Source organism: Eubalaena glacialis, chromosome 2 (assembly GCF_028564815.1).
Source record: "Eubalaena glacialis isolate mEubGla1 chromosome 2, mEubGla1.1.hap2.+ XY, whole genome shotgun sequence".
NCBI classification, from domain to species: domain Eukaryota; kingdom Metazoa; phylum Chordata; class Mammalia; order Artiodactyla; family Balaenidae; genus Eubalaena; species Eubalaena glacialis.
The window spans coordinates 52,730,967-53,884,399 of record NC_083717.1 but is presented as its reverse complement, the minus strand read 5'-3'; the positions used below and the strand labels follow the sequence as shown (position 1 = coordinate 53,884,399).

Genomic DNA, 1,153,433 nt, shown 5'->3' with positions numbered 1-1,153,433 from the left:
CTCTTTACAAAGAGATGTTAAAGAGCTTGGTGTTTTTTGTACTTTTCCAATCTGTCAGAGTCCCTAGAGAAGACTGGAAAAGAAGCATACTCACTGAGGGAATGGAGAGCTGGTGGGGTCTTGCCTGTGCAGAGGACACTAGAGTGCCAGCAGAAGGTGGTCCCTGAGGAGACATGGGCAGTGGTGCAGGGGTGTCTGTCCTCAAAGGCCAACAGAAGTGCACACACAGAGCTTCCCAAGGGGGCAACCTTTTCACTGGCAGGGTTGGGGAGGCCGCAAGAGGCACCATGGATCTAAATGTGTCTGCATAAAATAACCCAGCTGTCATTTGGGTTTTGTAAGCTTAGGAGGCTCCAATAGTCTTTTAGGAATGTCGAATGGCCTGTAAAATCTTCTGTGCAAGTGTGGGGTTTGGACTAGCTATCCAAGGTCCCTGCCAACTCTAATTTTTTTTCATTTTTAGTCAAATGTACAATATCCACTCTCCTGGACTGCCCACCCCATAGTCTTGGTATTTCCCTCTCCAGAAGTGAGGGGGCTGCCTTGGCACCAGGTTGCAAAGCTCTGTGCAAGGGTAGGGGGCTGGCGTGTAGCAGGGCAACATCACAGGGCCAAGCAGCAGAGCCCTTACCACCACCCACACTACAGTCAGGGACAGCCACATCATTTCTCCAGTAAGTTACCCTGTTCAGTGCTGAGGAGAGTGCTTCCACTCTCTGATCCTTTTGGTGACTAGAATGGGAGCTCATGATTCTGTTTTGTACACTGCTTATCCCCAGTGCCCCAAGCCTAGAGCTGGGAGGTGCCCAGCAATGTTTGTGGAAGGAATGAATCAGTGAATGCATGAGTGAATGGGTAACAAGAGTGGAGTCAGAGGTTCCCATGGATGCTGGCACAGAAGGCAGTTTCCTCTGGCTGCCTCTTCCCATGGTTATTCTAACAAAGAAAGTAGACCATCCTCATTTCCTTCCTTGTGTATAATACATTCTTTGGTTCATTTCCTTAGCAAAGCGAGAAAGTGATTCTTTCCAATGCTTTGGCCAATGACTAAAGCAAATAAATGAAATCCTGAAGAGTGCTCGCAGAAGACTACATGCATTTTTCCTACTGTCTGTAACACTAATTTCCTTGTTTGACCATGTCAACATCTTTCTTTCTAGGACTGGATTATACTCCATTGAGTGCTTTAGAAAACCCTTGCTGATAGTGTCCTAAGTGGAAGTTGTTCATTCTGAGAATGTCAGCATTTTTTTTTTTTATAAATTTATTTATTTATTTATTTTTGGCTGTGTTGGGTCTTCGCTTCTGTGCGATGGCTTTTTCTAGGACTGGCAAGCGGGGGCCACTCTTCATCACGGTGCGCGGGCCTCTCACTATCGTGGCCTCTCTTGTTGCGGAACACAGGCTCCAGACGCGCAGGCTCAGTAGTTGTGGCTCACGGGCCTAGTTGCTCCGCGGCATGTGGGATCTTCCCAGAACAGGGCTCAAACCCATGTCCCCTGCATTAGCAGGCAGATTCTCAACCACTGTGCCACCAGGGAAGCCCCCTCAGCATTTTTTAAAAGCTGTTGTCTTCTACAATGATAGCATCTGTCAGCCTGTGGCATCATCTTCATAACAATATATACAGCACACCCCCATGTGTGACAAAAAGTTTCCATAAATGAAACACTATAAAAGTTTATCACTGATCAGCCCCATTACCAAAATAGAGGTATGATATTAGGAAATGTCTTGTTCCCATAGCATCTGACAAAAAAAAAAATTCTATTAACTTAACTATAAAACATGGACCATAATTTATATCTCATATAGTGAAAAAATTTTGCTTTTGCCAAGAACTTTGAAATGATTACTTTCTTTAACAACTCACAAGAGAATTTAAGTTTCTCTTCTTTTTGAAGAGCTATGGCTTTCATTAAACCAAGCTGAAAGAACTAATAACTGTGCTGGTGTAACAGTGATTCACCTAAATATGACAAAATGATTGAAACTTTCTGTTGAAAAAGTGTCATGGCTACAACTAATGTTTTAAAGTCATATTAATTAGCATTAAAGGGTAAGGATAAGAGGTTCTAAATTAATGTGTTATTTAAAATTCTATAGTTATACTTTCTTTTCTCATGCATACAACAGCAAAGGCTGAGCCAATGAAGTCTTGTTGGTAGAGACGTTGTCTAATGGAGAGGCAAACATTTATTTTTAATACCTTTATTGAGGCAAACATAATATATTAAAATATGAAAACTGCACATATTTAATGTGTGCATCTTGATGAGTTTGGACATATACACATACCTGTCAAACCATCACCATAGTCACAGTAATAAACACTTCCATCAGCTCCCAGAGTTTCTTCATGTTTTTAGCCAAAAATATTTTTAATTAGCTCATAGATTGCCTGTAAACAAAAAAGGGAAGAAAATATTTTGGTTACTTTTTTTTTAGTGACTCTGCTGGGACATTTTGGATACTTTTAAAAAAATTAGAATCATATCATGGAGATAACCTTAGATATCACCTTGTCTTCCTATCTTGTGTATGAATGAAAAGAGGCCCATTGGGGTCTAACTGGCTTATTCGGACCCACAGGAAGAGGAACCCAGCTGTTCCAAATTGCAGCCCAGCACTCTCCTCACACAGCATGTTTCTCCTACAGGTCATCTCCTACCTGGTCTGGCCTTAACACAATTCTTCTTTGTCCATTTTATTTCATTTCTTATTTCTTTTTACCGTTTTCTTTAAAACAGATACCACTTACTGAGCAGTAAGTAGGAGTGCGACGGCAGAACAGGGTCAGGAGCAGAGTTTTCCGCACCAGCTCCCTGCCCTCTGATGAGGATATTTACTCCCTTGCTCTTTCAAAACCGATTTGGAACCATGTGCAAAGACAACTCCAGAAGATGCCCTGCACAGCCTTCCAACTAGGCCATCAGTGGCTGCTACTCAGGATGTGCCAGGGTTTAAATACACTACATCTCTTTACTCTTAGAATAACTCTATAATTCTTTTTTCTTATTAAATTATTTATTTATTTATTTATTTATTTATGGCTGTGTTGGGTCTTCGTTTCTGTGCGAGGGCTTTCTCTAGTTGCAGCAAGTGGGGGTCACTCCTCATCGCGGTGTGCGGGCCTCTCACTATCGTGGCCTCTCTTGTTGCGGAGCACAGGCTCCAGACGCGCAGGCTCAGTAATTGTGGCTCACGGGCTTAGTTGCTCCGCGGCATGTGGGATCTTCCCAGACCAGGGCTCGAACCTGTGTCCCCTGCATTGGCAGGCAGATTCTCAAACACTGCGCCACCAGGGAAGCCCAGCCCTATAATTCTTTATCTCCATTCTACAGACGGGGACACAGAGGTCTACAGAGATTCACAGCCCAAAGCAGGAGAATGGGCCTCTGATCCCAGGGCCCTCCTTAGCCACTGTATGGTGATTTCACAGAGTCTGAATTAGCAAGCATTCACTGCTATACATAACCATGTGGCATTATATGAGGTTGGGAGAGAATGCTTTTAGGGCATCCCAACAATTCTCTCAGGTCCCAGAGACAGGGCTCTGAACGCGAATCAGTTGTAAGTGTGAAATTCTTGCTTCTCTCAACATGTCGTCTCCAAACCAAGCACAGACACATTTTCAAACTGTAAAATATTTCTGCTGAAGAAATTCATTGGCACCTTATTCATGTTCACACAGAAAATGTCTTTCAGTAATTAGGGACACCAGAAGGGTGTGTAGAGTTTCAGGGACATACGTTTCTTGCCCTGGCAGGCCATGGCCACGGCAACAAGAAGCTCCACTTCCCTTGATGAGCACTGGAAACCTCACTCCACCATGTGGTAGATTCTTAAGGTTTTTGTGCAGAAAGATGGTCCCAGAGTGGCACTTCCATGAAGCTGAATAGTAGTTGGTGCAGTAAATAAACACACTTTCGATCAAAAACATAGTCCTGAATATGTGGAGAACAAATTTCTAATCACATGAATGCATAATAATCCTGATTTTTAGACAGATAAGTAGCATCGTGATGCCATGCGTAGGAGGTGGGGTAATACAGGAGAAGGAGGTTCATAGTGATGATTGCGTTGTTTTCTATTATGGTTTTTGTCCCTAGTGTTTTATACTCAAGTGAAGGTTTCTCTTAACCAGTGGTTCTCAAACTTGACTGTGCATCAACATCCCCTGGAGGGTTTGTTGAAACAACTTACCGGGCTCCACCCTCAGAGGAATATCTGGGGTTTGAATGGCACCAGGAACTTGCAACTTTACTGAGTGCACAAGTGACAGCCTTGCTGTTTGCCCAGGGACCCACTTTGAGAACCACTCTTCTAACCAGCATGATTTGGTTTACAAAAATTTCCACAATTAGAGCAGAATCATGATTTCCAATCCATTAGTATTTTTTAGTTGGGGGAGGATGATTTATGGCTAAGTTGAAGTCCAGGAATTGAGGAAGTTAAGTTGGTCTCCAAAGTGATAGCTGCAGTTATACAGTATGGAGTGGGGTGAGGTTAAGAGGTCACTCCGTGGTGCAACATCTTTGGTGACCTGCTGAAAAAAATTCTCTCCAGGAGGGCCAGAGGACTAGATCTGGAGCTATTTGGCCAGGACTATGTCCCAAACCATGTGACACAGCCGGGCCAGTGAGGATACAACCCACCTGGCCATGCAGTGACCACTGTGCTGCCTGTAGCCAGTTGGCCTGGGCACTGGATGTGGACAGCAGCATTGTTGCCCAGTGTTATGGACTGAATTGTGTCCTCCCCAAATTCATATGTTGAAGCCCTAACCCCTAATGTGATTATGTTTGGAGATGGGCCTTTAAGGAGGTAATTAAGTTTAAATGAGGTCATAGGGTATGGCTCTGATCCACAAAAATTGTGGCCTTATAGGAAGAAGGAGAGACACCAGAGAAGTGTGTGCACAGAGAAAGACCAGCTGAGAGAAAGCAGCTGTCTGCAAGCCAGGGAGAGGCCTCAGGAGGGACCTCGACCTTGACTCCCCTGTCCCCCAGAAATGAGTATCTGATATTTAAGCCACCACCAGGCTGTGGTATTTTGTTATGGCAGCCCAAAGAGATTAATACTCCCAGAAACTTGATCTCTCTGCATCTTTTGCCAGACACCAATGTTGCTGCTGGCCCTGCTTCCCTGCTTCACTGTTTCTAATTCAGAGTCTGGGTGTCTGAGATGGCCAAAGCCTGCATCTTGCTGCAAAGAATGCCGAAACAGACCGCCAGGTATAACCAGCTTCTGCAGAATAGATGTGGGAGTAGGTTCTGCCTCCCACCAAAGTGCGTAAGATGGGGATTCACCTGCATAGGGAGGATGTGCAGGTGCTAGGCAACCAGTTTGAACTGACTGGTTCCAGAAAGGAAATTTGGTAATAGGACATTGGGAGAGGGGGTGGATAAAAGCAAAAGAAATCAGAGGGGTGAGGAATGTGCAGAGGGAAGGGATTTTAGAAAAAAACAACACAAAACACCAGAAAACATCCTGTGTGAAGGGTTAGCCAGTTGTTTGCTGAACTTTGTCTAATCTGGCCACATGGGGGTTCCTGTGCAGGTGCCAGGTACTGTGCTCCTTGTTTGCAGGCTGAGAGCAAGTTAGAATAAAAGTATTTCGATATATGGGTCCCATTTTCTCAAGTCCTAACATTCCCTCTAGAGCAAGGGAAGCCATGACTCTAAGGAAAGAAGTCCATGCAATGTGGGGTTAATAGGTAGACAGATACACACAGGGTCACAGGTCACAAACGATGGTATCTTTCCCAAAATGAAATGAAGTTCTGGGGAAACATTTAGTTCTAAATCTGGAGGAACTCTAACCTCTGAGGTAGGCATTTCAGAAAGGACTCTGTTATACTTTGTCACTAAAGCCACAGATCCAGCTCCTCTGCTGGAACCGAGGGTCCCCATCAAACAGGCTCGTATTTTTTTCTGTGCGCTTGTTGGCTGCCTGGGCAATATTCTGGATTCTTTGGAAGAACAGAGATCAAACAATTTTCTAGTTATAAGTCAACTGGACAGAAATTTCAAGGATCCTACTTAAGTATGCTCTTTGGAAAATAATTCTCTTAGTATTTGTTTCTCTTTTGAAAACAGCATCATTCATCTTAAGAATTGAAAGGCAGTAGCTTATTAGTCAAAGATGTTGAAATGTCATTTTCATTACTCACCCATCATCTCTGTTTTTAGGTAACTCATGTCATAGAACTAACCTTTCTTATATCACCCATCAATTAAAATATGCCATATGAAAGAAAATATCTAGTTATAAGAAATGCATTGATATGAGAAAACAATTTAATGTCAAATATTAATCCAAAAACTGAGTTTAAATGTATATATTTTAAAAAAACATTGCCTTTCAGTTATTTTAGATATTTGGCAGCATTGCTATTGTCTTTGTTTATTAGCAAATGTGAAGTTACTTCTTAGTCCATTAGTCTTTGAGCCTTTACAGCAGCAATTAAACCCCAGGTAGTCCTTTTTGTCTATAATCTAGCTTCATAGATTATAATAAAGTGGGATGGGTCCTGGCCCATCCTGGGGACTCATCAGTGAGGCACTGTGGGCAACAGTTTGAATTTTGGCAGGATCCTGGCAAAGATCCCAGCTCTGCACCTCCCTGACCTCAGGGCAGTGCTAGGTCAAGGTGTCCCAGGACTGCCATTTGGCTTTGTTGTTATTGCTGTTCTTTGACTAACTCTCTGCCCATCCTGAGTTGTGTGGTTGGCTGTGAGAACCTCACACTTGTCATTTCTTTCTGCTGCTGCTTTTTCATTCCTCAAGCAGAAGAAAAATAGGTAGAAGATGCCATGGACTAGTTTGCACTCCACCTGACTTCTATTTGCAGAAGTTGGACATTTTAAAACTCTGTTTCCTAGAATCCCTTGCAGCTAGGATTCAGAGTGTTAATTAGTCTCAGCCAGTGAGATGAACTTGAGCTAAGATTTGAAAGACACACTGCAGCAGAGGCCTACCCCTGTCTGGTTGATGAGCAAGGTCCCGAGGTGAGGGGGAGGGACTTCTTCAGGAGCTGGTTTCCAGTGCACTTCCTTTGACTCCAGAGTGAAGGAAGCGGCAGCAGCTCTGATGTAGCTTTGTGATACTCAGTCTGCAATTGTAGGGGCGACACAGAGGCAGCTTTAGTGGCCTCAGAGGAAGTAACTTCCTTGTGAGTGAGATCTGTAATGTTCAGGGAGTATTTCATGGAGGCCTAGCTTGTACCCCATTCCTTCCATCTAAAGTGTAAGTATCTACTCTGTGTGTTAAGCCATTTCCTGAGTAAAATCTCTGGAGTGACTTCTGTTTTCTTCAGTGAAACCTGATTCTTACAAATGGGCCAAAATGGACCTGGATTCTGCTCATTTTCACTGCCCCAGGCCCGGTGTTGGGAGACATCAGGGGGGATGTTTTTCTCATATGTGGGACAGAGAAGACTCAAAGTGTTACAGGTACATTGTAACACAAGCTGGTAAATATCTCCCTTGTGAAAAGACATGGTCAGAAGTGATTTACCTAAGTTTCTTGTCACATGTCTTAGGGCCTAATTTAGCTTTTTTGTATACAGAAATCTCTTAGATAGCCTTAGAATTTTGAGAATTTCCTTAGGCCTTGTTGGAGTTTTATGGAAGAGAGGACTAAGTCATTCAAAATCTGGTTTTTGTTGGCTAACCTGAGTACTGGCCTGGAGATGTTTAGAAAAAAGTAGAAACAAACTGAAGGCCAAGGGGAACTGCAGGGTGCCCAAGACCCCAGGGACACCCATGGGCCAGTCAGATGGTCAAGAAAGGTCAGGCTGCAGGAGAGAACTTTTCTTCATCCCCATGGTTTACACCTGCCAGTATTTCTAGACTGGTCATCCCCCCTCAAAGATGATTCACATCAAGGTAACTTTTTCTAGAAATTCTTTTCATGTTATGGCATATTTTTCTCTTCCTGCCCAGATAGAACATCTTCTAACCTGTAAACTGGAAATCCAGTTTGTATAAGAAAGTTTGAAAAATAGCATAATATATTCTACCTAGAAAGTTAAGATCCCATTGGACTCGTATCTTAGTCTGTTTGGGCTTAAACAACAACTTACTTCTCACAGTTCTGGAGACTGGGGTCAGGATGGTTGGGTTCTGGTGAGGTCTCTCATCAGGGTTGCAGATGGTTGAACTCTCATTACATCCTTACCTGGTGGAAGGGGTCTATCTCTCCTACAAGGGCACTAATCCCATTCGCGAGGGCTCCACCCTTGTGACCTAATCACCTCCAAAGACCCCACCTCCTAACACTATCACATTGGGGATTAGATTTCAACATATGAATTCTAGGGGGACACAGGCAGGTCCATTTTGGTAGATAATGCTATGAAATGCCTCTCCTTTCTTCGTATCCAAGTAGTGTAAGCCCTGACAGTTGGTTTTTCTTTTTTTTTTTCTTTTTTCTTTTTTTTTCATAATGCCTGACTTAAGCATCCACTTCAAAGATGGCTATCTAAATAAATACATTGCCAGCCATGGGACTAGATAAAGAGCCAGGCCTCCCCCTCCACCTCACCTCCCCACCAGGTCCCTTTGTTTAGAGAACTTTGTTTGATTTAGATAACTGATCTTTTGGCCACTTTTTTCTTTTCTTTTCTTCCCTGCACTTTAATTCCCATGCTTATGTTTTAAATTCACCAATGAAGGGTGAGCCCTGAAACCCTAGGCCCTGACCCTAGACCCCAATAAGACAGAAACTTATACCAGCATGGTCTCTCTACCGAAGACCTCCCTATGTGGCCCCAGGCATGTACCCTCCAGGACATGTAAGTAATAAACCATGTTTCGTTCAAAGTTTCCTGATAGTTGTTGCTGAGGATGTCTTGCAATCATAAGAACCACAAAAACCAGCCCAGACACAGCACTGGTCCTGAAAGGAACCACAGCCTAGGTGAGTGTCCCCAGGCATTTCTGGCCAGTAACATCATTATCAGTAGGCTGAGACTGGCACAGGACCACCCAGCTCCTGTAAATATCTATCTTGTTCTCTTCCCTTTTGCACCGGCAAGAAGGAAGCATTCATGTGCAAAGAGCCTGTGCTGCCCAGAGTGTACGAGGGTGGCCAGGCTTACCTCACTGCAGGCTGCTCACCACCCCTCCCCCCTCCTCCTGCACACCTTCTGCCTTTCCTTTTCCATAGAAGCAGCTGTGAGATTACCCTCATCTGCTGGGCAGTGCTAAAAGAATCCTCCCTAAATATGTTCTGAAATGGGCTTCAATATTTGGAGATTTTTCTGGACCTGGGCTCTTACATCTTATTTAAGGACAGGATGCAATTTTCAGTAAATTTTCTTGTGAGACTAATGTGAGGTAACTCTTTAGGCTTCTGAGTTCCATTTCCTGACACTAACAAGGCCAAAATTCCTTCAGTGTAGCTCTTTTTTGAGGCAGAAAGGGTAATACAAACACCAAGGCCTGCCAAACTACAAGCCCTCTTAAGTTCAAGGAAGAGAGATTTACTAGGTGCTATTTTTATTATGTGAACAAGAGAAGCCAGATTTGCACCAAAGTTTAACCCCGTTCACTGCTTATGTTTTTATCTCACTCCAATTAGTTATGTTACCTAACCTCTTGTTCTTATGTGAAAATAGACAGTGAATTAGAGACACCTCTTAGAATTGGTGTTAACCAGACTTGACCAGAACGAGGAACCAGCTGCTCAGCCCAAGTGAAATATAGAACCAGCTCCTGCTGCTGATCTCATTTGATCTAATTTGTGCATGTGTCTTTATTCATGATCTTATGGAAAAAGATGTTGATAACAGCATTTTAGATAGGTGTTTAGAAAAATCCCTAAATCTGTGGAAGTTTTGTTTTTTTTATGCTTCTATTTTTAAAATTTTATTGACGTATAGTTGATTTACAATGTTGTATTAATTTTTGCTTTACAGCAAAGTGACTCAGTTACACATATATATATACACATTCTTTTTCATATTCTTTTCCATTAAGGTTTATCACAGGATTTTGAATATAGTTCCCTGTGCTATACAGTAGGACCTTGTTGTTTACCCATCCTATATATAATAGTTTGCATCTGCTAATCCAAAACTCCCAATCCATCCCTCCCCCTTGGCAACCACAAGTCTGTAGTGGAAGCTTCTCTTGATCTGCAGTGTTTGTATTGGGAAGCACCACACCCCAGTGCCACCCCCACCCTAACCACACTTTGTGGAGTTAGAAGCTATTTGACTTTTTAGTCAAAGGGGAAGTTTTAGGGGAAGTTTTTGCCTGCCTACAATTGAGAGTTCTCAAGACTTTTCACTCACTGGTCTGCTATCCTGCCTTGAGGGCACATGCCTGATTTCTCAGCTCTTCAGAGAATTACAAAGACATCTTCCTTTGTTCTCCTAGCTCAAGACTTCTATACTTCTCACAAGAGGATGAGTTTATCATCCATGAAGAAGCAGTGAGAAATCAGTTCATAAAGAGAAACAGAGTAAAAATGAATGAGGTACTGATAACAGGGAGGTCCTGCTGGAAAACAGGTCGGGCAAATTAGAGAAATGCTGGGGAAGAAGACAGAAAGTGCATTTTGTAAACTCCTCCTGTCCCTGTGCCGAGTGACCTTCCTGGCTGACAAGTGTTACCGCTGCCATATTCAGCATAGACCTAACCACTCAACCAGCTGCCTGGCTTTAACTGTTTTCATCTATTTGCAATGACTAATTTTTCTTTGATTTTCATAAATGTTGGAACTCTCCAAAGTAGAAAAAGTGACCCTGAATTAATCATAAATCATAAATATAGCCATGTTAAAATAATTTTGACATAATATGCAATTTGCATTTTTCAAATCTGTCTGAAAATTTTCCAGTTATTGATTTCTCAAATCTGCACTTAGATTTCTGAAAACCAAGGCAACCCATGGCATAGAAGTTTGCGTGTCTTGGTATGTTTGGTTTGTAGTTTCATCTAAGATTGACTAAACCAATAGGAGAAACATGTTTTAGGATGAAAACAACAGGAGAATCACTTTATTAGCACAAATCCTGATTTGTGCCATCAGGAATCTTGCAGAAATTCAGGAATGGAAGAGGCTGGAATGTACAGTGTTTATAGGGGAGGTTTGACTGAAGCAATAAAACAGGAACATGTGGTCCTACAAAGGCATGTAGGTCCTAGAAAAAAGGATGGAAATCAAGATAGAGAAGTTGCCTGAGCCCTATATTGGGGCTTTAGCACATGAGGGTTTCACTCCACATAGTAGGTTCCCAAGACAATGGATGGACCATTTTGACTCAGATTATAACTTCAGAAAAGACTAAATGGTCTTTCTTTTTTTCTTTTTCTGGTATTAAATTTTTAAAATATCTTTATTGGAGTATAACTGCTTTACAATGTTGTGTTAGTTTCTGCTCTACAACAAAGTGAATCAGCTATATGCATACATATATCCCCATATACCCTCCATCTTGAACCTCCCTCCCACCCTCCCTATCCTTCCCCTCTAGATCATCATAAAGCACTGAGCTGATTTCCCTGTGCTATGCAGCAGCTTCCCACTAGCCATCCATTTTACATTTGGTAGTGTATACATGTCAATGCTACACTCTCACTTCTTCCAACCTTCCCCTTCCCCCCCATGTCCTCAAGTCTGTTCTCTACCTCTGTGTCCTTACTCCTGCCCTGTCACTAGGTTCATCAGAACCATTTTTTTAGATTCCATATATGTGCATTAGCATACAGTATTTGTTTTTCTCTTTCTGACTTACTTGAACTCTGTATGACAGACTCTAGGTCCATCCACCTCATTACAAATAACTCAGTTTCATTCCTTTTTATGGCTGAGTAATATTCCATTGTATATATGTGCCACATCTTCTTTATCCATTCAACTGTCAATGGACATTTAGGTTCCTTCCATGTCCTGGTTATTGTAAACAGTGCTGCTATGAGCATTGAGGTACATGTATCTTTTTGAATTATGGTTTTCTCAGGGTATATGCCCAGTAGTGGGATTGTTGGGTCATATGGTAGTTCTATTTTTAGTTTTTTAAGGAACCTCCATATTGTTCTCCATAGTGGCTCTATCAATTTTCATCCCCACCAACAGTGCAGGGCAGTTCCCTTTCCTCCACACCTTCTCCAGCATTTATTGTTTCCAGATTTTTTGATGACAGCCATTCTGACTGGTGTGAGGTGATACCTCATTGTAGTTTTGATTTGCATTTCTCTAATGATTAGTGACATTGAATATCTTTTCATGTGTTTGTTGTCAATCTGTATGTCTTCTTTGGAAAAATGCCTATTTAAGTCTTCTGTCCATTTGCTGATTGGGTTGTTTGTTTTTTTGATATTGAGCTGCATGAGCTGCTTGTATATTTTGGAGATTAATCCTCTGTCAGTTGTTTTTTTTGCAAATATTTTCTCCCATTCTGATGGTTGTCTTTTCATCTTGTTTATGGTTTCCTTTGCTGTGCAAAAGTTTTTAAGTTTCATTAGGTCCCATTTATTTTTTTTTGTTTTGTTTTTATTTCCATTTCTCTAGGAGGTGGGTCAAAAGGGATCTTGCTGTGAATTCTGTCATAGAGTGTTCTGCCTATGTTTTCCTCTAAGAGTTCTATAGTGTGTGGCCCCACATTTAGGTCTTTAATCCATTTTGAGTTTACTTTTGTGTATGCTGCTAGAAACTGTTCTAATTTCATTCTTTTATATGTAGCTGTCCAGTTTCCAGTACCACTTACTGAAGAGGTTGTCTTTTCTTCATTGTATATTCTTGCCTCCTTTGTCAAAGATAAGGTGACCATGTATGCATGGGTTTATCTCTGGGCTTTCTATCCTGTTCCATTGATCTATATTTCTGTTTTTGTGCCAGTACCATACTGTCTGGATTACTGTAGCTTTGTAGTATAGTCTGATGTCAAGGAGCCTGAGTCCTCCAGCTCTGTTTTTCTCTCTCAAGATTGTTTTGGCAACTCGGGGTCTTTTGTGTTTCCACACAAATGGTAAAATTTTTTGTCCTAATTCTGTGGAGAATGCCATTGGTAGTTTGATAGGGATTTCACTGAATCTGTAGATTGCTTTGGGTAGTATAGTCAATTTCACACTGTTGATTCTTCCAATCCAAGAACATGGTATATCTCTACATCTGTTTGTATCATCTTTGATTTTTCTCATCAGTGTCTTATAGTTTTCTGCATACAGATCTTTTGCCTCCTTAGGTAGGTTTATTCCTAGGTATTTTAGTCTTTATATTGCAATGGTAAATGGGATTGTTTCCTTAATTTCTCTTTCTTATTTTTCATTGTTAGTGTATAGGATTGAAACAGATTTCTGTGCATTAATTTTGCATCCTGCTACTTTACCAAATCCATTGATTAGCTCTGGTAGTTTTCTGGTAGCATCTTTAGGATTCTCTATGTATAGTATCATGGCATCTGCAAACAGTGACAGTTTTACTTCTTCTTTTCCAATTTGGATTCCTTTTATTTCTTCTTCTCTGAGTGCCAAGGATAAAACTTCCAAAACTATTTTGAATAATAGTGATGAGAGTGGGCACCCATGTCTTGTTCCTGATCTTAGAGGAAATGCTTTCAGTTTTTCACCTTTGAGAATGATGTTGGCTGTGTGTTTGTCACATATGGCATTCATTATGTTGAGGTAGTTTCCCTTTCTGCCCAGTTTCTGGAGAGTTTTTATCATAAATGAGTGTTGAATTTTGTCAAACACATTTTCTGCATCTATTGAGTTTTTAATATGGTTTTTATCCTTCAGCTTGTTAATATGATGTATCACATTGATTGATTTGCATATGTTGAAGAATCCTTGCATTCCTGGAATAAACCCCACTTGATCATGGTGTATGATCCTTTTAATGTGCTGTTGGATTCTGTTTGCTAGTATTTTGTTGAGGATTTTTACATCTATGTTCATCAGAGATATTGCCCTGTAATTTTCTTCTTTTGTGACATCTTTGTCTGGTTTTGGTATCAGGGTAATTGTGGCCTTGTAGAATGAGTTTGGGAGGATTCCTCTCTCTGCAATATTTTGGAAGAGTTTGAGAAGGATAGGTGTTAGCTCTTCTCTAAATGTTTGATAGAATTCACCTGTGAAGCCATCTGGCCCTGGGCTTTTGTGTGTTGGAAGATTTTTAATCACAGTTTCAATTTCAGTGCTTGTGATTGGTCTGTTCATATTTTCTATTTCTTCCTGGTTCAGTCTCAGAACGTTGTGCTTTTCTTAGAATTTGTCCATTTCTTCCAGCTTGTCCATTTTATTGGCATATAGTGGCTTGTAGTAGTCTCTCACTATCCTTTGTATTTCTGCAGTGTCAGTTGTTACTTCTCCTTTTTCATTTCTAATTCTGTTGATTTGCATCTTCTCCCTTTTCTTCCTAATGAGTCTAGCTAATGCTTTATCAATTTTATTGATCTTCTCAAAGAACAAGCTTTTGGTTTTATTGATTTTTGCTATTGTTTCCTTCATCTCTTTTTCATTTATTTCTGATGTGATCTTTATGATTTCTTCCCTTCTGCTAACTTTGGTTTTTGTTGTTGTTGTTCTTCTTCTTCTTCTTCTTTCTCTAATTGCTTTAGGTTAAGGTTAGGTTGTTTATTTGAGATTTTTCTCTTTTCTTGAGGTAGGATTGTATTGCTATAAACTTCCTTTTTAGAACTGCTTTTCCTGCATCCCATAACTTTTGGGTTGTCATGTTTTCATTGTCATTTGTTTCTAGGTATTTTTTTATTTCCTCTTTGATTTCTTCAGTGATCTCTTGGTTGTTTAGTAGTGTTTTGTTTGGCCTCCATATGTTTGTATTTTTTACAGTTTTTATCCTGTAATTGATGCCTAGTCTCATAGGGTTGTGGTCAGAAAAGGTGCTTGATATGATTTCAGTTTTCTTAAATTTACAGAGGCTTGATCTGTGACCCAAGATGTGATCTATCCTGGAGAATGTTCTGTGTGCACTTGAGAAGAAAGTGTATTCTGTTGTTTTGGGATGGAATGTCCTATAAATATCAGTTAGGTCTATCTTGTTTAATGTGTCATTTAAAGCTTGTGTTTCCTTTTTTATTTTCTGTTTGGATGATCTGTCCTTTGGTGTAAGTGGGGTGTTGAAGTCGCCTACTATTATTGTGTTACTGTTGATTTCTCCTTTTATGGCTGCTAGCATTTGCCTTATGTATTGAGGTGCTCTTATGTTGGGTGCATAAATATTTACAATTGTTATATCTTCTTCTTGGATTTATCCCTTGATCATTATGTAGTGTCCTTCCTTATCTCTTGTAATAGTCTTTATTTTAAAGTCTATTTTGTCTGATATGAGTATTGCTACTCTAGCTTTCTTTGATTTTCATTTGCATGGAATATCTTTTTCCATCCACTCACTTTCAGTATGCATGTGTCCCTAGGTCTGAAGTGGGTCTCTTTTAGACAGCATATATACAGATCTTGTTTTGTATCCATTCAGCCAGGCTGTGTCTTTTGGTTGGGGCATTTAATCCATTTACATTCAAGGTTATTATCGATATGTATGTTCCTATTACCATTTTCTTAATTATCTTGGGTTTGTTTTTGTAAGTCTTTTCCTTCTGTTATGTTTCCTGCCTAGAGAAGTTCCTTTAGCATTTGTTGTAAAGCTGTTTTGGTGGTGCTAAAGTCTCTTAACTTTTGCTTGTCTGTAAAGCTTTTGATTTGTCCACTGAATCTGAATGAGATCCTTGCTGGGTAGAGTAATCTTGGTTGTAGATTTTCCCCTTTCATCACTTTAAATATAGCTTGCCCTCCCTTCTGGCCTGTTCAGTTTCTGCTGAAAGATCAGCCATTAACCTTAGGGGATTCCCTTGTATATTATTTGTGGCTTTTCTGTTTATGCTTTTAATATTTTTCTTTGTGTTTAATTTTTGTTAGTTTGATTAATATGTGTCTTGCATGTTTCTCCTAGGGTTTATCCTGTATGGGATTCTCTGAGCTTCCCAGACTAGATTGACTATTTCCTTTCCCATGTTGCGGAAATTTTCTACTATAATCTCTTCAAATATTTTCTCAGACCCTTTCTTTTTTTCTTCTTCTTCTGGGATGCCTATAATTTGAATGTTAATGCAGTAAATGTTGTCCCAGAGGTCTCTGAGACTGTTCTCAGTTCTTTTCATTCTTTTTTTGTTTAGTCTGCTCTGCGGCAGTTATTTTCACCATTCTATCTTCCAGCTCACTTATCCGTTCTTCTGCCTCATTTATTCTGCTATTGATTCCTTCTAGAGTATTTTTAATTTCAGTTATTGTGTTTTTCATTACTGTTTGTTTGCTCTTTAGTTCTTCTAGGTCTTGTTAAACGTTTCTTGTATTTTCTATTGTATTTCCGAGATTTTGCATCATTTTTACTATCATTACTCTGAATTCTTTTTCAGGTAGTTTGCCTACTTCCTCTTCATTTATTTGTTCTTGTGGGTTTTTATCTTGCTCCTTTGCCTGCAAGATATTTTTCTGTCTTCTCACTTTGTCTAATTTATATTTGATATCTCCTTTTCCCAGGCTCTAGGGTAGTAGTTCCTTTTGCTTCTGTTCTCTGCCCCTGGTGGTGAGGTTGGTCTAGTGGCTTGTGTAAGGCTTCTTGATGGGAGGGACTGGTGCCTGTGTTCTGGTGGGTGGAGCTAAGTCTTCTCCCTCTGATGAGTGGGGCTGTGTCAGGTGGTGAGTTTTGTGGTGTCTGTGAGCTTAGTATGACTTTAGGTAGTCTGTGTGCTGATGGATGAGTTTGTGTTCCTGTCTCATTTGTTGTTTGGTGTGAGGGGTCCAGTTCTGGGAGTTGCTGTCTGTTGGGTGGAGCAGGGTCTTAGATTCAAATAGAGTATTCCATGAGAGCTCTTGGCAATTAATCTTCCCTGGGGCTGGGAATTGTCTATTGGTCCAGCATCCTGGACTTGGTGCTCCCACCCCAGAGCCTCAGGCCCGACTTCTGGTTGAGGAACCTAGACCCCACAAGTTGTTCATCCCAGCAATAAAGGGGATTAAAAAAAAAAAAAAGACTAACAAAACCCCAGACAAATGGTAAAAAGTAAAATCAAACAAACAAAAACAGAAACAAAGAAACACACACACACACACAAAAGAAACAAAAACAGAACCAAATAAATGAAAAGGCAAGAGAACAACCAGACAAATAAAAGAACCCAAGAATGAATTCAAACAATTAAAAAGAAAACTGACAAGAACCCAAAACAAAACCAAAGCAGAGTGCCAACTGGAGAATGAAGCAAAGAAACAAAGCAAACCAACAACAATGATAAACAAAGAAAAAAGAAAAGAAAGAGAGTAGGGGAAAGAAGACAGAACAGCAGAAAAGCAAAGTAGAAATAGAAATATAAAAAAATAAAATAGAAAATATATTAAAGAAAAAAAAAGACAAACAAAACCCCAGAAAAATTGTAAAACTAAAATGAAACAAACAAAAACAGAAACAAGGAAACGCACACACATAAAAGAAACAAAAACAGAACCAAATAAAACAGAAAACAAGAGAACAACCAGACAAATAGAAGAACTCAAAAAATTAGGGTTAAAACTAACAAAAACACATAACCTAAAAACAAAACCAAAGCAGTGTGCCAACTGAAGAATAAACAAGGAAACAGAACAAACCAATAAAAATGATTGAAGAAAAATAATAAAATAAATTAAAAATGGAAAAAACACAGGATAATGAAAAAGCAAAGTAGAAATGGAAATATTTTTTAAAATGTATTAACGAAAAAGAAGAAGAAAAAAATAAGGGGAAAAAACACAGAACAACAGAAAAGCAAAATAAAAATAGAAATATATATAAAAAATAAAAATAAAAAATATGTTAAAAATCACAAAGATCCCAAAAGACTAAATAAATTAAAAAAAACTAAAACAACAAACAAATAAAAAAAGAAAGAAAAAGCAAACAAACAAAAAGCCAGAACCAACACCAGAATGAATCAAAACATAATAAAATCAATAGTAATTATTATATTTCCCTGGGGTCTCTGCTGTAAGTGTCCTTGCACACGCTGTGAGCCACAGCCCACCTCTGCCTCCCCAAGAGGCTCTCCTCTGCCTCTGGGCTGGTCTCTGGATGTGCTGAGGGCCCTGTGGGAGCCACTCAGACTCTGATCTTGCCCAATTCTTGTGTGTGCTGTTCCCAAAGTCCACAGCTGCCAGAACTAGACTGTTTTCATTTGTGGGAACACTCATTGTCTACTTAGATATTCTACAGATGCAGGGTCTACCTAGCTGATTGTAGGCATTTAATCTGCAGCTTGTACAGCTGATGGAAAGATTTTCAGTCTTCTTCCTTAGACACCCCATCCCTGGGGTTCAGTTTGGTTTTATCCCCACCTCTGCATGTGGTCCACCCACAGGAGTCTGGTCCTGTAGCTGCCTTGGAGCTCTTGGTTCTGCCCCAGTTAGGACAGGCTGCAGATGCGGTATGACTGCTTGGATCTCAGGAGCCCCTGCAGCACCAAATTCACAGGGAAGCCGGCAGCCATGGGTGCAAGAGATATGGCCCTAGTGATGGTCTTTTCTGGTGCCCAGCATAAGGCAGGTGAGGGCCAGCTCTGAGGGGGCTTTTTAAATTACTCGGCAGCCAGTCCTGGTGTGTGGGGAGAGAGAGGTTACAATAGTGGCTCCTTCCCCTGCATGACTCAGCAATAGCACCCTGCTTCCACGGCAGTCCAGTCTTCCTCGTAGGCATTCCCTGCTGTGGATTTCCTCCTTCAGTCCATCTCCCCACAGCCAACAGCAATTCTTGCTCCAGGCCTGTTTTCCAATCCCCACGTTCCACCTCCCAGCCCCCTTGCACACCTGTGAAGCATGTCCCAGTCTGGGGCACTTTGGGCCACAGTACGAACTGTCTGTGTATTTGTCACTCTGTCCAGTCTGTCACAGATCAGCCGCTTCACCCACTTCCAACAGTCTCAAATGCTTCCCTTCTGTCCCAATCGATTTCCCCATTGGAGACGGGGTTTCCCCAAATTCGGGGATCTCTCCTCTGCTTCAGCTCCCCCATCCCGGGGTGCAGGTCCCATCCTGCTTCCTCTCCTCCTTTTTCTCCCTTCTTTTTTTCCATCCTACCCAGTTATGCAGGGATCTTTATAGTCCTTTCTCGTGTCCAAGTTCTTCTGCTAGTTTTCAGCCAGTGTTCTGTGAGAATTGTTGCATCTATAGATGTATTCCTGATGCATCCATGGAGAGAGATGAACTCCACGTCCTCCTACTCCTCTGCCATCTTGAATTTAAATGGTCTTTCTTAATTCAGGTTTATACAATTTCTAGGAAGTAGAACTTGTAAGTGTGGTGGAGGGTGGGGTGTGGTTTAAAGCATTTGCTTGCCTTCCCTAGGAATTACCATGGACAAGCCATGGTGGGAAGCTGAACATCCTAGAATACACTTTAAGCCAATCCTTATCCAACCTTTGCTTTAAATTAGCAAACAACCCCATGAAAGACCAACAATATAGGTTTATTGTAATGTCTTTAATGTGAATCTGTGGACTAAAGTATGGAGACTTTTCAGTGAGGCTAACTTGAAACATATTAGCCTGGCATTTTCTACTCACCCCCCAGAACACCTTTGCCCCAACTTTCCCCAAAGCTCATTGTTGGCATCTACTCAAGGCTTGTCATACAACAATATTTATTCCAGTGGTTCTGATGGGAAAAACCTTCAACCATGCATAACTTTGCACAGTAATTTACTGGCATTAGTAGAGTGAATATTACTGGTTTAGGTCACATTTAAGCACCAACTGCAATGGGCTGTTATAACTACCTCAAAAGATCTTTATAAGCATGGAGTGAAGAAAAGCAAACATGTTTACAGCAGTTTGCCTTACAGGTGTGGGGGCCCATAGATGACCCTCACTGCATGGTTGGAATGTTTCTCAAATGTGGACACTCTGGAAAGGTCCCATGCAGATGTGCCTAGAGTGGGTACTTTGCTTTATTCTACAAGTTCAAGGAGAATCTATTGACATCCAGGTTCCAGCAAGATAAAAAAAAAATTCAAATACACATTCTCTTCTGTAGATTGTTGTGATTATTGGGATGCAATTTTGGTGAATACCACTTTTGTATTAAGCTAACATCCAAATTAACCAACATTTTTTGGTTATTTCCTATGTGTTTACTCTGTGCTAGATGCCTTTATACAAAACTGGAAATATTATTCCCATTTTATAATAGAAGCAGCTCAGGACTGAAGTATTCTCAGAACTACCCAACTAGCAAATAGCTTTGAAAGTAGCTTTGCAAATGAAAGCAGATAATAAAAATAATTAGTAAAAACCCTGTTTAAGAAACTGTTATTTGCCAGCTATCCCTTCTCCCCCTGTAAACACACACACACATACATATACACACCCCACACAACCAGATGAGCCCAGCAGAAGCCCACCAGCTTATCTTCTCAGGAGAAGAACATTGGGTGTCACTTGACTAAGAGCTCCTGGAACAGTTGAGCAGGGGGAACAGAGCATACTTCTAAAAACAGGGACATTAAGTGAATATTTATATACTGAATGTTGAGTTCTCCAGCCTCTTCTCTACTTGATACCCAGAAATATGTAAGATAGGTTAATAATTCCAGGCAGGAGATAGAAAGACTTCTGCAGGGATTCTGAAAAGCTACAAACAAAGAGATTTGGGGCTCCCCAGTGAAGTTTTCCATCCCATTTGCACTTTGTATAGCCCACCATCCATGCACAGATATACCAACCATTATCTTGGTGGCCCATCCTTAAACATGAGCAGACAGCAAGAGTGAGTAAATACCTGACTACTTATATGTGTAGATATCTGACCTCTTATATCAAAGATATAAATGAAAACCTATCAATCAATAGGGAAAACCCTACTTAAAGAAAAGAGAAACCACACAGGGAAATAAAACCTCAATAATAATAAAACCACTATTATAGAATACTTGTACTATACTACTATAGTATCCCTAGAGAGAAAAGGGAAGGTGTTTTATCCATGAAATAAGAACACGATGTTGATTAAAAATATACTATTTTTTAAAAGGTAAGAATTCTTGTAATTCTTGTAAATTAAAATTAAATATTTAGAAAACACAATGTGTTAGAAAATAAGATGAGGAAATTTCCCTGAATGTAGAACAAAAAGTCAAATGTATGGATAATAGGAGAGAAAAGATAAAAAAAAATTAGAGGATCAATTTGGGAGGACCAACATTCAAATAAAAGGAGTTTTGGAAAGCAAGAAGAATTAAGAGAGTAGAAGATGATTTTTCAAATCTGCAAAGAAATTTCCCAAAATTAAAGGTCATGAATTTCAAACTGTAAAGGCTGATAAAGAACCCCACACAACTGATTTTTAAAAATTAAGCCTAACCTTGTAAAATATCACAATTCTGGGAAGTATCCTACGTTTTTAAGAGAAAGAAAAAATATGTCAGATACAAAGGATTAAGAATGAAAATGGCTTTGTACTTCTCACTAGCAAAAATGAAAGTTGAAAACAACACAACAAAACTTTTGAAATTCTGAAGGAAAATAACTTCCAAACTTAAACCCAGAAAAACTGTCTATTAAACATGAGAGTTGAATAAAGGTACCTCCCTTTTCTCAGGAAGCAACTCGAAAAGGAGCTGTACCAAAACAAGAGAGTGATTCAGTAATGATGCCCAGGCCTCCAGTACATAGGGAAGTCACGTGAGTACAGGGCCCAGGGCATCCTCAGGACACTGAGGGGGAAGGGCAGGTGCAGCTGGGATGCCCCCAGGACACTGGAGTGGGCCTGAAATCTCCTGGAGAGCTTCCTTTAGGATCATGGAATTGATGTATTTTAACAAAATTTAGACATTTGGGGAGGGTTGGGGTTGGAATAAGTGATAAATTCATAAGAAACCAAGCAACTGAAAACAAGACAATTAACTTTGGGGACAACAATTAATGCTAAAAAGGAAAAGTAACTGTACTATGCCAGTTGGCTCATCTATGAATAACATTTACATAATAGTAATGAGGTAAATAATAAATACTGGTTTAAACTAAAATATGTTAAAATTATATGAAGAGCATTGGAGTTGAGGAAATGGTGTGTGTGTGTGTTTGCGTGTGTGTGTGTGTGTGTGTGTGTTGGTGGCAGCAGGAGTGAGTTAAAACTTTATCTTCTCAAAGATAATATCAAAAACTAAAAAATCAAGAAGTGGTAGTATAAACATGTTATACAGAGTTATAAAAATAAAAACCAAAAGAAACATTTAAAAATGTAAGGGCTCTGTGGAATAGGATATTAAGGGTATATTAGACTATTTTTTCAATAATAAGCCTTGTAAAAATGGTTCTTTTAAACTATATGGATGCATATATTGATGAAAGAAAAGCTAAAACAGAAAGATTTCTAATGTCTTGTAACAGTTCTTAGATAATGCTCCTATTTAAGTTCACCTCACTCTGGAATTGCACAGTTGTCCAACGTAAAGATGAAGTTGCTTTCCCCAGAAGCAGTTCACCTGGAGTTCAGATAAGAGCTTTGAGGGCTTTCCTCCTGCATTTCACAATATCCCATATCCTAACTCCTGGATGGATACCCCTTGCATGGCTAATGAATTGATAATTGTCACAAGCAAATTTTTTACCATCCTTATCCCCTAAAAAATTTGTGGTCTTGATTACCATTTCTCCCAAGTTTTGCCTTCTTCATATACACCATCTTATCTATTTTCATCATAATTTATTGAGGAGTATTTTAGACTGCATAATAATATATCATGGCATCATCAAAGGCGTTCTAAGCTGGACATCAGGAAACCACCTTATACGATGGCTTACTATGTTTGTTAGTCAGGATGGGTTAAGCTCACACTGCTTTAACACTATCTCACAATCTCAGTAGCTTTAATACATAAACATCAATTTTCCTATCAAAGTATACTCTAAGGAAAAAGAGAAACTGGTGAGTCATGGAAGAGTTTTTCACTAATTCAGTTCAAACTTTTCTCTTTTGCAAAATTAAGGGGTTAAACCAGTTACTTGTTTCTGAAAACACCCAGCCCTTTCCACCTATCTCTCTTCTCCTACCATAGACCCTGGGACATCTCAATGGTGATGACATTGATGTCACCAATGATGATAAACATATCACCAATGAATAGGAAAACAATTCTAACATCTATTTAGCTCTCACTATATGCCAGACGCCATGCTCTGCACCTTGGCAACATTTTATCATTTGATCATGAGAACAACATTGTGAGAAGGACACTTTTAAGAAGTAAGAAAATGGAGGTTCTGATCCTTCACCCAAACCTGCTCTCCATAAAGTCTTCCTCATTTCAGTTGATGAGAAGTCCATCTTTCTAGCTGCTCAAACAAAAATCTCAACTCTCTTTTTCTTACATCTCACACCTAACCCAACAGGAAACTCTGTTGACTCTACATCAAAACATGTAAAATATCCAGTTATTTCTGATAACCTCCTTTGCCACCACCTTGACCTGAGCTGCCCTCATCTTTCACCTGGGTTCCTGCAATCCCCTGGTCAACCTACCCTCGCCCTCACCACTTCACTGATCATTCTAGATCTGACCACTCCTATGCTCAAAATTTCCAGGGTTACAGTGACCTCAAGGTCTCCAGGTCATTTGGCTCTACCTGATCCTTTATTTTACCTGTTGGGCCTCTTCTCCTGCTCTTTTCCCTCCTGTCACATTGGCGTTCCTGGTGTTCTTAAACCACAGAGTGCTTCTCATGCTTAATCGCTTTCCACTGACCTTCTCTTCCTTGAATGCACTTTTCCCAGATATTTGGCAGTCAATTTATGTTATGGACTGAATGTTTGTGTCCTCCCAAAATTCATATATTGAAGCCCTAACTCCTAATGTGATAGTATTTGGAGGTGGGGGCTCTGGGATGTAATTAGTTTTAGATAGGTCATGAGGGTGGGGCCTTCAGGATGGTATCAGTGGCCTTTTAAGAAAACAGGGATCTCCCTCCAATTGTATGCATTGAGGAAAGGCCGTGTGAGCAAACAATGAGACAGTGGCTGTCTGCAAGCCAGGAAGAGGGCCCTCACCAAGAACTGAATCTGCCTGCACTGTGATCTTGGACTTTCCAGCCTCCAGAATTGTCAGCAATAAGTGTCTGTTTTTTAATCCATCCAGTCTGTGATATTTTGTTATAGCAGCCCAAGCTGACCAAGATAACTTCCTTACCTCCTCAAGTCTTTGCTCAAATGCCACCTTTTCAATAAGGCACAATCTAATCTCTCTTCTTAATGTTGCATTCTGATCTCCATCAATATCCCCTCTGTCTCCAGCACATTTGTTTCCTTTCTTCCTGCTGAGTTTTACCCTTAGCATTTAGCACCTTTTTTCAGAAGATGACCCTTTACACTCCACACCAGAAGCAAGCTCCAGATGGACAGGGGTTTTGATCTGTTTGTTCATTATAATTCATCAAGTTTCTAGCACTTAATGGATGATAATTCTAGCACCTATATCTTGGTTTCTAATACTGTTTTCTAGTAGAAGGAACCAGAATTCCTTAGAGAAGTGATTGATTCCAGGGCTGGGACAGCAAAAATACAAGATGAACCTTGTGGTGTCAGAAAATAAGGAAGAGCTTAAAAAGTAATGGTGGCATGTTGAAAGGAGATAAGAGCCAACTTGAAGGAATGCCCAGTAGCCAAAACTGAGACAATTTGATTAAGAAACTGAATAGTAATAGTAAGTCATAAGATAACATAAATATGCTTGTGTTAATACAGATATATATAATTTATTAAATAAAAAGATTCATTACAGAAAAATTTCAGTTAATGAAAATAGAAGGATTGAGAGAAATACAAAATTACCATGAAGCAAACACGAAAGTAAAATCACTGTAGGCAAGATCCACTAATAGATGCTGAAATCAGTGAGAAAAGGAGAAACTAGCTATTTGCATAATCACAAAGTATCTCTCTCAGGATATTTATTAATTCCAAAGGGAAAATTAATAACTTTATAGTGAAGAAACCCAGAAGACACCATCATAACCAAGTGATCAAAATGTAATAAGACATTGTGTATTACCTGATATGATGCACTGAACAAAAAGGGTAACCTCAATCAAACCATGAGAAAACATCAGATAAACCCAAATTGTGACTGCTACTCTTTAAAACTGCTGAGGTCATGAGAGACAAGGAAAGAGTGAGGAACTGTCCCAGACCAAGGAAGACTCTTAACGAGACATGACAACTAAATGCCAGGTTGGATGTGAGGCCCTGGATTGGACCCTGGAACAGAAAAAGGACAGTGCAAAGACTGGTAATATGTGAATAAAGTATGAGTTTAGTAAGTTTGTGATATACAATCTTACTTTTGATAAATTTATCATGCTCATAGAAGATAACATTTAGGGAAGCTCTGTGAAGGGCATACAGGAACCCACAGTACTATCTTTGCAATTTTCTGTAAGTCCAAAATTATTTCAAAATAGCAAGTTTTAAAAATAGATGCATAGTAAGTATTTGTTAAATAAATAAGTTTTCTTATCTATAAAATTAAGACAGTAAATGCATTTTCAAATCTCTGTCAAACTTTAATATATCCATTAAAATGTCGAAAAATTATGATATACTATTTTATCAAAACAATTAGGAGAACTAACCTGGAGCAAATCTGTTAGCACTGTCAGTCTAAAATAGAGTCAGTAACTGACAGATTATTAAAATAATTTTATATAGTAGACAGCATTTCTGGTTGATTAGACTGAGAAGAACAGAAACTTTGGTACCAAATGGATGAATAAATGGAATAAATCAGCAGCTAACCAAAGGATTAACTAGATAAATCCTTGGCTAAAATGAATATAAGGACCTTCTGAAATTAATATTATCATATTGAGCTAGAAACTTTGTATAATTTGATGGCTCTGGAAATATTTAATTGCTTAACAAAGTTTCCTACAAAAACCACACAGAGTTTCCACTTTGTGAAGCTCAAAGTTGGCCCAGAGATGATTAGAAAGAGTAGAGAAGGGATATATTCCTCTTCTACAAGTGACAATGCTTTGACTTGAGTCATGACGTGAAATGAGGAGTGAGTTCCTTCTACGTTTTACACGCAGAGCATAGCCAGCCTGGGAAGAAGGCATGATCCACGATCATTTGGTTCTGACAAATTTCAAGTGTTTTGAATACACCAGATGGCCAGCAACACGTCTGCTAAATCTTCCCTTCTTTTCTGGTGTGGTGTTCAACATCTCGTTAAGTCAAAAATGTTTCCCTTTTAACATTAAAATATTAAAATATTTGAAATTTCCATTTCGATTTGACTATTTCCCAGAATGATCGATAATTTGAATTTCCACAAAACTCTAGCACACTCATCATTGTAAGTAAGACTTGCTATTTGTACAACACTTTACACTTGTTAGAATTCATAACTCAGGAGACAATTATGTAACTTATGGGGAAATCTTTTATGAGAAGCTGAGTGATAACTTGAAGACACCTCAGGAAAAGTCCTCAACAGCTGCACACTGCACATCTGAACCCTCAAATTCTTCACTATTCTCTACCCACATTGTTTAATTTAAGATGACCTTCCTCATTCAAGGTATTAAAGTTAGTAAAGAGGAATAATTATTTTGAAAATTTACCTCTCATGCCATACAATGTTGAAACAGGTAATCTTGACAAACACAGCACAATATTTCACAGTATAAAACTAAATATAGCCCATTTTTAAAAAATTGTACAAATACTCACTGACTTTGGGGTTTCACTATTAACTCACATGTCCACACAATATTAATAATTCTGAGATAGATTAATTAATTAATTAACTCTGCGAATGAAGCTAGGTCTTCTACATGCACCATTCTTTTTAATCTTCACAGTATCGTTCAGATAAAGAAACTGAAGTTAGAAGGTTTAGTTTCCTGCCCAAGGAGGCACAGTTCCTATGTGGCAAACTCTATTCAAGCTGAGGTAAACTAATTCTAAGGCCAGGGTGATAAATTATTTAACATCATTGCCACAAATATCATACAAATATAGGTTAAAAACATAAAGAAGAAAAAACACAATGTGATAATATATGTATTTCCTTTAAAAATACATACAAATATATATATATACATATATGTGTGTGTATGTGTGTATATATATATACACATATATATAAAGAGAGAGAGACAAAGGGAGATTATGAAGAAATGGCTCATGCAATCTGCCATCTGCAAGCTGGGGACCAGGGGAGCCAGTGGCACAGTTCAGTGTGAGTCAGAAGGTCTAAGAACACAGGGAGCTGATGGTGTAAGTCTGTCTGAAGGCAGAAGGTGAGGTGAGCTGTCCCAGCTCAACAGTGAGGCAGGAAAAAGAGCAAATTCCTCCTTCCTCCACCTGTTGTTCTGTTCAGGCCCTCAGTGGATTAGATGATGCCCACCTATGTGGTGGAGAGCATCTGCTTTACCAAGTCCACTGATGCAAATGCTCATCTCATCCGGAGATTCCTCATCAGGAAACACCCGGCAGGCACACCCAGAAATAATGATTAGCAAAATATCTGGTCACCCATGATCCAGTCAAGTTGACACATAAAATAAACCATCAAAATATATTTCTGGGAGGGAGGGGCAAGATGGCGGAAGAGTAAGACGCGGAGATCACCTTCCTCCCCACAGATACATGAGAAATACATCTACACGTGGAACTGCTCCTACAGAACACCCACTGAACGCTGGCAGAAGACGTCAGACCTCCCAAAAGGCAAGAAAATCCCCACGTACTTGGGTAGGGCAAAAGAAAAAAGAAATAACAGAGACAAAAGAATAGGGACGGGACCTGCACCAGTGGGAGGGAGCTGTGAAGGAGGAAAGGTTTCCACACACTAGGAAGCCCCTTCGTGGGCAGAGACTGCGGGTAGCAGAGGGGGGAAGCTTCGGAGCCACGGAGGAGAGCGCACCCACATTGGTGCGGAGGGCAAAGCGGAGATTCCCGCACAGAGGAGCGGTGCCGACCAGCACTCACCAGCCCGAGAGGCTTGTCTGCTCAGCCGCCGGGGCGGGCGGGGCCTGGGAGCTGGGGCTCGGGCTTCGGTGCTAGCCGGGAGGGAGTCCGGGAAAAAGACTGCAGCTGCCAAAGAGGCAAGAGAATTTTTCTTGCCTCTTTGTTTTGCGGCGCGCAAGGAGAGGGGATTCAGAGCGCCGCCTAAACGAGCTCCAGAGACGGGCGCGAGCCGCGGCTATCAGCGCGGATCCCACAGCAACAGGGACGCAGAGGGAAAAACGGAGAGATTCCCGCACAGAGGCTCGGCGCCGAGCAGCACTCACCAGCCCGAGAGGCTTGTCTGCTCACCCGCCGGGGCAGGCGGGGGCTGGGAGCTGAGGCGCGGGCTTCGGTCGGATCCCAGGGAGAGGACTGGGGTTGGCTGCGTGAACACAGCCTGAAGGGTCTAGCGCACCACAACTAGCCGGGAGGGTGCACGAGAAAAAGTCTGCAGCTGCCGAAGAGGCAGGAGACTTTTTCTTGCCTCTTTGTTTCGCGGCGTGCAAGGAGAGGGGATTCAGAGCGCCACTTAAACGAGCTCCAGAGACGGGCGCGGGCCGCGGCTGTCGGCGCGGACCCCAGAGACGGGCGTGGGACGCTAGGGCTGCTGCTGCCGCCACCAAACAGCCTGTGGGTGAGCGCGGGTCATTCTCCGCGCCGCCCCTCCCGGGAGCCTGTGCAGCCCGCCACGGCCAGGCTCCCGTAATCCGGGGACAACTTCCCCGGGAGAGCGCACGGCACGCCTCAGGCTGCTGCAACGTCACGCCGGCTTCTGCCGCCGCAGGCTCGCCCCGCCTCCTCCGTACCGCTCCCTCCCCCCGGCCTGACTGAGCCAGAGCCCCCGAATCAGCTGCTCCTTTAACCCCGTTCTGTCTGGGCGGGGAACAGACGCCCTCAGGGGACCTACATGCAGAGGCGGGTCCAAATCCAAAGCTGAACCCCGGGAGCTGTGCGAACAAAGAAGAGAAAGGGAAATCTCTCCCAGCAGCCTCAGAAGCAGCGGATTAAAGCTCCACAAACAACTTGATGTGCCTGCATCTGTTGAATACCTGAATAGACAACGAATCATCCCAAATTTAGGAGATGGACTTTGGGAGCAGGATATATTAACTTTTCCCCTTTTCCTTTTTTTTGTGAGTGTAGATGTGTATGCTTCTGGGTGAGATTTTGTCTGTATAGCTTTGCTCTCACCGTTAGTCCTAGGGTTAGGTCCGTCCTTTTTTTTTTTTTTTTTTTTGGCTTAAAAAAATTTTTTTTTTCCCTAATAAATGTTTTCTTAATAATTTTTTCCTTATTTTCTATTTTAAAAAAAATTTTTAATAAGTTTTTTCATATTTTTTATTTTAAAAAATTAAAAGATTTTTTTCTTAATAAATTTTTTCTAAATAATTTTTTTTCTTATTTTTAGTATAAAAAATTAATAAATCTATTTTTAAAAATTAAAAAAAAATTTTTTCTTAATAAATTTACTCTTAATAATTTTTTTTCTTTTTTTCTTATTTTTTATTATAATTGCTTTATTTTATTTTATTTTATCCTCTTTTTTTCTTTCTTTCCATTTTTTCTCCCTTTTATTCTGAGCCGTGTGGATGAAAGGCTCTTGGTGCTCCAGCCAGGCATCAGGGCTGTGCCTCTGAGGTGGGAGAGCCAACTTCAGGACACTGGTCCACAAGAGACCTCCCAGCTCCACGTAATACCAAACGGCGAAAATCTCTCACAGATCTCCATCTCAACATCAAGACCCAGCTTCACTCAACGACCAGCAAGCTACAGTGCTGGACACCCTATGCCAAACAACTAGCAAGAGAGGAACACAGCCCCATCCATTAACAGAGAGGCTGCCTAAAATCATAATAAGGCCACAGACACCCCAAAACACACCACCAGACGTGGACGAACCCACCAGAAAGACAACATCCAGCCTCATCCACCAGAACACAGGCACTAGTTCCCTCCACCAGGAAACCTACACAACCCACTGAACCAACCTTAGCCACTGGAGACAGATACCAAAAACAACGGGAACTACGAACCTGCAGCCTGTGAAAAGGAGACCCCAAACATAGTAAGATAAGCAAAATGAGAAGACAGAAAAACACACAGCAGATGAAGGAGCAGGGTCAAAACACACCAGACCTAACAAATGAAGAGGAAATAGGTAGTCTACCTGAAAAAGAATTCAGAATAATGATAGTAAGGATGATCCAAAGTCTTGGAAATAGAATAGACAAAATGCAAGAAACATTTAACAAGGACGTAGAAGAACTAAAGAGGAATCAAGAAACGATGACAAGCACAATAAATGAAATTAAAAATACTCTAGATGGGATCAATAGCAGAATAACTGAGGCAGAAGAACGGATAAGTGACCTGGAAGATAAAATGGTGGAAATAACTACTGCAGACCAGAATAAAGAAAAAAGAATGAAAAGAACTGAGGACAGTCTCAGAGACCTCTGGGACAACATTAAACGCACCAACATTCGAATTATAGGGGTCCCAGAAGAAGAAGAGAAAAAGAAAGGGACTGAGAAAATATTTGAAGAGATTATAGTTGAAAACTTCCCTAATATGGGAAAGGAAATAGTTAATCAAGTCCTGGAAGCACAGAGAGTCCCATACAGGATAAATCCAAGGAGAAACACACCAAGACACATATTAATCAAACTATCAAAAATTAAATATAAAGAAAACATATTAAAAGCAGCAAGGGAAAAACAACAGATAACACACAAGGGCATCCCCATAAGGTTAACAGCTGATCTTTCAGCAGAAACGCTGCAAGCCAGAAGGGAGTGGCAGGATATACTTAAAGTGATGAAGGAGAAAAACCTACAACCAAGATTACTCTACCCAGCAAGGATCTCATTCAGATTTGATGGAGAAATTAAAACCTTTACAGACAAGCAAAAGCTGAGAGAGTTCAGCACCACAAAACCAGCTTTACAACAAATGCTAAAGGAACTTCTCTAGGCAAGAAACACAAGAGAAGGAAAACACCTACAATAACAAACCCAAAACATTTAAGAAAATGGGAATAGGAACATACATATCGATAATTACCTTAAATGTAAATGGATTAAATGCTCCCACCAAAAGACACAGACTGGCTGAATGGATACAAAAACAAGACCCATATATATGCTGTCTACAAGAGACCCACTTCAGACCTAGAGACACATACAGACTGAAAGTGAGGGGATGGAAAAAGATATTCCATGCAAATGGAAATCAAAAGAAAGCTGGAGTAGCAATTCTCATATCAGACAAAATAGACTTTAAAATAAAGACAATTACAAGAGACAAAGACGGACACTATATAATGATCAAGGGATCGATCCAAGAGGAAGGTATAACAATTGTAAATATTTATGCACCCAACATAGGAGCACCTCAATACATAAGGCAAATACTAACAGCCATAAAAGGGGAAATCGACAGTAACACAATCATAGTAGGGGACTTTAACACCCCACTTTCACCAATGGACAGATCATCCAAAATGAAAATAAATAAGGAAACACAAGCTTTAAATGATACATTAAACAAGATGGACTTAATTGATATTTATAGGACATTCCATCCAAAAACAACAGAATACACATTTTTCTCAAGTGCTCATGGAACATTCTCCAGGATAGATCATATCTTGGGTCACAAATCAAGCCTTGGTAAATTTTAAAAAATTGAAATCGTATCAAGTATCTTTTCCGACCACAACGCTATGAGACTAGATATCAATTACAGGAAAAGATCTGTAAAAAATACAAACACATGGAGGCTACACAATACACTACTTAATAACGAAGTGATCACTGAAGAAATCAAAGGGGAAATCAAAAAATACCTAGAAACAAATGACAATGGAGACACGACGATCCAAAACCTATGGGATGCAGCAAAAGCAGTTCTAAGAGGGAAGTTTATAGCAATACAAGCCTACATCAAGAAACAGGAAACATCTCGAATAAACAACCTAACCTTGCACCTAGAGCAATTAGAGAAAGAAGAACAAAAAAACCCCAAAGCTAGCAGAAGGAAAGAAATCATAAAGATCAGATCAGAAATAAATGAAAAAGAAATGAAGGAAACAATAGCAAAAATCAATGAAACTAAAAGCTGGTTCTTTGAGAAGATAAACAAAATTGATAAACCATTAGCCAGACTCATCAAGAGAAAAAAGGAGAAGACTCAAATTAATAGAATTAGAAATGAAAAAGGAGAAGTAACCACTGACACTGCAGAAATACAAACGATCATAAGAGATTACTACAAGCAACTCTATGCTAATAAAATGGACAACCTGGAAGAAATGGACAGATTCTTAGAAATGCACAACCTGCCGAGACTGAACCAGGAAGAAATAGAAAATATGAACAGACCAATCACAAGCACTGAAATTGAAACTGTGATTAAAAATCTTCCAACACACAAAAGCCCAGGACCAGATGGCTTCACAGGCGAATTCTATCAAACATTTAGAGAAGAGCTAACACCTATCCTTCTCAAACTCTTCCAAAATATTGCAGAGGGAGGAACACTCCCCAACTCATTCTACGAGGCCACCATCACCCTGATACCAAAACCAGGCAAAGATGTCACAAAGAAAGAAAACTACAGGCCAATATCACTGATGAACATAGATGCAAAAATCCTCAGCAAAATACTAGCAAACAGAATCCAACAGCACATTAAAAGGATCATACACCATGATCAAGTGGGGTTTATTCCAGGAATGCAAGGATTCTTCAATATACGCAAATCAATCAACGTGATACATCATATTAACAAATTGAAGGAGAAAAACCATACGATCATCTCAATAGATGCAGAGAAAGCTTTCGACAAAATTCAACACCCATTTATGATAAAAGTCCTGCAGAAAGTAGGCATAGAGGGAACTTTCCTCAACATAATAAAGGCCGTATATGACAAACCCACAGCCAACATTGTCCTCAATGGTGAAAAACTGAAACCATTTCCACTAAGATCAGGAACAAGACAAGGTTGCCCACTCTCACCACTATTATTCAACATAGTTTTGGAAGTGCTAGCCACAGCAATCAGAGACGAAAAAGAAATAAAAGGAATCCAAATCGGAAAAGAAGAAGTAAAGCTGTCACTGTTTGCAGATGACATGATACTATACATAGAGAATCCAAAAGATGCTACCAGAAAACTACTAGAGCTAATCAATGAATTTGGTAAAGTAGCAGGATACAAAATTAATGCACAGAAATCTCTTGCATTCCTGTATACTAATGATGAAAAATCTGAAAGTGAAATTAAGAAAACACTCCCGTTTACCATTGCAACAAAAAGAATAAAATATCTAGGAATAAACCTACCTAAGGAGACAAAAGACCTGTATGCAGAAAATTATAGGACACTGATGAAAGAAATTAAAGATGATACAAACAGATGGAGAGATATACCATGTTCTTGGATTGGAAGAATCAACATTGTGAAAATGACTCTGCTACCCAAAGCAATCTACAGATTCAATGCAATCCCTATCAAACTACCACTGGTATTTTTCACAGAACTAGAACAAAAAATTTCACAATTTGTATGGAAACACAAAAGACCCCGAATAGCCAAAGCAATCTTGAGAACGAAAAATGGAGCTGGAGGAATCAGGCTCCCTGACTTCAGACTATATTACAAAGCTACAGTAATCAAGACAGTTTGGTACTGGCACAAAAACAGAAATATAGATCAATGGAACAGGATAGAAAGCCCAGAGATAAGCCCACGCACATATGGTCACCTTATCTTTGATAAAGGAGGCAAGCATATACAGTGGAGAAAAGACAGCCTCTTCAATAAGTGGTGCTGGGAAAATTGGACAGGTACATGTAAAAGTATGAAATTAGAACACTCCCTAACACCATACACAAAAATAAACTCAAAATGGATTAAAGACCTAAGTGTAAGGCCAGACACTATCAAACTCTTAGAGGAAAACATAGGCAGAACACTGTATGACATAAGTCACAGCAAGATCCTTTTTGACCCAGGTCCTAGAGAAATGGAAATAAAAACACAAATAAACAAATGGGACCTAATGAAACTTAAAAGCTTTTGCACAGCAAAGGAAACCATAAACAAGACCAAAAGACAACCCTCAGAATGGGAGAAAATATTTGCAAATGAAGCAACGGACAAAGGATTAATCTCCAAGATTTACAAGCAGCTCATGCAGCTCAATAACAAAAAAACAAACAACCCAATCCAAAAATGGGCAGAAGACCTAAATAGACATTTCTCCAAAGAAGAGATACAGATTGCCAACAGACACATGAAAGAATGCTCAACATCATTAATCATTAGAGAAATGCAAATCAAAACTACAATGAGGTATCATCTCACACCGGTCAGAATGGCCATCATCAAAAAATCTAGAAACAATAAATGCTGGAGAGGGTGTGGAGAAAAGGGAACACTCTTGCACTGTTGGTGGGAATGTAAATTGATACAGCCACTATGGAGAACAGTATGGAGGTTCCTTAAAAAACTAAAAATAGAACTACCATATGACCCAGCAATCCCACTACTGGGCATATACCCTGAGAAAACCATAATTCAGAAAGAGTCATGTACCAAAATATTCATTGCAGCTCTATTTACAATAGCCAGGACATGGAAGCAACCTAGGTGTCCATCATCGGATGAATGGATAAAGAAGATGTGGCACATATATACAATGGAATATTACTCAGCCATAAAAAGAAATGAAATGGAGGTGTTTGTAATGAGGTGGATGGAGTTAGAGTCTGTCATACAGAGTGAAGTAAGTCAGAAAGAGAAAAACAAATACAGTATGCTAACACATATATATGGAATCTAAGGAAAAAAAAAAAAAAAAAAAAGAGGTCATGAAGAACCTAGTGGCAAGATGGGAATAAAGACACAGACCTACTAGAGAATGGACTTGAGGATATGGGGAGGGGGAGGGGTGAGATGTGACAGGGTGAGAGAGTGTCATGGACATATATACACTACCAAATTTAAAATAGATAACTAGTGGGAAGCAGCCGCATAGCACAGGGAGATCAGCTCGGTGCTTTGTGACCACCTAGAGGGGTGGGATAGGGAGGGTGGGAGGGAGGGAGATGCAAGAGGGAAGAGATATGGCAACATATGTATATGTGTAACTGATTCACTTTGTTGTAAAGCAGAAGCTAGCACACCATTGTAAAGCAATTATACTTCAATAAAGATGTTTAAAATATATATATATATATATATATTTCTGGTGTTTTTCTTATTTATTTTTACCTATTGACAGGAGATCAGGAACTATGAGCTCAAATTGTTAACTAGAAAAATAATCCCAACCTATATATTTATATCAGAAATTCTGACTTGGTGACATAATTCTGTCCTATCAAGGTAATGTAGAGCAGTCCTGGGGATTCTGCGTGTAGAGCACTTGCATTTGACTGATTTTATGTGCCAAGATATCTGACAAGTAGAGAAAGTGAGAAAGTAAAGTGAGTTCATATTCACATTGTTGCAGTGGGCAGGAACCTTGGAAATCCCATGAAGAAAAAAAAAGGAAGAACCCATATATCTAAGAATGAGAAGAAAGAGTGGGGACATCACGTCTCTGTGACTTCTTACTATTTAATAACTCTATTCCACATTACAAAGCATGTGTAGCCCCATCATTTTATTAGTACCTATAACAACTTTCTGAAATATGCATGGCTTTAGTGATTAATAAGACTATATAGCTATTAAGCAGTGAAATTTACTAGGAGCTCATTTTCTAATTTTATGGGTACTTTTCATAATTCCAGGCAGCCTCACTGACAGCATTCATGACCCAATCTCAATGAAAAAGCAAACAAATCAAAGTGTATATGTGTGGTGGCAGGGCGAGGAGACTCCTAAGGGGCATTAAAAAGACATAAAAAGAAATTCCAAAGTGAGAGGATTAGAAAGACTCTTAATAGATTATAACATTGGTTTTCCACTTTTCAGTTGTATTCTTAAAGATATCGAAGCAAAAGAAAACCTATTATCTCGCTTGGTAGTCCCTTTCAGTACTTAACAAGTTTCAGTGAATTTTCTTATAATGGACCTAAACTCAAACTGTTAAATCTAAGAATTTTCTTTTTGTTCTATCCATCTACACAGATGCCCACATTGAACAACTGTTTGGATTTTAACCTTTGGAAAACCATTAAGTTCCATTTGACCTACTTTTAATTTTTGAGTTTCTTTTTAAGCAGTTCAAATTATCTATAAGGATTTACATTTTACAACACTTTCATCCTTTCTTAGAAGCCATCCAAAAAAAAAGCAGTTTTACTAATTTTTAATAAAATAAACTGTATTTGTAGTATAAGCCTGACAGTTGATTTTTTGTTGTTGTTGTTTTTTGTTTGTTTGTTTCCATATGCAAGTGCTTGACTTAGACTTTGATTGCTGAGGCCTCCACCTCAAAGAAGCTGTCTCAAATAAACACACTGCCAGCCACAGGACTGGATAAAGAGCCAGGCCACCCCCTTGAAGCTCCTTTGTTCAGAGATCTTCAGTTGATTCAGTAACTGACTGTTTGACCACGTGTTGTTGTTTACTTTTCGTTTTCGTCCAGCTCTTAGGTTTTAAACTCACCAATAAAGAGTGAGCCCGAGAAGCCCTAGGCTCCCACCCTGGACCCCATGATCTCACTGTGTGGCCCCAGACGTGCTTTGTACTCTCCATTCAGTTGAGTAATAAAACTTGTTATTTTTTTCAAAGTCTCCTGATGGTTATTGCTGAGGGTGTCTTGCAATCATAATAAGAAACTCAAGGGCCCCTCCAGCCACAATGTTGGCTACTAAAAGGCTAAGACTGGCACAGAACAGTATTTTATTTTATAATTAACATATGGGTCCATTGGATCCTTTAATAAATCTAAGATACAGTATGGGATATTAGTGATTTAATTTTTCCTGTATCTTAAAACATTTATATTTTAAGTACCCTAGGAATTGTTTCATCCTTGCCCATTAATTACATCCATCTATGCTTAAAAAATTATAGGATATTAAGAAAGTAGAAGAAAGACAGTGTGTCAGGCAGAATGGGTCCCCCAAGCTATCCACACCCTAAACACTGGATCTTGTGAATGTGTTATATTATGTGAAAAAAGCGGCCAGGAACCTTAAGATATGGAGATAATCCTGGATTATCTAAGTGGGTCTGTATAATCACATGAGCCCTGAAAAGCAGAGCACTTTCTTTGGCTAGAGTCAGAGAGATATGGTGATGGAAAAGCTGGAAGATTTGTAGTGTGAGAGAGATTCAACTCAACACTGCTGGAGGGAGCCACATAGAAAGCATGAGAAGGGATTCAGCAGCCTCTAGGCACAAGACCAGCCCTTGGCCGACAGCCCACAAGGAAACAGCAACCTCAATCCTACAACCACAAGGAATTAAAGTGGGCCAACAACTTGAATAAGCTTGGAAGCCTCCAGAAAGGAACGTAGTCCTGCCAACACCTTGATTTCAGTCTCATGAGACTCTAGGCAGAGGACCCGAGATGAGCCCCACTGTACCTAGACTCCTGACCTACAGAATTGTGAGATAGTAAATGAGTTATTTCTTTATTTTTCAATATTCTTATTTCCTTTTTTTTAATTGAAGTATAGTTGAGTTACAATGTTGTGCCTATCTCTGCTATACAGCAAAGTGACTCAGTTATACACGTATATAAACTCTTTTTTATATTCTTTTCATTTATGGTTTATCACAGGATATTGTAGAGTTCCCTGTGCTATACATTAGGACCTTGTTGTTTATCCATTCTGATTGTAATAGTTTGCATCTACCAACCCCAAACTTCCAGTCCATCCCTCTCCCTCCCCCGTCACCCTTGGCAACCACAAGTCTGTTCTCTATTTCTATGAGTCTGTTTCTCTTTTGTAGATAGATTCATTTGTGCCATATTTTAGATTCCACATATAAATGATATCATATGGTATTTGTCTTTCTCTTTCTGACTTACTTCACTTAGTATGATAATCTCTAGTTTCATCCATGTTGCTGCAAATGGCATTATTATGTTCTTTTTTATGGCCGAGTAGTATTCCATTATATATATTACCACACCTTTTTTATCCATTCATCTGTTGATGGACATTTAGGTTGTTTCCATGTTTTGGCTACTATGAACAATGCTGCTATGAACATAGGTGTGCATGTATCTTTTTGAATTATAGTTTTGTCTGGGTATATTCCCAGGATTGAGATTGCTGGATCATATGGCAACTCTATTTTTAGTTTTCGGAGGAACCTCCATACTGTTTTCCATAGTGGCTGTACCAACTTACATTCCCACCAACATTGTAGAAGGGTTCCCTGTTCTCCACAGCCTCTCCAGAATTTGTTATTTGTAGACTTTTTAATGATCGCCATTCTGACTGGTGTGAGGTGTTACCTCATTTTAGTTTTGATTTGCATTTCTCTAATGATTAGTGATGTTGAGCAGCTTTTTATATGCCTACTGGCCATCCATATGTCTTCTTTGGAGAAATGTCTATTAAGGCCTTCTGTCCATTTTTTGATTGGGTTGTTTGGGTTTTTGTTGTTGAGTTGTATGAGCTGTTTGTATATTTTGGAGATTAATCCTTTGTCCATTGCTTCATTTGCAAATATTTTTTCCCATTCTGAGGGTTGTCTTTTCGTCTTGTTTATAGTTTTCTTTGCTGTACAAAAGCATTTAAGTTTAATTAGGTCCCATTTGTTTATTTTTGTTTTAATTTTCATTACTTCAGGAGGTGGGCCAAAAAAGATCTTGCTGTGGTGTATGTCAAAGACTGTTTTTCCTGTTTTCCTTTAAGAGTTTTAAAGTGTTGGGTCTTTAATCCATTTTGAGTTTATTTTTGTGTATGGTGTTAGGAAGCATTCTAATTTCATTCTTTTATATATAGCTGTCCAGTTTTCCCAGCACCACTTATTGAAGAGGCTGTCTGTTCTCCACTATATGTTCTTGCCTCCTTTGTCATAAATTAGGTGACCATATGTTTGTGGTTTTATTTCAGGGCTTTCTATCCTGTACCATTGATCTATGTTTCTGTTTTTGTGCCATTGCCATACTGTCTTGATTACTGTAGCTTTGTAGTACAGTTTGAAGTCAGGGAGCCTGATCCCTCCAGCTGTTTTTCTTTCTCAAAATTGCTTTGGCTATGCAGGGTCTTTTGTGTTTCCATACTAATTGTAAAATTTTTTGTTCTAATTTTGTGAAGAATGCCATTGGTAGTTTGATAAGGATTGCACTGAACCTGTAGATTGCTTTGGGTAGTATAGTCATTTTCACAATATTGATTCTTCCAATCCAAGAATATGATATTTCTCTCCATCTGTTTGTGTGATCTTTGATTTCTTTCATCAGTGTTTTATAGTTTTCTGCATACAGGTCTCTTGCCTCCTTAGGTAGGTTTATTCCTAGGTATTTTATTCTTTTGGTTGCATTGGTAAATGGGAGTGTTTCCTTAATTTCTCTTTCTGACTTTTCATCATTAGTGTATAGGAATGCAAGAGATTTCTGTGCATTAATTTTGCACCCATCAGCCTTAACAAATTCATTAATTTGTTCTAGTAGGTTTCTAGTGGCATCTATAGGATTTTCTATGTATAGTATCATGTCATCTGCAAACAGTGACAGCTTTACTTCTTCTTTTCCAACTTGGATTTCTTTTATTTCCTTTTCTTCTCTGATTGCCATGGCTAGGACTTCCAAAACTATGTTGAATAAGAGTGGTGAGAGTGGACATCCTTGTCTTGTTCCTGATCTTAGTGGAAATGCTTTCAGTTTTTCACCATTTAGAATGATGTTGGCTGTGGGTTTGTCATATATGGCTTTTATTATGTTGAGGTAGGTTCCTTTATGCCCACTTTCTGGAGACTTTTTACCCTAAATGGGTGGTGAATTTTGTCAAAACCTTTTTCTGCACCTGTTGAGATGATCATATGGTTTTATTGTTAAATTTGTTAATATGGTATCACATTGATTGATTTACATATATTGAAGAATCCTTGCATTCCTGGGATAAATCCCACTTGGTCATTGTGCATGATCAATGTGTTGTTGGATTCTGTTTGCTAGTATTTTGTTGAGGATTTTTTGCATCTATGTTCCTCAGTGATATTGATCTGTAATTTTCTTTTTTTGTGTGATATCTTTGTCTGGTTTTTGTATCAGGGTGATGGTGGCCTCATAGAACAAGTTTGGGAGTGTTCCTCCTTCTGAAATTTTTTGGAAGAGTTTGAGAAGGAGAGGTATTAGCTCTTCTCTAAATGTTTGAGAGAATTTGCCTGTGAAGCCATCTGGTCCTGGACTTTTGTTTGTTGGAAGATTTTTAATTACAGTTTCAATTCCATTACTTGTGATAGGTCTGTTTATATTTTCTAATTCTTCCTGGTTCAGTTTTGGAAAATTGTACCTTTCCAAGAATTTTCCATTTCTTCGTGGTTGTCCATTTTATTGGCATATAGTAATTTGTAGTAGTCTCTTATAATCCTTTGTATTTCTGCAGTGTCAGTTGTGATTTCCCTTGTTTCATTTCTAAATTTATTGATTTGCATCCTCTCTCTCTTTTTCTTGATGAGTCTGGCTAAAGGTTTATCAATTTTGTTTATCTTCACAAAGAACCAACTTTTAGTTTTATTGATCTTTGTTATTGTTTTCTTTGTTTCTATTTCATTTATTTCTGCTCTGTTCTTAATGATTTCTTTCCTTCTACTGACTTTGGGTTTTCTTTGTTCTTCTTTCTCTAGTCGCTTGAGGTGTAAGGTTAGATTATTATTTGAGATTTTTCTTGTTTCTTGATGTGAGATTTAATTGCTATAAACTTCCCTCTTCGAACTGCTTTTGCTGAGCCCCATAGATTTTGGGTGGTCGTGTTTTCATTGTCATTTGTCTCTATGTATTTCTTAATTTCTTCTTTGATTTCTTCAGTGATCTCTTGATTATTTAGTCGTGCACTGTTTAGCTTCCATGTATTTGTGTTTTTTACAATTTTTTTCCCCTCGAATTGATTTCTAATCTCACAGTGTTGTGTCAGAAAAGATGCTTGATATGATTTCAATTTTCTTAAATTTACCAAGGCTTGATTTGTGACCCAAGATGTGATCTATCCTGGAGAATATTCCATGAGCACTTGATAAGAAAGTGTATTCTGCAACTGTCAGGTGGAATGTCTTATAAATATCAATTTAATCTATCTTGTCTATTGTGTCTTTTAAAGCTTGTGTTTCCTTATTAATTTTCTGTTTGGATGATCTGTCCATTGATGTAAGTGAGGTGTTAAAATCCCTACTATTATTGTGTTACTGTTGATTTCCCCTTTTATGGTTGTTAGCATTTGCCTTATGTATTGAGGTGCTCTTATGTTGGGTGCATAAATATTTACAATTGTTATATCTTCTTTTTGGTTTGATCCCTTGGTCATTATGTAGTGTCTTTCCTTCTCTCTCGTAAGAGTCTTTATTTCAAAGTGTATTTTATCTGATACAAGTATTGCTACTCCAGCTTTCTTTTGATTTCCATTTGCATGGAATATCTTTTTCCCCTCACTTTCAGTCTGTATGTGTCCCTAGGTCTGAAGTGGGTCTCTTGTTGACAGCATACATATTGCGTTTGCATCCATTCAGCCAGTTTGTGTCTTTTGGTTGGAGCATGTAATCCATTTATATTCAAGGTTATTATCGATATATATGTTCCTATTACCATTTTCTTAAATGTTTTGGGTTTGTTTTTGTGAGTCTTTTTCTCCTCTTGTGTTTCCCACCTAGAGAAGTTCCTATAGCATTTGTCGTAAAGCTGGTTTGGTGGTACTGAATTCTCTTAGCTTTTGCATGTCTGTAAAGCTTTTGATTTCTCTGTCGAATCTCAATGAGGTCCTTGCTGCGTAATCTTGGTTGTACATTTTTCTCTTTCATCACTTTAAGTATATCCTGCCACTCCCTTCTGGCCTGCAGAGTTTCTGCTGAAAAATCAACTTATAACTTTATCAGGATTTCTTTGTATGTTATTTTTTGCTTTTCCCTTGCTGCTTCTCATATTTTTTCTTTTAATTTAATTATTGTAAGGTTGATTAATATGTATTTTGTTGTGTTTCTCCTAGGGTTTATCCTGTATGGGACTCTCTGTGCTTCCTGGACTTGGGTGACTATATTCTTTCACGTGTTAGGGAAGTTTTCGACTATAATCTCTTCAAATATTTTCTCAGACCATTTCTTTTTCTCTTCGTCTACTGGGACCCCTATAATTAGAATGTTCATGCATTTAGTGTTGTCCCAGAAGTCTCTGAGATTGTCTTCAATCTTTTCATTTTTTTATTCTTTATTTTGCTCCTCAGCGGTTGTTTCCACCGTTCTGTCTTTCAGCTCACTTATTCGTTCTTCTTCCTCAGTTATTCTGTTTTTGATTCTTTCTAGTATATTTTTCATTTCAGTTATTGTGTTGTTCAACTCTGTTTGTTTGTTCTTTAGTTCTTCTAGATCTTTGTTAAACACTTGTAATTTCTCAGTCTGTGCCTTTATTCTGTTTCTGAGATTCTGGATCATCTTTACTATCTTTACTCTGAATTCTTTTTCAGGTAGGTTGCCTATTTCCTCTTCATTTATTTGGTCTTGTAAGTTTTTACCTTGCTCCTTCATCTGTGACATAATTTTTTGTCATCTCATTTTTTTTTTGACGGGTGGGATTGTGTTCCTGTCTTACTGGTTGTTTGGCCTGAGGCCTCTAGCACTGGAGTTTGTAGGCTGTTGGGTCGAGCTGGGTCTTGGTGCCAAGATGAAGACGTCTGGGAGAGCTCACTCTGATGAATATTCCCTGGGTTCTGAGGTTCTCTGTTAGTCCAGTGGTTCAAAATCGGAGCTCCCACCACAGGAGCTCAGGCCCGACCCCCAGCTTGTGAACCAAGATCCCACAAGCTGCACGGATTGGCAAAAGAAAAAAAGGAGCAGAACAATAACAAAGAGTAAAAAAGAAAATAAGATTAGAAAACTAACAGATATGTTAGAAAAAATTAAAAAATAAAAATATAGATGAAACAAAAACTGGAAGGTAAAACAGAACCACAGAAGCAAAAAAGAGGAGGGAAAAAAAAGCCAGAAAAAGCCTTGGCTTTGTGGGGCAGGGCTTAGGTAGGGGCGGGGCCTATGCTTATGACCCACAGGTCCAGAAAAGGCCCTGGGGGGTGGGGGATGGGGCTTAGGGTCAATGTGGCAGGAGGGGCCCAGGAGTGCCTCTGGCCTTGGAGGGCAGAGGACCAGGTCCGGGACACCAGCAGGCTCCCTGGGCCCAAGTTGGTGGGGGAAATGCTAAGTGCATTCCCCCTGATCCTCTGATCCTGTAGGGTCTCTCCCTGTTGGCCTCTCTTCTTCCCCCCTCCCTCCCTCCTATGCCCCTAGGACCCATGCAGCCAGAAGGACCCCCAGAAAGCAGGGAACCAGACCTGGAAGCCCAACAGGCTTCCAGGGCCGAGTGGATGGGGGAAATGCCCTCCATGCCTCCACTGAACATCCAATCCTGAAGAGTCCTTCCCCATCCTCCTCTCCTTTTCTTCCCCCCCATACCCAGGCCCAACGGAGCTGGAGGGGCCCCCAGAAGGCATAGGACCTGGTCCAGGACCCCAGCAGTCTTCCCAGGGCCCGAATGGGCAGGGAAAACACCCACTGTACCTCACCTGATTCTCCAAGCCTCCGAGGGTCCCTCCAGGCATGGGAACACCTTCCCTCTCCCAGCCACACTTCAGAGTGTCTGGCCTCCACTTCTCCTCCCCCCCAATCCCCCCCCATATCCTACCCAGTCACTTGGGGGTTTCTCCTGTCTCCTTGGGCATCGAGGTCCCCCATCAGAATCTGGCAGGTGCCCTAGCTGTAGAGAAACAGGAGCTCTGCATCCTCCCATGCCTCCATCTTGATTCCACCTCCGTAAATGTATTTTTGATGTATCTGTAAGGAGAAGGTGAGCTCCACGTCCTACTCCTCCGCCATCTTGATACAATCTCCCTTGAGTATTTCTTTAAAATGCTAAATCTATAGAAAACTAATACCAATGGCATTGCCTACAAGAATGATGCAATGGGGAGATTATCTATTACACCATCTTTTAATTTTCTTGTTATGCTTCTCCAAATGCCACATCATTTTTAAAGAAAGTATAAAACAACTCTGGAAACTTTATCATTGTAATCACTTTTTAGAAAGAGCTTTATTGAAATTAGTTGGGGAAAACATTTAACATTTATTGGATGGATTAGTAGATGACTTCAAAGATACATATAGCAACACTCTGTTCCAATAATGATGAAATTGATCATATTAACAAACTCTTAAACCATATGTCTTTAGATGACAGTATCCTAGATGAATTTTCTCAAATAGATTAACAATACATTTATAAGGACAAAAAGAAAATACAGCATTTTCATCCAGCTAGTCTTTGTAAGAATTTCACAGTATTTTTTGACAAAAATCTGTACCATCCTATTTTGCCAAAGAATGTATGACAGTATTCTTTCATCTTTTATGATGTTTATGTACTCTTATTTATTTGATACAATTCTTAAGTGCAGAAATTCTGAAGGCAGGTATATATGTAAAGGTGACTGGAATGAAGTAAATAATGTCGAAATGAAGAGTTTTTGTACTGATTGTTGAAGTTGGTATTGTTAATCTAAAAGTGAAAATATTTGCAACCATGGTGTAAAGAAGGTGATTATTCTTTCTGAAATTATGAATCAAAGTTTCAAAAGTATTTCATTTTGATGATACAAACACAAGAAAAACAGAAGTAATGATAACCTAGAACCTATTAGAGATGTATTTAAAATCTGTAATCAGTATTTACAGGTTTATGCATGACAGATGATAAGGAGTTGGTTGCATTAAAAAAAAATTGTACATTTGGTGTATATATAATTTCCAAAACCGGGAAAAATAAAATTAAAATTTCATTTTGCAATATAAAAAATTCTATTAAAAGTTTGAACAAAGTTTTTTTTACTATCACTTTATCTTTGTGTAACTAATTCATATAATAACTTAAAACTTTCATTGAAATGAAAAGTAAAAAGGTTCCATTGGACCCAGATGGTAAATTCTAATGACTCTTTTTCCTGGTACAGTAAGGATTAATCAAGTTAAAAACATTTGTCAGTAACAGATATGATAATTATTCTACAGCAATACTTTACATAACAGGCCCCAAACTGAATATCTGATAAAATATTTTTGGCTCCCTTAACTTACTAATCTTGTTGAATTTTTGTATTCTATCTTTGGTTAACATAAGTCATCCTTCTGGACGTGATGTTAAAACACTTCTACACACCTTGTGAAACAATTGAATAATTTAATGCTCTGTATGTATCTATCTAAGTTATTTTATGGTTAGAAGAAACAAAGACATAAAATCTATTGAATACATAGACACTGACATACAGTGATGCACTTATTCTTTACAAACTATGATGTAATAGTAAATTGTTAACATATGTATTGAGCTCTTTTGTTGCTTTAAGCACTGCACGTGTCACAAGACATGCATTATGTCACTTAGAGCTATTCAAGGGAGGTAGTGTTAGCAAGCTTATTTTATAGATGAAGAGTCTGAGATTCGGTGAGGTGAGGTAACTTGGACAAAGCCATGATCCTAAGTGTGCCTGACACTTTCGTCTCTACCCGGAAGAGTAGGATGTCAAGGGAGGGGGAGCAGTGTTCCCTTAGTCATCATGTATCTGCCTTTTTTATAAGTAACATGCAACTTCTACCTAAGCTTCTCCCTTAATTGGAAATTAGCAGAGGAAACAACCCTAGCCCTTCTTTCTACCCTTTATAGAACATTGCACATGGAAGAGTTAGTTTGCTTGGTTAGAACCTGACAGTGACTGGGCCATGCATCATGCATCATGTGTCATGGTGGGTCACACAATCACGTGTTACACTTGTGGATGTACCCTGGGTAGGCCATTCCTCAAATTGCAGTGGTTAGGGTCCTATATGACACATGCTTAGTGGTATGGCCCAAAATGGTCAGAGAAGAAGAAAGCATGAGAACACATGGGGGCCTCCTAAAAAGACCATGAACATCAAAAGCAAAACTTTGACATTTTGAAAGAAAACAAAGGAAAAATTTTTCTGATCTTGGATCAGGAAGAACTCCTAAAATGCAAATAGAAAAAGTCTTTATAAGATGGACACATTTGACTATTTTGATATGAAGAATTTTTGTTTATAAAAAGATGCTTTGAAGAAAGTGAAAAGCCACAAATTGTGAGAACATGTTTTCAACATATAACTAATGGTAGGTTGTTAATAAGACTATATATGAGATTTAGAAATCAGTAAGTAAAAGCAACAATTCCAAGGAAAAATGAGTAAAACACATGAAAAGGCATTTCATAGAAAAGAGAAAACCTGTTTGGTGCCAAATCATAAAAGACTCAAACCTCATCAGAGATCATGGAAACGCAAAACAGACAACAAAGAGATGACATTCTATTCACAAAATAACAAATCTGACAATACTAAATGTTGGAGAAAATGGGGAACAAGCAATTCTTTATTCATTGCTGATGGGAAAGTAAATTTGTACAACCATCTTTGAAAACAGTTCGGCAGTGCCTTATAAGCTGACCATCATATTCCCTACCACCTAGCAACTCTTTTTCTAAGCATATCCAAGATGAACTTTTATACATGTGCACGTGGAGAGCTGCACAAGCATGTCTAAGCAAATGTGGTTTTTTTGATAGCAAAAATTGCCCATGATCAAGAAATAGGTAAATAAATTATAATATAGCCAGGAAATGGAAAGATAAATTACGATTATATGAGTGAAGTTATATGAATTAATTTTAGCAATGCAAGTTTCAGTGAAAAAAAGACATCTTGGATGATTTCAACCATAATAATACCCACTTTATAAAGTTTAAAATAAACCCAGAATAAACAAACAAATAAACAAAACACCATGAACACAAATTCAGCTCTTAACAGAGAAATTCAAATTAGAACACCAGGCACTTTTCTCAGTTTTTAATAAAATTAATCCCTGATTCCCATCTAGCCTTTCATCCTTTTTACATAAATTACCTCAGCAAAGAAGCCAGTGGGAGGAAAGGTGAATTGTACCTTAACAAATTTCTATCTTTTAAGCTCTACCATCTCCCACCACAGAATTTTCATTGTACAAATGACATACCTTGCTTCATGGACACATTTTTAAATTTTCTCAAAATGAAATTAAAGGCAAATACAAAGAAACCCAGGCCAGAAGAACCTTCTCTCATTAGAACTTCCAATAGTTTTTTCATCTTCTTTACCTTCACAGATTTATACTCTTCCATGTGACCATCTTTCCTACACTAGTGTTTCCAACTTTTTGCCACCTAAAATGAATGTTAGTAAGTGTCATTCATGTGAAAAGAATGTTAACTGTCAAATAAGCTTAGGTTTGAGAAATAGAACAGACAGATATGCCAATTATCTCCTCCATACTCAAAAGCTTCACCTTTGAAAACTGACTCTGCACATAACCCGTAAACGTCCTATGTGTCACTGACCTTTCATTCAACAATTGGTGGGCCAGGAGTGGACCTTTGACCCATGCTGGGTCAGTACTCTCTCTGGAGACTTCTTTGAGACTGAGACAGTGAGAGTCTGTGCTACTTAAGCTATGAAGGAAGTTAGAACTAAAAGATGACATATATCCTGAGATGGAGTCACCCCTTTCCCAAACAAAATCGTATGTACAGTAGGGATGATTAGAATTACAGAAAAAGTCTTTCTGCACAGAGAAACAGGAGAACACAACAGAGATACAAGGAGGAGCAGACAGCTCCACGGAAGATGGCAGAAACAGCCTCAGATTTTATTTTCCAGTTGTAGTTTTATGCAGCAAATTTGGTTCCCTATGATATTTCCTTTAACATCTTCTCAGTCCCTTTTTATTTGGGCCAACTTAGGTGACAAGCAAAGTGCAGTGCCAAAGACAGGGAATTCAAGAAGTCTACTGGCTACAGGGTTTCTCAGAATCTTACGAATGATGATGAGCTTTGTTTATCTCTAATGATTGGGGCACAGCATCACAGAATTATGTGACCTTTCTTTTTAGGCCAGATATAGAATTCACTATGAAAACCACTGATCTAATTAATTTACCCTCAGTCCAGGCTTATACATTATCCTTAATGCCAAAGTGCATGCACTGGGGTTCTGACATGGAATGCCACAAGGCTAAGAATTCCCAACCACAACCTCTTCTAACTTATCACTAACTGTGAATATCCAGAAAAATATGTAAACTTACAACAATATTGAACAATAGGATTGACAGTATTCTGCCAGAATCTCCAAGAAATTTACACTCAAACTATAGTGAAGGGGGCAGTGCAAACATGTAAAAGTGACCATTTTTGTTAAGATGCTGTCTGCAAGCCCAACTGAAAGTATTTAGAAAATATCGTCTTGGGTGTACTACCAGAAACCCAACTCAAATGTCTAAGAAATATATGTTAGTAAGAAAAATATCTGGCAATCCATCTAATCATAAAAGCTCTTTTGGGGGGATAGCCAGAGAGTTGGGGGTAAGTGAGGGTGCGTTATTGCCTAGAAAATATACCGGCAGACCTCGTTTTATTGCACTTCACAGATAGTGAGTTTTTTACAAATTGAAAGTTTGAGGCAACCCTGCATCAAGCAAGTCTATCGGCACCATTTTTCAAACAGCATTTGTTCACTTCATGTCTGTGTCACATTTTGGTAATTCTCTAAATTTTTCATTGTTATTACATATATTAATAGTGATCTATGATCAGTGATCTTTGATGTTACTATTGTAATCGTTTTGTAACTGCACCCATATAAGACAGTGAACTTAATAAATGTGTATGTTCTGACTGCTCCACCAACTGGCTGTTTCCCCATCTCCCTCTCTCTCCTTAGACCTTCCTTTTCCCTAAAAAACAGCAATATTGAAATTAGGCCAATTAATAACCCTACAATGGTCTCTAAGTGCTCAAGTGAAAGGAAGAGTTGCACACATCTCTCGCTTTAAATCAAAAGCTAGGAATGATTAAGCTTAATGAGGAAAGAATGTGAAAAACCAAGATAGGTTGAAAGCTAGGCCTCTTGCACCAAACAGCCAAGTCGTGAACGCAAAGGAAAAGTTCTTGAAGGAAACTGAAAGTACTACTCCAGTGAACACACAAATGATAAGAGAGAAAAGCAGGTTTATTGCTGATATGGAGAAAGTTTTAATGGTCTAGATAGAAGATCAAACCAGCCACAACATTCCCTTCAGCCAAAGCCTAATTCAAAGCAAGGCCCTAACTCTCTTCAATTCTATGAAGGCTGAGAGAGGTGAGGAATCTGCAAAAGAAAAGTTTGAAGCTAGCAGAGATTAGTCCATGAGATTTAAGGAAAGAAGCTGTCTCCATAACAGAAGAGTACAAGGTGAAGCAGCAAGTGCCAATACAGAAGCTGCAACAAGTCATTCAGAAGATTTAGCTAAAATAATGAAGGTGGCTACCCTAAACAACAGATTTTCAATGTCATCTAGGACTTTCATAGCTAGAGAAGAGAAGTCAATGCCTGGCTTCCAAGCATTAAAGGACAGGCTGATTCTCTAGTTAGACACTAATATAGCTGGTTAATTTAGGTTGAAGTCAATGCTTATTTACCATTCAAAATATCTTAGAGCCCTTAACAATTATGCTACTCTGCCTGTGCTCTCTAAATGGATAAAAAGCCTGGATGACAGCACATCTGCGTACAACATGGTTTACTGAGTATTTTAAACCCACTGTTGAGAACTACTGCTCAGGAAAAAAAGAAACTTTTCAAAATATTACTGCTCATTGACAATGTACCTGTCATCCAAGAGCTCTGGTGGAGATAGACAGTGAGTTGAATGTTGTTTTCATGTCTGCTAACACAACATCAACAAGAGTTTGGAATAAGTTGATTCCAAACCTCATGGATGATTTTGAGGGGTTCAGGACTTCAGTGGAGGGAGTCACTGCAGATGTGGTGGAAATAGCAAGAGAACTAGAAGTGGAGCCTGAAGATGTGACTGAATTGCTGGAATATCATGATGAAACTTTAATTGATGAGGAGTTGCTTCTAATGGATGAGCAAAGAAATTTGATTCTTGAGATTGAATCTACTCCTGGTGAAGATACTGAAAAGATTGTAGAAGTGACAATAGAGGATTTAGAATATTACATAAACTTAGTTGATAAAGCAGTGGTAGGGTTGTAGAGGATCACCTCTGATTTGGAAAGAAGTTGTACTGTGGGTAAAATGCTATCAAACAGCATTGTACACTACAGAGAAATTGCTCATGAAAGGAAGAGTCAATTGACGTGGCAAACTTCAGTGCTGTCTTATTTTAAGAAATGGCCACAGCCACCCCAGCCTTCAGCACCACCGCCCTGATCAGTCAGCAGCCATCAACATCAAGGCAAGACTCTTCACCAGCAAAAAGATTATGACTCTCTGGAGGCTCAGATGATGGTTAGCATTTTTTTAGCACTATGTATTTTTTAATTAAGGTATGTAAATTGTTATTTAAGACATAATTTTATTGCACACTTAGTAGACTATAGAATAATGTAAACATAACTTTTATATGCAGTGGGAAACCAAAAAATTCATGTGACTTGCTTTATTGTGATATTGACTTTATTGTAGTAGTGTGGAACCAAACCCTTGATGGCTCCAAGGTATACCTTTAATCTTCACAAATATGATTGGTATAAGTGGAGTGAAGGTGAGAAGAATGCCAGAAGCAATGTATTGTGTATCCTTCTATTCAGAATATCTAAGGACCATATAATGTAGCCCAGAATAACTAGCAAAAGAAAGCTTGCTAAACATTGGTAATTATGTTAGATGTTCTCTAGTTTATTTTCTCTTCTGGTAAATCTGAAGTGGATTTGATCAGTACAAAACTGGGCAAAGAAGACCACTTTAAGGAAATCCAAAAATCCCTATTGGAAAAACATTGAATTTGAGGTTAACAGAAGGAATCAAGGAAAGAGATAGCCAAGAAAAGCCTTCCTGGGATCACCCTCATGAGGGACCATAAGAATGTGCACATGCCCTGGGCTGTACCAACTCAGGAAAATCAAAGCACACTGTGATGCAGACTTCAAAAAATTCTTCAAGCCACCTGTACATCCATCAGTAAAAGTCCTTGACTCTTAAAGGCCCCAGGGGGTTAAAACAACCTGTGATCAAACACCAGTGTAAAAATAACTGCTTGGACCTGGAGCAGCTCATGGGAATCCAGGCTTAGAAATATGACTCCATTCATCCCTAGTGATCAGAAGACTGCATATGCCCAAGGCTGCACTCTCTCAGGAGCAACTGGGGATATAACTTCAGAACTACTAGTCTCTGAAGGGATGTGAGAGGAGGGGAGGACACGAGACAGTAAGTTCCTCAAATAGTAAAAGGTAAAAACGTACCTGGTTAAGAGGGCTTAAGCACAACTTTGACTAAAAAGTAGTAAAAGCACACTCAGGATGTGACCTCTAGAAAGCCAGGCTAAAAGATAAAAATAAGAGGGAAATCCTGAGGAAAGACATCAGAGACTGCATACTGTGGGCAAAACAGACTTCACAGAATTCATCCCCAAAAAATCATTAAACAAAATGACCAAACAAACTACAAAATGACCCCAAACTACAAACCTCAGAAAGGGTAGGGTATGTATCATTATCCAGAGTTGCTACAATATATTATATACAATTTCCAGTTTTCAACAAAAAATTATGATGAGACATGCAAAGAGATAGGAAAGTGTGGGCTATACACAAGAAATAAAACAGGCCCTATAAACTGCCTTTGAGGGGGCCAGGATGTTGGACTTAACAGATGAAGACTTAAAAACAGCTCTTATAAAATGCTCATGGAACTAAAGAAAACTATGTTTACAGAATTACATAAAGGTATGAAAACAATAATTGAATAATAAAGAATGCCAATAAGTTGAAAAGTATGATAGAAATTTAAAATTTGCTAGAGGGGCTCAATAGTAGGTTTGAGTTGACAGAAGACATCACTACTGACCTTACAGAAATATAAAGAATTATAAGGGAGTACTATGAACAGCTGTATGCTGACACATCAGATAACAGAGATAAATGGAAAAAAGTTGCCACTCAGTTCCTGCCTATGCCAATGCAAGATTCTGGGCAAATAACATCAAGTACTTCGCTTTGGCAGAGCTCAGCCTGTGAGGTAGGAACTCTAAGACAGATGGGTATGACTGTGCTTATTAATCAACACATACAAAATTACACTTTAAAAATGTGGGTGATTATTTGTATTACAGAAGACTATAATGTTGATTAAATGATTAAAATCAAGTTTCTTTTCAATTGAGGGTGTTCTTATATTGTGTTAAGGAGATAAGATCCAATCAGAGAAACTTAACATTTTACTTGCTAATTCAAGACTACTACTGAAGCACTGCAAGCTATAGGCATGAAGAAGAAAAGGTTACAAGATGACCAAACCCTTGGGATTCGAAGAGATGAAACATTCCATAATTAACAATACAACCAGTTTCACTTTACAGAAGACAAGTGGGAATTGTTCTAGTATGAACTTAAGTTGAATCTCAATTTTCACATTAATTTCCCCATTAGCTTTTATTTTTTCTAGCATGATAGAGCAAGACTGAGGAAATGTTTAGTGAACCCAGCTTGGGTATAGCTCAGACTGTATTTGCCCAAGAATAAGTACCCATCTTAATTTAATTCCATTGCCAAACTTCTTGAATGGAAGTACAGGGAGTGTCAATGACATTTTAATTTTAAGTTGGATTGTGGAAAGTTCACCTAACTGGACATCGTGCTCTAACCTCCTTAGAATGATAGTTTTGTTAAAATTGCTTTCTAAATGAAACTCTGTTTAAACTTGTCTTCTTAATAATTTGCATCAAGTGAAGAACTCTTCCTTATATAGATATGTTACAATTTTTTTATACACTGAGCTTTTATTATAGATGTTTGATACTAGGAAAGGAAAAGGAATGAAAGCAGATATGGGGAGGACTTGCATAATCTTATTTTTTTCTTCCTTTTATGAGATTAGAATTTCCATAATTATTCTAAAGAATACAATTTTTAAAAGGTAGGGTGGAGAGCTAAATAAAATCACCTTCTAAAGCAACTAAATAAAATCACTTCTAATTCAATAAAATTAGAATACTGAAAGATGAAAACTGAAGATTTGTTCTATGCGACCTTTCATGATATTTAGGCATCTGGCTTTTTAGATCAAGCAATCAACATGCTAATTAAAACTACATTTTTGTGAAAGTCAAAACTGTCATCTGCATTTTCAATGTTATAATTGTGTGAAATTAAAAGAAAAGGAGAGATTGTACATCAATGAGATCACTGTAATAAAATTATCTTGAGGACTACGTAGTTAAGAAAACGCTTTGCAATCCAGGGTATGTGGGTCAGCTGGAGGATACCTCCCATCAGCAGATACACGCGTCCCTCAGCATCTGTGGAAGACTGGTCCCAGAACAGCCTCCCCACGCCCATCCCTGTGGATACCCAAGGCCGCAGGTACTCGAGTTCCTTATGTAAATGGCGTGGTGCAGTCTGACCTGCATACCCACGAATTTGACCAACAGCCCGCGGATGTGCAGGGTGCGCTGTACATGAGCACCTCCTGGGCCTGGAAGCACTCTGCCGCCTACACAGCAGCACGTAAAGTAATCAGAAACAAGGGGGCGCTGAGGTAGAGTCCAACTTCTCAAAGAATCACCTGCTGGCCTGTTAAACCTTCCCCAGAGACTCCTATGCGGAGGAGGCTGGAGGGGCGGGCCCTGGAGTTCGCAGGTCTAACAGGGCCCAGATGATGCCTGGTGGAGGCCGGTTGCCATGGGGTTTTTACGGGTCTGGTGGCAGCCTTGGAAGGCAGAGGGCATGTTCACCTCCTGGCTGGGGTAATAAGATGAAGTAGGTTTCCTTGGGCCTCTTATAAGAGGGAGGTTTCTTAAGCTCGAGGTTGCTTGGCTGTGACACAGATGCACAGCAGGTGCAGTGAGTTCCTGGGCAGGCGGGAGTCACTCTTCCAGACTTACTGTGAGTATAGATATCTTTATATATACTTACATATATTTTCCCTAAAATCCTTGCTGCCTCGAGGTAAGACTACTTTACTCCTTTAGCCATAAGGCAGGGGTACCGGTTCAGACATTCCACATCGGGTAACAGAATCTTCCCTAATGGTCTTAGCGATACTACAAGAGTTACAAACAAGGGCGTCTTCCTTTCCCCTTTAGACTGGCCTAGGTTCCCCTCTTCTCTGCTTTCTAACTACCTATGAACAAATAAGTTCATTAGTAAATTAATCACCTTTAACCCACAAGCACCATTTAATTCAATTTAGACTAGCTTTCTCTCAGCCCTTCAGCTTGGGTCACTTTGGTGACACGGCCATTGGATTTTCACTCGTCAGTGGAGCTAATAATGCTGCTGTCCTATAACTCTTTTAAGGATGTGAGAAAACAATAAACATGCCTATGAAAGTGCCAGGCACAGCATCCAGCTTAGAAAAGGCTATCCAGTGATGATTTTTTAATTGCTTTTGGACTTCTTTGCAACTGAATGGGGCATTGCATCGGAGGCCCAGAATGCTCCTCTGCTGTATTGGAACATGAGACTAAAGCAGCAGCCCCAGGAAGCTGCTCCTCAAATCTCGCTCCGGATCACTGGTGGCTTGTAAAGCAGTGGGAGGCAGAAGGTGGAGGGAAAGCTCCTGGAGAGGCAGCATCCGACAGCATTTGCTTTTTGGCTCTTCCCGCACTGAGGGTGTTACCAGGAAAGGAGAGAGACTGCCCAGGTTAGCACCGACACAAGTCCCTTTGTTGCCCCCACACTTGCAGACCTTGGGCTGTTGGACAGCAGGCCTCTGCTTCCTCCCCACTCGGATGGTTACAGCTTTATTTAGGGTGTCACAGCACAGGGGGTGGGAGACCTCTTCTCAGCAAATGAGGAAGTTTTCTGTGACCTGGGAACCCAGAGAGTCCCCTTGTTGTTGTTATTGATGAACAATTCTCCTTTTTGGGGTCATTCTCCTTTTACTCAGCAGTGTTAATTTATTCTCACCTGTGCGTTACCAAAATCTGGAAGGCTTGACGTCTCTGTGGGAAAGTTCTGGCACTGTGCGTGGTTTACCTGCCAAACGGCACCCCTTTAGGGAGAGCTTCTACAGGAAAACCAAGCCAGGGAGGTCTCTGCTTCCCAAGATGTCAATAGCGCAATTTAGAGAGGCCATAGGGCCACCTGGAGGTCAGCTCTGGGAGGGCATCTAACACAGCTCCACAAGGATCCACTTGCCCCCTCCAGGTGGCTGCCTGAGCCATTGCTGGCATGTTTGGACAGCAGGGGCCACTGCCGCTCACAGTCAGCTATTCTCTGGGGAACCGCCCTCTTCCAAAGAGGAGGCATGTCCCCCCAGACCTGGGCCATTGACTGACAGGCGGGCAAAGACACCGCTAGGATGGGACAGAAACCAGTCTATGCTGGGATTTCCCTTCACCTGAGAACATCCCCAATAAATCAGCTAAACCTGAATGCCTGTCTCTGGCTCTGCTTGGAGGGACAACGAGCCCTAGACAAGATCAAGAAAATCTTTAAAGGAATATAATCCCAATCTGTTACTCATAGAGATTTTAGTTCTATTTTGTTTTGTGGTCCTTCTTTTATTTATTTATTAATTTTTAAAAATTGAAGTATAGTTGATGTACAATATTATGTAAGTTACAGGTGTACAATATAGCGATTCACAACTTTTAAAGGTTATACTCCATTTATACTCCATTATAAAATATTGGCTACATTCCCCATGTTATACAATATATCCTTGTAGCTTATTTTATACATAATAGTTTATACCTCTTAATCCCCTACCCCTATATTGCCCCTCCCCCTTCCTTCTCCCCACTGGTAACCACTAGTTTGTTCTCTATATCTGTGAGTCTGCTTCTTTTTTGTTATATTCACTATTTTGTTGTATTTTTTAGATTTCACACATAAGTGATATCATGATATCATAACCACTAGTTTGTTCTCTTCTTTCTGACTTATTTCACTTAGCATGATACCCTCCAAGTCCACCCATGTTGTTGCAAATGGCAAAATTTCATTCTTTTTATGGCTTGTGTATATGTACAACAGCTTCTTTATCCATCCTTCTGTTGACAGACTTAAGTTGCTTCCATATGTTGGCTATTGTAAATAGTGCTGTTATGAACATTGGGGGTGCATGTATCTTTTCGAGTTAGTGTTTTTGTTTTTCTTGAATATTTACCCAGGAGTGGGATTGCTGGGTCATATGGTAGCTCTATTTCTAGTTTTTTGAAATATCTCCTTACTGTTGTCCACAGTGGCTGCACCAATTTACATTCCCACCAGCAGCATACATTGTGGCCCTTCTTTCAATTCATGTCAACTAATTCTGAAATTCAGGCAACTGGAAAATAAAGTTGGTGATTTTCAACAGAGCTACACCATTGTTTCAAAAATTGTATTCCTAATCCTTAATATTCACTGAACAGAAGCTAATATACTTTCCTGTTAAAGCAGAGCTGATAAAATGAATTTCTGCTTAAGAAAAGCATCCATGCTAGATAGTTATGCACAAGATAAAATAGAATTTAGTTATCACATTATAATTACAAAACAATAACATTTAAAAAATTTAAATCCAGGGGAAAATTCTGCCTTAAACTATTCATTGTTAGCAAAATCCGAGAATATTCTTTTTATCTTTGTTTTCTGGTTTAAAAGTTTTCATTTTTGCCACTGAAAATGCAATGTTAATATTTATCTTGAGGAAGAATGTTAAGTAATTTACATATTCTCCAGTCGCAAACAGCAGTAAGACGAGTCTGACATCGATCAGTCAGAAGACCATGAGGATGCAGAACCGTTTATATATCCAGGCCATGTTGGTGTGTGCAATTGTCCCCTTCCCACTCACATGGCCAGGCTTGGAGAAGTGATTGGGAGGGGAACAGAACAAGTCAAGGGAAAACATCCACGTGTCACTAAGGGTGTCATCCAATTCACAGACTCTATACGGCACGTCCACCTTGCCATCTCTTCCACTCCCAGGGAGGTGATTTTTTCTTCTACCCTTTTGTTCAAATCAGCTTTAAAAAAGGTGATTTGCCCTGGGTAGGTATGGGGAAAATGACCTTTAAATTCTATTACCACTTGACTCCCAGGATTGTATCGAAAAAATGTCTCTATGCATCTGAACTGGTTTATTCTTTATATACATTGATTCTTCAATCATTTTAATAAAAACATCTTTTAAATAAAAATTTTATTCATTAATCATTGAAAACATGAAACACGTAAGGTACATAGTATGATGAATGCTAAGGAAACTATTTTTATTAATGATATATTTATAGATCATACAAAACCTAAATAAAATTATTGGTTCAATTCAAAGGAAATCTTTTTTCAAAAAACTAAAGTTCACATAAAGAAAAACAGCAAATTAAAAAAAAATTTATGAAGTATAGTTGATTTACAATGTTGTGTTAATTTCTACTGTATAGCAAACTGGTTCAGTTATACATATATATATTCTATTTCATATTCCTTTCCATTATGGTTTATCACAGGATATTAAATATAGTTCCCTGTGCTATACAGTTGGACCTTGTTGTTTAACTATCCTACATATAATAGTTTGGATCTGCTAATCCCAAACTCCCAATTCTTCCCTCCCCCACCTCCCCTTCCCCTTGGCAACCACAAGTCTATTCTCTATGTCTGTGAGTCTGTTTCTGGAAAAACAGCTAAATTTTTAATATTTTTCTTTTGCTGACAAAGGGACTTACAGAGATTTTAAAATGGCCATAACTAAAATTAATCATTAGTGTATATTATTTAATGAGATAATGTATGTAAAAATTTAATACATGGAGCCCCTTATTATCGTTGCTCAGATGACAACCAAAGTAGCAATGTATATGCTTTACTACTGAAATAAGAATTGCACAGCATAACAATTCAAATGGAGGCCAATGACATACAACAGTGAATGCAGACAACCTGTCATTAACATCTTGAAATACTTGAAATAATAAATATACAAATAATTAAATTATTTTGATTTATTTAAAATCAAAGTATGAAAGCGGGAGCCTCTGACATTCTGAAGATTCACGTGTTACATTAAAGAGTGAAACCACCACAGACAGAGGGTTTCTCTGTAGGAAAAGGATTACTTCACTACTCAGAAAGCTTACATTAGAAACAAAGGACTGATCTTTCCTCTGTCACACTGCAGTGCCATGACAGAAGGCATTCTCCCAGTTTTGCAGCCACACAAACCTTGCCTCAAGGCTCAGCTCATGCACCATCTCCTCTGTCCCACCTTTGATTCTATGAGGCTGATTTAGATGTTCCTCCTGTTCTCCACTGTGCCTTCCGTAAGATACTTTTCTTTGTATATTACCGTTTGCATGTCTGTCTCCTCAAGGTCAGCAAATGTATTTTTTCACGTGCCCAGAATCCAGGAGCACACGCTACTCAATGACAGCTGGGTGAATGAGGAACCCATCTGAAGCACAACAAAGACTTCTTGGCGAAGTTCTTCTCGACATCTTCTACAGAGCAGAAATGGTGTTATTTTGACTCTTCACGCTTCTGCTGGACTAGAGTAAACAAAGATCTTGTTCATTCCTATAAAGTAATTAAGAAGAGTTGTTGAAATGTCAATAAATATTCTGAAGGGAGGTTTTCTTGGAGATAATTTGAAGGTCAAATGATCTGGTTGTGATAAATGAGAGCTGATGGTAGAGAAATTATTAGTCGTTCATCTGGATGTGCTTATTAGTCGCTTAGCCGTCGTTAGTGCCACGTAGAGAAAAGAAAGGCTGGTGAGGCCCTGGAGAAACTCAGCCAGCCAGTGGGCAGGAGAGGAAGGGAACCTGGCTCCTCTCCTCTAGCCAATTTGCTCAGCTCCCAGGCTTCCTGGAGTCAATTAGGAGGCATAGATGCGCCCATGCCTGGGACACAAAGCTGTGCGATAAAAATGTCCTGTGTTGTGTGGGGCTGACTACAGAACCAACGCCAGACCAAAGCCCCCTTCAGTCAGGGCTTCTTCTATCAACTGTTGTCCTCAACCAAATTGTAGAACAAATACCAATTTGGGGACCAATTAGGGGAAAAATAAATGTCTGTGGCCTACACGATTGGATTTCGTGCCTTATATTCTACTGTGATCTTGATACATTTCCACAAAGGAGCAAAGAGGGAGAGTGGGGTAGGGAAAGTTAGTACCTATTAGATTGCAAGCACTTTAATGTAATCTCTCATTAGGAGATGAGGATTATTATCATTCTGTACCACACACAACTAAAGCTCAGGAAGGCTAATTAACTTCTCCAAGGTAACATAGCTAGAAAGTATTTTGTGTCCAGGTTTTTTAGGTTCATCAAAGGTTCTTACATATAATTCTAGTAACATTTTTCTAGAGCAAGAGAAAAGTTAGAGAAATTTGGTTATTTCCTTTTATATCCATGCATTATTTATCTTCTTTTCCCAGACACTTTCAAATAAGGTCTACAAATGAGTTCCTTCTATTTCCAAGAATTTTATTATTGTAAGCCATCATTTACAATGTTTATGATTATTTTCATTATGATAGTTATTTTTACATTTCTAAGTGTGAGGATACAAATCTACTGTTTTACTTAGTTTAGTTTGCAACTAAAAATGATACACATTAAATACCTACACCTCTTCTGGTTATTAACTGATTACTTGTGTGTTATTTACTGATACATCAGTTGACAGAAGTGACACCAGTATCAATCCCGCAATGTGAACTATGAATTCAAGGTAAAGAAAACATATCTGACTATTAAATTTCCCCCTCACACCATCGATAGTGTCAGTATTTGAAATCAGGCAAAAATAAGGATTGTGAATCCAATTACTTTCCTAACTACACCAACACTTGCTTTGTTCTGATTCTCAAGATCTTGTAATAAAATAAAAAAATTTTATTTCCAAATGTCATCACTTATGAAAAGCTTTTCCTAGTATACATTTCTATTTCATGATAGCAGAGACAGGATATAAAAAGGAATATATGCTTCCTGAACTTTTAATTGATCTGAATGAGCTTTCTTTTACTTGATTTTTTTGAGTCTATATTGCTTCCTTTTTTGTGGAGAGACCAAACGTCATCTATCTTCCTATTACTTCAGAGCTGCCTGATATCAGCTGCTTTCTTGAATCTTGAGCTTGGTTCTTTGTAGCTTATAAAACCTTTATTTTTGATAACTGATTGTATTGACTAAATGTCACTCAGAATCTCTGATATAGATCTTTGTTATTTTTATATTTTTAATTAAATATTCTCACCCTACCCACCTCATACCTCAGTAACAAAGTCATTTCAGATTTTAGTAGAGTATTACATTTTATGTGGCCACCCTGAGTCAAAGATTTACTACATTAACATGACAGAGATTGCCAATGTTCCCTTACAACTGTTCTTCTTCCCCATCCTCACCTTCATAGAGGTACGGCCATGTAACTGGACTGCAGCCAATTGTGGTACGTACAATTCTGAGATGTGTCATTAAAAGGGGAGGGGCCTGACCTTCCCCCACACCTTTCCTCCTTCCTGTTTTTTAAACCTCAGATAGTAGAGCTGGCATCTAGCCGCCAGTTGAGGATGAGACATTGGAAGGACCCTGGGTCCTTGAAAATTTGGACTGTGATATTTGGGTTACTTCCAAATCTTTTGAATGTGATAAAAATTAAACATATCTTACTCAAACCACTGTTATTTTATTAATTTTTTTTTTGCTACCAACCAAACTCAATTTTTAGTAGCTTTATTGAAATATAATTAACATACCATATAATTCTCCCATTTAAAGTGTATAATTCAATGGTATTTACAGATGTGTGCAACCATCACTATGGTTAAACTTCAAAAAGATATTCTGTACCCTTTAGCTATTTTTCTGCTATGTACCCACCCCACCCCACACCAGTCCTGAGGAACCAATAATCTACTTTCCTAGACTCTCATATGAATGGAATCATATAATATGTTTTCTTTTGTGACTGGCTTCTTTGACTTACCATACTGTTTTCAAGGTTCATCCACGTTGTAGCATGCACTTCATTCCTTTTTATGGGCAAATATTCCATTGTATGGATATACTACATTTTGTTTATTCATTCATCCATTGTTGGATGTTTGAGTTATTTCCACCTTTTGGCTATTAAGAATAATGTTACTATAAGTAATCATGTACACGCTTTTGTGTAAACATATGTTTTCATTTCTCTTGAGCATATACCTATGAGTTGAATTGCTGTATCAAATTGTAACTCTATGTTTAATCACCTGAGGAACTGCCAGACTGTTTTCCAAAGTGGATGCACCATTTTACATTCTCACCTGTATGAGTGTATGAGGGTTCCAAATTCTCCACATCCTTGCCAACACTTGTTGTTATCTGACTTTTTAATTCTATTCATCCCAGTGGGTATGAAGTGGTGATTTGGGTTTGCATTTTCCTGATGACTAATGTTTATTGGCCACTTGTATTTCTTCCTAGGAGCGATTTCTTTTCAGATCCTTTGTCTATTTTTCAATTGAGTTTTTTGTCTTTTTATTATTGAGTTGTAAGAGTCCTTTATATATTTTAGATACAGATTCTTTTAGATGTATGATTTGCAAATATTTTCTTGTATTCTATGGATTGTCTATTCACTTTCTTGATTGTATTCTCTGAGGCACAAAATTTTAAAATTTTGATAAAGTCCAATTTGTTTATTTTTTTCTTTTTTCATTTGTGCTTTGATGACAAGTCCAAGAATCCTTCGCCAAATCCAGGGTCATGAAGATTTACCCATATATTTTCTTCTAAGAGTTTTGAAGTTTTAGCTTTTACATGTAGCTCCTTGATCCACTTTGAACTAATTTCAGTATATGGTGTGAGGTAAGGGTCCAAATTCATTCTTTTGTATGTAACTATTCAAATGTCCCAGCACCATTTGTTAAAAAGACTGCTCTTTCCCCATTGAATGCTCTTGGAACCCTTGTCAAAATCAGTTGACTATTGATGTGTGGATTTATTTCTAGACTCTCAGTTCCATTCTATTCATCTATATATCTATTCTTGTACCAATGTTATACTGTCTTAACTGTCATTGTTTTGTAGTAAATTTTGAAATTAAGTGTGAATCCTCATACTTTGCTCTTCTTTTTCAGGATTATTTAGCTATTCTGGGTCCCTTGCAATCCCATATGAGTTTTAGAATCATCTTGTGAATGTATATGGTCATCAGAGATTCTGATAAATATTGTGTTGAATCTATAGATCAATTAGGGAGATTTGCCATCTTAATGAGGTTAAGTCTTCTGATCTGTGAACATGGGATGTTCTCCTACTTATTTAGAACTTCCTTAATTTCTTTCAACAATATTTTATATAGGGGGGAAGGTACAGGGAGGGAGAAATGGATAAAGTTAGTCAAAATTTACAAGCTTGCAGTTATAAGATAAATAAGTACCAGGGACATAATGTACAACATGATAGATATAATTAACACAGTTGTATGTTATATATGAAAGTTGTTAAGAGAGTGGATCTTGGGAGTTCTCATCACAAGGAAAATTTTTTTTCTTTTTCTTTTATTTTGTATCCATATGAGATAATGGATGGTCACTAAACTTATTGTGGTAATCATTTCATGATGTATGTAAGTCAAATCATTATGTTGTACATGTTAAACTTAGTGCTGTATGTCAATTAAATCTCAATAAAACTCCAAGGAAAAAACAAGCAAAAAACACAATGCTTTATAGTTTTCAGAGTATAATTTTTCACTTTGTTAAATTCAACCTTAAATATTTTATTCTTCTTGATGTGATTGTGAATGGAATTGCCTTCTTAATTTCATTTTTGGATTGTTCATTACATGTATAGAAATGCAGCTGATTCTGTGTTTTGATCTTGTATACTGCAACCTTGTTCAACTCATTTATAAAACCTAAGGTTTTTAGTACATTCCTTAGGCTTCTCTATATGATCATGTCATCTACAAATGGAGTTAGTTTTACATCTTCCTTTCCAATCTGGATGCCCTTTATTTCTTTCTCTTGTTTAATTGTCCAGGCTAAAATCTCCATCACAATGTTGACTAGAAGTGTCAAGAGAAGACATCTAGTTTTGTTTCTGATCTTAGGGTGAAAAATATCTGCTTTTGCACCATTCAGTATGATGTTAGCTGTTGGGTTTTGGTAGATGTCCTTTATCAGGTTGAGGCAGACCCTTCTGTTTCCAGTTTGGTGAATATTTTTTAAATCATGAATGGGTTTTAAATTTTGTCAAATGTCTTTTCTGCATCTATTGAGATGATTGTGTGATTTTTATTTTTTATTCTATTGATATGATATATTGCATTAATTTATTAAAACCAACCTTGGATTTCTGGGATAAGCTCCATTTTCTCATAGTATAGAATTCTTTTAATACATTGCTGGGTTTAGTCTACTAGGATTTTTATATTCATATTCATAAGAGATATTGATCTTTAAATTTATTTTCTTGTGATACCTTTGCCTAGTTTTGGTATAAGGGTAATACTGAAATCATAAACTGATTTGGAAAGTGTTCTCTTCTACATTTTGGAAGAGTTTGTGAAGATTTGCTATTATTTCTTCAAATGTTTGGTAGAACTCAACAGTGAAGTCATCTGCATCTGGGATTTTCTTTGTGGGTAATTTAAAAAATTACTTGTTCAACTTCTTCATTTATTACAGGTCTATTTAGAAGGTCTATCTCATCTTGAGTCTGTTTTAGCAGTTTATGTCTTTCTAAGAATTTGTCAATTTCACCTAAGTTATCTAATTTTTTGGTGTACAGTTGTTCATGGTTTTCCTTTATTATCTTTTTTATTTGTGTAAGGTTGGTAGTAATGTCTTCTATTTAATTTCTAATTCTAATAATTTAACTAGTTTCTCTTATTTTCTTGGTAAACTTGTCTGGAGTTTTTTCAATTTTGTTACTCTTTTGAAGAAGCTTTTGTTCTCATTGATTTTTCTGTATTAAAACTCAATTCTTCTTATTAGAGACAGTCAGCTTTATTTAAATTATTTGTAAACCCCAGAGACATACTCAGAGTAAAAGTTATGCCTTGCAATAAATCTCCACAAATAATGATTTTTGTCCTAAATAGATAGGGCATGGAAAGAGAACATCATCAATCAAAGATTCAAGGCTCTGAAATTTATTTTTTCCCTTTAGCTCACATTTCTTTACTATTGGAGAAATAATACTATTTTTCTATGAAGATACTGTATATAAATCTTGTAAATAACCCAACATAATAGATTCTACAGAAGTACTTTTTTTCTCCTTCTATTAAGAGACTTATTCTTTTGAGAATGAAGAATAATCATTCTGGTGAGTCCAGCAATTTTTTATGTTCATTTTGGTCAGTAAGATCATTTCATTTCTGAAACAGTAATGCTAAATAATTTTTAGTTGGTTTATTTAAAACTATGAATTTTTTTATTCTAAGTTTTACTATTAGACTTGTCTTCTGAAGGAAACTTTCCTCATTCAGAAAATGAGCAAAGGATCCATAAATGAAGTAATTGGCTAAAGTTATGACCAGATATAGGTTTGATGGGAAAAGAAATCCATTACTAACTCAAGGTAGTGTACTGGAAAATTTTATTGTGTTCAGTCCGTATAATAAAGATAAGAATAATTATTTGAGGAGAAAAGCCTTTTTGGGACCAAAGACTAGAATTTGATTGTATCTAAAAAGCTGGGTTCCAAACCATTTGCTTCTGGTTCATCTAAAGCATCAAAGCAGGGGTCTGCATTTTTTTTTCCTGTAAAGGCCAGAAAGTAAATAGTTTGGATTTTATAGGCCCATACAGTGGATATAAAGGATGTTAGTGGAATGAGAAAGAGGTGTCCAAAAAGCTGAGGGGTTACTGGAAATCTCTATTTGGAACAATCAGTCCCAGTGGGTCTCCACACTAACCACCACTCCATCCCCTTCCCTCCAACCCATGCAATGTGTATTTTATCACCAGGATAAAACAAGCAAATAAGCAACAACAAATAAGCACAGACATCTTTAATAAGTACACTGAAAAACAATTACCTATGAAGAGCTAGACTCCTAGAGAGGGCATAAGTAGCCCAGAAAAGAAAAGCCCTTTTTATTTTGGTACTGGGGTGCCCAGCATTTAGGTCACCTCTCTGTTTGCTCACTCTAAAATAAAACATTCCTGCTGAAGCCCCAGAAACATACTCAGACCTCTCATTTAGTCTTAATAGTTAAAGGAAAAAGCTGGTTGTAAAAGAGAACCACACAAGATATATGATACAAAGAAAACCAGATAAAGCTAACTCACAAAACATGTCACAAAACGCCACCAGTTTTAGAAAGAAAACTACTGGCATAAAAAAATACTACAATAAACAAAACAGAAAAATTAGTGTTAAAAATTAATACTTTGGGGATCCAAGAAAACCTTTGCTATTCTCAGTGAGATTTAAGAAAATAGAGCAGCCTGTACTAAGACAAAGATCAATATACAAAAATCAATTGCATATCCACTTACTAGCAACAAACAATGAGAAATTGAAATTTTTAAAAAAACTACATCATCCAAGAATTATTAAATAATAAGGATAAACCCAAAAAAAGATGTGCAAGTCTCTACATTTAAAACCAAAAATTACTGCTAAGAGAAATTTTAAAAGATCCAAAGCAGTGGTTCTCAGCCAACTGTCCATCCCTGGGGACATCTGGCAATATATAAAGATATGTTCAGTTGTTACAACTGAGGAGGCAGATTTTGACACTGGAATCCAGTGAGTAGAAGCCTCAGGGATGTGGGTAAACATCCTACAGTGCACAGAACAGTTCTCCATGACAAAGAAGTATGTAGTCCAAAGTATCAATGTGCCAAGGTCAAGAAACCCACACTGTTAGGATGGCAGTTCTCCACAAATTGGTGCATAAATTCATTGTAGCCCTAATCAAATTATAAGAATGAATTTACATATTCATATATATATGAATATAGAGAGAGAATGAACATATATATATAGAGAGAGAGAGAAAGAGAGAAACAAACTGATTCTAAAATTTATATGGAAATGTCAAAACAAAGCCAAAATAACTTTGAAAAAGAATGACACATTTGATTTTGATGAACTAATAATATTTGCTTTTGAGCTTCACTATAAAGCTATAGTGGTCAAGACAGTGTAGTATTGACCTCAACATAGCCAAATAGATCAATGGAACAGAATGGAAAGTCCAGACATGGACCCACATATATATGATAAATTGATTTCAACAAGGATGCCAAGGCAGTTTAGTGGGGAAAAATAAAGTCTTTTTAACAAATGGTGCTAGAACAATTGGAAATATGCATATGGAGAGATGAACTTTATATTTCATGACATATGCAAAATTAAATCAAAATGTATTATAAGTCTAAATTTAATACCTAAATCTATAAAACTTCTAGAAGAAAACATTTGGAAAAATCTTTGTGACCTATAATTAGGCAAAGATTTTTTAGAAACAATACCATATATATGACCCATAAAAGAAAAAAATAGAAAAAATAAATTATCAAAATTTAAAACATATGCTTTCTGAAAAGCTGTTAAGAGACTGAAAAGACAAGCCATAGACAGGGAGAAAAAAGTTAGAAAACATATGTTTGATAAAGGATTTTTATCTAAAATATATAAAGAGCTCTCAAAACACAATAAGAAAACCAATAAAAAATGAACAGAGATTTAAACAAACCTTTTATTAGTGAAGACAAAGAGATGGCATATAACACATGGAAAGATGCTCAACATCATTAGTCAATAAGGAAATGCAAGTTAAAATCAAAAGGAGATACCACCATGTAACTATTGAATGGATAAAATTAGAAATGCTGACCATACTAAGTGCTGGAGAAGATGTGGAGAAACTGGAACCCTCAAACACAGCTGGTGAAATGTAAAATTGTAAAACCACTTTGGAAAACAGTTTGACAGTTTTATAAAAAGTTAAACCTACACCATCATAAAATCCAGCTATTTCAGTCTTAGATATTTACCCAAGGAAAATGAAAGCATATGTCTATGCAAAAGTTGTATATGGATGTTCCAAAAGTGGAAACAGTCCAAATGTCTGTCATCAAGTGAATGGATAAACAAACTGTGGGTATCTGTACAGTGGAATACTACTCAGCAATAAAAAGTACAACAACATGCATGAATCCCAAAATAATTATAGTGAGTGAAAGAAGTTAGAGAAAAAAGAGTGTACTCTGATTTCATTTATATAAAATTTTAGAAAAAGAAACTAATCTTTAGTATGTCATTTGTTGAGAGCACACTAGTTGTTGCTTGGGGATAGGAACGGGTGTCTTAGAGTAGGGTGGAGATTTACAAAGTGGTTCAAGTAAACTTTGGGAGGAATGATTATGTTCAATATTTTGAGTGTGATGATGGTTTCACATATGTCAAAATTTATCAAATTACACATTTTCAACATGTATAGTTTTTATATGTCATTTATACTTCTAAAAATACATTTAGAAAATGAAATAGAATTGTTAAAAGATAAAGTCAATCACCCCAAACACATAGCTAACAGATGAAATACTAGAACAGGAAAGAAAGATTATATACCAAGAAGTGAACCATTAAGTACAAAATCTGAGTAGTAGGAGCATACGAAAAAAGACAGAGAAGATTTTCTAAAAAATAATATAAGAAAAGTGTCCAGAGCTCAGAGATATAGATCTTTAGATTTAGAGTTTCACCCAGGATCCAACACAATATACAAAAAAGACTCACACTAAATAAACCTTTATGAAATACTAGAAAGATATCCTAAAAGCAGTTGAGTAGGGGCATGAGGAGTCAGGGGTTAGTCCATTTAAGTACAGTAGAATCAGCTGGTATCAAAGTTATAAGCATCACTGGATGATAAAATACAATGGTACAGTGATTTCAAAGTTCTAGGGAAATTACTTTCAATCCATGTCAATACCTAGCTAACTACCAATTAAATATGGAGGACCAGGGAATAAATTCAGGTAATCAAAGCCTCAGAAACCTTCTGTCTCATACCTACTCCTCAGACATTAACTGAGGATGAACTTCGGCAAAAAAGAAGAATAAAACCAGGAAAGAGGAAGCCATAGGCTATTTAAAAATATTGGAACTAATCCAGAAATCATAGGATGAGAGTTTTGCAGCAGGTCCAAAAAGCAAGCAGTTCTCATTTGTATGGGAAGTCAGTCAATGCCAAGAAGAATATTTTCATTAAGAAAAACAATAACAAACAATAAACTTAATGACTAAGGTGGTAGATAATGTTATATACATGGTCAAGAAAGCATACCATTCTTTCTTAAGAAAAAATAATGCAAATTAGAAACCTCAGAATGGGTGTTTATAGGTGATCGGGAGGGATTAAATCTAGGAAAGTCCTAATGCAAACACGCATGTGATAAGGTTTGGATCAACTAGTGTAGGAAAAAGTAATTCATTTAGTCTGGACCTTAGGAATATTCTCCTTCAAATAGTCCTAGGAAGTCACTGGAATTCTAAATTGGTCTGAGCAGACTGCTTAGCTCTGCTTTGAATGATACTTACATACTTGATAACATCAAAGTTTTTCACTGTTTTTCAACTTTTAGAATAATTTATAAGTAAAATACTGAAGGCTGAAGTACAGTCACAGTACTGAATGTAAAAGTTCTCAACCTCCATGAAGCAGTAAGAGATGACATCTCTCTTCTCACACATCCTCAACTGATCACACTTTCCAGGCAGAAAAACTCTTAACTATAGGAGTTCTGTTTTTTCCTTCTTCTAATATGTATCTTAATACATTCAACTGAAATACTAAACCTTGAACTGCACTTACTCAATGATGTGGGATGTTCATTACTTTTCAACTTATAGAGTTCATTACTTATAGAGTTTAGAATCACTCTATAAACATAATATTAAACAGTAAAATCTTATGATTGTAGGCAGAATGTAAATGTTTTTGACCTTGATAATGTAAAAATATAGTTACAATTAACAGAAGATGGGAGATAAACATGGCCTGTAATACAGCATTTCAAGCCCCCTTGACAAGGTGAATGATTGTGCACAGCTAATGCTTCAACATGCAAGAGGAACAGTTGATTCTTCTATTTCAGGAAAGGAACTGGAAGTGCTAACATCAAGGTCTCAACTGCTCTGAAAGCAACAGGTAATCAAAATCACTTTTTAATTTTCAAAGGAGAAATACCCAAAAAACCCAAACAAACAAACAAAAAAAGAAGATAGGGCATGAGAAAAGGGAAAGGGAAACGCGTGGAAGGATGGGGTGTGAGCACCTTTACCTCAAGAATGGGAAGTCAAGCTGGACCCTAGGGAAATCAGAAATGCATTGCAAGATATTTTCTTGCAATCAATGGCTACCAGGGCCACTAACTAGTTTCCTATTTGGTTTCAAGATGCACACACATACACCAACACCCACACCCGCAGCAGACGTGCTTTAAAGTCAGCCATTTTTGTGGACTGCATTTGTCTTACAGGTTCCCTTTACATTGTTTGCCTATGGATTCTAAGTGGAACCTATTTATATAAAAGGCAAGGGCCATGGAGTGTGAGTCCCTTTAATGCCAGGAGTGCCTCAATCGATAACCATTGCTGCTTTAGTCCTATAAGGGGCTAAATGTCACAGGTTCCAAAGAGTTAAATCTTCCCTGAAGAATAGTTTTCCCATTCAAAGGAGAGTTGACAATCCCTCTCCTTTAGAAGCTAGTAAGAGGAGGTAGGAAAGAATTGTGAAATGGTGCCAAATGTGTACATGGCCCGTGGCAGCCAGGTGGACCAGGAGCAAGTGGATTCTGGGTGGACCTTGCGTTCAGTGAGGCTTTCTTTGTCAACCAAAAGTGGGATGCTTTTAAAAGAAACTTTAAGAAATTTGATCAAAATTCAAAAATCCTTTTTTCTGCAGTTATTGGTAATTTAAACTTGGCATCTGAATGAATAGTGTTGTAGCCTAATGAAGTGAGAAAGGTCCTTACAGTGAAGTTCCAGTCCTAGACAGAGAATTAGGTGAAATATGTCCATGTCAGGGTCCCAAAGTAGATGAGGGAGGTAAAAAACTTGTCCATAGGTTAAACAATGAAAACATGGCATGTAAAGAATTACCAAAGACTTTGTATTATTTTGTTTAGAGTAGGCACATTGGAAGCTAAGCCTCCATTAAACCCTAGCTGGCTGTGGGGCACTTTCCTTTTATTGTGTGATCTTTTATATATAGCATATACACGTGAGCCAGCAGCATTTCAGGGGCCTAGAAATGTGTTTGCCAATAAAAGTTCTGTCTGGTTTGAGGTGTCTGAGGATCTTCATTCATTCATTCATTCATTCATTCACTCACTCACTCAGAGACATTGCTTGTTACTTTCCCACTGGAGAGGAAACAAGGGAAATTGCCTTTTAGTCCTGAAAAACTAAAGAGTAGGGACCAACACCACCTGTGCCAGAGCTTATTGGTAGGTTAGTTTCCTGGCCTTTAATATAAAAATAATTCTCTCTGAAAACACTTTTTTGAAGAGAGGAGCAAGGTGGATCTGTGTGTCTAGTTGTCCTTTGATGTTCAGAATAAATCACGATTTAAAAAAATGTCATGGTTCAAATTGGTCTCATACACAGTCAGTTTTGAGCTTATTCCTTTTTACTTTCAGCATAATTGAAATGGGAATGTATGACTAAAAATACCTAGAATTAACCACACTAGTTTGACGATAGACAAGGGAAAAAAAATCAGCTTTCACATTGAAGTCAGTTAGTCCTTTTTTAATAAATTTGAAGTCATTCATCAACAAGTTTCATATTGTATCTATCACTCAGTTTTGCTGTTTTTTTCATGTCAGATAATACCAAAAAAATTACATCAATGTGCTTAAGCAAAATTGGGTTTTAATTGATCTTTACAATGAAATGAAATCAATGCGGGAATTGATCATGACAGCAATCGCCTATTCCTATTAGAATAATCCTGTACTTACCTTGAACACACTCACTAACTCATGAAGTAGAAATATGAGACAAGAATGACAAAATTGTTTCTGGGGCTTGCCCTAGGGAGAGGCGTGGTACATGAGTCATTCTCTGGGAGGTTGCTATTTACCCAGGTGTTGGGAATTTCAGGAAAACATGGCACCTTTCAATGCAGTAAAAGAGGTAATAATCCAAGGCACACTAGTTGTGTCCTGGGAAAATTTAATCCACCTGGGCAGCTCTTTGCTCCACGATTCAATGTCGCCCTGACCAATAGCTCATGTAAGGTGAGAGCTGGACTCTATTCCACGAGTAACAAAATATTTCACTGATTGTTCAGTTTTGGTTACATTAAAATGGCCCTAAATATGAACTGGTTTTCAGGTGGAGAGCTAAATTAAGAATTATGGGATGGTTTATCATTTTAAGCCAGGAGATTCAAAGTTGGACACATCCTCTTTTTTAGAAGACACTATTGTGGGACAAACACCAATGGGATTATCTATGAGATGCTGAAAATGAACACCTACAGCTGCAGTATGGCTGTCCCCTTAAAACCAGTCCCCACGTGCTTGGCATCACCTCTGAGAGGATGATCTCCTTGGTGAAAATGTTAATCCCATAGCTGGACAGTGAGAAGTGTCTTGATGTCAATGACTGAACGTGTCCAAAGTTCTGGGTGCTGGCATTAGAAACACATGGTACTACACATATACATGGGACAGGAACATTATCATGATATACACTGAGGTCACTTAGATCAGAGGAAAACGAGTGGGTCATGGTATAGACAGTGAAACCCCCTACAGTCCTGGGGCTGGTGAACAAGAACAATACTTGTTTTAAAGATTACTCCGTGTGATCCATCTTTCTCTGTCGGGATTTTATGTAGTAGGGCTCTGGAATTGTCTTGAATATACTTATATTTGAATCTGGGTAATAACAAACTCATAACAAGATTCTTCTGTATACTTTGAGCCCCTGTGAAGCATTTTGGAAAGACAGGGCTATGTAGAAAATCAACTTTTTATTACGTTCAGTTGTTGAGAAAGAGATAAGATTAGATTCCAATTTCAACTTTTCTCTCCTTACTCAAGAGGTCTGGACGAGGGTAACAACCACCTCACATTATGCCAGGGGTCCGCGTTCAGATTCATCAATACACCACACTCACTGGCTCCAGGAACTACTGTGCAGTAATGAAAGGGCATCGTAATAGAACAGAGAGCCAACCTCGACTCTCTTCTGGCAGCACAGAGTTCTGCTTCTCAAGATTTCTCACAGCTTTTAAAAATGGAGAAGCTATAAAATAATTTTATTAGAAGAAGAGTAATTTTCTTCTAAAATGGAGTAAAGCAAACACATACCCAAGGATCTCAAAAAGTTTTTTTTTTTTTTACAGAATATATGTATGTAATTGTGTGTGTGTGCGCGTGTGTGTGTGTAGTTACAAACACTATTTATAGTATAGCTATTATGTTTAACGTCATTGCAGTGTCTACAAAGTTGTGGATCCCAGTCTCGGTGCCAAATGCATATAAAAAGCTCAAAAGCTATTATGACTATACCATGCAAATTTATATCCAGAAAATCTTGGGACGTAGACTGCGGTTCTTCTGAGCCCCACGGGGTCTCTGCTTTTGACAGTTGGGTACCTCAACTATGCATCAAAAACATTTTGAATCACTTTTCTCCCAGAAAGAATTAATGTCACAGTTCTGAATATATAAATTGTACATTTAAATCAACCGTTGACAATTTTGTCCATGTTCATTTGCATTTTGGGGTCCCTCTTCTGCATGTGGAGCTCACTCCTTGAATCACTGATACAGAAGAAGATACCTGAAGTATTGAAAGGGATAAGGTCTTCACAATGTCTTTTTTTTTTCTTTAACATGTTAACAATGATAAGGCCACTTACAAGGTTTTTCCCAATCTGTTTAACTTTTAGGATTCCCCCATTGTTACCCTTGAAAAAAAATTGTCAGAAAAAAGCCAAGGAACAAGAAGTCACTGGCTAGTCTCCAGATAAAAGTAAAACCAGAGAGCAGCGTTTGGGAGAAGATGCTGAAGAAAGATAAGAATGAAAGAGGGGAAAGGGTATAAAAATTGGTCACTGCTTCTAGCATGAGACTTTGTGGTCTGTGTACTACCTGATGGTGGGTTTGACCTGTTACAACCTTTACAAATTAAAGGTTGTCATCAGCCACCAAGGTAAATCAAGTAGTAGTCAGCTCCTGGGGATAGCCCACAGCACATACACCCGCAAGGAGGGTGGTGCCCCTACCAGTGGGGAAAACTGGGGTCAGCTCTGAGAATACTGGGCGAGACTCTGGTCATTGGTTTTGGATAGAACAGAGAGGGTGAGGCATATGTGGCATTTTGGGATAAAGTATTAATTTAGCAGTTCTTTCCTGAATATTTTGCTTTTTTGTTTCTCCAAATGCTTAACTTCACTGTGACATCTGTTTGCACAACTGTAGTCATTTCAGTTTATGGATGCCTGTGATAGAAATATTGTTTACAAAAAATATATCATCTCTTTTTTTTTCTTTAGAAAGATCTCATCTAAATAGTAAGTTAAGGTTGCATCTATGAAACCGGTGCACCTTGTCTTGTTTCTACGAGCTTTAAAAAGTCCAAATACTGATGAGGCTGTGGATCGGAAGGAACCAAAAGTGACTGTGTTTGTTGTCAGGTTGCTCTCCTTTGCCTCAAGAGAACGGTCATGGGTCCCTGGGTGATGCATGGTGTGGACTGGTCGTGTTTCTGCAGCATCCTAGTTAAACTAGGAGTAGTTGGATGTGCTTGTGAAATATGTCAGATATAGAAATAAAGGCATGAGGATGTTTCTTGGTTTCTGAAATTGAACAGAAATGTTTTTCGTTTCGATCTGAATTCTAGAGAACAGAAAGTAGTTACATCACAGAAAGAAAATATGACATCTCATGCTGCCATGATAGCAAGCGTAAGAAAGAAAATCTTGGTAAATATACATATATATGCATATTATGCAAATATATTTGATATTAACATACAATGTTATGAGTGATTGATAACTTAAAGACAAGGGGGAAAATCATCCTAGATGGTTTTACCTTAGAGTAACAAATAACCTGAGACGTCTAAGCTTTCTGTTAGATACCAGGCCTAGAAATCCATAAGAGATGTAGAGCACGTGTTCACTGATTGAAATGTCAACTCAACTTTGCCAAAATGTGCTGCCGTGTCCCACATGATGCGGAAGCTGGATCCACTCCAAGTGAGCAGAGAAATACACTGTACAGCAGAGTACTTACAATGAGATGTCATCCATCCCCGATGGGCTTTCAAAAGATGGACGTGCAGACATCAATGTGGGCGCTACCTATGTTTAAGAAACAGGTGAGCACATACCAGAGGCTCACCCCACCCATGGAACCAGTACAGAAAAAGTCTGCCCCACGAAAACAAATCCCATTGCCAAGAAAGCCGAAAAGCCTTCACTTAATAAACTGAAAGAGAGGGTATGAAGTGTGACTGGTTTTAAATTAGCAATACCACTGTATGAGTTTTCAAAGAATAACTAAGTTTCTTTCTGATTTTTAAACTAAAACATCTAACTAATGATAGTAAAAGACACATTTTGGGATGATATTGTGTTTCGCGCCCTCATTCTCAAGGCATAATATTTAGACGATGCTTGTCCCTTTCAATTAAAAAAGAAAAAACTATGACTTTCTTTAATATGCATCCTGTGTTAAATTGTCCATAGCTGCAAAATGTATATATGTATGTGTATTTGTTTGACATACACATGGGTACTTACACCTGTGTGTATAAACATATACACATACATCCTCATATACACGTGTATTTTATATATATGCTGAGAAAGTTCACATATATATACAATTGCGTATGTATATATGTGTGTGTCTGTGTGTGTGTGTGTGTCTGTGTGTGTACAGGTATAAAAACTTGACAGGCAGAGTAATATTTCACTCAGTGTTAAATGAAGTCTTTGAAAAATCAAGTACAGTCACTCAGTTAACATAGTACAGCCAGTAAACTAAGTTGAAAAGAGAAAAAGTGAATGGAAACACGATCCGGGACCATCTGTCTATGGCATTCACATCGGTTAGATCAGGGATTTTAATTTTGAGCTGTGAAGACCTCCTCCGTAGATGGGTCTTCTTGTGCGGGATGCTTCTGTCCCCCATGTGTCGCCCATGCCCTTCCCGAGGCATGCTCTGTTTCCTGTACTGGATTCCTGAGTTGTCAAAGGATATTGCTGAATTCCTGGTATCACCAATGCCACCTGTGACCTCATTCATTTCATTGTGAACCTCTAGCGATGTTAACAGAATATTTCCATGAGCATCCACCTAATTGGAAGAAAACACACATTGTTAGACAGCTAGCATAGCATGCCAATAAACCTAATTTCTACATACAAACCCAGGACAGACTTATGTCATGCAGTCATGTCACATATATTATGAGAAATTGCACATCTGTCAAAGCCAGCACTCTATTTTAGTGGAAAGTGTCATTTTGTGGGCTTAACTGCAGGTTAGAGTTTTGATTTCCTTGATTTAAAAATTAGATAAAATAAGGGGGCCCTTTTCAAATTGAAATTTCACATTATGGGTACAAGTCCTTATTGAAGACAAGATTAAAGTACAAATGTCTTTCAAGATGTTAACAGGCATTATAACCATTTTTCACAACTATACACTGGATAGAAACTATACTCTCCCATTCTTCTTTGGAAGTCGATTTGTCCCCTTTTCTGATGGTACAAAAATATCCAAATTACCATGAAGAAACAAGTGAGTACTATGATGAATGGACACACCTAATGACCTTGGTGGATTAAAGACCCCCACCCAAATATGATCTCCTCACTCAATCCTGCTCCTGGCAGGAGACCTCCTTTTTAAGAGCTATATTTAAGATAGGCTAAAGTCCCTTCTAACATTGGAGCCAAACTTTAAAATAACATTTTATTCTGTGCTAAATACAGCTTCAGACCTTTCATGATGACGCCAATGGTCCATTTTACTTATTGGTCTGCCACTAAACTTTCATGGAGCATGCCTGAGGCTAGGCCTTAAGGTAGATGTACAGGAGGTGAGGTTGGGAGAGAAGACTCCCAACACGAAGAGTAGGGGCCCATGCAGATCTCTGAGTGGTGCTAGGACTGCAGGTAGGATGGCCCCAGACACCAAGGTTGTCCAGACACAGGAAGGGCTGCCAACATCCTGGGGCCACTCAGGCTCTGGCACAAAGGCAACCAAAAAAGACTCAGAGGTGCCCCCCGCCGTGGTTTGAGAATACCATTCAATTACGCTTGGAGAAGGAAAGGTGTGGTCATCAGGATGTCACCCCTTTCTCCCCAGACCTTTGAGTATGTTATGCAAAAGGGACTTTGCAAACATAATTAAGGTCATGGACCTTAAAATAGTGAGAGTAGCCTAGATTATCCAAGTGGGCCCAATCTAATCACATGAGACCTTGAAAGCAGAGAATTTTCTCCAGCTCGAAGCAGAAGAGAACGTCAGAAAGATGTGGCAGAAATTGAAAGCCAGAGGAATTTGAAGCGTGAGGACTGGATTCACCCTTGATTGAGAGAACTTCAGGAAAGGCCTGAGAAGAAAGGGGCAGCCTCTAGGAGAAAAGACGGGCCCTGGCCAACAGCCAGCAAGGCAATGGGGACCTCAGTCCTACAACCACAAGGAACCATGGTACCCACTGAGCTGGCCCCACTATACCCAGACTTCTGACTGACCCAACTGTGGGATAACATTTGGGTGTTGTTTTAAGTGTTAAGTTTGTATGGCTGTAATCAAAACTCCTACAGGACAGAAAAGAGAAGATTTCAGAGGGGTGATGAATTTGAACTGGGCCTCAAGAATGAGTAGAAATTTCTCAGGCAAAAAGCCAGAAAAACATCACAGACAAAGCCTTGAAGAGTGGCTGAAGTGTTTTGAGAAGGGCAAACTAGTTGAGTGGGACTCAAGTCCTGGAGGGAATGGATGCACATGCTCAACTCCTGGCCCATGCTCAGCTGGAGATAGAGGAGGTTACTGTCATTCTCATCCCTGTCATCATCTACCTATCACCTTATCATTACAGGAAAGAAAACCTGGTGGTGAATGGGAAGCAGATGAGAGTCAAGCCATTAAAGGAATTTCACCTTTACCCTTTAGGTAATGAGAAATAAAAGTGATTTCTAAGTGAAATAGTGCCACATTTCTGAAACCCAACTTAAGTGGCAGAATAAAGAATAAAAGATGGATTTGAAGGGAGAAAGTGAAGAGACAGACCCTAGTTGGTGTGCACTGCACTGGTCTCTGTTCCTTGAGAGAAGTCTGGGAGCGAAATGCCAGGAGGCGGTGAGTAACTGCTCCCCGCCAGCCACTGCAACCTATCCCAGCATTTCCTCTAGGCCATGCAGGACACTCAGCGATGCTTCACCACCACCTGGTCATTTCTGCATCTCTGCAGTTAAGAAGGTGGAAAAGGAGTGGAGAGACAGTTACTCATCACCCTGCTCCCTCCTGGCCCTTCCTGAGCTCCCTGAAGAAATACTCACAATGTGGACTCAGGGTGCAGCAGCTGGCCCACGTTAGCCTGGGTTGGGCTCAGTGTTCCTGCGTGATGAGTGAGAAGGGCCAAGGTGGGATGGACTGTGGTCTACGGTCTCCTGAGAATGGAAGACAGCCCACCTGGGGGTGCCGGGAGACAGGAATAGACCAAGATAATACCATACGTACTAGGGAGAAGGCTTTTCATGGAGACCCATTCTTGGGAAAGGAGCAGAGCACCGCCAGAAGAAAATTAAAGTTTTATTATTTTTTTATTCTAAAATGGAGGTAAAAATTCTAATGGGGCTTGTATCTCGAAAGTACCAGGGATAGTAGACCTTTGTAAGGACTTGTGTTCTATATCTGTTCTTTTCATTATCTCTCCCTGGAATGATTGGCAGTAAAATCCTTACAACAAAAAAGTCTATTTTCCTGTTTGGGGGATCAATGAGGCATCCATCCGGTGGTTTGGAGCTGAGTCATGTGGGAGGAGCAGCCCAACAGGTAAATGAAGGTGTGGCTGAAACAGGAGGAGACAGCAAAGGAAAGGCCAGCAAGGGACTGGGCAGTAGCATGTCCTCCATAGAAACCACCTAGGAGCTGGGGGTGTGCTGGGGCCACCGAAAGTCATCACCCTCCCTAAGAAGGGGGTGATCTGGACCTGCTTTGGAAGTTGTGGGCAGTTGGCCCTAAGGCAACAAGGAGGTGAGGGTGATGGGTCAGATTAGCTGGCCTTTACTGAAATGCACGGAGGAGTAAGAGAAAGTCCTTGCCCTCAAGGGGTAGAGCAGGTGAGAGCTTCAAATAATCAGCAAATGCATTTTAGAAGGTACTGCCTATTGCCCTTAAAGTACATTTTAAAATACATGCCAACAATTCCATCTCTTTTCTAGTTATCAAAAATGCCATATGCAAATCTTCTTTTATCAAAATCTAGGGGATTATGATGAATGACTTTGTAGAACAAAATACCAATAAAGGAATGTCTATTCTTAAAGAAGGAAAGGAGTATTTTGTGATACATTTATTAGGTAGAACTTTGATGATTCTAATGATGCAGAATTTCACCTGGCTTTAAAGGCATGTTTATGTATTTTATACATAGTAGCATGAAGTAATAACCTATAAGGGAAAAGAATCTGGAAAAGATTCTTATGTACGTATACATTCATATATGTATGTATAACTGAATCACTGTACAGCATACCTGAAACTTACACGATATTGTAAATCAACTATACTTCAATAAAATTTTTTTAAAAAAAGATGTAGTTCTAATTAGAAAAAATAAGGTACATTTATGAACCATCCCCCCCTTCCCACTAGAAGAGTGAGAAAACACGTGGCTTCAGTGGAATCAAACAGATGACAAACACTACTCATTCATGGACACACATTCCCTGAGCACTTACCACATCCAGCCCCAGTGTGCACCTTTTGGTAGATGCAAAGAATGGGATGCTGTCTAGGACAGAAGGCACAGTGGCCACATGAAATGTGACCTGCTATCTCCGAAGCACAGCGCATGTGCCCTGGAGATTAGAAGAACAGGGACAAGGCCACCTGCTTGGAGTGGGGATTGTCAGAGGCAGGATGGGAACAAGTGGTAGACAAAATCAGGAAAACAGCATAGAGAGGAGCATCTGGGTTAGGTCTTGAAGGAGGGGAAGATGTGGACAAAAAAGAGAGGGATTCTGGGAAGAGGGAATCAAAGGCAAAGAGATAATAAGGTGTATGGTGATTTCAGGAAGCCCACAGGGAGAGTGAAAAAAACATAAGAAGTAAGGTCAACTGGATGTTGAGTTGATTTTTCAAGATTTAATGACAAATCTGTACGAATCAGTATCCTGTCTTCCCTTATCCCTTGTGGCCAGTTTTGTGCATTTGGAAAAGAACTTCGGAGGGTGGGTCTAAGTCTGCACTCTTGGATTCCAGTGAAGGAAACCCACCCTGAGGGAAACCGAACCCGATGTTGTCAATGTTTACAAAGTTGGGGTGCCCGGGTCCTCTGACACCTGTGGCTGCCTCAAAGCTGTTTGAGAACCAATATGGTTGCATCGCTCCATTTCAGAGTAGGGTGAACAGCTACAATGGAACAATCATGTCAAAAGGAACTTGAACATATACATGGAATTAATAAGAGCTTAGCGTAAATTAGTTTGGCTGCTTTTGACATAGTTTTACATTTGCATAGTTTTCATTTAAACATGAACCAGTGTGTAGAAAATTTACACTGAAACTACTAGAAGGTATTTTTTTTCTGCAAGAATTAAAGGGTTACTAAAATCTATTAAATCTTAGAAACCAAACATTTGAAACAAATATTTCCAGAAGAGATGTTAATCTTTTCTTATCATCTAGAATTTAAATCTTAAAACAGATGGGATTGTAAAAATGTCCTGTATAGAATGACAGTGATGACTTGTAATTTCTGAAGCATTTCATGAATACTACTTATTTTGAGGAGTTTGTCTCATATCTACTATAATTAGATTCATTGATTTCAATGTAGTTTTTCTTCCCGCTCCATAACCTGGACAGGCAGAAACATTCAGAGACGAAAAACATCTCATGTGGAATGTATCCTAGAGGGATTTTCGTTTTTTCCAAGAATCTGTCACCAGATTGGCACACTGCTGACATCTCATTCTCTACTTACCTTCAATCGTCAAAATAAATAAAATACTCTAGTTTCAGGAAAATAAGGAACTATTTATCATGTGAGAAATGAAATCTTGCTCTTTAGTACGAGCAATGATGTCAAGCCTGCAGCTCTGATTCCTTGGCAAGACTTTCTGCCACTTCATGAAATTCAAATACCATTTGGTCAACTTGCAAAATATCACAAGGTTTGTAACCATAATATATGCATTACAAACAAAGACTAACTCTTGGGTATAGAAACAACTCAGGAACAAATAGAGGTTAAGCACAAATAAATTAAGGTCAGGATTTTCATTGCACCACTGGTCTGAGGAGAAACTAAGTGACTATGTGAACACTGTCACTAAGTTAAAATAGAGTTCAATCACTAAATTTAAGGAAAATTTACTCATGGTCTGACATTAGGTTCAACAGCGTCATGGTCACGTTGGTGGCCTGCAGAGCCCCTGAGGACACCACCCTGAGATCTCTTACAGGACACAAGCAAAGACAATGACAGTACAAGTCCTTGCTGTCACCCAGTGTCCATCAGTCCAAGGAAAGCTTCAGCCCCCGAGCCTCTTGGCTCCCAACTATGACAGAGGGGCTCCTTGAGGCCATTGCTGGCCACACTGATAAACAATCCCAAGAGAGATCACTGAAAATGAATGAGTGAATAATTATAATTACAAAGGACTCTTGAAAATGTTGGCCTGTGAATAGTGCCATTTCTGTTTTGCATTAAATTTTTTATTCTTTACTTTCTTTTAATTCATTCAGATCATGTGATATGAACTTTTGGGAGGTGCATTTCTACTTTAAAATTATCACTAAATTCTTAGGTGTGGTCAGCAACAATTTTTTTAAATTGAAGTATAGTTGATTTACAATGTTTCAGTTATATAGCAAAGTGATTCAGTTTTATATATATATACACATATATATGTATATACATACACTCTTTTCCATTATATGTTATTACAAGTTATTGAATATAGTTCCCTGTGCTATACAGGGTCCTGGTGGTTTATTTATTTTACATATATTAGTGTGTATCTGTTAATCCCAAATTCCCTATTTATCCCTCCCCCCACTTTCCCCTTTGGTATCCATAAGTTTCTTTTCTATGTTTGTGAGTCTATTTCTGTTTTGGAAATAAGATCATTTTATCATCTTTTTTTTTTAGATTCCACATATAAATGATATGATATTTGTCTTTCTCTGTTTGATTTACTTCACTTAGTATGATACTCTCGGGTCCATCCATGTTGCTGCAAATGGCATTATTTCATTCTGTTTTATGGCGGAGTAATATTGCATTGTATATATGTACCACATCTTTATCCATTCATCTGTCGACAGGCACTTGGGTTGTTTCCATGCTTTGGCCATTGTGAATATAGCTGCTATGAACACTTGGGTGCATGTATCTTTTCGAATTAGAGTTTTCATCTTTTCCAAATATATGCCCAGGAGTGGGATGGTAGAATCATATGGTAACTCTATTTTTGGTTTCTTAAGGAACCTCCATACTGTTCATCATAGTGGCTGTACCAATTTACATTCCCACTAACAGTGTAGGAGGGTCCCCTTTTCTCCACACCCTCTCCAGCATTTGTTGTTTGTAGATTTTTTGATGATGGCCATTATGACCAGTATGAGGCGATAACTCGTAGCTTTGATTTGTGTTTCTCTAATAATTAGTGATGCTGAGCATCTTTTCATGTGCCTGTTTGCCATCTAGTCAGCAACAGTTTTTAATGTTTACCTTTAAGAGCATCAAATATGCATTTAAAACTAGGATACATGCATTTGTATGTATGAGCTGATGTCTACAATTACAGATTTTTAAAAATATGAACATGTAAAGGCTTTAAGAAAACTGCTGGGAAAACAGAAACAAATTTTCAGAAAAGCAAACAGTAAAAATGGACTCATGAATTTTCCTCTGCATCTGATTTATAATATATTATTTCTACATTCTGCTTAATTTCATCTGTGGATTTAGAGATTTGGGGGATTTTGTTTCTTTTTGTTTTAAATTTTAAGCTTCACACTCAAAAAGATATTTCTGTAGCACAACAATTTAACCTTTCTAAAGAGCATCATTTAGAAGAAATGAAATAAAATTTAAATCTGTTTAAATTATGAGGGAATTTGGAAAAACAGCATTGTATGTGTCTGCTTGTCTGTGTAATGGAAAAAATAATGATGTGATGAATTCTAGTTTTCTTGGAAACAGTATTACCAAAGTATACTGTGTATGCATAATAGGATGTGGACTAATTTAGAAACACACCAGTATGGTGCTAAGTATACTTTCCAGTAAGAAATTCAGGGTCATGTTGCCTGTGGAAGCCTGATTTTATTCACAGATCCTAGTTTCTCTGACCAAGTCTATTTATGTGTTGCTGAAAGGATAGGAGCCATTTACAGCCATTTACCTTCACTCATTCATGAACATCTGGGGACCTATTCTGGGCCACTCGTGGGCCACGGGCACAGCACTCCTCCAGGGAGCTTCTGCACCCCTGCGAGAGGCTTGGGCCGGCAATGTACCAAGAGCACCAGAAAGAACAAGGAAACCTCACGAGCTTGAGAAATAAGTATGTTTAGTAAGAAGAATTTAAAAGTAAAGAAATATAGGAACAAGCCCAGTATGTAAATGGGTGGAGGTATATTTTTGAGGACTTGAAGGGATGCAAGAGGTAAAAGGATAAAGATAAAAATTTTATAGAAACGACAATGTGCTTTCACTAAAATAGTATTTATAATTGCAATAACATATTGCTTTTATTAAAAAAATAAACTGAAATGACATCTAACTGCAAAGTTTGTAATTGGAAGGATGTAAGCGTGAGATGAGGAGGGCTGGAGAGGGACCTGATTGGTGCCCTCTCTCTGGGTTCAGAGCCCACGGGTCCTACAGCAGCTCCCTGATTGGCCGCTGCTGTCCTGGGCTGCTTGCCTGGCATTTTGCAGAACACAGCCAGCAGGGCTGGGCCAGGGCAGATGCATGAGAGCCCTGGGACAGCACACTGCTCCTGCCCTGCACTAGGGACCCTGAACCAGGGCGGATGAGAGAGGGGGCTGTCCATGCCATGCAAAGAACAGCAGCATGCTGGCTATCACATTTGTAATTTGACCACTGAAGGAAAACTGCAACATTGTTGAAAATGCTTTTGTCTGTCAAGTTTGGGCCCCACACCCCAGAGATCCATTCATTCCGATATCTTTCCTTTTCTTTTCACAGGAAACTGGGAAGCTTTTGGCTTCTCCAACTTCTGCACCAATTTTGTTTTTCTATAAAACTCAGTGACTTGCAGACGCCACCTTTCAGGCTACGATCAACAAGCCCGCATCACTCCTACTCAAAGGCCGTGATGCCGTGGGGTCTGCGGGTCTGGGAAAGGCAGAGTTGGGGGCGGCCGAGGCCGAGAGGCCTACCCGGTTGCTGTCACCCTTTGAACGGTCATTCTTTGCCTTGGCGGTCTTTTCCGCAAGCTTCTTCTGCCTTTGAGGGCCTCTTCCAAAGAAAATGTAGTTGACAAAGGCATACTCCAGAAGGGCCAGAAACACAAAGACAAAGCAGCCCATGAGGTACATGTCAATGGCTTTGACATAGGGGATTTTGGGCAACGTCTCCCGAAGATGTGTGTTGATGGTCGTCATGGTCAGCACGGTGGTGATCCCTGTAAAAGAAACGGGAGCGTGACAGGCTGCAGGTACACCGCCCAGTTCCTCACTTTTCACTTTCCTGCTTTATTTTCTCAAACACTGTGAAGTAGTTGAAAATCACGGTTGAATATATTGTTGGGTGATCGAAACACAACAGAATATAGAACACACAGTTTGGGCGGCAGGTCACACCTCAGGCTGGGGAGTTAACATCTCTTCCCTCCCCACCCTACCTGGGAGGCGCCTCGCACTGCACCTGGCCCGTGGATGGAAGTGGATGGAGAGGGGTCGGGGACAAGGCAGAGGCTGCCCTGCATGAAAGCTGGAAGAAATGAAAATAAACCCGGAATTTATCATAAAACACTAAGTGTCTGGGTGAGAAGCTTCTGGGAAGAAGAATGAATCTGGGGAATCTAGGAAGGCCATCTGTGGCTGCTAGTGAAGAAAATCATTCTTACCACAAGGCCTTAAAGCAAGGGGAATGAGGCAATGACTTAAAGCTGCTAAGGATGGGAACCAGTCCTGAGCTCAAAGAGAGGGAATGTTCGAGTGTAGCTCCAGAGAACAGATTACCTCGCAGAGCAACTTCCCGCCCCAGCTAAGAAAGAGGCTAATAAGCTGTGCGGCACATGTTGGCTGTGGTGGGCAAGGGCTAATGATTTTATCCAAGGTATAGGATCTTACCATGTTCTGGGGTAAGTGACCAGATCTCTGTTGGTGTTTTTTTGTTAAATGTCATTATTTTGAATTCTTTAGATACTATCAGGCGAATAATACCATTTTTCCCTAAGGGAGCTAAGTTTAGTCTCTAAAAACATGTAAGGACCATATTTTGTAATTCTCCCATAGCAGTGGGCATGTCCTTGGTATACAAAGATTCCATATGGGATGATCTGAAGCCACAGAGAGCAGGGGACCCATTGGCTCGTGACATGACCAGAGCTGCTGAGCTGAATGAAGCTACATGTGTGGGAATGAACTGCATCACTCACTTCTCAGTGGCACGGGCATTACTGCAGCTGACTTGCTCTCTTTGAGACAGTACTTTTGAAATATTAAGGAGTCTCAAAAAAGTAAGGCAGCTCCAAAGAGCCAACTCTTTTCTACCCATGTGACTGGTACCATGGAATGGGATTACTCATGTGTCTTCCAGGACCCAAAGGAGAGGGTCATTGCCACATGAGAACTTCTCTCAAGGAGACTTGCAAGGTGAGAGCCTCAGCCATGGTCCTTCAGCTGCAGTAACCCAGAAAACCAATGATGTCCCCTAGACCAGCAGGCGGTGCAAGCCCGAGAGGCTGACCACCCAGACACATAGTCCCACCAGACCACTTCTCTGACCCCACTGGACCCCCACTCAACTCTCCGGGGAAGGGGCTGGGTTTGTTAAGCGTCTTAGTCTGATGCCCTCTGGACTCCCATCCCATCCTTGGATAAGTGCCAGAGTGTAGGGCTCCCCTCACTAGAGACCACCTGGAGAAGACGGAAGAGAGTCCAGGCTTCCATCCCACACATGCTGAGCTGCTGTTAGCAGGAGACGAGGGAACCGAGGAGCAGAGAACCTATTTTCATGTCTGACTGCAAACCAGAGCTGATGATGAATATATGGAAGTCAAAGATGTCAGGATATTTTAAGACTCCCCTTTAACATAAAATTCAGGTGTACCTGGGGACTTTTAAAATTTGAAAATGGCAATGGGATAATTATAGTTTACAAAGAAGTGCAAAAACACCATGCAGATGCTACAAAATTAGGTGTTCTCACTATTATTCAAAAATTTTGTAATGTTGTTGCCACAACTTATGTTTTTCTTTCCAAATGGACTTTGGAAAGTGCTCTGCTTTAGTCGTTGCTTTGGCTCTCCAGTTGACTATTCTTAGTGGATGTGTATAACACAGGCCTCAGTAGATGTCCCCAGAAAATGGGCTAAAGTAACACAAAACAGGGATGGCCAGCACATGTCAACGAGCACTCAGCCTGGCAAAGGTGAGGAAAATGGGCAAGGATGCTGGCTTCAGGCCCATCAGGGCCAGCTCAAGGAGTCCCTTAAGAGTAAGGTTTTGTGGTGAGTGTTCCTTGGCTTTCCAGCTTGGGATCACATGACCTCTTAGCTTGAAAGACCATGCATTCTCTAATTCTTTGTATCGTTTTCCTTCCTATCAAGATAACCATGGAGAGTGGTGGATGCAGTGGTTCATGGCCCGGATAGTAGAACCACATGGCCCAGGCCAAAAGCCCCGCTCCACCACGTCCAGCAGCAGGACCTGAATGAGCTTGATAGGTCCACAATTGTTGTCTAAAGGTGTTGTGAAGTCTAAACACCACGGTGATGGGCTAACGGTAACTGGCATTGTTAACACTCGCGACAACAGATGTTATCATTATCAGCATCACAGAAAAATACATTTTCTGGTAGCCTCCAGTTTCTTGGCAGGAGACCCAGATCCGGCAGCCTCGCTTTGAACTTCTGATCTCTAAAGGGGACCTCATCCAATGGCAGAATGGGAGACTGAGTGGTGTCTTCTGTGTTCTTCATACATTTACCAAGCTGTTAAGTCTTGCTAACTATTAGCCTCAAATTATTTCTCATTTATATTAAGGAAATATTATGCTTGAAAAACTGCATTTATAAAAATGGTTGTGAAATAAAAATATAATTTATATCATTTAATCAAAAGATATTTAATTTTTCTTCTTTGTGACCCAAATAATATGGCTTAAATTATTTTAGTGTAAATTTTCACTTTCAGAAGGACCAATACTATTATTCACTGATAAGTGGACTTTGGGATTTTTGAGGAAGACCATGTAATTACAACTCCCAACTTTGTAGTCTAGCGGCTTCTAACACTAACAGTTCAACGGATGTGGGGGTCAGACCCTGGGCAGCAGAAGCATAAGACCCTGAAGCACACAGAGCATCTGTGCAGCACAGCTGGGTGAAGAACCAGCATTTCCCTTCTCAGTAGAGACAACCCCTGACAATTCCAGGTCCAGCAGTGCCCTGAGCCGCAGGGACATGCCAAGGAGGTCTTCACTGAGCACCTTCTGTGTAGACCCGCACCTCTCAGACCTCATTTAGAAGTGGGGAGAACTCACCACTGTGCAACCATTCAGGATGAAGGCAAACAGCACTCTAAGCATTTCAAAGGGTGTAGTTCATGACAAGACACATGAAGTGAGCTGGGGGAGGGGGAGTTCTCCAATCAAAGCCCCCCAAACCATGGCCATATCCTCTCCAAGAGGCACTGAGCACATTAGCATCTTAAAGGTTCTGAGAGATTCCTTAATAAGAATGGTTAATAATAATTCTTGCTGAGCTTTTAAAAATATCCATCATTTTTACAATGTAATAGACCAAAGAACCCTTCTGTGTGTTGTCTATTGACACTGTAGAAATCACCTGTAGTGGTTAAGGGCCCCGGAGTCAGACAAACTGGATTAAAATCTTTCTTCTGACACTTAATATTATATGACTTTGCACGAGTTAGGTAGCTTCCCTGCACCTCACTCCCTCCTCTGTAAAATGGGAACGATAACACTGCCTATCGTGCTATGGATCTTCTGCACCATGGATCAGGTAACCACTTTCCAATGACCTTGCACAGAACTTAGAACCTGAGAATTTGGTAAGTTTCAGCTTTAATGATTGTTGTTGTTGCTGTTATTTAGGGTTCATGACCCGATGATACACTTTTCCTTAACCAGTTGGAGTTGCCGTGCTGTCACTTCCCAAGTCCTGCAGACCCAGGCTCAGAGACCATGTCTTATGCAGAAGCTGGGAGAGAAGGAGTGAGAGGACTGGGGTCCCACGCTGAGAGCGGGACCTGCTGGATGTCTATCTGGCCAGACACTGCAGCCTGGAGATCCCAGCTGCCTTCTCGACCTCCAGGCCTCAGGTCCACCCCAACACTGGCAAATGCCTTCAATTCTGCCTCCCAGACTTCTGATATCCATCAGAACCTGCACACCTCCAGTGGTAATGCCTTAGCCAGTCTGGAGAGACCACTCCTCTGTCCCAGCAAAACCACAGAAGCATGATTGAGGTTTATAGTAATAATACTGGGTTGACAAGAAAAAGTGGAATCTACTTTCATACGCTGTAATGAGGCTATGTTGACTCTAATCCACTCCAGATAGATTATCTATTTAATATTGTGGAAGACGATGTTTACAATTTAGGAGCTATAGAATTTGGATCATCCAGAAAATTGAGAAATTCACATTTTCAGTACACCTCACTTCTGATGATGCCAGATAATTCTGGTTCTTTGGTACTCATATTTCTCTAATTACCTCAAAAATAACAGATTCTCTGAGGCAGATTCCCTGGAAGCTCAGGAAGCTTCAGCCTCTGATCTTCTCTAATACAGGCCTCTTACAGGCTTGGGGTGGGGGTGGGGGTTCTGGAAATTCTGTATTTATGTATTTTATATTCTTTTTCTTAAAGAGAGCTCCTGAAGTTGTATAAGCCAGCAGCTCCACGAAATTTGGATCTGCCCTAGCAAATTCATTTTAGCTGTGAATTTTCCAGGGGAGAAGAGAAAATAGTTTAACAAAGAGCAATCTAGTAACATAACAAAAAAGGGCAAAACCTACAGAAAGGACTGATGTTACAGGGTAACCTCTGCAGGTGGTAAAAAATCCTGAAGGTTTTTTCGAGAGATTTTTCCTTTACCAAGCCCATTAGAAATAGATTAACAGCACTTTTGATTTTTTGATACCTTATTCTGCTCAAAGTGTTTTTACATTCACCTAACACTTTAGAAATAACTACCTAAGTTTCTTAAGTCACTGTTAAATGTTATGTCATTAGAAAAAAATAAGTCACTGTTAAATGTTATTTCATGAGAAAAGAAATCTAATCTTGAATCAGTGCGAGTCACCTGTCTTTGCGTCTAAACCAGACGTCCACTTACGCACATGTACACACATTCTCCTGGAAGCATGATGCTAAGCAACTTATATTCCTGGGAAGAGATGGTAAATAGAAAAAGTAAGAAAGAGGGACAACCAGATCCCTGAATTCTTATGCTTCTCTGCAGGCTTACCAGCAGATGTGTTGTAATTCTTTCCCATCAATTTTGAAAGGTATTACTGATGACTTCACTCCCAGGAATTAAATTCAACCCTACCCAAAGAAGGGATAAACTGGACAATTGCTCTTCAGCTCTAAAAGCTCAGTACTTACCTAAAATGTATTTAAATAATTATTTTGTCCATGCAGTTTCATAATAATTAGTTCAGTAGAAAATAATGTTTCTGAAAATATAAGCCTTCCCTTAATAATCAAAAAATATTAGAAATCATACTGGAACGTATAATGTATATTGTACATCAGCTAATAATCCAGTTGTCAAGTGACCAATGGCCAGAAGAGATCACTAGAGTTTTTGGGAACCACTCAGAATTTAATATCACATTTTAATGCTCATTAATTTGTGTAATTCCAATTATATAGTATAACATTTGACTATTTTTCTGACTTAAAAAAGAATGCACAATTAATCAAGTCTTCTTTCTGGGCCATAGAATAATTTTGAACAGGAGATGTTAATCCTTGCTTTAAAATTAGTGTCAAAAATAGTTTTATTATGCAAATATTCGGCAAGCATATTTTCCCTTTCATGGACATGAAAATTCTCATTTGAGCCTTATAATTAAATTAACACATCAAGAGAATCATGCATGAAATTAGTGTTGCAAGATAAAAAGTGACTATATGGGCAAGACTGGTGTCATGATGTCAAAAAATTGTAGTTGAACTATCGTCTTTGAACTCCCTTAATATTGTAATGATATGGTGACTTTACATTTTAGGTATCATTTAAAAATAGCACATACCAAGGGCAACTCTAGCCGCAGATGCATCATAATTGATCCAGAAGGATACCCATGAGAGAATTGTAATTAGGATAGAGGGCATGTAGGTCTGGAGAATGAAGTATCCGATGTTTCTCTTCAACCGAAAGCTCAGTGAGAGCCGAGGGTAGGCACCTATGGTAAATAGACAGGAGTTACACTGGAGATCAGACACAGCAGACAAAGAGTTTGCTTCGACTTCCAGGGATCAACAGCATGCATTTAAAAAGTCCAGAACGGAGGGGTGGTCCACAACCATGCAATCTGCTTCCGCACGCCTAATGGTACCCATCGAGAACTTGGGAGAGGAATGATTTTCAGTCTATGTATGAGGTCATGATGAGGATACTCTTCTAAGGTTAAATACTCAGCTGAGAAATGTCCCTGAGAAAAACTTTGGGGGAAGCCTTTAGCTTAGAACACAGAATAGTGCCAAATATCTCATTTAGTTTTCAACTAATGGTCCCCTTCTCCATTGTAGATAGGGGAGATTTGGCTCAAGGCTTTACTGAGCAATATGGTTTTTATCAGTCATCCCCTGTCAGCCCATCTAGAGCAACAGTGCACAGATGTTTGAGGCACTGACCCTGGACCACCTGGGATAGCTCAGGGACCCCCATCCGAGAGCTGGAGAGGCACAGAGGGCAGGAGTGTACTCTGAGATGCTCTGTTCCAACCACAGGAAAGGCATCAAGGAGAGCTGAGGAGAAGCACCCAGGCTGCTTTCCTGTATTTGAATCCCAGTGCTAACCTCCTGATGTGCATATCCCACTTAGACAGCCTTGAACCCCACCACCACTGCCAGTGCAGAGTGAGAAAAAAGCTCACTGCTTATGCCACCTATAGCTATATATTTGCCTTTTCTGTTTGATTTTGTTTTTCTTGGAGCAAGGCAAGTGTGGCTTCCATTTCCTCCTGTCCATTTCAACAGTCCACTTTATCAGTTTCAAACTTCTCAGCTCTTAATTTTCTGGACTCAACTGAGGTTGCTGGAAGGTCAACCTTCTCTAATCATCAACTTCCTTGCCTCCTCCCCTCCTGCCTTCACTGATGGGTGGTGCTCTGTTCCTGAGATTCTTCCACCCAAAGCTTCAGGAGGCCTCACTTTTCTTGTCTTCCTCCTACTCCAAGCCTGACAGGCTCCTGTTCTCCTCCTGCCTCAAAGTATATGCATTTTCCTGACTTTACTCCACATCCCTTTCTGGTTTTGTCCCTGTATTCTATCCCTTTTCCAAGTATATGCATTTTTCTGACTTTACTCCACATCCCTTTCTGGTTTTGTCCCTATATTCTATCCCTTTTCCAGTCTGATTCATTCGTATGACTGTTTCTTCTACGTAGTAGATGAAAGACTTTAACCTCTAGGCTCCTACGTTAGCATCAACCACATTTTCAGCCAAATTATATAAGGAGAAAAGAAATCACCTAATGGACCCAGCATTTAAAAGCTGACAATCTGGAAATTTCCTCCAATCTTTTATGTGCCTGTGTGTATAGTTTCTTTTATATAACTCTGATCAAATGCATATATCGTATTGTCACCATAGCATAAACATTTTCATCCTTATTACAAATTACTTATAAATACAATTTTAAATTTTTCCTAATTTTCCATCAAATACATACACATGTATTCTATAGTTTATAAATACATTTTCCTGAATGCGATAAATTTAGGGTATTTCCATTTTTACAAAACTTTAAGTAATATTCTTAGGGATACCTTTGAGTAGAGCCCTTTCGTTATGTTTAAACTTATTGCCTTAGGATGAATGTGCCAAAAGAGGAATTGCTAAGCCAATGTTGAAGGCTTTTGATATATATTCCCAAATTACTTTGCAAAAGAACCACACAAGCATACATGCCACTATGAGTACTTTATAGAAGTGCCTATCTCATTTTGTAAACATAACAATATTACATAATATTTCTTAAAAATAACTTTTGTTAATTTCCTTGGGAAAATTTGTCCTTTCAATCACTTTCTTTAATTGATCGCTTCCTAAATGTTTGTTTTTCCCGATTTTAACTTTATAAATAATCTAATTATACTATTCATTCATCTTTCTCATTTTTTGTTCCTCTTACTGCTTTTACCTATTCATTTAAGTTCTTTTGATACTAATCCTTGCTTGTATCCTCCGCAAGCATCTTCCCGGTTATTTGTTTAAAAACTTGAATAGGGTAAAGTGGGGGACATATAAAAACAAGTTTTTGTATGTAGTTGAGTCTATCCATTTTATTTTTTTCCCTGTGATTTTTAAAACCTGTTTTTAGGTTTAGATAAGTTACAATAGAGAGCTAACCACAAACCTATTTTGAGGGTTGGCAATTTGATATGAAGTGAACATGCATGTTGGTTTTTGTTCCACAAACAACTAACCAAGTTTTCCAACACATCTATGAAATAAAGCTTCTGCTGACATAGATTTGATACACTCTGTTGTTTTATAGTACATTCCATGTCTATGGACATGGACATGGACATGTCCATAGACATGATGTGCCCATGAGCCAAGTGAGAGCCCTGCCTGGGCTTTGACACCTCTGGGTCCCCAGCCCCATATGTTTCAAAAGCACGGTCATCCCGTGTTCAACAACTTTTAAGGCTTCGCATAAAGGTCAAAATAGTCATCCGGGAATTTTAGTTTCTCCAAAATGTTTTCCCAATTTAATGTTAGTTTTATTTTCCACCATGTCTCTGCATTAAGCATAACATTTTCTAGCCAAGAAGTATCCTCATTGCCTCAAAATAATTGTCCATATTTCTTGCCTCTGCTGATTCACACCCACTGTTCTCCCCTTAAGAAATGTCTTCCTTTAACCATACTTCAAGGCCTTGGTCAAATGCCACATCTTCCATAAATCCTTTCTTTTTCTTCCCTCCAAGTGTAAGTAAGTACCTTCTTATTTTCTTTCCTCTTTAAAGTTATAATTATTAATATCTACCAAGGGAAGATCTTCCTTAGTAAGCTGTACATACCCCTAGGCAGAGTTTGTGAGGTACTGTATTTTTCATATACTGTCATGCCTAGTTAAATGTCTAAACCATCTCTGGCTATTAATAAATGCATCTGTGTACTGAGAGAATGAAAACAGGCATATTTGGTTTACTTATGCGACTCTTTAGCAAGTTTAATACTCAAAACAGTCAGTACCTCTATTAAATATTAGTTTGAAATCCCATAGCAACTTCAATATTTTTTTTTAATAAATTTATTTTATTTATTTATCTATTTATTTTGGCTGCGTTGGGTCTTTGTTGCTGCGCGCGGGCTTTCTCTAGTTGCGGTGCACGGGCTTCTCATTGCGGTGGCTTCTCTTGTTGCGGAGCATGGGCTCTAGGCACACGGGCTTCAGTAGCTGTGGCACGCGGGCTCAGTAGTTGTGGCACACGGGCCCTAGAGCACAGGCTCAGTAGTTGTGGTGCATGGGCTTAGTTGCTCCGCGGCATGTGGGATCTTCCCAGACCAGGGTTTGAACCCGTGTCCCCTGCATTGGCAGGCAGATTCTTAACCACTGCACCACCAGGGAAGCCCACAACTTGAACATTTTTACTGAAGTAACTTCAAAATCAGATCTTAGTTTGCAGTTTCATGGCAATCTCATGCCTTTACTTGTCATTTGCTATTCTATGCTCCAGACATTTGTCACTATATCCACTCTACTTGGAATGTTGTTTTATTCCATCAGGATAGACTGGCTCATGTTGTAGTAGCAAAAGACCCCTCAAATCTCAGTAGCTTTACAACAAAGATTTTTTTTTTTCTTTCTTGTGCTCCATAGCCACTTAGCTTCCTCTATCTGGAAGACAGCTGGACACTGTGGAAGAAGTGCCACACATACGTCCCATCACATTTCATTGTCCAGAGCAAGTCTCACTGTCAATCTTTATGTCCCTGGAGTAGGACAGTTCAGTCCTCTCCTAGGGAAGTGCAACAAATATTTTTTGAATGATAATGCAATCTACCATATTCCCTAACTTTCCATTTTCTGAGTCAACTTTCTTAACTTTTTCCAAAGTACATCTTCTTTAGGAGAACTCTTCCCTACAAGGCAAATATTGATACTTATGCAATGAAGTACAACTGATACTCTTTTGAGAATACTTGCCCCAGTCAACATGGGGACCAATGATATAATTGCATAGTCAAACACTTGGAAGGTCATTAGTGACCCTGAGAAAGGGAATATTACTCAGATTTCAAAACTATGTATTCACCAAGGTACTCATTAACACAGAACATAGAATTAAGAAAATATACTATTTTCTTATGTATTTGTTTAGTAAATACATTCTATTTCTTAAATGTGAAATATACCTTCAAATCAACAAAATTTTTAGGCATTCACCATGTGCCGCCCCCCCAATCCCAATCTCTTAATCCCACAGGTGGGAATGTTAGTGGAGAAAACAACAAAGATGAATAAGAGGATAGTCTATGCTCTCAACTAGCTCCTAATCTGTCAGAGAGACTCATACAAAACTGGCCTCGGTGAACCAGAGGTAAGGGCTACACTGGATATTCTAGGGGACAAGATTTAGGAAAGGTTTCACGGTATCTGAACTGAGATACTACTGGTTGAATAAGAGTCTTTACAGGCAGAGAAGCAGAATAGCCTTCAAGGTAAAAGATCCACCGGGGCCAAATGAAGAAAAGCCTTTCAAGATACCATGAGACAGAGACCTCAGAATGTTAATAAACACAAGAATCTTCAGAGGTGTCAAGACCCATTCTTCTAGGCAAAGACTTTTGCCATTTGGTGTGCACCTTCAAGAACACATAGAGTCTTTGTGTAGCTCTGTTAGATAAAGTCCTGACACTGGTACAGCAGATGTCCTGATGTATCCTGTATCTATGGAGAAACTCCTCAAATGATCATAATGAGTGGCTGATAATTTAAAGTTGAGAAGTAGTGAGTCAGCTGCACCAAGACATAACCTTCAAAAGAGCAATAGAAGCTTACAAATTACAACAGAAAGGCACAGAAGCCCTAAAGTCTGTGTGCCAATGCAGATGTGGTCAGGTCCACAAGTAGTTGCTGAGTAAAAAGACAAAGGTACAGTCCCTAAATACAAGTGCATTGTTCTGGTTCAGGTCTTCCTTGGCAAAACTATCTATCAAAGATGCTGATCTCAACCCTTTCTCCCCAGATGCACTAAAAGTTGTGGCCAGAAACAAGGCTCTGGATCTCTCATCCAGCCTCAATTAATAGCACTTTCTAAGGCATTAATATTGTTGAAGAACTCATAAAAATGTGGATGCAGAGTATCATGTCACCTTTGCGTGAGACAATCAAATGTATCTATAAAGTAACAAGCTGATATTTTAGCAACTGCAGCAGAGCTGGACTATGTACATATACCTGTCCCCCTCCAAGGCGGCCACCGTGGGGGCTCTCCCACAATTGCCTAGGAAGCTTTGTGAGCTCGGTGCTGCTCTTGGGGTCTTTATGATGCTGTCTCATTCAATATCTACCTTGTTTACTTTACAATACAACCTAAAGTTCAAAATGGTGTTCCTAATTTTCTCACCTGCATTGTTAGTCACCTTAATTAATATATGTTCAAAAATTCCACAAAGGAAAGGAGATATATGAAATAGGAAAGAGAGAAAGAGGTAAAACAAAACTTTTTCAAAGAAGACTGTCTCAACCAGGCAATGATTCTCTTTCTGATCCTCCATAGTAAAGCCAGAATGATCTATCCTATGACTCTGAAGCAAAGAGCAGAGGCATCTGAGTGATCCAGGTTCAGGCTCAGGGTTTATTTGGGATATTCCTTTAGGAAGCTGGCTATCCTCTCAGACCCTTAGTTTCCTTGTGTGTAAAATTAGGGCAAGAACATCACAAGTGAAAAAAGAAAAAATATAAATTATACTACATTGATTATAAACTATTATTCTGCAAAGGAAACCATCAAGAAAATGAAAATACAGTCCACAGAAAGGGAGAAAATATTTGCAAATCATATATCTGATGAAGAACTTGTATCTAGAATATATAAAGAAGGTTTACAAAAAATACAAACAGCCCAATTTAAAAATGGGCAAAGGACTTGAATAGATATTTCTCCAAAGAAGATAAGACCAGTGTCTAGTAAGTATATAAAAGATGCTCAACATCTTACTCATTAAGGGAATGTAAGTCAAAACCACAATGAGATGCCATTTCATACTATTAGCATGACTACAATAAAAAAGAGAGACAATAACACATGTTGATAAGGATGTGGATAAATTAGAACCCTCATGATTGCTTATAGAACTTAAACGGTACAGCCACTTTAAAAAACAGTTTGGCAGTTCCTCAAAAGGTTAAACATAGTTATCGTATGACCCAGCAATTGCAATCCTAAGTACATATGTAATGCAAATGACAACTTATGTCCACAGAAAAACGTGTGCATGAATGTTCATAGCAGCTTTACTCCTGATGACCTAAAGGTGGAAACAGCCCAACATTCATCAACTTTATGTATGGTTAAACAAAACATGATATAGTCATACAATGGAATATTATTCAGCAATAAAAAGGAATGAAGTATTGATAAATGCCACAACAAGGATGAACCTTGAAAACATCATGCTGAGTGAAAGAAGCCAGACATATAGGACCATATAGTGTATGATTCCATTCACATGAAATGTACAGAATAGGCAAATCCATAGAAACAGAAATTAGATTAGTGGTTACCCAGGGTTAGGGTTGGCAGATTGGGGGAAATGGGGAGTGACTGCTAATGAGTACAGGGTTTCTGGGGTGATGAAAATATTTGGAAATTGATTGTGGTCATGATTACAAAACTCTGTAAATACACTAAAAACAATTGAATTATATACTTTAAATGCTTAAACTTTATGGTATGTAAATTACATTTTAACAACTCTGTCATAAGAAAAAGAATACCTACTATGTGTACTTTACTGGAAATTAAATGGCTTAATTCATTCATATCAAGTACCAAACATACTATCTGGCCGCAGATTTTTATTGAGTGTGTACTCAATAAAAGCAAGTTCCTTCTTCCTTTCCTTTCTCTCCTCTATGGTGACTTCTGTGCTCAAGATTCTGTAATCTAAGCATTTTTACCACTGAGCATATTTTAAAAATTGTGTGGAAGTCTTAAAAGCAATTCCAAAAGATGAAGGTAGAAGAGAGTTAGTTTTGCAAAGGAGGTGTGGGACAATGACTTTCTGAGGAAATCTGGCTTCTGTAGTGAGACATATTTCATAGGTCAGGAGCCCTTAAAGGAAAATGATTTCATAGCAATAAGATGAGATAGTTAAGCTCTCCTTTGGCACTGAGAGTAAGTTTGCTCTAGTTCCGCCATTTTGCACAGAGATTAGTAGTATTTGGCTAGTAAGCACAGGTGACTTGTCTCTAAGGATCCTTCTAAAAACAGTCGATGGGGAAAAAAGAATGGGAATTTGTCTCTGGAATTTAAAAGACAATGAGATATAGATGATAATTCCTTCTTCTAACCTTTCATATAATATTGGCTCTAGACCTATAGTAGATGTTATTTAGAGGCCCAATGAGTAATAATTTGATCACAGGGCTTTACTTTACGAAAAAACTTAAGCACAGAGTTCACGAATGGACTCTAGAGAAAATTAAGTGCCTGTATTAAGGGTGTGACATGCAGACTTTTAAAAATTTTGTAATTTGTTTCATAATCATAATTGAAAAGCAAAATAGTATTTTGAAAGTTGATTTTTGAAGAATAGAAAATTCAGGTATCTTAACAGAAATGTATCATCATCATTTATTTTTAGATCCTTTTCTTATTCTTTCTTCTAATCTTGGCAGAAGTATTTTGAAATGAAGTCAGAATGTATCAGTCCAAATGTACCCCGGAAAAAAAGGAGAGAAATAAAAACATCACATAATTAAAGAGGCATATTAAGTAACTCGTTCTCCATGAATTTATCAAAAATCTCAGTCTTTTGGCTCAAAGAAAATGAAAAAGTTAGGAGTAAATTTCAGATTTGGCAAAAACCTTATATACCAAATTTTGTGGGTCAGCAGAAGTACATTCAAGACCAGTACAAAAGCTGAAGTCCCAATGAAGTGATCCTGTGTCCAGAGTGATATTTAAAGGGCTCTTTGATTGTTAGCTGGATATGCTTGTTGAAATAAATTTAACACAGTATTTCTTTTAACCTAATCCTCTTACTATCTGCCATTGAAGTGCTTTGCTCACATTTTCACAGCTTCGTATTGTTGCAGCCAAGGACTCAGATCTCCTGACTTTGAGCTTTACAGCACTTTCCTCAATAGTACACTATTATGGATAAGTGTTTCCTCTCTATAATGTTATCAGAAACATACAGAATTAAATGATTTATATTTACTGAACTGTGATTACAAAAAATGTATCACAAATTTTCTTCTTTTTTACTCTCATGTAATTAATAGTCTAAGCTAAATAAGAATTAAATATTTAAACAACTGTAAATTTTTCTGAAAAAATAAAGAGGAGTGAAAAATAAGCTATGGTGTTTGAGTATTGTGGAATAGGTAACCCTTCCATTGGAAACAACTGGGAAAAATGGACAAAACTTAAATACATCTCCTTAGAGGCACTGGAGGGATAACAAGCCAGTAAGAATCTGGGCCAAGGTTTGGGAGAAAAAGTAAACTGGGAGAGGTGAGCTCCATGTTTCAGATAGCTGTAGTTTCTATAACAGAAAGATGAGAAGCTAAGTAGAACATCTGACAGACTCATGGAACAAAGGGAGCAAAAACTGGAGATAGACACCATCAAATAGGGATTCCAAAGAGCTCTGTCCAAGATGTAAAGATAAATCAGAAGGATTCAAGCATGCACAAGGAATGAATCTGAACTCAGCATTACCCAAATCCCAGAAAGTAAATGAAGCTTGTTCTGGATTGCTAATGCCTCTAGATGCCTGACAGAGGCAAGCATAAATTCTCTCGGAAGAAAGAAAACATCATCATAGATTTTGAATTATATCTATAATTTTCCCATGTACAATAGTAGCAGATTAGACACAGATGAAGAAAGAATTGTTGAACTGAAAGATAAACCAGAAGAAAATTTCCAGAGTGAAGCATGAAGAGAAAATAAAAAATTCAGAAAGCAAGGTGAGATATATAGAAGATATAGTGACAAGATCCAATGTTGGAATTGTCAGAATTGGAATTGGAACCCTAGAAGGAGAAAAGCAGAGAGAAAATGGAGGAAAAGCAATGGTGGCTGACAGAGCTCTAAAACTGCTGAAAGACCTCAAGCCAAAGATTCAAGAAGATCTACAAACTCCAAGAAGAATAATTAGAGAGAAAATTATATCTTGGTACATTATAAATGCCAGTGAAATCAAAACAAAGAGAAAAATTATAAAAGGATCTGGAGGGGGAGGAAAAACAGATTAATTTGAAAGTAGCACCAATTAGACCAACAACTGTCTTCTCAATAGAAACAATGGACACCAGGGAAAATGAAGTCATATCTTCAAATGGAAAAAGAAAAAATGCCAACCTATCTTTCTGTAACCAGGAAATTTATCCTATAAGAATAAATATGATATAAAGTCATACACAGGTTGTTTTTTTTAAAAAAAAAAAACCCTAGAAGAAATTTGACCAGGAGACTCACACTAAAGAAAATATTTTAAAAATATTCTTCTTTAGGCAGAAGGAAACATTCACAGATAGACTTGGTGGTAAAGGAAAGAATGAATAACAAAGAAAAGAGGATTATTTATAATTAAATCTAAGTGAAAATTTCCTGCATCTAATAACAATAATAATATGGTAAAGGGTTTAAAATATATATAAAATTATAATACATAATGACAATAGCATATATAAGTCAGAATGAGGAAATATGGAATCCAAATGTACAAAGGCCCCTCCAATGCTCGGGAATAGGTAAAAATACCATCTCAGATAAATTAACAGAAGTAATAAATACTTTAGCAAGGTTGTTCAATACAAAATCATTGTGTTCTTATATACCAGCAATAAATAAGAAATTATGTTAAGAAAATTTTACCATCTATAATAACATCAGAAAATATCACACATATAGAAAAGTTTAACAAAGATGTACAAGTTTTCTACACAGAAAACTCTAAATGTTATTGAGACAAATTAAAGAAGACCAAAATGAGAGATAAAATATATACAGATTGAAAGAATTATAACAAGGTCACTTTTCACTAAATTAACTAATACATTCCCAATAAAAAGCCAAACCATTTTTTAAATGAAAATTAATGATTTGATTATAAAAGTTTTATGGAAATGTAAAGGGCCCAAAATAATCATCAATAGTAAATAAAAAGAAAGGGAAGGAAGGATCTGTTCTACTTAAAAGCTACAGTAATCCACACAGTGAGGGAAGTGTACAAAGATGGATAAATAAACCCATGGCACAGAATACAAAGTCCAAAAACAGATCCATGCACATACAAACAATTTATGACAAAGGTGTTGCTGCAAGAGCAATCATGCTGTGTAAAATAATAAAACTTTCACACCTTTCACCAAAAAATGAATTCCAGGTGGACTGTAGGTCTCAATGTAAAAAGTACATTTTTGTAACACATTATAACCTGTATAAATTTGCATCCAGAATTTATAAATAACTTCAATAAATTATTGACAGGAAATTCACAAAAAAAGACTTGCATAGGTAATTCACAAAAGAGGATCTCCAAAGAGCCATTAGGGAAAGGTGCTCAGTCCCACTAGCATTCAGAGAAATGGAAGTTAAAACCACAAGACATCACCCAACACCCGACAGGTGACTTCCATGTGAAATATTAGCAAGGTCGTTTTGGGGCGAAAGGAACACTCAGGCATTACTGCTATGAATGTAAGTTAGTAAAACCACTTTGGAAAACAGGTTGGCATAATCATTAAGCTTGAACATTCACAATTACACTTTTAAGCATATTCTCAACATTTATGTGAGCATTCATTCACAAAAAAACAAGTACAAGAATGTTCACAGAGGCATTACTCATAATCTCCACCTGCAGTAGACTGGAAAAATAAATTGTGGTGTATTTACACAGTAGTATAGCAAGGAAAATAAATGAACCATAGCAATACTGATGGATTTCACAAACATAATGTTCAGTTAAAGAAGGTAGTCACAAAATAATTTAAACTCTACTATCCCATTCAATAAAGTTCAAAAACACAAAATTAACTATACTGTAACAAGATAGTGGTTTCCGTTGAGAAGGAGGAATGTAAAGAAATTAGGAGGGGTCATAGTGTGGATCTTGGGAGTGCCCACAGCATTCTACTTTTTGACCTGATGGCAGTTACACGATTTTCACTTTCTGATAATTCACTTAGTACTATATTTATAATTTAAATATTTTTCTGTATGTACATATACAGAAAAGTTATAAAAATTATCCTTAAAGTCATAAAAATCTATAAGTCTTTGTATTAAAAATAAAGCATGAGAAAAATTCTAAATCTTCCTAGGAGTGTCTGCTTTAATTAATTACATTCTATTAGAAGGTTCACCAAATGATGTTTGACAATTTACGTAAAATTTTCACATATTTCTTAAAGAATTGAGATCTGTTTGCTTTAAGGTCATTCAGCTTGATATTTCTGGCACATCCCAAATACTTCAGCAACACATGTATATTTATTATGTTTAACTAAGTAGAAATTAGATAAAAGAATTAGAAATTAGATAAAAGAATATTTCCTTTATTGAGATTCTGCTTGAGTCACTGGCTTAATTTCAGTAAGCAGAAAATAATGATATAATATTTGCTTTGCTAAGTTTTTTTGAAAGACGTTTTCAAACCCCAACATTTAAATAATTATGGCTTGCCTATCTAGAACAGGTTTAAAAGCTAAGTTCAGTAAAAATTTCTTACACGATTCCCAAACCTTGTATGGAAGGACAATATCTTTTCAGGTTTCAATCAAAAGAATTTCAAAGACTAATCTCAACTTGCACTTATTTTTAAAAATACATTTTCAGTATTTCCTGAAATTCAACCATAAACCACTAATGAGTCATAGAAAACTAGATCACACTTTAAAGTAGAAATCTGTGAACTGCAGTAAAAACATACTTTATTTGTAGGGTTAAAGCAGAAATGAAACATCAGGTAATCTCACATCTAGGTGACAGCAAGCTGCTCCCTTCTTTCATTGTTCCTCTTTAATCTGGTCTCCCTTTTCCTTCTTGGAAAGACTTCCCCACACATGTTTTCAGGTTTGGCTTAATTCTGTAGACTGTAGGTGCTAAAGAATGATCTGAGTATTCACTTTATAAACTCTTTCCTTAAAAAATATAGCTCTGAATCAAGAAGGAATATTGGTAATAGATTCAGGACTTTCCAAGAAATCCAGTGGATTTAAATAGTGAATGATATACCACGGATCTAATGAAAGCTTTCTTTTTTCTCTCCTCTGTTTGACTTTCAAGCAGAATTTGTAATTGAGGTTTCAGTATTTTGTGGGAATCCTGAACATATGGTTATGAACAAATGAATTAATTCAGAAGATTTTAAATGAATGTCAGATATATAAGAGAGTGAGAGTAATAACATGACAATTGATAGAGGAATGATACAGTCAGACTGTGACTCGAAGCTTTTCAAAGGAAAAGGATAATTGGCAGAGATGCTCAAGGAAGGCCAATCAGAGGTGTTGGTGTTTCAACTGTCCATTGATGAATGTACTGGATATGAATAGAAAAAAGAGGAAGAGAATACATCAAATGTGGGCTGTAATAGGAGCAAAAGTCTTTAGGCAGCATGCAGGAGTGAGTGGAGAAGAGAAGAGCTGAATGCAGCAACTAAAACAAAGCTTTGTGTTGGGGATGTTTGTGAGCTAAACTGAAGAAGAGAGGTTAGAGCTAGACTTGGATCCATGGTGAAGGAGACTGGATTCCTTGCTGCTGCAGGCAAAGGCAAGTCATCACAGGTTCTGGAGCTGAAAAGTTGCTTCATGAAAACAGTGTTGCATGACCACTATTTACAATAGCCAAGGCATGGAAGCAACCTAAATGTCCATCTGTCCACAGATGAATGGATAAAGAAGACATGGTTATCTATCTATCTATCTATCTATCTATCTATCTATCTATCTATCTATCTATCTATCTATATCTATCTATCTATAGATATCTATATATCTACACACACACACACACACACACACACACACAATGGAATATTACTCAGCCATAAAGAAGAATGAAATAATGCCATTTGCAGCAACATAGATGGACCTAGAGATTATCATACTAAATGAAGTCAGACAGAGAAAGACAAACACCATATGATATCACTTACATGTGGAATCTACAATATGATACAAGTGAACTTATTTACAAAACAGAAATAGACTTACAGACATAGAAAACACACTTATGGTTACTAAAGTGGAAAGGGGGTAAGGGAGGGACTAATTAGGAGTCTGGGATTAACAGATACACACTACTACATACAGTCCTACTGTATAGCACAGGGAACTATATTCAATATCCTGTAATGAACCATAATGGAAAAAATATGAAAAAGTATAATTATATAACTGAATCACTTTGCTGTACACCAGAAACTAACACAACATAGTAAATCAACTATACGTCAATAAAAAATAAAAAAACCAAACAGTGTTGCATGGCTACTAATTTGCCAGCAAAATGCAGGATGGACTGGAAGGCAGAGGCACATTTCTTGCCATTAAGGATTTCTAGACATTGGATGAATCAATTCTAGGTCCCTGGATTAAGAATTTGGCGGCCTCCAATCCCGACATCCGTTTTTAGAAACTTGCATAAAAACACTGCTCATCAAGAATGTACAGCCCATAGGGACTTCCCTGGTGGCACAGTGGTTAAGAATCCACCTGCCAATGCAGGGGACACGGGTCTGAGTCCTGCTCCGGGAAGATCCCACATGCAGTGGCGCAACTAAGCCCATGCACCACAACTACTGAGCCTGTGCTCTAGAGCCCACGAGCCACAAACTGCTGAGCCTGCATGCCTAGAGCCTGTGCTCTGCAACAAGAGAAGCCACTGCAACGAGAAGCCCACGCACTGCAAGGAAGAGTAGCCCCCCACTGGCCGCAACTAGAGAAAGACTGTGTGTAGCAACGAAGACCCAACGCAACCAAAAATAAATAAATAAATAAATAAATAAATTAATTAAATTAAAAAAAAAAGAATGTACAGCCCATTAATACCGGGAGGTAAGGGAAGGAATGACGCAGATGCCGTGGACAGGCACAGTAGACATTGTTTGTCATCCCAACAGCTACACGCTGTGTAACAACCCTTATAACATTAATATATAAAAGTATGGAAAATAATCATTTAAATAAAGCTTAAAAATATTAGTTTTTAAAATCTTTGTCAAAAAATGTATCAGGGTTTCCTATTTGTCAGGAACCTTGTGGATTAATTTCTGTCTTTTCTAGCTTTACTGTGTAAATTTGGTCAAATCATTTTCATTCTTGAACATCAGTTTTCCTATACTTTAACTTGGGCTAATTTATTTGTCAAGTACCAGTCTCCCAGGGACATTAGTGAAAAATCTCGAACACAAGGTGCTATGAATTATAATGTAGCACACCACTGTTATGTTTAGAAATCACAGTGAGTAATAAAGTTTTACTTCATTTTCTTTTGAGTTGTAAGGGGATCAAAATATTTTTTCTAAAGCCTATTTGCTGAGTCATGGCAGAAATGGAATAATTATTTGTTGAGGTGAACTAACTCAGTTATTTCTTTAAAATGCACTCATGAAACAAAGCTCCCTCCTTCTGGGCAAAGGCATACTTAATTTCCTCCCCAGGTACAAAGATGTTTTATGTGGATTTTTCTTTTAAAACATCATATTTTAGTACATTAAATATTTGAACATATAATGTTATTAATTTATATAGTATCTCTTTTGCAGAAATGATTCATTTGATTAGGGTTGAATACATACTTAATAATGACAGTCAAACTTCCTCTTGTAATTCAATAACCATGCAGTTTTCAAACTATTGAGTGGGCTAGATGCTGGGATATGTATTAGGGATACAAATATGAACCCCAAACAAGCCCTATTCTTAGGAAATCCTCAGATAAGCAATTAGTAGTCAATTACATCATGCTCAATAATCCAGGAGAATAATGTCATACATTTTCTAATATTTAAAGCTCTGGGCAGCCACTGGAGTGTCTATTCTCAGACTCCTCAAAATATGCCTCATTCCTGGACCCACGCAATTTAATTAATGAAAGCTAATCAGTGCTCACCCTATTCTAGGCTCTTTATTTATACTAACTCATGTAATCCTCTACAATCTTACCAAATAGATATTATCAATGTCTTTTTTTTTTCAGAGAGATCACCACGGGTCACCCTGCTAGAAGGTTCCAGAGTCTGGACTTAAGCTCCGGCAGTTCTGGCTCCAGGGCCTGAGTCTTTAAACCTCGTACATACTGTCTCTTGAACTCGAGCTCTCTTACTGTGGCTCAATTCCCGCTAAACACCCCACTAGGTAAGAGGCTACCTGATGTCATCCGGGGCACACTGCTGAATGCTTGCAGGCTGTGAGCAGTCCCACTGGACCAGACACTCCCTGTTCCCTCTCTGACCCAGGGTTCAGCCCCATGCCTAGTTCATGCCAGCCATTGAGTGAATATTCATGACTCCTTTTGTATGTATTCCCTGCCCTGCAGCCTGCAACCTCATGTTACCCAGGAGATGGATTAGGACTCTACCTCTTGGGAAACCACAGCAAGAAGCCATTCACAAGGTCCTCAAAGAGGCAGGACAAGGGAGAGGTGGGCCAGCCACAGAATTACACTTGCATGACCCTGAGAAGGAGCATCTCCAGAAACCTCCAGAGTGTTGTGTTTTTCCTAATCCCTTTTCTGAGAATTCTCTTTCAGGTTAGAGAATCCTTCAGTCCAGTTTACTGACTGAAATCTCATTAATTCAGAACACTTGTGTAAAGGAAAATAAATTAGTATAATATTTAATTTTGAAATAGTTTTGTAACAATGTGGCTTATGACGTTTCTACATAAGTAAGCAAATTAGAATAATTTTAAAGTGCAGGGTCTTTGAAGGATGGGAGGTTTATAACTGACTGATACGGAGCTCCTGGTGACACCCTGCGAATGCAGAAACTTGGTGAGCACAGAAAAGAGGACTCAACACTGCATTCTGAGGGCATGATCACTCTCAGCAGAGTTTAAGTATTTGCCCCCATTTCTGCAGTGTGTATCTTCTCCAGATGTGTTTAGGATATGTTCTGCCATATACATAGTTAAAAGAAAGACAGAGACTGCACCTAGAAAAAAGTGGCTCCAGTGCTTTTGAGCAAGAGGATTCAGGAAGGCCATTCTATGTGGTTGCAGTTTCCCATGGAAGCACCACACCCTCCACAGACGCCTCATCAGGCTTTCAAGGAGGTTGCATGAAAATGCAATAAAAGGGCCTCCTGGCAGTGCCCTAACAACCCTATCTGCAATCTTCTAGACAAAGGCAAGCATGGGCAGGACTCTTACACCAAGACAAGACTATCCCTGTGTTCTGAGCAGACCTCTGCTCACATCACTTGGAGCATGTAACAGTTTGAAACCCAGTTTTAAAAGCAATAAATCATTTTCTGCAACACATCACAGGGCAATTTTCATGGTTGTGGAAACTATTCCTTAATGATAAGCCCATGTGCCTTTTGGCCTCACCGCCCACCCGAGGTGAGCACCTCCGTGCGTACTCTACAGAGACTGCAAGCACATTTGCAGGACGTCTTGCAACACAGGAGAAGGTGGCACCGCATGAAGATGGACCTTAAACATTCAGGCTTCTGTCTCTACTTGCACGTCCCTTCGTTCTTGAGGCTGAGGTAGAGAGGAGAGAAACTGGCCCAGTGAGGACTGGCTGCATGTCCGCAGCATGGCAGGTATCCCACGAGGAGGGGACAGGGAGTGGGGTCAGCCGTGCCCAGGACAGGCCTCTCCTATGGGAGGGGTCGCCTTGAAGTCACAGGCACTGGTGGTCAATGCAGCACTGAAGGAATGCAGAGCTGTCACCTAAGCCATCCTGGGGAGGCAGTGTGTGGGCAGAGCAGGGGCCAAACCTTCACAGAGGAAGAGCATTTCGATTAAGCTGAAGAATCAGTAGAAGGTGGCCAGGTGAAGGGATTCAAGGTGGCCATGGGTCACAGGCATTCAAGCTAGAGGCTACAGGCAGAGAGTGCAGGCCACGGGCGTCATGAATGCTGGCACAGGACCAGGGCTAACCACCACCCACTTGGTGTGGTTTAAGCTACATTGTCAGGAGAAAGCCAAGATGGGAGATCCCAGCTCTGCCTTCTTGAGAATTCTCCACCCAGAGTTTGTGGTCTTTAGAATACCCTACAGTTTACGGAGTGCTTTTGTTTATTCTCTCATCTACAACACAGCATTCAGTAAGAACACCGAGGAAGCACTACCCATTGTGAGAGACATGGTTGGAACTTAATAAAACCTCAGCAAGTATAGACAGGAGAGTAGAAGATAACTACTCTGTCTTTGGACAGTTGAAACAAAGATGACAATGAAACCCAGGCCAGGGCAGCCTCCCAGATGATATTAGGAGCAGATGTCTGAAGAGGCATCACTAACTGCAGGTGCCCAGGTTCCTGGACCAGGGCTGACTGTCAGCCCAGAAGTGGGGAGAAGGTCTCTTACTTTTGACAGCACAGCACTTGCCTCCTCAGGTCTTCCTCCCTCTCCTTCCTTCCTGCCTCCAAGGCCATCAGTGGCCTCTTGTCTGCCCAGAATGAAAGCTGTTTATGTTATCAAACAAGGGTTGGTTAAATTCACCCTCAGTCTTTTAACTCTTCAATAACCAGTACAGAGAGCATCTCCTGGTCAGGTGCTCCTTCCTACCCATCAAAGCTTATCCATTCCCTCTAGATACAGAGAAAACGGTACAGAAAATGATGAAATATTGATGATAGTCCTTTTTTGGATGACCAAGCACTGTCAATCAGCAGCAGGGTATTTCACAATGATAGCATCATGGCCAGGCAGCCAGTATCCCTCCAGGGAGTATGAGGGGATGCAGGACTCACCTGTGGCAAAGACAACATTCCTGGAGACCAGACGATGCTCCACGATGGAGAACTGTGGGAGCTCAATTCTCTCCACTCCAGTAACAGCCTTATCACCACCGCGCCAGTAAAATTCAATGTCATCCGTGGTGTAGCCATCTGCCAGGAGAGAGAAGCAAGGACATGGCAGAAATGAAGCATTATTTTGTCTAAAGAAACTGTCACTAATAAAATGGAAGTAATAGCTTGCCCATGTTTGAAGTAAATTTGTTTGATGTGCTTGTCTATGAAAAGAAGCATCATCAAAGAACTAACTTTCGAATATTCTCATGTTACCTCTGCTGTCTGATTTGAACCAGGCTGAGAAACTGTGGAGGCAGAGTGCTCTGACCAAAGTTCTGTCTGCAAAGCCTAATGGTCGGGCTGGCCTCGACTTTGCACAGAAATGAATTAAAAACATATTCAAAGCACTGAATAAGATAGTTGGAAGAAAAAGTAAGAACTTGAGTATGAAGAATTCTGGAAAGGCAGCTCTCTCAAAAACTATTAAAAAGTTAAAACACTGAGGGTGAATTTGACCAATCAATGTTTGATAAAGTCAGGCATTTTTGGATGGTGTCATGAGGTGTTCCTGGCCATGAGCTTGGCCATCCTTAGAAATGCCTTTTGTAGGGACCCTCTTGGCCCTTAGAGATTTGAGCAGTGGTCTCAGCAGAAAGAGGAGTGGTCATTTGCCAGATTATAGCTCCAAAGCCACCTCTTGGCATGGTCTCATGCTCGCTCGGTAATTAATCAATGCTTCTTGAGAATGACTAAATAGGACAATAGTGTCTGATGTTATTTGCAGCACCCAGGAGTCTTCTAAAGAATTAGGTCAACTTTAGCGGTAAGGAAAATTAAAACTCACACCTGTAGAAAAATAGCCTATGAATATAAAAGACTTTTTTATTTGAACATATAACACAACAAGAGGCAGATACTAAATATCTGACATTAGACAAATAGACCAAAGCTGTGGGGATGACTGCCCCCCACAGCCCCTGCTGGCTCCCTGGTCCCGTCTGCTGTCCTCCCTCCAGGATCACGGTGGGCACACCTTTTGTCTCCGCCCTTCCCTCCAACTGCCTTACACTCCATTCTCACCTGGCGGCCACAGCGATCGCTAATAAAACACACATCTTACCAAGTCACTCTTCTGCTTAAAGCCCTCAAATGTTTCCCAATGCAATTAGCAAAACAAGTCCAAAGTCCTTAATAGGACCCCAAGAACCCACAGGACTGGTCCCTGTGTGCGCTGTAAGTACATCCACACCCACTCCCTCGCCCACACAGTCCAGCCCCTCTGGCCTTCTGGCTGCAGCTCAGATCAGCACGTTGTGCCCAGGGCTTACATGCCCCCCAACGGGACATCCAGATCTTCAAGTGGCTAACTCTTCCATACATTTGCATCTTGACTTTAATAAAAACATTTGCGCACGTGGGTAGTCAGGTCACCAGAAAACTGGGAGAATCCCTCTTCTGTTCAACTGCTTTAATCATGAATTCTCCGAGGGCGAGGGACCTCACACACTGAGGAAATCTCTTTGACAACAGACCTTCCTCCCCATCCTCCACCTTGGTTAAACATCAAGGAAACAGAATCTACAATCTCCAACGCCACTCAATAGGGCTCACAGTTGGAATAGGAGCTGCTTCCTCACTTAGATCCCAAATTTGCCTTTCTGAAACTCTCATCAACTCATTGGAGTTGTGTCCTCTGGCCACACAGAATCTACTTAACTTCCTAAAGTAGCCCTTCAACTATTGGGAAACCATCATCTTTCCCCTGAGCCTTCATACTAAATATCCTATGCATCATGCCACATGATCTCACGTCCCTCACCTTCTGAAAGCACAGCTCTCAGAAAGCAGGGCCGTGATGCCGTGTGAAAGTGAGGGCCACAGTGAGGGGTCTAAACACTGGCCTGCCACCAGTGCAGCTTCCCAGTGTGTTCATTCACCAAGGCGTTCACTTCTCACCATACATGCATCAAATGCGCTGCAAAGTCAGTCATTTGCCATCCCCCCAAAATTCAATACAAATACCGACAACCCGAAATCCAACTGAGGCTAATGATAAACCAGTCTACGGTGGGTCAGGAGAACACACACGGCAGCAGCCACATCAGGATATGCCAGGGTTGCAGGTCAGGGAGCAGGACATTTGCTTCTTAGACTATGTGGCTGCAGCTCTCGTCCCTCGCAGAGAAGTATCACTCAACACTGAATTATCAATAAGGCATCTGAATACTCTTCAAATTGAAGAAAATTGCCAAGATGTAGAAATAGTTGGCTTGTAAAGCTGAGCTCCTAATGGGAAATGAGGTTTACTCCAACTGCAGAGGGTCCCAGGAGTACAGCCACTTGTGCCTGATGAAGCACATCTTGAGGGACCGCCTCTCGGCGTCTGCTCTCTTCTCACTGAAGGGGTCGAGATGGAAAGCATTTGTCTTCTTTTATTTCAGCATAGCAAACAGACTCTCTTAGTCAGATCAGAGTGGAGGACTCTTTTATACTGAGCCCCTGTCTCTGTCTCTGTCTGTCTCTCTCTTTCTCTTGCCCTCTCTCTGTCATGAAAGTGATATTTGCAAAGTGGAGGATTAAACCTCTAATCTTTAGGATAATTAAAAACTATGTCAAGAAAATTATATATGCCATGCCAAATAATGATAAGAAGGCCTAAAACACAAAGTGGATGAAAAAGAAATACAGATACACACAGCTTTCAATCTCCAGAGTGCAGTTCTGCTCATCCAAAGGGTATCTTCTCAGGTCCATCATGCATGCTGCGGTTGTGGTGATTCTGAAACACACAGAGTGAGGGCAGATATTAAAGATGGAATGAGAAATACAGCAGAAAAACTGCTTCTAGATAAACACTGAGTAACCCTCAGGTAGGACCCCTTCCCCAAAGCACACCTGATTAAACATATTTCATGATATATACTAAATGGACAAGTTTTCATTATACTGTAGGCCAGCTTTATCCAAAAAAGCAATACATATATAATTATAAAATTATTGGGCTTCCCTGGTGGCGCAGTGGTTGAGAATCTGCCTGCCAATGCAGGGGACACGGGTTCGAGCCCTGGTCTGGGAAGATCCCACATGCCGCGGAGCAACTGGGCCCGTGAGCCACAACTACTGAGCCTGCGCGTCTGGAGCCTGTGCTCCGCAACGAGAGGCCGCGATAGTGAGAGGCCCGCGCACCGTGATGAAGAGTGGCCCCTGCTTGCCGCAACTAGAGAAAGCCCTCGCACAGAAACGAAGACCCAACACAGCCAAAAAAATAAATAAATTAATTAATTAATTAAAAAAAAATTATTCATGCAAACTTGCTGACTTTGGATAATCAAGGGCAGAGAAAGGGGTTTCTTAGGGAGCTCTTGTCTTCAATTTTTATTCTGCCTCCTTGTCTAGTGACGCTCTAACTTTTGTAGCACAGAGAAAACTTACCTATGGTAACAACGTTGATTAGATTACAATTGAATTCTTTGACTTTCAGTGTAAAGTGTTCAAGTAGCTCCTGATCCACAGGCTGCACTCTGGAAATGTGAGCCAAGCTTCTACTTGATTCTATTTTATTATAGTTGCCTCTTGGGCTAATGCTCTAGGGCTTTTCAACACAAGATCACCTACCTTTTCAAAGAGAATATTTGGCTTCTATGTTATTGATTATGAATCAAAACTGATTGGGTTAGCTTCCCTTGAGGTCAGCTGCAGCCATGGAAATAATTTATATCATGGCCTAAGGACAGTTAAGCCTCTGCCGTGCAATGGTTAAACCCATCGTACATGGAGATAAAACACTTCCAGAAACGTCAAGTTCATTTCCTACTCTGCCGAAAGCCTCATTTTAGGGAAACCAACCTACCCAAATCCTCTGTTGAAAATGCAACGATTAGGCTACCATGTTTTATTCTCTTTCTCGAAATCCCACCCCTTCTGCACCACAGTCCCAGCTAACCAGACTGGGCTGGGTCCCTGAATCAAGCACAGCCAACCATTAGTTGATCAAGCATATAGGATGTGGCCTGAGTTAAAAGGCAGAATGGAGCTAAAGGGATTCTCTTCCATGGGAATGAATTAAAGATGAGAATGGAGCTAAACTTGCAAGTTCATTAATTAGAGGTTTGTGATGCCATTTTCAAACTGGAGAGTCAGGAATGAGAAAGCATAACAGAGGTGAAGACAATGCAGAGAGTTGATGGTTTAGGAGACAGCAGAGCTAAGGCTGGGCCACAGCGCACAGCCTTGCAGGACATGTACGACACATCTCAGGGAGCAGCATCTCAGAGCTGATGTGGAAGATGTGTAAATGGCGGCCCGGGCCGTGCTCATTAAATGGTGAATCTTAAGAAGGAAGAGGTGAGAATATCTTCTCCTGAGATCCCTAGATTTACCTTGAAATCCCAGCCACATTCTAGACTCCACCCTTCTCGAAGCCCAGTATTGAGCTTTCTATAGACAGCCTTCCATGTGAACATTCACAACAAACCTTCTACCACTCAGGCAACATAAGCAAGTTCGGCTCCAAAACACCCATCAGACACCAGTCATGTGCTAATTATGTTGGGCTTGTCTCACTGAACCTAAGTGCCGGTGTTAAAGGAATAGGAGTAAAGCATGTCCTTCTATTAGCATTGGGTTAAGCAGCAGGTTGAGGAAAGTTCTACTTTTCAATGACTGAGAACAGTGAGGGAAAATGTCGGCCTATTTGCCAATCATGGGTCAACGCTAATTTTTTCTCTGCAAATAGCACGCAAGTGCCGTGCAGACATATGCTATAAGATCCACACCAATGATGAAACTGTGTCCTTTCCAAATGTCATAACACTTCCAATTATCATTCCAAAGAGGGGATTACATTCTATCCAAAGTCAACACATAGCTCTTTGGTATATTTTTCTACATCATCTGACTTCCTAGCCAACTGAAGTACCAGCCTCACACTTTGAAATTCTGGCATGTTTTATGGCAGGTTGTCAACCCAACATCCATACAAGATGCGTATAAGGCAAAATTAGAAGAAAGTTCTGCTAAAATTACAAATTTTTGTAAGTAAGAGAAAAAGATCTCTACTGGAAATGTTCAAATTTTTAAATTTTCCTACATGTTTTAGTACCTATTCACTTGAAGACTCAGTAACTGAGATTACCAGTTTTTGTTTGTTTTTCCTTATTTATTCCCAATTATCATCATTAAAATACATGCACACAAGTGCACACACACACATCCAAATTGTTTGGAGACTCACATGTATTGTGATATTATGTAGAGTGTTTCATAGGAATCATTGGAAGCGAGAAGCATGAAGCTAGTAGAATTGGTGAGTATCTTTAGTACAGCTGTTGTCCTGTCTTCTCGTTCTGGTATCATACTGGCTATCATATGGAGCCCTATTCCTATTGACTTGAGGAATAAGGTATAGACATCTATGCACTACTCTTCTTCCTATGGAAGAAATACACAGAAAACCCTCTTATGGTGGAAAGTAAGTCATGAGAGCCTACTCATGACACAGTGGAAGAAGGAAAGAGGTCTTTTTGCCACTGGGACAGGAAGGCAAGAAAAAAAGAAAGGGGGGAATAAAGAGATCAGGAAGGGCACAGCAGGCCAGAACCCCTCCCCGAGCCACAAGGCCATCATCCACGTTGGCTAAACTCATGACAGGTTTGGGGACTGGACCTTCTGAGTGAAATGACCAAATTTTGCACCCCTGGGACTTTGTAGAAACCATAGGAGGGTATTTCATAGTCTGCAGAATGAGAACTCAAGCCTAGTTAATGAAGATGGACCAAGGGCAGGGAAGCCCCAGTGACATTCGAGCTCTAGTTGCATAATCCCCAACACACATGCACACACACACACACACTCACACACACACCTTTTGTATTTTTTTCTAATCAATTTTATTTGTCCTGAGAAAAGACTTTAACCAACTTCTAGCTCCACTTCCATCTGAAAGCTGAGAATTCCACTCCTATTTCTAAGAAATAGTGGTGAAGTCAATAAGAAATATTGGGTGAGGAATTCTCTCCAGTAGATCCATTGTTTTTAGTCGTAGCATGCAGTCACATTTGAACTTTATGTAAGGCTGGTTGCGAGTTTGCTTTGGGCCCAGCTCCGTGCTCAGCGCTTGAATACTCATGCATTTAATCTCACAACAACCACATTGTAGAGATATTGTTATTCTTCCCATTTTGCAGATGAGCAAACCAAGGATCAGAAGGAGTAAGGAGGTCGGCAACATTTACAATGCTACTGGAAGGCACATGTGGCATTCAGATCCAGGCAGCCTGAATCCTGCACTCACTCATCTACCTCCTTGACACCTCTTCTGCCTTAAACTACAAAATATATTCAACTTTTAAAAGCCTACTCAGGGAATGAGGTTCTTGTTTTCAAAGAAGAGCGAATTCAGTAGAGAAACATGTTTTATATATATATATGATATATATGATCACACATATATACACACACAGAGATCATATACATGTATATGTCTCATATGTATGACAAATTGGAAATATACTACGTAAGGGGAGAAAATAAATATTTTAAGGCTACACTTGCTGCAACAGTAGTGACATTTTGCCCATTGTGGAATAGGGTGGAGTTTAATAGGTAGTCTTGCTATTATAAGTGATATATCCCTAAAGATATGTTTAAGAGTCAAAAGTATGAAAATTCGAGGAATAAATGTGAAGTTTATAAGGGCAGCATCATCCCAACAAGTTTAAAATCCTATTATGAGACACCTGCCATCTTTGGACACCATCTAGAAACTACTCCTGGGAAGAACAGCTTTTAGAAGGTCAAAGGGTTCTAACTTTGTCTCAATTATATCAAGCTTATGAGATGTACTTTGGTATGAGCACTTCCATTTAAAAATTTTCACCAATTAAAAAGAATATTAAGGGCAGACGCAAACCCTTTGTGTCATCCCACAAACACAGATTTCTCCACAGACCGCCTGGAGAGGCTGTGGTGGAAATATCACTTTTGGCTGCTCCGGAACACAGCTACTAGGTGGTGGTAGTATGCCTGCTTGTCAGCCGAAGTACGACAGTGCTCTCTGTCCTTGCTGGGAAAGGGGGACTCTGGGCAGAGCCTGGGACCCACGCTTACAGTGAATCACAAGGCAGTGCACACACTCTCTTCCCCACTTATACGAATATTTTAGATTCATAGTAAATACCAGAGAGAACAGAGGTTAAAATGTCCTTGACTAGCTTTCTCAGAGGCCTTGTAGAACTAAAGTATCTCAGCCCTGCTATCTCTCCTTTCATCACCCATTTTAGTATTGTCATTATACGTAGGATCATCTACCCTTGGAATGTCCTTCCATTTGTTGACTTGCAGGCCCCTTGCTTGTCCTCTGGGGAGCCTGGAGCAGGGCTTGGTCCCCTGCAGTCATAAGTGCCTAGAACCGCAGCCACGTGCACATGGCAGGTGTCCTGAACTAACAGACAGAGTGGAACTCAAGCAAAATGTGGAAAGGAAAAGAGGTGGCTTGGCCCTTCTTGGTTTCAATCCCCCAAATCTAAGAGCCAGAGGGGATACCCACCCTCCTGCAAGCACTCCCAGCAGGAGATCTGACTTTGAATGTTTACTCTGAGAGCCTCCCTGGGCTCATTGGTCAAGATGCTTTGATGACACTCTATGTGCTGATAGCCTGGTGGTCTCTAAATCCTTCGGCTGCAGAATGAGTCCTTAGCAGGCTGATGTTGATGCCCATAAGCTTTACAGTTTCCATGGCTGTGAGGACTGCAGCAAAATGCAGCCATAGGCGGAGTTCTGGCCCTTTGATCACAATCTTGTCAAACTAGCAGGACCGGGAGCAAGTTAGCAGCACCTCCTGTGTGACTTCTGGCTTGTACTGAGGATGTCCAAATGTCCGAGAACCCTGGGCAATGGTTGTTACCCATGGCCCCAGGACAGCAGCACACCCGGGGTATTGCCTTACAGGTAATCACTTAGCCCTCTGCAACTGCTCCCAGGTAACTTACACTCATCTCCATTCCTGGCTTCACCCCAGGTGCACCAGGCAGTGGAGGTATCTATCATTTTTCCAAGAATAGAAATTCAGATGTTAGGATTAAGGACCTAATCAAATAATTCAGACTGACCAAGCATCCTTCTAAAGCAAGTGCTTATTATTCAATGTGGAGAGGGCACAGGACATAAGCCAATATTGAAGTTGCCCCAATTTTTGTTTTATTTTACAATAAATATAAGAAGATACACGCACAGAAATGTCCAAAGGCCTCTGCTATGCAGATTCATTGAGGATGTTGCTGGGAAAATTGCTGTAGAAAGTTGATTGTGTTGGCAGCCCCATTCCTTCATCTTCCCCAGTATCCACTCTCTTTGCCATGTCATTTGCAGCTCTTCTCGCTAAAGAGGAGCTGTCTGCCCCCTTCTGAACATGGGCCAACTTTGTGCCTTGCTTTGTCCGATAGAATGTGTGTACTAACAGTCCCAAGCTTAGCCCCCAAAGAGACATTCTGTGTTTCTGGTCCCCTTGTACTTCTGCCTTTGCTGTGAGAAAACCACGCTCATATAAGTCTGCTGGTTCTAGGAGGAGTACGGACATAAGGGGCAGAGACCACCCATCCCTGGGGCTGTGGGTGAACCAGCCAGAATCTGCAGAGGTGCTGATTAATCACCCAGATTCACAAGCAATGAGCACTTATTATCATTTGACATTGAGGCTTTCCAGCTGTTTTGTTATGCAGCAATGTTGTGGCCATAGATAACAGATAAAACAATCAACACAAGTAACTACACACATAGAAAAGCATATATTATCTTATAAATAAATGGACATCACAACCTGATACTTCTCAGGGGTGCCATAAGATAGCAAAGCCCTTAGTAGATAGTGTTTTCCTACAACAGGAGCATTTACTTCTGGATTTCAGCATAAATCCACTAACATTGTAGGAACATAAATCTTGGTGAAATGAGTAGTCACATTAGGCAAATGAGACGGGCCACCTCCTGATTTTCAAACAATATGGTGATAAAGCAATTCAAAGGCCAAAACCAGCAATAATGCTAAAAACCAAAACCAAAAGAAAAGCATGTGCCAGATCCTCAAGCACCTGACAGGAACAGAAATGTCAGGGTGGATGACTGAGGGAGTCTCAAGGAAAATACTTAGGTTCAACTCTCTAAGAGGAAGGAAGGAAATATTTTGAAAGAATCAAAAAAGTACTTTGAGACTTTGAGTCTCCCCAATCATCTGGATCTAATGATGGTACTTGGGAGGTGTGTGTGGGGTTTATATCTAGAAAGGTAGCCACTAGCCACATGTGCCTATTTATAATTACATTTTAAATTAATTAAAATTAAATAAAATTAAAAATGTAGTTCCTCTAAGGCACTAGCCAAATTCCAAGTGCTCAGTAGTCACCTATGGCTAGTGGCTATTGCACTGGATGGTGCAGATTTTAGAACATCTTCATCACCATGGTAAGTTCCATCAGAAAGGGTGAGAAACAGCGTGAGCCAGACAGGGTGACAGACCTGGCCCTGCCTGCTAATGCAGCCTGCCAGCTCCTCTCCCTCCCTAACTCTCTCTCTCCTCTCCTTTCTCTCCCCTCCCCTTCCCTCTCTCCCAGCCTCCTTCTCCCTCCAGCCCCGTTACCACCATAGTTTTAGAGGACACACTCCCTAGTTGAAAGTGGTTGGGCAACACAGTCAAATGCACACAACCCATCTCCTAGAGAAATAGAAATAAAAACAAAAATAAATGGGACCTAATGAAACTTAAAAGCTTTTGCACAGCAAAGGAAACCATAAACAAGACCAAAAGACAACCCTCAGAATGGGAGAAAATATTTGCAAATGAAGCAACTGACAAAGGATTAATCTCCAAAATTTACAAGCAGCTCATGCAGGTCAATAACAAAAAAACAAACAACCCAATCCAAAAATGGGCAGAAGACCTAAATAGGCATTTCTCCAAAGAAGATATACAGATTGCCAACAAACACATGAAAGAATACTCAACATCATTAATCATTAGAGAAATGCAAATCAAAACTACAATGAGATATCATCTCACACTTGTCAGAATGGCCATCATCAAAAAATCTAGAAATAATAAATGCTGGAGAGGGTGTGGAGAAAAGGGAACCCTCTTGCACTGTTGGTGGGAATGTAAATTGATACAGCCACTATGGAGAACAGTATGGAGGTTCCTTAAAAAACTAAAAATAGAACTACCATACAACCCAGCAATCCCACTACTGGGCATATACCCTGAGAAAACCATAATTCAAAAAGAGTCATGTACCAAAATGTTCATTGCCGCTCTATTTACAATAGCCAGGACATGGAAGCAACCTAGGTGTCCATCATCAGATGAATGGATAAAGAAGATGTGGCACATATATACAATGGAATATTACTCAGCCATAAAAAGAAACGAAATGGAGTTATTTGTAGTGAGGTGGATGGAGTTAGAGTCTGTCATACAGAGTGAAGTAAGTCAGAAAGAGAAAAACAAATACAGTATGCTAACACATATATATGGAATCTAAGGGGAAAAAAAAAAGGTCATGAAGAACCTAGTGGCAAGATGGGAATAAAGACACAGACCTACTAGAGAATGGACTTGAGGATATGGGGAGGGGGAAGGGTAAGATGTGTCAAAGTGAGAGAGTGGCATGGACATATATACACTACCAAACGTAAAATAGATAGCTAGTGGGAAGCAACCACATAGCACAGGGAGATCAGCTCGGTGCTTTGTGACCACCTAGAGGGGTGGGATAGGGAGGGTGGGAGGGAGATGCAAGAGGGAAGGGATATGGGGATATATGTGTACATATAGCTGATTCACTTTGTTATACAGCAGAAACTAAGACAACATTGTAAAGCAATTCTACTCCAATAAAGATGTTAAAAAAAAAAAATGCACACAACCCATCACCTCAAAGAAAAGCCACTGCAGCTAGAGGCAGATATCCACAGGGCATGGAAACAAGCAGGCCAGAGTAGAAGGTGTCATTCAAGACTATTCAAAGTATCATACATCTGACTTCATGGCTCAGTGGGTTAACCAGCAGTCTGAGAGGAGGACCTACCCTAAAAGAATGGCGATTAGGCATAACAAAGGGAATGCATTAACCCAATCTTCAGATTTATATCTTAGGGACTAAGGCTTCCAATGTGAGCGTGAGACAGAAGGGGGCCAAGGTCGCCATATCCAAAGTCTCATTAGAATATCACTTTGTCTCCATGGATCTGCCCATCTAAGGATAAACATTATGAATAAAACAAAGAGATGTTCTATGAAAAGTATGCAAGCGTGCAAAATGAAAGTTGAAAACTTGGAAAGATGTTGGTCTGGTTGTCAAAAGGCATGAATTCTCTTTAAAACAAGGACAGGAAGACATAAGGAAAGAAAAGCCTGAGATGAAGGCATAGACAGATGATGTAAAACTGAGCAAAGAATGCAAGGAATCCGAGCGTAAGTGCTGAACTGAAATCTGTACTGAACACAGAGACAGCAGAATTACACAGCTGAAAGTCATTTAATGATGTGAATGACTTTGTAAACTCTGAGGGGACACAAGTCACTGAGGGATATTGTTAAAATGCAGATTCTGAGCAGGACATCTGGGGTAGGTCTGTAGTTCTGAATTTCCCAGATGATGTTGCTGCTGCTGGTCTGGGGACCACAGTCAGTGGGAAGGAGAGGGCCAACTTGTAAAACCTTACTAAGGGCAGAGGAAGAAGACAAAGCTTTGAAAACACAGAGAAGATGATAGGTACAGGACAGAAAATTGGTATGAAACTGAGCTCTATTAAATGGAGCAAAAACAAACAGCATCCAAGTTAACAAAATAGAATTAAATATGAAACAAAGAATTTTTTTAGTTAAAGTAAGATATGCATAACACGAAATTTACCTTTTTTCACTATTTATAAGTGTACAGGTCAGTGGTATTAACTACATTCACAACCATCACCACTATCCATATTCAGAACTTTTTCATCATCTAAAAAAAAGCCCACTATACCCATTAAACAATAACTCCCCATTCTCCCCTCCCCCCAGGACTTGGTAACTTGGCAACTTCTATTCTTACTGATACTAGGTATTTCATATGAGTGCAATCACACAACATTTGTTCTTTTGTGTCTGGTTTAGTTCACCTACCATAATGTTTTCATGGTGTAGCATGTACCAGATTTCCAAACCTCTTTTTAAGGTTGAATAATATTCCATTGTATGTATATACCTCATTCATGTTTTAATGGACTTTTGGGTTGTCCATTTGAGTTTTATACTTTTAGCTCTTACGTACTACATCTTTGATCAATTGCAAGTTCATTTTTGTATATGGTATAAGGTAGGCATCCAATTTTACTCTTTTACAGAAGGATACCCAGTTTTTCCAGCATTATCTGTTGAAAACACACTCCTTTATGCATTGAATAGTCTTGCACCCCTGATGCAAATCATCTGATCATATACTCAAGAGTTTATTTCTAGGCTCTCTACTTTATTCCATTGGGCTATGTGTCTGTTCTTATGCAAATATAACATTATTTTGATTACCATGGCTTTATAGTAAGTTTTGAAATAAGGAAATGTGAAACCTCCAACTTTGTTCTTCTTTTTCAAGATTGCTTTGAATATTTGGGGTCCCGTATGATTACATATGAATTTTAGAATGGAGTTTTCCATTTGAAAAAAATGTGATTGGGATTTTTAAAGGGAATGCATAGCAACTGTAAATCACTTTGGGTAGTATTGTCATCTTAAAAAAATATTAATTCTTCCAATCAATGAACATAAGATGTCTTTCCATTTGCTTATGTATTCTTTAAATTCTTTCAGCATGTAGCCTCTATCCTCAAGGTCATCTCTTGATTCAAAGTGGCTGCTGCAGCTCCAGCCATTATATCTACCTTCTACACAAGCAGCCAGAAGAAAGTGAGGAGCCAAAGCCCGCTTACCCCCTCCATTTTACTGAGATATCCTAGCAAGAACCCTGCCAAAGTTCCTTTTATAGCTCTTGGGCCAAATCATAGTCACATGGTCATATAGTTTTATAGTTTTACTCTTTCTTTTATACTTTTAGTACATAAGTCTTTTGCCTCTATCATTAAATTTCTTCCTCAGTATTTCATTCTTCTAGATGTTACTGTGAAAGAAATTGCTCAGTTTCCTCTTTGGATTGTTAATTGGTAGTACATAGAAACGCATCTGATTTTTTTTTAAAATAAAGGTTGCCTATTATCACTTTTTTCTCCATATCTCTAAGGATGATATTTTTCCATTTTATTTTTTTAACTGAAGTATGTTTGATGTATAATATTATATTAGTTTCAGGAGTAAAGCATATTGATTCAGTATTTTTACAGATTATACTCCATTAAAAGTTATTACAAGAAAATGGCTATAATTCCCTGTGCTATACAATATATCCTCATTGCTTATCTATACATAGTAGCCTGTATCTCTTAATCCCATACTCCTAACCTACTCCACCCCCTTCCTTCTCACCACTGGTAAGCAGTGGTTTGTTCTCTGTATCTGTGAGTCTATTTCTGTTTTGCTATATATACATCATGGTGTATGTTTTTTTTTTTTTTTTACTTTTTCTTTCTGATAGTTTATTAATAGTGTATAGAAAAGCAGCAGATTTATCTGGCAACCTTGCTGAATTCATTTATTAGTTCTAATACTTTTTTCAGTGGAAACTTTAGGGTTTTCTATGTAAAGTATCATGTCATATGCAAATAGTGACAGTTTTACTTCTTCTCTTCCAATTTGGATGCCTTTTATTTATGTGTCTTGTCTGATTCCTGTGGCTAGGACTTTCAATGCTATGTTAAATAGAATGGGCATCCTTGTCTTATTCCTGAATTTAGAGAAAAGACTTTCAGATTTTCACTGTTCAGTATGATGTTAGCTGTGGAGTTTTCATAGATGGCATTTTTTATGTTGATACATTTTTTATGTTGATACATGTGGAGATACATTCCATCCATACCCACTTCGATGAGAGTTTTTATTATGAACAGATGCTGAATTTTGTCAAATGCCTTTTCTGTGTCTCCTGAGATGATCTTGTGATTTTTATCCTTCCTTTTGTTAATGTGGTGTATCACATTGATTGATTTGTTAATGTTGAACCATCCTTGTTGCACTGGAATAAATACAACTTTATCATGGTGTATGATACTTTTTATATATTGTTGGATTTGGTTTGCTAATATTTTGTTGAGGATTTTTGCATATATTTTGCATATATATTCATCAAAGATTTTGGCCTGAAATTTTATTTTTTGTAGTGTCTTTGTCTGGTTTTGGTATCAGGGTAATTGTGACTTCATAGAATGAAGCTGGGAATGTTCTTTCCTCTTTAATCTTTTGGTATAGTTTGAGAAGGATAGGTATTAATTCTTTATATGTTTGGTAGAATTCCCCTATAAAGCTGTCCAGTTCTGGACTTTTGTTTGCTGGGAGTTTTTTTCTTTTTTTTAATTACAATTCAATTTCACTTCCAATGCTTGGTTTCACTGATCTTTTCTATTGTTTTTTAATCTCTACTTTATTTATTTTCTCTCTGATCTTTATTATTTCCTTCCTTCTGCTCACTTTGAGCTTTGTTTGATCTTCTTTTACTAATTACTATAGGTGGTAGGGTAGGTTGTTCATTTGAAATTTTTCTTGTATTGCTATAAACTTCCCTGTTAGAACTGCTTTTGCTGCACCCATAGATTTTGGAATGTTGTGTTTCCATTTTCATTAGTCTTGAGGTATTTTCTGACTTCCTCTTTGATTTCTTCACTGATCCATTGGCTTTGTAGTAGCATGTTGTTTTGTCTCCACGTTTGTTATTTTCCCATTTTTCTTTCTAAAATTGATTTCTAGTTTCATAATGTTGTGGTTGGAAAAAATGCTTGATATAATTTCTACCCTCTTAAATTTGTTGAAAGTTGTTTTGAGGCCTAGTATGTGACTTATCTTGGAGAAAGTTTCATGTGCACTTGAAAAGAGTATATATTCTGCTCTTTGGGATGTAATGTCCTATAGGTATCATTAAGTTCAACTGGTCTATTGTGTCATTTAAGACTGCTTTTGCCTTACTGATTTTCTCTCTGGATGATCTGTCCATTGACATCAGTGGGGTGTTCAAGTCCCCTACTATTATTGCATTTTGTCAGTTTCTCCCTTCATGTCTGTTACTATTTGCTTTATATACTTAGGTGTTCCTGAATTGTGTGCATAAATGTTAACAATTGTAACATCCCCTTCTTTTATGATCCCATTATCATTATATATTTATATCTTTGTCTTTCTTTGACTTTGTTTTAAAGTCTATCTTGTCTGATATGAGTATTGCTACCCCCACTTTCTTGCCCTTTGCATTTGCATGAAATATCTTCTTCCATCCCTTCACTTTCAGTCTGTGTGTGCCTTTAGCTCTGAAGTGAGTCTCATGAAGGCAGCATATGGAAGGGACTTTTTTTTTTTAATCCAATCACCCATGCTGTATCTTTTGATTGGAGCATTTAGTCCATTGACATTTAAAATAGTTACTAATAGGAATGTACTTACTGCCATTTTATTGCTTGTTTTCTGGTTGTCTTTATAGTTATTCTCTATTCATTTCTTCTTTTTGTTTCTTCCCTTGTGGTTTAATGATTTTTTTTTTTTTAGTAGTACGCTTGGGTTCCTTTCTTTTTAGTTTTTTTTGTATCTACTATAGGTTTTTGATTTGAGATTGCCATGGGGTTCATATATGTGGACATAAAACTGTACCTACTTGTTTTAAACAGGTAGCCATTTAAGTTCAGGCACATTCTGAAAGATTTATGTTTTAACTGCTCTCCCTGAAATTTTGTGTTTTTGATGTCATATTTTACATGGTCATGTTTATCCCTTAACTGTTTATTGTACTTATAGTTGTTTTTACAATTTTTCATTTTTTAATCTTTTTAGGTTATTTAAGTGGTGGATCCTCAGTTCTTACTATACAATTGCCTTTCTTAGTGGGATTTTCCCTTTCCTATAGATTCTAACTTCTTTTCCACTTAGGGAAGACCCTTCACATTTCTTTTAGTGTAGGTTTAGTGTTGATAAACTCTTTTAGTTTTTGCCTGTCTGTCTGAGAAGTTCTCTCTCCTTCTGTTCTAAATGATAATCTTGCTGGCTAGAGTATCCCAGGTTGCAGGTTTTCCCTTTCAGCATGAATATATCATGCCACTCCCTTCTGGCCTGTGAAGTTTCTGCAAAGAAATCAGCTGGTAGCTTGATGGGGATTCCCTTGTATGTGACTTTTTCTCTTGCTGCATTTAGGATTCTCTCTTTAACTTTTGTGAATTGAAGTATGATATGTCTTGGTGTGGCTCTGTTTGGCTTCATCTAGTTTGAGACCCTCTGTGCTTCCTGTACCTGGATATCAATTTACTTCTTCATGTTTGATAATTTTTAGCCATCATTTCTTCAAATACATTTTCAGTCCCCTTCTCTCTCTCTTTTCTTTCTGGGATCCCCATAATGCAAATGTTGGTATACTTAATATTACCTCAGAAAGCTTTTAAATGCTTTCAATATTTAATTTGTGTTACTTTTTGCTGTTCCAATTGGGTGACTTCTATTATTCTATATTCCAGATCACTTATGCCTTCTTCTGTATCACTTAGTCTGCTATTCATTCCTTCTAGTGTGTTTTTTATTTCAGCTATTGAACTCTTCATTTCTAATTGGGTCTAATTTTCACTGTGTTCATCTCTTCTTTTCCCTAGTTTAGTTAGCCAACTTATTATCAATGCTTTGAATTTTTATATGGTAAATTGTTCATTTCTCTTTCATTTTTATTTTTTCAGTGGTTTTCTCTTGCTCTTTCAATGGAGAGTAAGTAGTTCCTCTGACTTTTCATTTTGCTTAACTTTCTCTGCCTTTATGAATTTAGCTGAAACAGTTACCTATTGCAGTCTTAAACAGGTGTTCTTATGTGAAAGCATCCCTATAAAGACTGTGTACAATGCCTTTGATGGGAGAGCTGGATTTGAGCTGGGTGCAAGGCACGTCTTTCCTCAGGGTGTGCTGGCAGCTATCACTTAGGTAGGTGGTGGGGTCAGAGATGGAGGGACTAGAGCTGGCACTGGGTGTGTGGTAGAACTTCCCCTCTGCTCAGCAGTCATCACCACCCTATTAGGGGCTAGCTCAGACCCCAAGTTACTGGAGTGGAAGCCCCAAGGGTCGTACCTGAACTAGCTCTGTTTCATTTATGTGTGTGATTTTACCTTTTCTTGCACCAGGACCTTTGTTCCAGAGGCGGGTAGTGCTGAAGCAAGTAGGGCAGGTGCACAGAGGTTCAATATGCTGCCTGTGCTCTGCTCAGATGCAGCCTTGTGTGCAAGTTCCCTTTGTCCCTCACTGCCAATCACTGTCCCTAGCCTCTGCCACCTCCACCCTCTTGTGGAACAGCTCCGCAGGACTCGTAAGGCCCATGTGGACTCTCAGGTGTATGGAGAGGTGAGCTGTGGTAGAGGGGCCACCATCAGAGATCTGGGCTGCTTCTGATGCTCTGCTTGAGTAAGTGCTAACAATGGCTGCTGCTGCCCCACCCAGGCTCTGCCCTGGGACAGGGTTACCTCTGCATCCCACGGTTGAGTCTTTTCCTGGTCATGGCTGCCCCAGATCCAGTGCCATGTTGCAATCTGGAGAAAGTGGAGCCAGAGTGTTCACTCGACTAGGAGCATGTGGCTTGGCAATTGCAGGAAACAGCAACCACTAGAGCAGACCTCTCTCTGCCCTGCCTTGAGAGCAGGCCAGCATGTGAGCTCCTCACGAATAGAATCCAGGTTTCCCACCACTTTCTTGTTAGTCCCAACAGTCCTCCAACCAGCCAAGAGGGCTTGTCTCCCTAGCATAGGGCCCCAGGACTGGGACACTCAATCTGTGGCTTGAGCTGCTCACTCCTCAAGGTGGGTGTCTGACCATGTAATGTCTTTTTTCCTCTAAGTCCCCTCTCAGGGGCACAGATCCTGACCCAATTGCTTTTCTTTCCTTCCTACCTGATTACGTGTGTATCTTTCTTAGTCTTGGTTGTACAAGAGTCCTTCTGCCAGTCTCTAGTTAGTTTTGCGTGAGAATTTTCCACATATAGATGTATTTTTGATGTGTTCCTGGCGGGAGGTGAGCTCCACGTCCTCTTACTCTGACATCTAGATCCTTCCCCAACCTCCATACTCTGCAACTGATTTTTCACATGTTGATTTTGAAATCTGCAATTTTATTGAATTTGTTTTTTAGATGTAACAGTTCTGGGGTGGGGGGGTTGTATGGAATCTTTAGGTTTTCTACATAAGATCATATTATTTGCACACAGACAATTTTACTTTTTACTTTCCAGTTAGAAAAAATATGGCATAAGCAGCAATCCTTGACTTGTTACTGATCTTAGGGGAAACCATTTTACATATTCACAAATGAATATGATTTTAATTGTGAGTTTTTCATATATAGCCTTTATCTTATGAGGAAGTTTCCTTCTATTTCTAGTTCTTTGTGCATTTTTATAATAAAAGGGTGATGAATTTTGTCAAATGCTTTTTCTGCTTCAATTGAGATGATCATGTGTTTCCCCCCCCTTCATTTTGTTAATGTCCTTTTCCCATATTGAACCATCCTTGCATCCCAGGGTTAAATCCCACTTGGTCATGGTGTGTGGGGCTGATTTCATTTTCCTAGTGTTTTGTTGAGGATTTCTAAATTAGTATCTGTAAGAGATATTGGTCTGTGGTTTTCTTTTCTTGTAATATCTTTGGTTTTGGTATCAGGGTAATGTCAGCCTCATAGAATGTGTAAGGAATAATTCTTTCTTCTTGTTTTTGTGGAAGAGTTCAAGTTTGCATTAACTGGGGTTAATTATTCTTTACATGTTTGGTTGAATTCACCAGTGAAGCCATTTGGTCCAGGGCTTGTTAGGAGGTTTAATTACTGACTCAACACACTAGTTATAGGTCTGTTCAGATGTTCTACTTCATCATGATTTAGTTTTGGTAGGTTGTATAATTTCTAGGAAGTTGTCCATTTCATCTAGGTTATCCACTTTTCCAGCATATAATTTTTCATAGTATCCTCTTATCAAGTTTTTTATTTCTATAAAATTGGTAGAAATGTTCCACTTTTCATTTCTGCTTTTAGTTATTTGCATCTTCTCTCTTTTTTCTTAGTCCATCTAACTAAAGGTTTGTCTATTTAGTTGATCTTTTCAATGGGCCAAATTTTGGTTTCATTGATCTTTCTACATAGTTCTATTACTTTATTTTATTTATCTCTATTCTACTCTTTATTATTTTATTCTTCCTGCTAGCTTTAGGTTTAATTTAGTCTTTTTTTTTTTCAGTTCCTTAAGGTGTAAAGTTGAATTCTTGTTTTTAATGGGTGTGTAGAGAGGTATAAATTTCCCTCTTCGCACTGTTTCCCAGCATCTCGTAAGTTTTGGTATTATTGTAGAACTGTCCATTTCTCCTTTCAATTCTGCAATGTTTGCTTCATATATTTTGGAGTTCTGACATTTGGTGCATATATGTTTATAACTGTTTTATCTTCTTGGGGAATTGACTCATCAATATATGATGTTCTTCTTTGTCTCTTATTAGTCTTTGACTTAAAGGATATTTCTTCCATATTAGTATAGCCACTGCAGCTCTCTTCTGATTACTATTTGTATGGAGTGCATTTTTCCACCCTCTCACTTTAAATTTATTTGATCTTTAGATTTTTAGATCTAAAGTGAGTCTCTTATAGATAGCAGAGAGATAGATCCTGTTTTAATTTTTATCCATTATGCCAATCTCTAGCTCTTCTATGAGTTTAATTCATTTACATTTAATTACTGAAAAGCAAAGACTTACTTCTGCCATTTTGCTATTTGTTTTCTGTATGTCCTAGAGCCTTTTGTTCCTCCATCTTTGTTTTCTTTTCTGTTTAGTTGATTTTTTTTTGTTTTGATTCCCTTTTTATTTCCTTTGTGTATATTCTATAGATATTTTCTTTATGGTTGCCATGGGGATTATATATAATGCCCTAAATTTATAACAATCTAATTTGAATTGATACCAGCTTTACTTTAACCACATATACTCAATTTGCTTTGCACCTTCCATGTTATTAACATTACAAATTGCATCTTTATACATTATGCATCTAATAACATAGATTTAAAATTATTTTTATGCACTTGTCTTTGAAATAATGTAGAAAATAAAGAGTGAAGTTACAAACAAAAATTAAAATAATACCAGTCTATTCACCTTTACTGGAGATCTTTATACCTTGATACAACTTCAAGTTACTGTCTAGCATCCTTTCATTTCAACCTGAAAGACTCCCTTCAGCCTTTCTTGTGGGCCATGTCTAGTGGTAATAAAGTCCCTCAGCTTTTGTGTTTGTTTTTAATTCCTTGCTTGGCCCTTCCTTTTTTTTTTTCTTTTTTATTGAAGTATAGTTGATTTACAATGTTGCGAGAGTTTCAGGTGCACCCTTAGGTTTTATCTGAGAATTTATGAATTCCTTTGATTTTTTATATTGAAGTATAGTTGCTGTACAAGTTACAGGGGTACAATATAGTAATTCACAATTTTTAAAGGTTATACTCAATTTATAGCTATTATAAAATATTGGCTATATTTCCCATGTTGTACAATATAGCCTTGTACCTTATTTTATACCTAAGAGATTGTACCTCTTACTCCCGTACCCTATATTGCCCCTCCCCCACTTCCCTCTCCTCACAGGTAACCACTAGTTTGTTCTCTATATCTGCTCCTCACTTTTGAAGGACAGTTTTGCCAGATACAGAATTCTCTTTTGACAGGTTTGGTCTTTCAACAGTTATTAAATATTTAATCATACCACTGCCTTCTGGCCTCCAAGGTTTCATATGAAAATTGGCTGATAATATTTTGTGAGGCTCCCTTACATGGGACAAGCTTTTTCACTCTTGATGGTTAATATTCTCTCTGTGTCTGTGGCTTTTCACAGTTTGATTTTATGTGTCTTAGTGTGGGCCTCTGGTTTCATCTCACTTGGATTTCACTGAGCTTCTTGGATTTGTAGATTCATGTTTTTCATCAACTTTGGGAAGTTTTTGGCCAATATTTCTTCAAATAATCTCTCTGCCTCTTTCTCACTCTCATCTCTTGGGACTCTCATAATACATATTTTGGTGCCCTTGATGGTTTCTCACAAGTCCCTCAGGCTCTATACACTCTTCTTAAATCTTTTTTTTTCCCCTCAGACTCAATAATTTTAATTGTCCTATCTTCAAATTTGCTGACTCTTTCTTCTGCCTGTTCATATCTGCTCATAAACCCTTCTAGTGAATTCTTCACTTCAATTATTGTATTTTTCAGTTTCAGAATTTTTGTTCCCTTTTGTAATTTCTAACTCTTTTTTTTATTTTGTTCATTTTATTCACATATCATTATTCTAATTTCCTTTAGTTCTTTGTCTATGTTTTCCCTTAGCTCCTTTAGTATAATAAAGATAGACAATTTAAAGTCTTCACCTAGTAAGTCCAATGTCTGGGCTTACTCAAGAATACTTTCTGTGAACTTATTTTGTTCCTTTGAATGGGTCTTGTTGTCCTATCTCTTTGTATATCTTGTGATTTTTTTTCTTGAAAATTGGGCATTTTATTATTATAATGTTTAAATCTGCAAAATCAAATTTGCTCCTTTCCCCAGGGTTTGCTGTCTTCTTTGAAGGCTTTAGTAGTCCATTTGTCTTGAGATACATCTAAACTTTTTTAAAAAAGACTATTTCTTGTCAAGTGTAATCAGCAAAGTCTCTGTTCCATTAGTTCATGTTCAGCTAATGCTTTAACAGAGATTTCTTTGAATTTCAGGAGCTAAAACAAAACAAGCTCCCGTCTCCCCCACAACACACACACAAAAAAAAAGAAACAGAAAAGAGAGAACAGCTACCTCTACCAGTCTTCCAGTGGCACATTCCTTCACCACTCAGATAGGATAGCTCTCAGCCTAGCGATCAGCCAAGGCAAAAACGTAAGGTCTACTCAGGACTTTTCTGAGCATCTGCCTTGCCTTGCCATATGCATGGCTTTCTAAATTCTTCTGTATCCATGGTTGCTTTTTAAAAAATTTTTATTGGAATATAGTTGATTTACAAAGTTGTGTTAGTTTAAGGTGTACAAGAAAGTGAATCATTTACACACATATATATATCCGCATTTTTTTTAGATTCTTTTCCAGTATAGGCCATTACAGAGTATTGAGTAGAGTTGCCTGTGTTACACAGCAGATTCTTATTAGTTACCTATTTTATATATAGTAGTGTGTATATGTTAGTCCCAATCTCCTAATTTATCCTTCTCCACCCCTTATCCCCTGGTAACTATAAGTTTGTTTTCTGCATATATGACTCTACTTCTGTTTTGTAAATAAGTTCATTTGTATGCATTTTTTTAGATTCCACATATAAGCGATATCATATGATATTTGTCTTTCTGTGTCTGACTTACTTTACTCCATTTGACAATCTCTAGGTCTATCCATGTTGCTGCAAATGGCATTATTTTGTTTTTTCTTCTTTAAGGCTGAGTAATATTTCATTGTATATACGTATCACATCTTCTTTATCCATTCGTCTGTTGATGGGCATTTAGGTTGCTTCCATGTCCAGGCTATTGTAAATAGTGCTGCAATGAACATTGGGGTGCATTTATCTTTTTGAATTATGGTTTTCTCCAGATATATGCCCAGGAGTGGGATTTCTGGATCATATTGTAGTTCAATTTTTAGTTTTTTAAGGAACCTCCATACTTTTCTCCATAGTGGCCGTACGAATTTACATTCCCACCAACAGTGTAGGAGGTTTCCCTATTCTCCACACCCTCTCCAGCATTTATTGTTCATAGATTTTTTTGATGATGGCCATTCTGACTGGTGTGAGGTGATACCTCATTGTAGTTTTGATTTGCATTTCTCTAATAATTAGTGATATTGAGCACTTTTCATGTGCCTCTTGGTCATCTGCATGTCTTCTTTGGAGAAATGTCTATTTATATCTTCCACCCATTTATTGATTGGGTTATTTGTTTTTTGGATTTTGAGGTGAATAAGCTGTATATTTTGGAGATTAATCCCTTGTCAGTTGCTTTGTTTGCAAATATTTTCTCCTATTCTGAGGGTTGTCTTTTTCTTCTGTTTATGGTTTCCTTTTCTGGGCAAAGGCTTTTAAGTTTAATTACATCCCATTTGTTTATTTTTGTCTTTATTTTCATTACCCTAGGAGATGAATCAAAAAAGATCTTGCTGCGATTTATGTCAAAGAACGTTCTACTTATGTTTTCCTCTAAGAGTTTTATAGTATCCGGCCTTACATTTAGGTCTTTAATCAATTTTGAGTTTATTTTTGTGTACGGTGTTAGGGAGTGTTCTAATTTCATTCTTTTACATGTATCTGTCCAGTTTTCCCAGCACCATTTATTGAAAAGACTGTCTTTTCTCCACTGTATAGTCTTGCCTCCTTTGTCATAGATTAGGTAACCATAGGTGCGTGGGTTTACCTCTGGGCTTTCTATCCTGTTCCATTGATTTATATTTTTGTTTTTGTGCCAGTACCATACTGTTTTAATGATTGTAGGTTTGTAGTACAGTCTAAAGTCAGGAAGCCTGATTCCTCCAGCTCTGTTTTTCTTTCTCAAGATTGCTATGGCTATTCGGGGTCTTTTGTGTTTCCATGCAAATAGTAAAATTTTTTGTTAGAATTCTGTGAAAATGCCATTGGTAATTTGATAGGAATTGCACTGAATCTGTAGATTTCTTTGGGTAGTATAATCATTTTCACAATATTGATTCTTCCAATCCACAAACATGGTATATCTCTCCATCTGTTTGTATCATCTTTGATTTCTTTCATCAGTGTCTTATAGTTTCCTGTACACAGGTCTTTTGCCTCCTTAGGTATTTTATTCTTTTTGTTGCAATGGTAAGTGGGATTGTTTCCTTGATTTCTCTTTCTGAGTTTTCATTGTTAGTGTATGGAAATGCAAAAGATTTCTGTGTATTAATTTTGTATCCTGAAACTTTACCAAATTCACTGATGAGCTCTAGTCATTTTCTGGTGGCATCTTTAGGATTTTCTATGTAGAGTATCATGTCGGCTGCAAATAGTGACAGTTTTACTTCTCCTTTTCCAATTTGGATTCATTTCTTTTTCTTCTCTGATTGCTGTGGCTAGGACTTCCAAGCCTATGTTGAGTAACAGTGGTAAGAGTGGACACCCTTGTCTTGTTCCTGGTCTTAGAGGACATGCTTTCAGTTTTTCACCATTGAGAATGATGTTTGCTGTGGGTTTGTCATATATGGCCTTTATTATGTTGAGTTAGGTTCCCTCTATGCCCACTTTTTGGAGTTTTTATCATAAATGGGTGTTGAATTTTGTCAAAAGCTTTTTCTACATCTATTGAGATGATCATATGATTTTTATTCTTCAATTTGTTAATATGGTGTATCACATTGGTTGATTTGTATATATTGAAGAATCTTTGCATCCCTGGGAGAAATCTCACTTAATCATGGTGTATGATCCTTTTAATGTGTTTGCTAGTATTCTGTTGAGGATTTTTGGGTCTATGTTCATCAGTGATATTGGCCTGTAATTTTCTTTTTTTGTATTATCTTTGTCTGGTTTTGGTATCAGGGTGATGGTGGCCTTGTAGAATGAGCTTGGGAGTCTTACTTCCTCTGCAATTTTTTGGAAGAGTTTGAGGAGGATAGGCGTTAGCTCTTCTCTAAATGTTTGATAGAATTCACCTGTGAAGCCCTCTGGTCCTGTACTTTTGTTTGTTGGAAGAGTTTTATTCACAGTTTCAATTTTATTACTTGTGATTGGTCTGTTCATATTTTCTATTTCTTCCTGGATCAGTCTTTGAAGGTTGTACCTTTCTAAGAACTTGTCAATTTCTTCCAGGTTGTCCATTTTATTGGCATATAGTTGCTTGTAGTAGTCTCTCATGATCCTTTGTGTTTCTGCAGTGTCAGTTGTAACTTCTCCTTTTTCATTTCTAGTTTTATTAACTTGAGTCTTCTCCCTTTTTTTCTTGATGAGTCTGGCTAAAAGTTTATCTATTTTGTTTATCTTCTGTAAGAACCAGCTTTCAGTTTCACTGATATTTGTTATTGCTTTCTTCATCTCTATTTCATTTATTTCTGCTTTGATCGTTATGATTTGTTTCCTTCTACTAAATTTGGGTTTTGTTTGTTCTTCTTTCTTTAGCTGCTTTAGGTGTAAGGTTAGGTTGTTTATTTGAGATTTTTCTTGTTTCTTGAGGTAAGACTATATTGCTATAAACTTCCCTCTTAGAACTGCTTTTGCTTCATCCCATAGATTTTGGGTTGTCCTGTTTTAGTTGTCATTTGTTTCTAGGTATTTTTTAATTTCCTCTTTGATTTCTCCAGTGATCTCTTGATTATTTAGTAGCGTATTGTTTAGCCTCCATGTGTTTCTGTTTTTTACATTTTTTTCCTGTATTTGATTTCTAATTTCATAGCGTTGTGGTCTGAAAAGATGCTTGATGTGATTTCAGTTTTCTTAAATTTACTGAGGCTTAATTTGTGACCTAAGATTTGATCTATCCTGGAGAATGTTCCATGTGCACTTGAAAGTGTATTCTGCTGCTTTCAGATGGAATGTCCTATAAATATCAATTAAGTCTATGTGGTTTAATGTTTTATTTAAGGTTTGTGTTTCCTTATTAATTTTCTTTTTTTAAAAAATTTAATTTTATTTATTTTTTTATGCAGCAGGTTCTTATTAGTTATCCATTTTATACATATTAGTGTATATATGTCAATCCCAATCTCCCAATTCATCACACCACCGCCCCCCCTCCTTATTAATTTTCTGTTCATTGGTGTAAGTGGGGTGTTAAAGTCCCCTACTATTATTGTGTTACTGTCGATTTCTGCTTTTATGGCTGTTCGCATTTGCCTTATATATTGAGGTGCACCTATGTTGGGTGCATATATATTTACAATTGTTACGTCTTCATCTGGGATGGATCCCTTGATCATTATGTAGTGTCCTTCTTTGTCTCTTGTAACAGTCTTTATTTTAAAGTCTATTTTGTCTGATATGAGTATTGCTACTCCAGCTTTCTTTTGATTTCCATTTGCATGGAATATCTTTATCCATCCCCTCACTTTCAGTCTTTATGTAGCCATAGGTCTAAAGTCGGTCTCTTGTAGACAGCATATATACAGGTCTTGTATTTGTATCCATTCAGCCAGTCTACGTCTTTTGGTTGTAGCATTTAATCCATTTACATTTAAGGTAATTATTAATATGTATGTTCCTACTGCCATTTTCTTAATTGTTTTGGGTTTGTTTTTGTAGGTCTTTTTTCTTCCCTTCCTCTTTTGTTCTCTTCACTTGTGTTTCTTGCCTAGAAAATTTCCTTTAGTATTTGTCATAAAGCTGGTTTGGTGGTGCTGAATTCTCTTAGCCTTTGCTTGTCTGTAAAGCTTTTGATTTCTCCGTTGAATCTGAATGAGAGCCTTGCTGGGTAGCGTATAGGTTTTTCCCTTTCATCACTTTAAATATGTCCTGCCACTCCCTTCTGGTCTGCAGAGTTTCTGCTGAAAAATCAGCTGATAACCTTATGGGGATTCCCTTGTATGTTATTTGTTGCTTTTCCCTTCTTGCTTTTAATACTTTTTCTTTGTATTTAATTTTTGTTAGTTTGATTAATATGTGTCTTGGTGTGTTCCTCCTTGGGTTTATCCTGTATGGGATTGTCTACGCTTCCTGGACTTGCTTGACTATTTCCTTTCCCATGTTAGGGAAGTTTTCAACTATAATATCTTCAAATATTTTCTCAGGCCATTTCTCTTTCTCTTCTTCTTTTGGGACCCCTATAATTTGAATGTTGTTGTGCCAGAGGTTGTCCCAGAGGTCTCTGAGACTATCCTCATTTCTTTTCATTTTTTTTCTTTATTCTGTTCCATGGCAGAGATTTCCACCATTCTGTCCTCCAGGTCACTTATCTGTTCTCCTGCCTCCGTTATTCTGCTATTGATTCCTTCCAGTGTATTTTTCATTTCAGTTATTGTCTTGTTCATCTCTGTTTTTTTTGTTCTTTAGTTCTTCTAGGTCTTTGTTAAACTTTTCTTGTATATTCTCAATCTGTTCCTCCATTCTTTTTCCGAGTTCTTGGATTATCTTTATTATAATTACTCTGAATTCTTTTTCAGATAGATTGCTTATCTCCTCTTAATTTAGTTGGTGTTCTAGGTTTTTATCTTGCTTCTTCATCTGTGACATATTTCTTTGTCATCTCATTTTGTTACAAATGTGTTGTGATCTCTTCTCTGCAGGCTGCAGGATTGTAGCTCCTCTTGCTTCTGGTGTCTTCCCCCTGGTGGATGAGGTTGGTCCAGAGGCTTGTGCTGTTATCTCCTTGATAGGGGGTTTGATTTGTGTTGTGATCACAGCCTGCCCTGGATATTGAGCGGGGCTTCCCCTTTTCCTTGTGGTTGTCACTGCCCTCTCAGGGGCAGAGTCTGCTCCCTAGCTGTTGGGGTAGATGCCCCCAGATCTGTTTCTTAGCTTTGATTCTGATCTGCAGTGTGAGGCAGGCAGGATTGAAGCATTCCCACTGGGAGAGAATCTACTGTGTATTCCTCCTCTGGAGCTGTTCACCTGTGAATGTGCTCTGTTGTGTCCCCTTTTGCTCGTTGTGTGGGCTAACAAAGTATATTGTTGCTGGCACTGCTCTTGGTCCCACCTTAACTGTGGGTATGCCAGCAATTGGCCCTGGTGACTCTCAGGAATTGTTTTCACCTGGCCACCAGCACAGGTCCACTGAGGTCAGGTCCCAGGACTGCAGTAATCATGCACCTGGACCCTCTGTGGGAACAATGGAGGCAGCTCAGACTCTGCTCTGGCCCAACTGCCATGTGTATGTGCCCACAGAGCCCACAGCTGCTAAATCAGGACCCGTCCCAGCAGTAAGAGCATTTGTTGTCCTTTGGATATTTTGCAGGCACTGAATTTAGGAAGATGTCAGTGGAAGTGTACCTCCACAGTTCACACAGCCGAGAGGAGAGATTTCAGCTCTTCTTCATTAGTTACACAGCCCCTGGGGCTCAGCTGTGGTTTCTGTCCCTCTTCTGGGCGGATTTACTAGTGGGGAGAGCTATCTGCACCCTCCCAGGACAGCGGGGTGGGTGCCTGCAACCACTGGCAGATTTCCTAGTAGTGAGAGGTTTCTGCACACTCCCAGCACAACAGGGCAGGTCTTGGCACCCACTGATGGATTTCCTAGTTGCGGAAGCTATTCATGCCCTCCCAGGACAGGGTGGGCAGGTCCTGGGGCTTGCTGGCAGAATTCCTAGTGGCTAGACCTGTCTGCGCCCTTCCGGGTTAGCAGGGGCAGGTCCTAAGAGTCACTGGCAGTATTCCTTAGTGGGAGAAGCTGTCTGTGCACATCCAGGTTAGCAGGGGTGGGTCCTGTGACCCGCTGGCGGAATTCCTAGTGTCAGGAGCTGTCGGTGCCCTTCCAGGTCAGCAGGGGCAAGGCCTGGCATCTGCCTGTTGGTCTGGAAGAGTCAGCCAGTGCCCGCCTCTGTAGCCCAAGATGGCGGCAGCGACTTGTGCCTGCCTCCGGAGCTCCTGTAGGCGGTTTCCTGTTGCCTGGGAGTGCTCATAGGGAAAGAAGTTCTTATGGTGGCCCTTCCCTTCTCCTCGTGTGCCTCCCAATAATGGTTCCTTGCCTCTCTGGCAGCCCTAGGCTTCTTTCTAGTACACCCTCAGTTGCCGCGGCCCGACCTCTTCAGGCTGTTTCTGCACCTAACTCTGGTCCTCTCTCTGGGACTGAGCTTAGGAGTCTGAGCTTCAACACCCAATGCCCAACCTCACTGACAGAGGAGTATCTCAGGTTGGAGAGTGCAGGGTGGCAGTGCCGACCCTCTGTGCAGTTTACTCTCTATTTTGCCTTTCACAAACCAGTTGCTGCTCTCCCCCTCTTAGGCTCTGAAACTCTCCCTTTCCAGTCAGATTTCTCCACTGGTGAGGAGCCTTCCCAAGGTGCAGCAACCTTTCCTCCTTCACAGCTCCCTCCCCAGGGTGCAGGCCCCATCCTGATTCCTTCTTTTTCTTTTTCCTTTTGTCTTACCCAGTTACATGGAGGTTTTTGTGTCATTTTGGATGTCTGAGGTCTTCTGTTGGCCCTCAGTAGCTGTTCTGTGTGAATCGTTCCACTTGTAGATGTATTTGCAATGTTTCTGTGGAGGGAGGTGAATTCTGCTTCCTACTCCTTGGCCATTTTGATCCTGACTCTGCATGGCTGCTTTTTGAATGACCTAATTTTCCAGAGTCTCATCCTGGCTTCTGCTTTGGGCCTCAGATGGTCTATTGCATATTTCCACTCAGAATATCTTGCCTTAGATATCTGTGGGTCTGTAGACATGTTGAAGTCTTTATGAGTAGTACCTGCCTCTTTTCCTGTCTGCTTTCTGAGTTATGCAAAATAGAGATGAGCATCTTGCTTCAGTCCTTCAGGTATTCTCCAGACAGTTTAGAACAAATGTATATAATGCTTCCTAAATAAGGTCTGTTCTGCTTCCTCCAGTGCCAGAGAACTGGTAACTGAGCTGTCACTTGCTCAAGATCAAAACTGCCCCTGTACCAGGGAGGGGATGGGGAAATGGCAGGGGAAAATGCCACAAAACTTTCCTACTGTTTCGAATATAGCTTTTTCTTTATTTGGCATTTGGTTGGTTGCTATAAGCCTTGGAATATTTTCTAGAGCTCCTACAAAGTTGGTTCAGACAGCTTCTGCTTGTTTTTTGATGTTTCTGTGGAGAAATAAGAGCTTGGAGCTTCTTAGTCTGCCATTTTGCTGACATCACTCCCCAATAGAGAGCTTTAAAAGCAAGAGGAGGATGTTTATAAAGATAAGGCAGAAATTAATGAACAGAATTATGATATAAAATTAAAGGCTACCTCTTTAAAATATATATATAAAATAGATAAGTATTTCTTGATGCTACTGAACAGAATTATAAATGAAGAAGGGAATGTAACAATGTATTCTAGAAGGCAATGCATACATACATGCTAATGAATTAGAATGTCTAGATAAAAAAGGATGTTTTCCTGAAAAACTTGAATTTTCAAGATTGATATAAGAAGAAAATCTAGAGAGACCTGTAAGTATAGCAGAAATTAAAGCCATGTGTGCCAGAGTGGAAAATGTCATTCAAGAGCCTATTCAAAGTCCCATGCATCTACAAAAAACATTTTATGTATATTACAGTTGACCGTTGAACAAAATAGGTGTAAAACATACAGGTCCACTTACACGTGGATTTTTTTCAATAAATACATACTATAGTACTGCACGATCCACAGCTGGTTAAATTCACAGATGCTGAACAAAGGATATGGAGGGACGACTGTAAAGTTTTATGTGGATTTTTGACTTGTGGAAGGTCAGTGCCCCTAACCCCCCACATTGTTCAAGGGTCAACTGTATATGTCTATAGGTAAATTTTTAAAATACTTACAGGAATATCAACTCATTCTAGGAACAGATATTTACCATAAGATATAATCTATTACAGAATATACAAAAACACAGAAAAAAGATCAAGAGAAATCTTCTTGATTCATATTATGTCAAAACACAAAGAGATTTAAAGATAGATATAATCTATTAATATATTTAATAGAATCTATAGGATATATACCACAATTGTGTAAAAGGGCCCTACATTACCACCTCACCATTGGATAATTTACTAGTGAATTTCATTGAATTGGTTCATGGTTCTTGGAATCTTCAGCCAAGTTATGAATGTTAATTCAAGTCAGAGTAATGAGAGAGAGGGAACTAACTTCAGGATAGATTTCTTAGTAGAGTTTCTAGCCATCATTAAGGGAGATTAACATCTTTCAGCTGGGTCTCTAGGAAGAATGGTGATGCTTCACACCTGGTGTGCAGGTGGCGGCAGAGTGGAGACTGAATAGGACTTGGATGTTAGACTAGGAATGCAGGCAGATTTCCTGTGGATCACACATGGGCTCCATGGGAAAACGGAGGACCTGCAGATTTCTTGGATCCTCTATACTAGGGCTGCATGGATGGGTGGAGAAATGGAATGTGTCCGTGAAGGATGGAGTCCTAGAGCTAAGGAAATTGTTCCAAGGGACTCCATGGAGAAACATATCCTACTCTCCCACTCTTCACCCACTCAGCACTTCTCCCACTCTTCCCACTCAGCACCCCCAGTGCTGGTCAAGGGGCCACCTGGAGAGAGCTGCCTGATGGTGGAAGCTCTGAGAAGAGTCAATTCTGGATGTCTTTGAGGTCCAGAGAGCATGAAGCCACCAGGAAATGATACAGTTCAAGTAACACTTTTCTTACTTATTTTCCCTCCATCCCCCAAAATAAACATTCAAAACCAGAGGAGGTCATATGTAGGCCATCAAGATGGATTGGGAGGGGATAGAGGAGAAGCAGAAGCACAGAAGTGGAGAAGTCAACTACACTTCCTTTGCCATGATGAGCTTCCAGCCTAAAATAGGGTTGGCCTGTGGAAGAGAAAATATTAATTCTGTATCTGCATTTAATATTAGACATTGAACTGAGAATTCCTGTGTAACATAAAAATGGAAAAAGACTACTATTAAAACACTGGCAGAAAACCATGCAATCTGCCCAAATTTTTACCCAAGGCAAAGAAATTTCATACTTCACTTAATAGTGTTTACGGGGATAGTGGGGGACAAATAAGATTGCATTGATTATTGTGACCACCTAGAGGGGTGGGATAGGGAGGGTGGGAGGGAGGGAGATGCAAGAGGGAAGAGATATGGGAACATATGTATATGTATAACTGATTCACTTTGTTATAAAGCAGAAACTAACACACCATTGTAAAGCAACTATACTTCAATAAAGATGTTAAAAAAAAAAAAGATTGCATTGACTAGATCACAAGGTATGTTGATTACCAATAAACTGGTTGTCGACAAATTTTTAAAAGAACAATTATAAATTAACCATGAGCAAAGCAAACTTAATAATTTCTTAAGAGTATTGCCCACCATGATAAAATAGGATTTATCTCAGGAATTCAAGGACAGATTACAGTAGGAAATTAATACATCATAGTTACAGGTTAAAAAAGGAAAATGAACGTATAAAGAGAGGTTGAATCAACAAAATCTATTTCTATTTCCGATATGTAAAAAAGCTGTCTAGGGTCAGTCATCTGATTTATAATTAGTTCCTGAATATAAACTCCATAAATTGGTGATATCTGTTATTCAACTCATGACACAGTTCCCAGAAAATGAGAGTATGTATGTATGTATGTATTTAAAGGAAGTAAAAGAATGAGTCACAACTACATTAAACTGAGAGTGCAAATCATCCTTCATGGTGGGGCACAAGAAGCACTCTTACTATAATGAAGAACTAGGGGATGCTGTACACTGTTATCCCTACTGTCTTTCATTTCCTGTAAGTTGAAACCATTGCAATAAAACAGAAAAAAGAAATATGAATAAAACAAATAAAAATGAAGATTAAAAGATCATCATTATAAGCAATATGATTATAAGACTAAAATCCTCAAGAGTATTAACTAAATTATTAGACATAGTAAGAGAATAGCCTGGCTGGATATGATAGTGGACAAATGCATAAACAAAGATAGCCATAAACAAATAGATCAATAGCTTCCCCACGTATCAATGAGAGCTAGAAATATAATGTAAAAATATCCCATTCTTAATGGTACCACACTTATAAAAGACAAGAATAACCTTATCAAGAAATGAGCGGTTGTCTATGAAGAAAATGACAAAACTTTACTAAAAGCCATGACTGAAGGCATGCATGAATGCAGATGTGTCACGGTTATGTAGGAAAGACTGAATATCATATAGCATTTGTTCTTCTCTTAAGTCATATTTTTCAGCAAAACTCCAACCAACATCTTACATTATATTTTTAGGAATTTGATAAAACAAATGTTTCTAAAGCTCATATGGAAGAATAAACTTATGTATTGGAATAAACAGCTAACCATCTGACAAGAAAAACACTGGACAGCTACCTTACATTGTACACCAAGATAAGTTCTGATGGATTAAGAATCTAAATAGAAAATATGAAAATAAAGCACTATAGAAATAAGAATTGGAATTTAAACTTAATCCTGATACAATACTTTTTCCTTGTTTTCTACCCAGCACTACTCTAGGTTTGGGGGAGGTAATAATAGACAAGAAACAGGTTCTTTTCTCAGAGAATTTATATACTGATGGTGGCCTCCCCACCATCATGGATGGGAACAGAGTCAATAAATTAAGAAATGCAATAAAATGACAAGATCATGTCAGATCTGGATAAGTGCTATGACAAAAATAAAACAAGAAGGTGTAATAAAAAGGGAATAGGTGATCAGAGCAGGACCAGGTGAACTGTCTTCAATTATATAATTACACTGTGATGCTAAAAACATGAATATCCAGAAACAAAGTATTGCATCCAGCAAAGAGCATGTGCAAAGGCTCTAAAACAGAGACATCCTTGACTATTTCTTAAGAGCAGAAGGAAGGTATGCATACCAGAAGCATGGTGAGAGAGGAGAACAGTGGTAAACAGAGAGGGGTTAGAATTTCAGGAGCCAAATCCTCAAGTTGAGAGAGGATACCAAGGGGAAGCTGACTCTTGAAATGCTCAGGGACCCACTTTCCACTTTGAGAGAAAAGGCAAAGTATGAGTAGCAGGTATGTGGAATAGTCTCTTTGTAAATAGCAAAATGAAGAAGTTACTGTGTTTTCAATTGAAGTATAAGGTAATATCATCAAATGAGAGTGAAGAGAGATGCCTGAAGTGAAGGTGTGAAAGAGCTCTTAAAAGTATGGGAAGAATGAACGTGACTGGGGAGAATAGAGGATTTTGTGAGCCTGAATTTAAAGTGAGACAGGTGATTTTCTCCAGCCTCAAGGGATGAAGTAAATAGGTTATTTACAGTAGCCTAAAAAATGATGAAGCCCAAAGCAGGTGTCACAACCCTGAAGCTAATATGTAATATATTGCTGTGGGAGTAAAAATTGGCATAATCCTTTTGGAAAGCAATTTATCAATATGTTTTTTACTTACGTAAAAGTAATTGGGAGGCAGTGACAAAACAAGAGTTTGGGAGTTAAACACACCTGCACTCAAATCATGTGGGCCTTATTAATTCTGTGAGCTTACATCTTTTCTGGGGGGAAAAGGTGTTTGGCCAGAACCAACTTAAAAATACAGTTTTGGAAAAAAGATGGCAGTCAAACCAATTAGATGACTTAATTTGAATCTTCTGAATGAAGTTCTAGGTTCATTTTAATATTGCGTCAACCGTTTAAGTATGGGAATGGCAACTTTAACAATTTCAAGCCATTTTTGACAGCAAGTGGGAATTTTACAAGATATTTTCCAACAAAGTTTGCAGTAACCTTCTCAGGCACGTTGTTTTGATGAAGATGACTCAACCTCAGACTTCCAAGTTCCTTTCGGAGCAAATCAAATACTATTTTGTGAACCCATTACCAATTCCTAGCATCAGAAAAAAGGTCCGAAGACACAAAATTCATGGCCTGAAGATCACATTACAAAGTATCCTTAGTGGTGCAGGTAAGATATTCAATGATATCAGGTGATTGGCTGACTTGAAAAAGAAAGATGGGAAGACAGGATAGGGATAGACAGCAGAAAATTTCAGCCTGGCACCAAAGGAAACAGAAAAGCTGTCATGGGAACAGCACCAAGACTTGTGAGCCTCTTAGGCAGCCAAGATCTCCCTAGTTCCTGAAAAGATTTGGCTGCCCAAAGGAAATTTTCAAAGAGCCCAAGTTTTATTTCAAGATGGTGTATATGCCATCAAGAGCATTTTCTTACACCACACGGTGATTTGGACCTGTACAAGAAGCTTGGTTCATTGTCTCATTCAGCCGAACCCAAACAGGTAACATCAAGCTAGTGTTAATCCAAGTTTCATACTCAGGGGCTGTAAGAATCATTGAAAAAAGAGTTCATGATTTAAACAACCTTTTATCACTACGTGAACATGATCCCTCTCCAGCATCTTTGTGAGCAGCCATCAACCACTTCTGCAGAGTCATCAGAGTAATGGATTAATGATTTCCCAGAATAAGTCTGAGATGATGTACAAACCTACATCATGGAGAGCTCATCCCCAGCCAGAGATCCTCATCTACTCTTGATAAAGCAAAAGCCACCATTGATCCTATACTGAGATGGCTGGACATGCCTGGGAAAAGGAGCCCAGAAGAGCTAAATGGTGACTGACCTACCAGTGTGGGAGACTGCAGGATACTTGGGGTGAAGGCCAATCTTAGTCTCCAGTGGTGAGAAGAATTTGACCATAAGGTCCCAAGGACACAGCCAGGTCAACTAGCATCTTAAGGATACAGCCAGTAGGAAAGTAATCTCTGTTGGGTTTAGCCATCATGAGCAATACCTTACAAGCAGGAGACTGACAACGACCCCAGTGCTCCATGAACCTCCTTGGGGAGTTTAACACACTCAAGCTCTCAGCTACACCAGACCACCTCCAGGCCCAAGCCCTGGCCCTGGTACCTATTTACCAAAAGGATACAATGTATCACTGAGGTTACTAACACTGTCCATCCTTGTCTTGCCCTGTCACCAACATGATCTAGCAAGTACAACAGTAAAACAAGAGCAGAGGGAAGGTAGGGTTTGGGGCCAAGGGGAGGGTGGAGGGTGGCACTCAAACTTTGTTATCAAAAAACACAATACATACAGTGTGCGTGTGTGTATCTTGTGGAATATATATAAATGGTACTTCAGTTCACACAGAATGACATAGAATATGTATTTATATGAATTTAATAAAATTACCAGTATTTTGAAGCACTAATGTGCTTTTTGTCCAAAAATTCAAATTACTTCAAATTCAAATTAATCTCTATAGCTATGTGTGTTTTTTTTTAATCTGAAGGCAGAAATATCTAGAATAGCCAATTTCAAAAGGAATTCAGATGGCACAGTGTAGCTGATAAGCACATGTGGAATATGGTCTGTTATTTAGATTTCCTTTCTGACAGCTTGTCCAGGTCCAGATGGAAGAATTGTTTAAAAAATATGAGGTTCTTGGGACTTCCCTGGTGGTCCAGTGGTAAAGAATCTGCCTTCCAATGCAGGGAACGTGGGTACGATCCCTGGTCAGGGAACTAAGATCCCACACACCGTGGGGCAATTAAGCCCGCATACCACAACTACTGAACCTGAGTGCCTCAACTCAAGAACCCACATGTCACAAACTACAGAGCCCACGTGCTCTGGAGGCTGCACACCACAACTACAGAGCCCACATGCCCTGGAGCCCTTACACCACAACTAGAGAGTGAAAACCCGCATGCCACAACGAGACAGAAGCCCGTGCTGTGATGAAAGATCCTGCATGCCACAACTAAGACCCCATGCAGCCAAAAAAAAAAAAAAGAATAAAAAATGAGGTTCTAAATAAAGATCTAAGCGGTACATTGAGACTACATTTGAATAAAAACAGCTACTGATTTAGAAATTCATTTACTGATTTAAGAGGCTGAGATGTATAATGAATGTAAATTTCATTAGAGAGATTCTTTTTTAGATTATTGTACAAAGTTTATTATTAGAAGTATCCCATAGCTTATTATTACATTATTATTTAACTTTTATATTAAAATTTACAGAGTGTTAGCTAAGTTATAAAGATACAGTTTTAATCTCTTGGTTTCTCTTATTCTTGCCTGTTTTATGGTGTGAAATCCAACACTTTCAAGTGGAGTTTGGAAATTTATTTCAGTTCTTTCATTCATATTGTATCATTTTGTCTGCTATGGTCCAAATGTTTAAGTCCCTCCCCAAATTCATATTTGAATATTTGAACCCAAATGTGGTGGTATTGGGAGATGAGGGCTTAGCTCATGAGGGTGGAACCCCATGAATGGGATTAATAGTGTTCTAGTAAAAGAGACCCCACAGAGCTTCCACCATGTGAAGACAAAGTGAGAAGGCACCTGCCATGAATGAGGGCGTAGACCCTCTATGGACAGTAAGTCTGCCGGCACCTTGATCTTGGACTCCCAGCCTCCAGAGTGTGAGAAATAAGTGTCTGCTGTGGGTTTTTGCTACAGTGGCCCAAGCGGACTCAGATGCTATCCTAACAGAATGAAAGTTCTTTGTTGTAGATAAACTAACATACTCTAACTCTGGTGAGAAAATAAAGAATGCAAAGATAAAAAGGGAAAGAACCCAAATAGCAAGTTTTGTTTAAAAAGCCAAGAAGGCCTAGCCTAGTTTTTATTGCTATTTGCTTCCTTTTGCTTCGCCCCCACTATGCACATGCACATACACACACAAACATACACACATTTCTATTCACTTTTTTGGAGTGGGTAGGTAAATGAAGGACATGACTCCTCATTTTATGCTCACGTGGTCTCTGGATAATCTTTTGAACAACCGATTTTTGTACTTCTCAGAACTCCAGAACTTTTCAACCACATCTCTCTCTTCCAGGCAAAAATACAAAATGCTGAAAACATCCCAAGGAAGCATCATCTAGACTTTTTTTAGAGTAACACCATGGCTTAGTTGACACGTGCCACTTTTTTTCTCTTACAGTTAAAAAAGTCTGATTTTTGCTAAAATTCCAACTCTCATTCTATATGCTGCTGTTTTGAGGAAGTCACTTAACATTTTCCACTTAAGGCAATGTTAAATAATTCCCTTTACTCTCCCTGAAGCACTAAAAGTCACAGTGGTGTGTATTTAAGCTTACATTGTTATGATTACTCTTTAGAACCGTTGGAGTCTCAGTTAAAGATTCACAGCATTTTGAGATAAACCTTTTCTCCAAGATATCCACCTGTGCCCCACTCCAGACTGTGAGCCCCTCCTGGAAGGCCTCTGGGAACTTTCAGGCCAGGAGATCAAGAAAGACCCAGACATACTTACTCTAAAACAAAACAAAACAAAACAAAAACCAGTGCTAAATCAACACAAGAGACAAAGATTGCTAAGGCTGCCATTCAGTGAAAGTCAAAATCACAAACCACCAGCAGTGGTGGAGCATCACGGGAAGGCCTAGTGGTTTCCAGTGTAACCAGGGAAGCCCAGGGCCTCCTTAGGGTTCCAAACAGCAGTCTGGTTTCCCAATTCATGTGCCTTCATTATGAGACCTGGTGAGAGATGATTCTCACCAGGAAGCCTCACATTTACTCATTCCCATAAATATTGGTGGCACCACCTCATAAAGCTCCATGGAGACTATACTGTATGTCGGCATAATTAGACATTTTTTTCAACTCTGCAAATGGCTTTGGGAAACTTCACTGAAAGCCTCTGAAGTACCAGGGTGATGATATTAATTACAGGCCTTTGTGGCTATGATATGGGAAATCCACACCAAGAGAATATGTGTTCTTAGATACGGCAGCCCAATTATATCAACTCAATCCGAGGAGGCTGTTTTTCACTTGTTTGATGTCTATTTATAGTAACAGTAATGCCCCAAATCTTAGATTTATAAGATTTTTTTTCTGCAGAGCTCCAAGTGTTTCATGGGTGTCTCTTAACTTAATCTGAGGACATGGCCTCACTTACTGTAATCACCTCCAGTGAAAACTCAAGGCCAATGCACCATGCAACCATGAGCCCAGCCCACAGGGCAGACAGACCTGAGCCCGTAGAGCACCGTCCCATCGGGGTGGAGGCGGATCATGCGGTTCTTCACTGTCACTCCATGCACAAATGACTTTTTGTCATTTAAGAAATATGTGTCAGGCACCCAGAGCTGGTCAGCCACTCGATTGTCCAACGTGAGGTTGAGAGGGATCCCAGAATAGGCGAGCCTTTTATCTCTCCAGTATTGTTGAAAATACATGGTCAAGGTGTAATCCTGGGGAAAAAAAAAGAAAAGAAAAAAATGAGTTTGTGCTCAGCCGCAGGCCTGTTTCCTCCACAACTGGCCCAATTCAGGTTGGAATCCAGGAGAAATGGATGTTATTTTCAGATAGAGTTAGGAAGCAGTGGTTGCTTTCTTGTAAACACAAATACTAGTTTTAATAGGTGTACATCATGTCTATAAGTTCTCTGTTTTATTTAGGTACGAAGCAGACTATACAAATTGGCGTTTAAGAGATAACTTAGAAATAAAGGCCCCCAAAAAAGTCATCATAAAATCAGGGTGCTGGCAGAGAACCCGTGTGCTGGCCTAGGTCCTCCTCCTCCCACCAGGCAAACCTAGGCCTGAGCCGCCCACGACAGGCCAGGCCTGGTTACAAATTCTCTGCAGTTAGATTCCTCCTCTCCTTCTGCCCTCCACACAGCTGTAAATAGAAAACCTCTGGAATAGAAACACCAGTTGGAGACACCATGACCTGTGGGGGGTCTCTACACCTCATGCATCACATTTTCCTTTCCTTCTAGGTTGCCATTCTACACTACACAGCCATTTCTACACTAACTGGGACATGTCATCACCTCTAGAGGATGACATCTAGAGAAAATGGGACTAAAACCGGATGTGGGAAGAGGGAGCCAGGGGCAATGCAGCCCCACAGGCTTGCCAACAAAATAAGAAGCAAAATAGGCAGATGACCCCATGTTTTTGTTTTGCAGAGAAGTTAGTGCAGTAAGAAAGTGGGAAAAAAGACAAATCAGAGGCTGAGCATGGAAATTCTATTTTAAAATTTCTGTTCTTTTTGGCAATCACTGTTCAAGTCTAGAACGATCAGGTCTAAACATCTGGTCATAGTCACTAGACATCCTAAACCCAGTCGTGAAAGGATGCAAGCTGAAAATCCAAAGGTGAGGCGGTAAACTCTTCAACCAGGGAAGGAGAAATCACTGTTGTTACAGGCAGGAGCGCCTGGGCTCACGCACCGGCAGAGCATGTCTGCAACACCCTTGCTTTGCAGGCAGTGAGAGGCGGGATGACAAATCAGCTAAAGAATCCATCCCAGACAGGCAGACTCTTCTTGCTGCCTCACAGGGCGGTTCTCAGAGCTTGCTAACCCAAAAACACCCATCTGTTACTGATTGCAAGAGTGCTGGGCACAGGAGCCTCCAAAATGACAAAGTACACTTGTGCTCCTCTCCAGGTGATGTCACAGACAAGGAAGTGACAAAACCAATACGTACTAAACAACTACAAACAAAAGAAGTTTTAAGCTATAGGGCCCATAAAAAATCAGAGAAAGAGGGAAGCAAAATATGCAAATAGCCTGGGGAGTCTATTGACATTTTATCTGCAACTTGAAGGAGAGGCAGCATTTGAGTGGATGAGAAGAAACGGGAATTTTTTCCTAGTCACCTACACGGCAGAGGTCTGTGCCTGGTATTAACTGTGTGAAACCCTCTACACACAAAAAAACCCCACCACCAATTAAAGATTCTCACAAAGCAGGTAGTATTGAAGATAGGCCTTGGTCAGCTAGACACGAGGTAGGGGCGTGAAAAGTCATACAAAGACCGTTGTTTTTACTGAATTGATGAGAAACCCCAAGGAGTGCAGTTTTGCTGGAACTTGGTGTGCAAGAGGAGGAAAGTAAAGAGTTGTGGGCAAGGCAGGACCCTGTGGCAGTGACCATAAAGTGGAAACACTCAAACACCAGCTCCAAAGCCAATGAACACTGAAGGTTTCCAAGTAGCAAGTGACATAACCGTGTGTATTGAACATGTCATTTATTTTCTGATTTCTCATGCTTTAATCTCTGGACCCTGGAGGGACTGCCTTCCCTCCCTCTAGCTCCTAGAGAGAGCAAACAACTCTGCCAAGCGTTGGATTGTACTTTTCATATGCAAACCAACCACCCCAGAGCTCATACCCCGAACTGCCTTCTTTATTAGGTTCTCACACTCCAGGCCAGTGCCTCATTCCACGTTCAGGTACCAGGCAACTAAGGATAGACTAGGTCCCAGGGCCTACTTTAATTATTCAAACTAGCCAATCCTAAGCCTGCTTACCCAGCCTGGCCATGCCCATTCTTTCCATGGAAGCTACAATAAAGGCTCACTCTCTGTGACCTGCCCTGGTGCTTCCCCAGGCATCCCCTCCACCATGGCATGGCATGCCCCCTTCTCCTGGGGTCTGTGGGTGACAAACTCTCTTTTCAATGACAGCTGTCTCCTGATCTGTTGGCCTTGCCATACCTAAATAGTAATAAGACTATGTTTTAAACTCAAAGCTGTAGGTGAGGAAGATCAATTTTGCAATGGTGAGTTCAATGGGTAAGACGGATGATGAGCAAAGGCCTCAATGAGTGGGAGAGCTTGTTGATAGGTGATGAGGGAGGACAGAGAAAAGGGGTGCTGGTTAGGAAGTCACAGATAGTAGGCTTGATGTAGACCCTTGGGATGCAAACGGCCTGTAAAGTTCGCAATCATGCCCCCCACATTACCATTAACTTAAGTTAATGTAGGTGATGCATTTTAACTGAAACATGCAAAGTTTTGGTGGCATAACAAGACAGAGATAAATTAGCAGGAGCAGCTAAAGGATTTTCAATTTAAATATAACCCTCCAAATTGCATTCTTATTGAAATAGAAGAGTTTCATCTTTCTCTCCTGGTTTCTAAGCTCTCATCCTACGCCTGAGTTGTGAAGTCTAGCACTGCTCTCCCATCTCCCTTCCAGCTGGCATTCACATGGGCTGCCATGAGGGTGGAGGCACTGCCATGTGTCAGTTGGCCCTGGGAACCCAGTTGTCATTCACAGTCTGCAAGTTCAGGATCAGGTTCTAATTTTGGATTCTGCTGCTCTCCACAGCATCAGCAGCACCTCTCAGTTTTGGTCTTGGGTGTTCGCTGAGTGACTTGAGTGGACTGCGGTAGGGGAGAGCTTAGGTAACAGAGGGAGAAAAAGTAGTAGTACTTAAACCCAAATCTGCTGTATGGGCTGTGCCTCGGAAAGCAAGGGCATCATGAAATCAGTGGGACACTAGTCAGTATCCCACTTCGTTCTCCTGCAGAGAAAGAAGAGGCAGATGAAGGAAAGGTGACTCTACAGGAACAAGCCCCCTCTGCTCTCTTGTGCAGTTGGGGGGCAGCTAATGGGAGACTGTGCCACTGGGGGGCCACGGCGCTGACTCCTGGGAGGGGTAGTGAGGAGCATCACACACACTACCAGCAGCAGCTAACGTGGGCTGGCAGCAAGTGCCAGGCCTCATGCTATATCATCTTATTTAAATACAAGGCAGAGATTACTGCTGTTCTCATTACCATCCCAATCAATGAAGAAAGAAAAATTTAGAGAGCTCAAACAATTTGCCTCCCCACCCCTCATCCCATTAAACACAAGTAACTGGGGGATGTGGGGTCTGAAGTTGAGGCCGCCTCCCTCCGGGAGCAGTTCTCAGCCTCACAGCTCTAGGGCGAGGTTCTATGCAGCCAAATAAACCAGCCTGGTGGGCGAGGTCTGCAAAGATGCCCCTGAGAGTGGAGGATGCAGCCACGTACAGTAACATATTTCTGAAGGGGAGTAATAAGAAATATGGCACCACCAAAGCCCCTCATCCTTGCAGACATTGAGCACAGCTACTCTGTAGACAGATGCCTTGTGGAGGTCTGTTTCCTCCAAGGCGTCCCAGACAAATTGCTGGTTTCCAGGTTTGGAGTGATGTGGCGGGGACCAAGGAACACAGCCATGAAGAGATGCAATCTGTATGGATTGGACAGTCTGCCAGGGTTGGATTTGAGTCAGTCCTCAGAAAAAGAAGAGACCTTGAGACTGTAAAAGTTCCAGGAATCCACAGAGATCCAGATGGCAGTGGACTAGGGGTAGAAAGCAGGAATCCTGGACTCCTTAGGGAACATAAGGTAGAAGTGGGGAAGTAAGCTTTTGGTCTTTGACCTTAGCACTGGAGGTGGACTCAGGTGCCGTCTGCTTGGAAACTTGCTGGTATGAAAAGCAGCAGAGAGATGAGACAGGGCTGCGAGGGGTGGAGTCTCTAAAGTAACAGCCAGGCAGAGGCCCTGTGCTGCTGGAGCTCGTGCTGGGGCACTAGACACCAAGATGAGACAGACGGGGTGCTGCTCACAGAATCAGCCACCACACCACCCAGTGCTGGTGAGCCCCAGGATAGCACAAAGGGAAGAAGAGGCAAAGAAGGGCGTGGCCCCATAGGGCCATCTTGAGCCTTCCTTGCCGTCTTCCTTGGGCGTCATCCCCAAACATGATGCAGCTGAGGGAGACTCGAGAGGGAAAGAAAGGGGACACGGCAGAGACCCTGAAGTGGCATTTCTCAAAGAAAGGGCTTTCGGGGGCTCCAAGGGTCATGGGGATTAGAACCAGGCAGCACTGGTTTGATGGCGATGGTGAGCATCTCCATTCCTGGGCCTTTGTTGAGCTTACTGTGTCCCTTTCATCTTTTCTGCTCTGTGGCGTGATCCACCTGGGTACAGGGAGGAGTCTGCAGGTCCACGGCACGGTGAAAGGGACACCAGGTTGAGAGGAACTCGTGCTTATCCCCTCCTTCCCCACCTCCACCCTTTGCAGGGAGACTGCAGCTCCAGGAGAGACAGTGGGGAGGAGCAGGGAGTATGGAGGAGAGGCATGGGGGAAGTGGGAGTCTGGGAGGAATGGGCAGGATGGGGTAGTGGGCATTGGGAGCAGTGGGTGCTGGGGACCAGCAGGCCCCTCTCTGGTGCCAGGGGCTTACTTAGATTCGCACACACAAAGAAGACACAGTGGTCTCCATGCACTGATTCTTGGCTGTGGCACACCCAGCCATATCAGTACGTCTAGACAGAGCATGTTGGCAGAAGAAAGAGCAGGTACCGGCCAAGAGATCAGTGTTTACAGAAACAGCAGCTGCCAGTAGGGCTGCAGTAACAGGGCCCTATGTCCCAGAGAAGCAGAATCTCCTCTTTTGCAGGTGGGACCCCCATAACCTCCACTCTGCACACCACCCCCACATTCTTCAGACCTGCTGCAGAATCTAGCTCACAAAGCTCCTTTGGTTATAATCTGATATCATTTGATTTTAGAAGACCATGCTTTGGGTGAGGGTTGAGATTTGTAGTACTTCAAGCATTTATAAAATTCTCTCCTATAAATTAATTAATTGACATACTGGTTGTATGTGCATGAATACTGACTCACACCCACTGTGTTAGCAGATGCGTCAACAGCCCTGGGCACCCTGAGAACACCCGGCTTCCGGTTTAGGTGCAGATCCAACCATGGAATGGGGCTGGCACCAGGTACTTGGGAGGCCTTGAGTAAAAGTGTTGATTTCCTAGGAGATGGGATTCACTGGAGAGCTGTCAGGCAGTGAGAGGGAAAATGCAAGCGTATCCTCATCCAGAATTCTCCAGGCCACTGAGAACTGGGACTTTCTGGTGTATAATGCATAAACATGAGTTATTCAGTTAGAATTGGTTTGAACTAAGATAGTTCATCAAAATCATTAGGTAAGATAAAATGCCTGGAACACCTCTCTCTCTCTCTCTCTTTCTCTCTCTCTGTATTATAAAAAGCTTATGATGAACTTGGAATCAGCATGAAGAAATATTCAGGAATTGTATTCAAAACAAAGAATCTTTCTTGAAAAGAATCTCACAAACAAAAGTATTCAATTAAAGGGCCATTTATTCCTGGGGCTTCTCTTAGGGATGGTAAAGCTCTTTGATCAGGGCCCTCTCCACTCTCTCTCTCTCTGTTTACGTGTGTGTATCAAATCAAACAGCATGAAACCCTGAAGTCCAGCTAGGCCTGTCCCTGAAGGCTTTACACTGCCTTCACAAAGGGAGAGCAAATACTAGTAGGTGGGGTTCCATAAGTTTGAAAATCATTTGTTTAGAATTTGTGTCATATTTTCTCATTGAAAAAACATGACACAAGGGTTGCTAGGTTTTACGCCAGGTTACAAAATTCCATTTCATGCAAAAGTCAGACGCCACAGTTTCTGGGTAAGACACAGCCCAGCTCAGGTCCCGTGGTTGGGAGCCAGTGGGCTGAGGTAGCAGAGGATGGGGCAGGGAGAGGCGAGGGGCAGGCAGGAAGTCTGAGGGGGCTGGGAACAGGCATTCAGGGGCCAAGCATTTATGCATAGGTGACTGTCCTTTTAAAATATCCTGAGAATATACGAACAGCAGTGGTAACAACAAATAACAACAAAATAAAACCTTTAGGTGTATAACTCAAGCAGCTCAAATAAATTTCAATAAGAGATAAACAATAACATTTCTTCTTGCTTGTGGAAATTTGTTGGTATTTATCGCATTATAATGACAAGAATACATATTTGAAAGTGGAAACACTGCTCATTATTCTGCAATTAGGTAATTGACTAGATTTCCTCAGCACAGGAAATGAAAAAATTTACTAACCCTGAGAAAGAAATGCAATCTCCAAGCCAAATTTAAATATTTAACTGCAGCTGTGAAAGCCACAGGACACCTGCATTTGCTTCTGGTTCAGCAAGTTTATGAGACAAAAACTCACAGGTAAGTTGTTCTCAGGTCAGGGAGGACAGAAAATTATTTTGAGAAGCTTATATAAGCCCTGGATGGCGGAGGCTTCCTTTGCAGGCATTTCTGCAACTAAAATTAGGCTGAGGGAATCTTGGCACTTCTGTTAACAAGATTTATTTAGAAAATCCTAATCCATTCCTTTTAATGGCCTAAAAATGAGTATCCAACACTGCATCCATCTCCCCTCCCACAACAGACTTCGCTGGTACCTAGGTTTCCATTTGTTGAATCCATGTGGTTGGAACCCAGCAGAACCCTGCAGGCCACCCCCCTCCCGCACCAAGAACAAAGGCCCCTCCATGTCCCCTGCCTTTTGTTTGTAGAAAAACGTACATCTCCCAGGCCTCCCTGAGTCACAAAAGAGCAGGCTCAAGCAGTTAATGATCAGGACAATAGAGTCACAGAATCCTTCAGTTTCTGATGCACATTCCTGAGTCATTGTACAGATACTATAACTGCCACCAGAGGGAACAAGCTAACTGCGTGATGACCAGACTGTAGCTATGACATAAGCTGCTCCATCTTGAGCAGTACTAAATCTATGGCTAGCACAATTCCAAGAACTGGCCTTAAGAGAATGGGATTAACATTATTGCTCATAATAATCTATATCTTTGTGGGCATCAAAATATTATAGCTTGTTCTGCCCATATATGTAAGCAGGCAACTAAAATTGTCAGTAAAGAGATTGTACAGACCCGTGTCTCGACATCCTCCACTCTAAGAATACAGCACCCTATGTCAGCATGAAGAAGTTACAGAAGGCAGACCTTCATCCCTAATCCCATAGAAATGGAATGATGTCTGACAAGTGTAAGCAGCTCTTTTGCTCCTTTCCTGTTTGCCCATTTCTGTTTCCCTCAGGCCTTAATTATAAAAATGAGATCACTAGGTAACATTTAACCTAACTCCTGATTTTGCTCTATTGAAGGTACACAATGCCTTGCCTAATCTGTTGATTACTTTCCTGGATTAAATGAAGTAAGAATGAAGAACTAAGTAGTTAAAGAATGACTGACTCTTTACGCCCAGCTTCCCCCTTAGCAAATTTGCAGGTGGACCACGTGGGCAAGACAGCTTCCACAGGAAAATCAGAGGTCAGCAGCTCTGCACACAGTGGAAAAATGATGAAGAATCTGACCTCCTAATTTAATGATTAACTGTGATTGTTTCCCCTTTTTACCTTTAAAAATTGTCATGACTGAGCAGAATGTTTGGAGTTGGTCTCAGAACATGAGTCCACCTTCTCCCCAGATTGCTGGCTTTTCTGATTAAAGCAACTTTCTTTTCTACCAACACTTGCCTCTCAATTATTGGCTTTTGAGTGGCGACCATCCGAACCTGAGTTTGGTAACATGGTGATCTATGAGAATAAAGCAGGACCACCTCCTTCTGATCCCCTCTCCTCCTCCCTCCCTCTGCCTCAAGCCTTCACTGAGTATCTACTACAGGCCAAGAACCTTGCTGGGTGCTATGGACCCAGAGATGAGGAGGATATCATTTGTACCTTTAAGTAGCTCACATTCTGGTGGGGTATTCATCAAATCAAATCAAGTAGAACTAAAGTGATTAAGAGAAGGTGCTTTGCACTCAAACATGCCCAAATCTCAAGTCTACCTCCTGTTGGCTGGGCAAAGGTGGGTGAGCCTTTTCACTATAAGCCCATTTACCCATCTGGGAAGTCTGCCTGTCACACACTCTGAAGTGATTAGCATCACAGAGGGCACACATGAGGAGCCAACAAATGTACAACAATGCAAAAGAAGTGTATATTTAAGGAATATCTACTAAGTCTGTAGCTGGCAGGGGAGGAAGCTGGTGTGCAAATGCAGAGGAAGATTGCTGAGGCTTTCTGGTCTTCATATAGCTATTATACCTGCCGAAAGGCTCATAGTCTGTAATTTTTATTCATCCACTTAAATGCTAAATATATTTAGAATATGAACTAGTTACCTCTGTATGAAATCTGGATGGGCTGCTGAAAATAGTTACAAGTTCCCCAGTCCTCTATAGCCATCTGAAAAACTGGCATAGGACATAAATTATTTTGAAAATTTGCCTGTCTTTTCATGTATGAAAAGATACCATAGCTATTTTTCTGGAGTCCAGTAAGTTTGAAATGCAAAATGATTATACTGACCTACATTCAAAGGACAAAAAACTATGTAGTATCAGAAAAAATCGAGAATTCAACCTAAACCAATGAGAACCAGGAAAATTTAAGAGAGATGTCCTTGGCTAAATAAACCTCCAGCAGGGGCTAGTTTGCAGGAGGTGGTGCAGCAGGACACTTTAGACCACCGGGTCAGCTTCTTGCCCTGTGCCTTACCTGGAAAAGTTACCTAATCGCTCTGAGCCTCAGCAACCTCATGTGGAAAAATGAAACTAAAAATGCTCATTTTACAAAGTGCTCTAACAATTAATTGAGCTAACAAAGCTTAACACAGTGCTTGACTCATAATAGGCATTTGGAAAATTATACATTCTCTTCCCTCATCCTAGAGCAGCACCAGTCATCCTCCCAAAAGTCCCCCAGCACCTGATGAAAAAGGATCCTCTTTATCAGGTGGGCCCCCAGCCCAATGCTCCATGCCAAGTACACGCCAAACTCTAAAAAAAAAAAAAAAAAGAAACCTACTGTTCTCTATTATCCCAAGATGCCAGAAAGAAAGACTCAGCCTAATACTTTGGTGTAGAATTCTCAGCACCACCTGAAGCAGTCCTCACTCTTTGCTTCTAAAATCCCAAGTTCCATCTTCTACTCAGTATCCAAATGCAAAAGATGCAAGATTGTTTCCTGAAATGTATCAGGTTACTAGATTTTCCATAAAACATTTTTTCTGCTGTGAAATATGTTGAAATTACAAATTTAAATTAAACACAAATTTGTAAAACAGCTACAGCACTAATAAAAATACCAAACCAGTCACCCTGCCAGGCCTGATCTGCTGTGGCTAATCTGACCTTCAGGTGCTCCAGGGCTTACCTCCCACCTACCCCTCCCCATTTTATAATCAATTGACCCCTCTGTATACAAAGAGCATTTCACTAAGTGCCCCTGCACAGCCCCCTTTAACTGTAAAATTGATTCTCCCAAACTGAGCATCAAGGAACCAGGAGCAAGAAGCATCTCCTGTTCTTAACTCCTGCCTCCAGGTTTTTGTTCCTCCATCAGTGTCTCTGGCCTATTTCACTTTCCTGAGATGTCCATGTATGAATCCAGCGCCTTCTGAATCTTTCCATCCAGATGCCCCACATGTAAACCAAGTTCAATGTGTCTAAAATTAACTCATTATCTTTCTACCCCAAATCTGTTCCCCATTCTCTGCTAGCATCTACCCACTTTCTGAACCAAACCAAAAACAGGCTATACACCAACCTCTTCTTTCTTTCACATCTGAAATCCAGCATTCATTCAGTCACTGGGTTCTGTTGACCCTATTTCCTAAATACCTTCCACATCTAGAACTGGATCATGAGTCAGCAGCAGCAGTAGGAGGGTGGGCAGTGTTTCCACTAGTGTCCCCATGACAATGGATTAGAGATGAGCTCCTGGACTCCCAAACTGCACCTCAGAAGAATGCTTACCTATGGTGTCTGGAGTAGGTTGAGCCCAACACCAGACCTCAGATATATTATGGGTTAAACAGAAGAATATACAAGATGACCAAATGTCTCACACTCCATATGGGAACAGATGTTCTAACTCAGCACAAACATTGTCTGAATGAGCTTTTGGAATGTATTATAAACTGGGGAGGAGTCATTTCATATTCTGCTTTATTTTAAATGAGTATTTATCTGAATAACATTCATTAAAGACACCAAACTGTTCAGGAAATTTTATATATATATATATATACACACATATATTTACACATATATATATATAGTCTGCAACGTGTGTGTGTGTGCATAATCAGATACATAGTTTTATTTTCCAGCAACTATCTTTGATTAATAGGTTTCCAAGGAGGATGCAATGACTCAAATATGTCATTTATGCAAAGGTGCTCCAAGAACTGGCTGTGAGAAACAGCCATATTGCTTGTGCAAGCTGCCTTCAATACCTTTATATCTGAAAGATACTCAAACTGGGAGAATATTACACATGGAGATGTGAGTGATTTGTCCACGTTCTGGTTGTGTAGCATTTCTCAAGCCTCTGTGCTCTTCCCTTGCTTGAGTACAGTGCCTACAGATGACCATGAGGTTAAGAATTCTACATTCTAAAATAGTCATGGTCATCTCTTGGGTTACATGGCTTATAGAGTTCTCATTATTAGACTTGCTGAACTGAATGTCACTCTGAATCCCTTCAAGAGAGCAATAAGGCAAAAAAAAAAAAATGTTTCAACAGAAAGAAGGGTATCTATTTATCATAAAATAGAGGATGAATATTTTCATTCTAAACCAAGAACCCCTCCTATAAACTTAAACTGAGGGTATTCAAATGCACTTTGATTTTATACATGTACCTCTATATCAAGATTTAACACTGGATTTCCCCTCCTCAAAGACAAGTCATGTGGACTAGTGATGCCACACATTTTAAAGTACTTTCAGCTTCTAAGAAGATATGCTATTTTTAGATAGCAAGTCCATTCATTTCTGAGATCATGTGTATTTCTGGTTTCTACCCAGAACTTGTTAGGTTATTGCTATTAGACAAATCACAATATTAACATCATATTTCATAAAACTGAAAAATATTGGCTTGATAGTTTTTTTAAATTATTATTAATTTCAACAGAAATATTTGGAAGGGCATCTCTGCAAGGAATTACATGAAGCAATCCTATCCTCTGGGATATTATAATCATAGCCTGGGTAGCCGGAAAGAAACCATAATGCAGGGTTTCATACAATTAATCAAGTATAGTGCTCAAGGAGGGAGAAACCAAGTGCTACCCTTTAGATAGGAGACGAATGACACTTTGTTCCTGCTTTTTTTAAACTTTTTTTTAATTGAAGTATAGTTGATTTATAATATTATATGTTTCAAATGTACAACATAGTGATTCACAATTTTTAAAGGTTATATTCCATTTGTAGTTATTATAAAATATTGCCTATATTCCCTGTGTTGTACAATATATTCTTGTTGCTTATTTTATACATAATAGTGTGTACCTCTTACTCCCCTACCCTTATCTTGCCCCTTCCCACTTCCCTCTCCCAACGGGTAAACACTAGTTTATTCTCTATATCTGTGAGTCTGCTGCTTTTTTATATATTGACTAATTTGTTGTATTTTTTAGATTTCACATGTAAGTGATATCATACAGTATTTGCTTTTCTCTATCTGATTTATTTCACTAAGCATAATACCTTCCAAGTCCATCCATGTCACTACAAATGGCAAAATTTCATTCTTGTTTATGGCTGAGTAGTATTCCATTGTGTGTGTGGGTGTGTGTGTGTGTGTGTGTGTGTGCGTGCGTGCACCACATATCCTTTATGCATTTGTGTTCCTGCTTTTTGCACTGGGCCCCACAAATCATGTAGCTGGCCCTAGTTGTGAGCAGTCAACTGTCCTTTGTCTTTGGCTCATGAGATTTGTGTCTTCTTCCATCATCCATGAAAACTGTGGGCAAAATCCCAGACCCATCACTGCTCTTGACACACACTCTCCTGCTTTTCTTCCTGTCCAACTGGCCTATCTTCTTTGCTACTCCTTCTAATTCTTCCTTTTCTTCCTAATGCTAGAGAGCCCAGGACTGCTCTCCCTGTGCCACCATCTACACACTCACTTGACCACACCCTGGTCCCTTCTCTCTGCACTCACTTCCTTAGTGATCTCTTCTAGCTGCATGGATTTACATCCTACCTATGTGCTTAGAATTCCCAAATTTATTCTCCAACCCAATTTTTAAATCAAACTCTAGAATCAAGTCAACACATCCAGCTTTAACTGCTAATGTTACCCTCAAAACGGATCCACTTATAATCTTTCCCATTCACTTGGTGCTATTCTGTCCTTACAGTTACTTGAGTCAAAATCTCCAGTCATTTTCCCTCATCTATTCTCTCACATTCTATATCAGTCCGTATGAAATTCTGTTGACTCCACATGAAAAGCAGACTGTGGTCCAGCTACTCCTCATCACTGCTGTGGCTGCCCCCCTGGTTATACACCCTTCCCTGGTAGCCTACAGACCAGTTCCCTGCACCTGTGCTCTCCAATGCTCCAATTCTCAACAGGTGACTTTTTAACAATTTAAGTCAGATCATTTGCTCCTGTGTTCAAAACCATACAATGGCTCCTTATTTTATGGAAGTAAAGCCCATGTAGTTGTGCTCTGGCCCACTTACCACCTCTCTGACCTCATCTCCTTTGCTAACTTCACCTCAGCAACAATACCCTCTTGGCTGTTCCTCAAACAACCCAGGCGCTATCCCGCCATAGGCCCTTTCATTAGCTGTTCCTTCCGCCTGGGACTCTCTCTCCCCAGATAACCTTCTGGCTGACTTTCTCACCTTAGTCAAGTCTTTACTCAAATTCACATTTTTAATGAGGCTTCTCTGACAATGGCAACCTTCATCCCTTGCACCCTCCCTTCCTGTCAACCTTGATTATATTCTATTTGATATATTTATTTATTATGCTTACTTCCTTTCTCCCATGCTAGAATGTAGGCTGCATGAGAACAGGAACGTTTGTCTGTTTTGTTCACCGATCTATTCCCAGCGCAGTGCTAGGACAGTGCCCAGCACATAAGAGAAATTTCATAAACATTTGCTGAATAATAAGCAGAAGTTCTCTGTAAACTGGGTTGCCAGTGTGTCCCTTTATAAAAGATCTGCATGTGCTTTCATCCAATGTTCCAGATTGGTTGATAACTTTGGATCACTTTCAGTGAAAATTTCTCCGCAGTTTTAAGTCAAATCCCAAATCGAGATTAGTACAGGTATACGATACAAATTCTCAGGGCAGATGTTTTCCATGCTACCTAAGGCCCAGGTGAGACAGACATTTTTTTATCACCCTTTGATGGTTGGGGAATTTTTTTCTAGACCACCCTTCCAATGGGTGTGTAGCCCCTGAGTGTGCTGCTCTATAAAGACAATTTTAACTCTCTGCTTTGTGGAATTCTTTAGTATCTCTGTTTCTGCCTGACCACTAACCTCAAGCCACTTGGTTATATAGGGCAAATGACCCCAGGTCTTCAAGTTCAGCTTACAACATTTTCATCCTCAGCTTTCTCTCCAAATAGAATCTCTGTCCTTTTTTGTGGCTCCTGGGGCTTTCTCTTATTTTTCTGTGAATTAAGTGACACATTTAAATGATGTTTGTTATGATTTGTTCACCCTTTCTAATGGTTTTATACTGAGAGTTCTTTAGAATTTATCCCTTCATCATTCACCTGGGACTTGCTTCCATCTCCAACCCAGTCCCAGCAAGGTTGCCTAATGACCTCCAGAGGGCACCCTTTTGCCCTCATCTGACTATCTAAGCAGCTTGCAGCAGGGCTGAAGCCTATTCTCGGGACACTGCTCGGCCTCTGAGACACTTTCCTGGCCTTTCTACTGCACTGGCTGTGGGCTCAGGGCTCCGGTGCCAGCCCCCCTCATCCAGGTCTCAAGGCTCGCCTGCCTAGGCTCATCCCTGCCCTGCCCCCTTCCTCCTCTCTTCCAGGGTGAGCTCATTCATTCCTAAGATGTTTAACTCTTCATTTTTACCTGCAGGCCGGGTATCCCTCTGAGCACTGACTTTCTCCTCAGCCACCTGAGCTCGTGACTGCTCCATCTGGTTGTACCTTGTCATCTTTATTCTTTCTCTTTCCTTATGCCCCATGCAATTCCAGGGCCCACCTCAGCTACACTGAATCAGAATTGCAGGAGGTAAGACCCAGTGCTGGTAATTTTAAAAAGCTCCTTGTGCAATTCTTATTTTTGCATGTTCATATTCTGATCATTATTTTGACTTAAAATTATACTGAACCTTTTAATTTCATTAAAATCAGGAAACTCTCCTTCTATATTTAGAAAGCAGACACATGTGTACCGAAAGGCAGCATGTGGACAGCTTTAGCCGTGCACTGCCGTAGAGAGCAGAGTCTGCGCTGGGCCAACTGCAAGAACACAACCTTCCCACGTGCTTTCAGATTCAGGTGGATGCTAGGACAGTCTCACTGCAAACCACTTCAAGAAGCTCTGAACAAAACCCAGCAGCTCCATGGCAACAGCTGACATGACAACGGGGAGACGTGGGTCAGGGCCCTAGAACCACAGGTCTCTGACGGGGCTGCAGCGTGGGTGTCTGAGGGCTGCCTCAGAGCATGGATGTTCTGCCTTGTTCCAGGCCCTGATGCCATAAATAACTACAGTCATCAACCCAACATGTGCCATTACCTTCAAACACCACACTGGCGGGCTGTTCAGTAAATTAATAATAGAAATGAATATTCCCGAATATTTATTTAGTACACGTTAAATTTGCTTGCTATTTATATCATTTAATGAAAGATCTTTTTATGTCATATAGTGTATTCACACAGTGATGCATTCATATAGTGTATTTATATAGAAATTTATATAGCACTCTCATGGTATTCAGACATTCTCGTATATTGAGTTTTTTAAGCTGTTGTGTGATGATTATGCTTATTTTAATTCTTTTAATATCTGCTACTGGTAAATGTAAACAGATGTTTCTAATTATTCCCTTTCACTGCTCGTGCACACAACCCAGGCATGCACGTGGAAGATTCAGAATTAATGAAGAGAAGGTGAAGTGTCTATGGCGCCAACAGGAATTGTGAAAGGGTGGTTTTGACTGTTAAAATGCCCATGTTTTGCTTTGGAAGTTGGTAAATAAATAGTAAATAAATAAGAACTCTTAAAGTATTCCTAAGGAAGAACATTGTTTGAAAAAAGCAAGTGCTCTCCCTCCACTGGCAGTGTGATCTTGTTAAACATAATATCTGACACTATTCATATTCAAATGAGTCCAAAGGAGTCATGACACAGAGCTGTGGACCAGCCAACCTGACTCTAGCCATTGAAAGCAAATTTTTTTGTAGCAGCTAGATGTAGATTTAAAGTAGCAAAAGGTCTCTGTTCACCAAGGTGCTGGTTAGAACATCAACTGTCAAGTTAATTGTACATTTTCCTGATTTTGTGAGTAATGTTGGATATTAAAATACAGGTTTTCCATATGTGACTTGCTCATGTTGGATAGCAGCTAGACTATTTTTAGTGCGAGACAATAATTCTAAGTGTCCTTTATGTTTCTCGTTCCTCTGCAGGCTTTCTCAGAAATCCCACAACTAGGGTTCAGCCACTATGTTACACAGCTTGTAAAGACATTTTTCCTTCCGAGGAGTTTGGAATTGTGCGTGCCCAATTCAGTTATAACGTAACCAAAGATGTCGATCAATTAGTTGCTGTGTTAATCAGAATTCGAGTTTATAATTTATAACTGGCAATATAATTAACAGCTAGTAATTTAATCAGTTGTGATCCACTTGCTTTACATTCACCTTTAAAGCTGTGAAATTGTTGTCACTTAAAATGTACAGGGTGTGATTTCACAAAAGCTACTCTCCATTTGGTTTTCTCCTGCTATGTTCTAACTCAAAATTCAACCCCACAACCCAAAGAGGCCATCTGCACCAAGTTAACCAGAACAGTACTGTGACCTAAAAGATCCTTAGACTTACTTCTCAGCCCATTATCAAATTTACCTTTACGAATGACTACTGTGATGATGTGAGTGCCTTCCAGTGAGGACAGGAGCCAGAGAACTAACGTCTGAACTTGGTCTCTGCACAGGATGACTTCCCAGAACTGCAGCGGGTGTCAGGAGGTTCTGTGGAGCATCTTGACAGAGCCATCCAGCGACCTCACTTTTCAGGGGTTCCTCCCCTCTGGGTCTGGCCAGATGAGGGTAAAGAAGGAGGAAAGGAAATTGGCATAGCTGAGGTTCAAAGATTACGCCAAAGGACAAGGGCACTGGGGTACAGGGCCAGAATGTCCTGTGGAATACAAACTGGTGGTCGGAATTGACGTTTCCAGAGTTATATTTTTGCCCCTCAACTGCCCATGACCAAAGCCACTGGATCTGTGAGGGAGCTCACCTCCCCTTCTGGTCAGTTTCATCAGCACAGGCTGGGAGCCACACCTGAAGAGCCCAAGGGTGGGTGACGATTTCTTCATCCTACTTGTCCACCAGTTCATGGCAGGGCCGGTGCCAGGTGAACTTAGCCTCCCTGGCTGACAGAGGACAGCTGAGAGCAAGACGCACATACAAAAGGAATGAGAAACATAAAGGACACTTTGGATCACTATCTCACACTAAAAATAGCCTAGTTGTTATTCTATGTCTATTTACATATATTTGGATATGTCCCCCAAAGCAGTAATAGATAGCCATACCAATATGTAATTTTTAAATATTGTGGGTTATTTGCAAGAAAGATTATCAGTTAGTCAGTGGACAGGCATTTATTAAATCAATTCATTTATTCATGGAATTATTCAGTCACTGTATTCATTCATTCATCATTTTATATTCATTTATTTATTACATTTGCCTCACCAAGCTTATAAAAATAAATAGTTGTTATGGATTCAGTTCACAAGACATGCGACATTTTTATTTAGAGTCTCTGTTCAAGCCCCATCTTTTCTCTCATCGAAATCTTTCAAAGGTCTGTCTTTCCTTTTCTATCCTTTAATAAGAGATGGCCAGCCCATTGTGAGCACATCCACCAAGCAACCCTAAATCCTTAAGCACAGAATCACTCATTAGAGCAAACTCCGAAAACAGCAGCTTTAGGACTCAGCCGAAGTGTAGTCTTCAGCTGTGGGCAGGAGTAATTTTCTTCCTATGGTGTCTTCTAACTCCCTCGCAGTACACCGAGGTCAGTGCTGTTGCCATTGCACTCCTGCTGAGCATGGGGACATGCTGGAACCAACATGGGACCCAACACACATCCTCTGGGTCTAATGATGACAAGCAAGTGTGCTGCAGAGGTTCACCCTGCAGGGATGAACAGCCTGGGACGTGAACAGGCTGTGGGCTGGGAGCAGCCTGTGGGTACCTCGGTCTGGACTCCAAGGTACAACTTTCTCACTCCTTTGTTACTTTTTCATGTATTTATCCAACAAACATTCCTGTATGACATTGCCCATACACAGGAGAGGGAATTCAAAAGGATAATAAGACACTGTCAGTGTCTAATATAACTGGTGCCCTTATAAAAAGGGGAAACTTGGACACAGACACTACACAGGGAGAACAGCTGTGACCATGAAGGTAGAGACTGGGGATTCTTCTACAAGCCAGGGAACACCAAAGATTGCCAGTAAACCATAAGGAGCTAGGAGAAGGGCATGGAACAGATTCTCCCCAACAGCCCTCAGAAGGAACCAATCCTGCTGACACCTTAATCTTGGACTTCCAGCCTCCAGAACTGTGAGACAATACATTTCTGTTGTTTAAGCCACCTGGTCTGTGGTGCTTTGTAATGGCAGCCCAAGCCATTACAAGCAGACAAACATACTGCCACAGTCCATGAAGGGTGGTGATGGCAAGAGAAAATTGTGAATGCCATTAGAATACCTATTATTGAAAAAAATGAGATAACAAATGTTAGCAAGGATGTGGAGAAAAGAGAACCCTGGTGCACTGTTTGTGGGAATGTAAACTGGTACAGTCACTATTGAGAATAGTATAAAGGTTCCTCAAAAAATTAAAAGTGGAACTACCATATGATCAAGCAATCTCACTTCTGGGTATATACCTGAAGAAGATGAAATCACTATCTCAAAGAGGTATCTGCACGCCCATGTTCACTGAAGCATTATTTATAACAGCCAAGATATGGAAACAACTTAAGACTGAAAGATGAATGGATAAAGAAAATGCGGTGCACACACACAGGGTAGAATATTATTCAGCCATAAAAAGGAGGAAATCCTGCCATTTGCGACAACATCATGGACCTTGAGAGCATTACGCTAAGTGAAATAATTCAAGACAGAGAAAGACAAATACTATATGGCCTCACTTATACGTGGAATCTAAAAACTTTGAACTCATAGAAACAGAGAGAGCAGACTGATGGTTGCCAGGGGCTGAGGGATGGAGCAAATGGGGAGATGTTGGTCCAAGGGTACAAACTTCCTGTTATAAGATGAATAAGTTCCAGGGATCTAATGCACAGCACGGTGATTTTAATGAATAATAGTTAATAACACTGTACTGTGTACTTGAAAATTGCTATGAGAGTAGAGTTTTAATAGTCTCACCACCACAACAAGAGAATGGTAACTATGTGAGGTGAAGGATGTATTAACTAACCTTATTGTGGTAAACATTTCCCAATATATATGCGTATCAAATCATCACATTGTACACCTTCAACTTACATGATGCTATACGGGGAGGAAAAATTAAATATTCCCCGGCCATTTTAAATACACTTTTAAATAAACAAAATGCCTCCTCCCGCAAAAAAAAAAAAAAAGAAAGAAACAAGTGAATGTGTTTGGGAGAAATTTAGGCAATAAAACAACAGCATCTTCCTGATGGTTTGTACGGGGCGGGGGTGGGGTGGTGAAGGAAGCATTAAGTAGAAGGCAGGCCAACAATGAGAGGCAATTCTATCTAATCAGCTTGTGATGGCATTTGCAAGACAATTTTAATCTATAGTAAATCTATAGATTAAACTATAAATCTATAGTTCTCTAGTAAAACTAGAAAATGAGCTAAAAACAAAAAATTTAAAACACCTCTAATATCTCCAATCAAATGCCACCCTTGGTCACAACATTTTCATCAAACAAGGAATACATAACTTTCCTTTATGTGTGTTTCTATTTTCTTTTAATTTCTATTTTATATTGAGGTATAGTTGATTAACAATGTGGTGTTAGTTTCAGGTGTACAGCAAAGTGTTGTGACCAGAGGCTTGCAGGTACCTAACCTCTATTTCCTTTAGGATCAGTGGCTCAATATTCACTAATTCAGTGTTTGTGGCAGCTTTATAGAAGAAAACTACTGTGAATAATGAGAATTGATTGCATTTTCTTTTTCTACTTCTTTATTTCTCCAACTAAACATAAACTTATGAGGACAAGAAAAAAGGTCACCCTTGTTTCTCTTCTGAAGCACAGACTCTCTGTCGTTCTTCTGCTCTGGAGTGTGTGTGTGTGTGTGTGTGTGTGTGTGCGCGTGCGCGCGTGCACGCACGCACATGCGAGGATGTGTGTACCCAAAGATAATTACTTGTTAACAGAAACTAAACCACATTTACACGCCTGATATTTTCATTAAGAATTTATTTAAAGTTTATTTCCACATTTCAATATTACCCTACCAAATAATGAGATCTACTTTAATAGCTTTAAGTGAGATATAATTTACATACCAAAAAATGCACTTGTTTTGGGGTACAATTAAATATTTTTAAGTAAATTCACAAAGTGCACCACAGTCTAATTCTAGAACAGGTCTGTCATTCCCAAAATAAACCATGTGCCCATGTATAGTGGCTCTCTGTTCACAGTCTGTTACCCTAAGCAGGCAATAATCTACCATCTCTATAGATGTGCCTGTTCTGGACATTTCATACAAATGGAGCCACGCAATGTGTAGTATTTTTGCCAGGCTTCTTTCACTTTTCATGGTGTTTTTGAGGAGCATCTATGTGTAGCATGTATCAGTGCTTCATTTCTTCTTAGTGCAAATATTTATTATAAGTATGGATAAGCCAGTTTGTTCATACATTTATCAGTGAATGTTTGGGTTATTTCCACTTTTGGTGTATTATGACTAGTGCTGCTATGAACATTCATGTACAAACATCTGTGGACAAATATTTCCATTTCTCTTGGGTATATATCTTGCAGTGGAACTGTTGCATCATATGGTAACTGACATGGGAAACTGCCCAACTGTTTTTCCAAAGTAGCCACATTGGTTTACAGTCACCCCAGCAATGCAGGAGGGTACCAATTTCTCCACATCCTTGCAAACATCTGCTATTTTCTTTTTTTAAATTATTGCCATCCTAGTAGGTACAGAACAGCATGTCATTGTGATTTTAATTTGCATACCCCTAAAGATTAATGATGCTGACTGTCTCTTCTTTGGCTTATTGGCCATTCACTAACTTCTTTGAGAGAGGTCTGTTCAGAATCTTTGCCAATTTTTTAAAATTTGTTTTTCTTCTTCTCATTAAGATATAAAAATTCTTTATGTAGTCTAGATATAAGTTCTATGTCACTTATATGCTTTGCAAATACCTTTTCCCTGGCTGTGGACTGTCTTTCATTCTTGTTGTAGTATTTCAAAGAGTGGAAGTTTTAAATTTTGACAAAGTACAAATTATTAGTGTTTTATCACTTGGATTTTTTATGTCACATCCAAGAAATCTTTACTGAACCCAAGATCAGGATGATATAGTCCTATGGGTTTTTTTTTTTTTTTCCTCTAAATGTTTTATAGTTTTAGCTCCTACATTTAGGTCTAGAATCCACTTGAGCCCATTTTGTATGCAAATCATATTTGTATAAATTTACTTATCAAAGAAAGGAGAAAGGGCACTCATTCCTGGTAAAGAGAAGTGCAGGTGCAAAGGCTAGGCATTCTACAGAAGTAGTATAATTTGAATTTGGGGGATGCAATGTATAGGGCAGAGATGAAACTGAGACCCAGGCAGGAGCAACAAGTCTGTAAGGAAAGGCAGGACACACTGTGCTGGCTGGGCCAGCAGTGGAGTCACGTGAAGGAACCTAGGAGCTCAGCTGCCTCCACTGTGCTAGCTGGGGAGACTGGGCAGCTGCTTACTCAACATGGAGACCAAAGGAGGCTTCACCACTCAGGAAGTGGGTAAATCAGAAGAAGAAGATCCCACAGAGAGTCCAGGTGCACGAGAACTGCAGTCTTGTGACCTGACCTCAGTGGACCTCCGCGAGTGGCTGGGTGAAAACAATGTCTGAGAGTCACCAGGGCCAATTACTGGCATACCCATAGTTAAGGCAGGACTGAGAGCAGTGTCAACAACAGTGTACTTTGTGAGCCCACACAACGCATGAAAGGGGACACAACTGAGCACATTCACAGGTCAACAGCTCCAGAGGAGGAACACTCAGTAGATTCTCTCCTAGTGGGAGTGCTCCAATACTGCCTAACTCACAACACAGATCAGAATCACAGCTAAGAAACAGATCTGGGGGCCTCTACTCCAACAACTAGGGAGCAGACGCCACCTCTGACACGGCAGTGACAACCACAGGAAAAAGGGGAAGCCCTGCTCAATATCCAGGGCAGGCTCTGATCACCACAATGCCAATCAACCTCCCTATCAAGGGGATAATGGCATAAGCCTCTGGACCAACCTCACCCACCATGGGGCAGACACCAGAAGCAAGAGGAACTACGATCCTACAGCCTGTGGAAAGAAGACCACAAACACAGTAAATATGACAAAATGAGACAACAAAGAAATATGCTGCAGATGAAGAAGCAAGATAAAAATCTAGAAGAACAGCTAAATTAAGAGGAGATAAGCAATGTATCTGAAAAAGAATTAAGAGTGGTGATAGTAAAGATGATCCAAGATCTCAAAGAATGAAGGCACAGATCTAGAAGATACAAGAAAAGTTTAACAAAGACCCAGAAGAACTAAAGAACAAACAAACAGAAATGAACAAGACAATAACTGAAATGAAAAATACACTGGAAGGAATCAATAGCAGAATAACGGAGGCAGAGAACAGATAAGTGACCTGGAAGACAGGATGGTGGAAATCTCTGCCATGGAACAGAATAAAGAAAAAAGAATGAAAAGAAATGAGGACAGTCTCTCAGAGATTTCTGGGACAACATTAAACATACAAACATTCAAATTATAGGGGTCCCAGAAGAAGAAGAAAAAAAGAAAGGGCCTGAGAAAATATTTGAAGAGATAATAGCTGGAAACTTCCCTAACATGGGAAAGGAAATAGTCAAGCAAGTCCAGGAAGTGCAGGCAATCCCATACAGGTGTGTACCCAAGGAGGAACACACCAAGACACATATTAATCAAACTAACAAAAATTAAATACAAAGAAAAAATATTAAAAGCAAGAAGGGAAAAGCAACAAATAACATACAAGGGAATCCCCATAAGGTTATCAGCTGATTTTTCAGCAGAAACTCTGCAGGCCAGAAGAGAGTGGCAGGATATATTTAAAGTGATGAAAGGAAAAAACCTACAACCAAGAATACTCTAGCCAGCAAGACTCTCATTCAGATTCGACAGAGAAGTCAAAAGCTTTACAGACAAGCAAAAGCTAAGAGAATTCAAAACCACCAAACCAGCTTTACAACAAATGCTAAAGGAACTTCTCTAGGCAAGAAACACAAGTGAAGAGAACAAAAGAGAAAGAGAAGTAAAAAGACCTACAAAAACAAACCCAAAACAATTAAGAAGATGGCAGTAGGAACATACATATTGATAATTACCTTAAATGTAAATGGATTAAATGCTACAACCAAAAGACATAGACTGGCTGAATGGATACAAAAACAAGACCCATATATATGTTGTCTACAAGAGACCCACTTCAGACCTAGGGACACATTACAGACTGAAAGTGAGGGGATGGAAAAAGATATTCCATGCAAATGGAAATCAAAAGAAAGTTGGAGTAGCAATACTCACATCAGACAAAATAGACTTTAAAATAAAGACTGTTACAAGAGACAAGGAAGGACACTACATAATGACCAAGGGATCCATCCCAGAAGAAGATGTAACAATTATAAATATATATGCACCCAACATAGGTGCACCTCAATATATAAGGCAAATGCGAAGAGCCATAAAAGGGGAAATTGACGATAACAGAATAACAGTAGGGGACTTTAACACCTCACTTACACCAGTGAACAGAAAATTAATAAGGAAACACAAACCTTAAATGACACATTAGACCAGATAGACTTAATTGATATTTGTAGGACATTCTATCCGAAAGCAGCAGAATATACTTTTTTCTCAAGTGCACATGGAACATTCTCCAGGATAGATCACAATTTGGGTTACAAATCAAGTAAATCTAAGAAAATTGAAACCATATCAAGCATCCTTTCCGACCACAACGCTTGAGATTAGAAATCAAGTACAGGAAAAAAACTGTAAAAAAAAACAGAAGAGGAGGAAAAGATGTGCTGGGTTGTTTTTTTAAATCATGGTATAATAAACTTAACATAAAATTTACCAGCTTAATTTCACAATATATACATGTATCAAATCATCACAATGTATATCTTAAACTGACACAATGTTATGTGTCAATTATATCTCAATAAAGTTGGAAAAAATTTTACCAGCTGACCCATTTTTAAGTTCAGTAGCATTAAGTATATTCACACTCTTGTGAAACCATCACCACCCCCCATCTCCAGAACTCTTTTCATCTTGCAAAATACATTAAACACTAACTCCCCATTCCCCCCTCCCCCTAGCCTCTGCAAATACCATTCTGCTTTCTGTCTCTATGAATCTGACTCCTTGGGACCTCCTATAAGTGGATGCATGCAGTATGTGTCCTTTTGTGACTGGTTTATTTCACTCAGCATAATGTCCTCCAGGCTCATCCATGTTATAGCACATGTCAGAATTTTCTTCCTTTTTTAAGGCAGAATAATACTCCATTGTAAGGACATTCTGTTTTGCTCATAGAAATCTGGAAGTGCTAGTGGGGCAAGGTGGTGAGGAGCAGTTAATATGTCATGGAAGAAAGTGTCTAAAGCTTAAACATTAAAGCAGGTGGAGATTTTGAAGTAGATGAAATAACTAAAGAGAGGGTGTGAAGTGAGAGCTTTCTGATCCCTAAGAAAGGGGCAGAGGATAATCAATCAATTAGAAAGTATGAAAAAGACGCTCTAAGAAAGCAGCAGGAAAGCCAGGAGGTGAAACTTGCAGGTAGTCAGGAGTTTATATAGCGGCAGAGAATGTGAGGCAAGGTGGTCCGGAAAGAGGCCATGGGTGTGGGGACCCCAGAGAACATGGGCCACCACAATGATAACAGCTTCTGCAGAACTGTTAGGCAGAAGTCCAAAGGTGCCCTGGCTGGTTGAAGATGGAACAAGACCATGGTTCCTCTCTGGGCAGGAAGGGAAGGACAGTGGCTGGTGGGTGGAAAGAAGGGGGGAGCCTTCAAAATGAAGGCAATTGATGGGAGGTATCAGAGAAAGACAGGAGCTGTGTCCTGGAGAAAGTAAGAATGGAAACAGAGCAGAGCAAAAGAGCTAAGAGGCAGGAGAAGATACAGGAGTCTAGATGGCAGGGAGGTGGCAGAACTGTCAACTTCTCTCTCTGTATCTTCTCAGGGGCCTTTTGATAAGATGAGAAGCATGAAAGGAGGTGGCTTAAAGAGTGAGGTTCCCCAACGGCCACTATAGCAAAAGGTGATGAGGAGAAAGGGAAATTTGCTGAGTCCACAGAAGGAAGAAAGATAAAAGGCTGTATGTATGAAAAATACAGCTAGATGCATACATATAGACATAGATATAGATACATACATACATACAGAGACAGAGAGAGATACATACACATATAGATATATATAGATACATACATATAGAGATATAGAGATAGATCAATCAATAGATATAGATAGATATGAGAATAGAGACATACATACATGTATACATATATACATATAGAGATAGATAGATAGAGATAGCTAATACACTAAAAATATACTAAAATGCAGAAATATCAGAGTATAGCTATCTCGGGGGGGTGGGATCACAGGTTTTTAATAATGTTTTATAATTTCTAATTTTTCTATAAGGGGTTACTTTATTAGCAAGATAAAACAGTCCAATTCTATGTTTAGAGATAACTGGGCACAAAACCAAAACAAAATGCTGAGCAGTTTGGAGGATCCAACAGAGACTAAAACTATACATTTGTCGTAGAGCCAGTCAGCAGGTTTCTATGGCTTTTTTCAGCTACCCTCAGCAGTCCAACAGTGATGAACTTGGAATAATAACTCCACCATGACTGCATATTTCTGAGACACTCATCATTTCAGTTACTTTCCAAGGCTCACACTGTTGTCATGCCAACTCTCAAAGAAAACTGAGGCCTGGGTTAATGAAACTGCTTATCCTAAGTAATTAAAAGGCAGAGCCAAGTAGGTCCAACCCCAACGCCATGCCCTTAAACCCTACCAGACAGACAGGGAAGGAGAGGATGGAGGGAGTGAGGTCAAGGGAGAGACTGAACCTGGGAGGAGGGAGAGGTCAGGCCTGAAGATACAGCGGGATTGAGGGAGAGATAAAGGTGGAAGAGAATGGAGAACACAGAGATGTTGGAATTCCTGATTCAAGACTACAGAGCAGCGTCCTGTGTTTCTGGGTTATCTGATTGTTCTCATGGTTCAAAATGAAGTATATAAAGCCTTTACCTGTATTTCAAGCCTAATTAATATATCTGTGTTGTATTCATGCTTATAGTCGTGCTTAGTTTTCTTAAAATACTATCATTATTACAGGACTTCCTAAAGTCACCCCTACTGTTTATCAAGTCCAAATCAGTACAGTATATACTAACACAATATTGTAAAGCAACTATACTCCAATAAAAAAAAATAGAGCTTAAAAAAAATCATTTATTTAAGATACACTCAGGTTTAAGTCGAGTCTTCAGTTCTTCATTTACTTCTATACAAGCCTTTTCTCCCTCGGGACTCACACTGGATAGAGGTTCTCCATGGTGGGGAGAGACTAATGCTAGGCAATCACCATGGGAACTGGGGTAACTCATCGGTTGATTAGAGCAGAATAAATGGGGGCGCTCTGGGCATGGCTCCTTGCCCTCTCTCCTTTGAAGCCAGTTTCTGAAGCCTGCAGTTTCCCAGTGCTGCTGTGGCTGGGAGAAGCATGAGGAAACCATGAAACATGCCTGCAAGTCAAAGACATATTCTCGATGCCAGGTCTCACCAGTAATAAACCTGATATTTTTATTTCTACCCCATTGACTTTATCTCTTTCTCAATTGGTTTCAAGAGGGGAAAGGGGGATGTTTTATTGACCTCTTAATCCCTTGGTAATATCTGAACCACCAATTTAGCATGGCTCATACATTTCCTTACATCATTACTCAGTGTGTGTGTGTGTGGGGGGGGTGTATTTCTTTTATCCTATTACTTTCTCTTCTCTGTTTCCTCTCTTCCTTAAAATATGCCTTTTTCCATATTGCTCAAAGTGATATTTAAGAAGTCAACTTGGGGAGAAAATCTTTGCAAATGCAAATGGACTCAATATACAATCCTAAAGAACTCTTGGCCACTGTCCTAGAAATGATAATCCTGTATTTACTCAACATCGCTTCAAGAGCCCGGGCTCTGGGGTTAGATCACATGTCATGATTTCATCACCTATAAGTTAGGAAACTTGAAACATCTACCTCTATTTGGATGCCTCCAACTGCAAGCCATGTTAAAACCTATCTCCACTGGCTTGTTACATAATCAGGAAAATGACATCCTTTGGTAGACTGTGCTGTTGCTCCCAATTTTTCACCCCTCAGTGCATCCATATCCTTCGTCATATGACTCCACAGAGACTTTCACCAGGCTTCACCTGCCAATGGATGGTGGGCTTGACCATGGCTTGTTTTGCCCAGTGTGACACTAGGGACTTGGCATAAGCAAAGACGTGAAATGTGTTTGCATGGCTGGGCTTGCTCCCATGCACTTCTGTCCTCACGTGCCCCAGCAAGTACACTTGCCCAGAGGATGAAAGATACATGGTGTAAATCTGGACCAAATTTGCTGCTTGAAGCCAAACCCACCTAAGCACAGTCTAGATCAGTCAATACCCAGAGAACCTGTAGACATGTGAAGTTGAAAAAATGATTGTGGTTTTGAGCCACTGCACTTCAGCATTTTAAAAAATGAAATATAGTTAATTTACAATGTTGTGTTAGTTTGTATAGCAAAGTGATTCAGTTATAAATATATATATATTCTTTTTCAGATTATTTTCCATTTTAGGTTATTGTAAGACACTGAGTATAGTTCCCTGTGTTATACAGTAGGTCCTTGTTGATTATCTATTTTATATGTAGTAGTGTGTATATGTTAATCCCAAATTCCTAGTTTATCCTTCACCCCCACCGTTCCCCTTTGGTAACCATAAATTTGTTTTCTATGTCTGTGAGTCTACTTCTGTTTTGTAAATAAGTTCATTAGTATCATTTTTTAGATTCCACATATAAGTGACACCGTATGATATTTGTCTTTCTCTGACTTAGTTCATTTAGTGCGAGTTCATTTAATGCGATAATCTCTAGGTCCATCCATGTTGCTGCAAATGGCATTATTTCATTCTTTTTCATAGAGCCGCCACTGCATTTTAGGCAGATTGTTATGCAGCATAATAGTGGCAAAAGCTAAGTGATACATCTCCAAAAGAAGCCTTGAAGTAGGACTGCTTCAAAATTTTTTCATTTAGTGGCTCAGTGATATCATGAAAAGACCTGAGATCATTTTTTCCCATAAGTTGCCTCAGGCTAGCATCCCTTGGTTGCAATATGGCCATGGAGAGCCAGACATCACACCACATGTGACACACAACAGCTTCCTGTACAGTATGGTATCTTCTTCGCGACTCATGTTAAAAAGACAGACAAATTTCCAAGGCCGCCCATCAGACTGCTCACCTCTCTGGTCAAAACTGGATTATGTGGTCACTATCTAACCAATCACCAGCAAGGGGAATGGGGTGCCATTACTTCAGAATTTATACTTGAGGTGAAGACAGAGTTTCTTCATCCAAATGGATGAAAGGAACAAAACTGGGATTCTATGAACAAATTAGAAGGGGAGGGAGATGCTGCTGGGTAGGAGCCAACATTGACACCTTCACATAGATATTGTGAGAATAATACATGCTGAGTGCTTAGAAAAGTAGCTTGCACAGAGTAAGCGCATACTACAAGCCAGTTTTAGTCCTTTCGTTAATTCTAATAATGAAATATGAGATAGAGAGGGCAAGTAAAGACTAGACATATAGTAAAGGGAGCTATAATGGGCAAGAGAGCTTGTGTAATCCTTGAGTTGCACTGACTGCCTTGACAACCAGCTGCCTTACAGTCCTACATTTTGTGCTGTACAATTTGATATACAGCCACAAGACACCAGGGGATATATGCATCAAAAAGCATGTTACTTTTGATACATATATCTGTGTGTGTGTGTGTGTGTGTGTGTGTGTGTGTGTGTGTGCAGATAGGTACACACATATGGAATACATATTTATATATAATATTATATATTTTATATATAAATATTAAGTACCTTCCAAAGAAACCTGTAACATGCTTTTGTCACTTAATGTACACAAAGCATATATTATATGTATACATAAATATATATAAATTAATATATGATATTATATAATAAAATATACAAGTATATATGCTTATAAAAATTAGTATATATAATTATATATAACAATATACTACTGTATATAAATTAATATATATTATAATATACAGTAAAATAATAAAGTATATATACTTATATAAAGTAGCATATAATATTATAATACATAATATAATATTGTATATAAATTAATATAATATAATAATATAATATACAAGTATATATGCTTATATAAAATTTTAATGTACAATATAGATTATCATATTTTATATACTATATACTTTATGTTTATAATATGTATAATATTTTATATGTATTTACATACATATTCATTTATATCTAAATATGTTGTATATTATATATTATAAATATGTATTTATACATATAAATACATACATATATACATGTAAATATATAAATATAGATTTATGCATATATCAGTTTTTTTAAAGCTACTTACAGGTTGCTTTGGAAGGTTTTCTTAATTTCACAGTGGAAGTAATCACAGATGTGAATTGATGCTTAATTCTGCTCTTTATTGATAGTTCTCAAAATCCAAACATGAAGTTAATACATGAAATTAATATCATCAGCGGCTAGTTTAGTTGTCATACTGGTGAAGAAGTAAGGCCCTGGGAGTAAAAAAGACTCTTTTCTGAGCTGCTGTTCTCATAACCATATTAATTCAGCAACTGTGCAGGTATCTTCTCCTAGTTCACCACGACCCCTGTCTGCAGGGAAGACAAATCCCATCACGCCCGGGAGCACCTGTGCGGACAAACTACAGAGCACAGAGACAATCCACGTGCAAGATGTCCGGGGCCCAACTCCTGAATCAAAGCAACCCTGGTCTCCTTGCGTTCAGGACATCTCCTGGCTGATTCTGAGCTCCTAGGGGAGACCCCACGCAGCCCTCCACAAAGCAAGCTTGGTGCTTGGAGGAGGCTGGCCAGGACCAAGCCACGTGCACAGAGGAAACTGGGGCTGGGGTTGGAAAGGAGCCCAGAGTGAAACCAAGAGGAAAGAGAGCCACTCTGGGTGGAGAGAACTCTGACCACAAAGTCATCAGGGAGAATGCTGGGCTGTGAACAGGCACAGGGGCAAGGCCGCCACGGGCACCACTGTCCCAGCAAGTAGCTTCGGGTGGCCAGGTGGAAATCAACCAAGCCAGGTGAACCGCACCTGAGGCTGTGAGACATCGGCCAGCCGGAGCCGCACCGGAGAATGAAAATCAGGCGCAAAGGGGTAGTGGCCCCAGCGGTGACCAAGAACAGGCCATGTCCAGCCTTATCCTCAGAGATGTATCCCGCTGTGGCCTTGCCATTTGGCTGGTGTTCTGCTTCTAAAGGCAGGAGAGAAAGGCAGCAAAGGACTGATTCAATGCTGGAGGTAAAGGCCTGTGCTTCTCAATCTAGGGTGCCAGCCAAGTCGCCCCTGCACCTTCCTCACTCACTTCTCACACCTGCACAGCTTGAGTCCGGCCTCCTATGCGCTCCTCCACAGAGATCATGAACTTCACAGCCCCAAGTCCACAGGGTGAGTTTCTGTTGTTCCCTCACTGGTCTTCTCGGATGCATTTTACTGCTGCCCACACTCTCCGTAGTATCAGGTCTCCATCAGGCTCTGCGACCTCTCTCCACCGCCTCTTCTCAGAGACCTCATCTCTCTAAGTGCCCTTAAAGATGGACGTTGCCCAAATACATTGCATTCCCGATGCTGTGCTTGGATCACCAGTTCAGGACCCCACACTACCCCGTATTAACAGACACTTATAAGTCGTCCACGCTGACCTCTTCCGAGAGCTGGGCTTCCCATCCCCAATAGACACGAAGATACATATTTGGATGAGCTAGATACACTTAAAACACAACCTCACCAAAAATGAAGCCACTGCTTGCCCTGCTGAGTTAACTATTTTCATTAGTTAACTATTTTCGTTAGTGGGATACCACTTGCTTCAACCACAATTTCAAACAACTAATTCCCATGAGTTTTCCCCTTTTCATTTAATCCAATCAAGTCCTTCCCTTCCGTACTTCCTCTGCGCAGGCCCCTGCCGTTTTCACCTGGACCACTCCCAGAGCATTCCAATTCACTGCCTGAAACAACATCCACCCTCCACACCATGTCACCATGAGCTTTCTCAAACAAAAGTTGAACCGGTTTTCCTACTTAGAACCCTTTCACAGTTCCTTATTGACCAAGCTCTACATCTGTACCTGCTGCAAGTTTCTGAAAACCCACCTTCTTTTCCAACTCAAAACCTTCACTTGTACTCTGCCTTCGGCAGGAATGGCTCCTGGCTTAACTCTGCATAGCTAACTCCTGTATCTCCTGTGTGCCCCAGCACCTCTTCAAGATCATTCCTAAATCTCCAGTTCAGTTAGGACCCTGTTGTTACCTTTGGCAGCCCATGAGTTTTGGACCCCTTTCCCAGCTGGTGATTATACAGGGCACTTAGAATGATGCAGGTACCTCAGCTCCCACTGTCCACGCTGCTGGACACCCAGTCTGTTCCTTGGCTTGGTTACATCCCAATCGTCCTGAAGCAGCCCAGCATCTTCACCCCCAGGACTGTTTTCCCAAAATCCCAGGTTGGACTCAAGGGCCTCTTTCCTTACTCCCTTTTCTAGAAACTAGGAAACACCCTATGCGTATCTTGATTATTGCATTTGGCACATCCTTTGAACTCATGTTTGAGGAGTCCCTGAACTGTGAATTCCTCCAGGAAGTAACTGTGTATTCATCCTTTTAGGAAGCTAGACCTAGCACAGTGGTCAAGAAATGTGTGTTGGACTCAAATGATACTCATGGGAGCACAGTCCTCAGTTTCATGTCATATTTTGGTGGTGGCCCAGGCATGTCAATGGTTACAAGATGAACCTGGAAGAATCCCACATTCTCAGATGCCCGCAGAAAAGCTCCAGGTTAGACCTTCAAGTCACAAATGTCATCTTGGTGTCTGGCACACAATTTGTCTGACACACAATTTTCACCTCTGCTAAAATAACTCATTCTGCCCAACAAAGAGGACAGGGCAGCAGGCACATCATACTCTCCAGGATGAAAGCCCTTCAGGAGGGGTCACATCAGATAAGGGTCAGGTGGGGGTACACACCCGAGGTGTGAAGGTTAGGAAAGGATTGCTTCATCAAGTCAGCATTCACAGAGATTGATAAATCTGAATTAATGTTGAGTAGGTGGTGCTTGCAGCTCCAAGGATGGGGGGTGGGAGGTGGTTAGAGGTGTCATAGAAAGTATATGCAGGTAGAAGAAGAGAGCTGAAATGGAAATGGTATAGATTCCTTTTTTCATTAAAGCTCCCCTTTCCCACTGTTTCCAGAATGTAGCCACAGTATTAATAGCAATCTCATTTATTGGTTATGAGCCATTTACATATATTATCTTTAATTTTTATAACACTCTGCAAGGCGAGCCTTATTATTATCCTCATTTGCAGAAGAGAAAACCAACTATGACGTTCACATAACTTGCTCAGGGTGGCCCAGTCAGTCACCGCCAGAGCCAGAATTGAACCCCACTCTTCAAACCTCCTGTTCTTTCTGTTGCAAGATGTTCCCCATTCACAAAGTCTGAATGGCTACAGCATCCATGTGCAGAGCGGAAGGGACTGTGGCCATAATTTTTTCTCAAAGCAAAGGAGGGACATGGTTTCAGTGTATTTCAAAGTTAAGTGTGAAGATGTGGCTAGGAATCTACCCTAATCATATTCAGACAAGCAGCACAATAGGCCACAGTAACTAAAAACAAACACAGATACAGAAAACAACTCAAATGCCATCCCACACTGCTCACAAGGCAAGAAAGACTTTGGGATAGGAAAACAAATATAAATATTCAAGTTTAATGAATATTCCTGTGATGAAAAGAGAGCACTTTCAGCAAGTAAAAGTGACCTCTACTGGGCCAAGGGCACATATAGGAATGATGCTGAAACACGGCAAAACCAAGAAAGAGGCAACCAACAAGTTCACTGCCAAATTCCTGCAAAGCCTCAATCAGCCCAAATAAGTAGTGGCCATAATATAAACTTTTATCTTTTATGTCAACAAACTGCCTTTAATAACTACAAATGTCTCATGACTTGCCTCCTTCTAATCTTTCTTGAGACTTGGAGTATGTAATGAGGTCTATGACATTAGGACTCTTTAAAGTGTTTTATTGAAGTATAACAGACATAACAATAAAAATGCACAGTTTGATGAGTTTTGGCATATATATATATGGTATATATATATATATATATGATATATATTGGCCATAAAATTATCACTACAGTCAAGATAATGACCTTATCTAAAATCTCCAAGTGCTTCCTCATCCCCCTTTGTAACCCGGCTCCCACCCTGTATCCAGTTTCCCATGATGGTTACATTTGGCAAAACTATAATTTCACAACCTGGATATTGACACTTATACAGTCAAGATAATTTAGCATCTTTACTTTATATTACTCCCAGTATACATCCAGTCTACCTTACTTTCATCACACAAGGATGTCTCACTTCAAGCCCTTTGATAGCTTTCCACGCCTCAATCCCCCCACCCCCCTGTCATTCAGTAATCTGTTCTCCAAATCTATAATTTTGTCCTATAGAGAATATTATATAAACAGACTCATGCAATATATAATCTTTTGAGATAAACGTTTTTCACTCAGACTGATTCCCATGAGATCCATCCAAGATATGCATATGTCAGTTGCTTCCTCCTTTTTATTGCTAAGTAGCATTCCAAAGTATGGTTATATCAGAATTTATTTAACCATACACTCACTGAAGTACATTTAGGTTGTTTCTACTTTTTTTTTTTTTTTTTGGTTGTTTCTACTTTTTAAAACTATGATGAATAAAGCTGCTATGAACTGGTTTCTTTGTGAACATAATTTTTAATTCCTCTGAAATAAATGCCCCAAAATGCAATTGCTGGGTCATATGGTAAGTGCATGTTTAGTTTTTATTATAAGAAACTTCAAAATTATTTTACAGAGTGGCTATATCATTTTACATTCCCACCGGCAATGTATGCGTGATCCAGTTTCTCCATATCCTTGCTAGCATTTACAGTTATCATTATTTTTCATTTTAGCCACTCTTATAGGTGTGTAGTGGTATCTCATTTTGGTTTTAATTTACCTTTTCCTAATGGCTAACATTGCTGAACATATTTTCATGGGCTTACTTGCAACCTATATATCCTCTTCAGTGAAATGTCTGTACATGTCTTTTGCCCATTCTGTAATGAGATTTTTTATTATACACACACACACACACACACACACACACACCCCTTTTGCTAGATATTTGAATAGCAATGTTTTTCTCTTGGTCTATAGTTTATAATTTCATCCTCTTCACAAAGTCTTTCATATAGCAAAATTTTGAATTTTGATGAGGTCCAATTTATCATTTTTTTTCCTTTTATGGATTGCACTTTGGTTTCAAATATAAGAACTTTTCATCTAGCTCTGTCTCTGAAGACTTTCCCCTTTGCTTTTTTTCTAAAGTTTTACAGTTTCACATTTAAGTCTGTGAATGTGAAATGTGAGATACTGTTTGTAGAAGGCATGATATTTAAGCAGATTTTAAGTTATGGATATTCAATTGCTCCAGCACCATTTGTTGAAAAAAGCTATCAATCTTCCATTGAATGATTTTTGTACCTTTGTGAAGAAAGTCGGGCACATTTGTGTGGGTCTGTTTCTGGGTTCTCTACTCTGTCAAAGATCTGTGTGTTAATTCCTCTGCCAATACCACACAATCATGATTACTGTAGTGTGTGGTAGGCCTTAATATTGGGTGAAGTAATTCTACCACATTATTTTCTTTTTAAAGAAAGGCCTGTGCACTTCCATATAAATTTTATTATAAGTTTATCTATGTCCACAAAATACCTTGCTGATAGGAATTGTTTTAAACCTATAGAATAATTTGAATGGAGTTTACGTAGTCACTGTGTTATCTAATTCATGAAGACAGTATGTCTTTCCATTTATTTGGATCATCTTTGGTTTCTTTCATCAGCATTTTGGAACTTTCAGCTACAGATCCTGTATGTGTTTTGTTAAGCTATACATATTCTGCTTTTTTTTGAGTAATGAAATCCAAATGATATTCTGATTTTATTTTCAGTTTCCATATGTTAGTTAATATACAGAAATGAGATTGATTTTGGATGTTGTACCCTGTGACTTGCCAAACTCACTTATTGTTGTAACAGAATTTTTATAGAGTCCTTGGGATCTTCTACATAAACAATCATGTCATTTTCAAATGGGGACAGTTTTATTTTGTCCTTTCCAACCTGTATGACTTTTCTTTCCTTTTGTTATTTTATTGCAGTGGCTAGAACTTTCAATAGTATGTTATAAAAGAGTAGTAGGACTAGATATCTTTGACTTGTTCCCAATCTTAATAGGAAATCATTCAGTCTTTTACCTTTAAATATGATGTAACCTGTAGGTATTTTGTAGATGCTCTTTATCAAGTTAAGAAGTTTCCCCTTGATTCCTAGTTGGCTGAAAGATTTTATCATGAATGAGTGTAGAATTTTGTCAAATGATTTTTTTACATCATATTATATGATGTTATGACTTTTCTTCTATACCCTGTTGATATGGCAGATTACATTGATTTATTTTTGAATATTAAACCAGCCTTGCATAGTAGGAATAAACCCTACTTCATCATGGTGTCTAATCGTTTTTATATATTGCTGGATTAAATTGGCTAATATTTTCTGAGAATTTTACATGAGAGTTCATGAGAGATATTGGTGTCTAATTTTCCATTTCTCTCTCTCTCTCTCTATCTCACACACACACAAACACACACACACACACACACACTTTTTCTGGTTTGGGTATCAAGTCAATACTACTCTCATAAAATGAGTTGGGAATGAATTAGATATGTTCCCTCCTCTTCTATTTTCTGGAAGAGATTGTATAGAAGTGATGTTAAATTTTCTTTAAAGTTTGGTAGAATCCTCTGACGAAAGCATCTGGACCTGACAATTGGGGGGTGTACTCTTTACTACATATTAAGTTTCGTTAGTAGTTATAGGAGTATTGGGTTGTATATTTCACTTCAGCTGAGTTTTGGTAGTTTCTGGTTTTCAAGGAAAGTAAAGTTGCTTGTATTATTCCTTTATCATCCTTTTAATAGTAGCAGGATCTATAGTGATATTTCCTTTTCATTTATGATATTGATGGTGTGTGCCTTCTCCTTTGTATGTTGGTCAGTCTTGTTTATCAATTTAATTGATTTTTTCAAAGAAATACCTTTCTATTTCATTGATTTTTCTCTATTTCTTGTTCTCTATTTCATTGGTTTTTGCTTTTACCTTTATTATTCCTTTCCTTCTGCTTGTTTTGGGTTTATTTTTACTCTTTTTTTTTTTTTTAGTTTCCTGAGGTAGGAACTTACATGCTTTTGTGATGTAAGCATTTAGTGCTATAAATTTCAATCTTAACATTGCTTTAGTTGTGTCCTACATATGTCAATATATTGTTTCATTTTTATTCAGTTCTATGCTTTATATTTCTTTTGAGACTTCCTTTTTGACCCATGGATTATTTAGAAGTATGCTGATAAATTTACAATTTGAAGATTTCCCCATTATCATTCTGTTATTGGTTTCTAGTTTGTGGTCAGAGAACATACTCTGTATGATTTCAATTCTTTTAACTTTGCTGAGGTTTGTTTTATGACCAAGAATATGGTCTATCTTGTTGAATGTTCTGTAGGCACTAGAAAAGAGTGAGCATTCTACTTTTTCTGGGTGGAATGTTGTATATATGTCAACAATGATGATCATGTTGTTCCGTTTTTCTGTATCCTTGCCAATTCTCTGTCTAGTAGTTCTACCAACTATTGAGAGTGAGGTGTTGAAGTCCCCAACAATAATTGTGGATTTGTCTATTTCTCCTTTTTGTTCTGTCAGTTTCTGCTTCTTATATTTGAGGCACACACATTTAAGAGTGTTGCATCTTTCTGGAGGATTGATTTTGTAATAGCCTTCTTTGTCTCAGATAGTTTCTTTCCTCTAAAGTATACTTTTTATTATATTAGTATAGCAAATCCTGTTTTCTTTCTTTATTAATGTCTGTATCATATATTTTTTCCATCCTTTTACTTTCAACCTAGCAATGTAACTGTATATAGGAAACTGTGAGTTTCCTGTATAGAGCATATTATTGAACCATATATTTTTAAAATCCATCCTGTCAATTTGTCTTTTAATTGGTTTATTCAATTTACATTTAAAGTAATTATTGATATGTTAGAGCTTAAGTCTGCCATTTTATTATTTGTTTTCTCTGTTTCCTGTTTCTCATTTTTTATTCTCCTTTGAGTTATTTGAATTTTTCTAGGATTCTATATTGATTTATTTATAACATTCTTGAGAATATCACTTTGTATTATTTTGCTAGTAGTCATTCTAGATATTAATACGTAAATGTAACTCATCACAGCCTACTGGTGTCAACGTTTTACCACCTCAGGCTGAGTGTAGAAACTTCAGTTTCATTTAGGTGCCATTATTCTCCCAATTTTAAAATATAATTTTCTTCAGTATTTCCTCTATATACATTGAGCATCATATCAAATGATTTACAATTTTTTGCTTCAGCTATCTAATATGATTTAAGGTAGTAATGACAGATGGGATAGTCTATGTTCTCTTCCTTCTGAATTTCCATGACTTCTGTTGTCATTTCCTTTTTATTTCAAGAATTTCCTTTAATCATTCTCAAAGGCTAGGTTTGCTAGCAACATATTCTCTGTTTTACTTGGTCTGAGAATGTATTTATTTCTCCTTCACTACTAAAGGATATTTTCACTGGGTATAAAATTCACAGTTGACAGTTTTTCTTTCAGTACCTAAAAACTATTGTACCACTTCCTACTGGCCTACAGGGTTTCATATAAGAAATTTACTGTCATTCAAATTGGTGTTCCCCTATAAGTAATATGACATTTCTCTCCAGCTGCTTCAAGATTTATTTATTATCTCTAGTTTTCAGAAGTTTAATTATGATGTGTTTTAGCATGGATTTCTTTGGGATTATTCTATTTGGAGTTGGCTTCGCTTCTTGAATATATACATTTATACCTTTTGCCAAATTTGGGAAGTTACAGCCATTATGTCATCAAATACGTTTCACTTTCTCTCTTCTCCTCTTCTGCAATTCCAATGATATGAATGTCAGTTCCTTTGTCATTGTCTCACAGGTCCCTGAGATGCTGCTCAATCTTTTTTCTAGTATAGTTTCTCTTTGTTGCTAAAGCTAGGTAAATTCTGTTGAATTATCCTTGGGTTCACTGATTCTATCTTTGTCATTCCCACTCTACTACTGAGCCATCTAGCAAGTCTTTACATTTCAGTTATTATATTTGTCATTTCTGTAATTTCTACACTTTAATCATGTGTTTCTTTGGTTAGCCTGTCTATTTTCTCATTTGTTTTAGAGTGTCTGTCATTGCTCCCTGAAGTACTCTTATGATAGTTGCTCTAAAATCCTTTTTGGCTCATCTCACTATTTTATCTGTCTCAGTATTGGCAACTGTTGATTGTCTTTTCTCATTTAAGTTGTGATTGTCCTGGTTCTCAGAATGATATGTGATTTTCCCATTATATCCTGGATATTTAGTGCATTATGTGGGGAGACTCTGGATCCCATCTAATCTTTTTTAGCAGGTAGTCCCCATGTACACATATAGCTTGAAGCCCAGATGGGTGTGAATGTTCAAGTTCCCACTGGCCCCACCTACAGCATCCCAACAAAGGTACTGAGTCACACTGCCTCATCAAGGGTGGATCATGGTAGAGGTTCAGCTCCCTCCTTGGTCCCACTAAAACCTTCCTGGGGGAAGGGGGGAATGGAGTCACACCACCTCATCACTTCTGAGTTGGGGTGTAAAATCAGAGTCATGCTAGGACCCAATGACACTAGCTAGAGGGAAAGCAGAGGGCTCCTCAGTCTGTTTTATTGCTATAGGGTGGACATGGAAGCTCAGCTCTCTAAGCTGAGAGCTTAGGGGCCCCACTGGCACAGTGTGGGGAAGAACAAGCAGCAGAGTGGCCACTAGCCTTTACTCCCATGATCTTGTTCTGTCTCATTGATGGTCTCTAGCAGCCCAGTCTCTTCCTTCTACCTTTCAGAGCCTTCCTAGGTGTCTTACAACCAGAGACTTTTAGTTGTGATGGGGAGAACCTGAGAGGAATGGGGCTGCTCCATCTTGGTCAGAACCAGAAGACCTATAATAACTGTTTTAATGTACTTGTTTGCTGATTCTAACATCTGTCTCAGTTTTGATGGATCAGTTTCTCTCCTTATTACGGCTCTTATTATCTGGCTTTTGTCTATTAAACTGATTGGATTGCAGACATTACAAATTTTACCTTGCTGGGTGCTGGGCATTTTTGCTTTCCTATAAATATTCTTGAGCTTTGTTTTGGAATTCTGTTTAGTTATTTGGAAAAAGTTTGAGGCTTCTGGATCTTGCTTTTATTATTTACTAGATGAGACCAGAGTTGGGTTCATTCTGTGGCTAACCCAGTCAACATTGTTGAAAGTGAAACCCTCATCGACCTGATGGTACTGTTCCTGACACCCCATAAGTCATGAGATTTCCAGTCTGGCTGTACGAACAGGCAGCTCCCAGACCTAAGTGAGTTGGGAGGCTCTTTTAGGCTATTCCTCCTCCAGCCTCAGGTAGTTTCCTCACATGCATGCACTATTCTGAACACTCTGTTGAATGTTTGAGGGGGACCTTCTGTAGATTTCTGGGCTTCTCTCTGTGCAGCTCTCTCTTCACTGGTACCGTGTCTTGCGAACTCTAGTCACCTTGGTCTCCTGCCCATTCTGCCTCCAGGCTCTACCTGGGCTCCCATCCCTGCGTCACCTCCTGCAGGCTCCCAAGACAGCAAGCTGGGGCAACTACAGGGCTCCCTCCTTTGCTTCTCATCTCTTGGGATCACAGTCTTCTATTGTTTGACATCCAGTGTCTTGACTTCACAATATTGTCTTACGTATTTTATTTTTTGGTTTTTGTGGTAATGAAAGACACAAAAATATTTGTTTGTTTCAGATGGAATGGTAAATCTTATCCTTGTTACCCCATCTTGTCTATAACCAGAATCATTATAATTTAATTATGTTCTTCCTATTTTTAGCAGATTCTGCATTTTCTCCAAACAGTTCTCTATTTTCCATCTGATCTGATTCCCATTATCACCTGTGAGGCTGGTTAAGCAAGTGTTTCACAAATGGACCATGCCATGTCTTGCCCCCCATTTCACAGTCCTAAGGGGGCAGCCTTCACTTTCCTGCCCAGAACACAGTCATCATCAATGCTGTCTCTGTACTGTTTGATCACTGTGTATAAAATGTAAGTAACTGTTTTATACTTTTTATACTTTTCCTCAACCTTCTGACTGGATCTTAGTATTTCCAAGTTTTTCACCAAGTGACTTACTCATTAATTTATCCTGCTAGGCACATATGAGCACTCACTACACTCATTTTGTCTTTCAAGTGTATATTATAGACGAACAACAAAAGGCACTCTCTACAGTAAAGTCCTATATTTCTAGGTATGGAAGTTACCCTGTTTAGAGGAAACTAAGCATCTCTAAGAGAGAAGAGTGGGGAGAGGGCTGCCTGGTCTACCCCATTCCCTCACACGCTCCACATAAATGGACAAGCTGATAATCACATTTCCATAATCATCTATTTACTTCAGTCAAACACACTATTTAACGTTCTGTTTAGTATTAATGATCTGAAATCACCTGGCTTACTTATTCAAGTCATTCATTACTGGCCAATTTATATTAGGCCAAATATGTACACTATCCCTTGAATTTGGAATTGTATGATTATCTTTGAAAATCACTACTCAACTTATTTGGATGCTGAGTAAACACAACCATTCTCAGCTTGCTTTTTCTTTTTGAAATAATTGCTTTCAATCTTTACATATTCTTTTTTTTTTTAACATCTTTATTGGAGTATAATTGTTTTACAATGGTGTGTTAGTTTCTGCTTTATAACAGAGTGAATCAGCTATACATATACATATATCCCCATATCTCTTCCCTCTTGCGTCTCCCTCCCTCCCACCCTCCTTTTCCCACCCCTCTAGGTGGTCACAAAGCACCGAGCTGATCTCCCTTTCCTAAGCAGCTGCTTCTCACTGGCTATCTATTTTACATTTGGTAGGGTATATATGTCCATGCCACTCTCTCACTTTGTCCCAGCTTACCCTTCCCCCTCCCCGTGTCCTCAAGTCCATTCTCTAGTAGCTCTGTGTCTTTATTCCCATCCTGCCCCTAGGTTCTTCATGACCTTTTTTTTTTTTTTTTTTAGATTCCATATATATGTGTTATCATACTGTATTTGTTTTTCTCTTTCTGACTTACTTCACTCTGTATGACAGACTCTAGGTCCATCCACCTCACTACAAATAACTCAATTTTGTTTCTTTTTATGGCTGAGTAATATTCCATTGTATATATGTGCCATATATTCTTTATCCATTCATCTGTCGATGGACACTTAGGTTGCTTCCATGTCCTGGCTATTGTAAATAGTGCTCCAATGAACATTGTGGCACATGACACTTTTGAACTATGGTTTTCTCAGGGTAAATGCCCAGTAGTGGGATTGCTGGCTCATATGGTAGTTCTACTTTTAGTTTTTTAAGGAACCTCCATACTGTTCTCCATAGTGGCTGTATCAATTTACATTCCCACCAACAGTGCAAGAGGGTTCCCTTTTCTCCACACCCTCTCCAGCATTTATTGTTTGTAGATTTTTTGATGATGGCCATTCTGACTGGTGTGAGGTGATACCTCATTGTAGTTTTGATTTGCATTTCTCTAATGATTAATGATGTTGAGCATTCTTTCATCTGTTTGTTGGCAATCTGTATATCTTCTTTGGAGAAATGTCTATTTGGGTCTTCTGCCCATTTTTGGATTGGGTTGTTTGTTTGTTTGATATTGAGCAGCATGAGCTGTTTGTATATTTTGGAGATTAATCCTTTGTCAGTTGCTTTGTTTGCAAATATTTTCTCCCATCCTGAGAGTTGTCTTTTCGTCTTGTTTATGGTTTCCTTTGCTGTGCAAAAGCTTTTAAGTTTCATTAGGTCCCATTTGTTTATTTTTGTTTTTATTTCCATTTCTCTAGGAGGTGGGTCAAAAAGGATCTTGCTGTGATTTATGTCATAGTGTGTTCTGCCTATGTTTTCCTCTAAGAGTTTTACAGTGTCTGGCCTTACATTTAGGTCTTTAATCCATTTTGAGTTTATTTTTGTGTATGGTGTTAGGGAGTGTTCTAATTTCATTCTTTTACATGTAGCTGTCCAGTTTTCCCAGCACCACTTATTGAAGAGGCTGTCTTTTCTCCATTGTATATTCTTGCCTCCTTTATCAAAGATAAGGTGACCATATGTGCGTGGGTTTATCTCTGGGCTTTCTATCCTGTTCCATTGATCTATATTTCTGTTTTTGTGCCAGTACCATACTGTCTTGATTACTGTACCTTTGTAGTATAGTCTGAAGTCAGGGAGCCTGATTCCTCCAGCTCCGTTTTTCTTTCTCAAGATTGCTTTGGCTATTCGGGGTCTTTTGTGTTTCCATACAAATTGTGAAATTTTTTGTTCTAGTTCTGTGAAAAATGCCAGTGGTAGTTTGATAGGGATTGCATTGAATCTGTAGATTGCTTTGGGTAGTATTCAAAATTGGGAAAACTGGAAGCAGATGAGCCTCAATTCCTTGGGACGGGAGACCTCTAACTAAGAATTCCTTCTTAAGTTGGTATAGGAAAGTTAAAGAACTAAAAAGATGTTCCTTAATTCCTGTTTGTTGAGAGTGATTGCAAATATATACAGGTTTATGGATCATTTTTATTCACTTCTTTAGGAAGATTATGTAAGAAAGAGAATTGCAATGTGAATATTTTTGCATTATTAATTATTTTTCACATCAGAATATGTAAAGATTCTTAATTTCAAATTGCCAGCATACAACTGGGCAATTTTTTCCCCTCACTGCATTGGAGAGAGGGATGTGGCGGAATGCAGAGCCCTGGAGCCATCAGATGTTACATCTAAATTTCTATAACACACCTCATAGGCATGATTTTTTAAATTTAATATTCAAAATAAACTTTTTTTTCCAAAAAAAAAGGAGGAGAGCACATCAGTTGAGACGCATCCCTCCTGGTCTCGTTATGTGGAGCTTCAACCAGGAGCACATATCTGATCCATTCTGGAATCTCATTATCAATGTTCCTACAATTGACACAATTTGTGTCACACAATCAAACGCTGTAAACCAGAGAGAGGCTCGAGCTTGTCGTGGAAGGACTCGTGCTCAGCCTCTCCACTGACCCAGCTAGAAATTCAACCTGAAAAGCACCCGTACCAAGTCATCGTTTTCCTTGTGAATCAGTAGGCGTGTGTATCTGGAGTTGGCAAGTAGGGGTCTGAAACCTACACAGGCACCTGGCCTCACTCCTCTGGGTCCCAGTGGCTCAGGCTCCCCAGGGCCCCTTGGGAGCCTCACGGGCGTAGGTCATTCCGTGCCGAGCTGACCTTCTCCTGCTGCTGGGTCCCTGTCCTGCATGGCGACTGATGTCACCTGGGAGCAGAGCGACCCTGGCTCAGGTCATCACCTTCCAGATGCTTCCAGACCTTCCCTGAGCACCTTGCCCCCTGGAGCCTCCTGCCCCCACTCTGCACCCCCCAGTTGGCATCCCACCCAGAGGTGCACACCTTGGGCACTCAGTTCCCCTCCAGGGCCCACACATGACAGCACACACCTTCCTCTGTTTTGGTTGTGGAATGCCACACAACTGCCGTGGATGGAATTAGCAGGGAGTTTTTATGAAAAATGATTTTAAGAGTTAGACACAGTCTCCTTCACAAGGATGGTAAACCTGGGCAGATGCTGACCAGGGCGGGGGTAAGCAGGCCTGCGAGATCTGCATGAGGCACCTGCCGAGTGAGGGGCTCCCTGTGCTGATGTGTCTCTCCTGCTTCCATCATGAAGGCACCAAAGCTCCTTGCATGGGAATCCCTTCCATGGTCTTTGCCAAGTGTAAAACTGTTCATTTGTGTAACTGGAGCAATGTCTTTTCACTGTAACCTTCGGCCTCACTCCACTGAGCTTGTAGCTGTCAGATCCCCATGCCAAGCTTTCTGGGACACAGGCAGCCATAGCATCGCCTCAGTCAGGACCCCAAATATCTTATATGCCACACAAAACCCCAGAGGTGAAATGTTTTGGGAGGAAAAGAGAATGAATGAAATAATAAATACATTTTTTCTGATTCTATACAAATGAAAGCAGATCATTTCATTTTTTTTAAATACAAAAAATAGGTTCCCCTCCTTCTATATGCAAAGAAAACCCAGCTGAGTCACAATGCACATAATATTTTAAGAGACTTTCATATACTATTGCTCATCTATTCATCATAAACTAAAATATTTCTGTGGATATTTAAAAATCTTCCATGAGGCAATGTTTCAGAAGACTCAAGATCATTGCTTTCAGTCTAAAACAGATATTCAGATGTTACAAAGAGGGAACTCAGAGGAGATTAAAGCGTCTGCTAATGTATAAAAATAATGAATTTAAAGTCAAGTGTTCTGTCACTTAAAACACAGGACTGAATGAACAACACAAACATCTACAACATATATACAACTTATCTAAACACTTCAAAATAGAATCAGGAAAAAGGGTCATATTTCTTTCATCAAGTCATGGTTATTCCAAAGCATGTTCTCAAACAGAATCCTTATTGCTCTGTTCAAACCACCACACGATACTCAGGAGCTCTACGGAATCCCTCAGCCCGTGTAAATTGCAGAGGATGGCTCTGTCTGTTTCCTTAGCTTCCTTCCAAAATCTCACAGCTACTTATTCGAGCAGAACCATATAGACCTTTACTTCCTTAAATATGTGTCCCTGCATCCCTTAAGTACCAAAGAACCACTTCATATAAAATCACTTTACATACCATTTCCTTTTTCAACAAAACTATCACTAGTAATACACATACACACAGACACAGACTGTAACATTTCCTAGGTGTCTACCATAGTCGATTACATTTTAACCATCTAATCTGGCTTTATAGTGGATTCTTGAAAGGATATTTAGGAACTAAAATAGCTGTTTCTGGAGGCTGCTTACTATCCTTTCTGGAACAATTAGACATACACCCATGAATAAAATAATCCCAGAAGACAGTCTTTGATAAGCATGTACTGAGGGCTGCCATTTACTGACCATCTATCCTGAGCTCACAAGTTCGTGGGGTGACAGTCTTAAATATCTGAAATATTTAAGACAGACTAGGAGCAGTGCTGAAGGGAGGAGCAATTCATGATTTTTTTAATGAGTTTTGAAAGGTCAGGAAAAGACAAAAACAGTGTGGGGATGGGTAGTTCAGAATGCTCCAGAGAAGAGAAATCAAGCGCAACCAGCTTGGTGTTTATTCGAAGAAAATGAAAATACTAACTGGAAAAGAATCTGTACCCCCATGTGTACTGTAGCATTATTTACAATAGCCAAGACATGGAAACAATCTAAGTGTCCATTGATGTATGAATATATAAAGAAGTTGTGGTATACACACACACACACACAATGGAATCTTTTCAGCCATAAAAAGAATGAAACCTTGCCATTTGTGACAACATGGATGAATCTTGAAAGCGTTATACTAAGTGAAATGAGTCAGACACAGAAAGACAAATACTGTATGATCTCACTTATATGTGGAATCTAAAACAAAACAAAAAAGCTCACAGATGCAGAGAGCAGACTGGTGATTGCCAAAGTGGGAGGATGAAATAGGTGAAGAGGGTCAAAATGTGAAAACTTCCAGTTATAATAAATAAGTCCTAAAGATGAAAAAAAAACATTTTAATGAGTTTTGAAAGGTCAGCAAAAGAGAAAAACAGTGTGGGCATGGGTAGTTCTGAATGCTCCAGAGAGGAGGCAGAAATCAAGCTGGATTTTGAAGTAAACGAGTTAGTGGCTCCATCATCAAGGCGCCCTTGTGCAGAGGACACACATAATTATAAGACAAGCCAGGAAGGGAAAAGTGCTCTGAGTGAGGGTGACCTGGGCTAGAGGAGGTGGGGGCCGAGAAGGGCATGCATCTGGGGAGAGCAGTTGGGAGCCTTCTGAAGTGGGTTAGGCTGAGCCTGAAGGACAGCTGACTGTTTTGACAGAGCAGATGAGGACTGAAGGAGAAGACCAGGCAAAGCATGGGGACTGAACAAACAGAGAACATCTATTTGTCATCCACAAGCTGTCTACCTCCACATCAAGCATGAAAGTGGGGCACAAGGCAGGGGCAGGCACTACTAAGGAAGACCTGGAGACAGGAAGACCATGCCCTCTTCTCCTGACACCTCCTCTGGTAGCTTCCTTGCCTCCCCTCTACTGACTTCTTCCCTCTACCTGCAAACACCCTCAGATCCCTCCATCCAAAGATGAAGTCAGCGCTCTCCCCTGGTGAGGCATCATGGTGCCTCTCAGCATTTTCAGGCACACTGAGAAACTCCTGAGGAACGGAGGGAATTGGGCAACTAGGGATTGGGCCTGCGTCAGTAGAGGAATCAGAAAAAGGTGCCCTGGAACTTGGCAGTAGCAGAAACAAAGATGGGAAGATGGTCCAACTGGACAGTGTAAACTATAAAACAACAGAGGACCCTGAACCCATGCATGTCTGCAAGCCACTTGGTCAGCCTCCTGTGGAGCCTGAGTGTCAGGGAAAAGGCAACAAAATGGCAAAAAGTGGTTACTTACATCCAGGAGAGCCAGGCAGAAATGAGTTAAGAAGAAGGTACAAATGCAATTTTTAAAGAAAATTGATGACACATAATGTAGAGAAGACATTATAATTCATTTAGCTACTAGCTTATGGAGACTTCCTCTTGACCATCTACTGCTGTAAGAGCGGTACAAACAGAGCACAATGAAGACCCTCGTCGGGGGCACACAGACAATTAGAAACAAATGAAGAACTGCAAGACATGCCAGGTGCTTCAAAGAAAAATCAAGTGGATTGAAGGAATAGAGAGTAATGGTGCAGAAGAATGCTATTTTTGATGGAATGGAGAGAAAAACTCTCTGAAAAGGAGACAATGAAGGACAGACCAGAGTGATGTGATGACGGGCTCTCAGGTGGTGCTAGAGGGGAATGTCCCAGGCAGGGAGATGAGGACAAGTCAGGGGCCCAGGTAGGCACAGAGTTAGATGCACCAGACCAATTAAGAAGACAAGAGTCAGTGAGCCTGGAGAGAGGGCAGGAGGGTGGCAGATGCAATAGGTTAGGCCAATTGTGTGAGCTTGGGAAGCCGACATGGGCGTTTACTCTGAGATGGCCATCCCCAAGGAACAGAGTAAAGGTCTGGTAGGTTGCTGGAGGGCAGGGAGGACTAAGAGGAGAGGCTCATGGATCTGGATTTGAAGGTGAGGGTGAGGGTGAGAGGTAGAATTTCTACACGAGGAAGGAAAGCAGATTAGAAGAAACTGAAGAAAAAGCAAATGTAAGGGGAATTCCCAGAGACGTAAAATTCAGTGAAAGCTGTGCCCTTAGTGCCCTTAGTGCTGCCAAGAGCTGTCAGCATCTTGGAGCTTGTACATTTTTGTCCACAGATTTTCTCCCACAACTGTGGAAGTGGGGATGGCATGCTCCCTCGTGGGCTGTCCTAGTATTTAGGAGCTATCTCCTTCCTGGAGGAAACCAAGGCAGTAAGGGGGACAAAGCCTGAGCTCAAAACTCCAGTCTTCTTCCCAGGACACATCCACCTGAGCCTGTGTCCCCTGGCCTGCTCTCGCAGCGCTTCCTGGATCTGGGGGAAGTCCTGCCCCTATAATGACCCACACTCAGCCAGAGTAGGGGTTCAGAGCAAGCCACTCCAAAATGTGTCCCTCTGTACCAGGGTTGTTTTGAGCTGAACGCAACTAAGAAAGAGCAGACACAGGAAGAGCTCTCTTCCCTTCCTCTACTCACCCGAAACAGAACACACAGTCCCCTTTTGAAGGTGTCCGCCTCCCCCCACGTTCAGAACCAGAAAGAGAATCAAGCTTATTGTGGGAGATGAGATGGCACCAAGAAAGTGTCTATACAAACAACCTAGCTAGCCCTTATCTACCATTAGTTTCCCGCATATTTGCCCACAACTTGCCATTCCTAGAAACCCTTTCCCTTATCTTACCCTATAGACCTAATGGCATGTGTATGCTTATTAGTATTATTAGCATTATAGTCAATGCTTAGTATTGACTATATTCAACAGCACAGCCTGACTTTTGCAGATGAAGGTGAAATTCCTTGATTAACATTTTTTTAAAACTCCTTGATTATGTAAGCTGTTAGACAAACTGGAATGAATGCTGCCTTTCTGAAAATAAAATCTAATTAAATGCAAAAAAAATTTCTCTACAAATTTATTGTTCTTTTGTTAAGATGCTATATAAGCCCAAATTCCAACCACCTTTTTGACTTACTCATCACTGAGATTCGAAGCATGCATTAATACACCTCTGCTTGTTTTTCTGTTGCTAATCTGTCTTTTGCCAGGCTAATTTGCAGATCCCTAGACACTGACTCTAAGGTGGTTAGAGGAAAAAGGAAAAATAATTGTTTCTCCCCTACACTAGGTACTGCAATCTCACTCCAGCAACCCCCAGTTCTCAAACACTTAAGATTCCTACTCAAGCATTATTTGGTCATATAATTTTCCTTTCCAGAGCCTGAGATATTGTGGAAAAGTCCATGCTGAGGAAAATTCACCTACCAAGAAAATACGGCAATGTTGTCATAAAAACAATATTTTATAATGTGTTCTTGTAACAAAGGAATTATTCTATCCCTTTATTTATTATCCCCAAAGAATAATTTGATTAACTTCAAAAATAGGAGGCAATACTACAACATCTCAAAGTTTTATTCAACAGAACAACTGTTTAATAGTGAAGCATTTTATATTTATCAAAGATGAAGACCTTCAGAACAAAAAGATCCTTTGCTTCAGCAATTTAAAAGAAAATTACCGAGTCATTCAAAATCCTTTGAGAATCAGAGTTCTCAAAGAGGAACCATATTCAGTATGCCCAATTAGAACATGTAGGTTAAAAGCAAATAATGATCATTCCACTTAAAAACTAACATCCTCCAGGCAAGTATAACTTAGCAAAATTGCTCTAAATCATGCTGACTGGTACTTCACCAGTACCGGCTCCTACTACATCAAAATCCTAAAAGGACTTTGCAGGGCTAAAAGGAAAAAAACAAAAAGAGTAGGAGAACCATTTTCCTTTGTTCTGCATAGTGAACACTGGTATTTTCCAAACAACTCTTCATGCAACAAAAATCAGAATATTTGAAATGATTCAACTATTTCTCCGTAACAGCATGAGAAGTATAATTAGTCTTAGTCTCTTGCTCAATGCACTCATTTTGCAGGCTGGGGAAACTGAGGCCTCAGCAACACCTTCTGGGTAGACCCCTGTTCCGCCTCTAGCCCTGGATCCTTCCACGCTGCCATCAGAGAGGGCTGGCACTCCAGAGGAAGCCTGTCTCAGGCGATCAAAGTGAGCATGCAGGATCTGTCAGCAAAGCCTGGCAAATCTGCTTACAACTTGATATCCTGCGAAGGAGCTTGCAAATCCCAGTGGAGAGCCAGAGGGCTTGAGACAAGCCAAATATATATCTGATAAATCAGATCCACGTGTGAAAACTGTCACCTGTTCCTTATACGTGGTTTTCTCTAGAGCCATTTTTATTTTCTTGTTCATCGCCTCACCATTTCATCCTAGAGGTATCTGTTCCCTTGCTTTATTTCAGTCAGGTGCTCCCTAGGTGCCCTTCCCCCAATGCTGCTAATGGGGGTTTGGTCTTGAGCAAGCCTACCTGCAGGGTGAGGGCCTCAGCCTGTCTCCCCTTCCCCAGCCTGCTGCAGTCACCCCCAGGCAACACAGGTCACAGGTGGACCGTCCCCCCCACCCGCAGGAGGCTCAGTTCCTGAGGGACTGACTATCTCTTTTCTTGGCCTTAGTAGTTTTCCCCTCCCAACTACCAGCCCTAGAGAATCTTCCCAAATCTACCTGGACCCTTGGAAGTACATTTTTCTATTACCCAGCTATGATAATCTGCTTTTAAATGACTGCAGCACATCTCATCTCAATGAATTTCAAAGGAGGGTAAGGTCACAAAATTAATTTGCAGAAGGAAAGGATCTAGTAGTTTTCTTAGCACCACAGCCCTCAACTCTATCTACACATAAATCAGTTCCGTGAGGAGGCGCTGTCAATTTTTAGGACATTTGATGAGGAAGCTGCAGCCACAAAAAAATAATAAATAAAGATATGGATTCCAACTTGAAAAGCAGAAGCTGTGCTATGGGTAACTGCTTCCCAACCCATGGGAGTTATATTGTTACCTAATTAAGTCCTATGGACCCTGCTAGGTCCCCAGCCCAGCCAAGGCTCTCGGCCTCGGCAGGGGAGGATTCTTTTTCCATTGGGGTTTGAGCAGCCAAATAACGAAACTGAAGCTGAGATGGATACAACACAAGCTTTATGCAGTGGCCAAAGAATGGAGAAGGGGAACTAAGTTCACAGATCAGGATTTAATTTTAAAAAGTAAAGACAAAGGCAGGAGGAGTGAGGCTAATGATGCGGAAGCATATTCATTAGTCTACCAGGGAAGGGACAGGGCTTTTTTGAGGAAATTGGGGGCCACTCCCTTTTTATCCTTTTTTTGGTCCTATTGCCTTGGCCTTGGCCACCAGTAGGTGTGTCATTTAATATGCTAATGGAGTAAGATCAGTATATAATGAGACCCAGGGTCTGTTGGAGGTCAGATTCCTGGCCATCTTGGTCCCAGCTGGTTCCATTGGTTTTGGGGGTTTTTTTTGGTTTTTTTCTTTTTTCGGTTTGTAGCCTCCCTTCTTATTTCTGGACCCTTTAACTTAAAGATTTATGTTAACTCTTGCTAAAGGTGGGGGTTGGCGGGTTTTGAGCAAAGACCTGAGCAGCTCCTGCAACAATGTGAACATACTTTTCTATAATCAGTGCATTTAATTAAAAACCTATCAGCAAATAGGGGTTTGCACTTCACCTAATTTTACTACCATCTGTATACTGCTTTTGTATGATGATGTAAGGGAAGAAGTGAACTGTAAGAGGATTCCTCTGTCTTCAGAAATAAATTAAAATAGTTCCTTTAAGAGCAGGATGAGTATTAGCCCTCTGTATTCAGCTATCGTTGATAAAAATCAGAGGGTGTATTGACTTGTGAAAACATTTAAATATATTCAGAACTATGCAAAAATCTTATTTAAAAATCCCCTTTATTTGTGGTTTCCAACTGAAGAAATGTTGGCAATTAGAGCCCATTCATAACTGCTGAGGGAGATAATGGCAAGTAATCATAAATGGAAATAATTCTTACACATGGTGTTACTGCTCCCAAGGCTGGTACCTTCCCAGAGACAAAGAAAATGACCCATACAAAAAAAAAAGAAAGTCACCAGAATTTTCACTGGGTGATACCATAGAAATAGATGTCCCCATAATCCCATAAAAATATAAATTTATATCTAATGTAAACATATTAAAATATAAGTGTATTAATGAAAATATAGATAGAAGCCATAAGACTTTTTTGGCAACAGGCAACAGAAAGGTGAACATTAGCCTAGATGAAAGTTCTTAATCATCTCCAATCGATGGGTGGAAAACCCAAGGCACGCAGCTTCACAATTTCCTAGGCCGTTGAGTCGGACCCGAAATGAAGGGCAAATCTAATCATTTTACAGTGACAATTGAAATATTTTCTTACACTTATTTATTCTAGGTCCAGGATACAGAAACTTGGAAATGAATGGCATGAAGCATGAAAGGGAGGGAGAGCCAGCCCAAAGAATAAACTTCTTGTGGCTGCTTTCCTCAACTTTAAAATAGGATCACATGAGAACTAAATAAAACCATGTATGTAAACGCTGAATAAGTGTTAGTCATCAGTCTTTTTTTTTTTTTTATAAGAAATATGTAGAAGTTGAGAAGGAATAAACTGTGGTATCTGAATATTTAGGTAGGTTCCTTTTTTCAAGAATTATGGAAAATTTGGGAAGAAGCTGGGAAAAGTACTCAATCAGATCATGACTATAATATTTATTAGAACTAATAAACTGCTTGAATGTTCAAACAGTAGACCCCAGATGCAGAGAACACCTTGTTATTATACCATTATGAGGTATGAGAGAGCCATTTCATGTGATCTGCAGAAGATGCACTATGAACATATGGGGTTTGAAAACGCCAACATTTTTAAATTTATGGCTAATCAAAACACTCTTAAAATGGGTTTAATTTTAATTTAACTTTGTAAATTATTTTTAAATAAGTTTATTCCTCTTTCTGGTTTTAAAAATAATCCCTATTGTAGAACATTTGAAAAAAATAAAGAAGACAAAACCCCTTCTATCTTGAGATAACCACTGTTAACATTTGGGTGAACTGTCTTATATTTCTATGGTGTACATGTGGATTAATTTAATATAATCAGGATCATGCTTATATTGAATTTTGTGTTATGTGTTTCATTTCACGTAAAACTGCATTTTGAACATCTTTCTGTAACCAAGCAGGACTCTATGGGGCTTTTCTGGGACAGACCCCTCCCCCATTTCCTCTGCTGTAGCTCCTCTCTGAAGTACCCAGATAATAGTATCTGATGTATACTTCCTTAGTTGTTTTACAGATGCTAAAACCACCACCAAATGGAAGAAATTAACTACTTGATGATCATGAGCCCACAGACCTTCTGGTGCCTAAGGATTCATAATGTTAACCCCTGTGACCTCAAAATCTATCAGTCAGAGAATTGTGCAGGAGCTGATCACGTACCCTGGGATGGCCCTCCTTCACTTTGCTTTTAAAAACACTTTGCTGAAATCCTTCAGGGAGTTCAGGGTATTCTGAGCACAAGCCACCCATCTCCTTGCTTGGCCCTGCAATAAACCTTTCTCTGATCCAAACTCCAACGTTTCAGTTTGTTCAGTAAAATTTCTACATTCAAAATTCTTTGAAGATCACTTTATTACATTCATAGACTATTATTTGGAAGTATCATAATTTATTTAACCTGCCCTCCTTGTTAAGTGTTATAAATAATATGGTGATGAATACCTTCATAGACACAGAGATAAGTTTCCACTCTGTTGACTGTTTTGTAAGATACACAACAGTCTGAGGTGAATGTACGTTTTCCAGTTACACTCATGTGGATAAACCCACCAAGCGTGGGTGCCTGTGTACCTGTTGGGCCCCTGCTGTGAAGCCTGGCCTCACTACTCAGGCACCTGCATTTTTAGTTGGTTTATTAGACAGACCCAAATAAAGCTCAATATTGTTTTCATTTGCAATTTTTGGATTATCAATTATATGTAAGTTGCATCACCAGTATTTCTTCTTCTGCAAGTAGACAAAATGTGCCCTTTGCCAAGATTTCTTTTCAGATTTGGGGTTATTCTTATCATGGCACTCTTTGTCTATTACAGTTATTCAACCTCTGACTGACATATCCTGGCAAGTCAGTTTTCTATTTGTGGTGTCTTCCTTTCATCTTTTTGACATGCATGTTTCAGCAGACATCAAATACAGCAGCATGTTGAGGCAGCATGGCATAGGGGACAGCCCGAGCTAAGCGTCTACTCTGCCATCACTAAGTGACTCACCCACTTGAGTTGCAGCTTCCTCATCTGTAAAATGAGGGAGCTAGCTGTCCACCTCTCTTATCACTTCCAGCTCCAAAAGTATAAATTGTGTCATGGCTTTAGTACAAGAAGCAAGACTCAGTTCATTCTTCCTAAAAAACAAATATTGTCTATAAGAATTAAATGACTAATAAAAGCCGATCCTTCAGAAAACCTCAGAGCCATGATTATGTCTGCTTCAAACTTAAGATTTTTCTTTAAGTACCTTAAGCATGGTTAACATTTGTTAATTTTACTCTGAATAACCTAGAGCACAGGATTTTCAGAAAGAATCATCTGGGCTTTGAGATCCTTGTGATCTGGGTCCCAGCACCAGATGTGCTATGACAAACACTGATAATGATGCTGTTACCCAGGAGCACTGGTCTCAAAGCAGGAAGCAACACCCTCCCTTTTGTATTTAGATAGAAGGGAAATACAACCCACTATTTGGGGGACTTATAGCCTTTGGTGTATTCTTAAGCTTTTTCACTGTGGTCTTTGGGAAGCAATTATTTCTCTCTTCATCTGAACTCACATCAGAAGTGCTGAGTTTGCTGTGGGCAAGAGCAGCCCTATGACCAGCTGAACTTCATTTGTGGTCGACCTTCTGTCCTCTGTGGATAGGCATATCTTCCTCCCCTTTGTAGTGTTAGTATCCAATGGTGAGTGGCCTCTCTTTCCTCACTACTTTTCAGACGATTTCAGAGAAAACTGGTAGTCATTGGTTTGTAATTCTCCAACTTGAATCCCAATTGTGGAATGGAATCCAAAGTGATTTTGACAATGAAATGTAGCCTTTTAATAACTTGCCCTAGTTTAGTAATTGAGACCTGTCTGGGAAAAACTGGGGATGGATGTTAGGTAACAAGCTAGCCACCCATAGATCCAACTGTGAGTAAAATCCCAGATGAAGACAGTGAGCTATCGGCCAGAAAAGGGAATATTAATGACAACATGATATGTCCCAGACACCGTTAGTTACTTATATAGGTGATCTCATTAAATTTTCACAGCAAAGGTATGAAGAACAGAGGGTATCATCTCTAGTTCATAGATATTTGAGTTTCAAGGAGCTTTTTAACTTACTTACAATACAGCAATAATAAATGCTCAAACCACTGTGTGTCTGTCTCATTCCAAAGCCCATATTCTTTACCTTTCATGTTGTTGCCTCTGTAGGTACGCACACATCTATGAACTAATGCTAAGACTTCCTTCCTCTCCCAGTATTGATTGGCATCTGAGTGGAAATTGGCTGTTTTGCTCTCAAACGTCCCCAGGAGTGCTATGTTGCCAACTGAAATGGAACACTCAAAACTAGAATTCAACAACACAGAAAGTCATAGGATACCCATTTGGACAACAGGTCATCAGTGAGAATAACTACACTAAAATAAACTGATCAAACTGTTCCTACAAGCAATTCCATTTCTGCCCCGAAATACATTTTTACTTTCCTATTTAGCCAAATTAACATCCGCTGTACTTTGCTCATAAGACTTGGGGGGTGGGGACTTCCCTGGTGGCACAGTGGTTAAGAATCTGCCTGCCAACGCAGGGGATTTAATCCCTGGTTTGGGAAGATCCCACATGCCGTGCAGCAACTAAGCCTGTGTGCCACAACTACTGATACTGTGTGCCACAACTACTGAAGCCCACACACCTAGAGCCCATGCTCCGCAACAAGAGAAGCCACCGCAATGAGAAGTCTGCGCACCACAACGAAGAGTAGCTAACGCTTGCTGCAATTAGAGAAAGCCCGCGCACAGCAACAACAAAGACTCAGCGCAGCCAAAAATAAATAAAAATTAAAAAAAAAAGACTTTGGGGGTGGGATTTATCATACTTTAAAAAGCCTGAGATTCGGGGAAAGGTGAGTCTGGGAGGACCACTGCTAGATGGAGTGATCCGAGGGGTCCACTGTTACATGTTTCAAACGATACACTATTCTTTAGTTTGTTGAAGGCATTGCTATATTTAAAATAGATAACCAACAAGGACCTACTGTATAGCACAGGGAACTCTGCTCAATACTCTGTGATAACCTAAATGGGAAAAGAATTTGAAAAAGAATAGATACATGTGTATGTGTAACTGAATCACTTTGCTGTGCATCTGAAACTAACACAACATTGTTAATCAATTATGCTCCAATATAAAATAAAAATTAAAGAAAAAGAAAATTTAACAACCAAAAATAAATAAATAAAATAAAAACAATTTCAGTATCATGATGATGGTGAAATGAAAAGCTGATCATCTTCAAACTTAATTGTTAACAAAGCTGATTCAAGTGTCACATCTTCCATCGTGGTCACCTGGTAGTTTGACTAGAGAAAGAGTGGAAGGAGGAAGCTGGAAATGAGGGAGGAATAAATTCCCTTTGTCAAGAGAATGGTTCATCAGCAAAGGCACCATGGGCTTCTACATATAACCCAGGTACTCCCTGAAGGAAAGTGCCACAGCCATGGGCATCAGCCTGCATTCAGGAGACCGACAGGGATGGCAGAAAGTGTCTTTTGCAAGCCCTGTGGGGAAAGATGAGGGAATCCCTTTAAAATGCACACTTCAGGGAGCAGCAACTGACAGGAAACTTGACGCTCAGGAGGGAAAATGTACATGTGAATAGGTGAGTGGAGCTAGGACCCTCCCAACATCTAGCTGATTACAAGACATGTGATTATGTCCATAGCAACTGAAAATTTGTAATAAACAGTTTTGTTATATTGTAGTGAAAGCCACCTGATCTCAGATGGTGAGGGAGTTCTGAAATCCCTAGTCAATTTCCTCATCTCTCTCTTCTGAACTATAAAGAGTATAAATATATCAGAGTTAATAGTTGCCAAATTTAGAATGGAAATCAACTGGCAACTGCCCAAAATGCTTTGACAGTGAAACCTATTCTCAACATCTGGCAAAATTCCAAGCAGCAGTCAAATTCTGTGGAATATTTGGAAGAAAGCATCCAGTACTGAGACCACCTGAGTTCTAGGTCTAGTTCTGCCTTTTCTAGCCATAAAAGTCACCACTCTTGTGAGCATCAGTTTCCTAACTTGCAAAGTGAAACAAAGCCTGTGACACCCACCACGCACATCTGTTCTGATGTCAAGATGAAATGCCGGCACGACCACACTACATGAATGGTAAGGAACTCTAAAAGCATTTAGAGGAATATTACCACACTGACAATTAGTGCAGGTAAAAAACAGGTAGACTGAGTAGTCTAAGATTATCACAATTAAGGAAACTTGTGTTTCCTGATTATCAGCTGAATCCTCAAGCAGTGAGATGCTCAGAAGAAAACTATCATACACGCACACACACACATGCATGCATGTGCACACGCAAACACATAACTGTTTGCATCATCCTGATACATTTTAAGTAAGACACAGGGTAAAATGATACCTAAGATCCAAACCAAATTAAGGTTTCTTTTTCATCCTGAGCACCTGTATGCAAGAGCCCTCTAGACATCCACACAGGGCATCCTACTCACAGTCAGTCAGCGTTGTTTATTGAGCACTCATTCTGGGCCAGGCACACTGCAAGGCACTTGGGCAATGCAAAAGGAAACAGCACACATGTGCTCACACAGCAGTCATGGCAATAAAGAGAAAAGGTTCACACGCCCAAGGTGTGGCAAGGGAAATGCACACAGGATGAAGAGAAGATGAGGGTGGGGATGGAAGAGGGCCACTCCATGAAGACAGAACAAATACCAAAGGAAAAGGTGCTGTTCATCCGTCAGACAGGAGAGGATCACAGAGGGGTGAGCCTGGACCTGCACAGAGCAGCCTGAAATGTACCCCCCAGATTCTCCTGCCAAAGTATTGGCTGGGAAAGTATTTAGCTATTTACTTTGGTGCTAAGCTCTTAATATAGTTGTCACACCTAACATGTAATCACTGACTGCCACAAGCTACATGAAAAACATTTTATCATATAATAGATGTTGAGTTTTCAAGTAAATTCAGACAAGTTAGTCAAACTGATTAATATATACCCCCAAATTATGTCTCCTTTATAACAACATTGATGTTTTAAAGCAATAACCTATGTAGTCATTCATCTCCATTGTTTCTTAACTTTAATCAGAAGTCATCTTTACTATTTATCAAAACATAACCTGGGCTTCCCTGGTGGCGCAGTGGTTGAGAATCTGCCTGCCAATGCAGGGGACACGGGTTCGAGCCCTGGTCTGGGAAGATCCCACATGCCACAGAGCAACCTAAGCCCGTGAGCCACAACTACTGAGCCTGCGCGTCTGGAGCCTGTGCTCCGCAACAAGAGAGGCCGCGATAGTGAGAGGCCCGCGCACAGCGATGAAGAATGGCCCCCGCTCGCTGCAACTAGAGAAAGCCCTCGCACAGAAACGAAGACCCAACACAGCCAAAAATAAATATAAATAAATTAAAAAAAAAAAAAACATAACCCATGTTTATGAGCAGAGGTTTCAGAACTTGTAAAGTACATAAAAGGATGTGTATTCATTAGAAATATATCTCCCAGGTGATTTACTTATGCCTTTTAATCTTTATCCACATTTCACAACAAAAATACACATTTCTATTACCATAGAAAAGTATTAATAATATAATTTTTAAAGATCATCAGCTTTCACAGATAGCTCTGAAAAAGAGCTAATCATATATAAATGGTTAACTTTCTGTTTGGTTGGACATATAAGAATTTTTTATCCAAGTGGGGATGTTTGGCCACAGTCACATCCATCAGTAGATGTGTCCAACCAGAGGGTCTTCCTCACCAGGCTTGGCTCCTCTTTCACAGCCAGAGCATTTCCCCAGTTGTTACACCTGCATCAGGAAATAAATGGCCCTATTTTTAACTTCTGATGCTTGGAGTAAACCTGACAACAATTAGGCTTAATTACTATGTGCAGCACCGTTGCCATGGTGTCTCTCTCCAGATGGGCTGGGAGGGCCCCGGCCTCAGGTCCCAGGCGCCCCATGGCCTGGTCCCCACACGTGCAGCATTGCCTCTGCAATCACAAAAGAAGGGCATCTACTTTCAATTCACAACACAGATGAACATATTTCAGGGGCAGAGTCATTACAAACCCAATCCAAATCAGGTCAAGAAACAGGAATATATTTGATGACAGCAAAAGGATGAACGCAAGTACAGACGCAACTCCAACAAACCCACGGGCATACACTGGTGTTACCATTCTTCTTCATTTATTTGTTCTAAAGTTATTTTGAAATAATTTTAGAGTCACAGGAAGTTGGAAAAAAATATAGGGAAGTTCCACATGCACTACACCCAGTTCTGCCAAATGCTACCATCTTGCATAATTCAAGTACAATATCAACAGCAGGAAATTGACCCTGGTAAAATACACAGAGTTTAATCAGATTTCACCACTTTTACATGCAAGCATTTGTGTGTGTGGAGTTCCAAGCAATCTTACCACACATGTAGATTTGTGTAACAACCACCACAATCCAGATACAGAACTCCCTCAAGAACTCTTTATAGCTACACCAACCTCACCCCGCTCCATTCATAACCCTGGCAACCACTAATGTTTTCTCCAATTTTGTAATCTTGTTTAGGAATATTACATGATTTTCTGCCTAGTTGTTCTACAAGTTGCTGAGAGTGGGGTGCTAAGGTTCCCAATGATGACTGTAGATTTGTCGATTTCTCCTTCCAGCTCTATTAGTTTGGATTCATGTGCTCCATGTTTTTAGTGCATGCACATTTGGGATTGCTTTATCTTCTTGGTAGACTGCACTTTTAATTGTTATGTAATATCCCAATTTTCTTTGTTCTTTCATCTACTTTATCTGATTAAATATAGTCGTCTGCTTTTTTATAATTATTGCTTGCATAGGGGAGTGGCCTAGATGAAGGAGAAGGAAGACCCTGAGCTCACCTCTTCCCATGGGCAAAACAAAATTACAATTATTTACAGAGTAACTACCAATGAGAATAACCTAAAGACTAGAAGAAAAGATTTTCCACAACTAAAGATATAACGAAGGAACCACAACAAGACAGCCAGGAGGGACAGAGACATGGTATAGTCAAGATCCACACCCCTCAGAAGGCAACCCACAACCAGGAGGATAATCACAACAGCAGAGGTTCTCCCCAATGAGCAAGGGGTCTGAGTCCCACATTGGGCTCTCCAGCTCAGGGGTCCTGCACCAGGAAGACAAGCCCTCAGAACAGCTGGTTTGAAGGTCAGTGGTGCTTGCATACGGGAGAGTCAGAGGGCTCCAGGAAATAGAGACTCCACTCTTAAAAGGGCACACACAAAATCTCACACACTCCGATACATAGCACAGAGGGAGTAACTTGAAAGGAGCCTGGGTCAAACCCACTTGCTGATCTTCGCCTCCCAGAGAGGCAGGAGGTAGCTGGGACTACCCCTGGGGACACAGACACTGCAACAAGAGCTTGTTCTACCACGAGGACACTGGTGCTGGCAACTGGCATTTTGGAGTCCTCCCTCTAGACTACTACAACCAGGACCAACCCAACCCACCAGATGGTTGGTCCAAGTCCTAGGAACCCCATCCCCCAGGCCAAGCAGCCAGTTTCATGGGAACCCAGCTTCACCCACCAGTGGGCTGACACCAGGTCCAGCCTACCCCAGGCCTCCACAGCAAAGCAGCCCTGGGACCCAGCACCACCCAACAGCAGCCAGTAGCCTCTGCACAAGGCAGGGCCTGGCAGTCAACATACCTGGGGACCAGCCCTGCCTACCAGCACTCCCACAGTAGTCAGCCCACCACAACAGCAGGGGCCACAGAGCCCACATAAGGACATGCCTAGATCATACAGGTCTGGTGAAGTCCTAGCCACATCAATCAGACAAGAAAAAGAAATAAAAGGAGTCCAAACTGGAAAGGAAGAAGTAAAACTACCACTGTTTTCAGATGACATGATACTACATTATAAAATCCTAAAAACATCACCAAAAAAACTATTTTAACTAATAAATGAGTTCACTAAAGTTGCAGGACACAAAATTGATAATACAGAAATCAGTTTTGTTTCTATACAATAATAATGAACTATCAGAAAAAAATATTAAGAAAAAAATCCTATTTACAATTGCATCAGAAAGAATAAAATACCTAGAAATAAATCTAACTAAGGAGGCAAAAGACCTGTTCTCGGAAAACTGTAAGACACTGATGAAAAAAACTGAAAACAACACAAGCAAATGGAAAGATATATCATGTTCACAGATTAGAAAAATTAACATTGTTAAAATGACCATATTCCCCAAGGCAACTTACAGATTCAATGCAATCCCTACCAAAATACAAATGACATTTTTCAGAGAAACAGAACAAAAAATTCTAAAATTTGTATGGAAACACAAACACCCAAATAGCCTTTTTTCTCTTACTGAGAAAGCAGAACAAAGTTGGAGGTATCATGCTCCCTGACCTCAGACTATACTACAAAGCTACAGTCAGCAAAACAGTATGGTACTGCCACAAAAAAGACACATAGATCGATGGAACAGAATAGACAGCCCAGAAATGAACTAACACTTATATGGGCAATTAATCTACAATAAAGGAGGCAAGAATATACAATGGGCAAAAGATAGTCTCTTCAACAAATGGTGCTGGGAAAACTGAACAGTTACACATAAAAGAATGAAATTAGAACATTTTCTCACACCGTACAAAAATAAACTCAAAATAGATTACAGAACTAAATGTAACACCTGAAACCATAAAACTCCTAGGAGAAAATATAGACAGTACGCTCTTTGACATCAGTCTTAATAATATTTTTTTGGTTATATCTCCTCAGGCAAAGGAAACAGAATCAAAAAAAGGGGGGAACTACATCAAACTAAAAAGTTTTCAGACAGCAAAGGGAACTATCAACAAAACAGAAAGGGAGGCTACTGAATGGGATAAGATATTTGCAAATGATATATCTGATAAGGGGTTAATATCCAAAATACACAAAGAACCCATACAACTCAATATCAAAAAAACAAACAACCCAATTAAAAAATGGACAGAGGACCTGAATAGACATTTTTTTCGAAGAGGACATACAGATGGCCAACAGACACATGAAAAGATGTTCAACATCACTAATCATTAGGGAAATGGAAATCAAAACCACATCACACATGTCAGAATGGCTATTATCAAAAGACTACAAATAATAATTGTTGGAGAGGATGTGAAGAAAGGGGAACACTTGTACACTGCTGGAGAGAATATAAATTGGTGCAGCCACTATGGAAAACAGTATGGAGGTTCCTCAAAAATTTAAAAACAGAACTACCATACAATCCAGCAATTCTACTCCTGGGTATTTTTCCAAAGAAAACAAAAGACCTAATTCCAAAAGATATATACACCCTTATGTTCATTGTACAATATTTCACAATATCCAAGACATGGAAGTAACCTACATGAGTGCCCATAGATATATGAATGGATATATATATATATACACACACACACACACACACACACACACAATGTAATAATACTTAGCCATAAAAAAAGAATGAAATCTTGCCATTTGCAACAACATGGATGGACCTAAGTGTATTATGCTAAGTGAAATAAGTCAGGCAGAGAAAAACAAATGTCTTATGACTTCACTTACATTTGGAATCTAGAAAACAAAACAAATGAACAAACGTAACAAAACAGAAACAGTGTCATAGACACAGAGAACAAACAAGTGGTTGCCAGAAGGGAGAGGGGTAGGGGGATGAGTGAAACAGACAAGTGAAAGTAAGAGATACAAACTCCAGTTCCAAAATAAATGAGTAATGGGGAATACAGTCAATAACATAATATTTTTTATGGTGACAGATGGTAACTAGACTTATCCTGGAGATCATTTTGTAATATAAAGAAATACTGAATCGCTATGTTGTGCACCAAGAAGTTCATAGTGTTGTAGGTTATACTACATAAAACTTATAGAAAAAGCGATCAGATTTGTGGTTACCAGAGGTGGGGTGAGGGGAGTGGGGGAGTGGTCAAAAGGTACAAACTTCCAGTTATAAGATAGATAAATACTATAGATGTAATGTACAACATGATAAGTATAATTAACACTGCTGTATATTATAATCAGTCAATATTTTTTATTGAAGTATAGTTGATTTACATTATGTTAATTTCTGCTGTATAGCAAAGTGATTCAGTTATACATATATATATATATATACACATTCTTTTTTTATATTCTTTTCCATTATGGTTTATCATAAGATATTGAATATAGTTCCCTGTGCTATACAGTAGGACCCTGTTGTTTATCCATTCTATATATAAAAGCTTACATCTGCTAACCCCAACCTGCCCCCGAACCCCTCCCTCTTGGCAACCACCAGTCTGTTCTCTATGTCTGTCATTCTGTTCCTGTTTCACAGATAGGTTCATTTGTGTCATATTTTAGATTCCACATATAAGTGATATCATTTGGTATTTGTCTTTCTCTTTTTGACTTATTTCACTTAATATGATAATCTCTAGTTGCATCCATGTTGCTGCAAATGGCATTATTTTGTTCTTTTTTTTGGCTAAGCAGTATTCCATTATATATATATGTGTATATCTATATATCTATCTATATATATATATCTATATCTATATATCTATATCTATATATATATATATATATATATACCACATCTTCTTCATCCATTCATCTGTCAATGGACATTTAGGTTGTTTCCATGTCTTGGTTATTGTGAACAGTGCTGCTATGAACTATTCACAATAGGAGTGCATGTATCTTTCTGAATTATAGTTTTATCTGGATACATGCCCAGGAGTGGGATTGATGGATCATATGGTAATTCTATTTTTAGTTTTCTGGGGAAACGCCATACTGTTTTCCACAGTGGCTGCACCAACTTACATTTCTACCGACAGTGTAGGAGGTTTTCCTTTTCTCCACACCCTCTCAAGCATTTTTTATTTGTAGACTTTTTAATGGTGGCCATTCTGACAGGTGAGGTGGTACCTCATTGTAGTTTTGATTTGCATTTCTCTAATAATTAGCAATGTTGAGCATCTTTTCATGCTCATGCTTTTCATACAGATGCCTACTGGCCATCTGTATTTCTTCCTTGGGGAAATGTTTATTTAGGTCTTCTGCCCATTTTTCGATTGGGTTGTTTGCTTTTTTGTTGTTGAGTTGTATGAGCTGTTTGTATATTTTGGAAATTAAGCCTTGTCAGTCACATCATTTGCAAATATTTTCTCCCATTCCATAGGTTGTCTTTTCATTTTCTTTATGGTTTCTTTTGCTGTGCAAAAGCTTGTAAGTTTGATTAGGTCCCATTTGTTTGCTATATGTTATATATGGAAGTTGTTAAGAGAGGTAAATCTGAAGAGCTCTCACCAGAAGGAAAATAATATTTTTTTCTTTTTCTTTTCTTTTGTATCTATATGAGATGATGGATATTCAATAAACTTACTGTGGTAATCATTTCATGATGTATGTAAATCAAATCATTATGCTATACACCTTAAACTATACAGTGCCGTATGTCAAATATATCTCAATAAAACTGGAAGAAAAATAGACTTTAGAATAAGTAAATGGTAAACATATGCCTATAAAAATAAATGTGTACCATAAAAATAAATAAAACTAATGCTTGCATGATATGTATATTTTTTACGGTTTTGTGATTTTTTAAGAATTTTTATTAGAGTACAGTTGATTTATAATATTGTGTTAGTTTCTGCTATACAGCAAAGTGTATCAGTTATACATATACATATATACTCTTTTTTAGATTCTTTTCCCATATAGGTCATTACAGAGTATTGAGAAGAGTTCCCTGTGCTATACAGTATGTTCTTATTAGGGTACGTTCTTATTAGTTATCTATTTTATGTATAGTAATGTGTATTTGTCAATCCCAGTCTCCCAATTTATCCCCCCCACAAAGCATGATATATTTTTTTCTGTCATTTTACTTTCAACCTACCTATGTTGCTATGTTTGAAGTGAACTTCTTGTAGAAAGCATATACCATATTTGGATAATTTTTTTCATCCACTTTGACAATACTTGTCTTTTGATTTGTATGTTTAGACCTTTCATATTTCAGATAAATATTGATAGGTTAGGGCTAAAGTCTGCCAATTTATTTCTTGTTTTCTATTTGTTCTGTTTTTTATTCCTGTCTCCCTTTTCTTGCCCTCTTATGTCTTATGTTTTAGAAGTCTACTTTGATTTATCTATCATGCTTTTGATTATTTTTCTCAGTATAGTAATTTAGTGTTTACTTTAGGGTTTTTTCATATATGTAAGTAACATATCAGAGTCTACTGGCATCAGTATTTTACCACTTTTGAGCAAAGTATAAACATCTTACATCTTTTTGGGTCCTTTCACTCTTCTACCTTTTTTTTAGAAATATCTTAAGAATTTTCTCTCCATTCATTGAGCACCACATCAGATGACCTTATAGTTTTTGCTTCAATCTTCAAACACAGTTTTAAAACCTCATGAAGAGAAGAACAGCCTGTTATATTTACCACTAATTTACTCCATCCATTACTCTACCTTCCTGATGTATCAGGCTCCTTCTGTTTCCATTTCTTCATTGTTTAGAGAATTTCTTTTAGGTATTCTTTGTGGGTAGGTCTTCTGAGGACAGATTCTCTTATATTTCTTTGCTTTAGAACAGCGGTCCCCAACCTTTATGGCACCGGGGACAGGTTTCATGGAAGACAATTTTTCCACGGACTGGGGGCAGGGAGGAAGGTTTCAGGATGATTCAAGCACATTACATTTATTGTGCACTTTATTTCTATTATTATTACATTGTAAACATATAATGAAATAATCATACGACTCACCACAATGCTGACAGGAGGCAGAGCTCAGGCAGTAACGAGAGTGATGGGAAGTGGCTGTAAATACAGAAGAAGCTTCCCTTGCTTGCCTGCCACTCACCTCCTGCTATGCGGTCTGGTTCCTAACAGGCCATGGACTGGTACTGGTCCATGGCCTGGGGTTTGGGGACCCCTGCTTTAGAATATCTTCATTTCCTCTTCATTAAGGATATTTTTGCTGGATATAGAATTTACAGTTGACATTTCCTTCAGCACTTGAAAAATGTTGTGACATGTCCTTATGTCTTCCGTGGTTTCAAATGAGAAATTCATTGTCATTCATTGTCAAAATGCTGTTTTCCTCTAGGTAAAGTTTCATTTCTCTCTGGCTGCTTTCAAGACTTATTTTTTCCTTTGGAAGTTTGATTATGACATTTTTTGGCATGGATTTCTTTGGGTTTATCCTGTCATGATTCACGAAGTTTCATGAATCAAATCTGTAGGTGTATGCCTTTTGCCAAATTTGGGAAAATGTCCAGCTATTATATTTTTGAATTTTTCAGCCCCACACTCTTTCTCATTTCCTCTGGGACTCTGGTGATGCACATATTAGATTTTTTGTGATTACCACACATGGTTCTGGGTTTTTTTAGTCTATTTTTTCTCTATTATCAGATTGGGTAATATCTATTGATTTGTCTTTCAGTTCATTGATATTGCTCTCTGTCATCTCCAATCTCCCATCTAGTGAGATATTTTTTATTTCGCTTATTATACTATTGTACTTTTCAGTTCTACAATTTTCCTTTGAGTATTTTTGTATCTTCTATTTAATTGCTGAGATTTTCTATTTTTCATTTGTTTCAAGACTGATTATAAGTGCGAAGAATTTTTTTTTATGACTGATGATTTAAAATCATTATCAGAAAATCACAACATCTGATTCGTCTTAGCATCGGCATCTGCTGTCTCTTTCCATTCGAGTTGTGATTTTCCTGGTGCCTTTCAATTGTATGCTGTGCATTTTGGACATTATATTGTGAAACTCTGGGCTCCACTCTATTTTAGTTTTTAGCAAGCAGTCACCCTGTTTAGGTGTGGCATGCCAAGTGGAATGAATGCTCAACTCCTCAGGGAGCCCCACGACCCTACCCAACAAAGTTTCCACTTGGCCGGATTATCTGACTCACGACACCTCACTGCAGATGCGGGGTGTAAATTCAGCTTCCTCCTAGATCTGCCAACATATTCCCAGTAAAAGCAGTGCACCCACTCCTTGCTGGGCACACTGACTCCAGAGAGAGAGGGAAACAGAGGGCTGGCTAAGTCACTTCACTGCTGGAAGGTAGGGGTGAAAACTCATTTCCTGGTAAGCCCCACTGACCCTGGGGGTCAGGGGCAGAAAGACTAGCCCCACGTTGTACCATGTTCCACGTTGCCAGTGCAGGGATGGGTGGAGGCTCAGCTCTCTGCAGGCCCCTTCAAAACCCAGGGTGGCATGGGGCAAGTGAAATGCTGAGTAGTCTTGCCTCACTCAATCTGTTGTTGAGTGGAGTTGAAGACCCAGCTAATGTCTGGGCGTGGGAAGCAGAGTGCCGGTCAATCCCAACTTACAGCTCCTGTTCAGTCCCGTCGCTACTCAGTGCTCAGGTCCCACTGAGGCCAGCTGCCCCTGGAAGCAGCAGCGTGCAGATCAGCCCCCTCACCCTGGTTGCTCCTGGGTCAGGGTGCAGGTTTAGCTCCCTGTTTGAGTTTGCTGTCACTGCCCCACTGGGGGAATCTGGGATTGAACTCTGCTGAGCCCATCCACAGCATCCTGGCAAGGAGCACTCAGTTTGCTCTACAGGCGAGGGATGGTGGGCCAGCTTGCTCATCAGCATCTGGGAGGAATCGGAGTTGTGCTTCTGCTGCCCTAGCCCCTGTGTAACCGTGAGTGAGAGAGGCAGTTTTCCCACTGGTGTTTGGCTGGATGAGGGCAAATGCTGTCAAAAAAGTTTTCTGTTCTGTTAGGCCACCCTTTTTCTGGTCCTCTGCCTGGGGAACAGACTTGGGTTGTATTTCTCTGTCTGTTGGTACTTCTGGGTTGCAGCCTTCTCCAGCACTGTTTCCGGGACATAGAGGAAACAGAATAACCCAGGGAACTCACCACTGTGTCGTTAGCCAGTCCTGAGGTCAAAGGCCATCTGCCTTCTTTCTCTGCCTTTCAAGTCTTTCCATGCTTTGTTGTGTTATGTTTGGTGTTTTCGTTGTAAGCGACAGGAGTTGGAGGAATGGGGCTGCTCCATCTTGGCCGAACTTGGTTTTCATTTATATAATTGTTCAATCTGGGTAGTGTACCACTCAGTGTGGGAAGAAATCTTACAGATCATGGAATTAAGTCCTCTAATTTTATAAACAGAAAACAGAAACATAACAGAAAATTGTAAAGGTAGTATAGGTTAGTCAAACTGCTACTGAGAGGCAGGATGTACATATAAAATTAGAGAACTAGGATCAGAGGACTGAAAGCATCTTTTAAGTAGCAGTACTTGTAGTAGTAAAGTGAATGTTTTCATTTTGATAGTTAACGCTATATTCCACCTAAAGTGACCTTCCATTTCCCACACATAGCAAAAGGAAGAATAGGAAATAAGGTGTTGAAGGGGAAGGTGTCAGATCAAAGAGGACCCTTAACACTCATGGAAATACCCACCTGAAGGGGCTGGGGACTTCTGACAAGTCCTTTAGTCTTTCTGGGCCATAGTTTCCTAATCTTCAAAACCTTCTCTGACTGCTGCACAAGGTTTTTTTCTTTTTGAAAGTGCCGGTAAGCTACTTTATGTGAACAGCATTAGGATAAATTGCAAAGTTGTATACACTAAAAAACATAAAACATATTTTCAATGGATGAGAATAATAACAGGTATGTGTGGGTGTTCAAATGTTATAGCATCACAGGTACAGTAAACCCTGTGACAAGCAGGTTTACGAATACAAAACCTTTCCCTATTTCAGTTAATTCAAAGTTGAAACTCTCTGACCTTAAGACTGTTATTTTATCAAGTGCATGAGTGCCCACACGCACACACACACACACACATTCACACAGTGTTGCTTTTCAGACTGAAGCCACTGTCTAACAGAAAGCATGCATACGTAAGGACACAGTACTGAAAAATGGCCTCTGTGAAACTCCTCAATCATCTATCCAAGTGTGATGCTATTTTTAGGCTTCAGGGGAAAATGAATTGTTCAGAGAAAAGCATGACTCCTCAACTCCACCCAAGTACCATATTACTTATGGTCAAACCATTTTTAAGGCACCAACTGAGTAGTTTATTTCTATTACTTGGCCAATGGGAAGGAAGAACTGAATATTTTTATTGGGACTCTTTTTGAAAAGTAAAGTGTTAGAGGTGATGTGTTCTCCACCCGCCAGCAGCACACTGGGCTTCTCATGTGTGCAGGGCTGAAGGCACTCAGGCTTGCAGAGGAGGGGGAGGCTAAGGGATGCACTAATCCTTACAGTTTGTCATGGGTCACTTGCTGAACTACAGGAGGCAGTTCAGAAGCAACAGGCAAATGTGCAAGGATGTGAAATGGTCTGTGAGCCTCAGAGAGCCTGAAAGTTATTTACACATGTCAAAGATGGTACCAGGAGGCAGAAACTAGGGAAGCAACCCAGTGTCTTCTTGGGGATTCCTTAGACCACCCACAAGACTTGAAGTATCTGTGGGACTGCACACCTATGGGGTTGAGACACCTACGTGACCCTAAGCCAAGGGTGCCCCACTCCCCTGAAGGAGAAAGGGTTTTGGCAGAGACAGCATTCCATGGTCCTAGAAAAGATTTAGATGCCAGCCTGCCCTCAAAGGAAAGACATGTCAGGAAGAAGAAATGCAGGGCTGGTCACTTCATCACCCAGAAAGCAGAAGGCAAGAGGACCAGGGCTCACCATTTCCAGTACAGTCGCCGCCAGTTCAGAACACGCATCTCTGCCCTCTTCCCGGGAGGCCAAAGATAGTCCACTTCCTTTGAAAATGACCTTAGCAGGATAAGGATGCATGCTTTTATCCCCTCCCCAGCACAGTTTGTGGATTTTAGATGCTTTCAGTGTGAAAATAATGGGATAATTTTTACTGAAGGCACACTGCTCTGTTTCATGAACATTCCCTTACATCACCCTCCTAAAACATCATGTATTACTATTTCCATTTTATAATGGAAGAAAATGGAGTGTCAGAGTTGCAGGTTTCACACTAGGTCAGAACAGAGGCAGGGTTTGAGCCAAAGCCTCCAATGCTAGAGCCAGAGGAGTGAACCACTAAGCAGAACCAGCTCCCAGGATTTTAGGAGACCAGGGGTGTTTGAAGCAGGGTCCTCACATCTCTAGGAGGCTCTGGGGTATGTCACACTCCAGGCCTTTCACCTGTCTCCTTGTGTCATAACTGCTCTGACTAATGCGGTGGCTGGACAGAGCCCAGAGTCCCCATGAGGGACCTGCTCAGGATGGTAAATTCCTGACACACATCACAGACACCGCTGGAATGTGTGGATCCCCATGACAGGGCGTCAGCACTGGCTGTTTTAAACTGCATTATTCCTCTAAAAAAGGTATGATTTCATCAGGTTTATTTCAAATTCTTAAATCCACAATATATTCTCTTTAGTATTAAAAATGTGACCTCCACTAACCATTTAGTTAAACAGTCTTTTTTTAATTCTTTGTGCTATGGTCTAAGACAGTGACTCTCAACATGGATTCAAATCCTGGCTGTACATTCCCTAGGTAGGTGACATCCCCAAACTTAAATTTCCTCATTTGTTTATTGGGGATCATAACTGTATCTTCCTCGTTGATTTACTGTGAGCGTTAAATTACATAACGCACCCAAAACACCTCCCTCGCTGTCTGCCATGGGGCAAGTGTTCAATAAAAGTTGACTATTATCACGTGACTTCCTTAATTATTGAGGAACCACAACCTGTCTTTCCCTGGAGAAGGCAGTGGTCATGGCCTCTTTCCAAGACTTTCTGCAGAGTACTCTCTTTCTGTTTATTTCAGACTTGTATTCCCTCCATATTCCTATTCAGACATGAAAATTTCCCTCACTTTGACATTTTCTTATCTTCTTAAATCTTGGCCCAACACTTTTCTGTTTTCACACCATATCTGCCATCTTTCCTACAACCATGCATCACTGGGTCCCTGTAAGAGTTCTGACTTGTCCTGAGACTCTCCGTCCCTCATCCTGACCCCCTCTCTCCCCCAGGTCAAGAACCTTTCCTGTGACTCCCCTCCTCAGGTCGGCTGCCATTCTCCCCAGAGTGTCCTGGTGCCACATGAGGCACCATTGTCATGAATGTCCAAACCCAATGCAGTGCTTCCCGAGAGGGCTGCTCAGCCTCTGCTGCATCTCCTCACCCTGTGCAAGAGGAACCAGGGCCCAGAGCGGGGACAGATGCCGGGGCCACACAGCTACACCTAACCAGGGTCCAGAAAGAATACATGAGGGACTGAAGCAAGTTTATGTTCAATATTAAATCAATGTATTATTGGAGTTTTATGTTACATTTGGAAGCAGGGTAACGTTTAGACTCTCCTGCAGCCCAACTCTCCCCTCATTAGAGAGTTCCTAGGTGAAATGGGCATTTGGAAATACTTCAAAATGCCATCTAAATTGAATTTAAGTAGACTTCTGCAAGCTTATCATAAAACACGATTTTAAAACTTCCAACCTAATGTAACCTCACTCTTAAATGCCTAATCTTTTTTTAAAGGATTTTATGTGGGGAAGAAAGATTAAGTTTGCGTTGATTTTCCACACACAATTTTGTGATAACCTACCTAAATTTCTAGGTTGACTGGGCAAACTTATTACAAAGCATAGAAAAAGCAAAGTAAGTTATTATACAAACAGAAGCAAATGATAATCCAACAATTGTCATTTGCCAACATTGAACCCCTGAACAGAGGTGGATTGGAGTCTTTACTGATGATAATAGATACAAGGAAACCTCAAGTAAAACTTTCCTATACGTTTTGGTGCCAACTGAGGATGGTCTGGCTGATTCCAAGCACCCTGAGGAGAGAATTGATTTTCTCTCTCTTCAGCCTCATTAGATATCATGCAGCCAGTGTTCAGAAAATACAGGCAACTCTCTCACGAAGAAATATTTGAAAAAATCTCAGTCAAGAATGACCATCTTTTCTTTAATTTTTATTTTAATAACTAAAAGACTAACTTCAGTCATTCTTTCCGCTGGAAAGCAGAGTAGGGAGAGGCCAGCAGGAAGAAGACAGGCAGAGGTGCCCTGGAGGCGAATCTCTAGCAGGAAGAGGAGGTGGGCGGGGAGGGAGCCCTGCGATGGAGCCCACAGCAGAGGGAGCAGCGAGGCTAAGGGGATGGACCCCGTCTGGGGCACTTGCCAGTCCCTACAGGAGGCTCCGGCAAAGCAGGTTTGGAGGATGTCACCAGAAAACAGAGAAGGGCAGAGGGCTGGAGAGAAGCCCTGTCATGCAGTGGCGCCTTGGGGCCCAAGTAATTACACCAGTGCCCCAAACTGTGTGGCAGTAGTAAGGACTGATTCTGTGGCTGTTTTTTCTACACCCCCACCTCCAGCTTTGCCAATAAATATGGACATAAAAAAGTAAAATTCTGAGATTTAAAAGGATAATAATACTGATACTGAGAAAATTATGAAGAGTGACTATTTTGAGAAATTTGATGAAATCAGTACGTGTATAATCAAGACACAGCATAACTTTTAAAACTTGTGTGGATTCCCAGAGACTGTGGGTGTTTGCATCAGGTTCTCCTGTCTCCATGTGGCCTTCCCTTTTTACTTTCAAGCCTTGCTTTTTCCTCTGAAGACCATTCACTACTAAGATCCCTCTCCAGCAGTTACTCTGTGAGATATCTGACTGCTGAGGGATGAGGCCAAGGCCACATAATGAAGGAAGAAATGGAGCAATGCATAAAGAAAAGACAACAAAAATTTTCCCAAATCATGCTCATCAAGAAAAATAAGGGCCTTTATTTTCAAAAATGTCCCCAGAACAAGATGCAAATAACCAATCATTTTCCTTTCAGGTTCTCGATATCTCAAAATTTTTCCATAATAAAATAAATTACACAACACAGAAACAGACTCACAGACATAGAGAACAGACTTGTGGTTGCCAAGGGGGAGGGGAGTGTGGGAGGGATGGATTGGGAGTTTGGGGTGAGCAGACGCGAACTATTACATATAGAATGGATAAACAACAAGGTCCTACTATAGAGCACAACAAACTATATTCAAAATCCTATGATAAAGTATAATGCAAAAAAATATAAAAAAGAATGTATGGCTGGGTCACTTTGCTGGGCAGCATAAATTGACACAACATTGTAAATCAACTATACTTCAATAAAAAAATAAAATAGATTAGAAAAAATTCCATCACTAAGTGGTTTGAAATAAACAGAATTCATTATGCTACACAAAGCATCTCACAAATTCACAGTAAAATCCAGATTCATTTTCCAAATACATCTAAGGAAAAATGCTATATCAAGAGGCTTCAGAGGTCGTCTCTGTGTTGTATCTGGGAGACAGAGAGGCGTCGAATTAACGTTGAATCAGGGACACATTCCTCTGAGTTCAGAGACTGAACCAATACTGCTGAAAAGACTCTCTCAATGAGGGCTGCACCTTTTCTTTGTTGTTTTTAGGGTACTTTAAACATTCATCAAGAGATCAGCAGATTTTGTAACAGAGATGTGTGCTTTACAAATGTTGGGGCTGCTTTATGGATGAGTCATATAAAAGAATTATACATTTCTTATTTGATTAATTTGGGTTGGTTTTATGGCTAGAATCTCAGAATAGCTTTATTGTGTCTCATCAATTTTATGGTTGACATGTTTTTGATTTACTTTTTACTATTAAAAAACTGAAATGAGTTTTTGAAAGGAGATGCTCAGTTCTCCACCCCCCACCCCCCCGCCCAGTGCCACTGGGACAGGTGGGGAACGTTCTGAGCAGATCCTGTGCCAGGAGCTTTGTTTGTTTTCACAGTGACTTTCTAGAAGAGTTTGATTTTATCTCATCTAAGGGAAAATGTTAGTTTTCATTTTCACATGTACACATTTCTTAATTCACTTTGATACATATCAACCAATGTTTCCACTGTGGGAAGTATGGATAATACCAAGAAAATTTTGGAATAATTACCCTGTATCCCACTTGTTACTAAACTTTTTTCTCCTTTTCTGTAGTTTTCTTTTCCCTTCCTCCTTTTCTTTGGATGCTTTATATATAGGCTGTCCAATACCACTTAATTTTTTTTTTTGGCATAACTCTCCATCTTACACAGGTGAAGTTTTCACAGTGAGAAGAATCCTTGGCCCTACAGCATGATCAGGGATGTTTATGAAGACAGATGAAAAATATGTGATTGGAGGAGGAAAGATAAAATGGGCTTAAAGAAGAAAGAAAAACACTCAAGGAAAAAGAGGGAGAAAGAAAAAGGCGGTTCTCTTAGAATTCAACAAAATTATTTCATGGTGTCTTAAACTCTATTTCACACACAAAAAAATTATAAGTGATTGTCATATTTACATCTCTAAAAATACGCAAAATGATAGAATTTGCATTTTAAGCAAAAATCAGAGTATGTCATAATTGAGCTGAAAATTGACTTCCTATGGTGTTTTCCTGGGGCAGCTCTCCCTGAGATTAATTTCTCAAACTCAACATCCACAATATTGCCAGAAAAAAGTTCAAATTGTAACTGTGTCTTTTCTTTTTCATTGGGTGGGTGCAGGAAAATTGGTGACAAGGTTCTTTTAAACCATTAGAAGAGTGAGTAGCAGATTTCAGGCTTCAATTGTGAAGACCGAACTCTTCACATTGTCTCTTAGGGAAGTGAGTTCTTGTAGCTACCTCATTTATCTCAGTTACTTACAGCCTTACCTGTTCCCTAAAATGCTGCTTCGTCTCCTAAGGCACTTGGAGTATTAAGATGATATGAGCTGAATGATGCCCAGGGCCACCATCAGCCTCATACACCACTGGAGGAGAGAATTACTCTTCGACTCTTAGGAAAAGCAGCAGCAAAGACCCTACTCAGGATGTGCATATAAGCAGAGACTATGAAGGTCACAGGAAACATCCTCATTCAGAGCAAATCAGACAGGTTTGTGCACCACACCAAGACCACGGGTCCCAGGCAGGAGGGGGCAGTCTGCCCCACATACTCTTTTTAGCTGACACCCAGCACATAGGAATCAATCTAGAAATGCACCAAAGTATTATACACTCTGTCCAAAGCTTTACTTCTCAGGATAGAAGACAGAATGTGACAAGTTAATTAATGACCCATTACGGCGAAAACTCCAATTAAAGCATATTTTTCTGTTTTTATCTTTTGCCTTCACAATAGTTTTCTGTAAGTCCTCTCTCAAAGACACATATTCATAACACCATTAATATATATACCTGGCAGCAAAAGCCAAATCAGGTTTCAGGAGTGGATATATTAATATATTAATTCCCTCAATCATTCATTCAGTTTAGCATTTTTGTTTGACAGTATTTCCTGAGACACTGTTTTAGATCCTGTGAGCATGGCAGAAAGGAATATCTTTCAGCTCTTCTGGGACTGAAATTCCGAAAAACTAAAAATCCATACACCTACAATGCAGTGATGGAGACTTGGTAAGTGTTGTGAAGAAAACCAGAGCCCTGGGAAGGGACACTGATGTGGCAAGGCCTCTCTGGGGAGATGACTTTGAGTAGAGAAATGACAAAATGTACTCAAGTGAGGACCTAAAATAGTGAAATTAGAACCAGGGTGTAGCTGCAAAATTATGGGCAGGGATTTCACTGGAAGATTACCAGCTTCAAGAAGGGCGAGGCTTACAGGACCAATACTACTCTCCTGCACAGCAGAAGAAGTGGCTGGCTTTTAGACCATGCACTGTTTCTCCTAGAGGTCAAGGGTATAACATATTAAATGGAACCAAGTTGCCTCAAAGAGTTAACTGCATGCAGTCCACATCTCTGCCTTCCTTCTCACTGGGATAGGCAGGAACCAACTTACCAAGCCTTCTTGTGAAATAATTACTTGTAGTTTCAGAAATCTCAGGAGTCCCTGGGTCTCTTAATGAGGCACTGAATATTAAATTACAATGGAGAGCCCTGGGTCCAGTTGCGATGAAGGACTTGATTTCTCATGGCACCACAATTTCTTTTTCCCAATTTTCTGAACAACAACAAAAAAAAATGTTACAGATCCTTTGCAGCTTATAAAACCAAAGCTTTGGTTTGATTCAGTGCCTTGCCCTATTCAAGAGCAGAAGGTTGGTACCAAAGAAGCTGCACCCGGATCGCTTCACTTCACCACCACTCTGGGCCTCCAGGAAGATGCTGTTCATCAGGAAGCAGCTCTGAACCCTTTCACCTCCTCCTGTGCCTGCCTGTGTGCCTCTGTGTGTTGGGGGTGTGGTGTGTGTTTTACGGGAGGTCAGCATAAGCAGAAATAGTATGGAAAGCATCTTTGAGAAAAAAAAATCAAGACAATTAACTACACCATTTACGGAGTCACTGTGAGACATAAACATGGAGCCCACCTCTCAAAGCTGCCAGGTTGGTAAGTCATGAATCCTTTAGCACCTGCTCCCACCCATTCTGTTTCAACAGACCTTTAGTTCTCTTTGTGACTGGTACTTAAGTTACACGAAATCCAATTTCTAAAGATCCTCCCAGGTTTCACTGCTCTCCTCTTATTTCTGAGTCTGTTCCTGGCTTGCCTGTGATGGTGGAAGCCTGACTCACAGCCACTGGCTGTCCATCTGATGAGACCAGAGTGGACGGGCTCCCCCAGGGCCACCTGCCTAGAACTAGCAGAGACAACCCTGCAACCACGCAGAACCTGGGGGAACCAAAACTACTGGACAGACCAGAGAGACTCAAGGCACTGTGTCTGAGTGTGCGCACACACACACACACACACACCTGCCATTCCCTTATAAGTGTGAAATTCATTACCAGAAATGGGTCTTAAGCTCAATCTATTAAAATAAAAATAAAGCAAACTTATTCTTGGTGAGCTATGCAATCTTGGCATATTTAGTTTCAATTTCTTAGGCATACCCTCCCAAATTCTCCATGGTTGAATATCTCTAACAAACTAAAATAAATAAAACTTGTTAATATCATCATTTACCTTTCATGTTCATGCTTTACTAATAAATGTAGGCACAACTTGCATTAATCAAATAATAATAATTAAAAGATGAAATAAATGTTTAAGATTTCCACATTATACCACTCTATATTTAAATATTTTTCTTCTAATAGATGGGTTATTTTTCTCTCAGAAATATCTTTTACATTTATATAGTGACTTTGGTTAAAGATACATTTTAGTACCTAAATAACATTAACTAGATAATTGGCTCACACTCATTACAGTTAGGCTTGCCTCCTTGAGCACACATGGTGGTACAGGTCCAGCCCTGCTCTGGGAAGGACTCTGCCCTAACTGGGCCAGCAATGCAGGGAATAATAGTCATTCATTTTAGCCCAGTTGGCTCTTTGGCCTCTAGATTACTTTTTCTTCAGCCTCATCTAAAACATCTAAAAGTGAAGACATTTCCTTCAAAGGGCTTGGTAGGAAATAGCCGTGATTTCAGGGATAGAAAGGCCATCCTGCCCTCCAAATATCCCCACTATCCCCACTACCTAGCTGGAAGATGCTCCAATTCCCCAGTTAGAGTCCCATTCCTTTAGCTGATTTCAAACATGGACTATTTAAATGCAAGTATCCATAGAAGGGATAATACAAACACTGCTCATTTATTTAGAATTGATAACTTTTTACTTCTTCTTATTCACTGACATGTTAGTGACAGTGCATTTATCAGAGCCTTTCCTAAAAGTGTGTTTTCTGGGATAAAGGAAAATACCCCAAAACATGAAGCCACATGCTCCGGCCTCCTAACCATTCCTCAGCCCAGGGAAAGGGGCTTTCTCCCCAAAACTTCAGAGATACCATTTACACACTTACTTGAATTCCAAGGTTCAAACTGTAAGTTAAAACACCCACCCAATCTCTTGGGATCCAGAAGAAGGAAAGAAAGGTAGAACAGTTTTCTTTCTTTATTCCAAGGAAGGAAAAAGACAATTTATAGTAAAGTGAACCAAAATGGAAATGGTACATTAATATGGAGTATCATGTTTTTCTGAGCTGTTTCTTTGCTCTTTGCTTATTTACTTTGAAGTTGACTCATGAAACTACTTTAATAATTAATAGTTTGTGTTCTTTTTTTGTTAGCATTTGAGGGCTATAATGAGGTTCTCAGAAGCATTTGAAACAGGGAAATAATGTCCTCCAACTTTCACCCAGATATCAGCACATAGGAGGGCGACTAGGGCATCAGGAAAAGTATCTATCAGCCTAAACCACCATCAGTACATGGGTAGGTCAAGAATTTATTTTCCAGTTAAGCACTAGGGTTTGCTCTCACTGAGCATCCCAGCAATTTGATCAGCTGGTGCTATTAACATATCTAAAGAAAAAAACAAAAGAGGTCTCGAACCAAGGAAAGGGCAGTCCAAAACAAAAGTGAGAGCAGAGTTATGCAGGGGTTGGCAAAGCCACCCCTGGAACGGACAGTCCCCACAAACTCTGACTCTCGTAAAACTTTTTCACGAGATGCACTCAATTCCTTTGGTTGCTTCACCCAACAAAGCAATGGTCTCATCATGATCCAGCTTCTTGGAACATTGATCACAGGGAGAGAACCAGCTGGCCATGTGGACTTCTAGGTTTAGTCTACTGACAACTTCTTATTTTAAATTAACTGGCTCACAGTGCGGTACCCCATTCAGGCTCCAGGGAATGTTATTGTATCCAGCGTTAAGATCTCAGCGTGTTGACAGTGAACTGACTGCAGAGTGGAGAGATCTCGGCAACATCCTGCCCAGGCTTCTCCAGACCCTCATTTTATTTGAGAAGGAGAGGACAAGAGAGACAGAGAGAGCTGGGGGAGGGGAGAGGGAGAGGGAAACATCGAGGAACTACATTCCCCCACACAGTGGGTCCTGCAGCAGCGCCAGGGTGTGCACTCTGGGGAAATGGCTTTTCAGGAGCCCTGGTTCCTGGAAGCAAAGGGCCAGTTCCAGGGCACTTGGGCACTCGTGCTGCTCTCTATCCCAAATGGAACTGCGCCTTGCTGAGGCCAAGATCAAGAACCGGAGGAGCCCAGGGTTTATAGAAATTCCCTAAGTGGAAACCAACATGAAATGCTGGTGTGACAGGAATAGTGGCACGAGTGTTGGCTTGGAAGCAGAGGAGGGCAGCTCCTCTGAGACTGTTTTATCCGCTGCAGCAGGATCCCACACAGAGGACCCACACAGAGGCCAGCATCCACCCTTGCCGGGCCAGCACCTCTGCATCCTTAGTAATGCAGCCAACTCCACTGCACAGGACATGGGGTGTGATTACTGATCTCATTACATGGTCTAAACAACAGAAATGAACACATAAACTCTTTCACCTGGGAAAGTTCCCTGCCTTCTGGTAACTGCTTCTAAGCCCTTTATTAACTGATCACTGTGGCTACAGTGTCCACTGCAATCTCATTTTCTGACCTCATTAGGATAAGTACTGGCTGATATCACATTTCTAAAATAACCTCTCTGAACTTTCAGAAGAAAACAGTGAGAATCACACTCCCTGGCTCTTGAGAATTCACACATACACATCAGAATCTCACTCTGATCTGGTTAAGCATACTGCCATACGATGTAGCCTCTATTGTACATTCACCCTGTTTGCCCCCAACTAACCTCGCCTAGCCATTTTCAAATCCAGGTTTGACCTATTTATCGTCTTTGCATTTTCGGTACACTGACTCAAGTTTGTTTTGGAAAGACATCATTGAATTTTTGATGATCACAAAATCTCAAGCAAAATATTTTCAAACAGTAGGACTGGATCCAGGACCATCCAGAGCCACAAACAGTTCCCTCCACAAAAGCCCAGAGCCAATCTCACTGTTTCCAGAAAGCTTCCCAAGCTGAGGACAACACCCTGTCCAGGGCACAGGGCAGTGAGCCCTCTCTGACCTCAGACCAACATCTGCCCCTGTGGTCGGCAGCCGTCATGCCTGGTTCTTTACTCCAGAGCCCCACAGCACAAACAGAGCTCCCCGTCTCTTAAGATGCACATCAAACGTGTGGAGGAAACAGGCCCTGCCCCAGCGGCCAGCCCATCTCATTCTACAGGGTAACCTTCTTAGCCTCCTCCCTCCATTCCTTTGATAACATGGTGTGATGACTGATTCTGTGTCAACCTGGCTAAGCTGCCCAGATTTGTGGTCAAACACCAGTCTTGATGTTGCAATGAAGGTATTTTTCAGATGAGATTAACATTTCAATTAGTAGACCTTGAGTAAAGCAGATGACCCCCCATAACGTGGGTGGGCCTTGTGAAATTAGTTGAAGACCTTAAGACAAAAGACAGAGGTCTCCTGAAGAGGAAGGAATTCTGCCTCCAGAAGGCCTTGGGACTCGAGCTGCAGCTGGCAGAGAGGACGTTTCCTTTCCAGACTGAAACGCCCTGCATTTGTTCTTTTCCTCATTTACAGCATGGTGGTTAAAAGCAAGGCCTTAGTGGTCAGGCTGAGTGGAGAACAAACCATGTACTAGCAGCTGACACTTTTTAGCAACTGACTCAAACCTTCCCTACAATTGGACATGGGGAATGTTCAAGAAGCCGTCATTATGATCATCACCATCAACGTCGTGAGGACAGGATTTCCTGCTTCGGAAGCCGTGGCAGTGAGGTGTGCAGGCGCGGCAGGCTGGCCTCTTTAAGGGGTCCCACAGAGGGCTTCCTCAGGCCTCCAAGAAACCACACTCTTATGGAGTAGCTGGCCTGTCTTCTCTGTGCTGCTCGTTAAAAAGAACACAGCCGAATGCCTGTCCTTCCTCCTATACCTGTGGCAGCATGAACACATGTGGGTTTACAATCAGCCTCCCCCTTGGCTTCATATCACTCTTCCTACCCTTGCTTTCCTTTACAACCAAATTTTTGTAAGCTGCCTTAAATCTTTTGGAGGCAATCAAAATCAACCAACAGCCAACCATCAGCATTTCTAATATTAGCCTTACTTGAATCCAATCATCCTGATTCATTCAACACTTGGTCCAGAAATTAGACTTTTAAGATGCATGCACCCTAAGTGAATTAAGGTGATAGGAGGATATTTTGCCTTCCATTTCATCTTCACGGAGAAAATCAATATAAGTTTCTAAATGCCCATTTCTCCTCAAAATCAGATTCTTAAAAACATAAATAATATCCCAAGTGATATTCTGACTCCCTATATGGGAAATGTGAGCATATTATCAGGTCCAAGTTGTTACATCTGACCAGCAATGTGATTCCACTTATTTTGTGTCCACACTGAGCATATGTGAAGTCAGAACATCTAAGACAGTCCTTTTGTCTCAACTATCCCAGAGCACAGATTACCATCCATGTTTGTGTTTTCAAGGGTCAGGATACAGGTAATGTTCTACATTACAAAACAGAAACCATAAGTTTATGTTGGTTCTAATTATTGTCAGACACTCCCAGGCCTTGCAAATTGGGAAACATATTTCTAGTAAAGTAAAAGTTTTAAAATCATCAAAGCATCTGGAGAAATATCTACCATCAAAATTACTCGCTACCTCACTTTGGTTTTTCCTGAACACTTTCTGAGTCCTTGTGCTTTTCTTGAGAAGGTGTACTAAATCATTGGCTCAAATATTTTACCCTTAGGTTTGTCTGTATAATGTATGATGCTAATGTCTAATCTCTGGTTTCTTACATTCCTCTCCTATTGCTCAGGCGGTAGTGACTCATCTGTAGTATATGAAAGCCTGTCACCACTGCCATTATACTGACAATGTTCTCAGGAAGGTTTGTATTAAATCTTGGAATGAATGTTTCCATACCCTCCTCCCACTTCCCACTCCCAGGAAAACTGACCATTTTCCCTGTTATTTTGGAGAAAATGCCTAGGTGGGTTTCCATAAGCTTCCCCATTATTTGCTGGCAGGAAGCAGATAAAGTCTTTTTTAACATCTTTATTGGAGTATAATTGCTTTACAATGGTGTGTTAGTTTCTGCTGTATAACAAAGTGAATCAGCTATACATATACATATATCCCCATATCTCCTCTCTCTTGCGTCTCCCTCCCACCCTCCCTTTCCCACCCCTCTACGTGGTCACAAAGCACCGAGCTGATCTCCCTGTGCTATGCAGCTGCTTCACACTAGCTATCTATTTTACATTTGGTAGTGTATATATGCCCATGCCACTCTCTCACTTCGTCCCAGCTTACCCTTCTCCCTCCCTTTGTCTTCAAGTCCATTCTCTACATCTGTGTCTTTATTCCTATCCTGCCCCTAGGTTCATCAGAACCTTTTTTTTTTTTTTAGATTCCATATATATGTCTTAGCATACTGTATTTGGTTTTCTCTTTCTGACTTACTTCACTCTGTATGACAGACTCTAGGTCCATCCACCTCACTACAAATAACTCAATTTCGTTCCTTTTTATGGCAGAGTAATATTCCATTGTATGTATGTGCCACATCTTCTTTATCCATTCATCTGTCGATGGACACTTAGGTTGCTTCCATGTCCTGGCTATTGTAAATAGAGCTGCAATGAACACTGTGGTACATGACTTTCTGTGAATTATGGTTTTCTCAGGGTATATGCCCAGTAGTGGGATTGCTGAGTAGTATAGTAGTTCTATTTTTAGTTTTTTAAGGAACCTCCATACTGTTCTTCAGAGTGGCTATATCAATTTACATTCCCACCAACAGTGCAAGAGGGTTCCCTTTTCTCCACACCCTCTCCAGCATTTACTGTTTCTAGATTTTTTGATGATGGCCATTCTGACTGGTGTGAGATGATACCTCATTATAGTTTTGATTTGCATTTCTCTAATGATTCGTGACATTGAGCATCCTTTCATGTGTTTGCTGGCAATCTGTCTATCTTCTTTGGAGAAATGCCTTTTTGGGTCTTCTGCCCATTTTTGGATTGGGTTGTTTGTTTTTTTGATATTGAGCTGCATGAGCTTCTTGTATATTTTGGAGATTAATCCTTTGTCAGTTGCTTTGTTTGCAAATATTTTCTCCCATTCTGAGGGTTGTCTTTTTGTCTTGTTTATGGTTTCCTTTGCTGTGCAAAAGCTTTTAAGTTTCATTAGGTCCCATTTGTTTATTTTTGTTTTTATTTCCATTTCTCTAGGAGGTGGGTCAAAAAGGATCTTGCTATGATTTATGTCATAGAGTGTTCTGCCTACGTTTTCCTCTAAGAGTTTTATAGTGTCTGGCCTTACATTTAGGTCTTTAATCCATTTTGAGTTTATTTTTGTGTATGGTGTTGGGAGTGTTCTAATTTCATTCTTTCATAATTCATCGCCTCTGCTTTGACAACAATTCATCCTTTGTGCCAGCCCCTAAACTGACCGTTCTTAAAGATAACTGGTGCTCATTTTCATCATTATTCACCTTAAAGTGATAATCTTTGTCGGCCTTTAGTTCACAACAGAAAAGATAGTTCTGGGGCCTCAGGGCACTCATGTCTATGTCCATCGAATCTTCCATGGGTTGGTGGCACGCACTTAGGTGGGAGAGAAGGTGGACGGAGATAAAAGACTACTGTTCCAGAGAACAGTTGCGCAGGACGGAATCACAACAGGGCTGATAAAGTCTTATAATGGAGCAAGATGAAATATGGGCAGGGGCTGGGACAAAAGCAGGATGAACTTGACCTACGACGTGACCTCCTGATGCTGACTGCCTCACAGGAGACTCCCAGCTCCCACCTAAATGAAGGAGCATAAACTCCATATTCTAGAAACTGCCCACAGGAGCACGAAGCTGCAGGGGACTGTGAGGTCTGGGTCCCAGTTTCACCCCTAACTAGCAGGGAAACCTGGGGCGGGTCCCATCCTGTACCTTAGTGTATGTGATTCAAATGTTAATCTCAACTACAAACACCCTCACAGACACACCCAAAATAATGTCTGACCAAGTATCTGGGCACCTTGTGACCCAGTTATGTTGACACATAAAGTTAACCATCGCAGCAGGGTTTATAAAAGACCTTTAATAATCTGTCCCAAACTTAACACTCTTCTGCAGAACCGGCAACACAACTCACAGGGCTTAGTGAAAATTGAAATACAGTTCAAAAATTATGAAGAATTTCAGGATGGTGAGAGCAGAACAATAAAACTAAGTGAGGAGCCCTTCTGAGCACAGGGCTCGGGTGACGTCACAGGTGGCACGCCCTTGAGGCTGGCCCTTTTCTTCAGCTTTCTAAATTCATGGCTCAATGATAAAAGCCGTTTTCCCCACACTTCCACATTTGTTCTGCAGTCCTCTCAGCCCAGTGTGCCCTTCCACAGCCTGGCCAGGCTCAGTGGTCTGCCTTCCCAGGGAAGTCTTGAACCCAGGTCTATTTGAGGCCCTCAGTCCTCACTCAGACAGAATGCTCGTCCCCTTCCTGCTGGTGTCCTGGCACTCCCCACTCTGCTCTCTTCACATGCCTGTCTCCCCACTATATTGTAGGTTCAGTGAGACCTTGGAGCCAGCCTCTGGGGTTATCCTAAGATGGAATGGAGTGTCAGCCTACAGTTGGCATTCAGTAAACTTGTACTGCTCTTAGAAATAGCTATCATACAACTTCATAGTAAATCATCAGAATCGCTAGCAGATACCAAGTGCTTTACCATGTGCCAGGCCCTATTGACTCAAAGTATTTCCCACACGATGATGCTTTTATTCCTTACGACAACCTTACTGTAGACAACTGTCAGTGCCTCACTGTATACTGTGCATCTCCCATTTCTCTTGGGTGAGGTAATGCTGAAGTGTGTGTTTCATGTCTTTTCCCACCATTTACCATGGAATTTAGCTTCAGCCACTCTCAGTAGTTAGTGGATTAATAACAAAGCTTATGGGCTGCCTTCCCCACCCTAAATCACTGCCCCACTCCTCTGCCAGCTTTCAAGGCCCTTCCCACATAAAAGCACTTTCTCTTGGATTCAGGGTCTGCTCCTAGGGAAGCCAAAGTAAGACAGTTAATATTATGGAAACTTGAGACCCAGAAGTTAACTGATCCTCTGATGGGATAATGGTAGTAATGAAGGAACGGACACATGAATGATTTTTGAATAGAATGGTGGAAGACAGGAAGTTATGATCCACGTCCATAAGAGCACAATTTGCAAGGGAAACATGAATTTGGGTTTGTTTTCTACATTCTGAAAATAACTGACTATGTGTTACCCCTGAGTATGAGTTTACAAGATATAATCTAGGGAAAATGATAAGCAGTATTAGGTAATGAGCAGGTGAAGTTATCTCAAGAGGTAATTCAGAATGAAATAAGAAATTAGGTTCAAGAATAGTTAAAATAAGTTTCTGAAATAATTTATCCAAAGTAAATTATTAAAGGAAGCTCAAGATAACAGGAATAGACTTCTTACTTGTCAAGGTCATTGCTATGAAAGACTCACAAATGTTGGCTGTTGGCTAGGATATTGGGCTGGACCCACCATTTCTCAGTAAGTATAGTGGTTCTCATGTTCCTAAAATATGGGTGAATGCCACAAAAAAGAACGATTATCAGCTATTTTGAAAAAGGACAGGATGTAAAAACAGCAGATTTTCAACAACAAGCAAGGATAGGTGCCACTGGAGTCTTCAGGCCATTCTCACCTTCACACTGTTGTTAAGAATATTCCAGTCCCCTCAGCAAGAGTGTTTATATTGATAAATAACAAAGTAGGATGTCTATTACTATACCTAAAGCTCTAAAAAACATACAACTTTGATTAGAAGTCAAGAACAGATGTTGACAGCTCCAAAACATTTGGATGGTCACACTTTGGCTTTAACATTTAATTTGAAAATAGCTGAATAGCTCATGGAAATATCCAGAGATCAAAGGATTTTCATAAAGTTAAGATAAAATGTCAGCAGTGCCTTGTCAATACCCCAGGAAAAGTGCTGAAACAGCACGAGCTCCCGTGTCATTAGGGCACTAACACGGTTACGCTCCTGGACTCAGGTTGCTTTGCCTGCGTACCACCGAGGAGTTACTGTCCATCAGAACTCGCATGAAGCCTACTTTGGAAGTTTAATAAAGCTCTGCCTAGAGTGTTATACTTCACCAAGTGGAAGTTCTTTTCTCCACAGTAGTGCATCTGGGAAAGTGCTGAGGTGGAACTGACAACCTCAGCAAAAGAGGCGTAAACTTGATGACCAGGCAGCTCTCCCACACCTGCGGCACTGCACAGCTCTACCCCACAGGGCACAGCAGGACCACGTGGCTGGGCCTGTGGGCAGTTGCCCTGCGGGGCTGAGTGCGTGAAGGTAAAGGCTCCTGGGTATGTGGCTGTCCCAGCCATGTCATGGCACTCACCTTCCCCCTTCATCTTAACTTTCATCATTTACTCTGAAGATATTTCACGAGAAATGTATCGATGCCACCTTTTGAAAGAACAAGATTTTATATGTGTATGTGGGATTTAGAATTCAGGGAGGATTTTCAAATTTCAAAGGGCTTTGTTAAATGAATTCGTTCATACAAACGGCTAACTGCTAACAGAAGCAACTCCCTATTTACAAGAGGAAAAAAAATAAATAAAGGGTGCTGCCATAAAAAGAAAAAAGTTCAAATACCATGTCCCAAGTGGGAGTGACCTGGAGCACCGTGGCATCATTTCTCCTTTAATCTTTGCATTTTCTTTCCTTCCATCCTCCCCCTTCCATCCCTCTTTTCTTCCTTCCCAATTTTTTTACCAGAATGATGGAAAATTATATGACATAAAACATTTACAACCATCATATCCTTTTTTTTTGTTTTTCATTTAACCGATAGTCTGACAGACAAGAGCAAAATATGGCATGTATTACATTTTCCATACAGATTTGTCTCTGCTGCCCTGTAGGATGTCTCATCCTGTCTAATTGCACCTGCTGACTGTGAATTTAAATAACTATTTCCACGATGAATGTTCTTTTCACATCATTAGAGAATGTATATTTAAAAAGAAGCCCTGCTTCAAACCAAATAATTACCTAGAATAAACACATATTATTTTAATATTTATTAGGTTACAAGTTGCTGAATCTTTTTTTTATTGGAGTACAGTTACTTTACAATAATGTGTTAGTTTACACTGTACAGCAAAGTGAATCAGCTATACATATACATATATCCCCTCTTTTTTGGATTTCCTTCTCATTTAGGTCACCATAGAGCACTGAGAAAAGTTCCCTGTGCTTACAGTAGATTCTCATTAGTTATCTGTTTTATACATAGCATCAATAGTGTATATATGTAAATCCCAATCTCCCAATTCATCCCACCACCACCCCCTTTCCCCCTTGGTATGTGGTATATATATATATATATATATATATACATACACACAATGGAATATTACTCAGCCATAAAAAGGAATGAAATTGGGTCATTTGTAGAGACATGGATGGACCTAGAGACTGTCATATAGAGTGAAGTAAGTCAGAAAAAGAAAAACAAATATTGTATATTAATACATATATGTGGAATCTGAAAAAATTGGTATAGATGATCTTATTTACAAAGCAGAAATAGAGACATAGACGTAGAGAACAAGTTGCTGAATCTTAAAATCACTTTCATCTTTACAGAACGTTCTTTTTGTGTCCAATGGGCAACCCACTACTGAGGAGAACATGAGGACTTTATGACATGTCAACTTTAGACAAAAAGTAAAAGAAACTGAAATTGGTAATGAAATTTTCTCTAATTACATAATGACCACAAGACTTTTCATTTGAGTTAAAAACTCAAAATCAGCAATTAATTCTCATAAACTAAAACAGACACAGGGCATAGTTTAAAGACAAAGATAAATGCACCCAATACCTATTTTCCCCTGCAAATCTTGGTTGTCAAACAAACTATAGTGCTGGGCACAGGGCAAATATCAGCCACATGTCAAGTAGCCGGGCATGATGAACGCCTGCCTGCCACGTGCACTAAGTTGCCAGAAATGCAGCCATGCCCCCAAGCCTCGGCTCCCCCTGCAAACCTCAGTGGGCGTGCTTATCTGAAGTGAAGTGCTATACTAGCTGCTGTCTCACATATCCCTTTGTGGATTAAGCTTCCAAGGCTCCATGCCAATGCTAGTTTTTGTTGTTGCTGTTTGTTTTCATTTTACGTTTCTTTGGAGAATGGGCATGAGACAATCAGAGAAGTGGAAGATGCTTCTAATGGCATTAACTGACTATGTGTGCCAGAGGTGTGCCACTGATGTCAGTTATGGAGTTTCTGTGACTGAGCTTCCAAGTTACTGCGTATTTCAGTCCAGATTTTAGTCATAACAGTTAAAATCTGTAGTGAGCCATGTTCACTGTATGTGTTCAACAGGTCGGGAATTACACCAGTCCCTTTCAAGGAGCTGAAAAATTCTGATGATATGTAAAAGTAACCACTGGTGGTTGGCCACTGATGCTGAACATTTTAATACTCAAAGAATCCTAAAAAGGTTTACAAAGACAATTTAAACTGTCTACGTATCATGAACAAAGTCCCATTACCTTAGGAGCTAGCTAAGCTGCTGATAAGACTTTCAAGCACAAGCATGTAATAAAACTTTAGCTGCTTCTTTATTTTCAGGTTTATTTAAGCCTCATTTTCTTAGCACATCCTAAAGTAGGAATCACACTCCTAGAATTTTCTTTCTTTAAAAAAGTTCACAGAGATTTCAACTCCTATTTGTTCTCACAATGTTCCTGTAGAAAGTGAGACCATCAACTGAAATTCTTGTACAAAAGCAGCTACAAAGACCTGGAGACAATCAGTTGCAAGAAAAGCTAATCATTTTCATTCTAGGCAAGTAAGAAAAAAAATGGTTTCTTGAGGAATAATAAGGTTACGACTTGAGCCAAGTACAAATCATCCTTTGAGCCTGGCATTGGTCTGCTGGTGTCAGCACAAACCCTGGGACACAATGCTGACCAAACTTTCCCTGGAGACGAGCAAAGGGGATGAGCATTTTGACCTCTGGTATGAGGCATCACACAAAACCTCTCATTGTCACACACAGGATCACATCAGAAATAACACCAGAGTTCTGACCAATTGTGTTTGTTCTGAAGACCCTCTCAAACTCCAGCATCATCTAGCCCCCTCCTCCACTCTTCATCTGCCTTTTCTCTGAGTGTCTTTATTTCCCCCTTCCACTCTTTACCCCTCCTCCCTCCCTTCCTTCTTTCTCCAGAAATGTTTTAGCACTGGTTAGATAACAAGCGCCTTTTCAGCAGATACTGAGACCCTGAGATTCTGGCCTTACTCTTTCGATTTGTCCTTCTTTTCTATTTCCTCACACAAGCTTTGTGTTCCTCTGTCATTGGTTTATTTTTCCTTCTTTTCTCCTTTGTCTTACGTATGAGTTTTATGACAACAAAGGGCAAGGGGTGATTTAGTTACACGTGTCCCTAATAGGGAAGGAAAGAGTACATGAAAAAGGCAAAGAGGGGGAACGGAGGACAGAGGCCAGAACTACAGAAACCGAAAGGGACAAGCAGAATCCACATGGACGAATCCCCAAAATGTGGCCCAGGGCGCCTGTGGCCCCATCAGGAGTCACTCTGCATATAGGCAGCTATCTCAGCAGGGAGGGAGCCTCCCAGAATGAAGAGAACCTCAGAAGTAAATGACCCTTGGTGTTTCAGGGGAGAGGATGAAGAATGAAGCTAAGCACAGATTGTTTAATGACCTAAACTCTAGGAGAAAGAAATTACAAGGAATAAGGTTACTTATCTGCCTAAGGTTATGTGTCAGTCCAAATGGCTACAATTAGAACTTACTGATTCTTCCCAGCAGTTTGTTGTAAATGAGTCCAGAGTAAATTGAGCTAAAGAAAATGTAATTATAAAAATGAGAGTTGGAAATAACTCAGGAGATCACTCTGTTCCAACCTCTGCTTGAACACCTTCCTCACTGAGCAGCTCCAGATGACTGGACTGAAGTCCCAAGTAGCTCCCTTGCCTTCCTCTCAGAGAGAATCCCTTTCTGGTTTATCACAGTGCAGGTGAGAGAATATCCAACCGAAATACATTTTAACACTAACGAGAAATAAGAGGTCAAGTGGATGGAGAGCAGGAGGAAGGTTATAATGGGGAATTAAACACCTTTTCTCGTTGGCTAGTGTGACAATTGATTTCTATTCTCAGTGGCCATGAAGACCTAAGGAGTCCCTGTTCCTATCAGAAGTTTACCACAAGGAAATGAAATGAGCACATTAGTATCTGAGCAAGCATTTTTTTTCATGAAAAAATAACAAACATGTCATAAAATGGAGCATATCTTATTAAGTATATACTGCCTGGTTTACATACATTTTTTAATAACTTACGACAAAACACTGCCATTTGCTCAACAAGGGTGTGATGGAAGGATGCTGCACTGGGCCCTCAGTGGCCCTCACTGGTACCCAGACCATTGGGCTATTCACTGTGCCCCACAGAAGCTCACGGCCTCGTCTAAAAGAGTGGCAACTGCGTGCAATCCACAGATCAAGGCAATGGGCTACAGCAAAGGATCAAGTGATAGTGAGAAAAGCAAAAATCTTTTCAGATATAATAGTTCCCATGCCTAAATATCACCAAGCTCTCTTCTACATTTCTTTGAAATATTTAGGGAAAAGTATTTGGTGAAACAACAAATCTTTATAATCCAAACATTGTTTTCTATCCCTCCAAGACTATAGTCAACTCAGAAGAGTGTTTGACTCTAGCTCAGAGCAGGATGGTATTAATTTATGATTATTAATTCCCTACTTTTGCACTTGAAGCAGTTGAAGACTTATGCTCTGCATCGTACAAGGAGGATGGTTATGTAGGGTCATAGCTAAGGATACATGCATACTTACTTTAGTCACCAGGTTTACATGTAATAATGGCAACAGCTTTTTCAATGAAGGCATAGAAAAAAACCTTGAAGATCTTTTCCAGATCGTCTACACTGTTTTGATAGTGGTAAAGTATAAATGTACATACACTAAGGTGCTTTGTGAATCACAGTTATACATGATCAAAGTAAGAAATCTCATGTTATTTAACCCATTTCTAATATTTCCAATTTTGAGTAATGTCCATTTCTTTTTCTTTTTTTCTTTTTTTCTTTTTTTGGTTAAAATTTTCCCTATGGAGCAAAGAATTTAGACTGAAACTTTAAGAAGAACTATTAGGTCACAGGAGAAAACGTAATACAAAGGGAGACTAAGAAGACCAGGGCTGCACAGGGAAGTCTGCTTGTCCCCAAATGCACATACATTTCAAATGCTTAGGAGCTAATGCCATGATAGTTCCAGCTGCCAAAATAAATCAGCACAGAAAATTCCACAGCCTAAGATTTCCCATTTTAAAAAGCATCAGTACACTGGGTTTTTTTTCCTTTTTTTGATCCTCACAACAATCAGGAGAACACATGTATCGGTAACTGTTTCCACAGGTGAGGAAACCAAAAGCACAGATTGATTACCAAGTTGCCTCAATTCACTCAACCAATTAGTGGCAGAGATAGGCCTAGAACCCCAAGCTGACCTGGCATTCCAAACGTTCTCAAGAAAACTGAAATAGGAACAGAAAACACACAAAAGGAAATAGAAGTTCATTTCTCCTATTTGGATCATGCTAAATACACAGGCTTTTCTGGTGTCCTTGTACATGTGGGAAGGGGAGGTCCACTGGAGTCACATGACTACAACAGAAGGCTGTGCTTTGCATCCCTGGAGGAGGAGACTCTAGAACCTACAGGGAGCTTTTGGTTTCCACTCCAATATTAAAGAGCTTAGAAGTTGTCCCTCCTGTTCTCACAATGAAAAAAAAGCTGACCACACTGAAATTCAACAACTCTTCCATCTGAGAGTTGAGGTCACAGGGCAAGCTACTGCTTGAAAACTGGAGAGACAGAAAGTTAGATACACAGAATCACAGCTCATTGGAGTAGAAGCTACTGTTGTAGCCAGCGATGAGGTAATGGACTAATTGCTAGAGGTTGGGCATAGACTACCTTGAGCATGAAAAATTCTTGGGGATCCACTCTTAGCAGTGCTCCCACACTTTTGTGAGTTTTTACCATCAGAAGCTCCAATCAGGCTCTCAGTGTGAAGACTATAGAAAAATTCCCTTGTGCTTTTAGTAAGGGGAGGAGAATAGAAACCATTTTGAAATACGCAGAGTGCCCCTTTCCCCTTAACAAAGGCCTGTCCTCAAGGAAAACTCTTTTATCAGAGCCTAGCCAATGTGAGGGAGGGGTAAAATACCCAACTCCAGCCCCTTCAGCCTTCCTGTCTTACTTAAGGTGGAGAAAAAGGCTAAGAAGCACTTAAGAAGGTCACAGCCCAGGGGCACAGGCCACTAAAAGACTGAGACTTAATCACAGGACTATGGAATGCTTCTTTTTCCCCATGCCTCACCACCACATGAGCAGGACTCATATATTAATGAGAGACTACAACTCAAAGAACTGAAAGGCTGAGACTCAGTCTAAGAAGGAGTCCCTAGAGAAACCCAGACAGTGGACAAAAACAAGGACACTACATGAAATTTTAGCCTCAGAAAGCTACAGCAAAGAGTAAACCCAGCTTAACTCCTAACCAGATAAACATAAAACCTCACACTACAGGCCAGTTTACTTTAGTTCCCTTTACCAGCACATCATGTTTAGCTTACAACAAGAAATTACAAGACATGTTAAAGGCCAAAAACACAGTGTGACGAGATAAAGCAAGCATTAGAATCAAACTCAGAGATTTTGGGATTATCAGACAGGAAATTTAAAATAGCTATGACTAATATGCTAAGGGTTCTAAAGGAAAAGTGGACAATATGCAAGAAAATATGGGTAACATAAGCAGAGAGATGGAAACTAAGTAAGAATCAAAAGAAAAATGCTAGAAACTAAAAACATAACAACAGAAAGAAAGAATGCTTTTGATGGGTCCATTCGTAGACTAGACAGAGTTGAGGAAAGAATCACTGAGCTTAAAGAAATGTCAGTAGAGACATCTCGAACTGAAAAGCCAAGAAGAAAAGAGTGAAAGAAACAGAACAGACTATCCAAGGACTGTGAGATAATTACAAAGTGTATATAATACCTGAAGTGGGAAAGAAATATAATATTAAATAATGGCTGAGAATTTTCCAAAGTTAGTAACAGACACCAAACCACAGATATAAGAAGCTCAGAGAACGCAAAGCAGAAAAAATAGGAAAAAAAATATATATGTATATATATTTACACTTAGGCATGCCTTATTAAAACTGCAGAAAACCAAAGACAAAGGGAAGATGCAGAAAGAAGCCAGAGGAAAAGACACCTTACCTATAGAAGAACAAGGATAAGAATTACATCAGACTTTGTTTCAGAGACCACAAAAGCAAGACTAGAATGGAGTGAAATATTTAAATTGTTGAAAGAAAAAAAACACTAACTTAGAATTCTCTATCTAGTGAAAATTATCCTTCAAAAGTGAAGGAGAAACAGACTTTCTCAGACAAATGTAAATGCAGGGAATTTGTTGACAATAGACCTGATTTGCAAAAAGTATTAATATTTCAGAGAAGAAAATTTATATAGATCAGAAACTCAGATCTACACAAAGAAAGGAAGAAAGAATAAGAGAATAAAATCTTTTATTTTTCTTATTCTTAATTGATCTAACAGATAACTTTTTGTTCAAAATAATAGCAGCAATAGAATTGGGGATTACAGCTTATAGATAAGGGAAATAGATAAAACATCCTGTGTCCTAGACCCATACAGCAGAGTTTGATTCTGAGACAGCAAATGCAAGGAACCCATCTCCAGGCACTGAAAGGCAATTTTTCTTTTCGTGGTACTTATTAAAACTTTCGATAGTCTTTGCTTTCATGGTAGTTTAAGTAAGAAAGTAAGAAGTAAATTCTACATCAGGAACCACAAAACAAAACAAAAACAAAAACAAAAATGAAATGCAATGGTGTTCAAGCTTATATTGTTTCTCCCTGAAGTGGAAATTTTATACTATTTGAGGTTTCTTCCCACAGCAAATTTTCAGGAGTCTAAGTTATTGACATCCCTCCTCTCCTCAATCCCCAAACTCCTTTCCACAGGCTAATACATTCTGATAAAGTAAATGGTGCATTCTTTGGCACTCTGTTATGGGTTCATCATGTCTGTCACGCGTGGGGCAACCACATGTACTGAGTCAGAATGGACTCTCACCTCGGCCCTGGATCAGCCATTACCTGAATCTACCTGGGGACCTGTCTTTGCAAGGCTCTAGACAATCTGACTCTCACCTCCCCAGAAACCTGCAGACCCACGCTGCTCTGTGACAAGTCAACCCATTCGTCACACTCAGTGTGAACCTTACAGAGGGTCCCGCCAGAGTTCCTGACCACCACTGATGGTGGGAGCCTTAGATACCAAAACACTCTCAAAAAAGCCTGCACATGGAGTATCTGACTATGGAGATCTCTGCTGAAGTTCTATTGGACTAACTCTGACAATGCAATATTGCACCCCAGAAACTGGCCGAGTAATGAATTTGAGGGAATGTTGACATAAGTAATAAAACCAAATTTGGGGGATTGGAAAAGAGATGACACAACAAAACATGCTTAAAACACATTCCTATCCAAACCCACATACATTTTTAACATTCCTTGTAACATACAAGGCTCTTCTGGAAGCAGATGGCCTTACAGTTTTCAGATCCCCATAGATTCTTCAGAGTGCTAACTGCATGGGAAGTATAATTCTATTGATAAAAATTCAATTACTTGTAAGCACAAGGTTGGGAAAAATACTTCCGAAGAACTATGTTATCCTACTTAAATATGATAAATAATGGTCTATTCTAAACGTGTGAGCATTTATTATTATTAAAATAATGTGATTCTCCTTTGAATTCCTTGGAAATAAACATTACTTACATATGCTTCTTTTAAAAAAATCACACTATTGGACTTCTGCTTGAGAATGAAAATCTTGGGAAAGATGCAAAGTCTATACAGCATGATCCGCTCAGTAACCAACTAAGTTTTCAATGCCTGAGCCTAAAAAGTGGCCTGTCTCCCTCTGTAATTTCCACTCGGACCTGGCTGTCTAGCACACTTTCCCATGCACTTCTCAAATCCTACAGGGAAGCAGGAACTCAGACAAAACAGGAAACTGGGAGCAAACATGTCAGCTTTAACTTTCATTCAGGGACTCTCCACTCCCCCAACCCAGAGTTTCAGAGAGGGCATACAGAAAGTTCCGTCAATTCCCTTGGGTTGCAAACAGAGACTGAACTATCTCACTCCACTTCCATGACAAGCACTTTTCAAGCGACTGACTTAGTAAATCACACAAACACTAGCTAAAGAAAACTGGCCCTAAATATAAGCTCCTTGAAGACCGAGTAACAATGCTCTCCTCACATTTTATCTCCACACCCACCATTACTCCTGTCAGGTTCAGGGCCTTGATCAAGGTAGGAGCCATCAAATGCTTTTATTTTTCTTTGAATGACAGATCTAGGAAAGGACTTGGAAATCATCTGCCATTTCATTCACCCCACCTCCCTCATCACCTTAGTGCTGATCAAGAGTCCCAGCTCATCAGCTAAGCAAGCCTCTATGCATCACACCTAGCAGGGGATGAAACAGCCCCACGCAATCTGCACAAAGGACAGATGCAAAACAGGCTGCCAGGTTAGCCTCTCTGACTGCCAAAGAAATGTCAACTGATTATATCCCAATAGGAAAAGGGGACAGATGGATTGACGTGACTAATGTCATTAGGTTATTTGCCTCTGGGAATTAGAAACAGGGAGAAAATACAAGAGTATGTACCCATATGCTTCACAAAGGTAAGGACTGGGAATATTTCAGCTTGTTTCTTGGTTAAAAGAAGTATTTATTCTCTATTACATATTCTTCCATTTCTCTCACAACCTGGCTATGAATGTCAGAGTGAAATCTATTAGAATTCAATTGATCACCATATGACCACACTCAGGGAATCACAATTATAACACATTTATGGGGGACTGTTCTCTGAATATAAAAGCATAGTGAGAAGCAACCCACAATAAGAAAAAGGCTTAAGAGAGTCTTGTCCAAAAGGATAAAAATGGAATACAGAAAACTTTTTTAACTGATGAAAAATATACATATTCAAGAGAGAAGAGGTAAATAGAAGGAGAATGAAAGGGAAGGGAAGAGAAAGGTGAAGAGAGGGCCTAATGGGAAGAGAAAAAATATATTTATGGGGCTAATTCTCCCTCTTTCAAGCTCATTATTGCCTTTCCTCTCTATCTCCCCCCAAACTCCCACTTCAAGTCTGTTCAACAGATGCATGTTTATCCTCCCAACACTCAGCTGTCAGAAATTTCATCTGTTAAAACATTAGCTTTGAGGACTGTGAAAAAGACAGCTGATATAGTAAATCTGATTCAACAACCACCACCACCATAACAAAAAAAATAACATTTAGGGGCACCCCTGGTGGCGCAGTGGTTGAGAATCTGCCTGCTAATGCAGGGGACACGGGTTCGCGCCCTGGTCTGGGAGGATCCCACATGCCGCGGAGCAGCTGGGCCCGTGAGCCACAACTGCTGAGCCTGCGCGTCTGGAGCCTGTGCTCCGTAACAAGAGAGGCCACGATAGTGAGAGGCCCACGCACCACGATTAAGAGTGGCCCCTGATTGCTGCAACTAGAGAAAGCCCTAGCACAGAAACGAAGACCCAACATAGCAATCAATCAATCAATCAATCAATAAATCTTTAAAAAAATAATAATAATAACATTTATCTTTGAGTAAGGTGTATTGAACCTCTACAATAGAACATAATTGCCAAATTTAGATTAAATAAACAAAATTTTAATAAAGCAACAGAAAAAAGGAATGTCATTCTTTATACAGTATGATGAGTTTGAGTTTACATTAAACTAATATATCAAAATAGTAAAAAAAGTAAAAACAGATTCAAAAGCCAATTGAGAAGCAGGAATACAAATATTCAGATGAACATTTGTCAGGTTTAAAAAGAAACTAGGAATGAGTTTCTTTTTAAATTCCAGGGCTAGGAATGAACAGTGCCTACTCCACCAGAACAAGATTCCACAGGGCATGAGGTGATGCACTCACAAGGCCTTGCCTCCGTAATGGGGAATAACTAAACTTAGACTGAACTGTGCTCCAATCTTGCTTAATCAATAGTAAAAGCAAGACTCTGAAGGATAAAGCTGTTTTCAAAGAACTTAACTGTGTCCCAGAACAAAGCCCAAGAATATTTATAGAAAGACAAAAATATCAAGCACTCAGCAAGTTAAAATTCATAATGTCCTGAATCCAGTGATTACTGGGCATGTAAAAAAAGTATGAAAATACAACCCATAATGAGGAAATATCAATGAATCAAAAGGAGATAGACCCAGAACTTACAAAAATGCTAGGATTAACAGAAAAGGATGTTTAAAAAGTTATTATAACACTATTGTATATGCTCAAAAAGTTAGAGATATGAAGGATATAAAAAGGACTGAACTTTCTGAAATGAAAACTACAATATCTGGGATTAAATATATATAGATGGGAATAACAACAGCCTACACACTGCAGGAGAAAAGATTAGTGAGTTTGAGGACATAGCAATAGAAACTACAGAGCGAAAAGTTAGAGAAAAAATAAAAAGTATAATAAAGCTTTTTGAACTGAATGAAAATGAAAACGTAACATATTAGAATTCTGGGTGCTACTAAAGAAGTACTTAAAAAAATTATAACACTGAAGGTCTATTTTTAGAAAATAAGTTTTCAAATCAATGACCTTTGCTTCTACCATAAAACTGGGAAAAAGAAAGATTAACTGAGATCCAAAGTAAGTAGAAGAAAGAGAATAATAAAGATTAGACTAGAAATCAGTGAAATAGAAAACAAAAACAAAATAGAAAAATCAATGAAACCAAAAGCTGGTTCTTTAAGAAGTTCAGTAAGTCTTTACCAGACTAATAAGGAAAAACTAACAAACAAACAGAGAAAGCAATGATTATCAATATTAGGAATGAGAGAAGTGACATCATTTCAGGGTCTACACATGTTGAGAAAAAATAAGGGAATGTTATGAACAAATTCATGCTGATACATTCTACAACTCAGATGAAATGGTCAAATTGTTCAAAGACACAAACTATCAAAGCTCACTCAAGAAACAATAGATAACATGAAAAACCCTACACCTATTAAGGAAATTAAATTTTAGTTAAAACTTTCCCACAAAGATTGTGGTTTCAATTGTGAACTCTACCAAACATAAAAGGAAGGAGTAATATGAATACTATGCAAACTCTTCCAGAAAACTGACAAGTAGGGAATGCTTCCCAGCTTATTTTCTGAGGTCAAAATTACACTGATACCCAAATCTGACAGAGAAATCACAAGAAAAGAAAACTACAGATCAATATCCATGTTGAAACTTCATGTGACATGTTCAACCAAATTTTTAGCAAATCAAATCCAACTACATATGAAAAGGGTAATACACCTTGACCAAGTTGAGCTTATCTCAGCAATCCAAGGTAAGTTTAATATTTTTAAAATTAATCAATGTAATTCAACATATTAACAAAAGATAAATCATATTATCATCCCAATAGATACAGCGGAAAAAATTTTAACAAATTTCAACATCCATGTTTCATTGAAAAAACTCAGCAAACTAAGAATAGAGGAGAACTTCTTCAACCTAATAAACAGTATCTATGAATGCTTACTATAAACATCATAATTAATTGTAAAAAGACCAACTGCTTTCCTTCTAAAGTCAGGAACAAGATAAGGATAGTATTGTTACCACTTACCAACACTTAACAAGAGATTCTAACCAGTGTAATAAGGCAAGAAAAAGAAATAAAATGCATCCAGATTGTAAAGGATAAGGTAACACTGTTTTTATCTGCAGATAACATGATTGTCTCTGTAGAAAATCCAATAGGATCTACAAAAAAGCTATTAGAACTAACAAATGAGTTTAACAAGACTGCAGGATACAAGATCAATACACAGAAACCAGTTTTATTTCTACATAATAGCAACAATCAACTGGAAATTGCAGTTTAAAAAAACCTCCATTAATGACAGCATCCAAAAATAAGAAACAGAGATGAATATGACAAAAGATGTGAAAGCTCTGAACAATGGAAACTACCAAACATTGCTAAAAGAAACTTTTTAAAACCTAAATATATGGATAGATATACAACATTCATGGGTTGGAAAACTTAACATGGCTAATATATCCATTCTCCCAAGTGGGATCTGCATATTCAAAGCAATTCCAGTCAAAATCTCAGCATTTTTGTAGAAACTGACAAATATATTATAAAATTCATATAGAAATACAAAAGACCTAGCAAAGCCAAAACAACTTTTAAAAAAGGACAAAGTCATAGGACTATCACTACCTTATTTCAAAAATTATTATAAAACTACAGTAATTGTGATAGTGTGGTATTGTCATAAAGATATACAAAAGAGCAGTGAAACAGAATAGAGTATCCAGAAGTAGAACCAAACACAACTGATTTTGACAAAGGTACAAAGGTAATTCAGTAGAGAAGAAACTTCTCAACAAATGGTGCTATAACAATTGGACATCCAGAGACAAAAAATCCATTTGCAAAAAAAGAACTTGAATCCCTATCTTGTACTATATACAAAAATTAAGTGAAAATAGATCATAGACCTAGATGTAAACCTAAAACTCTAAATTCCCAAAAGTAAACATAGGAGAAAACTTTGTGCCCTGAGGTTAGGCAAAGATTTCTTAAATTCAACACCAAAAAGCACAATCCAAAAAAGAAAAAACTGACAAATAGGACTTGACCGGAGTGAAAAACTTTGTGAAAATTTTTTGAAAGATAGTTACGCTGATAAGAGGATGAAAAAAACAGACTGGGAGAAAAGCTACAGATCGGGAGAAAACATTTGAAAGCATATATGTGACAAAGAACTTAAAACCAAATTATATAGGGAACTCTCAAAACTCAGCAATAAGAAAATAAACAACTCAATAAGATAATAGGCAAATATCTGAACAGATGTTTCACCAAAGATGATATCCATCTAGAAAATAATCACATAAACACATGCTCACCATTATTTGCCATTAGAGACATGCAAACTAAAAAGCACTGCACATCTAGTAGAATGGCTAACATTAAAATGACTGACCATACACATATAGAGTGTTGCCAGAGATAAGAGGAACTGAAACATTCACGTTGCTGATGGGAATATAAAACAGCACTACCGATGTGGGAAATATTCCGGTTATTTCAGAAGAAGTTAAATGTACACCTACCATAAGTTCCAGCCAATACGCTCCCAGGTATTTACCCACAAGAAGTGAAAGCTTATGTACATACAAAGACTTGTGAGTGAATGTTCATATCAGCCTTTTTTATTAATAATCAAACCTGGAAAGAACCAAAATAGCCATCAACAAGTGAATGGATAAAAACACTCTGGTATATCCATACAATACTATTCACCAATAAAACAGAAGAAACTATTTTTTTTTTTTAAGTGTAGCTCTTTTTTTTTTTTTAATTTATTTATTTATTTATTTATTTATTTATTTTTATTTTTGGCTGTGTTGGGTCTTCATTTCTGTGCGAGGGCTTTGTCTAGTTGCGGCGAGCGGGGGCCACTCTTCATCACAGTGCGCGGGCCTCTTCACTATCGCGGCCTCTCTTATTGCGGAGCACAGGCTCCAGACGTGCAGGCTCAGTAGTTGTGGCTCACGGGCCCAGTCGCTCCGCGGCATGTGGGATCTTCCCAGACCAGGGCTCGAACCCGTGTCCCCTGCATTGGCAGGCGGATTCTTAACAACTGCGCCACCAGGGAAGCCTCAGAAGAAACTATTGATACACACTTTACTATGGATAAATCTCAAAAAACTATACTGAGTAGTAAAATTCAGATAAATAAGAATACACATTATATGATTTATGTATATAACATTCTAGAAAATGCCCATCAGTGCAGACAGGAAATGCGGGTGCAAGCGTGGGAGGAGGGTATTACCAAGGAGCCCAAAGGAACTTTTGGGGGTGATGGACATGTTCATTTCCTTAACTGTGGTGATGGTTCCACAAGTGTGTGCAAGTCAGAATTCATCACGTGGTATAATTTAAATATGTGCCATTATATAGGTCAATTCTATTCTCAGTGGAGTTATTAAAAGCACATCAAAAAAGGAAGAGAAAGTAAGAGATAAAGTACTTGGTTTCCCCACAACAAAAAAGATGTTAAAAAAAAAACAAACCAAAACAAAACAAAAATACCCTACTACACTCAATATTAGTGTATTTCGATCAAAAAAATGTTTCAGATGTCACTCAGGCTTTTCTAACCACCTTCACACTTCATGGGGTCTCAGCTCAAAAAGTGAGCCAGGCACCGCCGCTAAAGAAACATCCACTGTGTGGGAAGAAGCCACTCAAACCTCACAGATCTACTTATTCATTAGATCTCCCCACCAGAGTTCTTCACAGGGAAGTGTTACAAAAGTCTAGAAAACTTTCCTTGGAAATTCATACTTAGCTGTTATTTTTCAAGAAGCCAGATAATATTCATTTATGGCTTTGTTTCTTGTTCCTTTTTATTTTAAGGCACAGTATCATTTGTTAACATGTTCACCCCTTCACCAAGCATTCATTTAGCATCTACTGTGCCCAAAGAAATGTACTAACTGCAGTTAGGAAGAAAAAAGTTTAGCTCCCTTTCTGGTGACATCTGTGTTCATTTTTTTTTAAACAACCCAAATTAAAACAAGTAGAAAATAAGAACAAAGGCATGAGGAGAGGAAACATAAATATCAAGCACAAAGAGACCTGAAAGTACGAGCAATGAGTGAGGTGGAGTCATCAGCAACGGTTTTCTGGGAAGAAGAGAGTGCCGGGTTCACTCATTCATTCATCAAGATTCTTGAAGCCAGATCTCTGCATGAAACTAAAAGGGATTCTCAGCCTCCCACCCACCCTCCTTTACCTTCAGTGAGTCTGTGAGGAGGGGATGTGGGGGTGCAAGTTCAGAGGGGAAAGAGAATTCACATTTGAGAATCAGTGCTTAGGCTACGGCTCTGCCCTGGGTGATGTGCCACATGTTACAAGTGCCTAGAAAGATGGGAATGTGGTTTCCATCCAAGAGGCGTTAATAATTTCAAGGAGAAACGAGCACAGAAATGCATGAGTGCACACATATGATAAATATTTTAACAAAAATGTAGCAGATGCTATGAGACCATGGAAGAAAGTATCTGTGGAAGCCAGAGGGGCTTCTTGGAGAAAATATTTGCACTGAATATTGTGGATGAGGCTCTTATTAGAGAAGCAGGACAGGCATACTTCTAGCAAATATTTTGTAAGGAAGTTATAAGATTTATATTAAAGGAATATCATATTGTCAGCATAGAGGATCGATGGTAAGATCAGATGCAAGGAAACCAGTTAGGAAATGACTACAAAGATCCAAGTAAGAAATGGCAAGATGTTGAATTAAAATAGTGGCAGGATGAAAAAGAGTATGGAGACTTAAGTATCAAGGATACTGAGTCCATCAGAGTGAATGACTAATTAGAGGTGCAGGTTGAGGGGGAGCTGGAGTCAAGGATGAACCTGAGCCTGTCCTGGATGATGGAAATGGCAGGGGTATTGTTTCCCTCATGATTTCATTCATTTCGGAGATGCATTCATTATTGAGAATGGTGAATTTGAGATGTTTCAGACGCAGCCACATGGAGAAAGACACATTTCTCCACTGCAGATGGAATCGGGGTTCAGTGCCACAGACTGAGGTGTCAAATGAGTATTGAGAAGGCACTTGCCCAGTGCAGATGGGGGAGGGGGAGTGAGAAGACAAGTGCAAGGCCTGAGGGAGACAGAGCAGAATGCATGGGTGGAACATCAGAATGGCCAGGAGATCAGAGTCCTGGGCCTGAGGAGAAGGTGGGCAGTAGGACAGGACAGGAAGCGGGACAGAGAGCAGAGCCAGGAAGACATAAAGGATCAGAGGATTTAAAGTAGGGAACATAATGCTTGATTGCCAATAGTCACTCTGGCTACCGTGTGAGGAGAAGGAACAAGAGGGGAGGCAAAGAGGTCAAGTCCAGATGGAGATGATGAAGTTGTTGGGGAGGATGGATTGGCAGAAGGCCTAATCTGTACAGATGTGGCAGCGGCACTCTGAGGATTCTCTGTTGAGCAAGGAACAGAGTATGTGGAAGCCAGGAGCCAATGACTCAAGAGCTCTGCTCCAGACATTTCATACTTGCAAAGCTCAACCCCCAGTAGTTGTTGAGAATGGGGATCTGGCCCTTGGGAGAAGGGTGTGCTTGCACTATACATTAGTGGTGTTATCAGAGTGCCTATGACATTGGAAAGCCTGGGAGGGAAGCAGAGGGCAGGCACCAACCTTAGAAAGGTTAGGGGGAGGCTCCTTGCATGCACAGAGGTGTAGGAGGTGGGCAGGGGGGTGGTGGAGTTCAGGCTTCAGAGGAAGCCAGGCCCTGCAGGCTATACTCCAGGGGCTGGCTGGGACACACAAAGGAAGTCACACCAGGGCCACAGACACAGCAGGAGACCACAGAGAGCTACGTGGGATAGGCATGGGGTAGGGATAGAGAAAGGGCTCTGCTGGTAGAGGTGAACTGGCCTTGAGGGCGTGAGTGGGGAAAGGTCCAGAAGGACTCTGGTGGGAGACGGTGGTGCTCAGTCCCGAGAGCAGCTGAGGGAGGGATGCAGCAGTGAGACGGGGAGCAGCGCTGGGGTGAAGGCATGTTTGTGGAGGACATGATGCTGTGAGGACAGCCAAGCGGATTCCCTCTTGAAACCCTTTTTATTATTTGTCCAGATGTGAGACAAGAGGCCATCTATTGAGGCCACGGCCAGAAAGGAGGTTCTGAGCACAGAGGTGGAGGGTGGGAAAGCGAGTGGGTGGCTGTGGATTGGAGATGAGACAATGCCAGGTCCATGGCACTGGCAGCCGGATCACCGTGGACAGCTCCTCGTCTCCCGTGGCCCTGAAATGTGGTGCTATGGTTCCCAAGTGTGGAAGGGGGAGGCCACGGGCAGGCTCTGGCCAGGGGTCTGTAAGGTGCGTGGGGGTGGATAGCAGAGGGGCAAATCAAAAAGTTTCTCCAAGAGAGGGATCCGCGTGATGGCCACTTCAGGAAAGAACTAGCCCTGGAGGCAGGGGTGCAGAAGCTCCGGGAAAAGCCACGCAATCTGCCCTTTCCATCAGTGGTGGGGGGGTGGGGCTGAGAATACTCCCTCTTTGACAGAACCCTGGTGACAGGAGCTTCTGTGTATGTGACCATTTGTCAAGCTGCACACTTGATGTGTGCACCTCACCCTCTTTACTGCAGGTATGCTATACCTTAAAAAAATCAGGTGAATTTGCCAAAAAGGGAGAGAAGCACAGCAGAAAAGTACGAGTGTCTGTTGATGACAAGGTCTGAAGTGCCCTCCCAGGCTGGCTTGCTGTGGTGGGGCCAGTGGGGGGGGGGGGCGGGGGTCATCTGTTGACAGGCCCGCTGGCCCAGAAGGAAACTCTGACACAGGTCAGCAAGGCGACTGCGCCAGGGAGCATGTGCTTGCCTTCCATGCAACACATGAGAACTCCGTCAAGGGAGACGCATGACCTTGGGCAGCTTATGTAACTCCTTCAAGCCTCAGCTCCTTCACATGTAGAACAGGCTTCAGAACAGTCCTGCCCACAGTCCTAACACCTCTCATTATGACAATTAAATGAGACGATACATGCAAACTGCTGTTTGCAGTGTATTGTGTTTCCAGTGTTGGACACACAATAATCCCCCAGTAGCTCTCTACTCTTATTCTTGTTGTTGTTGTTAGTCATGATGACACCTGTGTTTGAAATCACTTGAGACTGTCGCTGGTTCACAGGAGAAGTTCGACACACACTTGTCAAAGACAAATCTGAACCCATGTAGAACAGGAAGATCTTACAGGACACACCAAGAACAGAGAAAGGGAACCATCACCTGCCTCAAGGGGAGATAAAACACATCCCAAAAAAGCAGCATGCAAAAAAGTACAAAGCCACACAGTCAGGTATAAAAACAGAGTCCTGGTTAAATGTAGATGAGCTAAAGGTGTGCAGACAAGAGAGCAGACAGTGGGTGGAGGAGACCAAGTGTGAGTGACCTGAAGGATAAGGCGCATGTGGCCTGGGGAGAGGCTATTGCTCTCCAGGACCAGCCACTGATCGACACAGGCAGGACAGAATGCGGGGGACTTGGGCCAATTAATAAAGAGACAGGAGGTCAGCAAGGTAAGAGGAAGGGCAGAAAAAACAATTGTTTGAAGCCACCACTTCTGAGCTGCTGAGGGGATTCAGAAAAATAAACACCAGAATATGCCACTTTGGTCTGTGGATTATTTTGAGCTGAAGACAGTCAAGACCCAGAAGACTCAGGAAAAGCTTTTTACCTACCCTTTAACCACCTAAAAGAAATTAGAAGGGGGCCTGCACCAGGAAGAGAGCTATTGCCAGAGATCACTCTCCTGAGAGACTTATCTGCATGGCAGGGCAACTCTACTTACCAAACATTTGTTCTTCTCACCTCCCAATGAAGGCCCTCCTTCCCTTTGAAGCCCCAGAGCCCTATCCCTTTCCTTAGCTCAGATGGCACATAAGCCTCAATCATCTGGCTGCTTTTGAGTCTCATTTCTTTGTAGGAATTCTGTACATATGAAATTAAATTTGTTTTTCTCCCGTTAATCTATCTATGTCAATTTAATTATTAGACCAGCCACAGAACTTAGAAGAAGGGAAATTTTTTCATGCCCTACACTGCAAAGTCAACTTTGAGTGTGGAAGGTCCTCAGAAGCTTCTCTAAGAAACAAGCAGAGAACAGGGCAACAGATATGATGGTCAGAGAGGATTTTCCTGCAGCCGTGTGTGGGATGTGCTACATCCCCAAAGACAGAGGCAAGAAAACCCACACGACATAATAAGATGCTCACAAAGATGCCACATGATGGTAGTAAGCCAAGTCAGGAACTAGGAGGATATGACTTACCATTGGTAGTTATGTTGACCAAATGGTGAAACAATTACTATTATAAGCTCAATTCTCTTACCCATCTTGAGCATACACAATATGTTCTTGATAGTGAAATGTTGGAAAATGTTGTTAAAGTGCATGAGTTGGTGCACTGGTCCTGTGATAATATGAAATATACTAACAGGAGGTAGATTACTCTGTCTTCATTGCCTGAATCTCATCTGCTGCCTTGTGTGCAAAATGGGTCCTTTGACAGTGAACTATTAAAAAGGTCCATGGCCTGGCATACAGGCTTGCTTTATTGCCAATCACTTATAACCTATAGAACGTGACCTTGACGTTCCAGAGATTGCTTTTTACAAATGTCCAGAGTTGCTGCCTCTTCCAGACACTAAAAGCAAAACACCCAGGGAGCAAGCCATGGTAAGAACACAAACTAAACCACTGTGAAAACAGAGGCTGGTTTTCAAATAGAATGGGAAACAGTCTTGCGGGAATTCCCCACACCTCCTAATGGAAGTCCACCCAACTCATGCTACATGAGTAGCTACTCAATACCCTTACTCTCAGAAGGAAACAGAAGTCTCATCTTCAAAACATAAGATTGTGATTGATTTTTCTCCCAGGGTCCCAGAGGATACAAACTGCAGAGTAGCTTTCAGCAACTGAATGCCCCAGGCTGACCCTCTTCCCCAGAATGTGCAGGGGTGTGAGGGAGTGCATGTTGGAGTGGAGGTGGAAACCGCCCCAGGAATTAAAAACAGGTAAGATGATGATCATGATGCGGCAGCAACGGTGCGATGCTATTTATAGAGCCAGAGGCACCTAGAACCCAATGTCTGCACCATCACACACCCAGGCCCCCCCTCCTTCCATCTCCTGGGGACCCACCTCCCAGGTGTGGCACTTGGTCCTTTCTGCATCCTCTCTGCATGTACCACACTGGCTCTGGGCAGCACAAACTTTGCTCTGGATTGTAGTTATTCTTGCTGCCTGCACAACAGCCCATGGTCTTTGCTCTGGGTACATGGAGGCAGCACAGAGCTGGGCGCAGAGCAGGCTGGACCACAGAGGGAGCCGAGGAACAACCCACTCAGTGTGGACTATTCTAGGACAACCACACCCACATGGACAAGTACGGGGACCTTTCTAGGAACTCAGGTTGCCACCCCCCACACAGTGAATGTGCTTTCTTCCAATTTCACACTTCTAATCAGGCATGAAACCATTCTATGAAAATCCATGGCATGGGGATTCAAGCAATTGTCGATAATTATTAAAATTGCTCATATAAAATTTTATTCATACTTTAATATGCTCCATTTTGCAACATTGCTAGTAAAAGCTAAATTTAAAATATTCCAACCTTGAATTGACTGACAACATTAGATAACGTATATTTACTATCTTTCAAACACTATGTTTTAAATTGCCTGAAAGTGTGAACATACGATTCCTATATTGCATCTTATTACCCCAAACTGACAGCTGTTTATGTCATGAAATACGTCAGGTTATCAGTCTGGACACAGCTATTCTCAGGAAGGCGAGTCCTGATTACTAACTTCACAAACTAGTTCAGGAAATGAGGATGGTCAGAATGAGAAGGGAAAGGGTTAAAAGCAAAATCTAACCTAATAGTTAATATCATAACCCAAATCGGCAATCCCCAAACCCGGTAGATCATCAGACTCTGCATTATCTGTACCCCATACCAGCTGCCATCAGTCATTACTGATCTCCTAGCTATCAGATCACCTTCACTCACATGGATGGTAGAATCTGGGGTCTTAAATAACCATGTGATGAGACACAGGGCACTGTGACTCAGAGCCCAGACGGCAAGCAGGCATTTAGTTCAGAGTACTGAGGGACCAACAGAGAAATATTTATAAAAACTAGCAACTGTTCAATCTCCTTTTCCCTCCCCCCTCAAAAGGTATCAGGTTTCCCTTAAACCACAAATATTTTTTCTTAAGAATGAGAGTTCTCCAATTCATGAATTTTTTACATTATTTCTTTCCAAACCATTTTACACACATACAGATAGCTAACTATACAGTCCCAGAGATTTTTCTAGTTATTTCAAAAGGAAGAAAAATTCCTCAAATTGGTAACTGAAATAGAAGCTGGGGAATGGAGATAAAGCCTAAGACTAAAACATGAAACCTATAAATCCAGGGAGTCAAGCCCTGCTGATATTTCAAAGATTCTATTTGCTTTCTTTTATCATAAAGAGTTCACAGAATTTCAATTTCATCACTGAGTCAAATAAAGCACTCAAAAGTGGGCTTCAAACTGGATCCACCAGGAAAAATTTAAAAAACATGCCAACATTTGAAATGTCGAGAGAGGAGCAAACATGTCATTTTGCAAGGGCTTCATCCTCCTTCCATCCACCAGAAAGTCTCCACCAGCTTTCCCGAAGCCATGTGTCCACGTGGCCTTCCAGCAGCCAGATGCCTGGAAAGCTGCTGGATTCAGCAGGTAGGGCCAGAAAAATCTAACCCTCCTGAAAGATGCTCGAGGGCCCACACCCCAAATGCCCACAGAGACCCTGCTCCTCAGTCTGATTACTCAAGGCTCCTTGGTGAGTCCGCTGAGATGCCAAGAAAGAGCCAAACTGGCAGATTTCGGCTGCACCCTCCATGTCCTGAAGGATTTTGCAGGAATATCTCAGAATGCTGCAGAAGACTGGTGCCCACAGTAGTGGTTCAATTAGTGCTTCCTGCATAACCACAGGTGATCTCTCCAACAACAACTCCACTCCAAGCTCTGGCTACTCAATCTTACTCGGAAAAGAAGTTTGCATTCTTTAAATTAGAATGCAGTATTTTTTAATGAGCCCCCCCAGTGTATGCAGGCCCTAGGGAATACTTCCATACTCACCCCATTGAACTTCATTTTCCCTTGGCTCAATTTGCTCCATCTAGGAAAGAAGTCCTCAACAGGAGTAGCAGGCCAGCTTTTAACCAGGCCAAGGTCCCACCTCAGACTTTACTCAGTTGGGTTGGGAGAAGGGATAAATGGGGCTGCTGGGATTAGTTCTAAGACAGTTTGGGGAGCTGCAGAACTAGCCCACAAAACAGAGACTTAAGAGCCACTTTATGAAATCTCTGGGTGACTATTTGGATTACTCGCTTATAAGAGACAGAATTTGAGAACACGGTGTTGCAGAAAAAAATGGGGTGCAACAGTGGTTAAGAATCCGCCTGCCAATGCTGGGGACACGGGTTCGAGCCCTGGTCCAGGAAGATCCCACATGCCGTGGAGCAACTAAGCCCGTGCACCACAACTACTGAGCCTGCACTCTAGAGCCCGTGAGCCACAACTACTGAGCCCGTGTGCCATAATTACTGAAGCCCGCGTGCCTAGAGCCTGTGCTCTGCAACAAGAGAAGCCACCGCAATGAGAAGCCCGTGCACCACAATGAAGAACAGCCCCCGCTCGCCGCAACTAGAGAAAGCCCACGTGCAGCAACAAAGACTGGACACAGCCAAAAATTAATTAATTAATTTTAAAAAAAGATGGAATAGTTTCTGGTTCAAAAGATAAAATGCATATTCAAAGCTTTAAAAAAAAAAATGCGGCACAAGAGGATGGTCATGTCCCAGGTCTCATGGAGTCCCTGGGACAGGATGCCAAATGAGGGTCCTTGGCTTCGAGCAGGAAGGAATTCAAGAGCTAGCCAGAATAAAGTGAAAGCAGGTTTATTTAGAGAGATACACATTTCCATAGACAGAATTCAGTCCGTCTCAGAAAGTGAGAGCAGCCCTGGGAGAAACACAGTCCACAGACAGAGTGTGGGCCATCTCAGAAGGTGAGAGTCCTGGAAATATGGGGTGGTTAGTTCTTATGGGCTAGGTAATTTCATAGGCTAATGAGTGAGAGGATTATTCCAACTATTTTGTGGAAGGGGCAGGGATTTCCAGGAATTGGACCACCACCCACTTTTTGACCTTTTTTTGGTCAGCCTCAGAACCATCATGGCGCCTGTGGGTGTGTCATTTAGCTGATGTATTACAATGAGCGTATAATGAGGCTCAAGGTCTAGTGGAAGTTGACTTATCTGCCATCTTGGACCTAGTTGGTTCTAACCAGTTTATCTCGTGTCCTCAACAGCTATGTCATTCTTTTAAAGGTTGTGCCCTGCCCACTTCCTGTCTCAAAGGGACTCAAAGATTTCAGGGACTCTGAGGTCTTCTGGTTGGTTATCTTTCTGGGTCACTTAGGGTCTTGGTGAAAAAGGCTCTCAGGTAGAAATAAACCACAGGATGAGCCGTGAAAATTTAAACTGGTTTCTCACCTTCACTTACATGTGATTTGGGTTGAAGAGGAAAATTCTAAGGCAATTTATTCCTTGAACTTTAACATTCAGCCCTCATATCTGACAGAATTTCAACGCTGGCAGCATCTTTACACATCATCTTGGCAACCGTTTTGATTTTTTAGATGAGGAAACTGAAGCCCAAGGCAGAGTTATTCATTCAGAAATACTGGGTTGGCACAAAAGTTCATTCAGAAAAAACCCAAACGAACTTTTGGGCCAACCCAATCCAATGGCTAACTAGAGAAAAAGTCACAGAACTCACGACTTCTGCCTCCATTCAAATGCAGTCCGTGGATCCAAAAGGCCTGCCTTTGATACTCTGCCTGTGTGTGTCAGAACTGGCCTGGCCCCATGGGGCTCCCCGCTCAGAGGTAATCTTACTGCCTTTCTCTGCCCACTGCTTTGCCTCAGGGACCTATATCAGCTTCATACTATTTTAGATTTTAGCATTCATCTCCCAGGGAAATTACTTCATTTTAATAATAATATAAAAGCTCTCAATGCTGAGACTTACAGAGTAGGTTCCAAAATGTCACTCAAAAGGGCCTTAGTACTTCCATCAAGAACATTTCAAGTTCTGCCCAGGAAAGCACATTAATAACGGGAGGAAGGGATCTTGAAGTGACACAAATCAGGGAAAACTCATAAGAAAACCCTACTCAATTTGCAGAAGAAATCTGTCACACTAATATTATCATTAGCGTCTTTACAAGGTCACAATATAAAACAATGTGTGCTTTGAACAGGCTTATACACATAATTTACCTTTTCCTATGATAAAATAATTTGAGTCTTTGGAATGTTGTATCCTGCTTTGCTGTAGACATTTTTTATAATTCTATATCCTGATAAGTATAGACTATCTTAGAATATAATCCCCGCCTAGGGTAGCTGTTCTCACACTAAGAAATCCCACGTTTTGGCATTCATCAGCTATAATTTTGCAAAGAACGAGCTTCTCAGGTTTAATTTAAGCAAGTAATTATCTCTACACACATGGAGACAGTGCCTGTGAGTGCAGACACAGAGCTGAACACTCACGGGGCATGGAAGCGGCCAATGTGGACACACACCTGGCCTCCAGCCATGGTCCCTGTCCCCGTGACTTTGGGGACTGAGGTTATCACTGCCTCCCTCTCTTTCTTCCTGCCCATTAGGCAAACCAGCACCCATAACCCCTAAAGCTCCACTGGTTATTCGCAAAAAGAAAAGAAATTGATCTCAAACACTGTACCAGTGTTCCCCCCTGCATTTCTTTTCAATAAGAAAGAATGTCAGAAACAGACTCATTAGCCACAAGGAAGGAGCAGATTCCTTAGCGGCACATCTTGCAATCTGGAAACACCCTTTCTGTGTTTTTGTTTTATTCACATTGTCCTCTGCTGCCACGCCCACATGTTCGTCACTCAGTTCTCCTGGCTATTCTCCAATAAGCCAAGCTTTCGTATTTGTTTATCTTTACTCATGCAGAGCTCTTTTATTTATTTATTTATTTTGGCTGCGTTTGGTCTTCACTGCTGCGCGCAGGCTTTCTCTAGTTGCAGCGAGCGGGGGCTACTCTTCGTTGCAGTGTGCGGGCTTCTCATTGTGGTGGCTTCTCTTCTTGCGGAGCACGGGCTCTAGGCGCGCAGGCTTCAGTAGTTGTGGCACGTGGGCTCAGCAGTTGTGGCTCATGGGCTTAGTTGCTCTGTGGCATGTGGGATCTTCCCGAACCAGGGATTGAACCTGGGTCCCCTGCATTGGCAGGTGGATTCTTAACCACTTACTTTATGCGGAGCTGTTGACTGAGAACACTCTTCTCCCAGGGAACATTCTGCCCATCTTCCTGAAATGTCACTTGTTCTGCAATCCTTTCTCTTCTGCTTGCAAAACGAATCTGGTAACATCAGTGGCTCCCCCCACTCCCTTCAGGGCTATCCCAGCACAGGTAGCACACAACACACTGCGTTGAGGTTGGCCGTGACCTGCCAAATGCAACTGGGAACAGGTAATCTCCTTGGACAGATGCCATTCCTTATTCATCCCTGTCCGTTACAGAGCTGTGCCTGGTACAAACATTCAACAGATATCTGTAGAATGAATTCGTTCTTAGGAAGAGGCACCTGGAGCACACACAAGAATAAGTCTGGATTCTTGTAGGCTTGTGAAGCATTTCAATGGGTCGTATATTTTCCTGGGAAGGTTTAAATGGATATAACTTCAGCTGTCTTCCCAGGTACCATGCAAGACGTTCAGATAAGTTCATGCCTCCAAAGTGAAAAAGAGCCTTTACCTCATAGCAAGCAATGGGTAATGATGCTTACATGTGAATTGTTTCTAATTTCTTTATGTTTTGAATTCTTTATTTGAAGTAGTTTCAGACTTACAACATTGCAAAACTAGTACAAAATACTTCCCATATAACATTTGTCCAGCTTCCTCTGTTAACATCATACAAAAGCAGAGTAAAATGATCAAAATCATGAAGTCAACAATGGTATTCTCACTTACAGACCTTATTCATGTTTCATCTACAGATCCTCTAATATCCCTTTCTGGGCCAGGATCCAAACCAGGATCACATGTTGCATTTTGTTGTCTTGGCCCCTTAGTCTTGGAATCTTGAACACTTCATTGATCTTTCTTTGCCTTTCAGATCTTGATATTTTGAGGAGTACTAGCAAGGTATCTTGTAGACTATCTGCAGTTTGGGTTTGTCTGAAGTTTCCTCGTGATTCAGTTCAGGCTCTGTGTCTGGGGCAAGAACATCACAGAAGCAGAACGGTGCCCTTCTCAGTGCATCATATCAGGAGATGTAGGATGTCTATCTGTGCCAAGGCTAGAAAGGTAACTTTCATCACTTGGTTAACCTGGTGTCTGCAGAGTTTCTACACTGTAAACTCACTATTACTTCCTTTTATAATTAATACGTATCTTGTAGGGAGACACTTTGAAACTATGCAAATACTGTTTCCCATCAAAATTTTGCCCACTAATTTTAGCATGCACAGGTCACTCTTGCCTGAACCAGTTGTCGCTATGATGCCTACCAAATGGTGATTCTCTAAATCCATCATCATACAGTGTTGGAGGGTTGTCCTTTCTTATTTACTTACTTATTTACATTTTTATTTACTAAATTATTTATTTGTACCTGTGTGAACTCATGGATACCTTATTCTGTGGGTTACTTTTATTCTCTAGGTTATATCCATTACTGTCCTTCTTTCTTGCTCAAATTGTCCCAGACTTGGCCACTTCAACTTGGTTCCTATGTTTTTTCAATAGGTTCCTATCACTTTTCAGCACTTTCTTACTCTCCAATACAGAAAGATATTCTAGGTTGATCTTGTTCTTTTCCTGCCCCAGCCCTGCAATCAGTCCAAGGAACACTGGTTTTTATTGGAGAATATTTAGAAACCAAGATCTGGAAGCTGGGTGTGCTCATTGCTACTGAGGTGTCACTGTCTCCTGGGCTCTCAGTGGACAGGCCTGGGACATCCAAGTGTATGCACATACAACAGCATCTCGCTCATCTGCATCCATTCCTGTATCTCTCTCTGTGTCTGTATATTAAAAACCCAAGTGCTCACAGATCACAGGGTTCATTCTAGTCTTTGTCATCCTCATTTGTCATTCCTTTCTCTGACAACAAGAAATTTGGCCTTCATTACCCACAATATATTTACCTATTTGTTCAAAATTATAATATGCATAGTGTCAGAAATTCTAACCTATACATGTGTGAGAAACTAAAGTACAATATTTGTACTAACTAAAATACCATCTTTGAGTAGAATCGTTAAGTCTATGGTCAAAACACAAAGTTACCCAGATTGATCCTTACCCCCCTCAACCACATACCTAAAGGTAAGATTTAAATAGAAAAGAGAGACATTCTTATGAGGGAGAAGCTGAGGGGTGCTCTGTCAAATGGTTTATCATACCTTGCTTATATTAGGTTAGGCTAATTAGTTAGGTTAGCTGTATTAATGAGACCCCAAACCCTAACACCATCAAAGCTTAATTCTTCCTATGTGACTGCACTAGGCAAGTGGTCCCCTCCACTCATTTGGGTCCCCAAGTATATGGAGACTCTGTCACCTTCAACACACAGCTTCCAAGGTTAGCCTGGGCACTGTCTCCATACAGCATGTACACAGGGTGTACATATATAGGCCACAGCTAGAAGGGGCTCACTTCTAAGGGACTCAAGCACAAGGTCACACCTGACTCCATGAGAGGCTGGGGAATGTAGTCTACTGCAGGTCCAGGAGAGAAGAGACGGTGGATTTTATGAGCAGGTAACCACCTTGGCCACACTGCACATACTGGCAATGCAAGATATTCATAAGGGAAAGATTAGTTCATACTACCAAAAATTTCCAAAAAGGCTCTGATATAGTAATCTAGAAGAGTCATCATTAATTTATTTCAGATCTCATCACACAGGTGCTTTAGGACTGTTCCCAATCTTTCAAATTCAAAGAACTCTCATGTTTCCATTTGTGTGCCATTTTTCAGAATATCTCAGACCTTCCTAGATATATTAGCCCATATCACACCAGCAGGTGACTTTTATTTTAGCTCTTTATATAGGCCAGGTTTTGTGCTAAGCAATTTAAATACATCTGGTTATATAAATTTGCTCACATGACACTGAAATATGCAGTGAAAATGTAGCTTCCTGTGTGATTATCCTTAAGAAGGTTCACACTTCAGGTATCACTAATACTGAGTATGCATGAGTAAAAGAAATCTGATTCAATAATTTACCTACAAGATACATACTTATAGTCTTTTCTAAAAAAATCTAGTCTTTTAGATCTCACCTGCCTTTCCAAGTCCTCTCCAAGATGACATCTGTTGGCTTAGCAGTAGAGGGGAGGCAGTGATGGGACAGCACGGAGCCCCTGCCTTCTCAGTGGGTGGGGGGCAGTGATGGGACAGCACGGGGCCCCTGCTTTCTCAGTGGGTGGGGGGCAGTGATGGGACAGCACGGGGCCCCTGCCTTCTCAGTGGGTGGGGCGCAGTGATGGGACAGCACGGGGCCCCTGCCTTATCAGTGGGTGGGGGCAGTGATGGGACAGTACGGGGCCCCTGCCTTCTCAGTGGTCCCAGCTGCACAGTGTTCAGACTGCTCTACTCCCCATCCTGGAGACTGCAGAGTGTAACTCCCTACAACTGGCCTTCAGAAGTGATGTGTAGGCAACAACCCTGGAGCCCCCAGTCTCACAGTCCTGCCCACCACCCCAGTCCAGAGGCCCCCTCCTCCGTACTCCCCTCCTTGGGATATACAGACCTGGGGAGGCCAGGGAGCAGGACAGTGCACCATCGACGGCCACCTGGCCCCATCTTTCCAATGCCCCATTAGACAAAAGCACAGAGCTAATGGCCGGGGTTCCCGGAGTCCTGCAGCCTTTGTGCATGGCTCCAGTGGAAGAACCATCAAGGTAACTGGGGGTTTCTAAAGCCTCCAGGGACAAGGCCCCAAAGTGCCCTGTGCATGAGTGGGGTACTTTCCACTTTCTCAGCATCTCACTTCTCCCCACAAACCCTTGGGCCAAAAATGGATCTGATGGTTTCTGCTTTCTTTCCTCAAGCAAAATTTTATACTCTCTGTCCCCTCTACCCAAAGTGTCCTTCCTCCAGGCATAACTGCTCCCTCACGTCCTCCAGGTGCACACCCAAATTCCGGCCTCGAAGCGGGGCCTCCCTGACTGCTGCCCCCAGGCCCTTACTCCTGCTCTGCTCAGCTTCTCCAAGCTCCAGAGCAGGAGTTCCCATAGGACACACAGGGCTGTACTCACATGCTTGCTTATTGTCTGTCTCTCCACAGGCTGTCAGCTCCAGCACAGCAGGGACTTGACTCTCTTCCCTGATATAACCCTAGTTGTAAACCTAGAATGAGGCCTGTAGCATAAAGGCATTCACTAAATGTTATAAAACGGATGTGTAAACTGAACACATAAATGGCCTAGCCATGTAAAGCAAAAGGAGTATTTTCTCTGTCGTTATGGAAGGAATACCAAGATACCCAAAAGGAAATTAGAAAAACCTGGCTTTCAAATCCACTGAATTCTTGAAAAGCCTAGTAAATATCTGCTTTGACAGTCCAAACTGAGATAATGTATTTTTCTTCTGTTGGTGATGTCCCATTTCCTGAAACCCTAATACCCACTGACTCGGTGATGAGGAACACGTGGAAAAATAAGATTTACAGAATGAAAGCTACAGTTTCCTAGTGTACACACACACACACACACACACACACACAGCATCCCACTGTACAGAGAAGGACACTAAGCTGAAGGGCTAGAGAGCCTGGTCTGAGGCCATGGGGGGCAGGGAGGGGGTGCAAATGGCAGGGGTGGGGCTGAGCCCACCTTCATCTCACTCACAGTCAAGGACACTCATGGACATTGCTCTTCCCTTACATTTTAAGGCCATTTTATTTTTTTGCGATTTTTGCCTGGGTTTTACACACATATTAATGACTGACTTAATGAGAAGTATGATCCAGAAGGTAAGAAGAAAAATTCAGAGCTCAGAATTTCTGAACTCAAATCCTCATTTACTTTTTGCTGGCTGTATGACATGGCAAAAATTACTCAACCCAATTGCACCTCTTTCTCCTCATCCATAAAAAAGGGTTAATACAAAAAAACAAACAACCGAAGCAAAAAATGGGCAGAAGACCTAAATAGACATTTCTCCAAAGAAGACAGATGGCCAACAGGCACATGAAAAGATGCTCAACATCCCTAATTATTTGAGAAATGCAAATCAAAACTACAATGAGGTACCACCACACACTGGTCAGAACGGCCATCACTAAAAAGTCTACAAATAACAAATTCTGGAGAGGATGTGGAGAAAAGGGAACCCTCCTACACAGTTGGTGGGAATGTAAGTTGGTGCAGCCACTACAGAAAACAGTACGGAGGTTCCTCAAAAAACTAAAAATAGAACTACCATGTGATCCAGCAATCCCACTCCTGGGCATATATCCAAACAAAGTCTATTCAAAAAGATACGTTCACCCCTATGTTCATAGTAGCACTATTCACAATAGCCAAGACACGGCAACAACCTAAATGTCCATGGACAGATAAAGAAGATGTGGTATACATGTATAATGGAATACTACTCAGCCATTAAAAAGAATGAAATAATGCCATTTGCAGCAACATGGATTGACCTACAGATTATCATACTAAGTGAAGTCAGACAAAGAAAGACAAATACCATATGATATCACTTATATGTGGAATCTAAAATATGACACAAATGAACTTATCTACCAAACAGACTCACGGACATAGAGAACAGACCTGTGGTTGCCAAGGGGAAAGGGTAGGGGAGGGAAGGATTGGGAGTGTGGGGTTAGCAGACGCAAACTATTATATAGAGAATGGATAAAAAACAAGGCCCTACTGTATAGCACAGGGAACTATATTCAATATACTGTGATAAACCATAATGGAGAAGAATATGAAAAGAATGTATATATATGTATAACTGAATCACTTTGCTATACAGCAGAAATTAATACAACACTGTAAATCAACTATCCTTGAATAAAATAAAAAATTTTTAAGGGTTAATAATAATATACTTTCCTCATAGGACCTTTGTAAGCAGTAAATGAATTCACACATGCACCGCACTTACAAAAGAAACTGGTAAATAACTCTTGTCAAGCAATCATGAATAAAATTTGGGTACAACATTTAGCCTTATTGACATCATTCTTTTAGTCTCAGCAACACTAATATGAATGATGCAATCTCTCTTTTTTAAACTTTTTAACAAATCAATAATACTATTTTCATCCAAAAGTTATGTTTGTGATCGACACTGATTTTGCAATTCTACTTGTTTTAAAAATGTAATTATTTGCAGGAAATATGTGACCTATTAAATAAAAAATAACAGAAATCACCAAACAACAATAATAAATCAAAAATATAGCATAAAAAAACAAACCAGTAGACACATACAAATAAGCACCGCTTACTACAGCAAGCCTTTCATTTCAACTCAAGTTTTCAAAAGACTTCTTCCCACCAGGGAGAGAATGATTTTTCACTGTACACAACTCTCACCAGAATAATATCCTTGTTGAATTCTCAAGTTGAATAAAACTTTGAGCTTTGCTGGCTCCCTGGACTTCACTCTGGAGTTTAGACAGGGGCTTATTTTAATTTCACAGTTAAATAAGTTCTTTCTGGGGACACACATGGGAAGCAGGATAGACACAAGCCCACACTTGCATTCAAAGACATGCAGACCAGGCCAGCAGGAGGACTATTTCTGCACCTGCCTGTGAAATAGCTCATAACATTACAACCTTTTTCTCCCCATATTGATATCTTGACACTCTGTATTTCAATTTCTGCATGAAATGTTACACACAATAATACTAACTGCAAACAGTTAATGTGAAAATTCAGTAAATAAGCAGAAGACACAAATGGGAGGGCTGTGAACAGGGGAAGGACAGTCAGCACACCACTTAGGACTGTTCTTACAGAGATGCACAAAGTGGCTAAAATGGATAGTTAATGATATTTGTGTGTTGGGAACGAGGTCAACACTGAATTTTAGTTGGTTATAAGGAAAAATCAACTTCTGATAGATTGATCAATAGATAGATAAATAGATCTAATTATTCATTAACACAAAGACTTCCATCATGTTTGAAGGCCCTTCAAAAAAATAGAAGCTACTGGGCTTCCCTGGTGGTGCAGTTGTTAAGAATCCGCCTGCCAATGCAGGCGACACAGTTTCGAGCCCTGGTCCGGGAAGATCCCACATGCCCAGGAGCAACTAACCCCATGCACCACAACTACTGAGCCTGCACTATAGAGCCCGTGAGTCACAACTACTGAGCCCGCGTGTTACAACTGCTGAAGTCTGCGCGCCTAGAGCCTGTGCTCCGCAACAAAGAAGCCACCACAATGAGAAGCCCACGCACAACAAAAAAGAGTAGCCCCCGCTCACCACAACTAGAGAAAGCCCACGCAGCAATGAAGACCAAAATGCAGCCAAAAAAAATAATAAATTTTAAAAAAAATTGAAAAAAAAAAAGAAGCTACTTACATAAGCCTTGGTGGAATTACAGAAAATTATTTCTTCATTAGTATAAAGCAGGAGAGAAATATACTATCCAGCCACATGATAAAATTACAAGGCAACTCTTATACTTTGTTTTTAAGTGAGGTATAATGGAATTTCCTTTACCAACAGTTTATCAGGAAGGAAATAATAAAACATGATGGGAACTGCTGTCTTGAGGATTACTCCCTCTGAAATTGTTAGTTACATGTTTCTACCAGACATCTTCCACCCAGAGTGAGATGAAAACACCATGCCACCTTCATTATGCCTGGGAAAGCCCCAGGCCTCCGGGAGGAAGGTCGATTCCTCCAGGGAAAGGCCAACAGCTAAGGGCTGTGGGTCAGGAGCACAGGGTAGCTTTGGGACCTAGAGCAAAGTAATTAACTAGTTAGCATGTTTTTCCATTTGGACATCACACGGTTCCTGTGAGGACTGGCAGGTAGCAGGTGCTCAGTGAATACTGACTGAAGGACCGGATAACAAGATAACAACAGGCCTCGATCTGGAGGGAGGACAGGCCTGAAGACGCTGGGTGCCTGAGACACCCCCAGACACACAGACGCGGTCGCCAGTGTTCGCCAGATTAGGTCTGAAGCGAGTGCATTTTCCAGGAAGGACAACAACTGGCAAAGCACCCTCTTTTGCCTTTGGGTTTGATCTTCTTGATTTCCTCAGTTAGCCTCCTGTGTCACCACCAGGCCTCCAGGGGCCATCACTGCCCTCTGACATTCTGAGTCATCTCAATGTGCTCACTTCAGGAGGAGCAAAGAAACGCTGGATATTTATTCCCATTAACACAGCTGAGGCAATGGGCGCTTCCTTGTGGAATGTTTGACTATAAAAATAATCCGTGTCTGTGTGGTTTCTGCTGTCTGCTTCAAAAGGCTGGGACCTCCAATGCAGTGATGACGTGACAGCCCAGGGGAAGAAGAACGCACTATGCAAAACAGGACTGGATATGGAAAATAAGAGTATAGCAAGATCAATCATTTAAATGTTCTGAAATAGAGATAAATTTTATTTCTTTGGCTAGGTCAATGTAAATGTTTTCATCAAGATAGAAACTGAAAGCATAGATGAATTTTGCAAGCCAACGGGAAGAGATTCTTCTGGTCAGTTCTCATGTACCTGCTAACATAAATATTTTGATTTACTGCAGAATAAAGATAGATAGATAGAGAGAGAGATAGAGAGAGAGAGAGAGAGAGAGAGAGAGAGAGAGAATCTCCTAAAATTGGGATCAGTTAGCACAAGGAAGAGTTAACTTTTAAAAAAATCAAAATAGCTTTATCCTTATTGACAGAAATTCCTTGTTTACAGTATTTGGTTGTTCCAACATTTTTCTGGGAAATCAGAAATCTATTATGGGGTCAGCAGGTGTTCAATCAATATTTGTTGAGTAAATTAATGCATTAGTTCATTCACTTTCTATACCAACCAGACAGGCAGGATGTAGGGGAGGTGTGAGCACCAGGAGGGATGGACCTTCCTTTTCTCACTGATCAGGTACTTCTCAATAATAAATACTTGGTGTGTGTAGACCGTAAGTTGGGAAAAGTAGTATATGGGGATTTATTTGGAAAAGATTAAGAGAAATTTATAAAATAGAAAGGGGGAAATTGATGTTAAAATAAGATCTATTCTTTATCTTCAGAAAATAGAAGGGGATGTACACAAGAGCAGTCATCCAGTGGTTCATCTGAATACAGACAGACCCTGCTGCCAACTGCTTCCACACCTGCACAGGAGGCTCACCTGTCTCTGTCCCCAGCACTCTCCTGTTTTAAATCACCTCACCAACAAAATAAGCTTCCTACAGGTCAGTATTGGTATCTTCACCTCCTCACTCAAACAGCATTTGGTAGCTTCCTGGGACTGACCAAATGACTCGTGTCCCTCTGCACTCACCACCCGCAGGTGTGCCAGGTTCTGGGCTCGAGCTGCCATCTGGGGACACTATGCCAAGGTCTCTGCAGAAGGCACACTGGTCTTACAAGGACCAAAAGATCTCCAAGCAGATAACGGGGAGGTGCAGTGGGGACCTGAGGATAGGGCCACGGTCCTGCCAGGAGAAACAGCATAAGGAAAGGTCAAAGGTGCCACCTGTGTCTAATGTCCCCTCACGAGGTCCATCTCCCACCTCTCATCTGCAGCACCCAGGCTGCCCCTCCTGCTCTGTGTGACCTCTGCCAGGACAACCTCGCTGCTACCTCAGGGCATTCCACAAAGCCCCTCCTTTTCCTAGGCTCTGCTCTCCCTCTTCGGAACCCTTCTGAGGAGGGCACTTTCTGACCTGGGCTATGAGACACACCTCATTTGATGACAGTGATCAGCAGTCCCACTTTTCCCAGGGCAGCCTTGGCTCACTCTTGCTTGTCCCATAATGGTTACTAACAATGCCCTCTCCCCCTTTCAAAACCTCCCAGTTGGATGATAAGCTATAAGGAATCTTCCCAGTTCCTGAACATGCACACGTGCATTCCCGGAGGTACTTGGAGGGTAGAGGTAGTGGGAGAAGCAAACAGCCAAAGTAAGGAGTACAGACTCCCAGTCGAATCCCAGCTGGCTATGGGTCTGCAGCAATAAAAATCTCATGGATGCCTCAGTTTCTTCACCTGTGAAATGGCATGATGACAACAGTACTTACTTCATAGGGCTGAGGGCAGGGTGAGTGTGTGGACTCCAGTACGTTATACGAGTACCAGGCACATAGCAAGCACTACATATATGGTCTTAATTTCTTGCTACTTTTTTATCTTTTATTCTTTGCATTTCCAAGCTTAGGGTCAGAACGAAAAATACATAAGGCTTGGGTGAACTGACCTGAATTCCCTGTAACACAATGAATACTTGCTTTCAGTGATTTCCATGTATTCTTATCAGAGAAAGAAGGAGAATAAATATTGCAGATGTTCCACTGGGCACAAGTGCTGTTACCAAATACTGAGACATAAGACCCACCAGTCTGCTGTCCAGTACTTCTAATCTCCACTTAGAAAACATGTCATTCAGCCATAAAACTAAAAAAAAAAAAATTATAAATGAAATTATCCTATTATCCCATCTCCCTGACATTCTCCAAAAATGTTAAATAAAACACAGTATAATTGATGAATATCCTTCCTGACCATGTCCAATGTATATACATATCTCTTCCAAATTTATGTTCATACTATGCACACTGTTTCACAAGTAATTGTGGACCACATCATGTGGATGCACCTCATTCTTTGAGGAGTCTTACAGTATTCAACTGTCTGAAAGTACCCACCCTTATTTAACAACCTCCCCCACTGGGGCATTTAGTTACTTACCAGTTTCTCACTGTTGTAAAGAATGGTACAACTATCATTGTAACAATTATACAAATGCTTCCAGAGGAAAACTCTCATGATCCAATTTCTCAGTTAAAAGTATGCAAGTTTTAAAATACACTATTTCATGTCAAACTGGCCATTATCTAACGTACCCTCATGTACTCCTACAAGTGCTCAGAAGTGCTCTTCCCTACAGCCTTAGTAATGTTGGATTAATAATGATCTGTCCCTCCTGCTTCCCTGTGTTTCCCTAAGCATTTTACCCATATTGCCTGCCTCTCCACTACACTATTGACACCCATGTTTCTTCTATAGCTTGTCTGTTGGGTCATTTACCAAAATCAGCTCTCTGATGTCTTCTAAGTCTAGGAGTCCTTTTACTACAATGGATATTTACTGTTTGCCATGGGTATTGTACATACTTTACCCAATTTTTAGTTTCAACTCTTTCCTCTTTATAGTGTGGGGTCTTGATGTATTGCTTAAAAAAAAAAAAAAAAAAAACTTTTCTACCCTAGGATTATAACTTAAATTCACAAATGCAGTCCATATATACTATTATGTTTTTCCCAAGTTTTTAAACATGTGCAAGATTTTATAAGGAAGATATTTTATAAATGGCATGAGGTAGAAAATCGAGTACAGTTTTTACAGCAAACCTTTTGCCTCTGGTTTGAAACATCATCTTCCATATATGAACGTGTCCCCTACTGGACTTTCTCTTCTCTTCCATGATTTACTACATCATCCTTGCTGCAATTTACCTTTTAGATACCTGGTAAGGAAAGTTCCCATAATTAATCTTTTTCTCCCAATCTGTTATTGTTATTCTCACCCATTTATTCTGCTACATAAACTTTATCAATTTATCATGTTCTTACCCAAAATTCAGATCATAATTGAGATTTAATTTCAATTACATATTAATTTGAGAATAACTAACATCTATAAAATATTAAGCTTTTCCATCACCATTACATTGTCATTGGACTTTATTTTCCTCAAAAACAGATGGTACACATGGAATGGATATCCTTTCCTCTTTCCTCCCATCTCCACTCCTCCCAAAATCCTTAACCCAAGCCTCTGTACCCAAAAGGCATTCAATTCCATAGTAGAAAGATTTCAGGTTGGGGTTGAATCTTGGCTCCATGCAAGCTATGTGGGCTGGAGAAATTAAACTCTCAGTTTCCTTCTATGTCAGATGGCTATTAAAGTTTATCTGTACAATCTTTTATCTATTGGAATTGCAGGTGCTAGATTATTGGTATTATTATAAATGTTTTCTGATTCAGAAAGATGCCAGTATATAATTTGGCATTCCTATAAGATTTCATTAGCTCCATGAATATTCCATGCTAGAACAAAAAAGTTCAAAATTGTGGGGAAAGTGAACACCATTTTAGTTTTTCTGTCTGTTTCATTACTAAGCAAAATGCAACATGACAACCTTAACAGGAAATGGCCATTTTCTGGCATGACAATGATTCTCTGCCAATTCACTCCTCCCTATGAACATCTACGTTGTACCGTCTTAACAAGCGACTGGATTATCACCAGAGATGAATGACAAAGCACACTCACATCAACAGGAATGTGGACACACTGAGCACTCATCTCTAGTACATTTCAGGTGTTTTTGAAAGAAAGTCCTTTCTCAGCTCTTCCCGCTAAGTAGGAAGGAGGTTATATTTACAAATTAGGAAGCTGAGGGGAAAGAAGAGTGCTAGTCACCAAAAGTAAAGTCCTGTGTACTTAATTCCCCTTCTCGTGTGCCTGAGATCGTCTCCCACTTAAAAAACCAGCAAAGCTCAGCACAACCTGAAGAGACAGGTTTCTACGCAGGTGAGGTTTTCTGAATGAGGCATATAAAAATAGCACAGTCTGCGTGCTCTTCTCCACTCAACTTACTACGGCTCAGGGCCTCGCCATTTAGTAACCGCATTTGATACTAAGATTAAGCATGAAAATTCTCAGATATTTCACTTAGAAAATTAGATAAGCTGTATGGACAGATGACGACTTTTGTTATTCCCATTTCTTTTCACTTTTTTTAAAATTTAAACTATGCTTCCTTACTGAGATACAGTTATCAGCTACAGTGGAAATTATTTTCAACATAACAATAACAGAAACTTTGATTAAAACTTGAATAACCAGTATCAAGCTCACAACTTTGAAACTCATATTTTCAATTCTCAAGTTATAGTCTCAAGAAACATTTCACTTAATAAATAAATAAAAGAAACGTTTCACTTATTTATATTTACATATGTATATTTATATGTGTACATATATACACATAGTCGTCAGAATTTTTAAAATTTTTATTTTGAGATAATTATAGATTTATAGGAAATTGAAAAAAATGTACAGGGAGGTTCCATGTACCCTTCACCTAAGAAAGAAGGCCATCTTTCCTCCACTAAATTGCTTTTGAATCTTGTTAAAAATCATTTGGGCATATGTGTGTGGGTCTAGTTCCAGATTCACTATTCTATTCCACTGATCTATATGTCTATCCTTCCACCAAAACTCACTGACTTGTGGTTACATAGTAATCACAAATATTGTAGAGAGTGTTCCCTCCCACTATTTTCTTCTTTTTTGAAGATAATTTTATTTAGCTCTCCTTGCCCCTGTGCCTTTCCATATGTGGTTTAGAATAAATTTATCTATGTCATCAAAAATCTTTCTGGGATTTTGATAGGAATTGCATAAAACCTATACATCAATTTGAATCAATGTCTTACTATGGTGAATCTTCCAATTTATCAAACAGTAGTTTTCCCCATTCATTTAGGTCTTTTATTTCTTTCATCAGTATTTTATAATTTTCAGCATACAGGTTCTGTGCCTGTTTTATTAAGTTTATACCTAAGTATTTAACTTTCTTGGAGTGAGTTTGAATGTCTTTATTTTAATCTCAGTTTCCATATGTTTGCTGTTACTATATAGATATGTGACTGATTTTTGTGCTGACCTCATATCCTAAGACCTAGAACTAATAAGTTCTAGGACTTTCTATGTAGATTCCTTGGGATTTTCTACATAGACAATGGTGTCATCTAGTAATAGGGACACTTTCATTTCTTCCTTTTCAATCTGTATGCCCTTTCCTTCTCTTTCTTGCTTTACTGAAGTAGCTAGAATAAGAAAGGTGAGAGTGGACATCCTTGCCTCATTCCCGATTTCAGGGGGGAAGCAGTCAGTCCTTCACCATTAAGCATGATGACAGCTGTAGGTTTTTTGTAGATTCTCTTTACAGGTTAAGGAAATTTTCTATTCTTAGTTTGCTGAAAATTTTTATCATGAATGAGTGTTGTATTTTTCAAATGCCTCTTCTGTCTCTATTGATATAACATGTGATTTTTTTTTTCTTATTTAGCCAACTGACAAGGTAGTTACTAATTGATTTGTGATTACTGAACCAGTCTTACATACCTAGAATAAATGACACCAGGTCATGGCGTAGAATTCCTTTTATACATTGCTGGATTTGATGTGCAAATATTTTGTTCAGGATTTTTGTGCCAATGTTCTTGAGAGATTTTGTTCTTTAGTTTCTCCTTGTGTGCTGTCTTTCTCTGGGTTGGTATCAGGGCAATACGGGCTTTATAAAATGAGTCAGGACCTGTTCCCTCCTTTTCTGCTTTCTAGAGAAGATTGTGTATTACCAATATTTAATTCTTCTTTAAATGTACTCTAGAATTCTCCAGTGAAATTATTTGGGCCCAGAGATTTCTTGTTCAGGAACCTCTAATTATAAATTCAATTTCTTTAGTCACTAATGGAATATTCAGATCTCGTTCATTTGGGGTATGTCTTAGTAATTTATGATTTTTAAGAAATTGGTCTTTTTTTTGCTAGGTTGTTGAACTTATATGTGTAAAGCTGTTCGTTCATACTAGTCCCTTATTTTCCTTTAAATGAGTGCAGGACATGGAATGATAATTCCCATTTCATTCCTGACATTGGTGATTTGTGTTTTCTTGTTATTCCTGTCCAAGATTTAGCAATTTAATTGATTTTTTTGAAAATCCAACTTTATATTTGATCAATTTTTCTCTCCTGTTTTCTTGTTTTCAATTTCATTTATTTCTGCTCTTATCTTTACAATGTCCTCATATCTGCTTGGTTTGGGTTTATTTTGATCTGCCTTTTCTTGTTTTTAAGGACTTAGATTTGAGAGCTCTCCTTTCTTTAATGTAAGCATTTAGTGCTATAACTTTCCATCTTAGCACTGTTTTAACTGTGTCCCACAAATTTTGATATGCTGCATTTTTGTTTTCATTCAGCATTATGTATCTTTTTATTTCCTTTGAGACATCCTCTTGGACTCGCAGATTGTTTAAAAGTTTATTGTTTAATTTCCAAGTATTTGGAGATTTTCCTGTTGATTTTCTGTATTGAGTTCTAGTCTGATTCCATTATGGTTAGAAAACATAAACTGTATGATATGAATTCTTTGCCTTATGACACAGAACATGATTTATACTGGGGAAAGCGCTGTGGGCACTTGAATGTGTATTCTGCTGTTGCTGGGTGAAGTGTTCCTTAAATGTCAATCAGATCCTGTTGACTGAGGTGATGTTCAGTTCTTCTTTATCCTGTTTTACTGGGTAGCGGGTAGATGATTAGCTCCCTGTTTGACCCTGCTGAAATCATGGGGAGGGAGGTATGTCCTTTTTTGATTGGTGTTTGGCTGAAATAGGATAGGTATTATCAAAAAGTTTCTGTTTCTGTTAGGCCATCCTTCTCCTGATCATTTGGCTAAGAAGCTTTTTTGGAGTTTTTTTTCTCTGTTGTTGGCAGTTCTAGGCAGTAGGCTTTCCAGTATACTCTCTGGAACCCATGAAAGGCAAAAAGAAGACCTAGGGAACTCAATACCAAGTCACTGCCCATGTCCTGAGGTCCACAGGCAATCAACCTTCTTCTTTCAACCTTCAGAATCTTCCTGTTTTTGGATTATGATCCGGGTTTTTCAGTTGTAAGAGGGAAGACTAGGAGGAATGAGGCTACGCCATCTTGGCTGGAATTGGAAATCTGTTTAGAGGTTTTTAAAAAACAGTTTCATTTAATTCTTCCCTTCTGTCTTCATGCCTTTTAGTTGCATTCTTGCTTATTAGCACCCCTACCAGAAAGAAGGCAAGGAAATAGAAGGAGCTAGAATTCAAAATCAGTCCATTTGCTACTCATTAGCAACTCTGGAAGAGGTCCAGTGAAAGAACTTGAAACTACTTACTAACATGAGGTTTTCAATAATCTATGGATGGGGCTCCCCTGGTGGCACAGTGGTTAAGAATCCACCTGCCAATGTAGGGGACACAGGTTCAAGCCCTGGTCCAGGAAGATCCCACATGCCACAGAGCAACTAAGCTCATGCACCACAACTACTGAGCCTGCGCTCTAGAGCCCGCGTGCTACAACTACTGAGCCTGCATGCCATAACTACTGAAGCCTGCACACCTAGAGCCCGTGCTCTGCAACAAGAGAAGCCACTGCATTGAGAAACCCGTGCACCACAATGAAGAGTAGCCCCCACTCACCACAACTACAGAAAGCCCATGCACAGCAACAAAGACCCAACGCAGCCAAAAATAAAGAAATAAAATAAATAAATTTATTAAAAAAATAATAATCTATGGATATAAATTATTCATTCAACCCAAGCCCTTAGTTAGCAGTAGTAGAACATTAAGGCTTAGACCCCATTCACTGCCTAGATACTGCCCTTCAAATTCTTTCTAAATGAAACTGCTCAGAGAACAATAAGGTACTGCCAACACAGACTGGGAAACTACATGACAAAATGAGAATGTGAATTTATTTTCTTATGAAAAATATAAACTATGCCTTTAATAATTGCTTTGTTTTCTACCAAGTGAAGGAACCAGCTGGCATGGTACCTATCTTTGCAGCATCCCAGTTAAATAATAAGAGGCAGGCTGAACACACAGAGACAAGTGAATTCAAGATTAACTAAAATATGGAATTTACATTAGATTTAAGTAAGCTATTGTTGATTATGAAGAGAAAAGTTAACATAAGGAGCTGTTTTAGAGTAAAATGACTATTAAGTTGAAGAAAGAGAATTTCATGAAATGCTTACCTCATGAATGGGAGAAAACTGCCAGAGATGTGACAACCTATATTTTTGCTAAGAATATACTGAAGCTCAGAAATATTATGAATTATAAATGTTTTCCAAAGCTTGTTTATTTTCAGATTTCATTATGATAAATCAACTTTTTTCTTAAGTTCTACTCATAACAATGAAGCATTTTGCTCTTTTTTTCTGCAAAAATTATGTTTTATAAAATGTAATTAGCATCTGGGAATAGTGAAATCTCTAGTTTTTCAAAATCTTTCTAGATTACGGAAAATTCATGAACTACTAATGTTGAAAGTTATACAATGCTTTTTGTAAGAGTTCTCCAAAATCTGAGCATTTGTATTCATTCTAGCAAATTCAAAAAAAAAGTGTTTGATGATAAAGTTATCCAGAATTCATGGGATTCCTTCCTTTCTTTCCTTAACAAACCATAGTTTACAATTCATGTTAATCAAATATTTAAAATATCATAATAACCTTTTAAATATCAACTGACAACACTGGCAACAATGTAGAAATTCAAACTAGAAATGCATTGGAATGTGTTCAGAACAACTGCAGATGGAAAGGTGCATTGTTCCAAAGTCTATGGTTTCCAACTCCTGGAACAAGGCCCAACAGTAATAATAGAGCAGTGATCAGATTCCCTTCAGTGTAAGAGAGCTCTCTAGACATAGAAGGTCATGAGATAAAGGATCTTAAACTAACCACCTCTCCACCTCCTCCTCCTAATTTGGAATTTGATGTTTGGCTCCTAATTTTCATCATATCCCAATATTATCCAAGTTCCCTGAAAAAATAATCACTGATATATCGAACTCATTACTTCTTGAGGGTCTGTTCTGCTGTTGATTCAGCATCTCAGTAAATGAAATTTGGCTAGAGCACTAATCTCACCACCACTTCTCTAGATTTTAAACTGTCAAATTTGTTCTTTTTCTAGCTAATTTCAGCTTTTTACTTTTTTAGAAATAAAAACTATGTTTTTACACCACACTCAGAAAGCCTTATCTCCATCCTTAATTGACTGATAGGCTATGTAACCTGATTTCTAATTGGTACTTGGCAAGAAGAGAGAGTACACATTAAATGTAGACTTTTAGCCGAGACAGCACCCTTGCTCCTCCTAAGAAATACAATTTTCTGTATAAAAAAGCATGCTTTGAAATATTTTTTTAAATTCAACAACACAGTGTTACTTAACTAGCAGACCAAGAACCTCTTTCTAACACCCACTCTTTCTTTCCATCTCTTATTTCTGAGATTCTCCTTTTTAACCGTGTAGTTACCCAGGGTAAAAGTGATGATTTAAGGGGGAGAAGAGTCCATGGACTGTGTCCTGCTGACTCTCACGATTTCACAATTACTCCCTCCCACTCATTGTGTGCTCTCTGTAATGAGTGTTTTTAATGGTTCCATGTTTGCCCCACAGCATTCTTTATGGTGTTGGTATCCTTGGAGAGAATAGGTCCTTGTCTGCCTCTGGCCATCTCCACAATCAGAACAGAATCACTATCAATACTCACTTTTTTTTTTAATAGCTCTTTATTGGAGTATAAAAAAACTCAGTTTTAAAACATCTATTTATGGCTGATAGTATGGAATATATGGAAGTAAAGGGATACATAACATGGCAAAGGGAGGAAATCTACAAGTGAAACAGTTTGAGACCAATACGTTAACCCTGTGCTAAGGATTAGAATAAACTGAAGTTGGGTAAACATAGGGCTAATTGGGCTTATCAAGGTAAGAGCTTTGCTCTTCAACTCTGCGAGGCCCCAGTGTCAAGTCCATACTCAACACAGTCATCCAGGGCCATCACTTCTTTTGTTCTTGCACTTTCTCAGGAAGAACCCTAAATCCTGCCCCTTGTACTAACCAAATGGCAAAGGCTCTGATATGTACTGAGAACCTCAAAACAGCTCCAATCTCTTCCCTTGAGGCTGAGAAGATGTCCATTGACACAGCCCACAGGAACTTCCCCCCAGATCCTGGAGCTGTTTCTTAATCTTGGCATCCCAGCCACGGTGGACATTAACTCTAGTCACCCCATTCTACCACACCCAGCAGGCACTCTGGAGCCATTAGGGGTTCCCATCCTGGAAAGGACAGGAAGAATGGAGTGGTCATACTGCACAAGTGGAACCAGAACAGAGGATAATAACAGACTTAAGACAGATCATAGATCCCTGCATTTGAGGGCTCCAAACTAGGGTCATGGAAAAAAAGGAGTCTTCAATACATTATCAAAATTACTGTGCAAGACTTGATGAATAATTAGATACTAGAGAAAGAGGAAAGAGATGAAAATTATCTTCAGGATCAATGACAAGGTGGAAAATCACAATTCACGAGGCCTAGCTGACCAAGATTTGATATGCAGGAGAGTAATCCCTGATCACCACATTTACACACACAGCCCCCAGCACCCACCAGCGAGGATACAGGCAAGGGCTACAGGTTGATACTCATCCCAGAAACAGTGTCCAGAAACATATGGTTGAGGAAAATGGCTGTAAAAGAGAATTCAATAGTTAGGGGCAGCACAGTCAAGGGAAGGGCTTGGAGTGTCTCTTTTATATACAGATACTTTCTTTTTCCTATAGGAAGACTACAGGAAAGAGCCTAACGAAGAGGGAGATATGTTGCAAAGGAGACAGCAAATGTGGGCACAGGAAAAGCCAAAATGCAGAGCACAGAGAGCAAGAATAATTTCTGATGGGAGGAGAAACATCTTCCTCTGAGAAAGACACGGGGGAAGGGCCCCTGCATCCTGCAAGCCCACATTGTAATCTTCTGAGGGAAACAAAATTTGAGTTCAACTGCAAGGAAAGATGGGAAGTGAGAATGGAGGCCTTAAGGGGAGAGAACGCTCTGCATAGGGAAGACAATGAACATTAAATAATAAAATTACTGGGAGACTTCTTGTGGTCAGAGACATTTCTGCTAGTGGATAGGCTTGTGACACTTTGACCAACATCGTTTTGAAGGCTGGGCAAAAGCTAAACACAATCATGATGTTAAAGGGCTAGAGAAACTTGAAATAGATTTCTTTGGTGTCTAGGATGAGAGGTAGAACCAGTGCTTAAGGATGAATAAAACTAAAATTGCTGACAGGGCAGAAGAATGGGAAAGAAAGACAAGTGGACAGTGAAAAGAGTCTTCTCAAAAGCAGATGGCTCCTTTGGTCAAATCTGTGACCTTCATGTAGAAAGAAGATTTAAAAAAAATAAAGCTCAGGGGTAGGTGAAACTTTTTATAAATTTTTATAAATATGGGGCTGTTCCTGAATGACTTTCACTGAGATGCTATTTCTGGGCATGATGGCAGGATTCAAATCAGGGCAGGGAGGAAAAATGGTTACCCATTCATCTCATAATCGACGTGGAAAAATCCAAATATAATTTGGATTTAAATTCTCTTCCGATTAAATGTTAATGATCACTTAATTTTTTTTCTCTGCATCAGTAGAGCAAACTTTGGATTAGATTAAATTTTATCTGATTTTTTCCTCATTAACTATGGAAAATAGTCCCCTAAAAATGTTACCCATGTAGGTAAAGTTAATACTTCATTGAACAAAACCTCAGATTAATCAGATGCGCCCTTCGTATCAGCCTCACTGCGCTCTACACACACGAGGCCACGCCCATGCCACGCCAGCCCCGCCCACACCAGGCCCCTCAACTTCCCCACACTTGCCAGGGGCCCCACATACTTTAACACCCAAAGGATCAAGGCTCTGCCCGGTTATTGAGATTAAATATGGGGCTACGTTGAATTTTAAGTGTCTTGATGAAATCTGATAATGTGGGCTTCCAGGTAAAAATGGTCAACTGTGACCTCAAAACCCCTAACAATAATTTTTTTTTCCACTTTCTGAGGCATGATTTCTGAGAAAATTCTAGTATTCAAATGTAAAAGTTATTTGGGGAATTAGAATTTATTCTATTTCATTCAAAACAGTGACCTGAACGTGTGCTGTTCCTTACATATATATCAGAATACCAAGTATAAAATTAAGATAAAGTCAATTTTAATATAAAGCCAAATTATTTGTATATTTTTCTTGTTAGATGACGTTGTGTTGGAGTCATGGTAAAGTTAAGAATAGTTTTGGGGTTTAACTCAATTTTGTGAGCTATTATTCTCTTTCCATTTACCAAAAGATACACTTATTCTAGAATATTAGCTATAAAACATTTTTTAGGCAAATCAGTGGGACCCCAAACCAGCAGATCCTTACTTGAAAGCTACTCAGTTATGTGTCTCAAACACCTTAAAAATATTCATACTATTTGACTTAGTAATCCTACTTAATGTAATGTTTCTCAAGGAAAATATGCATAATAATTCACGCCCAAGGATATTCATCAAAATACTATTTAGTCTAGCAAGTAGCCTAAATATTCAATAGGAAAATATTAACAATATTATTCATCCATGCAAGGAAATACCATACAGTTTTTAAAATATCAGTAAAATATGTTCAGTGGCATGGAAGTGTCTATAACATAAAGTTACATGGAAAAGCATGATAATAACTTATGCATACAGTGTGTAAAAAATAGTACATACATATCATATGTGCATGAAAAAAACCAAAAGAAATACATCCAAATGTATTTTTCTATCTGTTCTAAATTTTCTTAGTGGGCAACTAATTTTTTTTTTTAATTTTGGAAAACAGTGGACACTATTTTGTGAAAGCAGTAAAGGTGCAGTGAGTACCTAAGTTCTCAACAGGCAGTCATACTGACATCTCCAGCCACGTGGGCCTTCTTTTCACAATATAAAGTCAGAGAACACTCCTGCACCTGACCCAATGTTAAAGAACATGGAATGCAAACACAAAGTCACCTGTGTTATGTATAAAAATCCATGGGTGTTCTGATCATTTACAGCTGGATAAGGGAGAATTTCTGCCTTCCTTCTCATTTAAAGATTCTCCTTCCTGCTTGCCTCCCTCCCATCACACCTGAAAAGAACATGCATCAAAGTATCCGGTAAGGCCTGCAGCTCTGAAAACACCTGGGGTTTCAGCACAGGTTCTGAGCAGATTGTAAACCCTCTTAGTGACTCTGTACCTTGGGCAGCTGCCCCCCAGGAGGATGATGGGCTCCAATTCAGGGACTCAGACACCCCCAGTAGTTCCAATTTTTCAAAGGAAAATGTAAGAAGAGCAGAAGTAAACAATTTAATTCTTCTTTTGCACAGTACAAACTGGCATATATCTATTTTTTAATTAAACATGACCAAATGTCCCAGTATCTCAAGTATTTAAAGAATCAAAAATCCAGTTTTTTGTAACACTTTTATCATGTTTTGCTATTTCAATCCCACCCATAGCTCCCTTATGTCTTTTCCATGCCATCTAGTCCTATTCACTTTCCTCCAAACTGCTTTTCAGAACACTCTCAGCGTCTCCTCTTTCCTCATCCCCACCTTCACTGTCACTGTCCTCCCACGTCTGCACAGGTTGACGATTATTGAGTGACTCACTCCTGAGCTCCAGGCAAGCACCCTCTCCTCCTGAGTTTCTGCACAACTTCATGTGGCGCTGAGTGCCTGCCAGAGTTTCAAGTCTGAAGTGCCAGAGGCAACATGTGAAAAGATGTGCTAAACTGGAGACACGTGGAAAAGCCCAAACTATTATCATTTGGATCTATGATGCTGAGTGTTTCTTTGACGTATGAGAGCAGTTATACACTAGTTAAGTCACCTCTTAAATCTGAAGCATTTAGAGTGAAGGAGACAGCACAAGAATATGCTCATCAGCACAGAACAGGTGAACCAAAAAGCCATGAAAGACAACACAAGAGGAATTATTAAGTGATATTAGTTATTTTGAGAATTAAAAAGGGAAAAATTCATTGCATTGCCTCTCCCCGACTAGTTCCAGAGTTGACTTACAAATGCAAGGTGCTTTGATAAGCCTGGAACTTTAAAAATCTATACATACAGCTTATTTTGGACTAACCTATTAGAATAAGTGTAAATTAGATATAGCACTTCACTCTGAAGCAAAGAAAGTAGTGTTCCACCATAAATATTCACAAAATCGGCCCCTTACACTCCCCTTTTCTACCATCGCAACAGGCTCTACTGTCAGTGCGACAGAATTCTATGATGTTTTCTATTTCAGGGTTTTGTCATGATTATTGGTCTCACCATTTCTATTACAATGTAGATAGTCACACAAAAAAATCTCTACAGAAGTATGATCTAGAAACACTCACACTTACCTGACAGAAAATATTGGGCTGGCCAAAAAGTTCTTTTGGGTTTTTCCATAACATCTTATAATATAAGATGTTATGGAAAAACCCGAACGAACTTTTTGGCCAACCCAATAGTTCAGTAATATGTGAAACTGATGTGTGAGTCCTTCCCCTGGGTAACTGACAGTTTCTATTAATACTATAGCATGAGTAAATTCCGATATTCTGTTTGCACATTATTGCATAATCAAGTACAGTCTTGGGCAAAGGTTGGCATATCAGGAAATTGGATGTCAATTAATATATGCTTGCTTTCCTGTCAGCCTTTGTTTAACAAATTTCATTCCGTTTTCCTCTGAAGTATGTTGGGGGAAAAAAAGAGGCTTTTCCTTAATAGTTTTAGAAACTGAAAGATATGATAAAAGGAGAGAAATTACTGAGCCAATTTGATGCTTGTGGTATCAAAATTTTTCATTCAAAATCCCAGAAAGATAAATGGAGAGAAAAACTGGCAGGTAAGACCCCCATTTCTTATCTCATCAGGGGAGATGTCATTCAGATAGGTAGCCGAGAGACTAGGAAGGACATCTACCTCCCTTATTTGACCTTTTCACCTTAATCTTAGTAAACCAGCTAATGCCCAGGACCTGTACCCCCACTGGTCCTCAGAGTTGGTGTTACCCAAGGTGCACTAATTCAATTACACTTGGAACAAAGTGTCTCCCCTTTTAATGTCTGAAATTTGCTAGTCCAGACTAGCTGCCATACCCCTCTTGCTCTGGGAGAGAAAGAAAGGAAAAAAAAAAAACTTTGAGGAACATCTATGCATGGGGCTACCACTGTAGATAAATTATTTCAAAGTGCTAAGTTAGGAAATCAGTTATTTACCGTCTTTATTGTGCTACAATTTCTCCTAACCAGATACTGCAATCCATTATTAGCAGGATTTCACCTACAGTAAATAAATATGAAGTAAACACTTTGAAAATTATTAACATTTTTTTGGTCATTGATTACATCCAAGTTTGAGTCACACTATACATTTTGATCTATATAATTTTAAATAGGTAATTTCCTAGTTATATAATAATTTGCACATCCACATTTTTCCTCTTTCAGAATAAAATTAAACAATTTTACATATCTCATTTTGCAATCTCTAGTTCAGGCAAGCCCAAGTCTTTATCCCTATATCTACACAGGTTTTCTTGCTTGGATTTTATGTATAATAATTTTGCCTTAAATGAGGCAAGGAATCAAGAAAGAGGTAGAACACGGTAAAAACTTTATTTTTTGTAGAGAGGCCACAATATGCAACTACCTTTGAGGTCTAAGCTTACAGTTATCTTCACGAAATGCTGGCTAATCATCCCAAACTGATTGAGGGCAGTACAGGTAACTCTGACTCAGCCCACACCCTCTTCCTTTCTGACTGGACTATGAACTCAAGCAATATTAAAATTATGTCACAGAAATACCACAGAAGACTCAAAACTGTTGCATGAATTACATTCATGTAGGATTTTTGAAAAATCTGAATATGGACAATTTGGTACCCTATTGGGCATTAACTGACATTTCCAAATTGAGTTATTTTTCTTAGATGATAATGGAAAGGTCATGGTTTGGATAAAACAGAAGCATTTTAACAGCCCGCTAGTTTTCACTCATAAATTAGTGACTCTGAATTCAAACCAAAAACTAAACAACACCATGTTTGAAACACAAAAATTAATGAGCATGGGTACAGACTGTAAATCCCACTGTTTATGTACGACATGTCCCAGGCTTGCAGCACACAGCACAGATAACTTGGGGAAAATGGGCCATGCTTTGACTATAAGGCTGCAAGCTGCCAGATGACCACCACTAGGATACCCAATTAAACTACACACAGTATCAAATGATAAGAAGCAGCGGTCTGTGTAATGCAAACAGAAGGTCCCTTATGTTTTTAACTGCTCACAGACTCTAAGAAACCACAGAAATCAGAGCTAGAAGGCAACTTAAAGAATCAATTTTAATATACTTGTTAAAAAAAAAAAGATCAGATTGAAGACCATTGAGTCTGAATACTTGCCAAAGTTAACACAAACCCTTTGTAATCTGAGAGTTCTGACAACCAACTCTTTTCCACTGCCAAGGGCAATCTTGACAGTTAGACCCCCTGTGGTCTCTAAAGGTAAAATAGCCTGGAGTACTAAGGAAATTACCTAGATAATTAAAATTCTAAAGAGTTTGCTCAAGCTTTGAGACTAGCTTTTCAATCATAAACAAAAGCTTTGGGACAATAGAGTGTAATGATAAATAAAGCATGACTTCGGGGGGAAAAAATCTATAGATATATAATATTTCCAAAACAAGAGCCCTCCTTTTTTAAACCAGCTGCCTATGCTTCTAAATGCCAGAAAAAAACAAACAAACAAACAAAACCTATTATCCTTATAATCAATTAACACTTTTGCATCTCTTTACATTTCTGGATCTACTTTGGTTTCCTCACCCATTATTACCAGTCAAGCCCAGATCCCCAGTGGGGCCTCCCCAGTGCTGCCTGAGCAATACTGCCCTGTTATAATATTCCTGTGGTTCTGGAACAGTCCAGAAGATGCATCTGCCCTCTGGGCTGTCGTCACTGACTATTCATGAACATGTATAGACTCTTCATAGAACTATAGAGAATTAGTCATACAGGGAATTTTAGAGATGTCTTACTCCAGGGGATGTTAAAATGTTTATCACCAGAACCTTTCAACCAAAGAGAATCTTATTTTTAAAGAGAATCTTATTTTACATATAAATATGAATAACAAATTATATAATATACAGTATACTATATAATTTCATTATATATAATATGTATTGTAGATTATAATAAATATCTGTTTATGCAATGTAATATATTCAAAGATACATGTCAACCCTCCCTAGTGGAATGCAGAATCACAGCACTGCCTGTTCTTCCTGCCCCAAGAAGGAATCTCCAGCCTTCCAAGAAAGCACTGGTCAAGCCCAACAGCCTCAAAGAGACATATTTTGTTCTCAAAATTAACCTACTATTGTTGTCCCAAGAGCCTTTTTTGCATCCTCTCTTGCTCAACACAACTCTCTCTGCTTCTGTATCATTTACTCTTGTAATATTTACAAGAAAACAAGAAGGCTTGAAACACAGATCTTCCTTCATTGTGACAGAGAGTATTGTTATAGAAGAAAATCTTTGTGTTTTTTATCAATCTAATTATGAAATGCTTAATCTTCATTTCCAGAAAATATTACCCGTTCCCATATGCACTGATACATTTTTTGTCAAAATTGTATCTTCTGTGCTGTTTGGACATGGTCACCAGAATAGGCTTTGTTAATGCAGTAATTTTCTCAGTTATCATTCCTGAGGACTGGCCATATTAAAGCTCATTCTAATTCAATGGGTTAGACCCACATTTCCTAAACTGTGTTCTACAGAAAACTTCATGAATAAGTGTTAATAAGGTCCACCATCCCCTCAAAAAGAAAAAAATCCCCAAACATATATTTTAAATATTGAATTCTTCACCCCTCTTATTGAAGATTTACAAAAATCATTAGCATATTAAAGGGCTTGACAGTTCCTACAGTAAAGAAACCTATTTTACATCTGTAACATAATTTCCAATATTATTTGAGCAGAAACACTGATTATGGGGCATACATGTACACTCTATATAACAGCGTTCTCTTAAGCAACCATTATTTTAGCCCATACCACAAGAAATTACATTCTCACAGGGAATTTTGGTGCCCAGGGCCAAAGGAAAAATTCAGAAATGAAAACTCATTCAATGGCACAATCAAATATAGCCTCACACCAATGAATTATCCACAGAATGTTTAACAGCATAAAAAGGAATACAGCACAATCAATCCTGCTCCTCATACACTCAGTTATTCCCAGCCTCTTTCTAGTATGTACACTGCTTTTGAAAGGCAAAGCACAGACTACACCAATGATGAGAAATTTTGCTTGGAGGGCACTTATCTGTGTCAACCCCTGCAATCAATCCAACACCACAGAAGGCTTCTTGGTCTATACCTTTCGAACCACTAGTCTAGACCATAGGAATGGCACTGTTTTCCATAATTCAGATGTCTTTTCTGTGACAAGTTCACAGGAATCCTCATGTGTAAAGCTACAGTTAATTTTATGTGCTTGACAAACATACAAATAAGGGAATCTCTCCGATAAAACAAACAGAACGTACAGCTTTACCACAAGGGTCATGTGCTACACAAATGCATTTAACAAGTATTTACTAAGCATATTCTACATGACAGGCACTGCGCTTGGTGACCAGTTTAGTCTTTCAACCTGATATATGGATGTATCTCTCAGATGGATTTTTAGAGTCATCAGGATTGGAAAAAAATCAATGATATTACAATGAATTACTCAAATTGTTGTTTCTTTTAAAATAATTTTTGGTTTGCATGGATTCATAGATTCACACACACAAACAACTTGTAATGATGGGTGACCCAGAAAAGTTGTTCCCTCTACTCATTAAAGTTATCAATTGTAAAGTCTAATTCAAAAAATTAAATTTTAAAAGAAGAGTGATGTGATGTTGAATTAAGTAACAAACATTTTATACATATGTATCAAACAGAGTTATATAGCTTTAAACCAGTAAATTCTGTTATCCTTTTAAGTCAATTCAAAATAAAACAAATGTATTTCATGTCATGAATTAGGATTTAGCAAATATTTTACATAAAAGGAATTCTTTCATTGTAGAACTGAGGTAAAATATGATGATGTTGTAATCATTAGAATCCATATCCTCTCTCAGATTGAATGGACAAGCACAAATTAGAGTTTTTAAAGAACTATGACATTCTCATATCCTAATCTTATTCCTATTCATCTGAAACGTTAGTTCCATGCATGCTAAGGTTTTTGTTAATTATATTAACGCTTCTGTGTGATACTTAAGTTCAATGGAAGAATGTAAAAAGGGATACATGCATTAATGTTTACAAATGGCTTCTATTTCTTAATGCAGTCTCTGGGTAACCAAGGGAATAAGAGAATTCTATCAATACATCCCCCACCACAGAGATCGGAGGCTAGCTCTCCGTCTTGAATTGACAGGACTGAGCAAAGTGCCAAGAGATGAAACCTATTTTAGTCCTAGTCTTCCCAATTTTGCAGCTAGAGACTCTTCTTAATGGCTGGCATAAATGGCCCAGAAGTAAACTGTGCTGGAAAGATAGCGAACGAATGAAAACCAATGCAGCTCCACTGCACTGCTGAGCAGCCATCAGAAAGGGAATGCAGAGCCCAATAAATCCCAATATAAGAAGAACCACCAAAACTTCCCTATCATATAGAAAAGCTCGAACCACATATACTTCCAATTAGACACAAAACTTTGAGTGTACAAAGGCACTAGTGACTGGGGTTTGAAATATACACACTAACCCTTACACAGGCTGTACATCACAGAACCACTGCAATACTTCCCTCTTTTCTGCTTTGAAATCGGGGTAAAAGCTCTCCAGTGAAGGGGTTAACCGCTATAGAACACTTGACAGCTTGACAAGCTGTCACTTGACAACACTTGACACTTGACAGTATTATACTGTGTACAATTATACAAATTCTGATCAAATTAAGTCCCCTAAAGTAAAAACTATATACATCACATTTAGCCTATAAAAGGTTCTTCTTGGTCATGAGCCCAAATTCTGGGTTATAAAAATATTTCATTGGAAAGCTATCTGCCTATTTATTCATGCACTTACATATTTATTCATTCATTCATTCTTCATTCATATATTTTCTTTCAACCAAAATCTAATAGATGCTATATATATATAGACACTAGTGTATATTAGATATTGGTTGAAAGAAAATATATGAATGAAGAATGATACCTATCATGTGTCAAGCACTATGCAAGGGCTGTTCTTAGACACAGATCTGCCTGATGGAGCTTACAGTCTTAAGGGGGAGAAAAATGGAGAAGAAAGCCTCTAAGCAAACAAGCACACCAGAATCATATTTAACACTTTGATAGTGTTATAAGGAAAGACTAAGAGTTCATGGAAAAGTAAATTGGAAGATCCACTTTAGATGGCAATGAAGGTCATGGAAAAAGGTAAAATCTCATGAGGGCCTAACAGAGCACTTTTTTATTGCTCTGTAGCATAATGAGGTAGAAAGAACAAAGAAATAGGACCAAGTCCCAGCTTTGCCTTTGTAGTAAGTCAGTGCTATTCCTGAGGCTATTTTCTCACCTGAACAATGGAGGTGAGATTAACACCTACCTATAAGATATACTTCACTAAGCTGATCATGTTTGATGATCAAATATGATAAAATACCTGAAGTATGACATAAATGACATAAAACTGTTGTTAGCTGTCATCTCCCTAAGTTACACCTCAACATGTATTATAAGAAAATTTTAAAGATTCCAAATGGTCAATAGGCTTCATTTATTTAAAACAAACGTTCAGTAGGCTTCAAAGCACAATGACAGTATATACGATATGATACAGAACCCATAGGAGAAAGAAGGGTTCTGCTACCAATGGAAGAAAAGGAGAGCTATTACAGATATCAGATTGTACAAAATCAAATGTTGAATTCATACTGCTTTACTGGTAAGAATCATAAAGTTTTTAGTATGTAAATAAGCAGATTTACGCCATTAATTCAAACGAAATATTTACTTCTATGTGCAGTACAACATAGGATCCCTCAGCCTGGCACAGGCTCTAGGAAGAGGTTGCTCACAACAAGGAAATGTGTGTAAGATCCATCTTTTAAGAGATGCAGCAATGTAAGCTTTACAACCTCCCTGAGGGGAAAGACAAAAAGCATTCTCTTTGCTCCCCATACCATTCCTTCTAATATTAAACAAACAAAAACCTCCCTTCATAAAGAACGTATTATGTAAGGGTTATTCTCATCCACCTCTGAAGTTCATTATATGCTTTCTTATCAGTGCCCCAGCATTGATGTTTGATCATAACTTAGGCACGAAACACACTGCCAGGGAAAAGTAATGTCCTCAATAAACAATCTTACCTCCTAAATGCAGCAACCTGGAACCAAATGCCAACATGCTCATTGTACATTACCCATGGAGTGCCTTCCACGTAAGCAGTTTTCCAAACCCAACTGGGTCAGAGAAACACTTTTTCCTTTCTGCTGAGTCATCCCCCAGCTTCCTTGGTAATAAGAGCATTAGCACATTTCCAACCTTTAAAATGCTAGTAACAATTCATATGCAAACTCTGAAAGCAGCCAGAGCCTCTCTAGAGAAATCAGTAAAGGACAGTTCTCTAACGTGTTTGTTTGGCTGTGATCCTGTGGATGTCTTTACCTCAATTTTCTGTGTAGAGCTAAGCCCTTTGTGCTATTACTTTGGCAATTTTGTGGGGATACCATGGGCATCTGGGAAGCCTGAGACTGAATTACTGAGTGTTAAATGACTTGCCTAAGGCTAGATGTTCCCATAAACCTGGAAACAGGACCCAAAACTCCCAATCCCATTAGGCTCTTTTCAGCACACAGCTGGACTCCTGGGACTCAGCTCCTCTGCCTGAGGACCTGGCCAGGTACTGGGCACTGGGTGCCCCTTCAGCATTCACTATGGGCAGAGCAACCCTAGATTCTGCAGCACGAAGAGGGGAGTTGATTAACATAAGTTTGATCGAATATGCCTAAAGCTGAATTCTCCAGGTGATCCCAGCTCACTCTATACAGGGAAACCCTCTCCTCTTTCCCACTCTTCTGAAAAGGGGAAAGACAAAATGAGTGCAAATGTTTTCGTTCGTGAGTAAGACTGCACCCATTTTACAGTGATGCAGTGCCAAAGCTGCTCGCTGAGATGTGGTAAAACCATGTTCTTATGTACCATACTTAATTTTACACTGAGACATTAGAAAACAAGTGGATTTTATAAGAGGAAAATACAATAAATGACAAAGGAATACAATACAACAAGCATAAGGGACAAATCTACTTCTCATAATAACTAAAGACACATTATATGTCACCTAAAAGGAGCTCACAACTAAAAAAAAAAAAAAAAGACAATAATTTATGATTTATATGCATTAAGTCAGAAAAAATAAACCCTGTAGTTACATTTTCGTTGGGATGAGCTTTTTTTTTTTTTTTTTTTGGCTGCATTGGGTCTTCGTTGCTGCACGTGGGCTTTTCTCTAGTTGCGGCGAGTGGGGCTACTCTTCGTTGCAGTGCACAGGCTTCTCATTGCAGTGACTTCTCTTGTTGCAGGCCACGGGCTCTAGGCACATGGGCTTCAGTAGTTGTGGCACACGGGCTCAATAGTTGTGGCTCGCGGGCTCTAGAGTGCAGGCTCAGTAGTTGTGGTGCACGGGCTTAGTTGCTCCACAGCATGTGGGATCTTCCCGGACAAGGGCTCAAACCCATGTCCCCTGCATTGGCAGGCAGATTCTTAACCACTGCACCACCAGGGAAGTCCCAGGATGAGCTAATTTTAATAGACGAATTAAGTACAGAATAATAGCAAAATACAAGTTAAATCATAGAAAATTAGTATTTATATTACTAGAGTTTGAGTCTAGCTTTATATTCTCAGTACTTTATAGTTAATTAAGTAGAAATCAAGTACGTGTAGTTTCTTTCTGAATTAACAAATCAAACAATGGCTCCTTCTAATCATTCAAATTAAAAAAGAACTCATATGACTACTTTAAAATACTGTTTTTATTTTTTAACTAATTGATTTTTTAAAGAGTTTTAAAGCTTCACTCTCTCAGTAAAAAGTACTATTTTTAAATTAAAATTTCCTAGTTGTTTTATATTTTTAGTATTTCCTTATATTTCCTATATTTTCAATAATTTTTGTCCACTTATTCATCCCTTCATCTATCTATTCAACACACACTTGGACCAGTGCTAAGCATCAGAATTATAACACATGCATATAAAAGTTTTCAGTAGACAGTGTTCTTCCATAAGTACAATCTCATTTAATCCGCCTGCCAGTGCAGGGGACACGGGTTTGAGTCTCCTCCAGGAGGATCCCATATGCCGCTGAGCAACTCAACCCGTGTGGCACAACTACTGAGCCTGCGCTCTAGAGCCCACGAGCCACAACTACTGAGCCCGTGCACCACAACTACTGAAGCCCACATGCCTAGAGCCCGTGCTCCGCAACAAGAGAAGCCACTGCAGTGAGAAGCCTACGCACCGCAACAAAGAGTAGCTCCCACTCGCCACAACTAGAGAAAGCCTGCACACAGCAACGAAAACCCAAAAATAAATAAATAAAAAATAAATAAACTTAAAAAAAAGAAAGTAATATGTAAACTAAATCTCAATAATTACTTAACCATGCATAGTTTTAAAAGATTGTCTGAAATTTTAAAACAAGAGCTAGAGAACAAGGGAAGTTATGTAAAAGAAAATGGTTTTTTGTTTGACTTCTGTCAAGTCAGCTAATTAAAAAGTAAGAAGTGGCAAATTAGGAGTTTGGGATTATCATATACACATTACTATATATAAAATAGGTAAACAACAAGGACCTACCATATAGCACAAGGAACTATACCCAATATCTTGTAATAACCTATAATGGAAAAGAATCTGAAAAAGAATATATATATATGTATGTATGTATATACATGTATACATATATGTATAACTGAGTCACTTTGCTGTACACTAGAAACTAACACAACATTGTAAATTAACTATATCAATTTTAAAAAGTGCATGAAAAGAAAAATTAGAAGATTAGGAAAAATGGAAATGTAGACTATCTCCATTATCAGTGAAACATGTTATGGCAAAATAACGTTAAGTATTAAAATACTAAAATCCATTTTTAGATTGTTAACACAAAACACTAAAATGCACGATGACATATACACGTATATGCATAATGTATCTATTTATTTAATTCTTTGAGGTCAGAGGCATTATTTGGAGGCATTATCTATATGCACCATCAATAGATAAACACTGTGCTTTATACAAGTTTAAAGAGAAAAGTAACAATATTCTTTACATTCACCCCCAAAATGCTCACTGACAAGCACATATCTGTCCCATCTTGAGATATACATGTTTTGCATACCTTTATTTCAGATATTAATGAATCTTTATTTCACTAAATATATGTTTTCAAAAGCATATCTATGAAATTTTGAGAAGAAAATTTCAAAGAACAACTTCCCATGATCATTTACCCTGAATTTTCTAGTGAACTTTGCTCTTCTAACTCATCATTCTGACTCCTCTATCTAAATTAACATTTTGGCCAAAATATTCATCCTAAACCACATCTTAAATCATGTCAATCACCTGCTTAAAAACATTTACAGGCTCCTTAATTTTTGAAAATTAACATCTGAAACCCTTGGCAAGGCAGAGAAGGGCCTAGGTGAACAGGGGTTTGTCCTACTTTTCCAATTTCATCTTTTGAGTCTCTCCTTCACAATCTCCTGTCCTGCAGATCTATCCATCAGTAGTTTTGCCAATTTCTTCCCTAACCCAGAACATCCTCCTCTATCTATGCCAGTCACAATTCTATTCCCCACTATTCACCCACCCAATTTAGATATCATTTCTTAAGTTCTTTCATGAGGCTTTCCATGTCAGAAGTAATCTCAATATATCTCTCTCTCCCCCTCCCTCTTTCTGCCTCCTTCCCTCCCTCCTTCCTTCCCTCTCTCTCTTAGGCCATACCTCTTTCTTTTGTTCCTCTAAATGGGACTCACCTACTTTTGTTACAACTATTTGACATATCTCCTCTACTAGCTGTAGCATCCTTAAAGCAAGACCATTTCTTATTTAGTTCCATAAGCTAACAACACTTAGTTTTGTGTAACTAGTAAGGTGATTAAGGAAGCTCATAAATATAATTCATTGTTTTTAAGCAACATGATTGAGTGATGGGTTTAATCTTATGCTCACATACTCTCTGTTCTTTCCCTATAAAATGTTACCTCCAAAATGATACTTAATCATTGCTGTATTTGAAGTTCCTTCAATTAAAAAAAATCAAATATCATAGCTATGATCATGAGCTATGATCCTGATCATGAGTTAAGGGAAATCAGATTTTTCTAGCGAATGGTTTTACCAATCCACTTGTGGAAGATATTTCAGATGCCAGTCAGTACATCTGTCCAATGGCCTTCAATCTCCCATCCCATCAATCCCCAGTTTTTCTTTATAATAAACTTAGTGTAGAGAACCACAAAAATTTCCATCATGAGAATGCAAAAAAAAAGCATACAAGTATACTCTGGCTACATTATGCATAATTACTGGCTTTGGGATATGCACTTAAAGATTATCCAGTATAATGGCTTGTATCCTCGATTCGTCTTTCTATTATTGGGTCCAGAGAAAATTGGGACACCTCAATTCATAGTGCATGAATTAGGCAATTACTTATGAAGTTTTTAAGGTACTAAGTATCAGCATGATGTCTAAACAAGTGGATAACTAAGTTTAAATATTAATTCAAAGAAAATGTGCAATGATCTGCAACAAGACATTCTCTCCATTCCCCTGAATGTTTTAGTACTATACAGAGTTCTTAAAGCGCCACATCAGTATATTCTCTCCATAATTTGACATCCAATATAATCATTTTTGACATAAAAATCCACTAAGTAAGTCGATTAACTTCTGTACAAAACTGTCTTCTCTATAGAATGTGCAGTTGCCAATAGAGGAAATCACAGACTACAGAGTAAATCTTGAATATATTAACTTGTTTCCTTAAGGCCATAAAATAAAACATATTTTTGACAGAATTATTTTTACAAAATTACAAAAAGTAAAATATACATGATGTTTTTAGTGTAATGTATGTAAAGTCTGTTTCTTGCTAACGCTTTTATTAACACTTTATTTATTTATTTATTTATTTATTATTAACACTTGTATATAAATGTCCTTAGTGATATACATTGAAAGACAGGTACTTTTTTTTTAAATCACACATTATAATTTTAAAATATTTAGGTTAAGAGTGAAAATTGATAAAAAATATAGTTTCATGTAGTCAGATTTTTTTCTACAAAATCCATACTAGTATATACTTTTAAATATATCTTGTTAAACAGTCTATTTAAAAATCATGGTTTTAGTTTATTTGTAAACAACATTTCTATGTTATTGCAATGTTCCTCAAAATATTGTTCACAAAACACCTGCTTAAAAAAAATCTGGAGCACTAGTTTGAAATGCAGAGACCCCAAGATTCCACTCCACACCACTGGATCAGAATCAGATCCCGGGAGTATGCATTTAAAACAAGTTTGCCCATGTGGCTCTGATGTCCAACAGACTTGAGAAATCTATCGAGTCTATCTCATGCCTCATTATATTCTCGGTGTTATATTTTAGAAAGAAAAGTTGCCAAACGATTTCTTCCAAAAATATATTTTTTCCAAATTCTCATTCTTATAATTTCTAAAGTGTCACTCAACAGAAACTTAAACCCGTTTCCAAATCCCCTGGTATTTCAGCTCAATTAACAAATGAAAGGGGTCATTTTTCTCCTTATTGCCTGTTGTCTTAAAGGATCCTGAGCAAAAGCCCGTGACACCCACTTCGCACCTCGGGACACGGGCCTCCACTTTCCACAGGTCGGAATACTGAATCCCGTCACCGTTAACATAGCCCTAAGGGACACTTGGTTCCCTCGCCTTCGACTCTCCGGGCAGAGAAAGCCCGTAGGCTGCCCAGGCCCTCCAGTTCTCAGAGCCGCCCGGGCCGTCAGCACCTCCGACAGAGCCTGGTGGATGGGGTCCGGGTTTCACTGTCACGAGCCTGCCCTCGGAAAAGCCACTGACACCAAGGAAACTGACCCGAGACAGCCAGGAATACACAGACCCACCGCCCACCGCGCTTTTCGGCGGCCAGCACCTCTTTCCAAAAGACAACAAAGGAACCCTTAAGCAGCTCTTACCTAGAATACGAGCCACCCCCACAACTCTCCTCTCCTCCCCCGCTCCCCGGCGCCTGTTGCTAAGGAGGCGAGAAGACACTGGGGCAGCCTCAGGACCAGGGGACCGACGGCTGGAGGAGCTGGCAGCACCAGGGCGGCGGTGAAAGCCCAGCCTCGGGTGAGCCCAGGACCCCTTCCTACGGCGGGAAGGGTGCGCGCTCCGAGCGTCTCTGACGCCAACGACTACCCCCGCGCACTCAGGCGGGCGGAGGGAGCCTCACGAACAGGAGACCTGCGCCCGGGAGCGCCGCTCCCTCTGCGGGCCCGGGAAGCTCAGCCCGGCGGAGGAGGCCTCTGGCCCGGTACTGTGGACGCCTGTGGGCCCAGACAGCGGGGCAGGGGCTCGGGGACAGCCCTGGGGAGGGCAGGCACTCACCATGTTGACTTCGGAAACCATGTCTATGCTGGCGATGTCGATGTTCATCCCCACGCAGACCGGGGGACCTGCGGGAAGCGCACGACACGGTGATCAGCCTGGCTCAGGCACCGGCTGCAGCGGCTCTGAGGATGGGGGGCTATCCGAGGAGGGGGCGCAGGCGAAGTGCCCTCCTCCCCACCCCGCCGCAGCTCGGCGGAAGCGGCCCCCGCCTCCCTCCTCCACCCAGGCCGCCAGCGCGGTGGGTCGCGCTGCCCGCAGCGGCCGCGCATACCCTACTTACCCCCGAAGTCGGGTCTTAGGCGAATGTCGTAGCCTTTCAACAGCTTGTCCACCGTCTCCTTCACAAAGGACATGTTCCCAGGATCGTTCACGCTGCGGGAGGGAAGGGGGCCAGAGAGAGCGGGGTCAGGCGGCGGCTCGCCCGCCAGCGCCCAGCGCGCACACCCGCGCGCCCTGCCCGGCGCCCGGCCCGCTTCCCGTCAATCCACCCGCGACCCTACCTCTGGGCGCAGCACACCACCGCCACCAGCACTGGGGCCGAGAAGATGCCGAAAAGCCTTCCTCCCGCAAAGCCCCACATCCCTCCGCCGCGCCCCGGCACGGGGGAGGGGGCGCCCCGCCGCCGTCGCGACCCGCAGCCGGGGCTGCTCCTGCTGCTGCCGCCGCCGCCGCGCTGGCCCGGAGCGGAGGAGGGCGCAGGGGGAGGGGGAGGGGAGGAGGAGGAGGAGCGGGCGCGGGGAGAGGAGGAGCAGCGGGCGCGGGAGCTAGGGGAGGGGGGAGGAGAGAGAGGGCGAGCCGGAGGCCGAGCCGGCGGAGCCGGCCGCTCAGCGCCGCGCACCCGGCCCTCCCCCGCGCTCGCCGCGGCTGGTGGGCCCGGACCCTTAGCGCTGCCTCCTGCCTCGGCGGCTGCGGAGCGAGACCCGAAGCCTGGCCGGGGACAGCAAGCCGGAGCCGCGGCTGCGCGGCGCGGGGCAGGGCTGGCGCTGCCAGCTCCTCTGGGCTCCTTGCGACCCAGGAAGGAGGGGATCATCGGCGACGGCGACGTGGGCAGAGACCGCGAAGGAAACGCTCTCCGCTTCCCCCCGCCCCCTCCCCGGCCCGACCCCTTCGTTACGACCCCCGCCCAGCTGCGGCTCAGGCCGAGCCCATGAGTGCAGCGGAGCGCCTCTGCCCGCGGGACTGCGAGCTACGGAGCAGAGAGGGAGGCTGCGTGGCCCGGGGGAAGCCCCTACCTCACCTGCGGGGCTCTGAGCCTCGCGTCCCCAGGGTCCAGGAGAGCCAGATGGGCAGCAGGAGAGCCGGGATCCCGGAGCACATGGCGCTGCTCCTCTGACCTAACCTGGGTGGGATCCGCTCTCCCCCACAGTCACCGAGCATTCTAACAGCGATGCGGGGATCCCCGCCCCTGCCCCCACCCCCAGGCTTTCCTGCCTGACCCGCCATCCAGCCCCTTGCATGGCGGCCTGATTAATTATTTATGCAATATAAGACCATTTTTTAAATTGGTTCTTTAAACTATTTCCCTCACTCTCACCCCCTGAACATTTCATGTGAGCACTGGGCCCTCCCTACTTACATAAATACATTTATAAGGAGTGTTAAAGAGAGGCCTGGATATGCACTCTTGCTTTATTATCGGGAAGCCGGAGTCCGAATCAGACGTGGAGACCCTGGACTATCATCCCAGGAACGGGAAAATAATGTGCCTTTTCTGGTGCAGCCTGGAGCTGTCCGTGGTTCTTAATATAAGGCAAGGAACCTCGTTTTCCCTATGACTGGCCCCCATCCTTTGGTTCTCATTTTAGAAGAGAACCTCCTGCACCTTGGCCAAGAAACAGACCGATGTGCACCACGGGCCACCCTGCCCTGTATGTCACCACTGTGTACCTGAGGAATGTCTGCTCACCCAGAGTCATAGGTCGTATATTTTTCTTTACTGAATGGTCCTCTGTGCTTCAGACTTCTAATACTGATGAAGATGATTACACATTCCTACTTGTGGTCAACCAACAACACTTACAAATCAAGTCCATTTTCTGCTTGATAGACTACCTTGGGCCATTCCAGGACCTAATGAATGGTTAATTATAGGTAACTGCTTCTCTGTATTAATTATTTTTTCTACAAAGCTTAAGGTTTTCTTTTCTATTGTCAAGACTTTATATGGGTAAATATCTAAATCTAGGCCCTGGTTCTCAAGTTGGCATGTTTCTGACATTAATTTTAAATATCATTGCCTTTTTAAAAAAAATCAACAATTTTATTTTTGGAACATATAATGTGACCACAGAAGCTGAATGGTTGGTATTAAGATAAGGTTAAGAGATAAATTTAGCTCCCTAATTATTTTCTGGAAAAGTCTATTTACAACTACTTGTATTCTGTGTCCTGTTAATGTGCAATGGAATTATCAGGAAAATTAGATTTGCATTATCATACCTTCCCCTCCACATTCATGTTTCAGTCTATTTCTCCTGTTTGCATGTACCTCTTTTAGAGAAATGCCCTGCTGGGGATCATGGCTATAGAAAACAAACAGTGAGAATAAGGTGCTTGAGAAAAACCAACAACATAGCAAGAATGATCCCCCTTTCTACTATTTTATATGTTCTAAAACTTGAAAACAATATTACAAATGTTATTGTCATCCAACCGTGTAACACCTCAGATCTTGGCTTCAACACGTCTCTGAGTATCTTGGCCTTATTTTTCATTCCAGTTGCTGCTTCACCATGCAGTTCTGCAAGAGCTCTGATCAGCTTTACATGGGAACAAATCCATACCCCTCACCACCTGTCCACATTGATTGTCTCTCACCTTCCATCTTCAGGCTTCTCAGTTAGCAATGAGGTCCAAATGCAACAGGACCTACTCAGTACTCACAAATGTGCAATCTGAAATTACTGTAGTGTTTGCCATCCATGGGATGGACCTTAGATGAACAGAAGATGGGAGCCAGGGGATAAATGATTCTCCCTCTATTTCTCCCTATGAAATGTCCTGAGATGCCATAGTAACTCCTTTCTTTTCCCTCTCCTTCCATGCCTGAATCCCCTTTTCCTTCACTCCTGTTTTCATCAGTATTACACATCCTAGAAAAGCAATAGCACTTCAATTTTGCCTCAGGATATGTTTTCTGGTGAACCCAGGCTAAGTCATAAACCCATTGGCAAATCACTAAAAGTGTCACCTAAAATGCAGTCTTTTTCTAATATGAAGGCAAAATCTAAGAGAAACATTGCAGTAAGTGTACACTGGTATAATCAAGATACACTGAGCCATGAAGCTCATCACAGTTGCTGGCCAACTTGCACCTATGTGAGCAACAAAGGTTGGGCGTGCAACCCTTGGCTGCCCTCCTGTCTCAGCTCCTCCCACAGCCTTCTTGGAGGGTTGGATGTGCCCTGAACCCCAGGTAACCCCATCCTTCCACTCTCTTGCCAGGATTCCTGAAACCAAGAATATTTTCATATCTTTACTAGATGGTGCTAACATATTAGACAAATCAGCTGGAAATAACCGATGCAGTTCTTTATTTTGTACAGAAAGAGAAAAAGGCTTTAGGGGTCTTACAAAGGATAAATTTTCATGTCAGAAGAAAAAGGAGATGAATGCAATTTTGTTCATAGTAAAGTGGTTTTAAACAGGCTAGAATAACATGTTGGGGTCCTTAAGGTAAGAAGCAGGAAAGGGAGGAAATAGATGAAGAGCATCACATGATCACTTTACCTAGTCCATGTTTGTGCATTTGGGCTGACCAAAAAGCCTTCACCAAACTGTGTTTTGTTCATAGTTGCCTCTTACTTATAGAAAATCAAGTTGTCTTTTTAAACAGTATCAAAGTTTCTGACAATATATTTTAAAGCTCTTTAAAATAACTCAATCAATTTGAAGTATGACACATGAAATTAAAAGTTAAATATATAATTATATGATTTTTGAAAAATGTGTAGACCAGTGTACATTTCTATCATCCCCAAAATTCCATCTCAACCCTTTAGCATACATGCCATTCCGGATCCAGATAAGCACTGACCTAACATCTGTCATTATAGATTTTTTTTTTTTTTGCCTGTTCCAGTATGCCATATAAGTGGCATTACACAGTATATGTTATTTTATGGCTGGTTTCTTTCTTTCAGTATAATGTTTCTGACATCCGTCCTTGTTGCAGATCCATAGTTTGTTTTACTGCTGGGTAGCATTCCATTGTGTGGTTATTCCACAATTTGTTTATCCATTCATCTGTTGATGGACCTTTCTAGTTTGGGCCATTATGAATACAAAGTCATGTACAAGTCTTTGTGTGGACATATGGTTTCATTCCTCTTAGGTAAATACCTAGGCGTGAATGGCTGAATCATATAGTAGAGTGCATGTTTAGCTTTATAAGGAACTGCTAAAATATTTTCCAAAGTAATTGAAGAATTTTACATTTCACCAGCAATGCATGAGAAGTGGCTCTTCCACATCACCCCCATCAATCCTGGTGGGCGTGTAGTGGTATTTCATGAGGTTTGAACTTGTACTTTCCTGATGACATGTAAATGTATTTCATTTACCTACTGGCCATTCTTATCTTCTTTTTGAATATATAAATTTTTTCCCATTTTTAAATTGCATTCTTAGTCTTTTTTATTGAGATATGAGTTCTCTATATATTTTAGATACAAATCCTTTATAAAATATATGTAATGAGAATATTTTCTCCTATTCTGTGGCCTTTCTGTTTGCTTTCTTTGATAGTGTCTTTCAAAGAAAAGAAGGATTTAATTTAGATGAAGTTCAGTTTATCAATCTTTATCTTTTATGGGTCAGACTTTTGGTATCCCACCTAAGAAAACTTTATCTAATCAGAAGTTAAGATTTTCTCTGGGTTTTCTTTAAAAAGTTAGCATTCATATTTACACCTTTGATATACTTAGAGCTAATTTTTTGTGGATAATGTGAGTAAGGGTCAAGGTTCTTTTCTTCCACGTGGATGTCCAGTTGTTTCAACACAATTTGTTGAAAATATTATTCTTTCTTCCACTGAGTTACTTCTACATTTTTGTTGAAAATCAATAGACCTTATATATGTGGGTGTATTTTCGGGGCTCTATTTCATTTACTCTGTTTCATTGACTTACACATGTATTCTTTCACCAATTCCATGTTGTTCTGATTAATGTAGCTGTAAGGTAAATTATCCAACTTTGATCTTCTTCTTAAAAAATGTTTTTGACTATTTGAAGTTTTTTTCATTTTCATAGACATTTTAGAATGATCTTTTCAATTTCTATAAAGAAGCTTCATGGGATTTTAATTCATATTACATAAAATCTATAGATGAATTCAGGGAAAATTGGTATCTTAACAGTATTGAATCCTCCAATCTGTGAAAACTCTGTATCTCTCTATTTATTTATAATAGATCATATTTAATTTTTCTCAGAAATACTTTGTAGATTTCCATGCAAAGTCTTGCATTTGATTCAATAAATATATCCCTAATTATTTCATATTTTATGCTGTTATAAATGTTATTTTTAATACTTCATTGTCCAATTGTTTGTTGGTAGTATATAGAAATATAATTGATTTTAATATATTCACATTGCATCCTATGACCTTGCTCAATGTACTATTAGTTTGATAAAAATTTTTGTAGATTCCTTAGGATTACATCAAAAAAAGTCAATCATATAATCTCCGAATATAGATAGTTTTACTTCTTCCTCTCCTTTCTGGATGCTTTTTATTTCTTTTTCTTGCCTTACAGCCCTGACAGAGACCTCCAGGGCAATGTGGAATAGAAGTGGTGAGAGTGGATACCCTTGCTTTATTCCAATATTAAGGGAAAATGTTCAGATGTTTTTGTTGTTGTTGTTGTTTTTACCGTTAAGTATGATGTTAACATCTTCCTCTTATTTTTCTTCTGTTCTCTCTACCCTTTCCTCTTTGCCCCTTTTTGCACCTCTCTGAAAATTTCAGTCTTAAGGGTAGCGCCGTACAAGATAACGCATCTGGCATGGAATGAGGAGCCCAGGCAGTGTGAGGAGAGCATGAGGGTTCATAGCTCAAGTGGATGAAAAAAGACATCTTTTTGGGTGGAAAGCTGAGTTTGGATGTCACAGCCAAAGCAAAAGTAAGGAGGGTATCACTGGGGAAGGACAGCCTGGCATGGGTGTCAGAGCGCATGGGAGATGAGGAAGGCATTGATGTGGACAAAGCAGCCTGTGTTTGACATCAGAGCCAAGGCAAGGTGGAGCCACGTCCCAATGGCAGGAGGGCTCATGTGGCAGTAAGGGTCTCAGAGGGTAGCAGAATATCCAGACATGGGGACTACCCTGAGTGTGGGTCTAAGCCCAGGCAGGATGAGAAAGGCATCCACTAATGTGGGCCAGCCTGGAATAAGGAACTGGAGCCCAAGCAGCATTAGGAAGGCATCCTAACACTGTGCAAGGGGAGATGTGGGCATCCATGTGTTGGGGTGACCTGTCATGGAAACTCAGAACTCGAGAAGAGTAAGGATGGCATCCACACTCTGGGATGGCCCAAAATGAGATTCAGAACCTGAACAGGGAGAGCAGAAAGTGTGCAGGGTAGTGGCAGCAACAAGAGATTGGTTATACAGTGGGGCACTTATCAAATGAGTAAGTATATTAAAGATAATGGAAGCCAGATTTCTCTCTTTGGAGATGGGAGTTACAAATACTAAAAGACAGAGAAATAATCCCTGTGGTGTGAGATTGTGGTCAAACATATTCGTGTGAACTAACGATTTTCGAAATGTATAGATAAGCACAAATATGTACATACACATATATATGCATATACTGTATGTATATTTTTCTGTACACCTACATATATACACATATGTACATATATTCTCAAGTTCTATCCACCAAGAATGCCTAAGAACAATGACAGCCCAATAGCAATCAGCTATTGCACCCCTGCGCCCAGATCATGGATTCTATGTATAATTTTCTAACTAAACAGAACCATGGCTCTTTGGGAAAAGGGTTGATTCTTGAGATGGGCCAGGAAAGTACAAGGTAAGATTGAAATATCTTGTGCCAGAGAACAGGAAGTGTTTAAAGAATGATGGGGACGTGTCAAAGAGACACAGAATCCAGCTTGAATGTGTTTGTGCTGCCCAATTCTGGAAAAAAATTTGAGCATAAAAATTAATAATGACAATAATGAGCTACAACCCATAGAAAAAGAACAGGAAAATATGAGTTAATGCATAATAATCAATTAGCTAATGAAATGTTTAATCACAAATGGCATATTTACATAGCTTTTAATTACATTCCCCACAAAATACTAATTATGAAGAAGAAACTTTACAGTATAGCTGGCAAACACCACCATAATCAAGTGATCAATACAAATAAATTAAAGAATGAAATAAATCAAAATAATGTGTCCCATGATATAATACATTGAGAAGAATATTGTATCAGCTCTATGACATGCCTAACAAAGATGTATAACCTGAATGTGATCATGAGAAAACATCAAACAAATTCCAATTGAGAGACTTCAAATACAACCCAACTGCCCTGTAATATTTAAAAGTGCCAACGTCATCAAAGTCAGGAAAGACTGAGGAACTACCCCAAACTGAAGGAAACTGAAGAGTCAGGGATTCTTAATGCATGTATGATTCTGAACTGTAAGAGATATTAGTGGGGCAATTGGTGGATCTTGAATGGGATCTGAAGATTGCAGAGTAGTAAGTTAATATCTATTTCCTGATTTTGATGATCGTATTGTAATAACATAGGAAAGTCTCCTTGCATGTGTGAAAAACACTCAGCTTTTTGAGGATGATAGTCATCAGCTTGGCTTCTTATGCACAGATGGTTCAAGGAAAAGTTCATTGTGAAGTCCTTCAAACTTCTCTATAAGTTTATGATGGCTTTACATTTTTTTAAAAAAATCAAAAAACAAAAACAAAAAGTTTTCTCTAGGTACCCTTCAACAGATTAAGAAATATGCCTTCCGTTCCCAGTTTGTGGAAAATTTTATGAAGAATGAAGTGGAATTTTGTCAGATGCTTTTGTTGTTGTTGTGTATCTATGGAGTTAATCATATGGATTTTCTCCTTTATGGTTTTAATGTGGTAGATGACATTGATCTTCAAATGTTAAGCAATCTTTGCATTCCCAGGATAAACATTACTTGGTCATGTTGCTTCCATTTTTAATGTATCTGTGGATTTGACTTCCTAATATTTTTGATGAGGATTTCTGTCTAGGTTTATGAGTGTTTGCTGTATAATGTCCTTTTCTTGTCTGGTTTTAGTTTCAGTGCAAAATGAGGCTACAACACGCTCCCTCATTCTCTAAGTTTTGAAGGATTTTTTTGTAGGATAATTATCATTTCTTACTTAAATCTGTTCTGGAATTCATCAAAGAAGCCATCTGCCCTTGAAGTATCCCTTAGATTTTAATGATAAATATAATTTCTTTAACAGGCATAAGTCTATTTAGATTTCTATTTCTTCTCGTGACAGTTTTGCTAATTTATGTATTTTGAGAAGCTTGTCCATTTCACCTAAGTTGTCAAATTTAGTAACAAAAATGCCTATAATGTTCCCTTACTGTAATTTTGAAGTCTGTAGTATATGTAGGTATGCTCCATCTTTATTTCCTGATATTGGTAGTTTGTGTCTTTTTGTCTTTTCTTAATAAGTCTACAAAGAGGTTGATTGCTTTTATTAATATTTTCAAAGAATCTGCTTTTGGTTTCATTGATTTTACTTTATCATTTGTCTGTTTTCTATTTGATTAATTTCTACTCTCACCCTAATTATTTTCTTTACTTACTTTGGGTTTACCTTGCTCTTCTTTTTCTAGCTTCTTAAGATGGAATCTTAGATTATTGTGTTTTTTGTCAATAAATAATACATTTATTGTTGTTCACATGCACCTGAAACCTTTTACTACCTAAGTTTACCAGAAGTATTCTACTTATACCATAAATGCCAAAAGGAAAGAACTTAAACTAGGGATGATGTATGTGCATTCTGAGGTATCACTGTAGAGAATAATACATTCAATAACAATGTCCCTAAAAATCTATCAATTACCTGTATTTTACAAAAGCACCATTAATTTCTTCATGTGAATCACCTTCCTAACCTTGACTGTGTAACAGTGCTGACTGAACATATGAAAGAGATGGCAAAATACTCACTAGAATGAATTGGGTGCAATAAGAGACAAGGTAAAATGAAGAATTGTTATAATGTTTTAAGACCACAAAATAGGAAATTGGTGTAGTTTTTCCTGTTAAAACCCAAAGTAGTATTATTATCGTACTATTGTCAATTTCTCTCTTTATGTCTGTTAGTATTTGTTTTATATATTTAGGTGCTCCTGAATTGGGTGCATATATGTTAACAAGTGTAATGTCCTCTTCTTGTATTGATCCCTTTTACATCATGTAATGCCCTTCTTTGTCTTTCTTTATAGCCTTTGTTTTAAAGTCTATCTTGCCTGATATGAGTATTGCTCCCTGCTTTCTTGTCCTTTGCATTTGCATGAAATATCTTTTTCCATCCCCTCACTTTCAGTCTGTGTGTGTCTTTAGCTCTGAAGGGAGTCCCTTGTAGGCAGCATATGGAAGGGTCTTGATTTTTTTTATCCAATCAGCCAGGCTATGTCTTTTGATTGGAGCATTTAGTCCATTGACATTTAAAGAAATGATTGTAGCATGTACTTATTGTCATTTTAGTACATGTTTTCCAGTTTTTTTTGTCATTCTTCTCTCTTCATTTCTTTTTCTTTTTGTTTCTACCATTGCGGTTTAATGATTTTCTTTAGTAGTATGCTTGGATTCCATTCTTTTTGGGTTTCATGTATCTATTGTAGGTTTTTGATTTGTGGTTATCATGAGGTTCACATATGTTGACCTATAACTATATCTACTTGTTTTAAACTCGTAGCCATTTAAGTTCAAACATATTCTAAACAATCTACATTTTTTACTCCCTTCCCCCACATTTTGTGTTTTTGATGTCATATTTTACATCTTCATGTTTATCCCTTATTAGTTTACTGTCAGTATAATTACTTTTACAACTTTTTGTCTTTTAATTACATGCTGGCTTATTTAAGTGGTTGATCCTCTGTCTTTACTATACAGTTGCCTTTCTTAGTGGAATTTTCCCTTTCCTATAGATTCTTAATTCTTTTCCACTTTGACATTTTTTTTAGGATAGGTTTAGCATTGATGAACTCTCTTAGATTTGCTTATCTGAGAAGTCTTTATCATTCCTTCTATTCTAAATGATAATATTGCTGGATAGAGTATCCTAGGCTGCAGGTTTTTCCCTTTTGGGACTTTGAATATATCTTGTTACTCCCTTCTGGCCTGTGAAGTTTCTGTAGAGAAATCAGCTGATGGCCTTATAGGGGTTCCTTTATATATGACTCTTTGTTTTTCTCTTGCTGCCTTTAGAGTTCTCTCTTCATCTTTAGCCTTTACCATTTTAATTATATGTCTTAGTGTGGCCTTTTTGCATTCATCTTGTTTGGGCTCCTCTGTGCTTCCTGTGTCTGAATGTCTGTGTCCTTCTACAGGCTTGGGAATTTTTTAGCCATAATTTCTTCAAATACATCTTTTATCCCCTTTTCTCTCTCTTTTCCTTCTGAGACCCCTATAATACAAATGGTGGTATGTCTAAGGTTATCCTAAAGATCTCTTAAACTGTTTTCATTTTTTTAAACTTGCTTTTCTTTTTGCTGTTCTGATTGGATGATTTCCATTATTCTATACTCCAGATCATGTATGCCTTCTTCTGTATCATTTAGTCTGCTATTCATTCCTTCTAGTGTGTTTTTTTTATTTCAGCTACTGAATTCTTCTTTTATGATTGTTTTTTAATATTTTCTAGGTCCTTGTTAAAATATTCACTGTTTATATCAATTCTTTTCACTAATCCATTTAAAATTTTTATAAACAATGCTTTGAATTCTTTACCTGGTAAATTGTTTATTTCTGTTTCATTATTTATTTTTTCATGAGTATTCTCTTGCTCTTTCAATTGAGAGCAGTTTCTCTGCCTTTTCATTTTACTTAACTTTCTCTGCCTCTATGAATTTAGGTGAAACAGTTGCTTACTGTGGTCTTAAGGGGTGTTCTTATGTAGGAATATCCCTATGTAGACTGTGTGTGCCCAGTGTCTCTGGTGGGGGTGCTACATTTGATGTGGATGCCAGTCATGTTTTTCCTCAGGGTGTGCTGGCAGCTATCACCTTGGTAGGGGTGGGGCTGGAGTTGGAGGAGCTAGAGCAGGCTCCTGGTGTGAGGCAGGACTTCCTCTCTCGTCAGTGGCCATCTCCACCCTATTGGGTGTCTGGTCCAATCCCACGTTACTGGAGTGGAAACCCTGAAGGTCAGGCTTGAGCTGGCTCTGTTCCATTTACTTGTTTGTTTGTTTATTAATTTATTTAATTAATTTATTTATAACCTAAGAGTATTACCCTGGGGGTTCACAGTGAATGTGTCCTCTTTAAATGTGTGTTTTTCCCTCTTCCTGCACTGAGACCTTCCCCCCAAACGAGGGGAGTGCTGAATCAAGTGGGGCTTGTGCACTCACAGAGGTCCTATGCTCTGCCTGTGTTGGATTCCACAGCTCCACTCAGACACAGCCCAGAGTTTCATCCTTTTCTGGGATGTGGTTGCCCCAGATCTAGTGTGGTGCTGTGCCACGGAGTGAGCAGGTTGGAGCCTTTGCTCAGCTTGGATATACAGCAAGGCAATCATGGTAAACCCAGCAGCCATACTGCTGTCGGAGATCTGAGCTGATTCAGGGGTGCTGCTTGAGTAAACAACAGTGGCCACTGCTATCCCACCTGGGCTCTGCTTCAACTGGGTCAACTCTGGGTCAACTCTGCTTCTAAAGAGTCTTTTTCCACGTTCTGGCCATCTTAGATCCAGTGCCACCTGTGGCATGAAGTGAGCAGGACCATGGCATTTGCTCAGCTCAGGCTGCGGAACATGGCAAGGTGGTTGTAGGAAACCCAGCAGCCAGCAGGGCAGCCCCACACCCCACACCCTGCCTAGGGGCAAGCCATCACCTGCACAGTCCTCATGAGTGGAGTCTAGGCTTCTCCAGCCTTTCTGTCTTTCCCGGTGGTCTCCAAGGCACAGAGGGGGCTTTTCTCCTATATGTAAGATGTCCAGTCTGTGGTTTGACCTACACTCTCCCTAGGGTGAGGGTCCACCTGTGTGATCTCCCTTTTCCTCTGAGACTCTTCAGAGGAAATTGGTCCCAACCCAATCACTTTTCTTCCCTTCCTACCCAGTTACATGTGTAACTTTCTTATAGCCTTGGTTGTACAGGAGTCCTTCTGCCAATTTCCAGTTAGTTTTCATTGAGAATTGTCCGCATGTAGATGTGTTTTTGATGTGTTCATTGGGGGAGGTAAGTTCCACATCCTTTTACTTTGGATATTCCCCCCCAAGTTTCCTTCTTTTAAAGAGAATATCCTTTAGCCTTTTTTTTTTTTCAAATAGATCTGCTAGTGAAAAATTCCCTTACTTTTCCTTCATCTGAGATTGTCTTGATTTCTTCTTCATCCCTGAAGGGTTTTTTTAACCAGATATAGAATTCACAGTTGATAGTTCTTTCAGCACTTGGAAGTACTGCACCATTTTCTTATGGCCTCCATCATTTCTGATGAGAAATTTTCTGTTACTTGAATTGTTTTTCCTTTATTCATAGTGTGTCACTTCTCTCTGGGTGCTTCCAAATTTTTTTCTTTGTCTTTTGTTTTCAGAAGTTTGATTATGATGTACCTTTCTATGGATTTCTTTGGGTTTATCCTATTTTGAATTTGCTCAGATTCATGAATGTCAGTTCATGTGTTTTGTAAAATTTGGGGATACTTCAGCCATTATTTTTTTAATACTTTTCAGCCCCAACTTCTTTCTCTGGGTCTCTGGAGTTTGGAGACTCTGATTGCATGAATGCTAGGTCTTTTGTTATAGTTCCACAGGTCACTGAGGCTGTGTTCAGTACTTTTTCTTTCAGTTTATTTTCTCTCTGCTGTTCAAATTGAGTGATTTCCATTTTCAAGTCACTGCTTCTTTCCTCTGTCCCCTCCACTCTGCTGTTGAGCCCATCCATTGAGTCTTTTATTTTGGTTATTGTATTTTGCAACTCTAAAGTTTCCACTTATCAACAGTTTTTCCCTATACCTTCTATTTCTTTGCTGAGACTATTGTTTTCATACATTTCAAGTGTGTTCATAATTCTTGTTGAATTTTTATAATGGCTGCTTTAAAAATCTTTGTTTGATGATTCTAACATCTCTGTTATCTTAGTGCTGGCATCTATTCATTGTTTTTTTTATTCCATTCAAGATCTTCCTTGTCTTGGTATGATAAATTGTTTTCTATCAAAACCTGGACATTCTGTGTATTATGTTGCAAATATCTGGATCTCCTTTAACTCTTCTGTTTTATCTAGCACCCTCCAATTCCATTCTGGTAGGGAAAAGGGCCTGCTTCATTACTACCAGATAAGGGTGGAAGTCGGGTTTGTCCACTCTGCTTTCATTGACTCCCAGGGAGGGAGAGACCCCCTGCTGGTTGACGTGGGGGTTCAGGAGCCCCAGTAGGCCTCCGTTGATTATAGTTAGAGAGAGAGAGAGCGAGCAGTGTCTCATTACTGCTCCTCATATGTCCTCCACTGACACTGCAGGAGGGTGGTTTCATTACCTCTGGGTCTTGGTAAAAGACTTTTCCACTAAACCTCCTCTGGCACCACGCCTGTGGGGAATGAGGGCTCCTCACTACTCTGAGAGGAGGAAAGGCCACGCTCCCCACATGGTCTCCAATGAGTAGGTCTAGGAGCTTCTGTTACCATCCACTAAGGATGAACGTCCTGCCTTCACACTCTGCCTGCTTTGGCACCACCCCTGGGGGGTACTGAGTTCCTCTTACAGCCGGACGGAGCTGTTGTTAGTCTAGGCACCGCTTAGCCTTGAAGTGGCTAAGGAGTGGGACAGGCCACAGTACTTTCAGTGGTGTTTGGCAGGAGTAAATATGTTATTGTCTAAAACTTTTCTGTCTTCCGATACTGCCCTTTCTTGGTCTTTGGCTAGAAAGGGTAGACTTTTCTTGGTGTTCCTTTTTTTCTGTTTGTACTTGCTGGCATTTCCAGATTGCTGGCTTCTATAGTACTCAGTCTGAGATATATGAGACATAAAGAAAGCCCAGGTAATTCACTGCTATGTCACTCCCATCTCCCTCGGCCATCTGCATTTTTCTCCCCACCTTTCAATGTCTTCTTATGTTTGTAATTTTCAAATATATAACTTCTAGTGTTTTTAGCTATACTTAGCAGAAGGAATAGGAAATAGCACATTTACCCTTTCCCCTTATTCTTTCTGTACAACACTGAAAAATTTTTTGTCAACAGAAGACAATAAAGAGGAAAGATAAATGATTAGATTTAATCTGCCATGTTTAATCCTCAGCCCATTAATAAATTTCCCAATGTTATATTATTCTTTCATTCCTGAAGTAAAATAATTGTTCAGTCCTTATTTTAATCTGTGCCTCATATATCAGTGTAAGTTTCATTATTATTAATATTAAAGACTATTTGTTGAGAATTACTGCCATGTTTAACAATTTCTTTCTTGTCATGTTTCTTGCATTTCCATTCTTTTCTTCTCACTGCTCTTCCTGATTTTTTTTCTTTTTCAGTGAGACCCTGTGAGTGGTAAACTCTTTCATTTCTATTTATTTGAAAATTGTATTTATTTTGTGCTTACTGTAGGGCCTTGCCTAGCTAAATATAGACTTCCAGTGTTCTGGGGTGTCAAGATGGAAACAAAGGCTTTGGCCCCAAGATGTCAAAAATGAGACTTATTTATAATATTGAATATTACATGTGACATGGCTGGTCTAATGTCTCAATAGTTAACATTTTCTATTAGTATTTTGATGAAAATAGCTCACTGTCTTCAGGCCTCATTTTTGTTTCTGTGAAAACTGATATCAATTTCATTGTTCTTTCTCTTCGTGTCTTTCCAAGGATTTCTTTGAGTTTATCCTATTTGGAATTTGCTCAGATCCATGGAAATTGTGATGTTCTACATATTTACCATGAAGAGCCTGGCTATGGATTTCTTTTTGTTTATCCTTACTTTTGTGAATATTCAATCTGAGAATTCATGCATGAGGTTCTAGAAATTGTATCACTTAGACTGTTCATCTGCCTGCCCTCTTTGACGCTCTTCTCTATAGCTTCTCCTTGTAGGACTCTTACATTGGACATCAGGGTTTATAGTAATCATTTCTTAAAGTAACATTGACTGTGAAAATCCCATACTTTCCACCTCATTTTCTCTCTGTGCTGAATCAGGAGTAATTTTCTAGATCTAATCTCTAGTTCATCAATTATTTGGATATAAAATAACATGTTTTACCATTTGACCTAGTAACCATTCAATAAATAGTCACTGAATGAATCCATGAGTTAATAAGTTCCGCTAATCATCCAGATATAGGCATCTCCTATTTCAGGTCAATAACCTGTTCCTGAATTTTAAATGTTTGGCTAGAACATCATAACCAGAAGCCTCTTTCTTATTATTTTAAACAGGCTAGATTGTACTGTAGTACATATCCACCTGAAACTCCCAATTAATTTCCTAACCATCTCCATGATTATAACATTGCTTCCTGTGCACCAAATGAGTGTGTTTTTTAACTACAGCTGCTTTGCACTCAGTCACATGGCATCTCTCTAACGTCCACCCCTTTTTGATTCTTGGCACTTGTTTCAAAACATCTCCATAGGATTATAGTGTTCTGCCCATCGTGAGTGGAATGTTACTTAAAAGTTTTGACCACTTATCATTTTGTTAAAAAGACGTACTGTCCTTGGGAACATAAATATATTTTTCCTATGCAAACAGCAACAGGAAAGTTGTTTTTTAATAGATACACATATTGAGGACTCCAGCTCCAGGCCAGAATTCCATGTGTGATTTTTCAGGCCCGACCACAGGCAGTTACAAAGCTCAGAAGGCAAGCCTCCCAGGAAGCTGCTCTCCCCATACCAGCGGTGCTGACAGCCAGCGTGCTGCAGTCTCTGGGGAGCCCTGTCCAGGACTCAGGCCCTACTGACCATGCTCTCTGGCATAGCAGCGTTCCCAGGCCAGGGACCTCCACTTGGAGGCCTTCCCTAGGTGCCTCCCCTGCTCATCAGGAGTGGGTGACTTTGAGAACACTTCTTCACCCTGACTCAGGGCTCAGTACTTTCCCACTTCTAGCCCTTCCTGCCTCCATCTTCCTGGCCTCGGGGTACATACACAAAATGTCAGGAGCCACTTATTTGGGGGTCCTTGGGCAGAGATGATCCACCTGTCCAAGCTGATCTACCCAGCCCTCACTTGGCACTGCTGCGGGGAAAACAAAACCTGGGGGGCTGGTACTTCTCCTCTATTGCCTCTTGCTTTATGATCAATCTCTGTTGTTCAAGGCTTGACGGTTACTTTCACTGTGGCTTGTCTTAATCAACTGCTTGTCTTAATCAGCTGCTTCCAAAACTAGCCACCCAGCTCTCTCTAGCTCTGCTTAGCTCTTGACATATATCCTGTAAAGATAAGGTATTAAAAACCAAGTGGCCTTCTAGTAAGAAAATGTTAGCTGTCAAGACATTAGACAAGGTATGTTATATTTAATATTTAATATTATAAGTAAGTCTCATTTCTGATATCTTGAGGCCAAAACCTTTGCTTCCATTTTGACACTTTCTTTTTGAAACATCTCAAGAAATGGAATTACTTAGTCAAATGGTATGTACATTGTTGCGGGAAAAAAAAAAAATCTCTGTAAATATCATCAATTCTTTTTCCCCAAAGATATAACAGTTTTCTTCACACAAGCAGAGTATGATAGTGACCAATTCAGAGCACCAACATAAATGTTAGTTATACTTTCTAATCTGTGAGTATTTGGTGAGTTAAAAATATTGTCAGTTGTTTTTTAAATACAATACTTTTATTAAGGTAAAATGTTTCATAAATGTTGTGAGACATTTCTAATTTTTTCTTAAATTATCTAGTCATGGTTTTAAATTGACAGAAAAATTTTATAGAGGGTGTAGACAGTTCCAATGTAAACCACACCAAGTTTCTCCTATTATTAACATCTTACATAGTAGGTATATTTGTTACAATTAATGAGCCAACATTGATTCATCATATAAGTAAAGTTCACCCTTTGCTCAGATTGTCATAGTTTCATCTATATTCTCTTTCTGTCCCATGCTTCTGTTCAGAATACCACATGATGTTTAGTCCTCATGTCTCCATGGACTGTTCTTGGCTCTAAAGGCGGGGAGTGTTATGTCTTGGAAAACTGACCTCTTTATCATTATATAATCCCCCTCTTTATCTATGATAATTGTCCTTCTTCTGAAGTCTACTTGCCTGAAATTACTATAGCTCCTCTAGGTATATTTTAATGATGGTTAGCACATGTATCAGTTTCCTAGGGCTGCTGTAACAAATTACTACAAGCTGGTGGTTTCAAACAACAGAAATGTATTCTCCCACAGTTCTAGAGGCCAGGAGTCTGAGATCATGATGTCAGCAGGACTGTGCTCACTTTACTGGTGCGGCTGGCAATCCGTGGGGCTCCTTGGCTTATAGCTGCTTCGCTCCCCTCTGCCTCCATCTTCACAGGGTATTCTCTGTTAGTCCCTGTGTCCTGTGTATCCACATGTCCTTATGAAGATACCAGTCTTTGGATTTAGGGGCCACCTAATCCAGTATAGCCTCATCTTAATTAATTACATCTGCGAAGACTATTTCCAAGCAAGGTCATATTCTGAGGTTCAGAGTGGATATGAATTTGGGGGGGAAACTATTCAACTCAGTACAGCATAATATATATTTTCCTCCATCCCTATACTTTAATCTGTGACTTTATAGGGTTTTTATTTTTTTTTAACTTTGGGTTTATTTATTTATTTATTTATTTATGGCTGTGATGGGTCTTCGTTTCTGTGTGAGGGCTTTCTCTAGTTGCGGCAAGTGGGGGCCGCTCTTCATCGCGGTGCGCGGGCCTCTCACTATCGCGCGTGGCCTCTCTTGTTGTGGAGCACAGGCTCAGTAATTGTGGCTCATGGGCCTAGTTGCTCCGTGGCATGCGGGATCTTCCCAGACCAGGGCTCAAACCCGTGTCCCCAGCATTGGCAGGCAGATTCTCAACCACTGCGCCACCAGGGAAGCCCCTATAGGGTTTTTATTTATTTATTTATTTTGGTAGACAACATACAGTTGTGTGTTTTGTTTTGTTTTTGTTTGTTTGTTTTTATTTTTTACTTATTTGGCTGCACTGGGCCTTAGTTGCAGCACACAGGTTCTTCGTTGCAGCATGTGGGATCTTTAGTTGTGGCATGTGGGATCTTCACTTGCAGCATGCAGGATCTTTTAGTTGCAGCATGTGGGCTCTTAGTTGCAGCATGTGGGATCTAGTTCCCTGACCAGGGATGGAACCCAGGCCCCCTGCATTGGGAGCATGGAGTCTTAACCACTGGACCACGAGGGAAGTCCCAGTTGTGTTTTATTTTTTTAAACATCTTTATTGGAGTATAATTGCTTTACAATGTTGTGTTAGTTTCTGCTATATAACAAAGTGAATCAGCTATACATATACATATATCCCCATATCTCCTCCCTCTTACATCTCCCTTCCACCCTCCCTATCCCACCCCTCTAGGTGGTCACAAATCACTGAGCTGATCTCCCTGTGCTATGCGGCTGCTTCCCACTAGCTATCTATTTTACATTTGGTAGTATATATTAGTCCATGCCACTCTCTCACTTCGTCCCAGCTTACCCTTCTCCCTCCCCGTGTCCTCAAGTCCATTCTCTACATCTGCGTCATTATTCCTGTCCAGCCCTTAGGTTCTTCAAAACCATTTTTTTTTTTTTAGATTCTCTATATATGTGTTAGCATACGATATTTGTTTTTCTCTTTCTGACTTACTTCACTCTGTATGACAGACTCTAACTCCATCCACCTCACTACAAATAGCTCAATTTCATTTCTTTTTATGGCTGAGTAATATTCCATGGTATATATGTGCCACATCTTCTTTATCCATTCATCTGTCGATGGACACTTAGGCTGCTTCCATGTCCTGGCTATTGTAAATAGAGCTGCAATGAACATTGTGGTACATGACTCTTTATGAATTATGGTTTTCTCAGGGTATATGCCCAGTACTGGGATTGCTGGGTCGTATGGTAGTTCTATTTTTAGTTTTTTAGGGAACCTCCATACTGTTTTCCATAGTGGCTGTATCAATTTACATTCCCACCAACAGTGCAAGAGGGTTCCCTTTTCTCCACACCCTCTCCAGCATTTATTGTTTGTAGATTTTTTGATGATGGCCATTCTCTAATGATTAGTGATGTTGAGCATTCTTTCATGTGTTTATTGGCTGTCTGTATATCTTCTTTGGAGAAATGTGTATTGCTTTTCAATCCAACCTGTTTTTCCTTGTCTTTTACTTGGTATATTTATACTATTCCCATTTAAAGTGATTATTGACATATTTGGATTAATATCTATGATCTTTGTAACTATTTTCTGTTCATTGCATTTGTTCTTTGTTTCTTTTTTTTTCTCTCTTTCTTCTGCCTTTTGTGCTTTGAGCATTTTATATAATTCCATTTGTCTCCTTTCTTAGCATATCAATTATACTTCTTTTAAAATGTTTTTAAGGTTTTCTTTAAAGTTTAATGTATATTTTGACTATTATAAATAAATTCATCTTCAAATATCAATATATTGCTTCACAAATAATGCAGGTATCTTATAACTTAATATTTCTAATTTCCTTATGACATTGCTATCATCCACTTCATTTATCCACGTGCTATAATCATTCAATACATTGCTACTGTTATTACTTTAAAGAAATAGTTATCTTTTAGATCAATTAAGGATAAGAAAAATAAAATATTTTATCTTCACTTATAACTTCTTTGATGCTCTTCTTTTCTTCTTGTCACTCCAAATTTCTGACCTATATAATTTTCCTTTTCCCTAAAGAACTTTGTTTAACATTTCTGGCATGGCAAGCCTGTTGCTGATAAATTTCCTCAGTTTTTGTTTAGCTCAAAAGCATTTTATTTCTCCTTCACATTTGAATGATAATTTCACTGCATGTAGAATTCCAGGGTAATGAGTTTTCTCCTCTCAGAGTGTTAAATAGTTCACTCCACTCTCTTCTTGCTTACATGATTTCTGACAGAAGTATCCTTGTTCCTCTATGGGAAAGGGTTTTTCTCTTCCTCTGCCTTCTTTCAAGATTTTTCTGTTTGTTTGTTTGTTTGTTTTTGCTGCAATTTGAATATGATATGCCCACATACAGTTTGCCTTTGGTTTTTCAGTGTTTATCCTTCTTGGTGTTCTCTGAGCTTCCTGGATCTGTTATGTGTTATGTCTTTCATTAATGTTGGAAACTTCTCAGACATTCTCACTTCAGATATTTCTTCTGCTCTGTGTTCTCTTCCTTCTCTTTCTGGTAATTCAATTATGTATATGTTACACTTTTTGAAATGGTCCCACTGTTTATTTTCATTCTCTTTACATTTCAGTTTGGGAGGCTTCTGTTGTCCTCTTTTCAAGCTCACTGATCCTTTCCTTGACCATGTCTAGGGTGCTAATAAACCCATTAAAAGTGCTCTTCAATTTTGTCCTTATTTTTAGATTTCTAGCATTTCCTTTTGATTCTTTCTTAGAAATTCCATCTTTCTGCTTACAGTCCATCTGGGCTTGCATGTTTCTACTTTTTCCATTAGAGCCCTTAAACATATTAATCATAGTTATTTTAAATGCCCTCTCTGATAATTCCAACATCTGTGTCATACCTGAGCCTGTGTCTGTTGCTTTTATTCCTGCCTTTTGGCATTCCTTGTACTTTTTTGTTGAAAGCTAGACTTGTGTCAGGTAATAGGAGTTGAGGTAGCTAGGCCTTGGGTGTGAAAATTTATATTAAACTGGATGGAAGTTGGCCACTATTTAATGTGTGCTCTTGCCCTCTTGTCAAGGGTTTCAAATTCCTCTAGTGTCCTTGGTTTTGTCTCCTCTCTTGATTTTGGGCTTCCTGTTTAAGATTCTTCCAAGAGTCTGTGTTTTTCAGATTTTTCCACTGTAATTCACTGTTGTTCTACAGAGGCCCTATTGGTGTAGTGGTCAGGTATGGGGAAGGGAAACATTTTATGATATCATGATTAAATCTCAGTGTTTTACCAGCCTGTGTCTCTGGGCTATGATCTGCACAGTTGTCTTTTTTTTTTTCCAATGACAAAGACTGTTTTCTTTTGTTTGTTTGTTTTGTTTTGTTGTTGTTGTTGTTTTTAACCCCATTACTGTGATACAGGAAGGCTAGAGGGATCTACCGTGGGAGGAACACTTTTCACCAGCTGGGATAAGGCCCAGGTAAAATCTTCCTTGGAGAGTAGCCTTTCCTTTGTCAGAGAGAGGACTCTGGGAGTAATTCATCACAATTAATACCCCCAAACAGAACTTCCACTAGAACCTCTAGGGAATCTTTCTCAGATCTTTATCATGAATACCAGGTGATGTTTCTGGAGGTAAAATGTACAAAAGTATGAGTCACTTCAAGACGGCATCTTCCTCAGCAGTCCCTTGATTTCATGCTATTCCACACTCAGCCTCCAGCAATTTGTCAAAATTACCCTTTGAGTGTTCTGACCAGTTTATGGCTCCAGCAGCTTCTGCTATTGAAAGTGTAACTCAGGTGTTTCTCTCCACATTCTCCTGTATCTCCAGACTTTGGGGTGGTTTGTCCTGTGACCTCAGTTCTCTGATGTGTCCAAAAGAAGTTGTTAACTTTCACTTTGTTCAGATTTTTCTTCTTGTCAGGATGGCAGTGACTACTTCCAAGCTCCTTTACATGTCAGGGCTGAAATCAGAAGTCTGACATTTTTAAATTAAAAGCAAAAGCATATAAGCAAATTTGCTTATATGTCTAAAGATATCCTTCCCACTTTTTTCTTTCTTTTTTTTTTTTGGCCAAGCTGTATAGCTTTCAGGATTCTAGTTCCCTGACCAGGGATCGAACCTGGGCCCCCAGCCATGAAAGCCCAGAATCCTAAACACTGGACTGCCAGGGAATTCCCTCCCCACATTTTTATATATTAGTATAATTCCAAGTGAGGTCCTTAAATCATGTATTATTAATATAAGGCATTAATCCACTGATGTTGATCATTATGTTTTGGGGAATGGTAATCAAGAATGAACTATCCAAATATTTTTACAACAATATGACAATTTGGTGTTACTGTAGTAGTCATCATGCATTTTATGCCAGTGACTTAAGCGTGATAAAAATTTAAAACATGTATCATTTTGCTGGTAATTGAAAGACAAGTAATGAAATACAAATATTGTATATTGAAACCAATAATTAACAATGTGTATAGATGCCCTATCTTTTTTTTTTTTATACTTTTAAAGATGGGCTTTGAAACTGCAGCTTCTTTTTTTTATATATAAATTTATTTATTTTATTTTTAGCTGTGTTGGGTCTTCATTGCTGTACGCAGGCTTTCTCCAGTTGCAGCAAGCAGGGGCTACTCTTTGTTGTGGTGTGCGGGCTTCTCATTGCGGTTGCTTCTCTTGTTGTGGAGCACAGACTCTAGGTGCGTGGGCTTCAGTAGTTGTGGCTTGCAGGCTCTAGAGCGCAGGCTCAGTAGTTGTGGTTCACGGGCTTAGTTGCTCCGCAGCATGTGAGATCTTCCTGGACCAGGGCTCGAACCCGTGTCCCCTGCATTGGCAGGCAGATTCTTAACCACTGCGCCACCAGGGAAGCCCCTCCCCTATCTTTTTATATAATCTTTTCCTTATTTAGTCTTTTTAAAATTATACAAATGATAAATATCACTGTAGAAAAAAAAAGAATACAATATTGCCCTTATTCCCAACACAAGAAAAGAATATATAATATTTAAATATGCTGCTGTCTCTTAAAGCATTTTAACCTCAGTCTCCTATCTTTGTCATCCACATGAATTCTGGCCACCACATCTTTGAACCCAACAAGAGGCCCCAGACACTTCCTGTGGACCATTTCTTATCTGGGAAAGTCTGTTTTTGCAGAGATGATGAGAGTATAGAGGCACAGGAGAGGAAGAAGTCATGTATATGAAGAATAAGGCTTTACTTTGTGGACTGTTTGTTGTTGTTGCCCAAGTATTCTCAAACACCTTCTTGAATTATTTTTAATACAATACATGAAAAGGAGCAAAAGTACATGTTATTCCATTTTCACATCAGTTTAGACACCTAGAAGTCTCAAGCTGCCTGTCAAAGAATATATTAGGAGGTATCTTAGCACCAAGGGACAGAAAGTAGGACTTCTTAATAAATGTGTGGAACTTAATATTGATTAGAGTTGCCATCGAAGTAAAAAGTATATAAACTATTTTTCCTTCTAGTTTAGTTTATGATTAAGCTAACCTAATTACCCCCCCAACCCAAATACGAAACTCTGCCAAAGAAGCCAAGATTTCTGTGTTTCAGAGGATAAAATAAGAACCAAGATTCACTTTTTCTGAATTAAAATGCCATGGAGATTTGAGTTCTCTTGACTTTAATTGTAGTTTTAATTTTTTTGTTGTAACATTATTTATTTGTTTATTCACCTATTTATTTGTTATTACATGTTTATTATGTACACATTTCTCCATATGCTTATAGTCAATGTCCTTCATTTTTGAATTGTCATTCATTTGCTCATTTTTCTTTGATGTGTTTGTATATTTTTAATTGATTTGTAAGAAGACAATTAAAGACAATTAAATTTTAAGACAATTAAATCTTTATCATAAATGCTTTACATACTTTATGGGGTTGATGATTAACACTTATTAAGTGCTTCCTTTTGTCCAGAACTGAGATAATGCTCTTCATGCAGTCTCCCATCTCACATAAACCTTCTAATGATGTATAAAGGGGCTGCATTTATAATACCACAGTACATGTGAAGAAACAGGTTTAAAGAGGTGAATGCTTCCAGTGCAACCACTCAGTACCCAGACTGGCTCTTCTAATCAGCAAATTACATCTTCCCCTCTGATAGTCAATATCTTAACTACTTATATCCATGTTCTCTTTGTGCTATTTGTCTGGAGAAAAGTAAATTTTTAACATTTATGAAAAGTAGAAGTAGTCTATGAAATTTTGCTAACTCTCTCTCTCTCTCTCTCTCTCTATATATATATATACACACACACACATACACACACACACTCACACACGCACATATATTTCACTCTTTTAGTTGTGACCATTCTGCTTCATGGTCTATTTATAAATTTTAATACTTTTTAAATTTGGATAATTGATGCCTTGTTTCCAAGATCACTAAGAGTTTGTCTAAAAAATAAGCTCTCTCTTTATAGATAGATAGATACAGATACAGATATAGATGTAGATATATCTTGGAAATGAGTAATTTGCAGCATGCTCTTGTAAAATAGATTCTATTTTCTCTTTTATTTCTCTAATGATGTTAATATAGTGTGTGTATAAAACAAATAATAAAGATAAATAGAGATGCAAGGAAAAATGGACAAATCCACAAAATTAGTGGGAGACATTAACACAGTTCTCTCAGAATAAATATGATATAAGAGATTTGAATAAAAAATTTAAGTATATTGGAGAAAATACAGCATAATATATGCATATATGTATGCATAACTAACATAATCTTTGCAAACACATACAGACCAGTCACAGAAATTGATTATGTAAAAGGAAAATGTCAAGAAAATGTTTAAAAGTGGAGATCAGTATGCAGCAAACAGTGTAATAAAATTCCAAATTACAAACTAAAGTCAAAATATCTCTTCACGTAAATATTAAATCACTAGGAGAAATTAAAACTAAAATAACCATATATTTAGAAACATGAGAATATCACAAAATTATGTCCTCCAAAACTTTCCCACTTATATAGAAGTTGTTGCCTTAAATCAATTTATCAGAAAAAAGAAAGAATAAAATTTGGGAACTAAATATTCAAGTCAGTAATTTTTTTAAAAGAACAATAAAGCTAAACTAAATGAGGTGGAAGGAAGGAAGGAAAAAAGAAGGAAAATAGTTACATTAAAAAGTCAATCGAGGGGGAGTAGTCAAGATAGAAGAATAGGAGGACGTGGAATTCGTCTCTCCTCACAAGTACATCAAGAATACATCAACGAATGGAACAATTCTCAAAGAGCACCTGCTGAACATTAATGAAAGACTTCAGACACCTAAAAGGATAAGAAAAATCCCCTCACCACTGGGTAGGATGAAAGAAAGAAAAAAAGAAAAGAGGAATCAATAAAGGGACCAGCAACCCTTGTGCAAAACTGAAGGTGAGGAGAGGTTCCCGCAATCAGCAAAACCCCCTCATGGTGGGGAAACCAGCTGGGACAGAAAGGGACCTTCAGGGGATCAAAGGAGAATGCAGCGGATGGTCTGTGGAAAGCAGGACAAAGTAAGAACTGTGCATGGTCTGTGCCACAGCCCTGCGGACCCCAGGTTGAGTCGTGTGTCTCCTGTTGCAGAGGGGAGCTGGGTGCTGGAAAGTGGGGTTTGGAGCATGGACCCAGGGAGGGGACAGCGTTGGCTGTAAAAAGACAGCCTGAAGGGACAGGAGTAAGGAGCTCCACAACTGGGAAAGTTTGCAGAAAAAGCCCAGGACACCATAGAAGCAAGGCGTCATTTTTGAGTGGTGCACAAGGGGCGGGGCCACCATTGTAACCCTCTTCCCCACCCACAGGCTTTGGCTTCCACAGGCACTGGGAAGGGCACCCATCTGAGCAGGCTCACTGGTGCCTCAAGCTAAGGCCTCCTCCTCCCCTGTAGGCTCCGGGGTCCTGAGTGCCACCCATCCCAAAGCCCCCTCAGGAATCAGCCCTGGGCCCCCCTGCCTGAGACAGGAATCTGCCAATGCTGGTGGAGGCTGGGTGCTAAAGCGTGGGGTTAAAAGAGCAGATCCAGGGAGAGGACCGCTGTTGGTTGCACGGGTACAACAGAAGGGATGGGAGTGAGGGGCTCCATGGCCAGGAATGCTCCTAGAGGAAGCAGGATCTGTCTAGGAAATGAGGCACCATTGTTGAGTGGTGTGTGAGGGACAGGGCTGCCACCACCCCCACATGCCAGCCCCTGCCTCCGCAGGCACTGGGAGGGACTCCCACCAGAGTGAGCGCAACCCAGTCTATTGCAACTCCCTGCTGGTCTCCTCCACCTTTGTGCACACCCCAGTTGGGCCACTGTACCCCTCCCTGGCTTGAGTGAGTAAGTGCGCCCCAATCAACTGCTGCTTAGGCTCTCTCTCGCCTGGGCAGGGAACAGATGCTTGAGGGTGGCACACAGAGGTGGGGCCAAAACCAAAGCTGAGCCCCAGGGGCAGTGTGACTAAGGAAGAGGGATGGAAATCTCTCTGTGCAGCTGCATAAGCTGCATATTAAATCCCCATGATCGGCTTGGTAAATCCTGCATATTAGGAATATCTGAATAGACAACAAATGTTCCCACAACTGAGACCGGTCTAAGTTTAGCAGCTGTGGACTTTAGGGGCAAGTACATGTAGGACTTGGGCCAGGTCAGAGTCTGAACTGGCCCTAGAGTGCCCACAGCAGGTCCAGAGACCTACCTAGAGGTATTGAAGGGCCTCCTGTGGAGGCAGGGGTTGGCTCTGGCTCACTATGGGATCAAGGATACTGACAGATGAGGCCCCAGGAAAAGATTCTTATTACTATTATCCTTTTTGTTTGTTTAATTTTGTTCAGTTGTTGGTGTTGTTGTTTTTATTTTTTATATTTTTAAAATATATTTTTCTTTTTTTACTTTACTTTTTTGTTGTTTTGTGTTTTTTTCTTGTTTTTGTTCTTTTTTAATAATTTTACATCTTTGCTTTATGTTTTCTTTGCTCTTTTTTTTCTTAGTTTGCTTTCTGTTTTTGTAATGTTTTTCATTTCTTGTTTTTGTTAGTTTAGTCCTTATTGATTGTTTTCATTTCTGTGTTCTTTGTTCTCTTGTTTTTTGTTTTCTTTGTTTTTTTTTTCTTTCCTTTCTGACTGCTTCTTTGTTTCTGTTTGATTTTGTTTTTATCATTTGTCTTGGATTTGGTTTGTCTGTTTTCTTTCTTCTTTTTTTTTTTTTTTTTCCTGGCTGTGCTGCATGGCTTGGAGGCTTTTGTTTCCCTGGCAAGGGATCAGGCCTGGGCCTCCAGGGTGGGAGCATGAAATCCAGTCTGCTGGAGTGCCAAAGAATTCCTTGGCTAAGGGAATATTAACCAGCATGTGCACACCCAGAGGTATCCATCTCAACACCAAGACCTGGCTCCAGTGAACTGCCTGCAGGCTCCAGTGCTGGACACCTCACACCAAACAACCAGCAAGACAGGAACACCACCACACCCATCAGCAGACAGACTGCCTAAAGTCATACTAGGTTCACAGACACCCCAAAACACACCACTTGATGCGGCCCTACCCATCAGAGGGAAAAGACTCAGCCCCACCCACCAGAGTGCAGGCACCAGTCCTTCTCACCAGGAAGCTTACACAAGCCCCTGGACCAACCCCACCCACCAGGGGGCAGACAGCAGAAGCAAGAAAAACTGTGACCCTGTAGCCTGCAGAAAGGAGACCATAAACACAGTAAGTTAGACAAAATGAGACAACAGAGAAATATATTGCAGATGAAAGAGCAAAGGAAAAACTCACAAGACCAAATAAATGAAGAGGAAATAGGCAATCTACCTGAAAAAAGAGTTCAGAGTAATGATAATAAAGATAATCCAAGATCTTGGAAATAGAATGGAGGCACAGATCAAGAAGATACAAGAAATGTTTAACAAGGACCTAGAAGAACTGAAGAACAAACCAACAGTCATGAACAAAACGATACCTGAAATGAAAAATACCCTTGAAGGAATCAATAGCAGAATAACTGAAGCAGAAGAATGGATAACTGAGCTGGAAGATAGAATGGTGGAAATACCGGCTGTGGAGCACAATAAAGAAAAAAGAATGAAAAGAAATGAAGACTGTCTTAGAGACCTGGGACAATATTAAATGCACCAACATTTGACTTATAGGGGTCCCAGAAGAGGGAGAGAAAGAGAATTGGTCTGAGAAAATATTTGAAGAGATTATAGTCACAACTTTCCCTAACATGGGAAAGGAAATAGTCAAACAAGTCCAGGAAATGCAGAGTCCCATACAGGATAAATCAAAGGAGAAACATGCTGAGACACATATTAATCAAACTAACAAAAATTAAATGCAAAGAAACAAATATTAAAAGCAGCAAGGGAAAAGCAACAAATAACATACAAGGGAATCCCCATAACATCAGCTGATTTTTCAGCAGAAACTCTGCAGGCCAGAAGGGAGTGTCAGGATACATGTAAAGTGATGAAAAGGAAAAACTTACAACCAAGATTACTCTACCCGGCAAGGAACTCATTCAGATTTGATGGACAAATCAAAAGCTTTACAGATAAGCAAAAGCTAAGAGAATTCAGTACCACCAAATCAGCTTTACAACAAATGCTAAAGGAACTTCTCTACACGGGAAGCACAAGAGAAGAAAAAGACTCACAAAAACAAACCCAAAACAATTAAGAAAATGGTAATAGGAACATACATATCAATAATTACCTTAAATGTAAATGGATTATCTTCCAACGAAAAGACACAGACCCGCTGAATAGATACATAAACAAGACCCATATATATGCTGTCTACAAGAGACTCACTTCAGACCCATGGACACATACAGACTGAAAGTGAGAGAGTAGACAAAGATATTCCATGCAAACTGAAAGCAAAAGAAGCAGGAGTAGCAATACTCATATCAGACAAAATAGACTTTAAAATAAAGACTATTACAAGAGACAGAAAAGGACATTACATACTGATCAAGGGATCAATCTTAGAAGAAGACACAACAATTGTAAATATTTATGCACCCAACATAGGAGCACTGCAATATATAAGGCAAATGCTAACAGCCATAAAATGGGAAATTGATAGTAACACAATAATAGTGGGGGACTTTAACACTCCACTTACACAAATGAATAGATCATCCAGACAGAAAATTAATAAGAAAACACAAGTCTTCAATGACACATTAGAAAATATAGACTTAATTGATGTTTATAGGACATTCCATCCGAAAGCAGCAGAATACACTTTCTTCTCAAGTGCACACGAAACATTCTCCAGGAGAGATCACATCTTGTGTCACAAATCAAACCTCCGTAAATTTAAGAAAATTTAAATCATATCAAGCATCTTTTCCGACCACAATGTTATGAGATTAGAAATCAGTTATAGGAAAGAAACTGTAAAAAACACAAACACGTGGAGGCTGCACAATATGCTACTAAATAAGCAAGAGATCACGAACGAAATCAAAGAGGAAATCAAAAAATACCTAGAAACAAATGACAACAAAAACACAACACCCCAAAACCTATGGGAGGCAGCAAAAGCAGTTCTAAGAGGAAAGTTTATAGCAATACAATCCTACCTCAAGAAACAAGAAAAATCTCATATAAACAGCCTAACCTTACACCTAAAGCCACTAGAGAAAGAAGAACAAGAAAAACCCAATTACTGGAAGGAAAGAAATCATAAAGATCAGAGCAGAAAAAAATGAAATAGAAATGAAGAAAACAATAGCAAAGATCAATGAAACTAAAAGCTGGTTCTTAGCAAAGATAAACAAAATTGATAAACAACCAGACAATTCAGGAAAAAAAGGGAGAGGACTCAAATCAATAAAATTAGAAATGGAAAAGGAGAAGTTACAACTGACACTGCAGAAATACAAAGGATCATAAAAGACTACTACAAGCAACTCTATGCCAATAAAATGGACAACCTGGAAGAAATGGACAAATTCTTAGAAAAAGTACAACCTTCCAAGACTGAACCAGGAAGAAATAGAAAATGTGAACAGAGCAATCACAAGTAATGAAATTGAAACCGTGATTAAAAATCTTCCAACAAACAGAAGTTCAGGACCAGATGGCTTCACAGGGGAGTTTTACTGAACATTTAGAGAAGAGCTAACACCTATCCTTCACAAAAGCTTCCAAAAAGTTGCAGAGGGAGGAGCACTCTGAAGCTCATTCTATGAGGCCACAATCACCCTGATACCAAAGCCAGACAAAGATATCACAAAAAATAAAATTACAGGCCAACAGCACTGATGAACATACATGTAAAAATCCTCAACAAAATACTAGCAAACAGAATCCAGCAACACATTAAAGGGATCATACACCATGATCAAGTGGGATTTACCCCAGTAATGCAAGGATTCTTTAATATACACAAATCAACCAATGTGATACACCATATTAACAAATTGAAGAATAAAAGCCATATGATCATCTCAATAGATGCAGAAAAAGCCTTTGAGAAAATTCAACACCGATTTATGATAAAAACTCTCCAGAAAGTGGGCATAGAGGGAACCTACCTCAACATAATATAGGCCATATATGACAAACCCACAGCAAACATCATTCTCAATGGTGAAAAACTGAAACATTTCCTTTAAAATCAGGAGCAAGATAAGGGTGTCCACTGTCACCACTATTATTCAACCTAGTTTTGGAAGTCCTGGACACAGCAAACAGAGAAGAAAAGGAAATAAAATGAATCCAAATTGGAAAAGAAGAAGTAAAACTGTCACTGTTTGCAGATTACATTATACTCTATGTAGAAAATCCTAAAGATGCCACCAGAAAACTACTAGAGCTAATCAATGAATTTGGTAAAATTGCAGGATACAAAATTAATGCACAGAAATCTCTTGCATTCCTATACACTAATGATGAAAAATCTGAAAGAGAAATTAAGGAAACACTCCCATATACCATTGCAACAAAAACAATAAAATACCTAGGAATAAACCTACTTACAGATGCAAAAGACCTGTATGCAGAAAACTATAAGGTAGTAATGAAAGAAATAAAAGACGACACAAATAGATGGAGAGATATACCATGTTCCTGGATAGGAAGAATCAATATTGTGAAAATGGCTATACTACCCAAAGCAATCTACATATTCAATGAAATCTCTATAAAATTTCCAATGGCATTTTTCACAGAATTAGAACAAAAAATTTTACAATTTGTGTGGAAACACAAAAGACCCTGAATAGCCAAATCAATTTTGAGAAAGAAAAACGGAGCTGGAGGAAGCAGGCTCCCTGACTTCAGACTATACTACAAAGCTACAATAATCAAGACAGTATGGTAATGGCACAAAAACAGAAATATAGATCAATGCAACAGGATAGAAAGCCCAGAGATAAACCCATACACCTATAGTCACCTAATGCCTGGCAAAGGAGGGAAGAATATACAGTGGAGAAAAAGTTGTCTTTCAATAAGTGGTGTTGGGAAAAGTGGACAGCTACATGTAAAAGAATGAAAGTAGAACACTCCTTAATACCATACACAAAAATAAACTCAAAATGGTTTAAAGACCTAAATGTAAGGCCAGACACTATAAAACACTTAGAAGAAAACATAGGCAGAACACTCTTTGACATAAATTGCAGCAAGATCTTTTTTGATTCATCTCCTAGGGTAATGAAAATAAAGACAAAAATAAACAAATGGGATCTAATGAAATTTAAAAGTTGTTGCACAGCAAAGAAAACCATAAACAAGATGGAGAGACAACCCTCAGAATGGAAGAAAATATTTGCAAACAAAGCAACTGACAAAGGATTAATCTCCAAAATATACAAACAGCTCATGCAGCTCAGTATCAAAAAAAACCCAAACAACCCAATCAAAAAATTGGTGGAAGACCTAAACAGACATTTCTCCAAAGAAGATACACAGATGGCCAACAAATACATGAAAAGATGCTCATCATCACTAATTATTAGAGAAATGTAAATCAAAACTACAATGAAGTACCACCTCACACCAGTCAGAATGGCCATCATCAAAAAATCTACAAACCATAAATGCTTGAGAGGGTGTGGAGAAAAGGGAACCCTCCTACACTGTTGGTGTGAATGTAAATTGGTAGAGCCACTATGGAGAACAGTATGGAGGTTCCTTAAAAAACTAAAAATTGAACTACATTATGACCCAGCAATCCCACTACTGGGCTTATAACCAGAGAAAACCACAATTCAAAAAGATACAAGCACCCCAATTTCCATTGCAGCACTTTTTACAATATCCAGGACATGGAAGCAGCTGAAATGTCCACCAACAGAGGAATAGATAAAGAAGATATGGTACATATATATAATGGAATATTACTCAGCTATAAAAAGGAACAAAATCAGGTCATTTGTAGTGATGTGGATGAACTTAGAGTCTGTCATACAGAGTAAATTAAGCAGAAAGAGAAAAACAAATATTGTGTATTAACGCATATATGTGGAATCTAGACAAATGATGAAGATGATCTTATTTGCAAAGAAGAAATTGAGACACAGACTTAGTGAACAAATGTATAGATACCAAGGTGACAGGGTGGGATGAATTGGAGATTGAGATTGACATATACACTACAATGTATAAAATAGATAACTAATGAGAACCTACTGTATTGCAGGGGGAACTCTACTCGGTGCTTTGTGGTGACCTAAGTGGGAAGGAAATCCAAAAAAGAGGGGATATATATATACGTATGGCTGATTCACTCTGTTGTACAGCAGAAACTGACACAGCAGTGTAAAGCAACTATACTCCAACAAAAAAAGTCAACCTAAAAAATTATTCCTATATACCTTTAGAAAGTGTAATAGAAAACAATGTCACTAACTATAACTATGAAAACTATAAGATTCCTTGGAATAAAACTAACTACAATTTTTAAACTTATATAAGGGAAAAGCTAAAAGAAAGGAAATAAAATAACATGTAATATTCCTGTCTAGGAAGATTCAATAATATAAATACGTTAATTTTCCCCCATAGTTTATTTATCCATTTCCTTACAGAAGAAAGGTTAAGTTTTTTAAAGAAAATTTATTCACTACTTTCACTATTAAATACTGCTGAAATAAACTATACATAAATTTCTTTAGAAATGGAATCACTGAGTGTATCTCTAAATTTACTTATTTATACTCTCACCAGCTCTATATAAGATATCTCATTTCCCCACATCATTATCACTCTTGGCATATAAGAGTTATTAATTTCTAAAACTATAATATGTATGAACTTATAATACATTACTGCTCAATTTGTACTTACTATTATTATGAAATTTTAATTATTTTAATTTATTTTTAGCTATTAGGATGTTTTCTTAAATTCATGGACTCGTCATACATATCCATTGCCCATTTTAATATAAAGGAGTTTTTTTTAATGTATGCTGTATACTATTATTTATGTTTTAGTAAAGGTTGCACATTTCTTCTTCCAATTTAGGGCTTGCCTTTTGCATTTGTTATAATGTTTTCATTTAATGTTTTACTATTAAGTTTAAATTAATAGTAAATTAATTAATATTCATTCAATTAAAATAAATTCAAATTTATCCATTTCTTATAATTTGTGCTTTTTGTGCGTGTCTAGTTTAACAAATTCATATCTTCCACCACTATCATCAAGAGAGTCTCCTGAATTTGTTCTACTTAAGATTTAAGTAAAATTTTTTCCTCATTTTTCTGTCTTTAGTTCATCTGACACTAATTTTGAATTAGGTGTGAGATAAAGATCTAGCTTTATTGTTTTCCAAATGTGTAGCCAGTTGTCTCTAGCATCGTGTGTTAATAAGTCCAAATTTTCCTCTCTGATTTGTAATACCACTTCTCTCTGGTTCCATATTCATATATTCTTGTTCCTTCATTTTTAGTATTTCCAGCCTGGTCCATTGACTGATCTGCCTTCCCAGTACCACATTTTTATTTACCATAGCTTTGCTGTAACACCTGGTATAGGGTAGGATGGGTTCTTCCTTATTACTCTTCTTCTTCAGTTATCTTTTCCTGGTTCTGAACTTCTCCATATAAACTTTAGTATTGCCAGGTCAAGTTTCATAAATATCCCTGTTAAGTATCTGAATTATGTTGAACTTATACATCATTTTGAGGAGAAATACCAGTTTCATATTGCCAACTATGAGCATATCTTCCCATTTATTTAGGTCTTCCTTTAAGCCTTTTAGTAAAATTTTAACTTTTTCCTCAAGATTTTCATGTTTGCTTAATAAAATGTATTCCTCAGTACTTCCTCAGCACAAAACTTGGTGGGGTTTTGGTTACTATAAATTGTAGCTTTAAAAAAATTATATTTCCTAATAAACTTTTGCTACGGAATTTAAATACTCTGGAGTCAGACTCTCAAGTTTGAATCCCTGATTTGCTATTATTAATGTGTGACTTTACACGTGCACAGTGATTATGGGTGAAAAACGAGAGTTTTAATTTTTTGTCTTATATCCTGTGAGTTTTAATTTCTTTCTATTATCTTACTGTGGTGGTTAGGAATTCTAGTATTCTATTCAATACGAATGCTGATAGGAGGTATTAATTACTTAATGGGAATGTGTCTAATGCTTCATTATTAACTGCGATGTTGGTAGAAATATATGATCCATTATCAAGTTTAGGAAGCTATCTATCTCCTATTACCAGATTGCTAATTTTTTTTTAATCAGCTAGTATTAAATTCCACAATTTTTTTTATCTGTTGAGAAAAATATAAAGAAAGGCTTTACTTCTTTCTTAAAGTCAATTTTTACTGAGGTATAATTTACACACAGCAAAATATCACATTGTGAATTTTTCATTTTTGAGTTCTAGCTTTGTTATATTCCAATAAATATTGCTGTACTTTGTTCTGGCTGGCTTCAGTGTATATATTTGATGCTTTCAAGACTTGCTTTTAAGCTTTTAAATGATGGATATAGGGTAGAATTTCTCCTAGGTTCAATTTAGCTCAATAACTAAGACATTATCTTTTTGGAGTCTACTGAATATCTTGTGTATTCAAGGAGTTTTCTCCACTCTGGATATTGGGGATTCAAATGATTCTTGACCCTGTGTGATCTCTGAGGATTGTTTGAGTAATTAATCTTTTCTGCAAGTTCTTCTTTGCCCGGCCATGAGGAGTTTTACCCTATGAATATGCAGAATGATGTTCAACCAAAGACTCAGATGTACCCCTATCCACATCTCTGAAGCTCTTTTTCTATGTACCTGCCTCTGCTCTGAGACTCTTATCTCAGTTATCACAGTTAATAGTGAAGCATTAGACACATTCCCATTAAGTAATTAATACCTCCTATCAGCATTCGTATTTAATAGAATACTAGAATTCCTAACCACCACAATAAGATTATAGAAAGAAATTAAAGCTCACAGTTACAGTCACCTTAGCCTCTCAGAACTCCAATTCCTGTTCCTCAACTCAGCAAGCCTGTCAGACTCTCTTTGGATTATCCTTTCCTACACCAAGGTCTGGAAATCACCTGCAGGCAGAAACTTGGGTGATGATAGGTGCCCCCTTGTTTGCTTCTTCTCTCAGGGATCTCACCTCTGAGCCCATTAAAGCCCTTGGGTGGAATGTACAGACAAATTGCTATTCACACAGCCCTGGCTGCCACTGTGTGGGAAGCTCTCCCTCCATTGTTCCCATACATTCCTGAGATGATACAGACCAGGTGATTAGGGGAGACTGACTATGAGACCACAAAACACCCTACATCTTTGTGACTAGTTTCCTAATATTCTTGATATATGACCTAAACAGAACTTTTATTTTCAAACTTTTTGGTGCAAAATTTACAGTTGAACAGGTAATGGGGAAAAGCCAGGTAAGAAAATGAGGGTAATTACAAACTTTTTGCTTAATCTGAACAACAATCACATGCAAACTTTCAGGTTAGGAATAAGCAAACATCTTAGGATAAAATACAGACCTCTAAGGTTGAGACCAGACATTCACCTGAATCTTGTCTTGTTTTTTTAAACACACAAAAGCCTGGAATGGAGCTGAGGTTATTTTCTCAATGTCCTGGCACCCTTGTTTGAGGATAACTGTAAGTGTTCTCATTCTAGGATCTTGGTGATATCAAATTATCAGGAGTAGGGTATTAATAGATAAGCACCAACAATAAAGATAAATGAGTCAGAAGCTACCTGGAGCTCTCCATCCATTTAATGAGAAAAGAGTGCACCACTGTGCTTCTCATCTTCATAGATATTTACAAGGATCCTTGGTAAATACAGGGGATCCTCACTGGATTCTGCATGTGGTCAAAAGGACTTGGTGGCTCCTTCACAGTATTAGTCCTGTTGTTACTATTGATGCCAACGTGGATCATATGAGAACTGGATAGGAGAAGCTTAAAAACAAACTTCCTTTGGAAATCTGAGATAGTAGTTATAACTACCATCAATAGCTTTATTTTTCTTCCAATGTAACATTAACTGCAAAGGTCTATATCAGATTTTGACTCATCCAGTCTGAACAATGTGATCTGAAGTCATATCATACCTCATTTCTGATCTAAGTAAAATTAGATTGAATTGCATCACAGCAGATAGAAAATTCACCCTTACGTTGTTGGGTGTTGTACAACACATACAAATACCTCTGCAGAGCCAAAGATATATTGCATGTAAAGTTTTGAAGGCAAAGAAACAGTACAAGCTCAGGATTTCTTTGGATTTGCTCACTGGAAACTATACTAATTCTCTAAATATTCCACTTCAGTTCAAAGCTGCTCATTAAGTATTCTGCTTACAGGGCTTAGTTAAGCTCCTCTGAAATTGGATTCTGTTCCGGGGGAAGCTAGGACAGAATCAATGATCGCATCCTATGGAATTTGGCACACAATGGTCTCTGCTTGTCGTCACTTTTACCCAAGGACTGACCTTGGGCTGCCCTTGCAATGGCACTCTTTTAGTTACAGTGTCTTCAGGTTTCCTGGTACCTGGTTTTCTTCTTGTCCATATTAATGGTTCCACAGGAAGTCAACAAGATGCTCCACTGCAGGAAGGGAATTAGAGGGTTTCATTGACATTAAAAAAAAAACTCATCTGCATTAATACATTTTATAAAGAGCTTAATGTATATATGGGCTGTACTGAATTATTTTTACTGTTAGTATGTGTGATCGGAAATGCATGGTGACAACTCCATCCTTAATCCACATTCCCTGAACTTGCCATGATAGCTGCTCATCTGGCTGCATGCTAGCCCTTAACAGTCCACAGAAACTCTGTTTTGAGTCCCTGATTGGCATCCTATTGCTGGGCATGCTCTGTGCTGCTAGCATTGTGTCAGGTGGTGAGCAGCTTTCCTGGGGAACAGGGAAGTAGCTGAGTGGCAAGAGTCAGTGACAAGTGAAGATGTACCTTGACACTTGTCACTCACTGGCAAAACTCAGCCATGATGAGGAAATGCTTCATGGAGCATAAGAACTGACACCAAAAGCAGTACCAGAAAGAGAAAGTGAACTCTCAGCAAGTTAGAGACCAGGATCTTTCAACAACAGGGCACTACTGTGGTCTGGAATCAAGCCTGGGAACATTAGAACTCTGCAAACATAAACAATACAGATGAGGGAAAAACCTTCCTCTTACTTAGCATTTTCCATTTTGTTTTCAAAGTAATTCTATCAATGAATCGTGTGGAAAGATGATGTTGAAGAAGAAGCTTACTCTCTTTAATCTTTCATGTATAATCACTTATGAAAAATAACAAGCAAATATAGAACAAGATCATTTTAACTGGAAAGAACATACATTCAATATATCACTCAAATAAGGAAATGAGTTGCCACTAGATCCATGTTTGTTGAAAATTGTTTGACTTTTAAAAAAATACCCCAATTTAACTGGTACAAATTGAATAACAGTTATCCACCTCCCAAATCAATAAAGAGATATTTTAGTGACAAGACTCATAAATCATTCAGTAAAATACTTTTTAGCATCCAAAACATAATAACCTAGATTTTTCACTGTCAGCTATGATTGACTAGCTTTTGGGAGACCAATCCCCCTACTTAGAACAAGCAGGAAAAAATGGATAAAAATAGAAAAATATATATGAGGTGGTATTAAAAGGCTATTAAGGTAGCCAGAATTTGAGGGGCCAAAATCCTGGAAAGAAAACAAATTCACTGAAGTGAATGTGACCTTTAATGTCATGTTTGTTCTGCTCTGTTCATCAGCCATTTCATTTTCCACAGCAGACATCCAATTGCCAGTGTGTGCATTTCCAAGTCTGAGAACCTGTTTTTTGTCTGGAAGCTCAGAATGCTGCTCCAAAAGGTGTCAGGCTATATACTGTGGGGAGGAGGTGTTACTGACTCTGCCTCCCTCCCAAAGCAGCCCTTGGGAGTTGGTATAAAAACATTTCAGAGCTCTCAACTGCTGGGTCAGTATATCTGAGATACGTGTTTCGCAAGTTTTCGAGGCTTTCCCTGAAGGATTCAGACCCAGTTGCCTAGTATGGTAACCGGCTTAATAACTTGACTTTTATTTGCTGCTTTCCTTTCTCTTTATCACTTCCCCATGGCACTAATAGTGTCCCCTGAACTCCCCAAATAACTCACTTTTACTCTAACACTTGTCTCAGGGTCTGATTCTAAGGCAACCCAATTAATGAGTCATAAACTGTGTGCGAGCAGAAGCTGTGAAGTTGAACAGAAATCAGCTGCTATGAGGCAGAGAAACTGAAAAGAGATTTCAGACATCTCACAAGGCTAATGAGGTAAAAATTGAGGTTCAGAGCTACCAAAGAGTCTGGACATGAAAGGTTCCTGGAAAAAAGAGAAACACAGAAAAGTGATCCCAAGAGTTTGACCTGCTATTGTCCTAAGGCATTCACCAATTCCTTAACACAGGAGAAGCAAGAGGCAGAGGAGCTGAGCAGAAAGTAGGTAATAGCAGGTTGGAAAGCGAAGGAGAGCTACCAGCACTATCCCTGGTCTGAGGAGACAAAAATTGGAACTCAGAGCCAGCCAAGATGGAGAGGCCCAGGTAAATACACTAGACTCTCATTTGTGACACTTGAGAACTGCAAACTAAAAGGAAGCGTGAACCAGAAATAGAGCAACAACTTAGTGACACATGGCCTTATGCCTGATTGCATTAAAGTGATCTCCTTCTACTCTAGCTACTCACAAGGAGCTGAAGAAGAAATATCAAGTGGAAGAAATATCAGATAGAGAACTTGCAACATTGAATACACAGTGCCAGGCAAGAAACTTTATCCAGAACTGTGCTGTTCAATATGTTAGTCACAAGCCACATGTGGCTATTTACATTTATTAAAAGTAATTAAAGTAACATATTACTTCATCAGTCACACTAGTCCTATTTCAAGTACTCAGAAACTGCATGTGACTAGCAGCAATCACACTGCACAGTACACATATAAAATATTTCCATATTCACAGAAAGTTCTATTGAACACTGCTGATGCAGAGCTTTTACATTTTAAAACACGTCTGGCATTTAATCAAATTTGAAAGGCATATCAAGATCTAGAACCAACAAAAAACAAACAATAAAAATATAGGCATAGTGATCCAGATATTGGAGCTATCATATGCTTAAGAAATAGATGACAAGATAGAGAAATACTTCAAATAATTGAAATCAATATAAGAGAATTAAATGGAAATTCTAGAACTGAAAAATATAATGACGTATTAAGAACGAGTCAGGACTTTAGGAGAAGATGGCGGAAGAGTAAGACGGGGAGATCACCTTCCTCCCCAGAGATACATCAGAAATATATCTACACGTGGAACTGCTCCTATAGAACACCCACTGAACGCTGGCAGAAGACGTCAGACCTCCCAAAAGGCAAGAAAATCCCCACGTACCTGGGTAGGGTAAAAGAAAAAAGAAACAACAGAGACAAAAGAATAAGGACGGGACCTGCACCAGTGGGAGGGAGTTGTGAAGGAGGAAAGGTTTCCACACATTAGGAAGCCCTTCGTGGGCGGAGACTGTGAGTGGCAGAGGGGGGAAACTTCGGAGCCACGGAGGGGAGCGCAGCAACAGGGGTGCAGAGGGCAAAGCGGAGAGATTCCCGCACAGAGGAGCAGTGCTGACCAGCGCTCACCAGAGAGGCTTGTCTGCTCACCCGCTGGGGCGGCCAGGGGCTGGGAGCTGAGGCTACGGCTTCGGTCGGATTGCAGGGAGAGGACTGGGGTTGGCGGCGTGAACACAGCCTGAAGGGGTTAGCGCACCACAGCTAGCCGGGAGGGAGTCCGGGAAAAGGTCTGGAGCTGCCAAAGACGCAAGAGACAGTTTCTTGCCTCTTTGTTTCCTGGTGCGCGAGGAGAGGGGATTCAGAGCGCCGCCTAAACGAGCTCCAGAGACGGGCGCGAGCCGCGGCTATCAGCGCAGACCCCAGAGACGGGCATGAAACGGTAAGGTTGCTGCTGCCACCACCAAGAAGCCTGTGTGCGAGCACAGGTCACTATCCACACTGCCCCTCCCGGGAGGCTGTGCAGCCCGCCACTGCCAGGGTCCTGTGATCCAGGGACAACTTCCCCGGGAGAACGCACGGCGCGCCTCAGGCTGGTGCAACGTCACGCTGGCCTCTGCTGCCGCAGGCTCGCCCCGCATCTGTACCCTTCCTTCCCCCCGGCCTGAGTGAGCCAGAGCCCCCAAAGCAGCTGTTCCTTTAACCCCATCCTGTCTGAGTGAAGAACAGACGACCTCAGGCGACCTACACGCAGAGGCGGGTCCAAATCCAAAGCTGAAACCCGGGAGCTGTGCAAACAAAGAAGAGAAAGGGAAATTTCTCCAAGCAGCCTCAGAAGCAGCGGATTAAAGCTCCACAAGCAACTTGATGTACCTGCATCTGTGGAATACCTGAATAGACAACGAATCATCCCAAATTGAGGAGGTGGACTTTGGGAGCAAGATATATTATTTTTTCCCCTTTTCCTCTTTTTGTGAGTGTGTATGTGTATGCTTCTGTGTGAGATTTTATCTGTATAGCTTTGCTTTCACCATTTGTCCTAGGGTTCTATCCGTCCGTTTTTTGTTTTTACTTTAAAAATTTTTTTTTCCTTTTTTCTTAATAATTATTTATTTTTTAATTTTAATTACTTTATTTTATTTTCTCCTCTTTCTTTTTTTTTCTTTCTATTTTGTCTCCCTTTTATTCTGAGCCATGTGGATGAAAGGCTCTTGGTGTTCCAGCCAGGAATCAGGGCTGTGCCTCTGAGGTGGGAGAGCCAACTTCAGGACACTGGTCCACAAGACACCTCCCAACTCCATGTAATATCAAATGACGAAAATCTCCCAGAGATCTCCATCTCAACACCAAGACCCAGCTTCACTCAACGACCAGCAAGCTACAGTGCTGGACACCCTATGCCAAACAACTAGCAAGACAGGAACACAGTCCCATCCATTAGCAGAGAGGCTGCCTAAAATCATAGTAAAGCCACAGACACCCCAAAACACACCACCAGATGTGGACCTGCCCACCAGAAAGACAAGATCCAGCCTCATCCACCAGAACACAGGCACTAGTCCCCTCCACCAGGAAGCCTACACAACCCACTGAACCAACCTTAGCCACTGGGGACACATACCAAAAACAACAGGAACTACGAACCTGCAGCCTGCAAAAAGGAGACCCCAAACACAGTAAGATAAGCAAAATGAGAAGACAGAAAAACACACAGCAGATGAAGGAGTAAGGTAAAAACCCACCAGACCTAACAAATGAAGAGGAAATAGGCAGTCTACCTGAAAAAGAATTCAGAATAATGATAGTAAAGATGATCCAAAATCTTGGAAATAGAATAGACAAAATGCAAGAAACATTTAACAAGGACCTAGAAGAACTAAAGAGGGACCAAGCAGCGATGAGAAACACAATAAATGAAATTTAAAAACTCTAGAAGGGATCAAGAGCAGAATAACGGAGGCAGAAGAATGGATAAGTGACCTGGAAGATAAAATAGTGGAAATAACTACTGCAGAGAAGAATAAAGAAAAAAGAATGAAAAGAACTGAGGACAGTCTCAGAGACCTCTGGGACAACATTAAACGCACCAACATTTGAATTATAGGGGTCCCAGAAGAAGAAGAGAAAAAGAAAGGGACTGAGAAAATATTTGAAGAGATTATAGTTGAAAACTTCCCTAATATGGGAAAGGAAATAGTTAGTCAAGTCCTGGAAGCACAGATAGTCCCATATAGGATAAATCCAAGGAGAAACACGTCAAGACACATATTAATCAAACTATCAAAAATTAAATATAAAGAAAACATATTAAAAGCAGCAAGGGAAAAACAACAAATAACACACAAGGGAATCCCCATAAGGTTAACAGCTGATCTGTCAGCAGAAACTCTGCAAGCCAGAAGGGAGTGGTAGAACATATTTGAAGTGATGAATGAGAAAAACCTACAACCAAGATGACTCTACCCAGCAAGGATCACTTTCAGATTTGATGGAGAAATTAAAACCTTTACAGACAAGCAAAAGCTGAGAGAGTTCAGCACCACAAAACCAGCTTAACAAGAAATGCTAAAGGAACTTCTCTAGGCAAGAAACACAAGAGAAGGAAAACACCTACAATAACAAACCCTAAACATTTAAGAAAATGGGAATAGGAACATACATATTGATAATTACTTTAAATGTAAATGGATTAAATGCTCCCATCAAAAGACACACACTGGCTGAATGGATACAAAAACAAGACCTGTATATATGCTGTCTACAAGAGACCCACGGCAGACCTAAGGACACGTACAGACTGAAAGTGAGGGGTTGGAAAAAGATATTCCACGCAAATGGAAATCAAAAGAAAGCTGGAGTAGCAATTCTCATATCAGAAAAAATAGACTTTAAAATAAAGACTATTACAAGAGACAAAGAAGGACACTATATAATGATCAAGGGATCAATTCAAAAAGAAGATATAACAATTGTAAATAGTTATGCACCCACATAGGAGCACCTCAATACATAAGCCAAATACTAACAGCCATAAAAGGGGAAATCGACAGCAACACAATCATAGTAGGGGACTTTAACATCCCACTTTCACCAATGGACAGATCATTCAAAATGAAAATAAATAAGGAAACACAAGCTTTAAATGATACATTAAACAAGATGGACTTAATTGATATTTATAGGACATTCCACCCAAAAACAACAGAATACACATTCTTCTCAAGTGCTCATGGAACATTCTCCATGATAGATCATATCTTGGGTCACAAATCAAGCCTTGGTAAACTTAAGACAATTGAAATCGTATCAAGTATCTTTTCCGACCACAACGCTATGAGACTAGATATCAATTACAGGAAAAGATCTGTAAAAAATACAAACACATGGAGGCTACACAATACACTACTTAATAACGAAGTGATCACTGAAGAAATCAAAGGGGAAATCAAAAAATACTTAGAAACAACTGACAACGGAGACACGACGACACAAAACCTATGGGATGCAGCAAAAGCAGTTCTAAGAGGGAAGTTTATAGCAATACAAGCCTACCTCAAGAAACAGGAAACATCTCGAATAAACAACCTAACCTTGCACCTAAAGCAATTAGAGAAAGAAGAACAAAAAAAACCCAAAGTTAGCAGAAGGAAAGAAATCATAAAGATCAGATCAGAAATAAATGAAAAAGAAATGAAGGAAACAATAGCAAAGATCAACAAAGCTAAAAGGTGGTTCTTTGAGAAGAAAAACAAAATTGATAAACCATTAGCCAGACTCATCAAGAAAAAAAGGGAGAAGACTCAAGTCAATAGAATTAGAAATGAAAAAGGAGAAGTAACAACTGGCACTGCAGAAATACAAAGGATCATGAGAGATTACTACAAGCAACTCTATGCCAATAAAATGGACAACCGGGAAGAAATGGAAAAATTCTTAGAAATGCACAACCTGCCGAGACTGAACCAGGAAGAAATAGAAAATATGAACAGACCAATCATAAGCACTGAAATTGAAACTGTGATTAAAAATCTTCCAACAAACAAAAGCCCAGGACCACATGGCTTCACAGGCGAATTCTATCAAACATTTAGAGAAGACCTAACACCTATCCTTCTCAAACTCTTCCAAAATATTGCAGAGGGAGGAACACTCCCCAACTCATTCTACGAGGCCACCATCACCCTGATACCAAAACCAGAGAAAGATGTCACAAAGAAAGAAAACTACAGGCCAATATCACTGATGAACATAGATGCAAAAATCCTCAACAAAATACTAGCAAACAGAATTCAACAGCACATTAAGAGGATCATACACCATGATCCAGTGGGGTTTTTTCCAGGAATGCAAGGATTCTTCAATATACGCAAATCAATCAATGTGATACACCATATGAAAAAACTGAAGGAGAAAAACCATATGATCATCTCAATAGATTCAGAGAGAGCTTTTGACAAAATTCAACACCCATTTCTGATAAAAGCCCTGCAGAAAGTAGGCATAGAGGTAACTTTTCTCAACAGAATAAAGGCTATATATGACAAACACACAGCCAACATTGTCCTCAATGGTGAAAAACTGAAACCATTTCCACTAAGATCAGGAGCAAGACAAGGTTTCCCACTCTTACCACTATTATTCAACATAGTTTTGGAAGTTTTAGCCACAGCAATCAAAGAAAAAGAAATAAAAGGAATCCAAATCGGAAAAGAAGAAGTAAAGCTGTCACTGTTTGCAGATGACATGATACTATACATAGAGAATCCTAAAGATGCTACCAGAAAACTACTAGAGCTAATCAATGAACTTGGTAAAGTAGCAGGATACAAAATTAATGCACAGAAATCTTTGGTATTCCTATACACTTATGATGAAAAATCTGAAAGTGAAATTAAGAAAACACTCCCATTTACCATTGCAACAAAAAGAATAAAATATCTAGGAATAAACCTACCTAAGGAGACAAAAGACCTGTATGCAGAAAATTATAAGACACTGATGAAAGAAATTAAAGATGATACAAATAGATGGAGAGATATCCCATGTTCTTGGATTGGAAGAATCAACATTGTGAAAATGACTCTACTATGCAAAGCAATCTACAGATTCAATGCAATCCCTATCAAACTACCACTGGCATTTTTCACAGAACTAGAACAAAAAATTTCACAATTTGTATGGAAACACAAAAGACCCCGAATAGCCAAAACAATCTTGAGAACGAAAAATGGATCTGGAGGAATCAGGCTCCCTGACTTCAGACTATACTACAAAGCTACAGTTATCAAGACAGTATGGTACTGGCACAAAAACAGAAACATAGATCAATGGAACAGGATAGAAAGCCCAGAGATAAACCCACGCACATATGGTCACCTTATCTTTGATAAAGGAGGCAAGCATATACAGTGGAGAAAAGACAGCCTCTTCAATAAGTGGTGCTGGGATAACTGGACAGGTACATGTAAAAGTATGAAATTAGAAGACTCCCTAACACCATACACAAAAATAAACTCAAAATGGATTAAAGACCTAAATGTAAAGCCAGACACTATCAAACTCTTAGAGGAAAACATAGGCAGAACACTGTATGACATAAATCACAGCAAGATCCTTTTTGACCCAGCTCCTAGAGAAATGGACATAAAAACACAAATAAACAAATGGGACCCAATGAAACTTAAAAGCTTTTGCACAGCAAAGGAAACCATAAACAAGACCAAAAGACAACCCTCAGAATGGGAGAAAATATTTGCAAATGAAGCAACTGACAAAGGATTAATCTCCAAGATTTACAAGCAGCTCATGCAGCTCAATAACAAAAAAACAAACAACCCAATCCAAAAATGGGCAGAAGACCTAAATAGACATTTCTCCAAAGAAGATATACAGATTGCCAACAAACACATGAAAGAATGCTCAACATCATTAATCATTAGAGAAATGCAAATCAAAACTACAATGAGGGAGGGAGGGGCAAGATGGCGGAAGAGTAAGACACGGAGATCACCTTCCTCCCCGCAGATACATGAGAAATACATCTACACGTGGAACTGCTCCTACAGAACACCCACTGAACGCTGGCAGAAGACGTCAGACCTCCCAAAAGGCAAGAAAATCCCCACATACTTGGGTAGGGCAAAAGAAAAAAGAAATAACAGAGACAAAAGAATAGGGACGGGACCTGCACCAGTGGGAGGGAGCTGTGAAGGAGGAAAGGTTTCCACACACTAGGAAGCCCCTTCGTGGGCAGAGACTGCGGGTAGCAGAGGGGGGAAGCTTCAAAGCCACGGAGGAGAGCGCAGCCACATTGGTGCGGAGGGCAAAGCGGAGAGATTCCCGCACAGAGGAGCGGTGCAGACCAGCACTCACCAGCCCGAGAGGCTTGTCTGCTCAGCCGCCGGGGCTGGCGGGGGCTGGGAGCTGGGGCTCGGGCTTCGGTGCTAGCCGGGAGGGAGTCCGGGAAAAAGACTGAAGCTGCCGAAGAGGCAAGAGACTTTTTCTTGCCTCTTTGTTTCGTGGTGCGCAAGGAGAGGGGATTCAGAGCGCCGCCTAAACGAGCTCCAGAGACGGGCGCGAGCCGCGGCTATCAGCGCGGATCCCACAACAACAGGGACGCAGAGGGAAAAACGGAGAGATTCCCGCACAGAGGCTCGGCGCCGAGCAGCACTCACCAGCCCGAGAGGTTTGTCTGCTCACCCGCCGGGGCGGGCCGGGGCTGGGAGCTGAGGCGCGGGCTTCGTTCGGATCACAGGGAGAGGACTGGGGTTGGCGGCGTGAACACAGCCTGAAGGGGCTAGCGCACCACAACTAGCCGGGAGGGTGCCCGAGAAAAAGTCTGCGGCTGCCGAAGAGGCAAGAGACTTTTTCTTGCCTGTTTGTTTCGCGGCGTGCAAGGAGAGGGGATTCAGAGCGCCACTTAAACTCCAGAGACGGGCGCGAGCCGCGGCTGTCGGCGCGGACCCCAGAGGCGGGCATGAGACGCTAGGGCTGCTGCTGCCACCACCAGGGAGCCTGTGGGCGAGCGCAGGTCATTCTCCACGCCGCCCCTCCCGGGAGCCTGTGCAGCCCGCCACGGCCAGGCTCCTGTAATCTGGGGACAACTTCCCCGGGAGAGCGCACGGCGCGCCTCAGGCTGCTGCAACGTCACGCTGGCTTCTGCCACCGCAGGCTCGCCCCGCCTCCTCCGTACCGCTCCCTCCCCCCGGCCTGACTGAGCCAGAGCCCCCGAATCAGCTGCTCCTTTAACCTCGTTCTGTCTGGGCGGGGAACAGACGCCCTCAGGCGACCTACATGCAGAGGCGGGTCCAAATCCAAAGCTGAACCCCGGGAGCTGTACGAACAAAGAAGAGAAAGGGAAATCTCTCCCAGCAGCCTCAGAAGCAGCGGATTAAAGCTCCACAAACCACTTGATGTGCCTGCATCTGTTGAATACCTGAATAGACAACGAATCATCCCAAATTTAGGAGGTGGACTTTGGGAGCAGGATATATTAATTTTTCCCCTTTTCCTTTTTTTGTGAGTGTATATGTGTATGCTTCTGGGTGAGATTTTGTCTGTATAGCTTTGCTCTCACCATTAGTCCTAGGATTAGGTCCGTCCGTTTTTTATTTGTTTTTTTTACTTAAAAAAATTTTTTTTTCTCCTAATAAATGTTTTCTTAATAATTTTTTCCTTATTTTCTATTTTTAAAAAATTAAAAAAAATTTTTTAATAAGTTTTTCATATTTTTTATTTTAAAAAATTAAAAAATTTTTTTTCTTAATAAATTTTTTCTTAATAATTTTTTTCTTATTTTTAGTATAAAAAATTAAATCTATTTTTAAAAATTAAAAAAAAATTTTTCTTAATAAATTTATTCTTAATAATTTTTTTTCTTATTTTTTATTATAATTGCTTTATTTTATTTTATTTTATCCTCTTTCTTTCTTTCTTTCCATTTTTTCTCCCTTTTATTCTGAGCCATGTGGATGAAAGGCTCTTGGTGCTCCAGCCAGGCATCAGGGCTGTGCCTCTGAGGTGGTAGAGCCAACTTCAGGACACTGGTCCACAAGACACCTCCCAGCTCCACGTAATACCAAATGGCGAAAATCTCTCAGAGATCTCCATCTCAACATCAAGACCCAGCTTCACTCAACGACCAGCAAGCTACAGTGCTGGACACCCTATTTCAAACAACTAGCAAGACAGGAACACAGCCCCATCCATTAACAGAGAGGCTGCCTAAAATCATAGTAAAGCCACAGACACCCCAAAACACACCACCAGACGTGGACGAGCCCACCAGAAAGACAAGATCCAGCCTCATCCACCAGAACACAGGCACTAGTCCCCTCCACCAGGAAGCCCACACAACCCACTGAACCAACCTTAGCCACTGGGCACAGATACCAAAAACAACGGGAACTACGAACCTGCAGCCTGTGAAAAGGAGAGCCCAAACACAGTAAGATAAGCAAAATGAGAAGACAGAAAAACACACAGCAGATGAAGGAGCAGGGTCAAAACACACCAGACCTAACAAATGAAGAGGAAATAGGTGGTCTACCTGAAAAAGAATTCAGAATAATGATAGTAAGGATGATCCAAAATCTTGGAAATAGAATAGACAAAATGCAAGAAACATTTAACAAGGACCTAGAAGAACTAAAGAGGAACCAAGCAATGATGAAAAACACAATAAATGAAATTAAAAAAACTCTAGAAGGGATCAATAGCAGAATAACTGAGGCAGAAGAACGGATAAGTGACCTGGAAGATAAAATGGTGGAAATAACTACTGCAGAGCAGGATAAAGAAAAAAGAATGAAAAGAACTGAGGACAGTCTCAGAGACCTCTGGGACAACATTAAACGCACCAACATTCGAATTATAGGGGTCCCAGAAGAAGAAGAGAAAAAGAAAGGGACTGAGAAAATATTTGAAGAGATTATAGTTGAAAACTTCCCTAATATGGGAAAGGAAATAGTTAATCAAGTCCTGGAAGCACAGAGAGTCCCATACAGGATAAATCCAAGGAGAAACACACCAAGACACATATTAATCAAACTGTCAAAAATTAAATATAAAGAAAACATATTAAAAGCAGCAAGGGAAAAACAACAAATAACACACAAGGGCATCCCCATAAGGTTAACAGCTGATCTTTCAGCAGAAACTCTGCAAGCCAGAAGGGAGTGGCAGGATATACTTAAAGTGATGAAGGAGAAAAACCTACAACCAAGATGACTCTACCCAGCAAGGATCTCATTCAGATTTGATGGAGAAATTAAAACCAGTACAGACAAGCAAAAGCTGAGAGAGTTCAGCACCACCAAACCAGCTTAACAAGAAATGCTAAAGGAACTTCTCTAGGCAAGAAACACAAGAGAAGGAAAACACCTACAATAACAAACCCAAAACATTTAAGAAAATAGGAATAGGAACATACATATCGATAATTACCTTAAATGTAAATGGATTAAATGCTCCCACCAAAAGACACAGACTGGCTGAATGGATACAAAAACAAGACCCATATATATGCTGTCTACAAGAGACCCACTTCAGACCTAGAGACACATACAGACTGAAAGTGAGGGGATGGAAAAAGATATTCCATGCAAATGGAAATCAAAAGAAAGCTGGAGTAGCAATTCTCATATCAGACAAAATAGACTTTCAAATAAAGACTATTACAAGAGACAAAGAAGGACACTATATAATGATCAAGGGATCGATCCAAGAAGAAGGTATAACAATTGTAAATATTTATGCACCCAACATAGGAGCACCTCAATACATAAGGCAAATACTAACAGCCATAAAAGGGGAAATCGACAGTAACACAATCATAGTAGGGGACTTTAACACCCCACTTTCACCAATGGACAGATCATCCAAAATGAAAATAAATAAGGAAACTCAAGCTTTAAATGATACATTAAACAAGATGGACTTAATTGATATTTATAGGACATTCCACCCAAAAACAACAGAATACACATTTCTCTCAAGTGCTCATGGAACATTCTCCATGATAGATCATATCTTGGGTCACAAATCAAGCCTTGGTAAATTTTAAAAAATTGAAATCGTATCAAGTATCTTTTCCGACCACAACGCTATGAGACTAGATATCAATTACAGGAAAAGATCTGTAAAAAATACAAACACATGGAGGCTACACAATACACTACTTAATAACGAAGTGATCACTGAAGAAATCAAAGGGGAAATCAAAAAATACCTAGAAACAAATGACAATGGAGACACGACGACACAAAACCTGTGGGATGCAGCAAAAGCAGTTCTAAGAGGGAAGTTTATAGCAATACAAGCCTACCTCAAGAAACAGGAAACATCTCGAATAAACAACCTAACCTTGCACCTAAAGCTATTAGAGAAAGAAGAACAAAAAAACCCCAAAGCGAGCAGAAGGAAAGAAATCATAAAGATCAGATCAGAAATAAATGAAAAAGAAATGAAGGAAACAATAGCAAAAATCAATGAAACTAAAAGCTGGTTCTTTGAGAAGATAAACAAAATTGATAAACCATTAGCCAGACTCATCAAGAGAAAAAGGGAGAAGACTCAAATTAATAGAATTAGAAATGAAAAAGGAGAAGTAACCAGTGACACTGCAGAAATACAAACGATCATGAGAGATTACTACAAGCAACTCTATGCCAATAAAATGGACAACCTGGAAGAAATGGACAGATTCTTAGAAATGCACAACCTGCCAAGACTGAACCAGGAAGAAATAGAAAATATGAACAGACCAATCACAAGCACTGAAATTGAAACTGTGATTAAAAATCTTCCAACACACAAAAGCCCAGGACCAGATGGCTTCACAGGCAAATTCTATCAAACATTTAGAGAAGACCTAACACCTATCCTTCTTAAACTCTTCCAAAATATTGCAGAGGGAGGAACACTCCCCAACTCATCCTACGAGGCACCATCACCCTGATCCCAAAACCAGACAAAGATGTCACAAAGAAAGAAAACTACAGGCCAATATCACTGATGAACATAGATGCAAAAATCCTCAACAAAATACTAGCAAACAGAATCCAACAGCACATTAAAAGGATCATACACCATGATCAAGTGGAGTTTATTCCAGGAATGCAAGGATTCTTCAATATACGCAAATCAATCAACGTGATACATCATATTAACAAATTGAAGGAGAAAAACCATATGATCATCTCAATAGATGCAGAGAAAGCTTTCGACAAAATTCAACACCCATTTATGATAAAAGTCCTGCAGAAAGTAGGCATAGAGGGAACTTTTCTCAACATAATAAAGGCCGTATATGACAAACCCACAGCCAACATTGTCCTCAATGGTGAAAAACTGAAACCATTTCCACTAAGATCAGGAACAAGACAAGGTTGCCCACTCTCACCACTATTATTCAACATAGTTTTGGAAGTGTTAGCCACAGCAATCAGAGAAGAAAAAGAAATAAAAGGAATCCAAATCGGAAAAGAAGAAGTAAAGCTGTCACTGTTTGCAGATGACATGATACTATACATAGAGAATCCAAAAGATGCTACCAGAAAACTACTAGAGCTAATCAATGAACTTGGTAAAGTAGCAGGATACAAAATCAATGCACAGAAATCTCTTGCATTCCTGTATACTAATGATGAAAAATCTGAAAGTGAAATTAAGAAAACACTCCCGTTTACCATTGCAACAAAAAGAATAAAATATCTAGGAATAAACCTACCTAAGGAGACAAAAGACCTGTATGCAGAAAATTATAAGACACTGATGAAAGAAATTAAAGATGATACAAATAGATGGAGAGATATCCCATGTTCTTGGATTGGAAGAATCAACATTGTGAAAATGACTCTGCTACCCAAAGCAATCTACAGATTCAATGCAATCCCTATCAAACTACCACTGGCATTTTTCACAGAACTAGAACAAAAAATTTCACAATTTGTATGGAAACACAAAAGACCCCGAATAGCCAAAGCAATCTTGAGAACGAAAAATGGAGCTGGAGGAATCAGGCTCCCTGACTTCAGACTATATTACAAAGCTACAGTAATCAAGACAGTTTGGTACTGGCACAAAAACAGAAACATAGATCAATGGAACAGGATAGAAAGCCCAGAGATAAGCCCACGCACATATGGTCACCTTATCTTTGATAAAGGAGGCAAGCATATACAGTGGAGAAAAGACAGCCTTTTCAATAAGTGGTGTTGGGAAAATTGGACAGGTACATGTAAAAGTATGAAATTAGAAGACTCCCTGACGCCATACACAAAAATAAACTCAAAATGGATTAATGACCTAAGTGTAAGGCCAGACACTATCAAACTCTTAGAGGAAAACATAGGCAGAACACTCTATGACATAAATCACAGCAAGATCCTTTTTGACCCAGGTCCTAGAGAAATGGAAATAAAAACACAAATAAACAAATGGGACCTAATGAAACTTAAAAGCTTTTGCACAGCAAAGGAAACCATAAACAAGACCAAAAGACAACCCTCAGAATGGGAGAAAATATTTGCAAATGAAGCAACTGACAAAGGATTAATCTCCAAGATTTACAAGCAGCTCATGCAGCTCAATAACAAAAAAACAAACAACCCAATCCAAAAATGGGCAGAAGACCTAAATAGACATTTCTCCAAAGAAGATATACAGATTGCCAACAAACACATGAAAGAATGCTCAACATCATTAATCATTAGAGAAATGCAAATCAAAACTACAATGAGGTATCACCTCACACCAGTCAGAATGGCCATCATCAAAAAATCCAGAAACAATAAATGCTGGAGAGGGTGTGGAGAAAAGGGAACACTCTTGCACTGTTGGTGGGAATGTCAATTGATACAGCCACTATGGAGAACAGTATGGAGGTTACTTCAAAAACTAAAAATAGAACTACCATACGACCCAGCAATCCCACTACTGGGCATATACCCTGAGAAAACCATAATTCAGAAAGAGTCATGTACCAAAATATTCATTGCAGCTCTGTTTACAATAGCCAGGACATGGAAGCAACCTAGGTGTCCATCATCGGATGAATGGATAAAGAAGATGTGGCACATATATACATTGGAATATTACTCAGCCATAAAAAGAAATGAAATGGAGATGTTTGTAATGAGGTGGATGGAGTTAGAGTCTGTCATACAGAGTGAAGTAAGTCAGAAAGAGAAAAAGAAATACAGTATCCTGACACATATATATGGAATCTAAGGGAAAAAAAAAAAGGTTATCAAGAACCTAGTGGCAAGATGGGAATAAAGACACAGACCTACTAGAGAATGGACTTGAGGATATGGGGGGGGAGGGGTGAGATATGACAGGGTGAGAGAGTGTCATGGACATATATACACTACCAAATGTAAAATAGATAGCTAGTGGGAAGCAGCCGCATAGCACAGGGAGATCAGCTCGGTGCTTTGTGACCACCTAGAGGGGTGGGATAGGGAGGGTGGGAGGGAGGGAGATGCAAGAGGGAAGAGATATGGGAACATATGTATATGTATAACTGATTCACTTTGTTATAAAGGAGAAACTAATGCACCAGTGTAAAGCAATTATACTCCAATAAAGATGTTAAAAAAAGAAAAGAAAAGAAAAGAAAAAAGAACGAGTCAAACAGCAGAGGAGATACAACCAAAGAGATGAATCATTACCTGGAAGATATGTCATTTGAAAATAACCAGACCAAAGCACAAGTATGGGAAAGGCAGAAAAGAGAGTAAAAGACATCAAAGAACAGTAGAAAGGTGTAATATAATAGTAATAAAAGTTATGGAAGGAGACAATAGATATAATGGTGTGGAAATAATATTTGTAGAGATTATGGCTGAGATGTTTCTAAAATTGGTAAAAAGAGATTAAGCCACAGATTCACAAAAACTATGAAACCAAAATGAGATAAACAAAAAGAAAACTGCACTTAAATACATCATAATAAAACTTTTGGAAATTAGAATCAGAGAAAGATATCTTAAATGCTTGTCCAAAAATGTAAAAATCAACTTCAAAAAACAGTAAGACTGAGAGTAGATTTCTTAATAGAAACCAGAAAACAAAGAAGACAATTAATGACATTTTAAAGTGATGAAAGAAAATAGTTGCCAACAAAGAATTCTATACTCATTGTAAACATTCTTCACTTTTGAAGGAAAAATAAAGAAATATAAGACAAAAAAATCTTAGAGAAATTGGTGCCAGCACACTTGCACTGAGGGATATATACTAAAAGGAGTCCCTCCAGTAGATAGAACATAATTGCTAAAGAAACATGGCAAGGTAGTAAGGGACAAAGAGCTACATTAGTGGTAAATATGTAAGTAAATATGAATTAATATTGAATGCATAAAACATACTGCTTATACTAATAGTAATATAATAATAACTTGTGGGGTTAAAATGTATATAACGTTTAAATTGAGGATAACAATAATTGTCTGTGATGTGGAAAATAATAATTCATGTTAGACACTGAAAGAATGCCTATTGCAATTTCTATGGTAACCAAAAAGAATAGCATACCTAAAAAACTATCAGGTAATTAGCATAAAAATTGAGATACTTAAGGATAAATCTAACAAAATATGTACAATATCTGGATGAGGGAAACTACAAAACTACAACTCTGATGAAGGAAATCAAAAGATCTAAATAAATGGAAAGATAGTCCATGTGCATGCATAGCAAAACTCAATATTGTCAAGATGTCAGTTCTTCCCAAATTGATCTATGGAGTCAATGCAATCCCAATCAAAATCTCAGAAAATTACTTTGTAGATATTGAAAAACTGATTTTAAAGCTTATATAGAAAGGTAGAAGTCCCAGAATAGCCAACACAGTATTGAAGGAGAAGAATAAAGTCAGAGAACAAACACTACCTGACTTCAAGACTAAATATAAAGCTACAGTAATGAAGATGGTGTGGAACTGGTGGAAGAATGGATGTACAGATCTATGGAACAGAATAGAGAATGCAGAAATACTCACATAAATGTAATCAACTCTCTTGGACAAAAGAGCAAAGGCAATTCAATGAAAAAAGGATGGTCTTTTCAACAAAAAATGCTGAAACAATTCGGTATCTATAATGCCAAAAAATATAAAGGTTTTACACCTTTCACAAACATTAACTTGAAATGGATCACAGAGTTAAATGTGAAATGTAAAGTTAAAAAACTGTAGAAGATAGCATAGGAGGAAACCTAGGTAACCTTGAGTGGTGACTTTTTAGATACAATACAAAAAGCATAATTCATGAAAGAAAAAAATTGGACTTGATTAAAATTAATAACTTTTGCCCTACAAAAAAACACTGTTAAGAAAATGAAAAGACAAGCCACTGACTGGCAAAACACATGTTTGATAAAGTACTGGTATCCAATTACACAAAGAACACTTAAAACTCAACAATAAGAAAACAAACAACCAGATTAAAAAATAAGCAAAGATTTGAACAGACACTTAACTACAGAAGATATGCAGATGACAAATAAGCATACAGAAAGACACTCAAAATCATATGTCATCAGGGAATTGATGAAATTAATTAAAACAACAATGAGGCACCACTATGTAACTATTAGAATGTCTAAAATCCAAAACACTGACAACAGCAAATGCTAGAAAGAATGTGAAGCAACAGGAATTCTCATTCCTTGCAGGTTAGAGTGCAAAATGGTACAGCTACTTTGGAAGACAGTTTGATGGTTTCTTACGAATCTAAACATACTCTTACCAAATGATCCATAAGGTAGGGAGGGATAAATAGGTGGAAAATGGGGGATTTTCAGGGCAGTGAAACTCCTCTGTATGATACTGTAATGGTGGATACATGTCATTATAGGTCTGTCAAAACCCATAGAATTTATAGCACCAACAGTAAACTATAATATAAACCGTGGACTTTTGTTAATAGTTTATAATAAAGTGGATCAGCATTGAGCATCTACATGTCCTTGTTTCCAGAGACACTTCCACAAGTGGATATAGTACGAACTTCATTAAACATAAAGCTATGGTTGCTGCCTAATCACTTTGGTATCCTCTTGCCAGTAAATTAACTGCCTAAAAAAGAAGTTGCCATATTGGCAGGGCAATTGACTCATACCATGAAGAGGAAGAATACAGAAAAGGAATTAGTTTCAAGTGTACAACCTAATGACTCTAATGTTCCCCAATCTGATTGGTGGTTACATGGGTGTGTTTACTTGTGAATACTTATGTTCTATACTTACAATATATCAAACTTCTGTACAAACTTATACAAAAATTGAAAGTTTTAAGTGTGCCTACTGTTTCATCATACGATTCTGCTTTTAAGTATTTGTCCTAAGAAAATATTTGGATGAATAAATAAAATTATATGTACACCTAGAGGAATTCTTTGCACACTTGCACAGAGACATGAACAGAAAATTCACAGGAGTACAAATTATAATTGCAAAAACCTGATAATAACCCAAGTGCCCATCAACAGGAGAATAAATTAATTGTATTATACTCAATCAATGGAAAATTATGACAGTAAAAATGAACCCCAACTACGTAATTCTACAAAGATAAATCTCACAAACATGTTGAACAACAAATGCAAATCGCCAGATTAACTACAGAGTGACACTATTTACATAATGTTCAAAACCAATAGTATAATATGTTATATTAAGGCATTAATGGTAGTTACTAGGTCTAGGGATACATAGCAAGCCAGATACAGGCCCTGCCATCAAGGAGCACACACCCTAGGTATAGCAATAGAAATTGATCCAATAATCATATAATTAAATAGATAATTACAAAGTATGATAACTGCTATGGAAAAATTACAGATAGTTAGGAGACTGATGGGGGAGGACCACTTCACCTACTTTTGCATAAGTCAGAAATAAACCTTTGTTGTGTTAAAAAATTATATGTACATGATAAATAATAAACTGAAATGATGTTTAATAAGAAATTATTACTTCTACCAAAAATATTGAACAACTACCATAGTTCAAATGACAGTACTTAGAATCTGGATACATGGAAGGAAGGAAAAAAAGAAGGAAGGGGGAGGGAGGGAGGGAGGAGGTAGGAAGGAAGGAAAGGAGGGAGGAAGGATTTATTAGCCCCTTACACAGAAAAGCTTTAAACATTAACAAATAGTGGGCCCAGAAGAGGATGAACTTTGCCTGGAATGCTGATTGAGTTTGGAGGTTGGGGGTGGTTGATAACCAGAGAAGTTTTAACTGTGAAGTTATGTGGTAGCTGAATTTTTAAAGATAAACAAGAATTCACCAGATGATTAGTTTCCATTAAATATCTGTCTTCAAAAGATTCGCTAAAAGATTTTGTTGTCAGAGCCCATTTCTTTCCAAGAGACTATAAGCTGGAGAACACACTTTTTTTTTAAACATCTTTATTGGAGTATAATTGCTTCACAATGGTGTGCTAGTTTCTGCTCTATAACAAAGTGTATCAGCTATACATACACATATATCCCCATATCTCCTACCTCTTGCATCTCCCTCCCACCCTCCCTATCCCACCTCTCTAGGTGGTCACAAAGCACGAGCTGACCTCCCTGTGCTATGAGGCTGCTTCCCATTAGCTATCTATTTTACATTTGGTAGTGTATATATGTCCATGCCACTCTCTCACTTCATCCCAGCTTACCTTTCCCACTCCCTGTGTCAAGTCCATTCTCTGTATCTGCATCTTTATTCCTGTCCTGCACCTAGGTTCTTCAGAACGATTTTTTTTTTAGATTCCATATATATGTGTTAGCATATGGTATTTGTTTTTCTCTTTCTGACTTACTTCACTCTGTATGACAGACTCTAGGTCCATCCACCTCACTACAAATAACTCAATTTCGTTTCTTTTTATGGCTGAGTAATATTCCATTGTATATATGTGCCACATCTTCTTTATCCATTCATCTGTTGATGGACACTTAGGCTGCTTCCATGTCCTGGCTATTGTAAATAGAGCTGCAATGAACATTGTGGTACATGACTTTTTGTGAATTATGGTTTTCTCAAGGTATATGCCCAGTAGTGGGATTGCTGGGTCGTATGGTAGTTCTATTTTAAGTTTTTAAGGAACCTCCATACTGTTCTCCATAGTGGCTGTATCAATTGACATTCCCACCAACAGTGCAAGAGGGTTCCCTTTTCTCCACACTCTCTCCAGCATTTATTGTTTGTAGATTTTTTGATGATGGCAATTCTGACTGGTGTGAGGTGATACCTCATTTTGATTTGCATTTCTCTAATGATGAGTGATGTTGAGCATCCTTTCATGTGTTTGTTGGCAATCTGTATATCTTCTTTGGAGAAATGTCTATTTAGGTCTTCTGCCCATTTTTGGATTGGGTTGTTTGTGTTTTTGACATTGAGCTGCATGAGCTGCTTGTAAATTTTGGAGATTAATCCTTTGTCAGTTGCTTCATTTGCAAATATTTTCTCCCATTCTGAGGGCTGTCTTTTTGTCTTGTTTATGGTTTCCTTTGCTGTGCAAAAGCTTTGAAGTTTCATTAGGTCCCATTTGTTTATTTGTGTTTTTATTTCCATTTCTCTAGGACCTGGGTCAAAAAGGATCTTGCTGTGATTTATGTCATAGTGTGTTCTGCCTATGTTTTCCTCTAAGAGTTTTACAGTGTCTGGCCTTACATTTAGGTCTTTAATCCACTTTGAGTTTATTATTGTGTATGGTGTTAGGGAGTGTTCTAATTTCATTCTTTTAAATGTAACTGTCCAGTTTTGCACCACTTATTGAAGAGGCTGTCTTTTCTCCATTGTATATTCTTGCCTCCTTTATCAAAGATAAGGTGACCATATGTACGTGGGTTTATCTCTGGGCTTTCTATCCTGTTCCATTGATCTATATTTTTGTTTTTGTGCCAGTACCATACTTTCTTGATTACTGTAGCATTGTAGTATAGTCTGAAGTCAGGGAGCCTGATTCCTCCAACTCCATTTTTCTTTCTCAAGTTTGCTTTGGCTATTCGGGGTCTTTGTGTTTCCATACAAATTGTGAAGTTTTTTGTTCTAGTTCTGTGAAAAATGCCATTGGTAGCTTGATAGGGATTGCACTGAATCTTAGATTGCTTTGGGTAGTATAGTCATTTTCACATTGTTGATTCTTCCAATCCAAGAACATGGTATATCTCTCCATCTGTTTGTATCATCTTTAATTTCTTGGAGAACACACTTTTATTCACACAAAATTGTTAGGGATTATTTTCCCCAGGCAGTGTGGAGCAATCAAAAAGCATTGTAATGAAAGTAAGCAATATATTTTATTTTCCTAATTCTACTTCTGAATAGCTGTGTGATCTTAGGCAAGTATAACCTATCTGGGCTACCTTTCCAAATATGTAAAATGATGATGTTTGAAGTTCCTTCCAGTGCTAAAACACTCTATTTTTAAACCTGGATGTACTTATTGTTAAAATCCCTAGGGGGCTAGATGCCTTATTAAAATACAATGAAAATTTTATTTAAAATTATAGGAAAATTACATAAGATAAATTAAGGTGATGCTATTTCATTATTATTATTGTTTTTATTATTATTATTTAGTTTCTTTGTATGCTTTACAATAACTCTGGTAGATGTTTCACACACAAAATACATAGAGCAAGATAAGTCATGGCTCATATATTGCAATGATTATTAACACTTGTATCACTGGTGAAAAGTGGAAGCCTTTAATAGATAAATGGAAGATATCATGGACTCACCTGGTTTCATAAATGCTGTAAAGTTTTCTGTGTTCTTTGACTGCATTCCTGAAAAAAAAATAAAAGAAGGATAAAATATAAGCTTCAAGTTTATTGCTAAGATCTGAAATTCCTTCAATAAGCATGTTGTCAGACTGTATCTACTTGGTGATGAAATACCTTCACTAGTTTTTTGGTGAATTTCAAGAAATAATACTTAAAGAAATGTGCACACATTTTAAAAGCAATACACATTACATTAGATAAGCTTAAATGGTTACCAAACCACTGTTTAAATTTTAGTGAAGACAGAAAACAAACAATAAAAAAATAACATAATTTCAAATATTGGTGTGTGCTGTGATAAAAATAAAACAAAGTAATATAATAGAAAATGACATGAGAGAAGCCATATTACAAAGGATGGCAAGAAAACCTTCTTTGAGGAAATGAATTTTCAGTTGAAATCTGAATCATGGAGGAAGTTAACCATGACATTTGCAGGAAAACAGAAGCAATATAAAATAATAGTTATATATTGATTGCTATGTAAAATGCACTGTATTTCACATGCTGAAAGAGTCACTGAAAACAAAAATAATTGAAGTAAACCAATGGAGGTAAAACCAAAATGCAAGGCAACCAACTGTAACTGACACTGAAAAAGTACATGTCAGTGAAGTGGAAGGATGAGCCTTTCCCATTGCCTCTCACCAGCCTGGTCACCTGTCAGCTCAGCAGACAAAACTACTGTACATTCAAGAAATACATCCAGAATTAAGAAGAAAAAGCAGGGCAGCAAGTTCCACATGAAGTGAAATTATTGAAAAAGATGGAAAATTGCAAAGCAAAAAAAATTTTTAAAAAAAGGAGCAAGAAAATAAAATAAGCAAAATAAAAATCTCAAAGAGGCAAGAAAACATTAGTTTCATGGAAAAGGAACAAGATGAAAAAAAGGATTTGGTAAATTGTTAGTTATGAAGCATATAACTGTTTTAAGAAAGAACATGTTTAAAGGGATAAATAAAATTTAAATGGCTGAAGCAAAAAATTAGTGAGCTGGAAGATTGTATGGAAGGACTTTCAAAGGCAGGATTTAAAGATAAGGAGATAGCGATGTAAAGGAATAGCAAACATAAATAGAATACATAAGTACAGGCGCCAACCTCTGTATAACAGGAGGTACCAGAAATAGAGAAAAAATAAGACCAGGAAATAAATTATTTGATTAAATGAGAACAAATTTCCAAGAATTAAATAAGAAATATTTTAGATTAAATAAGAGACGTTCCACTGCATTTTTAGGATGATTATAAAGCCACAGTAATCTAATCTAGACAATATTTTACTGGTGAAGGTATAGACACATAGATCAATTGAACAGAATAGAAAGTCCAGAAATATATATTAAACAATCTGGTCAAATTACCAAAGACAAGCTTTTCAGCAAATAGTGTTTGAACAACTGGGCATTCATATGTAAAATTAAACTTCAATCTAAACTTCATACCTTACACGAAAACAAAAACTATCTCAAAATGAATCATATATCTAAATTTTCATATATCTAAAATTGTCCATTTTAGAAACTTAGGAAAAAAATATAGGAAATAATCTTCATGACCTGAGATTAGGCAAAGACGTTTTAGGCATGGCACCAAAAGCACAGTCCATTATAAAATGACAAATTGTGCTTAATAAAAATTTAAGCATTAGTTTAAGAAATAAAATGTTTAAATAAGTGAAAAGACTTTACAAATCTGCAGAAAATATTTGTCAATCACATATACACCAAAGTATTTCAATTCAGAATATATAAAGGACTCTCAAAATTATTACGTAAGAAATCAAACAACTCGATTTAAACTGAGCAAAAGACAGTCACTTCAGCAAATAGGATATTCAGACGGTATGTGAAGAGGTGTGCAACAAAATTAACCATTAGAGAAGTGTAAATTAAAACCATATTATGATTATATTAAACAACAATTAGAAACTCTAAAATTTTTTTAAAAATCAGTAATGGGACTTCCTTGGCTGTCTGGTGGTTAAGATTCGGCACTTCCACTGCAGGGCGCACGGAGTTTCTTCTGAAGTAAAATTTTAAAAATTGAACAACATCAAATACTGGCAAGGATGCAGAGAAACTCGATCACTTACCAATTGCTGACTAAAATGTGGTCACTCTAGGAAACAGTTTCAAGAAAATCTAAGCATGCAAGTACCATACAACCTGCCAAATGTATTCCTGGCATTTATTTCAGAGAAATCAAAGTTTATGTTTACACAGGGGTCCGCGCAAAATTGTATGTAGCAGCTTTGTTCATGGGGGCCCATATGGAATGGCCCAGATGCCCTTCAATAAATGAACATTTTGTTAATCCATGTCATGGAATACTGCTCAGCCATGGAAAAGGATGAACTATTGATACATGCCATCTGATGAAACTCTGGAGAAATATACTGGGTGAAAAAAGCTCATCCCAAAAGAATACATACTGGATTATTCCATTTATATAAGGTTGTTGAAATGACAAAATGATAGAACAGATTGGTGGTTTCCAGAGCTTAAGGAGAGGTTGGGGTGGGAGATTGGCTATGCGACACATGAGTTCAAGTGGGGAAAATGAGGGACGCTTGTGGTGAAGCAAATGTTGTGTCTTGACCATGTCAATGTCACTATCCTGGTTGTGATACTATAGTATAATTTTTCAAGGTATTACCTTTGAGGGGAATTGGGTAAAGAGTACATGGGATTTCTCTGTATTCTTACAGCCACTTGTGAATGCAAATTTATCCCAAACAAAAAGTTTATTTTAAAAAGTTAAGCCATAAACATTTTAGAGGAAAATTTGTTAACTCTTATTTGAGTTTTGAAGTGGAAAAATATTTTTTGAGAAAAAAACGCAATAGAAATTACAAAATAAATGAGTAATAAATGTTCCACAAAGTTTTAAAAGCTGAATATGACAAAGAATGTTATAAGTACATTTTGATGCAAATATGAATTAAAATAATGAGATAACATTTTTGAACTAATTTGAAAAAGAAAATTAATTAGTGTTGTCAAGCGTTCTGTAAAACAAGCATTCTAATGCATTCTGGCAATAAATGCTATTAATTTTCATATGTCTACTTGAGGCTCAAGAAATTTCATGCACTCTGAACCAGTAATTACAAATGTGGGAATCTGTTCTTAGGAAATAGCCTCAGCTAATTTCTGGTTACACAAAAGGCTAGTTTGCCAATTGTATTAATCTAAATACTTTTACTAGTAAAATATTGGAAATAGTCTGTGTCCAACAGTACAGAAATTATTAAATAAAATATGGTAACAGCCTTAAAAAAAGAATAAGCAGGTGTAATATCTACTTGAATAATCTTTAATGACATAAGAAAATTCTCATGATATGACAGTAAGGGACATCATAATACAAAATCTTACATGTGTTTGCTTAGTAAGTAGATCAAAACTTAAACAATGAACAACACTGACTGTTGGAATAATGAGTTAATTTTTTAGTTCTCTGTAGTTTCCAAATGCATATACCATTTCATAACAAAGAAGTAACTATAAATTACAGATAAATGAAAAAATTGAAGCTATTACAAGAAAATGTCTTTCAGAAAATTTGAAAAATCTCCTGCCTTTTTAACAAAATTCAGAAAATTAAAACAATTAGGAGGACATAAGTTATATAACAATTGTATAAAAAAATGATTGTAGCCTAACCAAGTATGTTAGCAGTCATGCTGCTGTTTGTTTTTCTCAATGCCAGTGGAGTCCTTAGCAATGTCAACCAATAGTGATTAGGGAAAAATAAGGCCTCAGAGACTGGTCCAGAACTGCTCTTCAATAATGAAGTTTCTGATTCTTTGTCCTGCTTCACTTGACATTTTCTCCTGAGGGCTTGAAACTTTCTTAATCTTCTCAGGGATGAAAATCTTTATTTATGTATTATTTATTTATTTATTTAGCTAAGAAAAATATCTTTGGAGTAAATGGCTAGCAAATTGTTTCTCTGCAAAATGAAGCGCTTTTAATGCCATCAATTCCAATGTGAGTGGAGGCTGCCATTTGGAAAAGTCTAGCACAGCGAGTAATACACCACCAAAGAAGCTACAAAATCAATTTTGGTATGGAAATATGTGCTATAAAATCTAACTACAACTTACTGCCAAGGAAATTTCCGTGACTGATCAAGTGCACGTAGCCCTTCTCACAACACATTTGACTGAAGCACGTGATCGCTGCCTTCATCTGTGAAAAGTAGTTACCCTCATTTCCAGCTCTACCTCTTATGCACCCCCCCCTCTTTTAATGGTCTTTATTGCTTTTCTTATTATAAAATTAGTTTGCGTCTATTACAGGTGTAGTCCATATGAATTTTACAGTCACAGAAAATTCTGGTGTGCAACATGTAGTTTTACCTATGTAATACAAATTAATTTCCCATCCCAAGTCCCAGTCTGCCTAATGCAGACAATCCATAGTATCCATGTAATCCCCTCAGCCATTTCACAACTTCCAGTTCAGGATGTGAACACACTTGGTTATGAGTGGGCTGCTTCCTCTCTCTCCTGGGTCCTGAAGCAACCTGATATCTGGGGGTGTAGGGTCCTGGCATTGTAGGAGGATGAGACCCTGGGCCCAAGGTGACAGTCCTTTCTCATAGGCTGCAGCAGAATGTTGACTGATGACAAAACAGTGCTCCCTCCACTTGATGACAGAAGCTAGATGTTTCAGGGTCTTCAAATGCCCATAAATTCAAAGGAGGTAGTCTTGTCTTTAGGAATTGAATCCCCTTGCCTGGGGCTGGTTTCGGTGAAGGCCTTTGCCAGTGCAACCTCATGAGAAGGTTTTTAGGCATCTTCTGCAAAATGTTCGTCTCCTAGTAAATATAATCTTGTCCTTATTCTGCATGTTTTTAACCATTCTGAAATCCTGAGGTATATCTAATCCATAACATCCCACCTTGCCCTGATGGCTCCCGCTTGCTCCAGCCTGGCCTGGCTGCATTGCATGCCTGCTACAAAGCTGTGATCACAGGATTTTCTGTCATGAATTCTTGGGTTACACACACTTTCCTGAACCTCAGGCTTCTTTTTTTCTTGCTTTACTCACCAATTTTACAGAAGCACACGCTCGAGTAAATTCCTCAAAATGGCATATGAGAGGTGTTTCTGATAGGATGGTTTGGATTACTACTAGCAAAATATGTTTGAGGAAAAAAGGAGAATTTAATAATTATTTACCTAGAAAGTATGTAAGTAGGGTGGGTGGAAGACACATTTGATCAGGACCCTGGTGCAGGCACTCTGGGACCCTATATTCCATCCTCATTCAGATGTTTCTCTTTTCAAGCTAACTGTCCTCCTGGGAGCAAAGTGAATGAAGTACCTCAGGCTTCACATACATACATCTTCCCATCCTGAAGGAGACTAAGAAAGTCTCATTCATTCAGAGAGTCCTCACACCTGAGTCAATCAATGCAGCCAGTGAGGGAATATGTTCCTTTCTTTCCCACCACTTTCAGTGTGATTATGTCATTTATTTATAATGGAGGTAGATTCATTTGCTATGGTGTACATTCAGTCTTGGCTTTCGTCAACATCCTGGCTGATTTTTAAATTTTGGAATAAAATAAAAATTTACTCTTTATGGTATATAATTCTATGTTTTTTTTTGCAGATGCATAATATCCACTAACAAAATACCATATAGAACAGTTAAATTGCCCCCCAAAATTTGTTGTTGTCAACCCTTCCCCCACCTCCAACCCCAGGCAACCACAGATCTGTTCCCTGATGCTACAGTACTGTCTCTTCCAAAATGTCATTTAAATTAAAAGAAACAATATATATAGTCTTTTAGGTTTGGTTTCTTTCACTTCACAAAATTCACTAAGGGTTCATCCATGTTGTATGAATCAAAACATCATTGCTCTTTTTTTTTTTAAAGATTTTTTTGATGTGGACTATTTTTTTTTAAGTCTTTATTGAATTTGTTACAATATTGCTTCTGTTTTATGTTTTGGTTTTTGGCCAGGAGGCATGTGGGATCTTAGCTCCCTGACCAGGGATCGAACCCTCACTCCCTGAATTGGAAGGTGAAGTCTTAACCCCTGGGCCACCAGGGAAGTCCCCAAAGCTCTTTATAATGGAGTAATGTTCCATTTTGTGGATGTACCACAGGCTGTTTATCCATTCACCTGCTGAAGGATTGAAAAATGTGTGCACTCCAATATTCATTGCACCATTATTTACAATAGCCAAGATATGGAAGCAACCTAAGTGTCCATGGAGACACAAATGGATAAAGAAGAATATATATATATATGTATAGTGTGATATATACATATATATAAATATCATACAATGGAATATTGAAGCCAAATCCAGCCTCTGTATCCCAACACCAAATTAAATCTCGGAAACAGAGTTTGGGTGAAGTAAAAGGGTTGTTTTCATCTTTGGCAAGCAAGGATAAAGCTGCTATAAACATTCATGTACAAGGTTTTGTGTGAATATAAGTTTTCCTTCCACTTGCATAAATATCTAGAAGTGGTATTCTAAGATATACAAAATACGTATCTGTTGCTAGGTCATATGGTCACTCTATTTTTAACTTTTTGAGGAACTGCCAAACGTTTTCCACAGTGGCTATACCATTTTACATTGTTGTAAGGGTTCCAGTTTCTCTATATCCTAACCAGGACTTGTTATTTGTCTTTTTTATGTTATTATAGATACCTCAGTGGCTGTGAAGTGGTACATTATTGTAGTTTTGATTTCATTTCCCTAAAGACTAATAATGTTGAGCAGCCTTTCATGTGTTTGTTGGCATTTGTATAAATTCTTTGGGGAAATACCTATTCAAATCCTTAGCCCATTTAAAAAACTGGGTTATTCATCTTTTTATTGTTGAGTTTTAAATGTTCTTTATATATTCTGGATGCTAGACCCTTACCAGGTATCTGATATGCAGATATTTTCTCCCTTTCAATGGGTTGCCTTTTCACTTTCTTGGTAGTGTACTTCGATGCACAAAAGTTTTTCACTTTGATGAAGTCTAACGTATTTCGCCCATCCCCCACCCCACTCCTTTCTAGCAAACACCTTTTTGTTCTCTAATCATGAGACTGTTTTTGTTTTGTTTGGTTTGTTTGTTTGGTTTCTTTTGGTACTTAGATTCCACATGTAAAGGAGATTGTGCAGTATTTGTCTTTCTCTGCCTGACATATTTCACTTAGCATAATACCCTCTAGATCCATTCACATTGTTGCAAATGGGAGGATTTCACCTTTTTAAAGGCTGAGTAATATTGAAACTGAGCAGGACCCTATGGGGCCCTTGGGCACAGAAGTCTTTCTATGTCCCCTTCTCTGAGTTTCAAAGGTCAGGTTCAAACAGTTACTAATCAGGGAAGGGAGGGGATGTGGAGACAAGGGAGGAGCAGTCAAGAAACAATAGTGCAGCCCTGGGGCAGGTCCTGGTTCCCCCTCAAGGTATATTCATAACAATATCTTTGAGCTCTTCTGCAGAACTAAAACCCCCACCAAACAGAAGATGTTAACTACTTGATGAAGCAACTACTTGATGAAGCACTCTTCATTCCTGAGGTCACAGTTTGCCCATCACCACCTGACACCAGATGATCTCTAGATTGAAGGAATGCAGGCCATGCAAGCACCCTGATCCTTATCAGCAACCCTGCTCCTGGACTACAAGACTGCTCACAACTCCCCCTGCTCCCCTGGTTGGGACACAGTTTTGACAGCATTAGCCCACTGTGGCCCCCTTTGCCTGGCAAAGCAATAAAGCTATTCTTTTCTACTTCACCCAACCTCTGTTTCTGAGATTTAATTTGGTGTTGGGGTACAGAGGCTGGATTTGGCTTCAATATTCCATCATGTGATATATATATATATTCTTCTTTATCCATTTGTCTCTCCATGGACACTTAGGTTGCTTCCATATCTTGGCTATTGTAAATAATGGTGCAATGAACATTGGAGTGAACACATTTTTCAAATTAGTGTTTTTGTTTTCTTCTGGAAAATACCCAAATGTGAAATTTCTGGATTTTATGACAGTTTAATTTTTGAGGAACCTCCATATTGTTTTACATAGTGGCTGCACCAATTTACAATTGCACCAACAGTGCACAAGGATTTCTTTTTCTATACAACTCACAAACACTTGTTATTTGTTGTCTTTATTATGATAGTGAGAAATAAAATATTGCCTGCCATATCAGTAAACAAAGGATGTCACAGTCATCAGCGATTGCAGCCCTCCAACAGTGAGCCAGTGAGCCCTGAGGGAACTCAGGAAGGAAACAAAGAACACCTGCCATCTAGCAGCCACCAGACTTCAGCCACTCCTAATGGTGAGCCCTGAAGAAACTCAGGATGTGAAAACACAGGATACTGGCCCCAGATAGCTAAGGTGCATATAAAATGAAAGATTTCAGTGAGCCCAGACTCTTGCCTCTTCCCATACACAGAAAAGTGCTAAATTCCTTAACTTGAGATATCTAGTTTTTTTTTAATTTACAGTAGTCTTTTATTCCTACCACCTGCCATTGGTTGCCAAACTCCTATATATGCTAGCTTCCCCCCTCACTTCCTCAGAGCAGTTTTCTCAGGGTTACTTGAAATGCTGCCTCCCAGGCTTGAAGTCCTAAAAATTTCTGCCAAATAAAACATAACTCTCTACTTTTAGGTTGCATTTTTTTTTTTCAGTCAACAATAAGCATGAGGTGGTATCTCATTGTGGTGTTGATTTGAATTTCCCTGATGATTAGTGATGTTGAGCATCTTTTTTCTTGTCTATTGGCCATCTGTTTGTCTTTGGAAAAAATGTCTATTCAGGTCCTCTGCCTATTTTTTCATTGTGTTGTTTGTTTCTTTGATGCTGAGTTGTACGAGTTCTTTGTATATTTTGGATATTAACCACTTGTCAGAGATACTGTTTGCAAATATCTTCTCCCATTTGTTGGCTGCCTTTTGGTTTTGCTAATAATTTCCCTCACTGTGCATAAGCTTTTTAGTTTGATATTGCCCTCTTTGTTTGTTTTTGCTTTTGTTTCCCTTGTCTGAGAATACATAACAAAAAAATATATTGTTAAGACCAATGCCAAAGAGCATATTGCTTATGTTTTCTTCTGGGAGTTTTATGGTTTCAGGTCTTACATTTAAGTCATTAGTTCATTTTGAGTATATTTTTTATATGTGGTATAAGAAAGCAGTTCAGTTTGATTCTTTGGCATGTAGCTGACCAGTTTTCCCAACACCATTTATTGAAAAGGCTGTCTTTTCTCCACTGTATATTCTTGCTTCCTTTGTCATAGATTAATTGACCAATAAGTGTCGATTCATTTCTGGGCTCTTTATTCTGCTCCATTGATAAATGTGTCTTTTTTGTGCCAGTATCATACTGTTTTAATTACTGTAGCTTTGAAGTATAGTTTAAAATCAGGGAGAGTGATACCTCCAGCTTTGTGCTTCTTTCTCAAGATTGTTTTGGCTATTTGTGGTCTTTTGTTTTTTCATACAAATTTTAGAATTATTTGTTCCTATTCTGTGAAAAATGCCACTGAGTGTTTGATAGAGATTGCATTGAATCTGTAGATTGTCTAGAGTAATAAGGTCATTTTAACAAGGTTAATTTTTCTAATCCATGAGCATGGTATATCTTTCCTTTTGCTTGTGTTATCTTCAGGTTTTTTCATCAAGGTCTTATAGTTTTCTGAGTGCAAGTCTTTTATCTCCTTGTTAGATTTATTCCCAGGAATTTTATTCTTTTTGATACAATTGGAAATGGGACTGTTTCTTTAATTTCTCTTTCTGATAGCTCAGTGTTAGTGTGTAGAAATGCAACAGATTTCTCTGTATTAATTTTGTATCCTGAACTTTACCAAATTCATTGATGAGCTCTAGTAGTTTTCTTTAGGATTTTCTATGCATAATATCTTGTCATCTGCAAACAGCGACAGTTCTACTTCATCCTTTTTGAACTGGATTCTTTTTATTTCTTTTTCTAGTGGCCAGGACTTCCAATACCATGTTGAATAAAAAAGTGGTGGGAGTGAGCATCCTTGTCTTGTTCCTAATCTTAAAGCAAATGCTTTCAGCTTTTCTCCATTTTGTATGATGTTAGCTGTGAGTTTGCCATATACGACCTTTATTATGTTGGGGTATGCTCCCTTTATGCTCACTTTGTAGAGGCTTTTTTTGTCATAAATTGTTGTTGAAATTTGTTGAAAGCTTTTTCTCCATCTATTTAGAGAAAAGTATGGTTTTTATTCTACAACTTGTTAATGTGGTGTGTCACATTGATTGATTTGTGGATATTGAAAAATCCTTGCATCCCTGGGATAAATCCCACTCGATCATAGTGTATGATCCTTTTAATGTGTTGTTGGATTTGGATTGCTAATATTTTGTTAAGGATTATTGCATCTATGTTCATCTGTGTTACTGGCCTATAACTTTCCATTTTTGTGACATCTTTGTCTGGTTTTGGTATCACGGTGATACTGACCTTGTAGAATGTGTTCGGAAACATTCCTTCCTCTGCAATTTTTTGGAATACTTTGAGAAGGATAGGTGTTAACTCTTTTCTAAACATTTGGTAGAATTCACCTGTGAAGCCGTCTAGTCCTAGACTTTTGTTTCTTGGGAGTTTTTAACTTACTGATTCAATTTCATTACTGGCAACTAGACTGTTCATATTTTCTATTTTTTTCTGGTTCAGTCTTGGGAAGTTGTACATTTCTAAGATTTTGTCCGTTTCTTACAGGTTGTCCATTTTTTTGGCATGTAGTTGTTCATAGTAGTCTCATGATCCTTTGTATTTCTGTGGTGTCGGTTGTAACTTCACCTTTTTTATTTCTGATTTTATTGATTTGAGCCATCTCCTTTTTTTTTTTCTTGATGAGTCTAGCTAAAGGTTTATCCATTTTGCTTACCTTTTGAAAGAACCAGCTGGTAGTTTCATTGATCTTTTCTGTTTTTTTTGTTGTTGTTTTTAGTCTTTATTTGATTTATTTCTGCTCTGATCCTTATGATTTCCTGCCTTCTACTAACTTTGGGTTTCGTTTGTTCTTCTTTTTCTAGTTTCTTTAGATGTAAGGTTAGGTTGTTTATTTGAAGTTTTTCTTGTTTCCTGATGTAACTTGTATCATTATAAATGTCCCTCTTAGAACTGCTTTTGCTGCATCCCATAAATTTTGGATCATTGTGTTTTCATTTTCATTTGTTTCCAAGTATTTTTTATTTCTTCCTTGATTTCTTCAGTGATTCATTGGTTGTTTAGTAGCATATTGTTTAGCCTCCAGGTGTTTGTGTCTTTTTTTTTCATGAAGTTGATTTCTAGTGTCATAGCATGGTTGGAAAAGATACTTGATATGATTTCAATTTTCTTAAATTTACCGAGGCTTGTTTTGTGGCTTAGCATGTGATCTATCCTGGAAAATGTTCCATGTGCATTTGAAAAGAATGTGTATTCTGCTGCTTTAGGATGGAATGTGATAGATACAGATATAGACATAGATATAGATATAGTTATAGATATAGATGATATAGATATAGATATCCCTCTGGCTTAATGAGTCTTTAAGGCCAGTGTTTCCTTATTGATTTTCTGTCTGAATGATGTGCCCATTGATGTGAGTGGAGCTGTAAAGTCCCCTACTATTATTGTGCTATTGTTGATTTCTCCATTTATGTCCATTAATATTTGCTTTATATATTTAGGTGCTACTGTGTTGGGTGCATATATATTTACAATTGCTATATCTTCTACTTGGATTGATCTGTAGTGTCCTTCTTTGTCTCTTGTAACAGTCTTTATTTTAAAGTCTATTTTGTCTGATATAAGTATTGCTACTCCAGCTTTCTTTTGATTTCCATTTGCATGGAATACCTTTTTCCATCCCCTTACTTTCAGTCTGTGTGTGTCTTTAGATCTGAAGTGAGTCTCTTGTAGGCAGCATATATATGGGTCTTGTTTTTGTATCCATTCATTCATTCTATATCTTTTGATTGGAGCATTCTATATCTTTTGATTGGAGCAAAAATCCATTTACATTTAAGGTAATTATTGATAGTTACGTTATTATATATATGTTATTATTATAATCTCCAATTGATGTTGGCAAAATTCACAGCATACCTCCCATCAAAATTCAAATAGGCCTCTCAAAATCTCTTCCCAGAATTAATCAATACCTTATAAGTAAAGAAGCCCTTCAAGGTGTGAAGCCCATAATAGAAGATCACAAGGTGTTAGGATCTGGGCCTCATTATCTCTTGTACCAATCCCTGTAACACTTCCATTTTACCAGTGAGAAAACCTAAGGGCCTAGGGTGGAGGTTTGTTCAGGACCTCCAGGCAATAAACAACATTGCTATCCCTCAACACCCTCTTGTTTCTAACCTTCACATATTACTAACATCCATTCCCACTGCAAGTAAATTCTTTACTGTAATTGATTTATGCAGTGCATTCTTTAATATTCCAGTTAATTAAGCTAGCCAATACCTTTTTGCATTCACTTGGGAAGAAGTACAACTTACTTGGACAGTAATGTCTCAGTGTTATATTGAAAGTCCTTATTTTTCACAAATCCTGAAGGCTGATCTGGATGACATAAAGTTTCCTAGAGGTTTTACATTGTTGCAATATATGGATTATTTGTTTCTTTGCTTTCCTTCTGAAGCTGCCTCACAGAAGCATCCACTTGCTAAAGCTTTTACCCTTAAAAAGGCATAAGATCACCAAGAAAAATTGTGATTTGCCAAAACCCAGGATTGATATTTAAGGCATCTGATATTAGAACAAGGGCTGTATCTAGATCCAGATAGACATCATGGTGTCCTAAGTTTCCCAAAACTCAAAACTAAGTGCCAATTGTGAGGTTTTCTCAGGTTAGTTGGTTATTGCCAAAACTGGATTACAAATTTCTCTCTTATGGCCAAACCTATATGTCTTACTCAGCAATAAAAACCCCAACCCAATTTTATGGGAAAAATCAGATGACATAGACTTCAAGCTTTAAAGAAGAGTTTGATGAATCCACCTGCCCTTAGGCATCCCATTTATCATATTCCCTTTTTCCTTTTTGTATATGAAATGGAAGGGAATGCCATTGGAGTATTTACCCAAAAGCACAAGGACCACCATCAACCCATAGGTTATTATAGCTGGCAACTGGACCCTCTTGCACCCATGTGGCATGGGGATACCCTCCTTGCCTCAGAGTCATTACAACCACTGCCCTTTTGGTTAAGGTCACCAGAAAATCCTAAATTCTTATGACACAATGTTTTTCAGCCAGCCATCTCACCTCCTATGAAGACTTTTTGTTAACTGCTCCTCACATAGCTCTTTTTACATTGTAATAATCTTAACCTTAACCCAGCTACACTTCTCCCCTCCATCACCAGTGAAGCACTTCACAACTGCTAAATGCTGATGGGCCACCTCCTGACTCCTTGTGATGATCTACAGGAAATTCCATTGGTAATGCTGGTTTCTCATTGTTCACTGTTGGTTTTTACTTAAAAGGTTTCAATGGCAAATACTGTGTTGGGTATGTTATTACAACTCCTTCTGATGTTGTTGAGGCAGCATATTTACCTCTTGCTACTTCTGTTCAACAGGCTGAATTATACACTTTTACATGGCATTGTACCTTAGCCAAGGACAAAACTGCCAATATTTATACTGATAGTAGATATGCATTCAGAGTAGCTCATGATTTTGGAATGTGGAAGCAATGTGACTTCCTTACAACCAGTGGACGTAAAATTTTAAATGGTCCCTATGTTCAGGAATTATTAAATGCAGTACTTTTACCTGCCATTATTATCAAGATTCTGGGGCATTCTAAACTTGGCTCTCTGGAAGCTAAGGGAAATCACCTTGCTTATATTTTTTTGCAAGGAATGCTACCCTTAAGGGGACCAACAGCAAACAAACCTGTTATGTTCCAAAGGGATATTCCTCTAAATGATAATTTAGAAAAACTAGCTAGAGAGGCCCAACAATTGGCCTCAGAAAAGGAAAAACAAGATTAGAAATTCAACAATTGTTGATTTGATTTAAAAAAAAAAGAGAGAGAGAGAGAGCTCTGATTTGGACCAAATAACACCCAGTCCTATCAGAGACTATGATTTCCATTCCTCACCACTGTACATGCATTAAACCATTGATCTACTAACAAAATGATAGCTTTCATGAATTAATATTGGTGGGGAACCATTAACAAGGCTGCAAAAAGTGCCTACCTCACTTGTCCCACTTGTCCAAAGTACAACCCAGGGAAGGCTGTTCTTACTGCTCTTGGACATTTTAAACTGCCTAATAGATCATTAGTGGTCTGGCAAGTATATTTCATACAACTTCCTCCTCTAATGGATATAAATATGTTTTAGTTATGGTCTGTATGTTTTCATGCTGGACTGAAGCCTTCACTTGCAGACAGGCTACTTTCATCTTCTTCTGGCAAAAGTTCTTTTGGAAAAGATTATCCTTTCTTGCAGGACTCCTCTTGAACGTTATAGTGATTGAGGAACCCATTTTACTGGCCAGGTGATTTGACAAGTCTGCAGTGTTGCCTGGTTTTACAACATTTTCACTGTGTTTATTACCCTCAATTCTCTGGTCAAATGCAATAACTGCATTATTAAGACTCGATTGGCAAAATTTGTAGAAGCCCACCAAAAACATTGTTGTTGGTCCTTCTAAATCTTAGATCCACCCAATTTTGGGACTCATAAACTCTCACTCTTTGAGATAGTCACAGGATACCCAATGCACTTGGCTCCTGCCTCTTTTGACCCACAACTGATAAGGAGAGACACTCCAATATTGTGGAGGTCTGATTGCTTCTATTAAAAATATCCATGTTTTGTTAGAACAATCTTTTCATGGTGTGCCCTCAGGAGACAAAGACCTTAAGCATCACAGTTTGCAACCTTTAGATTTCCTCTTTGAGAAAAAGATACCTCCAGAAGAACTCTCTTCAACTTCACTGGAAAAGCCCCTATCAGGTACTGCTAATCAAACCTTGTGCCACCAGACTCCAAGGAATAGACTCGTAGATTCAGGTGACACACCTAGAGAAAGTGCCAAACCCTGACTGGACCTGCACATCATCTGGTGACCTGAAAGTAAAAATTTCGTGGAATTGAAGTGGATGACATCTGATGAGACAGCTTTCCCAAGATATTCAGACCAGGCCAGTTGGAAGTTTGTGGCCAAACCTTTGTTGATGACCTAATGCTTCAGATTATCTCCAACGTCTATCTTCACAGTATATGGACTTTAGATAAAAAGCGCCTGAGAGTTCACCCTCCTACCCCTCTTTCTCACTCAAATGTGACCTCAATAGGTTTCCATTCTGTGCATTTTCCCTCTGATGTGAGACACTACACCCAGGAAAGTTCCTTCCTGACTTTGAGGGAAAACAAGCTGTTGAAACTAGAAAGCATGACTCTTGATCAGTGGTGCTTTCAGAGAAAGATCTCAACCAAAAGGAGGAAATGTAAAAAATTAATAAACAGAAACTTGAAATAGAGCCGGGAGACCAGAGGGAGGTGCCCTCATGCCCTGTGATGATAACAGAGACCAACAGAAAAAAGAAAGACTCTTCTTTCCTCAGAATGACTCAGCCAGTGAAAAACCATGGACTCTTTGTTTACTATAGCCCTCCCTCCTAACTTCCTTTTTCCCTCTATAAAGGTGTTTCCCTTGCCTTGCTGTGTGGGGATTTATATATGGCTCTCCATAGTTGCAGACCCCAAGTCACAATTGTCTGCTGATCCCAAATAAACTCATCTTTGCTAGAGAAATATCTGGTAGTCTGTTTGTTTCAGGTCAACAATGTGATTTCTTTTTGTTTTGCTTTATTTTTAAAAGATCACACTGGATTCTTCCTGGAGAAGAGATAGGTTATGGAGTGAGGTAAAGGAAAGATAAGAAAGAAACTAGTTAGGAGCAGTAATTTAGGAGTGCTAAACCTAGGATTAAATAGTATATTCATATTCTCTGAACAAAAGTTAATTACAACCAACAGAAGATGAAATTTTGCAACTTTAATTCATTCTCTAAAAAAGACAATTTTTTGTACATCTGTGAGCACTTTCTCCTTCACCTTCCTTTTTATTTTTTTTTATAACAAATGTCAAAAATTATAGCAAAGCATACAAACATACACATATATGAAAACTTCAGTGTTAATGCTTCAGTAAGGGTTTGCAGGACACAAAATTAAAACAGAACTTTCTCCCTTTTAAGTGAATGTACTGTCTAATATATGCTGCAACTTGTTGCAGGGTATGTCAATACCTTGTAGATGAAAGCAAAACATGTTTTCAAGTGTTTTCCCATTCAGATGTATGTACTCTCTCTCCTTTTATTCAAGTCTTCCATTTTACATCATTCAGTGTCATTTCGTGATTATATTTATTAAGATCCTACAGATTGGGGGGGAGATTTGAGAAGATGGTGGAAGAGTAAGACGTGGAGATCACCTTCCTCTGCACAGATACATCAGAAATACATCTACAGGTGGAACTGCTCCTATAGAACACCCACTGAATGCTGGCAGAAGACCTCAGACCTCCCAAAAGGCAAGAAACTCCCCACATACCTGGGTAGGGCAAAAGAAAAAAGAAAAAACAGAAACAAAAGAATAGGGACGGGACCTGCACCAGTGGGAGGGAGCTGTGAAGGAGGAAAGGTTTCCACACACTAGGAAGCCCCTTCGCAGGTGGAGACTGCGGGTGGTGGAGGGGGGAAGCTTCAGAGCCACGGAGGAGAGCGCAGCAACAGGGGTGCGGAGGGCAAAGCAGAGAGATTCCCGCACAGAGGATCGGTGCCGACCAGCACTCACCAGAGAGGCTTGTCTGCTCACCCGCTGGGGCGGGCAGGGGCTGGGAGCTGAGGCTTGGGCTTCAGTTGGATCGCAGGGAGAGGACTGGGGTTGTGGGCGTGAACACAACCTGAAGGGGGCTAGTGCGCCACGGCTAGCCAGGAGGGAGTCCGGGAAAATGGCTGGAGCTACTGAAGAGGCAAGAGACATTTTCTTCCCTCTTTGTTTCCTGGTGCGCAAGGAGAGGGCATTAAGAGCGCTGGTTAAAGGAGCTCCAGAGACGGGCGCGAGCCACGGCTATCAGCGCGGACCCCAGAGACGGGCATGAGATGCTAAGGCTGCTGCTGCGGCCACCAGGAAGCCTGTGTGCAAGCACAGGTCACTATCCACACCTCCCCACCCGGGAGCCTGTGCAGCCCGCCACTGCCAGGGTCCCGTGATCCAGGGACAACTTCCCCCAGAGAACACACAGTGCACCTCAGGCTGGTGCAACGTCACGCTGGCCTCTGCCATTGCAGGCTTGCCCCGCATCTGTACCCCTCCCTCCCCCCTGTCCTGAGTGAGCCAGAGCCGCCAAATCAGCTGCTCCTTTAACCCCGTCCTGTCTGAGCGAAGAACAGACGCCGTCAGGCGACCTACACGCAGAAGCGGGGCCAAATCCAAAGCTGCACCCCGAGAGCTGTGTGAACAAAGAAGAGAAAGGGAAATTTCTCCCAGCAGCCTCAGAAGCAGCGGATTAAAGCTCCACAATCAACGTGATGTACCCTGCATCTGTGGAATACCTGAATAGACAACGAATCATCCCAAATTGAGGAGGTGGACTTTGGGAGCAAGATATATTATTTTTTCCCCTTTTCCTCTTTTTATGAGTGTGTATGTGTATGCTTCTGTGTGAGATTTTGTCGGTATAGCTTTGCTTCACCATTTCTCCTAGGGTTCTGTCTGTCCGTTTTTTTTTTTTTCTTTTTTTTTTTAATACATTTTTTTTTACTTAAAAAAATTTTTTGTAATAATTATTTTTATTTTAATAACTTTATTTTATTTTATCTTACTTTATTTTATTTTATCCTCTTTCTTTCTTTCTATTGTTTCTCCCTTTTATTCTGAGCCGTGTGGTTGAAAGGCTCTTGGTGCTCCAGCCAGGAGTCAGTGCTGTGCCTGTGAGGTGGGAGAGCCAACTTCAGGACACTGGTCCACAAGAGACCTCCCAACTCCATGTAATATCAAATGGCGAAAATCTCCCAGAAAATCTCTCAACACCAAGACCCAGCTTCACTCAATGACCAGCAAGCTACAGTGCTGGACACCCTATGCCAAACAACTAAAAAGACAGGAACACAGCCCCATCCATTAGCAGAGAGGCTGCCTAAAATCATAGTAAGGCCACAGACACCCCAAAACACACCACCAGACGTGGACATGCCCACCAGAAAGACAAGATCCAGCCTCATCCACCAGAACACAGGCACTAGTCCCCTCCACCAGGAAGCCTACACAACCCACTGACCCAACCTTAGCCACTGGGGACAGATACCCAAAACAACAGGAACTACAAACCTGCAGCCTGCGAAAAGGAGACTCCAAACACAGTAAGATAAGCAAAATGAGAAGACAGAAAAACACACAGCAGATGAAGGAGTAAGGTAAAAACCCACCAGATCTAACAAATGAAGAGGAAATAGGCAGTCTACCTGAAAAAAAATTCAGAATAATGATAGTAAAGATGATCCAAAATCTTGGAAATGGAATAGACAAAATGCAAGAAACATTAAACAAGGACCTAGAAGAACTAAAGAGGAACCAAGCAATGATGAACAACATAATAAATGAAATTTAAAAACTATAGAAGGGATCAATAGCAGAATAACTGAGGCAGAAGAACGGATAAGTGACCTGGAAGATAAAATAGTGGAAATAACTACTGCAGAGAAGAATAAAGAAAAAAGAATGAAAAGAACTGAGGACAGTCTCAGAGACCTCTGGGACAACATTAAATGCACCAACATTCGAATTATAGGGGTCCCAGAAGAAGAAGAGAAAAAGAAAGGGACTGAGAAAATATTTGAAGAGATTATAGTTGAAAACTTCCCCAATATGGGAAAGGAAATAGTTAATCAAGTCCTGGAAGCACAGAGAGTCCCATACATGATAAATCCAAGGAGAAACAGGCCGAGACACATATTAATCAAACTATCAGAAATAAAATATAAAGAAAACATATTAAAAGCAGCAAGGGAAAAACAACAAATAACACACAAGGGAATCCCCATAAGGTTAATAGCTGATCTGTCAGCAGAAACTCCGCAAGCCAGAAGGAAGTGGTAGAACATATTTGAAGTGATGAAGGAGAAAAACCTACAACCAAGATGACTCTACCCAGCAAGGATCTCATTCAGATTTGATGGAGAAATTAAAAACTTTACAGACAAGCAAAAGTTGAGAGAGTTCAGCACCACAAAACCAGCTTTACAACAAATGCTAAAGGAACTTCTCTAGGCAAGAAACACAAGAGAAGGAAAACACCTACAATAATAAACCCAAAACAATTAAGAAAATGGGAATAGGAACATACATATCGATAATTACCTTAAATGTAAATGGATTAAATGCTCCCACCAAAAGACACAGACTGGCTGAATGGATACAAAAACAAGACCCGTATATATGCTGTCTAGAAGAGACCCATTTCAGACCTAGGGACACATACAGACTGAAAGTGAGGGGATGGAAAAAGATATTCCATGCAATTGGAAATCAAAAGAAAGCTGGAGTAGCAATTCTCATATCAGATAAAATAGACTTTAAAATAAAGACTATTACAAGAGACAAAGAAGGACACTACATAATGATCAAGGGATCGATCCAGGAGGAAGGTATAACAATTGTAAATATTTATGCACCCAACATAGGAGCACCTCAATACATAAGGCAAATACTAACAGCCATAAAAGGGGAAATCGACAGCAACACAATCATAGTGGGGGACTTTAACACCCCACTTTCACCAATGGACAGATCATCCAAAATGAAAATAAATAAGGAAACACAAGCTTTAAATGATACATTAAACAAGATGGACTTAATTGATATTTATAGGACATTCCACCCAAAAACAACAGAATACACATTCTTCTCAAGTGCTCATGGAACATTCTCCAGGATAGATCATATCTTGGGTCACAAATCAAGCCTTGGTAAATTTAAGAAAATTGAAATCGTATCAAGTATCTTTTCCGACCACAATGCTATGAGACTAGATATCAATTACAGGAAAAGATCTGTAAAAAATACAAACACATGGAGGCTACACAATACACTACTTAATAACGAAGTGATCACTGAAGAAATCAAAGGGGAAATCAAAAAATACCTAGAAACAAATGACAATGGAGACACGACGACACAAAACATGTGGGATGCAGCAAAAGCAGTTCTAAGAGGGAAGTTTATAGCAATACAAGCCTACATCAAGAAACAGGAAACATCTCGAATAAACAACCTAACCTTGCACCTAAAGCAATTAGAGAAAGAAGAACAAAAAAACCCCAAAGCGAGCAGAAGGAAAGAAATCATAAAGATCAGATCAGAAATAAATGAAAAAGAAATGAAGGAAACAATAGCAAAAATCAATGAAACTAAAAGCTGGTTCTTTGAGAAGATAAACAAAATTGATAAACCATTAGCCAGACTCATCAAGAGAAAAAGGGAGAAGACTCAAATCAATAGAATTAGAAATGAAAAAGGAGAAGTAACCAGTGACACTGCAGAAATACAAACGATCATGAGAGATTACTACAAACAACACTATGCCAATAAAATGGACAACCTGGAAGAAATGGACAGATTCTTAGAAATGCACAACCTGCCGAGGCTGAACCAGGAAGAAGTAGAAAATATGAACAGACCAATCACAAGCACTGAAATTGAAACTGTGATTAAAAATCTTCCAACACACAAAAGCCCAGGACCAGATGGCTTCACAGGCAAATTCTATCAAACATTTAGAGAAGACCTAACACCTATCCTTCTTAAACTCTTCCACAATATTGCAGAGGGAGGAACACTCCCCAACTCATTCTACGAGGCCACCATCACCCTGATACCAAAACCAGACAAAGATGTCACAAAGAAAGAAAACTACAGGCCAATATCACTGATGAACATAGATGCAAAAATCCTCAGCAAAATACTAGCAAACAGAATCCAACAGCCCATTAAAAGGATCATACACCATGATCAAGTGGGGTTTATTCCAGGAATGCAAGGATTCTTCAATATACGCAAATCAATCAAAGTGATACATCATATTAACAAATTGAAGGAGAAAAACCATATGATCATCTCAATAGATTCAGAGAGAGCTTTTGACAAAATTCAACACCCATTTATGATAAAAGCCCTGCAGAAAGTAGGCATAGAGGGAAATTTCCTCAACATAATAAAGACCGTATATGACAAACCCACAGCCAACACTGTCCTCAATGGTGAAAAACTGAAACCATTTCCACTAAGATCAGGAACAAGACAAGGTTGCCCACTCTCACCACTATTATTCAACATAGTTTTGGAAGTTTTAGCCACAGCTATCAGAGAAGAAAAAGAAATAAAAGGAATCCAAATCGGAAAAGAAGAAGTAAAGCTGTCACTGTTTGCAGATGACATGATTCTATACATAGAGAATCCTAAAGATGCTACCAGAAAACTCCTAGAGCTAATCAATGAATTTGGTAAAGTAGCAGGATACAAAATTAATGCACAGAAATCACTTGCATTCCTATACACTAATGACGAAAAATCTGAAAGTGAAATTAAGAAAACGCTCCCGTTTACCATTGCAACAAAAAGAATAAAATATCTAGGAATAAACCTACCTAAGGAGACAAAAGACCTGTATGCAGAAAATTATAAGACACTGATGAAAGAAATTAAAGATGATACAAATAGATGGAGAGATATACCATGTTCTTGGATTGGAAGAATCAACATTGTGAAAATGACTCTACTACCCAAAGCAATCTACAGATTCAATGCAATCCCTATCAAACTACCACTGGCATTTTTCACAGAACCAGAACAAAAAATTTCACAATTTGTATGGAAACACAAAAGACCCCGAATAGCCAAAGCAATCTTGAGAACGAAAAATGGAGCTGGAGGAATCAGGCTCCCTGACTTCAGACTATATCACAAAGCTACCGTAATCAAGACGGTTTGGTACTGGCACATAAACAGAAATATAGATCAATGGAACAGGATAGAAAGCCCAGAGATAAACCCACGCACATATGGTCACCTTATTTTTCATAAAGGAGGCAAGCATATACAGTGGAGAAAAGACAGCCTCTTCAATAAGTGGTGCTGGGAAAATTGGACAGGTACATGTAAAAGTATGAAATTAGAACACCCCCTGACACCATACACAAAAATAAACTCAGAATGGATTAAAGACCTAAGTGTAAGGCCAGACACTATCAAACTCTTAGAGGAAAACATAGGCAGAACACACTATGACATAAATCACAGCAAGAACCTTTTTGATCCAGCTCATAGAGAAATGGAAATAAAAACAAAAATATACAAATGGGATCTAATGAAACTTAAAAGCTTTTGCACAGCAAAGGAAACTATAAACAAGATCAAAAGACAACCCTCAGAATGGGAGAAAATATTTGCAAATGAAGCAACTGACAAAGGATTAATCTCCAAGATTTACAAGCAGCTCATGCAGCTCAATAACAAAAAAACAAACAACCCAATCCAAAAATGGGCAGAAGACCTAAATAGACATTTCTCCAAAGAGGATATACAGATTGCCAACAAACACATGAAAGAATGTTCAACATCACTAATCATTAGAGAAATGCAGATCAAAACTACAATGAGATATCATCTCACACTGGTCAGAATGGCCATCATCAAAAAATCTAGAAACAATAAATGCTGGAGAGGGTGTGGAGAAAAGGGAACACTCTTGCACTGTTGGTGGGAATGTAAATTGATACAGCCACTATGGAGAACAGTATGGAGGTTACTTCAAAAACTAAAAATAGAACTACCATACGACCCAGCAATCCCACTACTGGGCATATATCCTGAGAAAACCAGAATTCAAAAAGAGTCATGTACCAAAATGTTCATTGTAGCTCTATTTACAATAGCCAGGACATGGAAGCAACCTAAGTGTCCATCAACAGATGAATGGATAAAGAACATGTGGCACATATATACAATGGAATATTACTCAGCCATAAAAGGAAATGAGATTGAGTTATTTGTAGTGAAGTGGATGGACCTAGAGTCTGTCATACAGAGTGAAGTAAGTCAGAAAGAGAATAAGAAATACCGTATGCTAACACATATATATGGAATCTAAGGAAAAAAAAAAAAAAGGTCATGAAGAACCTAGTGGCAAGACGGGAATAAAGACACAGACCTACTAGAGAATGGACTTGAGCATATGCAGAAGGGGAAGGGTAAGCTGTGACAAAGTGAGAGAGTGGCATGGACATATATACACTACGAAACCTAAAATAGATAGCTAGTGGGAAGCAGCCGCATAGCACAGGGAGATCAGTTCTGTGGTTTGTGACCAACTAGAGGGTTGGGATAGGGAAGGTGGGAGGGAGGGAGACACAAGAGGGAAGAGATATGGGAACATATGTATATGTATAACTGATTCACTTTGTTATAAAGCAGAAACTAACACACCATTGTAAAGCAATTATAGTCCAATAAAGATGTTAAAAAAAAAATGATCCTACAGATTATTTACACTTACTCTAAGGTGTTTTGTTAATTGTATGTCTAATGTAAAGGATAATATAATATTATTCTCTTTGTATTTTTACAGGCTTCTTGATGATTTAAAGGGCTTCCATTAGAACACATATTCAGTAGGTAGCTAACCATGTTTGTAAACTGTTAATTTCTAATATTTGTTACAGTTTACTCTTGGTTTTTCTATGTACATAATTATAGTCTTGAAAATAATGACGCATGTGTTCTTTCTTTCCTTTTTTGCCTTATTTCTTTGGCAAATGCCACCAAAATAATATTAAAAGTGAGTGGAGATATCTTTAAAGGGACTACATAAAAGTGATAATTTCATATGGTTAAATTTTAAATATTAAAATTTTTTATTAAATATGAGTAGGATAAATAATCCATTTAAAAGACAGCGATTGTCAGTTACTAGACTTTTTTACAATATTGAACATTTTTACTCACAAAAAAAGATAATGTCAAATACGATTCACCTCAATAGAAAGGTTAAAGTAAAGAATGAAGAAGGATATATCTGTAATGATAACCCAAAAGGAAATTGATGTAGCTATATTTTAATCTAACAAAATACACTAGACTTTAATAGACTTTAAGGCAATATCATTACTTGGGATCAAATGGATATTTTCGAAATTATAGCAGAGATTACAGAAATAGAAAACAAACATACAACAAAGATAATTAACAAGGCCAAAAGTTGTTCTTTGAAAAGACAAATAAAATATGATAACATCCCTGGTGAGATTCCAATAGGAATAAAAAGACACCACACATAACCAATATTAGAAATAAAACATGAAACATTACTACAGATATTGCAGAAATTTTAAAAATAATAAGAGGATACTATGAAAAACTTTGTTTTAATTCTCTAAAATGTAGATGAAATTACTGCTTTCTTGAAAAAATTAATCCTACCAAAACAGACCCTAAAAGAAATAGAGAACTTCTGGCAGCAGGAATATGGTTACATCATATTCTTTTTGTTTATTTGTTTGTGCTCTTGATATCCACAAAAACATTTATGAAAACCAAACAAAGGAGGTAGGATTGCAAAGATGAGGGGTGCGAGAGTGGAAATTCTGCAACATTTTCAACTGAAAAGTGACAAGGGATCGCTATGATTCCCAGAATGGAGGAAGCCTTGGCCAAAGACAAAAGAGACACAGGCCCCATGTGGGACCAGTGGCTGCTGAATAATGGCAAAGAAAAAAGTATAGAATAACCCCGGAAGTCATGGAATGCAAAATCACGAAAACTTACCACCTCCACCCCCACCATAAGGAAGGTTCAAACTAAGCAATAATCTAATGACTGAATCTGAGAAAAAAACTAATGTTACACAGAAAAGTTCTCACAGGCTTCTAGTCACAATTAAGTATGATTTATGGGGAAATATTAAACAGGAAGCAGTACAGAAGCAACCCAAATCACTTAGGATCCCAGAAAGATCAAACAAAAGGTTTCCTTTGCAAAGAACAAAGATCTACCCTAAAGAAAAACTAATGATAAGAAAACTTAAATTGAGCATGTGGGATCACAGGACAAAGAAGGTTCAGAGATTGGAAGGATGTGAGGAGAGGAAGGCAGACCCTAAAGAGTACTGTAAAAGGAACCGGTAGTGATGTAGAGCTCTGACCCATACAGAGACCAAGACTAGAAGCCTTCTCCAATCAGACTTAATCCTGAGGAACAGAGGATTAAGAGAGAAGAGAAGTAAGAGAAGTGGATACACAAAGAGTATTTTTGATACTTTTAAGATAAAGACACTTTTATTTTCAAGAGGGTGCCCTTGAGCCGTGAAGTTGAGGCAGCTACCCTGGGCCATTTGCTGCAACCACACAGGGTTCTCCTAATAAAACAAAAAGACTTGAGGAAATGTTTATATTAAGTGAATAATATTCCAACAAATAATGAAAACAACCAGGAAAAAAGCAACAAAAAGAAATATAAAGATGAAAACTGTGGCACTGGGTGTCACCTCCCCCATATTTGACGTTTGCCTGCCCCACTTTCAGCATCTTCACGTCATTGCTAAGAGCATTTTATGGCTGCTAGAGCCCTGCTGTTCTACTTCCAGAGCTGGTGGAAGTGCCACAGAATGAAGGCCCTCAACTAGTAAGGGGAGCTGATAAATGTTTAGCTCAAACACCGTGTGGTAGGATCATTCTGGAGAGTATCTTTGTCTTAGCTTTCAGAGTTCCCCAGAGGAACTGTGCTCCAGTTACCCAGAAAGGAAACTTTCTTGATAACGCACTCTTAGTTGTCTATCCTCACTTCCTCGCCTCACTGTTTCCATCATCACTATTTGTGTTTCCTCCACCTTCCAAATAAACTACTTTACCTGAATTTTCTTCTTAGGGTTTGCTTCTAGAAAAACCGAAACTAAAGAGAAAAATTCTAACCTAATATTTCAAAAGCATTTTAAATGAAAAAAACCCTAAGAGTCATGAATACCATAAAGAGGAATAGAAAATAGAAAGGAGAAGAGTGAAATTTTCAAACAAATATAGAAAAGATAAAAAGGGCATGAGAGAAAGGAATACAGGTAGATTTGTAAGAGGGCTCAACATATTTAACACTGAAATTCTCCAGCAAGAATGCTAAAGCAATGAAACTGACACATATTTAAAACTAAAATTCAAAGAAGCTTTTAAAATATTTAAGTTTATATATTGAAAGCACCCTACATAAGTGAAAGAAGTCAGTCTCAAAAGGTTATACATTGTATGATTCCAACTGTATGACATTCTGGAAAAGGCAAAACTATGCACACAGTGAAAAGAGTAGTAGTTGCCAGAGGCCCAGGGAGAGGGAGGGATGAATAGGCAGAGCACAGGAGATTTTTAGGGCATTGGAACTATTATGTTACTGAAATGTTGGGTATGTGACATTATACATTTATCATAACTCAGAGAGTGAACCCTGATGTAAACTATGGACTTTAGTTAATAATGCATCAATATTGGTTCATCAATGATAACAAATGTACCATACTAACGCAATAAGTTAATAATATAGGAAACTGTGTTGAGAGAGAGAAGTAGTATATGAGGATGCTCTGTACTTTCTGCACAATTGTTGTGTAAACCTAAAACTGCTATAAAAAATAAAGTCTATGAATTTAAAGTAATGTTAAAACTGTTACCTTGATTTCAGGAAAGATATGCAATCTAATGGAAAAGTATTAAATGAGAAAAATCACATAAGGCAGTGTTTCTACAGGGGATGTTTTGGTCACTTGGCCTGTGAAATGCTCAGGCCAGGTGGTCAAAGGTGATTTCAGTGCTAAGTTACTTTGGGAATCCTTGCATATTTTATTTCTTTTAGATATTTATAACACTCATTAGCATATTTAAAGCTCTGAAAAGTCTCAAAATAATGCATCTCTTTAAACCAGGATTTTGGACTTAGTAGAACCCCGAATCCATTGATTTTGCTTTGGATATTGTTGTTGTCATCCTAAATAATACTCTTACCAATATGTCAGGCAAGAGGGTGACACAGTGACCTAATTGCATCATAATACCTTTCACTTTATCACATTTACATATTTCCAAACAACTCACTGTGTGTTTTTTCATGTTTCCAAAATAGGTGTTTTCCTTCCCCTAGAAGAAGATGTGGCCCAGAGAGCTCAGGTAACATTGCAAGTTCACTAAGTGCAGATTTCCTCTTGGAATCTGCTTTGCATCACTTTCCGTTGAGCTCACACCCATGGGAGCATTGCTCAGCTGAGTCCATCAAAGTTCAGTTTGTCTTGTATACTGGAAATAATGTTGGATGGAAGGGCCCTACAGAGGGGAGGTACCATCTCTTAGGGTCCATGAGTGCTGAAGCATATTAAACAAATGCAGAGAATCATAGAAATAATATAGTTCAATGTTATCTTTTCATAAATGGGAAAATTGAGGCCTGGCAACCTTAAATGATCTGTCAATTTGCAGAGTGAAGAGGCTGGTCTGAGTCTGGAGTGCATGACTGGCTCTTCAAGCCCCATCTCCACTTTAACCCACTGTTTCTCTTTCCCATCTCTGGCCTTTGTAGTCTCCCTTGTTAGTCTTCTTTTTGCCTCTTCTTCTGATTGTTGGAAGGCCCAGGACTCAATCACTGGACTTCTCGTTTCTATCTACATATGTTCCCTACACGATCCCATGGTTTCTAGCGGCTTCAGCTTTCCCTTCCCTATTCTCTCCCAGCCTTTCCCACTGCTCTCCATGCCCTGAAGGGCTAACCTCCATGGGCTGCACTGCCTGGGCTTCCTTGCCTCTGACTTCTGGTTGGGTCCAGTCAATGAGAAGCACCTGTAGGAGGTCAGCAAGAAGGTTGAGAGAAATGTTGGGAGTATTAACTCCTTGGCTCCCAACTGCCAGAATGTGGCCTTTACCTAAGGCAACTGTTCCTTTTGGGCAATGCTGCTTCCATGGCTTCAGCTGCTCCTGGATTCTTACAACAGTTTCCCACTATTCCCTGAATGCTGATAGAGATCCCTGTTGGTGTCCTCTATGAAACTCTCTTCAACTACCTTTGTCCTACCTTTTTTTTTTTGCCAGAAATTCTAAACCTATAGACAATATTTACTGGGTTGAAGACCCCCAAATGTGCATCTCCACCTCAGATATTACTCAAGAACTCAATATTCATATCTAATAGGCATTTCAAATTTAAAATACCTATTACCCAGCTCCTGATACTTTTTTCTCCAATTTGATCTTTCCACAGACACATATTTTAGGTGGTGGGCCATCCTTTCAATTGTTCAGAACTTAGCTCCACTGTCACTCTCACACCCATGTCTAAACTGCAGCATAGTCTGTGGCTCTACCTTTGACCATTTTCAACACCTCCACTGCCACCATTTTGGCCCACACTGTCATCATCGCTTGTTTGGATTATTGCAACAGACCCCAGGCTTCTCTTGTTCCATGCATTCTCTTCTCAGCACAGGTCCTACTGAAAGGAAGTCATATGTCGCTACTCTGCCCAAAACCTTCCAGTGGCTTCACCTGTCACTCAGAACCAATAACCAAATGTCTCTGTTACCTCCAGGGTCATGCGACTAGCCCTAAAGTTCTGTGCCCTCATTGCCTCAAGCCTCCATCACCCACTCCTCCAGCCACACTTGGCTCCTCCCTGACCCTTGAATATACTCAGTGCACCACTGCCCTTTGCCTCAGTGATCTTCCCCAGATTTCTGCAGGATTCACTCCCTCACTTTCTTCAAGTCCTGACTCCAGGGTCATTTTCCCTGGACATCTTTTTTTTTTTACATCTTCATTGGAGTATAATTGCTTTACAATGTTGTGTTAGTTTCTGCTGTACAACAAAGTGAATCAGCTATATGTATACATACATCCCCATATCCCCTCCCTCTTGAGCCTCCCTCCCACCCTCCCTATCCCACCCCTCTAGGTCATCACAAAGCATCGAGCTGATCTCCCTGTGCTATGCAGCAGCTTCCCATTAGCCATCCATTTTACATTTGGTGGTGTATATATGTCAATGCTACTCTCTCACTTCATCCCAGATTCCCCTTCCACCCCCGTGTCCTCAAGTCTGTTCTCTACATCTGTGTCTTTATTCCTGCCCTGCCACTAGGTTCATTGGTACCATTTTTTTAGATTCCATATATATGTCTTAGCATACGGTATTTGTTTTTGTCTTTCTGACTTACTTCACTCTGTGTGACAAACTCTATGTCCATCCACCTCATTACAAATAACTCAATTTCATTCTTTTTTATGGCTGAGTAATATTCCATTGTATATATGTGCCACATCTTCTTTATCCATTCATCTGTTGATGGACATTTAGGTTGCTTCCATGTCCTGGTTATTGTAAATAGTGCTGTAATGAACATTGTGGTACATGTATCTTTGTGAATTATGGTTTTCTCAGGGTATATGCCCAGTAGTTTCCCTGAACATCTTATCTGAAATTTCAAACTGCTCCACCATCAATACTTCCTCTCTACCTGCTTTGTCTTATTTTTCTCCTTCGCCTTATCACTAGCTAATATACTATATAAACAACTTGGTTTTCTTTTTCTTTTTAAAAAATGTCTTCCCACTAGAATGCAAGCTCCATGAAGCAGCATAGTTTTCTATTTTACAAATGAAAAAGCTGAGATGTAGGGAAGTAAAAGGATTTGAACAGTATTCCAGGGCTAGTGAGTGAAGTCTCCTGGGTCCAAATGATGAACTTGCTTGAATTTCCTCCAAAAGAGATTCTTTAGGTAAGAGGTGGAAAACTGAATAGAACTTGTAGACCTGGAAACATGGGAAATAAGAGGCAGTTTTTAGGGGTGTTACAAAAATGCTACTTCATAACAGTAATTTATATACTTTAGGGGTGAAAGGAGGGCTGTTTGTTTTAATTACATGCCTGAACCTCCCCCTCTTTGTATTAAAGTGTATCCTTCTTCCATAGGCCTGTGACCCAGATGAACATGGAGTGAGAAGTAAGCAAAAGAGTGGAGAACGGATAGTTACAGAGCACTTGGGCTCTGCAGGCACACCATCTTCACATGCATTATCTAATTTCCTCTTCACTTCCTTCCTATGGGAAATTACTGTTTAAGGATGAAGGATCAAAGGGCCTAAATCGCTTGTCCAGGGTCACCTGATTAGGAAGCTGTAATGTCAGTGCTTGAACCCCAAATTTGTCAGTCCCAATACTTGTACTCCTAACTACAGGTATTGGGGCTGACTCCTAACTACTCCTACCTAAAAACTTTAGGTTTCTGTAGAACAGTGCAGGGAATCCCAGTTTCCAGAGTCATTTTATTACGGTCACATTGCAATAACTCCATATTGACTGAGTGTGTACTGGAAAGTTTCTTTGCTTACTTTAGAAAATCCATTATGTTTCATTTTAACCGTGGGGCTCTTTGATGTTCATTTCTTCTGAGCACTTGAGAAGTATTTTAATTTATGCTGGCACTTGAATTAGTATGGTGTTATTTCAAAAGATGATGATAATTCAAAATTTTGAAGCATGGAAATCATCTGGTCAAAACAAAACCAGAAACTAACACAGGTAACATTGCAGTAGGTAGTATCTTTCCCTTGAGAAAGTTGCAAGAGATAACAAGTGTTGGTAAGGATGTGGAGAAAGGGGAACACTTTTGCACTATTGGTGGGAATGTAAATTGGTGCAGCCACAATGGAAAACAGCATGGAAGTTACTAAAAAAATTAAAAGCAGAACTACCGTATCATCCAACAATATCACTTCTGTGTATATAACCAAAGGAAATGAAAACAGGACCTTGAAGAAATATGTACACTCCCATATTCATTACAGCATTATTCACAATAGCCAAGATATGGAAACAACTGAAGTGCCCTTCAAGGAATGAATGAATAAAGAATATATATGGGTATTCAGCCATGAGAAAGGAAGATATACTGCCCTTTGCAACAACATGGATAGACCTCGAGGGCGTTATGCTAAGTGAGATAAGTCAGAGAAGGACAAATACTATATGATCTCACTTATATGTGGAATCTAAAAAAACCAGACTCATAGAAATAGAGAGTAGAGTGGTGATTACAAGAGGCTGCGGGTAGGGGAAATGGAGAGAAGTTGGTCAAAGAATACAAACTTCCAGTTATAAAATGAATAACCTCTGGGGATCTAATGTATAGCATGGTGATTACAGTTAATAATGCTATATTCCTATATATTTGAAAGAAGTTGCTAGGTGAGTAGATCTTAAATGTTCCCACCACGAAGAGGAAATGGTAATTATGTGACATGATACAGGTGCTAGCTAATTCTGAGGTGGTGATCATTTTCCTATATATAAGTGTATCAAATCAACATGTTACACACAAACTCACACAATTATATATGTCGATTACATATCAATAAAGCTAGAAAATAGAAGGAATATGTATCAGGTACTTCTTTGATCAATAAAATAATTTTATTGTGTTTAAAAAAATATCACAAACAGTTCTTAGGTAAATCCAGTATCTTGTTCGTATAGCTGAACAACTCCTGTATCTTATCCATCAGCATGCTTTCTTACAGAAATAGGTACCATTCCAAAATTTCTGATATTCTTTATTTTTAACTTTCATGGTTTGATAAATCAATGCAGCTGAATTTGATACACATTCAATATCCTTTCTTTAGAAAGTTAATTCATTTTTCTGGGCTTGAAACATCAAGCAAGCAACACCTGACTTCATTCAAACCCTGCAGATATATTTTCACCCAAGAAATTGTGGATGTCAACGAGACATCTTCTCTCCTAATAACAACATTGTTGGGAAAGTGAGTGCAGGCAGACCTCATCCTGTAATGGAGGCCCCATCACAATAGATAGTGCAAACAGTAGCCATTTTCTTTCCTTTTCCCTACCATTCATCAACCCAGAGCTGCTTGTTTTTCTTCCCAAGGAAGCTGAGCTTCACATTGATGTGATTGGAGCTCCTCTGCAGGTTTCCTCTGGGATTCTTCATAAAATCTGGGTTTTCCTTCAGAGCAATGTTGACATTTTGTGAGATATCAACTGTCTGGTTGCTGAGAATGGTCGTCATTCTTGCAGCAGCTGCTGCTGCAAAGAGAGGACCATGGTTTTTATTTCCACACCTTCCTTAGTTACTTTTTCTGAGCCCTACCTATGGTATGTGCTCCAGGCATGTTGAACTTTTACATTGGACATGTTGTCTGTGTTCTTTTTAGACCTCTTACTCATTTACGTGTTTACTCATCTACAATAAACTATTTCTGGTGTGTGTGTGTGTGTGTGTATGTTTAAGCAGACATGGATATCTCCTTTCCTTGTTGCCAAAATATCTGGTTATCTGTAGTTGGATTTGCATTCTTATTTTTTAGTATAGGCTGAGATGGCTATCAAGAGGCACAATGTGTGTGTCTGGGGGCAGCAAACAGAGTGTGAAGAAAGAAACTTGGTTTCTTTCTTTCTTTTAAATTATTGAGACTTGTTTAACCATCTAGGATATGCTCTATGTTTTCTTTCCAGCAAGAAAACCACTCTCTACTTGCCTTTTGAGAGGCAAAATATGCTTATATCCTGACTTGTTTAAGTTTCCAGGACTCTTTCTATGTGCAGCCAACAAATTGAAATCAGTATGTAAACACATATACCTTTAAAAATAGCATCACAGTATAAGCATTGTTGTAAAACTTGCTTATTTTCATTTGACAATATATGTGTTGAAAACTAATGGAATTATTTATCAATAAAAGAGTATCATATCTGCTTAAAAGTAATTCTGGGTGGGAGGAGGAGGGAATTAAGTGAGTGAGGGCAGGGATGTAACAAGAATGGCCATGAGCTGACAGCAGTTGAAGCTGGGCAATGTGTAAAAGACTTCCCACATTTTGTACTTTTAGCAAGATCACCATGTACATCCTCATGTAAGTAGCTTTGTGTATATGTATAATTATTTATTTTTTATATTTTTAAAATATTTTATTGTGAAATATAATCATATACAGAAAATGTACAAAACAGAAATATTTAATTCAACAATTTATCATAAAGAACACATCTGTCAAGACATAGTGGTAACTTATTTTCTTGCTTTCTTGTTCAACTATGGCTTCAGCAATCAATATTGATCTTTGGTAAGAAACAAGTTTTGATTTAATTTTTCTATTTTATTCATTTTCTACTTCATTTATTTCTGCTCTTATATTTATTGCTGTCTTTTTGCTTCCTTCGCACTTACTGTGTTTTGTTTTGCTTTATTCTGTTTTAGCTAGCTCCGTAAGGTAAAATCTTGGGACATAAATTTAGACCCTCTTTCTTATCTAATAGAAGCATTTAAAGTTATACATTTTCCTCGAAGCACTGCTTTAACTTTACCCCACAATTTTTGATATATTGTATTTTCATTATCGTTCAGTTTAAAATATTTTCTAATTTTCCTTGTGGTTTCTTTTTTGACCTGTGAATTATACAGAAGTATGTTGTTAATTTCCAAATGCTTGGGAGATTTTTCAGAAAGCTTTTAGTCATTAATTTATAATTTAATTTAATGTGATCAGTATGATTCAATACTTTTAAATTATTGAGACTTGTTTAATGATCTAGGATATGCTCTATTTTTGTGCAACTTCTTCTTTAATTTTATCCATTATGACATTTTATGTCTTATTCTTGGAGTGTTTATTCTATTAAAATTCCATCAATTATTTATGTAATGGATTTAGACCTGCCATTTTACTTTTTGTCCCCTCTTTTGCTTGTTGCTGTTGTTGTTTTGCTTCTTTGTCCTCCCTTTTCTGCCCTCTTTTGGATTAAATATATTTTAATTCCACTTTTGTATATCTGTTGGTTTTTCAGTATAACTTCTCTGCATTTTTAATGACCCATGGAATATTAAAATATTCTTAATTTCTCACCGTCCTCATAAGTTTAATATTGTATGATTTCACATAAGATGAAGAATCCCTGTAACTGCATATGTCCATTTGTCAACCCCCATTGTTTATGCTACAGTCATTGTACATACTACATTTATAGATATCACATAACTCACAAAAAATAATATAATGTTGCTTTTAAGTGGTGATATGCACTTCAAAAAATTAAGAAATAAACAATAGTCTTTTGTATTTATTCATATATTTACCATTTCTGATACTTTTTCTTTCTTCCTGAAGATCTGAGTTCTAAGTTAGAATCATTTCTCTTACTGAAGAATTTCCTTTAACATTTCTTGTAGTGCAGAATTTATTGATGCAATTATCTCTATTTTTTTAAATCTGAAAATAACTTCACTTCATTTATGAAATATACTTTTGTTGAATATAAGAATCTGGGTTCACAGGAGTTTTTTTTTCCTTTCAATTCTTTAAAGATTGTTTTTCTTCTTCCAACTCTTGAAAGAAGTCCCACTATCTTCTGGCTTCTGTTATTCCTATTGTGAAGTCACTGTTAATTTGGATCATTGTTCTCCTATATGCTTTATGTCATTTCTCTCTGGCAGCTTTTTAAATTTTCTTTGCGTGTTTGGTTTTCAATAGTTTGACTATAATGTGCCTAGGTTTGATGTTTTTTGTAATCTTACTGTTTGAGATTTTTCTGAGATTCTTGAATATGTAAATTCATGTTTTCTACTAAATTTGGAAATTTTTGGCCATGCAAAATTTTTTCAACCTTATTCTTCCCTCTACTGTGGAACTTCAATTACATATATACTAAATGTTTTGTTATTGTGTCCCAGGTTCCAAGGGCTTGTTTATTTTATTTTATTTTTCTGTATATTCTTCAGATCGAATAATTTCTACCGACCTGCCTTCCTTCTCCATCTTTGATCTACATTCTTCTGTTCAGTAAATTTTAATTTAAAAAATTTTGATACTATATTTTTCAGCTATACAATTTCATTTGATTCTTTTATCAGATTTTCTATTTCTCTGGTATTTTCCTAAATTTTCACTCATTGTATGTTTTCCTTCATGCCCTTGAACTTAGTTATTACAGCTGCTTTAAAATCCTTGTTTGATAATTTCAACATCTGAATCATTTTGTCATTTGTCACCATTGTTTCTTTTGATTTGAGAGTTGGGCACATTTTTTTGTTTCTTTGATTGTTATGGATTATAACCTGGACTTTGTGAATGATATCATGTTAGAGACACTGAATTCTTTTATATTTCTCCAAAGAATGTTTTTTGTTTGTTTGTTTGTTTGAGTCTGAAATTAACCTTATGAGATGCAAACTACAAAACTCTATTTTCCCTTAGTGAGTGAGAATTTAAATTACAGTCAAGTCCTTTCATTCTTAGTGGGGCTACTTGGAATCTGCCCATACATGTTTGGTTCCAGGATCAGCAAGAAATATGGGCAAGGATTATACACAGAATTTGGGATTTTTTTCTCTTTGATTCTCTCATTTCTGGGCTGTCATTTCTCAATTACCAGTGGATGTGGTTATCCTGAAGTCTCTCTTTAGTTCTTCAAGCCAGTAATATGCTCAAATAGTTTTCTATCTGAGTTTTAGCTGCTCTACATAGTATAGTCTGAGCCTGTCTTCAGACTAAAAGTTAAAAAAAATTGTTTTTTAAAGGGTGAAGGAATTCATCAAGTGCTATTCTCTTATTTTGAGTATTGATGATGACTCCCTAGTATCTACCTTCTTTTGGTTTTCTTGTGCCTTCATAAATTTTAGATTTTCTCAAGAGTTTATAGTTTTTTTCTGTGGGACACTTGGAATGATGGGAGCCACTTGGCTATTATAAGAATTGGAATTGTCCAAAAATAGTTCATTGCCAGCCACTCTCCTGACATCCATCCTATCCTTCCCCAGTCATTACCTTTATCTTTTCCATCCCAGTGTAACATATACCCTGACTTCTGTGGTAATAATTTTCTGGATTTTGCATCTCTAAATACTACAGTTTTGATTATTTTTAATTTTTATTTAATTGATATCTTACAATATATATCATTTGATGTCTGCTTACTTTCATTCAAAATTATTTTAACATTTTTCCTCAGGGTTTCTGCTCCAGCAGCTTGGGATCAGACCCTGCCCCTGCTAGAGTGCTCATGGCCACTGAGCAGAGGGGAATTATTGCTTTAAACCTGGCTGCAGCTCTAACCCCTCCATTTCCAGCCCCACCCCCCACCAAGATGATAGCTGTCAGCACACCCTGAGGAAAGACATGACTTGCATCCCTGTTATATCCAGCTCTTCCACCAAAAGGCACTGGGCACACGCAGTATGTATAGGGACACTCCAACATAAGAACAACCTCTTCAAGACAGCAATAAGTAACAGTTTCACCTAAATTCATAGAGGCACAGAAAGTTAAGCAAAATAAATAGACAGAGGAACTACTTACTCTCCATTGAAAGAGTAAGAGAAAACCCCTGAAAAAAACAAATAATAAAATATAAATAAATAAGAGACCAAAAATTAAAATAAAAATATCAATAGAACCAAGAGCTATTTTTATTTTTTTTGAAAAAATAAGTAAAATTGATAAACTTTAGCCAGGCTCACCAAGAAGAAAAGAGAGAGATCTTAAATGAACAAAATATGAAATGAAAGAGGAGAAATAACAATCGATACCTCAGAGTTACAAAAAATCCTAAGAGAATACTATAAACAGTTATATCCAACAAATTGGACAACCTAGAATAAAAATAGATAAATTTCTAGAAACATACAACCTGCCATGACTGAATCAAGAAGAAACTGATAATTTGAACAGACCAATCACTAGAAGTGAAATTGAACTCATTAGAAACAAACAAACCAAAAAACAAAAAAAACTCCCAGCAAACAAAAGTCCAGGACCAGACTTCTTCACAGGGGAATTCTACAAAACATACAAAGAAGGGCAACATGCAACAACATGGATGGACCTAGAGAGTATTATGCTAGTGAAATAAGTCAGACAGAGAAAGACAAACACTGTATGATATCACTTATATGTGGAATCTAAAATAATCATACAGACAAATGTATATAGAGAAACAGAGAGTCACAGATATAGAAAACAAACTAGTGGTTACCAGTGTGGAGAGGGAAGGCGGAGGTTCCAGACAATGGCATAGGATTAAGAGATACAAACTACTATGTATAAAATAAACAACAAGGATATATGTACAGCACAGGGAATTAAGTCATTATTTTGTAATAACTTTTAATGGAGTATAATCTGTAAATATACTGAATCACTAAGTTGTACACCTAAAACTAATGTAATATTATATATCAACTATACTTCAATTAAAAAAATAACATATTGGAAATTTTTTTTAAAGTTTTTACATTTTCCCACCTTCTTGCATATAGCTGTGGTTTGTTCATTTTCACTGTTATATCAGTCCACTTTACCACAAATTTATGTATACACTTCAAGTGAATTAACTTTTTTTCAGTTTTTAGCTATTTCAAATAACATTGTTATGAAGATCGTTATATATTACCTTGTACACATGCATATTTATTTCAACCAGATATTTTGAAATTAAGTTGAATGAAGTTGTTTATTTTTTATTGTTGAGTTTTAAGTATTCACCATATATTCTGAATATTAACTCCCTATGGATATATGATTTGCAAATATTTTCTCCCATTCTGTAAGTTGCCTGTTGATATTGTCTTGATGTACAAATTTTGTTGATTATTCATGAAGCTAAATTTGCCTGTTTTTTTGTGTGTGGGCTATGTCTTTGGTTTCATATCCAAGAAATTATTGACAAGTCCAATACTGTGAAGATTTTACCATATTTTTTTAAAATGTTATAGATTTGGATCTTACATTTAGGTCATGGATCCATTTTGAGTAAATTTCTGTATATCATGTTAAGTAAGGATCCAACTTCATTCTTTTGCATGTAGATATCCAACTTTCCAGCATTGTTTGTTGAAAGGGCTGTCCTTGTGTAAGGAAGATAAGCATTTCCTTACTTATCTTCTGTCTAGTTGTTCTATTCATTACTGAAAGTGGGGTACTAAAATCTCCATTTTTGTAGAACTATATTTTTCCTTTTAATGCTGTCAATGTTTCTTCATATACTTTGAGGGTCTATTATTAGATTCAAAAGTTTTTATAATTGTTATACCTTCTGATTCTATTTCACCTTTTATTATTATATAATATCCTTCTTTGGCTTTTGTAACTTTTTTTAATTTAAAGCCTATAATCTCTAATATTAGCATAGCCACTCCTATTCGCTTTTGGTTACTATTTGTGTGGAATATCTTTTCCATCCTTTTACTTTCAACTTATTTGTATCTTTGTATCTAAAATGAGTCTCTTATAGACAGCATATAGTTGGATTATATTTTCTATTCATTCTGCCAATCTTTGTCTTTGAGTGAGAGTTTAATACATTTACACTTAAAGTAATGCCTTTTAAGGAGGGACTTATTTCTCTCATTTTGCTATTTGTTTTGCATACACCTTATAACTTTTTATTCATCATTTCCTGCATTACTCTTCTCTTTTGTGTTTAACTGATTTTTTAAGTGAAGCATTTAAAATCCTTTCTGGACTTCCCAGGTGGCGCAGTTGTTAAGAATCCACCTGCCAATGCAGCAGACACAGGTTCAATCCCTGCTCTGGGAAAATTCTACATGCCACAGAGTAACTAAGCCCACGCACCACAGCTACTGAGCTTGCGTCCTGCAACTCTTGAAGCCTACGCACCGCAACAAAGAGTAGCCCCCACTCACCGCAACTAGAGAAATCCTGCACACAGCAACAAAGACCAAAAAAACAAAAAATAAAATCCTTTCTCTTTCCTTTTTTGTATATTCTTCAGCTCTTTTCTTTGTAGTTACCATGGGCATCACATTTAATATAACTTTATAACATTCTAATTTGAATTTATAACAGCTTAACTTCAATAACATACCAAAACTGTGTTCATTTAACAGATCTATTCCCACACCTTTCAGATAATGTCATAAAATAACATTTTTATAAATCGTGTTTTCAAAAGCATCAATGAATTAATTTTTAATACATTACTCTCTTAAATTATGTAGAAAACAAAAAGTGGAGTTACACTAATTGTTACAATATTACTACCTTTTATAATGATCCATATAGGTACCTTTAACAGATACCTTTTGTTTTTCAGATTCTTTTCCATTATAGTTTACTACAAGATATTGAATATAGTTCCCTGTGCTATACAGTAGGTCCTTGTTATTTATCTTTTTTATATATAGTAGTTTGTATTACAGAAAGCTTTATTTCCTTTTTCATATCTTTATTTCCTCATACAGCTTCAAGTAATATTTCATTTCAGCCTACATATTTATCCAGGTATCTCTTAATTTCTCCCTCACTTTTGAAGGGCAGTTTTTCAGGGTAAGGGATTAATGTTTGACAGTTTTTTTTCTTTTGGCACTTTGAATATATCAGCCCACTGTCATCTGGCCTCCAAAATTTCTCATGAAAAATCTGCTGATAATTTTATTGAAGATCCTTTATATGTGATGATTTGCTTCTCTCTTACTGCTGTCAAAATTCTCTTTATCTTTGGCTTTTGACAATGTAATTAGAAAGTTTGGTGGGGTCTCTTGGAATTAATCCTACTTGAGCTTTTTGGAGACTTATAGTCATGTATTTCACCCGATTTGGGAAGTCTTCAGCCATTATTTCTTCAGATATTCTCTCTGCCCCTTTCTCTGCCTCTGCTCCTTCTGGGACTCCCATGATGCATGTGTTGTTCTGCTTCAATGTGTCTCACAGGTTCCTTAGGCTCTGTTCACTTTTCTTAAATCTTTTTTCTTTCTCTTCCACAGACATGACAATTTCCATTGTTTTATCTTCAAGTTTGCTGATTCTTTCTTCTGCCTGCTCAACTCTGCCTTTTAAATCCTTCTAATAATTTTTGCATTTCAGTTATTGTACTTTTTAGCTTTGAAATTCATTTTAGTCCCTTTTCAGGTTTTCTATATCTTTATTGATAATTCCTTTTTATTCATTCATGTTTTCTTTAACTTTTTAAGGTCAGAAGTTTTAGTCTTTGTCTAGTAAATTCTTTCTCAGTTCTTTTTCAGGTACAATTTCTGTTGTATTTTTTTTCCCCTTAAGTAGGCCACACTTTCCTGTTTCTTTGTATGGTTTGCAATTTTTTGTTGAAAATTGGACATTTGAATATGACAATGTAGTACTTCTGGAAAATAAATTCTCCCCCTCCTCCAAGGTTTGCTTTTTTTGTTTTCATTTTTGCTTTGTATTGTTTTAGGATATCCCTGTGCCAAGGATCAGCCTGAGGTGTAAACTTAATACCTTCTCAGGTCTTTCTGAGTCTGTGTCTTTCCTTAGGCATGTGCAGTTGCTTTCTAAGTTTTTCAGTGTATGTGGTTACTTTTGAATGTCCTACTCTTCAATGCCTGGCTCACAGAAGGGAAATAAAAGAGAAAAACCAAGGAAGCAAAAATGTCACTGACCCTTTCAATCCCCTGGAAGTCACTTCAGCCAGAGGAGGAGGAGCTTGTACAAATGGGGGGCAGTGCAAAAACAATGGCCTCTACCTCTTTGTCTACAGCTCTGTGATCAGATGCAATCAGTGATCAAAGTACCTACCCTCAATATTTGGAGGATAAGGTCCTATTTGCCCATCCAGGCTCCTGCAAGCTGTGTGCAAGCTGCTCCAAGGACATATGCACATCTGCTTGCCATGGGACCAAGGGCTGGGGAATTGGTAGCTACTACCGTGCTAACAGCTGAACTGACCAAAATTAACAAATTTACCTTCCAAGCCTTTCCCTAGAAATTTCAAGCCTTCAGTAGACTCCAGGGTTCCAAAGTAATTATATCAGACAGATTCTGTTTAATTGTATCTAGGTGGGGAGACAGATTTCTGGTGCTTTGTACTCTGCCATCTTCTCAGAATCCTCCTCCCTTTCTTGAACTTTTTAGAATCAATTCTCAAGTCCCGTACATACACACAACCCCAGTGGGGTTTTGATTGGAATTGTATTGAACTCTAGAGTACTTTGGTTAGAATTACTCTTTTATAATGTTGAATCTTTCCAATTCATGATCATGGCTTATTTCTCCACTTATTTAGGTCTTCTGAAATTCATATCAGTAATGTTTTATAGTTTCCACATGAAGTCTTTGTACATCTTTTGCTATGCTGATTGTTGGGTACTTGACATTTTTACTCTATTACAAGGAATTTTTTTCTAGATTGTTTATTGCTGATACATAGAAATGAAAGCTGGTTTTATCTTGTGTTCAACAAATTTTTTAATACACTTATTAGTTCTAATGTATCTCTAGATATTTTGGATTTTCTATATTTCAGCAATATAATCTAATTATGACAGTTTTATTTCTTATTTTCTAGTATTTTAATTTTATATTCTTGCCTCACTGCACAATGTTAAATAGAAGTGAAAAGAGTGAAAATCTTTTTTTTTTTACTCCTCATCTTAAAGAAAATATGTAATCTAAATATAAAGTTTGTCACTAATTTTTTTAAGAAGGATTCCTTTCAGATTAAATTCCCTTTTATGTTTCCTCAGATATTTTTCATATATATATATGAAAAAATCATATATATTTTTTCATTTTCTCTATTATGAAGTGAATTACATTGATTTTTAAATGTTATGACTAGGTTGGATTCTTGGAATAAGTTTATCAATGTCTAATAATAATTGGTATATTTACTCTTTTCCAGGGTGATCTCTATGAGCCACTCTCCTCCTCTGGATTGACCTTGTTCTTTACTATCTTGTTGGTGTCTGATACTTTCAGGCAGATTTTCAAACATCTATTATCTACACAACTTTGCTAGTTCTATTCTGCAAAAGGGTTGCTTAGGGTTATCTAGACTGCCATTTCTAGAAGAGGATGTCTCTCCAGTCACGTTTTACTCTTTCTTACTCCACTGAGGCTTTCAGGTCCTTGAACCTATTTATTCAAATATATTAATAAATCATAGAGGATTCTTGGGTGAGGTAATTTTTCAACTGAAAAATCAGAGTGAAAGACAAAATCTTGACCTTTACTAAAGTTCTGAGAGGCAATACTTAATTTTAAATGACATTTATTTTAGAATGTGTATATGAAAATTATTCCATTACCAATATTTGATTCAAAATTATTCAAAACCCTCCAACACTTTAAAATACTTGATGGTTTTATTATATTCCTATTCCTGAATTTTCAGTGACAATGATGTCTGTTAAAGTTGTGAGGTCTCAAGTACTAAATAAAATTTAATTAAATAAATATTTAGTTTCATGGACAAACATGATGTTTGCGTGCCCCATGTGATTATTAATAGCATGTTACTCTCAGGCAAAGACACTCTTCGTCTTTGTAACGGCCCTGAAGGCTTAGTCACTGGGGCCACAGTTATGCCTTTCTTAGATTCTTTGTAGTTTCTATAGCACTGTTAACTAAAGCAACTTAAAATGCTCTCATGCAGCCTAACTGGCCACTGTATCAGCCTCAATCCTTCTTTTATTTATCTCCTTTAGCTTTGCTGTTACTACTGCATTATTAGTACCTTATTGCATACTATTTTATCCTGTGGTTGTGATTGTCTGATCCAGCTCTTTATTAGGTAATTCTGTTATGTACAAAAGCCTCTTACTTAGGCACATGTGTGTGAGTGTGTGTGTGTGAAAAGGCCCATGTTTTTCAATAATGAAAATGACAATATTAATGATAAGTGCCAGTTGTTGAATTGCTTCTATGGATGTGCCACACTTCTCAGAACCTTCCAAATACAGCATCTTCTGTACCTCAACTTGGTAACTGAGATAACGATTTGTTATATACTCCCATATTACTTTTTGATAAGATAATTTAGGAAGCTAAGTATTTATCTCCTTAACTGAGAAAAAAATGTTTTGGAACTATGAAATTGTTTGCATTTTGAAATCTTTGCAGAATTTTTTTAAAAAAATATATCCAGAAATTTGTACTGTAAAATTGACAAGAAATCCTTTCTTTTTTTTTTTTTTTTGAAGTATTTGTTTATTTATTTTTATTTATGGCCATGTTGGGTCTTCGTTTCTATGCGAGGGCTTTCTCTAGTTGTGGCAAGTGGGGGCCACTCTTCATCGCGGTGTGCGGGCCTCTCACTATCGCCGCCTCTTTTGTTGCGGAGCACAGGCTCCAGACGCGCAGGCTCAGTAATTGTGGCTCACGGGCCCAGCTGCTCTGTGGCATGTGGGATCTTCCCAGACCAGGGCTCGAACCCGTGTCCCCTGCATTAGCAGGCAGATTCTCAACCACTGTGCCACCAGGGAAGCCCCAGAATTTTTATTTTGATAGGGATAAGACTACTCTGTACAACTTTTGAACAACACAATTTTCAACAGAAAAAATAAGGCTGTGAATCAGACTAAAATGATTTTCTTCCAAAATGAAACTAAATTAAAAATAAGGTATAGAACAATTTCCAGGAAGCAAAAATCTGAACTCTGCTGTAGATGGGGCAATGTCAGTCTTAGCTGAGCAACACCAGGACAGAGCTCTGTCACAGCAAGCGTTTTTGGATGACATAAGGTGGAGAAAGGCCCTCAGTCCTCCACTGCCTCTTCCTACTTGACTTTGTTGCTGCTTCTCCTCCTTTGCCCCCCAAAACAAAGGATCTAAGGAGGTAGATGGTCTTAGAATTGTAAAGACTCATGGTTAAAAAATAATCGTATCGATTATGCCCCAGATATGGGCACTGGTGCTTGTGGTCAGAGCCAGAGCCAAGGAAAGACTTGGGGACTGATCCAAGGACACTGTTTTGACTCAGGACAGGAGTAGCCCGTGGAAATGTGGGCGGCAGCCTGCTTTCTCCCAAACTGTATTATTTTTATTTGCACATTATAACTTTTTACTCCTCAAAGAATGTCTCAGAAAGTAATTTGATGACTTAATGTAGACATTCCTCTCAGCTAATTCCTTGTACAACATCTTTTTTTAATCAAAAGGCATTACTATTCTCAGTAATGGAGGAGAGTGCATGAAAGTCCCCCAAGAGAAAATGAATTAGTAACTGGAAGCTTAATCAAGTGCTAAGAGAAGAATGAAATTCTAATTGGTATATTGTTGTGTTCATTCCTCCAAATCTGTTCCTTAGTACTAAACCGATCCTAATTTCAGAACTATACTTCCTTTACAGCATGGGGTTGGTGATGTCCTTCAGTTCAGCAGGGGACTGACCAGCAAACTCACATTTAAAACACTTGCTACTAAAACCCACACATTTACAATTTCGTGGAAATCACTACAATTTCTAGCGGAGTACTTCATGGCTTCTACATGATTATAGATATGTATAATTATTTCCAATAAGAAGTAAACAAATGGCTGGTTTTTTGAAGGAACATCAAAGATAGACTCTCCAAGCAAAAAGAGCCATGAGTTAGAACATGGATGCAACCACTCTTTGTCACGTGAATCTTGTCCTCTTGTGCCTGCCAAGGAATGAACCGTTGCCCACATATGTGTAGTGTTTGAAAAATTAAGAATTTACAAATATTACAAATAACATTATTTTTTAAATGCAGCTTTACATCAGTGGGCTTATGTAGAATTTTGGGAGGAATGGAAGCATTTACAAATACCCCTGCTAGTAGACTTTGAGATCCAGCACCAGCTTACTTTCATAAAGAGATATAATAAAATAATACAGTAGGGTGATCTATAAGAAGTTTTACTTAGAGACTCCTGCCTTATTCTGACCACTTAAACATGTTTCCAGTGAGAAACTATATAAAGTCCATGGGTGCTTTATTTCATTGTTGGCTTTATGCCTTTGTTGCATTTATTTGTTTATTTATTTTTATACCTTCTCTGTTCCACCAAAAATATTGAGGTAGGCTCCAAATTCTCATACAAATTCTCATTTAATATTGATCATCTTTACTCCAGAAGTAAGATTTCATCTATATACTGTGCATCACTTTCATCACAATTCTTAATTGACCTACGTGTTTGTCCAATTCCAACAAATGAGTATTTGAAAGCCAAGAATGCTTCTCCTTTAAATAGATGAGTAACATAAACAGATCAATACAGGCATCTTTTATTCACATTTTAAAAGATGCAAACTTCTGAGAAATGTGACCAAATATATACTAAAAACACACATAGAAAACCAAGCTGCTGCTTTGGATCTGATCAAAACTTTCCCAAGTCCTTTATTTTCTCCTATTTTTAGTATTTCTTGAATATCTATAAGGTGTTTGGGAATTTGCAAATTTCTCCCAGATTTTAAAAAATTTATTTAAATATGTATTTTAAATTTTATTTAAATATTTATCAAATAAATATATTTATTTAAACATTTGTTTATATTTATTTAAATATTTATCAGACAGGAAGTAGTATAAATTTTACAGAAGTAGTCATTAAATAAAATATGTATTTTCATTCATAAGATAAATATTTTATAACCCATTTAGTCATTTTTGTGGCATTTATATTGAGGGTTCAGAATTGTAGTTATACTATATACAGGTGGAGAATGAGCTCCAGTCAGACTCAAAATATTACTAACTCCTGGATGATTACTTGATAGAATTGACATTTTACAACTGAGAATAACTCCAAATAAAATGTTGGTTTCTGTGAAAAATAAAAATATAGGGTTTTTTTCCTTCCTTTTCGCTGATTTAAATTAGCATAAGTGGTGTAGCCCATGGACGGTGACAGAATTGTGACATGTTGGACACATGAGAGCAAGTCTTCAGGGTTACAACAGAAGAACCCAGATGTTCAGAGCCCTTCAAAGAGGGTCCATGCCGGGGCTGCTCTTTCCTTGCTAAACATGACTGTGACTTTTTGGTGATTGGACAACATGCAAAATTATGCATGAACAGAAGACACTCTTGATGACCCATATTCTATATCAAATATATTTCATCATTTTGAATACTAAAACCCCAGAGTTTTAGCTATGAAAATCACTAAATAATCTAAGATAAAATGGTCTATGAATATGAATGAGTGCTCTGAGTTTCATAGTAATGTCTTCACATTTATATTTTGCTTTATATGTGTCATATATAACATTGCATTTGATCCTCTAGCAAGCTGTAGGACAGGTATGCCTTTCATTTTTACAGAGGAGGTAGTGAAAATATAGAGAAAGTAAGTAATGTGTTCAAGTTTCTGAGGTTAATTATGGAAGAAAAGTCTGTACTAAAACCTAAATTTTTCTCTGCAAATTGAGTGCTCTCCCTAGTGCCTCATTCTAAATGACTTTTTCAGACTAGGTATAATAGAAATGCTACCTTAATTTATTATGCAACATGACGAATTCACAAAATACGCATTTTATTTCTAGGAATAAGCCACTATGGTCACTTCTAAAATTGTGTGTTACTTTTGCCTGTTTTTGAACTTTTTAAAAAATGGCATCACACAATAAATACAGTTTTGTGCCTGGCATTTGTTTAGGAGATTTTTGCATGCTATTACATGGAGGGATCATTCATTACTTTTCATTACTGTATGGTATTTGATGGTATGAATATACCATAATTTATATATTTGACCTATTATGGATGGATATTTGTCACCAGATTTTGTCTATTATGAATAATGCTGTTAGGAATATACTTGTACCTGTCTTTTGGGGCACAAGTGCACCCATTTTTACTGAGTATGTACCTAGTATTGAAAGTATTGGGTCATAGAGTATATGGATCTTCAATTTTAGTAGATAATATCAAGCAGTTTCTCAAAGCAGTTACATTAACTTACACTCCAATAAATATATAAGAGTTCCAATTGATTCACATCCTTAACAATGCTTGAAATTGCCAGTCTTTTCAATTTAAGCCATTCTCAGGCTATAGAGTAGTCTCTCATGGTGGTTTCATGTTTATTTCCCTGATGACAAGTGCCACAAAGAATCTTATCAAACCTTTACTGCCCATTTGGATTCCATTTATGGTGAAACACCTGTTTAAAACTGTTGCTGATTTTTTCCTATTGATTTTTAAGATATGTTATATTTTTTTAACATAAGGCCTTTGACAGATAAAATTTTTGCAAATATTTTTCCCGCTCTTTGGTTTTTGATAAACAAAAGTTCTAAATTTTAATATAGTTTAATCTATCAGTCTTTTTCTTTGTGCCTTTTCATGTACGATTCATGTGGAATTGATTTTTGAGTGGTGTGAAGTTGGAAGCAAGTTTCTTTCAATATGAATGTCAAATTGAACTAGCACCATTCATTTTAAAAGACCACCCTTTCTCCACTACACCGCAGTACCTCTTTGTCATATCCCAGGAGGTTGTATATCTCTGTTCACATTTGTTTTCTCTCGTTGTGTTGATACCCTACTATTTATATTACCATTGGGGGTTCTGGTTCAAGATGGTGATATGAGAATGTCCTGAACTCACCTCCTCCCATGGAGACACAGAACCTTTAGCTAAATGTGGAACAATTTCTTCTGAAAAAAACCCTAAAAATCGGCAGAGCTACCCTTCACATCAGGCAAACAAGAGGGAAATCATGTCAAAGTAAGTGGGAAAGGCTGAGACACAATCTCACCATAAAGCTCACCCACAGCAATGCAACCCATAATCAGGAGGGAACCCAAAATCTGACGCTTCTCCCTGAGGAGCCAAGGGTTTCTACCCCACAACAGGCACCCCAGCTCTTAAGTCAGACACCTGAGAGAAGAGCCCCCCCAAAACACCTGTCTTTGAAGACCAACACGGTTTGTGCCCATGAGGTCTGCAGGGTTGTGGTAAACTGAGCCCAGGGCCCAGTGCAGAAGCAGCCCTTGAAAAGCTCCCAGACTTTATGTGAAAGGGACTCATTTCCTAATTTTAAAGCGTTGGTCTGAGGGGCAGGGACCTGCTCGGATACTACCCTGGGTTGGAAGCTGGCAGGTGCCATCTTCCTGCTCTCCCTCTGCTAAAATCAGTGGGCACTGTCCTTTTTTTCATTTTATTTCCCTTCTTCCTTCTTCTTTTTTAAATTTTCTTTTTTTTTCTTTTCCTTTATTCAGCAGGTACCATCTTTGCACTCCTCCTCTGCCTCACTCTAGCTAGTGAGAGCCATCTTCACCCTCTCCCTCCACCGTGCTCCAGAGCACCAGTATATCCCAGAGGATAGCTTCTACACATGTCCAGTGTCCTGTTTTTTAAAATTGAGGTATAGTTCATTTACAATATTATATTACTTTCAGGTATACAACATAGTGATTCAAAATTTTTATAGATTATTACTCCATTAAAAGTTATTATAAAGTATTAGCTATATTCCCCATGCTGTACAATATATTCTTGTAGCTTATTTAGTTTATACATAGTAGTTTGTACCTCTTAATCCCCTATCATGCCCTTCCTTCTTCCCTCCCCCACTGATAATCACTAATTCATTCTCTATACATCTGTTTCTGTTTTGTTACATTCATTCTTTTGTTTTATTTTTTGGATTCCACATATAAGAGATAACATGCAGTATTTGACTTTCTCTGTCTGATTTATCTCACTAAGCATAATACCCTCCAGGTCCATCCATGTTGTTGCAAATGGTGAAATTTCCTTCTTTTTTATGGCTGAGTAGTATTCTATTGTACATATAATCCACATCTTCTTTATCCATTCATCTCTTGATGGGTATTTAGGTTGTTTCCATATCTTGGCTATTGTAAATAATGCTGATATGAACATCCTGTGTATTAATTTCATATCTTGCAACTTTATCCAGTTCATTGATGAGCTCTAATAGTTTTTTGGTGGCATCAGGAGGATTTTCTATGTATAGTATCATGCCACGTGCAAACAGTGACAGTTTTACTTCTTCCTTTCCAACCTGGATCCCTTTTATTCCATTTTCTTGTATGATTGCTGTACCTAGGACCTAGGACTTCCAGTACTATGTTGAATAAAAGTGGTGAGACTGGGCATCCTTGTCTTGTTCCTGATCTTAGAGGAAATGCTTTCAGCTTTTCACTGTTGAGTATCATGCTAGCTGGGGGCCTACATTATATAGCCTTTATTTTGTTGAGGTATGTTCCCTCTATACCCACTTCATTGAGAGGTTTTTTAAATCATAAATGGATGTTGATACAGATGACGAACACACATGAAAAAATACCAACATCACTAATTATTAGAGAAATGCAAATCAAAACAACAGTGAGGTACCACCTCACACTGGTAGGAATGGCCATCGTTAAAAAGCATACAAATAACAAATGCTGGAGAGGGTGTGGAGAAAAGGGAATCCTCCTACACTACTGGTGGGAATGTAAGTTGGTGCAACCACTACAGAAAACAGTATGGAGGCTCCTCAGAGAACTAAAAATAGAGTTGCCATATGATCCAGCAATCCCACTCCTGGGCATATAATCGGACAAAACTATAATTCAAAAAGATACATACACCCTTATGTTCATAGCAGCACTATTCACAATAGCCAAGACATGGAAACAACCTGTCCATTGACAGATAAAGAAGATGTGATATATACACACACACACACACACACACACACACACATACACAGTGAATACTACTCAGTCATTAAAAGAATGAAATAATGCCATTTGCAGCAACATGGATGGACTTAGAGATTATCACACTAAGTGAAGTAAGTTAGAAAAAGACAAATATATAATATCACATATTTGGAATCTAAAATATGACACAAATGAACCTATCCATGAAACAGAAAAGACTCACAGACATAAAGAACAGACTTGTGGTTGCCAAGGGGATGGCGAGTGGGGGAGGGATGGATTGGGAGCTTGGGGTTAGCAGATGCAAAATCTTATATACAGAATGGATAAATTACAAGGTCCTACTGTATAGCACAGGGAATTATATTCAATATCCTATGATAAATCATAATGGAAAAGAGTATAAAAAAGAATGTATATATAAGTATAACTGAATCACTTTGCTGTACAGCAGAAATTAACACAACATTGTAAATCAACTATACTTCAATTAAAAAATAATTTTTAAAAAATGAATAATTGGATGTTGAATTTTGTCCAAACTTTTTTTGCATCTATTGAGGTGATCATATGATTTTTATTCTTTAATTTGCTAATGTGGTGAATCCCACTGATGGATTTTCAGATATTGAAAAATCCTTACATCTCTAGGATAAATCCCACATCATCATGGTGTATAATCCTTTTAATATATTGTTGGATTTGGATTGCTAATATTTGGTTGAGCATTTCTATGTTCATTAGTGATAGAGGCCTATAATTTTCTTTTTTGGTGATATTTTTGTCTGGTTTATATCAGAGTGACGTTGGCCTCATAGAATGAGTTTGGAAGTGTTCTTTCATCTGCAGTTTTTTGGAATGGTTTGAGAAGGATAGGTGTTAACTCTTCCTTGCTTGGTAGAATTCAGCTGTGAAGCCATCTGGTCCTGGACTTAGGTTTGTTTTTAATTAGGAGTTTTTAATTACTGATTCAATTTCATTACCAGTAATTGGTCTGTTCATACTTTCTATTTCTTCCTGATTCAGTCTTCAGTCAGGTAATTGCCTATTTCTTCTAGGTTGTCAATTTTATTGGTGTATAGTTGTTTGTGGTAATCTCTTATGATTCTTTTATTTCAGTGGTGTTGGTTGTAACTTCTCCTTTTTTATTTCTGAATTTATTGATTTGGGCCATGTCTCTTTTATACTTGATTAGTATGCCTAAAGGTTTATTGATTTTATTTATCTTTTGAAAGAACCAGCTCTAGTTTCATTGGTCTTTCTATGTTTTTAAGTCTCTATTTCATTTATTTCTGCCCTGATCTTTATGATTTCTTTCCTTGTATCAACTTTGGATTTTGTTTGCTCTTTTTCTAATTCCTTTAGGTGTAAGGTTAGGTTGTTTGAGATTTTTCTTATTTCCTGAGGTAAGATTGTATCACTATAGCCTTCCCTCTTAGAACTGCTTTTGCTGTGTCCATAGATGTTGGATTGCTGTGTTTTCCTTTTCATTTTTCTCCAGGTATTTTTAAATGTTTTCTTTGATCTATTGGTTGTTCAGTATCATATTATTTAGCCTCCATGTATTTGTGTTTTTTTCCAGTTTTCTTTCTTGTGGTTCTTTTCTAGTCTCATAGCGTTGTGATCAGAAAAGCTGCTTGATATGATTTTATTTTATTTTTTAATTTACCAAGGCTTGTTTTGTGGCCTAGCATGTGATCTATCCTGGAGAATATTCCATGGGCACTTGAAAACTATGTGTGCTCTGCTATTTGGGAATACAATGCTCTCTGTATTAAGTCCATTTGCTCTGATGTGTTATTTAAAGCCAGTGTTTTCTTACTGATTTTATGTCTGGATGATGTGTCCATTGATGGAGTGAGGTGTAAAAGTCCCCCACTATTATTGTGTTACTGTCAATTTTTCCCTTTATGTCTGTTAATATTTGCTGTATGTATTTAGGTGCTACTATGCTGGGTGCATATATATTTGCAATTGTTATATCTTCTTCTTGGATTGATTCTTTGATCATTATGTAATGTCTTACTTGTCTCTTTTTACTGTCTTTGCTTTAAGGTTTATTTTGTCTGATAGAAATATTGCTACCCTGCATTTCTTCTGATTTCCATTTGCATGGGATACCCTTTTCCATCCCCTCACTTTCAGTCTGTGTGTGTCTTTAGATCTGAAGTGAGTCTTTTGTAGGCAGCTGATATAATGGTCTTGTTTTTGTGTCCATTCAGCCACCCAATGTCTTTTGATTGGACCATATAGTCCATTTACATTGAAAGTAATTTTTGATAGGTGTGTACTTATTGCCATTTTGTTAATTGTTTGGGTTTTTGTTTTTTTAGCTCTTTTTTGTTCCTTTCTTATTCTTATATTCTTTTCCCTTGTAATTTGATGGCTATCTTTAGTGTTGTGTTTGGATTCCTTTCTGGTTTTTTGTGTGTATCTATTATGGGTTTTTGGTCTGTGCTTACCTTTGAGGTTTATACTTATACATATATATATAATATATATATATATATTATATATATATGACTATTTAAAATTGCTGATTTCTTAATTTCAAACACTTTTTAACAACCCAGCTTTTTACTTTCTAGCCCCCAAGAATTACTGTTTTTGACTTTATATTTTACACTCTTTTATTTTGTGTATCCCTTAATTACTTATGCAGATATAGCTGATTTTACTACTTTTGTCTTTTAACCTTCCTATTAGTTTTGTACATGGCTGATTTACTACCTTTACTGTATATTTGCCTTTACCAATGAACTTTTTCCTTTTGTAACTTTCATGTTTTTAGTTGTGAATTTTTTTTTGCTTAGAGAAGTCCCTTTAACATTTCTTGTAAAGTTGTATTGATGGTGTGGAACTCTTTTAGTTTTCGCTTCTTTGTAAAACTTTCAATTTTTCCATTAAATCTGAATGAAAGACTTGCCAAGTAGAGTATTCTTGGTTGTAGGTTTTTCCCTTTCATCATTTGAAATAGGTCGTGCTATTCCTTCTGGCCTGCAGAGTTTCTGCTGAAAAGCCAGCTGATAGCCTTATGGGAGTTCCCTTGTATGTAACCTGTTGCTTTTCCCTTGCTACTTTTAATAGTCTCTCTTTATCTTTCATTTTTGCCATTTGAATTACAATGTGTCTTAGTGTTTTCCTCTTTGGGTTGATCCTGTTTGGGACTCTCTATGTTTCCTGGACTTGGATGTCTCTTTTTTTTCTTTTAAATTTATTTATTTATTTATTTTTGGGTGTGTTGGGTCTTCGTTTCTGTGCGAGGGCTTTCTCTAGTTGTGGCAAGCGGGGGTCACTCTTCATCGCGGTGCATGGGCCTCTCACTGTCGCGGCCTCTCTTGTTGTGGAGCACAGGCTCCAGACGCGCAGGCTCAGTAGTTGTGGCTCACGGGCCCAGTTGCTCCGCGGCATGTGGGATCTTCCCAGACCAGGGCTCAAACCTGTGTCCCCTGCATTGGCAGGCAGACTCTCAACCACTGCGCCACCAGGGAAGCCCCTGGATGTCTCTTTCTTTTCCCAAGTTAGGGAAGCTTTCAGATGTTATGCCTTCATATATGTTCTCTTCCTCTTTCTCTCTCTCTTCTCCTTCTGGGACCCCTATAATGTGAATATTAGTATACTTCATATTTTCTCAGAAGTCTCTTAAACTGTCCTCATTTCTTTTTTTTTTTCTTTTTTCTGTTCAGTTTCAGTGATTTACACTTTCTCACTCTGTTCATCCATTCTTCTCTAAGCTCTTTGATCATCTTTACAATCATTACCTTGAACATTTCATTAGGTAGACTGCCTCTCTCCACTTCACTTAGTTCTAGGGTTTTATCTTGTTCCTTCATTTGAAACATATTCCTCTGTTGCCTCATTTTGCCTAATTTGATGTTTTTATTTTTATGTCTCTGGTAGGTTGGTTATGTTTCCTGACCTTTGATAAGTGGTTTTTTGTAGGAAACATCCTATGCATCCCAGCAACACACTCCCTTCTGATTACTAGTGTTATATGCTCTAGGGCTGTCCCCTATGAGGGTGTGTGGGTCCTTCTGTTGTGGCAGGCTGACAACTGTGGGTAGTTTGGTAAGCATGGCTGGCCCTAAGTCCAGTTGGTTGCCAGGCCCTGCCTTGTGCAGAAGCTGCCAGCTGCTGGTTGGTGAGGCTGGGTCATGGGGTGGCTGTCTGTGGAACCCTGGGGGGTCCTGGGGCTGGTGTTGGCTCAGTTGTGGGCAGAGCCAGGTTCTGGGGTGGGTGGTTGCAGGGCTGGAGTTCCTGAATCTAGTGTCATCCTGCTGGTGGGTATGGCCAGTTCTTGACATGGCTGGCTGTGGGTTCTGGGGTGTCCTAAAGCTGGTGCTGAACTGCTGGTGAGTGGGGCTATGGCCCAGTGGGTCCTGGCGCTGTTACAGGCCTGCTGATGTGTTGGCTGTGTTCTGACAAGACAGGGGGTAGGGCTGCAGTGATCTTGGGGCTGGTGTCCAACCACTGGTATGTAGGTTCAGGGTCCAGGAGATCCTGGGGTTGGTGTCCACCCACTAGTGTGTGAAGCTGGGTCCTGGGGCTATGCTGGCTCACTGGCGGACAGAACACAGTACTGGGGTCTCTGACTTCAGGGCCCAGGGGCTCCAGAGGTGGCGTTAGACTTCTTCTTGTGGGTGGGGCCATCTGTGGGGTATGCGTTGTCCTGAAGCTTGTGTCAGCTCTCTGGTAAGAGTGGCCAGATCCTGGGGTGGCTGATTGAAGGGTTCAAGGTGTTGGCCTGTGTTGGCCTGCTGGTTGGCAGGACTGGGGCCCAATGAGCTCTGGGGCTGGCGCCAGCTTCCTGGTGTATTGCTAGGCCCTGACAAGCCAGGAGTAGGGCTCTGGTGATCTCAGAACTGCTTTCTGCCTTCTAGTGGGTGGGTGGGGCCCACAGGGCTCTGTGGCTAGTGCTTGCCCCCTGGTAGGTGAAGTTAGGTCCCAAGGCTTCTGGCTGTAGAGCCCTGGGGGTCCCAGTTCTGGTGCCTACACACTGGTGTGTGGGGCAGTGTCCTGGGCCTTCTGGTGTACAAGGCCATGTCCAGGAATGGCTGGGGGCTTAGTGGATGTTAAGACAGCCTGTAATTGGTGGGTGGGGCTGTATCCCCACCCAGCTAGTTGCTGGGCCTGAGGCGTCCCAGTACTGGTGCCTACAGGCTGGTGGGTGGGGGCAGGGCAGTGTCGCAAGGGTAAAAAGCTAAAGGGAGGCTTCCAAAATGGCACTTGCCTGCATCAGTGTCCACATGGTAGAGCAGCTCCCCAAAATAGCTGCCACCAGTGTCTATGTCCCCAGAGTGAGCTGCAGTTGCCTCCTGCCTCTCCAGGAGACTCCAAAATTAGTGGGTCGTTCTGTGAATTGAGCTTTTATCACTTAATGTGCCCTGTACTTTCCTACCTTTGTTCCTGCTCTTTCTTTTACCTTTTCTGATATCTTCTGTACAAATTCTTTTTCAGAGTCCAAATCAACTGCCATCTTTTCCTAGGAATCTTGCTTCTTCTTCCAGTCAGAACTGACGTTTCTGTTTCCTTAACAACCAAGACCCTCTTGTTTCTGTTCGGGCAAAGCACTAATAAATCCACTCTGAGTACATGTGAATCGATGAAGTTATGATTCCATTAATGAAAAGACTCAAACATTTATTAAACTCCCACCCACCAAAGGCTGGTCCTGTGATATTCATTCATGCTTTTAGCCTAGGTTTGCCTCTTCCCAACACTTTTTGTGTATACAGCTGCTACGGGGAATCTGTTCTGGAACATGTACCTCCCCCACCAACAAAACTATTCAATGACTCCTTCTTGCCTGCAGAAGGAAGTTAACTGCTTGGCACCACATTTCTTGTCTTCTGGCACCTGTCTCATCTTACCTCTTGCTATCTTTACCCTGTACTTGAATTTTCCTAAACACAAAATTACATACAGTTCCATGAACATGCCTTAGTTTACACAGGTGGACTCTCAGCTTAGAACACCCTCCATTCAACTTCTCACCAAGCTCTTCTTCTTCATGGAGACACTGTTTTCTCATTTAGCCATCTCTACTCCACCTACCTCGACAAACACAGCCTCCCTGTGCTGTCTCTGCTCTGGATGGGGTAGAAAGTGTCCACCCATCTCCCAGCTTCCCCAAGTTCAGCTATTTTAGGCTCTCACACTGGAAACTATTGTGGACACTGGGCCAACCCTAAGGTTATGTGGAACTGTGGTGCCCTCTACTGCTTTCCAGAACTATAACTACTTTGCTTTCTGTCATTCAATACAAGGGAAAATGCTAAAGGAACAAATGGGAGTTCAGCTGATAGACCATTATTTTTCAGGGCAAACATTGAATTCCATATTAAAACAAACATTATGAAATGGTAATATATAATCTTCTAAAATGTGAATTTCTATAAGGTTATGATATGCCTTATTATTTCACTATCCTTTCAGGTCCATCTGACTTAAGGCTCTGTTATATGTTCATAAATATGGAGAGACTGGGTTACCATTTCATCTTAGGGAGAAGGTAAGTATTTAAGCCACATGCTTAAATACAATTTTAAAGATGAGCTCTTAGTAAACATAGCTTCCGTTATGTTCAATAATATGCACTGAAATTAAACTAATAGGAAAATCATGGAAATTTAAAAAATAATTCATCAAAAGAACATAAATTCTCCTACAGCTGATTTCATTGATTAAAATAATATTGTTAAAAATTAGTATCTGTGGGCTTCCCTGGTGGCACAGTGGTTGAGAATCTGCCTGCCGGTGCAGGGCATACGGGTTCGAGCCCTGGTCTGGGAGGATCCCACATGCCGCGGAGCAACTAGGCCCGTGAGCCGCAATTACTGAGCCTGCGCGTCTGGAGCCTGTGCTCCGCAACAAAAGAGGCCGCGATAGTGAGAGGCCCGCGCACCGCGATGAAGAGTGGCCCCCGCTTGCCGCAACTAGAGAAAGCCCTCGCACAGAAACGAAGACCCAACACAGCCATAAATAAATAAATAAATAAATAAATAAATAAATAAATAAATAAATAAATAAATAAATAAATAAATAAATAAATAAATAAATAAATAAATAAAATCTGTAACTCTCATTAATCCAAAATAATCCCTGGTTTATCTACATTTTTTTTTTTTGCAAAAATTACTGAATGACTTTGGTAATCTTTAAAGCTTTAAATTCACTAATTATTTGAACTCTTTGATTTGCCTTATGTTGTTTAATCCTGGGAAAAGAGTAGCTGTCACTGGTATCTCCAAACCTAGAATTCTAACACTTAGTAGGGTAAATTATATTGATTCTGATTGTTTTTAATTTAATGATTTTGACTGTCAATGAACTTTATCTTAGTGATATGACTTTTGAGAAATTATAAAATAAAGAAATGCCTGTGTTCAATTTATTCACTTTAGAATCAGAAAAGCCTTTCAAATGAGCGTCTTACCTAATTTATATTTCCTACAGAACCACTAGAATCTGAGTTATTTAATACTGTGACTAACTATATTCAGAATAACACTTCCTTATATTTGCAACATTTATGTATTTTTATGTCCTGTTCCTTAAATATATTTACAAGTTGTTATTTTTGGAAAATCTTAGAATTTTTGGAAAGTGCAAAAGTGCCAGCAGTTAGGTTAGATTTGGAATACATGGCATTAAACATAACTGAAGAATAGAGTGACTTCACACACTGAAAGATTAAAGATATTTTCTGAGGGAGAGTTAGAAATTTACCTTTCTGACAATTATTCTGTTAAAAGTGATTGTAAACAACTCAGTGTCACAAAAGATGTGGAAATAATAGTACAGTGTCCATCATGTTCTTGCTGGTTTTACTTTAAATCTTGAACATCTCCCCCTGGGTGTTCTCATAGCCAAGAGGCAGCCGCCTCCTGAGGAAACCAGATGCTGCCATCTTAAAACCAGGACTGTGCTTGCTTTTGCACCCCTATTCCGCCCAGGCGTCATTAGTGCCAGCCTCACCTCTCGGAGTGGGCACACTGCGGCAGAGACAGACACGATCCCAATAATGAAATCTCACATGTGCGTGGGTGCAGGAGGCAGTGCCCTGCACCAGTGTCTGCGCCCCAGACCCGTTCTCAGGTCTGCAGACCCCAGGGCCCCTTGCTACTGACAAGGCGGCTTCTTGTCCAGAAAGGGAACTTCCTAAAACGCCCAAATGTATACTGCAATTAGGTAAGTGTTTAATTCTAATTAATCCAATTTTACTCTGACTTTCCTTCCCGTAGCAATGAATTACAGATTTTAAAAAGTAGCCTCACAAGCTAGCTTCTTTCTAAAGCGAGGAGCAGATGCGGACACAGAGGCCTGAGTGGAGGACTGAGGGAAGACTGAGGCCAGGCCAGTAAGGTGCTCAGGGCTGGCCCTGGAGCAGGAAAGCTCTCAGAGAAACGGCCTCCGGAGGCTGCCTGCTGACATTCCCTTTCCATCTCAGCTCTGAAAAGAGGGACCGGTGCTTATTACAGGAGGCATCGATATTCTCCCGCAGGCTACCAAGAAACTTCATCGGAAATGTGGCCTATCCCAAACCTGGCCCAGCCGCGGGCCCGGAGCCCTCCCCCTCCGCTGAGCCGGCCCGAGGCGAGGGCGCATTTGGTGAGAGTCTGGCGGCCTCTACCGGAGCGCCTCTGCAGAGGAACGTTCCCCAAAGCCGGAGACGACATGTGGCGCTCGGGCGAGGTGAGAGCGAGCGCGCGAGTGCACTGGGGACGCAGGTGGGGGGGCGGAATCTGCAGCAGGGCAGAGCGCGGCCTCGGTCGCGGAGCGGAGCCGCAGGGCGGCGGCGGGAGCGCGGGGGGCACCGGAGCCTTTCGGCCCGGGAGGACTGGGGAAGTTCGCGCTGGCGGCATGGGGCGGTGACGCCGCACTGGCCTTCCGCTCCTGCCAGCCGGTTGAGAGCAGGCTGAGGAGGAGGAGGATGCACCCTCGCCGACGGCTTGCCTTCCCGGGCCGGCGCGTGGGGTAAGCCCGGGCGCGCGGAACCGGGGAAGTGGGGTAAGAAGCTGCGGGCGAGGGCGAGAGGACTGGCGGCCCCGGCTCGGTCCGCACCCCTATCCTCGGGGCTGCCTGGCTTGGGAAGGCAGGTGGAGACAGGCGGGGAGCCACGGGCGGCCGGGAGCGCAAACTTTCCCCCGGCGACTGCGGAGGCATAGCCAGCGCGGGAGGTCAGGGGGGTCCAGAGCGGCTCAGCCCCGCGGGACGGGGCACCAGGGCTCAGTGCTCACGGGCTCGCCGGTAGGAATTGGGGCATGCGGCATCCGCCGCCGTCACTGGAGCCGACGGGCGAGATCGCCCATCCGGAGGGCCCCGTCGGCCCCAGGCCTTCGAGGCGCGCGGCGTCCAGGAGTTTCCTGCAGGGTGGGCGCCGGCTCGGCGGCGGGGGGCGCGGGCGGGTCGCGCGGGCTGCTCGAGGCCGGGGGACACCAAGCCGGCACTGCACCGCGCGCTCCTCTCCGAGAAAGAAAGCGACGCCCGGCAGGACGCTCAGCTCGGACCCCGGGCAGGAGCCGGGCAGGTCTGCTGTGGCCAGAAGCTAGCCGGGGAGGGTCGGCGAGCGTTTGGCGCTGGGCGCGCCGCTGCGGACCGGGCAGGAGGCCGACTCTGCCGGGCCGCGAGCGCCAAGCCGGCAGAGGCTTCGCCTCCGCAGTGCCACCCCCGCGCCCACCAGCTCCCACGAGCCCCCGCGGCGGTCCCGGGACCGTGGGAGCGCAGCCTCTCTTTGGGTGTCCCGGCTCCGGGCTGAGGGCAGCAGGAGGCGCCGCCCCGGTTTCCCGCATGCAGCGCCGCCTGCTCGCCGCCGGGACTCTGGCCTGGGTTTGGCGACAAGCCCCGGGACGCGCCCAGGCGACCCCCGCCCTGCCTTTCTCGACTCGAGGGCCTTGGCTTCTGAGGTGGAAGTACCTGTTGTGTGTTTCCCTTTTCCGGAATTGGCCTGGGGTCGCCTCGGGAAAATGTTTCTTTTGAACACGCGGTGCTCCTATAGGATGTGCATCTATTTGCGTTGTGCGCATATTGAGAAATATATGCCTTCGCTAAGGTTAGTTGCAGAGCCCAGGGATTGTGCCTGCTTGGATTTCAAATGCATTAATTAGGGCCCAGCACAGAGCCCAGAGCCAAGAGACTTTCCCAAATGCAGTGATTATTAAGTTCTTCAGTCATGGGGACAGATTGCTGAGAAAGTGGCAACCCTCCCTTATAAGCAGTTCTTATATTATCGTGATCTTGTAGAAGACCTGTTTCTTAAATGTGCCTTTTTCCCCCTCTTTCCACATACTTTCTCTCAGCACCTTGCAGAACAAGGAGTAGCTTGCTGACTTTGAATGCGTGGCAAATATTTCAGAAAGGTAAAAGTATTCCACTTGTGGATTTAACAGATGCAAAATACAGTTAGATAACTTCAGGCATTGAATCTAATAATAGGACTAATGGGTCCTTTGATAACATGGTAAAAATAAAACAAAGTATTTGAGGCATGGGAAAAAATAAATTAGGGGAATGGTTCTGCACCTTGAGTAAAAGTGAAAATTAAGCCTACTGTAATTTCTTTTTATGCCCCAATAAAAAGGCCAGTGAACACAGATAACTCCTGATGTGGAGCCGTGCTGGACAAGGACAGCCAGGCTCCTTTCTTTCTGAACTGTGTGTGTTAGCAGTGTGATTTGATTCCAGGAACTGCGTCACAGAAACATTCATGTTTATATATTTTTCCCCCTTTCAGCTTCAAGATCAAGGTTGAGAAAGGAACAGTTATTCTTCCAAATTCATCCGCTTCAGCTATTATTCTTATTGGGAATGGACAATGGAATGTTCTCTAGCTTTATCATGATCAAAAACCTCGTTCTGTTTTGTATTTCCATGAACTTAGCCAGTCACTTTGGGTAAGTTATCATCTATGCTTTGATTTTACGGTTTTCGGGGCACAAGTGCCTTTCAGAAACTTTGCTGAGCAGTATATTAGCAAACCCTTGCTGGCCACCTTTACAGTCCCACACCCTTGAACTTGTTGTAAATAAATAAAAGAGTCCTTGCCCTACCCCACACTTTATTCCTGAGCAAGGCACTTGGAATAAAGGCACTTTATTCCTTTATTCCAAGTGTGGGGTCTCTGAAGTGAGTCAGAGAAAAGAGGCAGATTATGTTTTCAAAAGTGGAAGGAGAAGATGGTTTCAGAGTCGGCTGTGTTTCCTCCCACTCAGGTTAAAGCACGATTCAGAAGTTGACCTGCATAAAGGACATTTATTGCTTGTTAGACAAGGCAATGATCAACATTCTGATTCTCCTCCTTGGTGCCATTATGCAAAGGAATTTGCCTTTAAAGCCAGGCCCACACTAGGCGGCACTGACAAGGACTTGCAGTGGTCCTGGCTTGAGCCATAGGCCTTGAACTGTGGCCATCTGAATGCAGAGGCAGATACCAGAAACTACATGTGCCTGAAGATCTGCAGGACACCCAGGCATTTGGCGTTATCAATTCCTTTCCTCTTCTTCCCCAAATTGTTCTGGCTGATCAAAAGGATTGTCACTTGAAGTTGGTGGAGTATAATTAAGAAGTTAAATTTTAGGACAAAAGTCACCAAGCACCCCTTCTGTGAAAATCAGCTGTGGAGGTTGCACTTGTGTGAAACATGGAGGGATCTTCAGGGCACAGTGAATCTGCAACAGATCCCTACTAGTTGGCAGGAAGGAGGACCCTTCCAAGTCCATGACCTTCTCTCTTTGTCCTCTGGACATTTTCTGTTCTTTTGACATTCCCAGGTGTGTACAGAGGAGGAAACAGAGAGAGAGAGAGAGGCTTGTGACCATCCCCAGGTGTGTGGCTGGTGCATGACGGCAGTGGGGCTGTGTACCAGGTCCGTCAGGGACTAGTCCAGCCCTCAGCACCGTGAAGAATGTGCACACTAACCATGCCTGTGGGACATGCCTCTTAGCCATTCAGTGTATTCCCTTGGGAAAGAGCATTAGTTGTTATTCTTGCCTTGCTGCTTGTCTTGAGTGTGTATTTCCCTACCTGTGCCTTTGGTTTCCTTATCTGTTCAGTGAATGTCTTCCTTTCCAAGGGCTCTCCCTGCTGCTAAACCTTATAGGATTTAACCATGATGTTCCTACATATCTCTGCATGAGAAGTGTGTTTAGAAGTGAAATCATACACAATATTTAAATTTCCAAGTTAATACATTAGGTAGTTAATTTGCTTACTATATATATCACATATATTTAGCAGTATTTCAGAAATAGGCTAGGATTGAGAACATGTATTTTTTCCTAAGATTTTGGTCAGATATATTTTTGTGAATCTGCATTCTGTAGTCACGAAGTTATTATACTCTCTGGTGAATGAAAGTCTGAAATATGAAGGAATGTGCATAGCGAGTTTAGCCATTAGAAGCAGCTATACTTTATTTCTTATTTAATTTGATGGCTTTCTGAAGTCATCTTCAAAACAGAGATATATCTGTTAGTTTCTGGAAGCTAATACAGAGCAAGTGGTAGAATACCCCTCAATCTCCCTAGAGAATTAGCTGTTGGAGAAGTTTTGAATCTGTTAGATATAAGGTCAATAGTCCATCCCAAAATGATACCTACTGACTGCAGAAAATGCGTGAGACACGGAATAGTATGTGAAAAAGAAAACATCCTTAATTCCGCCACACAGAAAAAATCATTCTTCATATTTTGGTGTGTTTTCTTCCCCTTGCCTCTATGCCTAGCTTTATACAGTTGAGATCATACTGTGCCTTCAGTTTTGTATTTTTGTGCTTTCTTCAAGCCAATACTTTGTTACTACAAACTCTTTGAAATGTGTGATTTAAAATGGATGAATATTATTACAGTGCATAAATGCTTCATCATGGGCTACTTCCGTAATTTGGGGTGTTTACATTGTTTCCGATTGTGCTGTTATTGCATTTTCCTACAGTAAACATATTTGGCTTACAATTGTTTTAAGTATTTGAGATCATTTCTATTAGAAGATCTTCCTGTAAGTGGGATTTTACGTCAGCTCCCCTGAGTACTTTTAGCTCTTGGTCCTACACGTCCAGTTGCTTCTGAGGACCAGGATCTGCAGCAAAGCAGGAAGCCCAGCAGGGTGTGGTTTTCAATAGAAGACATCTTGACATCTGGGGGCACAAGTCCCTATTTATTTCCCTTCTTATACAAGGCTCCTTTCACTTGCTTATTACTATAAATGAACTTAAGAATAATTTTGTCAAATTGCAAAGAAAGTTTCAGAACACTTATTTGGCTTAAAATCTTGACAAAATAATAGCTATCACAATATGGAGTGCCTATTTGTTATGTTGTCTGTTTTAGATAAACCCTAGGAGGAGCCTTATGAGCTAAGCATCATTAGCCCTGTCTTATGGTCAGGAAGGCAAGAGTAAAGGATGGCTAACTGGGGAAGTTCGCCAAGCTGGTCATGCTGGAGTTCCGTCCTCAGCCCTCCTCAGAGTGAACCTGCTGGGTGGTCCTGAGGCTCCTCTCTTGATTTCACGTGGTTTGCAGGGAAGGTCTAAGTCAGACTGATCTATAGAGGAAGGGGACATAATTTTGAAAGGTATTCTCTGCATTGGGGTAGAGAGAGTTTTCCGTTCTGAAATTACAGGAAAAAAAGAGTTTGGGTAAGCTCTGTTATTTCCCCCAAAGAAAGAGTTTATGTGATTTGGTTCTAAAGAAAGGTGAACGGGGAAGCATGTAAGGCCTTAATCTGAACATTGTGGGACAAGAGAAATGCTGATGCCTGTAAATACGTAAAGGAAACCAGACAACTGGTGGAGGGTTAGGAGGGTGACAGGAAACCAGTCAGGGAGCAGAAGGAAAGAGGCAAGTACACGTGTGCTTTCGTGCAGTACAAAGTTATACCCAGTGTTTGTGAAAAGCATGTGGATTTGGCAATCAGGAAATTTATAAATGTGATAAGTAAAATGTATTTGGTGATTATATAAGATAATGTGAAATTGCTTTGAAAATATATGAGTCTCATTTCTTCTCCTTCTCCCTTTTGTTTTCTAAATTTGATCAGAGCCACCAGTAGCTCATTTTCAGTAACCTTTGTAATTCTTCTGTTAGTTTTAAGTTATATAACAGAGCATGAGTCAAGTGTATAACAGAACAGAGGCCTATTTGACTGTCAGCCTTATGCAATGTCACGTGTAGAGACATTATAATTTGAGGCATTATAATTATTTTAATGAGACCAGTAATCAAATGTACATGGTAAAAAAAAAACTAGCACAGAAACAATGTCTGAATCAATGTAATGTCAAAATACATAATATTAAATTTAATCTGGAATTAGTTTATCATCATTTGAAAAATCATACTTTATCAAACTTGATTGACCAGTGATAATTGTAAGATAAATTTGAGGATTATCAACTCAATGATAAGGTAAAATCTGATTCCATTCATTTAATAGTATTAAACATTTTTTAGAGGTTTATCTATTGGAAAATAAAAAATGCATTAGAATTTTATCACGTGGGAGCTACAATTCAAATAGACTTTGGAAAAGTATTTTATAATTGGCAATTATAGGCAGATTCTTATAGAAGTAGCTTAAGAACAGGAACAGATAAGGTTCTTCTTTATCTGTCTACACAAGTGTGCTAACCGGGACCTTTGGTTTCATGAAGAGAGCTTGTTCATACACGTTCTCAAGAACAGTTCTCTTCTTTTAACTAGAGCAGAAAGTATACTCTCTCTGAGTCATTTAAGTACTCACAATGTCTTTTTAAATGGCAAGTTCTCTCTTGTGAATCCCCAGATGGCAAGTTCTTCCTGCCTGTAGCTGCTGGTTCACAAGACCCAGGACAAAAAGTCATCGTAACAATTATAAAAACACAGAGAAGTGCTGTGAAGCAGTTAGGACACACACAGGTGAGGGGGCGTCTAAGTGGAGGCTGTAGAGATGGCCAGAGATCTCACATATAGTAAACATTTTAGGTGACTAAGATCCTGCTACAGAGTAATGCCCAATATTTTTTAAGGCACCAAAAGAAAATACTTCCAAATTACACACTTTGTAGAAGAAACTCTTAGCAGGTTTATCATGCCAACAGGCAGTGAGCTAAGACAAAGCTTAGAAGGACAGTCAGCCAGAGTCGACCCAGCCAGCCCCGTCTGGCCATCAGTTCCAAGATGAGTCACTGGCTTGGTTCAAGGGGAGAAGGAGAATGTGGGCTTTTGGATTTTTACAAAGGTGCAATTGCATAACATGCATATTTTAATTGGTGTGAAATTTCAAAGGAAAATATTAGAATCAAAAGTAGAAAAATCTTATCATAGAACTATGGTGGCAGCAACAATAATTATCAGTGTTTACATGAGTATTTCTCCTTCATTTCCAGAATGCATTTTCAAAAAAATGTACTGTTTAATTTGCACAAAACCCTCACTTTGTAGGTGAAAAGAGTTCAGGCGATAGAACACAGAGAAACACGTCTAAGTTTCATCATTGGAAAGTGGAAAAGTCAGGATCCATCTCCAGGCTCAGGGCCTGGGCTAGCACCCTCCATGCAGGACCTTTTCCAGAATGTCTGGATATTAATGTCTGGATATTAAGGATATTTAAGAAAAGGGATAGAATGGGGGGAAATCTATACTTTGAAATGTCTTAACCTAGAACTCAAATAACACTGCTCTAAAGATAGTTGGTTTATCGTAGCCTGAATAAAATCAAATACAAAATATGTACTATGAAATATAATGTTATAGAGAGGGAACCATATTATAGGAAAATTAAGACATACTATGAAACTGGCTTTAGCAGTTCATTGAAAATTCTGTTTTATTTGTATTTATTTAACAATTTATTTCAAGGTCAAAAGGCAAACCTAAAAATAAATGAAACCCAGGACCAGTTCATTTTCAGTTTTAACAACAACACAAAAAATTGGGCCATCACTCCATAATCAATTTGGTTCCTATTTCAGGGATGTAGGTGTCATTTTGACAGAGGACAGTGAAGCTGCTCTGTGTGGCAGCAGAATTACTAAGCCTGCCTGCAACTCAGTTTCCTAATCTCCAGGTGGAGTTAATAATGGATCCTATGTCACAGGGTTGATGCGAAGGATAAATTGCTGAATGAGTGCTAAATGCTGAAACATGGCCAGGTAGGAAGGGAGTGCTAAGTCCAGGCTAGCTGTCCTGGGTGTTGTGACCAGGAGACCCTGAGGTTTACTAGACCTATGGGGGGGGGGGCACGGCAAAGTCATGTCAGCAGAGTCTCCCTTGCCATGTGAAGGAGCACATTCACAGTCACAGGTTCTGGGGATCAGGATGTGGGCATCCTGCAGTATGGTGCCCTGTGGCTGCATCAGTGTTTATTGAGTCCTTCCTACGTGCCAGGCACTGTTCTAGGTGCTGAGACTCTGTGGTGGGCAGAGTAGAGCCTGCCTTCCAGGAGGGCTCCTTCTAGTGTGCAGTAAACACGTACTTATCAGTTGGGTCACAAGGATTGCTGAGAGGAGTGATCAGAGTAGGAGGTAGTGAGTGTGCTGGAGAGAAGTGCTCAAGCAGATGTCTAAAGAAAGTGAGCATGTGAGCAGTGCCCTTCATGGAGATGATTGGACAGGTGAGAGAAGCAGCAGATGCAGGGTGATGAGGAAGCAGCGTGAGGAAGGGGAAGGTTGGTGGGAGGCAGGACCAGAGAAGCAGTTGGGACTGTCAGATCATGAAGGACCTTGTAGGCCACGCTAGGTAGTATCAGGACGAGCAGTTGGCTGTTGAAGAGTGAAATATGAGCCCATTGAGATGTGACCGTAGAAAGACAAACGTTAAAGCTAACTCTGGCTGCCGAGTGGAGCATACACTAAGAGTCTAAGGTGGGGAGGCTTAGTAAAGGAGGGACCAGGGAGGAAGTTAAGAGGCAAATGCAACAACCCAGGGGAGGGGCATTTCAGCCAGCAGGATCTGTTGATGGGCTGATGTGAACGTGAGAGAAGAGGAGTCAGGAATGATCTCCCCAGTGCTTGACCTGAAAACGTGATGGGTTCAATTGGCTGTTGTTGAGCTGGTGGGGACAGTAGGAGAAGAGGCTGTAGAGAATCATGAGTGCAGTCTTGGACCTGTGAGATGCTTGTTAGATATCCAAGTGACCAGGCAGGCTGTTGGACATACAGGTCCGGAGTCAGAGAGAAAGAGATTGGGGATGGAGACATGAACTTGAGAGAGACATTTAAAGCCATAGATTGAATGAGATCAATCAGAGATTGAGTGTAGACTGAAAAAGGGTCCCTGGACAGCCCTGGAACACTCCAGCGTTTAAGGTCGGAAGGTAAGAAGCGGGCAAGCAAGACTGAGGAGAAGAGGCCAGTGAAGATAAGAAGAAGAAAGAGAGTCATGTCCTGCGACTGAGCGGAGAAGTGTTGTAAGAAGGGGTCAGCTGAGGGCTGAGACTGGACCTTTGGGTTTGGCAGTGTGGAGGAGCAGCCAGAAGAGAGCTTTCACTGGGAGGCAGTTGGGCAAAGCCCGAGTGGAGTGGGGCAAGAGAAGGGCAGAGAGACAGCAGAGACCTTTGAGCAGAAAACTCCAGTGAGTTTTGATGAGAAGAGAGGCTAAGGATGGAACAATAGCTGGGAGGGGATATAGGGTGAATGAAAGACTTTTTAAAGACCTGATGTAATTCCTGATAGGAATGGTTGGGGGGAGGGAGACCTGTGTGTGATAAGCACCAGTATGATTCATGTGCTTTATAATCATGTATGTGGGGCACCCAGTGTGGCTGGGGGAAGGGAAGGGGCTGAGTCTAGGGAAGTGGGCAGAGTCAGATGAAGGGGGTGTGGCCTGCAAGACCGGGACCTGGGTTGCACCTTGCAGGTGGTAGGATTCTGAACCAGGCTGCAGTGGTTGGGGACAGGAGTGGAGCATCTACATGGAGGGTGGCAGACAGGGGTAGGGTGGACTTGAGCACTGTCTAGGGAGCTGACAGGCAGGACCAGGGGCACCTTTGACAGGGGTGCCATCTAAGAGTTCTGGCATAATGTTTTATGGCCATGACTTTATCCATATAAAGCACACATGTCAATCCATGTTTTCCACCATAAGAGGGAACAACTCTTATTTGGAAACTCGGGGTTGACTTTCATGTCTGGCTATATCCACCATGTTTTTGTTTTTTTTTTTAATTTTGCATATTTTTTAACATGGTTAGCTAAAGTGGTGTGCAATGGAAATTTGAGGAAAACTTCACAAAACCATGCCATTTAGAGGTACTTATTTAGTGAGCTTAAAGTAACAAGCAAATAAACTGAAGATACATTTCTCAGAAGTAATTAAATACTGAAGAAAAAATGCAGAAAGAAATGCTATTCAAGAAAACAGATAAGCTGCTGCTTAAAAGCAATTCTGTTCCAGTCCCAAAGTAAGTTCAGGTTAAAGCTGGTCTGCAGATACAATTACCTATCCTATTTTATGGAAATCAAAAAATGGCTGTCAGCATAAGCAGAGATAACATCACAAGAAATGCATCACACATTGCCATCAATAGCACCACTCGTGGTACGAGACAAAAGATTTTTCTTCCCCAGAAATGATGACATAACTTGAACTTGAACCCTTTAAATTACTGAAATAAGGAGACGTCATCAGGCATCACTTGGTAAAATGAAGCACCTTTAAAGATGGACTCTACCTCATAGTGTTATTATTACTAGTAGAGATTGTAATACTGATAGAAAAGATACATTGGAGTAAAATTTCCTCAAAAAGAAAAAGACTCTTAGATTTGACTACCAGTACAACTCTTTGCTCACTCCTCTTTCAGAGTAATGCATGGATTCTACTGCAGGTTTCACCTTGTGTTCGTAACTGATTTTGGAGACAGTTCTCTTTCCCTGCCCTGCTGTATTCAGACTCCTCCCTCCCCATTCCTCCCCAACTCCCCATCAGAAACCCTGCTCACCATCTAGCCTCTCTTCTCATCCATCCCACCTCTACCCTCTGCCATCACCTGAGCAATGGGTCTCTACGCCTCCAGTCTTGCCTCTTCTAAGTCCATCATCCCCAAGGTGCCCGGGGGCCACAAGGAATGAAAATGACCCTGTTAAGATACTCTGAATTTCCCACCACCTTCAGGCTAGATCCTAGAGGTGGAGCTTGTCACATGAATGCGCCATGATTTGAGCCACACACGTGGCTCTTCTCACCAGAGTTCAACGTGCCCTCTGCAAATGTCAGTATTTCTTTTCTTTTCTTTTTTAAAATTTTTATTGGAGTATAGTTGATTTACAATGTTGTGTTAGTTTCTGCTGTACAACAAAGTGAATCAGTTATAAATATGCATATATCCACTCTTTTAGATTCTTTTCCCATATAGTTCATTACAGAGTATTGAGTAGAGTTCCCTATTCTATACAGTAGGTCCTTATTAGTTATCTGTTTTATATATAATAGTGTGTATATGTCAATACCAATCTCCCAATTTCTTAGTGCCACTGCTCACAACCCCTTCCTTTGGCTTGAGACCTGATCTTCATGCTTGAAGGCTTAGGTCTGCTTTCCTCTCCTCTGACCCCATACAAAGCTTGATCCCTCCCCTTTGGGTACGTAGAATGCCCTGCATATTGCAAAGATTCCTGCACCAACCATGTTCTACAGAAATCCTCTGGGAACATGGCCTATTCTTTTAGATGCAGTCATGTTCCCAAGGTTGGGGATGCCACCTTTCTCATTGACACCACCAGTCCTCACCACAATACCAGGCACATGGTTGATGTCCACAATACCTTTGTTGAGCTGAGCTGCTGAGATAAGCACTGGGCCCAACCCGACAGCCTCTCTGAAGACGTGACAGAGAATAGACGCTCTCTGGGGTCATTTGGAGTCACTCTGGCAGTTGGCTCAGAGAGCAACCTTTCTGTTTCCAATCTAGACAGGCTTAGAACAGTCCCTCTCCCCCATGGCTGCACATGAAGATCACTTGGGGACATTAAAAAATACCAGTGCCCATTCCTCCTGGGTGAATTAAAGCCGAGTCTCTAGGGCCTAGAAACCCGGAAGAGGCTAATGCAGAAGTCACAGAATCAAACGCTTTGAAGAGACCAGATGTAAGACCACAGGGACAGGTGGGAAATTTGCACAATTGCTGGAGTTGACCCTTTCTAAAGTCAGTCACATTTATTGTTCTGAAAACTCTGCTGGTGAAATAAACTCATTAGTGGACCACGTTTCATGGCTGTCTGTTTCCCACTCCACCTCATCAGAAGTCTCTGAAAGGCCCAGAACCTCAAGCCTGGCAGGGGCCACTCATAGCTTTTTAGGAAGCCCTTACACCCCCTGAGCATCTTGTCCTACCCGTATCACTGCCCATGTCACAACCACCACCTTCCTTCCTCAGTCTGGAATATGGGGCTCAGAGTTCAAGTTTAGGGATCGAGTCCTTGTGCCTTTTGTATAGACCTGTACCTGGGTAGGAAGATATAAAAAATGAGGATGTTTTAACATGCGTGGTTAGGTCTACATTTCCTTTATGATCCCTTTTCTGGAACATCAATCTGAAAATGTTGCAACTGTTTCATAGACTAAATGTGACATGTGTTTGTAGAAAACAGGCAGTAACTATAAGGAAATAGTTCATATTTTCAGAGAACATAGTTCATTAATCCTGATACTGAAGGGGAAATCAAATTTTTCAAGCATTTCTACTTTATCTAAGGTCGTTCTCAGAAATAACGGATCTAGTCTCAGCTCACAAAATCTGCTCCCCCCGAGATCAGAGCCTTCAGCTTATCCTGGAAGCAGCTGTGTACTCACAGCTTACCTGAGGGCCGGCAGAGCTCTTTGGTTTTACTCAGAACAGTGAAGATGCAAGATGGAGCCTGCTTTCTGCACCTTAGAGGGCTGAGGGCATCTTGTGTTTCCACCTGAAGGACTCGTGGATTTGCTCACTGCATGGAATTGCTCACCGAAGGCACAGCCCACTCTTTGTGTGTTATTTTGTTTTCCTAGCCCAAATGGAACAAAGCAAGCTGAAGTCACTCTGTATATTAGAAGCAGTCTGTAAAGATTATACAACTTGATATGCATGAGCAAGTTCACCAGACCCCTCTGAGAGTCTCCTGTATGCTGGCATGTCATTTGCTTTCAGTAGTAGGGGAAGGGCCTTCCTCTCCGTAGCAGTGAAGACGGTGCGTTTTGTAACAACGAGCTGCAGATGAATGGTTTCTGAGGAGGATCTATGGACTGAGGAGGACTTCCCAGTTTTTCATGAGAGGAACCTCTACTCCTGCCTTGACAGGCATTTTCAGGACTTTTTTAGAAACCGTTTCCTACCTCTTAGGGCCTACCTTCAGTAAAAATAGAGAAGAAATCACTGCAAATCCCCAGCCATGGCCTCTCTAAAAAAAAAAAAAGTCCACAGATAAATATAAGAAGCAGTTACAGCAAAAGATGGCAGATATTGAAATTCCTGCAAGAAAAGTGTAATTATGTGTAAATGGGTGTAGATATATTTGAACTCTTTTTAAAATTTTGGCCAAAAAGTGGAAGAAGAGCTTTGGAAGTCTTAGACATTGCATGCTATCCCATTGCTTTTGGCAATGATTTGGGTATTTGTGAAGCAGGATTCAGAGCCATGTGGGATGGTGTTTGTCTGAGTCAGTGGTGGAGCAGTGTACCAGGATGTCCAGGAGGCAGTTCTCCTGGAGACAGGCACTGGGACTGCATGGTCTGTGGGCATCTCCATGGTCTCTATCTCCGGACAGTCAAGGCTATTCAGAGCAAATATAATTTAAGAACATTTTCACAACAGATGTAATAGTTTTTAAAAATGTGCTTGAAACATTAAAGTATGCTTTTTCTTTTATTTTTTCTCATTGTGACTTTATTTTACGTTTTTTATTGAGATATAATTGATATATAACATTGTGTAAGTTTAGGGTGTGTTGATTTGATACATTTATATATTGCAATATGATCACCACCTTAGCATTAGCTGACACCTCTATCATGTCGCATAATTATCATTTCCTTTTTGTGATGGAAACACTTAAGATCTAGCCTCTTAGTAACTTTGAAGTTTATAACACAGTATTGTTAAGTATAATTACTATGCTGTGCATTAGATCCCCAGAACTTATTTACCTTCTAGTTGCAGGTTTGTAACCTTAAGTAACATCTCCCCAATTCCATCACCCCCAGCCCCTGGTTACCACCATTCTACTCTGTTTCTACGAGTTGGCTTTTTTAGATTCCACATACAAGTGATAAGCCTTTTCTACTAGTGTGCATGCTCTCATCTCTCTTCTAAGTTAAAGAGCCAACGGGGACCTTCCAAAAATTGGACACTTGGACCAAGCCCAGAATTGAATAACCAAACTGGTGAGAGTTATGATCACCATGCGAAGTGGACATTGAGGTCAGGTTTAGTTTGAGCAATAGTTGTTCAACTGGGCATGTGCACAGACTTTCTTTCATAAACTTGGAGGACAGTGTTAAGCCCCTTCATCCTGACATTAGGTCTTCAAGGCTGAGTGCTTTGTCTTTCTAAAGTGTGAAACTACAATAGATGTCAGAGAAAAGGGAATTCAATATTTTTAAATACTAAGTCACAGAGTAAAAAAATTGTGTCTGTGGGCTCCATACTAACAGGACTGAATTTTAGGTTGTTAGAGCTTCAACAATATGCATTTTAATGGTGATGGGAAAATTAGATCCAAAGAACTTTATAGTGTCTCATTCAAAAGGGAGTCACTTTAGGCCATTAGAGAGTTGATCTGTTTAGATGCAGTCAGTGAAAATGACCAATTTTTGAGAAGTGGGTGGGGCAGGTACACATCAGTGCTGCCCTCAGATCCACCTGCTGATGGCAGGGCTCAGCGTCCATTCCAGCCACTTCACGGACGAGAAAGCACATGAGCAGAGTGGGGCCCCACAGTCAGGCACTACAGGAGGTCCCAGGAGCCCTCTGTTCTTCTCCCAAGTACCAAGGGTGCTGACTTCTCGGGACCACAGCTGGCTCTCAGCTGGGTTGAGTTCCCCTTGAAGCCAAGCCAGATGTGCAGGTCAGGTTCTTGGTAATAACACATATCTTGCTATTTGCACTTCTGAAAAAGCAGCGATGGTTGCCTGAGGTGGAACCCATGATGTTCAGGTGTGTTACCATCTTCTAGACTTGTGACTTTCTTTCCCTCCAGATAACTTCCTCGGTTTGCCCAAATCTGCTCAGGGCCATTTCTCATTTCCAGCTGCTCCATCGACATACACTTTTGAGGCCTGGATAACTTCACTGAATTGTACAAACTAGACTGTTCTTCCTGTGAACCTCCTAGAAGGTTCTGCCCGTCTTCTCAGGGTTTTATCGTAAGTTGACATGTTGGGTCATACAGAACACTGTGCTCCCTGAGTCTCTGCTCTGAGGTGACATCACGTAAAGCCAGGGTTTTCAGCCTGGGCTTCACAATTCCTGCTCCCTGCATCCTGTGCTTTGGCTGGAGCCGAGTGTGCTGGCAGCTGGCAGTGCTGATGGTACAGAAGCCCACAGACTCTGTCGTCCCTTCACCATATGCTCCAGTCCTGGCATAATGCTCACAGCACAAATGCTCCCAATTAAGGATACAGGGAAATTTGGGCACACCAATCTTACTTTCAAATTGGGTAAAGCTTTTAATGTCCCCCTGACACCCCATAGCCCATTGCAGTTGACTCACTAACAAAATGAAGACTCAGTTTTTCTGTTTTTAAACCAAACTTCTGAAATCCCCTGTGAGTGGGTTAGGCTCTGCTAGTCTATGTGCAGTGACTAATATGTCTTAAAAATGGCTACACTATTGACACAAACAGCTCTTCAGAATCTGGGAGGGATGGATTTTGAGCATCATGTAAGGTAGATGGGTGACCAGCCCAGAGCCAGCATTCTCTGGCTGGCTATTCAAGAATTAGGGTTATTCAAGATATTCAAGAATAAGGCTTATGTATACAAAACAATAACCTGGGTAGTACAGGAGATCATTCTCAGATGCCCTCCCTTCAAGACAAGTCACCATATTATTCCCTGGTTTCTATACTTTGAGAAGAATTTGTAAGAAATAATTAATACAAGTTTGAACTCTTTCTTTTGTTTCTCCATTAAAAAGCTTTTCACAAATGCCAACCAGTTCTGTAAAAGATGAAACCAATGACAACATCACAATATTCACCAGGATCTTGGATGGGCTCCTGGATGGCTACGACAACAGACTGAGGCCTGGGCTCGGAGGTTGGTGTATGCTCCTTGGCTAGGCCCTTGAGGCCCAAGGGAAATTTTTGCTTAAACCCAGCTCATGTTTCCGGTGATTCAAACAATTCCTCAAAGAGCTTCCCTGCTAGGAGTTTGAATTGGTGGTGTTGCTAAGGCTTCTGCACATTATCATTTTCCAGATGCAAGAAGCCAGGGGAAGTGGTCTCCCTCCAAACTCCCTTTTCTCCCCAGATAATGGTAAGGCCATTCTGGTCCGCTTCAGGAGGAACCACTTCTTAGGTGTTACTGAAGCGAAGATTACCCTATGTTAGGAAATACTTTATAATCAATGTCATACCCTCCCATCTATGCGAGTCCTTTTCAGAAATCCACTATTCAGTGCAAGTGCTCATCACACCGTTACATGTTACAGGTTTAATTTTTCACTAGAGCCATAATCACAGTTTTTACTTTGACCCTATAAAGTTGATAAAACTAAATGGATAGTAAAATATGCTTTCAGGGTACAACTGGCTTAATTTTGTGCTGAGAAGCATGTGCCGTTTCAGCCATGTGTGGTGCCCTTGGCTCTAACTGATTTAGATGTGGTACATTTGAACCTGCTCCATTAGGTAAGGAGGGACCTTCTAGCAAATACATTCCCAGAGGAATATGTTTAGTCCTTCTCCATTATTTGCATTTTTAACAGGGACATTTACTTAAAGCATGATTTGACATTCTCTGCCTTTTTGGCAAGACAAGTCCACATAGGCTCCTTGACACCGTTTTACTCGACCCTGAGTTATGTCTGAATTGTGATCTGGGGCCCTGGTGAGGAACCTGTGTCTGTGTTTCAGAGCGTATCACTCAGGTGAGAACGGACATCTACGTCACCAGTTTCGGCCCGGTGTCTGACACGGAAATGGTAGGTGCGAGGCGCGGCCCCACCCAGACCACTCTAAACCCTGAAGGCACTGGCCCAGGGCCTCCTCTCCTTGAGTTATCACCTGGTTGCCTCCCTTTGCACTAGGAATACACCATAGACGTGTTTTTCCGACAAAGCTGGAAAGACGAAAGGCTTCGGTTTAAAGGGCCCATGCAGCGCCTCCCTCTCAACAACCTCCTTGCCAGCAAAATCTGGACTCCAGACACCTTCTTCCACAATGGGAAAAAGTCCATCGCCCACAACATGACCACGCCCAACAAGCTGCTGCGGCTGGAGGATGATGGCACTCTGCTCTACACCATGCGGTGAGCGTACTGAGTCGTGCCCTGGGCTGCGGGGCAGGGGTGAGGGTGGGCGGGGCCGAGAGGAGATGGGCTGGTTTGAGGATTCTGTCGTGTGTGTGATGGGTATTTTTTACCTTTTGACCTACCTATACTGATGTCCATGTAGCTTATTTCTTTGGGCTGCTATGGGTTCATAGTATTTATATTTGTTTTTTGATTCAAGATCAAGGGCATCTTTGTGTTTTTTTTTTCTGGCTGCGCTGGGTCTTTGTTGCTGCACGCGGGCTTTCTCTAGTTGCTGTGAGTGGGGCTACTCTTCGTTGTGGTGCACAGGCTTCTCATTGTTGTGGCCTCTCTTGTTGCAGAGTCCAGGCTCTAGGCGCTTGGGCTTCAGTAGTTGTAGCATGCAGGATCAGTAGATGAAGCGTGCAGGCTCAGCAGTTGCAGCTCGCAGGCTCTAGACAGCGGGCTCAGTAGTTCTGGCCCACCAGCTTAGTTGCCCTGCAGCATGTGGGATCTTCCCGGACCAGGAATCGAACCCCTGTCCCCTGCATTGGCAGGCAGATTCTTAACCACTGCACCGCCAGGGAAGTACAGATCAAGGGCATCTTTGGAAGAGTGACCCAGATAATGTAAGTTAGGGAAATTTTATTTTAAAAGAAATTTTATTTTAAAAATCTAAGGAGAATACTTTTTTGTTGCAATTGTGCAATGCTTTTGACGTTTTAAAAGTCTGTTTCTTGTATGGTTTGATAACATTTCAAATGCTGAGGTTAAAATTTAGTATTTCTCATTTAAAATGATCATTAGTCATTTTTTTAAAAAAATTCTGAATTATTCATTACATCTGAGTAAATCAATAAATTGACCAGTCAGAGAGACTCATTTATAGCTTTTCAGGTTCCATGGTGGGCCTAAGTAGACTTTAGAAAATATTTTTAAAATTAACAAAAAAGAAAGAAAGAAAGAAAAAAGGCACTAAAGCCAAGTTTAAAAAAAAAAAAAAGCACATGCATTTATGTAGCTGTTATTGGAATTTCTCTATCTTAGTTACAATTCTTCACAATAAACTTTATATTTAAAAGAATAATCATAGTGGAAAATAATATTGATACAGTCATCTTCAGAGGCTGTATGTCCTAACATAATTTTGAGGAACGCTTTGGCACATTGTGTCCCAAACCTGTTTGACAACAGGTCTCGATTTATAACAACCCAATAAGGATTCTGATCAGTGATCTGTGCACACACCTTGGCATTTTGTTCCAGTCCTCACTCTTCCCTTTTCCCTACATTGATCTGGAAGGTGTTTCACACATAGATGGAGACAGGAGTTGTGAACATCATCACATCAGTGTCCGAGACAGTGCCTTCTCCATGCAGAGAGTATGTGAAAAGCTGAGAAATATCTTTAGGGTCGACAGTTAGTCCTTTGTCATCATTCTATGGAAAACGAAGCCTGGGCAATGAGATCAAGAACACTTTGTTCAGCCCTGTGAGCAGAGAGCAGGTATGGAAATGAGTTCCACATCCTGGAGGATGCTGGGGGTCCCCACAGTGGGGGCACTGTGTGGGCCTACCGTTCTGCGTTCCGTTCATAGAATAAAAATACCCCCGGTCCCCATGGATTATTGCCCTTGATTCACACCTGGTTCCTATCCTGCAGAGATCAGTTAGGTCCATCGCCTAAGACAATGGGATGCTTTCATCCCATGCACAATTGCTTGGACAGGATGGTGAGATAAACCCCTGGTCTAGAAGGAGAAGGGCAGCAGAGGGGCCTCTTAATGAGTGTCTGTGTACCAGGCAACTTCACAAACACAGACAGCCCTTCAGTCCTCAGACAGCCCAGCCAGCTAGGGGACACCATTTCCATTAACCAACAAACAGCTTGAGGCTCAGAGATGTTTGGTAATCAGCCCAAGGTCACACAGCTAGAGAGGGGGGCAGCAGGAATTTGAGTTTGGGTATGAGCAATTTCCTTGTTTAATCCACCACGTTTGAAAATTGGAGGGATGCAACATTATTAGACATATAATGGCCTTTGTCTTACCTTTGTTAAAGTGTCATGCGGAAGATGGTGAGACCCAGAGTAACTTGTCAGCAGTAATTTGTCCTTGTTTATGTAGAGGAAGCCTGCTGCTAATGAGTTGCAAAGTTGATGACCAATTTTCTTTTCCAGTCTTATAAAACATTTGGAAAGTGGAAATAGTTCCACTTGAAAGTGTTAGGAATTTTAATATGATGGAGCTATAGCTGTAATTTGATAGCATTTTAATCTACTGATTTAGCAAAGACAACAAAATGGCAATAGGAATTAACTGGTGATAGGACGGATCACACACACAGCCCCATCCAGGCCCCACCTTGTCACTGAGCATCCAGAGGTACAGCCTTTCTGTTTAGCACTTGGGTCACTCCTGCCAAGCTTTATAAAAGCAGTGATATACTTTGACTCAGTAATTTCTACGTAATGTCCATCTTAAGGAAATAATTAGGAATAAGGACTAAGCTTTATGCACAAAGGTTTCTATTGTCATATGGCTTATGATACCAAACATTGGAAAAAATATAAAAATTCCATACATTCTTCAACTAAAATTATATTTAAAAATTTTTATTCAGACTTTGGACCTACCTAAAAAGATGGAACATGAACATGAAGAACAAACTAGGGTTCACGTGATGCACTTTTAACCTGAGACAAATGTTGAGAAATGTCTGAAAAAGTACTGTTAGCAACTTCTAAAAAGTAACTCTATAGCAATTATGGTACATGGGAGGCATTCATTTATGTAAAATCTCCACCATGCTCCAGAAATCATTTAAGGTAATATTCAAAAACACACACAATTCAGAAGGATGGAATTCTTTAAATAGGTGATTCCAAAAAAGCCAAGGGAACATAAGCCATTGATGCCATTTGCTCCCAAAATGTCTTTTCTAAAAAGCCTTATTAGGTGCTTGCCTGGAAGTGATCTACAATTTCAGTTCTGAAGAACTTTCTACCACCCGTGTGTAATCTGTTTGCAGGATCTAATGATAAAAGTCACTAGCTGTTCAGGGTAAACCCAAAGAAAGCGACAGACATTTCCTGTTGGACTGTCAAGCAGAGGACACATAAAGTACCAAGCAGTTTCTTCCAGGATGTTCTTGTAGCAAACAAAATGATATGTTTTATAGAACCATCCCCAGAGTTGTGCTTCGGATGTCAGGCTGGTGGCCAGGCATCCTCAAGGGGACACTTAGCACAGCAGTCTCCCTTGGTCATCCTTGGCAGAGCTGGAGAAGGAAGAGGCACAGAACCCAGAGCCTGACTTCAGTCCACCCAAGGACTGAATGACTGTCTTTCTGGCCAGGCTTACTAATTGTTTGTGTTTTTTGCTGGGTAGAACTTTAGGTCATCATTGAGTAGCAGCAAGTTCTGATTTCACTCCCAGCAAGCCCAGGCAGTCCTGGGTGACCACATCTCTCAGGGCACATGCCAAATCTCATGACACATTTTCTTTATAACAAGTGAGCTGAGAGATAGTGACCAGCCCTCATCTCCATTTCCTCCACACCCTTGGAAGGTGCAGACTCTTGTGAGGACCACCTTAGGGCTTATTCCCCTGGCCTTTGGGTCCCTGGCAGAAGAGCCAGTCCCTCTTACTTAGTTTCTGGTGTAGGAAACCACAACAGGCAAGAAAGGAATTACTAGAAGGCAGGCTCTGCTAGTACAACACAGTATCAGAAAACCTGGCTGCTGTTCCACCCAGGATCACCATGTCCACGCCTGTGGGCAGACATTTGAGAGTGCCGGCGACTGTGCCATCGTGGGTAATAGAATGCCCTGCACTTGGGAAAAGAACACTGGACAGAGTGGGGTCACTCTGCATTGTCACTCTGGCACACTATGAATTCCCCCATGCTATTTTTATTTTGAGAAAGGCATATTTTATGATTGTTTACACCCGGTTTAGATTTTCATTATTAGTGAAAAACACTGCTTTGAATTGGGGTGATAGGAAGAGAAAAGAGCATGGATTTTGGAGTTAGGCTCACTTAAGTTCAAGTCTGGACTTTGTCATAGAGCGGTCATGAGTACTTTGTTGTTTTACTTTAATCTCTTAGAACCATTATTTGTTATTGTTTGTTTATTTCTTTTTTTAACATATTTGTTGGAGTATAATTGCTTTACAATGTTGTGTTAGTTTATGCTGTATAACAAAGTGAATCAGCTACATGTATACATATATCCCCATATTCCCTCACTCTTGCATCTCCCTCCCACCCTCCCTATCCTACCCCTCTAGGTGGTCACAAAACACCGAGCTGATCTCCCTGTGCTCTGCGGCTGCTTCCCACTAGCCATCTATTTTATATTCCGTAGTGTATATATGTCAATGCTACTCTCACACTTCATCCCAGCTCACCCTTCCCACTCCCCGTGTCCTCAAGTCCATTCTATACATCTGTGTCTATTTCTGTCCTGCCCCTAGGTTCATCAGAACCTTTTTTTTTTTTTTAAGATTCCATATATGTGTGTAAGCATATGGTATTTGTTTTTCTCTTTCTGACTTACTTCACTCTGTATGACAGACTCTAGGTCCATCCACCTCACTACAAATAACTCAATTTCCTTTCTTTATGTGATTGAATAATATTCCATTGTATATATGTGCCACATCTTCTTTATCCATTCATCTGTCAATGGACACTTAGGCTGCTTCCATGGCCTGGCTATTGTAAATAGTGCTCCAATGAACATTGTGGTACATGACTCTTTTGAATTATGGTTTTCTCAGGGTATATGCCCAGTAGTGGGATTGCTGGATCATATGGTAGTTCTAGTTTTAGTTCTTTAAGGAACCTCCATACTGTTCTCCATAGTGGCTGTATCAATTGACATTCCCACCAACAGTGCAAGAGGGTTCCCTTTTCTCCACACCCTCTCCAGCATTTATTGTTTGTAGTTTTTTTGATGATGGCCGTTCTGACTGGTGTGAGGTGATACCTCATTGTAGTTTTGATCTGCATTTCTCTAATGATTAGTGATGTTGAGCATCCTTTCAAGTGTTTGTTGGCAATCTGTATATCTTCTTTGGAGAAATGTCTATTTAGGTCTTCTGCCCATTTTTTGATTAGGTTGTTTGTTTTTTTGATATTGAGCTGCATGAGCTGCTTGTATATTTTGGAGGTTAATCCTTTGTCAGTTGCTTCGTTTGCAAATATTTTCTCCCATTCTGTGGGTTTTCTTTTTGTCTTGTTTATGTTTTCCTTTGCTGTGCAAAAGCTTTTAAGTTTCATTAGGTCCCATTTGTTTATTTTTGTTTTTATTTCCATTACTCTAGGAGGTGGGTCAAAAAGGATCTTGCTGTGATTTATGTCACGGAGTGTTCTGCCTATGTTTCCCTCTAAGTGTTTTATAGTGTCTGGCCTTACATTTAGGTCTTTAATCGATTTTGAGTTTATCTTTGTATACAGTGTTAGGGAGTGTTCTAATTTCATTCTTTTACATGTAACTGTCCATTTTTCCCAGCACCACTCATTGAAGAGGCTGTCTTTTCTACATTGTATTTCTTGCCTCCTTTATCAAAGATAAGGTGACCATATGTACGTGGGTTTATCTCTGGGCTTTCTATCCTGTTCCATTGATCTATATTTCTATTTTTGTGCCAGTACCATACTGTCTTGATTGCTGTAGCTTTGCAGTATAATGTGAAGTCAGGGAGCCTGATTCCTCCAGCTCCATTTTTCTTTCTCCAGATTGCTTTGGCTATTTGGGGTCTTTTGTGTCTCCATACAAATTGTGAAATTTTTTGTTCTAGTTCTGTGAAAAATGCCATTGGTAGTTTGATAGGGATTGCATTGAATCTGTATATTGCTTTGGGTGGTATGGTCATTTTTACAATATTGATTCTTCCAATCCAAGAACATGATATATCTCATCATCTATTTGTGTCATCTTTAATGTCTTTCATCAGTGTCTTATAGTTTTCTGCATAAAGGTCTTTTGCCTCCGTAGGTAGGTTTATTCCTAGGTATTTTATTCTTTTTGTTGCAATGGTAAATGGGAGTGTTTCCTTAATTTCTCTTTCAGATTTTTCATCATTAGTGTATAGGAATGCAAGAGATCTCTGTGCAATAATTTTGTATCCTGCTACTTTACCAAATTCACTGATTAGCTCTATTAGTTTTCTGGTAGCATGTTTACGATTCTCTAAGTATAGTATCATGTCATCTGCAAACAGTGACAGTTTTACTTCTTCTTTTCCAATTTGTATTCCGTTTATTTCTTTTTCTTCTCTTATTGCTGTGGCTAAAATTTCCAAAACTATGTTGAATAACAGCAATGAGAATGGGCAACCTTGTCTTGTTTCCTGATCTTAGAGGAAATGGTTTCAGTTTTTCACCATCGAAAACAATGTTGCCTGTGGGTTTCTTGTATTTGGCCTTTATTATGTTGAGGTAAGTTCCGTCTATGCCTACTTTCTAGAGGGTTTTTATCATAAATGGGTGTTGAATTTTGTTGAAAGCTTTTTCTGCATCTATTGAGATGATCATATGGTTTTTATTCTTCAATTTGTTAATATGGTATATCACATTGGTTGATTTGCGTATATTGAAGAATCCTTGCATTCCTGGGATAAATCCCAGATGATCATGGTGTATGATCCTTTTAATGTGCTGTTGGATTCTGTTTGCTACTATTTTGTTGAGGATTTTTGCGTCTATGTTCATCAGTGATATAAGCCTGTAGTTTTCTTTCTTTGTGACATCTTTGTCTGGTTTTGGTATCAGGATGATGGTGGCCTCGTAGAATGAGTTTGGGAGTTTTCCTTCCTCTTCTATATTTTGGAAGAGTTTGAAAAGGATAGGTGTTAGCTCTTCTCTAAATGTTTGATAGAATTTGCCTGTGAAGCCATCTGGTCCTGGGCTTTTGTTTGTTGGAAGATTTTTAATCACAGTTTTAATTTCAGTGCTTGTGATTGGTCTGTTTATATTTTCTATTTCTTCCTGGTTCAGTCTCAGAAGGTTGTACTTTTCTAAGAATTTGTCCATTTCTTCCAGGTTGTCCGTTTTATTGACATATAGTTGCTTGTAGTAATCTCTCATGATCCTTTGTATTTCTGCAGTGTCAGTTGTTATTTCTCCTTTTTCATTTCTAATTCTGTTGATTTGAGTCTTCTCCCTTTTTTTCTTGATGAGTCTGACTAATGGCTTATCAATTTTGTTTATCTTCTCAAAGAACCAGCTTTTAGTTTTATTGATCTTTGCTATTGTTTCTTTCATTTCTTTTTCATTTATTTCTGCTCTGATTTTTATGATTTCTTTCCTCCTGCTAACTTTGGGTTTTTTCTGTTCTTCCTTCTCTAATTGCTTTAGGTGTAAGGTTAGGTTGTTTATTTGACATTTTTCTTGTTTCTTGAGGTAGGACTATATTGCTATAAACTTCCCTCTTAGAACTGCTTTTGCTGCATTCCATAGGTTTTGGGTCGTCGTGTTTTCATTTTCATTTGTTTCTAGGTATTTTTTGATTTCCTCTTTGATTCCTTCAGTGATCTCTTGGTTATTTGGTAGCATATTTTTTAGCCTCCATCTGTTTGTATTTTTTACCGTTTTTTTCTGTAATTTATATATAGTCTCATAGCGTTCTGGTCAGAAAAGATACGTGATACTATTTCAAGTTTCTTAAATTTCCTATGGCTTGATTTGTGACCCAAGATATGATCTATCCTGGAGAATGTTCCATGAGCACTTGAGAAGAAAGTGTATTCTGTTGTTTTTGGATGGAATGTCCTATAAATATCAATTAAGTCCATCTTGTTTAATGTATCATTTAAAGCTTGTGTTTCCTTATTTATTTTCGTTTTGAATGATCTGTCCATTGGTGAAAGTGGGGTTTTAAAGTCACCTACTATGATTGTATTACTGTTGATTTCCCCTTTTACGTCTGTTAGCATTTGTCTTATGTTTTGAGGTGCTCCTATGTTGTGTACATAAATATTTACAATTGTTATATCTTCTTCTTGGATTGATCCTTTGATCATTATGTAGTGTCCTTCTTTGTCGCTTGTAATAGTCTTTATTTTAAAGTCTATTTTGTCTGATATGAGAATTGCTACTCCAGCTTTCTTTTGATTTCCATTTGCATGGAATATCTTTTTCCATCCCCTCACTTTCAGTCTGTATGTGTCCCTAGGTCTGAAGTGCATCTCCTGTAGAAAGCATATATACAGGTGTTGTTTTGGTATCCATTCAGTGAGCCTGTTTTTTGGTTGGAGCATTTAATTCATTCACATTTAAGGTAATTATCGATATGTATATTCCTATTACCATTTTCTTAATTGTTTTGGGTTTGTTTTTGTAGGTCCTTTTCTTCTCTTGTGTTTCCTGCCTAGAGAAATTCCTATAGCATTTGTTGTAAAGCTGGTTTGGTGATGCTGAATTCTCTTAACTTTTGCTTGTCTGTAAAGGTTTTAATTTCTCTGTCAAATCTGAATGAGATCCTTGCTGGGTAGAGTAATCTTGGCTGTAGGTTTTTCCCCTTCATCACTTTAAATATGTCCTGCCACTCCCTTCTGGCTTGCAGAGCTTCTGATGAAAGATCAGCTGTTAACCTTATGGGGATTCCCTTGGATGTTATTTGTTGCTTTTCCCTTGCTACTTTTTTTTTTAATTTAAATTAATTTATATTTTTATACAGCAGGTTCTGATTAGTCATCCATTTTATACACATTAGTGTATACATATCAATCCTAATCTCCCAATTTGTCACACCACCACCACCACCGCCCCCCCTCAAGCTGCTTTCCCCCCTTGGTGTCCATACATTTTTTCTCTACTTCTGTGTCTCAATTTCTGCTCTGCAAACCGGTTCATCTGTACCATTTTCTAGGTTCTACATATATGCGTTAATATACGATATTTGTTTTTTCTTTCTGACGTACTTCATTCTGTATGACAGTCTCTAGATGCATCCACGTCTCTACAAATGACCCAATTTTGTTCCTTTTTATGGCTGAGTAATATTCCATTGTATATATGTACCACATCTTCTTTATCCATTCACCTGTCGATGGGCATTTAGGCTGCTTCCATGACCTGGCTATTGTAAATAGTGCTTCAATGAACATTACGGTGCATGTGTCTTTTTGAATTATGGTTTTCTCTGGGTATATGCCCAGTAGTGGGATTGCTGGGTCATATGGTAGTTCTAGTTTTAGTTCTTTATGGAACCTCCATACTGTTCTCCATAGTAGCTGTATCAATTTACATTCCCACCAACAGTGCAAGAGGGTTCTCTTTTCTACAACCCCTCTCCAGCATTTGTTGTTTGTAGATTTTCTGATGATGCCCATTCTGACTGGTGTGAGGTGATACCTCATTGGAGTTTTGATTTGCATTTCTCTAATACTTAGTGATGTTGAGCAGCTTTTCGTGTGCTTCTTGGCCATCTGTATGTCTCCTTTGGAGAAATGTCTGTTTAAGTCTTCTGCCCATTTTTGGATTGGGTTGTTTGTTTTTTTGTTATTGAGCTGCATGAGCTGTTTATAGATTTTGGAGATTAATCCTTTGTCCAATGATTTGTTTGCAAATATTTTCTCCCATTCTGAGGGTTGTCTTTTCATCTTGTTTATGGTTTCCTTTGCTGTGAAAAAGCTTTGAAGTTTCATTAGGTCCCACTTGTTTATTTTTGTTTTTATTTCCATTACTCTAGGAGATGGATCAAAAAATATCTTGCTATGATTTATGTCAAATAGTGTTCTTCCTAGTTTTCCTCTAAGAGTTTTATAGTGCCCGGTCTTGCATTTAGGTCTCTAATCCATTTTGAGTTTATTTTTGTGTATGGTGTTAGGGAGTGTTCTAATTTCATTCTTTTACATGTAGCTGTCCACTTTTCTCAGCACCACTTATTGAAGAGACTGTCTTTTCTCCATTGTATATCTTTGTCTCCTTTGTCATAGATTAGTTGACCATAGGTGCATGGGTTTATCTCTGGGCTTTCTATCCTGTTCCATTGATCTATATTTCTGTTTTTGTGCCAGTACCATATTGTCTTCATTACTGTAGCTTTGTAGTATAGTCTGAAGTCAGGGAGCCTGATTCCTCCAGCTCCGTTTCTTTTCCCTCAAGACTGCTTTGGCTATTTGGGGTCTTTTGGGTCTCCAGACAAATTGTGAAATTTTTTTTCTAGTTCTGTGAAAAATGCCATTGGTAATTTGATAGGGACTGCACTGAATCTGTAGATTGCTTTGCGTAGTATAGTTATTTTCACAATATTGATTCTTCCAATCCAAGAAGATGGTATATCTCTCCATCTGTTGGTATTATCTTTAATTTCTTTCATCAGTGTCTTATAGTTTTCTGCATACCGGTCTTTTGTCTCCCTAGGTAGGTTTATTCTTAGGTATTTTATTCTTTTGGTGGCAATGGTAAATGAGAGTGTTTCCTTAATTTCTCTTTTAGATTTTTCATCATTAGTGTATAGGAATGCAAGAGATTTCTGTGCATTAATTTTGTCTCCTGCAACTTTACCAAATTCATTGATTAGCTCTAGTTTTCTGGTGGCATGTTTAGGATTATCTATGTATAATATCATGTCATCTGCAAACAGTGACAGTTTTACTTCTTCTTTTCCAATTTGGATTCCTTTTATTTCTTGTTCTTCTCTGATTGCTGTGGCTAGGACTTCCAAAACTATGTTGAATAATAGTGGTGAGAGTGGACATCCTTGTCTCGTTCCTGATCTTAGAGGAAATGCTTTCAGTTTTTCACCATTGAGAATGATGTTTGCTGTGGGTTTGTCATATATGGCCTTTATTATGTTGAGGTAGGTTCCCTCTATGCCCACTTTCTGGAGAGTTTTTTTTTATCATAAATGGGTGTTGAATTTTGTCAAAAGCTTTTTCTGCATCTATTGAGATGATCATATGGTTTTTATTCTTCAATTTGTTAATGTGATGTGTCATATTGATTGATTTGCATATATTGAAGAAATCTTGCATCTCTGGGGTAAATCCCATTTGATCATGGTGTATGATCCTTTTAATGTGTTGTTGGATTCTGTTTGTTAGTATTTTGTTGAGGATTATTGCATCTATATTCATCAGTGATATTGGTCTGTAATTTTCTTTTTTTGTCGTATTTTTGTCTGGTTTTGGTATCAGCATGATGGTGGCCTCATGGAATGAGTTTGGGAGTTTTCCTTCCTCTGCAATTTTTTGGAAGAGTTTGAGAAGGATGGGTGTTAGTTTTTCTGTAAATGTTTGATAGAATTCACCTGTGAAGCCATATGGTCCTGGACTTTTGTTTGTTGGAAGATTTTTAATCACAGTTTCAATTTCGTTACTTGTGATTGGTCTGTTCATATTTTCTGTTTCTTCCTGGTTCAGTCTTGGAAGGTTATACCTTTCTAAGAATTTGTCCGTTTCTTCCAGGTTGTCCATTTTATTGGCATAGAGTTGCTTGTAGTAGTCTCTTAGGATGCTTTGTATTTCTGTGGTGTCTGTTGTAACTTCTCCTTTTTCATTTCTAATTTTATTGATTTGAGTCCTCTCTCTCTTTTTCTTGATGAGTCTGGCTAATGGTTTATCAATTTTGTTTATGTTCTCAAAGAACCAGCTTTTTAGTTTTATTGGTCTTTGCTATTGTTTTCTTTGTTTCTATTTCATTTATTTCTGCTCTGATCTTTATGATTTCTTTCCTTCTGCTAACTTTGGGTTTTGTTTGTTCTTCTTTCTCTAGTTCTTTTAGGTGTAAAGTTAGATTGTTTATTTGAGATTTTTCTTGTTTATTGAGGTAGGTTTGTATAGCTATAAACTTCCCTCTTAGAACTGCTTTTGGTGCATCCCATAGGTTTTGGGTCGTTGTGTTTTCATTGTCATTTGTCTCTAGGTATTTTTTGATTTCTTCAGTGATCGCTTGGTTATTTAGTAACGTATTGTTTAGCCTCCATGTGTTTGTGTTTTTTACGTTTTTTCTCCTGTTATTGATTTCTAATCTCATCGCATTGTGGTCAGAAAAGATGCTTGACATGATTTCAATTTTCTTAAATTTACTGAGGCTTGATTTGTTACCCGAGATATGACCTATCCTGGAGAATGTTCCGTGTGCACTTGAGAAGAAAGTATAATCTGCTGTTTTTGGATGGAATGTCCTATAAATATCAATTATATCTATCTGGTCTATTGTGTCATTTAAAGCTTGTGTTTCCTTATTAATTTTGTGTTTGGATGATCTGTCCATTGGTGTAAGTGAGGTGTTAAAGTCCCCCACTATTATTGTGTTACTGTTGATTTCCTCTTTTAGAGCTATTAGCAGTTGCCTTATGTATTGAGGTGCTCCTATGTTGGGTGCATAAATATTTACAATTGTTATATCTTCTTCTTGGATTGATCCCTTGATCATTATGTAGTGTCCTTCTTTGTCTCTTATAATAGTCTTTATTTTAAAGTCTATTTTTTCTGATATGAGAATTGCTACTCCAGCTTTCTTTTGATTTCTATTATGCATGGAATATCTTTTTCCATCCCCTCACTTTCAGTCTGTATGTGTCCCTAGGTCTGAAGTGGGTCTCTTGTAGACAGCATATATATGGGTCTTGTTTTTGTATCCATTCAGCCAGTCTATATCTTTTGGTTGGAACATTTAATCCATTTACATTCAAAGTAATTATTGATATGTATGTTCCTATTACCATTTTCTTAATTGTTTTGGGTTTGTTATTGTAGGTCTTTTCCTTCTCTTGTGTTTCCTGCGTAGAGAAGTTCTTTTAGCATTTGTTGTAAAGCTGGTTTGGTGGTGCTGAATTCTCTTTTCTTTTGCTTGTCTGTACTGGTTTTAATTTCTCCGTCGGATCTGAATGAGATCCTTGCTGGGTAGAGTAATCTTGGTTGTAGGTTCTTCCCTTTCATCACTTTAAGTATATCATGCCACTCCCTTCTGGCTTGTAGAGTTTCTGCTGAGGAATCAGCTGTTAACCTTATGGGAGTTCCCTTGTATGTTATTTGTCGTTTTTCCCTTTCTGCTTTCAATACTTTTTCTTTGTCTTTAATTTTTGCCAATTTTATTACTGTATGTCTCGGCATGTTTCTCCTTGGGTTTGTCCTGTATGGGACTCTCTGCACTTCCTGGACTTAGGTGGCTATTTCCTTTCCCATGTTAGGGAAGTTTTCTACTCTAATCTCTTCACATATTTTCTCAGGTCCTTTCTCTCTCTGTTCTCCTTCTGGGACCCCTATAACGCGAATGTTGTTGCGTTTAATGTTGTCCCAGAGGTCTCTTAGGCTGTCTTCATTTCTTTTCATTCTTTTTTCTTTATTCTGTTCTGCAGCAGTGAATTCCACCATTCTGTCTTCCAGGTCACTTTTATCCATTCTTCTGCCTCAGTTATTCTGCTATTGATTCCTTCTAGTGTAATTTTCATTTCAGTTATTGTATTGTTCATCTCTGTTTGTCCTTTAATTCTTCTAGATCTTTGTTAAACATTTCTTGCATCTCCTTGATCTTTGCCTCCATGCTTTTTCCGAGGTCCTGGATTATCTTCACTATCATTTTTCTGAATTCTTTTTCTAGAAGATTGCCTATCTCCGTTTCATTTAGTTGTTTTTCTGGGGTTTTATCTTGTTCCTTCATCTTGTACATAGCCCTCTGCCTTTTCATCATGTCTATCTTTCTGTGAATGTGCTTTTTATTCCACAGGCTGCAGGATTGTAGTTCTTCTTGCTTCTGCTGTCTGCCCTGTGGTGGATGAGGCTGTCTAAGAGGCTTATGGAAGTTTCCTGATCTTCCCTTGCTGCTTTAAATATTTTTTGTTTGTATTTAATTTTTGATAGTTTGATTAATATGTGTCTTGGCATGTTTCTCTTTGGATTTATCCTGTATGGGACTCTCTGTGCTTCCTGGACTTGATTGACTCTTTCCTTTCCCATATTAGGGAAGTTTTCAACTTTAATCTCTTCAAATATTTTCTTAGACCCTTTCTTTTTCTCTTCTTCTTCTGGGACCCCTTATAATTCGAATGTTTGTGCATTTAATGTCCCAGAGGTCTCTGAGACTGTCCTCAATTCTTTTGATTCTTTTTTCTTTATTCTGCTCTGCAGTAGTTATTTCCACTATTTTATCTTCCAGGTCACTTATCCGTTCTTCTGCCTCCATTATTCTGCTATTGATTCCTTCTAGAGAATTCTTAATTTCATTTGTTGTGTTGTTCATCATTTTTTGTTTGCTCTTTAGTTGTTGTAGGTCCTTGTTAAACGTTTCTTGCATTTTCTCCATTCTATTTCCAAGATTTTGGATCATCTTTACTATCATTACTCTGAATTCTTTTTCAGGTAGACTGCCTATTTCCTCTTCATTTGTTTGGTCTGGTGGGTTTTTACCTTGCTCCTTCATCTGCTGCATATTTCTCTGTCTTTTCTTTGTTTAACTTACTTTGTTTAACTTACTGTGTTTGGGGTCTCCTTTTCACAGGCTGTAGGTTTGTAGTTCCTGTTGCTTTTGGTGTCTGCCCCCAGTGGGTGAGGTTGGTTCAGTGGCTTGTGTAGGCTTCCTGGTGGAGGGGACTGATGCCTGTGCTCTAGTGGATGGGGCTGGATCTTGTCTTTCTGGTGGGAAGGGCCGCATCTGGTGGTGTGTTTTGGGGTGTCTGTGAACTTAGTTTGATTTTAGGCAGCCTCTCTGCTAATGGATGGGGTTGTGTTCCTGTCTTGCTAGTTGTTTGGCATGGGGCGTCCAGCACTGGAGCTTGCTGACCATTGGGTGGAGCTGGGTCTTAGCCTTGAGATGGAGATCTCTGGGCGATTTCCTGCTGATTGATATTATGTGTGACTGGGAGGTCTCTGGTGGTCCAATGTCCTGAACTCGGCTCTCCCACCTCAGAGGCTCAGGCCTGACACCAGGACAGAGCACCAAGACCCTGTCAGCCACACGGCCAGGTACATGGGGATTTTCTTGCCTTTTGGGAAGTCTGAGGTCTTCTGCCAGCATTCAGTATGTGTTCTGCAGGAGTTGTTCCAAATGTAGATGTATTTTTGATGTATTTGTGGGGAGGAATGTGATATCCAAGTCTTACTCCTCCACCATCTTGAAGGTCCTTGTTTGTTTATTAACTTTCTTTCAATGCAGTGTAGCTGCAGGGTCTGAGAATGTCAGTTTGAAAACGTGATTGTATATACAGCTATTCCTGAAATGGCCACTGGGAGGCAGCACAGTCACATTTTTGCATAGCGATTGGCTGACAGCACCATGAAGTTATAGTGTAAGTAACTTACTTGAAGGAAATTATATACATGTTACATGTTTGATTTGTGGGTAATATATTTGAAGAAAGTTATACATATGTAAATAGAAGTTTTTAACTAAACACTGGTATGTGTATGAGAGTGTCTACACCCCTACATATAACACCAGTGTCTGGTTAAAAATGTCTTTCATGGTGGCACAGTGGTTAAGAATCCACCTGCCAATGCGGGGGACACAGGTTCGAGCCCTGGTCTGGGAAGATCCCACATGCTGTGGAGCAACTAAACCCGTGCACCACAACTACTGAGCCTGTGTTCCAGAGCCCAAGAGCCACAACTACTGAGCCTACATGCTACAACTACTGAAGCTTGCTCGCCTAGAGCCTGTTCTCCACAACACAACAAGTCACGGTAATGAGAAGCCCATGCACTGCAACGAAGAGTAGCCCCCACTTGCCGCAACTAGAGAAAGCCCACACACAGCAACAGACCCAAGGCAGCCAAACATAAATAATAAATAAATAATAATAATAATTTTAGAAAGTCTTTCATGACACCAACAGATATATTGGCCAAATCTTGAAATGTTTAAGATAACATTTATGTTAATGACAAGAACCAGTGTATTATTTAAATATTTGTAAAATATGGAAAATCACCAAATATGGAATACAGTTATGGCACCCAGACCAAAGAAAATCAATGTTAATGGTTTGGTGTGTGTCATGTACGTGTGTCTGTGTGTGTGGGCACACCTGCATACACATGTGTATATCTGTGTGTGTCCACACATACTCTCCTGTAGTTTTTGAGTGGTCTCATTCTCTGAAAATTGTTTTGTAAATAGCTTTATAATTTGAAGTATATTGAATACCTTTTTCCTGTCATTAAACATTGTTCTCAAGTATTGTGATCCATCAAATTCCATCAGGTCAGTATCCTGTCATTATATAGTCTCTAAAAAAACTCATGTCATTTCCATTTTTCTCCTCAGTGATAAACATTGCCATGCAAGCATATAATTCTACCCATTGGATAAATTCCAGGAATTGGCCAAAAGATAAGCCTTTCAATATGTATTTCCACGTTGCTCTCTAGAAAAACTGTACGAATTCCCCTCCCTCCAACAGGGGGAAGAGGGATGGTCTCTGTTACTTCCTCGCTGACACTTTATCTGTGAAACTGAAAATGAAGCATCAGCCCATTTTGCTACATGAGATGTGATCAACAGTAGAAAAGTCTATGTGTAACAGTTACTCAGCCTGAGATTTATAGTCACACCAGCTCACAAGCTGTTCTGTGAAACGAGTCTCACAGAACAGCTTGTGAGCTGAGTTGACTGAAGATGACCTTTGCTCCTAAATGGGGGGCCTGGGTACCTGGCTGTACAGCTCAGCCCTCACCTCTATCTCCCCATCAGGTGTGCATCCTCACCCTCTCTCAGTTTCCTCGGGCATGGGCACCCAGACTTCCCCAGACGGCTCCCTGAAGCTTCCTGCTCTGCCAGCCCACTGGCACCCGGCTCAGCTCAGGGTCCTCCGGTCGCAGCCCCAAGTCATCTTGTCTGGAGCGTTGGCCACCTGCATCTGATATCCCGGTTGAACTTCTGAGCATCTTGGGGAAGGGCCCATGTCTTGATCATGCATGATTCTGTGTAATTTCATACACTCCGTGGACTCTGGGTGCCTGGCTCCTGGGCTGGCCCTCAAGAGGAATTTACTGCACGTTTGTGAAGGAGTATACGGTAATGAACAGACCACATTCCTTAATCTAGGTCATTTCCCTGCTAAGCCCTTAGCTTCAGGGATTTGGAAGGGAGATCTAGAAAATTTCTCTTCCACAAACATGCTCAGTGCTTAGGTTTCTGCCAGTTTTATATTGATTCAAGTTTATGTTTGGCTAACAAATTGTACTTTGGGGATACACATGAGGACATTTTAATACAGGTTTCTTGCCTATTTGGTTTGAAACATGACTGGAATTATCCTGGGTCAGTTCACTCCAGTTAGTCTAGACTTTTGGACCATTAGATTGGACCACATCATCCTTTGCAAATGGGCAACTCCAGCACATTTTTGTCTTTTTAGGTTCTGACCCCGCAAAGGTTGTCAGACACTCAGTCCTAGGCTCCTGGCACCGTGCTCTCCTGGGCTGGAGTCTCGGGCTTCCCTGTCCAGGCAGGGACTTTCTTGAAAAGGAGCCACCTGCAAGCTCAGGGCCACAGCTCACACAATGTCGAGGAATCTCTAGTAACCTCTCTTTGGAGGCAGTTGGTGGAAAGTCCCAGGCAGCTGCTGGCTGGGGACTTGGTCCCAGACCCCATTCCCAACCTCACAAAGGTAAGGTCCAGGCCCTCAGTAATGTCAAATGGAAAAAATCTCTTGACCTGGGCTGCTAATTGCTTTTCAAAAAGGTATATAGCCTTTATTACTTGCCAGATACTTTAGCAGTATAAACTCATAACCCTCAAAACACCCTAAGAGGTTGGTACCATCATTATCCCTGTTCATAGATGAGGCAAATGAAGCAGGTGAAAATGAATATGCAGGAAGTAGTCCATCAATAAAGCCCAAATGCCCAACTCACCTGCCTATACCTACTTTAACATAATATCTAAGAAACGTACAGCCGTCAGCTATGCACTCTATTCAGCCAACATGGGTGAAAACAGTCACCACCAGGTGGCGCCCCATCCACTTATATTTAGGGGGAATGGGCTCAGGAGTGCCTTGTATCAGACCCAAGGAAACTCTGGTTTCACCGAAACACTTTTCAGTGAAAGCAAAGTGCTGCGTTTCTGGAGAGTTTTCCCATGAGACACACTTAGCGTGTCTGCAACCGACCTGAGGTTTCTCAGAGCCAGGAAATCCGTCCTTAGCTCCACACCCTCACCCGCACGCAACTGGCCTGTACCTACCACCAAGCCATTGGGACACCTGGGTGCTGACTCAGTGTCGAAAGGCTGCTGAAGAAGTCCTCCCGCCTCCTCACCTGGGGAAACGTGAAGGGTCCTTCTAGGTTGCTGAAATTGGTGGTCTCAGCTCATGCATAATCATCTGTCCACGCTTTGAGATAATCCATAAATGTCAGACAAGTACCTTGCATAGTATAAAATTCAGAGAGGTCACTGTCTCTCAGTTATGTGGCTAATGCCCTGAGGATTTCTGTATTTACCCTGAAAATGATTATGCATATGTCTGATACTTATGAAGAATGAAGGCACCAAGTCATCAGTGCTTAAAATATTTCCCAAGTGGCATGGAATCATGAGTTTTGGGTTTTGTTTTTCCTATAATCTGTGCTATCTCTAATGTTAAGATACAGTGTTAGCTACTGTATCTTAACATTAAACTTCAGATTAAATAAAACATTGAACTTAATGTTAAATAAAATTTAAAATTCAGTTTCTCAGTCATACTGGCCACGTTTTAAGTGGTCAATAGCTAGTTAAAGAAGGGCTTCAGTATCTGACAGCACAGATACAGGACATTCATATCATCACGGAAAGTTCCGTTGGAAACACAGCCTAATCCAACAGAAGCAGAAACGTTTCTTAAGGGTCATATTTTTCTATTGGTCCTGATCATAGTTGCACACACAGCACATAGACCAGCAGTAGCCAGCTTTTTGCTGTAACACATACAAAGAAGGGATGACAGTCAGAGGATACCAGGTATCCTCGGATTTCAGTAAAATTTTAGAATAGCTTTGAAAAAAGTTAAAGCGTTTATGATACAATGTTTTTTGTATATTTGTTTTCTAGTTTTATTAAGGTAATTGACATATAACGTTGTATAAGATTAAGGTGTACAAGGATATTACTCTATAACTTCTTCATCTCTGAGGATATGACTCAGGTGTAGAGCAAGGAAGACTCTCCAGAGTGTTGAAGTAGCCCTGCACAGCCCCATCCAGGTGGGAATAAGCCAGAGGCAGCACAATGAGCCTACAGAAAAATAAAGATGTTCCCTACAAAGAGCCAGCTGAGAGTCCCAGCTTTCCTCCATCTCCAAAGCTGGCAGCCCTTCAGATGGGTGCAACCATAGTAAACAGAAAGTTATGTACATTAAGTATTCTTATGTTCCTTACAAAGACTCACTTGGAAAAGTATCAGCCAAATTAAGCCTCACCTCTTTCCCATAACACCAATCATTAGGTGCTATGTTAGTATTGAATTTCAAGAGTCCCCAAATAAATTTCATATATTGCCTGAGAGTCTTGATAAGAAGGTGATGTTTCCACTGAATGACCCGTGGAGGCATATTACTCAGCCATAAAAAAGAATGAAATAATGCCATTTGCAGCAACATGGATGGACCTAGAGATTGCCATACTGAGTGAAGTAAGTCAGACAGAGAAAGACTATCATGATATCACTTACATGTGGAATCTAAAATGTAACACAAATGAACATATCTAAGAAACACAAACAGATAAGAGAACAGACTTGTGGTTGCCAAGGGGGAGGGGTGGGGGAGAGAAAAAAAAACAGTGGAGATGCAGCCTGCAGCTCAGTCACTGACCAAGCCAGGCCACCTTGCATGAGGTGTCTGGTCCATTTCATTATCAAGCCTGTGATTTTCATGACAGTGAATACTTTGTGAGTTATTTATAAGTTGACCAAACCAAATTTCTTTCTCAACTTTGTGAAAATTATTTAACAATTGGTTATTGGATTAGTAATATTATTATTATTTTATTTTATGGAAACTACTGTGCTAGTTTTCTATTGTTGCTGTAACAAATTACCACAGACTTAGTGGCTTTAAAACTATACAAATTTATTATCTTACTGCTCTGGAGACCAGAAGTCTGAAACAGGTCTTATGTTGCCAGGATTGTGTCTCTTCTGGATTCTCTAGCAGAGAATTATTTCCTCACCTTCCCCAGCTTCTGGAGGCTGCCTGCATTCCTTTGTTCATGGCCCTGCATCACTCCTTCCACTATCACTGCTTCCAGCATCACATCTCCCACTTCAACTCAGACACTCCTGTCTCCTTCTTATAAGTAGGCTTGTGCTTACATTGGGCCTGTCCAATAATTGGGGTAGTCTCCCCACCCCCAAATCCTTAATTTAATCTCATCTGAAAAGTCCCTTTGGCCATGGTAGGTATCACGTTCATAAGTAGGAAGTATTAGGACATGAACATCTTTAGGGAATCATTATTTTGCTTACCACAATCTGTGTTCTGCCCCCCAAATTCATGTGTGTCCCATGTGCAAAAAATATTAATCTCATTCCAATATCCCCCAAAGTCTCAACTCATTATGGCATCAAAGTCCATAGTCTCAACTAAATCTCATCAGCTCCAAAGTTCCAAATCTCATCATCGGAATCATCTAAATCAGCTATGTGTGAGGATTTGGGTATGATCTACCCTGAGGCACAATCCTCATCTGTGAATTTGTAGAACTCAAGAAACAAGTTAATTACCCACAAAATACAATGGTGGGACAAGCATAGGATAACAGTTAAAGATATTCCCATTTGAAAGGAGAGAAAATAGTAGGAGAAAAGGAAGCACTATTCCCCCCCAAATTTCTAAATCCAGTTAGGCAAACAACAGTAGGTTTCAAGGCCTGGGGCTAATCCTCCATGATTAAGGCTCTGCCCTTAGAGTCATCCTTCCTTTTTCATGAAGGGTAGCACATGTTTGCAGTTGAGTAGTTTCTTTCAACCTATTTCCTGCCTGTGGAATGTTGGTGTTCTGACAGCCTTCTTTCATTTTGGCCTCTATCTGTCCCATTCAGCCCAAACTGACAGTGTTTCTGCTGGTATAAAATGTTTAAGAATCATTTACATCTCCTGTGTATGTCTCAAGAATTTACACTACTAGACTTCCTTCATAAATCTTTCATGGATAATTCGTTCTCTAATGACTTTTGCTTACATGGCTGAGAGGACCCATGAGTCACACATCTAATTTCCTCAAAGAGTCTGAGGCAGTAGCAAAAGGTCCAACCACACCCTTGGCTTTCCCTTAAGAGTATGTTTTCCTGACAATGAATCTCCTAATTATAGCGTCTTTTGCAACCTGGATAAACTGAGAATTTCCCAAATCAAGTCTTGGTCCCTTTTTTGTTGGCAGTTCTTACCTTAATCTTTCTCTTTCTTCTCACATTTTACTATAAGCAACAGGAAGAAAAAACAGGCCACAACTTTAACACTTAGCTTGGACTCTCCTCATCTAAGGGTCCAATTTCATCATTGTATCAGTTTCCTGTGGCTACTGTAACAAATTACCACAAACTTGGTGACTTAAAACACGTTTACTGTCTTACATTTCTGGAGACCATGAGTCTGAAATCAGTGACACTGGGGCAAAATCAAGGTTTTGGCCGGGCTGTACTCCCTCTGGAGGCTCTAGGACAAAATCCGTTTACTTGTCTTTTCCAGTATCTAGAGCGTCATGCCTGCATTCCTTGGCTCAGGGCACCTTCCTACATCTTCAAAGCCAGCAGCACAGCATCTTCAAACATCTGTGCTTTCATCACATCACCTTCTTTCTTTTATCTATGTGCAATTTCCTTTGCCTCTCCCTTATAAGGATCTTTGTGACTGCATTTAGTGCCCACCTGATTAATCTCCCCATCTCAAGACCCTTAATCACATTTGTAAAGACCCTTTTCCCATATAAGGTAATGTTTACAACTTCCAGGAATTAGGACCTTTTATCTTTGAGGGGCATTATTTAGCCTACTGCAATCTTTTACAAGTTCCGCTTTCCACGTAAGCTTTCTGTCACTATACAGTGAGAATCTCCTTTCCTCCAAGTTCCAGTTTCCTCATTTCCTTCTGTGACCTCACCATTAGGGCCTTTGATGTCCATATTGCTACCAACAGTGTGTTTATGACCATATAATGTAGGTCTTCTCTACCATGTTTCTCACTGCAAGTTCTCATTACAGAATCATTAACATTCACATTTCAATTAACAGTCTGTTCAACGTAGTCTAGGCTTTTTCTATAATGAATCTCAAAATTCTTCCAGCCTCTTCCCACTGCCCAATTCCAAATCATTTCCACTTTTTTAGGTATTTGTTACAGTAGCATCCCGCTTCCAAGTACCAAATTTTGTATTATTTTCTTGTTGATGTTGTAACAAATTATCACGAATTTATTGGCTAAAACACAACCAATTTATTTTCTTACAGTTCTGGAGGTTGAAAGTCCAAAAAGGTCTTATGAGGCTAAAGTCAAGCTGTAGGCAGCAGGATTGCATTCCTTCTGGATTCTCTAGGGGAGAATCCTTTCCTTGCCTCTTCCAGCTTCTAGAGGCCGCCTGCATCCCTGGGTTCATGACCACAATCCCATGACCTCTGCTTTTGTCATCATATCGCCTCTGACTCTGACACTCCTGTTTTCCTCTCATAAGGACTGCTGTGATTCTCCTGGGCCCATCTGGATAATCCAAGATAAACTCCCCTCTCCCAAGGGCCTTAACTGAATCATGCCTGCACAGCCCTTTTGCTATTTAAGGTAACATATTCACAAGTCATGAGGTTTGGGGGATTAAGACATGGATATCTTTGCAGGACCATTATTCTGCCTACCACCACACCTTCTATTGCACTGAAGTATTCTCATGTAAATGAAGAAGGCTCAGATCTGGAGAGCATATTGGGTAGAAATCTCTTTTCACACCTATTAACTCTTCTCTTTTTTTTCAGAGAATAAAGCAGCTGTTATTATTTCTCTTTTTCAAATGGAAAGGCTGGACCAGAGAAGTTAGGCAGTTTTACAAAGGTTGCACAATTCATTAATGGCAAAGCTACTCTAGAATTTGGCTGTTTTAACATCTGAAGCACATGCCACTGCGGGCTGCCCCTGGGCAAGCAGAGAGCTCTCTAGGGAGTTTACATCCAAGTTGAAGCAAACAGCTTAACTCACAAAATGCCCTTTTTCTTACCCTAAAATTAAGATGCCCAAAAATGGGATATTATGTTCCAATAAGTTAATGCTTGAATGTCTTTAGAAACAGAAATTTGACCTTTGGGAAAAAAAGCTGGATCCTTGGATCTACCAGTAATTCAGTAAGTTTTTCCATAGGCACATTCCTTAAACTTTTGAGAAAAGTAAGGGTTTCTAGGAGGTGGCCTGGCTGGCTCCTTTGAGCTCTGACAGTCCACATTCCATGGAGTGCTCTGATCTCAATTTTGTGTGAAGGAGGTTGGTTGTACATCAAGGGACACTGCATTTTAAGAACCTCATGAATGGAAGGGTCCCTCTTATCTAGAGATAGTATTTGAGTACTATAAAAGCATAAGCCTTTTTTGAAATGCTTAAAGGATCAAAATTTTAAGTGTTGTTCTCTTACTAAGGTTGAAACATTTGCTATTGGGGAATTTATCTGAATAATACATTCACTCCTTAGAGGAGAGACACTATCATAGATTAAGTATATTTTTCTGATGTTTCGAATTCAAATTCTAAAGAAGTCTATTAAAATGGGGGAACAATCTGTGAGGCTCTAATGTTAGCATTTATCAAGATGGTAATTGTAGAATTATCTTTTTTATGTTTTCACTGGAATTATTTTTTTCTTCAAAAGGGTTTTCTTTTTCCATCCAGCTAAATTCTGTCCACCTGTCTCTACCCACCCTCTCTCCTCCTGTTATATGCTAAAAGCAGACTCCTTGGTGTACATTCCTTGCCATCGTTAAATGTTGTCAGTGCAGTGGTTTTGGCATAGATCTCAGGACCAAACAGCTAGAATAAAACAAGACAGCAGATGCTGAGACCACAGTGACAGAAAGGATGGCTTCTCACCTCTCTTATAAACACACGGTGTTGGCCAAGAAAGAGGAGTACATGAGGAAAAGGAGGAAAAGCCAGGAGTGGGCAGAGTGCCAGAGGTGGGAGGTCAAGTCTCCCTGAGGGGTCTACTCTGACAAGTAAGGGCAAGCAACAGGAATGCAGGTGGCAGTGCCTCCAGTGGCCCCGGGGATCAAAGCAGAGACCCAGCACCAAGCAGGGGGGAGAGGAGTTAACTGTGATTCACCACATTGTCAAGAATTCAGCCAACAGATCTGGCTTCAAGGCAGCCTCCAGACCCAGTGGGCCCTAGAGTGTTTTCTGGGGGACAGAAGCCCAGTTATGTGAGCTCCAAGACATGGCAGTGTCTGGAGAGAAGATTCTGCCATGGAAGGACCATCTCCACGTCACCCTGCTGGTGGGAGTCCAGCCCATAGTTGTTGATATTATTGGGGGCAACTTGAAGACTGAAGCACTGGGTCTGCTGGTTGAAGTCTGCTGTGCATACAGCAGGGCTTGGACAGTCAGGACCACCTGAAGCACCCTGCACCCCCTCACACTGTTCCCACTGGCTGAGCCCAGCATCTCCCTTACACCAAGGCCATCAACTGTTGGAGCAGAGGCCATAGACCAGCACTGAGATGTACTTTTCTAATTGGAAGCGTTCTCTGTTCTCCCACATCACCATTTCTTCATGTGCTTATTTTCACAGTTATTGCTTTGTACCTGGCACTGTAGCTTTATATATACTTTTTATTTCCCTACTATAAATTTGCTTCTCAAAGAAATTCTAGATTTACTGAGTCATTGTGATTTTATTCTCTAGAACATATTTGACTCACTTAAGTTTTCTGCCCCACTATTGCTTTGTTTAACAAATGGCTTAAGTTTACTAACAAGATAAATTAACACTATTTTCCTTTATATTGTCCTCCTCACAGGCTGTGGTTTTTAAGTCCTGTTTTCTTAATTCTAATAAGTAAATATTCCTTCACCTTCCCCATTTTGTAGTCTCTAATAATAATCCTTTTACATGGTTTATGCTTGAAGATGTCCACACATATACAGATATATGTATATATATATTACACAAACACACATCTGCATGCTAGAATTAAATATTTTACCTTTCAAAGTCATGATTATGCAGAGATTTTAAAGATGTGGGAAATACCCCTGCTCTAATGTTAGGTAAACAGAAGACTGAATTTTATAAACCAAGAACAAAAAGAAAACATCTGTAGCTGTGAAGAAATCTGGACAAAGTGTACCAGGTGAAATTATAAGTGAAATGATATGTATTTGTAATTTTCTTCTTTATAACTTTTCTGTATTTTCCATATTCTTCTACGAACATAGGTGGCATATAATTTTAGATATCATATCCCCACCTGAATATGAGACTTTTGTGGTATATTCTCATCCATGTGCACTCACACCCTCTGGAAATCACTCCATTTTGGGGAGAGTGGTACCCCCAGGCAGAGGCAGCAGATTTCCTCTCCGTGGTGGGCACACACCTTCCTTCCACTGACACGTTTTAGCTTCATTCAGAGAATACATGAATTGACTACTCCATCTGCAATCGTCAAGTGTGAATTACATGCCCAATTAAATAGCAAAAAAGTTAAGCTATCTTAAAAGAAGGAAGCAGTAAAGGCAAAAATGATTGTTTTTACATTTTGATTCTCACCCCAGGCACATGGGCAAGATCCAGACTTAATATAACAAAATAGAATTGTAACGTCTGTTTAAAGTTGAAAATTGTGCAATTTGATTTCATTTGATGCAATTACATTTCATTTTAAATAATAGAATTAAACACTAAGGACAGAAGACTAACTCATTAAAGAAATTTAGATTTACTACTTAATTAGTAAATCTGTAGAGAAATAAAAGCACTACAGCATGACGACTCTGCAAGTACAAACAGAGCTTCGGGTCACACAGCCTGTGGGGCACGTGCCATTAGGGGCTCTGCATTCTTGTCCAGATCCCTTAATATCCATGCCTCACTTTCTTACCTTGAAACTGGGGTGATAATAGCAATACATCGTGCTATTCTAATTAGATATGTTAATGCAGGTGAAGCACTTAACACAGTCCCTAGCCCAGACCAGCAACTCTTATGATCAGCACTGTTTTAGTCATTGGTGACAGTGGTAGTGGATGGTGGTATTATTTGGAAGACCAGACTTGAATTAAAAACAATAAGAAAGTTGCTATCATAACACAATTTCGCATACTCTATAGTTTCATGACATCAACCCAGTACACAATAATTACAGCCAGCTTCTGGTCAAAACTTGGACTGTGTATTTATTCCACATTTATATTTTTGAGCTTATAAATTATTTTAGAACATACATATATTTTCAGCCTTGTCAAGGGAAGTTTTTTAGATTACTGTGGGTAAGTGATGGGAGAATAAAAGAATAAATTATCTTTAAAGGCATCTCAAATTGCTTTACAAGCTGTAATATATGTACAGACACTCACCAAGCCACAGAACTCCTGAGTAGATTTGATTTAAACCTTATTTCTAAATGATATTCATCTACAATGCAATTCTATGTAATTTGGTGGGACAGTTTAGACAATTTCATAAAAGATAGTAATTAAAATAATGAGTGGAGTACTTAATATGGCTTTCTGGAACGTGGCGTCCAGTAAATAGCCAGAGTTGGTGAGTCATTGAAAGGTCCCCATCTCTTGTTTTTCAGCTTGACCATCTCGGCAGAATGCCCAATGCAACTTGAAGACTTCCCGATGGATGCCCATGCCTGCCCTCTGAAATTTGGCAGCTGTAAGTTATTTTCACAAGTAAGAACCATGGATATATTTTGGGGGTTATGTCCCCCAAAGACAGAGAAGCATTTAGGTTCTATATGCGAGTAAGCATGAGATGACCTGCAGTCTGCTTGGGAAGGCTGGAGAGTATGGTGGGGCACACACCAGGCTGTTTTCCTTGCTTGTAACTGAGAATGCAAGTGGAGGCACTTGCCCATTAGGGTATGCTCCTCAGGAAGCAGTTCCCTACCCCTAGACCTGCACCAGGCAATTCTTTCTTGTCTTCACTTCTCAGATTGCAGGTCACCTCCTCCAACAGCCCTTAATGACCCAGTTTCAGTTACCCACCTGATAACTCCTTATTGCATGGTAGTTATTGCTATGTTGAGTCACTTCTTCTCATATGTTCCATATGAACATTTGATTATTTATATGTGGGTTATTTAATTTTTAAACAGTTTGGGGATTTTCCAGTTATCTTTCCATTACTGATTTCTAGTTTAATTCCATTATAGTCAGAGGACACCCTCTGTATGGTTTCAACTTTTCTTACATTTATGGGGGTTTATTTCATGACTCAGAATAGGATTCATTTTGATATTTGTTCTGTGAACACTTGAAAGTCATGTGTACTTTGCAGTTGCTTGGTAGAATGCTCTACAAGTATTGATTAGATCCTGTTGATTATGGTGTTGTGAGTTCTATATTGTTTGCTGATTTTCTGTCTACATCAATTGTTGAGAAAGAGGTGCTGAAGTCTCTGACTGTAATTGTGCAGTTGACTATTTCTACTTTCAATTCAGTAAGTTTTTTGTTTCATGTATTTCTTAGCTGTTATTTGGTGTATACACATTCAGGATTATACTTTCTTGTGGATGAATTAACCCTTTATGATTGCATAATGTTCATCTCTGTCTCTGGTAATTTTCTTTGCTTTGAATTCTACTTTACCTGAAATCCATATGGCCACTCTTTCTTTTGATTAATATTTGAATGATGTATATATTTCCATATGTTTACTCTAAGCATCATTACGTTAAAATGAGCTTCTTGCAGATGGTGTATAGTTGGGTCATATTTTTTAATTCACTTTGCCAGTCTTTATTTTCAATTGGTGTATTTTCATAATTTACATTTTATGGAACTATTGATATGTTAGGACTTAAGTCTGCCATTTTATTTGATTTTTTGGTTTTCCGTTCTCTATGTTTTCCATTTCTCTATTTTCTTTTTCCTGACTCCCTGTGGGTTAGCTGAACATTTATTATGATTCCATTTTTATTTATTTATAGTGTTTTTGTGTATAGCTTCTTGTACATCTTTTATTTTAATTTTATTTATTTATTTTTGTCTGTGTTGGGTCTTTGTTGCTGCATGTGGGCTTTTCTCTAGTTGCGGCAAGTGGGGGCTACTCTTTGTTGTGGTGCATGGGCTTCTCATTGCAGTGGCTTCTCTTGTTGTGGACCATGGGCTCTAGGTGCACAGGCTTCAGTAGTTGTGGTGCATGGGCTCAGTAGTTGTGGCTTGCGGGCTCTAGAGCACAGGCTCAGTAGTTGTGGTGCACGGGCTTAGTTGCCCCGTGACATGTGGGATCTTAGTTCCCTGACCAGGGATCAAACCCACATCCCCTGCATTGTAACAGATTCTTTACCACTGGACCACCAGGAAAGTCCCTAGCCATTCTTTTAGGATAGACTGCTGGCAATAAATTCTCTTAGTTTTTCTTCATCTGAAAATACCTTGATTTCTCCCTTCATACCTGAAGAACATTTTTAATGAATATAAGATCCTGTTCTGACAGTTCTTGTGGCATTTGAAAAATGTGCTACTTTGCTGTTGCCTCCATGGTTTCTGATGAGGAATCTGCTGTAATTCAAACCATATTTTCTTTATAGGTGAGATATCTTTTCTCTCTTGTTGCTTTCAAGTTTTTTTCTTCCACTTTAGTTTCTGAAGTTTGACTATGATGTGTATTAGTGTGGATTTCTTTGGGTTTACTGATTTGGGATTTACTCCACTTCTTGAATCTATAGATTTTGGTCAAATTTAGGACGTTTGACCAGTTATTACTTTGAATACTTTTTCTGCCCCATCCTCTTTCTCTTCTTCTTTCCTGACTCAAATGACATGAATATTAGATCTTTTGTTGTATTCTTACAAGTACTGAGGCTCTTTTCACTTTTTTTCTATTACATCTGTGTATGGTCACAGGCCCCTCCAGATGGCTTTCCCTTGTTCTCTGTATATCCCTTGCCTGACCAGTGCCTGCTTCACCTACACCCTACTCATATGACTGACCTACATACTTGCCCCAGGCCCCAGCTAATGACTGTTCTAGCTTTAGATAAGAACTCTCCACTCTGCTCATCAAAGGGGTGGTGAGGGACAGACCCCTCTGCTGGTTTCCCTGGTAACCAATGAGGTAACCTGATATAATTTCCCCCTATAACTGGCAATCTCTCCTTCCGCCCCGGGAGCAAAGACGGCCACATGTCCTGCTCGCCATCCACCAAACATGGTGGGGTGTCACTCCAGGACCTTGCTTCAGAGGTGTAAGCTCCCCCATCCATTAAACCGTTGATGTTTCTGTCACTGGCTCTTTCTTCAGTCTTAAGGATGGGCAAGTAGAGGTCTTTGTAGACCTGCAGGGTGCAGCCCAACAATCTGTTTTTCAGATAACTTAATTTTTATTGTTCTATCTTTAATTTTACTGATTCTTTCTTTTGCCCCCTCCATCTTTCTGAGGAACTCATTCACTGAGCTTCTTATTGTGGTTATTGTTTTCTTTAATTTTATGTGTCAACTTGACTGGGCCACAGGATGCCCAGATATTTGGTCAAACCTTATTGTAGGCATGCATGTAAAGATATTTTTTGATAAGATTAGCATTTAAATTGGTTGACTGAGTAAAGCAGATTGCCCTCCCTAATGTGGATGGGCCTCGTTCAATCAGTTGAAGACCTGAATAGAACAGAAGGGCTGACCTTCCCATGGGTAAGAGGAAACTCCTCCTGCCTGATTGCCTTGAGCAAGAATGTTGGTCTTTTCCTTCCATGCAAACTGAAACAGCTCTTCTTGGGTCTCCAGCCTAACAATTCTCAGACTGGAACTACACCATCACTTCTCCTGGGTCTTCAGCTTGCTGATTGCAGATCTTGGGACTTCTCAGCTCCCATTATTGCATGAGACAATGCTTTATAATAAACCATGTATGTATGTGTGTGTGTGTGTCTATATATATATATATATATGTAAATATATGTATATGTATATATTTCTATATATGTCTATATAGAGAGAGACACACACACACATATATGTATATATACCTATTGTTTCTGTTTCTCTGGAGAACCCTGACTAATACAGATTTTGGTTATGAGACGTGGGTGCTACTGTAGCAAATACCTGGAAATGTGGATGTGGCTTTAGAACTGGGTAATGGATAGAGGCTGGAGAGTTTTGTGGTGCATGTTAGAAAAAGCCAAGATTGCTATGAAGGGACTGTTGGGTGAAACATGGATGTTAAAGGAGATACTGGTAAGGGCTCAGAAAGAAAAAAGACAGCTAAAGAGAAACCTTTCTTCTTCTTAGAGAATACCCAAATAATCATGAACAGAATGCTGGTTGAAACTTGGATGTTAAAGGTCTTCTGGTGAGGTCTCAGACAGAAATGTGGGACAGGTTATTGGAAAGTGGAGGAAAGATGCTGCTTGTTATGAACTGGCAAAGCACTTGACTACATTGTGATCCAGTGTTTTGTGGAAGGTAGACCTTGTGTACAATGAAATTGGTTATTTAGTTGAGAAGATTTCTAAGGAAAGTGCTGGAGGAGTGTCTTGGTTCCTCTTGACAGCTTAATAGTAAAATGTGAAAGGCAAGAGATGAATTAAAGAAGGAATTGTTAAGCCAAAACAAAAAATGAAAAAAAAAAAAACCCAGAACTTAAAGATTTGGAAAATTCTCATACTCATATGGCAAAAAAAGAGGAAGTTTCTTCAGGAGAGAACACCAAATAAAAAGGTTACCTATGGTGTTATTGGCCATCTCAACAGAAGGCTGGAAGAAAGACCCCAAAGGCAATTCAGAGACCATCAGGGTTGCCAGTCCCACCCCAGGTGCAGAGTGCACAGGCCCAGGGGGCCAGACGGCCTCCACTTGGTCTTCAAAGGGCAGGGCTGCCACCCAGCAGAGCCCTGGGTGCCACGCCTGCAGGGCAATGGGCATGAGGCTGCTGCCTCAGAGCATTGAACCAAGGAGAATTATTCTCAAGCCGTAAGATCTAACGGAACTTGCCCTGCTAGGTTTTGGACTTGCTTGGGATTTGTCATTCCTTATTTCCTTCCACGTTCTCCCTTTTGGAACGGGAATGTCTATCCTATACCCATCCCACCATTGTATTTTGGAAGCAAATAACTTGTTTCACAAGTTCACAGCTGGAGAGGAATTTTGCCTCAGGATGAATTGAGTCTAGATGATATTTAGATGAGACTTTTGACCTTAGATGTTAGAGTTGATGCTTGGAATGAGTTAAGACTTTGGGGATACTGGGATGAAATGAATGTATTTTGCATGTGAGAAGGACATGAATTTTGTGGGGCCAGTGGTAGAACACTATGGACTGAATTATGTCTCCCCAAAATTCATATTTTGAAACCCTAATCTCTAATGTTACTGTATTTGAACATAGAGCCTTTGTAATTAAAGTTAATTGAAGTCATAAAGGTAGAACCCTCATCTGATAGGATTGATGCCTTTATAAACAAAGGAAGAGAGAAATCTCTCTCTGTCTCCACATGCATGCAATGAAGAAAGGCCATGTGAGAATACAGCGAGGAGGCAGCCCTCTGTAAGCCAGGACAAGAGTCCTCACCAGAAATTGAATCTGCTAACATCTTGATCTTGGACTTTCCAGCCTCCAGAACTGTGAGAAAATAAATTTTGATTGTTTAAGCCAATCAGTCTATGGTATTTTGTTATGGTAGCCCAAGCAGACCAACACAAGTGCTAAAACTTCTCTTTGGTATTTCTTTCTCTCTTCTGTTTCTTTGCTGAGACTCTATTTTTTCACTTGTTTCAAGCATGTTTGTAATTGGTTGTTGCAACATTTTATGGTGGCTGCTTCAAAAATTCTTTTTTTAAAAGGATTTTTAAAAAGTAATTTTTTAAAAGGTAATTCTGACATCTCTGTCATATTTTCTTTGGCATCTATTGATTTTTTTAAAAATTCAGTTTGATCTTCCTGGTTGTTGTTAGGACACGTTTTTTTATTGGACATTTTGTGTATTATGTTATGACAATCTGGATTTTATTGAAACCTTCTGTTTTAGCTAGATTTTTAAAACCACTGCTCTGGCAGGGAAAGGTGCAGCATGGCCTCATTACTGCCAAGTGGGCTTCCCTTCAGCCTACACTGACACAGGGGTGACTGGGCTCTTGCTCCTGCTGGGTGGACACAGGACTCCGAGCTCTATACAGGTCTTCACTGACACCATGTGGGGTAGGGTGGCCTTGGGGTGGCAGGAGTCTGAGCCTCCACTAAGCTTCCTGTGATGCAGCCCCAGCAAGGAGCAGGAGGATATGCTCCTGCTGATTAGGGTGGGAGTCCAGGCTCCCCACTTGGCCTCTAGCCCACTACGGAGAATTGGCATCAGTGCTGCCCAGCAAGGATGAAAGCCCTGCTCCCTCCTGTTGGACCTTCTCTGATACCTGCTGAGTGTGAAAGCCTAGGCTCTCCACTCTCTTTGCTGGCCTGGGGTGGGGTAGGGCAACATCTTTTCTGTGGTATTTGACTGGAGTCGAGTGATATTTTCTGTCTTTATAGGCTGACCCTTTCCTGATCCTTTGGGTAGAGAGAGCAGGCTTCTGTTGTTGTTACTGTTTTTAGTCTGTGCCCATTGGCATTTCCAGGTTGCCACCTTCTTTAGTTCTAAGTCTGGAATGTAAAAGATAAGAAGAAAACTAAAGAACTCACTACTGTGTCATCCCTTGGGTCCCAAGACCTGTCTGCCTTACTCTCTGTACCTTTCAGATTCTTCCCACATTAATTGTATATGTAATATCCAGGATTTCCAGTTGTACTTAGTAGGATGAGTAGGAGAAAACACATCTTCATTCTCCTGGAAGCAAAAGTCCCCCTAGATGTGTTTTTACTATTATTTACACTTTCTGGAGTTTGCTGAGCCTCTCGAATCTCTAAATTTATGTCTTTCACCAAATTTGAGGCATTTTTACCATCATTACTTCTAACAAATTTTCTTTCTCATCCTCTCTTTTTCCTCTGGAGCTCTAATTGTAGGTATTGTAATTTTTGATATTAATACCTCAGATCCCTAGGGGTCTGTTTACTTTTTTAAAAACTTGTTTTCACTTCTATTCTTTATATTGGATAATTTCTATTGCTCTGCCTTCAGCATTCCCTCTCTTCTGTCATTTCTGATCTGCTGTTAAGCTCACACAGTAAATGCTTTTTATTCAGTGTATTTGACAGGTTTAGAATTTGTATTTGGTTCTTTTAAATAGTTTCAATGCCTCTGCTCAGATTTACTCTTAGTTTTTTCATTACAACATTTTTTCATCACAAAACATTACATTTTTTCCTTTACACCCTAAAGCATAGCCATGATAGCTGCTTTAAAATCCTTCTATGCGAAATCCAACATCTCAGTCTTCTTGGTGTCATTCTGCATTGATTGTATTTTCTGTTGAACAAAGGTCATGTTTTCCTGTTTCTTTTACATTTAACAAACAGTTTTGAATTGTTTCCTGGACATTTCAGTCAGTGTTATATCGCAGGGACTCTGGATTCTGCCAAATTTAGAGCATGTGTGTGTGTGTGTGTGTGTGTGTGTGTGTGTGTGTGTCTTGGTGAGGGTGAGGGGTGGTTGCCAGATAACTCGACTGAGCTCCAACTCCAGACTCTGTCCTTCCTGTGGTACCACCTGAAATGTCTGGAGGGTCTTTTACTTAGTTGGGCTGGTAGGATTATGCTCCATATGTGTAATTCAGCCTTGAGTTAGGTATCTGGTTAGAGTTTGCATACATCTGTTTACATCAATGTGGGACTCCCTCTCCGTGGCTCTTTCCTTTCCAGGATTTTATACCTCACTTTCCAGCTGTGCTGCTCTGATAGCTCCAGACACTTCCTTTTGGTTCTTCAAGCCAGTAAGTCTGAGGGATCCCTCTGAACCACAGCTACCTCATGGCTCTGACTCACAGCTTTTTAAGAGAAAAGCCATTCCCTGCGTCCAAGTGCCAGCTCCTCTCCGGAGCCCTTCTGCTCTTGTTCACTCTCCAGTGCCTTCAGGGAGTTATTTTTCATGTGGTGTCCAGAGTTAATAGTTGTTACCTACTAACAGCAACTCTGCCATTACTGGCAGGGAACTTCCTTCGATTCTGAGGGTTTCCTTTTATATTGCTTCTATAATTCCAAAGGGATTTGGGAGATTAGGAGAAATAAGTATGTGTGATGAGCCAAAAATTAAGTTGGATGGGAATAATTCATTTTTTTCAAACTATGATCTTCAAACGCCATGGAGAGATAAAACATACATTTATTTGGGGGATGTAGTATAATGGAAAGGGACTCTCACTAGGATTTATTTAAACCACTTACTGCCATTGGATAGCTGTGCACATCAGTAGCTGGGACAAAGCCTTCAAAAGATCCCTAGGGCACCTCACTTGGGAATCACTGATTCATGTCTCTAAGAGGAAAATGAGTTGTATAACAAAATTATGCTACTCTTTGTACCTGAAAATTATGCTCTTCATTTGATCAAAGGTAAAAACACTAAAAGTCAAAGATTGTTATTTTTTCATCATTAGTTAAATAAATTCAAGTCAATGTGATATTCAGATTTAATGGCAATGGTGTGCAGGGCAGGAACACAAAGCAATTTTTGGTGAAAAAAGGTATGTGAGCTTTTAACCCTTCTTCATATCATCTCATATTCAACGACTCACCAGCTGCAGTTGTATCATTTATCATATTCAAAGCTAAAATATGCATCTGATAGGATCTTTTCCTTTCAACATTCAACCAAACAAAACAAGATCAATTTATATATATATATATATATATATATAAATTTATTTATTTCTTGAACTCCATAGAGAGACAAAACCAATATAACCATTTCTTCAACTCAGTAGAGATATTGAACTCTCATGCCAAATTTCTTTTTATCTGCCTGATATTTGAAGACTGGTTTGAAATAGATGAGATCACTTATTTATATTTGCTCTTATTATCATTACTATGATATACAAGGCAGTTTAAAAGGTTTTCCTCATATATCATGTTTGCATACAATTGATCAAGAGCTAGAAAACTGCATAAACTTCACCTTTCCTCAGCTTGTATGGTTTCAGCTCAGGACTTAATAGGTTTAAGAGAAGAAATGCTATTCAGTGAAGTGTTTTTCTTACTTGTCTTTCATCTTTTGGATTTACTAAAAATAGCTGCTTGGCCAAGTAGTTCACTTCTACCATCAGCATCGGAGCCTGCAGGGGCTAAATGTGATAGTATAATGAGTTTCAAATTACCCAATCCAACAGTTCTCTGCTATTAGGAGACAAAGCAATGCAAACAGTCGTCATTATTCTAACGAGCCACATGCTCTGGCTTCTCTAATGCAGAGCTGGATTAACAGACATTTCTGTTATTGCTATCTCTTCTCTCAAGAATTCAAACAGTTGTTGAAATTAGCCCTGGCTTATAGAGGGATACTTCCCAGTACATAAGGAAATTCCTTAAATATAATGGCATGGCTTACATTTGGAAGCAAATGCTTAAACAAATCAAGACCATTTAGAAAAGAAAAAAAAATTTTTTTTTGTTCATTTTATTTGTGAAATGGTGCCTTAAGTATTAGATTAAGTCATGAGAAAACATCTGGATTCATGAAAATATATTCTATATTAGACATGGACCCTGTTTCGGTGGATCTCCAGTAGAGAGAATTTCAGACCGTCGGGGGTAAATGTCATGGGGGTGAGCTGTCAGCACATTCAGACATGTGGGATTACAACTCCGCTGCTGCCTTGGTCATGCCCAATACGGAGCGACTCAGCTCACCTGTCAGTGGTCTAGAGCGCAGGTTTTGGAGTGCCTGATGTGAGGTCTTAGAAATACATTGAAGTTTTGTCTGTGTTGTGCGTTAGTTAACCTTGATTACTATCTAACAGCTATGTCAGGTGTGCTCTGCACTCAGCACTCTGCTAGGTGCAGTGAGAAAAAGAAGCATGACCGGTGCTCAAGGAGCAGATGATGGACACGTTAGATAATCAGGTTAAAACCCTTGTGAAACTGAAGGCCATTTGGGGAACCTCCTCATGAGGGTCATATTTTGAACTGAGCCTGGAAGGATTTGGATAGAAGAAGGCATAATGGAAATAAGGACAAAGCACAAATGACAGGTGATCAGTTAGTGGAGGACACCCTTTGGGGAAGTGACAGGACAGTGTTACAACCCAGATAGGAAGGGCCTTAAATCCCGACGTGTAAAAGTAGTAGGCAGAACAATGATGTTGTGGAGTAAGGGGAGGATGTGCTGAAATCACTATTTTGGAAGTGAAGCCAAGCTCTTGGAATGCCATGAAGCAGTAGAAGTGATGAGAGCCGAGAGCAGGGTGGTGGCCGGTGTGACAAGTGGATTTTGAGATGGACTCTGGGCACGTGTGTAAGAGTCAAAGATGGCATCATGATTTTAAGACCAGGTGACTTGGAAAATACTATTTTCTATGAGAAATTGGAAGTAATTGGAAGGAGCTGCTGATTTGAGTGTATAAAAAGCTAATCAGTTTATGAGAGGGTAAGAAAGTACATGGAGGGATTTCCTCCTCGTACTCCTGGCCTTTGACCTGCCTCTCACTCTTCTTCACAAAGGAAGCAGCTTTTCTGCTGGGAGGGTGACAGTCCTTTGTCCTTCTTTACTGATTTGGTCCCATTTAAGTCTATAGACACAGAGAGCACGGTCTCTTGACTCTCCCTCAGACCAGCCAGGACAGTGACCCCAAGTAATTTTACAAGGACCTGACTGTGGGGTGGTGATGGGCCATGTGAGTAGCAAATCTCAGGCTTCCAGTGTCGCTTCCTGGGCAACAGGGCAGCAGTGTTATCTGTTCATCTCCATCTGCAGAGAGTTGCACTCACTTCCCAGTTGATTCTGGGCAAGGAAAGTGGCCTGGCAAAGCCCCACTGATCTAATTGTTACCTGCTTAATTGAAAGCAGGGATATTGGTTGTGCAATAGGCCATTAGAAATAATGTAACCACAGACATTTATATTTTACAAATTTTCTAATTTAGATTATGGAATCGATGTGTCAGGTATTGACTTGGTTTTCAGCTCAAGAGACTGAGACTCGGGAACGTTGAGAATGGGCAGGTCATGCAGGTGATGGGTGGTGGGGTCACCTGGGGCAGGTACTCTGCCCATTTCCACCTCCAGTTTTAGAAGAGGGAGGAAGGCTGAGGACATGGGTGTCAGAGAACTCAAATCCTGTACGTTTTGCAAATCGCCAAAATTCCAATTACATCCTAACCTGCATTTCTTCTAATGCCAAAGGCAGTGAATGCACAGAGTAAAAGAGGTTTCCTCACTGGTTACTGGCAGTTCCTGGGTGTCCACGCAGCCTGTCAGATAAGACTAACCAGTGGTCGTCACACACTGGGTTTGCTTTTGACAGACATTTAGAAAGTGAATTCATGTAGAAAAATCTTCTCATAAGACTGGATTTGACACCAAGCAAAACTTCTTTCCAACCTATGGCTAAGTTTCTTATGGCTACTATTTATTTATAACTGTGTGTCAGGCATGTGCTAAATACTTGACATTCATGAATACACTTTACCCTTAAGCACCGCTAGGTTGTTTCCCTCAGTCTGCAGATGAGGAAGTAGAGCTTTGAGCGTAAAGAGGTTGTCGAAGATCATCCCATAGTGAAGGTCAGACATGTTTCTCTCGTAGTTAGGCAAAAACTCATCGCTTCTAAAAGGCCTTGGAAATAAGGGGTTGATGTGCCATTGTGGCCTTTTATTCAGGATTTGCAGTGCCAGAAGAGGACAGACAGGAAGTGTCAACCTAGGGACAGAGCTGCTCTGAAAGCAGTGATGAATTCCCAAGTTAGTTGTGGATGAAAATGTTTCAAATCTTCTTGCCTGGCTCCGCTGATGTGTGGTTGGAGGAAGGCAAGCATTATGTTTCTGGAGCTCTAAATCATGACAGATGATGGCAGCACGGCAAATGATGGCCTCGTTTACTGTCATCCCCAGATAAGAGATGGGCTGCCACACCTCTGACACACAGAGAAGAATTTAGTGTTGCTAAATGCCCAAGCAGAAAGGCACACGAGTGCCTCATTTATTCCCATCCTTAACTTGATGGCGAGAGCAGAACTCACGGTGTTGAACTGACATGCCAGAGGCCGTGCTGCCTCTCGTTGCTGCTGTTACTAATGCCATTAACATCATCAATATCAATAGGCCATTTAATATTTACAGTTTGAAAAACAAGAGGATATGAATTATTAATATACATTGTAGGTGACATTCATACATCACTGTGTGATTTCAAGTAACTTTTATCTAGTTATAATTATTATTTTATTGGGTCCTTATTGTATTATGAGTATTATAATCCACCCCCACCCCACCCCCCACCAACAATGGAGAAAGAGGCTTGGAGGACTTGTGCCCAGCGAGCCTGCAGGTAACAGAGCCAACCTCTTCCCAGCCACTGATCCCTGCAGGACAGACACGCTTCCCTGGTCAGTGCGCCTCTTAGCCCCAGAGCACAAGAACAGCCACCCCCAGTCCCAGTGAGGAGAGTGATGCCCAGCCTGCAGTCAGGACCGTGTCCCCAGCAGTCCAGTCTGCACGCCCACCTCTGTGCCTCCACCACCCCACAGGTCCCACCTGCATCCCCACGTTCTCAGTCGACGTCCCTCCAGGCCACCCGAGGGGGCACCTGCCCCACTCTCCCAAATGCCTCATTCGTCCCGAATGTCCTCCCTCTTCAGTGTGTTGCCAACTCTTTGCCCCCTTTCCCCTATTCCTTGAGGATGCTGGGCACTGAGTAGGTAGCTCCACGGGGGAGGGGGAGGGGGAGAGGGGAAGCATAGTTTTCTGTGCTCTGTACTCTCTTTAGATACATGTCTGTGCTCCCAGTCTTTCCTGACTCTCAGAACTGCCCTGGTCACTGATACCTATTGCCCCAAGGTTTGAGCTTCTTTTTCTTTTTGAGCTTTGGGATTCACATTTCCCAACCCATTCACATCTTCCAGGGGTCATGGGGACCCCCTTAACTCTTTTGGCCAGGGGACAGACTCACAACCCACGTGTGGATTGGGACTGGAGTGGGGGTTGTTAGTGGGACATTGGCAGCCCTCCTCACTGCAACTGTAGCTGGGAAGGGGGAGGCCAGCTTCACAGTGCAGCAGCTCTACCTGCTATGAGACAGAGGAGCTGGGGGAAGATGCAGGACAGTGGCACAGGACAACAGGAGTACAAGCTGCCTGAGCCAGTCTGGGGACTGCCAGGAGATGCTGCCTCATCACCGTGTACCGTCCACTCCATACTCACAGCCCCAGCTAGAATCCAGTGTGGCCACTCTGCTCAAGTCCATGTCTCAGTGCCATGGCCCTTCAATATTCAGGGTTCTGTAGCATCTAAATAATAGGAAGATAGAGATCTCATGTCTTTTATGGGGAACTCAGGGCACCATCCAAGACTCAGCATATACCTGGTGGTGTCTGTGACCAGACACTTAGAAAGCAGCTTGCCAGGGTGGAGCACATCGTCAGGCCTCACCTCCCTCATCCCCAGCCATGTTCCCCCAGTAGAGAAGGGAAATTACTGCAGAATGCACTGTGTTGGGGAGCTCCAGTGCTGTCCATGTGAAATCAACACTTCTGTAATACCTGAAACTTGGAAATGGAAGGTCATGCTAATTTAAAAAAAACATGACAAGAACACTCAACCTCCACCTGCTGTGTAAGTCAAGTGTAGCATCCATGTTATTCCATTGACTGCTGTAGCTGGTCTACTCTATTTACGTCCTTCTATTTCATGTCTTACTAATATGCAGATGAACATTGGAATCATGTCACTAATTCTCAGGGTTCTGCCCACCCCCTCGCCGAACAGCCTTCTGATAAGTTGGGATCCCGTATGGCTTTGCTCAGGGACGGGATACACTGGTTATTGGAACCATATTGAGTAACACACATCTGGAGGGAGAATGTCTAGCAAAAGAAAGAAAGTGATACAACTTCACTGAAAGATATTTCAACCTAAAAGACTACTTTGTGTTGCTCTCAGCTCATACATTAGCAGTCAGAAATGCTCTGTGACTGGGAATGCCTGGGGTGCCCATACTACCCATGGTGGCCCCTCAGACATTCCCTGGCCAGAGCCAACGCTGAGGCTGGACTGGCCTTTGTGGTTCCTATTACGATTGCAAGGCATTCTCAGCAACAACCACCAGGGAACTTTGAAAAAACAAGGCTTATTACTCAAAGGTCTCAGAGGGTACACAGCATGCCCAGGGCCACACAGCACAGTCATGGGTAAGGGAGAGAGAGAGAGCGCAGACCCAGGACTCTACCCTTATTGGGGTCCAGGGTGGGGTGCTTAGGGTTTCACCAGTTCAATCTTTATTGGCAAATTTAAAATATAAGAACAGGAATTAGGCACTCTAACTGGGGAGAAGTGGGGTCATCAAATGACCAGTTATCTAGGTCACCTTGGGCTTTCTAGAAGGGGAACTGCATGGGTGGACTTACTTTATCTAGTAATGTAGCTGGAAATATGTCTATGTGAGGTGGATGCCTTTTAAATAGTTGCCTCGGCAATGGAAAGCTTAAGTGCCAGGCCTTACGTTACAATCAAAAAGGCTTACTGTCAGGCACTTTCACTCCAAAGACCTAAATATACATCGAGTCCGTGGTAAAAAGACTCAATACCATAAGATGTCATGTCTCCCCAATCTGTAATCTATAGATCCAATTCATGTCCAACATAAATTTCATCAGAGTATTTTTGGGAAAGCCTGATGAGTGGATTCTAACATGTATATGGATGAGCAGAGGACCAAGAACAACCAGGGCCCCGTGAAGAAGAAAAGGGGGCACCTCGCCCCTCCAGCTGTTCTTGTCTAGAATTCTAAAGTCTGCGTAGTTAAGACAGGGGAGATTGAAATTGGGGTAGAAAAAAGGAGCAGGACAGAGAATTCCGCAAGAGAGAACCCATGCCTGATGGAGACCTTACTTGTCAGAACAGGCCCTGCAAGTACCTGGGTGGGAGGGACGGCTTAATGATTTTGGTGGCAGCACCGAAAACCACAAGGAGAAGATCTGATTGGATGCTTATGTAGGAAAATGTATACAGAAGTCAACTCTCTGTGATCAAGGCCCTAATGGTTAAAGATGGAACATTCCAGCTTTGATAGTACATGTGTAACATCAGGAAGGCCTCCGAAATAAGATGCAGAAAGATTAAAAGGTTGATAAATTTGACTAACTTAGCATACTATTTATCAAAAAATTTTTTAAAAAATGAACAAAGTGAAAAAGCCACAAACTTGAAGAAGACATTTGCAACACATGGAGCAAAAAAGTATGTATATCAGAATATATAAAGAAACCATGAATCAAATGGGTAAAAAACACAAAATAGATTTCACAAAGAAAACATAGGCAAGGCAAAAAAAGCCCCTTTGTTTAGTGATGTCTGCCCAGAAGGTAAAACTACAAAGCAAACAATGCAATGATTATCATAAAGTTCAGAATACAACCTGTGGGGAGAAAGTGAGCCTTTGGTGAGTCGTGGGCGGAGGGCCTAGAAGGTTCTGACGTTTTCCACTGTGTTAAGCTCAGTGTTTGCTACATACATGCTTGTTTTATTATTTTCCAAGTGTTACGTATACTCTTTTGCACATAAAGCAAGAATAAGGAAGTGATGTGCACTAGCAAAGAAACTCCCACACTTAGTGGGAACACTGCTCATTACTAACATGACCTCTTCTGGCTCCTTCTGTGGAGACCTCTGATCACGCGTGTAGTCCTGCTTGCCTGCCCCAGCAATGGCCACACCAGTAGCCCATTCGCAGTGCCGGGCACCAGCCCTGCCTGGTGGAGTCCCGGAGCCTGCTGTCCTGCTTAGGGATGCCTTCCCTGCCAGCCCATCCCATCTCCTGAGACGTCTGCAGAGGCCTCCCTGTGAGGGTGCATGGGTTCTGTCCCATCTGGAGTTGGCGTCAGGCTGTGAGCCAAGCACACAGCCTTGTCCAGAAGGCATTGGGTGCTGTGTGTGGCAGCTGGGAAGATGCACAGGTTTGTACTACAGAGCGGGTGTGCGGTTTACCTTCAGGGGCCTCAAGAGCCATGGGGAACACTTGAGCTCCCCTGTTCCTTAAAGCCAACTGCTCCTCTGGAAGTGCTCTTGCTGAGGTGAACAGATGCCACGAGGCCCTGAGGCCGCTTCTCGGCTGTCCTCTGAAGCCTGTGACACAAGCCCCTGGGAAGCACACTCCCTATGTCCTCCCACTGCAGTGGCCGCTGCGCCAGTGGCTCTGCAGCTCCCTCCTCACCTTCCCAACGTCTAGGCCCTGCAGCGCCCTCCCCTCCACCAACATTCACTCTGCAGGTGACCCTGTCATCAGCCCCTGCTTCGAGTGACATCTGTGTGCCAATGCCTCAAGAAGTCACATCCTCACCAGGGACCACTCCCATGAACTCCTGACTTGTGTGGCCCACTGTCTGCTTAGCATCCCGAGGAGACCTCTCATAGGCCTCTCAACTCTGAAATGTCAGCACCTGAATGCTGCTCTTTCCTCAGAAGCTGGGTTGTTCCAGAATCTTTGCCATCCTAGAGTGCAAATGACCCGTCCAGATGCCTGGTTTGGTCACCCTCTTCCTCTCACAGCTCACATCTGATTTGTTAGCTGATTGGATGACCCTTTCCTTTAAAATGTATCCCTGTTTTCTCCTCTATTTACCACTTCCAGCCACTATCATCTTTCACCTGAATTATTTTAATATTGCCCTAAGCACTCTCCTGTTTCTGTTCTTTTCCCCCCTGCATTCTAGTCTCCTATCTCACCCAGATGGGTCCTTTTACAGCATGAACTAGACTATGTCACTTACTTGCTTATCCCCGCCCCCGTCTTCCTGGCTAGCTCAGAGTAAAAGGCAAAGGCCTTAAATAGCCTTGAGGCAACGTTTATCTCATCTTTTCCTCTGCCCTCTGCTGTCTACCCTGTCCAGCCACACTGCCCACCTGCCTTCTCCTCAGGCATTGTAGGCACACTCTTGCCCCAGGACATGTGCATCTGCAGTGCCCTTTTCTGGGATACATGTCCTTCTGACAACCATGTGGCAGGCTCCTGCACAGCCCTTGGGTCTCTAAAGTTATGCCTTCCCAGATTACCTTATTTAAAATAGCACCTCTTTCCTCTTCATAGCTTATATTTCTCCATAGCACTTACTACCACCTCACATGTAACATGTCTTATGTATATTTGTCTCCCTCCTCTGGGAGAGAGTCTTCTGTCTGTTTATCAGTCCATCTACCTGTTCCAGTTTTCTACTGCCATGACAAATTATCACAAACTTAGCAATTTAATTGAAGCAACACATTTATTAAGTAACCTTATTGTAGTGATCATTTTGCAATATGTATCAATACATGTATAAAATCATGATGTTGTACACTTTAAACTTATACAATGATACATGTTAATTATATCTCAATAATCAAAAACTTGTATTATCTTACAGTTCTGTAGGTCAGAATACAGTGGATTTGCCTGGTGTTTCAGCTCTGGGTCTCCCATGGCCAGAATCATGGTGTCAGCAGAGCTGCTTTCCCTTCTGGAGGCCCTGGGGGCAAATCCACATCCAGCCTCTCTCAGGCTGTTGGCAGGATTCAGTTCCATGGGTTGTAGGTTGAGGTCCCTGTTTCCTGCTGGCTGTCACCTGAGGGAGTCATTCTTGCCTTCTATGGGCTGCCCACATGCCTTGGCTCATGACCCCTTCCTCCACCTTCAAAACCAGCAATGGCAGTCGAGTCCTTTCTTTCTGCTTCGAATCTCTCTGAGCTGGGTCTCTCTGACGGGCCCCAGCTGGAGAAAGTTCTCTGTTTTTAAGGGCTCAAGTGATTATACGGGGTCCACTGGGATCATCTAGGATAATCTCCTGATTTTAAGCCCATAGCTTTAATTCCATTTTGCACAGTGCCTTTTGCTGTGTAAGGTAACAGTCACAGGTGTGACACCAGGGGTAAAGTTTCTGCCTTCTGCACCACCCTCCCACCAGGACAGCATGGACAACAGGGCAACAAGTGCCTCCTGAAAAGAGAGCCCTTTATAGTAGCTGATGTGGTCAGATGCTGCTCCAAGTTGTTAGAATCAAAAACAAACAGAGGGAATTCCCTGGTGGCATGGTGGTTAAGAATCTGCCTGCCAGTGCAGGGGACACGGGTTCAGTCCCTGGTCCGGGAAGATCCCACATGCCGCAGAAGCCTGCATACTAAAGCCCACGCTCTGCAACAAGAGAAGCCACTGCAATGAGAAGCCTGCGCACCGCAACGAAGAGTAGCCCCCGCTTGCCGCAATTAGAGAAAGCCCGCACGCAGTTACGAAGACCCAACGCAACCAAAAATAAATAAATAAATAATTAATTAAAAAAAAAAAACAAAAACAGAGACCAGACTTGAAAATTCCCTGAGCAGACAACCAGTTTAGTCCTACAAACAAAGCTTAATTTAGCTTATTTTGTAAGGCTAACTTGACCTGGGTCATTTCTTCCTTATGCCTCTGAGAATCATAAGCAAAATTTAAACTGTTTCCCAAGGTTGATATGAGGTAAATACTGACCATTTCCCTATCATTTAAGAAAATTCTAATACTGTAACCAACACTGTGAAGAATAAACAAACCATCACCACTTTCCCACTATACAAGATGCTTTATAACAGTGTACCCCTGAGCCTCAATCCATGTTTTGGTTTGAGTGTTCCAGGTTTCCAAACTGTCTTTTTGGTGTGTATTCATTACTTCTTGGGTGATTCATTGTTCTTACTTTGACTGTTTATGAACTGTTGACAAGGCACTCTATGCATTACATCCTTACGGAGCTCTTGTAATGATAACAGGAGCCCTAAGAAGCAGGCGCTGTTATCATCCCATTCTCAGAAGGAAGAACTGAGGCACAGAGCATGGGATTTGCCCAAGACCATGGAGCTGGGAGAGCCCCAGGCCCTGTGGTCTCAGGCCCGTGTGACAGTGCACCCTGAAGAGAAGATATCCCATAGGAAGCACTGGGCCCGGCTTCTGAGCACTCTGCCCTTTAGAAATGAGAAGGGCCTGAACCGTGTTGCTGTCTGCCCTGGTCTGACTGCCTGTACTTTCTTTAGGTCATTTAACTTTGACTTTCCAATCATATCTCTTACTAATTTTATAAACATCTTTGGTTGTGCCACGCTGCAAATGATTCCATGTTTACACCACTTTTTTTCTCCCCCATACAGATGCATATCCTAATTCCGAAGTTGTCTATGTCTGGACCAACGGCACAACCAAGTCAGTGGTGGTGGCAGAAGATGGCTCCAGGCTGAACCAATACCACCTGATGGGGCAGACAGTGGGCACAGAGAACATCAGCACAAGCACAGGTAAGCCTCGCCCCCCATTCAGGGTCGCACACCCTGAGAGAGCCCAGGACTCTCCTTAACCACCCGGGCCTGTCGTTCTGTGCTGGCCACAAGGAGCCTTCCACATCGGGTCCCCTCCCTCCAGCCACACATGGAGGCATCAGCTGTGGCATCCTGGCATTAAGGGTCATGAGAGGCATTAATTCGAGGTGCATTTGCATCCGTGTGAGCAGCCCTGGTGACCGCAGGCCCTGCCCGGAGGCCTCATGGACCTACTTATATAACATAGTCCTGCCCAAGCACTGAGACACGAGGGCAGCAGCCTCTGCAGGAAAGGTAGAGAGCTTCCTGTAAATACTCTCATTTACCTGTTCTGCTATCTCCCCACTTTGAACATTTCAGAGGTTTTCCTGGGGTTGAATTTGGGAAAGCACAACCGGGCAGCATAGAAATAGCTGAGGCCTTAGCAGGTGCTGTCACACCCGCAGGCACAGGGCTGGCCTGAGCCCGCAGGGCAGCACAAGCCGGGCTTCACCTGACACAAAGTGGGCAGGGTTTCCAAAGGAACACAATGCGTTCCCTTCTTGCACCTGCAAGGGGTGTCCTCAGACGCCTCCTGGCCACAGGAGGCCCAGCCCTAGAGGTCACGGTCACGAGGTTGGCTGTGAGCAGAGGAGGGTCCCGCAGGGCTTCTCATGGCAGGAGAAATGTGGAACAGGGATGGAGTAAGTCCTTGCAGCATGCTTGCAGCATGAGTTCTAAGCCTCAAATGTTACCCTGGTCAGCGTCACTCTGTCAGCATCACCACGCCTTGGAGCTGGCTGGAAGCACGGGGATGTGCAGTGCATGCCTCCTCTCACACAGGCACTCAGTGCCCGTCCACTGGTGTGGGCTGGCATCCTGGGGAAAGGTCCTGGCAGGGCTGGGAGGAGGCTGCTGTGCCATGTGGTTACCATGTTAAAGGCAAGGGAAGAGGAAGCAGACCTGATTTTATGGGAACAAGTGAAAAGGTGGCACGGCAGAGGTTTGGGGTTAAGAATTGCAATGCTAATGGAGGGTGCTACTGGGAGTCGGTTCATGTCCTTCTTTAAAAATTTATAAATGGGTTTCTGCTCCTATTTGCATTCCAAAAAAATGGTCTTTTTTTGAACGTTATCTTATATTGCTATCCTCAACTCAAAAATAGAATGAAAAGAACCACCACAACAAAAGAATTATAAGTAGGAGAGTAACTTCAAATCCTAATGCAAAGAAACAGAATGGCATTTTCCCTCTTCTCAAGCATTGAGAGGCGAAATCGGATCATGATAAAGATGTCTTTGCTACTAAACATATCTTGCCCCTCTTCTCTCTGTCCCTGTCTCCTTCTGCTAGGCCTGAGCCTATTCCCCTCCTCTCACCTGCTCTCATCTGCCTCGGGCTGTGGGGAGGGCGTGGTGCATCTTGGCCCTGAGGGAATTTTGGTCTCCTCTTCTGTAAGAGGGCAGAGTTTGCCACATATGGTCTTAACTCATGCTGTGAGAAAAGGCAGGTAGGGACACATCCACAGGTGGCCTTGCTGAGCACTGGGCTTTGAATCCAACAGCAAGCGTCCAAGCTATGTAATCAGTCTCAAACGTCTCAACGTTCTGCCCATGCAGCCAGCCGACCACCCTCGAACAGATGGCCCCCGGGGGTCTACCTTAGCAGAGACCCCAGGCCCTTCCCCCCACATTCACAGTTCCACCAGGCTCCCTGCCCACACCATCTACTTCTTGCAATTCAGCCGAAGAACTCTTGTCCTCAGATCAACTCAGCTCTGCCTCCACTTCTCATAGCATCCTTCCCATCTCCCCAGGGAGATGCAAATTCACACAGCAAAGGAGACTCTGTCTAACACACCCTCCCACCACAGCTGCCTTGGCTCCTTACCAGTTCACCATCAGGGCAGCATCGTTCTCCACAATGAATGGGAGGTCTGCACTCGCCTCCCACACAGCCAGGCAGATCCAGAGAAGGCACTGGGGCATCGCCAAGGAAATGCCCTCACTCTCCCTGTGGACCAGCGGAAGCTCAGAGTGGCCAGCACCCATGGCCTCCTGAGGCTGTTGCTCCTCACCCCCAAGCCAGGTGAGGGGGCACAGAGCCTGTGGGGAAGTGGTAGCCCCCCACTCCTTCCAGCCCTCCCTGGCTGGGAAATGAGAAAACCCTCCACCCACGACAGGGCTCTGTGATGTCCTGAGTTATATCTGGAGAGGCTAAATCCTGAAATCCTGATGGCAGTAGCAGTGAGGGGGGCAGGTGGAGAGTGGCACAGATTGTGACCAGGGATTAGGAAAACACACAAATCTGATTTTCCCCAGCAAAGCATCCACCAGCAGAGGCTCTTCAGAGGCTGGGGGTCAAAAGACTTACTTATAAAATGACTGTTAAGAAATCCATGCATCCTTCAGCCTTTCCTTCACCCAAACAATACAAATAAATGCTTGTCCAAAGGGAGGGTGGAGAGAAGGGAGGCTCCCGGGCTCTGACCAGGGGCAGGAACCACAGGGCAAGACTGTAGGGTTTCATTTAGGTGGCTGACTGCACTAATTTGCTCATTTGCAGGTGAATACACAATCATGACGGCTCATTTCCATCTGAAGAGGAAGATCGGGTACTTTGTCATCCAGACCTATCTCCCCTGCATAATGACTGTGATCTTGTCACAAGTGTCCTTTTGGCTGAACCGAGAATCAGTCCCAGCCAGGACAGTGTTTGGTGAGTGTCCCCAAGCCAGGCCTGCAGACTGTGTTCTGTGACTGCCTCTAACCACCCCAAAGACAGCAGCCTCAAAGTCCCTAGTGCTGCCTGTCTATTCTGTGACCTGGAAAACAAATGGACCAATTAGTTATGAATTCAGTGTTAAAGACTAGATTTAGGGCTGCTCTCTGAACCAGGGTTCAGAGCAATTCGATCACTGTTTCCCTTTTGAAAAGTCTTTCACTGGTAGCCTTTTTTTTTTTTTTTTTGAGGTTTGAAATTGCCAGCAATCTGTCTTATGTGGGATTTTGCTACGGTATTTTCACAAGTCTCATAAAGTACTGTTTTCTATGTTATCAGGCAGTTTTCTTTGAAATGTGCATGCCACTTTAAAATTAACTCCCAAGTGGCAGTCAATATGTTACATGTGATATGATAGTAATAGATTAAATGTATATAAAATATAATATATATTACCTTATGTATATATAAATATAATATATATGAGATATATGTATGTATGATACATGTATATATGTATACATATATATGATAAGAATTTAGAACATTATCTGACATCCCTGAGACATAAATCAAGTTTAGCAAGATCTAGCTCAGGAGGTACCTTAGCACAGCAGACATGGTTGAGTGTTTGACTTTTACGTGGAAGCTCATTTCATCAAAATCAATGTTAGAAGTAATTTTGTGGGTCAGTCGTAATGGATGCTCACATCTTTCTAAACTGTAAAGTACTATTCCCGCCTCAGCTTTTCCTATTGCACTGTCCCTTCCAAAGAAGGAAAGCGTGCCCTGCATTTCCTGCCAACGCTCCTGTAGGTGGAGGAAGCCGGGGGGGCTTGGGATTTCCAGTGAGGGCCCAGGATTGCTCCTGTTCAACCATCTCTCTACCTCGAGCCACATACCCAGCTTCACCTGCCTCACCTGATTTAGCTTCAGGAAGGTGTGGAGGTTGGCTTGTGGCCAGGCAGTGCTCCCCCAGCTCTTTAGGGGCACATTAGTAGGAGGGCAAGGAAAAAAATTTAGTTTGGAGAATGCCCTATGTTCCAGTCTGCTTCCTCTTAGAGATTCTCAAAGCACATTAGGATGTTAAAGGACTCAAGGAGACACAAGAAGCCTGTTCAAGGTCACACACAGAACACTTCTCTCCAGCACATGATTAACTGGATTTCTGGATTAACTGGATTTCTAAGAAAAATCAAAGATGACTACTGATTTCTCATTTAGCGTTAATTCCATGCACAGTACCATGTTCAGTGAGGGTATATAAATACCTCTGAAGGATGACACTGAATGAAGACTAAGCTGCTATGACCACCCGCAACATGACACTCTTTTGGTGCTCTTTCCTGAGGCTGCCCTAACAAAGTACCACACACTGAGGGCTTAAGAAATTAACTGTCTCACAGTTCTGGAGGCTACAAGTCCAAAATCAGCAGAGTTCGTTTCTTCTGAGGGCTGTGAGGGAAGGCTCTGTTTCTGGCCTCTCTCCCAGTTTCTGGTACTTCCTCGGCTTGTGGCAGCATAATTCCAGTCTTCACGTGCTGTTCTCCCTGTGTGTGTGTGTGAGAGAGAGAGATACCAGTCATATTGGATTAAGGCCTACCCTAATGACCTCATTTTAACTTGATTACTTCTGTAAAGACCATATTTCCAGGTAAGGTCTGGAAAGTAAATCTGAGGTTCTGGAGATTAGGAATTCAACCTATGCATTTGGGGGGGTGCACAGTTCCACTCATAACAGGTGTGTTGCACCCCCACCCGATACACATATGTGCACCTTTTTGCAAACAAAACTGTAGTAAGAAGAAAGACACAGAGCATGTGGAAACTACATGGGCTGTAAGGGTTCAGCAGACCTGGGTCCCAGTACAGGTTCTCATTTGCCAGCTGGCAAATTTGGGTACATTACTATTTTTAAATCTTTAAGCTCCTCACTTGCAAAATGGGGATAATGACACCCATCCAGAATGTAGCTTAGATCAGAGTTTGGCCCTTAGTAGACGCCCGTTAGAGGCTCATCGTCACCTTCCGAGGATCCAGACTTCCTTTATGGTCACTGCAAATTTCCCCAGAAGACAAGGCAGATGGCTACAGGCATCTTGCATGGCAGCATTGAGGTGGCCCAGATCCTTCTTAGAGGCAGTGAAGTGCCAAGACCCAGATTCAGATGTGGTGCTTCTGTTGTACTCCGGTCATCGGAGTCTGCAGGCTGCGTTAGTCCATGTGAAAGCAAGCCTGTCTCATCAGCTTTCTGGAGCCCACGACTTGTAAGGTGCACAGTGAGTCTTTGTGAAGCACATTGTTAGAGCGGTGGGAACGTTCTTGCCCTTCTCAGCTGGACTTGCCTTGGGGCCACTAAGATGCCCCACTCCTCTGACCCATCCTTGTTGAGCACCAGCTCTCTGCAGGGTCAGGTCAGGACAACGGGGACACAGTTAGGGTATGTGTATGAATCATACCCAAATCCCTGCCCACCTCGATTTATGTTCTAGAAGAAGGAGACGATTGACAAGGTAAATAAACTAAGCAGTGTTTTAAATGCTATGAATGTGTTGTGCTGTGAAAATCGTAGAGGGAGAGGGAGACCTGGGCTGGGGATTAAAGTGATAGTTCCTTTCTTTCTTTGTCATGTTCAGGGGTGTTATACTGGGGTCCAGTGCTGGTGCTGATCCTTGTTCCCATTGTCCCCACCCCTGTCATTGACAACCACAGGGGTGACCACGGTGCTGACCATGACGACCCTCAGCATCAGTGCCCGGAACTCTCTGCCCAAAGTGGCTTATGCGACGGCCATGGACTGGTTCATAGCCGTGTGCTACGCTTTTGTGTTCTCTGCGCTGATCGAGTTTGCCACCGTCAACTATTTCACAAAGCGAGGCTGGGCCTGGGACGGCAAAAAAGCCTTGGAAGCAGCCAAGATCAAGGTACTAACTTCATTTTCCTCCGTACTCCAGAGAAAATGTGCCTGATTTTATGTCCAAATATAAGACCAGGTGTTTCTTTTCCCGACATCCCTCCCCCTGAAAAATGATTTCTTCCCTTATACTCAAGGTCCTTACAAAGTCTTATAACAACAGGTCTTGTTTTACCTTTGTTTTGAATCACCAGCTTCATTCAAGGGAAAGGTCTGATGTCAGACCTATTTTGCTAAAGTACCTTCTGTCTGTTCAGGGACTATTTATCCAGTTTTGAATGGTACAGTCAATTCTTCTGCTCACTCTTGCCACTTCACCATGCAGCGTGTCTTCTGCAAGGTGGCTTGAAGGTCATGAAGGGAGCATTTGAATTATTGGGAGTGACACAACAGGCAAACATACCTAATTCCACTGACTAGATGATTTATCTTGCTTAAACGATGCACATGAGTTATTGTGGGAAGCATTTCTCTATTCAAACCAATTAAGTGCTGAGTATTTAGAGGGAGGTTGGTGCCTGAATCTAAAAAATATTTGAAGAAAAAAGGTTGCACAACATTCCAACCTGAACCAGGTCCTTGGGGAAAAGAAAATAATATACATGGAATAGAAAATAAACAGCACATGGTAAAGTGCTAATTATGCCACATTTAAAACAAACAAGTCCTTTGCTCTGAGAGAGGAACAGGCTGGAGTTATCAGGGTAGACTTGAAAGTGAAACTTCATCTGTCCTTTGGAAATCATCATGAAGGAAGTCTAGAAGGCCCTACCGGAGACTGTGCCCCAAACACGTGATGACACCAGGATACTCTGCTGCTGCTGAGGGCACTCAGTTGTGCACACCCACGGCCCCACACCTGCTTTTTGCATTCAATGTTGTTGTTCCTTTCTTGTGAAAAGTCAGAAGTTCTGACTTGACCTGGCCTATCGGATTCTTCCCACCTCCAAGCGCCATGAGTCCACTCCCATTCCTGGGTTTCAGTCACGGAAGAAAGACCCACTTCCAGGCGTAGCTCACCCGGAGGGAGGAAAGCCTAGTGGGACCCATTCCAGGCCCCTCAGGGAAGAAGGGAAGGGAGGAGATGCCTGGGAAGGGCCTTGACAAACAGGAATCTCATGAGGGGGTGTGTTTTGGGGGATGATGGGGGACAGGAGTGAGCTGACCGCAGCAGGCAATTGGTGGGGAGCTGAGAAAACATGGCAGAGGCAGGGCGTCTTCAGACTGTGGGAATTCTGGACTGAAGTGTCCCAACAGACAGAACCATGGAGGATGTTTGTTGGGGGACATGGAGTCTGGGGAGAGGGGCTTCCCGACCCCAAACACTGTGTTGCCAGGAAGTAAATGTTTGCTACGGGCCTGGAGACGGCCTCCCTGAGCCTGAGCGGGGCAACCGCCTGGGAGGTGCTGCAGGAATTGAGGCCATCAGGCTGGTGTCTGTGAGTCTAGGAGGAAGGTGGAACCTGGGGGCAATGGAGAGTCCTTGAAGGTTGTCGAATGGGCTGTCATCATCGTCAGCCACCTTGCTTGCTCCCACTCAGCCTCACTGTCTTTATTACTCGTCACAGACCTGAATGCAGACCTGGAGGGAGAGGAGTGCATGGAGGTAACTGACTCATCTAATCCCAGATTAGCACTGATCTTCTAGAAGACTAGGTGTTGTCCCCCAAGGCTGTGGTGCTGGGGATCCCATCCCTTAGGCCAGTGGAGGCATCGGGGCATCTGCAGGTATCCCGGCAGGCAAGTCATACTGTTACACACGGTGGTGAGCATGAATAAGTAAGTATAGCGTTACTGGCTTTTACTTAGAAGTGGAGAAAATTTGAACACCGGACTGTGTTCACCATCGTTACCTGTTGGGGTCTTCAGAGTTGGGGGTGCAAGGTGGTTTTTAGGGGTGAACACCTGTGAAAGGACACAGGAAGAAGTTGAAGTTGACCATGTAGGGAGCTGTCTGCCCTCAGCTGGGCAGCAAGTCGTCCCGGAAGGAGGACAGAGGCCCGTCTCTGGACCACTGTGGCCATCCTGAGTCCTGTTCGAAACACCCACTTCCGAGACCCATCATTCTCTCCTCCAGTGTCTGCTCTGTCCTGGTTACACCCAGAGACAAAGGTCGTGCAAACCATTGAGGTAGCTAGTCCATCATGCTGATGGGCTTCTTCTGGCAGCCCAATAGGTGTGTGTGCATGGCACCGCGGGGGCTGCAAAGAACCGTACCATTTCTGAGGAGTGGCCCACAGGCCCTGCTCTGCTCTGACGCTGTGGTCACCCTCACTGGCCCCGGGGTCGTTGTGCTCCCTGCATCTGGGTACATATGCACTCTTATTCCACCTCACTTTTCACTGCTTCTTCTTGCTCCTTCTCCATGCACTTCCTCTCTGCTTTTCATCTTTCACATATTTTTTTTTAACATCCTTATTGGAGTATAATTGCTTTACAATGGTGTGTTAGTTTCTGCTTTATAACAAAGTGAATCAGTTATACATATTCATGTATCCCCATATCTCTTCCCTCTTGCGTCTCGCTCCCTCCCACCCTCCCTATCCCACCCCGCTAGGTGGTCACAAAGCACCTAGCTGATCTCCCTGTGCTATGTGGCTGCTTCACACTAGCTATCTATTTTACATTTCGTACTGTATATATGTCCATGCCACTCTCTCACTTTATCCCAGCTTACCCTTCCCCCTCCCCGTATCCTCAAGTCCATTCTCCAGTAGGTCTGCGCCTTTATTCTGTCTTGCCCCTAGGTTCTTCATGACCATTTTCCTTTTTTTAGATTCCATATATATGTTAGCATACGGTACTTGTTTTTCTCTTTCTGACTTAATTCACTCTGTATGACAGACTCTAGGTCCATCCACCTCACTACAAATAACTCAATTTCATTTCTTTTTATAGCAGAGTAATATTCCATTGTATATATGTGCCACATCTTCTTTATCCATTCATCTGTTGATTGACACTTAGGTTGCTTCCATGTCCTGGCTATTGTAAATAGAGCTGCAATGAACATTGTGGTACATGACTCTTTTTGAATTCTGGTTTTCTCAGGGTATATGCCCAGTAGTGGGATTGCTGGGTCATATGGTAGTTCTAGTTTTACTTTTTTAAGGAACCTGCATACTGTTCTCCATAGTGGCTGTATCAGTTTACATTCCCACCAACAGTGCAAGAGGGTTCCCTTTTCTCCACACCCTCTCCAGCATTTACTGTTTGTAGATTTTTTGATGATGGCCATTCTGACTAGTGTGAGATGATATCTCATTGTAGTTTTGATTTGCATTTCTCTAATGATTAATGATGTTGAGCATTCTTTCATGTGTTTGTTGAAAATCTGTATATCTTCTTTGCAGAACTGTCTATTTAGGTCTTCTGCCTATTTTTGGATTGGGTTGTTTGTTTTTTTGATATTGAGTATAGTCATTTATACAATGTTGATTCTTCCAATCCAAGAACATGGTATATCTCTCCATCTGTTTGTATCATCTTTAATTTCTTTCATCAGTGTCTTATAGTTTTTTGCATACAGGTCTTTTGTCTCCTTAGGAAGGTTTATTCCTAGGTATTTTATTCTTTTGGTTGCAATCGTAAATGGGAGTGTTTCCTTAATTTCTCTTTCAGATTTTTCATCATTAGTGTATAAGAATGCAAGAGATTTCTGTGCATTAATTTTGTATCCTGCTACTTTACCAAATTCATTGATTAGCTCTAGTAGTTTTCTGGTAGCATCTTTAGGATTCTCTATGTATAGTATCATGACATCTGCAAACAGTGACAGCTTTACTTCTTCTTTTCCGATTTGGATTCCTTTTATTTCTTTTTCTTCTCTGATTGCTGTGGCTAAAACTTCCAAAACTATGTTGAATAATAGTGGTGAGAGTGGACAACCTGGTCTTGTTCCTGATCTTAGTGGAAATGGTTTCAGTTCTTCACTTTTGAGGACGATGTTGGCTGTGGGTTTGTCATATATGGCCTTTATTATGTTGAGGTAAGTTCCCTCTATGCCTATGTTCTGGAAGGTTTTTATCATAAATGGGTGTTGAATTTTGTCGAAAGCTTTCTCTGCATCTATTGAGATGATCATATGGTTTTTCTCCTTCAATTTGTTAACATGGTGTATCACATTGATTGATTTGCGAATATTGAAGAATCCTTGCATTCCTGTGATAAACCCCACTTGATCATGGTGTATGATCCTTTTAATGTGCTGTTGGATTCTGTTTGCTAGCATTTTGTTGAGGATTTTTGCATCTATGTTCATCAGTGATATTGGCCTGTAGTTTTCTTTCTTTGTGACATCTTTGTCTGGTTTTGGTATCAGGGTGATGGTGGCCTCATAGAATGAGTTTGGGAGTGTTCGTCCCTCTGCTATATTTTGGAAGAGTTTGAGAAGGTTGGGTGTTAGCTCTTCTCTAAATGTTTGATAGAATTTGCCTGTGAAGCCATCTGGTCCTGGGCTTTTGTTTATTGGAAGATTTTTAATCACAGTTTCAATTTCAGTGCTTGTGGTTGGTCTGTTCATATTTTCTATTTCTTCCTGGTTCAGTCTCGGCAGGTTGTGCATTTCTAAGAATTTGTCCATTTCTTCCAGGTTGTCCATTTTATTGGCATATAGTTGCTTGTAGTAATCTCTCATGATCCTTTGTATTTCTGCAGTTTCAGTTGTTACTTCTCCTTTTTCATTTCTAATTCTATTGATTTGAGTCTTCTTCCTTTTTTTATTTGGTTTATCAATTTTGTTTATCTTCTCAAAGAACCATCTTTTAGTTTTACTGATCTTTGCTATTGTCTCCTTCATTTCTTTTTCATTTATTTCTGATCTGATCTTTATGATTTCTTTCCTTCTGCTAACTTTGGGGTTTTTTTGTTCTTCTTTCTCTAATTGCTTTAGGTGTACAGTTAGGTTGTTTATTTGAGATGTTTCTTGTTTCTTAAGGTAGGATTGTATTGCTATAAACCTCCCTTTAGAACTGCTTTTGCTGCATCCCATAGGTTTTGGGTCATTGTGTTTTCATTGTCATTTGTTTCTAGGTATTTTTTGATTTCCTTTTTGATTTCTTCAGTGATCTCTTGTTTATTAAGTAGTGTATTGTTTAGCATCCATGTGTTTGTACTTTTTACAGGTTTTTTTCCTGTAATTGATATCTCTTAGCGTCTCGTAGCATTGTGGTTGGAAAAGATACTTGATACGATTTCAATTTTCTTAAATTTACTGAGGCTTGATTTGTGACCCAATATAAGATCTATCCTGGAGAATGTTCCAAGAACACTTGAGAAGAAAGTGTATTCTGTTGTTTTGGGCTGGAATGTCCTATAAATATCAATTAAGTCCATCTTGTTTAATGTATCATTTAAAGCTTGTGTTTCCTTATTTATTTTCATTTTGGATGATCTGTCCTTTGGTGAAAGTGGGGTGTTAACCTCCCCTACTATGATTGTGTTACTGTTGATTTCCCCTCTTATGGCTGTCAGCATTTGCCTTATGTACTGAGGTGTTCTTATGTTGGGTGCATAAATATTTACTATTGTTATTTCTTCTTCTTGGATTGATCCCTTGATCATTATGGAGTGTCCTTCTTTGTTTCCTGTAATAGTCTTTATTTTAAAGTCTATTTTGTCTGATATGAGAATTTCTACTCCAGCTTTCTTTTGATTTCCATTTGAATGGAATATCTTTTTCCATCCGCTCACTTTCAGTCTGTATGTGTCCCTAGGTCTGAAGTGGGTCTCTTGTAGACAGCAGATATACAGGTCCTGTTTTTGCATCCATTCAGCCAGTCTGTGTCTTTTGGTGGGAGCATTTAATCCATTTATATTTAAGGTAATTATCGATATGTATGTTCCTATTCCCATTTTCTTAATTGTTTTGGGTTTGTTATTGTAGGTCTTTTCCTTCTCTTGTGTTTCCTGCCTAGAGAAGTAGCTTTAGCATTTGTTGTAAAGCTGTTTTGGTGGTGCTGAATTCTTTCAGCTTTTGCTTGTCTGTAAAGGTTTTAATTTCTCTGTCAAATCTGAATGAGATCCTTGCTGGGTAGAGTAATCTTGGTTGTAGGTTTTTCCCCTTCATTACTTTAAATATGTCCTGCCACTCCCTTCTGGCTTGCAGAGTTTCTGCTGAAAGATCAGCTGTTAACCTTATGGGGATTCCCTTGGATGTTATTTGTTGTTTTTCCCTTGGTGCTTTTAATATTTTTTCTTTGTATTTAATTTTTGATAGTTTGATTAATATGTGTCTTGACGTGTTTCTCCTTGGATTTATCCTGTATGGGACTCTCTGTGCTTCCAGGACTTGATTAACTATTTCCTTTCCCATATTAGGGAAGTTTTCAACTATAATGTCTTCAAATATTTTCTCAGTCCCTTTCTTTTTCTCTTCTTCTTCTGGGACCCCTATAATTCAAATATTGGTGCATTTAATGTTGTCCCAGAGGTCTCTGAGACTGTCCTCAGTTCTTTTCATTCTTTTTTCTTTATTCTTCTCTGCAGTAGTTATTTCCACTATTTTATCTTCCAGGTCACTTATCCGTTCTTCTGCCTCAGTTTTTCTGCTATTGATCCCTTCTAGAGAATTTTTAATTTCATTTATTGTGTTGTTCATCACTGCTTGTTTGCTCTTTAGTTCTTCTAGGTCCTTGTTAAACGTTTCTTGTATTTTCTCCATTCTATTTCCAAGATTTTGGATCATCTTTACTATCATTATTCTGAATTCTTTTTCAGGTAGCCTGCCTATTTCCTCTTAATTTGTTAGGTCTGGTGGGTTTTTGCCTTGCTCCTTCATTTGCTGTGTTTCTCTGTCTTCTCATTTTGCTTAACTTACTGTGTTTGGGGTCTCCTTTTCGCATGCTGCAGGTTCATAGTTCCCGTTGTTTTTGGTGTCTTTCCCTAGTGGCTAAGATTGGTTCAGTGGGTTTTGTAAGCTTCCTGGTGGAGGGGACTAATGCCTGTGTTCTGGTGGATGAGGCTGGATCTTGTCTTTCTGGTGGGCAGGTCCATGACTGGTGGTGTGTTTTGGGATGTCTGTGGCCTTATTATGATTTTAGGCAGCTTCTCTTCTAATGGGTGGGGTTATGTTCCTGTCTTGCTAGTTGTTTGGCATAGGGTGTCCAGCACTGTAGCTTGCTGGTCGTTGAGTGGAGCTGGGTCTTGGCGTTGAGATGGAGATCTCTGGGAGATTTTTGCTGTTTGATATTTTGTGGAGCTGGGAGTTCTGTTGTGGACCAATATCCTGAACTTAGCTCTCCCACCTCAGAGGCACAGCCCTGATGCCTGGCTGGATCACCAAGAGCCTGTTAGCAGCACCAGGAGCCTGTCAGCCACATGGCTCAGAGTAAAAGGGAGACAAAAAAGAAAGAAAGAAAGAAGAAGATAAAATAAAATAAAATAAAATAAAAAATTATTAAAATAAAAAATAATTATTAAAAAAAATTTTTTTAAGTAATTAAAAAAAAGAGAGAGAGAAAGAAGGAGAGCAACGAAACCAAAAAAACAAATCCACCAATGATAAAAAGCGCTAAAAACTATACTAAAAAAAAAAAAACCAGACAGACAGAACCCTCGGACAAATGGTAAAAGCAAAGCTATACGGACATAATCACACACAGAAGCATACACATACACATTCACAAAAAGAGAAAAAGGGAAAAAAAATATCTACATCGTTGCTCCCAATGTCCACCTCTTCAATTTGGGATGATTCGTTGTGTATTCAGGTATTCCACAGACGCAGAGCACATCAAGTTGATTGTGGAGATATAATCCGCTGCTCCTGAGGCTGCTGAAAGAGAGTTCCCTTTCTCTTCTTTGTTCGCACAGTTCCTGGGGTTCAGCTTTGGATTTGGCCCCACCTCTGGCTGAGGGTGTCTGCTCCCCGCCCAGACAGGACGGGATTAAAGGAGCAGCTGATTAGGGGGCTCTGGCTCACTCAGGCCGTGGGGAGGGAGGGGTACAGAATGTTGGGCGAGCCTGCGGTGGCAGAGGCCAGCGTGACGTTGCACCAGCCTGAGGTGCACTGTGTGTTCTCCTGGGGAAGTTGTCCCTGGATCACAGGACCCTGACAGTGGCAAGCTGCACAGGCTCCTGGGATGGGAGGTGTGGATAGTGACCTGTGCTTGCACACAGGCTTCTTGGTGGCTGCAGCAGCAGCCTTAGCATCTCATGCCCGTCTTGAGGGTCCGCGCTGATAGCTGCAGTTCGCGCCCGTCTCTGGAGCTCCTTTAAGCGGCGCTCTTAATCCCCTCTCCTCACACACCCCGGAACAATGGTCTCTTGCCTCTTTGGCAGCTCCAGACATTTTCCCGGACCCACTTCCAGCTAGCTGTGGCGCACTAGCCCCCTTCAGGCTGTGTTCACACAACCAACCCCAGTCCTCTCCCTGCGATCTGACCTCCGAAGCCGGAGCCTCAGCTCCCAGCCCCCACCTGTCCCGGCGGGTGAGCAGACAAGCCTCTCGGGCTGGTGAGTGCTGGTCAACACCGATCCTCTGTGTGGGAATCTCTCCACTTTGCCCTCTGCACCCCTGTTGATGTGCTCTCCTCCACAGCTCCGAAGCTTCCCCCCTCCGCCACCCACAGTCTCCACCCGCGAAGGGGCTTCCTAGTGTGTGGAAACCTTTCCCCCTTCATGGCTTCCTCCCATTGGTGCAGGTCCTGTCCCTATTCTTTTGTTGCTGTTTTTTCTTTTTTCTTTTGCCCTACCCAGGTACGTGGGGAGTTTCTTGCCTTTTCGGAGGTCTGAGGTCTTCTGCCAGCGTTCAGTAGGTGTCCTGTAGGAGTTGTTCCACATGTAGATGTATTTCTGATGTATTTGTGGGGAGGAAGGTGATCTCCATGTCTTACTCTTCCGCCATCTTGAAGCTCCCTCCCACATATTTTTAATGGTTAATATATTTTCTTTCTTTTTTTAAAAAAAACCGTAGTCACCAGGCTGTGCATTACATTTCCTGATCTTATTTATCTTACAACTGGAAGTTTGTACCTTTTGATCACCTTCACCCATTTTGCTCCTTGCCCCCCGACCTCTGGTGATCACCAATCTGCTCTCTGTATCTATGATTTCAGCTTTTTGTTTGTTTGTTTGTTTTGTTTAGATTCCACATATAAGTGAAATCATATGGTATTTGTCTTTCTCTGTCTGACTTATTTCACTTAGCACAATGCTCTCAAGGTCCATCCCTGTTGTAAATGGCAGGATTTTCTTCCTTTTTTATGGCTGAATAGTATTCCATTGTGTTCCAATGTGTATTCTATTGTGTGTGTGTGTATATATATACATATATATATATATATATGTATATATATACACACACACACACACACACACACACCCCACATTTTGTTTAACCATCTATTGGCAGACACTTACGTTGTTACCATATTTTTGCTATTGTGAATAATGTTGCTATGAACAAGGGGATGCAGATATCTTTTTCAGATAGTGATATATCTTCTTTAATTATTCTTATGTTTTCCAAATTTAATTTAATGAGATTATGTTACTTTGGTAAAGGAACAGAATTTTTCCCAACATTCTATCATGCAAAATTTCAAACCTACAGAAATGTTGAAGAACTACAAAATGAAAACCTGTCTACTATTAACATTTTACTGAGCTTGTGTCATCACCACCCATCTATCATTTATCTATCTATCTATGTTACCTAAAATATGTCTATCCATTCATCCAGCCACCCATCCTCAATCCATCTGTCAATACATCTTATTTTTTGATGTATTTCAAAGTAAATAGTACATTTCCCACTAAATACTTCAGTAAGCATATCACTAACTAGAGTTCAATATTTGTTTACTGTTTGATTCTTTTGGAGCAAAATTTACATGGTATGAAATGCACAAATGTTAAGGGTACTTTTGCTGAGGTTTGATGAACATGTTCACCTGTAAAACCCAAATCCCTATCAAGATAGAGAACATTGCCAGCACTCCAGAAAGGTCACCATGCCCCTTCCCAGTCCATTCCTGTCCCCACCACAACAAAGGTAACCACTATTCCGAATTTTTCTACCATAAAGTATTTTGCCTGTTCTAGAATTTCACATCCAAGACTGGCCATGTGGGGTTCTAGGCTTAGAAGTCTGTGGAAGGCTGCCCTCTGCCAGAGCTAAGCTGATACCCCTCTCTGTCTCTGTCTCTGTCTTTATGTCTGTCTCTGTCTCTCTCTTTTGACAGATAAACCTTCAGAACCTTTAGAAGTGAACTGACAGCTGCCTGCAAATGTCATGCCCTTAAATTTTTTATATTTTGCAGAAAAAGGAGCGTGAACTTACACTAAATAAATCAACAAATGCTTATACTACTGGGAAGATGACCCACCCCCCAAACATCCCAAAGGAGCATACTCCTGCAGGGACCTCAAATGCCTCTTCAGCCTCAGTAAAACCTGAAGACAAGACTTCTGAAAACAAAAAGACTTACAACAGCATCAGCAAGATTGACAAAATGTCCCGAATTATATTCCCAGTCCTGTTTGGCACTTTCAACCTAGTTTACTGGGCAACATATTTGAATAGGGAGCCAGTGATTAAAGGGGCTACCTCTCCAAAATGAGCTGCCATGCTCCCAAACTCCAAGACAGCCATACGTTCAGTGACGGGCACCAAGGAGAGGTTGAGCTTGGAGGACGTCCCTTATTTGGGCACTATCTTTCAGGAAATTTTTGCATGTTTAATAATATGTACAAATAATATTGCCTTGATGTTTCTATATATAATGTCAGATGTTTCAAAGGTGTCACATTGATAAATCAAGCCACTTTCTAGAAAAACAGGAGACAATGGCTCTGACACTCAGATGCTCAGTATCTTACATTGATAGTTTACAAACAGGTATATTTTTAACTGTTCCAAGTGTTACCTAACAATGTTTTTTATACTTTGAATGTCATTTCATACAAATTTTCCCAGCAAATAAATATTTTAGGAAATACTCCATGATTATTACTTGACCAACTCTCACAAGAAACAAATATCACAAAGAGCACATTTTTCATTGAAAAAGAAACTGTGGGCATTTATGTACAAAAGTAATTGCCTTTGATAATTCTTACTGTTCTGAAATTAAAAGTACTGCATGCTCTTATGTTAAGAAATAGAATAAACAAATATTTATGCAGACATTTAATAACAGAAATATATGGTATGTTAGATTAACAGATACAATGTTTCCCCAAGGAAAAATTTAACTGCTTAAAAAATATTTTTGGGGGGGGGAGGTGGGAATGAAACTTACTTCTCTCCCTCAGACTCCCCCCACTAACTGAACAATGACCAAGAAAGAAAAGATCTTAAAACAAAAAGTAGTGTGATGACAGTCTTGGCATTTGGCCTGAGCATCCACTGTCTGAAACACTGACCACACCTCACTGCAGCCAGTGTGTAGTGCTTCAGTGGTGAGAAATTGTAAATGAGTTATTTTCCATTTTATTTCCCTGTATGTTATTTCATGATTGACTTATTGCTCTGTTAGCTTTTGTATATGAACCTTAAATGTTCATTAAAAAATAAAAAATAAACTGATCTTGTGGATAAATGTCATATTTTGAAAAATATTTCATATTTTGGTGGGTGGATTGACTCGTTTTCTAAAAATGATGTAAAGGAAACCCATCATGAAATTGCTTGGGAAAAAGTTTCTCACTTGGCTGCTCACCTCTGTTCCAATCTAATTCTTCTGGGTAGTATGTAGAGAGAAAGCTGACTTCAACCACAGTGAGGTGAATAGGTAGAATTGGAAGTTCTTTCCATCACATACAACTCCAGGGTGCAGTGCCCTACGGGTCTCTGCTTGATAGAGCTCTACCTGAAGGTGTTCCCAAGGTGGGTGCTTGCTGTGGGCAAAGTGACTGCTCAATTCTCCATGGCTTTCCTTTTGCTGTTTGTAAAGAGTGATACAAAGAACTGCATGTGGACCAGCTACTTACTGTTAGAAGAAGTATCCAGGAACAACATGTATAAAAGGAACAGTTTCTGTCTCCTCTATGACTTATAAAAGGGAAATTATGACCATTAGCAAATGGTATCAAAATTAAGCCTGCCTAAATTGACTACTTCATGGTACCTAATTCTTAAAAACCCATCCACCTCACCATGTTTGGTGCACACAGACATGGTCATGGCCATGGACACACATATAGGCAGATATTCCGAAGTCTTTCATCTTAAATAACCAGATAAATGCCTATAGCATACATTCACTGAAAACTCCAAGTACTTATCCTGAAAAACCTTTTCACAGGATTCAAGATCGGGTATTACATTTTATCAGAGTAGTATGAGAGATGCACAGAACTACTACATTTTTCAAAAAGACTGGTGCCCATTTTTGGCATCCCTCATTCATTAAATACACAGAGGTTCCATTGCCGCTACTCAGGCTCTCATAATAGAAAGGTAAAGGTCAACAAAAGGGGTGCTCTTAAAACTTCATGCAAGAAGCATTTCTCTGTTTCAAATGGTGCTATATTTGTAGAATGATGTTTGTGCTTTCCATTATACCACAGCATAAAATCGGCCAAAACCAAAGGCAGACGTGAAGCTGACTATGAAGCTTCTGTTTTCATTTACTGTTTATTTATATTTCTCTTACATTCTTTACAGTTTAGCCTTGCACTGTAGTTTGGAGGAAAATATACTATAGGTTAGAGCTAAAAGGCTACACATACAAATGCTCACTTTAAACATCTCAATCCTAACGGGAAATGATATCTTCCATATCAGGTTGCAATAATTTTCTTGACAAGTTCTAGCTTTTGTTACAGGAAACCCTGGGAGCCCTGCTAGGTGAATTCCAGTTTGAAGATATAACTACTGCATTTACATGCTGCTCAGCCTTAAATCTGACGAATATTTAGTGAAAAAGGTCATATCAGTTTTCTGCTGATTTTGTATTATAGATATTTCAGCGTTTGTTATTTTTAATGAGGACATAATGAAGAATCACCTTGGGAAAAATGACAACAAGGCAAGAAATAAAATTTTTTGAAAATAATTATAAATTACAGTGCTCTACTTTTAGAACCAGAGTATTTAAATGTATCTCCTTTGACATCAACATAAATAGACAGAATATTCTAATAAGTCAGCAATCAGTATTACTTCTCTATTACTTAGGAAGCGATGGGTCTATTTAGGGCAGGCTATGGCGAAAGTTGACCTAAATGTTTATATGCAACAATAGTTTCAGGTATTTTGAGAGTAACTATCAAAGCTAAAATGGTACAACAACACCCTGCATTGAATATTGACAAGGAAGTTGTAAATCTTATCTATTTGTTATGTTAATGCTTTATAGGAATAATGCTGTATGTCTCCTTTGTGATAAGTTAAGGGAATTAGGTAAGGTAAATGAGAAACCTCTATTTTACAAATAAGGATACCGAAACCCAAAGAGGTTAATCTATTGGCTCAAATCATTAGGAGAAAATAGATTTCAGTTCTCATAGTTTCTAAATCTGGGTTCACAACACCATGTAGTTTCTTCCAGATGGAAGTTGATTTAGAACAAAAATGTAACCTAAAATGGAAAATCTTGCTTTAAGCACTGGTTGAATGATAAGAATGCCCTAGAGAACATTTTTTACACTGAAAACGTGACCTTTAAGTCTGTTACTTCTTATATAAGATTTTTGTGCTTCTGTGATCCTAGAAACTTCTCTTGATAGAATGGACCTGTCACAGTAACACTCTCCCCATCTGCGAGAGAGACAGAGAGAGAGAGAGAGGAGGGAGCAAGGATGCAGGGAGGGAAGAGAGAGAGAAACACTGATTGACTAGAACCCCGTGTTTGGATGCGATTGCTCCTTTCAGAGCACCCACGTAAATGATTACGGTGACTGCAAGGAGCGGGGAGTCTACATCAAGGGGAAAGCATAACTACGATGGCACAGAGTCTTCAATCAATGTTAGCCTGTATTGTAAGAACTAGCTTCAAATCAAAAAGAACTTTTTAAAAAAAAATTGGAAATGCCATAGTTCTCTCAGTGAAAACAGTAGTTTAAATATTTAAAAATTAGTCTTAATGTCTTTTTTACAATACTAGCACATCTGGGACAATCAATGCCATAAGCAAACATGGTGAGGATTTGAATATGAATTACTACTCTGATCATTGCAATTACTTGTCAGGTTTGCAGTGATGTAAGGTAATGCTTTTGAAGTGTGCAAAAAGGTTCATTTCATCAAAGATTTGCATGATTATCTGTTTGTCAATGTCATTTTCAATAGACTGTCTCAACTCCAGTCTTAGTGGCTCTGTAGCTTATTTTAAAATGAGCATGGGTTCTTTATGGAAACTTGTGATTGAAAAATATTTACTGCTTAGAATTTTCCTAATATAAAAGTCTGAAGAAATGGGTTTCCCTTAGTTTTACTGAGTTCAGATCGAAAGACAAGTAAAACCAAAGATCAGATACTATATTTTTCAATGCATGGCCTTAAAAGGAAAATTTGAAATGAGGTTTAATTTACTCAATATACTAAGTTAAGCCTAATTTATTATACATTCTTCATGTTGCTACCACTGTCTCCCTAGCAGCCAACACTATTCCAGGCCAGTGACAGGTGCTCAGTGAATCTAAATTGATGGAGGGAATGAATACCGGAAAGTGGGTGGCCTGGATGTGATGAAACCTCTTTGGGTAGGGGCAGTTGTATCCCACCCAAAGAAAATATGTCTTTAAGAGTTTATAAAATAAAAATTTCGGGATTTTTACAAACCTATCCATATTCCACATAACAACATTGGGAACACAACCCACACATGGCGACAACTGGCTTGGCCTGAGTAGCAGGCTGACCCTTTAGGTCAGTGGTCTCCAACATTCTTGGCACCAGGGACCGGTTTTGTGGAAGACAATTTTTCCATGGACGCGGGGGGTGGGGCAGGGGGAGGTGGTTCAGGCTGTAATGCGAGTAATGGGAAGGATGGTTCAGGCAGTAATGCCAGCACTGGTTCAGACCATAATGCAAGTGATAGGCAGCAGCAGCAGACGAAGCTTCGCTCGATAGCCCGCCGCCGCTCACCTCCTGCTGTGCGGCCCGGTACTGGTCCACGGCCCAGGGGTTGGGGACTCCTGCTTTAGGTAGAGTGGCCATATAATTTACTATTCAGAGGTGAGACTACTAGATGGTGGAGAGAGTACCTCAGTAAATCTTCTCCCTTCAGAAAGCAACAACTCTGGCAAGATTATCAAAAGCAACCATTTCAGAACTCTGGAAATTTAGATAAAGGCACACAACAAATTAAAAGTGTTTATTGAAGAAAACTACTGAGCCTCAATTAGAAAAATGGAGTCTATGACTCTTTAACTTAGGGATATTCCCATCTTCCTACCAGCTTCTTGGCATGGTCCCATAAAGACCAGCAGCTTTGCTGCCACAAAGTGGGCTAACTTGATTTGGAACTCCAGAAAAAGCCCTGTCCCCAAGGTTTTGCCACGATTCGACCTGACTTGGAGCTCCAAGAAAAAGCTTTATTCCCAGGGCATTGTTGATAACAGAAGTCAGTAGCAGTCAGGGAAAGTAAATAGTATAGGTTCCTAGGGCTGTGATATAATCTGGGGCTAAAAAGAGTCCAGCCAAAAATTTTAAAAGATAATGTAGGGACTCACATGTCCACAGTGAACTATGAAAACCTCTGACATATTCCTAGATCTGGAAGGCTGTTTGCATGTTCAGGGCTGTGTGAACAGTCAAGAATGAGCACAGAGAGCTATGCTGATCCAGAAATGACACCTAGAAAGACGACTACAAATTAAACGAAATTAAAACAAACAGAGATTTCATACTCTAGGAAACACAAACACTGCAGAACTGGTCCAGGAAAGTTACTAAACAACAACAAAAAATCTAACCTCCAACAACAAAAAAAGTACAACAACAAACAGTAAGTAGGAAGGGAAGAATGACTGGATTTCAAAGTTACTGAAATATATGTCTAGTATGTCCAGTTTTCAACAAGTACTATGAGATATGCAAAGAAGCAGGGAAATATAGCCTATATACAGGAAACAAAACAATCCAAAGAAACTAACCCTGAGGATACTCAGATGTTCAACTTAGTAGGCAGACTTTAAATCAGCTTTTATAAATATGTTCAAAGAACTAAAGGACACCATGTTTAAAAAATTAAAGAAAAGTAGGACAACAATGTTTCACCAACTAGATAATAGCAATAAAGAGACAGAAATCACTTTTAAAAAGAACCAACTAAAAATGCTGTAGCTAAAAAGTACAGTAACTGAAATGAAATATTCAGAAGTCGGCCTCTATATTGGATTTGAGCAGGCAGAGGAAAGAACCAGCAACCTTGAATGTAAGTGAATAGATAGTATTCTGTCTGAGGAACAGAAAGAAAATACAGAGAATAAAATGAACAGAGCCTGAGACACCTGTGGAACACCATCAAATAGACCACGTGTATGAAATGAGTCCTAGAAGGAGAGAGGAGAGATAAAGAAGAAAATTATTGAAGAAATAATGGTCAAAAGTTCTATATCAAGCAAAGTTATCCTTCAAAAAAGCAATTGAAATAAAGACATCTCTGGGTAAATAAAAATGGAGTAAATTAATCTATAAGACCTACCCTACAAGAAATATCGAAAGAAGTATTTCAGCTTGAAAATAAATGATATTAGATGGTAACTTGAATCCATACAAAGAAAGAAAGAAAACCAGTAAAAGTAATTACATAGGTAAATATAATAGGAAATATAAATATAGTTTTTACTCTTTCTTCTGTTAACTGATTTTAAAAGGTAGTTATTAGAAATAAAAATTATAAAACTGTATTGTTGACTTTATTAGCAGTAATTTGTAGGATAATAATATCACAATGAGGGGATGACAGGGCCCTATATTGGAACAAAATTTCTGTATACTATTGAAACTAAATTAGTAATAATCTGAACTATATTGTTTTAAGGTAAGAACAATACTCCCCAGAGCAACCACTAGGAAAATAAGTAAAAGAAAAAAAAGAGTAAATAATCCATCAAAGGAATTAAAATGGTGCACTAGAAAATATCTAACACCAAAGAAGGCAGAAAAGGAGTAACACAGGAACAAAGAGGATACAAGAAAACAAAAAGCAAAACAGGAGGTGTAATTCAATCATATCAATAATTACGTTAATTATGTTAAAAAATGTATTTGGTATTCCAATCAAAAGGTAGAGATTATCAGACTAAATTTTAAAAAAAGATCCCACTATATGCTGTCAATAAGAGACAGATTTCAGATTCAAAGACACAAATAGGTTGAAAGTAAAAAGATGATAAAGACACACCATGCATGCATACAGTAACCAAAAGACTGCTGGAAAGATTATACCATTATCAGAAAAATAACTTTATTATAAAAAGATTACTAGAGACAAAAGGGACATTTTATAGCAATAAAACAGTCAATTCATCAGGAATATATAACAATTCAAAGCAGATACACACCTAACAACAGAGTCCCAAAACATATGAAGCAAAAACTGACAGAACTGTAAGGAGAAATAGACATTTCAACAATAATAGTTGAAAACATCAATTCTCCACTCTCAATAATTGATAGGACAATTGGACAGAAAATCAACAAGGAGCCAGAAGACAAGAACAGCACTATCAACCAACTTGACTTAGCTGACATTAATAGAACACTCTCTCAGCAATGGCAGAATATATACACCTTCTTTACAAGTGCACCTGTACTTTTCTACAGGATAGAGCATTTTCTGTATTATAAAACAAGTCTAAATACACTAAAAGAGATTAAAATCATATAAAGTATGTTCTCAAAACATAATGGAATTAAATTAGGAATTTATTGTTTAAACCAGGACACTTTTTTAAGAGGACTCAAGACTGATAATTACACTAGGAAAACAGGCATACATCAAAACTGACTTGAGCGAATTAAAGGCTTGTGTTCATTCTGCCTTTGGCTGGGAATCCACTATACAGTTCCCCATAGTTCCCGCTCCCTCTGCTTCAGTCATCTCCAGAGTGAAACCTACCTCATCCTGTGAACTTTGAGTCTGCAGCACCTTTTTTAGACCAGTTTAAACTGGGGCATTTCAGAAAACATGCACTTTATTTTCAAATGAATTAATTTTAAATTCCACTATGCCCCATCCCTATTTTAAGTCATTTTAAAAACATAGATTAAATCAGAACTTTTACATTTTTTTATTAAACCCACATGACAAAAGCTGGGCTATGGGAACTTTTTAAGAAGAGCTTGGCTTTACCCTTTTGTTGCATACAGCTACTGACCTTGTCTTGGCCTTGGGAATACTTGACATTTTAAAATGGTTAATTTCTAATCATAAGATCTTTCTGGAAGTTCCATGCTTTACTAGAAATGTATACCATGCCAAATCTCAAACATCCTAAAATCTTCACAAGGTAAATAAGACAGGGGAAAAGAAATTTCCACTTTTCTCACCTATTGTTTTTGCTTACAGGAGTGAGCCAATGGAGCGTGATTGTATGGAGGGGAGTTTCTTAGCAGAAGTATTGTAACTGGGATGAATTGGGAGATTGGGATTGACATATATACACTAATATGTATAAAATAGATAACTAATAAGAACATGCTCTATTAGAAAAAAATTAAAAGTTCAGAAATACATAAATAAAATTGCATGCTTTGAAAAAATGCAATGAAGGACCATAAAAAAAAAAAAAGAAGTATTCTAACTGAAGTATCTGGGCATGACAGGGTCAAAGGCAATGTAAATGTAGTCATTCAAAACTACTCTTCTTCTGACTTCCTGAGCATTGTCTGTGAGAGAAAGTAGTTTGAATATTTTTGTGACCCTTTTAACTTGCTACTGAAACTAACAGTATACCTCTGTACCTCCAAATGTTTAATAGTTAATGATTTTATATTCTTCAGCAGTAAAGCAGAGAAGCAAACCAGTAGGAGATATAGATATAGATCTGTAAATATATAGATATATGTGATAGACATACATATGTATTGCTCATACACTATGGGAGCTGGCCAGGCAAGTTCAAAGTCTACAGGGCAGGCCATTAGGAAGGGACCATCGGGAGCAGTCTGGAACTCCAGGGACACAGGCCAAAGATGTTTGCCCACAGGTGGGAATCTTTTCTCTTTCTCCATATGTCTCTCTGTCTCTCTCCAGAAAGTCTCAAACCAGTTTTTAAGGCTTTACATCTGATTAGGTCAGGCCCACTGAGGAAAATGTCCTAAACTTAAAGTCAACTGATTAGGGATTCTAATTACATTTACAAATTCCTTCACAACAGCACCTAGATTTATATTTGATTGAATAATTGGGGACAGTAGCCTAACCAAGTTGACAAATCAAAATGCCACCAGTCTTCCCCTTGTCAACTTGGCACCCATACACATCTCTTAAATCATATTTAATCTCCAAATAAAGACAGTAACAAAGTTATATTTCTGCTTAAAATGATACAACTAACCTAACTACAACCCAAAACATGCTAACACTTTCCCCAGAAGAGAACACAAAGTCTTTTGGTTCTGTACACTCATCTTTTGATATCTTATAACTTAAATAATGAGATATAAAATTAACTATTATTAACATCCTTTATATTAGATAAGGGGATAATAGAGGGAAGAAAACAACAATATTTGTATACATACAAAAACATATTCACACCAAAATAAAGACGAAATATTCATAACTGTTAAACTCCTCTTTTTTGAAACTGGCCCTATGGTTATAGCTGGTATTTACAAATACTTCCTTCCACTAATTGTTTCATATTCACTTTACCCTCACCAAGCATTTCAGTTGGTCATGGTGTTTTGCCTGATAGGCTGACCCAGATTCATTCCTGGTGGGTTTCTGCTGAACTGTGTTGTTGAAGTTTTCCATTGGCTTTAATCACAGGACATGAAAATACTAAAAGATTCCTTAAGAGATCTCCTGTATTTTAGGCATACTTTTCCTAATGTCTCTTGTGGAGCAGCAGTCCAATTTCCCCATGGTCATTAGGGTTAATCACCCAGCCAGCACAGTCAGTCTCTTTCCTGACTTGTTGATTCAGAGGCCTGAGTCCCAAATGGCTGGTTGCCAGTCTTATCTCTGTTTTCAATGGAATCCTTGTCATGTCCCCAGGTAGAAGCATTCCTCCCTTTGGAACTGAGACCTCTAGACCAGCAGAGTCTAAGGTCAAGGAGAATAGGAACCAAAATCTTTCTAGGTATTGTTGATGCCAAAATCTTGGCTCTCTGTGCACTAATGCTGAATAGAAATACGGAGACAGGGTTTTGGAGGAAAAAGAAAAAGAGTAGCTTTATTCTTTGCCAGGCAAAGAGGGAACACAGCTGGCTAGCACCTCAAGAACTGTACCCCCCTTCCCTGGGGAATTAAGAGAAGACTTATAGGTGGGGCTCGCAGTCTGGGGTAGGTGATAAGGATCAAAGTAGTGAAGGTCTTGCATTTTTATTATTCCTGAATTATTTCAAAACAGTCACAGTTGGCATCAGGCAGCCCAGTAATTGGGTCCATTTGTCTCTGGGTTATTGGCCCACAACCTTCTTTCTGAAATGCAGAATGCTACAAGAGGTGATTTGCTACAAGGGAGTGTAGGGGGTGTAAACACCAGGTGCAGGATGTAATTCACACCCAGTCAGAGTGTTAGAGTTTAGATTTGTGAAGGACAAGTCTAGCTACAAGTGTTTGTTAATAGTAACTGCTAAGGAATAACTAAGATTGTTTAACTCTTTCAGGCCTGTTTATGCTGTTTCCCCAGCCTGTTTACTGTTTTCTTATTTTCCTTATTTATCAGAAAAGTCTCATTTCTATTTTTGCTGCAACATTGTCACCTAGCTGGTGTCATAGCTGAGCCTTTGAAGGCTGCTATAACAAATTACCAATAGAGTGGGTGGTTAAAACAATAAACATTTATTTCACAAAATTCTGGAGAATGGCAGGTCCAAGGTCAAGGTGCTGGCAGATCCAGTGTCTGGTGAGGACCCTCTCCCTGGTTTTCAAATGGTTGTCTTCCTGTTGGGGTGCATGTATCTTTTTGAATTATGATTTTCTCTGGGTATATGCCCAGACGTGGGATTGCTGGGTCATATGGTAGTTCTGTTTTTAGTTTTTTAAGGAAACTCCATACTGTTCTCCATAGTGGCTGTATCAATTTACATTCCCACTAACAGTGTAGGAGGGTTTCCTTTTCTCCACACTCTCTCCAGCATTTATTATTTGTAGATTTTTTGATGATGGCCATTCTGACAGATGTGAGGTGATACCTCATTGTATTTTTGATTTGCATTTCTCTAATAATTAGTGATGTTGAGCATCCTTTCATGTGTTTTTTGGCTATCTCTATGTCTTCTTTGGAGAAATGTCTATTTAGGTCTTCAGCCCATTTTTTGATTGGGTTGTTTGCTTTCTTTTCATTGAGCTGCATGAGCTGTTTGTATATTTTGGGGATTAATGCCTTGTCAGTTGCTTCATTTGCAAATATTTTCTCCCATTCTGAGGGTTGTCTTTTGGTCTTGTTTATGGTTTCCTTTGTTGTGCAAAACTTTTAAGTTTCATTAGGTCCCATTTGTTTATTTTTGTTTGTATTTTCATTACTCTACAAGGTGGGTCGAAAGATCTTGCTGCGATCTATATCAAAGGGTGTTGGGTCAAAAAAGATCTTGCTGCGATCTATATCAAAGAGTGTTCTTTCTAGACTTCTATAGTGTCTGGCGTTACATTTAGATCTTTAATCCATTTTTATTTTATTTTTGTGTATGGTATTAGGGAGTGTTCTAATTTCATTCTTTTACATGTAGCTGTCCAGTTTTCCCAGCATCACTTATTGAAGAGGCTGTCTTTTCTCCATTATATATTCTTGCCTCCTTGATCATAGATTAGTTGACCATAGGTGCATGGGTTTATCTCTGGGCTTTCTATCCTGTTCCATTGACCTATAATTCTGTTTTTCTGCCAGTACCATACTGTCTTGATTACTGTAGCTTCGTAGTATAGTCTGAAGTCAGGGAGCCTGATTCCTGCAGCTCCATTTTTCTTTCTCAAGATTGTTTTGGCTATTCAGGATCTTTTGTGTTTCCATACAAATTGTAAAATTTTTTGTTCCAATTCTGTGAAAAATGCCATTGGTAATTTGATAGGGATTGCACTGAATCTGTGGATTGCTTTGGGTAGTACAGTCATTTTCACAATATTGATTCTTCTAATCCAAGAACATGGTATATCACTCCACCTGTTTTTGTTGTCTTTGATTTGTACCATAGTTTTTTAAGCTGTTACCTTTGGAGGAAACTTAGTAAAGGTCACATGGGATTTCTTTGTATCATTTTTACAAGTTCATGTGAATCTACAATTATATAATTTTTTTAAGTTTAATTAAAAAATTACAATGATTTTCAAAAAAATATTCAAAGGGAAGAAAGCCAAATGAAAGTCAAATTGATACCTTCTCCACAGCATATGAGAGACCAGAGGATAATGACAGTTAAGAGAAAATAACTTTCAAATTGAATTCTATACCCAGGACAACTATATTTTAAGAAAGAAAATGCACCAGAGACATTCTTAGGTTAATAAAAATCTGAGATTTTGGGTGCCAAATGATCCTCACTAAAAGAAATTCTAGGAAGTGGAAGAAGATCCTAGAAAGAAGTTCTGATATAAAAGAATGAAATGGAGCAAAAATGTTGCAAACATGTTGATAAATCCAAACTCACACTGAGCACACAAAACAATTTAAAAATTGCCTACTATGTGGGAAGAAAACAAAAGATAAACATGAATTACTGGACAATTATAGCATGGGATATACCAGAAAGCAGCTGCCTGATTGGAGTTAACATATTCTTATATGCTACATTATACATTTTGATGGAGTAAAGATTTTATAACTTAATCCTGGCAAGCCTCAAGGAGCCTTCATTATAAGAACTAATGGTGACAATGGACAGATCATCCAAAATGAAAATAAATAAGGAAACACAAGTTTTAAATGATACATTAAACAAGATGGACTTAATTGATATTTATAGGACATTCCACCCAAAAACAACAGAATACACATTTTTCTCAAGTGCTCATGGAACATTCTCCAGGATAGATCATATCTTGGGTCACAAATCAAGCCTTGGTAAATTTTAAAAAATTGAAATCGTATCAAGTATCTTTTCCGACCACAACGCTATGAGACTAGATATCAATTACAGGAAAAGATCTGTAAAAAATACAAACACATGGAGGCTACACAATACACTACTTAATAACGAAGTGATCACTGAAGAAATCAAAGGGGAAATCAAAAAATACCTAGAAACAAATGACAATGCAGACACGATGACCCAAAACCTATGGGATGCAGCAAAAGCAGTTCTAAGAGGGAAGTTTATAGCAATACAAGCCTACATCAAGAAACAGGAAACATCTCGAATAAACAACCTAACCTTGCACCTAAAGCAATTAGAGAAAGAAGAACAAAAAACCCCAAAGCTAGCAGAAGGAAAGAAATCATAAAGATCAGATCAGAAATAAATGAAAAAGAAATGAAGGAAACAATAGCAAAAATCAATGAAACTAAAAGCTGGTTCTTTGAGAAGATAAACAAAATTGATAAACCATTAGCCAGACTCATCAAGAGAAAAAGGGAGAAGACTCAAATCAATAGAATTAGAAATGAAAAAGGAGAAGTAACCACTGACACTGCAGAAATACAAACGATCATGAGAGATTACTACAAGCAACTCTATGCCAATAAAATGGACAACCTGGAAGAAATGGACAGATTCTTAGAAATGCACAACCTGCCGAGACTGAACCAGGAAGAAATAGAAAATATGAACAGACCAATCACAAGCACTGAAATTGAAACTGTGATTAAAAATCTTCCAACAAACAAAAGCCCAGGACCACATGGCTTCACAGGCGAATTCTATCAAACATTTAGAGAAGAGCTAACACCTATCCTTCTCAAACTCTTCCAAAATATTGCAGAGGGAGGAACACTCCCAAACTCATTCTACGAGGCCACCATCACCCTGATACTAAAACCAGACAAAGATGTCACAAAGAAAGAAAACTACAGGCCAATATCACTGATGAACATAGATGCAAAAATCCTCAACAAAATACTAGCAAACAGAATCCAACAGCACATTAAAAGGATTATACACCATGATCAAGTGGGGTTTATTCCAGGAATGCAAGGATTCTTCAATATACGCAAATCAATCAACGTGATACATCATATTAACAAACTGAAGGAGAAAAACCATATGATCATCTCAATAGATGCAGAGAAAGCTTTCAACAAAATTCAACACCCATTTATGATAAAAGTCCTGCAGAAAGTAGGCATAGAGGGAACTTTCCTCAACATAATAAAGGCCGTATATGACAAACCCACAGCCAACATTGTCCTCAATGGTGAAAAACTGAAACCATTTCCACTAAGATCAGGAACAAGACAAGGTTGCCCACTCTCACCACTATTATTCAACATAGTTTTGGAAGTGTTAGCCACAGCAATCAGAGAAGAAAAAGAAATAAAAGGAATCCAAATCAGAAAAGAAGAAGTAAAGCTGTCACTGTTTGCAGATGACATGATACTATACATAGAGAATCCTAAAGATGCTACCAGAAAACTACTAGAGCTAATCAATGAATTTGGTAAAGTAGCAGGATACAAAATTAATGCACAGAAATCTCTTGCATTCCTGTATACTAATGATGAAAAATCTGAAAGTGAAATTAAGAAAACACTCCCACTTACCATTGCAACAAAAAGAATAAAATATCTAGGAATAAACCTACCTAAGGAGACAAAAGACCTGTATGCAGAAAATTATAGGACACTGATGAAAGAAATTAAAGATGATACAAATAGATGGAGAGATATACCATGTTCTTGGATTGGAAGAATCAACATTGTGAAAATGACTCTGCTACCCAAAGCAATCTACAGATTCAATGCAATCCCTATCAAACTACCACTGGCATTTTTCACAGAACTAGAACAAAAAATTTCACAATTTGTATGGAAACACAAAAGACCCCGAATAGCCAAAGCAATCTTGAGAACGAAAAATGGAGCTGGAGGAATCAGGCTCCCTGACTTCAGACTATATTACAAAGCTACAGTAATCAAGACAGTTTGGTACTGGCACAAAAACAGAAATATAGATCAATGGAACAGGATAGAAAGCCCAGAGATAAGCCCATGCACATATGGTCACCTTATCTTTGATAAAGGAGGCAAGCATATACAGTGGAGAAAAGACAGCCTCTTCAATAAGTGGTGCTGGGAAAATTGGACAGGTACATGTAAAAGTATGAAATTAGAACACTCCCTGACGCCATACACAAAAATAAACTCAAAATGGATTAAAGACCTAAGTGTAAGGCCAGACACTATGAAACTCTTAGAGGAAAACATAGGCAGAACACTCTATGACATAAATCACAGCAAGATCCTTTTTGACCCAGCTCCTAGAGAAATGGAAATAAAAACACAAATAAACAAATGGGACCTAATGAAACTTAAAAGCTTTTGCACAGCAAAGGAAACCATAAACAAGACCAAAAGACAACCCTCAGAATGGGAGAAAATATTTGCAAATGAAGCAACTGACAAAGGATTAATCTCCAAGATTTACAAGCAGCTCATGCAGCTCAATAACAAAAAAACAAACAGCCCAATCCAAAAATGGGCAGAAGACCTCAATAGACATTTCTCCAAAGAAGATATACAGATTGCCAACAAACACATGAAAGAATGCTCAACATCATTAATCATTAGAGAAATGCAAATCAAAACTACAATGAGATATCATCTCACACCAGTCAGAATGGCCATCATCAAAAAATCTAGAAACAATAAATGCTGGAGAGGGTGTGGAGAAAAGGGAACCCTCTTGCACTGTTGGTGGGAATGTAAATTGATACAACCACTATGGAGAACAGTATGGAGGTTCCTTAAAAAACTAAAAATAGAACTACCATATGACCCAGCAATCCCACTACTGGGCATATACCCTGAGAAAACCATAATTCAGAAAGAGTCATGTACCAAAATATTCATTGCAGCTCTGTTTACAATAGCCAGGACATGGAAGCAACCTAGGTGTCCATCATTGGATGAATGGATAAAGAAGATGTGGCACGTATATACAATGGAATATTACTCAGCCATAAAAAGAAATGAAATGGAGGTGTTTGTAATGAGGTGGATGGAGTTAGAGTCTGTCATACAGAGTGAAGTAAGTCAGAAAGAGGAAAACAAATACAGTATGCTAACACATATATATGGAATCTAAGGAAAAAAAAAAAAAAGGTCATGAAGAACCTAGTGGCAAGATGGGAATAAAGACACAGACCTACTAGAGAAGGGACTTGAGGATATGCGGAGGGGGAGGGGTGAGATGTGACAGGGTGAGAGAGTGTCATGGACATATATACACTACCAAATGTAAAATAGATAGCTAGTGGGAAGCAGCCGCATAGCACAGGGAGATCAGCTCGGTGCTTTGTGACCACCTAGAGGGGTGGGATAGGGAGGGTGGGAGGGAGGGAGATGCAAGAGGGAAGAGATATGGGAACATATGTATATGTATAACTGACTCACTTTGTTATAATGCAGAAGCCAACACACCATTGTAAAGCAACTATACTTCAATAAAGATGTTTAAAAAAAAAAAAAAGAACTAATGGTGAGCATTCAATATATTTAATTGTGGATCTAAAATGAAAAGGGTGGGAACAAGGGTAGAAGTATAGTGCACAAATGTTAAATACTGTGACAGAGCAGAGAGAATTGCACTGATGAGAGGAAGAAGGAGAGAGAAAGGGGAAAATGAAACTAGTCCATTGACTGCTGTAGAGATAGTAGGTAAAAGTCAGAGTAGGGCATTCAAAACAGTCAAACTGTTGAAAGGTTAGACAAGAAAAAGGATTACAAGCACCAGAACAAAAACACAAAACTCCGTGTACTCCAAAAATGAAATCTACAAGGAGCAAAGAAGACACACTATACAGAGAAAGTTGAGACCTTGTACCAAAGTAAGTCTTATTGTAAAGGTAAAGGACTTACCTCTTCTATCAAAAGGAAAATATTTTCAAATAGGTTCATAAAGCAGAACTAAACTCTATGATACAGAAAAAACACACACAAAAGCCAGTGATCCATAAAGGTTAAATATAAAGGTATCAGCAAAGATATACCAGGCAAATGAAAACTAGAAGAAAGCAGAGTTTGAAATCCTGACATTGGGTATGGTAACATTCAGGCATAAGAAGATTAAACATGACAAACCACAGTGAAAAGCAAAGACACAACAGTTAGAATACCTAGAAATACACCAAAAATTATGACCATAACCCATGCAAAGTAGAAACCACAGAAGATGAAAGGAGACTGATATAAATGCATACACATTAAAAACTTTAATATTAGGACAAAATAAGGCAAGAGAACAAAAAGTAAGCAAAGATTAAAAAAAAAATTAAACATCATAATGGTGTAGGTCTTATGATGTATTTTGACATTACATGCTCATAATTGATAATAGACTTTCTTCTCAAATACACTGGGACCAGCCACAAAATTAATCACATATTAAATTACTTAGTGATATTAAGAAATATTAGTATATTTATAAAGTAGAAGGTTCATAAATAACACTCTGATGATAAAACTAGAAATTAAAAACAAAACTTTGAAAAGTCTCTTCTAACTGGAAATTTTAAAATTCTTCTATTAATTAACACAAGGATGAAGGGAGATGCAGAAATTTTCAAAATTTCTAGAAATCAAGGGTAATTTAAAATAACACATAAAAATCTATGGGATACATTTAAGGCACATCAGAAGAAAATTCATATTCTTAAACACATATCAATAAAAATGAAAAAAAGCAAAAAAAGAATTAAATTCCCACTCAAAAATCTACACGTAGAACAATGAAATAAACCAAAAGAAAACACAAGGTAAGTAAAATAAAGATAAAAGCAGAATTTAATTGTATATCACATATAAAAACAGTAGATCTAACTAATGAATCGAAACTCTGGGGATTAATAAAATGAATTATACAAGCCACTTAAGAAAAAATAGGGGAACATACACAAAATAAGAAACAAATTACATATACAGAGAAAACCAAAAAGAAGTCAGGAAAGACTACTTAGCACACCTTTATTCAATAACATTGAAACATAGATGAAATGGACAATTTCTTGGGGAAATTTCTTGCTGAAATTGACTCCATTAGAGATAGAAAGTTAAGGTCAATTTTCCATGGAAGAAAAAAGATAACTTTATCAAGAAACTTCTACACATACACACACACACGCACACGCACACGTACACACAAAGAGCCCAGATGTCTTCACAGGGGAATTCTACTAAACTTTTGGAGACCTTAGAATCCCAGTTTAAGTAAATTGTTTCAAAATATAGAAAATGAAGAAAAACTTCCAAGTTTATTTTCAACTGTGTAAGAACTGTTCAATATGAGGAAACTCAATAATATAATTCAGTTATTAATCACCTATGGGGAAAATCATTTGAGTAACTCCATTGTTGCTGCAAATATGATAAATTTCAATACCCATTTCTGATTTGTTTAAAAAAAAACTTCAAAATAATTATTTATGGGTATCTCCTTTCTCCTCCTTCTGTTTGTCTGTCTCTCTCTCATTAAGAGACCCTAGAGAACTTTCTACTGTAATTTGGAATAAGAAATTTCCTCCACTACTTCCTCTATTCTTTTATTAATTAATTAATTAATTAATTAATCTTTGGCTGCATTGGGTCTTTGTTGCTGTGCACGAGCTTTCCCTAGTTGCAGCAAGCGGGGGTTACTCTTCGTTGGGGTGTGCAGGCCTCTCATTGTGGTGGCTTCTCTTGTTGCGGAGCACGGCTGTAGGGCGCGCGGGCTTCAGTACTTGCGGCACGCAGGCTCAGTAGCTGTGGTGCATGGGCTTAGTTGCTCTGCGGCATGTGGGATCTTCCCGGACCAGGGCTCGAACCCATGTCCCCTGCGTTGGCAGGTGGATTCTTAACCACTGCACCACCAGGGAAGCCCTCCTCTATTCTTTATCATCATACTTAAAGTATTAGCTACTGGAATTAGACAAAGGAGGCATACTGGAGGCATAAAACTGGAGGACATTAAAATAAATCTACCTCTATTTGCAGATAATGTGATAATAAAACTGGAAAACACTGGAGAATCAATGATCAATTAACTCAAACATCAAGGGAATTCAGAAAGCAAGCAGGATATAAAAATAACAGAAACGTTTATATGCATGAATAATAACCAATTAGAGGACACTGTGGAAGAGAAAACACCATTTACCATAGAAATAAAAAGATAAAATTCTTACAAATAAACTTAACAAGAAATATGAAAACCTTATATGAAGTACTCATGAACAAATAGAAAAAATATTTCTTGTTATTGTAAAGGACAACTGAACATCATAAAGATGTCGATTCTCCTTAAGTTAATTTATCCATGTAATGGAACTCCAATAAAACATGAAAAAAGTTTTTTTTTTTCTGAGGCTATACAAGTTGAGAATAATGTTAATCTGGAAAAATTAATATGTGAGAATACTTGAAAATACGACCAAGAAAACTAAGAGCTAACACTGGCCCAAACAGATATTAACACATACTACAAAGTGTTTATAATTAAAATGGTGATACATATTAGTAGTAAAGCAGCCACTGGAATTAAATGAAAATTCAAAACCAGATATAGGTACATATAGAAATTTAGTATATGATAAAGTATTTAAATCAGTACGGCAAAGTTGAACTTTTGAATAAGTAGTGTGGGTAGATCTGGATAACCATCTGGAAAATGTCAAAATAGCATCATGCGTCACATAATACACAAGAATGTACTCCAAATGGATTAGAGATATAAATGTAAAAAATGATCAGAATTAATCATGAGTGAATTCTTTTATAACTTGAGTGTAGGGGGAAGGTTTCCAACTATGTATTTAAATTGAGATGCAATAAAATACTGATAAATTTTACTACAGAAAAATTTTTTAAATTTGCATGATGCAAAAAATACAAGCAAATCAAATGAAAAATGACAAGTGGGAAGAAACTATTTGCAACATATACCACGGGAAAATATAAATTCTCAAAATTTGAGGACAAGATATAAAGAAATCTTATAGAAAAATGTGCAAAGGGCATGAAAAGATAACTTGCTAAAATTTAAAAAGGCCATAAACATTTTAAAATGTTCAATACCACTCATAACAGGAAAAATGCAAATTAGAACTATGTTGAGATACAATTTCTCACCTCAGTTCAAAGCAATGATATTTTAATACAGTTAGATCATGTTTTTAAAACATTATTTTTAATTAAAAGAACCAGGGAGAAAGTATGGATTCAAGGGCTGAGAAAAGGAAATTATGAGTGAGCCTGGAAAATCTTCTTGTACAAGAAAGTAAGGACGTGCTCAAAAATACATTGGATCTCCAGGATAGATCATATCTTGGGTCACAAATCAAGCCTTGGTAAATTTAAGAAAATTGAAATCGTATCAAGTATCTTTTCCGACCACAACGCTATGAGACTAGATATCAATTACAGGAAAAGATCTGTAAAAAATACAAACACACGGAGGCTATGAAATACACTACTTAATAACGAAGTGATCACTGAAGAAATCAAAGGGGAAATCAAAAAATACCTAGAAACAAATGACAATGGAGACACGACGACCCAAAACCTATGGGACGCAGCAAAAGCAGTGCTAAGAGGGACGTTTACAGCAATACAAGCCTACCTCAAGAAACAGGAAACATCTCGAATAAACAACCTAACCTTGCACCTGAAGCAATTAGAGAAAGAAGAACAAAAAAACCCCAAAGCTAGCAGAAGGAAAGAAATCATAAAGATCAGATCAGAAATAAATGAAAAAGAAATGAAGGAAACAATAGCAAAAATCAATGAAACTAAAAGCTGGTTCTTTGAGAAGATAAACAAAATTGATAAACCATTAGCCAGACTCATCAAGAGAAAAAGGGAGAAGACTCAAATCAATAGAATTAGAAATGAAAAAGGAGAAGTAACCACTGACACTGCAGAAATACAAACGATCATGAGAGATTACTACAAGCAACTCTATGCCAATAAAATGGACAACCTGGAAGAAATGGACAGATTCTTAGAAATGCACAACCTGCCGAGACTGAACCAGGAAGAAATAGAAAATATGAACAGACCAATCACAAGCACTGAAATTGAAACTGTGATTAAAAATCTTCCAACAAACAAAAGCCCAGGACCAGATGGCTTCACAGGCGAATTCTATCAAACATTTAGAGAAGAGCTAACACCTATCCTTCTCAAACTCTTCCAAAATATTGCAGAGGGAGGAACACTCCCAAACTCATTCTACGAGGCCACCATCACCCTGATACCAAAACCAGACAAAGATGTCACAAAGAAAACTACAGGCCAATATCACTGATGAACATAGGTGCAAAAATCCTCAACAAAATACTAGCAAACAGAATCCAACAACACATTAAAAGGATCATACACCATGATCAAATGGGGTTTATCCCAGGAATGCAAGGATTCTTCAATATATGCAAATCAATCAACGTGATACACCATATTAATAAATTGAAGGAGAAAAACCATATGATCATCTCAATAGATGCAGAGAAAGCTTTCAACAAAATTCAACACCCATTTATGATAAAAGCCCTGCAGAAAGTAGGCATAGAGGGAACTTTCCTCAACATAATAAAGGCCATATATGACAAACCCACAGCCAACATTGTCCTCAATGGTGAAAAACTGAAACCATTTCCACTAAGATCAGGAACAAGACAAGGTTGCCCACTCTCACCACTATTATTCAACATAGTTTTGGAAGTGTTAGCCACAGCAATCAGAGAAGAAAAAGAAATAAAAGGAATCCAAATCGGAAAAGAAGAAGTAAAGCTGTCACTGTTTGCAGATGACATGATACTATACATAGAGAATCCTAAAGATGCTACCAGAAAACTACTAGAGCTAATCAATGAATTTGGTAAAGTAGCAGGATACAAAATTAATGCACAGAAATCTCTTGCATTTCTATACACTAATGACGAGAAATCTGAAAGTGAAATTAAGAAAACGCTCCCGTTTACGATTGCAACAAAAAGAATAAAATATCTAGGAATAAACCTACCTAAGGAGACAAAAGACCTGTATGCAGAAAATTATAAGACACTGATGAAAGAAATTAAAGATGATACAAATAGATGGAGAGATATACCATGTTCTTGGATTGGAAGAATCAACATTGTGAAAATGACTCTACTACCCAAAGCAATCTACAGATTCAATGCAATCCCTATCAAACTACCACTGGCATTTTTCACAGAACCAGAACAAAAAATTTCACAATTTGTATGGAAACACAAAAGACCCCGAATAGCCAAAGCAATCTTGAGAACGAAAAATGGAGCTGGAGGAATCAGGCTCCCTGACTTCAGACTATATTACAAAGCTACAGTAATCAAGACAGTTTGGTACTGGCACAAAAACAGAAATATAGATCAATGGAACAGGATAGAAAGCCCAGAGATAAACCCACGCACATATGGTCACCTTATCTTTGATAAAGGAGGCAAGCATATACAGTGGAGAAAAGACAGCCTCTTCAATAAGTGGTGCTGGGAAAATTGGACAGATACATGTAAAAGTATGAAATTAGAACACTCCCTGACACCATACACAAAAATAAACTCAAAATGGATTAAAGACCTAAATGTAAGGCCGGACACTATCAAACTCTTAGAGGAAAACATAGGCAGAACACTCTATGACATAAATCACAGCAAGATTCTTTTTGACCCAGGTCCTAGAGAAATGGAAATAAAAACACAAGTAAACAAATGGGACCTAATGAAACTTAAAAGCTTTTGCACAGCAAAGGAAACCATAAACAAGACCAAAAGACAACCCTCAGAATGGGAGAAAATATTTGCAAATGAAGCAACTGACAAAGGATTAATCTCCAAGATTTACAAGCAGCTCATGCAGCTCAATAACAAAAAAACGAACAACCCAATCCAAAAATGGGCAGAAGACCTCAATAGACATTTCTCCAAAGAAGATATACAGATTGCCAACAGACACATGAAAGAATGCTCAACATCATTAATCATTAGAGAAATGCAAATCAAAACTACAATGAGATATCATCTCACACCGGTCAGATTGGCCATCATCAAAAAATCTAGAAACAATAAATGCTGGAGAGGGTGTGGAGGAAAGGGAACACTCTTGCACTGTTGGTGGGAATGTAAATTGATACAGCCACTATGGAGAACAGTATGGAGGTTCCTTAAAAAACTACAAATAGAACTACCATACGACTCAGCAATCCCACTACTGGGCATATACCCTGAGAAAACCATAGTTCAAAAAGAGTCATGTACCAAAATGTTCATTGCAGCTCTATGTACAATAGCCAGGACATGGAAGCAACCTAAGTGTCCATCATCGGATGAATGGATAAAGAAGATGTGGCACATATATACAATGGAATATTACTCAGCCATAAAAAGAAATGAAATGGAGGTATTTGTAATGAGGTGGATGGAGTTAGAGTCTGTCATACAGAGTGAAGTAAGTCAGAAAGAGAAAAACAAATACAGTATGCTAACACATATATATGGAATCTAAGAAAAAAAAAAAGGCCATGAAGAACCTAGTGGCAAGATGGGAATAGAGACACAGACCTACTAGAGAATGGACTTGAGGATATGGGTAGGGGGAAGGGTGAGATGTGACAGGGTGAGAGAGTGTCATGGACATATATACACTACCAAATGTACAATAGATAGCTAGTGGGAAGCAGCCGCATAGCACAGGGAGATCAGCTAGGTGCTTTGTGACCACCTAGAGGGGTGGGATGGGGAGGGTGGGAGGGAGGGAGATGCAAGAGGGAAGAGATATGGGAACATATGTATATGTATAACTGATTCACTTTGTTATAAAGCAGAAACTAACACACCATTGTAAAGCAATTATACTTCAATAAAGATGTTTAAAAAAAAATACATTGGAGATATGCTAAAAGGAGTCAGGTGTCAGCTTGAAGAGGCCCCTACTGTCTAAATCTTGGATAACTTGAGAATAACAGTAAATAAGAACAGTAATGGACTAAAATGTATTAAGTAAGACAAGAAGTCATGAGTCCATACTAAAAATAGTAAGAGAGGAGGAGGGAAAGCGCTTCCTCACAATATAATACCAACTCATAAATGCAGAAGAAACAATCGAGTTAGCAAATCTCCTTTTTACAACCAGCAGGCAAGAATCACCAATGAAAGCTAAAACTAAAATGTTTAAATATTCTTAAAGAGTTCCCTCCAAAGAATACTTAACAATATAAAACGAAAAAAAGCAACTTCACAGGGGAGAAGGTTCGCAGATACCAACTTAACCAAGGGATCAACATGACCCATAGTAGGACAAACCAGCATTATGTGCCCCCGATGTGATGTTCTGAGAAAAGCAACATTACTTACATTGTATCTCTGCCAAAAATACATAACCTGGATCTGATCAGGAGGAAACAGCAGATAGACTCAAACTGAGCTGCATTCTACAAAATCACTTGCTGCTACAGAAATTGTCATGATGTTATGAAAGATCATGAAAGGCCAAGGAACTGCTCTAGATTAAAGGCACACTAAAAGGGCACAATAACTGACAATAATTGTGTCATCTGAATAGAATCTTGGACTATGTGGGGGAAATATTAAAGATGTAATTGGAGCAATTAACAAAATTAGACCCTGGACTGTAGATTATACTATATGGAAATTTTTGTATTATTCTTATACATTTCTTTTTAAACTTGTGAATATTTCATATTAAGTAGTTTTCGAAGATTGGGGAAACTTTACAAGCTGACTTATATGGAACTGCAAAGAGCCTAGAACAGCCAAAAGAATAAATTCAGAGTACTAAGAAATAGATATTAAGAACAATTTTAAAGCTATAGAAATAAAAAAACATGGTAATGATGCAAGTTTAGACAAATAGATCAAGAGAACAGAGGTCAGAAAAAAATGCATTCATATATGGTCACCTGATTTATACAAGTTGAGTGGTAAAAAGATGGTGTTTTAAATAAATCATGCTAGAGAAATTGGTTATATCAGTATGGAAGTAAATAAACATTGACTCATAAATAAAATCACACACTAAAATTAATTAGAAATGAAACCTAGACCTAAAAGGAGCTTTCTTATTAAAGCTTTTAGAAGAAAACATAGTAGATTATTTTTATAACCTCTGGGTAGGCAATGATTTGTTAAATAGGATGCAAAGCAATAATGTTAATAAAAGACTATTTGCAGAAAGTAAAGGCAAACCATCAACTGAGAGAAGCTATTCATCACACACATTAAAGGACTCATATCAAGAATACAAGAAGCTTCTATAAACAAAAAGAAGACAAACAGCCTAGTTTAAAAATGGGGAAGAGACTTGAATGATACTTCGTAAAAGAAGATATTTTCATGGCTGGCAAGACTTTGAAAGGAGCTCAGTGAAATTAAAACCAGAATGAAATATCAGAATGGCTATAATCAAGAAGAATGACAAGGCCACATTTCACGGCTATGTATGGAGCTCATACAGAGCCAATAGGTGGTAATGGATACAGCTACTTTGGAAATCTCTTTAGTAATGTTTATGATCACTAAACATACACCTTCCCTGTGATCTAAAAAAGTTTTTTAGTCAGATAACCAAGAGAAATCAGCACATATGCCCTCCAAAAGACATGTACGAATATGTTCATGTCAGCTAAATATTGTGTGCTATACTGAATACCACAGTGAAATACCATGGCAGAATAAGAAGTAATGGATGCCTGCTACCTGCGGCAACATGGATGCATCCGGAACACATTACGTAGCATGAGAGCCAGAGGTTACATAGAACACACTACACGAGTCTATGTGAGATTCAAGAGCAGGCAAAACCAGTCTGTTGTGATGGAACATGGAATAGTGGTTACCAGGGTCGGTGGTGGCAGTGAAGCTAGCTCAGCGCCCGGGAGGGGGCACCGGAAAAATGTTCTGTATCTTAATCTGGACAATAGACACATGTTATTCTTATACATGTGGTATATACATAAGTAAAAATTCACTGAGCCATACTTCTAAGACGAGTGCATTTTGTTGTATGTGTATTACCCCTTGATAATAAAATTATTTAAAAGTTGAGAAGAGAAAGTTTTTTGTTTTAACCACGAAACATCACTATACAATTCAGAAGTAAAGTTTTGAGAGTGGAAGAGATTTTATTCAAACAGAAAACCCAGAAGCAATAAAGAATAAGAACAACTGATGCAGCAGTTCAGTTTTATTCAGCACCACAGCTCGCTAGTTCCTTCGCGCCTGTAGGAGGTGAAGTGAGGCCAGGCAAGGAATTCTGAGAGGTATTTCTTGAAGAAGCCGCCAAGAGGATCCCTAGCCCAGGCAGTCAGTCTCGCAGCCCTCTCGGGCTCCCTCCTCCTGCCAGACGCAGCGGCCAGCCCAGGTCTTCCCGGGAAACCTTGAGTCTGAATCAGATGCCAGCACTCGAAACAAACAGCAAGCATAGCTAGAGGATGTTCGATATTCACAGAAGTGCATGTGCTCCAACCCTTACCTCTTTCTTAGGTTACTTTTTATTTACCCTTTCCTGAGAACTTGGGGAATGGAATGCAAATGCCGGGCGCCAAGTGGAACCGAACTGTCAGCTTCTCTACTGCTGAAGATGGAGAGGACAGACGCAAAAAAAAAAAAAGGAGAGTGAGCACTGCGCATGCTCCGTAAGGCATTTCTTTTCCCTCCTCTCCTTCCCTCCCTCCCTCTCTATTTGCTCCCCCCACCCTCCCTCGGTCAAGCTGGGCCAGGCAGGAAAATAAGCCAGAAAGCTTTTCTTTTGAAGATTCTAGATTCTTGACCTTGAATTTTGCTTTCACACTTCTGCCCAGAAAGCTTGCTTTGAATTTGCCTTTCCTCAACTCATTTAGCTTTAAAAAAAAAAAAAAAAATCTTGTTCCAGGCAGCACCATGGGAAGGAGGGCTTTCTATGGTAAAATGTTCAACTCTATCAAGTTGACCCACTAAGTCTAATAAATGGGGCCAAGTGCCAGAAGAGATCATGCTACACTCATTCATGGTAACAATAGATTGAAAATATGCAAGAAAGGAAAAGACTAAACAACAAAGGGACGTAAAAAGAGCATCACATTTTCTTTCGCACTGTTTGTGTTGTAAAAACTTCACTGGACACTTCTCATTATACGGATAATTTGCAAAAACATTCAAGTATCAGTCTGTTCTATTACAAACAACTTGTAAGCATTTGTACTCATGCTCAAATAATAAAGAATACAGCAAGGAATCTGAAACTTTGCTTGAAGAAACAAACAACAAATGTTTACTGAGCTCCTATTCATCTGAGAAGTAGTATGGCATAGTGATTAAGAGATGTTGGAGCCTGCTACCTGGGTGTTAACTCCCAGTCCTCAACCTCCTAGCTGTGTGATCTTAGGGAAATGACTTAAATTCTCTGTGTGTTTTCTCCATCTTTGAAATGGGAATAGTATTGTGAGAGTTAAAATTAGTTCATTTATATAAAACTTTCACATTAGCCCTGGGCCCCTATTATGTTATCAATGTCTGTTATTTTACCCAAGTTCCTATTACTGTGTTTAAAATTGAGGCATAGATGAACTGTTTCTTTTTACATGCAGTTTTCTTGCAGCGCACATAAGAAGTATGTGGAGACTTGACATATTTCCATAAGCAATTAACGAATGATAAGTCATCATCTAACTGATTTTTTAAAAAATAAATTTATTTATTTATTTTTGGCTGCATTGGGTCTTCATTGCTGCGCATGGGCTTTCTCTAGTTGCAGTGAGTGGGGGCCACTCTTTGTTGCAGTGCGCGGGCTTCTCATTGCGGTGGCTTTTCTTGTTGCAGAGCATGGGCTCTAGGTGTGCGGGCTTCAGTAGTTGTGGCATGCGGGCTCAGTAGTTGTGGCACACAGGCTTAGTTGCTCCGCAGCATGTGGGATCTTCCCCAACCAGGGCTCGGAACCAGTGTCCCCTGCATTGGCAGGCGGATCCTTAACCACTGCACCACCAAGGAAGTCTCCATCTAACTGATTTTTAAAGTGCTCAACTGCAGTGTGTGATATAGAAAATGAAAGATTAGGACAGAGTATGATAAAGGCTCATACTCCCCTGAAGCTGGGAGAAGTGTTAAAGGTGTTGAAAGTGGCAGAATGTAGGAAGGTTGGAAGGCTTCTTAGTGTCAGGACCTGAGTGAGAGAGATGTGGAAGGCAGGGTAGGATGTCAGAAGGAGTCCTGGGAAGGGATGAGCTGGAGCAAGCTCAAGGTGACACAGAGACAGATAGAGACAGGAAGATGGCAATGCAAAGAAGGCCACAGCTCCACTGTTAATGTGTGTGTGTGTGTATATATATACATATATATATATATATGTATATATATATCCTCATCACTAACAACTTCAGTCTACTTCATGACCATGTTGATGTTGGTGAACCCAGAAATAAGAGGGAAACACCAGGCAATTTTCAACTTACCCTTGCATATATCCTGTGAACAAAGCTGTTTGACAATATATTAAAGAAACATCACACCTTTATAATTCTATGAATAGTAGTTCAAAATAAAAAAATACTTTCTAAGAACTATCTTTTTTTCTCCAACATAAAAGCCAACTTCTTAGTGGATGTATTCTAAGGTACTCTGACACTGTAATTCTTATATGGTGAAAGACTAACATTCTTAATGATTATTACTAATGAAAACATAAATGCAATTTTCAGTCTGTGAGTCTTTGAAAAGCTATTGAATGAAGTGCGCTTCATAGTTCAACCACATGGAACGTCTTTTGCTCTTTTATCTAGGTAGGGATCTTTGTCTCCTACCTTCAACACCCTTTTTCACCACTGCTGTTTATTGGTATGTATTAGGCTCTCTGTGTGCGAAAGGTACACATCGGGGGTGCTTTTTTCCAAATACTCCCCAGCAACCCACTTCTCCTCGCAGAATCTCAGCAGTGTGCGGAAGGGGTTCAGTCGATTTAGCACGACGTGTGCGAAGGAAGGGCTTCTCAGCAGACCGTCTCGCTCCTTCGCCAGGGCGCCTAGGTAGGGACGCTCTGGGATGTCAGGGAGCGCGGAGAACCGCTACCTAGTGTTGAATTGCGGGGAGGAGGGCATCCCGTCGGGCTCGAGGGCTCTTTTCGGACTACCGGGTGCCTATCCCGGGGCCCTCCCTCAGGCTCCCGTTGGGATCCCTGAGCCTCCCCGCCCCCGCCCCCGCCGGGCCCCGCCCCCTTCCTGGCTCAAACTACGGGTCCTTTCAAACCTAGCTTTCTTCGCCTCGCGCATTGTCAAACGTGTAATTGGGGGAACTCCACCCAGCCGGGGCCTCCTCGGAGTCGCTGCCAGAGTAGCGGCTGCCTCTCCACCCCCACCCCAGAGCACACGGCGGCCGCACAGCGCGCGCATAGCCCACCGCCCTGGCAGCGGCGCGCGGCGCGGCTCGCGGCTCAGGGCGGGGTGGGCTGCTGCGGGGCCGCAGGTCTTCTGGGCCAGGGACCGCCCGCGCCCACCTGCTCCAGCCTGCTGGCTGCGCGGACCCGGCGCCGGTGCGCGGGCGGGGGTGGTGCGCCGCGGGGGCCGGGTGTCCCGCGTGAGCCAGGCGGAGCCGCGAGCAGACCCGCCGGCCGTCGGGGGCGCGGCCGGCCGCCAGAGCTCGCACCTGTCCCGCCGCGGCGGCCCAGCGCCCGAGTCGCGCCACGGTCGGCGACATCGGAGGCAGCGAGGGCGCGGAGAACCGGCGGAGGCGAGGCCTGCGCCCCGGAGGAAGCCGCGCGCGGCCCGAGGCCTCGGACCCTGCGCCCACGTTCCGCGACACCATGGCCCCGAAGCTGCTGTTGCTCCTCTGCCTGTTTTCGGGCTTGCACGCACGGTAAGTGGCGCCCGGGCTCCGCATCTCCGGAGGCTCCGAGACTGGAGGGAGGGCGGCGGGGGGCGCTGTCCCCCGGCCCCGAGTCGCCGGCGCGCCCCGCCGTCCTTCGTCTGGGCTGCGGCATATCCTGCCAGGGCCGCGGGGAGGAGACGGGAAGTCGGCCGGCACCCTACCTGTCCCATCTATCCCGGACATGGCCATCTGCCTCTCAGGGCTGGGCCACTGCAGCCTTCTCTGCAGCCTGAAACATGGGGACTCTGAGATTAAGGGGCTCTTCTCCTGAAGCTTTTAGGATCTGGTGGTTTTAAGAGGTTTTGAAAACCAACATCATAGGGGAAAGCCTGTGTCTACCTCCTTATCTACCTCCTACCCCTCCCCCAAGTGTTTCAGCGCTGTGTGCGCGCGCGCGCGCGCGCGCGCGCACACACACACACACACACACACACACACACACACACACACACACACAGCAACATTCTGTATCATTTCCATCACTGAAATTTCCCGGGACCCAGGAGTTACGGTTTCCTACCTGCCCAGTTTAAACCGGTCTTTGTGAGGAGCAGCCGGACTGGAGACAGGTGGAGGAGGACTGGGGCAAGGTGGACAGCTGAGAGCCCTGCTTCTCAGAAAGGATTTCCTTCCCAGGTCCTGCGAGCACACGCACAGTACACATATGCACCCCTTCTACATGAGCCACTTTCACACACGGGAGCATGCACAAAACTACCCCTATAAAGCAAACATGTTGAAATTGATAATGTTTTCTACCTAGTAACTGTAAGAAATTACCTCACCATAGATACCCCAACCTTCCTCCCAGGACACCAACCACCTAATGGGAGCTTAGAAATGCTCCAGGAAGAGATGAAGATGGCTCATGAGGGTGGAAAGACAGTGGGACTAGAGGGGTTAAACACTGTTGCTGTGAATATAACTGGAGATTCTGGGTTTGGTTCCTTTAATTCTGTCTCGGGCTAGATCTCTGGCCCAGAACTTGAAGACTGCCCTGTGCTTTACAAATTAGAGCAACTCCCTTCCTCCCATCCCGCTCACCACCCCAAGAATCTCAGGGCATCCCTACCCCCAAAACACTTTGGTTTTGACACCGTCTTCGTTTCCTAGATCTGGGAGGTAGAAAACTAGAGAGCCTTCCTGTGGGCTATAAGCCCTGCAGTTGTTAGCAGGCAATACCTGGAGGTCTTGCATGTTCATTCACATTTGTGAAGTACTAAAGAACTAGGAAGGTGCATTAACAAATCCTACAAGATGTGAATGTGAATGGGTCATAGTTCTCCCTCCCTACCTTTGACAGACCCTGAGGAAGAAAGTCCTGGCCCTCCCTACCGCACACTGCTGATCTTTGCTAAGAGTTGAGAGTGAGAAAGGCAGATTGTGTGTGCTGGGGAAGGCAGATTCACAGCAGCTCTTCCAATCAGGCCGCACACTCCTTGGGCCTTCAACTGAAGTTTCTTCCTGTCTAAGGAGCGAGCTGGGAAGGGAGATGGAAGTGCGCTCTCTGAGGTTGAGCATGCCTGGATGTATCTCTGTTTAGAAGCAGACAACACCAGGCACAATGTAGAGGTCCCAGGCCGTATACAGATCTGAGGTTATATCTAATCGACCTTCCTACTGCCACCGACTGGATGAAGTGACCTGCAGTTCAGGGTTAGATAATCAGCTGTTTAGATCTATAGATACATGTTAGAAGGAAACCCGCTATTGTCTTCATTACTTTATGTGCTTAGTAGGAAGGTATCTGGGTGTCTAACTTGAAGCGCTCAGGTGTCTAGGGATTCCCAAACACACATACAATCTCTGGGGATTCTTCATCCTTTCATTTTGCCAAGGCAGGTGTAACAACTTTAATATGTCTGGGTTGATTCCATGGCCTTGATAATAGAGGTTGCATATCAGCTGAAAAAAATCCAAGTTTTAAATCCAAATTTTATTGCTGTATACCTCTCCTTTGAAAGTGTCTTTGCTCTTTGAATGGGTTTTACAGACATGTAAAGTAATCTGATGTCCAGCATCACCTTTCAAAACTGCTATTAATTCTGAGAGGGTTCTCATTTGCACTCTGGCATGCCTCCCTGGTGTTGAAGAGCCCTAGAGAAGGCTCTGACAGTTGTGCTCCATGGTGATGGCTTGGCAGCTCCATGGAGAGAAAATAACCCATTCTGACACCTGTGGAGGAGCTTATTCTACATTAAAACACATTAAGTCCCACCTGGACCTTGGTGATACCATAAGCGGATGGCTAACTGCTTTCTGAGGTTTAGGAGCTCCTTTTTATGTTTATAGATGCATCCAACTTTGTCTCTGCCCTTGTAGTTGAAGAGAATGTGTAAGACATGAAAATACCATATGCGGGCTGAGCTGTCAGTACATCACCAATTTGTTTTTAAGAAAAAGGTAATGATGGTGTTTAGGATCCAACAATCCTGATAACAGAACACTGATGAAGATTATATATAACCCACTTAGAATTTAGAAAAACAGAACATTTTTGTTTTATTCACATTCTAGTGAGTCCCTGAGATTGGGTTTTCGTCAAAGGGAGGATTTTCCTTTGGGCTGGTGGTCCGGCACTAGCACTGGGAAGCTTCGATTTCATTCTCTGAAGTCCTGCAGCAAACTGACATGGCATCAAGATTGGGAGGAAACCAGTGTTGGCCCAGAACATCGCTGCCTGTGTGCTGCCCGCTGTCCCCCCAACCCAGCCACAGAGCCGCGAGTGTCCCATTTTTACCTCCCGAAGGGGAAAGGGCAGGAGAGGATGCTGCTGCTGTTCCTTTCTTTGTCTCCCCCCTCACCTACACTGAGCTAAGAAGCTTACGCAATTTCAGGAAAACCCTCTCATCACCACTTCACTGCTAGAGGCAGAACTAGTCTCATTATAATACCTGTTATTGACATAGCTCAAAGTATTTTTCAGAAACTAAGGCTGTGTATGCAGAGAACTGATGAAGTGTTAGTGTGCTCCTTCTGTGAACATATGAGTGTTGGGGCAAGAGAAGATACAGAGCATGGAGAGCATGGTCTGGTCTGTGCTGGTGAGCTGTCTCTGGGGATGAGGGAGGGGAGGAGCGGGGAGGGGAAGAGACAGACAGCAGAGGAAGAGAGGACCGCACTGTGGGCGAGTTGGAAGGAGTCCTGAGGATGCTGTATGTGATCCTGCCCAGGTGATCTGTCCCTCTGTCCATAGTCTCCCAAGTGCTTTTGCTGTGGACTGAATTGCCAGGTCCTGTGGGCAATGGTTGGCTCCCAGCAATCCATGTCCTGCAGAACCTGCTTCCACCCACTTTTTTTTAAGATGATAAAATTAATATTCCTGACAATATTCCTGATAGAATAAAATATTCTGCATTTAAAATTCTGTAGTGTTATTTGTAAAACATCAGGCTTACAAATAATGAAATGAAGCATATCAGTTCTTGAATATGTGTCCCAAAATTTACAACTTCCTATTGATGGTGAATATTCAGTGTGAAAAAAATCCACGGCAACTTATAGTTCCTATGGATGATTTATTCTAAACTTCCAGTCAAGAAACAGAATTATAGTTTAATATCAGCCAAGGAAAAAATTAAAAGATGTCAATCTTTGAGACATATGCCATATACTTATTATCAAAACCTCATGTAAGTGTATATATTCATATAGGACTAGACTGGCACTGTTCTGATCTATGTTAAGGCTAGTTAACACTCAAAAAGACTCATGTACATATGATACATACATAAGATTATACAGATGTTATATATTATAGTTACATGTTATAATATTATATTATGTAAGTATATATATATGATTCTGAGGCTTTAAACAAAGTAGAGATAATAAACTTTAAAAAGTTTATTTTTTTCATTTATTTCATGTTCATTACAGATAATTTAGACCATTCTAAAAACTAACTTAAAGACACACATCCCAGAACACAACTGCCCTGAGATGTTGTTGCCATTTTGGCTCCCATCTGGGAAGCTAAACAGAAATGAGCTCATACTCAGGACAAATAAACGTCAATGCAATTTTCTATTCTATATTTTGTTCTCTTTTGTGAAGAAAAAAGTCATTACGGTGCAACCACTGACAAGCCATAAAGGAAGAAGGTTGCTTGTTTGTTTGTGTGACGAGCTTTTTTTCCCCGGTAAATGGCAGGCCCCCTGGAAGTGCTACTTTGAAGAGAAGACTCTGCTGTTTTCAGGCCTGAATGGCTGTGTTGCTGAGATGGCCTCAGTCACTAAGGAAACTAGCTTGTTGTTTTGAGACCTCTCCATTCAAGTACTCCTGTGAGCATGTATCACCCAGGAGAGGTGCTTGTCAGGCTCAGCCCTGCTCAGGAGAGACTCAGATATGCTCAGCGTTCATTTGGACACATTTATTAAAGGGCCAAATAGTAAAGACATATTAGAAAGGTTTTAATTTTTAATGTCTGTATTAGCCTGCTCTGTAAGAGATGAATCAGTTTGTGTGGTAGGAGGCATGTAAAATCACCAGAGGGTGTTTACCAACCAATATCACTGTTCCTTGGCACCCCACATGGGTGCTGGCCAAGCATACCACCTCCTTGTATCCCTGTGTCTGCCTAGACCAAAGGTGCTAGTCTCCATGAGAAGCACAGAGTCAGACTCAACTATTTTCAGTGAATGCATTCTGAAGAAGCTGTTCTTACCTTCAACTAAATTGAGTTCTTGGCAGTGGGGAGTGGAAACGGCAAGATGTTTGTGCCTTGACCTTCAGAGGTTCTCAAGGTTGATCCAAGGAAGGCTGACTGTCTGCTGGTTGGCCTTCATGCATTGAGTTATTATGATGTCTATGGTTTAACATGGACATAGAATCATTTTGTGACATTTAATGAAAACATCATGCTATGTTAATAGTACTGTCATTCTTGTTGGATTCTTTCTTATTTGTGTTTTGTTTTACTTTTTTAATTTTAGAGATAATCTATTGGTTAGGATGAGTTGTACTAGGGCCTTTCTACCTATTTCCATGGTGCTTGGTGAGCCAAAGCTTGACACTTCCTGGAGCCATTGCTACAACTTATATGTCATACTTTGTGCCATAATTACAGATCCAGAAAGGTGGAAGAGGATGAATATGAAGATTCTTCATCAAACCAAAAGTGGGTCTTGGCTCCAAAATCCCAAGATACAGATGTGACTCTTATTCTCAACAAGTTGCTAAGAGAATATGATAAGAAGCTGAGGCCTGATATTGGAAGTGAGTGTTGATGTTTGTTATTCCAGTAGGAAACATACTGTAATATATTTTTAAAGTTTTTATTTTAAATAATTGTAAAGTCACAGGAAGTTGCAAAGGTAGTGCAGAGTCACACAATTCGTGGGTATCAAACCAGGAGCTGACATTGGTACAGTGTGTGTACGTGGCTCCACATCATCTTTTCATGTGTGGATCTGTGTAATGACCACTATAACTGAGACGCAGAACTGTTTTATCACCATGAAGATTCCCCTCCTGCTATCCCTCCTCCAAAATTTCTAACCCGTCAGCCACTAATTTGGTCTCTATTTCCGTATTTTTGTCATTTTGAGAATGTTGCATATGTACACTCATTCAGTATGTGACCTTTTGAGATTGGCTTTTCTTCCCTCAGCAAAATGATTTTGGGATCCATTCAAGTTGTTGCCTGTATCAATAGTTTGTTTTTCTTATTGCTAAGCAATCTTCCATGGTATGGATAGACAAAAGTTTGATTAATGTTTATTGAGGAACATTTTGGTTGTTTCCAGGTTTTGACTATTACAAATAAATGACTATGTGCATTTGTATGCAGGTAATTTGCGTGGACGTAAGATTTTATTCTCTGGGATAAATGCCCAGGAGTACGATTGCTAGGTCCTATGATAAATGTTGGTTTAATTTTTTTTAAGAAACCGTCAAACTCTTTTCCAAAATTTCTGTACCATTTTCTATCCCACCATCACTATGTGAGAGATCTTCATCAGCAATTGGTATTGTCACTATTTTTTGTTTTAGCTCCTCTAATAGGTGTATGTCCAATAGGTTGATATCTCATTGTGGTCTTAATCTACATTTTCCTAATTGTTAGTGGTATTAAATTTTCTTTATGTGCTTATTTGCCAATAATATATCCTCTTCATCAAAATGTCTCCTCATATTAGTTGCCCCTTTAAAAATTGGATTATTTTGTTTTATTTATTTTTCTCCTGCTTTGTTAAGAGTTCTTCCTGTAGTCTAGATATGATTCCTTGGCCAGATGTAGTTTTCAAATTTTTTCCCTCATGTGGCTTTTCTTTTCATCCTTTTAACAAGATCTTTCAAAGAGAAAAAGTTTTTAACATTGAGGAAGTCCAAGTTACTGATTTTTAACTGTTTTATGGAACATACTTTTGGAGTAATGTCTAAGAACTCTTCATGAAGCCCTAGTTCCTGAAGATTTTCTCCTTTTTTCTTCTAAAAGTTTTATAATTTTAGGTTTTACATTTAATTCATTATCAGTTTTGAGTTAGTTGTTATAAAAAATCAAGGTGTGAGGTTTAGAGCTAAGTTTCTTTTTCTTTTGGTCATGGATATCTGGTTACCTTATTACCATTTGTTGAAAAAACTATCCTTCCTCTTTGAATTATGTTTGCACATAATTGTTGAAAGTCAGTTGGCTCAACTTCTGTGGGTTGTTTCTGGGATATCTATTTTCTTCCATTTATCTATGTGTCTATCACTGTGTCAGTACCCACAGTCTTGATTGTTACAGCTATGTAATATGCCTTGGAATTGGGTGGAAGTAATTCAACTTCTTTATTTATTTTTTAAAAATATTTTATTTATTTATTTATTTTTGGCTGCATTGGGTCTTCGTTGCTACGTGCAGGCTTTCTCTAGTTGCGGGGGGCTACTCTTCGTTGTGGTGCGCGGGCTTCTCATTGTGGTGGCTTCTCTTGTTGCGGAGCACGGGCTCTAGGCACGCAGGCTTCAGTAGTTGCAGCATGTGGGCTCAGTAATTGTGGCTCGTGGGCTCTAGAGTGCAGGCTCAGTAGTTGTGGCTCATGAGCTTAGTTACTCCGCAGCACGTGAGATCTTCCTGGACCAGGGCTCGAAACCATGTCCCCTGCATTGGCAGGTGGATTCTTAACCACTGTGCCACCAGGGAAGTCCTCAACCTCTTTATTTTTCAAAATTATTTTAGCTCTTATAATACATATTTTTCATATGAATTCTAGAATTATCTTGTCTGTATCTACAAAAAATCTTGTGTTAAATCTTTATAACAATTTGGGAAGAATTGACATCTTTACTATGTTGAGTATTTTGATCCATAGACAGGGTATGTCTTTTCATTTATTTAGATCTTCTTCAATACCTTACATTCAGTGTTTTACAGTTTTTAGTATACAAGTTCTGAATATATTTTGTTAGATTTGCACCTAAGTATTTCACGGTTTTGGAGTGCTTGTAAATGGTACTGTATTTTAAAATTTCCTTCTCCCTGTGTTCATTGCTAGTATACAGAAATATGGTTAATTTTTGTAAGTTAATGTTGTGTCCTCTGACTTGCCAAACTCAGTAGTTTTAGGAAGTTTTGTTTGTTTGTTTGTTTTTGATAGGTTCCTTGGGATTTTCTGTGTACATCATCAGGTCTCCTGCAATTGAGACTTTTATTTCTTGCTTTCCCATCTGTATACCTTTTATTATTATTTTTCTTACCTTGTTGCACTGGCTAGAACTTCCACTGCTACATGAATAGTAGTAGTGTGAGTGGACATCTTGCTTTGTTCTAGATCTTAGACGAAAAGCATTCAGTCTTTCACAATTAAGTGTAATGTTAGCTAGAGATATTTTATATATATTCTTCACCAAGTTGAGAAATTTCCCTCTATTTCTAGTTTTCTGAGAGAATATTTTTTTTTTTTTTGTCATGAATGGGTGTTGAACTTTACCAAATACATTTTCTGGATCAGTTGATATGATCATGTGATTTTTTTTTTTTTAGACAGCTAATACGGTGAATTACATTGGTTGATTTTCAAATACTGAACCAGCTTTGCATCCCCAGGATAAACCACACTTACTTATCATGTTTAATAATACTCTTTTTTGAAAACTTTTAATATATTGCTGTATTCTATTTGCTAATCCTTTATAAACCTTTTAATATCAGTGGGGCCTATAATAATATTCCTTGCTTCATTTCTGATATTGGTAATTTGTGTCACCATTCTTTTTTTCTTTGTCATCTTGCTAGAGGTTGGTTCCATTGACCTTTTATTTATTTATTTATTGATTGATTGATTGATTGATTGCTATGTTGGGTCTTCGTTTCTGTGCTAGGGCTTTCTCTAGTTGCGGCAAGTGGGGGCCACTCTTCATCGCGGTGCGCGGGCCTCTCACTATCGTGGCCTCTCTTGTAGGGGAGCACAGGCTCCAGATGCGTAGGCTCAGTAGTTGTGGCTCACGGGCCTAGTTGCTCCGCGGCATGTGGGATCTTCCCAGACCAGGGCTCGAACCCGTGTCCCCTGCATTATCAGGCACTGCGCCACCAGGGAAACCCCCACTGACCTTTTTGAAGAACCAACTTTTTGTTTCATTATTTTTCTATATTGCTTTTCTATTTTCAGTTTTATTATATTTTGCTTTTTATCTTTATTATTTACTTCTGTTTGTGTTGGGTTTATTTTGCTCTTCTTTTTTGAGGTAGCATTTAGAGTCTCGACTTGAGACTATTCTTTTCTAATGTAAGCATTTAATGCTCTAAATTGCCCTCTCTGCACTGTTTTAGCTGTATCTCACAGATTTTGATATTTTGTATTTTCATTTTCATTCAGTTCAATGTAGTTTTTACTTTCCCTGAGATTTTTTCCCCTTTAACTCATGGATTATTTATTTATTTTTTAATATTTAAAAAAAATTATTCATTTTTTTTTTTGTCTGTGTTGGGTCTTCATTGCCGCATGCGGGCTTTCTCTAGTTGAGGTGAGCAGGGGCTACTCTTCATTGTGGTGCACAGGCTTCTCACTGCGGTGACTTCTCTTGTTGCAGAGCACGGGCTGTAGGTGCATGGGCTTCAGTAGTTGTGGCATGCGGACTCAGTAGTTGTGGCTCGTGGGCTCTAGAGCGTAGGCTCAGTAGTTGTGGCACACGGGCTTAGTTGCTCCATGGCATAAAGGATCTTCCTGGACCAGGGCTCGAACCCATGTCCCCTGCATTGGCAAGCGGATCCTTAACCACTGTGCCACCAGGGAAGCCCCCTCATGGATTATTTAGAAGTGTATTTTTAGTTTCCAAATGTTTGGAAGTCTTCCTGTTATCTGTTGCTAATTTCTAGTTTGATTCCATTGTGATCAGAGAACATATTCCGTATGAGTTCAAAATTCTTTTAAATTTGTTACTATTTAATTTATGGCCCAGTATATGTTTTGTTTTGGTGAATGTTCCATGGGTACTTGAAAAGAATGTGTATTCTGCTGTTACTGGATGAATTGGATCCTGTTGTTTGATGGTTTTGTTGAGTTCTTCTGTATCTTTGCTGATCTTCTATCTAGTTTTTCTATCAATTGTTTTGATAGATTAACAATTGATAGATTAAAAAAGACCAAGACAAGGGTAGTGTTCTTGGTGAGGAGAGAAATGCATACCTATTCATGGTGATGGTCAGAGAACATGGGGATTGTTGCAGACACATTTTTCATAGGATGCACCTAGTCTATGGCTTGTTTCCTCTTCTCCATGGTGCTCAGTTTCATTTAGAGCCCTGCAGCTTGCCAACCCTCACACTACCCCAGCTGCCCCGTTCCTCTGTTTTTCCAAGTTTGAGGCACATTCTCCAATTTATCTGTATCAAGACATAGAATTACACTGGTCCCAGTAGGCATAGAATTTCAAAATCCTTGTGGTGTAGTGTGCAGAGGATTTGGAGATGCATGTCCTGTGCAGTATTGGAGCAGTCTTATCATCTTTCTGTGTCTCAGTTGCCTCTTTCATACGATGAAGGAGGGGAACAAATTACTCTTAAACTTCCTTCTTGCTTTAAGGTATTTATTCACTGAGCAATACATCTAAATTACCATTGCACAAGGTTCATAAATTCAATTGTCACCACAGTTTTCCCATCATAATTACATAAAGAGTCTACCCAGTATGAAAAGTGTACAGCAATTCTGCATTTACATGGAGAGAGAAGATTGAGAAAATGTTACTAATTTCCTCATTAATTGTCAGACATTGTGCTTGACCTTAGAGCAAAGATAAATAAGACTCGCTCTTTGCCCTTCTGGGTAAGTTTAGTCCAATTGGTCCTTTGTTTATCTTGTGCTAGAACACAGCAAAGCGCCTTCCATACATGGTGCCATTGGAAATATTATTCAGCACCACATTCATCCTCTGAGGGGGAAAATTGGAAGAAAGTGGGTGAAAATGGGTAGAAAGTGGGTAAGGTTGGCTTCCAGCCCAGATCTCTCTGACTCTAGCTAGATCACTGCACTATTTATAGAAAATGCAAGGCAAGCCCATTCAAAATCAGGGGGCCCCTCTTACATACTCACATGACACAACACTTGGGAGGGGATGTTCTAAGGCTTTGTCATGTGCAACAGGCAAGCAGAATTCACAATTCTAAAGATTTTATTTTTCCTTTAAGGAAAAATAAGGAATTGTGAATTTTCCAAATGAAACAGCATAATACAAAGAACAAATGCTTCTTTCTTAGAAGGCAGCTTTTCTAAAGCCTCATGTCATTTGGTCCTCAGAAGTCATTTTCATATATCAGAAGAGCTCTGTGGTTTTTGAGTGAAAGAGATTTAAAAAACAACTAAATATAAAACCATATAGTAGTATGCTCCTCTTTGGTTTCATGACTTGAAAGTTCCACCATGCACATTGTCATGGTCCTGGGGCAGCAGAGTGATCTGATAAAGCGCCCCAGGGTCACTGGGTATCTTAGGACTCCTCTTCCTGTCTCACTTAAATGCTAAATAATGTCTGAGTGGCAGAATCCAGCAACTCACTGATGTTCAGAGTAACTGCCCAAGGACAGCTCTCCTGGTAAAAGATACTGAATTAGACACCATTTTTGTTCATGGTTTAGAGGGCTCTGCTTTAAGGGATAATTTACTATAAGTATCTGAATTTCTTTTCTCACTACTTTTTTTCACATGTAGCAATATTTTATTTGTTGTAACCATTGTGCTTCCTCATCAAGATGCAGTCAACTTGTATTTACGTAATACACTGCTGTGCATGGATTTATCAGTCGTTTGTTGTAATTACCAGTTTATTTGCTCCCCTCCATTATCAGTCCCATCCTCTCTCAGCCAGTTGGCCCATATTTACTGAGCATCCCCTCTGCATCCAGCCCTGGGCTGTGGACAGGTGGGGAGCTGCCTGACACTGCCTACGCTTGGGTTCTTCTGAGGGGGAGGGGAAGGGGAAGGGGAAGGGGTCTGCAGGTAGCATCTAGGATTTGCTAATGCTATTCCCACTTTGGAGTAAAGCAAGCCTGTTAAGGCTCTCCCTGGCTTAAACTCCTTGAAAACTCCACTTGCTTCTAGGATAAAGTCCAAGCCCCTTCAGATGACAAAGAGAGGTAAGCGCTCTCTGGCCCTTGCCTACTTTTTTTATGTGTCACACCGTCTAGGAACACCCAGCCTCCTGTCTTCTTCAACTGCATCCTTGCTGTTATCTCTTTCCAGCCTGTGATCCTCTTAACCCCTCTCCCATTTCCCGCATGGAGCTCATTCCTGCCTCCCTTCCAGCCTCGAAGTTTTCTTCCATGGCCTGCACTCCCTCACCTCCCTGCTGGGCTGGATCAAGTGTCTCTCCCCTGATTTCTTCTAGCATCAATTTTTCATCTTTCCCATGGGATTAATAAATTCTGAAGGACTGTCTTGAGGATGGCATAATGTGGTGTAACCATGAAACAGTTTCTGCAACATTTTTGTATACTTTTTACAAGTTTTCAGCTGAGAACTGTCCACTAGGACACAGTTCCTAATTCCTAACTTTAGATGCATCGGTTTACGTTGGCATCTCCCGACATACGTAGTCCAACTGAATCCACAAAGATCCAACATCAGGAAATAAATTAAATGGCTCATCACTGTTATTGTCAACAGTAAATAGAATCGAACAGACTCATTTATGTTGCATAGAAGTAACATGTCCACACGTTACTCTAATTAGTTTTCAGAATACAAATTGTGATCATTGTGTTTTAAAAATACTCACTATTTTCCCAGCTATTGTCTCTCCTCAGCTAACTTCTGAATTATGGATGTATCTGTTTTAGTTCCCCATCTTTAACTATCCGTCATTCTAAGTAATACTTCAGCTGTGTCCCTTGCTAGTTCAGGGCTATGCAGGGTGTCATTTATCTCGGCAACATATCTTGTCGTGTGGGCTCAAAAATGCTGGAGGAGGATAAACCTTTTAATCAGATAATTGTGAAAAGGAAGGGAAATGACCTGAGTGAGTTTTTCTCCCTTCGGGGTTTCAAGAAATTTGAAGCACTCTCCTGAAAATAGATTATTACAGAATACAAATTCCCTCCCTGTCCATAATCTGGCCAGTCTACGCCAAATGCAATCAGTGTTGGGAAAAATAAAATTGGCTTTTAAAGGTGAATGAACATGGTGAAGACATGCACAATGCGTAGAGATGACCCATGGGCTCATTTAATTCAGGCAGAACATCTGAAAAGCCTCCTCTTGGCTGTGTCTGTAGCCAGACGGGTTAATTTTCTGTTCCTCTTCCTCAGGTGTTTGCATATCTGGATTTCTTTTCCTGGCTTTCCTAAAGCTTATTTTCCAAGTTTAATTAGAATTTCTTCTAAATGTGGAATTAGGAACATCCAGTGTGAGAGGAAGCTGATGATGTGGGTGGTGAGGAGGTGCCTCAGTGGCAGAAGAAAGGCCCCCAGCTCCTCCCAGTAGGGGGTGCCCACTGGCCCCACCAGAGTCAGAGCCTGAGAGGAGATGCCACTGCCCCTTCTTTCCTTCAGGCTTGCGGAGAGGCCTTGGCAGCCCAGCACTGACTCAGGTACTGATGTGACCCAGACAGACCCTGTGGGGTACTGCAGGAGGAACTCCTGCCCTTGCCAGGGATGTGTTCCCGATGAGGTAGGAAGAGGGAAAATAGTGGGAATGTGATCCCCAATGGGACAGGAGTTAGCTCTGTTGCAGAAAATAGATGTTAAAAAAGTAAAAGAAATAATAAGTGGGCCTTAAAGTATAATTTTTAAAGCAAGCCTTATCACGCTGCTCTTTAATATCTTTCAGTGAAAAATTATGAGCATAATTGAGTTACCATAGAACTGTGAAATGAATGCTTACAGACTTTTGGTCACAGATGTGATATCTCTGAGAGAGGCCTGGCTCAGCCCATGGAAAGCCAGAGGAAGTCCCCACATCTTCCTCACCTGGTTCCTGGGGTGTATAAATGTGACAGCTCCTGCCAAGCCCTGCCAGGGTTTTGAGAGTTCAAGTTGGATCGCTGAATTTGAGAGAATTTTGAAATGTGTGAAGGGCTGTACAAAGAATTAAATATTTAGATATATTATGATTTATATTGGTTCTATAGAATTGTCCATCCTGATGGGTTTCATATTTTAAGAAAAAATAAGAGACACGAGGTTTTAATTAAAAGGAATGAAGTATAAAGGTTGAAGTGCAGGTGCTTGTATGTCAGAGGAAGAGGGAGTTGGAGGTAGGATGGGGGATATTTTGGGCTCCCTAAAGCACACAATCTAGCTGCCTCATCTGGGCACAGATTTTTGGATGACCGCTCTGACTAACTCAAGTCAAACTATTTTTTCCATTCTTACTGCACAGCAGATGACTGTTTCAACTGAACATTTAGGTTAGCCTGGCTATTCCTCACCTAAAAAGCACAGCCTACTCTACAGACAGGTGAGTTGTCATTTCTGGGCAATTACTGTATATCCAGATAATAATTCAAATGTATTCACTGCACTCTCAGAACAGATGTAGGAGGAGAGGAAACAGGCACTCTTAATTGCTGTGCTTGAAGTAAGAGCTATTCCTGTAGACTTAGTTAGCTGTTTATCTCACAAAGTTAATTCAAATGCATAGGGGAGGTGGAGAACAAATTTTGTGGAGAAATTATACCTGTCATCTCCAGGAGAAACTAATTAGGTATCCAGAGGATTCTGAGTGAAGAGCCATTATCTCAGCTCAACACATGTTGGCAGGTGACCCTTCCCTGTGTATTCCCCACCTTTCACACACATACCTTAGTCCCATGGCACGCTTACCTAAGGCACCATTCTGTGTAAGACAAGGCCATATTATAGCTTATGCATGCAGTTCAGTTCATTAAAAATACTTTTTACTAGGCTATTATTTCTTGTAGAGAAAGAATATAATGGGGGTTCAATATATAAGTATTTTATTTTTTCTTATATGTAATTTGGTAAATAACTCAGGTCACGTGTCCCTAGGAATAATCTAATGACTGCACTTGATTTGAATATGCAGTTCAGTTTATAGAATAACAAATGATCTATTTCTTATGTTTATTCATTACTACTGTAGGAATTGAGCAGTTTAGCTTCATGTGGATTAGAGAGTATTTGAGTGAGAAAAAATCTGGACTCACATAATGGGTTCTTCTACCAGTTACCAGCAGATTCCCTGACCTCACTGATGGAGGTTTCCATCTCTAAATGGAATAATTAAAATGACATCCAAGTCCTGTTGTAAGAGTTATAGACTATAACACCTGGCCCATAGAGAGGACAGAAAGTGGCAGGTGCCTTGTGTCCCCTGTGTTCCCAGACTGGCACACTATTGTGGTGTGGTTTCAGCTTGGTTTATGTGCAGTGGAATAGAGCCCTCAGCTCCACTGTCATGAAAGCTGTGTCTTAAATTGAGACTTCTGTTGAGCTGTCAGCATTTCATCAGTCTGTAATTAATATCCTGATCTAAAATATCTCACAGATACTTTTATAAAGTTGTACTGAGCCCATGCTGATTAGGTTGTTATCCTACTAATTCACATTTGAGGGACGAATGCAGATGTAATAATCATAGTTTTCAAGTTGATGACCTTTACCCATTTCACCCTCCTGTTGCCCTGCCCCTTTCCCTCTGATAACCACTACTCTGTTCTCTGTATCTATGTGTTTGTTTTGTGTTGTTTGGTTTGATGATTTATTTTGTTTGTTTTTTCTTTTCCATTATGGCTTATTACAAGATACTGAATATAGTTCCCTGTTCTATACTGTAGGACCTTGTTTTTTCTATTTTATATACAGTAGTATTTATCTGCTAATCTCAAACTCCCCACCCCCTTTCCTCTTTGGTGACCATAAGTTTGTTTTCTATGTCTGTGAGTCTATTTCTGTTTTGTAAATAAGTTCATTTGTATCATATTTTAGATTCCACATGTAAGTGGTATCATATGATATTTGTCTTTCTCTGTCTGACTTACTTCCCTTAGTATGATAATCTCCAGGTCCATCCATGTTGCTGCAAATGGCATTATTTCATTCTTTTATATGGCTGAGTAATATTCCATTATATATATGTACCACATCTTCTTTATCCATTCATCTGTTGATGGACATTTAGGTTGCTTCCATGTCTTGGCTATTGTAAATAGTGCCGCTGTGAACATTGGGGTGCATGTATCTTTTTGAATTAGCGTTTTCTTCAGATATGTGCCCAGGGTTGGGATTGCTGGGTCATGTGGCAACTCTATTTTTAGTTTTTGAAGTTATTTCTATATTGTTTTTCACAGTGGCTGTACCAATTTACATTCCCACCAACAGTGTAGGAGGATTCCCTTTTCTCCACACCCTCTCCAGCATTTATTATTTGTAGACTTTTTGATGATGGCCATTCTGACAGATGTGAGGGGATACACCATTGTAGTTTTGATTTACATTTTTCTAATAATAAGCAATGTTGAACATCTTTTCATGAGCCTGTTGGTCATCTGTATGTCTTTCTTGGGAAATATCTATTTAGATGTTCTGCCCATTTTTTGATTGGGTTGTTTGTTTTTTTGTTATTGATTGTATGAGCTCTTTGTATATTTTGGAAATTAATCCCTTGGTGGTCATGTTGTTTGCACATTTCTTTTTCCCATTCTGGTTGTCTTATCATTTTCTTTATGGTTTCCTTTGCTGTGTAAAAGCTTATGCATTTAATTAGGTTTCCATTTGTTTATTTTGCTTCTATTTCCATTGCCTTGGGAGACTGACCTAAGAAAACATTGCTACGATTTATGTCAGAGAATGTTTTGCCTATGTTCTCTTCCAGGAGTTTTATGGTGTCATGTCTTATATTTAAGTCTTTAAGCCATTTTGAGTTTATTTTTGTGTATTGTATGAGGGAGTGTTCTAACTTCATTGATTTACATGTGGCTTTCAAGCTTTCCTAACACCACTTCCTGAAGAGACTGTCTTTTTCTCCATTGTATATTCTTGCCTTCTTTGTCAAAGATTAATTGACTGTAGGTGTGGGTTTATTTCTGGTATTTGTTTTTTATATTGCACATATGAGTGAAATCATACAGTATTTGTCTTTCTGTCTGACTCGTTTCACTAAGCAGAATACCCTCAAGGTCCATCCATGGTGTCACACATGGAAAGATTTCATGGCTTTTTTGGCTGTGCTATGCGGCTTGTGGGATTTTTAGTTCCCTGACCAGGGATTGAACCCCTGCCCTTGGCAGTGAGGGCACAGAGTCCTAACCACTGGACCACCAGGGGAATCCCAGATTTCATCTTTTTTTTATGGCTGAGTAGTATTCCATTGTGTATATGTATGTGTATATATGTATATAAACATCTGTATATGCATATTATATCTTCTTTATCCATTCATCTGTTGATGGGCCCTTAAGTTGTTTCCATATCTTGGCTATTATAAATAATGCTGCAGTGAACATAGTGCATATATCTTTTTCAGTTAGTGTTTTCTTGTATTCTTTGTATATGTACCTAGGAGTGGGATATCTGGATCATATGGTAGTTCTATTCTTAATTTTTTGAGGAATTTCCATACTGTTTTCCATAGTGGGTGCACCACTATACATTCCCACCAACAGTGTATGAGGGCTCCCTTTTCTCCACATCCTTGCCAACATTTGTTACTTCTTGCCTAATGATAATAGTCCTTCTAACCAGCATGAGGTGGTATCTCCTTGTGGTTTTGATTTGCATTTTAGTGATGTTGAAAATCTTTTCATGTGCCTGTTGGCCACCTGTATGTCTTTTTTTGGAAAAATGTCTATTCAGTTCCTCTGCTTATTTTTTTAATCAAGTTATTTTGTTGTTGATGTTGTTGAATTGTATGAGTTCTTTATCTATTTTAGATATTAACCCCTTATTAGTTATATGATTTGGAAATATATTCTCCCATTCAGTTGTCTTTTTGTTTTGTTGATCGTTTCCTGTGCTGTCCTTTTTAGTTTGGTGTAGTCCCATTTGTTTATTTTTGCCTTTGTTTCCTGTGTTGCTTGAGGAGACATATCTTGAAAGATATTGCTGTGACTGATGTCAAAGAGCGTAATGCCTATGTTTTCTTCTAGTTTTATGGTTTCAGGTCTTCCTTTCAAGTCTTTAATTCATTTTGAGTTGATTTCTGTGTATGATGTGAGATAGAGGTCAAGGTCCATTTTTTTGCATATAGCTCTCCAGATTTCCAAACACCATTTATTGAAGAGATTATCCTTTCTCCAGTGTATGTTCTTTGCTACTTTGTCATAAATTAGTTGTCCATATGTTCATGGGTTATTTCTGGGCTCTCAATTCTGTTCTATTGATCCATTTATCTGTATTCCTGCCAATACCATGCTGTTTTGATTATGATAGCTTTGTAGTATATTGAATATTTTGAAAACAGGTAGTGTGATACCTCCAGCTTTATTCTTTTTTTTCTCACAATTGCTTTGGTTATTCAGGGTCTCTTGTATTTCCATACAATTTTAGAATTATTTGTTCTAGTTCTGTGAAAAATGCCATTGGTATTTTGATAGGAATTGCATTACATCTGTAGATAACTTTAGATAGTATGGACATTTTAATAATGTTAATTCTTCCAATCCATGAGCATGAAGTATCTCTCCATTTATTTGTGTTGTCTTCACTTTCATTAACTAGTGTCTTAGCTTTCAGTGTATATGTCTTTCACCTCCTTGGTTAAATTTCTTCTTAGATATTTTATTCTTTTTGTTAGTGATTGTAAATGGGATTGTTTTCTTAATTTCTCCTTCTGTTAACTCATTGTTAGAATATAGGAACAAAACAGATTTTGTACCCTGCAACTTCACTGTATTTGTTTATTATTTCTAAGAGTTTTTTGGTGGAGTCTTTAAGGTTTTCTATATATAAAATTGTGTCATCCACGAATAGTGACAGTTGTACTGTTTTACCTTTCCAATTTGGATGACTTTTTTTCTTTTCCTTGCCTAGTTTCTCTGACTATGACTTACATTATGTTGAAAAGAGTGGCAAGAGTGGACATCTTTGTCTTGTTTCTGATTTCAGAGGGATAGCTTTCAGTTTTTCACCATTGAGTATGATGTTAGCTGTGGGTTTGTCATTGTATGGCTTTTCCTATGTTGAGGTTGATTCCTTTTATACCCATTTTATTAAAAGTTTTAATCATAAATGGATGTCGAATTTTTTCAAATGCTTTTCTGCATCTATGGAGATGATCATCTGGTTTTTATCCTTCATTTTGTTAATGTGGCGTATCACATTGATATATGGATATTGAACCATCCTTGCATTCCTGGAATAAATTTCACTTGATCATGGTGTATGATCATTTTAATGCATTGTTGTATTCTGTTAATATTTTATTAAGGATTTTTGCATCTATGTTCATCAGAGATACTGGCTTGTAATTTTCTTTTTTAGTTGTTGTTTGTGTCTGGTTTTGGTATCAGGGTAATATTGGCTTTGTAAAATGAATTAGCAAGTATTCCCTTCTCTTCAATTTTTGGGAAGAGTTTGAGAATGATAGGTATTAAATCTTCCTTGAATGTTTTTTAGAATTCACCTGTGAAGCCTATGGTTTTGCTTTTGGGGGAGGTTTTTGATAATTGTTTCAATCTCTTTGCTAGTGATCAGTCTATTCAGGTTTTTTGTTTCTTCATGATTTAGTCTTAGAAGGTTGTGTGATTCTAAGAATTTTTCCATTTCTTCTAGGTTGTTCAATTTGTTGGCATAAAGCTGTTCATAATATTCTTTTATAATCCTTTGTATTTCTGTGGTATCCATTATTATTTCTCCTCTTTCATTTCTGGTTTTATTTATTAGAGTCTAGTCTCTTTTTTTGTCAGTGAGTTCAGATAAAGGTTTGTCAATTTTGTTTATCTTTTCAAAGAATCAGCTCTTAGTTTCATAGATCTTTTCTATTGTCTTTTTAGTCTGTATTTCATTTATTTCTGCTCTGATCTTTATTGTTTCCTTCCTTCTGCTCACTTTGGGCTTCGTTTATTCTTATTTTTCTAGCTCCTTTAGGTGAAAGGTGAGATTATTTGAGGTTTTTCTTATTACTTGAGATAGGTCTGTATTGCCATAAACCTCCCTTTTAATACTCTTTTGTTGCATCCTATAGATTTTGGTATGTTGTGTTTTCATTTTCATTTGTCTTCCAGTATTTTAAAATTTCTCCTTTGATTTCTTCATTGACCCAGTAGTTGTTCAGTAGTATGTTGTTCATTCTCCACATATTTGTGATTTTTCCAGCTTTCTTCTTGTAGTTGATTTCTAGTTTCATACCGCTGTGATTAGAAAAGATGCTTGAAATGATTTCATTCTTCTTAAATTTACTGAGACTTGTTTGATGTCTCAACATATATGGTTTGTTCTTGAGAAAGTTCCATGTAAAGTTGAGAAGAATGTGTGTTCTTTTGCTTTTGGATGGAATTTTTTGTACAAATCTATCAAATCCATCTGCCCTATGTTTCATTTCAGGCCACTGTTTCCTTGTTGACTGTCTGGATGATCTATCCATTATTGTACATGGGCTATTAAAGTTATTGTGTTGCTGTCATTTTCTCCCTTTAGGTCTATTAGTAACTGCTTCATATATTTTGGTGCTCCTATGTTAATTGCATTTATATTAATAACTGTTATGTCTTCTTTGATGAATTGTTCTCTTTATCATTATATACTGTACATCTTTGTCTCTTGTTAGCTTTTTTGGCTTGAAGTCTACTTTGTCTGATATGAGTATGGCTATACCGCTTGCTTTTGGCTGTCATTTACTTGGAGTATCATTTTACATCCCTTCACTTTGAGGCTATATTTGTCTTCAGAGCTGAGATGATTCTCCTGGAGGCAGCATATAGTTGGGGCTTGTTTTTGGAATCCATCCAGCCACTCTGTGTCTTTTAATTGGTGAATTCAATCCATTTGCCTTTACAGTAATTATTGATAGATGTGAAGTTAGTATTACCATTTTTTCTTTTGTTTTGTGGTTGCTTTATATATCCAGTTTCTTTTTCCTTGTGCTTCTGCCTGTCATTTGGTGCGGTGGTTTTCTATGATGTTTTTCTCAGTTTCCTCTTTTTTATGTTTGTTGTCTCTGCTCTAGATTTATGTTTTGTGGTTACCATGAGGTTTTTATAAAACATCTCATAGATGAAATAGTCCATTGTCTGCTGATAGCATCTTATCTCCATTTACCTGTATGGGTTTTGTACTTTTCCTCTTCCCCCATTTTTTGTTGTCTCAAATTATTCATTTTTATGTTGTGAGTTGGTTAACAAATTGAAATAGCTATCGTTATTTTTTTCTCCCTTTTATTCTCTTTAAGCTTTATGCTATAATTAAATGTTTAAAAACCTATTCTGATATACAGTTGCAATTTTCTGATTCTCTCTATTTATCACCTTAGTCAAAGTTTTGTGTGCTTTTTGTCTTTTTGATTCTGGTAGGAAAGTTTCTTTCAACTTTTCTTATAAGTCAAGTCTAGTGTTGATGAACTTCCTCAACTTTTGTTTTTCTGGGAAAACCTTTACTTCTCCTTCATATCTGAGTGACAGCTTTGCTGGATAGAGTGTTCTTGGATGAAAGGTTTTATCTTTTAGTATTTTGAGAATGTCATTCCCCTCCTGCCTGGCCTGTAGGATTTCTGCTGAGAAGTCTGCTGGTAGCCTAATGGGGGTACCTTTGTAGGTTACCATCCTTTTTTTCCTCTGGCTGCCTTTAAAATTATTTCTTTGTCACTGACTTTTGACAGTTTTAATATAGTGTGCCTTGGAGAAGGTCTTTTTGCATTCAGGTAGTTAGATGTTCTCTTAGCTTCATAGACTTGTATATCCAGTTCCTTCTGCAGGTTTGGGAAGTTCTCAGCTATTGTTTCTTTCTTTCTTTCTTTCTTTTTTAACATCTTTATTGGAGTGTAATTGCTTTACAATGTTGTGTTAGTTTCTGCTGTATAACAAAGTGAATCAGCTATATGTATGCATATATCCCCCTATCCCCTCCCTCTTGTGTCTCCCTCCTGCCCTTCCTATTCCACCCCTCTAGGTGGTCACAAAGCACCGAGCTGATCAAATAAGCTCTCTGCTCCCTTTTCGCTCTCTTCTCCTTCTGGGTCACTCGTTATCCTAATGTTGCCCTTCCTAAAAGAACTGAATAGCTCTCAGAATTTCCTCATTTCTTCAGATCTCAATTCTCTTTCTCTTCAACTTGCATCATTTCTAATTTCTACCTTTGAGTTCACTAATTCTCTCTTCCATATGGTCTACTCTATTTCCAATGCTTTCTAATGCATTCTTCATTTTGTTTATTGAGTTCTTCAGCTACAGGATTTGTTTGGTTCTTTTCGAGTTTCAATCTCTTTGGTAAAGTTTTCCTTATGTTCATTAATTTTATTCCTGAGGTCATTGAACTGCCTTTCTGAGTTTTCTTGTAGCTCATTGAGTTTCTTCATGACAGCTGTTTTGAATTCTCGATCAGTTTGGTTGCAGTATTCCATGACTTTAAGTTTGGTTTCTGGAGAATTATTGTTTTCTTTTTGTAGTACAGTGTTACTATGATTCTTCACAGTCCTTCATGAGTTGTTTCTCTGCCAACGCATTTTAGCGAACACCTTTCTTTAGGTAAGGCTTTTTTTTCACTTCATTCTGACGATTCAACAGGTTAGAAATTACAGGCCTTTCTTTTGTTTTCCAGTAGGTGGCGCTATAGGACACGTTTTGGTTTTCCTTACCTGAGCCACCCCTGGTTGTATTTGAAAATTGGCACTTTTCACCCTTCACCGCCTTTGTCAGAGGTGTTACCCAGCGCCCTTGTTATCCATTGCTCCTGCCTCTGGAGTCATTGGTGCCTTGCTGCTGGTGTCACTGGCCTCACTGCCTGGGGCACTGGAATGGTGGGCTTTTCTGCTGTATATGGGATCTCCTGAGTCACAGGCTTGTTGGGGGTGGGAGGAGCTGGGGTTGAACGTGCCTCTGCCACGTCTGGTGTTGTCAGGTTTATGGGCTCCCCCACTGTACTGGGGACAGGGGGTGGGGGCAGGAGTCTTTCACAACTCTGGTGGCTGGAGGGACAGGGTCCCAGGTCTTACTGCCACTGCTGCCCAGTTAGCTATGGCCACAGGTGTCACTGTGGCTGGGAGATTGGAGTCATGTGAGCTGCCTCCTTTGCTGCTTCCAGGTTCTCTGGGGCTGGGGGACAAGGATTGCAGACACCACCTCCATTGTTCCCCTGGTTCCACCCCCTCTGTGTGTTCCAGTCCACCCACCTTTAGATGTGCAGATGTGTGGAATTCTCTGGCGTCCCAGTGTGTTGGACAGACGTACCTTTGATAAAGTATGGGTGTTTTACTGGTTGTAGGTTGAAGGGGAGAGACAAAGAGGACATCTCACTATACTATGATGCTTATGTAACTCCTGATTTGCTCTGTTTTTAGTTTCTTAAAATGGAAGATGATGTCATTGATCTGAGATCCTCTTCAATTTTAATGTTTAGTGCTATAAATTTCCTCCTAAATATTACTACAGCAGCATCCCACAGATTTCAGTAATTTTTTAAAAATATTTATTTATTTAGTTTGCTGCACCAGGTCTTAGTTGCGGCATGAGGGATCTTTTAGTTGTGGCATGCAGGCTCTTAGTTGCGGCATGCATGTGGGATCTAGTTCCCTGACCAGGGATCATACCCGGGCCCCTGCATTGGGAGCATGGAGTCTTAACCACTGGACCACCAGGGAAGTCCCAGATTTCAGTATTTTGATTTCATTTACATTCAATAAAAAAATACCTACTAATTTCCTTTTTTTCTTGACCAATGTGTGCTTCATTTAGATGTGTGGTATTCATTTTCCAAACATTTGAGATTATTCCAGATACCTTTGGCTATTGATTTATAATGTATTTCCACTGTGGTCAGTGAACATACGTTGTATAACTTGAATTCTTTTAAATTTGAGACTTGTTTTATGGCCTAGAATATGATTTATATTATATACACTGGGAAAGTGTGTATTATGCTATTGTTAGGTGGAGTGTTCTTTAAGTTAGTTCAATTAAGTGAAGCTGGTACATACTTTTGTAAAAGTCTACTTGCTGACTTTTGAAACCTATTTTTATCAATCATTGAGAGTAGAGGATTGAAATCTCTGGCAATAAATGTGGATGTGTTGATTTCTCTTTATAGTTCTATAAGTGTTTGAATCAATAATTTTGAAACACTGTTATTAGGGGTAAAAGCATTTAGAATTTTTATGTCCTCTTGATTAATTGACCAGTTTATCATTAGAAAATGAATATCTTTATACCTGGCAATATTGTTTGCTGTGAAATCTACTTTGATGATAAAGTAAACATTCAGCTCTCTTTTGAGTAGTGTTAGTATAGTATAGGTCTTTCCACCCTTTTACTTTTAACCTGTATTTGTCATTAGGTTAAATGTGTGCTTCTTGTAGGCACCATATAGGTAGGTCTTGCTTTTTTAATCCAATCTGACAATATTTGCATTTTAATTGGAGTCTTTAGACTATTTACATTTAATGTGATTATTAATGTGATTAGATTTGTCTGTCATCTTCTTGTTGGTTTTTTGTAGATCCTGTGTCTGTTGTTCCTTTTCTCCTCTTTTTATGATTCCATTTTATTTGCTTTATTATTAGCTATAACCCTTTATTTTGCTATTTTAGTAATTGTGTTAAAGATTTGCAGTATACATCTTTAACTTAATCATAGTCTACCTTCAGGTGATATTAAACTATTTCACACATAATATAAAAACATTGTGGTAGTATATTTCTGTCTCTTTCCTCCCAGACTTTATGCTGTTGTGGTCATTCTTTCACTTAAACATATGTTATGAACCCTATAATACATTGTTATTATTTTTATTTAAATACACATTTATCTCTTAAATAGATTAAATTATATATTAATTACACACTTAGGTCATTCCTATTTCTGGTTCTTTTCCTTCCTGTGTGTAAATAGATATTTCTGTCTTTTATCATTTTCCTTCTACTTAAAGGACTTTCTTTAACTTTTCTATTAGTATGAGTCTGTTGGTGATGAGTTCTTTCAGTATTTGTATGCCTGAAAGTATTTTTAGTTTACCTTCTTTTCTTAACATCTTATTGGGATATAGTCCTTATACCACAAGATTCATCCAATTAAAATGTACAATTCAGTGGTCTTTAGATGTTCACAAAGTTATGTAACCATGACCTTTTAATTACTCCTAAAAGGAGATAAGTACCTATTAGCAGTTACTCCCCATTGTTCCTACAACCACACATTGTTCCTACAACCACCAGAATGGATTTGTCCATTCTGGACTTTGCATATAAATGGAATCATAGAATATGTGGACTTCTGTCTCTGACTTCTCTTACTTAGAATAATGTTTTTAAGATTCATTTATATGATAGAATATATCAGTATTTCATTCTTTCTATTGCTGAATAATATTCTGTTGTATGGCTATGCCATATTTTGTTCATCTCTTTATTAATTAATAATAATAAAGTTCAGTAAGGCATTTTGATTGTTTTCACTTTTGGCTGGTCTGAATAATATTGGTATGACTATGTGTGTATTTTGTGTGGACATATATTTTGATTTCTCACAGATGATAAATGCAGGAGTGGAATTGCTGGGTGATTTCTTTTTGGAACCATTGTTTATTTAGAAGTGTGTTGTTTATTCTCCACATATTTGTATATTTATCAAGATTCCTTCTGTTATCTCTAATATATTTCCATTATGGTTGTAAAACATACTTTCAATGACTTCAGTCCTTTTACATTTGTCAAAGCTTGTTTTATGGTCTAGCTCATGCTCTATCATCTAGAATGTTCTTTGTCCACTTAAGAAAAATGTGTATTCTACTGTTGGGTAGAATGTTCTATAGAAGTGTGTTAAGTCTTGTGATTTTATAGTGTTGTTCAAGTCCTCTACCTCCCTGTAGATCTTATGCTTAGTTCTGTTGTTGAAAGTAGAGACTTGAAGTGTTCAAGTATATGTTGAATTATCTGTTACTTCTTTCAATTATATCAGGTTTTTCCTTTATGTAATTTTGAGCTGTGTTAATATTTATATTTACTGTTATTTGCCAACATATTAACTTTTATCATTATGAAAGATTCCTCTTTATCTCTAATAGTGTTTTTAAAATTTAAAATATATTCTAATATTAATATAGTTATTTCAGTTTCTTTGGTTACTAGTTGCATCATACATCCTTTTCCATCTTTTTGATTTCAAACTATTTGTATCTTTGAATCTAGAATGTGTCTCCTGAAAACAACAAAGTGTTTGATCTTGTTTTTATATTTATTTGGATTGTGTTTTTAGTTTACATTTAATGATGTTATTAATGTGGCTAGACTTATATCTGACATTTTCTTTTTGTTTTCTATGTCTCAAGTCTTCTTTTGTTTCTCTATTCCTCCCTTAATGCTTTATTTTGTATTAAATGAATATTTCCTGTTACAACATTTTAGTTTCTTTAATGATTTAAAAAAAATCTTTATTTTTTAGAGCAGTTTTATGTTTACAATAAAATTGAGAGGAAGGTACGGAGATTTCCTGTATACCCCCGTTCCTACACATGCATAACCTTGCCTTTTATCAACATCACCACAAGAATAATGTATTTTTCCAAGGATAAACCTACATTGATGCATCATGATCTCACAAAGTCTGTAGTTTACCTTATGGATCACTCTTGGTGTTATACATTCTACGGGTTTGGACAAATGTTTAATGACATGTATCCATCATTGTAATATCATACAGAGTGTTTCACTGCCTTGAGAATCCCCTGTGCTCAGTGCTCTGTTTATTCATCTCCCCCACCCTGGCAACCACTGATCTTTTTACTGTGTCCATATTTTGCCTTTTCCAGAGTGTCATATAGCTGGAATGTAGCCTTTTCAGACTGGCTACTTTCACTTAGTAATATGCATTTAAGACTCCTCCACTTCTTTTCATGGCTTGATAGCTCATTTCTTTTTCATGCTAATAATGTCTTATGGTCCAGATATTGCACAGTTTATTCATTCACCTACTGAAGGACATCTTGGTTGCTTGCAAGTTTTGGCACTTGTTAATAAAACTGCTATAAGGGGCTTCCCTGGTGGCGCAGTGGTTGAGAATCTGCCTGCCAATGAAGGGGACACGGGTTCGAGCCCTGGTCTGGGAAAATCCCGCATGCCGCGGAGCAACTAGGCCCGTGAGCCACAACTACTGAGCCTGCGCGTCTGGAGCCTGTGCTCCACAACAAGAGAGGCCACGATAGTGAGAGGCCCATGCACCGCGATGAAGAGTGGCCCCCGTTTGCCGCAATTGGAGAAAGCTCTCGCACAGAAACGAAGACCCAACACAGCCAAAAATAAATAATAAATAAATAAAGAATTATTAAAAAAAAAAAAAAAACAACAAAAAAACTGCTATAAGTACCTCTGGCCAGGTTTTTTGTGTGGATTAATGATTTTTAAATTATATTTTTTGAATTATTTTCTCAGTATTTGTAAGCCTATCACAGTATACATCTTATCAAAATCTTTGCTACTCTTAACAATATCTACCTTAGATTATATTAACTTAATTTGAATTAAATATAGGAACTTGCTCTAATAGCCCCATTCACATACCCATTTTTGTGTTGTTATACATACTATATCTCTATATATTATAAATGGAATAATTTATTTTTATAATTATTATTTTAGATAATCTTATGTTTTTTTAAAGTATATTTACCATTTAAATGCTATAGTTATTTATCATTTCTGATTCTTGTCATTTCTTCCTAGGGGTTAAAGTTGTCATGTGGGGTCATTACCTATTTCAATCAGCTGTGTTCCCACCCACCTTCTCTGTGCTCTTATTGTTAAATATATTACTTGTCTTTTTGTTATTGTTAAATGTATTTTATTAAATATATTTGTTAACAAATATATTTGTTATGTATTTTATTTATAAATATGTTGCTTGTTATAGGCCTAACAATACAATTATATGCATATTGCTTTTTGCAATTGCTTTTTAACTTAGTTAAGAAGAAAAAGGAGAAGGTATATGCAATTATGCTTTTTTTTTGTAATAATCTACATAGTTATCTTTATCTGGGTTCTTTGTTTTTTTGTTTAGATTTGAATTACTGTCTGGAGTCATTTGCCTTCCACCTGAAGAACTTCCTTAGTGTTTCTTGTAGGGCAGGTCTGCTAGCAACAGATCCTCTCAGTTTTTTGTTTATCTGGGAATATCTGTATTTTGCCTTTACAGTTGACCCTTGAATGTCATGGGTTTGAACTGCAAAGGTCCATTTATATGTGGATTTTTTTCAGTTGTAAATACTACAGTACAGACAGTCTGTGGTTGGTTGAATCCGCAGATGTGGAACTGCAGATATGGAGGAGCCATGTAGTTATAGGCTGATTTTTTGACCTCGTGGAGGGTTGGTGCCCCCAAGTCCTGAGTTGTTCAAGGGTCAACTGTGTTTTGAAAGACAGTTTTTTATACACAACACTTAGAATATGTCATCCCACTGCCTTCTGCCCTTCATTGTTTCTGATGATAAGTTGATTTTTAATCTAATTGAGCTTCCTTGTATGTGATGAGTTATTTTTCTCTTTCTGCTTTAAGGATTTTCTCTGTATTTTGAGGTTTCAACATCTTGACTGTGATGTGTATAAATGTGGATTTCTTTGTGTTTATCTTTCTTGGGGTTAAGTTTCTTAGGTGTGTAGATTATTGTTTCTCATCTAATTTGGGAAGATTTTAAATTGTATTTCTCTGACTGTATACTCTGCCCCTTCGCCTTTCTCCTTCTGATATTTCCAAGATGTATTGATGTATTCAGTGGTATCCTGCATTTCTCTGAATCTCTGTTAATTTTTTTTCACTCTTTTTCTCTTTTTGTTCTTCAAATTCATTCTATTAAGTTATCCTCAAGTATGGCAATTCTTTCTTCTACCAGTTCAAACCTACTGTTGAGCCTCTCCAGTGAATTTTTTATTTTGGTTATTATACTTTTTTAGTTTGGAATTTTCATTTGGTTCTTTGCTACTATTTATGTTTCTTTATTGATAGTCTCTCTTCCATGAGACTTGGTTATCATACTTTCCTTTGATTCTTTAGGTATGATTTTCTTGAATTCTTTGAATGTATTTAATGTGTAATAGCTCTTTGAAGTCTTTGTTAAGTCCAACCCCTGGAACCTCTCAAAAGTAGTTTCTACTGTATGCTCCCCTCCACCCCCCACCCTGGGTATTGGTCACACTTTCCTGTTTATTTGCATGTATTATACATTTTTTGAAAACTTGACACTTTAAATACTGTATTGTAGCAACTCTGGATACTAATCCTCCATCACTTAGGCATTGATGTTGTTTTTGTTTGCTTGGTTAATTTGTTTAGTTATTTAGTTGTTTGTTTATTTGTTTAGTTTTTACCTGTACTAACACGGAGAAATCTATTTCCCCCAGAGTAGGCAACCTCTGATATCCCTGCTCATATTTTTTTCTGCCTTATTTTCATCTTTAACCTAGCTACTTAGTGGTTGCCTCTTGCCTGGGTTAGTGCATCTACTTATTGGCCAATTGTTGTCCTATGTCCCCTTAGCCAGTTAGATTTTTTTATCAACAGATGTTTGTGCAACTTGGAGGCTGCTATCACAGTTTAGAAATTTTACATTTTACACCATGTTCAGTTAAGGACTAGTAACTTGGATATTCCTAACCCTAACCCTAACCACTACTGAGATTTTGCAGCCTTTGTCATGCACAGTGTTCCAGACTTCCAGACATGCAAATTATTTTATTTAAAACCTGAGTTCCTTAGGAATTGTCCATGGGTCATAGTAGTTTATTGTTCAGCCAGTGTTTGGCCAGTGGTTGTGTTTAAGCTTTTGTGCTCCTAAGGCTTCCAGTCTTTATTGATGTATCTGTTTTTATGTCTTGAGAATATTTTCAGTGTACTTCATATCTTGCTCTGATTGCTTCTGAGTGGATATAGTTTAAGGCATATATACAGAATTTCTGACACTCAGGATTGACTGTGATTCCAGGAACACTCTTTATAGATGTCTCTTTCTCTGGTTCTCTATGTTAAACTTCTGGTTGCTCTGCTGTTTTGCTTTTTTTTTTTTTAACCAGTATCATAAAGCTAAGAGCACCCTCTTAATAGTTCTCTACCAAGATCTCCATTGTTTTCAACAACACCCTTAGGCATGGAATTTTCTCACTTTGTGTCAAATAATGTCATCCTCCTTATGCAGATCTGCGGAGTGCTTCATACTTGTGGCCTTCCTCTTCTCCTGGAAAGAATCTCTGTGCCACTGAAATTTGTTGGGGACTGGGACAGCAGCCTGCTACTCCCAGAGTGACATCTTTGCTGTCCAGGCATGTGGGGTAGGAAGGTTGGTAACCCTGGTCTACTTGGCTTGCTCTTTCCAGCGTGTAACCTCCACCATACAAGTGAACAAGACATGGGCATCTGGAATAAGCTTCACTCCCCATGAGGAAGGCCACAGTGGAGAAAGAGAACATCATTCCTCTGGACCATGCCTACCTGAAATAAAACTTCTTAAAAATGAGGCTGGGGCGAGTGAGATGACTTGCCTCTCCCAGGGTGAAACCATAACCCTAGACTCAGAGCCTGGAGGTGTGGAGCTGATGCTGTCTTGGTCAAACCCACTCAGCATAGATTGCCAGAATGGAGTTTCTGTTGAATGGGTCTGGGGGTGGGGCAGAGGGAGCATTTCATGACTAAAATGCCTTAGACTCTCACTGTTCTTGCTGATACTTAGTAGAGTTTCTTAAGTGAATATTTCTCTATTTGCTGTATGCCCTTGGGACAATTTCCATGGTCTTTAAATTCTTTTTTTTCTAGCTTTTTTGAGGTATAATTGACAAATAAAATGGTAAGGTATTTAATGTGTATATCATGATGAGTTGATGTACATATACATCTAGTTAATGAACACATCCATCATCCCACATATTTATATGTATATTTATTTGGGGGAGAACATTTAAATTCTACTGTCTTAGAAAATTTCAGTTATTCAATACTGTGTTATCAACTATAGTCACTATGTTATACATTTTGTCCTAATAATTTTAACCAGTTAAATGACTACTTTCTATGGGAGTGGGTCTTCTAAGTGCTTCTTTCTGACATTCTGGAAGTCCTGTCTCTTGTCTTCATTTTTGATACAGGATTCTGGGTTAATAGACATTTTTATTTGTTTGTTTATTTATTCCCTTTTTAGTACTCAAAAAGACACTTGCCTTTTTCTGATGACTAATGTGCTGTCATACTCATCGTTATTCCTCTGTATTTAATATGTTTTCCCCTATAGATTCTTTTAAGATTTTCTCTTTATTACTACATCTGAGCAATTTGATTATAATTTGCCTTGTGGCATTTTCTCATGCTTGAGTCTCCTTGGGCTTCTTGGACTTGTGGACTTATACTTGTTATTAAATTTTGAAAATTTCAGGTATTATTTCTGCAAGAATGTATTTTTCTAGTTCTCCCATCTCCCTCCTCTTCAAAGACTCTAATTACACATATTTTAGGCTGCTTGAAGTTATTCCATAGCTCACTGATGCTCTTTCCATTAACATATTTTCTTTTTGTAAGTTTCATTTTAGATAGTTTCTACTGCTTCAAGTTCACTATTCCTTTCTACTGCCATGTCTAACCCACCATTAACCTTTTCTTGTGTATTTTTCATCTCAGATATCATAATCATCACCTCTAGGAGTTTGATTATGTCATATTTATGTCTTCCATGTCTCTACTTAAATTTTTGAACATCCCTGCTTTTTGAATATTTGGAATACAATTAATAACTGTTTAACATTTTTGCTTCTAATTCTAGCATTTGTATCAGTCTGTGTCAGTTCCTATTGACTGATTATTCTCGTCATCGTGGGTTGTGTTTTCTAGCTTCTTTGTGTGCCTGTCGATCTTGTTTGGCATTTCAGACATTGTGGCTTTTACCTTGTTGACTGCTGGATATTTTTGTACTCCTATAAATATTCCTGAGTGTCATTCTGGGATGCAGTTAAGTTACTTGGAAACAGTTTGATCCTTTAAAATCTTGCTTTTTTGATTTGTTAGGCAGATCTGGAGAAGTGCTCTGGCAGGTTTAGAGCTAGTTATTCTCCAGTATTGAGTCAGGACTTCACTGAGTACTCTACCAAAAACCGATGAATTTCTTATTTTTCCACTCTGGCTTTTGAGAACAGGCACTGTTCCCAGTCATGTGCAAACACAGGAAATTGTTCTCTAATTTTTATGGCTGGTTCTTATACTGGTTCCAGGTGGTTTTCCTCACACACATGCACTGATAATATAGATACTTTCTGCACAGCCCTTTCTTCTTCTGGGTTGTGTCCTGTGAACTCTAATCGCCTTGGGCTCCTGAGACTCTTAGGGTCATCTCAACTCAGGGAATCCATTGAGCTTTGCCTGGGGGCTTTGCCATGAGCCACAACCTGGGAACTCTTTCCGGGCACTAAGCTGGGGCAGTTGTAAGGTTAACTTGCTTGTTTCCAGTCTCATTGACCACTGGCCTTCATTGCCTGATGTCCAGTGTCTTGAAAACCATTGTTTCATATATTTTGTCTGATTTTTTTACTGTTTCAAGTAAAAGAGTAAATCCAGTTCCTATTACTCCATCTTGAGCGGAAACAGAAGTATATCTTATCTTCCTGGCTGAGGTTAATATTGCAAGCCTCTTACTTCTCTGCACGCTAACATTTGTGGACCTTGAATTTCTTCTGGCTGCTTGATTTGAGGAGCTCCTGCTTAAATTGGGCAAGGCAGGAGGCGTAATGTGCTTATTTTTAGCCAGTTTCTTACTGGGATGCTCCTTATTAAGTCAAGTTTGTCACAAGGCAGATATGTGCAGTAGTTAGTAGTTATACTTGTTGTCTGAAAAAAATGCACAACCTAAAAGTTGAAAGTTATGTTTTATTTGGTGGACATTTTGAGGACTTCAAGCCCGGGAGACAGGACTCTCAGGTCGCTCTGAGGGATGGCTCCGAAGAGGTAAGGGAGGAGCCAGGATATACAGCAGTTTTTGCAACAAAAATGAAGTAGTTAGAACATCAAAAGATTGCTGTTAGTTGAAGTAAACCAGACATCTCCAATTAAGGAATCTACCTCTTTTCTATGTATGGGAAGATGCAAAAATCAGGGCTCATTGAAATCATTCCTTTGATATGTACCTCAGCTATCTGGGGCCAGTGTCCTGTGCTTTCTCATCCTGAGTCCCCTCAGGGTACACTGTTGGGGGAGGGGGTGGCCGCAGTGTCTGATGGCTTGATGTTAGGCATCCTGTTTGCATCCTCAGTTCCCTCATGGCTCACTATTGGGGACGGCTGTAATGGCTGATGGCTGCAACATACTTTGTTTACTGATATGGCAGGTGACATTCGTAGTTCACATACTCATACTGGTTTTATATACACCACACTCTGTTCCCATACTAGTCTATAGTAGGTCATGGGAAGAATGGGGAAGGTGAGGTCATATATCCATATCCCAGTGGTCTGTTTTCTCTGAGTCAGTCCCTGAATCTGGATGAATCAATTGACTATTGCCTGGCTTAGGAACAGGTGGAAGAAGAGGGTTTCTCCTGAAGGGAGATGCCCATTTTCCAGCTTTTTAGACTCTGGTCAGGGACAAATGGACTCTTTAGGGAGTGTTTGGGTATTATTAGCTAATGGCAAATGTTGTAGGATAACTACTGTGTCTGGGGTTTTATATATGTTTTTACAGTGATTACATAGGAAACCACTTACTTTTACCTATGTCAACCACAACAGTGGAAAAGCTGAAACTTTTAAAGTATTCCCACCAGTAAATTTATTCTTCTTCCAACAATAAACAAGTTTTAAAAGTAATCAGTAGTTTACTCAAATATTGAAAACCTCCCTGCTTTTATATCACTGAAACCATAACTGTGATGCAGTTTGTTGAAGGCACTGCCTGGACTCACAGCCTGATGACATACTGTCGTGAGGGCTCACTGTCCCCCGGGGAGAGTTTTCAGTGTCATCCAGGGTAGAGCCTATTTAGTGTCTGAATCCATCTCCATCCCCCTGGCAGCAGGCCAGTCTTCATGGATAACAATTCCTCTCTAAGTAAATCATTCTGATTTAATAAACTTTAGAATATTCACAACAAGATTATGGCAGTATTTGTTAAAATTGTTTAACATTTCCCTCAACATTTAAATTGCTAAGTATCTTAATGAAGTTATTTGCATTGAATGCAACATTTCATTTTTCCTTTGGTTATTATTTTTATTTTTAAGTTAAAAAGACACTGTTTTGTAAAAAGGGGATGTGTGAAATAATGTAAAAAATAAAAACAACTCACCTTCTTACTCAGAAGTTATCACATGTGAATATTTTGGCATACGTCTTTCCAGCTTCTATTAAAAGTTTAAATATAGTGAAGTTAGAGAGTTTAGTAGCCTCACTTTTTCCACATAACATTATATACTTGGTAATTGAGTGTCATGAAGTATTTTAAAACTAATTTGATAGGTTTCTATTTTTCTTTTTTTTTTTTTTTTTTATAAATTTATTTATTTATTTATTTATTTATTTATTTATGGCTGTGTTGGGTCTTCGTTGCTGCGTGCGGGCTTTCTCTAGTTGCGGCGAGCGGCAGCTACTCTTCATTGCGGGGTGTGGGCTTCTTATTGCGGTGGCTTCTCTGTTGAGGAGCACGGGCTCTAGATGCGCAGGCTTCAGTAGCTGTGGCACGTGGGCTCAGTAGCTGTGGCTTGCAGGCTCTAGAGCGCAGGCTTAGTAGTTGTGGCACACGGGCTTAGTTGCTCCGCGGCATGTGGGATCTTCCCGGACCAGGGCTCGAACCCGTGTCCCCTGCATTGGCAGGTGGATTCTTACCCACTGCGCCACCAGGGAAGCCCTATTTTTCTTTTGTTGGACATTTATTTGGTTTACATTTTTTCATATTGTAAATAACACCAGTACATCAATTTTTATCCACATTTGACATTAGTATAAAATAAACCACTCTAGGTTTTAGTGTCTTAAAATGTATTATTTTGTGATTTGGCAGTATGACAGGAATTAGCTGGGGTGGGCTTAGTTGGAGGGTCAGCCAGGGGCTGGCTGGTGCCTCGTGGCCTCCTTGACCTGCCTGGGCTTCTGATGGGATGATTGGAATGGCTAGGATACCTGGGCCTCTTGCTCCATGTGGTCAGTCTCCATATCATCTCTCTTCCTCCAGGTGGCTAGTCTGGGCTTGTTTCCAAAGGAGCAATTGGAATTTGGATGGGACAAGAATTGGGTTATGTAGTCAAAGTGAATCACAAGGTTAACCTAGATTAAGTAGGCTCTACCCTTGCTGGTAGAGTTTTTGGCTATTTTCTATCTACCGTGATAGCTTTTCCCTAATTTGAATTTATAGAATCAGAACTAGTTGGCTGAAGGATACAAATTTTCCAGAAGAGTTGCCTTGATGCATACTTCTAACAGCAGGTCATGGAGGTGAGTAACCATCTCCAAAAAACTAACCATCATTTTTCCACTTCTAGATCAAAGCTTTGAGCAGCATTAATAAGAGAAATGGTGAAAGGGAATACCTTTATTTGATCTCCTAAATAGTTATTGATTCCTGTTTGGACCAATGCTTTGGGCTTTATCTAGGCATACATTTTCCAAATGCAAAATTTTGGAAAAAGTTTCCTCAATAAATGTTACCCACTGTCCATCTTTCATTTCTAGAGAATAATACAAGCTATCACTAAACATATTACAGATACTGTTACATATGAAACTGGTAGTGAATTAAGATTAGCCACAGTTTGCCCCGGGTATGGGTCATTTAAAAGTAATTCAGTGAAATAATTATTTCAGGTGCATTATTTTAAAATGTAACAGAAAAATTCACATCTGGAATCAGTGTTGAAAACACGTATGTATTAACCTACTAAAGTCTATTAGAACATAGTCACTGAATATTTAACATTAGTGTTTACTGTTATTGTAGAAGGTTGACAATAAACCTAAATGAATGAAAACAGTGACCAACTCTTTAATAGTTTCACATTCTGAACATTGGTTTGCACTTCAGGTGACTGTGCACATGCCCTTAATTTTAATTCTGAAATTATGGTGAACAATTGTTCTTCCAAGTATAGATGGGATAGGAACCTTTTGAGCAATAATCACTCAAAGATTCAGTCAAGAATAGAATCTGGGGTACAGTGTCCTGAATTCTGCTCTCATAGAAGCTGACAGGCCTGTGTGGCCTCTGTAAATAAAACTACATACTTTGTCTGCCTGTTTTGTTCAATTCTCAAATTGCTTGCTTAAATACTGGGTGCCAGCAACTTTTTCAAATAAAACATTCTTCCTTTACCGCTTCCTACTAACCCATTGCAAAGAGACACACGTAATTTTTTTAAGTTGGAAGCAAAGGAATGGGGACAATATTAGTGTGATAAATGGCACCAGCAGACCAGCCTCTTGCTTGCTTTCAGGAGTTGCCATGAGCTGAAACTTCTGCATTTCTGCTCGGGGGTGAAGCTCAGCTGGTGAGATGAAGGAGTTTCCCTGGGCCTTCTCCACAGTACCTAGCTATAGGCTAGGTCAGAGGAAGATTCAGAATCTGCTCCCTTTTTCAGTACAGCTGGAGTCCCATGGTGTGAGGAGCATTCTCAGAGGAGATAGTTAAGAGAGGGTGAGGACAGGGGCTGGGAGCGGGAAAGATGTGAAGCAAGACTCTGAGCAAGACTGCTTGGACTCTGACCCAGGCTTTGTCCACAGCTTCCTCTCCAGCTGCTTTGGGCATCTACCAAAGCTCCTCAGACACACACTGGGTTAATGGGGCCTCCTCTAGGTGGCATTAAGAATCCCATTGATACAGCTTGCATATTGATAGCAACCCATAGGGAACAGTCCATCAATGTTGGAATTGGGTGGGTTGGTCTTTGGAGTCTTCTTACTTTTCCTCTCAGTTTTGTCCTGACTTTCCTATACCGAGCTGGTTATGCAAATTGGAATGTGCTAATCCTACCAGCATATTTGTGTTTTATTGGGTGATACATATAGATTGAAAAACTGTTAGGTTCCAATAAATAAATACATACATATACACATACATACATATCAACAGAGGTAGATAGATAAATAAAACTAAAAATAGCTTCTAACCAGGTAAGGAAGAAATTTGAGGAAGGCAGGGGAATCTTGCCAAATGTTCTTCAACCTCTGATACGTATTCACTTGCCCTAGGTTTTACTTAATGAGCTTACTGCTAAGACTGATGGTGTTATAAATGCTCAGTAAATGCTAACTAGTATTGTTCTTACAGTTAAGATAGTTCTCATCCTCAAGGCAGAGCCTTCTGAGGTCCAGTGTTGCAAACATCCATCCATCCAAAGTTGGAACTAGATTAGAATGGGCAGCCCCTATCTTACTAGCCCCTTTCCGGCATCTCTCCCTCCTCCTGTCACCCAGACCTCTGGACCTTCAATAAGTTATCTTTTGTTCTCTTCTCTTTCTCTTTTAAATCATCTTTAATTTGATAGTAACGTCGACATTTGTGGCTTCAGCCACCATCCCCATGTATTAATACATATTTTCTCAAATCTGTTACTTTGACCTGGACCATTACTACTTAGGTCTACATTTGCAGTTTACTTCTGGATATTTGAGGTGCATGCTGTTCTGGCAGACTCTTTAACTTCACATGTACAGAAGCTTTTAAAATCAGTCCCAACTGGCCTGGTAGTTACACACCTCATCCTTATAGCTTTCCATTGTTGCCAGAACCATCTGGATAAAGTCAGCTATGATGCAGAACCTTTCCTTGTTAAAATTCTTCAACATGAATGTTAAACTTCTTATTCAGACAACAAACTTTTATAATAATTTTTATAGTAAACCTTTCTTCCAACATATTTTCCTTTCTTTCATGCATGCTAAATACCAGTTAAAGATAAGGGAATTATCTAATGATCCCAGTATGTATTTAGTGATTTTTCTGCAGCCGTTCCTGCTATTCTGACTGCCTATGTTACCTGTTTCTATTAGTGTAGCCTAACTTCAAAAAGTCACTTTGTCCGTTGAGCTTTCTTTGCAAACCACAGTAAACTCTACAATACACATGTAATTTTTATACAATATATTACTTTCAAGTTTGTTCTCTACTCAGACATGTATATCTTATTTTCTTTACTTCGCTGTAGGAGTTTCTAAGGCAGTTCATCTAATTTGTCTTTATGTTCCCCTTGGTGTAACATTTTGTCATAGTAGGACCATAACAAATTTAGATTGAATTAAATTGTCTGATAACGATGTTACCAGCTTTTTCTGGTGCTCCTTATTCCTTCTTGCAGATACTATAGTTTATTTAATTGTATGAGGAAGTTCTTTTAATATTTTTTATACTGCACATCTCCTGTGGATGAATTCTCTCAGATTTTGTCTGGCTGAAGATATGTGTACTTACCCTTTATTTTCAAAGGATGTTTTTTTGTGTATAGAATTATAGGTTAACATTTTTTTCTTTCAGTACTTTAAAAATCTTGTACCATTGTTTTCTGTCCTCTGTTATTTCTTATGATGTAACAGCCATCATTTTCATTCTCTATATAACTTACCTTTATTTGTCTGCTCTTAAGATTATTTTTCTTTAATGACCACTCAGCAGTTTGCTAATGACATGTTTAGGTATAGTTTTCTTTATATTTAAGATTCTTGGGGTTTGATGAATTGCTTAGATCTGTGATTTGAAGTCTTTCATCAGGTTTTGGAAATTTCTTGACTAAAATCTCTTCAAAATTTTTTTCTTCCCCGTTTCTGGGACTCTAAATGTTTATATTTACAACTCATTGGATGTAATTTGGCTGTCTGCTTATCCAAAACTTGCCTATACAGGCAAGGCTACATGAACTGCATAGAGTGTAATGGCTCTAAGGGGAGTGAGCCACTGTATCTAAGGTGGGCTCCTGTCCCCACATCACAGTCACTCTTTCTCAGTGCCTAGGTTTATTCCCTCCATTGTACTCACCACTATCAAAATATTTGGTTCATGGATCAGTTTACTTGTTTCTTATCTGTCTGACCCACTAGGATTTAAACTGTATGAAGGGAGGAGCTTTATGTCTTGATTATGGTCTGTTCTCAGCTCCTAGAACCCTATCCAGCTTGGTAATCACCTGCTGATTGTTTGTTGAATGAATAAAGATAACTAGGAAGGCAAAGATAGGTAACAGGTAAGTATTAAAAAAACGCTTTAATTGTAATACTGGAAAAATGAATTGTAAAAGTAGATTTACTTTTACAAAGGAAAGTGAAATAAATTCAAAATGGTTCCGTGAAAAATGTTTTGTACTATTTAGGCTTAATCAATTGTAATGAAATCAGAGAATTTCACTGCTGGCTTTTGACAACTTTAGACACTTCATATTAGTGGAATCATATAGTATTTGTCCTTTTGTGACTGGCTAATTTCATTTAACATAATGTCATCAAGGTTCAGCCGTATTGTAGTATATGACAGAATTTCCTTCTTTTCTAAGACTGAGTAATATTCCATTGTATGTGTATACCACATTTTCTTTATTCACTCTTGCTGAATAAAGAAAGATCTAATGCACATCTAATGTCCATAAGTTGATGGACATTTAGGTAACTTCCACCTCTTGGCTAGTGTGTTTTGCAGAAGTTTTTTTAAGTTTAATGTAATCCCATTTGTCTATCTTTGCCATTGTTGCTATCACATCCAAGAAATTATTGCCAAATCCAATGTTATGAAACTTTCCCCACAGTTTTTTTTTTAAAACATCTTTATTGGAGTATATTTGCTTTACAATGGTGTGTTAGTTTCTGCATTATAAGAAAGTAAATCAGTTATACATATACATATGTTCCCATATCTCTTCCCTCTTGCATCTCCCTCCCTCCCACCCTCCCTAACCCACCCCTCTAGGTGGTCACAAAGCACAGAGCTGATCTCCGTGTGCTATGTGGTTGCTTCCCACTAGCTATCTATTTTATGTTTGGTAGTGTATATATGTCCATGCCACTCTCTCACTTTGTCACAGCTTACCCTTCCCCCCTCCCCATATCCTCAAGTCCATTCTCTAGTAGGTCTGTGTCTTTATTCCTGTCTCGCCACTAGGTTCTTCATGACCTTTTTTTTTTTTTTCCGTAGGTCCATATATATATGTTAGCATACTGTATTTGTTTTTCTCTTTCTGACTTACTTCACTCTGTATGACAGACTCTAACTCCATCCACCTCACTACAAATAACTCCATTTCGTTTCTTCTTATGGCTGAGTAATATTCCATTGTATATATGTGCCACATCTTCTTTATCCATTCATCCAATGATGGACACTTAGGTTGCTTCCATGTCCTGGATATTGTAAATAGAGCTACAATGAACATTTTGGTACATGACTCTTTTTGAATTATGGTTTTCTCAGGGTATATGCCCAGTAGTGGGATTGCTGGGTTGTATGGTAGCTCTATTTTTAGTTTTGAAGGAACCTCCATACTGTTCTCCATAGTGGCTGTATCAATTTACATTCCCACCAACAGTGGAAGAGTGTTCCCTTTTCTCCACACCCTCTCCAGCATTTAATGTTTCTAGATTTTTTTGATGATGGCCATTCTGACCAGTGTGAGATGATATCTCATTGTAGTTTTGATTTGCATTTCTCTAATGATTAATGATGTTGAGCATTCTTTCATGTGTCTGTTGGCAATCTGTATATCTTCTTTGGAGAAATGTCTATTTAGGTCTTCTGCCCATTTTGGGATTGTGTTGTTTGTTTTTTTGTTATTGAGCTGCTTGTAAATCTTGGAGATTAATCCTTTGTGAGTTGCTTCATTTGCAAATATTTTCTCCCATTCTGAAGGTTGTCTTTTGGTCTTGTTTGTGGTTTCCTTTGCTGTGCAAAAGCTTTTAAGTTTCATTAGGTCCCAATTGTTTATTTTTGTTTTTATTTCCATTTCTCTAGGAGCTCGGTCAAAAACGATCTTGCTGTGATTTATGTCATGGAGTGTTCTGCCTATGTTTTCCTCTAAGACTTTGATAGTGTCTGGCCTTACATTTAGGTCTTTAATCCATTTTGAGTTTATTTTTGTGTATGGTGTTAGGGAGTGTTCTAATTTCATACTTTTACATGTACCTGTCCAGTTTTCCCAGCACCACTTATTGAAGAGGCTGTCTTTTCTCCACTGTATATGCTTGCCTCCTTTATCAAAGATAAGGTGACCATGTGTGCGTGGGTTTATCTCTGGGCTTTCTATCCTGTTCCATTGATCTATGTTTCTGTTTTTGTGCCAGTATCATACTGTCTGATTACTGTAGCTTTGTAGTATAGTCTGAAGTCAGGGAGCCTGATTCCTCCAGCTCCATTTTTCGTTCTCAAGATTGCTTTGGCTATTCGGGGTCTTTTGTGTTTCCATACAAATTGTGAAATTTTTTGTTCTGGTTCTGTGAAAAATGCCAGTGGTAGTTTGATAGGGATTGCATTGAATCTGTAGATTGCTTTGGGTAGTAGAGTCATTTTCACAATGTTGATTCTTCCAATCCAAGAACATGGTATATCTCTCCATCTATTTGTATCATCTTTAATTTCTTTCATCAGTGTCTTATAATTTTCTGCATACAGGTCTTTTGTCTCCTTAGGTAGGTTTATTCCTAGATATTTTATTCTTTTTGTTGCAATGGTAAATGGGAGCGTTTTCTTAATTTCACTTTCAGATTTCTCGTCATTAGTGTATAGAAATGCAAGAGATTTCTGTGCATTAATTTTGTATCCTGCTACTTTACCAAATTCATTGATTAGCTCTAGTAGTTTTCTGGTAGCATCTTTAGGATTCTCTATGTATAGTATCATGTCATCTGCAAACAGTGACAGCTTTACTTCTTCTTTTCCGATTTGGATTCCTTTTATTTCTTTTTCTTCTCTGATTGCTGTGGCTAAAACTTCCAAAACTATGTTGAATAATAGTGGTGAGAGTGGGCAACCTTGTCTTGTTCCTGATCTTAGTGGAAATGGTTTCAGTTCTTCACCATTGAGGACGATGTTTGCTGTGGGTTTGTCATATATGGCCTTTATTATGTTGAGGAAAGTTCCCTGTATGCCTACTTTCTGCAGGGCTTTTATCATAAATGGGTGTTGAATTTTGTCGAAAGCTTTCTCTGCATCTATTGAGATGATCATATGGTTTTTCTCCTTCAATTTGTTAATATGGTGTATCATGTTGATTGATTTGCATATATTGAAGAATCCTTGCATTCCTGGGATAAACCCCACTTGATCATGGTGTATGATCCTTTTAATGTGTTGTTGGATTCTGTTTGCTAGTATTCTGTTGAGGATTTTTGCATCTATGTTCATCAGTGATATTGGCCTGTAGTTTTCTTTCTTTGTGACATCTTTGTCTGGTTTTGGTATCAGGGTGATGGTGGCCTCGTAGAATGAGTTGGGGAGTGATCCTCCCTCTGCAATATTTTGGAAGAGTTTGAGAAGGATAGGTGTTAGCTCTTCTCTAAAAGTTTGATACAATTCGACTGTGAAGCCATCTGGTCCTGGGTTTTTGTTTGTTGGAAGATTTTTAATCACAGTTTCAATTTAAGTGCTTGTGAGTGGTCTGTTCATATTTTCTATTTCTTCCTGGTTCAGTCTCGGCAGGTTGTGCATTTCTAAGAATTTGTCCATTTCTTCCAGGTTGTCCATTTTATTGGCATAGTGTTGCTTGTAGTAATCTCTCATGATCCTTTGTATTTCTGCAGTGTCAGTTGTTACTTCTCCTTTTTCATTTCTAATTCTATTGATTTGAGTCCTCTCCCTTTTTTTCTTGATGAGTGTGGCTAATGGTTTATCAAATTTGTTTATCTTCTCAAAGAACCAGCTTTTAGTTTTATTGATCTTTGCTATTGTTTCCTTCATTTCTTTTTCATTTATTTCTGATCTGATATTTATGATTTCGTTCCTTCTGCTAACTTTGGGGTTTTTTTGTTCTTCTTTCTCTAATTGATTTAGGTGCAAGGTTAGGTTTTTTATTCGAGATGTTTCCTGTTTCTTGAGATAGGCTTGTATTGCTATAAACTTACCCCTTAGAACTGCTTTTGCTGCATCCCATAGGTTTTGGGTCGTCGTGTGTCCATTGTCATTTGTTTCTAGGTATTTTTTGATTTCCCCTTTGATTTCTTCAGTGATCACTTCGTTATTAAGTAGTGTATTGTGTAGCCTCCATGTGTTTGTGTTTTTTACAGATCTTTTCCTGTAATTGATATCTAGAGTCATAGCGTTGTCGTCGGAAAAGATACTTGATACGATTTCAATTTTGTTAAATTTACCAAGGCTTGATTTGTGACCCAAGATATGATCTATCATGGAGAATGTTCCATGAGCACTTGAGAGAAATGTGTATTCTGTTGTTTTTGGGTGGAATGTCCTATAAATATCAATTAAGTCCATCTTGTTTAATGTATCATTTAAAGCTTGTGTTTCCTTATTTATTTTCATTTTGGATGATCTGTCCATTGGTGAAAGTGGGGTGTTAAAGTCCCCTACTATGATTGTGTTACTGTCGATTTCCCCTTTTATGGCTGTTACTATTTGCCTTATGTATTGAGGTGCTCCTATGTTGGGTGCATAAATATTTACAATTGTTATACCTTCTTCTTGCATTGATCCCTTGATCATTATGTAGTGTCCTTCTTTGTCTCTTGTAATAGTCTTTATTTTAAAGTCTATTTTGTCTGATATGAGAATTGCTACTCCAGCTTTCTTTTGATTTCCATTTGCATAGAATATCTTTTTCCATCCCCTCACTTTCTGTCTGTATGTGTCCCTAGGTCTGAAGTGGGTATCTTGTAGACAGCATATATATGGGTCTTGTTTTTGTACCCATTCAGGCAGTCTGTGTCTTTTGGTGGGAGCATTTAATCCATTTACATTTAAGGTAATTATCGATATGTATGTTCCTATTCCCATTTTCTTAAATGTTTTGGGTTTGTTATTGTAGGTGTTTTCCTTCTCTTGTGTTTCTTGCCTAGAGAAGTTCCTTTAGCATTTGTTGTAAAGCTGGTTTGGTGGTGCTGAACTCTCTCAGCTTTTGCTTGCCTGTAAAGGTTTTAATTTCTCCATCAAATCTGAATGAGATCCTTGCTGGGTAGAGTAATCTTGGTTGTAGGTTTTTCTCCTTCATCACTTTAAATATGTCCTGCCACTCCCTTTTGGCTTGCAGAGTTTCTGCTGAAAGTTCAGCTGTTAACCTTATGGGGATTCCTGTGTGTGTTATTTGTTGTTTTTCCCTTGCTGCTTTTAATATGTTTTCTTTATATTTAATTTTTGATAGTTTGATTAATATGTGTCTTGGCGTGTTTCTCCTTGGATTTATCCTGTATGGGACTCTCTGTGCTTCCAGGTCTTGATTAACTATTTCCTTTCCCATATTAGGGAAGTTTTCAACTATAATCTCTTCAAATATTTTCTCAGTCCCTTTCTTTTTCTCTTCTTCTTCTGGGACCCCTATAATTCGAATGTTGGTGTGCTTAATGTTGTCCCAGAGGTCTCTGAGACTGTCCTCAGTTCTTTTCATTCTTTTTTCTTTATTCTGCTCTGCAGTAGTTATTTCCACTATTTTATCTTCCAGGTCACTTATCCGTTCTTCTGCCTCAGTTATTCTGCTATTGATCCCTTCTAGAGTATTTTAAATTTCATTTATTGTGTTGTTCATCACTGTTTGTTTGCTCTTTAGTTCTTCTAGGTCCTTGTTAAATGTTTCTTGTATTTTCTCCATTCTATTTCTAAGATTTTGGATCATCTTTACTATCATTATTCTGAATTCTTTTTCAGGTAGACTGCCTATTTCCTCTTCATTTGTTAGGTCTGGTGTGTTTTTCCCTTGCTCCTTCATCTGCTGTGTGTTTTTCTGTCTTCTCATTTTGCTTATTTTACTGTGTTTGGGGTCTCCTTTTCGCAGGCTGCAGGTTCGTTGCTCCTGTTGTTTTTGGTGTCTGTCCCCAGTGGCTAAGGTTGGTTCAGTGGGTTGTGTAGGCTTCCTGGTGGAGGGGACTAGTGCCTGTGTTCTGGTGGATGAGGCTGGATCTTGTCTTTCTGGTGGGCAGGTCCACGTCTGATGGTGTGTTTTGGGATGTCTATGGCCTTATTATGATTTTAGGCAGCCTCTCTGCTAATGGATGGGGCTGTGTTCCTGTCTTGCTAGTTGTTTGGCATAGGGTGTCCAGCACTGTAGCTTGCTGGTCGTTGAGTGAAGCTGGGTCTTGGTGTTGAGATGGAGATATCTGGGAGATTTTCGTCATTTGGTATTTCGTGGAGCTGGGCGGTCTCTTGTGGACCAGTGTCCTGAAGTTAGCTCTCCAACCTCAGAGGCACAGCCCTGATGCCTGGCTGGAGCACCAAGAGGCTCTCATCCACATGGCTCAGAATAAAAGGGAGAAAAAATAGAAAGAAAAAAAAGAAAGAGGATAAAATAAAATAAAGTAAGATAAAATAAAATAAAGTTATTAAAATTAAAAAAATAAAAAATAATTATTAAGAAAAAAAAGAAAGAAAAAAATTTTTAAAGTAAAAAAAGAAAAAACACAAAAACGCATGGTGAGAACCTTCGGACAAATGGTGAAAGCAAAGCTATGCAGACAAAATCTCACACAGACGCATACACATACACACTCACAAAAAGAGGAAAAGGGCAAAAAATAATATATCTTGCTCCCAAAGTCCACCTCCTCAATTTGGGATGATTCGTTGTCTATTCAGGTATTCCACAGATGCAGGTACATCAAGTTGTTTGTGGAGCTTTAATCTGCTGCTTCTGAGGCTGCTGGGAGAAATTTCCCTATTTCTTCTGTGTTCACACAGCTCCCGGGTTTCAGCTTTGGATTTGGACCCGCCTCTGCGTGTAGGTCGCCTGAGGGCGTCTGTTCTTCGCCCACACAGGACGGGGTTAAAGGAGCAGCTGCTTCTGGGGCTCTGGCTCACTCAGGCCGGGGGGAGGGAGGCGTCCGGATGCGGGGTGAGCCTGCAGCGGCAGAGGCCTGCGTGACGTTGCAGCAGCCTGAGGAGCGCTGTGCGTTCTCCCGGGGAAGTTGTCCCTGGATCACGGGACCCTGGCAGTGGGGGGCTGCACAGGCTCCCGGGAGGTGCAGTGTGGATAGTGACCTGTGCTCGCACACAGGCTTCTTGGTGGCGGCAGCAGCAGCCTTAGCGTTTCATGCCCGTCTCTGGGGTCCGTGCTGATAGCCGCGGCTCACGCCCGTCTCTGGAGCTCGTTTAGGCAGCTCTCTGAATCCCCTCTCCTCACGCACCAGGAAACAAAAAGGCAAGACAAAGTCTCTTGCCTGTTCGGCAGCTCCAGACCTTTTCCCGGACTCCCTCCCGGCTAGCTATGGTGCGCTAACCCCTTCAGGCTGTGTTCACGCCACCAACCCCAGTCCTCTCCCTGCAATCCGACTGAAGCCCAAACCTCAGCTCCCAGCCCCCACCCGTCACGGCGGGTGAGCAGAGAAGCCTCGCGGGCTGGTGAGTGCTGGTCAGCACTGCTCTTCTGTGCAGGAATCTCTCCGCTTTGCCCTCCGCACCCCTGTTGCTGCGCTCTCCTGCGTGGCTCTGAAGCTTCCCCCCTCTGCCACTCGCAGTCTCCCCCCGCGAAGGGGCTTCCTAGTGTGTGGAAACCTTTCCTCCTTCACAGCTCCCTCCCACTGGTGCAGGTCCTGTCCCTATTCTTTTGTCTCTGTTGTTTCTTTTTTCTTTTGCCCTACCCAGGTACGTGGGGAGTTTCTTGCCCTTTGGGAGGTCTGACGTCTTCTGCCAGCGTTCAGTGGGTGTTCTATAGGAGCAGTTCCACGTGTAGATGTATTTCTGATGTATCTGTGGGGAGGAAGGTGATCTCCGCGTCTTACTCTTCCGCCATCTTCTCCTCTCCATCCCCCACATAGTTTTAAGACTAGACGTCTTAAAGTTTTGTCTTACATTAAGATCTTTGATACATTTTGAGTCAATTTCTCTAAATGAGGTTAGGTAAGAGTCTAGCTTCATTCTTGTGCATGTAGATATCCATTTTTCCCAACATTATTTGTTGAAGAGACTGTCCTTCCCCAATGGAATGATAATGATGTAGTCTTGGCACTGTTGTAAAAAATCATTTGACCATGTACACAGGGGTTTATTTCTGGGTTCTTTATTCTGTTCCATTGGTTTGTATATCTGTCTTTATGCTTGTACCCTGCTGTCTTGGTTACTGTTGCTTTGTAGTTGTTTCAAAGTTGAGAAGTGTGAGACTGGTAATTCTATTCCTTTTTTAGAAGATATTTTTCCTCCTCAGGGTTCCTTCAGATGCCATGTCAACTCCAGGATGGGTTTTTCTGTTTCTGCCAAAAATGCCCTTGGTATTTTGATAGGGATTGCATCGAATCTGTAGACCATTTTGGGTAGTATTGACAACTTAAAAATATTAGGTCTTCCCCTCCATGAACCCAAGATGTCTTTTCATTTATTGGTGTCTTCTTTAATTTCAATCAGCAATGTTATGTAGTTTTCAGTGTACAAGTCCTTTGCCCCCTTAGATGAGCTTATTTCTAAGTATTTTATTTTTTCTGATTCTATCGTAAATGGAACTTTTCCTTTAATTTCTTTTACAGATTGTTCATTGTTAATGTGTAGAAACACAACGAATTTTCATGACTCTATATCCTGAAACTTTGATGAATTTTTTTATTAGTGATAACACTGCGTGTGTGTGTGTGTGTGTGTAGAATCTTTAGAGTTCTCTACTTATAAGATAATGTTTCTGTAAATGATACTTTTCTTCTATAAATCCATAATTTGCAATTTAGATGCCTTTTATTTCTTTTCAGGTAAGCTGTGGGCTCTTCTTTTATGGCCTTTATTATGGTGAGGTAGTTTCCCTCTGTTGCTAGTTTGTTGAATGTTTTTCATTATGACGGTGTTAAATTCTGTCAAATGGTTTTTTCGAATCAATTGAGATAATCATGTGGGTTTTCTTCTTAATTCTGTTACTGTTGTGTATTATATTAATTGATTTTAATGTGTAGAACCATCTTGCATTCCAAGAGTAAATCCTACTTGGTCATGATGTATAATACTTTTAATTTGCTGTTGAATTCTGTTTGCTAATATTTTGTTGAGGATTTTTCATTAGAATTCATCAGAGATGTTATTGGTCTGTACTTTTCTTTTTGTGTCTTTGTCTAGTGTTAGTAAGAGAATAGTGATGCTGACCTCATAGAATGAGTTTGGAAGTGTTTCTTCCTCTTTGATTTTCGGAAGAGTTAGGGGAGGATTGTTGTTAATTCTTCTTTTGGTAGAAATCATCAGTGAAGCTGTCTGGTCCTGGGCTCTTCTGTGTTAGGTTTTTATTACTAATGTGGTCTCCTTACTAGTTAATTGTTCAGATTTTTATTTCTTCATGCTTCAGTCTTAGTAAGTTGTATGTTTCTATGAATTTATCCACTTATTCCAGGTTATCCAATTTGTTGGTATATAATTGTTCATATTAGTCTGTTATCCTTTTTATTTTTGTGACATCAGTTTTAATGTCCCCATTTCATTTACAATTTTAGTTATATGAGTCTTCTCTCTTTTTCTCTGAGTTAGTCTAGTTCAGGGTTTATCAATTTTGTTGAAATTTTTGAAGAATCAATTCTTGGTTTTGTTGATTTTTTTCTACTGTTTTTCTGTTTTCTATTATGTTTATTCCTGACATAATCATTATTATTTCCTTCCTTTTGCCAACTTTAGGTTTAGGTTGTCCTTTTTCTAGTTCCTTGAGATGTAAAGTTAGGTTGTTGATTTAAGATCTTTCTTTTTTTAAATGTGTTTATTTGGTATCAACTTCCTCCTTAGTATGACTTTCACTGTGTCTCGTAAGTTTTAGTATGTTGTGTTTTTGTTTTCTTTTTTTCCAGATATTTTAAAATTCCCTTGTGATTTCTTCTTTGATCCATTGGTTTAAGAATGAGTTAATTTCAACATATTTGTGCATTTTCCTGTTTTCCTTCTCATATTTATTTCTAGTGTCATTCCATTGTAGTCAGGTAAGATACTTTGTATGTATGATTTCAATCTGTGTAAATTTGTTAACATTTTTTTAATGGTAAAATATGCAGCCTATCTTGAGGAATGTTCTATGGCATTTGATAAGAATGTGTATTCTGCTGTTGTATCGGAGCTTTTTTTTTTATGTCTGTTAGGTGCAGTTGGTCTGTAGTGTTTCCACATCCTCTGGCTCCTTATTGATCTGTCTCATTGTTATATCTATAACTGAAAGGGGGTATTGACCTCTGTTAATGTGTTGCTATCTGTTTTTTCCTTCAGTACTGTCATTTTTTGCTACATGTGTTTGGTGGCTCTAATGTTAGGAGCATATATATATATATATATTTTTTTAATATTTATTTATTTGGTTGTGTTGGGTCTTAGTTGCAACACACAGGATCTTTCATTGCGGCACACAGGCTGTTCATTGTGGCATGTGGGCTTCTGTCTACTTGTGGCATGTGGGCTCCAGAACACATGGGCTCAGTAATTGTGGCATGTGGGCTCTCTAGTTGTGGCACGTGGGCTCTAGAGCGCATGGGCTTAGTTGCCCCACAGCATGTGGGATCTTAGTTCCCTGACCAGGGATCAAACTTCCCTCCCCTGCCTTGGAAGGTGGATTCTTAACCACTAGACCACCAGGGAAGTATCAGGAGCATATATAATTGTTATATCATCCTGGTGAATTGGCCTTTTTATCATTACATAATGACCTTCTTTGTCTCTTGTGACAGTATTTGTCTTAAAGTCTCTTTTGTCTGATAATTCGCCACTCCTGCTCTTTTTAGGTTCCCATGTGCATAAAGTATCCTCTTCTATCTTTTCACTTTTAGCTTGTGTGTGTCCTTAGATCTAAGTTGAGTTTCTTGTAGACAGCATATAGTTTGGACCTTGTGTTTTTATTCATTGAGCCAATCTATGTTTTTTAATTGGGGCGTTTAATCTGTTTACATTTAAAGTAATTGTTGATAAGGAAAGACTTACTATTTTCATTTTATTAATTGTTTTCTGTCTTGCAGCCTTTTTTGTTCCTCTTCTCTTGTTGCATTCTTTTATTTTCATTTTTTAAAAATATTTATTTATTTTTGGTTGTGTTGTGTCTTTGTTACTGTGCACGTGTGTGGGCTTTTCTCTAGTTGCATTGAGCGGGGGCTACTCTTCATTGCACTGCGCGGGCTTCTCATTGCGGTGGCTTCTCTTGTTGCGGAGCATGGGCTCTAGGCACGCGGGCTTCACTAGTTGTGGCACGTGGGCTCAATAGTTGTGGCTTGTGGGCTCTAGAGTGCAGGCTCAGTAGCTGTGGCACATGGGCTTAGTTGCTCTGCAGCATGTGGGATCTTCCCAGACCAGGGCTTGAACCCATGTCCCCTGCATTGGCAGGTGGATTCTTAACCACTGCGCCTCCAGGGAAGTCCCCATTTGTTTTTTTGTAGTGACATATTTTGATTCCCTTCTCATTCACCTTTGTTTATAGTCTATCAGATATTTTCTTTGTGGTTACCAATGCAAGTATTTTAAACATTTCAAAGTTACAGCAATCTGATACCAAAACCAGGCAAAGATGTCACAAAAAAAGAAAACTACAGGCCAGCATCATTGATGAACATAGATGCAAAAATCCTCAACAAAATACTAGCAAACAGAATCCAACAGCACATTAAAAGGATCATACACCATGATCAAGTGGGGTTTATCCCAGGAATGCAATGATTCTTCAGTATACACAGATCAATCAATGTGATACACCATATTAACAAATTGAAGGATAAAAACCATATGATAATCTCAATAGATGAAGAAAAAGCTTTTGACAAAATTCAACCCTGATTTATGATAGAAACTCCCCAGAAAATGGGCATAGAAGGAACGTACTTCAACATAATAAAAGCCATATATGACAAACCCACAGCCAACATCATTCTCAATGTTGAAAAACTGAAAGCATTTCCTCTAAGATCAGGAAAAAGACAGGGGTGCCCACCCTCACCACTGTTATTCAACATAGTTTTAGAAGTTTAACCACGGCAATTAGAGAAGAAAAAGAAATAAAAGGAATCCAAATTGGAAAAGAAGTAAAACTGTCAGTTTGCAGATGACATGATACGATACATAGAAAATCCTAAAGATGCCACCAGAAGACTACTAGAGCTAATCAGTGAATTTGGTAAAGTAGCAGGGTACAAAATTAATGCACAGAAATCTCTTGCATTTCTATACACTAACAATGAAAAATCAGAAATTAAGGAAACACTCCCATTTATCATTGCAAGAAAAAGAATAAAATACCTAGGAATAAACCTACCTAAGGAGGCAAAAGACCTGTATGCAGAAAACTATAAGACACTGATGAAAGAAATTAAAGATGATACAAACAGATGGAGAGGTATACCATGTTCTTGGATTGGAAGAATCAATATTGTGAAAATGACTATACTATCCAATGCAATCTACAGATACAATGCAATCCCTATCAAATTACCAATGGCATTTTTCACAGAATTAGAACAAAAAATTTTACAATTTGTGTGGAAACACAAAAGACCCCAAATAGCCAAGGCAATCTTGGGAAAGAAAAATGGAGCTGGAGGAATCAGGCTCCCTGACTTCAAACTATACTACAAAGCTACAGTAATCAAGACAGTATGGTATTGGCACAAAAACAGAAATATAGGTCAGTGGAACAGGATAGAAAGCCCAGAGATAAACCAATGCACATATGGTCTTTGATAAAGGAGGCAAGAATATACAATGGAGAAAAGACAGCCTCTTCAATAAGTGGTGGTGGGAAAACTGGACAGCTATATGCAAAAAAATGAAATTAGAACACTTCCTAACACCATACACAAAAATAAACTCAAAATGGATTAAAGACCTAAATGTAAGGCCAGACACTATAAAACTCTCAGAGGAAAACTTAGGCAGAACACTTTATGATGTAAATCACAGCAAAATCCTTTTTGACCCACCTCCTAGAGAAATGGAAAGAAAAACAAAAATAAACAAATGGGACCTAATGAAAAAGCTTTTGCACAGCAAAGGAAACCATAAACAAGACAAAAAGACAGCCCTCAGAATGGGAGAAAATATTTGCAAATTAAGCAATGGACAAAGGATTAATCTCCAAAATATACAAGCAGCTCATGCAGCTCGATATCAAAAAACCAAACAACCCAATCAAAAAATGGGTGGAAAACCTAAATAGACATTTCTCCAAAGAAGATATACAGATTGCCAACAAACACATGAAAGGATGCTCAATATCACTAATCATTAGAGAAATGAAAATGAAAACCACAATGAGGTATCACCTCACAGCGGTCAGAATGGCCACCATCAAAAAATCTAGAAACAATAAGTGCTGGAGAGAGTGCAGAGAAAAGGGAACCCTCCTGCACTGTTGGTGGGAATGTAAATTGATACAGCCTCTATGGAGAACAGTATGGAGGTTTCTTAAAAAAACTAAAAATAGAACTACCGTATGGCCCAGCAATCCCACTACTGGGCATATACCTTGAGAAAACCATAATTGAAAAAGATACATGTACCCCAGTGTTCACTGCAGCACTATTTACAGTAGCCAGGACTTGGAAGCAACCTAAATGTCCATCGACAGGTGAATGGATAAAGAAGATGTGGCACATATATACAATGGAATATTACTCAACCATAAAAAGGAACGAAATGGAGTTATTTGTAATGAGGTGGATAGACCTAGAGTCTGTCATACAGAGTGAAGTAAGTCAGAAAGAGAAAAACAAATACCATATGCTGACACACATATGTGGAATCTAAAAAAATGGTATGATGAACCTAGTTGCACGGCAGGAATAAAGATGCAGACATAGAGAACCAACTTGAGGACACGGGGGAGAAAGGGAAGCTGGGACGAAGTGAGCGAGTAGGATTGACATATATACACTACCAAATGTAAAATGGATGGCTAGTGGGAGCTGCTGCATAGCACAGGGAGATCAGCTTGATGCTTTGTGAAGACCTGGGCAGGAGGATAGGGAGGGTGGGAGGGAGGCTCAAGAGGGAGGGGATATGAGGATATATGTATACATAAAGCTGATTCACTTTGTTGTGCAGCAGCAAAAACTAACACAACATTGTAAAGCAATTATACTCCAATAAAGATATTTAAAAAATAAAGTTACAGCAATCTATGATAAACTGATATGTTAACTTCCATTGCATATAAAACTCCACTTCTTTACATCTCTTTACCCCTTGTAAACTTTATGCTATTGATGACACAAATTATTCCTTTTTACATTGTGTATCCATTAACACAGATTTAAAATAACTTTTTATGCTTTTGATTTTTTAAAAATTTTGTACCATAATTGTTTTATGTACATACATTATGATTCTATAGGATTCTATATTTGTTTATATATTTTTACCTGGGAGTTTTACATTTTTAAAAGCATTTTTAAAATTAATTAATTTTTATTTTTGGCTGCATTGGGTCTTCATTGCTGCACAGAATTTTCTCTAGTTGTGGTGAGCTGGTGCTACTTTTCTTTGCAGTGCGCAGGCTTCTCATTGTAGTGGCTTCTCTTGTTGCGGAACACAGGCTCTAGGCACGCGGGCTTCAGTAGTTGTGGCGTGTGGGCTCAGCAGTTGTGGCTTGCGGGCTCTAGAGTGCAGGCTCAGTAGTTGTGGCACACAAGCTTAGTTGTTCTACGGCATGTGGGATCTTCCCAGCCCAGGGCTCGAACCCGTGTCCCCTGCATTGGCAGGTGGATTCTTAACCACTGCGCCACCAGGGAAGTTCCGAGTTTTACATTTTTGTATGGTTTTGTGTTGCTGTTTATTGTTGTTCACTTCAATTTGAAGGATTAACTTCAGCATTTCTTGTAGGACAGGTCTAGTGTTGATGAACTCCCTCATCTTTTATTCAGCTGAGAAAGTCTTAATTTCTCCTTTATTTTCAAAGGACAGTTTTGCTGGATACAGTATTCTTCATTGGCACTTTGCGTATATCATTTTATTTTTGTCTAGCCTTCAAAGTTTCTGCTGAGAGATCCAATGATGAACTAATAGGAGCTCCCTTATATGTGATGAATCACATTTCTTTTTTGTTTTCAAGATCTTTTATTTGTCTTTGATTTTCCACAACCTGATTATGGTGTACTTCTGTGTAGATATCTTTAGACTTATCCTACTTGTAATTTTTTATACTTCCTGAATTTGTATCTCCATTTCTCTTCTCCAGATTGGACATTTGGGACCATTATTTCTTCAAATAGGCTTGCTGCCCTTTTCTCTCTTAGTTCGCTTCTGGAACTCCCATATGCATATGTTGTTCTTCTTGATGAACCTTATTCCATAGGTCCCTTAAGCTGTCTTCACTTTTCTTCATTCTTTTTTCTTTTAGCTCTTCTATCTTGGTAATTTCGAATGTCCTACCTTTGAGTTCACTGATTCTTTCTTCTGCTCAGTCAAGTCTGATGCTGAGTCCCTCTAGTTAATTTTTCAATTCAGTTATTGTATTCTTCAGCTCCAGAATTTCTGTTTGGTTCTTCTTTATAATTTCTATCTCTCTCTCTTTTTGATATTCTTATTCTGCTCATGCATTGTTTTCTTGATTTCATTTAGTTGTCCATATGTGCTCTCTTTTCATTTATTGAGCATCCTTATGATGGTTATTTTGAATTCTTTGTCTGGTAATTCATATATTTCTGTTTCATCTCCCAGAGATTTAATGTGCTTCTTTGATTGGACCATGTTTCTCTGTTTCTTTGTATGCCTTGTTACCTTCTGTGGGATTTAGGCATTTAAAGAAATCAGCCACTTCTCCCAGTCTTTGTGATCTGGTCTTGTATATGAAGGACTTTCAGCAGTCTTCTGACTAGAGAGGCTGGTGATCTCTCAAGCCTTGTCTGGGAATGCATCCTCCCTGGGCTTTTGTGTGTAATCTAATTGAAGAGGTTTGCCAGTTTCTACCCAGGATCTCCCCTTGGGGTCTGTCTGCTGTACTGCAGACTCTGCTGACAGGCCAAACCTATTGATGGCTTTTGTTCTCAGTAGTCCCCAACCTCGTGTCCCCTTCCTGTCAGTGCTTAAATTCAGGCAAGACAGAAACCAGTCTCTTGGGTGTTCCTTCCAAAAATCAGAACATTGGATGTATGTTCCACTTTTCTCTTTCCTTATATGAGCTTCAGAGCATCTACCCACTGGAGCTCTGAAGAATTTGTGGTTCTGAACTTTAACCCCAGTGCTCTTTTCATTCTTCTGAGAATGTGAATTCTCAAGCTGTCTACTTTAGTAAAACATTTTATTTGAGTGTATACAAACGTGGGATCTCACCATTTACCTTTTTCCATATTATTATGGAAAAGTAATATTCCATATTACTTTTCCATATTACTATCAGGTCTGACCCAGATCTGAGGTGATGGCAGTTTTATCTTGATCTTTGTAAACTTTTCTTGGCCCACTTGAGATCATATGCCTAAAGGATGATTGAAGAGAAGTGAGAAGTTTAGAGTTGAATCCATAGTTCTGGGACTAGTGGAGATGGGATTAGCTCTAACACTATAATCAAAAGTCAGAACTGACCATATAGGAACCCTAAACCTGAAATGGGACCCATAACAGTGACTTCATCATCTAAATGATCTAGCACTAAGCTATTGCAAACATTTTTGCATGGACCTAGGATCTTGGCAGAACTGTAATATTAACTAAGTTTGCCCATTCTATGTACCTCTTACCCAAATCTCTTCATCCACCCACCCCACTAACCTAATATTCTCCAAGCTAGAGAAAAACTTTTGAAAACACATCTCCATTGAGATCATATAGAGGAAGTTAATATAAGCCTCAGAGACAGAATATTTTCACTTTAAGAAGAGGCTGGAAAGATTATTTGTGGTGATGATGGTGGTGGTGGTGGTAAACTCCCACTGAAGTCATTGTTCCCCAGAATCCCTTTAAGCTTCATTGCCAAAGTTAAGTCTCTGGGAGGTTGAGGGTGGAACTCTGGGGGTTTGCTTCTGTGAGGCTGCAGAATCCTAGATAAGTCACCTCCTCAATCGTGTTTTAACTTCCTGTCCTTAAATGGAAATGAAAATGGTATTACATACTAATTAAATGCAACATGCTTATTACAATGCTATTTAATATAAACAATACTTTTGTCTGTGGGCATTAGCAGAAAGCTGGGAAAAAATACTTAAATGGAAGTTGGTGATGGAATAAGGGAGTTGGTCTACCTCATGCATCACCTTGCCCAGGGGCACTCTTAGTTCAGGTAAAGTAAGGGAGCAATAAGCTGGAGAGGCCAACAGCAGATGAGCCCTCACTCCCTTTCCTCAAAGGCAGGGAAGATTGGAAGAGAGGTTCCCAGTTATGGGAAGAGCCCTTCTATTTAAACCTCATGGGCATGAGAGTTGGTATTATTTATTTCTCTTTTTTCTATTCATTTGTTGCTATGTAAATATTTCTATCAGTATATTTAAACTTTTCATGAAAAAATAAAACTTTAAGTGACCAGGGTGACTTTTAGGCATAAATATTATTTGAAAGAATGACAAATGCAAGATTTTGGCATTCTTTTCTGTGTCTAATTCTAGGGGCCTCAGAAGCCATAGCAAAAATAGTTACTGAGTACCTACTATTTACTTCACAACAGTCCAACTAACCCCTCTCAGCCCCCATCGTGAATTAGGTTCTGTTATGAGCTCATCTTAGATGTAGGGGGACTAAGGCACAGAGATGATAAGAAACTTTTCAATATTACAGAACTGGTGAGGACAGAGCCACTCTTTGCAGCCTGGCGGCCAGGCAACATGCTCCCTTGGCTGTTGCCCATGTAGCACATCTACTCAGCATTCTTTGGGGTCTCCATTCCTCATCCCTACTGCTGCCAGTCTGGGGCAGCTTGTTAGGACTGCCTTCTGTGGACAACTACAGTCACTCCACTCCACAGTTCTGTCCCTGTCAACACTTACCAGCCCTATATTTCATTTATTCTAATCTGTGTGTCTGTCATTGTCTATTTCTTGCTTACTTATGAGTGAATAGAAATGGTTTCATTTGTTCTCCTAATGTCACCTTCAGTTTTTTCTTCTCTCAGGGAGTTAGTATAATTTCTGTTGTAACAGATGCCTATTTTCAGGAGTATCCTTGTCTTGGACAATCTCTTATCAGCTCTTTGCCTATTTGACCACTTGAGTCAGCCTGTAGTCACCAGCAGGTTCCAGGGAAACTTAAAAAATTATTCCTCCTGCTGCAGTATTTAATCTCATGTGAAAATTTAACATGTAAAGTCCAAGTAACTATAATAACTCAAAACCATAATTTTCTACATATAGAGTACATGATATAATATATAGAAAACCTTAAAGTCTCCACACAAAAACTACTAGAACTGATAAATGAATTCAGCAAGGTAGCAGGATACAAGATTAACATACAGAAACCTGTTGCATTTCTTTTACAACAAAATATCTGAAAGAGAAAGTAAAAAAATAATTCTGTTTAAAATTGCATCAAAAAAGATAAAATACCGGGAATAAACCTAACCAAGGAGGTGAAAGACCTATATGCTCTAAACTATGAAACATTAATAAAGGAAATCAAAGATGATTCAAGGAAATGGAAAGATATCCCATGCTCTTGGATTGGAAGAATTAATATTGTTAAAATGGCCATACTGCACAAAGCAATCTGCAGATTTAGTGCAATCCTTATCAAATTATCTATGACATTTTTCACAGAACTAGAACAAATAAAATCCTAAAATTTATATGGAGCCACAAAAGACCCAGAATTGCCAAAGCAATTCTGAAGAGAAAGAACAATGCTGGCAGCATAACCCTCCCAGACTTCAGACTATACTACAAAGCTACAGTAATCAAAACAATGTGGTATTGTCACAAAAACAGACATATGGATCAATGGAATAGAACAGAGAGCTCAGAAATAAACCCACACACCTTGGTCAATTAATCTTCAACAAAGGAGGCAAGAATATACAATGGGGAAAAGACAGTCCCTTCAGCAAGTGGTGTTGGGAAAGCTGGACAGATGGCTTAAAGACTTAAGTGTAAGACATGACACCACAAAACATTCTCTGACATGAATTGAACCAATGTTTTGTTTGGTCAGTCTCTCAAAGCAAAAGAAATAAAAGCAAAAATAAGCAAAGAGGACCTAATCAAACTTCTAAGAAATGTTTTTAGTACCTGTTTTATTCAGGGTTGGCATTTTAGACATGTGCTAGGAAGTACTCCTTTATGACACCCAAATGGGACCCCTTACCAGGTAACTTGTTGGGCATTTTGGAAATAAAAATTGGGGGTTTTTTTCACAAGAGGGGCTGAAGTTTAAAAGGAATGTTTTACTATGTTAAATGTGGTTTTGAATGTCTAGCCCCAAAGATATTGACATCAAGAATTTTTTCCATTAAAATATAATTTATTTACATTTTACCATGACGGGGTTTCTATATATATTTAAATTTTTCTGTATATTATGATGTTTTGATATCTTAAAAACCCTTCCCGATTGGGCAGAAACTGCCTCTTCCAGGGTTAGCCAATTCTTAGAGATGGCAAGGGCCCCAGCCTGGAGCAGGCCTTTGAACATACAGACTATTCAATCCAGAGTCATACCTCCTCTATACAGCCCTTACACCCCAGCAGGCAATACTCTTCTGTTTTAATCATCCCAGGGCCTGGTACCAGGCCACTGGAGACCACCTGTATAGCTGAAAGCCCACAGGAATTATTCAAGCTAGCCAAACTAGCCAACCCGAGCTGTTTATCCTTCCCTGCTCTGCCTTTCCTTCAGAGACCCCAATTCAGATCACGGCCTAAGCACCCCCTCCCTTGCCCTGTCTTCTGTCTCCTGACCACCCTTATGTCTTTCCCATGTAGTCGGGCAAAGCGTGCCATACCTCCTGTCTTTAGGACCTGTGAGAAAATCAATTTTGTTTTCCTGAGCCTCTCCTCTTGTGGCTGCACCTGACTGACCATCACATAAACAAATACAAAAAGGCTGAGTAATATTCCATATGTATATACTGTGTTTGGTTTACCCATTTATCCCTCCATGCGCACTTGGCTTGCTTCCTCCTTTTGGCTGTTGTGAATAATGCTGCTGTGAACATGTGTGTACAAATATATGTTTGAGTCCCTGATTTTAATTCTTTTGGGTATATAACCAGAAGTGGAATTGCTGGATTATAGGGTAGTTCTATTTTTTGTTTCTTTGAGGAACCACCATACTGTTTTCCATATTGCCTGCGTTATTTTACATTCCCACCAGTAGTGTACAAGGTTTTCATTTTCTCCATGTCATTGCCAACACTTGTTTTTTTTCTGTTTTTGTTTTTTAAATAGTAGCCATCATAATGGATGTGAAGTGGTTTTGATTTGCATTTCCCTAATGACTAATAATGTTAAATGTCGTTTCATGTGCTTATTGGTTATTTGTATGTCTCTTTAGAGAAATGTCTAAGTCCTTTACCCATTTTTAAATCAGGTTGTTTTGCTTATCTGTTGTTGAGTTGTGGGAGTTCTTTTTATTTTTTGGATATTAACCACTTATCAGACATATGATTTACAGATGTTTTCTCCCATAATGTGGGTTGCCTTTCCACTGTGTTGTGTCCTTTGATGCACAGAAGTTTTTAATTTTGATGTAGTCCAGTTTATTTATTTTTTTCTTTTATTGCCTATGCTTTTGGTGTCATATACAAGAAATCATTTCCAAATTCAGTGTCATGAAGCTTTTCTCCTATGTTTTCTTCTAAGAGTTTTGTAGTTTCAAATCTTACCTTTAGGTTTCTGATCCATTTTGAGTTAATTTTTGTATATTGTGTAAGGGTTCAACTTCAGTTTTTTGCTTGTGGGTGTCCAGTTTACCTAACACCATTTGTTGAAAATACTTTTTCCCCTTTGAATGGTCTTGGCATCCTTATTGAAGATCATTTGTCCGGGCTTAATCTGTAATCTTTGAACTGTAAACCTTGAGTCTCCTGTGGCCAATCTCTTTCCTGGGTACCACTGTCAGAGCCACTTTCCTAAAGGCTCCTTTTACTTTAGCATGACGCTGCTTAAATGAGAATTTGCTTAAAACAGTTTATTTCCCCCAAGTTTTGTGTGTGTGTGTGTGTGTGTGTATGTGTGTTTGTGTTTTGCAGACTCTTCTCTTAAAACCTTTATTATACTATTGCACTTAATACTCATTTGACACTTCCCACTTCAAGTTGTTAAGGCTTTACATCTGTAGGTCCTTTTTATTTAATGAGATTAAAAGCCCTGGAAGCCTAAAGTCTAATAAATACCATGAAACAACCAGAAAAATCTCTTGCAAAAAGTAGGTCCTCAACTGATTGACTTAACACAGCCTTTGTATAACATTACCAAAGGTTATGCAGCACAACGTTTGCAGACAGAACACTTACTGAACCCAATTAAGTTGAAGAAAGATGCTACTTACTGTTGAGAGTAGTTAGCAAAGCTCAGCCTAAAATGAAGAATAGTCCTTTTATGAAATTTAAGCACTAGATACATAGTACTTAGAATTGTATTGTGGTGTTTTCCAAAATGCCAGCAGCTCTTTGAAGCTAACGTGGCTTGGTTGCGCTGACAGATGTCAGAGTAGTTGGCTCCAGTTCATTGTCATTATTTTCATTTTCTTGGAGGTCCAGACAACATGGCTCAGGCTGCAGACTGCTGGTTACATAATTGAACAACAGACTGTGAGCTTACAGGTGCCACTCATAGTTCCAAAAGTAGAGTGCAGAAGTCCACTTGTGAATGATTAGTTAGCAAAACTGGAGGAAGCTCGAAATAATTGCAGATGCGAACACCCTTGTTTCCATAGAAACACTCTGTGTTTATGTGCAAAGGTTCAGGAGTCTTGTTCATCTTCCTCTGGGGCAGAAATATTCTGAAATTGGTGTTCTTCTCCCCTTTATCAGTTGCTGAGTACTGGGGAAAGAGAGACGCCTCCTTTTCACTGGCACGGTCCCCTGACTCAGAGGTGGCTGTCTCAGGAATCTCATTACTTGTCTCCCAAGTTCCATTTCTGCCAAGGAAAGGGAAAATGATTTTCTTTAAGGTTAAATGAGCCAATTTTACCTCTGATGCACGATGTTAGATATTACAGTTTCTTGTTATATGAATTTTACTCCCTTATAGTTGGAACGGTAATTTCTTGACTTACTAAAGTGTTATTCTTTTTTGAGTTGTATGATTTGAAGTCTGTGATATGTGTGTGTGTTTCTTTAGGTAATAATGACACCAATAATCAGTATTTCTTAATCTCCTTTGGTGTATGTACTCTCCAGATCTTTGCTTTGAGTTGCAACCAGGTAATGGATAAATAACTTGAATTGTCCCTGATATTACTCATTACTTGGGTTTGATTTCTTAGCATAACTTTGACATTAAATTTCTTATGCAGTGTCTTATGTTTTATCATTTTATGTTTTCTCTGCCATATAATCAGCTAAACAAATGTTATAGAGTATCTTTATGGTCATCTATCACTGGCAACTTGCAGTGTATAAATATCCTGTTTTTTTAGAATTTATTAAATATGAGTAAGAATCTTTAATACTTTGAGAATTGTAACTACCTGGCAAGTTCCAAAGAAAAATACACCCCTTTCCCATATGCCATTGAGCTGTTGGTGTGTGACTCAGAGGAAGTTGAGTAGCGCTTTCCTCGGTCTCTCTGGCACAGTGTATTAACACACATGTGTTTTCTCCACAGTAAAACCTACCGTAATTGATGTTGACATCTATGTTAACAGCATTGGTCCTGTGTCATCAATAAACATGGTAAGAAGCTATTTTCTTTTCTGATCTCACAGTCTTTGCATCAGTTCTTGCTTACATTCTCGTTGTGGGTTTCTGCTCGAGATTTATCATGCAAGTTTAAACTCACAATTGACTTCTTAAATATGTAGTATTTATTGGAAGTTTAAACACTGAAAATGGTAAAACTCAAGGAGTAGAGATTGTGACACCAGCAGTGAGATGTTGCTCTAATGATTAAAAAGTATCTCATCCCCATCTTGTCCACAAGTGTGTTTACTGTGCGTAGATTTCCAGATGATGTTATTTGCAGTTGTGCAGTCATTGGCTATGTCTGACCTCATTTATACTAGGGATGAATATAAATGACAGCTTTTTTACTTTAGTTAATTTTTCAAGATCCAAAAGACCTGCCTTTCAGCATTTCTCAGGAAAGGATCTGAGATTACCTAGTTTATACTTCTGTCTCCCTGAGGGTAAATATCCTGCCTTTTTTTTAAACAGGGGAGAAAGTATGGAATCAAGTATATGTGTGATTTCTCCTAATAGAGGAAGGTGTTTTCACAGACTTACAAGCAAAGTGAGCTCCAGTAGTAACTATTTCTAGTGTAGAAGAAGGCCTTCCCTGTACAAAGTGCTTAGCTCTTAGGAAGGTGCTGGTATGTTGGCATCCACCAGTGTCAGGGTCTTCTCACGGGCGCCTCAGGCCGGGGTGGGCCTCCCTGAGCAGAATGTGGAGGATTCCAGGAGTAGGCACTTGCTTTGCAGGCCCAGTGATGCAGGAACCCCTAACACTGGGGACTTCTTTGTGTTTCCCTGCTGCACAACGGCTCCTGGATTTGGGGGATGCTTGAGACTGAGGGGGATTTGCAAAATGCCAACTTAAGAAGCCTTCCTTTCATTGCAAAGTTCTGTGGATGGAAATAATCCTTCCAAAATTAATAGCAAAATCCTTTCTTTTCATTGTAAGATATTAAAAGTGTTCATCTTTTTGTTGATGGTATAAAGGTTCCATGTGGGGCTAAAATTTATGGGTCACTCACTTTAAAAAAAATCCCCTATGTCATCCATACACTGGAGATGGGCCACTAGCAAAGAGGTGAAGTGAATAAAAGAGGATTCACCCCACACAACCTATGGGCTGCAGATTGTGAAACGTAGACTGTGACTGTAATACTCCCTTTCCCTGATAAATAATTATTCAGTTGACCACACTGAGTAGTCATTTCTCAGTTTGTTTCTTATTTTGGAGTTTTATTTTCTCACACTAGTTCCACCATACTTTATTCAGACACTGATTTATGTCTAACACTAAAACAGAAGTGCCTCCATAGATACATAGTCACAAAATTGTTTTAGGAACAGTTGCTTGTATCTGCATATCTAGGGATTATCATGAACTCCTGTAACCTTGAGATCTCCTTTGTGCCCAGGATTAGGTTTTGCTGTTGGAATTGATAGACTTTTCTGCGTGAAAATCATAGGCTGCAGAGGAGGCTAAAAGTAAGTAACAGTCCCCACAGGGTGATAAGGACTCTGCTAATGGCTGGCACCCCCTCAGGAAAGCCCACTGCAGTTGGGATAGATTTCTCTGATGACGTCTTCTCAGTCTGGGATGAGGCCAATAGGCAGGGGTCTGCCAGGTGGGACAGGTAGGAAGGTCCCCAGTAAAAGGCAGGATGGCAGGTATGTGACACGACTGGGGACTGAGGGTCTGATGTGCTGTTTGAAGGCCATGTGGGTGGGCGGGGCTGGGGGCACTGTGGACCTGCAGAGACTGAGGCTCTGAGGCCATGTGTGGTGAAGAGTCAGCTTCACCCTCAGCTCTGCCCCAGACAGACCCTGCTCTGGGGAGTGTGCAGACCCTTCCATCTGAGTATGTGCAGGTCCGACTTCACGAGAGATTAGCTCAAATCCAGATTCATAAATAAACCATCATGGTGCCCAGAGAGCCAGAGCAAAGGTAGATTCATGTTCCCGGAGGAGGGGATGTGCAGCACTCCTGAGAGAGGTTTCAGAGGCCTCAGGGTGTCAGGGGCTTCCGAGTTGCTTTTTTTTTTAATTTAAATTTTTATTTGTAAAAACTTTTTTTTTAGGTTCACAGCAAAAGTCAGAGGAAGGTACAGACATTCCTCATATACTCCATGCCCCGACTCATGCATGGCCTCCCCAACTATCAACACTGCCTCCAGAGGGGGACATTTATTATAGTCAGTGAACCCATGTTGACATGTCATCGTCACCCAAAGTCCACAGTTTGCACTAGGATTCATTCTTGGTGTTGTACATCTGTGGATTTGGACAAATATGTAACGACGTGTTTCAACCATTACAGAATCATACAGAGTAGTTCCACTGCCCTAAAAATTCTCCCTGCATCTGCTTCCTGAAGGATGAGTAGTTCCAGCCTTTGTGTTCCTAGCACTTTGCTTGGAAGTCAGAATGACAAAGGGCTTCTTCTCCCATTGCTGAGTACATCACACATACCCACTATATCTATGAAACCAAATGACACAGTTTCAAAAGAATTGTAAAGGGCTCTAAAGTGGACTGCATGAAAAAGAAAAGCAATTCAAAAGTAGAGAACTGAGTGTTTAAGTGGGAATTGGGGATTGAGTCAGCAATAATAATTTAAAAATATGAGAGATACTAAAACAATCAAATTAAAAAACATATTATGGGAGAAAGGCACAATTTAGAGATGTGTACAGGATTTAAGGATGTAAATTTTTATTGCGGTTTTGATGATAAGCTAAAGCCTGATAAAGTTATGGCTTTTCCCCTCTAAATATTCATTTAACAATCAAGGAAAGAGAGAAAACCACAATTTCCTCCTCCCCCTCCTCTCCTCCCTCCCACTTTTCTACTTCTTTTATTGAGATTATTCATACTGAAGTTTCAGTTTCAGACATTCTCCCTGAAAAATAAATTGAAGATGCATTTCAATCTCTTGTTTAACAGATTGATTTTCATTGTCTTGTCTCTCTTGGAGTTGTTTATGCTTTTTCTAGTTATAGAGGAGATTAGAAATGGTTCAGATGGGTTGAAGAGAATCTTTTTTTACAAAGCCTCAATCACATACTCTGTCTTTGTCATTATAACATATCTAAATGTGCACAGTTCCTCACAGAAATTACCCATCATTTGTTTCAGGCCTTGTATGGAAGCTGCATACAAGGGAGCTTGAGAGTTTATTTTTGAGAATATTCACTGTAAGAAACCTTTTAGTAATGGAACAAAGAAAACTAATGCTTTGATACCTATTCTCTGCTATCAGTCTGTCTCATTTGATCTTCATGAGATCATGGTAGAGAAGATACTGCCTTTCCTACTTATTTGTGAGGAGTGAGCTGGAGCTGATGGGGATGGAGACCTCAGAGCAGTGGTTCTGACTCTAGCCCACTGCATTTCTGTGGTCATCAGGAACATGCAGCAGCAGCACCTATAGAGCTATAGCTCTTACTTGGAACTTGAGATGAAAAGGGCTCAAGGGTGAGTCTAATGCTAGGATCGTTTTCCTTTTATTAAAAAAAAATTAATAAACTTTATTTGTTAGAGCAGTTTAAAAATTTTTCCCAGCTTTGTTGAGATACAGTTGGCATATAACATTATGTAAGTTTAAGGTGATTGGATATATATATCCAGTATACTGCAAAATGATTAAAACAATAGGGTTAGTTAACACTTTCATCGCCCTACATAGTCCTTTTTTGTGTGGGTGTTGAGAACTTTTAAGACCTACTCACTTAGCAACTATCAAGTATATAATACTGTATTGTTAACTATAGTCACCATGCTGTACATTATATCCCTGGAACTTATTTATCTTAATACTAGAAATTTGTACCCTTTGACTAACATTTATGCATAAGTACCCCCGCCCCCCCTCCCTGGAAACCACCAATCTACTCTGTTCCTGTGATTTCTGGTTTTTAAGATTCTACATGTAAGTAAGATCATACAGTATTTGTCTTACTCTTTCTGACATTTCATATAGCATAATTTTAAATTTACAGAAAAAGTGAGTAGAAATCACAGAGTTATCATATACCTCTAAACACACACCCACCCACCCCCCCCACACACACACACTCTCTCTCTCTCTCTCTTTCTCTCTCTCCTCATATTATTAACATCTTGCACTAGTGTGGTACATTCGTTATGAGTGATGAACGGATATTGACACATTATTATTAGCTGAAGTTTATAGTTTACATTAGGGTTTACTTTTGGTGTTGTACATTCTATGGATTTTCACAAATATATTATGACATGTATAATGTACTCACCATTATTTTATCATACAGAGTATTTTCACTGCCCTAAAAATCCTCTGTGCTTTACCTCTTCATCCCTACCCTCCAAGCCCTGGCAACCACTGATATTTTCACTGTCTTCATAGTTTTGTCTTTTCTAGAAAGTCATATTTGGAATCCTCAGTATGTAGCCTTCTAAGACTGGCTTCTTTCCCTTTGCTTTTAAAAGAACTGGTATAAGTCATCTGAGGATATCTAAGACTTGCAGTGATTGAGTCAACACGATGTGACTGTAACAGCTGGTTGTGATGGTGTGTTACCCAGAAATTAAGGGGGCAGCTGTGTAGATCATAGGACGGGTTAAAAATCATTAGTATATGCTCCATTATATGATCCATAGCCAAAAGTATAAAACTTGTAGTATGGCATGCAGCCAGGAGGGGCATGGGGGAACATGGGGGCCCGTGAAGCTCGCTGTGACATCTGTGAACCTCATCCCTGCTCCTCTCACTTTTGGCTGCAGTTTTGAGACATGAAGTCAACTACCATGTGGAGTCACAGAAGGTCAGGAGGGAAGAAAGTAAATTCCATTCCAAGAAATCTATTACCGCTGGAGGATGTCCATTGCTTTGTAAAACTTTTCTGAAGGCACCTAAGCTCAGGAAAGTCCAAAAGAAGTGAAGGCTGGAGCACCGCGGTGCCACCTTGTTTTGATCTTCTTTGCATTTATGCTGCTTAAGATTCATCACAGTTTTTGCATCTACAGTTTGATATCCTTCAACAGTTTAGCAATAATATTGGCCATTATTTTTAAAATATTGCTCTGCACCATTCTCTCTCTCTTTTCACGTCCTAGGAGTCCAATCCTGTGAATGTTAAACACTTCTCCCAAGTCCCATTTGTCCCTTATGCTTGTAGTTTTATTTACATCCCTTTGCTCTCCATGCTTCAATCAGTGGAAACCTTCCAACCTACTTTGTAGCATCCTAAGTTGCTGCTCGTGTCTGTTATCTGTTAAAGCCATCTGTTGAATTCTTTTTTTAAAAAAATATTTATTTTATTTATTTTTAAAATTATTTATTTATTTATTTGGCTGTGTTGGGTCTTAGTTGAGGCACGTGGGATCTTTTTTTAGTTGCGGCATGCGGGATCTTTTTAGTTGCAGCATATGGGATCTAGTTCCCTGACCAGGGATTGAACCCAGGCCCCCTGCATTGGGAGTGCAGAGTCTTAGCCACTGGACCTCCTGGGAAGTCCCAGCCATCTGCTGAATTCTTCATTTCAGTTAATGTAGTTTTCATTTCTACTATTTTAATTTGACAGTTTCTAATATATGTAGTGTCTCTGGTGACATTCTCCATCTTGCAGTCTTTTTTTTGAACACGTTAATCATTAATTTCTAGGCTGATAGCTGCAGTATCTGGCCATCTGTGGTATCATTTCTATTGTCTCCTTTGTTGCTTGGCCCCATGTTTTGGTCTGCCTGGTAATTTTTTTTTTTTTTTAGAGCTATTTGGTCACATGTTTTTTTTTTTTTTTTGGCTGCATCGGTTCTTAATTGCGGCATGCGGGATCTTCGTTGAGGCATGTGGGATCTTTCATTGTGGCACGTGGTCTCTTCATCGCGGTGTGCGGGCTTCTCTCTTGTTGTGGCGTGCAAGTTTTCTCACTCTAGTTGTGGCACACAGGCTCCAGGGCGCGTGGGCTCTGTAGTTGTCTGCCTGGTAATTTTGATTATGTGCGAAAGTTGTAGAGGTTTCACGCAATGTTCCCTCTCGTGTCTGGAGGTCAGAGCTGGTGTAGGGGCTGCTCTGCTGTCTTGCTGAGGCTCAGCTGGGCTCTGATCCCCACCGCCCCAGTCTTGGGGATAGCTCCGCAGGAGTCCCACCTGAGGGCTTGAGATGCTTCCCAAGGCAACTCCAAAGTGGTCCAAAACTCTAATTTTTATATTTCGGACAGCATAAAATGGCTGAAAATTCTGCTCTTTTTTAAGCCATTTTTATGACTGTTTTATCACCTCTTCCCTGTTCAGATTAGTCTGTAAATGTGTTGAGGGAAACACTGTGTGCTGTCTGGCTCATTTCCTCATCATTCTGTCTCTCTAAAGCCTCACCCCTCATGGTAGGGCTCCTTGGCTGCCCCAGACTCTGGTTATGCCTCGGCTCTGCCGGGTCCCTCACTCCTAGCAGCCACTCCCCACCAGCTCCTGCACATGGAGGCCAACAGGAGGTAAGTTCTGGGGAGAGAGGGCATGTATGAAGTGCAGTCTACCTGCTGACCCTGCCTTCTTGGTGTTGGGCCTCTTAAATCAGTTTTTACATGTGTATTTTATCCAGGTTTTCTATTTGTTCTTAGTGAGAGTGTTGATCTAGGACAAGCTTTCCCATCATAGCCACACAACTTTGATTTAAAAATTTAAGTTTAGGCGGAATAAGTTTGATTTCTAACAGTTGGCAAGGAAATAATTTGGAGCCAAGAGTTAAGCCCTATGAAACTGTGTGATTTTCTTCTTGCTTCAGTAACCTTCCCAGATGTCTTCAGATTAGTGAGAAGGGAGGGCTTTCTGAAGTCCATTCTGTCCAGGTTTTCATATAAATAATGACTCTTTGATGGAAATTAAAGGGAATTAATGATGTATTTCTTCTGGCAGCATTAGCTTTAGAGGAACAGAGCCATGGTCTGTTTGTTGTTGGTTGTTTAAGAGGATGGTCTTGTACGTAGTTTTAATATCCTTTTAAGAAATGAAAAACAATATTTATATTATATATATTTATAAAGCGTGTGTGTTTGACATTTGGTTCATCACTAGACATAAAGCCCTTTCCAGTGTAACAGCAGTAGAAATAATAATGATGGTATATAAAATATACATATTATTAAATAAATCAATAGACTATTGGAAGAGCCACATGGCATAAATGGGAAAGATTTCTGGAACTTAAAAAAAATCTCCAAGAATGAGAAAGAAGATGGCATTTAAGGGCCATACTTTGCTAGTATTTTGTTGAGGATTTTTGCATCTATGTTCATCAGTGATACTGGCCTGTAGTTTTCTTTCTTTGTGACATCTTTGTCTGGTTTTGGTATCAGGCTGATGGTGGCCTCATAGAATGAGTTAGGGAGTGTTCCTCCCTCTGCTATATTTTGGAAGAGTTTGAGAGGGATAGGTGTTAGCTCACCTCTAAATGTTTGATAGAATTCACCTGTGAAGCCATCTGGTCCTCGGCTTTTGTTTCTTGGAAGATTTTTAATCACAGTTTCAATTTCAGTGCTTGTGGTTGGTCTGTTTATATTTTCTGTTTCTTCCTGGTTCAGTCTCGGAAGGTTGTGCTTTTCTAAGATTTTGTCCATTTCTTCCAAGTTGTCCATTTTATTGGCGTGCAGTTGCTTGTAATAATCTCTCATGATCCTTTGTATTTCTGCAGTGTCAGTTGTTACTTCTCCTTTTTCATTTCTAATTCTATTGATTTGAGTCTTCTCTCTTTTTTTCTGATGAGCCTGGATAATGGTTTATCAATTTTATTTATCTTCTCAAAGAACCAGCTTTTAGTTTTATTGATCTTTGCTATTGTTTCCTTCATTTCTTTTTCATTTATTTCTGATCTGATCTTTATGATTTCTTTCCTTCTGCTAACTTTGGGGTTTTTTTGTTCTTCTTTCTCTTATTGCTTTAGGTGGTTTATTTGAGATGTTTCTTGTTTCTTGAGGTAGGATTGTATTGCTATAAACTTCCCTCTTACAACTACTTTTGCTGCATGCCATAGGTTTTGGGTCATCGTGTTTTCATTGTCATTTGATTCTAGGTATTTTTTGATTTCCTCTTTGATTTCTTCAATGATCTCTTGGTTATTTAGTAGTGTATTGTTTAGCCTCCATGTGTTTGTATCTTTTACAGTTTTTATCCTGTAATTGATATTTAGTCTCATAGCATTGTGGTCGGAAAAGATACTTGATACAATTTCAATTTTCTTAAGTTAACCGAGGCTTGATTTGTGACCCAAGATATGATCTATCCTGGAGAATGTTCCATGAGCACATGAGAAGAAAGTGTATTCTGTTGTTTTGGGATGGAATGTCCTATAAATATTAATTAAGTCCATCTTGTTTAATGTATCATTTAAAGCTTGTGTTTCCTTATCTATTTTCATTTTGGATGATCTGTCCTTTGGTGAAAGTGGGGTGTTAAAGTCCCCTACTATGATTGTGTTACTGTTAATTTCCACTTTTATGGCTGTTAGCATATGTGCTTGCCTTATGTGCTGAGGTGCTCCTATGTTGGGTGCATAAATATTTACAATTGTCATATCTTCTTCTCGGATTGATCCCTTGATCATTATGGAGTGTCCTTCTTTGTCTCTTGTAATAGTCTTTATTTTAAAGTCTATTTTGTCTGATATGAGAATTGCTACTCCAGCTTTCTTTTGATTTCCATTTGCATGGAATATCTTTTTCCATCCCCTCACTTTCAGTCTGTATGTGTCCCTAGGTCTGAAGTGGGTCTCTTGTAGACAGCATATATATGGGTCTTGTTTTTGTACCCATTCAGGCAGTCTGTGTCTTTTGGTGGGAGCATTTAATCCATTTACATTTAAGGTAATTATCGATATGTATGTTCCTATTCCCATTTTCTTAAATGTTTTGGGTTTGTTATTGTAGGTGTTTTCCTTCTCTTGTGTTTCTTGCCTAGAGAAGTTCCTTTAGCATTTGTTGTAAAGCTGGTTTGGTGGTGCTGAACTCTCTTAACTTTTGCTTGTCTGTAAAGGTTTTAATTTCTCCATCAAATCTGAATGAGATCCTTGCTAGGTAGAGTAATCGTGGTTGTAGGATTTTCCCTTTCATCACTTTAAATGTGTCCTGCCACTCCGTTCTGGCTTGCAGAGTTTCTGCTGAAAGATCAGCTGTTAACCTTATGGGGATTCCCTTGTATGTTATTTGTTGGTTTTCCCTTGCTGCTTTTAATATGTTTTCTTTGTATTTAATTTTTGATAGTTTGATTAAGATGTGTCTTGGCGTGTTTCTCCTTGGATTTATCCTGTATGGGACTCTCTGTGCTTCCTGGTCTTTAACTATTTCTGTTCCCACATTAGGGAAGTTTTCAACTATAATCTCTTCAAATATTTTCTCAGTCCCTTTCTTTTTCTCTTCTTCTTCTGGGACCCCTATAATTCTAATATTGTTGTGTTTAATGTTGTACTAGAGGTCTCTGAGACTGTCCTCAATTCTTTTCATTCTTTTTTCTTTATTCTGCTCTGCAGTAGTTATTTCCACTATTTTATCTTCCAGGTCACTTATCCGTTCTTCTGCCTCAGTTATTCTGCTATTGATCCCTTCTAGAGAATTTTTAATTTCATTTATTGTGTTGTTCATCACTGTTTGTTTGCTCTTTAGTTCTTCTAGGTCCTTGTTAAACATTTCTTGTATTTTCTCCATTCTATTTCCAAGATTTTGGATCATCTTTACTATCATTACTCTGAATTCTTTTTCTGGGAGACTGCCTATTTCCTCTTCATTTGTTTTGCCTGGTGGGTTTTTACCTTGCTCCTTCATCTGCTGTGTGTTTCTCTGTTTTCTCATTTTGCTTATCTTACTGTTTTTGGGGGTCTCTGTTTTGCCTGCTGCAGGTTCATAGTTCCCATTGTTTTTGGGGTCAGCCCCCAGTGGCTAAGGTTGGTTCAGTGGGTTGTTTATGCTTCCTGGTGGAGGGGACTGGTGCCTGTGTTCTGGTGGATGAGGCTGGATCTTGTCTTTCTGGTGGGCAGGACCGCATCCGGTGATGTGTTTTGAGGTGTCTGTGACCTTATTATGATTTTAGGCAGCTTCTCTTCTAATGGGTGGGGTTATGTTCCTGTCTTGCTAGTTGTTTGGCCTATAGTGTCCAGCAGTGTAGCTTGCTGGTCATTGAGTTGAGCTGGGTCGTAGCATTGAGATGGAGATCTCTGAGAGAGCTTTCGCTGTTTGATATTACGTGGAGCCGGTAGGTCTCTGGTGACCAATGTCCTGAACTCGGCTCTCCCACCTCAGAGGCACAGGCCTGACGCCCGGCTGGAGTTTCAAGACTCTCTCAGCCACAAGGCTCAGAAGAAAAGGGAGGAAAAAAAGAAAGAAAGAAATAATAATAAAATAAAAGTTATTAAAATAGGAAATTTTAAAAAATTATTAAAAATAAAAAAATTAAAAAGTAATAAAAAATTTAAAAAAAGAAAGAAAGAAGAGAGCAACCAAAGCTAAAACCAAATCCACCAGTGATAACAAGCACTAAAAACTATACTTAAAAGAAGAAAAAAAAAGGACAGACAGAACCCTAGGATAAATGGTAAAAGCAAAGCTACACAGACAAAATCACGCAATGAAGCATACACATACACACTCACAAAAAGAGAAAAAGGAAAATAATATATATATATCTATATATTAACAAAAGGAAGAGAGCAACCAAATCAATAAACAAATCTACCAATGATAAACTCTAAATACTCAACTAAGATAAACATAAAAGCAGAAATAAATTAGATACAGAAAGCAAACCCGAACTCTACAGTTGCTCCCAAAGTCCACTGCCTCAATTTTGGGATGGTTCTTTGTCTATTCAAGTATTCCAGAGTTGCAGGGTACATGAAGCTGATTGTGGAATTTTATTCCACTGCTCCTGAGGCTGCTGGGAGAGATTTCCCTTTCTCCTCTTTGTTTGCACAGCTCCTGGGGTTCAGCTTTGGATTTGGCCCTGCCTCTGTGTGTAGGTCGCCTGAAGGTGTCTATTCTTCGCTTAGCCAGGACTGGGATAAAATAGCAGCTGATTAGGGGGCTCTGGCTCACTCAGGCCAGGGGGAGGGAGGGGTATGGAATGTGGGGTGAGCCTGCGGCGGCAGAGGCCAGCATAACATTGGAATGCCCTGAGGTGCATCGTGTGTTCTCGTGGGGAAGTTGTCCCTGGATCACGGGAACCTGGCAGTGGCAGGCTGCACAGGCTCCCAGGAGGGGCGGTGTGAATAGTGACCTGTGCTTGCACACAGGCTTCTGGTGGCTGCAGCAGCAGCCTTAGCATTTCATGCCCGTCTTTGGGGTCTGCACTGATAGCCGTGGCTCGTGCCCGTCTCTGGAGCTCATTTAGGCAGTGCTCTGAATCACCTCTCCTTGTACACCCCAAAACGATGGTCTCTTGCCTCTTAGGCAGTTCCAGACTTTTCCCCAGACTCCCTCCCAGCTAGCTGTGGCACACTAGCCCCCTTCAGGCTGTCTTCACGCAGCCAACCCCAGTCCTCTCCCTGGAGTCTGACCTCCGAAGCCCGAGCCTCACCTCCCAGCCCCCACCTGCCCTAGCTGCTCAGTCGACAAGCCTCTCAGGCTGGTGATTGCTGGTTGGCACTGATCCTCTGTGTGGGAATCTCTCCGCTTTGCCCTCTGCACCCCTTTTGCTGTGCTGTCCTCCGTGGCTCTGAAGCTTCCCCCCACGCACCCCCCGTCTCCGCCAGTGAAGGGGCTTCCTAGTGTGTGGAAAGTTTTTCTCCTTCACAGCTCCCTCCCAGAGGTGCAGGTCCTGTCCCTATTCTTTTGTCTCTGTTTTTTCTTTTTTCTTTTGCCCTACCCTGGTACGTGGGGAGTTTCTTGCCTTTTGGGAAGTCTGAGGTCTTCTGCCAGCATTCAGTAGGTGTTCTGTAGGAGTTGTTCCACATGTAGATGTATTTCTGATGTATTTGTGGGGAGGAAGGTGATCTCCATGTCTTACTCCTCTGCCATCTTGAAGGTCCCTCCCAAAACTAGTGCATTTTAAACTTATACCATATGTCCTCTTTTCTTTGTCCTCCTGTGTCTTGAAGCTTTTCACTACTTTATACAAAATGTCATTAGATATGCTGACTGGTAGGATGGGGCATTCATGTCCCTTTGTGAATGGATGTGAACTTTTCAGCAATTTAAGAACAGTGAGTCAGCTCTAGTAATAAAACTTCTCTCCTTTGTCAGCTGTGATCTTGCACACTAACTCCTTCAAATGTATGAGTAGCTTATTTTTCTTTTCATTTTAAACTTTTCCATTTCTGCTGGTTATTTCCCAATTGATATCCCTCATTCTTCAGAGTATGGGCTACATTATGGACCTCTGAAAAGAGCACTGTCTTTAAGTTTAGTGTAAAAACATTTTCTGAAAGGGAGGGCTCCCTGCCCCTGCCAACTCAAATTCATATGTTGAAGTATTTTCCCCAGTACATTAGAATGTGAACTTATTTGGAAATAGAGTCATTGCAGTGTAATTAGTTAAGATGAGGTCATACTGGAGAGGGTGGCCCTAATCCGATATGACTGGTGTCTTTATGAAAAGGGCAAGTTTAGAGGCAGATATGTACACAAGGAGAACACCATGTGAAGATGAAGGCAGAGATCTACAAGCCAAGAAATGCCAAAGATGGCCAGCACACCAGCAGCAGTTGGGAGAGAGGCCAGGACTAGATTCTCCCTCATGGCCCTCAGATGGAGCCAACCCTGCTGACATCTTAATGTTTGGCTTCCAGCCTCCAGGCTGTGAGATAATACATTTCTGTTGTTTACACCACCCGGTTTGGGGTACTTCATTATGATAGCCCTAGCAACCTAACATAGGGCCTGCCCCCTACTTTGCAGGTTCTGGTCATTTATTTATTGTCACTTTTCATGTGACCCTGACCTGATGCTGGATGCAACTCACCCTACCACGCTTGCCTTTTCTCAGGACTCAGTGGCATAGCAGGCTCTGCATGCAGGTTGGGGACTCACTCCCTCTTCGTCCAGCTGCTCTGCTAGTTAGGTTATGTTTCACACTGTCTCACTAGTCTCAGAACACCCCAACAACTGAGGGATTCCTGTTCTGCTTGAAAGTGAGAACATGAAACCCACTCACAGAGAGTGAATGGAAGCAGAACTTGAATCCAAGTCTAATTCCCAGGGGTGTGAATGCTGCTTTATGAATTTCCCCCACTATTTACTTGTTCTGAAAGGGCCAAGCTGGATCCTGTAACCAGGCTGGCAGCTGTTCTCAGCTCCTGGACAGTGAGGCTCCCTAAGTGGGTATGGGAGGGTGTCAAGGGGGGACAGTGGATAGGACCCAGGGCTGGGAAGGCCTAATGCAGAAGAGAAAGGGGTGCTCCCTTCCAGCAGGCACCCACTGGGTCATGTCCTTCTGACCAGTGCACCTCATGTCATGACCAGGGGTTGTGAATCCCAAAGCAAGATGAGCACCACGTGCATAAAAAGATGGTCATCATCACTAATTATTAGAGAAATTTAAATCAAAACTACAATGAGGTATCACCTCACACCAGTCAGAATGACCATCATTAAAAAGTCTACAAATAACAAATGCTGGAGAGGGTGTGGAGAAAAGGGAACACTCCTACACTGTTGGTAAGAATGTATATTGGTATAACCACTATGGAGAACAGTATAGAGGTTCCTCAAAAAACTAAAAGTAGAGTTGCCATATGATCCAGCAATCTCACTCTTGGGCATATATCCAGACAAAACTCTAATTCAAAAAAATACATGCACCTCTATGTTCATAGCAGCCCTATTTACAAGAGCCAAGACATGGAAGCAACAGATGTCTGTTGACAGATGAATGGATAAAGAAGATGTGGTACATATATACAATGGAATATTACTCAGCCATAAAAAAAGAATGAAGTAATGCCATTTACAGCAACATGGGTGGACCTAGAGATTATCATACTAAGTAAAGTCAGAAAGAGAAAGACAAATACCATATGATATCACTTACATGTGGAATCTAAAATATGACAAAAAAGAACTTATCTACGAAACAGAAATAGACTCACAGACATAAAGAACAGACTTGTGGTTGCCAAGGCGGAGGGGGGATGGGGAGGGTTGGATTGGGAGTTTGGGGTTAGCAGATGCAAACTATTATATATAGAATGGATAAACAACAGGGTCCTACTGTGTAGCACAGGGAAATATATTCAATATCCTGTAATAAACCATAATGAAAAAGAATATGAAAAAGAATATATATATATGAATCATTTTGCTGTACAGCAGAAATTAACACAATGTAAATCAACTATACCTCAATAAAACAAATTTAAAAAAAGATGAGCGCCACATATTATGGCACCCCCATAACTGCTGTGGCTGGGACACCTCCTCATGAGTGATAACCACTTGTTTTCAGATCTGTCTCCCCAGTGAGACTCGTAAATCCCTGAGGGCAGAGCTCTGTGTTCTCTCATCCCCTGACCTACCACAGATGTATGACTCAGAGCAGGCTTCCAGTCAAGGCCTGGGGTGGTGAGGACAAATGGGGAGGGAATGGAGTAATCTGAGAAGCAGCTTAACAGAATTGGGCGGGGAATATTTAGGGATGGGGATCCTGGGGGGCAGGGCCTTTAATATCTTGTTCTCTACCACATCCTAGTGACTGAACAGTGCTGGGCACAGAACATTACATGCCCGTGTTGACTGGACATGCACACTTTTATTCTTTGATTCAGGTTTGAGAGGCCCAGAGTCATAGGATGCTTTCTCACTTTTGTGCCTATTTTTCCTTCCAGTTTTGTTGAGATATAATTGACATACAGCACTGTATAAGTGTAAGGTGTACAACATAATGATTTGACTTATGTACATCATGGAATGTTTATGACAGTAAGTTTAGTGAACATCCATCTTCTCATACACATACAACATTAAAGGAAAAGAAACAAAAAGGTTTTCCTGTGATGAGAACTCTTAGAATGTAGTTTCTCAGCAACGTTCATATATAACTTACAGCAGTGTTAATTATATTAGTCATGTTGTACATTACATCGCTAATACTTACTTATAACTGGAAGTTTGTACCTTTGATCCAATTCTCCCTTTCCCCACACCCCCACCTCTAGTAACCAGAGATCTGATCTCTTTTCTATGAGTTTGTTTCTTTTTGAAGTATAATTGACTTACAATACTATGTTAGTTCCTATTATACAACCTAGTGATTTGATATTTCTATACATTACAAAATGATCACCATGATAAGTCTAGTTACTGTCATAATACATAAGAATTAAATTATTATTGACTATATTCCCCACACTGTACATTTCATCCCTGTGATTCATTTATCTTGTAAGTGGAAGTTTGTACCTCTCAATCTCCCTCACCTATTTCCCTCATCCCCCCAACCCCCTCCCCTCTGGTAACCACCTGTTTGCTCTCTGTGTCTATGACTCTGTTTCTGTTTTGTTATGTTAGTTCATTTCCTTTGCTTTTTGAATTCCGCATATAAGTGAAATCATATTTTTCTTTCTCTCTTTAACTTATTTCATTTAGCATAATATCTTCTAAGTCCATCCATGCTGTCACAAATGGCAAGATTTCATTCTTTTTAGAATAAGAGAAATAAGGTTATTTGGGGTTTTGTGTTTCCATACAAATTGTAGAATCATTTGTTCTAGTTCTGTGAACAATGCCATTGGTATTTTAATAGTGATTGCATTGAATCTGTAGATTGCCTTGGGTAGTATAGTCATTTTAGAAATACTAATTCTTCCAATCCATGAACATGGTATATCTTTTTATTATTTTGTGTCATCTTCAGTTTTTTAAATCAGTGTCTCATAGTTTTCCAAGTACAGGTCTTTTACTTCCTCGGTTATATTTTTTCCTAGATACTTTATTCTTTTTGATGCAGTTGTAAATGGGATTGTTTTCTTAATTTCTCTTTCTGATAGATTGTTCTTAGTGTATAGAAACATGACAGATTTCTGTATACTGCCATTTACTGAATTCATTGTTGAATTTTAATAGTTTTTTGGTGATGTCTTTAGGATTTTCAGTATATAGTATCATGTCCTCTTCAAACAGTGACAGTTTTACTTCTTCCTTTCCAATTTGGATTCCTTTCATTTCTTTTTCCTGTCTGATTGTTGTGGCTAGGACTTCCAGTACTACATTGAATAGAAGTGTGAGACTGGGCATCCTCGTCTTGTTCCTAATCTTAGAGGAAATACTTTCAGCTTTTCACTCTTGAGTACAATGTTGGCTGTAGGTTTGTTATATAGACCTTTATTATGTTGAGGTATGTTCCCTCTATACCCACATTGTTGGGAGTTTTATGGTGAATGGGTGTTGAATTTTGTCAAATGCTTTTCCTGCATCTATTGAGATGATCATATGATTTTTATTCTTCAGTTTGTTAGTGTGGTGTGTTACATTGTTTGATTTAAGGATGTTGTCTCCAGGGGGTTAATCCCACTTGATCATGGTCTGTGATCCCTTTAAAGTAATGCTGAATTGGGTTTGCTAATATTTTGTTGAGGATTTTTGCATATGTTCATCAGCGATATTGTCCTGTAATTTTCTTTTTGTGGTTCTTTGTCTGTTTTGGTATCATGGTGATGGCTTGCCTCATAGAATGAGTTTGGAAGTGTTCCTTCCTCTTAAATTTTGTGGAATAGTTTGAGAAAGCTGTTAACTCTTCTTGAAATATTTGGTAGAATTTACCTGTGAAGCCATCTGGTCCTGGACTTTAGTTTGTTGGGAGTGTTTTTAATTACTGATTCAATATCATTATTGGTAATTGGTCTGTTTATATTTTCTATTTCTTGCTATTCAGTCTTGAGTGATTGTACATTTCTTGGAATTTATCCAATTTTTCCTAGGTTGTCCATTTTATTGGCATATAATTGTTTGTAGTAATTTCTTATGATCCTTTGTATTTCTGTGGTGTCAGTTTTAACTTCTTTTTTATTTTGATTTTATTGATTTGGACCACTTTTTTTCTTGATGAGTCTAGCTAATATCAATTTTGTTTATCAAAATTATCAATTTTGGTCATCTTTTCAAAAGTCAGCTCTTAATTTCATTGATCTTCTGTATTGCTTTTTAGTCTCTCTTTCATTTATTTCTGCTCTGATATTTATGATTTCTTTCCTTTTACTAACTTTGGTTTTTCTTTGTTCTTCTTTTCCTAGTTCCTTTAGGTGTAAGTTTAGATTGTTTGTTTGAGATTTTTCTTATTTTCTGACGTGCTCATATTGCTGTAAACTTCCCTTTTAGAACTGCTTTTGCTGCATCCCATAGATGGTGTTTCTGTTTTCATTAAATTCCAAGTATTTTAAAATTTCCTCTTGATCTCTTCAGTGACCCATGGTTGTTTAGTAGCATATTTTTTTGCCTCCTGTGTTTATTTTTTTGCAGTTTTTTCCTTATAGTTGGTTTCTAATCTTATACTGTTGTGGTCAGAAAAAAATGCTTGATATGGTTCAGTCATTTTCAATTTATTGAGACTTGTTTTGTGGGCTGGCACGTGATCTATCCTGTAGAATGTTCCATGTGTGCTTGAAAAGAATGTGTATTTTACTGTTTTGGGATGGAATGCTCTATTTATATCTATTAAATCTATCTGACCTAATGTGTTGTTTAAGGCCAGTGTTTCCTTATTGATTTTTTGTCTGGATGATCTGTCCATTGATGTAAGTGGGGTGTTAAGTTCCCCTGCTATGATTGTGTTACTGTGAATTTCTTCCTTTTTGTCTTTTAATATTTGCTTTTATGTATTTAGGTGTTGGGTAGGGTTGTACATATATATATATTTACAATTATTATATCTTCTTGTTGGATCAATCCCTTTATTATTATGTAATGACCTACTTTGTCTCTTGTGACAGTCTTTATTTTAAGGTCTATTTGGTCTGATATGTCTGTTTTAAAGTCTATGTGGTCTTATATAGCTACCCCAACTTTCTTTTCATTTCCATTTGCATGGAATAATTTTTTCCATCTCTTCACATTCAGTCTGTGTGTGTCTTTAGATCTGAGTTGAGTCTTTTATAGGCAGCATATATATGGGTATTGTTTTTTTTTTAATCCATTCAGCCTCTCCATGATTTTATTTGGAACATTTAGTCCATTTACATTTCAAGTAATTATTAATAGAGATATACTTATTGCTGTTCCGTGAAATTTTTTCAGGTTGTTTTTGTATTCCTTTTTTGTTCATTTCTTTTTCTTTTGATCTCTTCCCTTGTGATTTGATGGCTATCTTTAGTGTTATGTTTTGATTCCTTTTTCATTTTTATGTGTATGTATAAATTTTTGGTTTCTGGTTACCATGAAGTTCATATATGGCAATTATATATATACATCATCATTTCAAGTTGATGATCCCTTAAGTTAAAATGCATTCTAACAATCCTGCATTTTTACTCCCCCCATTTACTGTTTTTGACATCATATTTTATATCTTTTTGTTTTGCATAACCCTTAACTACTTATTGTGTATATAGATGATTTTACTACTTTTGTCTGTTTCCCCTCCTAGTAGCTGCACAAGTGGTTGATTAACTACCTTTACTGTGTATTTGATTTTTTCCTTTGAAAAGTTTTTCCTTTCATATTTCTAGTTGTGTTCTTTTCTTTTCCACTTAGAGAATTCCCTTTAACATTTCTCATGAAGCTGGTTTGGTAATGTTGCACTCTCTTAGCTTTTGCTTGTCTGTAAAACTCTTTACCTCTTCTTCATATCTGAATGATAGCCTTGCCATGTACAGTATTTTTTTAAATATATCTTTATTGGAGTATAATTCCTTCACAATGCTGTGCTAGTTTCTGTTGTACAACAAAGTGAATCAGCCATATGCATACATATATCGCCATATCCCCTCCCTCCTGAGCCTCCCTCCCACCCTCCCTATCCCACCCCTCTAAGTCATCACAAAGCACGAAGCTGATCTCCCTGTGCTACGCAGCTGCTTCCCACTAGCTATCTGTTTTACATTTAGTAGTGTATATATGTCAATGCTACTCTCACTTTGCCCAAGCTTCTGCTTTCCCCCCAACACCCCCATGTCCTCAAGTCCATTCTCTATGTCTGTGTCTTTATTCCTGCCCCGCCACTAGGTTCATAAGTACCATTTTTTTTAAGATTCCATATATATGCGTTAGCATACAGTATTTGTTTTTCTTTTTCTGACTTACTTCACTCTGTATGACGGACTCTAGGTCCATCCACCTCACTACAAATAACTCAATTTCGTTTCTTTTTATGGGGTAATATTCCATTGTATATATGTGACACATCTTCTTTATCCATTCATCGGTAGATGGACATTTAGGTTGCTTCCATGCCCTGGCTATTGTAAATAGTGCTGCAGTGAACATTGTGGCACATGTCTCTTTTTGAATTATGGTTTTCTCAGGGTATGTGCCCAGAAGTGGGATTGCTGGGTCGTATGGTAGTTCTATTTTTAGTTTTTTAAGGAACCTCCATAGTGGCTGTATCAATTTAGATTCCCACCAACAGTGCAGGAGGGTTCCCTTTTCACCACACCCTCTCCAGCATTTACTGTTTCTAGATTTTTTGATAATGGCCATTCTGACTGGTCTGAGGTGATACCGCATTGTAGTTTTGATTTGCATTTCTCTAATAATTAGTGATGTTGAGCATCTTTTCATGTGCCTCTTGGCCATCTGTCTGTCTTCTCTGGTGAAGTGTCTATTTAGGTCTTCTGACCATTTTTTAATTGGGTTGTATTTTCTTTTGGTATTGAGCTCCATGTGTTGTTTGTATATTTTGGAGATTAATCCTTTGTTGGTTGTTTCATTTGCAGAAATTTTCATTCTGAGGGTTGTCTTCATCTTATTTATGGTTTCCTTTGCTGTGAAAAGCTTTTAAGTTTAATTAGGCCCAATTTGTTTATTTTTGTTTTTATTTTCATTACTCTAGGATGTCGGTCAAAAAAGATCTTGCTGTGGTTTATGTCAAAGAGTGTTTTTCCTATGTTTCCCTCTAAGAGTTTTATAGTGTCCAGTCTTATATTTAGGTCTTTAATCCACTTGGAGTTTATTTTTGTGTATGGTGTTAGGTAGTGTTCTAATTTCATCCTTTTACGTGTAGCTGTCTAGTTTTCCCAGCACCACATTTTGAAGAGGCTGTCTTTTCTCCATTGTATGTTCTTGCCTCCTTTGTCATAAATTAAGTGACCATATGTACGTGGGTTTATCTCTGGGCTTTCTATCCTGTACCATTGATCTGTGTTTCTGTATTTGTACCAGTACCATACTGTCTTGATTACTGTAGCTTTGTAGTATAGTTTGAAGTCAGGGAGCCTGATTCCTCCAGCTCCATTTTCCTTTCTCAAGATTGCTTTGGCTATTCAGGGTCTTTTGTGTTTCCATACAAATTGTAAAATGTTTTGTTCTAATTCTGTGAAGAATACCATTGGTAGTTTGATAGGGATTGCATTGAATGTAGATGGCTTTGGGAAGTATAGTCATTTTCACAATATAGATTCTTCCAATCCAAGAACATGGTATATTTCTCCATCTGTTTATGTCATCTTTGATTTCTGTCATCAGTGTTTTATAGTTTTTTGAGTACAAATCTTTCGCCTCCTGAGGTAGATTTATTCCTACATATTTTATTCTTTTTGTTGTGATGGTAAATGAAATTGTTTCCTTAATTTCTCTTTCTGATTTTTTGTTGTTAGTGTATTGGAATGACAGAGATTTCTGTGCATTAATTTTGTACCCTGCAACCTTACCAAATTCATCAGTTAGTTCTAGTAGTTTTCTGGTGGCATCGTTAGGATTTTCTATGTAGAGTATCATGTCATTTGCAAACAGTGACAATTTTACTTCTTCTTTTCCAATTTGTATTCCTTTTATTTCTTTTTCTTCTCTGATTGCTGTGACTAGGACTTCCAAAACTATGTTGAATAAGAGTGGGAAGAGTGGACATCCTTGTCTTGTTCCTGATCTTAGTGGAAATGTTTTCAGTTTTTCACCATTGAGTATGATGTTTCCGGTGGGTTTGTCATATATGGCCTTTGATGTTGGGGTAGGTTCCCTCTATGCCCATTTTCTAGAGAGTTTTTATCATAAATAATGTTGAATTTTGTCAAAAGCTTTTTCTGTGTCTATTGAGATGATAATTTGATTTTTTTTAATTTGTTAATATGGTGTATCATGTTGATTGGTTTGCCTATATTGAAGAATCCTTGCATTCCAGGACAAATCCCACTTGATCATGGTGTATGATCCTTTTAATATGTTGTTGGATTCTTTTTGCTAGTATTTTCTTCAGGATTTTTGCATCTATTTTTATCAGTGATATTGGTCTATAATTTTTTTTTTTGTAGTATCTTTGTCTGGTTTTGGCATCAGGGTGATGGTGGCCTCATAGAACAAATTTGGGAGTGTTCCTCCCTCTGCAATTTTTTGGAAGAGTTTGAGAAGTATCAGTGTTAGCTTAGCTCTTCTCTAAATGTTTGAAAGAATTCGCCTGTGAAACCATCTGGTCCTGGACTTTTGTTTGTTGGAAGATTTTTAATTCCAGTTTCAATTTCATTACTTGCGATAGGTCTGTTTATATTTTCTAATTCTTCATGTTTCAGTCTTGGAAAATTGTACCTTCCCATGCATTTGTCCATTTCTTCATGGTTGTCCATTTTTTTGGCATACAGTTGTTTGTAGTAGTCTCTTATAATCCTTTGTATTTCTGCAGTGTCAGTTGTCATTTCTCCTTTTTCATTTCTAATTTTATTGATTTGCATCCTCTCCTTTTTTTTTCTTGATGAGTCTGGCTAAGGGTTTATCAATTTTGTTTATCTTCTCAAACAACCGACTTTTAATTTTATTGAGCTTTGCTATTGTTTTCTTTGTTTCTATTTCATTTATTTCTCCTCTGATCTTTATTATTTCTTTCCTTCTACTGACTGTGGGTTTTCTTTGTTTTTCTTTCTCTAGTTACTTTAGATGTAGGGTTGGATTATTTCTTTGAGACTTTTCTTGTCTTGAGGTGAGATTGAATTGCTATAAACTTCCCTCTTAGAACTGCTTTTGCTGCATCCCATAGGTTTTAGGTCGTTGTGTTTTCATTGTCATTTGTTTCTATGTATATTTTTTATTTATTTGATTCCTTCAGTTATGTCTTGGTTATTTAGTAGCACACTGTTTAGCCTCCATGTATTTGTGTTTTTTACAGTTTTTTTCTTGTAATTGATTTCCAATCTCATAGCTTTGTGGTCAGAAAAGATACTTGATACGATTTCAATTTTCTTAAATTTTCCAAGGTTTGATTTGTGACCCAAGATGTGATCTATCCTGGAGAATGTTCCGCACGCACTTGAGAAGAAAGTGTATTCTGCCACTTTTGGGTGGAATTTTCTATAAATATCAGTCAAATCTATCTGGTCTATTGGGTCATTTAAAGCTTGTGTTTCCTTATTTATTTTCTGTTTGGATGATCTGTCCATTGGTGTAAGTGGGGTGTTAAAGTCCCCTACTATTGTGTTACTGTCAGTTTCCCCTTTCATGGTTGTTAGCATTTGCTTTATGTATTGAGGTGCTCCTATGTTGGGTGCATAAACATTTATAATTGTTCTATTTTCTTGGATTGATCCCTTGATCATTATTTAGTGTCCTTCCTTATCTCTTGTAACAGTCTTTATTTTGAAGTCTATTTTATCTGATATGAGTATTGCTACTGCAGCTTTCTTCTGATTTCCATTTGCATGGAATATCTTTTTCCATCCCTTCACTTTCAGTCTGTATGTGTCCCTAGGTCTGAAGTGGGTCTCTTGTTGACGGTATATATATGGGTCTTGTTTTTGTATCCACTCAGCCAGTCTGTGTCTTTTGGTTGCGGCATTTTATTCATTTACATGCAAGGTTTTTGTTGATATGTATGTTCCTATTACCATTTTCTAATTTGTTTTGGGTTTGCTTTTGTGGGTGTTTTCCTTCTCCTGTGTTTCCTGCCTAGAGAAGTTCCTTTAGCATTTGTTGTAAAGCTGGTTTGGTGGTGTTGAATTCTCTTAGCTTTTGCTTGCCTGAAAAGCTTTTGATTTCTCCATCGAATCTGAATGAGATCCTTGCTGGGTAGAGTAATCTTGGTTGTAGGTTTTTTTCTTCCATCACTTTAAATATATTGTGCCATTCCCTTCTTGCCTGCAGAGTTGCTGCTGAAAGATCAGCTGATAACCTTATGGAGACTCCTTTGTATGTTATTTGTTGCTTTTCACTTGCTGCTTTTAATATTTTTTCTTTGAATTATTTTTTGTTAGTTTGCTTAATATATGTCTTGGTGTGTTTCTCCTAGGGTTTATCCTGTATGGGACTCTCTGAGCTTCCTGGACGTGGGTGACTATTTGCTTTCCCATGTTAGGGAAGTTTTCCACTATAATCTCTTCAAATATTTTCTCAGACCCTTTCTTTTTTCTTCTTCTTTTGGGACCCCTATAATTCGAATGTTGTTGCATTTAGTGTTGTCCCAGAGGTCTCTGAGATTGTCTTCAATTCTTTTCATTCTTTTTTCGTTATTCTGCTCCTTGGCAGTTATTTCCACCATTCTGTCTTCCAGCTCACTTATTTCTTCTTCTGCCTCAGTTATCCTGTTATTGATTCTTTCTAGTGTATTTTCTATTTCAGTTATTGTGTTGTTCATCTCTGTTTGTTTGTTCTTTAGTTCTTCTAGATCTTTGTTAATCATTTATTGTATTTTCTTGATCCATGCCTCCATTCTATTTCCGAGATCCTGAATCATCTTTACTATCATTACTCTGAATTCTTTTTCAGGTAGATTGCCTATTTCCTCTTCATTTATTTGGTCTTATACTTTTTTACCTTGCTCCTTCATCTGAGACATATTTTTTTGCTGTCTCACTTTTTTCACTGTTATTTTTTTTGATGGCTGGGATTGTGTTCCTGTCTTACTTGTTGTTTGGCCTGAGGCTTCCAGCACTGGAGTTTGTAGGCTGTTGGGTAAAGCTGTGTCTTGGTGCCAAGATGAGGACCTCTGGGAGACCTCACTCTGATGAATATTCCCTGGGGTGTGAGGTTCTCTGTTAGTCCAGTGGTTCAGACTTGGAGCTCCCACCAGAGGAGCTTTGGCCTGATGCCTGGCTCATGAACCAAGATCCCACAAGCCGCACAGGGTGGCAAAAAAAAAAAAAAGTAAAAAGGAGCAGAACAACAGCAAAGATAAAAAATAAAATTAGACTACAAAACTAACAGATATCTTGGAAAGAATATAAAAATAAAAATATAGATGAAACAATAACTGGAAGGTAAAATAGAACCACAATAGTAAAAAAGAGGAGTAGGAAAAACAAAAAAAGGTGGAAAAGGCCTCAGCTGTGGGGCATGCGGCTTAGGCAGGGGTGAGGTTTAGGTGGTGGCTGGGACCTATGCTTAGGACCCACAGGTCTGGAAAAGACCCTCGGGGCATGGGGCTTAGGCTTAACGTGACAGAAAGGCCCAGGGGTGCCTCTGGTCTTGGAGGGTGGGCAACCCAGCCTGGGAGCCCAGCAGGCTTCCTGGGCCCGAGTAGGCTGGGCAAATGCCCTCCAATCCTCTCCTGCTCCTGCGGTCCTGGAGGGCCTGTCCTGCCTGCCTCTCCCATTCTCCCCTGGCCTCCCTCCTGTGCCCCCAGGGCCATTGCAGCCCGAATGGGGCTTTGGAGGGCGGGGGACTGGCCTGGGAGCTCAGCAGGCTCCCCAGGGCTGAGTGGGTGGGAGAAATGCCCACCACACCTTCCCCAGTCATGTGGTCCTGGAGGGCTCCCCTCCTACTGTCCGCCTCTCCTGTTCTTCCCCCCTCCTCCCTTCCTCCTACAACCCTAGAACCAGCAGGGCCCGGAGGGGGCCTCTGAGGGCATCGGACCCAGCCTGGGAGCTGGGCAGGCTTCCCGGGCTGATTGGGCAGGGGAAATGCTAGGTGCGTTCCCCCCTGATCCAAGCCCCTGAGGGTCCCCCCAAGGTATGGGAACCCCTCCCCCTTCCCAGCCACCCCTCAGTTGCTCCGGTCCTGTCCAGCCTCCACTTCTCCTCCCCCCTCAGTCCCCCCATGTCCTACCTGGTCGCTTGGGGTTTCCTCCCATCTCCTTGGATGTCGAGTCCCCCACCAGCATCTGGCAGGTGCCCTAATTGTGGGGAGACGCAAACGCCGCATCTTCCCATGCCGCCATATTGACTCCACCCCACGGAGTATTTTTGGTTGTAGATTTTTTTCCTTTCATCACTTTAAATATATTGTGATACTCTCTTCTGGCCTGTAGAGTTTCTACTGAAAAGTCAGCTGACAGTCTTATGGGAGTTCTCTGTTGCTTTTCCCTTGCTGATTTTAATTTTTTCTCCTTATCTTTAATTTTTGCCATTTTAATTTCATTGTGTCTTGGTGTGTTCCTCTTTGGCTTAATCCTGTATGGGACTCTCTTCACTCCCTGGACTTGGGTGACTGTTTCCTTTTCCAGGTTAGGGAAGTTTTCAGCTATTATGTCTTCAAATATGTTCTCTTCCCCTTTCTCTCTCTTGTTCTTTTTGGTCCTCTGTAATTTAATGTTAGTACACTTGATGTTGTCCCAGAGGTCTCTTAAACTGTCCTAAGTTTATAAATTCTTTTTTCTATTCAGCATTAGTGATTTCTCGCTGATATGTTCCTCTGTGTCATCCAAGGAACTCTTGATTCCTTCTAGTGTATTTTTATTGCAATTATTGTATTCTTTCACTCTGTTTGGTTTTCTTTGTATTTTCTAACTCTGTTAAATGTCTCATTGTGTTCATCCATTCTTCTCCCAAATGCATTGAGCATCTTTATGATTATTACCTTGAACTCTTTATCAGGTGGATTGCTTATCTCTATTTCACTTAGTTCTTCTGGGGTTTTATCTTGTTTCTTTGTTTTGAACATATTCCTTTGTTGCTTCATTTTGCCTAATTCTGTGACTTTATTTGTGTGTATTAGGTATGTCAGAACCATATTCCTGAGGCCTGTTTCAAAATAATTGTCAGACCTCATGGGTGTGAAGGAGCGCCGACCTTCACACACATCTCCCAGGGGCCACCATTGATGATGCGTGGTGGTCCAGTGATGCTGACACTGCAGCTTAAGCCAGCCCTGAAATCTGGCTGTGGGGTTCCCTTGCACTTAGCCACTCACCTGTGATATTCTGCTTCTTGTTTTATCTCCCTGGGAAGTCCCTCCTCATTAGACACCGTCCTCCCTGCTTCTCCTCTGCATCCTCACTTTGTCCAGCTTGGTTCTCCTTCGCTTGCTTCTGCCACATCCTTGCCTTTGCTTTGGTGGGTCAGCTGCCCCACTCACGTCCCTGCACTTGTGTTGTCCCGTTGTTCACAACAGCAGAGCAGGGCTGGGTGTGTGTCCTGGTGGGATGCAAGTCCCGCTGATCCACCACTGTCTGCTGGTCTGCTGTGTTTACTCCTCCGGCTGCCAGGCACCCAGGCTGGGAGGTCCCGAGACACACTTCAGTCTGCACAAACCGCACTGCCCACTGCTTTGTCCACTGAAGAGCAGGTGAAGTTCTGCAAGAGGACAGGACTGGAACAAAACAAATGGCTGGGCCTTGGAGGCAGGCACGTTTCACCTTTGCTTCTGTAGGGCAGACTCTCCTGCTCCCAGGTTACTGAGGTGCCCCATGGACACCAAGGTCCTGGGGGCGTGGGACGTTCTCGGGGAGAAAAAACCTGCACACAGTGGCCTCTCTCGTCTCTTCCAGAGCAAATGTCCTATAATTTTAGGGCACAACAGGGAAATTTGTTTTTATAAAACTGAAGAAACTCTTTTAAAATTTCCTATGAACAATTAATTTTGCCAATGACTTGCAAGATTTGCAGTCACTCACCTTTTGTTTCTAGACGCTCTAATCTGCCCATTCTTCTCTTTCATTATACTGAAGTCTAAAGATAAACTTGTCCGTGAACTATGCAAAGAAATGAAAATGAACTGGAATCAAAGAAAACAGTAAAATACTGTTTTCCTTTTTTTTCTTCTTTTTTTTGGCTTCAAAGTTACAAGTTAGATATTTCGAGAAAGACATTGAGTGAGAAAAGCAATTAAGGTTTAAGCATTTGAAAGGAATTTACATGAGATAAAAAAATGTGACCCTGTGAATTCAGTTTCCCTTTCTCCTTCTGAAATTGTCCAGCCTTCTCTGAGTCACTCTGTCTTGTTGAAATTGACCGGCAAAACCGCTTCTCTGTGAGGAGCTGGCCTTTCTGTGAGGTGCCCTGGTGGTTGAAAACTCTTCCAGTACGCAGCATTCAAACAGCGTTTATAGACTATTTACTGAAAATCTTTTGCTCCTTTGCTCTCTAGCAGTGTTGGACAGACTAAAAGCCACTGAAGAGAGAACTGTACATGTTATATGCACCATATGTGATGTTCCTTATTTGAAAATCCTGTAATTTGAGCCTCTTCTGAGTTTTTTTTTTACCCTAAGCTGAAGACATGATTTCTGATGTTTTCCTAGATCTTGTGTAGGCTATCCAGTTCCTGCTCCTCACTTGGCTAGTTCTTAACTGAACATCCTAGCTTGGCCATCCAAACCTCCCCTTCTTGGTTTCCATAAAGTTAGCAACATATTCATTGACAAAATAAGCCAATCAAAACAACCCTACAGACAGTCAGAATCATCTTTGATCTGTGTCTTTTACTTTTTACTTGATCTGTGTCTTGTCCCGAGGTATGCTGGCCAGCTGATTCTAGCACGGTGGAGTTTGAGCTCCATGCTTACCTCTGCACCTGCAGGAGGACATGGCAGGAGGAGCAGTGCTGTCTGCCCCAGGACTTGGCTGCCACAGTCCCTCTGGTAGACTGTCCTGCACCCTGAAGTGGTACAGGAACTCTTCCGATAGGTCTTCATATGGATGGTAGAAGGAATACCTGCAAGGCAGGTCTCCTGTTTGGGGTCTAAATTTGTGGTGTTTGATTTCTTTAGAGGAAACTAAGGCAGAGCACCAAAGCTGACCTCAGTGAATGAGATTCTTGAAGACCAGATCTGTGTATGAGGACATAGCACCCTAATGGCCTCACTTGATGCAAAGGACTTCCCTTCTGGGTCCCCTCGGTGTCCCAACTCTCACCTGCTGATGGAAGACCTCATTGTTCATTGATTTTCATCTGGGCAAAGTGAGCCAGCCAGCCCTCTGCTGAAATTTTTTTTTTCCTGAGTCTATTTCTGTTTTGTAAATAAGTTCATTTGTGTTATTTTTTTATCCACATATCAGTGATATCATATGATATTTGTCTTACTCTGTCTGACTTACTTCACTTATTATGATAATCTATAGGTCCATCCATGTTGCTGCAAGTGGCATTATTTCATTCTTTTTATGGCTGAGTAGTATTCCATTGTAATATATATATATATATACCACATCTTCTTTATCCATTCATCTGTTGATGGACATTTAGGTTACTTCCATGTCTTGGCTATTGTGAATAGTGTTGCTGTGAACATTTGGGTGCATGTATCTTTTCAAATTAGAGTTTTTGTCTTTTCCAGATATATGCCCGGGAGTGGGATTGCTGGATCATATATGGTAGCTCTAATTTTAGTTTTTTTAAGGAGGCTCCATATTGTTTTCCATAGCAGCTGCACCAGTTAACATTACCATCAACAGTGTAGAAGGGTTCCCTTTTCTCCACACCCTCTCCAACATTTTTTTTTAATTCATTTATTTATGACTGTGTTGGGTCTTTGTTTCTGTGCGAGGGCTTTCTCTAGTTGCGGTAAGTGGGGGCCACTCTTCATCGCGGTGCGCGGGCCTCTCACTATCGCGACCTCTCTTGTTGCGGAGCACAGGCTCCAGACGCGCAGGCTCAGTAATTGTGGCTCACGGGCCTAGTTGCTCCGCGGCATGTGGAATCTTCCCAGACCAGGGCTCGAACCCGTGTTCCCTGCATTGGCAGGCAGATTCTCAACCACTGCGCCACCAGGGAAGCCCTCCAACATTTATTATTTGTAGACTTTTTGATGATGGCCATTCTGATGGGTGTGAAGTGATACCTCATTGCAGTTTTGATTTGCAGTGTTGAGCATCTTTTCATGTGCTTTCTGGCCATCTGTATGTCTTCTTAGGAGAAACGTCTATTTAGGTCTCCTGCCCATTTCGTGATTGGATTGTTTGGTTTTTTTCTATTGAGCTGTATGAGCTGTTTGTATAGTTTGGAGATTAATCCCTTGTCAGTTGCATTGTTTGTAAATATTTTCTCCCAGTCCATAGGTTGTCTTTTTGTTTATGGTTTCCTTTGCTGTGCAAGAGCTTTTAAGCTTAATTAGGGCTCATTTGTTTATTTTTGCTTTTGTTTTCATTACTCTAGGAGATGATCCAAAAAATATTGCTACAGTTTATGTCAAAGAGTGTTCTGCCTATGTTTTCCTCTAAGAATTTTATCTGGTCTTACATTTAGGTCTTTAATCCACTTCGAGTTTATTTTTATATATGCTGTTAGAGAATGTTCTAACTTCATTCTTTTACATATTTATATCTTTTACATGTTCAGTTTCCCGAGCACCACTTATTGAAGAGGCTGTCTTTTCTCCATTGTATATTGTTGCCTTCTTTGTTGTAGATTAATTGACCATAGGTGCGTGGGTTTATTTCTGGGCTTTCTATCCTGTTCCATTGATCTATAAGACTGTCTTTGTGCCAATACCATACTGTCTTGATTACTGTAGCTCTGTAGTATAGTCTGAAGTCAGGGAGTGTGATTCCTCCAGCTGAGTTATTTTTTCTCAAGCTTGTTTTGGCTGTTCCGGGTCTTTTATGTTTCCATACAAATTTTAAAATTTTTTGTTTCAGTTCCAAGAAAAATGCCTTGGTAATTTGATAGGGATTGCATTGAATCTGTAGATTACCTTGGGTAGTATGGTCATTTTATCAATATTGATTCTTCCAATCCAAGAACACGGTATGTCTTTCCATCTGTTTGTGTCGTCTTTGATTTCTTTCATCAGCATCTTATAGTTTTTGGAGTACAGGTCTTTGACCTCCTTAGGTAGGTTTATTCCTAGGTATTTTATTCTCTTTTTTGTGTTGGTTAACGAGACTGTTTCCTTAATTTCTCTTTCTGTTCGTTGTTAGTGTATAGAAATGCAACAGATTCCTGTATATTTATTTTGTATCCTGTGACTTTACCAAATTCATTGATGAGCTCTAGTTTTCTGGTGGCATCTTTAGGATTTTCTTAGTATCAAGTCATTTGCAGTGACAGTTTTACTTCTTCCATCCTAATTTGAATTTCTTTTATTCGTTTTTCTTCTCTGATTGCTGTGGCTAGAACTTCCAAACTATGTTGAATGAGAGTGGTGAGAGTGGGCATCCTTGTCTTGTTCCTCATCTTAGAGGGAATGTTTTCAGCTTTTCACTATTTAGTATGGTGTTAGTTGTGGGTTTGTCATATATGGCCTTTATTATGTTGAGGTATTTTCCCTCTAGCCCATTTTCTGGAGAGTTTTTATCATAAATGGATGATGAATTTTGTCAAAGGTGTTTTCTGCATCTATGGAAATGATCATATGGTTTTTATGCTTCGATTTGTTAATATGATGTATCACACTGGTTGGTTTGTGAGTATTGAAAAATCCTTGCATTCCTGGGATAAATCCCACTTGAGCATGGTGTATAATCCTTTTAATGTGTTGTTGGATTCAGTTCGCTAGGATTTTGTTGAGGATTTTTATGTCTATGTTCATCAATGATACGGCCTGTAATTTTGTTTTGTTGTGGTATCTTTGTCTGGTTTTGGTATCAGGGTGATGGTGGCCTCATGGAATGAATTTGGAAGTGTTCCTTCCTCTGAAGTTTTTTGGAATAGTTTCAAAAGGATAGGTTTTTGAACAACTTTTGAGGAAGCCCCCTTGCCCCTTTCACGTGGCTGTGTGATGATGCAGCTCCCCTTCCTTGGCACTGTCCCTGCCCCTCCCCTTCCCCTCCTCCAGGCCCACTGTATCAGCACGTATTGCTGGCATGGTGCTGTGGAAGTTTCCTCGGCATGGGGGCTCCCAGCCCCTCCTCCTGGCCGCCTGTTCACACACTGCCAATGCTTCTCACAGCTTCCGGGCTCAGATCCAGACTTCTTGCCATGGATGTCAGGCTGTCCACAAGGTATTTGGGACTTTGTCCCTTGGCTGGTGCCATTGCCTCTACTGGGAATGCTCAGCTCCTTTTGTTTGTATAATTTTTACTGTCCTTCTACTCCTGAGAAGTTTCCTGCCCTCACTGCAGGCTGGGCAGAGGCCTTTTCCTGGTGTGTTAGACACTTATCAGATATCATTGTTGATTTTCTCTCTGTAGGTCTATGTGTCGTTCTCAGTCACAGCCATCCGGTGGGGGGGTGTGGTGGTCCTGATTTGTGCCTGACCCTTGCTCAGTAACTGTCTCTTGCTCCATCTGCATCTGATTAGCTTCTGCATGCTCCTCCCCACTGGGTGGACTTTCTGTCCCCAACTCTCATATCTACAGCCTCTTCAGTAAAGCTTTCTGTATCAAAGCCCAGGCAGAATTGCTGATTGAATTGAATTTGGTGGGACATTTCTCTTTCTACAACTCAGAAAAATGCCTCATCTTTTTCCCTGTTGTTTGGCTGTAAAATATGTGTTTCTCCATCAGGTTAGGAGTGTACAGTGAAGTATGGGTTAGTTATCTATTATCCCAACACTCAGGGGCTTGAAGTGACACACTTCTTTTTTTTAAATTTTTATTTTATTTTTAACCATTAAAATAATTGATGTATATTCAATTTACAATGTTGTGTTAGTTTTAGGTGTACAGCACAGTGATTCAGTTATGTGTGTGTGTGTGTGTGTATATATATATATTTTCTTTTCCAGATTCTTTTCCATTATAGGTTATTATAGGATATTGAATATAGTTCCCTGTGCTATACAGTAAATCCTTATTGTTTATTTTATACATAGTAGTGTGTATCTGTTAATCCCAAACTCCTAATTTACCCTTCCCCCCACCGCTTTCCCCTTTATTAACCATATAATTGTCTTCTATGTCTGTGAGTCTATTTCTGTTTTGTAAATAAGTTCATTTTTATCATTTTTTAGATTCCACATACAAGTGTAAAGTGACACATTTCTTATCTCCCAGTTTGCATGGTCAGAAATCTGGGTGTGGCTGAGCTGGCACCTCTGCTCCAAGGACTCTCACAGGCTGCAGATGAGGCTGGGTCTGCAGTCATCTCACAGCTTGACTGGGGAGAGTCCGATTCCAGGATCCTCATGTGATATTGGCAGGACTCATTTCCTCACTGGCTGTTGGGCTGAGGGTCTTGGTTCCTTGCTGGCTTTTGCCTGGAGCCTCTCTCAGTTCCTGCCACACAGGCCTCTCCAGAGGGCAACTGGTTGTATTAGAGAGAGGCCAGAGACAGACAGACAGATGGAGGGGGGGGGAGGGGAGGCCTGAGGGGCAAGGTTTTATAACGTAATCTGGAAGAGATGCCTTGTCACTTCTGCTGTGTTCTACTTGTCAGGAGCACATCACTGGGTCCAATCCACAGGAAAGAGAATCTCCTCAAGGGCTGGAATGCCAGGTGGGGGAGATATTTGGCAGCCATTTAGAAGTTTATGACCATACACCTTCTTTATGCCAAACAAGACATAGTTTCTGAAATCAAGGTGATAAAGCCTGGAATATCAAATTGTCATTAATTCACATAACCACCAAAATGTATTACTATACAAGCTGAGATGAATTATTTGAAGAACTATAATGAGCAGCTTTGGAGTGATGTTATGACAGAGCTCGGCCTGGATCAGAGATCATCAGAGGATTCCTTCGGGCATTTGTGAAGCTAAGGGGGTGAGTTGAAGCTAACCCAGCAGGGGATAGCAGAAGGCTCAGGGTGGCGTTGGGGCATCCTGAATATGAGGTAACGACAAGTGCAAAGACCTCGTGTTGAGTGCTGCACAGCACGTATATTATATAGTCCTAGACATGCAGGAGAGGGCAAATCCCAGCAGCTCTGACCAGGAAACAAACTTTAGAAGGTCAATGCCTTATTCCCCATCCTTATTGATTTGCCCATCGTCTCTTCATCTGTTTCCTCTTTCTGGATGTACCTAGTGTCTCCTACAAGATAAACTCTCTAAAATGAATGAAATGATACATGTTTGGCAGCAATTAATTTAAGCAGCTTTCAGCTAGAGCACAAAACAACAAATCTGCTGAAATTACTGGATATCAAGGGACATTAGCAACTGCACTACTTTGCTCTATCAGAAGCATGTGTGGGACTTCCCTGATGGCGCAGTGGTTAAGAATCCTCCTGCCAATACAGGGGACATGGGTTTGAGCCCTGGTACAGGAATATCCCACATGTTGCAGAGCAACTAAGCCAGGGCACCACAACTACTGAGCCTGAGCTCTAGAGCCAGCAAGCCACAACTACTGAGCCCACGTGCCACAACTACTGAAGCCTGTGCACCTAGAGCCCATGCTCCGTAACAAGAGAATCCACTGTAATGAGAAGCCCGCACACTACAACGAAGGGTAGCCCCCGCTCGCAGCACCTAGGGAAAGCCCGTGAGCAGCAACGAAGCCAAAAATAAATAAATTTTTTTTTTAAAAAAGCATGTGTGCATTCAGTGAAGGAGGGAAAAAAGGAATTGTTACTGAGTCCAACCTTGCTCTCTGCTCACCGCACGACAGGCCAATAAATTGGAGACGAGGTGTTGAGGCAAGGAATATGACTTTATTCGGAAAGCTGGCAGACCAAGAAGATGGCAGACTAAAGTCTCAAAATAACCATCTTATCGGGGTTTGGATGCCAGTTTCTTTTATAGTTCAGAGAGGGGGAGGCGATGAGGAAGTAAAGTAAAAAGGCCATAAGTTTTGCAAATACCGCCTGGAATGGCCAGCCTTGGGGAGGAGTTGTGTTAATTTCTTCTTTCTTGTAGCCATCCACAGGTGGACAGGGTCCAGATGTTTGCCTGAACAAAGGTACTTTGGTTTAACATTCAGGCAGAGAGGCAGGGTTCCCCGAGGTAGGCCATTATGTATAGACAGTATCCTTTTAGTGAACAAAAGCAGTGGAAAGCAAAGGTTAAAGTAAAAGAAACAGATCCAACATGTGGTCAGATTTGGCTCTTCCCTGTTACAGAATTAACTTCTACTGAGTTCCCAGCACCCGCCAAAGAATTTACCCATATTATCTCATTTAGTCCTTACAGAACCTTATGAATTCAGTATTCCCAGTGTCTTTACGGACAAGGAACTAAGTGTAGTTAGACATGGCCTGAGACCCGTACCCAGGGTGGTCCATCCCAGAGGCACCATGTGCTCTGCAGGGTGGCCTCCTCTTCACTTTGCAGCAAAACCGAATTCCCACCAACCAGCCAATTAATTCTAGATCCACAGAGAAACTCTGGCTGACTTTGGAGCAGAGTTTCTGTCTCTCCATCTGCAAATGATGGTGTTAATTACATTTGCTGTGTCAGAGCAGGTGGTGGATGTTAGCTTGACTTGAGAACTGCAGAGAGTTCAGAGGTCAGAGAAATGAGAGGGAGCAGGCAGGCCCTTACACATTTCTTTAAATCATTTCTTCTTCCTCAGTGTTCCTGGCTCATTCCTGTGTTCTCCAGCAGCATGAAAGCTGCTGTGTTTCAGGTCGCCACGTGCTCTGTGTGGTCCTGTAGTCTTATGTATAGCCTAGTTCCTCTTTGTTCTTTGATCTGCAGCTCTGTGTTATGGGAAGAACTGGTCCTTCATACTTATTTTGCTCTTTAAAATAGTGATAGGAAGTTCTTTGAACTCCAGTTTCAAAGTCATCTCATGTTCATGTTTCATTGTTCTTGCATATGGGAGGCGTGTTTTTTGGAGGTCTCAAAATAGGCACATGCTTTTAAAATATTATCCCAGCCTGGGAGTGGAAGAGAACACTCATTACAGTTTAGTCTTCCAGCTTTTCTCCTTTTGGGTTTACAATATAATCAGGCACATCTGCAACTCACAAACACTTAGAATAATTTGATGTCTTTGGGCAAAATTGTAGCCAAATGCAACTGCTCTCATGGCTACACCTCTTGTCTTTCTTGTTTTACATATATTGTTATTTATTTAAAATCTTTCCTTAGTGTCTCTTCCCTTTGATACTCTGAGGTTGTGAGAGATGACATAAGGTACTGTTTGCAGTGGGACATATGGTGTCAGTTGCTTACTCAGCTAGTCTTTGCATAATTTTTCATGCTTGCTTCCTTTCCAGAGATAAACCACCATATTAAAATCCAACATGTTGGGCATCGTTAGGTGGTTGTGCTCTGAAGGAACACTCTGGTCAAGTTGTCTTGTCCTCAGTGGGACCTTCCAGTCTTGTGGTTCTTACATCATTGGCATTATTGAGGAATAAAAAGTCCAGGAGTGCACACTATCCTGAGTTGGGTAAGGGGTCCACAGAACAGTGGGGCCCAGCACTGACACTGTAAGTCTTAGGCACGACTGTCACAACCATGGCCTGGAGCCCTAAAAGCCTATCATAATTAACTGTACAAATCAGATGTTGTTACTGAACCAAGTTTGGGTCTGCTCACCTGTGCACAGTAAAGCCAATCTACTGAGACCAGGTTTGTGGTGAAGCAAAGCATAGCCTTTAGTGTAGGGCATCAAGCAAGGAGAACAGCCATCTCATGCTCAGAAGACCCAAACTCCCCCATGGCTTTCAGGGAAGGGGTTTTAAAGGCAGTGTGAAGGAGGGGAGTTGTGGGGTGCGTGATCAGCTTGTGTTCAATTCTCGGATGGCTGGCATCAAGGTGAGGTTTTAATCATCATCAGCCTTTTGGTTTCAACCAGTCTAAGGTCTACGTGCTTGCAGTCAGCAGTTTCATCTGGTGGAGGTCTGCTTCCTATAAAAACAACGTAGGAATGTGTGTCAGGCCTTTATCTGTAGCTTTCAGGGAACTGGGAGTTGAGTGATTCTGCCATGTGTGGTCTGAATTGTTACCAGATTCCAGCCCAACAGCTATTCTTAGTTTCTACATCTTCACATTTCCTAATCATTAACTCCTGAACCAGTCTTTTGAGACTCAGGAGAGGCCTGGGAGACTAAAGCAAAAGCCTTTTACTTCAAAGGACAGGGACACAGGGGCTTGTATGTGGCTTCAGTATGCATTCACGATTCTCAGTTCTCATATATCTGTTGCATGTGAAAAAGTTCAGCTAAAAGACAAGAGTAGTTCCCTTTGTATCAACGTTCCATTTATTGAAAAGGAAAAAGGAATTTTCAATACTTGAGACGTATTTGGCAATGCACAGTTTAAAATTTTTAAAATTTATACTTTTCAGGCATCCTTGTTTTTAGCTTCTGAGAATCTCGGTCAGGCTCTGTTTTAAAAGAAACAAATTGGAAATAATATTATATTTGCTGTCAAGCTGCTGCTACCTACTTTGGTGATCTGGGAGAGGCAGTGTGAATCTGTTTGTGGGCTAAAAATGGAGGCAAGATGGATGAGATCAGTCTAGGAGACAATATTTAATTGTACACTTTATCTTTATTTGGATCTATTAGGTTTTAATCAAGGTCATTTTGCTAAATGTTTTGAACCCAAATAAGAATTTAATTTGTGAAACAACTGAATTACAGAAAAAAGGAGAATCATATGATCAGGGGTTCAAACAAAGAAATTGAGAATAGCTCATTTATATTTAGTAAACTGAGGGAGGGGCAAGGCGACACCCTGGAAGGGCTTCTGTGCCTCAGGGAGGGGATGGACGGAGGGGCTGCATCTGGGGACAAAGGGGGATCCTGCTTCAGCCTGGGAGGAGGCTCTGGCAAAGGGCCCTGCAGGGAACGGGGCAGAAGGGCCACATGCTCCCCTCATGAGCGCTGCATCCCCACTGCCCCTGGAAGTCGGGTTGTGCCTCTCATGTGCTCATTGCTCTGCTGAGGGCCTGGAGGCCCAGTCTCTCTCTCTGTTCCTGAGAAGGGCTGTCGACACTGTTTCTGGGCCAGGCCACCCTCTGATCCAGAGCTTTTGGACTTGGACCAGGAAAATGTTGGAATCTCCAGGAAAACCCTTGTACATTCCAGGTGCCAGGCCCACAGATGATGTCATAAGCAGACACCTAGACAGGGTGTGTTTAGAAAGGCCACAGGGAGTTGATCTGACCCTTGGCATCGGAGCCCTGGGGATGTGCACAGGAGAGTGAGGAGCACAGCCCCTCCACAGGGACAGCAGGCAGGGTGCCCAGGGCCTAGGCTGCACCCAGTCTGCTCCTGCACCCAATCACAGTGGTAGTAACACCTGAATTTTAGCTGTTTGAGAAAAACATGCAGATTTCAGTATCCTGGGACTGCCATTTATGCTAACAGCATAAAATCATAAAATCATACCATCAGTCAGCTCCCTCAGAGCTAGCATCATAATTCTCCTTTAAAAAGAAAGATGTCTCCTCTTAAACAACCATCTGAAAGTCACCTTTGAAATCTTTCCCCAGAGATGTGAGGGGTTGAATACTGTCACCATGATGTGACTTGTGTGCTCAGCCAGGTTGTGGTTCCTGTGGGCTCAGAATCCTCTACCCAGGTGGAAGCTTGAGGCCTGAGATCGGCCCAGGGTGCTCTTTCTGTTCCCCAATGCCTGCCTTCGCTGATTGTAAACCTACCCCGTCCCCTCCCCAGGCTCTGCTCTGCCACAGCCAGGCACCTCAGGACTTGTTCCTGTCCCTCTGCCTGGATTGGTCCTCCAGAATATGTACAAGGTTTGTATCATCACCTTCTGAAGATCTTTGCTGAAATGGCCCCTAATGTGAGGCCTTCCCTGACCCCCATCTCCCTCCCTCTCTATTTTACTTTAAGACACTTGAGATGCTTCCTTCCAGTGCAGCCAGTCCCTAACTCTCCTCCAGGAGCCCCTGGGCCACCTGCACCCCTTGCTGACCACCGCAGGGGCTCTGCATGTGTGCCTCCTCGGGGCACACGACCTGGTGGAGGAAGTCTGCACTCAGACACCAGAGAAAGGGAGCAGCTCTGAGGTCAGAGACTGATGAGGAAATGCACAGCCGCCTTCAGCAGGGTGGCTGCAAGGGCAAATGTCCAGGCAGCCACGTGGGGCCCCACAATCACAAGGCCCCCATGGGTTTAATGCTCTGATGCCATTGTTTGTTTTGGGACTCTTGAGTTGTTTCAGAATATTCAACGAGCATATAGAGAGCCTTGGGTGAATATAGAGTCTTAAATTGGTAATTAATGAGCTCAAAAGTCACACTTATGATTCTACAGTCTGTACTATTACTCCAGGAGAACATGATGAAGAAATATTTATAAAAGTTTATGAATTCGTATTTTAAACAGTTTGCTTTTACTTTATTCTTTATAGGATAAGATATGTTTTTTTATTGAGATACAATTGACATATAAGTTTCAGGCATACAACATGATTTGATATTTCTGTATATTTTGAAATGATCACCACAATTATGTCTAGTTAACATCAATCTCCATACGGAGTTAAATATTTTTCCTTATGATGAGAGCTTTTAAGACCTACTCTCTTAGCAACTTTCAAATATGCAATATGGTATTATTAACTATAGTCACCATGCTGTGCATTACATCCCCAAGACATTTATTTTATAACTAGAAGTTGTACCTTTTAACCACCTTTACTCATTTCTACTGGTGTCTGTGGCTTGATATTCTTTTTTATTTAATTTTTTAATTTTTTTGCGATTCCTCCTAGTGTCTATTTTTAATTGAAGTGTAATTGACCTACAACACTACATTGGTTCCAGGTGCACAACATAGTGATTCGATATTTCTATACATTACAAAATGATCAACATATGTCTCATTAGCATCTGTCACCATACAAAGATATTGTAATATAAATGTCATCCCTCTGATAGCACCTTAATAAATCATCCCAATGCCCATGAAGTCTCCATGATGGCAGACCACTTCCCTTTCACTTCTTCTGGAAGACAAGAAATCAAATGTTGACTAACAAAATGAATGGGCAAAAAGATTTAACAGACTAGCCAATAATTTCAAAATATTTAATGTACAGTCTTTAAAAAATCTAAATAAAATGAATAACTTGCAGAAAAGATAAATTGTAAAGTGTGAACCAAAGAAGGAAACAAATAGCATTGAAAACAATTGTAAAAATTGTCAAAGAATTTCCTCCAAACAAGATGTCAGGGCCAAATTCTTGTTTTTCAGATTTTCTCAGAATCAGTATTCCACAAACTATAAAACTTGACTGGGCAGTATAAGGAAGGTGAAAATGCACCCTCCTTGTAATAAAATGTTCATTTTGTGGTGCTTCCTTGACTCTAATCCAGAAAGCTAGTAAGGATAAAAGAGTGCTGCAGATCAGTTGAATATAATGAATCTAGCTGAATCTTAATGCAAACAGCAATGCTTGCAAAGGAAACTCCATATTATATTGAAAGGATTTTCTGTGGATCCCAGGGACTTCTTTTTTTATTGAAGTATAGTTGATAAACAATATTAGTTTCAGGTGTACAACATAGTGATGCAGTATTTTTATAGATTATCCTTCATATAAAGTTATTATAAAAAATCGTATTATAAAATATTGACAATATTTCCCTGTGCTGTATCCTTGTATCTTATTTTATTATACCTAGTAGTTTGTACATCTTAATCCCCTACCCTATCTTGCCCCTCCCTTTGCCCTCTCCCCACTGGTAACCACTAGTTTGTTCTCTGTATCTGTGAGTCTGTTTCTGTTTTGTTATGTGTATTTGTTTTATTTTTTAGATTCCACAAGAAGTGGAAACATACAGTTTCTGTCTTTTTTTTTTTTTTAACGTCTTTATTGAAGTATAATTGTCTGTCTTTCTTTTTCTGACTTATTTCACAAAGCATAATACCCTCTAAGTCCATGTATATTGTTGCAAATTGCAGTATTTCATTCTTTTTTATGGCTGAGTAGTATTCCACTGTATATATGTACCACATCTTCTTTATCCATTCAACTGTTGATGGGCACTTCTGTTGCTTCAGTATCTTGGCTGTTGTAAATAATGCTGCAGTGAACATTGGAGTGCATGTATCTTTTGAAATTAGTGTTTTGTTTGCTTCAGATGTATATCCAGGAGGGGAATTGCTGGATCATATGGTAGTTCTCCTTTTAGTTTTTTGAAGGACCTCCATACTGTTTTCCATAGTGGCTGCACCAATTTTCATTCCCACCAAAAGAGCACAAGGGTTCTCTTTTCTCCACATCCTCACCAATATTTGTTTTTTATGGTCTTTTTGATGATAGCTATTCTGACAGGTATCTCATTGTGGTTTTTTTTTTTTTAACATCTTTATTGGAGTATAATTGCTTTACAGTGGTGTGTTAGTTTCTGCTTTATAACAAAGTGAATCAGTTATACATATACATATGTTCCCATATCTCTTTCCTCTTGCGTCTCCCTCCCTCCCACCCTCCGTATCCCACACCTCTAGGTGGTCACAAAGCACTGAGCTGATCTCCCTGTGCTATGCGGCTGCTTCCCACTAGCTATCTATTTTATATTTGGTAGTGTATATATATCCATGCCACTCTCTCACCCTGTCACATCTTACCCCTCCCCCTCCCCATATCCTCAAGTCCATTCTCTAGTAGGTCTGTGTCTTTATTCCCGTCTTGCCACTAGGTTCTTCATGACCTTTTTTTTTTTTTTTTTAGATTCCATATATATGTGTTAGCATACTGTATTTGTTTTTCTCTTTCTGACTTACTTCACTCTGTATGACAGACTCTAACTCCATCCACCTCACTACATATGCCTCCATTTCGTTTCTTTTTATGACTGAGTAATATTCCATTGTATATATGTGCCACATCTTCTTTATCCATTCATCCGATGATGGACACTTAGGTTGCTTCCATGTCCTGGCTATTGTAAATAGAGCTGCAATGAACGTTTTGGTACATGACTCTTTCTGAATTATGGTTTTCTCAGGGTATATGCCCAGTAGTGGGATTGCTGGGTCGTATGGTAGTTCTATTTTTAGTTTTTTAAGGAACCTCCATACTGTTCTCCATAGTGGCTGTATCAATTTACATTCCCACCAACAGTGCAAGAGTGTTCCCTTTTCTCTACACCCTCTCCAGCATTGATTGTTTCTAGATTTTTTGATGTTGGCCATACTGACCAGTGTGAGATGATATCTCATTGTAGTTTTGATTTGCATTTCTCTAATGATTAATGATGTTGAGCATTCTTTCATGTGTTTGTTGGCAATCTGTATATCTTCTTTGGAGAAATGTCTATTTAGGTCTTCCGCCCATTTTTGGATTGGGTTGTTTGTTTTTTTGTTATTGAGCTGCATGAGCTGCTTGTAAATCTTGGAGATTAATCCTTTGTCAGTTGCTTCATTTGCAAATATTTTCTCCCATTCTGAGAGTTGTCTTTTGGTCTTGTTTATGGTTTCCTTTGCTGTGCAGAAGCTTTTAAGTTTCATTAGGTCCCATTTGTTTATTTGTGTTTTTATTTCCATTTCTCTAGGAGTTAGCTCAAAAAGGATCTTGCTGTGATTTATGTCATAGAGTGTTCTGCCTATGTTTTCCTCTAAGAGTTTGATAGTGTCTGGCCTTACATTTAGGTCTTTAATCCATTTTGAGTTTATTTTTGGGTATGGTGTTAGGGAGTGTTCTAATTTCATACTTTTACATGTACCTGTCCAATTTTCCCAGCACCACTTATTGAAGAGGCTGTCTTTTCTCCACTGTATATGCTTGCCTCCTTTATCAAAGATAAGGTGACCATATGTGTGTGGGTTTATCTCTGGGCTTTCTATCCTGTTCCATTGATCTATATTTCTGTTTTTGTGCCAGTACCAAACTCTCTTGATTACTGTAGCTTTGTAATATAGTCTGAAGTCAGGGAGCCTGATTCTTCCAGCTCCATTTTTCGTTCTCAAGATTGCTTTGGCTATTCGGGGTCTTTTGTGTTTCCATACAAATTGTGAAATTTTTTGTTCTGGTTCTGTGAAAAATGCCAGTGGTAGTTTGATAGGGATTGCATTGAATCTGTAGATTGCTTTGGGTAGTACAGTCGTTTTCACAATGTTGATTCTTCCAATCCAAGAACATGGTATATCTCTCCATCTATTTGTATCATCTTTAATTTCTTTCATCAGTGTCTTATAATTTTCTGCATACAGGTCTTTTGTCTCCTTAGGTAGGTTTATTCCTAGATATTTTATTCTTTTTGTTGCAATGGTAAACGGGAGCGTTTTCTTAATTTCACTTTCAGATTTTTCATCATTAGTGTATAGGAATGCAAGAGATTTCTGTGCATTAATTTTGTATCCTGCTACTTTACCAAATTCATTGATTAGCTCTAGTAGTTTTCTGGTAGCATCTTTAGGATTCTCTATGTATAGTATCATGTCATCTGCAAACAGTGACAGCTTTACTTCTTCTTTTCCGATTTGGATTCCTTTTATTTCTTTTTCTTCTCTGATTGCTGTGGCTAACACTTCCAAAACTATGTTGAATAATAGTGGTGAGAGTGGGCAACCTTGTCTTGTTCCTGATCTTAGTGGAAATGGTTTCAGTTTTTCACCATTGAGGACAATGCTGGCTGTGGGTTTGTCATATATGGCCTTTATTATGTTGAGGAAAGTTCCCTGTATGCCTACTTTCTGCAGGGATTTTATCATAAATGGGTGTTGAATTTTGTCGAAAGCTTTCTCTGCATCTATTGAGATGATCATATGGTTTTTCTCCTTCAATTTGTTAATATGGTGTATCACGTTGATTGATTTGTGTATATTGAAGAATCCTTGCATTCCTGGAATAAACCCCACTTGATCATGGTGTATGATCCTTTTAATGTGCTGTTGGATTCTGTTTGCTAGTATTTTGTTGAGGATTTTTGCATCTATGTTCATCAGTGATATTGACCTGTAGTTTTCTTTCTTTATGACATCTTTGTCTGGTTTTGATATCAGGGTGATGGTGGCCTCGTAGAATGAGTTGGGGAGTGTTCCTTCCTCTGCAATTTTTTGGAAGAGGTTGAGAAGGATAGGTGTTAGCTCTTCTCTAAATGTTTGATAGAATTCACCTGGGAAGCCATCTGGTCCTGGGCTTTTGTTTGTTGGAAGATTTTTAATCACAGTTTCAATTTCAGTGCTTGTGGTTGGTCTGTTCATATTTTCTATTTCTTCCTGGTTCAGTCTCAGCAGATTGTGCATTTCTAAGAATTTGTCCATTTCTTCCAGGTTGTCCATTTTATTGGCATAGAGTTGCTTGTAGTAATCTCTCATGATCCTTTGTATTTCTGCAGTGTCAGTTGTTACTTCTCCTTTTTCATTTCTAATTCTATTGATTTGAGTCTTCTCCCTTTTTCTCTTGATGAGTCTGGCTAATGGCTTATCAAATTTGTTTATCTTCTCAAAGAACCAGCTTTTAGTTTTATTGATCTTTGCTATTGTTTTCTTCATTTCTTTTTCATTTATTTCTTTTTTTTTTTTTGGTATGAGTAAGAACTTTAATATAGTGGTTTTTGTTGTTGTCACTGTCTCTTTTTTTTTTCCACACACACACACTGTATTTTATTTTTATAAGAGATAAATAGACTGACACCAAGCATTGTACATGGATGACCACAACAAAAGCAACAGTGACTGCAATTACCAAACATGAAACACACTCATACTATGTCATAATATTGACATTCAGTCCAGTAATCCTCCACTGTAACAGCTCCTTTACTTTGCAGTGAAAATTGATTTGTATATTCTTTGCCTCTGAGTCCTTGTGGGATTTTTTTTTTAATTCAAACAGAAAGTCACAAAAATTATACTCATCCTCATCAGTTCACTCAGTCCCATGTAATTAATTTTTTTTTATCTTGATCTTTTGTTAGCACTTTTATGAGTTCATCAGTTTTTCATTAGAGTTCTGAAAATGCTTATTCATTCAGTTCAGCAGTACAGTCAGTTACCAGAAACCTGTACTTGTCAGAGTCTTTTCCATGAATTTCTTGAAGATGAAACCCTTTTATAGGAACATATTTGCAAAAGCATCAGAGTACACCCAGAACTGTCTGTAAATGACAAAAGACTTAAAAATGACCATGGTTAAAGATTTGATGAAAGTTCATAATAATGCAGTTGACAAGAAAATTAGTTATTTCTCCGATATACATTTTAAAGTAATAACTAGGATTATGACTTATAACATTATACCAGAACATATAAGATTTTTAGAAATTTCATGTAATGTCTGAAACATTTATATTAACATATTTCCATACAAATAACCCAATGAAAGTTTAGTATTAGTTGTTTTGTTTGTTTGTTTGTTTATACTGCAGGTTCTTATTAGTCAGCAGTTTTTTACACATCAGTGTATACATGTCAATCCCAATCACCCAATTCAGCACACCACCATCCCCACCCCACTGCAGTTTTCCCCCCTTGTTGTCCATATGTCTGTTCTCTACATCTGTGTCTCAACTTCTGCCCTGCAAACCGGCTCATCTGTACCATTTTTCTCGGTTCCACATACATGCGTTAATATACGATATTTGTTTTTCTCTTTCTGACTTACTTCACTCTGTATGACAGTCTCTAGATCCATCCACGTCTCAACAAATGACCCAATTTCGTTCCTTTTTATGGCTGAGTAATATTCCATTGTATATATGTACCACAACTTCTTTATCCATTCGTCTGTTGATGGGCATTTAGGTTGCTTCCATGACCTGGCTATTGTAAATAGTGCTGCAATGAACATTCGGGTGCATGTGTCTTTTTGAATTATGGTTTTCTCTGGGTATATGCCCAGTAGTGGGATTGCTGGGTCATATGGAAATTCTATTTTTAGTTTTTTAAGGAACCTCCATATTGTTCTCCATAGTGGCTGTATCAATTTACATTCCCACCAACAGTGCAAGAGGGTTCCCTTTTCTCCACACCCTCTCCAGCATTTGTTGTTTGTAGATTTTCTGATGATGCCCATTCTAACTGGTGTGAGGTGATACCTCATTGTAGTTTTGATTTGCATTTCTCTAATAATTAATGATGTTGAGCATCTTTTCATGTGCTTCGTGGCCGTCTGTATGTCTTCTTTGGAGAAATGTCTATTTAGGTCTTCTGCCCATTTTTGGATTGGGGTGTTTGTTTCTTTAATATTGAGCTGAATGAGCTGTTTATATATTTTGGAGATTAATCCTTTGTCCGTTGATTCGTTTGCAAATATTTTCTCCCATTCTGAGGGTTGTCTTTTCGTCTTGTTTATGGTTTCCTTTGCTGTGCAAAAGCTTTGAAGTTTCATTAGGTCCCATTTGTTTATTTTTGTTTTTATTTCCATTACTCTAGGAGGTGGATCAAAAAAGATCTTGCTGTGATTTATGTCAAAGAGTGTTCTTCCTATGTTTTCCTCTAAGAGTTTTATAGTGTCCGGTCTTACATTTAGGTCTCTAATCCATTTTGAGTTTATTTTTGTGTATGGTGTTAGGGAGTGTTCTAATTTCATTCTTTTACATGTAGCTGTCCAGTTTTCCCAGCACCACTTATTGAAGAGACTGTCTTTTCTCCATTGTATATCTTTGCCTCCTTTGTCATAGATTAGTTGACCATAGGTGCATGGGTTTATCTCTGGGCTTTCTATCTTGTTCCATTGATCTATGTTTCTGTTTTTGTGCCAGTACCATATTGTCTTGATTACTGTAGCTTTGCAGTATAGTCTGAAGTCACGGAGTCTGATTCCTCCAGCTCCGTTTTTTTCCTTCAAGACTGCTTTGGCTATTCGGGGTCTTTTTTGTCTCCATACAAATTTTAAGATGATTTGTTCTAGCTCCGTAAAAAATGCCATTGGTAATTTGATAGGGATTGCATTGAATCTGTAGATTGCTTTGGGTAGTAGAGTCATTTTCACAATATTGATTCTTCCAATCCAAGAACATGGTATATCTCTCCATCTGTTGGTATCATCTTTAATTTTTTCATCAGTGTCTTATAGTTTTCTGCATACAGGTCTTTTGTCTCCCTAGGTAGGTTTATTCCTAGGTATTTTATTCTTTTTGTTGCAATGGTAAATGGGAATGTTTCCATAATTTCTCTTTCAGATTTTTCATCATTAGTGTATAGGAATGCAAGAGATTTCTGTGCATTAATTTTGTATCCTGCAACTTTACCATATTCATTAATTAGCTCTAGCAGTTTTCTGCTGGCAGTTTTAGGATTCTCTATGTATAGTATCATGTCATCTGCAAACAGTGACAGTTTTACTTCTTCTTTTCCAATTTGTATTCCTTTTATTTCTTTTTCTTCTCTGATTGCCGTGGCTAGGACTTCCAGAACTATGTTGAATAATAGTGGTGAGAGTGGACATCCTTGTCTCGTTCCTGATCTTAGAGGAAATGCTTTCAGTTTTTCACCATTGAGAATGATGTTTGCTGTGGGTTTGTCATATATGGCCTTTATTATGTTGAGGTAGGTTCCCTCTATGCCCACTTTCTGGAGGGTTTTTATCATAAATGGGTGTTGAATTTTGTCAAAAGCTTTTCCTGCATCTATTGAGATGATCATATGGTTTTTATTCTTCAATTTGTTAATATGGTGCATCACATTGATTGATTTGCATATATTGAAGAATCCTTGCATCCCTGGGATAAATCCCACTTGATCGTGGTGTATGATCCTTTTAATATGTTATTGGATTCTGTTTGCTAGTATTTTGTTGAGGATTTTTGCGTCTATATTCATCAGTGATATTGGTCTGTAATTTTCTTTTTTTGTAGTGTCTTTGTCTGGTTTTGGTATCAGGGTGATGGTGGCCTCATAGAAGGAGTTTGGGAGTGTTCCTTCCTCTGCAATTTTTTGGAAGAGGTTGAGAAGGATAGGTGTTAGCTCTTCTCTAAATGTTTGATAGAATTCACCTGGGAAGCCATCTGGTCCTGGACTTTTGTTTGTTGGAAGATTTTTAATCACAGTTTCAATTTCATTACTTGTGATTGGTCTGTTCATATTTTCTGTTTCTTCCTGGTTCAGTCTTGGAAGGTTATACCTTTCTAAGAATTTGTCCATTTCTTCCAGGTGGTCCATTTTATTGGCATAAAGTTGCTTGTAGTAGTCTCTTAGGATGCTTTGTATTTCTGCGGTGTCTGTTGTAACTTCTCCTTTTTCATTTCTGATTTTATTGATTTGAGTCCTCTCCCTCTTTTTCTTGATGAGTCTGGTTAATGGCTTATCAATTTTGTTTATCTTCTCAAAGAACCAGGTTTTAGTTTTATTGATCTTTGCTATTGTTTTCTTTGTTTCTATTTCATTTATTTCTGCTCTGATCTTTATGATTTCCTTCCTTCTGCTAACTTTGGGTTTTCTTTGTTCTTCTTTCTCTCCTTTCTTTAGGTGTAAGGTTAGATTGTTTACTTGAGATTTTTCTTGTTTCTTTAGTTAGGCTTGTATAGCTATAAACTTCCCTCTTAGAACTGCTTTTGCTGCATCCCATAGGTTTTGGGTCATCGTGTTTTCATTGTCATTTGTCTTTAGGTATTTTTTGATTTCCTCTTTGATTTCTTCAGTGATCTCTTGGTTATTTAGTAACGTATTGTTTAGCCTCCATGTGTTTGTGTTTTTTACGTTTTTTTCCCTGTAATTCATTTCTAATCTCATAGCGTTGTGGTCAGAAAAGATGCTTGATATGATTTTAATTTTCTTAAATTTACTGAGGCTTGATTTGTGACCCAAGATGTGATCTATCCTGGAGAATGTTCCGTGCGCACTTGAGAAGAACGTGTAATCTGCTGTTTTTGGATGGAATGTCCTATAAATATCAATTAAATCTATGTGGTCTATTGTGTCATTTAAAGCTTCTGTTTCCTTATTTATTTTCATTTTGGATGATCTGTCCATTGGTGTAAGTGAGGTGTTAAAGTCCCCCACTATTATTGTGTTACTGTCAATTTCCTCTTTTATAGCTGTTAGCAGTTGCCTTATGTATTGAGGTGCTCCTATGTTGGGTGCATATACATTTATAATTGTTATATCTTCTTCTTGGATTGATCCCTTGATCCTTATGTAGTGTCCTTCCTTGTCTCTTGTAACAGTCTTTAAAGTCTATTTTATCTGATATGAGTATAGCTACTCCAGCTTTCTTTTGATTTCCATTTGCATGGAATATCTTTTTCCATCCCCTCACTTTCAGTCTGTATGTGTCCCTAGGTCTAAAGTGGGTCTCTTGTAGACAGCATATATATGGGTCTTGTTTTTGTATCCATTCAGCAAGCCTGTGTCTTTTGGTTGGAGCATTTAATCCATTCACGTTTAAGGTAATTATCGATATGTAATGTTCCTATGACCATTTTCTTAATTGTTTTGGGTTTGCTTTTGTAGGTCCTTTTCTTCTCTTGTGTTTCTCACTTAGAGAAGTTCCTTTAGCATTTGTTGTAGAGCTGGTTTGGTGGTGCTGTATTCTCTTAGCTTTTGCTTGTCTGTAAAGCTTTTGATTTGTCCATCAAATCTAAATGAGATCCTTGCCGGGTAGAGTAATCTTGGTTGTAGGTTCTTCCCTTTCATCACTTTAAGTATATCCTGCCACTCCCTTCTGGCTTGTAGAGTTTCTGCTGAGAAATCAGCTGTTAACCTTATGGGAGTTCCCTTGTATGTTATTTGTCGTTTTTCCCTTGCTGCTTTCAATAATTTTTCTTTGTCTTTAATTTTTGCCACTTTGATTACTATGTGTCTCGGCGTGCTTCTCCTTGGGTTTACCCTATATGGGACTCTCTGCGCTTCCTGGACTTGGGTGGCTATTTCCTTTCCCATGTTAGGGAAGTTTTCGACTATAATCTCTTCAAATCTTTTCTCTGGTCCTTTCTCTCTCTCTTCTCCTTCTGGGACCCCTATAATGCAAATGTTGTTGCATTTAATGTTGTCCCAGAGGCCTCTTAGGCTGTCTTCATTTCTTTTCATTCTTTTTTCTTTAGTCTGTTCCGCAGCAGTGAATTCCACCATTTTGTCTTCCCGGTCACTTATCCGTTCTTCTGCCTCAGTTATTCTGCTATTGATTCCTTCTAGTGTAGTTTTCATTTCAGTTATTGTTTTGGTCATCTCTGTTTGTTTGTTCTTTAATTCTTCTAGGTCTTTGTTAATCATTTCTTGCATCTTCTTAATCTTTGCCTCCATTCTTATTCCGAGGTCCTGGATCATCTTCACTATCATTATTCTGAATTCTTTTTCTGGAAGGTTGCCTATCTCCACTTCATTTAGTTGTTTTTCTGGGGTTTTTTCTTGTTCCTTCATCTGGTATATAGCCCTCTGCCTTTTCATCTTGTCTGTCTTTCTGTAAATGTGGTTTTTGGTCCCCAGGCTGCAGGTTTGTAGTTTTTCTTGCTTCTGCTGTCTGCCCTCTGGTGGTTGAGGCTATCTAAGAGGCTTGATGGGAGGCTCTGGTGGTGGGTAGAGCTGACTGTTGCTGTGGCAGTCAGAGCTCCGTAAAACTTTAATCCACTTGACTGTTGATGGGTGGGGCTGGGTTCCCTCCCTGTTGGTTGTTTTGCCTGAGGCAACCCAACACTGGAGCCTACCTGGGCTCTTTGGTGGGGCTAATGGCAGACTCTGGGAGGGCTCACGCCAAGGAGCACTTCCCAGAACCTCCGCTGCCAGTGTCCTTGTCCCCACGGTGAAACAGAGGCACCCCCCGCCTCTGCAGGAGACCCCCCAACACCAGCAGGTAGGTCTGGTTCAGTCTTCCCCAGGGTCACTGCTCCTTCCCCTGGGTCCCGATGCACACACTACTTTGTGTGTGCCCTCCAAGAGTGGGGTCTCTGTTTCCCCCAGTCCTGTCAAAGTATTGCAGTCAGTTCCCACTAGGCTTCAAAGCCTGATTCTCTAGGAATTCCTCCTCCTGTTGCCGGACCCCCAGGTTGGAAAGCCTGACTTGGGGCTCAGAACCTTCACTCCAGTGGGTGGACTTTTGTGGTATAAGTGTTCGCCAGTCTGTGAGTCACCCACCCAACAGTTATGGGATTTGATTTTACTCTGATTGCGCCCCTCCTACCTTCTCACTGTGGCTTCTCCTCTGTCCTTGGACATGGGGTATCCTCCTTGGTGAATTCCAGTGTCTTCCTGTCGATGATTGTCCAGCAGCCAGTTGTGATTCTGGTGTTCTCGCAAGAGGGAGTGAGAGCATGTCCTTCTACTCCGCCATCTTGGTTAATGTCTTTTTCATTTATTTCTGATCTGATCTTTATGATTTCTTTCCTTCTGCTAACTTTGGGGTTTTTTTGTTCTTCTTTCTCTAATTGTTTTAGGTGCAAGGTTAGGTTGTTTATTCGAGATGTTTCCTGTTTCTTGATGTAGGCTTGTATTGCTATAAACTTCCCTCTTAGCACTGCTTTTGCTGCATCGCATAGGTTTCGGGTCGTTGTGTCCCCATTGTCATTTGTTTCTAGGTATTTTTTGATTTGCCCTTTGATTTCTTCAGTGATCACTTCTTTATTAAGTAGTGTATTGTGTAGCCTCCATGTGTTTGTATTTTTTACAGATCTTTTCCTGTAATTGATATCTAGTCTCATAGCGTTGTGGTCAGAAAAGATACTTGATACGATTTCAATTTTCTTAAATTTACCAAGGCTTGATTTGTGACCCAAGATATGATCTATCCTGGAGAATGTTCCATGAGCACTTGAGAAAAATGTGTATTCTGTTGTTTTTGGGTGGAATGTCCTGTAAATATCAATTAAGTCCATCTCGTTTAATGTATCATTTAAAGCTTCTGTTTCCTTATTTATTTTCATTTTGGATGATCTGTCCATTGGTGAATGTGGGGTGTTAAAGTCCCCAACTATGATTGTATTACTGTCGATTTCCCCTTTTATGGCTGTTAGTATTTGCCTTATGTATTGAGGTGCTCCTATGTTGGGTGCATAAATATTTATAATTGTTATACCTTCTTCTTGGATCGATCCCTTGATCATTATATAGTGTCCTCTTTGTCTCTTGTAATAGCCTTTATTTTAAAGTCTATTTTGTCTGATATGAGAATTGCTACTCCAGCTTTCTTTTGATTTCCATTTGCATGGAATATCTTTTTCCATCCCCTCACTTTCAGTCTGTATGTGTCCTTAGGTCTGAAGTGGGTCTCTTGTAGACAGCATATATACGGGTCTTGTTTTTGTATCCATTCAGCCAGTCTGTGTCTTTTGGTGGGAGCATTTAATCCATTTACATTTAAGGTAATTATCGATATGTATGTTCCTATTCCCATTTTCTTAAATGTTTTGGGTTTGTTATTGTAGGTGTTTTCCTTCTCTTGTGTTTCTTGCCTAGGGAAGTTCCTTTAGCATTTGTTGTAAAGCTGGTTTGGTGGTGCTGAACTCTCTTAACTTTTGCTTGTCTGTAAAGGTTTTAATTTGTCCATCAAATCTGAATGAGATCCTTGCTGGGTAGAGTAATCTTGGTTGTAGGTTTTTCTCCTTCATCACTTTAAGTATATCCTGCCACTCCCTTCTGGCTTGCAGAGTTTCTGCTGAAAGATCAGCTGTTGACCTTATGGGGATTCCCTTGTGTGTTATTTGTTGTTTTTCCCTTGCTGCTTTTAATATGTTTTCTTTATATTTAATTTTTGATAGTTTGATTAATATGTGTCTTGGCATGTTTCTCCTTGGATTTATCCTGTATGGGACTCTCTGTGCTTCCAGGACTTGATTAACTATTTCCTTTCCCATATTAGGGAAGTTTTCAACTATAATCTCTTCAAATATTTTCTCAGTCCCTTTCTTTTTCTCCTCTTCTTCTGAGACCCCTATAATCCAAATGTTGGTGTGTTTAATGTTGTCCCAGAGGTCTCTGAGACTGTCCTCAGTTCTTTTCATTCTTTTTTCTTTATTCTGCTCTGCAGTAGTTATTTCCACTATTTTATCTTCCAGGTCACTTACCCGTTCTTCTGCCTCAGTTATTCTGCTATTGATTCCTTCTAGAGTATTTTTAATTTCATTAATTGTGTTTTTCATCATTGCTTGGTTCCTCTTTAGTTCTTCTATGTCCTTGTTAAATGTTTCTTGCATTTTGTCTATTCTATTTCCAAGATTTTGGAACATCTTTACTATCATTATTCTGAATTCTTTTTCAGGTAGACCGCCTATTTCCTCTTCATTTGTTAGGTCTGGTGTGTTTTGACCCTGCTCCTTCCTCTGCTGTGTGTTTTTCTGTCATCTCATTTTGCTTATCTTACTGTGTTTGGGGTCTCCTTTTCACAGGCTGCAGGTTTGAAGTTCCCATTGTTTTTGGTATCTGTCCCCAGTGGCTAAGGTTGGTTCAGTGGGTTGTGTAGGCTTCCTGGTGGAGGGGACTAGTGCCTGTGTTCTGGTGGATGAGGCTGGATCTTGTCTTTCTGGTTGCCACGTCCACGTCTGGTGGTGTGTTTTGGGGTGTCTGTGGCCTTATTATGATTTTAGGCAGCCTCTCTGCTAATGGATGGGGCTGTGTTCCTGTCTTGCTAGTTGTTTGGCATAGGGTGTCCAGCACTGTAGCTTGCTGGTCGTTGAGTGAAGCTGGGTCTTGATGTTCAGATGGAGATCCCTGAGAGATTTTTGCCATTTGGTATTACATCGAGCTGGGAGGTCTCCTGTGGAAGAGTGTCCTGAAGCTGGCTCTCCCACCTCAGAGGCACAGCCCTGATGCCTGGCTGGAGCACCAAGAGCCTTTCATCCACACGGCTCAGAATAAAAGGGAGAAAAAATAGAAAGAAAGAAAGAAAGAGGATAAAATAAAATAAAATAAAATAAAATAAAATAAAATAAAATAAAGCTATTATAATAAAAAATAAGAAAAACAATTATTAAGAAAGTATTAAGAAAAATTTTTTTAATTTTTTAAAATAACTTTATTAATTTTTTATAATAAAAAGTAAGAAAAAATTATTAAGAAAAAATTTATTAAGAAAAAAATTTTTTAATTTTTTTAAAATAAAAAGAAAATTATTAAGAAAAAAATTTTTAATTTTTTAAAATAAAAAATAAGGAAAAAATTATTAAGAAAAAATTTATTAAGAAAAAAAGTTTTTAAGTAAAAAAAAAAAAAAAAATACAAAAACGGATGGACCGAACCCTAGGACAAATGGTGAAAGCAAAGATATTCAGACAAAATCTCACCCAGAAGCATACACATATACACTCACAAAAAAAAGAAAAGGGGAAAAAATAATATATCCTGCTCCCAAAGTCCACCTCCTGAATTTGGGATGATTCGTTGTCTATTCAGGTATTCAACAGATGCAGGTACATCAAGTTGTTTGTGGAGCTTTAATCCGCTGCTTCTGAGGCTGCTGGGAGAAATTGCCCTTTCTCTTCTTTGTTCGCACATCTTCCGGGTTTCAGCTTTGGATTTGGACCCGCCTCTGCGTGTAGGTCGCCTGAGGGCGTCTGTTCTTCGCCCACACAGGACGGGGTTAAAGGAGCAGCTGCTTCTGGGGCTCTGGCTCACTCAGGCCGGGGGGAGGGAAGGGTACGGATGCGGGGTGAGCCTGCGGCGGCAGAGGCCGACGTGACGTTGCAGCAGCCTGAGGCACGCCGTGCGTTCTCCCGGGGAAGTTGTCCCTGGATCACAGGAGCCTGGCAGTGGCGGGCTGCACAGGCTCCCGGGAGGGGCGGTGTGGATAGTGACCTGTGCTCACACCCAGGCTTCTTGGTGGTGGCAGCAGCAGCCTTAGCGTCTCACGCCCGTCTCTGGGGTCTGCGCTGATAGCCGCGGCTCGCGCCCGTCTCTGGAGCTCGTTTAGGCGGCGCTCTGAATCCCCTCTCCTTGCGCACTGCGAAACAAAGAGGCAAGAAAAAGTCTCTTGCCTCTTCGGCAGCTGCAGACTTTTTCCCGGACTCCCTCCTGGCTAGCTGTGGTGCGCTAACCCCTTCAGGCTGTGTTCACGCAGCCAACCCCAGTCCTCTCCCTGGGATCCGACCCGAAGCCCGAGCCTCAGCTCCCAGCCCCCGCCCGCCCCAGCGGGTGAGCAGATAAGCCTCTCGGGCTGGTGAGTGCTGGTCAGCACCGATCCTCTGTGCGGGAATCCCTCCACTTTGCCCTCCGCACCCCTGTTGCTGCGCTCTCCTCCATGGTTCCAAAGCTTCCCCCCTCTGCCACCCACAGCCTCCGCCCATGAAGGGACTTCCTAGTGTGTGGAAACCTTTCCTCCTTCACAGCTCCCTGCCACTGGTGCAGGTCCCATCCCTATTCTTTTGTCTCTGTTATTTCTTTTTTCTTTTGCCCTACCCAAGTACGTGGGGAGTTTCTTGCCTTTTGGGAGGTCTGACGTCTTCTGCCAGCTTTCAGTGGGTGTTCTGTAGGAGCAGTTCCACGTGTAGATGTATTTCTAATGTATCTGTGGGAAGGAAGGTGATCTCCACGTCTTACTCTTCCGCCATCTTGCCCAGACCCCCTCTCATTGTGGTTTTGATGATTAGCCATGATGAGCATCTTTTCATGTGCCTGTTAGCCATCTGCATGTCCTCTTTGAAAAAACGGTCTACTCAGGTCTTCTGCCCATTTTTTGATTGGGTTCAATTTTTTTTGATACTGAATTGTATGAGCTATTTATATGTTTTGGATATTAACTCCTTATATGTCACATCATTTACAAGTATTTTCTCCCATTCCATAGGTTGTCTTTCCATTTTGTTTATGGTTTCCTTTGCTGTGCAAAACTTTTAAGTTTAATTAGGTCCCATTTGTTTATTTTTGCTTTTATTTCCTTTGCCTTAGGAGAGAGATCCAAAAACTATTGCTAAGATTTATGTCAAAGAGTGTTCTGCCTATGTTTTCTTCTGGGAGTTTTATGGTTTCTGTTCTTAAACATGTAGGTCTTTAATCCATTTTGAGTTTATTTTTGTAAATGTTGTGAGATGTTTAATTTCATTCTTTTACATCTAGCTGTCCAGTTTTCCCAGTGCCACTTATTGAAGAGACTGTCTTTTCTCCATTATATATTCTTGTCTCTTTTGTTGTAGATTAATTGATCATAAGTGCCTGGGTTTATTTCTGGGGACAGCCCATTGATCTCTGTGTCTCTTTTTGTGCCAATAACATGCTGTTTTCATTTCTGTAGCTTTGTAGTATAGTCTGAAGTCTGAGAGTGTGATACCTCCAGCTCTGTCCTTTTTTCTCAACATTGCTTTGGCTACTCAGGGTCATTTGGTTCCAAATAAATTTTAGGATTGTTTATTCTGGTTCTGTGAAAAATGTCATGGGTATTTTGGTAGCGATTACATTAAGTCTGTAGATTGCTTTGGACAGCACAAATATTTTAACAATATTAATTCTTCCAATCCATGAACACAGGATATCTTTCTGTTCCTTTGTATCATCTTCAGTTTCCTTCTCAGTGTCTTATAGTTTTCAGAGTATAGGTCTTTCACCTCCTTGGTTAAGTTTATTCCTAAATACGTTATTCTTTTAGATGTGATTTTAAATGGGATTGTGTTACTTACCTCTTTTTGATAGTTCATTGTTAGTGTATAGAAATGCTGCAGATTTCTGTTTATTAATCTTGTATCCTAAATCTTTACTGAATTCATTTATCAGTTCTAATACTTTTTTTGGTGGAGCCTTTATGTTTCTCTCTATATAATATTACATCGTTTGCCAATAGTGACAGTTTTACTTCTTCCTTTCCAATATGGATGACTTTTCATTCTTTTTCTTGTCAGATTGCTCTAAGTAGGACTTCCTATACTGTGTTAAATAGATGTGTCCAGAGTGGGGAGCTCTGTCTTTTTCATGATTTTAGAGGAAAAGCTTTCAGCTTTTCAGCACTGAGTATGTTAGCTGTCAGTTTTCAGAAATGGCCTTTATCATGTAGGGATTTGTTCCTTCTTACCAACTTTGATGAGAGTTTTTTATCATAATCGTTGTTCCGTTTTGTCAAATGCTTTTTCTGCATCTATTGAGATGATCATCCTTCCTTTTGTTAGTATCGTATATCACATTGATTGATTTGCATCCCTTGTATAAATCACACTTGATCATGATGTATGATCTTTTTTATATATTGTCGGATTCAGTTTGGTTATGTTTTGGTGATGATTTTTGAATCTATATCCATCAGAGTTATTTGCCTGTAGTTTTCTTTTTTACAGTGTCTTTGTCTGGTTTTGGTATCAGGGTAATGGTGGTTGTAAAATGAATTTGGGAATGTTCCCTTCTCTTCAGTTTTTTGGAATAGTTTGAGAAGGATAGATATTAGCTCTCATTTATGTGTTTGGTAGAAAACCTTGTGAAGTTGTCTGTTCATGGACTTTTATTTACTGGAAATTTTTGGATTACTAATTCAATTTCAGTACTGGTGATTGGTCTGTTCAGATTGTCTATTTCTTCCTAATCCAGCCTTGGAAGACTGTATGTTTCTAGAAATTTATCCATTTCTACTAGGTTGTCCAGTTTGTTGGCATGTAACTGTTCATAGTATTCTCTTATGATTTTTTGTATTTCTGTGGGATCAGTTGTTATTTCTCCTTTTTCATTTCTTATTTTCTTTATTTGGGTCCTCTCACTTTTCTCCTTGGTGAGCCTGGTTACAGGCTTATAGATTTTGTTTATCTTTTCAAAAAGCTAGCTCTTGGCTTCATTGATCTTTTCTATTTTTTTTTTTTTTGGTGTGTATTTTATTTTTCTCTCTGATTTTTATTTTTTCTTTCTCCTGCTGACTTTGAGCTTTGTTTCTTCTTCTTTTTATATTTTGTTTAAGTGGTAGGTTAGGTTGTTTATTTGATTTTTTCTTGTTTCTTAAAAGTAGTCGTGTATCAATATTAACTTCCCTCTTAGAACTGCTTTTGCTGCATCCCAAGGATTTAGAAAGTTGTGTTTTTATTTTCATTTGTCTTGAGGTATTTTCTGATTTCATCTTTGATTTCTTCACTGACCCATTGGTTTTTCTTGTTTTTTGTGTGTGTGTTTTAGTAGTGTGTTGTTTAGTTTCCATGTGTTTGTATTTTTTTTTCCATTTTTGTTTGTGATTGACTTCTAGTTCATACCATTGTGTTCAGAAAAAAAGCGTGATATAATTTTTATCCTCTTAAATTTGTTGAGACTTGTTCTGTGGCCTAGCATGTGATCTACATGGAGGACATTCCATGTGCACTTGAATAGAATGTTATTCTGCTGTTTTTGGATGGAATGTCCTGTAGTTATCTATTAATTCCAAGACCAGGGCTGGAACCCATGTCCCCTGCATTGGCAGGCAGATTCTTAACCACTGCACCACCAGGGAAGCCCCAGTGTCCATTTAGTGTTGATGAACTCTTTTAGTTTTTGGCTTATCTGAGAAGTTCTTTATCTCTCCTCCAATTCTAAATGACAGTCTTGCTGTAGAGTATTCTCAGTTGTAGGTATTTCCCTTTCATCACTTTACATAAATCATGCCACTTTCTTCTGGCCTGCAAAGTTTCTGCAGAAAAATCAGCTGATAGACTTATGGGGGATTCCCTTCCTTTGTATGTGACTCTTTGTTTTTCTCTTTTTGCTTTTAGAATTCTCTCTATTTCTTTAACTTTTGCCATTTTAATTACGATATGTCTTGGTGTGGGTCTCATTTGGTTCATCTCGTTTGGGACCCTCTGTGCATCCTGTTTTGGCTATCTGTTTCTTTCTTCAGGTTTAGGAATTTTACAGCCATAATTTTATCAAATGCATTTTCAACTGTTTTCTCTTTGTCTTCTCCTTCTGGAACCCCTATAATGCAAATGTTAGTGTGCTTGGTGTTGTCCAAGACGTCCCTTAAACTGTTCTCATTTTTTTTAATTTGTTTTTTTTTTTTGCTATTCTGATTGGGTGATCTCCATTATTCTATCTTCCAGAGCACTTATGTGTTCTTCTGTTTGACTGCTGTTAATTCCTTCCAGTGTGTCGTTCATTTCATTTACTGTATTCTTCAGTTCTGACTGGTTCTTTTTATATTTTTTAGTTCCTTGTTAAACTTCTCACTGTGTTCATCTATTCTTTTCTCAAGTTCAGTTAGCATTCTTATTACTAATGCTGTGACCTCTTCATCTGGTAAATTATCTCTGTTTCATTAGTTGTTTATTTTTTTCTTTCTTTCAGGTTTCTTTCCCCCTTGTTCTTTCATTTGTAACAATTTCCTCTGTCTTCTCATTTTGTTTAACTTTCTCCATCTTTATGAAATTAGGTGAAATGGTCACCTATTCCAGTCTTGAAGGGGTGTCCTTGTGTGGGAATGTCCCTATGCAGTTTGTGTTGAGTAGCTTTGATGGGAGAGCCGGATCTGAGCATGTGCTAGCAGCTATCACCATGGTGGGAGGTGGGGCTGGAGATGAAGCAGCCAGAGCCAGTGCCAGATGTGAGCTGAGCTTCTCCTTTGCTCAGTGGCTGTCACTGCCCTATGTGGGGCGGGTCAGCAACTTCTGCTCCCAAGTTGCTGGAGCAGAAGCCCTGAGTGTTGGGTCTGAGCTGATTCCATTCCCTGTAAGTGTGTGCTCTGCACTCTCCCAGCAATGGCACCTACACCCCAGAGTGGAGTAGCACTGGAGCAAGAGGGTCTGGAGTGTGCACCAGGTATGGGCCAGCATGCACACTGGGTGGTCCTGGCACCAGTCAGAGCTAAGTCTCTGCAAATGCCAGTAATAGCCACTCTCGCCCCTTTCAAATGCAGTGCTGGGTCTGATCCCACTCCGTCCCTCCAACTGTGCACCTTCCTTGGCAGCAGCAGCCTCCACCCTAGTGTGGAGCTGCATTGGAGCCAGGAGTGCTCAGCGGGTGCTCAGCCTGGGCCAGGGTGCACTGGAGCGGTCACAGGAAGCTAGACAAAGTCCCAGGCAGTTTCAGTCTGCTTCCTCTGTCTTGTTTCGGGAGCAAGCAAGCATCTGTGCATGCCTCATGAGTGGAGTCTAGGTTTTCTCAGCCCTCCTGTTAGTTTTACTGGTTTTCAAACCAGCTAGGGGACTCATCTTCCAGGTGTTGGGCCCCCAGGCTGAGGCCCAATATGTGGTTCAAACCCCTCACTCCTCAGGGAGGATCTCCGCCCATGTAATCCCCCTTTCCTCTGAGCCCTTCCCAGGGGCACAGGTTCTGACCTGATCACTTCTCCTCCCTTCCTACTTGATTCCATTTGGGTCTTTCTTACAGTCTTGGTCACAATGGAGTCTTTCTGCCCGTCTCCTGTTAGTTTTCAGTGAGAACTGCTCCACGTGTAGATCCATTTTTAATGTGTTTTTGGGGGAGGTGAGATCCATGTCCTCCTACTCTGCCATCTTGATCTCTCCCTCTGGAGACTCCTTGACAGGGTGTAAGGTGGTTTCACATTGAAGGAGGAGGTGCAGCTGTGTAAACATCACAGATTTGAGACCAAGAAGGAAATACTTGTAATCACTGAGATCAACTGCTGTCCCCATTCTGCAGGGGACCTTGAGACGGACACCTTCTGGAATGAGTGTGGGCCTTAAAGCAAGAGCATCAAATCTGGGCATGAAACTGGTCAAGGTTCAGTAATTTACAGCCTATGGGCCAGATGGGGCCAAGACCTGCTTTTCTTTCTTAAAAATTGCTGGTTAGCTAAGAAAAATCTTTACACTTTTAAAGTATTGTAAAAAACCAGCAACAATGACAGCAACAGCAAATCCCAAAAAACAAAAGAAGAATGTGTGAGACTCTGTTCCATAAAGCCTGAAATATTTTCTCCCTAGCTCTTCATAGAAGAAAGTTCACCAACACCTGCTCTAGAGGCACCCCAGCTTTCTGCTTTTACAGGCACACCAAGAAGATATTGTGTGTTCAATTCCAGACCACCGTGATAAAACAGATATCACAATAAAGTGAGTCACATGAATATTTTTTTGTTTCCCAGTGTGTGGAAAGTTACGTTTATATTATACTGTAGTCTATGATGTGTGCAATAGCATTGTGTCTGAAAAAACAATATACATACCTTAGTTAAGAAATACTTTATTGGGGGAAGGCTTCGGCTGGCTAGCCCAGGGCCCTGGCCGTCGAGAGCTCCGGCCAGCGTGCGGGGATGAGCGGGTCCCTGGGCTGGGCGGCAGCGGCTCTGCTCCACTGGGGGCGCGGCGCGGGCGGCGGCCTGCAGGGCCCGGGCGTGCGGGCGGTGAGCTCGGGCGGCAGCGGCTCGTCGGAGCACCTGGACGCGCTGGTGAAGAAGGACAGGGTGGTGGTCTTCCTAAAGGGGACGCCGGAGCAGCCCCAGTGCGGCTTCAGCAACGCCGTGGTGCAGATCCTGCGGCTGCACGGCGTCCGCGACTACGCGGCCTACAACGTGCTGGACGACCCCCAGCTCCGGCAAGGCATTAAAGACTATTCCAACTGGCCCACCATCCCGCAAGTCTATCTCAACGGCGAGTTCGTGGGGGGCTGTGACATTCTTCTGCAGATGCACCAGAATGGGGACCTGGTGGAAGAACTGAAAAAGCTGGGGATCCACTCCGCCCTCTTAGATGAAAAGAAAGATCAAGACCCAAAGTGAGGGTGGCCCATGCAAGGAAGCTGCTGGTGTCAGAATCTCACTGCCAGAAAAGCCTTCCCGATTCTAGTTTTTGCTCTTCAGATGACTGTTTGCACTGATTCCTCCAGTTTGTAAGCAGCCTGGTGATTTTAGCATGTCTGGTGTTTGAGCAAGGAATATCCTATCGTGAACGTAATTGTAACCACTGCACTGTCATAATCAATGTTGTACGACGAGATTGCTGTAAACACAATTCCTTCTTATGTTGTCCTTTGCTCTTTGCTTGATTCAGGAGTAAACCTAGGAGCTTTTGAATCATCATTATTATTCATGAGTCCTCTGCAAATATGTCAGTCTGCAAAGATAATATACCCCCCTCCCCAATTTTTTGTAACTTGTTCTGTTAAGAAAAATGATGGACAAGGAAGAAAATAAGATAACCGGGGTGTTGTTTTTTAAAATAAACTGCCAACCCAGGGAAAAAAAAAAAGAAAAGAAATACTTTATTGCTAAAAAATGCTCATCATCATTGAGCTTTCAGTGAGTTGTAGTGGTAACATCAAATATCACTAATCACAGATCACTGTAACAAATGTAAGAATGATGAAAAAGTTTGAAATATTGCGAGAATTACCAAAATGTGACACAGAGATGCAAAGGAAGCAAATTCTGTTGGAAAAATGACACCGATAGACTTGCTCAATGCAGGGTTGCCACAAACCTTCAATGTGCAAAGCACAAGAAAGCAAAGTGCAATAAAACAAGATAGCTCTGTGTAACAGTTTTTTGATTGTTAAGATCAACCAATACTGAGTACCATGAACTTAGAGGAGGCATAACTTGGGGTTATTAGTTCTAAAGTTGTTTGCTAATGATATGATTATATATTTAGGAGACTGAAAGGAGACAATGAAAAAGTTAGAACATGATAGAGATTACTAAAGGTTTGAGAGCAAAGATAAAAGTGTTCTCAAAAATGAATAAGAAAAAAATCCACCATTACCCCAGAAGTACTAGAAAAAATATTTTTAAAAAAGCACAAGAGAAGAATCACGAAGAGAAAATAAAGACACAAAACAATGATTAAATTAGAAAAAATATTTTTAAAAAAGCACAAGAGAAGAATCACGAAGAGAAAATAAAGACACAAAACAATGATTAAATCAGTAATCAAAGAAAGTCACTCATTTAATAAATATACATGAGCATCTTCTTTGGGTCAGGCATTGTTTTAGGTCCTGAAATCAAATTTAACACCAAAGATTCACCCTGGGAATTGGCAGAGACATTCTCACAGTGCTGGAAAGGGCTGTGGGAAGAGGTGAGAGGTATCATCCAGTGTTGGTGAGAGAATAAAACGGGGGTTTGTGGAGAGCTTTTTTGAGAAGCCCTGCCTGGAAGCCTGTCACGTCACATCTGCTAGCCCATCTCGTATGGCTGGATGGAAACCCCTGAGCTCCACCACAGCAGCATCCACTGCAAACAGAAAACCAGTACCTGTGCCAGATGGCAAATGAGGTTTTTAAAATTATATTTGTCATATTTGTTCTGCAATAAATGAAACTCAATTGTACAGTGAACTTTCAAGGATGATTCTAGCACATTCCTCTGTATTCCTGCACTGACTCTTCCTAAGACCCCAGACTTTGATCAGGAAAAAGTAACAGATCACCCAGTTCAGGTGTATACAAGTGCTGGAACCTTCATCAGAGAAGCACGTCATAAAAACATGGTCCATTTCTCCCTTTTTTCCAGACTCCGTACTCTTTCTTATTTCAGAGGGTTGAGGATACAAAGACAGAGTTTAGAGTAGACAGTTCTTCTGTATCCGTTGTCCAGATGGAAAAACAAGACCCTCCAGCATGTGGCCCGAAGACCATAACCCTGGCCCTGCTTTGAAACATTCAGTACTTGATTCCAGTTTTTTGACCTCCAGATTTTCAGCTTCTGAAAACCCCAAGGGCACTTCCTCCTTCTTACCTGGGAGCACATGGATGTGAGCTGATCTGCAAGAAACGCTTCACATTTCCGTGTCCCGAAGTAACCGAGAACTTCAAAAAAGACATTTTCCAGTTGGGTTCTTTGCACAAGCTGGGTCAGCACAAGTCATCAGACACACAGGTTTTATGGGATCAAACCATTTTTGCTTTTGTAGTTCCAGTAGAGAATGTTTTTTGAATCCAATTAACAAGAAGGCTTCAACGTCTATGGTCATTTATGCTTTTGGTTTTTAAGAGAGAATGGCAAATGATAAACAACTAGAGTGTCTGAGATTTATTAAAACCAAAGGATTCCAGAGGTTGTGTCTTGGAGTCATTTGAGTTTTGCTCCATTTTCTGTGCCTTACACATCTATAGGGCTGCACAGTCCTAAAGGATGCCTCTTTGCTGCCTGGAAAGATTGGGCAGCAGAGGGCCCTGGTGATGGAGAAAGTGAGTCTTGGTCACCAGGTTATCCTTAGGGCTCCCTCCACATGCCCTTCATTAGTTCCATATATGAAGTGTGGTGTTGTTTTAAAGGGATTGTCCCATGTACTTATTCTTTGGAAAATTACCATCCTGATTGGTATGTGTAAGACAACATAGTTCAGAACATTTGCCATTTAGTCTAAAAACAGAAAGACCAAATTTACTTGCCTAAAAGAAGTCCCAGGGACAAAGAAATAAAAAAGAAGTGACTGCATACATGCAGACAGTGTCCATGTACATACAGACAGAAAGTCATTACATCCAGCTTCCGTTGCAGTACCAGGAGGGCTTTTGCCCTGCCCTGTGCAGCCAGGCTTGTTGCATGACATGAGAGTATGTGGGCTCAACTGGGAAGCTGTTTATTACTCATGTCACAGTGAATCTTTCGGATATTTCCATTGCAGAATTTTACAAACAGTTGCGTGGAGAAGCCATGGACTTTTACTGAAGAGTGTGCTAATCTGCTCTATCTGCAAAGACAGCCTTTGAATTTAAAGTCCTATCTTACTGAATTCCCATGGTGACTCATAATAAGACAGCGGGTTCAGGTTTACCATGCATCTGAGAATGGAGCAGATGGTGACAAGAGTTTATACCCAGCTCTCTCAGCAGTTTGGTGTAATTAATAAGTGGCAGAGTCTTACTGAGTAGTTGTGGATAAGGGTAATGATTTTTGTGTATGCTTTTCATTTTAAGTTTTAGATGCACCCTGTGGGGTGAAGAACTCGGCAAGTCTGAATCATTTGATTTCTCAATTTGACTAAATTCTGAGAAACGTACTGAACAGTAAGTGAGCTATGTTATGCTCACCCAAAAGTCATAGTATCTTTGAATTTGGGAAATTAATTTATGTATCCCAAACTTTCTGGCTACACATCCAGTTTCTGGTCGTTGTTTTGATCTGTTGCTATTTGTCAAAGTACTTCAAAAAAACAAATGGCCATAATGGAAACTAAGAGCTACCATCTCAGAAATAATCAGAGTAACTGTAGAGATGTGCTGTCTGAATTCATCCTTGTAGTCCTGAAGACTAATTTAGTCCATTAGATTCCAGTATGTTCTTTGACTTGATCAAAATTGATAAGTGATTAGCACTAAGTCTGAAACTGTGCCACTTTGTCTAGAATAAAATTGATTTTTAACTGCTTTTGTATTGCTAGAGTATGTATTTTCTTTTTTCTTTTTCCAGCTTTATTGAGATATAATTGACGCATAACAGTGTGTAAGTTTAAGGTTTACAATGGGTTGACTTGATACATTTATAAATTGCAAAATGATTACCACCATAATATTTGCTTCCACCTCCATCCCATCACATAGTTACCATTTAATGTTTTTTTTTGGAAAGCTCTTAGGCTAAATGCAACCACTGTCACCAGTAAAACCATTTGTAAAGGCTACACACAAATGAATTTTGGATCCAATAGCCACTATTAAAATAATTTTAGGCCTCCATTTGTTGGTTAGGGAACACTAAGCTGCTGTAACAAGAAAATCCAAGTAATTCAATGATTTGAAGAGTATAGAAGTTTCTTATTAGGAATTCCGAGGAACATTTCAGGCTGGTAGGCTGCTCTGGCCCCTCGGGCATTCAGGGAAGCAGGCTGACAATGAGTGCTCCATCTTTTCCAGCATGTGACTGCAAAGCCTGGAGGGTACTCCCTACTCTGTTCACAAGTCCCTTGGGGAGAACTAAGTTCTAGGGCTACAGCCAGCTGCAGGGGGGTCTGTGAAATGGGTTCTTGTCTGGCACTCTCTTCCCACGTGCAACCCTGTTCTTACTGAAAATTGGGAGAATGGATTTTGGTGGGCAAATAACAAGTAGTTTCTACTTCTATTGGTTTAGTTTATAGGCTAAATCCAAGTTACAAGAACAGTATGTTGACCTGTAATTTCTAAGTTTCTACTGATAACTGGGATAGTTAACTGTAACCTTTATTCCAGTTTGAAAATATGGTTCAATAAATATGGAGTCAAGGATATATTTCCAAATCGAGTCTTTATTACTGTTTTGTAACAATTTCTAAACCCAGACTCCCAGTAGTGTTTCTTTTACTGTCTATGCTCATGATGGCATTGTCGCCACTGTGTAGTGACAGTGCACAGGGTGGACTCACCTGGAAGGACTGAGCCCTTTTCATTTCTATTGACCATCAATCAGTTATTTGGATACCAACTACATTCTTCTCTCACCCTGTCAAGAAACCTGAAGTTTGGCAAATACTCTTTTTCATTTCTAACTTAAATGTCCCAGAGAGGAGACATGTGTTCCAAGACTGTATTGAGATGGTATGAAGGTAAATTATGCAAAGCAAAAGGATTTGCAACCATGTGTATAGCTTTCACCAGCCTGATTATAATGCCTTCAGATAGTCTGTTTATAGAACAAACATATGGATACCAAGGGGAGAAGTGAGGGTGGGATGAATTGGGAGATTGGGATTGACACTACTATACATACACTACCATGTACAAAATAGATAACTAATGAGAACCTACTGTATAGCACAGGGAACTCAATGCTCTGTGGTGACCTAAATGGGAAAGAAATCCAAAAAAGAGGGGATATATGTATAAGAATAGCTCATTCACTTTGCCGTACAGCAGAAACTAACACAACACTGTAAAGCAACTATATTCCAATAAAAATTAATAAAAAATTTTTTTAAAAAGATGCAGTTTATTTCTAGTCTAGTTTTTATACAGAAAAACTTATAGCTTCAGGTCTCTGTTACTTCAGATACCCTAATGTTGAGAAAAGTAATATCAAAATGATGCCCAACATAACCAAAATTTTTAAAAAAAAATTTATTTAAATCAATTGAACCAGCATCATTTGTTTTAAAAAAAAATTACCCTTCAATATAAATTTCTCACTTCTAAAACACTTTTGTCCATCAAGAAAAGATAAAACAAGAAACCATAAAAGGAACACCAAACACATGTATTAGTATCTTTGCTGCCTTCATTCCCTTTGCTAGTGCTAAAAATCTCTAGTCAAAAGGGACTTGCCAAAGACAAGGATTAGCAAGCAAGCCTGTAGGATGCTTACAAACATTTAATAAAATCGTAAAGTATTATACTTCTCAGCTTCTGTGGAGATAGTTCAAAATTTTGAATTCAAGCCAATGGTAAGAACACTGTGTGAACAATCTGCAGTTTTGTTGCAGATAGGTTATTTGTTGTCATTGGTGGTATGTAAAGTGATGGTGGTAAAAACAAAATATGGAAAAAGCAGTTCAATATTTGTATCTACACAAGAATACCAGATATAAATGAAACAGATTTCCTGTTTAGGTCAGTCTTTTTTTTCTCTCTCTTTGGGGCTATTCAATGTAAAGTTTTCAATAAAAAGTCTGTAAACTGTGAAAAAAAGATGCAGTTTAGATGATTGAACCACTAGGTGGCACCACAGAAAATGTAAGTATCTGTACCAATCACCAGGTGAAAAGGTTTGTTCTTTGCTTAAGTATCTGTATTTCGTAGCAGCAGAACTTGGTCCTAGAACCTCTGTGTGGCCAAAAGTTACTGAAGAATGAACCATGTTCCCCCTTCTAGTTTTTTCCCTAAAATATGTATGAACAGATACTGTCATTAATTACAACCTTTTATCAATGTTATAAAATTAAATGCTTAGAATATGGGCAATGCATTGTGGTTATAAACCAAGAGATGAAGAACAGTGGAAACTATATGATTTTAAAATATGTACTTTAATTTACATGACATTAAGGAGAATCTAAAATCCTAGTGGTTTTTAAAATTTCCAGTATTGAACCACTTGTGGTCATGAACTTTCACGAGAGGAGAACCTTGTTCAAACATAAACCTTCTTCGTTCCAGAAGGGGCAGGGTGGTTACCTACTTGGAGCATCTCATGGCCTGTCAGTGTGCTTCCCCATTGGCTGACTGGGCCTCTGGGCAGGGCTGAAGCCCCACTTGGCTGGTCCTACAAGGTCATGGCATGCTGTTCTGAGAAACAGCTCTCCAGCAAACAGCTGGCAGCTCCCAGGCTCTTAGAACTAACAGACTGTGTCATCGCCACCTGTTGTCAAATAGTACTTGCCCACAGGACTCAACTCAGCTTCAGAAGGTCCCTGAGATTTCTAGAATGTCAGGATAAAAGTGTGTCAACGAGCAATGCAGTTCACTGAACTCTGTGGAATTACTGTGTTAAGTGTTAGGTGGAGTGAGCATGGTACAGAGGCCATTCCTGGTGAGTTCCTGCCCCAGAGGAGCATCAGATGATGGGAGCACAGAGCCATGCTGAATAGAATCACACGTGCCAGGCTGTGGGGTCTTGAGGACTGAGTCACTGTCTTCCTTTGCCAACTCCACTCTGCCAAGCTCATTGATTACTTTGTGCACTTGAAACTATATTGAACTGATAGCTCCCAAGCTCCCTCCTCTCTGTAAAAGGACTGAGACCTTAGGTCTGGTTTTTGTATTTCTCTCTTCAGTTCTTCTGTCTTCTAGAAGTTCTGACTCTAGTTCCATTGTTTCATCTGTGTAGTCCTAGTAGGACTTCGCATTTCTAAGGAAGCCACTAAATGCTGGTAAATATTCTGTAGTTTACTTTAGGTGGCAGTGCCTCAATACAGTTTAAATGAATGAAGCCATAAATAAAGCATTTTGAGTTTAATAGATGGGAAGGTCATAATACAAAGTAGGAATATATTAGGAATGAGGCAACTTGCTATTGCTCTCCTGGGTTTAATACTTTGTTTTCCATTAAAGGTTAATAACTTACAGACAAGTGTGTCCATGCTGGCAGGGAATGAAAGGCCACATTATGGAGATGTTATTGTGTACTTTTAATGGTGATGGGAGCTTTCACCAAACATATGTTCTTATATTTCTGGTGCAGTAAACTCCCCAGCTTTATGGGTCCTTCAAGGAGGCCCCCGTGTGGTTAAGCCACACAGTTTGGTCTCATACCTTATACTGGGCTGGGTGGATTCTGAACTCTGGCTGTCTGAGTAGGGTTTTTAATAAGTCTATGATAAAACAGTATTCCATTGAGGTAACTACTCTTTTTGTTGTTGTTAAAATTAAACATCAGATTTTACCATTTAACTAGAAAACACTGTTCAGCTGCATAAAAACTTTCAGCTGTATAACAACTCTCTAGAATAATTACATCTCTCCCAAGTTTAAATCATGTGCTTATTGATATCTGTATGTGCCAGTCAGATGCAGCTAAAGATTTATCATCAGTACCAGTTCCAAAGAAAATGCTAGGATTGATTTATGGAGCCAGCCTCCCTATCTTCTATCTTCCCACCTTGCACTCCCACCAAAAAATTTTAAAAAGGAAAAAGGAAAAGAGAACTATTTCTCCTGCAAACTAAAACTCCAACTCTGACCCCGGCTTAGTTGATAACCTCAAGTAAATTGCTTTCCAGAAGCAAGCCCACTTTAAAAAGGTAACTGGGACCTGGTGGGGGCTGGAGAATCACTTCTCCTCCCTGGGCACAAAATGTCTGAGAAGATCTACCTACCCCCTGCTTTAGCATTTTCACTGGGAGGCACTTCCATTTTTGAACAATTCTAATTACGGAAAAATTCTTCTCATGCAGCTACAATCTGCCCCCTTTACTTCTGTCCTCTAACCCTGTATTTACCTTCTGGTGTCTTACAGAACAAGTCTAATCTATCACCCATGGCTGCTTTTAAACACTGAAGTCTGTCACTGTGCTTCCATGTGTGCATGCTCAGCCACCCCAGACCCTCACCACGTACTGGGGTTTCCCACCCCACCACCCAACTGCCTTCTCTGGACGTTTGTGGGCTTGTGTTCATGGGGGTGTCTGTCATTGAGCCTGGCTGCTTTTATTTTTTTCATTTATTTTTTTAAATAGTTATTTAATTATTTTTGTCTGCGCTGGGTCTTTGTTGCTGTGCGCGGGCTTTTCTCTAGTTGTGGTGAGCGGGGGCTACTCTTTGTTGCAGTGTGCAGACTTCTCATTGCGGTAGCTTCTCTTGTTGCGGAGCATGGGCTCTAGGCATGCAGGCTTCAGTAGTTGTGGCTCGTGGGCTCTAGAGTGCAGGCTCAGTAGTTGTGGTGCACGGGCTCAGTAGTTGTGGCTCGCAGGCTCAGTAGTTGTGGTGCATGGGCTTAGTTGCTCCGTGGCACGTGGGATCTTCCCAGAGCAGGGCTCGAACCCATGTCCCCTGCATTGGCAGGCGGATTCTCAACCACTGCACCACCAGGGAAACCTGAGCTTGGCTGCTTTTAAAACACTGGAAATAGTTCAGTCTTTAGCTTGAGAGTAGGAATACATATTCTTGACTAGATTTGGATAAATAGTTTAGATAGTTTATACTCGTTGGTAGGCCCCCTGAGGACCAGATATGTTTAGTTAATATTTAGTAGTTAATGCTTAATTAATGTTTATTGAACTCAAAAAGGACTTTTTAAAGAAACAATAAACACTAAAAAAAAAGAAATTAACAAATTACTGTCTTAGTTGTAAAATAAGTGGATTCAGCTGAATTATATCTGAGATCCCTGTCAACTCTAATACTCGCTGATGACTTACATATAAAAGAAATCGATACATTACAGTTCAGTCTCATGAGGAGTTGCATTTTGCACTGCATAATGTAAACAGCAGGTGGCGCATTACTTTTCTCCCTAATGAGGGACAAGCTCAAGGGATGAGGTCTATACTGTATTTTAATTTCTCACGTGCCTAAGCCTGGCTAAACTGTTGCAAGGCAAAGGCAAAGTTGGAACTCTGGAAAAATGGGAACTTAAAAAAAGTTTCATATTTAGTTGTTGTCAATGTTTATGTCATAGCAATGACAGGATGTTAATATGGTGGGAATTGAATTCATAGAAAACATGCTTCTAGACATATATCTCTATTTCTGAAAACTTGAAATAATATCAAGTTGTTTCATTACAATAGGAAGATATTGGAGGCAGAGTTTCAGGAATATGTGAGTTTTCCTCTGGTAGGTCAGTGATGTTTATTAGTGGTAAGAACGTGGGGGCCAACTTCCCTCCTTCCTGTAGACCCCCCAAAATATACTCTGTAGAACATGTGGGTCTCTGTTCCTCCCATTTGTGACATCCCATGGATTTGGAGAGTCAAATTATCTTTTGGTGTTTTTTGTTGCTTTGAGGTGTGGTAGAAGATCTTTTCTTTTCTAGGGAAGTATTGAGAAAAGAGAAGAGGACAAAACAGAACTCAGCTTAGTCTGCTGAGCTATGATCAGGCAATCGCTGGGGCCAAAATACAGCCTGATAGATCTCAGCAGTTTATGTGCTTTTTTTGAGAAACAGTAGAAAAAGAACCTCAGTGTACTTGGAGTTTTATCTCCACTGGAATCCTCTGTGGGGAATTTAACTAGACAGCTATAGCATCGTGTGGACTTCTCCTTTCATACAGGTAAAATCCTGGTCAATTTAGATATGTCAACTTGGATTTATACTTTTAAAGGGGAAAGCATTCTCTGTGGAAAGGTGGCATTTCCCTGCTACATACATTCCCAGAAAATTACCAATTTTGCATGATCATACTTCTATCATATTGCTCAATAATAGCTGAAATAAATGAACTAAAGTGGTACTGGCTGTTTGCAAGAACTAAAGATTAGGTTTCTAGAAAAATCCTTTGGTCATTTACTTATGATATTTTAGATTTCCCTTTTTTTCCTAACCCCTGATAGCCCTAGCAGTTCTTACTGCGATATACATATATTCACAGAAATCTTGCTTAATACTAACCATATATCTTTTGAACATAAAAGATGTAATCTGTTTTATTTATTCCATTCTTTTCTAAATATTCTTGAAATCATGGTGCCCTTTTATTCTGTGTCTCTGGTTTTTGGAGATACAGTAGTGCTTAATAAACCTTGCTGCTGAGTGGTCTGGAAGACCCATGGGCTCAAACTTTAGTCAAGAAAAAGCATCTCACTAACCTTTTGGAATAATTGGTACTGCTTTTAATGAAATGCTGATATGTGTTTTGTGCTATGATTCAAATATTCCTCGTGGGAAAAAAAGGAGAGGTGCCACCAGAAGGGACACATTTAAAAGTAGACTCCAGGCCACTTGAAGGACTTTCAGGAAAGACTAGTGTTGCCCACACTTGCATGGAAAAGCTTCAGTTTCTTGGAAAATTTTAAAATACTTTTCAGTCTAAAGCTCACTCAACCTGAAGCACTTAAGTCTTTTCTTAGTTAACTTAAATGACTTTTCTTAAATAACTATACTGTGTGTTTTCCCAAAGCAATTTTTAAAAAAGTTTATAACTTATCTTCAGTTGAAAAGGTGTCTTTTTCCTTTCTGGTAGTCTTTTTTTCTTACCAAAATTCACTAATCTTGAATGTCTGTGAAATTAAATTTCAAATGTAGAATACTTGACTCATTTAAAGTTAAATTTTGTTACTGATTTAATTATAGACTGTTTTTGTAAAGCCTTTTTTTTTTTTCATCAAAAAAGCCTTATTTCTATCTATGTAGAAAACACAGTGAAACAAATCCTTATTGGAAAAAAAAGGAAAGACCCTTTAACCTCAGAGCAGGTATGGTAGTTATCGCAGATGGAGGAGCAGCTGCTGGGGTGGGGAGAGGGAGGGCCTGCTCAGGACTCAGGAGGTTGCTCCTGGATCACTTTTTCTGGATTCCCACGCCCCCTTGTCTTGGAAAATAGCACCATTTTCATGTGCATGCTTCGAAAATAATCCCTTTTCTGACTTTATCCTGTTAATTTTACACTTCAAGTTCTAGGAGTGAAGGAATTGATAACATTTATTTAAATATTGCATAGCTAAACTTATGCTGTGTGCTGAAATGTTGGGAAGTAGCATGTCAAGGGTAAGTGAAGCAAAATCAAAAACAAGCAATGAAGAAACACACAAACCTCTTCAATGTGAGTATGACTTTGGGGGATGCAGGGAGCTAATTTGACTACTAGCAGCTTCCAAGCAAAATGAAAGCATTGACATGTGCATGAATATTGCTAGGTTTTTAAATTCCCCAAACACATCAAAACATCTTACAACCCCCACTGCCTTCCCCTCTTCTGCTCTTCTTCCCCAGTCAAGGGAGCATTTTATAATGTGCTCTGCTCCAGTCCTCCCAAGCAAGACGGTCTGCAGCTTAGTGACATAAGACATGTTTTGGAGTCAGATGGAAGGAATTGGGAGGATTCATTTAGATGAAAACAACAAAGAAGGCTTGGAAGTGCTTCCGCTGTTTGCATTTTCCTGCCGTCTCACTCTTGTGTTTCAAGGCTGCTGTGGCAGTTGTGGTAAAGTTTGTCCCCACTCAGAGGTTAATTCCCTGTGTCCACTTGAGGTTCCTGTTTCTTTCCTTCTCTTACGATGTCTTATGGAGGAGGCTGCTGTTGTGTTGCCAGCTGAGCAACTTTCCAGAGAACATCCCTTGGCTGAATGGAGCCATTGTGCCTGGAGCAGGGACAGCAAATGACAGACAGCTGGCACAAGAGGCTGGCCCCTTTGCCACAGTGGAGTAATTCTGTAGTTGTGTCTGTGCTCCAGAGTGCCCCCATGGGGCCAGCTTGCCTCCAGCTAAGACCCCACTTGACTTTTCCTGCTGCCCTGACTTGCTTCCCTGCCTCTCCTCCTCCTGGGCACTCCCTCAGTATGTGACCGGCCCACAGCACCTTCCAGGCTCGACTTTCAGGGAGGCTGACTCAGTCAGGTCCTTCCCGTTGGCTTTGGCACCTAGAACCCTCGACCTGCCAAGGTTACTCTCCTTTCCAAGCCTGGCCTCCACACCTCCCCTTCATTCTGTGAACTGCTGGACATCCCACACTAAACTCTCTTCTGTTCTCACTTGAGTCGGTGTATATAGTTTGCAGGCACAGAGCTCTGACAGCTTGATGCCTGTGTCTGTCAGTATCAGCTCAGGAGAGAGAAGCTACAGAGTGGTTTGAACTGGGAAAGTATAGTATAAAGAATTGCTATAACTATAACAGAGGATTGAAGTAAAGGGGGATGGGATAGTAAGAAGTAAAGAGAACACTGAAAAATACAGGCATAGCATACAGAAGGAGATAGCTACCCAAGGAAGGGGCCCTGGTCTGAGATGCAGACATTGTCAAAGGGACTGTGACCATGGATTGCTGGACAACAGAGGAGTCAACTGTGGTCCTGCACCAGTGGAACTTGCCAGAAATCCACCTTCCAAGTTGCTGGGGAAATCCATTTACCCAAGGAGTCATTCTACTACAAAACCAGGGAGGGTGCTGTGAAGCTGCTGGCCACTGGGTACCACTGAGTTCTGTGCACTGAGGAGCCAGGTGCTGCAGGAGCCGGGCATGGTTGGGGGTGGGGTGGGCACAGGGTGGGGGACAGCCTTTCCACTGGAGCCTGGAGCTGGAAGGGCCGAGTGCACTGAAGCAGCTGGGTCCTGGAGACATGGCCACACTGCAGCAGCCTGCTCAGAGAGCACTCCAGAACCCAGCAGCAAAGCCTTCACAGTGTCTCTCCAGCACCCCCTGCTGACAAAACTTACTGCCAATTGGCCAAGGAATCATATTTATAGGACCTAGATCTATTTTCATGCATCAGGCAATGAAGGAGAAATTCAGAGCTGAGAGGCAGTACATTGATAACTGGCACAGTGCCTTATTTCCTCACGTGATGCATTAGCAGGAGCTCTTTCCTGGTCACAGATAGGATAGGGAGTGTATGATAAATACACAGTGGAATTGCAAAAGGGTGGGACACTGAACAGGATGAATTGTAACCCTTTCAAAATGGAGTGTGAAAAACATTGCCCAGAGCTGTAGTGAAGGCTTTGATCTAATCAGAGCCCCTGATCTCTCACTCTACCAGGCTTTCTGAATCTTCTGAGATGGACAGCACTTGGGGTCTGACTGCCATATTGTTACTGAGTCCAAGCTTGTACTGTTCACCACACGACAGGCCAATAATCGAGAGACAAGTTGTTGGGGCAAAGAATAACAACTTTATTTGGAAAGCCAGCTAATTAAGAAGATGGTGGGTTCATGCCCCAAAGAACCATCTTGCCTGAGTAAGAAGTCAGGCTTTTTTTATACTAAAAGAGGAGGAAGTAAAGTCAAAAACTTCCTGGTTCCCATCAGCCTCCAGAGGGGAGGTGTGAATTTCTTCCTCCCTGTAGTCACTCACAGGTGGGCCTGGTCAGGATGTTTCTTGTGAGCTAAACAAAGGTATTTTAGCTTAATGGTCATTACCTGGGAGGCAGGGTTCCCAGAGATGGACCATTATGTGTAATTTAAGCTTATAGGCAACATCCGTTTAGTGATTAACTTGTAACAGGATACAAAAGGTTCTTCCCTATTACAATTCCCCACTGTCAACATCCATTCCACAACCTTGTGGTAAAAGAATGAAGACCATTCTGCTGAACTAAGGTGACAAATATTCCTTAGAATCTTTAGTTAGTCCTTTTTATCCACAACTATTTGAACCCAGCGAAAGCTCTTAGCACTTTGTTGTTGTCTAATTCGTAATTGCATTTGGGGTTTTGGTTCGAGTTCCCAATACATACACTAAATTCCTGTGCTATTTATTTGAACAAAATTAAACAAATTGGCTGCCCCTTCTCCAGCTACAATGGAATTACCATCTATTTCAGTTGGATAGGCAGACCTATTGGAGGCAAACTCATGAATAGTATAGTGCCCAAAGTTTTAATATAATTGGCAATTGCTAGGTCTTTTAACATTTATAGATTCTCCTACCTGGGTAGACATCTGGAATGGCCTACCATACAATATTTTAAAGGGGCTTAGTTTAAGCCTGCTTCTGGGAGCCACGGATCCATAGCAGGACAACTGGCAAGGCCTTATCCCAAGTTTAATGTCTCTTGACTTTTTAACACCATTCCTTTTTAATATATGATCCATTTTCTTGTTTTTTCCTGTTGATTGTGGTCTCCAGGATGAATGTTGTTTTAATGCTTTAATCCAAATCAGGGGATAATTTCCCTAAGGAGGGCTTTAACCATTTCAGAGATTTTCTGTCCAGGCGGGATATCCTGAAAAAGTGTCCACACAAACACTAGCAGGTTATCTGAAATTTTTGCAGCTTGAGGCATTTGAGTAAAGTCTATTTTTCAGTCCTGGGGAAACCAAGATGGTGGAGGAGTAGGAGACGTGGAGTTCATCTCTCTCCACAAATGAATCAAGAATACATCTACAGGTGGAACAATTCTCACAGAACACTGGCTGAACACTAGCAGAAGACCTTGGACACCAGTAAGGACATGAAAGATCCCCACATAACTGGGTAACACAAAAGAAAGAAGGGGAAAAAAGAGGAGAGGAAGTGGGATGGGATCTGTGCCCCTTGGGGAGAGCTGAAACAGAGAAGAGGTTCCCGCATCTGGGGAAGCGCCCTCACCAATGGGGAAACCAGTTGGGACAGAAGGGGAACATCTGAGGCTGTCAGAGGAGGGTGAAACAGCCAGTCTGTGACAGACAGGCCAGAGTGAGACCTACACAGATGGTCCATGCCACAGTCCTGTGTGCCCCAGACTGTGATGTGTGTCTGCCGGTGCACACAGGGCTAAGAGCTGGAACGTTGGGATTGGAGAGCAAACCGGAGGAGAGGACTGCCATTGCCTGCGAGGAGACAGCCTGAGGGGACGGGAGGGAGGAAATCCGCAAACAGGAATGCTTGTGGAGGAAATCCAGACTGCCATAGAAGAAAGGCACCACTGTTGAGTGATGTGCAGGGGGTGGAGCCGCCACTGCAGCCTCTCTTCCCCCACGCAATGGCCCCCTGCCCTGCCAGGCACTAGGAAAAGCCCCCACCAGGGCTGACCTCGTGCCGGTTCCCACTAGGGCCGGATCTCATGCACCCGTGACTTTCACTGTGCACCTGTCACCGCTGGGGCCCCTGTGACCCAGGCTGCCGTGCCACCTCCATGCCCTGTCCTCACTGGGGCAGACCTGAGTGCTCTATGGCAGCTGTGGGAACACACTCCTGTGGGTGGCCCACACACAGAAGTGGAGCTAAAACCACAGCTGATCCCCAGGGGCACGGCAACTAAGGAAGAAGAACAGAAATATTGCCATGCAGCTGCACAAACCACAGATTAAATCCCTGAGACTGGCTTGGTAAACCCTTCATCTATGCAATATCTAAATGGACAAGTGTTCCCACAACTGAAACCGCTCTAGCTCTAGCAGCTGTGGACTTTGGGGACTAGTACATGTGGGAGTTGGGCCAGGTCAGAGTCTGAGCTGCCCCCACAGTGTCAAAGAAGGACCAGAGACCTACCTAGAGGTTTCAGAGGGCCTCCTGGGGAGATGGAGGTTGGCTGTGACTCATGGAGGGGGCAAAGACACTGACAGCTGAGTCCCCAGGAAAATATAATTTTTACTATTTTTTATGTTATGTTTTGTTTTTTATTAATATTTGTTTTTATTTTTATTTAGTTTTTTAAATTTTTTATATTTATGTGTTACTTTTATGTTCTGTGTTTTTTCCTTGTTTTTTTCTTTCCTTTGTTCTATTTTGTTTTTATGTTATTTTATCATTTTTGTGTGTTTTGTTTTCTTTGCCTTTTCTTTCAGTTTGCAATCTACTTTTGTTTTTATTTTTTGTTTTTGTTAGTTTGGTTTTTAATGGTTTGATTTCGTTTTGGGTTTATCTGGTTCTCTTGATTTTTGTTTTTCTGTTTTTGTTTCTTATTTTGTATGTGTCTGTGTGTTTGTTTTTGTTTGGTTTTGCTTTTACCATTTGCCTGGGGTTTTGTTTGTTTGTTTTCATTTGTTTTCTTCCCTACCAATTTTTTCTGTTTTCTTTTTTTTTCCTTTTTGCCAAGCCATGTGGCTTGCGGGGTCTTGGTTCCCGGGCCGCAGGTTGGGCCTGAGCCTCTGGGATGGCAGCACCAAGTCCAGGATGCTGGAACGCCAGAGAATTCCTGGCCCCAGGGAATATTATTAGGTGAGAGCTCTCTTGGAAGTCTCCATCTCAACTCCAAGACCTGGCTCCACCCAACTGCCAGCAGGCTCCAGTGCTGAACACCCCACACCATACAACAGGAAAGACAGGAATACAAACCCACCCATCAGTAGACAGGCTGCCTAAAGTCTTACTAAGCACACACACACCTCAAAACACATCAGCCGTTGCCCATCAGAGGTAAAAGAATCCAGCTCCACCCACCAGAACGCAGGCACCAGTCCCTCCCACCAGCAAGCCTACACAAGCCACTGGACCAGCCTCACCCACTGGGGGCAGACACCAGAAGCAAGAGGAACTACAACCCTGCAGCCTGTGGAAAGAAGACCTCAAACACAGTAAGTTAGACAAAATGAGAAGACAGAGAAATATGTTGCAGATGAAGGAGCAAGGTAAAAACCCATGAGACTACATAAATGAAGAGGAAATAGGCAAACTACCTGAAAAAGAATTCAGAGTAATGATAATAAAGGTTATCCAAAATGTCAGAAATAGAATGGAGAAAATACAAGAAACATTTAACAAGTAACTAGAAGAACTAAAGAACAAACAAACAGTGATTGAAAAACAGAATAACTGAAATTAAAAATACACTAGAAGGAATCAATAGCAGAATAACTGAGGCAGAAGAATGGATAACTGACCTAGAAGATAAAATAGTGGAAATAACTACCTCAGAGCAGAATAAAGAAAAAAGAATGAAAAGAACTGAGGACAGTCTCAGAGACCACTGGGACAACATTAAACACACCAACATTTGAATTATAGGGGTCCCAGAAGAAGAAGAGAAGGAGAAATGGTCTGAGAAAATATTTGAAGAGATTATAGTTGAAAACTTCCCTAACATGGGAAAGGAAATAGTCAATCAAGTCCAGGAAGTGCAGAGAGTCCCATACAGGATAAATCCAAGGAGAAACATGCTGAGACACATATTAATCAACCTAACAAAAATTAAATTCAAAGAAAAAATATTAAAAGTAGCAAGGGGAAAGCAACAAATAACATACTAGGGAATGCCCATAAGGTTATCAGTTGATCTTTCAGCAGAAACTCTGCAGGCCAGAAGGGAGTGACAGGATATATTTAAAGTGATGAAAGGGAAAAACCTACAACCAAGAATACTCTACCTGGCAAGGCTCTCATTCACATTTGAAGGAGAAATCAAAAACTTTATGGACAAGCAAAAGCTAAGAGAATTCAGCACCACCAGACCAGCTTTGCAACAAATGTTGAAAGGATTTCTCTAGGCAGGAAACCCAAGAGAAGAACAAAATGTACAAAAACAAACCCAAAACAATTAAGAAAATGGTAATAGGAATATACGTCATCGATTATTACCTTCAATATAAATGGATTAAATGCTCCAACCTAAAGACACAGACTGGCTGAATGGATACAAAAATAAGACCCATATATATGTTGTCCTCAAGAGAACCACTTCAGACCTAGGGACACATATAGCCTGAAAGTGAAGGGATGGAAAAAGATATTCCATGCAAATGGAAATCGAAAGAAAGCTGGAGTAGCAATACTCGTATCAGATAAAATAGACTTTAAAATAAAGATTGTTACAAGAGATAAGGAAGGACACTAAATAATGATCAAGGGATCAATCCAAGAAGAACATAATAACGATTGTAAATATTTATGCACCCAACATAGGAGCATCTCAATACATAAGGCAAATGCTAACAGCCATAAAAGGGGAAATTGATAGTAACACAATAATAGTGGGGGACTTTAACACTCCACTTACACCAATACATAGATCATCCAGACAGAAAATTAATAAGGAAACACAAGCCTTAAATGACACATTAGATCAGATAGACTTAATTGATACTTATAGGACATTCCACCTGAAAGCAGCAGAATACAGTTTCTTCTAAAGTGCACATGGAACATTCTCCAGGATAGATCACATCTTGGGTCACAAATCTAGCCTCAGAAATTTACGAAAATTGAAATTGTTTCAAGCATCTTTTCCAACTATAATGCTATGAGAGTCAAAATCAATTACAGGAAAAAAACTGTAAAAAACACTAACATGGAGGCTAAACAATATGCTACTAGATAACCAAGAAATCACAGAATAAACCAAAGGTGAACTGAAAAATTCCTAGAAAAAAATGACAATGAAAACACGATGACCCAAAACCTATGGGATTCAGCAAAAGCAGTTCTAAGAGGGAAGTTTATAGCAATACAGTCCTACCTCAAGAAACAAGAAAAAGCTCAAATAAACAACCTAACCTTACACCTAAAGCAGCTAGAGAAAGAAGAAACAAAACCCAAAGTTAGTAGAAGGAAAGAAATCAAGGATCAGAGCAGAAATAAATGAAATAGAAAGAAAGAAAAAAAAAAAACAATAGCAGAGATCAATAAAACTAAAAGCTGGTTCTTTGAGAAGATACACAAAATTGATACACTTTTAGCCAGACTCACTAAGAACAAACGGGAGAGGACTCAAATCAATAGAATTAGAAATGAAAAAGGAGAAGTTACAGCAGACACTGCAGAAGTACAAAGGATCAAAAGAAACTACTACAAGCAACTATATGCTAATAAAATGGACAACCTGGACAAAATGGACAAATTCTTAGGAAGGTACAACCTTCCAATACTGAACCAGGAAGAAATAGAATATATAAACAGACCAATCACAAGTAATGAAATTGAAACAGCAATTTAAAATCTTCCAACAAACAAAAGTCAGGAGCAGATGGCTTCACAGGCGAATTGTAGCAAACAATTAGAGAAGAGCTAACAACTATCCTTCTCAAACTCTTCCAAAAATTTGCAAGGGAGGAACACTCCCAAACTCATTCTATGAGGCCACCATCACCCTGATACCAAAACCAGACAAAGGTATCACGAAAAAAGAAAATTACAGGCCAATATCACTGATGAACATAGATGCAAAAATCCTCAACAAAATACTAGCAAACTGAATCCAACAACACATTAAAAGGATCATACACCATGGCCAACTGGGATTTATCCCAAGGATGCAAGGATTGTCCTATATATGCAAATCAATCAATGTGATACACCATATTAACAAATTGAAGGAGAAAAACCATATGATCATCTCAATAGATGCAGAAAAAGCTTGACAAAATTCAACACCCATTTAAGATTAACACTCTCCAGAAAGTGGGCATAGAGGGAACTTACCTCAATATAATAAAATCCATATATGACAAACACACAGCAAACATTATTCTCAGTGGTGAATAACTGAAAGCATTTCCTTTAAAATCAGGAACAAGAAAATGGTGCCCACTTTTGCCACTATTATTCAACATAGTTTTGTAAGCCCTAGCCATGGCAATCAAAGAAGAAAAAGAAATAAAAGGAATCCAAATTCGTAAAGAAAAGTAAAACTGTCACTTTTGGCAGATGACATGATACTATGCATAGAAAATCCTAACGATGTCCCCAGAAAACTACTAGAGCTAATCAATGAATTTAGTAAAGTTACAGGATACAAAATTAATACACATAAATCTCTTGCATTCCTATACACTAACAATGAAAAATCAAAAAGAGAAATTAAGGAAACAATCCCATTTACCATTGCAACAAAAAGAATAAAATACCTAGGAATAATCCTACCTATGGAGGCCAAAGACCTGTATGCAGAAAACTATAAGATACTGATGAAAGAAATCAAAGATGACACAAACAGATGGAGAGATATACCATGTTCTTGGATGGGAAGAATCAATATTGTGAAAATGGCTATACTACCCAAAGCAATTTATAGATTCAATGCAATCCCTGTCAAATTACCAATGGCGTTTTTCACCAAACTAGAACAAAAAATTTTACAATTTGTATGGAAACACAAAGGACCTTGGGTAGCAAAAGTAATCTTGAGAAAAACAAAACGAAGCTGGAGGAATCAGGCTCCCTGACTTCAGACTATACTACAGGGCTACAGTAATCAAGATGGTATGGCACTGGCACAAAAACAGAAATATAGATCAATGGAACAGGATAGAAAGCCCAGAGATAAACCCACACACCTATGGTCACCTAATCTATGACAAAGGAGGCTAGAATATGCAATGGAGCAAAGACAGCCTCTTCAATAAGTGGTGCTGGAAACTGGACAGCTACATGTAGAAGAATGAAATTAGAACACTCCCTAACACCATACACAGAAATAAACTCAAAATGGATTAAAGATCTAAATGTAAGGCCAGACACTATCAAACTCTTAGAGGAAAACATAGGCAGAACACTCTTTGACATAAATTGCAACAGTATCATTTTTGATCCACTTCCTAGAGTAATGAGAATAAAAACAAAAATAAACAAATGGGACCTAATTAAACTTAAAAGCTTTTGCACAGCAAAAGAAACCATAAACAAGACGAAAAGACAACCCTCAGAATGGGAGAAATTATTTGCAAATGAAGCAACAGAAAAAGGGTTAATCTCCATAATATACATGCTCATGCAGGTCAATATCAAAAAAACCCAAACAACCCAGTCAAAAACTGGGTGGAAGACCTAAATAGACATTTCTCCAAAGGAGACATACAGATGGCCATCAAACACATGAAAAGATGCTCAACGTCACTAATTGTTAGAGAAATGCAAATCAAAACTACAATGAGGTATCACTTGACACCATTCAGAATGGCCGTCACCACAAAATGTACAAACAATAAATGCTGGAGAGGGTGTGGAGAAAAGGGAACCCTCTTACATTGTTGGTGGGTATGTAAATTGATACAGACACTATGGGGAACAGTATGGAGGTACCTTAAAAAACTAAAAATAGAATTCCCATATGACCCGGCAATCCCACTCCTGGGCATATACCCAGAGAAAACCATAATTCAAAAAGATACATGCATCCCAATGTTCATTGCAGCACTATTTACAATAGCCCAGACATGGAAACAACTTAAATGTCCATCAACAGAGGAATGGATAAAGAAGATGTGGTACGTATAAACAATGGAATATTATTCAGCCATAAAAAGGGACAAAATTGGGTCATTTGCAGAGACGTGGCTGGACCTAGAGACTGTCATACAGAGTGAAGTAAGTCAGAAGGAGAAAAACAAATATCGTACATTAACGTGTATATGTGGAATCTGAAAAAAATTGGTATAGATGATCTTATTTACAAAGCAGAAATAAAGACACAGACATAGAGAACAAAAGTTTGGATACTAAGGGGGAAAGGGGAGAATGGGATAAATTGGGAGACTGGGAATGACATATATATACTATTGATACTATGTGAAAAATAGATAACTAATGAGAACCTACTGTATAGCACAGGGAACTCTACTCAATGCTTTGTGGTGACTTAAATGGGAAGGAAATCCAAAAAAGAGGGGATATACGTATACGTATCACTGATTCGCTTTGCTGTACAGTAGAAACTAACACAACATTGTAAAGCAACTATATTCCAATAAAATTTTTTTTAAAAAGAGAGGTATTTTTCAGTCCTTGGTGGGGCAGTTTCCTCTGTTTGATTCCCCACCTGGGGAGGTCTGACAGCAGTCTTTGGGTTATTTTTAAGACCTTGGGGGAAGGAACTGTGTCTCCTTTTCTGGGATTTTCGTGAGTGCCATCTGTAGGCTTATGGCACTCTGGTGGGACTGATGTCAAGAAATTCTGTGAAAAACTTCAGGGTGTGGTCTATCAGAAAGTTAGCCAGCTCATTTCCTGCTGTCAGTTTTACCCGGGGCTCCTGTGGGGAATTAGGTACCTCAGGTCCAAGGGAGCCCGTGGACCTCTTCATTCAGAGTGTTCCTCTCTCTCTTGTCTTTTATTGTTCTTCTTCTGTTTTAGCCCAGGGCAATCCGTTTTCCAATGTTCCTCCTCCTTTCAGTAAGCACGTTGCTCCTTCCCCAATGGGGGCTTACCTCTCTTCAAGTTACTTGCCGTCTGAGAATCCTATGCCTCTGCCAAAAAAGTGGTGTTTCATTTTGCATTTTCTTTTTTCTGTTGTTGTTCCCTGTTGAATACTTTAAAAACAAAATCTACCAATTGAGAAGGGTTCATTCCAAATGTACCATCTAATTTTTTCAACTTTCTCCTGATATCTGAGGCACTTTGCTCCAAAAGGTCAAAACTACCATTCTAATATTTTCAGGGGCCTAGGGACCTGCATTAGTATGATGTCTGTAGGTCTGATAAATCCTTTCCAAAAATTCAGAGAGGTCTTCATTTGTTTTGCTGAATTTCTTGAATTTTGTTCAAACGCTTTTGCTTTGGTTTCCCTTTTCAAGGCCCTGCCAAGATGCACTAATAAGCAGTGCTCTATTAAGGGCCTTCTTCTCTCACTGGGGCCCCAATTTGGTTCAGCTGTAGATGCTGTCAAGTGGGCTTCAGGTGTAGAGGATCCTCCCTATAAGATGGGTTGCCATCTTTCCAATTAAAGAAGTCTGAGAAACCTAGCCAGCTGTTCATTTGCACTTAGGCCCCCTACAAGATAATGGCATACAGGAAATTGCCCTGTCCCTGAAGTGGCTCCTGGCCAAAACTGGGTGACCTGTTGGGTCTCAGATGGCAACACCAGACCAGACCCTGTGCTCCAGAAACTAACGCAGGATTCTCTAATTGATCCCTATAAGCAGGGGAAGTCCTGAGCCCCAGTGTCAGGAATTGGGGCTGGATAAGAATGGAAGGTGGCAGGGTGGATATATTGGCATTATGGCCAGAGTGGCTGGGACAGCTAGCTCAGCCAGAGGAGTTAAAGTTTGAAGCAACATATCCTCACTCTCATTCTTTTCCTTCTCTTATTTTCTCTGATAATAGTACAAATGCTTGCATGTAAAGGATTTCATCATTCTTCCCTGCTTTTTTCACAGAATAGCTATAGAGTCATTCAAAAGCCACTGTAAAACCATAGATAACAATTGATCATCTAACCATTAAAAGGATGCCTTTTTGCTTTGGCATCAATCAACTGGGATTATGATGCAGTTGAATAGAAACTTGATTACTGCTGTGACAAACAGTTTAAGATAATTACTAAAATTATGCCTGATACCATTTACCAAGATATACCAGAATTTTAGGAGTTCTGTAGAATATGTGTATTAATAACATTTACCCCTGTGACACAATCTAAGAAGATTTATCATCACTCATTTGACAATGCCTCCACCAAATAAGCCCAATTAGTTTAATATTCCTCTCTGAGATGGAGAGAAAACAAATAATTTGAGGTGTTCCAGGACCCTCTGGAAAACCCCAAAGTTAGCCAGAGTTCAAATGAACCCCACTTTGAACTTGATCTTTGGGAAGTTTGTCAAAAATATCAAAAAGTTTTAACCAGTGATAATGAAAGATCTCAATGGCAAATAGAGATCACTTAATCAAAGAACCTCACAATCTGTTACCAAAAGCAGTTCAATATTTTAAGAAAACTTTATCCTCTTATAGAACCAAATTCAGGTTTTATATCACTTTACCTTTAAGATTTATTTTCTTAATTAAGTTCAGTCTTATCTTAAAACTTAGTTTAGTTTCGAGTTATGAAAATCTGGAGAGACTATTCTAGGTAGACATTCCCAAAACATTATTCCCATAAAGGTTACCCCAAAACTCTTTACTTCATTTGCCTCTATTTTATTTACCTAAAAGCCTTGTCACATTGTTATTTTCCTTGCTAACAAACTTTGTAACAAGTATAAGGTATTATTTGATTTCTAGTAAACCCAGGTACAATGAAAGTATTATACTTAAAGTTGTTGACTCTAAAGATCTATCTGTATCAAACCCACAAGCTTAAGTTAACTAACACCAGATATTAATTCAATACTGCGTTTTTCCTAAATCATGTGAACCTGAAATCCAGCCAGTTTCTTTTATATTTGAGTATTTATATGAGCAATTTCCTTAAGCCAATTAAATAGAGCTCTTTTAATTTTGGCAATGCCACACATCTATAACACATGTACAAGCACACAAACAAACACAGGGACCTCATAGTTCCTATTCCAAAATTTTAGACATGAGTCAGGTACGACAATATAAAACCCATCAGTTAGAAAAGACGTTGGATTCAAATTGGGCTCCTGGCAGATGGGACAAATCAAGGTCACCTGTCTACATAGCTAAATCCTTATACCAATATATATGGAAAAGACACTTCTATTTCTATTTGTAGCTTTTGGTGATTTTAGGAACCAAGTGGAACCTTTCTCTTCTTCCTTGGATAAGAACAGACTTTTTTTTTCCTGTTCCTTTCCTCCATTTGATATCAGTAAAAGTTTTAAGTATCACAAAACTGATTTGGCTGTAAATGGAGAACAGTACCACACAAAATGAAACAAAAAACCCAAAGAACAAACAGAAAATGCTAAATAAACCCTCAAGTTTGGTCTTGGGGTTTTACATATACCAACAACACAGGAGACCATAGACGATGTAATCAACACAGCAAGAGTAGCAGTACACAATGCACAGGGTCCCAAGATAACCCTTTCTAAACCCCCTGTGGAGATCTTAACAGGTACTGTGGCCACATATTGTTACAATAAGATATCATCTTTCTCTCACCCATGGGTTCAGAGCTATAATCAGATCCCTTATCCAAAATGCACCTCAGAGGACTTTCTTTAGGGGTAGTTGAAACATTCTCCCTTTTTCAAGACAAACAAAACACAAAGAAATGCTAGCATCCAAAGAAACAAACAAACTGGTTCACAAATTGGAAGTCCAACAACTCTTTCTGCTCTCCAACAGGGTACCCCACTCAAATACAAAACAAATTGGCTTATTCTGTAGAAAAGGCCCCAAATGGAGAGGAAATAAAGTTCCTGGCTGTTCACACTGGAGTGACTTACCCTACTATATGGAGCCCGTTGGCTCCCAAAAGTTGATTCCTTGCTCCAACTGCCAAGCACTGGGGCAGCCAGTGCCACTTCAGGGAATTTTGGGGGGCAAATCCTCAGGACAAATGGTCCTGGCAGCTCCTTGTGCCTTACCTGAAAATTCCCCAACTGGGGCTGCCTGGCCATGAGCAGCAAGGCTCCTGGCTAGTTCGCCAAAATTTGTTACTGAGTCTAAGCTTGTACTGCTTGCCACATGACAGGCCAATAATGGAGAGACGAGTTCTTGGGGCAAGGAATAATGGCTTTATTTGGAAAACCAGCTAATCGAGAAGATGGTGAGCTCATGTCCCAAAGAGCCATCTTGCCTAAGTTAGAATTCAGGCTCCTTTTATACCAAAAGAGGAGAGAGTAAAGTCAAACACATCCTGGTTGCCATCAACCTTCAGAGGGGAGGTGTGAATTTCTTCCTCCCTGTAGTCATTCACAGGTGGGCCTGGTCAGGATGTTTCCTGTGAGCTAAACAAAGGTATTTTAGCTTAATGGTCATTACCTGGGAGGCAGGGTTCCCAGAGATGGACCATTATGTATAATTTAAGCTTATAGGCAACATCCCTTTAGTGACTAACTTGAAATAGAATACAAAAGTTTCTTCCCAATTACAATATCTCACTCTTTTCCAGCAAGAACACAACTCAGGCATTATTGCAGAAACTCCCCACTTTCAAAAGGACATTGCTTTCCCCCGGGCAAATGGGATTCCCAATCCCAAGTTAAAGCAGTGTCTGAGAGGAGGCATGCACACTCTGTGGGTCAAATTATTTTGTTTTTGTTCCTCTTCTTACAAGCTTGCAGTCCCATACCTTGGGTGTCACAGGAACAGCTGTATGGATAGTGTTCCCTTGAGCCATAGGTCTGCTCATAGAACCCTTAAGCAGCTCCAGGCTTTTTAGCAATGTGTCATACTTGTGGATTTTTGTATTTGTGATCTTCCCAAGGTCTAGTGTCAAGTTGTTAGGAGACACTTGTCCTAGACTTTCAGGGCATATTGGCGAGATCACTGCACTCAGAGGCAGACTGCTTCTCTCCTGAGGTAGCTGGGTCACTGGGAAAATCCTCTCAGAGTGCCTGTGTCAGTTGCTGCATCCATCAAATGAATGAGTTATATCAAAAAGCTCTTAATATCATGTATTTCTACAGTTCTACTGTGTACTAAAGATTTGTACTCTGTTAGAGAGACTCATGCAGGAACCAAAAGTGTACACACAACCATGTCTTCCCTTTCACTTCTCTCTATGCTTATATGTGTGTCTGAGTGTGTTTATATGTAAATATGTGAGGGAAAATTTGATAGGGTATAGATGAAAATGTTCACCATAGTTATTCCAGGAGGTAGGATTATGGATAATTTAAATTTTCTTCTGCATACTTTACCAAGTCTTCAAAATGCTGCACAATCTGAATGTATCACACTTATAATTGGGAAAAATAAATGTTATTAGAAGTAATAAAGCCTCTTCAACAAGTGGTGCTGGGAAAACTGGACAGCTACATGCAAAAGAATGAAATTAGAACACTCCTTAATACCATAAACAAAAATAAACTCAAAATGGATTAAAGATCTAAATGTAAGACCAGACACTATAAAACTCTTAGAGGAAAACATAGGCAGAACACTCTATGACATAAATCACAGCAAGATCCTTTTTGACCCACCTCCTAGAGAAATGGAAATAAAAACAAAAATAAACAAATGGGACCTAATGAAACTTAAAAGCTTTTGCACAGCAAAGGAAAACATAAACAAGACAAAAAGACAACCCTCAGAATGGGAGAAAATATTTGCAAATGAAGCAACTGACAAAGGATTGATCTTCAAAATTTACAAGCAGTTCATGCAGCTCAATATCAAAAAAACAAACAACCCAATCCAAACCTGGGCACAAGACCTACATAGACGTTTCTCCAAAGAAGATATGCAGATTGCCAACAAACACATGAAAGGATGCTCAACATCACTAAGCATTAGAGAAATGCAAATCAAAACTACAATGAGGTATCACCTCACACCAGTCAGAATGGCCATCATCAAAAAATCTACAGACAATAAATGCTGGAGAGGGTGTGGAGAAAAGGGAACCCTCCTGCACTGTTGGTGGGAATGTAAATTGATACAGCCACTATGGAGAACAGTATAGAGGTTCCCTAAAAAACTAAAAATAGAACTACCATATGACCCAGCCATCCCACTACTGGGCATATACCCTGAGAAAACCATAATTCAAAAAGAGTCATGTACCAAAATGTTCATTGCAACTCTATTTACAATAGCCAGGACATGGAAGCAACCTAAGTGTCCATCAACAGATGAATGGATAAAGAAGATGTGGCACATATATACAATGGAATATTACTCTGCCATAAAAAGAAGTGAAATGGTGTTATTTGTAGTGAGGTGGATGGACTTAGAGTCTGTCATACAGAGTGAAGTAAGTCAGAAAGAGAAAAACAAATACCATATGCTAACACATATATATGGAACCAAAAAAAAAAAAAGGTTCTGAAGAACCTAGGGGCAGGACAGGAATAAAGATGCAGACGTAGAGCATGGACTTGAGGACATGGGGAGGGGGAAGGGTAAGCTGGGACGAAGTGACAGAGTGGCATGGACATATATACACTACCAAATGTAAAATAGATAGCTAGTGGGAAGCAGCTGCATAGCACAGGGAGATCAGCTCGGTGCTTTGTGACCACCTAGAGGGGTGGGATAAGGAGGGTGGGAGGGAGACGCAAGAGGAAGGGGATATGGGGATATATGTATATGTATGGCTGATTCACTTTGTTATACAGCAGAAACAAACACACCATTGTAAAGCAATTATACTCCAATAAAGATGTTAAAAAAAAACAAAAAGGAAGTAATATTCACCTCATCATTTTGTAGAGGACATATACCCGTGTTACACACATGCAAAAATAGACTGCCTCTGCAACCCATACTCACTGAAGGAATGAGCGTACAGAGCTTGCGTTCTGTGGGTCTGTGCTTTCTTGCAGTGCTCTTCTGTCTGCCGGGAAAAATAGAAGCTATTTTCAAACACCCTCAACTGTCTCTGATTACGCTGGTAATTTTATTACTCAAAGATGATTGAAGCTGCCCTTTCCAGAAGAAGAGGGAAGAGGGGCGGGTTAGAAGAGGAAGAGTTTTCCAAGTGTGTTGGGGAAGCAAGAAAGCTAGGAGGCAAAGGCTGGATATCCAGACCCCCTGGGGGTAAATCATCCCCTATTTGAGGAGTGCGGTGTCCAGTTTACATTTATACCACCTCCTCTGCAAAACAAAACATTTTTCAACATCCTGAATGCAGTTTAAACCTTGCTTTTTGTCTTCTGTGCCAATATAAAAAGAGGCAGAAAATCAATTTGGGGTATCGCTTCCCGTTGGTAATTCATCGCTGCATTTGATGTGGCACGGAGGCGTTCTGGGACAGTATCGAGTAGTTATGACCATCTGTCTAGTTGTAAATATCTATTTTTCATCATTGAGAGTGACTGTGGCCCCATATCACCTGTGTCGTCCTTCCCTCTTCTGTTCCATTAGACTGCATCCTTCATGGTGAGTGACACCCGTTTTAAAAGAAAAGTCTTGTGAATATAAGTTTTGCATCAACAAAATGTCTTCTACTGCATCTTTGGGAATGGAATTGTACTTACCAACTGTCTGAAGAGTTTTTGGTCAGTTCATATCCTTGTCCTTTCTTGTCTTAGAGATGAAAGTAGCGGATTTGATGAAATTTTAATAAAGGAAGAAGCTGAAACCTGTTTCTGGTTGGCCCTGAACCAGCTGTGACCCTAGCGTCATCCTGGGAAGCCAGGGATGCAGTGAACTGGCAGGATCTATTTAGTAAATAGGAATCTTTGAAATAAAGCAGTGAAGTAAATGTCTCAATGATAAATGGCCATATTTTATTCTGAGTTTAGAAAAAGAGAACTACCCAATTAAGGTTTCTTTGTGTTCAGATAGTTGCTCAGTCTCCCACTGTCTGGCTGAGACCAGCTTCACTTTGCAAATGCAAATGGAGGCTGCAAAGCCCTTTCCCACCTAAGGACCTCCGGAGGCACTGGAGAATCCGCTTGGCTGCTACGTTCTAATTTTTCTTCATCTGACTAACTTGAAAGATGTCTGATCTTGCATTCAGTGTCTGTGTTGTTTTTCAAAATCTGGGCTCCCTTGTATCCTAGGCAACCGTTTAGAGCAGAGGTAATCCAAAGTAGGAGGCTGCTTGTGTATTTTTGTCACAATCCCTACTCCCAACTAGTAGTAAACTATTTTGGTTTTGTCGTTTTGACCCTTTGGGTCAAAGCTGCCATTAGCAGTGGCATTTGGTGGCACTGCCTTGGGCTTAGAGGCCAGGTAGGGAACACGTCTGTGCTTTTACCACCTGCACCTTCCCTGGCCTCTTTTCTCTTAGTTCAGTCTGCTTGGACAGAATTGTGGAGAGGCGAGGAATGAGGAGGGACAGTGCTAATTATACAGTTACTAATACATGGCCCAGTCCTGCTTTTTATCTTTGCTGGTGAATGCACTGATGATGCTGCAAACTTGAATGTTCTTAGGGAAGCCTGTTTACCAGTCCTGATTTTGTGCTGTAGCTTGATAAATCTCTGATTTTCAGCACCATGTCCAGAAACATGATTGCTCTTCATTTACCGGTGTCAACTTAAAAAAAATGCACAACATGAGAGTTGTGAGTTAAGTTTTATTTGGGGCAAAATGAGGACTATAGTCCAGGAGACAGCATTTCAGATAGCTCTGAGAAACTGCTCCAAAGAGGTAGTGGGGAAGGTCAGTATATATGTGATTTTGGTGAAGGGGGAGTACCTGCAATCAAGCACATATTTTTTGCGGAAGGTTTCTGCTAGTCTTGTGAAGGTTACTGCTAGTCATGAGGAGCAGATGTCACCATGAAGGATTTTAGTGCTTTTCTAGATATGAGGAGATACAAGAATTGGGCTCATAAAATCAACTCCTGAAAATATCTCACTATCTGAAGGCCTGTTCTGCCAGTTTTTTCCAGAGCACAGAGTGCCTCATTTCTGCTCTCCACCTGAACTCCTTTCAGGGGGATGTTGAAAGTCAGCAGCTGCAGTAGCACATGATTTAATCCTTGTAGAGGTAGATGGCAAGTGCCAATGGCAAGTGCCAGTTTGTAGTTGATACCAGGCAGTGTGCTAACTGTGGGAGTGCCAGGACAAACATATTACACGTCACTGGGATATCTCTCTTTCTGGGTTTAGTGTGGTGAGAGTGGGTTCTTCCTCTCAGCAGTAAAGCAGTACCCATTCTAAATATGCTGAAGACCTGTTTTCTGGAGATGTCAAAATTATATTTGTAGTCAGATATGGATATTTACTCTGAATTTTAGTTGTTAAGGTGTCACCATGTTAAAGTCTATCTTAGAGCTTGAACATTCTATTCAGGAGCTCTAGAATAAGTTGGGGTTTTTTAAATATTTATTTATTTATTTATTTTGGCTGTGCTGGGTCTTAGTTGTGGCACACAGGATCTTCGTTGCAGCATGTGAGATCTTTAGTTGTGGCATGTGGGATCTTTTTTTTTTTTAAGTTGCGGCAGGCATGCAGGATCTAGTTCCTCAACCAGGGTTTGAACCTGGGCACCCTGCATTGGGAGCACAGTCTTACCCACTGGACCACCAGAGAAGTCCCTAGAATAAGTTTTATGGTGAATAGCAATTACTTTTCTCTTTCAAAGTTGTGGGAATAAGGAAAAATAGTCTTGACACCTCTCAAGCTGTACCAGTTCATTCAAATAAAACCTCACAGAGTTCTCTGCCCATTGGCCAGCCTCAGGGTGCAGACAAGAAATCGGGTCACATCTAATATCAGGACAATATTTAAGCCATATGCAAAGCTGGATCTCAGTTAATACAACCTTGCTTTTCTCATCCTACCCTTAGAATTGAGAGCCTATTACAGCACCTTGTCTCTAGTTTTTCTGTTTGCGATGACAGAAAAACTCTCCTTGTCTATGTCCTGGAAGGCTAGATACTTTCCTTGTAAGCCTTCTCATGATCTGAAGACTCTTATCTGTAAGAAAATGCATTATTTGTTTTTCATTTTATAAATGGAATTCCTTTCCCCAATCCATTTTCTAATATTGTGAAGTAGATTAAGTTTGTCTTCAGCATCTTATCACCTTCTCTTGAAGCACCGTTAGTATTCTAGAAAACTCATTCACAGCCAGCTAGTGATTCATCTTATTTTAGGATTCTACAAGGCACTCAGAATAGACCAAAGTATCACCTCTCTCAGGGGACATGCTCATCAATTCCCAGGGAGAGTTTTACCCTGTGGAGTGGAAAATGTGGACTTCTGGTGGGTGGTTAGCCATCTCTGCAACAATCCACCCCTCTAGTCACCAAATAATTTTTGAAATAGAACAAATACATTCACCGCTGTCCTAATCAGACAACCACATTCCTGTCAAGGACCACATCCAACTTAACATGCGAGGTGTTTGGGCAGTTTTTCTAGTCTGGTGTGACTCCTTGGGTCCAGAGATTTATGAGCCCTGCAGTGTCCCTGCACACAGCTATCCATACATGGTTGAGAAGCAGAGACAGAACCATCTCATAAAAACCTGCTTCAGGAGAAGAGAAGAAAGGGTGCACACAACCCACACAACCTTCAAGAATCCAGCCTCAAGAGGTCCCACCTGGAAGATGCAGAATCTCTGCCCTGGCAAAGGAGGAAGCCCGTGACATCTGTTCTGCCTTCTGACATTCTTCCTTGTCCATGGTCCACCAAGGCCTCAAGCCAGGTGGATATCAGCAGGGTGCCTTCCTTGGGGGTAGTACGGCATGTGTTTTTGCTACATGGTGGCTACATTGACCATATGAAACAAACTTGTTTGTTAAGCTTATTTTAAAGACAACAGTGTCACCTGATCATCTATGAAGTCCTGAGTCCCCATGTTTGACTGAAATTTATTATTTTTTTTTAAAGGGAAAAATAAGTGAAAAGGTTTTATTTATTTATTTATTAAATTTTTTAATCGGCTTTTATTAAGATGTAATTGACCTACAGCACTGCATAAATTTAAGGTGTACCGCATAATGATTTGACTTACATACATCATGAAATGATTATCACAGTAAGGTTAGTGAATATCCATCATCTCACTGAGATTCAAAACAAAGAAATAGAAAAAAAATTTTCCTTGTGATGAGAACTCTCTTAGAAACTTTCATATAAAACATACAGCAGTGCTAATTATATTTATGTTGCATATTACATCACTAGTAGTTATTTTTTCTTATAACTGGAAGTTTGTCTCTTTTGATCACCTTTATCCAATTCCCTCTCTCCCATCCCCTGCATCTGGTAACTACTAATCTGATCTTTTATTCTATGAGTTTGTTTGTTTGTTTCTTTGGAGTATAACTGACCTACAACACTATGTTCATTCCTGTTACACAACATAGTGATTTGATATTTCTGTATGTTTAATAATGCTCATCATGATACGTCTAGTTATGTCATCATACAAAGGTATTATATAGTTACTGACTATGTTCCCCACACAGTACATACATAGCAATCTATGTATATGTGATTATTTTAAGTTGCTGGTCTCTAAGTTCCAATGCATTTTAATAACACTGCATTTTTTTCTGCCTTCTCATGTTTACTGTTTTTGACATCATATTTTACATCTTTTGTTTTGTGTTTCCCTTAACTACTTATTGTGGACATAGATGATTTTGCTGCTTTTCCCTTTTAACCTTCCTACTAGCTTTATAAATGGCGGATTTACTACCTTTACTGTTTATTTGCTTTTACCAATGAGATTCTTACTTTTGTAGTTTTCATATTTCTTGTTGTGGCCTTTTCTTTTTTGCATAGCGACGTCCCTTTAACGTGTCTTGTAAAGCTTGTAAAGTTAGGTGGTACCGAACTCTTTTAGCTTTTGTTTGTCTGTAAAACTTTTGATTTCTCCATCAAATCTGAATGAAAGCCTTGCCAGGTAGAGTATTCTTGGTTGTAGGTTCTTCCTTTTCATCACTTTAAATATATCGTGCCACTCCCTTCTGGTCTGCAGAGTTTCTGCTGAAAAATCAACTTATAGCCTTATGGGAGTTTCCTTGTATGTAATTTCCATTGCTGCTTTTAATATTCTCTCTTTATCTTTAATTTTTGTCCTTTTAATTACTATGTGTCTTGGTGTGGTCCTCTTTGGGTTGATCCTGTTTGAGACTCTCTGTGCTTCCTGGATCTGGATGTCTGTTTCCTTTACCAGTGTAAGGAAGTTTTCAGCTATTATGTCTTCAAATGTGTTCTTTGCCCCTTCCTCTCTCTCTCTCTTTTCCTTCTGGGACCCTTATAATGTGAATGATAGTACACTTGATGTTGTCCTGGAGGTTTCTTAAACTGTCCTCATTTATTTTTATTCTTTTTTCCTGTTTCTGTTCAGCTTGAGTGATTTCCACTACTCTGACTTCCAGCTCACAGGTCCATTCCTCTGTATCATTTAATCTATTGTTGATTTCTTCTGGTATATTTCTCATTTTAGTTATTGTATTCTTCAGCTCTGTTTGGTTCTCCTTTATATTTTCTAACTCTTTGTTAAAAATTTCTGACTTCATCCATTCTTCACCCAAGTTCTTTGATCATCTTTACAGTCATTACCTTGAACTCTTTCTTGGGTAGATTGCCTATCTCCACTTCACTTAGTTTTTCTGCTGGATTTTTTTTTTTCTTGTTTCTTTATTTAGAGCATGTCCCTGGTTCATTCCTGGGCGTAGCTGGGTCCTGGGATCTCTGGCTATAGTGCTCTGGCTGTCCTGCCTGTGACAGCCTGCTGCTGGGTGCTGCTGGATCCCAATATGGTTGGTCTTAGAGCTGCTGTTGGCCTGCTGGTGGGTGGGGCCATTGCCCAGGAGGTCCCAGGGCTGGTGCTGGCTTGCTGGTGTATAAGACTGGTCCTAGGGCTAGTGCTGGCACACTGCTGTGTGGGGCCAGTTCCTGGGCCCTCTGGTGGGCAGGGCCAGGCCCTGAGGCAGCTTGTGGGCTCAGGCGGTCTTAGGGCAGCAGGCCTGCTGATGGGTGGGGCTGTGGCTCTGCCCCGCTAGTTGCTTGGCCTGAGGCATCCCAGTACTTGTGCTGAGAGGCTGGTGGGTGGTGCTGGCTACCAGCACTAATAAGCTAGAGGGATGATTTCAAAATGGCACTTGCCAACATCAGTGTCCATGTGGTAGAACGATCTCCCCACAGTAGCTGTCACCAGTGTCTATGTCCCCAGGATAAGCTCCAGTTGCCTCCTGCCTCTCCTGGAGATTCTGTAAGATCAGCAGGTGGGTCCGACCTAGGCTTCTTTCAAATTACTGCTCTACCCTAGGTCCTAGGGCATGTGAGACTTTGTGTGCACCCTTTAAGAGTGAGTCTTTATTTCCCACAGCCCTCTGGCTCTTCTGAAGTTAAGCCCCTCTGGCCTTCAAAGCCTAATGCTCTGGGGGCTTGTCTTCCTGGCATAGGACCCCAGGCTGGGGAGCCCCATGGGGGGCTTGGACCCCTTACTTCTTAGGGAGAACCTCTGCAATTGTGATTATCCTTCTGTTGGTGGGTCACCCACCTGGGGGTATGGGTCTTGATTATACCCCTATTCCACTCCCCTACCTGTCTTGTTGTGGTTCATTCTATGTATCTTTAGTTGTGGGAAGTCTTTTCTGCTAGTGTTCAGGTTGTTCTCTGTTAATAGCTATAATTTTGATGTGCCTGTGGGAGGAGGTGAGCTCAGCGTCTTCCAACTAATATTATTTCTTGATAGCTTTTTAATTGAGATATAATTGACATATAACATTTTATTAGTTTCAGGTGTACAACATGATGATTTGATGTTTGTATATATTGTGTAATGATCACCACAGTAAGTCTAACTAGCATTTGTCACCACACATAGTTACAATTTTTTTTTTCTTGCAGTGAGAACCTTTAAGATCTACTCTCTAAGCAACTTTCAAATATACGATACTGTTAACCATAGTCACCTTGCTGTACCTTCCATCCCCAGGGGCTGAGAATTCTGAATGGAATTTTGTTGTTCAACATCTTTTATGGTTTTATTTCATATTATTGACTTCAGAAGCTGTCAATTTCATCTCCATAAAGGCTCTAAATTTCTGGATTCTCTTTCTTTCTACCATTTATTTCTGGTTTTGCACAAGTTAATATTTGACTGAGTTCAGTTTGTTCTTATACCTCGTCAATTAGTTCACTGTATAATTATATTAGCACACACTCAGTTATGAAGAACAATGTATATATATATTTTAAAATTTTTTTTTATATTATATACTCTGAGGGACAGAGTATATCTTGGCCTGAATGAGGAAGGCTCCACTTCCAAGCTCTTGTGGTTATAGTTCATACGCAGTTGAACTGAGGGCCTCAGTTTGTTACGGTGGCCGGAGACTGCCGTCAGCCCCTGATGCAAAGGACCCATCCAGTGTGGCTGTTTGCTCCATCAGAGCCAGCAAAGGAGAGAGTCTTAGCGAGATGTACATTACGGGAGTGATATCTAGTCACTTTACTGTATGCTCTTTTTTAGAAGCAAGTCACAGATGCTGCTTATACTCTGGGACAAGGGATTACACAAGGGCTTGAGACTAGGAAGTGAGATAATTTTGGGCCATCCTAGAGTCTCTATTGAGAATCTTCCATTTGTGAATGTAACACTTACTCTGTACAACAAAGCTTAAGGCACCTGTTGAAATTCAGATCAATTAGTAACCTGATACTAAGTGGTACAGCAAGGGATGAAATTTAGTGTGTAACACACTTAGTGTTGTGTGTGTGTGTGTGTATACATGTGTGCTTGTGGGGGTGGGTGGGTGGGTAAATGGAAGGGACAGGTAGAAGGCAGAAGAGACTAGAAGGTAGAGCTGAAGAGATGGGTTGGAAGTGGTTGGTAAAGGACATGAATGTCACACTGATGCTTCATTCTGAAGTTCCAGGAGGAGCTGTTGTGTTTGAAAGTCTGAAAGGCTATCTGCACCCTTCAATTGTTTTCAGTAATAATCATATCATACCTAACAGCTTATGCTCAAAGTTGATATTAGGAAAAGATAATTTTACTGATACCAGTGTGTGAATCTTAAATTATCAACTTCAAGTTAAATCAAACATAATTTTTAAAATAATTTTTGAAACTTTGGTTGCCTATTTTGATTATCATTTCTTCTCATTTGTTTAGAGTAATAACACTGGCTACTAGTAGCACTTGAGGTTATGTGAAAACTATTTAACAGAAAGACTACATTCTCTTATTGAGCAAAATATCTTAGAAGTATTTAGTGGGATAGGTTATGTTACTTTAAAGGCATATTCAACTTTGAAAACATTTTACTTGCAAATGTAAGTACATGGGTTTTGCCTTGATTGAGCTGCATTATAGATTCCTGAGGAAAAAAACTGAATTTTGTTTTTTTGACTGCCCAGCCCCAAGGATAGTGCCCACCACAGAGTAGGAGCTCAGTGCTGACTTTTAGGAAAAAATGAGTTATATAATTCATCCTCAACCAAGTGCAAAAATGAAGGCAGCTCCTAGGAGATGACAGCTTTGGGCAGCCAGTGGAGAGTTCTTACTATGGTGTTTGTACAAGAAATCCCTTCTACCCTCTTGAGTAATTCATTGCAGATGAAAGAGTCAAACGATTCAAAATGCAGAGGGTAAGCTGGTAGCGATGTTCAAAGTTATATAGTTAGAATAATTTTTTAAAGTCACATGATAGGGAAATGTGATCTTTGCTATTCAAAGAATTTACAAGTCATTTTGTTGACCTTAATTTTCTATGAGAGAGCCAGGTTGGCTTCCTGGTGGAGGTGATATTTGTGCTGGAAAGATAAGTACCTTGTCTGTCAGACAGTGAGAGATGCAAAGGATTCCAGTCTAGGGGAACCATAGTGTGAAGGTCCTGATGCAGGTGATTGTCACCCAGATACATGTGTGTCTCGTCTACCATCTTCCAGTCCCTTCAAGAATGAAATGAAACTCAGAGTCTTTTAGTGTTTATTTAGCATGTAGAGTTTCTGCACTGAATGTCATGGGCATTTTTATTTTCAAGGGCTTCTTCCCAGTCCTGAGCTTGCTAGTCTTAAACCCTGGATGCCCTTCTTGTGGGCCCTGTACATGTTTCCTTCTGTCTTGGTTTCACAGGGATGCTGGCACCACAGCACTTTGCATTTATTGGTTCAGAGTGTTAGCATTGGATGGGTCTTGTAGGTGATCTCACCTAGCCCTTCCGTGGGAGACTGAAGAACAGCTCCACAAAAGATATCCACATCCAATCCCTGGGTCCTGTGAACGTCACCTTATTTGTAAAAGGACCTGTGACTATTGGATTAATTTATCAATCCTGAGATGAGGTCATCCTGGATTATCGGGGGGGGGGCTCCTAAATCCAATGAGAAGTGTCCTTATAAAAGAGAAGCAGAGGGAGGTTTGAGACAGACAGAGGGAGAAGATGGTGTGAAGAGGGAAGCAGAGATTGGGGTGTTGTGGCCACAAGCCACGGAATGTGGCAGCTACCAGAAGCTGGAAGAGGCAAGGAAGGATTCTCCCCTAGAGCCTCTGGAGCGAGTGAGGCCCTGCCAACACCTGGATTTCAGACTTCTGACCTCCAGAACTGTGAGAGAAAAAATTTCTGCTGCTTTAAGCCACCAAGTTTGTGGTATTTTGTTAAGTCAGCCACAAGAAGCTTCCTTATTGACAAATGACAAAATTGATTTCAGTGTGTTCAGATGACCTGCCCCCATGGGTAGCCCTTATGTAGAGTTTGTATTCTGAAATTCTGCCAGGGTTTTATACCTGTGGTATTTGTCTTCCTCTGCCATTTTCCAGAACAGACTATCCAATGAGGCTGAGCACTGGCAGTTTTAGCCGGATGGTGGCTGGCTGTTAGCGAAACAGTCTCGCCTGAGAGATGCGGTTTCGCGAAAGCACTATGCATTTCCAGCCTCACAGGGCAGTTGCTGTGTTGCCGCTGTGTTTATGGTATACGTTTCATCAACCATGCAGTTCCAATTGTGCGAGTATTGTGCTATTTCACAAGGGCTTTCTTCTAATGGGAATTGGGACGAAGAGACCCATATGTTCCCAAGGGCTTGCACAGCCACACGTCAGCTCTTTAAACTCCTTCGAGCCCTGCTGGATTTTCCAGGGCAGCTGCTCTCTCATTCTCTCATTTTTCTTCTATTCTGTTCTCTTCTGGGGTGCATTAATTTTAGAAATGCGAAGACAAATAGGGACTAATTTGCAGATGCCCCTTATGGCTCAATGGATTGTTTCCTGCGCTGACCTTTGTGGGCAAGTGGCAGCCAGAGGAACACGAGCATCTTCCTTGCCTTCTCCACAAGGCCTCCTCCCTGTAGCCTTGTCAGCTTCCTGAATACTTTGAAGAAATTGGGTAAAGATGAAAGAAATGGCTTCCTGAGATGGCCAGTGATTTTCCAGACTTTGTTGTGATCAGCTGATCTCTTCTCTTGCTCAGCTGAAGGTGGCTCTGGAAACCAAAGGAAGGGCTTTTTCTCTCTAGTCCTACACAGTGTTTAAGGCTGAGGCCTGTCAGAGGTAAAGCAAGCTCTAAGGTTGGATCTTCCCTGCAGCACAGTTTTGAGCATCACCACAGCCCAGTGCACACTTGTACTGTGCCCTGGCCTACATAGCAGGGGTTTCAGGTCAGGTCACATCAAGGGCTTAAACATTTCACTATTTCCCCAGGCTCTCAGAGATGCTGAACACACAGAATGTGGGTTTTCCTTGGGTGATGGTTAATTTTATATGTCAACTTGAGTGAGCCAGAGGGTGCACAGACATTTGGTCAAACTTTATTCTAGGTGTGTCTGTGAGGGTATTTTTGGATGAGATTAACATTTAAATGGGTGGACAGAGTAAAAGCAGATTGTCCTCCCTAATGTGGGTGGGCTTCACCCAATCACTTGAAGGCCTGAATCAAACAAAAAAGCTGACCCTCCCTGAGTAAGAGAGACTTCGTCCTACCTGGTGGCCTTCAAACGGGAACATCAGCATTTTTCTGGTTTTTTATTCAAACTAAAACACAGAGTCTTGATGCCTTGAGCCTGCAACCTTCAAATGAGAACGACACCATTGATTCTTCTGATGTTCAGGCCTTCAGACATGGACTGGAGCTGCACCACTGGCCCTCCTGGGTCAGCACCTTGCCTACTCACCCTCCAGATCTTGCGACTTACCAGCCTCCATTATCCCATGAGCCATTTCCTTTTAACAAATCTCACTATGCATACATCCTATTGGTTCTGTGTCTTTGGAGAACTCTGACGAAAACACCTTGTTTCATCTTATCATTTGGTGTTTTGATCATTTACTCAGTTCTTCTCACAATATTTCTAACTTGGGAAAACCAAGTTCTTAGCTCTTTATGCTGTGGGGGAAAAACCCATATTTAGAAAAGGAAAAATATGCTTTGATCAAAACACATTAAGAAATCTGTAGAAGTAAAATAAAACTACAGTAGAGAAACTGGAACATAGGCCATGCGTGGGATATTGACATGACAAAAGGAAAAGTACCTCTTCTGGAGGATGTAACTTGGCACCAGCATCACTGGGTCATTGTCCAGGGTCTCCTCATCTGGAGCTAAGGATAATCTCTAGATCAGGTGAAATGTGAGGCAATATGTCACATTTCAAAGGAGTCAAACCTATTTGGAAGAAAGGTATGTCCCTAGGAAAGACGTATCCTCTTTGAGTCATCCCAAGCCCCCCAAAGCCACAGGGTCCCTTCTTGCTACAGAAATAGTCCAGGGATAAGCATAGTCTCTCCCTGAGACTGTAATTGTCAGGATGAAATGTCTTTTGCATGATGACCTTAATACAGGTTCAATAAACATCAACTGATCTAATAAAGAGGCCTGTACTGGGTTGGATAGTGTCTCCCCAAGATTCATATCCTTCCTAGAACCTCAGAATGTGACGTTATTTGGAAATAGGATTGTAGCAGATGTAGCTAGTTAAGATGTGGTCATACTGGCATAGTAGAGTGGGCCCTAATCCAATATGACTGTGTCCTTTTATAGCAAGAGGAGAGACACGGAGATAGAGACATAAAGGGAGAAGGCCATGTGATGATGGAAGCAGAGATTGGAGTGATGTGTCTATAAGCCAAGAAGCACCAAGTTTGTTGGCAACACTGGAAGCTGTGAAATTCATGGACTGATTCTCCACTAGGGCCCTCAGAAAGAGCATGGCCAGCCAGCACCTTGATATTGGACCGTAGGCAAGATCAGGTGTGAGCACAGCCATGGCACTTTTGAGATTGGCATGGTGAACAGTGAGGACAGTCATTAATATCCCCCATCAAAGAACTGGCAATTGCTAAAAGAAAATGCAAAGGCAAAGGGTAGAGAGGCAACAGGAAAAGGCACACAAAAAACCCTGTTCTTTTACAGAGTTGAAGAACTGTTGGAAGTTAGAATGATACTTTTAAAAAATTAAGTGCAATTTAAAATTGAACGGGAGCAGGGAAGGTGTTCGGAGAAACACCTTCATTATGATTTAAGTACAAAAGCTAGAAATAGAATAAATTCAGAAAATGCTGCATAGTGTGTGTATATTGTGAGTGGGTGAGATTTCACCCAAAGATGGATTTAAATCTTGGCAAGGGCTAACAATCTATCAAGTGGCTGGGATAAAAGGGGTCAAAATGGCAGTACAGCAGTCTCATGAAGAGGCCTTGTGAGAGTTGGCAGCAAACTTGTTTTCTTTGCCTATGGGCCCGCTGTTAATAAACGTTATTTTAAAAATAACAAACATTTCCATCACCTTGCTTGAAAGTAAGGTAAATTGAACATACAGCCTCCAACACAGTCCCAAACAGCTCTGAGAACTGGTCCATGCCAGCCCCAGACATAGCATCATCCAAACCTTTAATGGGAAAGGATAGGTTGGGGGAGAATTAAATAAAAATCGACTCTCACCTTCTCAGGCTTACTCTTCTCTTGATTATATTCCTAGCAGAATTGTGTCCTCTCCAAATAATTCCTGGTTCACTTTCTGCATGCAGAGATTGATTTCTTAGGGGCTGGCTTTTAGCCGAGGATACTCTCTAGGAAGCCCCCTGGGGAATGAGTGATACATGATAGTGATTTAAAGTTCAAAAGATATCTTGAACAATTGCTTACAAGCAGTGGTTCTAGTTATGCCCCTCTCTGTGTCCACATCCCTTTGCATCTGCAGTGTGACATTTTAATTGCTGCCATTCAAAGTAGGAGTCTCTTTCTCTGTTCTTTGTATCAGGCCTGGACTTGCTTTGAACAATAGAAGGAGATAGGAGTTACCTCTCTGTTCCAAGCCTGTGAGGCAAGAGGCCTTGTTGTTCCCACTTATTTGCTTGAGCCCTTTCCCAACCACCATTGAAACCAGGTATGCTTGCCAGGAAGGCCAGGCTGCATAGAGTAGAGATGGGCCATTCCAGCTGAGGGCGTCTTAGGTAAGACACCTCCTAGTGGGGGCTCATGGCACCCACACCAGTGAGCTCAGCCAAAATGAGCCAAGCTTGGCCCAACTCACCAGGACCACCCAGTTGACTTACAGACTCATGAGCAACAATGAATGATTGTTGTTTTAAGCCACTAAGTATTGGTTATGGTGAAGGCTAACAGTTATAGGTGCTAACCCTGACATTTAGTTTGCAAATTAGAAAACTGAGGTCCTGAAGAATGCTGGATGCATAGTGACAGAACCAGGGTCTACTTATTCTGATGTTAGGTCGAGGGCTTTTCCTACTTAATCAGGCTGCTTTGGGTTGGGAAACTTTGGGCTTGGGATAAATTGTAACAAACATTCTGGTGGAGTTGTTGGTTTGTTTAACTATCGCACTTTTATTTAAAAAATCATTTAAAATTCATTAAATATTCACTCATTTGCTGATTCTAAAATAAAAATAAAAGTATAATCAGTAATCAAGAAATACATTTACTAGCATTCTTCACCCCCACAGTCATGCCTTGTATGGACCCTCAGAGCATGTGTGGACCAGAGGGGGCTGGTCCCCAAGTAGGTGCTGGAATACATTGTGTGAAGCATTCCTTGGCTCTGTGAACAGGGAGGGAAGGAACAGGTTGCGAATGCTCAGTGATTGGGCAGAACTGAGGCCCCTGCCATCCTATATGTGTATATAAATAAGTATATATGTATAAGTAGCTCCTGCTTCCCAGAGTCAGTGTCTAATAGCCTGTAACTGAGCCCATCTGCTTATGGCCGATCCCACTCACTGGGGGAGACATACTTCAAATGTTCATGGCTTGACGGCATGAGTATTAAATAGAGTTTTAATATTAAAAAAGGCCTTTGGAGCTATATTTGCTGGTGTGTCAGATCCCTCTAGTGGCTATTAACTGGGCACATTTGCTTGAATTGAGTTTTAATCCTCAGTGAGAGTTCTCTTGGGAACCCAGAATTTGCTTAAGTTATAGCCTTTATCTGAACACATCCTGATGAATTTTTAGTTGTGTGGCAAGGCAAACAGTCACATCAAATTATAAATAAAATACCTAGCTGTCATCATGAGAAGCTCTGTTTTTCCTCTCATTATGAAGATTCTCTGTGGCCAATTCTGGCTGAATCTGGATATGATCCTTGCACCTGCTGCTGTGTTCTCCCCCAGAATGACAGAAGCAATCCATCTATTCCCTTACAATGGTCAATGGTATCAAGCATGAAAAGACTTCTGAAAAGTAAGTTACAGAGCATTTGGCTTCTGATCTGGCAACCTGCACAGTTCTCTAAGGAGGTCTAAGCCACTATTCTGGTTTAGTCAAAGGAAATGAAGATGCAGGTATAATGATAGCCAGAGAAGAATGAACCCAAACACCTTGAATGTATAACATTTTATTTATCTGGGGGAATACATGAGCTTGTATGACATTCATCAGATTCTTAATTGAATTTTCAAAATAATAGAACAGAAAACTTCTGTCAGCAGGTTTCAGATCAGAAATATTGTTTTTGGAGGAATTCAGATAATAGGTGCACTGCATTCAATGGAACCTGATTCAGAATCACTAACTCAAGGACTAGGCCTGCCTCTCATTCCTGCAACTGAAGAAGGATGGCACAGAGAATTTAAGATCACAGGAAAACCACAGCATCATTAGACAGTTGGCAGAAAATGTGATTCATGTGGAAAGGATAAAGAAAGCTTACTTAGCTTGCAAACAGAAGGATGAGGAATAACTGTCAGAAACCACAAGATGCCTTTTAAAGTCCCCTGCAATAAAAGCTGCTGTAGATCCCTGGCTTGGTGAATGAAGACCAGTAGGGACTGCAGTGAGCTCAGTGGAGCCCCACCGTTGGCAGCACTGGCTGCCAGCACTCCCTGCCTCCTCATCAGCCAGAGTCCCACTGAGCGCCCTGAATCTCTGCGCCTCCTGCAGGGTTCTCAGTGCTGCAAGTTTTCTCCATTAACCATTTTCTATGCTTGAGAAAGCATTTGTGTATATGTGTAGTGTAATTTAGGTTTTATCATTATACTTTATAATATAAGGAAATGGTCAAACGAATTGAAATTATATAAAATATATTTTTCATGTTTTTAATGGGAACTTACAAGCTGGGCTTGTTAGCATGACATAAATGAGGCAGGGAAAAATAAAAGACAGTTCTCATTACTAAAATAGCACTTGCAGGCAAGCAAGCTAACTCCCATCAACAAAGGCTAACATCATTTTTCTCCGGCTTTTATTCACAAAGCAAGCTATACAAAAATTTTAGTCATCTGAACTGACTGATGGCAAAATTTGATGACTGAAAAAAAGAGCTATTGACTATTTTTTTAAGAAACTTTTTTCACTTCCAAATGCTTTCAGTTAAATGCAAACGCAAACAAACATGGCCTCAGCAAGGGTGAGTCTCTCCCCAACACGTCAAAACCTACATATGGACTTTTTCCAAATGGCATCACAAAGCCCCAGGCCCTGTCTGCAGTATCATTTTATTGTATATGTGGAGCATGGGTGCTTTAAAGCTCCATAAATGGAGTTTAAGTAAATGTTTGCTTTCTAGACTTCTTTTTCATTGTATTTATTCAACAAGCCTAATTTTTTAAAATATGAGGTGAAAGTAAACTGCTGAACTTTTTCTGTCTACACCATCACAAGTCCACTTACTAATGGTTTGTACATTACACTGTCCACAGGCAAAGAGGCTGCGGGGGAGCCTGACTTGATTTCTGGGCTGGGGGAACAGTGGAGAGACTTAGCTTCTACCCCCAAGCCCCTGAGGACCTTGGATCCCAGTAGGACCACGTTTTACCTAACCCACTCTGTCTTACCTCAACCACTCTATTGATGCTCCCTCCAAAACTCACCCAAGCAAACCAATCTCCCTGAATATGCTCATTCTTTCGTCCAAATGCATATGCTATTTTGTCCTTGAGCCTGTCTGCATTATCCCAGATGTCTCTCGATTCATGCAGTCCTTTGTGTCTTTCCTAGACCATTTGTTGCAACCTCTTTTTTTTTTTTTTCTTAGTTCCGCATGAACATTTCTCATTCTCTCTCTAGATAACACAAAATTCAGGGAAAAACCCTGAATGTCTGTGTCTCCACTGCACCCAGTAGGATGCCTTCTACAGTCTCTTCAGAATGGGAAACCATGTCTGTTCTGCCCTGGCACTGGCATAGGACATTGGCATGTAATAGAGATTACTTCCATCTTTAACCCAAGGAGCTTTTGTAGTGAGAAAAATTAGGAGGCACTTAGAAGACAGGACCCCAGTACAACAGTGAAGGTGAACACAGGCCCTTTAAGTTAGCCTGGGGCTGGGGGTGCCAGAGTCAGGGAGACTTCTGGGAAGTTTAAGGTATACTGATAAATGCTTATCAGTCAATCCGTTTACTGGGTTTGTTTTATACCATGGAAATCAAAGAATTAGTTAACAAATTTGGATACACATGGGCCAAAAACCCTCAATTTTATGGAACAGACACTATAAGCAGCTCTATCCATCACTGGTGAAATCATGAAGCCTGAGCATCTTCAAGGAGAGGGCCCCACTCTGAAGAGCTCCTTCCTTTGCTTCCTGAGCAGATACGATCACTGTAAAATATGATTCTTGCTTTGATGTTGGTGTTTTCTAATTGTCTGTCTGACTACTCAGCACTTGGGCCTCTTTCACAGGAAAGGGTGTCTCTAATCTCAGCAATTCACAGAAGTGCTGTATGTTGAGAACTACTTCAAGGTTATTGCATACTTTATAGGTGCATTTTTGAATGAGAGCAGGACACACTGCATGAGAGGGCAAATAAAGACTTTATTTCCAGGCTGATTTGAGTGGTTGGTATCACATGATTCTGAAAATCCTGAAGGAAAAGTTGGAGATGAGTGGGATGCCACACCTCTAGGCTGTAATTTTGTTTTCTGTAAATTTTTTGCACCAAGTAATTTTTAAGGCTCATTTGGTTCTGAAAACAATTAGATCACCTTTTACATAAAGTTAATAGATGTTCTCCATTCTATTTAATTGGTGAAAAGTATTCTGCAGTGTGGCTCCATGGCCTGCTTTTTTGTTGTTGTTTTTTTTAACATCTTTATTGGAGTATAATTGCTTTACAATGGTGTGTCAGTTTCTGCTTTATAACAAAGTGAATCAGTTATACATATGTCCCCATATCTCTTCCCTCTTGTGTCTCCCTCCCTCCCACCTTCCTTATCCCACCCCTCTAGGTGGTCACAAAGCATGAGCTGATCTCACTGTGCTATGCGGCTGCTTCCCACTAGCTATCTATTTTACATTTGGTAGTGTATATATGTCCATGCCACTCTCTCACTTTGTCCCAGCTTACCCTTCCCCCTCCCCGTATCCTCAAGTCCATTCCCTAGTAGGTCTGCGTCTTTATTCCCGTCTTGACCCTAGGTTCTTCATGACCATTTTTTTTTTTTTTTTTTTTAGATTCCATATATATGTGTTAGCGTACGGTATTTGTTTTTCTCTTTCTGACTTACTTCACTCTGTATGACAGACTCTAAGTCCATCCACCTCACTACAAATAACTCAATTTTGTTTCTTTTTATGGATGAGTAATATTCCATTGTATATATGTGCCACATCTTCTTTATCCATTCATCTGTTGATGGACACTTAGGTTGCTTCCATGTCCTGGCTATTGTAAATAGAGCTGCAATGAACATTTTGGTACATGACTTTTTTTGAATTATGGTTTTCTCAGGGTATATGCCCAGTAGTGGGATTGCTGGGTCGAATGGTACTTCTATTTTTAGTTTTTAAGGAACCTCCATACTGTTCTCCATAGTGGCTGTATCAATTTACATTCCCACCAACAGTGCAACAGGGTTCCCTTTTCTCCACACCTTCTCCAGCATTTATTGTTTGTAGATTTTTTGATGATGGCCATTCTGACCAATGTGAGGTGATATCTCATTGTAGGTTTGATTTACATTTCTCTAATGATTAATGATGTTGAACATTCTTTCATGTGTTTGTTGACAATCTGTATATCTTCTTTGGAGAAATGTCTATTGAGGTCTTCTGCCCATTTTTGGATTGGGTTGTTTGTTTTTTTGATATTGAGCTGCATGAGCTGCTTGTAAATTTTGGAGATTAATCCTTTGTCAGTTTTTTCATTGACAAATATTTTCTCCCATTCTGAGGGTTGTCTTTTCGTCTTGTTTATGGTTTCCTTTGCTGTGCAAAAGCTTTTAAGTTTCATTAGGTCCCATTTGTTTATTTGCGTTTTTATTTCCATTTCTCTAGGAGCTGGGTCAAAAAGAATCTTGCTGTGATTTATGTCATAGAGTGTTCTGCCTATGTTTTCCTCTAAGAGTTTGATAGTGTCTGGCCTTACATTTAGGTCTTTAATCCATTTTGAGTTAATTTTTGTGTATGGTGTTAGGGAGTGTTCTAATTTCATTCTTTACATGTAGCAGTCCAGTTTTCCCACCACCACTTATTGAAGAGGCTGTCTTTTCTCCACTGTATATGCTTGCCTCCTTTATCAAAGATAAGGTGACCATATGTGTGTGGGTTTATCTCTGGGCTTTCTATCCTGTTCCATTGATCTATATTTCTGTTTTTGTGCCAGTACCATGCTGTCTTGATTACTGTAGCTTTGTAATATAGTCAGAAGTCAGAGAGCCTGATTCCTCCAGCTCTGTTTTTCGTTCTCAAGATTGCTTTTGCTATTCGGGGTCTTCTGTGTTTCCATACAAATTGTGAAATTTTTTGTTCTAGTTCTATGAAAAATGCCAGTGGTAGTTTGATAGGGATTGCATTGAATCTGTAGATTGCTTTGGGTAGTAGAGTCATTTTCACAATGTTGATTCTTCCAATCCAAGAACATGGTATATCTCTCTATCTATTTGTATCATCTTTAATTTCTTTCATCAGTGTCTTATAATTTTCTGCATACAGGTCTTTTGTCTCCTTAGGTAGGTTTATTCCTAGATATTTTATTCTTTTTGTTGCAATGGTAAATGAGAGTGTTTTCTTAATTTCACTATCAGATTTTTCATCATTAGTGTATAGGAATGCAAGAGATTTCTGTGCATTAATTTTGTATCCTGCTACTTTACCAAATTCATTGATTAGCTCTAGTAGTTTTCTGGTAGCATCTTTAGGATTCTCTATGCAAACAGTGACAGCTTTACTTCTTCTTTTCCGATTTGGATTCCTTTTATTTCTTTTTCTTCTCTGCTTGCTGTGGCTAACACTTCCAAAACTATGTTGAATAATAGTGGTGAGAGTGGGCAACCTTGTCTTGTTCCTGATCTTAGTGGAAATGGTTTCAGTTTTTCACCATTGAGGACAATATTGGCTGTGGGTTTGTCATATATGGCCTTTATTTTGTTGAGGAAAGTTCCCTCTATGCCTACTTTCTGCAGGGCTTTTATCATAAATGGGTGTTGAATTTTGTTGAAAGCTTTCTCTGCATCTATTGAGATGATCATATGGTTTTTCTCCTTCAATTTGTTAATATGGTGTATCACGTTGATTGATTTGCGTATATTGAAGAATCCTTGCATTCCTGGGATAAACCCCACTTGATCATGGTGTATAATCCTTTTAATGTGCTGTTGGATTCTGTTTGCTAGTATTTTGTTGAGGATTTTTGCATCTATGTTCATCAGTGATATTGGCCTGTAGTTTTCTTTCTTTGTGATATCTTTGTCTGGTTTTGGTATCAGAATGATGGTGGCCTCGTAGAATGAGTTTGGGAGTGTTCCTCCCTCTGCAATATTTTGGAAGAGTTTGAGAAGGATAGGTGTTAGCTCTTCTCTAAATGTTTGATAGAATTCGCCTGTGAAGCCTGGGCTTTTGTTTGTTGGAAGATTTTTAATCACAGTTTCAATTTCAGTGCTTGTGATTGGTCTGTTCATATTTTCTATTTCTTCCTGGTTCAGTCTCGGCAGGTTGTGCATTTCTAAGAATCTGTCCATTTCTTCCAGGTTGTCCAGTTTATTGGCATAGAGTTGCTTGTAGTAATCTCTCATGATCGTTTGTATTTCTGCAGTGTCAGTGGTTACTTCTCCTTTTTCATTTCTAATTCTATTGATTTGAGTCTTCTCCCTTTTTCTCTTGATGAGTCTGGCTAATGGTTTATCAATTTTGTTTATCTTCTCAAAGAACCAGCTTTTAGTTTCATTGATTTTTGCTATTGTTTCCTTCATTTCTTTTTCATTTCTTTCTGACCTGATCTTTATGATTTCTTTCCTTCTGCTAGCTTTGGGGTTTTTTTGTTCTTCTTTCTCTAATTGCTTCAGGTGCAAGGTTAGGTTGTTTATTCGAGATGTTTCCTGTTTCTTGAGGTAGGCTTGTATTGCTATAAACTTCCCTCTTAGCACTGCTTTTGCTGCGTCCCATAGGTTTTGGGTCATCGTGTCTCCATTGTCATTTGTTTCTAGGTATTTTTTTATTTCCCCTTTGATTTCTTCAGTGATCACTTCGTTATTAAGTAGTGTATTGTGTAGCCTCCATGTGTTTGTATGTTTTACAGATCTTTTCCTGTAATTGATATCTAGTCTCATAGCGTTGTGGTCGGAAAAGATACTTGATACGATTTCAATTTTCTTAAATTTACCAAGGCTTGATTTGTGACCCAAGATATGATCTATCCTGGAGAATGTTCCATGAGCACTTGAGAAAAATGTGTATTCTGTTGTTTTTGGGTGGAATGTCCTATAAATATCAATTAAGTCCATCTTGTTTAATGTATCATTTAAAGCTTGTGTTTCCTTATTGATTTTCATTTTGGATGATCAGTCCTTTGGTGAAAGTGGGGTGTTAAAGTCCCCTACTATGATTGTGTTGCTGTCGATTTCCCCTTTTATGGCTGTTAGTATTTGCCTTATGTATTGAGGTGCTCCTATGTTGGGTGCATAAATATTTACAATTGTTATACCTTCCTCTTGGATTGATCCCTTGATCATTATATAGTGTCCTTCTTTGTCTCTTGTAATAGTCTTTATTTTAAAGTCTATTTTGTCTGATATGAGAATTGCTACTCCAGCTTTCTTTTGATTTCCATTTGCATGGAATATCTTTTTCCATCCCCTCACTTTCAGTCTGTATGTGTCTCTAGGTCTGAAGTGGGTCTCTTGTAGACAGCATATATATGGGTCTTGTTTTTGTATCCATTCAGCCAGTCTGTGTCTTTTGGTGGGAGCATTTAATCCATTTACATTTAAGGTAATTATCAATATGTATGTTCCTATTCCCATTTTCTTAAATGTTTTGGGTTTGTTATTGTAGGTGTTTTCCTTCTCTTGTGTTTCTTGCCTAGAGAAGTTCCTTTAGCATTTGTTGTAAAGCTGGTTTGGTGGTGCTGAACTCTCTCAGCTTTTGCTTGTCTGTAAAGGTTTTAATTTCTCCATCAAATCTGAATGAGATCCTTGCTGGGTAGATTAATCTTGGTTGTAGGCTTTTCTCCTTCATCACTTTAAGTATATCCTGCCACTCCCTTCTGGCTTGCAGAATTTCTGCTGAAAGATCAGCTGTTAACCTTATGGGGATTCCCTTGTGTTATTTGTTGTTTTTCCCTTGCTGCTTTTAATATGTTTTCTTTATATTTAATTTTTGACAGTTTGATTAAGATGTGTCTTGGCGTGTTTCTCCTTGGATTTATCCTGTATGGGACTCTCTGTGCTTCCAGGACTTGATTAACTATTTCCTTTCCCATATTAGGGAAGTTTTCAACTCTAATCTCTTCAAATATTTTCTCAGTCCCTTTCTTTTTCTCTTCTTCTTCTGGGACCCCTATAATTCGAATGTTGGTGCGTTTAATGTTGTCCCAGAGGTCTCTGAGACTGTCCTCAGTTCTTTTCATTCTTTTTTCTTTATCCTGCTCTGCAGTAGTTATTTCCACCATTTTATCTTCCAGGTCACTTATCCGTTCTTCTGCCTCAGTTATTCTGCTATTGATCCCTTCTAGAGTATTTTTAATTTCATTTATTGTGTTTTTCATCGTTGCTTGGTTCCTCTTTAGTTCTTCTACGTCCTTGTTAAATGTTTCTTGCATTTTGTCTATTCTATTTCCAAGATTTTGGATCATCCTTACTATCATTATTCTGAATTCTTTTTCAGGTAGACTACCTATTTCCTCTTCATTTGTTAGGTCTGGTGTGTTTTGACCCTGCTCCTTCATCTGCTGTGTGTTTTTCTGTCATCTCATTTTGCTTATCTTACTGTGTTTGGGGTCTCCTTTTCACAGGCTGCAGGTTTGTAGTTCCCGTTGTTTTTGGTATCTGTCTCCAGTGGCTAAGGTTGGTTCAGTGGGTTGTGTAGGCTTCCTGGTGGAGGGGACTAGTGCCTGTGTTCTGGTGGATGAGGCTGGATCTTGTCTTTCTGGTGGGCACGTCCACATCTGGTGGTGTATTTTGGGGTGTCTGTGGCCTTATTATGATTTTAGGCAGCCTCTCTGCTAATGGATGGGGCTGTGTTCCTCTTTTGCTAGTTGTTTGGCATAGGGTGTCCAGCACTGTAGCTTGCTGGTCGTTGAGTGAAGCTGGGTCTTGATGTTTAGATGGAGATCTCTGAGAGATTTTTGCTGTTTGGTATTACGTGGAGCTGGGAGGTCTCTTGTGGACCAGTGTCCTGAAGTTGGCTCTCCCACCTCAGAGACACAGCCCTGATGCCTGGCTGGAGCACCAAGAGCCTTTCATCCACACGGCTCAGAGTAAAAGGGAGAAAAAATAGAAAGAAAGAAAGAAAGAAAGAGGATAAAATATAGTGAAGTAAAATAAAGCTATTATAAAGCAAAGCTATACAGACAAAATCTCACCCAGAAGCATATACATATACACTCACAAAAAAAAGGAAAAGGGGAAAAATTAATACATCCTGCTCCCAAAGTCCACCTCCTGAATTTGGGATGATTCGTTGTCCATTCAGGTATTCAACAGATGCAGGCACATCAAGTTGTTTGTGGAGTTTTAATCCGTTGCTTCTGAGGCTGCTGGGAGAGATTTCCCTTTCTCTTCTTTGTTCGCACAGCTCCTGGGGTTCAGCTTCGGATTTGGACCCGCCTCTGCGTGTAGGTCGCCTGAGGGCGTCTGTTCCCCGCCCAGACAGAACGGGGTTAAAGGAGCACCTGCTTCGGGGGCTCTGGCTCACTCAGGCCAGGGGGAGGGAGGGATACGGATGCGGGGCAAGCCTGCGGCGGCAGAGGCCGGCGTGACGTTGCACCAGCCCGAGGCGCGCCGTGCGTTTTCCCAGGGAAGTTGTCCCCGGATCACGGGAGCCTGGCCGTGGCGGGCTGCACCGGCTCCCGGGAGGGGCGGTGTGGAGAGTGACCTGTGCTCGCACACAGGCATTTTGGTGGCGGCAGCAGCAGCCTTAGCGTCTCATGCCCGTCTCTGGGGTCCGCGTTGATCGCCGCAGCTCGCGCCCGTCTCTGGAGCTCGTTTAGGCGGCGCTCTGAATCCCCTCTCCTCGCGCACCAGGGAACAAAGAGGCAAGAAAAAGTCTCTTGCCTCTTCAGCAGCTGCAGACTTTTTCCCGGACTCCCTCCCAGCCAGCTGTGGTGCACTAACCCCTTCAGGCTGTGTTCACGCCGCCAACCCCAGTCCTCTCCCTGGGATCCGACTGAAGCCCGAGCCTCAGCTCCCAGCCCCCGCCCGCCCCGACGGGTGAGCAGACAAGCCTCTCGGGCTGGTGAGTGCTGCTTGGCGCCGAGCCTCTGTGCGGGAGTCTCTCCGCTTTGCCCTCCGCACCCCTGTGGCTGCGCTCTCCTCCGTGGCTCCGAAGCTTCCCCCCTCCGCCACCTGCAGTCTCCGCCCGCGAAGCTGAACCTTTAATAATACTGAATGTTAATGTCACAGGGCCTAACTTAGAAAATACCCTCCTTTTTTTTTTTTTTTAAACCAACCTGACTTGGACATCAGGGAGAGGAGGTACTTTGTTAGTTTTTAAATAAGACATTTGATATAATTATCATTTAGATTATTCTTTAAATAATTTGAGCCTTTCCCAAGTCTATTTTCAAGATTTAGAACTAGAAGTCTCCCAAGTCTGATAGGATAAGCAGAGTCTCTATTCATGAAAGTAAATCAGAAAATCTTATAAAATTCAGATATGGCAAATTTCCATAAGAAAATGACAATAAGAAATGACCAAAAAGATAGAAACACTCATTGTACCAGACAGGATGTTTAAAAATGTTGAGATTCCAGTCAAGGTGAAGCATCCTCATTGTTCTCACGTCCTTCTAAAAATCGCTGGACATAATAAAACAGTCCAGTGTAGGAATACTGAAAGGTGGTAAGAAGAAGGCAAACTGCCTAGAGACCTTAGAACAAGGAATAAGACAGCAGTGAGTTAGCCCCAGTGCCATAATATGATATCCCAAATGCCACGGATACAACCAAAACTCATTCCTCATACAATGAAACAGGAAAATCACAACGTGAATGAGAAGAGAAAATGAACAGATGCCAACAACAAGATAAATGAGAATGTAGTATAGAGGGGAAATACTTAGACAATTATATTTTGAAAGTGGGAAAGGTAAAAGGACCTAAATGGAAAAACTTCTCTATGCTTCCATCAAAGTGATAACATGTCAGTACCAGTAGACTGTAGACTGTGATACTTACAGTAATGTGTTACTTACAGTAATGCAGTAAGTAATGTGTTACTTACTGCATTAGTTTGGTAGGGCTGCCATTAACAAAGTACCACAGATTGGGTGGCTTAAACAACAAATTTATTTTCTTAGTTATGGAGGCTAGAAGGCCAAGATCAAGGTGTCTGCAGGTTTGGTTTCTCCTGAGGTCTCTCTCCTTGGCTTATAGATGGCTGTCTTCTCCCTGTGTCTTCATGTGGTCTTCTTTCTGTGCATGTCTGTGTCCTATTCACCTTCTTAGAAGGACACCAGTTATAATGGATTAGGTCAGACCCTAATGACCTCTTTTTAATAACTTAGTTACCTCTTTAAAGACCCTATCTCCAACCACAGTCACATTCTGAAGTACAGAGGGTTAGGACTTCAATATATGAATTTTAGGTGGGACATAATTTAGCCCATTACAGTTACATATGCTTATTGTAATATCTAGAGTAACCACAGAGAAAACTATACAGATAATATACCAAAAACCCACTATAAGATAAGCAAGAATTCTTAAAAATGCTCAAGAACCCCTAGAGAGATGAGAGAAATAGAAGATTGTGAAACAGAGGAAAAATAAAAACCAGGAAAAAACCCACAAATCACCAATATTAGGAATGAAACAAAGTGTACCACTGTAGATCCTACAGTAATTAAAGGGTTAATAAGATAATACTATAATCAATTTTAAACTTATAAATTCAACATTATTCTATGAATTAGCATAAATGAACCATTAAAAAATTTACTGACCAAAAAAACAAAACTACAATGAAATAGAAAAATTGTATATTTTTATAACCATTAAGTAATTAGTAATTAAAAGTTCCCCCAAAGAAGTCTTGAGTTCTGTATAGTTTTACTAGAGAATTTTGTCAAACAGTTAGAGAAGTATTAATAGCAATTTCACACAGCCTCTTCCAGAAAATAGGAAAGGAGGGAACACCCTTCCACTGTTTTTATGAAGCAAGTTGTTATCTGATAGCAAAACCAGATAAAGGCAATGTACTAAACTACAGATTAGATTCTTTTATGAACTTAGATGCAAAGATCTTCAACAAATATTAGCAAACAGAATCTAGCAAAGTATAAAAGAATTATACACCATGACCAAGTGAGATTTATACTAGGTACGGAAGGCTGGTTCAACTTACTTTCAGAATCAATCAGTGCAATCCAGTAAATCAATGGGCTAAAGAAAAAAAATCATGTGATCATATCATTTGATGCATAAAATGTATTTGATAAAACCCAATACCTATTTATGATAAAAACTCAGCAAACTAGGAATAAAGGGAAACTTCTTCAAGTTGATATGGAAAGCATCTAAAATATTCAAACAAACAAAACAACTTACAGCTAACATTAGATTTAATGGTGAAAGACTGAAAATCGAAACAAGACAAGGATGTATGCTTTCACAAGTCTTATTCAACGTAGAACTGGAGGTCCAGGCCACAGCAATATGGCAAGAATAAGAAATAAAAGACATACAGAGGGGAAGATGGTGGAAGAGTAAGACGTGGAGATCACCTTCCTTCCCACAGATACATTAGAAATACATCTACACGTGGAACTGCTCCTACAGAACACCCACTGAACGCTGGCAGAAAACGTCAGACCTCCCAAAAGGCAAGAAACTCCCCACGTACTTGGGTAGGGCAAAAGAAAAAAGAAATAACAGAGACAAAAGAATAGGGACGGGACCTGCACCTGTGGGAGGGAGCCGTGAAGGAGGAAAGGTTTCCACACACTAGGAAGCCCCTTCGCAGGCAGAGACTGCGGGTGGCAGAGGGGGAAAGCTTCGGAGCCACGGAGGAGAGCGCAGCCACAGGGGTGCGGAGGGCAAAGCGGAGAGACTCCCGCACAGAGGCTCGGCGCCAAGCAGCACTCACCAGCCCGAGAGGCTTGTCTGCTCACCCGTCGGGGCGGGCGGGGGCTGGGAGCTGAGGCTCGGGCTTCAGTCGGATCCCAGGGAGAGGACTGGGGTTGGCGGCGTGAACACAGCCTGAAGGGGTTAGTGCACCACAGCTGGCTGGGAGGGAGTCCGGGAAAAAGTCTGCAGCTGCTGAAGAGGCAAGAGACTTTTTCTTGCCTCTTTGTTCCCTGGTGCGCGAGGAGAGGGGATTCAGAGCGCCGCCTAAACGAGCTCCAGAGACGGGCGCGAGCTGCGGCGATCAACGCGGACCCCAGAGACGGGCATGAGACGCTAAGGCTGCTGCTGCCGCCACCAAAAAGCCTGTGTGCGAGCACAGGTCACTCTCCACACCGCCCCTCCCGGGAGCCGGTGCAGCCCGCCACGGCCAGGCTCCCGTGATCCGGGGACAACTTCCCTGGGAAAACGCACGGCGCGCCTCGGGCTGGTGCAACGTCACGCCGGCCTCTGCCGCCGCAGGCTCGCCCTGCATCCGTATCCCTCCCTCCCCCTGGCCTGAGTGAGCCAGAGCCCCCGAAGCAGCTGCTCCTTTAACCCCGTTCTGTCTGGGCGGGGAACAGACGCCCTCAGGCGACCTACACGCAGAGGCGGGTCCAAATCCGAAGCTGAACCCCAGGAGCTGTGCGAACAAAGAAGAGAAAGGGAAATCTCTCCCAGCAGCCTCAGAAGCAACGGATTAAAACTCCACAAACAACTTGATGTGCCTGCATCTGTTGAATACCTGAATAGACAACGAATCATCCCAAATTCAGGAGGTGGACTTTGGGAGCAGGATGTATTAATTTTTCCCCTTTTCCTTTTTTTTGTGAGTGTATATGTATATGCTTCTGGGTGAGATTTTGTCTGTATAGCTTTGCTTTATAATAGCTTTATTTTACTTCACTATATTTTATCCTCTTTCTTTCTTTCTTTCTTTCTATTTTTTCTCCCTTTTACTCTGAGCCGTGTGGATGAAAGGCTCTTGGTGCTCCAGTCAGGCATCAGGGCTGTGTCTCTGAGGTGGGAGAGCCAACTTCAGGACACTGGTCCACAAGAGACCTCCCAGCTCCACGTAATACCAAACAGCAAAAATCTCTCAGAGATCTCCATCTAAACATCAAGACCCAGCTTCACTCAACGACCAGCAAGCTACAGTGCTGGACACCCTATGCCAAACAACTAGCAAAAGAGGAACACAGCCCCATCCATTAGCAGAGAGGCTGCCTAAAATCATAATAAGGCCACAGACACCCCAAAATACACCACCAGATGTGGACGTGCCCACCAGAAAGACAAGATCCAGCCTCATCCACCAGAACACAGGCACTAGTCCCCTCCACCAGGAAGCCTACACAACCCACTGAACCAACCTTAGCCACTGGAGACAGATACCAAAAACAACGGGAACTACAAACCTGCAGCCTGTGAAAAGGAGACCCCAAACACAGTAAGATAAGCAAAATGAGATGACAGAAAAACACACAGCAGATGAAGGAGCAGGGTCAAAACACACCAGACCTAACAAATGAAGAGGAAATAGGTAGTCTACCTGAAAAAGAATTCAGAATAATGATAGTAAGGATGATCCAAAATCTTGGAAATAGAATAGACAAAATGCAAGAAACATTTAACAAGGACGTAGAAGAACTAAAGAGGAACCAAGCAACGATGAAAAACACAATAAATGAAATTAAAAATACTCTAGAAGGGATCAATAGCAGAATAACTGAGGCAGAAGAACGGATAAGTGACCTGGAAGATAAAATGGTGGAAATAACTACTGCAGAGCAGGATAAAGAAAAAAGAATGAAAAGAACTGAGGACAGTCTCAGAGACCTCTGGGACAACATTAAACGCACCAACATTCGAATTATAGGGGTCCCAGAAGAAGAAGAGAAAAAGAAAGGGACTGAGAAAATATTTGAAGAGATTAGAGTTGAAAACTTCCCTAATATGGGAAAGGAAATAGTTAATCAAGTCCTGGAAGCACAGAGAGTCCCATACAGGATAAATCCAAGGAGAAACACGCCAAGACACATCTTAATCAAACTGTCAAAAATTAAATATAAAGAAAACATATTAAAAGCAGCAAGGGAAAAACAACAAATAACACAAGGGAATCCCCATAAGGTTAACAGCTGATCTTTCAGCAGAAATTCTGCAAGCCAGAAGGGAGTGGCAGGATATACTTAAAGTGATGAAGGAGAAAAGCCTACAACCAAGATTAATCTACCCAGCAAGGATCTCATTCAGATTTGATGGAGAAATTAAAACCTTTACAGACAAGCAAAAGCTGAGAGAGTTCAGCACCACCAAACCAGCTTTACAACAAATGCTAAAGGAACTTCTCTAGGCAAGAAACACAAGAGAAGGAAAACACCTACAATAACAAACCCAAAACATTTAAGAAAATGGGAATAGGAACATACATATTGATAATTACCTTAAATGTAAATGGATTAAATGCTCCCACCAAAAGACACAGACTGGCTGAATGGATACAAAAACAAGACCCATATATATGCTGTCTACAAGAGACCCACTTCAGACCTAGAGACACATACAGACTGAAAGTGAGGGGATGGAAAAAGATATTCCATGCAAATGGAAATCAAAAGAAAGCTGGAGTAGCAATTCTCATATCAGACAAAATAGACTTTAAAATAAAGACTATTACAAGAGACAAAGAAGGACACTATATAATGATCAAGGGATCGATCCAAGAGGAAGGTATAACAATTGTAAATATTTATGCACCCAACATAGGAGCACCTCAATACATAAGGCAAATACTAACAGCCATAAAAGGGGAAATCGACAGCAACACAATCATAGTAGGGGACTTTAACACCCCACTTTCACCAAAGGACTGATCATCCAAAATGAAAATCAATAAGGAAACACAAGCTTTAAATGATACATTAAACAAGATGGACTTAATTGATATTTATAGGACATTCCACCCAAAAACAACAGAATACACATTTTTCTCAAGTGCTCATGGAACATTCTCCAGGATAGATCATATCTTGGGTCACAAATCAAGCCTTGGTAAATTTAAGAAAATTGAAATCGTATCAAGTATCTTTTCCGACCACAACGCTATGAGACTAGATATCAATTACAGGAAAAGATCTGTAAAACATACAAACACATGGAGGCTACACAATACACTACTTAATAACGAAGTGATCACTGAAGAAATCAAAGGGGAAATAAAAAAATACCTAGAAACAAATGACAATGGAGACACGATGACCCAAAACCTATGGGACGCAGCAAAAGCAGTGCTAAGAGGGAAGTTTATAGCAATACAAGCCTACCTCAAGAAACAGGAAACATCTCGAATAAACAACCTAACCTTGCACCTGAAGCAATTAGAGAAAGAAGAACAAAAAAACCCCAAAGCTAGCAGAAGGAAAGAAATCATAAAGATCAGGTCAGAAAGAAATGAAAAAGAAATGAAGGAAACAATAGCAAAAATCAATGAAACTAAAAGCTGGTTCTTTGAGAAGATAAACAAAATTGATAAACCATTAGCCAGACTCATCAAGAGAAAAAGGGAGAAGACTCAAATCAATAGAATTAGAAATGAAAAAGGAGAAGTAACCACTGACACTGCAGAAATACAAACGATCATGAGAGATTACTACAAGCAACTCTATGCCAATAAACTGGACAACCTGGAAGAAATGGACAGATTCTTAGAAATGCACAACCTGCCGAGACTGAACCAGGAAGAAATAGAAAATATGAACAGACCAATCACAAGCACTGAAATTGAAACTGTGATTAAAAATCTTCCAACAAACAAAAGCCCAGGCTTCACAGGCGAATTCTATCAAACATTTAGAGAAGAGCTAACACCTATCCTTCTCAAACTCTTCCAAAATATTGCAGAGGGAGGAACACTCCCAAACTCATTCTACGAGGCCACCATCATTCTGATACCAAAACCAGACAAAGATATCACAAAGAAAGAAAACTACAGGCCAATATCACTGATGAACATAGATGCAAAAATCCTCAACAAAATACTAGCAAACAGAATCCAACAGCACATTAAAAGGATTATACACCATGATCAAGTGGGGTTTATCCCAGGAATGCAAGGATTCTTCAATATACGCAAATCAATCAACGTGATACACCATATTAACAAATTGAAGGAGAAAAACCATATGATCATCTCAATAGATGCAGAGAAAGCTTTCAACAAAATTCAACACCCATTTATGATAAAAGCCCTGCAGAAAGTAGGCATAGAGGGAACTTTCCTCAACAAAATAAAGGCCATATATGACAAACCCACAGCCAATATTGTCCTCAATGGTGAAAAACTGAAACCATTTCCACTAAGATCAGGAACAAGACAAGGTTGCCCACTCTCACCACTATTATTCAACATAGTTTTGGAAGTGTTAGCCACAGCAATCAGAGAAGAAAAAGAAATAAAAGGAATCCAAATCGGAAAAGAAGAAGTAAAGCTGTCACTGTTTGCAGATGACATGATACTATACATAGAGAATCCTAAAGATGCTACCAGAAAACTACTAGAGCTAATCAATGAATTTGGTAAAGTAGCAGGATACAAAATTAATGCACAGAAATCTCTTGCATTTCTATACACTAATGATGAAAAATCTGAAAGTGAAATTAAGAAAACTCTCCCGTTTACCATTGCAACAAAAAGAATAAAATATCTAGGAATAAACCTACCTAAGGAGACAAAAGACCTGTATGCAGAAAATTATAAGACACTGATGAAAGAAATTAAAGATGATACAAATAGATGGAGAGGTATACCATGTTCTTGGATTGGAAGAATCAACATTGTGAAAATGACTCTACTACCCAAAGCAATCTACAGATTCAATGCAATCCCTATCAAACTACCACTGGCATTTTTCACAGAACCAGAACAAAAAATTTCACAATTTGTATGGAAACACAAAAGACCCCGAATAGCCAAAGCAATCTTGAGAACGAAAAATGGAGCTGGAGGAATCAGGCTCCCTGACTTCAGACTATATTACAAAGCTACAGTAATCAAGACAGTTTGGTACTGGCACAAAAACAGAAATATAGATCAATGGAACAGGATAGAAAGCCCAGAGATAAACCCACGCACACATGGTCACCTTATCTTTGATAAAGGAGGCAAGCATATACAGTGGAGAAAAGACAGCCTCTTCAATAAGTGGTGCTGGGAAAATTGGACAGATACATGTAAAAGTATGAAATTAGAACACTCCCTGACACCATACACAAAAATAAACTCAAAATGGATTAAAGACCTAAGTGTAAGGCCAGACACTATCAAACTCTTAGAGGAAAATATAGGCAGAACACTCTATGACATAAATCACAGCAAGATTCTTTTTGACCCAGCTCCTAGAGAAATGGAAATAAAAACACAAATAAACAAATGGGACCTAATGAAACTTAAAAGCTTTTGCACAACAAAGGAAACCATAAACAAGACCAAAAGACAACCCTCAGAATGGGAGAAAATATTTGTAAATGAAGCAACTGACAAAGGATTAATCTCCAAGATTTACAAGCAGCTCATGCAGCTCAATAACAAAAAAACGAACAACCCAATCCAAAAATGGGCAGAAGACCTAAATAGACATTTCTCCAAAGAAGATATACAGATTGCCAACAGACACATGAAAGAATGCTCAACATCATTAATCATTAGAGAAATGCAAATCAAAACTACAATGAGATATCATCTCACACCGGTCAGATTGGCCATCATCAAAAAATCTAGAAACAATAAATGCTGGAGAGGGTTTGGAGGAAAGGGAACACTCTTGCACTGTTGGTGGGAATGTAAATTGATACAGCCACTATGGAGAACAGTATGGAGGTTCCTTAAAAAACTACAAATAGAACTACCATACGACCCAGCAATCCCACTACTGGGCATATACCCTGAGAAAACCATAGTTCAAAAAGAGTCGTGTACCAAAATGTTCATTGCAGCTCTATTTACAATAGCCAGGACCTGGAAGCAACCTAAGTGTCCATCGTCGGATGAATGGATAAAGAAGATGTGGCACATATATACAATGGAATATTACTCAGCCATAAAAAGAAATGAAATGGAGGTATTTGTAATGAGGTGGATGGAGTTAAAGTCTGTCATACAGAGTGAAGTAAGTCAGAAAGAGGAAAACAAATACAGTATGCTAACACATATATATGGAATCTAAGGGGAAAAAAAAAAAAAAGGCCATGAAGAACCTAGTGGCAAGACGGGAATAAAGACACAGACCTACTAGAGAATGGGCTTGAGGATATGGGGAGGGGGAGGGGTGAGATGTGACAGGGTGAGAGAGTGTCATGGACATATATACACTACCAAATGTACAATAGATAGCTAGTGGGAAGCAGCCGCATAGCACAGGGAGATCAGCTAGGTGCTTTGTGACCACCTAGAGGGGTGGGATGGGGAGGGTGGGAGGGAGGGAGATGCAAGAGGAAAGAGATATGGGAACATATGTATATGTATAACTGATTCACTTTGTTATAAAGCAGAAACTAACACACCATTGTAAAGCAATTATACTTCAATAAAGATGTTTTAAAAAAAAAATACATACAGATTGGAAAGAGTAAAATAAAAGTCTGTCAGTTTACAGGTAACCTGATTGTCTATGTAAAAATCACAAGGAATCTACAAAATACACCTAGAACTAATGAATTCAGCAAGGTCTTAGGATAAAAGATCTTCACACAAATTTAGTCACATTTGTATATAATAACAAAGAACATGTGGAAGTCAAAATTAAAAACAAATAGCATTTATGATTGCTCCAAAACATGAAATTTTAGGGATATATCTAACAAAATATGTACAAATTCTATATGCTGAAAATTACAAGATGCTGATGAAAGAGATCAGAGAAGCCCTAAGTAAATAGAAAAATATTTTATTCCTGGATTGTAAAACTCAACAAAATAAAGATGTCACTTTTCTCCTACTTGATCTATTTAATGTAATTCCTATCAAAATAGTATCAAGGTTTTGGTGAATATAAGACAGGCTTATTTAAAATTTATATGGAATGGTATAGGACCAAGAATAGCTGGAAGAAGTTTGAAAAAGAAGAATAAAGTTGGAGGAATTAGTCTTCCTGATTTCAGGACTTTTTATATAGCTATACTAATAAAGAAAATGTAGTCTGGTAGAGGAATAGACAGATAACTTAGTGAAACAATATGGAGAATGCAGAAATAGACCCACACAATTATGTTCAACTGATTTGTGACACAGGCAAACAAACAAAAAATCAAAAAACCCACAGAAAGTTCAACGTTCACTTCATACTTTATGTGAAAAACTAACTCAAAATAAAATGTACAACTATAAGCTTTTATTTTTAAAATGGAGAAATTCTGAGGATGTGGGGCTAGTAAAAATAATTTTTAGACTTGATCCAGATTCATAAAAAGAAAAACCAATAAGCTGACCTCATTACAATTAAGACCCTGCCAAAGACCTTTTAAAGAGGATGAAATGACAACTTACAGATTGAGAGAAAATATTTGCAAACCACATACCCAACAAAACACTGATATCTAGAACTTATAAAGGAATCTCAAAACTTAACTGTAAAAAATGAACCAACCAAACAATCCAATTAGAATATGGGCAAAAAGCATGAAGAGACATTTCACCAAAGAAGATAAACAGATGGCAAATAAAAGATGTTTAACATCGTTAGTCATTAGAAAAATACAAATTAAAACCACAAAAAGGTATCACTGCAGACCTATCAGAATGACAAAAACGAAAGAATAGTGATAGTGCCAAATGCTGGCATTTGGAGCTAGGATGTGGAGAAATCGGAACACATATGTTTCTGGTAAGAATGCAAAATGGAACAGTTACCTGGGAAAATAATTTGGCAGTTTCTTACAAAGCTCAGCATGTGTTTATAATCTAACCCATTGCATTCTTGGACATTTGTCCCTAAGAGATGAAAACTCATGTCTGCACCAGAGCATGTACAAACCTGTTCATAGCAGGTTTATTTTGTTATTCCAAATAACAATTGTAGTTGTAATTCCGAATCTGGAAATAGCCAAATCTTTTTCAGTTGACAAGAATGGTTAAACAACCTGTGATACATTCTACCATGGAATACTCCTCAGCTATGAAAAGGAAGGAACTATTGATACACAGAATAATTTGGATGGTTCTCAAGGGAATTATTCTGAATGAAAAAAAGCTACTCAGAAGATTATATACTTTGATTGCATTTATATAACATTGAAATGATGAAATTACAGCAACAGAGACCAGTTTAGTGACTGCCAGGTGTTGGGGGCAAAAGAAAGATGATTATATAAAAGAGTTGCATGAGAGATCCTTGTAATGGAGCAGCTCTGTCTTTACTGTGATGGAGGTGACATGAATCTACACATGATACAATAGCATAGAACTAAATTCACACACATACACATAATGAGTGCAGGCAAACTGGTACAATCCCAGTAAAGTCAATGAATCCAGTTTGTGAATTGGTAATATAGTTTTGCAAGATGTTACCATTGGGGAAAACCAGGTGAAGGGTACATGGGTACTGTCTGCATTATTTCTTAAAACTGAATGTGAACCTACAACAGTGATCTCAAAAAGAAAGTTAAAACGCCTATCAGAGAGAGCATGCTTTTTGCATGTATGTATCTGGATGTGTTAAGAACAATTTGAACATAATTGTATCCAGTGAAGACTTTGGAGTGTCCATGAATTCTGGTCTTAGGGAGGCTCTTCACAGCAGGTACGGCTGAGTATGTAATTTGAGAACCCACACAGCCTTGCTGCAGGCCACTCAAGTGTGAACAAGGCCTCCTGGTCTCAGAGCTCTTCAAAAGTGGGTCTACCTCCTGGGCTCGGCTTAGCAAGGGCCATATGTCCAGTTAAATACGTTAGCTGCTGTCAATATTATAAGCTCATGGAGCCAGTTAATTCATTTTAATCTTAAAAATATAAAATCCTGAAAACTGCCATTTTCCACACAGTTTTGGAAATGAAAGTCTTTGTGTTTTATTATGACTTGCCTGTTTATTCCTTGGTCTGGTTATTTGAGGATTTTGGAATAACTAATCAGAAATTCCACCGAGGAGTTAGAAACTCAAACTTGGCTCTAAAAAATGATTTCAAGGCGTATTCCTTCCCCTGGTATGTTATCAGATAAATGGCCTGGCTCCAAAATAATAATCATAATAGGCTTTCTAGGAGAGGGGGATTTCACATGGTGGGGAGCATTGTTATTCAAAAAGTTTTTTGGTCAATTTATGGAATCTTTGGCTGAAGACAGTTCTATGGTCATATAACCATGAACAAGTTTTTTTCTGTAATGTGTGCTTCAGGGATGTGATGCTATGAATTAAATCACAGAATTGCCCCCACACTAACTAATGAGCTCACTTCTCCCAATAAAAGTGCTGACAGGGAATACATTTTAATATTCAAATTTAGTATGTGTGTTTGCTAATATCTGATTTCTCAACATAAATATGTGATCTGGGTGCTTGTTTGTATTTTTTCTTCCACAGTCCTCTCAAGGGTACTATCTATATTAAAAATTAACCATGTGTCAAATATTGAAAATCCCAGGAAGAACAAGTAAAACTGCCACTGATAGAAATGATGCAGCACGATTTCTAGCTAATATTTCCTATAATTATTTTCGGATTATTATTCTTTCAGAAGTTAAAAACCTTGATTGTGCCAAGCATTCAGATTGGTGAATTATGAAATAAGTATTAGTCATTGGACAAGAAAAACACTCTTGTGTTTCTTCTTTACTCTCCCACACTCACACCATTTCTGACACCAGATGTGGGGACTTTTCCCACACTAAACAATTCTGTGACACCAGCTGAGTGTCCTGCAGTTTAACTCAATCCTGACTGCCTGGAGAGAGCTTCAGATCCCACAGGTGAAGGGCTCAGTCCCACAAGACAGTCCCCACCTCAGATGCCAATCGCAAGTCCCAGGTTGTCACCTGTACTTCTGACCAATCAGCTATAAACAAGGGTCTCCATGACCCCTTCTGGGTTGGATAATTTGCTAGGTTAGCTCACAGAACTCAGGGAAACACTTATGTTTACTGGCTCATTATATAATAAAGGCTACCATAAAGGATATGGATGAACAGCCAGATGAAGAGATACATAGGGTGAGGTCTGGAAGGGTCCCAACCGTGGCAGCTTCTGTCTCCATGGAGTTGGGGTGTACCGCTCTTCTGGCACAGGGATATGTTCCCCCACTTGGAAGCTCTCCGAGCCCCATACTAGTGGGATTCTTCTGGAGGCTTCATCATACAAGCATAATTGGTGATTAACTCCATTTCCACCCGTCTCTCCTTCCTGGAGGATGGGGTGGGGGCTGTGCCTGAAAATTCTAATATTCTAGTCATGGCTTTGCCTTTCTGGTGACCAGCCCTCATCCTGAATCTGTCAGGTGCTGACCAAGAGTTGCCTCAGTAGTACAAAAGACATTGTTATCATCCAGGAAATTCCAAGGGATTTAGGAGCTCTGTGTCAGGAAGTCGGGTCAAAGATCAAATATTAGAACAAAAGATGTTCCTAATGCTCTTATCACTTAGGAAATTACAAGGTTTTAGCAGCTTTTTTCCAGGAACCGGGGACAGAGACCAATATATATATATATTTTTTATTTCATAGTCATATTCATAATCTTTCTCACCTTGAAATGAATGTGGAAGATTTAAAAAGTGTTTGTGTGCTGTCTTCATCATACAGTGATACCCTCGCTGACACCTCACAACCAGTCTCAGGAGATTCCAGGCCTCCTGGAGTCCTTGCCTCTTCTCTGGCATATCAGTCTATACCCACATTTGTCTGCACTGAAAAGCCCCTCCTTGGAACTGATCCCCTTTCCTTCAGGTGTTAATAAAGTCACATTAGCTCTGTTTAATGCTTAAAATTTAACTCCTTTGCTGCCAAAGATCTCCACTCAGACATAGTTAATGTGGGAGCTCCTGCCCCCCTGGGTGGCTCACAGCAGGGCCCACTGGGATGAGACAGGGATGCCCTGCAGGGGAGGGAATCAGAAGCAACAGACCAGTATTTATAAACACCAAAGTATGGGCAGGGAGCCCAGAGAAGAGAAAGGCAAAAGGAATTGCTTCCCCTTTCCCTTTAAGTCTTTATTCATTCCCTCTTGTAAATTACAAAAGTTTTACATATCCATTGTAATAAGCTTACCGTACAACAATGTGTTGAAAACAGTTAACTCTCTTTTCTGTTCTCTGTTCTTTCCCACCTACCTGAAGTGACCAACATCAATAGCATGGAGTATGTCTGCCCACAGTTTTCTCCTGGCTTCTATAAAAGCATTCAAATATAAAATATATGCCTTTTAAATGACTGCCTTTTAAATGATCCTTTGACATAGCTGCCTTTCATGGTTATGGCTTTCTTTAATGGTTAGTGAGGAAATAAATAAGCACTTGTTTTCATGAACAAAAGGCTAGCTCAGCCAGAACCCTATGGAACTGTGCAGCTCAGTATGTGTAAATTACCAAGTTGAAGCAGTTACACTGCAATATACATGCATATAGCAGTCACAGGGAATGAACGTCCCTTGCCTTATTGTGTTTGGGAAAAGAAAAACCCTACTCCTAGTGAAATGTGAAGTTACATAAAAAATAACCCTTGTTAACTACTATTTGTAGAATGTTCAGCTATTTGTTCTACTTCAAAACAATGATTTCAGTAATTTTCTCTCTATGATATCTTTTCTAACTTTTTGCCCATGGCACTTGACTGAATCATATGTATAAGCAAAGATAGACTAATTCAAACTGGCTGAGTGCTCTTGCTTTCCAGAGGCTTTTGTAGGGTCACAAGCATGGCCCACTATAGCCAAGATGTCCTGGCTTTTGAGGATGAATATGGGTGCTGCTTACTCAGTCTTAGTGAGATGTGAATTTTGAGAGTATTTTAATGTTTGCCAGCTGGCTTGTTTGTTGTAGTTTTGTTTATGGGCTGTATTAAACCTTTTCTGTCACTTACAGATTTACTCACTGAGAAACACTGAGGGCTACCCAGATAGCTGGTGCTGTTTTATGCATTTGTTATACAGACACCAGTTAGGCATGACTTATGTTTCCTGTGAGATGTTAAACTAACCTCAGTGGGCATTTTGCCATAGCATTTTTCTCATAACTGGGTTAGTCTGCCTGGATAGGAAGAAAAGCCCAGGTGCTCTCCATCTCCTCATTTGAATAGGAAATAGAAAATGTAATATACTGAAATACAAGTAACTAGAATCATAAAGAGAAAATCATTGTAACAAATTGCATCATTTCTTGCCAATGCTATCTATGTGTAAGTATAAATTTTTAAAATTTAAAAGTAGAATTAGGGGAGCCAGAGGAAACAAATAGAAAATTTAATATTAAATGACAGACTTATGCTCTAATATATCAATAATGATCTTAAAATGTAAACAGTCATGATAAATGGAATATTTATAAATGGAATGGAATATTTATATATGGAATATTTCCTGCCATATCAGTAAACAAAGAATGTCACAGTCATCAACGATTGCAGCCCTCCAACGTGAGGTGAGCGGGTGAGCCCTGAGTTTCCTCAGGGCTGAAAAGTATACCTGCCATCTAGCAGCCAACAGACTGCAGCCACTCCCTGCGGTGAGCCCTGAGGAAACTCAGGATGTGAAAACACAGGATACTGGCCCCAGAGAGCTGAGGTGCATATCAAAGGAATGATTTCAGTGAGCCCAGACTCTTGCATCTTCCCATAGTAAAACACTAAACTCCTTAACTTAAGATGTCTGGTTTTCTTTAAATAACAATAATCCATTGACGTCCCAACTACCTGCCCTTTATACAAAACCCTGTATATCCTGGCTCCCCCCCCTCACCTCCTCTGAGCAGTTTCTCAGAGCTATCTGAAACGCTGTCTCCTGGGCTGCAGTCCTCATTTTTCCCCAAATAAAACTTAACTCACAACTCTCACATTGTGCTTTTTTTTTTAAGTCAACAGTTAAAATACACCAATTAAAAGACAGAGATAGGCAGAGTAGAATAAAAATTTTTTTAATGTAAATGATTCAACTACATGCTGCTTAAAAGAAGTTCACTTCAAATTCAACAATATAGGTAGGCTGAAAGTAAAAGAATGGAAAATTTGTACCATGCAAATGTTAAATTAAAATTTAAAAAGCAGGAGAGATATGTTAATATCTGATGAAGTAGAATTCAGAACAAAGAAAACTACTAAAGATAAAGAGGGACTTTACATAATGATAAAAGGATCAATCCACCAGGAAGATATAGTGATCCTAAATATGTGCATCAGTCAATAGAGCTTCTAAATACACGAAGCAAAAACTTACAAAGCTGAAAGAAGAAATATATAAATCCACAGTTATACTTGGGAAGTATGTAAGAGGTCCAATCAGCAAAATCAAGCAATAGGATCTAATTGACATGTATTGAACATTCCACCAACAAGAGCAGAATACACATTTTTTTTCAAGTGCTCATAAAACATTTGCCAAGAGAGATGATTTATGCAAACCTCAACAAGTTTAAGAGAATTTAAATTGTACAGAGTTTGTTCTGTGACTATAAGGCAAACTAGAAATCAATAACAGAAAGACAACAAGAAAATCTCTAAGCAAATGGAAATGAACAACACACTTCTAAATAATCCATACATCAAAAAATTTGAAAACTTTCAAATTAAAAAAAATACATAAACTGAATAAAAATAAAAACATTTCAAAATATGTGGGATAAAGCTAAAGCAGTGCTGAGAGGGAAATTCATAGGACAAAATGTATTAGAAATGAGGGTAGATTTCAAATCAGTAATTTTTAAAAAATTTTTATTGAAGTATAGTTGATTTACAATGTTTAATTTCTGCTGTATAACAAAGTGATTCAATTATACATATATATATTCTTTTCATATTCTTTTCCATTATGGTTTATCCCAGGATACTGAATATAGTTCCCTATGCTATACAGTAGGACCTTGTTGTTTATCTCAAATCTGAAATTTAAATTCCCACTACAAGAAATTTAAAAAGGAAAAGCAAAATAAACCCAAAGCAAACAGAAGGAAGGCAAGACAAGACAATGCAGACAATGATAAGATCAGAAATCATTTCAAGGTGAGATTGGAAAACAGTGGAGAAAATCAGTAAAAGAAAAACTGTTTTTTCAAAAAAAGCAATAAAATTGATAAGCAAAATGACAAAAATAAAAAGAGAAATGATGCAAATCACCGTTATTAGGAATGAGATTAGAGATAGCACCACAAATCTTGCAGCTATTAAATAAGTAATAAGGAAGTATTTTGAACAACTTTATGCTCATAATTTCAACAACTTTAAGAAATGGACTAATTCCTCGAAAACTACAAACTACCAAAGCTCAACCAGGATTAAATAGGCAATCTGAATATCCCTACACTACTACAGAAATTGAATTTGTAATTATAAATTTCCCCCCAAAAAAATCTCCTGGCACAGATGGTTTCTTTGGATGACTTCATACAATCTCTTCAACTTTATATAATATCTTATACAAAATAGTAGTAGGGTCATATTATCTCCAATTTTTATGCCATTTAAAATAAATAAGTTTTTAATTTTAGAATAGTTTTAGATTTACAGGAAAGTCATGAAGATAGCACAGTGAGTTCTCATATATCCTGCACCTAGTTTCCACTTTTGATAACATCTTACATCTACATGGTATATTTGTCACAAGTGATGAGCCAGTATTGATACATACCATTGGCTGAAGCCCATACTTTTTTTTAATATTTCCCTATAGAATATATAAAACAGTGAGTTCTATGTCATTTTCCTGTTCCAGGATCCCATTTAGGATATCACATAATATTTAGTTGTCATGTCTCCATTGTGGGTTTTTTGTTGTTATTTGTTTGCTTATCTGTTTATTTTTTGTTTTTTCTTACTTTCTGGCACTGCAGGATTCTCCAGGTTCATCCTGTATATTCCCTCCCTAGTCCTAGAATCAGCTGTCTTCCAGAGTCTCTGTCTTGTAGCTGTTTACACTGTAACCCAGTTATACTGGAGCTTCCTTGGTGTGGTACGTGTATGTGAGGTGGTGGGAGACATTCTATACTTTTCTGTATTAGTCTCAGTCTTTCAGTGGACCTTTGTCTCAGGGCTGTGGGCTTCATAAGTGTTGCTGTCCATACTCCAGTGGTTAGAATTTCTTTCTACACCATTTCCCCCATCTGGAATCAAGTTTCAGAATTTTGCCCTTGCAAAGTCATTTCCCCTGGAGAGTAGGCCTTTGTTATTGAGAAGGTTCTGTGAATGTTTCACAATAATTTCTCTCCCTCTTCTCCTACTAGGACCATTATGGGATCTATTTTGGATCTTCACCATGAGAATATAAGGATTCTGATTATCAGTTCTAATATGTGTGTGTGTGTGTGTGTGTGTGTGTGTGTGTGTGTGTGTGTGTGTGTGGTTCCATACCAAGAAGCAATTTTATGACACTGACTAGGTGTCCTAGAATTCAACTCAATTCTGACACTATCTGCCTGGAGATAGCATCAGATGCCACAGGATAAGGGTTCAGTCCCACAAGACTGCCTGATCCCCCACTTCAAACATCAATTGAAAGTTCAGTTTGTCACCTGTGCTTCTGACCAACTGGCTATAGATCAGAGATTCCAAGGATCCCCTTCTTGGGTTTGATTGACTAGCTTGAGTGGCTCACAAGAACTCAGGGAAACATTTTACTTATTAGAGTACCTGTTTATATAAAAGGATATAACTTGGGAATAGCCAGATGGTATTTGTCTTTCTCTCTCTGACTTACTTTGCTTAGTATGATAATCTCTAGGTCCATCCATGTAGCTGCAAATGGCATTATTTCATTCTTATTTTTATGGCTGAGTAATATTCCATTGTATATGTGTACCACATCTCCTTTATCCATTCATCTGTTGATGGACATTTAGGTTGTTTCCATGTTTGGGCTATTGTAAATAGTGATGCTATGAACATTGGGGTGCATGTATCTTTTCGAATTAGAGTTTTGTCCAGATATATGCCCAGGAGTGGGATTGCTAGATCATATGGCAACTCTTTTGTTAGTTTTTTGAGGAACGTTAATACTGTTTTCCATAGTGGCTGCAGCAATTTACATTCCCACCAACAGTGTAGGAGGGTTCCTTTTTCTCCACACCCTCTCCAGCATTTTTTATTTGTAGACATTTTAATGATGGCCATTCTGACTGGTGTGCAGTAGTACCTCACTGTACATTTGATTTGCATTTCTGTAATAATTAACGATGTTGAGCCTATTTTCATGTGCCTGTGGGCCATCTGTATGTCTTCTTTGGAGAAATGTCTATTTAGATCTTCTGCCCATTTCTTGATTGGGTTGTTTGTTTTTTGTTATTAAGTTGTGTGAGCTGTTTGTATATTTTGGAAATTAATCCCCTCTCGGTCACATCATTTGCAAATATTTTCTTCCAGTCTTTAGGTTGTCTTTGTTTCCTTTGCTGTGCAAAAAGCTTATAAGTTTGATTGGGTCAAATGGGATTAGGTCCCATTTGTTTATTTTTGCTTTTATATCTATTGCCTTGGTAGACTGACCTAAGAATGCATTGATATGATTTATGTCAGAGAATGTTTTGCCTATGTTCTTTCTCTTCTAGGAGTTTTATGGTATCATGTCTTTTTTTAAGTCTTTAAGCCATTTTGAGTTTATTTTTGTGTATGGTATGAGGGAATGTTCTAACTTCATTGATTTACATGTGGCTGTCCAGCTTTCCCAACACCACTTGCTGAAGAGACTGTCTTTTCTCCATTGTTTATTCTTGCCTTCTTTGTCAAAGATTAATTGACCATAGGTGTGTGGGTTTGTTTCTGGGCTCTCTATACTGATGAACAGCCAGATGGAAGAGATGCACAGTGAGAGGTGTGGAAAAGGCATGTGGCTTCCCTGCCTTCTCTGGGCATGCCACTTTTCCTGCATCTCCACATGTTCACCAACCTGGAAGCTCTGCAAACACCAGCCTTTTGGATTTTTATGGGGGTTGCATTACTTAGTCATGATTGATTAAATTACGGACCATTAGCGATTGATTCAACCCCCAGCCCTTCTCCCATCCCCAGAGATCTGAGGTCAGGGAATGTGGGACTGAAAGTTCCAACCCTCTAGTCACATGGTTGGTTCTCCTTGCAACCAGGCCCCATCCTTCAGTGTGGTTCAAAAGTTACCTCATTCACATAACAAAAGACTATTTTGTTGCTCTCCAACAAGGGTTCCCAGAGTTTTAGGAGCTCTGTGCCAGAAATGGGGATGAACACCAAATATACATTTCATATTATAAATAACAATATCACAGAATCTGGGAAGGGGGGTTCCTAAAAGAAAATCCAGGAGACCATTGGGGTGTTGCTTATGCTGGGCCCACAGGGTTTTCTCACTGTCATGCTGGTCTTCACTCAGCCTCCAGTGAATCAGCATTTCATTGTTCCTATTATTTTATGGCTCCTGTGACTTCTGCCCCAAGCAAGAAGATCTCTATTGCTTATCTCTCAAAATGTGCCCATTTTCCGGTGGCAGTTTGCTCTATGACTTTAGTTCTTTGATGGTTCCCAGAAAGATTGTTGATTTTTAGTTTGTCCAGCTTATTCTTGTCATAAAGCAGAAGTGACTTAAAGCAGAACATAAAGCAGAACTTCCAAGCTCTCTGTAGGAACTGAATCCATATGTCCTATTAAAAAAAAAAAATCCCATTTCAACTTCTACCTACATTTTCTTACGTCATTAAATGTTTTTAGAAAACACAATTTTGTGTTGTTTTCATTTCCATTGTATGGATGTGCTCCTAATTAGTCAACTAATACCTTATTAGTAATTATATAAAATTAGTTAAATAGTTTGCTGGTTCATAGCACTGTGATTTATTTCAGGACTTTTTTCATTTATTGTACTTTAGTTACAGTCAGTAATCCTTTCCGACGTGGAAACTCTGCCCTGAAGGTCCATGAATAAAGTCTCAAAATATTTCTTCACTAATTTCCTCTAATACATATTCTCTTGTTCTAATTTTTAGAATTCCTTCAGTTCAGATGACTTCTGGAGGGATCCTCTGCTATTTTGCATATACTTTCTCTATTGTTTTTTATTTTTTTGTTTTTCTAATCTTTGGTCACAGATTTCCTCAACTTTATCTTGTATTTCTTCTATTTGGAATGCATTATTTTTTTCAAAGAGCTCTTTTTGTTTTGTGAATGTCTTTCTTAGTCTCCTGGATGCAATACTTTATTTATCTCTCTGAGGTTATTAATAACAGTTTATTTTATGCAATTTCTCTGTGCATTGTTTCTGCTTCCTCAAAGTTCTTTTTAAATTAATGTACACTGATAATTTGAGCTTACAAAATTTTTCTATAATAACCTTGTAATGTAGGAGAGCAGGCATTATTTTCCTTGTTTTCCAAATGAAAAAATTAATATTCAGTTTTTATAACTATTATCCCTGTAAAATAAATAGTATCATTGATCAAACCCAAGTGTTTTGATTCCTAGCATGTTCATCTTTTTCTACAATACTACATGACCTGTCTATATTGAGAAGCTATAGAATGCTGCCATGCATAAGCCATGTTTTTTTTTAAAGTAGTTGCTGCTTGAAGCCATAGGTAATAAGTTTTACTTGTCCCAAGTTTGCTTTAGTATTTCATTTTATTTCTCAGTGAAACTGCCTATAACCATTGACATAGGTCCTCACTTCAAAGACATAGTTGTTCTTGCCTAGATTGCATACCTCCCCACCCTCTTTTCCCCATACATCTGAACAATCTACAAATTGCTGCAGATGCTTCTTGCAGAGGTTTCAGAAAAATCTGAAGATGTGATTCAGGGAAATGGGAGGATAACCGCTGATTCAACATTAAACACAAAAACTATATTGAACGCTTAATCTCTTTTTGATGATTCAGAAGGTAGAGTCATTCTGCAGTTGGAAATGCACGTGGTGTTTTGGGTGCTTTGAGATGACAGTGACAGGTACCTTAGAAATATTTAGACAGATGTTTGGGATTGTAGGGCCATACCATCAGACAGTCACAGAAGGTGGGAGTGTCCAGAAATCAGACATTGGTCTAGGATCAGTGGCAAGAACAGTCTGTTTATAACCTGGAACCATGCCACCGTTTGGATAGGAATAAAGTTCTCTCAGGTGGCTCCAACTGACAGGAAAGGGACTTCACCATTCAGGAAGGCTCAAGAGGGTAGTTGTTATTTTAAAATCTAAAAGCAGCTCGCCTTGTCCTTACTTCTTTCTATGCACAATATAAAGGCCTGACCCCTTCTTTTGGATATCTCATGTAGCAGCTTGTTTTTTAGGGGCCAAATAGGAAAAGAAGGGAAAGAGTCCCAGTGGAAATATGGCTGGATGAACACTGTGCCTCTGGACCAAGAAAAGAATAACAGGACATGAGCCAAGAGTGTTCAGAATTAAAGCTAAGGAAGACTTTCCTAATGGCAAATGACAAGATTTGGAAATTATGGGTAGTTGAGGGGAATTACAGAGATTCCCTCTCTGATGAGGTTTCAACATGGAACAGGTTCTGTTGTCTGGGATATTAGTATAAACAAGATGGCTTTAGGATCCTTTCTATAATTTTGACTTTATCTAAGAGATCCACAGATTGCAGTTAATTCTTTATATAGAGTGATGCCCCAAATACTGCTGTCTTGTTGTGTTATAATATTGTTTCTATTTTATTGTAAAATTTATTTATTGTACATATTTATTGTAAAAACTGCAAACAAGACAGAAAAGTACAAAAGCAGAAAATATCTCCTAAAATCTCACCATCCAGAGCTAACTGTTGTATTCTTCAGAACTCTTTTCTAGATACTGGCTTAGGGGAACATTTTGGCTTAGGAAACTGATAAGTCCAAGGGTATTCCTAGCTTCAGGCATGGCTGAGTCCCAGTGTTCAGATTATGCTTTAAAGAATCTCTGTCTCCTCTGTGTGAGCTTCATTCTCTGGACCCCACCAGGTCCAGGCCCCCATAGTCTTTACCACTTTCTGTCTCAGGAGGATAAACTACCTTTCTCAATAGTTTCAGCAAAAGTCCTGTTGTTGGGGGTGGGTTGTGCATTCGGAGAGGGATATGAGGTACCAGCAACCCCAAATGAACCATGTGAATTGATGAATTGAAGAGAAAAGGGAAAAGGAGAAGCTTCCTATAGATCAATTGGACATTTGTTTCCAAATGAAGAAGAAAAGCACCACACAAAGTTAATATGTTGTATGATTCATCAATTTCTGCTTTTTTATAGGCCAAATGCAGTGCTAATCCAGGAGACCACAAATAGGCTTGCGCCCAGCAGGTTGTTGTGAGTAGGCGCTAAGTTGGGATTGATTCTTCCCTTGAAGGTTCAGAAGATCCAGAGGAGGCGAGGGCAAATTAGTTTCAGCTCATCTTCACCTGCTGAAACCTGGATGTTAGCTGGCATTCTATTCATGCGGTTCCAAGTTTCTTTTTTATTCCTGTTTGTTTTGATTTCTGTGCTTTATATTAATTAATTATCTTTAAATTGAAGTTTAGCTGATTTACAGTACTGTATTAGTTTCAGGTATACAACATAGTGATTCAATATTTTATAGATTAGGGACTTCCCTGGTGGTGCAGTGGTTAAGAATCCGCCTGCCAGTGCAAGGGACACGGGTTTGATCCCTGGTCTGGGAAGATCCCACATGCTGCAGAGCAACTAAGCCTGTGCTCCACAGCTACTGAGCCTGCGCTCTGGAGCCCACGACCCACAACTACTGAGCTTGCACACCACAACTACTGAAGCCCACGTGCCCTAGAGCCTGCTCACCACAACTACTGAACCCACGCACCACAACTACTGAATCCCATGCCCCCTAGACCCTGCGCACCACAACTACTGAGCCCACACACCACAACTACTGAAGCCCGTGTGCTCTAGGGCCCACATGCCTCAACTACTGAGCCCATGTGCTGCAACTACTGAAGCCTGCATGCCTAGAGCCCCTGCTCTGCAACAAGAGAATCCACCGCAATGAGAAGTCCACGCACCACAGCAAAGAGTAGCCTGCACTCGCCACAACTAGAGAAAGCCCACGTGCAGCAACAAAGACCCAAAGCAGCCAAAATATATATATATATATTTTATAGATTATACTCCATTTAAAGTTATTATAAAATAATGGCTATATTCTCTGTGCTGTACAATGTACACTTGTAGCTTATTTATTTTATACATAGTAGTTTGTATCTTTTAATCCCCTACCCCTGTTTTACCATTCCCCCTTCTGTCTCCCCACTGGTAATCACAGTTTGTTCTCTATATCTGGGAGTCTGATTTTGTTTTTATATAGTCATTCATTTTTTAAATTTAATATTTCACATATGAGTGATAACATACAGTATTTGTCTTTCTCTGTCTGACTTATTTCACTAAGCATAATACCCTCCAAGTCCATCCATGTTATTGCAAATGGCAGAATTTCATTCTTTTGTATGGCTGAGTAATATTCCATTGTATAGCTGAGGAATATTCCATTCCATACACCACATCTTCTTTTTAATTGAAACATAGTTAATTTACAATGTTATGTTAGTTTCAAGTGTATAGCAAAATGATTCAGTTATACATACATATATATATGGACATATATATATTCTTTTTCAGATTCTTTTCCATTATATCATATAGGTTATTACAAGACATTGAATGTAGTTCCCTGTGCTGTACAGTAGGTCCTTGTTGTTTATCTGTTTTATGTACAGTGATGTGTATCTGTTAAAAACAAATTCCTAATTTATTCCTGACCCCCTTTCCACTTTGGTAACCATAAGTTTGTTTTCTTTGTCTTTGAATCTGTTTCTGTTTTGTAAATAAGTTCATTTGTATCATTTTTATAGATTCCACAAGTAAGTGATATATGATATTTGTCTTTGACTTACTTAACTTAGTATGATAATCTTTGGGTCCATCCATGTTGCTGCAGATTGCATTATTTTATTCCTTTTATGGCTGAGCAATATTCCATTGTATGTGTGTATACATATATATATCACATCTTCTTTATCTGTCATTGGATACTTAAATTGCTTCCATGTCTTGGCTATTGTAAGTATTGCTGCTGTGAATATTGTGGTACATGTATCTTTTCAAATTAGAGTTTTCTCCAGATGTATGCCCAGGAGTGGAATTGCAGGATTGGGGTTTTTTTTTTTTTTTTTTTGCTTTTGTTTTTTGTTAATATTAAGCTGTATGAGCTGTTTGTATATTTTGGAAATTAAGCCCTTGTCAGTCTCGTTGTTTGCAAATATTTTCTCCCATTCTGAGGGTTGTCTTTTTGTCTTGCTGTGCAAAAGCTTTTAAGTTTAACTAGGTCCCATTTTTGTTTTTATTTCCATTACTCTAGGAGACAGATCCAAGAAAATATTGCTGCAATTTACGTCAGAGTGTTCTGCCTATGTTTTCCTCTAGGAGTTTGAAGGTATCTGGTCTTAAAATTTAGGTCTTTAATCCATTTTGAGCTTATTTTTGTAAATGTTGTGAGGAGACATTCTAATTTCATTCTTTTACAAGTAGTTGTCCAGTTTTCCCAGTGCCACTTATTGAAGAGATTGTCTTTTCTCCATTGTATATTCTTGTCTCCTTTGTTGTAGATTAATTGACCATTAGTGCATAGTTTTATTTCTGGGCTTTCTATCCTGTTCCATTGATCTATATGTTGGTTTATGTGCCAGTACCATACTGTTTTGATGATTGTAGCTTTGTAGTATAGTCTGAAGTCAGGGAGCATGATTCCTCCAGCTCCATTCTTCTTTCTCAAGATTGTTTTGGCTATTCAGGGTCTTTTGTGTTTCCATACAAATTAAAAATATTTTGTTCCAGTTCTGTGAAAAATGCCATTGGTAATTTGATGGGGATTGCACTGAATCTGTAGATTGCTTTGGATAGTATGGTCATTTTAACAATATTGACTCTTCCAATCTAAGAACACGGTATATCTTTCCATCTGTTTGTGTCATCTTCACTTTCTTTCATCACCATCTTATAGTTTTCAGAGAACAGGTTTTTTTGCCTCTTTAGGTAGGTTTATTCCTAGGTATTTTATTCTTTTTGATGTGATGGTAAATGGGATTGTTTCCTTAATTTCTCTTTCTGATATTTTGTTATTAGTGTATAGAAATGCAACATATTTCTGCATTAATTTTGTATCCAGGAACTTTACTGAATTCATTGATGAGCTCTAGTAGTTTTCCGGTAGTGTCTTGAGGATTTTCTATGTATGGTATCATGTCATCTGCAAACAGTGACAGTTTTCCTGCTTCCATTCCAATTTAGATTCCTTTTTTTCCCTCTGATTTCTGTGGCTAGGACTTCCCAAACTATGTTGAATAAAAGTCATGAGAGTTGGTATCCTTGTATTGTTCCTGATCTTGGAGGAAAACGCTTTCAGCTTTTCACCTTTGAGTGTGATGTTAGCTATGGTTTTGTCATATATAGCCTTTATTATGTTGAGGTATGTTCTCTCTATGCCTATTTTTTGAAGAGTTTTTATCATAAATGGAGGTTGAACTTTAGCAAAAGCTTTTTCTGTATTTATTGAGATGGTCCTATGGTTTTTATTCAATTTATTAATGTGGTTTATCACATTGATTTGTTTGCAGACATCTTTACCCATTCATCTATTCATGAACACGTAGGTTGCTTTCATATCTGACTATTGTAAATAATACTGCTATGAACTGATGGATGTATGTATTTTTTCAGATTACTGTTTTCATTTTCTTCAGATATACCCTAGGAGTGGAAATTATGGATATGGTAGATCTATTTTTAGTTTTTGAGGAACCTCCATACTGTTTTTCATAGTGGCTGCACCAATTTACATTCCCACCAACTGGGTACTAGGGTTACATTTTCTCAATATCTTTGCCAACATTTGTTACTTGTTATTGTGATCATTTTGATGATAGTCATTCTGACAGGTGTGATGTGATAATCTCATTGTGGTTTTGATGTTCATTTCTCTGATGATTAGCAATGTTGAACATCTTTTCATGTACCTATATCATCAATTTATTTTGTTGATGATTTCCTTTGCTGTGCAAAAGCTTTTAAATTTATTTAGATCCCATTTGTTTATTTTTGCTTTTGTTTCCTTTGGTTTAGAAGACATATAAAAATATTGTTATGATTTATGTCAAAGGGTGTTCTTCACATGTTTTAATCCAGGAGATTTATGATTCAGGTCTTACATTTCGGTCTTTAATTCATTTTGACATTATTTTTTTATGTGGTGTTAGAGAATATTCTAATTTCATTCTTTTACATGTAGCTGTTCTGTTTTTCCAGCACCACTTATTGAAGAGACTGTCTTTTCACCACTGTATATTCTTGCCTCCTTTGTTGTAGGTTAATTGACCATAAGTTCATGGTTTTATTTCTGAGCTCTCTATTTTGTTTCATTGATTCATTAATCTATGTGTCTTTTTTTGGCCAATATCACACAGTTTTGATTACTGCAACTTTGTAGTGTAGTCTGAAGTCAGAGAGGGTGATACTGGTAACTTTGTTCTTTTTCCTCAATATTGCTTTGACCATTCGAGGCCATTTCTGGTTCCATATAAATTTTAGGATTATTTTTTCTAATTCTGTGGAAAATGTCAAGGGTATTTTCATAGGGAATGCATTAAATCTGTAGATTTCTTTGGGCAGTACGTAATTAACAATATTAATTCTTACAATCCATGAACATGGTACATCTTTCCATTTTTTTGTATCAACTTTAATTTCTTTCATCAATGTCTTATAGTTTTCAAGGTATAGGTCTTTCACCTCCTAGGTTAAGTTTTTTTCCTAGTATTTAATTCTTTTTGGTGCAATTTTAATTGGGATTGTTTTCTTGCCTTCTCTTCCTGATAGCTCATTATTAGCATATAGAAAAGCAACAGATTTCTATATATTAATCTTGTATTCTGCAACTTTAATTAATTCATTTAATAGTTCTAAAGTATTTTGGTGGTGACATTAGGATTCTCTATATATAATATCATGTCATCTACAAAGAGTGACAGTCTTACTTCTTCCCTTCCAGTTTGGATGACTTTTGTTTCTTTTTCTGTTTGATTGCTATGGCTCAGACCTCCACTACAATGTTGAATAATGTGGCAACAGACAATATTCTTGTCTTGTTCCTGATTTTAGAGGAAAGGCTATTAGCTTTCCACCACTGAGTGTGATGTAAACTGTGGGTTTGGCATATATGGCTTTATTATGTTGAGATATGTCTCTCTATACCAACTTTAGTGAGCATTTTTATCATGAATAGATGTTGAATTTTGTCAAATACTTTTTCTGCATCTATTGATATGATCATGTGATTTTTTATTATTGGGGTAGTTTCTTTACAATATTGTGTTAGTTTCTGCTATACAATGAAGTGAATCAGCTATATGTATACATATATCCCCTACCTCTTGAATCTCCCTCCCACCTCCAACCCCCATCCTACCCATCTAGGTCACCACAGAGCGCCAAGCTGAGCTCCCTGTGCTCTACATCAGGTTCCCACTAGCTATCTGTTTTACACACAGTTGTGTATATATGTCAGTCCCAATCTCCCAATGCATCCGACCCCCCTTTCCCCCCCTCCCCAAGTCCACATGTTCATTCTCTACATCTGTGTTTGTATTCCTGCCCTGCAAATAGGCTCATCTGTACCATTTTTCTAGATTCCACATATATGCATTAATATACGATATTTGTTTTTCTCTTTCTGACTTACTTCACTCTGTATGACAGACTCTAGGCCCATGTACGTCTCTACAAAAATGAAACAATTTCATTTTTGAAATGGCTGAGTAATATTCCATTGCATATATGTACCACATTTTCTTTATCCATTCATCTGTCGATGGACATTTAGGTTGCTTCCATGTCCTGGCTATTGCAAATAGTGCTGCAGTGAACATTGGGGTGCATGTGTGTTTTTGAATTATGGATTTCTCGGGGTATATGCCCAGTAGTGGGATTGCTGGGTCATATGGGGGTTCCATTTTTAGTTTTTTAAGGAAGCTCCATACTGTTCCCCATAGTGGTTGTATCAATTTACATTCCCACCAACAGTGCAGGATGGTTCCCTTTTCTAGACACCCTCTCCAGTGTTTATTGTTTGTAGACTTTCTGATGATGGCCATTCTGACTGGTATGAGGTGATATCTCATCGTAGTTTTGATCTGCATTTGTCTAATAATTAGTGATGTTGAGTATCTATTCATGTGTTTGTTGGCCATGTGTATGTCTTTGGAGAAATGTCTATTTAGGTCTTCCATGCATTGTTGATTGGGTTGTTTGTTTTTTTGGTATTGAGCTGCATGTATATTTTGCTGTTTGTATATTTTGGAGATTAATCCCTTTTCAGTTGCTTCATTTGCAAATATCTTCTCCCATTCTGAGGGTTGTTTTTTCATCTCATTTATGGTTTTCTTTGCTGAGCAAAAGATTTTGTTTAATTAGATCCCATTTGTTTGTTTTTGTTTTTATTTTTATCACTCTAGGAGGTGGGTCAAAAAAGATGTTGTGATTTATGTCAAAGAGTGTTCTTCAAACGTTTTCCTCTAAGAGTTTTATAGTGTCCAGCCTTACATTTAGGTCTTTAATCCATTTTGAGTTTATTTTTGTGTATGGTGTCAGCAAGTTTTCTTATTTCATTCTTCTGCATGTAGCTGTCCAGTTTTCCCAGCACCACTTATTGAAGAGGCTGTCTTTTCTCCATTGTATATTCTTGCCTCCTTTGTCATAGATTAGGTGACCATAGGTGTGTGAGTTTATCTCTGTGCTTTCCATCCTGTTCCATTGATCTATTTTTCTGTTTTTGTGCCAGTACCATACTGTCTTAAATACTGTAGCCCTGTAGTACAGTCTGAAGTCAGGGGGCCTGATTCCTCCAGCTCCATTTTCCTTTCTCAAGATTGCTTTGGCTATTCGGGGTCTTTTGTGTTTCTATACAAATTGTAAAATTTTTTGTTTTAATTCTGTGAAAAATTCCATTGGTAATTTGATAGGGATTGCATTGAATTTGTTGATTGTTTTTGGAATTATAGTCATTTTCACAATATTGACTCTTCCAATCCAAGAACATGATATATCTTCTTCATCTGTTTGTGCCATTTTGATTTCGTTCATCAGTATCTTATAGTTTTCTGAGTACAGGATTTTTGCCTCCTTAGGTAGGCTTATTCCTAGATATTTAATTCCTTTTGCAGTGATAAATAGGATTGTTTCCTTAATTTCTCTTTCTTTCTTTCATTGTTAGTATATAGGAATGCAAGAGATTTCTGTGCATTAATTTTGTATCCTGCAGCTTTACCAAATTCATTGATTAGCTCTAGCAGATTTCTGGTGACATCTTTAGGATTTTCTACGTGTAGCATCATGTAATCTGCAAACTGACCGTTTTACCTCTTTTCCAATTTGGATTAATTTTATTTCTTTTTTTCTCTGATTTCTGTGGCTAGAACTTTCAAAACTATGTTGAATAATAGTGGTGAGAGTGCAAATCCTTGTCTTGTTCCTCATCTTAGAGAAAATGCTTTCAGTTTTTCACCATTGAGAATGATGTTTGCTGTGGGTTTGTTGTATATGGCCTTTATTATGTTGAGGTAAGTCCCCTCTATGCCCATTTTCTGGAGAGTTTTTATCATAAATGAGTGTTGAGATTTGTCAAAAGCTTTTTCTGCATCTGTTAAGATGATCATATGGTTTTTATTCTTTAATTTGTTAGTATGGTGTATCACATTGATTGATTTGCATATATTGAAAAAATCCTTGAATCCCTGGGGTAAATCCCACTTGATCTTGGGTATGATCCTTTTAATGTTGGATTCTGTTTACTAGCATTTTGTTGAGGATTTTTGCCTCTATGTTTATCAGTGATATTGGTCTGTAATTTTCTTTTTTTTTGTGATATCTTTTTCTGATTTTTGTATCAGAGTGATGGTGGCCTCGTAGAATGAGCTTAGGAGTGTTCCTTTCTCTGCAAATTTTTGAAAGAGTTTGACAATGATGGGTGTTAGCTCTTCTCTAAATGTTTGATAGAATTTGCCTATGAAGCCATCTGGTCCTGGACTTTTGCTTGTTGGAAGATTTTTAATTACATTTTCAATTTCATTACTTGTGATTGGTCTGTTTATATCTTCTATTTCTTCCTGGTTTAGTCTTGGAAAGTTGTACCTTCCTAAGAATTTGTCCATTTCTTCCAGGTTGTCCATTTTATTGTCATAAAGTGGCTTGTAGTATTCTCTTGTGATCCTTTGTATTTCTGCCATGTCCGTTGTAATTTCTCCTTTTTCATTTCTAATTTTATTGATTTGAATATTCTCCCTTTTTTTTCTTGTTGAGTGTGGTAAAGGTTTATCCATTTTTTTTTATCTTCTCAAAGAACCAGGTTTTAGTTTCATTGACCTTTGCTATTGTTTCATTCATTTCTATTTCATTTATTTCTTCTCTTATCTTTATGATTCCTTTCCTTCTACTAAATTTATGTTTTGTTTGTTCTTCTTTCTCTAGATGCTTTAGGTGTAATGTTAGGTTGTTTATTTGAGATTTTTCTTGTTTCCTGAGGTACGATTTTATTGCTATAAACATCCCTCTTAGAACTGCTTTTGCTGTGTCCCATAGGTTTTTGGATTCTCATGTATTCATTGTCATTTGTCTGTAGGTATTTTTTCATTTCTTCTTTGATTTCTTCAGTTATCTGTTGATTATTTAGTAACATATTATTTAACCTCGATGTGTTTGTGTTTTTTACAGTTTTTTTTCCTTGTAATTGATTTCTAATCTCATAGTGTTGTGGTCGGAAAAGATGTTTGATATGATTTCAGTTTTCTTAAATTTACCAAGGCTTGATTTGTGACCCAAGATACAATCTATCCTGGAGAATGTCCCATGTGCACTTGAGAAGAAAGTGTATTCTTCTGCTTTCAGATTGAAAGTCTGATAAATATCAATTAAGTCTATTTGGTCTGATGTGTCATTAAGGCTTATGTTTCCTTACTCATTTTCTGTCGAGATGATCTATCCATTGGTGTAAGTGGGGTGTTAAAGGCCTCCACTATCATTGTGTTACTGTCAATTTCCCCTTTTATGGCTGTTAGTATTTGCCTTATGTATTGAGGTGCTCCTATGTTGGGTGCATAAACATTTACAATTGTTATTTCTTCTTCTTGGATTGATCCCTTGATCATTATGTAGTGTCCTTCCTTGTCTCTTGTAATAGTCTTTATTTTAAGGTCTAGTTTATCTGATATGGGTATTCCTACTCCAGCTTTCATTTGATTTCTATTTGCAGGGAATATCTTTTTCTATCCCTTCACTTTCAGTCCATATGTGTCCCTAGGTCTGAAATGGGTCTCTTGTAGACAGCATATATACAGGTCTTGTTTCTGTCTCCATTCACCCAGTCTGTGTCTTTTGACTGGAGCATTTAATCCACTTGTATCATAGGTAATTATTGATATGTATGTTTCTATTACCATTTTCTTAATTGTTTTGTGTTTGTTTTGGTAGGTCTTTTTCTTCTCTTGTGTTTCCCACCTGAGGAAGTTCCTTTAGCATTTGTTGTAAAGCTGGTTTGGTGGTGCTGAAGTAGCTTAGCTTTTGCTTGTCTGTAAAGCTTTTGATTTCTCCATTGAATCTGAATGAGAGCCTTGCTGGTTAGAGTATTCTTGGTTGTAGGTTTTTCCCTTTCATCAGTTTAAATATATTGTGCCAATCCCTTCTGGCCTGCAGAGTTTCTGCTGAAAAATCAGCAGATAATCTTATGGGGAATCCCTTGTATGTTACTTGTTGCTTTCCTCTTGCTGCCTTTAATATTTTTTCTTTTTATTTAATTTTTGTTGGTTTGATTAATATGTGTCTCAGTGTGTTTCTCTTTGGTTTTATCCTATAAGGGACTCTGCACTTCCTGGACTTGGGTGACTATTTCCTTTCCCATGTTAGGGAAGTTTTTGACTATAATCTCTTCAAATATTTTCTCAGACCCTTTCTTTTTCTCTTCTTCATCTGGGACCCCTTATAATTCAAATGTTGGTGTGTTTATTGTTCTCCCAGAGGTCTCTGAGACTGTCCTCATTTCTTTTCATTCTTTTTTCTTCATTCTATTTTGCAGCAGTTATTTTCACCATTCTATCTTCTAGCTCACTTACCCCTTCTTTTCCCTCTGTCATTCTGCTATTGATTCTTTCTAGTATATTTTTCATTGCATTTATTGTATTGTTCATCTACGTCCTTTTTAAACATTTCTTGTGTCTTCTCAATCCACGTCTCCATTCTATTTCCAAGATCTTGGATCATCTTTACTATCATTACTCTTAATTCTTTTTTAATTAGATTGCCTATTTGCTCTTCATTTATTTGGTCTTAGAGGTTTTTTTACCTTGCTCCTTCGTCTGCAACATATTTCTGTTTCATCTCATTTTATCTAATTTACTGTGTTTGTAGTCTCCTTTCTGCAGGGTGCAGGGTCGTAGTTCCTCTTGCTTCTTGTGTCTGCCCCCTGGTGGGTGAGGTTGGTCCAGGGGCTTGTGTAGGCATTCTGTTGCCTGCACTTTGGTGGGTGGAGCTGGGTTTTGTCACTCTGGTGCGCAGGGCTGTGTCAGGGTGTGTGTTTTGGGGTGTCTGTGAGCTTAGTGCATCTTGAGGTAGCCTGTCTGTTGATGTGCGGAGCTGTGTTCCTCACTCGCTCGTTTGGCCTGAGGCATCCGTCACTGCATCTTGCAGGGTGTTGGGTGGAGCTGGGTCATGGTGCCAAGATCGGACCTCTGGGAGAGCTCATGCTGATTAATATTCTCAGGTGCCGGGGAATTCTCTGGCAGTCCAGCGGCCAGGACTTGGCACTCCTACCATGGGGGCTCAGGTTTGAACCCCTGCTGGGGAACCACGACACTGCAAGTTGTGTGGCATGTCCAAAAGGAACAAAAACACAAATAAAGAACAAGCAGGAAAAAAATTAAAACAACAAAAACCAAACCAAACAAACAAAAACAAACCAACAAACAAAGAAAACAACTAACCAAACAAAAATCTCAAAAGCCAAAGCAAATCTAACAAAAAACAAAAAAACCAAAGTAAACAAAAAACAAACACACAAGTGTCAAAAAAAACAGAGAAGAGAAAAACAAAACAAAAACCCCAGACAAAAACTAAGACAAAAATAAAAACAAAACCAAGCAAATGAAAACGATCAAAAAGCTAAATAAAGAAAAAACAAGAGAAAAAATCAATCAAACAAAACACCTCAAAAAGCAAAGCAAACAATAAAAGCAAATGTAACAAAAGAAAAACAAAAACACAAAAAAGTCAAAGTAAACAAAAACTAGACAAAAAGAAAAAAGAGAAAAACAAAAATCTCAGACAAAAACCAAAACAAACAATAAAAACAAAAACAAAGAAAAAAAGCAAAGAAACAAAAAAAAACACAAAAATGACAGAAAAAAGGAAAACCAGCAAAACAAAAACAAACAGAAAAACAAAAACGAAAAGAGCAAAAAACAAAATAAGAAACAACAAAAACAAACAAAAAACAAAGAAAAAATAAAATAAAAGTAGAAAAATGAAAAATATATTTAAAAATTAAACAACAACAACAAAACAAAAAATTCCCTGTGGCCTCCGCTATCAGTGTCATTGCCCCCACCATGCCACAGTCAACCCCTTCCTCCCCAGAACGTCCTCCACAACCTCTAGGTAGGTCTCTAGACCATTTGTGGGCACTGTGGGGACAGCTCAGACTCTGACCTGGCCCAGCTCATGTGTGTATGTGCTCCCATAGTCCAGAGGTGCTAAAGCTAGACTGGTCTCAATTGTAGGAGATGTTTCCATTCAGATGTTCTGCAGACTCTGGGCTTACCAAGCCAATCATGGGGGTTAATCCATGGCTTGTGGAGCTGCACAGAGAGATTTCAGTTCCTCTTTCTTAGTTGCACAGCCCCTGGGTCTCAGCTTTGTTTTTGGCTCCACCTCTGTGTGTAGGCCACCTTCAGGTGTCTGTTCCCCACCGAGGCAAGAGGTGGTGAAGGCAGTGACTGAGGTATACTTGCTCACTTAGGTGGGAGGGGCAAGAGGCAGCAATCAACTGGGGTGTGGGGGCTCACTTAGGCGGGAGAGGGAGAAGAGTGCCACGACTGGGGCATGTGTGCTCACTTTGATGGGATCCTTCTCTAGTACCCGCAGTGTCAGTGGCCAGCAGGAGGCAGTGACAGACAGAGACGTGTGCTCGCTCAGGCAGGAGAGGGTTAAGGTGGCCATGACTGGGGCGTGTGTCCTTGCTCCAGTGGGATCCCCCTCTAGTGCCCGTGGAGCAGGGGCCATCAAGAGTTGGAAACAGATGGGGGTGCGCGTGCTTGCTCTGGTGGGTGTCCCTCCCAGTACCCGTGGAGGCAGGGGCTGACATGTGTGTAGAGAGTCCACGATGGCGGCCCCACCCCTTGTGCACTACTCAACAATGGCTCCTCGCTTCCAAGGCAGACCCTGCTTCCTCCAGGAGCATTGCCAGCCATGGAGCTCCTCACGCCCATCCCCTCAGTCTCTCTCCATGCAGGTGAGCTCCTCACTCCCATCCCTTCAGGTCATCTCCTTGCAGCCAACAGCAGTCCTCTCTCCAGATCCACTGTCCTAACCCCACACTTCAGCACCAGTCCCTGCCATCATGGGCGGGCACCCATCTCATGCTGGGATGCACAGGGCTGTGGCGCAGACTGTCGGTGGAAGTTGTGCTCTCTCCTGCCTGCCACAGACTGGCCACTGCACTTTCTTCCGATAGACCCCAAAGCTCCCCCTCTATTTCAGTGTATTTTGCCACCTGTGAGGTGGCCTCCCTGTGTGCAGTAACCTCTCATCTCCTTTAGCTCCCCCCAGGGATGTGGTTCCCATCCCATTTCCTCTTTTCTTTTTCTTCCCTTTCTCTCCTTCATCCCACCTGGTTATGCAGTGATCTTTTCTTGTCCTTTAGGTGTCTGAGGTCCTCTGCTAGTGTTCAGCAGGTGCTCTGTGCAAATTGTTCCACTTGTAGATGTATTTTTGATGTACTTGTGGGGAACGGTGAACCCCAGGTCCTCCTATTCTACCATCTTGACCTCGAGCCCCCACCCTATGTTTTTTGATTGTTGCTTTTACTCCATTGATATTGAAAGTGGTTATTGATAGCTATGTACTTACTGCCATTTTATTACTTGTTTTCTGTGGAGGTTTTTTTTGGTAGTTCTTTTCTGTTCTTTTCTTCTTCTTTTAGTTTCTTCCCTTGCAGTTTGATGATTGTCTTTAGTGGTATGCTTGTGCCCCTTTCTCTCTAGTTTTTGTGTATCTATTGTAGAGTTTTTATTTGTGGTTATCACAGGGTTCTTATATATTGATCTATAATATTTCTACAAGTTCTAAGCTGAGAGTCACTTAAATTCAAACACATTCTAAAAGGTAAACATTTTAGATTCCCACATTTTGTGTTTTTGATGTCATATTTTACATCTTCATATTTATCCCTTTATTGTTTATTGTAGTTATAGTTTATTTTACATTTTTTGTCTTTTGATATTCATACATTTTTTTGTCTTTAAGTATACATATTTAAGTGGTTGATCCTCAGCCTTTACTATATATTTGCCTCTAGTGGTGGGATTTTTTCCTTTCCTATGGATTCTTATTTCTTGTTACAGCCTTTTCTTTTCCACTTTGTGAAAGTCCGTTAGCATTTCTTTTATGTTCACTTTTGTATTGATGAACTCTTTTAGTTTTTGCTTGTCTCTTTATCTTTCCTTCAGTTCTAAATGACAGTCTTGCTGTGTAGAGTATTGTAGGTGGTAGGTTTTTCCCTTTCAGCATTTTATGTGACTCATGCCACTCACTTCAGGCCTACAAATTTTCTGCAGAAAAATCAGCTGGTAGCCTTGTTGGGGTTCCCTTGTATGTGACTTTTTGTTTTTCTCTTGCCACCTTTAAAATTCTCTTTATCTTTAATTTTTACCATTTTAATGTCTTGATGTGGGTCTTTTTGGGTTCATCTTGTTTGGAACCCTCTGTGCTTTCTGTCTTGGATATCTGTTTCCTTCTTAAGGTTTAGGAAGTTTTCAGCCATAATTTCAACATTTTCAACAGTTTTTTCTGTGTCTTCACCTTCTGGAACCCCTACAGTGCAAATGTTAGTACACTTGGGGGTTTTCCAGAGATCCCTTAAACTGTTCTCATTAAAAAAAAAATTTTTTTTTTGCTTTTCTGATGTGGCAATTTCCATTATTCTATCTTCCAGATCACTTATGGATTCTTATGTATCACCTAGTCTGCTGTTAATTCCTTCTAGTGTGTTGTTCATTTCAGTTATTGCATTCTTAAGCTCTGACTGGTGATTTTTATACTTTCTTATTAAACTATACACTGTGTTCGTTTATTCTTTTCCTGTGTTCAGTTAGCATTCTTAGTAATAATGCTCTGAACTCTTTATGTGGTAAATTTTCATCTCTGTTTCAATAGTTGACTTTTCAGGTTTTTTTTCCTTGTTCTTTCATTTGGAACAAATTCCTCTGTCTTCTCATTTTGTTTAACTTTCTCTGTCTCTATGAAATTAGGTGAAATAGTCACCTATCTTAGTCCCAAAGTGGTGTCCTTTTGTGGGAATGTCCCTATGCAGTGCCCTGTGGCTTTGGTGGGAGATCTGGATCTGACATGATCATGGGTCATGTTTTCCCTTTGGGTGTGCTGGCCACTGTCACCTTGGTGGGAAGTAGGGCTGGAGATGGAGCACCCAGAGCCACTGCCAGATGTGAGCTGAGCTTCCCCTATGCTCAGTGGCCATCACCACCCTATCAGGAGCAGAGGCAGGTTCCAGGGTGCTGGAGCAGAAGCCCTATGGGTTGAGTCCCAGCTGGTTCCATTCCTTGTGTGTGTGTGCTTTGCCCTCTCCCAGCAAAGGCACCTTTGACCCAGAGGACAGCAGCTCTAGAGTACCTGCCTAGAATGGTCACCTGGTGAGGGCTGGGGCAGGTGCTGGGGCAGTTCTGGCATGCCAGTCAGAACTCCAGACTGCTCCTGGTCTTTGCCTCCATGAATGCCTGTAATGGCCACCTTTGCCTCATTTGTATGCCATGCCAGCTTTGAGCCGGCTTTGTCCACACAACTGCATCAGCAGCCTTTGCCATAGTGTGGAGCTGCACCAGAGCCGTAGGGGCCAGAGTGAGTGCTGAGTGTGGGCCAGGGTGTGCTGGGGTGTTTATGAGAAACCAGCCAGCATCCTAGGCAGCTTCAGTCTGCTTCCTCTGCCTTGTTCCCGAGAGTAACAAATATGTGTGAGCTCTTCACTAGAAGAGTCTAGGTTTCCTACAGCCCTCTTGATTTTCAAACCGGCTAGGGGACTTGTCTTCCCAGTGCCAGGCGAGGGCTGGGGCACCCAATATGTGGTTCGAACCAGTCGTTCCCCTGGGAGGATCTTTGTGCCTGTGTAATCCCCCTCCTCTTCTGTGTCCTCACCTAGGGACACTGGTTCCGACCTGATCGCTTTGCTTCTCTTCGTACCTGACTCCATGTGGATCTTTCTTTACAGCCTTGGTTGCACTGGAGTCTTTCTGCCTGTCTCCAGGTTGTTTTCAGTGAGAACTGCTCCACATGTAGATGTATTTTTGATGTGTTCTTGGGGGTGGTCTTCATACTCCACCATCTTGATCTCCTCCTGTTAGTTAATTCTTTTTAATCTCCATTGATCCTCACTTGTCTGCTTATAAATTAGGTTATCATGTGACAAGTGAATCCAAGACATTTCATTGCCTAGTATGTAGGTAGTGAGTGATTGGGAGAATAATGGAGTAACTACAGGTTAGTGCCTATCACTGGATCACATAGCAGTAGGATGGGGGATGTACTGGTTGTGACCTGGTGGGGGACTGATGCATGTGGTATACTCTTGAGTTTTAAGACCTGTGAGACATAGGTTGGCTAGACAATCGCAATTCTAATACATTTTTGGCAGAAACATGTGCTCCTGGCTTCTTAATTGATCAATCCTTTGAGCCTTAGTCCTAGGGATTCATGTTTTCTCCCTTTAGAAATAGGTTTCTTTGATTATTCACTTCCAAGAGACACCAATTTCATTAAAATAAAAACTCTGATTTAGAATATAACCTTATATATGAGTGAAATAGGTTTAACAACAGCAGGGAATATAATACTCTATAAAGATAAACCTCTTCTTATCAACTATTTGATTGAATAGCCTGGATACCCTAAGGTGCAGTTTGTACAGAAAAGCCTAGATAAATGCTTGATTTTTTTTCTGCCTTTATTTACTGGTTTAGAGGATGCTAGGGCACCAGCTCATTATTTTGCAAAGATGACCAATCAATTTTTTTTTAATTAATTAATTAATTAATTTATTTTTGGCTATGTTGGGTCTTCGTTTCTGTGTGAGGGCTTTCTCTAGTTGCGGCAAGCGGGGGCCACTCTTCATCGTGGTGAGCAGGCCTCTCACTGTCGCGGCCTCTCTTGTTGTGGAGCACAGGCTCCAGACGTGCAGGCTCAGTAGTTGTGGCTCACGGGCCCAGTTGCTCCACGGCATGTGGGATCCTCCCAGACCAGGGCTCGAACCCTTTTCCCCTGCATTGGCAGGCAGATTCTCAACCATTGCGCCACCAGGGAAGCCCGACCAATCAATTTTTTAAAACTCTCTGAAGACATGGGGTAAACATATCTGATATATTTTCAATCTATTGCACTTATTCTTACTGAAACTCAAATTTTCTTATCTTTAGCCAGTGGAAAGATACTGAGATTTCCTCCTGGCTTCTTTGGAAATATGTTTAATAGTCTTTAATAGATTATTTGCATCCTGTTATAACAAGATATTCTGTGCTTATCTTATATATTTCCTGCATCAAACCTAGAATGACCATTTCTTCAAGGAACTCTGGTTCCCTTTACTGCTAACTAGTATTTATAGGCTACTATCTGGAATCTAGGGTACTCATTGCTACTAGATCTGATACTGTTTCTAGGCTTTTTCAGTGGAGCAATCTAGGAAATATGTTAAGCTTAGATATAGCCTGAGCTGATACACTTAATTGAAATTTAGGACTACATGATTTTATTTAACTTCATCCATTTTATAACTGTATATTCTCTCTCTGATGGTTGAAAATCCCAGTTCCCTAACTTAATTCTTCATTTGCTTTGTTCTGCAACACATACGTAACAGTCCCAGTGTAACAATACCAACACTAAGATGTATTGCTTTATAGGTCCCTTGCTGCACTCTTTTCAAAAAATAAGTTTTGATTTTAAAAATATGTCATGAAACTAGCTGAGTGAGCATGAATAAATATTCTGCTACGAGTTTCCAGGATAGTTTAGTTGATGAATGAAGATAATGATTTAAAATGGAAAGTGGGAGACAAAGTTAATTGACTAGATTATATAAAGTACAGATTTACTGATGGAATAAGGGACTATTTACCCAAAAGGATTATTTATTTACCCATGGAAATGTACTATAACACTGAACTCACAGGTCTAATTAACATTTGCAGGCTTCATTGCAAAGAAATTTATTATCTTTATTAGATGGAATAAGTCTCTAAGCAGATGTTATTGGTCCTTTGAATTCTGGAAATACAAATTTTTAGATAGATATTGATATCTTTCTTAAGTTAAAATGTGTTCTTAGTTTTCTTTCATATTATCACAATCAGGACATACTTAAAAAATTAAAAAAGGAAATAAATAGAAAGAGTGACCTACCTGAACACAATATTTTTTTTTGTAGGTTGGCTACACTTTTTACTACTGGTGGCATTTAGACAGGGTTCGACTGCTAAGACACCTCACAGAACCCACAGTGTTGATGGCCATAAAGCTATAGTTTTTTGCAGGAAAAGGATGCAGTATAGTAGCAATGTGGAAGAAAGGAGATACATGCCAGTCAAAGGCCCCCTCACAGGTCTGGAGAGACCAGGCACCATATGGAAACACTCATTCTCTCAGACCAGGAATCACTGACATGTGCACCAAACACCTTGGGTCCAGACACCCCAAATTAAGTCTTGGTCAGGATATGCTATATTCTGCTGGTTGCATGCACCACCATCCCCATTGTAGCGTTCTCACCTTTACCACGTATGATTCATCAGTCTCACTGTTATCAGTAAACCATGCTGAAAAGTTGCCATCTCCCAAACTCCTCAGATCTGTGCTTATCATCAACACTGTCAGTTATTATGTTTCATGCCCAGTGTGTCAGTCTGATGCAAGTACATTTCTTATTTTAGTGCAACAGCTCCTCACAGCATACCTTTGAATTTAATAATATTCCTACATATATGCTAAATAAACATTTATTTTTAATCAGCATTTCCAAATCCTTTCAGAGTAAAACATTCAAAGTTCCCTGTTTCTAAATCAAGGCAGTTACACACAAATGTTGAAAATAGGATTTGATGGTGATCTGTCCTTCGTTTAACCACTTTGCAGAAAATAATAATAGCCTTTGTCAAATGGCAAAACTGAGACAATTCAATAATGAGTTTGATGCCCTTTATTTAAGGGAAAACAATTCATGTACTGGGGGAGTCCAGTGCCTCACAAGCAGTATAGCACTCTTCCCAGGGGATTTGGGTCAAGAGCAAGGCAGCAAATGTGTTAACAGGGCATGATTTGCTAGGAGGCTGGGGATTTCCTTTAAGGCCAGCAGGTCTTCTTTTCTAGGGCAAAGTAGGATAGCTAAAGCTGAGTTAGGTGTGTTTCCTGTGACTGTGGGGTGAATTAGGTTCATATTTGTGATGTTTGCCCAGCCACTGGGTGGCCTCCATTTTGTGAGTTCTGATACGTGAATTAACTTTATCAGCCTCTACAGTTTTCCTGTTGATGATTTTTTCACCCACTTACATGCCTGGGATATATAATACTCCTGCTACTCTATCTTGAGTTCCTTAATAGCAAAAAAACAACAACAACCAAAAAACCTTGAAATATTTACTGTTTACTTATACTATCCAAGGCACAATACTGTGATTAAAGAAGGATTCTAGTAAAATAATATAAATACTGCCGCTTCTAGTGCTACTATTTCTGCTACTACTGCTTCTAAGAAAAGGAGGAGGAGGAGAGGAGAAATATAGCTACCATTTATGTGTAAAGCTCTTCTAAATACCTTACATATACTAATCCATTCAATCCTCACAACTCAGTGAGGTAGGTAATATTGCTGTCTTGGTTTTTAGATAAAATAAATCAAGGCAGAAGGAAGTTAAGCACTAACTCAAGGTCACGAAGCTAATAAGGGATGGAGACAGAATTTAAGCCTAGATATTTTGGCTTTAGAGGACAGTCTTTGTTTAAACTCCCTTTAAGTCGCATTTCACTGAAGTATTTCCCTTAAAACTTTACTTTCCCTGAAAGTCTTACATATGTAAATTTTTCTCTCATCCCCCTGAATTGAGGCCTGGATTTCAGTTTGGAGTCTTCTTCCCTGAATCAAAGCAATACTCGGGATTTCACAGATGCAAATATTAACAGACCACAGAGAAATGTTTTCTCTCTCAGTATTCTGAATAAGTCATACACTTGCTTTCTTCCAAACAAAAAGTGGTACTCCTTTTCCATTTTGGAGTGCAGTTGGGTCAAAGGGATCACTTGAATTGTTGAGTGACTGAAAGAAATTAAAGATGTTTTAACATGAACTCTCTCTTAAAAATCATAAAGAATTATTTGCAAATTTCCAGGAGTGAGGTGTTCTTTGCTTCTAAAAGTTTATTTCTGTTTTGGGGCTGCTCAGATAACCAGAAAGTTCTTTGTGGAGAACTGGTCTACTTCCCTGTAACTTCTATCCACTAATCCTATTTTTGACCCCTGGAATGACTCAGAGTAGGCCTACTTCTAACTAACCTTTTAGCTAATACAAGAATAATGTTATTATTAATGATAATAATACTAATCATAATGCTAACTAAGTGCTACTTACTATGTGCCGTACTTTTTTCTAAACTTGGTAAATGTGCTAACATGCTTTTTCTTCATGAAAACCCTCTTGAGATGGGTGCTGGTATTCTAATATTCTTTATTTTACAAATAAGAAAACTTAAGTATAAAGGGGGTAAGTGACATTAAATGCAGGTGTAGGAGCTGGATTTGAACCTGAATCGTCTGGCTCCTGTGTCTGTGTACCAAACCAGTGTAGGGGAGGAAAAAGTTTTCCTTTACTCTCATAGGGTCCCTGTCTGGTCTGAAAAATAAACTGACAAGACAGATTAACAGGAGAAAAGCATACAAAATTATTTAGTATAAGATTTATGTGACATGGAGCTTCATAAGGAAATGAAGACCTAAAGAAATGGTTAAAGCTGAGTGGTTTTGTGCTAGGTTTGATGAAGAGTGGAAAGCCGTGGAAAGATGTGATAGCACAAAGGACGTGAGCTAAAGGTAGTGAACTGTAGAAACTTAGCAAGGCCTGTTCCTTCAGATTCTGCTCTGTGTCCCTCTGTCTTTGGGGATAAGGATGCTCCTTTCTTGCTGGTATAGGAAGGGCATCTCTCATAGGAGGGTTTATGACTTGCTTCAAGGGAAGATCAGAAAGTCTTTCTTGCACATGCCATTTCTCAAATTCCTTCAGCTTGAAATATTCAATATGCCAAGGTGCCATATTTTAGGGTTGTGCGTCCTGAACCCTGTCATCAGCATGCCATAATCACAAACTGTAAGCACCACAACGTAGTGTCCTACTAGTTAGAACACTTCATTTTTTTCAAATTTTTTTCTCAAGGGTTTAGTTTAAAGATTATTGTCACTCAATCCATAATGTAGTAATTCAGTAGACATTTGCTGAATGTCAACCATGTACCAGGCGCCACGCCACAGTGCTGGTTTGACTCCTCTAAACGGTCTCTAGTTGGTGATACTTGCCAAAATTAAACATGGTTCTCCAAGGCCTGGAATTGAGATGGAAGGAAATGCCAGTGGCCTGACTCATGTGTATGTTTATTATACAATAAATGCAGTAACAATAGTGGCATTAACTAATATGATATTTCTTTCAGTTCACAAAGAATGGGCATGTAGCGCAAGAACTAAGCCTTTCCACTTATGCTACCATATATAACCCATTTTATGTGTGTGTAGTTTATGCTTTTCAGCCTAAATTGAGAGTTTTTAATTTATATGTCATTAGAGTTGGTGCATTATTCTGAACTTTTGAGTCTATATTGTTCTATTTTTCAACTTACTTGCTTTCCCTTCAAAGAACTATGTCACTCATAAATTTGGTATCCAGACCCTCTGTTTTGTTTTTAGTTACTAATTCTGATGTTGTAGAAGAACAGCACAAGCGCTGGCACCTGAGGTATGCCAGGGTAGCACCTGATATTTAAATGTCATTCGTGTATTCATTTAATATATACTTATTGTGCATCTAGTTCTGCCCTAAATGTCATTTGGCGAGTCACCCAATCCCTAAAGAATCCACCTCTAAAGCTAATTGTGTTATTATCTAGGCCACAGTTTCAGTAAAAATGCTCACAAGACTTTGTGAAAGTAAAATCCAGGGTTATGTCTCAATCATCGTCCTGATTGACTATTGAGGAAATGAAGTAGAAAAAAACGTACCTGCATGTAGTATGATGACACTTAAGGCTCATCTGTGTCCTCCAAATGCTTTGAACTCTCAACCTAGATAATCTTATAATTTTGGCAAATATTGATGCCAGGTTTAATGAAATACAGCAGATGTTATTAGTTGTCCATGGCAAAATATGTCCAAAATACATCCTTTAATTATGTCCTTTAGATGTGATTTGTTCCTTTTGCATAGTGTATTTATTAATTAGTTACATACTGCTATGTAGCAAATGAGCACAAACTAGTGGCTTAAAAAAGCACACATTTATTATTTCATAGTTTCTGTGGGTCAGAAGTCTAGATAAGGCTTAACTGGGTCCTCTGCTTAGGGTCTAACGAGTCTGCAATCCAAGTGTCTTCTGACTGTGTTCTGGAGGATCAGTTGGCTAAGAATCTGCTTCTACGATCACTCATGTTGTTTATAGAGTTCATATCCATGTGTCTGTAGGACTGAAGGCCTTGGATTCCTGGTGAATGTCAGCTATAAACTGCCTACAGCTCCTAAAGGCCACCCTCAGCTCCTGGAGACCACCCCAGGGGAACCACAGCTTCTAGAGGCCACCCTCAGCTCCTGGAGACTATCCTAGGGGAAACACAGCTCCTCGAGACCACCCTCAGTTCCTGGAGAACACCCAGGGGAACCACAGTTCCTAGAGGTCACCCTCAGTTCCTGGACACCACCCTAGGGGAACCACAGCTCCTTGAGACCACCCTCAGTTCCTGGAGAACACCCCAGGGGAACCACAGTTCCTAGAGGTCACCCTCAGCTCCTGGAGACCACCCTAGGGGAACCCTCAGCGTCTTGGCATATGGGCTGTCTCTACTTGGCTGCTTACTTCATCCATCCACAATGAGAATCTCTAGACTCTTATATAATGTCACAGAGTCATGGGTATGATGCCCTATCACCTCTCCATGTTTTCTTGGCTATAAGCAAGTCACAGGTTCTGCTCACACTCAAGAAGATGAGATTAAACAAAAATGTGAACACCAGGAGGTGGGCATCATGGAGGAAAGGGGTCAAAAACCCCTGAGCCATGGACTGATAGTGGTCTGTGGCCTGTTAGGAACTGGGCCACACAGCAGGAGGTGAGCAGCAGGTGAGCCAGTGAAGCTTCATCTGTATTTACAGCCGCTCCCCATCACTCACATTACTGCCTGAGCTCCACCTCCTGTCAGATCAGCAGTGACATTAGATTCTCATAGGAACGTGAACCCTACTGTGAACTGCACATGCAAGGGATCTAGGTTGTGCACTCCTTATGAGAATCTTATGCCTGATGATCTGAGGTAGAGCTGAGGTGGTGATGCTAGCACTGGGGAGCAGCTGCAAATACAGATTATCATTAGCAGAGAGGTTTGACTGCACAGAGACCATAATAAATCAATTGCTTGCAACTCATATCAAAACCCTATCAGTGAGTGGCAAGTGACAATTAAGCTGCAGCTGGCAGCAGGCTTTATAGTGGCAAGTGAGTTGATGCAACTGTACAGCTGCATCTGGTGGCAGGCTTTAAGTCAGAATCTGACACTTATTTTAGTCTGTGCATGGCCCACCCATTATTTTATTTACCACTTCTGTCCTCGTCTCTTTCCCACACTGTGCACTTGTCTCAGTCACAGTTTTGGTAGCCCACAAGCTAATCCTAGCCAAAATGAGTAAAAAACAAATGTTGCTGGAAAACTTCTTTGAAAAGGGGGAAAGACCCAATGATGAGACAGCAGAAGACTCTAAGACTGCCAACAAAGAGAAAACTGCAGTTAAAAGAAAATATCGAGTCCTACTTAAATTACGGGTTCATTGTAACAGGTGATACACATTCTCCAAGCCCGCTTTGTATACTATGTGGCAACTGGCTATCCAACGAAGCCATGAAACCTTCAAAACTGCTTTGCCACATGGAGACCAAGCACTCTACATTAAAAGACAAGCCTTTGGAGTTTTTCAAAAGAAAAAACCTGAACACGAAGAACAGAAGCAATTATTGAAGGCCACCACTTCATCAAATGTGTCTGCACTGAGAGCATCATTCTTAGTGGCTAACCACGTTGCTAAAGGTAAGAAGCTCTTTAATACTGGTAAAGAGTTGATCTTGCCTGCTGCTAAGGACATTTGTCATGAACTTTTGGGAGAGGCTGCAGTTCAAAAGGTGGCATGTGTTCCTCTTTTGGCTAACACCATAACTAGACGAATTGATGAAATAGCAGAGGATATTGAGGCACAATTGTTAGAGAGGATTAATGAGTCACCATGATATGCAGTCCAGGTTAAGTCTACCGATGTTGACAACAAGGCAACAATGCTTGTTTTTGTGCGATATATTTTTCAGGAGGATGTGCATGAGAATATGTTATGTGCACTTTTGTTGCCAACCAACACCACAGCTGCAGAACTATTCAAGTCTTTGAATGATTACATATCAGGAAAACTGAATTGGTCATTTTGTGTCGGTATATGCATGGATGGAGTGGCTGCCATAACTGGACGGCTTTGTGGTTTCACTGCTCAGGTCAAAGAGGTCACTTCTGAATGTGAGTCATCCATAGAGAAATACTGGCTAGCCGAAAAATGTCACTTGAACTTAACAACATTTTGCAGGATGTGATTAAAATTATCAACCACATTAAAGTACATGCCCTTAACTCACATCTCTTCACGCAACTCTGTGAGGAGATAGATGCAGAGCACACATGTCTTCTCTTATACACAGAAGTGAGATGGCTTTCTAAAGGTAGATCACCGGCCAGAGTTCTTGAGTTGTGAGAGCCGCTCCAGAGATTTCTTTTAGAATAACAGTCACCGCTGGCAGCACATTTCAGTGACACAGAATGGGTCGCAAAACTTGCTTACTTGTGTGACATATTCAACCTGCTCAACGACAGTCTGTCACTTCAGGAGAGAATGACAACTGTGTTCAAGTTGGCCGATAAGGTGGCCGCATTCAAAGCCAAACTGGAATTACGGGGACAATGAGTGAACATTGGGATTTTTGACATGTTTCAAACATTAGCAGAGATTTTGAAAAAGACTGAGCCAGGGCCTTCTTTCTCCCAGCTGGTGCATGATCACCTATCTTGGCTTTCAAAAGAGTTTGAGCATTACTTCCCAACCACAAAAGACCCCCGAACTGGGAAGGAATGGATCCACGACCCATTTGTGAATAAGCCAGGTGAATCGACTTTGTCCGTGCTAGAAGAGGATCAACTTCTTGAGATCGCAAATGACAGCGGCCTGAAAAGTATGTTTGAGACAACTTCAAATCTCCATACGTTCTGGATTAAAGTCAAAGGGGAATATCCTGAGATTGCCACAAAAGCACTGAAAAGCCTGCTTCCATTTCCAACATCCTATCTTTGTGAAGCAGGGTTTTCTGCAGTGACAGCAACCAAAATGAGATTATGGAGTAGACTGGACATAAGCAACACACCTCGGATGTCACTGTCTCCCATCACCCCCAGATGGGACCATCTAGTTGCAGGAAAACAAGCTCAGGGCTCCCACTGATTCTGCATTATGGTCAGTTGTATAATTATTTCATTATGTATTACAAAGTAACAATAATAGGAATAAAGTGTACAATAAATGTAATGCGCTTGAATCATCCCAAAACCATCCCCCATCCCCGGTCCGTGGAAGAATTGTCTTCTGCGAAACTGGTCTCTGGTGCCAAAAAGGTTGGGGACCACTGATGGAGGACCACTCTCAAGTCTGTCCATGACACATGATGTTTAAACAACTAAATTCATTGCTGCTGTTTAAATGTTATGAAATTATATGTTAAAAACCAGGTGTTACCAGATTTTAAAAAGCCTGATAAACTAGGTGTGTTTTTATATGGCAACTTTGCTGTGAACTGAGAATAGCTGCTCCCTTTCAACAGGTCAGTTGCTCCTTCTTGCAACCCCGTCCCTGCTTCTCCTTATTGTATGTTGCCCTTCACTGACATGCATGCATAGTTGTTTTTCTTACATCCAGGCACTTCAATTATTTGTGTTACCTGGCTGGCCTCTGTTGGCATTTAAGTTTTTATAACTTCTGGCCTAGATATGTGATGTTACCTCTTTCTTTTTCTTAGAGGTACATGCTCTCTTTGCTCTCACCGCTTGTGGAATTCTGGCCATTATTTTGTGCCAAAGATGGTAGGGAATATTCTATCTTTGGCCACTGAAATGTCTAATCATTGAGGGGCCCTGTGCTTGTCAGTTGGTGTTCTCTGACCAGGCTCCCAGTACCCAGACTGCTGGTTGTAACTGCTAACTAAATTTCTTTGCTAAGACCAAATCCTGAAGCCACATCTTGTTGTTGTCAGAATGTTGACTTGTAAGAAACTTCTTAAAATCTCTAACTTCATTTTGTTATTTATTTATTTATTTATTTATTTATTTAATTTATTTATTTATGGCTGCGTTGGGTCTTTGTCGCTATGTGTGAGCTTTCTCTAGTTGCAGAGAGTGGGGGCTACACTTCGTTGTTGTGCGGGCTTCTCATTGCGGTGGCTTCTCTTCTAGTTCTGTAAAAAAAATGTCATTGGTAATTTCATAGGGATTGCATTGAATCTGTAGATTGCTTTGGGTATCGTAGTCATTTTCACAATATTAATTCTTCCAATCCATGAACATGGTATATCCCTCCATTTGTTTCTGTCATCTTTGATTTCTTTCATCTTGTAGTTTTGTAGTGTCTTGTAGTTCTCTGAGTACAGGTCTTTTACCTCCTTAGGTAGGTTTATGCCTAGGTATTTTATTATCTTTTATGTGATGGTAAGTGGGGCTGTTTCCTTAATTTCTCTTTCTGATATTTCATTGTTAGCATATAGAAATGCATCGGATTTCTGTATATTAATTTTGTATCCTGTGACTTTACCAGATTCATTGATCAGCTCTAGAAGTTTTCTGTTGGCATCCTTAAGATTCTCTATGTATAGTATCATGTCATCTGCAACCAGTGACAGTTTTACTTCTTTTCCAATTTGGATTACTTTTATTTCTTCTTCTTCTCTGATTGCCGTGTCTAGGACTTCCAAAACTATGTTGAATAATAATGGTGAGAGTGGACATCCTTGTCTTCTTCCTGATCTTAGAGGAAACGCTTTCAGTTTTTCACCATTGAGAACGATGTCTGCTGTGGGTTTGTCGTATATGACCTTTACTATGTTGAGGTAGGTTCCCTCTATGCCCACTTTCTGGAGAGTTTTTATCATAAATAAGTGTTGAATTTTGTTAAAAGCTTTTTCTGCATCTATTGAGATGATCATATAGTTTTTATATTTTAATTTATTAATATGGTGTATCACATTGATTGATTTGCATATATTGAAGAATCCTTGCACCCCTGGGATAAATCCCACTTGATCATTGTGTATGATTCTTTTAATGTGTTGTTGGTTTCTGTTTGCTAGTATTTTGTTGAGGATTTTTGCATCTCTATACATCAGTGATATTGGTCTGTAATTTTCTTTTTTTATAGTATGTTTGTCTGGTTTTGGTATCAGGGTGATGGTGGCCTCATAGCATGAGTTTGGGAGTGTTCCTTCCTCTGCAATTTTTTGGAAGAGTTTGAGAAGGATGGGTGTCAGCTCTTCTCTAAAAATTTGACACAATTCACCTGTGAAGCCATCTGGTCCTGGACTTTTGTTTGTTGGAAGATTTTTATCACAGTTTCAATTTCATTACTTGTGATTGGTCTGTTCATATTTTCTATTTCTTTCTGGTTCAGTCTTGGAAGGTTATACCTTTCTAAGAATTTGTCCATTTCTTCCAGGTTGTCCATTTTATTGGCATAGAGTTGCTTGTAGTAGTCTCTTAGGATGCTTTGTATTTCTGTGCTGTCTGTTGTAACTTCTCCTTTTTCATTTCTAATTTTATTGATTTGAGTCCTCCCCCTCTTTTTCTTGATGATTCTGGCTAAAGGTTTATCAGTTTTGTTTATCTTCTCAAAGAACCAGATTTTAGTTTTATTGATATTTGCTAATGTTCTCTTTGTTTCTATTTCATTTATTTCTGCTCTGACCTTTATGATTTCTTTCCTTCTATTAACTTAGGGTTTTGTTTGTCCTTCCTTCTCTACTTCCTTTAGGTGTAAGGTTAGATTGTTTATTTGAGATTTTTCTTGTTTCTTGAGGTAGAATTGTATTGCTATAAACTTCCCTCTTAGAACTGCTTTTGATGCATCCCATAGGTTTTGGATCGTCGTGTTTTCGTTGTCATTTTTCTCTAGGTATTTTTTGATTTCCTCTTTGATTTCTTCAGTGATCTCTTGGTTATTTAGTAACGTATAGTTTAGCCTCCATGTGTTTGTGTTTTTTACAGTTTTTTCCCTGTAAGTTATTTCTAATCTCATAGCATTGTGGTCAGAAAAGATGGTTGGTATGATTTCAACTTTCTTAAATTCACTGAGGCTTGATTTGTGACCCAAGATGTGATCTGTCCTGGAGTATGTTCCATGTGCACTTGAGAAGAACGTGTAATTTGCTGTTTTTGAATGGAATGTCCTATAAATATCAATTAAATCTATCTGGTCTGTTGTGTCATTTAAAGCTTTTGCTTCCTTGTTAATTTTCTGTCTGGATGATCTGTCCATTGGTGTAAGAGAGGTGTTAAAGTCCCCCACTATTATTGTGTTACTGTTGATTTCCTCTTTTATAGCTGTTAGCATTTGAGTTATGTATTGAGGTGCTCCTATGTCAGTTGCATATGTATTTATAATTATTATATCTTCTTCTTGGATTGATCCCTTGATCATTATGTAGTGTCGCTCCTTGTCTCTTGTAATAGTCTTTATTTTAAAGTCTATTTTGTCTGATATGAGAATTGCTACTCCAGCTTTCTTTTGATTTCCATTTGCATGGAATATCTGTTTCCATCCCCACACTTTCAGTCTGTATGTGTCTCTAGGTCTGAAGTGGGTCTCTTGTAGACAGTATATATACGGGTCTTGTTTTTGTATCCATTCAGTCAGTCTGTGTCTTTTGGTTGAAGTGTTTAATCCATTCATATTTAAGGTAATTATCGATATGTATATTCCTATTACCACTGCTTTGTTTTTGGTTTGTTTTTTAGGTCCTTTTCTTCTCTTGTGTTTCCCACTTAGAGAAGTTCCTTTAGCATTTGTTGTAGAGCTGGTTTGGTGGTGCTGTATTCTCTTAGCTTTTGCTTGTCTGTAAAGCTTTTGATTTCTCTGTCAAATCTGAATGAGCTCCTTGCCCGGTAGAGTAATCTTGGTTGTAGGTTCTTCCCTTTCATCACTTTAAATATATCATGCCACTCCCTTCTGGCTTATAGAGTTTCTGCTGAGACATCAGCTGTTAACCTTATGGGAGTTCCCTTGTGTGTTATTTGTTGTTTTTCCCTTGCTGCTTTTAATAATTTTTCTTTGTTTTTAATTTTCATCAATTTGATTACTATGTATCTCAGCATTGTTCTCCTTGGGTTTTTCCTGCCTGGAACTCTCTGCACTTCCTGGACTTGGGTGGCTATTTCTTTTCCCATGTTAGGGAAGTTTTCAACTATAAGCTCTTCAAATATTTTCTCAGGTCCTTTCTCTCTCTCTTCTCCTTCTGGGACCCCTGTAATGCGAATGTTGTTGCATTTAATATTGTCCCAGAGGTGTCTTACGCTGTCTTCGTTTGTTTTCATTCTTTTTTCTTTATTCTGTTCCATGGCAGTGAATTCCACCATTCTGTCTTCCAGGTCACTTATCCATTCTTCTGCCTCAGTTATTCTGCTATTGATTCCTTCTAGTGTATTTTTCATTTCAGTTATTGTATGGTTCATCTTTGTTTGTTTGTTCTTTAATTCTTCTAGGTCTTTGTTAACATTTCTTGCATCTTCTCAATCTTTGCCTCCATTCTTTTTCTGAGGTCCTGGATCATCCTCACTATCATTATTCTGAATTCTTTTTCTGGAAGGTTGCTTATCTCCACTTCATTTAGTTGTTTTTCTGGGGTTTTATCTTGTTCCTTCATCTGGTACATAGTCCTCTGCCTTTTCATTTTGTCTATCTTTCTGTGAATGTTGTTTTCGTTCCACAGGCTGCAGGATTGTAGTTCTTCTTGCTTCTGCTGTCTACCCTATGGTGGATGAGGCTATCTAAGAGGTTTGTGCAAGCTTCCTGATGGGAGTGACTGGTGGTGGGTAGAGCTTGGTGTTGCTCTGGTGGGCAGAGCTCAGTAAAACTTTAATCTACTTGTCTGCTGATGGGTGGGGCTGAGTTCCCTCTCTGTTGCTTGTTTTGCCTGAGGCGACCCAGCACTGGAGCCTACAGGCTCTTTGGTGGGGCTAACGGCAGACCCCGGGAGGGCTCACACCAAGGAGTACTTCCCAGAACTTCTGCTGCCAGTTTCCTTGTCCCCATGGTGAGCCACAGCCACCCCCTGCCTCTGCAGGAGACCTTCCAACACTAGCAGGTGTGTCTGGTTTAGTCTCCTATGGGGTCACTGCTCCTTCCCCCTGGGTCCTGATGTGCACACTACTTTGTGTGTGCCCTCCAAGAGTGGAGTCTCTGTTTCTCCCAGTCCTGTCAAAATCCTGCAATGAAATCCCGCTAGCCTTCAAAGTCTGATTCTCTGGGAATTCCTCCTCATGTTGCTGGACCCCCAGGTTGGGAAGTCTGATGTGGGGCTCAGAACCCCCACACTAGTGGGTGGACTTCTGTGGTATAATTGTTCTCCAGTTTGTGAGTCACCCACCCAGCGGTTATGGGATTTGATTTTATTGTGATTGCGCCACTCCTGCCATCTCACTGTGGCTTCTCCTTTGTCTTTGGATGTGGGGTATCTTTTTTGGTGAGTTCCAGTGTCTTCCTGTCAATCATTGTTCAGCAGTTAGTTGTGATTTCAGTGCTCTCGCAAGAAGGAGTGAGCACACGTCCTTCTACTCTGCCATCTTGAACCAATCTCCCTTGCCTTATTTATTGTGTCTACTTAGTCCAATTCTTATAAACAACAAGAGGATGGCATTCTTACAGAGTATCTTATGGCTCTGGTACACTGCAAACATCAGCTCTATGATGTCAACTATATAAGGAATTAAATGTCTACTTATTTTGGAAGCTTTTTAACTTTCTCAGCAGTAAAATGGAGCTTGCATTTTGGTTTAGTGTTTGAGAATTTATGATCACTTTAAAGCAGACATTCATGGACTACTGATGCCTTTGCCTCTGGAGACGACTCAGATTTGCATGTCACAGCTTCAGGGAGTCAGAATCTTAGAGACTAGCTCAGTTTCTGTTTGGTAATACCCATCCTTGTTCCATCTTCTCTAACTTTCCTTTGAGCAGCTGGTATCCAGTTTATTCAATTGACAGCTACAGGGATCCCAGGGCTGTGCAGCCAATGTGACTAAGAGAGGCTTTTGTAGAAGCTCCAGCATGGAGCTGCCCAGCCTTCCACCACCACAGTAATACTGGGCACTGGGGTAAATTCTGTGCCACCTACTGTTCTAAGCACTTTACTTAGAAAAGTTATATAATTTGCCCAAGGTCACAAAAACTAGAAAATAATTGAGGCAGGGTATGAACTCAGGCAGTCTGATCTCACTACTGATGCATGGTATATAAAATCTGCTTTGGCTAAATAATATAGATACAAATGTTTATGTGCCAGACACTGTACTAAGTGCTTCATATACAATACTCTGTATGATTATTAGAACAACCCTGTGAAATAAGACATATTGTTATTATTATCTTCTTTCCCACATGAAGAAACTGAGGCACAGAAAGGTAACTTGTTCGAAGTCCCACAGCTAGAAGTGGATTCAAACCCAGTGTCTGCATTTTTAAGGAATTATTATTGAGTGTGTAGAGGAATTAATTTATTTGTGTGGCCCTGCTCTGAATTTGGTAAAAAAATAAAAATAAAAATGGAAAGCAAAAGGAAGAGAAAGCCAAAGCAGCATCATTTCAGAGTAACCCTCTGCTACCATGTGTAGGTACAGACAACCTGTGCCCTGGAGAAGGTGCCACTGCACATACCACTGGCCTGGTTCCCCAGCCCTACATCAACAGTGCTGATAAGCCTGTGTGCTAAGAGGTGACTGTTTAGCAAGAGATATACAGTCAAACAAAATAGATAATAAGCTGATGATTATGCTTGAAGCTCAGTGAAGCACTATACCTTCTGCACCTAAGTAGTTTCATTCATCCCCCTTTATAATTCATTTTGGTATTTAGAAGACTATGTTTACCATTGAAAGAAAGCTGGGGAATTGTTCCAGTAGTGTCAGAGTGGTCCCAAATGTCAGTCTAGCCGAATTCTAATAAGATGTTGGGCACAGATGGGCCAGGCTCACAGCGATAACTTTGAGTTCCTTTCTCTCTACCTTCCAAAATTCTAAGAACCATCTTAACACCACATGTTGATTTTGCCTAATAAGGTGTCTATGAAATCTTCCTTTTTGTTTCTTTGTGAGTGAAACTTTTATTGAGAGTTGGAATATTCTAATGAATAAAATAGGTATGCTAATGTGTTCATGAAAAAAGGTGGATTTTCATCCTTTTACATGTCAAATATCTTTTGCCTGGTTGAACATCTTGGCACATTTTCTTTGCCATAGCCTACAGTGAGACAGCAATTATTTATTAAGCACCATCCATGTAGTCTTGAATGATTAGTACAGTGGGAGAAATAAAGATAACTTATACCCAACCTCTGCTCTCAAACAGCTTAGTGTCTGGTTGGGGAGAAATACATCCACAAAAATGATAACTTAGAGTTTGAACAGGACCCAAAAGAGTGAATGTAGGAATAAGAGGAAGGCAAGGTCACTGTGGAGTGACTGAGATCACTGAAGGGGTTACAATCCATCCATCCATCCACCCATCCATCCATCCATCCATCTTATCCTATCTATCCATCCATCCATCCACCAGATGTTTGCTTAACACCCACTTGGCTGGATCCCTTTCTGCTAGCATAGACCTGCCTGGGAAGCTTGTGTTTTAGTGGGCAAATTAAAATACAGATTGAATTAAAATCTGGATTGTCTGGATTATTTGGAGGGCAGCAGTGAGGAGGAACCTTTAGAGCAGTTTGACTCTCATAAAATCATAGTGGAATGGCCTGTGTTTGTATCTTCTTAGGGCCTGGGAATAAATTGCCAGTTCGAAAATTTCTAATGAGATAGTTATATATAGTTTTGGTTGTTGTAAAACTAAGGTTTACCTGTTAAACACAACTTGTAGAATGGGATCATTGAAACAACTGTGGTAAGAAACCATACTTATCCCATTTGTATCTAGTTCACCGGCACTTTATCTTCTGCTCTCATGGCAGCCCTGTGAGGTCTCACCCACTTAACAGGTAAGGAAATGGAGCTTTGAGTGTAGATTGGACTGAACCAAACCAAAAGCCCAGTGGCCTAGGCTGAACATGGCTGAGCTATCCTGTCTCTATCATTTTTCCGTATAGACCAGACAAATGGCATTGCTCTATGGTGTGATGGGGGAGCAGAGGGAGAAATGCCCGTGCTAGAGCCTTGACCATGGTCATCGCTGAACTGTCATCCTTGATTAATTTCCATGGATTTTGTTGGTTTTGTCTCTCATTAAAGGGAAACCATTCCCAGAAATGTGGCAGTGTATCCATCCTTCAGTGTGTGAATAAACACCGCATTTTGGATAACAGCTCTCGAAGGGGAGGAGAGGAGTGGAGAGAGACACAGAAAACCCTCTGGTGGGAGCAGCTGTGGGTCTCTGAGTGAGCTCAGCACAGCGCGTGCCAGCCCCTTGCCTTGCGCACAGCGGCTCCAGCTTCTCTCCATACTCGCAGGATCCTGGAGGAGCTGTTCTGGTTCCTCTGGGATAAAAAATACACGTTGAAAGCTTGCCCTGCCTTTGCTTTTTCTCTTTCAGAAATGTTGAGACTACCTGTTTGATGCCTCACAATTACATTTTTGCTCTAATTATAGCTACTGCTTTCTAAAAAATTCAATTCCTTCCAATATGATTCTTAAGGCTTGCTTACTAGTCATTGTGGGCTTGTTTTACCCCAAATGTTCATTAGACATTAGCTTTTAATGACAACTGCCAGTTGCATTTCCAAAGCATCTTCATTTAATTATATTACCTCTTTTCATCCCGAAGAGATTCAGTGTGACTATATGCCAAAGGACTTTTTTTTTTTTTTTTGAGGAAAAAAAAAAAAGCTGAAATCTGTCACTGATGGATAGATTCAGCAACCACTGTTGTGCAGTGAAAGATAGGTAAAGAAATAGCGTTGTTAGCTGGAGTGCTCTGTTCCGGAGAAGGAGACGGGCTCTCAAAGTAAAACATGGTGACCGGCAGCTGACCTGCATTCCCCACGTGGTTGGGCCATGTGGATTGTGTTCAGGTGTCCCAGAGCCTGCTTGGGAATGTCATCAACAGCAAATGCAACACCAGATCCAGCTTTGTGTTGAAAACCCCTTAATAGTATTGAAGGCAGATAATAATGTGTATTAGGAGCTTTAAAATGGCATGTTACAGTAAAAAGAAAGGACCTTCCTAAGTGACGCAGCAGAGGTGATTAGAGACGGTTGTCACTGATCACAGTGGAATGAAAGGTGCTTCTTCTTAGGCTAAATCCACTGGGAGAAGCAGAACCTCATGCTGCTACGGCAGCCAGGGGCACAACAGAAGACCAGTGGGCAGCAAGTTGCGAGAGGAAAGTGTTTTTCATTTTACACTCTCTTTACTAAACACTTTACATACATTATCCTTTTGAAGCCTCACAGGCAAATATTGTTCCAGTTTACAAATGAGAAAACTGGGAGGTCAGAGGGGCTTGGTAATGGGTAAGGTCATGGATTTTCCACAGAAGCAATGGGTGTCAGTTCCAGACCTGAGCATCAAATGGCTGGTGCAAGGCCCTTCTGAGCTCTCTCTCCCCTCACCTGTGGGTGAGTCAGACCCTTAGTGAAGCAAGTCCAGCATGAGGATGACACAGCACTATGCCCACCAACCTGCTATGGACACTTCAGAGCAAGAGAAGGAACGTTTGTTCCTCCAGGCCACCGAAATTGTGGGGTTGTCTTTTGTGATAGTTTAACATAGCCCATCATAATGGAATCAGAAATTGGTACTAGGAATGGATGACATAATAACCAAAAGCCTAAAATATGCAGCATTGATTTTGGGGCTGACTGCGTAGCAGGGGAGCCGTTCTCCAGGGCTGACAGCATCTGTGTTAGGCAGTGATATAATGTTTGGTTTTGATAGGCAGCAACTTAGAAGGTCCTACAGATCTCATGGCCAGGAGACAGATTGGAAAACAGATTTTCAGTGCTACATCTTTCTTGGTATTGATTGCATTTGACAAGGCATTAAGAGAAAAAGATGATTCCCCCAAAACAAATGGTTGTTTGCAAGCAGGAATATTAGACACTAAATGGAATTCACAAATTCAGGGACTTAAATGGGTGGGAAAAGGCAATTCTCAATTCCAAACTCGAAAGGATAAAATCTAGACTCATCTTGATGAACAAAGTCAGATTACAATAAGCCGGCAGCCATCATCGAATCAAGAGTGTGGCCGTTGCACTCACTGCTAAAACTGGCACCCAGTAAACCTTCCAACAGGGCATGGAGGCCCAGAAAAAGAACCACAGATGTGGTCCTCCCACTGGAGCATGACAGGCCAAAGCACCTACACCGAAAATACCCAGAGCAGAGAGGAAATGCTGGAGAAAAAGAAGAGATTAAAGGCATGGGGGAGAGACAAAGAAACAGGACACACATAAACAGTGTGTCAAGAAAAAGCCCCGGCACAGCTGTGGACTCGTGCTGCTGGCAGCATCGAGCTGCTGGGATAAGCCTCCTGGATCTCAGCAGAGTCACACTGCCAAAATAGACACCAACACACAAACCTGAACACATGAACCCTAACTAAGTTTGCAACTGAAAACAACCCATTAAATGTCTATGAGCCAGACTAAGAAATCTGCTCAGCCCCTATGGAGGGATATTCTCCAGTGTCTAATTCAGAAGGACCCAAGGAAGATAACAGAAAAGAAAGCTCATTCCCAAGGCCACTTGGCACAATGAATTGGTGAGACACTCTCTGAGACCAGCACGGACACTTCCTAGAGCTGACGGCCCTCACGGCACAGGCATGGACCTTTACTGCCACCTTCCCACATTTATTGCAGTTACCCAGTGGGTTGGAGACAAGACAAGTAACTTGTTCTTTTAGCTCTGAGTCTCCAGATCGAGAAGAACTGCAGCAGGGTCTTGACAGAGAGACTCCTGCACATTACACAGAAATGCTGGAGCTTTGAGCTGGATGCCATGAATAGAAAGGCCTGTGGGTTGTCCCCCTGTGATGGAGGGACGAGTATTTTTCTTGCAGGAAGGAGAGGAGGCCAAATACCGTGTAACTGGATTGCCTTTCATAAAATATTGTTGCCCCCGCTTTCTCAGTACACGGTAGGATTTGGTTTCCTAGACCCCTATAGTTGGTTAGGGACAGGGTACTAGTTCACACCAAGAATGATATCACTTTCACATTTAATGGTCAGTTTGAGACTCCTTAGGACTCACTTTTCCTCTGATCTAGGAGGCAACACTCAAGCTGTGTGATTCCAGCAGCCTGGTTCCCAGAGAGCCAGGTGTTGGCAGCCCTGGTAGCCCGGGAGCAACAGTAGGAGACACCTGGGTTGGCCACTGAGGCCACTGAGGTGCAGACCATGACCACCCCCCCACCCCCCGGAGGGGAATCCTGCACCAAGGCTGGTCCCTGAATCAGGGTTTGTTAGAGTTTGTGATTTCTTTTTTTACAGAGATCACAGCTTCTTCTTTTTTTAAATTAGTTTTTATTGGAGTATAGTTGCTCTACAATGTTGTGTTAGTTTCTACTGTACAACAAAGTGAATCAGCAATACGTATACACATATCCCCTCTTTTTTGGATTTCCTTCCCATTTAGGTCACCACAGAGCATCGAGTAGAGTTCCCTGTGCTACACAGTAGGTTCTCATTAGTTATCTATTTTATACATAGTATCAATAGTGTATATATGTCAATCCCAATCTCCCAATTCCTCCCACCCCGCCCTTTCCCCTTGGTATCCATACACTTGTTCTCTATGTCTGTGTCTCTACTTCTGCTTTGCAAATAAGTTCATCTGTACCATTTTTCTAGATTCCACATGTATGCGTTAATATACGATATTTGTTCTTCTCTTTCTGACCTACTTCACTCTGTATGACAGTCTCTAGGTCCATCCACGTCTCTACAAATGACCCAATTTCGTTCCTTTTTATGGCTGAGTAATATTCCATTGTATATATGTACCACATCTTCTTTATCCATTCCTCTGTTGATGGACATTTAGGTTGTTTCCATGTCTGGGCTATTGTAAATAGTGCTGCAATGAACATTTGGGTGCATGTGTCTTTTAGAATTATGGTTTTCTCTGGGTATATACCCAGTAGTAGGATTGCTGGGTCACATGGTAGTTCTATTTTAGTTTTTAAGGAACCTCCATACTGTTTTCCATAGTGGCTGCATCAATTTACCTTCCCACCAACAATGCAAGAGGGTTCCCTTTTCTCCACACCCTCTCCAGCATTTATTGTTTGTAGATTTTGTGATGATGGCCATTCTGACTGGTGTGAGGTGATATCTCATTGTAGTTTTGATTGCATTTCTCTAATAATTAGTGACGTTGAGCATCTTTTCATGTGTTTGTTGGCCATCTGAATGTCTTCTTTGGAGAAATGTCTATTTAGGTCTTCTGCCCATTTTTTGATTGGGTTGTTTGTTTTTTTGATATTGAGCTGCATGAGCTGTTTGTATATTTTGGAGATTAATCCTTTGTCAGTTGCTTCATTTGCAAATATTTTCTCCCATTCTGAGGCTTGTCATTTCATCTTGTTTATGGGTTCCTTTGCTGTACAAAAGCTTTTAAGTTTCATTAGGTCCCATTTGTTTATTTTTGTTTTTATTTTCATTACTCTAGGTGGTGGATTAAAAAAGATCTTGCTGCGATTTATGTTCTGCGTATGTTTTCTTCTAAGAGTTTTATTCACAGCTTCTTCTATACATGTTAATCTTCACCTTTTAAGGTGGAGTGAGAATTTAGACACTGGTGCACAGAGTGCCAGACCCCTAAGCCTCTCCACTCGCCTGGCCAACATGAGTTTAGGCAATGCTTGTTTAGTGACACCACCATTGGACTTTTCCCTAAGTTGTCAACTTAGTTTTCAAGGAAATAACCATTTTTTTACTAATTCATATTTCATGTGTATTTTAAATAACAGTACATGTGATAACAATAAAAATTTGGCCTTGGCTTATTTGGATAGCACACAACTGTCACTAAGAATAGACCCCTCAGCTAGTGGGCAGGTGAAGGGCAGGGATGAGCATGGAGGGGCTGCTCCATCCTGTGAGCTGGTCCAGTAGAGGCCAGTTAAGGAGTGTATCTGTGGATAAGAAACTGTGAACAGAGAAACAACAGGTGAGACTTGGATATGAAGGCCAATGACATTAACACACATCTGGTGACGTATAGAGGGAAACTCCCCTTTCATCCTTTAAAATCGGATTTATTATGATTAATGGTATGTGTTATCCATGTCCAATGGAGGAGACTACAGCAGCTATAATTAACTGTCACCGGAACAGTACCATGTATCTCATTATTTTAATGAGGTTGATTTGATATTTTTAATTGATTTTGAGTTTTGTACTTTGTTTATAAAATTTAATTTACAGTTGTGTGAGAATTAGAAGATACGGAATTTATATCTACTTTTAAGTTCCCACCTATTTAAGTAAAATTAAAATTAAAGTAACTTAAGTCACTATTAGAAGTTTGAAAAAATTCAGGGGAGAGGCAATTTTTTACTTGTGTTAAAATATACATAATATAAAATTTATCATTTTAACTAAGTGTACAGTTCAGTGTCATTGAGTACATTCAAATCATGCTACAGTTACCACCATCTATCCAAAGAATTTTTATCATCTTCTAAAACTAAAATTCTGTACCTGTTAAACAATAATTCATCCAATTCTGTGCCCCTAAACCCTGGCAACCACACTCTGTCACTATGAATTTGACTGCTGTAGGTATCTCGTATAAGTGGAATCATACAGTCTTTGTCCTTTCGTGACTGGCTTATTTCACTTAACATATTGTCTTCAAGATTCATATGTGCCATGTGTCAGAAATTCCTTTCTTTTTAAGGCTGAATAATATTCTTTTGTATGTATTGACATATACCACATTTATTTATCCATTTATCTGTCAATGGTTACTTGAATTGGTTCCACCTTTGACTGTTATGAATAATGCTGCTGTGAACATGTGTGCACAAATATATATCTGAGTCCCTGCTTTCAGTTCTTTTGAGTATATACTCAGAAGTGTAATTGTTGGATCATATGATAATTCCATTTTTAACTTTTTGAGGAACCATCATATTGTCTTCCATGGCAACTTCACCATTTTACATTCCCATCAGCAGTGCACAAACATTCCAATTTCTTTACATCCTCACTAACACTTGTTATTTTCTGTTAAAAAATATTTTTTTTTATTAAAGCCATCCTATGGGGTATGAAGTGGTGTCTCTTTGCAGTTCCTTTATGATTAGTGATGTTGAGCATCTTTACATGTGCTTATTGGCCTTTTATATATCTGCTTTGAGAAATATCTATTCACATTATTTGCCCACTTTTAAATCAGGCTGTTTGTATTTTTTATGCTGGATTATATTTCTTTCTCAAGTGTATGATTTGCAAACCTTTCCCCCAATTCTGTAGGTTGACTTTTCACTCTGTTTATAGTTCCCTTTGTTGCACAAACGTTTTTAATTTTGATGGAGTCCAATTTGTCTATTTTTTTCTTTTAATGACTGTGCTGTGGCGTCATATCCAAGAAATCATTGCCAAATCCAATGTCATGAAGCTTTTCCCCTATGTTTTCTTCTCAGAGTTTTATAGTTTTAGCTCTTACATTTAGGTCTTTAATAAATTTTGAGTTTATTTTTGTATATGGTGCATGTGGAGATCCAGTTTTCCGAACATTCATTGAAAAGACTGTCCTTTCCCCCATTTAATAGTCTTGTTAGTCTTGTTGAAAATCATCTGACAATATATGTCTGGGTTTATTTGGGACTATCTTTTCTATTTGTCTGGTCGATACATCTGTTTTTATACTAGTACTGCACTATTTTGATTACTGGACTTCATAGTAAATTTTTAAATTAAGAAGTGTGAGACCTCCAGCTTTCCTCTTCTCAGGATTGTTTTGACTACTTGAGATCTTTTGAAATCCCATATGAATTTGAGGATTTTTTTTTCTATTTCTGCAAAAAAACATTGTTGGGAATTTGATAGAGATTGCATTGAATCTGTAGATAACTTTAGGTAATGTTGATGTCTTAACAATATTGTCTCTCAATCCATGAACATGGAGTGTCTTTCCACTTATTGGTGTTTTCTTTAATTTCTTACAGCAACATTTTGTAGTTTTCAGTATCTAAGTTTTTGTTTTTGTTTTTTTTGGCCTCTTTGGTTTAGTTTCAAGTATTTTATTCTTTTTGATACTATTGTAAATAGAGTCATTTTCTTAATTTCCTTTTTGGATTGTTCTTTGCTAGTGTATAGAAACACAGCTGATTTTGGAGTATTGGTTTTGTATCCTGTAGCTTTGCTGAATTTGTTTATAGTTCCAGTAGATTGTGTGTGTGTGTGTAATCTTTAGGGTTTTCTACATATACGTTCACATTGTCTGTGAACAGAGATAATTTTACTTTTTTTGTTCAAATTTGGCTACCTTTTAATTTCTTTTTTATTCCTAATTGCTCTGGCTAGGACTGCCAGTAATGCATTGAACAGAGGTGGTAAAGTGGGCATCCTTGTCTTGTTCCTGATCTTAGACAAAAAACTTTTAGTCATTCATTGTTGAGTACAATATTAGCTGTGGAGGCATAGCGGAAGTCCCTCCAGCCACGGTGTTGTGCTGTGGGGAAGAGAGACGGATTTGTAAACCCCGGAGCGAGGTTCTGCCTACCCGAGGCCGCTGCTGTGTGGAGACCCTGGGGGAAACCACCATCACCATGTCTGACCAGGAGGCAAAACCTTCAACCGAGGACTTGGGGGATAAGAAGGAAGGAGAATATATTAAACTCAAAGTCATCGGACAGGATAGCAGTGAGATTCACTTCAAAGTGAAAATGACAACACATCTCAAGAAACTCAAAGAATCGTACTGTCAAAGACAGGGAGTTCCCATGAATTCACTCAGGTTTCTCTTTGAAGGTCAGAGAATTGCTGATAATCACACTCCAAAAGAACTGGGAATGGAGGAAGAAGATGTGATTGAAGTTTATCAGGAACAAACAGGGGGTCGTTCAACAATTTAGATATTTTTTTTTTTCTTTTCCCTTAATCCTTTTTTATTTTTAAAAATAGTTCTTTTGTAATGTGGTACTCAAAACAGAATTGAAAACTGGCACCCCATCTCTTTAGAACATCTGGTAATTTGAATTCTAGTGCCCATTATTCATTATTGTTTGTTTTCATTGTGCTGATTTTTGGTGATCAAACCTCAGCCCCATTCATATCGCCCTCTCCTTTTTAAAAATTATGTGTGCACAGAGAGGCCACCTTTTCCAGGACTGTGCATTTACAGGCTTGTGATAAGTAAGATTGACTAATGCGAGTGTTCGTAATGACTTTCCAATTGGCCCTGAAGTTCTAGCATGTGATCGCTTCACTCCTGGACTGTGACTCTCAGTGGGAGATGGAAGTTTTCAGAGAACTGAACTGTGGGAAAATGCCCTTTCCTTAACTTGAAGCTACATTTAAAATCTGAGGGTCTGGACCAAAAGAAGAGGAATATCAGGTTGGAGTCAAGGTGACAGAGGTGGTGAAAATAATGACTAACTCCAAAGATGGCTTCACTGAAGAGAAAGCATTTTAAGATGAAAGAAAAATCTTGTCAGAAGATCCCAGAAAAGTTCTAGTTTTCATTAGCAGTTAAAGTTATTCATGCAGAAGTGTATACAGCAGAACGCTGCTCTTTTTGACTTTATTTGTACTTTTTGGCCTGGGATATGGGTTTTAAATGGACATTGTCAGTACCAGCTTCATTAAAATAAACAAAATATTTGTAAAAACCTTAAAAAAAAAAATTAGCTGTGGGCTTTTCACATATGGCCTTTATTATGTTTAGGTTGTTTCCTTCTATTCCTAGTCTGCTGAGTGTTTTTGTCATGCAAGGGTGTTGAGTTTTATCAAATGCTTTCTCTCAATCAGTTGCAAAGATCATGTCTTTTTTTTCTTCATTCTGTTAATATAGTTCATTGCATTGATTTTCACATGTTGAACCATCCTTGCTGTTCAGGAATAAATCCCACTTGGTCATGATGTATAATCCTCTTAATGTGCTGTTGAATTTTGTTTGATAATATGTCATTGAGGACTTTTGTATCAATATTTATAAGGGATATTGGTGTCTAGTTTTCTTTTCTTCTAATGTCTTTGTCTGTTTTTGCTATCAGGATAATGCTGGCCTCATAGAATGAGTTTGAAAGTGTTCCCTCCTCTTCAATTCTTTTGGAAAATACTGAGGAAGATTAATGTTAATTCTTCATTAAGTGTTTGGTAGAATTCACCAGTGAAGTCATGTGGTCCTGGGCTTTTCTTTATTGGGAGGTTTTAGATTACTGATTCAGTCTCCTTAGTAGTTATACATTTGTTCAGATTTTCTATTTCTTCATTATTTAGTCTTGATTGGTTGTACTTCTTGGAATTTTTCCATTTCATTTTAGTTATCTGACTTGTTGGTGTACACTTTTTCATAGTTTTTTCTTATAATCCTTTTTATTTTGGTAACATTAGGTTATAATGTCCCCTCTTTCATTCTTTATTTTAGATATTTGAGTTTATTTTTTTTTTCTTAGTCAATTTAACTTAAAGGTTTGTCAATTTTGTTGATATTTTCAAAGAACCAACTCCTGGTTTTGTTGATTTTCTTTAGTTTTCTATTCTCTATTCCATTTACCTCTGTTCTAGTTCTTATTTCCTTTCTTCTGCTAGCTTAGGGTTTAGTTTGTTCTTATTTTACTAGTTTCTTAAAGTGTAAAGTTAGGTTGTAGATTTGGAATCTTTCTTCTTTTTTTTGTATTTAATAAATTTATTTCTTTATTTATTTTATTTTTGGCTATGTTGGGTCTTCACTGCTGTGCACAGGCCCTCTCCAGTTGCGGCGAATGGGAGCCATTCTTCACTGCAGTGCACAGGCCTCTCATTGTGGTGGCTTCTCCTGTCGTGGAGCACAGGTTCTAGGCACGTGGGCTTCAGTAGTTGTGGCTCATGGGCTCCAGAGCACAGGCTCAGCAGTTGTGATGCACAGGCCCAGTTGCTCTGCGGCATGTGGGATCCTCCCAGACCAGGGCTCGAACCCATGTCCCCTGCATTGGCAGGCAGACTCTCAACCACTGCACCACCAGGGAAGCCCCTCTCCTTTTTTAATGTAAACATTTTCAACTGTTAATTCCCTCTTAACCCAGCTTTTGCTGCATTCTGTAAGTTTTGTATGTGACTTTTTCATTTTCATTACTCTCAAGATATTTCAAATTCCCCTTGTGATTTCTCTTTTGACCTATGTTTATTTAAGAGAGTGTTGTTTAATTTCTATATGTTTGTGAATTTTCATTTTCCTTCTGTTTTTTATTTCTACTTTCATTGCAGTTGTGATTTCTTCGCCCATCAGTAGAGAACAGAAAAGTGAATATGGTCATGCTTTAATATTAACATAAAACTGGCTTTCTGTCAGGAAATGCTACCCTTGATGCACGCCTGTTGAGAAATTAAGATGTTTTAAAATAATGGATTCATAATTTTTTTACCATGTGTCCTCAATCAATGCCTACAAATTCCCAGGTTTTCCATTGGCAGACTCCTTTTCTCATTCAGTATTTATTATTCATGGAAACTCCTGTCCCTGGGGGGGTGTTGGGCCTCAGTTTCAGAGCCTGGGATCGCTTTCTGTAGCCAAGGCACAAGGGGCCCTTGGGGCACCTGTGGATCTCTTGTGTCTTGGTTCTGAGCTGTGAGTTCTCCTCTCACTTCCTTCCCATCTTGGAACAGACTCCTAATGAAATGCTTTCCTATCAACAAAGGCTATTTGCTCTGTTTCTGAGAATATAATTTGCTTTCTGGAATCCAAACACAAACCCCTCTGGGAGAGCTTTTTATTAATTCTTATGACAATGGAGTTTTTCTCTATCAGGAAATTCCTGATGAGTTATTTGGATTTGTCACCCGCAAAGTTAGATAGCAAATTGTTAAAGCTGCAAATGCAGTGGAGCTGTTAACTTGAGCGTGATAAATTATTTTTGTCAATGTAAATATCTAGGTTCATCTTATATTACACATTTACCAGATTTCACATTTCACCAAGATCCATACATCTCAGTTGTTTATAAAGTTCTCACAGAATACCAAACATCTGGACTTCTTTGAGCAGAAAATCAACATTACTCATGAACCAAGGGAATTATGACGCCATTTGTTCTAATTCTTAAGGCCTCCCTGAAATTAAATGCTTTACTGCTTACCTCCCATCACCTAAGGAAAAGCCAATTTCACATCTCTGAGCTTGTCCATAGACATCAGAAAACATTGTCTTACACCTCATTTATCTCATTCCTAGGGAATTGCTAATGTAAGAAATGGCCTTGGCTGTGACCATAATGATTGGCCTGAGACCAGATTTGAAAATGTATGCCATCAGCTTAAATATACATGTAAATTAGAGTAGGTATCATGTGCTAAGTACAGATTTATCCAAGAGATGCCGCAGCCCTTGTCCTTGAGGTGTTTCAGTTTGCTGCCATCCCTTCCCCTCACTGTATGGTTTTTTTTTTTGGCTGCATTGGGTCTTTGTTGCTGCGCACAGGCTTTCTCCAGTTGTGGCAAGCGGGGGCTACTCTTCATTGTGGTGCCCGGGCTTCTCTTGTTGCGGGGCACAGGCTCTAGGCATGCAGGCTTCAGTAGTTGTGGCTTGTGGGCTCTAGAGCACAGGCTCAGTAGTTGTGGTGCATGGGCTTAGTTTCTCCACAACATGTGGGATCTTCCCGGACCAGGGATCAAACCCGTGTCCCCTGCATTGGCAGGCAGATTCTTAACCATTGTGCCACCAAGGAAGTCCCCCACTCACTGTATTGAAAGGGCATCACCTCTACAGCTCTCTGTGAGGGGTGCCCCTGAAGCAGTCTTTGTTGGTACCACCCTTCTGTGTAAGACCACCAGCACAGTGATCATCTGCTCAGCTCAACGTTAACCTCCTCTGCTTGGCTTCTGGGGGCTGTGCCATGTGACACCCCACCTGTCTACCAAGATGCCCACTGTCCACTCCATCTTCTGAAGCCCTGGTGGTTACCACACTAGCCTCTGGCTTATTCCCACTCATGCCTGGCTTGTTCTTTCAACACCCCCCCTTCCAACTGTGCATTGTCTTCTTCAGAATAACCACAGGTACAAATTATCCTGGTTCCAGAGCCCTCTCTCAAAGCCCCTGCTCCAAGAAGCCTTCCTGGACTTCTGCTCGTGTTGGTCTCACCCTCCACAGAGATTCTACTGCACTCATAGTCAACATTGTGTAATTTAACATTTTTTCCAAAGTAAATGCCAATGGGAAAACAATTTCCTCTGTAAGAAACTCAGAACTTCCTTAAGATAGAGATCATTTCTGAAGTGTCTGTGTTTTGCTTCAGAACCTCATAGGGCTGGTCCTCAACTGATTAAAAAAAGATACAAATTTCCAGGGATTCATTAATGGTGTTCACCAAATTAGAATCGATTTTCCAAAGTGTCATAAGAACAATTAGCACCATGAGTGATAAAATGGGACTTTCAGACATCACACAAAGCAAGGTCAGTAATTTCCTCTAAAAATTTGTATTCTAAAATCTATACTGATAAATAAATGTGTGTTTTTAACTATAGTGACGAGAAATAATCAGTTGCTATGTAGGCAGAGATGCTTCTTTTTTATCATTGTAAATTCCACTAGTTTAGGTAAATATGATTAAGATGTGTGTGTGTGTGTTCCTATACAAATAAACAATAAACTAACAACCGATCTTAATTAGGGAAAACATTAAATAACTTTGAGAGTAACAGGATGAGTGGCCAGGTAGAGCTTCTTTGAATGAATGGATAATGGCTATTTTCCTAAGTGGCTGTTCTTCCGTACTTGAAGACAGTCTGTTCTTGTAAGCAGCAAGGGAAATTCTGTGCACCATCCTAATTTGTTCAGCAGCTACTTCCCAGTAGCTCCAGTGGTCCAGTAATTGGTCTAGACATTCAAGGAGGATCTTTTTGATGGACCAGGTAAACCATGTCTCAAGCATGTTGTGTGACCCAGGGCAAGTTGTGTGAGTCCAGCACTGACATTAGGTCTCTTGCGCTGCTAAAGGAGAAAAAGTGCAGTGTTGTGCCCTGAGTTGATGCTCAGTAAGCCTGTTCCTTGCTTCCCTCTAACTGGGAGCTGTGAAGAGCTGACTACACCATGGGGAGTGGAGAGTGTGGCGTCCATAGCCACACAATGTCCTGAAGCGAAAGAAATGGCAGGCTCCATCCTTTAAGCTCAAGCCATGCCTCGTATGTCAAAAAGATGCTGTGATCATTAAATATGAATACAATGATTAAGCATTTTATTCTTTTTAAGGCCTTGCAAAGTAATATTTGACAAAATGACTTCTGCATTAGGGAATCATTTAGATAGATCTTCAAAGAGTAAAAATTTGGATTGAATTTTATAATGGCTGATATGGAATGTGAAATTGACATATATAAGCTTTGAGAGAGTGATTTTCAGGAGCAAGTTTTTTGACTGCATGTTCTAATGCTTCTGAATTATATCTGAATATAATTGAAAATAATTTCAGATAAAGGATAGGTTTTAACTTTAGGGGTTAGAATGTGACTGTGTGAATGCACATCTTTCCTTGTGTTTTACTAGGAGGTGATAATGTTAAATGAATTAGTCATGTATAATAGACATAATTTCTCAGTCAAATGATCTCTTGTAATGTGATCATGGTTTAGCTGCCTCTTGTTCTTATTATGTGGAAATGGATATCAATTCTTTAAATTTTTTTAGATGGCATTTTTCATTTATATTGTCTTAGATATAATATTCTAAATTTATTCCCCAGTCTAGAAAATGTGAATTAATCTTAGGTTCCCCCCATCAGGCAACTCAGTCAGTAAGTCACAATTACACCACCCGTATTCTCTCAAGTGCAGACCACCCTCCCCACTCCTCCTTCCTCCCCGCAGCTCAGGCCCTTGCCTTCTCTTTTGGGTGGCTGCTGATGGGGCTGCCTTCAGACTCCCCTTCCTCCAGGTCAGTCCTCTGATTAAAATACTGTGATGATTCTTACTTGCCTCTTCTCTATAAAAAAGGCCTGATGCCCTCCTGGGATGTGCAAGATGCTGCATTACCTGAATCCAGCCTCAGCTTCACTGCTTTCCCCTAAGCATTGCTCATTGCAGCAAACTCAAGACTGTAAAAGGGTCTCCTCTGGCTTAACACCTTGGACTTCTGTCTGGGTGGCCTTCCTGCCTGTGACCTCCCAGATTCAGTAATCGACGTCCCAGGAAAGCCTCTTCTGAGTTCTGGCCCCACACCCCCAAGGTTAGTCCTTTACAAATCTTTCGTATCGTGTATTAATCTGTCTTGTAGTAGTTGTCTTTGCCCCATCCTGCACTAGACCATAACCCTGCAGATTCATTCTTACAGCCGTCTCCAGTCAATGGCATGTTGCCTAGCACAGTGTGTGCTAAGCAAAGGTTCGTGGATAAATGAATGATCCTTTCCCAGAGAGCTTGAGGAAACTTGTGAGAGAATTGTGAGAAAGCAAACCAATTGATGAAAAAGTCTTCAAATAAAGACCAAGACCAAAATGTTCAAATGAATTCAGGAAGAACCGTATGGAATGGAATATCCTGGGAAGAGGAGCAGGCAGGTCACTGCAGTATAGGTGAGAGGAAAGCCAAGGGCTCTGGACTGAAAAGATTCCCCTTCATAAGCTAGGGAGCACATATTTTGGAATATTAAAGCTAAGTTTCACTCAATTAACTCCAAATCAAATTCTGGGTGGTTTAAGGGAAGATGAATACAAGACTGAAGGTTAAAGTAGAAACAATAGTTCAATAACATTATTGCTCTATTGTTTTTGCTTGTGGTTCCCTAGTCCTGAAAAAAGAAATATGGCTGAAGAAACATATTACGCTGTCATAATTGTTGAAACCCTTACTTATGTAAGAGCAAGGTCATGTGGTTTTTTTCTTTTGACATAATATCTACAGCAATGTCCATTTAATATTAGATGTTCCAAACACTCTGGGCACATTCTTTCTGGACAACCAAGCCTAATGTATAATATACTGGGGCCAACACAGCTGAGACATCTGTGACTATTTTGTAATACAGATGCCCTATTTTTCTCTTTTTTCAGAGTTTACAGGACTTTATCATCTCTATTTGGAGAACTTTGTGACTACTTCTGGGGCATATTTGGTTTCCCTTTTATAAAACCATGGGTATTCTGTGACAAATGAAACTGTGTTCATGTTACTTTTTCATCTTGTCTTTCTCTCCTTTTTTGGTGGGGGTGGGGGTGAGGAAGGTTGCTTTTATCTTTAAGATAAATAACTTTTTTTGCTTTCTTCTTATTGGTCTACAGCTCTAGAGTCTGTGGCAAAGCCCTTTATCAGGATTTGACATAGTATCTTGTGCCCCCATAAATGGAGACAATGCAACAGCACTTTGAAAATGTCTTTACTTTCCTAAATTTCATTTTGTGTTCATTTAACTTGTTATTCATATCCTTATATTATTTGTAAATACTTTAAAACATAACAAAAAAATCATGTCTCTCTTCTCAATCCTGTTTTCCAGAGGCAACCACTTTCACCTTTTTCAGCTTTATTTTCTCTGATATCTATCTCTCTAGTTCAGAATAATCTGCATATTCTACTTCTTTGATTTAATTTTAGATGCAGATGATTGACTTTTTGTAATGGCTGCTGAGGACTGTGGGGACCTCACAGCTCCTGTCCACAACCTTGCCCCTCCCCGTGTAAATGCATATCAGTTGGGTAAACACATAATAAGAGTTTTCATTCTTTTGACCATGTAAATTCTGTTCACTCTTAGGCTAGTGTCATTTCTCATCAAACTGTTTATTTTTCCTTGGAGTCAAAAATTGACTTTTTTTTCTACTGTAGACTCGATTTTCTTGGAGTATATCACTAAAAGTTCCTGTACTCTTAGCAGTTTGTAATATATCTCTCAGAAGAGTTTTCCACACAGTCAGTTCTGTCTGGTGATTTACTCATCTCCCACTCCTGGCCCCACAACGTGGCACTCTTTATAGACCTGGGAGAGCTGTAACCCTGATGAACACCTGTCATAAAGGGGTCTTCCTTGAATATCATCTAAAGAATTTCACTTCCCTCTGGCATTGGACCCCCTTTACCCTGGCCTTCCTAATCCTTGGTTAAGCTCCACTGTGGGCCTGAAAATCATTTTTACTCAGGATTATGAACACATTGTTCCATAGTTTTTCATCTTTGTTTATTAAAAATTTCAATATCATTCTGAATAATTATTCTTTGTAATGTTTTTCTTCTTTCTGGAGGCTTTGAGAAATTTCTTTTATTCCTGGTGCTCTGAAATCTTACTATGTGACTAGAAATGGATTTTTTTCATTTAGTATCTTAAGAATTTCAGGGGTGGTTGTAAGGGATGGGGGAGGGGGAAATAGGGAAATGTTGTTCAATAGGTATAAAGTTATACAAGATAGAATAAGTTTTAGAGATCTGCTATACAACATGGAAACTATAGTTAACAATACTGTGTTGTGAACTCAAAAACTTAAGAGGGTGGATCTCATGTTAAGCATTCTTATACCACCACCCCAAATAGCCAAAGCAATCTTGAGAAAGAAAAACGGAGCTGGAGGAATCAGGCTCCCTGACTTCAGACTATACTACAAAGCTACAGTAATCAAGACAGTATGGTACTGGCACAAAAAAAGAAATATAGATCAATGGAACAGGATAGAAAGCCCAGAGATAAACCCACGTACCTATGGTCACTTAATCCATGAAAAGGAGGCAAGAATATACAATGGAGAAAAGATAGTCCCTTCAATAAGTGGTGCTGGGAAAACTGGACAGCTACATGTAAAAGAATGAAATTGGAACACTTCCTAACACCATACACAAAAATAAACTCAAAATGGATTGAAGACCTAAATGTAAGGCCAGACACTATAAAACTCTTAGAGGAAAACATAGGCAGAACACTCTATGACATAAATCACAGCAAGATCCTTTTGACCCACCTCCTAGAGAAATGGAAATAAAAACAAAGCTAAAAAATGGGACCTAATGAAACTTAAAAGCTTTTTTACAGCAAAGGAAACCATAAGTAAGATGAAAAGGCAACCCTCAGAATGGGAGAAAGTATTTGCAAACAAAGCAACTGACAAAGGATTAATCTCCAAAATATACAAGCACCTCATGCAGCTCAATATCAAAAAAACAACCCAATCAAAAAACGGGTGGAAGACCTAAATAGACATTTCTCCAAAGAAGATACACAGATTGCCAACAAACACATGAAAGGATGCTCAACATCACTAAGCATTAGAGAAATGCAAATCAGAACCACAATGAGGTATCACCTCACACTGGTCAGAATGGCCCCATCATCAAAAAAATCTACAAACAATAAATGCTGGAGAGGGTGTGGAGAAAAGGGAACCCTCTTACACTGTTGGTGGGAATGTAAATTGATACAGCCACTATGGAGAACAGTATGGAGGTTCCTTAAAAAACTAAAATAGAACTACCATATGACCCAGCAATCCCACTACTGGGCATATACCCTGAGAAAACCATAATTCAAAAAGAGACATGTACCACAATGTTCATTGCAGCACTATTTACAATAGCCAGGACACGGAACCAACCTAAGTGTCCATCAACAGATGAATGGATAAAGAAGGTGTGGCACATATATACAATGGAATATTATTCAGCCATAAAAAGAAACGAAATTGAGTTACTTGTAGTGAGGTGGATGGACCTAGAGTCTGTCATACAGAGTGAAGTAAGTCAGAAAGAGAAAAACAAATACCGTATGCTAACACATAGATATGCAATCTAAAAAAAAAAAATGGTTCTGATGATCCTAGGGGCAGGACGGGAGTAAAGATGCAGAAGTAGAGAATGGACTTGAGGACATGGGGAGGGGGAAGGGTAAGCTGGGATGAAGTGAGAGAGTAGCATTGACATATATACAGTACCAAATGTAAAATAGATAGCCAGTGGGAAGTAGCTGCATAGCACAGGGAGATCAGCTCAGTGCTTTGTGACCACCTAGAGGGGTGGGATAGGGAGGGTGGGAGGGAGGCAAAAGAGGGAGGGGTTATGGGGATATATGTATACATATAGCTGATTCACTTTGTTAAACAGCAGAAACTAACACAACATTGTAAAGCAGTTATACTCCAATAAAGATGTTCAAAAAAATTAGGCATATGTGTGTACATGTGGGTGTGTTTCTGGATTCACTGTTCTGTTCCATTTATCTATCGCTTCACCAATACCACACAGTCTTGTTTACAATAGTTATAAAATAAGTCTTCAAATCAGGTAGGTTAATTCTTCTAACTTTATTCTGTTTTTTCAAAAGTGTTTTAGCTATTCCAGTTTCTTTGACTCTTCATATAAATGTTATAATAATCTTTGTTCCTACAAAAATCTTGCCTGAAATTTTGATATGAATTTTATTAAACTTGTGTATCAATTTGGAGAGAATCACATCTGTTGTCATACACATTATGTTGAGTCATTCAATTCATAAAAATTGTGTGTCATTCCATGTTTTTAGATCTTCTTTGATTTCTTTCATCAGTGTTAAATGTCTCTTCGTGTCTTTCATCCATTTTCTAATTGGATTTTTTTTTAAAGCAGTGAATTATAAGAGTTCTTTATATATTCTAGAAATAATTTCTCTGTCGATGTTTTCCAGCAATTCTCTGATAACAACTAAATACCATACAATTCAATTTTCCTTTTATAATTTTTTAAATTATAAAAATTTTAAAATTTTTTCCTTTTATAATTTTTCCTTTAAATCTATGATCTTTGGGGGGTTATATTGTATAAGGTTTGAAGTTTAATTTGAGGTTCTTTTTTTGCCTATGAATATTTAATTATTCCAGGAGTCTTTGTTGGAAATGCTCCCTTATTTTCATTGAATTGCATTTGTACCATTGTCAAAACTCAGTTGACTGTATATGTGGGCTCCTTCTATTGTAGGTTCTCTATTCTGTTACATTGATCTATGTCTACCCTTTGGCAATGCCATATGGTCTTGGTTAGAGTAGCTATATATAGTAGCCATAATATTGTGTAGAGTGGTTCCTCCTACTTTATTCTTCATTTTTAGATCTGTTTTAGTTTCATTGACTTTACATATAATTTTTAGAATAAGTATATTTATGTATATGAAATTATCTTGTAGAGATTTTTATGGGAATTGTGTTAAACTTGTATATCAGTTTGGAAAGAAGACATCTTTACTATGTTGACTCTTCTAATCCATAAACATGATATGTCTTTCTATTTATTTAGATCTTTAATTTCTTTCATAGACATGATGAAATATATGTTGTATGTTTTCAACATAAAAATCCTGTACATGTTGTATTAGACTTACACCTACATATTTAATTTTTTCTGCTCTCTGGCTTCTGTCAATATTTTGTTTACTTTAGTTTTCTGAAGTTTGCTTACATTACCCATATAATCTACTTTTTCCTTTACAGCACTTTATGTTAATCATAATTATTTTAAATTCCCTCTTCAATAATTCCAAAACCTGTGGCATATCTGAATTACTTCTCATACTTCCTTTGTTTCTCAGATTGTGTTTTATCTTGTCTGTTAGTACGACTTGTAATTTTTAGTTGAAATGCAGACATTTATTGGGTAATAGGCACTGAGGGGAAATGAGCTTTCAGAGTGAGGTTTTATGTTAATCTGGCTAGTAGTTGGACTGAGTTTATTTAATATTTACTGTAGCTATAGGTAACAGGGACTCCAAATTCTGTTTTGGTCTCCCTTTCTGTCTTTGGCCTTCCAAAGGTAGACTTAGTGCCTTGCAACACTTTCAGCTGCAATCCAATGTTATTATATTGAAGCCACGTTGGAGGTGTTAGTAAGGTGAGAGAAAGGGAAAGTGTTCTATTATCTTATGATTAATCTGTCTTTTAGTGGCCCTGTGTCACTAGGCTGTGATATTCATAATTGTTTCTTACCTCCCACCAACTCCTTTAGGAGGTAAGAGAGGAAAAGTACACAGGGCAGGAGTTGGGTAATTGACCTTTCCCATAGTGGGGATAAGGCTCTGGTAAAGTATTTTCTTCTGGAAAGTAGGCCTTGGTTGTGGAGAACACTCTCGTCATATTTCACAATGGTTTCTTTTCCCTTACCACTGCCAGAGACAGAGGGACATTTTTTTAATACATCGCCATGAGATCCTGGGGAGGTTCCTGAAGTTTTGTAAGACCCATGAGAGTGTGATGGTTCTTTTAAGACTGCAGCCCCCAGGAATGTCTCATTTACATACTAGTCCACACTCAGCTTCCAACTTTGTGTTCCTACCAATTTCTGGCTCAGTGGCTTCTACTCTAGGTAAGTTACTCATCAGCTCTAATTATCTGTGTTCACCTGTATCTTCAGACTTTGGGGTGGCTGCAACCTCACTTTTGGAGTCTTACAATCTCCGTTATCCAATGGCTCCAAGAGAAGTCATTGATTCTAATTGTTGGGCTTTATTCTTGTTGCAAGGACCAGTGAGGACTTTCAAGCTTTTTATATGTTAGAAGTAAAACTGGAATCCAAAATATTTTGTTTTATAAAAGAAGGATTATAAATGCTATTGTATTTTTAATTTTGGTTTCCACATGTTCTTTGTTTGTATGTAGATATAATTTTTGTGTGTGTGTAGTCATTTGGTATCCTGAGACCTTGCTAAACTCACTCATTATTTTATAAGGAGTTTTTTTGTCCATTCTTTGGGATTTCCATCATATGTAGACAATCATATCATCTGCAAACCAGGACAGTTTTATTTATTACTCTCCAATGTGTATGCCCTTTATTTCCTTTACTTACCTTGTTGCATTGGCTAGAACTTTCACTAGTATGTTGAATATGTGTGGTGAGAGTGGACATGCTTTGTTGCTGATTTTATGGGGAAAGGATTTAGCTGTTCACTATTAATTATAGTAGCTATAAGTATTTTGTAGATGTTGTTTATCAAGTTGAGCAAGTTCTAGTTTTCTGAGAGGTTATTTATTGAAATATATTTAGTTTATAATATTATATGAGATTCAGGTATACAACATAGTAATTCAGTATTTTTATAGATTATGCTACATTACTACATTTAAAGTTATTATAGAATAATGGCTGTATTTCTCCATATGTCTTTATAGCTTACTTTAACATAGTATTTTGTACCTCTTAATCCCCTTTCCCTATATTGCCCTCCTCTTCCTTCTCTTCACTGGTAACCACTAGTTTGTTCTGTACGTCTGTAAGACTGTTTCTGTTGTGTTATATTCACTCATTTGTTTTATTTTTTAGATTCCACATATGAGTGATAACATATATTATTTGTCTTTGTCTGACTTATTTCACTAAGCATAATCCCTCCAAGTTCATCCATATTGTTGCAAATGGCAGATTTAATTCTTTTTTGTGGCTGAGTAATAATCATATATATGTGTGTGTGTGTATGTATGTGTGTGTATATATATATATATATATACCACATCTTTGTCCATTCATCTGTTGATGGACACTTAGGTTGCTTTCATATCTTGGCTATTATAAATAGTACTGCTTTGAATATTGGGTACATGTACTTTTCAAATCAGTATATTTGTTTTCTTTGGATATATACCCAGGAGTGGAGTTGCTGGATAATATATGGCAGATCTATTTTTAATTTTTGGAGGAACATCCATACTGTTTTCCATAGTGGATATACCAATTTACATTCCCACGGACAGTGTACTAGGGTCCCCTTTTCTCCACATCCTCACCAACATTTGCAAATAGCAGATAGTGTTCTTTTTGATGATAGTTATTCTGACAGATGTGAGGTTTTGATTTGCATTTCCCTGATGATTAGCAATGTTGGGCATCTTTTCATGTAACTGTTTACCATCTGTATTCCTTCTTTGGAAAAATGTCTACTCAGGTCTTCCCATTTTTTAAAGGAGTTGTTTGTTTTTTGGTATTGAGTTGTATGAGCTGTTTATATATTTTGGATATTAACTCTTTAGTGGTCATATTATTTGCAAATATTTTCTCTTATTCAGTAGATGTCTTTTTGTTTTGTTGATTTTTTTGCTTGTTTGTTTTTTGCTGTGCAAAAGCTTTTTACATTTAATTAAGTTCTATTTGTTTTTGTTTTGTTTGTTTTGGTTTTTTTGCTATAAGAGACAAATCCAAAAAATATTGCTATGATTTATAGTAAAGAGTGTTCTGCCTGTGTTTTCTTCTAGGAGTTTTAAATACCTAGGAATAAAGTTAACCAAGGAGGTGAAAGAGTTATACTCTGAAAACTATGAGACATTGATGAAGGAACTTGAAGATGATACAAATACATGGAAAGATATCCCATGTTCAGGCATTGGAAGAATTAACATTGTTAAATGTCCATAGTATCCAGAGCAATCTACAGATTTAATACAATCCTTATCAAAATACCCATGACATTTTTTCACAGAAATAGAAAAAATAATTCTAAAATTATATGGAGCCACAAAAGAACTTGAATAACCAAAGCATCTTGAGAAAAAAGAAGAGAGCTGGAGGTATCATGCTCTCAGACTTCAGAATATGCTATAAAGCTACAGTAATCAAAACAGTATGGTACATTCACAAATTGTCTTTTAATTTTTGTCAGTTTGATTACTATGTGTCTTGGCTTGTTCCTCCTTGGGTTTATCCTGCCTGGGACTCTCTGCACTTCCTGGACTTGGGTGACTATTTCCTTTCCCATGTTAGGGAAGTTTTCAGCTATTATTTCTTCCAATATTTTCTCAGGTCCTTTCTCTCTCTCTTTGCCTTCTGGGACCCATATAATGTGAACGTTGGTGTGTTTATTGTTGTCCCAGTGGTCTCTTTGGCTGTCCTCGTTTCTTTTCATTCTTTTTTCTTTATTCTGTTCCACAGTAGTGATTTCCACCATTCTTTCTTCCAGCTCACTTTTCCATTCTTCTGCCTCAGTTATTCTGCTATTGATTCCTTCTAGTGTATTTTTCATTTCAGTTATTGTATTGTTCATCTCTGTTTTTTTGTTCTTTAGTTCTTCTAGGTTTTTATTAAACATTTCTTGTATCTTCTCGATCTGTGCTTCCACTCTTTTTCTGAGATCTTGGACCATCTTTACTATCATTATTCTTAATTACTTTTCATATAGATTGCCTATCTCAAATTCATTTAGTTGTTCTTCTGGGGTTTTATCTTGTTCCTTCCTCTGGGACATGTTTCTGTGCTGTCTCATTTTGTCTACCCTTCTGTGATTGCGGTTTCTGTTCCACAGGCTGCACAGTTGTAGTTCTTCTGCTATCTGCCCCCTGGCAGGTGAGGCTATCTAGGAGGCTTGTGCAGGCTTCCTGGTGGGAGGGACTGGTTCCTGCCCACTGGTGGGTGGAGTTGGGTCTTGTCCCATTGGTGGGCAGGGCCAGCTCAAGGGGTGTGTTTAGTGGGCAGCCGTGTGCTCAGGAAGACTTTAAGCAGCCTGTCTGCTGATGGGTGGGGCTGTGTTCCCACCCTGTTGGTTGTTTAGCCTGAGGTGCCCCAGCACTGGAGCCTACAGGCTGTTGGGTGGAGCCAGGTCTTGGTGAGAAAATGGCAGCTTCCGGGAGGACTCATGCCGATGAGTACTCCCCAGAACTACTACTGCCAGTGTCTTTGTCCCCACAGTGAGCTGCCCCCTACCTCCACAAGAGACCCTCCAATACCAGCAGGTAGGTCTGACCCAGGCTCTTATGAAGTCACTGATTTTTCCCCTGGATCCTGATGTGCACAAGACCTTTTGTGCACCCTCCATGAGTGTAGTTTCTGTTTCCCCCAGTCCTGTGGAATTCCTGTGATCAAACCCCACTGGCCTTCAAAGCCAGATTCTCTGGGGCTCCTCCTCCCGTTTCCAGACCCCCAGGCTGGGGAGTCTGACATGGGGCCCAGAACTTTCACTCCTGTGGGAGAGCTTCTGTGGTATAATTATTTATCAGTTTGTGGGTCACCCACCGGGTGGGTATGGGATTTGATTTTATTGCAGTTGCGCCCCTCCTACCACCTTGTTGTGGCTTCTTCTTTGTCTTTCAATGTAGGCTATCTTTTTTGCTAGGTTCCATTGCTTTTTTTGTCAATGGTTGTTCAGCAGTTAGTTGTGCTTTTGGTGTTTTCATAAGAAGAGGTGAGCTCACGTTCTTTACTCTGCCATCTTGTCTCCATCACTGCGCTCTGCCCTAAACATGACTTTTACATGCAAGGTTCTCTCTTTTTCATAGCTCTCCTAGGAATCATGAATTGAAGACTGAGGAAGCCAATTTTCCTACTTCACTCCCCCACATAGCTTCTTTGCAGACCTTCCAGGTAGTGAAGTGCTTTACACTACTTGCGTGAAATAGATTTTTGGTCGATTGCAATAAGGCAGAATGGAGGAGACTCCTTGCCTGACAACAGTTTTCCAACAGCCAGATGAAGAGATACATAGGGCGAAGTCCCAAACAAATGAGCCTCTGTTCTCATGGAGTTTGGGAACCTGCACAATGGCATGTGGAAGTATTCTCAAGAATATACAGTGGAGGAAAGACAGTCTCCTCAATAAGTGATGCTGGGAAAACTGGACAGCTACATGTAAAAGAATGAGATTAAAACATTTTCTCACACCATATACAAAAATAAACTCAAAATGGATTAAAGACTTAAATTTAAGCCCAGAGACCATGAAACTCCTAGAAGAAAACTTAGGCTGAGAGGTTATACTAAGAAAGAGTATTGTATTTTGTCAAATACCTGTTCTGCACCGATTGATGTGATCATATGATTTTCTTTCTTTAGCTTGTTAGTATGCTAGATTACATTACTTGATTTTCAAATATTAAACCAGACTTGCATCCTTGGGATTTGCTCTTAGTCTATAATTCTTTTTGTGTATTGCTTATTTCTGTTTGCTTACACGTTTTTAAGTTTTATGCACGTATATTCATGAGGAATATTGGTTTATAATTTTCTTTTTTTAAATTTTCTGTCTGGTTTTGGTATCAGAGTAATGTTTGCTCTTCATAAAATGAATTTAGAAGTATTCCTTTTCTATTTTCTCAAAAGCCTTGTCTGTAACTGATATTGATTATTTTAAAATATTTGGTAGAATTTCCTGTGAAACCATCTGGCCCTGCAGTTTTCTTTTTTGGAAATTTTAAAATTAAGAATCCAATGTCCTTAATAATTACAGAGCTGTTCAATTTATCTATTTCTTATTGGGCTAGTTGTAGTAGTGTGTATTTTGGTTTTAAACAATTCATCCATTTATCTAATTTGTCAAGTATTTATATGAATTGTTCATAGTATTGTCTTATTATGTTTTTGTGTCTGCAGGGTCTGTAGTGAAAATCCCCATTTTTGTAATCTGTATTTTCTTTCTTTTCTTTTTTATATCAAAGTTGTTACTTTCCTTATCTTTTCAGAGTTCTTTATTTCAACTGATTTTATCTATTTTTCTCATGTGTGTGTTCTGTTTCATTGATTTCTGCTGTTTTTCTTGTTTTCTTCCTTTTGCATATTGTGTGCTTATTTTTCCTCTCTTTCTAGGTTTTAAATTTGGAATTGTAGATAATTTATTTTTTTACTCTTTTTTCTAATGTATGCATTTAATTCTATAAATTTCCTCTCAGACCTGTTTTAACTTCATCCCACAGGTTTTGATGTTGTATTTTTATTTTTATTTGTATATATGTGTATTTTTAAAATTTCACTTCAGGCTTCCTCTTTGTCCCCTGGATCACTTAGATGTGTATTGTTTGGAGCTCTATCTGTTATTGATTTCTAGTTTAATTCTATTGTGATTATAGAAAGTACTCTATATGATTTCTATACTTTTATCTTTGTTGAGTTTATCAAACAGCATATGGTCTCTCTTGGTATATATTCTGTGGGTACTTGAAAAGAATGTATATTCTTTTTGTGTTGGGTGGCTTATTCCATAATGTTGATTAGATCCTGTTGGCTGATGACATTGGTGAGTTTGTCTGTATCCTTGCTGATGTCCCGCCTAGTTGTTTCCTCAGATGTTGAGAGAGGGATATTGAAGTCATCAAGTGTAATAGTGAGTTTATTTATTTTTCCTTTCAGTTCTATCATTTTTACTTCACATATTTTATAGCTCTGTTGTTTGGTGCATTCATATTTTCAATTGTTATGTCTTCTTGGTGGATTGAAACTTTCACCATTATGAAAATCTACACTGAAGTCCACTCTATCTGATGTTAATGTAGACATTCCTGCTTTTTATTTATTATCTTTTGCATGATATACCTTTTCTATCCTTTTTCAACGTACCTATGTTGTTGAATTGTTTTAAGTGAACCATAATTGGTTCATGTTTTTTAATCCACTCTGCCAATCTTTATCTTTGAACTGATGTTATTAGACTGTTTGCATTTCATGTTATTTTCAATTTGTTAAGATTTAAGTCTACCATTTGTGTTTTGTTTTCTGTTTGCTCTTCCTGTTTTTTGTTTTCCATTTTCTGCCTTTCTGCAGGTTATTTGAGCTTTTGTAGAATTCCATTTTTGTTTATCTGTAGTGTTTATGTGTATTGATTTTTGTATGCATTCAGTGGTTGCTCTAAATCTTATATTATATATGTAAACTTATCACAGTTTACTGGTGTCATAATTTTACCAATTTAAGTGGAATATAGACACTGTACCTCCTTTACATCCTTTTATCCTCCCTAGTTTATAATAAAATTGTCTTAATATTTTATGAACATACATAAGAAAGAATCATAATTTCTGCATCCACCATCAGACAGAAAACCAAAGAGAAAAAGGAAAATCAGTTGTATTTTTTATGTTTTTTACTAACTGTGTGCTTCCTTCCTTCCTGATGTTCTAAGATTTCCTTTTCAATAGTTTTCTTCCTGTTTAGATATGTTCCTTTAGCCATTCTTTTAGAATAGATCTGCTGGCGACAAATTTTCTTAGATTTTCTTTGTCCAAAATGTCTTTATTCCCTTTTCATTCCTAAAGGTTACTTTTGCTGAATATAAGGTTATAGAGTTCTTTTTATTCAGTATTTGAAAAATTTGTACTGCTTGCATGTGACCACATTGATTTCTGATGAGAAATTCACTGTCACTCAAATTGTTTTTTCCCCATAGATAAAGTATACTTTTCACTGTTTTTAAGATTTTAAAAATTTTATTTGTCAGAAATTTTACTATGATGTGTCGTAGTACATTTTTTTGGTTATAGTTTACATTTTTTTGCACTTATTCTGCTTTTGGTTTGCTTAGCTTGTTATGTAGGCTTATGTCTTTTGACAACTTAAGAAGTTATCAGCCTATATTTTTTAAGTAATTTTTCATCACCACTCTGTTTCTCCTCTGCTTCCCAGACTCCAATGACATGAACACTAGATCTTTTATTATAGTCTCACAGGTCCCTGAAAATCTGATCATTTTTTCCAGTCTGTTTTCTCTCTAATTTTTCAGATTGTGTAATGTCTGTTGTTCTGTATTCTGTTTCATGATTCTTTCCCCTGTCCCCTCCATTCTGTTGTTGCACCCATCAATGAGTTTTCTTTTTAATTTTAGATATTTCATCTTTCAGTTCTGACATTCATTTGTCTTCTTTATATTTTCTATTGAGTCTCTCCATTTCTTTGCTTATGCTTTTTATTTTTTCACTTGTCTCAGGTATATAGATAATTGCTCAATGAAGCATTTTTATGATGACTGCTTTCACCTGACAAAATCTTTGTCAGATAATTCTAACATCTGTCTTCTCAGTTTTGGCATCTATTGATTGTCTTTTTTCTTTCAGTTTGAGATCTTCCTGGTTTTGGTATGATGAGTGTTTCTTAATTGAAACCTGGGCATTTTAGGTACTATGTTATGAAACTGTGTAATTAACCTTTTTGTTTTAGCTATTTTTCCCCAACACCACTCCAGCAGAGGAGGGGTTAGGGTGTCACCTCATTACTTCCGAGTTGTAGAAGTCCTGGTTTCTTACTTGGCATCCCTTGACACCAGAAGGCTGAGCCTTCTAATTACTGCTGGGTAGAGTTGGATGTCCTGAATTCCCACTTGACTGCTACTGATACCTAACTGGCTGGAGGCATAGAAGTGTCTCCTTGCCATGTCATCTCCAGTCATACCATTGGGAGGGGAAGCTCCCAACATATGATGGGAATGAAAGTCCTGTCTCTCTACTCAGCCTTCCCTGACATCACCTTAGTCACGGGGTTGAGGTTTGGGGCATATTATGATAGCCTGGCAAGGTTGGATGTCAAGTCTCCCCACTCATCTTTGTTGGCATGGGTCAGGCTAATTCCACAGTTTTTCTCTTGTGTTTGGGTAAAATAGAGCAATTATTGTTTAAAAGTATTCTAGCTGCCCCTTTACTGGTTCTTTAGCTAGAAAGAACAGACTTTTGTGGTGTTTATGATGTTTTTGAGTTGCTGGCTTCTTCAGCTCCAAGTCTAGGCTACGTCACCCCAATGAATTAACCACTGAGCCTTTCCTTGTGTCCTGATGCCCTGGGGGGGTTCTGCCTTCTTCTCTCTACTTTTCACAGTCTTCTCATGTTTGTTTTATAGATAATATCCAGGGATTTCTAGAGAAATATGTGTAAGTATGTCTCTTGCTTCTTCCCAGAGATGGATTTTTTTCCCCCAGCTCACCCTTTTCCTGTCAAGGCAAGTTTGGGTTTTAGTAGAAGATGGGTTTGTTTTCCTGTTTTCACTCTAAGTGACCAGATTTTTGTGCAAGGATAAGGCTATATACATTTGGAGCTGTGGGCTACAGATAAAATTACATGTTTTGCAGTGTTTTATTTTCTATTATAGGTTTAAGTAGTTTGTAGTAGTTTGTAGTTTGTAGTAGTAGTTTGTAGTAGTTTGTCCATTAAAAAAAGTCCACACTTGACAAGTAATTCCATCCCACCATTTTCCTACCTACCTCTTATCTAAGTGTATAATGTACATGTAAGGACATTCTTTTCCAAATGCAGAAGCTATAGGAGATGACAGAGTCTCAACTTCCTTATTCTCCACTTCAATGGAGAAAGAATCGTGTTTCTGATGTGGAACAGAAGCATGTATTATTGGCAAAATTACTTGCACTTTTGGTTAGGTAATACTGCACTATAAAAAAAATGATTTTTTTCCAGTCTGTTTTCTGTAATATATGCTTCTGTTCCACTTCAGAAATATGATAACTAGAATTCAATTACTGCATGCTTGGAGTGGAAGATGGAAATTTTTTGGAGGAAAAAAAGATTATAAATACTTTTCAAGAATTATGCTTTGCAAAATTATATGATTTAAACAGGGTTTTTAAAAAAACCTCACCTTTATGGCACTAAAATTTTTATTCCAATGTGATAGTTTGCCTCAAATGTAACAAAAGAAATGCAAACATTTCAAGATTTGAACACAGGGACCATAAACTGACTGAAAAAACAAAAAAAACCAGCAGTAGTGTTTCATTTGAAAACACAGTGGATTTTAAAATAATGGATCTGAATTCCCTTAGGCTCATCCTGAACTTCCTGGTTCATCACAACTGCTGTGTTCACTCTTGTGTATACCGCTGGTTCTCACGTTGTTATTATAAATCGGAACTTTGAAGGTACTTGAGATACTTACTCCTGTGTTCAGGTAAATCCCAAACTTAGAATGTGGGCAGACAGACCTGGGCTCAAATTCTAGTTTGGCCATTACTGCCCATGTGACACTGGGTAAGTTATTAATCTTACTGCATTTCTATTTCCTTATCTGTAAACTGGGGATAATATTACTTGCCTTGTAATAGTAATAATTCTTATATCGGTATATTCTAATATTAGGTATCCATGTGCTCACCATTGTAATTATAACTATAGTGAGATATCACTGTGTACAGGGCAGAATATGTAAGACCATGAGTGCAGTGTCAGAATTTCTCATCATGGCTCCTCAGATTTCCTGTGCGTAGAACACTCTTGCTGAATATAAATCACTACCTGCTTCCTTCATCTGCATTTGCCCACACTGCATGGGATTCCTACTACTTTCCTGAACAAAGGGAGTGGAGTTCTTATGTTCTTAGCTGACAAGTACTAACTGAGCATCTCCTTTGTGCCAGCAGGGGATAATACAGTGAGCGAGACCCATGGGCCTTTCCCTCTGTCCTGTTGGGCCAGGTGAGATTTGCAGGTCACAGGAGCTTCTGGAATGCAGGGGGAATGGGAAATATAGCTGTGAGGAATAAGACCTGGGTTAGAGGTTCATATGGAAAGTCGAGTGTTAGTTTGGGGTAAATTACAGGAGAAGAGGGAGATAGAAAGAAGATATATTTAAAATCATGAATTAGCCACTGAAGGAAGCAGGGCAGCAGTGGAAGCACAACTTCCAGGGACAGTGGACATGATGTTCCTGTCATTTGGTGCTGAGCACATATTCATCAGAGCTCAACAGATCCTGCACCTAGGAGTCCTTGAAGGAATAATTCTAGTAAAGACTTTTTATTTCCCCTTATTCCATGCTCTCCTCAATGGGGTTTTTCATTTACTTTCAAATTATACCTACAAATACTGTTTAAATTTGCTTTGTATTAATCATTTTATCTACTTATAAATAAAAAGTAATAAAAAGAAATTATGCTACTCATACTTATTTCCATATGGATTCTGAGTGTTATATATTATTTTTTCCTAGCTGTGGACCTGCACTGAATTGCCCTTTAAATAATGTGCCAGAGGTTAGAATAAACTACTGTTTATCTATTAAAAATTTAATAACAAGTAAATGGCATTCTTGTCAGATATGTGCCAAGAAAAAGGAAAATAAAACCTCCATTATTTCCCTTATAAGCCATGTCACTTGGGGAATGCCTCCTTTATTAGATGAAAATATTTTACTGCTAAAATGTTTCATATGTAGAAATGCCATCTAAATATTAATTTATTCTGATAATGTTCTTTCATTTCTCTCTGGTTTGAAAGACATCGTCCTTATAACCTGCATGTCCCTCCTCCATGCTCACTGCCATCCTATTCCCATCAAAATGCCTATTTTATTATATAGGTCATTTTAGTAATGAAGTCATGTGAAGTTATGTCTCCAAACTCACTTTGTTTATGCAACAACCAAGGACTTTCTTTTTTATTTCCCTTTTCCCCTTCTCGCCCTTTGCATCTCCCTCCCACCTCCTCCTCTCCTTCCACCCTCCCCCTTCACTATCTCTTCTCCCCCACTTCTTCCTCTTTATCTTCTTCATTACTTTAAAATTTATGTTCATTAATGGAATTTAATTTTCATACCTTAAAGAGTAAAATACTACTAAAAGACTTAAAAAAGAAAAATATATTTGCCTCATGCTCCACCCTGTCTGACTTGAGTCCACTGTTCATTCTTTGAGGAGTTCCTTCTGTTACTTACCTTCATTTTCCTTGTAATATCCTGGTATGAAAACTTCTGGATTAGTTAGTGGAAGACAATACATAATGATGCCTACTGGCGAAAACTAGAATTTAGTTCTCTTCTACTAACAGCCCTCCTCTACGTGTCCTTCCCTGCCCTCATCCTCCCCAAACAATTACAAAATACAATTTGATGAAATGCTTATTCCCTGCTTCCAATGTTATAAATATAGAAGTACTGAACTCTGCAGAATGTTCTAGTGTGATTTACTTACTTTTTTGCAGAGTTGAGGGGGGCATAAATTCTGTTTGTCCGGGAGATAATTTCTTCCTTTTAAAAAAATTTAGTGTTTTTATCCTAGCACTGCAGTGTTTTATCAGCAACTCTGATGGAACCATAAGATCCTCTCCATAGGTTTGAATGCTTCAGACAGCCCTTATTGGCCATATTTCTCTGATTGTTGTCCCTCATCTGTGGACCTGGAGGCCCCCTGCACCATCATCCCACAAAACCCCTTCCTTTGTTTCCTGTGTTGACTTCCTCATCTCCAAATCAGATCTTCCTGATCTTGGTCATTCTGTTTCCTTATTTTGGTGGAGTACATTCTCCAGGAACTTCCTGAGGAATGTTGCATGTTGGAAACCTTGGATATCTTTACCCTCACTCTCCTGGGTTGGAAATAATTTCCCCTCAGAGTTGTGCAAGCTGGCTTGATTGCTGAATTGCTATGGATGAGTTCTACCCTGTCCTTATGGGTGCTCATTTGATTGTGATTGCTTCTTGCCCCAAACAGCAAGTTTCTTTTCCCCCTCGTATTCTGGAATTTCTGATGATATATTTTAAATATGGGTATTACCTACTTTCTTTTCTTTTACTGTACCATGCACTAGGCAAGTCTTAACTATCTGGGAAGTCAAGTCTTTTGATTTGGAAAATTTGTCTTGTATTAATTCTTTGATAAATTATTTCTTTGATGTAATTAATTTTCTCTTTTATATTACAATTATATATTACATATTATTTTATGTTCTATTATTTTTATTTATATATCTTTTTTTGAAATAGTTTTTGGGAAATTCCTCCAAATTTACCTAACATCTATGGATTTTTTTTTTTTTTTAATTTCCAAAGGATCTTTCTTGTTCTTGGAATATTCCTTTTTTACAGCATCCTGCTGTTTTTTCAGTGGCTTGGTAACTTCTCTCTCTGAGAACATTGACCATGGTGTCTTTGAAGTTTTCTTCTGGTCCCACATTACTTCTGTTACCTCTGAAATCCTACTTTTCTGTTTGATCTGGAGTATATTTGTCATGATAAAGCATTTCCTTACTGGCCTTTCAATATTTAGAAATGAAGCACTCATGGCTGATTGGAAGCTCTCTGTGGGCCTCACTTTGGGGTGAAGACTTAGAATTTGGGGGAGGTGCTGCTAATTAGTATTTCTAGGCCTTTTTACTTCAGTTTGTTAATTTCATAAACTGGAAGAGTTTTTACATTTTTGTTATTTATTTATTTATTTTAAAATCTGTTGCCTTGGAAGTTGTAAACCTGTGGACAAAATTCTGTGAGCCAGCCAATCAGGGAAATGGCAGTTTTGCTCACCTGTTATTTCTCTGTCACCAAATCTTGGGTCTCTTTGACTCAACCTCCATGTACAGAGAACCCCATCTTCTGTTGGGGTGGGGAGAGATGGTCACTGGTTCTGTGCCTTGGTGATCTGGAGTTCTAACTCGGCCTTCTATTTTGGACAAGTTCCAACTCCTGAGATGCTTCAGGGTTCTCCCTGTCAAGAGCTGTGACAGTCTGAGATATTACTTTACTTACAAGCTAACAAGTTACTGCAGTTTTATGGATGTTGGCAGAAGACAAGAGATGCCTGGGTCAGAGACAAGGACTTTCTTACTCAGGACACAGCAGGCAGCCTGAGCTCCATGTTTGTATCTACGCTCCTTGCCCCCAAGTTCTATGGGGCAAATGTGAAATAGCCAAGTGTTTGTGTCATCGCTGAGGAACACTGAATTTAGGAAACTCCAATCTTTTCTAATGTCTGTACACATTTTTAATGTTTTTGATGAAGAATCTTAAAGAAGTTAAGTTTGTCAATTTGTTTTTTCTTTTATGCTTAATGCTTTTAATGTCTTATTTAAGAGATATTTGTCTAACTCAAGCTTATGAACGTATTTTTTATTTGTTTTCTTCTTAAGATTTGAATGTTTTAGCATTCAAATTTAGGTCTGTAATCCACCTCAGGTTAATTTTTGTCCATAGTATGAGCTAGAAGCCAAGGCTCATTTTCCCCCCAAAATGATATTCAGTTGCTACAAGACCACATAATGGAAAAACCATCTGAAAGAGTGCATAGAACCCTAAAGAGTGGGAGAGTGTTACTGAGCTTTAATATATTATTGCTTCTGTAAATGAAAGGATGTGAAACCAAATACAGCTGCCTTTATTGTGTTTACCAGATGATGATTAGGCTATTCAAGGGAAACAAAGAAATAAAAGATATCTTCCCTGTCTTCAAGGAGTTTATAAACATATAGATAGAAATAAGCCTAACAAATATACTATTATTTTATTTATAAAAATGGAGAAAAAGTTATACAATAAAACTGATAACATGTTTCTTTAAGACCTCCTACAGCTCCTTGGGTATATGAATATTAATAATGCAGTTGTCACATTTGCTCCAAAATATTTGGACATGCCTAAAGAAAATTAGGGGCTTAAAAGAATTTTCATTGCATGATAAGGAACTCCCTAGGAGAGAACTCAATCCAAGACAGGGATCGCCCAGGAAAGGCAAACTTGACTCATTAACAAAGCTTTGGTCAACAGAAGGGATCATGCTGAGTGTTGGTACCTGGTACTCTCTTTTCTCCAGGGAACATGGGGGAGGGGGGAAAAGAAGAACTTATGTTTCATGTTTCACTGAAACCGTGGTAAGACATTGGGGCTCAAGCAGCCCTACTTTAGGACTTCTTAGACAAGGATCTACACAAAAAGGTGAAGTTTATTCCTCCTCACTGTGCCACTGCCCACTGTGCAGCTTTGGTCTTCTGAGAGTACAGGGCCAGAGGGCTAAGTGGAAATGGTTGTGGCAGCTTTTAGACACATCTGGTGCTGGGTCAGGTGGCAGTACCCAGCAATAATGAAGATGGTAACCAAAGCATGCCAAACATGAAAGAGCGTACCCAGCATTTTCATTTTAGAAAATGGATCAGAGGAAAGGAAGTGGGCATCCTATGGTGATTGTGTGGAGCATCCCTTTGATGCTCCCAGATACAGATTATTATCAGGAGAAGGGGAAGCACAGTGGTCCCAAGTTAGCAGCTAGGATGAGGGACCAGCAAAAAACTACATTTAACCCATAAATGTAAGGCAACATTATTGTTAGAATTTAAAATATTTAAGATCTCTTACCTATTTGATCCTCTTAACAACCCAAGAGATTGCAGCTATTTTTCTTAAGGTAAAAAAGTAGTAGGGGTCACATGGAGGTTGAGATTTGCCTACAATGTTAGTAGGTGATCCAGGTCCACTAGAGACTGGGTCTTTGGGTGTCAGTTTCTCTTCATTGCCTCTTATCCTCTCCAGCCTCACTGTCCCCACATGGATTCTCACCCTAGTCCCTTTCAGCAATCCTGACCTGTCTGACCAATACCACTCGCAGACAAATTCTGCTGAAACACAGCTCTTACCATGTTTCAACACCCTTGGAGACTCTCCACTGCCCCCAAAATTACAAATAAACTCTTAAGCCTGACAGCCATGCACCCTTCTTCTTTACCTCTCACTTCTCTTTTATTCTGTTGTCAAACCAATTTTCCAAACATCTTGAGATTTTCCAAAGCTTTTGTAAGCTCCATTGCTATCTTTCCCAATGCAAGCATTGCTTTCTACCACATGTATACAGAGTTGCTTGCCTTAGCCCCGCCAAAAGGTGAACATTCTGTGGGGGCAGGAAGTGTCCAGGCCTTCTAAGTGTCTCCCCTGCAGGGGCTGTATAAGGACCATGTGTGGTGGGGCCGACCCCATTGTTGACAGTGCTCGCCTCACTGTCGCTCAACAGTGCCTTCTTTGGAGTGGACTCCTATTCAGTTCAGCTGGTGGAGGGGCTGGAAGAAGGAGATATCAGAGCGAACCATCTCCATGTCCCTGAGCAAATGTTACTGTCATGGCACATAGAAGAAATTAGAACGTTTAACATAAAATATTTTCCTACTTTAATTTTGAAAATTTTCAAATGTAAAGCAAAGCTGAAAGAGCAGTACAATAGACGCCTATTAACCCTTGACCTAGATTAACTGAGTTTTTGCACATTTATTCTCTCTCTCTCTAAACACACACACACACACACACACACACACACACATACACAGACACACACACACTTCTCTTTAGCAGATTATTTGAAGGTAAAGTGCAGACATCACAATACACCACCCCTTAGTATTTTACATGCACCACCTAAGATAGAAAGCATTCTCCTACATACCCATAATACCATTAAATCAAAGTTATCATTTAGTATCTAATCTATAGGCCCAAATTTCCAAGTTGCATCTGAAATGTCTTTCATGAGTATGTTATTTTGATCTAAGAATCAAGTTCACCCTTGATACTTACTAACCATATCTCTTCAATCTCTTCTGATCTAGACTGGCACCCTCCTTTCTGATTTGTTGTGTTTATTGTAGCATTTTTTTTTTCCTGAAGATTGTAGGTTAGTTATCTGATAACAGTATCAGGTCCCACATTCTGGTATATCTGATTCCTCCATCATGATTAAATTTACATTGAGCATTTTCGGCAAATAATATCTCATTGGTGGAATACTTTTAATTTAAACATCAAATATTAAGTATTACATTTACTGCTGTTGTGAAAGGGAGTCTTTGCATCATAATTGGCATGCATATATTAGCTCCCAACAAAATTAACACATGTGAACCTCCTCTTTTTAATAGAAAGTGATGTCTCACATCAAATTGGTTTTATTTTGAAGTGTTTAGAAGTTCAGTTCCAAAAGCAAATGAGTAATTAATCTTGGATCAGAGTTTTCTCCAAACTGTTCTTAGAAGTCTTCTCCAAGAGATCCAGGATGGCAAATGTGCTTCTAAATATATTTACTAGCAACATTTGAAGGATGTCCGACAGAAAATATCTGTCTATGACATAGAGCAACTTCTTTTTTTTTTAAATTAATTTATTTATTTTTGGCTGTGTTGGGTCTTCGTTTCTGTGCGAGGGCTTTCTCTAGTTGCGGCAAGTGTGGGCCACTCTTCATCACGGTGCGCGGGCCTCTCACTATCACGACCTGCCTTGTTGCAGAGCACAGGCTCCAGACGCGCAGGCTCAGTAGTTGTGGCTCACGGGCCTAGTTGCTCCGCGGCATGTGGGACCTTCCCAAACCAGGGCTCAAACCCATGTCCCCTGCATTGGCAGGCAGATTCTCAACCACTGCGCCACCAGGGAAACCCCAACTTCTTAACTAATGTTCAGAAATACCAAAAAGGAAAGAAATATAGAAATAACTATATTCTCCTTTCTCTTACACCTTAATTTTTCTTATAGCACTTCAGCTGATTGCAAACAGAATATCACCATTCATTTCAGCTTGAAGAACTCCTTTTAGCATTTCTTGTAAGGCTGATCTAGTGATGATGAACTCTCTTGTTTGTTTGGGAAAGTCTTTATCTCACTGTCATTTCTGAAAGGTAACTTAGCTGGTTAAGTATTCTTGATTGGCATTTTTTTCTTTCAGCACAATGAATATACTATTCCACTCTCTCTTGTTCTGTAAGGTTTTGGCTGATAAATCCACTGATAGCCTTATGGAAGTTTCAGTATGACTATTTTTGCTCAGCTTTCTGAATTTAGGTTTCTCTAAACTACCACCCTGGCCTACTGCACTCTGTGCCCATGCAGAGCAGGGGCTATCATCTCTTCATTTTGTGTCCCCAGCTCCTGCACAGTGCAAGGCTCAGCCTGCGTGCTTCAGGCCTGTTGGCTTTGGGCAGATGGTTCCAGGAACGAGCAGGGAGCCCATCTGCAAGGCCACTGTGCCTCCCACTGGTACAGCGTCCCAGGGCCCTTTTCCTCCTTCCTCTGCCCTCAGAGCATTGGGTGGTGCCTGCCCACACTGGGCAGAGCGACCTTCTTTCTTCAGTCTACTAACACCCTCACAAACATACCCAGAAATAATGGTTTATCAGTTATCTGAGCATCCCTTAGCCCAGTCAAGTTGACACATAAAATGAACTGTCACAACTCCCCAGAAGGTGGTCACCCCACATATGACTGACACACACAATGAGTAAGCAGCTTCCTCTGTGAGAGGCAAGACATGCATGGTTTAAAATCTTCTCCTTCGGTTTTTCCTCAAGGTCCCTGGAGTCAAGGTATGTGCAGAGAATTTAAACCCAGGCCGGAGGCATGAGCTAATGTGTGTGGTGGGTTCAAGTCTTTATTGCTCTTTATCAATGTGTTCATTGAAACAGACATGTTCAGTGCATATAGATGTATGCCAGGTACTGTGCTGAGGGCTGGGGTGAGATGGTGAGCACTAGACATGGGGCCTCTGTCCTGGTGGAGCATGGGGAAAAGAGTGAGGGGGAAGCCATTAGTTTCATATTCACAGAAAACATATTTACAGATGTTGGTAAGTGCTAAGGTGTACTGTACAATGGGGAAATTTATCTGATTAGGAAATTCGGACTTTACTGGACACATGCTGATGTGGAAGGACTGGATGAGCATGTCATGAAGAGGAAATGGCATGACAAGGGCATGAGGCCAGAGGAAGTATGGCCCATTGAAGGAGCTGATCAAAGGCCAGTGAGTGTGAGGAGGATAATGAAGAGGAACATGTTGCCAGATGACTCTGAAAAGGTGGGCTGAGGATAGCTCGTTCAGAGTTCCTAAGTGTTGAGAGCTGTAGAAAGCCAGCAGCAGGGAGGATGTGGTGATGGGAACGTGATCAAAATTGTGTGCCAAATCCCTTTTACTTGAGGGTTCCTGCCTGAGAGGAGATGCAGCTGGTGACCAAGAATAGCATATGCTGCAAGCCCAGTGAGAGGGTTCAGCCTCCTCTCATAACAGCACCCCCTCCCTCTTTGTCTTAGCTCAAGCCATCATGACAGCATACAGTAGACTGCATGGCTTAAACAACAGACATTTATTTTCTCACAGTTCTGGAGGCTGGAAGTCCAAGATCAAGTTGCCAACCAATGCAGTTGTCAGATGAAGGCCCTCTTCCTGGCTTGCAGATAGCTACCTTCTTGCTGTGCTATTACATTGTGCTGAGAAAGAAAGTCTGGTCTCTCTTCCTCTTAAAGCTAACCCCATCATGAGAGGTCCACTCTCATGACCTCATCTAACCCTAATCACCTCCCAGGGGCCCTGCCTCCAAATATCATCACATTGTGGGGGGATGGTTAGAGCTTCAACGTAGGAATTTTGGGGAGACACAAACATTCAGTCCATAATGCAGCCCCTCTGGGACCATCAGGACAAAGGCCAACAACAACAATAACAATAATGGCCAACCTTTATATAGCACTTTCTATGTGCCTGGGACTCTTCTAGGTGTTTTACATATGTAAACTCATTTATACTCAGAGCAACACCTTCTTAAAAAAAGATAAGACCAGCAACCCTCTGTGAAAAGGACTTACAGCAAAATAACTTTGCTTCAGTTGTTTATCTGATTGCGATATTGGTTAACCAAACACCCAGCCTCCCTGCTTCCACCGCCTACTCTATCTTTCCTCTTTCTTGGTTACAAGCTAGCTCTTGTCTCAGGAGTTCAGAGTCTTAACTAGCACTTGCTCCCCAGAGGTTACCTTCATGGGAAAGTGCTGCCTAAGTCCCCACTATGACCAGCCCCATACTTAAGGGTGAAGGACTGTCTCTCTTGTTTACTAATGCATCTGTAGCCTCAAACTCAGTGTGGGGGTTACAGTAAAGCTTAATAAATACTTGTGGAATAAATCATGTTATTTTGGTCTTGACATTTGCCAGCATGTCCAAGACTGGGTATGTTTCTGCCTGAAGGGTCTTAGACCATCTGAGTCATACTTCTTGCTCAATCCTTTCCTACATGAGAATATTCCTAGACACTCATTAACATCTCTCAAACCAGTGTTCCTAATTCTACTTCTTGGCATTACACAGAATAACTGAAACCTTTGATTATCAAGGCCCTTCTGGTATTTGAGAATATAATTCTATACAATTAAGTTCCATTTTCAAGGTTAAAAATTCCTTATTCTCTTCTCCTGAGATTCCCTTCACCAGCCTGGTTAGACCTAAGTGTTTTTATCCATCTCATGCCTCAGAATATTCAACTCTGCTGATTTCTATTGGAAATCCTCTGGTTCAGTGGTGAACTTCTTTTTTTTTTTTGTCAGTCCTCAGAAGGGCCCTAAAAATATGTTTCCCAACCATGCATTGACTCCAGATGTAGTCAATTCAGTGCCCGGTGCTGGGCTGCCTTTTCTGCCCTTAGTAGGAGTAGAAGACTACTATTACACAGCATAAGGCTGTAGTAGTACTTTTTTGCTAGCTTAAACTTTGTTTGCAACCCAAACTCTGAGGCTTCTTCTCAGATGAATTCCAGCTAAATTATCTCTCCTTATTCAGTTCTTATACGCTTAATTTTTACTTTTTCCCTTTAAAGTTCTTTTTGGTTTAAATTGATCACCATAACCTGGAAAGAATATTTTGTGTATTAATGTCATCTGACATATTCCCCTCATTGCACATATCGACTAAAAAAATATTCACAACCTAAAAGTTGAGAGTTATGTTTTATTCTGCAGGAATTTTTAGGACTTCAAGACTGGGAGGCAGCATCTCAAGTTAACCCTGGGAGAACTGCTCCGAGGAGACAAGGTGGGGAGCTAGGATATACAGGAGTTTTGCAACAAAGGGCAGGTAGTCGGAACATCAAAAGATGTTAATTAAAGAAAACCACATGTGTCAAGTTAAAGAATTTAGCACTTTTCTATGTATGGGAAGATGCAAGAGCCTGGGTTCACTGAAATCATTCCTTTGATATGCACCTCAGCTATCTGGGGTCAGTGTCCTGTATTTTCACATCCTGAGTTTCCTCAGGGCTCACCATAGGGAGTGGCTGCCATCTGATGGCTGCTAGATGGCAAGTATTCTTTGTTTCCTTCCTGAGATCCCTCAGGGCTCACCAGCACACCGGTTGGCAGTGGTTGTAATCACTGATGACTGTGACATCCTTTGTCTACTGATATGGCAGGAAATATTCCATTTTTCACACAGAATGCTCAGCTAGGCAGCTCATGATGTTATGATGTCTCCTGTGTCTTCAACAACATTTTCAAAGGTGAGCAAACCTTCGTGATGCTGAAAAGTATGCTCTTGGCCATTCTCTGAGCATGGCTCTTCACGCCTTCTTAAACCTGTTCCACTGTTCAGCATATATTTCTGTGTTCACTGCAACATTTGGTGTCCACAAACACCTGCTGAAAATCAAGGCACACGGCCGGTAACTTTGGAATTTCTCTGACCTGCAGTTCTAGTAGCTCTGTCTTGAAATGATGTGGCATTGTTTGCCATGACTTTTTTTTTTCAGTGATTCCATTTTAGCTCCTAGTGATTAGAGTATCCTTTTCTAAAGGCTTAACAACTACCTGATAATTATTTATTCTTGCCTTTGAGGAGAGATTGTTAGATTTACCAGTTTGTCCTAAACCTACCATTTCCCTCTTATGAAAATCATAACAGCATGGGCCAGTTTCCACAATTCCATAACCACTGTGTTCTCTGCCCTCCCTGTGGTTTGCAGTTACATCTATATGGGAGGCAGTTCTCGTGAGCCTGAAACTTTAAATTGTAACAAGTAAATGCCACCTTTCTCAGATCAAGCCTCCTGGAAGACTATTTTAGTACTTCCATTTACCTGCTATTAGTGCCCCCTGGATCTTTTATTATATCTAAATCTTACTGGAGAGTGTTGACTGAAGAAAAATACAAAACCTAAAAGTTGCGAGTTAAGTTTTATTTGGGGACCTTACTGAGGACTATAGCCCAGGAGACAGCCTCTCAGATAGCTCTGAGGAACTGCTCAGAAGAGTTAAGGGAAGAGCCAGGATATATAGGGAGTTTTTGCTGGAAAAAAAAAAAAAATGTAATTGACCATCAAAAGATTACTGCTAATCACAAAAAACAAATGTCTCAAGTTAATGATTTTAGTGCTTTTCTGTGTGTGGGAAGATGCAAGAGTCTGGGCTTATTGAAATTATTCCTTAGATATACATCTTAAGAAGCACAGAACACTTCCTGTTTTGATCCAGCCTAAATTCCCCTCAGGGCGCATCATTGGTGGTGGGGGCAGCTGCAGTGGCTGGTGGCTTGATCCATGTAGAACTGGAATGTTGGGCAACATTCCCTGTTGACAAGAGCACCATCTCTGTTCCAAAATTCTCCTCCCTCTATAGAGTGACCCCCCATAGCTTTTCTGGGCTCCTCTTAGCATTAACCTTTATTGCTATCTTTAACTCTGTTTTTATAACCAAGCAAGTCGCTGTACCCTCCTTTTAAAACCCAGGGTCAAGTTCTCTAATCCTCTTGCCTGTGGCAGTCCCAAAGTCTCCAGACCCTGCCCCTTGCATCTATTCCCATATGCCGCATCAGATCTGGTTTGTTGAAACATAGATTTCATCCTGGTATCTTCCTTTTCAAAATTTTTCAAAAACTCTGCATTTCCTATTAAATCAAACCTTATTTTCTTTCCCCTTATTGGCCAAAGTGTGTTAAATCGGTGTGGAAATCTTCATTCTACCAGCCACTTCACATTCCTTAGGTGTCAGTTAGACTGATGTTTATGACTTGATTCAGTTATGGCCTTTATTCTGCTGCTGTCAATTCTACTGGTCAGCCTTGCTTATTGCCTCCATCCAGAAGCTGAGCCATGCTGGGAAAGCCTAAGAGAGCGAGGCAGCAAGGAGCTTGGGTTCGACTCAGCCCAGACACCTCCCTCAAACACATTTTCCTCATCAAAATTTGATAATAGAAGTATCTATTATCAAATATTAGTAGGATTGTAAAGAGTGGCTGTGAGTCCTGATAACGGTGCCCAGAATGTGGCAAACATTTACTGCATAATGAATGCCTGGTTTAGGAGATTGATGGATCAGTTTTTTTAAGTACAGTACTATAACAACTCCAGTGAGCTTCAGTTATCTCATTGAAAAGAAGAGAGAAAACTGAAGTGGTACATGGGCTTTAGGACATATTAATTTTATTTATTCAGCCCTCCAAAGCTGATAAAGTCTGCCCTTTATCAAAATTTTCCTAAATCTTATGTCTCAAGGTGCATTTGAAGGCAGTGTCATGAGGACAAAGAACAAGGCTTTGCCGTTAGACAAACTTGGGTTTGAGGCTCAGCTCAGCCACCTACTCACTCTATGACCCACGGAAAGTTATTTAAAGTTAGTCATGGGGGCAGGTTACCACACATCCTCTTAGCCTGATAGCTGGTAGACAGTTAAAAAAAGAATGATTGAATAAATGGAATCCTGACAATGGGCAATGGTCTAAGAAAGATGAATCAGACATAGCACTATCATGTTCTACTTCAATGAATTTGACCCTTTTCAACTTCACTTGCCTCACATAAAAGTGTAAGGATCAAAGAAAACAATGCATGATAATAAAGCAGCATGCTGAAATTTATTTGCCTCTCAATAAATGCTAATGATTGTTAGTACATTACTATAACTAATAATTAAATGGAGCAGTATACATAATGTCCCTAGCAGAGTTGGTGTGTGCTAAACACTCAGTAAATGATTTCTGTTAGTCATCATCATCATTTTTCTCATCACTCTACCCTTTTCAAGTCCAAAATCATTCATTTTGATAGAAAAGGTATAGATAATATTTGAAATAGCATTAAACTCAGGTAAGTGGAAATCCAATGACTGATTAGAGACAGGTAATTCTTTTCAGCTGTTTCCAAGGCTGGAATTAAATCAAGGATGGTCATATTCGGAATTTTGGCTTGATTTCACTGTGTGTATGTTTGTGTGTGTGTGTGTGTGTGTGTATGTGTATGTGCATGGAGTGTATTTCTTAGGTTACTATTAGAGACTAGAGAACATTTTTCCCTTGTGATGACTCTCCTACTAGGTGGATCTTCTGCCACCTTTTAGAACACAGATGAAGAGCCATGAGAAATGGTTAGACAGCTCACTGGGCATTTCAGAGAGCAATAAAACGAGTTGAAAGCTTCTAAGACCATTGTCCTGAGAGAGGCAGCAATGTGACAAGGACTTTTTTTCAAGATTTTTAGAATTTTCTTGATGTCTAAATGATTCCTCTTTATCCTTATTATTATACTGAATCTTTACACCTCACCTTACCTCTCCCATCCCCTTTCCTTTCTTCCACAGGTATTTTCACCCTCATTCTTATTTTTCTCTCAGAAACTCTTTGCATCTCTGAGTACATCTTTAATTCTTCTTTCTCTACGTATTTTCCACCTCTCCTCTTGCTTTTAATTATTAATATATAAATTTGCATATTATTTTAAATGTTTTATGCATTGAGGAAGATTTTCATATGCCGCTTTAAAAAAACCAAGTGAATTCACAATCCTTTCTTACTTTTTACTTCTCTGTGATACGTGAGGTTTTTTTTCCTTTTGATTAGCAATTTTCATTCTTGAGAGAATAGAAAATGATATTTTACCCTGAAAACAATGTTTCTCATTATATGAGGTTGTGTAAGATTTTAAGTAACTATACGCATTCATATCGCTGTATACCTACTATATGTGTTCGTAGCTACTTCTTGTGAGCCCCACTAGAGGTCAGAGACTGTCATAGGTGCTGCATTTATCATCTGCAAGTCTGAAAATGACCCTTCAAACACAGGAAGAAACGTGAAAAGCACTTGTTTTTCAGGTGAGGAAACTGAGGCTTAGAGAGATTATTACTTGGGAAGTACCAGACTGAGAGTTGGCAGAGCTCAGCTGTTTTTACTTTAGCCATTCTGATTGGTGTGTAGTGACTGCTCACTTTGATTTTAATTTGCATTTCCTTAATGACCTGTCATGCTGAACATCTTTTTTGCATGCTTATTTGCCATCCAAATATCTTCTATGGTGAAAATCTCATTTTTTCAACCAATTTTCTAATAGGATTGTTTTAAATGTGACCCTGGATCTTAGAAATGCCTGTTTTGCTCTTTGAAAGAGTGACAATGTTCAAGCACTTCTGCTTTGTAACATACTGCTCCTTCAGAAGGGGGCCAGCCTTCCTTGGTGACAGGAATAGACATAGTGCCGGGTAGAGGGGTAAAGGACTTACATTGTTTCCCTGTTCAGAATGTCTTCCATTCCATAAATTAAAGGGGTATAAGAATTTATGTTTTTCAGGATAGTTTCACAGATGTTATTCTGGGGGTTCCTCACACATGATCCTGAAACTGAAAAAGAGGCAAGTGAAGTGACTTGATGGGAACCAGAAGTCAAAAGTTACTAACAGGAACCCAGATTCCCAAGCTTTTCTTATGACTGAGGGGGGAAAATACCAACATTCTATATTATTTTTTCCTGTTTATGAATAAGCTGTGAGTCATTATCTTTGGAAGAGAAATGGACCAGAAGCTCTTCAGCGGTTCCCTCACTATTTGGGAAGGCAGTTTTCAACCTCAATTACAGACATGGCAGCAGTTATAATTCAGAAGGAACTCAAATGAGTATAGAAAATTTCAATCGTCATTTTTTATAGTTATATCTTTGCCACGTTGCTTCATATACTTCTGTGAAACATTGCTTAAAAGACCAAGTTCAATAACCACTGTTATATATTTTTTATATTATCTGGCATTCTTTTGTTTCCTTCCATCAGTGTACCAATTATTATTTTTTCTTTTCCTTTTTAAAAATTATGTTATAAAGAGACTAATGTTTATCAGTTAGCTAGAGGCATCTTTTATCCCAGAAATGTGGAGACTGATTTTCTCCCCTCCACTGTCTTGAGGATAGATACTATGTCTATTTTACTCTTCTATCTCCAGTACCTAGAGCAGGGCCTCATTCATAGACTAGGGTTCACTGACAATTGTGAGAGTATTCTAAATCCTTGTTTTCTACAGAACTGATAGATCTGTCAGTTACAAAAAGGAAGATAAGACATGACTAAAAAGAAGTACAGATAATGAAGGATAAATTAATCAGATAAGAAGGGAGAAATAGTTCCATACATAAATAAGTTTAAAATGTAAATAGATAAAACTCTCCCAGTAGAAGAAAACAATTTGGAAAAACCGAATACAAATATTTGCTGTTCAAGATTGACACAAATAAAAGCATCAGGGAAAGCAGAAAATAGCAGAACAAATACTAACTAAAGAAAGATGAAGAATCTGTATTAATTTCACTAATTACTTGGATTTTAAAGACTAAAAAAAGGGAAGAATTTTTCAAGTTTTTGCATCTTTTGTTATCCCTTCCACTCCTATCATGTAGATATTACCTATATTTTAATTATAGTGTATTGTAGATATATTTCTCTTTTCCTATTTATAACACAGCAAACTGTTGAAGCTTTTGATTACTATTTGGTCATGTATCTTACATGGCAACTCCCAGATTGTCTTTCCATCTTTTCTAAGTACTTATCTAAGTATCTAAGCACTTCATCTAAACACGATCATTAGCATGGGTCTTTTGTGGCACATCTTATGAGGATATTGTGTGACTAAGCATCATTTTTCATGCCCCCTTACTTGACTGAGGGTTTAGCTGGATATAAAATTCTAAACTCTAAGTTACTTTTAAACATATATTGAAAATACTACCCAAATATCATTTTGTATCCAATGTAATGTCATTTTGATTCATTTCCTTTGTATGTGCTCTGGCATTTTTCTCAGTGTTGCAAAAAATTCAGTGTTCCTTTTGTATTTCTTCTTTACTCTCACAGTAAGATGTTGGGGGGTTATTCCCCATACCACACAATTCCTCATCACCAGGTGGGTGTCCTACAATTTAACTCTGTTTTGACATTGTTACCTGGAGTTAGTGTCAGATCCCACAGGTTAAGGGCTCAGTCCCACAAGACTGTCCCCCCCAACTTCAGTGCCAATTGCAAGTAGTAGGTCCCCAGGTTACCCACAACTTCTGTTTGATTTGGCTACAAATCAGAGGTTCCCATGACTCCTTCCTCCTGGGATTCAATTATTTTTGCTAGAATAGCTCACAGAACTCAGGGAAACAGTTACCTTTACTAGCTTATTAGAGGATATTAAAGGATGTGGATAACAGCCAGATGAAGGGATACATCAGGGGAGGTCTAGGAAGGTCCTGAGTGCAGGAGCTTCTGTCTCCGTGGAGTTGAGGTGCATCACACTCTGGTATGTGGATGTGTTCATCAACCTGGAAACTTCCTGAGTCCCATACTGTTGGGGTTTTTACAGAGGCTTCACCACATAGGCATGATTAGTAACTCTGTTTCCAGCCCCTCTCCCTTCTCTAGAGAATGGGAGGTGGGGCTGAAAGTTCCAAGTTTTGATAATGGCTTGGTCTTCCTGGTGACCAGCCCCCATCCAGGAGCCATGCAGGTGCCCACCCAGTCAACTCATTAGAGCAAAGACACTCCTATCACCCAGGAAGTTCCAAGGAATTTAAGAGCTCTTTGTCAAGAACCAGGGTCAAAGACCAAATATTAGAACAAAAGATGTTCCTAGTGCTTTTACCACTTAGGAATTTTCAAGGGTTTCATGAGCTCTGTGCTGGGAACTGGGGTCAAAGACTAAATATTAGTACAAAAGTTTTCTTAGCACCTCTATTTACAAGGGTTTCAGGAGCCCTATTTCAGGAACTGGGAGCAGACACCTGAAATATCCTATTTGGTTCTCTGTAGGCCATTTCAATCTAAGTTTTTTCTTAAATTTTAAAAATTCTTTAGCTTCACTCTTTCTTTACGTATTTCTCACAACCCATTTTAATGTTTGTCTCTTTTCAGGACTTCTATTATCTGGACAATGGCACTTCAGCCTGTGTCTTGCATATATCTTAACTTTCTTTTTATATTTCATGTGACTTTGTCTTTTCTTATCCATTGGCATTTGCTCAATCTAGTCTTTGAGTTTTGTTAAGTTTTTCCTCCGCTATATCCATTCAGTTAGTCATCCCATTTAATATCTTATTTATTTTAATGTTTCTCATATCAAATATTGCTACTATATTTCCTTAGATTTTAGTGTGTTTATCAGGCCAATATAAAATTTTAATTGAATTTATTTGAATACATCTGCTTATAGAGTCTGTCATCCAGTATGTTATTATTTTGGCCTATTAGGTAATACTCCTTTATGTGTATGCATGACTTTGTCAAGGGATGTCTGTGTGGGGGGCTGAACCCCATTACATGACAGCCCCAAAGTATGCACAGGGGTGGATTGGGGTTTGTAAGATGAACTTTAGGACAGAGACCCCAGGCCTCAGAAAACTACCAATTACCCCTCACCCAGCCAAACAATTCAGATCTCGTCTTTTCCTCCTTTGGGAGGAGACCATAGGATTGTAATTCATTTGCCCATCTGGTTTTGCTTTGGTTTGGGGTGGGAAAAAAAGCCTTGTTAGTTAGTCCCCATCTGTTTTTCTCAGTTGTGATGACTGAAGACACCTGGGCCAAGGTCCATGTTGCTTCAGGTGTGGTCAACACAGACGTCTCAGTCAGAGATGAGATGCAGCAAAAGCTGAACTCCTACAATTCACTCTTCATTTTACCCTTCCATCACTAATTTGGTCTGTCTTCTTCCCCAAGCCCAAACCACAATCCACACAACTCAATTCAGTCTCAGGCTTTCTCACAGCTATCAGGGGCATTTTGCTACCTTTACTGCTCTACTTTCTGAGGAAAGGATGCAACCATGGTTTTCGTTCTGTGCCTTGGTAGGACTGCCTTGACCACATTTATTCCTACAATTTGTGGTCTTGATTTTCAAAAATCTGTACTGACTTCCTGTTTTGGCCATGCAGAAGTTATGTGTCAGGCTGGCCTTCCCACCATAAATAACTATGTAATTGAACAAAATATATGAAATGATTGTTTTTGGGTGTTGGGCAGGAGGAAGCATGGGACCATGTTCTTGGAGAGCAGGAAAGCTCATAAGGTGAGCCTCGTCATCACCTGGCTTTCTGCCTAGATGTGCTCTCCAGTCCTGGTGCAAGAAGATGGAGCCCAGACAGAGCATGTTGGCCTCACTGAGCTGAGGAGATGGAGATCAGAGTTCTGTGATGCTGACGTGGCTGGAGATGCAGGACGAATATCAGAGAAGAGGGAACTGTGCAGAAGAAGAGGTTCAGAAATCTGACCAAAACAATAAGCTGTGAGGCAGTGCTCACAAGACCTGACAGGGAACAATTACTGGGAAGCTCTGTGTTGAATGGCAGCTTTGGAAATTGTACAGAGCTCAGAGACATTAGAATTCAGACCAGCCAAAGTGGAGAGACACTAGCATTTATTTGAAACTCAAGGAAGCCAATGTTTTAGAAATAGGGCTAGTCTAACCCAAAAGTAAGAAGTCTAAGTTCCAGAGGTACTCAAAAAAGATTAAAAACAAGCTTCAAAAGAAACAAGCTGAATTAACTAATCACCGGAACAAAATGCAATGTACTTGAAAAAAGACAACAAAATCTAGGCATTAATAGTGTTGCATCCAGTGTCCATAATACAATTAAAAATTATTAGATATGCAAAGAAGCAGGAAAGTGTGGCAATAATCAAGAGAAAATTCAGTCTTCACAGAAAAGACTCAGAAAGGATAGTAATGGTGGACATAACAGACAAGGACATTAAAAGACTATTATAAATATTATTAAGGTTTAAAGGGAAACAGGAAGATAATGAAAGAAGAGATGGGGAATCTCAGTAGAGACTGAAAACTATGAAAAGAATCAAAATTCTAGACCTCAAAAAGGCAATATCTAAAATTAAAAAATAATATACGGACTTAACAGGAAATTTAATATTGCATATATTGCAGAAGAAAAGATCAGTGAACTTTCTATCTTCAATAGAAACTATCTAAGCTGAACTACTGAAGGAAAAGGGCTAAAAGAATGATCAGAGCCTGAGTGACCTCTGAGACAATGTCAAGTGGTCAAGTGGTCTCAAGTATGTGTAATAGCAGCCCCAGAAGGAGAGGAATTGGGGGAAGATATATAGAGAAATAACGAATGAATATTTACCAAGTTTAACTGAAAAATATAAATCCTCAGGACAAAGAAACTTAACCAACCCTAGGCAGAAAATTCATACCTAGGAAAATCATAATTAATTTGCTGAAACAAAAAAAGAAAAAAAAGATAAAGAAAAACATTTTTAAGCAACCAGAGGGAAAAGTGACATATTACAGAGGAGAATGTTGATCAAAATAGTCTGACCTCACATCTGAAATAATGCAAACTAAAAATAACAGTGGAATAACATCTTTAAAGGAGAGAGAGAGAGATCAATCTAGTAAAAAATTATATATCCAAGGGAAATATCCTTCAAAATGTATGTTAAAAAAATATATGATTGGGGGACTTGCCTGGTGGCGCAGTGGTTAAGACTCCGTGCTCCCGATGCAGGGGGCCCTGGTTCAATCCCTGGTCAGGGAACTAGATCCCACATGCATGCCACAACTAAGAGTTCACATGCCACAACTGAGGAGCCAGAGAGCCACAAGTAAGGAGCCCACCTCCCACAACTAAGAGCCTGCACAACCAAATAAATAAATATTTTAAAATATATATATATATGATTAATGAGTGAGAGAATTCATCACCAGCAGAGGTGTGCTACAAGAAACATTAAAAACCTTTCTTCAGGCTGAAGGACAATTATACCAAATGGAAACTTGGGTCTACTGAAGGATTGAGGAGCTCAGATAAATGGAAATATGTAAGTAAATTTAAAGCACTTTTTCTCATTTCTTAATTTCTTCAAAAGACAATTAGCCATTTAAAGCAAAAATAATAACGATGTGTAGTCAAGTTTATATGTGGAAAGAACATTCGACAATAATAGCACAAAGGAGAGGAGAGAGGAATTGAAAGTAGATACTCTTGTAAGTTTCTTATATGATAGGTAAATAATATAATATTAAATTATCATAGACGTTGATAAATTAAAAGATACATATTGTAAACTATAGAGCCACCATTAAAAATAACACAAAGAAGTATAGCTTAAAACAAATAAAGGAGATACAACGGAATACTAAAACACATTTTAGTTGATCCAAAAGACATAAAAGAAAAATACAAGGAACAAAGGACAGATGCAACAAATAGAAAACAAATTGCAAGACGGAAGGCAAGCAGAAACATATCAATAATCACCTCAAATATAAATGTACCAAATACTCCAATTAATAACCCAATATATCAATTTTTTGATCACAGTATTAGTGCTCTTGATTATTTTGAAATCATGAGAGTAGAATTATGTGATGAATGTGACAAATAAGATGTGTGCAAGAAATAAGATATTTTTATTTCGTTAGCATTTTCTTGCTAGTTGTCCCAAATGAGTGTTTAAAAGGGGAAGGCTGATGTAAAAATGTGCCAATTATCAGTATATTATTATTCATTCCCCAAATAGATTTTGAATCTCTCAACTCAAGCAAATTCAAATTGAAAATATATAATTACTGCTTTCAAGTCTGTCCCTTCCAGATTGGGCTTTTAGCTCTCGCTCTGCAGATGACTCAGACTATTCATCAGACGGTGAGAGAAAAGCAGGAGCTGGGCCTGGTCTGGTGTTGGGCGAGGAGGAAGCGGGCAGAACAGGGCACCAGCATCTGAGAGTGCTCATCATGGGTTACACTGCTTGCACCTGGCTGGGTGAGTTGGATGTTAGAGCCAGATCATCAAACATTTCTCCTAAAAATACAGTCCATTAGAATCCATGCTCTCAAATTAAGAAATAAATTATAGCTTTGAGAATCCGCATCAAATCTTAAATCATGAAACCCCTTCACTTTACTTAACTATGTCTTTTAATATTAAATAAAAATTATTTTTCTTTCCCTTGGGCTACCAATGTAAAAGCTAGAAATAAAGGAACACTGGTTCACAGAGATGTTCTCCTCAAGTTATTACTCCTGGTGGGAGTGCCCAAAGGTTCCTGCCATTCCTTTGCTCTTCGCTGCAAATTGTGTGTGTGTGTGTTTAGTATATGGAGACAGAGACAGAGGCAGAGAAAGAGAGAGAAGTAGTATACCATCAATTAGGAAAATCATAACAAGGAAGAAAATTATTCCTCCCTTGCCACCTAGAACAACAGTTTTAGTGTTTTGGTTTAGTATTTGTGCACATTCTGTGGTGTGTTACACAGGTTCTAGGCCAACCAAAACCCATGCTTGTGTCAGACACTGTTGTTCTGGGTTCAGTGAAGAGATGTGAATAAGGGTGATCTTAGCTTCCAAGGTGCCCAAAGGAGAAATGTGTGTAAGCAGAGCAAAAATTATAGAGTGGCAGGGATAGGACAGCATGGCCAGGTGTGTGGGAGGAAGTGTTGGCTCTGAGAAGTGAAACTTCCCTGGAGTCCATGGAGTTGTCCCTGGGAAGTCCTGGAAGATTCCTTAGTCCTCAGCATGGTGACTTCCTTGACTGTAGAGTTTCCCTGGGGATCATCAGGGCTGGGTTCTCCACTGAGTCTCACCCTCACTCTGCTTTCCTCCTTTGAAACCTGTAGCTCAGAGCCATGACATTTCTGAGACTTAGATTATTTATACCCAAATTATTATCCTGCACTTCTGCATGTTGAACTCCTCTCTGACACCCTCCTTACTACTTTCCCAGAATCCACTCTATCCTTCTCCAGCCCTGAGGTTCAGCAGGACAGGCAGACCTGGACATTGACCTCTTGCAATATCACTTCATCTAATAAATGCATGCAGCACATGTGCACCTGCAGCCTCAGACCTCTATGAGCCAGAAATGTTCCTTGAATCCTTTTCGCCAACTATGACTGCAAGCCCCATCACCCAGTTTAATTCCAGTCATACTGACCCGGAACCTTCCTCCCCAGGGATCCCCTCCAGGGATTCCCATGGTATTCAGACCTCAGAACAGGGCCTGCAGTGCCAAGACAGCCTTAACAGTCCAAGTCTCTGCACCTGGAAGGCACAGGCTCATTCCTGTTGGGCAAACTGTGGTCTCAGGATTAGCTGGTGAGTCTAAGAACCCTGGGCAAACTGTCCAGTCGCCCTGAGTGCACCAAACAGATGAGGGTTCTCTCAGGCTGCCAGCAGCAATTTGTACTCTGTCATCATCAGAGTGGCCTGAATTCCACTCATCCATCTGTGAATGCACCTAAAGAAATGCTCCTTCTGCTTGCAAGCCTCACTCTGGGACTAGGAGAGCAACACCCCATCAAACAGTTGGCCTCATCTCTTGTGACAGAGGCGTATAACACTCTGTTCTGAAAGTCTATAATCATTTGCTAGCTCTAAATTTGAAATGTCAGGGCTTTCTTCTTGTTGCATTTTAGCTACCTGCTTCGTTTGTAAATGTTCTGGATATGATCCTCTTCATTGATGTAGGGAAATGGGTTTGCAGTTAGGGAACCATTAGCAGTTCAGCAGGGAGTTGGCTGCTTTGGCAGTTCTGAGATGATAACCCACACACATGCCCATTAGTCTGCTCCTTTGGTTAACAATTCCAAGCCATCTGGATGCAGATTGGTATGGTTTTATGAGCGAGAAGGAGGGAGAATGGAGGGAGAGGGGTAAGAGGAAGGGGAGGGGCAGGGAGGAACCTAGTGGGGAGATTCTGAATAGCATTTCTTGCTCCAAATACTTTATCTATTACTAATAGTTAATTATAAATATGTATATTTAGGTGACATTTCCCTCACAATAATATTTGTAGGAAAATTTATTTATGAAACATACAAAACCAGAGAGAATAGTACATTGTTACCCTGTATGCTCATCATCTGATTCAATAATTATCAAGATTTCCCCACACTTTTTATTTTTGATGGTGAAATAATTTAATTCAAACCTAGGCCTCTCATCATTTTGCCCCTACATACCCGAGAATACTTTGCTAAAACATATGGACTTTTAAAACCGAACAATACTGTTATACTGCCAACAAAATCCCCATTGCTTCCCTGGCATCCTGTAATGTGCAGACCACAACCAGTTGTATTCGTGTGGCTGCCTTGTTAGAGCAGCATCGGGCCATCCATGCCACACTTGGTCGCATCCACGTGTCTGATGAGTGTCCTTCCTTCTCCAGCAGAACATCCATCTGCTTGCTTTTCTATGCATTGATGTGTTGAAGAAATTTGGCTGCTTTCTTTCTTCTGGAGCTACTTAACATACTACCCACATTTCCTGCATTTCATAAGTTGTATTGCATCAGGCACTGTTTCTTCCACTTTAATAGAGTCCATCAGTACAAAACCACTGTCCTTCAACAATTAAGGGCTATTTGGTTACCCAGGCACACTACTGTACAGGAAAAGGAGGATGAATGCTGAAATCTTTCCCTTCAATTGCCAGTTGGCAGAGTGGGCAGTGCTCTATGCATCCCCAGTGCTGACCAGTGACTGTTCCCTCCCCCCCTCCCCCCTTCCCTCCCCTCCCATCTCCTCCCCTCCACTCCCTTCCCTCACTCTCACACACACTTTATTGAATATCATTATAGGCTCATACATCCTTACATATTCAGTACATTTTTTAAATTGAAGTATAGTTGATTTACAGTGTTTCAGGTGTACAGCAAAGTGATTCAGTTATACATAAATATATACATATATATATTCTTTTTCAGATTCTTTTTCATTATAGGTTATTACAAGATATTCAATATAGTTTCCGGTGCTATATAGTAGGTAGTAGGTTATTGTTGTTTGCCTATTTTATATATAGTAGTGTGTGTATGTTAATCCCAAACTCCTAATTTATGCCCCCCATATCCCCTTTGGTGACCATAAATTTGTTTTCTATGTCTGTGAGTCTATTTCTGTTTTGTTTTCTAAAAAGGGTTCATTTGTATCATTTTTTTAGATTCCACATATGAATAATCTCTGTCTGACTTACTTTGCTTAGTATGATAATCTCTAGTTCCATCTGCAAATGGTTGCTGCAAATAGCAATTTTATTCTTTTTTTATGGCTGATTAGTATTCCATTATATATATGTACGACATCTACTTTATCCATTCATATGTTGATGAACATTTAGGTTGATTCCATGTCTTGGCTATTGTAAATAGTGCTGCTGTGAGCACTGGGGTGCATGTATCTTTTATAGTAGTTACTTTTCTGAGTCTCACATTTTCCTGTCTTTGTTGAATGGAAGCCCCTGAAAATTGGCTTCTGTGACTTTTGACATGACCCTCCTCAGGTGTCACACGATGTCCCAGGATCTCTTTGTATATTTCTTTCCCAAACCCTGTAATTAGTCATTCTTCTACGGGGCTCTGTCCCCACTCAGTGGGGAATGGCATTTAGAAAATACCATCTGGCACCTAGGGGCACTGCTATCAGGTTGTCACAGTTTCTAGAACCATCCATCATTCAGAGCTAGGAAGTAACATAGTCTTTAAAGAAAGTGATCAGGACCAAGGACCAGCCCCATGTTTGCTGGCCTTCCATCAGGCCTTCCCCTGGGAATGGTGGGTTTCATTGTCCCTACTTCTCTCTGGGATCTGCTTCTCTGCACCCCTCACCCCAGGGGGACTTTCTGTCTCTACTGCCCAGGGCTCCTGCCCTGGTCAGGGCACATTCTGCTTCTACAGCTTCCTCAGTGTTTGTGACCAGCACGAGCTCCCTGGTGGTCTGTGACCCTCAATACCTCTGCCAGCTGCACTTTCTGCACACACCTGCAGCTTAGGGCCTGCAAGGACTTCTCCCAGTTTTTCCGACCCATTGTCCTGGTTTCTGCCTGGGACCACATCCTCTTTTGGGGGGGATGGGTGTTTTGGGACAGCCTGTAAGCTTCAGGTGCCCCCTTGCATCATCCACCACCCTGATGCCAACCCCACCTACCACTGTGGCCACCTACCAGTATTTTGGCGCTCAGGGCTATTCCCTGACACCTGTTTGTTTGTTTGTTTGTCTGTTTTAAAGATATCATCCAGGGGTTTTTCATATGTTATCCTCATCCTCAATGATCTGTTTGGCTTGCATTGAGGATTTGGGGAAATTCAGAAACTATGCAGCCATCCTGATTCCACTGCCCAATAATGTTTTAAATTAGAATTAGTTTATGATTAGATGTGACCTAGACAGATGCCTCTCATGGACACATTTATAGGCATGTTCTAAGTGGAGAAGATAAATGCCAGAAAGCATGACAGACAGGCCCTTGGTGGGTCAGACATCCTTCAGGATCATTCTAAAGAAAGGAAGCCTTTATTTTCTTTTTCTGACAATACATTCTGACCTTTGTGCTAAGAATAATTCAGTTGTTGCTTCAAACATTTCCAGTTCACCTCTAATTGCTGGTTACAAGGAAAGAAGGAGCCTTGATGTCCCTTCCTCTAAGCACACTTGCAGAATCGCCGCCGCAGAATGGCCTGGGGCAAGTCATGTACCATAAAAAGCCTAAGAGAGTCAGTTCTTAGCAACCTTGTATTTAAAAAAGGTGTGGAGCATAAAGCTGGTATTGGGAAATTTCTTCTGGCCAACATAAAAAGGTATGCTGAAGAAATAACAAATAAGCAAAATATACTTTCTGCAGCTCCAATTTGACTGCTGGGGAAAATTAAACCTTTGACTTTTTTTTTAACCTTAAGAGATCAACACAGCCTTCAGCATGCTAATATGCATACATATAATAGTGAATTTCTTAAAGAAAGAGCCAATAGTCAGCATTTCCCAAGCTTACATGACTGCCCAGCCCATTTATTCCTATATTCTAACAGTTCAATTCCATCTTGTTCTAAACCTGTGCTTTCAAGGGACACTCTCTATAGCCCCTGTAGCTCTATAATGGGCGCTACAGGGGCTATAGTGCTTACTAGTGCCAAAAAACTACTGTGAGCTTAGGTAAGGTAATAATATTCACTCTTTAACCACTCATTCATGAACCAGTGTTTACAGAATACCTTTGTGTTATTCTAGGTCATGCTAGTTATGCCAGAGGACCTACACTTACCTTCCTGCTCTCAAGGAGAGAAGGGGGTTAATAAATCATTCTAACAAGATGTCTCGAGTACAGCAGTTGTGGAGCATGAGGAGCTGTAAGTAAAGGAGCAAGTGATCTCTGTCTTAAGAATAGTTCAGTTGTTACTTTAAGCATTTCTAGTGTTAAGAGATAAACTGAAGCATGTTAAAATTTTTCAAGAGTTTATCTGAGCAACATCAATTTGAGTTGGGCAGCACCAAACCAGAAGTGGTTAGGAGCACTGTACCAAACAGGAGCTGGGGGTAAGGCTTTTATAAAGCAGACGGGGAAGCAAAGCAAGAAAATTATTTGATTGGTTACAGCTTAAGCAGTTTTCTTACTTGGGAAAGCCTAGTTGGCTGTGTATGCTGGGTTGTTCTTAAATTTCATTTTCTGGGATACCAGTGCATTCACAGGAATTGACTTTGGTTTAGGTTTTGGTTTGCTTATGCAGGTAGCTACCAAGGCATTAGAGCAACTTTGATCTAATGGCCTCCTTGTTTAATTATTTTAACACTAGTGATTGACTCTACCCTGAAAAGTCAGGAAGGCTTCTCAGAAGAGGATTCAAGTCTGGGAACTTGCAAGGTGGAGAGTTGAAGGAGTTGGAAATTTCCAGACTGGTTGCATTAAGTTACCATTGTGTGCTTTTCTACTGAAAGGAGAGCTTGGAAAATGCTGGAGATGAGATGCTGAACTCAATGCCTGATTATAAAGAAAGTAGCAAAGAGCATCAGTGACAGTGCCCAAGTTATGACTCTCTGATTAATGGGGAAAGAGTTGGTGGTTTGGCTTGTGTGTGTCACACCTACCTGGGTGTGTTTTGTATCTGTGGTTTAGTAGCAGGGGAATGCTCCTAAACTGCTCCAACATGCATTTCAATCTCTTAAAAACTTTGCAGGGCTGCCCAGAGTACTACCTTAAACAAACCAGCTTCTCACAGATGTTCCAAGTGTTGTTGAGTATTATTGACTTGTTTAATACTTGCTTGTGGTAAAAAACCAAAATTCGCACAAGCCTAAAAGTCAGAAATTGTGAAATTCCTTTTCAGAAGTTCAAATCAATGCCAAAATCAGACATATGACTTATTTTTAAATGAAAATAATAACATCAATGAAGGGCCATGATTTACCATTTTAAAACATGTCCAATTTAGCAATCTAGTGATGCAGTATTGTCAGCCCTCCAAGAGTGTGTTGCAAAACAATGCCCCATGCATTGTCCCATGCCTCATGAAATGCAATATACAGTGTCACTGTGCATTCATCTTATGTGTCCAAGATAGTGCATTAGCTATATTCAAAACAAGGTGCATTGTACATTTTCCATTTTTGTTGATAACAGAGCCTCCAGTTTTGTAATTACTTACTTTCAGTCTATAACTTCTTTGTTTAACAGATTCCTTTGATTTGGGGGATGAAATTCTGATGGCTTTATGCTTAGTCTGACTCTACAAAATTAATCATTTTTCTCTGTGCTATAGCATGAAAACTTTAAGCAGGAACTACCCAAGTGAGCAGTTTCCAGTTTCAAAATGTTTAGAATTCATCCATTCCTATACAAAGAAACAGAACACCCTAGGGTTCTACTGTCCTGTCAGTAGAACTAAATTTCTGAAGACTTTGAGTGTTCAGAAGTTTAGTTTGATTCCCGATTTCTTGTCATCTTTTATTTATTTTTTAATGGTATGAATTTCAAACGCATAGTAATTGGAGGCCAGAAGAAGCACTGGGTGTTTGGAAAAGGAAAGAGTGATCTGAGGTGAGGAAGGGGAGAATCACCTCTTCAACCTTGTATGCCTTAAGACAGCGCCTCTGTCTTTCCTCCCTGTTACCAAATTGTTCTCCTGGTTCACGGTAAGTTCATCACCTCTTAGATATGACTGAAGGCGGCTCCGAGGAGTCTGAGCAGTTCTGTCTCGTAGTGCATTTTGCATGCTGGTCATTTGTGTGGAATGCAGACTCCCCGATGAACATTTGTGAATCCTCAGCTTTCCCCAGGGAACGCTGGGATCAAGGCACTTGTTTTCCATATCACAGCACTCACGAAGATGTTGGTTAGCACCTTGGACAATAGAGATAAATCGGGCATGTCCACCATGAACACACACTGTTTCTGAAGAACCTTATTAGCATTAAGTACGTAAAGGCTTGAGAACCATTGGTTGAGAAGACGGAATAGATTTATATCCTTCAAGAGCAACTGTGAATAGATGGATGAATGGCTTGAGTGAAAGGAAAAAAAAATGACACTGACAAGAGAACAGCCATAAAATTCTTCCAGATCTCTTATTTTCAGTCACTTTTTGGTGGCGTGTTTCCATCCACAAGTGGCTCAGTGCCTCCCTGGTGGTGCAGTAGACATTCCTTGTTCTCAAAGCCTGCATTCACCTTCCATGGTTCACCATCACCCCACTCCCCTGAGCCAGCCTCTGTTCCTCTCATACCCCCTCACGCTTCCTGCAGAGCTGCAACCATGACATCACTTACACCATTAACTTTACTCCAGCTTGGATCCCTTTTCTAAAGTCTATACACCATGTGTGAGTGTGTGTGTGTGTGTGTGTGTGTGTGTGTGTGTGTGTGCAGCTAAGGTCAGTTCCAGGGATAATTGAAAAACACCACAACCACCAGCATTGTTTTCTTTTATTGTTCTTTTATCTTTTCCTTGGTCCTTTCTGGCCACAAATCAACTGGCAAATGCTCTTACCATTCACCTCTTGTCCCTGTTAGCACTCCTGATGGCCACTGAAAATTGTCTATCTTGTACCTACTTAGGGCTCAAGATTTGGACTAACCAACCTAATACACAAAGTTGTTTTGGCTTGGTATTTTAGGGTTTGTTTTAGTCTGTTCTAACAAAATACTGTAGACTGGGTGGCTTAAACAACAGAAATTTATTTCTCACAGTTTTGGAGGCTACAAATCCGAGATCTATCTGGTGTCTGGTAAGAACCTGTTTCCTGGCTTGCAGATGGCACATCCTCTGTGTACATGGTGGACACTAATAATATAAGGACACGAATCTTATCTCACCAAGGCCCTACCTATGACCTCATTTAGCCTTAATTACTTCTATAATGTCCTAATCTCCAAATGTGGTCACAATGGGGGTTAGGGCTTCAACATGTGAATTTGGAGGGACACAATTCAGTCCACAGCAGGGTTGGAAATTCCTCTCTTGCTTCAGATGTTGCTTTCAGCTGCTAGATTGTACTGATTCCACTTACAAGAACCCCAGTTTCAAACTTCATGACATGGAGCATTGCAATAAGGGTCTAAGGAACTGAAGGGCCAAAATTAAATAAATATCTCACCATCAAATCTACCTGGCTCCCAGCGTTTCAGGGTGGAGAATTGCAAGCAGGCACCTGGCAGGAGGATGTTTTGTTACGAGCAGCCTCTGTGCCGTGCCCCAGGGTAAGGGTCACTGAGAGCCACCCACACAACATGGGCAATTTGGAGGGTATTGTCAGTAGGGGATCTCAAGTCAGCACACTGGTGCTGCCCCATGTCAGACCCCCAGAGTTCTTCATTCTACACTTTATCCATCAGGGAGGGAAAAACAGAAGGCAGGCCTCTTGAGCATACACACCCTTGTTTACTAGAAGTCTTATCTAGACTCTCATTTTAGGCCAGATTTGTGTAACCGGTGTATCCTAACACAAATACCTGAGGATGCAACAATGAGGGAAGCTGTGTTACAGATGTGTGGCCACTCACAGCATCCACTGAAAGGATCAGGCCGAGATTGGGGCTAGAAACACAGATTCCATGATTTCTGTCTGAATGAATTTCTAATTCTCTCGGTTCTATGCCGAAGCACTGTCATGTGTACACCATCTGACCACACATGTGCATCCTCACCACATCATTCTGGAGGCAGTTTTCCCTTTTTTCTGTTATGTGATGCACCAATGGCAAATGATTATTCATTCACTTATACATACATGTTGAGCATCATAATTATGTAAGCACTCCTCGAAGTGCTGGGTAAGCAGCAGTAAACCAAAGACCTCAGCACTCAAAAGTGATGAGCTCTGGTCATATTCAGATCCTAAGGTCCCAGTTAAGATATTTCTTCACTTTTTTCCTACCAAACTATACCAGATACTTAGCAGTCTTATTCATCCAGTTCTGCACATGAGAAAGCATAGTGAATTCCCCAATCTACCAAATGCCATTGTAGCATAGCATTTCCACTGTGACATGAAGTTGAATGTAATTGAAAAATATATGGGACTCCTACTGAGTGTTAGTAGGAAGTAGAAAGCAACAAAATTGAATGTAGACACAAACATTAGAATAACACAGAGAAGCCAGTAAAAATGCAGATTTTGAGGCACCTTGCACATCAGCTCTGGGGATAGTCCCTCACTACATGTACTTTCTACAGATTATCTTGCTGGTTTTTGGACTGCAAGCTCTATGCTGGAATGCAGACTGGAGCCTGTAAAGCAGGGGTGGCTGGAACCTAAGCAATTCACTCCCACAACTAGTTTTAATAGGCTTATTATTCAAATGTGTATTTATTCAAAATTACAGACTATAAAATGCCATGGACCGGAGAAGTTATTCTCAAATACTCAAGACTCTGAGTAGTCAAATCCATGAATAGTACACATTTCACTGGGCAACAATATTGTTTTTCATATATGATATTTAAGAGGATGTGCTTAGGAATCAAAGAGACTGTGCTCTGAATCTGGAGTCACCACATAGAGCTGCGTGACCTGGTACCTGGAGACCCCTAGGCTTCCACTCCACAATGGAGGTAATGTTTCCCACTTCCCAGTGTGATCCTGAGAGTTGAAAGAGTTGATGTGAGGAGAGCACCTAGCTGAGAGGCTGGGGTAGAGAAAGACCTTCCCTCACAGCTGCAGCCAAAGACATTTGTGCTGAAGTCAAGTGACCCCACTGAACATCCAGCTGTGCATGTGGATTTGCAACTGCTGGGCATCAGAGTGGTCCTGCTGGGAGGCTGGGTGGTGTGCATGCTCACCAGCCTCATTAACAGGATGCCCATTTGACAGCAATGAGCCACTGCTGGTTCAGGCACCTGATGGGCAGCTGATGCTTACAGGAAACCTACAAAAAACATCCTCTGATAACCAAGGATGCAGTCTTAGGGTGATGTCAAGTTAAATAGAGCAAAAACAACAAGAAAACTTGTGCTTTTATGATTTATTTTTAATTTTCAATGAGGAATGATCAGTTCATCTTAGAAGAGCCTTAGGTGGTCGGTTTCTTTAAATCCTTGATTTCTACTTTGTGAAATATTATTTTACAGATGACAAGGGTTTGCTTTTTCTTTTCCAGCTTTTTTCTACTGATGAGCCATGAAATGATCAGCTGGAGTTTTAAATGGATGACAAACCTGCTTCATTTTCTTTCTAATAGTATCTGATCATGTTGCCATACTTCCAAATGATAAGGTGTAAATAAACTTATTTTCCACCTGGGGCCATAAGAAGACTAGAAGGAAGAAAAAAACCCAAAACTTTAGGCTGGACTTTGCACCCCTCTTTTAGCTCCCGGCTGTGAGATGGTGACAGTGAAAACCTAGTAAGGAAACAGGTGCCCAGGCTGCACCTCTAAGGAGAGGGGAGAGGCTGGTACAAAGCCAGCACTTTAGATCCCAACTCCCTGATTTTATCCAACACACTGCACATTTAAGTAACAGAAGTGTTATTTTGAAGGGGGTGAAGAGGTGACTGAAATGTCTCTGGACCTTGAAAAACTGTCAAAGTATGTTTTTTTTCCCCCAGTTTTATCGTGACATAATTCACATATAAATTGTATTAGTTTTAGGTGTACAGCATGATGATTTGATATATGTATATATTGCAAAATAATCACTGCAATAAGTTTAGTTAACATCTAACAAACATCACCTCATACAGTTACAATGTTTTTTCTTATGATGAGAACTTTTAAGATCTACTCTCTTACAAACTTTCAAATATACAATCAAGATTGTTAATTGTTAATGTCAAATCATGCTATACATTACACGCTCAGATCTTATTGATTTTATAACTGGAAATTTGTCTCTTTTGACCACCTTCACCCATTTTCCCCACTCCCCCACCCCCACCTCTGGCAACCCCAAGCTCTTCTCTGTATCTATGAGTTTGGCTCTTTCAGATTCCACATATAAGTGAGATCATGCAGTACATTTCTCTGTCTGACTTAATCTCACTTAGCATAATGCCCTTAGGGTTCATACATGTTGTTGCAAATGGCAGGATGTCCTTCTTCTTTATTTTATTTCTTTCACATATATACCCAGGAATGGAATTGCTGGATAATATGATAGTTCTATCTTTAATTTTTTTAAGGAATCTCTGTACTGTTCTCCATAGTGGCTGTGCCAATTTACATTCCCACCAACAGTGCAAGAGGGTTCCCTTTTCTCCTTAAAAAACTGTTGAAATATGTTTTATTTGGCTATTGAAACATGCATTATTTTCTTCTTTGGTTTGCTTTAAAAAACAAATGCTTGCTTTCCAAAAACAATGCATGAACATATGCTCCGAACTGAAAAGTAAGTGTATAGATTAGAGAAGTATATTATGCAGAAAGGAATTACCTGACCAGTCACCACATAATCCTGCTATTGTTCCTAGGGGCAAGCTCAGTTAATAATTTGAAGATGTATCAATCAGATGACTTTAATGCATGTTTAATATATGTATTTTATATGTACATATACACACCTATTACTCTACAGTGTTCTCAGACGGATTTTCCTCTGTGTGGTTATTCATTCACCTCACTGTTTATTAATCACTTACTTTATGCCAGCTGCTTTGCTGGTTATTAAAAATACAGATACGGTTCTTGCTCTCAGGGAGCTTATACCCCAGTATAAGAAACAGAATTTTTTTAAAAAAGCAAACACAAATAATGGAAAGAATCATATAAAATTGGTGTTAATTAATTTTGAAATGTGAGTAAAATTCTTCAGTGAAACCATCTGGGTCTGAAGATTTATTTGGTGGGAGTTTTTAAATTACAAATATAATTTATTAAATGGTAATAAGACTATTCAGGTTGTCTGTTGGATCTAAGATGAATTTTGACAGGTTGTAGATTTTGAAGAATTGGTCCATTTTTTCTTAATTACCAAATTTGAGTGTAATGTTGTTCATAGTCTCCACTGTATCTTCTTAAGGGCTGCAATGTCTGTAGGGATATCCTCTGTCTCACTACTGATATTGGTGATTTGTGTCTTTTCTCTGCTTTTCTTTGTCTTTCTTGTTAGAGGTTTATCACTTATATTGACTTGAAAACTGGCTTTTTGTTTCTTTGGTTTTTCTCTATTGTTTTCCTATTTTCAATTCCATTAATTTCTGCTCTTATCTTTATTATTTCATTCCTTTAGCTTGCTTTGGGTTTATTTTGTTCTTTTTTTCCAAGTCTTTTGAGCTAGTAATTTAGATTACTGAACTGTGATCTTTTCTCTTTTCTAATGTAAGCATTCAGTGCTATAAATTTCCCTTTCAGCATTGCTTTAGCTGCATTCCACATATTTTAATATGTTGTATTTTCACTTTCATTCAGTTCTATGCATTTAAAATTTTTTCTTTGACATAAAAACTTCACCCATAAATTATTTAGAAGTATGTTATTTAATTTCCACATGATTGGAGATTTTCCTGTTGTCTTTCTCTTTTTTATTTCAATTTTGATTTCATTGTTGTCAGAGAACAAACTCTGGATGTTTCCAATTACTTTCAATTTCTTGAAGTTTACTGTATGGCCTAGGAAATGGTCTATCCTAGTAAATGCTTCACAGCTGTTGGATTAAAAAATGTGTATTCTTCTGTTTTAGGGTGGGGTTTTTCTATTTATGAGAATTAGGTTCTGTTTGACCTCTCTTGTTGCGGAGCACAGGCTCCAGAAGCGCAGGCTCAGTAATTGTGGCTCACGGGCCCAGTTGCTCTGCGGCACGTGGGATCCTCCCAGACCAGGGCTCGAACCCGTGTCCCCTGCATTGGCAGGCAGACTCTCAACCACTGCGCCACCAGGGAAGCCCTGGTTCATATATATTTGATGTTCATAACATATTGCACATAACATATTGTTATGTGTTCTTGATGAGATGCTCTTTTTATCATTATGTAATGTCTCTTTGTGTCACTAGTAGTTTTCTTTTCTCTGAAGTCTGCTTCATGAGATATTGGGTTGGCCAAAAGGTTCATTCGGGTTTTCCCATAACATCTTAGGGAAAAATCCGAACGAACTTTTTGGCCAGCCTAATATTGATATAGCTACTCCTGCTTTTTCTTAAAATTAATATTTTTATGGTATATCTTTTTCCATATTTTTACTTTCATTCTACTTATGTTGTTGAATTCGAAGTGACTTTCTTATAGACAGAATATAGTTGGATCATGTTTTTTTATTTTATTTTAATTTTTTAATAAATTTATTTATTCATTTTTCACTGTGTTGGGTCTTCATTGCTGCACGCAGGCTTTCTCTAGTTGCGGCAAGCGGGGGCTACTCTTTGTTGCAGTGCGCGGGCTTCTCATTGTGGTGGCTTCTCTCATTGTGGAGCATAGGCTCTAGGTGCTCAGGCTTCAGTAGTAGCAGCACGTGGGCTCAGTAGTTGTGGTTCCCAAGCTCTAGAGCACAGGCTCAGTAGTTGTGGCGCACAGGCTTAGTTGCTCTGTGGCATGCGGGGTCTTCCCAGACCAGGGATGAACCCATATCCCCTGCATTGGCAGGTAGATTCTCAACAACTGCACTACCAGGGAAGCCCCTGGATCATGTTTTTTTAATCAACTCTGTCAATTTCTGTATTTTAATTGCTGTGTCCAAGTCATTTACATTTAAGATAATTTTTTTAAATTAATTAATTTATTTATTTTTGGCTGCGTTGGGTCTTCATTGCTGCGCATGGGCTTTCTCTAGTTGTGGTGAGTGGGGGCTACTCTTCGTTGTGGTGTGCAGGCTTCTCATTGCAGTGGCTTCTCTTGTTGTGGAGCATGGGCTTTAGGCACGCAGGCTTCAATAGTTGTGGCATGCAGACTCAGTAGTTGTGGCTTGCAGGCTCTAGAACGCAGGCTCAGTAGTTGTGGTGCACGGTCTTAGTTGCTCCACAGCATGTAGGATCTTCCTGGCCCAGGGTTTGAACCTGTGTCCCCTGCATTGGCAAGTGGATTCTTAACCACTGCTCTACCAGGGAAGCCCAAGATAATTATTGATATATTATAAGATATTAACATTTAAGTCTGACATTGTCATATTTGTTTTCCCTTCATTTCATTTTTTTAAATCATTTCTCTATTTCTCTTTAGTTATCTTTATTTGGGTTACTTGAACATTTTTTAGGATTCTACCCTGATTTAGTTGCAATGTTCTTGACTATATTGCTCTATATGGTTTTCTTCATGGCTGCTCTTAGAATCACAATATACATTATTGATTTATAATAGTCTCATTGTTTTATGACACTGAATGAAGTATAGAAAACCTACTTCCATTTAGTTTCCTATACTCTTTACTTTTTAGATATAATTGCCTTAGGGATTTCCTATACATACATTGAGCACCCTATCAGATAGTGTTATGATTCAAACAACAAATATTATTTAAGAAACTCATGAGAAGAATTGTCTATTGTATTTTATCCCTACTCTTACTCATTCCCAAGCTCTCTTTTCCTTTCTGAAGTTCCAAGACTTCTTTTATTATCATTTTATTTCTGTTTAGAGAGCTTCCTTTAGCCATTCTTTAAGAGAGACTTACTAGTGACAGATTTGCTGAATTTTTCTTTGAGAATGTTTTTTCTGTCCTCTTCATATGGAGGGGGAGGTATTTTCACTGGATGAGTAGAACAGTCACTGTGAGAGTTATTTTCTTTTAGCACTTGAAGTGTGCTGTGTCATGTTCTGGCATCTGTGGTTTCAGATGAGAAGTGTGTTGTTGTTTGCATTGGCATCCACCTATATGTAATATGTTATTTTTCTCTGGCTGCTTTTTTCTCTTTATCTTCATTTTCATTAATTTTATGATGATGTATATAGACATGGATTATTTGAGTTTGTTTTATTTGGGGTTTGTTCAGCCTCTTGAATCTGGAGATGCATGTCTTTCTTCAAATTTTAGAAGTTTTCAGCCACTATTTCTTCTAATACTTTTTCAGTCCACTCTCTTCTTTTGAGACTTTGATAATGTGAATACTAACTGCTTTTTAATTCTCATATAGTTCTCTGAGACTCTTCTTTGTGTTGTTTATGTTTGTTTCTGCAGTTTACAGTCTATTTTCTCTCTGTTATTTAGCTTAAGAAATTTTTTTCATCTGTCACCACTGATACAGAGTCCATCTCCTGCCATCTCCCCTCTACTATTGAGACCAGTCAGTGAATTTTAAAAATTGTGCTTAACTGGGGGAAAGGAACGGGAGATAAAATGGGAGACTGGGATTGACATATACACACTACTATATGTAAAATAGAAAACTAATAAAGACCTATTGTATAGCACAGGGAACTCTCTTCAATAATCTATAATGACCCATATGGGAAAATAATCTAAAATAATCTATGGGTATATGTATATGTAAAACGGACTCACTTTACTGTATACCTGAAATTAACACAACATTGTAAATCAACTATACTCCAATAAAAATTTTTTTAATTGTGTTTACTATATTTACTATAATTTCCATTTAGTTATTCACTGAGATTTTTTTGTTTTTTAAATTTTTCTTTTAAGAGAATTTATAATTGCTTGTTGAAGGATTTTTATTATGGCTTCTTTAAAATCCTTGTTAGATAATTTCAGCATCTGATTCACTTCAGTGTCAGCATCTTCTCTCATATATCTTGTGATTTTCTGGTTTTGGGGAATTTTGGACATTATGAGACTCTGGGTTCTATTGAATTTCTTTTAGCAGGCATCTGCCTGTGGAGGTGTAGTGCAAAGGCCAGATGATTGCGTGTATTCAACTTCCCTTTGGTCCCACCAACACTGTCCTGGCAAAAGCAGGGTGCTGACCCAAATGCCTCATTGCAGATGGCTGGAGTGGGATTTCAGCTCTCTCCTAGACCTGCATACTCCTTCTTGGTCAGCTCTCCTGTCTGATTTTCTTCTTCTTATAAATAGTGTTCTATTCTCCATACCAGTTGTAAAGGTCTTTAATGTCTGAGTTATTGCCAAAGCCTTTCTTCCCCTTCTCAGGCCAGAGCCCTTCTGTTCCTGATGTCCCTCCTCCAGGCCCCATCTGAGTGACAGTTCATGTAAATTTAAATGTTGTGTTTAAATTTAGTTGATATGAGGCAGGTCTGTCTTTCTGTCTTACTGTGAACCATCTGACTATACTATGATGTTGAATTCTATGAGCCATACTTGAAATACTGTTTCATCACTCCTCACTCTTAAAATACATGCTCCCTTTTGGGAATTTTACATGAAATAAAATGAGAAAGTCACATATGTATTTCCAGAGATCAGCATGTTAATACGTGTTTAGGGTTGTTTCTGCAGTGTGTCAGGTGCTTCATATGTGGTATCACTTCCCCGGCTCGAGATGCATCACTGAACACAGCAGATACAGACCCTCCTTCAAGGAGCTTACCTTCTGGCATGAGCAAGTAAAGGAGTGACACTTTTTACCTCTTAGAGGAGGAGGTCAGAAAAGTTTTCCTGAAAAGGGCCAGATAGTAAATGCTTCAGGCTTTGTGGACCTTGGGCCTCTCTTCCCACACTCACCTGTGCCCTTGTAGTGAACTCAGCCATGGACCATATGTGAATGGTGGGCATGGCTGTGTCCCAGTGAAACTTTATTTACAGAAACAGCCTTCGGTGGACTTGACCCAAGAAAGCTAGTATTACCCTTGGTCTATATTTATCACTCCCCACAAAAGTCCTTACTTAGGGCCTTGAGATTTACTTTATTTAAAAATTTTTATTGACGTTGCCTACATTCTCGACTGTTTTTATCTAACTCCAGCTTTCTAGCTCATCCATACTTTAAGAAACATGGAAAACAGCATCTCCCACATTCTGTATAGATACCCAGCCATCTCTACACACTTCCCCTGGAGTAATCCCCACTAATCCAAACAAATATAAAATAGAGGGGAGAAAAAGAGCAGAATATTTGTCTTTAGCCCCTGTGCACTGCTTGATTAACAGCAACTGGCTTGAATTCTAAAAAAGAGATTAAAAAGAAATTGGTTTCTGCTGAGTACCTGGCAATGTGTTGTGTCCTTTGGATACGCAGCTGCAGGGTGTGGCTTCTATCCCTTAACTGTGGACAGGTCAGAAGGAAGGTCAGACAAGCAGATACCCAGCAGAGTGGAGTGCCATGAGGTCAGCCAACAGAGCTGAGATAGGAAGTCACTGGAGGACAGGGAACCAACATCGAACCACCTGGGGCGTGTGTGTGTGTGTGTGTGTGTGTGTGTGTGTGTGTGTGTGTGTGTTTGTGTGGAAGGTGGGTGGGGAGAGACAGGGAGGAAGGAATACAGAAAGAGAGAGAGAGAGATATTGGGGAGAAGGAAGGAGGGAGGGAGGGAGAGAGGAATTTAGGCCAAGCAAAAAGAACAGTCGTTCTGAGCAACAAGCAGATGGCCGCCTGCCCTAGGGTGTTTTCAAACACCCTATTGGGCAACGGTGTTTTTAAATACTAGGAACAGCTTCTCCACAGTTTTGGTCCATAGGAGTAACTTAGAATCCTTGGGGCCTGGACTCATGGGTCAGAGCTAACACATAGGATGGGGAAAACGCCCAGCACATGTCCATGGGCTCCGTCAGGGGCCAGGTTCTTCCCTGGGCTCTGGCATCAGGCCTGGGTGCCCAAGGACAGGCCAGCTCTGCACAGAAGGCCCGTCACTGAGACCACTGGAGCCAGGCTTCTGAGCCCAGGAAGAGGGCAGAGTTGAGGACAGGATCCCTTCCTCTCTCCTCAGCCTCCAAAAACACCTGTAATTCCTCCTGAATTTACCTCTCCCCATTGCAGACCACACAGATGGTCTCTCTTTTATGACAGCCAAAAAAAAAAATGAGTTCAGCAAGAAGAGTATTCATGCACACTTTTTCCCCCACAGGGGAGATGTTCAACTTTCTGGGTCCCGTCATGTCAGTGGCGCATCCCTCTGTCCCTCCCCTGCCCCTCTCCATCAGGGCCTCCCAGCTGTGGTCCGCCTGACACCTGTGCATCCTTCCTCCACCACATGCACTCACGTGCACACACGGACACGGGCACGCAAAAGCGCACCCTCCACTCACCATCTAAACTGGTGCAGAGAATTGCCAGCTATGAGTTTACACTCTTATGTTTCTCTCGGTGACAGCTAAGTGCGATAGAGAATATTACAAACAGTACTTGAGATCGCTAGGGAATATGGTGGCAGCAAACCGTGGTTTGATTTGAACATTTAAATACTGACATTTTAGAAATCAAGTGCCAGCAGAGTAGGAGGAGCAGCGTTCCTGTCCCCAGAGCCCAGTAGATCCTGAGCATGCCCCCAGGGACACAGAGGGGAGCAGAGTGGGGACAGCACTGGCCTGAGCGCTTTGCTGAAGGAGGGTCATTCGTCTGAGCAGACAGAGACTAGGTTCCTGGGAACATACTCTCCATTTTCTCTCACACCGATCTTTCCAAATTCCCTAGAGGATCCATGATTAAGGCGACTCCTTAAGGACCATTTTCTTATCAGAAAGTAGAAGTAAAAGAAGGGTTGGAGAAATACCACAGGCCATCTTTGAGCCTGTCAGGGAATATATTTTTGTTATTTGGGGAGCCAGAGGAAAAAAGACACTGAAGGAAGTGAGCCAATGAGGGGACACCAGGCCAAGGCCTTGTAGTCACGCAGGCCTGCATGTGAGCCCCGAGAGGCCCAGCTGTGGTGTCCCAGTGCCACCACTGCTGACAGGTTGGCCACCTGTGGGCAGGGCTCCTGGATGGGGGCAGCGCTTTGCTTTCCTTCCATCATCTCTTCACCAGATCTGTGCAAAAGGGAGCCTTCCACAGGAATCCAGCGAACGCTCCCTGTGTCCAGAATCACAAGGAACAAGTCAGCACGTGTAAATACACATTATCCCCAAGCTACATTGACAGATTTAATTGCACATTTTGGTAGCACTCTTTCTAAAACATATTTTGCAATTCTGCCTTCTCAAAGACAGTTGATCAAATATAAACTGCTCTGTGGTCTTTGACCAAAGGGCCGACTGGGGCTAAGCAGTGACCCTTGGTGCCCAACAGGTCCTCCAATGGCTGCGGTGCTGGCCACGGGCCCAAGCCAGAACTGTCTGATGTCTTGCATCTGTTTGCTTTCATTTCGTCTTGTCTCTCCCCTGCTCTGTCACTCTCATAACATTTGGATGCTGTCAGCAGAATGTCTATTGCAATTCCCTCCATTTCTTACTGGTGTTTCTCAGCTTCCAGCAACTTGAAACGCAGAAAATAAATCTTAAAGTAAACCAGAACTTGAGGAATTTAAGTTCACAGAAGGTCCAGCTTAGACCTGGCTCCTCAGACATTTACATGGGTGCACCTTTTGTCTGTGCTGGATATAATGATAAGAGCTACGTTAGTTGAGGTCCACAGCGACCCCATGTGTGACCCTCTCAGGCCCTTCAAGGGAGGAACTATTAGGAGACTATTCTTGCAGAGGAGAAAACAGGTTCAGTGTGCCGGACAGAGACCCAGGGCCTCCCAGGAGTGAATCTGCCTCTAGATACCTGCTCTTTGCCACTCGATGACTAGATCAGAGAAACAGTGACATGATTCATTATTTAACAACCTATGAAAAATTAATATAAACATTAGTCTCTTCAACCACAGCTGGAAAGGTATTTACCTTGTGATAAACCAGACTTTTGATGTAAGAGAGAAATGCTGCTTAGGAAACAAATAATACATGAAGCATGGAGACCTCCTGTCCTAAAAACAAACACATTCCAGAGAGTTTAGATTCTCTGAAGCTAGAATCCAGTTTTTTAAAGTGTATCCTTTTATAGTGTAGTCATGTTCAATTAAGTCTGAAAGTTATTGCTCTGTAACTGTACACAGACATGTTGAAAAATGGCTGAGAGCTTGTGCTAAAATGTTTTTCCCCTTATCATTGAGTTGAGAGTATAATGTAGAATGACAGCAGCTTTTTTTTTTTTTGATACTAGTGAGACAGGTCAGTTAAATATCCCCACACTTTCTGTGCTGAGTGATAGAACTTAGACACACTCAAATCCACCCTCTGTCTCTCCTCCCCTCCCATTTAAAATTTGCCTTTGTGCTTGTTTGAAAGACTTACTGTATATTCATGAGTTTGCATGAATTATCTCATTAAATACAGGTAACAACTCTGTGGTGCTGGAATTTCTGTCTTCCCATTCTAAAGACAAGAAAACTGAGGCTTAAAGAGTTTAATGAACTTGTCCACGGTCATGTAACTGGTTAGCGCAGACCAGGGACCCAGCCCAGTTCTGTAACTTGCAAGCCACCACAGGGGGAGGCTTTCAAACCTACTCACCCAAGGGAGGGATGAGCAGAAGGATCACTCAGTGTTGATCAGCCAAGTAAGAGGCATCACATAGTTTTAACTTTTCATTGAGGTATATCTTCTTGGTTATGAACACAACTTCTTAAAGAAAATCAGTTCCATAAAGTTATAATATATCACAGCAGTGCCCATCTTCAAGCTCAGTCACTGCAAGTAGAAAATTCTGCACTTATGGTGCAAACTGTGAGCACTGGGGGGATGTGGGTGTGTTTGTTTATTTGCTTTTAAGGTAGGGATGGAAGACAGTTTCAGCTAAGGTGGAACCTCAAAGTTTCCACAGTTTATTCCACAGTTGATTGAGTGCTTACTGATGGCCCACCAAGGAGACAGTTTGTTACTGGCCATTTATTCAGTGATATAGAGCATTTTTAGAGTGTTTTTAATCCATTAATGTGGACTTTGGTGTCACTAAGATGTGTATTTGAATCAGTCTACCACTTGCTCACTGACCTCTCAGAGCCAACTCTCTCCTGTGGGCTAAATACCCACCCTAGGGCTTCCCTGGTGGCACAGTGGTTGAGAATCGGCCTGCTAATGTAGGGGACACGGGTTCGAGCCCTGGTCTGGGAAGATCCCACATGCCGTGAAGCAACTAGGCCCATGAGCCACAACTACTGAGCCTGCGCGTCTGGAGCCTGTGCTCCACAACAAAAGAGGCCGCGATAGTGAGAGGCCCACGCACCGCAATGAAGAGTGGCCCCCACTTGCCACAACTAGAGAAAGCTCTCACACAGAAACGAAGACACAACACAGCCAAATATAAATAAATAAATTAATTAATTAAATACCCACCCTATAAATTTTCTGTGAAGATAGATGCATTGTTATTGCTTGTAAAACAAGGGGAAAGTGCTAGTTATCAAGTGATACTAGCCATAGTGGACACTACTGCAAACTGTGGGATGTGAACTGATAATCGATCTAAGAATGTTCTCATTAAATGAGAGGTGCATGTTCGGGGTTACTCAACTAGTGGCCATGATAATCCCAATGGAGATGCCCATAGGTAGCCGTGATAGGGCATAGAGCATGCTGGGGACAGGATGAGACTTGGCTTCCTTTTCTGAAAGTAAAGTTTACCTTTAAATTTTCAAAATTCAAGAGTATTGATGTTTGGGTGTTACTGCACTTAACTTTTTAGTTTCAGGAAAACTACATATTAGGAAAAAAGCTGAATCTCATCATTTAAAAAGAGCATCTTGAAAATCTGAAGAAATTGACCAAAAACCTTCTAGAACTAATAAGTGATTATAGCAAGATTGCAGGATACAAAGTTAATATACAAAAGTCAATCCCTTTCCTATCTACCAGGAAGGAACAAGTGGAATTTGAAATTAAATATACAATGCCATTTACATTAACACTCCTCCCACCAAATGAAATACTTAGGTATAAATCTAACAAAGTATGTAAAAGACCTATATGAAGAAAATTATAAAACTCTCATGAATTAAATAAATAAATGGAGAGACATTTCATTTTCATGGATAAAAAGACAATACCGTCAAGATGTCAGTTCTTTCCAAGTTAATCTGAAGATTTGGATGCAATCCAGTCAAAATCCAAGCAAGTTATTTTGTGGCTATTGACAAAAACTGATTTTAAAGTTTATATGGAGAGGCAAAATAGCCAAAACAATATTGAAGAAGAAGAACAAAGCTGGAGGACTAAGGCTACCTGACTCCTGACTCTTCAAGACTTACTATAAAGCTGCAGTAATCAAGACAGTGTGGTACTGATGAAAGCCGAGACAAATAGATCAATAGAACAGAAAAGAGATCCCAGAAAAAAAATGTATATATTCAACTAATCTTTGACAAAGGAGCAAAAGAAATACAATGAAACAAAGAAAGTCTTTTCAACAAATATACTGAAACAACTGGACAGACAGCCACATGCAAAACAATTAATCTAGACATACACCTTACACAGTTCATAAAACTTAATTCAAAGTGGATCAGACATAAATGTACAATGAAAAACTATAAAACTCCTAAAAGATAACATAGGAGAAAACTGAAATGACCTTGGATATGGCAATGACTTTTTAGATACAACACCAAAGGCAAGATCCATGAAAGAAATAATTGATAAGCTGGCTTCATTAAAATTGAAAGCTTGTGCTCTGTGAAGGATAATGTCAAAAGAATGAGAAGATAAGCAACAAACTGGAAGAAAATATTTGTAAAAGACACAACTGATAAAGGACTGTTTTCCAAAATATATGAAAAACTCTTAAAAATCATCAGTAAGAAAACAGCTTGATTGAAAAATGGGCCAAAGACCTTAACAGACACCTCACCAAAGAAGATGGTGAGTAAGTATATGAAAATATGCTCCACATCATAGGTGATCAGGGAAATGCAAATTAAAACAATGAGATACCACTATACACATTAAAATGGCCAAAATTAAGAACACTGACAATACTAAATGCTGGTGATGATGTGGTGCAATGGGAACACTCACTCACTGCTGGTGGGAATGCAAAATGGTACAGCCACTTTGAAAGACATCTGGGCAGTTTCTTACAAAACAGAACATACTCTTACCATATGGTTCAGTAATTGTGCTCCTTTAGTATTTACCCAAAGGATCTGGAAACTTATGTCCACAAGAAAACCTGCACACAGATGTTTATAGCAGTTCTATTCATAATTGCCAAAACTTGTAAGCAATGAAGATGTCCTTCAGAGGGGAGACCTTACAGATGGCAGAGGAGTAAGACGTGGAGATCACCTTCCTCCCCACAGATACATCAGAAGTACATCTACATGTGGAACAACTCCTATAGAACACTTACTGATCGCTGGCAGAAGACCTCAGATTTCCCAAAAGGCAAGAAAATCCCCACATACCTGGGTAAGGCAAAAGAAAAGGTGCAGAACCTGCACATTTGGGAGGGAGCTGTAAAGGAGGAAAAGTTTCCACACACTAGGAAACCCCTTCACTGGCGGAGATTGGGGGGGGTGGGGGGGGGAAGCTTCAGAGCCATGGAGGAGAGCACAGCAACAGGGGTGCAGAGGGCAAAGCGGAGAGATTCCGGCACAGAGGATCAGTGCCAACCAGCACTCAACAGCCTGAGAGGCTTGTCTGCTACCCACTGGGGTGGGTGGGTGCTGGGAGCCGAGGCTTGGGCTTTGGAGGTCAGATCCCAAGGAGAGGACTGGGGTTGGCTGCGTGAACACAGCCTGAAGGGGGCTAGTGTGCCACAGCTAGCCAGGAGGGAGTTCGGGAGAAAGTCTGGAACTGCCTAAGAGGCAGGAGACCATTGTTTTGGGGTGCACGAGGAGAGGGGATTCAGAGGACCGCCTAAACGAGCTCCAGAGAGAGGCGCAAGACACGGCTATCAGCGCGGACACGAGAGACGGAAATGAGATGCTAAGGCTTCTGCTGCAGTAACCAAGAAGCCTGTGTGCAAGCACAGGTCACTATCCACACCTCCCCTCCTGGGAGCCTGTGCATCCCCCACTGTCAGAGTCCCGTTATCCAGGGACAACTTCCCTGGGAGAACACACAGCATGCCTCAGGCTACTGCAACGTCACACTGGTCTCTGCCACCGCAGGCTTGCCCTGCATTCTGTACCTCTCCCTCCCCCTGGCCTGAGTGAGCCAGAGCCCCCTAATCGGCTGCTACTTTAACCCTGTCCTGTCTGAGTAAAGAACAGATGCCCCTCAGGTGACCTACATGCAGAGGCGGGGCCAAATCCAAAGGTGAACCCCAGGAGCTGTGCAAACAAAGAAGAGAAGGAAATTTCTCCCAGCAGCCTCAGGAGCAGTGGATTAAATCTCCACAATCAACTTGATGTACCCTGCATCCGTGGAATACCTGAATAGACAACAAATCATCCCAAAATTGAGGCGGTGGACTTTGGGAGCAGCTATAGACTTGGTGTTTGCTTTCTGCATCTAATATGTTTCTGGTTTTATGTTTATCTTAGTTTAGTATTTAGAGTTTATTATCATTGGTAGATTTGTTTATTGATTTGGTTGCTCTCTTCCTCCTTTTTTTTTTTAATATATAGATCTTTTTTTTCCTTTTTCTCTTTCTGTGAGTGCGTATGTGTATGCTTCTTTGTGTGATTTTGTCTGTATAGCTTTGTTTTGACCATTTGTCCTAGGGTTCTGTCTGTTTGTTTTTTTGGTTTTTTAGGTTTGGTTTTTTTAGTATAGTGTTTAGTGCTTGTTATCATTGGTGGATTTATTTTTGGTTTGGTTGCTCTCGTCTTTTTTTTTAAATCACAATTTAATGTTTTTATTATTTTTAATAATTATTTTTATTTTAATAACTATTTTATTTTATTATTTTTTTCTTTGTTTTCCTCCCTTTTCTTCTGAGACGTGTGGCTGACAGGGTCTTGGTGCACCAGCAGGGTGTCAGGCCTGTGCCTCTGAGGTGGGAGAGCTGAGTTCAGGACATTGGTCCACCAAAGACCTCCCGGCTCCATGTAATATCAAACCGTGAAAGCTCTCCCAGAGACCTACGTTTCAACGCTAAGACCCAGCTCCACTCAATGACCAGCAAGATACAGTGCTGGGCACCCTATGCCAAACAACTAGCAAAAGAGGAACACAACCCCACCCATTAGCAGAGAGACGGCCTAAAATCATAATAAGGCCACAGGCACCCCAAAATACACCACCGGATGTGGTCCTGCCTACGAGAAAAACAGGATCCAGCCTCATCCACCAGAACATAGACACCAGTCCCCTCCACCAGGAAGCCTACACAACCCACTGAACCAACCTTAGCCACTGGGGGCAGACACCAAAAGCAACGGGAACTACGAACCTGCAGCCTGTGAAAATGAGACCCCAAACACAGTACGGTAAGCAAAATGAGAAGACAGAGAAACACACAGCAGATGAAGGAGCAAGGTAAAAACCCACCAGACCAAACAAATGAAGAGGAAATAGGCAATTAACCTGAAAAAGAATTCAGAGTAATGATAGTAAACCTGATCCAAAATCTTAGAAATAGAATGGAGAAAGTACAAGAAACGTTGAAAAAGGACCTAGAAGAACTAAAGAACAAACAAACAATGAACAACAACAGCATAAATGAAATTTAAAATTCTCTACAAGGAATCAATAGAAGAATAACTGAGGCAGAGAACGGATAAGTGACCTGGAAGATAAAATAGTGGAAATAACTACTGCAGAGAAAAATAAAGAAAAAAGAATGAAAAGAATTGAGGACAGTCTCAGAGACCTCTGGGACAACATTAAGCACACCAACATTTGAATTATAGGGGTCCCAGAAGAAGAAGAGAAAAAGAAAGAGACTGAGAAAATATTTGAAGAGATTATAGTTGAAAACTTCCCTAACATGGGAACAGAAATAGTCAATCCAGTCCAGGAAGCACAGAGTTCCATACAGGATAAATCCAAGGAGAAACACTCCAAGACACATATTAATCAAACTATCAAAAATTAAATACAAAGAGAAAATATTAAAAGCAGCAAGGGTTAGGCAACAAATAACATACAAGGGAATCCCCATAAGGTTAACAGCTGATCTTTCAGCAGAAACTCTGCAAGCCAGAAGGGAGTGGCAAGACATACTTAAAGTGATGAAAGGGAAAAACCTACAATGAGATTACTCTACCCAGCAAGGATCTCATTCAGATTCGATGGAGAAATTAAAACCTTTACAGACAAGCAAAAGCTAAGAGAATTCAGCACCACCAAACCAGCTTTACAACAAATGCTAAAGGAACTTCTCTAGGCAGGAAACACAAGAGAAGGAAAAGACCTACAAAAACAAACCCAAAACAATTAAGAAAATGGTAATAGGAACATACATGTCGATAACTACCTTAAATATAAATAGATTAAATACTCCAACCAAAAGACATAGACTGGCTGCATGGATACAAAAACAAGACCCGTATATATGCTGTCTACAAGAGACCCACTTCAGACCTAGGGACACATACAGACTGAAAGTGAGGGGATGGAAAAAGATATTCCATGCAAATGGAAATCAAAAGAAAGCTGCAGTAGCAATTCTTATATCAGACAAGATAGACTTTACAATAAAGACTATTACAAGAGACAAAGAAGGACACTACATAATGATCAAGGGATCAAACAAAGAAGAAGATACAACTGTAAATATTTATGTACCCAACATAGGAGCACCTCAATACATAAGGCAAATGCTAACAGCCATAAAAGGGGAAATTGACAGTAACACAATCATAGTAGGGGACTTTAACATGTATTTTCACCAATAGACACATCATCCAAAATGAAAATAAATAAGGAAACACAAGCTTTAAATGATACATTAAACAAGATGGACTTTGTTGACATTTATAGGACATTCCATCTAAAAATGACAGAATACACTTTCTTCTCAAGTGTTCATGGAATATTCTCCAGGATTTATCATATCCTGGGTAACAAATCAAGCCTTGGTAAATTTAAGAAAATTGAAATTTTATCAAGTATCTTTTCTGACCACAACGTTATGAGACTAGGTATCAATTACAGGTGAAAATCTATAAAAAATACAAACACATGGAGGCTAAACAATACACTACTAAATAACCAAGAGATCACTGAAGAAATCAAAGAGGAAATCAAAAAATGCCTAGAAACAAATGACAATGAAAACACGATGACCCCAAAACCTATGGGATGCAACAAAAGCAGTTCTAAGAAGGAAATTGATAGCAATACAATCCTACCTCAAGAAACAAGAAAAATCTCAAATAAACAATCTAACCTTACACCTAAAGCAATTAGAGAAAGAAGAGCAAAAAACACCCCAAAGTTAGCAGAAGGAAACAAATCATAAAGATCAGGTCAGAAATAAATGAAAATGAAATGAAGGAAACAATAACAAAGATCAATAAAGCTAAAAGCTGGTTCTCTGTGAAGATAAACAAAATTGATAAACCATTAACCAGATTTATCAAGAAAAAAAGGGAGAAGACTCAAATCAATAGAATTAGAAATGAAAAAAGGGAAGTAACAACTGACACTGCAGAAATACAAACGATCATGAGAGATTACTACAAGCAACTCTATGCCAATAAAATGGACAACCTGGAAGAAATGGACAAATTCTTAGAAAAGCACAATCTTCCAAGACTGATCCAGGAAGAAATATAGAAAATATAAACAGACCAATCACAAGCAGTGAAATTGAAACTGTGATTAAAAATCTTCCAGCAAACAATAGCCCAGGACCAGATGGCTTCACAGGCAAATTCTATCAAACATTTAGAGATGAGCTAACACCTATCCTTCTCAAACTCTTCCAAAATATAGCAGAGGGAGGAACACTCCCAAACTCATTCTACGAGGCCACCATCACCCTGATACCAAAACCAGACAAAGATGTCACAAAGAAAGAAAACTACAGGCCAATATCAATGATGAACCTAGATGCAAAAATCCTCAACAAAATACTAGCAAACAGAATCCAACAGCACATGAAAAGGATCACACACCACAATCAAGTGGGGTTTATCCCAGGAATGCAAGGATTCTTCAAAATATGCAAATAAATCAGTGTGATAGACCATATTAACAAATTGAAGGAGAAAAACCATACGATCATCTCAATAGATGCAGGAAAAGCTTTTGACAAAATTCTACACCATTTATGATAAAAACCCTCCAGAAAGTAGGCATAGAGGGAACTTACCTCAACATAATAAGGGCCATATATGACAGACCCACAACCAACATCACTCTCAATGGTGAAAAACTGAAACCATTTCCTCTAATATCAGGAACAAGACAGTGTTGTCCACTCTCACCAGTATTATTCAACGTAGTTTTGGAAGTTTTAGCCACCGCAAACAGAGAAGAAAAAGAAATAAAAGGAATCCTAATCAGAAAAGAAGAAGCAAAGCTGTCACTGTTTGCAGATGACATGATACTATACATAGAGAATCCTAAAGATGCCACCAGAAAACTACTAGAGCTAATCAATGAATACAAAATTAATGCACAGAAATCTCTTGCATCCCTATACACTAATGATGAAAAATCTGAAAGAGAAATTAAGGAAACACTCCCATTTACCACTGCAACAAAAAGAATAAAATACCTAGGAATAAACCTACCTAAGGAGACAAAAGATATGTATGTGGAAACTATAAGACACTGATGAAAGAAATTAAAGATGATACAAACAGATGGAGAGATATACCATGTTCTTGGATTGGAAGAATCAACATTGTGAAAATGACTCTACTACCCTAAGCAATCTACAGATTCAATGCAATCCCTATCAAACTACCAATGGCATTTTTCACAGAACTAGAACAACAAATTTCACAATTTGTATGGAAACACAAAAGACCCCGAATAGCCAAAGCAATCTGGGGAAAGAAAAATGGAGCTAGAGGAATCAGGCTCCCAGACTTCAGATTATATTACAAAGCTACAGTAATCAAGACAGTATGGTACTGGCACAAAAATAGAAATATAGATCAGTGGAACAGGGTAGAAAGTCCAGAGATAAAGCCAGACATATATGGTCACATTATTTTTGATAAAGGTGGCAAGAATATAGAATGGAGAAAAGACAGCCTCTTCAATAAGTGGTGCTGGGAAAACTGGACAGCTACATGTAAAAGAATGAAATTAGAACACTCCTAACACCATACACAAAAACAAACTCAAAATGGATTAAAGACCTAAATGTAAGGCCAGACACTATCAAACTCTTAGAGGAAAACATAGGCAGAACATTCTATGACATAAATCACAGCAAGATCCTTTTTGACCCACCTCCTAGAGTTATGGAAATAAAAGCAAAAATAAACAAATGAAATTTAAAAGCGTTTGCACAGCAAAGGAAAACATAAATAAGATGAAAAGGCAACCCTCATAATGGGAGAAAATATTTGCAAATGAAGCAACTGACAAAGTATTAGTCTCCAAAATTTAGAAGCAGCTCATGCAGCTCAATATCAAAAAAACAAACAACCCAAATCCAAAGCTGGGCACAAGACTTACATACACATCTCTCCAAAGAAGATATGCAGATCGCCAACAAACATATGAAAGGATGCTCAACATCACTAAGCATTAAAGAAAAGCAAATCAAAACTACAATGAGGTATCACCTCACACTGGTCAGAATGGCCATCATCAAAAAATCTACAAAAAATAAATGCTGGAGAGGGTGTGGAGAAAAGGGAACCCTCTTGCACTGTTGGTGAGAGTGTAAATTGATACAGCCACTATGGAGAACAGTATGGAAGTTCCCTACAAAACTAAAAATAGAACTACCATACCACCCAGCAATCCCACTCCTGGGCATATACCCTGAGAAAACCATAATTCAAAAAGAGTCATGTACCACAATGTTCATTGCCACTCTTTTTACAATAATCAGGACATGGAAGCAACTTAAGTGCCCATTGACAGATGAATGGATAAAGAAGATGTGGCACATATATACAATGGAATATTACTCAGCCATAAAAAGAAACGAAATGGAGTTATTTGTAGTGAGGTGGATGGACCTAGTGTCTGTCATACAGAGTGAAGTAAGTCAGAAATAGAAAAACAAATACCATATGCTAACACATATATATGGAATCTAAAGAGAAAAAAAAAGTGGTTCTGAAGAACCTAGGAGCAGGACAGGAATAAAGACGTAGATGTAGAGAATGGACTTGAGGACACAGGGAGGGGGAATGGTAAGTTGGGATGAAGTGAGAGAGTGGCATGGACATACATACACTACCAAATGTAAAAGAGATAGCAGTGGGAAGCAGCCACATAGTACAGGGAGATCAGCTCGGTGCTTTGTGACCACCTAGAGGGGTGGGATAAGGAGAGTGGGAGGGAGACACAAGAGGGAGGAGATTTGGGGATATATGTATATGTATACCTGATTCACTTTGTTATAAAGCAGAAACCAACACACCATTGTAAAGCAATTATACTCCAATAAAGTTGTTAAAAATATATATATACCCTCAGTAGGTGAATGGATAAACAAACTGTGGATCATCTAAATGAAATACTATTCAGCACTAAAAAGAAAAGAGCTCTCAAACCATGAAAAGATATAGAGGAACCTTAAATGCTTATTACTAAGTGAAACAAGTCAATCTGAAGAGGCTACATGCTATCTGTTTCCAACTATATGATAGAAGGGAAAGGCAAAACTATTTAGACAGCAAAAAGATCAGTGGTTGCTAGGGTTTAGGGGAGGATAGGGAGGAATGAACAGGCAGAGGAGCTTTAGAGTACTGAAACTATTCTGTGTAATAACATAATGGTGAATACATGTCATCATATATTAGTCCAAAACCATAGACTATATAACACCAAGAGTGAATCCTCATGCAAACTACAGACTTTGGATGATGATGACTATGCTTCAATGTAGGTTCATCAGTTGTAACAAATGCACCGCTTTGGTAGGAGGTGTTTATATTGGGGGAGGCTGTGCATGTCGGGGGGGCAGGGGGTGTATGGGAAATCTCTGTACCTTCCTCTCAGTTTTGCTGTGAACCTTAAACTGCTCTAAAAATATATACATAAAATATTAATTTAAAAAAAGAATATTGTCTACTTTCTAGGTAAATGAGTTAGAAGATGAAACTCAGGCTCTTCAGCCTTTAAAAGAGCTTCATTTATTCCAAAATTTCCCAAACAGATTTAACATTGACTCCATCTGAAACATTTACACTCACATTTTTCAGTGGAAAACACCTGCCTTGTTTCATCAAATAGCCTTTGAAAACCCTGGTCACTGGTATGCAGGCCCCCACCTTCCTTCTGAGGAAGTGGGGGTGGGCAGTTGGGAGAGCTTCAGGGGGGACTGAAGTACCCTCTCTGCCTGCTGCCTTTTCTAAAAGCAAATAAAAAAAAGCAAAAAGTCCAAATGCTGTGGTCAGATATCAGAATGAGTTGTATTTAACTGTAGCCATATTCCTTACATCACTGATATCTGGGAATACATGCACATTGGTTGGGGGCAGGTCTCAGATTTGTGTTTTGCATCTCTTCCCATTTGATTCATTTTTCTGTCCTAGGTAAGTCTGCCGGTCTTCTCCTTGCTAACGCTTAAGCTATGTTAGATTTAGTCAACACCAATATTCCTTTAAAAACAAGCAGCCAGCATTTGTAGATAACTCCTTGAAGGGAGAAGTTAGGAATCTAGTAGGAGGAAGAGGGATCAGCATGGCTACTTGGCAGATAGCTTGGGACCCCACAGGCTCCAGGTGGCCTCGCTCCCCAGCTTCTCTTTCTTTCTCTAGCTCATTTCTGGGCCCTATGTCTGACTTTGCTGTTCTCAGAAAGGTGCTGCAGCTCCCTAGGCACCCTAGACAAGGCCTGACACAACTCAGAATGTTGGGAATGTGAGATGTGCCCCACCCAGTGTTGGATTCCAGAAAGCACTGTGGGGAGGGGCTGCACACACCCTGGGCAGAAGGTCCGAAAGGTCGGAAGGATGCTCCTTCTTCTTTACTCTTTCTCCCCCTCCTGCTCAGCCTCTTAAAGATAAGTCCTTCTCATGCACTCTACACCCTGTTTCCTAGGGGCCATGGTTAGGAGGGACGTGGCCCTCCTGGATGCACCTCATTGTTGCCATTTAACCTTTCCTGTGCTTCCCTGAAGTTCAACATTCTGCAAGCTTTGACCCCTTTGAGGTCCTAAGTCTAATCTTAATAGATTCTTCTAATCTCCTCCCACACATGGCAAGGATCTTAGAACCCTTTTTATTATTAACTGGCAAAGGCTCAGTTTGCCTCTCTTATCTGATCCTCTGTTATTAAACACATTTGTAAAACCTTTGTGGGAGAGTTGGTGTCCACTTCTCAGGCATGAGTCACAGGTAAGTACCCTGGCGTTCTGAGTCACTTGGGTCAGGAGTGAGCATGTGTAACGACTGGTCCATGATGGGTGATCGTGGGCAGTGACCCTCTGTGAGGCCATGTGGCACATGGCTTTTCTAGTCCTGGGGATGTTTCTGCTGGGTCATGGCCTCCCTCTCCTCATTCGTCTTCTGGACCTGGTTAATATCTTCATTTGGTTACCTAGGATTACAGTGCAAATTAAAAATAATTTTTATGTGTATGTGTTTTCCTGAGCTGAACTTCCTGGCCCCAGAAGAGATGGAAGTGTGTCCTGGTCACATTTACATGCAGCACGATGAACTGAGGGACTTGGTGAGGATAAGCCTGCATTACATAGAGGAGATTATCCACAGATTTCTGTTCTACTGATGTCCTAATGCGGCATTTGCTCATTCGCAGCGTGTTAGGAATAAGACGGCCAGGGGCTGGCCGTCCTGTGGCTGGCAAGAACTAGGGAAGCAGAGGCTGCGTCAAGAGCACTGCAGACCAGACATGGATGCAGATCCTGCACTCTCGGACTGGAAACACAGATGAGCTGTGGAGTCGGTGACAATTAGATGTACAAAGATTAAGTTTACCTAGAATTGAAAGGGAAAAAGGGAGGGTCTGCAACAAGCAGAAACCTTTGGAAACGGTGAAAACTAGACAGAGGCCACCAGCTCAGCCCTGCCACCTGGGAGCACAGGGCAGCTCCTCAGCAGCCAGAGCCACACGGCAACCACTGCACTCAGTACCATCCCAGAGGCAAAAGCTGCTTCATGACCCAAGATCACCAAGTCTGACCTCCATCAATGTGTTTCCAAGGAGTCTCCACCGCACATTTTCCAAACCTGCTCTTAGGGTTGAATTATTAGGCCCCAGTGCTCAGCAGGACTCCGAGTGGGGCTCATGCTGTGACTGTTTCTGCAGGTGTGATCAATCTTCCCAGCTTTAAACTGGCCATTGTATTTGACCAGTTCTTTTCAATTAAGAGATGTTTTAGTATCTGCTGTGGCTGCTAGTAATATTGTCAGTGAACTAGAAGTGAAGGCCCAGCTGTCACAGCTTTATGCTATGGCCCAGAGCTCCACGTCTGTCAGCTCCTTGTCAGCCACAGGTGTCCTGGTTCTGAGAGATGGCCACACAGCTGAGTGATGCCACGGCCCTGAGGGCCTCCCAGCCCTACCCCGGGACCCTCGGAATGGCCTTCCTGGCTCTACCCCAGGCTCCAGAAATGAAAGACTCTGCCCCTACTAGCAGGAGCCTCCAGGACCCACACTGGCTGTTAAATGGTTGTATCTCACCCTTCCCTGCAGCACCTGGAGCTTGTGCATAGGGAGTGTTTTGTAAACTGTGAGGCATGTTAGCGATCACATCTCACTCGCATTTGACATTCAGTGTGTCATGCTCCTCAGAGGGACACAGAGTGGGGTGAAGCATTCTGCTGTAGAGATAGACACACATAACCCCAGAAAGAGGGCCTGGGCCATTCTCTCCTTCCAGGGTGATCTCGGGGCTCCCCTGGCAGGCCCGACACTGCCTCCCAGGAGGCAGAGCCTCACCCCCAAGGTGGGCACTGAGGGGGAGGGGGACAGGGTGGGAAGGAAGACAGGAGCCAGGGCGGGTCTCCTGGTGGCTTCCTGTCTTAAGACAGGGGGGTTCTCTGTCTTCCTGGCATTGGGCATGCAGAGTTGTAGCCCCACTTCTTCCTGCAAGAGGGGCCCTTCTTAGGTTCAGTGACTGGAGCCCTGCAAATTGAACTGACAGAAGAACTGATTAACAGGAGGAAAATGTTTATTTCATATGCAGATGGCCAGCCTCACAGAAACAAAATGAAAACCCCAAAGAGGCAGTCAGACCTGGAGGCAATAGATTTGTGGAGAAATACCAAGACAAAGGAAAAGGGTTTTGAGCTTCTAGCGGTAGTAAATGTTGAGCAGGTAAATATATGGGACACTAATGGAAGATAAAGGTTATTTAGTGATGTTTGTGTCCGTCTTGGTGCTGGCTTTCCCTCTTCTTCCTGGAGAGGGGGTTTATGGCAGTGCTCATTTCTCAGAAGTTTCTGCGCTTAGTCAGATGGGAGAAGCTCCGAGAAAGCATCTTTCTGCATCTGTTAATTCTCAATGGCCTTCAGCTCAAAATACTCCATAGCCAAAGTGGCATACTTTTGGGTGACATGTCTGCTCCCCTCACTCAGCAGTGATGAACACTCCATCCAGGGCCCCCCTCCCTGTATTTCAGGCTCCCCCACATCCCCACTCAGCTCCTGTGTATCTGACTTGGTCGAGCATGGCAGTCCTGCCCGAATGTCTCCTCTTTCCACTCTATCAACCCTAAGACCAAGCTATGAGGATGATTTTCATGTCTCATTCCGACCTTCAGTGCAAATCTTATAGCCTGTGTGTTTCACAGAAGGGAGCAGGGTTAAAAACAGGACCCGGGAATCAGACATTACTGGTTCTGAACCACTGGGACTGACGGTAACACGTGGTGACCTTGGCAAGGTCAACTTCAGTGAGTCTTTATTTCTCTACCTGCACAGTAAGATAAAGGATCTGTGTGCGTCCACATCAACACAGAGAGAGAAAGCCAGCTACTGTTATTCTGCTTCTCAGAGTGATGAGTAATGAACACAAACCCTGCAGCTTCCTTTCTCCCTGAGGACCCTGGCCATGCTCTCAGTTTACCCATGCCCTGCTCTAACCTGGGCCTTCTCCTTTTGACTACAGCCCAAGTGCTAACTCCCTCCCCTGACATTCTGGAATCCTTGCTGTAGCTTCCCCTTCACTGGTTTTTTATCATTTCTCCTTCCTAGATTTTAAGTCCCTCCAGGGACCATAGGGTCCAAAGGGGACCATGTGCCATATCTTTTGCTGTTTCCAGTGGATGGCATTGCTCTACACATGGGCACAACTACCAGTTTTGTCTGTGCAGCACTCCTGACCTTGGAGTGGGCATGGGTTTCAGTTTGGGACAATGGCTGGTTCTTCTTCCAGGCCATATAGTATCGCCCCAAGGAATAGGAAAGGGTCCAATTTGGGTGAAACCCCTTCCCCAGTATTAGTTACATAAGGTCTGCATGAGAGAAGCTCCATCCTAAATTGTGAAGCTGAGAGCACATTCCATGGCTCTGGCCCTGCCCCCAGCTCCCACAGTAGGTGACAGGATACTGCAGGACAGGGCAGGATGATGGATGTGCTCTTCTCTGTGGATTCCATGGCCTGGAGGCCTGAATGTGGGACCACAGCCCTCCACTCCTGTCTTCCTGGCCTCCGTCCAGCAGCTCTGTGCCCAGCAGGCCAACAGCACCCACCTGCAGACTGCATCCCCAGGTTCGTGCTGGCTGTCCACTGCTGTACGTGGCTCCAGGAGCTCCAGAGCTGAAGAGCACATCCTCAGGGAAACTTAATGCCTGCCTCCTCCTCTCTCTGAGGTAAAACATGGCCTTCAATTAATATGATTTACTTAACACAGATTTTTAGAAATATAATCACTGGGTCAAAGTCTGTTTTTGCCATGACTTGTGCAAGTTTTCCCCAAGAACTTTGCCACTTATATGCTCACCAGCAATAGCGGAAAGTGGTCATTTTACTACTTAGTACGAGATGTTTCTTCTTGTCATTAATCTATTATCAAAAATCATAGATCAGGAGTTGATTTCAGTTTTTAAAATTGACAATACTTTATACGCCAAACATTATTTAACCTTTCGGTCGGTTGAACGTGAAATTGTTTATTTTTCTTTTCTTTTTCCTTTCACTCAACAAATATTGAGGTGCATGTCCTGAGTTACATTCAGTGAAGAGAACTGCTCAGGTTTACAAGGAATAATTAAGAGAGATCGGTGCATGCTATAAGTAGATGAGATCTTTTAATAAATAGATGGTTAAAGTCTATATGACACAAGGGAGATTGTCCCCTGAGGGATACAGAAATTTGATTCGTCTCCTTTCTTCAGTGACCTTTATTTTTGCACGCTATGCAGAGAAGCCTTCCTTCTCTTCCCATTTGCTTGGAGAAGAATCTGAAGACCACTGGTGTAATTCCTGGTACAATATTAGTTTATGTTACTGCACTTTACATCCTTAAATCAAAAAATCAATGACCACATGGTGTGAAAAAGAGTTAAGGAGTTATAAAACAAAAACAAATAAGCAAAAACAAACAAACAAAACCAAGATTAAGGCAGAGTGACTGAGTGGATGCTAATTTTTTTAAGTACCCAGAAAAGGAGTCTTTTGTAAGTGACATTATTTTGTAGGTGCCCTCTCAGAAGGCCCCATGGGACCTAGAGAGTCTCTCCCATTCGTACACAGGTTGCAGGGGACCCCGCAGGCTAACATCACACCTTTGACTTAAATTACATTTCCAGATGCCTCTCTAATTTTTTGCCTTATTACAAACAAGAAGCTGTTTTATAGAATGTCTAAATGGCCCTCAATCTGCTGTGTGTGTCTGGGTAAATGTAGCTTGTTTTAGCTTCATAAAATGTTGCTTCCCTCTTGTTTTTCAGCTACTCAAAATTTGAGGTCAGCAAACTGACCTTCCCTGTCCAGATGGCAAGTAAAGATGATGTAGATGCTGTTTTATCTTTATTTTATTTTATTTTTTTGAGTAAAGCCATGCACTAGGTGTTTTTATGATTGCCCCCAATTGGGTTACATGATTGAAATCCACTTAGCTTGAGGATAGCAGGTGCTTTTGGTTTTCCTGAGCTGGCTCCATATTCTTTTTTTAAACCCTTTTAAATATATTCTTTCTGCATTTCAAATGTAGATTTCCCTATAGTTTTGACCTCAACTCTTTTCCCTTCTCATTCTCCTCCTGGGGAATCTTAGCTAATCCTAAGGCTGCAGCACATTCTTCAACAGAAGGTTCCCATGCTTTTTGAGTGCTGCCCCCCCAAGTTGGAATGAAACCAGTTCAACATTGAGAGTCAGTAGCATGAGAGGTCCAGCCAGGGATGGCAGGTTTGGATACTGGCTCCCTAGTTTCCTGGCAGTGTCACCTCAAGGCAGGGCGCCCCCACATGTAAAATGGGGGCCATAGAAGAATCTGCCTCAGGAATGTTTGAGAATCACATGCAAAGTGTGTAGAAGAGCACCAAAGAGAAAATTCATGCCAAAGAGGGTGTCAGCTGAGGTTGTTACTGACGTGATTCCTTCAGACCTACCTCTTTCCTCGAATTTCTTTCTGGAACTTCCAAGCCAAAGATCTAAAAAGCAAAGTCTTAATTTTCTAAGTTGAATTAGTGGAGGTCATGGATTTTGGGATCCGGGAGTACTTGAGTGCCATATGAGTGCATATGGCAGGAACACAGAGTTTCTCAGTGTAAACAGTGTTCTAAGAATTAAAGGTATCAAATGACATAACTCGCTACCCCAAGAGATAGGAGCTCCCCAACCCTGAATGTGTTCAAGGTCTTCAGGCCCTTGAGAAGTATTTGGAGTGAATTCTTGTATTCAGTTAGATGACCTCCGTGATCCCTTAAAAATCAGAGCCTGACCTCAGCTGAAGTCAGGCCCTTGACAGTGGCTAAGCCATCCTGGAATATTCCAGCCAAAGGGCACAGAGAGGGGGCCTCACATTCAGTCTCGCTTTAGATTCCCTGCTGCACTTGGGCACCCAGGACCCAGAGCAAAGTTAAAACAATCCTGCCAAGCTCAAGAGATTATTGCACTTTTCTCCATTTGTTTACCTCTTCTGGTTGATTCTTATTTACTTTCTTGATTTGAAGTAATTGAAATTCGTGACATTCTTTGTAAAAGCACAAAAAGTGGGACAATGAATAATTTAAAGATGTAACATCCATTTGTATCTTTACAGCATTTCTTTTCAATCCAACATTGATGTGAGGGGCCCTGAAGAAATTCTTTTATAAACAACTAAAACATATATATTTTTATTGTGCTGAAATTTGATGGCAGTTTATAATTAAATGATTTTTTTTCTTACTAAAGTGATAGAAATTCCAAAACATTGGAATAGGAAGAAAAAATTTTTTAAATATCCACAATCCTACTACCCTAACACAGCCACCTTTAACATTTTGGTAGGTTTTTTTTTAATGTTTAAAATACTAGATAATTGAAGCTCTATTTACAATAGCCAGGACATGGAAGCAACCTAAGTGTCCATCAACAGATGAATGGATAAAGAAGATGTGGCACATATATACAATGGAATATTACTCAGCCATAAAAAGAAATGAAACTGAGTTATTTGTAGTGAGGTGGATGAACCTAGAGTCTGTCATACAGAGTGAAGTAAGTCAGAAAGAGGAAAATAAATACCGTATGCTAACACATATATATGGAATCTAAAAAAAAATGTTTCTGAAGAACCTAGGGGCAGGACAGGAATAAAGACGCAGACATAGAGAATGGACTTGAGGACACGGGGAGGGGGGAGGGTAAACTGGGACGAAGTGAGAGAGTGGCATGGACTTGTATATACTACCAAATGTAAAATAGCTAGTGGGAAGCAGCCGCATAGCAGTGGGAGATCAACTCGGTGCTTTGTGTCCACCTAGAGGGGTGGGATAGGGAAGGTTGGAGGGAGACACAAGAGGGAGGAGATACGGGGATGTATGTATATGAATAGCTGATTCACTTTGTTATAACGCAGAAACTAACACACCATTATAAAGCAATTCTACTCCAATAAAGATGTTTGTTAAAAAAAAAAACTAGATGGGTAGATAGATGATAGAAATGGATGTTAAAATCTTTATATGTGTGTACTTGTGTATATACATATATATTTATATTTACACACACACACACACACCATATTGATAGCTAGATAGATAGATGTAAAAGGATATTAGACACATTGTCCACGCCCGACGCTGCACTCAGGAGGCCCCACAGTCCTGCCCTGCAGAATGATGCTCAGTCAAGTTCAGGGAGGGACTGCCCCCAAATCTGCTGGCTCACTTCCTCATTGCAGGACATGCTGATTACTCTCCTTTTCATGTGACAGAACACTCCGATATACAATCTCTTCTATGTTTAGAACTGTTTCCTTTAGATAAATTTCCAGAACTTACCACGGTTTAAGATTGGATATTTCTTAAAACTTTAAATCTGCTTCACCTTTATTAGCTTACTCCCTGCTGGAGCTGGGGCTGGGCATCGAGGGTGGGGTTCATGGAGAGTCAGAGCTCAGAGTGCCCCCTGCGCTCCCACTGCTGGTCCCCCATCCCCCAGGGTGAACAGTTAATGGTTAAAGTGGGTCTTGCTGAGGGAAGGGGTTCGGTAGTGTCCCATGTTTGCATCCTCACTTTGCCAGAACTGAGAGAAATAAAACACAGAAAAAAGCAGCTTTCAGCCAAACTGTTAAATTGAAAGCTGGATTTTGGTGTCTCTACATACAGAATCATTTTCTTAGAAACCCTGAAATATTGAGTTGTGTTAACCCACCTAACCAGCTGCTTAAGAAGTAGTTTTTTGAGAACCTCAATAGTGCATAGTTTTACCTACCCTAAGCCTCCCTAGGAAGTGGGTACTCACCTGAGCCTGATCTTTCTCTGACCCAGACTGGCAGTGCCAGACGATAGGGCAGCATCCAGTTGTTTGTGTTAAAGCCCAGGGTAACCCAGCAAGGACCTGCCTCCCTCTGTGCCTCAGTTTCCTCACCTGAATGCGAGTAGTCTAGACATGAACAGTTATTGCAGCGCCTTTCCCTGCCCTAGCAAAGAATCGCCACAAAGGGATTGATGATGAGAATGTATTTTTTCACAGTTTTATTGAGATAAAAATGACATAACATTGTGTAAGTTTAAGGTATACGGTGTGATTTGATATGCTTACATGTTACAAAATGATCACCAAAGCGTTAGCCAGCACCCCCATCTCATCACATAGTTACCATTTCTTTTTTTGTGGTAAGGACATTTAAGATCTATTCTTTTAGCAACATTCAAGTATACGTTGGGTTGGCCCAAAAGTTTGTTCGGGTTTTTCCATAAGATGTTACGAAAAACCCGAATGAATTTTTTGGCCAACCCAATAATAAAATATTGTTAACTATAGTCACCATGCCCTACGTTAGATCCCCAGAACTTATTCATCTTATAACTGGAAGTTTGTACCCTTTGACCATCTCCCATTTCCCCCAACACCCAGCCCCTGACAACAACCACTTTACTCTCTGTTGTGATGAGAAAGTATTCCATCTCCAAGGTATTTAAGATGGAAAGAAAAGGCTGAGAAGTAACAGATGAGATTATTTCTAAAAGTCCCTACAAAGTGTAACATTTGCTCATGCTGTGGATTTAGGAGTGATTTTAGTGGATTCCGTATATCATTTTAGCAGTGCTATTCATGAGCTTAATGCAGCTCCTTTTCCATTCAGAAAGCACAGCATTTCATAGCCGTCTCTGGAGGAAGCATTATTCAATATGATGATAAGTTTCCTTTATAGAGGAGAGAAACATTTTCTTTCAGTAATTGGAAATGGCCATCTGGACACAGCGTGAACTCCCTGTGTGGGGACCAGGGCAGCCATTCTCCCACCGCTGGAAGCCCTCACCCCTCTCCCTTCTTTCACAAAGGATAATAAGACTTTTTCTTTCATCCTTCAGGGTATGCTCACCAGCACATTTATCTAGTCACTCAGAATCAAATGTTTTATTCTTCCTGTTTCTATCATCTTAATTCCATTTGTCTTAAAATAATCACGTCTTAGCTTACAGGCTAATATAAAATATTTTGAATTAGAAACAAAAATTAGAATTTTGAAAGTCCCCTCCTGTCTTTCCTATGACAGTGCCCGTATCTTACAGCATGGGGCCTCTGGCTTCTGGGACAATGCCCTGCAGGTTGTAGAATCACAGCACCCACTAGGAGAGTTTTCAAAGTGGACTCCAAGCATTTCTCTGGGCTTGTGGGAGTCCACCTTTCCCCACTGCCCAATGCTTCAGTCTAAGACTTTACTTCTAAAATCTAAATATATTTGCTTGTAGATGAAGATTCATTGTAAAATTTGTTTTTCATTCCTGCCTGAGGAATAAAAATCTAAATCAAATGCTGGGCTTGTGAGTTGTCAAGATTCTCTCCACCTTTGTAACCGTCTTTGTCCCATCCAGAGAGATGAAGATTAAAACATGGTAACCTTCAATCTTCCAACTAACACCACTTCGTGGAGGACTGCCATGTTCCAACCCTAATGCTCCAGAAGTAGCATGATGGACTTTGCAGCCTGTCTGGTAAAATGCACCTGGAATTACCCATTGCAGTCTAACTTGTGTGCTTTATCTACTCTGGGTCCTAGAGAAGCCCTCCATCAGAATGTAGTTCTGAGAGGGTACTGGGATTCACAGGATACCTGTGGGGTGCTGTGAGTGGAGAGGGAGGTCTGAAGCAAGAGAATCCAGGTCGCTGGAGCTTCAAGGGGACAAAGCAGAGCCCAGAGGAAAGGAGTGGGGCCCAGAGCCTGTGCCTAAGGCTACTGGCTGATTTGGTGCTCCATTGGGTGATTATGTCCACTTTTGAGAATTTATTTTCTTTAGAAGAGGCCAGCAGGCAGACACAGGCACAGAGAGGGCAGTGTGGATGCATACAGAACTGGGAATGTGCTGACAGGTGGAATCCTGAAAAATCGGGCAGCGGGGGTGAAGGCCCTAGCAGAGAGGGGCTGAAGTAACAGCTGCCGCGGCCTGAGCTGGTGGAGGGCGTGGAAAGAGCACCAGGGAAGAGGACAGGGTGCTCCAAGGTTTGGAGGCTCGGGCCTTGGGGATGTTGCAGGAGACGTGAGTCAGGGTGCGTGTGTGAGCTGCTCACTCCGACTCTTAGGGATTTGAGGAACAGGGTCCAGGGATGTCAAGAGCCGAGGTGGATGCGCTTTCAGGGACTGAGCACGCCAGGAGAGGACGACTTGAGCCTTGTGCTTTGTTGCGGCCACAGCAAGACCTTGCTGCTTGGGGCAGGAGGTGGGGAGCTCACTAAGTTTGCGGCCAGCCTGACGGGCGGCGCCGCCCATGCTGACAGTGAACAAGCAAGCTGGCTGGACTTGTGCATGAGGACACGCTGGTAAGTGCACAGCTCTTGTCCCAGCTTGTGCCACCCTGCACGGCGTGCTAATGGGCTGCAATCTGGACACTCGGAGCTCCAGATGGTGAATTCCCCTGCATAGGGGTGCTGTGCAGGGGAGTTTTCTTCCATTTTTAGCTAATGTATTCTACCAGGGAAACCTTTCAAGTTCATGGAGCTCCAAGGCTGCTGTACCTCTCCTGACCAGCAGTCATGTTCCCTTTACCCTTAGGGAGATGAGGACAGAAGAATGCTCACCAGATTTATGCTGGGCACCTTGACCATTTATTCATAGCCAGCATCTCCCCTTATACCTTGTTTTATCCCCTGGGAAAATGGGGCGTCAAGGGATGCCAAGGGATGGGGTATACAGTCCCTCACATCAAATATTTGTTAAAGAAACCTTGTACCATAACTGTGCTTGAAAAATAATATAGATATTGAGACAATTATTTAATAATTCCAGCCTACCAGTTATGTTTTTCTTCATGATCTTATATGCCATATGAAACTTTCATTTATAAAAGTATAATTAGGAATAAATGCTTTTAATTGTTACATATTTTTACAATTTTAAATGCTCAAATAGATTAACTATAATGTTTACTATATTTTCACAAATAAACAAAACATTTTAGCACCAATTAATATACACTGTAATACAGAATTCTGAACTCTATAGAATGAATCTGAGATACATTATGATGATAACTGCTGAACAAGAACTACAGATCAAACGAACTAGATTTTACATTATTTAGTTTTTTTCCACATGTATTGACTGTCTTCTACCTGTCAGAATGTCATGCTACACTCGAGAGGCGTGTATGTGCCCAAAGTCTGGAATGGATGGTTATCCATAGTCATTCTCCTTACTTTGTTCTAGATGTTACTCCTCTCACTATGACTTTTTTTTAATTGCAGATTTTTTTTTCCCATAGAAATACTTGTTCCCCATGCAAAATGAAGCATAGGCTTTTATAATTTGTGTGTTTGTATAGTTTAGCTATGTTTTTTTCTAAACTATTTGCTATTTTTTTGTTTGGTTGTTGGTGGTGGGTTTTTTGTGTGTTTTTTTTGTGTTTGTTTTTGTTTTTTGTGAATAGGTATCTTCTGCCTCATTTCACTCTTTAATAGTGAAGAATAATTATCCCAGCCTTCTTTGGAAGCTGCCATTTGAAAATAAGAAATACTTCTATTGTGGTCTTATTTATTTATTTTTACTTTTGGTTTTAAGCCATTAAATGACTTAGCATTGTATTTTTTGTGTATCCTAAAAATACATTTTACAAATTACAGACCTGAACCTAACCATGCTGTTGTAGTCTGTCATTAACAACTATAAAGTGCTGTGCAGGGAGCAGTAGAGCTCAATTCTAGGTCATTGTTTTGGTCCTTTGCATAGTGAATGCAGTTTTAAAATTTTATTTTAAGTGATTGGACCAAATTTAAAACATTAAAACATCTCTGTGAGTGTGTTTGTGTGTGTTTTATTCTTACTATTAAAGGGAATTAAAGAAAATTGAAAAGCCTTTAATATACCTAAACATTCTACATGAAATATCAAATACCCAAGTCTCATACCCATGTTTCCATGTTATATACACACCAGTGCTACATGTATTTGAATGAATAAACTAAGAACTTTTAAAGTAACCTTTATACTTTAAATATTTTTCCAAACATCTAAATTTTTAAAAATTCTATATGGAAAAAAAAATCCTGTATGTTCAATACTATATGCTCAAGAGAACAACATAATCATAGTTAAACTAATAATAACTAGACTCAAAAAAAAGGACTTATGGAGCCATGAGACCATATCCTTTCTTGATAACTTTGGAGGCTACTTGAGCAGTATACAGTTATCCCTCAGTATCTGTGGGAGATTAGTTCCTGAACCCCACCTCCTGTGGATGCCAACATCTGAGGATGCACGAGTCTCATATAAAATGGCATAGTATTTGCACATAACCTACACAATCCTCCCATATACTTTAAATCATCTCTAGATTACTTAGAATGCCTAATACAATGTAAATGCTATGTAAATAGTTGTAAATACAATGTAAATATTATGTAAATAATTGCCAGCATGGGACAAATTTGAGTTTTGCTTTTTGGAACTGTATGGATTTTTTTACTAACATTTTCCATCCGTTGGATGGTTGAATCTGTGGATGTGAAAACTGGTGGATATGGAGGGCTGACTTTATTTTCCTTTGATTTCAGAACATTCCATTAAGTTCACCTGCTAAAGGTATTATGAAATGGGAAGGGGAAAAGGACTTTAGAGGCAGAAGAGGAGGGCGTGGTCCTATTCCAAGGAGATGTTAGACTTTAATGAAATCAGCTGTGAATTTCTAAATGCCATTGCTATATTTCATGAATGTGAGCTTGAAAACCCAATTTTGTTACTTAAAAAAATCTTTTGGCAAAGAAAGACAGCGGCTGGTCAAGGTTGCCATCCTAGAACCCTCCTTAATATCCTGGATGTGGACATGAAAATAAGAGTTTCAAGCTTATTGTCATCTTCTCTTAAAATAATTCATTTGCTTTATATGGTAACACTTCATGTTTTGCTCAGTAGACAGAGAATATCTAAATTGTATTGACTCTTCCACAGCTGTATGAAGGGAAGAATAATCCAATTATCTAAGCTTTGCAAAACATATTTAAAGAATTTTATCTCAGCAAAGTTTCTTTCTACTTCATCAACTGATCTAAATAATAGATGGGAAAACTTTAATACTACTCTTGTTTACCTGAGGTTTGCAAGAGTTTCTCATACAAAAATTCAATTTTTATGTCAATAAATAATAAAGCTGACTACACTATAAATCATAGTGGGCCTCTTACAACTGAGGAAGAAATAAGTTTAAAGTGAAAATGAACTGTAAGAAGTGAAACAATTTTAGATTAATTTTCTCAGGGAAAATGGACACATGCTTTATGATAATAACTGTTGCTGTGTTAAATGGAGTAAAATCCAATTACTTTGCAGGAAACTCTGTATGTCATAATTCAGTCTAACTTTGAGCTTGGAAATGGTGTTCAACTGCTTGGAATATGGATTGAGGGCAGATTCTTCAAACTTAAAATAACTCTCTAAAATAATAGAGAATGTATTTGATTTATGTTAAATTCAATAGGTACTTAAATAATCAATTCTTTTCATGCCTCTGGCCTGAAATGCAGTGGAGTGTGGTCCAAGCAGCTGTCATTTCATCTGGATCCACCAGGAGCCTCCTTCCTGCCTTATGCAAGAACCAAGGTCTTCCTGTACATTTGTACATGGCCACTTACTGGATGGGATCATGATCTTTCTGGACTGTGGCTGGGGAATAAAAGGACAGCTGGGCAGTGTGGTGGACCAAGGACGAGACCCAGGGTGCACCAGTGGTGACTCTGTGCCTTGGACATGAATTGTGGCAACTGTTTTGTCAGGCCACGTTCTAAGTGCTGAGACTATAGAGAATATTCCTAAAAATTCTGTTTATGACCATTCAACCTTGACTTGGAGGCAGGAGGCAAGGGGACATAGATGAAAAGGGAAAAGGCCATTCTCTCTTGTTTGATGAATATATTTTGACACAGAATACATTATGAGTCTAAATTATTCTCTACTAATAAACAATTTCAGTGAAGAAAGGATACAATGTATTAAATATTCCTTGCTGAATAAACTATTGAAGAGAATAGTTAGGTCCATGGTGGTTAAGCTCACTCTCTCTCCCTACATCCTAGAAGTAGTGAATTGATGAGAAGCCTGCTATCTCCCTTCTGATGCACTGGAGGTGGAGGGGGGTGCTGTGTTAGTCTCAAAGGGCCCTGCTCACCTGGGCAGGACTACAGAAAAAGCACAGCAGGAAGCAGACAGCCTTCTTCGAGCATCAGTCCACGTGAGTGATGCCTGGTCCTGCAGCAGCTCCTCTTGCCCCTGGAGTGGGAGGGATGGGAGCCTGGGCTGAGGAGAAGCAGTGAGGTATGTTGGCTTGCCTGGAAGTGTGAGAGCCTTTCATCTCTGGCTGTGTAGAGGACTGGGGACTGTGTTTATTTTTTGCTTTATACCCACACACCTGTTTGTTAGGCTTCCATTAAAAAAAAATATCCTGGCTGTTTTTATTTAGCTGAATCTTAAGAGCAAGCACAGAGAAGTGGAATAGAGTGTATGTTACAGTCAGCTCAGTCTGCTGTAACAAGATACCATAGGTTTTCACATTTATTTCTCACAGTTCTGGAGTCTGGAAGTACGAGATCAGGGTGCCAGCATGGTCAGGTTCTGGTGAGGGCCCTTTCCCTTGTTTATAGATGGCCACCTTCTCACTCTGTCCTCACATAGTAGAGAGAGATCTCATGTCTCTTCCCCTTTACATAAGGGCACTAATCTCATCTTGGAAGCTAATCTCACCCTCATAACCTCATATAACCCTAATTATATCTCAAAGGCCCCACTTCCAAATACCATCATATTAGGAATTATAGTTTCAACATATGACTTTGGAGAGAACATGATCATTTGGTCCATAGTGGTACACATGCATAAGTGAACCCGTGCCATGAACATTTTTCTACAAAATTCACCAGACACCTATACAATCATTAAGGAGCCTGACTCAGAATGTTGACAGAAAATGGGGTTAAATGTTGACCCCATTCAGGGTTTTTATGTTTCGTATAAATTGTGAAGCTGTTAGACAAAATGTGAAAATATGCATTCTGTGTAAATTGTTATTTTGTATACCCAGTTAAATGAGTAAATTTATTTCAATTTAAGGTATCTATATTGTATGACATGAGGAATACAGCCAATATTTTATAATAACTATAAATGGACTATAATCCTTAAAAATTGTAAATCACTATATTGTACACCTGTAACATATAATATTGTACATCGGGTATACTTCAATAATTTTTTTTAATTTACAATATCACTTTTCCACCCTTCTTTATATATTATGAACCAAGCATTTGTAATCCAGAGAAACCCCTCCAGACCACAGAGCTTTAGAGATGAATATCCTTATATCTTTCTTTCCATTTTTTCCCCACTAGTCTGAGAGGATGAAAAATAAGAAATAAAATCCTATAATTATGTCAAAAAGGAAACCAAAGATTATTTAGTACAAGCTACTTCTGTCTAATTCCATTCTGTTCTATTGTGTCTAGTCCTGTGATATTTGGTTGATGGAATACTGTACTGAGAAAGCTTATAATTATGTAAAAAAACAGAAACAAGCTCCCTGGATCCCACAGTGGAATCTCTCTGGAACCAGTGCCACATTCTCTCCAAGCCCAGCCTCATCCCAGACCTGCCATATCCTTGTGTGTGACCTATGGACATGTGTTAGCTTCTCTGGGGCTCAGTCTTCTCACTTGTAAAATGGAAATATCTTCTCCCCAAGGTTGCTATGAGGAATAGATGTGTTAGTGCCTTTAAAGCCTAGCTCCTGCTTGCTCAGTAACAAGCAGGTCATGTGGGTGGGTCTGTATCCTCCTCTTCTGGGAGCATTAACCTGAGGAAGGAGAGGACGCACCCTTGTGTCTGGGACCGCAGTGTTCTGAGCCAGCAGTGCTGGGAGGAAGTGCTCTGGGTTAATCATCTTCTGGTTACTAAGTTGGTGTCTCTTTCAGAGAATTTTTCACTTGGTCAATTGTGGAGTCTTTATATTGAGGCTTTTCAGCTTATGTTATTGAGGAGTAAAAATTCTGACCCGTGTACAGTGGAACTCCCTTGTGAGTAACGTGACCACTAGGAAGCAGAGTAACCCATTCCAACGAATGCTTGGGTCATTAATGCCTGCTTCCAGGACCCTGAGGGAGGTGACCTGGGCTCCAGCCACTGGAATCGCAACCTCTTTTTGAGAGCAGTCATAAACTCAGCCCTTGGGGGTAATCTCCCCAGGAAGTGCCAAGGTGACCAGCATGAGGGAGAGGGGGACACTGTTGGGTCAGCAGAGAGATGATTTTTTAATCATCTTTTCAGTCCTGCTGTGGTCTGATGCACTCTTCAAGCAGCCAAGTTTTTGGCCTGTTCACTTGGTAGGGAGCGTGTTCTGGTTCCCTCTCTCCTCATACAGTGGCAGAAAAAGTGGCCTTCGTACACGTTGGGAGTCTAGTTATTACTCAGAGAGGCCCCCTCTGGAAGCTCTAGATATTCTTGAATTTTTTTGTTTTTGTTTTTGTTTTATCTTAGAAACTTATCAAAATTTTTAATTCTTATTTAAACTGCTTTCACATTTGTTGAAAGAAATAAATGTTCCCCAAATCTTTGCAAGATTGATGCTCCAGAAACAGGTCTAGTTATTTGTACCTGTCCCAGCACAGCTGATGGGGTTTGTCTTTGAGAGATAGGAATGGAGAGCCCTTCACAGCCCACACCTCACTGCCCATCACTTCTGCGGGTTCCCTTAGATGCCTGGGCCTGATTCCTGGGTTATCTCTCAGTAACTCTGGCATTTACTCCACATGACTCAGAATATTTCTGAGATTAGGTACTTATCCTTATAAATCATAGTTCAATTTAGACTTATAAGCTGAGGTGTGGGTAGGAATTTTATCTTCCTGGGGCTGGATTTAGAAAAAAAAAACAAAAACAATTTTATCTTTCTTATATTGACATAGTAAATGAATTCTGTATGGCAAAAGCATAGGACAGAGGGGAGATATTTATCATTTCTGTGTTAATTCAGATTAAGATAAGAAGTAAAGGAGATCACACGGGGAGAGCAGCTCGGTGCTTTGTGACCACCTAGAAGGGTGGGATAGGGAGGGTGGGAGGGAGACGCAAGAGGGAGGGGATATGGGGATATATGTATACATATAGTTGATTCACTTTGTTATACAGCAGAAACTAACCCAACATTGTAAAGCAATTATACTCCAATAAAGATCTTTTAAAAATGTCACGGAGAAGACAAACCCCTTGGTTCTTATTTGGCACATGGAGATAGTACTTGATGTTTGGCTATTTGAGCCCTTTGAAAACTAATTTCTACAGGCAATTGCCACTTCTTACATCATCTAATGTTGTTGTATTTCTACTGAAGTAAGAGCTCCCCCTGGAATTAGGTGGAAAATGTGGTGGTAGTCACATCCTCCCATGATGCTTCTTTGCATTATTTTTCCTTGTGTCTCTCACTCCAGGTTCAGATTTGTTGTGAATCACTTTCAACTTCCTTTGGACCATAAAGACATTTCCTAGATTCAGGGTGGGATCCAGGTTGTGTCAAGCATGGAACTTATGAAATTTGCTTCCGCTTTAAGAGAACTAAGACAGATTTCATGAAGTACATACCATGCAGACACACTGGTGTGGTCCTTCAGGCTGTAGGAAGTGGCCAGTGGGAGTGAGAGGCTGCTGGTCATGCCTCACAGGTCAATGCCTGCTGCCTAGAATTCAGAGGGGCTCATTCCACAAACAGCACTGTCCCTGGGCTCCGTCCTCTAATCTCCAGCATGGTCAAATGTCTCTCACCCGGTAGTGAGGTGATGAAACCAAGACAGTCATATTTAACCTGCAGGTGCCACTAGTGGGACATTCTTCTTTGTGAAAACCCTATAAATACAAGTCTTGGAAGTATTTGTAATTACTATATATTTTTCTTAGCTTTGCTTTTCTATCATCTATCTACAATTCATGTCAGCCTGGCACTTCTCACATCGTCTTTAAAGTTTCACTCCTCTGCAAGGTTGACACTGTAGATTGCAAGTCAAAGAGTGGTGAAAGAAAAGCTCTGAAACAGGAAGCTCCTTGACCCAAATCACTCAGCAAGTCCCTGCTGATCTGTCGTGAATCCAGAACTTCTTTTTACCAGGGAAGTGCCTCTGATTTTATTACCACAGGGGTTACCTGAACTCTGTTGTTGGTTTCTGATGGAAAACGGTTTGAAATATCCACTCTGCCCTGCAGAGCACTCTGTGTGCACTTGCTGTGGTGGTTACAACAATGGCTCTCAAGAGTTCATGGTTGTGCAGCCCCTTCTGTGTTGATGCTGGACTCGGTCATGTGGTCACTTTGTTATGGAACCAAACTTGGGCCCCCTCACTCGTGCACAGTAAAGCCAGTCTACTGACACCAGGTTGTGGTGAAGGAAAGTGCACCATTTAATGAAAGGCACCAGACAAGGAGTCCAGGGCAGTTAATGCTCAAAAAACCCAAACTCTCTCTGATCGTTTTCCGAGAACAGTTTTTATGGGCAAAATTTGTGGGAAGGTCTGCAGGGTGTGTGACCTTCCTCTGGTTGACTGGGGGGGGGGGTAGGTAATAGGAATGTCAGTCATCAGCCTTCTTGATCCAACCAGTCTAGGGTCCAGTGTTTGTGCTCAGCCTGAAATTACCGTCCTCCACCTGGGTGGGAGCCTTAGTTTCTGTAGAAGAACTCAGAGATTTGTATCAGCTTGTTATGTATATCCCTTGAGGAGGAACCAGGATGCTACCCATCACTGCATTATTGCTTCTTGACTGCCTTTCCTTTGTTTCTGCATTCCCTCACTCCTCTAAATAATAACTGTGTGAATCTGCCCTTTGGAACTCAGGGAAGGTCTAGGAGGCTGAAACCTTTTTCCTACAAACAAGAAATGGGGGACATGGAAGGGCTTTCCTGACTGGGAAGGTCCTTTGGGGCTCTGCTGGGTTTCAACCGTGGTCACTGGATCCTAAGCAAACCTGACATGGGCAGAGCTTTGATATCTGCTGTGTGTGGAATGTTCCCACCATGCCAAGAATCTGGGCTAAACTTCTTGAGACTTAAGACTGCACAGAGGGAATTGTCCAGTTACCCCAGCCTGCAGCCCAGCGTAGGCATGAAGTGAGCTCACGTAAGAGCAACAGAACCTCTCCTCTTTCAACCCATGAAATCAATAAAAATAGGACCTGGTTGTTGCTTTAAGCCTACATGTGGACGTGTTTTGTCACACAGTAGATTTTTGACACACTTCTGGAAGGCATATTCCATTGTCTATTCAACAAAGTGACAATATTTATGCTTAAGAGTTAGAAAACATTTTATATCAGTTCTTAATTCAGCTAATTAATGAAGTTATTCACTACAATCATTAGTGTTACTCTAACAAAAAATATTCTTTACAAACTCTGAATTATATTTAATATAAATTTTATAACCATAATGAAAGAAAGTTCATAGATTGGTTGCACATTTATAGAGTAACGTGCAAACTAATATGTGGGTTATTCTGAGTTTTTAATATGCAAAATCTCATTATCTAAAAATGGTTTGTGTTCTCCATTCCAATCCTCATACCTTGTAATTTTCTTTCTTGCCTAAATGCTCTGGCTGGGTCATCTAGTACAACTCTCAGGATTATTGTTAGTAGACATCGCTGTCTTTTCTCTCTTTTCAAAAAGAAAGCTGGTAACAACTAGGCACTTTCATCATTCATTATGATTTTTTGCTACCATTTTTTTCAATTACTTATGTTAAAGAATATGCCTTATATTCTTTGCTAAGAACTTTTGTTATGAATTTTTCCCATCAATTGCTATGGTCTTATGATTACTTTCTTTTAATCTGCTAATACAGTATAGATTAAACCATGAAGCTCATGTTTCATGTGTACAAATGATGGTAATGAAAAACAAATTTATTTCTATATGTGCCTATAAGAAACAGCAGAAGGAATTATATACAAGACACCATTTGCAAGTGGATCAAAAATATATAAGGTACCTTGGAATAAATCTAAAGAAGATGTGACGAATCCTAACATAGAGAATTATACACTGCATTACTCAGGAAATCTCAATGAGTTTTTATGTTTCAAGCAGACACTGACTCTAAATCTTACATGGATTTAGTGTAATAATTTTGTAGAATTATTCTGCTGAAGAAAAAAAAATAGTCAAAACTCTGATGAAAAATCATTGGGTGCCCTTGGCCTGACATTTATCAAGACTTGTTATCAAGCTTTAGTAATTATGGTGTGTAAGATTGGTGTAGAAATACAAAGGAAAACCAAAGGAGCAGAAATAGACCTATGTATAGATCTTTGCATATATATGGTCCTAGAAACACATCAAAGGTAAGATTTCAGGCTCATGGTGGAGCAGAATCTTTGGAATTGGTTTTTGGACAAGAATCTACCATCTCCCCAGGTTGTTGGCCTCCTGAATAAAGCAAGCTCCCCATTCCTATCAGTACTTGTCTCTTGAGTATTGGCTTTTGAATGGTGAGCAGCTGAATCTGAGTTTCATAACAACCAGGCACTTGTTAAAGTTTTTTCAACAAAAAAACTTTATTCAGATTTTATTCAGTATGAAACTGAGCAGGACCCTGTGGGGCTCCTGGGCACAGAAACTTTTCTGTGTCCCCCATTTCTCATAGGGAGTAGACTCCAGCCTTCATGATCTTCCCTGAGTTACAAAAGGCAGATTCGAACAGTTTCTAATCAGGGAAGGGAGAGAATGCAGAGACAAGGGAGGAGCAGTCAAGAAACAATAGTGCAGCCCTGGGGCAGGGGCCTGGTTCTGCCTCAATGGATACACATAACAACATCTTTAAGCTCTTTACAAGACTAAAACCCCCAACAAATGGAAGATGTTAGCATTCTTTATTCCAGATTAAAGGAACCAGAGAAGTTCTTCAAGAGACTATCTGAGGCCAGATTAAAGGAGTACAGGCCCTGCACACACCTTGATCCTTATCAGCAACCCCACCCTTGAACCATTGCCATAAAACTCCTCACCAAATCCTCCCAGGTTGGGACACACAGTTTTGACAGGCACAAGTCTGCTGTGTCCCCCTTTGCCTGGCAAAGCAGTAAAGCTATTCTTTTCTATTTCACCCAAAACTCTGTCTTTGAGATTCAATTCAGCACCGGTGCACAGAGGCCAAGTTTTCAGCATCAAAGATGATTGCAGTAGGGGAGAGAGACTGAACTTAAGTTCAGGATTTAAGCTAGTGGGCAGAGTGAAAGGGTCAGTATATAGAAACTTACTAAGAGGAAATTGGTTAGGTATCAAGGGTGGAGGGATTCTTGCTGATAACAAGTCAGGAGATCTACATCACAGGTGGGGATGAGGATCTTGAGCAGATATCAAGATAGGAAGGGTACAGGGGGCATGGATCATTGAATAACTGACTTAGAGTTCTTGCTAGTGGAGGGACTTCCCTGGTGGCACAGTGATTAAGAATCTGCCTGCCAATGCAGGAGACATGGGCTTTATCCCTGGTTCAGGAAGAACCCACATGCTGCGGAGCAACTAAGCCCATGTGCAACAACTACTGAGCCCACGTGTCACAACTACTGAAGCCTGCACACCTAGAGCCCATGCTCCTCAACAAGAGAAGCCACTGCAATGAGAAGCCCACGCACTGCAATGAAGAATAGCCCCCACTCGATGCAACTAGAGAAAGCTCGCACACAGCAACGAAGACCCAGCCCACCCAAAAATAAATAAGTAAATAATTTTAAAAAAGAAAAAAGAATTCTTGCTAGTGGAGAAGGGGACTTAGAGGAGCCTGACTAAAGTTTGGTCAAGGAGAGAATCTTTGTCACTTGTACTAACCTATGGTGTCATATGTTTGTGATGTTTCCACCAGAGAGTCTATAAGCATTTTGAAGAACTGTACTAGAGGTTTAGAAAGGAGGAAGTTGGAGCAGAGCATGTAAGAAGTAGAACTGATGTTCCCTTAACATGAATTATGTGCAAATAAGAGCCCAGGATTCTAGGAGACTGGAAATGCAGTAGGAAAGTGCAGAGTAGAGTTCTGTTTATCTAGTTTTTGAGACTTAGTGGGACACAGACACAGATTTCAAAGGTTTAGGGGAAATTCATGTGTGGGCTATTGATCCCTGTACCACCTTGTAGCATAGTAAGTGAGTAAATGCAAGGGAGGAAGAGGATGCATGTGAGTGATTTATTTATTTTTGGCTTTATTTTGTTTTAAAATTCTATTTCACTTTTGATTTTTAAAAAGGGTGGAGGTACTCAGGCAGAGGCCCAATGGATGTTATTTAAGATTTTTGCTGAAAAAAAAAATTCTGCTATCTAATGTTGAGAAACTAATGTTTAAAGCAAACCTTTCATGTAAGGGAGGGTTAATCCCTTCCCCAGCCCTCTTTCTCTCCCCCAACACCTCTTACATTTGTTTTCTTCTTCCCAATTACTGTGTATTTGGCTTTCAAAATCGTTGCAATTCACCAAATGCTCCCCAAGGTGAAGGACATTTGAAAGGTGATCCCATTTTATGTGTATTTCAGGATGCTCATTGAGACCGGCAGGGAGCACTTGAAACTGAGCAGGACCATGTGAGACCCTCCCAGGTACAAATCCTTTCCATGTCCTCTGTTTCTTGTTTGTAGGAAATAGGCTTAACTCAGCCTCCTTGACCGTCCCTGAGTTCCAAAGAGCAGATTCAAACGGTTGCTAATCAAGGAAGGGAGGGGATGCAGAGAAAAGGGAGGAGCAGTCAAGAAACAATAGTGCAGCCTTGGGGCAGGGTCCTGGTTCCTCCTGAAGAAATATACATAACTGTATCTCTGAGTTATTCTGTAGGAACTAAGGCCCTCATCCAGGTGGAGATGATAACTTCAGCCTAAGCATAAGATTCCTGGAGCACCACCCTGTTACCTCACCACGAACCAATCAGAAGAAAATCACACACCCTGTAGCCCTCATCCCAAATTGTGCATATAAAAACTTTTCCTAGAAAACCATCAGAGAGTTTGGGGATCTTTGAGCACAAGTCACCCATTCTCCTTGCTTGGCCCTGCAATAAACCTTTCTCTGCTCCAAACTCCGACATTTCAGTTTATTTGGCTTCACTGTGCGTTGGGCACATGAACTTGCGTTTGGTAACACGCTCACATTCTGGACATGTTCTCTTCATTCTTCTGAACACAGGGTTTTCCATAGGAACATTCTCATGTTTGCCAATAACACAGCTACCTCTTCAACTGTTTAGCAGCAAAAGACTAAGATTAGATGAAAAGCAGTTAATCTGCCCTCCTCTCTTCCTGGGCTCTTCCAGAGTGCCTGGGGCTGTGTTTTCTTTTCAAAGGAGAACTCAGAGGTCAGGAATTAGAGCTCTGGCTTTTGGCAAATTACATCTATTAACAGGCAAATGGTTGATAAGAGCGGATGTGAAAGACCATTGTGAGGAGAAGGAATTTAAGAGGAGACTGAGTTCACAGGCTGAATGTTTGCATTACAATAAGTGGGAAATCCACCTGGCACCTGCTTCTCTCCTTGGCTACAGCTCAATCTTAAAACAAAAATGCAAGGATTTAAATGTTTTAGGTTGTTGGGATTTACAGCTTAAATTTTTATGTTATTTTATTTTTTACTAAAACAATTCAAGAAACTGAATTCTTTTACAATCAGGTACCACTCTACTCTAGTGTTCAGGCAGCCCTCCAGGCTTTACCACTGTTCTGTTATTTCTACATGCTCTGCATTTGGAATGGTCTCCTTGTGAACTGGTCAGTGATTTGCAAGAGTCACACCATATTAAATGTAAACTAACTAAAAAACCCTCATAAAATCATTGAGTCCCAACGACTGTGCCCATATATTTCTGTTGGTGAAAATCAACCAGTTCATTTGATGTATTCTAATTCAAATATCCATAAGGAAACATAAAGAATCCCCTCCCCCATTTCATTGTGTAAACATAATATTTATAAAAGAGGATAGACAAATAGTTTTAAATCAAATGATTATTTCAGAGCTTCCTAAAATGTTAATGGCTACAGTCACTGATTCTATAACATTGTTTCTGGGGTCCGCTGGGACCCTCAGAGGCTGTCAATTAATCCCTACTCTGTTTTGCCCCACTCAGGGGTGCACTGTTTCTCTCCTACCCCTCTTCCCTTACAAGTAATTTTTACCAAGGGAGAATGAAAGAAGCTCCTCTTTGCAAAGAGAACATGTTCTGGTTACTGAACACAAGTTTATATGCCCAATGCACAGTGAGGCCAAACAAACCGAAACATCAAAATTTCGAGTAGAGAAAGGTTTATTGAAGGGCCCAGCAAGGAGAATGGGTGGCTTGTGCTCAGAGATCCCACACTCTCTGATGGTTTTGGGGGAAATTTTTTTATAGGCATAATTTGTGGTGAAGGCTGCAGGGCGTGTGACTTTCTTCTGATTGGTTGGTGGTGAGGTAACAAAGCAGTGCTCCAGAAATCTTGTGCTCAGCCTAAAGTTACCATCCTTCACCTGGGTGGGGGCCTTAGTTCCTATAGAAAAATTCAAAGATATGTATAACTCTTGAGGAGGAACCAGGACCCTGCCCCATGGCTGCACTATTGTTTCTTGACTGCTCCTCCTTTGTTTCTTCATTCTCTCCCTTTCCTGATTAGCAACTGTTTGAATCTGCTCTTTTAAACTCAGGGGAGGCCAAGGAGGCTGAATTAAGCCTATTTCCTACAAACAAGAAACGGGATATGGAATGGATTTGCACTTGAGAGGGCCCCACAGGGTCTTGCTCCATTTCATTCTTATTGGTTTTTCCTATCATGTCTTCCTGTTAAAATTGTAAACCCAGTGAGAGCTGACATTTGATCAAATATTTGTGTTGTTTAACAGATTTTAGCACAGCTAGCTTCTAAGCATACCAGAGGTACTTGAAAAATACTTATTAGGATGATTGCTGAATTAAATGATTTTTCCAGGCTATTAAAAAGAGTTAGAAACTAACATAATTCATGAAAGTTAATGATACACTCAGATGAAATTGAGTCTATAAAACGAATGGGAAGTAAATAGTGGCAGGACCAGTGCTGACAACTTCCTAATCACAGAGCTGAGTGTCAAGTGGCAGCATTCAGGTGAATACCACGCCTTCCTTGCGCTGGATCATGACGGTTTGATCACCTGAAGAGCGGCATTGTAGCATGTTTTATGAAGATCCCTGGCAAAGACTCAGAACACTTTTTCGTAAGCTATATCTAGCAAACTCGCTAATTCCTGTGGGGACTCCAGTGTACTCAGAGCTGCAGGAATGAGGTCATCCTTCTCGGGACTAGTTAATGTCTAGTTGATGTTCTCATGTTTCCATGGGAGGTGTGCTGCTGACTGCATTTTGTCTTCCCCTCACCCACAACAATTCCAAGTTGAAGAGACTGCATTTGGAGATAGGGCTTTTAGGAAGTAATTAAGGTTAAATGAGGTCATAAGGTGAGGGTCATAATTGGAGAGGACTGATGGCCTTTAAGAAAAGGACAAAGGGATCTCCTTCTTTCTGCACATAGGCACCAAAGAAATGCACGTGAGGACACAATGAGAAGGGGGTGTCTGCAAGCCAGGAAGAGGGTTCTCACCAGAACCCGACCAGCCTGGCACCTGATCTTGGACCTTTAGCCTCCAGAACTGGAGAAATAAGTGTCTATTGTTTACAGGCCACCCAGTCTCTGGTATTTTGTTATAGCAGCCTGAATGGAAAGACACCATTGTCCATTCAACTGAATTTTCAGCCAAGTAAGTAGATTCTTCATCTGTAAAGTGAAGATAACAATGCAGCAAATTTAGAGGGTCTCTGTGAGGACTAGGTGAGTTATGTGAGTTTGTTTGTATTTAATTCGTTTCCACCTGCTGTACATAGACTGTGAACACTGAGACATTGTTATTACCTTCAGAGGGAGGGAGGGATAGAGGAAGGGAGGAAGAGAAGGGTTAACTCAGACCCTGTATCAATTCCACACTTAGGAGATGAAGCACTTGGTCCTTTGTACTGGACATAATATGACAGAATCATCCCGGGCTACACATCCAGAAGATGGCAGTGGTGGTGGATTTGCCACTTATTTTTTTCTTTTTTCTTTTTGTTCCTTATTAGATATGTGATAAATGAGACCTCAGAAATCTCAGAATTTATGCTTCATAAAGAAGCAGTAACCAAACTTATATTTGTTTAATGTGTTTAAATTAATAAAATCTGGGAGAGACAATATTCTGTAACATGGGTCATCAGGATACCCACTGGCAGGGAGAGTGAAGCTTCTGCTTGTTTGCCACTCTCCCACCACGCCCACACCCCATCTTCCCACTCAGTGCTTCCTGGGGGAACGTGTGGGGGTCATATTTCACCATCAAACTCATTTTACATTGGGGTGGCAACACGGTAAAACATGAAATGACATCATGAAGTTACAGAGATCTGGATGAGAATTTTATTAAACTATTTTGCCATTTCCTTCCTTCTCCAATCTATAATATGAGGAAAATAGCATAGATTAAAGCCCCAGTCTCCATGTATGATACATAATTGACCCTGAATAATTATGTATTCCCTGTCTATTTCTTGTTTGCAAATGAGTTGGGGGTTTTTTGAGTTTTAAATCACTTAAAGAGCTTGTTTCCCAGGACAAGGCCAAGTAGAATTCTGTAAAAGTAAGAGATGTTCAACAAATATGGATTTAATCCACCTGAAGTTTGAAAGAACAGTCAGCATCATTACTGTACTATACTACTCTAGAGAGGTTAGAATTGCTTCAAATTCTTCTATATCTGTCAAGATTGTTAGTATCCAGTAGTCAAACAAACAAAAACTAAAATTCTCAATTTAGAATATTTGTTAAATATTGATTCTTTCAAAAGCAGAAAAAGCTCTTAGAAATAAAATTATTTTATATAAAGTTTAAGATTACCATCTCATTTTCTAGCCATGTATGTCTAAACATTTATATATTGTGCTTGAAATTTATAGGCTAATTTTTAATATTTATTTAAATTTATAGCATTTGTGTAATCGATAAATGCATATTAAAAGTTCATATGATTCTTCAGAAATCATGTATCTTTTCTTTAATTTTTGAATTTTATTTTATTTATTTTTTTATACAGCAGGTTCTTATTAGTCATCAATTTTATACACATCGGTGTATACATGTCAATCCCAATCGCCCAATTCATCACACCACCAGCCCCATCACCCCACTACTTTCCCCCCTTGGTGTCCATACATTTGTTCTCTACATCTGTGTCTCAATTTCTGCCCTGCAAACCGGTTCATCTGTACCATTTTTCTAGGTTCCACATATATGCGTTAATATACAATATTCGTTTTTCTCTTTCTGACTTACTTCACTCTGTATGACAGTCTCTAGATCCATCCACGTCTCAACAAATGACTCAGTTTCGTTCCTTTTTGTGGCTGAGTAATATTCCATTGTATATATGTACCACAACTTCTTTATCCATTCATCTGTCGATGGACATCTAGGTTGCTTCCATGACCTGGCTATTGTAAATAGTGCTGCAATGAACATTGGGGTGCATGTGTCTTTTTGAATTATGGTTTTCTCTGGGTATATGCCCAGTAGTGGGATTGCTGGATCATATAGTAATTCTATTTTTAGTTTTTTAAGGAACCTCCATACTGTTCTCCATAGTGGCTGTATCAATTTACATTCCCACCAACAGTGCAAGAGGGTTCCCTTTTCTCCACACCATCTCCAACATTTGTTGTTTGTAGATTTTCTAATGATGACCATTCTAACTAGTGTGAGGTGACACCTCATTGTAGTTTTGATTTGCATTTCTCTAATAACTAGTGTTGTTGAGCAGCTTTTCATGTGCTTCTTGGCCATCTGTATGTCTTCTTTGGAGAAATGTCTATTTAGGTCTTCTGCCCATTTTTGGATTAGGTTGTTTGTTTTTTTAATATTGAGCTGAATGACCTGTTTATATATTTTGGAGATTAATCATTTTTTCATTGATTCATTTGCAAATATTTTCTCCCATTCTGAGGGTTGTCTTTTCATCTTGTTTATGGTTTCCTTTGCTGTGCAAAAGCTTTGAAATTTCATTAGGTTCCATTTGTTTATTTTTGTTTTTATTTCCACTACTCTAGGAGGTGGATCAAAAAAGATCTTTCTGTGATTTATGTCAAAGAGTGTTCTTCCTATGTTTTCCTCTAAGAGTTTTATAGTGTCCGGTCTTAAATTTAGGTCTCTAATCCATTTTGAGTTTATTTTTGTGTATGGTGTTAGGGAGTGTTCTAATTTCATTCTTTTACATGTAGCTGTCCAGTTTTCCCAGCACCACTTATTGAAGAGACTGTCTTTTCTCCATTGTATATTCTTGTCTCCTTTGTCATTTATTAGTTGACAATAGGTGCGTGGGTTTATCTCTGGGCTTTCTATCTTGCTCCATTGATCTATGTTTCTGTTGTTGTACCAGTACCATATTGTCTTCATTACTGTAGCTTTAGAGTATGGTCTGAAGTCAGGGAGTCTGATTCCTCCAGCTCCGTTTCTTTTCCCTCAAGACTGCTTTGGCTATTCGGGGTCTTTTGTGTCTCCATACAAATTTTAAGATTTTTTTGTTCTAGTTCCATAAAAAAATGCCATTGATAATTTGATAGGGATTGCATTGAATCTGTAGATTGCTTTGGGTGGTATAGTCATTCTCACAATATTGATTCTTCCAATCCAAGAACATCATATATCTCTCCATCTGTTGGTATCATCTTTAATTTCTTTCATCAGTGTCGTAGTTTTCTGCCTACAGGTCTTTTGTCTCCCTGGTAGGTTAATTCCTAGGTATTTTATTCATTTTGTTGCAATGGTAAATGGGAGTGTTTCCTTAATTTCTTTTTCAGATTTTTCATCATTCATGTATAGGAATGCAAGAGATTTCTGTACATTAATTTTGTATCCTGCAACTTTACCAAATTCATTGATTAGCTCTAGTAGTTTTCTGGTGGCATCTGTAGGATTCTCTATGTATAGTATCATGTCATCTGCAATCAGTGACAGTTTTACTTCTTCTTTTCCAATTTGGATTACTTTTATTTCTTTTTCTTCTCTGATTGCTGTGGCTAAGACTTCCAAAACTAGGTTGAATAATAGTGGTGAGAGTGGACATCCTTGTCTTGTTCCTGATCTTAGAGGAAATGCTTTCAGATTTTCAGCATTGAGAATGATGTTTGCTGTGGGTTTGTCGTATATGGCCTTTATTATGTTTACGTAGGTTCCCTCTATGCCCACTTTCTGCAGAGTTTTTACCATAATTGGGTGTTGAATTTTGTCAAAAGCTTTTTCTGCATCTATCATGGTTTTTATTCTTCAATTTGTTAATGTGGTGTATCACATTGACTGATTTGCATATATTGAAGAAACCTTGCATCTCTGGGATAAATCCCACTTGATCATGGTGTATGATCCTTTTAATGTGTTGTTGGATTCTGTTTGCTAGTATTTTGTTGAGGATTTTTGCATCAATATTCATCAGTGATATTGGTCTGTAATTTTCTTTTTTTGTAGTATCTTTGTCTGGTTTTGCTATCAGGGTGATGGTGGCCTCATAGAATGAGTTTGGGAGTGTTCCTTCCTCTGCAATATTTTGGAAGAGTTTGAGAAGGATGGGTGTTAGCTCTTCTCCAAATGTTTGATAGAATTCACCTGTGAAGCCATATGGTCCTGGACTTTTGTTTGTTGGAAGATTTTTAATCACAGTTTCAATTTTATTACTGGTAATTGCTCTATTCATATTTTCTATTTCTTCCTGGTTCAGTCTTGGAAGGTTATACCTTTGTAAGAATTTGTCCATTTCTTCCAGGTTGTCCATTTTATTGGCATAGAGTTGCTTGTAGTAGTCTCTTAGGATGCTTTGTATTTCTGTGGTGTCTGTTGTAACTTCTCCATTTTCATTTCTAATTTTACTGATTTGAGTCCTCTCCCTCTTTTTCCTGATGAGTCTAGCTAATGGTTTATCAATTTTGTTTATCCTCTCAAAGAACCAGCTTTTAGTTTTATTGATCTTTGCTATTGTTTTCTTTGTTTCTATTTCATTTATTTCTGCTCTGATCTTTATGATTTCTTTCCTTCTGCTAACTTTGGGTTTTGTTTGTTCTTCTTTCTCTAGTTCCTTCAGGTGTAAGGTTAGATTGTTTATATGAGATTTTTCTTGTTTCTTGAGGTGGGCTTGTATAGCTATAAACTTCCCTCTTAGAACTGCTTTTGCTGCATCCCATAGGTTTTGGATTGTCTTGTTTTCATTGTCATTTGTCTCTAGGTATTTTTCGATTTCCTCTTTGATTTTTTCAGTGATCTCTTGGTTATTTAGTAATGTATTGTTTAGCCTCCATGTGTTTGTGTTTTTTACGTTTTTTTCCCTGTAATTGATGTCTAACCTCATAGCATTGTGGTCAGAAAAGATGCTTGATATGATTTCAATTTTCTTAATTTTACTGAGGCTTGATTTGTGACCCAAGATGTGATCTATCCTGGAGAATGTTCTGTGTGCACTTGAGAAGAAAGTGTAATCTGCTGTGTTAGGATGGAATGTCCTATAAATATCAATTAAATCTATCTGGTCTATTGTGTCATTTAAAGCTTCTGTTTCCTTATTTATTTTCATTTTGGATGATCTGTCCATTGGTGTAAGTGAGGTGTTAAAGTCCCCCACTATTATTGCGTTACTGTCGATTTCCTCTTTTATAGCTGTTAGTAGTTGCCTTTTGTATTGAGACGCTCCTATGTTGGGTGCATATATATTTATAATTGTTATATCTTCTTGGATTGATCCCTTGATCAATATTTCGTGTCCTTCCTTGTCTCTTGTAACATTCTTTATTTTAAAGTCTATTTTATCTGATATGAGTATTGCTACTCCAGCTTTCTTTTGATTTCCATTTGCATGGAATATCTTTTTCCATCCCCTCACTTTCAGTCTGTATGTGTCCCTAGGTCTGAAGTGGGTCTCTTGTAGACAGCATGTATATGGGTTTTGTTTTTGTATCCATTCAGCGAGCCTGTGTCTTTTGGTTGGAGCATTTAAGCTATTCACGTTTAAGGTAATTATCGATATGTATGTTCCTATTACCATTCTCTTAATTGTTTTGGGTTTGTTTTTGTAGGTCCTTTTCTCTTGTGTTTCCCACTTAGAGAAGTTCCTTTATCGTTTGTTGTAGAGCTGGTTTGTTGGTGCTGAATTCTCTTAGCTTTTGCTTGTCTGTAAAGCTTTTGATTTCTCCAACGAATCTGAATGAGATCCTTGCCGAGTAGAGTAATCTTGGTGGCAGGTTCTTCCTTTTCATCACTTTAAGTATATCATGCCACTCCCTCTGGCTTATAGAGTTTCTGCTGAGAAATCAGCTCTTTACCTTATGGGAGTTCCCTTGTAAGTTATTCTTTTTTTTTTTTTTAATTTATTTATTTATGGCTGTGTTGGATCTTCGTTTCTGTGCGAGGGCTTTCTCTAGTTCTGGCAAATGGGGACCACTCTTCATCGCGGCGTGTGGGCCTCTCATTATCACGGCCTCTCTTGTTGTGGAGCACAGGCTCCAGACGCACAGGCTCAGTAATTGTGGCTCACGGCCTAGTTGCTCCATGGCATGTGGGATCTTCCCAGACCAGGGCTCGAACCCGTGTCCCCTGCATTGGCAGGCAGATTCTCAACCACTGCGCCACCAGGGAAGCCCTCCCTTGCTGCTTTTAATAATTTTTCTTTGTCTTTGATTTTTGCCGATTTGATTACTATGTGTCTCAGCGTGTTTCTCCTTGGGTTTATCCTGTATGAGACTCTCTGCACTTCCTGGACTTGGGTGGCTATTTCCTTTCCCATGTTAGGGAAGTATTCGACTATAATCTCTTCAAATATTTTTTCGTGTCCTTTCTCTCTCTCTCTTCTCATCCTGGGACCCTTATAATGCGAATGTTGTTGCATTTAATGTTCTCCCAGAGGTCTCTTAGGCTGTCTTCATTTCTTTTCATTCTTTTTTCTTCATTCTGTTCCACAGCAGTGAATTCCAACATTCTGTCTTCCAGGTCAGTTATCCGTTCTTCTACCTCAGTTATTCTGCTATTGATTCCTTCTAGTGTAGTTTTCATTTCAGTTATTGTATTGTTCATCTCTGTTTGTTCTTTAATTCTTCTAGGTCTTTGTTAAACATGTCTTGCATCTTCTCGATATTTGCCTCCATTCTTCTTCTGAGGTCCTGGATCATCCTCACTGTCATTATTCTGAATTCTTTTTCTGGAAGGGTGCCTATCTCCACTTCATTTAGTTGTTTTTCTGGGGTTTTATATTGTTCCTTCATCTGGTACATAGCCCTCTGCCTTTCCATCTTGTCTATCTTTCTGTGAATGTGGTTTTTGTTCCACAGGCTGCGGGATTGTAGTTCTTCTTGCTTCTGCTGTCTGCCCTCTGGTCCTCCTCAATGGTCTTTACACAATAAACTCTGAATCACTGCAGAAACATTCTGGAAATGAAACATGCTAATCTCCTAAGCCCATTTAGAAATACCTTGGAGAAGAATCATGGAGGCCCTACAATCTGGTTTTCCTTTCTCCTTCTGTCTTATGGTGCTCTGGCCAGTTTGCTCATCTACCTCTCACTATGATCCCTGCGTTTTAGCTCACTTCCTTTTGTTTTCTGCTTGGTAGAGAAGCATTCCCGTCTTCCGGGTCTTTTCTCAAAGGACCAACATCTGCTAGATCAAGGCTTCTCAAAGCCTTAAGTCTCATGTATCTTATTAATGAAAATTTTGCCTAGGTTGAACGGTTTCCCCAACTGCTTAAATATATTGATTTTTTTCCTTTAGGTTGTCTGAAAAAGTTTTCTCATATATCTTCAAAACTAAATGGTAGTCTTTAGTTATTCATAAATTGCTCTTATAAAGAATTTTCATTTCCCCAAGCATTCACAGCTGTTATCTAAGATTTTGTAACATTATAAGTAGTAGTACTAATTTATATGCATGGACTTTCAGTTAATTATATTGTGATAAATTGTCATATCCTTATTATAATACTAATAATGATTAGTTATGCAGTTGATGTCAAATTCAGTCATTTAGTACTGATGCTTTGAAACCTTTATGAAAACTCCTAGTGAATAGTGTTGTCAATTATTTAGTGATTTTTCTGAAATTTAAATGTCAGAATGGCAGCCCTTACAAATCCACTGGGATCTCCTACTTGCTCTATGATATTGTCATCTTTGTCTTTTAGGCCCCTACATTTTGTTAAATATAGGATCATTCTATAATTTTTAAAAATGGGTTAGACACAGCTAATTATCTTGCTAGCAAGGTGGTGAAAGCAGACAGCTGGGCTCTTAGAGCAAAGATCAGAACTAGTTGACGTGTAGATGGTGAGAAAACCTCTATCAGAAAGCTGGGAAGACTCATTATAGAACGCAAGAGACTTGTTTCCTCAATAGGGAGGGCATTGAGTTCTACTGGATGATTTCCATCCATGATGAATTGCATAATTTGGGGCAGTTACTTCATAATTAGCTAATACATTAAAAATCTTACACTATTTCAAAAAATGTGCACAAGATAATTCAATGATTTTGATTCCCTCTAGATTATCTAAGCAAATAATTTCTAATATTCATGACAATATTCTTAATATTTTTAAAAGTAAATGGGAATTATGACTAAACTATATTGATGGAAGAACAACAAAACGCCTATTTAAGGGCATTAAGATGAGCTTAAGCTCAGGTAACAGATATTTTCAAATAGAGCCCTGATATTTTTAATTTTTCTTTTAGGTGTGACAAATGACTTTTATGGAGACTTGAGCATATTTATGTTTTCTGTTATCATGATAAAATAACATTAAAATATTAAAAATTGATTTCAATGCTGCACTGAACATGTTAGATGACATTTTATTATCACTGCATATACCCAGGAGAGTGGCAGGGTGTTTTTGTTTTTTTACTCATTTACTTTATTCTTAATTAAAATTGTTTTTAATGACTAATTTTGTTTAGGGAAGAAGTCATAGGGTGGCACTACTGCAGAAGGTTGATAACACATTTGGGTGAACCATGGTGCTTATTTCTTCTCTGGGCAACGAGACCCATCCAAATGTAAGAGCAATGGCAGAAATATAAAAATTAAGAATACTAATTTTATTCATTTTAAGCTTTATATAGCCTCTTTTTAATTAAGATATAATTGGTGTGAAATATTGTTTTCATTTTAGGTATACAGCATAATGATTCAATGTATGTTTATTTTGCAAAACAATCACCATAATAAGTTTAGTTAACATCTATCACCTTACATAGTTACAATTTTTTTTTCTTGTGATGAAAACTTTTAAGATCTAGTCTCTTGCAACTTTCAAGTGTACAATACAATATTGTTAACTTTAGACACCATGCTGTACATTATATCCCAAGACTTATTTATCTTATATCTGGAAGTTTGTATTTTTTGACCATCTCTAGCCATTTTACCCATCCCCCACCCTCCACCTCTGGCAACCACCAGTCTGTTCTCTGTATCTATGAGTTCATTTTTTTTTAGATTCTACTTATGAGTGGCATCATATAGTATCTGTCTTTTCTGACTTATTTCACTTGGCATAATGCCCTCAATGCCCATCCATGCCGTCCCAAATGGCAAAACTTTCTTCTTTTTTATGGCTGAATAATATTCCTTCATATATACTGGATTTTCTTTATCCATTTATTTTATACCTTGAAACTCAAATAAAATTTTATGTGGAATCCTGATAAAATCTGAGAGTCTCTTACTGAAGTCAGGGCAAGATTAAGCCCTTTCATCCCCATCCCCCCACCTCCCTTCCCACCGCCCCACATAGCCCCAGCAGTAACTCCAGCTATCCCGATCATCACAGAGAATGTTTTCACACACACTGAAATAGCTAGATATGATTTTCCTGGAGAGGAAAATATGAATTTTTCTTCTTAATGTATTTTCAAGATCAATGATTTAATGCAGGTTAAAAGATATCTGAGGTTGTATCAGGTCATTCCTTACAAGGCTTTTGAATGTGAAATCTTGATCCATACATAGAATGAAAGTCAGTGACAGCACTACCACCTTTGCTTCCTCCTATATGCTTACTACCTTAATTTGCCAAGTTTAGACATTTAGCAACCCTTGCCAGAAATGTTATGGAAAGTAGTAAATGATTTACAATGATAATGGCCTTATTTCCATTCTAATTTTAGGTAAAGAAATAGGATAACTTTTTAAGAAGTTTGCTATTTCTGTGACTGCAAGTGTCATCCCTCCTAGGGCAGCAAATGGGACTTTCTGGTGCCCAGCACATCCTTCCATTTGACAAGCATACTGGATATTTGGTGATGGATAGGACCATGTTGTAATTGAGAATGTTTGGATACTGCATCTAAAAAATAACACTTTCAAATCTCCATTTAAATGTTCTCATTCACACACTATTTGATTCTAGAAACACATTGACCCCTGTCCTAGTGCACAGTTAGCAAGTCCATGAGCATTCTAAATTAAATCGAACCTTTGTCTCTTCCAAATGATTAATCAAGTTAAGCCAGATATCTTCTCTTGATATGTCCCTTCTTCTAAAGTGAATGGCATAAACATTTTGAATTTTTTTCTTAGTTTTTCTTCATAAAAGGTCTACTTTTGACAAGAGCTATAAAACTAGATTCAATATTGCACCAGCAATCCTATGAGTTAGAAATTCAGTTTGACTAATGGTAACAGAGAGTAGATGTCAGTATCTTAACGGTACAAGGGATTATTCTCCCAGAGGGAGTCTGGAGGTACATAGTCCAAAGCTGATGTGGTGGCTTCATAAAATCATAAATCATAAACTCTTCAGGGACTCAGTCTCCTCCCTCTTGGCACTGCTCCATCCTAGGCTGCTCCCACTCTTCAGGCAAAGGATAGCTGGCTTACCTGGATCACCTGCTGCTCCAGCATTTTAGGCAGCAGGAATGAGAAGGGTGAGAGAATTACTCTAGAAGTCCTACATGACATGGAATCTTTTAAGCTAAAACTTAGATTTGTGACTACACCAAGCTGCATGGGAGGCTAGGAAATGTTCTTGAAGCTGGGGCATATTTCCTAGGGTTCTCTTATAGGGAAGGGGGGAACAAGGGGTTAATGAGAGGCAACTATGTATCTCTATGATACTGTGACTTTAGTTTAATTGCTTTAAGCTTAGAATTGTTTTTAAAATCTTTGAATATTTGTGATTGACAGGTTGTCCCTTCCCAAATTATTAATTAGCTAGGGACAATTCCATTAGGTCTTGCTTGAGTGGTCTCTAATTCACAAAGAAATTAAAATTTACTCACATTACTTTAGTTTAAAAAATGAGTTTTACATCTCATTTCCTTAAGGTGTTGTTGCTAATAATTCCCAATTAAGACAAAGACACTTCAAGAATTCAATGTATATATCAAATGAATGCTCCGCTTCCTTCGGTTCAGTTGAAACAGAGAGTTAGTGTATGTTAGGTCTTAATTTGACAGGACAGGACTAACAGCAGCTGCAGTGTGGGGCAGCTTTGCTAATGACCACAGAAAAAGCCTCAACAGAAAGATGCATGGACAGTGACTATTTAATTTGGGGTGATTTGCTGCTTGATAACTATCAAATTATTCTCAATAATTAAAAATGAGCAATCTTATTTCACATCTCTCAGATAGCTTGACACATAATATTAGTTATACAATAAATATTAGTGAAAAAATAAATGAATGAAGTGAGGCACTTAAGATTGATTTTTAATTTATTTAAAACTATTTTCCTATTTATTCTTCAAAGTTTATTAGGAAATAACAGACATTGCAGCTGCATGAATCCAAGGAGGAGACAAGATAGTGAGACTCACAATAAACTATTGTGGTCCTAGCATTTTGAACTCTGCAGGGATTATGGACTTTAGTGGCCAGTCATTTCATTTTCCCAAATGCTTTCTGATAAGGAATATTCATAATACAATTCTCTTCTTATAGTCACTAGACAAATAAATACAATAGAAGCAGAGTGCGTGTTTTCCATTCAGGTGCAAGAAGACACTGCAACGTAGTGTGGAAATAAACAAGACTGTTGCCAAACTCAGGTTCGCTGTATGCCACTCAAAAGCCAATAATTTGAGAGGCAATTGTCGATAGAAAGGATAGGTGCTTTAATCAGAATCGCTGGCAATCTGGGGGAAGGTGGACTGATGTCCAGAGACCAACTTCAAAAATTCTGCTCAGCCATGACAGTTTTTAAAGCGAAAAAGTGGGCCAAGAATCCCAGTGAATCACGGAGGCAGGAGGCTGGGTTGTGCATCATTCTCCATTGTGGGCAGGCTGGCTGACTCTCTCTCCAGATGTTATCTTGCCCATGTGATCTGCCCGCAGGATTGCTAAGGGGGCTGTTGTGGGTAGAGAGTTAGTCATTCTTTAACTACTTAATTCTTCATTCTTCTTTTAATCTAGGAAAAGAATTAGCAGCTTAGGTAAGGCATGGTGTGCATTCAGAAGAGCATAAGTCAGGATGTTATTCATATATTTAGGTTCTTTCAAGGTTAGGGGGGAACAGAAATGGGCAAACAGGAAAGGGGGCAAAAGATCTGCTTTCAAGACTACCCAAAAGAGGACAAACAAAGGGTAGGGTTTTTCTGGAGCTGGCTATAACAAGGGAGTCATCCACTATCACTTGCACTTGGCAGAGACTCAAAAGCAGGCAAGGGAGTGGGAGACCTTTGTAGTGGAAAAAAGGGAAAGATTCAGCGGTGTCTTGGTTGGAGGCTATTGGCCTGGGGAGGCTGCAGTTGGGCTCACTAGAAGTGAGACATCCTCTGTGATTGGTTAGGGGAGGATTTTCTCTGGTTTTTGTGGTTTGGCTTCCAGGGCTGGTCACTGTAAAGGCTGTGGTCAGAGTTTTGTCTTCATGTGTTCTCTGCCCATCGTCATTTGCATGTTCAGTCTATTAATACCAATTCAACCTCAGTTAATACTAATAAGGCTTAATGGCCATCCTCCTAAATATCATGACAGAACATTCTAAGGGAAAAAAATCCCAAATCTTGATTTTACAAATAAATGGAAGTTTTCAGAATCTTACGTATGTGTCCTTAGGGCATGTATTCCAGAAGTTGTCAAGTGGATTTCAGTAAATACACACGGGAGATTAGTCTTCAAGTACATTAATGTTTGGGACCATAGAATCCATAAATAAAGATAACCCAATTATGCAGTGGGATTTCCGGGAAAACAAGGTTGCAACATGGTGTTTATTAGTTGTCTCTATTTGTTTATTTATTTTGGCTTTGTGGAATCTGAAGCTAAGGAAATTGTGAAGCATTTAAAATTGATTGAGTATGGAATATGTGAGGGCTGGTTTCCGGCCACTGTGGAGAAATTCAGGGGAAATAGAAGGCATCATCTCTTAATATGATTGAAAATGCCCAACCATTTGGAAATGTCATATTTCTCAAGAGCCTGTATCCTCACTTGTGAAAGACCCATAGGACAGTGTGGATAAAATAACACTGATAATATTGTAACCCAATTGTCTAGAGCTTAATTAACTCTCAATGAATGATATTACTTATATGTAAGCAAATATCTTAATGAGTTGTTGAAATATTGAGAATCATTTAGCTAAAAATTAGCTTTTCTACAAGCTATCTTCAAATTAAGGCTGCCAAATATGCCTTGGATATCCAAGAACCTGATGCAACATAGATGTAGTTTTTCTCTCTCTTTTTCTTTAAAATAAATATATCAATGTCAATATATTTAGCACATTTTAATTCCAAGATGTTATGGCATAATCTTTATGTGGAGAAAATGAGTTAGGATAGATGCGTATAGCTGAACCATGTAATCATTTTATGAATAAGTACTTTCTACGTATATATTTGTTCCATTTACAAATGGAGATCAATGTGCAAAGATAAACAGATACATCTAGGCTAAGGTAGTTGTCATTTTCCAAATGTTGGGTATCACTTGGTTACAAATATAGAAGCCATTAATATAATAAAATATTATCTATAAAACTTTTCTTTTAAGGAAACTACCTAGTAAGGCTTTTTTTTTAACATCTTTATTGGAGCATAATTGCTTTATAATGGTGTGTTAGTTTCTGCTTTGTAACAAAGTGAATCAGCTATACATATACATATATCCCCATATCTCCTACCTTTTGCGTCTCCCTCCTATCTTCCCTATCTCACCCCTCTAGATGGTCACAAAGCACTGAGCTGATGTCCCTGTGCTATGTGGCTGCTTGCCACTAGCTATCTATTTTACATTTGTTAGTATATATAAGTTCATGTCACTCTCTCACTTCGTCCCAGTTTACCCTTACCCCTCCCCGTGTCCTCAAGTCCATTCTCTACGTCTGTATCTTTATTCCTGTCCTGCCCCTAGGTTCTTCAGAACCTTTTTTTTTTTTTTAGTTTCCATACATATGTGTTAGCATACGGTATTTATTTTTCTCTTTCTGACTTACTTCACTCTGTATGACAGACTCTAGGTCCATCCACCTCACTACAAATAACTCAATTTCGTTTCTTTTTATGGCTGAGTAATATTCCATGGTATATATGTGCCACATCTTCTTTATCCATTCATCCAATGATGGACACTTAGGTTGCTTCCAGGTCCTAGCTATTGTAAATAGAGCTGCAATGAATATTTTGGTATATGACTCTTTTTGAATTATGGTTTTCTAAGGGTATATGCCCAGTAATGGGATTGCTGGGTCATATGGTAGTTCTATTTTTAGTTTTGCAGGGAACCTCCATACTGTTCACCATAGTGGTTGTATCAATTTACATTCCCACCAACAGTGCAAGAGGGTTCCCTTTTTTCCACACCCTCTCCAGCATTTATTGTTTGTAGATTTTTTGATCATGGCCATTCTGACCAGTGTGAGGTGATATATCATTGCAGTTTTGATTTGCTTTCCTCTAATGATTATTGAAGTTGAGCATTCTTTCACGTGTTTGTTGGCAATCTGTATGTCTTCTTTGGTGAAATGTCTATTTAGGTCTTCTGCCCATTTTTGGATTGGGTTGTTTGTTTTTTTGATACTGAGCTACATGTGCTGCTTTTAAATTTTGGAGATTAATCCTTTGTCAGTTGCTTCATTTGCAAATATTTTCTCCCATTCTGATGGTTGTCTTTTCGTCTTGTTTATGGTTTCCTTTGTTGTGCAAAAACTTTTAAGTTTCATTAGGTCCCATTAGTTTATTTTTGTTTTTATTTCCATTTCTCTAGGAAGTGGGTCAAAAAAGATCTTGCTGTGATTTATGTCATAGAGTGTTCGGCTTATGTTTTCCTCTAAGAGTTTTATAGTGTCTGGCCTTACATTTAGGTCTTTAATCCATTTTGAGTTTATTTTTGTGTATGGTGTTAAGGAATGTTCTAATTTCATTCTTTTACTTGTAGCTGTCCAGTTTTCCCAGCACCACTTATTGAAGAGGCTGTCTTTTCTCCATTGTATATTCTTGTCTCCTTTATCAAAAATAAGGTGACCATATGTGCGTGGGTTTATCTCTAGGCTTTCTATCCTGTTCCGTTGATCTATATTTCTGTTTTTGTGCCAATACCATATTGTCTTGATTACAGTAGCTTTGCAGTATAGTCTGAAGTCTGGGAGCCTGATTCCTCCAGCTCCATTTTTCTTTCTCAAGATTGCTTTGGCTATTCGGAGTCTTTTGTGTTTCCATACATATTGTGCAATTTTTTGTTCTAGTTCTGTGAAGAATGCCATTGATAGTGTGATAGGGATTGCATTCAATCTGTAGATTGCTTTGGGTAGTATAGTCATTTTCATAATGTTGATTCTTCCAATCCAAGAAGATGGTATGTCTCTCCATTTGTTTGTATCATCTTTAATTTCTTTCATCAGTGTCTTATAGTTTTCTGCATACAGGTCTTTTGTTTCCCTAGGTAGATTTATTCCTAGGTATTTTATTCTTTTTGTTGCAATGGTAAATGGGAGTGTTTCCTTAATTTCTCTTTCAGAATTTTCATCAGTAGTGTATAGGAATGCAAGAGATTTCTGTGCATTAATTTTGTATCCTGCTACTTTACCAAATTCACTGATTAGCTCTAGGAGTTTTCTGGTAGCACCTTTAGGATTCTCTTTGTATAGTATCATGTCATCTGCAAACAGTGACAGCTTTACTTCTTCTTTTCCGATTTGGAGTCCTTTTATTTTTTTTTCTTTTCTGATTGCTGTGGCTAAAACTTCCAAAACTATGTTGAATAATTGTGGTGAGAGTGGACAATCTTGTCTCTAGCAAGGCTTTCTTAGCGTTTTATTGTTAAATTGACTCTAAGTAATATTAAATTTGGGCAAAAGCTCTAATTAAGGCATAAGTCTCAAAGCACTAGGATGATGAATCTAGCATCATTAGTTGCCTTGAATTAAAACACTGACAGACCTAATTAGATAAATATTGTGGTTATCATGATCTGATTGTTAAGCAGCAATTTGCAAAGACCTGCCATGAAAGAACATTTCTTCTGGTTTTATAAATATCGAAAGGCAGCACTGTATCTATCAAAAACAGTATCTATCAAAAACAGACCTGAATATAAGATGTTGTTAAGTAGCATTGAGATTTAGAAATGTTTCTTTTGTTTGATGATTGTTTTTGTGTGTGTGTACTTCTATGCAAATAAATGTATACACATACATAATCCTGTCTTTTAAATTATCTCATGTTTACCAATCTTTTCCTCATGAGCCCTTTTCTCCTCGAATTCTCAGTCCTACTGTTTCTGTCACTTCCTTCAGCTGACCCATCCCCTCTCCAAACTTACTTCCTCGAGCACACAGGCTACCACCATTGACTGCTTTTCTCTCTCAGAACCTTTAAGAACATGATCTTGAGCTGGTGTGGACTCAGCCTTACCATCCTCTGTAACATTTCTGATGCCTTCTGATACTGAAAACCTCTGACTTTGATTCTTATTCTGAAAGGTCTTCTTAACGTATTATCCCAACCCTGACATGAAAGAAAAGATTATGTATTTTAAGAGAAAAGAACCCCCCCCCCCCACTGCAGACTGTTACGAGGTTACATGTAAGCAGGTGATTTCTAAACAGACTCTGAAACATACACAGAACACAGACAAGAGTGACCCCACTGTCATTTGTATGTGTTTCTATTTGTTTTTCCTCCCATTAACTTCATGTATTTGGAAAACCTGTTTCCGCCTCCTTGTTTTCTGACTCTCGGTCATCATCATTGAAGGTCTCCTGACAGGCGTCTTGTCTGTCCTGCCTCACCACCTGAAGCTGCTCTTATCAGGCAAAGCCGCTGATCCAAATTCTCTTTCAGTCTCACTGCTATAAAACATCCTGTCCACCCAGGAACAGGTCCCACAGGCCAGTCTTTGTGGACTCCTGCTGTCCTTCTCTGTTGGATCACCAGCCAGTCTGGTGTTATCTCTAGGGAGATGGACCAGCGGCCTGCTGTTCCCATCCAGTATTGTCTGTCACAGGGTCAGAGCTAAGTCCACGCTGTGCAGTGAATGGGTTATCACTCATCCTACTGATATCAAAAGGCAAGACCAAGAACTGAAGTATAATTCCAGAAAACAGCACACAAAGCCAAGAAAGAAAACTGGAGTATTACCCAACAGCTGATACGAGTACACAGTTAATGCTGTCTCAATGTCTGTACCTGAGCTGTACTGCCACATACAGGTCTGGCACGTGGTTCTGGTGGCAATGCCGGTGCTAAGAACAGGTTCAAGGCCATATTCAGAGCAGTGATCAGTAAAGTGTTTTTGATGATCCCAATCAAGACACATAAAAATGAAGGAGTTTTAAGAGTGAAGGAAGATACAAAGGAGAATGGCTTCTCTAGATCCTGCAAAAAGGAAAGGCCATTGGAACCTCAGGGGCCCTTGTCTTTACCATCAAGGATCACATCACTGAAAGAGTGAACCTTTGCAGCTTTGAAGATGGACAGATAGTCTATGATCTGGGTGGTATATCTATCGATGGACATGTGTGGCTTGCCTTCAAGGAGTGACAAAGTAGAATGGAGAGAGTTGAAATAACTAGAGACAACACAGAAGGAAGAGTATTTGGGACACATGGCAGATGTGAGGTGGGCTGTAAAAGTGACAGTGACCACCAAAGTCTCCAAATAGACACATTTGGGGAGAAGGTCAGGAGAGATGCTTGAAATCTCTTGAAAGGTGCTTGACACTTTCTTGAAATCTTAAGATTAGTTAAGTTTCAGTACTAAACACACAGATAGAGCATTGAGTGGACTTCTGCTTTGACTGTCATCTAAGGTTGACTGGGAGGTGCTCAACCCCATGTCTCAGGGCATCAGGCTCTCTGGAAGCAGCACACACTTGGATGCCTGCAGGTCAGTAGACTTGCCTTGTGAAAGGTACTCGCAGCCTCCAAAGCACATTTTGTTAATATCCTGTGTGTTGCATGGATGACACGGGTGCCTGACCTGCCCCACCATGGCCCCAAGCCTCATGTCCACCTCAGGGCCTGTTTACCCTCCCTGGATCCCTCCCCGCTTCCTGTGGGCTCTGCTGAGGTGTCCTCTCATCAGAGAGGCCTTTCCTGGCCACCCCACTGAGGCATTGTCCTGCTTGATTTTGCCATGGTTTGGCGGCTCTTACACCACAGGACACTCTACAGCCTTCCTTACTGTCTCTGCCCCCAGTGGAATTAAGCAGGAACTGCTGTGTCCCCAGCAACTTCAACCATGTGGCAGCGTAAGCTCAACCACACAAGTTAGATGAGGAGTTCGTGCATTGGTTAAATAACGTGACTTTAAAGGATATTACATGATTAATCATTCCAACTCTTTCAAACCAAGCTACAAAACCTTTTACCAGACACTGTAAGGTAAGAGTGGCAAAAAAAAAAAAAAGAAAGAAAGAAAAAGAAAAAGAAATGATGCTTCATTTAGTAAGCCATCCAGAAAGAAGTTTCTGCATAATTCTATGTGGTGCATTAAATTATGACATTTTCATAATTTGTGGAAGCTGAGCAGATTGAACGTTGAAGGATGGGGGGGGCTGGGAGCCTCATATCTGATCCTCAGCTCAGGGCAATGATGATACTGCCAGGTGGGAGTGGGCGACAGCCTGGTACAGGCTGCCCGAGGGGTGAGGGTGTCATCAGTACATACTTAGTTTCCTCTCCTTTCTGTCCCTCTGCATCCTCCCTCTGGTCTTTTCACACCTGTTTGACCCTCCCGCTCCCCACCACATCTGCCTCACCTCTGCTGGGCTGGCCTGGTTGGCTGCTCTGAGTTTAACAACAGGGATGCCTGTGTCACTGGCCACAGGGTGTCTCTCGGGTACCCAGTGACACTCCCCCAACTTCATCCCATGGAGGAACAGCTGTCTGCTTTTCCCCTGGAAGTGGGTCTGCTCCTTGGCTTGCAGCAGAAGCTCTGATTACCTACAGTCCGGTACCATTGCCACTGGTCATAGAAAGCTGTTGACATTTAAATTAGTGAAAAGTAAATAAAGTTAAAAATTCACTTCCTCAGTGGCACTAACCACATTTTAAGTGCTGAATTGTCACACTTTTTATAGGAACATTTCTAGCATTGCAGAAAGTTCTTTAGACAGTGTCCATGACAAGAGCTACATGATGAAATGTAATTCCATCACATTTCCTAGTCTGGTGAGTAAGTTTATAGGTGGGAAGAATACAAATGCCAAGATGCTCAGAGTGCAGGAAAGTGCAGGGCGGCTGCAGGACGCAGCCGGCCACCAGCACTGTGCCTCTCAGCAGGCCCCAGAGCCAGGGCCCAGGGACTCCATGCCTTCCCTGGCCATCATTCCTGATTTCCCTGTCTTGCCTTCAGGAGACCAGGGGAACACCGAGTCCTTAGGCACAGTTCACAAACCAGAGACCACAGCCTCACAATGTGGTTCACTCCTGCAGGGGAAGAGTTCTGAAGTGGTTGACAAGCCTTGCCTATTCCTTATATTCTTTCACCAGTAGGCTAGTTATTGGAAAGGTAAACTCTCTCCTTTAGCTGTTTTCAAGTGCTAATTCGTCACATGTTTTACATTACAGGAAATTGTGCTCTGAACAGATTTGTGTTTCTGATTGCCCAGGTAACAAGCACTGAGGGTTCCCCTAGACAAGTTAAAAGAAGGGAGGCGCTCCTTCAGAAACAGTGCCACCCCCAGCCCCCACCCTTCTGCAACCTTAGGGAATAAGGGAAACTTGGAAAAGGAATATTTGGAAAGTAAAATCTTTTTGTGTCTTTGTTTGCATTTTTGTTTTCTTTCATTGGTCGCTTGATTGGAAAAATGCTATTCCTAATCAATGTAAGTAACCACATTTTTTCCTGCCCTACTTTCTGGTGGACAGTCTGAGATATGAAGTTAAATTATTAAGTATGAATGCATCTGAGTCACTTCATCCTCCCTGGGGTCAGAAGGGTATGACCAATCTCTTCCTGGAGTTCCAGAATTCCAAATGACTCCTTAACTTCCATCCCTCCTACTCTCTCTGGACACCCGTTTCTCCACCTGTTGGCAAGGGTGTTCCTTGACCCACCCAGACTTGACAGTTCAGTGGGGCTCACCTGCTCTCCTTCCTCCATGCTGTACTCCCATTTCTGGGGCCTCATCACTGTGGAAGGTGGGGATGGTAAGGGTATAAGTGGGTGCGAGGCGTTGGGGAGGTTTTGGAGTAGAACCAGGAATGCATATATGGGGAGGTGACAAGGTCCCTCAGGAGAGGGAGGACCAAACTTGTCTGGTGGATGAGAAGGTATATTTATTTTTCACTGTATAGTATTTAAAAAGAGAATTTAAAAATCCAAATAACAAAAAAGTAGTAATTTTTCTATTTGAAACCTATGTATAAATTAGTTTTTAAAATAAATCCTAATAAAGTATTAAATATGAAGTATTTTAATATTAATATTTATAAATTAAATATTATTTGAGATCATTTGAATGGACTTTTTTCATAACTTGAACATTAGTGTGAGGTTTTGATTTATTCTCAGAAGGTAACTGTAGATTCCCTTTCTCTAGTTCACAAATAGAGGTGATTCTCCAGAGGGCAGTCCAGATAAAAAGCAAAGCTGGCAGGGACAGAATTGGCTGCAGGCTTTTCTTTGCTGTGTCCCACCACCCCACTTTGCCATTGACACCCTGCTGGCCTGGGGCCTGGGTCTATGTGACGGACAGATGTGGCTTCCCGCGCAAGACTGCTCAGTGTGGGCCCCTGAGAGCTTAGCGTCACTGCACCCGCCACAGCTGAGGGTTGAAGTGACACCTGCAAACCCAGTACAGATGAGCCTCCTTGAGAAAGATGTGTACTGAGGAAATGAGTGATTACTAAAGTGAGACTCGCCATCTTCTTCTCTCCTCTAGTGCCCCGTCACTAATCATCTGATGTGGGGATGTGGCTATTTGCTCAGTCGGTGGATGGGAGAGGGTTGGTGAGGGGTCAGAGAGTGGCTGCAGGGACAGACTTTCTTGCTCTCCTCTGCCTGTCCCTCCTTTGTGCCTTGGGTTTTCATTGTTCTGGCCAGTGGCTCTAGGACCTCTCAGAACTGGGTCCCCCAGGACCAACTGGCCCAGGCCTGGCTCTCCTGGGTCCTCACCAGACCCAGATCTTGGGCTGGGCAGTCATTCTGTGTCAATATGACACTACTTTCCTGGCTCACAGTGGAGTCATCTTATCCTGTGTGTGGACCCCAGGTGAGGAGCCTTGTTTTGTAGGTACTGGGTGCTCAACACAGATGTGATTGCCCCAGTCAGCTGGAACTTAACTGCCTCCATCCCTCCCTCTGCCAGGGGAGAATGGTGTCATCTGCTTCTTGGACACACTTTTTAGGCCTCTGAGGAATCTGTAGGACTTCCTTCAATCTGAGACTCTGTGCAGTGGTGGAAATTAAAAACACTGGCAGGACAGTGTGGGTCAGGTTATTTGGGATGAGAGAATTTGACTCCCTGAGAGAGGAACCCCCCTCCCCCAGCCCCACCACAGACCTGACACTAGGCACTGCAGGCAGAATATTAAACCTGGAAGAGTTTTCTGGGGCAATCCAACCACATCACCATGTGAATAAAGAAATTCAGGATCTGAAATGTCCATGTTCAGAGGATTTTGTTATAAATAATAGCATAGCATGCTGCCTAGCTGTTTAAAATTTTAATCTGAAATTGTTTGTCTCTGGCACCTGCTTTGTGTTAACCTGTCATGTGTTTTCCCAAGGGGTTCCTGCTCCTGTGTGCATTGATTCCTTTTGTTAGAAAAATGTGTTTTTAAAGGCAGGAGTCACCCTCTGGTGTAAATTTCTTCTGGGAAGACCATAAAGGACCCTGGCCCCTGGCGTTGGTGTTCAGAGCCTCAGGGGACACAGAGCAGGACAGTGGCCCTGTGAGGTTCAGTAAGCCCAGGAGCTTACCTCTGGCAAGAAAGGCAGAAACTCTCTCTCTGATCTTGCTGTGTTCAGGACTTAATCTGCCCTGCGCTATTGGGGTTGTCTTTTGTGATATAATGGAATGGGAAGGATAATTCCCATCCTACCTTGAGCTGAGTTTTGGTTCCTTTATTTCCAGCTTCTCTAGATAGCTCAGTTTCTCTTTGGGGAGAGGAATAAATGACTGGCTAGTGATTTTTTTTTTTAAGATTTTTTTGATGTGGACCATTTTTAAAGTCTTTATTGAATCTGTTACAATATTGCTTCTGTTTTATGGCCACGAGGCATGTGGGATCTTAGCTCCCTGACCAGGGATTGAACCGCATCCCCTGCATTAGAAGGCAAAGTCTTAACCACTGGACTGCCAGGGAGGTCCTGCTAGTGATATTTTAAATCTCCTGCTTTAAACAGGGTCATTCTGAAAGGTTGTGTCGTTCTCTAATCGATTTTTTCCCCCTCTAATGAGAGAAGTGATTTAATCTAATGCTTGGAGTTAATTTTCCAGATTACTGACTATAATCACTTTTCTTCGAAGAATCTTTGGGTTTCCCTGGAGAATTTGTTTTTCTGCAGTTTTCCAATTCTTCTAATAACTGCAGAGACCCTGCCCCTAGAACTCACAGGTGACCATGCAATTCCCTGGCTTCTACCTGCTCAACACACTAACCAGTACCCAGGGAAATAGTGTCAGGTGGGGATAAAGGTTGGGGAGGGAAGGACCAGAGTGAGGGAGTTTGAGAGTGAGTGAGGCAGGGTGACATTGGGGAGGGTTTCTCTGAGAGGCTACATTCAAGCAGAGACCACGTGAAGGAGGGCAGAGCAAGGGCCAGGGGCCCAGAGCAGGAAGGAGCTCAGGACATATGGGACCATCAAGAAGGCAAGGCAACAGGAGCACAGTGGAGACACACTATAAGAGGGAGCACATCGCAGGGGAGGGTTCTTGAATGTTCTTCTAAGTTTCTATGTCATTTTAACCAAGGAAATTGCACTGTCTGGTTTGGATTTAAGGATCTTCTCTATGGCCACTTCTCTACATGAGATCAGTAGGGCAGGGCGGGAGCAGAACCCAGGTTGCAAGGAGAAGTAATCCCGCAATCTTGGAGAGAGAGATGAGAGGAAAGTGGTGGGATGAGGAGGAGCCGCCTGGCTGCACTCTGACCCTGAGCTGGAGGAATACACAGAACTGGCCCTTGTCCCACCTGGGCAGACACCATCCAGGGCCACTCCAGGCCTCCAACCCCCCTGCTCTGTCCTTTGGTGGTGACAGCCCACAGCTCCCACGTCCTGCCTGGCTTTGTGGGTGATGCTGATCTCCACAGGGTGCATTCTGCCCCAAGGCTGGTCCTCTGTACAGGCAGGAGCAGAGGCTTGCACCTCATTCCCCAGGGGCTGGGCTTCCCCCTTGGAAATGTTCTGTGAAATCAAGAGCCAGGAGCTCCAGACACCAGCATGGGCTGGCAGTCTGCATGGGAACCCTTTGTCTCTCCCATCCCTGTCCCCTCAGGTTACTTTCTCCAATAGACAGATCGTAGCCTGTGGAAACTTTGCAGTGTGATGCTTTGGGGAAGCCAGACCACGGGCAATGATGAGTTCAGAGTCATCAGGCTACTCAAACCTTGTTTGGATTGTCAAAAACCCAGAAATAGCAAAATTAAAACCACCAGACCAATAAAATAGTAATTAGTAAGAGTTTATTGTGCACATAAAAACAGTTTGTGAACTGGGAGGTTTCAAATCCAAAGCTGGTATGAAGCTCAGAGGCATGACATTGTAGGGTGGCTTATCAAGGGAAAATGAGGAAGCCCTTTAACCTTTACAGTGGGGGTTACACCCCCTGTATAAGGGGTGTTTCCAGATAGCAGGAGATTGGTTAAAAGTGACCAGCTCATACCATTTTTAGGAAGATGACTGAAGTTTCTTTTATAGTTATCAGAGGCATTTATAAGAAATAACCTGTTCAGTTTCACTTATGTTCATGAAATAAACTAGATTTAGTTTTGTTTATGTGGCTTATATGGTTTTGTCTGCTCAGGGAATTTTTTCAAGTTTGGTCTGCATTTTGTTTTTTACTCTAACAGCCTCTTGGGTTACTTGTGTATAAAACTGAATGAAGTGGGTGCTGGCCTGCCTCCTGCTCCCATGTGTTACCGTTTCATTTCAGACCATATCTTTAGGTACAGGGAAGGACATAGAGTCCTTTCAGACTGAAACTTATATTTCATTTTCATCTTTGTATTTTTGGAAGTGTATTAATGGTCTTTTATTTAACCCCACTCTTTTGAATTCTGTTATAATTAGTAGTACTGAGTACCATGAATTAAGCCCCTTGAAGCAGCTTGCATGTTTCTTGCATTAGTCCTCCAAGACCTTGAGAGGGGGTGTTGACTGAGCAAACAGGTGCTGAGGGGCAGATCCAGGCTGGGATCCAAGTCTGGAGCCTTCCAAGTGAAGAGGTTCAGGGCTGCATAACATCCTTTCTTCTAAATTGGCTCTGAAGATACCAGAATTCCACAGAAAACAAAAAATATTTGGTTACTTTTTATGGGTTGTTAGTGAGTGTGGAAGGCAGAGTAATGGGCCCCCTCCTTCCACCAAAGATGTCCATATCCTAATGCCTGCAACCTGTGAATATATTATGTTACATGGCAGAAAGGACTTTGCAGATGTGATAAGTTAGGGACCTTGAGATGGGAGGTGATCCTGGATTATCCAGGTGGCCCCATGTAGTCACAAGCGTTCTTATAAGATGGAGGCAGGGGGGTCAGAGAAGGAGATGTGAGGGTGGGAGAGATACAGGGCCACCAGCCAAGGAATGCAGGTTCCTCTAGAAGCTGGGAAAGGCCAGAAACAGATTCGCTACTGGATCTTCCAGAAGAAAGGCAGACCTGTAGACCCATTTGAAACCTCTGACCTTCAGATAATAAATCTGTGTTGTTTTAAGCCAAATTTGGAGTAATTTGTCAAATGAATAAGAAATGAATACGAGCCAATGTTTTTTCTAGATTAGATCTTTTTACAAAATCATATTTTCAATTGGCCAGATTGTATTGTTTTCATAGATTTTTTCTTCCTGCAGAAGAACATTTAGAATAGCATGTGAAACACTAGGGTATCCGTCCATCTATCTATAGGCAATTTGATTCAGAACACTGATGGCTTTCTTAATTCAGTTAATAAAGTAAAAAAGATTTCACAGTTCAAAGGGAAAAATGCTAATTATATTTTATAGCAAGTTATTGTTAACTGTTTAAATATCAGACTCGTACTGTATGCCCTACACAGGAAGTTTTCAAATGCCCTTTTGTCCTTGGCTCGGTGGGCCTAGGGTGGCCAGTCCCTCAGGAGAGAGGTTGTCTGTGAAGGAAGAAAAAGAAAAAGTTGAGTTTCTGAGGGCTATCTGAGCGCAGGAGGTGATTTAACAGATGCATGTTGGACTTAGGTGTAAATAGGATTAGACATAAAAATATATACCTTATTTCAGTATCATAATACTTGTAATGCCCAGTGCAAATGTTAAAAATGAACACATGATTTTTGTATTGAGATGTAATTGACACATAACATTGTGTAAGTGTAGGGTGTACACCATGCTGATTTGGTACATTTACCTATTGCAATACCATTGCCACTGTAGCGTTAGCTAACCTCCATCACCTCACATAATTATCATTTCTTTATTGTGGTGAAAACAAGATCTAGCCACTTAGCAACTTTGAAGTTTGTAACACAGTTTGTTGACTGTAATCACTATGCTGTGCATTAGATCCCCAGAACTTATTCATCTTCTAGTTGCAGGTTTGTACCCTTTGACCACCATCTCCTCAATTCCCTCACCCCTCCCAGCACCTGGTAACCACCATTCTACTCTCTTTTACTATGAGCTGGCTTTTTTAGATTCCACGTATAAGTGAGATCATTCAGTATTTGTCTTTCTCTGTCTGACTTACTTAGCATAAGATCTTCAAGGTCCATGCAAGTTGCTGCAAATGGCAGGATTTCCTTCTTCCTCATGGCTGAATAATACATATATGTGTGTGTGTGTCTATATATACTCATATATAGACACAAACATGTATATTTATTTACAAATATATATATATATATATATATATATATATATATATATATATAAAACATTCTCTTTATCCATTCATCCCTTGAACCAAAGGAAAAGAAATCAGGTTACAGGAGAGGTATCTGCACTCCCAGGTTTATTAAAGCAGCATTTACAATAGCCAAGATATGGAAACTACCAAATGTCCATCAAATTATGACATTTAAAAAACTGGTTGCACCAACCACATCTTTCTCTCTCCAATATCCTGAATCACTATGTCCACAGCCTGAGAGCTGTCTCATTTATAGCCCCAAACTCTGAACGACCCCCAGCAGCACTAGACAATGTTCTGGAGGCCCTGCGCCCTGGGGGAGGTCGGGTGCCTCCTGCTGGCCATCTCGGGGGTCGCCAATCCCCCGCGCACAGCGAGGCTGGCTCTGCCCCAGGCTGGCTGGCGCCCAGCCAGAAGGATACCCCTTTCTTTTCCTTTCTTTTTACTTAGCATTCCTGAACATCTCAGTCTCCTAAGAGGTTTTGGCTTCCTAACACTTCCCACTTCCCACTCTCCTACCAAGCCCCTGGTATGGTTTTGATGCTCCTTCCTTCTCTTCTCTATTTCTTTCTCTCTCTCTCTCCCCTCCCCCTTCTCTGATGCTCCTTTCTTCTCTATTCCACGATGTCCTTGGATATCATGAACGAAGCAGACAGCTTTCTGCGAAGCCTTGTTTTTTTATATTTATTATAGTCAGTTGTTAACTTTCCAGCGTCTCGTAGTGTTCCAAAGCCTTGGAATATGCCTGCCTACACCACAAAGACTCCTCTTTACTCTCCTGAGTTCTAAGACAGCGTGGTCCACTCTCACCAAGACCTCAGCCCCTCAAAGGGATAAGTTCAGAGACTTTCTTCTGCCTTCTGGGGCAACTCGTCAGCAAGTCTCTTTCTCTGGGGCAGGTTGGGAACTGCACATTCATTCCCTGGCCCCGATTACCTATCTCTGTGATAATAATGATAATTCAAAATTTTCAGCTTCTAGAATCAACATGAAAACTTAATTGTGTTTATAGATGAAATTAGAAGTGAGAGATGGGAGGAAAGTTCAGCTTATTGTGTGACACTGTGAATCAAGATTTGTCTCTAGGAGAAGGAAACAGTTGGAAGCAGATGATTTAAAGTTGCAAAGGTAACCAATATGGGAACCAGTCTTAGAACCATATTGAGAGAGTCGATTTTCATATACTCGAGTCTAAAACTGGAAAACCAATATATGTTTCAGTGGCAAAACACTATCTAGAGAGCTGAAATTAACCGTCAGAGTGAGAAAGAGTTGAAAGAACTAACCTCCCCCGCCACTTGCCTCTGCTCAGGGTAGAGGGATTTGGGTTGGTGAGATGGGCAGGGAGCTCTCACTCCCCATCACATACGCTCCATTCTATTTTTTCATATATATATATTTAATTAAATAATATATCAAATGCATGTAATTAAATATACGTGATGTTTATCACATTGACATTTTAGTTGGCAGAGACTTATAAGTAGAAACTACCTCTTCCTTTCCTTTCCATGTTATATAAACCTTCTCTGGTGCATATTTCTGTCTGTGGGGAGCAACTTCTTAACTTGAAAAATTCTTGAAAAGCTTATTTCACTTCAACAAGGTATGCTATTAAATTTCCACATTTCCATCTAAAAAAAAAGCCTCCATTCTATGAGTTACTACCCTTTATGGTCTACATTTTTCATTCTCTAAATTTATGTATTGAGAATTGAGGCCAATAATACAACTTCTTCCTTTATTTTTCCCTGTGAATCACTGGATCCCACCTCTACTGTGTCTTATTCCCAACGTCTCTTTACAAAATGGATTTGCTCTTTATTGTTGTTTTCTCCCTCCTTTCCAACAGATCTCTGAGCAGAGTCCAACTTACCTTTCTATTCTAGTATATAACAAATCAGAGCTCATTTTTGAGACCACCCATTCTCTCTCAAATTCTTTTCTTTCCGAACATCTTATATTCGAATAGAAGGCAATGATCGATATTTGTGCATCATACTTAGGCAGGGACAAGAGACCTGTGTGTCTTTCGAGGGAGGGAAAATACACTGTATGCCTTGTGAGAGAGTGGAACATCTCAGGGTTTAGAGGGACCCTTTTGTTAGTTGTCATCTGTTTTCTCTTTTGTGATCAAAGTTGGAGGTAGTTGGTGGATTCTTCTACCCAGTAATGCTGGATGCCTTTAACCAGAGCCATCTCTGTAATGCTCGCTTGTAAGAATGCAATTTTCAAAGCAGGGATGCAACAGGGTGCGTTGATCTATAATGGGTCTTAGCAGTTCTTTTTTAGATCTCCACATCTCCTATTAAATGAATGATTTCTTTTTAGGCTCTAGTTCTACCTTATCAGGGAGGTGACATCTTAACTCCTTCCTTGCCCTGCTCCGTCTTCTACACTGAATTCCCACTGGAGTTTTGAGGAAGTTTATAAGTTATACTCAGATGTTTGTCATTCTTAACTGTTTGTGGTGAGACAAATATCCTTACCTGATTTAAGTACTGCCTTCAACAATTTAAGAACTTTCTAAGGATGCATATGTAAAACCAAAAGACAGTTAAATGACTTACCAAGAAGTCAATTTAATGAACTTTTTTTTAAACTAGCAAATAATTTTGAGAAAATAAAGTCAACTAAACTATGATTTTTCTCCCTTCACTAAGCCTAGTACTATTTTCTACACAAAAGAAAAACAGAGCCACTAGTATTGAATCACCTGCGCTCTCATTTCCATCATAGCCAAAGATACCTGTTAAGTGAATTCCACTTTAGAAATGGAATCATCGGAGCCCACTTGCATCAAAGCCAGAGGCCATCACAGATAGTGCAGAATGTCAGGGGTGCATCCAGATTGACAGAGACCATAAACTTCCCTGAAAGAGTATCAGTGTACTACTAGGACTTATAATGGAGAAATTAGAGGTGATTTAAATTCAGCACTGAAATGCAGTGTCATAGCCAGAAATTCTTTTTCCAGAGTTTAGTGATACATCGATCTCAACCCTAGTGTTCAGTCATCTGTAAGCTGTATAGAGTCCCAAGAAAATTCACCTGAAATATGTGACTCTGTTTTGCTCAAGTTACCAGGTCCTGATTCCTGTAACCATTCAGTGTATGACAGAAATGATGCTGTGACTGATACTTGGATATGTCCCCACATTAAGAGATTTGAACTTGTCAAACACTTTTTCAAACAAGCAAATGAAGCCTGTTATTAGGTGTTTTAGGAGCAGATTGGAATGCCTAATGCACAGATGGGAACCAAAATATTTAGAACATTCATTTTCTTTCCATCTATCTGTGGGAATCATTTTTGTTTTAAATTTATAAACCAAAAATTCTATGCCTAGGATTCATTCTGCCAAGTCAGTTGTGTTCACTTATGATTCTTCAACAAATATTTGTAAATGTTTTTATATGTTGGGCCATGCCACTTGCTGAGACAATGGGCATAGTCCCCGTGTTGAGGAGAGAAACATTGAACAGACTACTGCTTTTAATAAATCACAATGGTAACTCGTGCTGAGAAAGAGAAGCACAGGATTCTGGGAAAACACATGACCCGGTCTCCTGGAGGATCAAGAAGGGTCTCTTGTGGGGAATAAGGTATGAGCTGACAACTGAGAGGTGAGCAAGACACTGTTGGGCAAGGGAGGGGCACACAGGTGGGAAAGTATCCTATTTGAAGGTAACAGCAGAGGGAGGACCTAAAGGTATGGAGAAACATAGACACAGGTGCCTCTGGAGGAACTGAGGAAGGCCAGCAAGCCTAAAGGTCTCAGGCCTGAGAAATAGCAGGAAAAACAGGTCAGGGATGACCGAGGGCTTGGGGACCACCCAGGAGTCTCAGCTTCATTCACAGAGCAGAGGGACCTGTTGGAGGCTTTAGGCAGGGGTGTTAGGTGAATGGATATGCATTTTATTATATTTTATTTTTTTAGCATCTTTATTGGAGTATAATTGCTTTACAATGGTGTGTTAGTTTCTGCTTTATAACAAAGCGAATCAGGATACATATACATGTATCCCCATATCTATTCCCTCTGCATCTCCCTCCCACCCTCCTTATCCCATCCCTCCAGGTGGTTACAAAGCGCCGAGCTGATCGATCTCCCTGTGCTATGTGGCGGCTTCCCACTAGCTATCTATTTTACAGTTGGTAGTATATATAAGTCCATGCCACTCTCTCACTTCATCCCAACTTACCCTTCCCCCTCCCCGGGTCCCCAAGTCCATTCTTTACGTCTGCGTCTTTATTCCTGTCCTGCCCCTAGGTTCTTCAGAACCATTGTTTTTTTTTTTAGATTCCATATATATGTGTTAACATATGGTATTTTTCTCGTTCTGACTTACTTAACTCTGTATGACAGACTCTAGGTCCATCCACCGCACTACAAACAACTCAATTTTGTTTCTTTTTATGGCTGAGTAATATTCCACTGTATATATGTACCACATCTTCTTTAGCCATTCATCTGTCGATGGGAATTTAGGTAGCTTCCATGACCTGGCTATTGTAAATAGTGCTGCAATGAACATTGGGGTGCATGTGTCTTTTTGAATTATGGTTTTCTCTGGGTATATGGCCAGTAGTGGGATTGCTGGGTCATATGGTAATTCTATTTTTAGATTTTTAAGGAACCTCCATACTGTTCTCCATAGGGGCTGTATCAATTTACATTCCTACCAAAAGTGCAACAAGGTTCCCTTTTCTCCACACACTTTACAGCATTTATTGCTTGTAGATTTTTTGATGATGGCCATTCTGACTGGTGTGAGGTGATACCTCATTGTAGTTTTGGTATGATTTTCTCTAATGATTAGTGACGTTGAGCATCCATTCATGTGTTTGTTGGCAATCTGTATATCGTCTTTGGAGAAATGTCTATTGAGGTCTTCTGCCCATTTTTGGATTGGGTTGTTTGTTTTTTTGATATTAGAGCTGCATGAACTGCTTGTAAATTTTGGAGATTAATCCCTTGTCAGTTGCTTCATTTGCAAATATTTTCTCCCGTTTTGAGGGTTGTCTTTTCATCTTGTTTATGGTTTCCTTTGCTGTACAAAAACTTTTAAGTTCACTAGGTCCCGTTTGTTTTTATTTCCATTACTCTAGGAGGTGGGTCAAAAAAGATCTTGCTGTGATTTATGTCATAGAGTGTTCTGCTTATGATTTCCTCTAAGAGTTTTATAGTGTCTGGCCTTAGGTTTAGGTCTTTAATCCATTTTGAGTTTATTTTTGTGTATGGTGTTAGGGAGTGTTCTAATTTCATTCTTTTACATGTAGCTGTCCAGTTTTCCCAGCACCACTTATTGAAGAGGCTGTCTTTTCTCCATTCTATATTCTTACCTCCTTTATCAAAGATAAGGTGACCATATGTGTGTGGGTTTATCTCTGGACTTTCTATCCTGTTCCATTGGTCTATATTTCTGTTTCTGTGCCAGTACCATACTGTCTTGATTACTGTAGCTTTGTAGGATAGTCTGAAGTCTGGGAGTCTGATTCCTCCAGCTCTGTTTTTCTTTCTCAAGATTGCTTTGGCTATCCGGAGTCTTTTGTGTTTCTATACAAATTGTGAAATTTGTTGTTCTAGTTCTGTGAAAAATGCCATTGGTAGTTTGATAGGGATTGCATTGAATCTGTAGATTGCTTTAGGTAGTAAGGTCATTTTCACAATGTTGATTCTTCCAATCCAAGAACCTGGTATATCTCTCCATCTGTGTGTATCATCTTTAATTTCTTTCATCAGTGTCTTATAGTTTTCCGCATACAGGTCTTTTGTCTCCTTAGGGAGGTTTATTCCTAGATATTTTATTCTTTTTGTTGCAATGGTAAATGGGAGTGTTTCCTTAATTTCTCTTTCAGATTTTTCATCATTAGTGTGTGGGAAGCAAGAGATTTCTGTGCATTAGTTTTGTATCCTGATACGTTACAAAATTCATTGATTAGGTCTAGTATTTTTCTGGTAGCATCTTTAGGATTCTCTATGTATAGTATCATGTCATCTGCAAACAGTGACAGCTTTACTTCTTCTTTTCTGATTTGGATTCCTTTTATTTCTTTTTCTTCTCTGATTGCTGTGGCTAAAACTTCCAAAACTTTGTTGAAAAGTAGTGGTGAGAGTGGATAACCTTGTCTTGTTCCTGATCTTAGTGGAAATAGTTTTTCACCATTGAGAACAATGTTGGCTGTGGGTTTGTCATATATGGCCCTTATGTTCAGTTAAGTTACATCTATGCCTACTTACTGGAGGGTTTTTTTCATAAATGGGTGTTGAATTTTGTCAAAAGCTTTTTCTGCATCTACTGAGATGATCACATGGTTTTTATCCTTCAATTTGTTACTATGGTTTATCACATTGATTGATTTACATATATTGAAGAATCCTTGCATTCCTGGGATAAACCCCACTTGATCATGGTGTATGATCCTTTTAATGTGCTGTTGGATTCTGTTTGCTAGTGTTTTTTGAGGATTTTTGCATCTATGTTCATCAGTGATATTGGCCTGTAGTTTTCTTTCTTTGTGACATCTTCGTCTGGTTTTGGTGTCAGGGTGATGGTGGCCTCATAGAATGAGTTTGGGAGTGTTCAACCCTCTGCTATATTTTGGAAGAGTTTGAGAAGATTTGTGTTAGCTCTTCTCTAAATGTTTGATAGAATTCGCCTGTGAAGCCATCTGGTCCTGGGCTTTTTTGTTGGAAGATTCTTAAACACAGTTTCAATTTCAGTGCTTATGATTGGTCTGTTTATATTTTCTATTACTTCCTGATTCAGTCTCAGAAGGTTGTGCTTTTCTAAGAATTTGTCCATTTCTTCCAGGTTGTCCATTTTATTGGCATAGAGTTGCTTGTAGTAATCTCTCATGATCCTTTGCATTTCTGCAGTGTCAGTTGTTACTTCTCCTTTTTCACTTCTAATTCTATTGCTTTGATTCTTCTCCTTTTTTTTCTTGATGAGTCTGGCTAATGGTTTATCGATTTTGTTTATCTTCTCAATGAACCAGCTTTTAGTTTTATTGATCTTTGCTATCATTTCCTTCATTTCTTTTTCATTTATTTCTGACCTGATATTTATGATTTCTTTCCTTCTGCTAATTTGGGGGGTTTTTTGTTCTTTCTCTAATTGCTTTAAGTGTAAGGTTAGGTGGTTTATTTGAGATGTTTCTTGTTTCTTGAGGTAGAATTTTATTGCTATTCACTTCCCTCTTAGAACTGTTTTGCTGCATCCCATAGGTTTTGAGTCATCATGTTTTCATTGTCATTTGCTTCTAGGTATTTTTTGATTTCCTCTTTGATGTCTTCAGTGATATCTTGGTTATTAAGTAGTTTATTTTTAGCCTCCACGTGTTTGTATTTTAACAGACTTTTTCCTGTAATTGATATCTAGTCTCATAGCAATGTGGTCAGAAAAGATACTTGATACGATTTCAATTTTCTTAAATTAACCAAGGCTTGATTTGTGACCCAAGATATGACCTATCTTGGAGACTGTTCCACGAGCACTTGAGAAGAAAGTGTATTCTGTTGTTTTTGTACGGAATGTCCTATAAATATCAATTAAGTCCATCTTGTTTAATGTATCATTTAAAGCTTGTGTTTCCTTAATTATTTTTATTTTGGATGATCTGTCCTTTGGTGAAAGTGGGGTGTTAAAGTCCCCTACTATGATTGTGTTACTGTCGATTTCCCCTTTTAGGGCTGTTAGCATTTGCCTTATGTATTGAGGTGCTGCTATGTTGGTTGCTTAAATATTTACTATTGTTATTTCTTCTTCTTGGATTGATCCCTTGATCATTATGTAGTGTCGTTCTTTGTCTCTTGTAATAGTCTTTATTTTAAAGTCTATTTTGTCTGATATGAGAATTTCTACTCCAGCTTTCTTTTGATTTCCATTTGCATGGAATATGTTTTCCATCCCCTCACTTTCAGTCTGTATGTGTCCCTAGGTGTGAAATGGGTCTCTTGTAGATGGCATATATACAGGTTTTGTTTTTGTATCCATTCAGCCAGTCTATGTCTTTTGGTTGGAGCATTTAATTCTTTTACATTTAAGGTACTTATCGATATGTATGGTCCTATTACCATTTTCCTAATTGTTTTGCGTTTGTTATTGTAGGTCTTTTCCTTCTCTTGTGTATCCTGCATAGAGAAGTTCCTTTAGCATTTGTTGTAAAGCTGGTTTGGTGGTGCTGAATTCTCTTAGCTTTTGCTTGCCTGTAAAGGTTTTGATTTCTCTGTTGAATCTGAATGAGATCCTTGCTGGGTAATCTTGGTTGTAGATTTTCCCTGTCATCACTTTAAATATGTCCTGCCAGTCCCTTCTGGCTTGCAGAGTTTCTACTGAAAGATCAGTTGTTAACCTTATGGGGATTCCCTTGGATGTTATTTGTTGTTTTTCCCTTGCTGCTTTTAATATTTTTTCTTTGTATTTAATTTTTGATAGTTTGATTAATATGTGTCTTTGCGTGTTTCTTCTTGGATTTATCCTGTATGGGACTCTCTGCGCTTCCTGGACTTGATTATTTCCTTTCTCATATTAGGGAAGTTTTCCACTATAATCTCTTCAAATATTTTCTCAGTCCCTTTCTTTTTCTCTTCTTCTTCTGGGACACCCATAATTCAAATGTTGGTGTGTTAAATGTTGTCCCAGAGGTCTCTAAGACTGTCCTCAATTCTTTTCATTCTTTTTTCTTTATTCTGCTCTGCAGTAGTTATTTCCACTATTTAATCTTCCAGGTCATTTATCCGTTCTTCTGCCTCAGTTATTCTGCTATTGATTCCTTCTAAAGAATTTTTAATTTCATTTATTTTGTTGTTCATCATTGTTTGCTCTTTAGCTCTTCTAGGTCCTTGTTAAACGTTTCTTGTATTTTCTCCATTCTATTTCCAAGATTTTGGATCATCTTTACTATCATTACTCTGAGTTCTTTTTCAGGTAGACTGCTTATTTCCTCCTCATTTGTTTGGTCTGGTGGGTTTTTACCTTGCTCCTTCATCTGCTGTGTGTTTCTCTGTCTTCTCATTTTGCTTAAGTTACTGTGTTTAAGTTCTCCTTTTCACAGGCTGCAGGTTCATAGTTCCTGTTGTTTTTGGTGTCTGCCCCCAGTTGCTAAGGTTGTTTCAGTGGGTTGTGTAGGCTTCCTGATGGAGGGGACTAGTGCCTGTGTTCTGGTGGATGAGGCTGGATCTTGTCTTTTGGGAGGGCATGGCCCCGTCCAGTGGTGTGTTTTGGGGGTGTCTGTGACCTTATGATTTTAGGCAGCCTCTCTGCTAATGCATGGGGTTGTGTTCCTGTCTTGTTACTTTTTTGCCATAAGGTGTCCAGCACTGTAGCTTGCTGGTCATTGAGTGGAGCTCGGTCTTAGTGCTGAGATGGAGATCTCTGGGAGGGGTTTCTCCATTTGCTATTATGTGGAGCCAGGAGGTCTCTGGTGGACCAATGTCCTGAACTCCCACCTCTCCCACCTCAGAGGCACAGGCCTGACACCTGGCTGGAGCACCAAGACACTTTCAGCCACATGGCTCAGAATAAAAGGGAGAAAAGAAAGAGAGAAAGAGAGAAGGAAGGAAAGAAAGAAAGAAAGAAAGAAAGGGAGAAAGGGAGGAAGGAAGGAAGGAAAAGAAAGAAAGAGAAAAATAAAATAAAGTTGTTAAATGATAATTATTAAAAATTAAAAGTAATTTTAAAAAGGAAAGAAAGAGAAAGAAAGAAAGAAGAGAGCAACCAAACCAAAAAACAAATCCACCCATGATAACAAGTGCTAAAAACTATACTAAAGAAACAAAAAAACGGACAGACAGACCCCTAGGACAAGTGGTAAAAGCAAAGCTATACAGACAAAATCACATTAAGAAGCACACACATACACACTCACAGGAAGAGAAGAAGGAAAGATATATATATGTATATATTAAAAAAAAAGAGGAAGAGAGCAACCAAATCAATAAACAAATCTACCAATGATAATAAACTTTAAATACTAAACTAAGATAAACATAAAAGTAGAAACAAATTAGATGCAGAAAGCAAACCCCAAGTCTACAGTTGCTCCCAAAATCCACCACCTCAATTTTGGGATGATTCGTTGTCTATGCAGGTATTCCACAGATGCAGGGTACATCAGATTGATTGTGGAGACTTATTCCACTGCTCCTGAAGCTGCTGGGAGAAATTTCCCTTTCTCGTCTTTGTTCGCACAGCTCCTGGGGCTCAGCCTTGGATTTGGCCCCGCCTCTGCATGTAGGTCACCTGAGGGCATCTGTTCTTCACTCAGACAGGATGGGGTTAAAGTAGCAGCTGATTAGGGGGCTCTGGCTCACTCAGGTGGGGGGAAGGAAGGGTACAGAATGCAGGGCAAGCCTGCAGCGGCAGAAGCCAGCATAATGTTGCACCAGCCTCAGGAGTGCTGTGTGTTCTCCCAGAGAAGTTGTCCTTGGATCACGGGACCCTGACAGTGGCGGCTTCACTGGCTCCCAGGTGAAGAGGTGTGGATAGTGACCTGTGCTTGCACACAGGCTTCTTGATGGCTGCAGCAGCAGCCTTAGCATTTCATGCCCGTCTCTGGTGTCGACGCTGATAGCCACAGCTCGTGCCCGTCTCTGGAGCTTGTATAGGTGGTGCTCTGAATCCCTTCTCCTCGCGCACCCTGAAACAATGGTCTCTTGCCTCTTATGTAGGTCCAGACTTTTCCCCGGACTCCCTCCAGGCTAGCTGTGGTGCACTAGCCCCCTTCAGACTGTGTTCACGCAACCAACCCCAGTCCTCTCCCTGGGATCTGAACTCCAAAGCCAGAGCCTCAGCTCCCGGCCCCCACCCATCCCATCAAGTGAGCAGACAAGCCTCTCAGGCTGGTGAGTGCTGGTCGACACCAATCCTCTGTGCAGCAATCTCTCCACTTTGCCCTCCGTACCCCTGTTGCTGCGCTCTCCTCTGTGACTCTGAAGTTTCCCCCCACACACAACCCTCCATCTCCACCAGTGAAGGGGCTTCCTAGGAAACTTTTCCTCCTTCATAGCTCACTCCCATAGGTGCAGGTCCCATCCCTATTCTTTTGTCTCTGTTTTTTCTTTTTTCTTTTGCCCTACCCAGGTACATGGGGAGTTTCTTGCCTTTTGGGAAGTCTGAGGTCTTCTGCCAGCATTCAGTAGGTGTTCTGTAGGAGTTGTTCCAGATGTAGATGTATTTCTTATATATTTGTGGGGAGGAAGGTGATCTCCACGTCTTACTCCCCCACCATATTGAAGGTCTCCCTGGATATGCATTTTAAGGACCATCTTTGCCCAGCTTAGGAGAAAAGATTTCAGAGAACCAAAGTGAGTAGTTTTATTCTAGGTAGATGCCCTTTATCAAATATGTGCATTGAAAATGTTTTCTCCTAATCTGTACTTGTCTTTCATTTTCTTAACAATGTCTTTTGAAGAACAGATATTTTTAATTTTGAAGTCCAGTTTATCTATATTTTTCTTTCATGGATCATACTTTTGATGTTTTATCTAAAACTCATCACCAAGCCCCAGGTTTTCTCCTATGTTTTCTACTAGAAATTTTTAAGTTTTAACTTTTACATTTAGATCAACAGCCCATTTGGAGGTAATAATTGTATGCAGTGTGAAACATGGAACAGAATTCTTTTTTTCCATATGGGTATCTAATCTTCCCACACCTTTTGTTGAAAAGGTCATCCTCTGTGTTGTCTTCTTATCTTTGTCAAAAATCAGCTATCCCTATGTGCCTGAGTCTATATCTGGACTCAGTTCTAACCATTGATCAATTTATTTGTCTTTATCACACTATCTGGATTACTGTATCTTTAAACTAAACCTTGAAATCAGATCTGTAATTCTGCACCTTTGTTCTTCTCTTTCAAAGTTGCACTGGCTACTATGGGTGCTTTGCAGTCCCATATGAATTTTAGAAATAGTTTGTCAGTTTCTACAGAAAAAACCCTACTGTATTTTTATTAGGAATGTGTAAATAAATCTGCACCAAAAAGATCAGCTGGGAGAATTAACATCTTAATGTTGAGTCTTCTGAGGTATAAACACAGTATATTTTTTCATGTGTTCAGGTCTCCTTTAATTTCTCCCAACAATGTTTTGTAGTTTTCAGTTTACATGTATTTCACATCATTTGTCAAATTTATGCTCACTTATTTCAATTTTTGATAGTGTTTTAAACAGCATTGTTTTAAATTTGAATTTCCAATTATTGTTTCTAGTATACAAAAAGTACAATTTATTTTTTACATTGATCTTATATCCTGCAACCTTGACAGTCTGCTTTTTTACCCCTTCCATAGATAGTTATGTCATCTACAAATAACTACACTTTTACTTCTTCTTGTTCAATTCATATGTCTTCCATTTCTTTACTTCTTTGAGTGTGTTCCCGCTCTGGCAAAAATCACCAGTGAAAAGTTTAATAGAAATGGTGAAAGCAGATATCCTTATGCTGTTTATGATCTTAGGGGGAAGCAGTCAGTCTTTCATAATTATGATGTTAGCTCAAGAATCTTTAAAGATGCCATTTAACAGATTATGGAAGTTCTCTTTTATTCTTAGTTTACTGAGAATTTCTTTTTTTCATCAGGAATAAGTGGATTTTAGCAAGTTATTTTTCTGAATCTATTGATATGATTTTTTTTTAGTTTATTAATATAGTGAATTGCACTAATTGACTTCTGGATGTTAAACTAACTTTACATTCTGGATTAAACACTACTTGGTCATGCTGCATTTTGTATTGTTGATTCAATATGCTAAACGTGTGTTTTAAATTTTTACATCTATTTCCATAAAGAATATTGCTGTGTAATTTTCTTTTCTTGTATTGTCTTTTTCTGGTTTTGATATCAGGATAATCCTGGCCTCATATAATGAATTGAGAAGTATTCCCTCCTTTGTAGTTTTCTGGAACGGATGTATATAATTGGTATAAAACCAATTCTATAGATTTGGTTTTATTTTTTACTTATATGTTGAGTTCACCAGTGAAGACATCTGGGCTTGAAGTTTGTTTGTTTGTTTTTTTTTAATTGGAATGATTTTAACTAAAAATTCAATTTTAAAATAGTTACACGGATATTCACATATCTCTTCTTCATTGAAATTTGGCACTTTGTGTCTTTTAAGGAACTTAACTGTTTCTTCTCAGATATCAATATATTGACATAAAGTTGTTTGTAATCTTCCCTTATTTTCCTTTTAATATAAATAGAATCTGTGATGATGTCACCTCTCTCATTTTTGATACAGCTAATTTGTGTCATCTCTCTTTCCTGATCAGTCTGACTACAGGTGTGTCAATTTTATTAATCTTCTCCAAGAATCAGCTTTTGGTTTAATTGATTTTCTCTATTGTTTCTCTTTTATTTCACTGATTTCCACCCTGAACTTTACATTTCTTTTCTTCTATTTTTTTTTGAGGGGGTGAAGATATCAATTTGCTATCCTTTTACCAGTTTCTTAAGGTGGAAGCTAAGATGATTGATTTGAGATCTCTCTTTTATTGCCTTTAGTGCAATAAAATAAATTTAGTGCAATCAATAATAAAAGCCTGCTCTGCTTTAGATGCTTCCCACATGTTTGGCTATGTCATGTTTTCATTTTTATTCATTTGAAATATTTTCTCCCTGTGTAGTTCTCTCTCCTAGTGCTCTGCCCTGCAGATTCTGACCAGCTAGGTCTCCCTGACACTCAGCTTCCTCTCTTCAACTCACACTCAAGGTTTTCCTTTGTTGCCCTGAGGAAACTCTGCTAAGGTGATTAAGCCAAGACAACCACTGGGGTCCCCTCTTTTGATTCCCATTTCTCAGGAATCATTCACAGATGCCCAGTGTCTTGCAAGCACTAGACGTGTAAAAGTGTCTTTCCTTCTACCACCTTCCATCACTCATGGTCTCTGAACTGGCTACTGCAATGCCTGTTCTTCTGCCCTACCCCCCATGCCCCAAAATGAACCAGTCTTTCCCCTTCTGCCACAGCAGCTTCCCCCACCCAGAATTCCTCAGTGGTCTCCTCCATGACGTCAATGGAAAATCTAAAACATCTTTAATTTGGAGTGGAGACCTTCTTTGATCTTCCTGGTCCTCTCTCAGACCCCCTTTCCTGGCACACCATTGCCAGATCCAACAATTCTAAACCACCTGGAGTTCTTATAACCCTGTTCTCTTTCATATGCTGTCTTTTTCCTGACACGCCTTCTGTCTCTAGGTCTCTCCGGAAAATTTCTCTCCGGAAATTTTCTCTCCGGAAAATTTCAAAGCAGGCTTTCAAGCATCAGCTTAAAGTTGTATCTAATCACCCCACCTCTGCTGACTTGGGCATTCTTCCTCCCACACTTCTACTGCATTCTTACACCCTCACTCCCAGCAAGCATTATATTTTAAATAAACTTTTTCGTCATCTGTCTTACTACAAGACTCTAAAGCTCTTGAAGACAGAGCTCTGCCATTCATAGCTTATCTTTTATGTCCCAGTCCTTGCCTAGTCCTGACACTAAAAGGTGGTGGATGTGCTTATAGACTGAAAGAATAATTCAACATGAAATCAGCCTGAGGATGATGTATCATATGACATCACTGAAGATCTGGAGGACTAGTAATGGGCAATTTAATGATCTTTTATTGTTTATTTTCTGATTGACATATATCCGTTATAAATACATGTGACTATTTTAAGATCTTGGAAAATATATTACTAATATTAACTATGACCCCAAAGACAATGGAAACTTGTTTTGAAGCATCTAACTTTGAATACTTCCACTATTACCTCTTTATAGTGGGAGATTCTTACTACCAAAGATTCATAGAAATTCAAAGGAAATTATCTGAATGGATGCTATAGCCAGAATAGGATAATGAATATTCCAAATAGAATCCAAAATAGAAATGATGTAGAGCAGTATAAAAAAGGATGAAAATTTAGAAAAACACTCTTAGAAAAATGAAACAGGGAATTCCCTGGTGGTCCAGTAGTTAGGACTAGGCACTTTCACTGCCGTTGGCCCAGGTTCCAATCCCTGCTCAGGGAATGATGATCCCGCATGCCACATGGTGTGGCCTAATAAATAAATAAATAAATAATCTAAGGAAGGTAGAAAATTTTTTAAAAAATGAATCAATTTTCTCTCTGCTAATATTATGAATGATCTGTGTTTAGGCTTAAGGTCCAGAAACCTCTCTCTTACAAGAGGGAAAGGCCATGAAGAGGAGGTATGCAGATGCCTAGCAATGGAATTTTTTCTTCTATCTGTAAGGCACAAAACACTGGTGCGGGAGTGGAGTTTGGCCGTCCCAGTTTTGTTTTGCAGAGTCTGTTGGCACCTGGTCATGCAGCCCTACTTGTTCAACACAGAAATCATAACTATGTGGATTGAGAGGAAAAATGTCATTTATAGATGATGTACCTTGAACTCACTATCCAATACCAAAACATGTGAGGGGAATGGTTTAACTCAGCTAATCTTTGGGGGAGATGGGTGGCCAAGAGCTGTCCCAGAATGAATCGGCGGAGGAACTTCAAGGGGTGAATTCAAGGTCCTGGATGGTGAGGATCGTTATTTGTTGTTATTTTATTATAATTTTACATGCTGTGAATACTGAGATGGAGGCTGAGCAGAGAGGGGAAGCACTGAACCTGCAGGAGTTTAGCTCTGTCCCTTCTGTGCTGCAGGTCTTCCAGATGTCAGGGCTGGATGAGAGGACAGAAAAAGCTCCTCCACACAGTTAGTGCTTCCTTGCTTGCCCTGCTCCCTGAGCTCGCTTGTGCTCACATCTCTACCTGGTCCTCCAGCTAGGTGGGCAGGCTTTGGAGATGTGCTTGGCTCCTGCAGCAGAAATGCCACCCTGTGTGTGCCTCTTGCTGCCATCACTCAGGCTCCCAGGCTTGCTGTTTGCCTGGGTCATGCCATGTGTCAAGCACTGGAGATGGAGGTAAAGGAGGCCCAGGCCTTGCCCTCAGGGAGGCCACCACCAAGATGGTTGAGGGGAGGTGGGGAGGAATGTGGCTGTTGTGTTATGCATCAGTCACAAACATGGTAAGAAAATAAGACACCCTCTGTAATCATCTGCTAGAAACTGCATGTCAGAGTGGGAGTGTGTAGGTGGCTGGGGAACCCACCTGAGTGAAACCAGCTACTGCATCTTAGGGGATCAAGTACAAAGAGAGAGAGGGCAGAGGACATATGTACAGGCTGCAGGGACATCTTGAGAAAATGTATGCATGAAAGCTTTGTCAATAAATCCTGCCTTTTCATCACAGTAATTAGGTTTGAAGTTTCTATTAACCTCAACAGGTATGTTTCAGTTTGCATAAGGATTCCCTGTGTATGTTTTCAAAGACCTTGGCAAGAAAGATATGTCTATGATTGTGTCTGCTCTGAGCTCTTCAAAAGAATCTTTCGTTTTAATCAGGGCTGAATCATGCACCCGAGGCAGGGAGGAGACCAACTAGAGCAGCTGTGGCCCATGGTGCAATTTCCAGCCACCTCTTTGTCAGTAGCTGAGCCTGCAAGGGGTACACTTCAGGAGCAAGGGTGCATCCAAAAAGGACCATACAAAAAGATATTACTGTGATTTATGTCAAAGAGTGTTCTGCCTATGTTTTCCACTAAGAGTTTTATAGTATCTGGTCTTACATTTGTCTTTAACCCTTTTGAGTTTTTTTGTGTGTATGATGTTAGAGAGTGTTCTGCTTTCATCCTTCTACATTTAGCTGTCCAGTTTTCCCAGACCACTTACTGAAGACCCTGTCTTTCTTCATTGTACATTCTTGCCTCCTTGGTCATATATTAGGTGATCATAGGTGCATGAGATTATCTCTGGATTTTCTATCCTGTTCCGTGGATCTATATTTCTGTTTTTGTGCCAGTACCATACTGTTTTGATGACTGTAGCTTTGTAGTATAGTCTGAAGTCAGGCAGCCTGATTCCTGTACCTCCATTTTTCTTTCTCAAGATTGCTATAGCTATGCAGGGTCTTTTGTGTTTCCATAAAATTTGTAAAATTTTTTGTTCTAATTCTGTGAGAAATGCCACTGGTAATTTGATAGGGATTGCATTGAATCTGTTTGTGTCATCTTTGATTTCTTTCATAAGCATGTTATACTTTTCTGAGTACAGGTTTTTTGATCCACCTCTTAGAGTAATTGAAATAAAAACAAAAATAACCAAATGGGACCAATTTAAACTTAAAAGCTTTTGTACATCAAAGGAAACCATAAACAAAACAAAAAGACAACCCACAGAATGGGAGAAAATATTTGCAAACAAAGAAACTAACAAGGGATCCAAAATATACAAACAGCTCATGCAGCTCAGTATGAAAAAAAACAAACAACCCAATCAAAAAATGGGCAGAAGGTCTAAATAGACATCTCTCTAAAGAAGATGTACAGATGGCCAAAAAGCACATGAAAAGATGCTCAACATCACTAATTTTTAGAGAAATGCAAATCAAAACTACAATGAGGTATCACCTCACACCACTCAGAATAGCCATCATCCAAAAATGTATACACAACAAATGCTGGGGAGGGTGTGGAGAAAAAGGAACCCTCCTACACTGCTGATGGGAATGTCAATTGACACAGCCATTACGAAGAACAGTATGGAGTTTCCTTAAAAAACTATAAATAGAACTACCATATAATCCAGCAACCCCACTCCTCAGCATATGTCTGGAGAAAGCTATAATTCAAAAAGATACATGCACCTCAGTGTTCATAGCAGCACTATTTACAATAGCCAGGACATGGAAGCAACCTAAATGTCCATCAACAGAAGAATGGATAAAGAAGATGTGGTACATATATACAATGGAATATTACTCAGCCATAAAAAAGAATGAAATAATGCCATTTGCAGCAACATGGAAGGACCTAGACATTATCATACTAAGTGAAGTAAGCCAGACAGAGAAGGACAAATGTTGTATGATATTGCTTATATGTTGAATCCAAAAAAGTGGTACAAATGAACGTATTTAGAACACAGAAATAGACTCACAGACACAGAAAACAAACTTATGGTTACCAAAGGTGAAAGGCCGGGAGATTTAATTAAGAGATTGGGATCAATATACACACTCTACTATATATATAATAGATAACTAATAAGGACTTACTTACTGTATAGCACAGGGAACTCTACTCAATATTCTGTAATAACCTATATGGAAAAAGAATATAAAAAAGAATGGATATATGTATATGTAAAACTGATTCACTTTGCTGTACACCTGAAAATAACACAACATTGTAAATCAACTATACTCTAAAAAAAAGGAAAAAAAAGACTTTACATTTTCTTTTTCTCCTTCAGTAAAGTAACAGAAGAAACTCCCTGCTTGGAGATCTGAACTAGAATCAGGGCAAGTGAATTTTTAGACATTGTGGTTTTTAATAATGAGCCAGTAGTAAAGTGTGTTTGACAAAGTATTTAACTGAAACATGTCCTCTACAACAAGGGTTGAAAGGATTTTGGTGTAAAGCACCAGATGGTAAATATCTTGGGCCACTGGGTCAGATGGTCTGTCACAACCATTCACTTCTGAAGCTGTAGTTTCAAAAGCAGCCAGACTGTAACTGTATGGGTGTGGCTGTACCCCAATAACACTTTATTTACAGAAATAGGGGTTGGTCTAGATTTAGCACACAGGCCATTGTTTGCTGACCCTTGACCGTTGGTTTACAGTGATAAAAAATAGAAAAAAAAAGCAAGCAACGGAGAGTAGCAGGAAGCGAAATGTGTCTCCTAAACCCAAAATAACACTATCTTGGATGCTTTTTGTTACTTAGAAGATATTTCTTTTCTTCTTTTTGTGGGGGGAGTAACTATGAATATTTTAGCTCAATTATGTGTTTAATACACTGTGCTTTGTTATTATAAATTGCACAAATAAGGTCCAGTCTATACTGCTGTAACAAAGAAAAGCAAAAGCGAGCGTTAAAAAAAAAACATAGAAGTTTTTTTTTAAACTTCTTAGAAATTTTTATTCATTTATTTATTTAGGCAGCACTGGGTCATTGTAGCTGTGCGTGGGCTTTCTCTATTTGTGGCGAGCAGGGGCTACTCTTTGTTGCGGTGTGTGGGTTTCTCATTGCAGTGGCTTTCTTGCTGCGGAGCACGGGCTCTAGGCACGTGGGCTTCAGTAGTTGTGGCTCATGGGCTCCACAGCATGTGGGATCTTCCCAGACCAGGGCTCGAACCCATATCCCCTGTATTGGAAGGCAGATTCTTAACCACTGAGCCACCAGAGAAGTTCAGAAGTTTATTTTTATTCCTCTTTCGTGTAATGCCTTGTCTTGAGCCATCAGGTCAATGTGGTGACCCTGCTCTGTGCAATCACTCAGGGACCCAGGTTCCTTCCATGTTTGAGTCATCATATCTAAGGGTGTTATTATGTTTTGCATAGTCAGAGATAGGCCACTGTCTGTTTAAGTTTAAGCTGGTAGCAAGAAAAAAGGAAGCATAGAGGAGGGAGCTGATGGCCCTGGACACAGAAGTTGCATGAGCTGCTTCCAGTCCATTGGTGAGAAATTGGTACCCCTTCCACACTGTGTTGCACAGGATACTGGGAAGTGGGGTTGGCCTGGAATCAGCTACAAGTCACTGTAGACATGAGAGATTCTGAAGGACAACTAATGAACAGTTGAATATAAGGTAGAGGAAGGGATTGCATGTTTAATTCGCTGCTGTAGCTCAGTATCTGGCTCATAATATCAGCATAATTCATATGTTTGATTGAATGAATGAGGGTGTTCCTCTGGTACAACCCTAAATGTCATACTCCCTAGGCTTTCTTAATTATCAAATATATTAGTTACCTATTGCTGCGTAACAAATTGCCCCCAAACTTAGCAGCTTAAAAAAACCAAACATTTAGTATCTCACAACTTCTGAGGATCAGAAATCTATGAGGGGCTTAGCTTGGTTATTCTGGCTCAAGGTCTCTCAAGAGGTTGCATCCAAGCAGTCTTCTGAAGGTCCCACTGAGGAAGGATAATCTTTCAAGTTCACTCACGTTGCTGTTGGCATGAGGCCTCAGCTCCTCATTGAATGGGCCCTCCATAGGATGCCTGAGCTTCTTCTTAACATGGCAGCCAGCTTGCCACAGAGCAAGAGACCCAAGAAAGAGCAAGGCCCAGATGGGAGCCACAGATGTTTATAATAGAGCACTTCTGCCATATTTGGTTGGTCACACAGACCAGCTCTGATAAAATGCAGGAAGGGACTACACAAAGCTGTGAGTAAAAAAAAAAAACAAAAACCAAGGCTCACTGGGGACCATTTTGGTGTTTTGGTGTCTACCTACTTCCTCTAGTTCTGTGTCAAAAGGCTCCACACAGCATACATTGGCATCAAATATAGAACACCTGAGACTTGCTAGTGCCAGGCAGTGAGTTAAACACGTGGCTGATGAGAAAAGTTTGCATGTGGGAATATTTGTCAAACACTGAAGTTAAACTTTTTGTTTGCTTTGTAATCTCAGGAGTTCTTGGAGTCTTCAATGTACTAAAGTTCCTTGTGAATCTCAGCAGGATTGCAGCATATAGTGGGCATTGAACCCCAAAGTTATTAGCACACCATTTTCATGGAACCTGTTAACATTTCATAGAAATTATTTCACAGTGAAAACTTCAGAGAAATGCTGCTTGGAGAAAGAGACATAAACACTCTGGGAGGACACAGTTCCCACTGTGTATAATGTCAAGTATACAATAATTCCCTGAAGTGGGAATTCATGTGCTTTACATGGTACATCTACTTGTCATTCTGGTTAGCTACCCAAAGAATGTGGTGCTGGTCCTCAAAGACTCACCTACTCTTCCAGTGGACCGTTTCCATCCTCACCTTATTTACCATCCTTCCTTCTACTTTCATCTTTCTTCTTCCTTCTTACCATCTTTCTTTTTATAACACAAATCTTATATATGCATAGTGTTTTGTTTACATACCATCCTACCTAAAATAACACTGCAATTAATCATGGGTAATATTTTCATTAAAGAATAAATTAGTCTTAAAGGCCCCATCCTTTTATCAAAATATGATACTTTCCACAAGTCCTTGAATTACTGAAATATTTGTGGTAGATGTGAAGTCAAAAATCATAGAAATGCCATATTATGAATTAAATTCTAACAAGGGCAAGAGGATAGAGTAAGAGCTGCAATAAACACAATGTTTCTTGAGCTAGAGCCACAGAATGTTGTATTAGCACGGTGAATCTGTTTATCTGTGACCTCTGGGATGTGGCAGCTGAAGAACATAAGGATTGTACCCTCTATGAGTGCATTGGAGAACTCAACCATGCATGCTACAATTAAAGACATTAGACATATTTGCAGTGTATGCATTTTAAGAGTCCCCAGGTTGTTTGCAGGTAACCTTGATCTTTTGATTTTTACTTGAGTGTTACTGTTCAAAATCTCATGGTTCTTTCTAAATCTCCCTATTATCCTTTTGAACTATACGTGCAGATTTCCCTCATCTGGGTGATAGGACCAACTTAATATATAATGAATATTTTAAATATCCTAAAATAATAAGATTTTTAGTATCTTAAACATTGTCTTAGTTCATCAGTAGAAGTGCAGTTATTTTATTAGCCACTAATTTCTGCGATTGCAGGGCTGACAAGGATGCTCGTGGTACCCTTTAATAATAAGAGCAGATAAATGTGAGCACAGAGATGGCAGAGGAAGTAGGAGGTCTGAGACTGGAGTGGTAGAGACTTTAAACTAGATGCTAATGACCTTCATCAAACTTCTGTCCACCCCAGGTCACAGTCTCTACATCTGCAAACCATGCAAATGATCTTGCTGGATTTCAGGACTTGTGGAAATAAATAAGAGCAGGCAGAGGCTGTTTATTCAGAGCTTACTATATCAAGAGAGTCAGCCAGCATCACTTACCTTTGGCAGAGACTCAAAAGCAGGCAGAAGAATGGGAAAGCTTTATAGTGGAAGAAAGGGATGGCTCCAGGTGTACCATGATTGAAGGTTGTTTGCACAGGGAAGCTGGAGCATCGTATATGATTGGTTAAGGGTGCAAATTTGGCTTTCTTTGGTTGATCCTGAGTTTGAAATGAGGGTGAAATTTTAGGAAAGCTGTCAGTCATCCATCAAGTCCTGACCATTCTCAGCTGCAGAGATTATGGTTTAGCTCCCTGGGCTACTGGCTTCAGAGGTTGTGATGCAGAGTTCCATTGTCATATGTGGTCTGGTCATTGTCCATCTGTATGTTCAGTCTTTCAGAGGAGCTATTCCATGGATTGAATGAGATGTCACTAAGTACCTGGCACAGCGCCTCATGCATGGTCAAGCTTCAATGGATCACATTATAATTTTAAACTATTAAGAAATAAGCAAGCCTGGGGTTAATTACCAAGAGACTTGAGTATGGGAATGACGAAAGTTTTGTTTTAGGAATTTTGTTCTACAGTATGATGCAGAATTGATTAAAGGGACTAAGAGTGATGTGATGCAGGCCTGCGTTGCCATCTTGTTGTAGCACCTCAGAACAGGAAATGCCTCTTCCACAAAGTGGATTAAAGTGTAAGAAAAATCTTTTGACAAAGCTTAGACGAAGCAGGTTGTGAACTCAGATCAGGAGACACATATTTTATACATCATCCTGCAGCTGTCATTCCATGTCGTCGGAAGCACATGTTTTACTGGGGTTGTACTTATGTTTCTGTTCTATACCATTTTTTCCTCCAGCTAAAATAGAAACAGAAGTTTGTTTTGTTGACTGGCTATCTGGGAGAAGTTTGTACTTTGTTTAGATGAAAGAGAAGGAAGGGAAAAGTCAGATTTTGGCAACTACTAAGATGCTCAAGAAAGGAAAGCCGGGGTGAGGCAAGTCTCTAAGGCCTAGGGCTGATGTCACCATCTGTCCCAGGGAAGGAGGCTACTTCTCTTGTTGGGGAGGATGGCGGGTCCAGGTTCACACCAGCAAGAAATCAGGGATGCACTGCAATTTCTTTTTTTCTTGGTGAAGTCCAGAAAGGCAGTTATTTGAGGAGGCATAGTAAGTGAAATGCTTACAGAAGAGGATGTCTATGAGTTGGTTATATAAAAGTATGACAAATGACCACCTGTTGTTTTAAAACTTTCTTACCCTTATCCACGTTATGCATTGTTTTAATTTTCTTTCTAATCACTATGTAATATTGCAGCGTATGGACGTTTGAGTATAAACTAGTTCATATTGTATAATTATTAAGACACAGGTTAAAATTAGTCACCATAAATTCCTTGATGACTTTTGAGAATCAGTCCGGGTGCCTAACTGGAGGAGATTGATAGCATAATTAGAGGGATCAGTACAAAAATATTCCTAGACTTTCATTGCTTCAGGACATATAAACTCATAACTATATAATGATATATTGATAACTTGACATTGGTTTCTGTAATGCATTTAGCCTTTTTCTCTGTTTTTTCCCTCATTTCTGCTTTACAACACTAGTAATGAAGATTATGAAAGACTTCCATCTTAACTCAAACTACTATAATTCTGTATAATTGCAATCTAAATTTACTACTGTTAAACAGTAAAAAAGAAATTTAGAATCACTGGAGCCATTATTTCAATTTTTTAAACTTTTAATTTTGAGATTGTAATAAATTAATAGGAAATCACAAAAATTGTACAGAAAGGTCTAAGTACCCTTTACCCCATTTCCCCAAGGGTTAACATCTTATATAACTATACAACAGCAAAAACATTGACATTGGTGCAATCCACAGACCTTATTCAGATTTCACCTCTTCTACATTCACTCACTTGTGTGTATTTTTATGGCTCCATGCAATTTTGTTACATGTGTAGGTGCCTGTAACTACCGTCACAGGGAAGACACAGGACTGTTCCATCAGGGCAAAGATCTCAGGAGAAGATCTCCTCCGCTCTTCCTTGGTAGCCACACCCATCTCCTCCGCCATCTACAACTTCTGGAGACCACTAATCTGTTCTCTAAGAATGTTTTATGCATTGAATCATACAAAATGTAGTCTTTGCTGCTTTCCTGTTTTTCCACTCAGCATAATTCTCTTGAGACTCATACAACTTGTTTGTATCAATAGTTTGTTCTTTTTTTTATTCCTGACTGGTATTTCATGCTATGAAAGTACAACAGTTGGTTAAACCTTTCACTCGTTGGAGGATATTTGGATTATTTCCAGATTTTTACTATATAAGGAAGAAAGCTGCTATGACCATTTTTGTACAGGTTTTAATGTGAGCCTAGATTTTCATTCCTCTCAGATAAAAGCCCAGGAGTGCTATTTCTGCATAATATAGGTAAGGATATATTTAGTTAAAAAAAAATTTTTTTAAAGATACCATCAAACTATTTCCCATAGTAGATGTACCATTTTACATCCCCACCATCAGTGTATAAGAAATCTAGTTTCTCTGCATCCTCTGCAGCATTTGGTGTTTTACTTTTTTTTTTTTCAATATCAGCTATTTTAATAGGTGTGTTGATATCTCATCATGGCCTTAATTTGCCTTTTCCTAGTGGTTAATGATGCTGAACTTCTTTTCATGTGCTTATTTGTCATCTATATCTCCTCTTTAGTGACATGTCTGTTAGTGTCTTTTGCCTATTTTCTAATTGGATTGTTTTGTACTTTTGTTTTGAGAGTTCTTCATATATTCTAGATAGGGGTCTTTTGTCAGATATGTGGTTTACAAATATTTTCTCTTTCTCTAAGTTTGTAGATCATCTTTCCGTTCTCTTAATAAGGTTTTGCAGAACAAAAGTTTTAAATTTTGGTAATATGCAATTTTTTGATTTTTTTTTTCTTTTATGGATTGTGCTTTTGGTGTCATCTATAAGAACTCCTCATCTTTCTATATAGGTCTTGAAGATTCTTTCTTATGTAGCTTTACATTTTGCTTTTAAATCCATGATCAATTTCTAATTAATTTTTGTGTAAAGTGTGAGATTTTGCTTTAAGCTCATTTTTTTCCCCTATGGATATCCATTGCTCCAGCACCATAAATTGAAAGGATTATCCTTTCTCAAATGAATTGCCTTTGCATTTTTGTACAAAGTCAATTGGTCATACATTTGGGGGGTTATTTGTAGGTTCTCTATTCTGTTCCTTTGATCTGTATTGCTGTTCTTCTGCCAGTACCACATTGTCTTGAGTACTGTTACTGTAGTTGTAGAGTAAGTTTTCAAATCAAGGTAAAATAATTTCTCTAATTATTCTCTATTTTTAAAAACGCTTTAACTATTCTTTATTATTTGCCTTTCCATATATATTAGAATAAACTTTTCTATAGCTATAGGACTTTGATAAATATTATATTAAACTTACAGATCAATTTGGAGAGAATTGGCATCTGAAAATATTGAAGCTTCTATCCATGAATGCAGTATGGCCTCCTTTTATTCAGAACTTTGATTTCTTTCATTGGTGTTTTGTAGTTTTCAGTGTACAAGTGCTATGTAGATTTTATTAGATCTGTACCTATGTACTTCATTTTTAGTGATTATAAATTGCAATGTGTTTTTTTTTTTTTAATTTTTTTTTTTTTAAATTTATTTATGGCTGTGTTGGGTCTTCGTTTCTGTGCGAGGGCTTTCTCTAGTTGCGGCAAGTGGGGGCCACTCTTCATCGCGGTGCGCGGGCCTCTCACTGTCGCGGCCTCTCTTGTTGCGGAGCACAGGCTCCAGACGCGCAGGCTCAGTAATTGTGGCTCACGGGCCCAGTTGCTCCGTGGCATGTGGGATCATCCCAGACCAGGGCTCGAACCCGTGTCCCCTGCATTGGCAGGCAGATTCTCAACCACTGCGCCACCAGGGAAGCCCTGCAATGTGTTTTTAATTTCAACTTCATTTCTGAAATAAATTTTTCTTGGTTGTGATATAGAATTATTTTTATATATTGCTGGATTTGATTTGCTAGTATTTTGTTGAGGATTATTGTACTTATGATCATGAAGGATATTAGTGTTTTTTCTTTTTTTGTACTTTTTGTCTGGTTTTGGTATGAGATAATACATGATTTGGGAAGTGTTCTATACTCTTCTACTATCTGGAAGAGATTGGGTAGAATTGATCTTAATTCTTTGAATATTTGGTAAAATTTCCCACTGCAATCACACAGACTTGGAGATTTTTTTCCTTAGGAATCTTTAAACTATAAATTTAATTTCTTTAATAGTTGTAAGGCTTTATGTCATCTATTTAATAGTTAATTTTTGGTATTTTGTGCTTTTTGAGGAAGTGGTCCATTTTATTTAAGTTGTTGAATTTGTGTGTAGAGTTGTTTATAGTAGTCCATTACTATGGCCTTAATATCTGCAGGATGTGTAATTATATTAATTGTTTCATTCCTAATATTGGTCATTTGTGCCTTCCTTCTTCTCTCTGTCAGTCTTCCTAGACATTTGTTACTATGTTGATCTTGTCAAAAAACTAGGTTTTTTTTGTTCATCAATTTTCTCTTTTAATTTCATTAGTTTCTTCTGTTATTTTTACATTTTCTTTTCTTCTGCTATCTTTGGGAATATTTTGCTATAATTTTTCAAACTTCTTAAGGTGAGAGCTTAGATAATTTGAAACCTCTCCTCTTTTTTAATGTAAACATTTTGTACTGTAAATTTCCCTCTCAGAAGTGCTTTATCTACATCTTACAAATTTACATATACATAATTTTTCATTCAGTTGACTGTATATTTGATTTCTCTTGTGACTTCCTCTGTGATCCACAGACTATGTAGTATAAATGGCAGAGAGAGAGAGAGAGAGAGAGAGAGAGAGGAGAGAGAGATCAGATCTCTAAGAAGTCTATTGCATCTTGTTCAGAACTAGAAGTTCTAAATCAAGTCAGGTGAAAGTGCAAACAAAATGAGCTTGCATTAAACTTTCATTCACTTATCAAGCATTTCCTAAAATCTTCCACTGAATCAACCTGTTATGCATGGAGCATCTACCTCTTATATGTGGGGTACTGTTATTTTTCCTTTAGACTGTACAAAGTCAAATGAAATAGGCTTTCCTCCCAAGCATGAAGCTGGTGATGGTTCAGCCTGGTTGAAGCTCCTAATGTCTGGACCATTTTCTTTCTCTGATGCTGACTGGTTTGTCTCTTCTACTTCCCATTTGGGAAGCTTTGAACAGCTTCATAGTCTTCCTACAAGGGTCAATTTTGGGATATGCTCTTTGAGAATATGCCTTGAGGTAGCGATGGAGACAAAGGTAAGTCTGCTAACTGTGAGGTGAAAGCACTGTTTTTTGAAATCAATAATTAGAAGAATCTGGTAGAAATGACTTTAGATAGAAATGGTATAGTTTGTATTTTCAGTGTTTGAAAAAATAGAAAAGAAACCTCAATAATTCAAGGAATCCAGAGAGCTCAAGTGCATTTGGAAAATATCTTCCTAAGTGACTACTCATATATATGAAACCCGCATCAAGTAGAGAAACATTATAAGAAATTCCTTGTTAAAGAACAAATATGCTGTGATGTGTTTTAATCAGTGGATCGAGTATTCCTTCCTTTGCAGGCTGATCCTCACTCCACTGTCTTAATTCCGTCTCTCCTCATCTTTTCCCTAGATAAGTAGCTCCTGGCCTGAGAGCTGCTGTGCTTCCTCCCATTGGATCGTTTCTCGCGGTCATTCTAGAACTCGGCGTGTATATGCAGCTAAATGATCAGTGGCTCCATGAAACAGAACTCCATTGCATTGTATTCTGCAGTTGTTGGGAGGAGCACCTATAAATGTCAATTACATCTTGTTGGCTGATGATACTGTTCAGTTATTCGATATCTTCATCATTTTTCTGCCTTTTAGGTCTATGAATATTTTTGAGTGGGGTCATGAAGCCCCCAACCATAATTGTGGATTTGTCTACTTATTTTTTCAGCCCTTTTAGTTGTGTATATTTTGCAGCTCTGTTGTTTGTTGCAAGTGTACTTAGGATCACTGTCTTCTGGTGGATTGACCGCTTTTAATCATTACATAATATCTTTCTTTGTTCCTGATAATTATCTTTGCTCTGAAGTCTTATTTTATCAGTTATTAAGGAATGATTCTCTCTAAATCTCTCTGCTTCGCTGGGATAAGCAGTTCTGTTTTTGCATCCTTCAGGAAGATGTAATGGCTCTGTCCTGCACTCAGGGAGGCCTTTGTAGTTAGTGTGTTGACCCAAGAGAGGAGGAAAAGAAAGCTGGTGTCACAAAATGACTGACAGTACCTGCTATTTTTACCCACAAGGTCCCCTCACCCCAGAAAGAGATGGTACAGAGGAGAGGATCTTGCAAGGAGCTGGAAATCTTGCTGGAGTTGGACAAATAAGAAAGAAACATGAGACATTTTTCTTAGTGACAGTAATTTAAATCCTGGCCTCGTGTGGCCTGAAGAAATATGGACTGAGTGAGCAAATAAGTAATTCACAGATTGCTTTTTTTTTTCTTGCTTTACACACAGTCATCCTCCTTGAGGACTCTATGACATCTCTGGTAGCTATATTTTCAAAAAAATCTAAAAGCTTTGATGTAAAACCATGGGTAAAATTGATTTTATCAATTTGACCAATAAGCAAACAAACAGATCTCTTATATAAATTAGGAGCTCAAGCTCGACTTTTAGATATGAAGTTTTAATTTAATAAAGTTCATATTTTGTTCAGTTTAGTAATTGCACTTTCTGTTTTTGCATCAGTGCTTCAAGAAAAATTCATTCAGTATTTAATGGATTAAAAGCTAATGAATTTACTCTGCCTTCAGGAAATCAAGATAAATTCATCATAAGTTATATTCTATATTGTATATCGTTGTTACTAAAAGTAGTAAGATAAGTGACTGTCACGTCATAGATAGTCATCTTGGAATAATCAATTAGAGAATGATAGGCCTGGAAGGAATCTTTGAGATTGACTTGTTCAGCCCTTAATTTTATAGAGGTAGAGCTGGTGCCCAGCGAGGGGAGCTGACTAGGAAGGGGCAGATGGACCAGGACATCTTAGCCCTGAAAAATGACTCCTGGGAAAAATACAAGGATAAACTTCATTTCCTTTTATTTTATTTTTATCTCTTTAAAGTAATATTTTTAATAATGTGATGTAATTTGCTATTCTGTAGACTGAGAAACTGTGATAAATGAATTGATAGGAAGGAATAGAAAGATCTGAATTCTAAAAGAGTATATTGAAAAAGTTATTAGGAGGATAAAAGACAAGTTTTATTTTTCCCCCTTGAAAAGTTTTAAAAAATATTACCACCAACAAGAGATAAATAAATGATAAAATTTGAACTAGCAAAACCATTTTAAAAATAGCACTTATAAGAGCTTTGAAGTGAGAAGTTTGACTTTTAATCCTGAAGCCAAAAATTTATTTGAAGGGTAATAGATTAGATTGCACACAGTCTATCAATAAACAGCTTTTGAGTTGTTCTATCAGTAACTGAACACAGAGCTGTTTCCTGTAAGGAAATCCATACTATTTAATGAGTAGATCTCTTGAATTTAAGAATTAGAATAACTTCTTTCTGCAAGTAACAGGAAATATTTTAATTCTGCCTCTGGAATACACTGATCAATTACAAGTCACCTCTCTTGGGAGATTTATCAATGTTAAGAATGCAATGAAAGTCTTTGGTTAGCTAATATGTACGAGAAATGTTTGCAAAAAATGCGTTTAGTATGCAATCATTAAAAATAGAATTATTGAGTCTGCACAATTAGACAAAAAGCCTGGTCAGCAAGAAAGTCGTCTGGGTCAAAGATATATTTGAATATTTAAGCACAGTTTGGGAGTTCTGGCAATCACAAGAGAAGGGAGAAAGTTTGTGAAGCTGGTGCAGGTAACAGCGACTAAGATCATTAGGGACAGATTTACAGTAAGGAGTTTACCTTATCTTTTCATAGATTTGAGTCTAGAATACAAATCATAAAAGTCTGAATCACCTGGGATACTAGGCTAGGCATCTCAGTTTTTTTCAGCCTAGAGGATTTATATATTAGCAGATGAGCTGCAAATTGAAATCTTTAGATATCTTATTCCCAACTGAACATCAAGTTCCAATTAAACGTGAACAAATATGAGCTTTCAGGTGCCTTTGAGTAACACTTAAAATTATTTTCTCTTTCCTATGAAATCATTTATCATTTTTCCTCACTTCTGGAACAATCTGCCATCTTAAACATTTTGGTTTGATAAACAGACCACAACTTTTTACTTCCTTCTGAAACTCAACACCTGTGACCTTTATAAAACTCCCAAACCAGATTCTCATTTAATTAGGTGTTTAGTATCGTGAGAAGCAGCTCTTCAAGGTTAATAATTTCTCCATCATTTAACAAGTGTTACCTTCATCAACAGACTTCGGCCGCCACCCCATACTTATTCATTGTATTTTGTAAATGAAAAACAAGGATTATTTTTAAAAATGCTGAGCTTTCCTCAGCCACATTAAGAATATTTAAGACTTCAAGTTAAACATAGACTGTTTTTGATAAACAATAGTATTTTACAATACCAAGAATGAAAGGTGAGTTGGCTTTGGTATGAGTGTCACTTCTTTGTATGTCTTCATCTTCTTGCAGACTTGAAAAGTACACTCTTTTCATATAAATTCTTCCTCTTTCTAAACAGTTTTTCAAAAACAGGAGGAAAGTTAATATATGAAGTAAGCAATAGAAAAATAAAATGTAAATGTAGCAGAAAACTAAAAGAGTGCCCTTTTTTCCAATGTCTTTGTGGGCTTTGTCCTGAGTGATGACTATGTTTGCATGTGTGTGATCTATAAACTTTCTGTTCTATGGAGCTAATAAGAACTATATTTCTTCAATATCCTTGAAAATAACTATCCTGTGTGTTTATTTCCAATGGTACTCTGAGTCAAAGGCTATTTTTTTTGTTTTTTTTGATGTGGACCATTTTTAAAGTCTTTCTTGAATTTGTTACAAAATTGCTTCTGTTTTATGTTTTGCTTTTTTTGGCCACGAGGCATGTGGGATCTTAGCTCCCTGACCAGGGATCGAACCCACACCCCTTGCATTGGAAGGTGAAGTCTTAACCACTGGACCACCAGGAAAGTCCTTAAAGGCTATTTCCTTAGGTTTTTAATTTGGTTAATTATGAAAATTTTATTTTCTTCCTGGAAAGATCTTTTAAAAGTAAATTTTAAGTCAGTCACTTAAGCCATTTTAAGTTATTAATAGAGGGGAGAGAGTGTTTTTTGTTCAATTTAGATTTTCTTTAAACAAAAAGAAATAGAATACTTGAGATAAAACTAAAATCACCCTTGTTTTCCTTTTACTTCCTATCTACATTGTTCTGGCCAGAACGAATCACTCGCATGAATTTGGTGTGCATTCTTCCAACCACTATATTTTTACTTCCATTAATTAGCTCTGTTATCTATAAAATCTATAGTATTGCTTGGCATATCTTCAAATTTACACAAATCATATGATAGTCCATGAGGTCTTTTAATTTACAACTGTCACACTCAACTTTATGTTTTTGAAACATGTGTTGATATGTAGAGGACTCCTTCATTCATATTGCTGCTGTGCAGTGTTCTGTTGTTTGCCTGAATCTCAGTTCAATTAAGTAGTTTTGAACTTTCCATTTTCAGGATTAAAATAATGCAGCAGTGAACAATCTCATCCATGTTGTCTGTTCTCATGTCTGAGACGTTTTCTAGAGAAGTCACATACGATTTATAGAATGAAGGATTATTATTCAGAAAACACAAAGACTTCCTGTAAATCAACTAAGGAAATGAAAGGACAACACAATAGAAAAATACAAGGTTATTGACGGGAAATTTGGAGAACAGATACTTGATTCCGTAATTACCAATTTACAAAACGAGTAAAGAAAAAGCAAAAGGAAGAAAAATCCATTAGTAAACAGAATACTGGAAGGTAAACAGTGAAATAATATTTGCATTCATTAGACTACAAATCTTAAGGAGTCTGACAATACCAAATTTTGACGATTATGTAAAAAAATAGGAATGCTTGTATCTACCTGAAGAAAGTTAAAATTGGTAAATTACTTTGGAGAATAATTTGATAGTAGTTAATAATTTTGGAATGAACTAATATTTACACTTTACACATTTACAATTATACCTCTCAAATATTAAAACATTTTCTGTTATGATTGAATATTAGTATTTACTATGAATGAAAGGTATTCAATTATTGAGGCAATCCTACAACTTTTCTCCTTTACAATATAATTTCTGATGTTGAGTCAACCTCATGTTTCTGGCATGACATCTGTTTGTTCAAGATGAATGTTGTTGTTTATACACTGTTAGTTTTGATATAAGTATTTTATTTAGAATTTTTGTATCTTCGTTTGGGGTTGGCAGAATAATGTCGCCCCAAAGATGTCCACATCAGAATCCCCAGAACCTGTGAATGTGTTACCTTACATTTAAAAAAGGGACTTTGTAGTTGTGATTAAGTTAAGGATTTTGAGATGGGAGATTATTCTGGTATCTAGTATGGCCAATCTAATCACAAGTGTTCTCACAAGAGGGAACACCAGAGTCAAAGAAGGAGACTTGACAAGGAAGCAGTGATCAAAGTGATGTCAGACAAGAGCCAATGAATGCTGCAGCCTCTAGAAACTGGAAAAACAAGGAAGATTCTCCCTAGAGCCTCCACAAAGGGATGCAGCTCTGCCCACCCATTTTAGATTTCTAACCACTTGAACTGTAAGATGTGTAGTTTGTACCACTATGTTTGTGGCAATTTGCTACACCGGCAATAAGAAACTAGTACAGTATCTTCAACTGGAATTGGTGTTTTTCTTGTATTTGCTTTGTTTGTTGCCAAGGTTATATTTGCTTCATAAAACCAGCTAAATAGCTTCCTGAGATTTTTATTCTCTGAATCAGTTTGATAAGAGATAGAAACCATCCATTCTTTCAAAATTTGATAAAGAATGTCTTTGAAACTACCTGGACCACGTGTGTTTATTGTTTGGATGAGGATTGGGGGAAGCAATGGGCAAAATGTTTTCCAACAATTTTGGTGCCCTTATTTGCAAATGGTGACTTCATGTTTTCAGTTTATTCTTATGTCAATTTTGATAGTTGAAAAGTTTATAATTTTCTGATTCATCTAAAATTTTAATTTACTCACACTAGGTTGTTTGTAGTATTCTTTTGTTATTTTTTTTTAAGATTTTTTTTTCCAACGTGGACCATTTTTAAAGTCTTAATTGAATTTGGTACAATATTGCTTTTGTTTTATGTTTTGGTTTTTTGAGGCATGTGGGATCTTAGCTCCCCAACCAGGAATTGAACCCGCACCCCCCTGCATTGGAAGGCGAAGTCTTTAATCACTGGACTGCCAAAGAAGTCCCCTCTTTTGTTATTTTTTAAAGCATATAATACACTTTCTTTTTTTCTAATATTTTTTATTCTTGCTGTCTTTTTCTTTTTAAATCAGTCCTCTTGAAGTTATTTCAGTTTTATCCAGGCTCTGTTTTAATTTTTGTCATGTCCCTTTTTCTCTAGCTTTATTCAGGTATAACTTACATACAATAAACTTTGCTAATTGTAGTATTCAGTTTAATCATATTTAACAATTTACATAGTCACCAAGCAAGATATTGAAATTTTCATAACCCCAGAAAGTTTCCTTGTGCTCCCCTGCAATCCATCTCTCCATTGATCCCTAGCCCCAGTCACTGATGTGCTTTTTGTCACAATAGTTTTGCCTAGTCTGGAATTTTATAGAAATGGAATGATACAATAAATACTCGTTTATAGTTGACAGCTTTTACTTTATGTCATGTTTTCAAGATTCATCCATGTTGTGTGTGTCAATAGTTTTTTCTTTCTTGTTCTAATTAATATTTTATAGTGTAGGCATACTATAATTTGTTTATCCATTCACCACTTGATGTACATTTGGGTTGTTTCCACTGTTTGGATATTATGAATAATGCCACTCTGAACATTTACATACAAGTCTTTATGTAGACATATGTCTTCATTTCTTTGGGGTAAATGCCAAGGAATAGGCCTGCTTGCTTTGGATGGTAAGTGTATGCCTAAGTTTATAAGATACTAACAAGTTATTTTTCAAAGTGACTACACCATTATGTATTCCTTCCAGCAATACAGAAGGTTTCTAGGTGCTCTGCATTTTCAGCAACACTTACCCTTGTCAGTCTTGTTAATTGTAGCTGTTCTAGTAAGTAGTTTGGCTTTCATCTTCCCTGATAATAGTGACTTTGAAGATCATGGATAGGATTGAATTTGGGTCTACAGGGTTTTTTTGTTGTTGTTTTTGTTTTTTAATTAATTTATTTATTTTGGGCTGCTTTGGGTCTTTGTTGCTGCGCACGGGCCCTCTCCAGTTGTGAAGAACTGGGGCTGCTCCCCACTGCAGTGCGTGGGCCTCTCACCGCAGTGGTCTCTCCCATTTCAGGGCATGGGCTCTAGGCGCATGGGCTTCAGTAGTTGTGGCTCGCGGGCTCCAGAACACAGGCCCAGTAGTTGTGGCACACGGGCCCAGCTGCTCCACGGCATGTGGGATATTCCCGGACCAGGGCGCGAACCCGTGTCCCCTGCATTGGCAGGCAGACTCCTAACCACTGCACCACCAGGGAAGCCCGGGTCTACAGTTTTATTACTTTTTTCTTCTTGTTACTCCTTCTGACTTTGTTCCTCCTTTTCTACATTTTTTTTGATTGTCTTAATATTATTGTCTTAATTATCTTATACTATTAGACAACTTTATTTTTAAAGTTGTTTCATGTATAGTATATTTTAGTGTTTGTTCTAGGAATTAAAAATCCCTGTTTTCACAATCTATTTATAATTACTATTACACTACTTCACACAAAATGTAGAAATCTTAAAATTGTATAAGTCCATTTACACCTCTCCCCTGTACTTTATGCTACAGTTGTTATATGTATGTGTACTATACATGGGAAGGTATAATTTTTGCTCAAACTGTCATATATTTTATAAAGAAATTAAGAGGAAAATGCAAAACATCAGTATTTTTATTTACATAGATAAAATTTTTATCCTCTTCCAAGTTTTCATATAATATCATTTCTCTTGCACCTGAAGAATGTCTATTACCATTTATTTTAGTGCCAGTATTTTGGCAGTGAACCATTTTAGGTTTCTTTATTTAAAATGTCTTTATTTTACATTAATTAATTAAGAATACTTTCTCTTATATAGAATTCTTAGTCAATAGTTGTGTTTCAGCACTTGAAATATGTTTCACTATCCTCTTGCTTCTATAGTTTTGAGGTGAAATTCGCGTTCAGTGAAATCATTCTGCTGTATATAATATGCCTTTTATTTTGTGTGTGTGTTCAAGATTTTTTCTTTATCTCTAGCTTTTACTGGTTTGATTCCAAGGTACCTAGACAAAACCTTTATGTTTATTATGCTTGGAGATTCCCGTGCATCTTAAATATATAATTTTTTCTTTTGTCCAGTTTGACTAACTGAACATTATTTCTTCAAATATTTTTCTGCCCATTCTACCTCTCTCTTCTTTTTTTCGTGAGACTTCAATTGCACAAAGGTTGCAATCTAACAAGTCCCTAAGTCTTTGTACGTTTTAATTTTTATTTATTTATACTTCCATCTGGATACCTGTATTTGAGTTCATTGTTACTTTCCTCTGTCCTCTATATTATTCCATATTGAATGAAGAATATGAAAAATATTCTAACTGTATTAGAAATATATGAAACAAATGTGCAGGGGAAAACATACTCACCTAACTAACTTTCTAAATGAGTGGAGTCTGTAAGAGGAAAAAAAAAAAAACTAAACAAAACCAAGACAAAAAAATACATAAGCACTGTGCTCTAGTTGGCAAAATTGTGTCCTAAATGGGTATGGTTTAAAATTTTGATACCACTATACAGGATAATAGAATTGAACAGTTAAGTAAGTCGATAACAAATGGTGGGAGTCAAGTGTCTCATGGTCGGAATGACAATTTACAGAGAAGCAAGAGGAGGAAGCTAGAATGATATATGGTGGTGATGATTTAGCTCAGTATGAACTAATGTTTAGTTTAGCATAGATACCGATGGTTACGTATAGGAATATTTGTAAATAAGTGTGTATACATAGACTAGAATACATATACATATACATATATTTCCTCGTTCTTTCAACTAAGAGTGCCTAGAAGAACTGATGTAGCAATGAGAGTAACTGGTACTCAGATATTGGTTTCCAATACCAATCTCTAATAAAAGGACTCTAAACCAGGGTTTCTTAAAGAAATGGCTGATTCTAGGACTGGGTAAGGAAATATATAAAATGAGTCTGGAATACTTTGTAGTATCAGAAAACAAGGAAGTTCTTAAGAAATATCACACATTGATGGAGGTATGTCATAGCATCATAGCGTACATGAGCCAACTGAAAGAGCTCCGCATGGCCAGTGCTGGAAGAATTTGAGCCAAAACCTGATAGAGTAGAATTGGATTATAAACCAAAGTATAAAATAAATATGGAGAAAATGCAAATATTTCTTTCAGAAGAATTCCAAATAATTTATGGAGATACTCCCTAATAGGGGGTAAAGCTTAACCCTTCTCCCCCTACTTGAGTGTGAACTAGGCTTAATGACTTTCTTCCAAAAAATAGAATAGTGAAAGAGGGCAAAAAAATAACTTTACAGTGGAGAGCCCTGACAAACATGACCTCATCCAGGTGACCAAGGTCAACATCAGCAGTGGTAAGTCATATTGATAGCATATGCCTTTGATATGATATATTGAGCATGACATTATACCTCTGTGGTCTTCCTCCCCAAAGCCATAACCCAAATCTAGTCATGAGAAAAACAAAAGACAAAACACAATTGTAGGATATTCTACACCATTCCTAACTAGTACTCCTCAAAACTGTCAGGGTCACCAAAAGCAAAGGAAGTCTGAAAGTATCAAAACCAAGAGGAGCCTAAGAAAGCATGACAACTAAAAGTGAAGTGGTACCCTGGGTGGGATCCTGGAATAAGAAAAGGATACTAGGAAAAAACTAAGGAAAGATGAATCAAATATGGACTTTAGTCAACAATAAAGTATCACTCTTGGTCCATTAATTGTAACTAATATGTCATACTAATGTAAGATGTTAATAATAAGAAAAACTGGGTAAGGAGTGTATGAGAACACTGTACTACCTTTGCAGTTTTTTAGTAAATCTAAAACTGCCCTTAAAACTTATTAAGAAAAAATGAGAAAATATATTTACAGTTTGTTGAATTGCACAATGAATTATAGGTGCCCCAATAACAACAGAAGTTCCATTTTCTTATAGCACTTTTCTCAGTAATTATAGTAATTATTAAGAAAATTTTATACATGTTCCAGAAATATATATATACACACACGCACACACACATGTGTGTGTTTGTGCGTGTGTGTTCTGTATTTTTGCCAAGCTGTTTGTACTAAAATTCCCAGGATTTTTGGCAACCTCCTGTAACAGTATTCTGACTATTCTAAAGTTAGACATAACCCAGTCTTATGAAAGCAGGTCGATGGCTAATAGCTTTGGATTCCAGGATAAATAGGGTTTTCCAAGTAACTTTAGATATTATTCATATTTTTAGGATATGTTAACTTTACTATATGTATTTATGAATCTTAATGCTTTGTCTATTAATATTTGTGCTATGCCTGGATGATATATTAGCTTAACCTTGGCTTTTGTGTTCAAGATCAATCATTAAAATCATTCCCTTCTATGATTTCTACCATATAGTTAAATCCTAGTGAAACCAATCAACATGGCAGCAGATGGGCCCATTTTAAATTATCAGTTTTCATTTAACTACAAGATAAAAAATTGAATTAGGCAGTTCATTCCAGAAGTTTTTTAGTTAATGAAAACATTCTACAGAAAAAGACTATTGTGTCCTTTTGTAGTATTCCAAATTTTGTCAAAATTATTGAACTCTTTTAAGGTGAATTGAAGAACAAACAAATGTATGTCTGGGGGCAGAGTTGAAATTGTGACCTGAGTTCATTCTACTACACGCAAATGTATCCATGCACTGAGGGGCAGTCTTCCGTTAGAGAGAAGAACCCACACTCTTCCTTTCGCATTGGTCCTTGTAAGTATGTGAGAGGGAGAAAGAGATTGGTCTGGTGGTGCCTCCCCATGTATCTGACACTTCAAATGTCTTTGAGGTATTTGTACACTGATGATGTTAGATAGGTTATCTGACCCTAATTGTTTCGTAGATAATAATCCATGTCAATTAGCTGAATTAAGGACTGTGTCCTGGTGTGCAGAGACTGGAGAGAAGCAACAATGTGAAAATCAACTTTCTGCAAGCTGTTACTATAGCTACCAGGATGCAGGCTTTTTCTATAACAGCAGCAAACAGAAGTGCTTTCAGACAAGGAGAAAGGGAAAAGAAATCGGGGCTACTTCCATAGCAACAGAGAGATTTACTGATGTGGGTAGATTATATTTTTTTCTATCTAATAATGTTGACAGTAGTCATTAATAATTTTACAGGAGTACAAACAGCAAACTCTGATCCTGAACTAATAATTTAAAACCCAAGACTTGGAAACTGCATTCATTGAAAATGTCACTAAGGTCCAGAGGTGATGCTGTGACTTGCATGGCTGACACTTACTGAGTGAAGGGATTACTGACTGCTACTAATGTTACCTTTTTTTTTTTTGCTGCAAAATTCAGAGAAAATTCTTTTAATCTATTTGTACTAAAGACTGTGTCAGGGGGATGGATGCAAGATATAGAATAAGTTGACATTAGAGAAGTGATATAATTGGAATTAGACTTAGAATATGTGAAGGGAATCTGAAAAGACTTGCAACATTTCATAACAAAGATCTGATAAAAAAGAGAAGTACAATTGATGCAGCAACCAGAGTGTGCTCACTGGAAGTAAAAGGAGAGAGACTGGAGTGCTGGAAGGCACTTTAGGGTTATGCATGCTCAATTTGCAAATAAAGTGTTAAAAGGCATTCATTCATGTACATATTTATTTATTCATGTGCCTCTACTATATGTCAGATACTATTTTGGAGTATGTCAGTGATTTAAACAGATAAGGATTCCTGTCTTTGGGGAGCTGTATTCTCAAGGGAAAGCATAGACAATACAAAGTAAAGATAATAAGACATACGGATTGCCCTAGATAATAATCTATGTCAATTACATTGTAATTACATTGTAATTGCATTGTAAATCATCAAAAAATCTGCAAACAATAAATGCTGGAGAGGGTGTGGAGAAGCAAGGGCTGAACAAACACATGAAAAGATGCTCAACATCACTCATCATTAGAGAAATGCAAATCAAAACTACAGTGAGGTATCACCTCACACCAGTCAGAATGGCCATCATCAAAAATCTACAAACAATTAATGCTGGAGAGGGTGTGGAGAAAAGGGAACCCTCTTGCACTGTTGGTGGGAATGTCAATTGATACAGCCACTATGGAGAACAGTATGGAGGTTCCTTAAAAAACTAAAAATAGAACTACCATATAACCAAGCAACCCCACTCCTGGGCATATACCCTGCGAAAAGCGTAATTCAAAAAGTCACGTACCACAATGTTCATTGCAGCACTATTTAGGACAGGACATGGAAGCAACCTAAGTGTCCATCAACAGATGAATGGATAAAGAAGATGTGGCACATATATACAATGGAATATTACTCAGCTGTAAAAAGAAATGAAATGGAGGTATTTGTAGTGAGGTGGATGGAGTTAGAGTCTGTCATACAGAGTGAAGTAAGTCAGAAAGAGAAAAATACAGTATGCTAACACATATATATGGAATCTAAGGAAAAAAAAAAAGGCCATGAAGAACCTAGTGGCAAGACGGGAATAAAGACACAGACTTACTAGAAAATGGACTTAAGGATATGGGGAGGGGGAGGGGTAAGATGTGACAAGGTGAGAGAGCGGCATGGACATATATACATTATCAAATGTAAAATAGATAGCTAGTGGGAAGCAGCCACATAGCACAGGGAGATCAGCTCGGTGCTCTGTGACCACCTAGAGGGGTGGGATAGGGAGGGTGGGAGGGAGGGAGATGCAAGAGGGAAGAGATATGGGAACATATGTATATATATAGTTGATTCACTTTGTTATACAGCAGAAACTAACGCAACATTGTAAAGCAATTATACTCCAATAAAGATGTTTAAAAAAAAAAAGACACATGCACCCCAATGTTCATTGCAGCACTATTTTCAAGAGCCAGGTCATGGAAGCAACCTAAATGTCCATCAACAGACAAATGGATAAAAAAGAGGTGGTACATATATACAATAGAATATTACTCAGCCATAAAAAGGAACGAAATTGGGTCATTTGTAGAGATGTGGATGGACCTAGAGACTGTCATACAGAGTGAAGTGTCAGAAAGAGAAAAACAAATATCGTATATTAACACATATATGTGGAATCTAGAAAAATGGTAGAGATGAACTGGCTTGCATGGCAGAAATAGAGGCACAGATGTAGAGAACAAATGTATAGACAGCAAGGGGGGAAAGTGGGGTGGGGGTTGGAGGTGGGATGAATTGGAAGATTGGGAGAGATTGAGAATATCATGTATACAATAATATGTATAAAATAGATAACTAATAAGAACCTGCAGTATAAAAAAAGTAAAATAAAATTCAAATAAATAAATAAACAATTGAGGAGAGACTTCCCTAGTGGTCCAGTGTTTAAGACTCCATGCTCCCAAACAGGGGGCCTGGGTTCTATTCCTGGTTAGGGAACTAGATCCAGCATGCTGCAACTAAGAGCCCACATGCCTCAGTGAAGATCCTGCACATAGCAAAGAAGATCCTATGTGCTGCAACTAAGACCAGGTGCAGCCAAATAAATAAATAAATTATTTTTTTAATTGAAGAAATAATGGCTAAAAACTTCCAAAACTTGACAAATGATATAAACCTGAAGATTTAAGAAGCTGACCAAACCTTAACAGGGTAACACCAAAGAAATTCATGCAAAGACATATCAATATCAAATTGCTAAACATTAAGACAAATACAAAGCATCCAGATAAAAATAAGATATTACCTATAGGGGAACAGTGATTTAATGTCAGTGAGTTTCTAATCAGAAACCATGGAGGACACAAAAGGAGGTTGATATTTATTTTTCAAGTGTTGAAAGAAAAGAATTGTCAAGCTAGAATTCTACATCCAGTGATAATATCCTTCAGAAATAAACACATTTTCAGACGAAGGAAAACTAAGAATTTGTTGCCAACAGAATTTCCCTTTAAAAAGTTACTAAAAGAGACTAAGATGGAAAGGGAATTATGCCAGAAGGAAACAAGATATCAAGAATGAAGGAAGAGCAATAGTTTAAAACTTTTGAATTATTCAAAGTTTCTTCTCAGACTATAATGCAATAAAACTAGAAAGATAACAAGAAAATCTCCCAAAGTCTTGGAAATTAAACAGAATACCTTTAAATATGCAACAGACCAAAAAGAAAGTCTCAACAGAAATTAGAAACTTTTGAGCGGAGTAAAAATAAAAATACAACATATCGAAATTTGGGGATTTCAGCTAAAACAATGTTTAGAGGGACATTTATAGCTTTATATTATTTACATTACAAAAGAAGAAATGTATCAAATCATTACCTAAGCTTCCACTTTAAAAACAAGAAAGCAAAGAGCAAAACACACCCAAATAAAGCCAAATGAAGGAAATGATAAAGGTAAGAGTAATCAACAAAACTGACAACAGAAAACAGAAAATAAATCAATAAAATCAAAGCTGATTCTTCGAAAACATTATTAAAATTCACAAAACTTCAGCAAGAATAACAAAGTAAAAATGAAGACACAAATTACCAATATCAGGAATTGAAATGGGCACTGTAATTGTGCCCTGGAGAATAAGTGAATATTAGAAACAGTACTATGGGTATAACTTTAACAACTTAGATGTAATGGACTAACTCTTCTAAAAACACAAACTATCAAAACTTACCCAAGGTGAAACCAGAATTTCTTATATCCATTAAAGAAATTGATTTCATAGGTTTTTTTTTTAAATGCAAAAAATAAATAAATAAGAAATCTCTAGGCCCAAATGTTTTAACTGGTGAATTCTACCAAACATTTAAGAAGAAATTATACTCATTCTGTACAATCTCTGCCAGAAAATTGAAGTAACTTACTTTATGAAACCAGCATTAATCCAATACCAAAACCTGGCAAAAAAAGAAAACCACATATTATCATTTATAGACATATATACAAAAATACTGAAATATTAGCAAATTGATTCCAGCAATATATAAAAAGAATAATATAAAGCATCAAGTAATAGTTACACTACAAATGCAAGACTGGTTTAATATTCTGAAATTAATTGACATACTAACCATATTAATGATCTAAAGAAGAAAAGCTACATGATCAGAGCAATTCATGCAGAAAAACATTTGAGAAAATACAGCATCCATTCATGGTAAAAACTCACAGCAAACTATGATTGATAGACGGGAACTTCCTTAACTCAAAAAATGGCACCTAGGAAAAATCTACAAGTGTGATCATACTCAATTGTGAATGACTGAATGCCTTCTCCTTAAGCTTAAAAACAAGCTTTCAACACTTCTGTTGAACACCATAGTAAGAAGCGTTAGTCAGTGCAAAAGGCAAGAAAAGTGTTCTCCATTTGCAGAACACTTGATAGTCTACATAAAAATCACAAGGACTCTATGAAAATTTCTCCTAGAAGTGAGACGCAGTGTCAGAATATCACAGGATACAAGAACAACACATATGAATCAAGTGTATTTCTATACAGTATAAATGTACATTGGAAAAGAGAAAAGTTTTAAAAAACCATTTAAAATAACTCCAAAATTTGAAATAGAAATAGAAGTAGTAAAATATGCACAGTGTCAGTTTGTAGAAAACTAAAAATCTTGATAAGAAATCAAAAAGACATAAAGAAATGGAAAGTCACACTGTGTTCACGGAGTGGAAGATTCAAATAAGTAAACATGTAAAGTCTCCAAAAATTGATAGGTAGATTTAATGCAAACCAAATTCAAATCGCAGAGGTATTTTTTAAATTAATTTTTATTGGAGTACAGTTGCTTTACAATGTTGTGTTAATTTCTGCTGTACAGCAAAGTGAATCAGTAATGTCCTTCAACAGAGGAATGGATAAAGAAGATGTGGTACATATAGACAATGGAATATCACTCAGCCATAAAAAGGAATGAAATAGTGCCATGTGCAGAGACCTGGATAGACCTAGAGACTGCCATACAGAGTAAAGTAAGTCAGAAAGAGGAAAACAAATATCTTATATATCATTTATATGTGGAATCTAGAAAAATGGTACAGATGGACTTATTTGCAAAGCAGAAATAGAGACACATGTGTAGAGATCAGACTCATTGATACCAAGGGGGAAGGAGGGGGAGTGGGCTGGAAATTGGGAGATTGGGATTGACATATACACTACTATGTATAAAATGAATAATCAATGAGAACCTTCTGTATAGCACAGGGAACTTTACTCAGTGCTCTGTATCATGAAGAGAAATTAAGGAAACAATCCCTTTTACCACTGCAACAAAAAGAATAAAATACCTAGGAATAAACATACCTAAGGAGACTAAAGACCTGTACTCAGGAAACTATAGGATACTGATGAAAGAAATCAAGGACGACACAAACAGATGGAGAGAAGTACCATGTTCTTGTATTGGAAGAATATTGTGAAAGTGACTATACTACCCAAAGCAATCCACAGATTCAGTGCAATCCCTATCAAATTACCAATGACATTTTTCTCAGAATTAGAACAAAAAATTTTAGAATTTGTATGGAAACACAAAAGACCCCAAATAGCCAAAGCAATCTTGAGAAGGAAAACAGAGCTGGAGGAATCAAGCTCCCTGACTTCAGACTATACTATGAAGCTACAGTAATCAAGACAGTATGATACTGGCACAAAAACCAGAGGTATTTTTATAGACATGGACAAGTGATTCTACAATTTATTTGGAAAGGCAGAGGAAATAGACTATCCAAAACAACTATGAAAAAACAAAGATAAAGTTTCAGTACTCAGATTACCTAATTTACTATTGCTTACTATTGCTTACTACAATACTAATCAGTGTAGTGTGGCAGTGGCGACGGGATAGAGAAAGGGTTCCAAGGAACAGCATACAGAGTTTACGCAAAAGTGGCCAAATGATTATCGTCAAATGTGCAAGAGCAATTTGATGGAGAAAGAATAGTGGTGTTGGAACAACTACATATTCATAAGAAAAAGGTGGACCTTGAAATAAATATAAACATAAAATAGCACAAAGTGGGTCATAGATCATCATGTGAAACAAAAACTATAAAACTTTTTAAAGAAAATACAGGAGAAAACCTACAAGGTCTAGGGTTTGGAGCTGAGTTGTTAAACATGGTACCCGAAGCATGGCACATAAAAGAACAAATGAAAAAACAAGCTACAGGCTGGGAGAGAGTATTTGCAAATCACCCACCTGACAAAAGACTTGTACTCACTCTGTGTAAAGAATTCTTCAAACTCAAGAGTAAGAAAAAAATTTTTTTAATGGGTAAAAATGTGAACTGACACTTCACCAAAGAGGATATAAAGATGGCAAATAGATGCATTAAAAGATGTTCATCATCCTTAAGTACTAGGTAAATTAAAACCATGATAAGATACTGCTAAAAACCTTTTTAAACTATTTTAACTATAGAATGGTTATATTTTTAAAATACTTACCATAGTAAGGACTGTGGAGAATGTGGAGCAATTGGAACCTTTGTAACCGCTGGTGGAAATGAAAAATTGTACAGCAATTTTAGGAAAGTTTAGCAGTTTCTTATAAATTTAAACATGTTCATATAATATGACCCAGCAGATGACTTCTGGATATTCATGCTAGAGTGGTGAAATATTATTATTTTCACATAAAAACCTGTACATTAATAGTTATAGCAGTTTTATTCATAATTGTTAAAAACTAGAAACTACCCAAATGTCTTTTAGTTGAGGAATGGATAAACAAACTATGGTACATTTCTACAATGGAAAAATATTTATAGGAAGGAATGAACTTTTGAATCATGTAACAACTTGGTGAAAGACACTATGCTTAAAGTGAAGGAAGCTGGGCTCAAAAGTTACATACTGTATGACATTTTTATGACATTCTCGGCAGAACAAAATTACAGGGATGGAGAACTAATCAGGAGTTATGAGTGGGGAGAAAGTGACTACAAAAGGATAGAAGAAAGAAGTTTGGGGGGGAGGTGATGGAACTGTTCTGTGTCCTGATTATGTTGATAATTAAACAAATACATACATGTGTTTTGATGAGACTGTTACAATTTGCCTGTCACCCAAGACTAGAACACTAATACGAATATCTCTGTGTAATAAATTTTTCTGAAATGTCTCCAAACACACAAATATATTTTAGACCCAGATTTTCCTACAGCAGTAGTTACTTGTGCATGAAAAATATTTCAAAAACTGCAATGAGTCTCCCAGGTCTGTAATTCTGTACTCAAAAGTATATTTTAACCTGTTCCGAAGTGTTCTGACTTCTCTTTGTGCTAAAGCATTCTTTCTCTTCCTTTTATAGTGACAGATATAAGCAATATTACTTTTATGCACAGAAATCCGTTTATCCTATGAAATTTCGTGCTTTAATATAACTTTGGTAATACTGACCATTTTTATAAAACAAATTCATTACACAAATGTTAAAAATTTTCAAATAATTAAAATGTTCTTAGATCTATCTGACAATTTCCAATGAAGTCTATAAGATTATATAAGTGTATATTTCATTTGACGTCTGAAGTTTTTCAGTATCCACTCCTGTTTTTGTAGTTCAGACTACTTCACTTGATTTCTTTGAAAACATCTAAATTCTGATTTTTGTAGTTGTAGCATTCCACATTTTTCTTTTTTCTTTTCTTTCTTTCTTTCTTTTTTTTTTTTTTTAGGTCCGAAGATATTTATTGTGGTTGTTTATGCCAGAGAAAATAACCCGGAAATAACCTGTCCCCCAGTAAAAGATTGGTGAAGTTAACTATATAGTAACTTCAAACAATTGGATATGCTGCAGTCAATAAAAATCATAACTGTACTTCCAATTTGTTGACATGGAAGGAAGGCAGGCCATAGCCGAATATTAAGTCGAGGGCAGGGGAAGCTTACTAAAGTGTATATGTATAGTATAAACCTATTCTTGTGAATATATATATATATATACCACATATACACACACACATACACAAAGGTTAGAGAAATTTTAATTTAATTTAATTTAATTATTTTAACTCAACATTACCTATGATGATTTCTTTTTGAAAATGTTTGTCTACTGCACCTTGACAACTTTGAATATTTTCCTTGTAATGATAAATTATATTCACTTATTCTGCTTTTTAATCCATTGCTATTGTCAGCAAAAAAAAAAAAATGTGATAATGGTTCGACTGTCTTCTAGTTGAAAAGAAAGTACATCTCTTCGTTGACACCATCTTTGGATAGAAAACTGAAGAAGTCATGAACTCTACCTCATTTTGGGCAGATTAAAGAAATAATATTTGTCAAATAATGATAATGACTGGCACATAGCTAGCGAACAGTGAATTGAACTGCTCACTGATGCTTTAAAATGCATGAGATTTTAATTCAATGTTTTACTTGATATTTTTAATTTATGTATATTTCTCAGGCGAGAGAAATTCCCCCGAAAGATGAAGAATTTAGTTCATTTTGCAGGATGGACTTTCCATCATGTCGGATTTCCATCAGGGCTGTAGCCCTCAAGCTAGTAGACAGTGTTATGAGACAAGACTCCATTTCTACCAGTTTCATATGAGAAAGTGGTGAATTCCAACATACTATTTTTTTTTTCATCCTAGTCTCCAAATTAAGGCCCTATTTAAATATTTGTGGGGAATACGATATTTTTAACTTAGAGTACCAAGGTCTTAGAAATTTCTTCTTGTAGTGTCACAAAGTACTCTCTATCTAGAAAGACATTCTCTCTTCTGTGAACCCTAATCCTTGAGTTGATAAAGTTTGTGCTCTATTGGTATACTTACTTCATCTTTCTAGGCCAGAGATTCTAAACTCTGGCAGGTTTCAGAGCCTCTCCACCTTTATGACTGTTTTCCAGGTCCTTCCTTGTATTTTGCATTCCTTCTTCCTCTCAGTGAGTGCAAGCTCACGTTCTTCCTGGGTCTGCCCTCTGCACGGGGTTGTAACATGGCACCTCTGCCCCTCTCCCCGTGGTGTCCGAGGAGCTTCTGTCAGCAAGCTTGTGAGCCTCTGTGCCACCCTCCAGTCCCACTGTGAGGACCTCTTCTGATCTGGAAGGGGTGTCAGCAGAAGCTCCTCACCTGGATGACTAGCTCAGGCCAACACTGGCCTCGGTGGACACCAAAGTGAGAGTCCACTGTTATCCTTTTCTACCGCGGATGCCATGCCTCTCAGTTTCTTTGTTAGTCCAGACTCCTCCGGGTTTCCTTCACAGATGTTTTGTGATCCTGGAGGGAACCAAGCACAAGTGTATTAGAGGTCTGGCAGCACTAAGGATCTGTTATTGTCTGCCTAAATATTAAAAAAGGAAAACTTCAGTCTGAAGATAGAATGTGATTTGGCAGTGAACTTGGACCAGGAATGGTCACCAAATTGTACCAGCTTCAGGCTGAGATCGGTCATATGGCAAAGCATGTTGTATAAATTTAAATCATTTTCTCGTGGAAAGATCAAACATTTTTGAGCCAAAAAGTAAAAAAAAAAAAAAACCTAAGTAAGAAGTCGCCTCATTAAATAGCAGATACGGCATCTTTTTCCTGACTTAAAAACTAAGGCAAGAAAGGAATTAAATGTTCTTACCACAAAATGAAACAGTAATTATGTGATGGAATGGGGGTGTCAGCTGATGCTATGGTGGTGATCATTTACAATATGTAAATATAACAAATCAACACATTGTACACCTTAAACTTATAAAATGTTGCATGTCAATTGTATCTCAATAAATCTGAGGGGAAAAGAGGCTTCACCACACCCTTTGCTCATACAATGTAAAAAAAACACTATGAAATCTGGCATCCTTATTTTTAAAGTTTCTGATACGATAAAGAGCCCAAGCCAGTTCTTCAAGGGTAAAGACCAAATAACACAAAATAAAACCTTTGCTTACATAAGCACCTGATACAGCCTCCACTGCAAAGTATTACTAAACCATTTTACATTCTAACATTCTCGTGATTCCCTTTTGTGTGGTGGCAAGTACTTCCGAGCAATGCTTAAATGGAAAGTAGTCTATTATTCTGAGAGAAAACTCAAAGCAGGGGTCTCCTGGACACCTGTCTTTTTAAATATTTAATTTTAAATGTAACAGTACAGAATTTCAATAGTTTTCTTCAAGCACAGGAAAGCCACATTACTTTTTTTCACCTTCCACTGTCAGCTTATAGGGCCTCTTGTAAAGAAATGTCGCAAAGGGGTGATTTACTTCTTTAAACTATCTTTAATGCTGAAGGTCCCCTAGTGTAACAGTTGTACTCCGCTGGAAAAGAGAGGAAAAATGCTGTGAGCCCCACCTCCTTTTTGGGCAGCTACCTGGAACATTATGTGGAGTCTCTAAATCATGGATGAGGTCTCAGAAGCTAAGAAGGCTTCTTCTTATTCAGGTCAGAAATTCCCGTTGGTGCCTTCCATGATGATGCCTGGGGAATGCTGCTGACTGTCAAGTCAAATTGTGATTCAGTTCATTTAATGTTAATTTACCGAGAGGGACTTCAGATCTGTTGAATGTATCCTTTCATCATGAATTTAGCTTTGCCTGTCGGAAAATAACTTACTGGAATGGGAGCCAACACCAAAAGCACACGTCACACTTCCAGCCTCCTGTCTGAGGGTCTGGGAGCCTGAGGTGTGCCTCTCATTATTGCTGAGCGCAGTTGTGAAAAAAACATTTGAAACCAACGTGGGCTTCAGCAAAGCTCGGTCACTGATTGGGTGGATTACTCCCCGGCCCCTTAGTTTCTGTCTGTAAAATCGGGATGTTAATATGTTGTGAGCCTTCAGCAAAGTGAGGGCATATTTATTATTTAGAACATGGACGGAGTCCTAGCAATTTGTAGCCAGTGTCAGTATATTAGTAGGACAAAACCCACTTTCTTCAGACACAGGCAACATGGTGATGAGGTCTGTCTTCACTATGGCAGGGACCTTGGAGGTCACCTTATTTATGAGCAAAGACGCCAGGCACACATGGACTGAGGTGCTCACAGCCGTACCCAGAATTCGGGCCTCTCTCCTGTCTCCTGTTCACGATTTTATACTACACCAAGCCTCCCGACCGGGCCTCGCAGTCTATTTAAAAATTCAGTTCAGGGACCTGATTATTTCTGAAGGCTGTGGTCCCCTGTCCATGCCTTGGCCTTGGTCTGCAGGGCACCACTTTCCAAGTTCCTTGCATATGTCAGGCCTGTCCTGGCATTAGTGAATGCTGACAACTTTCTGCATTGCGAAGTTATCCCTGTGTAGATGAGACAGCTCCGCTGGAAGAAACCCTTCCAGAGGAATGTTCATGACTCTTTGGGGAATAAGTGATATCCAGGGTTCTGATTGGAGAGAAGAAAATGGAAATATCATTTGCTACTGACATTTAACTTCCTAGAACTTCCTAAAACTCATATTTCATTACAAATAATGGCACAAGAAAGAGTTTTATCTGGAAAGAAGATACACTCGGAAAGTGATGAACAGTTTTTTCTAGAAGAAATTCATGTTAACAGAGTCATTTTTTTAAAAAAATTTTATTGGAGTATAGTTGATCTACCATGTTGTGTTAGTTTCAGGTGTACAGCAAAGTGATTCATTTATACATATACATATATTCATTCTTTTTCAGATTCTGTTCCCATATAGGTTACTACAGAATATTGAACAAAATCATCTTACATTAATAAAAAAGAAAGTCGTGTGAACTTTCTTAAGAAGGTGTGAAATCATACATTAAAGGTGAAATCTTTCTGAACTTTGATATTCAAACAACAAAGCCATTCTTAGCCTTCTCTGACTCTCCTGAAAGTTGAGGCAGGTCCACGGGGCTATGAAGTCATCCCTGAAAGGTCCTGCCTCCAGTCCCATGGGCTGTAATGTTAAAGGGTGAAGAACACAGATTAAATATTTGCAGCCATCTAATGCAGGGTCTTTCCGGGCTGCCTCAGAACCTGGGGCAAACATCCAGGCCACCTGCACTCACCCTGGTGTTCTTTACACATCTCTCTGTGAAGGACACCTTACAGCAAGAAAGCATATCATTTACATTACTTTTCAAAATGGACAGTAAAACTTGCCTTGCTAAATTGCAAAGCACTAATGAATAGAGACTAGCAGCATTGTGACTACCTTCTGCCTCTCAATATTCTCTGTATTTGCTTGAGTCTTTGCTGATGTGCAATGATGTGAACGAGAGCCATGCTAATATGATATTTGTAAAAGATGGTATTACTTCACATTCTCACTCCATCCATGGCCACTCATGCTTTTCCATAAGTTAGTATATAGATATAATTCTTTACTATGATTAATAGTTACATATGTTTAATATACATTTGTATAATAGAGATATATATCCACATATATGTGTATCTATGTATACACATACATGTAATAACCTCTCAAGTAGTTCTTTAAATTATTTGAAGATGACTAAATAATTTCTTAAGAATAGATGGCCCTAAAGTCTTGAGTATAAACAATATATTTCACAAGGCAATTAAAAGTGATATATGAATAATTATTTTCCCAATTTTCTTTGGTGTAAAGAGGTTTTAAAACTTGCCCAAACTTTCATTGCCCATGAGTGGTGAGTTGGGATTTAAAGCCAGGCAGCCTAGCTCCAGGCTGTGCTTCCCTCAGGACACAATGGGATTAGAAGTGGAAAGAGAGACAAGTGCAGTGGGCTTGGCAGCTCTTACTTTAGGAACAAATAAGTCTTAGGTGGAAGACTAGACCTGGGCCAGGATCTCTCTTGGTTCCTGGCGTTCCTAATCATGAAATTGCTTGGGATGACCGCAAACTTTTAGAAACCGGTGTATAGACAGGGAAGCAGATTTGAAAGGCACCTTCTCCACTTTCAAATTGTGCTGTGTCTCCAGGCTCAGTGAGATCTCAGAGGAACGCCCAGTGCTCCCACTGGGAAGGCATTCAATACTCCTTTTGAGGAGTAGAGTCACAAAACTATGATAATTATTAACACACATTTCTTGTATTATCTATAATGGAATAAAATAAAATTTGTAAAGCATTTTTTAAAGTCTCAGAGATAAGAGTTTCTGATAGGTATCTAGTCATCAACAAATGGTAAATGGAAACTATGCAACATTCCCTCTTAAGATGTGCAAAATGACTTTGGTATTCTTTTTATAGGATATCTGTGTTTTATTCAGTGAAGATATATTTATGATTTTCACTTGTGACTGGGGTTCTTTTAACCCTGTTTTCACCATATCTCCAACTTCTCTACCTTGGATTCTACTACAATGGCATTTGCATCATTTGAATATAATCTCTTCCTGAAAATAATGAGTAGCAATATTTGTATATGGAAGCCTATATTCCATTTTTAAATGGGAATAACTATTGATGTATTTCCAGTCCAGATAGAAATTCCAAACAATTTCCCGAAATGCCAACAAAATACTCTTAAACACTTATATAACTACCCGACAAGGATATCTGAGTACTATACTGGTTAGGAATTATAACTTCCACACTGCAAAGAAAACATGTTACAAAGTAAATGAATAATGATGTAATATTTAAAAGATGTTAAAGATACCATCTAAACTTGGAGCCAGTTTTGGACTTCCGTGGTGGAGCAGTGGTTAAGAATCCACCTGCCAATGCAGGGCACATGGGTTCGAGCCCTGGTCCAGAAAGATCCCACATGCCACGGAGCAACTAAGCCCGTGTGCCACAACTACTGAGGTCCACGTGCCTAGAGCCTGTGCTCCACAACAAGAAAAGCCACTGCAATGAGAAGCCCGTGCACCAAAACAAAGAGCAACCCCCCGCTCACCACGACTAGAGAAAGCTGACACGCAGCAACAAAGACCCAATGCAGCCAAAAATAAATAAATTAATTTTTAAAAAAAGATTCTAAAAAAAATAATAAAAATATAAAATAAGATTAGATCCAGTTTTGCAATAGGTTTGGCAGGTTTGAAGAAGTAAAATTCGCAAACCATGAGGGGTTAAACCCTCAAGGAAAGAGAGGGGAAGATGATAATCATGACACACAAGTGTAACATAAGAACCTACCAGTAAGCTTGCTGTGAAACAAATCATCCCAAATCTAGTGTTTTTTCATACAGGTACACTTGGGAGATACTGCAGGTTCAGTTCCAGGCCACCACAATGAAGCAAATATTGAAATAAAGCCAGCCATATGAACTTTTTGGTTTTCTAGTGCATGCTTGTACCATATTGTAGTCTAGTAAGTTTAAAATAGCATTATGTCTAAAGAAAAGCAATGTGTAAACCTTAACTATAAGTACTTTATTGCTAAAAAATGCTAACTATCAACTGACAATGCAGGGGTGCCACAGACTTTCAGTCTGTAAAAGCACAATCAAGTGAAGCTCTATGAAAGCAGATATGCCTGTGTTCCTCATGGTTCTTGGATGGGATAGTGGGCTGGCGCTGGCGAGGTGAGGATGGTGTCCCGTAACTCTGTGGTTGTTGGCTTGATGTGAACTGGGGCTGTGAGCCTGGCATTTATCTAATTCCCAGCAGGCTGGCCTGGTCTTATCCATTTGATGGTTGTTTCAGGGTTCCCAGAAAGCAGCAAGACAGGCCAGCCTCTGCACTCAAGCTTTTTCCAAGTCTCTGCTGCTGCTACATTTGCTGTAAGACACATGGTCAAGTCCAGAATCATGTGGGAGGAGCTGGCCATGGTCATGGACAAAGAAGAGTTCTTATAGCTGTTTTTGCAAATAACTCACCATAACCACACACTTTCACCCAGAATCACCTACCACTTAAAAGTTTTGCTGATGGACACATAAACAGTCAACATACAGTAAGTCCCTTACATATGAACCTTCAGTTTCGAACTTTCAAAAATGCAAACGTGCATTTGCATGTCCAAACAAGTAAGCTAGTTCATGTCTCTGGAGTACATTTTCACTTGCTTTCATACTCTAAATGATTGTGCTTTTGTGTCCTTTACTGTACAGTACTGTATAGCGTACCGTAGTAGTAGAGTATCTTTATTTCAAGCCCAGCACGTCTGTAAGCAAGCGTAAAAGCGGTGGTGACGTAGCTGGTACTGCTAAGAAGAGATTCACGATGCAGGAAATGGCAAAGGGATTTTCTTTATTTCAGGAGGCACTGTTAGTTTTTGAGGCACAGGACTCAAATGTAGAACTGTGCACCAAGGTTGCAGAAGCTGTTCAGAATGCAATCCAGTGCTACCGTGTCATCTATGATGAGAAAAAAAGAGCTATTACCCAGACATCACTGGATCGTTTTTTCAAGAGGGTAGATAGAATTGAATCCAGCAAGGAACCAGAACCTGTGCCATCAACATCAGGTGTGATGAAATTGCAGCTTGCCCCCTGTCTCATTGCTGATAATCCTTCAGCTCTACCATAGCCCACCTCCTTTCCCTCCTCCGCTCAGTAATTCTTCTTACCTTTTCACTCGATGCCAGGCCTTGTATGCCAGGTGTTGTGCTGTACTATTGTACTTTTCAAGATTAAAAATGTTTTCTTCTTTTTAATGTATAATTTGTGTGAAAAGTATTATAAACTTACTACAGTACAGTACTATACAGCCGATTGTGTTAGGTGGGTACCTGGGCTAACTTTGTAGGACTTATGGATAAATTGGACTTATGAACGCGCTCTCAGAATGGAATTCGTTTGTATATAGGGGACTTACTGTAGCAGGTTTTCCACTTGATAGTAAATTTGGGTAAAAATGGTTGGGAACTATTAAATTGAATATCCAGACAGTGAAAGAATAGGAAGTAGGTGTATTTTAAGTGAAAAACTTGCAAGTGGCAGAAACTGTGTTTAAGAGCAAATGCTACAGACACATTTGGATAATTGTTTTTTAGCTTTGACACTTTCAACTCATTTAAGGCATTTTATCTCAAAGTGACTACTTATTTTCTTAGTCTTCATTTGGTCTGTACATTAGTTTCCTAGGGCTGTCATAAGAAAGTACCATAGGGGATCTTCAAGAAGGCACAGGAGTAAGACGTGGAGATCACCTTCCTCCTCACAAATACATCAAAAATATATTTACTTGTGGAATAACTCTTACAGAAAACCTACTGAATGCTGGCAGAGGACCTCAGACTTCCCAAAAGGCAAGAACCAGGTACATGGCGGTGTGGCTGACAGTGTCTTGGTGCTCTGGCCTGGTGTCAGGCCGGAGCCTCTGAGGTGGGAGAGCCTCAGGACATTGGACCACCAGAAACCTCCCAGACCCACATAATATCGATCAGTGAGAGCTCTTCCAGAGATCTCTGTCTCAACGCTAAGACACAGCTCCACCCAACTACCAGCAAGCTCCAGTGCTGGATGCCCCATTCCAAACAACCAGAAAGACAGGAACACAACCCCACGCATTAGCAGAGAGGCTGCCTAAAATCAAAATAAGTTCACAAACACCCCAAAACACACCACCAGACTCAGTCTTGCCCACCAGAGAGACGATATCCAGGCTCATCCACCAGAACACAGGAACACCAGTCCCCTCCACCAGGAACTCTATGCAAAACATTGAACCAACCTTACGCAGTGGAGAAGACACCAAAAACAACAGAAACTACGAACCTGCAGCTTGCAAAAAGGAGACCGTAAACACAGAAAGTTAAACAAAATGAGAAGACAGAAATATGCAGCAGATGAAGGAATATGGTAAAAACATACCAGACCAAACAAATGAGGAGGAAATAGGCAGTCTACCTGAAAAAGAATTCAGAGTAATTATAGTAAAGATGATCCAAAATCTTGGAAATAGAATGGAGAAAATACAAGAAACGTTTAACAAGGACCTACAAGAACTAAAGAGCAAACAATAATGAACAAAATAAATGAAATTAAAAATTCTCTAGAAGGAATCAATAGCAGAATAACAGGCAGAAGAACGGATATGTGGCGCGGAAGATAAAATAGTGGAAATAACTACTGCAGAGCAGAATAAAGAAAAAAGAATGAAAAGAATTGAGGACAGTCTTAGAGACATCTGGGACAATATTAAACACACCAACATTTGAATTATAGGAGTCCCAGAAGAAGAAGAGAAAAAGAAAGGGACTGAGATAATATTTGAAGAGATTACAGTTGAAAACTTCCCTAATATTGGAAAGGAAATAATCAAGTCCAGGAAGCGCAGAGAGTCCCATACAGGATAAATCCAAGAAGAAACACGCAAAGACACATATTAATCAAACTATCAAAAATTAAATACACGGAAAAAATATTAAAAGCAGCAAGGGAAAAACAACAAATAACATCCAAGGGAATCCCCATAAGGTTAACAGCTGATCTTTCAGCGGACACTCTGCAAGCCAGAAGCGAGTGGCAGAACATATTTAAAGTGATGAAAGGGAAAACTTACAACAAAGATTTCCCAGAAAGGATCTCGTTCAGATTGGACAGAGAAATCAAAACGTTTACAGACAAGCAAAAGTTAAGAGAAACCAGCACCACCAAATCAACTTTACAACAAATGCCAAAGGAACGTCCCTAGGCAGGAAACACAAGAGAAGGAAAACACCTACAAAAACAAACCCAAAACAGTTAAGAAAATGGTAATAGGAACATATATATTGACAAGTACCTTAAATGTAAATGGATTAAATGCTCCAACCAAAAGACATAGACTGGCTGAATAGACACAGAAACAAAACCTGTATATATGCTGTCTAGAAGAGACCCATTTCAAACCTAGAGACACATACAGACTGAAAGTGAGGGGATGGAAAAAGATATTCCATACAAATGGAAATCGAAAGAAACCTGGAGTAGCAATTCTCATTCAGACAAAATAGACTTTAAAATAAAGACTATTACAAGAGCCAAAGAACGACACTACATAAAGATCAAAGGAAGAAGATAAAACAATAGTAAATATTTATGCAACCAACATAGGAGAACCTCAATACATAAGGCAAATGCTAACAACCACAAAAGGGGAAATTGACAATAACACACTCATAGTAGGGAATTTTAACACCCCACTTTCACCAATGGACAGATCATCCAAAATGAAAATAAATGAGGAAACACAAGCTTTAAATGATACATTAAACAAGATGGACTCAATTGATATTTATAAGACATTCCACCCAAAACAACAGAATATACTTTCTTCTCAAGTGCTCATGTAACATTCTCCAGGATAGATAATATCCTGGGTCACAAATCAAGCTTTGGTAAATTTAAGAAAATTGCAATCACATCAAGTACGCTTTCTGACCACAACGCTTTGAGACTAGATATCAATTTCAGGAAAAAATCTGTAAAAAATACAAACACATGGAGGCTAAACAGTACCCTACTTAATAACTGAGGAAATCAAAAAATACCTAGAAACAAATGACAATGAAAACACAATGACCCAAAACCTATGGGATGCAGCAAAAGCAAAAAGATGGAAGTGTATGGCAATACAAGCTTACCTCAAGAAACAAGACACATCTCAAATAAAAAATGTAACCTTACACCAAAAGCAATTAGAGAAAGAAGATGAAAAAAAACGTCAAAGTTAACACAGGAAAGAAATCATAGGGATCAGATCAGAAATAAATGAAAACATAGTGAAGGAAACAATAGCAAAAATCAATAAAACTAAAAGTTGGTTCTTTGAGAAGATAAACAAAATGATAAACCATTAACCACACTTAAGAAAATAAGGGAGAAGACTGAACTCAATAGAATTAGAAATGAAAAAGGAGAAGTAACCACTGACACTGCAGAAATACAAACGATCATGAGAGATTACTACAAGCAACTCTATGCCAATAAAATGGACAACCTGGAAGAAATGGACAGATTCTTAGAAATGCACAACCTGCCGAGACTGAACCAGGAAGAAATAGAAAGTATGAACAGACCAATCACAAGCACTGAAATTGAAACTGTGATTAAAAATCTTCCAACAAAAGCCCAGGCTTCACAGGCGAATTCTATCAAACATTTAGAGAAGAGCTAACACCTATCCTTCTCAAACTCTTCCAAAATATTGCAGAGGGAGGAACACTCCCAAACTCATTCTATGAGACCACCATCACCCTGATACCAAAACCAAAGATGTCACAAAGAAAGAAAACTACAGGCCAATATCACTGGTGAAAATAGATGCAAAAATCCTCAACAAAATACTAGCAAACAGAATCCAACAACACATTAAAAGGATCATACCCCATGATCAAGTAGGGTTTATCTCAGGAATGCAAGGATTCTTCAATATACGCAAATCAATCAACGTGATACACACCACGTTAACAAACTGAAGGAGAAAAAAACCTAAGGTCATCTCAATAGATGCAGAAAATGCTTTTGACAAAGTTCAACACCCATTTATGAGAAAAACCCTCCAGAAAGTAGGTATAGAAGGAACTTACTTCAACATAATAAAGGCAATATATGACAAACCAACAGCCAACATTGTTCTCAATGGTGAAAAACTGGAACCATTTCCATAAGATCAGGAACAAGAGAAGACTGTCCACTCTCACCACTGTTTTTCAACATAGTTTTGGAAGTTTTAGCCACAGCAATCAGAGAAGAAAAAGAAATGAAAGGAACCCAAATCGGAAAAGAAGAAGTAAAGCTGTCACTGTTTGCATATGACATGATACTATACATAAAGAATCCTAAAGATGCTATCAGAAAACTACTAGAGCTTATCAAAGAATTTTGTAAAGTAGCAGGATACAAAATTAATGCACAGAAATCTCTTGTTTCCTACACACTAATGATGAAAAATCTGAAAGAGAAACTAAGAGAACCTTCCCTTTTACCGTTGCAACAAAAAGAATAAAATACCTAAGAAGAAGCCTACGTACAGAGACAAAAACCTGTAGGCAGAAAACTATAAGACACTGATGAGAGAAATTAAGGACCATACAATCAGTGAGAGAGATATACAATGTTCTTGGATTGGAAAAATCAACATTGTGAAAATGACCAAAAGCAATCTACAGATTCAATGCAATCCCTATGAAAATACCAATGGCATTTTTCACAGAACTGGAACAAAACAATTTCACAATTTATATGGAAACACAAATTACCCCGAATAGCCAAAGCAATCTTGAGAAAGAAAAATGGAGCTGGAGAAACCAGGCTCCCAGACTTCAGACTATACTACAAAGCCACGGTAATCAAGACAATATGGTACTGACACAAAAACAGAAATATAGACCAATGGAACGGATAGAAAGCCCAGAGATAAACCCACATACATATGGTAACTTTATTTGTGATAAAGGAGGCAAGAATATACAATGGAGAAAAGACAGCCTCTTCAATATGTGGTGCTGGGAAAACTGGACAGCTACATTTAAAAGAATGAAATTAGAACACTCTCTAACACCATACACAAAAATAACACAAACTGGATTAAAGACCTAAATGTAAGGCCAGACACTATAAAACTCTTAGAGGAAAACATGAGCAGAACACTCTATGACGTAAATCACAGCAAGATCCTTTTTGACCCACCCCCTAGAGAAATGGAAATAAAAACAAAATTTCAAAAATGGGACATAAGGAAACTTAAAAGCTTTTGCACAGCAAAGGAAACTATAAACAAGATGAAAAGACAACCTTCAGAATGGGAGAAAATATTTGCAAAGGAAGCAACTGAGAAAGTATTAATCTCCAAAATATACAAGCAGTTCATGCAGCTCAATATCAAAAAAAAACCAAACAGTGCAATACAAAAATGGGCAGAAGACATAAATAGACATTTCTCAAAGAAGATATACAGATTGCCAACAAACACACGAAAGGATGTTGAACATCACTAATCATTAGAGAAATGCAAATCAAAACTGCAATGAGGTATCACCTCACACCAGTCAGAATGGCCATATCATCAAAAAATCTACAAAAAGTAAATGCTGGAGAGGGTGTGGAGAAAAGGTAACCCTGTTGCAGTGTTGGTGGGAATGTAAGTTGATACAGCCACTATGGAGAACAGTATGGAGGTTCCTTAGAAAACTAAAACTAGTACTACCATACGACCCAGCAAGCCCACTACTGGGCCTATACCCTGAGAAACCATAATTCAAAAAGAATCCTGTACCACAATGTTCACTGCAGCTCAATTTACAATAGCCAGGACATGGAAGCAACCTAAGTATCCATCAACAGAGGAATGGATAAAGAAGATGTGGCACATATACACAATGGGATATTACTCAGCCATAAAAAGAAACAAAATTGAGTTGTATGTAGTGAGATAGATGGACCGAGAGTGTGTCCTACAGAGTGATGTCAGTCAGAAAGAGAAAAACAGATTCCGTATGCTAACACATATATATGGAGTTAAAAAAAATTGTTCTGAAGAACATAGGGGCAGGACAGGAATAAAAACGTAGGTGTAGAGAATTGACTTGAGGACACAGGGAGGGGGAAGGGTAAGCTGGGACGAAATGATAGAGTGGCATTGACCCATATACTTTACCAAATGTAAAATAGATAGCTAGTGGGAAGCAGCCGCATATTACTGGGAGATCAACTCCGTGCTTTGTGACCACCTAGAGGGGTGGGTTAGGGAAGATGGGAGGGAGACGCAAGAGGGGGAGACATGGGGATATATGTATGCATATAGCAGATTCACTTTGTTATACAGCAGAAAGTAACACAACATTGTAAAGCAATTATACTCCAGTAAAGATGTTTTTTTAAAAAAGTACCACAGACCCAGTGGCTTAAAGAAAAGAAATATATATTCTCATTGTCTGGGGGCTAGAAGTCTAAGATCCAGGTGTTGGCAGGGTTGGTTTATCCTGAGGCCCTCTCCTTGGCTGGCAGACGGCCGCCTTCTCCCTTTATCCCCACATGCTTTTCCTTCTGTGTGTGTCTCTCTTCTCAAAAATACACAAGTCAAATTGGATTAGAGCCCACCCATATGGCCTCATTTTAATGTAATCATCTCTTGAAAGGCCCTGTGTCAAAGTACAATCACATTCTGGGGCACTGGGGGTTACTACTTTAATACACAGATTTGAGGAGAACACAGTTCAGCCCATAATAGTCTCCTTGAATTTTCCATAGCCACCTCTTCACACACCTCTGTGATGGGCTCCTGCCTGTTTGGAAAGGAACCAGGAACATGGAGTTTTCCCTTAGAATGTGTGAGCACAGAGGGACCTAGAATTCAACAGTGTGGGTGAAGCAAAATAATGTTCTCTGTTGCCTCCTACCCTACAGAGGTGGGAGGACAAGAAGATTTGTTCTCCAAAGTGGGCACATCGGCTGAAGCAGAGAAGGAATGGGGTCGTGGGAGACTGCTGTGTCTCGGGGGCTGGGTGTGACCTGGTCTGCTCAGAAGGATATGCTCAGCAGGTGTCCTGGGGCACGTTGGTCAGGCAGTGTTTTGTGGCCACCCTGGAGAGGGGAGGGAGAACAGGGCCCTTTCTCTATTTGGGAACCCACTAGATTCCCTTGGGATGGACTCTCACTGAAAGGGCACAGGCATTTGGAGGCTGAGCCCCCAGACACAAGTCACCACCTCATACTTAAAAGTACACAGCAGGCAGGCAGCACATCACTCTTCCATGTGGTGAGTGGCAGTAGCTCCCAGCCCAGACTACAGAATTATAGTCATGTTTTAACTGGCAGGTTTATAATTAAGGCCTCGGATCTTTGCTGATTGGTGGAACTCTGGTAGTCAAGAAAGTGCTCTTAAATGATGCTGCTTTCTCGGTACCGGGGGGAGTATTGGTGATATGGACAAGGATCGAGGGACCACGTGACAGTGCTATGTGCTCAACATGCAGACAACTGTGAGCTATTCCAATGAAAGACACAAGGCGTTCACATCAGGAGAAGAAAGTAATATTATGAAGAAAGGCTACAGCCAAACGTGTAAAGCTAAGGAGCCTGGGGCTTTTCTGGCGGCGCAGTGGTTGGGAATCTGCCTGCCAGTGCAGGGAACACGAGTTCGATCCCTGGTCTGGGAAGATCCCACATGCCGCGGAGCAACTGGGCCCGTGAGCCACAATTACTGAGCCTGCGCATCTGAAGCCTGTGCTTCCCAACAAAAGAGGCCACGATAGTGAGAGGCCCGCGCACCGCAATGAAGAGTGGCCCCCACTTGCCACAACGAGAGAAAGCCCTCGCCTAGAAACGAAGACCCAAAACAGCCATTAAAAAAAAAAAAAAGCTAAGGAGCCATGACTCAGGGAGTTGGGAGATGGGAGGACTGAGAGATGAGAGGGTTTCCAGGTTTGGGGACAGCACGGGTGGAACGGGGAGGATGAGGGTGTGTGCAGAGTATCTTGTCACATCGGGAACAGATGGCTGTGGTAAGGGGTGTGTTTACAAGGAATCAGATGGTCAGCTTGGGTTATAAAGAAAAGAGCCCTAAGTATCATGCAAAGGAGTTTAAACTAATTCTTAGACTTAGAGTAGCCATTGTATGCTTTTGAGTAGCAGTGGTAGTTGGAGAATATAACATCCAATGGAATGCTTTAATATGAAAGACAAGTTTAATCTGAAAGCAGTAAATATATAGCTGAATTCCAGAGGAAGGACAGCTATTCAAGAGAGGGAATGTTGAAAAGGCGAGCAGGCAGATGTGGAAAATGTTTACAGTATGTAAGAGAGGAGCCTGCTTCCACATGTGTGCCCTTTCCACCCTTCTTATGCCCCTGCTAGTCCTCCATCCATTTCCCACTCTCCCCTGCACTGCTTCCCATCACAGGGGGCTGATTCCAAAGCCTGCCTTTCCAGGTCCCTCTTCACCTAGCCTCCTGCTGGGTTCAGCCAACCTGAGACACTTGGGAGATAAGGGCAGAAGGGAGGGAGATTTCCCTCCTATTCTTTTGACTGCTAGCATCATCTCCAACAGCAGCTGTGTCTCCTCCATATCCTTGCTCATCCTGGATTGTGTCCACTTGACATCCACAAGCGAATTCTGGCCCAGATCCACGAACACCATGTGGTCCATTGGGTCTTCCCAATTTGCATCATGCTTGCAAAATTTAAGCCTCAGAGCTCCTCCCTTGCAGAAGCTCTTTCCCAGGCCCAGGGAAGGTCATAGCAGTGGTGAAATTTGCAAATGCAAAGCATTTTAAATACTACTGCTATACCTTTCTCCTCTGATTCCCCCATTACAAGTTCCTCCTGTTGGGTGCAGGTAATTGTGGCCCCTAAGGGGGAGGTGGGGCTGGGGAAGCTTTCAAGCTGTAGTTAATGGGTTAGGGTTCCCTACAACTTCCATATACTGTGATGTTCACGGGATGAGCAAGGCCCAAGCTCTAACCCAGAGTGATTGTTTCTCAAGGTCCAGGACTCCCGAAGTATGGGTGGCTTGGAGGAAATTCCTAGAGCCCAAGTTCAAATGCAGAATCCCCAAACTTTATATAAAAGAAACTTGAGGCTTTTTCCCATTTAGCAGAATCCCAATTATGCATATGATATTTCCAATAATGAATTGTGAGTTGAAGTAAACTTTAAAAACATCTATTAATGATAAAATATTTTGTTTCATTATACCAGAGGAAGTAATAATTTTTATTCTCTCTCTCTAAAAAACTATCATAAAACATTGTCATAGAAAGGTGTGACCAGAGAGCAAGCAAGCAAAAGATATAGGACTTGTGAGTATGATGAAAGTGGGCCTGTTAGCAAATAAAAATAAAATCTATTTTTCCCAGATTTTGTGATTTATTTTTTTGGCATTTGCAATTTTTGAGTATTTATGTTTTTTTCCTCATTCAAAATAAATGTATATATTTTATTTAATATTTTATTTATATATTTATATATTCTTTTCTTAAAAACGGCCCTAGTTTACATTAGTATCAGGTGACAAGTCCTGGACCTGCTCAGGAGGGCACCAAGTTTCCCTGTTGCATCTTGAGGTTACCTGGTTTTCTGATGCTCCTACGGGTGATCCTTGTAACAAATACTTTTCACAACTCACCCTCCCTGAATTGGTCTCACTCTTCTCAGCTTTGATACAGTCCTCCCTGATGGATACACCCATCACCTGTCCACTTTCTGCCCACTGGTTCCAGGACCAGATGGGAGGCCTGGTCCCTGCAGAGCCCTCTGCACCACCCGTGTGGGCCTTTCTGGCTTCCTGGAAGCTGCGCTCATATTGCCTGGGTGCCAGGTGGGGCATCACACCCTCTCCACATGCTGTGGGCCCAAGCTCCTGCAGGCAATGATATTGCATCTGGCTTTATATAAACCTAGCCTCATACCCAGCACAGAGTAGGGCTTACATGTTGGAGTGGGTGAATAGCTTCCAAATACTGGAGGAGCCTGGGGTTGGTGGGAAGGATGTTCAGGGAACTCAATGGTGCAAACAGGGCAGGTGCAGCCCCTGGAGACTGAAGATCTGGAGGTAGGGCTGGAGCAGGTATCTGGGGGAGAAATGGAGGGCAGCTGTAAAGCCTTGTTTCCTATGATGAATTTGAGGAAGTAACACCAAAAATATATATTATGCTTCCATACCTCATCATGAAGAAATAAAAATCATTTTATTCTAATCATCATTACATATTATACATTTTTAACTAAGGCATTTGAACAAAGTCTAATCAGCATGGGCCTGTAATTTCCATTTTATAAAGAAAACTGCCAGTGACATCGAATACTAAAGGATTTTTCTGTCACGTTCCAGGCTATGTCCTGACGTGCTGGGACAGAGGGAGAGCGCCTGTGCCCCGCAGTGTTTGTCTCCTGTATCCTTCTGTCTCCAAGTCCCTGTCCTTTATTAATCTATCATCTTTCCATATGGCCCTCTTCTTTACTAAAGGAAAGGAAAAACTTTGTAGTGTTTTAGAAATTACAGAGAGATAGAATGAAGAATCATAATTTTTCTTCTGTTTTGTTAAAATGCTCCACATGCTGCTGGCCTACTTAGGAATCATTGAGCCCTCCAGTTATTAAAACAAATTATCAGCATAGGCTCTCCACAACATGAAGGATTAAGTTGGGAATGTTGCACATTTTTCACCTGTTGCATTTATTAGTATTTCAGACACATTAATTTCACAGCAATTTATGAATTATATAAAATGTTTTAGATAAACATGTAAGAATGAATTTTTTTTCCTCTGCAGGAAAGATGATTAATGCAGTTACAAAGAAAGTTTATGAGAGACATAAAAATATTACTTTGTGGGTGGGAAGTGCTTCTCCAACATTTAGTCAAATGTAGACACAATAAAACATCCACACCAGGCACCACCCACACCATCCGCATTCTGTCCTCTTGAGTTGGAGTTTGTGGCAGGACTTCAGAATAAAGAGAAAATCCCTCCAAACCCTGCAGACCCTTCCTCAGGGCATCATGGTGTGACCCCTTTCCTTACAGAAAAATAGTTCCCTTACAGAAAAATTACTTTCAGTATTGAAAAGCTAACTCCAGGCAGGGATGTGGAAATATAAAATGTAAGTGGTGGAAGCGTTCTTATATTTAACCTAACCCATCTCTCCCATTTTACAGAGGAAGAATCAAAGGCCAAGGAAGGTGAATAATCTCACAGTTTGTAAACAGAGCAAAAGTGGACTGGATGTCCACACCGGGGTTCTTTCTTCACGTCCTGGTGGTGGTTCCCATATCTGATAACTAGATTGCAGCTGCTGCAGCTGCTCTCACTCACATCCAGGAAAGCAGATTTCTTTAAAACTTTGTTAACATATAGTTTATTGACAGTGTTGTGTTAGTTTCAGAAGTACGGCAAAGTGATTTGGCTACATATATGTGTATATATATAGGTATGTACATATATATGTCCTTTTTTACATTCTCTTCCATTATAGTTTATTACAAGATATTGAGTATAATTCCCAGTGTTATAAAGTAGGTCCTTGTTATTATTTTATATATAGTAGTGTGTGTACGTTAATCTCAACCTCCTAATTTAGCCCTTCCCCACCCCTGCTTTGGTAACAATAAGTTTGTTTACTATGTCTGTGAGTCTGTTCTGCTTTGTAAATAAGTTCATTTGTATCCTTTTTCGGTTCCACATATAAATGATATGATATGATATTTGTGTTTCTCTGGCTTATTTCACTTAGTGTGATAATTTCTAGGTCCATCTATGTTACTGTAAATGGCATTTTTTTATGGCTGAGTAATATTCCATTGTGTGTGTGTGTGTGTGTGTGTGTGTGTGTGTACATACATCACATCTTCTTTATCCATTCACCTGTCACTGGAGGTTTAAGTTATTTCCATGTCTTGAACACTGGGGTGCATGTATCTTTTTGAATTATGGTTTTCTCCAGATACATGCCCAGGAGTGGGATTGCTGGATCAAATGGTAGTTCTATTTTTATTTTTTTACGAATCTCCATACTGTTCTCCATAGTGGCTACACCAATTTACATACCACCAACAGTGTAGGAGGAGTCCCTTTTTTCCTGGGAAGAAGATTTTGACTATATAGTTTGGCACAATTGGTACTTAGCAGCTGTGTGACTTGATGAAAGTTACTTAACCTCTCAGGCCTCATTTTACCCCCTAGCAGAAAATCATTATTGTCTCTGTCTCAATAGTCAGTGCCTGGTGTGTACAAAAACATCTGTGCTTCATTGGAGAGACTTTAGGTAATGCTGCCTAGCTTGCTAATACGATTTACCCATCTCAGATGTGCATTTTAAAACGTACTGTGAAGGGACATAAATGGGGATGGAAAGCAGAGAAGATAGGTAGGGAAAGGGTGTAAAGAGAAGGACTATTTGGTCGTCAGGAGACTTCTTGATTTGTCATTTTTAAACAATAAAAAGACCCACTTGGAAATTTTTACTTGGAGTCCTTTGGTAACTTTGGCAAAATTATTGAAGTTTTCTGTGTTTCAATATCCCTGATATAATAGAGCGATTTTAAAAAATCTGGTTGGCTTTAGAATCTTTCTAGGGGCCTTTACAGAAAACAGTCTTTACTGGCTATCATTGCCCACATGATTGGTGGGCCTTGACCCTGTTGAGGAGAATATCTTTATCTTTCTCTCCTTATTCCTTTACCCAATAAACCAGTGTTAAAGGAAAAAAGGAAGTAATTCGTATGGGTACCTATATGTGCCGTACCGGCTATTCTCACATCCTGAATTTTATTTAAAGTTTTGAGTGTGTTCTCATGTTCTCTGTGCAAATATAGTCTATTTCATAGTCAGCAATCATCCTTACTTGGCTAAAATCTTGCCATCAAGGAGGTAAGGGGTCTGCTCCCCTGCCCCATTCAGCTGAATCTGTACCACAGCATTGTTCCTGCTTCTCAGGAGTGTCTTCTTTGACTTTCCTGCTTCCTGTGTTCAGGACCCTGGGAAGGGAGGCCTATCTGCCCAGCTCACTCCTGTACCTCACTGAGGTCTTGTTCTAAGTCACATTCTCAGTGAGGATCGCAGCCCCCGCCCCTGCATCCCACTCTCTCTACCTTTTGCACCTACAATACATGTCTGGTTGAATCATGTGGACACTGATCATGTGGGCACAGTCTCTCAGGGCCTAAAAAACGAGCATGTGAATCTATCATGTGCCCACAAGGAGGGATGCTGCAATACCTGGTGAATAGTACCAATGACCACCATGATCTGTCTTTAGCTGCCAAGTGTTTTGTTTGTCTCTCCCTCATCAGGACAGAGACACTCCTCCCTTCTTCAATTGAGGTAACCTCAAAGGTCCACCCAGTCCCATCCCCTACGTCATGGTTACCTACATGTGTATTAGTCTTCACATCAAGTTTGCACATGGCTTTCCTTGATCCACCAACCTCTAAACTGAAAAGAAAAGCTGTCTAACCCACACCCACATATACAATATAGCTACAAGGATGAAGAAAGGCCAGGATAATCACAATCAACCCATTAGTTTGCAGCAATTCTGAGACCCCAGTGGGCAGATCCTGAGTGGGCTCTTTTCCCTGGGAACAGAGTGTCTTTGATTACGTTTTAACTCTCCTCCCAGAGTTGGGCTCCTAAGGACTCTTCTCGTTGGCTCTTGACTCCATTGTCTGGGAGTTTTCCTTTTCCATTAACTGTTCTGGCCATGGGAAAGTTAACATTGGAGAATAAGCCTCCTTTGGGGTCCAGTCAGCTTTTCCAGGCCACGGTCTACCCATTACAGAAAAAAATGCAAGAGTACATCTAAGTCTCAAATAGTCACAGATATTTTTTCCTGACGAGGTTCCTTTGGCAGTAGAACTCTCTCAAAACCTAGCCAGCCTCTTACCTTATAGGCCAGTTTAACAGGTGCATAGATCTTGTGTCAACACGATTCCAAGAGCCATGCTATGCCTTTGTTTTTAATGCCACTGCCTCTACCCAACACTTTGCTTTCACTCTCACCTTTACTTTTTCTCTTAAATTAAGTACAGACACCTTGGTCCCATCAGTCTTCAGTAGAAGAGTCATATATTAGTCGCTTGTCCTTGGAGCCATAATTGCACAATTAAAGATTTTGCATCATGACAACCCATTTAGAGATTTTTAGCAATGGGTCTGATTATTTCTGCAAAGGTGAGTTTCAACAGGCTTTTAACAGTCAAAGCATTTCTTGAGTCTTTGATTTACTGATAGGGTGAGAAGCATTTGCTTCTTCCATTCTTACAAGAATCAGTGTTTGTTTTATCTTTCTTTCCTCTTTTATCAACTAAAGAAAAACACACAACCTAAAAGTTGCAAGTTATTATTTGGGGATCTTACTGAAGACTTAAGCCTGGGAGACAGCCTCTCAGATAGCTCTGAGGAACTGCTCTGAAGAGTTAAGGGAGAAGCCAGGATACACAGATTTTTGCTGGGAAAAAATGTAGTCAAACATCAAAAGATCGTTGTTAATTACAAAGAACAGATATCTCAAGTTAATGATTTTGGTGCTTTTCTATGTATGGGAAGATGTAAGAATCTAGGTTCATTGACATTATTCCTTACATTGCATTATAACTATCTAGGGCCAGTTTCCAAAGCACAAAATACTTCCTGTTTTTCTCCATCCTGAATTCCCCTCAGGGCACACCACTGCAGGGGCTGATGGCTTGGTCCTTGTAGAACTGGAAATTGGGGAAACATTCTTTGCTTACTGGAATGGCAGGCAACAGTCCCTGTTCATACTTTCATACAACTGCTTTCAAACTGGCCAATTATCCGCTGACATAATTTCTTTCTTGTGTTAACTTACCAAGCATAGTCAATAGCAGTCAATACATCAGACGTGTTACGTTTTTTCACCTTAATTGTCTGTTTAAGGCCTGTTTTCCCTGACTGGAATATAAGCCCCGTGAAGGCATGGGTTTTTCCTGTTGGCACACTTCTGGGCCTTCGATGGTTTTTCAGGGCCTGACATAGTGCAACAAAGAGATGATGAATGAGGGGATAAGTTAATAAAAGGCTGGATTTGGTCTGTTGAATTACATGTGTCAGAAAAGTTCTTTAAACCAGAAACTCAATGAAAAGGATAAATATGGGATTTGTTGAGAATTAGTGAACTCTGTAAAAGTAATTCATTTTTAATATCTAATATGTAAAGAAACTATGAAAGATATTAAAATCACTAACAATCTGCCTCTAAATCCTCCTTACTATGGACCTAAAGCTAATCCTTTAAACTGTGATTATGGGAGGAGCCTCTGAGGTGGTCCAGACTCGAGACATTTCTCTATGTCTCACAGTGACATCAGCCTCATCCTGTATCTAAATGCTGTGAATACTGGGGTTGCTTCCAGTTACAGAAGTAATTTGAGTGCCATCAGTCTTCTTTTTGGAATCAGCATTCGGCTTGGTGTCTATCAGCTGTATTTTTTTGTCATTGCTTATTTTTTACTTTTTGATTTGTGTTATTTGATAAGGCTCTTGAGTGAAAATGATAATTATTATTATATGAGCTAATACTTTAACATTTGTTTTATGCCAGGCACTAGAGATTTTTAGTTAACTATTTATTTCCTTCCATATAACCCCCTTAGGAGGTAGGCGCTACTATTCTACTCACTTTACAGATTAGAGAATGGTAGATTTTGCTACCTGCCAGAGCTTGGACTTAAGAATATAGGAGGGTCTGCATCTATGTTCTGAATTGTATTCTGCTGCCTCTTAGCCTCTCACCACACTCTGTGTGTTTATTACAATTTATTGTTTACAGAACATTTTCACGTATGTTATCACACTGTTGACAAATAATATCAGTTACCTTTATTGAATGTCCATCACGTTGATCCAGACACAGTGTTAGGCACTAACGGAAAGGGATGTGGGCAGGTGAGGGTGCACACATAAGGAGAACCATACTCCTGAGAAAGAAAACAAAGCCTGCAGAAAATCTACTAATAGAAATGTCTTGCCCCTCCTTTTGCTCTGTTTCAGGAATACCAAATTGATATATTTTTTGCCCAGACCTGGACCGACAGTCGCCTTCGGTTCAACAGCACAATGAAAATACTTACTCTGAACAGCAACATGGTGGGGTTAATATGGATTCCAGATACGATATTCCGCAATTCCAAAACTGCAGAGGCTCACTGGATCACCACCCCCAATCAGCTCCTCAGAATTTGGAATGATGGGAAAATCCTTTACACTTTAAGGTGAGATGCTACTGATGGTCTGATATTGGGTACTTTAATTTAGATCACTGTAGGAATGGGACCCTATTTTTCATTGCTAAGTTCTATCACTTCTCATGTTCAACATGCTACTGGGTCTTGAAGAAGTTTTTCCTAATCCCATGTTGTGTAAAAATAAAGACATACAAATGATCTGTAATGGATATAAACGCCTTCCTTCATCAGAATCCATTTCTGCTGTAAGAGGGCTGTGGAAATTATCTTTAATATGTTTAACCGCAGGACCATTCAACTAAGAAAATAAAGATGTCTTAGTGTACTAATTGACACGTAATTATAGCCAAATTTGAGACCACAAGGAACAAAAGAATACAGAGGGTTTTCCCTAATGCATCCTTAATGGAAGTGGCAGCTACCATGTAATGAGTCCTCCTGGGGGCCAGGCTGTCCTCACAGAATCCCAGCAAAATAAGAGGGGCTGTGTTTGAAAGATGTGAATAGAACTGCCTGCCCAAAGTCTCCATCGGGAACTAGTGTTACCCGGGTTTGAACCTAGGTCTGTATCTCTCAAGAGTCTCTCCGCTAGGGTGATCTGAGTCTAACTGAACACATGGCTGAAACATTCCATAGAATGCCCAGCACCTAAGCCAGTCTTTCTGCCCACCCAGCGTTGGGATCAAGGACAGTGACGTCTGGACCCTGCTCTCCCAGCATCTGAGCCCTCTCAAGAACACTGGACTGAGTGCCTTGTGCTGATTATCTCTGTCTCACTGGCTTTGCTGCTTTACAGGTGCTTCCTGCACCTCCTGTCCTGCTCCTGACACAGCCTCTCCTCATTCTGCTCCTCCTGCCTTAGGAATTCCCCATCACTTTACCCACTTTCCACTTGCCTGCTGACTTAGCTCATCCATTCCTAAGACTTTAAAAGCCATATCCACGCAGAGGATTCATTTCCACATTCATTTCCAACCCCAAACTTCCCTTCTGGGCACCAGATTCTAGGAGCCATCTGCCTGTGTGTACCTCGTCATGAAAGCCTAAAAGGCATTTTGATTCAGCACGCTGCAGGGGAATGTCGTTTCTCTAATACCTCTGACCAGGCCCCTGTGTCCTCCTGGCTCGGTGAATACCACCGGCAGCCCCTGAACACACCTGCCTCCTCCCACATCCAGTATCAGGAGCTTTTAATTGCAAGTGATTTGTGGCCATAAGGAGAAATCTGTAATTCATATGGTAAACACGTATTTGTAGCAGAGATAAAGGCACAGATTAATATCAGAATAAGCAGACGATTAAAGAATTTTAAAGTTTCATGGAAATATTTATGTGGGCAGCTTGGGACCAGCAACAAATTAAAAGCCACAACAGGGAACTCTGCTGATGAGTTAGTTACATTTGGAGAACAGGAGTTTGTAATAGCTATTTCCTCATCAATTCTTAAAGGAATATAAATGAGACTCTGAAATGAAGGTGAGCTTCAGCAAACCAAAATAGAGACATGGTCAGTCCTGCGATCCTTTATAGAAACTCTGACCAAAGGAATGTCTGCTTTGAAAAGATGCAATACACACACTTAGTGCAGCCACCACCTGCCTAGTCAAGTAGGGATGTTGGCCAAATATGAAATCTTCCCTACAAGTGGATGAACTTGGTATTATACCTATTTAGTCAAATATACCATTTTCAAAATGGAGGAAATATTTAATTCAGTCAAACAGATTAAAAACAAGGACATATGAAAACAAGAACATATTGTTTTGATTTGTTGCCTCTCTTACTTGGCTTATATTTCTAGACACAGTCAGGAATTTTACTAATGGAAACTTCCTCTGCTTCTGATAGTTAAAAGTAAACCAAAGTAACACAACACAAAAAAACCCAAATGGTATACTGAAAGGATGGTGCCCTACTAAGAGTGAGCTCTATGTGGCCCCTCCAGGCCCCTCCTCCCCACATGGTAGTAACGTGACCGCCCCTGGCCTTGTTTAGGGCCTTTGTTGGATTGTCGCTGGCTGGCCACAAGAGTGATGCTTGGCTCCCCCACAGGCTCACCATAAATGCAGAATGCCAGCTGCAGCTGCACAACTTCCCCATGGATGAGCACTCCTGCCCGCTGATATTCTCCAGCTGTGAGTACTGACTTGGGGTATAACTGCTGGGTAAATGATTGTCTAGCCTATGCTGATTTCTAGCAAAGAGTCACATGATCGATTATAGCATCACTATACAACCAGAGAAAATGGATAACGGTTTTGGTCTGGGCCACCTGGGTATATTCACTCCAGACTTTGTTACATGGGACCCATGTTATAAAATAGGTAGCTTTGATAAATCCTTGAACAACTTAACCATTTTGTTATAATATTAAAGAACTCAGAAATTGATGAACAGTTGACTTACCAAAGACACTTATGCTAATTATTTGGACATATACAGAATTTGTTTGCAATAATTTTATGCTTAATATCATCTTCAAGTCGGGTGGTTTGTTTTCAAAATAAAAAGATAAAGTTTTTACTTAAATATATTTATATTTGTCTCATTACACTATAATAGGATGTAATTGTTCATAGTATTATATTTTCCAGTATTTTACATAGGATTGATACTAGAGCTAACAAGTAATCATTTACAAATTCTTAAAGACAATATCTAATGCTTAGTACAAGGCTGCAAATGCAATATCAAATTTATTCGCTTATAAAGTTTTAAAGTAAAGGTTAATATAGAAATATATCTGTAGAATTTATGATAGTTCATTTAAAATATATTGACCACAACTTCTTAAGTATGACTCATAAGAATTCAACTAACTTCATTGACTATCTTTAAAACTGCATATGGGGCATGACAAACAAATGTGACGAAGTCTCAGGCAGAAGGTTTTGTGGCTTTCTTCACTATACATTAGAGTGAAAAGACAGAAATGAAATAATGGATAAACACAATTTACAGTTCATTTTAAATTCAGAAAAAGACAAGAGAGAAAGCAAAATTTCACCTAGGGATAAATTTAACCAAGGAGGTTAAAGACCTGTATATTGAAAACTAAAACATGTTAATGAAATAACTTGAAGAAAACACAAATAAATGGAAAAATATTCTATGCTCATGTATTAGAAGAATTAATATTTTTAAAATTTCCATACTACCTAAAGCAATCTACAGATTTAATGCAATCTTTATCAAAATTCATTTGGCATTTTAAAGAAATAAAACAAATAATCCTAAAATCTGTACGAAACCACACAAGCACAAACACACACACAAACTTGAATAGCCCAAGCCATCTTGAGAAAGAAGAAAAAATTTGCAAGTGTCACAGTCCCTGACTTGAAACTATACTACAAAGCTAGAGTCACCAAAACAGTGTGGCACTAGCATAAAAACAGACATATGGATCACTGGAAAAGAAGAGGGAGACAAGAAATAAATCCACATATACGTGGTCAATTAATTTACCACAAAGGAGACAAGAATATATACAATGAAGAAAGGACAGCCTCTTTGATAAATGGTGTTGGGAAAACAGGCCAGTCACATGCAAGAGAATTCAATTCAACCACTCTCTTGCACCATACACAAAAATTAATTCAAAAGAGATTAAAAACTTGAACATAAGACCTGAAATCATAAAACTCCTAGAAGAAAACATAGGCAATAAACTCCTTGACATAGATCTTGGTTGGTGATGACTTGTTTAATCTGACACAAGCGAAAGCAACAAAAGCAAAAATAAACAAATGGAACTACATATCATACTAAAAAGCTTCTAAACAGCAAAGGAAACTGTCAACAAAATGGAAAGGCAACTTACTGAATGGGGGAAAATATTTGCAAATCATATATCTGAAAAGGGACTAGTATCCAAAATATTTACAGAATTCATACAACTCAAAAGCAAAAAAATTTTTTTTGATTAAAAAATGGTCAGAAGATCTAAAAAGACACTTTTTTCCAAAGAAGACATGCAGATGGCCAACAGGTAGATGGAAAGATGTTAAACATCATTAGTCATTGGGGAAATGCAAATCAAAAAAACAATGAGATATCATCTCACACCTGTCAGAATGGCCATCATCAAGAAACTACAAATAAATGCTGGAGAGGGTGTGGAGAAAAGGTTACTCTGTTTCACTTTTGGTGGGAATGTAAATTGTTACAGCCAGTATGGAGAACAGCATGGAGGTTCCTTAAAAACTAAAAATAGAACTACCATACAACCCAGCAATCCCACTACTGGGCATATACTATGAGAAAACCATAATTCAAAAAGAGTCATGTATCGCGATATTCATTGCAGCTCTGTTTACAATAGCCAGGAGATGGAGGCAATCTAAATTTCCATTGATGGATGAATGAATAAAGAAGATGTGGCACATATATACAATGGAATATTATTCAGCCATTAAAAGAAATGAAATTATTTGTAGTGAGGTGGATGGACCTAGAGTTGGTCATACAGCGTGAAGTAAGTAAGAAAGAGAAAAACAAATACAGTATGCTAACACATATATTTGGAATCAAAAAAATTGTTCTGAAGAAGCCAGGGGCATGACAAGAATAAAGATGCACATGTAGAGAATGTATTTGAGGACATGGGGAGGGGAAGGTAAGCTGGGACGATTTGAGAGAGTGGCATGGACATATATACACTACCAAATGTAAAATAGATAGTAAGTGGAAAATACTCCAATAGAACAGGCAGATCAGCCTAGTGCTCTGTGAGCTCCTACAGGGGTGGGATAGGGAGGGTGGGAGGTAGACATAAAAGGGAGGAGATAATGGCTTATATGTATATGTATAGCTGATTCACTTTGTTATAAAGCAGAAACTAATACACCATTGTAAAGCAATTATACTCCAAGAAAGATGTTTAAAAATAAAAACGAAAAGATTTCTTTGGCTATTGGGGCTATTTTCTGTTTCCATATAATTGGCTATTGGGTTCTTTTCTATTTCCATACAAATTGTGAAATTTTTTAATTTAGTTCTGTGAAAAATGCCATTGGTAGTCTGATAGGGATTGCATTGAATCTGTAGATTGCTTTGGGTAGCAGAGTCATTTTCACAATGTTGATCCTTCCAATCCAAGAACATGGTATAGCTCTCCATCTATTTGTATCATCTTTAATTTCTTTCATCAGTGTCTTATAATTTTCTGCATACAGGTCTTTTGTCTCCTTAGGTAGGTTTATTCCTAGATATTTTATTCTTTTTGTTGCAATGGTAAACGGGAGCGTTTTCTTAATTTCACTTTCAGATTTTTCGTCATTAGTGTATAGAAATGCAAGATATTTCTGTGCATTAATTTTGTATCCTGCTGCTTTACCAAATTCATTGATTAGCTCTAATAGTTTTCTGGTAGCATCTTTAGGATTCTCTATGTATAGTATCATGTCATCTGCAAACAGTGACAGCTTTACTTCTTCTTTTCCAATTTGGCTTCCTTTTATTTCTTTTTCTTCTCTGATTGCTGTGGCTAACACTTCCAAAACTATGCTGAATAATAGTGGTGAGAGTAAGCAACCTTGTCTTGTTCCTGATCTTAGTGGAAATGGTTTCAGTTTTTCACCATTGAGGACAATGTTGGCTGTGGTTTGTCCTATATGGCCTTATTATGTTGAGGAAAGTTCCCTCTATGCCTACTTTCTGCAGGGCTTTTATCATAAATGGGTGTTGAATTTTGTCGAAAGCTCTCTCTGCATCTATTGAGATGATCATATGGTTTTTCTCCTTCAATTTTTTAATATGGTTTATCACGATTGATTTGCGTATATTGGAGCATCCTTGCATTCCTGGGATAAACCCCACTTGGTCGTGGTGTGTGATATTTTTAATGTCCTGTTAGATTCTGTTCACTAGTATTTGGTTGAGGATTTTTGCGTCTATGTCATCAGAGATATTGGCCTATGGTTTTCTTTTTTTCTGGCATCTATGTCTGCTTTGGTATCAGGGTTATGGTGGTCTCATAAAACTAGTTTGGGTGTGTTCTTCACTCTGCTATATTTTGAAAGAGTTTGAGAATGAGAGTTGTTAACTCCTCTAAATGTTTGATAGAATTCGCCTGTGAATCCATCTTATCCTGGACTCTGTTGGAAGATTTTTGATCACAGTTTATATTTCAGTAGTTGAGATTGGTCTGTTTATATTTTCTATTTCTTCCTGGTTCAGTCTCGAAAGGTTTTGCTTTTCTAAGAATTTTTCCATTTCTTCCAGGTTGTCTATTTTATTGGCATATAGTTGCTTGTAGTAATGTCTCATGATCGTTTGTATTTCTGCAGTGTCAGTTGTTACTTCTCCTTTTTCATTTCTAATTCTGTTGATTTGAGTCTTCTTCCTTTTTCTCTTTATGTGTCTGGCTAATGTTTTATCAATTTTGTTTCTCTTATCAAAGAACCAGCTTTTAGTTTTATTGATATTTGCTATCATTTCCTTCATTTCTTGTTTTTTATTTTGATCTTTATGATTTCTTTCCTTCTGCTAACTTTAGGGACTTTCTTTCTTTCTCTAATTGCTTTAGGTGTAAGGTTAGATTGTTTATTTGAAGTTTTTCTTGTTTCTTGAGGTAAGATTGTATTGCTATAAACTTCCCTCTTAGAACTGCTTTTGCTGCATCCCATAGGTTTTGGGACATCGTGTTTTCATTGTCATTTGTTTCTTGGTATTTTTTGATTTCCTCTTTGAACTCCTCAGTGATCTATTGGTCATTTAGTAGTGTGTTGTTTACCCTCCATGTGTTTGTATTTTTTACATTTTTTTTCCTGTAATTAATATGTAGTCTCATAGCATTGTGGTCAGAAAAGATACATGATACAATATCAATTTTTAAAAATTTACCAAAGCTTGAATTGTGACGCGAGATATGATCTAACCTGGTGAATGTTCCATGAGAAGAAAGTGTATTCTGTTGTTTTTGGATGGAATGTCTTATAAATATCAAAAGTCCCTCTTGTTTAATGTATCATTTAAAGCTTGTGTTTCCTTATTTATTTTCATTTTGGATGATCTGTCCTTTGGTGAAAGTGGGGTGTTAAAGTCTCCTACTATGATTGTGTTACTATTGATTTCCCCTTTTATGGCTGTTAGCATTTGCCTTATGTATTGATGTGCTTCTATGTCGGGTGCATAAATAGTTACAATTGTTATATCTTCTTCTTGGATTTATCCCTTGATCTTTAAGTAATGTCCTTCTTTGTCTCTTGTAAGAGTCTTTATTTTAAAGTCTATTTTGCCTGGTATGAGAATTTCTCCTCCAGCTTTCTTTTGATTTCCATTTGCATGGATCTTTTTCCATCCCCTCACTTTCAGTCTCTGTGTCCCTAGGTCTGAAGTGGGCCTCTTGTAGAAAGCGTATATACAGGTGTTGTTTTTGTATCCATTTAGGCAGTCTATGTGTTTTGGTTTGAGCTTTTAATCCGCTTACATTTAAGGTACTTATCGATATGTATGTTCCTATTACCATTTTCTTAATTATTTTGGATTTGTTTTTGTAGGTCTTTTCATTGTTTTTTTTCCTGCCTAAGGAAGTTCCTTTAGCATTTGTTGTAAAGCTGGTTTGGTGATGCTGAATTCTCTTACCTTTTGTTTGTCTGTAAACATTTAATTTCTCTATCGAATCTAAATGAAATCTTTGCTGGATAAAGTAATCTTGGCTGTAGCTTTTTCCCTTTCATCAACTTAAATATCTCCTACCACTCCGTTCTGGCTTGCAAAATTTCTGCTGAAAATTCAGCTGTTAACCTTTTGGGGATTCCCTTGTATGTTATTTGTTGCCTAACCCTAGCTGCTTTCAATATTTTTTCTTTGTATTTAATTTTTGATAGTTGTTTGATAAATATGTGTTTTGGTTTGTTTCTCCTTAGATTTATCCTGTATGGGACCTCTGCCTTTCCTGGACTTGACTATTTCTTTTCCAGTGTTAGGGAAATTTTCAACTATAATCTCTTCAAAAATTTTCTCAGACCCTTTGTTTTTCTCTTCTTCTGGGACCCCTATAATGTTGGTACTTCTAATGTTGTGTCAGATGTCTCTGAGACTGTCCTTTTTTTTTTTCTTTATTCTGCTCTGTGGTAGTTATTTGCACTATTTTATCTTCCTGGTCACTTATCCGTTCTTCTGCCTCTGTTCTTCTGCTATTGATTCCTTCTAGAGAATTTCAAATTTCATTTATTTTGTTGTTCATTATTCTTTTTCTGCTCTTTAGTTCTTTTAGGTCCTTGTTAAACGTTTCTTGTATTTTCTCCATTCTATTTCCAAGATTTTGGATCATCCTTACTATCATTATTCTGAATTCTTTTTCAGGTAGACTGCCTGTTTCCTCTTCATTTGTTCGGTCTGGTGTGTTTTGGCCCTGCTCCTTCATCTGCTGTGTGTTTTTCTGTCTTCTCATTTTGCTTATCTTACTGTGTTTGGTGTCTCCTTTTCACAGGCTGCTGGTTCGTAGTTCCCGTTGTTTTTGGTTTCTGCTCCCACTGGGTAAGTTTGCCTCTGTGCATTTTGTAGGTTCCCTCGTGGAGGGACTGGTGCCAGTGTTCTAGTCAATGAGGCTGGATCATGTCTTTCTGGGGGACAGGACCACGTCCAGTGGTGTGTTTTGGGGTATCTGTGACATTATTTTGATTTTAGGCAGCCTCTCTGCTAATGAGCAGTGCTGTTCCTGTCTTGCTAGTTGTTTGGCCTAGGGTGTCCAGCACTAGGGCTTACTGGTCGTTGATTGGAGCTGGGTCTTAGCACTGCGACATACATCTCTGGTAGATCTTTCGCTGATTGATATTATTTGTGTCCAAGAGTCCTCTGGTGGTCCAATGTCTTGAACTCAGCTCTCCCACCTCAGAAGCTCAAGCCTGACCCCAGGCTGGCGCACCAAGATCCTGTCAGCCACACGGCTCAGAGAAAAAGAGAAAAAAAGAAAGAAAAAAGTAACAAAATAAAATAAAATATAAAGTTATTAAAATAAAAAATTAAAAAATATTAATTAAATAAAAATATTTTAAAGTAATAAAAAAAAATAGAAGAGAGCAACCAAACCAATAAACAAATCCACCAATGACAACTAGCACTAAAAACTATACTAAAACACACATAAAAATCAGAAACTAGTCAGTCACATACAGCAAACCCTAAGTCTACAGTTGCTCCAAAAGACCACCACCTCAATTTTGGGATGATTCTTTGTTTATTCAAGTATTCCACAGTTGCAGGGTACATCAAGTTCATTGTGGAGATTTAATCCACTTCTCCTGAAGCCACATGGAGAAATTTCCCTTTCTCTTCTTTGTTCACACAGATTCTGTGGTTCACCTTTGGATTTGGCTCTGCCTGTGCGTGTAGGTCGTCCTCTGGCATCTGCTCTTCACCCAGACAAGAGGGGGTTAAAGGAGTGGCTGATTGGGGGCTCTGGCTCACTCAGGCTGGGGAGAGGGAGGGGTACAGAATGCAGGGTGAAGATTGCCGGCAGAGACCAGTATGAAGTTGCTACAGCCTGAGGCGTGCCATGTGTTTTTCTGGGGAAGATGTCCCTGGATCACGGGACAGTGGCGGGCTGCACAGGCTCTGGGGAGGGGAGGTGTGGATAGTGACCTGTGCTCACACAAAGGCATCTTGGTGTCTGCAGCAGCAGCCTTAGCATTTCGTGCCCGTCTGTGGTGTCTGCGCTGATAGCTGCAGCTCATGCCAGTCTCTGGAGCTCGTTTAGGCAGTGCTCTGAATCTCCTCTCCTTGCACACCCTGAAACAATGGTCTCTTGCCTCTTAGGCAGTTCCAGACTCTTTCCCGGACTCCCTCCTGGCTAGCTGTGGCACACTAGCCCCATTCAGGTTGTGCTCACGTAGCCAACCCCAGTCCTCTCCCTGGGATCTGAGCTCCGAAGCCCATGCCTCAGCTCCCAGCGCCCACCCACCCAGGCGGGTGAGCAGACAAATCGCTCAGACTGGTGAGTGTTGGTTGGCACTGATCCTCTGTGTGGGAATCTCTCTGCTTTGCCTTCTCCACCCCTGTTGCTGCATTTCCCTCCATCACTGCAAAGCTTCCCCCACCACCCACCCCTGTCTCCTATAGTGAAGTGGCTTCCTAGTGTGTGGAAACTTTTCCGCCTTTACAGCTCCATCCCAGAGGTGCAGTTCCCCTCCCTATTTTTTGTCTCTTTGTTTTCTTTTTTCTTTTGCCCTACCCAGGTACGTGGGGAATTTCTTGCCTTTTGGGAAGTCTGAGTCTTCTGCCAGCGTTCAGTAAGTGTTCTGTAGGAGTTGTTCCACGTGTAGATATATTTTGATGTATTTGTGGGAAGGAAGTGATCTCCACGTCTTACTCCTCTGCCATCTTGAAGGTCCTCCCCCACGTTTATGCGCTTTAGCTTTGACAACTGTGCCAGCTGTAACTGTACTTGAGCTAGAGAAATTCTTAGGGAAATGGCACTGCTATTACGGTGATGCTGGAATATCTGAGAAAGTTGGTTGATTTTCAGAGTTTTAAAAGGCAATGCTCCTTTTTCCCAACATAATTAATTTGGAAGTGGAATAGATGCCAGGTAGCAAATCTTTGTGTCAGTGTATGTTGGCCCTGCCTCCCTATAGTTATAGCAGTCCCAAGGACATATCCGGTTTTCTCTCTGGCTGATGCCATTGTGTAGCACAAAGGGTGGCCAGAAAACAGTGACAATCTCTCCTTTATGATTGTGTTTCCTGTCAATGTGCAATGTAGCACATTCTGCCGTCCATTCCCACCTGCCATCCCCCTTTCACAGATGAGAAAAATGAGTCTTAGAGAAAGATTGCAGTGCAAGATCACACAACTGGTGCACTCTTGCTTCTCCAAGTCCAGTGTCTTCTCTACCACACCAGTCTTTATCTGGGCTCTTATTAGCTAAAGAGATCCAATGTCAAGGCAAATGAACCCCTGTACGTCATTCTAGAAATATTTTTTTTCTATATCACTTCCATCTTTGCTTCATCCCACTTGTCTACTGATGTACCTGTTTAATTAGGGAAATCATTGTCTTCAGTGATGAAACCGGAAGTGTCTGGGATATGTGCTTTATTGGGGCTTTAACAGCATGAAAAAATGAAATAAGAAATCTGTAAACCAAATAATTTCTCCTGCTGAGCCAGTGAAGCCACAATGTAACTGGAGAGAAAGTCTACCAATGCATTTTGGTTATAAAGTGCTCTTTCTGTACACTTAGTCAATATTTTCAAAAAAGTTTGGTTTTGTTGATTTTTGTAGGTTAAGGAGCATGTCTTCTGTGAGCTATTCACACCTGTTCACATTAGGTGCTTAATAGATCTTTATTCTGTGTAGGTGACTGCCGAAGACAAACCATGTGTGTTAACAGCTCAAGATGATGCAACCCCTGTAATTCCTCATTTGGGGATGCCATCTGACTAAGTAGGTGATTAGTTCATTAATGAGAACATATGCTATTCCTATTCAAAATCTTTGTCAACAAACTCACACCATCAAAGAAAAAGAGGTATGGGAAATCTCTATAATTTCTGCTCAATTTTGCTGTGAACCTGAAACTATTCTAAAAAAATAAGGTCTGTAAACAAAAACCAAGAACCGAGGGCGAGTCGCCAACGAAGAAGCAAAGTGGAAGCAGTGCCTCTTCCCAAGATTTACAACGGGAGCTTGTTGGAGCAGGTGTGTTGCACCTCATCGGAGGGTGGAGAAAGAGGGAAGGAGGGAGGGAAGGAGGAAGGAAGGAAGGAAAGTTCTGGTACATTCTTAATTGATTTTTATTATCTGGGAACAGAGCCAAATCAATCCAGTTATTCTTTGTGGAAACATGAAAAAGCCGACTTGGGTAATGTTTAAATGTGCCAGGTGACTTGCATTCTTTACTTATAGAATTTCTTCTCTTTGGATGACTAAGAGCTGGAGAAAATCGGATAACTATATATTTCATCCCTTTTATAAGAGCCATGCCAGCCAGGCAGAGGTTGTGGCTTTGAGGACAATGCATATTTTTTGAACTTGAATTAGGAAAATAGTCGTGGAGAATGGGAAGTACCTCTTTTCAGGGTTCTTTGTTTGACACATAGCTTACATCAAGTGGCATATTTCCCTTGAAAGCCTGCGGGGATTTTAGGATATCACCCGTAAACATGTGATCTATTCTGATGGTGCTGGGAATGAGGAACATCACTCTGTTCTCCACCTGTTAGGCTTGTTCTGATATAATGCATATCTTTGTGTTAGTGTGTTTGGGGTAATGGAGCCATGGGGGCCGACTCTCAGGCCTGGTTCAGGTGAGGGATTTCCTTAGTCTTCTTAATACCTTAATGTGAAGTGGTGCTTTTCTTTTAATTCTTATAAGTCTGATGCAGACCTTGAACGCCAATACAGATGTGCTTTGCTATTTAGTGTTTCTCTTACAGCTCTCATTCCATTACTAGTCTTTCTAAAGAAGTTTCGTTAAAGAAGCTCCATAGTGAAAAGTTAATATAGGACAGAATTGAGTATCTGAAAGTTTCTCAATTTAGCTGAATTAAATACTTTTCACCTTTGAAAGACAATATCATTTTTATTTTGAACACTATATAAAATTCATAAACATTTATCAGGAAATTTCAAGCCACAAATTGGTGCTTTCCTTGATCATAGGTTTATTGACTGAGAAATTACCAATTGATAAAACGTTTATTATTTAGATTTTGGTTCTTATATCTGCCCTTTAATAGTTAAGTAAATTTCTGTATTTACTGAGAAAGGGGTGTTGAGGTCTCTATAACAGTGGATTTATTTTTCAGTTCTTGTAGTCTTTCTTCATATATTCTGATGTTTGTTAGGTACATACGGATCTAGCATTGCTTCGTCTTCTTCCGGAATTAACGCCTCTACATGTCAGCATGGATTAAAAAACACCCATATGTCATCTACGAGAAACCCACTTTAAATATAAAGACACAAGTTAATATCAAAGTAACGAAGAAAGATATACTAACACTGATCAAAGGAAAGAATAGGTATTTAATTTCAGACAGAACTGGCCTGAAAACAAGGAAGTTAATTGGGGTAAAGTGGCACTTTTCCCATTAGAACCATGAACATATTAATCATAGTGATATAACTTCTTGTGTGATAATTCCAACATCTGTGGTAATTGTGAGTATGGTTCTTTTGAGGACTTTGCCTCTCAAAATGGTTTTTTGTTTGTTTGTTTGTTGCCTTTTGGCATGCCTTATGCTTTTTTTGTTGAAGTCCAGGCCAGTTGTATTGGTTAATAGGTTCTTCTAAATACACTTTTAGAATGAGACTTTATGTTCATCTGGCTTGGAGTTGGGCTGTGTGTCATGTTTGCTGCAGTTGTAGGTTCTAGAGGCTAAAAATTCCTCCAGTGGGCTTGCATTTGCTTCTCCTTTTTGATTTGGGCTTCCTGAGTATGCCTCCTCGGAGAGGGTCTGGGTCTTGTAGTTCTTTGGCTGTAATCCACTGTTCTTATACTGGAGCCCTGTTGGTTTGGAGTGAGGTGATGGGGATGGGGAGCTTTCCATAATCTTATGTTTATGGCTCAGTCTTTATGTGGACCTGTGTTTCTGCGCTGTGATTTCCCAAGTATTTCTCCAGTGGAATAGGTATTCTTCTAACTCCTACTCCCTGCCCAGCTGCCGTGCTCCCAATCTATTTCCTTGACGTGCTAGTCCCTGTTGACTCTGTCAACAGGGGGTACCCTGAGGCGAGACAGGAAGACTAGAGGGGTGGTGTGCAAAGATGCCCTTCTCTCATACGGGATAAGGCTCTGGTAAATTCTTTCCCCTCTAGAGTAGATCTTTGTTATGGCAAATGTTAGCATGTATTTCACAATGATTAGTCTTCCCCTGCCAGAGAAAAAAAGGGATTTTTTGGATCTTCACTTTGACAGCCTTACAGGACTCATGGAGGTAAAGCCCATGAAAGTGTTGGAGGCCTCCTGAGGTAGTTGCCTCCCATGTTTTTTGGTCTCATATTAGCTCACACAGGCTTCAGCAATAACCAAATTTATTATTTAACTGTTTCTGTCAGTCTTGGACTTCAGCAACTTCTCCAGATAAACTGTCTCCACGTTGACTCTCCATGTTTCCTTGCCTCTGCAGATTTCTGGGTGGTGATTGCCCTGATACGTCAGTTCTCCGATGTGTCCAAGACTAGTCAGTGACTTTCAGTTAGTCCAGGCTTTTCTCATGGTAAAGATGGATGTCACTACTTCCAAACACTTTTCATGTTGGAACTGAATCTGAGAATCCCTTCATATGCTATTTCAGTTACAGTTAGTGGTTAACAGTCAGGAATTTTCAAAGGTAGATGTCCTTGAAATTTGAAATGAAAGATCGCAAAGCTAAATAAATGTCATATGTTCCATTTATTGTTGGAACCAGTGAGAATCTCAATGCTGTTGCCTTGAAGCATTCAGTGTTCTTTGTCTTTGTCTTCAAGGATGTTGAGAGAGTTATGTATCTAACCAGGAGGTATAAATGGTAGCTAGCATTTACTGAGCACCTACTATGTATGAGATACTGCTTTAACGGCTATATTCTTATATTAATTAATTAATTAAACCCCTAAGAAAACCCAATGTGATACATACCATTGTTCTCCTCATTTTTCAGATAAGGACACTGAGGCCCAAGATGCTTAAGTAACTTCCTCAAAGTCACATGACTCAAGATTCTTAAACAAGCGCCAGACCTCATGCTCTTAACCACTGTGCTTTACCTCTCTCTAACTATTATGTGCAGATAATATACTGATACTAATTCATAATAATGCAAACAGTAATAAGGGATGTAAAATTTCCTCTGACATTTCATGGTAGCGGAGGTGGGGAAGTTACTCCTCCATGGGAAATCAGGGAAGTTATCATTTTAAGTTGTTAAAGTTAGGATTTAACAAGCTCTTGAGCTAGGAGAAGTTTGGGGTATAGAAAAAATGATGGTCAGGCCCAGGGACTCATAAACAATGTTCCGTGAAAAAGAGGGACAGATACCTGGAACGGAGCATCAGGCTGGGAGAGCTGAACTCTTTTCTTTTTCATTTTTTAAAAAATAATTTCGTTTATTTATTTATTTTTGGTGCGTTGGGTCTTCATTGCTGCACGCAGGCTTTTTCTAGTTGCGGCGAGCAGGGGCTACTCTTCGTTGCGATGCGCGGGCTTCCCATTGCGGTTGTCTCTCTTGTTGTGGAACAGTGGCTCTAGGCACATGGGTTTCAGTAGTATGGCATGTGGGCTCAGTATTGTGGCTCACGAGCTGTAGGGCACAGGCTTAGTAGTTGTGATGCACGGGATTAGTTGCTTTTTGGCATGTGGGATCTTCCCAGACTAAGGCTCGAACCCGTGTCGCCTGCATTAGCAGGTGGATTCTTAACCACTGCACTACGAGGGAAGTCCTGAACTGTTTTCTGAATGTTAAGAGCTTTTGAATTAAACAAATAGGGTCACCCAGGTGTTTGAGAAAGATCAATGTGTGGCACAATGCAGGGAGAGGTGAAGAGAGAGGGATGGGATGCAGAGTTACGAGGTGGGAAGGGGCAGAATGTCAGAAATGATGAGGATGCCTGAGGTTTGGGGTGTGAAGTCAGGGAAAGGGAGGAATCAGAAATGACTCTAGCATTTGACATTTGTGTGCCTGGATAATGATGCCATAGGTTGCGAAACACCAAATTTTATATATATGTGCATATATATATATATATACACACACACATACACACACATATATGTAATATATGTGAAATTATGAATTTTAAGTGAAATTGGAGCCATTATAGGAGAACCCCTCAAATACTCTAGCTTTCTGGGTTTTTATAATTATCTGGGCTTGAACATTCGCAGGGCGAATTTTCTAATAGCCAGAGAAAAAAGGCGAGTTTTGTCTGTGGTAACGCCCTCAAAAGAGGGCTCTGTCATTTCTTCAGAAGAGATCTACTTCTATTAAGTATAACATCTAAGGAGAATTTATTTAACTCAAAGGGAACAGTAGAAATGACGAAGGATTGTGTCCTCACCTTCCACTCCCACTAGGACATGACAAAAGTGTCGAGGTTAACCTTTGAAATCTTCCAGCTTTGGAACACGTCGACCAAACACTGAGTCTGTTTTTCTATCCTTGCAGCCCTTCTAAGGGTATTTCTTTACCGTTTGACTGGATTAACAAAATCTTTCCCACTTTCTGAGCCTTGTGAAATGTTTTCCACAGCCAACAATTTATCAGGTTATTAGAGGAGAGACAGAGAGACCTTTAGAACTTTGTGCTTTGCGGTAACAAGAATTTTAATGGAAAGGTTGAGCGGCCTTCTTTCTCCTAGAAATACAATTTCAGGCTTCCTATAGACTTGCAGATCATGTTTATTCTTTTGTTCATACCTGACTGCATTCTTTATTGCATGAATTTTTTTACTTTTAGAGACAATAACAAAAATCATTTCACTTCAGTACTTAATTTTGTCAACTTAAGCAAGAGCCATAGGGTTAGTGTGTTGGGCTTGCAATTTTCCCCTTTGTACACTAAACAAACTGGAGAAATCGCCACTCTTGTCACAAGTTTTTTCTTCTTTCTGAGTCACATTCCCAGCCGTTATTTTAGCCTTCAGGATTTCTCTCCAGAAATCCTGGAGGCATTTACGTTAGAGGCATTTAAAATTTCCAGCTGGAAGTATTTTACAGATAATCCCATCTGAAACTTCCATTCCATTCATGAGGAACCAAGGCCCAGAGAGATTAGCTGTGCTTCTGACAGGCACACAGTTGGCCTTTGGTGGATACAAGATGGGAAACCACGGTTTCTGACTTCTAGTCTAGTGGTCTTTTCTTTACACAATGTTGGGAATTACAAGAGGTAAAGTCCAAAATCAATTCAACAACCTGCAGTTGTCTTTTTTGAAAACTGATAAGTGATAAATAAAAATAGAATTATTAAATATAGGTTGACATGAAGATATGTAAAACTTGACTCTGTCTTGGGGCGTTTGCAGTGTAGCTGCAGGTAGGGCAGATAAGATCAGCACAAGAGAGAGGTGGCCATTGCTGCCAAAGTAAACGTAGAAACCCCGTTGCTCCATGTATCCAGGGAGCTTGGGGGGACCAGGGTCAGCTCAGGGTATCAGACCACTAGGGCCAGAACTAGGGACAGACTAGGGGTGACCAACCAGCAGAGGGAGGAAAGTCCAGTGAAGAAGCTCCAGAAGCCCTGTTGGTAGAGAAAACGAGCTTTAGAGCTGGCAGACAAACTGGGCTGGGCTGTTGTGAGTAGTGAGAGAGAAGACACAGGAGCCCAGCAGGTTTCCACAAGACCCGTCTGCACATTTCTCTGCAGCTGAAATGCACAGGTGTCCTGCCTTGTGAGTGTTCCTTTTTTTTTTTTTTTTTTTTTTGCTTTTTCTGTCATCTTAGATCCTTTTAAGGCTCCATGGCATGTAGGGACTCTGCCAAATCACTCAGCCATTTAATCTCCATCTCGCTGTCACCCCTCACCTTCTAAATCAATCCAGATAATGAGAAGAGAGGACCAGGGAAGAGTGTGGTTAGTCTCATACACTTTAAAGGGGGAGGTACAAATTTCTCTTGTACATTTCCTGAAACTAGAAAATATGGCCCAGGGAATCCCACAAGACATAAATACAAGACAAATTGAGCAGATTGATATTCTTCAAATTAGGACTTAAAATATTTTCATAGATACAATTCTAAGACTGAGAATACAAGTGACAGCATACTGTGGGCCAGGAACTGTCCGACGTTATTTTCACTGAGTTGAGGCAAGAGGTCATGTCGTTCCACATGGCCAGCAGGGAAGCAGGTGATGAGGGTGACTTGCTCAAGGCCAAAGGCCACACATCAGCATCGGCTTTCAAACTTTAATCATTATAGTTGAGCTTGAGGGTCAAGGCCAAGCAAAATCTCTGTGCCTCCTGCTGCCCCAGGCTTGACATGGAAGCAGGTGGAGTACCATGCCCAACAGAAGTCATGGAGATAGCAACAACTCACTCACAGGATCATGGGGATGAAATAAAGGAAACCTCTTCTGTGACGCACCCAGAGAGGGCCCCACACATGATCACTAAGTAACGGATATCTGTATTATCTTGTTTAACTTTGCTATTGTTGACAAAGAGGCATTGAAAGGGGGTGGGTGTTCTGCTGGTTGGGTGTCCCTCAGGTATCTCAATGTAACATCTACAAACCACCCCCAATGTGTCCCTTTCAGTTCTTTTCCCTATTTATTAAATTAAAACTCTGTCTTTGCAGACTTCAGAGTTGTCCTTGACTTCTGTCTCGCCCTGTCACCCAGCTGCTGTATCCTCCAAGTATCTACATCCACTCTCAGCTTCCACCCGGCTCAGTGGTGGTCTCTCTGTGGACACTGGCAGATGCTTCTTGCCACCACCTGGGCACTGACACTCCATATCATCAGAGCAGCCACAAGGGTCAGCTGTGTCCTAGCAATCGCTGTCTCCCTCACTCAGAATAAGGGCCAAGTCTTCTCCATGCTCCCAGCTCCTCCACCTCCCACCCAGCCACTCTGCTGGCTCCCCCGGGAGTTCAGCCGTACCAGACACTTGTGTCCTGCACACACTGGGCACCCCCCGCTACAGAGCCCTGCGTCAGTACTCCTCTCAGAGCAGAAGCCTCTGCCCACACACATGTGCATACTCTCTTCTCACTTCCTCCATGTCTTGGTATGAAAGCTCACTGCATTCAAGGAGCCTTCCCAGATTCCCCCGTGTATAACAGAACAGGACCACACTCTCAAATTCTTCTTCATTTTCTCTGAGACACCATGTGCGTGTCCCTCTTTCTGTGTCCACTGCCTCTCCCACCTCAGTGAACTCCGTGAGCACAGGAGTTTGTTGTATCTCCTCCTGCACCTCTAAGCCCTAGATCAGTGCCTGGCACTTGGAAGGGCTCTAAAAGCCTTTGCAAGAAGGAAGAAATGGTAAGTGAGGTAGCTGGCTAACTCTGCAGTCAGATCATTTTGGCTCAAATCCAAGTATGCACTGTTAATCTGGATGATGTAGAACAATTACTGTGTATTTCTAAGTTTTAGTTTCATAGTCCAAAAAATTAAGGTAATAATAGGAGGATAAATTCGGTAGCTTGTGTAGAATGGTGAGCCTAGCTCCTGCGACAACAAAACTGACAGCAGGTGCCAGTTATCATTTGCAGTTTATTCAACCCAGGAATCTTACAAGTCCCTGCTGGCATCCTTCCCAGAAGAGCAGGATAGACCTCAGTGGAGGGCCACCATCACCATGACCTTGAATTTTTTCTAATTAACAGTAGCGTATCCTTCTCCAGTATTTTGGCTGCGATTAATGATTGTGTCTTGGGCCACACCTTCGGTGGAACCACGATGACACCTCCCACCCTTGTTAAGAACTGTCTAACGATGGGTGGTGCTGCTTGTGTGTGGATGGGGTTCCTGACAGCCCAGCTCTCGTCAAAGGCCCAAGGAAGGAAGGGATGTTAGCTGTGCGTGGTAGCACCAGGAGGACACTTTCAGGAACGCTGATGTATTTTCTCATATTTTGTGGGTTATGGTAGCAGTATGCCCCACCAGAGAATCTACTCTAGAAACTTCACATTTAGTTAAGGTTCACTGCAGAGTTCCATTACATTGGTGACTGTCTCACATGCATTTAAAACATGATTTCATTATTACTCAGCTACAAAAAAGAATGAAATAATGCCATTTACAACAACGTGCATGGACCTAGAGAATATTATGCTTAGCGAAGTAATTCAGACAGAGAATGACAAATACTCTATGTTATCACTCTTATGTGGAATCTAAAAAATAAAACAAATGAATGAATGTAACAAAATAGAAGCAGACTCACAGAGAGAACAAACTAGTGGTTACCAGTGGGGAGAGTGATGGGGAGAGGGACAATACAGGGGAAGGGGAGTAAGAGGGACAAACTACTGTGCATGAAATAGATATGTAGCAAGGTTATACTATATTGTGCAGCATAGGGAAATATAGCCACTATTTTGTAACAACTTTAAGTGGAGTGCAGTCTATAAAAATATTGAATCACACAAAAAATTAAGCATGATTCCATTCCTACAATCTCCACGGTGTTATGGAAGACTTTGACTAGGTAAAAGCTCCCAGAAGTCAGTGGCTGCACCTGCTATTTTCAGTACCACATGTCTTGCATGCAGCTCGAGTGATGCACAACCCACATTACTGTTGTTTAAATGGGCTTTTGCTTATTGATAGCTCTGTTCATACCGAAGACTGTATGTTATGTCATTTTTTCTAATGGGAACAGTTTGGGGAGGGAAAGAGCACTGTTGATAATTCTGAGAAAAACAGGACTAAATTGTGCTGTGCCAGGAAAAAGGGTATTCAGGGTTCCATCCTCAACAGGGGAAAAAAATCTCTCTTCTTTAATGTCCTTTGTGAGTTTTAGCATATTTGTCTCCTACTTTCTTTGTGTCTCAAAATCTGCCCCCAGATGGGAGCTACTTAGTGAACGTCAGTCTGTAACCTGCTGGGGTGTCTGTCTCCTGTATATAAAGGAAAAGACCATGAGAATAGGAGCATGTATATGTACAACTCAACAATTAAAAGACAAATTGGTCAATTAAAGATGAGCAAAGGGCCAGAATGGACATTTCTCCACAGAAGATATACGAATAGCCAATCAGTACAGGAAAACATGCTTAATATCATTAAGGAACTGCAAATCAAAACCACAATGAGATACCACCTCATACCCACCAGGGTGGCTATATCACAAAAGATATCGTAACAACTGTTGATAATGATATAGAGAAATTAGAACCCTTGTACATTGCTGGTGAGAAGGTAAAATGGTGCATCTGCTTTGCAAAACATTTTGGCAGTTCCTCGAACAGCTAAACATAGAGTCACCTATGATTCATCTTTTCCATTCCTAAGTATATATCCAAGAGAAATGAAAATATATGTTCACACAAAATTTACACATGAATGCTCATAGCAGTTATCCATAATATACAAAAAGTGAAAATAACCCAAATATTCACCAACTGATGAATGGATGAAAAAAATGTGTATATCCACACAATGGAATATTATTCAGCAATAAAAAGAAATGGAGTAGCGGAGGTATGCTATCGATACAATATGGATGAAACTTGAAAACATTTTACTAAGTGAAACTAGAAAAAAAAGACAAATATTTTTATGATTCCACTTATACGAATTACCTAGAATAGACAAATTCATGGAGACAAAAAGTATCTTAGTGGATGCCAGGGGCTAAGGGTAGGGAGGAATGATGTGTGATAGCTGAAAAGCATAGAAAGGGTTTCTTAGTGGAGTGATAAAAATGATCTAGAATTAGATATATTGATAACCAATGCATTGGTAATCAATTTGTGACTATACTAACAACCACTGAATCGTCCACTTTTAAAGAATAATCTTTATGTGTTATATGACTTATAGCTTGATAAAGCTGTTAGTTTTTTTAAAAAAGAATTTCAGTGATTTATAAGCAGTATTAACCATAATGAATTTTACAGTTATATAATAAATTATATTTCACTTTCAATTTCTCTGACAATTTGAAAAAGATGTCCTTAGCTGGAGAGTGGGGAAGACTTAGGTGGGGGGAGTAGAGGTGGGTGGGAGGGAAGTCCCAATATGCAACCAAATTTGACCTCTCAGCAGCCCTATCTGTGATTCTCATTCTTCCAGTCAGAGACTCCAGAAATAAATCTGCTCCCACTGTGCGTCATCATTTAGTTATTCATTTCTTTGCAATTTATTGAGGATCTACTATGAGGCAGGATATCTGAAAGGACCGAGAGTTGCTCCCTCAATCCTTCTTGTCTTCGAACTAAACTCTACCTTTTCTTCAACATCTGTGTATGGACTCAACTTGCAAAACAAAAATCATGTTGACATAACTTGCCACAATACACACAATAAACCCTGGAATAGTGTATGTTCATTTACTGAAGAATACTAATTCTTGGACTTTTTATCAAAGGAAGTAAGGATCATTGTTATAGAAAAACATGTCCATTTCCACTTTTCTCAAATAAGTAGGGTCTAGTGAATCCCAATATTCAATAATCTGAGATAAATAAATTCCGTTATGTCCATATAAGAACAGGTTGCACAGTTTGAACATGATAATGATGATTTATATTCACTGATATGGAAGGAGTGTCCTAATATAATGTTGACTGAGAAATGCATTTAGACCACAACAGAGCCCTTATAAACACATGGATTTATTTGATCTATACAGATAAGTGTGAAAGCAAGTACAGGGCGATGTTAATTTTAGAATCTTGATGGATATACGGGTATTCATTATAAAATATTGTCAACTTTTTTGTACATTTGAAATTTTCATAAGGTTATAAAAAGTAAATTATCCTCGAGTGGAACATTTATCCAGTTTTCTAGACTTCAAAGGGATTCCACATAGATATTATCCAATTTAAGAATTACCCTTGCAGTCAGATTTCCTTCATTGTGTTTAACCTCCATCCTCTCGTTGTCTTCCTTTTATGTACATTCTTCCCCTATGAAACCATTTATGTACTAGCCTTTTATGTACATTCTTCCCCTATGAAACCATTCCTAGTGAGTAATCTGAATCTCTTAAGACCCATTGAATCTCAATAGAATTTACATTAGCAGCCATGATGTGCAAATATGTAAATTGACAACATAAGGTACAAAACTCCCATTCCATGGGCATACTAATATAGCAAAACTACTCTCAGTATTATGTAAAACTTAAAAATTATTGAAGACCCCCTCCAAAAAACTTTTATTGATGTGGGCTAAGCCCACATAAGTAACATATTTCTATTTAAAAAATTATATTATCCAAAAAAATTATATTATCCAAAAGATGATGTGGTACATATATACAATGGAATACTACTCAGCCATAAAAAATTACAAAATAATGCCATTTTCAGCAACATGGATGTAACTAGAGATTATTATACTGAATGAAGTAACTCAGACAAATATCATATGATATCACTTATATGTGGAATCTAAAATATAACACAAGTGAACCTATGAAACAGAAACAGAATCACGGACATAGAGAACAGACTTGTGGTTGCCAAGGGGGCGGGGGTTGGGGGAGGGAAGGAGTGGGAGGTTGAGGTTAGCATATGTAAGCTTTTATGTATAGAATGGATAGACAACAAGGTCCTACATTTGGTATCCTGTGATAAACCATAATGGAAAAGAATGTGTGTGTATATATATATATATATTATATATATAAAACTGAATCACTGCGGTGTAGCTGTAATTAACACAACACTGCAAATCAACCACACTTCAATAAAAAATTTTTTTAAATCTATATTATTCAAAATTCAAGGATTTTGTGAAAATTTAGGGACACAGCTTTACACTTTTGCAAATCTCTATAATGTCTGGCTTAATGAAAGCAGATGATTTTCATATCTGCTTCTGCATTCAATCTTGTCACATGTAAATCTGATGGAAGAAAATCCAGCCTGAGACAGATTTGTAGTTCAAAAATTGATCAGTATTTTATTAGATTTTTCAGATAATCATGCATATTCTTCTTTGATATCACATAAAATTTAACAAGTAGTAGTTTCTTAGAATTTAGATATAATGTGGAAACTGCTACTGTATCAATGAACTATTCATACTCCGTTACCTTGCACGCCATTGGTCTATAAGCAAGTATATGGTTAATTGTAAAATCTAGGTTGATATATGGGTATTCATTATAAAATGTTAACTTTTTTGTACATGTGAAATTTTCATAAGGTTACAAAAAGTAAATTATCCTCGAGTGGAACATTTATCCAGTTTTCTAGACTTCAAATGGATTCCACAGAGATATTCTCCAATGTAAAAATTACCCTTGCAGTCAGAAGTCCTATATTGTATTTGGAATATACTTTACCCATGTGAGATTTTGTACATCACGCTTTGGTCCTTTGGGAAATATCGGTTCACAGAATTATGCAGATCATCCAAATGTTGACACAATATCCCACAGATCACTTGTGTTAATATTCTCACCAATTTCATTAGAATAGTATTTTAAGTATTGGGAAGCTGTCAGGCTCATGATGGTGGACACAAGTTTTCCAAAATTCAAATGTCCACTTTGAAATCTCAAATTTTAGTACTGGCAACTATTATTGTCAATTATTTTCCTAGAAGTGACAGACTCCATTCAATCATTTTCAAGAAAATGTGTCTCAAACACTCAAGTCTGAAAATAATCACCATTTTTCTGCCAGTTGTTCTTACAAGTAAAAATGTTATTTCATGAGAAAAGCTTTGCCCTTCAGCACCTTGGGTTTCAGGTTGATTGTAGATGAGTGGTGTAGATTCATTCTAAATCATTTCTGGGAGCTGCTCTATTGGAGGGGATCTCCCTCCCAGCTCTAGGATGTGTTAAACTGAATGAAGATGGGAAAGGAAGTGTGGAAAGAAGGGCTGGCCCTTGGTAGCAAAGCAAACAGTAAGTCCTAAGGGTGAGATAAGTGACACACCCTCAATGTGCCTCCCCAGTGAGAAGCCGAGCCCTGAGCTAACAGGTCTGCCTGAAGCCATTTATCCCTGCCGGATTCCGCTGAGATCCAGAAAAGAAAAGTGTCGGAACACAGGATTTGTGATAATTGAGACGCTGGATGAACATTTAAAGAACGCAAATCGAAAGTGCTGGATAAATATGATTTATTGCATATTCAAACACAAATATCAAGAGCCTACTGTGAAGTGTGCAATTTAAAAAAAGGGTTTCCTTTAATTTTTATTTTTCTCTTGAAGAACACAGAAATGTAGGCGGCCCTGGTTGCAGCATGCTGTAGGAGCTTGTGAGTTTACAGAGTTATACAATGCAGAGAGCCACTTCTCAGGGGTTCGGGTCAGAGGGTTGGTGACTCCTGCCCTGCGGCTGTTCCTTGGGAGGGTGCACACCTTCTTAGATCCAAGAGCTGCAGTGACACCTTCTGGTGGATGAGATGCACTGCAAGCTCTTTTCATGGACACACAAGCTTGAGGAGAGAGCAGCAGAGAGGTATACCCGGTAGGAGCGTGGCCCCAAGGTTTCCTCCCATCCAGGATACTTCAGGCTAAGCACCACTTCACAAAGGTGCCCCCAGACACTTCCGCAGCCAGGATGTTATAAATTCTCACTTAAAGCTGAGGAAACAAACATTTGTGGTCTATCCCTTCCCCATGCTTAAAAACATAAGGCAATATAAATTAAAAGGGAAAGTATCTTTATGGCTAGACGTACTCCATATAAGCATTCCCATCTGTTTTTTGTAAACTTTTCTGTGAAGTTGCTATAGGCAAATGATATGCTACATTTTTGAACATTTATTAAATAATTTCTGCTATTTTTATGCATGTTTATCTTAAACCACCATCCAGACTTCTCTTTCTGTAAGAGATTCAAAGCAGAGGCTTATGTAAACCACGGAAGTCATGCCAAGATTATCTGAATATCTTTCTAAAACCTTCAAGCTCTCTGATTTAGTTCCAATACAGATGTTTTCATACGTTTTTCTTCTGTTTTTCAAAAGAAGTTTCTGTAGCGTATGTACTTTGTTCCCTTCTATTCTGGGGGAAAAGGCGGAGGGAACAGCATTATTTTCCCAGGTAAACTTCCATGAAATTTAATTTAGCAACCACCAGAAGACTGAGCTGTTTGGTCTGCTTTTCACCCTCATGAACTCTCATGCAGGAGAAGACAGGAGACCTCTCCTCCCCGTGGAGAGTCTGCGGGGATTTTTCCCATAGCACACTAGCCTTTAATGAGTGTGAAGGGTCAACAGACTGTAAGGATGAGAGGGAGGTCAGCTCTTCCGGGCTAATCTGTTCTTATATAAATGTTACTTGCTTTCTGTCATGTTTCTGAAACTAGCTATCAGCCGGAGACAGGCTAACTGAAGACGATGTGTCAATTAAGTCAAATTACAAAATTTCGCATTCAATCTGTTATTTCAACTTTTCCAAAATGATTGTTATCCTGCATCTTAAATACTGGGATTTATTTAGCCGACGTTCAGTAGCCCCTTTGAGGATATTCCAATAACCCCCAATTTATTAACTTTTGAGAAAATACCAAGTTAAAAAATTAATATACACATGTGTATTTTACACACACACACACACTTAGATCATTTTCCTAGCTTTGGACTCCTTGTATTTAATGATGATGACCACAGATGTTAATCATGCAAAATGATTTGCTCTTTGTTCACATGTATTTAGTGTCAGATTGGATGCTCTTCCAAGCTATTGAATGTCTTTCAAGAGTAAAGAGTGGCTCAATTAAATATACATATAGAATATTAAAAAGCACAGGAGCAAAAGTGGCAAACTGACACCTTTTACTATCACCTTTCTGTCTTGCTCTTTATCAGGAATACCCAGGAGCTGGTTTCACTTCAGTGACAGAATTAGGTTAAAATGTAAAATCTAGATGCTTAGTTCCATCAAGAGAGAATTTTGTACACAGCCAGTAACCCAGCAGGATTTATCCATGAGTTTCAGTCATATAATTAAAGATGGTGTTTACGTTTGAGTGAGTGTGTGGAGGGTGTTCGCTGAAAGAAATCCAGAATGAAAATCAAAAATGTTGTGACCTTATAACTGTAAAAGTAGATGTTTTCAAAGGATTGGGTTATGGCAAAGAAAGTAGTAAAAACTGATTAATACCTATTTCAATTGTCACATTTTTGTGGTTTTATTTTTCAGTATACATTAAGAGCCTTTTGATGTAGCATTTATATCCATTATTTTAAAGTACAAAAAACAGACACATGGTGAGCATATTTTCCTTTGTGTGATTTCACCATGTAAAGGAAATGGAAGTCTTAACAAAAGGACATTGCTCTGTATGCCTTGACTTTCAATTAGATGACTTTCATTTAATGTCAACATCATGTTCGTCTCCAGGTTGTTTTTGCTGCTTCCAATTAGCTTGGGCTAACCATTCTATCTCGGATTTGAGAGCCAGATATTGGTATTTCAAATGACCATCTCTCCAAAATGATCATGTGTCAGAAGATGTTAAACTGCCAAACATAACACTTTGTTCTTCTGTGTTTCCAGGGACTAGAAAGTACATAAGGGTAAAACAAGTAATATTTTTGATAAGTTTCACCTTATGAAAATAATATGAAATTGTATATTACTACAGATATAGAAACATTGGCAGCAACTCCAGTTTTAATGGCTTCTAAACTTGTACATAATTCATTAAATTTGTTTTCTTTTCAGTTTTTTTATAATCTTTCTGGCCACCACCAAAGGCTGTCTCTATTTGAGGGAAGAGGACCCCACATCTCCACATTTCAGACTTCCTTCACATTTCAATCTAGCATGAAGGAATCTCCTCCTCCTGCACGATGATATCAGCAGGAGTACCCTGAATTTCTCCTGGTATATACTTTGATAAGATTTCTATACATTAAGAGGTGAAAATGTGGAGGAAAGCTGGTCCCCTCCACCAGGAAGTCCTACCCAATACGATTCCAGGTCCAGCTGAGCAAAAGACATCACCCAAATCTTAAAACTAGAGTACAAGACAAATAAATGGAACTTATCAGGTTCAAAAATAGAAGCAAAAAAGAGGGTACAGCTAAAGGGAAAGAGTTGAGTTACACTGAGTCCCTGAAAATAGAGCTGGGGAGTTCCATGCAGAAAGCAACTGAGGAATGCTCTCTGCAGTTAGCCTTAAAGAAGAGAGAAAGCGGGATTAGGAAGAGGGAAAACCTGACTCATACTGGGTTTGCCCCTGGGAGCTCTGGAGTTGTAACAGCACTTCAGAAGGGTCCAAAGTTGAGGCAACTAGGCCAAGTCTTTGTAACTCCGTATCAGTAAGTCATTGGCTATGGAGACCCCGAGGAGGGGGCATAACTGTGAGCTGACATTCTCAGCAGCTGAGCCTCCTGTGCATCTATCCTGAAGAGCTCTAGGATGGAGCAGCAGGGTATCTACTGTGGAAACTGTGATGAGAGAGTATGAAAGACATGGGTGGACTCACTCAGCACACAAATATTAAGTGCTGGCTATGCATCCATCGAGGTTCTCAGCAAGGGGTGAGCTGAGGTGAGTGTGGCTGATGCAGAACGTGATCTCATCATCACAGCCTTCCAGGGAGGGGAGGCAGACTTCCAGAAATCAGGCAAACAGGAGAAAATTGGTTTAGAAAAATTAAAATTTCAGGAAAAATTTTCTGAAGAAAATTAGGTAGTGTCTCCTGTGGGAGTGTGCAAGACTTGGTAATCAGGGGGCCTTCTTTGAAGGGTGACAAGTGAGCTGACTTGAGAGGAAAGCAGGACTTCTGTGAAGACGCGGGGATGAGTGTTCCAGATATAGGGCTGGAGGAGATGGGACAAATTGTCAGGTCACTGGATGGAGGACCTTTGGCTCAGTGGTTGGGTGACCTTAAGGGAGCTAGTTCTCCCTGAGGAAAAAACCCACCAGCCAAGTTAAATTGGGATAAATGTTTTCTAAACTGATGGACCTAGGTTCTTACTCTTGGTAACACCACATAGTTCCCTTTATCTTAGGCAGGTCTGTGAGAAACGGATGGCTACTCACAGGTCTTGCTCATCCTTTGCTCTTAGGGCCTATGACTACTTATCTATATCAGCTGATCCAAAAGGCAATGACTGGGCTGGAGCCTGGGGAGGACCATTTTCCTTATGGGCACTGGCTCTGAGGAAGCAGATGGTCTAATCAGGGGAGGAAACTGGGTCAAAAATGGCCAAAGGCTGCCAGCATTGTTACTCACGGAGGGTCCCTTAAGGACCCAGTCTACGTCTGGGTTTTTAGGAAGCCTTTAATGTGTATCTTTGAGAATGACTGCAGACAAGGTGCAGATGAGGACGCTACTTTGAAGAAGCTGTAGAATAAAAGCAGAGATACCGAAACAAGGAGAGAAGTAGGTTATGGGCCTACTCTAGAGAAAAAGGGACCAAAAAAAAAAAAGCAGGCTGGGGTTGCAAATGTGAGGTTGGGCATCACTAAAGCAATGATGTGTCATGTGCTCTTTTTGCAGTTTGTTCAGGGCTGAGAGTAATGAAGAATTGGAAACTTGGGGTAACGCTAGTGGGCAGTTTTCTAGCCAACGAGGGTTCCTGCAACAATGCTGTGAGGGCAGGATGGAGTGGGGATTGAGACCAGAGGGAGGTAGTAAGAAGCCAAAATGACATTTCATTAAAGCCTGGAGAAGGGGAGGGCTCTGGAGGCAAGATGCACATCAGAAGTAAGATAATTTTTTACATAATTTTCTGACCCTCCAGGACTTGGTCTTGGAGACCTAAACAAGTCTGAAGACGAGTTTGTTTTGCAGAAGTTTGAGCCAGTGTCTGTCATCCATTAGAGGGCAGCTGCCTCCTCTGTGCCAAGGTGAGGAAGGCATACACCTGCCTCTCTTCCCTGAGGCGAGAATGCCTCTCATTGCTGGACACATCAGTTAGAGCCTGGCCACACAGTAGGGACTGTGTCTTTTGAGGACAAGTTCATGATCAGTGGCAACCTCCTTCTCTGTCTGACTTACCCCCACAACCGATCTGTGAAGCATTGCATTTTCCTTTTCTCCACTGATTTCCCACATTGACGGGCATTTACTCCTCCCCCTCTGCCATTTATGGACCTAGCCAACAATCAAACCAATTACAATATGTGAGTTATCATTCGTTCTTGTAAAGGATTTCAGCTATTAAAGCTCTGACTTAGGGGCTTCTTTGGTGGCGCAGTGGTTGAGAGTCTGCCTGCCAATGCAGGGGACACGGGTTCGAGCCCTGGTCTGGGAGGATCCCACATGCTGCGGAGCAACTAGGCCCGTGAGCCGCAACTACTGAGCCTGCGCGTCTGGAGCCTGTACCCCGCAACAAGAGAGGCCGCGATAGTGAGAGGCCCACGCACCACGATGAAGAGTGGACCCCGCTCGCTGCAACTAGAGAAAGCCCTCACACAGAAACGAAGACCAAACACAGCCAAAAATAAATAAATTAATTAATTAATTTAAAAAAAAGCTCTGACTTACACTTACATGAAAGGAGTTGAACAACCTATGAAGTTTCAGATGAGAGAAAATGGAGAGGAGGCCAACATGGCTGCCATGGTGACTGAAAATCTCACCAGAAGACTGACCACATGGGCTAACCCGATGGTCAGCCTGTGTTCTGGAGCCTTTCTATTTGGGCACATGTCTGTGGGATCTGATGGGTACATGTATTGGGTCTAAATGACCAAAATGAACCTTCCTTTAGAAGAGCAAGGAACTGTTTGTACCAAAAAAGAGAGGAGTACCTTGGTGTGGGCACATAATTGTGTATGAAAACCATGTTCAGAGGGACCTCAGGAAACATAAAGAGCTGGATTTCTGTCATTACATTGTTTGTATTATGAAAAGCTCTTTGTGGTTTTATACAGTTCAAGAGAAAAACTAGTCTAATTGCTTCTAATTAAAGGGACCTGCTGTTGTCTCTAATATTCAGTTTGTGTGGCAGTCACATGGCTCAGTTATATGCAAGCACCATGTGGATGTGCCTTTTTGGGTATTCATATGATCTCCTAGGGCAGGTTGTGCCTCTATATGTCCGGAGGTAGCCACAGTTTGCATCTGAGTAATAATGGGAACTATGATGTTGCCTGGACAACAGGTTGTCTGGGAGGAAGAAATGTTCCTCTACCCTTCCAACTTCCTCTGGCGGGTTTAAGAGTGCAAAGGACATGAAACAGATTAGCAGAAGAAAATCAAACAAAGTTTAATAACGTGTATGCATGAGCAAGACCCAGCAAACCTAACTAACTCCCCAAATGGCTGAAGTCCTCACCTTAATACAGCTAAAGACAAAAGAGGATGTTGGGAGTAGAGGTTTGGGACTTCAAAGAGAATGGAGGCAATTCAGATGAAGATGGAAAAGCAAATATTTGGTAAATAAATGTTTGCTGGGCCAGCAGAGACAACGGGACACAGAGTGAACTCTGATCTCAGAGAGTTTCCCCAGCAGGATAGCCCATATTCTTTGCAGACATCTCTGGTAATCACTCTATTCTTGTAAGAGGCTCTCTAAATTCTCCAGGCAGTTACAAGGAAACGTTTTTTCCTGACTGTTTAGGACGTCATTGCTTTCAGTTTAAAATAATTCAAATGCCAGAGACATTTTTGGGGTGGCAAGTTTTGCTACCCTACAAAGTGCTTCAATCACAGGATGGAAAGGTGTTTGTTCTTGGAAGCTATAGCAGGTGTGGCACCTTGTGATGTGGCTGTCAATGGAGATACTGTCCAAGTATCATTGGAGAGGCCTGGCTTAGCTAAGAGAAAGGTGCACACACATTCCTGCTGTGAGTAGATGAGCGTGCAGTTCTACACTGACACTGAGAATGGTTTCCTTAGAAGGTCCCAGACAGCAGTGGAGGGGAGGAGAGAATGGCCTTTCCCAGAACTATTTTTTTGTCAGCTTTCCTGGAGTATGATTGGCTTAGAAACGTTAAAAAAAAGACCTTCTTTATAACTTGGCTACACCATGATCTTGTAGCACATTTCCAGACTATTTACCAATCTACTCGAAGGTAACCATAATATAGTAATTCATGAAGCATGAAATATGAACTGCAATATTGCTACAAATTTCATATATATTATCACCTTTTTTGCCTTTTTATTTTGAAATAATTTCAGGATTACAGGAAAGTTGCAAGAATAGGAAAAATAATTTTTGATACTCTTCACTTACATTCCCCAAATCTTGAAGTTTTACCACATTTAATTAATTATTCTGTCTCTTTTTCTATAAACACAGAGAAGTTTCGTTTTGTTTTGTTTTGCTGATCCATTTGAGATCTAGTTACAGGTATATTGCCTTTTTACCCCTAAATAAGTTAAAATGTATTTCCTAAAACCCGAGATATACTTTTATATAACCAGAGTACATTTATAATAATCAGGGCATTGCATTGATACAATACTACTATCTAATTTACAAACCTTGTTTAAATTTCATCAGTTCTCCTAATAACGATATTTATAGCTAAAGAACACACACACACACACACACACACACACACACACACAAACCCTCCTTCCTCCCAGTTCAAGACTCAGTCTATGATAGCAAGCTATTTTTTCCTTTTTTGTCATTTTACTCTCCTTTAACCTGGGCTGGTTATTCAGCCTTCTTAAGAGAGTGGCATTACTGTAACAGGAGGACAAGTCATTTTGCAGAACGTCCGTCCATTGGGGTCTGTGTGCTCTTTGTGGTTAAAGTTGTGTTATACATTTGGGCAGGCGCACCACAAAGGAGCCGTTGGCATTGTGTCCCCTGTCCCTAACTAGTTAGGTTCACTTTGATTACTTTTTAAGACACGTCACCAGATTTCCTTGCTATAAAGCTATTTTTCTCTCCGTAATTAATTATTCCTATGAAGGATGTCTGCAAAACATTTCTGTGAGGATAGAATTCTTACTTTCATTAAAAATAAAAAATCAGAGGCTCAGAAGCTGTGTAACTTGTCCAAGTCATATATTCTTTGCTCATCTGTCCAGCAATAACCTTTTTCTCACCTTATCACAAGGCTCCTCCTACATCTACTTTTTACCTGCATGGCTGCTAAAACCTGTAATCTGCTCTCTGCCAGAATAGAAACTGGCACCCATGTCCTCACTAACTTGACCTTCCCTGTTCCTGTGCATCTCACATCTCTGTAAATCCACACCTACAGCTGCCATTCATGCATGGAGAGGGGTGGACAGAGAGAGAGAGGGAGAGAGAGAGAGAGAGACGTTGGGCAAGAGAGGGTGTAAAGAATGAAAGGAGGGGGGGAAAGAGAGACAAACAGACAGGCAGAAAGAGAGACAGAGAGGGAGAAAGGGAAAAGGGAGAGAGAATTGAGAAGCAGTACTTTCAAAAAACCTTTAAAATGCTTCAAATATAATGGGAGTTTTTGTAAATATTATGGCAAAATTGAATCATTTTATACACAACGTATGTGGCAACTATTCTAAACTATATGTGATTTATTTATTATTTAAATTTTAGTCACCTGATCATGCATTAGTTGCAACACCTACTCTATGCCACGCTCTCTTCACTGATTAACCTTAATGGGTTGCCCTACTTTTTGTTTACCCAGGAAAAGGATTCCAGGTGTAGGATAAGCAGAATCAGACCCATGTAATAAGGAAAGTTTTCACAGAAGAAGTGGAAAGAGATCAGGGAAAATGCATGTCCTTCTCCTAGATGTCTCTGTCTATCCCTTTTCTGGGCATGCTGTCATTTCTCCCTTCCCTTCCTCGCATGTGGATACTTCTAGCTAGGGATCCCTACCACCTCGTGAGGCCCTGTCATGGTCAGAAATGGGATAGGTCACTCAGCTTTAGGTCTTAGAGAGAACTCTTTCTTTTCTTCCTTTAGTTCTTTCCACAGTGGAATAAGTTCAAACTTAATGCCTAAGACTATATAGTGAGTTTCAAAGAACAGAGACCAGGACAAATATTTTGGTCTACGTTGTAAACTCATTCCTAGGACTTACCACCAGGAAACATTATGAAGCTGTGAGGGCCAAAGTTCATGGATAAATACACACACACACACACACACACACACACACACACACACACACACACACACACACACACACACACACATATTATGCTAAGGTAGTTGGTCAAAAACGTTGGCATATGTTAGGTCTAGATATGAAGAATAAGAAAAAGGACATGGGAGTGACCTCATACTACCTACTGTCTCTCCTGGAAAACACATATATCAATAACAATAATAGTAATCTTATCTGATGTGCATAGTGTCACTGACACTGTCTTGGGTTCACTGCCCTCATGCTGTACCACAGTGCCTCATTTACCACTCACAGCACATATGTTATCAATTCGGTTATCAATACCTCCAATTTTACAGGATGCCAAGGCAGGCATGTAGGCTGCAACTCAGGATGTACAGTTACTCACCGCAGGTCATAGGGGGTTAAACTCAGGCACACTCTGAAACTGACACATAACCTCTCAGTTACTGAAAATGAGGAATAGAAACACTGGAGAAGAAACATATACATCTGCTTAGGAGTCTGAGAGACTTAGTAGAGAGACTGAGTAAATGGAGACTTGAAGGTTATGGGAGGTGTGGACGAAGAATGCTGCCTGTCTTTTCAGTAAACAAAGGCTATTGCAGCCATCAAGCCAGCAACCCCAGTGGTGTACCCTGAGGGGATTCAGGAGGGAGAAAAACGGGATAAGATACTAGCCCTAAATCGTTAAGCTGCATAACAAAGGAATGATTTCAGTAAGCCCAGACTGTTGCATCTTCCTATATATAGAAAAGTGCTGAACTCAATAAATTGAGATATCTGATTTTTCTTTAATTAACATTAATCTTTTGATGTTCCGACCAGCTGTTTTTGTTTGTTTGTTTGTTTTCCAAAACTCATATAATCCTGCCTCCTTCCTTACCTCTTCAGGGCAGTCCCTCAGAGCTATCGGAGAGGCTGCTTCTTGGGCTTAAGTCCTCAGTTTGTCTGCTCAATAAACATTATTCTCAACTTTTAGGTTGTGCATTTTTTTCAGTCAACAGAGGAAAGGCAGTAGGGGAAAGGAAGGGAAAGAGGGACATTACCAAAGCCAGCACGATGGAAAACCTTGATATTTGGTGAACTAAGGTCTCTACTGATGAAGTGCAAAGTTGAAGGAGCCCAACATCTTGAAATGATCTTGAATAAGTATGCAAAGTTCAAATAATAAATCATTTACGTTTCCTAAGATTGACTTATTTCACCTTTTTTTCTTTCATTATTTTGAAAGGTTTAATAATTTTGATATCCCCTGTAACATTTTTGAACTTTAATTGTATTTTACCTTTTTTTTGCATAATACTAAAAGTGAACTGAACAACTTAACTTTATATTGATGATTCAAGGTTTTTCTAAATTTAATAAAGCCTCAGAGGTCATTTTCTCTCACATCAGGCAGCATTACACTAGATGTGCAGAGTACCAATTAGCAGAAAATTCTAGATAACCCAAGTGCGTTCAGCAAGGTAACTTAATGGTAAAAGTGAAATGGCAGAAATGTGTCTCAGGAGGCTCTAAGAAGCTCAGGGTTCCTAATTCTATTAGAAAGTTGATGTATTTTCACTCATATATTCACCCATGTAACTGCCACTCAGATCAACATATAAAACCCTTCCAGCATGCCAGCGGGCTCCCTTGTACCTTTGCCAGTCAATGCTGTCCCTTTGCACACCAACTCTCAAACAAAGGTAACTGGCACGCTGAATTCTATTTTTACTGATTATTTTTACTTCTTTGTAACGTTCCTATAAATTCTGTCATTTTTGTATGTAACCGTTTCTGATATTTTGTCTCATTCATCATTTTGTGTATGAGATTCATCCATTGTGTACAAGTGGTTCATTTTTTATTGCTGTTTAAGATTCCAATGTATAAATATACTATAATATTTTAATTCACTATATTTTTATGTACAGTTGAATTATTTCCAACTTATGGATATTATCAATAAAGCTACAACACCTTCTTGAATATCCTTTTGTTCATAAATGCATTTATTTCAGTTGGGTATACATCTAGGAGTAGGAGGTCTTCTGTCTAGGAAGATGGAATAGATAGAGCCCTGGCTATACCTTGATTTCAGCCCAGTGAAACCCGTGTGACTTGACCTACAGAAATGTGAAATAATAAATTTGCATGATTGGATTAGGATTAGGATTTCACCCTTCCTTAATCTATCTTTCAGTCTACTGTATATGTACGGCTGATTCATTTTGCTTGCAGTAGAAGCTAACACAACATTGTAAAGAAACTATCCTCCAACAAAACAACTAAAAAACTACATAAAGTGAGTCTCTTATAGACAGAAAATTGTTGGATCATTTTCCAACTCTCTCTAATTCATTCGGTCAATATGTGCCTTTTAACTGGAACTTTAATTGATTTTACATTTGATGTAATTAAATAAGGTAGGGTTTTAATAATGTAATTAAATAAGGTAAATTTGGTAAGATTTACAACTGGCATTTTCTATTTTTTTCCTATAAATCTAATGTCATTATTTTTCTGTTTCTCTATACTGCCCTCTTTTGTTTTAAATATGCATATTCTAGTGTATCACTCCAATTCCCCTCTTTTCTGCATTTTAAAAGGCAGTGTTAAATATTAGTGTTTTCCTGGAAATTATTATACAGTTAGCCTCAAAACAGTCTAGTTTAAATTAATACTAATTTAATTTAAATCCTTTACAGAAATTTTACTTCTGGAGTTTCTGTAATATTAAGCTCCTTTCTTCCCCCCTCATTATTATTATTGTTATATAATTATTGTCATCTTTATTCATTATAAGCTCATGAACACAATTTAATAACTTTTGATTTATGTAGCTCTTTTTCAAATCATAAGGGAGTGGAAAGATTTTATGAAAATACATTGATACTGTCACTTACATTTACCTATATAGTTACATTTACCATGGCTCTTTACTTGTTTGTGTTGCTTGTTTGTTTACTTTGTCTTTTCATTTCAGCCTGAAAGCCCTTTGCAATTTCCTGAGAGGTAGGTGTGCTAATGACTGATCCTCTCAATTTTTAAAATCTTGGAATGTCTTTTTTCTTCTTAATTTTTGAAGGACAGTTTTGCTTACTATAGAGTTCTTGGTGGACAATATATTTCCTATGAGAATGTCAAATATGTCTTCCCAGTGCCTTCTGACGTCCATTAATTCTCATGGGAAGTCAGCTTTACTCTTATTGTTGGTCCCTTGTACATTATGAAATGTTTTTCTCTTGTTTCTTTGAAGATTATTCTTTTGCCACTGTCTTTTGTCAGTTTGACTATGATGTGTTTAGGTGTGGAAAATCATTGAGTTTAGTCTGCTTGGAATTTATTGAGCTTCTTATATAGAGAGCTTAATGTTTTACATTATATTTGGGGAGTCTGAGGAAAGTATTTCTTCAAATTAGCTTTTTGTTCCTTTCTCTCTCCCCTTTCCTTCTGGAGCTTCCATTACACAAATATTGATACACTGATGGCATCTTATCTCTGAGGCTCTGTTCATTTCTCTTCATTTTTTTTTCAGTTCCTCAGACTGAATAATCTCAGTTGACCTATCCTAAAGTTTCCTGGCTCTTTCCTTTTCAGCTCAAACCTGCTACTGAACACGCTTTGTATATTTTTTATTTACTTATTGTACTTTTCTATCCCAGAACGTTTACTTGGTTCGTATATGTAATTTCCATTCCTTTACTGTTATTCTATATTTGGTGAAACTTAAGGGCTTGTAGATATTGATAAGCTAATTTTAAAATTTAGATGGGAAAGGAAAGGAACAGTAATATCTAAACCATTTTGGAAAAAGGAAAAGTTTGAAAACTTACATTACCTCATATCATACGTGACTATAAAGCTAAAGCAGCCAAGAATGCTATTGTGAGAAATATATACACAGATTTACAGAATTGACACTCTAGAAATAAAACCACATTAACATAGCCAACTGAATTTTGACAAAAGTATAAGAGAAAAACTAATATTTTCAATAAATAGTGCTGGAAAAATTGGACATCCATAAGCAAGAAGATGAACCTAGGCACACACCTAACACGTTACACAAAAAGTAACTAAAATGGGCCACTGACATAAATGTAAAATATAAAACGAGTATTTCTAGAAGAAAACATGGAGAAATTTTCCTTTATTTGGGGTTACCTAAGAGTTTCTTATATATTACATCAAAAACATGACGTGTAACTTTTTAAAAATTTGACAAATTGGACTTATTAAATTTAAAACATTTTACTCTGCACTTGGACACCGCTGAGAGAGTAAGACATCTACAAACGAAGAGAAAATATATTCTAATTACATCTGAACAAAGGGCTGGTATCCAGAATGTATGAAGAATACTCATAAGTCAACAATAGGAAAACAAAAACCCAATAAAAATAAGTAAAGTATTTAATACAAACACTTCACTATAGAAAGGTATATGCTTCAATTATGCATTGAAAGATGTTCAACATCATTAATCATTAAAAAATTTTAAATTAAAACTACATTGAGATATGGTTACATATCTGGTAAATTATCATTTTATAAAATGGCATACAAAGTGCTGGTGAGAATGTAGAGCAACGAGAACACTTATGCATTTCCTCTGGAAAGTAACATGGTACAGCTCCCTTAGAAAAATTTATTGGTTTACATAAATGCACCTACCATATATTAGGTGCATACATGCACCTACCACATTATTATGAGCATTCCCACTTCTATGAAATGGAAGAATATTCACACACACACACACACACACACACACACACACACACACACAAAACCCGATCACAACACAATGGAAGGCATTGTATAACTAAATCATCTTGAGTTCAGAAAAAGTCTTGCTGAGAAGCCAGCAAGGACCCAACTATTATGATTTTTTTCAGATGATAGAACAAAGTAGTCGAACTACAGATAAAAATCTGCATTTTACCTGTACACAGGAAAGGCAATTCAAGCAGGGAAAGTAGTACAGTCTGCCCTCGATATCGGCGGATTCCCACATCTGCAGCAACAGATTGCCAAAGTGGTCCCTTAGGCCATTTTATGTAAAAGACTAGAGCATCCATGAATTTTGGTATCTACGAGGGGTTCTGGAACCAAATATCTTGAAGGACCATTGTTTATAATAAAGAATAAAAATGTGGTTAGAATGCAAGTGTGGGGCACGTATGGACACAGGAAAGCAGGGCTCGAATTTGTTTTCTGCATTGTGAGCAGAACCTTATCATCGTCAGAGTATTTATGAGTTTTAGTGTTACCTTTGAAAACGGAGAACAGCAGACCTTTCTTCTTATTTACAAATTTACATGAGAAAGAAACATTGGTTAAAAAGCTAAAAGAATGACTTAGTCTCTGTTTAGCTAAAATTTGTTATCTGTTACTAAAATTTCAGGAAGTTAGTTTAGTAACAGTAGGCTTTATGCTGAAGATATCCTCCAAGTTCATTCAGAAATTGTTTGAGACCCTACAAAAATGATTGTGGATTTTGGCCAAAAATGGACCTATGAACAGGGTGTCAGTTCTGTACATTGAAACAGGAGAGAAAGGGCCCTCTAATTGCTGCCTGGGTGGAAAAAAATGCTCTTTTGCTGTACTCAAACCTGTGCTTATGTTTAATGATGGCTTCCAATACTGCAGTTATCAATAATGAAGTTTCTTATTTAGCTACAGAGCAACGGTTTCTTTGTAATCCCTTTGCTTCCCCTAGACATACCTAAGTAACCTTGGTTCTAACCCTAGTGCATTTTCAATTAGTATATCAAAAGGCTTAAGCTGGCATTTGTAAAAACCTTTGACTTGGAAGTATTTTTTCTAGAGACTCACTCTTGTGCTTGACCTCAGGACCCTAAGTGGGGGAGATTATTTTATTTTAGATTCAACTTAAAACATCATATGTGCTTGTTACTTGAATAGCTGAGTTGGAATCATTGTTTTCTTTTTAATATCTTGGTAATGCACTTTGAGACCTTGATTTATGCAATGATTTTTTGCCTCCATGGTCAAGTTTTAAGATATATTAAGGTTCTATAAATCGTCTTGTGCAATATGTGTTATACAGCTTTTCAGAAACCACTTTTAAAATATTAAGACAATTAAAAGAATTTCCACAAAATAGGAACTTTTCCTAATCAGCCTCCCCAAAGACCCTTCCTGTCTGCAGCATCAGGCAAGATGCATTCTCCCCATCTTCAAATTTTTTTCTTGGCTTCCAGATAAGCTCTCTGTGTTGTCTGTCACCCACTGCACATACAGCTTCAGTATCCTTCATATCCTTCTTAGCTTCTTTCTCTTCCTCTCCTGGAAATGCTGGTGCCCCAGCTGGGGGCTCTTCTCTCCTTAAGTGTGAACACACTTGAAGAGCCCCCATCAAGTTTTCAATTACTCTCTCTATATTAATGAGTTCGTATACTTACCTCTTTACTCAGACCTCTATTATCAACTACAGATCTAGTCATCAAAATATCATTGGCTGGCCCACTGGTGTTACAAAATCAACAAGCTGCAAGCCTATATCTACACCTTCATCCAGGGGATTATCAAAGCTTGTGGGTTTTGCCTGGCAGTTCCTTTCCTCAGCTGCAACAATGGAAAAGTTTGAACTGAGAGTATTTGTGTGCAGAAAAGTTTCTAGATTTAGAGTGACAGCAAAGGCACAGAAAAAAACTAGAAGACAGCTTTATATTACAGTTTTCTAAGAACAGTTTAGCCTAGAAAATTTGGTATAAAATTTTTGCTATTTAATTTCATACAGCATTGCTTTATAGCATTTATTCATGTAATTATTTATTTTATGAGAAAAGCATTAAGTATATAAAAAGTTTTAGGCACCATAGTAGGCAATGAGGTTAAAAATCCCTGTTCCTTGCTCTCAAGGAGACAAATCTTACCATGAAAGTGAAGCTGTAAGGTGCTCCCTGCCCCACCCCGGAGGGCTTTATGGAATGTAAGAGGCATATATATGTACCTTATGTTTCCAGCTAGGCCTGGTTTGGCCATTGACTAATATTATAACTTGAAGTAAAACACAGCCTTGGCCCACATTTTATAGTTTTAAAGATTCTTTTGATTGTGGGACGCAGCACAGTGAGAGTAGGAAGAAAGAGAGAACATTTTTATAACTTGCAGTACCAGACAAGAGAAGGCTGCCAGGCAGGGTCAAATGAGGGGTTACACCTGGGGCAGGGTCACAGCAAGCTGGAGCTCTAGGGGGCAGCTTGTGCATGGCAAGTGGGCTGGGGTTAGCTTGATATCATGGGCTCCCTGTAGATTGGCCAATTGAGTAATTTCTTCTGCTCTCTCATAGGGGCTGTCCTCAGTTGTCTGGTACCTGAGGACAATGAGGGCTGGTGCATAGTGCTCTGTGAGATTCCGATAAGGGAGTTGTAGTATGGACTTAATCAGCTGCTCGAGAGAGGGAACTGACGAGCGTCTAGCTAAAATTGAGTCAAGACAAATTAAAAACAAACCTGTATTACAAGCAAATAATGGTAATCTGATTTTTTACTTCCATATTTTAGATTACCTTATGATATCTACAAACTCCACAATTCTGTGACTTTTCCCCCAACTTTAAAACTATGCCCTTTGATCTAGCTACCTTGCTAATGTGACGAGGTTATCATGGTTTGAAGGCTGTCTGCCATTGTCTTCTGGTGCCTTAACCCCTACTCTCCAAATGTCAGAGCAGGTTAACGTCTTCCTCAATTTTGAAATGCAATAGTGACCTCAGGGATGGCAGCAATCAATGATCCCTGGTTGGTATTATGACCTTTGCTAAGCTGTGATGGTCAATGTTCTGTCAACAAATATGTTGACTCAATTCTGTATTTCAATACCCTGGTCTGTTTGCTCTCTCCCAGTTTCCATTCTAAATGTGAACATGCCACCCTGGGGGGGGGGGTGCATGTTTCTTCTAGAAGTAGTGTTTTCATTTTCTTTGAATATATGCTCAATAATGGAATTGCTGGATCATATAGTAATTCTATTTATAGTCTTTGGAGAAAGGGTCTACTGTTTTCCACAGTGGCTGCACTAATTTACATTCCTACCAGTAGTGTACAAGTGTTCCCTTTACTCCACATACTCACCAAAATTTGTTATTTGTGATCTTTCTGCAGTGTCAGCTGTTATTTCTCCTTTTTCATTTCTAATTCTATTGATTGGAGTTTTCTCCCTTTTTTCCTTGATGAGTCTGGCTAAGGGTTTACCAATTTTGTTTATCTTCTCAAAGATTCAGCTTTTACTGTTAATGATCTTTGTTATTGTTTCTTTCTTTTTCATTTATTTATGATCTGATATTTATGGTTTCTTCCCTTTTGCTAACTGTGGTGGTTTTTTGGTTCTTTTTTTCTCTGCTTTAGGTGTAAGATTAGGTTATCTGAGATGTTTCTTTTTTCTTGAGGTAGGATTGTATTGCTATAAATGTCACTTTAGAACTGCTTTTCTTGCATTCCAAAAGTTTTGAGTCGTAGTGCTTTCATTGTCATTTGTTTCTAGGTATAAAATACCTAAAAGAGTGGGCCTGTAAGTTAACCATTCACTGAGATAGGGAATAGGTTTGAGGGCTATCTGAAACATGTTGGAGATGGAACGATGTGATTATGATTCCTGTTAGACTTACAAGTGGAAATTCTGAGTAACTCACTTGAAAGATGTGATTTTAGGACAGTAGAGTCTAGATGAGAGATTAAAAATATGACAATCTTCCACAGCACCTTGGTATTTAACACCATGGTACTGAATACAGCCACCTATAGAGAAAGTGTAGATATTAGGGTTCAGGATGGAGGGCTGGGTTCCTAGCATTTACTGGCTAGAAAGGGAGAAGAAATGCAAAGCAAATGGAGAGCACTCAGGGAGTTGCAAAGAAAAGTCAGGGAGCAGCCCACAACCTCACCAAAACATTAGCAATGATATTTATTTCCATGTTGTATTTGCTTATAATTCTGATTGTCATCAAACATATTTAATTTGTCACACACACGCCAGACAGATCTAAAAATTGCAGCTGCTTAGGAAGAATGAAAAAAGAATCAAAACTCTTCAGACTGATCTGCCAACATGGTGTATTTTATGCAGCATATAAGGCGAAACATTTTGTTTTAGAGTTACTGAATAGAGAAACTCTAATTGTGTCTTTGGTTAATAAAAGGAATATAACTGAATGTTTTTCATGTTGGATTTTTAGCAGAAACAGAAATTTTATTTATTATCTGGGAAATAGTTTAGTTTGAATTCTACCTGACCAAGAATGGAAGAAAGTGGCTTTTTTTGCCAATCTTTTCCTACTTTCAACTGCCCTCTATTCCAAACTAGATTTAACTCGCGTGTAGGTGTTTTCTTCCACTCATTTAATCGTTCTCCAAATATATATAGAGCACCCACTCTGTCTAAGCCCTCAACAAAAACTTGACATGCAGTGGAGAAAAGCAGATGTGGCTGATTCCCAGTGAAGCTTGCTGTCCTGAGGGGAAAACAGAAATGAAAACGGTATCCATGCCTAACAGAGCAGGGTGCACCTGCTACAACCAAAGTGAGGCTCTGCCTTAGGAAGTTGGCTTTAGGGGAGGTCCCTGTGCAAATGGCACAATCTGAGAGAAGAGCAGGAGATAAGTCTGAGTGCTGATGTATCTGCGGTGGGCATGCCCACTGGGTCAGAGGAGCAAAGAGGGAGGAGTTCTGTGGAGCCAAGATGGACAGCTGAGGGAGGCAAGCCTCATGCCCTAAAAGGACATTATGCCCTCAGTACCTTGGTTCAAAAGCTATCCAGATTCCATGAGTGTTTACTTCTAGTAAACGTTATTTCATTTCCTTATTATTCACTCACCAGAGACCTATGCACTCAATAGCTTAGCTAAATGTAAAGCTGCTTTTTAATAAATTTAATTGTATTTCACATTTTTATGAAGACGTTTTATAAAAAAATACTTTGAAGTCTGGAGCTTACTTTATTAAGACAATGTGTAAGACTGGCATTGCCTACGTCAAAGTACAGGGGAATCCAATGAAATGTGCTCAACTTTGGAGCAATCTCCCTGAGCCTCTGGTAAAATACACATGGCGCACCACCGCCTGCCGAAGGTCCACATTCGTGAAGAAACGTCTCCTTACACAAGAAATTCATCCTTGGAGCAGAAGGCTACCAAAGGAGCCATCTCCTGCTCACTCCAAGTGGCCCTTGCCTTGGAAATAAATTTTACTGTCTGATGAGCAACTTCCAGAAGGTGAATCACCATAGAATGCAGAAACCTACATATATCTTCAAGATATTCACTACGGAACTTTAAAAATTATCATTATCCTCTTAGTTTTCTATAACGACCATGACACTCAACAGGCTTCTAGATAGCTCAGTTCACCCAGCAACATTCCTGTGTCTGTCTTCTCTCTGGTGGCCACCCACACTGCAGTCGCCAGCTGAATGCCCAGGACACATTGAGGAAGTGAAAGGACACCCTGGAAGATCAAACACACTGGAGGAGAAGGCAAACAGGAAAAACTTCATTTATACTTATCAACTCTCTCCTCTTCCCAGCATCACCCAATGAAGTGGCCTCCTCCACGGTCAGTACCAGCCATTGCTCTCTCCATTTCCTCTCAACTGATCTCGGTTCTAACAGAGGTGCATTCGAAGAGGAGATGGATGAAGCAAAATCCTCTCCGTATCAGGGTCCACAGAGTGTGAAGCAGATAGAGGACAGGCTCATGACAGTCAGAAGAAAATAGCATTTTGTAGTTAACAAGTAAAGCTAGACAAAGGACAGATGAGGGCAGGTTGATGATGGTAAAGTATGATTGAAAACACTCAATTATATGATTAAATTTGGCTAAAGAAAGCACTGTTGTTTTCCAGTAGATGGTGTACAGTTTGAAATAGGAAATTCAAATGTAGATCATCTAACTACAAATTGAATGATATAACCTCTCCCACTGAGCCAAACACTACTCTCACAGCTTTCCAGACAGTATTTCTGGTCTGTATATACCAGAATAATGTGTTTTTAATGATAAAATGGTGATTACCACTGAGCAAGATGCTCAGACTTGTGGCTTATGATTATCTCAGAGGCTGGGCAGTGCTGAGCGGGCAATGGCAGAGTCTAGATCTAGGACCCAGACCTTCCACCGACTGTAAAGTTTCAGCTTGTCTTCCTAAACCGGTAGGCAACACACAACACGTTCTCAGGCTCCACAGTTGCCATCCCATTCCATTCTTCTCTCAGATTGCAGTCTGGTTCGGGGTCTCTCAGTTATTATTTCCAGACTGATCACTGGGTTATTTCTTCAGGTGATATATCTCATCATTTAGGTGTAGATTGCACCGGTTTAACCATCAGGGCATAATCTTATTTCCAAATTGATAACAATTGACACCAGGGACTGTATTTCATTTCTCACATTTTTACATTTCCCCCGGTGTGGTGATAGCATACACGTGCGATTTTCGCTATATACGAATTGCCCATGTCTGTGGTCTGTGCACATCACTAATTAGTGAACTTTGTAACTGAATTGTCTCCTCCCTGCACTTTTCTCAGAATCCTCACCCCCATCCTGGTCATTGGCATGCTGTGGTGCTTCAAACTGCAGTTCTTTTCAGACGTTTGCTCTGCCCATCCGTTTTCCAATGTCCTACAATCTCTCAAGATATTTTGGCTTTCCCTGGAAGGGTAATACAATGTCTCTTCTGAAAAAAGAACCCTGAAAGACCTTTCAGCATTATAAGTAGCAATAAATAAATAGTGGAAGATATTTCTGAGCCATTTTGGTCCTTTGTTTTCAAGAATCTGTACCTGTCTAGGCAATATTTTTATGGTCTCTGGTATTCACGTGTGTACTTTTGAGGTTTTCATTAGTGCATATTTTTTTTCTCCACCAAGCTGGAAATATTGGTGAACAGTTCTTGCCTTCTGGCTAAAAAATGATTCCTTTTCAGCAATGCTCATCCCTAGCTATGCCACCTGCACTGTAATGTACTTGATTCCATCAGGACTATCAAAATCCGCCTGCTGGTGTCACTTCTCTTTGCTACATATTAACAACCCACGTTAATCTCTGTTGATATAAAAACTGATGTTGATCAGAGCTTTTCCTGTACCAGACACTATAAAGCACACAACACACCAGACACAAGAAGTAGGTATTTTTAATATTTAGTCTGCATTTTACCGTTAAGGAAGCAGAGATGAGAGTTATTATTTTGTCCAAGAGGTGGACCTAGAATTACTCCTTAAAAGAAATATTAATCTAACATGGTTAAAAATAGACCATAAAAATCTGATTTAGCTAACTATCCAGTTACTTGCAGCTATCATAAAATGGAAGATAAGTGACGATGTTAATAGTACAATATTGGAGTAAATAATAGATTTTACCATGGTGAGGGCCTGAGATTAGTTATTTCTGTCCTAGTGTAAAGAACACCTTTTTTTTGAAGGAAGATTTGTGGTAAAGGGCCATACCTCTTGGAACCCTAAAATCGTAACGTGTGAGTTACAGATTTTGTCAGTGAGTAAAAGCAGCCTTGCTGGGAGCAGAAGATTACTGCTTTCCACATATCACCAGTTGTTGCAAATCACCAAGTGTTTCATGTGAAAAATTCTTGGGTGGCAAGGTGTGATCTGTGAAGTGCCTCATCATGTGAGCAAAGCTGTGTTCTCTAGGATTAGCTTCTTATCATACTCATTAGTGTATTTGGGTTCACAACCAAGAGGAATGTTGTTAGGGTAAAAGGCCTTATGATGTGTGCATGGGGAGTATTTATTAACCCTGGAGCAAGATTCTCAAACTTCATTTCCTACTTTACTTGAAATGTAATTGACATATAATATTTTGTAATTTTAAGATATACAATGTATATATTGCAAAAGCTTCCATAATAAGTTAGGTAACATATTCTTCACATAATTACCTTTTTTCTTATTGTGAGACCATTTAAAATCTACACTCAGGATTTCAAGTATGTAACAGAGTATTGTGACCTATAGTCATCATACTGTACTTCAGGTTCCCAAAATTAATTCATCTTATATCTGAAAGTTAGTACTCTTTGCTCAACATCTCCCCACTTCCCCCACCCTGCCCGGTAAATATCAGTTTAATCTCTGTTTATTTTTAAATTACACTTATAAATGAGATCATACAGTATTTGTCTTTCTCTGTCTGACATTTCACTTAGCATAATAGTGTCCAAGTTCATCCATGTTGTTGCAAATTTTTTTATGGTTGAGTAGTATTTTATATAAATATATATTGTATATATGTATATATACATACATATATATGTATATACAGATACACCACCACTTCTTTACCTGTTCATCTGTTGATGGACATTTAGGTTGCTTCCATATCTTGGCTTGTGTAAATAGTGCTGCTATGAACATTGAAGTGCATGTATCTCTTTGAATTATTATTTTATTTTTTCAAAGAAATACCCGAGTCAAATTACTGTGGTATATGGTAGATCTATTTTTAGTTTTTTGAGAAAACTCCATATTTGTTCCACAGTGGGCCCACCAATTAACATTCCCACCAACAGAGTACGAGTTCTTTTTTCTCCGCATCTTCGCCATCACTTGTTATTTGTGGTCGTTTTAATGATAGCCATGCTGACGGGTGTGAGGTAACATCTCATAGTGTTTTTAATTTGCATGTCTCTAATGATTAATGATGTTGAGCATCTTCTCATGTGCCTCTTAGCCAGCTGTATGTCTTCTTTGTAAAAATGTCTATTCAGGTCTTCTGCCTTTTTTAAATTAGGTTTTGTTTTTTTAATGAGTTATATTAGCTGTTTATATATTTTGGATATTAACCCTTTATCCGTCATGTCATTAGCAAATATCTTCTCCCATTCAGTAAGTTGTCCTTTCGTCTTGTCGATAGTTTCCTTTGCTGTGCAAAATCTACTGTTTAATTAGGTCTCATTTGTTTCTTTTTGCTTTTATTTCTTTCTTTAAGAGACAGATCCAAAAACAATATTGCCGTGATTTACGTAAAAGTGTGTTCTACCTATGTTTTCTTCTAGGAGTTTTATGGTTTCAGGTCTTCCATCTAGGTTTTAGTCCATTTTGAGTTTATTTTTGTATATGGTGTTAAAGATTTTTCTAATTTCATTCTTTTACATGCAGCTGTGCAGTTTTCCAAACACCGAAGATACTGTCTTTTCTCCAGTGTGCATTTTCGCCTCCCTTGTCACAGAGTAATTGACCATAAGTGCATGTTTACCCAATTTTAGTCATATTATTAGGGAATTTTTTGTCATTAAGTAGTATGAGTTTTTTACAATTTGGATATTAACGCCTTGTCAGCTAGAGGGCTTGCAAATATTTTCTCCCATTCCACAGGCTACTTTTAATTTTCTAGATTATTTCTTTTGCTCTAGAGAAGCTTCTAGTTTGATATAGTCACACATTGATTTTTGCTTTTGGCATTTGTGCTTTTGGTGTCACATCCAAAAAAATCATTGCCAAGACCCATTTCAAAGAGATTTTTCCTTAAGTCACTTTCTAAGCATTTTATGGTTACATGTCTTACATTTAAGTCCTTAATCAATTGTAAGTTTTTAAGTTCTTAATCAATTGTAAGTTAATTTTTTGTGAGTGATATGTTACATTTTTTTTGCAACACCACTTATTTTTCCCAACACCACTTATTTAAGGGTCTATTTTTTCCAAACATTGAGTATTCTTGGCTCTCTTATCAAATATATTTCACTGTCCTCTATTCTTTGTAATCTATTTCATTGTTCTATGTGTTTGTTTTTATACCAGCATCATAACATTTTGATTATGTTCGCTCTGTAATATAGTTTGAAGTCAGGACGGTATTTGCGCAATATATTTAGGTGCTCCATTTTGGGTACGTGTATATTCACAATTTTTATATCACTTTGATGAATTGACCTTCCTTGTCTCTTAGTACAGTTTTGACTTAAATTTATTTTATCTGATATAGGTAGCTACCCATGATCTCTTTTGATTCCATTTGCATGCAGTATGTTTCCCCATCACTTCACTTTGTGTCTATGTGTGTCCTTGACACCGAAATGAGTCTGTTCGACTTGGCATATCACTGGGTATATTTTAATCCACTCAAATCTGTGCCTTTTAATTGGAGAACTTAGTGGTATAATTTGATTCTCTTCTCTATATCTTCTATGTATCTACTTAGGTTTTGCTTTGTGGTTACACTGAGGATTACTAAAATATCATACACATATAACAGTCTATTATTAGCTGATAACAACTTTTATTAAATGCAAAAACCATATCATTTTACTCTTCCCCTACATTTTATGTTTTTCAGGTCACAATTTATTTCTTTCATATTGTTTATTCATTAACAAATTATTGTAGCTATATCTACTTTAATACTTTTGTCCTTTAAACTTTATACTAGAATTAAATAGTTAACATACCACCATTTCCAGTATTAGAGTATTCTAGGGTATCACCAGTGTGTTGTATATTTTTATGTTACTAATTAGTGTCCTTTCGTTTCAGCTTGAAAAACTTTCACCATGTCTTGTAAGGCAGGTCTAGCAGCGATGAACTCACTCAGGTTTGTTTAGGAAAGTATACCACCTTCATTTCTGAAGGACGTTTGTCAGTTAAAGTATTCTTGGTTGGCAGTTATTTCTTTCATCACTCTCTCCTGGCCTTCAAGTTTTCTGCTGAAATATCCACTGATGATAGCCTTATGGTGGTTACCTTGTATAAAAGGATTTTTATTTTTTACTCCTTTTAAAATACTCTTTGTGTTTTTATAATGTATCTAAGAGAAGACTATTTTGGATTGAAATTTTAAGGCGATTTATTAGTTTCATGAACTTGAATATCCAAGCCTCTCCTCATGTTTGGGAAGTCATTTTTTTTTAATTTCAAAAATATTTTATTGTAGTTGACTTACAAAATTGTGATATGTTCGGCTCTACTGCAAAGTGATTCAGTTTACATATATATATATTCTTTTACTTATTCTTTTGTGTTATGGTTTATCACAGGATATTGAATATAGTTCCCTGTGCTATACAGTAGGATCTTGCTGTTTATCCATCTTATGGATGGATAAAGTAGTTTGCGTTTGTTAATCCCAGACTCCCAATCCTTCCCTTCCCCACTCCCTTCCCCCTTGGAAACCAAAAGACTGTTTTCTATGTCCGTCAGTTTCTGTTTCATAGGTATGTTTATTTGTGTCATATTTTAGATTCCACATATAAGTGATGTCATATTGTATTTGTCTTCCTCTTTTTGACTTACTTCACACAGTATGATAATCTCTAGGTCCATCACGTTGCTGCAGATGGTGTTATTTCATTCTTTTCGATGGCTGAGTAATATTCCATTGTATTTGTGTGTGTGTGTGTGTGTGTCTGTGTGTGTGTGTGTGTGTGTGTGTGTGTGTTTGTGTGTGTGTGTATCATATCTACTTTATCTAAATGGACAGTTAAGATATCCATCTAAACTGTTATCAGTTTAAACTGACATCAGTTTAGATATCTAGCTTCATCTCTAAATGGACAGTTAGGCTCTTCCAGGCCTGTTTACTACTGTAAATAGTGCTGCTTCGCTCATCGGGATGTATGCATCTTTTTAAATTATAGTTTTATCTGGGTATGTGCCTAGGAGTGGGATTTCTAGATCATATGGTAAGTTTATTTTTAGTTTTTTGAGGAACATTCGTACTGTTTTCCATAAGTGGCTGCACCAATTTACATTCCAACCAACAGTGTATGAGAGTTACCTCTTCTCTCCAACATTTATTGTTTGTAGACCATGATGGCCATTCTGGTTTGTGTGAGATCCTACCTCACTGTAATTTTGTTTTGCTTTTCTCTAATAATTAGCAATGATGAGCATCTTTTCATATACCTATTGGCCATCTGTATGTCTTCTTTGAAGAAATGTTTATTTAGATCTTCTGCCCATTTTCCAATTGGTTTGTCTTTTTTTTGAGTTGTATGAGTTGTTTGTATATTTTGGAAAGTAAGCCCTTGTCAGTCGCATGATTTGCAAATATTTTCTCCCAGTCCGTAGGTTGAATTTTCATTTTGTTTCTCATTTCCTTTGCTGTGCAAAAGCTTATAAGTTTGACTAGGTACAATTCATCTATTTATGCCTTTATTTCTATTGCCTTGGGAGACTGACCAAAGAAAACATTGGTACAATTTATGTCAGAGAATTGTTTGCCTATGTCTTCTTCTAGGACTTTTCAAGCCTTATATTTAAGTCTTAAAGTCATTTTGAGTTTATTTTTGTGTATGGTGTGAGGGTGTGTTCTTTCATTGATTTACATGCAGCTGTCTAACTTTTCCAGCACCTCTTTATGAAGAGACTGCCTTTTACCCATTGCATATTCTCACCTCTTTTGTTAAATATTAATTGACCATAGGATTTGGGGTTTATTTCTGGGCTCTCTAGTCTGTTCCATTGAACCATATGTCTATTTTTGTGCCAATACCACACTGCTTTTATTATTGTAGCTTTGTAGGATTGTCTCAAGTCTGGGTGGGTTATACCTCCTGCTTTGTTCTTTTTCCTATGGATTGCTGTGGCAATTCTGGGTCTTTCATAGTTCCATACAAATTTTAGGATCATTCTAGTTCTGTGAAAAATGTCATGGATAATTTGATAATGATCGCATTAAATCTGTAGGTGCTTTGGGTAATATGGCCATTTTAACAATAGGAATTCTTCCAATCCAAGAGCTTAGGATATCTTTAAATTTCTTTGAATCATCATCAGTTTCCTCTATCAATGTTTTTTTATAGTTCTCAGCATATAAATCTTTCACCTCCTTGGTCAGGTTAATTCTTAAAAATACTATATTTTATGTAATTTTAAAAGGGATTATTTGTTTACTTTCCCTTATATTTCATTGTAATTGTAGAGAAATATAACTAATATCTATATGATAATATTATTCCATTCTACCTTGCTGCATTCATTTATCAGTTCTATTAGTTTGCCTCCGTAGTCTTCAGGGTTTTCTATATATAGTATCACGTCATCTGCATATAATGACAATTTTACCTCTTCCCTACCAATTTGAATACACTTTATTTTCTTTTCTTGCCTGATTGCTGTGGCTAGACCTTCCAGTATGTTGAGAAGAAGTGCGAGTGGGCATTCTTGTCTTATTCCAGATTTTGACTGGAAGTCTTTCAGCTTTTCACCATTGAGTACTGTATTGGCTATGCATTTGTCCTAAATAACTTTAATTATGTTGAGATATGTTCCCTCTATACCCACTTTGGTAAGAGTTTTTTCATGAATGGATGTTGAATTTTATTGAATGCTTTTTCTGCATCTATTGAGATGATCATGTAGTTTTTGTCTTTTTCTAGTGGATGTGTTGTAACACATCGATTGATTTGTGTATGTTGAACCATCCTCGTCACCCTGGGATGAATCCAATTTGGTAGTGGTGTATGATTCTTTTTTTATGTGTTGTTGGATTCAGTTTGCTAGTATTTTGTTGAGAATTTCTACATCTGTATTCATCAAAGATATTGGCCTGTAATTTTCTTTTCTGGTAGTGCCTTTGTCTGGTTTTGGTATCAGGATGATGGTGGCTTCATAGAATGTCATTGGGAGTGTTCCTTCTTCTTCAGTCTTTTGGAAGAGTTTCAGAAGGATCGATATATGTTCTTTTATGTATGTTCGGTAAAATTTGCCTGTGAAGCCTTCTGGCCCTGGACTTTTGTTTGTAGGGAGTTTTTTTGTTTGTTTTTTCTTTAATTACAGATTCTATTTCACTTCTAGGGATCAGTCTATTCAAGCTATTTTTTTGATTCAGTTTTCATGGGCTGTGTGTTTCTAGAAAGTTGTTCATTTCTTCTACGTTGTCAAATTTGTCAGCATATAATTGTTCATGGTAGTCTCTTACGGTTTTTTGTATTTCTGCTGTCTCAGTTATGATTTCTCCTCTTTCATTTCTTGTTTTATTTATTTGGGTCCTCTCTCTTTTCTTCTTGTTGAACATGGCCACAGGTTTGTCAATTTTGTTTACCCTTTCAAAGAACAAGCTCTTGGTTTCAGATTTTTTTCCCAATTTTTTAATCTCTATTTTATTTGTTTCTTTTCTGATGGTTTATCTTCTTCCTTCTGCTGACTTTAGGTTTTGTCTGTTATTATTCTAATTATTTTAGTGGTGGGTTAAGTTGTTTATTTGGAATTTTTCTAGTTTCTTAAAGAAGGCCTGTATTGCTATGAACTTCCCTCTAAGAGCTGCTTTTGCTGCATTCTATAGACTTTGTATGGTTGTGCTTTCATTGTCATTTGCCTCAAAGTATTTTTTAAAGTTTTAATTTGATTTTATTTTTGACCGATTTTTTTTTTATTAGCATGTTGTTTAGTCTCCATGTGTTTTTTCTTCTCATTTCTTTTTTTGTGGTCAATTTCTACTCTGCGTGGTAAGTATTGAGAAAACACTTGTTTGAAATTATTGACCTCAAAGAGCCTGCAGAACTTCAGAAAATGTAAGACTTCTTACAGGCATCCTGTGCCTGCACACACACACACACAAACACACACACGTGTACTCATGCACACACTCTTGTAAAGTTATTAGAAAACAAATAAGAATTCTCTTAAAGAAGCTGCTCTGATGTAAGGTTTAGGCCAGCAGTTTCTCAAACAATGTTTATTTCATAGTTCTTTCAAAAAGACTCAGGAAACCACTGAATAACAAAATCCAGTACTTTTGTTTAATACTAATCGTCTAGAGCCTCTAATGTAGTAATCATCTCTAAGAGGGCGGGTATGTGAACTGTGTCCAAAATGTATCTGTGAGACACGCAGTCGTCCTCCTTTTCATGCTAATCTCTCATCTTCATCCTGATCTCCTGCAAGAGGTGAGCTGTAGTCTTTCAAACAAAGCTCTGCCTTTGCAGACGTATGGAAATACTACAGCTTCCAAACATGCTCAACCTCGGGGCAGGAGCCCTCTTGCTTCCAGGTACCTTCCCAGCATCATTCCTTACCTCTGGTTATTCAGGGGAGGGCTGGAGGAACACAGAGAATTCAATCAATAAGAACGCAGCTCTGCAGAAGACGTCTTTGTCACTTTATCCCATTTGGACCAAGACATCCTACAAGGTTTTAATAATGAAATCTAATGTACATTTTTTTAAATTAAATTTTTAAAAGTTAAGACACTAAATCGCATGAAAATAGAAAAATGTAGAAATATTTACATTTCCTGGTTTTTAGATAAGAAAGAAAATAATTTTGTTATTTTGGGATCCTATATTTTCCCCAAGGTGAATCAGATTATCTGGTTACAATGGTGAAAAGCAAAATGAGATATATATAGTGGCTTATATGGGCTCCTACTTTAGGAGAATAGGTTATTTGTGTGAGTTGTAAGGGGAAAGGTCCCCCAACACAATGTCGTATGGGTTATGAAAATAGGGGTTGACTCAGAATATTTAACACCTGCATTAGTGGAGTCAGGCTGTAATCATCAACTCAATTTGAAGTTTGTGTAAAGTTCAGTTTAAAGAATTGAATGTCCTCAAAGGTTTGCTAGATTCTTTAGTAGAAAGTGAGGTGCTCTCCTGATGTGTTTAAGGTGCTGGTGGCAATGATTTTGTACTTTTTCTGTATCTGCACATAGTATCTTTAAAATAAAACATTTGAAACATGATTTTGCAAGCTGCTATAAGGCATTTTGCGGTGGATATAGCCTGAATGGATATCTGGTACATAAATGGAGAGTCTGGAAGAATTCTGCCTATTCTACAAGAACATGTTATTTCCTGGCAGACAAATACATTTGGGGTGTATTTTCATAGACTGGACAAAAAAACGTATCTTTTGCAACTCTCTGTCCTGTTGTCATTCTCTTAATCCACTGCATAATACTGCCTCAAAATATTAAATGTGTAAAAATGTATGTTATTCATTTACACCAGAGTAAAACATAGATAATCGTATCAGTAAGGTTTTAAATTACACAAAATCATTCAAACCATTTTAGATGCAAAAATCTTAATTTTTTGTTTTTGCAAATTTGTACACTTCGACCAACACCTCATTTCCACCAACCAGCCAGCCTCTAGTAACCACCATTCTACTCTTGCATCTATGAATTTGACTTTTTTATATTCTACATGTAAGTAATATCATACAATTTTGTCTTTATCTGGCTTATTTCTCGTAGCATAATGCCCTCCAAGTCCATCCATGTTGTTGCTAGGGGCACAATTTCAATTCTTGTATGGCTGAGTAGTATTCCATTGTATAAATATATATACCACAGCCTTTTTATCCAGTTTTCTGTTGATGGAGGTTACTTCCATATCTTGATAATTGTAAATAATTCTGCAATAAGTACTGGGGTCCATGTATCTTTTCTAATTATGGTTTTCTCTCAATATATGCCCGAGACTGGGATTGCTGGATCATATGGCAGCACTATTTTTAGTTTTTAAAGGAACTTCCATACTGTTCTCCATATTGGTTGTAGCAACTACATTATCATGAACAGTGTAGAAAGTTTCCCGTTTCTCGACACCCTCTCTTACCGTGTGTTTGTAGACTTCTTAATAATGGCCATTCTGAACGGTGTGAGGTGATACCTCATTTTAGTTTTGATTTGCATATCTCTAATAATTAGCATGTTGAGCAAATTTTCATGTGCTTGTTGGCCATCTGTATGTCTTCTTTAGAGAAGTCTTTTTAGATCTTCTGCCCAGTTTTTGACTGGATTATTTTCTTTTTTTGATATTGAGCTACAAGAGCTGTTTGTGCATTTTGGAGATTAATCCCTAGTTGGTTTCATAATTTGCAAATGTTTTCTCCCATTCTCTGTGTTGTCTTCTAGTTTTGTTTGTGGTTTCCTTTGCTGTGCAAAACTTTTAAGTTTAATTAGGTCCGATTTGTTTATTTTTGATTTTATTTTCATTACTTTAGGAGGTGGAGCCCAAAAGATGTTGCTGTGATTTATGTCACAGTGCTATGATTATGTTTTCCTCTAGGAGTTTTATAGTATCTGGTCTTATATTTAGGTCTTAAATCCATTTTGAATTTATTTTTATGTATGGTGTTGAAGAAAGTTAATTTTATTTTCTTACATGTAGCTGCACCATTTATTGAAGAGATTGTCTTTCTCCATTTTATCTTGTCACCTTTGTCATTGAATAATTGACCATAGGTGTGCGGGTTTATTTCTCTGTTTTCTATATTGTTCCACTGATCTAGAGCTCTATCTTTGTGCCAGTACCATACTATTTTGATTACTGCAGCTTTATAGTATAATTTGAAGTCAGAGAACCTGATACCTTCCACTCTATTTTTCTTTCTCAAGATTGCTTTGGCTATTAAGGTCTTTTGTGTTTCCATAAAAATTTGACGATTTTGTTTGTTTGTTCTAGATCTGCAAAAAAAAATGCTTTTGGTAATTTGATAAGGATTGCACTGATTCTGAAGATTACCTTGGGTAGTATACTCATTTTGACAATATTGATTATTCCAATCCAAGAACATGGTATATCTTTCCATCTGTGTCATCTTCAGTTTCTTTCATCAGTGTCTTAAAGTTTTTGGAGTACAGGTCTTTTTTCTCCTTAGGTAAGGTATTCCTAGATATTTTATTCTTTTTGATGTTATGGTAAATGGGATTCGTTTCTTACTTTCTATTTCTGCTCTTTCAGTGTAAATGTATAGAAATGCAACAGATTTCTGCGTATTAATTTTGAATCCTGCAACTTTACCGAATTCATCGATGCTCTCTAGTAATCTCCTGGTAGCATCTTTAGTATTTTCTATGTGTAGTATCATGTCATCTGCAAAAAGTGACAGTTTTACTTATTTTCCAAGTTGATCACGTTTCTTTTTCTTTTCTGATAGCCATGGCTAGGACCTCAAAAACTGTGTTGAATTATAGTGGCCAGATTGGAGATATTTGCCTTGTTCCTGATCTTAGAGGTAATGCTTTCAGTTTTTCACTGTTGAGTGTGATGTTACCAGTGAGTTTTTCATATATGGCCTTTATTATATTGAGGTATGTTAAATTTTATCTTTTCAAAGAACCAACTTTTAGCTTCCTCGATCATTTCTATTTTTTGCTTTGTCTCTATTTCATTTATTTCAGCTCTGATCCTTATGAATTATTTCTTTCAGCTAACTCCGGGTTTCTTTTGTCCTTTCTGTAGTTGCTTTAGGTGTAAGGTTAGGTTGATTACTTGGGAGTTTTCTTGTTTCCTGAGGTAACACTGTACTGTTCTAAACTTCTCTCTTAAAAGTGCTTTTGCTACGTGCCATAGGTTTTGGATCATTGTACTATCGTTTTTATTTATCTTTAGGTATTTTTGTGTTTTCTATTTGATTTCTTCAGTGCTCCATTTGTTATTTACTAGCCTATTGTTTAGTCTCCGTTTGTTTTGTTTTTTACAGGTTTTTTTCTTGTAGTTAATTTCTAATCTCACAGCAGTGTGGTTGGAAAAGATGCTTGATATGATTTCAGTTTTCTTAAATTTAGTGAGGCTTTCTTAATGGCACAGCATGTGATCTATCCGAGAATATTCCAAATGCATTTGAAAACAATGTGTATTCTGCTTCTTTCAGATGGAATGCTTTACGATATCAATTAAGTCCATCTGGTCTAATGTGTCATTTACGGCCTGTTGTTTCCTTATTGATATTCTGTCTGAATGATCTGTCCATTGATGATTGTGGGTTGTTAAAGTCCCCTACTACTGTTGTGTTACTGTCGATTTCTACTTTTATTGCTGTTACATTTTGCTTTATATATTGAGGTGCTCTTTTTGGGTGCAGATATACTCACAATTGTTTTATCTTCTTGTATTGATCCCTTGATCATTATGTAACGTTCTTCATTGTCTTTTGCAACAGTCTTTATTTTAAAGTTTATTTTGTCTGTTATGAGTATTGCTACTAGAGTTTTTTTGATTTTAATTTGCATGGACTATTTTCCATCCCCTATCTGTATTCTTCCCTAGATCTGAAGTGGGTGTCTTGTGGGCAACATTTATATGGGTCTTGTTTTTGTATCTATTCAGCCATCTTTTGGTTGGATAGTCAATACATTTACATTTAAGGTAATTATCAATCTGTATGTTCTTCTTTCTGGTTTAATGGTTTTGGATTTGTTTTTGTAGGTGATTTTTCTTCCCTCCCTCTTTTGTTCTTCTGTGACTTGATGACTAACTTTAGTGTTGTGTTTCGGTTCCTTTTTCTTTTTTGTGTGGGTATCTATTGTAGAATTTTGGTTTGTGGTTACCATGATGTTTTGATATAGCAGTCTGTATAAAAATAGATGGTTTTAAGTTGCTGGTCTTTTAATTTCAAATGCTTTTTCAATATCCTACATTTGTCTTCGCCTCATCTCACAATTGCTTGTTTTGATATCATTTGTGTGCAGATTATTTCGTACTTTTACTCTATGTTTGCCTTTACTGCTAAGCTTTTCCATTCATAATTTTATTTCTAGTTGTGGCCTTTTTCACCTATACACATTCCTTCAGCCTTTGCAGCAAAGCTGGGCCAGTGGTGTTGAATTCTTTATGCTTTTGCCTGTGTGTAAAGACTTGATTTCTCTGTCAAATCTGAATGAGAGCTATGCTGGGTAGAGTATTCTTGCTTGTAAGCAAGTTCTCCCTTTCATCACTTTAAATATGTAGTGCCACTCCCTTCTGGCCTGAGGAGTTTCTGCTGAGAAATCAGCTGATCACCTCATGGTGATTCCTTTGTATGTTATTTGTTGCTTTTCCCTTGTTGATTTAAAATCTTTTTCCTTGTGTCTAATTTTTGTCAGTTTGATTACTATGTGCCTGGGACTGTCCGAATATCTGGACTTGGGTGACTGTTTCCTTTCCCATGTTAGGGAAGTTTTCAGCTATTATCTCTTCAAATATGTTCTCAGGGTCTTTCACTTTGTTTTCTCCTTCTGGAAGCATTATAATGTGAATGTTAGTGCATTTAATATTTTTCCAGAGGTCTCTTAATCTATCCTCACTCCTTTTCATTTTATTTATTATTTATTCTCTTCTGTGGCAGTGATTTCCACCATTCTGTCTTCCCGGTCATTTATCAGTTCCTCTGTTCAGTTATTCTTCTATTGATTCCTTCCAGTGTATTTGTCATTTCATTTATTGTATTGTTCATCTCTGTTCTTTAGTTCTTCTAGATCTTAAACATTTCTTGTATCATCTCATTCTGTGCCTCCATTCTTTTTTCAAGGTCTTGGATCATATTTACTATCATTACTCTGAATTCTTTGTCAGGTAGATTTCCTATCTCCACTTCACTTAGTTGTTCTTCTGGCGTTTTATCTTGTCCTTCATCTGGGACATATAGCTCTGCCACCTCATTTTCTCTAAACTTCTGTGTGGTTTCCTTTCTGCAGGCTGTAGTGCTGTAGAACTCTGCTCCCCAGTAGACGAAGCTGGTCTAAGAGGCTTGTGCAGGCTTCCTTGTTGGTGGGACTGGTGTCTGCTCACTGTTGAGTGGAGCTGGGTCTTATCCCTTTCGTGGGTCTGATCGTGTCAAAGGCTGTGTTTAGAGGGAGCTTTGGGCTCAGGAAGGCTTTAAACATCCTGTCTGCTGATGGGTGGGTCTGTGTTCTTGCCCTGTTGGTTGTTTGGCCTGAGGTGTCCCAGCATTGGAGCCTACGGGCTGTTGGGTGGTCCAGGTTTTGGCATCTTTTTGGTCAACAGTTGTTCAGCAGTTAATTGTGATCTTGTGTTTTCATGAGAGGAGGTGAGCTCAGGTCTTTCTATTCCACCATTTTGATCATGATGATAGCTTTCACAAGTGTTTGCTTATGTCCAAACTCATTAAATAGTGTACAGGCAGGCCTTGAAGATATTTTGGGTTCAGTACCAGACCACTCTTTTTCCCTTTTCCTTTGCATTTATCCTAGTTTAATTGGTTCATAGGTCTCGAATCCAGCAGTTTCAGAAAGGGTTTCTAGCACAAAATTGGATTTCCTTTTTTGAAAAACACCGATTTTATCCTGAGCCTTTCCCACACCTTCCCTTGCCTGCATCCCTGTTTTTTTCTATTCTCCCTTCTCCTACACTGTGCCATCTGTTTCTTGCATATGTCTATGTGCCTTCCTCTGTAGTCCTGTGTAAAGCTCAAGAGTTCTTCTGTCTGTTTCAAAGTCTATACTGTAAGTAATAGTTCCACAGTGGCTCTGCCATTATGAACAAGCTCATACACAAGTGTGAAGAAAAAATTCTGCACAGGGTCAATTTGGGCATGTACCTTATCTTATGCAGCTCCATTGTGTGTTTCTCTTTAAGATGGGATTTTGGGTATGCCTTTAATGTTTTCACTAGAATGACACACCACTTCCTTGAACACTTTGGTAAAGTTAGTATGTGTGGGATGACGTGCACATAAACAGATTCTGTGATATGTCCCTGTGCCTGTACAGAATTGGGAGAAATATCATGTTGCATCATAAGCACATGCCTTACCTAGATATTTGCAAGGCTTTCCTGGGGATGTTTATACCAGGTATTTAGATACAGAAAATTTAAGTAACGGATTTCGAATAACTTTGCTTTTAAAGTGAAGAATTTTGTGGAAAAGTAATTGGTCACATTGGTGATATTCGTTTTAATATTTCTCAAGCAGAGGGAATGACATGATCCAAGGGTACGAGGTTACTGGTGGCTCAATAATGATACCGCCATGCAAACACCCAGTGCTGCTGATGTAATTGTGTTTCTTTCATGTTGGGAAACACAGAAAGGTGAAATCCACACTTCTGACTCTGTTATTAATCTATCTGGAGCACTCAGACCATGGTGGCAAAGGGGTTGTCCTATTACAATCTGTATTACATTCCTCTTCATGTGAGTCAGTCGTTAGCAAACCATATTTGTTTACAATTGGAAACGTGCATTTTTGTCCCTTGCAAAACAACTTTGGTGTAAACATATACATATATTGATGAAGTGGATAATTGCAAAAAGTAACCCCTGCAGGAAGCAATAATGAACTCACCCAGTTCTATACTACATCTTACATAAACCATAATACCTGCAATGATACATGGTCATTATTTACCTTTCCTTTCTCTCTGCAGGCAGCTAGCTCTTTATGCCTTCTTTAACTTCAATAAACATAGGCATCATGCCCATTTACTGCAGCATCTTAAGGTAGATCAGTAAATATTTTCCTTTATCAATTTACCAATGCCTGAGGCCTGAGACTGTCTAAAAAAATTTGCTTTTCATTGGAGCCTTTCTTCCTTACAAGAATATTAAATTTTAAATGCCTTAGAGTTGATAAACTGCTAGTATTTCTGGTTATCACCATTATCTGGGCTGGCAGAATGAAGAGCTGATAGTCTACAGCAGTAAATCAGTGTAAGTAGCTACAGCACATTCTTTTATATATATGTGTGGTGTATGCTTGAGAGTATGTATCTGGTGTGTGTGGGTATGGATGGGTGGTACACCTATGAGAGTGTGCACAGTGTGTGTGTGTGTGTGTGTGTGTGTGTGTGTGTGTGTGTGTGTGTGTGTGTGTGTGTGTGCCTATTAACCTAATCTGAAGGTGCTCTGTAACTTGATTCTAGACCATTACACAAAGCTTTCAAGATTTAGGGCTCTGGGGCTCCTTCATGTGACATTATTGGTGGCAGCCGGGTAGAGGAGGCAGAAGCAAGGCTGGTGACAAAGTACTTTTTCCTCGCTCATGAACTTGCAGAAAAAGTGCAGAAACTATACCCAAATCCCCACTTCAGTGTCCTTGCCTCATGATACATCTCTACATCTCAGTCTCTGTATTAAGCAGAATTCTCCAGGAAAACAGTCAATTGGAAAAAAGGGAGAATTTTTATAGATATTGGCTCATGTGATTATGGAGGCTGCAAAGTCCTATGATCTGCCATCTGCAAGTTGAAGGTCAAGGAAAACTGGTTGTGTAATTCAGCCTGAGTAAAAGGCCTGAGAACCAGGTGAGCTGATGATGCAAAACTGGTTTAAGGGCAGGAGAAGTTGAGATGACATGTCCTAGATAATTCAGTGAGGCAAAAAAAGAACAAATTCCGCTTTCCTCTGCTTTTTGATTCTATTCACACTCTCAAGGGATTGGATGTTGTCCACCATCATTAGGAAGGCAACCTTCTTTACTGAGTCCACTGATTCAAATTCTCTCATCTAAAAACATCCTTATAAACAAAACTAGAAATGTTTTATCAAATTTCTGGGCATGCATTAGCCCAGTCAAGTGACATAATATTAACCATCACAAATCTTCCCCTTGACAACTTGACAACTATACATACCACTTTCAACATACTTAATCTCCAAATAAAGAAAATAATAAAGACATAATTCTGCCTAAGATGATAAAACTATCCTGTGTACAACTGAAAACACAATAATTCCTGCCCCCGAAGAAAAAGCCCATGAGTAATTTTACTCTTCTCCTTGAGGTCTGGTAACTTAAGTACTATAATGTAAAGTTACTAACACATACTATGATATAAAGTCAATATATCTTATGTTAAGGGAATAAGAGAAGGAAAAATATTTGCTTCTCACACACAAACATATAACAAAATAAGGACGTATACTCATGACAATTATAGCCCTCTTTTCTGTAACTGTATTGACAGCTGATATTTATAACTACCTTCTTCCACTACAAATTCCACATACCCTTTGCCATCAGCAAGTACTTAAGATGGTTACGGTTCTTTAGATTGTGGGGTTACCCAACACTTCTCTCTTGAAGTGTCTGGGACATTAGTAGACCTACCTAAGTTGGATTGTTTCAGTTTTCCATTGACTTCTACCACAGACCATGGTAATACTGAGATGTCCTAAGGGATCTGACATACATAGTCTTGTATTCCTTCATACACTTCTTAACGCTACTGTGAATTGATATCATCCAATTTCCCCTCAGGAGTCAGAATCAATTACTCCAGCCAGCACAGTAACTCCTCCCTTGCCTGTTGATTCAGAAGCATGGGCAACCCAAAGTGGCTGTGTGGCTAATCTAAAACTCCAATTCAATGAAATCATAGGTGTCTCCTGGTAGAACTAAGATCTCTAGGCCTGCAGAACATAAAGTCATAAGAAGCAAAAATTTCACTAGTGGATCACTAACGGCAATAATGAGGTACCACTCCCATCTCCATCCTTTGATTCCTGAAGCTATAAATCCTCACCGTCAGAGAAACACCATAGTCTCTGGATGATGATTCAAAGTATATGCAACCTCCTGGAGAACCTTGCTTTAACCCTGAAAAGTATTGCCACCTACCTACTGGCAGAGCACCTGAGTTTTCAAAAAGTCATTCCAGTATCCATCAAGACCAATGAATTCCAAGAGCATGGGTGCTTCGTCACACTTCTTTTGCTGGCAAATGCTAGACACTGGCTTGAGGTACCCGAAGTGTCTACATGACCTAGGCACCATCCTCAGGACAAACAAAGGCAGATCATGGCCAGTCCACTGGAAGGCAGATTTTAAGAAAGATGCCTCTCCGATTCTTCAAATGCAACTAAATGGCCCGTAATTTGATCATGTTTCATCCTCCTGAATCACATTGACTTTCATGCTGTTTATCTCCATGACAATTTGGAGGAAAGCACAACAGGGCCACTTAATAATAGTACTTTTCGACAGTGACATGCATTTCTGTAACCAATTTTCACCCTGATTGAAATGGAAATTGTGGAAATTGATTTAATACAGCCTTGGTTACTGGGAATGTAATCATCTTTCCCTGAAATTGTATTCCCATTCACATGCTTATCAAGTCTTGAGAGATGTTCCACAGCTGTCTCATGATTTGAGAAAATGCAAACACCATCTCATTATCTGGCTGAGAAGCAATCAACATCAGAAGTTGGGTGGCAATAAAATGTGCCTCTCAGGGGAGTTTGTGTGAACTGAGCAGGACTGTCTCTCTTCTTATGCTCTGAGAAAAAAAAAAAATCACCAAAAGGAAAATAATCCAAGCTTATTGTCTTATTTCTTAAAAGCTTTTTCTTTTTTTTTTTCTTATTTTTTGACACCCTTCACCCATTTCTCCCACTCTTTACCCTCTGCCTCTGGCAGCCACCAATCCATTCTCTTTGTCTATTAGCTAGGTTTTGTTCTGTTTTTCAGATTCCACATGTAACAGAGATCATATGGTATTTGTTTTTCTCGGAAGGTATTTCTGTGAGAGCTAAATGGATGCAAATTATTGCATACAACATATAGCAGAGGATGCAATGATGAGCATCTAGGCTGTCCACAGTCTTTTAGAGGAGTTTTGATTCATGTGACAGCACGGGACAGTGGCTCTCCAGGAAAGAGCAGTGAGTGTCACCTCCCCAGTACCTCGTTTTCGTTGACTCTCCCGTCTCCGCAATGTTTCTGTCCCTCCCTTCTGGTCCCATTGCCCATATCATCCTCTCCACACTCTCGTTGCTCGAGTCCACCCATATCCTCTCCTATAAAGCTTCTTTTCCTTCTGTGCCAATCATACACCCTCTACGCATCCCACATTCATGAACCTCAAAAGTTCTTGTTCCTTACTCTCTGTTTCAACAATTTTTAGATGTAATATGGGATGGCCATTGAAAATGTATCAATATGAAAATATGAAAGGGAACCATTTTCTTTCACAAAATACTGTTATTTCAGTGAGACAAAGACACTTTCAGAGCCAGTCCGCAAACAGTAGCGGCTGCTCTCCTTTTGCCCCAGTCTCACAACCTCATATCTGCTGAATCTCTCGAACATCAAAGTGAGCACATGTGAACTGTGAGCCAAGGACAGACTCTGTGCTTCATGTGACACAGGTGACAACGTGGGGCTTTCCAAAAGGAACGGAAAACCCCTTCAAAAGGTGTTGTCAAACAAAAGATTCCATCCTCCAAAAAAGAAACTAGAAAAACAAATTACAATTAACTTAATAAAATTTGGAAACTTAAGATGATTTGAACTTTGCTCTCTGGAAGTCTTTTGCAATTGCATAGATTTAAGGTTCCTTGAATTTAATATTAAATTTCTCAGACTCATATGAATTTTATTTTTTCAGTTTTTCTCTCATTTCCAGCTATGTAAGTGTAATTTTTCATTATCAAAGACTGACAACATAACACTTGCATGTTTCTACATTTATTTCTAATTGGCTATTTCTGATTTGTGGGGAGTGAGAGAAATGTGACTACGGCTGGCTGAATCTCAAGGATCCCAAAAATCACTTAAAAGAGACCATACCTGTGGAGTAGCAGCTGTATCCAAGAAGATTTGCGCTTACTAACTTAACACTGACTGTTTTTTTTAAGACAGCAGAAATGGGCTAGGTTAGCTTATGTATTTATTTATTTATTTTTATATTAATTTTTTGCTGTGTTGGGTCTTCGTTTCTGTGCGAGGGCTTTCTCTAGTTATGGCAAGTGGGGGCCACTCTTCATCGCGGTGCGCGGGCCTCTCACTATCGCGGCCTCTCTTGTTGCGGAGCATAGGCTCCAGACGCGCAGGCTCAGTAGTTGTGGCTCACGGGCCCATTAGCTCCGTGGCATGTGGGATCTTCCCAGACCAGGGCTCGAACCCATGTTCCCTGCATCGGCAGGCAGATTCTCAACCACTCCACCACCAGGGAAAACCTAAACAAACACTGACCTTTGGTCTAATTTAGTTATTAAAATAGTATTGGATAAATTTGAGTATTATGTACTATAATATTAGTATAATCAATAAAGTCTTAAATATATTACCTTTGCTAATATTTTGCACACAGATTCCTCCGAAAGTTTCATTTTATATATTTTTAGTTTCTAGTTTTTCATATTAGACAGACACAGACAAAAAGTATTTCGAGGTGACTTTTTGGTGATAAGTTGCATGCTGCAATAATCTAAAAAAAGTCTAGCGTAAAGGAAAAGCAATAATCACCTCCTCATGGCACCTACATCCTTGCTCAATGCTGAGCCATGGGGGCACATATTGTACTTCTCCCATACATTTATGTTTGCTCAGGCAAACATAAGTACACACATAAACGCAGGCACAGGTTTTGTTTTTTAACTAAGATAAACTGGTACTCAACATATCATTCAGGATCTAGCATTTTTAAAGGGCTCTGGGTATCCTTCCAATGCAATACATATAGTGCTACTTCAATCTTTTTAATGGTTGTGTAGTAATAAAGAATGCAGATGACGTATAATACCTTCTACTATTCAAGTTGTCTAAAAATGGCATGGCCATAAACATTTATGTGTGCCTATTTTGTTTTTATTTTATTACTATTATTTTTATTTTTTGATTGCACTGTATTTCTGTCAAATAAATTCACAAGTCAAAATTTATGAACATTTACTACTTCAACAAATAGTGTAACATTTCATGCCATGATTTAATATGAATTAAGAGTGTGCAAGTGGCCTCTTTTCCCTCACTTTGTCACTGGGTGTTATGATATATTTTATAATAAGTTGCTACATATGTATATCTCATCTTTTCTAACCACAACACTATGAGACTAGAAATCAACTACAAGAAAAGAAAAAGCTGGAAGCTTATTTATACAAGTTTACCCCAGGAAATAAGAAAAATCGCAAATAAACAACCTAACCTAACACAAAGGAAACCCAAAAGTAGTAAAATGAATGAAATCATAAAGATTAGAGCAGAAATATATGAAATAGAGTCTACAAAAATAGAAAAGCTCAACGAAACTACATGTAGGTTCTTTGAAATGATTTTTAAAAACAGAAAACCTTTAGCTAGACTCATCGAGAAAAAAGAGAGAGGACCCAAGTCAATAAAGTCACAAATGAAGAAGTTACAACCGACACCACAGAGATAACAAAGATAAGAGACTACATTGAAAAACTCTACTCCAATAAAATGCGCAACCTAGAAGAAATGCACAAATTCTTAGCGATCTACAATCTCCCAAGAATGAACCAGCAAGAAACAGAAAGTGTGAAAGGACCAGTAATGAAATTGAATCAGTAATTTAAAAACACCAACAAAGAAAAGTCCAGCTGAGGCTCATGGATTATTAGGTGAATATTACAAATATTTAGAGAAGAGTTAACACAAATCCTTCTGAAATAATTAAAAACAATTTGCAGAGGAAGGATTGCTCCCAAACTCATTCTATGTGGCCAGCATCACCTTGAAAAAAAACCAGAGAAATATACAAAAAAATAGAAAATTACAGGCGGATATCACTGATGAACATAGATGCAAAAGTCCTCAATAAAGTATCACCAAACTAAATCCAGGAGGACCTTCAAGTTGGCGGAAGTGTAAGACATAGAGATCACCTTCCTCCCCACAAATACATCAAAAGTACATCTACATGTGAAACAACTCCTACAGAACACCTACCGAAAGCTGACAGAAGATCTCAGAATTCCCACAAGGCAAGAAAATCCCCAGGTACCTGGGTAGGGCAAAAGAAAAAGAAAAAACAGAGCCAAAAGAATAGGATGACACCTGCACCTCAGGGAGGGAGCTGTGAAGGAGGAAACGTTTCCACAGCTAGGAAGCCCTTTCACTGGTGGCGACAGGGTGTGAGCAGGAGTATTCTTGAGAGCCACAGAGGAGAGCGCAGCAACGGGGGTGCAGAAGGCAAAGCGGAGACTTTCCCACACAGAGGGTCGGTGCTGACCAGCGCTCACCAGCCTGAGAGGCTTCTCTGTTCAAGCGCAGGAGCAGGTGTGGGCAGGGAGCTGAGGCTCAGGAATTGGAGTTCAGACCCCAAGAAGATGACTGGGGTTGACTGTGTGAACACAGCCTGAAGGGGGATACTGCGCCACAGCTAGCTGGGAGGGAGTCCACGGAAAAGTCTAGACCTGCCTGAGACAAGAGACAATTGTTTGGGGTGGGTGATGAGAAGGCATTCAGAGCACTGCCTAAATGAGCTTCAGAGATGGGTACGAACCACAGCTATAAGTGTGAACACCAGAGAGAGGCATGAAATGCTAAGGCTGCTACTGCAGCCACCAAGAGTCCTGTGTGCAAGCACAGCTCACCGTCCACTCCGCCCCTCCTGGGAGCCTGTGTAGCCCAACACTGCCAGGGTCTCATGATCCAGGGACCACTTTTCTGACAGAACAAATGGTACGATCAAACTGGCCTCTGCCGCCGAAGGCTCACCCCTCATTTTGTACCACTCCCTCCCCTCTGGCTGAGTGAACCATAGCCACCACCTGTCAGACGCCAGAGAGCAACCAACATGCAGAGGCCGGGACAAATCCAAAGCTGAACCCCAGGGGCTGTGCAAACAAAGAAAAGAAGGAAATTTCTCCCTGCAGCCTCAGGAGCAGCAGATTAAATCTCTACAATCAACTTGTACCCTGCATCTGTGTAATTCTTAAATAGAAAACAAATCATCTCAAATTGAGGCTGGGGACTTTGGGAGGAACTGTAGATTGGGGTTTTCTGCATGCGATTGACCAGTTATGATTTATATGTTTATCTTAGTTTAGTTTTTAGCGGTTGCTATCATTGGTGGATTTGTTTATTGGTTTGGTTGTTCTCTTCTTTTTTTATTACTATTTTTATTTATTTTAATTTATTTTTCTTTCTTTCTTGTTCTTGCTTTTCTTCTGAGCCATGTGGCTGACAGGGGCTTGGTGCTCCTGCCGGGTGTCAGTCAGGCCATAGCCTCGGAAGTGGAAGAGCCGACTTCAGGAGCTTGGACCACCAGAGAATTCCAGTCCCCACATAAAATCAATCGGCTAGAGCTCTCACGGGGATTTCTATGTCAAAACAAAGACCCAGCTCCACTCAGTGCCCAGCAACCTAGAGTGCTGGACACCCTATGCCAAACTACTAGCATAACAGGAACACAGTCCTACAAAATAGCAGAGAGGCTGCCAAAAATCATAATAAGACCACAGACACCCCAAAACACAACACCGAACGCAGTCCTGCTCACCAGAAAGACAAAATCCAGCCTCATCCACCAGAACACAGGCAAAACTCCCATCCAACAGGAAGCATACACAACCCACGGAACCAACCTTACCCACTGGGGGCAGACACCAAAAATAATGGGAACTACGAATCTGCAGCCTGCAAAAAGGTGACCCAAAAACAGTAAGATAAGCAAAATGAGAAGACAGAGAAACACACCGCAGATGAAGGAGCAAGGTAAAAACCCACCAGACCAAACAAATGTAGAGGAAATAGACTACCTGAAAAAGAATTCAGAGTAATGATAGTAAAGATCCAACATTTTGGGAATGCAATGGAGAAAATACAACAAACATATAACAAGGAACTAGAAGAACTAAAGAGCAAACAAACAATGATGAACAACACAGTACATGAAATTAAAAATTCTCTAGAATGAACCAATAGCAGAATAACTGAGGCAGAAAAACGGATAAGTGACCTGGAAGATAAAATAGTGGAAATAACTACTGCAGAGTAGAATTTTAAAAAATGAATGAAAAGAATTGAGGACAGTCTCAGAGACCACAGGGACAATATTAAACACACCAACGTTCGAATTGTAGGGGTCCCAGAAGAAGAAGAGAAAAAGAAAGGGACTGAGAAAATATTTGAAGAGACTATAGTTGAAAACTTCCGTAATATAGGAAAGGAAATGGTCAATCAAGTCCAGGAAGCACAGACAGTCCAATACAGGATAAATCCAAGGAGAAACATGCCAAGACACATATTAATCAAACTATCAAAAATTAAATACAAAGAAAAAATATTAAAAGCGGCAAAGGTAAAACAACAAATAACATACAAGGGAATCCCCATAAGGTTAACAGCTGATCTTTCAGGAGAAACTCTGCAAGCCAGAAGGGAGTGGCAGGACATATTTAAAGTGATGAAAGGGAAAACTCTACAACCAAGATTACTCTACCCAGCAAGGATCTCATGTGGATTCAATGGAGAAATTAAAACCTTTACAGACAAGCAAACGCTAAGAGAATTCAGCACCACCATACCAGCTTTACAACAAAAGTGAAAGGAACTTCTCTAAGCAGGAAACACAAGAGAAGGAAAAGACCTACAATGACAAATCAAAACAATTAAGAAAATGGTAATAGGAACATACATATCGATAATTACCTTATATGTAAATGGATTAAATGCTCCCACCAAAAGACAAAGACTGATACAAAAATACACCCAAAGATATGCTGTCTAGAAGAGACCGACTTCAGACATACGGACACATGCAGACTGAAAGTGAAGGGGTGGAAAAAGATATTCCATGCAAATGGAAATCGAAAGAAAGCTGGAGTAGCAATTCTCATATCAGACAAAATAGACTTTAAAATAAAGCCTATTACAAGAGACAAAGAAGGACACTTTATAATGATCAAGGGATCAATCCAGAAGAAGGTATAACAATGGTAAATATATATGTCCCTCAAAAATAAGGCTAATGCTAACAGCCCTAAAAGGGGAAATCGACGGTACCACAATAATAGTAGGGGACTTTAACCCGCCACTTTCAACAATGGACAGATGAACTTAAATGAAAATAAATAAGGAAACACAGCTTTAATTGACACATTAAACAAGTTGTACTTGATTGACATTTGCGGGTCATTCCAAAAAACAACATAATACAGTTTCTTCTCAAGTGTACGTGGAACATTCTTCAGGGTAGAGCATATCTTGGGGCACAATTCAAGTCTTGGTAAATTTAAGAAAATTGAAATCGCATCAAGTATCTTTTCCGACCACAACAGGAAAAAAACGGTAAAATAATCCTCCAAAGAAATGAAGGCTAAACAAACTACTAAGTAACCAGGAGATCGCTGAAAAATAGAGAGGAAACAAAAATTACTTAGAAAAAATTACAATGAAAACTCGACTGCCCAAAACTTACGGTATGCAGCAAAATCAGTTCTAGGAGGGAACCTTATAGCAATACAATCCTACCCCAAGAAACATGTAAAATCTCAAAACTTAATCTTATACCTGAAGCAATTAGAAAGAACAAAATAAACCCTCAAGTTAGCAGAAGGAAAGAATTCATAAAGAACTGATCAGAAATACATGAAAAAAAATGAAGGAAACGACAGCAAAGATCAATATAACTAAAAGTTGGTACTTTGAGAAGATAAACACAACTGATAAACCATTAGACAAATTCATCAAGAAAAAAAGGGAGAAGGCTTACGTCAACAGAATTAGAAAGGAAAAAGAAGTAACAAGTGACACTGAAGAAATACAAAGGATAATGAGAGATTACTACGAGCAACTTTATGCCAATAAAATGGGCAACCTGGAAGAAATAGACAAATTCTTAGAAAAGCTTTATCTCTGGAGAGAAAACTCTTCAGAAAGTAAGCATAGTGGGAACTAACCTCAATATAATAAAGGCCATATATGACAAACCAACAGCTAACATCATTCTCAAAGGTGAAAAACTGAAACCATTTCACTAAGATCAAGAGCAAGACAAGGTTGCCTACTCTCACCACTAGTATTCAACATAGTTTTGGAAGTTTTAGCCACCGCAATCAGAGAAGAAAAAGAAATAAATATAATCCAAATCCGAAAAGAAGAAATAAAGCTGTCACTGTTCGCAGGTGACATGATAATATACATAGAGAACCCTAAAGATGTTACCAGAAAACTACTGGAGCTAAACAGTGAATTTGATAAGGTAGCAAGGTACAAAATTAATGCACAGCAATCTCTTGCATTCCTAAACACTAATAATGAAAAATCTTAAGAGAAATTAAGGAAACACTCCCATTTACCATAGCAACAAAAAGAATGAAATACCTAGCTAAGGAGACAGAAGACCAATATGCAGAAAAGTATGACACCAATGAAAGAAATTAAAGATTGTTCAAACAGATGGAGAGATATAGGATGTTCTTGGAATGGAAGAATCAACATTGTAAAAATGACTATACTACAAAAGCTACTACAGATTCAATGCAATCCCTATCAAACTACCAACGTCATTTTTCACAGAATAGGAACAAAAAAATTTTCACAATTTGTAAACACAAAAGATCTCGAATAGCCAAACAATCTTGAGAAAGAAAAACGGAGCTGGAGGAATCAGGCTCCCGAACTTTAGACTATACTACAAATCTACAGTAATTAAGACAGTATGATACTGGCACAAACACAAAAATACAGATGAATGGAACAGGATAGAAGGCCCAGAGATAAACCCAGGCACATATGATCACGTTATTTGTAAGTTATTTGTAAGTGATAGGACTTGATGGATAAGGGATCAATAACCAAATAAATAGCTCATAGAACTCAAAGTGAAAAATCCTACAGCATGATTAAAAGTGGAAAATATGAATATTTTTCCAAAGAAGACACACAGTTGGCCAAAGATGGCCAAGAGTCTCACGAGAAGATGTTCAACATAGTTAATCAGCAGCGAAGTGCACATCAAAAACACGAAACACCTCACACCTGTCAAATGGCTATCATCAAAAAGACCACACATACAAAATGTTGGCAAGTGTGGGAAGAAAAGGGATCCCTTGTACACTGGGGATATAAACAGGTATAGCCAATGTAGAGAAGATTATGGAGGTTCCTCAAAAAACAAAAAATAGAGCCTTATGATCCAGCATTTCAAATCCTGGTCCTATATTCAAAGATAATGAAAATATTTTTAAAAAGTACACTAACTCCAATGTTCATAGCAGCTTTATTGATAATAGCCAAGGTATGAATGAAACTCAAGTGCCCATCATGGATAAAGAAAATATGGTCGATATGTACAATGGAATATTCGTCATATAAAGGAATGAAATTTTGCAGTTTGCAACAGCAAGTATAGTCTAGAGGGTATTATGCTTAGTGAAATATGTCAGACGGAGAAAGACAAATACTGTATGTCATCAGTTACATGTGGAAATAAAAAATAAACAAATGAATTTATAAAACTAAAAAGAAAGAGACTCACAGATATAGGGAACTAAGTAGTGCTTACCAATGTGGAGAGGGGTAGAAGGAGAGGCAAGATAGGGGTATGGGATTAAGAGTTACAAATTACTATGTATAAAATAAGGTGCTAGGATATATTGTACAGCACAGGCAACATAGCATTATTTTATAAAAACTTGAGTATTATCTATAAAAATCTTGTCACCATGTTGTGCACCTGAAACTAATATAATACTGTAAAACAACTATACCTCAATAAAAAATAAATTAATTAAATGAAAGTAAAAGTTCAATAACAGAAAGACCTCTAGAAAACTTACAAATATTTTCAAATGTAATGACACACTTTTAAAAACATTTATGGATCAGAGTCTTCCGCTTCTGGGAATATGTATTTAGTATGTTTTTCTCTATTCTACTAAATACAAATCCCTGAAAATTATATATAAAACACGTATTTTAAAATTTGTAAAGGTGATAAGAAAAAAGCAGCTGGGGAAAGAAGCTATCATAGAACAACAAAATGACGAGTGTTCCAGGTTTAATTATTAATGCCGTATAACTTTTAAAATTTGTGACTCACTATGTTGTACACCTGCGACTTATACAATATTTTACATCAAATGTAGTTCAACAAAAATTTAAAAAATAGAAGAAAAAGGGAAAAAAGTTGACATCATATAGTATATGTTAGCATCTCTTTCACACACACACACACACACACACACACACACAAACACACACACACACAGATGTTCATGGAAATGTGACACTCAACTAGAAAGGCTTTGATCAAAATAATTTCAGAATGACTAAAAACTGAAATATATAAAACTTTAAAATAATTACAATTAAAATTTGAAAATATCTGGAAGTTTTTAAGGATGGATTACTTAAACATAAATACAAAAACGAATATAGAATTATTTACACAAAAAACAGTTACTGCACATCTCCCAGGATTCTCTAAGGACCGCTGAGAGTTAGTTCTCCAAGGTTCCAACTACCTTTAATTTCATGGGCACACTCAACTTTTCTCCAAGCAATTCACTGCCTTGGTTTTGGTGTTCATCAATAGCTTTGAAGCTTTCTCAACTGTAAGAAGTGTTTAATAAAATGCTCCCAAATAACAAAGATGTTTATATCAGGTTCTTGGGAAAACCGCAGCTGATAGAATATTTTTTAGAGTATTGAAAACTTTTATTAATTTTCTTCTGAAAGAACCTTCATTACCTGACCACAAAGGTCAAGAGAGTACGCATTTTGGAAAACAATCACCATACTACTCTTGAGAAAAGTGGGTTTATGAATGGGTGGCTGGTGTTCTCTACGGTAGGGTACGTATTCTTGAAGGAAATCCTTATATGTTGAGAAACTTGGCTTTTTGGAACATAAACAATCAGAAGTGGAGACCAGTGTAACGCAGTGAGTAAGTAGATAGACCCTAACGTCAGACGATCTAAGTTTGTATTCTGGCTCTGCCATAGTTGTAATACTGTGTCTCAGCTTTCTCATTTGTATAATGGAGAAAATACCTATGACACTAGGATTGTTGTGAGAGAGTATATTGAAAGGCCTTGGAATATTTCCAGGCACATGATTACAGTTATATATGAGAGCAATATGGTGGTGTTGTTGGTGGTGATGATGATGGTGATGATATAATGCTGATGGTGACTGCATGCATCTTCAAAGAGTATGGTTAATTTAAATGTAATTACGTTTTATAGAAAATATAACATTATTTTATTAACCCATTACTACTCTTTTTTTTATGGAAGAGATACAAAGGGAGGCCTTGTGAACTAGAAATAAATACTAATGGACGTTTTATTAAAAAAAAAGTAGAACAGAGCTGAGAGAAGCCTTTGGGTTTGTACAGACCTCGCTTTGTTATGCAGTTTCATCAATTTTGAACTGTTTGTTTGGCCCTGGACAAATTAATGTTAAAATGCTAAGATCAGTCTAGACGAAAACGGCAAGATTTAAAGGAAAATATATGTAAAAGTTCAATGAAAACCGGTGCTCAACAAACAGGACTCACTCTTTTTAACATGATTATAGCATAGGGAGATCAACTTTGGAATGGTGGTGTGAGGACCTCAGTGACCATTCTCCCATAAAAGCTGTGAAAATACTGAGGTAACAACTAAAACCAACCATTTCAGAAAAATATGATTTAGGCTGAGTAAAAAAGGACACCTCAGAATTATCTGCCTAAGGAAAACTTCTGAACCTCAGAAAGACAAGCCTGTGCATGTCAACTTGGGTTATTCCCTTTTTTTCTTCCCAGCTCAGTGCCATGGTATCTGTGAAAGAGCTGCAGGCTCACAGTGAAGATAGATAATGGAACTCTTTCAGCACACTGTTAAGAACTCTATACCAAGAGTACAGTCACTATTTTTCCAAACTTTGCAGTACTTGGAAAATCTCCATTACCAAGGTTTTGTGGTTGTTTTGACTCAGAGCTCAGCTCAGGAAAAATTCTCCAGGAATCATAGAAAAATAGAAATCTTCTGGTAACATCAGATCTGCCTACGGTTACTGCAAACGAGTCCAACTCCCCCCCCAAAAAAGAAACAATTAAAAGGAGGACCTAGAAACCTGGATGATCACAAGGAACTTTGAAAAACAACAGTGAATTCCCAAGGACTTAGAAGAACACCATAGACATGTGCAGAACTGTTTGCATGCCCAGGAAAGACCCGTATCACTCACCTCTGGCCTTGCGGAAATTTCCCACACACAGGAATTAAAGCTAAGGTTTCCTCATAAACTGAAGTCATGCTTTCACACACAGATCCCAAGACCAACAACAAAACCTGGTGTGCAGAGAGGGTTCTGATACCAGTGTTGTTACAATATATTATCTAAAATGTAGAAAGTCTGGTTTCCAGACATTTTTGATAAACATTTACAGAACCTACAACAAGAAAGCATGCCACATACAAAGGAATAAACGCCGTCAGAAGTCATCCTTGAAGAATCCCAGATGTTGGATGTACTTGACAAAGACGTTAAGTCACCTATTTTAAATAATTTTGAAAAACTAAAGCAACCCATGTCCAAAAATTAAAGGAAATATGACAAGTCGATTTGAGTAGACAGGACAAAGGATCAGCAAACTTGAAGACAGGCCAGGAGATTTTATCCAATGACAGGAAAAAAAGGAAAAAAAGGAAAAAGGTGTATCAAAACTCGTAAACCTGTGGCACATCATGATCACCAACAATTAGTAGGAGTGCCAGAGGAGTAGTCTATACATCCAAGAAACTCAACAAACTTCAATGAACTCAAAGAGATCCGCGCTTATATTATACTCAAATTGACAAATTCAGAGAAAATTTTGAAATAGGCAAGAGAAAAATAATGTATCATTGTTAAGTTTCAATAAGATTAATAGCAGATGTCTCATCAGATACCATAGGGGCCAAAAAGACATTTACATGACATCTTCAAAGGGCTTTAGGGAAAAGTCTGCCTCAATAATTTTATAAATAGTAAAACTCTCTTTGAAAGATGAAGGATACAGAATAAAAAGACAAGCCACATAATGGCAGAAAATATTTGTAAAACATATACCTGATAAAGACTTGAATCCAAAATGCACAGCTCTTAAAACTCCAAAATATGAAAGGGAAAACCCAATTTAAAAATGAGCAAAAGATTTGAACGTAACCAAACTAGTCATACATATGACCAATAAATCCATGGAAAGATCCTCAATAACAACAGCCATTTGGGAAATGCAAATTAAACAATAAGTTACAACCTGACACCACTTTGTTGGAGAAGTATTAAATATAGAGCTAACCCATGACCAACAGTTCCACTCTTAGGTATATACTGAAGAAAACTGAAAACATATTGACACAAAATCTTGTACACAATGTTCCTAACAGCATTATTCATGATAGTGTAAAAGTGGATCAGCCAAAATGTCTATCAAATGAATAATTTAAAAAATGCGTATCCATACAGCAGAGTATTGAGCAATAAATAGGAATGAAGTTCTGACGTGCTACAATGTGAGTGAACTTTTTTTTTTTAAACATCTTTATTGAAGTATAATTGCTTTACAATGGTGTGTTAGTTTCTGCTTTATAACAAAGTGAATCAGCTATACATATACATATGTTGCCATATCTCTTCCCTCTTGCATCTCCCTCCCTCCCACCCTCCCTATCCCACCCCTCTAGGTGGTCACAAAGCACCGAGCTGATCTCCCTGTGCTATGCGGCTGCTTCCCACTAGTTATCTATTTTACATTTGGTAGTGTATATATGTCCATGACACTCTCTCACCCTGTCACATCTCACCCCTCCCCTTCCCCATATCCTCAAGTCCATTCTCTAGTAGGTCTGTGTCTTTATTCCCATCTTGCCACTAGGTTCTTCATGACCTCTTTTTTTTTTTTCCCTTAGATTCCATATATATGTGTTAGCATACTGTATTTGTTTTTCTCTTTCTGACTTACTTCACTCTGTATGACAGACTCTAACTCCATCCACCTCATTACAAACACCTCCATTTCATTTCTTTTTATGGCTGAGTAATATTCCATTGTATATATGTGCCACATCTTCTTTATCCATTCATCCGATGATGGACACCTAGGTTGCTTCCATGTCCTGGCTATTGTAAACAGAGCTGCAATGAATATTTTGGTACATGACTCTTTCTGAATTATGGTTTTCTCAGGGTATATGCCCAGTAGTGGGATTGCTGGGTCGTATGGTAGTTCTATTTTTAGTCTTTTAAGGAACCTCCATACTGTTCTCCATAGTGGCTGTATCAATTTACATTCCCACCAACAGTGCAAGAGTGTTCCCTTTCCTCCACACCCTCTCCAGCATTTATTGTTTCTAGATTTTTTGATGATGGCCATTCTGACCGGTGTGAGATGATACCTCATTGTAGTTTTGATTTGCATTTCTCTAATGATTAATGATGTTGAGCATTCTTTCATGTGTTTGTTGGCAATCTGTATCTCTTCTTTGGAGAAATGCCTATTTAGGTCTTCTGCCCATTTTTGGATTGGGTTGTTTGTTTTTTTGTTATTGAGCTGCATGAGCTGCTTGTAAATCTTGGAGATTAATCCTTTGTCCGTTGCTTCATTTGCAAATATTTTCTCCCATTCTGAGGGTTGTCTTTTGGTCTTGTTTATGGTTTCCTTTGCTGTGCAAAAGCTTTTAAGTTTCATTAGGTCCCATTTGTTTATTTGTGTTTTTATTTCCATTTCTCTAGGACCTGGGTCAAAAAGGATCTTGCTGTGACTTATGTCATACAGTGTTCTGCCTATGTTTTCCTCTAAGAGTTTGATAGTGTCTGGCCTTACACTTAGGTCTTTAATCCATTTTGAGTTTATTTTTGTGTATGGTGTTAGGGAGTGTTCTAATTTCATACTTTTACATGTACCTGTCCAATTTTCCCAGCACCACTTGTTGAAGAGGCTGTCTTTTCTCCACTGTATATGCTTGCCTCCTTTATCAAAGATAAGGTGACCATATGTGCGTGGGCTTATCTCTGGGCTTTCTATCCTGTTCCATTGATCTATATTTCTGTTTTTGTGCCAGTACCAAACTGTCTTGATTACTGTAGCTTTGTAATATAGTCTGAAGTCAGGGAGCCTGATTCCTCCAGCTCCATTTTTCGTTCTCAAGATTGCTTTGGCTATTCGGGGTCTTTTGTGTTTCCATACAAATTGTGAAATTTTTTGTTCTAGTTCTGTGAAAAATGCCAGTGGTAGTTTGATAGGGATTGCATTGAATCTGTAGATTGCTTTGGGTAGCAGAGTCATTTTCACAATGTTGATTCTTCCAATCCAAGAACATGGTATATCTCTCCATCTATTTGTATCATGTTTAATTTCTTTCACCAGTGTCCTATAATTTTCTGCATACAGGTCTTTTGTCTCCTTAGGTAGGTTTATTCCTAGGTATTTTATTCTTTTTGTTGCAATGGTAAACGGGAGTGTTTTCTTAATTTCACTTTCAGATTTTTCATCATTAGTATACAGGAATGCAAGAGATTTCTGTGCATTAATTTTGTATCCTGCTACTTTACCAAATTCATTGATTAGCTCTAGTAGTTTTCTGGTAGCATCTTTTGGATTCTCTATGTATAGTATCATGTCATCTGCAAACAGTGACAGCTTTACTTCTTCTTTTCCGATTTGGATTCCTTTTATTTCTTTTTCGTCTCTGATTGCTGTGGCTAACACTTCCAAAACTATGTTGAATAGTGGTGAGAGTGGGCAACCTTGTCTTGTTCCTGATCTTAGTGGAAATGGTTTCAGTTTTTCACCATTGAGGACAATGTTGGCTGTGGGTTTGTCATATACGGCCTTTATTATGTTGAGGAAAGTTCCCTCTATGCCTACTTTCTGCAGGACTTTTATCATAAATGGGTGTTGAATTTTGTCGAAAGCTTTCTCTGCATCTATTGAGATGATCATATGGTTTTTCTCCTTCAATTTGTTAATATGATGTATCACGTTGATTGATTTGCGTATATTGAAGAATCCTTGCATTCCTGGAATAAACCCCACTTGATCATGGTGTATGATCCTTTTAATGTGCTGTTGGATTCTGTTTGCTAGTATTTTGTTGAGGATTTTTGCATCTATGTTCATCAGTGATATTGGCCTGTAGTTTTCTTTCTTTGTGACATCTTTGCCTGGTTTTGGTATCAGGCTGATGGTGGCCTCGTAGAATGAGTTGGGGAGTGTTCCTCCCTCTGCAATATTCTGGAAGAGTTTGAGAAGGATAGGTGTTAGCTCTTCTCTAAATGTTTGATAGAATTCGCCTGTGAAGCCATCTGGTCCTGGGCTTTTGTGTGTTGGAAGATTTTTAATCCCAGTTTCAATTTCAGTGCTTGTGATTGGTCTGTTCATATTTTCTATTTCTTCCTGGTTCAGTCTCGGCAGGTTGTGCATTTCTAAGAATCTGTCCATTTCTTCCAGGTTGTCCATTTTATTAGCATAGAGTTGCTTGTAGTAATCTCTTATGATCGTTTGTATTTCTGCAGTGTCAGTGGTTACTTCTCCTTTTTCATTTCTAATTCTATTAATTTGAGTCTTCTCCTTTTTTCTCTTGATGAGTCTGGCTAATGGTTTATCAATTTTGTTTATCTTCTCAAAGAACCAGCTTTTAGTTTCATTGATTTTTGCTATTGTTTCCTTCATTTCTTTTTCATTTATTTCTGATCTGATCTTTATGATTTCTTTCCTTCTGCTAGCTTTGGGGTTTTTTTGTTCTTCTTTCTCTAATTGCTTTAGGTGCAAGGTTAGGTTGTTTATTCGAGATGTTTCCTGTTTCTTGATGTAGGCTTGTATTGCTATAAACTTCCCTCTTAGAACTGCTTTTGCTGCATCCCATAGGTTTTGGATCGTCGTGTCTCCATTGTCATTTGTTTCTAGGTATTTTTTGATTTCCCCTTTGATTTCTTCAGTGATCACTTCGTTATTAAGTAGTGTATTGTGTAGCCTCCATGTGTTTGTATTTTTTACAGATCTTTTCCTGTAATTGATATCTAGTCTCATAGCGTTGTGGTCGGAAAAGATACTTGATACGATTTCAATTTTTTTAAATTTACCAAGGCTTGATTTGTGACCCAAGATATGATCTATCCTGGAGAATGTTCCATGAGCACTTGAGAAAAATGTGTATTCTGTTGTTTTTGGGTGGAATGTCCTATAAATATCAATTAAGTCCATCTTGTTTAATGTATCATTTAAAGCTTGTGTTTCCTTATTGATTTTCATTTTGGATGATCTGTCCATTGGTGAAAGTGGGGTGTTAAAGTCCCCTACTATGATTGTGTTACTGTCGATTTCCCCTTTTATGGCTGTTAGTATTTGCCTTATGTATTGAGGTGCTCCTATGTTGGGTGCATAAATATTTACAATTGTTATACCTTCCTCTTGGATCGATCCCTTGATCATTATATAGTGTCCGTCTTTGTCTCTTGTAATTGTCTTTATTTTAAAGTCTATTTTGTCTGATATGAGAATTGCTACTCCAGCTTTCTTTTGATTTCCATTTTCATGGAATATCTTTTTCCATCCCCTCACTTTCAGTCTGTATGTGTCTCTAGGTCTGAAGTGGGTCTTTTGTAGACAGCATATATATGGGTCTTGTTTTTGTATTCATTCAGCCAGTCTGTGTCTTTTGGTGGGAGCATTTAATCCATTTACATTTAAGGTAATTATCGATATGTATGTTCCTATTCCCATTTTCTTAAATGTTTTGGGTTTGTTATTGTAGGTGTTTTCCTTCTCTTGTGTTTCTTGCCTAGAGAAGTTCCTTTAGCATTTGTTGTAAAGCTGGTTTGGTGGTGCTGAACTCTCTCAGCTTTTGCTTGTCTGTAAAGGTTTTAATTTCTCCATCAAATCTGAATGAGATCCTTGCTGGGTAGAGTAATCTTGGTTGTAGGTTTTTCTCCTTCATCACTTTAAGTATATCCTGCCACTCCCTTCTGGCTTGCAGCGTTTCTGCTGAAAGATCAGCTGTTAACCTTATGGGGATGCCCTTGTGTGTTATCTGTTGTTTTTGCCTTGCTGCTTTTAATATGTTTTCTTTATATTTAATTTTTGATAGTTTGATTAATATGTGTCTTGGTGTGTTTCTCCTTGGATTTATCCTGTATGGGACTCTCTGTGCTTCCAGGACTTGATTAACTATTTCCTTTCCCATATTAGGGAAGTTTTCAACTCTAATCTCTTCAAATATTTTCTCAGTCCCTTTCTTTTTCTCTTCTTCTTCTGGGACCCCTATAATTCGAATGTTGGTGCGTTTAATGTTGTCCCAGAGGTCTCTGAGACTGTCCTCAGTTCTTTTCATTCTTTTTTCTTTATTCTGGTCTGCAGTAGTTATTTCCACTATTTTATCTTCCAGGTCACTTATCCGTTCTTCTGCCTCAGTTATTCTGCTATTGATCCCATCTAGAGTATTTTTAATTTCATTTATTGTGCTTGTCATCGTTTCTTGGTTCCTCTTTAGTTCTTCTACGTCCTTGTTAAATGTTTCTTGCATTTTGTCTATTCTATTTCCCAGACTTTGGATCATCCTTACTATCATTATTCTGAATTCTTTTTCAGGTAGACTACCTATTTCCTCTTCATTTGTTAGGTCTGGTGTGTTTTGACCCTGCTCCTTCATCTGCTGTGTGTTTTTCTGTCATCTCATTTTGCTTATCTTACTGTGTTTGGGGTCTCCTTTTCACAGGCTGCAGGTTCCTAGTTCCCGTTGTTTTTGGTATCTGTCCCCAGTGGCTAAGGTTGGTTCAGTGGGTTGTGTAGGTTTCCTGGTGGAGGGAACTAGTGCCTGTGTTCTGGTGGATGAGGCTGGATGTTTTCTTTCTGGTGGGTTCGTCCACTTCTGGTGGTGTGTTTTGGGGTGTCTGTGGCCTTATTATGATTTTAGGCAGCCTCTCTGTTAATGGATGGGGCTGTGTTCCTCTTTTGCTAGTTGTTTGGCATAGGGTGTCCAGCACTGTAGCTTGCTGGTCGTTGAGTGAAGCTGGGTCTTGATGTTGAGATGGAGATCTGTGAGAGATTTTCGCCGTTTGGTATTACGTGGAGCTGGGAGGTCTCTTGTGGACCAGTGTCCTGAAGTTGGCTCTCCCACCTCAGAGGCACAGCCCTGATGCCTGGCTGGAGCACCAAGAGCCTTTCATCCACACGGCTTTTGGGAGGTCTGACGTCTTCTGCCAGCGTTCAGTGGGTGTTCTGTAGGAGCAGTTCCACGTGTAGATGTATTTCTCATGTATCTGTGGGGAGGAAGGTGATCTCCGCGTCTTACTCTTCCGCCATCTTGCCCCTCCCTCGAGGGAACTTTTAATACATCAAGTAAAGAAAGGTATAAAAGATAACATGTTGTATGACAAAATTTATATGAAATGCCCAGAATAGACAAACCTATGGACAGAAAATATATTAGTGGTTGTCTAGGTCTGGGTGAGATGCATATGTGTAAGGAGGTGGAGTGGGGAGTGAAAGCTAATGACTAGGGTTACATTTTGGAATGATAAAAATAGTCTAAATTTAGATTAATATGACAGTTGCACCACACTGAGAGTATACTAAAAAACCCGAACTTGTATATTAAATGTGTGAGTTTTATATCTCAATAAAGCTGTTTAACAAAACAAAGCAAAAAAGAAAGAATTATACCATAAAGTACCTTGTATAATTTGATAGTTTAATGAGGAGATAAAGCTATTGAGAGAGTGGCTAATGGCCAGGTAAAATGTTTGGTTACTTCAAAGTGCCTTAATGTCAGCTTTGTCCAGTTAAGGGAGAGCAAGCAAGTATCCTTGACAATAATTTCACAGAGCAATCCACAATTAGAAAGCAGGAAGCATACTGTGCTGTATTACACCAGAGAGTTCCAGAGAATTAACGGTGTGTTCCCAAGTGCTGTTCAGAAAGGGGATCCAGGAATTGAAAAAAAAGGCATCGGGCCAATCTCTGGCTTGGGCTTAGGGAGCCAACAAACCCCTGGTAACAGTACCAGTAGGAATGGGGTAGAACCCTTATCCAAGACACACACTCTGGGCATTTTGCCCACAGTGAGCCTAGAGCACCAAAATTCTTGCTTTCCGTGGTAACTAACAAGTTGGGTAATGGTCTCAGGAAAATGTCAAACTGATCAGAACTTGAGACTCAAATCAGAACACAACTAAGAGTCAGTTGAGCTCGCAAATCCTTAATAACTTTGTCTTTCTTAAAGGTATTATGCTAAGTGAAATAAGTCAGAGAGAGAAAAAGACAGTGCGTGAAAGATATCACTGAAGTGTGGAATTTTCAAAATACAACAATTAGTGAATATAACAGAAGAGAAGCAGAAACAGATTAGAGAACACATAAGTGCTTACCAGTGGGGAGAAGGAAATGAGGGCAATAGAAGTTAGGGAGTCAAATGGTATAAACTGTTTTGTACATGTTACAAGGATATATTGTACAGCACAGGAAATATAGCCAGTGTCTATAAATAACTGTAATTTTAGCTTATATATATCACCTTTAAATATTGTGAACCATTATACTGCACACTTATGACACATTGTAGATCAACTACACTTCAATAATAAAAAATAAATAAATACGTTATAAATAATAAAAGCTATTCATAAGTTTATAAAGAAAAAAGTAAATTCACCTTTCCTGAGATCCAGAAAAAGTTCTGGAAAAAGGTGGAAGGTCGGGTGGGTGTGGGTCGGATTGTTAGTTCCTGCTGTTTAGGAACTAGTGAGACTCTGACCAGTTCTTTCAAGTCCATTCTTTGAAGGTCATCTATAATCAAGCATTCCACAGTGAAAGATATGTTTTGTGTCCATACAGACAATGGAAAGTCTTGTGGCTGGGAACATCTAGCTGATTGTGAAGATCTGCAGTACAAACCTTCAGAGTTAGGTGGCCTTTGCCCATTCATTTTTGGAGTTTCAATGCATATGAGGAAAATTTAGAGATTAAATATGGATTAAAATTTCAGCTCCTATTAAATGATCAGAATAATAATTTTGACATTAATGCTTTACAATCCTACATCTTCAAGTGTTAACATTTTTTCTGCATTTTCAGATGGCTACCCCAAAGAAGAAATGATTTATAGATGGAGAAAAAATTCGGTTGAGGCAGCTGATCAGAAATCCTGGCGGCTTTATCAGTTTGACTTCATGGGCCTCAGAAACACCACAGAAATTGTGAAAACATCTGCAGGTAGGAGTTAACTTACAGAAGTGTAGATCTCAAAAAAAAAATGCGACATTTTCCCCCTGATGACTAAGGCATACCTTTCCCTTTCATGTAGAATTTCTTCCTGTGTATGTTTTATACTAATTCTATTCGGACAACCATGATTCCTAAGTGATATTTGAGGCAAAAACAGCTGATTGAAAACTCAAAAATGTTTAACGTTTTAACTGGGATTGGGGAAAGGGTGACCAGATTGTCTTTTATCTTTAAATCGAGACTATGTTGACATTATGTCCATAAGCCTAAGATTCTCATCCCTGACCAGATTTATATAAACAAATTTCCTGAGAGTTCTACAACTTTCCATATACAAATTAAACGTCAGATAGTATAGCTAATTCACAAATAAAAGAAGCTAGTGTGAAATGTCCTTCAGTTTTAATTTCTAGCTTCTCCCTGTCCTTTAAAGAGTGTCTTAAAATTTCTCTTTAAATAGTGAACTAGATCCACAAATTTGATCTTATTAAGTGATCATTATATACGTGCTATAACACATGTAACTAGATACAAAGAGATGCTTTAATTATTAATATCTTTAAATATATTTTTATTTTATGGCTTTTGTTTGATGTTTTTTGGTAATTTCCACAATAGGAATCTATTGTCCACTATTTTGCAATTAGTTTTTTCTGACAGGGCTTGGGAAGTAGATTGGTTTCAAGTCGGCCTTTCTGTTGATCTAGTTATTTGTTAATATGAATAATTTATTGGCTTTTAAAACTCCATAATAATTTGCATCATGTGACTAGGTTAAGTGTAAATTTTAATAATTAGTGTAACTATCTTTAAAGAAGAGTCTGAATTCTTGATAGAATTCTAAATAGAGAACTACAGTTGCCCCTTGATATCCATGGGGATTCGTTCCAGGACCACTAAAGATATCAAAATCCCAGTTGCTCAAGCCTTTTACATAAAATGGCATAGTATTTGCATTTAACTTACATCCTCCTGTATACTTTATCATCTCTAAATTACTTATAATACCTAATACAAAGTAAATGCTAAATAGTTGTAAATAAAATATGAATGCCATGTAAATAGTTGACCCCTGAACAACACACTTTAAACAGCACCAGGGCTCGAACCCCTGTCCCCTGCATTGGCAGGAGGATTACGAACAACTGCCCCACCAGAGAAATTCTAGGACAGTTTTTTATGAATAGGAAATGTCTTCTTGAAATTCTTTATTATGAATAGGAAATGTCTTTTTAAAATTTTTTAGTTTTTTATGAATAGGAAATGTCTTCCTGAAATTCTTTTTCTCACTCATGGCAAAGCGAGTCATTGCATGAAGTCAATATTGTATTGGCATTGATAGAAGGATGTTCTCCATCTGGTATTCTTAGCTAGCTTTCTCCTATTTATGTATACATACACATATATCCTCATATCGCTCCTCTCTTGCTCTCCTTCATTCCCACCCTCCTTATCTCACGCCTCTAGGTAGTCACAAAACACCTAGCTGGTTTCCCTGTGCTATGCGGCTGCTTACCACTAGCTATTTTTCGTTTGGTAGTGTATATATATCCATGCCAACTTCTCACTTTGTCTCAGCTTACCCTTCCCCCTCCCCGTATCCTCAAGTCCATTCTCTAGTAGGTCTGTGTCTTTATTCGCCCCTTGTCCCTAGGTTCTTCAGAACTTTTTTTATTCCATATATGTGTGTAAGCATATGGTATTTGTTTTTCTCTTTCTGACTTACTTCACTCTCTTTGACAGACTCTAACTCCATCCACCTCACTACAAATAACTCAATTTCGTTTCTTTTTATGTGTGAGTAATATACCATTCTATACGTGTGCCAAATCTTCTTTATCCATTCATCAGTTGATGGGCACTTAGGTTGCTTCCATGTCCGGGCTATTGTAAATAGAGCTGCAAAAATATTTTGGTATATAATTCTTTTTAAATTACGGTTTTCTCAGGGTATATGCCTAGTAGAGGGACTGCTGGATCGCATGGTAGTTCTATTGTTAGTTCTTTAAGGAACCTCCATACTCTTCTCCATAGTGGCTGTATCAATTTATATTCTCACCAACGGTGCAAGAGTGTTCCCTTTTCTCCACACCCTCTCCAGCATTTATTGTTTGTAGATGTTTAGATAATGGCCATTCCGAACGGTGTAGGATGAGATCTCATCGTAGTTTTGATTTTCATTTCCCTAATGATTAATGATATTGAGCATTCTATCATGGGTTTCTTATCAATCTGTATATCTTCTTTGGAGAAATGTCTATTTAGGTCTTCTGCACATATTTGGATTGGAATTTTTTTTTTTTGATTTTGAACTGCATGAGCTGCTTGCAAATTTTGGAGATTAATCCCTTGCCAGTTGCTTCTTTTGCAAATATTTTCTCCCATTCTGAGGGTTGGTCTTTTCACCTTGTTTATGGTTTCCTTTGCTGTGCAAAAGCTTTTAAGATTCATTACGTCCCATTTATTTTTTTAAATTTCCATTTCTCTAAGACGGGGGTCAAAAACGATCCTGCTGTGATTTATGTCATAGAGTGTTCTGCCTATATTTTCTTCTGAGTTCGATAGTTTCTGGCCTTACATTTAGGTCTTTAATCCATTTTGAGTTTATTTTTGTGTATGGTGTTAGGGAGTGTTCTAATTTCATTCTTTTACATGTAGCTCTCCAGTTTTCCCAGCACCACTTATTGAAGAGGCTGTCTTTTCTCCACTGTATATGCTTGCCTCCTTTATCAAAGATAAGGTAACCATATGTGCGTGGGTTTACATCTGGACTTTCTATCCTGTTCCTTTGTAATATATTTCTGTTTTTGTGCCAGTACCATAACGTGTTGATTACTGTAGCTTTCTACTATAGTGTGAAATCAGGGAGCCTGATTCCTCCAGCTCCATTTGTCGTTCTCATCATGGCTTTGGCTATTCGGGGACTTTTGTGATTCCATACAAATTGCGAAATATTTTGTTCTAGTTATGTGAAAAATGCCAGTGGTAGCTTGATAGGGATTGCATTGAATCTGTAGATTTCTTTGGGTAGTAGAGTCATTTTCACAATATTGATTCTTCCAATCCAAGAACAAGGTATATCTCTCCATCTATTTGTATCATTTTTAATTTCTTTCATCAGTGTCATAATTTTCTGCATACAGGTCCTCTGTCTCCTTAGGTAGGTTTATTCCTAGATAGTTTATTCTTTTTGTTGCAATGGTAAACGCGAGTATATTCTAAATTTCACTTTCAGATTTTTCATCATTAGTATATAGGAATGCCAGAGATTTCTGTGCATTATTTTTGTATCTTTCTACTTTACCAAATTCATTGATTAGCTCTAGTTTTCTGGTAGCATCTTTAGCATTCTCTATGTATAGTATCATGCCATCTGCAAACAGTGACAGCTTTACTTCTTTTCCAATTGGAACTGCTTTTATTTCTTTTTCTTCTCTGTTTGCTGTGGCTAACACTTCCAAAACTATGTTGAATAATAGTGGTGAGAGTGGGCAACCTTGTCTTGTTCCTGATCTTAGTGGAAATGGTTTCAGTTTTTCACCTTTGAGGACGATGTTGGTTGTGGTTTGTCATATATGGCCTTTGTTATGTTGAGGAAAGTTCCCTCTATGCCTGCTTTCTGCAGGGCTTTTATCATAAATGGGTGTTGAATTTTGTCGAAAGCCTTCTCTGCATCTATTGAGATGATCATATGGTTTTTCCTCCTTCCCCTTGTTAGCATGGTGTATGATTTGCTTATATTGGAGACTTCTTGCATTCGTGCAATAAACTCCCCTTGATCATGGTATATGATCCTTTTAATGTGCTGTTGGATTCTGTTTGCTAGTATTTTGTTGAGGAGTTTTGCATCTATGTTCATCAGTGATATTGGCCTGTCGGTTTCTTTCTTTGTGACATCTTTGTCTTTTTTTCGTATCAGGGTGATGGTGGCTACGTAGGTGTGTTATCCTCTCTGCTGTATTTTGGAAGAGTTTGCGAAGGATAGTTGTTAGCTCTTCTCTAAATGTTTGATAGAATTCGCCTGTAAAGTCATCTGGTCCTGGGCTTTTGTTTGTTAGAAGATATTTAATCACAGTTTCATTTTCTGGCCTGTGATTGGTCTACTCATATTTTCTATTTCTTCCTTGTTAAGTCTCAGCAGGTTGTGCATTTCTAAGACTACTTCTATTTCTTCCAAGTTGTCCTTTTTATTGACATATTTGTTTGTAGTAATCGCTCATGAGCCTTTGTATTTCTGCAATATCAGTTGTTACTTCTCCTTATTCTTTTCTAATTTTATTGATTTGTGTCCTCCCTTTTTTTCTTGATGAGTATGGCTAATGGTTTATCAATTTTGTTTATATCTCGAAGAACTAGCTTTTAGTTTTATTGATCTTTGCTCTCGTTTCCTTCATTTCTTTCTGATCTGATTTGTATGATTTCTTTCCTTCTGCTAACTTTGGGGTTTTTCTTCTTTCTCTAATTGCTTTAGTTGTAAAGTTAGAATGTTTATTTTAGATGTTTCTTGTTTCTTAAGTTAAGATTGTATTGCTATAAACTTCTCTTTAGAACTGCTTTTGCAGCATCCCATAAGTTTTGGGTCGTCTAATTTTCATTCTCATTTGTTTCTAGGTATTTTTTTTATTTTCTCTTAGATTTCTTCAGTTATCTCTTGCTTATTAAGTAGTGTATTGTTTAGCTTCCATGCATTTGTATTTTTTACAGATTTTTTTTTCTGTAATTTATATTTACTCTCATAGCGTTGTGGTCGAAAAAGATACTTGATACGATTTGTTTTCTTAAATTTACCAAGGCTTGATTTGTGACCCAAGATACGATCTATCCTGGAGAATGTTCCATGAGCACTTGAGAGGAAAGTGTTCTGTTGTTTTTTATGGAATGTTCTGTAATTGTCTATTAATTCCACTTTGTTTAATATATCTTTTAAAGAAGATTGTGTTTCCTTATTTATTTTCATTTTTACTGATTTGTCCATTGGCGAAAGTGGGGTGTTGTTGTCCCCTATTATGATTTGTTACTGTCGATTTCCCCTTTTATGGCTTTTAGTATTTGCCTTATTTATTGAGGTGCTCCTATTTAGGTACATATTTACAATTTTTATATCTTCTTCTTGGATTGATCCCTTGATCATTATGTAATAGTCTTCTTTATGTTTTGTAAAAGTCTTTGTTTTAAAACCTATTTTGTGTGAGAATTTCTTCTCCAGCTTCCTTTTGATTTCCATTTGCATGGAATATCTTTTTCCATCCCATTTCATTCTTTAGTATCCCTAGGTCTGAAGTGGGTCCTTTGTTACAGCATATATATGGGTCTTGTATTTGTATCCATTCAGCCAGTCTATGTCTTTTGATTGGCGCATTTAATCCATTTACATTTAAGGTAATTATAGTATGTATGCTCCTATTCCCATTTTAATTGTTTGGGTTTCTTATAGTAGTTCTTTTCCTTCATTTGTGTTTCCTGTCTAGAGACGTTCCTTAGCATTTGTGGAAAAGCTGTTTTGGTGGTGCTGAATTCTCTTAGCTTTTGCTTGTCTGTAAAGGTTTTTCTCTGGCAAATCTAAATGAGATCAATGCTTGGTAGAGTACTCTTGTTTGTAGGTTTTTCGTTTCCATCACTTTAAGTAAGTCCTGCCACTCCCTTCTGGTTTGCAAAGTTTCTGCTGAAAGATCAGCTGTTAATCTTATGGGGATTCCCTTGTGTGTTATTTGTTGTTTTTCCCTTTCTGCTTGTAATGTTTTTTCTTTTATTACTTTTGATAGTTTGATTAATATGTGTCTTGTATTTCTCCTTGGATTTATCCTGTATCGGATTCTCTGTGCTTCCTGGATTTAAGTATTTCCTTTCCCATATTAAAGCAGTTTTCAGCAATAATCCCTTCAAATATTTTCTCAGTCAGTTTCTTTTTCTTTTCTTCTTCTGGGACCCCTAAAATTCGAAAGTTGGTGTGTTTAATGTTGTCTCAGCGGTCTCTGAGACTGTCGTGAATTCTTTTCATTCTTTTTTCTTTATTCTGCTCTGTGGTAATTATTTCCACTATTTTATCTTCCAGGTCACTTATCCGTTTTTCTGCTTCAGTTATTCTGCTATTGATCGCTTCTAGAGTATTTTTAATTTCATATATTTTGTTATTCATCACTTTTTTTTTGCTTTTTGGTTCTTCATTTCTTTGTTAAACGTTTCTGTATTTTCTCCATTCTATTCGCAGGATTTTGGATCATCTTACTCTCATTATTCTGAATTTTTTTTAGGTAGACACTGCCTATTTCCTCTTCATTTGTTACATCTTCTAGGTTTTTGCCGTTCTTCTTCATCTGCCATGTGTTTCTCTGTTTTCTCATTTTGCTTAACTTACTGTGTTTGTGGTCTCCTTTTCGCAGGCTGCAGGTTGTTAGTTCCCGTTGTTTTTGGTGTCTGTCCCAGTAGCTAAAGTTGGTTCAGTGGGTTGTGTTGTCTTCCTTGTGCAGAGAATAGAGACTGTGTTCTGGTGAATAAGGTGGAATCTTGTCTTTCTCTTGGCCAGGTGGTGTGTTCTGGGGAGTCTGTGACTTTATAATTTAGGCAGTCTCTCTGCTAATTGATGGGGTTGTGTTCCTGTATTGCTAGTTGTTTGGCATAGGTTGTCCAGCACTGTAACTTTCTGGTCGTTGAGTGTAGCTGGGTCTTGGTGTTAAGATGGAGATTTGTGGGAGATTTTCGCTGTTTTTATATAACGTGGAGCTAGGCGGTCTCTTGTGGACCAGTGTCGTGAACTTACATCTCCCACCACAGAGGCACATCCGTGACGTCTGGATGGAACACCTAGAGCCTCTCATCCACACGGCTAGAATGAAATGAGGGAAAAAAGAAAGAGGAAAGAAGATAAAGTAAAATAAAGTAAATGAAATAAAATAGTTATTAAAATGAAAAATTAAAAAAAATTTAAAAAATTGTTTTAAGTAATAAAAAAAGAAAAGAAAGCAAGCACAACCAAACCAAAATACAGGTCTACCCATGATAACTAGTGTTAAGAAATATACAAAAAAAAGCAAAAACTAAAAACAGACAGAACCCTAGGATAAATGGTAAAAGCGAAGCTATACGGACTGACCGAACAAAGAAGCATCCACATACGCACTCACAAAAATAGAAAAATGGGGAAAAAATATCGTTTCTCCCAAAATCCACCTTCTCAATTTGGAATGATTCGTTGTCTATATTCAGGTATTCCACAGATGCCGGGAACATCAAGTTAATTGGGGAGATTTAATCCGCTCTGTATGTAGGTCTCCTGAGGGCAGGGGTCTCTGCTTCCCTCAGAGAGGACAGGGTTATAGTAGCAGCTGATTAGGGGGCTCTGGCTCACTCACCCCGGTGGGAGGGAGGGCTAGGGAATGCAGGGCGAGCCTACGGCGGCAGAGGCCAGCATGACATTGCAAAAGCCTGAGGTGTGCTTGTGTTCTCCCAGCGAAGTTGTCCCTGTATCACAGGACCCTGGCAGTTGTGGTCTTTACAGGCCTCTGGGTGGAGAGGTGAGGAGAGTGACTTGTGCTTGCACACAGGCTTTTTGTTGGCTGCAGCACCAGCTATAGCGTCTCATGCCCGTCTCTGGGGTCAGCCTTAATAGTGGCGGCTCGCGCCCATCTCTGGATCTTCTTTAAGTGGCACTCTTAATCCCCTCTCCTCGCACCCCAGGAAACAGAAGCAAGAAAATGTCTCTTGCTTCTTTGGCAGCTCCAGACTTTTTCCAGGACTCCCTCCTGCCCAGCCATGTTGCTCTAGCCCCCTTCAGGCTGTGTTCATGCAACCAACCCCAGTCCTCTCACTGGGATTTGACCGAAGCCCGAGACTCAGCTCCCAGCCCCCGCCCATTCTGGAGGGTGAGCAGACAAGCCTCTCAGGCTGGTGAGTGCTGGTCGGCCCCGATACTCTGTGCGGGAATCGCTCTACTTTGCCCTGCACACCACTGTTGCTGCCCTTTCCTCCATGGCTCAGAACCTTCCCTCTTCCTCTACCTGCAGTCTCTGTCCGAAAAAGGGCCTCCTAGTGTGTGGAAACCTTTCCTCCTTAACAGCTCCTTCCCACTGGTGCAGGTCCCGTCCCTATTCTTTTGTCTCTTTTTTTTCTTATTTCTTTTGCCCTAGCCATATATGTTGGGAGTTTCTTGCCTTTTGGGAGGTCTGCAGTCTTCTGCCAGCGTTCAGTAAGTGTTCAGAGGAGTTGTTCCACAAGTAGATGTATTTCTGATATACTTGTGGGGAGGAAGTTGATCTCCACGTCTTACTATTCCGCCATCCTGAAGCTCCTCCCCTCACTGTGTGTTCTTTAGAAAAGAGGCAAATAATACATTCTAAAGAAATAAATCTCCATTTAAAAAATCAAACGAACTTTCAACAAATCAGAAACTGAAAACGAGTGAAATGTAAAAGATGAATTTTCACTCCATGTTTCTCACACTGCCATGGCTTGAAGGGGATCACCACTTCCTCCCATGCCTGTTTGCAACAACTCAGAATGTTCTGTCTTATTTCCCACTAGAAAGTCCTTGAACTCACATTTATGGTCGCTATCACACTCGTTCCCCTTTCTTGCACAAACTAAACCATAGTAAATTCCAGCCCTCTACCCTCTCCACACTTGGGCCGAAGCAGAGTTATGGGGCAAAAAATAAATAAAATATACCACTTCCATCCCCATCTCAATTTAAGTTTTGGCCATGATTTTTATATGTGTCTTCAGTTAGTCATACTGTATTTTGCTAGTCCAATGTTTCTCAACATTTATTCATTATGTCTTTTTAAATATTTTTCAATCACTTCTTCTTGGAATATTAATACTACAGATATTCTTGTATATCTTTTCATGTCTTTTGGAGGGCTACATATGGCAACATCCAAATTTTTCACCTCCCTGCTAAAACAAGTTTTACTCCCTTAGAGGCAATATCCCTTTAAAATGCAAACTCTAGCCTATTTATTCTCCTGCACTCACAGATGGCTAATTCCTATTTTGTTCTTGGTCTCAACATCTGAAATCACTAGTTTCTTTCTCATTTCCATTGGTGATCTTGCTCCTCAATCTACCTACTATGCTAAAGCAAACAGAGAATGCTCACCTGTTATTGCTTAGTATTGTAGATGAACACCCATTGCTCATCCATATGCACTAACTCTTGCTCCTCCTACACAAGGGATTGATGCAATACATCTTCTCTCTTACACCAAACATCTACTTTCTACTGGATCATTATCATTGTCAGCTTAAAAATAAGTCGTTGTTTCACAAATATTGAAAGAAAAAAAGATTACTCCAGTCAGGTCTCCAGTAGGCAACAAAGGGCACACATAAAGAGGGTAATTAGGAAGAATTTAATAAAAGGAAGGAACTATTTACAATCTTGCTGGCAGGTCTTAGGGTATATTGCAATAAGACATTGTAGTAGGCAGACTAATGGCACGCATTAAGGGCTATGTTTTAATCCCCAAAACTTGTGAGTATATTGTGTTACATGGTAAAGGGCATTGAGATTGCAGGTGGAATTAAGGTTGCTTGCCTGTTGACCTTTAGATAGAGATATATCCTCGATTATCTAGGTGGGCCCAATGTGCAGAATTTGGCAGTAGAGTCTGGAGATATGACTCTGGAAGTAAAGCACAGAGAGTGAAAACACTGCTGGCTTTTAAGATAGTGGAGGGGACCATCAGCCAAGTAATGTGGGTGGTTTTAGAAGACGTAAAGAGCAGAAAAAGGATTCTAGAACTTCTCAAAAGGACACAACCCTTCATCTTGATTTTAGACAAGCAAAATACCTGCCAGGCTTCCAACCTGAAGAGCTGTAAAGCAGTAATTTTTTTTTAATACAATAATCCATCATTTGTTGCAGTAGAAAACTAATACAGATATATTGTAGTAACTTTGAGCTAGTGGCACTGGGGAGCAGTTACTACCTCAAGGCTGAAGAAACAAGAGGAGACAGTGGTTACTGGACTCTAGAAAAATAGCTTCCATGAGAGGGCCGCGTGACAGCACTTGTTGCTTTGACAGAGAATCCATCCAACTTACATCACTGAGGCAGGTAAGCTAAGAATAAATAACCCAACCTCCCTCTCCTCACTGTATGTGTTTCTTCTCCCCATTTGTCAAACTCAACCAGAAACTGAGGCTCAGAGAACATCTTGTGTGGTGCAGGCAGCCCAACCTCATAACTGGTAGGAACGGTAGAAGGTGGTTGTGATGGGGCAACAGAAGGTGCCAAGCAAAATGTTATTCTCATCTTGCTTCCTCGACAAGCTACTGTTCTACTTGTGCCCTTTGCAGCCAATCCTTCCAAAGAATTGTCCAATCTCACTGACCCAATTCCTCCACATCCATTCTCTTAAAGCCCCCTCCGGCAGGCTTTCATTCTCACCCTTTCACCAGCACTGTTAGCACCTGTCAGAGACTTCCACATTGCTTCTCTCAGCACTCATCTTTCTCTCTTTCCTTGGCTCCTAGGACACTCCCCTCTTAAATCTCCCACTTCTGTCTCTTTCTCTGCATTTTCGTGTTGGACCTTCACCTTCTCTACATTCTACTCATTTGGGAGTGCCCCAGGGCTTTGTTTTTTATCTTTCTTCACTTCCCTCTAAGTGTCATCCATGCTTCTATGGTGTTAACTCCCCAATTTACATATCCAGCCCCAGGGTAAACGTCTCAGAAATTCCAGACTGTGATTCCAACTGCTTTCTCTTAACATCTTCAAAATCAATGCCCACAGGAATTCCACCTGTATTCTTCCTCAGTCAAATGGTGGCTCCTCCATCCATTCAGTTGCTTAATCAAAAACTGCCGGGTGCACCATTAACTCTTCTTTTTCTCATAGTTCACAGCCAAATGCTGTTGACTGTATTTTCTAAATATTCTATATATGATGATTTCCGGCCAGTTTCTTTGATCTGAGTTACCATCACCTTTCTTCAATTATAACATTAGCGTCGTAATTTGTCCCTTGGATCCTAGCCTTGACACCTACAGTTCATCAAAAACTGATTCTTCATTATTGAAGTTAACATTTCTCTGCTCAGAACCTTCCATATCTCCCCCCGTTGCTTAGGGCAAATGTCAGAGTGTTTACAATGCTCTATACAGCTTCTACATGACATAGCTGCTGATGTCCCCAAGTCACCTACCGCCTTCTCTTTGACTGCGCGCCAACATTATTAATCATGTTCTCACCTTATGTTTTTTGGCAAGCTGTTTTCTATCTTGATAACCTTCCTCACGGTTTCTGCCTAACAAACTCCATCATGTTTTTAAAAGCTGTTCTCAGAAATTATCTTCTCATTGAATTCTATCCCGACAACATTATTAGCACTCTCAGCACTCACAAACTGATCAATTTATCATATAATTTTATGTATTTACTGTTTCTTTTTTTGATCATATTTCATGTATGGGTCATGGTCTATGTCATTGACTGATTATATGGAAAATTCTTAACTAGGTTACACAATGGCAAATATGACTACAAGTCGGGGGCTGAACAAGTTGATATCCATGCTTCTGTGGTACAATCATGCTGGTAAGGTCCTTAAAGTCAGGTGCACTCAGAGAGTGAAACCCACAGGAAGAGACCTAGATAAGGAAAAATGACTGCCTGAGATTTGATCCCTCTCTTCATTCTGTGAAATTCTTTGCCTTAAGGAGTTATGGCTATTGAACTCCACCTGCATTTCCAGAGAGATTCCAGGGATGTTACATTTGTCAAATCAATTCTGTCAGCTAACTGTAGGGCTGTGAGTTAAATACTTTACCCAAAGATCTGCAAAGCTCTTTGGTGACTAAGCCATTTCAACTTCAGCGTCATGAGCCGGATGAACTTGATTATAATAATGCCAGTTAATATATAATATTCCAGTTTTATTTTAAATGTTTTACATGAAGTAACAGTTAAACTTCACAACACCTATTCATTATCACTCTTTGGACATCCAAAGCTCACCAAGGTCAAATAATGTGCCCAAAGCAAGTTATTGGTAGAGCTGGAATGCCCATTCTCCTCAGACTACATTTGTCATAGAACACAAGCCAACCCTAAGGACATGGAATGATTGTGTTGCTAACGGCTGTTAAATAAAGGTGAAGTAGTTTTTGTTAAAATATCATGATAGAGTACTCTAAAATATTTAATAAGTAGTGGAAATATTCATGATGAGCTGATTTTTTTCTTGAATATTTTCTATGCTAACTTTGCTGTACCCTGAAAAATATTTTAAACTCTACTATTCTTTGATTCCGTTATCAATTCATTTAGTTGCAAAAATTTTCCTGGGAAAGGTAGAATGTGTTGGACAGCTCTTCATCTTAGGGAGCTTCCAGGCTAGAGCACAAAGAAAAGGAATTAGAATTTAGTGAGAGATATGTCAATATAAATGTGTTCTAAGAACAGCTGCAGCAGCAAGGGGGTGCGGGGAGCTCAATGGTTGCACTACACGGAAGAAATCACAATGGTCAGGAGTCTCAGCTACTCTCTACTGCTTCTACAGGTCACAGTATCCTATGAAGTACCAAGAGAAGTGTCTCCTAATTACAACAGTCAATCAAGAAGCACTGTATAATGCATACTCCTGAAGATGTCCAACGTGTCTACACACAGGAACAGTCGTGTTAATTAAATGTTTAATACAGCAGTTCCAAATTCCTTGTACCAGAAAATAATCAGATGGCATAGCCAACAAAGGCATTACTAGTCTGTAAACCATAACTCTATTTCTTTTATGCATAATAATATTGTTTTCTGGATTTAGAAGACATTTGCGTATTTAAGTCATAGCTGAGGACAAAATGCAAAAAATAGCCCCACAAAATCAGGGTACTAGTCAAAATTAATCCTATATTTAGATAAAAATAGAATATTTACACATGGCTCTCACATGTATTCTGATAGAGGAGAAGAAGTAATGCATTCTGCTGCCACAGCGAAGTTTTCAGATTTATTTCTCATAAAACTTTTATTATGGAAAATAATTTTTTTCAAGTGATTTGATTTTTAACCAATACTATGGCCCATAAAAAATTAAAATGCATTGTAGTGCAATTTTCAAAAGTTTCAAAACTGTCAATCTTTGTATTATTGCTCAGCCGTAAAAAGCAACGAAATTCAGTTATTTGTAGTGAGGTGGATGGAGTGAAGTAAGTCAGAAAGAGAAAAACAAATACCGTATGCTAACATATATATGGAATCTAAAAAAAAAATTGGCTCTGAAGAACCAAAGGGCAGGACAGGAATAAAGACGCAGTTGTAGAGAATGGACTAGTGTACATGGGGAAGAGGAAGGGTAAGCTGGGAAAAGGTGAGAGAGTACGAAATGTAAAATAGCTAGTGGGAAGAAGCCGCATAGAACAGGGAGATCAGCTCAGTGCTTTGTGAGGGGTGGGATAATGAGGGTGAGAGGGAAGCACAAGAGGGAGGGGATATGGGGATATATGTATTCACTTTGTTATACCACATTTTTAAGTAATTATACTCCAAAAAGAAGTTTACAAAACAAAACAACATCAGTCATATAATGTTGGTTGTAAGTAAGTATTCTTGATGTGATGTGATGAAAACGGCACTTCATCTCTGGTGTCATCTTCCCCAAATCAAATACCGTTAAACTAATATGAGGGAAACATCAGGCAGTTACAATCAAGGAATAGTCTACATACCTTACCAGTACTTCTGAAATTATTCAAGGTCATTGCAAGTAATGGAAGGATTAGAAACTGTTACAACTACTTAAAGCCAATGTAGTATCCGGATTGCAATCCTGGAACAGAAAAAGACATTAGGAAAAAACTGATGAAATCTGAATAAAATATGGACTTTATTTCAGTATTGGCTCACTAATTGTAACAAACGGACCACACCCATGTAATATGTTAATACGAGAAACTAGGTGTAGGGAATGTAGGAACTCGTACTATCTCACAATTTTTCTTTAAACTGTTTCTCTAAAACTGTTTTAAATTAAAAGTTTACTTTTAAAAATTGGTGCATTATAATGGAGAAGTTCTGTTTCCTGTTGTTATTGAGTGGCTTGCAGCATACAACTCTCTCACTGATATAAAATGGATAGGATCACATAAAAATCTGTTTGAAGACATCAGGTGCCAAAGCAACCATGACTTGAAGGATAAAATTCTGGAGAAGTGGATACTATAAATAGACGTGAACCTACATTCTGTTGTTTTTTCTTTCTGAACATTTGCTGAGCATCTGGAAACAGAACACTATACAAACAATATTAGTAGATTCTGGAACGAGAGGGGCTCTGAAAATCTAGTTCCTTAGGTTGGAGCATCAATAAGATTTAATAATTAGAGGCCCTATGGGTAGAGAAAGGAAAGGGAAAACAATTCTACACACCAGTCATTTTTTGAATTATGAAACTGTGAAGAGAAGTTTAGGAAAGCAAGCAAAAAGTATTTGAGAAACAAAATATAGTATCAGTCCTTCAGTGTTAGGAAGATAAAAATTATCATTGAGAGGCACCAAGAGGAGGGGCATGGTGAACCGACCAAAATCCCAGTTAGAACCCCGGAAGTGTTATCCCAAGAGCAAGTGTGAAATAGACAAGAAAAAACCTTGTCAAACTACAACTCAGCCTTGAGTTTCCCCAAGCTTCTAAACAGGTTGATGTGATTAGTCCCAAACTTGTTGATCAAAAAAGAAAACGATGAATTCTCTTTGAAATATGATTTAAAAATTCATACTAATTTCCATACAAAGTGCGTGCTGTTGCCAAATTTAAAAAACGCAAAGGAAAAAGAATAGCGGATAGTCTCATAGGAGGTTAAGACATTGGGGTCACCCAACAAAGACTTTAGTAGGGAAATAACTAATATTTTTTAAGAGAGAAGAGGAAAAGAGAAAATAATAAATGAAAGTATAATGTCACCAAAGAACAAGAATTTGTGAAAAGAAAAACATTCAAATAAAAAATTTTTAAATTCTTTTACTTACATACAAAGGATACTTTTTTTTAGCTTTTAAAACCCTCTGTATTTTTTAATCTTTATTGGAGTATAATTGCTTTAGAATGTTGTGTTAGTTTCTGCTGTATAACACACAGGCGTGAAGTGACACCTCAGTGTAGTTTTGATTTGCTTTTCTCTAATGGTTAGTGATGTTGAGCATACTTTCATGTTTCTGTTGGCAATCTGTATATCTTCTCCAGAGAAATATCTATTTAGGTCTTCTGCCCATTTTGGGATTAAACTTGGGAAATTAATCCTTTGTAATTTGCTTCATTTGCAAATATTTTCTCACATTCTGAGGGTTGTCTTTTCGTCTTGTTTATATTCTCCTCTGCTGTGCAAAAGCTTTTAAGTTTCATTAGTTCCATTTGTTTATTTTTGTTTTTATTTCCATTTCTCTAAGAAGTGGGTTAAAAAGGATCTTGCTGTGATTTATGTCATAGAGTGTTTGACCTATGTTTTCCTATTTAGGTCTTTAATCCATTTTGATTTTCTCTTTGTGTATGGTGGTAGGGAATGGTCTAATTTTCCTTCTTTTACATGTAGCTGTCCAATTTTCTGTTAACCACTTATTGAAAAGGCTGTCTTTTCTCCACTGTATATTCTTGCTTCCTATATGAAAAATAAGGGACCCTATATGCGTGGGTTTATTTCTAGGCTTTCTATCCTGTTCCATTGATCTATATTTCTGTTTTTGTGCAGGTACCATACTGTCTCGATTACTGTAGCTTTGTAATATAGTCTGAAGTCAGTGAACCTGATTCATCCAGCTCCGTTTTTCTTTCTCAATATTGCTTTGGCTATTCATGGTCTTTTGTGTTTCCATACAAATTGTGAATTTTTTTGTTCTATTTCTTAGAAAAATGTCGTTGGTAGTTTAATAGGGATTCCATTGAATCTGTAGGTTGTTTTCTGTAGTATAGTCATTTTCACAATGTTGATTCTTCCAATCCAAGTCTCCCTCCACCCACTTTTTCCCAGCTTACCCTTCCCCTTCCCCGTGTCCTCAAGTCCATTCTCTACATCTGTTTCTTTATTCCACCCAAAACAATCTTGAGGAAGAAGAACAAAGCTGGAGGTATTGAACTCCCTGATTTCAAAGTATTGTACAAACCAACGATCGTCAAAACAGTACGGTACTGGCACAAAATCAGACAGATAAATCAATGGACAAAATAAAGAACCCAGAAATGAACGGACACTTATATGAGCAATTAATCCACAATAAAAGTGGTAAGAATACACCATGGGGGAAAGACAGCTTCTTAAATAAATGGTGTTGGGAAAACTAGAAAGCTTTACACAAAAGATTCTAACTGGTCTACTCTCTCACACCATGCACGAAATTGACTCTAAACGGATTAAAGAATTAAATGTAAAACCTGAAACCATAATCCTTCTACAAGAAAACATAGGCAGTAATTCTTTGACAGTGAACTTAGTAATATTTTTTTAGCTCTCTCTCAGGCCAAAAATATATATATATATACAAATGGAACCTAAGTAAACTTAAAAGCTTTGTACAGTGAAGGAAACTATCAACAAAATGGAAAGCCTACCCACTGAATGGGAGAAGACATTTGTAACCAATGTATCTGATAAGTTGTAAATATTCAAATTATACGAAGAACACGTACAACTCAATACACAAATACAACTCGATTAATAAATGAACAGAAGATCTGAAATAGACTTTTTTCCAAAGAAGAAATACATATGCCTCCACATCACTAATAATGAGAAAAGTGCAGATCAGAACCCCTCGCCGGTCAGAATGACAATTTCAGAAAAACAAGAAATAGGTTTTGTTGAGGTTGTGGAGAAAACATAGAAATGTACATGTCTTTTATAATAATTTTATATTATCAATGCTCTTTTCAAAATTAGATATATTTAATGTTCCTTGATTCTAATAGAATAAAAGGAAATTAAAGAGAAAATGAGAAATTAATTAATTAATGTTTTTTCCTTAATATATTTTTTAACGGCCACTCTGAAGTTTTAAGAAAAACTTTTTGTAAAGTTTCAGAGTTAAACTATTTGCTATATGCTCCAATTTTAACTAGAATCAAAAGTCTTGACACTATGACAGATGAGGTGGTGGCCATATCCTTCACCAGAGATCATCAGAGACACACCTACAGCTGAACAAGTTGAGGTTATTACTTGTTGCAGTGAGAGAGAACATGCACTGCGGGAACCATGGGGCATCGTAGTACAGGGAGATCAAGGAATAGGGCTAGGGAGTCGGGCTTGGTTCTGAAATTGGTTGCTACCACATGCCTATCTGTGAATGTCAAGCCAACACCCAGCAACACAGAGCCTTGGCCAGTAGTACTAGGCCAGGTCCCAGATATCACTGTGCTTCCCTTTCTCAGAGACAAGATTATTCTAACATAGCCTTTCATCAATAGCCCTTGTGATTTTTTTTATATTGTTAGATACTATAAATTCCGAAGTACTTCCTTGAATGCTATCTTCCAAAGTTGTTTTGCACTAGTTTGATATAGGAGTGGATTCCATGGTTTCCAGGCTTCCTGATGTAATATTCCCTTACTCCTTGAGTTCTTAATTTGAGCCAACACTTCATGACAGAAATTTATTTCTTTCATGAAAGATCCATGAGTGCTGTATTCCCTGATTTCTTTCACGTGATTTAAGAATAGTCTCTTTATTCTTTCATTATGTCTTGGCTGAGTCACAATTTCTTTCCTTCAGAACTTTGTACACATTGTTCTATTTTCTTCTAGCACTGAGTGTTGTTTAGAGAAATCTGAGGCCAATACTTTCCCCTTGAAAACATATGCCATATCTGAAAGACGGAATCTTTACAATTTTCATGGTAATCATTGTGAATTTCTACATGGCTTGCCTACTGACTAATATGATAAGCTACACTCTTCTGAGTTATGGCTGGGCTTAGTCTAGCTTTTGGTTATAATTTAGGAAAAAGATGTCCGCCCATTAAGACTTTCTTACCAAATAAACCTGGTTGGTAAAAGTGGTACACAATGTTTTCACCATCCCAAGGTAATTAACTCATATTGCTCCAGTTATACTTTTTCATATTTACAGTTGCACATTATTACAGTTCTTAGAATTTTCAGAATTTAATTTTATAAAAAGATAGATGACTTCAGAATATTTAAAACCCAGATTTGATGAAATGGTTGCTAATCACTAGTTGATTTCAGGTAGAAAATTACCGAGGAGTCTCAGGAAACAAGATATGGTCCACAGAGGTGATTGGTTTCTGAATGCCCATTTTTTTCAATTAAAATCTTCCATTATTGAAACAATAGTTCTAAATCTAGAGTCAAATTCCTGGCTGTAAACAACCCAGTCATCAATGAGAGGTACAGTCATATAGAAAAATATTCAACTCTAATCTGATAATTCAAAACAATTCGCTTTGATATATAGCTATTGTTTTAATGGAAATATTTATTTTCCATGTAAGAAGTAATATGGCTTTGGAAAATATTTAAGCTGTGAGCATAAATATTAATTAAGCTTGTAACTCTTATTTAAGAAATTAGATAAAAACTATGAATTTGTGTCATTCCTAAAAACACCAAAGATGCACATAGTATCTACAACATTAGCATGCTTTAAACACAGCTGACGTGTGCTGACAGCCTTCTTCTGCTAGCCTTTTTTCTGAGGGTTTTACATTTATTAATTTATTTAATCCTCTGAACAACCAGAAGATATAGCTATATATCTACATCTATATTGATACCTATTGATAATTGCCAGTATTATTCCCGTTTCAGATGAGGAAGATGGGCACAAAAAGATGAACCACCCAAGCTGAAATGCAGATAGTACAGTTTCTACAGCTGTGCTCTTAAATATTGTGCTATTCTGCTTCTTTACAAAATAAGAGTTCTGATAATGGATGAGAAATATGCCAGCAATTCTGATAAGCCCAGAGAATAAAACTATTGTATTTGAGTCTACAAAGCGTATCAGAAAATTGGCAGGTGTTGAGACTATGACCAGAAGAGTGAGCCCACTGAAATTCCTACCTGTGTAATATCTTGCTTTACCTACTAATCCATTTGGCTTTAGCCTAAAGCAGAAAGTGGATTTTAATTCATTTATTGGCTGGCCTGCCTAGTGATCATGTGCTACAGCTAGGACCAGGAAGCATAGAGAGTCCTAAACAGGATCACCCAAAGAGGACCACACCATTGTAATGAAAATGGCGAAATTGAAATCTAGGGAAAATGAAAAGAAATAAAGGAAAAGGAACAAGTTATGTAAAAGGGAACTCCCATAAGGCTATTAGCTTACTTTTAAGCAGAAACTCTGCACCAAAAAGGGAGGTGCCTGATATATTTTAAGTGATGAAAGGGAAAACTTACAACAAACAATACTCCACTTAGTAATGCTTTCATTCAGATTTGATGCGGATATTGAAAATATTACAGAGAACAAGAAGCTACTAGTTCAGCACCACCAAATCAGCTTTATAAGAAATGTTAATGGGCCTTCTATAAGGGAAAAAAAATCACGACTAGAAATATGAAAAATCTCATTGGTAAAGGCAAATATAGAGTAAAGGTAATAATTCCCCTGTATCCACAATAAGTACCTAAGGGATACAGAAAACAAAAATGTGTAAAATATAATGTGAAAAACAGTGACTGGGGGAGAGAATAAAAATCAGGGTTCTTGCAATTTATTCACATTAAGGTTTCAACAACTTAAAATAATCATGCATATATGATTAGGACCATATATAGAGGATAAAGTCCCTCTAGCCCTTCATTTACAGAGAGTTGTATTAACTGAATAACTTTTCACAGAATTAGTATACACCATATTTCCCAAAAGTTGCTTGTTCTAAAACAGTTTCCATGACTTTATAATTAAACATAGCTGACATGAAGTAAAATCTGATCTTAATAAAAATCACTTATTTATGTGGTAAAATATGTAAGAGAGATATTTTATTTTTGTGATATGTACACTGGATGGTAAGGATATGGATATGAACACAAGTCTTTATTTAAATAGAAATATGTTTGTGATTTTCCTTTTAAAAATGACATAGTGTGGGAGAGTAAAGATATTTGTACTATATAGTCCTTTTTGGAATCAATGGAATGCAAAAAACAAAAAACAAGAAAAAAATCATCAAATGAAAGAAGTAATGTGAAATCTGCTGGTACCACTAAGAAAAGAAGCTATAGTGAAATAGTTATGAAATTAAAAGAAAACATGGAAAGCATATCTACAATTCTTTCCTAAGAAGTTCCAGCGTTTTGCAAAAATAGACCCTTCCAGAAGCTTCTGACTTGGCCCAATGTTGTTTGGGTGAGGGGATAGCAGTCTAGAGGAGCACCACTGAATAAGGTCCACACTGAGAGTGAGAGAGGAAGTGACGCTGAAGAATGCATCATAGAGACAGGTACAGTTCCATGGGACAGACAATTGTCATATAAGTAAAATTATAGATCATCCATGCTGTTACTAATCATGGGAAAGAAAACTCTAAATCATTAGCCCTAGCCCTATGTGTTACAAAGATTTTTTTAAATCCCCACTCATATCCTGCTCAGTGAAAAATCAGGCAATGCACAATTGTGAAAAGATTGATTGCTCATTCAATAAGAATTCATTGAGAGCGTACACGATCTCAGAAAGCAAAGGGGCAGTGTTTGTTCTCATGGAACTTGCACCGTAGGTGGCAAGGCAAATAGATGGTAAACAAATAAACATATCTCATACACTTGATAGTGATAAAAGCTAGAGAAAGAAATAAAACAAAGAAGAAGAAAATGGATTTCTATAGTTTGTGGCAAACCGTTCTTATTTTATACAGGCTAATAGGGATCTAATAAGATATTATTTGGGCAAAATCTGAAGGTAGTGAGAAGGTAAGCAATACAGAAATCTGTGAGAAGAATGATCTGGGAACTGGAAATGCAAGAGCAGAGGGACAGAATTGGAGTGTTTGAGGAATAGCATGAGGGTCAGTGTGGCAGGAGTTGGGGGTCAATAATAGAGACGGAGCTCCAACTATGGAGGACTTTGTTATCTAATCCAAGATATTAGTCTAAATCTGAATGAGATGGGAAGTTACTCGATGGAACTTGGCCAAGGTTCAGTATGCTCCCTATTTTAAAAGAACTGCGTTGGCTGCTGGAAGGATAATAGTCTGCAGAGTGGCAAATTGGGCAGCTATTGTAATAATCAGGTGGGATAGTCATATCATGCATTTGTTGGTAAGGTGTGGTTGGAAACTGAATATATTTTAATTTTTTTTTTAGTGGATTGAATATGTAGTGTGATGTGAAGAGAGGAATCAAGAGTGACTCAGGTTTTAAGTTTGAATGTTGACAGTTGCTGATCTGGATCTAGTATGGACAGAGCCCCTTGTTCCAGAGTAGGACACAAGGGAAGAAGGAGTCATGGTTTGAAATGCCATTTAGACATTTGTGTGACCATATTGAGTTGATATTAGGATATATCAGTGGTTCCAGAAAATGGCCAAGACTGTGTGAGACATTGATATTATTTAAACCGCTGAAATTAGATGACATCCTCTGGAAAATAAAATAGAAGACAAATCCCAGGGCTGAACCATGAGCTTGCTTATATATGGAGGTTGTGCAGGTATGTGTACATTTGCAGAAGGGGAAGCGCATAGAAAGAACAACATCTCTTTTTCATCGAGTCCTAGAACTAATAGCAAATGTAGCTACGAATGTATCTGGCCTGAGAAACTTTCCCTGCACATGTTTTCAGAAGCAAAGGAAGAGGTTTTGCCTCCTCTGAAGACATGTTTTACCTCAGGCTTACATAACCATATTAAGTAAGTATAGAAAAATATGATGATATGAATGAGAACCCCGTGGCCTCTTCCTTCCAATTTGGGATGAGTGGCAAGTTGGCTGGAAATCACAATTCCTCCTCCCCCTGCTTCTCCAACTCGAAGCTGGAAAATAGGAAACCTGGTGTTCCCTGAAACCACTTTCTGTCGTTCTCTTTCACCAACAGCCAAGACTTCCCTGGTGGTGCAATAGTTAAGAATCCTCCTGCAAATGCAGGAGACACGGGTTTGAGCCATGGTCAAGGAAGATTCCACATGCTGTGGAGCAACCAAGCCTGTGGTCCACAACTACTGAGCCTGTGCTCTAGAACCTGATCTACAATTACTGAGCCTGCATGCCACAACTACAGAAACCCGCACACCTAGATGCAGTGCTCCGCAACAAGAGAAGACACCGCAATGAGAAGTCCGTGCACTGCAATGGAAAGTAGCAACTGCTCGCTGCAACTAGAGAAAGCATGCGTGCAGCAATGAAGACCCAACACAGCCAAAAATGAAAGAAGGAAAGAAAAAGAAAAGAAAGAAAGAGAGAAAAGAAAAAAGAGAAAGAAAGAACAGAAAGAAAGGAAGAGAGAAAGAAAAAGAGAAAGAAGAGAAAGAAAGGAAGAAAGAAAGAAAAAGAAAGACAGAAAGAAGAAAGAAAGAAGAAATTATTTTTTTAAAAAAAGCATCTGGTTCCAAAAATGTGGCCCTGACAGTCCGTTCTCACTTTCACACATGACAGTGGGACTTTCAGGCAGACTTCTGAGTTAAACAAAGGGATATTCCAAACCCAATATTTGGGGTCCCTGTTCATTTCTGGTTGGGGCAAAGTGGATGTATTTGCTAAAATGAATTATGGGCCTACACGGGAGTTGTCGTTCTGTTTATCTTACTGAGGAAATGGCAATGGTGGTTGAAGAAATGATTCAACTCTTTGTATATTCCACTTGGGTTGTGTTCATAACTGTTAGAGCGATTTATTAGGTTTTGTTTTTTGTCTACTGTTTGTTTTCTGTAAATTAATAAACATTTAAATATCACACATAATTCAATAATATTTCCCAAGGAAATGATGCAACTTGACTTTCATATTAGAAAAATATTTTTGTGGGTTTTTTTATTGCTTCAGGTTAATCATTCTGATTCCTTTATACTGTAATGCTAATTTGCTAAAAATTTTAAATGTTTCTTGGGAAATGATCTCAAAATTGATGTTCTATTAGCCACCCTGAATATTGCTATAACAGAACACCACATCCCTCAATAAATATTCTAATTTATTGAGAGGTATAATTTTATACGGGCTTAATATGGTCTCCCTGTCAATATTTGTAAGCAAAAATGGGGCTTTCAATATGATCTTTTCATTAAACAAATACCTGTTAATTGCTTACCAAGTAACATTGATAAACAAGACATATATTCTATAACCAAACTAATTTATTGTTTTTAAGACAAGATTGTTTTTATCGGTAATTATAGAAATAACTTTATTGCAGTTGTTAGGAGCAGGTAGGGTGTGCTTCCTGGTGGACTAAATGATTTCTAAGCTGTGTTTCAAAGTTGACTTGGAACTATCTGGATGCAAGTGATAGGAAAAGAGAAGTATCCTAGGCAGTAGGGAAGTGATGCAGCAACAATTGGGGAAGGATCTTGGCAAATCTGAGGACCTGGGGAGTCCAGGAGTGCAAAGAAAATAGGGGCAAGGGGCATTTCATGCAGAATTGTGTAGACTGTCGGGGAAGGAGAAATTCCCCCCCTACCCCTCTTGAGTTCTTGTGGCTGGACTAACAGTAAAATTGACCCGTGACAAGGTTTGTTTATACAGGCTTCTTTGTGATAGGAAGTCTTACCTCTAGATGCGGGGAGTACCCCTTTCACATGAGAGATTTTTTTTCCTGCTTTCAGAGACAGAGAGGAGGGTCAGAGTGTCCCTTTTGTGTTGGCATTTCTTAACTTTAATTCAAAATAATCAATATGCCATTGAGACACATTTTTGGGTGGCCTACCCTTGGTCTCAACTAGACCATAATAAAGTTTTGACAATTTACAGTGGTAGCAAGATACTGTGTTCTAGAAAGATTCTTTTGGAGGCAGGACATATAATGGTCTGGAGTGGAGAAGGTTGTTAGACGAGAAGCTGGGGGCTATGATAGTACCTGGGCTAAGTAGGAAGAGGACTTGATGCAGGAATTGAAGAAGAGAAAATGAATCAGAGATGGTTTCTGGGTTCTCAACTTGAATACGTGAAAGGAGGACCTAAATTAAAAGAAGGTATCGGTGTGACAGAAATGATGATAGTTCACTTCTGATTATCATGAATTTTAGGTGCCGGAAGGTTGAATCCAGCAGGCTGAAGGATGGAAGTCAAGTTGGAGGAGGGGGGAAGACACAATTTCAGCAGGTCACTCAGAAAAGACATGAATATAGACGATTTTGGAATAAAATATTTGTTGTATTAAACATGCACCCTTTCTCAATCCCTCATGAAATCTTATGAAATTTCTCTATTGAGCCCAACTATCTATCTCTATTGATCCCAACTCTTTTATGTTGTGTCTTTGCTTTAGTAAGAATAGAGTGGAATGTCATAAAAGGATTTCTTCTTTTTTTCTGGTTTGACACAGCCCAAGTACCTAGGCATGAAAGCATAAGATAAATATAAAAATATTAAACATAAAGATCCATAAGCCTCAATTCATAATACAAAAATAATAATATAAATTTGTTACAGGAGTTTAGATTTGAAAGTTTATGTATAACTCTGTTACTATTGAAAAAGCAAAATGACAATGGATTTACTTGAGGGTTGAGATTTTTATTTCTTACCCTTGATTTTAAGCATGCAACATACAGCTGAACATTGGATAATGATCTGCTGTGGAATAAATGCGCATATCTAGTATCTCTAATTAATATGTATCTTTTTGCGCCTTTACAGTAAAACGCCTCACACGACCATGGATATGATAAAAATTTTTTAAGACCACCAGAATTTTGACTCTTTCCCCAGTTTGATGAAAGTTGTACTTGAATAAATTTATCCGTTATTCATTTAACAAAATAAGCTATATTAAATTATTCCTTTGAATTATTTTAACACACAACAGTTGTGTTAATTTTGACAATACTTTATTACAGGTGATTATGTTGTCATGACTATATATTTTGAATTGAGTCGAAGAATGGGATACTTCACTATTCAAACATACATTCCTTGTATACTGACTGTGGTTTTATCCTGGGTATCATTTTGGATCAAAAAAGATGCTACACCAGCAAGAACAGCATTAGGTGAGTTCCGAAACAACTGTGCTACCATTTTTTAATTTTAACATAGACGTATTCATAAAAACACTTTCAATAAAACGCCTAGCTCAAATGTACCTGATCTAATTTGAAAGCTACTTCATTCATGCTTGTTTTTAGTTAGACAAGTTAGACTGTTCTTCCTGAGATAGAATTCCCTTAGAAGTTGAGGTTAGGGATTCAGAGTAAATCAACTGCACCATCTGACACTGTGCTCTAAAGATGATGTCATCATAAAATGTAGGCATTTTCTGGAACTACCACACTCAAAATTTTCATTATGTCAGTGTACGGAAAAAGAAATTATCACCCACCTTTGAGGACTGATGACACAAATGAGTAAAATTAGTCTTTGAACAGGAGTTCTGCTTGTCTAGAACAACTTTACCAGCAAACAAGAAAATGATCATTCTTTTTAGATATAAACTTTTTAGATTATCAAAAGATTATATAATCTTTCTATCTATATTTCATATCTATCTATAATCTAAAAATTCTTTTCATGAATTTTTCTCTGGCATCCAAAGTCCTCTTAATAAAACATTAAATTTCAGTGGTTTTGGGATTGTGCAACATGTTTTATATGTTTTTTTTTATGATAGGAATTTTGCCTAACTTTCTATATTTTGATTTATTAATACAGGCAATGTATAATATAGAGGCGCTCCTCAAATTTCTTTCAGTAAAGAGGGAGCTGCTTAAATTGAAAAATCTTTACAAAGTCTCCTATATTACATTGAACATTTTCTGTTGGTTTTTAAAAATCTTTGTTTAACAACAAAGTACTTTTTGAACAAAATTAACCTTTAGTATCCTCTGCCAATATTAGTTTTGCATGCTGAACAGAAAATACATGATAGAATTGGTAAATCAGCTGGCAAAAGCATAGCACAAATTTAGTAACTATTCTTGAGATTATGACCTTACAATTAGAAATTCGGGTGTCATAGTGAGCATGACTTTAATGATCAGCTCACAACTTGAGACTATGAAAGTCCTATCAAAGAGTCGCCATTGTGGATTTAAGAGGACAAAGATACTAGAAATACACAGTGTTTGCAGTTAATAGAGTTACAGACCAGAAGAGTGAAGAAATGTCATTAACACCAGGATATTTAGTTAAGACAGTAGAATGGCTGTGCCTACTTTAGATAAAGCTTAAATCATCCTATGACAAGATCAAAGAGAACCACCAGTAAATCAATTATAAGACAGCATTCAACGTTCTTTTTAAAAAGATAACTGTCAATGCTCTCTATAATGTATCATTTACAATATTGTGTATACAGTAAAAAATTACTAGACTTTCTAAGAATTAGGTAAATGTGATTCGATCAAAGAAAAAAGTCATCAAAATGCAACTCTGATGTTGAATCAGCAGACATGGGCTTTAAAGCCGCTATGATTACAATGTTCAAGGATTTAAAAGAAAATAATGAATTACCAGATGACCAGATGGATAGAGCCGATGTAGTATATTAAAAAGAAATTCTAGAATAAAATGTATAATAGTTGAATTGAAAAAAAATCACTAGATGAGCTTAAGAGTAGATTGAAAATGGCAGGGGGAAAAAGGTCATGGATAACTGAAGACCCTCATATAAAATTTATCTAATCAGAAGAAGAGAGGATTGAAATGTTCAAAAGAATGAACAGAGCCTCCGTGTCTTTGCGACTATATGAAGATGTATAACACAACTGCAAGTGGTGTTCCAAAATGAGATTTAAAAAGTTTTGAAGAAATTAGGTAAAAATACCAAAATTTAGTGAAAAATACTTACCTACAGATTCTGTAGACATGACAAGGTCACCACTCCGTGCCCTGTGTGACAGCTCTAGCATGTTCTAATTTCCTGAGGCTTCTTCAAGGGGCTAGATATAGCCTTAAATTTTTCACATGATAATCATCCAGTCATTTCACTCTTTATTTTAGTAGACTCCATTCCCTTTTCTTGTTTTTCTTTCTAAAGTATCCGTCACATGTATGACTCCTAATTTTTTCCCCACAGTCTTTGATTAAATCTTTAGTGTTGGCCGACATATATGAAACAGATTGAATCGAGTGTGATTAGTTAACTAATTAATCAACGAATCAATAAACTTATGCAAAGCATTTATTGAAATGCCTAGACTAGGCAAGCAAGATGAGCAAGATACGGTCTTTCTCTTAAAGATCACACAGTCGTCTGTTCAGGGAGACAGACTGCAAAGACATATGCAATTCTCTGTGAAAAGCAAAAAAGTGAGGTACATAGAAGGTACGGGAATAATGAAGCTGTACATATTATCAGATCTGCAAAGCCTTTTGCCTCAGAAAAAGTGGTATATCAGCTGAGTCTGCAAGAAAAAGTTTACAAATTGCATAAAGAAGGAGAAGTAAGAGAGAAAATGGTTTATCTGGGCAGAAGAAAAGTGTGAGATGAGGAATTGATGGAACGTATAGGGGACTGCAAACTGTATCTTCATTAAAAATATATTTAAGAGGCAAAATGTCAAACAGTAGGAGAATAACTGAATAAACTGAAAGATATCAACTTAATTCAGATATTTTAATGTTACTGTGAAGACTATAATAATTTTATGGAAATATTGTTCACAAAATTAAACAATTACATTTAAATATATTCTCTTTATGCAATGTCAAGAAGTAGTCACATAAAAATTAAACACTGTGTTGGAATGGAGGGATTCTGTGTGGTCCTTTTCACAACTTGGTATGTGTCCCCTGTGCAGGCATAACCACAGTGCTGACCATGACCACACTCAGCACCATAGCCAGGAAGTCCTTGCCTCGTGTTTCCTATGTGACAGCCATGGACCTCTTCGTGACCGTTTGCTTCTTATTTGTCTTTGCTGCTTTGATGGAGTATGCTACCCTCAACTACTATTCCAGTTGTAGAAAACCAGCTACCACTAAGAAAAAGACATCGGTGAGATCCAGTAGCAACGATTTTCTGGAAGGGTAGTGGGAGGATAGTTTGAGGTAAATGATTCTTATTCATAAGCTCTTATACAACATGATATAGTTTAAGAAGTCTTTTTAAAAAATACACAGGTATTCCGAAGATATGAATGTGACATTCAAGCACTCTTCAGCTTCACCTACCAGTGGCATGGACTGATGTAATCGTACCTTAAAAATTACTATTTACCAGTGATTTGTGTTGCAGATTTCCATAGTAGTTTTCTAAATACTTTTTCTGATTTCCTTGTAGTTACTATATCCAGATTCCTCAAGATGGATTCAAGAAGGCATAAACCTACAAGCCCCCTCCGTACGTATAGTATTGCAAGTGCAAATATTTCTGAGCACTCTGAATAAACTACAATTGAAAGATATTATTGTTTACATATGCACCCATTGGAAGCCAATGAATAATGCATGTACTCCCTTCAAAAATGTATTTAATTCTTTAAAATATGTCCAATTAAGAAAATTTGGAAAATAAAAGGAAAAGAATCACTCCTTCTACCCACCCCTGGGTAAAAATGTATGGCGTATATATTTCTGTAAGAGAAAAATAATTATGATTACATTTCTGCGTCAAAATATTAATTTATAGGATCATTTTAATAATTGCATCCTATGTTCATGATTGATGCACAATCTTGGCAGGACACGGGGCTAATCCACACCGTTTCACTTTCAAACATATTTTTATCATTACAGTTCTGTACATACTTAATTGTTTACTTAGTGTAAATTCCTAGAAACAGAAGGGTTAGACCAAAGATTGCACAGGTTTTGCCAAAATGCATTCCACCAGTGCATATATCAACTCATTTATCCTCACAACACCCATTCTACTGAAAGGACGCCGAGATGTTTTTTTAAAAAAAAATTGTTCTAATTAATTATTAATGTGCTTGAATTTTGAGTGTAAGACAATGTAATAATTTATTGAAAATTTGAAAAATATGTCTTTAAATCATTGATGTGAGCTATCGCTTTTATCAGATTACAATTTTTACATATAACTGTATTCTTTTATACATGTGAACTCACAAATTGACTGAATAATTTATGCCCACACATACACCACAGGTTGTTTTCTAACTGCTGATCAGCACCTTATGTTCAGTGCATTTCAGCCAATTTTCATCAGGAGACTGTGTAGTTATCCATCCTCTTGAAGTGTGTGTCATTGTAGTTCTGACAAAATGTGAGGCTATTTTTACCCAGTGAACCTATAGTTTCGGCCAGCAAATGCTGCCAAATAACAACGCACTGAAAGGTAATGCGAACGGGTGGGAGTGGGTGATGCTGAATAACAGACACAAATGAGAACGAATAGACTGAGGCTGGAGAGCACATTATATCTTCCGCCACTCTCAGCCTTCACATAGCCAGAGTGCTGGGAGTGGAGAAAGAAATATTGACATCATTGGTGTAGAAATGACACTGACAAAAGAAGGAATAGCTACGAAGCTACAAGAATTTATTTTTCTTAAGCGGAAAGTGTAATGACCCTGAAGAAAGTACATAGGAAAACAATTCACGGAAAAAAAGAGCTCCAGGCCATGTGCAAAGACACAGAGAGAACTTCAACAAAAGTTCAGAAGAAAGAGGAAGGGGGAGTTGGATGATAATGTCTTCAACTTTATTCTTAAAGATCCACATGTTAGTTTAGTTCAGGGGCCATATCTCCAAAAAGGAAAAGCAGAGATGAGCAGCCTCTCGGCTTTGAGTGTCAGCAGCTGGCTCCACTGATGACCATACATTGCTTTGGGGCAAGTTGTCCAAACAACCCTGTGCCTCGTTTTCCCAACCCATCATATGCAAGGCTAGTCCACTTTGAGTGTGCGGTACTACCTTCTGCCAGGAAGCACAGCGGATCTGAGGAAATCACATTGCTGCAATATACAAAGAGGTGAGTTGGGAAAGAACCAGGCTGGGCTGAAGATGACTTTGGAGACTCGTTAATTAAAATGTCTATTTTATTTTCCTCTAAGAATTTTATAGTGTCAAGTCTTATATTTAGGTCTATAATCGAGTTTGAGTTTATTTTTGTGTATGGTGTTAAGAATTGTTTTAATTTCATTCTTTTACTTGTAGCTGTCCAGTTTTCCTAGCACCACTTATTGAAGAGGCTGTCTTTTCTCCATTGTATATTCTTGCCTCCTTTATCAAAGATAAGGTGACCACGTGGGCATGAGTTCATTTTTGAGCTTTCTATACTGTTCCATTGGTCTGGTTTTGTTTTTGTGCCAGTAACATACTGTCTTGATTACTGTAGCTTTGTAGTATGTCTGAAGTCAGGGACGCTGATTCCTCCAGCTCCGTTTTTCTTTCTCAAGATTGCTTTGGCTCTTCGTAGTCTTTTGTGTTGCCATACAAATTGTGAATTTTTAAATACTAGCTCTGTGAAAAATGCCGTGGGTAGTTTGATAGGGATTGCATTGAACCGGTAGATTACTTTGGGTAGTATATTTTCACAATGTTCATTCTTCCGATACAAAAACATGATATATCTCTCTATTTGTTTGTGTTGTCTTTGATTGCGTTCATCAGTGTCATAGATTCTGCAGATTTTTTTTGTTTCCTTAGGAAAGTTTATTCCTAGAATTTTATTCTTTTTGTTGCAGTAGTAAATGGGAAGGTTTCCTCAATTTCTCTTTCAGAATTTCGTCTTTGGTGTATAGGAATGCAAGCGATTTCTGTGCATTAAATTTGAATCCTGTTCCTTTACCATACTCAATGCTTAGCTCTAGCAGTTTTCTGGTAGCGTCTTTAGGGTACTCTAGGTGTTGTATCATATCTTCTGCAAACAGTGACAGTTTTACCGCTTCTTTTCGATTTCGGAATCCTTTTCTTTCTTATTCTCCAATTGTCGTGGCTAAAACGTCCAAAACGCTGTTGTATAACAGCAGTGTGAATAGGCAAATTTCTCTTGTTCCCGATCTTAGAGGAAATGCTTTCAGTTTTTCACCATTGAGGATGATGTTGGCTGTGGGTTTGTCATATATGGACTTTATTATGTTGAAGTTCCCTCTACATCTACTTTCTGGAGAGTTTTTTCATAAATGGGTGTTGAATTATGTCAAAAGCTGACAGGGCAGGAATAAAGACGCAGACCTAGAGAATGGACTTGAGTACACGAGGAGGAAGAAGGGGAATCTGGGACGAAGTGAGAGTAACATTGACATATATACACTACCAACTGTAAAATAGAAAGCTAGTGGGAAGCAGCCACATAGCACAGGGAGATCAGCTCGGTGTTGTGTGACCACCTAGAAGGGTGGGATAGGGAGGGTGATAGGCAGACGCAAGAGGGGGGTATATAGTGATATCTGTATACCTACAGCTGATTCACTTTCTTATACAGCGGAACAAAACACATTATAAAACAATTATACTACAATAAAGAGGCTTAAAAAAAAAGAGTAAATGGACATAAAAACTAAGCACAAGACGTAATTTTGGATTGGACGATAGACCATAATCTTTTTCCCTTTTTGCTCTAAAGAACATTTGGACAATTGCCAAATATAAAGTAAAACATAGTGATGTAAAAAAATAATCCTCCTCCAAAAAAAAAAAAAAAATCTCTCTTTAGGGCACAGTTTGATATTTCTTGACAAATTTGCGGAATCCATTTTAAAAAGTGTAGTTTTCTTTTGTCCCAGATATCTTATTGTTTTTAGCCTGGAACATCCTTGAGCACCCTCTGACTCTCTAGTGAGCTGTCTCTTTCCCTGCAGAGGCTTCTGATATGCATTTTGAGTCAGCTCTTTCTGCTGGGCCTGCCTGCCTGTAATGGCTGCGCTTCTCTGTGTGACCCTACACAGGTACAAAGGGTTGAAGAAATAAAATGATGACAATCTGGTTGAACATTGTCAAAACTCATGTGCCATTTTTTAATAAAGGCAGATATTTTCCAACTGGAGCTTTTTGGAAAGATACCAATACTATAAATTACCGTGGTAGAGTCAGGAATCTGTTTTTTTCCAGCAAACCTCAGGTGATATTTACACCCTCTCAGGGAGAGGGAGGATATGTATCCACATTGCAACCTAAGGTAGAGGAAAGTTTTAATTTCTGCCCATTGCCTAGAATTGTAGATGAAAGTAAACAGCTGCACCATGATGCTCCTGACTGACTATTGGCTTGCGCACAGTAGAACGAGGACATCTTGATTCAGGTCGGTCCACACACACAATCACTTCCCAATTAAAAGGATGTCCGCAAAGGCTACCAATAGTATTACCGAATGTTCTACATCTCTACCTGCTTCTCTGTGGTTTGACTCCACACAGCTACAAATATATTTAAACAAACTATTCTCATTTATGTGTGATTGTAAATTGTCCTGTCTCCTTATCTCCGCCATACTGACTTCCACATCAGGAGGAGACCTTGTGAAGTAGAAAACAAAACATTCCAAATGTACACAAATTTTGGCTGTCTAGAGAGGACAAGCGGTGTCTGGTATCCACACATTGAAAACTCATTTTTCACCTGAATTGCATGGAACAAGGAGATTCTCTCATCATCCCTATACACTTTTTTTAAAAATTGTTTAATAAATACAAAAAAGAGAACTTTACCACTCCACACTTTATTATATGTATTTTTTAACATTTGAGGAATTATATATATATGTGTGTATATACCCAAATCAGAAGAGTAGTAAGCAGAACAGTGACTTGAAATGGCAAATACACATTTGAAAATACGCTTATTCTCCCTTATCAGTAACTCGAGAAATACAAGATTTGCAAACTGCATTGTACTTTTTCTCGCATTAGATTTGCAAAGACTGAACTCTTCAGATCAGGAATGGGGGTGGGCATAGGGCCGGGCACTGTCATCTTTATTTAGTGAACAGACATAAATTGTACTTATTGCTTGATTCACCTCGGGCTGTTCTTGATTCATCTCATGTTGATTTTTGTGTTGTTCTTGTTGCCAGCAGAACTATTCTCTCCTTGATATGAGTCCACCAGAACCGGCAATGGTTACCTTAAACAATTCCATGTACTGGCAGGAATTTGAAGATACCTGTGTCTATGAGTGTCTGGATGGCAAAGACTGTCAGAGCTTCTTCTGCTGCTATGAAGAATGCAAATCAGGATCTTGGAGAAAAGGGCGTATTCACATAGATATTTTGGAACTGGACTCATATTCTCGGGTCTTTTTCCCTACATCGTTCCTGCTCTTCAACTTGGTCTATTGGGTGGGATACCTATATCTCTAAATAGTCCTCCTGGTGATAAGTGAAGAGTGTTAGGTTTCCTTCTAAACTTTGGCCCTACCCAGACCAATAGTTATCAATTGGAGTAGCAAGGAAAGATATTACTCAGTTTATCTGAAATTATGTAATACCTTTGAGCAGCGTATGTGGCAAATATTTCTATTACGTATTTCAGACTCACACACACATGAGAGCACACAAACAGGTTAATTGAGTTTTAAAGTGATATTCTTGGTAATCTTTACTGAATCTGTAACGTGGTGATATATTTTTTGGATATTGGAAGCAGCTGCCAATTTCCTTGTGAAGAAATCTGTGAAATCTACAAGTAAATATCTGAGAAGCGCTATTAGGCCCCGACCCTTTCTGTATCTTTTCTTTGCAACGCTTGGCAGCACCAGTGTCCATCTATGCGAAGTCACTGCTGGCCAAGATACACTCTACTGATTTCAGCACCCAGGCAGTCTGAGTTCAAGCGTGAACTGCAGTGAGTTACCACCCAGTTTCCTCTCTCTGTGGCCTCTTTGCTCTGGCACCACCTTCACTGGTTTGCATTCTTTTATCTAATAACTTCACCCTAGGCTTGGGAGTGGTGTATATGTATCATCCACAAGTTTTCAGTAGAGAAAATATTCTAATTTTCAAAATTCTCATGTGGTTAAAGTCAAAGATGTTTATTATCTTTGAACACCAGTAGTACAACATTTTACCTTGAGTTCTGTTTTACTAGACAAAGGTGAACCCCAGAGTATAAGCCATTAGTGTTCAATGAATATCTTGCAAAGATGGGTATACAGCATTCACAAGCCGTTGTTTTGAAATTGTTTTCCAGAGTGTGAAAGAAATGTAGATAGAATTTTTACAAAACTTTCTTAGTGAATATTAACTTTCAAGTCAAATCAACTTTAGATGCAAAAAAAAAAAATGGGTAATGGCTATCATCAATGGTTTATTTTGAAGAAAAAATTATTTTATACTTTGAAATATGGATATGTAGCAAGATTCCAAAGAAAAAGAACCTTGAAATTATTACTCTTCTGATATTTTTATAACACAAAGCCAACTTGCTTCTTGATGTTAGTTTTTTTAATAAATTGATGCTAGTATGTACGTCACATGACTCTTCAGAAGCTTTCCACCATTGACAGGAAAAGAAAAACCTAACCTACCGGTAGGTTAACAGAAAAACATCTGTTAGCATTATCAAAATTTTCGCACTAATTTTTTTTCACCTTTCTCACCCGAAAATTGTATTTGTTTTATTGGAAATCACATTTTATTTTATGTATTTGGACATATTATTACTCAGAAAAAAGATAAAACATTATACAGAAAAAATATTAAAAAGTGCTAATTTCATATACTTTACTGAATGCAGACCAGACACAGAAGGGATGAGAGTGGAAGAGACCCGGAAAGTTGAAATTAGATGAGTCTGTTTATTTGTATGAACATTGTTTAGTATCAAGTGAATGCAGATATACTGATATTTATCACGCAGTTTCCAGGATATGTATATAATGTGAGATACTGTGTTTCTTCCAGTCAACTTCCTTCCTGCCATTTGAGTTTTTAGTTGCTACATAGGCCACAAGCCAGTTGGGTTTTATTTAGAGAATCCAATTTAAAACATAAAATAACAATGAGTATCTGTAAAGAAACACTTTGAACTTATTGGTCTAAATGAAATTTCTCCTCAATTGGAGAATTTCACCTACTAGCAGTCTCACTCCGTCCCTAATACTTCAACCTCACACTCACCCACAGGGAGGGTCTGTGGATGTTTCCTGACCACATTCCACTCAAGGAGGGCGACCCAAGGCTGTTCTTCAAACACAGTTCCCAACTTTATAACTTCTAACAATTTTGAAGACTTTCAATCTGTTATTTCTTAAAAGAAGTTCTGGAGGAAACTGAATTTGCCAGTGAAATTTTGGGGACGAAAATAACCTAAAAGCGTTTTCATAACATATATTTAGTCTAATTTTACCTTTAAAAATGTTTACTGATGCCTGTTTCAAGGCCATTCAATATTTGAGCATAATTGGCAACTCATGAAATTACATGTATACCATCATCTCTGTTTTCTGAATCCTACATTCTCTCGTTCCCAACCTCCTTCTACTGATCTAAACACACCAGTGTACTAGTGTTTATATACATATATACGTATGACATTTCATCTTCAATTTCTTTCTGTAAAAAGAAAAAAGTGAATGACAGGATAAGCATAATTGGATGTAACTGTACATTGAAATGTTTACTGTTAGACTTGAGAACCTGATTACATTAAAAATATTCAGGAAAGTGTATGTAAATAAGAGGGAAAGTACCAGATTTTGAACACAATGTAAATTTAAAATGCACAATCGTCTGTTGAAGCCCACTTCTAATTGCCCAAAACTGAGGAGGTGTGTAATCTGTTCATGTTTTTCTCAAATTTGCCTGTAGGAGACCTTCAGGTTCACACAGTTTAGCAGTACCACTGCATTGAATAATCACATTCGAAGAGCCAAAAAATAACAGTTCGGGCTAACTGACAGAACCCTTCTCATATTCCTTGGTGATTTACGTTTTACTATTAAAAAAAAGTTTTCTATTATTATGGGGAGAAAACATGTACATGTTGAGAAAATGAGGAAACACTTCAGCCAGTCATAGCTCTGGAAATATAAAACTATGGCTTTTAAATTAAATAATTAATAATTATTAATGATAATCTTTGATAATCTTTGAAGACTAGACATTAGGGCATTTCCAGTCCTCCTTTTACAATTTCCTGTGATTGCAAGTTAACAATTCCAAGATATAAGACTGGCAGAGTTCTATTCAGGTCAAAACGGAGAATGTTTCCGACTTTTTTTCAAAATGTCCTCTAGTTAAATGATGCTTTGGTTTTTAATGTCTATAAAACATCTTATTACTCTGCTCACATAAACACCAAATTTTTTTATATCCGTGCTAAGTAGCTGAACATACACTAAGTCTTCAATATTTTGAGTTAAACAAGTTGGTTTTTAAAATTGCATTATATAGGAACATGAACTAGAAAATAATTAGGAAGAAAAAAGACAGAAGCATACACCCTCAGACAAATAAATCCACACTGTATGAATGTACCATTCAGGTAATAGGAGGGAAATGTAAATCATTTTGATTGTATTATTCAGATCGTCACCTACCGCCAAAACATCATTTTTTTTGCGTTTGTAAAAACAACACAAACTTTTCTTACACCAATTGGCTGCTCTACAACGTGAGGGTGATAGTTGTTTCTGCAGGGAAGGATGGTCTATCAATACAAATGCTGAACAATTTAAATTGCATAGGTTGAACAGTGAAGACTGAGTGCCCATAATGAAATCCTCCAGACTCAGAAAGTGGCTGCTATATCTTCTTCTTTTATAGTTATTTGAGATTCTATTTTTCCTATCAACCAGTTTTTCACAAAATACAATATTAAAGTTCCCATTTTCCATTAAAAAGTAGAGGAACTTACTGTCAGACTGATTTTCAGCCACACATATGAGTGCCTTGATTTAGTTAGTATTTATTACAACAGCTTTTTTTCACGTGCTATTCATGTTTACAACAAGAAAGTTTTGGGCTGTCAGCTTTGTCAGCTGACAGGAAAGACCCTCAATACACAGAACTGCACTTCAGTCACTCCGATGGGATCAGACCACCCTATCGCCTAACAGTTACAGTCAACCCGTCCACCAATCAGCTAACGCCCCATTCATTGAGTCCGTGCCCTGGGTAGAGCAGGATGGCCCGCGAAGCTTACAGAGAGGTTAAAAAAAGAAAACAGAAAAAGCCTCAGATTGAAGTGACTGTCAATGTAATTAAAAGATAAATATTGAAAGAAAATACATAATTTTGCTGACTAGATTTTAAATTGGCAGCAGAATATGATAGGATTTTAGAAGAAATAAAATATGCTACATCAGCATTATCATCATAATCATCACCACCACCACAACCAACACCATCAAGATCATCATCTATGTCCTTTTTCATGTTCCATGCTAGTCCTTATCTATTCATTCAACAGAAAGATTTAATGTCTTTTCCAAACAATAACGAAATTATAACTTAAAAATGGAAAAGTTTGATTTCACCCTAAATATAAAATATGAAGATCATAGTTCAAATTTTAGCTCGCCTATAACATTTCCTGAGAGTCTCTTTGTCCTAGAAGCCCTATCTGTCTACACTGCCTCAATCAGAATTTAAAATTTTTCCTCAGGAAGATATTCCACTTAATTGTTTTTTGGTTGCTTTCGGGCTTTTTGTTTTTTTGTTTTGTTTTTTGTTGCTGCTTGTACTGCATTTGCCTTTTTAATTTTTCTCATGAAGTTAAATTTAAATTGGCTGAGAGCTCTTTTCCCTAGAAAGAATGCTCTGTGTACACCTCAGATTTTTTTAGCCCAAGAGGAATATCAATATGCTTCTTATTATACAGTTTAGGTCTAACCTTTCTTATAATACCTTGGGATTTTTACTTTTGGATAGAAATAGACACAGGTAAAATATATTGATGAAATTTTCATTGCTTATTATACTTTGGCTGTTTAGAATAAGTCTTAAAACATTTAAAAGGATACTTTCAATCATTCTTGACTTTCAAAATGACTAATTTTGTACTAGTGAACAATGTTTACACACATGTGTGTGCAACTACATGATATGTTTTTCTTTACAAGCAACTCCTGGATTAAATGAAATATTCATTCTTCACAAATGCATGCTCTCTGGAAGATTCTAAGAGAGCAACAATTTTCAGGGATTGGGCCTGGGTTGTCTTGTGAAGAGTAAGAGGCCACCTTGTGTTTAAATGCAGTGAAGTGTGTATTTGTGTCCCCATTACAGTGGTAAAACTGGAAAAACTTATTAGCGTGTGTATTACTCTAATTGTATTACCCCAAACATAGTTGAAACAAAGAGGAGCACCGTTTCCTAATAATAGCATATTCGCTTCTTAACCATTTTAAGGAAAAAAGAGAGAGCGAGGAACTGACAATAGAGTTTTTTGAAGAGTGGGACCACATTTTTCTTTAAAAAGAAAATCAAGTTTAATGCTTGGTCAGAAGTTGTTTTGGAATCCAAACAAACCTGCCTCCTACTGAGAGCATCAGATCATCACTTTTTCACTAGGGTGCACCTGAGTGATACTTTGGTCATTTGTGCATTGAGGTCTATTTTAACTGATAAGCCAAAAGTAGTTCTTCAAGATGTAGGTTGCATATAGCCACTGTAGCGCTTGTTTAGGACACAGCTTTCACGTATAATGTGAGAAAGCACCAGGTCTAGTGTGAACTGGGCCACGTGTAAGTAGTGTACAGTCTTCTTTTTTTGAATCTTGTGTGTAAAGGAAAACGGTCAGGGGCCCTAGGAGATGCCTCAGGCAGAAAGGAAGAGAAGATGCACGTCTGCTCTCTGCCTGGATGGAATCCTTCCTGCCTGTGAATTCATCTGCTCCAAGTGGCAGGTAAGGAAGATGGATTTCAGAATCTGATCCTCTAGGAATCTGCATTGAGTGCTCATTGTAGAGGAGCCTGGTCCAGGGAGGGGAGCCGTCCTGGACAAATGTGTGCTGGTCCCTTTCTAAGCAAGTGGGCTGAGAGCCAGGCCAGGTCGCCGCCCTCATCATGTGGCTTCCAACAGTCCTTGCTCTACTGTCGTCCTGTGAGGGACTGGAGGTTTTGACTCTTGGTCCCGGGTCCTTCTGTCCTCCTCCTCTCTGTCAAGGACGTGACTCCCTGCTAGTTGGGCAGCTCGTGGTGTCCTAGTGAAAAGAAGGCACACTGTGCCTAATGTGCCTTGGCGACACGGGCGGCGCTGCGCCCCGCTTCACCGGTCTGATCCCCGCTGGGCCCTGCTCTGGGGGGCTGGGCCGCCCTCTCTATTTGTATTTGGAGTCCTACATTTGTACTTCTATTACAAATAAATGCACATGTTGGCAGAAATATTTGAGCCAGGAGTAGATGTCTTTCTGGTTGTGGGTTGCCAAACAGGAGGCCTGGAAAAGGGACTGTTAAGACCCTTTCAGGTCCACATGGAGGGCCCTGCACACCAGGGGCGTTATAACACCAACTGCCCCTCTCAGAGGCTCACCCCTGTGCTAGCCCTACCCAGAGGAAGATTCTGCAAAGGTTAAGAGAGGGAACGTTGCAAGTGGCTTATGTCCAAGGTATGCGCCCTTCTCCTCCACTCCTGCTAGAGCCCAGAAATAGACCCCCCCCCCACTCCGAAAAACCCTCCCCTCCCGCACCCATAGAAAGCATTAAATCCTACTCCAGCCAAGCCAAGGAGGGAGGTGCCAGCCTCCAGAGCTTCACCTGCAGTTCAGGCGTGGGTTAAAGAGTGTGGGCAGGGTTCCGGTTTACTTCTCCTACACCATCCATGCATCGGGAAGGGAGAACTGACTACCTGCAAAGTCTGAATAGCCGCTCTGAGAAAGGACTGCAGCCCCACACTAAAGTAAAAGCCTGCCTTCGCCAACTGGACTGCAAACCAATGGCAACTGCCACCACCAAGGAAAGACAGATTTTACATTCTGTTTTGGTCAATTTGAACTGAGCACAGTTTACTGAAAACAAACATCAGTTTCCTTAGCTCATCTATTATGACTTCAACAAGACAAACCGTTTGCTCCTCGATAGGTACTGGAGGAATGATGGGTAGGGTGGGCTGTGAGACATATTCTTCTACCTCTGCTAGCTTCTACTTCTGCTCCAAGACTTAACGTAGGCTTCTGAACTTTGCATTAGGTTTTCAGATGTCAATCGGACTGCTCAGAAGTATCTGTTTTGATACTGTCAACAATTACTTCTTAGATTACTTCGATCTATGCTTGAATGCCGGTAAACATTCCAAGTTCATTAATCCCCTCCTCTTAACAGAATTGTCGAGTTTTCCCTGGTCTGTCACCAAAGTTGCAGGCCCCGTCGCAGATAAATTACAATAGCAGCTGTCCTTTATGGAGGACTACGTGCTAAGAACATTGCGTGTGCTATATCAGTCAGTACTTCTGTATGAAGGAGGTACTGTTGTTGTCGCCTTTTTACTGATAAGAAAGCTGAGGCTTGCCCAATGTTAGAGACCTAGGAAAACTGAAGAAAAATATTTTAAATGTTGGAAATAATATGGCTTTAAACACTTCAGAACTTGTGTGCTTAGCCACTACATTCGGCAGTGTCTTGAAAACCTTGACTCTATGGAGTGAATTTCTGAGACAGTTATTTTTACTATGGCCTACATTTACTTTTTATTAATTTAAACACACTTTTGTTTGGAAAAGAATATTTTTTTCAGGAGGCCATGGAATGTAAATTGCTACAGCTACTATAGAGAACTGTAAGTCGTTTCCTTAAGAAACTAAGGCTAACATATAATCCAGCAATCACACTCCTGGGCATATATCTGGAGAAAAATTTTTCAAAAGGATACATGCATCCTAATGTTCATTTTAGCACTGTTTACAATAGCCAAGACATGGAAATAACTCTAATGTCCATCAACAGATAAATGGATAAAGATGTGGTACATATATACAATGGAATATTAACCATTAAAAAGAATGCAATAATGCCATTTGCAGCAATATCGATAGATCAGGAGATTATCGTACTAAGTGAAGTAAACCAGACAAATACCACTATCATATGGTATTGTTTATAGGTGGAATCTAAAAAAATTATACAAATGAACTTATTTACAAAACAGTAGCAGAATCACAGACTTCGAGAATTTATTGTTACTGTGGTGAAAGGTGGGGTGGAGGGATAGACTGGGAGTTTGGGATTGACAAGTACACAGTACTATGTTTAAAATAGGTAACCAACAATAAACTGCTGTAAAGCAAGAGGAATTTTGCTCAATATATTGCAATAACCTAAATGGGAAAAGAATTTGAAAAAAATAAATACATGTATATGTAAAAAATAAGAAGTAAAATGTAAAAAAATTTAAAAATAAAAAAATTTTTAGGACATCTAAACAATGTGCTGAAACGGCAAAGTGAGGTCAGCAGTGTTCAGTAGAGATCCACAGAAATCAATAATAGTTACTCTCTACTGAAAAGTAATACATAGAACTTTCTCTCGCTGGATTACTTGTAAATTAAAAACAGAGTTTATGCACAGACCCTGAATGTACTGGTTGCAGAGCGGGAATTCTAAGTAAAACAGAACCTTCATTAAGTCTCATGATTTGGGACCCTAAGGCTTGGAGTGGCATTTTGCTCCACTCTGCAAAGGTTGGAGGTTGGAATCTCCAACCTCACAGCAAACTAGCTTCTCTTTTCTAAAACTTGCTCAAAGACACACCCTGGGCCAGTAGCCCCTCTAGTGATGCTCTTCTCATCGTTTCGTGCCCAACAAAAAGTCACATCCAAGCTCAGCCCAGAAGGAGAACTTCGGGTTTTTTCCCCAGTGAGTGTGCAAACTTGAGACTGCAGCTTCTTGAACATTTGTAGTCACAGAAGTCTGTGAAGCTTTCAGGGGATTACTTTAAGGATATTAGAACCAGAAAGGACCAGCTATAAAGACTGGGCTGACAGCAATTTATAAATGGATTAAACAGTACGAGCAATTTGTTTTAAAAAGTTAACAATGAAACAATTTGAGGAAAATGACTTGAAACCTGGATTCATACTAGTCTTCAGCCAAAGACATTGAGATGCTGGCACTTCCCTGATAAACCAGAAAGAAAAGGCCCAAGTCTTTAAGAGGTGGAAATGTTGGAGTGGGTCCACCATGTGTAACTAATCCATTCACCATCTAGCCACAAGCAGGGACGCTCAAGGATATTGCCTTCACCAAGAGACTAGAAAGTCTCAGTGCCAGACTTCCAGCATCTATGGAAACTCAGTGGAGACTGCAAACAGTGGTGGGAGATGCCGCCATGGACCTTAATTCTTGGATTATCGTGGCCAAGTGGCCTAACTTAAGTTACAGAAGCAGTAGATTCTATTGCCACGGTAAGCCCTAGGAATGGAAGATAAATCAGAGCAATCTGATCCACAGCATCTCAGACGAAGGCTAATTGATCCCAAGGTCTGTAGCAATGACACAGAGGCAAAGCCTCTGAAGGCTCTGCTTGGTAATATATACCAGATTATATAATTCGGGGAAGAACTAGGGCCAGGGTGTTGTAGCACATGTTGACATAATGGGGGCTCATGGACTCTTATTTTGGCCACAGGTTTAAGACAGTACATAGACTCAGAGCCCCTTTGTTGAGCAGGTCCCTTTGAAAGAAGCCCAGCATCATGGCCTTGTCTATATTGCAATTCTCCCTCCTTCTTTCCTAGAGGAAATGAGCTGTTCACCATGGTGACTGTGCCCAGAGGAAAGGAAAATAATCAAAATTTCTGAAATAATTCCATTCTGGCTAGAATTTCTAAAATTCCCTGGATACACAAATGATAGGGTCTCATGTCAGAGGGGGATATGGAAGTCAGGGACTAAGCAGTCTGTTTACCTATGTTCGTCTTCCAGGAGCGCAGAAGAATGATTGGATTTCTCTTTGACTCATACCTGGACTCGGTAAATTCACGTGTTTTCTGTCATAATATATCCAGCCTGGAGGGACTCTAATCATCTTGATAGTCTGTGGGGCACCATAGATTCTTTATTACAAAGCCTGAAGTGCAATGTGACCCAGCAGAGCCAATGGTACTGAAAGTATCTGTTCAAGCAGGGATGGCTCCTCTGACAAGCTGTAGTGGGAGAATTCCCAGGCAGACATCCTGAGTTTTGAAAGAGAAATATGTGTTCACAACCATTCTCCAGTCTCAGAGATTCTTGGCTTCCTAGTGTGCCTATAGAGATGTAGTGTCTGATTGTGGGTTGCTATTAAGGAGACGTGGCCTGATATATCCATCATGAATGGCGATTGTATACCCCAAGCCTGAGTAGGGCTGGAAAGTATAAGCTTTTGCATGAGTAAGGGATGCAGATTCTCATGGCATCAAGTCCACATGCAAAATAACCATAACAGCAGAAATGCAGGACATCCATGAGTTCAACAAAGTGGACTTTCCCTCACCAAAACTGATTGGCCACTAATGACCACCCATGTGCTACCAACGGGAGCCAACTCTATTTCTCAATGTGGCACCATTTCCTTAGGGATACTGAGAGGTTCATTACTGCAAAGCCTTGCATCCTTGAGTTGGCAGCGAGTGGTTCTTCCTCTTCTTTGGAATAGATAAGTTTTCAGATGTGCATTTCGCTTTCCTGTCAGCATGGCCATTCATATTACACTCCTTAATCATTGTCATGATGGCTCACACAATATTACCTCTACTTTTCAGGCCAATTCAACTTGCCAGAACTTCAGAAAGTCTCATAGATGTCTTTAATGGTCTAGAAATCAGTACTTTTTATTGGTGGTGAATGTTTTAATAGTAGTGGTATAATAGTATGATATAACCAATGGTGTGCAAACACCTCACAAAACTCCAGCCAGATAAGTCACATTTTAAAAATGTCTCCCCCTAATTCATTGAGGACCAATGGAATAGAAATAAAAGAGGAAAAAAAGAAATAATAATTGAGCATGAAAAGGAAGGCTGGACACTCATCTTTGATCAGTCAGCCTCAACTTCTTCAGCCACACTCTGAATAAAGAATACATCTCCTCACCTTACAGATACAATACAGAACAGAAAAACCACACAACTGGGTTAATCAGTAAACATAGGTCATCAGCATACACCTGACATAAGAAGCAGCATTTGCCATTTTAAAAGCAAGATGCAAAATAGTACAGAGCACCTGCTGAGAGAAAGTTAAATTCTAAAAGAATTTAACTTCTACACATTTTTCTCTGGTGAAAAGAATAAACCAAACAAGGCAGAAAAATCCAAGGCTGGGGAGAATAATTTCCCACAAAATAAAGGCCTTGGGGGCTTTCCCGGGGGCGCAGTGGTTGAGAATCTGCCTGCCAATGCAGGGAACACGGGTTCGAGCCCTGGTCTGGGAAGATCCCACATGCCGCGGAGCAACTAGGCCCGTGAGCCACAGTTACTGAGCCTGCGCGTTGGGAGCCTGTGCTCCACAACAAGAGAGGCCGCGATAATGAGAGGCCCGCGCACCGCGATGAAGAGTGGCCCCCACTTGCCGCAACTAGAGAAAGCCCTCGCACAGAAACAAAGACCCAACACAGCCATAAATAAATAAATTAAATAAATAAACCCCAAAAAAAGTTTAAAAAAAAGATCTCGCGTGCTGCAACTAAGACCCAGCACAGCCAAATAAATAAATAAATATTTTAAAAATAAAAATTTTAAAAAAGGCCTTGTTAAAGATGGAAGGTTAAAAAAAAAAGGTCATCTCCAAACCATGCTTTCGTTCCATCTCAAAGCCTATTTTGCCAAATTCCTCATTTCCATAACTTGGTTGCTGATAAGTAAGATATCATGGGGCTCTCCTGCTAAGTGTTCCTAGTGTCCCTCTGGAGGTTTGATTTATTAGGCTTGCAATAGGACCCAATTTGCACAGTACACTTTTGTGAAACATTTATTGGAAGGGAATGTAAGAGGTGGAAACTGGAGGGAGAGGTGAGAGCTGAGCTAACCTCTTTAGTCATTCCATGAAAATACAAATCCACAAATTAAATAGGTATATATTTGTGGCTAAGTATTTTGAAATTAGATTAAAGTAGCAAATCTTCTCTGCAAGCAAAATGGTCCTGGAATTAAGCAGTTTGGCTTCAGATGCTGTATTCACCAAAGGAGACTAATACAAAAAACACTAAACTCTCAGCTGTTTCTCATAATCAGAACTTTCTCACATCCCAGCTTGGAAAAGTGAGCAGCGGGCTCTAGCTCCACCCAACATTTTTCTCTTGCGTGGCTCTACTCTTCTTTTCCACTTTTCCAGCAGATGGATAGAGAGTGAGTCTCATAGGTAGATGTTAAAGCAGCACGCATTCTGTTAGGCATAGTCGGGGAGCATGGCAACTCTTATCTGAATGCACAGAAGGCTACGAAGTGTCCATGAAGATGAAGGGGAACATGGATATTACTGAGGGAGAGCCAAGTGAACAGGAGCAAAAGGGGGAACCTTTGTGGTTCAAATGTCAGAAAGCAGTATAAGACAGCCCTGTGGCTGACGAGCAAGTGCAGTAGGTGGTTCCGCCTGGCCAGCAGCAGCCACAGCACCTGGACGATTATTTAGAAATGCAGACTGCGTAGTGTCCATCACAGACGTACTGAAATAAATCTGCATTTATACGCACCTTAAACTACGAGAGGCACTGGCTGCTCTTGCCAATTAAAAATTGTCTCCAAATAGTTTAATCCTATAGTAACTTTACGATAATTTGGAAATGAGAAATCCAATTCAATTAAACTTTCTCAGATATCACCACACACATCATCTCAACTTAAAGAGCAATTAAAATAATTGTTTCATGTGTGTCAGGATACACCTTTCAAATTCAAACGTGTTTATTCTTACATATTTCTAGAGTACTGAGTCATAAGAATTATCTTTAAAATCGTATAAGATCACCAAAGTACTTAAACATCAGAATTCACACAAAATGGCCCTAATCTATAGATATTTGAGAATATATTAGATAAAATTCAGATCAATTACCAGCGCCTCATTCACCCACACCAGTAAAGCTGAGACGCCCAAGCAACAACTGCTACATTGCTGCTCCACTGGACAAAAGCCCAGGGTTACAGAAAGATCTGAACACTTGTGAGAGAGGATGTGATCTTTCACTGCTGGGTGGCCGTTGACAGCATTGAAGAGCTGCATTTTTAGGCAGAATCCTTTCCATCTGTCCAATGAAAAAATCACTGGCAAAGTCTGCCACAAGTACAAGGCAGAGATTCGGGGTTCCACACAGGAACCTATTCCACAGGAAGAATAGTGTAGGAATCATCCAAGAAGATAATAGAAAGATATTTTCGTACTTCAAATGCTTTGCCCAAAGCAGGTTTTATTGGTCTTAAAGTACAAACGTTCTCTAAATAAAACGAAATTTCACTACTTTGGATATTGTCATTCGCCCTTCAAAAACAGGGTAGAGAGAAGTCCCACAAGGGCAGTGAACATGTAGGCACGACAGGTAAGAATCATTTTCTGTTTTTTTACCCATTTTAATATACTTATTTTTATGATTCTCAGTGCTGTCTTCCTACTTACTTTGTAAAACACCAGGAAAATGAACACGTAAGAAGGAAAAGAATGGAAACCCACATTAGAAATCCAAGGGCCTCAACAAAGCAAAGGACTTAGACTTGGGGATTTCAAATATGCTTCCAACCTCTCTAGAAATATGAGCAAAAATCCTATTGCATTTAGAATACACATAACCTGCCTTATTATTGAGCTCAAACATGTCACCTTATCATGGGTGCTACATTGGCATTGAGAAGCAGATTCACTAATCTCAACTGAGACATTACAAAAGCCACGTACAGAGAGGTACATGCCCCTTTGGATCATTTTCCTTTAATTATGGTTCAGTTTTATTGGGAGGGGAAGGGAGAGGTTTCCCGCAGGATGATTTTATAATGGATATATCATTGGTGAAATTTTAGCTCCACTTTGTGCAAACAAGAGATTAGGATTTCTCTAATAAATAGGCATAGATAATTAGACATATAATATAAAAAGGAGGAAATGATGCCAAGAATTAAGTTTTCTATTTTCCAAACTGTGCTCCGTCAAGTCCTGGGAGTGTGCGGGAGCAGCAGTGAATCTGGTTACTGAGCCAGTCACCTCAGCCAGAGAGGCTCTGAGAAGGTTTTGCACATCAGGTTTCCTTTAAGATTGGAAAACGCAAAAAAACACTGTGTGAAAACCTGAGTCTGCCTGTATCCCTCAGTTTACCAATGTGATGAATGGAGAAGGTAACACAGTAAATTCCCCAGATGGAATGAGGTAATGAGTGTCGAGTCCGTAGAAGAGGGCCTCACGCTGAGTGTGGAATTTGTGTCCATGCTACTATGCAGCATTCTAGTGAAAAAGCAACTTCTTCCAATAGTATGGCTGCACGGGGCATATATTGAGGCCTTTTGTACTATAGACTGTTGTAAAACATTCATTTCATTTTGTCTCCAAATTTAAAGATTCGGCAAAACTAAGACAACTAGGTAAAATTACTAGACCCAGAATTTGGAAATACAGAATTCATTCACTCACTGAGATATTCTATAAAGTCCTGTAAAAGAAAACACACACGCACGTATACAATTACGTACGTGTAGGCTTCAGCATGTGAGAGGTATACACACAAGTACACACATACACATACAGCCTCTAGGCTTAGGAAGAAATCTTTTCTTTCTTTTTGCTTTCAACTTGACTCAGCGGTAGAATGCAAACAAGTGAAACATGAGAACCGCAAAAGGGTTCTGGGCCTGTAATGACTCCAATCCCTGAACTAAGAGATTTGACCAAACTCTAGCATGGCTTCTGGAGGTTTAAGGCCATGCCCCTAGGATGAGCCCAGCCCCACATAAAATGCCTACCTGAGAAAGCTTAACACTGCCAGAATTTATTTGATTTAGCCAAATATATTTGTACACGCCAAAACCTGGTAATAGACAGGCCCCAGTCCTCCACTTAGAGCAGATAGTTTAGAAGGCTTGAAGTTGTAAATCCTTTTTCTGCCCTTTGATATGTAAATTTCCCCTACACAGAACTGAACCCTCAAGGGCCTGAGAGCTGTTTTGAACACTCCAGAAGGTTCTTTTCTTTGCTCCCAACACCTGGAAGAGAATAAGGGACTAACTTAACCAGCCATCTGCCTCAACCTGAACTACTGCCTCTGTTCATAGAGATAGACTTTTGCTTATCTTCTGGATAAATATCAATTAATAAACCCTTATTAACCCGTAATTAATTAACTCACATGGACCAAAAGCCTCCTTCACACCTCTCAGTAATTCTCACTCAGCACACCTCAGCCTTAGAAAGTCCTCTGCCTTTGTTTCAGTAAATTTGAGTTCAGTTCATGATGGACTTTCTTCCCTTCTGCAGTAGTTATTATGAAGTCTATCCTCTCTGATTTAGCTAGTGTTTATCTTTGACCAATCTAACGTAAAATCATCACAAATGTGTCATATTTCAACTTTTGCTCTAGACAATCTTCATATTGAAATAAATCTTGTTATATAATGGAAATAAAATTAGAAAAAATTAAGTAAATTCAGTTCTTACAAAAGAACTGTGTTTACTAGACAGGAAAAAAGTTTTAATCCTAGGGTGTCTAACATAAACTATCCTATTGTACAGGATACAATTCCAGAGGCTTCTCACTGGCTAGAAAAACAATGTAGAATTTGTGTAGCAATACATATTTTCTATGTAATAGCTGACAATTTAGTCAGATATGTTCATTTTTAAAAGGTGATAAGTAAACCTTTTAAAGACAGTGTGTAATGTCTTTGAAACTTGGAAACTATTTGGTCTCAGGCTATCAGAATTCTGTTTCTCTGAGAAGTGTCAACTGAAAAACAAAGCACAACTAAGAGTTGAGATTTAATTATGTTTTTTCTGTAGACTTTCGAGAAATCCTCTCAGATACCTCTGAGGCTTACCGCTCCCACGACGTAAGTGAACAGCCAGGATATATAGCAGTGTTTGCAACAAAGATTAGTCAGAACATTAAAAGATTACTGTTAATAAGAAAACAAGACATCTCAAGCTAAGGAATTTAGCACTTTCTATGTATGGGAAGATGCAAGCATCTGGGTTCATTGAAATCATTCCTTTGATACGCACCTCAGCTATCTGGGGCCAATATCCTGTTTTCCTCCATTTTGAGTCCACTATGGTTGCACCATTGGGGGCAGCTGTAAAGTGATGGCTTGCTGGATGCAGCATATTTTGTTTACTGATAGAGCAGGCAACATTTTTCTTTTGCAAAACCTGGTATGAAGAGTTAGGATTGAGAAGCCTTCTGAGGAAGACTCTGCTCATGGAGAAAGATATGGTCAGGGTGGGTCCATGGATACCTGTGCAGCTTGGTGAAACTAGGTGGAGAGCTAGGGAGAGCTGGGGGCCAAGCATGGAGATAATCACACTGCAAAAAGGGAAGGAGAGGTTGGCAACACCTGTCAATTATGAGAAAGCAGGAGCACAACAGTGTGAATATATTAATAGTAGTGAACTGTACACATAAAAATGGTAAATTTTATGTTACTTATATTTTATTGCATTTTTTTTTTAAGGCAGAAAAACCAAAAATTCTTCCCTACTTGTTTCTTCCACACACCAACTTGGATTAGGTTAGAAAGCAAGGACGAAAGATCTCTCTCATCTTTATGCAGCTCTCCTAAAAGCACGATACTTCCTCAAGGGCAGAGAGCAGCACATATTGCCTCAGTCCTGACACTGTTTCCTCTACTTTAAGGGTGGTCATAAGTCAGTCTTCTCTCAACCAGTGTCCACCTAGGCCTCTGCGCACCAAACGAAGAGCTGTGTTTTCACCCAGCGTTCACTGTTTTATAGGCTAAGTGCTTGGGAGCACAATTATTTCTTGTGCATCTACTGTCCCCTGAGGACCTCTCACATTCTTTCGTGCAGGTTTGGCCCCAAAAATATGTGTTGAATCCATGATGACTCTAATTTTTGTGCATGAGTTAACTCATCGCTTGCCCAGGCATGTTCAGACAGTAGTAGGATCAAGGCTCAAACCTATTCTTTGCGTCTCCAAATTATAAAATTGATAAAGCAAGGAGTAAAACATGTTTATATAGAGAGGTTATGGCACTTTAAGCAAACTCAACACACAAGTGCATTTAAAACACTATTTGAAGAGGATCTTCAAGATGGCGGAGGAGTAGACAGGGAGATAACCTTCCTCCCCACAAATACATGAAAAATATAACTACATGCGGAACAACTCCTGCAAAACACCTACTGAATGCTGGCAGAAGACCTCAGTCTTCCCAAAAGGCAAGAAAATCCCTACGTACTTGGGGAGAGCAAAAGAAAAGAGAAAAAACAGACAAAGAAAAGGGACAGGACCTGTACATCTTGGAGGGAGCTGTGAAGGAGTAAAACTTCCAGATAATAAGAAGCCCCTACACTGGTGGAGACGGGGGATGGGAGGGGAAGCTTCAGAGCCACAGAAGACAGAGCAGCAACAGGGATGAAGAAGGCAAGGCAGACAGATACCCACACAGAGGATCACTGCCGACCAGGACTCACTAGCCTGATAAGCTTGTCTCCTCACCCACCAAGGGGGCGGAGGGGAGCTGAGGCTCTGCATTGGAGGTCAGATCCCAGGGAGAGGACTGGGGCTGGCTGTATAAAAACAGCATGAAGAGGGCTAGTAAGCAACAGCTAACTGAGAGGGAATCCAGGGAAAAGTCTGGAAATGCCTGAGACTCAAAAGACAATTTTTTAGGGGTGGGGGAGGAGAGGGGATTCAGAGCACAGTTTAAACAAGCTTCAAAGATGGCCATGAGCCACAGCTATCAGAGCAGACACCAGAGACGGACATGAAACTCTAATGCTGCTGCTGCAGCACCAAGAGCCCTGTGTGCAAGCACAGATGGCTATCTACAGCTCCCGCCTCGGAGGCTGTACAGCCGGCCACTGCCAGGGTCCCGCGATACAGGGACAACTTCCCTGGGAGGACACATGGCAAGCTTCAGGCTGTTGCAAAGTCACGCTGGTCTCTGCCACAGGCTCTAACTGCATACCATACCCTTCCGTACCCTCGGCCTGAGTGAGCCAGAATCACCTATTCAAACTCTCACTTAGCTCCGTCCTGTGTGGGCAAAAAACAGATGCCAGAAAGGGACCTACATGCACAGGTAGGGCCAAATCCAAAGGTGAACACCAGGAGCTGTGCAAAAAAGAAGGGAAAGGGAAATTTCTCCATGCAGCCTCAAAAGCATCACATTAAAACAACAAAATCAATTTGCTGTTTCTTGCATCTGTGAATTCACACAGAATACATCTGTGAATGTACCTGAATTCACAACAAATCACCCCAAAATTGAGGCGGTGGACTTTGGGGGAAAGTGCAGACCTGGGGTTTGTTGTTTGAGACTGAGTAGTTTCTGAATTACATGGTTATCTTAGTTTAGGTTTTAGCACTTGTTACCATTGGTGGATTTGTTTATTGGTTTGGTTGTCTTCCTTTTTTTTAAAATTAATTTAAAATTTTTTTGATTTTAATATTTCAAAATTCTTTTATTTTAATATTTTATTTACTTTAATTTAATTTCTTTTTTATCTCACTTTTCTTCTGAGCCTTGTGGCTGAGTGGGTCTTGGTGCTCCAGCCGGATGTCAGGTCTGAGCTTCAGATGTTGGAGAGCCAAGTGCAGGACATTGGACAACCAGAAAATTCTTGACCCCCATGTAATTTCATTCAGCAAGAGCTCTCCCATACATCTCTGTCTCAACACTAAGACTCAGCTCCATTCAACGACCAACAAGCCACTAGTGCTGGACACCCGATGACAAACAACAAGCGAGACAAGAACACAACGTCACCTATTAGCTGAGAGACGGGTTTAAAATCACACTAAGTTCACAGTCACAAAAAAACACACCCCTGGAGGCGGTCCTGACCACTAGAAATACAAGATCCAGCTTCATCACCACAACACAAGTACCAGTCCCCTGCACCAGGAAGCTTAAACAACACACTGAAACAACCCCCTGTCTACGCACTGGGGACAGACAAACAAAAACAAAGTGAACTGCAAACTTGCAGCCTGCAAAAAGGAGACCCCCCCCCAAAACAGTGTAAGCTAAGCAAAATGAGAAGACACAGAAACACAGCAGATGAAGGAGCAATGTAAAAACCCACTAGACCAAACAAATGAAGAGGAAATAAGCAGTCTAACTTAAAAAGAATTCAGAGTAATGATAGTAAATATGATCCAAAATTTTGGCTATAGAATGAGGAAATACAAAAAAGATAACAAGGAACTAGAAGAGATAAAGAGCAAACAAACACTGATAAGCAGCACAGTAAATGAAATAAAAATTCTCTTTAAGAAATCAATAGCAGAACAAAGGCAAAAGAATGAATAAGTGACCTGGAAGATAAAATGGTGGAAATGACTACCACCATTACCACCAGAGCAGAATAAAGAAAAAAGAATGAAAAGAATTGAGGACAGACTCAGAGACCTCTGGGACAAAACTAAACTCACCAAGTTTTGAATTATAGGGGAACCAGAAGAAGAAGAGAAAAATAAAAGGTCTGAGTAAATTTTTAAAGAGATTATAGTTGAAAACGTCCCTATTATGGGAAAGGTAATAAGTCAAGGAAGCACAGAGTCTCATACAAGATAAATCCAAGGGGAAACAAGCCAAGACACATTGATCAAACTATCAAAATTAAATACAAAGAAAAAATATTAAAAGCAGCAACGTAAAAGCAACAAATACAATACAAAGGGTTCCCCATAAGGTTAACAGATGATCTCGCAGCAGAAGCTCTGCGAGAGAGAAAGGAGTGGCAGGACATACATAAAGTGATGAAAGGGAAAAACCTACAACCAAAGTTACTCTACCAACCAAGGATATTCAGATTCTATTGAGAAATTAAAACCTTTAAAGACAAGCAAAGGCAAACAGATATCAGCACCACCAAACCCGCTGTATAGCAAATGCTACAGGAACTTCTCTCGGCAGGAAACATAAGAGAAGGAAAAGACCTTCAGAAATGAATCCCCCAAAAATTCAGAAAATGGTAATAGGAACATACACATCAATAATTATCTTAAATGTAAATGGATTAAATGCTGCAAACAAAAGACATAAAATAGCTGAATGGATACAAAAACAAGACATATATATGCTATCTGCAAGAGATCCACTTCAGACCTAGGGACACATACAGACTGAAAGTGAGGGGATGGAAAAAGATATTCCATGCAAATGGAAATCAAAAGAAAGCTGGAGTAGCAATTCTCATATCAGACAAAATAGACTTTAAAATAAAGACTATTACAAGAGACAAAGAAGGACACTATATAATGATCAAGGGATCGATCCAAGAGGAAGGTATAACAATTGTAAATATTTACGCACCCAACATAGGAGCACCTCAATACATAAGGCAAATACTAACAGCCATAAAAGGGGAAATCGACAGCAACACAATCATAGTAGGGGACTTTAACACCCCACTTTCACCAATGGACAGATCATCCAAAATGAAAATAAATAAAGAAACACAAGTTTTAAAGGATACATTAAACAAGATGGACTTAATTGATATTTATAGGACATTCCACCCAAAAACAACAGAATACACATTTTTCTCAAGTGCTCATGGAACATTCTCCAGGATAGATCATATCTTGGGTCACAAATCAAGCCTTGGTAAATTTAAGAAAATTGAAATCGTATCAAGTATCTTTCCCGACCATAACGCTATGAGACTAGATATCAATAACAGGAAGAGATCTGTAAAAAATACAAACACATGGAGGCTACACAATACACTACTTAATAACGAAATGATCAATGAAGAAATCAAAGGGGAAATCAAAAAATACCTAGAAGCAAATGACAATGGAGAAACGACAACCCAAAACCTATGGGATGCAGCAAAAGCAGTTCTAAGAGGGAAGTTTATAACAACACAAGCCTATCTCAAGAAACAGGAAACATCTCGAATAAACAACCTAACCTTGCTCCTAAAGCAATTAGAGAAAGAAGAACAAGAAACTCCAAAGCGAGCAGAAGGAAAGAAATCATAAAGATCAGATCAGAAATAAATGAAAGAAATGAAGGAGACAATAGCGAAAATCAATGAAACTAAAAGGTGGTTCTTTGAGAAGATAAACAAAATTGATAAACCATTAGCCAGACTCATCAAGAGAAAAAGGGAGACGACAAATCAATAGAATTAGAAATGAAAAAGGAGAAGTAACCACTGACACTGCAGAAATACAAGCGATCATGAGAGATTACTACAAGCAGCTCTATGCCAATAAAATGGACAACCTGGAAGAAATGGACAGATTCTTAGAAATGCACAACCTGCCGAGACTGAACCAGGAAGAAATAGAAAATATGAACAGACCAATCACAAGCACTGAAATTGAAACTGGCATTAAAAATCTTCCAACACACAAAAGCCCAGGACCAGATGGCTTCACAGGCGAATTCTATCAAACATTTACAGAAGAGCTAACACCTATCCTTCTCAAACTCTTCCAAAATATTGCAGAGGGAGGAACACTCCCCAACTCATTCTACGAGGCCACCATCAGCCTGATACCAAAACCAGGCAAAGATGTCACAAAGAAAGAAAACTACAGGCCAATATCACTGATGAACATAGATGCAAAAATCCTCAACAAAATACTAGCAAACAGACTCCCACAGCACATTAAAAGGATCATACACCATGATCAAGTGGGGTTTATTCCAGGAATGCAAGGATTCTTCAATATATGCAAATCAATCAACGTGATACATCATATTAACAAATTGAAGGAGAAAAACCATATGATCATCTCAATAGATGCAGAGAAAGCTTCCGACAAAATTCAACACCCATTTATGATAAAAGCCCTGCAGAAAGTAGGCATAGAGGGAACTTTCTTCAACAAAATAAAGACCATATATGACAAACCCACAGTCAACATCATTCTCAATGGTGAAAAACTGAAACCATTTCCACTAAGATCAGGAACAAGACAAGGTTGCCCACTCTCACCACTATTATTCAACACAGTTTTGGAAGTGTTAGCCACAGCAATCAGAGAAGAAAAGGAAATAAAAGGAATCCAAATCGGAAAAGAAGAAGTAAAGCTGTCACTCTTCGCAGATGACATGATACTATACATAGAGAATCCTAAAGATGCTACCAGAAAACTACTAGAGCTAATCAATGAATTTGGTAAAGTAGCAGGATACAAAATTAATGCGCAGAAATCTCCTGCATTTCTATACACTAATGACGAAAAATCTGAAAGTGAAATTAAGAAAACACTCCCGTTTACCATTGCAACAAAAAGAATAAAATATCTAGGAATAAACCTACCTAAGGAGACAAAAGACCTGTATGCAGAAAATTGTGACACTGGTGAAAGAAATTAAAGATGATACAAATGCAGAGATATACCATGTTCTTGGATAGGAAGAATCAACATTGTGAAAATGACTCTACTACCCAAAGCAATCTACAGATTCAATGCAATCCCTATCAAACTACCACTGGCATTTTTCACAGAACTAGAACAAAAAATTTCACAATTTGTATGGAAACACAAAAGACCCCGAATAGCCAAAGCAATCTTGAGAACGAAAAATGAAGCTGGAGGAATCAGGCTCCCTGACTTCAGGCTATATTACAAAGCTACAGTAATCAAGACAGTTTGGTACTGGCACAAAAACAGAAATATAGATCAATGGAACAGGATAGAAAGCCCAGAGATAAGCCCACGCACATATGGTCACCTTATCTTTGATAAAGGAGGCAAGCATATACAGTGGAGAAAAGACAGCCTCTTCAATAAGTGGTGTTGGGAAAATTGGACAGGTACATGTAAAAGTATGAAATTAGAACACTGCCTAATACCATACACAAAAATAAACTCAAAATGGATTAAAGACCTAAGTGTAAGGCCAGACACTATCAAACTCTAGAGGAAAACCTAGGCAGAACACTCTATGACATAAATCACAGCAAGATCCTTTTTGACCCAGGTCCTAGAGAAATGGAAATAAAAACACAAATAAACAAATGGGACCTAATGAAACTTAGCTTTTGCACAGCAAAGGAAACCATAAACAAGACCAAAAGACAACCCTCAGAACGGGAGAAAGTATTTGCTAATGAAGCAACTGACAGAGGATTAACCTCCAAGATTTACAAGCAGCTCATGCAGCTCAATAACAAGAAAACAAACACCACAATCCAAAAATGGGCAGAAGACCTAAATAGGCATTTCTCCAAAGAAGATATACAGATTGCCAACAGACACATGAAAGAATGCTCAACATCATTAATCATTAGAGAAATGCAAATCAAAACTACAGTGAGGTATCATCTCACACCGGTCAGAATGGCCATCATCAAAAAATTTAGAAACAATAAATGCTGGAAAGGGTGTGGAGGAAAGGGAACACTCTTGCACTGTTGATGGGAATGTAAATTGATACAGCCACTATGGAGAACAGTAGGGGGTTCCTTAAAAAACTAAAAATGAACTACCATACGACCCAGCAATCCCACTACTGGGCATATATCCTGAGAAAACCATAATTCAGAAAGAGTCATGTACCAAAATATTCATTGCAGCTCTGTTTACAATAGCCAGGACATGGAAGCAACCTAGGTGTCCATTATCGGATGAATGGATAAAGAAGATGTGGCACATATATACAATGGAATATTAGCCATAAAAAGAAATGAAATGGAGGTATTTGTAATGAGGTGGACGGAGTTAGAGTCTGTCATACAGAGTGAAGTAAGTCAGAAAGAGAAAAAGAAATACAGTATGCTAGCACATATATATGGAAACTAAGGGGGAAAAAAGGTCATGAATAACCTAGTGGCAAGACGGAAATAAAGACACACCTACTAGAGAATGGACTTGAGGATATGGGGAGCGGGAGGGGTGAGATGTGACAGGGTGAGAGAGTGTCATGGACATATATACACTACCAAACGTAAAATAGATAGCTAGTGGGAATCAACCGCATAACACAGGGAGATCAGCTCGGTGCTTTGTGACCACCTAGAAGGGTGGGATAGGGAGGGTGGGAGGGAGGGAGATGCAAGAGGGAAGAGATATGGGAACATATGTATATGTATAACTGATTCACTTTGTTATAAAGCAGAAACTAACACACCATTGTAAAGCAATTATACGTCAATACAGATGTTTAAAAAATAAATAAATAAAAAATAAAATAAAATAAAATAAAATAAACACTATTACAAGAGACAAGAACACTACATAATGATCGAGGGATCAATCCAAGAAGATATAAGAATGGTAAATATTTGTTTACCCAACATAGGAACACCTCAATACATAAAGCGAATGCTAACTGCCACAAAAGGGGAAATTCACGTAACACAATAACATTAGTGGATTTTAACACCCAACCTTCACCAATGGACAGATCAACCACAGTGAAAATAAACAAGGAAACACAAGCTTTAAATGACACATTAAACAAGATGGACTTTTGATATTTATAAGACGTCCCATCCAGAAAAAACAGGATACACCTTGTCAAGTGCTCATAAACATCTCCAGGATAGATTGTATCTTGGGTCACAAATCAAGCTTTGGTAAATTTAGGAATACTGAAACCGTATCAAGTATCTTTTTCGACCACAATGCTGTGAGACTAGATATAAATTACAGGAAATTAACTGAAAAAATGCACAGCCATGGAAACTAAACAATGCACTACTAAATAACCAACAAATCACAAAGGAAATCAAAGACGAAATCAAAAAATACCTAGAAAAAAATGACAATGGAAACACGAAGGCCAAACCTATCGGAGGGAGCACCAGTACTTCTAAGGCGGCAGTTTATAGCAATACCTTCTTACCTAAAGAAACAAGAAAATTCTGAAATACACTCCCTAAGCTTGCACCTAAGGCAATTAAGGAACAAAAAGCCCCCCACTAAGTTATAAGGAAAGAAATCATAAAGGTCAGATTAGAAATAAAATAAAGGCAATGATAGCAAAGATCAATAATACAAAAAGCTGTTTTTGAGACGATTTAAAAAACTTCATAAACCATTATCCAGACTCATCATGAAAAAAGGGAGAAGACTCAAATCAACCGAAATATAAATGAAAAGGAGCAGTAGCAACTGACACTACAGAAATACAAAGGATCATGAGAGATACTGCAAGCAACTATATACCAATGAAATGGACAGCCTGGAACAAATGGACAAATTCTTAGAAAAGTTCAACTTTACAAGAGAGAGAACCAGGAAGAAATAGAAAATATGAAGAGAAAAATCACAAGCTCTGAAATTGAAACTGTTATTTCAAATCTTCCAAAAAATAAAAGTCAAGGACAAGATGAATTCACAGGTGAATTCTATAAAACATTTAGAGAAGAGCTAACAGCTATACTTAAACTCTTTCAAAATATAGAAGGAGGAACACTCATAAACTCATTCTACGTGGCCACCATCACCTTATATCAAAACAATAGATGTATCAAATAAAACTATGGGCCAATATCACTGATGAACATAGATACAAAAATTCTCAACAAAATACTAGCAAACAGAATCCAGCAGCACATTATACACCATGATCAGGTGGGTTTATCCCACGAATGCAAGTATTCTTCAGTATACACAAATCAAAAAATGTGATAAACCATATTAACAAACTGAAGGATAAAAAACATACGATAATCTCAATAAAGGCACAAAAAACCTGTCAACATAATTAAACACCCATTTATGATAAAAGCCCTGCAAAAAGTAGGCATAGAGGGAACTTTCCTCAACATAATAAAGGCCATATATGACAAACCCACAGCCAACATCGTTCGTAATGGTGAAAACTGAAAGCATTTCCACTAAGATCAAGTACAAGGTAGTCCGCTCTCACCACTGTTATTCAACATGTTTTGGAAGTTTTAGCCACAGCAGAGAGGAAGAAGAAATTTTAAAAATCCAAATAGGGGAAGAAGTAAAACTTTCACTGGTTGCCGATGACATGATGCTATACATAGAGACTCCTACGATGCTGCCAGAAAACTACTAGAGCTCATCAATGACTTTGGTTAAGCAGCAGGATACAAAATTAAGGCTCATAAATCTCTTGCATTCCTATACACTAATGAGGAAAAATCAGAAAGAGAAATTAAGGAAACCTCCCATTTACCATTGCAACAAAAACAATAAAATACCTAGGAATAAACCTACCTAAGGAGACACAAGACTTGTAGCAGAAAACTGTTGACATAGAGGAAAGAAATTAAAATGATACAAACGGAGAGATATGTTCTTAGATTGGAGAATCAACATTGTGAAGATGACTATACTACCCCAAGCAATCTACAATTCAATGCAATCCTTATCAAACTCCCACTGGCATTTTTCACAGAACTAGAACAAAAACTCTCACAATTTGTATGGAAACACAAAACACCCTGAATAGCCAAAGCAATCTTCAGAAAGAAAAACGGAGCTGGAGGATCAGACTCCCTGACTTCAAGCTGTACTACAAAGCTACAGTAATCCAGACAGTATGGTACTGGCACAAAAACAGAAATATAGACCATTGGAACAGGATAGAAAGCCCAGAGATAAACCCATGCACATGTCACCTTATCTTTAATAAAGGAGGCAAGATATACAATGGAGAAAAGACAGCTTCTTAATTAATTGGTGTTAGGAAAACTGTTCGGCTACATGTAAAGAATGAAATTAGAACACTCCCTAAGACCATACACAAAAATAAAGTCGAAATGGATTAAAGACCTAAATGTAAGGCCAGACATTATACAACTCTTAGAGGCAAAAAAAACACTCTCTGAGAGAAATCACAACAAGATCGTTTTTGACCTGCCTCCTAAGAAATGGAATTAAAAACAAAAAAAGTAATGTGACCTAATGAAATTTAAAAGCTTTAGCACCACAAAGGAATCCATAAACAAAAGATCAAAAGACAGCCCTCAGATTTGGAGAAAATATTTGCAAACGAAGGAACTGACAAAGGATTAATCTCCAAAATACACAAGCAGCTCATGCAGCTCAATATCAAAAAAACAATCAACCCAATCCAAAAGGGGCAGAAGACCTCAACAGACATTTCTACAAAGATATACATTGCCTACAGATATACAGATTTATATAAGATATAAACTCATGAAAACATGCTCAACATCACTCATTGTTAGAGAAATGAAAATCAAAAGTACAGTGATGTATCAACTCACACCGGTCAGAATTGCTATCATCAAAAAATCTACAAGCAATAAATGCTGAGGAGGGTGGAGCGAAAAGGGAACCCTCGCACTGTTGGTGGAGGGTAAATTGAAAAAAACCACTGTGGAGAACAGTGTGGAAGGTCCTTAAAAGTTAAAAATAGCAGTACCATATGATACAGCAATCCCACTCCCACTCCTGGGGAAAACCATAATTCTAAAATAATCATGTACCACAATGTTCATTGTAGCACTATTTACAATAGGCACGACATGGAAGCAGCCAAGTGTCCATTGACAGATGAATGGATAAAGACGATGTGGCACATATATAAAATGAATTATTACTCAGCCATAAAAAGGCATGAAATTGGGTCATTAGTAGCGAGGTGGATGGACCTAGGGATTGTCACACAGAGTGAAGTCAGAAAGAGAAAAACATACCGTACGTATGCTAACACATATATATGGAATCTCAAAAAAAAGTTCTGAAAAACCTAGGGAAAGGACAGGAATAAAGACGCAGATGTAGCGAATGGACTTGAGGACAAGGGGAGGCAGAAAGGTAAACAGACGAAGTGAGAGAGAGGCATTGACATATATACAATACCAAACTTAAAATAGCTAGTGGGAAACAGCCGCATAGCACAGGGCGCTAAGAGAATTCAGCACCACCAAACCAGCCTTATGACAAATACTTCTCTAAGAGGAGGGAAAAAAGAAAAAGAGGTCACAACTACAAACAAGAAAATCACAAGTGGGTAACACACTGGTAAAGGCAAATATGAACTACTAGTAGGAAAAAATCCAAACACAAATATGTTATCAAAACCAGCAAATGTGAGGGGAGTACAGGAAATGAGAATTTTATTTGATATTAAAAGACCAGCCACATAAAACAACATTGTACGTATACAGACTCTTATCTCAAAACCTCATGGGAACTACAGACCAAATGTCTACAATAGATACATACACAAGAAAGAAAAAGCAACTCAAACACAACAATAAGGATAGTCATCAAACCACAAGAAGAGAACAGAACAAGAAAGAAGACTGATACAAACAAATCCAAAACAAAAAACAGCAATAGGAACATAAATAATAATAATAACCTTAATTGTAAATGGATTAAATGCTCCAACCTAAATACATAATTAACTCCCTGAATGGACACAAAAAGAGGACATATACATATGCTTTCTAAAAGAGACCCACTTCAGACCTAGGGATATACACACAGACTAAAATGAAGGTATGGAAACAGATATTCCATGCAAATGGGAATGAAAAGAAAGCTGGAGTAGCAATACAAATATCAGACAAAATATACTTTAAATAATGACTTTTATAAGAGACGAGGAAAGACACAACAAAATGATCAAGGGATCAATCCAAGAAAATAAAACAATTGTAAATATATATGCACTCAACATAGAAGCACCTCAATATATAAGACAAATACTAAAAGGCATAAAAAAGGAAATCGACAGTAACACAATAACAGCTGGGGACGTTAACATAAACCAGAGGACAAAACACCCGAACAGAAAAACAATAAGAAATCATAAGCCTTAAATGACACATTAGACCAGATGAACTTAATTGATATTTATAGGGCATTCCATCTGAAAGCAGCAGAATACACTTTCTTCTCAAGTGCACATGGAACATTCTCCAAGATAGATCACGTCTTGGGACAAAAATCAAGCCTCAGTAAAGTTATGAAAATTGAAATCATATCAAGTATTTTTTCTGACCACAGCACTAAGAGATTAGATATAAATGACAGGGAAAAGCTGTAAAAAAAAAAACCCTAAACACATAAACAAAATTACTTAATAACTAATAGAGTGGAAATAAATGAAATAGAGATGAAGCAAACTACAGCAAAATCGATGAACTAAGAGCTGGTATTTTTATAAGATAAACAAGATTGATAAAACTTAAGCTAGACTTGTCAGGACAAAAAGGGAGAGCACTCAAATTAATAAAATTAGAAATGAAAAAAATTACAATGAACAGCACAGTAATACAAAGGATCATAAGAGACTACTACAAGCAAATATATACACAAATAAATGCACAGCTAACAAAATTCACCGCCGAGAAGAAAAGGACAAATCCTTAGAAAAGTACAACCTTCCAAGACTGAACCAAGAAAAAATAGAAAATATGAACAGACCAATCACAAATACTGAAATTGAAACAGTATTTTAAAACTTCCAATAAACAAAAGTCCAAGACCAGATAGCTTCAAAGGCAAATTTTGTCAAACATTTAGACAAGCGTTAAGACATATCCTTCTGAAACTCTCCCAAAATTTTGCAGTGAAAGGAGCACTCCCAAGGTCATTCTATGAGACATCCATAACACTGATACCAAAACGAGATAAAGATACCATAAAAAAAGAACATCACAGGCCATTTTCACTGATGAATAGAGACACAAAACCCTCAGCAAAATACAAGCAAACCGAATCCTACAACACATATCATACACCATGATCAAGTAGGATTTATCAGAGGGATGCATTTCCTCTAATATCAGGAACAAGTATGTCCACTCCTGCCATTTCTATTCAAGATAGTATTGGATGTATTAACCACACAGAGAAGAAAGACAAAAGGAATTCAAATTGGCAAAGAAGTAAAATGGTCACTGTTTGCAGATGACTTAATACTATACATAGAAACTCCTAAAGACTCTACCAGAAAACTACTAGACCTCATCAGTGAATATTGTTAAGTGGCAGGATGCAAAACTAATACACAGAAAACTGTTGCATTTCTATACACTAACAAAAAATCAGAGAGAGAAATTCAAGAAACAATCCCACCCATTTACCATCATCTAGAAAAGAATAAATTACCTACCTAAGGAGAAAAAAGACCTATACTCTGAAAACTATAACACTGATGAAAGGAATCGTGATGACACAAAAAGATGGAAAGATATACCACATTCATATCAGGAAACATACTTTCAAAATGAGTCTACTACCAAATGCTATCTATAAAATCAATGCATCCCTGTCAAACTACCAATGACATTTTTCACAGAATTATTAGACCAAATAAAATTAAAATTTGTATGGAAACAAATATCCTGAATAGCAAAAGCAACACTGAAAAAAATGGAGCTGGAGGATTCAGACTCCCTGACTTCAGACTATACTACAAAGCTACAGTCATCAAAATATTTTGGCACAGGCACAAAAACAGACATTGAGATCTACGGAACAAGATAGAAATTCCACAGATAAACCCACACACCTATAGTCAACTAATCTCTAGTCAAGGGGTCAAGAATACACAATGGCGAAAAGAGAGTATTGTCAAAAACTGATGCTGGGAAAACTGGACAGCTACCTGTAAAGGAATGAAATTAGAACACTCTCTACCATTCTACACAAAAATAAACACAAATTAGATCAAAGCCCTAAATGTAAGGCAGGGTAAAATAAAGGGGAAAAAAAAAATAGGGAGAACACTCTGACATAATTCGCAGCAATATCTTATATATGGACTCTAAAAAACTTGTACAAATGAACTTAATTACAAAACAGAAATAGGGTCACAGAGAAAACAAACATGCTTAAGGGGAGTATGGGGGAAGGATAAATTGGGAGATTGTGATTGACATATACACACTGCTATATATAAAATAGAAAAGTAATAAAGACTTTCTGTATTGCAAAGGGAACTCGACTCAATACTGTGAAATAAATTACATGGGAAAACAAGCTAAAAAACAATTTATATAAATATATGTGTAACTGATTCACTGTTGTACAGCAGAAACTAACACAAAATGGTAACTCAACTATACTCCAATAAAAATTAAAAATCAATATGTGCCCAGTCTTATCTGTCCTTTCCTCTGTTGATGGCCTTTCAGATATCTTCCATCTCTTGCCTATTGTTAATACTGCTGAATTAATATTGGTGTGCATGTATCTTTTGGAAATAAGGTTTTATCCAGATATATATTGAAGCGTGGGATTGTTGGCTTATAAATTATTTCCATATTTTAGGTTTTTCAGGAACCTCCTTACTGTTCCCCATACTGGATATACCAATTTACATTCCCACCAACAGTGCAAGAGGGTTGCTTTTTCTCCACACCCTCCCCAACATTTATTGTTCCTAGATTTTTTGATGATGCCCATTCTGACGGTTGTGAGGTGATACTTCATTTTGTAGTTTTATTTGCATTTCTCTAATGATTAGTGATGTAAAGCATCCTTCCATGTGCCTCTTGGCCACCTGTATGCCGTCTGTGGCGAAAAGTCTATTTACGTCTTCAACCCGTTTTCTGATTGGGTTGTTTGTTTTTTAAATATTGAGCTGCATGAGCTGTTTATATATTTTCGAGATTAATGCTTTGTCCTTTGATTCATTTGCAAATACTTTCTACCATTTTGAGGGTGGTCTTTTCCTCTTGTTTACAGTTTCTCTTGCTGTGCAAAAGCTTTTAAATTTCTTTAGATCTCATTTGTTTATTTTGGTTTTTATTTTTAGTTTTTATATGACCCACTGTAGGAGGCGGGTCAAAAAATGTCTTGCTGTGATTTATGTCAAAGAGTGTTCTGCTTATATTTTGCTAAAGGAGTTTGATAGTGTCTGGCCTTACATTTAAGTTATTAATCAATTTGAGTTTATTTTTGTGTATGGTGTTAGGGAGTGTTCTAATTTCATACTTTTACATGTACCTGTCCAATTTTCCCAGCACCACTTATTGAAGAGGCTGTCTTTTCTCCACTGTATATGCTTGCCTCCTTTATCAAAGATAAGGTGACCATATGTGTGTGGGCTTATCTCTGGGCTTTCTATCCTGTTCCATTGATCTATGTTTGTGTTTTCGTGCCAGTACCACACAGTCTTGATTACCGTACCTTTGTAGTATAGTCTGAAGTCAGGGAGGCTGAATCCTCCAGCTCCATTTTTCGTTCTCAAGATTGCTTTGGCTATTCAGGGTGTTTTGTGTTTCCAAACAAATTGTGGAATTTTTTGTTCTAGTTCTGTGAAAAATGCCAGTGGTAGTTTGATAGGAATTGCATGGAATCTGTAGATTGCTTTGGGTAGTAGAGTCATTTTCACAATGTTGCTTCTTCCAATCTAAGAACATGGTATATCTCTCCAACTATTTGTATCATCTTTAATTTCTTTCCTTGCTGGGTAGAGTAATCTTGGTTGTAGGTTTTTCTCCTTCATCACTTTAAATATGTCCTGCCACTCCCTTCTGGCTTGCAGAGTTTCTGCTGAAAAATCAGCCGTTAACCTTATGGGGATTCCCCTGTTTGTTATTTGTTGTTTTTCCCTTGCTGCTTTTAATATGTTTTTTTTTTTAATTTTTGTTACTTTGATTAATATGTTTCTTGGCGTGTTTCTCCTTGGATTTATCCTGTATGGGACTCTCTGTGCTTCCAGGACTTGATTAACTATTTCCTTTCCCATATTAGGGAAGTTTTCAACTATAATCTCTTCAAATATTTTCTCAGTCCCTTTCTTTTTCTCTTCTTCTTTTGGACCCCTATCATTAGTACGTTGGTGCGTTTAATGTTGTCCCAGAGGTCTCTGAGACTGTCCTCAGTTCTTTTCATTCTTTTTTCTTTATTCTGCTCTGCAGTAGTTATTTCCACCATTTTATCTTCCAGGTCATTTATCCGTTCTTCTGCCTCAGTTATTCTGCTATTGAGCCCTTCTAAAGTATTTTAAATTTCATTATTGTGTTGTTCATCATTGCTTGTTTACCCTTTAGTTCTTCTAGGTCTTTGTTAAATGTTTCTTGCATTTTTGTCTAGTCTATTTCCAAAATTTTGGATCATCTCTACTATCATTATTCTGAATTCTTTTTCAGGTACACTGTCTATTTCCTCTTCATTTGTTAGGTCTGGTGTGTTTTTACCTTGCTCCTTCATCTGCTGTGTGTTTTCCTTCTTCTCATTTTGCTTATCTTACTGTGTTTGGGGTCTCCTTTTCACAGGCTGCAGGTTCGTAGTTCTTGTTGTTTTTGGTGTCTGCCCCCAGTGGCTAAAGTTGGTTCAGTGGGTTGTGTAGGCTTCCTGGTGGAGGGGACTAGTGCCTGCATTCTGGTGGGTGAGGCTGGATCTTGTCTTTCTGGTGGGCACGTCCACGTCTGGTGGTGTGTTTTGGGGTGTCTGTGGCCTTATTATGATTTTAGGCAGCCTCTCTGCTAATGGATGGGGCTGTGTGCCTGTCTTGCCAGTCGTTTGGCATAGGGTGTTCAGCACTGTAGCTTGCTCGTCGTTGAGTGAAGCTGGGTCTTGGTGCGGAGATGGCGATCTTGGTGAGTTTTTCGCCGTTTGGTATTACGTGGAGCTGGGAGGTCTCTTGTGGACCAGTGTCCTGAAGTTGTCGCCCCCACCTCAGAGGCGCAACCTTGATGCCTGGCTGGAGCACCAAGAGTTTTTCATCCACACGGCTCTGAATAAAAGGGAGCAAAAATAGAAAGAAAGAGGATTAAAAAAAAAGTGAGATAAAATAAAATAGTTATTAAAATAAAAAATTATTAAGAAAAAAAATTTTTTAAGTAAAAAAAACTAATAGAACCCTAGCACAAATGGTGAAAGCAAACCTATACAGACAATGTCTCCCACAGAAGCATATATATACACACTCACAAAAGGAGGGAAATGGGAAAAAGTAAAATATCTTGCTCCCAAAGTCCACCTCCTCAATTTGGGATGATTCTTGTCTATTCAGGTATTCCACAGATGCAGGTATATCAAGTTGATTGTGGAATTTTAATCCGCTGCTTCTGAGGCTGCTGGGAGAAATTTCCCTTTCTCTTCTTCGCACAGCTCCTGGGCTTCAGCTTTGGATTAGGACCCGCCTCTGCCTGTAGGTCACCTGAGGGCGTCTGTTCTTCCCTCAGACAGGATGGGGTTAAAGGCGCAGCTGCTTCGGGAGCTCTGGTTCACTCAGGCCGGGGGGAGGAAAGGGTACGGATGCGGGGTGAGCCTGCGGTGGCAGAGCCCGGTGTGACATTGAACCAGCCTGAGGCGCACCGTGCGTTCTCCCGGGGAAGTTGTCCCTGGATCACGGGACCCTGGCAGTGGAGGGCTGCACTGGCTCTCGGGAGGGGCTTTGTGGATAGTGACCTGTGTTTGCACACAGGCTTCTTGGTGGCGGCAGCAGCAACCTTAGTGTCTCATGCCTCTCTCTGCGGTCCTCGCTGATAGCTGCGGCTCACGCCCGTGTCTGGAGCCCCTTTAAGCAGCGCTCTGAATCCCCTCTCCTCGCGCACCAGGAAACAGGCAAGAAAAAGTCTCTTGCCTCTTCGGGAGGTCCAGACCTTTTCCTGGACTCCCTCCCGGCTAGCTGTGGTGCACTAATCCTTTCAGGCTGTGTTTACTTCTCCAACCTCTGTCCTCTCCCTGTGATCCGACCGAAGCCCGAGCTTCAGCTCCCAGCCCCCGCCCGTCCCGCGGGTGAGCAGACAAGCCTCTCTCATCGGTGTCTTGTAGTTTTCTGAGTACAGGTCTTTTACCTCCTTAAGTAAGTTTATGCCTAGGTATTTTATCTTTTTTATGATGGTAAATGGGACTCTTGCCTTAATTTCTCTTTCAGATATTTCATTATTAGTGTATAGAAGTGCATCAGATTTCTGTATATTAATTTTGTATCCTGTGACTTTACCAAAATCATTGATTAGCTCTAGCAGTTATGAGGTGGCATCCTCTATGTATAGTATCAGTTCGTCTGCAAACAGTGATATTTTAAAATCTTTTCCAGTTTGTATTCCTTTTATTTCTTTTTCTTCTCTGATTGCTGTGGCTAGGACTTCCAAAACTATGTTGAATAATAGTGGCGAGAGTGGATATACTTGTCTTCTTCCTGATATAAGAGGAAATGTTTTCAGTTTTTCACCATTGAGAATGATGTTTGCTGTGGGTTTGTCATATATGGCCTTTATTAAGTTGAGGTACGTTCCCTCTATGCCCACTTTCTGGAGAGTTTTTATCATAAATGAGTGTTGGATTTTATCAAAAGCTTTTTCTGCATCTATTGAGATGATCATATGATTTTTATTCTTCAATTTGTTAATATGGTGTATCACATTGAGTATATTGAAGAATCCTTGCTTCTCTGGGATAAATCCCACTTGATCATGGTGTATGATCCTTTTCATGTGTTGTTGGATTCGGTTTGCTAGTATTTTGTTGAGGACTTTTGCATACATATTCATCAGTAATATTGGTCTGTAATTTTCTTCTTTTTTAGTATCTTTGTCTGGTTTTGGTATTAGGGTGATGGTGGCCTCACAGAATGAGTTTGGGAGTATTCCTTCCTCTGCAATTTTTTGGAAGAGTTTGAGAAGGATGGGTGTTAGCTCTTCTCTAAATGTTTGATAAAATTCACCTGTGAAGTCATCTGTCCTGGGCTTTTTTTTTTTGGAAGATTTTTAATCACAGTTTCAATTTCATTACTTGGATTTTCTATTTCTATTTTCTATTTCATATTTTCTATTTCTTCCTGGTTAAGTCTTAGAAGGTTATTCCTTTCTAATAATGTGTTCATTTCTTGCAGGTTGTCCATTTTACTGGCATAGAGTTGCTTGTAGTAGTCTCAGGATGCTTTGCATTTCTGTGGTGTCCATTGTAATTTCTTTTTCTTTTCTAATTTTATTGATTTGAGTCCTCTCCGGCTTTTTCTTGATTGAATCTTGATGAATCTGGTATATCAGTTTTGTTTATCTTCTCAAAGAACCAGCTTTTAGTTTTATTTGTCTTTGCTAATGTTCTCTTTGTTTCTATTTCATTTATTTCTGCTCTGATCTTTATGATTTCTTTCCTTCTACTACTTCTGGGTTTTGTTTGTTCTTCTTTCTCTAGTTCCTTTAGGTGTAGGTCAAATTGTTTATTTGAGATTTTTCTTCTTTCTTGAGGGAGGATTGTATTGCTATATAGTTCCCTCTTATAACTGCTTTTACTGCATCCTGTAAGTTTTGGATCGTCGCGTTTTCATTGTCATTTTTCTCTAGTAGTTTTTTGATTTCCTCTTTGATTTCTTCAGTGATCTCTTGGTTATTTAGTAACGTATTGTTTAGCCTCCATGTGCCTGTGTTATTTACGTTTTTTTCCTTGTAATCTATTTCTAATCTCATAGGGTTCTGGTCAGAAAGAATGCTTGGTATCATTTCAATTTTCCAAGGCTTAGTTTGTGACCCAAGGTGTGATTTATCCTATAGAATGTTCCATGTGCACTTGAGAATAAATTGTAATTTGCTGTTTTGAATGGAATGTCCTATAAATATTAATTAAATCTATCTGGTCTATTGAGTCATTTAAAGCTTTTTTTCCTTATTAATTTTCTGTCTGGATGATTTGTCCATTGGTGTAAGTGAGGTGATAATGTCACCCTGCAATATTGTTACTGTTGATTTCCTCTTTTATAACTGTTAATATTTGCTTTATGTTTTAAGGTGCTCCTATGTTGGGTACATATGTATTTATAATTGTTATATCTTCTTCTTGGATGTATCATTATTGATCATTATGTAGTGTCCTTGTCTCTGGTAACTGTCTTTATTTTAAAGTCTCTTTTGTCTGATATGAGTATTTCTACTCCAGCTTTCTTTTGATTTTCCATTGCATGGAATATATTTTTCTATCCCTTCAATTTCGGTCTCTATGTGTCCCTAGATCTGAAGTGGATCTCCTGTGGGCAACATATATACAGGTTTTGTTTTTCTATCCATTCAGCCAGTCTATGTGTTTTGGTTGGAGCATTTCGTCTGTTTACATTTAAGGTAATTATTAATATGTGTATTCTTACTGCCATTTGGTTAATAGTGAGATATTTTACATCTAAGCGACAGTAAGATGGTTTATCCCTAGAAAAACAAGTAGTATTCCGAAATTCTGTTTCTTTGTTCCCATGAAGCTTTACCTTCTTTAAAACCAAGTTGAACTCTATTGTTTTACTTAAATCTCATGGCTCTGAGTGAGCCAGTAGTAATATGTTTGAGTAGCGTGGTTAAACATGTTTTAGCTAGAAATGGTAGTAGATGCCCATAGAGTTTTATGCAGAGAAAAATCCCTCAATCCAAATCACAAGGTCATGCCCTCTTAATAAACTGCATTGTATGTCTCCTTGGCTACGAGCCCTTTAGTGGTACAACATATTTTTCTTATCAAAATCCTAATAAAACTTCACACCAATCAGTTGATTAGGAGAAATCTTGACTAAAAGGGAATCTATTTTTCCTCTATAATAAAGTTCTAGACAATAATTGACAGAGAAATGCATTCTTTTGGGGTTGTGTGACCACAGCATTTTCGTCTCTTTCATGTATTTACATACATGTAGTCATTTAACAATTATTTTTTACTCTTTTAACCAAATTTTATACAGAGACTAAAATATAATACACACACTGAGGTCTCAGAAGCTGGGACTGGATATCAAGTCTTTTACAACGATATTACAATACTTTAGCAAAGTCCTTACTAACACCTCACCGACTGTTACATGTTTTTAATAATGCAAGACTCAAAAAATAAAACAATCTGGGAACACACTGTTTGCTTTGATTAGAATTTATTATCAGAACAAAATTTTAAATATTTAACAATGAATTATGAAACCACTGACAACCTCAAACTCTTCTGGGCTATAACTGTCAATTTCTGGTAATTAGTCTTATTTTTAGCTCTGAGTTGCAAAGGGCTTATCAGAATGTATGTTTGTCTATTGGAGAGAATACCCAGAATGTTGTCTAAGATAGGATCCAGGACACACTTCTGTTATTGATACCATTAAAGAAAAAATGAAAGGCAAACAAAGTACGTCTTGGATGATAACTTATTCTTGGATTATGGCTCCATCAGAACTTCTTTATCATGGAATTTGCTGAGGATGAATGTGTGTGATTCTATTTGCAAAGCAAATGCTGGATACTTGTACACTTGTTTGAAACTTTTAAGGAAAATATAGAAAAAGAGATAACAAAGGCAGACTTCATTACTAACTGATTTCAAGATAGACTTCTGGCCGGGTGGACTTGACAATATAGAAAACACTTGCTTATCTTATATTTTACCTAAAACCCAGGACCACTACAGGCCCAAATGCCAAATTTGCCAATTTCTCCCACACTCACTGATCTCCTAACCAGGAGTATCTTTAGAGCCTACCATGTTTCTCAGAACATAAAAAATTCTCAATTAATATGAATGGATGCGAGAATATCACTCCCATGATGTCACCAGCAAAGCCCACCGCCCGTCTGACAGCCTGTAGGGGAGAGCATGTACTTTAGAGGGCAATCTTTCCATTCTTTGATCAAAGAATAAAACTTTCCTATTTTGAACCAAGGTCAGTCATTCTATTGACCCAAATGACATTGGGCAGGTGGGTCCTATTTGGGCTCGACTTGAAAGTTTTGGTAACAATGACAGTGAAAAACAAGTCTGGAGCAGAGAACCAGGGAAGAAAAAAAACTGTTTGCTCATCTGCTAAGGCATCCCCATAAAATGTGTCAGTGGCCTTCTTAATTTTGCATGAACACACACAAAAGCCTTTTTCATGGGAGCAGAGTGAGGGAAGGTGTTTTAGTCCATTCTTATATGCTATAAAGAACAGCACAGCCTGGGAAGCTTATAAATAACAGAAATCTATTTTCTCACAATTAAGGAGGCTCGTAATCCAAGAATAGGTGATGTCCAACACAGTTGATTACAGGCTTCTTGTTGCATCCTCATGTGATGGAAAGGGATAACGAGCACTAAGGGGTCTCTTTTGTAAGAGCACTAATCCTATTCCTGAAAGCTCCATTCTCATGATTTAAGTACTTCCCAATGTACCCACCTTCTAACAACATCACATGAACATTAGGATTGCAACATACGAATTTTGAAGGGAAAAAAACATAGGCGGAAATGTGAAAATCCTTGAAATGTACATTTCAGATTTTGTTCTTGTCTATGTTTCTATTTTAAAAAGATACATTTAAAAACCACATGCAGTCAAGCGGAATTATTAATCTTTTAAAAATTAACACACCTTATTTTTAAGAGTAATTTCAAGTTCATGGCAAAATTGAACAGAAAGTACAGAGCGTTTCCACATATTACTCCCTTGACCTCTCCCATCATAAATATCTTGTATCAATGTACATTTCCTACAATTTATGCACCAAATATCAACACATAAATTCCACAGTTTACAATACACTTGGTTTTGTGCACTCTTGTTGGATTTGGCAAAAGTATAAAAACCTGTGTCCACAATTTCAGTATCATACAGAGTAGTTTCATTGCCCTAAAAGTTGCTGTGCTCCACCTTCATCCTCTGCTCAAACAGTTGGAAATCACTCTTGGCTATTCTATAGTTTTGCCTTTTTCAAAATATGTTTGGAATTATACATTAGGTAGACTTTCAAGACTGCCTTTTTTCATTAGTAATGTGCATTTAAGGTCCTTCTAAATCTTTCCATGGCTTAATTGCTCATTCTTCATTTCACACAAAAATATTCCAGTGTATGGCTGTGCCTCTATTTATCCACTTACCTACTCAGGGTCATCTTTTGTTTGCTTCTAAGTTTTGGAAATTATGAATAAAGCTGAAAATAAATACTTGTAAGCCGCTTTGTTTTGTGGACATACATTTGTCATTCATCTGGGTAAATACAAAGAAGTGCAATTTCAGCATTGTATGAATATGTTTAGCTTTGTAAGAATATGTTTAACTTTGTGGGAAACGACTGAACTGTCTTTCGAAGTGGCTGCATCATTCCGCATTCCCAACAGCAATGAATGAGACTTACTGTTGTTCCACATCCTCACCAGCAACAGGTTGTGTTTTGGAATTTACCATTCTAATAGGTGTGTACTGGTTCTCATCATTGTTTAAATTGAAATTCTCTAATGACATATGATATTGAGCATTTTTCATATGCTTTATACCAACTATATACCTTATTTGATGAGGTGTTTATCCATATATTTTGTCCACTTCTTCTTGAGTTTTAAATGTTCCTGTGATAAAATCTATTGTCAAATATATTTCTTAAACAAATATGTTCTCCCAGTCCAAGACTTGTCTTCTTTGTACTGTTCTGTAGAGCAGAAGCTTTCAATTTTTAAAAATGGAAGTATAGTTGATTTTTCAATATTATATTAGATTCAGGAATACATCATAGTGACTCACTATTATTACAGATTGCATCCTTTAATAGATAGTAAAACCTAATGGTTAGAAGTCTCTGTGCTATGCAATATACGCTTGTTGCTTATCTAGTTCATACATTGTAGGTTGTATCTGTCAATCCCGTACCCCCAATTTGCCCTTCCCCACTTCCTTCTCCCCACTGGTAACCACTAGTTTGTTTTCTATATCTGTGGTCTATTTCTGTTTTGCTATATATACTCATTTTTGTTATTTTTTAGTTTCCACGTATTTGTATAGTATTTACCTTTCTCTGACATGTGACTAAGCATAATATTCTCTAGGTTATCCACATTGGTGCAAATGACAGAATTTCATTCTTTATATGGCTGAGTAATATATATTTCATATGTTCTTTATCCATTTGTCTGTGGATGGGTATTTGGGTTGCTTCCACATCTTGACCATTATAAATAGTGTTGCTATGAACATTGGTGTGCATGTAACTTTTAGAATTAGCGTTTTCATTTTTCACAGGTAATGTTGTACTCTCATTGTTTTACATGTAGCTGTCCAGTTTTCCCACACCACTTGAAGAGACTTTTTCCACAGTATTCTTTTGCCTCCTTTGTCTCAGATTAATTGACCATAGAGTGTGGTTTTATTTCTGGGCTTTCTATTTATTCTGTTCCATCGATCTATGTGTGCCAGTACCATGCTCTTTTGATCACTGTAGCATTGTAGAATAGTCTGAAGTCACAATACATGATACCTCCAAATTTGTTATTTTTTTCTCAAGATTGCTTTGGCTACTTGCGGTCTTTCTAGTTCCATACAAATAATTTTAGAATCATTTGTTCTAGATCTGTGAAAAATGTCACAGGTATTTTGATAGGGAAGGCATTAACTCTGTAGATTGGTTTGGGTAGCGTGGAATGTTAAAGACACCACCTCTATTGTATCATCTCCCATTTCTCTCTATTTGCTTTATATACTTTGTTGCCATCATATTGGGTGTTTATATGTTAATGACTGTTATATCCTCTTCTTGTATTTACCCCTTTATCATTATATAATACCCTTCTTTTTTGTTAATTTTAAAGTTTTTAGAGCATTTGTTTTAAGTCTATTTTGTCTGAGTATGCTACCCCCCACTTACTAGTCATTTCTGTTTGCAAGAACTATCTTTTCCATCCTCTCACTTTCAGGTTGTGTGTATTTTTAGCCTTAAGTGAGTCTATTGCAGGCAGCATATTGAAGGGTATTGTTTTTTATTCCAATAAACCATCTTCTCTCTTTGGAGCATTTATTCCACTGACCTTTACAATAATTATTGATAAGTGTGGACTTATTGCCATTTAATCACCTGTTTTCTGTTTGCTCTTGTAGTTCTCTTTTCATTTCTTCTTTTTGTTTCTTCCCTTGTGGTTTGATGATTTTCTTTAGTAGTATGTTTCTGTTCGTTTCCTTTTAGTTTTTGTGTATCTATTGTAGTTTTTTGAATTGTAGTTGCCATGGGGTTATGTATTGACCTATGACTATATTTACTTGTTTTAAACTGGTAGTTATTTACAGTTCACACTTTCTGAACGATCTACATTACTTACTTCCCTTCCCCACACTTTGTGTTTGTGATTTCACGCTAATTCCTTAATTGTTTATTGCAGTTTTGATTTTACACTATTTTTTGTCTTTTAATCTATGTACTGATTTATTTAAGTGGTCTACAATACTTACTATATATTTACTTTTCCTAATGGGATTTTTCCTTTCCTCCTTTCCCTTTCCCTTTCTTCTTTTCCGTTTCCTTTTCCTTTCCCCCCTTTTCCATTTAGAGAAGACCCTTTAACATTTCTTTTAGTTTAGGTTTGGTATTGATGAATTTTTTAGTTTTTGTTTGTCTTCTTTATCTCTCCTTCTAAATGTTAATCTTGCTGGTAGTGTATCTTAGGTTGGAGGTTTTTCCCTTTCAGGACTCTGAGTATATTATGCTACTCTTTTCTAGCCTGTAAAATTCCTGCAATTAGCTGATAGCTTATGGATAGTCTTTGTATATGACTCTTTAAAAATTAATATATATTTATTTATTCCTGGCTGCATTGGGTCTTCATTGGTGTGCGTGGGCTTTCTCTAGTGGCGGGGAGTGGGGCTACTCTTCATCACGGTGTGTGGGTTTGTCAGTGCAGTGGTTCCTCTTGTTGCAGAACATGGGCTCTAGGCACGTGGGCTTCAGGGTTGTGGAGCATGGGCTTAGTTGCTCCGCAACACGTAGGATCTTCCCACACCAGGGCTCAAACCAGTGTCCACTGCATTGGCAGGTGGAGTCCTAATCACTGCACCACCAGGGAAGTCCTGTATATGACTTGTTTTTCTCTTGCTGCCTTTAGAATTCTCTAAAATTTTTTAACCTCTCCCATTTATGGCTCTAGCACAAAAACAAATACATGGATAAATGGAACAGCATAGAAAGCCTAAAAATAAATCCATACATTTGTGATTAATCTATGACAAATGAGGCAAGAACATACAATGGACAAAAAGTCTCTTCAATAAGTGGTTCTGGGAAAAGTTGACAGCTACATGTAAAAGAAAGAAATTAGAATCAGATCCTATAAAATTCCTAGAGTTAAAAAGCAGAACATACTTTGACATAAATCACAGCAATACTCCTGGAGTAATGGAAATAATAAAAATAAACAAATGGGACCTCATTAAACTTAAAAGGTTTTGCACCACAAAGGAAAGCATTAAAAAAATGAAAAGATAAATTATGGAATTGGGGAAAATGCAAACAATACAACAGCTCATACCACTCAATATCAAATAAAAACCAAATCAATAAATGGGCAGAAGATCTCCTGCTCTTTCAATGGAAAGTAGTTTGTCTGCTTTTGCATTGTGCTTAACTTTGTTTCCTTGAATTTAGGCATAACTGTTATGTATTATGGTCTTGAAGGGGTGTTCTTATGTGAGAGCCTTATGCAGACAGTGTGTACCCAATGTCTTTAATGGCAGGGCTGGATATGATGTGGATACATCATGTCTTTCTTCAGGTTGTGCTGGCTGCTGTCACCTTAATAGAGAGTGAGAATAGAGATGGAGGATTAACAGCCAGCACCAGGTGTGAGGCAGGACTTTCTCTCTGCTCAGTGGTCGTCACCACCGTGTCAGGGGTCGGGTTTGATCTCAAGTTGCTTAAGCAGAAGCCCTGTGGCTCAGGCTCAAGTTGGTCCCATTCCTTTTGAGTGTGTTTTTCCCTCTCCCCACTCAGAGACCTTTCCCCCAGAGGACGGGAGAGCTGAAGCAAAGCGGGGTCTGTGCACATAGAGAGGTCTAATGCACTGCCTGTGTATGTGTCTGTGGGTCCACTCAGATGCTCATTATCATTATTAGATACTCCATTAGATGCTCATTATTTAATGATGCCACTCATTATCCATCCCTTTCCCAAGCCATATCTGCCCCATATCTAGTGGCACAGACTGAGTGGGACTGGAGTGCTTGCTTGGCTTGGGTGTGGCACGTGGCAAAGTGGTTACAGGAAACCTGGCAGCCACTAGAGCAGACCTCTCTCTGACCTGCCTGAGGGCAAGACCCTTTGTCTCTCACAGTTGGTTACTAACTCCAACCTCTGCCACTGCCACCCTATTATGGAACCACTCCACAGGGGATGCAGGGCCCATTTGCTTTCTCTTCATGTATGGGGGTAGTTAACAGTGGAGGGAAGGCTATTACCACAAATCTGAGTAGCTTTGTGAGTCACCTCTGCATCCTAAGCTCTAGTCTTTTCTCCAGATCCAGCGCCCTGTTGTGGTATGAAGTGAGCAGGGCCAGAGCATTCATTGGGTCCATCTGAGATTCACGACAAGGCAATAGTGGGAAACCCAACAGCTGCTAAGGCGGACCTCCCTCCTCCCTGCTTTCCGGGATAGCCAGTGCGTGTGTTCCCTTCATGAGTGGAGTTCAGGTTTCTTCAGCCTTTCTATCTGTCCCAGTGGTCTTCTAACCAGGCAAGGGGGGACATCTGCTCCACACAGAACTCATACTAGGATGCCCAGTCTGGGGCTTAACCTGCTCACTCCCCAAAGCAGGTGTCCACTGGTGCAATCTCCCTTTTCCTCTGAGTCCTTTCCAAAAGCACCAGTCCCAACCTGATCACTTACCTTCCCTTCATACTCAAAAACGTGTATATATTTATTACAGCTTTGAGGAGCTCTTAGGTCAGTTTCCAATTAGTTTGAATGAATCAAAAATTTTACAGATTTAAAGTTATTATAAAATTTTGGTTATGTTCCCTGTATTGTACAATATATCCTTGTAGCTTATATATCTAAAACAGTATTTTGTATCTCTTAATCTCCTACCTTATTTTGCCCCTCCCCTCAGCTGTAGTTTTTTGTAGATATTCTTTAACAAGTTGAGAAACTTCTCTATTTTTATTTTACTAAGGAATTTTATCATAAATCTGTGTAGAATTTTGTCAAATACTCTTTCTTGCATCATTGGCGAAATCATATATTTTCAGCCTATTGATGTGATGAAAAATATTAATTGATTTTTTAATACTGCATACCTGAGATAAACCACACTTTGTTGTGGTCTATAATTATTTTTATACATTGTTGGATTCCACTTCTAAATATTTTCATGAAGATTTTTTGCATCTATCTTCATGAGAGATAGATAGTGGTACATAGCTTTTTTTCCCCTGTAATATCTTTGTCTGATTTTGTTATTATGGTAAAGCTGGCTTTGTAAAATAAGTTATACAATATTCCTTCTGCTTCTATATTCTAAAATAAATTGTAGTGAATAGGCATAATACTGCCTTAAATGTTTGGTGAATTCACCAGTGAACTCATCTGGGTTAGGTGCTTTTTGTTTTGAAATGTTATTTACCATAAGTTCAAATTCTGTAATATATATGGGACTATTCAGACAGTCTATTTTGTCTTGTTTGAGTTTTAGTAGTTATGTCCTTGAAGGGATGGGTCTATATCGTCTACGTTATCAAATTTGTAGGCATAATCCTGTTCATAGTATCCAATATTAACCTTTAATATCTGTGGTGATATCCCCTCTTTCATTTCTGATATAAGTAATTTGTGTCTTCTCACTTTATTCTGAAGTCAGCATGGATAGAGGTTTATCCTTTTTAATCAGTCTGTCAAACAACTAGCTTTTGGTTTCATTGATTTTCTTTGCTGACTTCTTGTTTTCAATTTCATTGATTTCGGCTCTAATTCTTATTTCTTTTTTTTTTTTTTTTTTTTGGTTTCTTGGAATTAATTTGCCCTTCTTTTTCTTTTTTCCTAAAGTAGTAACTTGATTTATAGAAATGTTTAATTTTCTTTAAGTCAATTAAATAGAGCTATTTTTATGTTAATTTTGGCATTGCTGTCTGGAGGTAAAAACATCTCACACATATAAAACATACCTACATAGACATACAAAAACGGACATAGAGGTCTTATAACTTTGTTTTAAAAATTTAGCCTGAGTATGATAATGCAAAACCCACTAGTTTATAAAAGAATATTAAAATCCAAATTGTTTTTCTGGCAGAATAGTTTGCCTGCCCGGATGGCTTAAACTTTTCACTAATATTTGTGAAGGGGACGAAGTTTTGAGATTTTTATTTTGCTTAGTTTTCAAATATTCTTTCTTTCTTTCTTTCCTTCTGATAAGAATTACTTGGGTTTCTAGAGACCAAGGAGAACATTTACATCCCAAAGGCATAGAGAAAGAATGCAAATTCCTGCACGTAGAACTTTTGTTTCCTTAGGCCAGAGTATTTACAATACCTGCAAGCCTTTTAAAATGAATAGGGAGGTTTGGGGTTTGGTAAAAAAGAATAGGTGATCTTTTTCTGTTTGTGTAAAAAATTCGTAAGACAAACTGTACAAATTGTCATTAATTTGTAGGAAAGTGGTTTTTAATTCTTCAAAGAGTTTCAACCTGAATATATCAAGGCACTAACCCACCCATACAACTACATTATCTTCATTTTGCTTCTGATCTTGAGGCGACAAGCAGTGAGCAGTGGCTTGAAGCAAGATCCTAGTTCTCTGCTCAAGAATTGAACGTGGGTAGCCTATGTCCACCAAAGGATAGAAGCAAAGTTTCCCGGGCTCTTGCCCCTCTTGAAAACAAGAAGGTTTCAAGGAGGCAAAAACTGTAAAAAACCAGTACAAAGTTTATTATTAGAGACATAGCACAATAATTGGAAGTGCACACAGAGAAACATTTTTTTTTAATATAAGAGAGAAGTAAGGCAAAGATATACATCCACAGATAAAAGGGTGTGGGCATCCTCCCTAATAAAGAGGAGCGCAGTAAAGAGGGAGTGAAATCATTTATATAAGGCAGTTCTTCTGGGTCTTTCTTTACCTTTGGCGAATTATGTTAGTTTTTTTCCCACACCTGACCCGCCCTAGGAGACTCCCCAATATGCGTGCACATTTTTTTTCCAAGATGGATTCCAGCCCAGAGGCCTGTGTGAGGCCTGGCATCACCTATAATGGGGTGTTGTTCCTGTTGTTATTTCTATCCGGAAGTGTAAAGAGGAAGCTAGTTGTAAATGTCTAGCCTGCAGCCCATCTATCTCCTGCCTCAGTTTTATATACAAAAGAGGACCTTTAAAAAATACAAATCAAAATATTCTTACATTTTAGATATAGATCTGTTTGTCTTTGAAATGTATTTCTTTCCTTTTGGGTATAAGTTTACTTTAGGGATGAAGGGCTAAATAAAAAGTTTTCTATCAATCAATCAGGCTCTGAATATCAGCTTTCAATTTGGCCAACTTCTGCCCACAAAGCTACTTAAACAAGTAATCTTTTCAACTATGTTGTCAGGGTTCACGCAGGACAAACATTTGTTGACAGGGGAAAAAAAAAAGCACACAATGATGTAAAAGCTGTGAATTAAGTTTATTCTGTGCCTTACAGAGGACTATATCCCCGGAGACAGCCTCTGTGATAGCTCTGAGAAACTGTTCCAAGGAAATAAGGGAGGAGTTCCATACACATGTGAGTTTGACAAAGGGATACTTTTAATCTGACACACATCTCAGTAGACGGTTGATGTTAGGAATGAGAAATCTTAGTTAATGATTTTAGTTATTAAGTATGGGAAGATGCAAGAATTTGGGTGCATAAATTTTTTTTCCTGAAAATATCTATCTGTAAGCCTGTTGTGTCAGTTTTCTCAGAGCTCAGGGTGCTTTGTTCCTGATGTCCACCCTAAATTTCTTTCAGGGGGTGTTTAAATGTCAACAACTGCAGTGGCTAAAGACTCAATTCTTGTAGAGCCAGATGGTGAGAAATATTCTTTGTTAACAGTGCCCCCTCATGGTCATAAATTTGACTAAGATTTGGGAGGCATTTCATGACCATTTTGTCCCATGGTGCCAAGAATGCTCATTTCTAGGTCAGGCCAGAATTTTGTTGATAGGCCAATGTGCTATAACTAGATTAGGCCTTATTACCAGTAGCCAAAAGTCTCTGAAAACCTGTCTTACTGTTCTGTTTTAATCCAGAAAAAGATTCTCTCTTGTTTCTTCTTCCCATATCTAGAGTTAAACTATTACAATCACTGACTTCATACAGAGCTATATTTGGTCAAGTGTTTCAAGTCACCTTGTCATTAAGATTTTTATCAGAGTCTTAATCACATATTTGGTGATGCAAGAAACAATAATTTTGTAAAATAGGCAGACTACAAGCAATAGAGCTAGAAGCATTAATAAGGTGACAAGTAAACATTTAAGCCAAGAGATTCCAGCACCAAATCATTTTTTTAAGAGGTCACCAACACTGCGGCGTGGCTTGCTTAGGGCAGAAATCTGACTTTTTATGTAGGTCATTAAATGTGTTATATTAGATGATTCATCTGGTATGAAAATGTAGCATTCAGTTTGAATTATGCTACAGGTGCCTTCCCGAGATGCAGTAATGTTATTAAGGTCCATGTGATTTTGTAATACTGTGTTTTTCATCACAGAGACCTCAGAATTCAGTAAGCTAATAGCTTGATTACTGTCATTTAAAACCCATTGAATGGCGCTTCCCTGGTGGTGCAGTGGTTGAGAATCTGCCTCCCAATGTACGGGACACAGGTTCGAGCCCGGGTATGGGAGGATCCCACATGCCACGGAGCAACTGGGCCCGTGAGCCAGGACTACTGAGCCTGTGCGTCTGGAGCCTGTGCTCCTCAACAAGAGAGGTCGTGACAGTGAAAGGCCCACGCACCGCGATGAAGAGTGGCCCCCGCTCGCCGCAACTAGAGAAAGCCCTCGCACAGAAACAAAGACACAACACAGCCAAAAATAAATAAATAAATTAATTAAATAAGTAATTTTAAAAAAACCCATTGAAAGAATTTTGTTAAGGCTTCAATATGGTGAATTACATCTTCCAATCCTACTGAAGATGCAAAAATGTCTGTTAAATGGTCATACCAATGAAATACATGTCTATTGACCCATCAGGCTCATACCAATGATAAATCTGTGAAAGCTATATCTAATTTGGTTCATAAGTGACCTTGAGTCTAAGGAAATCCATCTTCCTTATTCATCCTGGAAGAATCTAAGGCCATAAATTGGTACCACAAATCCACTGAGTTCCATTAGGAGTGACCCAGTATAGGGCTTCCCTGGTGGCGCAATGGTAAAGAATCCACCTGCCAATGCAGGGGACACGGACTCAAGCCCTGGTCCTGGAAGATCCCACATGCCGCAAAGCAATTAAGCCGCTGTGCCACAACTACTAAGCCTGTGCTCTAGAGCCCGCGGGCCACAACTACTGAGCTCACGTGCCGCAACTACTGAAGGCCACACACAGCTAGAGCCCACACACTACAACGAAGCGTAACCCCTGCTCACCTCAACTAGAGAAAGCCCACGCACAGCAACAAAGACCAAAAGCCAAAAATAAGTTATTAATTATTAATTTATTTATTTTAAAAAAAAAGGAGTGACCCAGTATATCCTCAGTCACCTAACCCAATCTGTCCCATACCAATCACTATCTTTAAGGTTAATGATATATTGACTTTTTTCATAAGGCACTGAGCCCATTATAAGAATAATAATTATTCTTATTATGGTTTAATTGAGGGCTTTTAAATTTAAATGACTATAATCTCGTTAACCATGTAAATCCATTCCATGATTGCAGGAGGTTTCCTCCTACGAAGTGGAGGTTATGGTTTTTGACTATTCAGTTCATTGTTCTGATTGAACATGAGTGATCTTTCAATAAAATTTATATTTATGTTTAGGGTCAGAACAGGTATTATTGATTTACCAAGTCCCATCTAGTAATAAAAATAGTGGCCTTAATAGAACTATAACTTCTTTCTTCTAAAATGAAATTTCTGAGAGCCACCCAATTAGAGCCTTGGAGGGAAGAAATCCACGAAGGTAAACCAGAAGTATTGGAGGTAGGTAATTGACCACAAACCCAACAATTGGATTGATTTCTAAAATCTGCATAAGATCATGCCCATGATAGAAAAACATTTGATTCATATGCAAAAGTCCAGTAAATTAAGAAAACACTATAAATGATCGTATGGTTCAGATCTGGCATCCTGGTACAGCTGTTTACTCCTGATGTCTTCTTTTTGTCTTGGTGATGGTGTAGTTTCTTCACCATTTGAGCATTGTTTTAAGGTGATTTTGAGATCAGCAATCCTCTCCATAGACCAGGCTGGTGCGGGGGCCCCTTTTAAAAGGGAAATATGAATCCAAGGGTCAATCCGTTTAGTTTTGCTGCACGTGAGCTAGTTAATGGTACCTGGTAAGAGTTTTTGCATCTAGCTTGAAGAAAGTCTTTCCAATGGTATCTTTTCCAGTATACATAATCTCCTGCTTGTAGGTCATGATCTTCACCAAAGCTGATCTTCACTCAAAAATAGATCACTGTGATAAGCTTCAGAAACAAGCTTAGAATGTCATTCTTTAAAAAGAAATTTATTTATTTATTTATTTGTTGGCTGTGTTGGGTCTTCGTTGCTGTGTGCAGGCCTTCTCTAGTTGCGGCAAGCGGGGGGGCTACTCTTCATTGCAATGCGCGGGCTTCTCATTGTCCTGGCTTCTTTTGTTGCAGAGCATGGGCTCTAGGTGCACGGGATTCAGTAGTTGTGGCACACAGTAGTTGTGGCACACAGTAGTTGTGGCTCCTGGGCTCTAGAGCACAGGTTAAGTAGTTGTGGAGCATGGGATTTGTTGCTCCGCGGCATGTGGGATCTTCCCAGAACAGGGATTGAACCCGTGTCCACTACATTGGCAGGCAGATTCTTAACCACTGCACCACCAAGGAAGCCCTAGAATGTTATTTTAGTAACTGAAATTTTTGCAATAATGTGACATATCCCCTTTTAACAATATAGGTTCATGTTGGCTTCCTGTGATAATTTCAAAGGTAGAGAAATGCTGTTTGCCAAAAGGGGTAGATCTGAGGTTAAGGTGTGCCAATGGAAAGGCTTTTGGTCAGGCTAAGGAATAAGTATTTTAACCAGTTGGATTTTAATTGTTTCATTTGTCTTCCTACTAACCCAGAAGACTGGGGGTGATAAACCCAACGGAAATGCTGGATAATCGACCAAATCTTACACATTGCTTTGATAATTTATCCAGTAAAATAAGTTCGTCTATCACTGTGTATTTCTGAGGAAACTCCCCAAATGGGGATCACCCTCTTTAAAAATCAATGTTCCTACTGATTGTGAAGTGGCACTTCTGCAGGGGAATGCTTCAATCCAATGTGAAAATATACAAATCATAAGAAGCATGTTTTGGTAACCTTGAGAAGGAGGCATCTGGTTAAAAACAATCAGCCAAACTTTAAAGGGACATGCAAACAATGGAAAAATATCCTTGAGAACAGTGTAATTGTTTCTCTGGGTTATATTTTGGGCAATTGGTGCACCTTGAGTAAACCTCTGAACTGTTAATAAAGGAAGACTTCCAAAAATAGTGTTTCCCCACAATACCTTCTTATTTGAATTCCAACGAGTTAGCTCATAAATATATTGTAAAGTAGGATACTGAGCCCCAATGCGAAGGATAAATTTCCCCTTTGGGCCCATCCAGAGCCCTTTTTCGGAGTTGAATCTTCCTCCTTTTTGTTTCCACATGTCGTTTTGTCTCTCTGGCACCAATCCCTGAAATTTTAACAAAGTGTCAGTAACGTTCCTGGGAGGATGAAAAGAAAAACTGCCATTAGTTGATAGTTTTCATTTTGCAGAGCTGCTGTCTTGGCAACACGATCAGGTAAAGAGCTCCCTTTTGCTTCTGCAATGCCAGCCTTTGAATGACTCGATACCTTAATAAAATGTAATGCACTTAGCAGCCGAATTGCATCCAATAATTCTGCTACTTGTTTCCCAATTTTAATAGGCTGTCCTGGGGTTGTTAAAAATCCCTTTTGGGTCCAAAGCATACCAAAATCATGCACCACCCGAAAAGCATAGTGACTGTGTAAATATTAGCGGATTTTCTTTTGCCAACTGGCAGGCTCTTGTTAGTGCTATTCATTCACGTTGTGCAGAAGAGATATTAGGTAAGGGAGCATTTTCAAAGATTGGCACTGGACAAATGATGGCAAAACCAGCCTGGTATATTTTCCGTGATGTCTTCACAGATATGAACTGTGAGTGAATAATATAAAATCAGGGTTATCCATAGGGCTTTTGTGAAATCTCTTGGGAGATATGATTGTCAGTTAAAACAATGCAGTCATGTTTTTCATCATTGACTTCTGTTTCCTCTGGTAGCAGGGTGTCTGGATTGTTTAGTACACCGGTGAAGAGTTATATTTGGTGAAAGAAATGTAATTTCGTGGGCAATTAATGGGCTTGCTGAGTAATGTTGTGTATGATGAGAGGTTAGTAAGGCTTCCACAGAGTGGGGAACAAAGAAAGTGAGAGGGTGACATGATTTTCTCTTTTGATATGATACAGCCCAGCTATTGCTGTGATAACCCAGAAACAAGGGGGAAGACCCTTGGCTACTGAATCTAGCTGTTGGCTATAATATCAGATTGTCTAGTAGTAAGGGACATATTGCTAAATTATACTCCTACTGCAGTCCCCTTGTTTACATGAACAAAGAGGGAGAATGGTAAATTATAATTTGAATGCCCCAATGTCTACACTAGGCGATATTTAAGGGTCTTTTATAGCTTCAGAATATTCCCCAGCAAAGAGGTTCAAGTGCTCATACTTCTTTAGGTACTAAATGTACTAACTTGTTCAGCATCACTTTCATCATGGGTCACAAACATGATATGTGAAGGAAGTCTGAGTAATCCTTCTGGTATGAAAAATTCCCCCTTTTTGAGTGAAAAAATATATGGGCTTCATAGACTTCTAATATATCTCTACCTAGCAGGTGAATCGGAGCGCTTGTTACTAGGAAAAAGGAATGCCTTCCTTTAAGTTCTTCTAAGTAAAATACTAAAGGCAATGATTCAAGAGCTTTAACAGGTGCTTTAGAAACCACCATCATTTGCGTCGAAGTATTACTCAGAGGGAAGGAGGCTTTAATTTTGGTAGGATTGAAAAGGTGGCTCCTGTATCTATTAGGCCTTTGTTTCTCTTTGTATAATCATTTCTACTTCTCTCATGGTGTTGGTGAAGAAAAGATGAAAGTGTCCTAGTGTTCCCTCAGAGCATCATTATTGTTATTTAACTTGAAATTCACGTGTAAAATCCAGTTTACCTTTTAGATTACTTTCTAAATACAAACAATTTTAAAGTTTGGGCTCTCCACAGTAAAAGAAAAAATCCGTATTTTTCTGTCAGTGTGGAGGTTGGTTAACTCTCAGCTGACACAGTAAATTGGTACAATGAAAGGTTTGTAACTTTTATAGGTATAGATTTTTCTTTCTTTTTAAAGGTTTTGAAAAGATGGTTGACCAGTTTGATAAGAGTGTTTGTATGTAATGTGGACCAACTTAATTTGATTAGAGTAGCCAGTTCTTCATTGAAACCTTCTAAAAAGGCAAAGTTAAGTAAGGATCATTTCAGTGGTTGGAGAATTATGAATAATTCAGAAACAGCTGTATCAGTTGATACAGGTCTGAAAATCTAGACACATAAATTCGGATAAATTCCTTAACAAATCCCAATGGGTCTTGACTAGGACAGGGAAATTCCTTAGCTAAAACCCTAAGTTCTGCTTGGGTCCAAGAATGCACCAAGGTTGGTTAGCCTATTCCTGTAATAAGTTTCTCCTGAAAAGGGACATAACTACCTCTGACTCCTTTACCAGAGGAGAGGAAGCAGCAAGAGGCAGAGAAGATGAGAAAGAGAGATAGCATCTGAAGCAGCAGTTCAAATAGAAGATGATCTCATGGAGGAGCAGTGAAAGAGACAGTGTCACTGCTAGCAGCATTTTAAAATTTTGATACAGTTCAAGTAATTTCTTCTTGGGTGCCTGCAAAGAAGTTATTTTATCATTTCTTTTTTAGAGGCTTCTAGATACCAAAGTAAGCATTCTATGCAGTCTGTTTTGATCTTATGGCCAGCTTTTTCTACTTGCATATGCAAAAACATCAATTTTGGTGTATCAAAAGAACCCTAATTTGGCCGTTTAAGGTTGAGATCTCTTTTAGTATAATTTCCTCAATTAAGTAGGTACTTGCAAATATAAGTTCCATATGTATTGTACATGAACCTGGCTTTGGTGTTAGAGATTCGCTTTCTGACACCCCATTTATCTTTCTTAGAAATCCTATTTCCCAATTTCAAGTTGAATTTGTTTGCTATAAAATTTATTAATGAAATTGCACAGTGGGCGGGTATGCTCCTTGTGAGCTTAACTACTCTAAATGTCACCCCAAAGTCATTTCAGCTCTTTTTATAGGTCTTGGTTTCTCCCCAGACAGTCTAAAACTGCCATGGGTACTCAGAACACTGAGTGGCCAGCTCTTACATGTGGTCCCTGGAGCAGCAAGTTTTTAATTAATTAATAACTTTCCCTATGTGGCTGCTGCACAGTGTGAGGACTCTTCCGCCACGATTCCTGTAAATTTCTCAGTTGCCTCAGAAATCTGTGACTGGGAGGGCATATCTCCCTTTCCTTCAAAGCTGAGCTCTTTTGTGATACCTTTGGTTTTATCCTAAAAAAAAAATTCAGTTAAGACAGCCAAGTTGACATCAGGTCAGTCTCCTACGTAACCCTCCAATCTAAACAAAATTATCCATCTCTTTCTCAACTGGAGGTAACCTCAGTGTCTCTCAACTGAGCAAATACAGGCACCTTTTCTTGAACCTAAGTTCAGTGATAGCCTACTCCTCATAAAGAGGAATTTAACAGCTTCTGAATAAAGTCAGGATCTTCAATTAAGAGTTAGATATGCTGTACCATGAGAAACTAGGCCAAATTCATCTGGACTCATCAAGGAGGTGGGTGGGCACAAGGGGCCCCTAACTGACACCACAGCTCCAGACCCTCATAGAGCTCAGGAAGAGGAAGGAAGTCTTCCCTGGGGTACCTTCATGGGTCACCAAAACTGTTGACTCGGGAAAAAATGCACACTGTAACAGCTGTGAGTCAAGTTTTTTTTCAGTGTCTTACTGAGGACTGTATCCCTGGAGACAGCCTCTCAGATAGCTCTGAAGAACTCTTCCAAGATAGTAATGAAGGAGGTCAGTATATATGTGAATTTGGCAAAGTGATAGCCACAATCAACAACACGTCTCAGTAAAAAGTTGCTGTTAGTAATGGAAAACAGATATCTTATATGATTTTAGTCTTTTTAAGCATGGGGAAAAATACAAAAACTTGGATGCATAAAATTTTCTTCTGAAAATAACTGTCTGAAGGCCTTTTCTGCCAGTTTTCCCATAGCACAGTGTGCTTCATTCTGATCTGCACTCTGAACTGATTTCAGGGTGTGTTGAAGGTCAGCAACTGCAGTGATTAATGACTCAATCCTTGTAGGGCTCGATGACGTGAAGTTCTTTAGTTGAGACGGTAAATATTCCCAGTGGTATTAAATGACCCCACAGACACAAGAGGCGGCCCCAAGGAGGGTGACAAGAGTACTACACTCCCACGATTCAGAATCACCCCCAAAGATAGCCAAAAGAAATAAAGACAGACAGTTCCTCTGAGAGCTGTCAAAAGTAAGTAGAACCTCCGCTGCAAATAGAGTGCAGCCCACATTTCTGTCCAGCCATATTTTGGGGCCCAGAACATGATTACTGAGTTTTCTGCATCAAGAAAACTGACAACCTTCACGTCCCAAGCAGGCAGAAGCCAAGCCAAGTTTTCAAGACACAAATGAGACAAACATGACGCTATAGGTGTTGCTGGGAAAGGATTGAAAGGTACCCAGCCAATGGGTACCCCCAAAACCAAATTCACAAGATTCTGTACTTGAAAAGGGCGAGACAGCATGAGATTTTACCTTTCTTTCTTGCTCCAGTTCACCGCAGAGCTGACTCTGGTAAGATTTCTCAGCCTTTGCTGGCTTCTGCCAGTTTTCCTAGCAAAATTTTTTCAAGCTCTGGAGTGAGTGTGTTTAAAGTAGAAAGTGTAGACTTGGTATCTACCAGAATTTAGCAAGGATTTCCATTCATTTTAACTTCCCTACAGCTGTTTAAGGTAATAACTTATGGCAGTTTATAGGAGAATCCCTCGGAGTCCAATCAACCCTGGGAGGAGTCCATATGCGAGACTTCTTCAAGCGTAAACTTGGGGACATTTGAGTTGTTTTGGAAGGATTTGACTTTGGTTTATGCTATTGTAGTCTCTTCAGAGTAGAAAGCCAATTCAGAAGGGGATTAATAGCCTGAGTACATAGGAAGATGCGGAAGTAGTAGGAGTCATGTCAATCCTTTGTTTCGGTTTCTCTTGTGTCTTTAAATTTTCATTAGTCTTTTACAATGAACATTTCAGTGAAGCTATTTTGAAATCCTGAATACTTTTGGAGGAGTTGCATGCTAAGTAAAATACCAAATAGGTATTCCATTCTGTTTGTTTGATTTAGGATCCCATGCTTTCAAGTGCACTTCTTCAATAAACAATCTTGTCTAAGACAATGTCTAAGACATTCCCGATAATCGCCATTGTAATTCTAGATTGTTTTAGTAAGGTTTTTGCCATTTTTGTAGGTATTTACATCTTGCAAGACCACAGGTCTTAAACATAAAATAAACAGGTGTGCTAGAAGTTAGAGGGCCCAATTCTTTGAAACTTGAGGATTTCATTTTTTTTAGTTAAGCTTTGGGTCTCTCAGAGACAAATTAATAACTAAGAGGAAGAGGAATGTGTTGCTGGCTTGGGGATTTTGTGGTATTTTGAAAGGTACGTCTTTGCGTAGAAATTTCCTTGAGGTGGTAGATAAACTAGTGTTGTTCTGACTTGTTCCATGACGAACAGGTCAGATTGAAGGGCTGCATGCAAGGGAGTAAAGCTCAATATGAGTTACTCTGTAATGATAGGAATAGTGAACTCAAATGAATCACTAGCTATCTCGTTTGTGCATTTAATTTCCTTTAGGTGATTACTAGTCAGCTTCTGATCCCAGTCCTCCTTAAAAATAATCTGTTTTAAAATGATGAAAGTAACAATTATTTAATACAAACTTTTTCACTTCACGGAGCAGATAGTGTTCTTTTGGAGAACTGCCAAACAGGAAAGAAGACAAGAAGCCTTTATAGGATAAAGAAGAAATGACAAGGAAGAGACAAATTGAAAATATTTGTTTGACTAGGGTGACATAGTCACCCTGGTTTAGAATGACAAGAAACAAGGAAATAAATATAGAGCCCATACACCAAAAGAATGGACAACTTAGAAGAAATGGAAAAAATTTTTGGAAAGGTACAATCTCCAAAGAGATTGTACCTGCTTCAGCAGGAATAGAAAATATGAACAGACCAATTACCAGTATAGAAATAAAATCAGTAATTAAAAAATTTCCAAAAAGCGAAAAGTCCAAGACCAGATGGCTTCACAGGTGAATTCTACCAAACATTCAGAGAAGACTTATTACCTACCTTTCTGAAACCATTCCAAAAACTTGCAGAAGAAGGAACACTTCCCAATTAATTCCATGATGCCACCATCATGAATGGTGATGATGCCACCAAAGCCACACAAGGATATCACACAAAAAAGAAAATTACATGCCAATATCACTGATGAAGATCAGGATAAAAACAAGAATGTCCACTCTCGTCACTTTCATTCAACAGACATAGTTTTGTAAGTCTTAAGGCAATCAGAGAAGAAAAAGAAATAAAAAGAATCCCAATTAGAAAAGAAATAGTACCACTGTCACTGTTTGCAGATGACATAATACTATACACAGAAAATCCTAAAGATGCCACCAGAAAAATACTAACCCTCAGCAGTGAATTCAGTAAAGTTTTGGATACAAAATTAATACACAGAAATCTGTGTTTCTACACACTGTTGTTGTTTCTAACAACTAAATATCAGAAAAAGAAATTCAGAAAACCATCTCATTTACTATCACATAAAAAAGGATAAAATACCTAGGAGTAAACCTACATAAGGAGAATAAATCTACAGATTAAATGCAATCCTTATCAAATTACCAGTGGCATTTTTCACAGAATTAGAACAAAATAACACAAAACAGCTCAGATATCCAAAGCTCTCAGATATTGAGAAGGAAAAATGGAGCTGGAGGTATCAAGCTCCCTGACTTCAAACTATACTACAAAGCTACAGTCGTCAAAAGCCTATGGTATTGGCAAAAAAACAGACGTAATAAAGCAAAGAAAGATGAGAGAAAGCCCCCAAAAAACCATGCACACAAGGTCAGTTAATCTACACCAAAAGAGGCAAGAAAATACAATGGACAAAAGACAGTTTCTTCAATAAGTGGTGCTGGGAAAACAGGCCAGCTACAGGTAAAAGAATGAAATCAGAACATTCTCTAAAACCATACAAAATAAACCTTACAAAAATAAACTCAAAATGATTAAATACCTAAATGTAAAGTGGGTTACTATAAAATTCTTAAAATTCTTAGAAAAAAATATTGGCAGAACATTCTTTGACATAAAAAGCAGCAATATGTTTTTGGATCCATCTCAGAGTTATGGATAAAAAAATAAACAAATGGTATCTCATTAAACTTAAACCATTTTGCACAGAAAAGGAAACCAAAAACAAAACAAAAGACAACTCACAGATGGGAGATATCATTTACAAATGATGGAAAAGAAAATGGATTAATTTCCAAAATATACAAATAGCTCAAAATCAAAAAAACCAACTAAACAATCAAGAAAAGGAAAGAAGACCTAAAAAGACATTTCTCCAAAGAAGACAAATGTCAATCAGGTACATGAAAAGATGCTCATTGTTGCTAATTATTAGAAAAACGCAAATTAAAACTATAGTGAGGTTCATGTTTCTGTCTCTTTAGGAAGAAGCAATTAGCCTGAAGCAGTGAGGCATCCTGCTTAAATATACACGCGGGTGACCGGTCTGTGATGGAAAACGTCACCTGTTCAGCTACGTTTATTCCCAAAAGAACCCACTGTCGAAAGGTGCTTTCCACGAACGTGGTAGAAACGCCTACGGTTACTCACAGGGAAACGAGCTGTTGCGAGCTTTGCAAAGAACGTCCTCGCCTGATTCTCTCCGTTGAAAGCCGATATCCCCTCAGCTTGTTATTCGAGGTAATCACCAGGAGGGTTTGAAGTTTCTCTCCCATTGCCCTACCGTCTCCAAACGCTGGAAAAATATTCGATGCCCTGGTTGAATACAGTTATTTAAAGACCAATGTCCTAGCTTTTAAGACAGAGCTACATCATTACAAAGGGAAACAAGACGTATACGACCATGGAAAGCTATCTTCTCTGATTCCCCTTTGCAACACAGATGGCAGGAAAGTGTTTAAGCTCTTCGTAACTGGACAGCATAACGGAGATCTTAAACACATGACACTTCCAGGGTATCTTCAGCCCTCATGGAAACACAGGGCCGATTGTCTCCTCCCGTAAGACATCGTGGGCCACAAGGTGCTGTGTAGAGTATGGTTTTGTTTTGTTTTTGAGTTAATTTTATTTTTGAAAATTTTTACCAAAAGGGGTAAGGAATAGAATTCTAAAGGTAGAATATTTAGGGAGGTAGAGAACACCAAAACATATCTGTGTTCTTATGGGATCTTTTTCATTCAAATTTTCAGGACAGTGAAATGTTATTTTCATGTTCTTTAAACCTTTCACTTGAATTCTGTCAGTTCCTGTAAGAAAAAAGAGGAATTTTTTCTTTTCTTCCAAAGTCAATTTGTGTAAACCTTTGGTGGGATGTGAATTGTCGTATCCTTGTTCATGATGTGCATTCCTTCAAATATTTCCCAGTCGTAATTTTCCAATAATCACATCCTTGAGTTCTTCAAGATGGAAAAATTCAATAATCTCCTTGTCACACACTTTGTGAAATCCTCTTTGAAACTCTTTATAAACCGCCTTTACAGAGATGTTGAAGATCTAATTGACATATTTAGAAACATAGTCTCGTTAGTCTGGTGGTCAGTTACGTGACTTCCATTAGGAATTGTCTACATCATTTTTGTCCCAACGCACATTAAAATGAATGTGAAATACTTCTCCAAAGTCATCATCTTCATCAGCTAGAAGTGTTGGCAAACTCTTTCCCAAAACAGGACTGAGTTCTTTCAAGTCTTCTAATGATGGCATTTGATCCCAAATTTTCTTAACAGAGCCAGTGGGAAAAGGATGTTAGCAACATTGCAATTGAATATGGAGAATCCACACAGAACCCCAAAGACGAAATAACTTCTCAAATTTAGGCTTGACAGGAAACCACATGTAGGAAGCCTCTTCAGGATATGTGAACATCCCATATTCTAGCCAGGTCATTTCTTCAAAGAGAAACTGGAAAAACTGCCCTGACTCCTCCAAAGTCATATCCAATTTCTCCACTAAATGAAACTAGTAACTCCCTCCTCAGATCTTCAATCTCATATTGATTTAGCTGATTCAAAACATCCTCAACCAAGTGACTCCTTCTGACTGTTAGACTCAAGGTGCGCCGTAAAGCTAATTCAGACCCTTCTTGTTCCACAATGCAAGCCATCCGCATAGAAGCTCAAAATTTCTTCTGTATTTTTAAAAGTGAGACTGCATAATGTAGATTACTTTTCGACAGAATATTAGAGATAAATGGAAAATTACTGAATATGACAGGATACTGGCTGTCCATTGAAGTGTCTGAGTTCATTTTCTAGGAGGACCTCTGTATGCATCTTCATAAAAATCAAGCGTATGTGTTCATTTACTTTGAAGATATTTTCAGGCAGTTGACATGTAGTCTGATTTACCCTGTGCAGCTTTTTCAACATTTCTAGGAAAGATTTAATGTGATAGTTATTCTCAGTACTTCCAGTCCAATAATTCAGTTGAGAAACGATGGCTGTTTTTACACCTGGACCAATTTGATGAAAGCAGATTCTTACAGAGATGCCCAGTATTCCTCCAGAACCTCTGACGACTGGTCACTCATTTTATAAACAGCTTCTGCAAACGGAACCACCAAGCTGTCCCAGTTATAATCATCATCACAGGACGTTCTGGGAGAAGGAAGAAAACTTCTAAAGCTTCCTGATGTGGAGAATGAAATGGAAGATTTTTGAGCAGAGTATCCCTGAGACGTGGTTACCGTGTTAGTAAGCCAGTTCTTTTGAGTTAACTCCTTAAAGGTGTCCCTTGCTGTATTTAAGTCCAAATGAATAGACATCGTTTCTCCAGATATTCATTAGCTTAAAAAACTTCCAGCCAGACATGAAAGAGATGAAAATATCTCTCTAATTTCCCTTTTTGTATTTTGCCACTGTTTAGTCTCCACATCAGCAATCCATCGCTTTACATGTAGTGTCTTCATCCAAGGTAGGAATTTTCCTCCCCAGATTAACATCATAGGAATTTTTTTTCCATTCAAAGCAAAATGCTTTGATCCCCTCCAGCAATCATTAACTACTTTTCTGAGGTACGGGTTTCAAATTTGAGTTCTTCATTTGATGGCAATTTCATGGGACATGGTATCAGTTGATTATGTGTTCCACCGTTTCCCAGTTGTCCTTCTTTTCCAGAACCAAAAGAAAGACCTTCCCCAAATCAGAAACATAAGCGTGTGCTGCCTTCCGTATGCTATCTGGGTCACTCTATTCCCAAAGAGCCCAGTTACCAAAGAGGGCCTTAACTCACTCTGTGTTGAATTGTGACCGAGCTGCCCATACTTTCCATCACCAAAAGTAAACAGCAGCCCACCCTTTGTGAGCAGGGCAGCGTGAGCGCCTCCACAAGCGAGGAATTCAAATTTCTGATTGTCCGGCACTTCAATATGGGAAGGAGAATCTTTATTGTTGGTGTGGCCCAGGCCCAGCTGTCCACAATAATATTTTTCCCCATGAGTAAACGTTTCCAGTAATGGATAAGGCCATGCTATTGGCTTCTCCTGCAGATATCTGAACCAAGGGGACCCTTAGAGGTGCTCCACAATCTATGGTGTGGGGGTTGAAGCACATATTCTTCCAACTCCAAGCTGGCCGTCTAAGTTCTGTCCCCACGCAAAAAGCTCACCACGTTTTGAAAGTGCAAGAGGATGATAATCTCCACATGTGATCTGAATTATATTTTTTTCTTGTAAAATGCACTGAAACCTTGCATGTTCTATGCTATAGAACAGGGTTCTATATGGTTTTCCATCTGAGGATACAGCCAGTATGTGCTCTGCCTTATGATCCACAGAATGTATCTTCATTTTTTCCCCTAACTTAATGCACTTCGGCTTCCCGGTTCCATCGCTCCCCACTGGCAGCTGGTGGGCCTCGACGCCGGCCCCATCGCGCTCCAATACCGCCGGAGTTGCGCATGCAGCACATCAGCCGCGTCGCCTCGGTCCTCCGGGACAGTGCGCTGCGGAGCCCGGAGGCGATGGGGAAGAGCCAGAGCTTCACGCCACGCGGCTCCGCGGGCCGGGACACAGGGACCAAGCGCGTGCCGCTCCGTGACCTCCTCTGTGGCCTACGCTCCATCGCCTTTTTCTCGGGCTCCACGGCCTGCCTCAGCTCTCCGGACCTGCGGAAGAGACCGAGTTCCAGCGAGGCAAGGAGAGAGGGAGACGGCCGCTCGGAGAGCGCTTACTGCCCCCGACCGTCGAGGGTCAGAGCCGGGGGGGGGGCGGAACGCGTTGCGGCATCGAGGAACCACGGCCTCCCTACCTCCCGTGCAGAGTATGTTGAACGGTGCCTTGTGAAAGGCTTTTCCCTCGAGAGTCATAGGCATAGCTTTTCTGGCTCCACAACACATATTAAGGCACTTGCTGAGTTCTACGGGTATCTACAGTAATGCTTTGCTAAGATGACAACAGGAAGGAATTCTTTTCCTTGGAAAAAACGGCTCTGAAAAGCATTTCCTGTCGGCAGCCTCGACAAAACTATCGCGGTTAGGGTGGGAAACCCTCTCGTGTATGGGAGAGAATGGGCACTTTCTCTCTAAGAATCGCTAGGTCTCTGCATAAAGGACTCGACCAATTTAGCCTATAAAAAAGTCTCGTTACCTGTTTGTGATAGAAAAGTCTCGGTGCTTCAGGCACTTGGGGTAAGTTCCTTACAGGGAACAAACGCATTGCCCAAAAGCTCGCTAAGGATCAGTGTTGCGACCTTGACTGTACACTCGCAAAAATTGTTCATTCATCTGGGTCGTATGAATCAGGTTCGTATTTCCCTCTCTATGGAGAGAAGCAATTGGCCTACAGCACAGAGGCATCCTTTCCCAATCAGTCTTCAAACACCGACTGCATGGCCACTTTATCACCTCTGGATTAGAGTGGCAACACCGGGGTCTTAAACAAGACATTGCCTGCCCCACACTTCAAAGGCGTCTTTCACTCACTGAAAGAACACACGGCCTCAGAGGTGTTATTTTCTCCATAAGAATCAATTGGCTGCACTCCTTCCGGAGAATTACCTTCAACTGGGAAGGCTTGCCAGAGTTTTTATCTCCATGGGCTTAAACACAGCTTATCTAGCTCCATAAGGTCTAGAAACACCCTTGCCCGGGTTCCAAGATTCCACAAGGGTTGCCTCCTCAGCTCACACACACGGTATACTTCCCTTCCCCTAGAAAGCACTCTGAGGACGATTTCCTGACGGGAGCTTGGTGGAAAGATTTTTCCGGTTAGTATGGGAAACACTTCACTGTGTATGGGAAAGAAACAGCCCTTATTTCCACTGGCACCTGTTGGCAGACTCAGGGGAGTTGGCCTACACACACGCTTAGGTGATGAATATGTTTTATAAAACCCTGCCTGCACTCCTACGTTTATCTCAAAGAACCCATTGCCTAAATGTGCTTTCCTGAAACTTGTTAGAAATGCACGTTTACTCAAGGGAAAGGAGCTGTTCCGAGCAGTGAGAATGTACTCGCCTGATTCTCTCTGTTGAAAGCAGACCTTCCCTCAGCTTGTCATTACAAGACGTAGCTGACCATGGAAAGCCATCTCCTTTGATTCCCCTTGGAACACAGATGGCAGGGAAGGTTTGAAGCTCTTGTTCACTGCACAGCTTTACAGAGATGGTAAACAACCACCTACATTCCTGACACTTCCAGGGTATCTTCCGCCCTCTTGAGAAACGGGGCTGATTGTGTCTTCCCATAAGATGTCATGGGCCACGTGGTGCCTTAGAACTGTTGCTTGTGAAAGGCTTTACTTCTAAGTGCCTTATGAACACCTTTAGTAGCTCAACAGCACATCAGAATACACAGGCTTGTTTTACAAGATTCTGGAAAACTTCACTAGTCAGATCACTACAGCTTCCCTTCCAGAAAAATATCACTATGAGGAAAACTACTTTTTCAGAACGTGGTAAAAATCTTTAGGTTAATACTATCGGGGTTAAATGGGCTGTTGTGTGTACTGTCAGCTGAGTACCTCTTCAAAGACACAATGAAGTTTGCTATACAATCACAATGGTCATCTGTCTGTGAGAGAAACGCTACCCACTTCAACCACTTATGGTAAGTTCCTTGGAAAGAAAACATTTCCTGAAAGTTCTTTCCTGTAGCTGTGACAAACACATACATTTACTAACAGGGAATCAAGTATTTCCATGCTGGTTTTTTGTTTTTTTAAACATCTTTATTGGAGTATAATTGCTTTACAATGGTTTGTTAGTTTCTGCTTTATAACACAGTGAATCAGTTATACATATACATATGTTCGCACATGCTGGTTTTAAAAATCATTCCAATTGTGGGGGTTTGGCCAATTATCTGTGTCTAGTACTTCTGGGTTAGTTTGGTATATTTCTCCATACAGGCTCTAATTGGTTGTCCCTTAAGAATTTTATTCTAAATGAAAGAACTTACCATAACAGACTAGTAAAACAGGTGGTCCAGAGACTTTTTAATAAGGCTTAGTCCAGTAATAGCACATTGAGTCACTTAACAAAATCCTCACCTTACCTGGGAATGAGAATTCATAGCTCTGGTCAGACAAAATTGTCATGAAATGCCTTCCAAACTTTGGTCAAATGACCATGAGAGAGCCGTGCCAACTACAAATTGGCACTTGCCATCTACCTCTACAAAGATTAAATCATGAGGTGCTGCAGCTGCTGATGTTTAACAACCTCTGAAAGGAGTTCAGGGTGGACATCAGGAATGAGACAGTCTGCGCTCGTAAAAAACTGGCAGAACAGGGCTTCAGATAGATATTTTCAGGAGAAGATTTTATGAGCCTAATTGTTTCATCTCATATCTATAAAAGCCCTAAAATCATTAACGGTAATATCTGCCCCTCATGACTAGCAGCAAGCCTTTGCAAAATGTGTGTTTGACTGCATGTACCTTCTTCACTGAAATCTTATATAACACTGTCCTTCCCCCCTACCTCTTTGGAGTAGTTTCTCAAAGCTATCTGAAATGCTGTCTCCCTGGCTATAGTGCTCATTTTGCCCAAACAAAACTTAACTTGCCACTCTCATCTTGTGCCCTTTTTTTCAGTTAACAAAACCTACAAGACCGGAAAAGGCTAAAGCCTGATTTAACCACTAAAGGTTAAACGGTTAAAGGTTAAAACGAGCCACTTTTAGAGTTAGACAGCTTATTTACTTACACATACAGCAAAAAGAAGAGTAAGCCAAAGCGGACAGCCCCCAAGTCCTTGTTCCCCAGTCTAAACATGATAACATCAGACCACAGGGTCTGTTGAGTGCAATGTGAGCGAGGGGTACCCTGTTCCTGGTGTCAATTCTAGGCTATGGTTAAGCAGTTTTACATTCTGTAGCTCTAATATGAAGGAAGCTGGACTGAAAACCTCATCACTCATCAGAAAACAGGAGATGATGAGAATTTTCTCAGGGGAGTAAAAAGTAGTCTCATAGCAGCTCCTAACAATAAGCGTCCCATTTCCCTGTGCTCCAGGAGAATGACAAAGCTTTCTGCCAAGTGTGCAACAAACACTATGGGACAGTCATGAAGCTCTTTTCTATCGCCTCTCTGCAACAAAAGCCTAAAGCTGCTGGGAGGTCAGAAACTTTGTTATCTTTAGGACACTGGTCAAGACCCATTTCATCTTGGAAGAGGAAACAGAAAGACACCCTCTAACCTGGGGGAGAATCAGATATGGGTTCTAAGCCTAGACAACTAGAGGTCTTTCATAGCTCAGGTGGAGGCAGAATCTCTTAGAGACCCACCCCTCAAAGACCCCTGTACACAGAATCTGCCAGAAGTACAGCTGTATTAGAACACAGACTGCACTTTTCTCCAACCAACCTAACTAGCATCGAGTAGTAGACTCACTTGCCAACAAGTGATGGCAGTCTACTATTGGCAGAGGGACAAGGACATGGAGAGAGAACTCTCTGGGATGAACGTATAAATGGAAGTTTTAAAGATGAGAGTGGAGCAGACATTGAGAAAAACCCTCTGGCAAAACAGCCCTCTATTACGTTTTTAAATTTATTTTTTATGATTTCTTCCAATTTTATTGCGATATAATTAACACACAGCACTGTATACGTTTAAGGTGTACAACATAACAATTTATGAATATCATGAAATGATTATCACAATAATTTTAGTGACATTTATCATCTCATAGATACATTAAAGAAATAGAAAAATATATTTTAACATTTTTTGTGTGTGATGAGAAGTCTTAGGATTTACTCTTTTAGCAACTCTTATATATAACCCAGAGCAGAGTTCATTGTACTTATCATGTTGTACATTATATCCCTAGTTCTTATTTGTTTTATAACTGGAAGTTTGTACTTTTGGCTACCTTTATCTAATTCTCCTTCTCACGAACCCCCACCTTTGGTAACCAGAAATCTGATCTCTTTTTCAATGAGTTTGTTTTGTTTGTTTGTTTTTGAAATATAATTGACCTACAAGACTATGTTTAGTTCCTGGTACACAACATGATCACCATAAGTCAAGTTACAATCGGTCACCACAGAGAATATTATATAATTATTGACTATATTCCACACACTGTGCATTTCATACTGAACAGTTATTTTGTATCTGAAATTTAGTGCCTCTTAATCTCCCTCATCTATTTCTCTCTTCTCTCCACCCCCCTCCCCCCTGGCAGCCACTTGTTGGTTCTCTGTATATATGATTGTGTTTCTCTTTTATTATTCTTTTTCCTTTTGTTTTTTAGACTCCACATATAATAATAATATATTAGTATTTGTCTTTTTCTGTCTGATTTATAACACAGCATAATAACCTCTAGGACAATCTGTGAAGTTGCAAATGGCAATATTTTTTTTAATGTCTGAGAAATACTCATTGACCACTCTAGCCACTTTTATTCAACATAGTATTGGAAGTCTTAGCTACAGCAATCAATCAGACAAGAAAAAGAAATAAAAGGAATCAAAACTGGAAAGGAAGAAGGAAAAATTTCACTGCTTGATGATGACATGATACTATATATAGAAAATCCTAAAGATACCACCCAAAATATTACAACTAATAAATGAATAAAATAAGGGAATTCCCTGGTGGTGCAGTGGTTAAGAATCTGCCTGCCAATGCACGGGACACAGATTCAAGCCCTGGACCAGGAATATCCCACATGCCACAGAGCAACTAAGCCTGTGTACCACAACTACTGAACCTGCACTCTAGAGCACGTGAGCCACAACTACTGAGCCCACGTGCCACAACTACTGAAGACTGTGTACCTAGAGCCTGTGCTCCAAGAGAAGCCACCACAATGGGAAGCCAATGCACCACAATAAAGGGTAGCCCCCTCTCACCAAAACTAGAGAAAGTCCACATGCAACAACAAAGACCCAACACAGCCAAAAATTTAAAAAATAAGTAAGTTTGTAAATAAATACAATAAAGTGGCAAGATATGAGATTAATTTACAGAAATCTCTTTCATTTAGTTAGTGTATCATATACACTAACAACAATCAGAAAGAAGATACAGAAAACAATCTTATTTATGATTGCATCATAAATAATAAAATACCTAGGAATTAATCTAAGCAGGTGAAAGAGCTGTACTCAGAAAATTATGACATTGATGAAAGTAACTCAATGACACAGATAAATGGAAAGGTATTCCTTGTTCATCGAGTGGACTAATTAACATTAAAATGACCTAGTCCCCAAGGCAATGTACTGATTCAGTGCAATCCCTATATCAAATTATCAATGGCATTATTCATAGAACGAGAACAAATAATTCTAAAATTTGTTTAGAAACACAAAAGAACTCAAATAGCCAAAACAATTTTGAGAAAGAACAAAACTGGAGGTATCACGCTACCTGTTTTCAAACTATACTACAAAGCTACAGTAATCAAAACAGAATGGTGCTGGCACAAAAACATAGATCATTAGAACAATAGATCGATAGAACAGAATAGAGCCCAGAAATAAACGCATGCCTATACAGTCAATTAATCTACCAAAAAAGAGGCAAGAGCACACAATGGGGAAAAAACCTTTTCAATAAATGGAGTTGGAAAAACTGAACAACTACGTGCAAAAAATCAAACTGGACTATTCTTACACATACTTAAAAATCAACTCAAAATGGATTAAAGACTTAAGTGTAAGACCTGAAGCCATTAAAAACCTAGAAGAAAACATAGGCAGTACACTCTTTGACATTGGTCTTAGCAATATTTTTAAAGATACATCTCCACAGGCAAGAGAAACAAATGCAAAAATAAACAAATGTGACATCAAAATAAAAAGATTTTGTACAACAAAGAAAACAATTGTAAAAATCCAAAAAGGTAGCCTACTGAATGGGAGAAGGTATTTGCAAATGACATACCTCATGAGGGGTTAATATCCAAAATATACAAAAGACTCATACAACTCAACATCAAATAAACAACCAATCGATTTAAAAATAGGAAGAAGACCTAAATAGATATTTTTCTAAAGAAGTCATACAGATGGCCAACAAAGTCATGAAAAGATTATCAACATCACTAATAATCAGAGAAATGAAAATCAAAACGAGATACCACCTCACACCTGTCAGAATGGCTCTCATCAAAAGACAGCAAATAGTATAGCACAGGGAACTCTACTCTGTAATGACCTAAATGGGAAAAGAATCTAAAAAAGAAGGCTTCCCTGGTGGTGCAGTGGTTAAGAATCCACCTGCCAATGCGGGGGACACAGATTCAAGCCCCGGTCCAGGAAGACCCCACATGCCATGGAGCAACTAAGCCCGTGCACCACAACTACTGAGCCTGCACCCTAGATCCCGTGTGCCACAACTACTGAAGCCCGCATGCTTAGAGCCCATGCTGTGCAACAAGAGAAACCACCACAATGAGAAGTTCGCCCACCGCAACAAAGAGTAGCCCCCTCTCGCCGCAACTAAAGAAAGCCCACACGCAGCAGCGAAGACCCAACACAGCCAAAAATAAATAAATCAATAAATTTATTTTTAAAAAAGAATCTAAAAAATAGTGGATATATGTATATGTATAACTGATTCACTTTGCTGTACACCAAGAACTAGCACAACATTGTAAATCAAGTATACTCCAATAAAAAATTTTTTTAAAAACATAGCAAATAAGTGTTGGTGAGGATGTGGAGAAAAAGTGAATCTTTAAAAGCACTGTTGGTGGGAATGTAAATTGGTACAGCCTTTGTGGAAAACAGTATAGAGGTTCCTCAAAAAATTAGAAATAGCACTGCCATATGATTCATCCAGTATTTATATAAAGAAACAAAACACTAATTCAAAAAGAGATATGTAACTTTATATTCATTAGGGCACTATTTACAGTAACAAATATATGAAAGCAAGCAATCTCAGTGCCCATAAATAGACGAATGGATAAAGAAGACTATACACACACACAGAATATTAGTCAGGCATAAAAATAATGAAATCTTTTGTGACAACACGGATGCACCTAGGGGGTATTATGCTAAGTAAAATAAGTCAAAGAAAGAAAGACAAATACCATATAATTTCACTTATATATGGAATGTAAAAAAAACAAATGAACAAACATAACAAAAGAAAAACAGACTCATATATACAGAAAACAAACTGGTGGTTGCCAGAGATATGGGGGGGGGGTGGTGAAGGGATAAAGAAACTAGGTTAAGGAGCTTAAGAGGTACAAACGTTCAGCTCTAGCATAAATAAATTATGGGGATGTAATGAATAGCATAAGAAGTATAGTCATTAATATTGTAATAACTTTATATGGTGAAAGATGGTAACAAGACTAATCATAGTTACCTTTCTGTAAGGCATAAACCTTTTGAATCACTATGTAGTATACTTGAAACTAATATATTTTAAGTCAATTATACTTCAGTTTAAAAAAATAGCATTGTACTGGCAAAAAAACAGGCACATGGACCAAAACAGATACATGGAATAGAACTGAGAGCCCATAACCAAACCCACAAATACACGGTAAACTAATCTTTCTCAGGGGACCAAGAATACTACTTTATGGGAAAGATAATAAATAGTGTTAGATAGACTCAACCACCAGAGGGCAGACAGCAGAAGCAAGAGAAACTATAATCCTGCAGCCTGTGGAACAAAAACCACATTCACAGAAAGATAGACAAGATGAAAAGGCAGAGGGCTATATACCAGATGATGGAACAAGATAAAACTCCAGAAAAACAACTAAATGAAGTGGAGATAGGCAACCTTCCAGAAAAAGAATTCAAAATAATGATAGAGAAGATGATCCAGGACCTCGGAAAAAGAATGGAGGCAAAGATCGAGACGATGCAAGAAATGTTTAACAAAGACCTAGCAGAATTAAAGAACAAACAGAGATGAACAATACAATAACTGAAGTGAAAACTACACTAGAAGGAATCAATAGCAGAATAACTGAGGCAGAAGAATGGATAAGTGACCTGGAAGACAGAATGGTGGAATTCACTGCTGCAGAACAGACTAAAGAAAAAAGAATGAAAAGAAATGAAGACAGCCTAAGAGACCTCTGGGACAACATTAAACGCAACAACATTCTCATTGTAGGGGTCCCAGAAGGAGAAGAGAGAGAGAAAGGACCTGAGAAAATATTTGAAGAGATTATAGTCGAAAAAGTTTCTAACATGGGAAAGGAAATGGCCACCCAAGTCCAGGAAGCTCAGAGAGTCCCATACAAGATAAACCCAAGGAGAAACATGCCGAGACACATAGTAATCAAATTGTCAAAAATTAAAGACAAAGATAAATTATTGAAAGCAGCAAGGGAAAAATGACAAATAACATACAAGGGAACTCCCATAAGGTTAACAGCTGATTTCTCAGCAGAAACTCTACAAGCCAGAAGGGAGTGGCATGATATACTTCAAGTGATGAAAGGAGAGAACTTACAACCAAGATTACTCTACCAGGCAAGGATCTCATTTAGATTTGATGGAGAAATCAATGGCTTTACAGACAAGCAAAAACTAAGAGAATTCAGCACCACCAAACCAGCTCTACAACAAATGCTAAAGGAACTTCTCTAAGTGGGAAATACAAGAGAAGAAAAGGACCTACAAAAACAAACACAAAACAATTAAGAAAATGGTCATAGGAAGATACATATCGATAATTACCTTAAACGTGAATGGATTGAATGCTCCAACCAAAAGACACAGGCTTGCTGAATGGATACAAAAACAAGACCCATATATAGGTTGTCTACAAGAGACCCACTTCAGACCTAGGGACACATACAGACTGAAAGTGAGGGAATGGAAAAAGATATTCCATGCAAATGGAAATCAAAAGAAAGCTGCAGTAGCTATACTCATATCAGATAAAATAGACTTTAAAGACAAGAGACAAGGAAGGACACTACATAAGGATCAAGGGATCAATCCAAGAAGAAGATATAATAATTATAAATATATATGCACCCAACATAGGAGCACCTCAATACATAAGGCAACTGCTAACAGCTACAAAAGAGGAAATCGACAGTAACATAATAATAGTGGGGGACTTTAACACCTCACTTACACCAATGGACAGATCATCCAAAATGAAAATAAATAAGGAAACAGAAGCTTTAAATGACACAATAGACCAGATAGATTTAATTAATATTTATAGGACATTCCATCCAAAAGAGCAGATTACACTTTCTTCTCAAGTGTGCATGGAACATTCTCCAGGACAGATCATATCTTGGATCACAAATCAAGCCTCAGTAAATTTAAGAAAATTGAAATCATATCAAGCATCTTTTCTGACCACAATGCTATGAGATTAGAAATGAATTACAGGGAAATAAATGTAAGAAACACAAACACATGGAGGCTAAACAATATGTTACTAAATAATCAAGAGATCACTGAAGAAATCAAAGAGGAAATCAAAAAATACCTAGACACAAATGACAATGAAAACACGATGATCAAAACATATGGGATGCAGCAAAAACAGTGCTAAGAGGGAAGTTTATAGCTATACAAGCCTACCTAAAGAAACAAAAAAAATCTCAAATACTCTAATCTTACACCTAAAGGAACTAGAGAAAGAAGAACAAACAAAAGCCAAAGTTAGCAGAAGGAAAGAAATCATAAAGATCAGAGCAGAAATAAATGAAATAGAAACAAAGAAAACAATAGCAAAGATCAACAAAACTAAAAGCTGGTTCTTTGAGAAGATAAACAAAATTGATAAGCCATTAGCCAGACTCATCAAGAAAAAGAGGGAGAGGACTCAAATCAATAAAATTAGGAATGAAAAAGGAGAAGTTACAACAGACACCACAGAAATACAAAGCATCCTAAGAGACTACTACAAGCAACTCTATGCCAATAAAATGGACAACCTGGAAGAAATGGACAAATTCTTAGAAAGGTATAACCTTCCAAGACTGAACCAGGAAGAAACAGAAAATATGAACAGACCAATCACAAGTAATGAAATTGAAACTGAAGTAATGAAATTTTAACTGAAGATTAAAAAATCTTCCAACAAACAAAAGTCAAGGACCAGATGGCTTTACAGGTGAATTGTATCAAACATTTAGAGAAGAGCTAACACCCATACTTCTCAAACTCTTCCAAAAAATTGCAGAGGAAGAAACACTCCCAAACTCATTCTGTGAGGCCACCATCACCCTGGTACCAAAACCAGAAAAAGATACTACAAAAAAAGAAAATTACAGACCAATATCACTGATGAATATAGATGCAAAAATCCTCAACAAAATACTAGCAAACAGAATCCAACAACACATTAAAAGGATCATACACCACGATCAAGTGGGATTTATCCCAGGGATGCAAGGATTCTTCAATATACGCAAATCAATCAATGTGATACACCATATTAACAAATTGAAAAATAAAAACCATATGATCATCTCAATAGATGCAGAAAAGGCTTTTGACAAAATTCAACATCCATTTATGATAAAAACTCTCCAGAAAGTAGGCATAGAGGGAACCTACCTCATCATAATAAAGGCCATATATGACAAACCCACAGGAAACGTCATTCTCAATGGTGAAAAACTGAAAGCATTTCCTCTAAGATCAGGAACGAGACAAGGATATCCTCTCTCACCATTATTATTCAACATAGTTTTGGAAGTCCTAGCCACAGCAATCAGAGAAGAAAAAGAAATAAAAGGAATACATATTGGAAAAGAAGAAGTAAATCTGTCACTGTTTGCAGATGACATGATACTCTATATACAGTATCCTAAAGATGCCACCAGGAAACTACTAGAGCTAATCAATGAATTTGGTAAATCTACAGGATACAAAATTAATGCACAGAAATCTCTTGCATTCCTTTACATTAACGATGAAAAATCTGAAAGTGAAATTAAGAAAACACTCCCATTTATCATTGCAACAAAAAGAATAAAATACCCAGGAATAAACCTACCTAAGGAGACAAAAGACCTGTATGCAGAAAACTATAAGACACTGATGAAAGAAATTAAAGGTGATACCAACAGATGGAGAGATATACCATGTTCTTGGATTGGAAGCATCAATATTGTGAAAATGACTATACTACCCAAAGCAATGTACAGATTCAATGCAATCCCTATCAAATTACCAATGGCATTTTTTACAGAACTAGAACAAATCATCTTAAAATTTGTATGGAGACACAAAAGACCCCGAATAGCCAAAGCAATCTTAAGGGAAAAAAACGGAGCTGGAGGAATCAGACTCCCTGACTTCAGATTATACTACAAAGCTACAGTAATCAGGACAATAAGGTGCTGGCACAAAAACAGAAACATAGATCAATGGAACAAGATAGAAAGCTAGAGATAAACCCAAGCACTTATGGTCAACTAATCTATGACAAAGGAGGCAAGGATATACAATGGAGAAAAAGTCTTTTCAATAAGTGGTGCTGGGAAAACTGGACAGCCACATGTAGAAGAATGAAATTAGAATACTCCCTAACACCATACACGAAATTAAACTCAAAATGGATTCGAGACCTAAATATAAGACCAGACACTATAAAACTCCTAGAGGAAAACATAGGAAGAACACACTTTGACATAAATCACAGCAAGATCTTTTTTGATCCACCTCCTAGAGTAATGGAAATAAAAACAAAATAAACAAATGAACTTAATGAAACTTCAAAGCTTTTGCCCAGCAAAGGAAACCATAAACAAGACGAAAAGACAACCCTCAGAATGGGAGATAATATTTGCAAATGAATCAATGGACAAAGGATTAATCTCCAAAATATATAAACAGGTCATGCAGCTCAATATTAAAGAAACAAACAACCCAATCCAAAAATGGGCAGAAGACCTAAATAGACATTTCTTCAAAGAAGACATACAGATGGCCAAGAGGCACAAGAAAAGGTGCTCAACATCACTAATTATTAGAGAAATGCAAATCCAAACTACAATGAGGTATCACCTCACACCAGTTAGAATGGGCATCATCAGAAAATCTACAAACAACAAATGTTGGAGAGGGTATGGAGAAAAGGGAACCCTCTTGCACTGTTGGTGGGAATGTAAATTGATACAGCCACTATGGAGAACAGTATGGAGGTTCCTTAAAAAACTAAAAATAGAATTACCATATGACCCAGCAATCCCACTACTGGGCATATACCCAGAGAAAACCATAATTTAAAAAGACACATGCGCCCCAATGTTCATTGCAGCACTATTTACAATAGCCAGGTCATGGAAGCAACCTAAATGCCCATCGACAGACAAATGGATAAAGAAGTTGTGGTACATATAGACAATGGAATATTACTCAGGCATAAAAAGGAACGAACTTGAGTCATTTGTTGAGATGTGGATGGATGTAGAGACTGTCATACAGAGTGAAGTAAGTCAGAAAGAGAAAATCAAATATCTTATATTAACGCATGTATGTGGAACCTAGAAAAATGGTACAGATGAACAGGTTTGCAGGGCAGAAGTTGAAACACAGATGTAGAGAACAAACGTATGGACACCAAGGGGGGAAAACCGCGGTGGGGTGGGGATGGTGGTGTGCTGAATTGTGCGATTGGGATTGACATGTATACACTGATGTGTATAAAATTGATGACTGATTAAAAATAAATAAATAAATAAATGGTGTAGAGAAAACTGAATAATAACATGCAAAACAATTAAATTGGACCCCTATCTTACAGCAGTCACAAAAATAAACTCAAAGTGAATTAAGAACTTAAATGAATGACTTGAAACCATAACACTCTTAAAAGAAAACAGAGGAAACTCTCCTGGACGTTGGTCATGGAAAATTTTTTTTTTTTTTTGACTGTGTTGAGTCTTCGTTGCTGTGCATGGGCTTTCTCTAGTTGCAGCGAGTGGGGGCTACTCTTTTTTGCAGTGTGTGGGCTCCTCATTGCGGTGGTTTCTCTTGTTGCAGAGCACGGGCTCAGTAGTTGTGGCACGCAAGCCCAAGAGTGAGCATGGGCTTCAGTAGTTGTGGCGTGTGGGCTCAGTAGTTGTTGCTCATGAGCTCTAGAACGCAGGCTCGTTAGTTGTGGTGCACGGACTTAGTTGCTCTCTGGCATATGGGATCTTCCCCAACCAGGGATCAAACCCATGTCCCCTGCACTGGCAGGCAGATTCTTAACCACTGTACCACCAGGGAAGTCCTGGCAATGATTTTTTTAGATATGACCCCCAAAACATAGGTAATAAAAGTAAAAATAAACAAGTGGGACTATATTGATCTAAAAACTTTCTGCACAGCAAAAGAAACAATAAAAAAGCAACATACAGAATGAGAGAAAATATTAGCAAACCATCTTCTGATAAGGGATAATTACCGTAGTATATAAATAATCCATAAATTTAGTAGCATAAAAACATGTAATCTGATTTACATGAATAGAGATCTAACTAGATATTTTTCCCAAGAAGATATACATATGTCCAAGAGGTTCATGAAAAACGTTCAACATCATTAATCATCAGAGAAATGAAAATGAAAACCGCAAGAAGATAGTACCTCACACCTGTTGGAATGGCTAGAGTTGAAAAGACAACAGATAAGTGTTGGCAAGGATGTGAAGAAATGAAAATCCTTGTGCACTGTTGGTGGGAATGTAAATTATTACAGCCACTATGTAAAAAATATTGGCTAGTACAGCAGTTCCTCAAAAAATTAAAAGGAGTTATCCAGTTGTCCCAGCACCATTTGCTGATGTGACGGTTCTTTCCCCATCAAGTGTTCTTGGCTCCCTTCCCAAATATTAGTTGACCTTATTTGCAGGGTTTAATTCTAAACTCTCTATTCTGTTCCATTGGTACCTGTGTCTATTTTTATTCCAGTACCATATTGTCTTAATTATAATAGCTTTGTAATATAGTTTGAAATTTCTCCAGATTTGTTTTTCTCAGAATAACTTTGGCTAGTCATGGTTGTTTGTGGTTCCATGCAAATTTTAGGTTTTTTTCTATATCTATATGTGCAAAAACTGCCATTGGACTTTTGATAGAGATTGCATTGAATCTATGGATTGCTTTGGGTAGCAGGGACATTTGAACATTAATTATTCTGATCCATGAACACAGAAGATCTTTCCATTTATTTTGTCTTAATTTCTTTCATCAAAGTCTTATATTTTTCATTGTGCAGTTCCTTCCCTTTCTTGGTCGAATTTGTTTATAAGTATTTTATTGTTGTGGTGTTACTCTGAATGGGAAAAGGCTACCATCGTCAACAAATGGTGGTGGAAAAATTGGATAACCACTTGCAGGAAAATGAAATCGGACCCCTAACTTATTACAAAAATTACCTCAAAATGGATTAAAGAATTAAACATATCATATAGTAAAACTCCTTGAAGAAAACAAACTCCTTGACATCAGTATTGGCAATAATTTTTTTGGCTATACTACCAAAAGCATAATCTACAAATGCAAAAATCGACAATTGGAGGACTTCCCTGGTGGTACAGTGGTTAAGAATCTGCCTTCCAATGCAGGGGACGTGGGTTCAATCTCTGGTTGGGGAACTAAGATCCCACATGCCACGAGGCAACTATGCCCACATGCCACAACTAGAGAGCCTGTGTGCTGCAACTACAGAGCCCATGTGCTCTGAGCCCTCCCGCCACAACTAGAGAGAAGCCTGTGCACTGCAACAAAAGATCCTGCAAGCCACAACTAAGACCCAAGACAGCCAAAAATAAATAAACAAATAAATGGTTTTTTATATAAAATAAAATAAATTTAAAAATCTACAGTTGAGAATACATCAACATAGAAAGATTCTGTACAGCAAAAGAAACAATCAAAATGTAAAGGCAGTCTATGGAATGGGAGAAAATATCTGTAAACTATGTATTCGATAAGGGTTTAATATATAAAACATATATAGAACTCATAAAACTCAATAGCAAACAACCCCAAACTATCTGATTAAAATATGGGCTGAAGGATTGGATAAAAACTTTTTTTCCTAAAAGACATACAATGGCCAACAAGTACATGAAAATATGCTCAAAATCACTAGGGAAATACAAATCAAAGCCACAATGTGATATATTATCTTCCACTTGTTAGGTTGGCTATCATCAAGAAGACAAGGTATAAGTGTTGGCAAGTGTGTGGAGAAAAAGCAAACTTTGTACACTGTTGGTGTGGATGTAAATTGAGTCAGCCACTATGGAAAACAATGTGAGGCTCTTCAAAAAATGTAAAAATAGAACTGCCATATGCTCCAGTAATCCCATTTCCTGTTACACAGCCAAAGTCAATGAAAACAAAACATGAAAAAGATATCTGCACTCACATGTTTATTGCAGCATTATTGACAATTGCCAAGATATGAAAACAATATACTTGTCCACAAATGGATGAATCAATAAAGCAGGGGTAGTATGTATGTGTGTGTGTGTGTGTGTGTGTGTGTGTGTATATATACACACACACACACATATACGTATACATATACATAGAGAGAGAGAGAGAAGTTGGACCTTGAGGGCATTATGCTTAGTGAAATAAGCTAGACAGAGAAATACAAATATTATATGATATTGTTATAACCAAAATCTAGAAAAGCTAACTTGTAGAAAGAGAGAATACAATGGTGATTCCCAGGGACTGAGGGGTGGGGGAATTGGGGAGATGTCATTACAGGGTACATATTGTCAGCTAGAAAATGAATATGTTCTGGAGATCTAATGCACAGCACCCTGATAATAGACAAAATTATAATACTTCAAAATTGTTGAGTTTAGATCTTCTCACAACAACAACAACAACAAAAAATGTGGCAAGATGGAGATATTAGTTAAAACTATGGTGGTAATCATATTGTGATATAAAAATTAATGAATCAACACATTGTACACCTTAAAAAGTTAAAAGCAGAACTACCATAAAATCTAGCAATCCCATTTTGGGTATATACCCAGAAAATTGATGGCATGATATTGAAGAGATATCTGCACTCTCATGTTCATAGCAGCATTATTCACAATAGCCAAAACATGGAAACAGCTTAAGTGTCCTTCAATAGATTAATGGACAAAAAGGATTATATAATATATATTTACATATTATATAATTATTCAGCCATAATAAACAAGGAAATCCTGCCATTTGTGACAATAAGGATGGACCTTGTGGATGCTATGCTTATGAGATAACCAGACAAAACTGACAAATATTTTATGATGTCACTTACATGTGGAATCTAAAAAAGCTGAAATAAAAATTCCACATTTTTATATGATATTTAAAAAAAAATCATAGAAACAAAGTAGGATGATGCTTGCCAGGAGATAGGTGGTAGGGAAATGATGAGATTTTGGTCAAAAGAAGAAAACTTCCAGTTATAAGGTAATAAGTTCTAGGGAATCTAATGTACAGCATGTGATTATAGTTAACAATACTGCATTATATAATTGAAAGATGCAAAGAGAGTGGAAATGAAATGTTCTCACCACAAAGAAAAAGTGGTAATTATGTGAGATCATGGAGGTGTAACTAAACTCACTGTTGTATTTATTTCACAATATATATGTCCTTCAAATCATCACACACCTTAAACTTAAAGTTATATATCAATTACATCTCAATAAAGCTGGGAAAAATAATTTCAATATGGCTATAGCAGAGCATGAAACCAAACATGGGTTTTTCTGAGTGAAGGACCTTTTCTGATATCACATCTGTGAAGCAGTTCTTGGTTCTATATGCAAAAACACATCTAATATCTGACCACTTGTTACCATCTCCAATCTTTTTTTTTTTTTTAATTTTTTTTTTTTTACCATCTCCACTCTTAGTAACCAAGCCTGAGCTACCACCTGGGTAACTACAGTCGTCTCCTAACTGACCACCCTGCTCTGTCCTTGCCCCTTCAGTCAATTTGTAGCACAGCAACCAGAGTAAGTCAGATAACTTCCCTCCACTTCTTAAAACTCTCCCATGGCTCTTAATTTCACACAGAGTAAAAGCCAACGTCCACGACTGACAAGTCTGTTCACATCCCCCAGGGTTCTCTCCCTTGCTCACTTCAACCAAACAGCATTCCCAACTCTCCTCAAACAAGCCAAGCATGTTCCTTCCTTGTGACATTTTACCTTGCTCTTTCCTCTGCCTGAAATCTCTTCTGCCACCTGTGCTCACTGTGTACACCCTCCTTCATAGCATATATTTTAGGTCATATTCATTCACAAATTTACTGGGCATCAGACACCATACTAGGCACAGATGTGAAGATCCAGCATCTCTCTGAGCAGTATGGAATGGAACATTATTTCACACATGTATTAACTATTTCATAATTT

At 39.2% G+C, this 1,153,433-nt stretch overlaps 5 protein-coding genes and 2 pseudogenes across 7 annotated transcripts; 4 read left to right on the top strand and 3 right to left on the bottom strand.

Moving 5' to 3' along the window:
* Positions 1-75,175: 75,175 nt before the first annotated feature.
* On the bottom strand, positions 75,176-296,591 carry GABRB3 (gamma-aminobutyric acid type A receptor subunit beta3). Of its 3 annotated transcripts, XM_061181832.1 has the most exons (10): positions 295,775-295,865; positions 295,555-295,646; positions 295,272-295,339; positions 146,784-147,004; positions 110,722-110,804; positions 107,984-108,121; positions 89,889-90,041; positions 83,827-84,057; positions 81,162-81,181; positions 75,176-75,517 (listed from the first exon to the last, which is right to left on the bottom strand). In XM_061181832.1, the coding sequence occupies exons 1-10, from the start codon at positions 295,852-295,854 to the stop codon at positions 75,176-75,178; spliced, it is 1,428 nt and encodes a 475-aa protein (XP_061037815.1). In that variant the 5' UTR covers positions 295,855-295,865. The 3 variants fall into 3 exon arrangements, with proteins under 3 accessions (XP_061037815.1, XP_061037816.1, XP_061037814.1); XM_061181833.1 differs by lacking the exons at positions 81,162-81,181; positions 295,775-295,865 and adding an exon at positions 296,512-296,591 and having other exon boundaries at positions 83,813-84,057; XM_061181831.1 differs by lacking the exon at positions 81,162-81,181 and having other exon boundaries at positions 83,813-84,057.
* A 90,122-nt stretch (positions 296,592-386,713) lies between these two features.
* Positions 386,714-387,244, bottom strand: LOC133084598 (large ribosomal subunit protein uL6-like; annotated as a pseudogene).
* A 25,528-nt stretch (positions 387,245-412,772) lies between these two features.
* Positions 412,773-491,642, top strand: GABRA5 (gamma-aminobutyric acid type A receptor subunit alpha5). Its single transcript, XM_061181830.1, has 12 exons — positions 412,773-412,789; positions 413,103-413,293; positions 414,898-414,957; positions 415,332-415,491; positions 428,686-428,807; positions 429,626-429,693; positions 429,799-430,019; positions 456,704-456,786; positions 475,302-475,445; positions 478,011-478,163; positions 480,879-481,090; positions 491,343-491,642. The coding sequence occupies exons 1-12, from the start codon at positions 412,773-412,775 to the stop codon at positions 491,640-491,642; spliced, it is 1,731 nt and encodes a 576-aa protein (XP_061037813.1).
* Positions 491,643-521,073: 29,431 nt separating this feature from the next.
* Positions 521,074-1,073,644, top strand: GABRG3 (gamma-aminobutyric acid type A receptor subunit gamma3). Its single transcript, XM_061181827.1, has 10 exons — positions 521,074-521,126; positions 526,207-526,355; positions 582,404-582,471; positions 956,005-956,225; positions 958,251-958,333; positions 1,040,183-1,040,320; positions 1,065,279-1,065,431; positions 1,068,180-1,068,376; positions 1,068,662-1,068,721; positions 1,073,363-1,073,644. The coding sequence occupies exons 1-10, from the start codon at positions 521,074-521,076 to the stop codon at positions 1,073,642-1,073,644; spliced, it is 1,404 nt and encodes a 467-aa protein (XP_061037810.1).
* On the top strand, positions 642,403-642,867 carry LOC133084997 (glutaredoxin-related protein 5, mitochondrial-like). The gene has a single exon (XM_061181828.1). It carries the CDS (start codon positions 642,403-642,405, stop codon positions 642,865-642,867), a length of 465 nt encoding a protein of 154 aa, XP_061037811.1.
* Positions 758,820-759,406, top strand: LOC133084995 (small ubiquitin-related modifier 1). Its single transcript, XM_061181826.1, has one exon. The coding sequence runs from the start codon at positions 758,921-758,923 to the stop codon at positions 759,224-759,226; it is 306 nt and encodes a 101-aa protein (XP_061037809.1). The 5' UTR covers positions 758,820-758,920; the 3' UTR covers positions 759,227-759,406.
* A 12,080-nt stretch (positions 1,073,645-1,085,724) lies between the features above and the next one.
* On the bottom strand, positions 1,085,725-1,135,717 carry LOC133084597 (E3 ISG15--protein ligase HERC5-like; annotated as a pseudogene).
* Positions 1,135,718-1,153,433: the final 17,716 nt, after the last annotated feature.

Excerpts from the sequence above, each read along its gene's own strand:
- GABRB3 (XM_061181832.1), bottom strand. The coding sequence starts at position 295,854 with ATGTGGGGCTTTGCGGGAGGAAGGCTTTTCGGCATCTTCTCGGCCCCA. Across the intron at positions 295,647-295,774 it reads GTGGTGTGCTGCGCCCAGAG|CGTGAACGATCCTGGGAACA; the intron begins GTAGGGTCGCGG and ends TCCCTCCCGCAG. Across the intron at positions 75,518-81,161 it reads TAGAAATGCACCTCCCAAAA|GTGGATGCTCATGGAAATAT; the intron begins GTTCATATCACA and ends TCTTCCAATTAG.
- GABRA5 (XM_061181830.1), top strand. Across the intron at positions 413,294-414,897 it reads ACATGTGGCGCTCGGGCGAG|CACCTTGCAGAACAAGGAGT; the intron begins GTGAGAGCGAGC and ends ACTTTCTCTCAG. Across the intron at positions 414,958-415,331 it reads GTGGCAAATATTTCAGAAAG|CTTCAAGATCAAGGTTGAGA; the intron begins GTAAAAGTATTC and ends TCCCCCTTTCAG.
- GABRG3 (XM_061181827.1), top strand. The coding sequence starts at position 521,074 with ATGGCCCCGAAGCTGCTGTTGCTCCTCTGCCTGTTTTCGGGCTTGCAC. Across the intron at positions 582,472-956,004 it reads CTGTGTCATCAATAAACATG|GAATACCAAATTGATATATT; the intron begins GTAAGAAGCTAT and ends GCTCTGTTTCAG. Across the intron at positions 1,065,432-1,068,179 it reads ACCAGCAAGAACAGCATTAG|GCATAACCACAGTGCTGACC; the intron begins GTGAGTTCCGAA and ends TCCCCTGTGCAG.
- LOC133084997 (XM_061181828.1), top strand. The coding sequence starts at position 642,403 with ATGAGCGGGTCCCTGGGCTGGGCGGCAGCGGCTCTGCTCCACTGGGGG.
- LOC133084995 (XM_061181826.1), top strand. The coding sequence starts at position 758,921 with ATGTCTGACCAGGAGGCAAAACCTTCAACCGAGGACTTGGGGGATAAG.